Source organism: Mustela lutreola, chromosome 9 (assembly GCF_030435805.1).
Source record: "Mustela lutreola isolate mMusLut2 chromosome 9, mMusLut2.pri, whole genome shotgun sequence".
Classification (NCBI taxonomy): Eukaryota; Metazoa; Chordata; class Mammalia; order Carnivora; family Mustelidae; genus Mustela; species Mustela lutreola.
The window spans coordinates 86229621-87312476 of record NC_081298.1 but is presented as its reverse complement, the minus strand read 5'-3'; the positions used below and the strand labels follow the sequence as shown (position 1 = coordinate 87312476).

The 1082856-nt window shown below is 37.3% G+C and overlaps 6 protein-coding genes, 1 long non-coding RNA gene and 3 pseudogenes across 34 annotated transcripts in view; 3 read left to right on the top strand and 7 right to left on the bottom strand.

Moving 5' to 3' along the window:
- The first annotated feature begins 2526 nt into the window (after positions 1–2526).
- Positions 2527–23499, top strand: LOC131840198 (uncharacterized). The gene is made up of 4 exons (XR_009357255.1): positions 2527–6010; positions 11799–11913; positions 21834–21966; positions 22952–23499. It is a non-coding gene; the product is annotated as an uncharacterized LOC131840198 (long non-coding RNA).
- Positions 23500–62751: 39252 nt separating this feature from the next.
- VPS54 (VPS54 subunit of GARP complex) lies at positions 62752–160269 on the top strand. Of its 5 annotated transcripts, none has more exons than XM_059187814.1 (24): positions 62772–62884; positions 82177–82213; positions 83391–83546; positions 85719–85960; positions 101184–101262; positions 103888–103922; positions 106353–106484; positions 110454–110839; positions 113750–113876; positions 114853–114960; positions 118003–118058; positions 119072–119168; positions 122922–123262; positions 126814–126943; positions 127512–127693; positions 128290–128402; positions 132172–132235; positions 133407–133512; positions 134449–134536; positions 135300–135421; positions 135521–135601; positions 152955–153062; positions 155162–155256; positions 158862–160269. In XM_059187814.1, exons 3-24 carry the CDS (start codon positions 83411–83413, stop codon positions 158965–158967), a joined length of 2934 nt encoding a protein of 977 aa, XP_059043797.1. In that variant the 5' UTR covers positions 62772–62884; positions 82177–82213; positions 83391–83410; the 3' UTR covers positions 158968–160269. The 5 variants fall into 5 exon arrangements, 4 of the variants coding, with proteins under 4 accessions (XP_059043798.1, XP_059043797.1, XP_059043796.1 ...); XM_059187813.1 differs by having other exon boundaries at positions 62858–62884; positions 82121–82213; XM_059187816.1 differs by having other exon boundaries at positions 62860–62884; positions 82121–82213; positions 85755–85960.
- A 600-nt stretch (positions 160270–160869) lies between these two features.
- Positions 160870–229900, bottom strand: UGP2 (UDP-glucose pyrophosphorylase 2). Of its 4 annotated transcripts, none has more exons than XM_059187819.1 (10): positions 229657–229900; positions 211821–211948; positions 210879–210986; positions 171770–171955; positions 170444–170577; positions 168481–168778; positions 167230–167427; positions 166425–166667; positions 163029–163133; positions 160870–161327 (listed from the first exon to the last, which is right to left on the bottom strand). In XM_059187819.1, the coding sequence occupies exons 2-10, from the start codon at positions 211932–211934 to the stop codon at positions 161220–161222; spliced, it is 1494 nt and encodes a 497-aa protein (XP_059043802.1). In that variant the 5' UTR covers positions 211935–211948; positions 229657–229900; the 3' UTR covers positions 160870–161219. The 4 variants fall into 4 exon arrangements, with proteins under 4 accessions (XP_059043802.1, XP_059043800.1, XP_059043803.1 ...); XM_059187817.1 differs by lacking the exon at positions 229657–229900 and adding an exon at positions 228670–228995; XM_059187820.1 differs by lacking the exon at positions 229657–229900 and adding an exon at positions 228346–228423.
- A 177009-nt stretch (positions 229901–406909) lies between these two features.
- On the bottom strand, positions 406910–407924 carry LOC131808012 (heterogeneous nuclear ribonucleoprotein A1-like; annotated as a pseudogene).
- Positions 407925–451018: 43094 nt separating this feature from the next.
- WDPCP (WD repeat containing planar cell polarity effector) lies at positions 451019–1024573 on the top strand. Of its 11 annotated transcripts, XM_059187802.1 has the most exons (19): positions 489749–490309; positions 500015–500133; positions 619709–619793; positions 624693–624740; positions 625586–625636; positions 627507–627577; positions 627845–627904; positions 658058–658172; positions 661106–661239; positions 664777–664968; positions 695164–695773; positions 706252–706440; positions 710294–710417; positions 755648–755711; positions 836682–836784; positions 924726–924888; positions 951366–951445; positions 981696–981724; positions 992240–993103. In XM_059187802.1, the coding sequence occupies exons 3-19, from the start codon at positions 619733–619735 to the stop codon at positions 992288–992290; spliced, it is 2145 nt and encodes a 714-aa protein (XP_059043785.1). In that variant the 5' UTR covers positions 489749–490309; positions 500015–500133; positions 619709–619732; the 3' UTR covers positions 992291–993103. The 11 variants fall into 11 exon arrangements, 10 of the variants coding, with proteins under 10 accessions (XP_059043786.1, XP_059043789.1, XP_059043785.1 ...); XM_059187803.1 differs by lacking the exons at positions 489749–490309; positions 500015–500133 and adding an exon at positions 451019–451272; XR_009357253.1 differs by lacking the exons at positions 500015–500133; positions 981696–981724; positions 992240–993103 and adding exons at positions 1010557–1010712; positions 1024114–1024573.
- Positions 470308–489605, bottom strand: MDH1 (malate dehydrogenase 1). The gene is made up of 9 exons (XM_059187812.1): positions 489461–489605; positions 483511–483609; positions 482778–482874; positions 479956–480131; positions 478041–478163; positions 472321–472497; positions 471720–471833; positions 471071–471160; positions 470308–470646 (listed from the first exon to the last, which is right to left on the bottom strand). The coding sequence occupies exons 1-9, from the start codon at positions 489461–489463 to the stop codon at positions 470521–470523; spliced, it is 1005 nt and encodes a 334-aa protein (XP_059043795.1). The 5' UTR covers positions 489464–489605; the 3' UTR covers positions 470308–470520.
- Positions 518987–520333, bottom strand: LOC131808391 (olfactory receptor 9Q2-like; annotated as a pseudogene).
- Positions 594966–595749, bottom strand: LOC131808390 (small ribosomal subunit protein eS6-like; annotated as a pseudogene).
- A 29054-nt stretch (positions 1024574–1053627) lies between the features above and the next one.
- OTX1 (orthodenticle homeobox 1) lies at positions 1053628–1060244 on the bottom strand. 2 transcript variants are annotated; one of them, XM_059187798.1, is made up of 5 exons: positions 1060138–1060244; positions 1059709–1059777; positions 1057904–1058110; positions 1056840–1056991; positions 1053628–1055612 (listed from the first exon to the last, which is right to left on the bottom strand). In XM_059187798.1, exons 3-5 carry the CDS (start codon positions 1057998–1058000, stop codon positions 1054794–1054796), a joined length of 1068 nt encoding a protein of 355 aa, XP_059043781.1. In that variant the 5' UTR covers positions 1058001–1058110; positions 1059709–1059777; positions 1060138–1060244; the 3' UTR covers positions 1053628–1054793. The 2 variants fall into 2 exon arrangements, with proteins under 2 accessions (XP_059043781.1, XP_059043783.1); XM_059187800.1 differs by lacking the exons at positions 1059709–1059777; positions 1060138–1060244 and adding an exon at positions 1058743–1059685.
- A 4275-nt stretch (positions 1060245–1064519) lies between these two features.
- Positions 1064520–1082856, bottom strand: part of EHBP1 (EH domain binding protein 1) — a 376969-nt gene continuing 358632 nt past the window's right edge. For all 10 annotated transcript variants that reach the window (XM_059187792.1, XM_059187791.1, XM_059187789.1 and 7 more), the window contains 4 exons: positions 1073453–1073552; positions 1072231–1072304; positions 1065851–1065965; positions 1064520–1065608 (listed from right to left, as the gene is read on the bottom strand). In XM_059187792.1, coding sequence (XP_059043775.1) covers positions 1065518–1065608; positions 1065851–1065965; positions 1072231–1072304; positions 1073453–1073552 — 380 coding nt within the window. In that variant the 3' untranslated portion in view covers positions 1064520–1065517. The remainder of the gene's footprint in view (positions 1065609–1065850; positions 1065966–1072230; positions 1072305–1073452; positions 1073553–1082856) is intronic.

Below are 1082856 nucleotides of genomic sequence, written 5' to 3'. Positions count from 1 at the left end.
TAGAGACCACTAGCTAAGAGATCTATGATCCATTCTTTCATAATTTGTGTTCCGAGCATTAACCCTGTAGCAAATCAGATTATCAAAATACTGCTTAGGAAACTATATTGTTCTGTCACCCACTCCCACTTTCAGAAACAAGTATACTTTAAGACCATGCCCTCAAATTTTATCTACACATTCTTGCAACAGATATTTGAATATCTGCTACACACCAAGCCACACTGGGTGATTTAACAGGAAAAAAATACCTGCCTTCATGGGGCTTATATTTTAGTGGGGAAGATAAAAGTGAATAAGAAAAATAAAAGACACAGCATGATAGATAGTAAATAGTGCTGAAGATCAAATAAAGCAATGTGTGTGCAATGTTTGCAATGTTAAAGAGGAGAGCAAGGGAAAGCCACACTTAGGGGAAGAGCATTTAGACAAAGGGAATAGAATTGCAAGAGTCTTGAAGTAAAAGTGTGCTTGGAATATTTCCATAATGGCAAAACGGCAGTGTAGCTATATAGTATGAGAGGGAGGAGTAATTGGTAAGGCCAAAGAGGAAAAGGGATGAAACTAGATCATGGAGTGCCTCCTGAGGCTGGTTTTTATTCTGAGAGAGTTGGGAGCTATAGGAGGAATTTGAGCAGGGTAACATGATCCGACTTCACGTTTTTTATAGATACAGATAGACTGAAGTGATCAGGGGGAGACCAGTTAGACCAATGCAGTAACCCTGGAAGGAAATGATGGCGGCATGGGACAAAGTGGTGGCTGTGGAGCTGGTTTGAAAAGTAACCAGAATCTGAATATATTTGAAGGCAGAGCTGACAATATTTGCTGGCAGATCCGACATAGGTTGTAAAAGGAGAGGAGTCCAGAATCACTTGGCCTCACCAACTGGAAGAATAGAATTACCATTTAAATAAAGTGGAGATTATGAGAAGAGACGGTGTTGGGGAGGAGGGCTCACTACTTAAGAACCAGGAACAGAGCCCTGGACATTAGACTGAGACTTCTCTGTTAGACAAGGTACTTGCCAAAGGTAAGCTGGCTCCACTTTTTTTAAGCTGTTCTCAATTTTTTTTTTTTTTTTAAGATTTTATTTATTTGACAGAGATCACAAGTAGGCAGAGAGGCGGGGGGGGGGGGGGGCGGGGGAGGTGGTGGAAGCAACCTCCCTGCTGAGCAGAGAGCCCCATGCGGGACTGAACACCAAGACCCCGAGATCAGGACATGAACAGAAGGCAGAGGCTTAACCCATTGAGCCCACCCAGGCGTCCCTGCTGTCGAAGTTCTTAACCATCATGAACAAAGTTCTCCATACATGCTCTGTTAGCTTAGAAACAAGTGTTTCTCCTGATTAATGGCAAACTTCCTGTCATTAGATAGAGTTGGGACCTCTTATGTTTGTCTCTTTGCTTTGGCTGCCCTCTGAGGAAATGCAGTTCTGTTTTCAACTATAGTAACTTCCTTTAACCAATGTGTTCTAATACAGTTTTTCTCCCTTTTCATGTACATCTTTTTTCTGTTGCTCTTGCCTTTAAAAAAACAGAAACAAAAAAAAGTCCTTTGAATCTTAATATTTTGCTACTTCAAATTCTTTCTGGCAAAGTATAAGTTGTGTTTTGTTTTTAAAAATGTCAAATATTCAGATGTTTACATAAAATAAATCTTGAACCTATAAATCCAGATTTCAATATTCAGCTTCCCTTAAAGAAGTATGCCTGTATTTGATAATATTGTCAGCAGAAAACAGAGGAAATGAGATCAGAGTATCAGAGTTTCCCTAGTGACTTGTAAAGCATCATGTCCAAACATTCTGTTAGATGATATGGTGGAAATACTGGTCTATTTAGGTTGACATTAGATTGTAAACTCAGCTACGTGTGTTAAAGTTCAACCACAGCATAAAATAAATTCCTCACAACTAACATATGACTATTTGTTATGTGTCAAGCACTGTTCTAAATGCACAATTTTACGTATATTATTTAAAGTTGAAAAGAGCTCTGTGACACAGGAATTCTTGTCTCCATGTCATGACAAAAACCAGGTACATTGTATTCTAGTATCTTGCCTAAGGTTCACATGGCCCATGACTACAGAAGTTGGAATTTGAACCTTGAAATTCTTGCTCCAGGGCACCTGGGTGGCTCAGTGGGTTAAAGCCTCTGCCCTCAGCTCAGGTAATGATCTCAGGGTCCATGGATAGAGCCCTGCATCGGGCTCTCTGCTCAGAGAGAGAAAGCCTGCTTCCCTTCCTCTCTCTCTGCCTGCCTCTCTGCCTACTTGTGATCTCTGTCTGTCAAATGAATAAATAAAATCTTTTTTTTTTTTTTTAAAGATTTTATTTATTTATTTGACAGAGAGAGATCACAAGTAGGCAGAGAGGCAGGCAGAGAGAGAGAGAGGAGGAAACAGGCTCCCTGCTGAGCAGAGAGCCCGATGCGGGACTCGATCCCAGGACCCTGAGATCATGACCTGAGCCAAAGGCAGCGGCTTAACCCACTGAGCCACCCAGGCGCCCAGATAAAATCTTTAAAAAAAGAAATTCTTGCTCCATTCCTGTGTACACAGCCACCATGTTTGTTCCTTAGACCTTTTTTATTGAGTGGGAGTTGAAGTCTATTTCTTTCACTGTTTTTAAAATGATTTATGGTAGCTAACCAAAATTATAATTAGGAAGATTAAAACATCAATAACAAAAATTTTTAAATGAACAACAATAAAAAGAAAAAAAGGGTTTGAAATTAGAACGAAGTAAGATAGAACCAGAAGTGGCATGAGTACATGAATGGATTTAATAAAGACCTATAAACTTGTTAGATGAGAATCACAAATCAGTCTAGCACAAAGGTGTTTAGTGGGTTATTCAGTAAGGGCAACACGATCAGTTATAAGATCTGGGCAGCTGCTTAGAAAGTAACAGCAAACTCACTGATGAAGAAACTCATGATCATTTCTAATCCTATAACCAGAGAAATTCACATCCGGGAAATAGTGCCATTCCTTCATATAGGTAGATTTATGCAGGATTGTCTTTCTGTGACTGGCTTATTTCACTTAACACAATGTCCTTAAGGTATTGTCCATATTGCATATTGTAAAATTTCTTTTTTAAGGCTGAATTGCATTCCAGAGTATGTATATACCATATTTTCTTTATCTGTTCACCTGTTGGACTTTTAGGTTGTTTCCATACCTTGGCTCTTGTGAATAGTGTCATGGTGAACACAGGAGGGCTAGTATCTCCTCTGGAACCTGATTTCAATTCTCTTGGGTAATACCCAGAAACGGGATTGCTGGATCAAATGGTAGTTATATTTTTAACTTCTTGAGGGTTGTGTGTGTGCGCGTGTGTGAGTGTGTGTGCCATAGTGGCTGCACCATTTTGCATTTCCACCAACCGTGTGCAAGAATTCCAATTTCTCTACAACCTTGCCAATGCTTTGTTGTCTTTTTTTTTTTTTTTTTTTTTTTAATAGCCAACCTGTCTGGGGCACCTGGGTGGCGCAGTCAGTTAAATGTCTGCCTTCAGCTCAGGTCATGATCCCAGGGTCCTGAGATCCAGCCCTGTGTTGGGCTTCCTGCCTAGCAGGGAGTCGTCTTCTCCATCTCACCCCTACCAGCTGTGCTCTTGCTTGCTCTGTCTCTCTCAAGTGAATAAAGAAAATGTCTTTAAAAAAGACCCAACCTGATAGATATGAAATGACATCTCCCTGTGGTTTTGATTTTCATTTCCTTGATGATTAGTGACATTGAGCATTTTCATATACTTATTGGCCATTTGTATATCTTCTTAAAAGAAATAGCTATTCAAGTCCTTAGCCCATTTTTTAATCAACTTTAGTTGTTTTTTAAAAACTATTGAATCGTATGAGTTTCTTATCAGATACAGTTTGCAAATAAATTCTCCCATTCCACAGGTTACCTTTTCAAAATTCTATTGTTTGCTGTGCTGTTCAAAAGGGTTTTAGTTTATATTGTACCACTTGTTTATTTTTGCTTTTGTTGCCTGTGCTTCAGATGTCCTGTCTGCTCCTTCCCCACTTTAATGAGAGTATACACTGAAGGAATTCTTAACCCAGTTGATGAGCTATCATGGTGCCTCGCACAAGGTAGATGCTCAAAAACTATTTCTTAGTTAATTGTAGGAAACTGTGAGAACTCTGAACTATTAGCTACCAAAACAGTCTCTAAGTAGGAGCATTAACAAAAACAGTCAAAAGAATGAAGGTTACAGAAGCTATTTGTTTGATAAGAAAATGGTTTTTATTGGCTAAAAAGATAAAAATGGAAAATGTGTACACATAACAAAAGGTAACAATAGTAGGTAACTGGGCAACAAAAAGAAACCCAGGGATGATGCCAGAAGAGAAAAAAAGAATTCTCCTGGAGAAAAGACAAGGAATATCAATTACAGCCCAGAAGTATGTTATACAGACTTGAGAGCCTGTCTTTGGTAGGAAAGGCACAAAAATCAATCCAAGACTGAAAGGGAAAATTAAGATCTGTCCACCTTGGAATTTCCTAAAGTTCTACTATATCATATTACTGTGTAACTATTAATAAAAATACAGAATATGAAACTAGGACTATCCCTCCATCAAGCAAGTTACAGTTGAGAAACCAAAGCCTAGTCAGGCAAAGTGGCTCTTGACTGATAAATTTGGTACTAGAACCTCTGTTTCCTATGTCCACCTAATTCAGGGACTTAAGTCACCAAGATTCAGTTAAATTCCCAAGTTTTGTTTGTTGAAGCAGAGATAACTATGTTGCACTTTAATAGTTTCTATTTTTAAATTATGAGTGCCAGTAGAGTCAAAACATCAACTGTCCTTGTGTTATAAACAATGATTCCCAATTGTAGGGGATGATCTACTTCAGAACTCTTTGAACTAAAAGGCTGCCTAGTTTGGAAATGAAAGACAAGAGGAAGTGAGAATCAAAACCTGCAGTAGTTTGACTATTAGCCCTTTGGTACTCTGTATGACTCATTCAGCTAACAGGAGCACTCACTCAGTGACAAGGCTCTTCTGTCCCTTTTTCTGTTTATTGTGTGGTTAGCACAATTGTTTTGCATACCACACCTCTATGGGAATGCGGCACGTTCAGATACTCCTCACTTTGAATTGGCTTGTCAAACAACCTTTGGAAAATGAGTTATTTGAAATGGTGATGTAATGTCTCATCAAAATGTTAAAATTAGGGTGCCAAGGTGGCTCAGTGGGTTAAGCCTCTGCCTTCAGCTCAGGTCATGATCCCAGGGTCCTGGAATCAAGCCCCACAGTGGGCTCTCTGCTCTGCAGGGAGCCTGCTTCCCCCCCTCTCTCTGCCTGCCTCTCTGCCTATTTGTGATCTGTCTGTTAAATAAATAAAATCTTTAAAAAAAAAAAAAAAAGTTAAAATTATTGTATTGGCAAGCAACCCCAAGTCTTTTTTAATCCATGATGTAATTAACCATAGTCACCTGAATCCTAAGTGCCCATAAAGTTGTCCAAAGCTTGAATCATGAAAGTGTTGGGTCCCCCCAAAGTTGGGTACCCCAATAATGGGTCCGTTTTTAAAGGAGCAAGATTGATACAAAGCGAAGGTCAAGCAAAGCTCTATTTTCCGCCAAGCATCAGGAATCAGACCGACTGTCAAACAGACCGATTGGGGGCCCGCTCCTACACAGAGGACAACCCCTCCCTGCTTTACAGACTAACTTTTATAGAGCAAGGCCATGTGGTTGGGCCTGGCCACACACAGGTGGCCAATGAGATTGTAACACACACAGGAAACTCCACAGTGATGCTAGGTGACCAATTGAATTACAATTTACCCTAGTAGACATTTGAACCAGCCTATCACCTAGTTCAGTATTGGCGCCCCAAAGGTGCCCAGAGGGCGGAACCCATACTCCTCAGTAGCCAGGAGACAGTATGCGCCACCACTGATTGAATACCTCCACCTGGCCTGACCCACCCTTGTATTTGGACTTTGTTACCTGGAACTGGTTTCCCGGACTTGCTTTTAAGTAAGTTCCCCTGGGGGGGGGGGGCAAAGTCAATTTAAGTTTTACAACAAAATGGCAGTTCAACCAGGGTGAGACTGCTCTGGCTGAATAGGCCCTTACAAGGGAGAGATCCCTAGGTAGTGAAACAGTAGTTGACAGTTGTACCTAGCTGTACAAGGACAAAAGAAGGAATTTCCTACAAAAGGAATTCGAATACCTACAGTAGGTAAGAGCTCCCAAAGCAGAGATGGGCTCAGGTGCAGGTGAGAAGGGGTAAGGAAAGGAATTCTTAGTAACATATTAGGATCTTAGTAACATGATAAGAGGGGTCTTAGCAACATGTTAGGATCCCTAAAGTAATTACTTTCAGAGTTGAGTGTAAACAGGGGTTGGGGATGGGTTGGTGGGTTTGAGAATTAATTGTGCCTCTCCCCTGAGAAGCCATAGTAATTATCCACATGTCCAGGTGTGGACATTATAAGAAGGAATCCTAACAAGAAGAAATTGACAGTTTCTTGGAGCTCTCTGTCCCTCTGTCTCTGTCTCACACACACACCCACCAAACAGCTGCTTGCAATTCTGGAATAAGTATAGCCTCTCAAGATGACTTTTTGAAAGAAACAGTGTTCACTTGAGTGTGTAAATTCTAACAAGTTTGTTAGTGTAATTTCTATACTAGTCACATTGCATGAATGCAAAAGTTAATTATATTTTTGATTGATTTTATTCAAAGAACTCGACTATGGCAGGAATTCCTGAATGAGGTGTCCTATGCAAAGTTGGTATTTTGTGGCAGAGGTAACGAATATAAATAACTATGAAGTGATACCTGTGATATGATGAAGTGAAAGTCAGAGATACTACTCTTGAGACGCGGCCTTTTGCAGACAAGCACTAAGAGAACGTTTACCGCTTTGGCATGTGCTTTAGGAGTTTAAAAGGTTGAGAGTTTATAATCAACGGTTTGTTTAAAGGTGCTTTTATGGTTTCATTATTACTCCTGACTTCAAATATGACCATATTTATTTACCAAAGTGTTTTAATTCCTCTTCAAATACAAAAGGACCATTGAAAATGTCTGGGTGGAATTTCACAAACACAAGGAATTCTTCAGACAAGGCATGAGTCCAAGCCTTAATCCAGTCTGGCCCCAGATATCAGTGCTTAGATGTTCTTTTATCAAAGTAGGTAACAATGAGCAGTTATTCGCTGTAAATAAACTAGAGACTGAGTGAGGGGAGTTCGAAAATATGGAGATAAGTAGTCCCCTTTTGGAGATGATCCAGTTATGCTGAAGCCAGCGTTTCCTGTAATTTTGCAACATACTTTTTATGTTTAGCTCTACTGTGGTTAAGAATCTCATTACCTGCTAACCTATGGGAACAAGATAATCTGACTCTTTGGCATCGGTGCATTAGTACTCATTCTACCTCATCTTAGTCCTTTAGGACTTGGGTGCTGGTCTTTGTGTGGAATGAGACTTGTCAGAGCAGATGGTCCCAGACTAAGAAAGCTTCAGTTGAACAGCTCAGTAGCCTCTCTGAAATATAACAGAACCAGAGAGTCTTAAAGAAATTCTGAGATGCAACATTTGAAATCTCCTAACAGATCCCAAGGATCTGTCCATATTAGCCTGTATTGCAATTTAGCTATATGTTGATCTATCACAGCAGTTTGAGTATCTTTTTGATCTGCAAAAATATTTGGTTATGATGGGAATTTGAATAGATAGTTGATCTTAACCTTTTTATATATTTCTGTATTATGAATTAAGCCTGCTCACCCATAAAATATACCATCAAATGAGAGAGACATGAATGAAAGAATGGGCAACACATGTAGTAGTTTAAATTTTTACTGAGAATATGACATTAATTTGATGTAGGTCATTATCATTGCTCATAATGGCTGACACTTTGAGCTACCAGTCAACTTTCTGGATTCTGAAATACCCTTGGTCTGAATCATAAGTTCACTTGTAACCACATTTCACTAGAGAAGATTTACATGCAATCAAGTGAGAATATTTCCAGAAAACCTATTTTGTGACTTTGCTTTTTTACAGTTTCTCTTTATGTGGAAAGGTGATAGAAGTCTTTATTTATTTGGAGAACTAGGTGTAATGAAACAAAATGGAATCTTAAACAGTGATATTATCTTCCTGGCTGGCAAGCACTCTGTAACTTTTAAGGCCCTCTTTCATTTGCTTCTGTTTGCATGCTTTCTTTCCAGCTAACACAGCATTTCTGAAATGCCAGCATTGGCTTTCTGTTTTCTGGTGTTGTGTTTAAGCAAGCTCAACTTACATGGGGGCCAACAAAAGTAATGCCATGTTTTTGGAGAATTCCAGGAGTTCAGTTCTCTAAGTGAAGTTGGAGATAATGAAATGGGTTTTTTAATAACACTAAAATTTCTGATCCTTCTAAACCAATTATCTTCTCATGGAGAAAACTATTTTATGACCAACAAACATGTATCAGGGGCTAGTATATACAGATCTACCTTGATTTACAATGGGGTTGCATTCCAATAAACCCATCATAAGTTGAAAATATCTTAAGTTGAAAATGCTTTGAATACTACTGCACATCATAGCTTAGCCTCACCTACCTTAACTGTGCTCAGAACATTTACATGTGCCCACAGTTGGTGAAACAAAGCCTATTTTACAATAAAGCCCTGAATATCTCATGTAATTTACTGAACTATATTGAGAGAGAAAAATAGAATGGTTGTACGAGGACAGAATGTGTGTAAGTATATTGGTTATTACCCTCCTGATTGCAAGGCTGACTGGGATGCTGTTGCCCAGTGTCACAAGAGCTCAAACGGTCCATTGATAGTCCAGAATAAGATCCAAACTTAAAATTCACTCTACTGAATGCATATTGCTTTTAAACTATCATAAAGTCAGAAAATTGTTAAGTCAAATCATTATAAGTTAGGGACCATCTGGAATGACTGGATCAGAGCATGTAAGTAGTGCAATGCATCATGATCAATATGATTAGAAAAACAGCTCAGAGCAAAAATTTTTTTGGTGTCTTAAATCTGTAATGTGATCTAGACTTGAATGACTGTGACTGAAACTATATCTCTGATTTCATTCTGCTTCTTCAAGGCCAGGGGGCCTCTTGAAGGGAGGTCTGCAAGAGAATAAAATACTTGCAAAAGAAAAAAGTTTGATCCTTCTTTTTTTTTTTTAAGTTTTTTTTTTTTTTTTAACATATAATGTATTATTTGCCCCAGGGGTACAGATCTGTGAATCGCCAGGTTTACACACTTCACAGTACTCACCATGGCACATACCCGCCCCAATGATCCTTCTTAAAACCTGAGGTTGTGACAAATAAGAGGTGTCTTGCATATAGTCAGCATTCAGTTAAATATTCACTGAATATTTGAGAAGTGGACCCTTCATCCTTCATGAATGATGAAGAACTATTTTTAATTTTTTAGCAACTTGAGATCACAAGATGGAAGAGAGAGGAACTCCACTCCTGCATAGAGTAGGAAATTAATAAGGGTCTTTGTTCACAGTTAAGATAAACCTTTTCTCTCTCCTTAGTCTATGGGACTCCTGGGGAAACCTCAAAGAGGGAAGCCTGTTGACAGCTTAATTGGAAAGCAAGAGCTGATTTTAATTTAATCTTTTTCTCTGAATGAGCATCACAATTTCCAGAGCTTTGTTGAACTTAGCAATATTAAAAAAACATTAAATAAAAATGTCTAAAGAGAGGGATTCTTTCTTTTCACTCACCAGAAGCGTTGTTTCACTGAGTATCTCTCAATTGCCTAACTAGTCAGATGAGTTTAGCCACTGAGAAAAGGACACATCTATTGAATACCAGATACCTACTTTGGGTTCACGCAGTCACTAAAAATATATTGAGCATCTACTAAGCGGGCAACACTGGGGATATAAAGATGAGTAAAATAGAAATGATCCCTACCCTCATAATGCCAAAAATCTAGTAAAAGGAAGTGAATAAGTAAACAATTACAATGTGGTGTGTAAGTGCTATGACAGAAATAAGATCTCAGTCTTTGTGGTTGGCAGAAAGCACATAGGAAGGGTACTAAACCAAACTTGGGAGGTCAGAGAAGGTTCTTTAGATGAAAGTGATAACAATCAGGGACCGGAAAGAAGGGGGAGGTAACCAAGGATGAAGGAGGGTGGCAGATGAGGGCAGTGGGGAGAGGATTCCCAGCAGAGGAAACAGCTTAGCCTGTTCAGAGTCTCAGCACAAATAGAGAGCCGCACGTATTTGAGGAACTGAAGTTGAATGTGGCCAAGTGGAGAATAAAAGGAGGGAAATGGCAAGAGAAGAAGCCCAAGACACAGCTGGAGACGTATCAGACAGCTTTTGTAAGAAAGCCAAGATATTAAGCTTTATCCTAATGGCCACAAGGAATCAGGGAATGCCATGGGCAGATCTGCACTTTTGAAAGATCACTCAGCTGTACTGTAGAGAATGGGTGTGCAAGACTGGAAAGCAGAGCTCAAGTTTAGAATAGCCCAAGGGAGAGATGGTGGGGAACTGCATGAGGGAAGTAACAGTGAGAATGGAGAGAAGTGGATGGATCTGAAACATATTTAACACATTTAAGAATAAACTTGGCGGGGCGCCTGGGTAGCTCAGTGGGTTAAAGCCTCTGCCTTCGGCTCAGGTCATGATCCCAGGGTTCTGGGATCGAGCCCCACATCGGGCTCTCTGCTGAGCAGAGAGCCTGCTTCCTCCTCTCTCTGCCTGCCTCTCTGCCTACTTATAATCTCTGTCTGTCAAATAAATTAAAAAAAAAAAAAAAAGAATAAACTTGGCAAGACTTAATGATTGATTAAAGAAGACCGATGACTGTTTTGGACAACTAGATGGATGGTTGTTTATTTACTGAATCGGACTAACAGAAGAGCAGGTCTGGGGGTGGGGGATGAAGGTAGTTTGAGATCACTATAATACATCCATGATGCTGCTCTGTTGCTTGTTGAATGTATGACTCTGAAGCCCCAAAATGAGATCCACCTTGGAGATGGTAATGAAGATTTGGGGATCACCAGCCTGAGGTCCTATAAGTGAATGAAACTTCCCAGGAAGTCGTGACTTAGACAGACAGGAAGATTAACATTTATGGAGTAAAGGAAAAAAAAAAAAACTTAACAAGGACTGAGAAAGAGATGTCATTGGAAAAAAAGACAAAGCCAGGAGAGATAAATGATGTGGAAGCTAAGAAAAGAGAACGCATTAAGGAGTGGTGGTCTACAGAGTCACATTACTGAGAAGCAAAGCAAGTTGGGGACTGAGAAATATCCATTGATTTGGCTACAAGGAAGGTGTTGGTGACCTTGACAACAGTATTTTTGTGGAGTGGTGGGAGCAGAAACCATGCTCTGGAAGTTTGAGAAGATCCTAGAAAAGTCAAGTAGTTTGACTGTGGAGAGGAAGAGATAGGGAGGGTGTTAGAGAGGGAAGAGGGAGGAGAGGGAAGCAGGGAAGGAGAGAAAACTGGACAGGAATGCAAGGCTGAAGGAAGGTTTTTATGTGTTTCTTTTGCAAATGAGAACTACTTGAGGATGGTTGAAACTGAAAAGGAGCCAGTGGAATAAGGGAGGAAGATAATGGGTAGTCTCTTTGTGGGATGGAAGAGACTGGGTCCTTAGCAAGGGAAAGAATTAGTCTTCAGAAGCTAATCTCACTGTAACTGGAGGAAAAGAAAAAAAAAATGGGTGTGGATATGGATAATCTAGGAAGTGGGTCATGAGGGAGTAGTCTCTATCTAATGGGTTTTTGTATTTTCCTTCTGAAATAAGGAGAGACCAACTGCTGAGAGGGAAACGGGAGAAGGAAGAGAGAAAAGTTTGAAGAGAACAAATGAGATCTGAAGTGGTTACTGGAGAAAACTGGACACACTGCTAAGCAGCACAGGTGAGGTGGGAGAAGGTACTAGGTATTGGCTGTGATCTGTTAGTCATTTGACCATTAACATTTAGAAACCCCAGGATTGGTATGGGGGAAGAAGTTAGAAGTATCATGATGCAACTTTGTTATATTCATTAGATTAGGTTACAAGTGACAGAAAAGCCCAAGTAATGTAAACATAAGAGATTCACTGCTCTCTTACACAAAAATCCAGCTAGGCTAATAAGGCCAAAGTAGAGCACCAAGGTGTCAAGAACCAAGATTCTTGCAAGCTCCTAGTTTTACTGGCCTCAGGATTTGACTTCCACATCCCTGTCCAGCAGTTTCTTCAATTCCTTCCTTTTTGTTTGTGTTCCAGTCAGCAGGAAGGAAGGATCAGGAGAAGCCCATATGCTACACATACTTAAATTCACTGGCCATAGAACATGAGACATCTTGTTGCAAGGGATACTAACAAATAGACTTTATTATAGGTGGCCCTGTGCCCAGTTACATTTTAAATTAAAGGCTTGAACCCAGACCATAGCAGATACTAATAGGGTTTATCAAGGTAGGTACAATAGAATGGGGGTGGGAAGAAGAAATATGCAGAGTCTGGGAAGATGCAAAATCTTTCAAAAATTAATCTCTGATCTCTTGGACTGGGGGTTGGGAGTAATCAGAATGATTCTAGCATTGTGTTAGAGTAGCCCAATGAGGTTTGTATGAACTCCACTGTGTGAAAGAAGATTCAAGTCTCATCCAACAAATTGAAGCTTGCAGGGCTCAGTCCCGGTGAGTTTGACTCCCGTGCCCAAATTCTTTTCATTACTTCCACGCTGCTCTTTGATGCCAAAGGGATAGACATGTCCAGGAGGGGGACAAATACCCCTCAGCAATCCTTTCCATGCCTCAATCCAGGATGGCAGGCAAGACTGGGTCAGTAGGATAATTTTCCCTTTAGAAGTGATGGCCTACCTACTGAATGTATGGTATGTGTTTGGGGTACAAAGCGCAGACGGCATAGACAAGCTGGAGAGGCAAGATGGACAGCTTACAAAACATCAGTGCCAATGAAAGGAACAACCACAAGGTGCACAGAGAAGATTCCTGGCAAGATAAAAAGTACTTCATGTCAATTGTCAAGCATTCACTATCAGATTTTGTGTATCTGCCCTTTTTGGTTTATGTATTTATCTTTTTGTAATCTCTACATCCAATGCGAGGCTCAAACTCACAACTCTGAGACCAGGAGTTGTATGGTCTACCTACTGAATCAGCCAGGTGCCCCTGCATTTTTTTTTTTTAATTTCAGAAACTGTTCTTTTTCCCATTTTAATTTATTTTTGAAAGTTAATGCTTGTGCCTGACACAAATGCAAAAGGTACAAAAAGTATACAGTAAAAAAATGTGTCTTTCTCCCTCTTCTGTGTCCCAGTTAACTTCCCTGGAGGCATCCAACGTTGACCGTCAACCCTTGCCCTCTTTTTTCCTTCCTTCCCCTCTGCCCATTTTGGGTGAGGTACATCAAGCTGAGCTTTCCTCATTCAGTAAAAAGAAACAGACCTTCCTAATGTAGCAATCTTGAAATGTATGCACTAAAAATCAGATATGCCAATAAAACAAAACATTGATTGTCTATAATGACTTCTTGCTAAAAAGTTCCCATTCCTCGTGTGAGTGGAAAGAACCTGATGTTGCTGATTAAGCATAGCTCAGTCCCTTTAGATTTAAAACAGTCTGTCTTGGCAAACCCTCAGTCCTTCCTCAGCGTTTGTCCTTCATCCCCAGGCTTCTCTTCTGCAGGAGAGCTGCAGGGAGTCTGTCTGCCAACATCCAGGACTTCCCAGCTTCCTCTGGTGAGGAGATTGTTCTCCCCAGACTTTGGGCCTACACTGATTCCACATTCTACCAACAGCTACAGTCCCCGCCACAGCCTGCAGGGGTAATGATTCTCCCACCTTCTTGGCCCAAAGCCAGGCCTCCTCCAGCCCATTCATCCTGTTAGCCTTTGCCATTTTCTCCTACGGAAAACACAACAGGCCCCTAGAACTGGAAGCACGGTCATAAGGCCTCTTGTTGCCTAACCACAGCATATCCACTTTTGTGTAGTTGGCCTGGTTCCAAATGGAAAGCTGGGTACACATCTCTTCAGCTTTAGGACTCTGCCACCACTCTCCTGGGGCAAGCCTGTGCTTATACCCTCTGAATCTTCCAACTTCCTGCCTGCTGCTTAAACTTGATCTTTTTTTCCTCTCATGGGAAAATGACTCTGACGTCATATCCTGTGTTCTTCCTGGCACTATCCGCGATCTGCTCAGGGGCAGTTCTCCAAGCTCTGCCTCATTGGTAGATAAAGTTACATTTTTTTTTCCCCTCTCAACACAGTCTGGCCTTTGCTAGTCAAGAGCAGTTGATTTCAAACTATTGTCTTGCCCGGATTTTTTAAAAACCCTACTTTGAAACTCAAAGCTAAATCACGACTTACCCATTCTTGGCTGTTTTTTGTTTTGTTTTGTTTTCTCGCTCTCTCTCTCTCTCTCTCTCTCGCTCTCTGTAACTCAATGCATGCCATTGACTCAATGGGTTGGGGGAGCCATGTGGACAAGGGTTTACTGGGAAGGCATCATAAGTTGGTTGGATATCTCACAAATGCTATTTCCATAACGTCAGCATAAGGTTTCCGGTGCTGGTCGAAGTGGTAACTTCCTTCCATAGCCAAACTACTTGACTTTGTCCATGTGATAAATGCTACTAAGTTTGCATATTAGGAAATGGGTACACCCACTTTATGGTGTTGTAAGTGAACGTGACCCAAAAAAAACTAGTGATTCCACCACAGTCCACCCCATTATGCTGGTACAAACCTGAGTCATCTGGCTTCCTTTCTTCTCCACACCCCACATGTAATCTATCTTGTATTTGGGGCCACTAAGGGGAGGGGGAGACGTTCCTATCTTCACAGAAGCACTGTATGGGCCAGCATGTCCTCTTTACTGAAACCCTAGGCCAAGTCACTAGCTCCTGTAATTGTCTCCTCCTAGCCATTGTCTCCCCACTTCTGTGTCTAATTCCTACAATCCATTCTCCACAAAGCCCCAGACTTATCTTTTTCACTTACCAGTTAGATTGTATCAACTTCCCAGCTTTCCTGCTTTAAATCCTCCATAAATTTCCTGTGGGTCTTTGATCTGGCTGGGCTTCCCTCTTGAGTCTCATCTCCTTATTCCTTTCTAAGCTGTCCCTCTTGCTCTGCTCCGCTCCAGCCCCACTGCCCATCTTTCTGCCCTCACATACACCAGGTTCATTTCTTTCGTTTTTGTATTTTTTTTTTTTTTAGGATCTTATTTATTTGAGAGAGAGAGACAAAGAGAGCACAAGTGAAGGGTGGGGAGGGGCAAAAGGAAAAGAAGTAGACTCCCTGCTGAGCAAGGAGCCCCATGTGGGGCTCAATCCCAGGACCCTGCGATCAGGACCTGAGCCAAAGACAGATGCTTAACTGACTGAGCCACCCAGAGACCCCCCCACCAGGTTCATTTCTACCCCAGATCCTTTGCACTTGCTTTTTCTTTGCTAGCAGAGCTCCTCCCTAGAAGGCCACACTACTGCCCTCTTCTCAGTCTTCAGGTCTCAACTCAGATGTCACCAAATAACCACATCCCACCTCAGGTTCTATCTGCCGTATTACCCTATTTAATCTTATTCATGGCACTTAGTTCCTGAAATTGTATTTATTTATTTACATGTTTATTACCTACCTCCCTCTCTCTTGGAATGTAACCACCATGGACAGGGACTTGGTTTGCCTTCTTCAGTACTGTTATTTTTTGCAGCAACAGTGCCTGGCACATGGTAAACACTAAATATTAAGGGACTGAAACCAGCTAATTTCAATCAGAGAGGCAAAGAAGGAAGACAATATTTTTTGAACTTCACAAGCACTAGTGGATACCTTTTTAATTAGTTTACCATTTAGTATAAATCATTCTACTAGTTTCCTTGTAAGGGAATGCTACGATTAATGTGGCTTTCTAGGGAGAAATGTGGCTGCAAGACAGAACAGCATCTATATTTATGCCACAGAAAAGCAATTTTTTCAAATAATCAAGTCAGATCAAAGCATAAATTGTTAGCCTTATTTTCCAGGTACACAATTTGAATGATTACATGTGTGCTGGTGTGTGCTTAACCTGCTGCCGGCTGCTTACTATTTTAGGGTCCGTGACTGCTGAATGTTGTTGATTTCTTTCCTTTAAGTATGACTAAAGAGGCAGGGCTGATTCGGAGGCAAGATGTGAGAAAAGAGGCAACATGAATGATTTTTTTCAGCCATACTATGAAACAATTACCAACAATCTTTAGGTATTTCTTGTACTTTCAAAACTGAACACAAGGCTCTGCTTGATATAGGTTATGAATTTGAAAAAGTGATATACCAGAAAATCTTGGAACAGCTGCATAGAACTGAAGCAGGGACTTTAAAGTGTGTCTCCAGGTGACACATGTTAGAACAGAGATAGGAGAAAAATTAGGCTCCTCCTGGTCAAAATAGATGAGGTCAAAATCCTTCTCCTACACTGGTGTCAAAGTCTGAAATGCCTACTTTTAGAGCTTCTGTTTTTATCCAGGGTTTTGCTTTTAAAATGCAGATATTCCTGAAAATAGAGGAGACTGATTCATGATGATATTGGAACTAATCAGATCCATGTTTCTTCCACTGGGAGAGATTATCTGTAAGAGAGCCTGAAAGAGAAAGGCAGAAATGCACTGGAGGAGACCAGAAGCACGAAGTCTAGCTTTTCTGAACATAGAATGGACCCAGTACAGTACAGTAGTCATTGAACTACTTTGGAGGATAATATTGTGGGGAGAGTTTTTAAGAGTGAGTTTTGTCATGTGAGTTCATCTGAAAAAAAAAAAAGTGGATTTTTTAGACTTCCAGTGTTGCTATGCAATATGAATTTTGATGGATTTTTTTCCTAGTTAAGGTCCCAACAGGAAACAGATGGCACACTTAAATTAGGATAATTTGAAGAGTTTCTTTTCAAAGAGACTATTTACAAAGGGTTGCAGGGGTGTAGTGGAAACCCATGGGATAGTCTAGGAAGTAGGAGTTAGAAGCCGCAGAGTGGCTGACACCCTTTAGCCCTAAAGGAGTGATTTTCAGAGTTTGGAAAGGGGAGAGCTATTCAGAGTAGACCACAGTAAGAGGAGCAATGACCCTGACACAGCCAGCCAGAGGCAAACCGATTGGGAAAAAGCCAACAGATGAACACTTTGACCTTCTTCTCCCTTCCTCTGGTCTTCCACCAACTCATTGGCCAAACCCAACTGCAGGTTAAAGGGAAAGGGGACACATTCCTACAGGGCCAGCCTCCCTGGGCAGAGAGGAAGGTCGGCCATGAAATAGTGGGTCTCAGGAGCAAGTGGAAGATACCCAGCATAATGATGCTTCTGCTCACTTGATAAGAAGTTCTGAGAAAGAGCCAGCCAACATCCCTCCCCTTTCCCACTCCAGGCTTTCAGAATGAAACTGCTGTGGGCTGTGGAGAGGAAAGAAGGTGTCCTTAAAATCAGATGCAGCGTTCTGATTAATATCTCAGAACTATACCTAGTTTCTGCATGAAGACTGTGTTTCTAAAGGAAATTGTTAGTCCAGGACATCAGAATGGCTAGAAAATTTAAGGGCCTACCAGAATTTTCATCCCAGAACAGAGAAAGGGGACCTTGCTCTCCTCTTGGACTACCTGCTGACTTCATACTTCATACCTGCTGACTTCATACCACTGTGACTGTAAAGTCACAGTGGGGACAAAAATAACTAAGGGTGCATTTCGGTTAGGTCAGAAATTTGTACTTATTCAACATACCAATCACATCACCTTTACCAACTTTTTCACTTTATAGGTCATGAAACCACATTCCAGAGAGCTTGATTCCCATGCCCCATTTCGGCAAGCCATTTCACAGTCAAATCCCAACTAGAGGTAGGATTTAAGACATCTATAGGATATGCAGCTGCAGGCTTCCATAGGCAGTTAGCACAGGGAAAATTTCAAACAAGATCAAATACTTGTTTAGCTATGTTGGCTGTCTTTTGGGCTGCAGACATTACCCTTAGGTGGTGCAGTATATGGTGAGTAGGGAAGTCCCACTGGCTAGGCCAAGCTTCCTTATTACAATGATTTGGGCCTCTGCTCTGAGGTTTAGACCTTAGTTTTATAATTCAGAAACTCAAATCATCTGTTCACCTGAGAATAATCAGGTCCTGATGAATTGATGCATTTGCCAACCTGACTACAGGTTTCAGTCAAATGTCCATTGAATTACCCTGAGAAATGTTATTGTCGAAAAGGCAAGAGTAGTATCAGCTGGTCAACATTGTGTGGTTGAATTGTTTGGAGAAGGAAGTAGACAGATCAGACATTCACTTCCATTCTCAAGAAAGTAACTCAAAGTACCACTGGTTGTGGGTCAAAAATAAAAATTCACACGTAAATGACAACATATACTATTGATGAATTACTTTACTGATATGGTCTGCGTTTTACAAATTCCTGGGTATTTTATTATCTGTATATATGACAAAGTAGCAAAACCCTGGCTAAAACTTTGACCAGCCAGAACTTAATTAGAACCCTAAATTTATTTATTTATTATTTTTTTAAGATTTTATTTGTTTATTTGACAGAGAGAGACAGATCACAAGTAGGCAGAGAGGCAGGCAGAGAGAGAGGGAGAAGCAGGCTCCCCACTAAGGAGAGAGCCTGATGTGGGGCTCGATCCCAGGACCCTGGGATCATGACCTGGGCCGAAGGCAGAGGCTTACCCCATTGAGCCACCCAGGCACCCCTAGAACCCTAAATTTAAAATGATTTCTTTTGGGGACACTTGGCTGGCTCAGTCAGAGGAACATGCAATGCTTGATCTTGGGGTTGTGAGCTCAAGCCCCACGTTGGAGGTAGAGATTACTTAATAAATTAAAGAGTTTTTTTAAAGAAAGACTTTATTTTGGTACATATTCTAGTTAATAATTCTTTTCAGCTCCAAATCCACTCTTCAGTGTCCCGTTCTGTGACGCTGCAGCTGAAACTAAATATTTTTCCTTTGTAGCTGGCTGTGATGGTTTGTGAATAAAGAGCACTGGAGGTCACTGCAGGGGGAGGGTTCTTTTCTTCCCTGTGTTGAGGGGATTTTCTTTCTCCTGCGGTGCGTGGCAACCACAGGCGCCAGAATTTCAGCTGTGCTCAGTCCTGCAGCAAGTTTCAGATGCACCCGTCGATGACCTCTTGCTTCTCCCCCTGCCTTCCAGCACCTCACTACACCCTCTCCAGTGAGGTCAGCTTCTCATGCTTGGGGGAAGAAAGGCTCTGTTTCATTGTATTCCTTCCTTGGACCTGCAGCCCTAGCCCTAAAGCAGGCATCCTCCTGGGAGCAGGATGGGGGTGGGGGGTGGAAAAAGTTTCTGGGAGCAGGAGTTTGGTGTGAAATGTCAGGTTTTCCCAATGGTGTGTGCAACCCTCCAAAGGAGCACAGAACTTAAACAGATATACAGTGTATCTGCAGCACTAAAATTTAATGCAAGGGAGGCACAAAGGGGGAAAAAAAAGCCTAGGAAATCTCTTTAGGGGAGCAATAATGGAAAAAAATTAGGGAACAGTGTTCAAAAAGCAGCAGCAGCTCCCCCTACCCACCATCCCTCATTCTTTAGACTCCCCTTTACTCCATAGTAGTTAATCCCATTTTTAGTTAACCTAATTCATATTACACTTTCCCTCTTCCAATTATTATATGGTTTCTGTCATCTAAGTGGACTTTGATACAGTGCACCTGTCTTTTATGGTAAAAAGACAGAGGCTGAATTTTAAAAAATTTCAAGACATTTTCTAGAACCTGCAGAGATTAATCTCCAGCTACTCATATCTTGTACAGTAGGAATATATGTTCAGGATGATGATCTGGAGACCATAATGGATACTGAATGACCAAAGATAGGCTGTTAATCTGAACTTGGTGAAGCAGAAAGATTGGTAAAAACTACAGTTGAAGCCACACAGGTTTTCTGAATAGCATTTAACTGGTCCAGCACATACTATCACAATTGAACACCTTTTTTGCTTGTAACTCTCAAATGCCAAACTCTATAATAATGATGATGACAGTGATAATAATGATAGCCAACAGTCACTGGCTACTTACTAAGCTCCGTCACTTGGACAAGAGGGCTGAGAATGAATGGGAAAAAACCCAAAGTATGAGAAAAAAGGCCAACTAGGAAGCTGCAACAGGAGTCCCAGCATGAGGTGACGGTGGCCAGAACAAGGGAAATAGAGGGCATGCAGCTGCCTCACCAGTGCCCAGAGCAGAAAGGGCTCTCTAGCCAGTTCAGCAATTATTCGGTTTACCACCAGAGAAGCAGGACTTGAGGTAGAAACTTTAGCTCCTACCAGGTGGCCAGTACTCTGTTACCCAAAAATGTAGGGGGACTCTATAATAACCACACGTTCCTTGGTGCCTTATGGTCCCTTAGAAAGCTATAAAATGATAATGCCAATAGAAGAACACGTAGAATATATTTCAGACTTTGGAGTGGGGAAGAACTCTGTAAGTCAGAGTTGTTTTGTTTTGTTTTGTTTTTTCAAATAAATTCTTAAGATGTCTGAGATTTTTTTTTTAAGATTTTTTATTTATTTATTTGACAGAGAGAGATCACAAGTAGGCAGAGAGGCAGGCAGAGAGAGAGAGAGGAGGAAGCAGGCTCCCTGCTGAGCAGAGAGCCCGATGCAGGACTCGATCCCAGAACCCTGAGATCATGACCTGAGCCAAAGGCAGCGGCTTTATCCACTGAGCCACCAAAAAGCACCAAAAAGCATAGCCATAACCCAAAATTGGGACAGATTTAGCCTCACCAAAATTAAGGATTTCTGTTCAATGAGGGCTGTTGTCGACAAACTTATGCAGAGAGAGGACAGATAGAAAGAAAATATTTAGAAGATATTTCAAACCAACAGAGAATTAAAACCAAACATATATATGATTTCACTCATATGTGGAATTTAAGAAACAGAACAAGGGCACCTGGATGCCTAAGTGGGTTGGGCCTCTGCCTTTGGCTCAGGTCATGATCTCAGGGTCCTGGGATCGAGCCTTGTGTCAAGCAATCTGCTCAGCAGGGAGCCTGCTTCCTCCTCTCTCTCTCTCTCTCTGCCTGCCTCTCTGGCTACCTGTGATCTCTGTCAAATAAATAAATAAAAATCTTTTAAAATACATTTAAAAAAAAAAAGAAAGAAACGAACGAGCAAAGAAGAAGAAGAAGAGAGGGAGAGTCAGGCAAACCAAGAAACAGACTCTTACCTCAAGAGAGCAAACTCATGGTTACCAGAGGGGAAGTGGGCAGGAGATGGGTTAAATAGGTGATGGGGATTATGGAGGGCACTTGTGATGAGCACAGGTGTTGTATGGAAGTATGGAATCCCTATATTGTACACCAGAAACTAATATCACACTGTTAACCAACCTGGAATTTAAATAAAAAATTTTTTAAAACTTAGCCTGTATAAGGAGCTCCAAATGAAGAACCCAAAAGAAACTGTTAGAGAAGAAAAGTACTCAATGACACTTGTTAAAAACAGTAAAGCAGATTTTATTCAGGACGATCGCTGTGGGGTTTTATGGTAGGGGGAATTGGGCTCAACTCGGAATACAGTGGCCAAGTGGGAATTTGTAGCTAAGGAGGGGGGTGGGGTCAGTGGTTGGGAAATTACTAAGAGGAAACATCTGGAGTAAGGGGGCATCTGGCTAACCCCCAGTCCCACAATTCTTGCTGAAGGCAGGCTGGGGAAACAACCCTTGGGGGCAGTGGAGCACAAGGAACCTGATTAGGTATCAGGGGTGGGGGGTTGTTGCTAAAACTGGATTTTACAAAGATGTGTGCATAATGTTCCTAGGAGAAGGTTCAGGAGACTGAGTAGTTCTGTCGAGCACAGAATTTTGTCAGAGCATCAACAGAGCCTATGAATAGCCCGTTCTCAGAAGTGGAAAGCTGACCTGGAAGAATTGAAGAGAAGTTCGATATTACAGGTAAACAGGAAAACTGCCAATTGAGACTAATTACTCTCACACCCCAATAGATTTGTAAAAATTAGAAAGCTGGGCAATGAGCTGGCAGTCTTGCCAAAGATGTGGGGAAAAAAGAACCCTCACATGCCACTGGCATGACTGTAATTAGATATGAGCATTCTTTGTGCACCCATGCTCGCATACATGTACACTAGAATTCTATGGATGACTCGGAAATCCCTCTTCACACAGGTTCCTAAGGAGATGTGAGTGTATGAATGTACGAAAGTGTTTATCACAGGCTCCTTCATGGTACAAAGGAATTGGAGGCAGTCTGGGTATCTATCACTAGAAGAGTGGATATGTTAAATGTATTGGACACATAATATGAAACTTTATTGCAGCAGTTCAAAGAAATTAGTTACATGTGCATAAAGGAACAAGGAAAGAACTTAGAAACAGCATTGTATAAAAAAGCAATCAACAGGGACACCTGGGGGGGCTCAGTTGGTCCAACTCTTGATTTCCGGTCAGGTCACGATCTTAGGGTGGTGAGGTTGAGCCCTGTGTTGCCCCGTGTCACACTCCCCAGTAGGTGTGGAGCCTGCTTAAGATTCTCTCTCTTCCTCTCTTTCTGCTCCCCCCGAAAAAAAAAGCAATAAACAGAATAAGAGCCATTGAACAATACAGATTGAAAACACATACATTCATAAAACAATAGTATAAAACCCAACTCAGGGATACGTGCATTTCCAAGCACATATTAAATTCATTAGAAAGGCTGTGAATGCTGGAGATGATTGGGGAAAGGGGAAAAAAAAGAAAATAATAAAGTAAAATAAAACAAGAAAAGGCCTTGCATGGATGATTGTGTACCATGAGCTCCAGAGGGTGATTAACTCAAGTCTTTGCAAAGTCCAAAAAAAAAAAAAAAAAAGAATCTAAACCCTATATTTCTTGAACTTTTTCCATTCCGCAAATGAGATGTGCTGTTTGTCTTTTTTAGGTAATCCATGTAAACGGCTGAGTGAGTAGCCCATCCATCTACCCAGGCTTTCCAGGTCTCAGGGCACATTTGAGTGAAGCAGACATCCACAAAAAGCCAGTGGGTGAGAACAGTGTGGAGGATACACCTATAAACTGAATTCTAGAAACCAAAGCCTAATAGCAGCCTTATTTATGAAACTAGAAATGTAGTGCAAAACCCATAATGAACTTATTGTAGTGGCAGATCTGTGACCTGACTTGGTTATTTCCAACCAGCGAAAAGAAAATTTGAGATATTATTTAACTATGAAAAACAGAAGAGACAAACAGTTCCCAGACATCTGCAAAGACATTTCAGTTGGCAAAGGGGGGTTATGTGGCATCAGCAGAACTATAAAAATGCATATACACTTCGGGGTGTCTGGGTGGCTCAGTGGGTTAAGCCTCTGCCTTCAGCTCAGGTCACGATCTCAGGGTCCTGGGATCAAGCCCTGCATTGGGCTCTCTGCTCGGCGGGGATCCTGCTCCTCCTCCCGCCCCCACCTGCCTCTCTGCCTACTTGTGATCTCTGTCAAATAAATAAATAAAATCGTTTTTAAAAAAAAATGCATATACATATATGTCCGTGTGTCTACAAGGATTTTTTAAAGTGAATTACCTCAGGATTCTGTTTACTTCAAAATGCCTTCAATCAAACAGGAAACAGCCCTGGTTTGATTCCAGGACTCTTTCTTTTTAAACCTGCCAGGTCTGTCCTCTTGAAGGGAACAGGGAGCCAGTGAGCCTGAGTATTGCTCTGTTTCTGAGAAGGACCAGATTACACCACCTGCAGAATGAATCGGTTTGTCCTTTTTCAGTTCATTCTTACTCTTTTTCAACTGCCTGCCTAGACAGTGGATTTCTGGGAATTCACTTGTCTTTTGTTTGGGGTTTGCGTTTTAGGGTTTTTGTTTTGTTTTGTTTTTTCGGTTACCTTTAAAACTGTAGCCACCTAACTTAAAGGACACTATGAAGTTGGCAGCATCTGCTTTCCAGAGAAAACCTGAAGGTGGGGAAGTGAGGGAATGAGGAGTGAATTCTTGATTCTTTAGTGCTGCACTAACACTTGCCCCTGCCTGAGTTGTCCTTTGTCCTTAAAAGCCCATTTCTTTGCCATCAGAAGGAATAATTCTATAAAATGTATTCCATCAGGATATTGAGTTATTTGAAAACATTTTCTTGCCTTACACAGGTCTCGCCTGCAGGTTTTGCTGCCAGTATATCAAGCTAGCCTTCAGCAGCAGGCCAGGTTTAATTAAAGAGAACTTTAAAATGTATGTACACGTGAATGGATACAAGTTTTCAAAACGATATATCGATATACTACTAAAGTTAAGCTATTACAAAGTCTTAGAACTTTATAGAAGAAAAGAACCTTAGCAATTACTGACCTCAGCTTCTTTATTTCTCTTCTGTCTCCCCTGCAACCCCTGCAACATACTCAGGGGCAACATTTCCACATAAGGAGTCCCACCTGAGAAGGACAAACATCTATACCATAGCTTGGAAAGATCCCCTTTCTCATTCTTACCTGACACCAGGCTTATTCATTTTTAAAGACCATTTGGTGCCAGTGGGTGATAAAAATGATAGTGTGATTTATAGACTTTTCTTGTTTTATTGACGAGACTATCGCTTCATCTTTAACTGGAAGACATAAGGCAGCCATCTACGGGGCCCTGGTATGTGAAACGAGTCCCCAACTGCAGAGCAGCTCTGAGTACCTATATACTGTTTACTGCCCTTTTTAACCTTACAATTAAATTCCACACTGCCTCTGCTATTAATTAATGTATTCAACGAAATGAATAATGTATTCAATGAAAAGGTTTCTATTGGCTATTAGTATTAAAGTATTTGCTATATTATCAAGAGCCTAATGGGAGCATGGGACTCTTGATCTTGGGGTTGTAAGTTCAAGCCCCAGGTTGGGTGTAGAGAGTAATTAAAAATAAATAAACAGCCTAAAATATTGTTAATTAATTAATGATTTTTATGATACAGTATCTGACTAGTTTTTCAAAAGCCAGTATCGGGTTTTTGGATTTTTAAAAAATTTTATCGCACACATTCATGTAGAAAAGTTGCAAAATACGGCCGAACAAAAAAAGAGACAACTTTTCATAACTTCACCACATACAGAAAACAGCATTTTCCCATATATACTTCTACTAATTTTTGTCTTAAACAAGATTTTACTTCAAAATTTTCACTCAAATAGACCTGTTTCTACAAAGGTGAGCTTCTGAGAAACCAACTTCCTTTGTGCAGACAGCAGATTCTGCTCTGGAGGGAAGGAAGTGGCGCATATCCTGCCTAACAGGGGGTCATTGTTTCTCTATCAGAACTGGCTTAGTGCCTTCTTCAGCCAGAAGGACAATTAGGTGACAGAATCCAAGAGTTCGACCTGCCTTAGAAGAAAGTGGCTTAAAGGCGAATTTTACTCACATATGGAGTGTGTTAGGCACTTTCCACGCCTTCTCTATGATTATTACAATCCAGAAAAACTTGAGCTTGAATCCCAGCTATTCTTTACTAGCCTGGTAATGGTGGCTAAGTTAAGAAAGCCCTTTGCCACAGTCTCTTCATCTGTTAAATAGGGAAACAAGAGTACCAGCTCACCAAGTTCTCGTAAAGACCAGTGAGCTTACAACCAAGTCTTGAGTGCCTGGCCTGCTGTAAGACTTTAACAAATGTCAGCAGCATTATTGTTGTGGTTGTGGATTGCCATGGGGATTATATGAAATACTGTATTTGAAACTCCTGCCACACTTTGGCATTATTATCACAATACTTAGTATTACAGGGAGGGTTTGTTTTTAACCACCCACATTTTCCTTTGGCAACACTCCCCGGTTTTTGACTCCAGTCCAGGGCTGTTGGGTAGAACTTTCTGTGATCATAGAAATTGTCCATAATCTGTGCTGGCCAGTATGGTAGCCATCCACCAAATGTAGCTAGTGAGCTCTTGAAATGTGGCTAGTACAACTGATGGGTTGAATTTTTAGTTTTAATTTTATTTAATTTTCATTAATTTAAATAGTCACAGCTAATCCCATGATTTCTCTGTTCCTACTCCTGTCTGATTGCTTTAATTGCCTTTAAGCATATGCAAATTCACCTGTAGGAACTCTAGGGAAGGTCTCCTCATTCACATTCAGTTTTGAATAACGTCATTTTCTACATGGTACGTTGGTACGTTCTGGATAAATGATAAATTACAGTGCCACCGTTCATAAAGTAAAAACAATCTGGATGTATTTCCAGCGTTAACCTTCTCCACCAAGTCTGGTTTTCCATAAGCGTTTTGGGTTTTTTTGTTTTTATTTTTAAAATTTATTTGTTTATTTTAGAGCAAGAGCATGGGTGAGGCAGAGGCAGAGGGAGGGAAGCAGACTGCCCACCAAGTTCAGACCCCAAGGCAGGCCAATCCCACCACCTTTGAGACTGCAACCCAGACTGAAACCCAGAGTCCAACGCCAACCCACTGAGTCACCCAAGTGCATTTTGTAAACTTGTATGAGAAGAACTTAATAACCTTTAAAAAAAAAATTTAGCAGTTTAATCTGAAAGGCTGTTTTATCAAGCCCCACGTTGAGCATAAAGCTTATTTTGGAAGGAAGGAAGGAAAGAAGGAAGGAAGGAAGGAAGGAAGGAAGGAAAGAAGGAAGGAAGGAAGGAAGGAAGGAAGGAAGGAAGGAATAACTGCTTTACAGATCTGGAATGAAAAGGGAATGATAACTCTGCTGTCAGCTACTCTCCCTCACAGTCCCCAGCCGGGTAATTCTTGATTTGCTCTGATTCTGGGTCGTGGGGTCAGTTCTGTGTTTCCCTGTGGACTCTGGCTCATGGCCCCCTCCTGAGCATCAGGCTGACAGCCTTTACCCATCCCTGGTGTGGAACCAGAGCTGGGTAGGCTCCCTGAGGGCAGCCACTGAGTAACTCATTTTCTAGGTTCCAGGGTCCCTGCTTCTCTTCTCTGTTATGAAGCCAATTTCAACTTCAGGGTTTAGATAAATCACCTGACCCTCATATCAAAGAAAAGTTTTAAAACCCAAACCAATTTTCTTTAGGGAAGCCTAGCTCTTCCCTCTCCTGGGGAAAGGCTGCCACCTGCTGTACGAGATCAGCATTGGGTTTTTCCAAGGTCACTAAACAGCCACTTCCTCTATACAAATGAGTGTATTGCACAACCCCACCTGCCTTCCCCTCAATGTGTCAGGAGTGCAAAGAGGAAAACCAGTAGACGTTCCAAAACTGGAGGGCACCAAAGCAGACTCATCCATAGGAATGGTGCCCAGAAGGAATTGGCATCTCTCTCTAATTAGAAGAGCATTTATTCTTCACCACTCAGCCGCATTATTTTTTTCAAGTTGGCTCATAGTAACCTACATAAAATCTCTTGTTGTTGAGAGGCTTCTTATTTCTTGACTCTTCCAGTTCTATGTATCTTTATCTATTCTTCACCATCCTGGCGAGTCTTTGGTAGAAGAAAGGATGAGAATAGAATAAAAACTGATGATTTACAGGGTAGCATCCTTGATGATTTACAGGTAGCATCTTTTTTCAGAAATCCTAAAACTCAATGAAATACACTGTAGTGACGAGTGCTGATGGCTGCCATCCGAGACCTGGTTGAATCTTAGAAGCAGCACATTGAGTGAAGTAAGCCAGACACCAGGCAATATGCCATCTACTGACGTGAAGTTTGTAATGGAATTCTATGTCTATGAAGTTCAAAAACAGTCAAAACTCAATGAAGCTGGTAGCGGTTAACTATGGGGGTGGGACAGTGGTGGGGTTTAGGTCACACAATCCCCAAAGATGGCATCTTGGCATCTTGAATATTTTAAGCTGAAAGAGTTAGAAAAGAGAGAACAGGAAAGTCACTCTGACCTCTCCCCCTCATCATTTCCCCCTTCTCCTCTGAAACAGGTCATAAAACTCATGTGAGAGGTGGCCTCCCTATACCAAGAGGAAAGACTCATTCTTTTTTTTTTTTTAAGTTTTTTTTTTTATTAATTAAATTTATTTATTTTCAGCATAACAGTATTCATAATACCCACCACCTGGTACCCCAACTTCCCACCCCCCCACCACTTCATTCCCCTCAGATTGTTTTTCAGAGTCCATAGTCTCTCATGGTTCACCTCCCCTTCCAATTTCCCCCAAATCCCTTCTCCTCTCCAACTCCCCATGTCCTCCAAGATATTTGTTATGCTCCACAAGTAAGTGAAACCATATGATAATTGACTCTCTCTGCTTGACTTATTTCACTCAGCATAATCTTTTCCAGTCCCATCCATGTTGCTACAAAAGTTGGATATTCATCCTTTCTGATGGAGGCATAATACTTCATAGTGTATATGGACCACATTTTCCTTATCCATTCGTCTGTTGAAGGGCAGAAAGATTCCCTTTTTTTTTTTTTTTTTAATAAACATATATTTTTATCCCCAGGGGTACAGGTCTGTGAATCACCAGGTTTACACACTTCACAGCACTCACCAAAGCACATACCCTCCCCAATGGAAAGATTCATTCTTAACTTGGAAGATAAAGAGATGCCAGGAAGAATCCTAACAAACACACCTTGCTAAGTTCCCCCAGTTTACTGTAATCACCTCATACTCTTTAACCTATCACACTCCTCCAAAACTGTCCATTTGTCATCAAACTAGCATTAAAAATACACAGCTCTGTAGTTTTTTGGGGGACAGTGGGGTTTTCACTTCCTGATGAAGTTTCCTAAGTAAAACTCATATTAAATAAAGCGTATGCCTTTCACCTGTTAATCTTCTTTGTAAGTTTACTTTTCAGACCCAGCCAAGGATCCTAAGCGGGTCGAGGAAAACTTGTTCTTCGCCTACAGCAATGTATTGATTGATGTAGATGATCGAAGTATTGATATATATCAATAAGAAATCCTTGTTAGAAAAGTTAAATATTCATGAGTAAAATAATATGATACCTGAGGTGTTTTTATTTTTAAGAAAAGTTCAGAAAAATAATTAAGTATGGATAGATAAAACAAAAATATAGAATTTAATAATGTTAAGCTGTAGGATGGATACATCACGGTCCATTATTCTATTCTACTTTTATGTATTTGAGTGTTTTTATAATAGTTTTTAAAAGTCATGTCTGAATTTTTTTAAATTATTTATTTATTTATTTGGCAGAGAGAAATCACAAGTAGACGGAGAGGCAGGCAGAGAGACGGAGAGGCAGAGCAGAGAGCCCAATGCGGGACTCGATCCCAGGACCCTGAGATCATGACCTGAGCCAAAGGCAGCGGCTTAACCCACTGAGCCACCCAGGCGCCCCTGAAATTTTAATCTTAGCGAAGACAACACAAAATCTAAGTCATAAATGAAAAGAAAAAAGAGAAAGATTCCACATCTGTTCCAGCTCTTCTCTTCCATCATAAAGTCTATAAAGTACAATGCTGGCTTTGCTAGCCCCCTGGCATTGAGGCCAAATGTGACCTAATGCTAGTAGTGAAGGTGTAGGCAGAAATCATACATTATAGCCACAGACATAAATAATATAAATCAACATAACAGTGAGGTATCATCTATTTTTTCATCTATTGGGTTGATAAAGATCAAAGAATTTGTTAATACCAAATGTTGACAGTTTGAGGACACAGTTGTTCTTTTCTACTGTTGGTAGAAACCTAAGTTTATAGAAAGTATTTTGGAAGGATAATTTGGAAATATCTATCAAAATTCTCCTGAAAGCAAAAGCAACATTTAAGTGGTAAGAGTGGGCATGGACTTGCCATGATGAGCACTGGGTGACGTATGGAAGTGTTGAATCACTATGTTGTACACCTGAAACTGACACAACACTGTACGTTAGCTAACTGGAATTAAAATAAAAATGCCAAAAAACATTTTTTTTTTTTTTTTAAAAGAGTAGGCATGGAAAGGAGGCAACAGGGAGAAGAGTCTACGTAGAGTCAAAGGGGATTCATTATGTGACTAACTAAATATGGAGAAAAGGTTCTAAAACTACTAGGGATGTTAACAGAAATAGGGAGTCAGGAGGAGGCACTTGTTTGGACAGCAGTTTGGGATATGTTATGTTTTCTGATACTTTCACAAAGTCTCTCTAGATCTAGAGTCTAGATGTTTAGATGCTCATATAGAAGATTAATAATTTCAGTAAGGAATAATCCAGGAACTCACACTATCACTTAGTCTCAACTGTAAATAGGACCCACTTCAAGAAAATGTACTTCAAACAATGGCCAGACTTTCTTTTTCTTCTATCCAACTGACAAAGATTGTTTTTTAATAACTTAGTTTGACAAAGACGTAGGGAAATGGATACTTGTCATATCGGTTGGTCCATATAAGTGATTACAACTTCTGGAAGACAATTTTACAGTATATAGCAAAAATCTAAAAAGTGTTAGGCCTTTTGAACCATCAATTCCAATTCTACCTGAAGAATATATGTAAATGTTTTTATTTAATTGTTTTCCATCAAACTCATATATGTACACGATACTAGAAAAATAAATTATTCTAAAAGACCTAGAAGAACAAGTGCAAACTCTCCTCCCTCTCCTACCCATACTGCTCTTGAAAGGCCACCACTTCCAACATCTAGCTGTTTGATCTGTTATTTACATCTTTATGTTTAAATAATGTATTCAGCTATTTCTTTTTTTTTTTTAAGATTTTATTTATTTATCTATTTGATAGAGAGAGAGAGTAAGTAGGCAGAGAACTAGGCAGAGAGAGAGATGGGAAGCAGACTCCCTGCTGAGCAGGGAGCCCCATGCGGGGCTTGATCCCAGGGCCCTGAGCTCATGACCCGAGCCGAAGGCAGAGGCTTAATCCACTGAGCCACCCAGGTACCCCCCACTCCCTTTTTTTTTTTTTTTTTTTTTATATAGTTGACTCACAATGTTACATTAGTTTCAGGTGTAAAACATAGTGATCCAACAAGTTTATACATTATGCTATGCTCATAACAGTGTAGCTGCCATCTGTCTCCCTACAAGCTATTACAATATCATTGACTATACTCCTTATGCTGTGCCTTTTATTCCCATGGCTTGTTCATTTCATAACTGGAAGTCTGTATCTCCCATTCCCCTAAACCCATTTTGCCCAACACCCTCCACAGCTCCCCTCAGTAACCATCTGTTGGTTCTCTCTATTTATAGGTCTGATCCTGCTTTTGCTCATTTATTTGTTTGTTTTTTAGATTCCATTTATAAGTGAAATCACATGGTATTTGTCTTTCTCAATCTGACCTATTTCACTTAGCATAAGGCCCTTTATGGCCCTTCCATGTTGTCCCAAATGGCAGAATCTCATTCTTTTTTTAAGGATATATAATGAGCCACTGTGTGTGTGTGTGTGTGTGTGTGTGTGTGTGTGTGTGTGTACCACATCTTCCTTATCTGTCTATTTGATGGACATTTAAGTTACTTCCATATCTTGGCTCCCCTAAATTCTGCTACATCTCTTCAAATTAGCATTTTTATTTCTTTTGGGTAAATACCAAAGGAATGGTATTAATGGATCATATGGCATTTCCATTTTTAATTTTTTGAGGAAACTCCATACTGTTTTCCACAGTGGCTGCACCAGTTTGCACTTCCTCCGATAGGGCCGGGTGATTCCTTTTTCTCCACTTGTTCACCAACACTTGTTTCTTGTGTCTTTTATTTTAGCCACTCTGCAGGTATAAGGTGATGTCCCATTGTGGTTTTGATTTGCATTTCCCTAATGACCAGTGATGCTGAGCATCTTTTCATGTGTCTGTTAGCCATCCGTATGTCTTCTTTAGAAAAATGTCTGCTCCGTTCCTCTGCCCACTTTTTTTTTTTTTTAAAGATTTTTATTTATTTATTTGACAGAGATCACAGGTAGACAGAGAGGCAGGCAGAGAGAGAGGAGGAAGCAGGCTCCCTGCCGAGCAGAGAGCCCAATGTGGGACTCAATCCCAGGACCCTGGGATCATGACCCGAGCCGAAGGCAGAGGTTTTAACCCACTGAGCCACCCAGGTGCCCCACTCTGCCCACTTTTTAATTGAATTGTTTGTTTTTTTGGTGTGGAGATGTATGAGTTCTTTGCATATTTTGCATATTAACCCCTTATCAGTTATATCACTTGCAAATATCTTCTCCCATTCAGAAGGTGGCCTTTTTGTTTTGCTGATGTTTCCTTTGTTTTGCAGATGCATTTTATTTTGTTGTTGTCTCACTAGTTTATTTTTGCTTTTGTTTTCCTTGCCTTGGGAGACATATCTAGAAAAATGTCTCTATGGCTGGGGTCAGAGAAACTACTGCCTGTTTTTTCTCATAGGATTTTAATGGTTTCAGGTCTCTCATTTATGTCTTTTCACTCTGTCTTTTTTGGTTTGTCAACTGAAAATATACTCTATTGACATCCTGTTATGGTAGTTGAGGATTTAGCTTTTCATTCAACTGCCACCTCCACTTCCCCACCTCCTCCCAGTATAGTTTATCATAATCTTTAAATGTCATGTAGCAAGACTTTTTGGCAAAAACATCATAAGGCAAAAATGTGTTGATTAATTCAGTAGTCAATATTTACATACTTATGAACATAAAGATTTTCAAATGTCGAACAGCTAGCATATATTTTTTCAAACCTGCAAACGCAAAGCCGTGAAACAATTTATCAGCTCTTTTCTTTTTCCTCAAAAAAAATCCATCCTCTTTTTTTCATATTGAAGTGTAGTTGACACACGGTGCTATGTCAGGTGTATAGCAGAGTGATTTGACAAGTCTATTCATTACCCTATGCTCACCACAAATGTAGGCACCATCTGTCCCTTGTCCACTTGATTAATCAGGACTGGCTGTGCCCTAGGCTTTGAGGCATTGCTGTCATTCTAGGACTTCCTCTCATCCTCTAGCTTAGTTCTCCCATTTCCTGGACTCTTGGTCTTCTTTCTCTGTTGACTTTCTTATCTCTGAAATAGTAATTTCCTCAGAAATTACCCTCAGAAAGGGTACATAAGATGTAAATTTTTGAGATCTTGATTCTCTAAAAATGTCTTTATTCTATGCTCACACTGTATTGATGGCTGGATATAAAATTTGTAGGGAAACACAATTTCACTTCAGAATGTTGACAGTAACATTACATTGCGTTCTAGAATTGAGTGATGCTGGTTGAGAAACCTGAAATTATTGTCCCCCCCCCTTCTTTTGAATGGTTGGTTTGTTTTGCCTTCGTTTTGACACAATCAGTCTTCTCCTCTTTGGAAACTTTTATGATCTTTATTCTCAGTGCTCCTGAAAGACCCCTCCCCTAGAAGATAGATAGGATAACTAACCGCTTGTTTGCTTTTCTGTAAACCGCTGGCTTTTAGGTATAGACCAGGTTATTAATTAGGTTATTAATTGCTTATTAATCGCTCTTTTGCCCTTCTGTAACTGCTTGGCTTATAGAAATAATAGAAGACGCCATGATGGCATTCCTACTTTCCCCCTTCTTGTTCCCCCTCCCTGCCTCTCTCCTCCCGCGCGCGGGCCCTCAGAACCAATCAGCTTGTTCCCCCTTCCCGCCTCTCTCTTCCCGCCTCTCTCTCTTCCCGCGTGTGGGTCCTTAGAGCCAATCAGCAAACTCCACGTATGCCTTTTTCAAAAGTTCTAACTGTCAACCAATCAGTTGCACCCCACCCAAAACTTGTTTGTACCTGTTTATAAAAACCCGGCGCCACCACAGCCGGGTGTGCTCAGCTAGCAGGAGCTGCTGACCACCCGCAGGCGCGCGCTGACCACCCGCAGGCGCCTGCGTAACAATAAAGAACCTCTTGCTGATTGCATCCAGTGGCAGTGTTGGATTCTTGGGTAAGGGGATCCGCGGGTCTTTCATTTGGAGGTCCCACCGAGATCATCGGACTCCTGCCCACGGATCCAACTGACTCCCACCGGGAGGTAAGCTGGCCAGCATTCTTGTCTCCTGTCTCATGTTCTCGTTTGTATCCAGTCTCGTGTTCTCGTTTGTAGGCCTCTGTTTTGCCTATGCTTCGGTAGTATAGGACTGTACGACAGCGCGCGTTGTTGCTCTGTATTCTGTAGGCAGCTTGAGAAGGAGTTGACGAACTCGGACTTCTCCCCTGCCACCCTGGGGGACGCCCCAGGGATCAAGGTTCTGTCCGCCGCGGGGGAGCCTCGTGGTTCCCCTGGGCTGGTTCTGTCCGCCGCAGGGGGGCCTCGTGGTTCCCCTGGGCTGGTTCTGTCCGCCACAGAGGAGCCTCGTGGTTCCCCTGGGCTGGTTCTGTCCGCCACGGAGGAGCCTCTTGGTTCCCCTGGGCTGGTTCTGTCCACCACGGAGGAGCCTCTTGGTTCCCCTGGGCGGGTTCTGTCCGCCACGGAGGAGCCTCTTGGTTCCCCTGGGCTGGTTCTGTCCACCACGGAGGAGCCTCTTGGTTCCCCTGGGCTGGTTCTGTCCGCCACGGAGGAGCCTCTTGGTTCCCCTGGGCTGGTTCTGTCCGCCACGGAGGAGCCTCTTGGTTCCCCTGGGCTGGTTCTGTCCGCCACAGGGAGACCTCGTGGTTCCCCTGGGCCGGTTGAATTTGTACTTTCGGTTTTGTACCGAAATCGCGCAGCATCCTTCTTGTTAATTGTGTTGTGTGTCTTACTTATTGTCCTTGGTGTTTTCTTTGACTCCGAATGGAGGCCAACAATGTATGTCTCCATGTTATGTCTTTAAATGTGGATATATGTTCCTTGTACTGGTCATGAAGGTTACATTCTGTTTAAGGGGACTCTGGCTTTATTTCTCTCTGTTTCTCCTAATAGATGTGGGGGGCTTCTCCCTCACTCACTTCCCATGTAAATGGCTATTACTGGAGCCAACTGGGGTTGGTCTAACTCGAGACAGAGACTATAAGGAATATTCCCAAGCAGCTGCCGAAACTCTCTTTGTTTCGGGGAAGTTTCCTTGTGTTCTCTGGCCTGACTTGGATTGCCTAACCCCTCCCCCCTTGCTGGTGGGAAAGCATGGCGTCTGCTCCTCTGTTGGGGCTTATGAGCTCTGAAACCGGGAATCTTTTCTCTGCCTCCTGGCAGCACTTTGTTTCCTCTGTTTTCCCCTTCTGTTTCTGTACCAACGCGCGTGCAACCTGCATGACTAGCCTCTAGATCATGCACCACAGCTCCTTCTCTCTTCACTGTCAAGGAGCAAGAAGAGAACCCCCTGGACCTAACACCCACTCCAGATCTTCCCACACATGTCTCAGGTAAACATTCAAAGCAGAGTGGGCCCAGGTGGAACGCAAATCAGTATTGGAACTAAGTTAAGTTTGTTGGTTTAATTAAGATAGATGCATCTTTGAAGTTAACAGTAGTAAATGTGAAGCTTTATTCTATCGAAGTTTACTAAAGGTCAAATAAGCTTGTGTTACTTGTTAAAATTTGTTAGCAAAGGAATAACTAAACTGATGGTTGTCTGTCTCAAAGTTCTAATGGGTAATTGCTGAAGTAACTTTCAAAGTCTTTGGTAACCTGAAAGTTTTAAAGTTTTGCTTGGATGACAAATGGAATTAAATTGTGGACATCTAGGTCTTAACCAAACAGGATAAAATGCTAAGTCGTTAATTACTGAATGTAGGTTTGTGCTTTTGACTTCTTACTGCAAAGAAACTAAGAGTATTTAAATCTGCTGGTAAGCTTGTTTTCTACTTAACTGATTCATAAATTGCCACCTGAAGAATTCTGTTGTAACAGTTCACAATTGGTTAATAACTAAAGGTGTTTCTAAGAATACAAAGTTCTGCTTAGTGTAACTAAGACTGATGGAAATAAAGGGAAACTGTATGTAGGAAAGTAGGAGATATGTAAGAAAGATTTAAGGAATGGGAATACATTTTGTTGAAGGTAAAGGAAGGTAATTTTGTCCTAAATGAGATGGTTGTTTCGAAGGAAATGGCTTGGGACAAAACCTGAATGCAAAGGAAAGTTGTAGAAGGTTTGTGAAGGGAAATCTTCAGAAAAGGAATTTTAGCTATGGTCAAGAATGGATTAAGATTGAAATGAATGGGTTTTAAAGGTACATTGGTACAAGACTGAAATTGTCTCTGTTCAAAAGGACAATGTTTTCTTAGATCAATTGATCTGTTAAGAAAATGTAAATGGTTTTCTCTTTGCCTGCCCAGAAAAACCAGTTTCTATGTTTTGTTTATCAGGTGTTTAACATCCCTAATTATATTTAGGCATGTGCTTTAAAACTTTCTAAAATACTAGCAAATGTTGACAAGATTTAAATCGTAAATCTCTTTAACTCAGGCTTTTCCTTGGTATGTGAAGTTGCTCATGAAGTACTACTGAACCAATGATAAACATTGGGTTACATTTGGGAAAATGCTATAACTATTCTAGAGATTCTACACACTTCCTAAAGTTTTAATGTTTTGGGAGATCACCGCTTGATACTGTAATTATGGAAATGTTATGTATCACAGAAATAACCTGATTTCCTTGCAGCTAAATTGTAAACTCCCATGTCTCTTTAGCTCTAACCATATCTATTCTGAGTTTTTGTAATTTATAATTGTTTTAATTCTCTAGTAAAATGAGTTTTATCTTCAAGGAGATTCCTATAAAGGACTTTCAGGACAAATACAGATATTTGATATACTTGAAAATCCTAAAACTGAAATGGGTAAGAATTTCCAGAACTGACTAAAGCCGCATTCACCAGAATTAGTAACATGGGACTAAATGAACTAAAAGATTATAGTGTTGTGTCTCTTAATGTTTGGTCTTACTTTAAACATTGCTGGTTCTCTCTAATGTTTGCTCCTCCAGACTAGGGATACTCCCTCCTAGTTATCTGTAACTTATAGAGATGTAAAAGTGCTCATTTGTAAAAGTGCTCAAAGCATTCACCTTTTCTCTCTATCTGAACCCTCTGAAACCAAAAGGTCTTAGTAAGTATTCTTTCTTCCATGGCAATCAGTCATTTGCATAAGTTCAATAAGAATCTGTTCTCCTTGTAACAGGAAAGAATTGGAAACGCGGGTTATTTTACCAAGGCTTTGACTGGGATGTCATATTTGAAAAGACTCAGATATGACCAGACAGCTTTAAGGAACTAAGGTTGACTTTGTGAAACCTGGAGCCATAAAGCCCCTTGGGACTGTTGGCCTGATACCTTGCTTACAGAGTTCCCAGCAGCCCTACCAGGTGAGTAAAGAATGTCACTCCTTGGTAGGTGCAGTCTCGGGAAGAGGAATTCGCCCAAAGGTATTGCAGGCATGCCTCATGGCAAGTACAGGGCTTGGCTTCTGGCCCTGAGAGGCTACTAGAAGTTCAACCTAGAGATTCCTTATACAAAGTTCCAGCAAAGCAGATTCTAAAAGATCTATTGATCACAGTCACTGTTCTTGCTGAGCTTATGTAAATAATTAGGCCAAGTTTGTTAAAACTGGACTTGTTTCACAAGTGAATTAGTCCTGATTTGGCTATCTCTGGAAATGAGGGTTATTTTAGAGAGAAAAATTGTTTTAGTAACACACCTTTATGGATGTTAAATTCTAGATTTGATTGTCTTTAAATGTTTGTTTACCTAAGCTAAACAATTTGAGGTAAACTTCAGAGAAGTTGCACAATAGCTTCTTTAGTCGATCTGATTATTTTGTGGGGATATTAGCAGACCCCACAGCACACGATTAAACAACTGGAAAATGGGATTGATTCCCCTAAAATTGTATAACTTAACTAACACCTTATGTGTGGCTGGGATAATGAAATTGCCTAAAAACCACCATACCACACTCCATAGGATTAACTATGGACTTGTGGAGATAATGGATGACCCCACTCTTTTATGAGTGGATTGGATGATGCATGGGGGACTCCCCTTATCTCTTGACAAGTTTTCTCACTTGCCAGTGATCCTCTGTAATCAGGATATTGTTAAGGCTGGACCACTCCAAGGTCGTCTTATTGGTTTCATCCCTTAGTCATATTTATCCTAGAGGCCACCTCTGTTGAGGTGCAATTGCAAATAGATGCTTTAGCTAAGCATGGAACAGCCCTCCTATAAAAGAGCCTCAAAGCTCACTATGGGACAGTCCTTGACTGTAATGATGTCACATCAGGTCCAGATTTGTCTTAGAAGCCAAAGACCACCAATGGATGATGGAGGCCAACTTATTAAATACTGGGCTACATTAACAGATATGCCAGAAATAAAACTTGTCAAACTTTAAACCTAGTTACCTGTATGCCTGAACCTGACCATTGTACTTCTTTCTCTATAGAGCAAAAAAGGTTATTGATCTTGCTTACAGTAGTTTTCATAGAAAAAAAAAAAAATAAGAAAAGCTAGGTGTGCCATAGTGCTCACTAGCACTTTGCAATTGCCAAAGTCTAAGAATTAACATTTATACTGACTCCAAATATGCTTTCCTGGTACTACATGCCCATGGAGCTATTTGGAAGGAAAGGGGATTGCTATCAAGACATAACTCCCCAATCAAATATGGGCCTAAGTTACAAAACCCTCCTTATCGCTATACTGAAGATGGCATATATCAGATCCGGGATACATATTTGTGGTTCACACCCACGATTGGACAGCTCAGTTAAAAGGCAGTTTTATGCTGGGAACAAAAGAATCATACGTAGGATACTTGGACAAATAACACACAGTATCGAGGATGGCTATCATTAGAAATGTGTTCCCAAATAATAGTACTCCAGGCTACTGAATGTTTTGCTACTGATTGGGTAAGGTGACCTGGCATTAGATGGCCAGCTCCAAATGAAACCCACTGGATATGTGGAACCAACCTGTGGCCCTGGCTTCCTCCAGGGTGGATAGGTCGCTGTACTTTAGGATTTGCCTGGATTCATGGGCGCATTACTACAACCATTACAACTCCAGCTAATCTCCCCAACTTGAAACAAAGATGGACACGATCTGTTTTTAAATGGTATGATCACTTAGCATCCATTTTTGTTCCATCTGCGGGACTAGAGGATGTCATGTGGCATGTAGAAGCCCTTAATAAATATACTACAAAGGCACTCAATGATCCACTAAATGGCATCTCCCTGCTTAATACCGAAGTGTCACAGATACGCAAGGCAGTCCTACAAAATAGGATGGCTTTAGATGTCCTGACAGCAGCCCAGGGTGGCACATGTGCAATCATCAAAACAGAATGTTGCGTGTACATCCCAGACTATCGCAAAAATGTCACAGGAATAATAAAGGATATGAACACCCAGATTAAGGCCCTACAAGATCCCTCTCTCTCTTTTAGTGATTGGTTAAGTTCCTGGTTTGAAGGCGGACTATGGCCAAATCTCCTTCTCGGGCTTCTTATTCTTATCGCCTTATTAATCTTAATATGTTGCTTTGTTCCATGTTTCTCTACTTGGTGCCGAGACTCCATTGCTACAATGACTACACCACAGCAGACGATCCTTGTCGCGTGAGAGGACGCCTCTTCACTGTCAGCGCTGGATTCGGCTGCCTCCACCTTTGTAACTCCCTTATGTTCCTACCCTGATCAATATTGACCCGAGCAGGTAGGGACAGCTCTACGCCCCTATTCAGCACGAAGAAGTTATAGAAGATGAGACCTTCCACCTTCAACCCCCTTAAAGATTTCAGGGTCAAGATTGTTCAGGGGGAAATAAAGGAGCAGGAGGCTGGCTGAGGAGAAAGCAAAAGCTGGCCCCTTGCACCCCACTTAGTGCAAGAACAGGACGAATGGATATAAGATTCTATCCATGATAAAGAAAAAGGGGGGAATGAAAGACCCCTCCCCTAGAAGATAGATAGGATAACTAACCGCTTGTTTGCTTTTCTGTAAACCGCTGGCTTTTAGGTATAGACCAGGTTATTAATTAGGTTATTAATTGCTTATTAATCGCTCTTTTGCCCTTCTGTAACTGCTTGGCTTATAGAAATAATAGAAGACGCCATGATGGCATTCCTACTTTCCCCCTTCTTGTTCCCCCTCCCTGCCTCTCTCCTCCCGCGCGCGGGCCCTCAGAACCAATCAGCTTGTTCCCCCTTCCCGCCTCTCTCTTCCCGCCTCTCTCTCTTCCCGCGTGTGGGTCCTTAGAGCCAATCAGCAAACTCCACGTATGCCTTTTTCAAAAGTTCTAACTGTCAACCAATCAGTTGCACCCCACCCAAAACTTGTTTGTACCTGTTTATAAAAACCCGGCGCCACCACAGCCGGGTGTGCTCAGCTAGCAGGAGCTGCTGACCACCCGCAGGCGCGCGCTGACCACCCGCAGGCGCCTGCGTAACAATAAAGAACCTCTTGCTGATTGCATCCAGTGGCAGTGTTGGATTCTTGGGTAAGGGGATCCGCGGGTCTTTCACTCCGTTTCATAATCTTGTCCTTGTTATAGGCCTTTTTTCATTCATTGGGATGGATATTTCAACCTGGAGATTCGTGTTCTTCAATCAGATGATTTTTCTTGGGTTTTATCGATAATTTTTTTCTCCTTCATTTTGTTCTATAGTCTCTAGAACTCTAGCTGAAATGGAATTTCTGTTTGATGTTTGTTAAGTTTCCTAACTTACCCCGCTATTCTCTATCTCTTTGTCTTTTGTTTGATGTTCTGGGACGTACCTTCAATATTCTTTTGAACTTTTTTTCTGATTTTTTCTTTCAGGGATTATATTTTTGTTTTGTTTTTTTTTTCAGTAATCTCTACACCCAACGTAGAGCTGAAATTCATGGCCGAAGATCAAGTGTCGTACACTCCACCAATTAAGCCAGCCAGGCACACTGTATTTTTAATTTTTTTTAAAGGATTTTGTTTATTTGTTTGTTTGAGAGACAGAGAGTGAGAAAGAGAGAGAGAGAGAGAAAGAGAAGAGCAGAAACAGGGGGAGGGGCAGAGGTAGAAGCAGATTCCCCATTGAGCAAGGAGCCATCAAGGCTTAATTCCAGGACTCCAGGATTATGACCAGAGCCGAAGGCAGATATTTAACTGACTAAGTCACCCAGGTCCCCCAATTTTTGATTTTCAAATTTTTTTTTAAAAAGGGTTTTTTGTTGTTGTCGTTGTTGTTGTTGTTTTTGGTTCTTGGGTCCTTCCCCCCACCCCCGCATCCTGCATTAAATTTGTTTCCTCTGAGTTCCTTTTGGTTTGTTTGTTTGTTACCTATGATATTGTGGGTATTTCTTCATTGTCTGCTCTCTGTTCTTTTTGGAAGTGAGAAAAATCAACTAAGAAAGCAAACTGAAAGCCCTTGCTGAGGTGGGGGAGAGGTCAAATGGTGGGATCCTTTTAGGGTGATCCTTTGATACGCTGACCTTTTTATTGGCTGATTATAAAACACCAGTCTAGGAAAATACTTTTTTCTCAGGGTATTTAGTTTATCCTTTGAAGAATTCTCCATTACCCTGTTTGAAATGTTTTGTGATCAAGGTGTAGAAAAAGATGTGAGTAACATTTGAGTTACTACTATGTACTAACCTTGTTTGTATATTTAGGCTGTTGTAACCAAAGAAATTCAGGTTACATGTCTGTAACATGTATACTCACATGAAAAAATAGCCTGGAAATACACATACCAAAATTTGAAAATCATTATCTTATTGTGGATTCATGGGTGATTTTAATTTTCTTCTTTTTTCTCAAAATTTGTATGTATGTTTCAAGATTATGTAGTAAAAGCAAACCATAAGAAACAGACTTTTTTTTAATGGACAAAAAATTTCAACAGATATTTCACCAAAGAACATATACAGATCGCAAATAAGAACCCGCAAAGAGGCACAACATCTTTGGTCATTAGGGAAATACAAATTAAAACCACAATGAGATACCACTACACACTCACTAGATTGGCTTTTAAAAACAAAACTTCAGAGGTGCCTAGCTGACTTGTAGAATATGCAATTCTTGATATCAGGGTCTGGAGGTTGAGCCCCATGTTGGGTGTAGAGTTTACATTAAAAATAAATAAATAAATAAAATATTTAAAATAAATAAATGAAAATAAAAACAAAGTTACAATAATTGGTGCTGGTTAGAATGCAGAGCAGTTCTCATCCATTGTAAATGGAGATGCAAATGCCGCGACCCTGGAAAACAGTTTGGCAGTTTTTATGAAGTTTTGCACTTACCATATGACCAAATAATCCTGTGGCCAGATATTTATCCAAGAGATATGAAGGTATAAGTTCACACAAAAACCTACATGTGAGTATTTATAACGGATTTATTCATAATAGACCAAACCTGGAAACATTCCAAATATCCTTCAACTGTAATACCTCTACACCATGGAATATAACTTGGCGATTAAAATAAATGAACTATTGATACATCAACAGTATGGATGAATATGGATGCATTTGAGAGTGCATTATGCTGACTGAAAGATGCCAGACTCAAAAGACTGTATTATCTGATTCCATTTATATGACATTCTGGAAAAGGCAACACTATAGGAACAGAGAACAGATTGGTGGTTGCCAAGGATTTGGGGGTGAGGAGGTGGGCTAACAAAGGGACAGCATGAGACAATTTTCTGAATGATGGTGCTGTTCTGCCTCTTGATCATGTGATTATGCATTTGTCAAAATTTATAAAGCTATGCACCAAAAGAGTGACTTTTATTGTATGCAAAAAATATTAAACTATCCCTTTGTTTTAAAATCATAACAAAATATTTAAATTAAGAGGAGCTAAGTATTTCAAAAGGATCCTATACATGGTTCCTCTGGGTAGCAAGACTCCTATGGCATTAAAATATAATTAAATTTAGAGAATTCATGAGAAGATTTTGGACTATATCTATTGTATGCTGTCTGAACACTGGCAATTCTTAGCCCATGGAGTGTAAGAATTTGTATTGTTAGCCTTTGAAAAGATGAGACATTGGTCAAAGCCAATCTAGATAAGACAAAGTTACATCAATGCAACTTCATCCCTACTATCTCATTCATGAAACACATGTCTATAATCATTTACAAATATTTGTTGGCTGCTTACTATATATAAGAAAGAAATGATAATGTAGAAAATACAGAAATAAATCATGAATCTTATGCTTCAGTTCAGTAGGAGAGACAAACCACGTACTATATACCATTTACAAAGCAAAAAATGACAGTGTGGCCTGATGTGTGGAAGAGGGATAAAGGGTAAAGACTTGCTTTTACATAATAGAGAGGTCAGAGATCACTTCTGAAATTTGGATATGTAGGGTTGGGAGTAGAGAGGGTTGGAAAGGGCCCAAGGAAGGTAGACCAAGGAACAGAGAAAAACAAAACAAAAAGAAACTCAGAGCTTTTTTTTTTCTCCCCACAAATATGGGAAGTAGCTGTGAACACAGCAGCTGTCATCTTCATCATCATCATGTGAACAGATTTGTCGTATTGACTGTTTTGCTCACCACGCTAATTTGCTGCCAATCTTGTTATAATAGCTATTATTCTGTCCTTCCAGTGTTTGCCTGCAAGTTCTGGTGTTCTAATCACTGGAAACTTGATTTTGTTGAGTTTGTCATTCAGTGTTAATATGTGTGATTACTCAGTTAAAAAAACAAAATACATCTTATTCCAGTGTTTTTCTCCACACGGCCCTTTGCAATTGTGAATAGTGCCTCTTTAAAAATGCCACATGATGGAGCGCCTGGGTGGCTCAAAGGGTTAAAACCTCTGCCTTCGGCTCAGATCATGATTCCAGGGTCCTGGGATCGAGCCCCACATCGGCATCTCTGTTCAGCAGGGAGCCTGCTTCCTCCTCTCTCTCTCTCTCTGCCTGCCTCTCTGTCTACTTGTGATCTCAATCTGTCAAAAAAATAAATAAAATCTTTAAAAAGAAAATGCCACATGAGGGACACTTGGTGGCTCAGTGGGTTAAGCCTCTGCCTTCGGCTCAGGTCATGATCTCAGGGTCCTCGAATGGAGCCCCGCAGCAGGGAGCCTGCTTCCTCCTCTCTCTCTGCCTGCCTCTCTGCCTACTTGTGATCTCTGTCTGTCAAATAAATAAATAAAATCTTTAAAAAAAAAAAAAAAAGAAAAGAAAAGAAAAAATGCTGCATGAAATCATTTATTTCTCTGGTATTTCCATTCGTATTGAGCTTCATTTTAAATTCTCTCATTCCTGTATCATTCAACCAGATAAAAAGGGTGAACTGATCAATTTTCAGGTGCTCTCTGTAATTACAATTTTCAGTTCTTCAATCATGTCCCTTTATAGTCTTCATTTTTGCAGGTTAAATAATTACCCTGAGTCAGTTGCTACAGTGAAACTTGAAACCTGATCATTGAAGAAGATTGCAATTTAGCAGAAAACAAGACACACCAGGATCTTTCACTTCAGCTACACCTTGACGATTCTGGTCTCTTTTGGAAAATGGGCTGACATGTCTGGTTAGTTTAGTTGTTATAATTCTTTCCTTAAACAAGTTTGTAAAGTGGTTATATTTTAAAGACTATTATAATTACAACTCCTAGGTAGCTCACTATACCTTATGATATAACATTGCTTAACCATACATAATTTGTGGGAAAGAACATATGCTGGGTAAATGAATTTTCTGGTGAAACCCTTATATCTTTCTCATGGCACAATTCAGAATTTTGAGTTGCTTCATTTCTGGAAATGATGCCTTATTGAGATGAGACACATGCTGCTAGTTGCTGTTTTGAATGCTCCTTTGACAACATTTTGTTACTGTTGTCATCATTTGTCTCTTTCTACTAAGGACAAATCCTCCCCTATCCGGGGCTGTGTGTGTGTGTGTGTGTGTGTGTGTGTGTTTGACTGGAAATGGCAGTTAATGTCAGTTAATTGGGTTTGCTTAATTTGAGGTTTTACTGTTAGCAGACCCAATTCCTCAGCTCTAGAAACATCCGAAATAAATTCCCTTATTTTTCTTTCTCTTAGTCACTAGTCCTTCTAAACTGAATATTGTTCACAAGCCATATCTTCAATCTATTTGTGAAACCATGTTGTTAACAGCTATCAAAAGCCCTTCAATTTGCCAGCTTAATAGCTAGTGGTTCTGAATGCATAAGACCCCTTTGAGTATCAAGAGAGAACACAGGCTATGGGCGATGAGGAATATATGGGATATGAGGACAGATTTAACGATGATTTACACAATCATAAGCCCTAGACAGCATGGAAAATGGGTACCATACCAAAAAGTCACCACTACCTGCATTAAGTCAACAAGGAATTTTTTTAAGTTTACCATGTGCAAGTCACTGTACGAGAGCCAAGGAAAAGACAAGCCATGGTGTAGTAGTCTAATGTGGAAACTAAGAGGTCCACTAATGGTTTGAACACGAGCTAGTATGTCATAAATGTTATGTCCATGGTTCAAGAAATAAATGACAGTTGAGAGGAGGAAGATGTCACTTCTGATTAAATGATAATGGAACATTTAGTAAAAGAGATGGTGGTATCTGGGAGGTTCTTGAAGAACGGATAATTTTTGAATAGGCAGAGGAAAACCCAAGTCTGTTTCGGGGTAGTGAAGAAAAATGTATGGAGGTCAATAATGACAGAAAGGCTTAGGAAGGCAGGTAGGATCCAATTAGGAGAAACTTTTCATTTGCCCATTTTTTTGTTTGTTTCATATGTACCACATATGAGTGAAAAAATATATTTATTTTTCTCTGACTTATTTCCTTTAACATTATACTCTAACTCCATTCATATTGTTGCAAATTACAAGATTCATTCATTTTCATGGCTGGATAATATTCCATTATGTGTGTGTGTGTGTGTATACGTTTATATACATACACACAATGATATATATATATATATATATAACATATATATGACATATATAATACATATATAATACAATTATATATCTCTCACATCTTTTTGTATGTTGTTTGTTTATTGTTTTTATTTATTTTTATTTATTTTTATTTTTTAAAGATTTTATTTATTTATTTGACAGAGAGAAATCACAAGTAGACGGAGAGGCAGGCAGAGAGAGAGACAGGGAAGCAGGCTCCCTGCTGAGCAGAGAGCCCGATGAGGAACTCGATCCCAGGACCCTGAGATCATGACTTGAGCCGAAGGCAGAGGCTTTAACCCACTGAGCCACCCAGGCGCCCTATTGTTGTTTTTAAAGTAGGCTTCATGCCCAGTGTGGAGCCCAATGTGCGGTTTAAACTCATCACCCTGAGATCAAGACCTGAGCTGAGATCAAGGGTAGGAGGCTCAACTGACTGTACCACCCAGGCATCCCAACCCCCATCTTTATCCATTCATCTATCAATGGACACTTGGGCTGCTTCCATAACTTGGCTATTGTAAATTATGTTGCTGTAAACATAAGGCATTTACCCCAGAAATACAAAAACAGTGATTCATTGTGATACATCTTTCGGACTTATTTCAAAGCCAGAGAAACAGAAATGTGGTGAGAGTAAGTACCCTAATTCTCAGCTGACAAAAGAGAAAAACGGAGTCCATTTGCTATTACATTAGCAGTGCAAGAAAGAAGTCAAATCCCTGAAGCATATGTGGTAAATGAAAGAGAATAAAAGGAAGTTGACCTCACACAAAGTAACAAATCTGGGTTTTCACATGTAGGAGATGGGTGGTGGACATATGCTAGGTTTTCAGCCCACGTTTATTTCCTTTTCTGAAATGGGGTCCAGTTTTGTTTTGTTTCTCTTTCAGGAGAATCACATCTTTCCTCATCCTTATTTTATATATTTCGGTTAAGTGGACTCCATTTCCTTCTGGTTTCAGTGTTGGCTATGATTCCGGTCCAGGCAATTAGAGCCTCACACTGGTCACAGTGATCGAATGGATGCATCGTCACTCAGAGCCAGAAAGAGGTAATCTGGGATTTTTGCTGAGCCCAGAAATGTGCCTTGGCTTCTGCTGGTTTGAACATGGGAATTTACAGACTAGGAGCTGCTGGCAGCCATCTTCCTATTACCTCTCACCACTTGAAGCCCAAGATTGAAGCCAGATGACATGGAGGAGAGCAGGGATCTTCACAGTAGGATATAAAGCCCATGAGGACAGGAAGCTTGGCTTTTTTAAAGTCTTTTTCACCGATGCATCACTCATATACAGGTAGAGGTGGGGAGTGGGAAGGCACAAAACAAATGTTTGAGTAAAAAATTACTACATGGTGACTACGCATATTTACTCCTCCCAATCACTACCTGCTCTCTCCCCGTGACTATTAATTAACACCATAGTTTCAAGTTTTTAAATTTTACATAAATGGAATTATATAATAACATTATTGTGTGTCTGCCTTCTGTTTCTCAACATTCTTGTAAATGTCTTTGATTAACATAAACATGCATTTCTATTGGATATATATATACATATATATATATATATAATATTTATTTAGTTAGTTGAGAGATAGAGAGAGTACAGGGTGGAGGAGCAGAGGGAGAGTGCTAAGGAGACTCCGTGCTGAGCGTGGAGGGCGATGCAGGGCTCAATCTCATGACCCTGAGATCATGACCTGAGCTGAAACCAAGAATTGGACGTATAACCAACTGTGCCACCCAGGTGCCCCTCTACTGGATATATTTTTAGGAGTAGAGTTGCTAGGTTACAGAGTGCACATATGTTTCACATATCTTCTAAAGAAGATACTGCCAAATTATGTTCTAAGGTAATTACTCCCAATGTTCTCTTCTCCCCTAGGATGTACCTGTTGCTCCATATCCTAGGCATTGGTATTTTCAGTCTTTTAAATGTGAATGTGCAGTCTATGCATTTTTTTTCCTTAAAGATTTTATTTATTTGTTTGACAGACAGAGATCACAAGTAGGCAGAGAGGCAGGCAGAGAGAGAGAGGGAGGGAGGAGGAAGCAGGCTCCCCACTGAGCAGAGAGCCCGATGCTGGGCTCAATCCCAGGACCCTGAGATCATGACCTGAGCCGAAGGCAGAGGTTTTAACCCACTGAGCCACTCAGGTGCCCCAAGTCTATGCATTTTTCTAACTAATGAGGCTAAATACCTTTTCTTATGGTTATTTGTATATCCTTTTCTGTAAAGTGTCTGTCCATCTTTCTATTTAGTTAACAGTCTTTTCTTTCTTAATTTGTAGGAAGTTTAAATTTTTTAAATTTAGTTACTACACCAGTGCCATACAATATTATACTGTAGTCTTATAACAAAACTTAGTAACTGATAGAATATGTCCTCCTACCATGTACTTTTCAAGTGTTGGGCTATTTTTGGCCCTTTGCATTTCTGTATACATTTTAGAATCAGGTTACTACTTTTGTTCCTTGAACACTTTCCATACAGAAAAAAAAAAAAAAAAGAAAAAAGAAAGAAAGAATCAGGTTACTACTTTCTGCAAGTACACCTATTGGGATTTTCATTGGGATTGTATTGAATCTATAAATTGATTTGGTGGGATTGACATATTTACAACATTGAAACATCTAATCCACAAGCAATGTACATACTTCCATTTATTTAGGTTATCTTCAATTTTTCTCAATAAAGTTCTCTAGCTTTCTGTGCAGGGGTGGGTCTTGCAGTCTTTCATTAAATTTATTCCTAGGTATTTTTGGTATTTTGTGTAATTTTAAGTAGTAATATTTCTTTTAAAATTTTGTTATATAGAAAAACTATCGAATTTTTATATAATGGCTTAACATATTGGTTTTCTATTGCTGCATAAGAAAGTATCATAAACTTTAAAACATCTTAGAACACAAGTTCATTATCTTACAGTTTCTATGAGGCAGTAGTCTAGATAAGAGTTAGCTAGCTCTTTCCTTAGGCTAAAATCAAGGTGCCTTCAGGGTCTCTGATCTCACTTCAGGACGAGGGTCCTCTTGCAAGCTCACTGATTATTGTTGCAGTTCAGTTCCTTGTAGTTGTAGGACTGAGGTTCCTCTTTCATACTGGCTGGCTGTCATCTACCCACCACTTTTAGCTCCAAGAGGCCACTGCAATTTCCTGTCATGTAGCACTCTCTGAAATATGGCATTTTGTTTCTTTAAAGCAGGAGGCCATTTCTTTTGCTTCAAATATCTCTGACTTATGATATCTTTGACCTCTAAGCCCTCTTTTAAAAGAACTTACCTGATTATGTAAGGCCATCAGAATGATCTCCCTTTTGATTAACTCAGGTTCAACTGATCTTAACTATATCTGCAAAATTCCTTCACCTTTGCTATATACCATAACCTAATCATGCAAGTGAAATCTCATCATATTCACAAGTCAACCCACACTTAAAGGAGGGGATTATTTAGGGCATGTACAGCAAGGGGCTGAAATCTTGGGGGACAACTTAAAATTCTGCCTACCACATTTTGTATTCAGCAGCCTTAATGGTTAATTAATCGTACTAATATATCTGTACATTCATTGAGATTATCTTGATACACAGTTGTGTTATTTAAATATAATAAGTTTTTTTTCTTCCCAACTTTTATATTGTTAAAATTTACTTTTCTTAGCTTATTGCATGGACTAGAATGTCCAGTACAGTGCTAAAAAGAAGTAGTGAAGGTGGGCTTACTCTTTTGTATCATTGTCATTCCAGTGTTTAAAATAGATTATGAGACAAAGTGGCTTTTCAATAAATATTTTTAAATGAATAAATGGGTGACAATAAAGCTGGTGGCTGGGGCGGGGGTGCTGGGGATTAGTTCATGCTTGATCATTTGAGCCTCTAAATCTTACCTTGTCTGAAGTCATCCTTAACCATGGACTTTTTTAATGATATGATGGCAATATATAGCAACAAATTATTCCCTCCTTCCCCCCCCCAAGCTAGATTCTTTTTGTTATATTCAACCTAAATTTTGAATATTAGATTTCCTGAGCCACAGAATAACATGAGCAAATAAATATTTGAGAGAAAAACAGTTACCATGCTCAGAGGAATTAATTTTTTTTTTGGAAGAACATTTACAGAATTCAAATATGTTCATGTATCTACCATATTTTTTAAAAACGATTTTATTTATTTATTTGACAGACAAAGATCACAAGTAGGCAGAGAGGCGGGGGGAAGCAGGCTCTCCACTGAGCAGAGAGCCTGATGCAGGGCTCCATCCAGGACCCTGAGATCATGACCCCCGCTGAAGGCAGAGGCTTTAACCACTGAGCCACCCAGGCACCCCATGTAGCTACCATATTAAGATAGTCCTCCCTCCATATCCACTTCTACCTACCACTTCATCTACCCACCTTTTTTTTTTTTTCTTTCTTTCTTTCTTTCTTTCTTTTTTTTTTTTTTAAGATTTTATTATTTATTTATTTGGCAGAGATCACAAGTAGGCAGAGAGAGGCAGGGGTGGGGTGGGGGGGCCAAGCAGAGAGCCCGATGCGGGGCTCGATCCCAGGACCCTGAGATCATGACCTGAGCCGAAGGCAGAGGCTTTAACCCACTGAGCCATACAGGTGCCCCTGGACAACACACATCTTATTTGCTATAATAAGCAAGGTCACTCCTAGCTTTAAAAAAAAAAAAAAATTACTTCCTTTGTTTCTGTGACCCTATCGTCTCCTGACTTCTTGTTATTTCTCTGGCTCCTTTTTCTAGTCTCCCTTGTTTGTTTTTCCTCCTCTCAGAGCCTAGTCGAGTTGACCAGAGAATTATCATGACTACCTGAAATCAAAGTAGCACTAACTGATCAGTGAATCAGTGAGCTAGTTTAATCATAAAGACAAAGCTATTTATGCAAATGTTTTGTTTGCTCATTGATTTGATATATGGTGATATATGCTTGTTGTATGGGTCTATGGCCAGTTACATGCCCTTTTTCCTTTCCTTCCCTTTCCTTTCTCTTTTCTTTTCCTCTCTATACTCTCAGAGATCTCATATACATCCAAACTTTCAATTATTAACTACATGTTGACAGTCTTGGAATTTATATTTTCAGACCTCTCTTCTGAGTTCCTGACCCATCTATGTGTCTCCTTGATATTTCCAGGTAGCTCCTACATAGATACCCCTAGTGGGACACAGCAATTATTGAACTTATGATGCCAAATCTTTTTATTCTCCAATGTTTCCTACCTCAATTAATGTTTTCACCATCCCCCCAGTTGCTCATGTCAGGAGCCTAAGAATCATCTCTGACATCTTCCCATTTCTTAGACCCTATATCCAACCAATCACTGAGTACTTTCAATTATGTCTCCTAGGATACTTCTCAAACTGTCTACTGTTGTTTATCTTTAGCACTACAATCTTAGCCTAACACCTGGACCACCTGGACACTATCTTAGTCAGCTCGGGCTGCTATAACACAGTCAATAGACTGAGTAGCTCAAAAAACAGACTTTTATTTCTTGCAGTTATGGAATTTGGGAAGTCCAAGATCAAGCAGCCAGCAGACTCAGCTCCTAGTGAGAGACTTCTGGCCTCCAGACTGCTGCCTTCTTACTGTGTCCACACATGATAGAGAGCGAGTGACCTCTCTCTTATAAGAACACTAATCCCATCATGGGGGCTTCACCTCATGATCTCATCTAAACCTAATTGCTGCCTAAATGTCCTACCTCCAAATACTGTAGCATGGGGGGTTAAGTCTTCAACATATGAGTTGGGGGCAGAGACTTAAACATTCAGTCTGTTAGAGATACCTCCCAGCTGCTCTTGGTACCTTCTCTTGCTTAGCTCCAGGAACTCATTCTCCACAGAGTGGTTAAACTGACGTTTTTGAAACCATGCTTATGTCATCTCCTTACTCAAAGCCCCATCATAGCTTGCAATAAAACTTAAACTCCAACATGACCTATGACTCCCTCTATGATCTGGCTTTGTTCTACTTTTATCTCATTGCCAGTCATAATGGCCTTTTCTCTGTTAACCTAATTCCTTTGTGCCTTCTTTCTGCTGGCTGTTTCTACCACCTGGAACTCTACATGACCACTATTCCCTTCTCTGGCCAATTCCTATTCATCTTTCACTTTAAATCCTGCTTCCTGGGGCAAGAACTCTCTGTTCACCTAATATTAAATTACATTCACCTTTACAGGCTCTCAGCTTCTACCTTTCCTTAACACATATTTCAACTCTTGTTGAACAATTCCTATAATTATTTGCTTTATGTCTCTCTTGTGTACTCCCTCTCCACCCCAACCCAGGAAGTCAGTGGTATGAAAGCATCTGGACCCAGAAGCATCCATGATAAATATTCATTGAATGTGAATGGATGTCTGGATGTCTACTTGAGAATGAGGATGAGTGCAAGGGGTTAGGGAATATTGGTATAGAAATATTTTTCCTATATCTCCATTATACCACTGTTTAATTTTTTAATTTAAATTTTTAAAAAAGATTTCATTTATTTGAGAGAGAGAGAGAGAGAGAGAATGAGAATGAGCAGGGGAAAATGGCAGAGGGAGAGGGAGAGTCAGACTCCCCACTGAGTAGGGATCCTAGGACCCAGAAATCATGACCTGAGCTGAAAGCAGACACTTAACCAACTGAGCCACTCGGGCACCCACCTCTTCATTATGGGAAGAGATTCAGAATGAGAATATTGGGCCCACCATTAAAAGAAATTATGATTTTGACCAAAATTAACCTCATTCTAGGGGCAAGTAATGAGTAACCAAGGTAGCCTCTACCATACTGAGGCAAAATGCAGGCAGCCCAGGCAGGCAGCAAAGAATCAACCAAAGAGGAGAGCAATTTCCCTCTGGATCCCATTTACCAGAGAGATATGCTGACCACCTGGAATCCAAACACCACTCACTGGCATGCCTCAGTAAGCCAGTGTAATCATGACGACAAAGACATTTATACAAGCTTTTTCTTTGCTTGCTGATTTGATATATGTTTGTTGTAGGGATCTATGGGGGAAAAATTGTCAGTAGTCTTTCAATTTGTAATAGACGCAAGAATCCTTAGGTTTTGTGAATGTGTCCTTTATGCTCATTTTACCATTTCTTTTGCTGTGTATACTGAACTGCAAAGTAAAGTTAGGATAAACTTAGAAGAATGGAAATAGGCTTTTGCATATTTAAAAAGGAGGAGTACACAAAAATAAACTATACATTGTTTAAAATACTGAATTCTTTCAACCAAATATGGAAACTGTCTCTTGGATTTGTGAACTAGTAATGAGTACTTAAAATAATAAATTAATCTATAGTATTATCAAGATTTTTTTTTTTTACAAGTGATGAGAACCTCCATATTTCATACTTTAGAGAAAGCCTTCACTTTTCTTTGGAAGAGAGAGGGAATATGATATGTTTTGGATTCAAATAATAAGCAATTCCAGTTAACATGATTTTTCACTTTTACGGTAATTTCTTGCTGTAGTGTTCCCACAGAGTAGTGAGGGATAAAGAACATGGGATTAGAAATCTTTAAAAACTGGCTTCTGATTTGAAATCAATTGCCACCACTAAGCCATTATCTGTTTCAGCCCTTTGGACCTCTGTTTTCTTGTCTGTCAAGTTAGAGCCTCTTCTGTTCCAAAAATCTTTCATTTCCACTCTCTTTTCCTTCTTTGAGTTTATTATTTTTGTTTTATATAGAACCTTAAAAACATAGAAGGGAAAAATACTGTTCTGAATTAAAGTTAAATTTTTGGAAATAAGACTTCTAGATTAAAATCAGATTTTGATTGTGAACTTTTTATGACAATTCATAGATGAGAATAAGGTGAGAAAACGCATATGTTTTACTTTCTGGTAGAATGGGAACCAAAAATACCAGAGAGTGGCATGAGAATTAAATGGCCATGCTAATATATTTTGGTATTCAAGGAAAGTCCATTATATAATTGCAACCCACATTATGTTGATTTTTTAAAAAGACTTATTTATTTGAGAGAGAGCATGAGCCAGGAAGAGGGAGAGAGAAAGAGAGAATCTCAAGGAGACTCCCTGCTGAGTGAGGAGCCTGACACCGGGCACAATCTCACCGCCCATGAGATCATGGCCTAAGTGGAAACCAACCAAGAGTCTGACATTTAACTGAGCCACCCAGGCACCCCTTATGTCGCTCTTTCACTTTGGGTTATATTGTGAAATTGTCCTAGTTTCAGGATATCCAGTTTCCCCCCCCCCTCTGTTTATTTTACTTGTAAAATATTTGGTTTGTCCCCCACTATTTAAAAATATTGCATAGTAGGGGTGCTTAGGTGACTTAGTCAGTTAAGTGTCCAGTTCTTGGTTTCAGCTCAGGTTGTGATCTCAGGGTCATGGAATTGAGCCCCACATCTGGCTCTGTGCTGAGCTTGGAGCCTGCTTGTGATTCTCTCTCTCTCTTTCTCCCTGCCCTCCCCTGCTCATGGTATATGGGCATGTTCACAGGCTCTCTCAAATCAAATAAATATATAAATAAATAAATATTACATAGTGGTGTAAGAACTTGTATTCCTGCTGTTTAAGAGTTTCTTTCTGTGATGGCTGGTGTTGAGACACAAACTACTCCATGTAGCAGGTGGTTCTTGAGAGGCCAACTGTGGTTTCTGTTTCTCTGGAAATATACTTGGCTTTTAAATTGCCCATAATTTTTCCAGAAAATTTTTAAATTAAATTTCTCCTTTTCCTAGAGAGGTTTTATTTATTTATTTATTTATTTTTATAATAGATTTTTTTTAAAGATTTTATTTATTTATTTGACAGAGAGAAATCACAAGTAGACGGAGAGGCAGGCAGAGAGAGGAAGGGAAGCAGGCTCCCTGCTGAGCAGAGAGCCCAATGTGGGACTCGATCTTAGGACCCTGAGATCATGACCTGAGCCGAAGGCAGCGGCTTAACCCACTGAGCCACCCAGGCGCCCCCCTAGAGAGGTTTTAAATGAATGGTTTTTCCCTAATAAATCTTTAACCATCTGTCCTTGTAGTTCTACTTCATTACAGAATTACATATTCTAAAAATAACTTCATATAGCTATTACTTAAAATACTCCAATTATAAAATAAACTAAGACTATCATCTTTATCATAAATCTAAAAAATTAATGTAGCTTACAAAAATCTTGAGCCCTATAACATATCATGGAAAGTTGTTTTAAGACATTACGTTACTTGGTTATTAATTCTGCTTAGTATATAAATAAGTATAAGTATATATATATTATATATATAATTATTCTTATACTTAGTATATAAAGTGGTTTATGTTTATAAGCACTAGTCTATATCTTTCATTCATTATGTCAACAAGTATTTATTGAGCTCTCAACTTGCCCCAGGCACCGTTCTGGACATTGTGGGGTAGGGTGGTCAACAAAAGAGACAAAACTCTCTGCCCTCATGAAGTTTACATTCCTGTGGGAGAAAGACAGACAACAAATAGATAAAATGTGAGGAAGGGGTTAGATGATAATAAAGACTAAGTAGAAAATTAAGGTAGAAAAGCATTTTAGGCATGGTGTTGCAGTGAGAAATATGGGTGTCATGGACTGTCTCCTTGCGAAGGTAAAATTTGAATAAAGACCTGAGGAGGTGAGAGGGTTAGCCATTTGGACATCTGGGAGAAAAGCATTCCAGGCAGAGGGAAGAGCAAATGTCAATGCTCAAAGGCAGGAGCATGCCTGGCATGTCTCAGGAGGAACCCAATATGACTAGAGGAGAGTAAGAAATGGGGAGAGCAGGAAGAGATAAAGCCAGAGAGGGAAGATTGGGATGACATCATCTAGGACCTTGTAAGGACTTTGTCTTTTACTATGAATGAGCTAGAACCACTTGAGAGTTTCAAGCAGAAGAATGACATGATCTGGACCTGTGTTTTAAAGGATCAAGCTGACTGTAATGTCGAGAAGAGGCTGGTGGGGGACAAAGGCTAGGAGACTTTTGCAATAATCCAGGTAGGTAGGATCATTGTACTAAACACTATAGAACTCCAAGAAATATCATTCACCCCCTCGTTTCTGAATGGTGCTTCTTGTAATGAGCAGTACAGAGTGTAGCGAGGGGCCCTGTGGACAAGATCGCTTGTAGCAGGGTAGATGCGATGTGAGTGGGAAGAAACGTTTAGTCAAGGCATATTTTGGAAGTAGAACTAATAGGATTTGCTGACATAGTAGATATGGGATATGAGTCAAGTATGATTTTAAGGTCATCCATTAATTTCATGAATTCAGGTTAATTACACCAACTACCATTTGCTAAGGGGAAGGAACTCACATTCATTTTTCAATTCAACAAACATTTGCTTGAAGTTTATTAGATAGTATATTGTCCCAGATTCTGCAGGGAAATGTTTTCATTTTTGTTTTTGCTTTTTTGAGGGGGGAGGGTCATACGGAGAGAGAGAGAGAGAGAATCTTAAGCAGGCTCTATGCCCAGTGCTGAGTCCCAGGTGGGGCTTGATCTCAGAACCCTGAGGTTGTGACCTGAAATGAAATCAAGAGTCAGACACTTTATGAACTAAGTCACCCAGGAGCCCCTTGCAGGAATAGTTTCTATTTTATTTATTTATTTATTTTAAAAAAAAGAGCTAATAAAATTTATTTATTTATTTATTTATTTGCCAGAGAGAGAGAGAGAGCACAAGCAGGGGGAGCAGACAGAGGGAGAAGCAGACTCCCACTGAGCAAGGAGCCTGATGTGGGACTTGATCGTAAGACCCCAGGATCATGACCTGAGCCAAAAGCAGGCACTTAACTGACTGAGCCACCCAGGCATCCCATTGCAGGAATAGTTTTTAAAGTACAAAAGCAGCAACAACAAAAAATCCTGTTCTGGAAATACTTATAACTTAGTTTGTTAGACAAGGCCTCTATAGATAAAAGAACCAAAGGAAACAAGAGAAGAACCAAATACTGTATAAAGCCACATAAGAAAAAATATGACAATGGGGCTAATAAAATGGGATATATATAAAATTCTCCTCTAGGGAAATGTTCTAATTTGAAAATATTTTATATTTGTCAGGATATGCCCATATTTCTGATTGCTACACTCCTCTAATCTTTTCAACAACTTTTTCACTAGTTTCTAATAGCAACATGACTCATGTGTTTCCTATTCAAAGTGCTGGACTAGATAGGCTGTGTGGTTAACTCCTGTTGAGGGTGGAAGTATAAAAAAGTCTTCATGTGTGAGCTAAGAATTACCTTTTTCATGTTCTCTTCTCTTGCTTATGTGTTAGATTGTATTGCTCACAGCTTGATTGAGAATTCAGTCTTACTTTGGTCCCTAGTTCCTATTTGCCCAATTTCTGACTTGCAAATTTTCATACCTTGTCACCACTTATCTTATTTGTATATGTATTTGTGCATATATATATATATATATATACACACATACACACACACACACATATATATATATATATATATATATATGTATATATATATATATATAGTTATGAGGATTTTTGAGGTCTTGTAGTTTTTCATGGCTCACCTCCCTGCCTCATTCAAAGCCATGTCTTGCTGCTTCCTGCTCTGTGATTTTCATTCACACAGCTTTCCTAAAAATAATGAGACAATGGAGAGTATAATAATGAGTATGATAGTTAACATTTTAAAGTATTGACTATGAGCTAGGTACTAAGCTATACCATTTAAGTATATTTTATTTTTTATTTTTTTTAAGATTTTATTTATTTATTTGACAGACAGAGATCACAAGTAGGAAGAGAAGCAGGCAGAGAGAGAGGAGGAAGCAGGCTCCCCGCTGAGCAGAGAGCCCGATGCTGGGCTTGATCCCAGGACCCTGGGATCATGACCTGAGCCGAAGGCAGAGGCTTTAACCCACTGAGCCACCCAGGCACCCTTAAGTACATTTTGAATGTAATCCTTACAACACACCTGTAAAATGGGTACTATCCATGTCCCCATAAGGAACTGAGCTTCAGAGGGCTTAACATGCCTGAGGTTACTCAGACACAAAGTGAGAGAGCTAGGATGCCAACTCAGGGCTCATGAATACTACTATGCCACAACATGTCCTTTTGTACCATATGCATATTGGACATTCAGAGGGAGAAAAAAGCCAATCCCAACAAAGTTTTCTAAACTCTTAAAGACTCTATGTCTAGGGCGCCTGGGTGGCTCAGTGGGTTAAGCCGCTGCCTTTGGCTCAGGTCATGATCTCAGGGTCCTGGGATTGAGTCCCGCATCGGGCTCTCTGCTCAGCGGGGAGCCTGCTTCCTCCTCTCTCTCTGTCAAATAAATAAATAAAATCTTAAAAAAAAAAAGACTATATGTCTAATAACTATCTTTGTAATGTCATGGATTTATCCTTAAAAATTTTGCCAAGTTCAAGTTGGCAATAACACTTGCAATTCAGTCCTATTGATACTAAAGTTGGTTTTGCATGGCCCTAGATACACACACACACACACACACACACACACACACACACTAGACACAAGCTATAGAAGTAGCAGTTGAAAGTAGAAATGCCAATGGGACCTCTATTAGACCAAGATCAAACTAAAAAAGAGAGGAAAGAAAAGGAAGAAGAGTAACAGTGCTTACTGAGCTTTTCATGTTATTGGTTAATGTATTAAAATGCTTATTTAATCCTTACGACAACTCTATTATTATCCTCACTTTACATGGGAGAAAAATAAAATGTGAAGAGGTTATCACTCTTCCTTGGGAGATGAAGAAATAAAGGACTAGAAACTGAGATCAAAATCACATAGCTAAAGTGTCAAAGCTGAGCTGAAAACCCAGGGTCAGTTAAATTCCAAAGCCTGTGGAATTAATCACTGCAGGTGGTAGACAGATTCTAGGGTAGCCTCCTGGTACTTACATCTTTGTGTAATCCCCTCTCCTTTAGTGTGGGCAAACCTTGTGACTTGCTTCTAAACAATGGAACGTGGCAAAGATGATAGAGTATCACTCTTTCTTGCTAGCCAACTCACTTTAGAAAGTTTAGAGACACTCTTCTCTGGTTTGATAAAAATATTGAGAAAATTGACAAGACAATGAACTGCAGATGGCCTCTAGGAGCTGAAGGCAGCTTCCAGATAGCAAGAATTCAGGGCTCTCAGTCCTACAACTGCAAAGAAAGGAATTTTGCTAACAACCCGAATGACCTTGGAAGCAGATTGTCCATAGTCAAGCTTCCATATGAAAACACAACCTGACTCATGCATTAATTGGAGACTTACGAGACCCTGAGTAGAAGACCAAGCTAAGCTGTGGGTAGACTCCTGACTCACAGAAAATGTAACACATTAAATATGTGTTATTTTAAACTGCTAAGTTTTACTAATTTTTACACAGCAATAGAAAACTAATACACCATGCTACCTTGGTTTTCTCTATGCTTGGAGCACAGTAAATTCTTAGTAAATGGTAGTTGCTATTATTATGATAATCAAAATGGAATTTGGATGATCTGAGTCAAAGAAAAATGTAACAGAGAAATTAAACAAAGTTAAAGAATTGTTTCCAGTGTAATCAAGGCACTGATTTAGGAGATATAGTTGATGGTATGTCAAAAACTTTTATATTACTCCCAACAATTATTGAGTGTATTATTATCACATGAAATATAAAATTTCTAGTGATGCGCTTATATCCACATATAGCTTTAACATCTTACACCATATTCAAAGTAAATTAGAAAGTTTCCTACATTAAGATAGTCCTACATAGATATGAAGACTTAGCAAAACATAGTTTCGGGTTCTAATTATATTAGAACACTAATAATATTATATTAGAACACTAATAACACACTAATAATATAAAGTGTGATTTTTAAACATTGTAACATTTTTAAATAGCTTAAATATAATAGAAAAAATAATTCATGGCATTGGATCAAAAAATAAAATTGTGATGAAACTACTATCAGGGTAATACTTTTGGTTCCTGAATGCAGGTATATTCTGCTTATCAAGGATAATTTGTACTAAACACATGATATAATTATATGTATTTATAGAGTAGGTTAGAGAACTCAAGTGGGTTTCTATTTGATAGATTTAAAGTTTACTATAGTGGGGGGAAAAAAAAGTTAGTTTTTATGTCTGACTAAATTGCAAAATTTTTCTGATTGTTTCTTCTACCAGTGTTCCCTTTCCCTTCTGTATTTATATTGGCATGTGAATGTACAGTTTCTGTCAAACAAGTCATTAAAGATGGTGTTCATTGATTGAATAGACACATTAATCTCACTACTGCTACCTGTACAAATATGCACTGAACATATAGTAAATATAAGCTTAGATCTCCTACAGGAGTTACAGCATCAGAAAATTTGCCCATTCTCTTGCCAGTGAGAATATGTGACCCTAATGAGCATAATCATTCATAATTCTTAATAGGTTAATAAATACTATGCCAAACATAGTGTTAATAATATGGTAGCTAATACCTTCTTCATATTTGCTTCTTTTGAGGGTAATCATGATTCTATCAGTTTTTCTTAATTTTCTGTAATCTGTGTTTTCTGGAAATGAACACTAATAATGGATCTATGCACATTTATTTGTGGTATGGCTTTTCTAATGATTGACTCAATGAAATTAAGCATTTCTTTTTTTTTTTAAAATATTTTATTTATTTGACAGAGATCACAAGTAGGCAGAGAGGCAGGCAGAGAGAGAGGGAAGCAGGCTCCCTGCTGAGCACAGAACCGAACGCGGGGCTCGATCCTAGGACCCTGAGATCATGACCCAAGCCAAAGGCAGAAGCTTTAACCCACTGAGCCACCCAGGCGCCCCGAAATTAAGCATTTCTAATGAAGTGATTCAAGAGTTAACAAATGAATATATTAATTAATTTGAAATTTATCTAACTTTAAATTACCTGTCCAGTTAACAGGGTTTTGTTTGTTTTCTTTTTGGCAAACTTTATCATCAGCATTTACTTTTCTGTTTAGATTCACGATTATGAATTGTTCTGTGGCAAAGTAAAAGTAAACACCTTGTTAAATCCCTGAAAAAATTAAGCATTTCTTTCTATGGGATGTTATCTACATATGGATAATGAGGAAAGCAAACCAGTCTGTCTTGTTCTAGTGTCTAGGAGATATCTCACGGTTATTATTTAATTCAAGTGCCAACTAGAGCAACCTGGAATCTTTTTTGGAACAAAGTGGGGTATTAATACAAATATTTTTTAAAAGGTCGAACCACTATATTTAAGACAGCTTTTGAGCTATTGACTTCCTGTATCAGGTTCAAAATATGGGAAATTGATAAGCTAAATACATTTCTTAGTATAATCTGTAAATCAATTCTAGACTTAAATTGAAATTATTTTCCTTTCTGGCCTTGAATGAAATTTGGTGAAGCTTTCCTTAATATTTTCGTAATAAAAACTCATCTGGTTTTATATGAGGTCAGGGATCTAGAAGGACTTCTTTATTTCTTTGTAGTTAAATTTATTTCATATTGGGGCTTGATATTCTTCCTCTCCTTATAAAATTGTAGAGAATGGATTGAATTTAGAAAAACATAAGGTACGAATTTCCTTTCAACCGTTTTTGTTGAATCTTTCTCTTTTGTCTTCCCTTCCCCAACTTTAGCTCTTTAGTGGGCAAAATATTTCACAAAGTTGTGTTTGCAGTTTTTGAAGTGACTTCTTGGAAATGAAACTAGCATCAACTTTTTTTTTTTTTTTTTAAATCCCCAACTGTAAAAGCTACATTTTCACTTTTGATTTGTTTAAACAGACAGGTTTATAAATGCCTGAAACTTTGGTGGATATTTTCAGGCAAGGAATAGTTTCAAAATTGAGAGAAATCCTCCTAAAACTAAGACATAAGCACAAATGATTGAGAGCCCTTTTTTCTCGTTTTAAAAATATTCTAAGACATTTTCTTTTTTGCAGATTACTCTTTTATTGAATTAAAATTGCAAGCCCTCAAACACCAGCCTGAATTGTATTATTGTTAACAATCACAGTGAGAAGGTATTAATACACAAACACTTTAAGTATCTCAGTCCAAGAGCAGCAATAACCGGTTTACGTGCCAGAATAGTGTGATAGATGGTAGAAAGGCCTGGAACTAAGGGAAAATTTAAGGGAACGACTCGGTGGGGGAAGGTATCAACAGAGAGACGATGCACTATTTTCAAAGTCCAGTGGGTTGTTGGGGAGGGGATGACCTTTAACCTTTTAAAGGACATTTATTTGGGAAACTCTGAATAGCATTCACTTTGAGGGGGCGAGAGGAGAGGTGGAATGTTGTGGAAGTATCTACTTTAATAGGTCCCGGGTGGGTTCAGGGACGTTTGCAGTCGGTTGGTCTGGGGATGGGCGAAGGCCCCGCTGGAGGAATAGATGGCCAGTCCCAGGGCAGGCGGAAGGCGGCCTCTGGGTGCTCTTGAGAACTCGGATGGGGGAAGGGTCGTGGGGAAAAGTAGAGTTCAGCGTGGGTTTCAGTCTTTGCGTACAGGACTATCAGAGGAGGCGCAGAGGAGTGCGCGGGGGTATTTCCTGCTCCCGGGGAACGCCGGCTGGACCCGTGGCGTCCGCGCCGTGGCCCTTCTCCCGAGGCGGCGAGCGCTCCCCCCTGGCCCGGGCCGCGGCCCTCCCGCCCCGGCGGAGGCGCGCGGTGGATTGTGGGCTGGGGGCTGCGGCGGCCTCGCGGCGGCCTCCGGCACTGTTTCCCGGACCTAGCCGGGCCGAGCCGTGCCGGCGGGGTGAGGGAAAGCAGTGGAGTAGGGAGCAGAAGCGCTAGGGGTAGTGGTCGCGGCGCGGCGCGGCGGCGGCGGCGGCTCCTCTGGAGGCCGGGGATGTGGGAGAGGCGGTGGCAGCAGCGGCGGAGGCGGCGCTGCGGACCCGGGGGAAACTGCTGGCTGACAGGACACCCGGGAGAGACGTGAGGGAGCCGCCGCTGCCGCCTCTCACCCGCGAGCAGAGCTGGGCTCGGGAGGGCGGCCCTGTGCTCCCCCGGCCGACCGGCCAGCCGGCGCGGGGCGGGGGCGGAAAGCCGGGCTCGGGCCCGGCGGGGCTCCGGGCGGCGGCGGCCGCGGAGCAGCCTCGGCGCGACGTGGAGGGCTGGAGGCGGCGGCGATGCACTAGGCCTCGCTCTGGGGCGGCTGCCCGGGACCCGCAGGTAGGTGTCGGGGCGGCCCCAACCGGCCCCCAGCGCTTCGCGGCCCACCCTCGTCCCGACCTCCGGTGGAGAGAGGGCTCGAGACCCCACCCCCTGTGTCTCCTCCCCGGCCCGAAGCGGACAGAGTTTCGGTCACAACTGACGGGCTCTGAAGCTTCCATTCCTCTGTCCGCCGCCTCCTCTTCCTTTTCGGTCCCGCTCTGGGATCAGGGCCCGCAGCTGTTCTCCTCACTTCTAGTCTGCGGCCGAAAACACCGCCGTCCTCCGTCTCGCCCCTTTGTGGGATCCGGGCTTTGGAACTTCCACCACCCTCCTTGGATGCCGCCCCCAAACTTTGCCTCCCCCCCTCCCCCAGCCGGGCCCTTAACCCCCTTTTGAGCCTACTGGAATAATTTAAATGTAAAAAAAAATAGTTTTTCTTCCTAAGGAAATGAAGGCTACCCCCCCTCCCCAATAAAAACTCGATGTTTTTCAGTTTGACGATTTAGCTCGCAGTAATTTGTTCGGTAATTAATTTTCTTCAGTTCTGCTTCTTTCCATCTGTGCATTGGGACAAAAGCAGGCCTCCCCTGCTCTCCCGTCGTTGACCAGGGAACTTTTGGCTACCCATTGTAACGAACCACTTGGTCTGTCCGTGTGTAGAGTTCAGGATGGTGTTTTAGAATTTTGACTGACTGACTGACCCGGCATTGCAAGTTTTGTTTTAATTCGCTTTTAACCGGCTTTATTTTTTGGCTTTTATTGAGTCAGGCTCCCCTTACTTTCGAGGAATTAAATTGTTTGGACTGTTTTGTTTTTTGTTTTTAATTGGCAAACCCCAGGGCAATCTTAATAGTAAATGCTGACAAGGCAAATGATATCACGATATAGTATGCCGAGAAATGCATTATTGTGGTAACTTAAACTGCAGATTTAGGTGGACGTTCAGGTTGACTTTTATAAATCTGGAGAGTTCTAATTGGAAAAGTACTTTGAAGAGCCTTGATTCCTAAGCAGTTTTGGTGGAACAGATGGAATGATGGCATTGGTCTATGTTAGTCTTGCAGTCAGAGCCTGATTTCTTAGAAATAAGTATTACTTGATGGTTCATAGTGGTCATCATTGCTCATGAAAGGTTTTGGTAAAAGTGACTGATATTTGCAAATTTTGGGTGATTGATAGTTGTGGCTTAGGGTATTAGATGTTTGTAGTTTTATTGTGATTTGGCTATTTTAAAATGATGCCCTGTTAGCTTAAAAATTATTACACTACCAGGACAGACCTTACAGGATCAATTTTAAAAGAAATGAATAATATTGTAATGGTTTTCTTTGTGAAGAATGAATCACAGAATTATAAAGACTTTTCATGTTTTCTTGATTTTACTGACATATTTTGGTCTTGTAGAGGCATTGCTGTTCTAGCATTTGGCTTTCTGAAATGTTTTTCTTTTTTTTAAATTATTGAAAGTTTGCTAGGAAAAGATGATTAAATTTTTGTATGTTTTCTGGAAAAGTTAAAGTTTATTTCTGGATAGGTACTAAGTTTTTATGTCAGAATTAAAATCAAATCTTATACAACTCATGAAATGGCAAACTTTGCGGAATTTGTTCTTAATCACATTCCTTTTCCTATCAATGAAAGTTGCTTAAAACTCTTTTTTCCTACTTTTAGTTTTTACAAACAACTTTGAGTAAAGCACACTCATTTAAAGTGTAAAATTAGGGGTGCCTGGGTGGCTTGGCCCAGTCGTTAAGAGTCTGTCTTCCCCTGAGGTCATGATTTCAGAGTCCTGGGATCAAGCCCGGGGCTGCCTGCTCATGGGGAGCCTGCTTCTCCCTCTCCCACTACCCCTGCTTGTGTTCCCTCTCTTGCTGTGTCTATCTCTGTCAAATAAATAAATAAAATCTTAAAAATAAATTAAGTTTTTTGATTTATAATATATATACAGAGTTGTAAAACCGTCATAGTCTAATTTTAGAACATTTTCATCACCCCCAAAGAAACCTGCTCCTTGATAGTATACTCCCCCCCACTCTCCCCACCCACCCTCGACCTGGGCAACCACTAATCTTTTTTCCATCTTAATATTTTCCTATTGTGATTCATGCATGAAAATGGTATCAGCTCATAGTTTTTTGAAGTGTTTCTTTTAAAATCAGCTTATATGTTTAAAATATTTTGAGTCAGAGAATAAGCAGATGATCACTGGTGTTAATAATCCATGTTCTAAACAACTGACATTCTGTTTGGTTATATTCAGCATAGATCAAAGTGTGGAGAAAAAAAGTTAGCGTGAATGATTTCAGTGATCTCAAGAGGTATTCTCCTTAGCTGGGAGTCAAGTAAAAGTTTGAGTATCTTTGCCCTGGGATATTAGGATATAAGGATTAGAGAAAACCTTAAAGGTCATTAGTGTACTTCCTGCTTGATTCACAAAAAGGTGGCAGGAACATATGAAGAATTCTGGAGTAGAAGCTTGAATCTCTAGGATTGTGGCTCAGGAACCACAGTGTGGCCATGTAAGGCAAGAAATGGGGATTTCTAATTAGAATTGTTAGGTTCTCTCATGTGACTGACATTTTTCTAGCAGAGTTGGAAAAGAGATGGACGTTTCCCCATTTTGGGATGGAGGGTTGTGGGGAAACTAATGTATCCACATAGATGAAATACATCTTAGAAAATTCTCTAAAAATGCTTTAATCTAAAGGAGGATGGTATATACTGTATATTATTTAGGTATATTCTTTTACTGTTATCATTTTATTCTTAAAAGTTCATATATCGAAAACGAAATTAATTTGAAAGCATTAAGATTAACAAGGCTGGCTGTTGGCCTCCTCTTTCAAAGATCCATGGCCCTCATATCTAAACTCATGGTTCTCCAACAGGAGTGAATTTGCCCTCCAAGGGATATCTGGCAGTGTCTAGAAATGCTTTTTCGTTGTCACAACTGAAGTTGGGGTGCCATTAGCCAGGAATGTTGCTAAACTTACAATGCACAGCATACATCCTATGTTATACATAGGATGACACCCCCCCATACAACAAAGAATTATCCACCCAAATGTCATTGGTATTGTTTTAAACCTGTAGTTTGCATTATTCCAGTGAGTGTCTAACCTATTGTTCTCAACTCCCACCAGGTGGGAAAATAAGTCTCACTGGGTGCTGTTTAGTATGTTAGATTAACCCTTTAGGTCCTCTAGCAACTCTCTTTTTGCAGTGGGAGGCAGTTAAGGGAAAAATAGAAGGCAATCTCATTATGACACAACACAGATAGGTATCTCCTAATCTGAAGAAAAATTTCTTTTTTCCCTGAAAATGCAAAAGCCTTGTTTTACTGCAGATTTGAACTGTTATTATATTTTGAATTGTTAGTTACTGGTACATAGTTTTTTGAATTTGAAGTAGATAAAGTTGTATTTTCTTTATGTAGACGTGATTGTTTTTTTCCTGGTAGCTTCAACTACTAAAAAAGGAGAAAAGTAAGCTCTTTTAATTAATTACTTAGTGATGTATATTGTGAATGTCCAAAAAGATTCAGAGGTCATATGTGAATCACATCTTTTTTTTCTCATTCTTGTGGGCCCCACTTTTGACTCATTTAGTTTGTTTTTTTAAATTATTATTTATTTACTTATTTTCATTTAATTTGTTTTTAACAAGCTTAACTTGGTGGTGAAAGAAGAAAAGATTGACCATTGGGGTCACTTTTGCTATTTACCTGCTTTATTATCTTAGATAAATTACTCAATCTTTCTGAGCCTTGATTTTATTTTTTTTGTTTTATTTATCTTAGATAAATTACTCAATCTTTCTGAGCCTTGATTTTCTCATCTATGAAATAGGAATAGTGAAAATTCTTATATAGTGATTATATAATGATTGTGAGAATTAGATGAGGTTATGTGTGTTTAGATGCTATGTCAAGTACAAGAATTAGTTACTACACCTAAAACTAATATAATGTTAAATGTCAGTTATACCTCAATAAAAGTTACTTGTTTCAGAAGAATCAAATTAGAATGGAATATAGAGGGTACCAAAGTCGGAAATATAGACAGTGAAGCAGAGAACAGTGACTGCTGATAGTATCTCTAGGGAGAAGAGAGAAATTCTAAAATATATTGATAACAAAATAGTAAAAGAACTAGTATGATCACCAAAATTTCAAAAAATTCCAAATTCTTTACTCTAGGAGCAAATTGACTTCCTTCAGTAGCTCCTGAAAGTATCACTGTTGTAGCACAGTATAATAACTGATTATAAGGGCGAAATTAAGTTACCAAGAAAGGGTTACCTGTTTTCAAAATATGCTATTTGAAAAGTTATGAAAATATATAATTTCAGAATTAAAATATTCAGCAGTGACTTATTTGTATAAAAAGTTTTAGTCTTTTCAAGGGTAAGCTATGGTTATCTGGATTAATTTCCTTGATGGGAATAATTCCTCTGTCTTCAATTCCTCTATTCATGTCTTATTTTATAATTACAGGGTATTCTACCACTAGTAATTGCTCTTCAGATGTGAGGATTTAACTGAATAAATAGAGTTTTAAAGCCTACTCACTATTTGTAAAATCTTAACCTCTTTTTAGATTTGTTTCTTTTTCTGTTATTTTTCAACATCTTTTTGCAAAAATAGAGAGGCTTTGATTTTTCTACATCTCCAGTAGTCCATAGTTGTGCTCTGGTGTTTAGAGTTGAATTAACTAAAACACATGAAATAAGTGGGGGAAGAATGTAATCTCTTACAATTTTGTTAACTGGTCAACTTTCACAATCATACAAAATTAAGACTTGAGGTAACAGAACTTGAGCGAGTCAATATTTTTACAGGGTAGCATGAGGTTAGAATAGTCAGAGACAATATTAAGAATAAGTCATGTAAGGGCGCCTGGGTGGCTCAGTGGGTTAAAGCCTCTACCTTTGGCTCAGATCATGATCCCATGGTCCTGGGATAGAGTCCTGCATGCTGCTCTCTGCTCAGCAGGGAGCCTGTTTCCCTTTCTTTCTGACTGCCTCTCTGCCTTCTTGTGATCTGTCTCTCTGTCAAATAAATAAATAAAGTCTTAAAAAAAAAAGTAAGTCATGTAATGATATTGGTAGGTTTTTTCTTTTTCTTTTTCTTTTTTAAATATGGTGAACTTAAAAAAATGGGATTGGGGGAATTTTCATGGTAAAAAGTGTTATTGACTTAGGGAATTTTGTATTCAAATAGTTGGCTTTTTGACTTTAAGTTGTGTATTTGTGTATGTATATTGTATGCATCATATTTTATGACATTTTGTGGAGTGAATAAAGTAAAAATTTAAAGTCATGTATTATGTCAAGATAAAGTTCTTGTTCGGGGCACCTGGGTGGCTCAGTGGGTTAAAGCCTCTGCCTTCAGCTCAGGTCATGATCCCAGGGTTCTGGGATCGAGCCCCGCATCGGGCTCTCTGACCAGCAGGGAGCCTGCTTCCTTTCCTCTCTCTCTGCCTGCCTCACTGCCTACTTGTGATCTCTGTCTGTCAAATAAATAAAATCTTTAAAAAAAAAAAAAAAGAAAAGAAAATTCTTGTTCTGTTGTTGTTGATATTGTTGTTTCAGTTTGGCTAAACTGAGGGTAGATTGGGCCTAGGTTGTGGAGTTTTTGGACATGATAGACTTGATATACATACCATGATCGAAGAATACTTAAGGAGAGTGACCTGATCAAATGTGAATTTTAAGAAAGATGATTCTAAAGTTGAGTGAGGTTAGGACCAAAGAAGTACTTTTAGTAGGAGATTCTCACAGCAGTTTAATTGGCAGTAAAATCCTGGACTAGATTACTGGCAATTGGAATGGAGTGCAAGGAATGGGTGTGTAATGAATTTTGGAGGTATAATCCATACAACAGTCCACATTAATATAGAAATTAAAGATGTAGAGAGGTCAGGGAGTCAAGTTGGCTCTAGGGTTTCTAATTTAGGAAACCAATGGATTATGTTGCCATTAACTGACCTAAAGAAGGAATAAACTTTTGATAGGTGGAATCAAGTGAATATGATAAATAATGAATTTAATTTTTGGATACATTAAATTTAGGCATCTTTAAGACTTGTAGATGAAGTTGCCCAGTAAGCAGTTATAAATATGGTTATGACACTGAAAAGAGGTTGGAACTGGAGAAAGATCTGGAATCTATCCAGTTTTCTCTATCTCTACCACCATTATCTGAGTTCAAGCTACTGTCATCTCTTACTGAGATTATTGCAAGTTTCCTAACTGGACTCTTCTAATCTTAGTCTTCTCTGTTCCATTCTCTGTGCTGTAATCAGTGATTTTTCTTTCTTTTTTTTTTTTTTTTAACAGAAGGATACTTTTTTTTTAATCTTTTTTTTTTTTTAAGAATTTATTTATTTATTTGACAGAGAGAGATCACAAGTAGGCAGAGAGGCAGGCAGAGAGAGAGAGAGAGGAAGAAGCAGGCTCCCTGTAGAGCAGAGAGCCTGATGCGGGACTCGATCCCAGGACGCTGGGATCATGACCTGAGCCGAAGGCAGTGGCTTAATCCACTGAGCCACCCAGGTGCCCATCAGTGATTTTTCTAAAGGGCAAATCTGATTATATTATTTCTCACTATTATTTCTGTGGCCTTATTTTGTCTTTATGATGAAATCCATATTCCTTATTATTTTAATTGATTTCTACGTCAAGTTCTTTTCACAACTTAACTCTCTAGCCTTGTGCTCTCCCCAACTCTGTCCTTCCCCCAAATAAATAATTCTCTCATATTTAAAAAAAAGGATGTTATTTATTTGAGAGAGAGAGAGAGAGAGAGAAAAAGAGAACAAGCACATGCACGAGCAAGGGTAGGACACAGGGAGACAGGGAGGGAGTCTTTAGCAGACTCCATGCTGAGCAAGGAGCCTAATGGGGGGCTCAGTCTCACGATCCGGAGATCATGACCTGAGCCAAAATCAAGAGTCAGATGCTTGCTGACTGAGCCACGCAGGTGTCCCTAATTTTTTCAGACATAATTGAATTAGTTCTGGTTTCTGGCAAAGGCTTGGTTTCCCCTCCAAGCCTTTGCACATATATTCCCAATTCCTTGAGTATTCTTGTAACACACTTCCTCCCCTTTATTTGTCTGGTTCATTTCTACTTACCTCCAGTTCTTGGTAAGCCTTCATTGATTATTATTTTTATTGAAAAAATTTTAACGTACAGAAAAATAAAAAGAGTATTGGAGTAAACACCTACACACATATACATAAACTTCCCCCTCCCCCTGCCACTTTTCCCCTTGCCAAGTCTGAAAGCAGGCTGTAGATTTCATGACACTTCATCCCTAAATACTTAAGCATGCATCTCCCAATTACAGGGATTTCTCTTATACAATCACAATACTATTATGACACCTAAAAATATCAACAATTACTCAATAACCTTATTAAACATAGAGTCCATACTTAAATTTCCCCATTTGTCCCAACATTTTATTTTATTTTATTTTTTAAGATTTTATTTATTTTTTTGGCAGAGAGAGAGAGAGAGAGAGAGAGCGAGCACAAGTAGGCAGAGAGGCAGGCAGAGAGAGTGAGGGAAGCAGGCTTCCCGCTGAGCAGAGAGCCCAATGCGGGCTCGATCTCAGGATCCTGAGATCATGACCTGAGCCGAAGGCAGAGGCTTAACCCACTGAGCCACCCCGGCGCACCACGAACATTTTATTAGAGCTTTTTTTCTTTCTACTAATGCAAGATTCAATCAAGTTTCATGCATTGCATTTGGCTGGTATGCCTTTTCAGTCTCCCCAAATTTGGACTAGGGCCCAGTGACTTCTCTTCTTTGGTTTATCCTATGAAAAGTAGAGGCATTTGTGCTTGAGTATATTCTATATTCCAAATTAGTCTGTTTCTTCGTGATTAGATTCTGGTTAAATATTTCTGGCAAAAATATCACAGATGATATGTATTCCTACCACTTTATCACATCAGGAGGCACATAATGGCAGGCTGTCCCCCTGTTGGTGAGTCCAGTTTTCATCACTTGATAAGGGTAGGAACAGGCAGATCTAGCTACTATTTAATAAAGAAATAATCGATAGGGTGATAATTTATGACAATGTATATATTGTTTTCATAACAGCCTTTTAAATTAATGATTTTATGATCCACTAATGATTCTTGCTTGAATTGATCATTGCATTTGAGGATTACAAATGGTGATTTTTCTATTTTATGCTGTTTACGTTTATTAGTTTTATTGGTTTTTGAGGGCTGTGAGGTCTGATTAGATAAAGACTGAATATTGGCACTTTAATTTGGAAATCAGGTTGTTCCTCACCTTTTCCATAGCCAGCCAAGTGAGTGGTGAACTTGGAAGATAGATTGCTGGGGAGATAGACAAAAGACCAAATAGAGGCTTGCCAGTGAAGGGGAGGCAAGAAGTAGCCTGAGGAGATAGAGTTTAGGGAAAGAACTTTAATTTAGCACTTGAACCTTTTTTTTTTTTTTTTTTTGGTGGGTTAATGATATTGAAGATGGGGGAGGTCAGGGAATAATTAATACAACAGGGTCTCAGATGAAGTAGGAAGAGGTGAGATCAAGAACAACTGGTTGGGGGATTAAGTCTAGACAAGAGTACACAACAGTATTATACCCCAGAGGTTAAGAGTTGTGAGGATTTGGTATGTGTGGATATGGAGGGTAGAATCTTATATGAGGACTTTTTTTTCCTTTGGTATAGAGTAAAAAGACAATTACTTTTTGAGCATGGGATTGATGAAGGTAAACTTGGGGACGTGAGAAGAGTAATGAAGGTTATAAATACTGTGAGGATTGGGAAAGAGCAGGATAAATCAGTGAAAAGACTGCGAGTAGGGCCTTATCTCAGATTAGAATTTATACATTTATAATCTGATGTTCTACATAAATTTTCTCTGGTGTTCTGCAGCTAGGAACAAAGCAAAGATAGATTGAAGTTGGATGAGGGAGGAGAGAATTGAACATGCAGGAGAGACTGTTGGAGTAATTGATTAGCAAATAAATCCTATAATCATTCATTCAAAGTTACTGGTATTGTATATGTCTTAAATATGTAAACCATCAGATATATTAAAATGCTTAACAAAAAGAGTAAATTTAAAATAAAATTTATATAACCTACCCTATCTTAAAAATGTTAGAAGAAATTATATATTAATATAGTCCTAAGAACAAAAATGACAGTTTTATTTATTTATTTGATAAAGAGAGAGAGAACAAGAACATGCATGAACAGAGGTATAGACAGAGGGAGACAGGAAGTATAGAGATTAGTTAAATACATTAAAAAAAAAAACTTTAAAAGAAGTCAAGTCTTAAAAAAATCTTATCACAGTCAGATGATAATTATTGCTACCATTTATTTTTAATATAAGATGAACAGAAATATTTGTTAGTGTAAATAATTGTTATAGGATCAGTAATTGATAAGGAGAAAAAGAAGACAGAAGGGAAGAAAGTACTGGGTGCCTGAAATGGATGAGAGGCAGTATAGTGAAATAATTTAGATTTTGGTGTTTTAGAGAGGCAGTATGATATAGAGACGCAGGCAGGGGTTTAGAATCAGAAGATCTGAGTGCAAATCCCATCTTCTTCACAATTTATTAGCTAAATGGTCTGAAACCAAATTACTCTTGAATCTGCTCTTCATCCTCATAATGGGGATCATTGATTGATCCATTCACTGATTCATACAGACATGTTTTTCTAGACTGTTAGACCAACGGAATAATCTGAATGAAAGTAAAGCAATTAAAAACCATAGTGTTTGGTCAGATATTAGTGAAATGTAATCCTTTCTCTCTCCCTCTCTCTTTCTTTGCTTTGTCTTCCCTCTCCCTTGCTATCCTTCCTTTTTTCACTGGTAACGTGTTTCCCACATTGGGTGGGAGTGTACCCAAGTCCCAGCTGATTCCACTCCCTGCCCCCTTCTACTCTCTGCCCCTTCCCTCCCTGGAAGAGAATTAGGCAGAGAAGTAGGATGGAGTGCAACTTTTCTGTATTGCTTGCTCATTTTCTCACTGTTGCCTGACAAAGTCCTGTCTTTCTCAAGGTGGGGCATAACAGCCCCCTGGTGTGATTGTTCTCTCTCTGCCTTCACCACCATACTGCCAATCCCCATGTATATCTAACTCTTCTTTCTCCTTCCATCTTTTCTCCCCAGTACTTTTTCTTGTTCCTTTTTTCTTTCTTTTTTTAAATATTTTATTTATGTATTTCACAGAGGGGAACACAAGCAAGAGAAGCAGAAAAGGGAGAAGCAGGCTTCCTGCTGAGCTGGGGTGGGGCTCCATCCCAGGACTCTGGCATCATGACCTGAGCCAATAGCAGACGTTTAACAACTGAGCCACCCAGGTGCCCCTTCTTGTTCCACTTTAATCTCACCCTTCACGTGGTTTCTTGCTGTTTGCCTACAGATGTGCTCCGGTCTCCCATGGCCTAAAAAATTCTTTCTCAACTCTTAGTCACTTTTCTTTCACCACCAAAGAGATGTTGATCTTGTGGCCTTTATTATTTCATCACTTACTTAATACTTAACATCTTGGAGTATGGCTTCTGCCCCAACCACTGTCCTAATACTGTTCTAATTCAATATTCTTACTGAAGATAGTCGAGGTTACTTGACTACTGCATCATGTTGACACTGCTGTTCACACTTTCCTCCTGGACACTTCTCCCTTGCTTCTATTAGGATGGTATTTCTGATTTCTTTTTCCTATCCTTGTAAGTGTATTTGCCCTTCCTTTTTCTCTGAGCTCTCATTAGCCCTCTCTCTCTCTATTTCTTTTTCACACCTTTTCTTTGTAATATTATCTTCCTATGACTGGAAGAATTTTCTTTTATTCCTATAATGTAATTGGACTAGGAATAGCAATGGAAAATTAAGGGAGGCAAGATTCTGTACACTGCAGGAAAGAATTATTTTCCTAAAGCAATTATAGTTGTTTTATAGTTATAATCTGCTTTTGAAGTAGTCAGTTCTCCATTGTTAAAAGTTTTCAAATGAGGCAAAAAGCCTTGTAGAAAGGGTTCATAAATTAGGTAGAGAGTGGAGCCAGATTATCTTTTAAAGTCCCCTCCAACTCAGAGATTGTAATTTTTATCTCATCCACTTTACTCCCATGGATTCAACTTTGACCTTTATCTAGATGTTTTCTAAATCATTACTTTTAGCCTCTTTGCTTTTTCTCTCTCCTCCTTCCTCTCTCGCATAGTATTGTCATTAGACTTGCTTCTGTTCCAGGCCACATGTTTTCTAGTTTCAACATCATTTTCCCATATTCTTTTTTCTCTCCTTTTACTAGCATGGCTTTGAGGACCACTGTTCTATTCTTTGGCAGATTTTCTGATAGTAAATTATATCTGGCCATCTAAATTTGCTGCCTCCTCTCTCCAAAAACTAAGGGCACTCAAGCAGAGGACACTGATAGAAGAGGCTCAGGAACCTAAAGTTTAAATTGATTTTAAAACTTTGTATGGCACAGTCCAAATGTTAATACTTAAGATATTTATAATAATAAATAGTGATAGTTGCAGTTTTTTATTGAATGTCTCCTGTGTGCCAAGTATTGTGCCACGAGTTTATATATAGGTTATGTAAGTTACGTTTCATTTAAGTTTTACAACATTCCTATGAGAAAGATACTATTGTCCCATTTACAAATGAGGAAATAGGAAGATAAGAAAGTTGTCAAAGTCACACAACTAATAAATAATAGCTGTCTAACTCACTTTATGGCCAGATTTCTTTTCTTTTTTTTATTTTTTTAAAGATTTTATTTATTTATTTGACAGAGAGAGATCACAAGTAGGCAGAGAGGCAGGCAGAGAGAGAGAGGAGGAAGCAGGCTCCCTGCAGAGCAGAGAGCCCGATGTGGGACTCGATCCCAGGACCCTGAGATCATGACCCGAGCTAAAGGCAGCGGCCTAACCCACTGAGCCACCCAGGCGCCCAATGGCCAGGTTTCTTAAGTATATTATATATATTGTGTTATAAGAATGTAGAGAGTCTAGAATAAAATTTTAGAAAGGTAATGTTATACAAACAAGATAATGTATTTTTGACTTTGTGTATTTTTACATTATTTAAATGCATGAACTTACATAAGACATTGTTAGTGGCTTATTCTTCTTACCTCTTTATCCATGATATTAGTTTCCTTGTTCATTCATTCATTGAACTTTCATGTGTTTTACCAATTGCTTAGACTCTGCTAATGGTGGTATAGGAAGGTGAATGAAACAAGTAACAAGTATTTTCAGTATAGTGGGAGAGACAGAAAATTAATAGGTAAATAATCAGTTAAAATTTGAGCAAGTACTATAAAGATTACAAACTAAAGTTCTAGTCATAGAGAATCAGGGTGTGTGTGTGTTGGATGGAGGGAGGGAAGGGGAGAGAATGTGCTTAGATATGGTGGTCAGGAAAGGTTTGTTATGTCACTTAAGCAGATTATTTTGTTGTATACCTTTTTATACATTATGTGTATATAGAGAGAGTGATATAAAGGTTTTATATCAAATGGGATTTTAGTATATATTCTGTTTTGTAATCCTATAATTGAAAGTATAGCCATTGTTTTTTTTAATTTCCCTACCTATTCCACTCCAACTTCTTTTTTTTTCTTTCAAGATTTTATTTAGATTCAAGTTAGTTCACATATAGTGTAGTATTATTTTCAGGGGTACAATTTAGTGATTCGTCAGTTGCTTGTAACACCAAGTGCTCATTACATCAAGTGCCCTCCTTAATGCCCATCACCAATTACCCCATACCCCCCACCCATCTCCCCTCCAGCAACCCTCAGTTTGTCCCTATATTAAAGAATGTCTTATGGTTTGCCTCCCTCTCTGTCTTTATCTTCCCTTCCCTTCCCATTTGTTCATCTGTTTTTTTTCTTAAATTCCACATGTGAGTGAAATCATATTTGTCTTCCTCTGACTTATTTTGCTTAGCGTAATGCCCTCTAGTTCTGTCCATGTTACAAATGGCAAGATTTCATTCTTTTTGATGGCTGAGTAATATTCCATTGTATATGTGTACCACATCTTGTTTATCCATTCATTTGTTGATGGACACTTGGGCTCTTCCCATGTTTTGATTATTGTGGACATTGTTGCTCTAAACATTGGGGTGCATGTGCCCCTTCAAATCACTATTTTTTTATACTTTGGATAAATACCTAGTAGTGCAATTGCTAGGTCGTAGGATAGTTATGTTTTTAACTTTTTGAAGAACCTCTGTACTGTTTTCCAGAGTGGCTGTACCAGTTTGCATTCCCACCAACAGTGTAAGAGGATTCCCCTTTCTCTGCATCATTGCCAACATCTGTTTTTTTCTGAGGGTTAATTTTAGCCAATCTGACTGGTGTGAGGTGGTGTCTCATTGTGGTTTTGATTTGTATTTCCTTGGTGCCAAGTGATATTGAGCATTTTTTCATGTGTTTGTTAGCCATTTGTATGTATTCTTTGAAGAAATGTCTGTTTATGTCTTCTGCCCATTTCTTAACTCGATTCTTTATTTTTGGGGTGTTGAGTTTGATAAGTTCTTTTTAGATTTTGGGTATTAGCACTTTATCTGATAAGTCATTTGCAAGTATCTTCTTCCATTCAGTAGGTTGACTTTTAGTTTTGTTGACTGTTTCCTTTGCTCTGCAGAAGCTTTTTATCTTGATGAAGTCCCAGTGGTTCATTTTTGCTTTTGTTTCCCTGCCTTTAAAGATGGGTCTAGGAAGAAGTTGCTGTGGCTGAGGTCAGAGAGGTTGCTGCCTGTGTTCTCCTATAGGACTTTGATGGATTCCTATCTCACATTGAGGTCTTTCATTTTGAATTTATTTTTGTGTATGGTATAAGAAAGTGGTTCAGTTTCATTCTTGTGCATGTTGTTGTCCACTTTTTCCAATACTTTATTAAAGAGACTGCCTTTTTTTCTATTGGACATTTTTTTCTGCTTTGTCAAAGATTAGTTGACCATATAATTGTGGGTTCCACTCCAACTTTTACAATCTGGCATCCAACTCCACTGTTGGACTTGACATTGTTTCTGATGTCACTGGTCAGTGACATCTGGTCACTGCCTAATTGCCAAATCTAACTGATGGTTTTTTCCCCCATTTTATTTGTGAATTCTGAATTGATATTTCTCTCACCTTCTTAGATGTTCCTTCTTTATCACAAGCTTTTCTTTATATCTTTATTTTTTAAAGATCACATTTATTTATTTTAGAGAGGGAGCACGAGCAGGGGGAAGGGTAGAGGAAAGGGAGCGAGAGGATCCTAAGCAGATTCTGTGCACGGATCCCAACATGGGGCTTGACCCCACAACCCTGAGACTATGACTCCAGCCAAAATCTACAGTCAGATGCCTAATGGGGTCATCCAGGCACTCTGCCCCTCCTTTTTAAGGATTTATTTTTTATTTGAGAGAGAAAGAAAATGTGCAGGCTCATGTGCACAGTGGTGGTAGTTATGGTGGTGATGGGGCAGAGGGGGAAGGAGAGAAGTGGAACCGGGCCCTGAGATCATGACCTAAGCCAAAATCAAGGGTCAGGTGCTTAACTGACTGAGACACCCAGGTAACTCTATATCTTTTTTTCATTTCTTTCTTCAGAAATGTTCCAGTCTTCTTAGGTTCTGTCCTTGGCCCTCCAAGCTGATAATCTCCTAGAGTGATGGAGTGGACTTAGCAGTCCTGTGGATAAAGTCCAAAGTCCTTTTGTAAGGTTCCACCCAGTTAAGGATTATTCTTGTTCGTTCGTTCGTTCTTTCTTTCTTTCTTTCTTTCTTTCTTTCTTTTTTTTTAAAGATTTTATTTATTTATTTCACAGAAAGAGAGAGAGAGACAGCGAGAGAGGGAATACAAGCAGGGGGAGTGGGAAAGGGAGAGGGAGAAGCAGGCTTCCCGCCGAGCAGGGAGCCTGATGCGATGTGGGGCTGGATCTCAGGACCCTGGGATCATGACCTGAGCCCAAGGCAGACTCTTAACAACTGAGCCATCCAGGCACCCTGGATTATTCTTTTCTTTTATCTAAGGAAAAAAGGAAATGAACCTGTATTAATACTTATTTTAAGAATTGATACTAGCACCTTTAATTAGTCCATATGTTCATTTTACAGATGTTCATCTTTATTTTAACTCGGTGGTTCTCCCCTGGCGTGATTTTATCCTCTCCCCTCTTTTCTTCCACCCCAGCATGCTTGCCCTTGTCTGGACACATTTTTGGTTGTCATAATTACATGTGGGGGGCAGGAGTGAAGGGTGCTGTTGACATCAAGTAGATAGAGGCCAGGAATACATCTGAGATCCTATAGTGTGTAGGAGGAAAACACCCAATAGCAAAGAATTATTCAACTCAAAATGTCCATGGTGCCATGGTGGAGAAACCATGCTTTAACTGGATTTTAGCATTTTCTTTACTTATAATGTACATAATCCTTCACAGGGGTATTAGCACTACTTGTAACTTAGGCACCAGTAGAAATTTCAAATATTTTCATGTCACATTAATTTGTTGCAGGTACCTTGAAACATTTTTGCTTATTTATTGCTTAGAAATTAAGATAGGTTTGCATTAATTTAGAAGCAAAAAAATTACTATATTGCATTTTAAAAAGTTTATCTCAGTATAGTTGTCATTTGTAATCTCTAATGTATTTTATGCAATATAAACATTATTTTGGGAAAGTGTCCGTAGACTTTACCAGATTATCAAGGAGTCCACAGGACAATCTTAACCACAGTCTAGAGACTTAATTAGGTTGGATTAGGTATTTTTGGTTTGAGTGCTTCATAGGTGATGACGTTTATTTTATATCCTCATTTCATGAATCACATAATATTAAGTTGTCATACTGTTATCAATGATACCAAGTTTGTTGACTTAATTAATGTAGTGACAGAATTTATTTTTAAAAAAAGATTTTATTTATTTATTTGACAGAGGGAAAGATCACAAATAAGCAGAGAGGCAGGCATAGCGAGAGGGGGAAGCAGGCTCCCTGCTGAGCAGAGAGCCCGATGTGGACTCAATCCCAGGACCTCAAGATCATAACCTGAGCCAAAGGCAGAGACTTTAACCCACTTAGCCACCCAGGCACCCTGACAGATTTTAAAGATATACTTTCCCGTTTGCATTGCTAAGGGGTTAACATCTGTGGGGTTAACACTTTGGTACCAGGCGAGTTTTCTCCTTCTGATCAATCTAATAACTTTAGCATTTATCAGTGATTTTTGCCTGAATTGGTTTTTACGTTGGGGTTACAAAATGTGATTTTCTAATTCAATCATTCCTTCTACAATTATTACTGGCTTTCTTCTGTGGAGAAGAGATTTCCTTTCTTTATTCCACTCTGCCCCCTTTTCCTCATCTCTTTCTCTTCCCCTATGTGCCACTCTATATTTGCTAATTTTTATTTATCTAGTAGGTTATGCTCAAGTAGGTTTCTTTTTTTTCTTTTTTTAAGTCCTCAAATTGTCCCCCATGTGGCCAATGAGAGCCCCTTTAAGTTGATCCATTGTTGTTCTTTACAAATCCTTCTGGTCTGTCTGTGAGCACTTACTTGCTTTCTGACACAAGAGTTCCCAGGGCTCTGGCTCTGGACTCAGATATTTTTTCAATGAGCCATGATTTCTTTGTGGGGAATGGCATAGTTTTTACTTGTTCCCTGAAAGTAGAACATTCCTAAGAAGCCTTAGGAATGTAAAATGTAAAGCTAAAATGGTGTAAAGTTGAAGAAACAGTTACCATTAATTTATGTGGAAAAATGTTTGTTTTCTCTTACAGTATCTTAGGACATGTATTAATAATGGTTGTATAGAATAAATAAAGAAAAAGCACAGATACCTAGAGGCCCAGTTCAAAGGTACAGTGGTTTGTTGCTGAGATGCTGAGTAGTGTGAATCCAGGGAAGGAGCTAAGCATTGCTACCCTTGCTGCTTAGTGTGTGTGTGCTACCTCTGTGACAGCTTGTTACAAACAAAACACTGAATGCAATTTTTGCTTCTTGCCTTTTAAAGATAAGTTAAAATCCTCTTTGGATTTCTTTTGGTTAATGGAAACAGGTACTAATATAGGTTTTTAATAAAAGCAAAGTGGCATAATGCAAACTTTCAAAAAGCAGGGGATCCTTATGTTCAGAAACCAAAGTCTGAGCACTTGGTATGCTCCTTGCTTCTGGGATGACATTGTTTTAGAAACTTTTAATAGAGGCTTTACACCTAACTTTTAACATAAAAGATACTTTGAGCTACAAGAAAGACAGTCACATGTTTCTGATTTTACTCATTCTTGCAAATTCTTCTATAATGAATGTTTCTTTCTTTATCATCCTGTACCGGTGTATGCTCTTATCTACTTAAGGATTATTGGTAGCTTTCTCACCAACATCTCTCTTCTGATCTGTTCTACACCCATTTCATTCGTCTTTAAAGTATTTATTACATACTATTTGTGTGCCAGGAACTGCATTGGGCATATAGAATACAGAGGAAAATGGAACCATCAGGAAGTTCATAGTCTAATAGAAACCTATATAAAGACCAAAATTTCAGTATGATTATCGCAAAATAAAAATACATAGGGGCGCCTGGGTGGCTCAGTTGGTTTGAGCATTTGTCTTCGTTCAGGTCATGATCCCAGGGTCTGGGATGGAGCCCTGTGTCTTTGGTCTCACTGGTCACTGGGGAGCCTGCTTCTCCCTCTCCCTCTACCCATCTATCCCCCTGACCCCCAGCTTGTGCTGGTGTGTGCTCTCTTGCTCTCTTTCCCTCTCTCTCTTATAAATAAAATCTTTAAGAAAATACATAAAGGCGTATTTGGTATGAGACACCAAAGAAGGCTTCAAGAGAAGATACTGGTTGAGTGTGGTATTGTTAGAATTATGAAAAGATGATCACATGAAGAATGGTAAAGTGATTTATAGATTCTCATTGTAGGTGACTACTGATTGCATGTCTAATTTGTTTCTAGATGTAGTTACAAGTGGAGTATTTAAAGTCAGAGGTTATCTGCATTTAGTGCTTAGAGCTTGCCTTTTCTCTTATTCTGAGTTTTTGTTTTAGTTTTTGCTATTTTATTTTCCTGAGTAGACAAACTTTCTTGCTAGGATGCTTCATCATTTCTGTTCTTTAGCTTTTCAATGAAATATTATTTTTTTGCTGAAATTGTTTGGTTTAGAGGCCATGGAGATTTGCTGTTTGTTTATGCATCCGTGCCTTATGAATAAATCCATAACATTTTATTACCAATGATTGCACATACAAAGTATCTGCACTGTACTTATATGGTCATTAATATGAAGTTTGGTTCTTACTGTGGGGAAATCTTTATGAATTTAGGATGGTTGAAGGAAGTGGAGAGTCAAGTGGTTTAAAATTGGGACTCACCTACATAGGCAGTCTCTAATTTTACATAATCTCTTTAGAGCTAGAGATTTTCCCTCTTTTCATAAGAATTAGGAGAGACATAGGAAAAAACTAAATCTGCGTAGGTTTTCCAATTCAGATTCTTTAAGAAATAAACAAGGTGACCCCCATCCCCCCCACTGAAGGAATTTGTAGGAGTATAGAAATGTTTTTCTGTAAGTCCCCATCTCCTCAAGTGTTTTTGGCTTCCTGAGATGGCACTTACGATGACTTCTGCTGTTAAAACAACATGATGGTAAATAGAATAAATTGAAATAGTAGTGTACTGTTGTTGGAATCAGTATTTAATTTCTCTGACAGCAAGCAATGGGCGTTCAACATAAGTAGATTTTCCAAATATTTGTAGTTTCCCTCTTTAAAATGTCAAAATGTTTTTAGCTTAGCCTTTTTATTTGATGAAATTAATAAAAAAGTTAAACAGACTTAATGTCAAATTTAGAATTGTCCTTACTAAACATTTAATATACAGGATTATGTATTAAACAGTATTTCCTATCCTTTAGATATTTTCCCTTTTCAAATATATGATGCTTTTGTGCAGAAACAACCATACACTTAATGTGAAGGGATGTAAATGCAACAGGCGAACCAAGGCCCTGAGTAATTTGTCTGGCCATACTGTGTGTGTGTGTGTGTGTGTGTGTGTGTGTTTAAATAAAATATGAATAGTCAGTACTTTGCAAACATTTTACTCTAACCATGTCAGTTTCCATATTTTTTTATAATTATCCATGTCCCTTAACCTCTTTCTATGGTATTGTTTACTTTCTGTTTGGGGACCTTGAGGAAGTTATTTATCTTTGTGCATTTTCTTAACAGCTTGTTTCTTATGGTCTCAGTGAGTGGTGTAATTGGATGTGTTTCCTTTGCATTAGGAGGACTGTGACAGATATTCAAAGAAGTCTGGGAAATGTAAGTTTTAGCTTTCTGCTAAACTTGCTAAGCTAGAGGGGAGTTAGAGTAGATGAACTTTTTGTCACCATTCTTAGCCTTATGTCTCTGCTCTTTATTTCTTAATCTTATCGTATTCACATTTCCTTAACAGGCCCCTCCCCTTTTTAATAATTTGTTAAAACACATGTATTTTTATAAGCTACCTAGTCTGTTAGGGCCTTATACTTAGACTAGGTGATATCTAAGTTCCCTTTCAGCTATAAACTTCTGTTTATTAATTTATTCCTTCAATGAAAAATGTTAATAGAATACGTGCTATTTGATATACATACTCTGCAATATAATATTATCTACCCTCCAATAAGAAAATAATACATGTTCTTCAGTATCCAGATTATGTACTGCTTCATTTCTAAAGTTTTACGTGACACTGTAGCTCATATTATGTTGTTTCGCCCCACAAATTCTTTTAGGACTTACTAAAAAATGTAGACATAGGTTAACTTTTGTTTTCTTTAGTGTTTTGGTTGTTTTAATTACTTAATGTAATTGTAGGCACTTTGAAGAATCATACTTCTTTTATAATCATTTAATATAGTGACAGTCCACATAGTCCATCATAATGTTAACTAACATTTATGAAAAACTAACTTTAAGATGAGTATTGTTTTAAGTGCTTCACATATATCCATTCCTTTTAATCTTACAAAATGTTTATGAAATGGGCTCTCATCTCCATTTTTACAGTTGAGGTAAGGCACATAAAGGTTAAGTAAATTTCCTTAAGATTATACTACTGGTAAGTGAAGAACCCAGTAAATCAGACTTCAAAAACCCATTCACTTATTCATTTTGGTATAATGCATAATTACTGTATACTTGTTGAATGAATGGATGTTTTCAACTTTAATATATATTGGTTACAGCTTTGGTATCTATTTTCCACTTTGGATAAAAGACAGGATATTTCACTTCGGAGAGAATACTTTTCAAACAAGGACATATAACTTTCTTAGTAAACTGAATATTATGAGTCACTCTTATAGTTAATAATGAGTATTCAAATTGTGTACTTATTCCTTGAGGGATTTTGGATAAGGTGTCTTTTTCAAAGAAAATTTGAGGTATACATAATATTTAGAGAAAGTTTGATTTGTCTTAAGTGTCTTAATTATTACTTGTTACTTATTTTCAGTTGAGTGGTGATTTTATGCAATGGCTTCAAGCCACAGTTCTTCACCAGTGCCTCAAGGAAGCAGCAGTGATGTTTTCTTTAAAAAAGAGGTAGATCCAACAAAACACATTCGACCTGTGCAGTCACTGCCAGATGTATGTCCCAAGGAACCCACAGGTAAGGTCTTTTTTTTTGCTGTTGTTGTTGTTGAGGACTTTTGTTGAGGATTTGTATTATTTTTATTTAAAAAAAAAAATTTTTTTTTTAAGATTTTATTTATTTATCAGAGAGAGAGAGAGGGGGAGAGAGAGAGCACAGGCAGACAGAATGGCAGGCAGAGGCAGAGGGAGAAGCAGGCTCCCTGCTGAGCAAGGAGCCCGACGTGGGACTCGATCCCAGGACGCTGGGATCATGACCCGAGCCGAAGGCAGCTGCTCAACCAACTGAGCCACCCAGGCGTCCCAAGGATTTGTATTATTTTTAAGTGAGTAGTTAGATTCCATATACATTTGACACTTGAACAACATGGGTTTGGACTGCCTGGGTCCACTTATTTGGAACCTTTTTTTTTTTTTTTAAGATTTTATTTATTTATTTGACAGAGAGAGATCACAAGTAGGCAGAGAGGCAGACAGAGAGAGAGAGAGGAGGAAGCAGGCTCCCTGCTGAGCAGAGAGCCCGATGCGGGACTCGATCTCAGAACCCTGAGATCATGACCTGAGCTGAAGGCAGTGGCTTAACCCACTGAGCCACCCAGGTGCCGCCTTTTTTTTTTTTTTTTTTTTTTGATAAATACAGTACTATAAATGTATTTTCTCTTCCTTATGGGTTTCTTAGTAACATTTTCTTTCCTCTAGCTTACTTTATTGTAAGAATACAGTATATAATAACATACAGAATATGTGTTAATTGACTATTTATGTTATTGGAAGGGCTTCTGTTCGAAGGTAGTCTATCAGAAACGTTTGGGGAGAGTTGAAGTTATATGTGGATTTTTTACTTCATAGGGAGGGGGTAGTCTGTATCCCTAATCCTTCTGTTGTTCAAGGGTCAGCTGGATCTGAAGGAATACATTTTATAGTGTTAAACTAAAGAGGTAGTTTGGAACTAAGTTGATTGGGAAATTGGAATATAGTTCTTTTCATGCATTTCCATAGAAGTAACTTGCTAAACTGACAAAGTTTTGAAAATTAAACTACAGATACAAAGCTTTTTAGTTAGATGCAGTATAGTGAAGCCTCATTATTTGTGAATTCCATGTTTGCAAATTGGCCTACCCCCAAAACTTATTTGTAACCCCAGTATCAATACTTGTAAGTACTTTCATTGTCATTTTTAGCCATATGCAGAGGAATAAAAATTTGAATTGTCTGATGCACATGTCCCTAGCAAAGATTGAACAAGATAATACTCTGCCTTCTTGTTTTGGCTCTCATGCTCTAAACAAGTGTCCTTTATGTGGTCTATTTAGTGTCACATTTTTTGCATTTTTGAGATTTTTATTGATGATTTTGCTGTTTATAATGTCTCCCCAACATAGTGCCGAATGGCTTTCTAGTGTTTCTAAGAACCAGAAGACTGCAATGTATGTGCCTTATGAAGAAATTTCATTTAGGTATGAGTTATAGTGGTGTGAGCCATGAGTTCAGTATTAATGAATGAACAGTGTATACTAAATAAGGTGTCTTCAAACAGAAACACACACAAAATAAGATTATGAATTGGGCAGTTGATGAAAATGTTTTGACCAGGGGCTTGAAGGTACCTAACCCTGTATTTCCCCTAGAAGCAATAATGGTTCAGTATTTGCTAATTGTTACAGTGACTTTATAGAGCAAAACTACTATGAATAACAAGAATTGACTATATGTTTTTATTTTCTCTATGATTAATGCTACAGCAGCATTTCTGTCATCTATAAGCCAAACAAGGGTGTTAGAACCTGGTGTGTCTGCATTAATACAATAGAATAAAAGGTGTATTTTTGAAAAATCTGGAGTATTAAAGGATAGAAGATGCACAATAGAAAGGAAGAAGAATTTTGATGTTGAAAAAGGAAAGAGAAATTTTACATTAAAGAATTAATGAAAGACTTCCATTACTATCCACCCCACCCTGCAACTATAACTCTCAAATTTTGCATGTTCTTTATTTTACATGTTTTTCCTTCTCTTGGCAATTGATGCTGAAAGCTGAAGGTTATTAATCAGATTGATTTTCATTAAAACGTTTTTTACAGAAGAGTTTCTACTCTTTGTATAGTGTAGAAACTAAGCATTTTTATTTTTCTAGGATGTAGTTTCAAATGTAGAACTTAGTTTATCGAGTTTTCTTGTTTACTTTTTGCAGGTGATTCAAATAGTTTATGTGTTGCCCCATCTCTAGTTACAGATCAACATAGATGGACTATATATCATTCCAAAGTAAACCTCCCAGCAGCATTAAATGATCCTCGATTAGCAAAAAGAGAATCTGACTTCTTCACAAAAACATGGGGATTGGACTTTGTGGACACTGAAGTCATACCTTCATTCTACCTCCCACAGATCAGCAAGGAACATTTTACAGTTTATCAACAGGAAATCTCTCAGGTAATACCTAATCAAAAGTAATAGAAAGATCTTTAGTTTGATTTATTGTAGATTTTTGACCAATAATCTTTGATGAGGTTATAGTATTCTTTTCTGTCTATATACATTGTGCTGTCCTGTTTTGTATTTAATTCAATGCTTATATATATATAAATGTATTTCTCTTACTGTAGTGATTTTTCAGAATTACACTTTACTAGCTGCAGAGATTCATCATGAAATCCACCCTACCTACCAAGGACAAAACTGTTTAGTTAGGCCAATCAGACCCAGATGATTTGTGAGGTTTAAGAAGTGAGAGGAGTAGAACTGTTTCTATGTCTCTCATATACCGTAGAAAATTTAGTAGAGCATGCTAGCTCTAGCAGATAGTCTTAATATCTTTAGACATAATGTGTTGCTCTAAACTCAGTTCTGAGCAAGAAGTGAATGTATTGCTTAGTTTAAGAAGGCTTGTTATTAATTTTTAGTGAGTATTATTAATATAATTTTGGTTCCCATTTTAGTATTTAAAAAAACTCATTTATAAAAACCCCATTTTTTAAAAGGATATTAAAATTTTTTCTTTACGAGATCTAATTGGCATATAATAATTTCAGGTGTATAACAGAATGATTTGATATTTGTATATATTGCAAAATGATCACCATAATGCTAGTTAACATCCTTGCCATACATACTTAAAAAATTTTTTTTCTTCTTGTGATGAGGATTTTAAAAATCTGTTCTCCTCGCAACCTTCAAATATTCAATACAGTATTATTAACTATAGTGACCATGCTTTAGATTACATCTGGAAGTTTATATAGGGGATAATTATTTATGTTTTTATAATATCCCTTTTTATACTTTTTTCATTAGCAGACCTAATTTGCATTTAGCTAACTTTGTTTCACTTGATTACTTTGTTCTTCTTATGATTTGGAAGTAGGCTAAATATAGTATATTATTGGCATTGATACTATGAAATATTTGGTTCATTTTTAGTACTATCTAATATTTTTGTACAGAACTTAAAAATATTGTTTACTTTTATATCATGTATATTGTCATATGCTGTCTAGAATTTTTGTGTTCCTTTTCAGTAATCACATCTAACTGGATGTTGTTAAGTAGATGAGCTTTAATATACTTTCTTTTTGTTAGTTTCTAATCTTACTTCTTTTTGTTAGTTTCTAATCTTTATTCTAACCTTAGTTTCTAGTTCTAATCTTTATTCTTTTTGTTAGTTTCTAATCTTTATTCCTCATAACGTACAATTTGCGTTTTCCATTTGTCCATTTATTGATCAAATATGTATTGAATGCCTTCCATGTGCCAGGCACTGTCTAAACACTAGGAACAAAATATACCAGTTGCCTCCATTACAAAGCTTATATTTCTAGCAGGCAATAAACCCTAAAGCAACCACTAAAATAACAAAGAATTATAGCTGAAAAGCCAATAGAAGAGATTACAGGAAATAAAAAAAATTCTCACTCTACACAAAGGTAGAAAAAGGGTAAATAAGAAGGAAAGATTAGAAGGGTCTGAAAGAATAAACATCAGAATGATAGACTTATACCTAACCCTATCAGTCCATTAAATGTAAATGTTTAAGCATCCCAATTACAAGGCAGAGATTGTGAGATTGGATGAAAAAGCAAGACCCAGCTGTATGCTACCTATAAGAAATGCACTTTGAATACAGAGACATAAAACATTTAAAAGTAAAAGGATAGAAAAAGATATACCAGGCTAACAACAAAAGAAAGCTGTATGACTATATTAATATCAACTAAAGTAGATTTCAGGCAAAAACTGTTACTAGAGATGAAGAAGGTTATTTTGTAATGACAAAAGTATTAAGTTAATCAAGGAGATATTGTATTTCTAAACATTTATGTTTACAAAAAGAACATCAAAATGCATGAAGCAAAAACTGAGAACTTTCTGGGGAAAATAGGTGAATTCACAGTTATGGTTGGAGATTTTAATACTTGTCTCTCAATAAATGATAGAACAAGCAAATAGGAAACCAGTGAGTATATGGTAGACTTAACACAGCACTGTCAGTTAACCTGACTTAACTTGAAAGAATGCATTGAAAGAACATTCCACCCAACACAGAAGAATACATTTTCTCCTGAAGTGTTCATGGAACATTTATCAAGATAGACCACAATCTGGGCCATAAAACAATGTTAATACATTTAAAAGGCTTCAAAGTATATACAAAATCATACAAAGTATATTTTTTGACCACAACTGAATGAAAGTAGAAATTATTAACAGAAAGCGTGTAGGAAATCCACAAATATTTGGAAACCAAAACTTACACTTCTAAATAAAATGTGGAAGGGAGGAGCAAGATGGTGGAGGAATAGGAGACCTAAATTTTATCTTGTTCCAAGGAATTCAGCTAGCTAGTTATCAAACCATTCTGAACACCTACAAACTCAACAGGAGATTGAAGAGAAGAATAGCAATTCTATGAACAGAAAATAGACCACTTTCTGGAAGGTAGGAGTGCAGAGAAGTGAATCCTAGGTGATATATGGGTAGATAGACCAGGGGGGGAAGGAGCCTCCATCAGCCGGCTACTGGCAAGTGAGAGAGCAGTGGAGCACAAAATAAGAACTTTTAGAAGTCTGCTTTGCAGAGGGACGTCGCTCCAGTGGATAAGTAGGGGTGGAATCCTTGCTGGAACAGTGTGGTCTCAGGACTCTTGGGGTCACAGAAAGACTGGGGGTACCTGAGTGTGGCAGATTTCCCAGGTATTGGAATGGGGAAGCTGGTTGCAAAGATGGAGCCCAGGAGTGGGCTCTCAGCTTGGGGTTGCCATAAACTGTGATCCAAGGCAATGTTGGGCCATTATTCTTGGATCAGGGACCTCACAAGTGACAGATCCCCCCACCACACACACACACACACTGGGAGGAGCAGCGCAGGAGCACACTGGAGGAATCTGCTCGGTTTGGAAACTCCACACTAGGCTGTGTGCCAGAGATAGAAATGCTCGGTGACAGGCTGCGCGAGCTCAAAGTGTGGCTGGAGACTGGGGTGACAGGAGTGATTGACTGCTTTTTTCTGAGGGCTCACTGAGGAGGGAGGCCCCTGAGTTCTTGGCTCCTCCAGGCCGGAGATTGGAAGGCTACTATATCATTCTCCTCCTCCAAAGCTGTACGGAAAGCATTCAGGAAACAAAAGCTACCCAGAGCAAAGCTGAGCAGATTGCTTAACCTGGCCCCTGGCAAGGGTGGTGCCATTCTGCCTGGAGCAAAGAAATTTGAGAATCACTGCAATAGGCCCCTCCCCCAGAAGATCAGCAAGAACATCCAGCCAAGACCAAGTTTACTGATCAATGAGAACTGCAAAACTCCAGCGCTAGGGGAATACAGCACATAGGATTCATGGCTTTTTTCTCATGATTCTTTAGTCTTTCAAAATTAAATTTTTAAAATTTTGTTTACATGTTTCTTTTTCTTTTTAGATTTTTCCTCTTTTTTATTTTAACCAACATCTTAATACCTTTTTAAATATCTTTTTTGATTTTCACTTTTATAGTCATATTCTGTCCCTTCATTGTATTTAATGTTACTTTTTGTATACGTATAAGTTCTTCTTTCTTTAAAATTTTGACATACAGTTTCTTCTAACAGACCAAAATATACCCTAAATCTAGTGTATGGTTTTGTTCTAGTCTCCAGCCTGATCACATTCTCTCCTTTTTTTAAAACAATTTTTTTCTTTTTTCAACCAACTTCTTATCTTATGAATTCCTTTTTAAAAATCTTCTTAATTTTCATCTTTACAGCCATCCCTTCATTGTATTTACCCCTTTATATGTACACACACACACACACACACACACGTTTTTCTTTCTTCAAAATTTTGGGAGGCCGTTTCTTCTAACAGACCAAAATATGCCCTGAGTCAAGTGTGAAGCTCTGTTCTATTCCAGACTAATCATATTTTTTTCCCCTTTCTTCTCCCCCTGTATTTGGGTCTCTTCTGATTTGTTTAGTGTATATTTTTCTGGGGTCGTTGTTACCCTTTTAGTATTTTGTTCTCTCATTCATCTGTCCTTCTCTAGACAAAATGACAAGGTGGAAAAACTCACCTCAAAAAAAGAACAAGAGGCAATATCAACTGCTCGGGACCCAATCAGTATGGACAATAGTAAGATGTTGGAACTAGAGTTCAGAATAACGATTATAAAGATACTAGCTGGGCTTCAAAAAAGCATAGAAGATGCTAGGGAATCCCTTAATGGAGAAATAAAAGAACTAAAATCTTACCAAGTTGAAATTAAAAAAAGTTATTAATGAGGTACTATAAAAAATGGAGTCTCTGGGGCGCCTGGGTGGCTCAGTGGGTTAAGCCACTGCCTTCGGCTCAGGTCATGATCTCAGGGTCCTGGGATCAAGTCCCACATCGGGCTCTCTGCTCAGAAGGGGAGTGCTTCCCTTCCTTTCTCTCTGCCTGCCTCTCTGCCTACTTGTGATCTCTCTCTGTCAAATAAATAAATAAAATCTTTAAAAAAAAAATGGAGTCTCTTACTGCTAGGATAAATGAGGCATAAGAGGATTAATGATATAGAAGACCAAATGATGGAGAATAAGGAAGCTGAGGAAAAGAGAGATAAACAACTACTGGATCAGTGGGGAGAATTTGAGAGATCAGCAATACCATAAGATGGAACAATATTAGAATAATGGGGATCCCAGAAGAAGAAGAAAGAGAGAGATGGGGGCAGAAGATATATTGGAGCAAATTATAGTAGAGTATTTCCCTCATATGGAAAAGGGAAGAAGCATCAAAATCCAGGAGGCACAGAAAAATCCCCTCAAAATTAATAAAAATAGGTCCACACCCCATCATTTAATAGTAAAACTTACAAGTCTCAGTGACAAAGAGAAAATTCTGAAAGCAGCTCGGGACAAGATTGGCAACAGACCTATCCACAGAGACCTGGCAGGCCACAAAGGACTGGCATGATATATTCAGAGCACTAAACAAGAAAAATATGCAGCCAAGAATACTATATCCAGCTAGGTTGTCATTGAAAATAGAAGGAGAAATAAAAAGCTTCCAAGACAAACAAAAACTAAAGAATTTGCACACACCAAACCAGCCTTACAGGAAATATTGAAAAAGGTCCCCTAAGCAAAGAGAGAGCTCAAAAGTAACATAGACCAGAATGGAACAGAGACAATATACAGTAACAGTCACCTTACAGACAAATTCATATCTTATCTGGCACTATATCCATATCTTTCAGTAGTTACCCTGAATAGAAATGGGCTAAATGCCCCAATCAGAAGACACAGGGTATCAGAATAGATTAAAGAAAAAAAAAAACCCCAAGACCCATCGATATGCTGTCTGCAAGAAACTCATTTTAGACACAAAGACACCTCCAGATTTAAAGTGAGGGGGTGGAAAACAATTTATGATACTAACGGACATCAAAAGGAAGTTGGGGTGGCAGCCCTTATATCAGATAAATTAGATTTTAAGCCAAAGACTGTAATAAGAGATGAGGAAGGACACTAGATCAAACTGAAAGGGTCTGTCCAACAAGAAGATCTAACAATTTTACGTATCTATGCCCCTAACATGGGAGCAGCCAACTACATAAACCAATTAATAACAAAATCAAAGAAATACATCTATAATACAATAATAGTAGGGGACTTTAACAGCCCCCTCCCTGAAATGGACAGATCATCTAAGCAAAAGATCAACAAGGAAATAAAAGCTTTAAATAACACACTGGACCAGATGGACCACACAGATATAGTCAGAACATTCCACCCCAAAACAACAAAATACACATTCTTCTCTAGTGCATTAGGAACATTTTCCAGAATAGATCACTTCCTGGGTCACAAATCAGGGCTCAGCCAATACCAAAAGATTGGAATCATTCCCTGCATATTTTTGGACCATAGTGCTTTGAAACTGGAACTCAGTCATAAGAGGAAAGTTGGAAAGAACTCAAATACATAGAGGCTAAAGAGCATCCTACTAAAGAATGAATGGGTCAACCAGGAAATTAAAGAAGAATTTAAAAAAATTCATGGAAACAAATAAAAACACAACTGTTCAAAATCTGTGGGATACAGCAAAGGCAATCCTGAGAGGAAAATAAATAGTGATATAAGCCTTTCTCAAGAAACAAGAAGGGTCTCAAGTACACAACCTAACCCTAGACTTAAAGGAGAGGGAGAAAGAACAGCAAATAAAGCCTAAACCCAGGAGGAGAATAGGAATAATAAAGATCAGAGCAGAAATCAATGAAAAAGAAACCAAAAGAACAGGAGAACAGATCAACGAAACTAGGAGTTGGTTCTTTGAAAGAATTAAAAGATTGATAACCCCCTGGCCAGACTTATCAAAAAGAAAAGAGAAAGGACCCAAATTAATAAAATCATGAATGAAAGAGGAGAGATGACAACCAACACCAAAGAAATACAATTATAAGACCATATTATGAACAACTATACACTAGTAAATTAGGCCATCTGGAAGAAATGGGTGCATTCCTAGAGATGTGTAAACTACCAAAACTGAACCAGGAAGAAAGAGAAAACCTGAACAGACCCATAACGAGTAAGGAGATTGAAGCAGTAATCAAAAATCTCCCAGCAAACAAGAGCCCCGGGCCAGACAGCTTCCCAGGGGAATTCTACCAAACATTTAAAGAAGAATTAATACCTGTCCTCCTGAAACTGTTCAAGGCAAAGACCCCATCAAAAGGGAGAATTACAGACAAATATGCCTAATGAACATGGATGTAAAAATGCTCACCAAAATACTAGCTAATAGTATTTGCAGTACATTAAAAGGATTATTCACCACAACCAAGTGGGATTTATTCCTGGGCTGCAAGGTTGGTTCAGCATCTGCAAATCAATCAGTGTGATACAATACATTAATAATGAACAAGAACCATATGATACTCAATAGATGCAGAAAAAGCATTTGAGAAAGTACAGTATCCTTTCTTGATCAAAATTCTTCACAGTATGGGCATAGAGGGTACATATCTCAATATCATCAAAGCCATGTATGGAAAAACCCACAGCACATATCATTCTCAGTGGGGAAAAACTGAGACCTTTTCCCCTAAGGTCAGGAACGTGGCAGGGATGTCCACTATTACCACTGCTATTTAACATAGTACTAGAAGTCTTAGTCTCAGCAATCAGAAAAGGAAAAGGAGTAAAAGACATCCAAATCAGCAAAGAAGAAGTCAAGGGGTACCTGGGTGGCTCAGTGGGTTAAAGCCTCTACCTTCGGCTCAGGTCATGATCTCAGGGTCCTGAGATCAAGCCCCACATCGGGCTCTCTGCCTTAAGGGATCCTGCTTCCTCCTTTCTCTCTTTGCCTGCTTCTCTGCCTACTTGTGATCTCTGTCTGTCAAATAAATAAATAAAATCTTAAAAAAAATAATATTAGAAGAAGTCAAACTCTCACTCTTTGCAGATGATATGATACTTAATGTGGAAAACCCGAAATACTCCATCCCAGAATTGCTAGAACTCATACAGGAATTCAGTAAAGTGTCAGGATATAAAATCAATGCACAGGAATCAGTTAAATGTCTATACATGACCAACAAGACAGAAGAAAGAGAAATTGAGGAGTCCATCCCATTTACAGTTGCTCCCCAAAATGCACAATATTTTGGAATAAATCTAACCAAAGAAAGAATAAATCTAATCCAGAAATCTATAGAATACTCCAAAATAAATTGAGGAAGACACAAAGAAAAGGAAAAACGTTCCATGCTCATGGATTGAAGAACATGGATGTGAAAATATCTCTGCCACCTACAGCAATCTACACATTTAATGCAATCCCTGTCGAAATATCGTCAACCTTTTTCAGAGAAATGGAACAAGTAATCCTAAAATTATATGGAAGTAGAAAAGCCCCTGAATAGCCAGAGGAGTGTTGAAAAATAAAATTAAAGTTGGCAGCATCACAATTCCAGACTTCAAGCTCTATTACAAAGCTGTAATCATCAAGACAGTATGGTACTGGCACAAAAACAGACACACATATCAGTGAAACAGAATAGAGAGCCCAGAAATGGACCCTCAACTCTATGGTCAACTAATCTTTGACAAAGTCGGAATGAATGTCCAGTGGAAAAAAGACAGTCTCTTCAACAAATGGTATTGGGAAAATTGGACAGCCACATGCAGAAGAATGAAACTGGACCGCTTTCTTATACCACACACAATAATAGACTCAAAATGGATGAAAGACCACAGTGTGAGACAGGAATCCATCAAAATCCTTGAGGAGAACACAGGCAGCAACCTCTTCGACCTCAGCTGCAGCAACTTCTAGAAACATCACCAAAGGCAAGGAAAGCAAGGGCAAAAATGAACTATTGGGACTTCATCAAGATCGAAAGCTTTTTCACAGCAAAGGAAATAGTCAACAGAACTAAAAGATAACCGACAGAATGGGAGAAGATATTTGCAAATGACATATCAGATAAAAGGCTAGTATCCAAAATCTATAAAGAACTTATCAAACTCAATATCCAAAGACCAAATAATCCAGTCAAGAAATAGGCAGAAGACATGAACAGGCATTTCTGCAAAAAAAGACATCCAGATGGCCAACAGACACATGAAAAAGTACTCAACATCACTTGGCATCAGGGAAATACAAATCAAAACCACAGTGAGGTACCACCTCACATTGGTCAGAGTGGTTAACATTAACCAGTCAGAAAATGACAGGTGTTGGCAAGGATATAGAGGAAGGGGAACCCTTTTAACTGTTGGTAGGAATGCAAGCTGGTGCAGCCACTCTGGAAAACAGCATGGAGGTTCCTCAAAAAGTTGAAAATAGAGCTACCCTACGACCCAGCCATCACACTACTGGGTATTTACCCTAAAAGTACACATGTAGTGATCCGAAGGGGCACATGCACCTGAATGTTTATAGCAGCAATGTCCACAATAGCCACACTATGGAAAGAGCTTAGATGTCCATCAACAGATGAATGGATAAAGAAGAAGTGGTGTGTGTGGATGTGTGTACATATATGTATGTGTGTAAACACACATATATAATGGAATACTGTGCAGCCATCAAAAAAACCGAAATCTTACCTTTTGCATTGATGTGGATGTAACTAGAGGGTATTATGCTAAGCTAAATAAGTCTATTAGCACAAGACAATTATCATACGATCTCACTGATATGAGGAATTTGAGAAACAAGACAGAGGCTCATAGTGGAAAGGAGGGAAAAATGCAACAAAAGTTTGGAACAAATCATAAGAGACTCTTAATCTCAGGAAACAAACTGAAGGTTGCTGGAGGGGAAGGAACTGGGAGCAATGAGGTGGCTGGGTGATGGACATTGGGGTGGGTATGTGCTATAAATTGTGTAAGACTGATGAATCACAGACCTGTACCCCTGAAAGAAATAATACATTACATATTAGTTAAAAAAAAAAAATGCCGGTCATAGAGCAAAAGGGAGGCACCGGGATGGTTCAATCAGTTAAGTGTCTGACTCTTAATCTCAGCTCAGGTCTTTCAGGGTCATAGAGCCTACTCAAAAAAAAAAAAAAAAGGAAAAGTAGATTAGAACCATTTACCCTTGAACAACATGGGTTTGAACCGTAAAGATCAACTTACATACAGGTTTTTTTCAGTAAATATAGTTACAGTACTGCAAATGTATTTGGCTTCCTTAAATACATTTTGTTTTCTCTTTACTTTAAGAATATAGTATAGTATATAATATGTATAATATACAAAATATGTGTTAATTGACTGTTTATGTTACTGTTAAGGCTTCCAATCCACAGTAGAGTATTAGTAGTTAAGTATTTGGGGAGTCAGAAGTTATTGTTGGATTTTTGATTGTGGCATATTTGTGTTCCTAACCCCCACGTTTGAACTAAATGGAAATGAAAACAAGACATACTGGGATTTGTGGCATGCTGCTCAAGCAGTACTTAAGGAATAATTTATAGCAGTAAATACATATATTAGAAAAGAAGAATAATCTCAAGTCAGTGACCTCAACTTTTACCTTAAAAAGCTACAAAAGGGGCGCCTGGGTAGCTCAGTGGGTTAAAGCCTCTGCCTTCCGCTCAGATCCTGATCCCAGGGTCCTGGGATTGACATCCGGCTCTCCGCTCAGCAGGGAGTCTGCTTCCCTTCTTCTCTTTCTGCCTGCCTCTCTGCCTACTTGTAATCTCTGTCAAATAAACAAATAAAATCTTAAAAAAAAAAGCTACAAAAATAACAAATATATACCAAAATAAGCAGAAGAAAGAAACATCAAAGTTAAAATCAGTGAAATAGAAAATAGAGAAATAGAGAAAAATCAGTGAAACCTAAACTTGATTCTTTGATAAGATCAATAGAATTGACAAATCTCTAGCAATACTGATTCAGGAAGAAAAGGGAAAAGACATAATCACCAATAACAAGAATAAACGTGATGACATCACTATAGATTTTACAGAAATAAAAAGACTAATAATGAAATATTATCAACAACTTTGTGCCAATAAATTCAGCAAGTTAGATGAACTGATGAATTCCTTGAAGATACAAATTACCAAATCTCTATCAGGAAGAAATAGATAACTTGAATAGCCTTTGTAGTTATTAAAGAAATTGGTGTTAAGTAGCTTTCAAAGACGAAAACTCAGGTCCATGTGACTTCACTATTGATTTCTACCAAATAGTTAAGGAAAAAAATCAATAGCATGTCCATACATATTCTTTCATGTGTTTATAAGGATGTGAAGGACAGGGCCAGTACTAGGATGAGGCCATGAATTGCCTGAGATGTAAAATGTGAAGAGCACCAAAATCTAAGAGTAGTGTTTGGGGAGTCAGAAGTTATTGTTGGATTTTTCTGTTGTATTTAAATATTGTATCCAGGCTGCTTGCTTGCCTTACCCTATTGTCAGCCCTGGTGGAATAACTAGAACTCTCGTATACTGTTGGTGGGAATTTAAAGTGGTACAACCCTTTTGTAAAACAGTTAAGTGGTTTCTTAAAAAGTTAAAAATACTTCTGGTTCAGCATGTAGGGAACTTGAAAAATGTCTACTCCTGTTCTCGAAAGAAAAAAATCTGAAGGAACTGAAAATAAACAATTTAGAAGCTTTTTGAAGGTCACAGCACAGGGGCACAAACTCACTAAAAGACAGTGATGTAACCACAGGTTTATGGAATGCTTTCCCTCTTTCCACATTTTACCATCATATCAATAGGGCACTGGTATAGTAATGGAGTACTATGAAAGAATTGCATGTCTTCAACTTTATTTAAGAAATTTGTAAAGACAGGAAGGGAGACAAAGACAAGGACAAGAGAGGAAATTTTAGCCTCTAACACCTGCAGCTACATGAAATAGTACATATAGTCTAATTCCTAGCCAGATAAACATAAAACCTCACAATAAATACCTGTTTACCTCAGTTCCTTTTATCCAGTACTTCATATCTGGCTTGCAGCAAGAAAAATTAAAATAAATACTAAAAACAAGAAGGAAAAAAACCCCACAATTTAAAGAAACCAAGTACTAGAACGAGACTCAGATGGCAACAATTTTGGAATTATCAGACTGGGAATTTAAAATAACTATGGTTAATATGCTAAAGACTGCAGTGGAAAAGGTAGTCAACATGCAAGAATAGATGGATAATGTAAGCAGAGAGATGGAGACTATAAGAATCAAAGGAAATGCTAGAAATAAACACTGGCAAATGAAGAATAATTTTGATGGCTTTATCAGTAGACTTGAAATGGCAGAGGAAAGAATCAGTGAGCTTAAGGAAGTGTTGATAGATACTTACCAGAATGTGTGGGTCAGTCAAAGTATTGCTTAGAGGGAAATTTAACAGCATTGAATGTGTATATTAGAGAAAAAAATCTAAAATTAATAATCTAAGTTTTGCCACAGGAGACCAGAAGAACAAACTAAATTCAAAATAAGAAGAAGGTAAATCTGTTGTGTACTGAAACTAATGTAACATTGTATGTCAGCTATACAAAACAAAACAAAAACCAGAAGAAAAGAAATTTAAAAAATTAGACCAGAAGTCAGTGAAATTGAGATCTCCTTTGAGAAGATCAATAAAATTGGTAACTGTCTAGCAAGGTCAGTTAAGGAAAAAGAAGGCCTAAATTACTAGTATTAGAAATGAAAGAGGGAGGAGCACCTAGGTGGCTCAGTGGGTTAAAGCCTCTGCCTTCAGCTCAGGTCATGATTGAGCTCATGTTGTGGGATCGAGCCCCACATCGGGCTCTCTGCTAGGTAGGGAGCCTGCTTCCTCCTCTCTCTCTGCCTGCCTCTCTTGTCTACTTGTGATCTGTCTGTCAAATAAATAAAGAAATCTTAAAAAGAAAAAAGAAATGAAAGAGGGCACAGCAGTAATGATCTCGTGAACATTCAAAAGATAATAAAAGAATATTATGAACAATTTTAAGCACACAAATTCTGTAACCTAGCTGAAAAAGATCAGTTCTTTGGAAGACACAAACCTTACACATGAGAAATAGACACTCTGACTAAAGCTATACTTATTAAAGAAACTGAATCAGTAATAACCTTTCAAAATAGAAAACACCGGGGCCACGTGGGTTCACGGGTGAATTATGCCAACCATTTAGGCAAGAAGTTATACCAGTTCTTTAAGATCTGTTCCAGAAAATAGAAGCAAAGGGGATACTTTCTAACTTATTCTTAGGTAGCATTAACCTAATATTGAAATTAGACAAAGACATTATGAAAAAGGAAAACTATAGACTGCTGTTTCTCAAGAACATGGATGCAAAAATCCTTAACAAAGAATTGGAAAGTCACACTCAATAATGTATGAAAAGAATTCTATACCATAACTAAGTTGGCTTTATTCCAGATATGCAGGGCTGAACCAATATTTAAAAAGCAATTTGTATAATCCATACATTGACTGAGGAAGAAAAATCATATTTCATATCAGTAGATAGAAGATTTTTGACAATACTCAGTACTCATTCATGTTAAAAACTCTCAGCAAACTAGAAATATAGGGACAGTTCAACTTGATAAAGAACATCTACAGAAACTCTACAACTGTGAGAAAATAGATGCTTTCCCACTAAGATCAGGAACAAGGTAAAGATGTCCCTACCACTCCTTTTGTACATCACACCGGAAGCCCTAACTTTGCAAGACAAGAAAAGAAAATAAAATATACACTAGGAAGGAAGAACTAAAACTGTCTTTATTCACAGATAATCATGATTGTTTATGTAGAAAATCCCAAAGAATCAGAAAAATTCCTGGAACTAAAAAGCAATTATAACAAGATTGCAGGATACAAGATTACTGTTATAAAAGGGAATTGCTTTCTTCTATGCTAGTGATGTACAGTTAGAATTTGAATTTAACCCAGCACCATTTACATTAGCACCAAAGAATATGAAATACTTAGGTATAAATCTAACAAAATATGTGCAAGATCTTTATGAAGATAACTACAAAACTGATGAATTGCTGAAGATCTAAATAAATAGAGAGTCCATGTACGTAGATAGAAGACTCAATATTGTCAACATGTCTGTTTTTCCCAGCTTGGTCTATAGATTGAATCCAGTCCCAGTTAAAATTCCAAGAATTTGTTTTGTAGATTCCAAAGTTTATATAGAAAGGGAAAATAGAATAGCCAACAAAGTATTGAACAAAGTTGCAGGACTGACACTAACTGACTTTTAAGACTTACTGTGAACTTATAGTAATATAGACAGTGTGGTATTGGTGAAAGAATAAACAGCATATGGATCAAAGCAACAAATTAATTCAGAGATAGACCCACACAAATACAGTCAACTGGTTTTTGACAAAGGTGCAGAAGTAATTTAGTAGTCTTTTGAGTAAATGGTACTGGAACAACGAGATACCTACCTGCCAAAAAAAGAAGAAAAAAAAAATCTAGACATAGACTGCCCACACCTTTCATAGAAATTACCACAAAATGGATTGTAGATCTAAGTGTAAAATGCAAAATGGTAAAACTGGAAGATCACGTAAGAGAAAATACATGACTTTTAGTTTGATGATGATTTTTTAGATTATAGCATCAAAAGCCCAATTCATGAAACAAAAAATTGACAAGTTGGACTTTGTTAAAATTGAAAACTTCTACTCTGTGAAAGACAGTACTAAAAGAATTATATAGACTAGACACTGGGAGAAGATATTTGCAAAACACATGTATGATAAAGGATTGGTGTCCAAAATACACAAATAATGCTTAAAACTAAGAACAACACAACTAAAAAATGGGAAAAGGACTTGAATGAACATTTTTCCAAAGATGTAGAAATGACCAGGTAGTATATGGGAAGGTAGTCAACATCACTAGTAGTTTTAAGTGTTAAGTTTTATGTTATATGTGTTTTGGCATAATAAAAAAAATGCACAAAAGATCTGAACAGGCATCTCATGAAAGAAGACATACAGATGGCAGATAAGCATATGAAAAGATGCTTAACATTTTATGTCATTAGGGAATTGCAAATTAAAACAGCAATGGAATGCTGCTATGTATCTCAGAATTGCAAAAATTCAAAACACAGCACCAAATGCTGGCAAGAATATAGACTGATAGCAACTCTTATTCATTGTGGGTATGACTGTGAAATGGTACAGCCATGTTGGAAGACAGTACTTTGGTTTCTGCCACAATTGCTGTCAAAACTCTGATCACTACTAGCTCAGTGTTTTCCCTTTCCATACTCCATTTTCCCATGTGTCTTATTTATGGTATCTCTGAAAAGATAGAATTGGTTGTTAGTGAGCCATCTAATCTGAAATCAGAGTAGGGTTGGGTTCTCTTTCTTTCTTGACTTTGTCAGCTAATAACTTGTCTTTCTGTCTTAGGTGTCTTTCTTCTTTTAAAAAATTATTTTCAATTGATTTCTATTATATAAATAAGGATTTTTTTTATTCGCATTCCCACTTCATTCCAATTTATGGAAATTTTACTGTAATTATATAAAATGGGATGAGTATAAGCATATAGGTGTTCATAGAGCTTGTATTGGTTTATTAAGCATACTTATTTATGTTTAAGTTGAAGAGGCTAGTGATTTCATGTTAAAAATTATAGAACTAATTTGGTATTTTGTGAAATATTTTGATGCTTTGAATATTCATATTGCTACATAACATTGAATTTGTTATTTGTCTTATAGAGAGAGAAGATTCATGAGAGATGCAAGAATATTTGTCCTCCTAAAGATACCTTTGACAGGACTCTCTTACATACTCATGGTATGGAATATGTGCTATTTGTAGACAATAGGAAGATAAATATGTGATAATTGTAGCATAGCGTAAATATCAACAAACAAAATCTTAATTTGGGGACTTTGGTGGCTATTCTACCTATAATTTCATTTTTAGTGGAATTTTTATAGCCTATTATCATAATTTTTCCAAAAGCTTCTAAGAGAAACACTATGGGTCTCATTTTAGTGTTATCCTTCATTTCAACAAATACTTATTTAACATCTGGGTGCTTGGTATTTTGCTTGTTCCTTAAAAATAGTTGAATAACAAAGAGCACTTATCTTCAAGAAGCTGATAGTTTTCTCAGTAGGGTTAAATAAGTAAGCCAACAATTGCAGCACTGTATATCAAACAGTAACTTCAGCATGGTAGGTTGGTATAGATCTCCTAATTTGCTAAGCCTTAGAAAACTTACAGAATTAATGATTTCTTGTGTTTTAAACTAGCTGCTGAAGAGGTTTCTGTGGGGAAAGGCCTTCCAGGAAGAAGGAACAGTGGATGCAAAGCAACAGAGTCAAGAGAGAACAGAGCATGTTCTAAGAACTCTTAAGAGTACAGTATGTTGGCTCTACTGGGAGTAAGAAGTGAGGCTGAAGAAGTAGGCAGGGGAGTCAGATCATGAAGAGCCTTCTATGCCATACTAAGGAATTATTCTTTTCTAAAAGCAGTCCAGAGCCTCAGAATATTTTTAACCAGGCATCAGATTTATGATTTTACATTTCATTTTGAAAACAGTTGTGGAAAATAAATTTAAGGATGTTGATAAACGGGAGGCAAAGAGACAGTTGGAGGCTATTGCAGTAATACACGTGAGAAGTCATGTGGCCCCAATAACAGTTATAATGAAGATGGAGAGGAATTTAAACATTTGAGAGAGTTATTGAAGCACAAGTTTTGGTGGTCAGGCAGTTGTTGGTAATGGTAATGATCAGTTTGCACACAGAGAAGTTTCTGTGGATTTCACAATTTAGGATCTCTTATAGAGGGCATTCAGACTTAGAAGTGGTGGTTATAGAAAACAGTACTATATATTAAGGAGTGAGTACAAGAGAAAGAAATGGAGACTATCAGTGTGGATATGACTTGAGGATTTGAGGGATAGCATATTGACTAGAGAGAACAGAGTATAAGAATATTTTTGCATGGTCAACACTAGATGAGGCAGGAGATGCATTTGCAAACCTGAGTGAATGCTTCCTTAAATTGTGTACCGGAGGGCCTCCCTTGTGTCAGCCTGGTCCAGGTTGGGTTTTAACTTTATCTTTGTTTTTTTTTGTTTTGTTTTGTTTTAATGAGAGAGAACGGAGCATGTATATATGCAGAGAGAAAGAACTATTAGAAGGAAAGAGGTTGAAGATATGGAAAGAGGCAGGGTATTTGACGAAGCATGCTCCTAGAGGAGGCCGGAGGGTATAGAGTCTGACCCAGGAAGGTTAGTTTTGGAAAGGAGGGTACATCCTCTGAGATTTAGCTGGGGAGATGAAGGTAAAGTAGGTTCATTTGCAGGTTTGTAGATATAACCTAAGATGCCTAAGAAGAAAACTAATAGGGTATTAATATCTTAATATGTTATTAAAATCTTTTTTCGTAAGAAATTCTGGGTGGGATGGTGAGTATTTTGAACAATAAAAGCACTTTCCTGGGCGCCTGGGTGGCTCAGTGGGTTAAGCCGCTGCCTTCGGCTCAGGTCATGATCTCAGGGTCCTGGGATCGAGGCTCGCATCGGGCTCTCTGCTCAGCAGGGAGCCCTGCTTCCTCCTCTCTCCGCCTGCCTCTCTGCCTACTTGTAATCTCTGTCTGTCAAATAAAATAAATAAAATCTTAAAAAAAAAAAAAAGCACTATTCCTATATTAGAATGCAATTCTTTTTTTTTTTTTTTTTTTTTTCAAGTTTTTATTTCTTTGACAGAGAGAGAGAGCATAAGTCGGGGGAGCAGCAGGCAGAGGGAGGAGAAGTGTAGGACTGGATCCCACGACTGTGGGATCATGACCTGAGCTGAAGGCAGACGTTTAACTGACTGAGCTACCCAGGTGTCCCAGAATTTAATTCATTTTTATTTTTATTTTTATTTTTTTTTATTTTTATTTTTATTTTTTTTAAAGATTTTTATTTATTTATTTGCGAGAGAGACAGTGAGAGAGAGAGCATGAGTGAGGAGAAGGTCAGAGGGAGAAGCAGACTCCCCATGGAGCTGGGAGCCCGATGCGGGACTCGATCCCAGGACTCCGAGATCATGACCTGAGCCAAAGGCAGTCGTCCAACCAACTGAGCCACCCAGGCGTCCCATCATTTTTAAAAACTATATGCCAAACTTATTTTCACTAAACTTAATAAGATAGCATCAAGTTTTCTGTGTCTATTTAAAAAAGACTTGAAATATATTTAGCTTTCTTGCACTCATACAATTGATTAAAATTATTTGAAACATAGAATTTTTTCAGTGCTTTATTTACTGCTAGGCATATAGGAAGTGCTTGATGTCTGTTGAGGAAATTTAAGTCTTTACTTAATTGTGATATAGTACAGAGTCTGGTCAAAATATATTTTATAGAATAAAATGAAAATAAGTTAAGAAAATTGTATTTTTTTTTCCCTTTTTTTCATAGATAAATCCAGGACAGATCTGGAGCAAGTACCTAAGGTAACAAAGCTTATACATGAGAAAAATTTTTAATATCTTTAATTTTTTATTATCTCTAATATTGTTAACTTTACCTTATCAGAAGCTTTCATTTGGGTTTTTTACACCTTAACCACTTTGCCTGTTCTGGGACTTTGTGCATCACTTTTCTTCTTTCTTTGGCCATCATCAATTTCTTCTTTATTACTGAAATCTACAAATGTGTTTAAGTCTCTCCATTCTGAAAAAGAACTTTATTGATGTTACTACCCCTTCAAATTATTAAGAGATATGTCCTTTGTGTGAAAATTTTAAAGAGATGTGTAATAGATGTTTTCTTTCCCCGCTCTGCTCTGGGGAAAGAGTCCATTGCATTCATTATATTCTCAAAGAGGTCTATGATAACTGCTCTCTAAAGTGAAATGACACAGAGAAGACAACAGACAGAAGCAAAAAGGCAATCATTTTTAAAGTTGTTTGATTCCTACAAAATAAAATTCAAACTCTATCATTTAAGGCCCTTGATTATTCATTTCCATCATAGTCACACTCAACTTTCGCTTACTAATCTTTACACATTCTTTACTTCAGTCTGGAAGACTTTTCCCTCAACTCCCCGTATCTAATCCTTTCTTTATATTTTCTTACATAAATGGCAACTTTACATGAATACATCTCTTCCCAGCTGAAGATAATTGGCCCCTTTGCTGCATTTCCTAGTATTTTATATAGACCTATGCCTTCCTTTTAAAGGCATTTGTCACTCTTCTTATAAGATATTTATGTGTATATTTTACCACATCCATTGGACTAAAGGTCCTTGGGATTAGGACCTATATAATAATTTATCTTTGTTTCCACCTTAGTGCCTAGCATACAGGTTACATCATCAGTAAATATTTATTGAATTAATCAGTACTTTTAATTATACTAAAGCAAGGACTAAGAAGTACACTCATGTCCCTAGTTAGATTTTCCCTATCACTTTATACTAATATTTGGATATAGGTAAAATGGATCAGTAACTATAATAAAATAGAGCATAGAAATTAAGTAAGTTAAACCATGTTTCAGGCCTTATGCTAGGTACTGGAGATACAAAGATTAATTAGCTATAAATCCAGTCTTATAGGGATGTATGATCTCTAGGAGGTGATACATATATTTAATAAATAATTTTTGTGAAGTATGAGATACATAAATATATGTGGTATACATACTTACGTTCAGAGATGGGGTGACTGATGTGTTCAAAGATGGGGTAAGTGTTCATACAGAGATAACGTTTGCCCTTTTGATTTGGTTGTGTTCTCCAGGAAAATAGACAGGAAGGCATTCTAGGTAGAAAGCATGTACAGAGATAGTTAAGCACAAGAGGGTATGGAAGTTGAGTATTGTTAGACTGTAACTTGTAAATAGTGGGATTGGCAAAATACAAATTAGTGATGGAGTTCAAAGAAAATGAAGGGCCTTTGGGGCACCTGGGTGGCTCAGTGGGTTGAGTGTCTGCCTTTGGCTCAGGTCATGGTCCCGATGTTCTAGGATCGAGCCCTGCGTCGGACTGTCTACTCAGCTGGAGAGCCTGCTTCTCCTCTTCTCCCCTTTGCCTGCCTCTCTGCCTGCTTGTGCTCTCTCTGTCAAATAAATTAATAAAATCTTAAAAAAAAAACAAAACGAAGTGCCTTTGATGCCCTTCTAAAGAGTTTGGTCCTTAGATCATGGGACTCCATTGAGAGATTTAAACAGAGAAGTTAATTCAGTGATACTTGCATTTTAAAAGTATATCTGACAGCAGTATAGGGGATAGATTGAGGAAGGACATGAGTAAATAGCCATTTACTGTAATCCAGAGATGATGAAGAGCTGCACTAATAAAATGCTATAGACATAGAAGAGAGAGAACATTCAAGTGTTACGTAGAAAATATAATGCGTAGGACTTAGTGCCCGGATGGAAATGGTATGTAAAGGAAAAAGAACAAACTTTTCATAAAATTGAATTTGTTCTGGTTTTAAAATTCAGTATATGTCTAATCTTCAAGACTAATTTTGAAAGCATTTTAAGCAGGAGAAAGTAGAAATATAAAGAACTTGATACTTAGCATTTAAAAAAAACTACTTCAGTGGGAAATAATACAGAAATTTTGGTATAAGTAGGATATCTCCCTTTGGTGTGTGCCTGGTGGGACTGCATTAGTGAATTTTATTACATAGTAATGGAATGATCGCCTCCATTGGTAAAGACAAAATACATTTTTCTATTTTTCATGAGTATTTTTAGCTTGATGAAACACTATACATTTTTATACAGATCTTTGTATAAATCAATGTATTATTTTTGCTGTTTATGCTTCAGATCTCAGTTAATCATCTTTAATGGTCTTATGATGTTTGAAGGGATAGTGGATATTAAAAAATGTTTATCTAATGAGGAAAATACATTTTTTAATAGATTTTTATGAAACCAGATTTTGCCTTGGACGATTCCTTAACTTTTAATTCAGTTTTACCATGGTCTCATTTTAATACTGCTGGTGGAAAAGGAAATCGTGATGCAGCTTCCTCAAAGTTGCTACAAGAAAAGGTAATTTCATTTTTACTTTTTTCCGTGTAGAAAACTTTATTCTGGTTAAGTGGTACCTTTTGTGTGGTTTCTGATCTAGTTATTTATTAAGGGCTATTTCTTTTAATTTTTTCATATTTTTTGTTATTGCCTTCAAATCTAACTGATAAAATAAGAGCATTTGATTCAGTGGAAAACAAGTTGTGCTGGTGAAAAAGAAGCTAATTGTTGGAGTGCTTCTTTTTTTTTTTTTTTTAAGATTTTTTTATTTATTTGTTTTGACAGAGATCACAGGTAGGCAGAGAGAGAGAGAAGGAAGCAGGTTCCCTGCCGAGCAGAGAGCCCGATGTGGGGCTCGATCCCAGGACCCTGGAACCATGACCTGAGCCGAAGGCAGAGAAGCCTTAACCCACTGAGCCACCCAGGCGCCCCTGTTGGAGTGCTTCTTAATCTAAAATAGCAGTTGGTGGAATTTCAGTTATCCCAAACAATATATCGGCTAATTTTATATTCTTTATGATTTGAAGTATGGAAAATTAATTTTTGCTGTGGTACTATTTTTCCTTATTTCCACATTGTAGGGATGATTATTTTGGAGCAAAAATATGATAGCTGAAATACACAGTATTGTATTAAAAATTGCATTAAAGGGGGCCTGGGTGGCTCAGTGGGTTAAAGCCTCTGCCTTCGGCTCAGGTTGTGATCCCAGAGTCCTGGGGTCCTGGGATCAAGTCCTGCATTGGGCTCTCTGCTCAGCAGGGGGCCTGCTTCCCTTCCTCTCTGCCTGCCTCTCTGCCTACTGTGATCTCTATCTGTCAAATAAATAAATAAATAATCTTTTAAAAAATTGCATTAATTTTGCAAAGCCTAACCTTTTGCATGTTATTAGTCAGAAGTTTTTAAAAACTTTTACAATATTTTGTAATTTGTTGAGAAGTCAGCGTGTTACAGAGTTTTAAACATATCTTAACTCACATATCAAGAATCTTTTAAAACTAGAATAGGAAGTAAAGATTTTTTATTCCTGTTCTTTCTCAGCAGTTTAGAGCTTTTCTAAAACTGGTTTTAAACTGAGAAGAAAGCATTTTTTTCAGGCTAGTGACATCTCTTAGCAGTCTGAAAACTTTTCTCAGGAAGACTATTCAATAAATGAGGTCTAGTAACTGAAGAAAAAACTAGTTTGGGGAGAAGAGGAGAAGAAATGTAGGGAAAGAATCATTGACTATTCCTTTTCCATAGTTGAAAATAAAAATGAAGTAATTTTTCCTTCGGCAACATTTTTACCTATAAAGGTTTTCCTTGAGTAAGAACAAATTCGTAAATCTGATGAAAATTATGGATTTAGGGGCACAGACCTACTCGCAGATTGCTTTTTCACATTCCAATATATACCCTGTTAAAATAATACCTTAAAAGAGAAAAACAACAAAAGCCAGTAAAGATCTCATCCTAGGGGCGCCTGGGTGGCTCAGTGGGTTGGGCCTCTGCTTTCGGCTCAGGTCCTGATCTCAGGGTCCAGAGATAGAGTGCCGCATCGGGCTCTGTTCTGCAGGGATCCTACTCCCCTCACTGCCCGCCCCCCACCCCCCCGCCCCACTGCCTTGCCTCTCTGCCTACTTGTGATCTCTCTCTCTGTCAAATAAGTAAGTGAAATCTTTAAAAAAAAGATCCTCAATACTAATCTTTACTAAATACTTTTAGGAAGACTAAAAATTGTTCTAGAAAATGAATTATGAAAATATTACGCTTTTTTTTTTAAAGATTTTATTTATTTATTTGACAGAGAGATCACAAGCAGGCAGAGAGGCAGGCAGAAAGAGAGGGGGAAGCAGGCTCCTTGCTGAGCACAGAGCCCGATGCAGGGTTTGATCCCAGGACCTGAGATCATGACCTGATTAGAAGGCAGAGGCTTTAACCCACTAAGTCACCCAGGCTCCCGGAAAATATTATGCTTTTGAAAAGAATGGATCAATGGAATATTGATAACTTGCAGAAATTTTTGAAGTTCAAATGAAAGTTTTTTCATGTTAAATGTTTAATTAAAGGATTGGAATTTGGTTTTTGTTAAGTTCAGAATCAGGTTTGTTATGTTTACATTCTGGGTCCTTATTCTACTCTCTTAGAAAAGGAATGGAAGAAAGAATTCCAAGAGAACACTTTCATACTCTATGATTGATAAACAGCTGTTTTTATCTTGTGAATTTTAAAGAGGGGGGATGCTACAAAGAGGATTAGTTAATTTGTATCCCACTCTAGTGCTATCCAAAGTCCTGGTCTATGATGAAATAAGGAGCTTGCACTAGAATGTAAATCATTGCACTACTTCCTTTATTAAGAAGGTCTTTCTATGAAAAAACAATGCAGTGGGCTTAGTGATGTAGTTGATTTACTTTTCAGCAAATACCTTATTTTATCATGGACCTGTTAAATAGTTAACAGACTGGCAGCAGCATATAAACCGTATTTTCAATAGCAGTGTCCTGAAGGAGTTACATTCTCAAATTTCCTATTCTGAAAATTGAGTCCACTTTAGCTTACAAGGTACCCAAGTACCTTTGTCCCCATATTGCTTTTTGGGTAAATAAGTGAACAAGCCATGTTGAAGATGAAAAGAACAATACCAAAAGGGTATAATCTCACGAGATTTAAACCATGGAAAAAATTCTTGTTTGTAACCTGTTGTATATTGTAATAGATTACTGAAGGAGCCTTGTTGAAGATATGTGCTATCCTGCATGGTTTGAAGAAAATAGTCTTAGTGACCAAATACTATCTTCTAATCTTATGAGTCCTAAATGTTGAAAGTGCATTAACCCTTTAACACTGAATTCTTCTGAGATGTTGACAGATAATGCCCAAAGTTTGAGCTATAGGTTAAAGAATCTAAAAGTTAAAAAGTGGGAGAGAAATGGAAAGATAACGTAGCCAAAAAAGGCATATGCAATTAGAAAGGAGGAAAAGGCAACTCAAGCTTTAGGAGTCCATATTTGAAATTAGAAAGCATTTTAATATATGTTGCTCTAGGAATTAATCTTGCTTGTGTTACAAATAAAATATATATGAACTCTTTTAAGGCATATGTCAAGCTTTTAAGGGAAAAATATATCGGAAATAAATTTCCAATATATTGGCATTTTACAAATATATGTGCGTGTGTGTGTGCATGTGTGTATTTACAAATATATACTGAGTTTTACAAATTGGTTAAAGAATAATTTTTGAAATGCAAAATAAGCAGCCTTGAAAAAAAATCCCAGTGAATTCTGGTATTTTCCATAGTTTGTGACTGGATCATGAATCTGTCAGATTCTTTTGAGGCAGAGTGGTATGGTAGAAAGAGCTTCAGTTTTTGAGTCAGACAGGCTTAGGTTCAAATTTTAGTTTTCCCACTTATTAGCCATATGATCTTGTTCAAATTATTTAATGTCTCTGAGCCTCAGTTTCCTCATCTGTAAAATAAGAATACTAATACCTGTATTCTAAGATTGTTAAAACTAGAAAATTATGTATATAAAATACGACTGCCTGGTACATAGAAGGAAGGAATCAATAAATGGTAACTATAATAAACTTCTAATCAGATGAGTGATGTGTGACGGTGTGGGGGTTAAAGAGATCATTCTGTTTCGGATCTGAGAACTTCTGAAACTATATTATAATCTCAGATGACTGTGGGGTACTCTTAATTTCTAGAAAGTAGTTGGTGTTTGGACGGCAGTAGTAGGAGCAGAGAAAGAAGGTAAATTGGATACTTCTACGCTTTTGTCTTACATTTATTAATCTTTGGATTGTTACCTTTCATCTCCCTTTCATTTTATTATGCCCAATATCAAGAATCCCATAATCAAATAGTTCATACAATAGGATTTAAAATTGTTCATACAATAGGAATTTAAAATAAAATTTAAAATTGTATCATTTTCAGAAAGTATTTGGATAGTCAAAGAAGGTAATCTTATACTCTGTGATTTTTTTTTCTTCTTTCTTAAGCTGAGCCATTATCTGGATATTGTGGAAGTAAACATTGCTCACCAGATCTCTCTACGTTCTGAAGCATTTTTTCATGCAATGACCTCTCAACACGAATTGCAGGACTACCTCAAGAAAACTTCCCAGGCTGTAAAGATGCTTCGAGATAAGATTGCACAGATTGATAAAGTAATGTGTGAAGGATCACTACACATTTTAAGACTGGCACTTACCAGAAACAATTGTGTTAAAGTGTACAATAAACTCAAGTTAATGGCCACTGTACACCAGACTCAGCCTACAGTGCAGGTGTTGTTATCCACTTCTGAGTTTGTTGGAGCTTTGGACTTAATAGCAACAACACAGGAGGTTCTACAGCAGGAGCTTCAGGGCATTCACAGCTTCCGGTATGTCCTTTAAGTAAGGGTTTAGAGATAATGTTAGCAGTTCTGAAAGGATAAATTTTAGTGTGTAATGTTAGCTGAGGAAGTGTGAATATATGTAAGTTACATGAATATTTCTTCTTCCAGATTTATCTGTATAGTAGTGTTACCATTGCGATATTTTAGTCTTAGTGAAACAAACGCTGTAAGCACCAGTATTTACAGAAACATTTGAATGGAGAAACAAAATTACATTTTTGATAGGTGGTACTAATGAAAGGCCAGTCATAACTTTGAAAATAACATTTTGAAAATGTTGAAATAGTTTTGTGTCAAGTTAGAAAATCAAGGTGCAGGAAGGAATATCTAAAATTAAGTTCATTTTAAAAGTTCTTGAATATGTTTTAAATTTGATAATTATTAAATAGTTATTTAATAATGCAGTTACATATTTATATATAATATAATTATTTCCCGATTATTAAAATTAATTTCTAACTATCAGTGTTTATCACATTGCAAAAAATTCCATATGGTGATGGAAAAGACCCAGTTTTTCCTGCATTCTTACATTTTGAAAATATTTTTAACCTTATGATTTTAGTTATTTCATGTGAGATGATGTCAAAATGTTTAATTTGTAGATAAACCAGATACAGGCTATCAAAATTTCATTCAGTTAAGCAGGCTCGCAGTGTCCTTATAGAAGTCCCTCTGCTGGAAAACCCATCCAAACCTTACACTACTAAGTGACTATAAAGAAGTTGTATGGAAGATGTAATCTGTAACTTAATAGATACTTAATATAGTCTGGAAAAGTTAGCTTCAAAATAAATTTAACTGAGTTATAAATTCTTATTGACTAAGGATAGGTAATTGGGATATTTAGAATGAATGCATTTTTTAAAAGGTGGCCCAAATTTAATGACGTAAATGATTGATTGATTCATTCATTCAAGACATGGTTACTGATTACCTTTACATGTCAGACACCATGCAGATTACTGGGATTATTGCCATGAACAGAGCAGAGAGTGTTTTCACGATTTATTTGGCAGAATGAAGGAGACAGAAATGACTGGGTTGTCATCCTACAGTGCAATAACTTCAGGGGAGGAGCCTAATCTAGACTTGGATGTCTACAGAAAACATTTGAGTCACAAGCCTCTTTGAAAATCTATTGAAAGGTGTTGATTAGATCTTCTTTCCATTAAAATATACCTGTACCTAAAATTTTACAATAATTTTTGGGTGAATCACAGTTTTTGAAGCCTACTTTGGTTTCCTAGCATGGACATGATTTTTAGTTTCCCTTTTACCTCTGAAATTGTAAATATTTTGGTTTTTTGAATGTCTGAATGGAATGTATTTTTATTTTTTACTTTTTTTTTTTTTTAAATATTTTCTTTGAGAGAGAACACATGTGGTAGGATGGGGAGAGGGACAGAAGGAGAGAAGCTGAGCAGGAGCCTAAGGCAGGGTTCTATACCAGGACCCTGGGATCATGCATGATCTAACCCGAAGAAAGAGGCTTAACTGACTGAACCACCCAGGCGCCCCTGTTTTTACTTTTTTAAAAGGTTTTATTTATTGAGGGGCAGAAGAGGAGGGAGAGGGATAAATAGACTGTACAGTGAGTGCAGAGCCCTACATGGGGCTCAGTCTCAGGACCCGGAGATCATGACCTGTGCTGAAACCAAGAGTCCAATGCTTAACTGACTGAGCCACCCAGGCACCCTTGAAGGTATTTTAAAATAAATACTAATTTTGTCATTTTTACTGGTCTTTCACTGTGTAATGTCATGAATGTTGATAAATATTGGGAGTTCATTCTTTAGAGTGCTTTTATCCTCTGTATAGGACAACGCTGAGAAAAAAATGAAAGATTGGGGGCAGGTTGGTGGGGCAATCAGTTAAGCATCTGCCTTCAGCTCAGGTCATGATCCTAGCGTCCTGGGATCGAACCCTGCATTGGGCATAATCATTTTAATAACTAAGAACATAGTTAACATCACTGATGCTTATAAGTAGACAAGAGACCTACATTACACATTATCTTGTGATGTTGAGATAAGGACATTCAAATGCAAGTTTGATACAGAAGTTTATTTTCTCATTTTCTCCCTTTCAAGAAATTGAGTTATAGGGCACCTGGGTGGCTCAGTGGGTTAAAGCCTCTGCCTTCGGCTCAGGTCATGATCCCAGGGTCCTGGGATCCAGCCGGGCATCGGCATCATATTTGCCTTTACCACCCCCACAACTTTGCCCATTGGATTAGAGTCCTTAATCCAGTTCTATTAAGATCTGTAAATATTAGAGGTAGATTAAAAAGAAATATTATATTTTATGAGGAAAAAGTTCTAAGAATAGACTGTTGCTTAGTATTTTTATATTTTTAATCTTGTGTTCTGATGACTTGATGACTTTCAATATAATGACCTGAGGGAAATTGCGCAGTAACTTACACTGTTCATAACAGAGACTGAATTGAGTCAGTCTGTCCCTATAATCCTCAAGTATTTATATCCATCCCAGTAGGGCCATGGTAGACACTTGTATTTCTGGAATAAATGAATGGCTGGGGAGCTACTGACATTGCTATTCTACAAATGGTTAATTAGGAAAGAACTTTAGAATAACTCAATAGTTTGTGAAAAGCAGACAAAAAAGCAGTCATGAAATTTCTAGAACCATGTTCTCTGTGATACATTTAAGTGTTTGGAGGTTCAACATGTAAAGAAAAAAAAAGGATTTGGGAGATGATATGAAACTACCGCAGTTATTTTTGTTAAGTTAAAAGATTCCATTTTACTCAAATATCACATTATTGGCCAAATACTGTCAACTAGAAGAGTTTTTCCAACTAGTTTCCTTGATGGTGGAGTCAATTGGGTTTTTAATGAATATATGTCACATTTTCCTCTTCCTTTGTAGGCATTTGGGATCACAACTTTGTGAATTAGAAAAACTGATAGATAAAATGATGATTGCAGAATTTTCTACTTATTCTCACAGTGACTTAAACAGACCACTGGAAGATGATTGTCAAATTTTAGAAGAGGTATGTGCTTTGAACTCTGGATGAAATTGATGACATTGTTTACTGTTAACTCCTAATATCTTAGTTTAGAACACATTCTTCTCTGATGATAGTCCGTAAAATTATCTTAAGTTTCAAGCTGAGACTTCAGTGAAGTCCTTTACTTTATGTGACTTTAGCAAGCACCATAATTGTTCATTATCCTGTGAAGTTAGAGAATAAGGTAATTTTATACCTTAATTAGATACTGGATTTAGGGGCGCCTGGCTGGCTCAGTGGATTAAAGCCTTTGCCTTAGGTTCAGGTCATGATCTCAGGGTCCTGATCAAGCTCCGCATTGGGCTCTCTGCCCCATGGGAAGCCTGCTTCCCTCTCACTCTCTGCCTGCCTCTCTGCCTACTTGTAATCTCTGTCTGTCAAATAAATAAATAAAATCTTAAAAATTTAAAAAAAAAAGAAATTGGACTTAAAATGAGGTCTTACATATCGAGGCTTCCCTTTTCTGCTGCCTTTTCAATGCTGATTATTGCCAAGAACTAGTAAAGAATCCAGAAGCCCTGATAGCAGCCTATTAAAGAGATTTTTGTATGTGTTCATAGTTAATCCCCCACAAATAGTCCCGTCATCATTTTAGTCTTCTTGACCAACTAACTAAAAATCACAGGACTCATGGAGTATTTATAGATCATCAAGTTTTGAGAAGGATACTTTCCAGTGACTTGTTTGAAACTAGGCCAAAATGTACCTATATTGTTTTACCCCCAAACCAGCTGCATTTGATCACTGTAGTACATTAGAATTGACCTGTTTTAAAATAGTGACTCCAGTAATCTGATAAGATTGCTGTGAAAGGGTTTTTTTAGGCTTCCAGAAAATACCATATGCAGGGTAGAGGTATGAGGATCAAATAATAAAACGCTTGATGTTGCATATTTCTGCTTCTGAGTGAGATTATTTTATATTTAAACCGTGAAATTCCATGTTTTTATTTTAATAGGAAAGACTTGTATCCCTTGTGTTTGGACTTTTAAAACAAAGAAAACTTAACTTTTTAGAAATCTATAGTGAAGAAATGATTATTACAGCAAAAAATATCATTAAACAGGTAATTATACATTTTTATTTGATGTATTTTGGTCTAGACTTTTATTGTTTATTTTTACATGATCCTAGTGATCATATATGCAGTTATAATAGTAACATTTTCTTATTTATTTAAAAATTCAAAATATGGAAAAATAGAAGAAAAAATAGTCTTACCAGCTGAAAGATTATCACTGTAAGGATATTTCTAAGTTAAAAAAAAAGGATCTTTCTAAGTGTAAATTGTTACTGATGTTTTTCTTTGTTACTATCATACTGTATATATGATTTTGAGGTGTGCATATATTTCAGTTAGAATCATAAGAATTTTCTCATGTAAGCCCTTCAGAAAGATCATTTTTGATGGTTATATAAAATTCCATCAACATTGTATTATGCCTTCCTCTCTTGAATATTCAAGTTGTTTTCAGTTTGGTATTGTAGAACACTGTGACACACGTCTTTGGTTTAAAGTTTTGTGTGGTTTTTCCATAGTTAAGACGATTTTCTTATAGCTAATTCCTAGAAGGGGAATTATTGGTCAGAGTGAAAAGTACTTTTAAATTATTTGACAGAACTGAATTGCTTTCTAAAAAGAATTTACCAAATAACACCCTCACCATCAGTAGTTAAATGCTTATTTCCTCTGATCCTTATCTCAGAAACGATAATTGTAAACTAAAATCTTGTTTTTTTTTAAGTCCTTCCTCATCTTTGTTTTGCCTTTTTACTCACATATCATTAACAAAACTTCAGTTTTTCTAATTATGAAAAAGAACAATTTTAAATATATTTATTAGTCTTAACTGATCATCATCATTAGGTTGAATGTACATTTCTGAGTTTTTTTTTTTTTAATAAACATATATTTTTATCCCCAGGGGTACAGGTCTGTGAATCACCAGGTTTACACACTTCACAGCACTCACCAAAGCACATACCCTCCCCAATGTCCATAATCCCACCCCCTTCTCCCAAACCCCCTCCCCCCAGCAACCCTCAGTTTGTTTTGTGAGATTAAGAGTCACTTATGGTTTGTCTCCCTCCCAATCCCATCTTGTTTCATTGATTCTTCTCCTACCCACTTAAGCCCCCATGTTGCATCACCACTTCTTCATATCAGGGAGATCATATGATAGTTGTCTTTCTCTGCTTGACTTATTTCGCTAAGCATGATACGCTCTAGTTCCATCCATGCTGTCGCAAATGGCAAGATTTCATTTCTTTTGATGGCTGCATAGTATTCCATTGTGTATATATACCACATCTTCTTGATCCATTCATCTGTTGATGGACATCTAGGTTCTTTCCATAGCTTGGCTATTGTGGACATTGCTGCTATAAACATTCGGGTGCACGTGCCCCTTTGGATCACTAAGTTTGTATCTTTAGGGTAAATACCCAGTAGTGCAATTGCTGGGTCATAGGGCAGTTCTATTTTCAACATTTTGAGGAACCTCCATGCTGTTTTCCAGAGTGGCTGCACCAGCTTGCATTCCCACCAACAGTGTAGGAGGGTTCCCCTTTCTCCGCATCCTTGCCAGCATCTGTCATTTCGTGACTTGTTGATTTTAGCCATTCTGACTGGTGTGAGGTGATATCTCATTGTGGTTTTGATTTGTATTTCCCTGATGCCGAGTGATATGGAGCACTTTTTCATGTGTCTGTTGGCCATCTGGATGTCTTCTTTGCAGAAATGTCTGTTCATGTCCTCTGCCCATTTCTTGATTGGATTATTTGTTCTTTGGGTGTTGAGTTTGCTAAGTTCTTTATAGATTCTGGACACTAGTCCTTTATCTGATATGTCGTTTGCAAATATCTTCTCCCATTCTGTCAGTTGTCTTTTGATTTTGTTAACTGTTTCCTTTGCTGTGCAAAAGCTTTTGATCTTGATGAAATCCCAATAGTTCATTTACATTTCTGAGTTTTTAATGTTTAAATAAAACAAGCAAAAAAAAAAAGATTATAATCACCCCATCTTTTACATCTTCCAAACACTGACTAAAACACTTTATTTTAAAATTGTTACAATTTTCAAAAATTGTTGACAATAGCTAGAAGCACTAAATATATGCATATATTATGATTTAGCAGTTCTGTTCCTAGGTATTTACCCAACAGAAATGCATACCTAAGTTCACCAAAGACAGCACAGAATTTCATGGCAGCACTATTGGTAATAAAAAACTAGAAAAACCCATATTCTTTTTTTTTAAACCCAAATTCTGTCATCAGTAGAAAAGTTAATAGAGTTGTGGTATATTTATATGACTAAATACTATACAGTAATGAGAATGAAGTAATCACATGAAGCAACATGGGTGAATATCATATACATGATGTAGAGCCAAAGAAACCAGACACAAAGGAGTATACACTATATGATTACACTTTTGTAAAATTTGAACATAGAACTAATTTGAGGTATTAGAAATCAAAGTAGTAGTGTCTTTTGGGAGGAAGTAGTGATTAGGAGGGAGCATGAGAGGGGCTTACTGGCTGTGTTCAATTTCATGATCTGAGTTCTCACTACACAAGTGTACTTCTCTATAAAAATTTGCTGAGCTATGAACATAATTTGTGTAGTTTTCTGGATGAAATACTTTGAAACAAATTGTTACAGGATTGCTGTGTTGTAATTCCTAGGATTCTCCTGATGTCTAAGCATTTTTTAAAAGTTAAACTGTTGTGTATACTGCAGAAAACATAACCCCCAAATGAATTTCTTTTGGAATTTTAATATGGGGCTTATACCTTGTCCTAAGAATTACAGTTCTGGGTGTTTTGTTTGTTTGGTGTATGGTTTTGAATAGTTTTAAGTAGTAGGTGATTTTAATTAATACCATCCAAGCATACCCTGAAATATTATTTAATAGATTACGGATATATGTTTTTTAATACTCCTTGAGGTGTATATGAGACGCAAGAGAAGTCTGGTGAAGTGATGCTAACAGTCACTGAGGTCATTTTTTTCCCATTGAGATCATGTTCAATATACAAATGAGCCATGTAGTACTTAGAATTCTAAAGAGATTAATCAAATTTTTTTTCTTAAAATTTGCAGTGTGTGATTAATAAAGTTTCACAAATAGAAGAAATTGACACAGATGTTGTTATGAAGTAAGTATAAATATTAGGTTGAAGGTTATCAGGGTAAACATGACACATTAGAATAATTAAGGAGGAATTAATGAAGGAATTATTTACTAAGGTCTGCGCAGAGTGAGGGAAAATCACAAATGACAGTGCAGAACCTTTAAGGGATAAGGGATGAGAACAGTTAGTAGGATTTAGAAGGAGGACACGTAGTAGTTGGGGGGAAAAAAGGAAAAAGAAAAAAAGGATCTGTGGTAGTTGAGGTGATCTTCAGTGCAGGAGGCAATCATCCTGAGACAACCTCTTAGGGAGGGAGATGGAGATGTCAGTACCTTTGCTCCTTCCAGTCTTTTGTCAGGGCTTCTCATTGGCCAAGCCCTGCAGGTCAGCCTCCCAGGGCAGAGAGAGGATGGAGAGGACACAGTGTGGTTATGGAGGAGGGAAATTGAAGTTAATCTATCTCCGAGGAATAGTGTTAAATTATTTAGCTATATAATTAAAACCCAGCTTCTAATTGGCTTTGAGAAATTTGAATACATGATTTTGAATTGTCTCATGCTTATCTATAATTTTTTGTTTTAACCTTTGAAATTCCTGTTCTTTCGTTTTGAGAAGAGTAGTGATATTTTGAAACTATGGATTTTATTTCATATAGATACCTAAACTTTATTAACTGGGCCAAGATATGAGTAGCAATATTGATAACTATGAAACTTCTCTGGGCCAAACTCCTAGAATAAGGATTGAGGAGTTTTAATTTCCACACTATTACTTAGTGAAAACTCTGTTTCAGAATAAGTTAAAACAACTCCAACAGTGCAAGAGTCTCTAGTAGTCAGAAAACTTAAGTTATTGGGATTCTGTTAAAAGCCCTATGGACATGGAGAGGCAGTTATTTTAAATTTTCTTCTCCATGAAAATCTCAACTTAAATAGAGAAATTCCTAAATCTCACATATAGAACTATCTTCTGAGAATAAACTCCTAGCTACCCAAAGACAGCCATTATTTTTGTTTGATTTTTTTTTTTTTCCCTAGGCTTGCAGATCAGATGAGAATGTTGAATTTTCCTCAGTGGTTTGATCTGCTAAAGGAGATTTTCTCTAAGTTTACAATTTTCCTACAAAGAGTTAAGGTAAGCCTATGTGATTATCACTTGGTCCAGAATACCCCTAAAAGTAAGTCTACTTTCTGGATACATAATATACATACAGAATCAAATTAGAAAAAAACACAAATTCTTTATTTTGTACTTTTCCTAAAGAGGCTTAGTTTCAAATAAGATTTGAAGTGCTGGGACGCCTGGGTGGCTCAGTTGGTTAAGCAGCTGCCTTCGGCTCAGGTCATGGTCCCAGCGTCCTGGGATCGAGTCCCGCATCGGGCTCCTTGCTCCGCAGGGAGCCTGCTTCTCCCTCTGACTCTGTCTTCCACTCTGTCTGCCTGTGCTCACTCGCGCTTGCTCGCTTTCTGACAAATAAATAAATAAAATCTAAAAAAAAAAAAAAAGATTTGAAGTGCTTCAGAGTACTTTGATACTTTGTAATTTTAGATTTATTTTATATTAAAAAATATGCTTACTTGGTATTAAATATTATACAGTAATATTTCCTCTTGTGATTTTGTGGTTCTTTAATCTCCCTAGATTATCTATAAGTATAATATTGTGAAACACTCAAAAACTGTTCCAAACTACTTATTTTTTCTAGAAATATTTGATGTTGATATAATGGTATTTTTTAACATATACTTCATGTTTAAATGGCTCTACTAATGTCCTTCATTGTAGGTTTTTATTTCACTTTTTAATCTGGGAGCCAATCAAGGGTTATATGTTACATTTAATTATTCTGTCTCTTCAGTCAAATCATTCAGTTTTAAGCCACTCAGTATAAGGAAAAGAACACTTCCACACAGCATTTTTCAGAAGAAAAAATGTCATTGACTAATACATTTTGGTTAGAATTACAGCATGTCATAGCTGTGTTTTAATAAGACAGTCATTAAAAATAAATGAGTGTAAAAGGCTATTTGTGAAGTTTTACATTTTTTGACTTATCAGATGTCAGTATTGTGTTACACGTGCTACTTAATAGTTAATATCCATGGCATCTCCTGAGTATCCTGTTAAATGGTCTGGGGGACTTTGGTACTTATCTGTGACATGACTTTTCCTTATCAACATTGGACTGATAATAAGTCATGTGTACGACCTTTCTGAGTGGGAGAATTTTTTAAAAGCATGATTCACTATACTTAATTTAGACTTGTGCTGAAATTTGTTGATCCCACGCATTGATAGCAATATAGCAAACCTGTATCTCTGAATTGCTCAATAACTAGGTCATATTTTCACTTTTTCCTATATTCCCAGCATGACTTCCTCATACCCAGTTCTATTATTACATGTGCATGATGTATAAAACTCTACTGCAAATAGTAGAATTGGCCAACTTTTTGCCAGTAATTTTTTAAAATTTAAGTATAATTAACATGCAGTATTGTATTAGTTTCAGATGTACCTTAGAATGATTCAGCAATTCTTTACATTATTCAGCTCACCACAATAAGTGTACTCCTAATTTTCCTCACCTATTTCACCCATTCCCCTCCCCACCTTGCTGCTGGCAACCACCAGTTCTCTATATTTAAGTCTGGGGTTTTTTTTGTCTCTTTTTTCTTTGTTTCCTTTACTATATTCTACACATGAGTGAAATCATATGGTATTTGTCTGTCTCTGACTGACTTCACATAGCATCATGCCCTCTAGATTCATCCATGTTGTTGCAGATGGGAAGATTTCACTCTTTTTTTCTGGTCGAGTAATATTCCTGTGTGTGTGTGTGTGTGTGTGTGTGTGCGCGCGCGCGCGCGCGCGCCCGCGCGCCCGCGCGCACGCGCTCCTGTATATTTGCTTTATCCATCTATTTATGGATGGACACTTGGGTTGCTTCCATATCTTTTGCCAGTAATTTTTTTAATAGGTATTTCACTTTTAGGTTCTTTATCATTTAAGTTAATCCAAAATTTTATTTGATGTATGTGCAATATGTGATTTATCATAGTTATAATTTCTTATTTTCGCATTTAGACCCCTTAAGCTAATACTTCCGTAAAACATCTTTGAAGATGATATATAACCTATAAATATGGTAATTTATTCTGTGATGAAAGTTTGTGATTTTGTAAGGGTATGATTTCACTGAAAAATAGTGTTAATTACAAGCTGTTTATTTTTAATTGAGAATTTTAAATAACTGCAAATTGGAAAGAGCCCAGATGTCTAACAGTAGAAGAATGGTAAAGTAAATTATGCCTGGTATACTCCATATACCATGGAATAGCATGCAACTGAGGATTTTTAATGTTGAGGAAAATGCGTATAACATTAAGTGAAAAGGCAATATAGACCTGTTTACCTAGTATCATCTCAGCTATGTTAAAAAGATTTATTATCTCTTCGTCTTTGCAGAATAAAGAGATAGTTTGTCATTTTGATAGTTATCTTTTGGCAGTATATTTTAATTTATTATTCTTTTTTCGTTTTTCCTAAATTTTCTGCAAAGAGATATATAACTTTTTGTAGTCAGAAAAGGTTGTTTGGGGAGCACCTGGGTGGTGCAGTTGGTGAGTGTCTGACTCTTAGTTTTGGTTCAGGTCATGATCTTGGGGTTGTGGGATTGAGCCCTACATCAAGCTCCACACAATGTGGAGTCTGCTTGGGACTCTCTCTCTCCCTCTCCCTCTGCCCTTTCCCCACACATGCACATGCACTCTCTTTTTCTCTCTCTCAAATAAAATCTTCTAAAAAAGTGGGGTGCCTGGGTGGCTCAGTGGATTAAGTCTCTGCCTTTGGCTCAGGTCATGGTCTCAGGGTCCTTGGATTGAGCTCTGCATTGGGCTCTCTGCTTAACAGGAACCTGCTTCCCCTTCTTTCTCTCTGCCTGCCTCTCTGCCTACTTGTGATTTCTGTCTGTCAAATAAATAAATAAAATTCTTAAAAAAAATCTTTAAAAAAAGAGAAAAGTCTGCTTTGTTTTTTACTAGTGTTTACCACATTATAAGAACAAACTATTTGAAGTTAGTATTTCATTTACCAGTACACAAGGGTTCCAGTTTCTCCATATACTAACACTTGCTATTTTTCCTATTTTTGATAGTATCCATCCTAATGGGCATGAGGAGGTATCTCATTTTAGTTTTGATTTGGAATTTTTTAATGATTAGTGATGTTGAGCATCTTTTCATATACATATTGGCCATTTATATGTCTTCTTTGGAGAAATATTTTTCTGCCCATTTTCTAATCACATCTTTTTTGTTGTTGAATTGTAGGAGTTCTTTATATATTCTGGCTGTTTAACCCCTTACCAGATATGTAATAGGCAAGTTTTGTTTAGTGTAAGCTATTTAAGATAATAAATATGCAGTGTATTTTCAGGAGGTTTCTACTTATAAAATCAATTAAAATACAGAAATCTATTCCTAAGCTTTAGAGAACCAACCCATTTCTCTTGAGTAGTTCTTTTTCACAAGTCACCTTTACTGTGTGGTAAAAGATTATTAAAAAAAAAAATTTTTTTTTAAAGATCTATTTGAGAGAGAAAGAGCACAAGGGGAGCAGCAGAGGGAGAGGGAGAAGCAGGCTCCCCACAGTAGAGAGTCCAGCATGGGGCTCCATCCCAGGACCCTGAGGTCATGACCAGAACTGAAGGCAGATGCTTAACTCACTGAGCCACCAGGTGCCCCCAAAGATTGGTAAAAATTCTGATATGTATGAACTTGGATTTCGTTTATAAGGTGTTCAAAAGTACATATGTAGAATTACTTTTGGGAGCTTTAGGTACATGTTATTTTAAGTCCTTTAAAAATGTATCCTGTTTTCTTATAGGCAACGTTAAATATCATTCACAGTGTTGTTCTCTCAGTTCTTGACAAAAACCGAAGGACCAGAGAATTGGAGGAGATTTCACAACAGAAGAATGATACAAAAGACAATTCACTGGACACAGAGGTGGCTTATTTAATCCATGAAGGCATGTTTATAAGTGATGCATTCAGTGAGAATGAATTAACACCTATAGCAATCGACACTACCTCTCAAAGAAATGCATCTCCAAATAGTGAGCCCTGCAGCAGTGATTCAGTATCTGAACCAGAATGTACTACTGATTCTTCATCCAGCAAAGAGCAGACATCATCATCTGCTACTCCAGGAGGTGTGGATATTATGTGAGTATGGTGACTGCTGCCAACTTTGCAAGATTTTGAGTCATCTTCTTAATGATTTCAGAAAGATTGTTTATTCAGTTTATTTTACCATATGAACTTTGGTATTGGAATTTAATTTAACAAAAATGAATTAATTTTATGAAACATATCTTTTTGAAAATGTATGGAATATAAGGAGTGAGCATTGGAAGTTATCAAGAATTGCAGAATTTTAAGGCTGGAAAGGAACCATTTAATTAAATGCTTATTTCAGAGAGTTTAGTCAACTTTTTTAAACTACTAGGGGCAGAACTTGTTCTGGAAATTAGGTTAGCATTACCTTGTTTATTTTCCTTTTATTATAATACCTTTGTATTTTGTAGATAGTGAAGTTGGATTTATAGGTTTTTGGTCAGTTTTTTTGTGAATTTCCAAGTGAATCGCACCGTTTTTTCAAACATGACTTTTAAAAATGTCTTATTTTGAAATAATTTCAAATTTATAGAAAACTTACCACATTGTACAAAAAAGTCGTATATCCCTCACCTTGATTCCTCATTTCTTAACAGTTTACTAAATTACCTTCTCTCTCCCTTCCTCCCTTTCTCTTTCTTGCTCCCTTCTCTCTTTCTTTGTCTCTCATGTTAATACTTTTTTTCTGAATCATTTGGCAAAAGGTTGCAGACATGAAGTCCCATTATCTCTATATTCTTCAGTGTGTATTTCCTAAAATATAAGAACAAGAATACTCTCCTAAAATAACTATAGTACACCAATTAGAATCAAGAAAACATTGTATTGCGGTGCCTGGGTGGTTCAGTCAGTTAAGCATCTGCATTTGGCTCAGGTCATGATCCCAGGGTCCTGGGATCAAGCCCCATGGACTTCCTGCTTAGTGGGGAGTCAGCTTCTCCTTCTCCCCCTCTCCACCGCTTGTGCTCTCTTTCTCAAATAAATGAATCTTAAAAAAAAAGACCAAAACATTGATACATTATTACCATCTAATCCATAGATCCCATTCAGAGTTCACCAGTTGTCCCGATTATCTCCTGTATAGAATAAAACAAAGCAAAGCCAATAAAATCTTTCTGAACCAAGAATATAGGTACATAGTTTGGATTTAGTTATTGTTAAGCATAGGAATCAATATGTACTTTTTTCATTTTTATAGAAGTCAGCTTATATCCCAGGAGCTTATATAGGTTGCAGCTATACCATAAAATCAGCTGTAATACCGCCTGTCCCCACCAAAAAGAAAACCCTGAACTATATATAAAACCCTGAACTAAAACAAATAGTTTTTCTCTGTTCAGGCTAATATTTCACATTTACTGGGTAAGGTGCAGTCTAAACTATCACAAAAGGTATAGAAACCTCTATAGCTTAAACATTATAGAATTTTGTTTCTCTCACATAACACGTCAGAGGTAGGAGGTCCACAATGAAGAAGGTAGCCCTGCCATCCTCATTTTGTAGCTTCCATCTCTGTTTAAAGAGGGTATGTCTGCTTTTATCATCAAATTTGCATCTCTAGCAGCAGGATGGAGAGGACAAAGAGCTGGTACCCTCCTTACTTTTTTGTTTTAACTTTTTAATTGGAGTATAATGCACATAGAGACCAATCACATCAGTTGTATGTGTTCACCTCAGTTACCACAACGTGAATACTCTGGTGTAATCATCATCCAAATTAAGAAATAGAACATTACCAGCTCTCTAGAAGCACCTTTTGTGACTACATTTTCACTCTTTCCCAAAGGAAACCATGAAAACAGTTGGTTTTTCTTATTTTTTAAACTTTGTATAAATGAAACCATAAATGGAATCATGTTCTGTTTCAATTTTCTTTCACTTAGTACTATGTTTGTGATAATATTCTAAGTTGTTGCATATAGAAGTAGTTTATTTTTATGTACAAAATATTCTACTTTCAGTGTAACTGTATACTGTAAACTAAATTTGGGTTATTTCCATTTTGATTGTTGTGAACATTCTTGTAAGTGTCTTTGGTGCACAAGTTATAAGGATTTCTGTTGAATATGTACCTAAGAATAAATAAGGTGTGTGAATGGTCAGTTTAGCTAATGACAAACAGTTTCCCAAAGGGGTTGTACTCATTTACAATCCCATCAGCAGTGTGAGTTTCTGTCTCTCCCCATCTTCATTCAGTCTTGGTATGTCAATCTTTTACATGTTAGCCATTCTGATGGGTATGTTACAGGTATATTAGTTTGAGTTTTTATTTCCCTGGTGATTAGAAAGAGATCACTTTTCATATATTCATTGACTGTTTGGATATCCTCTTCTGTGAAGAGCCTATTCAAGTTCTTTGCCCAGTTCTCTACTGGTTTGTATTTTATTTCTTACTGATTTATTGATTCTTTATATAGCCTCAACACAAGCCTGTTGTTTGTTTTCCAGATTATAAATATCTTCTCCTACTCTTATTGGGGACTTGGACATAATCCTATGATTCATTCTCTTCCTTTATGGTTTGTGCTTTTTTTTTTTTCTTTGTCCTGTTTAAGAAATCTTTCTACGCCCTAAGGCTTTGATGATATTCTCTTATTTATCTTCTAGAAGCTTCGTTGTTACCCTCATCACATTTAGATCTACAAGCCATCTGGAATTGATTTTTGTGTATAGTAGCATGAATCTCTTTTCTATTTTTCCATATGATTATCTTTCTGAACTCATATTTACTTCTATATGAAGAGTCCAGTGCAATTTTGATATCACTTCCCACAGAACTGTTCCTTGAGGACAGCAGTCTGTTGTGTTCCCTCCAGTACTTAGCACGTAAACACAGTAAATGCTTAGGAAATATTAGCTCAGTTGAACTGAATATTAACTATCATTCTTAACTCTAAGTAAGAAAAAAAAAAAGTGTGCCTATTTGTCATGAAATAACATCCCTTCCTTCTCCTTCCTTCCCGGTGTGTCATCTTAGGCACCTGTGCACAATGTGCTACAGCCGCCACCTTGTACCTAACTGGAATTTTTTTTTTTTTTTGGTGGGGGGGGCGGGCTTGTCATTTTTGCAGTCTGAAAACTGCAAAACTTTTTGGCATTTGCAGTTTTATCAGTTTTCCAGAGTCTGAAATAAACTACAGAAAATACTACATGTGAGAGAGAAAGTTCCTTTCTTATTTTTAAAAAATATTATTTATTTATTTATTTATTTATTTGACAGAGGGAGACACAGCGGGAGAGGGAACACAAGTAGGAGGAGTGGGAGAGGAGGAAGCAGGCTTCCTGTGGAGCAGGGAGCCCAGTGCGCGGCTCAATCCCAGGACCCTGGGATCATGACCAGAGCCAAAGGCAGATACTTTACAACTGAGCAACCCGCGTACCTCAGAAAATTATTTTTATACAAGATTAGGGTAAAATACTTGTATTATCTGAGCTTTTTAAACTAATGCTTCACCACACACACAAAAAAGTGTTTGCTATAATCACAGAATTTTTTATCAGATGTGAATTTTACAGCTTTTTGTTTTTTATTGGTATGTTACCCATCAAGGACAGTATACTCACAATTTTCCCTGACTTAATCTCTTTATCATTTTCAGGATCAATGAAGACATGAAATTAACTGATTTAGAGCTAGAAAAACTGGCAAATAATATCCAGGAGTTATTGTATAGTGCTTCAGATATATGTCATGACCGAGCTGTCAAATTTCTCATGTCAAGAGCAAAGGTTAGTTGTTTGATAGAGCTTTAGATATTTTATATCTATTATTTTGGAGATCTAGAATCATATCATTGCTTATGTCCCTATGTTCCCCTTAATGATATGGCCTATTAGGAATATGTTGAAATATAAAATAATACAAATAAAAGAAATAGGATTTATTAGTCTTTAAAAAAAGATTATAAGAATAATTTTGAGATTTAATGCCTTGAAAATGAATTTGATATTAATATCCAACTTTATATATGTACATATATATGTGTATGTAACTAGCCGCCATATTAATAAAAATAGTTGAATTCCAATATTGTGAAAATTTTATAGTATGACCTGAATTTATATGAGCTACTGTATTATAAAGGGGTCAGTGTAAAATTTAGACATTTTAAGCTCTTTATTTTCAATTTCTGAGACTGAAGTATTGAGAAACTTCATTAAAAATGATTTTAAGGTAATGATTAATTAACATTATTAAAATAATATAATTAACATGTTAAACTTGGTTGGTTTTATAGTTTATTTGTATTTGGTGTTATACCTAATTGTCATGATTTTTGTTATCTTTAAAATTTAGGATGGTTTTCTTGAGAAGCTAAATTCCACGGAATTCATAACACTTTCTAGATTAATGGAAACATTCATTTTAGATACTGAACAGATCTGTGGAAGAAAAAGTATGTCGTTACTTGGAGCACTTCAGAGCCAAGCTAATAAATTTGTAAACAGGTTTCATGAAGAGAGAAAAACTAAGCTCAGGTATTATTACCATGTTCAGTCTGTTCTTCAGTTTTTTTCCCTTTTCTTTACAAATCATGATTATATTTAATTGATTAGCTCACCAGAACCCCTGAAAAACTTTTTTCTTTTTTATTAAAGACAGATTCTTGACTTTTCAAAGTGGAATTAGAATCTTTATTTTCATAAAAGTGCTTATCAGAAAGATCCTCAATGGATTGACTTTTCCTTTCCCACTCAATGCGAGGTTAATTGTGTTTCACTACTCTTCTTGGTTAGCCTAAGAAATGTAAAAAGAAAAACGTTTTCTGAAAATATTCATACTGAATGATCATGATATTATGAAGGATTTCAGTTTATTAAGGTGTACATTTATTTTAAAAATCTCAGTACTTTAACACCAGCTAGTGGCCATTACTGTGTAAAAAAATCAGTGTCTTGTATTTCATGAGCTTTACTTGAATTTAACTAAGAAACATGTACTGTCTTTATTATTACTAAAAGATATGACAAGAAAAGTCTTATGTACTCACTCAGCTCTTCTTTTTCTTTTCAACCAAAGAAGATGGTGTTGAAATGTTAAATGTTAAATTTTTTTCCCCCTCCCTTTTGAATAGCCTCCTCTTAGACAATGAGCGCTGGAAACAAGCTGATGTTCCTGCAGAATTTCAGGATCTTGTTGATTCTATATCAGATGGAAAGATTGCTTTACCTGAAAAAAAGTCAGGGGGTATGTGTATTCTTTCACATACTTTCTTCTGATTTTGTATTGTTTATTCATTTTATAGGAATGTTTAACATTTCTTTAATTGGCAATGCCTCTTGAAAAGCCTAGAACTAATAATGCCAGCTTAGTTAGTAATTGACTGGAAAAGTTATCTGTGGTAATTTGTAATAATAATAATTTCAGGTATTTATTGAATGTTAACCATATGCCATACACTGGGCCAGGTGCTTTTATATGCATTATTCCAGTTTATCCACACAACAATTTGTGATGAAAATGCTATTGTTAACCTTATTTAGCAGTGAGGAGGCATAAGGCTTCTAGGGATTAAGAAATTTTATACAAATGATGAGCTGAGATTTGAAACCGGTTTTATATAACTTCACGGTTTTGTTCACTAGACCATGTTGTTTAAAGACACGACGGTTTTGTTCACTAGACCATGTTGTTTAAAGACACGTATTCATTCACTGAACACAAGTAAGCTGCTACTGTGTGTCAGATATTGAGACAGATAACAGTTATAACACACCTTGCAAAGGGCTAAGTCTAGGGGTGCCTGATTGGCTCGGTTGGTTAAGTGACTGCCTTTGGCGGCTCGGGTTGTGATCCTGGGGTCCTAGGTTCAAGTTCTGTATCAGGCTCCTTGCTTGGCAGGGGGCCTGCTTCTCCCTGTCCTTCTGCTGTCCCACCTGCTTGTGCTCTCTGTCAGATAAATAAATAAAAAGTCTTTTTTTTTAAAAAAAGGGCTAAGTCTTAATGAAAAAAAAAATGTGGATTAGCAATCACAAGTAATACAGTAGTGATAGGATAGAGAAAACCAAAATGTAAAGAACTCTAGAAAAAGAAAACTATAAAGGAGACTCAGAAGGAAGGGCCAGAGAGATATGAAGAAATCCAGAAGAATATAGAAGTAAAAAAAATTGATTTCAAGAAGAGAATTGTTACTGGTATCAAATATGTCTTAGGTTTCATGTAAAAGAAATGCAATGGCTGGAAGATACTTTTGTATGCCAGTTAAATTGGAGCTGTCATGTGATAATAATGTGAGCTTATATACACCTTATCCTGTAATACCGGATTTGAAATTATAAAATTGTCAAATAATTTTTTGAAAGTTTTTTTTTTTTTTTTTAAATTTTAGGTAGACTCCATGCCCAACATGGGGCTTGAACTCATGACCCTGAGATGAAAAGTCTCATGTTCTACTGACTGAGCCACCCAGGCTCTCCAATTATCAAATATTTTTAATGGAGGAGGCAGATGCATTTTCAAATTTTGTACATTTAATAAAAGTTTAATATTTTTACATAGAAATATTTTTAAATTGTGTATTTAACATTTATAGAAAATGCAACTGCACTACAAGAGAAAGACTAAGTAAAATACAAATAGTGACCACTAGTTTGACACATAGGAGATCATTTGCAATTTTAGTAATCCAGTAGAATGACAGAGTCATATTGTAGTCAATACTAAGTAACTTGAAAGATGAGGACTGTTAAATGTAGCCTCCTTTTTTGACAGGTTTGGTTATGAAGGGGGAGTAGGTGATGAAGTAGCTCTAGAGACCCAAGAGAATAATTAGATTATTACTTTAATCCACTCAAGGAATTAAGAGTTTTAAGGTAGGAGAAACTGAATTATGTTTTTATGTTTTAACAGAAAGAGGAAGAAAATTCAAGAGGAGTGACATGGATTAATTGTGAGGCAGGGCCCCTGGAATTAAGTCCAGAGTTGAGATGAAAGGCTATCTCTTCTAACATGGTGACAAGAGTGGAGGGATTAAGGACAGGTGTAAAATAGAGTAATTCCTATAGGGCAGAGAGAAGAATTGAATGAATTAAGTAGATTTCTGTTGCCTTGTAACTGTTTTTTAGTAGGTGACAGTGTTGGGTGGTGGTCGCCAGTCCTTTAATTGATTATGTATTAGCAAAGCAAAAATACTCAAGTAGCAAAGATTGAAATAAAAATAAAACCAATTATTTTAAATCACAAGTTTAAAATGATAAGATTTAGTTCTCATTTACTCTTTCAGGCTACAGTTGATGACTTCCCACTTTGTGAGATGCTCTGCTAGATGTCTATAACATGTTTTTTGTCCTTGAACAGTTTAAAGTCTTAAAATCCACGGTCATACAAACATAACAATTTTTGGATTAAAATGATAAATATAGAGTGAGTGAATTAACTTGTGTGTGTGTGTGTGTGTGTGGGTGTGTGTGTGTAGTGAACTGTTTATTTACACTTTTTCTTTGGGGGATGCTGACAATAAGAGGTTTCTTTTATACGCCCTACTTCAGTCCCAGTCTTTTTTTCCCTCTGATTGAGAAGAATGTACATGCTATTAGAAGTCCATCAGCATTTTACTAGTTCTTACCAAGTTAAGGATTCTTGGTTATTATTCATTCACCCACCACCCATTAATGAGTTACTAGCTTTTTGGCTAGGCATGGGGAAATGAAGGTTAATGGGTAGTAATTAATATTAATTGGATACTTACTTGATGTTGGACAGTTTGTTCTAAGCACTTCACATTATTATCGCATTTGCAGGTTCATGAACTAGATACCATTAATATTCCCACCTAAAAAATACAGAAACTGAGACATAAACAGATTAGACAATTTGCGCAAGGTTACAGAGCTAGGAAGTGGTAGATGTGGGCTCCAGATTCAGGACGACTGACTTTAGGACCCTCTACATTACTATGCTCTGGCGATTCTCTCTGTAATATGGAGAATTGATTAAGACATAATCCCTGTCCTCAAAAATTTAATCTGACATACAGAATGAGTTATGTTTAGAAACTGTATGACACTGAATTTCTTGCCTTGATAGAAATGAGGAAGTAGATATTTAGTGTCAAGTCAAAGGAATTTGAAGCTTAGGGAAACATGATCACTTGCCCATGATACTCTAATTGATTTGGCTGATTCAGGACAAACAGTAATCCAGTCTGCTGTTATTTTACTTCAACATACTGAATTTTGTTTTATAATGATAAATGCCACATGCTGAAAATAAAATAATTTCTGGATTGAAATCTTGAAAATTGAAAACACATTATGTATAGGGGTACCTGGGTGGCTGAGTTTGTTAAGCATCTGTCTTTGGTTCATGTCATGAACCCAGGGTTCTGGGATCAAGCTCCACCTTGGGCTCCCTGCTCAGAAGAGAGCCTGCTTCTCTCTCTCCCTTTGTCTGCCTCTCTGCCTAATTGTGCTCTCTGCCAAATAAATAAATAAAATCTTTAAAAAAAACCCAAAACACTGAATATAGGAATTAGCTATATTCTGAGAATTATAATAATGACAACCAGTTGAAATTCTAGTTCTGCCTTTCCAGACTAATATTTTTTTCCTTTACTACTTACTGATCACCTACCGTGTACCAGACCTAGGATAGGCAGTTTATAATCATGATCTCTATCATTAACAGTGAGGTGATACTGTTATCCATGTTTGATGGATACAGATGTTGAGACCAAACGAAGCTAATAGTTGACACGAGGTCATGCATCCAATAACTGACAGTACTGGAATTCAAATCCACATTTCTCTGATTCCAAACCCAATGGACTTTATTCTCTGCCAAATTGCTTCCCAAAAGTAGATACTTATTTTCAGGAATAAGATAGTCTCAGACCTTATCAGGCCCTAAATTGGGCCCTAAGATCTTCTTTGGTTTTTTTCTAGTTGAAAGGTTTTCCTCTAATAATTTGTTTCATCTTGTTCCTGTGTCTGTCTTGGTTATTTGTTTTACTCTCTAGCTACAGAAGAAAGGAAACCAGCGGAAGTTCTCATTGTCGAGGGACAACAGTATGCTGTCGTTGGGTGAGTGACACATTTTTCTTTATTGGTTGAGTCAGTTATTTAAAACATAGGTCTTCTAGTTCCTGCTTGATGTGAATTGGAAATTTTAGATTGACAGTTTTAAATCTTACAAATAATTAAGATTCTCTCCTTAACTACTCTTTATCTTGTTATTCTTGCTTGATGACATTAGTCACCCTCTGGCTATCTGGCTTTCTGGCTCTTTAGGCAAAAAGACTGCTCCCAAAAAAACAACTCCCTGGCTAAGAGGAGAATATTTTATTTTCTGAGAGAAGATTAGAAAAGATAAGCAGTGGACCTCTACCCAGTAAAGCAGACACTGGAAGTATACATGGAGAGTAATATATGGTGAAAATTAAGCTATTATAAGGGCTAGATACTTACTTTCTTGAATCACTACTTCCTGATATCCTTCAGATTTATAAAACATTATTTTACATGGATCTCTCATTTCTGAGCATCTCGTTGAACTTGGATGTCCCATAATGAATGGCTCTATTCACCTTAATCTCAAACTTATTTAACCTCTCAGTAGTGTTTCTTTTCAATTTATGACATGTTCAGCTAATGAGCTGCTAACTTTCTCAGGAGAACCTTTTGTGACTTAGCAATAAACTTTTTAGGAGATTCCATTGCTCTTTGAAGCCACAGTTTTCTTTCATCTCACTAAGAAAATCAAGACTATGTTCCCATTGTTAATTCAGGTTATGATTGAGCACCTACTATATAATCAGAAGCACTGAGTAGGCTTTTTGTCAGTGTTTTGGCAAGGAATGGGACACCCGCCTTATATATTTTTTAGTGGGGGAGGGGCAGAAGGAGAGGGAGAGAGACAATCCCAAGCAGGCTCTACACCCCAGCATACCTGCCTTATTGAAGAGGCTTAATAGGAATGCCACACAGAGAGTGATGTGCCACCATACTTAAGGAAGTACTCATTCTTGGTACCATGCAGTGCTGACCCTGTAGTTGTATGACCCTGAAAATAAGGGCCTCCTTCATTTTGCACCCGAGGAATCTGTCTTGCCTCACTTTGGTCCTTACTCTGCTGCATTTATGGTAAAACACACGAGTTCCTAGTTACCAAGGTCAGTATTGATTTTTATATGTTGAATCATTTTAACCTTCTTGTTTTGACTAACTCTTGGGTCATCTTTCTTTTTTTTTACAGAACTGTATTGCTGTTGATAAGAATTATCCTTGAATATTGCCAGTGTGTAGACAATATCCCATCTGTTACTACTGACATGCTTACTCGTCTATCAGATTTATTGAAGGTGTGTATGATTTCACTCTGTGACAGAAAAATAGTTGAAAGAAGTAATTCATTAGGGTATGACCAGTCTTCAAACTAAGACATTTCAAGGTTAAGTTATCTTTAAGACATTAATTTTGTGACATTTAATTGTGGTTGAATCACAACATGTTACTGGAAGAAGGCCGCCTACTTCCTTCTCACTTTTAGTGATTCCTCATTATACCCATAGAGTTGTTAATGACATTGGAGACAGGAGATGATTTGTTCGTTAGGTGCTGAACATGACTGAGGCCACTTAGGTCAAAAAACCTGGACTGGTTTCAAATGTGCATGGAAGGAATTCACTGAACTTTACAAAATTCATCTCACTAAGGTTAGAGATTTTTCTTAAATCATTCTTTCAGAACCATTGATGTAAAATGAAAATGTGGAGATAATCTTATTTTACATACTTATTTTACATTTCATTTTAACAGGTATTTTTAAATGCTAGTATAAAGAAAAATAGACATTTTTTCCAAATGTCTAATCAGTTAATTCTGCCCCCAAATTGAGTTGTCATATTTTAGTTCAGAAAGATTTTGTTACCCTTTTGAAAATAGGACCGTCCAGTATGAATGATTAAAACTGAAATTGTTTTTTTAATAAAGTATAATTAACATATAGTATATTGTTTCAGTGAAATGGAACTAGTTTTATGAATGCAGATTAAAGATTAACTTCTGAACAATTGTTTTTTAGAACTTCACTTTTTTCCCACCAGACAATAAATATTAACATCATCCCTTTTTCTATCATTACATAAATAGGTCCTAATTGCTCCTACTAGAAAATCCATTTGGTCCTTGAATGAGAGGAAAGAGGAATGTATTTTTAGAAATATAGATACATTACCAGCATATATAGAATAATTTTTAATAAATTGTTGGGCTTTTTTTTCTCCTTCCTTTGTTAGTACTTCAATTCAAGAAGTTGCCAGTTAGTTCTTGGAGCTGGTGCACTGCAAGTTGTTGGACTAAAAACAATAACTACAAAAAATTTGGGTATGGTTTCTTGCTTTTAATTCACATGCTGAGATTTTACAGTGAGGTCACCATCTTCATTGTGTTTTTATTATACCTGATGTTCTTATGACTCTAATTAAAGGCTCTAAAAGTAGCAAATGTGCTTCATCTTCTATGTATTAACATAACTGAAAAAATTAACTTCTGGGGGAAATGTTAGGAAGAATTTCGACTCTAACAAATACAAGTTATTTGGAAGTTGCATCACTATAGAAAATGTTAAGATGTAGTAAGTATGAGGTGCTTTGAGGTGAAAGGAATTTGAATATCAGAAGAGAATCAGTTTTCCCCTTAGCTTCCTCATGTCAGTAATACCAACAACTTGAGTTCATTGGGAAAAGCAGCATGTTTGCTACCATTATTCAGTACCAAATAATTAAAAAAAATTTTTTTTATTTCTTTGAGAGAGAGCGCTGAAGCAGGAAGGGGCAGAGAGGGAGAGAGAAAGAATCTGAAGCAGACTCTGCACTGAGCACGGAGCCCAATGTGGGCTCAACCACGACCATGAGATCATGACCCGAGCCAAAACCAGGAGTCAGACGCCCAACTGATTGAGATAGCCAGGCGCTCCCCAAGTCATTTTCTTAACCGAAGTGAAATAATGTTGCTTTCTGCTGTGTGCTCTTCATTGATGAAATAAACTGTAGGAAACTAATTGACATTTTTTGTTTAATTTGATATTTAAACTCAACTAATACTGTTTTTTGTTTCTCCCTGATATATTCACTTCCTGGATCTTCAGCTCTTTCTTCACGTTGTTTGCAGTTAATTGTGCACTACATTCCTGTGATCAGGGCTCATTTTGAAGCTCGACTGCAACCTAAGCAGTATAGCATGCTTAGGCATTTTGATCATATCACTAAGGTACTTTGTCTTAGATTTTCTACTGGAGTTTCATAATTGTTAAGTATTTTTTAGATGTGTCCCAGGGACTTTAAAATACAGTGTTCTTTCTCATTACAGGACTACCATGACCACATTGCTGAAATATCAGCCAAGCTTGTAGCGATAATGGATAGCTTATTTGACAAGCTATTATCTAAGGTAAATGATTTATGGAAATTATTAGGCATTGTTTAAAGGCATTGTGCCTTTTCGCAGTTGTTTAACCAGTCACATTCATCAGGGTTTAGAAAAACTCAATAATATGTTCAGATTGCCCAAATAATGGATAATCATATCCTAAGGGGGCTGGAAGGGGACAGGAGGGAGATTATTTTAAGAATGAAAGAAACCCTGTGCAGAAGTAATTTTATATGAGCTGCATTGACAAATATGTGCCTTCATCAAACTAGGTTTTTGTCTGAAAGTCTTCCAGAGACAAAATCGAGAGAAAAAAGATCAAAATAGAAAAAAAAAGTAAATAAATTATCTGTGGTAAGGTATGTTCTTTATTTTCCAGACTGCAATGGCAGAGTCTGAGGTGCTCTATTATTTCCCTCATAGATAATCAGTATTAGTATCTGTTTCCTGTTTGTTTTCTATTCTGAATGGGTCATTAAAAGAAGCAATGGTTTCCAGTGAATCCTCTATTACACTGAAGGGTAACTTTAGAAAAATAAAACTTTATCAAACCTAGTCACTTTTGTCCCATCCCCTACTCTTTTCATTCCCTAAGTACAACACCTATCTTAGGAAGAAAGAAGAAATTTCAAAACTTGGAATTTTGAAGGTTTATTTAGTTTATTTGTGCATGCTTGAGAGTGTATTTAGGGTAATCATCAACCCAGGCACTTCGGTATGCTTTTCTGCTGCTTGCATTTCTTAGGATTCTGAGATGGCAGGAGCAACAAGCATGTAAAAATCATAAAATTGCAAGGTGAAGCAGTGCCCATTCACAGAGATTAGGTGTGGGCTTGTATCTTTGAAGATGACAGTGAGGAAAGAGTCCTTGGAAAATAAGATTGCATTTGTTTAATCATTCTCAAATGTTTTGGTCACAGGACCTCTTTATACTTAAAAATAATTGCAGATGCCAAAGAACTTTTATTCATGCAAATTTTACCTATCAGTAAGTACCATATTAGAAATTAAAACTAAGAAAAATTTAAAACACAAGAATACACAAACACATGGCTGTCAGAACAATAACATTGTTGAAAGTCATTGAAAAATCTCCATTCTTTAAACATGAAAGAATGAGTGTGAAGAAGTAATAGTTTATTAGTATTATGAAAATGGTTTTTACTTAACAGATTCCCACAAAGAGTCTCTGACTCCTAGGTGTCCCCACACAACACTTTGAGAATGTTGGTGTAGTTCATACATAACATAGATATTTTATGCTTTTAAGAAGCTTAAGGAATTTATATTTGTATGCAATATACCTATATTATGCTCTACCTGTTAATTTAGTTTCCAGTTTTCTATGGAGAAAATGATTGTTTAGGAATTCTCTATTTTTTTTTTCATTAACATATAATGTATTATTAGCCCCATGGGTACAGGTCTGTGAATTGCCGGGTTTATACACTTCACAGCACTCACCATAGCACATACCCTCCTGAATGTCCATAATCCAACTGGTCTCACCCTATCCCCCTCCCCCCAGCAACCCTCAGTTTGTTTCCTGTGAATAAGAGTCTAGGTTTGATCCCATCTTGTTTCATTTATTCTTTTCCTACCCCCCAAACTCCCCATGTTGCTTCTCGACTTCCTCATATCAGGGAGATCATATGATAGTTGTCTTTCTCGGATTGACTTATTTCGCTAAGCATAATACCCTCTAGTTCCATTCAATTCATCGCAAATGGCAAGATTTCATTTCTTTTGATGGCTGCGTAGTATTCCATTGTGTGTGTGTGTGTGTGTGTGTGTGTGTGTGTGTGTATATATATATATATATATATATAACCTATTCTTTATCGATTCATCTGTTGATGGACATCTAGGTTCTTTTCATAGTTTGGCTATTGTGGACATTGCTGCTATAAACATTCGGGTGCATGTGCCCCTTCTGATCACTACATTTATATCTTTAGGGTAAATACCCAGTAGTGTAATTACTGGGTCGTAGGGTAGCTCTGTTTTCAACTTTTTGAGGAACCTCCATGCTGGTTGCACCAGCTTGCATTCCCACCAACAGTGTAGGAAGGTTCCCCTTTCTTCACATCTTCGCCAGCACCTGTCATTTCCTGACTTGTTAATTTAATTTTATTTTTTTAAGATTTATTTATTTGACAGACAGAGATTACAAGTAGGCAGAGAGGCAGGCAGAGAGAGAAGAAGGGAAGCAGGCTCCCCGCTGATCAATCCCAGGATCCTGGGATCATGAACTGAGCCAAAGGCAGAGGCTTTAACCCACTGAACCACCCAGGCGCCCCTAACTTGTTAATTTTAGCCATTCTGACTGGTGTGAGGTGGTATCTCATTGTTGTTTGATTTGTATTTCCCTGATGCCAAGTGATGTGGAGGAATTTTACATGTGTCTGTTGGCCATCTGGATGTCTTTTTGGCAGAAATGTCTGTTCATGTCCTCTGCCCATTTTTTGATTGGATTATTTGTTCTTTGGGTGTTGAGTTTGATAAGTTCTTTTTTTTTTTCTTTCCTATTTTTTTTTAAATTTTTAATTTTTTATAAACATATATTTTTATCCCCAGGGGTACAGGTCTGTGAATCGCCAGGTTTACACACTTCACAGCACTCACCAAAGCACATACCCTCCCCAATGTCCATAACCCCTTCCCCCTTCTCTCAACCCCCCTCCCCCCACCAACCCTCAGTTTGTTTTGTGAGATTAAGAGTCACTTATGGTTTGTCTCCCTCCCAATCCCATCTTGTTTCATTGATTCTTCTCCTACCCACTTAAGCCCCCATGTTGCATCACCACTTCCTCATATCAGGGAGATCATATGATAGTTGTCTTTCTCTGCTTGACTTATTTCGCTAAGCATGATACGCTCTAGTTCCATCCATGCTGTCGCAAATGGCAAGATTTCATTTCTTTTGATGGCTGCATAGTATTCCATTGTGTATATATACCACATCTTCTTTTTTTTTTTTTTTTAAAGATTTTATTTATTTATTTGTCAGAGAGAGAGGGAGAGAGAGCAAGCACAGGCGGACAGAATGGCAGGCAGAGGCAGAGGGAGAAGCAGGCTCCCCGCCGAGCAAGGAGCCCGATGTGGGACTCGATCCCAGGACGCTGGGATCATGACCAGAACTGAAGGCAGCTGCTTAACCAACGTCCTATACCACCAGGCGTCCCTATACCACATCTTCTTTATCCATTCATCTGTTGATGGACATCTAGGCTTTTTCCATAGTTTGGCTATTGTGGACATTGCTGCTATAAACATTCGGGTGCACGTGCCCCTTTGGATCACTACCTTTGTATCTTTAGGGTAAATACCCAGTAGTGCAATTGCTGGGTCATAGGGCGAGTTTGATAAGTTCTTTATAGATTTTGGATACTAGCCCTTTATCTGATATGTCGTCTGCAAATATCTTCTCCCATTCTGTCAGTTGTCTTTTGGTTTTGTTAACTGTTTCATTTGCTGTGCAAAAGCTTTTGATCTTGATGAAGTCCCAATAGTTCATTTTTGCCCGTGCTTCTTTGCCTTTGGCGATGTTCCCAGGAAGAAGTTGTTGTGGCTGAGTTCGAAGAGGTTGCTGCCTGTGTTCTCCTCAAGGATTTTGATGGATTCCTTTCTCACATTGAGGTTCTTCATCCATTTTGAGTCTGTGTGGTGTAAGGAAACGGTCCAGTTTCATTTTTCTGCATATGGCTGTCCCAATTTTCCGAACACCATTTGTTGAAGAGACTCTTTATTCCATTGGACATTCTTTCCTGCTGTGTCAAAGATTAGTTGACCATAGAGTTGAGGGTCTATTTATGGGCTCTCTATTCTTCCATTGATCTGTGTGCCTGTTTCTGTGCCAGTATCATACTGTCTTGATGATGACAGCTTTGTAATAGAGTTTGAATTGTGGAATTGTGATGCCACCACTTTGGCTTTCTTTTTCAGCATTCCTCTGGCTATTCGAGGTCTTTTATGGTTCCATATAAATTTTAGGATTATTTGTTCCATTTCTTTGAAATAAATGGATGGGATTTTGATAGGGATTGCATTAAATGTGTATGCTTTAGGTAGCATACACATATTCACAGTATTTGCTCTTCCAGTCCATGAGCATGGAACATTTTTTCCATTTCTTTTTGTCTTCCTCAATTTTTTTCATGAATTCTTTATAGTTTTCTGAGTACAGATTCTTTGCCTCTTTGGTTAGGTTTATTCCTAGGTATCTTACAGTTTTGGGTGCAATTGTAAATGGGATTGACTCCTTAATTTCTCTTTCTTCTGTCTTGTTGTTGGTGTATAGAAATGCAGCTGATTTCTGTGCATTGATTTTATATCCTGACAAGTTACTGAATTCCTGTACAAGTTCTAGCAGATTTGGAGTGGAGTCTTTTGGGTTTCTCACATATAGTATCGTATCATCTGCAAAGAGTGATAGTTTGACTTCTTCTTTGCCGATTTGGATGCCTTTAATTTCTTTTTGTTGTCTGATTGCTAAGTCTAGGACTTCTAGTACTGTGTTGAATACCAGTGGTGATAATGGACATCCCTGCCATATTCCTGACATTACGGAAAAGCTCTCAGTTTTTCTCCATTGAGAATGATATTAGCGGTGGGTTTTTCATAGATGGCTTTGATGATATTAAGGTATGTATCCCTACACTTTGCAGAGTTTTGATCCGGAAAAGATGCTGCACTTTGTCGAATGCTTTTTCAGCATCTATTGAGAGTATCATATGGTTCTTGTTCTTTCTTTTATTAATGTATTTTATCACATTGATTGCGGATATTGAACCAACCTTGCAGCCCTGGAATAAATCCCACCTGGTTGTGGTGAATAACCCTTTTAATATACTGTTGGACCCTATTGGCTAGTATTTTGGTGAGAATTTTTGCATCTGTGTTCATCAAGGATATTGGTCTGTATTTCTCTTTTTTGATGGGATCCTTGTCTGGTTTTGGGATCAAGGTGATGCTGGCCTCATAAAATGAGTTTGGAAGTTTTCCTTCCATTTCTATTTTTGGAACAGTTTCAGGAGAATATGAATTAATTCTTCTTTAAATGTTTGGTAGAATTCCCCTGGGAAGCCATCTGGCCCTGGGCTCTTGTTTGTTGGGAGATTTTTTTTTTTTAAAGATTTTATTATTTATTTGACAGAGATCACAAGCAGGCAGGCAGGCAGAGAGAGAGGAAGGGAAGCAGGCTTCGCTGCGGAGCAGAGAGCCCGATGCGGGGCTTGATCCCAGGACCCTGAGATCATGACCTGAGCTGAAGGCAGAGGCTTTAACCCCCTGAGCCACCCAGGCGCCCCTGTTGGGAGATTTTTGATGACTACTTCAATCACCTTACTGGTTATGGGTCTGTTTAGGTTTCTGTTTCTTCCTGATTCACTGGTGGTAGTTTATATGTCTCTAGGAATGCATCCATTTCTTCCAGATTGTCAAATTTGCTGGTGTATAGTTGCTCATAATATATTCTTATAATTGTTTGTATTTTTTTGGTGTTGGTTGTCATCTCTCCTCTTTCATTCATTATTTTATTTATTTGGGTCCTTTCTCTTTTTTTTTTTGATAAGTCTGGCCAGGGGTTTATCAATCTTATTAATTCTTCCAGAGAACCAGCTCCTTGTTTTATTGATTTGTTCTGTTGTTTTTTTTTTTATTTCTATTTCATTGATTTCTACTCTGATCTTTATTATTTCTCTTCTGCTGCTGGGTTTAGGCTTTATTTGCTGTTCTTTCTCCCTCTCCTTTAAGTATAGGTTTAGGTTGTGTACTTGAGACTTTCTTGTTTCTTGAGAAAGGCTTGTTCTGTTATATATTTTCCTCTCAGGACTGCCTTTGCTGTGTCCCACAGATTTTGAACAGTTGTGTTTTCATTATCATTTGTTTCCATGAATTTTTAAAATTCTTCTTTAATTTCCTGGTTGACCCATTCATTTTTTAGAAGGATGCTCTTTAGTTTCCACGTATTTGGATTCTTTCCTAATTTCCTCCTGTAATTGAGTTCTACTTCAGAGCACTGTGGTCTGAAAATATGCAGGGAATGATCCCAATCTTTTGATACCAGTTGAGACCTGATTTAGAACCTGGGATGTGATCTGTTCTGGAGAATGTTCCTATGCACTAGAGAAGAATGTGTATTCTGTTGCTTTGGGATGGAGTGTTCTGTATATATCTGTGATGTCCATCTTGTCCAGTGTGTCATTTAAGGCCTTTATTTCCTTGTTGATCTTTTGCTTGGATCATCTGTTCATTTCAGTGAGGGGAGTGTTAAAGTCCCCTACTATTATTATATTATTGTCAATGTGTTTCTTTGATTTTATTAAATGGTTTATGTAGTTGGCTGCTCCCATGTTAGGGGCATAGATATTTAAAATTGTTAGATCTTCTTGTTGGACAGACCCTTTGAGTATGATATAGTGTCCTTCCTCATCTCTTATAGTTTTTGGCTTAAAATCTAATTGATCCTGATACAAGGATTGCCACCCCAGCTTTATTTTGATGTCCATTAGCATAGTAAATTGTTTTCCACCCCCTCACTTTAAATCTGGAGGTGTCTTTGGATCTAAAACGAGTTTCTTGTAGACAGCATATTGATTTTTTTTTTTAATCCATTCTGATACCCTGTGTCTTTTGATTGGGACATTTAGCTCATTAACATTCAGGGTAATTATTGAGAGATACGTATTTAGTGCCATTATATTGCCTGTAAGGTGACTGTTACTGTATATTGTCTCTGTTCCTTTCTGATATACTACTTTTAGGGTCTCTCTTTGCTTAGAGGACCCCTTTCAATATTTCCTGTAGAACTGGTTTGGTGTTTACCAATTCTTTTAGTTTTTGTTTGTCCTGGAAGCTTTTTATCTCTCCTTCTATTTTCAGTGATAGCCTAGCTGGATATAGTATTCTTGGCTGCATGTTTTTCTCGTTTAGTGCTCTGAATATATCATGCCAGCCCTTTTTGGCCTGCCAGGTCTCTGTGGATAAGTCTGTTGCCAATCTAATGTTTTTGCCATTGTATGTTACAGACTTCTTTTCCTGGGCTGCTTTCAGGATTTTCTCTTTGTCGCCAAGACTTGTAACATTTACTATTAGGTGACAGGGTGTGGACCTATTCTTACTGATTTTGAGCAGGGTTCTCTGTGCCTCCTGAATTTTGATGCTTGTTCTCTTTGCCATATTATAAAAATTCTTTACAATAATTCTCTCCAGTTTACCTTCTTCTCCCCCTCTCTTTCTTCTTCTGGAATCCCAATTGTTCTAATGTTGTTTCGTCTTAATGGTATCACTTTTCTCTCGAATTCTCCCTTCGTGGTCCAGTAATTGTTTGTCTCTCTTTTGTTCAGCTTCTTTATTCTCTGTCATTTGGTCTTCTTTATCACTAATTCTTTCTTCTGCCTCATTTATCCTAGTAGTAAGAGCCTTCATTTTTGATTTCACCTCATTAATAGCTTTTTTTATTTCAACTTGGTTAGATTTTAGTTCCTTTATTTTTCCAGAAAGGGCTTTTATTTTTCCAGACAGGGTTTCTCTAATATCTTCCATGCATTTTCAAGCCTGGCTAGCACCTTGAGAATTGTCATTCTGAACTCTAGATCTGACATATTACCTATGTCCATATTGATTAGGTCCCTGGCCTTTGCTACTGCATCTTGTTCTTTTTTCTGTGGTGGGTTTTTCTGCCTTGTCATTTTATCCTGATAAGAATATATGAAGGAGCGAATAAAATATAAAAGGGTGGCGAAGGCCCCAATAAAATGTGCTTAAACCAAATCAGAGGAGACCCCAAATCATGGGCGGAAGAAAGAGGGTAAAAACAGGTTCAGAAAAATAAAAAAAAAAATTTAAAAGAGAAAAAGAAAATAAAGAAAAAATATAAAAAGAAAAAAATATATATATTAGATTGGTGAATAGAATAGGTTCACCCACTTAATTTTGGGAGTATTTTGGTCTCTTAGAAGAAACTACCTCCTAAAATTTTAAAGAATGAAAAACGTATATAAGCGTAAATGTGATGAAGGGATGGAATATGACTGTAAAGATGAAAAAAAAATTTAATTTCTAAAAAAGGAGTTGATAAGATATGAAGTTGATAAGATAAAATAAAGTGGAGAGAATTTGCTCAGGCTGTAGACTAGAATAAAACCCTGTGCTAGATTTAGGGCATATTTTGATCTATCAGAGGAAGTTGTATCCCAAATTTTTTTAGAAGAAAAAAACCCCTATGTGTACATAAAAAATAAAGTTAGATACCATGAAGGATAAAACGTTATTATAATAATGAAGGTTCAAAAAAATTTTTTTGAAAGATATTAAGATAAACTAGTTAAAAAATGTTAAAGGAAGAAAGGGTAAAAGTTAAAAAAAATTTAGAAGATAAAAATAAAATTAAGAAAAATTTAATTAACTTTGCAAGACTAAAGAATCATAGGGAGAAAGCCATGAATTCCATTCTTTGCTTTCTCCTCCTCTGGAATTCCGCTGTTTTCCTTGGTAAGTGAACTTGTTCGTTGCTGGACTTCATGCTATTCTTGGGGAGGGGCCTGTTGTAATGATTTTCAAGTGTTTTTGCCTGAGGCGGAATTGCACTTCCCTTATCAGGGGCCAGGCTAAGTAATCCGCTCGGGTTCGCTTTTGGGATCTTTTGTTCCCTGAAGGCTTTTTCGTAGTTCTGGAGGATGGGAATGAAAATGGCGGCCTTCCAGTCTCCGGCCCAGAGGAGCCGAGAGCTGGGGCCCCACTCCTCAGTGCACCCTCAAAGAAAAGCGCTCAGTCACTCCTGTCTCCCTGGCCTCTGGCTGCGCTCTGAGCTCACCCAGCCCGTGACCAAGCGTCTTTGTCTCTGGCACACAGCCCTGCCTGGAGTCTCCGAACCCCGCAGATCTCTGAGCTCTTCCAGGGGAGTCTCCCCGATCTTGTTGGGTCCCCCCTCAGAGAGCAGTGACCTGTGCTATGGATCGAGCTCACTCCTCAGCTCCGTCTCTGTAGCTGGCTTCCCTACTCTAATACCTGTGAGCTCTGCGACTCTCAGACACCCCCGATCCTTCTGTGACCCCATGGCACCTGAGACCACCCTGTCCCCGCGTGGGCTTCACCCCTGTTTAGCCTCTGGAGTGATGTCCCTCAGTGGAGCAGACTTTTAAAAGTTTTGGTTTTGTACTCCGTTGCTCCGCTGCTTGCTGGGAGCCCACCCCCCACCCCCCACCCCCCACCCCCCACCCCCCCGCAGTCTATCTTCCTTTCGCTTTGGATTCACTTCTCCACCGGCCGGACCTTTTAGAAAGTGGTCAACTGTCTGCTTCTAGAATGGCTGCTCCTCTTCTCTTTGATCTCCCGTTGGATTTGTAGATGTTTGGAATGGTTTGATAAGCTATCTACCTGATCTGCTACCTGATGTCATCTCAGCCTGCTACTTCTCTGCCATCTTGACTCCTCCCGCAGGAATTCTCTATTTTTATGGTTGCCAAGTACAAACTAAATTCAAAAGCAGTACTGTTACCCCAGTTTTCCTTTTTGATACATGGCCTTCTTCTGTCTACCAGAAGTTAATAAATAATACACCGTGACTACTCTAAAGGAGTTTACCATCTATTACAGGAGGGGAGATGGTCGGGGGATGAGTTAAATGGTTTATGGGGATTAAGGAAGGCACTTGTGATCAGCCACAGGTATCGTATGTAAGTGATGAATCACTAAATTCTACACCTGAAACTAATATTAGACTGTATGTTAACTAATCGCATTCAAATAAAGATTTGGAGAAAATCGATGAGCTAATTTTTAAGGAAGAAGTTTACCAGGGCACCTGAGTGGCTCAGTCAGTTAAGCGTCTGCCTTCAGCGCAGGTCGTGGTCCTGGAATTGAATCCCGCATCAGGGAGCCTGCTTCTCCCTCTCCTGCCTGCTTCTCTGCCTACCTATGCTCTCTATCTCTCTGTCAAATAAATAAATAAAATCTTTTAAAAAAGAGAGAGAGAAAGAAAAGTTTACTATCCAACAAGGCAGAGGGTTGTAAGTACCTGATAGTGTCAAATAAGGTAAATGTTAAATAGTGAAACTAGTAATAAGCTCTGGAGTATAATGAAGCAAAACCAAAAAAGTGCCAGTACTCAAATCCATGATTTATTCTGTGGGTTTTTTTTTGTTGTTGTTGTTGTTTGGTTGGTTGGTTTACCAAGAATTAGGACTGTGGCTTGAGTTTCTCCTGTGAAGATTTTATTTATTTATTTATTAATCTATTGGTAAAGAAAAAGAATTATTTAATGAGCTTTCCATGTATTTATCACCTTTATGTAACAGTCACATTTTGCTTTTTTTGCTAAAATATTTTTTTAGTTTTTTAAGATTTATTTATCTTAGAGAGCACTACCAGGGTGGGTGGAGAACAGAAGGAGAGAATCTCAAGCAGACTTCCTGCTGTGCACAGAGCTGGAATGCAGGGCTTGATCTCACAACCCTAAATCATGACCTCAGCCAAAATCAGGAGTTGGGTGCCTAACCTACTGAGCCACCTTGTTGCCCCATAAAATATTTTGTAATAAATGTGAGGCATATGATATTTCAGCCCTGAATAAGTCAGTTATGTATGTCTAAAAACTGAAACTTTCTTACATATTCATACTACCAAATCACACTTAACAAAATTAACAATAATTCCTTAATATCATCTAATGCATATTCCTATTTAAAATTTATCAGTTATCCCAAAATGTCAATAACTTGTTTGAACAAGGGTTTCTATAGTTTACATACAGCATTTAGTTATTATGTGTCTTAAGTCTTACAAACTTTAAATATACTCCTCCCCATTATTTTTAATGTCAAGAATGTGCCTAGTCTTTAGAACTTAGTATTTTCACTACTATATTCCTACTGAGACTTCTGTTACCTTGACCTATTACATTCTCCCAGTTAACAAGTCTCTGTTTGCCACTCCCTCCCCTAGTTGCTTTTATGGGTTACCCAGGAGTTTAGCTCTGTTTTTAATTCATCCCAGGATAACAGACAGTGTTTGGTTTGGGCTAAACCTCTTAATTTTAGCTTTTTATTTTCTTACCTGAAAATTTAATTTGGAGAAAGAAGGATAACACAGTAATATAGGCTGATTCTAAAAAGCTAGTAAGTGATGGTACCATTGCTTGGATAGAATGAAACATAAACATCTAATTATACTGGCTAAACTAATGTCCCAGCTGTCATTTATTCCTGTATTCATTCTTTCATTCATTAATTCAGGAAATTAAATTGTGTTAGGTAACTGGGATACATAAGGTGAAGAAGTCTTCACTATTGTCCCTCAAATAGTAAACTATCTAATAAGAAAAGTATATCAATAATTATACCAGAAGGTGGAATATGGGAAGAGCCGAAATAAGGAATCTCTTTTGTGCTATTAGAGCTTTTAATGCTTTGGAAGAGCTGGTTGCCAGCTGAGGAGGGAGATCTGGGAACACTTTATGGATGAGGCATGCATGTTAAGTCTTGCTTTTAAAGATCGCTATGGTTAGGGTAAACAAAGTTGAGGTAAAGAGGTGTTTTGAATTGGCAGCATTGTAGGTAGGAATCATAAGGGGGAAGATCAGTGTCAGGGATTTGGAGTCAGGTAGACCTAAGTTCATGTTTGTCCCAGATAAGCCATTAAAGCACCTTGGGCAAATTAATCTCCTTAAACCTCAGTTTCTGTCTTTAAATAGGGAAAATAATAGAGCCTTATAAAGTTGTAGTAAGGATTAATGAGATAATATTTATGTGGAGTGCTTTTCTTTTATCATATGTCTGACTATAGCAAGTTTCCAGTAAATGTTGACTGCTAATGCTTTTGTTGTTGTTAAAATAACAGAGGTAAGTTATTCTATTTAGCTAATGTTTTAGGGTGGTTGAACTGAGGAATGGGAGATATGTTGGAAAGACAGTGAAGAGTTTTTGCTACCAGTGGAAAGCTGATGGATTTAAGTCCAGCTTATAGACGTATAATTTATGTTCAGTAAGATTTACCCTTTCTAAATACGTAGTTTACTAACTTTAACCTGTGTGGTAGTAGAACTACCACAATCAAGATATAGAACAGTTCCATCACTGTTAAACACTCTCTCAGGCGCTTTTGCTGTCACTTCTCTCCCCACATCCAAAACCTTGACAACCACTGATCTGATTTTCATCTGCTGTTTTAAAAATTCATATATGCATTTATAGGTGGGTACATGTTCTATTTCTTTTGTGTAAATACCTTGGATTAAATTGATGGTTGTATAAAAGTATAAAACTTCATGATATCTTTATAAAAAACTGCCACATTTTTTTTCATGTGTTTTACCAATTGCTTAGACTCTGCTAATGGTGGTATAGGAATGTGAATGAAACATTCATACCATTTTTCCCCTACTTGTGATATATGAGAGTTCTAGGGGCTCTTCATCCTCACCAGCACTTTCTCTGTTTTTTAAAATTAGTACTCTACTAGGTCTGTATGGAGTGATAACTCATTGTGGTTTTAGTTTACATAATAACTTATATGTTGAGCATCTTTTCATGTATTGGTTTTCACCTGTGTCTTTTCTATGGTAGCATGTTCAGACTTTTGGCTAATTTTTAAAAATTGGGTTATTGAGTTGTGAGAGAGTTCTATATATTCTTGATACAAGTCCTTTATCAAATATGTGTTTTGTAAGTATTTCCTTCCAGTCTGTCACTTATCTTTTCATTTTCTTAACAGTGTCATAGAAAGAACAGTTTTAAATTTTGATGAGTTCCAGTTTCATTTTTTCTTTTATCATTCATGCTTCTTGTTGTCCTAAGAAATTTTTGTATAACCCACATTACAAAGATGATTCTGTGTTTTCTTCTGAAGGATTTATTACTTCAGGCTTTATATGTATATTTGTTATCCATTTCTAGTTGATTTTTGTATATCGTGCAGAATATGAGTCAGTGTTCTTTTTTCTGAATAGTTCCAGAACCTTTTTTTGAAAAGACTGTCCTTTCTCCATTGGCACTTTTGTTGAAAATCAATTGACTTTTTTCCTGTGGGTCTATTTTCGGACTCTCTATTCTGTTCCATTGGTCTGTTTTAGACCAATTCCATGTCTTAATGTCTTAACTGCTGTAGCATTATTAAAAGTCTTGAAATCAGGTTAAGTCCTTGGATGTTAAGTCTTCTCAATGTTCCAACCCCTCTTCCAGTGGTAGCCAACCTCTACTTTGATTGGTTTTTGATCCTGGGCTTAAAGGTATTTTTTTGTTTCTATTCCTCACAACCCTGGGAATAAAGAAATTGGTGCCCTTTCTCTGTGACTTTACACTTTTGCTTTAAGAGGAGGGTGCACGGAAGTGGGCAGTTCTTGTTCCTTTTCTCTAGTGGTGGCCAGTCACCTCCTGCTTGTCTGTGAGAATGATTCTGTGGTCTCCAGTTCTGACCCCAGTATTGTTTGTGAGGACCTTTTGGATACCCATGGAGGAGAACTTGTGAGTGAGTGCATACTTTCCGTGTGGCCAGTGTTCTCATTTATTATAAATATATAGTAGTCCATAATTGGCCCTTGGGAATTTGTTAAAATGTTGTTTTATTTCTATTTGTTTCTGTGGTGGTCATCTCTTCTTCCTGTGCTCTGGCAAAGTGAGACAGTTCCTGTGTCCCATCTTTCCTCAGTGGGGCTTGTCACTCTTTGGAATTAGTTCCTTTGTTTCCTGGGACCTCTGTTGTCCGATGGGTTCAAGAAAAGTTCAGATTTTGTAAGTTATTACAGTTTTTTCTTGTGGTGAGGGTAGTAGAATATTCTTTTACAGCTTTCTAAATTTTAAACAGAAGTAGAACCCAAAAGTTTTTAAAATAACAAATCATAGGATTAGAATTGTACTTTAGTAGTATTTATCAGACAGTACATAGAATGGATTTGAGGTGATACAGCATGTCATCTGTTTGGAATACTTTCACTTAATTTTTTTCATTTGAAGACTCAGCAGTCCAGGTGTACTGCTCGGGAAGCCATCTCTGCTGTTGCCTAAATGTCTTCACCCATATTTTTGGAGCATGCAGAGCCCACTTTCTGGAATACCAGCCAGCTTTTAGGCTGTCAGCTCCCCAGAGCGCTTGGTCTCTGACTCATCTTTGTACACTCCAGCTAGCATAGCATCTGACACATTGTTCAGTCGTACACATTCATATACATATATACACACACTCATATACCTACATACCTATGTACATACTTACACACATATATGTACACATATATACCTATATACTTAATAATTACATAAGTGTGTATATATGCAGATATAAACACACATTTAAGAAAATATGTATCCAGAGTTTCTTATGTACCAGGCAGTTTTATTAAATGTTTGTTGACCTTATATCTGGACTCATTAAAATGTGACTACATTTTTTCAGGTAAGAAGTATTGAAGATTTCACCTCGGGCAGTGTTTCTTAGCTGAGACAGTTTTTTCCCCTGAGGACATTCAGAAGTGTTGGGAACATTTTTGGTCGTCACAGTTTGGGAAGTGGAACAATATTGGTAGCTAGTGAGTAGAGGTGAGGAATGCTACTGAACATTCTACAATACACAGGATAGCCCTCCCAACAAAGAATAAGATAGCCCAAAATGTTGGTAGTTAGAGGATGAGAAACTCTGACCTAGAATACTAACTTGCAAAATAATCTGAAAGTACATTGATGGCACTCAGTCACCAACTCAATACAAGGAACCAAGGATAAGGAGGAATAAAAACTGAGGTGAAGATTTTCAGTCTATGTGAGCAGGAGGATTATGAAACCAGCAGTAGTAATGGAAACGGGAAGGAGGAGCATGTTTGAAAAAGTTCATGATAAACTCATTTATGGTGTGGAACATTGAGGAGATGGGTGACTGAAATTTAATGAAGTGTTTCAAGACTAAAGATACATTAGAAGTTGTTAGATTGAGATTGATAAGAGAGAAAGGGGATAAAGGGGAGTTAAGATTAAAGAAGCTTTTGCACTTAGGAGACAGGATACAGAAGAGAGGAAAGTCAGGAAGGGAGGAAACTCAGGAAAACACTACATTATCTGAGGACCAAGGACAGAGCAATGAGGAAGGAGAACTAGGAAAGTCACTAAATTTGGAAGTTAGGATGCTTTAGTGATTTTTGCAGAAATTTCAGAAAATTGTTAATAGTGGAGGCAGGTGGTTTGGGTAGTGGCTAGAACCAGATTTTAAGGGTTGAGAATTAAAAAGTACAGTATCAAGTTTCGGTGCCTGAAGAAATGATGGTGAAGGTAAAATGGAAAGAATAGTATCTTTAGGGCAGGCAGGGGTGGAGGAAGGTTTTGAGGCTGTACTAGTTACCTAGAGCTGCCATAACAAATTACCAAAGACTGAGTGGCTTTAAAACCACAGAAATGTATTCTCTCATAATTCTGGAGGCAGAAGTCCTGAATCAAAGTGTTGTTAACCATGCTTCCTCTAAAGGCTCTAGCAAAGAGTATTTCCTGCCTCTTCCTGGCTTCTGGTGCTTGTCAGTTGCTGGCATTCTTTGGCTTGTTAATGTGTCATTCCGATTTCTGCCTCTGTCTTCACGTGGTCATTTTCCTTCTCTGCGTCTATGTCTGAATTTCCTTCTCTTTTCTTTTATAAAGACACCAGTCCTTGGATTTAGGTCCCGCTCTCTTCTGGTATGACCTTTTAAGATTCTAAGTGAACATGAATTTTGGGGGGATACTATTCATCCCAGTACAAGTGGTATTTAAAATATAGGGATGTTACCATAATGAGATAACTACTTCATACCCACTAAGATGCCTAAATTAAAAAGGCAGACAATAACTAGTGTTGGTTGAGGATATGGAGAAATTGGATCCCTCATATACTGCTGAGTAGGACTGTAAAACGATATAGCTACTTTGGAAAAAACTTTTGTATTTTGTCAAAAGATTAAAGTTAACCATATGACCCAGTAATTCCACTTCTGGGTATACACCCAAAAGAATTGAAAACAACTTGCCCACATAAAAACGAGTGTTCACGGCATTATTATTCATAATAGCCAAAAAGTGGAAAGAGCCCAAATGTTCATCAGTTAATGATTGGACAAATTACGGTATATTCGTACAGTAGAATGTCATGCAACCCTAAAAAGGATGAAGTTTCGATGCATGTTAACAATGTGGATGAATCTTGAAAGCATTACGCTAAGTGAAAGAAGCCAGTCACAAAAAGCCATACATTGTGTGATTACATTTATGGATATGAGTGGTTGCCAGGAGCTGAGGGGAGGGGTCAGGTGGAGTGACTGCTAATGGTTATGGGTTTCTTTTGAGGTGATGAAAATGTTCAGAAATTAACGATGATGGTTGTATAACTCTGAGTTTATTAAAAACTAGCTAACTGAATACTTTAAACAGATGAACTTTTTATGCTATGTGAATCATATCTTAAAGCTGTTGTTAACAAAAAAGATAAGGATGTTTTATGTATTTCTAGGCTGGAGAAAGGTAAAATCTATATGGTCACAAGTTTGCTTATTTTGGGCCCAGTCACATGATGACTTCTCTGTGGTCCTGCTAAGAGCAGTATATTGGAATTCATCCTTTTAAAAAACTATATAAGATTAGTACATTAAATTATATAGCCCAGATTTGTCTTATAAATAAAAATAGTTTATAAGTTAAGTTGTGAATTGTAAAATATGGGCCAAAGATGGTTATCTGAATGATACTAGTATATTATCCCAAATGTAAGGATAGTAAAAATGAATTTACCTAAGTTTAAATTTTCAGTATAGGTCATTCTGAAAAAGGCTTCCTCTACCATAGTTAAGATAAATGTGATTACTAATTGGCCTACCTACAAAAGAAAAGGAAAATTTTAATTCTACCAGACTCCTGTTGACTTGATATGATCATGTTGACACACTCTGAAAATCATGCTTAAAAAATAATGTTAATATGGAGGGCCTACTTGAAAGATTCATCATTGTATATCGAGCCAGACTGGTAGCTAACATTTTTTGTGTACTTACTTTGTATCAAGCATTGTTTTGTGTTCTTTTAAGTCCTTACAGCAAGGCCTTTGAAATCTAGAGAAATGAAGTAACTTGCCCAGTATCACATAGCTAAGACTCTGAAGGGCTGGGATTTGTACCCAAACAAAGTCTGTCTTAAGAGAAGCAGCCTGTGTTCTTTAGCCACTAATTTTGCTGGACTCATCAAAGTAGATTAGGATATTTAATGAAAAGTTCTTGAGATTTGCATGAGTGGCATAGATCATAGTTGAAGTGTAAGCTTCAACTCTATTAGAGTTAGGCATGTAAGGGCTGAAACATATGTCTGAGGGAATAGTGGGGACAATAAACAATCCAGAGGACATGAATATAATTCTCACTATTTTCCCCTGCCAGTACGAGGTGAAAGCTCCCGTTCCTTCTGCCTGTTTCAGGAATATTTGTAAGCAAATGGCAAAAATGCATGAAGCTATATTTGATCTTCTTCCAGAAGAACAAACACAAGTGAGTAGTAATTCCTAACACTACTTTTTTATATATAACATATGCATGCAGAATTGGAATGTTTTTACATACTTTTGGTACAGTTAAGCCTAGTTCTTACTCCAATATGATTATGTTTTTCAGCTGTTACATTGACCTGTGGAACATAGGTAAAAATTTCTTGATTTCAAAGTGCCCCTAGCTCCAACAGGCCAGAGCAGTAACTGCTCTGCTCTGTGTCAGCAGTTATAAAAAGCAGATTTTTCATTTGGCCATTGAGTATCAGAAATGCTGGATTCTACTTAGATTGTTCAGTACATTATCAGTTTGAAAATCAGAGTTAGCATTTTTCAACTGTAAAATATGTTGCTGTTATTATAATCCAAATGGGATAGTAGAAGAATTAGTGATGGAATTAATGAGATGACACATAAAGTAACTCAGTCAATATACTTCATTAATATTTGTTACATCAGTGTAAGTGATCAGTAGTAGGCATAACCAGAAAAATAGCAAAATGGGTAGTCTTTGGCACTTCTTACCTATGAAGTATCCACCCTTTGTCCTGATTGTCTTCCCCTACATGAGTGTTATCAGAGTTCTCTTCACTGTTCACCAACCCTCCTACCTCACCCCCCAACTTGCTTGGTTCCCCTTTCCTGGTACTTTAAAGATTCTTTTTTTTCCAATCTTCTTTACCCACCTTAGCTTGTTCCCTCTATACCAGGTTATCTCATTCAGGCCTAGTTGGAGAATGATAGTGTTAGAATACAAGCCTAGTTGTACGGTTGATGAGTTTTCCCAGGGATTTTTGGTATTTAGACAAGTTTGTTTCTTGAGTTTGCCTCAAATTAATTAGGTACATGGGAGTGGTATTTGGGAGCAAAAGGTAGCTTTCTTAGTATCTTTTGCCTATTCTATCTCCTACTGCTTTCCTTTCCCATACCACCTCAGACTTCCATCCTACAGTAGCTCTTACTGTTTTTCTTCATGTTTCCCTAGGTTTTCATTAATCATTCCAAACTCATGATGAAATATCATCCAACTCATTTGAGGCTAAGAATTGAGAAGGAGCTATAATATATGGAGCTCCCACTGGGTCTCTTTTTTCTTTCTCATTACTTCCTAGTCAAGCCATTCTTCTCATTGCAAGTGTAAGATCTCACACCTCTGACATTCTGACCTTGTGGATTTGTCATCCGAGTTCTAATTATGGCCAGGTCAGGGAGCTGGGCATACAGGTAGTCCATGTGTTTTTATCTACATCATCATTTAAAGGGAACTCTTGTCAGAGCTGGGTAAGAATTAGATTTTATATCAATATTGAATACTAGTAGTTCCACAAAACTACCATAGATGACATTATATATATTTCTCCCTATTGAAAATCAGTGTTACTCTAAAAAATTGTTTCCAAAGATTAAATATATATAGCTTCAGGTCAGGTATTTCCCACATAAGTTTTGAGCCATTACATCAAATATCTGCATACAGGGGCAACAAAATAATTTCTAGTAATTGTACCAGTTTAGAAGGATGAAAGTATCTTTGCCTCTTACCATTGTGGCCTTTTTTTTCCCTATCAAATTCATATTTAATATATTGCAGAATTCTCTATTTCTTTTTGCCTGTCGTGGTTGATCCCCTCATATATCCTAGAGGACTTCTAAGGGGCAGAAAGGCAGTGATAAAACATATCATTAAGGGGAAAACAAGCTTTTATCCAAAAATGTAGAAAAATTATACTAAAATAGGAACTAGGGGCGCCTGGGTAAGGCCTCGGGTCATGATCCCAGGGTTTTGGGATCGAGCCCCGCATTGGGCTCTCTGCTCGGCGGGGATCCTGCTTCCTCCTATCTCTCTCTGCCTACCTCTCTGCCTACTTGTGATCTCTCTCTCTGTCAAATAAATAAATAAAATCTTTAAAAAAAAAAAAAAAGCAACTAAATACCTTAGAGGAGCTTCTTAAAAGTATACTTAAAAGTATATGCCAAAGCAAAGATTTTTTTAAAAATTTTAAAAATTTTTCTTCAAATAATACTGATTTGATACTGATAACTCAGATGCTTATGTCTTCTATTTCAGTAGAGCGTTAAGAAACCATTTTTTTTCTTCTCCAGATGTTATTTTTAAGAATTAATGCAAGTTATAAACTCCACTTGAAAAAGCAGTTATCTCATTTAAATGTGATAAATGATGGAGGACCTCAAAATGGGTATGTTTTCAAAATATTTTTACTGGGTGCTCCTGTGCTGGATTGCTTGATTGGTTTTTATTCATTATGCTGTCCTTTTCTACCGTATATCCTTTTCCACTATGTCGGACCCCCACAATGGTAAAGTCAGCAACTTTTTGCCTTTTTTCTCTGTGGAGAGGATATCTGTATCTGCCTATCTGTCTTTCTACATTAAAGTGTTTTATAAATGGTCCATTACTTAAAATGTCTGTTTTGAGGCACTGTGGGTCAGCACCTCCTTATGTTACCCAGTAGTCTCTCCCTATGTGGACAGGACTCAAAGTCCTACTTTGTAGTTGTGTGACCACTAAAAGGTCCACTAGAAGTTAAGTAACTTCTGCCTTATTCATAAAATGAGAAAGATAAAATTTGCTTTAAAGTCTTCCAAAGGGTCACAAAAAATAAAGTATAAGTGTATATGTCCATTTTATTGTAAGCTGTTGAACAAAATATATGTATTATTGGTGAGATAATTTAATTATGTAAGAGAAAACAAAATTTAGAATCAGAAAACTTGGGTTAAGTTCCGCTGCTTACTAGCTGTGTTACTTTAGGTAAATCGCTTACACACTTTGCGCTTTTATTTTCTTAAATTTGAAAATAGAGATAATGGTAAAAAGTACCATAACAAGATTTTTGTGAGGAGCAACATAGATAAAGATATGGGAAAAAGATTATACAAAATGCAAAAGCACTAATCGTGAAGCTACACCTTAATAGGATTTCCTTAGTGGTAGCTGTTCCATGGATTTTTGAGGAATAAGATATTTTATTCCCTGTTAAGTTTCAGGCTTAAACTTCATACTTATAGGAACAAATGAAAAAAAGTATTTTGGAGTCAGAAATTGGTCCTCTACAATAAAACAAGTACACTGAATTGATTTTGCAAGAAATATTTGGAAGCTTCAGACTGCTGAATCTGTTGGCCACGCTGAACTTTTTGATGCAAAAATCTGATTCTCTCGATTATTATCTTGTTTTTCTCTTTTTTTTTTAGAATTGTTATTTTCAAAAATTTCAGAGCCACAGAGAAGTTTAAGGACAGTTTATGAACACCAGATATCTCTCAGAAACTCTTTTTAAAAAACTAATATTTTTAAGCCCCACTCCTCTCATATATAACGTTTTCTTTTAGTCCCATAGCTAAATCTGGGTTGGTTGGTTTTTCTGACCAAAAGTTCTGAAGCATCCAGGCTAACTCATTACGTATTATTTTCTTTGTTAATATAGCTATTTGGGGGTTGAACCACCTTAGTGATTTCACATACTTTTAAAGACACTAATTCTGTGTAAGTCAGTTCATGCCTCTGAGTAATCCCTTGAATTATGGAATTCTCTGAAAATTAATCTCTAGACTCTAGCCAAAGACATAGCAAACTACCTGCTTAAAAGAAATTTTTGTTCTTGGGATGGCTTTCCCCTGCTCATGTTCTCTCAAATAAATAAAATCTTAAAAAAATACAACAACAAAAAAACCAAAAACCAACATTCCAGATAAACTGAAGTGTCCCTTGACCCCATCTCCAGTCACATTCTCTTTGCCCCAACTCATAATCAATATTTTTAATAAATTTGGTCTGCATTCTTTCAGTCCTTCACATTATCTCTGTATCTTAAAAAAGTAGGTAGTACTGTTTTATAAACTTAATTTACTTATATGGTATATTGTATATACACTGCTTACTTTTTTCTACTCAGCATTGTAACTGGTTTGATATATAGGAATTGTCTATTTTTTTTTTACTGCTTTTTATTCTCCCACATGAAACAACCATATTTAATATAGTCATTTCTCCAAATGATAGATTCCTAGGTCATTACTTTTTTCCATTACAGCTATGCCACAGTGAAGATCTATATACATATCTAATAGTGTGACCATTTTGGGGGGGTATATATACAAGTTGGTCAGAGCATATGTACATTCTCACTCTACTAGGTATTGTGAGAATATTCTCCAGAGTGGTTGTACAATGCTTCCAAACATTTGCTGTTAGATTTTTAAATGATTGCCAGTGGTATCTTGTTTTGATTTGCATTTCCTAATGTTTGTCATCTTTTCATATATTTATTAGTCATTTATTAGTGTTCTTATCTGACTTTTCCTGTTCATTTTCTCTGCCCATTTTTCTCTTGGGTATTATTTTTCTTGTGTGGATTTTAGTTTTGCTTATGCCCTAATCAAACTAATCCTTTGTTAGTTATACATGTTGTAAATATCTTTTATGTTAAACAATTTTCAACTTTGATAAAACTCAGGAAATATTTTTAAGTGGAGAATTAAATGCTAATTTTATGCTTAGTTTTTAGTGTGAGAACCTTGCCTTAGAAAGGTTTTGTTCTTTTTTGAGCTGTTGCTATCAGTTTTAGTGTACTTAATTGACCATACTATCTATCACAAGTATAATTTTGAATCTTTTAAAAATACCTGAATTAGATGTTTTAAATGAAAAATATGATCCTCATTAAATTCTGCCATGTGATAAGAGGTAAAACATTAAGTACATAAGTCTAAAAGCATTTTATAAATTGGACTGTAGTACAAACATTGAGGGTGCTTCTAATACCTTTGTCCCATGTACTCTAGCAATCCAGAACTTATGTGTTCATTAAAATACTGAAGCTGGCTTTCCTCTTCTCTTTTACAAACTACTAAATCAGGGTCTATTTATTCCTCGATGGGCCAGTCCCTATTTTATATGCATGGAGCTTTAGTATTTATTTATCCGAGTGTTGTTTCCTGGAATGTCCTTTCAAGTATGGACATTAATGTGACAGCTCAGTACTCAAAAGTGTAAGACTTTGTTTTTTCATCTAGTGTTGCTGGATGTATCAGGTTTTCTATCTAGTAATAACATATACATGAATCTCAGCTTTCATTTAACTCCTTTGGATGTCACTCCGGAAACCTTATCTTTCTTTCACTTGATTTCTTTAGTCATATACATGTACAGTTGATCCTTGAACAATGCAGAGGTTGAGGGCACCCACTCCCCTTGCAGTAGAAAATCCACATGTAATTTTTGACTTTGCAGAAACCTAACTAATAATACCCACTGTTGACTGGAAGCCTTATCATTAACAACAAGAGTTGTTTAACATATTTTGTACGTTATATACTGTGTTGTTGTAGTAAAGCTGGGAAAAGGTTTTGAAAATCATAATAGTACATTTCATGCTGTACCATGTCAAAAAATATCTGTAAATAGACCTGTGCAGTTCAAACCCTGATGTTCAAGAGTCAACTGTATACTGTAGTGACAACTTACCAAAGAAACATCTTAATATATTATTGTTCTATTTTATTTCATATTGTTTTAAGATAAATCTATTTTATTAGGCAGAATTATGAAACCCAGTCCAGCCTGCACTACTTTATTCAAGATATTCATTGTTGAAAGAGAGCACTCTAACTATCTGATAGCAGAAATCCTGCTAAGAAACATACTGACATTTGGTCCCTAGGAAATCTGAATTTTAAATAATAGTCTCGGCAGTTAGAATAAGACTGACTCTATGAACATTGCTTCTTTAATTATGCAGTAGAAAGTGAGATTAAAAATAGTTTTCTCTCCAATGTCTAGGTTGGTCACAGCAGATGTAGCTTTTTACACTGGAAATCTTCAAGCCTTAAAAGGTCTTAAAGATTTGGACCTAAATATGTCCGAGATCTGGGAACAGAAGAGGTGATGACATACTGGAAAACTGGGTAGCTCATCTGACCATGGGATGTGTATATTTATGAAGAAAATGTGGATGCCTGTGATTCAAGAACTGAACCTCGAACCCAAAGTGAACTGGAATAGGGGAAGGGGAAAAGGAAAGTATCAGTGTTGGGAAACTGGGATTCAGTGGGATCTACAAGGAATGCCATTTTTATGCTTCCTTCAGTGAGGAGTAACTGATCAGGTGTCTATAACATTTTTCATTCTCTCTGGAAACAGACTCAGGTTTCTTTGGACCAAATCCAAAAGAACACATAGCTGTAACACAGCTGTAGTTGACTAGAATGCTCTGTATACTTTATATTAAAAAATGCTTTGCATTTCTTCCAGTGCAATGAAATTCATATGGTGTCCCACCTTATTTAATGATGGTACAATTTAAAATATTAAAATCTTAGTCAACCTCTGTAGAAAGTTTTCTCTATGAAAGTAAAGCTGTTTGAAAAATTATTTTTTTACAGATCTTTCTATAAAAAATAAACATCTTTTGATTGCTTGGATTTAGAAATTCAATTTTTGTTTTAGTGACCAATGTCAAGTTTCAGGCCTTGGGTGTCGCATATTTAATCTTTCTACCACCACTGTATGTCAACTGAGTAAAGCCTTCCAGAGTAGTCTAAATACTTGAAAGTTTGATCACAGTAATAATTAAAGAATAAGATACTGGCATTTATTTATGCAACTACTAATTTAAATACTTTTCAGAAGTGGTATATGAAAGGCTGCAGTTTAATAGCTGTATTTTTATAAAAGTATCTATGAAGGGTTGGTTTGTGGGGCTTTTTTTTCCTTTTTATTTCTAGCAAATGGTAAGAATACATTTTCATATATTCTGCCTATTTATGAGTTCTCATTTTAACATTTAGATAACATATGAAATATGGCCCCCTTGGGTTCTTGTTTTTAAAAAAGTTACTTTTGACGTGTATATGAACAAAGACCAGGAAGAAAACAGAACTTTTAAAATATAGGCTGCTGTGTTGGGGTCAGAAATATAAGGTGACGAGTAAGTTATTTAAAGATTTTATAATACCTACCTTCAAAAATAGAATCAGCAGCACTCTACAAATGAAAGTGCCTGTGCCTCACCTCATACCAGGATCTTGCCTAAACCCTGTCAGAGTGCCTAACCTTGTGGTGATTATGTACAATGAAATAGTCTTATTTTGTGCTCTTCCATTTCTTAAAAGGAAAGCCTGTTTTCTTTATCATTACTAAGGTATGTCATTGGTTCTTAAACTGTCTAAAATAAAGCTGTAAAAAATTACCAGACTTTATAAGGCAACTTTTTTTTAATAGTATACAGGAAACTTTAAATTACAAGCAGCCTACTCAAAAACAAGTATGGAAAAATTAGAAAATGTAATTAATCTTTAGAGAAAAGCCACAAATTAAACTATCAGCAGAACTGATTTGAAAGGTTATTCGTGAATATTTTCAGTCACACCAAGAATGCTTTGGGGAAAGGGAACTTTTTATAAAGTTATACCTCCACCCCATCATACTAGAGAACAAGGATGTCAAAGAAATACCCTACCTCTACCCACCCCCAAACTCTTGAGCTGGGAAAAGAAACATCACTTTATTTGTTTTAATAAATGGAGAGTCTGTGGAAAGCATGGCAGGCATCCCAGGCTTAGGACTAGATGATAGGTACTAAATACCTTCAGGTTTAATTCCCATGGAAAGAATGATGTGGTTAAGTTTCTTAGAAAAGCAAAAATTAGATGTGTTAGGTAACTGGCCAGTGAGTACTTAAATATTTCAAGAGCAAATCTTCCAACTGGTTCAGTAACTGTTTTGCAAGAATAAACCGTTTTTCATAAACTATTTACTAAGGTTAGCAGTGAAAGTGTACATGTGCACATGGATTGCCTCACAGCTTTATTTTTGAAAATCACTAGCAATTCAAAGTGACCGTCACTGAGGCCGCAGTTAAAAGATGTTCCATTAGAGCTGCCCCAGTTTTAAGATTAAATAGTATTGCACTTTAAGATGAACTTTCAGGGTCCTCTTCAAAGAAGAAAAATATTGCTTCCATCTGTGCTTTTCTTCGACTAAAAGCATACTGCAAAAAAAACACTACTTTAAAAATTAATACTGCAGGGTACAGTAACATAGTAAAGTACCTGCTGATTTTAGAATCCTAGAGAACATTTCATTATAAGAAACTGTTTAGCCCATAATTAGTATGAAGTGTACACAGTATTTTTCATTTCAGTGGTCCAAGATACGAAGGTTCCCTGATACAATCTTGTTCTCTAATACTGCTCCAGGTGGGATGTCGATTCGGTCACCATGATTTGCAATGATGATAACTGTTCCCTATGTGACAGGGAAGACAAAACAGAAGAGAATATATTTAAAACTGCAGCTGAAATGCAACTGATTTTCTTACAATTACCAAATTTATGTAGAACTCCATTTACAATGTAGCATTTGTACATATAGCAATATTAAACATGAAAAATAATAGGTTAAGGAAAATTATATAATGTGTCCCTCTAGGAATCCTGGCAGTAGTTCTGGAGACCTTGCCTCTGTATCAGAGGTGGTACTAGAAGTGAGAAGTAGACCCTATGCCACAGCATAACTGGCCCTTTGAAAGAACTACCTGCAAGGTCACCAGCATTATCTACCTTCATAAAGATACTGAGGTGCTTGGTTTATATTTACATACAGGTTTGGGTTTTTGTTTTTTAAAAATAGTTTACTAATATATTTTTCATGTCTTAAGTGAGACTGTACAGATGAGTATTAGCAGTAAAGTTTCATGTACATGTGTGTATATACACACATAATATCAGCAATAAAGTTCTATACACACACACACACACACATATACAGGTCTGTACGGTTGACCCTGGAACTCATGTTTCAATGGTCTGGGCCCCACTTACATGCACTTTTTTCAATAAATACAGAACAGTACTATAAATGATTTTCTTAAAATTTTCTTATCTCTAGCTTCCTCTATTGTAAGAATACAGTATATAATATATATGACCTACAAAATATGTTAATCAACTGTTATTAGTAAGACTTCCAGTCAACAATAGGCTGTTACTAGTTACATTTCTGGGGAGTCAAAACTTATACATGGGTTTTGACTATAGTGGTCACTCTCCCCAGGCCCCATGTTGTTCAAGGGTCAACTGTATATAAATATATATATACCAGACATATCTATACATACACATATATTTTTTTGTTTTCCCAGATCTTTATTTAAGGAGCTTTAATAAAGGAAGAATAGTAAAAAGCTGTTGTATCTTTGGTTTTGAGCTTCAATACTTATACCCATAGTCCTTCCTATTTCTTAGGCTAGAATGATATTTATCTGAGTACCCAAGTACTGTAGTATGTGAATAAATCTCTATACTGAAGACAACTGATTACTTTAAAAGAATATATTATATTTAGGGGCGCCTGAGTGGCTCAGTGGATTAAGCTGCTGCCTTTGGCTCAGGTCATGATTTCAGGGTCCTGGGATCGAGCCCCACATTGGGCTCTCTGTTCAGCGGGGAGCCTGCTTCCCCCTCTCTCTCTCTGCCTGACTCTCTGCCCACTTGTGATCTCTCTCTGTCAAATAAATAAATAAAATATTAAAAAAAGAGAATATATTATAATTAGTATAAGTGAAGTTATCTTTTCTACTTTCAGATTCAAATAGTCCTCTTGGGTGAGCTAATGCTACTTTAATAGTGATTCTCTTTTACAGACTGTCATTTCAATAAAATAGTACCAGTTAAATTACTTGTGTTTGTGGAATACAGGATTCAAATGGAAAGCAAAGTTCCTATATACAACAATTATTGTATTTTAACTATGTTGTATATCTATGGAAGATAATATTAATGCTAAATATTGTGGTAAGCTATTTTATTTTTTAAAATGTATTTATGTCTTATAAACATCTGGTATAGATTAAAAAGTATTCTTTAAAATAAAGGTAAATTTAGGACTAGAAAATGAAACCTGTTTTGTAAAGCTGTAAAAACTGTAATTTTCATCAGAACAACACACCTTTAGTGAAACATTCTTGCCAAATGTCACATCTCCTGAAACTGTGAGGTGATCCAATTCAAGCATATCTGGTATACTTTCAAATCTCCTTAGATAATCTTGTACCTGAAAGAAACACATTGTTTCAAGAATGGGTTAACAACAACAACTAAAAGAAACAGAGATTAACAAGTAGTTTAACTGAACTGTGAAAACATTCTGTTCATGGCCAACCTCAGGCCCTCAATGGGAAGAACCCATTTATTAAGCATTTGCTAGATGCTAGATGCTGTGCAGGTGAAACCAGGAAATATGAACACCGTCCCTACAGTCAAGCCGTTTATACTACCACTAATCAGAACAGGCATTAATAAATAAATGATAATAAATAAAAAGATAAACAACATGAGTAGTATTTCAAAAGTGGGATATTTCATGCACAGCAATAGCTCAGATTATCAGTACAAATGATGATTATCTTTATGTTATTTCCTTTTATAGGGACTAGACATTATCTTAGAGGGCCTTGATACTATTTTGCTAAGAAAATTAGAAGCAGTCTGAGAAGTTCCACTGACTTCTACGACAACCCACTTGCCTCTGAGCCCATTACTCTCCCTGCCTAGTACTGGGGATGGACTCTTTACTCCACCTTAAGGCCAGTCCTTCTTCTGGCCTATTCAAGGATACTGTCTAGTGATTCTCCTTCTTTAGTGTTTTTCTCTCTGATTGCATCAATTCCAGTCAATGTGTAAACATCCCATAAATTCTCCCATCTTTAAAAACCAACCAAAAACAAACTCACTCTCAAATTTACATCCCTTTCTATATCCATGGCTGCAATTGTTTTGTTTTGTTTTTAGGGCAAAATTCTTGAATCAGTTGTCTACATATCTCTCATTTCTCCTATTCTTTATTAAATCCCTTCCAGTCAGGCTCCAGAACATTTTTTAAAAAAAAATTTTATTTATTTACTTAGTTATTTGACAGACAGAGATCACAAGTAGGCAGAGAGGCAGGCAGAGAGAGAGAGAGAGGAAGGGGAAGCAGGCTCCCTGCGGAGCAGAGAGCCTGATTCGGGGGCTCAATCCCAGGACCCTGGAATCCTGACCAGAGCCAAAGGTAGAGGCTTTAACCTACTGAGCCACCCAGGCGCCCCTCGGGCTCCAGAACATCTATATTGATAATCCTACTGGTGAATTCTCATTGATCCTGAACCATTCATCTTGAATCAACAGCAGCACTTGACATAGATGATCACTCCCTCTTTCTTGAGACATTTTTTTAATTTGGCTTTTAGGACTTACACATTGATGGTTTTCTACCACCAATTCCTCATCTGTAACTCCTCAGTGATCTTTGCTGCTTCCTCTACCTCATCCCCATCCTCTAAGCCTTGGACTATCTTAGGGGATAGTCCTCTTACCTCCTAAGTGATACCTATCTCATGGCTTTAAATACCAGTATGAACAGAGGACTCTCAAATTTACCTGTCTCCTCTGATCTAGAAACAGTCTAATAAATTTGAAGGTCTAATCTAAGTACAGTATCTCCAAAATTGAAATCCCCATCCTGTTCCCCTAAACCTACTTCCCCCATCTCCATAAATGGCAGGAAATTCCATGCTTCCAGTTGCACAGCCTAAAAACCATGCAATCATCCTTAACCTTTTTTCTTTTGCACTCCCATCTCATCCAAGAGCAAATCCTATAGGTACAACTTTCAAAATTTCTCAGTATGTCAACATATTTTCATTATTTTCACTGCCATCACCCTGGTCAAAGCCACCATTTCCTCTTGCCAGGATTCCTACAACAGCCGATTCCCTAATCTCTCTGATTCTACCCTCATTTAGCAGATTGGTCATTTCACCCCTTAGCTTGCAAGTTCTTTGATGGTTTCTCCATCTACCAGGAAAAGAAAAAGCCACCCGCATTTCTAATATTCAGTTACAAAGTTCTACATATTAGGACTGTTTCCTGTCTGACCCAACTACTATCCCCATCTCTCACTTGCTTACTCTGCCCCAGCCATATTGTGCTTTGTCAAGTCCCTAAAACATTTTCTTCCTCAGAGCAACTAGCCATGCCCACTTAGCCCCCAGTTCTGAATTTGGGCAGCTAATGTTCTTATCTCCTGCAGAGTATTGAAGAGGCTATGAAGAGTGAGGGGGACCTGAAGGGGAAAGGGTGAGGCTAGGTAGAAAAATGGCTGGGGACCCTGGGTGGCTTAGCTGGTTAAGCATCTGCTTCCTGCTCAGGTCATGATCCTGGGAACAAGCCATGTCAGGCTCTCTACTCAGCAGGGAGTCTGCTTCTCCCTCTCCCTCTGCCTACCTGTGCTCTCTTTCTGTCAAAAAATCTGTTTCTAAAGAAAAAAAAAAAAAAAAAAGACAAGAAAGGGAAGAAAGAAAAATGGCTGGCAGTACCCTCTCACGATGTGGGAAGATGGTGGGTCTTTGTACCACTGGGATTTTCCCAGCTCAAACAGGCTGGTAAGAGGCACCCAAAACAGGGAGAGTCCTAAAGTGCCTGAAGTTATCCTGGAAATTGCAACACACCCACAGGACCCAGAGTCATTCCCCATCAATATAAGAGGCAGTACATACCTCTCCACCTGGTGGCACGAACCCACAGCCAGGATTAGAATAGACTTGGAGGGCCTAGCATGACTCCAGGCCAGCCACAAAGGCTTACTCTGTCACACTTCATGAGCCTCAGGATATCTGATATGATGAAATGTTTTGAATTCCGCTTATCATGGTAGGGTGGGGTTTTCCTATCCTTGCCATGAATGCTTTTCACCCCAGATACCTGCATGGTGCACTCAATCTCTTCAGTGAGACCATCTCTGGCCATGCAGTGTAAAATTACACCAACAATACCCCATCCACACATTCCCTATTCCTGCTTGGTTTTTCTCCAAAGCATTTTCTATCACTTGACATACATTTGCTTATTATCATTTTTACCCTGCTAGAATACTCATAAAGGCAAGGATTTTAGTCCATTTTATTTACTGCTAACTCTGCAGCACCTGCAACACTGCCCAGCACATGGTAGGGGCTCAATATTTGTTCAAACAGAGTTAACATTCTCCCACTGATGAAAACAGTGAATAGTTTTACAGGAGACATAAAGTAAAATGTCCCAAAGTTAAATGTTCTTTTCCACTCTTTAGCAATCAGATTTCGAAAGTAAGTTACATCTTTATCTTTTATGGTTGATTCCCTTTAAAAGACCTCAAAGAGGATTTAATAGGTCAGCAGCTGAGACTGTAATTAGACCCCAATTCACATCATTCCAACCTTTTTTATACTTACATATTTAAGAACTACAAATTCATATACATATATATATATATATATATATATATATATACACACACACACACACACACACACATATATTTACGTACCTTTGTAAAAGAGCTGCCTAATTTAACCAAGGGTACTGTAGGAAATTCCCGCTTTTCACTCATTGTCAAAGATCCTGCATTAAGGCTATAGAGATTTGACATCACTAGCAAGAGATCTGATGTGGTTTTGACAGGTAGAAAGCGGCTCCTAGGAACATTAATACCTAGAGAGTTCTCAAAACTTTTTATGGCAGCCCCTACTGCAGTTTCTAACTGAATGACATTCAGGCCTCCATCCAAAGTCTGTAAGAAAGAAAAGGGGGCAGGGGGAGAGAAGAAATAGGTTTTAGCAACTTAGTTCCATGTGGGCTGGTTAATTGGGGGAGTGGTCTCACAGATCCCCTGAAGGAGACAGAATTTTGAGAAGTGACATTTAGCAAGTACCTAAATGTCAGGTACTGGTGCTTAGACATACATGGTTTTTATTTCAGCATTGTAACGTCCCTGTTGAGTCATGTTTCCGTTTTACAATAAAGAACCGATGGTTCACAGAAAACTCATGCAAGATGCCTGTGGCCCAAACCTTTAAGTGTCAGAGCAACAAACCCAAGGTAGGTTTTCTACTTTTGGGCCCCGTGCTCTTGTCACTACCACAGCCTTGCATCAAGTAAGAGCACCAAGGCTTGGCACAGTAAAGAGATGGGTGTTAACTCTGAAAGACAGGACCAGGAACTGGAGTGACTTACTAGGCAAAAAAGAGGGACCTGTGAATAGATGGGCTCTAGAGAGGGGGCAGTGGATCTATGTGTAGCCTACCTACTGTGATCTTAGGAATAAGGAGGCAAGGGCTGTACCTCTGGCTTACCTTTGGATTCACAATGATCTCCATATCAATAGCATTTTGCTCCTGCAGTCTTTTAACTGCTGCAAGAGAGATCCACAGGTTGTTTGTGTTAAATATTTTGAACTTTGACACAGACTTGAACTCGTCAACATGTGCTTTTGGCACTTGAGCGATTTCCACCAATCTCAATTTGCCTTCATACTGGGTAAGTGTGCCACCCTAGAAAGGCAGAGAAGAGTGTGTGAGTACCTCCACATGTCTCCCAATTACAACCATACCACACTATTTCTAGTCTGTGAAAGTGTTAGAGAAAAGACACTGAGGATAAAATCCCCCAGAAATAAAAAGTTTTGGCATTGATTCAATCTGTGATACACAGCAACATACATTTAATGGTAGAGCCAAAGAAAATATTCAGGTTGTCATTTTATCCTGTAAACCCACCCTCTTGTCCATAGTAAAAGCCCTGGGAGTACAGCAGAGTCCTCTTCGCTTTTCGAAGGTCTACAGGAACAGCCATTTCTCTCATTCCCAAACCACCATCTATCACTAAAGAACTTCTACTCCCTCAGACTCTGCTCTGATTGACTCTGGGATAAGAAGAGAAAAAGGAAGACAGAGGCACAAGTGGGTTAGAAGTGACCCCCTGAGTAGCCTCAGCTTAGAGATGTCCTTACAGTCATGAGGCCACAGCAGTGTGTGGAGAGGGGAAAATTTATGTGCGTGTCAGGGGGCATTGCAAGACACATAGAACCCAACAAAGAGACTAACCATTTTAGTATTCATACACTGCCCATTTCTCTTACTCCCTGTGGCTAAGTAGTAAAACCTTGTGTACCATTTCATGACCACTAAACATGCGAAGTTAAACATTTTTTTGGCAACTACAGAGATATTATAGTGATGAAAAAAAAACATATAAAAATGCACAGGTAGAAACAGAAATAGTAAATTTTCACTAAAGGAAAAATAAAATAAATACTTTTAAGCACCAAACTAGAAGAATATAAACGGTTTGAACAAAACATTTGAAAGTGTTTTCACTTACCCTATAAATACATGTGGAACTGTTTTTAGTTAAAATAGTCCATATGGGTTACTCAACAATACTGTTAAATCTCAATTTATTTCAGGTGGAACTTAAGGTACTCTACAGAATACTATCTCACTCTGTCGGAAACTTACCAATTAAAAAAAAAAAAAAGATCTGAACTACATAACCTATGCAATGTGAAGATGTGAATCCCCGAACTGCTTCCTCTCAGTATTTACCTTTACATCTGCACGTGTTTTATTTGTGACTTCCATGACAAATTCACAGGGTTTTCCATTGGGTGGGTTCATTAGATGATTAAGAATATAAAGATCCACGGTGGCACCCAGATTATCTATGTTAGACACAAAAATATACTCTTTGCCTTCTCCTATAAGGGTGTCGAGCAAACCAGAGTTGTAGAAACTGGCGTAAATATCACCATGACCTGGAGGGTACCATGCTTCTGTATTTTCCCCTGAGTATGAGACATCCTTTGCTACAGGCAGTAGAGATTCTTTATTAATCCTTGGGTACCTTTAAAAAAGAAAAACACACACATACACACACACAATAAACCAAGGTCTTTTTCAATATCAATTCTGTAAAGCACTCCAGATCTTCCAGTAAAACAGTATGTTTAAAGTTAAATAAAACTTCCCTCCTTTTCAGTATATCAATAGTAATTTAATCATAGGTAAATCTGTTTAAGAAAATCTCTTATCTGTGTTGTCCAATCATCAGTTTCCTAGATCACAGTATTTGCTGCAAAAAAATTTCCAGCGTCATAAAGATGGGAGGACACCTAATACTTCCAGAGTCAACAGATTTTATGATACTATAAGAGGAAATACACATTAAGTAAATTTCTCAAACTTCCTTGGTTATGGAATTATTCTTTTCCCTCCAACTTTGGAAAAATCTGCCCATTCTTACAAACATATATTCAGGGGTGGTGCTCTTTCTTTCCCAGAGGTCAACAGCAGATTACTGCTCAGGGACATCTGCTCCCTGCCGCTAGTGAGAACAGGTGTGGGGACTGGCAGTGGGAGCAGGGGGAACAGAGGAGCTAGCACTAAGAGACCAAGCACCAACCAGAAGATGGAGGCAGAGCACCTGCAACACGCAAAGTGTCCATGAAAAAACAGATTAAAACAACAAATGGTAAAACTTTCAGAAATACCTGTTCTGCACAAGCCCATATAGACCCATATTCATCCCTAGATGGAAAACTTAGTTCCCTAGTTGCCTTGGCTTTATCTAAAGTCATCATCTGAGTCCCTTTCTACAGGCATATCTTGGAGATACTGCAGGTTCTGTTCCATACCACAGCAATAAAGCAAATGTTGCAGTAAAGTGAGTGAAGTAAATGTTTCAGTTTCCCAGTGCATATAAAACTTATGTTTACACTATACTATAGTCTATTAAGTGTGCAGTAGCATTGTGTCTAAAAAATATATACATAGTCTAATTTAAAAAAATATTTCATTGCTCAAAAATGCTAACCATCATCTGGCTTTTTAGCAAGTCGTAATCACTGATCACAGATCATCATAACAAATACAATAATAAAGAACACACTTGAAATACTGTGAGAATACCAAAAGGTGTGACACAGACACAAAGTTAGCAAATGCTGTTGGAAAGTGGCACCAATATCAACAGACTTACTTGCTCAATGCAGGTGTATAACAATCTTCAACTTGCAAAAAAAAAAAAAAAAGGCAGTATCTACAAAGCGCAGTTGAAGTGCGATCAAACAAGGTATGCCTGCCTTTCCTTTCCTCAAAGTGTAACATTTTTTTCCAGGATTTATTAAATTTCCCCCAAGCCTATACAGGATATTGAATAAATTTCTTCCCATATGAAAGAAGATGATCAATACCGTAGAACATATAAAAATTTTCATAGACCCACATGGAACCCAAATATGCCCTCAGAAAACAAAGATCTATATCAACCTCAAATATTCTGGACATGGAACAAGCAGATTCTCTCTTAGGAAGAATCAGAGAGTGACTGTAACAATCACCTATCTACAAACAAGTGTTCATCCTTTAAAGACATTGAAGATTTGCAAACATGAGTTTTTGGCAAATGTGTATCTTGAGGCTGCTGTATTTAAACAAGACAAAGCAATCTTTGTTTCCGGGAGTAACACTCTCCAGAATTTTTTTTATTTTTACTTTTTACTTACTGTACCTGCTTTGATTAAAAGTGTAAATTTTCACACGACAGTGATTGTACTTCTGTAGTATTTTCTTTGTATCTTCATCCGTGTTGAAAGAGTTCATTAGAACAAGAGGAACATCTGTATTATAGGTTTTGTTCAAATGCTAGGGAGGAAAATAATAATCAGATTACCCAAACCTACTTTTCTTTCACTTAAAAATGTAAAACTCATAATGGTTAATCACAAAGTATCCAAAACATCACCTATATGTAGCCAAATACAAATATTTGGCATAAGCTGGACATTTTGCTAAGCCACGGACTTGCTCATTAAATCACAATCCTCTGAGATAGAAACTATTGTCTGCAATATACAAATGGCTGAACTAAGGGCCGGAGAGGTGGCAGATACCCCCCACAATCCAACTCTGGAGTTGTGTGCCCAGCCAGTGCCCTGTGGCCTTACTGGACAGGCAAATGCTAACGAAACATTTACTCTGTGTTCAGAGCACAGTGGGGAGGGAAGTACAAATGTTACAAAGACATGGTTCTCTAGTCTCAGGATTAATGTCAAGAACTGTGAATCACACCCCAACTGAAATCTTTTCAATCTCTGGGAAGAGTTAAGAGGCAACACAGAGTGAAGAAGAAAACAAGTTCTCAGAAGTCAAACAGCCCTTTTTTCACATAGGGAATCTTGGGCAAGTAAATCAACCTCTCTGTGCCTTGGTTTCCACATCTGTAAAATGGAGATGATAACATAAAGAGTACTTATCTTACAGAGTTGTTGAGAGGAACAAATGAGTCAATTCATGAAAAGAGTTCAGAATAATACTGTGTGCAGTACCTGCCAGATGAATGTTAGTCACTGCTGCTGCTGGTGTTACTGCGGTAGCTGCCAGCACTGTACTGGACACTAGACACAAAGAGATGAAGAAGCCTGCCCCTGAAGAACTTATGGTCCACGATTAACGACTTTATCGTAAGAGAGAAGGCAAGGACAGTTCTTAGCATCCATGGCTGCCAACCAGAAGGGGTTAATAAAACCAGATCATCCCAGCTGTGAAGAAGGCCGCCATCAGAAAGAGGCAGGAGAGTGGTGGGGCGATCAAAGGAGAATCCAAAAAGATCCAGAGATTTCAACAACCACAAATGCTATTTAAAGATCAAAAGCTTCTATTTTACATCATCCTAAGGATGTGCCCTTGGGAAACCAAACCTTTTTATATACTAATAAACTAAAGATAGCAAGCTCCTTGACTAGCTCAAGTCCACGTCTGTTATTTTATAAGGTAACATTTATAATAACCTAAAACTGGTTTTAGTAGTTCATGAGAAAGGCTGAATGTTACTCACTTCAATTTGCTGAACGGTCAGATCCAAAAAGGTATTCTCGTTCCTCACACCGATCAGACTTTTCGGGCCTTTGCAGCCCATGCTGGTTCCCAAACCTCCATTGAGTTTCACCACCACCAGCTTGTTCAGCACGGAAGATATATTGTCAGGTAAGCCTCTGGCTTTTATCTTTTCATAGGGTTGAATCTGAAATTTAAAAATTTACAGAATTCAAATAGCTTTATGAGAAGTTAAATTCAGTCAATCACAGGGTTCTTTCCATGTGTCCTTAAAGAATTCTGCTTTTCTCCACGGGAAGTTTCAACGACATTCCCTTTAATATCACAAGTCCTCCTGGTACAAAATCAAATACTTTATAGGCAACTGCTCTTGCACGAAGTAGTTCAGTGGTTCATTTACATTACAAAGGAGGACAAGAAGGAGGAAAAGTTAGAGTCTACAAATATTTGTCTGGCTGTTGAGGACATCTAAGTCACTTGGACTACATATAAAAATTTAGAATTCCCCATTTGCATTGGTATAGTAAATGGGGTATGCAAAACTCATTGTGGTGGTGTATGGATCTATTTCAATTCTGGAAAAGTATATATACTTCAAGGAGGCAGAAACCAAAACCTAAATTTCCTTTCTTTTCTCCTCCATTCAAAAGTAAGTCTTCAGAGGAAGACGTGGCATGCTGTTTTTTTTTTACCATATTTCTAGGTATGTATCAAGGACAGAGTTCCTTAAAAATTTAACTCTCAGGGATTACTGTATAGAAGGTAAAATTGGAAAACTGTGTTCTCACTGCTCCAAATAATATCCTGATGGGGTAGTAAAGGTAAGAACTAAGGCTGACGAGAATCCCTTCCTCCACGGACCCTCTCTATTTCTGGGAGCACAGAGCATTACTCTTCAGCTTCTCCCTCCTAGACAGGAACAACCACATAGTGGGAGCCCAAATTCTTTTCTTCAAAGCAGAGGTACAAGCAAGTCTAAAGATCTTACAGCAAGAATGGAAGCTTTTGAAAAGATCACAACATATTCTCTAACCATTTATAGGGCTTTTTGTTGTCGTTGTTATCCTTCTTTAATGGAATACATCATCAAATGTCCTCTTCAGTTATATCATCATGGTGTAGGACACATAGCAATTGAGGGGACTGAAGAAATACAACCATATAGTAAGTGCTCACTATGAGCTACGCTGTTTTTGTTCTGCTGCCTATAGAGGCTGTGTGGATGGGTGGTGGATAAGGTCTGTAATTGGGAAAGGAGTTGATGGACTCACATTCCAGTGACTAGGCTGTGGAGGCAAAAATCCATTTATGCTTGGTCAAACACACATACATGTCCTATGTCGACTCTTGACCACATACATGATTTCTGCTCTTTGCAGTTCTCCCCATACAAACTAGTCTGTGACTCTTATTTCATCTACCTCGCAAGACACTCTGTTAACTGCCCACTGCAGATGAATGCACTTTTTGCTTGGTGTAAATGCTGAGAAATAAGCACTCTTCTCTAAGACTCTTCACTGACTACCACCTAATTATCGCTCATTCTGAATTAGTTCCTAATGTGGTAGGATCGTCAATCTTCCTGGGTAAGTGTCAGTCTTCAGCAGTCATTCATACTTAAAAGAGGGCTAGTGACAGGGAAAGAGAGAGGAGGGGTCACACTTGGGGGCATCATGGCCCTCAGTGGGTGCTGCCCAAGTACTGGGATGCTAACCACCAAGGAAAAGAAGGATGATGGGGAGGCAGGAAAGAACACAGATTATACCGGTTGCTTCTCTAGAAGCTCTTAGTCCAGGTGAGGACAACATATGGATGATAACAACTTGGGATACCCAACACACACACAAAGTGCCTGTGACCTAGCTGACTGGCATTCCTGGAAAGATGTTTTGATCCCACTGCCCTGAACACCGTTTCTTCAGCATGTCAAAGAAACTGGTAATATTGCTTGAGAGAAGAAGTCCAGTTTAAGTCCTATACTAGAGGAAAACTAAGAGGAGATAACAGAGCTAGAACTTGTCACCCTAATATAACATGGCAGTTTATAATCCTTTCATCAGCAGGGCTACTGAAATCAACCAGTCAGTAAAAGGAATGCCACTGTGATACAATGGCTTCAAATAGTCTATTATTAGTTAGGAGAATTTTGGGGGCATGTTACATTTACTCAAAAGAGTTAGCAAATGGAACCAAACCAATTATTTTCCAATTATCTTTTAAAAGCCAAGAATCTCCATTTAGCAGTTACTTTTGACTTCCAAATAAGAATCTAATATTTACAGAGGGCTCAAAAGGGTGTGAAAATTTAACTAAAACTCCCTTGAGTCCATGCATTCATTTTACGTAAAATTATTAGTTCTGAAATATTTTTACCTATTTAATGCTTCCTTTAATATACCTTTAAAAACTAGAATACATAAAAGAAGTTTTTTTCTACATATGGTGAGACAGGCCTACATTTCCCAATTTTACCTGAAAGATTTTCATTATGAAACACCATACATTCAAGTTTATAAAATACATACAGTCAAATAACCTAAATAAAAAAATACTGCCATAACTTAGAAGCCTCCTTTGAGTCTGTCCCTGATCACATTCTCTTCCACGCCAGTATAACCACATCTTGATGTTTATACTTTAGTTTTACCACCTATGTATGTATCCATAATAATAATATTTTACTTAATTTTATCTCTAAACTTTTGACTTGCTTCTTTAATTCAGTGTTATATTTAAGAATGCACATTAACGGGGGCGCCTGGGTGGCTCAGTGGGTTAAGCCGCTGCCTTCGGCTCAGGTCATGATCTCAGGGTCCTGGGATCGAGTCCCACATCGGGCTCTCTGCTCAGCGGGGCGCCTGCTTCCCTTCCTCTCTCTCTTCCCTTCCTCTCTCCTACTGTGATCTCTCTCTGTCAAATAAATAAATAAAATCTTAAAGAAAAAAAAAAAAAAGAATGCACATTAACGCATGAAGCTATAGTAATTACTTTTCACTGTCATATAGTATTCAATTTATATATCCTTTAAAAGAAACAAAACTGTCATTACTCACAGATGATATGACTTTATATAAAGAAAACCCAAAGACCCTACAAAAAAATTATTAGACTAATGTGAACATAGCAACATTGAAGATACACGGTCAATATTTTAAAAAACATCCACTTTTAGAATCCTTGGACTCTGCTAGTGGGAATGTAAAGTGGTGTGCAGCTGTTAAAGAAAAAAGTATGATGGTTCCTAAAAAAATTTTTAAATAGAATACCATTGATCTACTAAGTCCACCTATGGATATATATACCCCAAAGAACTGAAAGCATGGTTCTCAAAGAGATGTTTATACACTCATCTTCACTGCAGCATTATTCACAATAGCCTAAAAGTGGAAGTAACTCAAATGTCCATCAACAGATGAATGAATAAAACAAAATGTGGCATATACATACAACGGAGTATCACTCAACCTTAAAAAAGGAAAGAAATTCTGATGTGTACTACAACATGAATAAACCTTGAGAATATGTTAAAGTGAAATAAACCATTCACATATCAAAAAAAAACCCAAAACCCAAACCCCAATACTTCTATGATTCAACTTATATGAAGCACCTAGAATAGTCAGATTCATATGGACAGAAAGTAGAACAGTGGTTCCTAAGGACTGGAGTAGAGAGGAAGGAGGAGGTGTTTAATGGTAACAGTTTTCGTTGTGCAAGATCAAAGAGTCCTGTAAATGTACTTAACACTAATGAATTGTATGTTTGGAAATGCTTAAAGATGGTTTAAAAAGATGAACTGTTTCTACATATAATGAAGAATTAGGATTAAAAAGTTACTTTTCATTACACTATGAAAAATAACAAATTCTTATGAATAAATCTTAAAAAGATATGAGAGTTCTACACTGAACATAAAACATTTTTGAGAAAAAAAAGACAAATTCAGGGATGTATTTATCATGTTTATAAACTAGAAGACTTACTAATGTAAAAATGTCAATTCTCCCAAACTTAACAATGCAAATAATCAATCAAGCAAATAATGTAAACTGGATTATATCTTCATTCTAATCTTTAAAGAAATGTTTGTTATACTAACATGCATAGGATTAAAGTGAGTTTTGGGAGCCATGTTTAATTTTTAGCTATTTAATTCCCTTTAGGGCATGCATCTTTAAGTAAAAACACTATCAGAAATTTTTCACTTCCTGTGAAGATAAATTAAAGACCAAAAATCATTTTGTGCCTAAAATTTCACCAAAATGAAAAAAACCTCCAAAATCATACATATTTAAGATAAATAATCTCTGATTCACACACCATAAAGAATATAAAGTTCATGAAAAGTATTTAAAGAAAAAGTTCATTTTGTTCACACCAAGCTTAAAAATACACATTCTATTAGAATACTTTAAGATCATTCCTTATGACTGAATCTATAGAGGCTACATAAATTTTTTCTTGTATCCTAAAACCCTATTCTAGGATAGTGAAAGAAGCTGTCAGGCCTCATAATGATTTTAATACTAAGCTATTTGACTTTTCACCCAAAAGATATATCAAGTCTACTTTTAGTTTTAATTCCAATCTCCCCAAGCTTGTTATCTTAAAAACCTGAGTTTAAAATTTTAAATGTAATTCTGAATTACTTTTCAAATATTTGGTATGAAATAAAATGAACTGATTCATACCTAACTTCAAGTTCCAAAACTGTGTTAATAAAGGCTTTTGGGCACAAGCCCAGGCAACTCACAAGTAGAAAGACCTGTTTACCATCAAGTTGAGTGGCCAGAACACTCTGTTTAGTGCCACATTTAGAACCTTCCACCCCACGCTGAGGAGTCACTGCACCTCTACAAATGTCAAGGAACCATAGTTCTCTGTGAGGTGCTTTCAGTAATACCACTCATCTTGCTATATCTGATCTTTAGTAGTTAATTAAAAACAGGCCTCAATGAGGAACTTGACTGTCAGCAAGAAGAGGACTGAGCAGAACCATGGAAGGAAAGGGAAGAAGAGTCACAAGGTGTGAAGTAACAGTTGTGACGAGGGGAGAGGGGTCCAGAATCGTTAGGCTGTATTACTACTGGAACTCTTCACTGGGCCTTTTTTCACTTACGTTTCATGACTTATATCCACCCGACGCTCAAAGAAACAGACCCAGACACACACATGTGCAAAGAAAGGTACTATCGTTTGATTTCAGGAAGCCAGGACACTTTCTGTCTAAAGTTTCTTACTGGTTAAATTAGGCAGTAAGCCCTGCTTTCCATCACATAAATCACCTTATATGCCAACACAAGTCCTTTCTGTTGGTGGTGCTGTCTGTCCACACCCTCACCAGGGACCTCACCAAGCAATCCCACAGAGTTCAATTTAGTTCCACGGACCAAGGGGATCTGTGTTAGAAACTAGTTGCTTGGCAACAGCTGAAGTTACCCTGGACACACCTAAGTCGCAGAGACATTTTTATACCAGCCCCTCACTCTCCTCTTTTCAGCTGCCCCAGGAGAATGCACAAAGACATCTACTCATGCAAAGATGGGTGGTGTTCAGAGATGACAGGGAGTACCACTCACTGCCAGACTCGGCCTCAATGTTACTCTGACTCAGCCACTTCAGTCAATCACTAGAGTAATCGTTATGCTCTCAATATTGGTCACCCTCTTTTTCTTTCTCCCAGACACGAAGAGAATTCAGTGTTGTAAGAAGACCTGTACTGCAACTAAATACACAGTAGGGCAACCATGACAGGTGAAAGTGGAGCAAACCCCATGAGGCTCCTACAAGATACACACAGGAGGCTAGGTAGGCCACTAGTGCTCTCTCCTCCTGGGAGAAAGAATTGGTCAAATACCCGACCTCCTCTGGGCGGTGAACAAAAGAAAGTAGTTGGCAATATACTAATGAACGTGACTTAAACAAGATTCTTCCCTGTAGGATGTCAATCTAGTTTTTCTGCAAAAACTGAAAAGATTTTTAAGAAGACCTTTTAAAAACAGTCTACCATGATCTGTACCTTGCCAAGTCTGTTCACAACTTAGTTTCCAGTTAGAAGAAAAGCTGAATTCATCACACAGTCATGGACACACTGTTCCCATTAGCAGTAGTATAACCCAGTTCTTGGTAGCATATTTGTGCTATTCCTGGAGGCAGTGCCAAATACCCAAAACAAGCTAACAGTACCTGCCCTGTTACAGTTCACAAGGGTATGATTATTGCAATCTGAAAGATCTTTTTTTCAACAAAAGCAAGTTCTCCTGAAAGAAAATGAACTACATAAATAGTTAAAGAAGTTTGGAATGATGTTCCATATGTACAGGAAATAGTCTAAGAACATAAACTTATTCACAAAACCCTTATTACTGCATGGTGTCTGAAAATGCCAGGCATTTTCACATATCGTCTCTTCATTTCACATTTCTAAAGATAATGATTAAAATCTGGATCACCCAAAAGCTCCTACCCATTAATGACACACCTAAACCATAGATTTTTTTTTCATCTAAAGAAAAACTGGCAAATCATATATGTTATCACATGGTCCACCAACAAAGTCACCAACAGCCCCTCAGCCACCAAAATAAGCTCAACCCCTATTTCACAGGGCAAATAAAAACCATCATTTATGGGAATGCCCTCAACTTCCTGCCACCAGATGTTCAGAACCTTCCTGTATCTCCATCTGTTTCTTCCCCCTCCTTCCTTCTGGTTACAGGAGGTGGACCTGGTAGACAAGCTCTCTGCCAGTGCCCATGTCAGGAATCTATGGCACCCATCATCCAGTCTCTCTGGCAGCTTCTCCTCTCTATTCCTTTCCATTGACATGGACATATTCAACCTTTGTCATCTAAAAACCAAGAAAGAAAACAACAGTCCATCCACTCGCTCATCCTTTTCTACACCCACATCCCTTTCATCTCCCTCTTCTTAGAGGCAGGGCTTCCTGAAAAAGTTGCTGCACTCACCTCTGCTTTTTCACCTCCCATTCTTCACTCACCCACTGTAATCTCTAAGGCTCAAGGAATTGCTTCTAACAAGGTCATCCACATCCTCTTAACTGAAATCCTATCAGTGACATCAATTCTTCTCTTGGGTGCTCAGCTGTAGTTGATGTAATTGACCATATGTTCTATCTTGATATGCTCTCTTCTCCTTGACTTCTGAAACACCACATTCTATTTTCCCCCCCTTTCTGCCTGTTCCTTTTCAAACCCATTCTAGGTAGACCTCCTCTTCCAAGGCAATCTGCTCCAATCCCATGGCTTCATTCATTCACTGCTGTCTCTATGACACCAAGACATACCTAGCTGCTAAGCCAGGAGACTCCTCACATCTGATCAATGACCATGGCCTGTGAGTCTCATGAAACTGTCCCTGCTTCCAGTCAGCATCCTGCTCACTTCTCATCTATATTATTGCAGTGGTTGCCTCTATGATCTCCTCACCTCCCTTCAATACACCTTCACCTTGTAGGTGGCAATCTTTTAGAAAAGAACATTTGAATTTCTCTCCTTATTACATCATTCACAAAATAAAGCACTGACATGGCATGGCAGAGATTATTAGCTCCCTACCCCACTGTCATTTTTCCCCTTCTCCTTAAGAATCCTGGTTTTCAGCTGGGCACACCACCATCCTAAATAAAAGATTACATTTCCCAGCCTCCCTTGCAATTATTTGTGCCCCAGTTGAAGTGTAAGTGAAACATTTCCAAGAAGTCTCTGAGAGTGCCGGGGCATGCCCTTCTTCCTCCTTCCTGCTGTTTAGAATGAAGACATGCTGACTAGACTTCATTCAAGCAGCATCTGGAGATATGCTACAGACAGCAAGAGTGGTAAGACAGAGAAGCCCAGGTTCCTGATGACCACCATGCTGCCATACTAGCTCTGGATTGCCTCTCTCTAGATTTGTTATTCTGAGTTTCACTATTAGATGACTCTAATCCTGACTGGAAGACACGGTTTGCAGGGTGCTTGATGATTTGGCCCTTTTTGCCTTGCACTGTCTCCTCTCCTATTCTCCCTGACATGCTGTGCTCCAGAAACATGGAGCGGTGGGCTCTAACACTTGGTATCTGTTGCGTGTAGGCCCCTACATTTCTCCCCCTCATGCAGCTTCACTTAACCAATTCGCTTTCCTTTATCCCCTACATCTCAGTTCAGACCAGTGATTCTCAGGATTTATGAGCTATCAGGCAGGGACTCTCTTTCAGAAAAGTGCAAATATCACACTCCTACCCCAGAAAACACAAAACTTGTTGCATATAATTTACCTCACTCTTACTCTTGTGGACTTTCATGCACTGAATACAAGAATAATCTTTATAGAAGATGCTGTATTTCCCAATAAAAGTTAATATGCAAATAAAGCAAAAAATAAACTTTTAACTCTCTCCACTGAATTTCAATGAGAAGAGATGGTGGGGTTTGGCTTGAGTAAGAAGCTGATGCTATGATACAGTCTGAGAAAGTTACATGCATCCATCTTTAACTGCCATTATATTTTGACTTTTATTTTTTATGATCACAAGTACTGAAGACCTCAACTCTCTCCAGGCAAGTTCTCACAGCTTGCTCTGTAAGCTGAATGGAAACACCTGACTTCTCCAAGACTCTGAGAACTCAGTGGCTCATAATATTTCCTTTGTCTTCAAGAGTCAGTAAGGTCATCTTTGGTGAAACCTGCATCACTCCTGCAGGATCACAACCATCTTCAGTGTTAAGCTCAGAGATGCAGAAGAGGAGTCTAAGTGGTATGTGGCACTCACCCTCCTCTGCAGCAGCAAGACCAGAAGTGCTGGTTGGCATCACAGTTATCACCTGTACACAGAGGACCAAGACATTTCTCTTCCAACATAAGTTTTACCTGGTTTCTTGGAAACGTTATCATTTTAGAAACATTTTCAGGAGGGATTCACAGTAATCCTTCTCTTAGGGCACCAGCAGGCACCTAATGGATGAAAACCAGTAGTTGGCTGTCCTGAGAAGTATCTGAAATTGCAAGGACATGATGTAGCTGCTGTTTCTTCCATGACCTGATTCAAATCATTGTAATAAACTACAGTAATTGCAGCATGAATGGTACCATGTGACAAAGACTGCTGCAGAACTGAATGGGGCTGAGCACACAGGCTCTAATTCCAGGCCACCTGGGTCTGAATCTTAAACTCCACTGTTTATTATGGCAAGTAATTTAGCTGCTCTAAGCCTTTTTCATCTACTTAACTGATTTGTTATGAGGATAAATGAGCTAATGCATGTAAAATGCTAAGCAAAGTGTATGGCCCACAGTAAGAGCACACATGTTGACTGGCATTATCACTGCATCATTGATTCAGATAGTCTCTACTCCCACCCCAAGTTTTAACATTTCTGAGTCAAGGATGCAGTGTATATTCAGTGGGATCTTACAATCAATTGGTTGCACTATTTTTCTTTCTTAGTGGTACACAAAAGGTGCGACTTGCACCCAATGGCACAAATTTGATAAAATATGGTATTGAATTACTCTTTCTGCTTCAAATCACAAACCAGCTTAATGATCTCCCAGCTATGGGTCTCACCCGAAGTGTCTCTAGTCATGTGCAATTTAAGAATAGTTTAAGACAGGGTCAAAAACTATAGCCTTTGGGGACAGTCAGGTCTGCCACCTATTCTCATAAATTATTACTGGAACACAGCTGCTCTCTTTGGTTTACAAATCTATGGCTGCTTTCATGCTACTGTGACTAAGCTGAGTAATCATGACAGAGAATGCAGAGCCAACAAAGTCTAAGATATTTCCTATCTGGCCCTTTACAGAAAGGGCCTGCCAAACCCCGGTTTCAGACAGTCTTCTGAGGCAAGAAAAATACAAGTTTTAATAATATTTTTGCTTTTTAAAACTTTGCTTCTCCTAAAATGGCTCTATATTGCCTGACAACTCAGGATAGCCAGACAGGTAGGATCTCCTTTAGGCTATGCTGGCTCTGTACTTCTGCCAACAAGAACACTACCACATAACAATCCCCCAGGTCTGTGTATCTCCTATTTGTCCAGCAAAGCAAAACAGGATACACTACTGGTAGCAGAACTCCGGCAATTTCCAAAACAAAAGAAAGAAAATCCAAGATTAAAAAAGTCTTTTACCACTTATATGAAGTAGTTAGAGAAGTTGATTTATAGAGACAAAACAAAATGGTGGTTGCCATGAGCTGGGGGAATGAGAGAATGGGTGTTACTGTTTAATGGGTATAGAATTTCAGTTTTCCAAGATGAAAAAGTTGTGGAGATTGGTTGCACAATTATGTGAATATACTTAACACTAATGAAGCATACACTTAGAAGTTGTCAAAATAAAAATAAGATTTAAAAAATGATCAAGGTAAACAGTACATTTTATGTGTATTTTATAACTAAAGCACTGGAAATTTTTTTAAGTGCTTTATGTGGATGTCTATGTGCAGGCATCATAGACACATCAAGGTGTCTAAGGGCCACAGAGCAAAAATATCACTTCCTTTATGACCCTCATACCCCCAGGAGGGGAACTAGCACAACCTCTACTTCTAGCTTCAAGTACTACCAGCTTCTATTATAGCAATTAGTATACTGTCTCCAAACTGTCCATTTAGTCTTCCATATGTATCCATGACTGTAAACTCCACAAGGACAGGAACTGCATGTGGTGCTCCCCCTGCCATATCTGTCATCTTTAACTGTCAAGCTTATTGGTGGCACTCACATATTTGAGTATATAAGTAAGTAAATGAATGGAGGAATTAAGAGATTAATATTAATAAATTAAATGAAATCTGTTTTCTGAAAATTTTTTCTACTCAAATGCCAAGTTTAAAATGAAAGTGGTTTCACCATTAATTAGAAACCAGATTACAAACACCTATTATTTTAATTCAAGAAAAAAAGTATTGGATCAGCATACATTATATATAAGTTTGGTAAAGAAAACCTAAATCTAAGACTTTGCATAAAAAATGTTTGTAGGCCATCTTAGTGTAGTAATTATAAAGCAATCCCTCTATGATAAGTAAGCAAATAGAATGAACAATCACATAATACACATTATAAACTAAGCCTGGAAAAGTTCATTTCCTAAGAAAGTTCTTTTGTATTCTTCTGCTTATAAATTATAAAAACACAAGGAAAACTATCAAATCAAGGACATATTTTAATTCTCCAAACTATTAATAATATTAGCTCCTACATCTTTTGAGGTTTTTAAAAATTATTTTGATTATTCTAAAGTAAATATTACCTAAAACTGTGGACAGGAAAACATGAGGACAAATTTCCAGTGGTAGAGGGAATCAGTTGTCCTATTCATACACTGAATCCTCATGTCCAAAGGCAAAAAATTTTAACAGTGGGTAAGCAAACAGGTCCTTTCAAAGAATAAGTCAGAAATCTTGGCACCAGCACTGTTCTCTAAACAATTACTCTCATCAGCACCAACCCAATAACTTATGCTCAGTATCCTTCAATAATACAAATAGCCAATGGAAAAATTCAACCTAATACTCAAATAAATAAAAATTTAAAGATATTTTTCATCTCCACCAGCAAATATTTTTATAGCAATAATATTCAATGTTTCAATATCTGTAGTGAAACTGACAATAAAATGGATGCAGAATTTTACTCAGTATTTATTCAGAGGCCCCTCCCACTTCTGCCTGTCACATCTAAAATAGTACCTCTACTGCTTATTCTCTGTACCCTTTTCCATCTTTATTTTTCTTCATGTCACTTATCACTATTGCAAATTACATTATATGTCATTTATGGTCCACTCCTCCACTAGCTTGTAAACTAGAAACTAGATGAGGTTAGGCTTTGTCAGTATGGTCTTCTAATAGACAGCTGACACTCAAAAAATTTCTGTGGAACCAGTAAATTAATAAGAATGGGACCAAACTGGTATACTCTTTCTGGAAAGCAATTTGAAGTATGTAACAAGAAACTTTTAAAAATTCATATCCTCTGAAAAACTCAGTTTCTTCTTATTCTTCCAAATAATTCAGAGATGCAAAGATGTACATATAGATATATTCATCACAGGAATTTTAAATTTAAATTCAATTAATTAACACATAGTATATTATTAGTTTCAGAAGCAGAGTTCAGTGATTCATCAGTTGCATATAATACCCAGGGCTCAATATATCACATACCCTCCTTAATGCCCACCACCCAGTTATCCCTTCCACCCAGTTGCTCCTCTCCAGCGATCCCATTTGTCTCCTAGAGTTAAGAAAATCTCTTATAGTTTGTCTCCCTCTCTGATTTCTTATTTTACTTTTTCCCTCCCTTCCCCTATGCTCCTCTGTTTTGTTTCTCAAACTCAAATGTATGAGTGAAATCATAGGATAATTGTCTTTCTCTGACTGACTTATTTCGCTTAGCACAATACCCTCTAGTTTCATCCACATCACTGCAAATGTAAGATTTCATTTTTTTTGATGGTTGAGTAATATTCCATTGTGTGTGTGTGTGTGTGGTTCTTTATCCCTTCATCTGTATATGGACATCTGGGCTCTTTCCATCATTTGGCTATAGTGGACATTGCTGCTATAAACATTGGGATGCATGTGCCCCTTCGGATTATTCTGTTTGTATTCTTTGGGTCGATACCTAATAGCCCCAATTCCTGAATCTTAGGGTAGCTCTATTTTTAACTTTTTGAGGAACCTTCACACTGTTTTCCAGAGTGGCTATACCAGCTTGTATTTCCACCAGCAGTTTAAGAGGGCTCCCCTTTCTCAGAATCCTCACTAACATCTGTCATTTCCTGACTTATTAATTTTGGTCATTGTGACCAGTCTGAGGTGGTATCCCATTGTGGTCTTGATTTTTGTTTCTCTGATGTCAAGTGATGTTAAGCATTTTTGCATGGGTCTGTTGGTCATTTGTATGTCTTCTTTGAAGAAATGCCTGTTCATGTCTTCTCTCCATCTCTTGACTGGATTATTTGTTTTTTCAGAGTTGAGTTTGGTAAATTCTTTATAGATCTCGGATACTAGCCCTTTATCTGATAAGACAGTTGCAAATACCTTCTCCCATTCTGAAGGTTGCCTTCTGGTTTTGTCAGCTGTTTCCTTTGCTGTGAAAAAGCTTTTTATCTTGATAAAGTCCCAATAGTTCATTTTTGAACTTGCCGTTAGAGAAGTGTCTAGCAAGATGTTGCTGTGGCGGAGGTCAAAGATTTTAATGGATTTTAATGGATTCCAATCTCACATTTAGGTCTTTCATTTTTAATTTATTTTTATGTACAGTGTTAAGAGAATGGTCCAGTTTCATTCTTTCACATGTGACTGTCCAATTTTCCCAACATCATTTGTTGAAGAGACTGTCTTTTTTCCATTGGATATTCTTTCCTGATTTGTCGAAGATTAGCTGACCATAGCTGAGGGTCTATTTCTGGGTTCTCTATTCTGTTCCTTTGATCTACGTGTCTGTTTTTGTGCCAGTGCCCTACCGTCTTGATGATTACAGCTTTGTAATATAGCTTGAAGTCCAGAACTGTGATGCCATCAGCTTTGGTTTTCTTTTTCAACCTTCCTTTGCTATTCAGTCTTTTCTGGTTCCATACACATTTTAGGATTATTTGTTCTAGTTCTGTGAAAAAAGTTGATGGTATTTTGAAATGGATTACGCTGAATGTGAAATTCCTCTGGGTAGCACAGACATTTGAACAATATTTGTTCTTCCAATCCAGGGGCATGGAATGTTTTTCCATTTGTGTCTACAATTTCTTTCCTAAATGTTCTATAGTTTTCAGAGTACAGATCCTTTACCTCTTTGGTTAGGTTTATTCCAAGATATCTTATGGTTTTTGGTATAATCGTAAATGGGATCAACTCCTTGATTTCTCTTTCTTCTGTCTTGTTAGTGTATAGAAATGCAACTGATTTCTGTGCATTGGTTTTTATATCCTGCCACTTTGCTGAATTCCTATATGTGTTCTAGCAATTTTGGGGGTTGATCTTTTGGGTTTTCCATATAGAGTGGGATGTCATCTATAAAAAGTGAGAGTTTGACTTCTTTGCTGATTTGGAAGCCTTTTTTTTCTTTCCATTGTCTGACTGCTAAGGCCAGGACTTCTAGGACTATGTTGAACAACAGTGGTGAGAGCAGACATCCTGGTCGTGATCCTGAACATAAGAGGAAAAGCTGTGCTTTTCCATGTTGAGAGTGATATTCGCTATGGGTTTTTCATATTTGGCTTTTATGATACTGAGGTATGTTCCCTCTATCCCTACACGGTGGAGAGTTTTAATTAAGAAAGGATGATGTATTTTGTCAAATGCTTTTTCTCCATTTATTGAGAGGATCATATGATTCCTGTGCTTTCTTTCATCAATGCAGTGTATCACACTGATTGATTTACAGATGTTGATCCACCCTTGAATCCCAGGAATAAATTCCACTCGGTCATGGTGAATAATCCTTTCAATGTACCGTTGGATCCCACTGGCTAGTATCTTGGTGGGAATTTCTGCATCCATGTTTATCAACGATATTGGACAATAACTCTCCTTTTTAGTGGGGTGTTTGCCTGGTTTGGTAATCAAAATAATGTTGGCCTCATAGAAAGAGTTTGGAAGTTTTCCTTCTATTTCTTTTTTTCTTTTTCTTTTTTTTAAATAGCTTCAGAAGAATAAGTATTAATTCTTCTTTAACTGTTTGACAGAATTCTGCTGGGAGGCCATCTGTCCTGAACTCTTGTTTCTTGGGAGATTTTTGATTACTAATTCAATTTCTTTGCTGGTTTGGGGTTTTCTATTTCTTCCTGTTTCAGTTTTGGTAGCTTACCTGTTTCCAGGAATGCATCCATTACTTCCAGATTGCTTAATTTGCTGGCATAAAGTTGCTCATAATGTGTTCTTATAATTGTTTGTATTTTTTGGGTATTGGCTATGATCTCTCGTCTTTCATTCATGATTTTATTTATTTGCAATCTTTCTCTTTTCTTTTTCATAAGTCTAGTTAGGGGTTTATTGATCTTTTTAATTTTTTCAAAGAACCGGCTCCTAGTTTTGTTGATCTGTTCTACTGTTCTTTTGGTTTCTATTTCGCTGATTTCTGCTTTAATCTTTATTATTTTTCCTTTCCTGTTGGACTTAGGCTTCATTTGATGTTCTTTCTCTAGCTCCATTAGGTATAAGATTAGGTTGTATATTTGAGGCTTGTTTCTTGAGAAAGGTTTGTATTGCTATGTACTTCCCTCTTAGGACCATCTTTGCTGCATCCCAAGGCTCTGAACAGTTGTGTTTTCATTTTCATTTGTTTCCATGAATTTTTTTATTCTTTAATTTCCTGGTTGAGCCATTCATTCTCTAGTTGGATGCTATTTAAACTCCATGTAGTTCTTTCCAAATCTCCTCTTGGGATGGGAGTTCAAATTTCAAAGCACTGTGGTCTGAAAATATGCAGGGAAAGATCCCAGTCTTTTGGTACCAGTTGAGACCTAATTTGTGATCCAGTATGTGATCCATTCTGGAGAATATTCCATGTGCACTAGAGAAGAATGTGTATTCTGTTGCTTTAGGATGGTAGGCTCTGAATTTATCTTTGAAGTCCATCTGGTCCAATATCTCATTCAAAGCCCTTGTTTCTTTGCTGATCTTCTTGGATGATCTGTCCCATTGCAATGAGTGGGGTGTTAAAGTCTCCTAATATTATTGTATTTTTATCAATGTGTTTTTAAAAATTTTATTAATTGCTTTATATAATTGCTGTTACCAAGTTAGGAGTATAAATAGTTACAATTATTGTATCTTCTTGTTGGATAGACCCTTTAATTATGATATCATGTCCCTCTTCATCACTTAATATAGTCTTCGATTTAAAATCTAATATGTCTAAGGATTGCTATCCCAACTTTCTTTTGATGCCCATAATCTGGAGGTGTCTTTGGGTCTAAAATGAGTCTCTTCTAGACAGCATATCAATGGGTCTTGTTTGTTTATCCAATCTGATCCTCTGTCTTTTGATTGAAGCATTTAGCCCATTTATATTCAGAGTAATTACAGAAATATATTAATTTAATGCCATTTTATCACCTGTAAAGTCACTGTTTCTGTACAGTGTCTCTGTTCCTTTCTGGTCATTGTTACTTTTGGGCTCAATCTTCACTCAACGGATCCCCTTTAATATTTTCTGCGGGGCTGGTTTAGTGATCACAAATTATTTTAGTTTCTGTTTGTCTTGGAAACTCTTCATTTCTCCTTCTATTCTGAATGATAGCCTTGATGGATAAAGTATTCTTGGCTGCATATTTCTCCTCATCTAGCACCTTGAATATATCGTGCCGGTCCTTTCTGGCCAGGTCTCTGTGGATCGGTCTCTTGCCAGACTTATGTTTCTACCCTTGTAGGTTAAGAACCTCTTATCCTGAGCTGCTTTCAGGATTTTCTCTTTATCTCTGAAATCCAAAGGCTTCACTATTATGTGTCAAGGTGTTGACCCATTTTTATTGATTTTGAGGGGGTTCACTGTGCCTCCTGGACTTGACTGCCTGTTTCATTCCCCAGATCAGGGAAGTTCTTAAACCTTCTACGCTTCTCTCTCTTTCCTCTTCCTCTGGGACCCCAATTTTTCTAATACTGTTTTGCTTTGATATTGTGTTACTGACCTCTCAAATTCTCCCTTCATGACCCAGTAGTGTTTATCTTTCTTTTTCTCACCTTATTCTCCATCATTTTGTTTTCTCTATCATTGACTCTCTCTTCTGCCTCATTAATCCTAGCAGTTAGAGCCTCCATTTTTTAATTGCACCTCAGTAATAACCTTTTTTAGTTCAAACTGATTAGATTTTAGTTCTTTTATTTCTCCATTACAGGATTCTCTAGTGAGACGTCTCCAATGCTTTTTTTCAGGCCCAGTTAGTACTTCTAAAATTGTTTTGAATTCTAGTTCTGATATCTTACTTATAGCCATATTGATTAAATCCCTACCTCTTCTTCTTTTAGCGTGAGTTCTTTCTTGTCATTATGTCCAGAAAAAAAACAAATGAAAGAGAGAAAACACAAATATACCAACAATGACACCAGAAATATATATACTAAACAAATCAGAAGAAAACAGAAATCCCCTCTTTAAGAAAAGAGAGAGAATAAAATCAAAGAGAAGGTGAACAGAACAAAATAATAAACTAGATCCAGGGTGTGTTTTGGTTTGTTAAAAGAAAACTAGATTCCAAAATAGGAAAGCAAGAAAAATTTTAACTTTATAAAGAAAAATAAAGTTGAATAAAATGAAGTGAAAAATGAAAATATAAATATAAGGCGTAAATGTAAAAACAAAAATTAAAAATCTTATAGAATTGATAAAATAATAGCTGAAAAGGAAAAAAACTTTAAAAATGAAAGTTCAGAGAATGATAAGAAAAAAGCCATGATTGCTATATACTGTTTTTCCCAAGAGCTGGAGTTTTACAGTTCATTATGATGGGTAAACTTGGTATTAGCCAGATGTTCCTACTGGTCTTCTCAGGGAGGGGCCTGTTGTGCTGATTCTCAGGTGCCTTTGCTTGGGTGTAATTGCACTGCCCCTGCCAGGGGGCAGGGCTCAGTGTAAGCAGCTCTGGATTTCTCCATATGGCTTTAGTTCCCTGAAGGCTTTCAGTACCAGTCTGAGGGATAAAAATGGCAGCATCCTCACCTCTAGCCCCAGAACTGAAAGTCTGCATCCCCTACTATTCAGTGCACTCTCACAGAAAATCAGTCAATTGCTCTTGTCTCACTGATTTCCAGTTGAACTCTGTGTTCACCCAGCCTATAACTAAGCATTTTTTAAATCTCGGCAGGGGACCCCATTTGGAATCTCCAAACTTTATAGATACCTGTGCTGCTCCTCCCAGAAAAGTTGGGGGTCTTGCTTGGCTCTGTTGCTTGCTGGGCCCCTGCTCAGAGAGCATTTGGCTGACCATGCAGTGGTTTGAGATTTATGGCAACATCGAGCAGAAAGCCAGTGCCTGGACTTGCTATTTTCAGCTGCCTTCCTTACTCCAATGCCTGGGAACTCTGCCACATTCAGGCACCCCCTTCCTTTTTGTGACACAGGGGTTCCCGTGACCATGCTGTCCCACCTGCGATTCCACCCTGCTTCCTGAGCATCTTTCAGGCAGACTTCTAAAAGTTCTAATTTTTCAAGCTGCTGCTTTTAACACTTTCTGGCACCTGGCTCATGGAGGCTCCCTCCCCTGTGGTTTAGCTTCGAATATATCGCCTCAGATTCACTTCTCTGCACCTTCTAAATGGTCATTTAGGTCATTTTTCTATTTGTAGTGTTGCAGCAATTCTTTTCTCACATCTCCTGAACATCTTGCAGGTGTTCAGAATGATTTGATAACTATCTAGCTGAATTCCAGGAACCAGATGAAATTAGGGTTCCCCACTCCTCCACCATCTTAATTCCTCCAGGATTTTTATACTAGAGAAAATTAGCATCAATCTACACATCCAACTATAGATGAATGTCCAGAAATAACACAAACTGATACAACTGTACAAACTCACAATCCTCAGACTCTTGTCAATGGTTCCTATTAATATATTTTCTTCAAGTGATGAATTTGGGTCATTATTGCCCACCATCAAAAAAACTAAGAAAAAACATCTGATTTCCAAAGTGGAAAAAGCCTTTCTCAATGACAGATGGTCAAAGAACAAATCCTAATGGTGATCAGTCATCCTTCCTACTATTTCAGTTAAGCTTTGACAATCCAGTGCCAGCAACATTCTGCAAAGCTTCCCCAGCTCACTTAACTTTACACATACACACCCCTTTAGGTACCTACAGTTCCACACAGTATGAAAATGGGCACCTGATTCCTTTAATAGCTATGATAGTCCTCTGAGATGAGGCCAACCCCTCACATATATCTTGAGTTTAGCAGATAAAAAATCTATAAACATGGATGGAGTTGCTGGTTAAATAAAATTCCACATATACCCTAGGGCTTTCACTATGTGGATCTTCAATAAAACTCAAACAGAAGGGTACAGCTAATCATCTTCATTGTGGAGGATATTATGTTGTTTATTCTCACTGGTTTGACAGAGTACCTACCTCCTACAATCCTAAAGGTTACAGAAGAAAGTTATACAATTTTAAAAATAGATAATTCTATAATCTTAATATAATTCTGTTTTTACTGTACCCAGGAAAGCACCTGATATCTACAAGGTACTTAATGAGTATCTGTTGAATGTACAATAACAAACATTTACTGAGTCTTTATCAGAGTGCCTGGCATATGGTAAAAATGCAAATAAATAGTAAAAAAAAAAATCACATGCATTTTCAATAACCCTCACTAAAATCCCACCTTTATTGTGTCTACTTTATATGAGTAAGGAAACTGAGGTTTAATACAGCTAAATAACCTGTCCAATGTTATGTGGCTACAAAGAAATGAAAGTGGGATTTAAAATCTGGCGTGTGTGTTCTTGACTTCACTGCCATTGTTGCTAAACTGGGAGAAAAAGTGTTAATACACTGAAAGAGAATAAATTCAGTATACAAATGTAGTTGGTTTTGTAATGGTGGAATATAGAGCGATTGACACTGAGCATGAGGTAACTGCTCAGATACCTGCTGTATAGCATGTAATTGAGAATACTATAGCCCAAGATCACGAGATGAGATAATTTAAACCATCAAAGTTTGCTCAGTACACATCATCAACACATAGAAACTAAACAGCAAGAAGGTCAGTTAGCCCTAATAAAAGTGGCTAAAAACAAAACCAAAAAAATAGCAAAAATTAAAAGTACGGACTTCTGTAATGGTGACCAAGAACTTTAAGTATCTGAATTTCCCACGTAATTTTGAGTGTAACTTAACAGCCACCCCTTACCTGCCTCCTAAAAATAGATTCCAACTGCCTACCATCTCCTGTATTTTCTATCATCTTAGCTAAGCCAAACTGATCCCTCCTGACAGTGAAATGGAGACCTGCTCTGTATACAAGGTAGGTATACCTGGTCTATCTACAACTCTCACTCATTTCCATTCTTACTCTCTAGCAGTACTATAAAAACTGTAGTTCACAGAGCACTTTCCACTCTCCACCTTGCTCTTTTTTTTTTTTTTTAAAGATTTTATTTCTTTATTTGACAGACAGAGACCACAAGTAGGCAGAGAGACAGGCAGAGAGAGAGAGGGGAAGCAGGCTTGCCATGGAGCAGAGAGCCCGATGTGGGGGTTGATCCCATGACCGTGGGATCATGACCTGAGCCGAAGGCAGACGCTTTAACCCACTGAGCCACCCAGGCACCTCCACCTTATTCTCTTAAACCTGAAATGTCCACCTGATTTTTGGACAAACACTAACTTAAACTTCAAGCCTCGATTCTAACATCACCTCTTCATCCCTAACTTCCCAACTTTCTAGCTGCTCCTTTTCCTTTTATACTTGGTACAAATAACAGAAACCCATTTATTCAAAACATTCTGGAGAGGTTTAAAATTTTTTTTTAATTTAAAAAATAGTCTAAACATAGAATCATGAAAACGTTTTAAATACATCAACTTTTTGTTTTTTCATTCACAAAGATCTTTTCCTTAGATATGGTATGGATTTGCTGACCAGAGGTATATCATCTTATGCATAAACCACACCAAAAATATACCACCTGTGATTTCCAGTTTCAGTTCAAAGTGGACCAAGAACATAGTTCTCTGTAAAACAGTCTGCATGCAAAGATCATTCTAGATTTATGCAATTTTCTTAATCTTTCATCTCAGTCTCACCACACCTAATTTAACAACTGCTTTCCCCCAAAGCATTCAACTCAATTTTCATAATTATTTTAAGCCCAATTCATTAGTTTACCAAAAAAAAATTAATTACATTATGCCATTAGAACAAATACAACTAGTATGAATAAGTATGGGAATAAACAAACTATCTTTTAGTGAACAAGCTATTCCACTAATGAGAGAAGAACTTACAATAGAGTAGAACCAAGTAGTCAAAGAAAACAGAGAATATCAGTTAATTTTTCTAGTTGGTTAGGTGGAAGCCAGTCACTTAAGTGTCTTCAGAACTACCCTCATGGCCATTATACCACTGTACTATAAACATACCTTTGTGCCAACACCTCCCCACTAAACCAAAAATTCCAAACCAATTTTCTACTACATGCCTATGCTGTTGATTCCCTTAGCCCTCAAGGCAGCTAGGAAGAATCTGAGGTAGCTAAAGTGTCCCCCTCCCAGCTAAACAACCTCTTGTATTTATCCCATTGATTTTCTATATATGTCACTATACAGGAGAGGTTGGGAAGCACTGTACAAACTTGGAAGCTCTTTAAAAGAAGTAACTGTCTTTACTTATTTATTTATTTTACTTCCAATAATTAAAATAGCACATGTTTGAGAAATTTGTATAATAAAAATATAATAAAAGTAATGAATTAATAGCATCATATAGTACTACAGGTAAACAAAAAAAAAGACTTCAGCCAGGGAGATGTGACTGCTAAGTAAGCCTGCCAGGAGAACGGCAATAAGAAATTAATCTTTAAATTATCTCACTTAGGTATGCATTTATACTTTCTCTCTCCCACTAGAATGAATTCAATGAGTGTTGGGCCCTTTTCTATCTTGTTCACTTGTATCCCAGTGCCTAGATCAATGCCCATCACATAGTAGCTCTTTAGGATTTGTTAAATGTTTGCTGGGAGAACCTCAAAGAGAAGTGAAGGTACTTTAAGCTCGAAGGAAAGGAGTGAAACCTACCCAACAGTTCTTTTACTCATAGAATGGAAATATGATGGGAGAGTTATGCTTTAAAGACTTTCAAGTCTTTGATTGATGGCAACTGGTGATTGTTCTATAATACACCATAGTGGTTAAGAGTCTGAGCTTGGATAGATCTGGACCTAAACTCTGGGTTGAGCCTCTCATTCATTAGCTAAGTTATGTGGACAACTTAATCCCTCTGATTCTCAAGGAGTTTTCCACTGTGAAACAAAGATAATAGTGAGCTCCCTGAGTTATGTGAGGATTATGTAAAGAGCTGAGAACAATGGTTGGCATGTTATTGCTGCATAAATGCTTGCCATTATTATTTCTATGGCTATTATTTTAATATCACTATTTTATTGTTAATAAGCACATAAAGAACACCAAATTCTGTGCTCTAGAGATTCTATACTTTCTGAAGAGCTCCATTACTGTAACTAAAGGATATCAAAGAACCAGGCTGTTGGACTACCTGGTTCACATCAGGGTTCTTCTTCTTGGGCAAGTTACCAACTCTGAACTTCTGTTTCCTCTTCTGTAAAATGAGCATAATAGTGGCCTGTCTTCCAGGTCTATTGTGAATATTAAATGAGATCACAAACAAAGAATTCAGTACAATATGTGACATATAAGCACCCAACACTGATGATTAATATTAGCCATAAAGAGCTGTATGTATATAGGTTTTTATGAAATTTTTTAAAATGAAAAATGCCTAAAGCTTCAATTCATTAAAAAACAAAAACTTGTGTGCCTAGGTGGCTCAGTCTGTTAAGTGTCTGCCTTTGGCTCAGGTCATGATCCCAGGGTCCTAGGGTAGAGTCCCACATTGGGCTCCCTGCTCAATGGGAGCCTGCTTCTCCCTCTCCCTCTGCTGCTCTCTCTTTCTCTGTTAAATAAATAAATAAAATCTTTTTAAAAAATGACTTTTGGGCTGGCATTTCTTTATGTTCTTTTGAAAGAACAGAAAACTTTCCAATCTCCTGAAGGCTTTAGGACTATGTACACTGAAAACATTGATCTTAAACATACCCATCTATAAATAGAAATATTTGTCTAATGGTTTACTTCTACAATTTTCATATTTAGTCTAGTCATAGGTACCCCTCTGCCATTTCCATGTTTCTTCTCAGCTATCTTTTTATATATTTTCTGTTATAAGCTTGGGATAAAAATTCCATCAGCACTTTCAGAAATTATTTTGTGCTTCTTTTGACTCAGCAGGAAGTTTAAAAATAGCATATAGATAACAAAACCCAGCTTGGATAGCTATATAATGTTTTTAGTTAAAAACACAGTGTTTCTTTGTAACATTTTTATAAATTAAACTAATCTAAAATTAAAAAGTTATTTAAAACATATATTATAAATCATTTTTCACTTACTATAATTCTTATGTATTTACTTATAACACTATTTTTTAGTTTTGCTATCTTTGCCTCTTAAAGTCCCATACCTACCGACCTCCCATTAAAAACTGTAGCAACTTTCAAAATGCTGAAGAGATGTGAAATGGTAATACTTTTATTACAGCTGTGTACTTTAAGCCCAATAAACTAAAAAGATGACAATATAAGAATTAGCAAAAGGGCACACGAGTGGCTCAGTTGTTAAGCGTCTGCCTTTGGCTCAGGTCATGATCTCAGGGTCTTAGGATTGAGTCCCACACTGGGCTCTCTGCTCAGCAGAAAGTCTGCTTCTCCCTCTCCCACTCCCCCTGCTTGTATTCCCTCTCTCACTGTGTCTCTCTCTGTCAAATAAATAAATAAAATCTTTAAAAGAAAAAAAAAGAATTAGCAGAAAACTCAAATGACAGTAACAGAAAACAGGGCAGTTACAGATAGCAAGTGATCCCATGAAGTATGAGGTAATTATGAAGAGAAGGTGCCAACTAAAACTTAATGTAATCCACAATTTTTTATAGAAATTCTAGGCGGCCAATACCTTTATCCTTCAGGCTACTGGGGCTTCTACAATTTTTTATAGAAATTCTAGAAAGTTCCATGACTTTGGGGTATTTTTTTATACTGGAAAGGGCAAAAGTAATATATACAGGCAGGGGGAACTAAGAGGGTGGTGTAGTAGGAGGACGCTAGGCTTCCCTTGTCACTCATACACAGCTAGATAACTATCAATTCATTCTGAGTACCCAAGAAATTGACCTGAGGACTGTAGAACAAACTGCACAACTAGCAGGAGGGAAAAGACCACATCAAGGAAGGTAGAAAGTATGGAGACATTGTTTGGGGAAGAAAGAGATCTCAGGTGCTGCAGATGGGAAAGAGCCCTGGTTACAGGGAAAGGCAAAAGAATGGGATGCACAGGGGAATGCACAAGGAGAACACTTCCCTAAAACCATTGCCTGGGAAAACGAAAGGGGCAGAGTTTCTAGTTTTTGTGTTTTGCAACCAGTGGGGCTCAAAGAGTGTAGTTTTGGAGATTCGTGGCCTTGACTGGGAAAGCGACTTAAGGGCTCTGCCCTACTTCTGGAGAGAAGGCAGGCAAGCAACCCTGGGGCAAACTGTGTGATCTGAGGATCACATAGGATACATGATGGGAAGGCTGTCCCCTCATCTTGAAGTGCATCTGTGAGAGGTGGCACTGACTCCCTGGGGACAAAGCAGCCTGCAGATACCATTTCACTACCCTCCAACCAGCGCAGTCACAGAGACAAGTGCTGAGAGTGGCTAAGACAGACACTGACTGTTTAGCCTGCTTTGCCACAAATCCCACACTTCTGCACTCTAGCACAATTACCATTCTGGGTCAAATGTGCTTTGGTCCTAGCATGGCAAGACCTTCACCCAGAAGACCAACGCAGGTCCCCACCAACCAGGTGTAGAGTTCTAAAAGTTGGCAGGGTTGGCTGTGATAGAGCCCAAGGTGTACTACATTGCTCCAGGCAGCAAGCAACTCCGAGAAAGACACTGTGAAAACAGCAATCTGAAAAATACCTGTGATGTATGAGGGGAGTTTATTCAATTATTTGCTCTTCCAGGAGTGTTTTCCTGAGAGCAACAAGCACAGACATCCTTCTCCACGGACAAAGGAGCTGAGTAGCACCATTTTCCTCCCCTGCCACTCAGCATAAACCAACTTCAGTAAACAGCACAGCACCAACACTGGCTGCCTAATCTGCTTACACTAGGTTCCATCCCCCGACGCTCTGCTGGTACTGCTTTTTTCAGGCAGGTGTGCCTAAGTACCAGTGCAGCTGGCCCTTTCCCTAGAAGACCAGCACAAACCCCTGCACACACCACAACTACCAACTACAGAGCTCTGCAAAGTTTCAGTTCTAGTGGGAGTAGCATCAGGTCTCATTTAAGAATCAGACTAGAGCACACCTAGTTAAAACTTGACACACTCTGGCCAAGGTCCAAACACTGTTCACTACAGGCAAGAAGAGCCTCTGGAGATGATGGCCCTGAGGGATAGAGCAGCCAAAACACAGCAGCAGAGAGAGCATGCAGCACACACCAGAGACATTTCCTGAACCACTAGGCCCGGCATGCTATACGACCTCTTCTTCATAAAGCCATTACTCACAGAAGCAGGAAACATAACAGGATTTCTAACACAAAGAAAAAGATACAGGCCTAGACAAAATACCAAGATGGAGGAATTCATCCCAAAAGAAAGAATTAGAAAAGATCACAGCCAGAGATCTCATTGAAACAGATATGTGCAATATGCCAGATGCAGATTTTAAAGCAACGATCATAAAGATACTCCTTGGGCTTGAGAAAAGCATGGAAGTTATCAGGGAAACCCTTACCACAGTGATTAAAGAGCTAAAACACCGAACAGGCAGAAATGAAAAATTCAGTATCTGAGATTGAAAACTAACTGGATATAATGACTACAAGAATGGAAAAAGCAGAGGAATAAGTGATATAGAAGACAGAATTATGGAAAAATATAGCTGAACAAAGGAGTTAAAGAAGATCGATAAATCACGAGAGTAGACTTAGGGAACTCAGCGATTTCATCAAATGTAATAATGTTTGTAATAGAGTCCCAGAAGAAGAGAGAGAAAAGGGAGCAGAAGGTTTATTTGAGGAAATGATAGCTGAAAACTTCCCTAGCTTAGGGAAGCAAACAAATATCCAAATCCAGGAGGCATAGAGAACTCCCATCAAAATTAACAAAAGCAGGCCAATACCAAGACATATTGTAGTTAAATTTGCAAAATATAGTGATAAAGAAAAAAATTTCTAAAAGCAGCAAGACAAAGGGAGTTCCTAACTCTCAAAAGATGACCCATGAGTTTATTAGCAGAATTCTCCACAGAAACTTGGCAAGCCAGAAGTATTCAAAATGCTGAATGGGAAAAATCTGCAGCCAAGAATACTCTATCTAGCAAGGGTATCATCCAGAATGGAAGGAAAGATAAAGAATGATCTAGACAAACAAAAACAAAAAGAGTTCATGATGACTAAAGCAGCCCTGCAAAAAATATTAAAGGGGACTCTTTGAGTGGGAAGGAAAGACCAAAAGTGACTAAGACTAGAAAGGAACAGAAAAATAATCTCCAGAAATGACAAAACAAGTAGTAAAATGGCAACAAATAGATATCAATAATTACTCTGAATATAAATGGAGTAAAGGCTCCAAAAGACACAAGGTGTCAGAATGGATAAAAAAATAAGACCCATCTACATGCTGCCTATTTTAGAGACTTATTTTAGACCTAAAGATACCTGAAGATTGAAAGTGAAGAGATAAAGAAACACTTATGCAAATGGGCATCTATAGAAAGCTAGAGTAGCAATACTTCATTCAGACAGACCAGATTTTAAACCAAAGGCTGTAACAAGAGACAATGAAGGATAATAAAGGAGACTATCTGGCAAGAAGATCCAACAATTATAAATATTTATTCCCCCAACTTGGGAGCACCCAAATATATAAGACAATAATATAAAGAAGCTCACTGGTAACAATACAATAGTAGAGTAGTAGGGAACTTTAAAACCTGACTTACATCAATGGACAGATCATCTAAGCAGAGAGTCAACAAGAAAACAATGACTTTAAATGACACACTGGACCAGATAAACTTAATAGATATATTCAGAACATCTCACCCTAAAGCAGCAGAATACACATTCTTTTCAAGTGCACATGGGAAACTGTCCTGAACCGATCACATACTAGGTCAAAATTCAGGCCTCAACCAGTACAAAAAGATTAGGATCATACTATGCATCTTTTCTCACCACCATGCTGTGAACTTAGAAGTCAACCAGAAGAAAAAATTTGGAAAGACGACAAATATATGGAAGCTAAACAACATGCTACTAAAGAATGAATGGGTCAACGAGGAAATTAGAGAAGAAATTTTTAAAAAATACATGGAAACAAATGAAAGTGAAAACACAGTGGTCCAAAATCTCTGGGTTAAAACAAAATAGTCCTCAGAAGCAAGTATATAGTAATACAGGCCTCCTCAAGAAGAAATATCTCAAATAAACAAACTAACCCTTACACCAAAAGGAGCTAGGAAAAGACAACAAATGAAGCCTCCAGCCAGCAGAAAGAAGGAAATAAGAAAGATTAGAGCAGATATAAATAGTACAGAAACTTAAAGACACACACACACACACATACACACACAAACAAAAGAACAGATCAATGAAACCAGGAGCTGGTTCTTTGAAAAAAATGAATAGAATTGATAATCCCTTGCCAGACTTCTCAGAAAAAAAAGAGAAAGGAACCAAATAAAGAAAATTACAAATGAGAGAGAAGTAACAACCAAAAATGAATACAATTTTAAGAGAATACTATGAAAAATTATATACCAACAAATCGTACAATCTGGAAAAAATAAATACATTCCTAGAAACATATAAACTACCAAAACTAAAACAGAAAAAACAGAAAACTTGAACAGACTGATAATCAGGAAAGAAATTCAATCTAATCAAAAATCTTCTAACCAACAAAAGTCCAGGGCCAGAGGGCTTCACAGGGGAATTCTGCCAAAAATTTAAAGAGTTAATACCTATTCTTCTCAAACTATTCCAAAAAAAGAAATGGAAGGAAAACTTCCAAACTCATTCTATGAAGCCAGCATCACTCTAATTCCAAAACCAGAGAAAGACTCCACTAAAAACAGAGAACTACAGACCAATATTCCTGATGAACATGGATACAAAAATTCTCAACAAGATACCAGCAAATTGAATCCAACAGTACATTAAAAGAAACATTCACCACGATCAAGTGGGATTTATTCCCAGGATGCAAGGGCAGTTCAATGTTTGCAAATCAATCAACATAATACACATAAATAAAAGAAATGATAAGAACCATATGATCCTCTCAATAGATGTAGAAAAAGCATTTGACAAAGTACAACACCCATTCATGATAAAATCCCTCAAGAAAGTAGGGAGAGAGATCACATCTCAAAATCATAAAGGCCATATATGAAAAACCCACAGCTAATATTATCTTCAATGAGGAAATTGAGAGCTTTTCTCTACAGTCTGGAATAAGATAGGGATGTCCACTCTCACCACTGTTGTTCAACATAGTACTGGAAGTTCTAGCTGCAGCAATGAGACAACAAAAGAAAGAAAAGGCATCCAAATCAGCAAGGAAGTCAAACTTTCAGTATTTGCAGATGACATGATACTCTATATAGAAAACCCAAAAAACTCCACCAAAAAATTGCTAGAACTGATATACAAATTCAGTGAAGTCTCAAGATACAAAATTGATATACAGAAATCTGCTGCATTTCTACAAACCAGTAATGAAGTAGCAGAAAGAGAAACCAAGGAATCAATCCCATTTACAGTTGCACCAAAAATCTTAAGATACCTTGGAATAATTTTAACCAAAGAGATGAAAGTCCTGTACTCTGAAAATCATAAAATACTGATGAAAGAAAATGAAGATGACACAACGAAATGGAAAGACATTCCATGCTCATGAATTGAAGAACAAATATTGTTAAAACGTCCATACTACCCAAAGCAATCTACATATTTAATTCAATCCCTATCAAAATATCAATAGTATTTTTCACAAAGTTAGGACAAATAATCCTGAAGTTTGTATGGAACCACTAAAGACCTGAAATAGACAAAGCAATCTTGAAAAACAAAGGCAAAGTTGGAGGCATCACAATTCCAGACTTCAAGTTATATTAGAAAGTTGCAGTCATCAAGACAGTATGGTACTGGCATAAAAACAGACTCATGCATCAATGGAATAGAACAGATAACCCAGAAATGGACCCCCAACTCCATGGTCAACTCATCTTCGACAAAGCAGGAGAGAATATCCAATGGAAAAAAGATGGTCTCTTCAACAAATGGTGCTGGGAAAATTGGACAACATGCAAAAGAATGAAACTGGACTACATTCTTACACCATACATAAAAATACATTCAAAATGGATGAAAGACCTAAATGTAAGACAGGAATCCATCAAAATCCTAGAGGCAGTAACCTTTTTGACATCAGCTATATCAACTTCTTGCTAGATATGTCTCCAACGGGAAGGGAAATAAAACCAAAAATGAACTTTAGGACTTCCTCAAGATAAAAAGCTTCTGCACAGTGAAAGGCAACCTTCAGAATGGGAGAAAATATTTGCAAATGATATATCTGATAAAGGGTTAGTATCCTAAATATATAAAGAACTTATAAAACTCAAAACCCCCCAAAAATAACCCAGTTAAAAAATGTTTTTTTTTTTTTTGCAGAAGATATGAATAGACATTTTTCCAAAGAAGACATACAGATGGCTAACAGATACATGGAAAGATGATCAACATCACTCACCATCAAGTAAATACAAATCCAAACTACAATATAACCACACACCAGTCAGAATGGCTAAAATTAACAACACGGGAAACAACAGAGGTTGGTGAGGATGCAGAGATGCAGAGAAAGGGGAACTCTCTTACACTCCTGGTGGGAATGCAAACTGTTACAGCCACTCTGGAAAACAGTATGGAGGTTCCTCAAAAAGTAAGAAATAGAACTACCCTATAACCCAGCAATTGTACTACTAGTTATTTACCTAAAGGATACAAAAATACTGATTTGAAGTATCAGTAAAGTACATGCACCCCAATATTTATAGCAGCATTATCAGTAATAGCCAAATTATAGAAAGAGCCCAAATGCCCATTGACTGAGGAATGGACAAATAAGACATGATGGTATGTATGTGGGTATACAAACACGCACACACCTCAGTCATCAAAAAGAATGGAATACTACTCAGCCATCAAAAAGAATGAAATCTTGCCATTTGCAACAGGAGCAGGAAGTATTATGCTAAGTGAAATAAGTCGGTCATAGAAAGACAAATAACCATATGATTTCATTCATATATGGAATTTAAGAAACAAAACACATAAACATGGGAATGGGGGTTGCAGAGAAAGAGAGAAGCAAACCAGAAAACAGACTCTCAACTACAAAGAACAAGCTGAGGTTTACTGGAGGGGAGGTGAGCAGTGGATGGGTTAAGTGGGTGACAGGAGGGCACTAATGATGAGCACTGGGTATCGTATATAAGTGATGAATCACTAAATTCTATATCTGAAACTAATATTACGCTGTATGTTAACTAACTGGAATTTTAAATAAAAATGGGGAAAAGAGTAATATATGCAGATAGTAAAAGAAAAATTCAAACATTACAAACAGTTCTATATTCATAACCCTTTTATAGAAGCCAGCTGAAGTCATAAACGTAGTAGTTAACCTTGTGGTGCATTTGGCCCATATACTTATCAGCAAAGTAGTTTTCAAAGAACTTCCCACTTCAGCATGGATTAGAAAAGACAAAGGTAGATGACCCACTGAATTGGAAAAAAGTTCTAATGTAAGAGATAAGAGGTTCAAAATCCAACCTAATCTGCTTAGGTGACTAGGACTGCTCTTTACTAAAATCAAACTTGTATGTTTCCTATATGCTAACCCTCCTGTTAGTCTGTGGACAAAAAAATGCTTCCAAGTAACTGATAACCACAAATTCCCTAAAAAATAAAACTGAAGCCTCTTAACATCATCCTGTTTATGCTGTATACTAGCTTTAAACTCTGTAGTACTAAACAGCCGTAATTAAAGCAGTGTAGAGTATACTGCTATTTTAATTACGCAATTCACATTGCTGGAGCAGCCCTGGAAGAATGAAGAAGGGAAGGCGAAAGGCCACAGTCTATAAAAATCTTTATAGAAGATTAAGGTATAGGTCTGGGTGGGTGAATAAAGGCTAAGAGAACGACCAGCTGAAGTTGAAACTAGGCTGACCTCTTCCTTGGGAGAAGTATGAATGAATGAAAAGGCAGTATATTAAAAAGATACATATTTGCTCAGATTGTGTATTTAAGGGAAGAGGTAAAGTAGGAACCAGAATCCTGCAAGGGTTTAAAAAGTAGTATATTTTAAAGTGGTGCAAAGAAAATTTTGGGGATGATGGAAAAGTTCTAATTTTCTATTTTAATGGTAGTTACATGACTGTATGCATTTACCAAAAATTTGTAACACTTAACACTAAAAAGAGTTAAGTTTATTATATGCAAATTATACCTCAAGAAACCTGACATTCAAAAATAAAAGTCATTAACAGCTAAAATGCTGATTAACCTTATAAGGTTTACCAAAATTACCAAAATTCCTGCCAAAACAAGAATAAGCATCTAATTTTAATCTATTTTGGGCTTATGTTTTACAATGTTGAAAAATCTAAACAAACTGAGGTATATAGTGAAGCATGTTTTTGAAATTCTGTTCCAATCTTCCACCATTAATATCTCTCTTCAATGAGAACTATAGTTTCTATCAGCTCTCCAGGGGAACCCCCTGGCTGAGAAACTCAGCCAATGAGCAGGAGCTACAATAAAAGAGGAAGATAAAAAGACACAGCATCTGACTCTAGACTTGGGGAAACAGACATACCTACCAAATGCTCCACAACCAGAAGATGAGCTACATGCTATAAGTCTATGATTTCTACTCCCCTATTATTCTCAAGGTTTTCCTCTTTAGTTTTCCTCCTATCCTCAGAGAAGTCCTGCCTCAGGGTTACTCAGGAGACTATCTTAACACCAGGATGTCTTTCCTGAGCCCTCATGGAAGTTAGATGCCTCCACAGCACCCTATGAACTGCTTGTCAAACTGCTCTGTAGTTAGCCATTCCTGGATCCATTTCCTCCACAAATTCGAGGCCAAAATGCTGAAGAGAGAAGAACACTTATTATTACAGAGCCAGCTAGTGACTGGCAGAAGCCAAGAAGAGTTTCTTAAATGAGATTCAAGAGTATTCTTCATTAGAGAGAGAGAGAATAAAGTTGTGTGTTAATGCTGGAAAAAGAGAGAGAGAGAAGTTATTAATCTATACAGGTCATAAAATTTTTTGAAATCTGATGAGAAACTAGGAAATCTATCCTGAAAAAAATTTTTTATACAGTTTTACCTCTAATTTCAAGAATTCTAAGGGGCTTAAATTCCTGCAAAGATCTCCCAGATTGAGATGCCTGGTATAAACATCTTGGTCTCATCTTAACTACACAGTGGGACAAGCAGAGAGTCTGCTGTCCACATCTCATCTAAAATAAGGAAAAAGAATTACAGTAGACCCTTAAACAATGTGAGAGGTGCGGCAGTCAAAAATCTGTGTATTGGGGCGCCTGGGTGGCTCAGTGGGTTAAGCCGCTGCCTTCGGCTCAGGTCATGATCTCAGGGTCCTGGGATCGAGTCCCGCATCAGGCTCTCTGCTCAGCAGGGAGCCTGCTTCCCTCTCTCTCTCTCTCTGCCTGCCTCTCCATCTACTTGTGATTTATCTCTGTCAAATAAATAAATAAAATCTTTAAAAAAAAAAGAGTAGTCTATTAGTAGTTAACTTTTGTGGTAATCAAAAGTTAATACACAGATTTTTTTTTTTTAAGACTCGGGACTTAAAAGACTTTTTTTAAGACTGCGGGACTCGATCCCAGGACCCTGAGATCATGACCTGAGCCGAAGGCAGCGGCTTAACCCACTGAGCCACCCAGGCGCCCCACTAATAGACTACTCTTAAATGGAAGCCTTACCAATAATATAAATAGTAGATTAATATACATTTTGTGTGTGCATTATATACAGGATTCTTATAAGAAGGTAAGTTAGAGAAAAGAATAAGGAAGGGAAAATACATTTACAGTATTGTAAAAAACTCATGCATAGAGTTCGAAATCATCTTTTTTTTTTAAGATTTTATTTATTTATTTGACAGAGATCACAAGTAGGCAGAGAGGCAGGCAGAGAGAGGAGGAAGAAGGCTCCCTGCTGAGCAGAGGCCCTGATGCGGGACTCGATCCCAGGACCCTGAGAACATGACCTGAGCCAAAGGCAGAGACTTTAACCCACTGAGCCACCCAGGCGCCCAGTTCAAACTCATCTTATTCAAGGGTCAAAATGGGTTTGAACTGTAAAATATCCCCAGGAAATTACAGGATAGAAAGAACTGTAGGTAGGATTGGTCTATCTATCTTATAGGTTCAGGACTATTATATAGTTAATAAATGTAAATTCCCTCACAGTTGTACCCCAGTTGAAGATGTGAGATAGAAGAACCTCACAGATATATTTTTTTCATCTGATTTTAAGACACAAAATGCCTACATGAAAGATAAACTTGGACATTATAATAAATAAAATTATTTCTATTAGGTCTTGAAAAACATGAGCCAATGTCCAAAATCTGTGTGTAGGGGTTGGGCAGGGGGCAATGGCATGTTCACAGAGTGTACTACCATCTATACCCATGTTACAATTTTTCCAAGGAACTCAATATTGTGGGACTAGATGGTCCTCTGTTCTAGACACAAGGGCAGTCATTAGAGACCTTGCTCTAACACAATTACCTGGAGCCTCTCAAAGCCAATAATGGAACTGACATTAAAATGGCCACATATTTACCATCACTATTTCTGTAGTGAAATAAGTAACCAAAATGGAGTTAAAAATAACAGTCCCCAAATCAGCCTTCTTTGTCACATTCCCTTCCAGAAATAAAGGCCCTGTATATAAAGGCATGTGAAGGAAGGTAGTCCTGGGGAAAATTAAATACTATTGATTTTGTCATGGAATCAGAAGTAGGGAATTAGATCTTTAGCAATATTTGCTAAATTAATATATACATATTTGCTTACATTAGTAGTTCTATATATTACCAGTTTAAAACTTCAAAATCAAGGAAAAGATTAAAATCTTGGTATCCGGCCATATCCTTAGGGCCATTTCCTTAAATGTCACTATTTCCTTTTGTGGAGGACTTTCACATTCAAGATCTTATTTTTCTTTGTACACACAAAAAACAAGTCTCGAATGGCTATACCATTAGGTAATTGCAGTTGGAAAATTTTCACCCAACAAGGGATACTCCAAGCAAACCATCCTGTGTCACATCATGTCAAATCCTCAGCCAAACTGCCTCCAGTAAGTCTTTCAAAAAAAGATGTGCAAACATTAGCTGCACAATATACTATGATTCATCTTCCAAAAAAAAAAAAAAACACTGTGTATTTTTACTCTGCACATATATGCTAACTTTCTCAGAATGCCTTCCCATTTAAACATACACATTTTAAGGTTTTTTACTGATAGACCAAGAAAATCTCTCAGTTATTTTATGTAGCACAAAAAAAAAGCTATTGAGGCTAAAATTGTATTATGTGATATTCTTCATGCCAATTCTCTGCTTAAAAAAAAAAAAGAGCTGACCCTATGTAACTCTTCCCCATTTACAAATAAATCCTCACCCTTTTGGGAACTTTAAAACAAGAACAATGACAAGTCAATCAGGGACCTTGTGTTCCTATCTAAATGGAAAAATCTTCTTTAGAGAACATTTTTTTTACATAAATGAGAATGTACCCTATTATCACCAGAGATCACTGTCAGCCAAGTGATAATGTTAGGTTTTAAGTTCAAGTTCAAAAGAAACTACTGGCCACAGTACCTTCTTAAGCAGGCTCTGTACCTCCTTGTTTCTTTATCTAGTTCCCATCCCTGTCTATCCAACATATAAACTCAAACATTAAGTTTGGTCAGGAACAAGATACAACCTCTCTAGAAAACAATGAAATGGTCAAATGAAGCTGTACATGCTCACTGGTCCTTCCTTGTTCTAATCCAAATATTTACCTTAACACGTTTTTATAAAACTTTCTTTTGGGACACGTGGGTAGCTCAGTCTTTTAAATATCTGCCTTCAGCTCAGGTCACGATCCACATCAGACTCCTTGTTCAGTGGAGAGCCTGCTTCTCCCTCTCCCCCTGCCTGCTGCTTCCCCTGCTTGTGCTCTCTCTCACTATCTCTCTCTGTGTCAAATAAATAAAATCTTAAATAAATAAATAAAACTTTCTTTTGTTTATATAGCTAAATATCAAGTATACCTTGATTATAACATTTACATAATTAATAGTCACAAAATTGGAACAGAGCCTTACCCCTTAACTCCATAAACTGAATTCTTTTCTCTTACCCATAATTCAATAAAACATGGACTCCTTTTTTTTTTTTTAAAGTAGGCTCCATGCCCAATGTGGGGTTTGAACTTGGCCCTGAGATCAAGAGTCAGATGCTTTATCAATTGAGCTGGGCAGGCACCAGTGGACTCAATAGGCTTTCCAAAAAAAAACCACGTATGTGCAGAATAAACTCATGGTTGTGAAGGGGGAGGCAAGTGAGCAAAGTGGGGGAAGGGAATGGGAGATACAGTCTTCTAGTTTAAACAATGAGTAAGTTACAGTGAATACAGGCAATGGTATTATAGTACTGTATGAACTTTCTGGAGGCCAAAGAAGTAAAAAAACTACTGAAGAACTTTTAAAAATAAGTATACTAAAATGGGGTCAGCAAAACTTTTCCATAAAAGGCCAGGAAGGAAGTACATTAGGTTATATAAGCCACATGGTCTCAATTCCAACTATTCAACTCTGTCACTGTCACAGGACAGTATGTATAGACTGTGTTCCAATAAAACTTTATTTATAAAACAAGATGGCCAACTGGTAGTTGCCAACTCCTATATAAAAACAGAAATACTCTATTATAACAGTGTTTACAAGCACAGCTTTGATGCAAGGCTGATATGAGAAATCTTACTCGAAATAACTATTCTACCACAATATTTTCTTTTTAGTTAGGAGACTCAAGTATCACACATATTTAAAAGACAAAACCTATGTGTACAGGAATGCCTGGATGGCCTGTGTTTGCCTTTGGCTCAGCTCATCATCTGAGAGTCAAAGGATCCAGCCCCCAGCTCCCTGCTCATCAGGGAGTCTGCTTCTCCCTCACTCTCCTCTGTGCTCTCACTCTCTCTTAAATAAATAAATAAATAAATAAATAAATGAATGAATAAAATCTTAAACAAAACAAAAAACCCAAAAAGCAAAAAACCGTGTGTACTAAAGAAAGGTGTTCTTTGAGAGGAAAACTGATCTCTGTATAATCTCCATGACAAGAGACAGACAATCTCTTCACTACAGACATTGTGTAGTGAAGGAGATAGGGAGATAGGGAGCTGGAGAAATGTAGGGAAGCAAGGTGAACAACATTGTCCCATGATCTTCATTCTCAGAACTATTTGCGAAAGCTGTTAACATGCAAAGTATAACATTTGTGCCTTCAAGAAGCTCAGGCCATGAAGGAGCAAACTTATCTTTTGCCTCAGAACTCTGAAACCTTCAAATTAAGGACACACGGGATTATAAACATATTTTCTTAAAGATGCTTAAAACCAGGTTTCAGAATTTTTAATGAAGACTTAACACTATTATAAACAGAGAAAAGACTTCATGAAATCAAATTATATCCAGAATTTTATTTACTTATTCTTTTTCCATATCAACTCTGCATTCCTGTCACTACAGGCACACAGTCTCTTGAAAGTGTTTGTCAGAACTTTGTTGGAGACGGTACTACTGAACTGGAAAAATCTCTAGGTGGTTCTGATCCCTCGCTCCCTTCCTTCTTCACCCTGCAATCTGTATTCCAAGAAACCCTTCTTTATATTACAATCTGCTCTCAAAATACACAAAGGTAAATTTCTCACTGGCAAAGCAGAACCTTGAATGTTAAAATATACTGAAAGTAACAAATCTGTGTGCCTTCCTTCAAGGTAGGCACTATCACCAAACAGTTACGTTTGTGCAGAAAAAAAAACAAAGAAGTCCAGGTATGTAAGCAAGAATGAACCATATCTTTCCACCCAGGTTCATCATTTATTAGAAAAATGAAGTTATTTCAATGAGGAATAAATTCCTAGGAAAAAATTACAGTTACTTAAGAGGAGAGAAATACACTTGCCTAAATTTTTGTTATACTTTTAGGCCTATTCCCAAACACTTTTAAAAATCTGACTGAATTTACAAATAGTTCCTTTTTAAAAGATTTTATTTATTTATTTGACAAAGAGAAAGAGAGATCACAAGTAAGCAAAGAAGCAGAGGGGGAGGTGGAAGCAGACTCTCTGCTGAGCAGATGCGGGGCTGGATCCCAGAACCCTGGGATCCTGACCTGAGCCGAAGAAGGCAGAGGCTTAACCCACTGAGCCACCCAGGCGCCTCACAAATAGTTCCTTTTTTTTAAAACCATTAAATTATCCAGAATTCTCTTACTCTTTTTCCAGGAGAAAATATTACTAATTCTACACCTAAAATCAGAAAAATAAATTATAATTAATTTACTAAGGCCACGGAATCAAAGACCAAAGCAACACACACACACACACAAACACACAGTAACAAGCAAGCATTATAGGCAGGAAAAATTTTAACTTCAACATAAACAATGAGAAACTCCTCAAGGTGAATGCTCAGGTGGGATTTTTTTTTTCCAATAAGCATGTATTTCATAATTTTAACAAGTTTAATCACTAAAAAGCATTTTCCACATACTGAAATAAAAGTACTACTGACCAGGAACTGTATTTAAGATTTTCTCAGGAAAAAATATAAGAGACTCCATTAGCTTAAGCCACCATAAATGGTATATAAGTGAATGTGTGCAGTTATGTTCCAATAAACCTTTACAAATACAGTCAGTGGAGTAGCCTTCAGGCAGTACTCTGCCAAACCCCTGCTCTAAACAACATGGTTTTAAAACCAATATTAGATTACCTAAGATTATAGACATTTAAAAGATAAACTATCTATAAACAATTGCTCTCCTCTACCAAGTCTCTTCTACCTACAATGAAAAGTACTACAAAGCAGCAGATTACAAATGGGAAAGAGAAGACAGGTCACAATGTTAACAAAACATATTCCCTAGACAATAACTGCATTTAGATCATCCATTCAACAAACATTTGCTCAGGACACAGGGTTCCCTGGCTTCAAGGTCTAGAAATACGACAACACATGCATACAATCAACTATTACTCATGCCAGCTAAGTGCCACATGATGGTGGAAAAAACCACTGGTATCTGAAAAATGCTTCATGGTTTAACATGTTTCCACATATATTGTTTAATAAAGCCTCATAGCCACCCTCTAAAGTACGTAAATAACTTGGTTTTATTCACATTTTACGTAAAACTCCTAAGTAGTAAAACTATGATTTGTACCTCTGATACTACTGCACTATACTTCTTCAGAGCAGCTTTATGGTAAGGGTCAAGGACAGAGGTGAAGGTATTTGGCCTGAGCCTCAAACAATGAGCAGCATTCGATAGGTGAAGAGACCAAAGTATTCCAAGAAAATGACATACACAGAAGTCTAAAAGCCAGGAAATACAACATGTGAAAAGCAGGCAGGGGAAATATGGCTATAAAGATGGTTTCAAGTAGGCGACTTAACATCTATACAAAACACTAAAGGCTATGAGAAATCAGATGCTTTGGGAGACAGAAGGAAGAAAAGAACATAAATGAAGCTCTTACTGTGTGCTTGGTACTTTGCAAAAAAATTACCTCATATTCAGGGATGTCAAGTTATGAGGTAGTGATGGGGTGCCTGGGTGGCTCAGTCAGCTCCCTGCTCAGCAGAGAGTCTGCTTCTCCCTCTGCCCCTCCCCCTGCTTGTGCTTGCTTTCTCACTCTCTCTCTCTCTCTCTCAAATAAATAAAATCCCTAAGGAAAAAAAAAAGGTATGAGTTAGTATCATAGGGAGACTAGACTTTCCTAAGTCCTCTGCAGGACTATAAATATGGGACTAACAGAAGGGAAAGCAGTAGGTTATCTCTGTAGTTTTGGCATGAGAGAAGAGAACGCAAAGCAATTCCTGTCTATGTCTCAAGTGATGGTTCTTACCCACAGTACCTCAGCCCCAATTTAAACCCACATTTCAAATTAGCTTAAATTTTCCTAAATATTATCTAAAACTTACCGAATCTTCTGGAGGTCTCTGGATTTTTCCCCAATCCACAGAAGGTCCCTTTTCTTGTAGAAATCTATGAAATAGCTTCCGAAATCCATCAAGGTCTTTTTTGGTGTGCTATTAAAATAGAAGTTCTTGTTACAACTAGCAAAATGCTTGCTATTTAATAAATAAAAATACATATTATACATTTAAAACATCTTTCAATGAAATTCTTATACTATTAGAACATGAAGTAGAGCAGAGACTTTTCTAAATCCCCAACTTAAAAGTGAAGGAAAAAAGCTAACAGGAACCAGACTTAAAGAAATAGAAGCAAATCATCCTCCAAATCTCCCACCAGCATCACATAAACTGAACACCATTAGGTTCATGGAAATTTCAACTGGTTCCTACATTTATTCATCAGTATCTTTCACTGCCTCTTTAAATGAAAATTAATCTTTATCTAAAGAAAAAGGAACAAGACACATCTAAACTCAAAACATTAAGTACAAACAAATTTGAAAACGAAAAGGATGATCTATTGATTTATAAGCCGAAAAGGAAAAATAACTGTCTATGATGGGAAACCTCTATGATAGCTGACAAAGTAGCACGGTTCTATTAAAACTGGCTCTCTGGAAAAAGGCATGCAGCAGGATATATGGTTGATAAACTTCTCACAATTCTAACTAAATACTGGTATCCATTTTTCTACCCAATGATATTAGAATAGAACAAATAAAATTTTGTTTTGATTCTTAGACTTTAGAAACTTCCTAGAATTAAAAAAGAAAGGACAAAAGTTTAACAATGGGTAAATGCTAAAAATCCTTAATTGTTAAGCAATCCTTACTTTTTTTTATTGCTCTTATATTTTTGTGCTTATTTCAGGCTGGATAATTAATAGCAGCAATAGGAATTTAGTATATTGATGGATGGAAGCAAAAAACCCTGTGGAATCCTTACCTCAAACTCATGTGATGGTGCTGTGGTAAGTATTTTTTCTAGTTCTTTCTTCACAGATAATTCTAGCTCTTGTCGAATGACTTCTTGAAACTGAGAAGCACCATCTTGAGACATGGCTTTGCTAAGATCTTAAAAACATAAAAACACCAACAGAAAAATCAGACAGCCATCCAAACAGCTGGTAAGCTATAACTGATTTATTTCTAGTGCACCAGGAAATTAAAAGGGCTCAATCCTATGATCTCATCACCTTCTCAAAGGATTTCAGTAGTATCAACTAATTAAGACTATATAAGCAAATGGCCTCAAATTTGGCACCTATATGCATTCCTGGTATATCTGAAACACTAATAAACACTTTTAGGAAGCAGGGGCATGTGGGAATAAAAGGATTAATCTTCACTTGTTCATATAGTTCCATTCCATCTCTACTAATGTTTCCATCTTAGCCATCAAAGCTGGAGAAAAATGAGAAAATTGGAATAATGTTAGTAAGGGTCTATTTTACAGAACATCCCCCTTATGGAAGTACTGCCTCATAAGAGAACCAAAGGGGTTAGCAACTTCACGGAAGAAAAAAAAAATACCCTTCCCCCCAGGCCAGATGAAAAAATTAAGGAATTCTTAATTTCCAGTTTTACATCCCTTAAAGAATAACCCCTTAAAAGACACTGGCAACTAACTCCCAGGCGCCTCTGTCTATGGCATCAAAATTTTCACTTAAAAGGACACAGGGCTGCTTCCTCGTTTCTTGTCCTCAATTTCAGCCAAGACTTTACAGGCTTATCTGTGTCAGACAAGACTATAGGGGCTTTTGGCAAAGCTGGGAATCTCTCTGACAGGCAGATCTCACTAAAGATGGCTCACTAAAGGTGACAGAAATGCCTGATAGATGAAAACAAATAAAAATAGAAAAACATAGAAAAAGAAAACATCCCAAGCCTAAGTACCTTGGGAAGAAAATGCCAACATAGGTTGTTTTACATGCTTAGCTATCTAGATAGTAATTATGTTGTCTATTACTTATAAAATAAGGGATAATCAGACTATTGTTCACCTGTTCTTTTTCAATACCTAACTCAAACTTATTTTATAAATGTAGCTTTGAAGCTTATGTTCAAACATTTTGTGTGATAACAAGTCCTACAAACGTTAATTTAGCAGAATAGTTCAATAGAACTAAAAATAGGGGCACCTGGGTGGCTCAGTGGGTTAAGCCGCTGCCTTCGGCTCAGGTCACGATCTCAGGGTCCTGGGATCGAGTCCCGCATCGGGCTCTCTGCTCAGCGGGGAGCCTGCTTCCCTCTCTCTCTCTCTCTCTCTCTGCCTGCCTCTCTGCCTACTTGTGATCTCTCTCTGTCAAATAAATTTAAAAAAAAACAAACTAAACTAAAAATACTCCCTCCCACATACATAAATTTTTTTAAAGATTTATTTATTTTAGAGGTGAGATCGGGGGAGAGGTATAAGGAGAGGGAGAGGGAGAATCTCTGCATTAAAAAAAAAAAGATTTGGGACGCCTGGGTGGCTCAGTTGGCTGAGCAGCTGCCTTCGGCTCAGGTCATGATCCCAGCGTGCTGGGATCGAGTCCCACATCAGGCTCCTTGCTCGGCGGGGAGCCTGCTTCTCCCTCTGCCTCTGCCTGCCATTCTGTCTGCCTGTGCTTGCTCGCTCCCCCCTCTCTCTCTGATAAATAAGTAAAAAATCTTTAAAAAAAAAAAAATTATTTATTTATTTATTTATTTGTCACTCAGGCAGAGAGACAGAGAGAGGGAGCACAAGCAGGGGGAGCATCAGACAGAGGGAGAGGGAGAAGCAGGCTCCCTGCCGAGCAAGGAGACTCATGGGGGACTCGAACCCACGAGCCTGGGATCATGACCTGAGCTCATAGCAGATGCTTAAATGACTGAACCACCAAGGTGCCCCAGAGAGGGAGAATCTCAAGAAGACTATATCCTGAACGCAGAGCCAATTTAGGGCTCAATCCCAGGACCCTGAGATCACCTGAGCCGAAACCAAGAATCCCATGCTTAACTGACTGATCCAACCAAATGCCTCCAACATAAATTCTTCTATTTGTTATCTGGGCAGAAGAAAACATTTATACAGACAGAGTTAAAGCCAACATAATACTTTTAAGATACTTGTGAGAGCAGAAATTAGTAAATTAAGTAACTCTTAAAGCAGTTTATTTAATGTAGATAGCCTCTCCTCCCAAATACCTAAAATTGTTAACAAATGAGATATTTAACATCACTCTTCAAAAACTTTTTAAAATCCATGTTCTGTCATATTGAAATCCAACAGAGAAAAAAAAAAAAGAGGAAATCTGGTGACAGCATACAATCTAATTCTAGAATAGCCATTTTCTAACTGTGCTCTTTTTATAGGCATAAATCACAACACAACTAAGTTTATGACTCTAGTAAAACTTTTAAGTGACCCAAACAGTGGTCCATAAATAACTTCTTTTAGCTAAGAAACACAAGTGTTCCATAACCAATCTAAATGTATGTTTCCACTAGTAAGTAGCAACATTTCATTTGTAAAAATTCCTAACAATGGATGAGCACCTCTGCATAACTATGATAGATAGGTAAATAAAAAAATCCTGCAGAACATTTTAAACTAGAATTAACATGACATCAACTATACGGTTCATCCCTTGGCTGACTTAACTATAATTTAAAATTTGTCATAGTTTAAGTACCCCCCACCCTGCTGCCCCATATATACCTGGAATATCTCTCCTCCAATCTTTAACCCAACTCCTATATTTAAGAAATAATTCAGAAGAAAAATCTACTAAATATACAACATCTAAATTAAGGAACACATGAATTTTTTGATTCTGTGTCACAGATGGATTAAAATAGATCAAGAACTTTATAATGATTTTTTAAAAAGTTTTTGTTGGACTCAAAGACATCTACAGACTTGCTGCTTTGTTGAAGTGAGATTCTGAAAGCCAGCATTCCCAGTCCACATTCCTAAAAATTAGTGATGGAAACATTTAATTTATATTCTGGGCAAATGCCAAGATGAGATAACAATAAATGTAACTGCAAAGTTGAAAGATAATTATAGAAGCTGTTTGAGATTTGTCTACATGAGAACAGTAAAACAAAAACAAAAACAAAGATTGAACAATGAAAAAAAACCACCAAGCTTTAGAGACTTCCTCTACAGAACTGCATATCATTCTATATGATTTAAGGTCAAAACACACAAAACCCATCTCACAATCCTCCCTATCAAGCCAAGCTAAGAAAGGCTGGCTGAAAGACAAATTTAATGTTACATGTGGTATTTGCCAGCTGTAGGAAGTTCAACCTTAGGATACAGATTCAAAAAAACCCAGACACAGATTCAAACTCAAGTTGTAATAAATATCCCTAACCTTTACTCTTCCCATTTCTTTGATAGAGCACCAAATGCAAATACAGAACAATTTGTATTCTTCCCAGCCAATCTATAGATATGAACAGCTAATACAACAAAGAACATTAAAAGAACCTATCACATCTTCCACCCTATCCCACTGCTGTTTCCTTCCCTTTTCTCTGGGCAGTGCTACTACGAAGCTTTGTTTTTTAGGGAATGAAGAATAAAGAAGGCCTTTTAAGGATTGAAGTATATGCAAAATAATAATTTATGCTTAATCAAGAAAGGTGTCTATCTTAAACACCTGACACAGATTGGGAGGCACGGAGCTAGAAACCATTTCCCTTAGTGGCGACCTCCTTATCCATCCTGAATTTCTTTTCTTTTCTTTTCTTTTTTAAGATTTATTTATTTATTTGACAGACAGAGATCACAAGCAGGCAGAGAGGCAGGCAGAAAGAGAGAGGGAAGCAGGATCCCCGCCAAGCAGAGAGCCTGATGCGGAGCCCAATCCCAGGACCTTGGGACCATGACCTGAGCCAAAGGCAGAGGCCCAAACCCACGGAGCCACCCAGTCGCCCCTCCATCCTGAATTTCTAATAAATGTCTGGAACTTCTGGTAGGAAAAGAAGTACAGACCTCTAAAGCTTTCTTGGACTTAATATTCTCAGGTTGCCATTCTGGCAATGACAATCGTCTTTCTAATGGAAGGTCAATTAAAGAACCCCCAGAATAATGCAAGATTCCTAACCTCCCAAAATGTTTTATTCCTTCTCACTTCCTAGCAACAGAGAATTGCTCATCCTCAACCTTGGACAGAGAGTGGATTAGGAATCACATTCATTACTGAGGTGCCTGTGTGGCTTGGTCAATTAAGCGGCCAACTCTTGGTGCTGGCTCAGGTCATGGTATCGGGCTTGTGAGATATCTGCACTGAGCATGGAGCCTGCTTAGAACTCCCTCTCTATCTCTCACTAAGCCCGGACTTCCTCGACCCCCGCTTATGTACATCCACACACTAATTAATTAATTAAAATGAAAAAGAAGAGCTATGAAATTAAAAAAAATTTTCAGTGCCTTGGCCATAACTCAAAAAACATTTTTGAGATGAGAGGGAAGATTTTATCTACCCTCAACATTTTACAGATGAGGAAACTGAGGCTGAAATAGTTCATTAAGTTATCGAAGGTCATAGAACCAGCAAATGCTGGCGCTCAGAAGCAAAGCCAATTTATCTGAGTGCCATCCCACCACAGTGAGGTGGAAATACCCTGCTCATTTTTTCCTCCTAGTCTGATTCTCTTTAATCTTTGGCACAAAATCCAAAAATAACACTCCAAAAGCATTTTTATCAGAATGTCTTCTTAGACCCAATGGACTAGACAGGAAACTCCCTTCCACATGGGCTTACTAGGGTTGTCCTGGTTGACTTAATTATAACTAAGTCCATTTGGGATAGAACTGGCAGTACTTCTCTCTCTTTTTTTTTTTTTAAGAAGTTTTTCTGCCACCCCCATTTCCTAATTCTTCCTTGTTCAGAAGAACTAAAATTTCAACATCGTGGGCTTTCTCCTATCCAACTGGAGCCAAAAAAAAAAAAAAAAAAAGGGAAGAAGAAGATGATGAAAGAAAAAAAGGAAGAGGAAAGCAATAGAATTAAGAGGTGGAGACAATCTAACAAGTGATTGTTTACATGTTTCAGGTATTTCATTTCATCCATTTTATCAACTAAGAGGTATATATAATATCCTTCCCTGACATCTTGATACTGGCACAAACAAAACGAGTTCACATTCTTTTTTTTTTTCTTTAAGATTTTATTTATTTGACAGAGAGAGAGAGAGAGAGAGAGATCACAAGTAGGGGAGCCAGCAGGCAGAGAGAGAGGGAAAAGAAGGATCTCCACTGAGGAGGGAGCCCCATGCAGGGCTTGATCCCAGGACTCTGGGATCATGATCTGAGCTGAAGGCAGATGCTTAAATGACTGAGCCAGCCACATGCCCCACAGCTTCACATTCCTAAAGGAGAAAGCTAGTTTCACAATGCACAGGCTACAGAAAGACTATAGAAAGAATACCAAGAGCAACAAAGAGGTTAGGAGCTCTCCCCAGGCCACCTCCCCACCCACCACTAATTAGATTTATCAGTCCCAACCTTCCTTGGAAACTCACACTGAAAGGCACTCTAAGTCAGAGTATTAGGGAGCTAACTTAACTTTAAACCAGGAAATGACTTGTGAGCCAAGTATAGTAGTCTCCACTCATCCTCAACAGATATGTTCCAAGACTCTCAATGGATGGTCTGAAACTGCAGATAGTACCAAACTCCATATAAACTATGTTTTTTCCTATACCTACATAGCTATGATGAAGTTTAATCTATCATTTAGGCATAGTCCGAGATTAACAATAAGAAAATAGGATAATTGTACTGTAATAATATGTGAATGTGGTCTCAAAATATTGTGTTGTACTCAGCCTTCTTTTGACTTTGTGAGAAGATAAAATGCCTCCATGATGAGATGAAGTGAGGTAAATGATAGAGGCATTGACACAGCATTAGGCTAGTGCAGGCATACTTCTTTTTATTGATCTTTGCAGATACTGCCCCCCTACCTTTTTTTTTTTTTTTTTTTTTTTACAAAATGAAGATCTGTGGTAACCCTGCATTGAGCAAGTCTATCAGCACCATTTTTTCAGTGACATTTGCTCACTTGTGTCTGTGTGTCACATTTTGGTACGCTCACAATATTTCAAACTTTTTCATTATTATCTTTGTTACAGTGATCTGTAACCAGTGATTACAACTTGCTGAAAATGCAGATGATGGTTAGCATTTTTCAGCAATAAAATATTTTTAATTCAGGTATGTATATTTTTTAGACATAATGCTACTGCACACTACAGTATAGTATAGTACAGTATAGTATAAATGTAACTTTTAAATGTACCAGGAAACAAGAAAAAAAATTCCATTGGCTTTCCTTTTATTGCAATATTTTCTTTATTGCTGTGGTTCAGAACTAGACCTGAAATATCTCTCTGGTTTGTCTCTATTGACCTTCTGACAGTATGTCAGGAGAAGACCATCCGCTTCTAGACCTCAGTTGAGGTAAGTGAAAGCAGGTAAGAGGGGACTACTGTAAGTTTAAAAACTCTAAGAATGTACTGGTAACTAGAAATATCCATGGATAAAGTTGAGGACATATACTGACTAGATTTATGACCAATTAAAGCTAACCATCGTCTTTTGGATTCTCACTGTAGTTGTTAATCTCAGTTATTTGTGACTATTCCCCCTAGAAAAGTTTTTCTTCTTTGGATTCCATTACCCGATAATATGCTACATCTTCTCCTACCTCTGTGACCAGGCCTCAATTTCCATAACTGACTCTTTCTTCTCCTACTCCCTGAATTTCCTAAGATTCTGTCCCCAGACCACTCTTCCCCTCAATTATGACCTACCAGTCTCATTATTGATAATCCCCAAATATGTGCCTTGCATCCTGATCTTTTTTCCTGAGCTCCAGATTCACATTCCCTACAGCCTTCTAGGCATTTTCCACCTGGACACTCAAGTTGGGTACTTCAAACTCAACATGTCCAAATCATCTAAACCAAATACACCTCCCTGCTCTACATGATATGAACATTCTCCTAGTCAGTGCTAGGTGACCTGTAAACCTCAGCACAGTTGACTCTTTCCTTCCTTCCCTTCACATAACATCAATCCAATACTATATACTTCAATTGCCACAATTCCATTCATTGCTTTTCATTCCCACTGCTGCTACTTTAACCTCTCTCATTTCAATCTCCTGGTTATGATGACAGCATCTTTCTAACTAGTCTGCCCATATGTCACTCTAATCTGGTAGTACCAAGCAGAATGGATTGGTCTCCCTAAACTGCAACCCCAATCATATCACTTCTTCACTGATGGGATTTGTATTTGCGATAAACAAATACAAATTCCTTAACCAGACCGGTCTTAAAAGCCAAGCCGAAGTACCTTTTTGATTAGCCAAAGTTAATGAAAGGGCTAGAGCAGAATGCCTAAAGGTTGCAATTTCTTAGTTCGTTTGTGATATCTTAATAGTGCTTCTAGGGGCGCCTGGGTGGCTCAGTGGGTTAGAGCCTCTGCCTTCGGCTCAGGTCATGATCCCAGGGTCCTGGGATCGAGCCCCACATCGGGCTGTCCGCTCCGCGGAGAGCCTGCTTCCTCCTCTCTCTCTTTCTGCCTGCCCCTCTGCCTACTTGTGATCTCTGTCTGTCAAATAAATAAATAAATAAAATCTTTAAAAAAAAAAAATAGTGCTTCTAAAACTTTACTGTGCACACAAATCACCTGGAGGCCTTGTTAAAAGAAAAAATGAAAAAAGAAGAAAACAGAGTTGAATCTGTAGATTTTCCCTCATGATTTTTTCGGCGCATCCATTCATTGCTTTGAGCCCCTGGAGAGGTCAACGCAAGCATCGTTCCCTTTGTTTATAACTGAGTTTAATGGCAGTCGTATTCACTTTATCATTCAAATAAACAGCCTTCTGAAACTAAACAAAACAAAACAAAACATAGATTCCTGGGCAAGCTCCCAGGATTCTAACTCTGGTAGGTCTGGTGGGGGGTAAATATGCATTTCTAATAAGTGAATGCTACCTGTATTGCTTTGAGTAGCTCTGATATAGACTATACTCCACTTAATACACTTGAAGCAGCCATGCACATCGTTCTTTTCCAGAGACAATGCTATTCTGTCACCTATTGTCTGCCCTAAGGCCACATGCTTTGGAGATGGCTCCAGGCCCAGATTGGTCTAAAGCCTTTCCAGAGATTGGTTTAAGCATGAAACATAATATGATTCTGGTCAGTGAGTCACGAGGGTATAGTTTGCCAAAGAATTTAGGAGAAAGGTGCTCCTGACTGAAAAAAGACACATGGAAAAAATATTATCTTTTCCACCCCTGGATATATGTGCCCAACCCTTCACCTCCCATTTCTTCTGCCATTTAGTGACCTTACAGGAAGCTAACCTAAGAATGAGAAAGCTAGGCTAAGAAAGCAGAGGAGAAGGAGGGAAAGACTGATACATTCTTTATATTCAATTAGCCAACTCTGGAACATCCCACTTCAAGATTCATGTGATGGAAGTCCCTCATTTTTTTAAACCAACTATGTTTGTACTTTTCTGTTCCATGAAATTAAAAGCATTCTATTTATTGTAAGATTCTTCCAAAACACACATCTCAAGTGTCGTTCAACATATTGAGAGCAGGGTACACAGAAATGAGGAGGAAAAAATTAGAAATTAGTGGCCCAGCATGAATGCCACAATCATGAGAAAGCATCTCAGACTCTAAGAAACTTCCCCAAGGGCTCAAACTCTGTGATCTTGAGTAGCTTCTGCTATTTTGAGGGTGATCTGTGTTCTAGGTGGTAGCTTCTGAACATGCAAAGAGGCCCTCCTTCTATCACAACTCCTTTAATGGAAGGGTTTTAATCACTCCTGCCTCTCTACTATACCAAACAGCCCCTAAAGTTTAACTCTTTGCTCAGATGTCTGTCTGCAAAACTTCAAAGGCACTAGCTATGAAAAATTTTTTCCCAGCACCTACTTCAGCACCTGACACACTGCAGACACCTCATAATATGTAAATAAGAGATCAAGATTTATATTTTCATATTAGTGGCTTGAGCAGCCACTAATATATATCATTTGTCAGAATTCAGTTTAAATGTAATCTCCTCCTGAATATCTTTCTAAACCAAGCATGGTTGCCCACTACATGCTCACAAGATAAATTCGTCTATTTCACCTTTATAACACCATGCTTTTTAAAGTTTATTCAATGTCTATCTTTCCCAACAAGTTATAATCTCTGTAGGAATATATCATGTGTATTTTGCTCAGGCTATATTCCCACTGCCTAACACAGAGCGAGAAACATAGTAAATATTCAAGTAATGTTTATTAAATAAATGAGTAAAAGCCCATTATGATACTGCTATGTGGTAGAAATACATTAAGAAGGTAGACTCCAGTCTAGTGAAGGTAGAGTCTGATAAGGCCAAACAAAAAGTATTCAAGAACCAGGAATTATGGTCATGGGAAAGCACGGCTAAGCAAAATGTGGATTGTGTCTTGAGTTCTTGAAGTCCCCAAGACTTCTTAAAAAGAAGCTGATTTATCAGTCAGTTATCACGTATGTTATCAAACTTCTAGCCAATTTCATACTTATAGCCAATCTAGACAAAATGTTTCTTTCCAATCTTTATTATCTTATATAAATGTTAGCATAATGTTTTCACTAGCTTTAAAGATTAAATAAAATTGGGCAATTTATATATTTAGATTTAGCTTATTTAGTATGAATATAGTCCAGGTCATTCAATCACAATTAAAATCAATTAGTTGATTTTAAATCAATTAATTATTTCAGACTCCAAACCACAGTATGATTATTTACATTTACATAGTTTTTTTTTTTTTTTAATATGTATTTGTTTTTAGAAAGAGAAAGCATGATGGAGATGGGTGCTGATATTCTCAAGCAGATTCCCTGCAGAGCGTGGAGACTAAAGTAAGCCTCAGATCTCAGGACCCAGAGATCATGACCTTGAGGTCATGACCTGAGTTAAAACCAAGAGTCAGCCCCTTAACCCACTGAGCCACCCAGACACCCCTACATTTACAGATTTTTTAATGACTCAGTTTTCTACACATATTAATGCTTAATAAATGTTTTCTGGTAAAGATAAAAAGTACCAGTTTTCTGAGAACTGTTCTAGCACTGAATATGCAGGGCTATTTGCTAAAATAAATTTTTGCGAATGTAAAAGACTGTTTTTAACTGTTAGAATTTACACATAAACCAGATTTCTCATTAATAATTAAGAGTAACTCTGCTCTCTACAACAGAGTAGCTCTTAAAAATCTTAAGAGACAAAAAAGAAAATACTGCTTCTGAAAAACAGAACTTTCAGAAGAGATGTGTCAACTTGTTAAATAATATTACCTTGCATTAAGTTTAACAGATACAAGAAGGCATGTGCCAAGAGACCTAGAATACTCATTTGTTGAGAGGAAGAAAAAGAGATACAATATAAACTCATCATCATCAAGCACAAAAAATTACTTGGCAGGCTTGCCCTGTAATTTGATGTATGTACATTTAGATAAAACTAGGATTCTAAGCTTGGAAAAGCTTTAAGGTCAGTGAGTCCTCTTCCCTTATCTTGAGATGAAACAGGGCCCCAGAGATGCTGACTTGCCTAAGGACACGGTAGCAGTGCCAAGCTGGAATCTAAACCCTGGTGCCCTGCTTCTCCTTCCTGCAGGAAGGTCTCCCCTTTCTTGGTTACAGTGCTTTTACATACACCTCCAGGAGTATGCCTGAATGAAAACATGCAAAAATCAAACTATGTCTACAATGTAAGGTTATTAGGTGAGGTTAAAACTACACACCAGAATAAGCATCCTTTTATGCTCTTCACCTTTTCCCTCTATACTGTTTGTTTTCTGGGCAATGAAAAATCGAAGAAAGTTTTTATGCACGCTCTAAATATTTTATTACCAAGGCCAAGCATTTTATCACTGGCATAAGTGAACCTAAAACAGTGCATAGAACTGTGTTATTTCATTTTCCTGCACTCTTTTTCTCCAAGTTTTAAAATTCTAGGCAGGGCTTAAACATAAATGAAACATCACATCAGCCTTTGCCAGGGCAGCAACCAGAGGAAAGCAAACTCCAAACAACTTGTCTGCAGGCCTTTGTGGCCAAGGAGCAATGGAGTTATTGTTAAAGGGAATATCCCCTAGGAGAGTATTTTCAACACTTTGGTGATTATTAAAAAGTGGACTAAGCATAATATGACTATCTCATGTACATGATTACAATGAATAATTCTTTTTTTAAAGATATAAGTGAAATCACAGAAAAACAGGGAACTCTCTTGATTTGCATAGGAAAAATAAATATCTAGAAATGTTAGAAAACAAAACATTTTGTTGTTTATCTAAGTTAAACTAAGACAACATAGCCATTTTCTCCTTGGTTCTCAGAAATAACCCTTAATTGTCAAAATGGTTTGGGGGCACAATCGATTTCAACTGGCAATGACTGAGAAAATAAAACAGCAGGACTTTCGGCAGAGGCAGAAATTGAGTCCTAAACAATTCCTTTGCAACAAACTAAGGAGAGGTCTGCATCACCAATAACTGGGAAACAGCTTTGAAATGGAGTCTTATCCCCTTTCTCACACCTAAGCCCTGTCAAATGCATAGAGTTTAATTTTCTTTTGATGGCTTTCTTTTGATGGCTTGGCAAGCCAACTTTCAAAGACTATAAAAGTTATTAATAGAAAAATGCATGCCTGGTGGAAGAATTTTAAAAGCCTAAGACATATGGCTTCAATTAATTGTCATTGTGTCTGGAACAATCTATTAAATCACCCAAGACGAATTCATCCACAATGCAAACACTATTATACCAAGTACAAAATACAAGTTTAGAAAAGAAAACAGGGATACAAGTCTTTAGAAAAAGCTAACCTTCTAAAGAGATCCCAACCAATCAAATTGGTAGTTAAATGAATCATACTTCCTCATTCACTAAATCCAAAATCCTAGAGGATCTCTCTCAAATTTTATTCTAATAATGCTAGGACTTTCTCCAGTGGCATAAATTCTGGATATCAAGAGAAATCACATTATAGAAACTTAGTACAGTCAACTCTTAATTTTTCATTTTTTACAGATAATCCAGAGCTAGTTTGATTTTTAAATATTTATTTGTATTAACTTTTTAGTAATGGCTATATCTTTCTTTCTGAGAACTCATAAAATTACCAAATACAATTTGGTGGAAAATAGAAAACCACAGTATATTTATTATTCTTTTGCCTACAGCACTTTCGTTATTAGGCCAACGAATGTTCCTTATACAAATTAAGTATTTTATTTTATTATTTTAATTATTTAATTTTATTTGAAATTTTTAAAAATTTATTTTAAAGTTATTTTAAAGTTACAATTCATAAATATTACAATTTTCTATGAAGAAAAAATAACACAGAGAAAGGTCTCTGTGTAGCAGTATCACAAGAAAACACTTACTGTTCAAACTTAACAGTTCAGTGTAATTTCCTTGTAAAAGTTATTTTTCAATTTATCTTCAGAATATTAAAATGGCACTTCCAAGAAGTATACCAGTTAAGATTTCTTATTTCTCTGATGTTCCCTATTAATTTCTTTTCTCAGTAGGCTTTCATAAATGAAAATCATCTTACTAGAAGAAACACCCAGTTATCAAGAACAAAGGCAATTTAACCATAGAGATTACCAAGTCCATGGTGGAAAACAAAGTTTTCATCAGCTCAACTATTCTGAGTTTCTTTTAATTTTCCATTTAACTGTGATTCTAATTTAACTAAGTTCTCCTCCTTATAGCAACATAATGAATCCCAAGCCATGTCTTCAAAAAATGAGGAGTGTGCCTTAGTCATTGCTTTGCCCCCTTTACTACTGTCTGAAATCCATGTCACAATCCTCCTGGGCTAAAAGCATCCTAGTCATCTAAATAATCAGCAAAAAGCTAAATTTAGTTTGAGGTTTTGAGAAGAAGCAGGCCAAGGCCAGCCTCCATAATCAGGCCCCAGAATACATCTCATCCCTATACTCATCTGAGACCCCTTCAGTTAAAATTAGCTCAGCTAATCCTCCTTGGTTAGCTGCCATCTACCAAACAGGAATAACCACAAAAAAAAAAAGAGTCATAAGGAGAGAATTCCAACAAATGGGAAAGTCAATGGGCCTCAAATATTTTTTAAGTGACACAGAGACACTCAAATACCTTCCCCTAAAATACAAATACCTCCTCAATTTAAGAATATTAAGGGACATTTTTATATGATTTAGATAAATAATGGCCTATTAAAAAGGTTCAAAAAAAAGTTCCTCTAATATTATAGTATAAGCACATAACATGATCATAGTTGGCTAGATGACAATATTTCCTGCACCATTTATAAATTTCAAATCATGTGGAGAGAGATTATCCCATAGCTCTCAGAACTTTTATAAAAAGCAGAATCCCAAATGGCACCCATTGATAGAGCTGGCAAAAAGTCACATCAGCTGAAGACCCCTAGTACCTCCAACTGTGAGAGGGCGTCCCTTCTCCCTCAGCTAGTACTCACATTTATTTAGAATAATTGGGGCTCTGCAACAACCCCTAGAGTGAAGAAAACTAGCAAATGGGAAGTAATTTCACAGGTGTAGGCTGAAGGTAACCTGAGGGCAGAATACAACAGGTAGGCAATTATATCCTAGATCTAGGAAAGAAGAGTCTTCCTAAAAAAAAGGTATTTAAGTGCCTGAGGAATATAGACTTAGGAGATGCCCAAAGAAAGCTAAACCTTCTTTTGGACAAGGAATATACACTGAGAGTGCCCCTGCCTATCAACATTAAGCAGTTTTAGTAACTGAATATTTCTACCTAATGACTTACTGGTCCCAGTGCTTGAGACTGGAGACACCCAGCTTTCTACAAAGCGCTTTGCCTAGCTTTGGGAGAAGAGATTCAAGCCAAGTATAGCAACCCCAAATCTTGTCCAGGCAATCAAAAACACGTGCACACAACACACAGGTATAATACCTAGATGTTCTGAATTTCAAATGCCCACTATAAGGGATACCCATGAAATTTCAATACAGTGTATTGCACATTGTAAGCACTCAAAAACTGTTTTTGTTGACTGGACTAAAACAAAAACTGTCACCAACTATGTATTCACATCACCATTCAAGGTTCCCCCCTCCGACCCCTGCACTCCCCCCCCCCAAATATATCAACTCCCAAGTGCTAGGGGACTAGACACCAAACTAGAATAGGAAAATAAAAAACTGTCATATCTGCCTTGTTCTATTTACTTCTGTTGATGACATGTGGTTATACTTATGGTTGCAATGCTATCTGTATGGCCACCATCATTTTAAGAAAGAAATGGAAAACTCACTGGCCATTTAGTATGTGACTAGGGCATTCACATAATTCATCTCATTTCAGCTTCTCAATAACCCTGTGACAAAGCATTAGTACTCAATATTTAAATAAGTAGAAACTGAGGTTCAGAAAAGTTATGTATCTAAAATCTCCTGTTATCAGGATTCAAACCTAAATCCAAATGCTTCTATCTTTATAACATTTATGTAATCTAAGTGGTATTATTAAAAAAAAAAAAAAACTGAAAATAAAAATGTAGGCTAACCTAAAAATATATATATAAAAAATGCTGAGTTTCTCATTTGTCATCTGTGTCAAATTCTTTTGGAGCATCCACCACTTCAAGACACTGTATTTCCCCCAGAGATATAATATTATCTTTGCCCACAGGAAATTGACAGTCTACTTGGAGAAACAAGCCATTTGGGTAACGTTTTAATGTGAAAAGCAACAAAAGGTATTAGAAACGACAAGGATTTTAGACACACATATATATGAATTTCAATGCTTACCAGCTGTAAACTTTGGACAAGATACGTAAATTTCCTCAGCTGTAAGGGCATGAAAAAAATCTACCTCTTAGGGGCGTATGGGTGGCTCAGTGGGTTAAAGCCTCTGCCTTTAGCTCAGGTCATGATCCCATGGTCCTGGGATCAAGCCCCACATCGAGCCCCACATAGGGCTCTCTGCTCAGTGGAGAGCCTTCTTCCCCCCATCTCTCTCTCTGCCTGCCTCTCTGCCTACTTGTGATCTCTGTCTGTCAAATAAATAAATAAGATCTTAAAAAAAAAACTTAGGGGTTTTGTGAAGCTTTAATGAAACATGTGAAAACAGAGGCCTAGTATTTGTTAAATCTTTCTTCTATAGCATAAGCTAACTGTCCATGATTAGAAATATCAGTAAGTGATACAGCAAAGATTAAACAATTTCATCTGGTACAAAAAACACTCCAAGACAAAAACCCAAAAATTATACTTGAAAACTGATCTGTGGAGACAGCTGAATCATTAGCCAATTATACAATTAGGGCTATCAATTAGGGTTATCAACAGCAGCAGAGTTAATTGAACATACAGAGGGTTTACACCTAAGAACAAAATTTAAACAATGACAAACAGGAACATAATCATGTCAAATTTGGAGGGGAGGGGTATCATCTTTTTCTGCAAAACTGCTAATTTAAAAGGAAAACTACCAAGTGACTTGTCCAGTTTTCCCTAGCATATTCTTGCCAAAAGAAGCTTTGTTAATTTCGTTGTTGCTATTACAAAACCAGCAAATTAAGTTACCTCGTTTTTCCATTCTTGACTAAGACATTTCTTCAATCAGAATATAAAAAGCCTCTCTCACCACAAAGAAGTTAAAACATGAATTTGAAAGTCTAATGGCAAGTGACATTTCTGAGTGTAGTGCTAAAGGAGGCAGGCAAAAGTATCCCATCTGTTTCCATATTAAGACAGGCAAATACTCAATCTATTATACAAAACTCAAAGAAGAGTTAATAAAATGATATAAAACATACTAGAGCATTTTTATTCCTAGGGTCTCATAATGGCCATAACTGACCATTTTTTATTTAAAGTACATCTGTTGAGAATCACATTAAGTGGTTGTGAACTTTCACTAGCTGTGTGTTCATCAAGATAGTTGAAGCTTTTACAATGTGGGGTCTGCAAGCAACGGATTTACTTGCATACAAGAAGCAAATCCTATGCTAAATATCAGTGAGTGACAGATTTAAAGTAGCACCAATTTCAATGTGTACAACCAACACACACAGACATACAAGCAATGTTAATAATTAACTCAGTTCAGAGGCATTCGCTAACCCTTTTTTAAGACATGTACAATTTAGAGGGCAATTTCCAAGATTCAAAGAAACCTTAATAATCCTTCCAGATTTCAAAGAAGAAGGAAATAAACAGCAATGCAGCAAAGTCATTTCTCTTGCTGAAATGACCTCTAGCTTCTACAAGATACTCCCGGTTTCGCAATAACTGAATCTGAGACTCCAACCACGTACACACAAACGAAGTAGAAACAGAGAACACTAAAGCTTCCCCAACAGTCCTGGCAAAACCTATCTACCTTCCCTCAGCCCCCCCCCCCAGTTCCCCTTCCCGTTGTCGCACACATGGTTACCTTGACTTCCACCAGTAAAAGAGAACAGGGGTTAATCAGCAGGCAAAATCCTGTTTTATCATTATTTACAGCTACTACCCTAGCGAGCCAGAGTGCTACTAACCTGATTTCAGGGAGGCAGAACTAAACCCGGCAGAACACAGGAGTATAAATTATACGTATCCGAAATGCCAACCCAGCAGCTCAAAGCCGCTCAAATGTCAATTTAAGGAAAAGCGTTTCGCAAATGGTATCTCAAATGAACATTTCTACTTCCACCCACCTCCCGACTGAAGCAACCCAGGAAGAAAAAAAAAAAAAAAAAAAAAAAAAAAGGTGTCTTACCTTGTACATATCTCGACATTTTAGGGATTTATTAAAATACTCTGGTGTGTGTGTGTGTGTGTGTATAAATTTCTAGAGAAGCCACGCTATAGGGCAAGTCTCTCTTCCTCCCTTACTTTAACAACCGACGTGTTCTTTCTCCTCTTCCTATATTTAATCCCTTAAGGGAGTAATTATTCAAAGCTATTAAAACTGCCTAAAAACAAACAAACAAATAAACAAACAAAAAAACAAACAGGAAAACCTCCTCCACTTCCAAAAAGAAAGGAACTTAGTGTGACTGAGTCTGCTTAGAACTCCTGTCTACACTGCGCTCCTGACACAAACCAGGGCCAACTGGAGACTCCCGGAAAAGGTAAAATCACACGAACTTAAATTTCATCAATGAAAGAGGAGGATCTACAACGGCTATTTCACCGCCGCCCCCCCCCCCACCGGGTCCCCACGCCCTCCTGGGCTGGACGGCAGCAGACACTGGCCGGCCGCACCCCCCATCCCCTCCCCCTCGCTGCCGTCCAGCCTCGGGCCAGTTCCCCGGGAAACCTCGGTCAGCAGCTGCCAGCGCCCAAGCAGGACGCGGGAGGCGGGTGAGGTCGGCAAAGAGGGGCAATGCAACCATTTTTACTAGCCTGTAAACACCCTAGGACTAGGAGGCGGCAAGAATTCCGCGCGTCCGCCGGCGGACCGAGGCCTCCAGCTCGCCCCCTTCCAGCAGCGAGTGGCGAAATCCTGCCGTGGCTTGTTCTCGGGAGGGGCCGAAGGCCATATCGCCCCTCACCCGCAGCAAACAGTAAGGGTCCATCCGCGAGGGGAGAACCCGCATGCCGCCCCAAGCCCGAGGCGTGCGGGACGGCCCAAATTGGGCCTCCCGGGCCACACAGCGGGTCGCGGAAAGGAAATTTACACATTTCCCAGAAAGAAACACACAGCCTAAGGGGTCTGGAGAAGCCCGTCCTCGCCTTTCTCCAATCCGCCACCGAGACCCACCTTCCGCTTCTTTAGCAGCTGAGAAATTGGGGGCGTTTATGGCGTCCCGGGAGAAGGATCGCAGGCTGAGAGAATGTCACCTCTGAGGCACCTTTCTCTCTCCCCCTTCTCCCCTCACACATGCACAACTTTAACTCCTCTCCCGCGGTCACAGCCCAGCTGCAGACCCCCTGCGCCCACCTGGCTACCGGTTTCTGACACCCCCAAACCCCCACTTTCTCCCAAACGCCTCCCCTCCCCCCCCCCATTTGGAGCAGCCCCCCTCAATGCGGAAATGTCCCCGCGGCTCATACAGACAAGAACAACTACCAGTCAGGAGTCGAGGCGGATGCAGGGCCTGACCAATGAGACGCGCGGAGGTGGCAGGGGGCGGGACGTCTGCGGCCAGAGTGAGCCCCGCGGAGGTGGTCACTGAGTGAGACCCTGGGAGCCGCCTGTGGAGGTCGTGCCTACGGTGGCGGGGAAGGGGTGTTTCACCAGTAAAATACCTAGTCTTCTGCAGATACTTTAGCAAGGGAGAGACCCTGAAGCACGAGCGGGTTTTTTTGTAGTCCGTAAAAATATTCTGATTTACCAGGGATTGAGGATAGATACCTAAGCGGCGGATAGAGCCAGAACGCCCTAGGCCCTTCTCAGGAAATGCAAATTTTTACTCACTACTCCTGGTCTAGGGAGGCTGAAGAGGCAGGAAGGACTAAGCAGTGGGATATTTGGAGCCCACTAACAGAAGAAGGGATTTAGGGCGTCGAAAAAAGTGCCAGGTAAAGGCTCCACCACTAGAACCAACACCGCCAGTACCTAATCCCATAGAGACTTCTGCTGTGATAGGCATTTACTTTTCTGATCAAAGCGGAAATGGATGTTACCCCTCGAGATGCTTACCTTTAATATTCTTGAAGTCCAGAAGGAAGGAGATGTTCAAAGAACGCTGGCAGTGGTGTGGGAACGGCAAGAGGGCCAGCCCAGCGCCCGCTAACTCACACCTGGTATTGCCAACACCTCTAAGATTCAATGGGCGTATCTCAGGCTTCCCTTCATGACTCAGTCAGCCTGCTTCAGGACCCGTGAATTGAGAGTGCTCTCTTAGGGACCGCCAACAAACCATGTAATTCTAGGAGTTTGAGGCTTTGGACAACACTAATCAAGGTAAAGTGAGAATTGTTTAATGATTCCTCTCTAAACAAAGTTTAATTATTTAGTGCCACATAGTCATATGGAAACATTATTAGATAAGTAACATAGAAAAGGCAAGTGATTTGTCATGCTAGAGGGTAACAGTCCTGGGTACTATATTTCTTTTGTGAAATCCAAAAAGACTGACCTCCCTGCTATAAAACTAACTTCCCCAAATAAAACCAAAAAATGTCTAAAACCCAGATATCTAAATTTTAATGGAGACACAATCTTAATCAGAATCTCTGCCTCCTTTGTGTGATGTAGAGAAATTCGAGCAGCATTAAATAGTATTTATTGATCAGCACTAACACCAAAATAAGATGCCACCAAAACATTGGGACCCATAGGTTGCTTAGCCTGCAAAAGATAAAGGGCAATGAAGAGTCTTTAATTTATACAAGGTTTTTTGTAAGTAAGATGATCTGTTATTTTCTACCTTTACAGAAGGTTAAGGGAGAGGAAGTGAGTTTTAATTGCAGCAAGAGCATTTTGTAATAGGTAAGAATGACATTTTGATTTATGAGTGATTAAATATTGAGATATAGTACCAAAGGATGTTGTACATTTGCTGCCTCAAGAAATCTCCAAAAAGTATCTGTCTTCAACGGTTGAGTCTGTAAGTGCCCAGAGACTGGCTCTTAGAGAAGTAGCATGCTAGAAGCTATATTCCTGGATGTTATTTTCAAATGGTGCCCTGTAAAATGGAATTTCTTTATATAGTGATTTAAACTTAAGTTTTGAGCCCCCAAACATTTTGTAAAAGCCTCCCACTTCTTCAGAGCCACTAGAAACAACCTCACTTGGCAGATAACATGGGGATAGGGAAAGAAGGTCATGGCAGTAAAGCACTTTCAATTTTGCTTAGAAGGCAATTGCCTATCTCTATTTATTTATATATCTTAATACCTGAAAAAGTCACTTTCTCTGGTGTGTGTGTGTGTGTGTGTGTGTGTGTATTTAATCCTTTTTTTCAGGATAACGCTACTGTGGAATTTCCCTTCAAGTTGCATGGTGTTGATATATCTATCATTAGAAATCTGTAACATGGATAGATACATTTACAGATTAAACCTTTGCAGAAACTTGGGGGAGGTGTCTAAAGGAGGATGAGGATGTGGGCCTGGGAAGGACTGTGTATATAGGGGTAAGGTGGAATGAGATGGCTTTTTAGATTTAGTGCTTGGCACAGTGACTGGTATATAGCAAGCATTCAGTAAATGTGTACTGAACGACCAGTTTGGTGCCACCAGTAAATAAGATTTTTTAAATTTGAGGGGCACCTGGGTGGCTCAGTCAGTTAAGCATCTACCTTTGACTCAGGTCATGATCCTGGAGTCCCAGGATCAAGCCCTGCATTGGGTTCCCTGCTCAGCGAGGAGTCTGCTTCTCCCTCTCCCTCTGTCCCTACCCCCAACCCTGTTCATGTTCTCTCTCTTTTACTCTCTCTCTCAAATAAAGAATTTTTTTTTTTAAAAAAAGAGGTTTTAAAATTTAATTTCTATTTAGAGGTAATGAATTTTTAAGTTTTAGACATTTCTACCTAGAATGTGAACTTGGGCCAGAGTGTAAGACTAATACCAGCAAATGCAATGTCCTGATGACTTTACAGTAAGTTTTGCTAACTCCTAACATGAATACTATCCAATAAGATGTGGTTTAGAAATGGCTAAAGTATGAAATATGTGTACAGACCAGCAATGTGTGTGGTCTTTTTTTTTTTTTTTTCCCCTTGTCTATCCTCCTTCCATCCCCTACGCACAAGAAAATAAAGCAAGGCAGTTTTGGAGAACATGTCAGAGACATAAAAATTTTTGTGTCCTGCCCCAAGTGTTTAGCCAAGAAACCAGGCTACAATTATACACTAGACTGTTGCGCACATTCAATATTGGCTCCCATCTGTACCAATCTAAATTCTAGGCCACCCACGTGAAAAAGGAAAAAGGGACCACTGTTAGAAATTGCCAGTTACTGCCTAGATCTATCAATAGGGCATTTTTGAGTCAAGAAGTAACCAAATAGGGTTAACTGGAAAATGATATCAAACAATATCTGCGAGACAAAGTACTAATGAATGAGTAGTCTAAAAACATGAATGGTGTTTCCAGTTACTTGAGGAAGAGAAAGACTGCATTCTTTCCTGTTGCCAACACCCTGTTAATGAATCAGGAAGTTTGTTGAAACAAGTTGTGAATTTAAATTATGACATATCCTTCCATTTATTCATAGTATGATTTTTAAATTGCATTTGCAGATTATTTAAGTTTTCTATCACAACAGTAACAATCATTTTAAATAACTATGATGCTTTAAAAAACAGTTGTCTCACATTACAGATAATTATCTAAGAGTTTATTAGAGTTGATAAATCTAAGTAGTTTTAAAAGTCATCAGGCCCAGAAGAATGCAGTTGAACTGCAACATGCATTATCTTGTTCTCATTTATCAATAATTTCCCTCTAGATTCTCCTTTGAAAGTTGCATAGGGGGCAAGTCCTTACTGTGTTGTCTCCTGTTTCTCCTGTTCTGCAAGTTGCCTATAGGAGAGTGTTGGTGAGAAATGGTGATGCCCATGAAGTTGTATCTCATTCATGTGCCAAACTGCATCTCCACATCCCCCCTTGTTGATAGAGGCAGAGGAGTCATTTCCTTTAATGAGTAGATAGCCATAAAACAACAAACAAACCCTATATTTTCTCAGGGTTTTTAATAAACATAGATCATTATGTAATCTTAATTCAAAATACTAAAAACTCACTAAAAAATAATATATCGCTTCTAAACCCGTAAGATAAAATAAGCATTCTGCTTTTCTGTAGTGATATATGTATAGATGATGAGGTTGCTTATTGACATTGAAATCCCCATAGAGAAGAGCTGTGAAATAGAAAAGTATTCAGTTTAATCCTATTTTTTTCTTCCTCTTTCAACCATATTAAAGATTCCCTGTTGTGCATTCCATCAGATGTCTTTTGATGGTTTTCCAAACATCTCTGCCTCTGGTCTAGCTTATTAAATTTCCTGCCAGTGCCACCACTGGAAGGAAAGGATAAAGAACTTCTGTTCCCTAACTTAGTCTCAGGGAATTTATTTTAAGCATTTCACACCCACCACTCTAAGTACTAAAGAGAAGATCCTCAGGACTGTTTTTCGGAAGAGGCCTAAATAATTGGGTAATTATATGTCATTAAGTGGGTAATATGATTAGGGAATAAAAAAATAACAGTGTTTTTCCCCTCTCTAGAGTGGAAAGGAGGAAGAATGTCATTTAGAGAAAAGACCCACAGGAAAAAATGTGGTATATTAATGTTAAGTTCTACTACCGTTTTTAATTGGACTTTTAAAAAAAATTCCAATAAGGATGAACATCTTTTTAGAAAAACCTAACCAGTACCAAAATGTCCATAATGAATAGCAGTACTCCTCTGCCCTACTTCTCTTTACTCCATCTTTGCACACCAGAAGTGACCATTTTTCTTCTGACAGTTATATATACCTGATAGCTATTTCTAAATGTTTATAGTGTCTTTCTTTTTTTTTTTTTTTTGGTTCCTGGATTTTAGCCAGTATGCTTAACTTCTTGTTGTAACAGATATAGACTTTGCTCACTTAAAACCCTGTCCTTGTTTTCTCTTTTGTATTCATTTCCTAAACTTTGTAGAGCTATATTTCCCAACCTTTTCCTTATCACAGCACAGAGAGAAAATAATATTTCTGTGGCATTCTGAGATAACTTAGAGGGAATCTGTGGGCATCATATTGGACTTGGCGATAAGTTAATTGCTTTTTAAATAATAAAAGCATGAAAATAAAAAATAAGGGGCTCCTGGGTGGCTCAGTGGGTTAAAGCCTCTGCTTTTGGCTCAGGTCATGATCCCAGGGTCCTGGGATTGAGCCCTGCATTGGACTCTCTGCTCAGCAAGGAGCCTGCTTCCTTTTCTCTCTTTCTGCCTGCCTCTCTGCCTACTTGTGATCTCTGTCTGTCAAATAAATAAATAAGATCTTTTAAAAAATAAAAAAATGCAAAGTAATAGGGGAATTATTAGATAAGGAACTTGTATAAAATCTTTTCAAATTTTTGAGTGAGAAATTTGAACTTGTCTGCATGAACATAACCTTTAGAGTCAGATTTTATGCTTGAAAAAGGTACACGTAGTTTTTGATCAAAAATTTCAAACTATAATCTCTTCAAAGTCTTAATAGTCACTGTGGTAAGCTGAATAATGGTCCTCAAGATAACCAGTTCTTAGCCCCTGGGACCTGTGAATGTCACCCTGTCCCTGTAGGAACTTCACAAGTGTGACTGAATTAAGGATTTTCAGATGGAAAGATTATCCTGGATTATTTGGTTGGGTCCTAAATGTAATCACCAGTATAAGGGGTTCCCTGGATAGCTAAGTCAGTAGAGCTGGTGACTCTTGACCACTGGAGGGAGAGATTACATAAAAATAAAATAAGTAAAATAAAAATAATAAATTGTAGGCAAAGGGAGATTTGAAGACAGAGAAGAAAAAAGTCATGTGATAATGGAAGCTGGCGGAGAAAAGGCAACGTGATTCAAGGCCACGAGCTAAGCCATGAAGACAACGCACAGAAGCTGGAAAAGCCAAGGAAATGATTTTCCCTTGGAGCCTCCAGATGTAGTGTGGCCCTTGCTGACACCTTGATTTCAGCCCAGAGAAACCCATATTAGACTTCAGCCTTCCAGAACTATAAGAGAATAAATATATACTGTTATAAGCCACCCAGTTTGTGGTCATTTGTTTCAGCAACCAGAGGAAATGAACATAGTCACCATTCATGAGGAATGCTGTACAAATAGATTCTTTAAAAAACTTAAAACCCATTTCTTTAGAACCCATTAAAAATGTATAATGGTAGAAATTATATTCATGGAATCTGACAGCTCTTTTTACTGATAAACACAATGATGAAATTTGATGTGATAAGGCAAGAGGATTTTTAATTCAGCTTAATTTTTATCTAGCAAATATTTTTAGATAATGATGAAGCTTTAATTTGTAAAACACATACTTTGTTCGATCAGTAAGATGAAAATTAGTTTGGATGCCATTAAAAGGGCATATCAGCTGCAAACAATCAGAAGTATGTGATGTCTGTAAAGTCAGAGTTTCAGAGCCACCAAAGTTGCACCATCCAGGAGCTCCATGCTGGCTGTGATTTGCTAAACACAGCCAAGGAGGTATTCTGCCATCTGGACATCTACTTCAGCAGCCAGCTGCTGAGCATACTGCTATTCACTTTGGATAACTGGCCTGTGGAACTACTGGATGTTTTTCATCATCCAATTCACCTGTAGAGACTCTGTTCCTCTTGGGCTGATAAAGGCTGCTAGCAGCTGGAGACAACAAACCCTGGGGGTCCCAACTACCTGCCCCAGGCCTTAAAGACTCAATGTCATACTTCACAGCTGTAAGCCATTCAAAGCATTGAATTAGAAAATTCTGGTCTATATTACCACTCCCACCACTGCTGGGCATGACACCAAGAAAATGAGAATTTGGAGCACAGAACAGTGCTGAGAGAGACAGGCCATTCTCAATTATTGACTTTCAACCAGAGTTTAACAAAGGAAACATTAAATGTTTGCAAACCTACTGAAGTCCTGGCTTTGCATGGATCTATACGGTAACAAAAACTGAGATTATTGAAATAATAGAAGTAAACTTATTGAAGACTACTATCTGGACTTGGAGCATCACAGATAGATTCAGAGACTTTAAACTGTTTGATATTTTTTTTTTTAAGATTTTATTTATTTATCAGAGAGAGAGAGGGGGAGAGAGTGAGCACAGGCAGGCAGAGTGGCAGGCAGAGGCAGAGGGAGAAGCAGGCTCCCCGCCGAGCAAGGAGCCCGATGCGGGACTCGATCCCAGGACGCCGGGATCATGACCTGAGCCGAAGGCAGCTGCTTAACCAACTGAGCCACCCAGGCGTCCCTGTTTGATATCTTTTTAACACAGGCCAGCATGGGCTGGAGACCAGATATAGCCACAAATGGAGTACCAGGATAATGAAAGAGAAATAAGGATCCAGATGACCAAAACTTTCTTTAAGCCATGTTAGCTTGAGGGTTTTTACCAATTTCCTAGTGAGAAGGAATAAAACAATGCTAAAGTCACATGGGTAATTATTTGAAATTTTTGTATGCACATATATATATGTATGTATGTTGGTATATATTGCATATATTTACGTATTTATTAATCACTTACATCCTTTCTTATTCTATAAAGAATTTGGGGCCAAGATGTATATATTCCTGATTAAGCTAATTGCTTAGTGAACTGGATATAGTATAGTTCATTCTATAGTGGTAATTCTTTTTTTTTTTTTTTAGCCTCAAATATTCAGAATTTAATATCAAAAGAAAAAAACAAAAGAACACCTGAGAAATAACCAGGGGGTTATACAGATGCAAACTCTAGTCATTTTTTGGCATACCCAACCTCACATTCATCTACTTGTACATTATGTATGTATCTATCCCAGACCTCAGGAGTTCAAGCACTTTAATAATGTTTGTAAATATCTTAAAACCTTAGTTTGAAAACAACCCATCAGCATATGATCGCAGAAATCATATGATTTAAATCATAGAAATCTTACTCTCAAAACCAAGTAATTTTAACAGGCTGGTTTCTTGCCATTGTCCTTTCAGTTTTACAGAATCAGTTTTTTGTCTCACAAGGTGAACTGAGCAGTGAGTGTAAGGAATACTAAGACATTCAGAATAAACATGAATAAACCCAAGAACACCACAATGAACAAATACATCATCTGAATATATTACTCTGAGATCATCTTTTTTTCCTAAATTCTCTCAAGACTACTCATAACAGATTTGCTTTCTTCATCATTGTGACCTCAATCACCACCCAGATGTCTGACTTCACCTCCACTCTGTCCAATTTTCATTCTTTTTTGACTTCACCTCCACTCTGTCCAATTTTCATTCTTTTTTGCCAGTCTTGTTTCCAACTCCCCTTACAGGCCCGCTACCTATCTCTTTCCATTGTGTCTTGGTGGTATGATGACTCAAGTTGAAGGGCAGTCTCTTACATAACTAATGTTGCTGCAAATGTTCTTTCTACTCATTATGTTAAATGAAAGGTGGACATTTGTCACCACACATCTTACATTCTTCAAAAGCCTAAGCAAATGACACTTATTCTTTTTCCTTCCTCTTCACTTCCTACTTGCCAAGTCCTAGAGAAAAGTTCAAATTGTCACTGGCCTGGCTTCTATCAGTTATTCTCACACCATTGCCATTTTTTCAATCAAGAAGCCATGCAGAGGAATGTTAGTCTCCTTTCACTAATCCTGCCCTTGCTCTGAGAAATGCAGAGACAGCTAGTTGAGGAACCATGTGAAGCACTCCATCATGGCCTCATAAAGCTAGGTAGGTATTCTGGGCACTTGTGATTCTCTCTTTCTCTCTCTCTGGACGTCTTGCTGCTGATGCAAAGCACTTGTCCCTTCTCATTCTGAGCAGAAGGTATAACTTCTTAATTCTTTCAAAGGTTTTTGGCAACTCTCCTTTTTCTCCTCTTGTCTGAATCTCTTTTTTTATCCATTTAGGTATTCCCCTCAGCTCCAGGTCTTTCCACTTCCAAGTTGATATGTTTATTCTACTGTTAATGGTCACAATACCACTGAATTAAAGGCTAGTCTGTGGGAGCTAGCCTGAATCAAAGGTCCTTCGTATCCTATTTCCTCATCTTTCTTTCTTCCAAACTAAGTCTCTCTCTCTTTTTTTTTTTTTTCAAGATTTTTTCATTTATTTATTTGACATACAGAGATCACAAGTAGGCAGAGGGGTATGCAGAGAGAGGAGGAAGCAGGCTCCCTGCTGAGCAGAGAGCCTGATCTAATGCTTGATCCAGGACCCTCTGATCATGACCCAGAACCCTCTGATCATGACCCAGGCAGAGGCTTTAGCCCACTGATCCACCCAGGCACCCCACTTCCAAACTAAGTCTTATCCATCATTTAATTATAGAGCTAAGGGCCACTTCAAGCATCCTGCTTGGAGCACCAACTGCAGGAAATTACACCAGGTCAGATAACTATAAGAACTCATGAAACCACAAGGTATACTGCTGGGGGAGGTCATCAAGAAGACATGATTGCCAGTTGACCTATGAGGTGCACCTTGGCAATCAGAGGCTCCTCATCACCTCCCCTGTCCATGGAATATGGGTTCTGCTTGCCTTATCCACTCCCAGAGGCTGTCCCAAAGACATAATAGACTTGAGATGGTGATGTGGTGCTAAGATCATCTGGACAGTATACAGTCCATTGTGCCAAACCCAGTTGAGGACTCATAAACTTTTAAGATTTGGTGGGTAGATGCAAAGAGTTTTTTTATCTTGTTGCTGCCCAAGCAAGCCCTGTACAAAAGTTCTCTTTGCTCACCTAACCTGCCACCTACCAACCTGCAGTGGCCTATGTCTTTCTTCAATCTCTCCCTGCCCTCCAAGTATAGGGTCCAGTTTTAGATTTCACCCAGGAAGCTTCTGAGGAGGTTATGAACCAACATACACTCATATAAAGCTTTAATAAAGGTAAAAGGATAAAAGCATGGACAACCATGAGAGAGAATGGAGATTTCTAGGCACAAATTTCAGCCATTTTCTCAGATGCAGGACATGCTTCATCATTGGATCATGACCACCAAGATAAGTGTGGGAAGTCATGATTCAGTAGAGCCAAGGTATAAGTTTGCTGGATGGGTCTTTTATATTTCATTCGTCAGGGAGCTAAAGCCAACTGGTTTTAAACAGGTGAAATAGATACAAACCATTAATCTATACCTTATTGGTAAAAAAAAAAAAAAGAAAAAAATGTAGACACGCTGGTACAGAGTACCTCTATGGAAGTTTTGGGCTTTAAATAACACATTTTAAGTTACTAGAATATATAATCCTTACTTTGGTCCAGTGTCAGTGTCATGGTGAACATGGACATAAGAATAAAGATAATACAAATAAGCTTTTAACTTTTTCAACAACTTCCAAAAGTTCTGTGTCAAAGGTTTCTATTGTTAATACATGAAAAATGGAAAAGCATAAACTTTTAGGATTTTAAATCATGTAATGTTTAGAAATCTATATTAAACTGCTGTTATATACCACTTAAAAATATATACATATAACCCATTGGTTGTTTTAAAACAAATGATTTGATTGGCTAGATCCTAGTAGAAATCCTTTTGGTGATTGCCAGGTGAGGCTAAATATTTCTTTATATACTAAGCCATTTAAATGATAGGGAAAATATTAATAATTAAACACAAATATCAAATGCTTTCAGATGAAAAATACATTCTATAAATAGAAATGTGAAAACTAGGGTGCCTGGGTGGCTCAGTCGGTTGGTTGAGCATCTGCTTTTGGCTCAGGTCATAGTCCTGAGGTCCTGGGATTGAACCCCACATTGAGCTCCCTGCTTGGCAGGGAGTCTATTTCTCCCTCTGCCCCTCCACGTTGCTCATGCTCTCTCTCACTGTCTCACTTGAGCTCTAATTATTAAATAAAATCTTAAAAAAAAGAAATGTTAAAACTTTTCAGCTTCTGAAGGCTGCCTATATTCCTTGGGTCGTGATCCTTTCTCCATCTTCCAAGCCAGGAATATGGCATCTCTCTGACCCTTTGTCCCCTCTCTCTGTAACTACTGAAAAAAAGAAGTTGGGTATAGTGGTAATTCTGTAGTTTCATCACTCTCATCTAATCCCTTTTGTTGTCTTTAGATAGTCATATGAAAGAACCCCTATAGGTATTATTTTTAAAATGGCTTGTTCTCAACCTAGTGTGCCCAAATGATAAGAGTCTAGGATCTAAAGAGATTTGCTTGTGTGGGTAGGTGTGCTAGATTAGGTGTCTTATACATTAAATGATCAATCTCTAAAGGTGTTAATTCTGAAGTCCTTTGAGAAGAATCCATACAAAATATGTACCATCACTTAGGTTTTTGTTTAATTTATTGGTATTTTTTCCATTTCAGGTACTCATATTGGTTTCTAAGGAGGCAGAAGAGTATACTAGGGAAAAAACAGACTTTCTTTCTTCTTTTGAGTTTTTCTTTTGAGTTCCACCACTTAGAACCTGAAAAGCTTGGATAAATTATTTGGTTAGTTCTATGAGACAGTTTCCTCACCTAAAAATGAAAGTAACAACTCATAACCTGTCTTGCCTCTTATGGAGCTATCATAAAGATTATCTTACTCACTGTTGTCACAGAGTAGAGTGATGATGATGATTTTAGTCAATGAAATCCTGTATTACCTTGATATGACATTAGTCTCAAGTAATTATTCCTTGTTATTACATATTAAATATCTATTTTCCATACATAGATGGTAAGCATTTTGAGAGCAAGGAGCTTTTATCTATCTTATATCCCCAGAGTATATATCACAGTGTTTGGCACTCAAAAGAATTTGTTGAATGAATTATTAAATAAGATCTTTATGAATGAATTTAAAAGCTGTAGAGTGCTATAAAGATGTATATTGGATGTTCCTCATTATTTCTTTAGGAATCATATTTTGGATGGCAAATGGTCAACTTATAAATTTACTTTTAGAACACTAAAGGAGGCATTTCAGAACAAATTCTATTGTGATAGAGTGTTTGCGTAGATGGCCACAGTTCCTTCCATCCCTGTGCACCACTCCTTTGTGATGTGACTTTTGTCACTCCTCCCATTAAGAGGTGGAGTCTTTTCCTCCCAATACACCTTGAGTCTCAGTTGGCCTAGTGACTTGTTTTGACCAATAGAGTGAAGCAGAAGTGATACTGTGTGACATCTAACCTTAGTCCCAAGAAGCTTTTCAGCTTTTAGTCTCTCCATTGGAATGCTACCCTGAGATCAATGTATGAAGAAGCCATTTGTAACCTGTTGAAAATGGCAGGCTATATGAAGAAGAGCTTTTCCAGTTGAGGGCCCCTAGACCAACCAGGACTAACTGTCAGACATGTGTTACAGCCCATCTTAGGCTTTCCAGCTCTAGTCAGACCACCTAATGTGTCAAACTGGCCACATAAATGACTCAGATAAGACCGTAAAATAATCAGTCACCCAGCTGAGTGAAATCCAATACTATGTATTATTTCACGGCACAGATGACTGATCGATTCATGAATATAGTGTCAAAGAAAAATAAAATCACACTCATTTACTTTTTGTTTACCCCAGAACTGCCCTTAATCTTTGCACACTGGACTGTATTTTTCAGCCCTCTCATTTCTCATCTCTAAACTCTATTCTCCAAACCCTTCTGAGGAAGAGATTTCTTCTGATCACTTTCCTGGTTAAATCAGTATCTCTAAGAGGCATCTGTGTGGCTCAGTTCATTAAGTGTCTAACTTTTGATTTTGGATCGGGTCATGATCTCAGGATTGTGAGATTGAGCACCACCTCAGGCCTCACACTGGGAGAGATTCTCTCTCCCTCTTCCCCCATCTTTATCTAAGAAAGAATGAAAAAGAAAGAGAGAGAGAGAGAGAAAGGAAGGAGGGAAGAAAGGAAAAGAAAAAGAAAGAAAGAGGAAAGAAGGAAGGAAGGAAGGAAAGAAGGAAGGAAGAAAGAAAGATACCCCTAAACTTAGAGATCTGTCTTTCAGAGTATTTGAAATTCTTCAAGTGGAAAAAATATAGGTTTTGATTCTTAAACATATTTTTAATATAATTTAAAATATATTGTTTTAAAGATACATTGGATACTTCCAAGGTTCCAAGGATATTTCTTACATTGTTTTATAGTAAAAATGAAGATATAACTCAAATGTCACTAACAGGGGATTAAATTATGTTAAATATATTTGGTTATATATATATATGTATATATATGTACATATATATCCATATATGTACATATATGTATATAATAAATTATGTTAAATATATTTGGTTATATATATATGTATATATGTGTACATATATGTACATATATGTGTGTATATATATATCTCAACATGAAAAGATATTCCTTGTATCCTAAGTGGGGAAAAATAATCAAGCTGAAAAATATATGTAGTAAGACCAGTTTTTACCAACTTCCATTTAAAAAAAAAAAGTTTGCTTGCTTATTTGTTATCTAAGACAGGATAAAAATACACCAAAATGTCAATGGTTACCTCTGGGTGGTAAGATCATGGGTGACTCTTTTCTTTCTTTTTAAAATTAATTATAGTACTATTACTTATACTATGAAGAAATATTTGTGTAATAAAAAATAAGTCACGTTTAAAATATATATTTACCTAACAAGAAAGAAAACCCATATTCCAACACCAATATTCATCAACCTAGTCCCTTGTTCATGAATATGGAAAATAAGAATTACCGGATAATTGAGGAAAATCAATTGCACCAAAGAGAAGGGCAATGATAAAACAGAAAGCCTAAGTATGAAGGACATGAAGATTGAGTCAGAGAATTAAAGGTACTATAAACATAAAATAAGAAAAGTGACAATCAGAGTACAAGAGATAATGCTTTGGAGTTAAAAATGTAATCATTAGAGGTGCCTGGGTGGCTCAGTGGGTCAAAGCCTCTGCCTTTGGCGCGGGTCATGATCCTGGGGTCCTGGGATTGAGTCCCACATCTCTGCTGAGCAGAGAGCCTGCTTCCTCCTTTCTCTGCCTGCTTCTCTGCCTACTTGTGATCTCTGTCAAATAAATAAATAAAATCTTTTAAAAAATGTAATCATTAAAATTAAACCATTTGATAGTAGGGATGAAAGGTAAATTTCAAGGATTCCTGGAACATACAGCAAAGAAACAAAAACATAGAAAATATGAAAGAAAAATTATGATATGGTATTATCAATCTAGAAATTTCAGCATCCACCAATGTCCATTTGATTTAACTGTTGGACCAGTTTGACCAGTGTCACAGACATCAAACTATTCTTTTTTCTAAATGCTATCTTCAGTCATGACCTGTCAAATTGCCCTTTCCTGCCTCTTGACAACACTGGTCACTTTTGGCTTTCAAGACTCTAGTAGTTCAATTTGAAATTCCAATTTCATGTTCCATTTAAATCTCATCTCCCCATTCTCCAGTCATTTTGGTTCAGGCTCTACCTGTGACTCGAGCAACCTGGAAAGGAAAGTATGTCTGTATTTTCAGTCTTCCCTCTACTTCAAAAATACACAACAGTTGAGGTTGTTGTTGGTCTTCCCTTCTTGTGAGAAGTGATTTTCGGTCATTATACCTTACTTAGTTTAGGAGGTAGGAAACATACTTCCCTGCTCCGTTTGGAAAAGATGCTCCACTCTTGTTTACAATGCTGACAATTTCTTTTGTCACTCTCCTTCCTCAATCATCATAGTACCTGGGATAGATTGGGATGGGTGATTGGGGTACTGGTTGAGAGTAGCAAAGCTCTAATTACTGAGACTTTTCTTTAAAATGAGAGATACTTAACACCTCTTGGCACTCAGCTTGAGATATTACCAACTCTAGGGCAATGGGATAAGTCCTAGTTAAATCCTATGATGTGTCAAAAAGAGGTTCCAGGGAAACAACAGAAAAATTCAAGGGCTAGAAATAATTAAATAAATGGTAAAAGAAAATGTGAAGAGAAACAAGTTTTCAGATGAAATATGTCTAGGAAAAACCAAACTGGATGAGTCAAGCCATTTCCTTTTTCACATTCTTATGAAGTTTCAGAGCACAGATTCATTCACTTATTCGCTCAAAAAATCTTCATTGAACACTACCATGAACTGGGCACTGGTAAGCTGCAGGTTTATAATAGTGAACCTAACAGAGAAGTATACTAAGTAGGGCTGACAAGCAATATACTAATAAATAAAACAATAATTAAATAATTACAGATTAAACAAAAAACTATGAGTGAAGTAGAGTGCTGTGATCCAGAATAACAAGGAACATTAATATGGTAACATGGTCAAGGAAAGCCTTTCTGAGAGGTAGCATTTAGACTTCTGCCTATGGAGGCTAAAATCCAACTCACATTGTGGACTCCAGGTTACCTTTATGTGTGGGTTAACCTGGAAGCCCCAAACATTTAAGCTAAAATCTGTTGGATTAAAAAAAAAAAAAAAAAAAAAAAAGGAAACTATATAAAGACCATGGAGAATGTATGCTAGATAGCACAGCAAGTACAGAGGCTCTGAGATAGAAGGAACATTGTGTATTCTAGGAGATGATAGGAGGATGGAGTGAGGAAATAAGTGAAAAATAGAGAGAGACAAGAAATAATTTTGGAGAAATAGGAAGGAATCAGACACGTAGAGCTGGTTGTACAGGTTTGGGATTTATCCTAAATGCAATAAAAAGCAATCTAGTCATTTAAAGCAGGGAATTGACATGATCTAATTAACATTTTTAAAGAGTATAAAATATATTTTGAAGGTGGAAATAACAATTTGGTGATGGATTCATTGAGGAGGGAGGAGTCATGAGGAGTGAACAAAAGGAAAGAGTCAAGGAGGACAATTTATCACAGAGCTATTTATTGAGGTGATAAAGGCTGAGGGAGATCCAGATTTAGAGAACCATTTTGGTCATGTTAAGTTTGAAATGTCTGGGAGACATACAAGAGAGATGTTAAGTAGATATTTAAAGATGTGAATCTGGAGCTCAGAAAGGAAGTCTAGCCTACTGATATAAATTTAGGAATTGTCAGCAAATAGTTTTTAAAGCCATGAGAATGGATAAGATCATGTAGGGAGAAGACATAGAGAATAGAACAGAGGATACAGAAACTCTGGCATTTAGAGGTTGTATAAAGAAAGGAAAACATGTGAAGGAGAATGAGCAAGAGGAGCCAATTATTCAAGAAAACCAGGATAATTGAGCCCAGAGAGAAGAGTATCAGAAAAGGTCAATAATCAGAGCTCAGTTAAACTGAGGACAGAAAAGAGACCCTGCTGAGTAGAGATTGTCTGTTAACTTTACAAGAGCAGTAGAGTGATGGGAAGATTGAAGTAGATTGAAGTTTGCCATTTATCTTCTCAACAACATTGATTTTTAGAAGACGATGAAGCAATACTTTCAAAGTTCTGAGAGAAAATGACTCTGAACCTATAATTCTATGAGCAAAACATTCAAGTATGAGGACAAATTAGGGAACTTTTCACCTTTGGGAGGTGATTCTATGCTTTTTCAGTGGGGGAAATGCCTAAGGAAATGCTCCAGCAAAATGAACTCAAGAGAACTAAAGACAGAGATGTGGGAATTTAATAATAGGTTACTTCAGGAACACAAATATTTAGGCTTTCATGGTAATCAATAATAGTAGAACAGAAAGAAGGATTTAGAAGAACATCTTTAAGAAAAAAGTATGTCCATTTTATGAAATAGTATGGTTAAAACATTAATAATCTCAATGATAGGGTGACATATGCTTCTCCTGTCTTCTTCCAGACAACTGGAATCTTTAGAAAAGGCAAAAAATTGTATATGCCATGGTCCAAAGATGAAACAAACTAAAATGTGACATTATTATGAGTAATCAGTATACACATAAAAAAGAGAATCCATTTGACATTATACCTAGAACATTATCCTTCAATAAGTGTAAATCTAGTAACATGGTTTATGACTCCCTTTTCTTGAGTTTATTCATACTACTTGTTTCAGCAATGAATAAGATTTAAAAAATGGTAATGCTGAAAAAGAAACCCCTAACTTAATTTATCATTAAATTTAATGATAAAATGTGGAAGACTTGATTATTCTAACAGTAAATATAAATATTGACAATGTAACAGTAATGATAGAGCTAATGGAAGTTGGTAAGTGGAGGAAAGTGAAAGGATGTCAAATATATTAATCTTACATAATAGAGGAATCGAGACACCTTCTGAAGTGGGTAAATCAAGAAATAGAGGTGTGAGTATATTCTTTAAAGCAATAAAGTAATAAATAGAACTTAATGTAATATAATAAAAATTTCAAAGAGGAGACCAAAGGAAGAAAAGTGAAGAGTCATATAATTGAGCTAAATTCTTAATGTTGATTTTTAGTGTGGAGTCAATGAAAAAATGTCAGGAGTTAAACCAAAAAGTGGCAGTATTTATGTATTATTTTAAGTTATGAAGATAATTATCAGATATACTAAAAACAGTGTGACATAGCTACATTTGGGACATTTTTCTTTCAAATTGTGGGAATGAAATTAATTTAGTGTGCTATAACCTACATTAGACAAAGAGGGTAAAAGGAAATATTAAATTGCATTGCACTAATAAGGGTAAGTAAAATCGATGAAACTTTTCTTAACTTTGTGTATATGTGTGTCTGTGTGTAAAATGTAGTTGCCAGTTGGGTCCTGGTCAACAAAGTGCTCTAGGAAGTACATTTTTATCTTTCATTTTTCTACTCATCTGATTTTTTGATTCATTCATGTAATAATTTAAAATATATATCTTTAGTTTTGGGATTTCTTTGTTTTTAATACATAAAAAATACAAACCCATAAGCTTCTGTAACATAAAGTGGTTTATTTCCTAACAAAAGCAAGTATTAGGCAATTTTTTTTGAGAAACAAAATGATAGGCAATCTTCCATTACTTAAGAAAGGAAGAGTTAACAATAAGTTTTGAGGATTACTTAAGGCTCACGGGAGGGAAGGCTGGGGCAGAGGCAAGAGTTTAAAGTGTTAGAAGTCTAGACAATGGATTAAGTAAGAAGAAGATAAAGCAAGAGAAATAAAAATATTAAAATATTGTCACACTATAAGCCAATGCTAAAGATGATTTTAAATGAACAAATTATTTTATTGATTCTATATAATAGTGTTTTATTTAACAGTGAACAATATAATTGCTTACATTTCTATGGTGGCTTTCAATTTTCCTCAGTTTGCCCTTAAAGAAATTTGAGACCATTTTTGAGTACCTGCTTACTTAGACCCTCCCTTTTCTAAAAGCTTCTATTCCACTGGGGTAAGACCTCTGTGGTCTTGTGTACCTTGTGACCTGCCACCTAGCTGTATATACCTAATTGGATCAAAGAAAGACTACTGACCCAGCCTGTACCCATGAGATTTTCTCTCCTAGGAATTTGGAGTTGTAATTCAGAAATACTGATCATTTTGTGTTGGTCACTGATAAGAATATCAATCTGGGGCAGCAATATTTGGTCCATCTGCATAGATACACAGAAAAGAACTCATCTGCCTCATCTGCCTAAAAAGGAAAGAATAAAGCATGGAAGAGAGGCCACTAGTTCATCAAATCAACAAATATTTAGGTACCTACTGTTCCAGGTACTGTTCTAGATATGAGGGACACAGCAGTGAATAAAACTGAATCTCTGCCCTTGCCAGTGTATATTCTTGGGGAAAAGAGGAAGGTGATGAACAAATACATATTTAATAAAATGTGAGTAATAATAAATTCTATAAAGAAAAATAAAGGAGGGCAGGAAATAGAAAGTTTAAAGCTAGGATCAGGAAATAATTTGAGCAGAGACTTGGACCAGTTGGGGAAGGTAGCCAAAAATATATCTGAAGGAATTTCTGTCAAAGTTGAAGTTCTAGGACATGCAAAAGCTTTGAGTTGGGAACATCCTTGGGAAGTTCAGGAGACACAGTGGCAAGAAGAAAAAAAGATAGATCTACACCTTGATAAAGAGGAGATCTTAAAAACATCCAAAGAGAAAAGATAGATTACCCAATTGTTATATAAATGGGGTCAAGATGGCATCTCTGTATTGGTCCCTATATATTTTTTACTTATTCCTAGCAGGCTAGGACCTTTAAATCAAAGCCTGCTGGTGCCAATGCAAATTCTTACAATTTAGTTGCTTTAAGAGCATCCTAAACAAGAAGATTTCTAATATTTAGTTCCTGCCTGCTAGTTGTACCCCATGAACTGCACCCAAGATCTTCTAGCCATAGATAAAACAAACTCTGTAGCTATAAGAGAACCCAAACTGCTATTGCCCTTCAGAGCTCTCTGACCCAGGGATTCCCTCCAGGCTACTGAGTGATATATCCTAGACACATGACCCCCTCTCCAATTCCCCTCTCCTTAGAAGTTCCATTGTCCTTTTGCCCTTCTGCATGTTAGCCCCAGGCAGCTATCTCAGGATAGTCTCTTGCTATGATTGGATTTCCCTTTTCTGTGGTCCTATCCAACTGCCACCTAGTAAACCTTATTTGCAATATTGTCATCTCATGGCCTTATCTCTTCCTTGATCTGTCCTGAAATTCTTGAACTTATCACACCAATAGAACAAAATTAGATTGAAACTGACTTCTCAATTGCAACAATCAAAAGACAATGAAATAATATATTCCTAATAGTAAAAACAAATAATTGGTGGCCTGTAGTTTTATACCTAGCTGTACTACAACTTGAGAGACAAAAGTTGAGAATCCCTACTAAAGGATATAGTTCATAATTAAATAAATTATGCCACAAGGAAGAAATGAGATACAAAAAAAGGGGGGGGGAAGAGAAGAATAACAATGGGGGCAGGTAAATACATGGGAAAATCTGAACAATTTTTAATTGTATAAAACAATGATATTAGTAACAACTCATGAGGGAATACAAAAACAAGATGCAGCTAAAATACTAATGATAATAGCATGTACAATGGAGTGAGGTAATCATAGAAAAACTATGTTAGGTCTTTGTTTTATTCAAGATCAAGGTAGGTATATATATCAATTTTGTACTTTAAGTATTCATATTAGAGATATCACTAAGAATATATATAGAATTGGGGCACCTGGCTGGCTCAGTTGGTAGAGCATGCAACTCCTGATCTTGAGGTTGTGAGTTTGAACCCCATGTTGGGTATAGAGAATACTTAAAAGAAAAATCTTAAGAAAAAAAAAAATAAATGTAGGATGTATTACTTCAAAATGCAGTAGACAGAGGGAAAGATAAAGAAAATTTATTTAATACAATAGACATGAGCAAAAAAAAATTTTTTTAAAGTAAAACCCAAAAACAAATTTTTTTAATTTAAAAGAGAAAATAAGCATGAAAAATATGGTAGAAATAAATCCAAATATTTGTATTAGTGAACATTTAATAAATACCACTTGGACTAACTCACAAATTTAAAAATATAGATTATTAATTTATATTATTAGATTAAGAAAAACATATAAAATGCACCTGAATGGACTTTACAGGAAACACATCTAATGCGAGGACACAGAAATATTTAGGTAGGTAAAGGAAGAACTTCTATGGTAAGTCAACAGAAAAAAAAAGTTAAAAGATTGGAAGGGAATAAATAAAACTGTCATTATTTGCAGGTAAGATGATTGTCTACATAGGAAAATCCAAAAGATTCCACCAACAAATCATCAGACTTAATCAGATAATTAGCTAAAGTGTCTGATATAAAATTAATATACAAAATTTAAATGCATTCTATATGCAACTAGGAAAATAACATTTTAAAAGATATTTTTTGTGATAGCAAGAAAAAAATTTAGAACATCCTTTGAATATTAGGCAAGATCTTATGGAGAATATTGTAAAACTTTAATGAAAAATATATTGAGAAATATAAACATATTGTTGGATAGAAAGACTCAATATTATGAAGAAGAAAAGTCTCCTAAAATTAATCCATCCATTCAATTAATTTCAATTGAAATTTTAGGTGAATTTTTTCATTTTTTTAATTTTAGAGACAGGCAGTGAGCATGAGCCGGGGAGGAGAAGGGAGAGAATCTCAAGCAGACTGCCTGCTGATTGGGGAGCCCCATGCAGGGCTTGATCCCAGGACCCTTAGATCATGACCTGAGCCAAAACCAAGAGTTGGACACCCATTGAGCCACCCAGATGTCCCTTAGGTGGATTTTTTTAACTTGACAAGTTCAATAGAATTTTATATAGAAATAAAAGGCTCAAGAATAGACAAGATATTCTGCAAAAAGAAGGGGGAAAGATTTGTTCTATTACATAAAAGACTTCTTATAAATTTATATTAAGTAAAGTATATTGACAGTGGCCTAGCAACAAAAACTTGACTAGAGGAACTAGAGTTAAGAAAGTGATCCATATCTATCTATCTATCTATATAGATATATATAGATATATAGTAACTTGATTTATGCCAGATGAGTATTATAGATTACTGGAAAAGGATGAACATCAATAAATGATACTAGCCTTTGAACTGCTTATCTTCAATTTTCTTGTTAAATGAGATATTAATGTCTGGATTGTTTACTATTAGTTAGATTTTTCTGTTAGTTGCAACGCAAAGATTTCATAACTGATATAGGTCCTAAGATCTCCGGGCCAAAGACATGTGATTAAAATAGCCCAATCAGAGTGGATCCTGTGACTTATGGAGGAACAACAGGGAAGAAACTATGACTTTTCTACTAAACTTGAATCTAAATGAATGTGTGCCTGGGGTGTCTGGGGAGTACCACATAGCTCCTAAGAGTGAAGCCAACACAGTGGAAGGCAGAGTAGAGGATGAAGAGAAACTGAATCTGTATGATAGTTTGAATCCTTTAACCTTCTGCTATCTACTGATGGACTTTTCAATTATGGAAACCAATAAATCCCTTTTTTATTTGTTTTAGCTATTTAAAGTAGAATTTTCTGGCTTAGGGAGCCAAAATGATCTCACTAAAAATGGTAAACTCAACTCACTTTTTCTAGAGTTTATGATAGAAACCATGATCAGACATGGAATTTTTTAAATGTTGTTGGCTATAAAGATGAATATAACTCATAAAGCCAATGTGTACCCAGTGTATAGATAAGAAAACAAAAGCCGTACACTGGTTTGATTGAAACATTTGGATCATAGAAATTAGATCTTTTGAAAATTCTATGAAAAACAAAGAGTCACCATGTTTTGTTCAATAAAACCAAAGCTGAATGATTGAGAAGGAGACCATGGAGACCCTCAGAAGGAGGGCTTACTTTGTTAGCCAAGTAATAAAGATGCAAGAAATAAAATAAACTCTTGCCTCATCCTCTAGGTTTAGGGAAGCAATTTTACAAATATGCTATATAAGCTGATTTTAAAATTCTGGTATTTTGCTCACTAGGGAGTTTTGCTAGGATGGCTTACAAAGAAAAGAATTAAGAGAAGTCTGAAGAGTTATGAGATTAGATTTGTGTTTTAGAAGATCTTTCAAAATGAGAGATCTAAAACTCAAACAAATACCAGATTTGTGGATTTGTGTCAAAGAAAATAATCTACAGAAGTAGTTATCAAAATTAATTTTAGCATTGGAAACTTTTTTTACATGAAATCTTACAGAGAATTTCAATATGTAAGTTAAACAAATATATTTGTTAGTATAGATTTTTTTAAGTTGAACTGTATAGGATTTACTTATTAAAGAGGAAAGGAAGGATGCTAATCTTGAAGAATACCCTAAAATTTTAAAATCAAGAGTGATAGATAATAGTTCCATTCTTATCATCATTAGCATTTGATTTATCTATTAGTTTTAGTTAAGCAGGAGTAAGATAAAATATTTCCAAATGGTAATTTTAGGGTACTTTTCAATTAAATTCAGAACGCTGAGAAAGAAAAGATAGATTTAAACATTTTTTTACTTCAAGTTTAAGCCACTAAGCCTATTAGTAGAATTATTTATCATAAATATGAACGTTTAGAGAAGGAACTAAAAGTTACAAGTATTGCTTAAAATTTATAATAGGATACAGTATTATGACACCATGTTTACTTATTAGTGTGTTGTTTTGTTGCTTAAGTGGCTATTTTGCCTCAACAGAGAATTTGCCAAACTCATGCATTTGAACTTTTAACTGGTTTTTTAGTTCAGCATGATGCTTGTGTGTTGTGGATTTCTGTTCATTTATATAATTTTATGTCAGTAAATGTGACATAAAATATAAAAATAAATTTTTAAAAAGAGGAATAATGAAGAACCATAACTTTAAATTTAATTCACATTTAAAAAAATTTAATCCACATTTATAAGAAGCTTAAGTGAGCCCACAAACATATTGGTAAGGGAATCACAAGGACTATTCACAAATATTACAGTTTTCTTCCTGGGTGGTGATAGGATTGCTCTTCCCTGATGACCTTGGAGTTAGCTGTGGCCTGGTGCCTTGCTTTTGCCAGTGAAATGTGAGCAGACTTAGCATGTATCATTTCTGGGCAGATGTATTAAGAGCAAGTGACATTGCACAATTCTTCATATTTCTTCTCCCTGCTGCCGTGATTAAAGAAGCACACTACTGAGAGGGAGTCTCCATCAGCCTGGATTCCTGAGCGATGATGAACAGAATCCCTTGCTAACCTGCAGTAGACGTGTGTATAATCAGACACTACAGATAAGCCAAAGAAGCCAGTTAGCAGAATGAGGAGAGTAGGACAGAGCTGCAGAGAGAATGTAAGGTGCATGGGAGAAAAATAAGAGGGAACAGCTGATCCCTAGAATTTCTTTGGTTCCAGGTCCTGTAGATTCTAATACTAAACTCTACATTATCCTCTGCAGCTTGATAGGACTCCTGATACTTGAAAAACAAAAACAAAAAGCCTAAATAAAAAGTGTATTTCAACTTAGGAAGGTGTTCCCCAAATGCATATGCTGAAACAAAAGTTAAGTGCATTTTAATATAAATTGCCGACTGTCACCCACTAGCAAGGTAGAGAGTGTTCTTTTCAGTGCGGTTGACTAAACTGGTTATGCACATTAAAAAAAAAAAAAGTAGGAAAAAACTTTGCTAATGGGAAAAAAAGTTAAGTGTATTAATCAGGGTTTTTTAGTAAGGTTGACTTTTTAACAGATTTTTCTAAATCATTTACTCCTTCTTTAGTAATTAAAAAAATGTATTTGTCTTGCCAATTCATGTACTAGGACCTTAAAGGTTTTTTGTGGGTATGTATGAATTTTTTGTGTTGTAAAACTTATCACAAATATTTCTCCAATTTGGTTTCTATTTTCAGATTTTTATTATGTTGGTGGTTTATGTCAACTTTTTTTAAAATTTATTTTTTATTTATTTTCAGCATAACAGTATTCATTATTTTTGCATCACACCCAGTGCTCCATGCAATCTGTGCCCTCTCTAATACCCACCACCTGGTACCCCAACCTCCCACCCCCCGCCCCTTCAAAACCCTCAGATTGTTTTTCAGAGTCAATAGTCTTTCATGATTCACCTCCCCTTCCAATTTCCCCCAACTCCCTTCTCCTTTCTAACTCCCCATGTCCTCCATGCTATTTGTTATGCTCCACAGATAAGTGAAACCATATGATAATTGACTCTCTCTGCTTGACTTATTTCACTCAGCATAATCTCTTCCAGTCCCATCCATGTTGCTACAAAAGTTGGGTATTCGTCCTTTCTGATGGAGGCATAATACTCCATAGTGCATATGGACATCTTCCTTATCCATTCATCCGTTGAAGGGCATCTTGGTTCTTTCCATAGTTTGGTGACTGTGGCCATTGCTGCTATAAACATTGGGGTACAGATGGCCCTTCTTTTCACAACATCTGTATCTTTGGGATAAATACCCAGTAGTGCACTTGCAGGGTCATAGGAAAGTTCTATTTTTAATTTCTTGAGGAATCTCCACACTGTTCTCCAAAGAGGCTGCACCAACTAGCATTCCCACCAACAGTGGAAGAGGGTTCCCCTTTCTCCACATCCCCTCCAACACATGTTGTTTTCTGTATTGCTAATTTTGGCCATTCTAACTAGTGTAAGGTGATATCCCAATGTGGTTTTAATTTGAATCTCCCTGAGGGCTAGTGATGATGAACATTTTTTCATGTGTCTGATAGCCATTTATATGTCTTCATTGGAGAAGTGTCTGTCCATATCTTCTGCCCATTTTTGATATGATTGTCTGTTTTGTGTGTATTGAGTTTGAGGAGTCCTTTATAGATCCTGGATATCAACCTTTGGTCTGTACTGTCATTTGCAAATATCTTCTCCCATTCCGTGGGTTTCCTCTTTGTTTTCTTGACTGTTTCCTTTGCTATGCAGAAGCTTTTGATTTTGATGAAGTCCCAAAAGTTTATTTTCACTTTTGTTTCCTTTGCCTTTGGAGACATATCTTGAAAGAAGTTGCTGTGGCTGATATCGAAGAGATTACTATGTTCTCCTCTAGGATTCTGATGGATTCCTGTCTCACATTGAGGTCTTTTATCCATTTTGAGTTTATCTTTGTGTACAGTGTAAGAGAATGGTCGAGTTTCATTCTTCTAAATATAGCTGTTCAGTTTTCCCAGCACCATTTATTGAAGAGACTGTCTTTTTTCCACTGTATATTTTTTCCTGTTTTGTCGAAGATTATTTGCCTATAGAGTTGAGGGTCCATATCTGGGATCTCTACTCTGTTCCACTGATCTATGTGTCTGTTTTTATGCCAGTACCATGCTGTCTTGGTGATCACAGCTTTGTAGTAAAGCTTGAAATCAGGTAGCGTGATGCCTCCAGTTTTATTTTTGTTTTTCAACATTTCCTTAGTGATTCGGGGTCTCTTCCGATTCCATACAAATTTTTAGATTATTTGCTCCAGCTCTTTGAAAAATACCGGTGGAATTTTAATCAGAATGGCATTAAAAGTATAGATTTCTCTAGGCAGTATAGACATTTTAACAATGTTTATTCTTCCGATCCAAGAGCATGGAATGGTCTTCCATCTTTTTGTGTCTTCTTCAATTTCTTTCATGAGTGTTCTGTAGTTCCTTGAATACAGTTCCTTTACCTCTTTGGTTAGGTTTATTCCCAGGCATCTTATGGTTCTTGGTGCTATAGTAAATGGAATCGATTCTCTAATTTCCCTTTCTGTATTTTCATTGTTAGTGTATAAGAAAGCCACTGATTTCTGTACATTGACTTTGTATCCTGCCACGCTACTGAATTGCTGTATGAGTTCTGGTAGTTTGGGGGTGGAGTCTTTGGGGTTTTCCATATAAAGAATCATGTCATCTGTGAAGAGAGAGAGTTTGACTTCTTCATTGCCAATTTGGATACCTTTTATTTCTCTTTGTTGTCTGATTGCTGTTGCTAGGACTTCTAATACTATGTTGAACAAAAGTGGTGAGAGTGGGCATCCTTGTCGTGTTCCTGATCTCAACGGGAAGGCTGCAAGCTTTTTCCCATTGAGGATGATATTTGCTGTGGGTCTTTCATAGATAGATTTGAGGAAGTTCAGGAATGTTCCCTCTATCCCTATACTTTGAAGCGTTTTAATCAGGAACGGATGCTGGATTTTGTCAAATGCTTTTTCTGCATCAATTGAGAGGACCATGTGGTTCTTCTCTCTTCTCATATTAATTTGTTCTATCACATTGATTGATTTGCGGATGTTGAACCATCCTTGTAGCCCAGGGATGAATCCCACCTGGTCATGGTGGATAATCTTCTTAATGTGCTGTTGGATCCTGTTTGCTAGGATCTTGTTGAGAATCTTAGCATCCATATTCATCAGTGATATTGGTCTGAAATTCTCCTTTTTGGTAGGGTCTTTGCCTGGTTGGGGATCAGGGTAATGCTGGCTTCATAGAAAGAGTCTGGAAGTTTTCTTTCTGCTTCAATTTTTTGAAACAGCTTCAGGAGAATAGGTGTTATTTCCTCTTTGAAAGTTTGGTAGAATTCCCCAGGGAATCCGTCAGGTCCTGGGCTCTTGTTTTGTGGGAGGTTTTTTGATCATTGCTTCAATCTCATTACTAGATATCAGTCTATTCAGGTTGTCGATTTCTTCCTGGTTCAATTTTGGGAGTTTATAGTTTTCCAGGAATGCATCCATTTCATCTAGGTTGCTTAGCTTATTGGCATATAATTGTTGATAATAACTTCTGATGATTGTTTCTACTTCCTTGGTGTTAGTTGTGATCTGTCCCTTTTCATTCATAATGTTATGAATTTGGGCTTTCTCTGTTTTCTTTTGGATTAGCGTGGCCAATGGTTTATCGATCTTATTGATTCTTGCAAAAAACCAAGCTTCTAGTTTCATTGATACGTTCTACCTCTGGTTTCTACCTCATTTATCTCAGCTCTAATCTTGATGATTTCCCTTCTTATGTGTGGAGTTTGTTTGATTTGTTGTTGATTCTCCAGTTCTTTAAGGAGTAGAGACAGCTGCTGTGTTCTGGATTTTTCAATTTTTTTGAGAGAGGCTTGGATGGCTATGTATTTCCCCCTTAGGACCGCCTTTGCTGTATCCCATAGGTTTTGGACCAAAGTGTCTTCATTCTCATTGGTTTCCATGAATTGTTTAAGTTCTTCTTTGATCTCCTGATTGATCCAAGCATTCTTAAGCAAGGTAGTCTTTAGCTTCCAAGTGTTTGAGTTCCTTCGGAACTTTTCCTTGTGATTGAGCTCCAGTTTCAAAGCAGTGTGATCTGAGAATATGCAGGGAATAATCTCAGTCTTTTGGTATCAGTTGAGTCCTGATTTGTGATCCAGTATGTGGTCTATTCTAGAGAAGGTTCCATGTTCACTTGAGAAGAATGAGTATTCTGTTGTTTTAGGGTGGAATGTTCTGTATATATCTATGAGGTCCATCTGGTCCAATGTGTCATTCAATGCTCTTGTTTCTTTATTGATTTTCTGCTTCGATGATCTGTCTATTTCTGAGAGAGGTGTGTTAAGATCTCCTACTATTAATGTATTCATATCAATCTGACTCTTTATCTTGATTAACAGTTTTCTTATGTAATTGGCTGCTCCCATATTGGGGGCATAGATATTTATAATTGTTAGATCATCTTGGTGGATAGTCCCTTTAAGAATGATGTAGTGTCCTTCTGTATCTCTGACTACAGTCTTTAGTTTAAAATCTAATTTATCTGATATGAGAATCGCTACCCCAGCCTTCTTTTGAGGCCCATTGGCATGAAAGATGCTTCTCCATTCCTTCACTTTCAGTCTGGGTGTATCTTTAGGTTCAAAATGGGTCTTTTGTAGACAATATATGGATGGGTCCTGTTATTTTATCCAATCTGCAACCCTCTGCCATTTTATGCGCACATTTAGGCCATTCACATTGAGAGTGATTATTGATAGATATGTTTTTATGGACATCGTGTTACCTTTGAAGTCTTTCTTTCTGTAGATTGTCTCTATATTTCTGTTCAATGCTATTCTTAGGATTTTTCCTCTTTTATAGAACCCCCCTTAATATTTCCTGCAGTGTTGGCTTGGTGGTTGCGTAGTCTTTTAAGCCTTGACGGTCTTGGAAAGTCTTTATCTCTCCATCCATTTTGAATGTCAGTCTTGCTGGATAAAGTATTCTTGGCTGCATGTTCTTCTCATTTAATGCCCTGAATATATCTTGGCAGCCCTTTCTGGCTTGCCAGGTCTCTGTGGACAGGTCTGACGTTATTCTGATGGGCTTTCCTCTGTAAGTAAGGAGCTTCTTTGTCCTAGCAGCTTTCAAGAGATTATACTTACAATTATGATTCCTCAATTTGACTATCAGGTGCCTTGATGTTTTTTTTGGACTGTATAATCTTGGGTGGAGACCATTCGGCCTCTAGTACATGAGCGCTTGTTCCATTCGCGATTTGGGAAAATTTTCATGAAGAACTTGTTCCACTATATCTTCTAGACTTCTTTCTGTCTCCTCCCCTTCAGGGATTCCAATAATTCTGACGCTGGAACGTTTCATGGCATCATTTATTTCCCTGATTCTGTTTTCATGGCTTCTAAGCTGTTTGTTCCAAGCTTCCTCCTGATCCTTTCTCTCTGTTTGTCCTCTAGATCACTAATTCTATCTTCTCAGTTACCCTAGCTTTGTGAGAATTTAGATTAGATTGGAACTCATTGAGAGCATTGTGAAGCTCATCCCTGGTAGCTTTCAGCTTAGCCCTAACATTGTGAACATCCTGTCTGGTCACTTTCAGTTCTGCCCTAATCAATTCCGTTTGGTCATCCGTGGCTTTCTCCAACCTAGCTATAGCCTAGATAATTGTTAGCCTGAATTCTCTTTCCAACATATTGTCTATGTTGATAGCTGTTAGCTCTGTTGCAGAAGACCTATCCTCTGTATTTTTCTTCTGTTGGGCATTCCTCCTCCTAGTCATTTTGATGAGAGATGACTGAACAGATGTAGTTGGATGTATCGACCGTGGTGGTGCAGTCAAGGTGTACCTTGGAATGCTTCTGAGCAATCAGGATTCCCCACCCAAACGAGAGAAGAAAGAAAAGAAAAAGAAAAAAGAGAGAGAGAGACAGAAGAAAAAAGGGAAAATAAAAGAGAAGGTTCAGCCCAAATGGGCCCCAAGGTAAGATTTATGAAGTATACAAACAAAAATAGACAAACAAGAAGATTGATAAAAGTATATGACAAGAGAAAAAAAAGTATGCAAATAAAGGAAGAACCTCGTCAAAAAGAACCCCAAGTGTAAGATTTATATACTACCAGGACAAACACAAAAACACAGAAACAGTGGTGGAAGAAAAAGATGGGAGAGTGGTTATAAATTCTCAGTGTGGATAAGGAAGGTTGTTTTGATTCTTCCTGGATGTATCTTCATATTTTGTTAAAGGACTTGGCTTTCCTAAGATCAAGGGGGATTAAAAATTGGTTTACCTATAGGGGTAGTATTGATTGGGGAAAGGGGATTACTTTGAAGTTTAACTCTGTATGAATATTAGAAAATAAAAATAAAAAGGAATAAACTAGACTAAACTAAACTAAAATTTTAAAAAAATAAATTCAAAAAATAGAAATTCAAAAGAAAAACACAGGTGTATCTATCAAAAAGTTCAGGTTAGAAGGTTATTATGGAATATGATGTACTGGACATCTCACTGTGACGGTAAATAGGTTAAAAATTATATATATTTTTAAAAAACGAACCAGAATAGTGGGAACAAGTTAAAAATAAAAGTTGTCCTATGAAGTAATGGTGGTTGTTCTCTTGTAGTTTTTTTTTTTTTCCTTTCCTTGTTGGTTTTCTGGAGGAAGGGCCTGCCACATCGGTTTTCAGTCAGTGATGTTCCCTGAGTTAAGTCCTCCCGTCCCCGTCAAGGGGGTGGACTCTGAGGAAATTGGTTTTTTCAGGCTTTTGTTCTCTGGCAGTTTTTATGTTTGTTCACTTTTTTTTTTTCTCTCACCTTGACCGCTTTTGATGGTTTTTGTAGTTTTAGAGGAAAACAAACTGCACCCTGACCTCCCTCTCAGAGAGAAGCCTCAGTCTGGCTGCAGAGCCCAAATAAGTTCCCCCTTGGCTGCTGGCAGAGCAGGTTCCGAGTCACAGTCCCTGGGGACGCAGGATCTTTTGCTTGTACCCAAAACCATGGCAGCGGCAGCTGTCTGGGCAGCTCCAGACCACCAGAGAGGTTCCAAGCAGTGATCACACACTGAGATTTTCCCACTGGCCCGGGCTGGGAGTGCCTGGTCTTTCTGGGTCTAAGAGCGCCCGGCTTGCGCACACCTCTTTCAGGGGAGGCTGTGGGTCTAGCACGCGTTTCAGAATCTGAGAACGGGGTGCAGATCCAAAAGCACCAGGCTAGGCCTTCGCGCACCTCTCTCAGGGGAGAGTTTGGGGCGCGCGCATCTCGGGCTCTATGGCAGGGCTTGTGCGTTCTGTCATCTGGGGAGGCTCCCAGCCCCTCACAGGAGCCGGACCCCACGTGTTCTCGGGCACGCTGGTGGCTTGGGGACGAAGACCTGTTTTCTCCGCCGCACTCTTTCTGGCTCATCACCAGGGGAGGCTGTCCTGGGACCAGGGACTTAAGCCCCTGTCCCTAGCTGCCCGATTCCCACAATTCCCCCCTGCCCTGCCCCGCGATCCTTTGCTCTTTTGGAGTGCTTTCAACCAGTGTCCAAGTTAATACTGGTCCCCAGACACAGGGCACTCTCGCTTGTATTAGGGGTATTACTTTCCAACCGGTCGCCTCTGGTGGCTCTCTCTCCCTTTTATCTTCCGATATCAGTCCACCATTCCCACTCCACTTTACCTGCCCACTGGAGTTTTCTTCCCATGTAGAGATCCAGACGTGTATAATTCTGATCTCAGGCTGATTTCATGGGTGATCGGAGTTCTTTGGTAGGTAATCAGTTCACTTTAGAGTACAGGTTTAAAAGGCACCTCCTCCTACTTCCCCGCCATCTTGTCCCCCCCATGTCAACTTTTAACTGTTATGTAGTAACACATATTTTTCTTTACTAAGTCCATCATTGTATCTAAGATGAAAAGTTTTTACCCAGCCAGAGATTGTTAATATTCATTCTTTATTTTTCCCTTACTCTCCTTTTCTCACCTATCTGATTCTCATTCATATTGTACAAAATTTATCATTTGAGAGACACCTGGGTGGCTCAGTCAGTTAAGCATCTGTCTTTATCTCAGGTCATGATCCAGAGTCCTGGGATCAAGTCATGCATAGGGCTCCCTGCTCAGTGGGGGATCTGCTTCTCCCTCTGCCTTTGCTGCTTCCTCTGCTTGAGGTCTCTCACTCTCTCTCAAATAAAATCTTTAAAATTTGTCATTTGAAGCAAACTGTAAATGCTAAGGCAAATAATTAACATAAACAAATGATTATTTTCTCTTTCTTTCCTTTTTTAAAAATTTATTTATTTATTTTAGAGAGAGCAGAGGAGGGGCAAAGGGAGGTGGAAAGGGAGAGCATCTCAAGAAGACTCTCTGCTGACCACAAAGTCTGATGTGGGGCTCAATCTCATGACCCTGAGATCATGACCTGAGCTGAAAGCAAGAGTTGGACACTTAAACTGACTGAGCCCCTATTTTCTCTTTTAATGATAAGATTTTTTTAACCTATAATTCCCAATATATTTATACTTTATTTTGGTGTATTGCATAAAATTAAGATTTAATTGATTTATTTTCCAAAATGGCTAGCCAATTATCCTGGCATTTTTATTGAATGATTCTTTTTTCCTCCCCCACTAATTTGTCATGCTCCTTTGCCTTCATTTTTCATCAAATATAATGAAGTTTTAATTTCAACTTATCTATTCTACATTGCACATTTATCTGTCTCTTTGTTCCAAGGTGGTTTTTGATAGAGTCAATTGAGTGTATCAAAATTTGGTTATCAAAATACCTCTTAAGTTTTGCTGATGTGTTTAGAAGGAAAAGTGTCTTGATGTCTGTGGAATCTACAACTTACTTTTATTTAGTTCTGGAAAGAGAGAGAAAGCAAATAGCAAAATGTTAACCCAGTGAATCTAGTTTCATTATACCAGTCTTAACTTTTATATAGGTTTGAAAAGTTTTTTTTTAAGGTGAAACTTTTTTATACTTTTCTTTAATGAAGTTTTAAAAATTAGGTGTAATTTATATACAGTAAAATAGATTTGAAATTCACAAAATAAGTGTTTGTAGTGGGGGTGGAATAGAGGGAGATTCAAGATGGCAGCATTGACAGATCCTGAACTTACCTCCTCCCATAAAGACAATAAATAAATCTACAGCTCCAAGTGGAACAATTCCCTATGATAAGGACTTGGAAGCTAGCTGAAAAGCATCCTCACAACAAAAAGGCCATATTAAGGCATGTAGGAGAGGAAGAGAAGTGGTTTTGTAAGAAACTCCATGCTAGGGCAGAATCTATAGTTGGGAAGGATCTCTTAATACAGAGCTTCAGAGTGAGGGATTTGTGTCCAACATTCCTAACCCTTAGAAGCTGCATCAGAAAGAAGGTCCCCAAAGCATCTGGCCTTGAAAACCAACAGGGTTTACTTCTAGGAGAACCATAGGGCCTTAAGAAATGGAAAATCTGCTCTTAAAGGGCTTGTCCATATCCTCACTCACCCTGGGACCCTCCACAAAAGCAACAGTTTGAAAGGTGCCTAGACTATAAGCAAAAGAGACTCTTTGTTAATCTTAAAGCATCTGCCAGAGAGGCAGGAAACTGTTGGGACCTTCCCCAGAGACTGAAGTCTTGGTGGGTGCCATTTTTGCATTCTTCTATTTTGTTGGTGCCAGTGTTGCACAATTTTCACAACTCCTCTCTAGCTTGCTAGCTCTGATGGAAGCTTCTGCCCCCACAGCCACAGCCATGGCCCACTATGCCATACCCTGGCCTGGTGGTTCCAGCACCCCATTCCCATATTCTATAGCTATGGCCTGTCCTGCCATAGTGGGAAGACACATCAAGGGATGCCCCTTGAGTGCCTGGCCCCTGTGTCTAGCCAATCACAATTCTGGGCTCCACATATGAGAAATTAGAGATGGTCCTTGGCAGACAGCTGTTCCCAGGGCAGAGCACAAATAGACTGAAATACACCTTCAGGTTTCCTGTTAAAAGGCATATTATTTTCATTCCAAGAAGCTTCAGTCTGAGGGGCAGTCTTCAGGTTTGTCATACATCCAGAGGCTACAGAGATTCACTCTGTGAACATGGGCAAGGAGACACCATATTATTGCCACCCTTTGATTTTGCCACAGTTTACTGATACCTCCCATAAAGAATCTTGTATACATATTGAAAGCCATATTTTTGCAACAGTCACCAGGGAACTCCTTTAGATCTGGTGTGGAGTCCAGCAAAGTTTACAATTATGGAACCACAAGACTATACATACTTACATACCTTAAAACCTGTTGCCCAAGGATCTGGCTTGCAGTTAGCCTGAAATTAGGTACTTTCTAAGACCTCTTCCTTTGGAACACTAATGGGCCTTGGCACACCCTTAGCAACTGGAACCTATCAAGAACAAATAAGGCTATTTAGACATTATGAAGATTAGAAGCGAGGGCAAGGAAGAGTGATAAAGTTCAACTCTTACATAAGGCCACTCCTTCAAGACAGTAGCTGTTTCATGTAATACAGAGTCAAGCAAAATGAGAAGACAGTGGGGTATGTCCCAAAGAAGAGAATATGACAAAAGACCTTAATGGAAGGATATAAATAATCTACCTGATAAAGAGTTCAAAGTAATGGTAGTAAAGATTCTCACTGATCTTGGGAGAAGAATGGATGAACATATTGAGAACTTCACCAAAAAGACAGAAAAGATAAAGTACAGCGGTCACAGAGCTACAGAATACAATAACTAAATTAAAAAATACATGAAATTTTCAAAGCAGACTAGACAAAGTAGAAAAACAGATCAATGACCTGAAAGACAGGGCAGTGGAAATCCAATCAGAACAGCTAGAGGAGAAAAGAATTTTTTCAAGTGAAGATAGCTTAAGGCACTTGTGGGACAATATCAAGCAGAATAACATTTGCATTACAAGGGTTAATCAGGAGAAGAGAGAGAAAGAGAAAGGAGTAGAAAACTTATTTGAAAAAATAATGGCTGAAAAACCTCCCTAACCTGGGGAAGAAAACAGACATCCAGCTCCAGGAAACACAGAGTTTCCAAATAAGATGAATACAAACTGATCTACACCAAGACACATTATAATTTTAACTCCAAAAGTTGTAATATTGAAAGTATCAAAAGAAAAACAACTTGTAAAAGACAAGGGAAACCCTTAAGACTATGAGCTGATTTTTCAGTGGCAACTTTGCAGGCCAAAAGTGGGCAGCTTGATATACCCAAATTGTTGAAAGGAAAAAATTTCAAACCAAGAATAGTTTTCCTGGCAAGGTTATCATTCAGAACTGAAAGATAGATAAAAAGTTTTTCAAGCAACAAAAACAACAGTTGTTCATCACCACTAAACAGGTCTTACAGGAAATACTAAAGGTTATTCATTAGGATTGGGTGGGGGGGAGGCACTACCAAGTAGCAAGAAAATATGGAGGTTAAGAGACAAAAGTAATAAAATTATAATAATTAGTTAAGGTATACAAAAAAATTTAAAAATGTAAAATATGACATCAAAAACAGAACAAACACATTTGGTGAGGGAGTAAGAATGTAGTTTTTAGAATGTACTCAAACTTAAGATGTTATCAACTTACGATAGACCATTATATACAGAGACTAGCAAATATTAATAGACCTAAAGAGAGAAGTTGGAGCCAAGAATATAAAATGAGAGGGACGCCTGGGTGGCTCAGTTGGTTAAGCGGCTGCCTTCGGCTCAGGTCATGATCCCAGCGTCCTGGGATCGAGTCCCGCATTGGGCTCCTTGCTCGGCAGGGAGCCTGCTTCTCCCTCTGCCTCTGCCTGCCTCTCTGTCTGCCTGTGCTCACTCGCTCGCTCTCCCTCTATGCCTGACAAATAAATAAATAAAATCTTTAAAAAAAAAAAAAAAGAAGAATATACAATGAGAAAAAGACAATTTCTTCAATATGTGGTTTTGGGAAAATTGGATAGCCACATGCAAAAGGCTGAAACTAGATCACTATCTTATACCATACACAAAAATAAACTCAAAATAAAGACTTGAAAGTACAATCTGAAACCATATAATTCCTAGAAGAAAATATAGGCAGTTAGCTCCTTGATACTGATCTTAACAATGTTTTCCTTCTTTCTTTCTTTCTGACTCCAAAGGCAAGGGAAACAAACAAAAATAAACAACAGGACTACATCAAACTAAAAAGTATCTGCACAGCAAAGGAAACCATCAACAAAACAAAAAGGCAAGCTACTGAATGGGTGAAAATATTTGCAAATCGCATATCCAATAAGGGGTTAATATCCAAAATATATAAAGAACTCCTAACACAATAACAAAAACAACCTGACTGAAAAATGGGCAGAGGATCTGAATAGACATTTTCCCAAAGAACATATATATGGCCAACAGGCACTTGAAAAGATGTTTAACATTACTAGTCATCAGAGAAATGGAAATCAAAATCAGAATGAGTTATCAATTTCATGCCTGTCAGAATGGCTATTATCAAAAAGACAAGAAGTAAGTGTTGGAGAGGATGTGAAGAAAAGAGAGCTTTTGTACACTGTCGGTAGGATTGTAAATTAGTGCAGCTACTACAGAAAAATAGTATGGAGATTCCTCAAAAAAGTAAAAATAGAACTAACATACAGTTCAGCTATTCCACTTCTGGGTATTTATTCAAGAAACACAAACACACTAATTCAAAAAGATACATGAAACCCATGTTCATTTCAGGATTATTAAAATAGTCAAGATAATGGAAATAAGTGTCCATTGACAGATAAATGAATAAAGAAGATGGCAATATACATATATATAGATGGATAGAAATATAGACATGTAGTATATATATTGTACACGCATATACACAAACACAACAGAATACTACTGCCATAATACAGCCATAAAAAAGAAGGAAATCTTGCCATTTGCAGCAAATGGATGACCTTGATGGTATTATGCTAAGTGAAATAAGTCAGAAAGAGAGAGGTACATACATCATTTTATTCATACACAGCATCTAAAAAACAAAACAGGTACTTGGCTGGGTCAGCTGGTAGGGCATGTGACTTTTAATCTCAAGGTTATGAGTTCAAACTCCACTTTGGGCATAGAGTTTACTTTAAAAAACCAAATTCATAGGTACAGATGGGTAATTATAAGAGGGGAAGGAGGTTTGGTGGGTAGACAAAGTTGGTGAAGGAGCTCTGCCATAAGGTGATGCCTGGTAACTGGACTATGGTGGTGATCACTTTGTAGTGTATACAAATATCAAATTATAATGTTGTATGCCTGAAACAAATACCAATTTTATCTCAGAAAAAAAGAAAAGAAAAAATAGGGGAAAATAAGAGCAATACCTTTTAAGTGAAGTTTGTTTGTAATTTGGTTCCATGTTTAAGACAAACATATTGACATCAGAGTTTCTAATGAATATTTTTTTAAATTTATTTATTTGTCAGAGAGAGAGAGAGAGAGAGCACACAGGCAGGCAGAGTGGCAGGAAGAGGCACGAGGAGAAGCAGGCTCCCTGCTGAGCAAGAAGCCTGATGTGGGACTCAATCCCAGAACACTGGGATCATGACCTGAGCCGAAGGCAGCTGCTTAACCAACTGAGCCATCCAGGCATCCCTCTAATGAATATATTTTATGCTATCTTTAAAAAGATTCAATTAAATTTAGTAGGGTTTTTTTTTATTTTATACATTCCATTAAGTAAGTTAATAATAACAAAAGCGGATCTGATTGAATAATTTCCTCTATGACTCATTTTGAGAACCTGTGTGAAATAAGACTTAATTTAACATTTGATTTCTTCAAGGAATTGATTCCATATACGATGGAAAACCATAAGGTACCTCGAAATAAACCTAACCAAAGAGGTAAAAGACTAGTACTCTGAAAAGTATAAAACACTGATGAAAGAAATTAAAGATGGCACAAAGAAATTGAAAAACATTCTGTGCTCATGGATTGGAAGAGCAAATATTGTTATAATGTCCATACTATCCAAAGCAGTCTACACATTTAATGCAATCCCTATCAAAATAGCAACAGCATTTTTCAGAGTTAGAACAAACAATCCTAAAATTTGTATGGGACCACAAAAGACCCCAAACCAAAGCAATCTTGAAAAAGAAAAGCAAAGGTGGAGACATCACAATTCCAGAGTTTAAATTATATTACAAAGCTCTAGTGATCAAGACAGTATGGTACCGATACAAAAACAGACACATAGATCAGTGGAACAGAATAGAAAACCCAGAAATAAACCTGCAATTATATAGTCAACTAATCTTAAAGCAGGAAAGAATATCCAGTGGAAAAAAAGATCGTCTCAACAAATTGTGCTGGGGAAAATTGGACAACATGCAAAAGAATGAAACTGGACAATTTTTAAAGTTTTATTTATCTTTATTATTATATATACAGACAGTGCAAGTGTTGGGGAGGGGAAAGGGGAGAGAAGGAGGAAGATGACTCCCTGCTGAGCACAGGCTCGATGTGGGGCTCGATCTCAAAACACTGAGATCATGACCTGATCCAAAATCAAGAGTTGGATGCCTAACTAATCGACCCACCAGGTGCCCCTGGACTACTTTCTTACACGTTCAAAATGAATGACAGACCTAAATGTGAGACAGGAAACCACCAAAATCCTAGAGGAGAATACAGGCAGTAACCTCTTTGACATCAGCTGAGCAACTTCTTGCCAAGGCGAGAAGAAACAAAAGCAGAAGTAATCTACTGGGAATTTATCAAGATAAAAAGCTTCTGCACAGTGAAGGAAATAATCAACAAAACTAAAAGGCAACCTTGAATGGGAGAAGATATTTGCAAATGACATATCTGATAAAGGATTAGAATCCTAAAAATATATAAAGAACATATAAAACTCAACACCCAAAAAACAAAATAACCCAGTTAAAAAATGGACAGAAGATACGAATAGACATTTTGCCAAAGAAGACATATAGATGGTTAACACACACATGGAAAGATGGTCAACATCACTCACCACCAAATACAAATCATAACTACAATGAGCTATCACTTGGCACCAGTCAGAATGGCTAAAATTAACAACATAGGAAACAATAGATGTTGGTGAGGATGCTGAGAAAGGGGAACACTCTTACACTGTTCCTGGGAATGCAAACTGGTGCAGCCACTTTGGAAAACAGTATGGAGATTCATCAAAATGTTGAAAATAGAACTACCTATCACCCAGCAATGCACTTCTAGGTATTTACCTAAAGGACACAAAAATACTGATTCAAAGGGATACATGTACCCTGATGTTTAAAGCAGCATTATCAACAATTGCCAAGTTATGGAAAGAGCCCAAATGCCCATTGACTGCTGACTGGAGAAAGAAGTCATGGGACACACACCCACCCACCACACACACACACACACACACACAGCAGCAGCATATTACTCAGCCATAAAAAAAGAATGAAATCGTGCCATTTGCAATGATGTGGAGCTAGAGACCATTATGCTAAGTGAAATAAGTCAGTCAGAGAAAGAAAATACTATTTGATACCACTTATGTGGAATTTAAGAAATGAAACAGATGAACATGGTGGGGAGGAAGAGGTGCAAACCAGAAAACAGACTCTTAACTATAAAGAACAAACTGAGGGTTACTGGAGGGGAGGTGAGCAGGTAGGTTAAATGGGTGATGAGTATTTAAAGAGGGTATTTGTTGTGATGAACACGGTGTTATAGGTAAGTGCTGAGTCACTAAATGTTACACCTGAAACTATATCACACTGTATGTTAACTGAAATTTAAATATGTTTTTAATAATTTAGAAAGAGAGAAAGAGGGCATGATAGAGCACAGAGGTGGCGAGGAGCAGAGGGAGAGGGAGAGACAGTCCAAAGCATACTCCATGCTGAGCATAAGAGCCAGATGTGAGCTGGATCTCACAAATATTAGAGCATAACCTGAACTGAAACCAAGAGTTAGACATTTAACCAACTGTGCCACCTAGGTGCCCCTACTAACTAGAATATAAACAAAAACTTGAAAAAAGAAAAAATTAATATTTGATTTTTTGAATCTGTTTTATGTTTTCAGTAGTAATGTGAAATCAAATTTAGTGTATGCACACTGTAACTCTATAAGTTTCAAAATAAACTTCTGAAGTTAAATTTTATTATGAAGATTTTGCAAACTCAAAGTTCTTTGTGTTGTGTAATAATACATAAGTAGCATATAGCCCAGTGCTTTGTTAGCATTTTTTATGACTGTTTATAGTCTAAAATTATCCTAGCCACTCTTATGTACTATGTTGACATCTTTTATATATAACTATTAATATTATTCTCCATAGTTTTCCTTTTAAATATCAAATTGATTGACTCATAAACCCAAGCTTTCTTTTCTACTTCCTTTAATAAACTATTTAGTTGTTGCACAGTATATCCCAGGAATCATATTCCCTCTTCCCCTACACAAAAATGTCTTAGATTTTTATCTAATGTTAATTAGTTAAGCTGTTGGAAAAGATTTTACTGACCACCAAGGAAATACACTTATCTTTACTCCTTAACTTCTTACCTAATATGTGTGTGTCTGTGGGGAGGGGGGGATGTGTTGTTTTTTCCTGAAATCCTTATATTTTCGATTTTGCACTCTTTTCTCATGCTTTTGGCCTTTGGATGGGGCCTTGGTTTTAGTTAATTTTCAGCAATTGTTGCATTTTATATAATACAACAGTTTTTAAAACAATTTAAGGCTGAGGTACCTGGGTAGCTCAGTCAGTTGAGCTCTTGATTTTGGCTAAGGTCATGAACTCAAAGTGGTGAGATTGAGCCCTGCATTCCGCTCCCAGCTCAGTGAGCAGTCTGCTTGAGATTCTCAGTTTCCATCTGCCCCAACCCCCAAATCATGGGCTACCCCCCAAAATAAATAAATCTTTAAAAAATAATAAAAATAAAGACAATTTAAGGCTACTGTCAAATCTAACATTTGGAAACACAATAAACGGAGTTCTGCCTCCTGAGGGCTGTTGTGACCAAATCCCAACATGCCTTTTTGTTGAGGTACTTCACTATGGTCCTGTTTCTATACTGTTGTCCCTAAAGTTGTTGCCAAAACACAAATCAAATCTTGTACCTTTGCTGCTTACAAAGCTTCCATGGCTTCTAGCCACCTACAGGTAAAATTTGAAATCCCTTAGAACACAAAAAGAACCTTTTACCATCTGGCCCCATCTAACTTTTTTACCCTCATTTGCATTCCTCTTAATATGAACACAGGAGCTATAGCCATGTAGAACTGCTTGTCAGTCTCAACAAATTATTTTTTATGTCAGTGTTCTCACTTGTTTGGTTACTTCTGTTCAGAACGTCCTGCCCTTCTCTCCCCATCTCCCCACCCCAATTCTTAGTATCTTTCAAAAGCCAACCAAAGTTCCCTTCCTCGGTGACAACACGTTCAGACTGCGTGGCAGTCACTTCTTCCTCTAGTGAGGGAGAGTGACAGAAACAGAGAAACACACGGTCAAAAGACTATGAACTCACTAAGGACAAGGACTTCATCATCTATTCACCTATGTGTGCCCTAAATCTACCAGTCACACAGTAAATGAATGTTGAATTGCATTTTACTGAATAATATGGATTGAGTCTAATAATTGCATTTTCACTTTAAAGAATATTAACTACGTAGGTTTTCTCAGGTTACAGGTTCATAATATGCTTAAAAAACCACAGAATAGTTGCTAAAATTTTACAAATAAATACATTCTTATAATTTTTAATAAATTTTAGTTAAATTTATAGAGGCTTTCTGTTTGTTTGTTTTTTACTTTAAGTACTTTAAGGTATAATTCATAGAACTCGTGTAAATGTCTCAGGGTAATTTGAAAGTATATAAAGCATAGAAATACTATTGGAATGGATAGCTGAGATACAAATATTAAAGTATAGGAATGTGCCAAAAAGAAATTCTTCCCTGGAGAGAATACATGTTTTTTTTTTTGTAATTAGCAAAACCCTGACATATTTAATAAGGCATTGCAAAATCTGCCCCTCCCTTCCTCCCACCAGAGGAGGCAAAGTCAAAGTTTACACTGCACTTTGTTTAGAAACTCTGGAACCATGTGTTTAAAGAATGACAGAGGTTTGTCAAGACTTTCTGCCAAAGCACATCACAAGCTTAACATGTGTTTACTGCCTGCTCTCAAAAACTAGTCTCCATGAGCCAGCCAGCTGCTAGCTAGCATTAGGGATACCCTCTAGCTAGTGAGGCCTCAAACTGGGTCACATCTCCATTTCCCAAAGGAAGCTCTGGAAACTTTCTGCTGTCTTTGTTTCTCATATAACTTGTTAGCTCTGTTTTATAAAATTCTGCAATTTTAACCTAGAGCCATGACATTAAAATTTATAAACATGAAAATTTATAAATATGAAATATATATATTTAAAGATTTTTTAAAAAAGATTTTATTTATTTATTTGACAGAGAGAGAGAACACAGCAGAGGGAGTGGGAGAGGGAGAAGCAGGCTTTCTACCAAGCAGGGAGCCTGATGCAGGGCTCGATCCCTGGACCCTGGGATCATAACCTGAACTGAAGGCAGACGCTTAACGACTGAGCCACCCAGGTGCCCCTGAAAATGCACATATTAAAATGTTCTTAACTAAGTTAATAACCTTCCTGATCAACTTGTTTTTCCCAAATACTTTGTTACAATGCAGCCATCTTTGCAAATGCCTACCTCAAAAAGTTGAAGTCCTAACAATAACTGAACATTTATTGAGTGCTCTTAATGTCTCAAGCACTATGCTTTTTTATCTTTTGGTTCTCATAGGAGTTTTTGGAAAGAAAATGACTCAAATACATGTTCCTGCCCCCACCTTTTCCCCCCTTTCTTCCCCTAATGCCTTACTGGAGCTACTCAGTAATTAAAAGCAGCCACCAGAGGCTCTTGTTGATTATCAGTGTTTTGGTGGGGGGGTTGTCTTTAAGAGAGGGTAGATACTATGAGGTCTGTAACTTGGGAAAGCCAACTCCCTTTAGGAGGAAGATGACTGTCTGGGTAGATGCAGTCACTCTTTTAAGTGCCTGAGAAAAGAGTCTTTCTCTTCCCATTCTTGGAGAGCCAGAGTCAAAGAAGCCCTCACCTACCTTTTTCAATGGAGTCCCAATTTGCCAGCTTGCCTGCTTTTGGCTAGAAAGTGTTTCTCAAAATGCTGTCCTTGGACCCATAGCAATGGCATCACCTAGGGGAATCTGTTAGAACTTGTTAGAAATGCAAATTCTCATTAGAGGTCTATACATCGGAAACTCTGGGAGCAGGGCTCAGGAAGATGTGTTTTAATAAGCCCTCCAGGAGATTATGATACACACTCAAGTTTGAGAACCAAGGGGCCAGGAGAGCAGAAAGTTTAATAGCTTCCACCTGCTGGAAACCCCAGCTACCTAACCTAGGAAGGTGCTGAGGAACTCATATCCATTAATAAGGCATAGGAAGTTGCCATGCATTTCATGAACTCAGTAATTTGTGGGAGGTTTGTTTTCATTGAGTGAATAATAAAATGTTTTATTTATGCTGGAATCCATCATTTCTTCATTCCCACTGTCACTCTCCTAATTCAAACATTCATTAAATGATTCTTTATTGCTTAGGCCATCCCTGTGATCTCTAACTGTTCTCTTCATTTTCAGGCTCTCCCCTACTGCTGCCAAAGGAATCTTCTGAAAGTCAATATTGATTATGCTCCCACTGTTAAAAGAAATTATAGGAGGGAAGGAAGAAGAAAGACTGAGAGGTAGGCAGTGACATATTACCAGGTCTTAGAGACCATTCTAAGGATTTTGGGTTTTATTCTAATTGCAATGAAAAGTCCTATCTGGCTGAAAGTTTTGACTTTCTAAGCTCAGAGTCTTTTACCCTAGCGTCCCTAGACCTTCGCATTAGACCCTTTTGATAACTATGTCTGTGAGAATCCAACCAAGTTTGCTAGGCCTTTCTCAAGCACTGTGTCATAGCTGCTTGGGAGCACTTCACCCGCTGGCTAAGTTCTCTCAAACCTTGCCCCATCCGTTGCCATTTTTGTCTTCTGTTTCTCTGTAATCAACCATAATGCTCTGAAAGGGAGGCAAATTTTATCTTCACCCTCTTAGGGTTCTTTTTGATTGGGCCTGAGAATTAAATTGGCATAAGACTCATCAGCAGGAGAAAAGCATACCAACTTATTAAATACAAGTTTTGCATAACACGGGAAACTTTGTAAGGAAAGAAGACCTAAACGAGTGGCCAAACTTACTTGCTTTTATATTAGGTTGAACAAAGAGAGGCAATTATGGAAAAATGACTATATGGGGAGGCTAAAGGAAGAGAAGAATTATTTTCACAAGGTTTGTATTGCAGTCTCTTGGTCTTAACTTCTTGTCCTTGATGATAGTGTTATGTTCCTTGTTGTATAGAGAGGTCATCTTTCATATAGGAATTTCATCTCCTGCTTTCAAGAAAAAGAAGGAAAGTCAGAGTGGTTTTCTTATATTTGCTGTTGTTCAAGTGCCTTTAATTAAAAATATTAATATGCCAGAGTAGCATATTTTGGGGTGACATTTCTGAACTCCTTCAGTTCCTAGCATGCCTCCAGATGAGGCCATACAAGTTCACGCATATATGGATAATATGCCATGACTTTGCAGGGTGTAGTACTGAACTATTGTGCCAAAAAAAATGTCAAGTAAAAGAAAAATGAACTAATGTTAAGAATCCCAAGATTTAACCCACAGGCTCACCTAGTTGCCTAGGGTGAAGACATTTCAAGTATCTTACTTAACCAACACTGTTAATTTATACCATTGAGTATAATGAGAATTACAGGATGTAAGACAAGAAAGGGCCTCCATAGCTAGAGGCATAGTTATAACTATAATTTCAGTGTAGGGGTTGGCAAACTTGTTGTAAGGGGCTAGACAGTAAATATGTTCAGCTTTGCGGGCCATACGGTCTCTGTCACCACTATTCAGCTCTGACTTTGTAGAATGAAAGCAGCCCTACACAATATGCAAATGATTGGGCCTGGCTCTGCTCCAATACAATTTTATTGGCAGCAGATCAGATTTGGCCCATAGGCTGTAGTTTGCCAACCCCTGACTTGGTGTATAATTTCAGTCCTCATTGCTATTTGTTGTTTTGGTTTTTTCTCAGTTTTTTTTTTTTTTAAATTAAGATCTAATTTACATTGAATAAAATGTAACAGCTCTTAAGTGTACTTTTTGATGAGTTTTTGAGAGTTGTGTTCACCTATATAATCATCATCCCAATCAAGACATAGAACATTTCCATTCCCCCAGAAAGTGCCTTCGTGCCTCTTTCCACCCCCACCCTGAGAGGTAACTATTCCTCTGATTTTTATTCCTATAGATTAAGTTTACCTGTTCTTGAACTTCATGTAAATAAAATTATACGGTGTCTTTATGTCTGACTATATGGCTTCTTTCATCCAACTACTTTTGTGACATTCATCCATGTTGTTGAGGGTATCAGTAGTTAATTCATTGCTAAGCTGTATCCCACTGTATGAATATACCTGCTATTAGTTTCCTAGAACTGTCTTAAGAAATTACAACAAACTTCATAGCCTAGAACCACAAAAATTTATTCTTTCACAGCTCTGGAGGTCATAAGCCTGAAGTCAAGGTGTTGGTAGAATCATGCTCCCTCTGAACACTCTAGGGAATATTCCTTCCTGGCTTCTTCCAGCTTCTGGTGGCTCCTAGTGGTCCTTGGCTTGAGGCTGCACTTTATCTCTGGCTCTATCTTCACATGGCCTTTTCCTCTGTGTCTCTGTGTCTTTCTTCTTGTATATCTCTTATATGGAGAATGTCATAGAATTTAGTACCCACCTTAATGGAGGATGATCTCATTTTACTTAATTGTATCTGCAATGATCCTTTGTTTCCAAATAAGATCACATTCACAGGTTCCACATGGACATATCTTTCTGGAAGCCACTATTCAACCCACCACATTGTATCAAGTGAGCAGATAATAGATATTTATTCTTTTCCTTTTTTCTTTCTTTCTTTTTTTTTTGTTTGTTTTTGGCTTTTCTTGGCTATTACAGATATCGCTGCTATAAATGTTCTTGTTTAAGGCTTTTTGTGGGTGTTTTCAACTTCATAGTTTTAAAATTCTGGTTCTAATTATCTTACTATAAGATGCAACTAATTTTCTTTTTAGCGATAATCTCCCATAGTAACATTAATTCTGACAGGAATTTCTCTAAGAATTGATCAACCTGCATACACCTGACTTTAAAATGTTGTATGAATAAAAATATAATACTGCCAAGAGATAAGACATAGAATTCTAATAAGTATCTTTATTTTTGTTTCTTTCTTCTTTTTAAAAAACATTTTATTTATTTATTTGACAGACAGAGATCACAAGTAGCCTGAGAGGCAGGCAAAGAGAGAGGAGGAAGCAGGTTCCCTGCTGGGCAGAGAGCCCCATGTGGGGCTTGATCTCAGGACCCTGGGATCATGACCTGAGCAGAAGGCAGAGGCTTTAACCCACTGAACCACCCGGAGGGCCCCTTTATTTTTGTTTCTTAACCTTGTAAGTGTTTCCTGAGTAAATAGTGCCTGTGGATAAAAAATAAGAAGGAAGATCCTGATCGCTACTCTTCATAGTAGAGTAATTCCACTAATACAGAACAGTTTCTGTTAATGAAATTTCTTAGAAATAGTTTTAATAAATGATTTATTTTTTAAAAAATCTATTGGAAAGTCTCTAGGATTATTATTCATCACACTGGTAGTCTTTTTATTGAATATTTGCTTCATTTATTCAGCAATTCTAGGAACTGTTGATTGGCTACATTATTCATTTATAAAAGCAATTTAAACAGTGCTCAGGCTCTGATGACACTTGGCAAGTGTAACAGAGAAAAACATAGAGTTCTTATTATATTTTTTAAAAAGACAGCTTAAAATGATCCTATAAAATGGCTTGGAGTTTTTAAAATAGGAATAAAATTATGCAATGTGCTCTTTTATTACCACATGTGTTTTGTAATGTCTATAAATCAAAAGTCTTATGTAACTTTTTTGAAAAGTGCAGGATTATTTTGGAATATAATTTTTGGAAACTTTTGGATGGATAAATTTGAAATTTTCACAAATACTAATTTTCTATTTTTTACTGTATCCTGTCCCTTTAATTTGAATTTTAATAGGCCTACCTTTGAAATCAGAATTGACAGTTTGCTATATTAAAATTGCAATTTCTTGGGGTACCTGGGTGGCTCAGTGGGTTAAAGCCTCTGCCTTCGGCTCAGGTCATGATCTCAGGGTTCTGGGATCCAGCCCCACATGGGGCTCTCTGCTCCGCAGGGAACCTGCTTCCTTCTCTCTCTCTGCCTGCCTCTCTGTTTACTTGTGATCTCTGTCTGTCAAGTAAATAAATAAAATCTTTTTTTAAAAAAAGAAATTGCAATTTCTTCATACTTGACACAACTATCCAAAGGATAAGTTTTAATATCCTGAGAGACAGTCAAGACTATGACAACACAGCTAAATGCTATAGAGTGTAACTTGTTATATATTTTTAAAAGATACATAAGTGCTACTTTCAACACTATTTCAAAACCATCAGGCATTTTAAACCTATTTCATGTGTAGAATTATTTGCCAGATTATATTATTATCCAGATTTTTTTAACTTCCTCTATTAGTTTGGAGATATTTTCAGTTATAAGTAATAGAATAATAGACTATTAGATCTTAAGCAGAGGGATTTATTTGTCTAATATAAGAAGAAATCCAAAATTAGGTGTTTGCTGGCATTGGTTTAACTGCTCAATATAGGGCTTAGGTTGGTTTCTCTATGATTCTCTTTGGCTTCTCTTCATAGTCATAAGCTGGATGCCACAGCTCCAAGCACCATAACCATTTTCAAAGGCAGAAAGCAGGGGACACTACTGAACAGAGGTTTCTTTACAAAATTATTTATTTATTTATTCATTTTATATACAGAAAGAGAGTATGTAATCAGGAAGAGGGACAGAGGGAGAAAGACAGAGAGAATCCTCAAGCACACTCCCTGCTAAGCATGAAGCCTGATTTTGGGGAAGGGCATGCTCAATGCCAGGACCCTTGTATCATGACTTGAGCTGAAATCAAGAGTCGGAGCTTAACTGGCTGTGCCACTCTGGTGCCTCATGGACAAAGCTTTCCACGTGACTCTTTTTTACCAGGAAAGATACATCTTTTCTCAAATCACCTATTCAATAATTTTCCCCTTGCATTTTAATGACTATAATTGTGTCACATGACTATCCTTAGCTATAAAGGATGCTAGGAGAACCAGCATATACTTCCACCTCTGTATGTAGGGGGAGGCAAGGGAGAAGAGGTTGAGAATGACTTTAGGGTAACTGATGCCATCGTGTATATACTATGTATGCAGTAACCATTTGTTAAATGAATTAACAAGTGATTGCAGTATTCAACAGAGCTAAAGGTCAGGTGTACACCTACCTTTTATTTTTTTTCTATTAAATTTACATTTTCTTCTCCTCATTTGTTTAGGAACATTAGAAGAGGTTTTTAGTTATACTACCAATCAGCAAACATTTGTTAAGCATATGGAATACACTAGTACTTGCTCTGATGTGGAAACAATTAGGAATGGCTAATTCTAAGACATTTATTGAAGACACTCTTCTGTTAACTCAAGAAATATTTATTGTGTGCCTACTGTGAGCCAGACATTATTCTACAGTTATGAGATATATCTGCAAACAAAGCAGATATATCAAGCCCTGCCCTTGAAAAAGCCTACATTCTAACAAAGCATATTGACATTTTAATTGGATTTTTAAAGGTGAGTTGGATTTTCATAAATAAACCTAATTGAGAAGTATATTTCATTCAAAGGGAGCAACATGAACAAAGTTGGAAATGCGAATATGTGTGTCCTGTTTGGGGAGTATCCACTAGCTCCATGAATTGCAGAATACATAGTGAGGGCTGAAAAGGTAGGTTATTGTCAAGTTTTGAAGGGTTATGTCCAAGAAAATGTGAGTTTTGCCAGATAAAAACTAGTATCTCTCAAAGTTAGTGCCAAAGTTCTTAGATATTATCACTTGGAGGTTCTACAGATACCTTGAATTTATCATGTCCCAGATGGACTCATTAGACTTCTCTTGAAATGTACTCCTATTTTTCATATTTTGCTTTTGTCTCTTATCATTTCTTACCTGGGCTATTGCCCTTATGTCCTGACTGTAGTCTCCTCTCTTTTAATCCATCCTTTTGGCAGCTTTAGAAAGTGATTTCCCTAAAACTTTTTTTTTTTTTAAGATTTCTCTCTTTCTCTCTTTTTAAGATTTTATGTATTTATTTGACAGAGAGAGAGAGAGAGAGAGAGATCACAAGTAGGCAGAGAGGCAGGCAGAGAGAAAGGGGGAAGCAGGCTCCCTGCTAAGCAGAGAGCTCGATGCGGCACTCGATCCCAGGACCCTGGGATCATGACCTGAGCCAAAGGCAGAGGCTTTAACCCACTGAGCCACCCAGACACCCCATCCCTAAAACTTTTGTGACTCAAAGATCAGACTATGAAATATATGTAGATTTGGTGAAGTGGGAGACAGGGTGGGGGATTATTATATTTGTATTAGTTTTCTATTGTTATTTAACAAATCACAAATTTTAGGGGCTTAACACACACATTTATCATTTCATAGTGAGAAGCCTGGCACAGGTTAGCTGGGTCCTCTGCTTAGGATCTCACAAGACTACAAAATGTCAACAGGACTTTGTTTTCATCTGGAGGCTCGACCAGGAAAGAATCTGCTTCCAACCTCACTCAGATTGTTGGCAAAATTCATTTATTTGCAGTTGTATGAATCAGAGCCCCACTTCTTTCTGGCTATTGCCTGGAGGCTGTCCTCAGCTCCTAGAGGCACCTATAGTCCCTCACTGTGTGGACTTTCCCAACATGTCTGCTGACTTCATTAAACCAGCAAGGAGAACCCCTAGAGTGAGTTTGCTAGCAAGGTAGTGCAATATGGTCATGGGAGCAACAGTCTATCACCTTTGCTAAATTCCATACATTATAAACAAGTTACACTCCTGCCCATTCTCAAATGGTTATAAAACCAGAGATGTGAAAACCAAGAAGCAAAGATCATGAGGAGCCACCTTATAGTTTGTTTGTCAAAACACTCTCAAAGTTCTCTCTATCCTCAGGATCTCCTTAGTGAGTACTATCTCTGGGAATGATCTTGGAAGTGAAGTTAAGTTTCTGCCAAAACAGACAAAAAACCAACCACTCAAGGTATTTGTGAGTTAGTACTTTATGGAACATAAAGAGACACTGCCTTTGGATATTTTTCCGGCTTCTCTCACTTCTGTTCTATTTCCCTAAAGTTGTTTTAAGGAATTCCTTCTCCTTCTAGCAGTTCAGCTTCTATAGCTTTCCACTCACAAATATGTCCAAACATATCTCTTCAGGGGCTCAATAGAACAAATTTAAGTTGTGCTCTTTAGAAGGCAGGAGGTTAGATTAAAATAGAAAAATTCTTTTTTCCCTTTATATCCAAATCTGATCCTGTTTTCCTTTCTTAAAAAGTCCTTTAATGTTTCTCTATTGTTTCACAATAGGAATAAGAAATGTTGAATACCTTTGAATTCCCAAGTATGACAAGTAAGACCCTCCCTGATCTGGCTCTTGCCGGTTTCTGGCCATTCCCCACTTTGTACTGTTAGGGCCAGTGTTTAAGGGAACTATTTTACAGGCTAAGTCATCATTCAGAAACTTGACTTACACTGTTCTTTCTTCCTGCAGTGTCAGTCTACTTGCTCCCCATCTGTCATTACTTCCCCTAGACATCCATTCCATTTTCTCTATGTAGTTTTTCCTCTCTTTCTTTCTTTTGTACTTATAGTACCCGGTACAAACAGATATTATTAACAGATATTATTAACATATTTATAACACTTCCATCATTTTTTTTACACACCTGTATTTTTTTTTAAACACAAAACTGTAAACTTCTTGAAGAGGTTGTCCTATGGGAAGAGAAATACAGGTCAACACAGCAAAAGAGGTAATGACTAGAGTCTATTTTAAGGTAATTAACATTTAAGATGGTGTTTGAAAGCATGAGAGTGGATGAAATTATCCAGAAGAGAATAGAAGAGGACAGATCAAGGCAGTAGAAAACCTCTAATTAGGATGCTCAGTGGATTGTAAAACTAATCTTGTGTTTGCAGTTTCTCCTGGTCTTTTGGTACTATTTTATATATTGCTTTTTTAAAAATTCCTTTTTCTCTTTACTACATTGAAAAGCCAAATGTTAGAGAGTAGTTTGGAGTCCCACCAAAGTCTAAATAAAGTAGACCAAAAAATTCACTTAAAGAAAAATTATTTCTTATGAAGGAATTAAATTTTTTAAAACCATAGATAAAATATTCTATTTTTAATAATTTGAACAACTCAAATGATTTTTCAGTATCCTGCCGGTTTCATTTCAGTAAATTCCTGTTGCAAATAGAATTTCTACTAAAGAACATAAAATATAAGTTCACAGCTTTGTGACCTCAGGTATTTCATTGAAATGATGAGCCCTGAATGAATTAAAGGTCTTAGTGTTGAGAGTTAAAAGTCCAATTTCTTCAGATTTTATATAATCACTCTTTGTAATAATTCAGCAAATCCATTAAACCCTATTATATGTACCTATTACTGACTGCCTTTGTTGCTTTGATTGCTTTCAAACAGATGGCTTCTATGTATTTGTGAATTTCACCAATCCAGTGTAACGTCATTTCCTGAGATTTTTTTTTTATTTTAAAAAGTCTTATCATTTAGATTTAAATTGTAAGAAAAGCTCATCTTAATTTTAATATTAAATTTCTTTCATATAGATCAGCTCTATTTCCAGCATTATTTCCTTCAAAATAAGTTTGTTGTTAAAATTATTTACGATATGACATGTAAGATAAATCATTGTGATAAAACTTTGAGAAGAAAAATCCCTACCGTGGTTTAAAGTTTATTTATTAATTTCTTATTGCTAATATGTTTGGGAGAGGTTGGTAAAAGTCTTTTATATATTATTGAGAGTAGACTAGAGTTCTGTATTAATAATTTACAGTACACTGTACACTCTTGCTAGATAGTTCTCAAATTATTTTGAAATGAAGAGGAGGAGTCTATTCACCAGACTTCTTATGGTTCTGTTCCTCATAATGCTTGGAAGTGATGTGTATCCTCCCCCCCCTTACTTTTATTTCAGATGGATTTCCTCAGAATAACACTCTGGCTTCATGCCCACCTGATTAGTAGCTGACATCCATGAATCCACAGATTATAATTGAGTAGAGTTAACCTATTAAAAAGTACATAAGTATATAAGCACTTTTGCACTGGACAGAATGGAGGCAGTATCAAGTTCTGTTCAAGGTTTGGTCTGGGAGCTGTGTTGGGACAGACTAAGTCAGGAAATATTAGCAAGTTTCTTTGGCTTTCAGCCCTAACCCTCATTCCCCATACAGCCTTCACAATAATAAAGGTAATACTTTGATCTTTAACTGCCTAACTTCAATTGGAGTCACTAGGATGCTTTCTAGCTCTGAAATTCAATGATCCTAAATGGGATTCGGTGGGGTATTCACTGAAGAGCAATTTGGTCAAAAGTAAATACTTGATTGGAATTGTTAGTCCTGACAGCTTTCTTTCCGTAAGGGAGAATAGAATTGCATAGATTTCATATGACATGACTAGCTTTCCTTTTGCTCCTGTTTGCAGCCAGACACATGCTGCCATGGCCTCTACATATACTTTTGTCGTGTATGACAAGGAGATAGGCCCAAAGAAGAAGGGGTTAGTGGATGAGAGCTGTTCCACTGTGGCTCTGAAAAATTCTGCTAAGTCATTCTAGCTGTGCACCAACATTATTTTTCAAAGGTGGGATCTGGCTACCTTGCAGTTAGAAGGATAAGGGCACATGCATGGAGTTGGGATGAGAATATCTGGCTTGTTCTTGAGAACATTTCTATGCCCCCAGAAGCCTGGAATAGGAACTAAGAAAGATGCTTCTCCTTAATATTCTTAGGAAAATATGGTACCAGCCCTGCTCTGGGTATGAAAGGGATTATTGAGCCAGATAAAATTTTATAGTTAGTCACAATCAAATACCAAGTGCAGTATCATCTAGGATAAACATGTTTTTTTAATGAAAACTACCCACTCCGGAAAGGCAGCTAATTCAATTCAATGCCAATTTTTCTCATTCAGTCACATGTAGTTTTCTGGTGGTAAGATATGTGAAGATAGAAGATTGAAAAAACAATGTGAAATTAAATATAAAAGCATGGCATTTAATTGCCAGTGATATTAAAGTAGATGTCTACAACTAATCACTAAAATTATATATATTTGTGTTCAATAATTTATATCCCCAAAGGATGTCTAAAATGCCTTACCTATTCTTTTTTTTTTTTTTTTTAAAGATTTTATTTATTTATTTGTAAGAGAGAGAGAGAGTGAGAGCGAGCACAGGCAGACAGAGTGGAAGGCAGAGTCAGAGGGAGAAGCAGGCTCCCTGCGGAGCAAGTAGCCCGATGTGGGACTCGATCCCAGGACGCCGGGATCATGACCTGAGCCGAAGGCAGCTGCTTAACCAACTGAGCCACCCAGGCGTCCCGCCTTACCTATTCTTGACACTGAATTTACTATGTGGTGAGTTAGATAAAGGGAGAGCTCAAGGCTGAGCTATAAACTCCTCAGTAATATTAAAAAGTGAGCTACTGGGAAATAACTTATTTTTTTTCTTATTGTCTGCTACAGACTGAATGTTTGTCTCCTGCCAAAATTCCTATATTGAAACTTAACCCTCAGTGTGATGGTATTGGAGATGGGGTCCTTGAGAGATGGATTATATCATGAAGGTGGAACTTTCACAAATGGGATTAGTGCCCTTGTAAAAGCAACATCAGAGAGCTCCCTCTCTGTGCCTGGTATAGACACAGGGAAAAGGTGGCTGTCTGTGAATTAGGAAGCAGAATCTCACAAGACACTGAATTTGCTAGTGCCTTGATCTGGAACTTCCCAGCCTCCAAAACTGTGAGAAATAAATTTCTGTTGTTTATAAGCCCAATCTTTGGTATTTTATGACAGCAGCCTGAATGGACTAAGATATTATCTGTTTTATAAACATAGTGAAATATAATAAAATAAATGTAACATTTGAATAGTAATTTCTATATTAAGAGTTATTAAAAAGTATCCAGAAAAATCATTTTAAACACACAGAAAAATAAAGAGGTAGGGGCTACAGCAGATGGTAAGTGCTGGCAAGTAATATAACTCATTACTCAAAGTTACTTTAGCAAAGAGCCAAATTTTTGAACTTTTGGTATGTTAGCTCTCTATATTACTCAACAATATAGTACGAAAAGATGATACTTTTCTGCTTTACACTATACCAATTCTGCCAAAAAGAAATATCATTCTATTTTTAGCATATATTCCATATGTTTATTGCTTGCAATAAGTGTGTAAATTTACTGCAGGCAATAAATCTGATCACCAAATTCATTATTTTTTTTCAGTAAGTCAGGGACTCACTTTACTTGTGTGTTTGAAATTGATAGGTCACACTCACAGCATTGTCGGCTATCTCTGGGTTGGTGTCTCTGCCAAGGAATAAATGTCAGACTCTCATGAGCCATAGTTCCATTTAGGAATCAACTGACAAATTTCCATTGGCAGTTAATGATAAACATCACTAGTTTGGAAAACAAATACCAGTTGGCAGGGTTGGCCTCTTCTGACCCCTTTTTTGAAGTGTCTATGTTACTCCATATATAGATTTCAAGATGTGGGCCTTCAAAATTTCAGGGTTTCTAGAAATGCTGTAAAAGATCTAACTACAAAGGAAAAACCTTGAATTTTTTTGTGTCATGACCATGTAAAAAGGGTTCACTTCCTGAGCAGGCGCAAATATGAAACCTAGTGTTTCAGTTGGTTAGAGTGTGGGTAGAATGCTCTATACTTACAGTAAGTCACTGAATCCCAGCGAGCCTCAGTTATTTCAACTGTAACTTGATAATGTTTGAGGTCACTTCCAAATCTAAGTCTGTTTCTAAGGTACTACCAACCTTCTATAGTTTACCTGCCTTTATACTCAGTTTCTGAATGTAATACAATATAACAACAATAATATATTGGTGGCTTTCTTAATTAATTTACTCATAAGCTAGATTTCCTGGCCATTTCTGCTCACTTCTACCAAACTTGCTCTTTAGAAATATAATGGATTTACAAAATAAGAAAAAAAATCCAGAAAAAGAGAGTTATTTGTATTATCAGACTCTAAAGTAAGAAACAGTCTTAGTAGATACGTTAATTAAGCAAAGGTATAAAAGACACATTTGCTCACTTCTAAAACATTTCAGATCAGAGATGGATCTGGGAACACTGATGACCTACCAAAAGTCAAAATAAGTCAATCTAAGGTTAGTGCTATTTTAACTGAGAAATGTAACATTCTAGGGATATTAAATATAGTATTATTACCATATTTAGAAGAAAGATACCTTGGATTTTAATTCAATAACTAATTTTGATAGATGCAATCTAATTACAAACCAAAATAAAGATATTTGTTCTTGCTTCATTATTCTAACCATAGATTTCTTCTGGGATAAAGGAAAGATTTGGACATGAAAATGGCATTTTTAAAAAAATTTTTAAATTTATTTATTTATTTTAAATAAACATGTTATGTATTTTTATCCCCAGGAGTACAGGTCTGTGAATCACCAGGTTTACACACTTCACAGCACTCACCATAGCACATACCCTCCCCAATGTCCATAACCCCACCCCGCTTCTCCCCACCACCCTCCCCCCAGCAACCCTCAGTTTGTTTTGTGAGATTAAGAGTCACTTATGTTTTATCTCCCTCCCAATCCCATCTTGTTTCATTTATTCTTCTCCTACCCCCTTAAACCCCCATGTTGCATCACCACTTCCTCATATCAGGGAGATCATATGATAGTTGTCTTTCTAACCTTGACTTATTTCGCTAAGCATGATACGCTCTAGTTCCATCCACGTTGTCACAAATGGCAAGATTTCATTTCTTTTGATGGCTGCATAGTATTCCACTGTGTATATATACCACATCTTCTTGATCCACTCATCTGTTGATGGACATTGAGGTTCTTTCCATAGTTTGGCTATTGTGGACATTGCTGCTATAAACATTCGGGTGCACGTGCCCCTTTGGATCACTACGTTTGTATCTTTAGGGTAAATACCCAGTAGTGCTATTGCTGGGTCATAGGGTAGTTCTATTTTCAACATTTTGAGGAACCTCCATGTTGTTTTCCAGAGAGGTTGCACCAGCTTGCATTCCCACCAACAGCGTAGGAGGGTTCCCCTTTCTCCGAATCCTCGTCAGCATCTGTCATTTCCTGACTTGTTAATTTTAGCCATTCTGACTGGTGTGAGGTGATATCTCATTGTGGTTTTGATTTGTATTTCCCTGATACTGAGTGAGATGGAGCACTTTTTCATGTGTCTGTTGGCCATCTGGATGTCTTCTTTGCAGAAATGTCTGTTCATGTCCTCTGCCCATTTCTTGATTGGATTATTTGTTCTTTGGGTGTTGAGTTTGCTAAGTTCTTTATAGATTTTGGACACTAGCCCTTTATCTGATATGTCATTTGCAAATATTTTCTCCCATTCTGTCAGTTGTCTTTTGGTTTTGTTGACTGTTTCCTTTTCTGTGCAAAAGCTTTTGATCTTGATGAAATCCCAATAGTTCATTTTTGCCCTTGCTTCCCTTGCCTTTGGCAATGTTCCTAGGAAGATGTTGCTGTGGCTGAGGTCGAAGAGGTTGCTGCCTGTGTTCTCCTCAAGGATTTTGATGGATTCCTTTCTCACATTGAGGTCCTTCATCCATTTTGAGTCTATTCTTGTGTGTAGTATAAGGAAATTGTCCAATTTCGTTTTTCTGCCTGTGGCTGTCCAATTTTCCCAACACCATTTATTGAAGAGGCTGTCTTTTTTCCATTGGACATTCTTTCCTGTTTTGTCGAAGAATAGTTTACCATAGAGTTGAGGGTCTATTTCTGGGCTCTCTATTCTGTTCCATTGAGCTATGTGTCTGTTTTTGTGTCAGTACCATGCTGTCTTGATGACAGCTTTGTAATAGAGCTTGAAGTCCGGAATTGTGATGCCACCAGCTTTGGCTTTCTTTTTCAATATTCCTTTAGCTATTCAAGGTCTTTTCTGGTTTCATATAAATTTTAGGTTTATTTGTTCTATTGAAAAAATGGATGGTATTTTGATAGGAATTGCATTAAATGTGTAAATTACTTTAGGAAGTATAGACATTTTCACAATATTTCTTCTTCCAATCCAGAAGCAGGGAACATTTTTCCATTTCTTTGTGTCTTCCTCAATTTCTTTCATGAGTACTTTATAGTTTTCTGAGAATATATTTTTAGCCTCTTTGGTTAGGTTTATTCCTAGGTATCTTATAGTTTTGGGTGCAATGGTAATTGGGACTGACTCCTTAATTTCTCTTTCTTCTGTCTTGTTGTTGGTGTAGAGAAATTCAACTGATTTCTGTGCATTGATTTTATATGCTGACACTTTACTGAATTCCTGTACAAGTTCTAGCAATTTTGGAGTGGAGTCTTTTGGGTTTTCCACATATAGTATCATATCATCTGTGAAGAGTGATAGTTTGACTACTTCTTTGCCAATTTGGATGCCTTTAATTTCCTTTTGTTGTCTGATTGCTGAGGCTAGGATTTCTAGTACTATGTTGAATAGCAGTGGTGATAATGGACATCCCTGCCGTTCCTGACCTTAGTGGAAAAGCTTTCAGTTTTTCTCCATTGAGAATGATATTTGCGGTGTGTTTTTCATAGATGGCTTTGATAATATCGAGGTATGAGCCCTCTATCCCTACACTTTGAAGAGTTTTGATCAGGAAGGGATGCTGTACTTTGTCAAATGCTTTTTCAGCATCAATTGAGAGTATCATATGGTTCTTGTTCTTTCTTTTATTAATGTGTTGTATCACATTGATTGATTTGCGGATGTTGAACCAACCTTGCAGCCCTGGAATAAATCCTACCTGGTTGTGGTGAATAATCCTTTTAATGTACTGTTGAATCCTATTGGCTAGTATTTTGGTAAGAATTTTTGCATCTGTGTTTATCAAGGATATTGGTCTGTAATTCTCTTTTTTGATGGGATGCTTATCTGGTTTTGGGATCAAGGTGATGCTGGCCTCATAAAATGAGTTTGGAAGTTTTCCTTCCACTTCTATTTTTTGGAACAGTTTCAGGAGAATAGGAATTAGTTCTTCTTTAAATGTTTGGTCGAATTCCCCTGGGGAGCCGTCTGGCCCTGGGCTTTTGTTTGTTTGGAGATTTTTGATGACTGTTTCAATCTCCTTACTGGTTATGGGTCTCTTCAGGTTTTCTATGTCTTCCTAGTTCAGTTGTGGTAGTTTATATGTCTCTAGGAATGCATCCATTTATTCCAGATTGTCAAATTTGTTGGCATAGAGTTGCTCATAGTATGTTCTTATAATTGCCTGTATTTCCTTGGTGTTAGTTGTGATCTCTCCTCTTTCATTCATGATTTTATTTATTTGGGTCCTTTCTCTTTTCTTTTGGATAAGTCTGGCTAGGGACTTAACAATTTTATTAATTCTTTCAAAGAACCAGCTCCTAGTTTCATTGATTTGTTCTATTGTTTTTTTGGTTTCTATTTCATTGATTTCTGCTCTGATCTTTATGATTTCTCTTCTCCTGCTGGGTTTCGGGTTTCTTTCTTGTTCTTTCTCAGCTCCTTTAGGTGTAGGGTTAGGTTGTGTACCTGAGACCTTTCTTGTTTCTTGAGAAAGGCTTGTACCGCTATATATTTTCCTCTCAGGACTGCCTTTGTTGTGTCCCACAGATTTTGAACCATTGTGCTTTTTTTTTTTTTTTTAAGATTTTATTTATTTATTTGACAGAGAAAGATCACAAGTAGGCAGAGAGGCAGGCAGAGAGGAAGGGAAGCAGGCTCCCTGCTGAGCAGAGTCCGATGTGGGACTTGATCCCAGAACCCTGGGATCATGACCTGAGCCGAAGGCAGCGGCTTAACCCACTGAGCCACCCAGGCGCCCCACCATTGTGTTTTCATTATCATTTGTTTCCATGAATTTTTTCAATTCTTCTTTAATTTCCTGGTTGACCCATTCATTCTTTAGAAGGATGCTGTTTAGTCTCCATTATTTGGGTTCTTTCCAAATTTCCTCTTGCAATTGATTTCTAGCTTCAGAACATTGTGGTCTGAAAATATGCAGAGAATGATCCCAATTTTTTGATACTGGTTGAGACCTGATTTAGGACCGAGAATGTGATCTATTCTGGAGAATGTTCCTGTGCACTAGAGAAGAATATGTGTGTGTGTGTATATATATGCTGTATATATCTGTGATGTCCATCTGGTCCAATGTGTCATTTAAAGCCTTTATTTCCTTGCGATCTTTTGCTTGGATGATCTGTCCATTTTAGTGAGGGGAGTGTTAAAGTCCCCTACTATTATTGTATTATTGTTGATATGTTTCTTTGATTTTGTTATTAATTGGTTTATATCATTGGCTGCTCCCACGTTAGGGGCATAGATATTTAAAATTGTTAGATCTTCTTGTTGGACAGACCCTTTGAGTATGATATAGTGTCCTTCCTCATCTCTTATTATAGTCTTTGGCTTAAAATCTATTTCATCTAATATAAGGATTGCCACCCCAGCTTTCTTTTGATGTCCATTAGCATGGTAAATAATTTTCCACCACCTCACTTTAAATCTGGATGTGTCTTTGGGTCTAAAATGAGTTTCTTGTAGGCAACATATAGATGGGTTTTGGTTTTTTATCCATTCTGATACCATGTGTCCTTTGATTGGGACATTTAGCCCATTAACGTTCAGGGTAACTATTGAAAGCTATGGATTTAGTGCCATAGTATTGCCTGTAAGGTGACTGTTACTGTATATTGTCTCTGTTCCTTTGTGATCTACTACTTTTAGGCTCTCTCTTTGCTTAGAGGACCCCTTTCGATATTGCCTGTAGAGCTGGTTTGGTGTTTGCAAATTCTTTCAGTTTTTGTTAGTCCTGGAAGCTTTTTATCTCTCCTTCTATTTTCAATGATAGCCTAGCTGGATATAATATTCTTGGCTGCATGTTTTTCTCGTTTAGTGCTCTGAATATATCATGCCAGACCTAGCCAGACCTGCTAGGTCTCTGTGGATAAGTCTGCTGCCAATCTGATATTTTTACCATTGTATGTTACAGACTTCTTTTCCCGGGCTGCTTTCACGATTTTCTCTTTGTCACTAAGACTTGTAAATTTTACTATTAGGTGTCGGGTGTGGACCTATTCTTGTTGATTTTGAGAGGGGTTCTCTGTACCTCCTGGATTTTGATGCTTGTTCTCTTTGCCATATTAGGGAAATTCTCTCCAATAATTCTCTCCAATAATTCTCTCCAATATACCTTCTGCTCCCCTCTCTCTTTCTTCTTTTTCTGGAATCCCAATTATTCTAATGCTGTTTCATCTTATGGTGTCACTTATCTCTTGAATTCTCCCCTCGTGGTCCAGTAGCTGTTTGTCCCTCTTTTGCTCAGCTTCTTTATTCTCTATCATTTGGTCCTCTATATCACTAATTCTTTCTTCTGCCTCATTTATCCTAGCAGTGAGAGCCTCCATTTTTTATTGCACCTCATTAATAGCTTTTTTGATTTCAACTTGGTTATATTTTAGTTTTTTTATTTCTCCAGAGAAGGCTTTTATATCTCCTGAAAGGGTTTCTCTAATATCTTCCATGCCTTTTTTGAGCCTGGCTAGAACCTTGAGAATCATCATTCTGAATTCTAGATCTGACATATTTTGTCTGTATTGATTAGGTCCCTAGCCTTCGGTACTGCATCTTGTTCTTTTTTTGTGTGGTGAATTTTTCCTTCTTGTCATTTTGTCCAGATAAGATTATATGAAGGAGCAAGTAAAATACTAAAAGGGTGGCAAAGACCCCAGGAAAATATGCTTTAAACAAATCAGAAGAGACCCCAAATCGTGGGGCGGGGGGGACGGGATAAAAAGAGGTTCAGGAAAAAAAAAAAAGAAACAATTAAAAAAAGAAAACAAATAAAGAAAAAATATAAAAAAGAAATATATATATATGTATATATATATTCGATAAACTAGTTTAAAAATGTTAAAAAAGAAAAGGGTAAAATTAAAAAAAATTTAGCAGAAGAAGAAAAAAAATTGGAAAAAAAATTAAATTAACTGCAAGACTAAAGAATCATGGGGAGAAAGCCATGAGATCCATGCTTTGCTTTCTCCTCCTCTGGAATTCTGCTGCTCTCCTTGGTATTGAACCTGCACTCCTTGGTAGGTGAACTTGGTCCTGGCTGGATTTCTTATTGATCTTCTGGGGGAGGGGCCTGTTGTAGTGATTCTCAAGTGTCTTTACGCCAGGTGGAATTGCAACTCCCTTACCAAGGGCCGGGCTGAGTAATCCGCTTGGGTTTGCTTTTGGGAGCTTTTGTTCCCTGAAGGCTTTCCATAGAGTTCTGGAGGATGGGAATGAAAATGGTGGCCTCCCAATATCTGGCCCAGAGGAGCCAAGAGCTGGGGCCCCACTCCTCAGTGCGCCCTCAGAGAATAGCACCCAATCACTCCTGTCTCCCTGGCCTCCGGTCGCGCTCTGAGCTCACCCAGCCTGTGACGGGTTCAAGGTAACCCTGAGCTGAGAGCTCACTCCTTGGCTCTGTCTCTGTAGCCGGCTTCCCTGTTCTAATACCTGAAAGCTCTGCCACACTCAGAAACCCCTGATCCTTATGTGACCCTGTGGGGACTTGGGGCCACGCTGACCCCATGTGGGCTTCACCCCAGTTTAGCCTCTGGAGCGATGTCCCTCAGTGGAACAGACTTTTAAAAGTCCTGATTTAGTGCTCCATTGCTCTGCCGCTTGCTGGGAGCCGACCCCTCCCCCCACGGTCTATCTTCCCGTTGCTTTGGATTCAGTTCTCCTCCAGTCCTACCTTTCAGAAAGTGGTTGATTTTCTGTTTCTAGAATTGCTGTTCTTCTTCTCTTTGATCTCCTGTTGGATTTGTAGGTGTTTGCAATGTTTAGATAAGCTATCTAGGTGATCTCCCGCTACCTGATGTAGCCTCAGCCTGCTACTTCTCCGCCATCTTGACTCTTCCCCTGAAAGTGGCATTTTTATTATTTATTTCTCTCTCTCCTTTACAAAGAAGCTTAATTTTACATGAATGTTTCAAAAAGAACATACTCATCTAAGGTCAAATATGTTATTTACTTTTAATTCTGTTTCTTATGAAAACTCGATTGCAAAAGAATTATCTTATGGCTTCTTGCAAATAGGTAATAGATGATAATATTAAGACAAACTTATAAGAGCTTTAGATGAGTAGACTTCAAATAAAATTTTAAATCTAATTGTGCTGTGACCACTTATTTCTTAGTTAACAGTTGGAATTTTTTTTTTCTTTGAAAAGGCATCTGAAATCAGGTGGACTGTAAGAATTTTATAGCTCACCATGGTTTGGCTTAAGGCACGTTGGCAGGGAGAGAGGACTGGCTGTTAAGTCTCGGTAGCAAAAGGAGTCTGGTGTTTCCTTGGCAAAGTAAATGTAGTTCTAATTCCTGGCTCTGAGCAGGGAAGAGAAATAGAACAGTGACCAGTGATGGCTCTATGAAATTTGCTCCTCTCCTTTAAAACCCAGCACAAAAGTTATCACTTTCTATGGAGAAAGCCTTCCATGGCTATCCCTTCATAGTGCTAGCTTCCTTTATCACCTAAATATTCTTTTCCTTACATCATAATTTGTAGGATAATTATCTTTTTGTTATTGTTGTCTTAGTATTTTGTTAAATTACCTAAGAGAGGATAAAGGGCACAATTTTAATATGGCCTTCATAATCTTCCTTCATAATCTCCACATCCTGGGAACTTTATTGATAGCTGGAACAACTGTTAAAAATTGCTTCATTGCAGATCTTTTAAATAAAACCTTACCAATTAAGATTAATTATAGAAGCTTATCTGAATTAATTGTCAAATATTTTAAGACTAATGCAACACTTTATTCCTCTCATGAGCGTAACATTTACTTATCATGAACATTTATAACTGAAATATGTTTAGTACACACATAATATGACCTGCAATTGGCATATGATTTGTTAAATTATAAATAGTTTCTTCTAAAGTATTTGAGAATAACTTCTCTCTTAATTCGTTTAAATGTGACTACCCAGTCAGCTACTTTATTGAACTCTTTGAGAACGGGGAGTAAGTACTTCCAAATCTATACCTACATAACAGATACTGAAAGACTAAGGTCTGAATTAATATTTGTGTGGCATGAGTGAATAAATTCTTTATGCTCCAAAAAGTAAACTTTAATATAGTGTCTAGATTAATGTCCACGCTCTACCTTCAATGAGCTGTCTCTAGGAAAGTTTGCCTTATGAAATATTAAACAGGTGAAAATAGCACTCAAAGAGTGAAACAGAGAGATAGTATATCAGTGAGATTGCTTTGACCAACAAGGAAAAATATTCTCAATTTAAATAGACTTAAGCAACAAAGATATTTGTTGTTACAAAGAACAAGAAATCCTGAGGTGAAGAAGATATGAGACTGTTTAATTCAGTATCTGAAGGATCCTGAATTCTTTCCATTGTTTTCCTCTCTGAGGTATGTCAGTTTTGTACTTAATACAAAGCTCTCCTCATGGTCACCAGATGACAGCAGCAGGTCCATGTATTATAACCTGACACAATAAGGTACAGCTTACAGAGAGAGGCTATATCTTTCTTATGTATCTTTTAAAAAGTAGAGAAATCATGACCAGAAGTCTTCTAGCTAACTTCTTCTCATGTTTCATTTCTCAGCACATCCATGTCTAAAAGAGTTACCAGCAAGGGGTGAGGGGAATCATGATTGGTCTGGACTAGTCTTGAGAATGGGCCTGAGACCATTCTTTCCTGATGCACATGAACACAGAGAAGGGAGTAGGCTCTTTCAGTGAGAAGAAGGGGAAAATGGATGTGCCATAGACAACCAACAGTATCTGATATGATAAGTCAAGTTTCATACCTCCTTCTTCCCACACATAGAATCTTTAAAATGTCCATATCTACATGAGACACATTCATTATCTTCCCTGAGTAAGGCAACCCAGAATCTAACTCAGTAACCATATCTAGTTCCAAGGCCAAGAGCTCTCTGCCAGGTCTGGAAGGCTCCTTGGAATCGAGGGATTCATGGCTTAAACATACATTGTCCACTTCAAACATTTTCAATTTACAATAACAGAAAAAGAACAGGATAACTACACTCAAAACTCTCATTTGAAAAGGAAAGGGGAGGGGGAAAAAGGGAAAAGAAAAGGAAAGGAAAGGAAAGAATGGGAAACAACACTCAGTGGACATTGGTCCATAGCTCATATCATATCCTATTAGAAAGGAAAGGACTGCCCATCCCAGCAGTTAGACAATCTAGTAGCCTCTGATTTTTGTTTTCTAGGAGAATCCATTGCCCTACATAGCCCTTGGTCTTGTCCTTTGAAAATATCTTCCTTGTTCATTGTCTTTTATGGCCATATTTGAGACAGATTTTGAAAATGATGGATTTAGGTAGAGAAGTCCCATCTGTAATTCTATATTTGACAGAAATTAGCTGTCTTTGTCCAATGTCAATTATTTAACAAAAGATAATTAGGAGAAACTTTGACAACTAAGCTCAGCTCTTACTACTGCCTCCCATGTCCTTCTCTGCATTCAGCCTAAGCTGTGCCCTTTGTTATAGGTTTTTAGTGAAAGCCATCATAAGTAGCCAACACATGCTAATATTCTCATTCTTACTATTATTTTCCCGAATACTAGAGTCTCAAAAGTCTTTCTTTAATATAAAGTGATAATTTAATGAAATGTTTTTCACCCACAGACAGGAGTGACAGTTTTCTCAGTCTGGAATAGCGAGATTCTCACTGTCCCCTGATCTATTACTTCCACTCATCCAATTCCACAATTTGGGGTTTGTTATTTGAAGCATCCTACATTTTGCTAGCAAATTCTTTTTTTTTTTTTTTAAGATTTTTATTTATTTATTTGACAGAAAGAGCACAAGCAGAGGGACCAACAGGCAGAGGGAGAGAGAAGACCAGTCTCCCAACTGAGCAGGGAGTGAAATGTGGGGCTTGATCCTAGGACTTTGGGGTCATGACCTGAGCAGAAGACAGATGCTGCTTAAGAGACTGAGCCACCCAGGCACCCTGGTAGCAAATTCTTTATCAGTTCAGTTGTTTTCAAATTCAAATAACAGAATGCCCCAATTCATATTGTCCTAATGCAAATATTTGTTAGTTGATAAGAAGACTGAAAATAGTGTGCTCTAACAATTAAATGACATTATCAAGGTCTCCTGTTTGGCTTTTTTGTCCCATTTTTCGTTTTGTCTTTTTTCAGCATGTTGACTTTGTCCTCAGGCTAGCTCCTCTTAGGATGCACTGGGTTCATACAGTCTATCCTGCATGATAATGTCAAGTGGATGAAACTAGGAGCAAATATTAGCTAGACAACTAAATGTTCATTCTAAATGACTAGATAGAAGAGTGCTGATGGTTAAAGCTAAGAAAGATAGCCAAATTATACATAAGATTAGAAGTGAAGGTGGAGGAAAAAGTGGTGGGAAATTGCATCACTTAGAATGCTTTGACATGCAAGTAACAGAAACCCAACTCAAAGTGGTGGCTTAAACAGTAAAGAATTTTTTGGTTCATACAATTGGAAGTTCATAGGTAGACTGAGCTTCAGGTTTGGATGAAACTCAGCTTAACAATGTTATCAAGGACCCAGGATAATATATCAATTCTATCCTAAGATGGTTTCCTCATGGTCACACGATGGTAGTAACAATTGGAGCTACATGTTCTTTGTTTAAAAACAAAAAATACCATTTTTTCTAATGACTCTCACTGAAGAGTGAGAAAACATTTCCCAGAAACCTCCAAGCAATCTTCTTGGCATATCTCATTGGCTTAGATATACAGTCATGTGCCTATTCCTAAACCAGACTGTTTATAAAGGAATGCCATATGCTGACTGGTTTAAGCATTGGTTCCTAGACTAATTATAGGCAAGAAGGATCGGATTTTCTTGATTGAGTAGGATTTATCAGGGCCTGCCTTAGTTGCTCTGGTCAATTCCTTAAACCATACAGCTGATGCACAATGTCAGGAAGTGGGATGTTGAAGAGATGACCTCAGTGTCTACTGCACAAGTGGAAACCAATATTGAGGGATAAAAGATAAACAGTGAAATACAAATATGAAACAAGGCAACTCAGGATGGGCTTTGGCTGGAGTGTGCCTTGTTGGTATGATCTGGCCAGCTTGACCCCATGAGAAAGAAGCTTCAACAACAAATCTCTGATATTTTTTACCCAATATTTCTTCTGTATGTATGATTCAGCAAATGCTTGTAATTATACTTCTGTTCCCTTAAGTTCTTTCACAATCATTTCTCAAAAATTTAATTTCCTGCCAGCATCTTAAAAATGGAAATGTCACATACTCATATACTATGAAAGTACTAAGTATTTTTACAAAATAGAGAATTTTAAGAATTTTAAATTGTCAGTAACGTTTATAGAGTTTGGTGTAGCTATAGTTCTACACTAATCCTTGGAAGACTAAGTACTTCACGTTAAATAGAATTTCCATTTTTAAATCATTTTCAGGGATGCCTGGGTGGCTCAGTCAGTTAAGTGTCTGACTCTTGATTTCAGCTCAGGTCATTGATCTCAGGGTCATTAGATCATGCCCCATGTTGGGCTCCAAACTAGATATGGAGCCTGCTTAATATTCTCTCTCTCCCTCCTCCTCTGCCTTTCCCCTCCCCTGCAAAAGTAATTTGCAGTTAGACCTGTGATCACCAGGGGCAGAGTGTTAAGAACATATATTTGGGAGCATGTGTAGCGATCCTAGAATTTCATTTTAGTCATCTTTGAAGATGTGTAATTTTGTTTAAAAAAACAAAAAACAAAAACAAAAAAACTCCAGACTCTCACAGTAAAAGACATTTTATTTAAAATTTTTTTTCATTGTCCTTTGAAATTATTTTGGCATGATATTTATATTACAAAATTAAGAAGAGAGGAAGGTCCTTCTTGAGAAGCACATAGGCTTTTTCAATGGTGGTTCTGCCTTTGTTTTCAGTGTTACTCAAACCTTTGGAGTGCTTTTTCTAAAATGTAAATCTTATCATGTTCCTCCTCTGCTTAAAACCCATCAACAGCCACTCATTGCCCTTAGGTCTGATCCCAAACTCCTTAGCCCAGCCACAAAGACAATTAGGAGAGAACCCTATTTACCTTCCAATTTCTCTCTCTGATTCACCTCCCTACTCTTTATTTGTATTCCAACCATATTCAATGGTGTACTTACAGTATCCCACATCCACCAAACTCTTTCAAGCTCCTGCCAGGAGAACCCTTTTCCCTCATTTCGTTCTAATCAACTCTTTTCTTTACGGTTGTCCTTCCATGATCATCTCTTCCAGTTTAGATGCCCTTCCTATTGAATATCCATATCACACTGAGCTGGCATCTGTCATTGTATTCTCCACAGCAAATTGTGTTGAAGACTCCTCTTTATTTGTTCTTTGTCCCCACTAGAGGGACCCATGTCTGATATTTTTGCTGCAAACATTTTTGCCACCAGCATTTTTGCCACAAGCATTTTGCCACATTTTTGTTGCACAATTAACTGACTGTAAGGCAGTTTTTCCCTAAAACATAAAATAACAGGAAATAATAGAGGTACTTTTGTTTAAAAAAAGACCATTATGAAACTTTTAAAATGAGTAACTAAAAAAGACATTATTGTGAAATGTAATATATTTAAATACATTTGAAATGTGTAGTGTATATTCATGGCAGTACTGTAAAAATAACTGAATTTATGTTGTGGATTGTACCTAAGCATTGTCTCCAAAGCCTTTCATTCATAATATTGTACTTCTTTTTTTGGGGGGGGTCTCGTTTCTTCATCTCCATACTTAGCATCGCATTTTTTTTTAAAGATTTTATTTATTCCTTTGACAGAGACAGATCAGAAGTAGGCATAGAGGAAGGCAGAGAGAGGAGGAAGCAGGCTCCCTGCCAAGCAGAGAGCCCGATGCGGGACTCGATCCCAGGACCCCGAGATCATGACCTGAGCTGAAGGCGAGGCTCCAACCCACTGAGCCACCCAGGTGCCCCAGCATTGCAATTTTTTTGTTCTTGTTGTTAAACTTTCTTCCTTCATTAAGATAGGTATCAGTTTCCAAATACTCGCTTGCATATTTGTAAATGAACTTTGTCTTACATTATGAAAACCTATACTGTTGTTTGTTCTGGATATATTATCACTGTACATTGACAGAAGTTCCAAAGTTCCATTGGAAATGTGGATTCAAACCTTTGCCACTTGTCCAGACATTTATGAGGGCTAAGATTTATATAATATAAAAATGGGAGTACTGCCTCAGTGGAAACATGAAATCATATTGTCAACCAGTTGATGAAACCAACAAACTGTCAAACTGAACTGTCAACCAGTTACTTTCTTATTTTTTTAAGGCAAATTTGCCTTACAGCTAATTACTTCTACAGCCGGTGTGTTTGTGGCAAATATGTCTATGGTGAAGATGCTGATGGTACAAATACCTAGAAGGCCATGTCATCTTCACCTTGATTTCTCCCCCAGAGCTCAGTAAGATAATTGGCAACTGGGGCACCTAGATGGCTCAGATGGTTAAGACTTTTGATCTCAGCCCAGTGAGTGTGGAGCTCAATGCAGGGCTTGAGAGCAAGACCTGAGCTTTCACCATTAAAAAAAAAAACACAACGTGGCAACTATTATAACAATATTATTAAATATATTATTAATAGATCACTAATTAATTATTAATAATTTCAAATACTATTTAACTATTAATAAATTGAATATTTTATTGAAATTATTATTTGATAATATAAATTATATATTATGCATGATATATTCACATTATTGGAATTATTAAAATTATAAATATCAATAAATGTTCATTAATTAATTAATATTAATAAATAATTAATATTAATAAATATTAATAAATTATAATCAATAAATAATATTAATAAATATTAATAAATATTTTGGATGAATTAATTTCTTTTTTCCCTTACATTTCCTAATAATCACAATAGCTATCATTTATGAAGCAGTGTTTATGTGCAGGGGCTATCATAGTTGTTTTATGTATTTATCTCATTTAATTTTCTCAGTTTTCATGTGGGTAGGAATCACTATCCTCATTTTTACAGACGAGGAAATAGGCTTAGAAAAGCTCAGTGACTTAACTACAATCAAGTAACAGGCTGAGGTCAACTCTGTGTCTGTCAGGTTCTAAATATTTGGTTTGTTTTTGTTTTTGTTTTTGTTTTGTTCCACACAACACATTATGGAGATCCTAGCTAATACCCGAAATGGGAAGGTGCCAATCTCAGTGTTATTCTAGCAGATATTCAGGCAGTAAGTAATGCTCTAAAACAAAAAGCCACCATTTCCGTGGTTTAGGGTTATTCTTATCTTCAGAGAAGAATCCTAGTCAGAAGTTAAAGGTATAGGAAACAGGATTCAGTCTTTCAGGAGTCAAGATCCAGACACAGATCCACTGCACATCCAAGCAGCATGGGGCTCGGCATAAGGCTCTACCCCATCAATGAACTGGCATACTAAGGCAGAATTGAGCCATGATATGTGGTGGTAAATGATGAATCCCAGTGACAGCCAGGACTGCACAAGCCATCAGGCAATGAATCAAGAGAAAAAATGCTCAGAGCAGCTTCCTAGGTGAGGAATGCACATCAAATAAGTGCTAAATCAGTGTTTAGGAAGAGAAAGCTGCATTCTTTGTCCTAACTTAATGCTTCCTGAATTTAAAAAAAAAAAAAGAAAGAAAGAAAAGAAAAGAAAAGAAAATGTCTTTGATTACAGTCTGTATTAATTTCTTTCATGCTTTAGTATGTATAAAGGAAAGCTAAGGAATATATACTTTGAAAAAAAAAAACCCAATTACTTCTTACTTCCAGTAAAAAAATATTTCCTCTTATTAAGAGGTCTTTTTTTTTTTTCCCTTAAAAGTAGCCAAAAAGATTCAAGTTCTTCCTTTGTTGTTAGGTTTTATGTATATGTTCTCTTTTGATGACTTATTTCAAAAGTCCCATACACAGGGACAGCCTTCTGTTACTTTAACTTCAGTCCAGCCTTACCTGGTCCAAGTCTCTACAGTCCTCTTCTTCCCTCAGCAAAAGCTACTTGGTCATAACCATGAGCTCAGTTCACCCTGCTGTCTAATCCAAACCTTGAGCACAAGAAATTTATGGGGTTGTAGCCTAATGCTATGGGATTCAGCACCAAGATATCTTTCTTGCTAGCCCAGTTCTCTGATTACTTGCTCAAGTTCTGATTACAAGTCTCTGTCTTACCCTCCAAGACCCACTTGTGCATCAGTTCGGTTAACTGAGTTTCTGCCTTGCTTCCCTGTGACTCTTATCTAACTTAGCATCTTCAACAACCAGAGTCCTGTTTTGTTATTATCAATTTCTACTGTCACCCCTTCCCAGGGACTAGAGTCTGTTCCTGAACACCAGCCAGGTGGCTAAAGTTCTGTTACCCGCTGACAGGACTCCCTGATGCTGCCTTCTTGGACCTCCAAGATGCTTTCCTTTCAGTTCTCTATTTCCTCCCTTTTGATACTCACAACATGCATTTTACTTAAGAAAGATATTTTAACTTGAGACACTGTGTGAAAGACTTCAGTCATTTCCAAACATTGCTATCTTGGGACCTGATGTAATCCCATTCACATACGGTTTGCATTATTCCATTTAAAGGGAAGGGAGAGTAACCATTCTTCAAATGGGAAAACACATGAAACTTGATTTGCATATTCTTTGGGGATAGGAAGAATTTTTTTAATAAACTTTAGCACCCTTCAAGAATGAAAGCACACGGAAAAATATTGTTTCTTGACTGTGAAACAATATGACAGGCTCCAGGCTAATTTTCTCTGCCTCTATCATCTTGGCTTCCCACTAGCTGGGGTTCAGGATCTCTGCTGGCAGGTGTGATCCCACCGCAGTTCCCAAATTGGTCTAGCTTGGAGGCTGGATATGCTAAAAAACCTCAGTATTGGCAGGCCCATCCTTCACAAGCTGAATATCATGTCACCACCTTCAGGCTGACAAAGAATATATTCCCTATATATTCTTTCAAAAAAACATCTAATGTGCCAGTTATGAGCCAGGCACTGGGTAGAAGCAGATCCACGTTTTGTTTGACCTAAGCTTATATAATTTGAGAGCACTCTCTAAGAAAAAGAATACTAAATTAGGTATCAAAAACAGGTATGAAGGGGCACCTGGGGGTCTCAGTCAGTTTAGTATCCATCTCTTGGTTTTGACTCAGATCATGATCTTATGGGTCATGGGGTTGAATCCCATGTTGGGCTTTGTGCTCAGAGGGAGTCTGCTTAGGATTCTCTCTCTCTCTCTTTCTCTCTCCCTTTGACCCTCCCTCTCCTCTAGAACAAATAAATTAATCTTTTTTTAAAAAGGTATGAAAATAAAGACATCATGACAGATGTAAGATACTAAAAGCTGATAAATACTAAATAAGTTATAAAAATCTAGAAAAATAATATAGTAACTTTATGAACTTATTGTCTCCTTCTGAAATACTTCTCCCCTATGTTTTTCATTTGCATACTCTTTGGTAGTTTCCTCATACAACAATAATTTTGTAAAATTTTTCCTGTACAAATAATGGGGAGTCCATTATTTCTATGGAAATAGAAATGGTTGATCAAAAATAATTTTTTATTATGTTATGTTAGTAACCATACAGTACCTCATTAGTTTTTGAGGTAGTATGGTGTAGTATTTTTGATGTAGTATGATGTAGTGTTCCATGATTCATTGTTTGCGTATAACACCCAGTGCTCCATGCAATCTGTGCCCTCCTTAATACCCAATACCCGTTACTGTGATCCCCCCAACCCTCCCTTCTAAAACCCTCAGTTTGTTTCCTGGCGTCCATAGTTTCTCATGGTTCATCTCCCACTCTGATTTCCCTCCTTTGTCCCCCTTCATTTTTCCCTTCCTTCTCCTAATGTCCTCCATGCTATTCCTTATGTTCCACAAAGAAGTGAAACCATATGATAATTGGCTTTCTCTGCTTGACTTATTTTACTTAGCATAATCTCCTCCAGTCCCATCCATGTTGATGCAAAAGTTGGGTGTTCATCCCTTCTGATGGCTGAGTAATATTCCATTGTGTATATGGACCACATCTTCTTTATCCATTCATCTGTTGAAGGGCATCTTGGCTCCTTCCACAGTTTGGCAACTGGGGACACTACTGGTATGAACATTGGGGTGCATGTGGCCCTTCTTTTCACTAATCTGTATCTTTGGGGTAAATACCCAGTAATGCAATTTCTGGGCCATAGGGTAGCTCTATTTTTAATTTTTTGAGGAACCTCCACACTGTTTTTCAAAGTGGCCTCACCAACTTGCATTCCCACCAAAGAGGGTTCCCTTTTCTCCACAACTTCTCCAACATTTGTTGTTTCTTGCCTTGTCAATATTTGCCATTCTAACTGGTATAAGGTGGTATCTCAATGCAGTTTTGATTTGAATTTCCCTGATGGCTAATGATGATGAATATTTTTTCATGTGTCTGTTAACCATTTATATGTCTTCTTTGGAGAAGTGTCTGTTCATGTCTTCTGTCCATTTTTTGACTTGAAAGAAAGGAGATTTGAAAATGAGAGGGTAGCCAAGGGATATAGAATATGTATACATCTAGTCATCATTTGGGGGGCTTTTTTGTTTGTCTTTTTAAAGATTTTATTTATTTATTTGAGAGTGAGCAAGAGAGAGAACACAAACAGGGGGAGCAACAGGTAAAGGTAGAAGCAGGATCCCCACTGAGCAAGGAGACAGATGTGGGACTCGATCTTAGGACACTAGGACCATGACCTGAGCTGAAGGCAGACACTTAACGCACTGAGCCACCCAGCTATCCCTCTAATCATCATTTTTGAAACCCATTTGCAGAATGGTGTAACAGAAAGTTATAACAAAAAGAAAGATGTTTCTTTCCTTAAAAAACAAAACAAAACAAAAAAACAAAAACAAACAAACAACAACAACAAAATCAGGTGGTGCCTGGGTGGCTCAGTGGGTTAAAGCTTTGCCTTTGGCTCAGGTCATGATCCCAGGGTCCTGGGATCAAGCCTGCATTGGGCTCTCTGCTCAGTGGGGATCCTGCTTCCTGCCTCTCTACCCACTTGTGATCTCTCTCTGTCAAATAAATAAACAAAATCTTAAAAAAAAAAAATCAGTTGCACAACCGAACAACTGAGCTATGGTAGTTTTGTTTGTAAAAATAAAAATGCCCTTTAGATAATATACTGATTATAAGAAATAATGGTACAAATTAATAAAATAGCACTGTATCTTTTAGGAAAAAAGGAAGTCCTTAAAAGAATTCTAAGAGAAGCCCTAAAGATGTACTCCAAGTTGTGGCTACAGAAAATTTTCACAGGCTTCCCAGTACTGCTGAGTCAGCTAAGTATTGAAACATGTTTCTCTCAAGTGTAAAAATACAAAGTTGGACAATTTACTAAGAAAAACTCTCCTGTTTCTCATTACATCTGTTGATTGGACTCCTTACTGGAAAGAGCATTGGCTAATGTCCTGAGAGTCGTACGTGTTCATAACATAGTACTCATTTTTGTTTTTTTATAAAACTTGACTTTCCTGGAACATCGTGGTCTGGAAAATTATACCACTTGTTTGCACGTGTGTCTTGAAGGACTGTGTAATTGTTCTGGTTATAAAATATTGCAGCATATACCTACAGACTGATAGATATCATAAGTTCTATCTAAGATTAAAAGAGAAAGAGATAGTATGATATTGGCCCCCAATTTTACTAATCATACTGACTCAGTATCTTGGTTCCATAGTTCAGCAATTATTTATATGTGCTATAATTTTAATTGATAGAAGTTGGATTATGGACAGTCAAGTTTACCTTCAATTTTAGGTGTGCTGCTCTGATGTATGTTTGTTATAAATATTTCTTTTAAAGTAGTCTATTTTGGAACAGCTAATGAAAATAAGTTATGTATTTGATTCTTCAAAATTTCTGTGCCCTTAATTAATAGATGAGGCATTATTTTTAAATAAGGCAAAATTACTTGAGTCTAAGATCAAAGCAAACCTCTCCAATGAATGCATTATTTCATCTTTTTTTGTCCAATAGTTTTACCAATAGGTAGAGGTAGAGGAGCTCCTCAGTCCATTTTTGTAGTCTGCTTGCTTATACACACTTTTCTGTAGTATGGGACTCTAGGTGGTTCTGGGCAAAATTACCTAGTGAGTAACGTTTGTCTTAGTTGCCTGCTTTTTCTTTACAGAAGACACCCTTGCCCTTAGTGCCCCTTCTCAAGTACTCTATCCTTCTAAATTTTTGTTTTCAGTTCCTAGAAGCATGTTCTATAATGTGGGCACCATAATTTCTTTTTCCAGTTTAGACTTACCTGTCTTGTTTATTTTTTTTAAGACCCCTGGATACACTACTTCATGTAATTTTTCTTTCTTTCTTTCTTTCTTTTTTTTTACTTCATGTAATTTTTAAAAAAAAAGTCATGGTGGATGTACTCATAGGAGAGGGCTAGGATAATCATGGATTAAGGATCTACCAGAAATGATGCCCTTTTCCTCATTTATATTGTCTTGATTGTTCATTCACTTGGTATATATTTGTTGAGCATCTGTTATATGCCAGAAACTGTTCTAGGCACTAGAAATTTGTCAAGTTCCAAAAAATAAAACTCCATGTGCTTGTGGTGCTCACATTTGTACAACTTTAATCTCTTGAGAGTATGAGTCATTCTTTTTCATATTGTAAGTTACTACATCAGTGCATGCAATTTGAATTTTTTTGAGACTTTTCCCTCTGATCATGCTTTATGTCATGTCTGTATTATTGAGGAAACACAAGCTCATGTCTTAGCTGTGGTTGTTTAAATGTCCAATCAGTAACTTGCTTCCCCCCATATTGAAAACAAAATGAGAGGCCTACAAGTTAAAGTTCAGCATTTTCATGGAGGTGAGGATAAAAGTCATAATCTAATGAGGCTGTGATCAACATACACATTGGGCACCAGCTATATCATAAGCAAATTCTTGACTTTAAAATTTATTCAGGATTCCTGAAGGTTTGCATTCAAATGCTTATTTAGGTCCCTTCTTCAAAACTTCATAAAAACATCCTTCTAAAAGCACTCCATAATGGGACTGAATTTTTTTTATTCAAATATTTACTTTCTGCTTAATTGACATTTGCCTAGAGAAATAAAATGAATTGGGAACATAAAAATTTAGAATAAGGAATTTGTAGCAAACACATACCTCTTTTTAAAAAATTTATCTGAAACTAGGTCAATATAATTAACTTGTTTTCAAAACATGAATCTGTGCTACTGATGTGCACTCTGTTTTTACTAATAAAAATATATATATTGGTTAAAAATATTCCAGGGGCACCTGGGTGGTTCAGCCAGGTAAGTATCTAACTCTTGATTTCTGCTCAGGTCATCATCTCAGGATGGTGAAATGGAGCCTGGCATTGGGCTCCACCCCCAGCATGGAGCCTGCTTAAGATTCTCTCTCTCCCTCTGATCCTCGATGCCCACTCCCTACTCCTTCTCTTGTACATGCCTGCACACTCTCTCTTGCTCTAAAAAAAAAAAAGTACATATTGTTACCATGATTATTCTGTCTTGATATATTCTTTTTTTTAAAAAAGTCTTTGTCTTGCTATACAATCATATAAAAACCTAGTGTGAACAATTCAAGTTTTTCCAGATGACCTAAATCAAAACTTGTAAGGTTCAAAATAGGGGAGAGAAAATGAATCTAAGATTCTAGGTGTTCCTTTGCTTTTGCTTCATTTGAGTGGAAGAGTATATGTATCTGCAAGATGCCTAATTTTTTAAAAAAGATTTTATTTATTTATTTGACAGAGAGAGAGAGATCACAAGTAGGAAGAGAGGCAGACAGAGAGAGAGGGGGAAGTAGGATCCCTGCTGAGCAGAGAGCCTGATGTGGGGCTCAATCCCAGGACCCTGAGACCATGACCTGAGCCGAAGGCAGAGGCTTAACCCACTGAGCCACCCATGTGCCCCAAGATGCCTTATTTTAAGCAAAACAAAAAAAAAAAAAGGAAAACAGAAGAATATAATAAACCTTTTTTAAAACATAGCACTCTAGGAAAATAAATTATTTGGAGGAGAATAGCATTAAGAACTTTATAAATATTAAAATAGAATAGCAAATGTATATCATGTAATATTTATGGATTCTTAATTTATAAGTGCCAATTTAGTATCTTTTTAAAATACCAACTTAAAAAAATGACATTCTACCCTTCTTCAATAATGAATGAGCTCAGCTCCCTATACCAAGGGGAGGGAAAAGCAATGAGTGTGAACTCATGCTAAGTAGCCAGCTTAGTTGTGCACAAAAGAAGCAGAGGGGGAGAAGTGAGGGAGGAAGAAATAATTCCTCCAGTATGAGAAAGAACCTAGAAAGGAAAAAGGACATATTTTCTCCTCTGTGCCTAAGGAACACATTTTCACTAGTGTTGACTAGGAAGAATAAGAATATATTTAAATATTCTTTTCACGAATGAAAAAAAAAACAATTCAATGAAGTTAAATAGGAAATCTAAAAAACAGATTTTTCTTAAGAAATATTCTTAAGTGCTTAAAGGAGATAGTTTCATTTATTTAACAATAATTACTACCGATTAAACTTTCATAACCTAAGAATAGCCAGATCCTTTATAATTGTCTCATTTAATCGTTACAACTTTGAGAGGCAGCATAATTATGTTCATAGTTTATATGAAGAGGCTTTCAGAGATTAAGAAATCTCAAAACATCAGGATTCGTGGAGGTTTGCTTATTTTGAAGCCATTGTCCTAAATACAACATTGGTTCCTTATACAATTTCAACAGAGATTTGAATTAAAGTACTATAATACAACTGCATATATGGTCTATGACTCTCAGTTTATAAGAATACAGTAATCTTAAAACATTTCAGTTTGCTAACCTTTGTTTTGGGTAATTGGACCTAAATTTTGAGTTAATCGTTACTTCATTGTCTTTTCTTATTATAGCAAAATCTTTTCAGGGAGGTGCCTGGGTGGCTTAGTCAGTTAAGTGTCTGCCTTCATCTCAGGTCCTGATCTCAAGGTCCTACATCGGGTTCCTTACTCAGCGGGGAGTCTGCTTCTCCCTCTCCCTCTGCTGCTCTCTCTGTCAAACAAACAAACAAACAAACTTTTTAAAAAAAGATCTTTGTCAGGGCTTTCCTCTAGACGCTGCATTTTTAAAATGGAGATTTTTTTTCTTTTCATAAGTTCGGATTTTATTTTATTTTATTTTATTTTTAATATTTTATTTATTTATTTGACAGACAGAGATCACAAGTAGGCAAGAGAGGCAGGCAGAGAGAGAGGAGGAAGCAGGCTCCCTGCTGAGCAGAGAGCCTGATACGGGGCTCGATCCCAGGACCCCAGGACCATGACCCGAGCCGAAGGCAGAGGCCTTAACCCACTGAGCCACCCAGGTACCCTCATAAGTTCGGATTTTAAAAAATCGTCTTTGAAGAGTCGTCTGTCATATATTAGTCACTTATATTTTTTCAGACTATATGATTGGTATTATAGAAAGGAATGGAATTTTTTGAACCCACATTTTATTATGCCTAAATTCTGTTATCAAATGCAGACACATTTCATTATTTTCAAAAGGAATTCCCTATGCCAGCCAATCTAAGACAATGTTATTTAGTCTCAGGCCAAAGTTTGTCTTTAGGATTTCTCTGTCTTCCTTTGATTGCCCCTTCTACTGCTTCAGAGATCCTTCTGGGACCTTCATGCTGATCCCTAGCTGCTTGGGTGACAACCCACTCTGCTTGATTCTTCCTCACTTCAGTTCATTCATTCAACAAATATTTATTGACCATAGACTTTGTCTCTGGTTGAGCACCAGATGCTGGATATATGATGATGAGGGAAAAGACATAGTCATTGACCCACTGGAGATAAAGAAAAAGGGATTTAGGTGCTAAGCCAATACACAGAAGCTGCGCAAACAAAAGCAATACTGCAAATGTGAAATGGTGCTGGGGATTTGGTGTTAGGATTTGGCCAAGTCAGGGAAGTCAGGCCAGACTTTTGTAAGGAAACTACTCATCTGTAGTTTGAAGGGTGAATTTACATGAGGAAGAGGTAAAGGAAGAGCTTCCTAGGCTAACTACCCAATTCTCTCTGCATTTCCCAGTTATCCTTTTACATGTACACACACACATACACACACACACTCTCTCTCTCTCTCTCTCTCACAGTATGTCTGCAGATTGACTGCTCTGGGGTAGGTGCTAAAGGGGACCAAAGTATGCTGCCCCCAAATATTTCATTTTTTGTATAAAGATTATTTTAAGCTGTGGGCATATGAGATTCAGCATCTATAGAAAAAAAAATATATCTCAGAACTTCCCTTATCTGACTACAAAGAGCAATTTCTGGGAAAGAAGGCTGCTGTAAATTCCTCTTCAGAGTAGATTCATTCTCAGAAGGGAGAATGTGAATAAAACCTATCCCAGTCTTTTCTGCAATGAAGTTTTTACCCTAGAGAAGCTGGGAAGACCACTTATACCTATAATGACAAACATTATCACAAATTCTTTATCTCCTCTTTTATTTTCTCATGAAAAATCACTTATCTTTCAAAAAAAGTAATTTGGTTTCCCCACCTGTCTTTTTCTCCTTCCTCTTCACTTATTAATATGGTATATAAGCCCCAAATTTTATCCTCCCCTTTGAGTTACTCATCACAGAGTCTTCCCATCTGTATGAGCATTGCGCACATAAATAAACTGTGGCTTTGCCTCCTGTTAATTTGTCTATTGTCACTTTATATTGCAGATCCACAGTCAGTGAACATGAGAAGGTAGAGAAAGATTTTTTTCTCTCCTTCAGGGTCCAGAGAACACTTGTTCCAGAGAGCTATAGCTGGGGGACATAGGGCAGAATCCTGGGGCCTACCTGGAGTATCTCAACAGGATATGGGCAAGTGGCAATTTCACTCACTGGAACTATGGTTCCAGTAATAATGAACCAATGATTCATGTCAGGGACATGCCACTGCCTCCAAGAAGCCTACCTAGCTCCTCCAAGCAGAGTGATGGCTCCCATTCTATTCCTCTCTTCTAACTTGTAACTGCTTCTATGCTACACTTACTCCACAGATTCTTTTGTTCCTATTGTTTACATGTCTGTCTGCCTCCCAAGAAGGTTGTGTTTCTTGAAGACAGATGATATCTTACTGTTTTCCTAGACTGCCTAGAGCAAGCATTCAATAATGCTAAAGGAATGCATGAAATGACAAACTGCCATTGGAGTACCTGTCAAAAGTGAACAACATAAGGAATAAGATAGTTTTTTTTGTTTTTTTTTTTTTTAATTTTTTAATTTTTTTTTTTTTAATTTTTTATAAACATATATTTTTATCCCCAGGGGTACAGGTCTGTGAATCACCAGGTTTACACACTTCACAGCACTCACCAAATCACATGCCCTCCCCAATGTCCATAATCCCAACCCCTTCTCCCAAACCCCCTCCCCCCGGCAACCCTCAGTTTGTTTTGTGAGATTAAGAGTCACTTATGGTTTGTCTCCCTCCCAATCCCATCTTGTTTCATTTATTCTTCTTCTACCCACTTAAGCCTCCATGTTGTATCACCACTTCCTCATATCAGGGAGATCATATGATAGTTGTCTTTCTCTGCTTGACTTATTTCGCTAAGCATGATATGCTCTAGTTCCATCCATGTTGTTGCAAATGGCAAGATTTCATTTCTTTTGATGGCTGCATAGTATTCCATTGTGTATATATACCACATCTTCTTGATCCATTCATCTGTTGATGGACATCTAGGTTCTTTCCATAGTTTGGCTATTGTGGACATTGCAGCTATAAACATTCGGGTGCACGTGCCCCTTTGGATCACTACATTTGTATCTTTAGGGTAAATACCCAATAGTGCAATTGCTGGGTCATAGGGCAGTTCTATTTTCAACATTTTGAGGAACCTCCATGCTGTTTTCCAGAGTGGCTGCACCAGCTTGCATTCCCACCAACAGTGTAGGAGGGTTCCCCTTTCTCCGCATCCTCGCCAGCATCTGTCATTTCCTGACTTGTTGATTTTAGCCATTCTGACTGGTGTGAGGTGATATCTCATTGTGGTTTTGATTTGTATTTCCCTGATGCCGAGTGATATGGAGCACTTTTTCATGTGTCTGTTCGCCATCTGGATGTCTTCTTTGCAGAAATGTCTGTTCATGTCCTCTGCCCATTTCTTGATTGGATTATTTGTTCTTTGGGTGTTGAGTTTGCTAAGTTCTTTATAGATTCTGGACACTAGTCCTTTATCTGATATGTCAAAATCTGTGGGACACAACAAAGGCAGTCCTGAGAGGAAAATATATAGCGGTACAAGCCTTTCTCAAGAAACAAGAAAGGTCTCAGGTACACAACCTAACCCTACACCTAAAGGAGCTGGAGAAAGAACAAGAAAGAAACCCTAAGCCCAGCAGGAGAAGAGAAATCATAAAGATCAGAGCAGAAATCAATGAAATAGAAACCAAAAAAATAATAGAACAAATCAACGAAACTAGGAGCTGGTTCTTTGAAAGAATTAATAAAATTGATAAACCCCTGGCCCGACTTATCAAAAAGAAAAGAGAAAGGACCCAAATAAATAAAATCATGAATGAAAGAGGAGAGATCACAACTAACACCAAAGAAATACAAACTATTATAAGAACATACTATGAGCAACTCTACGCCAATAAATTTGACAATCTGGAAGAAATGGATGCATTCCTAGAAACATATAAACTACCACAACTGAACCAGGAAGAAATAGAAAGCCTGAACAGACCCATAACCAGTAAGGAGATTGAAACAGTCATTAAAAATCTCCAAACAAACAAAAGCCCAGGGCCAGACGGCTTCCCGGGGGAATTCTACCAAACATTTAAAGAAGAACTAATTCCTATTCTCCTGAAACTGTTCCAAAAAATAGAAATGGAAGGAAAACTTCCAAACTCATTTTATGAAGCCAGCATCACCTTGATCCCAAAACCAGACAAGGATCCCACCAAAAAAGAGAGCTATAGACCGATATCCTTGATGAACACAGATGCGAAAATACTCAACAAAATACTAGCCAATAGGATTCAACAGTACATTAAAAAGATTATTCACCACGACCAAGTGGGATTTATTCCAGGGCTGCAAGGTTGGTTCAACATCCGCAAATCAGTCAATGTGATACAACACATCAATAAAAGAAAGAACAAGAACCATATGATACTCTCAATAGATGCTGAAAAAGCATTTGACAAAGTACAACATCCCTTCCTGATCAAAACTCTTCAAAGTGTAGGGATAGAGGGCACATACCTCAATATCATCAAAGCCATCTATGAAAAACCCACCGCAAATATCATTCTCAATGGAGAAAAACTGAAAGCTTTTCCGCTAAGGTCAGGAACACGGCAGGGATGTCCATTATCACCACTGCTATTCAACATCGTACTAGAGGTCCTAGCCTCAGCAATCAGACAACAAAAGGAAATTAAAGGCATCCAAATCGGCAAAGAAGAAGTCAAATTATCACTCTTCGCAGATGATATGATACTATATGTGGAAAACCCAAAAGACTCCACTCCAAAACTGCTAGAACTTATACAGGAATTCAGTAAAGTGTCAGGATATAAAATCAATGCACAGAAATCAGTTGCATTTCTCTACACCAACAGCAAGACAGAAGAAAGAGATATTAAGGAGTCAATCCCATTTACAATTGCATCCAAAACCATAAGATACCTAGGAATAAACCTAACCAAAGAGACACAGAATCTATACTCAGAAAACTATAAAGTACTCATGAAAGAAATTGAGGAAGACACAAAGAAATGGAAAAATGTTCCATGCTCCTGGATTGGAAGAATAAATATTGTGAAAATGTCTATGCTACCTAAAGCAATCTACACATTTAATGCAATTCCTATCAAAGTACCATCCATCTTTTTCAAAGAAATGGAACAAATAATTCTAAAATTTATATGGAACCAGAAAAGACCTCGAATAGCCAAAGGGATATTGAAAAAGAAAGCCAACGTTGGTGGCATCACAATTCCGGACTTCAAGCTCTATTACAAAGCTGTCATCATCAAGACAGCATGGTACTGGCACAAAAACAGACACATAGATCAATGGAACAGAATAGAGAGCCCAGAAATAGACCCTCAAATCTATGGTCAACTAATCTTCGACAAAGCAGGAAGGAATAAGATAGTTTTTATTGCTAACAGGCAAAGTTAAATGTACCCTCTCCTTGGACCTTATGCTGATCTTCTCCCTACCTTTCACCCCTTGGATGTGCCTGGAATTAATTGGCATGTTTATACCTGGAGTATGATACCATCAGTAGGAACATATCCCTTACCAAATGAAAATTTTGGGTAAGAAGGGAGAGGAGATAGGGAAGTTTTGACTAATGTATGCAAAGTATCTTGCAGAGTGCCTGGCATATGACAGGAACTTTAATGGAACTCCCTATCCCTACCTTCTCATTCTCTTCCCAAGTGACCCCACAGCTATCCCATCTCAACATTTCTAGATACACATATTTGGTATATGTGATGGATGCTGCATAGACAGGTGTGTGTGGTGTCCACTTTATGAACTGGTCATGGAATGTCTGTGGTCAGCAAACACCTGCATGGTACTTTAGGGCCAGTCTAAGTCCTGGCCTTTAGACTGGGAGTAAGTATGGCAATGTTACAGGAAAGAAAGAGAGGGAGCCTATGGTGCTCCTCAGGGATGTAGCTCTGAAGTAATAATACGGGGAAATTGTACTGATTAAGCCAAATGACTCAAAGAGGAAACAGTCCACTTTTCTCAAACTAATTCTGTAACAGACCTGATTCTCCAGTTTTTCCAGTGTTGGCTCAGTTCCAACTATGTGTAGCACTCCCATCAATTTTTGAAGTGATTTGCTTTATGGAAAGAGGAATGTAAGATGACTACTTGGCCTGGTTTTCAGGTCCCATATGTTGTTTGTTTTTTGTTGTGTTCTATTTTGCTGTTTTTAGGCTCCATCACACCTACCTTTCTTCACCACTTGCACTCTGCCTGAAGTTAGTTAGCATAATAAATGTTGTTTTACAAGGTGTGCATACATTATCCATCCGTGCTAGGGAACAAAGAAAGATGTGTTGTCTTGAGAAGGCTGTTATTGGTAAACACAGCAGCAGGTGTCTTGTATTAGACCTTGTGGACTGATTAAACCACTGTGATTTTCCTCCTGAAGTTGCCTTCTGTTTGTTATACCTTAGCCCCTACTCCTGATTAGGTCAAATATGTCCTTGGGGGTTCTGTTTAGAAGGAAAGATGTGTAATGGGAAAAATATCTTCTCCTTTATAACTGAGGATAATAATGTTCAGACTGGCTCACGAGCAGGATATCCTTCTGTTAAAAGGCAGAATAATCCTTCTATCTCTTCTTTCCAGATTGTATTCTGGCATCCATAGTTTCCCTTGACCCATAAGAGAACCCTTTCCTCTGGCTTTTTTATGGCAATTGGAAGTTTCTTCTAGGGTAGAGTAACTGATGCAGCATTCATTTATTAAACAGAAGTGTGTTGGGCCAGGCCTCTTATTGGAGAGGTCATTGACTGCCAGTCACTCTTTGACACAACACATTTGTGATTTATACCAGACAGAAGCAAATAGCTATGTGTAGCTGAAAACCTGAGTGCATGGGCATGGAGCTGGAAATAAGAATAAAAGACAAAATCCCCTAAACTGTTTGGTGCCTAGAAGACAACTGTTGTAGATAGTTGAGAGAAAGTTTGTGAGCAACATGAGGGCAGGTAATCTGTGTTATCTTTGTTAACCTAGAACCCTAAGAAAATGATGAATTATTAATAATGCATGTCAAATATTAAGACAATATCTTGATTCTAAGAACCAGTTCTTGGAGTATTTCTGGAAAAAGAAATGAAAGGATAATTGAGGCATATACGTTTTATTTATCATGAAACTGGATTAAGCTTTAAGGTCCCACACTTACACATGGATTAGATATTGAAGCTGAATAAGTTTTTTTCAACAATGTTTTCTGTTCATCTAAGAAAGTGATTTGAAAGACTCTGGTAAAGCTGCCTCCCATTTTTGCACTCAAGAATGGAAAGCATTTACTATTTATTCCTCACAAGATGTTAAACCAACATCAAGCCCTAAGGAAAGACACAACATTGATCATGGTTTATCCTCAGGTGGGAGGTCTACCACAATGCAACATGCTGCCTTTGAGGCTCCTGCAAAATCAGAAAATGCCAGGACAAGCACATGCCTGACTTCTCAGAAAATTTATTTTGGCTCCTACCCTACTTAAAGAATATAATTACCTAAGCACTCTTAAATCCTAACTTTTTACTCTAGTAATGTGAATAAAATATAAGTTTTGTTTGTTTGTTTTCAAAAGTAGACATTTATAAAATGGGTACACATTTTGGAAAGCAGATCTAGTATTTTCTCAGTTTCTCTAGGTCTTCCAAATACTTGAGCCTAGTGATTCATGTAAATGTATTTTGTCACTTAGTCCTGAACCTGCTTATGAATTTTACTGTTATGTATCCTGAGAGTCTCTCTCTACCTTCAAAAGAGAGGTTTAATATCTATCTATATATATAATATATGCAGTATACATAGTATCTAAATATACTATAGTGTGTGTGTGTGTGTATATATATATATATACTATAGAATATATGGTATCTATCTATATATACTATACATATATTTCTTACATTTTTTAAACAGTTTTATTAAGGTATAATTGTATATAATTACTCATATTTAGAGTGTATAATTTGATAAATTATGACAAATGTATACCCATAAAACTGTCATCAGTCAAGAAAATGACCATCTCTGTCACCCCAGAAGTTTCCTCAGTATTTCCTCCCCTCTCCCCTTTTTATTCCCTCAACTCTAGGCTCCCACTGACATGCTTTCTATCACTACAGATTAATTTGCATTCATTAGAGCTTTATATAAACTGAATCATTTATATACACACTCTTTTTTGTTTGCTTCTTTCACTAAGCATAATTTCTTTGAGATTCACTCATGTTGTGTGCCTCAGTGGTGTATCCCTTTTATTGCCAAGTGATATTCCATAGTATGGATGTAACAGAATTTGTCCATTCACTCACCAGTTGATGGACATTTAGATTATTTCCAGTTTGGGATTTTACAAATAGAATGCTATGTATTTCAACTACAACTCCTTGTATGGATATATGCTTTCAATAAGGTAAATGGATATTTAACATTTTAAGAAACTGACAGACTATTTTCCAAAATGTCTATAACATTTTACATTCCCACTGGCAATGTATGAGAGTTCTAGTTGTTCCACACCTTCACTAATACTTGGTATGGTCAGTTTTTAAACTTTAGATATTCTAATAGATATTGTCTTGTGTTGTATTTATAATTAGTATTTCCCTAATGACTAATGATGTTGAATATCTGCTCATGTGCTTATTTATTATATGTATATCTTCTTTAGTGAAATAGTTATTCACATCTTATGTTCACATTATATTTGTGTTGGGTTACTTATATTCTTAAGTTTTGAGAGTTCTTTATGTATTCTGGATACAAGTCTCTTCTCTGATGTGTGGTTTGCAAATATTTTCTGTCTGTGACTTATCTTTTCATTTTCTTATCAGTGTCTTCCCAAAAGTTCTTAATTTGATGAAGCCCAATCTATCAGTTATTTCTTTTATGGAGCAACCTATATAGTTTTGTGTTTAATTTTTTAATCTCAATTCCTGGGCCTCTTTCCTCAAGATCCTCATTCAGTAAGTCTGGAAAGGGACTTGGGCATCTGAGTATATATAAAACCTTAAAGATGATTTTGGTATGCAGCTATGACTAGAGTAAATAAAACAAGAGAGGTAGTGGAATGTTGTGTTTATTTATTTGAATGCTTATGTATTTGCTTAGTTATTTCCTTCTATTTTATCTTGTCACAGAAAGACTTTAAGATAGTTTACAAAGATCAAAGATAATGTAACTTGAGAGTAGGTGGAAGAAATAAAAGTAAGGTAGGACATAAACTGACATCACTAATGACAGTGAAAATGGATGCTATAATGATCTGCACATGGCCTCTAACTTTTCCAGCAATTCAATGCATAGATCAAACAAACTAATTGTTTAAGAGACATATTAATACAAATACTAGAATGAATTTCTCCCATGGAACCTTATAAAGAGGGAGGAACTGTTTCCTGGACAACAACAGCAAGTTTGAAGGGGCAATTTGTTCTAGTAGTTCAGTATGAGCTGATCACATTATGATTAGATGCCATTCAGTAAAGCTGAACTTTAAGGGACCATTACAACAAAGAATAGGTAATCCAGCTCTCTGCTGATCTAAATCCATGCAAGAATATGCTTTAGACTATCTAGACTATAAAGAAAGGTGAACGATCTTTATTTCTTTCAGGCATTGATTCATGGTTTCTCTCAGAGAGGTTTTTGATAAATACTGCTTGAGAACTCAGAAGATGAGCACAAGATTATATTCCATGCTTCTCTATGCTTCTTGTTGCATAGTATATACCTCTACATTAAGGGGGATAATTGAGTGGGGGATAATGTGTCTTTGCAAAGGCTGTTACCTAACAGAGCCATTTCATGTCTGTCAGATCAAGAGACTCACAAGCAGGGCCTAGAACCTATTGGAGGCTTTAAAGCATGGGACTGACATGAATTGTATTTTACAAATAGAGAGAGAGAGAGAGAGAGAGAGAGAGAGAGATTATATTACTGAATTTGTAAAATTTTGATGCTTTTTGTGTATTATTGAATTGAGCATTTAAGTGATTTCCTTAATTCTATTAATGTCATGAATTACATTGATTGATTTTCAAGTATTAGGCCAACATTGCATCCCTGTCCTTCCAGACTAGATTAGATTCCCCTATCAAGTACTGCCATTGCAACTAACCTATTCCTTTTTAGCCTTTATAATAATCAACATTTATATAGTCCTATTTTAAATATCTACCTCTAGACTATAAACTTCTTGCGGACAGGGACTATATCTGCCTTGGTTACCAGTATATTATCCTTCTCTAACAAATGCCCAACACTTAGTTCTTCCCACACATATTTGTTGAATGGATGAGCTGCCCTGGTCTAGTCTAGGACTCCTCCCTTTCAGCAAAACAGCTCTTTCCATTTTCAGCTTTTTACTCACCATGCCCCGCACCCTACCCTACCCCAATATGAGCCCCAAGAGAATCTGGGCTAGGAGAGGAATCTGAATTACACATATAACATTGAATCAGAAAAACCAGGCTCTTTTGGTGACTCAACTTTTGTTTCTGACCAAAGCTCTTCCTCTAGGCCCTTCATTTAGGATGGATTTCCTCTCCAAGGGGACTCTTGGTCTTTGCCCCAAATACATGAGTCCCTTCCCAGCAAACATTCTTCATCACTACAATCAAGGTTGTGAAGAGGCAATTCCTGGAGTCTGTTAGTGTAGTGTTTGTGGCTTTTTCCCTTTCCAACCCATTTATAAACTTTGAATCCACATTTGGCCTTTTAAAATCACTTACCCTACCTCCTGATCACCTGGTTATTGATAATTCAAAATCACTTAAATCTGAAAACCTTAAATATTCTTCAAAACTCAGTTGACATTTTGGTCTTCTAGGGTCACCCAGGCAACTTTCTCAGAGGCTGTAAGAGCTGTGTGGAGATATAACTGCTGGCCCTCTAAAGGCAGACCATACCACATGCTCAGAGTCAGAGGTCAGGGGGGCCCCTGCCTAGCCAGCAAACCCTATTATCAAATTACTATTTTTAATACTATCTGGAGTATATTTTTTATACTTTCATATACTTATGAAATTAATTCTCATGTTTTTTCTCCGTTACAGAGTAGATAGGATTAATACTTATCACATGGAGCCAAAGTTAAATAATTCTCAGACTGACTGTCTAGTGGGCTTGGGATTTCCTTTGGAATGACAAAACGTTTTGAAACTGGATAGAGGTGATAGTTGCACAGCATTATGAGTGTACATAAACATCACTGAATTGGACACTTTAAAAATGGTTAATTTTATGTTATGTGAATTTTACTTCAATTTAAAAAAATAATAACTAATTCTTAGGGAACATAGAATTCTCACAAGAGTTTAGGAATTTCAGTCAGTCATCACTGAAGTCATAAAATTCCTCAGAGGTTTGGCCATCTGCCCCCCTCCCCCCAACCCCATATCATTTGAAGCCAGCTGGATTTCACCTACTACTCAAAGATTCCATTTTGGAAAACAACTTCTAGCAGCAAATTGTTGGAACAGAGGAATCACCATAATGGACAATGAAAATAACTCCTAATTTCTGAATATATCCTAATTAAGGATATTTTACTATGTAACTTCATTAATTTCCTAGAAATTCCACAAGTTGTTAGAAGCAGGATGGGGAGATTCCACAGAGCTCTGTAGAAAGCAAAGATTGGAGAAAAATAAATCTTTTGCATGTCTTAATCTTCTGGGTCGAGTAATAATCAAGCCCTTCTGGAACAGAGATGTGTCCATTGATATGTAATAGTGGATATCAGCTTCCAATCTGCCTGGCATATTAAGCTCTCAAGCAGGACCACTTTCATGGTTACAGCCTCACAGGGGCCCCATGCTATGGTTTAATGTTCTGTGGTCACCATCTTGAAGCTCTTAATACTTTCATGTTAAAGTTTGTGTTTTGTAAATGAAGTCTGATGGGACAGTGAAGCCTGGAGCCTTTGTTTGGTCATAGTCCTACCTCCCACCAGATTCCCAGATGGATTCTCACCTACCATCCTATTCCCTGACTTTCAGAGCCAGATCCAACCTCCCATTCACTGCCCCCACCCAGTAGTGGCTGCTGCGGGACCCTATGGGGCCCTGGGTGCAGGTATAGAAAGATTGGGGTCAGATGGAAGTGGACTGTGCCATCCCCCTGAGCTGAAAGTGCCACAGTGTATTGGATGGGGAGCCTCTAGCTTACCCCTGATCCAGGAAGCCAGTGTATCTGGGAATCTCTTGTCCACTGTGGGTTGTTGCCAGGAGGCTTGTGGGAAGGGAGACCTCCTCACCCTGACCAGGGAGCAGGGCATTAGTCTAGTGGTTAGTGGTTGGATGGGGTGGGCGGGTACAATAACTCAACAGTTAGTGGGCCACATGGGGTAAGTGTCCCTCTCTCTCTCTCTCTCTCTCTCTCTCTCTATATATATATATATATATATACATATATAAAGCTAACCTTCATATATATGAAGGGTGCTGAAATAGGCACAAAACATTCCACATTACACTACCTCCAACTCCTACTACACATATAACCAATCACATTTCATATCCATTCTTTTGCAACTAAATGGTATATAGGCCCCATGCAAGAGACTGGGGTGAGCATAGCATAGTGGTAAGTACATTAGATTAGATTAGTATATAGATATATATATATGGTCTTAGGCAGGTCATTTGACTTCTCTGTCTGAATTTTCCCATCTATGAAATTCTAATACAAAACCTTTATGTACAGTATAAATGTTTGTTAAGTGCTTTCACATAATTCTCCCTCTTTTGATCCATGCAAAACCTTAGAGAGGAGGTTATTAATATTCCTGCTTTAGATGAGGAAACAAGGACTCAGAGATGAAATGATTTACCTAAGAGTAATTTCCAGCTAATGACAGTCAAGATTCCCAATTTTATTTTCATGTGTGTGTTCTACTCCCATCACAGCGGTCCCTTGTTTCAGGGATGAAATTCTTAAATCCTATTTTAACGTGTAATGTATATTTGTATTATTTTTATCATTAAACCAAGATGTCATAGAGTAGTGGTACTCAGTAAGAAGAATATTGCCATCTGATTTATGTAATTCTCCATTATTAAGGGATGACAGACCCTGAAATGGGTCTGCATCTTCCTTAAATTTTTATATTAACAAGGCAACATGCAATAATTCAGAGACGTAGCATTTTTACACAGTGCTCCTCTATAATTCCATCCAAGCATAGTCAAGCAAGCTTACTTTAAAAAAAAATTAAGGATGTATATACTATCCTCAGTGGAAATATGGGCAGGACAAGTTCTAAGTTGTTAAATGTTTAAGACAAATCATTAAGATTCTGAATTCCAGTTCATTGATGCAAAATATGACTCCAAGCCAAAACAGAATGTTTGGAACAAAGCAGGAAGAAAAATTTCCCCCAGCTGAGATTCATGTTACAACTAAGAGATTATCTCTTCCTTATTAAGCAAAACTGGTTGAAATCACCTTTTGATTGAATACTTAATCTATCCGAGGTTTTACTGTTTTTATGGGAAATGCAATGAGAATTATCTGGTCTGTGACCTAAATCAGTGCATAGAAAACCTTTCTCTGAGGGAGATTCACAAAGAAGGGGTAGGATATTTTGCTCTTTAGTTATTAGCTTTCTAGGTAATGAGTATGCAGACAAATTGTTTCCCCTATTGTGTATGTGTCTTGGGTTTCATTAATGGACAATAGTAATTTCTTGCACTATTTTAAAGATGTCAGTTACTTAAAATAAATTGAAAACATTTGTTAAAGCCAAGATTAGGATATTGGCTTTTCAAACAATTTTGGAACTTCAGAGGTTTTGCCTTTGAAATCTTGGTGGTGAGAACAATTACATGAAATCAGAAAAAAAAAATTAAACATTATGTTGGCATGGATACACATAGTTGGAAACTTGTTAAGATAAACTTTTGTTGCTTTTAATTTTAATTACTTACCTCTTGAATATTTTCTCTTTCTGATTCATTTTCCTAGTTGTAGCAGAAACTGCCAGATGTGCATCTAAACACTGCCCCACCCACTTCATCCATTATATATAAAAAAAAGACACACGTCTGGCCAGCTATACAACATGTTCTTTTTCCTTCTGCTATTAGATAAGGTCATGTGAGTTAAGTTCACTTGAATGAAATTTGAGTACTCTTGGCTTGTAAAAACCTCCCACAAATGCATTTCTTTTCTTTTTTTTTTTAAGATTTTATTTATTTATTTGACAGACAGAGATCACAAGCAGGCAGACAGGCAGGCAGAGAGAGGGAGAGGAGGAAGCAGGCTCCCTGCAGAGCAGAGAGCCCGATGCGAGACTCGATCCCAGGACCCCGAGATCATGACCTGAGCCGAAGGCAGTGGTTCAACCCACTGAGCCACCCAGGCGCCCCCACAAATGCATTTCTAGGATGGTAACCTCCCTCCAAGATGGTGTCCAATGATTCTTGACTCCTGGTATTTCTGTCCCTGTGTAATCCCCTCCTTCACCGAATATAACTGACCTATATAACTAATAGGATATTGCAGAAATGATAGAATGTGATTTCCATGTCTAGGTCATAAAAGACATTGCAACTTTCATCTTGCTCCCTTTTTAAAGTGATCCCTACACCCAATGTGGGGTTTGGACTCATGACCCTGAGATCAATAGCTGCAGCTCAACCAACTGAGCCAACTAGGCACTCTTCATCTTGCCCTTTTAGATCACTTTCTCTGAATGAAGCTAGCTGCCATGACATGAGGACATTCAAACAAACCTTTCTAGAGGTCTGTATAGGAAAGAACTGAAACCACCTGGCCACAGCCACTATTAATTGAGCCATATTAAAAGCAAATACTTCAGCCCTAATCGAGCCTTCATATGTCTGTAGCTACAACAGACATCTAACTGCAAACTCTGGCTCAAAGACAGTGACCCAGAACTATTAGGTTAAGCTGCTTCCAAATTCCTAACCCACAGAAACTATGAAATAATAATATTAAATTGTAGTTTTAAGCTGCTAAGTTTGTTTTGCAGCAATAGATGAGAGATGCATCCAACCAGCTGAATGACAATGCTCACCATCTTGGAAACTACTTGTTGAAGAGTTCAGAGCTGTAATCAACTCAGGTTCCTGAATGACTATATAGAGGAGAGCCTTCTTCTCTGGTTTCTCTACTCCCAACATCAACATGGACTGTAGAGAGAGAAATAAACTTACTTAGAGTCATTACATTTTGGGGTCTAAATTTTACAATAATTCAGCATGTCCTAACTAATACATCAACTTTATATTCTATTTCTTTCTTTCTTTAAGTTTTATGTATATATGAGGGTATTTTTCTGCTGTGCAAGGAATTACTATTGGAATAGTCCTTTAAACAGTATCAAAAACATTTCATTGGTTAAAATTCATATGATTTAATATTAAAAGTACTTTTCCCATCTGCAAATCCCATTTTATTTGTCTAACTTTGGCATAGATGCTGTTAATATCATGATAACCCTGCCCAGATCCACTTTATTTGCTTGAAGCACTGCCCCAGTTTCTGTGAATCTGGCTGATAATGGCTTACAACCAGCCCTCTCCAGGAAATTGCCATCAACCAATGAGAGTCATCTTAGGAAATTACGCCCCCTCCATAGATAACCCACAACAAATGGCCAAATAAAATGATGGTATAAAAGTCCAGCCCTGTTGCCACAAGGAATGACAGGACTGTGGTACTGTTTATATCAATAACTCTTCCCTCTGTCGATTGGGCTAAGGCTGGACTTTATGTAATATCAGATCCTTACTTGACAGCTCTTTTTGCTTCCCTATCACTTTCATCTCTCTCCCTTACAGTTTTGTTTTGTTTGTTTGTTTGTTTCCCAAAGAATGGTCTCATAATAAGTCACATGCACTCAATCCCTATCTCAGATTCTGCTTTTAGGGAATCTCATCTAAGATTATCTACTTTTATAAAACTAGACAGAAGAGGTGAGATCTTCTCAGTTATTTATAAGACCAATATATTTGATTTATGAGTGAAAAAATGTGTTCTCAGTCCAAAACCTTGGAAGGACTTAAAAAAAGAAAAGCAGTAGCAAAAAGTAAGAAAGCCTAAAGCTGATAATCTGACAATACCAACAAAATTTAAGAATCCTAAAATCAAGAAAAAATACAACATAAATCACCAGTATCAGAATAACAGGGAGATTATCATATCACTACAAATCTTACAGACATTAAAAAGTTAATAAGATATTATGAAAAATGTAGATCAAATCTTTGAAAACTTAGATAAAAGGGTAAATTTCTTGAAAAAGGCAATTTACCAAAGTCAACACAGATTAAACAGAAAATACTGTTAACCCCATACCTCTTAAAGAAATTAAATATATTGTAAAAAACTTTCCAAAACAGAAAACTCTCAATCCAGATGGTTTCATTGTGAATTCTAACAATCATGGGAGAAATAACACTAATCTTATAAAAACTCTTTCTTACAGAAAATAGATAAGGAAGACTTTCCTACTTGTTTATGAGACCATTAAAATCCCAAGCCTAAAACCTCACAAAGACATTACAAGAAAAAAAAAAAAAAAAAAAAAGATCTACAATATCTCTCATAAGTATAGACCTAAAAAATTCTTTTAAAATGTACCTATTGAATCCAGCAATATATAACAGGATTATTATATTGACCAAAAAAGGTGTATAGGCCAAGAATGCAAGGTTTAATCAATCAGTATAAATAAACACATTAACAAAATAAGGAAAAAAACCCTTAGATCATCTTCGTTGATGCAGAAAAAACATGGGTCAAAATTTATCACACATTTATAAAAACACCCATAACAAACTAGGAATAGAAAGGAACTTTCTCAATTTCATAAAAGCCAGCTATAAAAACCTACAGCTAATATTATATTTAACAAATCATACATTGGATGTTTTCCCCCTAAAATTGGGAATAAGGAGTGGAAGCCCATCTTCCCAATTTCTATTCAATATTATAATAAAGCTGCTATCTACTACAATAAGGTAAGGAAAATTTTTTTAAAAATTAAAAAAAAAAGAAGAATAAAGAAATAATAAGAATTGTATCTTTCTTCCATTCTGTGTGTCCTAACTACCTAGTGTCCAGTGGCAATGCACCCTCCCAGCCTGTTTTTCTTCAATAATACCTAATTCTTCAAAGTTATTTATCTTTGCTTATCTCTTTTGTCATAAAAATATATACTTCTCCCATTGTTTCATACCCCTAATCAGAGTTGTCACAGAGGAAAACATCTGAAAAACTATTTCACATGGTAAGTTCACAATTAATTGTGCACTATCTGTCTAAAAGATATCTGTATTGAAAAATCCTGTTTATAAACAATAATTACAAAGGAAACATAATAGAGAAAATATAGGATGGGACTATATTAAACACTTAACATAGCTATTTCATGTAATATGGCAGTCTAGGCACCTGGTTTTTCCTTCTTTAAGAAAATAAAAAAAATTCTAGATTATATATTTTAAAATATTTAAAATATCAATAAACTATAAGAAAGTAAGGAATACTCATATCAGGGACAGAAAGAGGGAGGAAACCCAGAGAAGTAACTGTAGCATTTTAGCCAGTTTTCTTTCTTAAGGCATTGACTAAATTGCATAATTTGAACTTTGGTATTTATGGACTTACAGGACCCACAGAGCAACAGACAAAGACCAAGCTCTCCAAAGGTAGTAGTCTAATAGAGGCTCCTCCCCAACTTAATAAAGCTGAGACATCAAAGTTCTAAACATTCAGTATAAGCATGACCTAAAAATAAACTTAACCTTTCCTGTCGTTGGGGTCTACAAAGAGAGTCGTCTTTGCTCTTAGCATTGAACAGAGAAGGAAAACATGTCACCAAGGCATTGGAATCACAAGATGGCCCTCACACAGTTTTGTAGTACAAATTCATAGGAACTGTGTGTTACCAAAGCCTCAAGCTAAGAATTTAAAGTACAGTGTCCCAGATTTATAGTGCCCCCATATGGCTGATCAGCATCAAATGTAAATGCAGTATGGCACATCCTACTGTAATTTCAGATTTCAAAGAGTTCCAAGAAGTAAATTGAATAGCTCACCAGGAAAAAAATGACAAACACACTAGTAAAAATGATACCATGAGTGATAAACAGTAGAAAAAAATGTTGCCGGGAAAATGTTCATATATATTTCAGACACTAACTATAAAATTAGAATGTTTATTATGCTTAAAGAAATGACAAATAAACTTCACAATATGTTCCAGGAATAAAATATTTACAAAACATATCCAACAGTGTAGAAAAGATAATATATTAAGACCAAATGAGATTTATCCTAATAATTCAAGATTGGTTTAATACCAATAAGTTAGTTGATACAATTCACCACATTAACAGGTTAAAGGAGAAAATTTATAGGATCATCTCAATGTTTGCAAAAAAAAGTGTTTGATAAAATTTGACATTCATTTATAATAAAATCTCCTAGCTAACTAGGAATAGAAGAGGCTTTTTCAGCCTTATTTAAAAGTAACTAAAACTCAAGAAAACATTACATTTATGGTTAGTTATTAAAATAATTTTCTCTGGGGTGCCTCGGTGGCTCAGTTAAGTGTCTGCCTTCGGCTCAGGTCATGGTCCCAGGTCCTAGGATTGAGCCCCATGTTGGGTTCCCAGCTCAGTAAGGAGTTTGCTTCTCCCTCTCCCTCTGGAGATACATAAAACCCCAAATAGCCAAGTCACTTTTAAAGAAGATGAATAAATTTAGGGGACTTGCCCTGTGGATTTCGAGACATAAATTATTAGTTCTTAAGATAGTGTAGTATTGATGCTGGGTAGAGAAAAAAGTCAATTGAACAGAATTAAAGTTCAGAAGTAGACACTGACACATATAGATAATAGATACATGACAGAAGAGGTATTGAAGGTGGCAGGAAAGGATGGATTTTTCAATAAATGATGCATGATAAAAAAAATACCCATATGGGAAAATATTACATTAGCTCTCTATCCCCTACAATAATCAATCCCCTCCATTTTTGTGGAGGAAATAAAGACCAAAAAGTCAGAGGCAAAGTTAAAGCCTTTGAAAGATAATATAGGAAAATATCTTCATGGAAACAGAATATGGAAGGATTTCTTAAACAAAGAACAAAAAATTAATAGAAAGGAGAAGATTGAAATGTAAACTACAACGAAATGAAAAACAGCTGGGTGTGCCTGCGTGGCTCTGTTGGTTAAGTGTGGAACTCTTGATTTCAACTCAGGTCATGATCTAGGGGTTATGGAATTGAGCCCCATGCAGAGCTCTGCACTGGGTGTGGAGAGTGTTTAGGATTCTCTTTCTCCCTCTCCCCTCTGCCCCACCCTGCCTCTCTACCTAAGGGGGGAAAAAATCTTCTGATCATCAAAAGACATCATAAAAAGAATGCAAAGACAAGCCAAAAACTACAAGATATTTGAGATCTATATCTGGAATATATAAGAGCTGTTACAAATCAATAAGAAAATAACAAAATATTTAACAGATAAATGGGCAAGAGCCTTATCAAACATTTCACCAAAGAAGAAGCTTAAATGCCTTATAAACTCATGAAAGCATGTTCAGCATAATTAGTTATCAAGAAAATGCAATGAGATACCATTTCATGCCCATCAGGCTGACAAAAATTTAAAAATAGATAGTACCATATGTTGATGAGCATTTGTATTAATGGGAACTCAGCTGTGCTGGTGGGAGTATTAATGAGCACAAAAACCTTTGAAAAAGTTTGGCACTACCTCATAAAGATGAATAGAGGCATACTTTACAACCCAGGAATTCCACTTCTAGATATATACCCCAGTAACTCTTCCCCATGTTCATCAGGATATATACAGGAGAACATTCACAGAAGCATTGTTAATACTGGCACTTATATTAGTAAAGGTTCTCCAGAGAAATGGAACCAACAAGGTATGGAGGGAGAGAGAGAAAGAGAGAAGGATGAGATTTATTTAAGAAATTGGCTCAGACCATTGTGGAGGCTTGGTGAGTCCAAAATCTGATGGGGAAGGCTAGCAAGCTGGAGACTCGGGAAAAAATTACAGTTCAAGTCCAAAGGCAGTCTGCTGGCAAACCAGAAAGAGTAAATGCTGCAGATGAAGTGGCAAGACAATCTGCTGACAGAATTCCCTCTTGCTCAGGGGAGGTCAGCCTTTTGTTTTATTCAGGTTTTCAACTGATTGTATCAGATCTGGCGAGTACTCTGCTTTACTCAAGTTGAACAAATTAAATTTAAATCTCATCTGAAAACACCCATACAGAAACATACAAATATATAGGCACTGTGGCTCAGCCAAGTTAAAATTAACCATTAAGCCCAAAATTAGAAAAAAAATTCTAAATGTCCATCTAGGGTAGACTGGATATATAAGTTGTGGTTTATACATATAACAAATACTAAATTACCATTGTAGTAAGCACAATTCTAATTTGTCACCCCCATGATCTCCTTAAATTCTGTTCTAACATAATTGACAAAGGTCATGAGATGTTACTCTGTTAGGTTATGTTACAGGTGAAGGTGATGGGATATTACCCCCCAATGTTTTTGTATGTGTGTGTGTGTCTCCAGATATTTATGTATGTATGTGTATGTGTACACACACACACACACACACACACACACACACACACCTATGTCTATGTATATATATTTAAGCAGACTCTCCTCTCCTGCTGGTGTTGGAGAAGCAAGCTGCCATGAGTTTTAAAGCTTCAAGAAAATGAATTCTTCCAATAACCCCAATACACTTGGAAGCAGATCCTTCCCCCAGTTAAGCCTCTAAAGGAAAATGCAGCCTGGCTGACATCTGAACCACAGTCTTGTGAGACCCTGAGCAGAGAAATCACACCTGGACTTGTTGACCCTGTGGAAACTGTGAGATAATGCATGTGTGGTGTTTGAAGCTAGTATATTTGTGGTAATTTGGTAACAGCATATAAAACTATTGCAACTACACAGGAATAAAAATCAATAAACTAAGCTATATGTACAAATATAGATGAAACTTCTAAGGTTGAACAACAGAAATAAGTCATAGAGAATACAGACAATAGGTTCCATTTGCATTATGATTGAAACCAATATATAATTTAGGGAGGCATACATAAAAAATAAAGTTTAAGAGAAAAGCAAAGGAAGAAAATCATAAAAGATGGGAGAGTAGGTTACTTCTGCAAGAGAGTACAGGACTCACATGGAACTCTAAGTTATTAACAATGTTCTATTTCATAACCAGAGTTCATAATATTAAAGATAATTTAATTTATAGAATGAACAAAGTACATTCCCATATTTATGGTTCACCCCATAGCACAATCCAGGCTCCTTATTGGTGGACTGATTCGAGGTCAGATAAACCTAAATTCTAATCTTAATTCTATTACTTCTTTGCTGTATGATCTTAATTTAGAGCTATAAAATCAAGATCCAGGCTCCCGAATTTCCAGATGAAAGGGGTATAATAAAGTAACAGCTGAAAAATCACTATGGGTTAATGAAAAAATAAATACAAAGTTAACAATTTTGAGTTCTAACCTACATATAAATGCTGTGTATATATTTTTAATTAAAAAATGATTAGTAATCAACCAACATTGTAGAGAGACTGGTACTCTTATGCTGGTAGCATTGCAAATATATAGTCTTTCAGGAGAGTACGTTTAGCCCTATTTGAAATATGAAATGAGATATTAAAATATTGCTGTTCTTTGACTCAGGATTTCTACTTCAAGAAACTAAAGGTTTTTAAGTAAATAAACTTAATCTTAATCTTAAATAATCTTAAAAAGTCAGAGCCAAGCCAGTGTGTTCAATAGTGTTCAAGGCAGAGAGACTTATGAAAACAGAACTTGAAACAATTCAAGCTGAATTATTTTTTTGTAAATTACCAAAGTAGAGCACATTGACAAGAAAAATAACATGATAAATATATGCCTTGTGGGCGTCTCAGTTGGTTGTGTGTCTGCCTTCAACGCAGGTCATGACCAGGGTACTGGGATCCAGCCCCGTGTTAGGCTTCCTGCTCAGTATGAGCCTACTTCTCCCTTTCTCTCTGCTCCTCTCCTTTGCTTGCTCTCTCTACTGTTCTCTCTTTTTCAAATAAATACACAAAATCTTGAAAATACACCTTGTGTTGGTATATTAAACAACATCACATGAACAACCAGAACTAAACATGCATTCACATGCTGTCTAAATGATTAAAAGTATCTATAGAGCTATGACTATAAGAGAGATAGATAAAACAGTATAAATAATTGTGTTAGGTTGATGGGAATGTTCAATGAAATGATTATGACTTTTAAAATAAGCAGGTACATATCTAACTGGAAGCATATATTTAATGATGAAATTTCAGGAAGTGTTATAGACAGATGGTGAAATTATTTGTGTAGGATGTGGGGGTGGGAAGGGGATATGGGGACATAAAATCTCACCACATGGGAAGTTTCTATAATAAGAGAGCTTTCTCTGGGTTGTTTAGGCTGTGGAACCAAAGGGGAGAATCGTACAGAAGATTTCTCAAGGGGAAAAATGTTGAAAGAACTATCCTTAGAAAAATGTAATTGTAAATTAATTTTTCTTTGGGATGTAAGCTGCTTTCTCTTAGTTTGTCTCTCTCTCTCTCTCTCTTTTCTAAAGCAATTACAACTTAATGATTTACTTCAATATATGAGAGAGACTTCTGGGGTGAATCTGAATCTTGTGTGCCTTGGTCAAACTAATTTCTTTCAACACTGAAGTCTGAAAAGTGTCACAGTGAAAGAATATAGTTACTCATGAAATGGTATCCAATTGCTTTGATGGCAGCAACTTTAAGGTCATTTTTGTTCTGAGTCTTAGTAATTTTACTAAATTGAATATTTTAACAAAACAAAACAAAAAGAATGAAGTGCCATTCCCAACCATAGCCCAGCATAAAAGAAGGCCCAGGGGCTAGAGGGAGGTTTTCCATGGCTATTACAGCTTTCAGTCTAGAGCACAGATTAGAAACAAGGAAGAAGCCTCTTTTTATTTTTTAAAATTTTATTTAATTTTATTTTTTTCAGTGTTCCCAAACTCGTTGTTTATGCATCATACCCAGTGCTCCATGCAATACGTGCCCTCCATAATACCCACCACCAGGCTCACCCCACCTCCTAAACCCCCCTCCAAAATCCTCAGTTTGTTTCTCAGAATCCACAGTCTCTCATGGTTTGTCTCCCTCTCTGATTTCCCCCAACTCACTTCTCTTCCCCATCTCCCAGTGTCTTCCATGTTTTTCCTTATGCTCCACAAGTAAGTGAAACCATATGATAATTGACTCTCTCTGCTTGATTTATTTCACTCAGCATAATCTCTTCCAGTCCCGTCCATGTTGATACAAATGTTGTACATTCATCCTTTCTGATGGAGGCATAATACTCCATTGTATATATGGGCATATCTTCTTTATCTATTCGTCCATTGAAGGGCATCTTGGTTCTTTCCACAGTTTGGTGACTGTGGCCATTGCTGCTATGAACATTGGGGTATAGGTGGCCCTTTTTTCACTACAACTGTATCTTTGGGATATATACCCACTACTGCAATTGCAGGATCATAGGGTAGTTCTATTTTTAATTTCTTAAGGCATCTCCACACTGTTTTCCAAAGTGGCTGCACCAACTTGCATTCCCACCAACAGTGTAAGAGAGTTCCCTTTTCTCCACATCCTCTCCAATACTTGTTGTTTATTGTCTTGTTGATTTTGGCCATTCTAACTGGTGTAAAGTGGTATCTCAATGTGGTTTTTGATTTGAATCTCCCTGATGGCTAGTGATGATGAACATTTTTTCATGTGTCTGTTAGCCATTTGTATGTCTTCTTTGAAGAAATGTCTGTTCATGTCTTCTGCCCATTTTTTGAAGTGATTATGTGTTTTGTGTGTGTTGAGTTTGAGGAGTTTTTTATAGATCTTGGATATCAGCCCTTTGTAGTGTCATTTGTAAATATCTTCTCCCATTCTGTGGGTTGCCTCTTTGTTTTGTTGTGTATTTCCTCTGCTGTGCAGAAATTTTTTATCTTGATGAAGTCCCAAAGGTTCATTTTCGCTATTGTTTCCTTTGCCTTTGGAGACATGACTTGGAAGAAGTTGTTATGGCCCATGTCGAAGAGATTACTGCCTATGTTCTCCTCTAGGATTTTGATAGATCCCTGCCTCATGTTGAGGTCTTTTATCCATTTCAAGTTTATCTTTGTATATGGTGTAAGAGAATGGTCAAGTTTCATTCTTCTACACATAGCTGTCCAATTTTCCCAGCACCATTTATTGAAGAGATTGTCTTTTTTCCATTGTATATTTTTTTCTGCTTTGTCAAAGATTATTTGACCATAGACTTGAGGGTCCATATCTGGGCTCTCTACTCTGTTCCACTGGTCTATGTGTCTGTTTTTGTGCTAGTACCATTCTGTCTTGGTGATCACAGCTTTGTAGTAAAGCTTGAAATCAGGCAACGTGATGCCCCTGTTATGTTTTTCTTTTTCAACATTTCCTTAGCAATTCAGGGTCTCTTCTGTTTCCATACAAATTTTAGGATAGTTTGTTCCAGCTCTTTGAAAAATGCCGGTGAAATTTTGATCAGGATGGCATTGAAAACATAGATGGCTCTAGGCAGTATAGACATTTTAACAATGTTTATTCTTCCAATCCATGAGCATGGAATGCTCTTCCATCTTTTTGTGTCTTCTTCAATTTCTTTCATGAGTGTTCTGTAGTTCTTCAAGTACAGATTCTTTACCTCTTTGGTTAGGTTTATTCCCAAGTATCTTATGGTTCTTGGTGCTATAGTAAATGGAATCATTTCTCTAATTTCTCTTTCTTTATTTTCATTGTTAGTGTATAAGAAAGCAACTGATTTATATACATTGATTTTGTATCCTGCCACATTACTGAATTGCTATATGAGTTCTAGTAGTTTGGGGGTGGAGTCTTTTGGGTTTTCCATATATATATATCACATATATATGTCATCTGCGAAAAAAGAGTTTGACTTCTTCATTGCCAATTTGAATACATTTTATTTCTTTTTGTTTTCTGATTGCTTTTGCTAGGACTTCTAGTACTATGTTGAACAATAGTGGTGAGAGTGGACATCCTTGTCGAGTTCCTTATCTCAAAGGGAAGGCTGTCATATTTTCCCCATGGAGGATGATATTCACTGTGGGTTTTTCATAGATAGATTTTATGAAGTTGAGGAATGTTCCCTCTATCCATATACTTCGAATCATTTTAATCAGGAACGGAGGCTGTATCTTGTCAAATGCATTTTCTGCATTAATTGAGAGGACCATGTGATTCTTCTCTCTTCTCTCATTGATTTGTGCTATCACATTGATTGATTCACGAATGTTGAACCACCCTTGCATCCCCTGGATAAATCCCACCTGGTCATGGTGGATAATCTTTTTAATGTACTGTTGGATCCTATTAGCTAAGATCTTGTTGAGAATCTTGGCATCCATATCATCAGGAATACTGATCTGAAATTCTCCTTTTTGGTGGACTCTTTCCTGGTTTGAGGATCAGGTAATGATCTTCATAAAAAGTCTGGAAGTTTTCTTTCTATCTTTTGAGACAGCTTCAGGAGAATAGGTATTATTTCTTTGAATGTTTGGTAGAATTTCCCAGGGAAACCATCAAGTCCTGGGCTCTTCTTTTTTTGGAGGTTTTTGATCACTGCTTCAATCTCATTACTAGATATTGGTCTATTCATGTTGTCAATTTCTTCCTGATTCACTTTTGAAAGTTTATAGGTTTCTAGGAATGCATCCATTTTGTCTAGGTTGCTTAACTTATTGGCATATAACTGTTGATAATAATTTCTGATGATTGTTTCTATTTCCTTGGTATTAGTTGTGATCTCTCCCTTTTCATTCATAACTTTATTAATTTGGGTCCTCTCTTTTTTCTTCTGGATTAGTTTGGCCAATGGCTTATCGATCTTATTGATTCTTGCAAAAAAACAGCTTTTAGTTTCGTAGATGTGTTCTACTGTATCCCTAGTTTCTATCTCAATGATCTCTGCTCTAATCTTGATTATTTCCCTTCTTATGTGTGGGGTTGGCATAATCTGTTGTTGATTCTCCAGTTCTTTAAGGTGTAAAGACAGCTGGTGTATTCTGGATTTTTCTATTTTTTTGAGGGAGGCTTGGATGGCTATGTACTTCCCCCTTAGGACTGCTGTTGCCATATCCCATAAGTTTTGGACTGAAGTGTCTTCATTCTCATTGGTTTCCATGAATTGTTTAAGTTCTTCTTTGATCTCCTGGTTAATCCAAGCATTCTTAAGCAAGGTGGTCTTTAACTTCCAGGTGTTTGAGTTCCTTCCAAACTTTTCCTTGTGGTTGAGCTCCAGTTTCAAAGCATTGTGATCTGATCTTTTGGTATTGTTTGAATCCTGATTTGTGACCCACTATGTTGTCTATTCTAGAGAAGGTTCCATGTGCACTTGAGAAGAATGAGTATTCTGTTGTTTTAGGGTGGAATGTTCTGTATATATCTATGAGGTCCATCTGGTCCAATGTGTCATTCAATGCTCTTGTTTCTTTATTGATTTTCTGCTTGGATGATCTCTCTATTATTGAGAGTTGCATGTTAAGATCCCCTACTATTAATGTATTCATATCAATATGACTCTTTATCTTGACTAACAGTTGTCTTACATAGTTGGCTGCTCCCATATTGGGGGCATAAATATTTACAATTGTTAGATCTTCTTGGTGGACAGACCCTTTAAGAATGATGTAGTGTCCTTCTTTATCTCTGACTACAGTCTTTAGTTTAAAATCTAATTGATCTGATATGAGAATTGCTACCCCAGCTTTCTTTTGAGGCCCATTGGCATGGAAGATTCTTCTCTATCCCTTCACTTTCAGTCTGGATGTATCCTTAAGTTACAAATGAGTCTCCTGTAGACAACATATGGATGGGTCCTGTCGTTTTATCCAATCTGCAACCCTGTGCCTTTTTATGGGAGCATTTGGCTGTTCATGTTTAGAGTGATTATTAAAAGATATGTTTTTATTGACATCATGTTGCCTGTAAAGTCCTTGTTTCTATAGATTGTTTCTGTTCTATGACACTCTTGGGTTCTTTCTTCTTTTATAGAACCCCTCTTAATATTTCTTGTAGTGCTGGCTTGGTGGTCACATACTCTTTTAAACCTTGCATGTCTTTATCTCTCCATCCATTTTGAATGTTAGCCTTGCTGGATAAAGTATTCTTGGCTGCATGTTCTTCTTATTTAGTGCCCTGAATATGTCTTGCCAGCCCTTCCTGGCTTGCCAGGTTTCTGTGGACAGGTCTGTGTTATTCTGATGGACCTTCCTCTGTACGTAAGGAATCTCTTCCCCCAGCTGCTCTCAAAAGCTCTTGTCTAAAATTATGATTCATCAGTCTTGCAATCAAGTGCCTCAAGGTCTTTCTAGATTCATTCATCTTGGGGGGTGATCTTTCTATCTCTAGGACAAGAATGCTGGTTCCATTCCCCAGATTGGGAAAATTTTCATGGAGAATTTCTTCAACTATATCTTCTAGTCTTTTTTTCTCCTCCCTCTCAGGGATCCCAATAATTCTGATATTGGAATGTTTCATGGCATCATTTATTTCCCTAATTTTGTTTTGATGGCTTCTAAGCTGTTTGTTCCAGGCTTCCTCTTGATCCTTTTTCTCTATCAGTTTGTCTCTGGATCACTAATTCTATCTTCTGCCTCAGTTCCCCTAGCTGTTAGAGTATTTAGATTAGATTGGATCTCACTGGTCACATTTTTAACTTCTTCCTGGGTAGCTTTCACTTCTGCCCTAATCAATTTCATGTCCTCACTAATGGTTTTCTCCAACCTAGACATTGCCTGAATAATTGTTACCTTGAATTCCCTTTCTGACATACTGTTTATGTCCATATCCAATAGCTCTGATGGAGAGGGTACTGTCTCTGAATTTTTCCTCTGTTGGTTGTTCCTCCTCCTAGTCATATTGGTGACTAGGGGATATGTGGCTGAGTATATCAACCATGATCCAGGCAAGGTGCCCCCTGGAACGCATTTGATCAATTGGAAGTCACCACCAAAAAGAAAGAATAAAGAAAAAGAGAGAGAGAAAGAAAGAGAGAGACAGAAAAACACAGAAGACTCAGCTAGAATGGGCCCCAAAGGTAAGATTTATAAGGTATACAAATAAAAACGGGCAAACAAAAAGACCAACAAAAGTAGATGACAAGATAAAAAAAAAAGGAACCCAGCCAAAATGAAGCCCAAGGATGAGAATTATATAATACCAGAACAAAAACAAATACACAGAAACACTGACAGAAGAAAAAGATGGGAGGGTGGTTTTAAATCCTCAATGTGAGTGAGGAAGGTTATTTTGATTCTTCCTGTATCTTGATATCTTTGTTAAAGGACTCAACTTTCCAGAGATAAAGGGAAATGAAAACTGGTTTATATATAGGGATAGTACTGATTAGGAAAGGAGGATTATTGAAGCTTATATTTATATGTATATTTTAAAAAATAAAGTAGAAAAGAAAAAGAAAAATACAGGTATATGTATGCAAAAAGTTCAAATTAAAAGGTTATTATGGAATATGGTGTATTAAACCTCTAGTTGTAATGGTATGTAGGTTAAAAAAATTAAAAAGAACAAGAATAGTGAGAATGAATTAAAAATAAGTTGTATCCATGAAATATACAGGTTTTATGGCAATACTGGTAGCTTAATATATTGTTTTCCCCTGATTTGGGAGTTTTACAGTTTTATGGGGACCCTGTGGTGGTTGTCCTCTCATTCTTTTGGCTGGCTTTCTGGGGGAGGGGCCTGCGGCCTTGTTTTTCAGTCAATCTTGCTTGGATTGAGTCCTCCTGCCCCCATCAAGGGGCTGGGCTTTGTAGAAACCAGTTTTTTGGGCTTTTGTTCCCTGCAGGTTTTTGTTCTTTGGTGGTTTTTCAGAGGTTTAGTGGAAAGCAAACTGCACCCAGACCTCTATCTCAGAAAGAAGCATCAGTCTGCTCCCCTTTGGGTGGTCCAGAACACACAGACTCCCCTCTTCAAACTCAGGCTGTGCACATCTCCAGCCACTGTCTCAGGGGTCTCCCAAAGCGCCCCCCTTTCCCTGCCCCCCCATGCCAAAACCATGAGCGATAATGGTCCAGGGAGCCCACTTCCGGTGGCTGCCTTTCCCAGGACTGTTATCTGGGGTAGTTCCTTCATGTCCAGGCTGGGAGTGTTCAGACTCTTGGGGAGTCCTAGAGACTACCAGCTAGCGCCCCCATGGAGCACTCTCAGGCATGGATGGGGAACACAGTTCAGAGCCTGGTTGCATAGCGAGTACAGAGTGCAAAAGGCTGTGCTTCTAGAGAGCACCCACCAGACTCCCTTATGGGGGGGTGGGAGTATGGCCAGCCGGAGCAGTGGTGCAAGCCGTGCAACCCTGGGGGCTCTGGGACCAGGAACTAGAGGCTCTGCCACCATACACTCTCTCTGGCACTGGTAGTCATCAGTGGTAGCTATCTTGGGTTCGTGGGCTTAGGCTCATGCCTGTGACTGCCTGATTCCACCAGTTGCCCTTTAAGATCTTTTGCTCTTTTTGAGTGCTTTTAACTAGACTCCAAGTCAATGCTGGGTCCCCTATCACAGGGCACTTTCCTATTGGGGTATTAGTTTCCAATGGGTTGCTTCTGGTGGCTCCCTCCCCCTCTGTTTATCCTCCGATATCAGTCCCATCGTTCTCAGTACACTTTACCCATCCACTGGCATCTTCTGCCCCCATAGACATCCAGAAGTGTCTAATCCTACATCTCAGGCTAGCTTCATGGATGTTCAGAGTGTTTGGTAATTAGCTCACTTTAGGGGACCCATTGAAACAAGGTCTCCTACTTCTCTGCCATCTTGCCCCTCCTCCTCTTTATTTATTTATTTTTTTAAAGTAGGCTCCACACCCAGCATGGATCCCAACATGGGGCTTGATCTCAAACCCTGAGACCAAGACCTGAGCTGAGGTCAAGAGTCGGATGCTTAGCCAACTGAGCCATCCAGGTGCCCCAGAAGCCTTTTTAATCTTAATCAATAAAGTGTAGGTGTTCTGCCTAGAGAGAAAGTGAATTCAGGTATAAGTGTTATGCATTTAAGAACACTATAACTTCGACAGATTACTTCTCTGTTTCTCCAGTTAAAGAATAAAATGAAAAATAACTTCCTCTCTCCACCATCTCTCTGTATCTCTGCCTTATCTCTGCCATTCATCCCATCTGAAGCATATTGTGACCATTGATTAGAGAACATGATATACAGTTCTTCCTGCCATCAAGTGGCTTATTATACCTTATTACACTTTAATCGAGACTACCTCTGCTGTTTGCATTGTGATCTAATTTCTACCTGATGAAGTTCTAGAACCTAGGTGAGGTTCGGTGGGCTGAGGTTTGGAGCTGATGACCAAGAAAGAATTCTTGAGACATCTTTGGTGCAAAATGGTGGTTTATTAAAGCACGGGGACAGAACCCATGGGCAGGAAGAGCTGCTGCCCCAGGTTGTGAGAGATGGCAGGTTATGTACTGCAGTTGGGGGAGGGTGAGGGGAAGAGAGGTTTCAATGGAGCTTTCATATGCTAAAGAGGGCCTACAAGGTGCCATGATACTGGAGGCCTTGCAGCTTGATCAATGTTGTCTTTTGGCCAGCCATTAAGATCAAGATAGTTGGGAGATTCCTGGTAGGATGTCACAATTCTGCTATCAAGCATCTTTGTTAGTGAGATTTGGGTTTAGAAGAAATTTAACTTTATTTAGGGCTTGAGGAACAGAGTTATTTGCCTCTGGAAATTGTGCTATTGATAAGGTAACTTCTTTGATTATAGACCTCTAGGACATTTGTAAACCAAGGGAGACTCCTGTCTTGTAGGATTGTGATTTCTGCAAGTTAATTATTTGTTTCTCGCTTATGGCAGTCAGGGGTGCCTGAGGAATGTCACACACATTACTGAGGGGAGCAGATGGAGAGTGGATGCAGGGTGCCAGCTTTTGCTTTGTCCTCAGCCAGCCTCCTGCTCCCTCATCATTCCTCCCTGAAAAATTTTGACCCTTAAATCTTTAAGGTAGTTGAAGGTGGAAGGTCTCATCTTCTGTAACTTCTTCCTGCTGAATAGGGGGGTAGAGCTGTCCCTACTGACTCGGGCCAACATTGATCAGTTGAGGAACGTATTAGGGGAGTTACGAAAGGTGGAGCTGAATCCAGCTATGACAGTGAAGAGGTGTCTTTGCGCGTGGTAAGGATCATCTGTCATGCAATGAAGTCATTGCAGTAATGGAGTCTCGCACCAAGTAGAGAAACAATGAACAAAGCAACATATTAAGATTAATAAGGCAATAAAAATGAGAAGCCCGAAATGGAGATTTCTAATTGTTGACCATAGTCCTCCTTCAAACCAGGACCTAAACCATTCACTGAGAGAGAGAGAAGAATCTTGTAGAGCCTTAATCTGGGTATTCACATCTTTTTATTAGTCCTGTTACATTTTTGTGATAGTCTAGGATGTACATGCAAAATTCTGCTTTAATAATTGCGATGTGCCACCTGTGCTGCTGTCAGGACATCTAAGGCCATCCTATTTTGTAGGACTGCCTTGCGTATCTTTGAGACTTCAGTATTAAGTAGGGAGATGCTATTTAGTGAATCATTGAGTGCCTTTGTAGTATATTTATTAAGGGCTCTTACATTCGAAATGACATCCTCTAGTCCCACAGATGGAGCAAAAGTGGATGTTAAGTGATCATACCATTTAAAAGCAGATCGTGTCCATCTTTGCTTTAAGTTGGGGAAAGTAGCTGGAGTGGTGATGGTTTTAGTAATGTGCCCATGAATCCAGGCAAATCCTAAGGTACAGTGACCTATCCACCCTGGAGGAAGGCAGGGCCACAGGTTAGTCCACATATCTGGTGGGTTCCGTTTGGAGCCTTACCCAATTAGTAGAAAACCAGTCAGCAGCCTGGAGTACTATTACTTGGGAACACATTTCTAGTGATAGTCATCCTAGATGTCATGTTTTATTTGCCCTAGTATCATATGTATGATTTCTTTGTTCCCAAAAGAAAACTGCCTTTTGACTGAGCTGTCCAATAGTGGGTGTGAACTACAAATATGTATCCCAGATTTAATATACACCATCCTTAGTATAGTGATAAGGAGGGTTTTGTAACTTGGGCCCATATTTGATTGGGGAGTTATGGCTTGACAGCAATCCCCTTTCCTTCCAAATAGCTCCATGGGCATGTAGTACCAGGAAGGCATATTTGGAGTCAGTGTTAATGTTTATTTTTGAGCTTTGGAAATTACAAAGTGATAGTGAGCACTATGGCATACCTAGCTTTTCTTATTCTTTTTTATGAAAACTACTGTCATCAGTAAACCAACTGTCATTCGTATTTTTAATAGGGGCATCTTAAATATGGCCAGATAGAGTAAGCAAGATCAATAACCTCTGAACAGTTTTTGCTCTATAGAGAAAGAGGTACAGGGGTCAGGTTCAGGCATACAGGTAACTAGGTTTAAAGTTTGACAAGTTTTAAGTATTATTTCTGGCATATCTGTAAGTATAGCCCAATATTTAATAAGTTAGCCTCCACCATCCATTGGTGGCCTTTGGCTTCTGAGACAAATCGGGACCTGATGTGAAGTCATTACAGTCAGGGACTGTCCCATAGTGAGCTTTAAGGCTCCTTTTATGAGGAGGACTGTTCTATGTTTTGCTAAAGCATCTGTTTGCAATTGCACCTCAACAGAGGTGGCTTCTAGGATAAATATGACTAAGGGATGAAACCAATAAGAAACCATTTGAGTGGTCCAGGCTTAACAATATCCTGATTACAGAAGATCACTGGTAAGTGGGAGAAAACTTGTCAAGAGATAAGGGGAGTCCCTCATGCATCATCTAATCCAATCATAAAGAAAGTGGGGTCATCCATTATCTCCACAAATCCATAGTTATTCCTATGGAGTACGGTATGCTGGCTTTTAGGTAATTTCATTATTCCGGCCATACACAAGGTGATAGTTAAGTTATACAATTGTAGGGGAATCAATCCCATTTTTTCAGTTGTTTAATCATGTGCCATGGGGTTCTGCTAATATCCCCCCAAAATAACAAGTTCAACTAAAGAAGCTATTCTGCAACTTCTCTGAAGTTCACCTCAAATTGTTTAGCTTAGTTAAACAAACATTTAAAGACAATCAAATCTAGAATTTAACATCTATAAAGGTTTGTTACTAAAACACAATTTTTCTCTCTAAAATAACCCTCATTTCTAGAGATAGCCAAATCAGGACTAATTCATTTGAAAAACAAGTCCAGTTTTAACAAACTTGGCCTAATTATTTACATAAACTCAGCAAGAACAGTGAGTATGATCATACAGATCTTTTAGAATCTACTTTGCTGAAACCTCTTATAAGGAATCTCTAGGTTGAACTTTTAGTAGCCTCTCCAGGCCAGAAGCTAAGCCATGTACTTGTCTTCAGGCATGCCTGCAATACCTGTTGATTTGGGCAAATTCTTCTTCCTGAGACTCTGCACCTAACAAGGAGTGACATTCTTTACTCACCTGGTGAGGCTGCTGGGAACTCTGTAAGCAAGGTATCAGACCAACAGTCCCATGGGTCTTTATGGCTCCAGGTTTCATAAAGTCAACCTGAGTTCCTTAAAGCTGTCTGGCCATATCTGAGTCTATAGCATGTCTTTCTCAAATATGGCATTCCAGTCAAAGCCTTGGTAAAATAACCCATGTTTCCAATGGTGTCCTGTTACAAGGAGAACAGATTCTTATTGAACTTATGCAAATGACTGATTGCCATGGAAGACAGAATACTTATTGAGACCTTTTGGTTTCAAAGGGTTCAGATAGAGAGAAAAGTCGAATGCCTTGATTTGTTTGCAAATAAATAATTTTACATCTCTGTAAGTTACAGATAACTTAAGAAAAAGTATCCCTAGTCTGGAAGAGCAAACATTAGAGAACCAGCAATGTCTAAAATAAGACAAAACATTAAGAGACACAAAACTATAATCTTTTAGTTCATTTAGTCCCATGTTACTAAATCTGGTGAATGCAGCTTTAGTTAGTTTTGGGAATTCTTACCCATTTCAGTTTTAGGATTTTCAAGTATATCAAATATCTGTATTTGTCCTAAGAGTCCTTTATATGAATCTCATTTAAGATAAAACTCATTTTACAAGAGAATTAAAATAATTATAAATGACAAAAACTCAGAATGGATATGATTAGAGCTGATGAGACATTTAGCTGGCAAGGAAATCAGGTTATTTCTGTGGTACATAACATTTCCATAATTACAATATCAAGTGATGATCTCTCAAAGCATTAAAACTTTAGGAAGTGCATAGAATCTCTAGAATAGTTATAGCATTTTTCCAAATGTAACCCAAGGTTTATCATTGGTTTAGCAGTATTTCATGAGTAACTTAGCATACCAAGGAAAAACCTGAGTTAAAGAGATTTACAACCTAAATCTTGTCAACATTTGCTAAAATCTTATAAAGTTTTAAAGCACATGCCTAAGTATAATTAGGGACGTTAAACACGTGGTAAAACAAAACATAGAAACCGAGTTTTCTGGGCAGGCAAAGAGAAAACCATTTACATTTTCTTTACAGTGGATCAATTAATCTAAGAAAACTCTGTCCTTTTGAACAGAGAATTTCAGTCTTATACCAATGTACCTTTAAAACCCATTCATTTCAATCTTAGTCCGTCTTGACCATAGCTAAAATTCCTTTTCTGAAGATTTCCCTTCACAAACCTTCTACAACTTTCTTTGCATTCAGGTTTTGTCCCAAACCATTTCCTTTCAAACAACCATTTCATATAGTGCAAAATTACCTTCTCTTACCCTCAACAAAATGTATTCCCATTCCTTAAATCTTTCTTACATATCATCTACTTTCCTGCATACAGAGTTGTTTCCCTTATTTCCATCAGTCTTAGTTATACTAAGCAGAATTTGATACTCTTAGAAACACCTTAAGCTCTAGTGAAGGCTAAGTATTAACCAATTGTGAACTGTTACAACAGAATTCTTTAGATGGCAAATTAGCAGCCATCCTGATGACTTAGGTGGCTGTCCCATGCCCAAGAGAGACAACTCTATATAAGAACAGGAATAAAGAGAGGGTATCAAGTTTCTGGGTCTTATTGCCATTCCAGCCAGGGTACTAACTTCTAGCCAAAAGGCAGACACTCTCCTCCCTGTAGAGCAGCCATGGGCTAGACCATTACAGCCTGAGCAATTGACATGCAAATGTTCCAATAAGACCATACTTCTTGAAAAGCCCTGAAATGAGAGTAAAGGAAAAGGAAAGTACTCACCAATTTTGCACCAAAGCTCAGAGTCCAAATGTAAAGACTCACAGCCCCACATTGGGCGCCATATGATGAAGTTCTAGAACCTAGGTGAGGTTTGGTGGGCTGAGATCCGGAGCCGATGACCAAGAAAGAATTCTTGAGACATCTTTGGTGCAAAATGGTGGTTTATTAAAGCACGGGACAGAACCCATGGGCAGGAAGAGCTGCTGCCCCAGGTTGTGAGAGATGGCAGGTTATGTACTGCAGTTGGGGGAGGGTGAGGGGAAGAGAGGTTTCAATGGAGCTTTCATATGCTAAAGAGGGCCTACAAGGTGCCATGATACTGGAGGCCTTGCAGCTTGATCAATGTTGTCTTTTGGCCAGCCATTAAGATCAAGATAGTTGGGAGATTCCTGGTAGGATGTCACAATTCTGCTATCAAGCATCTTTGTTAGTGAGATTTGGGTTTAGAAGAAATTTAACTTTATTTAGGGCTTGAGGAACAGAGTTATTTGCCTCTGGAAATTGTGCTATTGATAAGGTAACTTCTTTGATTATAGACCTCTAGGACATTTGTAAACCAAGGGAGACTCCTGTCTTGTAGGGGATTGTGATTTCTGCAAGTTAACTATTTGTTTCTCGCTTATGGCAGTCAGGGGTGCCTGAGGAATGTCACACACATTACTGAGGGGAGCAGATGGAGAGTGGATGCAGGGTGCCAGCTTTTGCTTTGTCCTCAGCCAGCCTCCTGCTCCCTCATCACTACCCACATATTTTTTTTAGAGAAGGGTTTTAAAATCATGAAGAGTGATGAGTAGTGAATGAATTTTTAACTGATCTTCCCATGATATTAAAATTGTAAGAAATATAAAAAGATTACATAAACAATTTTTACCTTTAAGCAGCTCGTGATTCACCAAAAAAAAAAAAAAAAGTTTTTACTATCACAAGGGCTACGATGTAATCTCCCTAATAAGATCACTTGATAACAAGTTGCTCAACTGTGTACATGACCTTTCAAACGGAACTCCGTCTTAATGCTGTGAGCTGTCATGCAAGTATTCATAACTTGGGATTATATTTCATATACATTATTTGAGAAGTCTACATAATATCAACAAAATAATTTTCTAAATCTCCTATTTTCTTGTTTCCAGGTATATCTTGATATACTAAGGAAAAATACAACTGCAAAATCAACAGGTCGCTTTAGAATATAAAGTTTAGATAATGTCACAAACTATTCACAGAAATTAGTAAGTCTTTCCAGCAGCTGCTCTTCTACTTCCCCTGGTAGCATCAGGTGGCAAGGACAAGCAGTAACCAAATCCACTTAGCGTTAGGCGTGACTCTGAAAGAACATTGATGACCTTACTAAGTTGGTTGGGTCTGATGTTCTGAGGAATGATCAAATAGGGGAGCCATGTAACAGGCTGCACATACTATCCTCCCAGCAAGCTTCCTTTGGTATACTGCTTGAAATTTTGTTGGGATAACAGTTTGTGGAAGGGAGAACAATTTAGGAGAAAAAGTACTGGAGCTGAACAGATCAAGATGCAAATTCTAGGCCTTCTGAATGTCAGCCCCACTGAGGACTCCTCTGTAACATGTAAGCTACAAAAATACCAATTCCATAGGGTTATTTGAAGATCAAAAGAACGTAAGCAGCCTATTTAGCATAAAAATAAAAGCTCAAGAAATGTTAGTTTCCTTGCCCCATTCACCTGGGTCACCTTGGCCTTTCTTACTAGATTTTCATTTTATTTTCAATTATAACATTCTTAGAGTCTTTAGAGTCCAGTTAATGAGATGCAATTGATAACACTGTGTTCTGTACTGTTAATGCAAGGACTGAGTATAGTTTCCCTGGTGTTTCTTGGTAATTATCCAGACATTCCATGAGGCATTCTGTGGCATTGTGCAGAACATACAATAAACAATAGATCAACATTTTTATGTCATCTTGTATGGGTCTTTTTTATTAGTTCCGGCTGCTCTGGAATTTTGTGTTGATAAGCTAAAGATAATCTTATTAAAATTTTGTAGATTAAAGCCTCATCACAATAAGGCTGCATAAAATAAATTGAACAAAACCAAACTTTTAGTGAAAACTGATGAGGGAACAGGAGGCTGGCTGAGGACAAAGCAAAAGCTGGCACCTTGCACCCCCCCTCTCCACCAGCTCCCCTCCGTAATGTGTGTGACATTCCTCAGGCACCCCTGACTGCCATAAGCAAGAAACAAATAGTTAACTTGCAGAAATCACAATCCTACAAGACAGGAGTCTCCCTTGGTTTACAAATGTCCTAGAGGTCTACAATCAAAGAAGTTACCTTATCAATAGCACAATTTCCAGAGGCAAATAACTCTGTTCCTCAAACCCTAATGTCACCCTCCCCTCCATAAACAAAACTGAAGGAGGCTGAGGTAGAAGAAATGTAAATATAGTTAAATCTCTTCTGAACCTAAATCTCACTAACAAAGATGCTTGATAGCAGGATTGTGACATCCTACCAGGAATCTCCCAACTATCTTGATCTTAATGGCTGGCCAAAAGACAACATTGATCAAGCTGCAAGGCCTCCAGTATCATGGCACCTTGTAGGCCCTCTTTAGCATATGAAAGCTCCATTGAAACCTCTCTTCCCCTCACCCTCCCCCAACTGCAGTACATAACCTGCCATCTCTCACAACCTGGGGCAGCAGCTCTTCCTGCCCATGGGTCCTGTCCCTGTGCTTTCATAAACCACCATTTTGCACCAAAGATGTCTCAAGAACTCTTTCTTGGTCATCAGCTCCAGACCTCAGCCCACCGAACCTCACCTAGGTTCTAGAACTTCATCACAAACTACGTCATTAGTGAGAGGATTTGGTCAGACAGGTCATCATCGGCTCTGATATGACTAGACCCATAATGATCCTTTGGACCTATTCCATAATTGGAGTAGGAAAGCCAGACCTGTTTAACAAAACAGTTGGTCGCTCCTATAATGCTCAGTGGCCATGATCTACAAGTTACAAGGCACTTTGAGGACTGCTAAAATGACAAACTGGAATAAAGACACTGAAATAGAAACTTTCCTCCCTGCTTCCTTGCCTTCCCTCCTTCTTTCCTATTCTTTCTCTTTTTTATTTCTTTCCATTTTATCTTTTTACAGGCTATTGACAAAAACACACTTTATACATATGTTACACGCATGTTACACATATGTTATAGGATGAACTATTAGAGATCAAGGAGACTAATATTGCTACATTTTCGATCAAGACATCCCTCTAGGTTTAGCCAAGAGTTAGAGATCATGACAGAGACAAACTCAGGCACACATTATCACAATCTCTAAAATATGCCTGAAATGTGATGAAAAATTCATCTACAGTTATTCTGTATTATTTAGCTTGCTTTCTTTTGTTAAAATTAATAATTTTTTATACAACCAGTGGTTGTATGATCAAGTTTTAATAACATAATTTATTTATCTTTCTGTTTGTCTGAACATTCATCTGTATATAGGCATAGACAGATGTCTGAAATATTAACCTAAGGCTTAGTAATGGTTATGTTCTGAGTGGTAAAAAGTATTTACTGCTTTATTTGTTGTGATTTTAATTGCTTGAATTTTTTAAATGAATATGTATCATTTAAAAAAATCGAAGTTGTCATTCTTTAATAAAATCGTCCAAACCAATGATTTTGCTACTTATGTGGCTTCTGGTTAAAAGTGACAAATAGGGAATGAAAAGTTATACTGTCAAGCCCTTAAATATGAAGAGAAAAAAAGTATAAGTATTATAATTACCCATGTGAGCCAACAAAATTTAAGATGCAAAGTATCAAAGACAAAAATCACTCAAAGCAGGCAAACAAAGAAAATACATAAACATTAAGTATAGTGTAAAACAAAAACCCTTGATTCTCCTAAGGCCATTTCCTGCCCATGGAAGAATTCAATAAAATGTTAATTTATAACTTGGTTATCAGAGATCCTGGGGGAGAAAACCAACCTGTGGGGGTGGTGGGGAGAAAGAGTGGGTCTTGGGGGACTGAGACTGGTTCTTTAGTCCTTGATGGTTCCACAAAGGATGTCCCTATCTGTGCTTTGTCTCAGTGTTTTTCAAGGGTCAGTTTACAGCAAAGTAATAGGGGTTGCATGATATGAGAAACATTTTACTGATCATTAGAATTGACCTTTGGCCAGAAAATACCAATTTTCTTCCCTGTGGACAGACAGTATTCAGAAATCTCTGATTTCCTAGACTGAGGTCTTGAACTTATAGAAATTGTGGTTCAAAGAGCATCACGTGCTGAAAGAGTCACTCCAAAGAGCTGTGGGTCACCAAATGGGAAGTACTGTTTGTCACACATTTACATTATAACTGCCAACAGAGAATAACCCTACCTTCCCATACAGAATATAGTCTGTGGCTTAAAAACAAAGTAGATGATACATGACAGGAGGGAAATTCACTTAGATAGCAAGTTCACTAACTTAAGATATCTATTTATAAATTGGTTGTGAAGCCCAATCATTTATTGAAGAAAGATTTATGTCTTGATTCCTTGAAAGTAATAGAAGTCGTATAGTGAAATCAAAATGGATGCAAATCAAATGAAAACACCAATGACTTCATTCTAGGCATGCCTATTGTTCTTTTAAACGATAAGTGAAATTCAGAATGTTGGTGGGAATGGGGAGAAATTCAAACTTTCATACATTTCTAAAGGAAATATGAGTTGGTAAAACCACTTTGGAAATCTGTTTGGCAGTATCTCCTAAAGTTAAACATACACATACCCTATGCCCCAGCCATTCTACTCTTAGGTGTCTGTTTAACAAAAATGCATGTATATGTGCAGCAAAAGACAGACTTGAAAATATTTGTAGCAGCACTTTTTTGTAATAGCTTTAAAATGTCAATGACCCAAATGCTAATGAATAATAGAATGGATACATTGTAGTATAATATATTGTATAAGGGAATACTGTGTAGAAATGAGAATGAAGAAACTACAACTGTATACAACAATGTGAATGAAACTAATGAACATAATGTTAATCAGCCAGACACAATGTAGGCCATCTGATAAATTATAAAAACAGGCAGAATGAAAATATGATGTTAGAAGTCAGAAGAGTGGTTACCCTCACGGTTAAAATTATGAAAGGAGCATGAAAGAGTTTCTGGAGGCTGGTGCTACTTTATTTCTTGCTCAGGATGCTGGTTAGATGCGTGAGTTCAGTTTGTGAAAATTCACTGAGCTGCACACTTATGACATAGGTACCTTTCTGTTTATCTGTTACCCTTTAATAAGTTAAAAAATTAAAATGTATAACTATTCTTTTTGACAGGTTTAAGTTGTCCTCATTTATTACCATATTTTTAGAAATGACTGTGATCAGTATTTGATGTTTGGGGAACATTTCATCTTTAACTATTTAACTATTAACTATTTGTACAGATTAAAAATTCAAATGCATGTATGCTTGAAAAATAACCATTTATTTCTAAATAACCATTTATTTCTAAAAGTGACATGATGAAACAAGTAGACAAAACTGAACTGCTTTCTCATTTGTCATAAGCATTCTGGCCTTTCTCATTTTCCACTTCTGGATTGAGCTGATCTCAAGCAAAGCTATATGTGTGGGGAAGGAGGTGGTGGTAATCTCAAGAATGATCAAGTGTCAATAGTAGTCATAATAATAATAATATCAATAATACTAATAGAACCTGAGTAAACACCATTTACTGACCCTTATGTTTGTAAGATCATAGGTACAACAAGTATTACAAATGAAACAGTGTGGGTAATATGATCATTTCTGTGAGTTGGGCTGAAAAGAGGTTTTCATTTGATATATTAAGGTTCACAGAGCTTTCAAAGTCAAAGGCCAGGCCAGTAATGCAAATGAATAAGGTAGGCCCCATGAAAGGCAATGGGGCCTGGTGGTGGGATCTGGAAAAACTATAGAGCCCCTAACCCCTAACTGAGAACCAGAGTAGGTTCAGACCAGACAGGAACTAGACAGAAGCTCAAACTATCAGGCCCCATCCCAGATCTACTGAGTCAGAAGCTCTGGGGGTAGAGTCTGGTAACCTGAGTTTTAACAAGCTTGATTCTGAGCCACATTCATATTTGAGAACTACTGATCTAGATGTATTCTAATTTTTTTTTTTTTTTTAACGTGGGTTTAAAAAAAAAAGAAAGATCTTCTGGCCAGATTTGACCATAAGCTACTAATTTTTAACTACTGATGAGAAGCAAATGAATTTGTATGACTATGTCTGTATTTCCTTTTTCTAAGATACAGAACCTAAGTTTTATCCTCCTCAGGATTCAGACCTATCTGGGCATGCCTGGAGTCCGGTTGGGATAGGCCTTCTGGAATTCTATTTATAAGACAAGTCGTCTCCAGGAGTTAGTCCCAGTGGAAGAAAGAACCAAGGTACAAAGGTTGCATGAAGGGCAACAGATGGGGTTGAAAGTATCTGAGTATATCATGCTGTCTGTCACTTAGATTGTTTGCAGCCCAGCGCAGTGGACTATTCATTCTTTTAACAAATAGCTGTTGATAATCTCCCTAATCTGTCCCTGAGCCCTGTGACTCCAGGGGGGCTGATATAGAAGCCCCACTAAGGCTAAAGGAGCTAGGTTTTGCTCATCTTAGGACACTGAGGAGTGCAACTTATCCATGGCATGAATGCCGGTGCCAGGGGCAGTACTGTGGGCACCCCTGATGTCCTCTAATGTGCTGGAAGTTAGACTTCAGGCTTTGTAGGCCTCTTTGCACACTCCAGCAGCTGCCCACACTGGTGACAGTATCCGGGGTGGGCAGTGATGACACGGCTTAAAGGACTGGCAACAGCTAGCTGCTTGTATCAGGCAAGGAGAGTTGCGAACACCATTTGGCAGCTGAGAGAACTGTTCTTGGAGCACATAGGCCATGTCCTTGGGCACCCTGATCTAGTGGATATAGAGGATGACTCCCTCCCCCCTCCCTTGCCAGAGATGTAAGGAAATGGGATTTTGTAGTTATGGCTGTTGCTATGTGTAACATAACTTACATAGAGGAAAACACTGAGTCCTTACGGGAATCTATGACTTTTTGTTTTTCTGTCTTGGCAACATTTAAAGAAACTACATGTTGCTTCTTGTGATAAAGTTAAGGTAATGTGCCTACAGTGAACACTGTAGACACAAATATCAGATTTTGAACATTTGGTTTCCCTTTTTAAAATAAAAAGCAGGAAGATTATTATAGGGTTTGGGACATGAGTTTTAAAAAATCACATCACACATTCCTAATTTTTCCCCCCTCTCTCAAAACATCCCTACAAAACGAAACAATATTGCTGATGAGCTGTTCTTTGGCACCAGTGAACAGCTTATTGCAAAGGGAAACACATCTTGGAAACAGCCACTCCTTTCCTGCCAGAATTTTGAGAGATTGATACCCTTTTCTTTCATTTCTGCAATGACTATAGGCTGCAGATTTTCAGTTACTTTCTGAAATCCCAAACTGGAGTCTATTAAAAATGTATTTGTTATTCTACACACACACACACACACACACACACACACACACACACACACACACCACAAATGTTTGGGAGTTTGGAGACCACAAGTATCTGTAAGACCTAAGGAATTTCCCCTGAGTAACCAGAATTTTCCAAGAAAAGTCAAGCTATTCCTATACTGCATTAACTTGGTGGTTTGTTGTTGTTGTTGTTTGTTTTGTTTTATGATATACCTAATGAGCAAGGCATGGTATGTCAGTATTTCAACTAGATAGCAATACCCTGCAGATTTTTAATTTTCTAGTACAGCCATGCCTTTTTTTTCTTGATTGTTTTTTATTTGAAACCAACTTTTAAGACCAAACAAACTAAAAGAGTCACTTAATTTTTAATACATCAGTTCTAGCCAACCCAGAGCACCCATAGTAGAATGTTAGAGGGTAGAGGCAGAGATCAGAAGATGTGAGCCCTGACCAGGCATTTTATCCGCATGAGTCAGTTCCCACACTGGGCTCAGTTTAATTATTGGTCAAATTGGAGGCAGGCGAATTGGACAGAGTACTGTGACTAGCACAGAGTTCTGTGGGTAGAGTACCACATTCCTTAACCTCTAGATTAAGAAAACTCTCCCTGCAGAATCCTAATGATGGATCAACTATTTGAAAGACAATTTTGCCTTGAGAAGACTCTGAGAGGCTATTGATATTATAGATTTATTCCTTATAGAGAGCTGGCGTAATTATCTGTGTACCTTTGAGTATAAGTGACTGGTATTGTTGCCAGTCAATCAAGGGCTTGCTTCTTCTATATTAACTTGACAGAATTTAGTTTCCTGTGATACAAATTGCTAACAGGAATATGAAACATTTATTCAATTCTGTTTTAATAATGTTTCTTTCCCTTATGCTCCACCTTTTGACTCATACCTGGCCTCTTCCCTTCCCTTTATACATGAGCTTATACATGGGTTATTTGATTAATCCCAAGTATGGTGCTTCTCACGTGACTTTCCTGCTCACAAACCTGAATAGCTCTCTGTTTACCACAATATAAAATACGAATTCTTCATGGCATATAAATTCTTTTCAGTACCATCTGACTCAACCCAACTTCCCAACCTTTTGGCCCATTACTCCCTTTACTGCAGACTTCGAAGCTTCCTTATTTCCATGTCCACAGATGCTCTGGTTCTATGCCTTTGTCCCGTTGCTGCTTGCTTCGTGTTCCACCTGTTTGGATTCTGCCTACATGTAACGTTTATGCCAGGATTGTGCTCCCAGCTTTTCTTGGTCTCTCTCAACTGCAGTCACCCTCTTTTTTTTCTGAACTCCTATGGCAACTTATCTGAGTCTCTTTCATGACAGTTATCACTTTGTACTCTATATTGTAGATATTTATGTTCATATCTTATCTTCCCCACCATATAATCAGTTTCATGATGTCAGAGAATATCTGTTCCATATTTATACCCCTCAAGGTACCTGGCATATAGTCTTTTTTCCACAAAGGTTTGTTCAATGAATAAATAATGGTAGAGGTATCATGGAAACTTGAACTTATCCAAACTCCTTCAACCCAATTAGAACCACTCATGGGGCTTTTTTTTTTTTTAATTGTGAAATTTCTTCACTTTTTAAAATTACCTATGTGTGTATCTATCCATCTTTATCTCTATATCATAATTTCTCAGCTTATCTGGTTTCAGTGAGAAAAATTAGGGGAAAAAATGAGAAAGCTACAATAACATAAACTATAGGTATAGCAAGCAATTAATATCCAGTTCCCTTGCTTCAGGCATTGTGCTGTAGTCAGCTTTCGGAGGTGGTTTAGGACCACATGAGTTTGCGTACCATGATGTTCAAATGTTTGATAAAGCTGATGCAACTCTATGGGAAGATCAACACTAAATCTGCAGATGGTACATACAAGCTTTAGTTCAGTGAGGTGAAAAATTCATTTGAAGCACTGCTACATGTGGGCCACTGAGAAAAGTCATGGTCTTGGTTTTTTGGGGGGAGGGGGTAAAAGTAGCTGCTCAATGGAAAATCTGCATCTAAGTGGGGGCTGTCAGATGGCTGGTCACAAGACAGGGCTCATAATATATACAACTATATACTAAAGTGGTTATGTATTTATATAAATATATGTGTGTATAAAATATATAATCTATATTAAGCAATTACATAATTATATATAATACATTTTATATAATTATATATATATATATACACACACACACATACAAACACACACACACATACCCCACTTTATTCATTTCTATACTTTAGGTGATGTTTACCCATTTTTAGGCAAATTCTGTATCTTGAAATTTATCTTAAGAATTCCACATCACCTACTTAAGATATATCAATTTGAATGTCAAAATAATTACTATATATCAACAAACTTGAAAAAGTTAAAGAGAAGAAAAATAATAATTGGAACTATCTGTCCATTGGTGAATAGTTAAAATGCGATATGTTTCTACAAAGAAATATTCAGTCATAAAAAGGACTGATACATGCTACAACATGAGTGAACCTTGAAAACTTTGTTTGGTGAAAGAAGCCAGACCCTAAAGCTGTTTATTGTATGGTTCCATTTGTATGAAATTTCCAGAACAGGCAAATCCATGGAAGGAGAAGGTAGGTTATTGGCTGCCAGGAACTGGAAGAAAGGAAAATAAGAGTGACTGCTGATGGACAGGAGATTTCTTTTGGAGATGATGAAAATGTTTGGAAGTAGAGAGCAATGGTGTTTGCCCAACTTTGGGAATATACTAAGAGCCACTAAACTGTACATTTTGAAAAAGTTGAATATTATGGGATATGAATTAAATCTCAATTTTAAAAAATACCAATTGAAGACTGCACAACAAGAATGTTTTCCAGAGGTTTGTCTAGCCAGCACTGAAGAGTAGAGAGATGGTAGTCATTGAGAATCACAGTGGTCTCTGTTCTCTTGCTCTTTCAGCAGTCACTGGGTTTTATGGTAACTGAGCAAGAGATCTGCTAAATGCTTCTTCCCTCCTTGTCTGGGCTGAATAAGAAAGCACATAGCTGCTACCTTACAGTGAAATAAAACCTTTTATTTGTATATTGGCCTGTAATTGTTCATGAACATTTACCCTCATTAACTCACTTAATTCTCATGCTTTATTTCTAAACATATTTATACCTATTTATAATTATTTATTCATCATGAAAGCAAGAACATCCCATCTCTTCTAAATGTTATGGGTTTCTCTGTCGACTCTATTTATTTCACCTTTCATCTTTCTACTATATTTTACCCATATATTTCCAATTCTTCTGACTTTTTACATATCCATAGTTCCTCATGTTTCTGCTTTCTGAGTCTTTAGGTTCAAGATAGTGATTTGTTCTTCATCTTCTCCTTCCTCTGAATAAGACCCATATGTTTTTTCTTGAAAACTATGATTTACCTCTTCCTTTCCCCTAATCTTGGCTAAGGGACTCCAGAAATATTTAGTGATAGCGCACACAATTGTAGTTACTGCCCCTATTCTTAGGATTTTTATTGTAGGACCACTATTTGTTAAAGACATTTTGTAAGTTATTTGTTTTATATTATATTTAATATAAACTATATTTATTTTATTTTATATCCTATAGGCTCTGAATGATTATTTTAATACTCAGATTTTGTTGGGGTGCCTGGGTGGCTCAGTCGGTTAAGTGGGTGCCTTCGGTTCAGGTCATGATCCTAGGGTCCTGGGACTGAGGCCCGTATGGGGCTCTCTGCTCAGCAGGCTCTCTGCTGCTTCTCCCTCTCCCTCTGCTGCTGCTCTACTTGTACTCTTTATCTCTCTGTCAAACAAATAAAAAAAATCTTTAAAAAATACTTAGATTTTGTTATTTATTCTTTCATAAATGTACATCTCCTTTAAGAGGTCTTTGATAATTTCCTATCATACTTTTTTGGTCCTAAGCCTCCACATTCCACTGATGATCCTTCATCATATCTTCTGGAAAGACATTCCACTTCTATATTTATAGATCAGGATTTCTCTAGCAGGATTTGTTATTTCCTCTCAGATGGGGGGAATTTGAAGCTTGGTCTCCAAGTGTCACATTTTTTTCCTTTTCAAAGTAGGGGCCCATTCTATACTTTACATCTTCAGTGCTATTGCATTCTTCCTTATGTCCCACTTTAATTTTTTAGTGTCCATACTTGTCTATCTTGCTTATTTATATATATATTTTTAATGCTCTTTTTCTTTTCTAAATGATGACATTATAACTCTAAATTGCCTAACAACAGCTTCTTTTCACATCTCCCTCCTAAGTTTCCCAGATTTGGCCTTCACTTTCTTGTGACAGGATCTGTACACAACAAAGACAAAAACATGAAGCCCTAATTAGCTCCTTTCTTTCCTCATTTTTAACCTGGAGAGTGGGGATTCCACTCTCCTATTTCCACAGTTTACCTGGTACTTTCCTGTGCTTCATACTCTTAAAGAAAAAACCATCACTGGTTTTCTCCTTTGAACAGAGCAAGTGGTCTTCCTATGACCTTCCTTTGGTATCATAACACTTCTCTCTCTAGTCCCTTTTCTTCCACTTTCTTTCACAAATGGTACCTATACCATTTGGTTACATGTCTAAATTCATTAGACTGCAAATTTGTTTGAAGACAAAATCTAGATTGTTTTCATTTTTGCTACCTCCCACATCCTAATGCAGCAGCAGGAACAGCACAGCCAAAAGTTGTAGCAACCATGCTCTCGTCTGTGACCGAAACAAGAAGTGAACTTGGGCCTTCATACTCCAGAAAGAGGGGAAGAAGGACTTTGAGCTGTTGCTTAGTATGATTTGCTTCTGGGAGAAAGCCAAAGGGAAAATGAATGTCATGAGGATTCTGCCCCCAGCAAGCCCAGAGGACAAGAAGATGAAGCCTATCATCAAGGCCCCACTCAGACCTTGTCCCTCCCATAGTCAGCATAATGGGATGTGAGCTTTCTCCTCCAGTCACTTTCAGCTCCAGGCTGGCTCTGGACCTGTGTTCCTGAGTGGCCAGGAATGTTAGAACATTTCAGATCTATCCTAGGAAGAGAAAGAAGATGATGTGGATGTGGATGTGCTCCTGGAGGAGGGGGGCCCCTTTCCAGCAAGTCATGAGGCTAGTGTCCAGAAGGACACAAGCATTGCTAAAAAAGAAGTGGAAAAAGCACAGAAGCAGTGAGATTCAGTCATAAAGACAACAGCCCTGTGAGAAAGGTCAAACCCATACTCAGACCTACAAAGCCAGGATCCAAGAAATGAGCCAGGAAGGCCTGCAGCCACAGTGAATGAGAGAGGGTCTGTGAATGGAACTTCCTCAGGGTGTGCTGCAGACCCAAGATGTCCCCCGACCTGGGCTGCTCTCCCTCTGGGTCTGACTGTGATGGAAGTATTGGGAGGACAATACAAGAGCCCCTTATTCCCAACTATCCTCTTTTAGCAGGACCTGGAGTGAAGAGTCCTGACCTCAGGGCCACAATAAAGTACACTTTGCCAGAAAAAAAATTTTTTTACAAAGTATCTATCCCTTAGCATAATATATTAAACATTATAAGCTTAGCAAAACATTTGTTAAATAAGATTTTTAAAAATACTTTGTTTCTCTTAAGTTCATTAAGTAGCTACTTCTCACTTCTTGCCATTCCCCCCGAACATTTGTTTTACTTTCTCTTTTTTCGCTGGTTTTTCTCACAGTATTTCTGCAAAACTGTATTACTGTGGGTGCCGGATTAACTTTTAGGGTAAGAAAAATATCTGGATCCTGTGATGGTTGCTCATCAGAGTGAAGGCACTCAAAATGAATTGTTTAGGAAGTTAATGGTTAGTGTACATTATGTGGATTTTATCTCAATTAAAAAAGCGGCAACTGCTTTACTTGAGTCTGCGATGCAAAGAACCTCCAGTTTGTAAAGACTTCTTCTTGTCTTTTAAAATGCTGCTCATACTTGTCTTTCATTGACTTGACTATTTCACCTTTCTCCCACATGCCTTTGAAAACAGCAATATAAAGTTGATCCAGGCAACTGTCAAGGTTTTGTAGAACTCAGCAGTGAAACGATCAACAGTAGGTCACAATTTATTTTTTAACTATAATTACTACTATTAAGTCATTCTGTTTCTGCTTTTGATGATACTCTTATTACTGCCCCTTCCTTCTCTTCCCTTTTCTTAGTGTCTTTTCTTGCTCTTAAATTAGTTCCATAAAGAATGTGCCTTACCACAGTGGCCTTCTGTATCCTGGAGACTTTAAATAAAAAAGACGGGACTTCTAAAGAACTTCAGTCATTATGGGATTACTTGTTCCTGATACAGATTGACCATTCCTTCTCCTTGTTATCTTGTTTATCCAAAAACAGAAGAGAGGAAATTTTCCTTCTTGTGGGTTTTTGGATTCAGACAGCCTCACTGTAGATCCTGGTTCTGTCACCTACTACCTATGTGATCTTAGGTCAGTCGTTGGGCCAAGTCAGTTTCATCATGTAAAAACTGGGGATAACAATAATACCTACCTCCTAAGTTATTGTGAAGACCGAATAAGATAATGCATATAAATGTCCCTTGGGGATACATACATTTATGTGTCTGTGTATCTGTGTGCACACATTCTTTTCCTACATCTGCCCTACCATCAGAAACTACTCCACCTTCTTTGCTACAAACACCAAGCTACAATTGCTTGCTGTCTGGAGAATTGGTTCTCCCCAATACCAGTCATGGAAGCACTCAGTGGAAAAGTAAGCAAGGATAATATTTGATGAGTTTCAGTATTATAAGAAAGTCATCCAGGAGTAAGTATGAGCACGGGAAGAAAAGAAAAGGCAATTATCTGTGAGAAAATTTATAATTCCTTTTTGTGATCTTTGTTTTTTGTAACAATTTTTTTTCATTGCACAAAATGCTTAGGGAATCTAAATATCATGAAGAAATTTGTTATAAGTGTCATATCCCTTTAAACTGGTGGGAGTGGGGGGAAGATTTCAACAGCAGATAAATGTTATTACACATGTTTAAGAAAATAGACATCTGAGTTGCACAATATTTCTGATTTGTTTTCAGCATGAAAGCAAAATTTCCCGCTGTATTATCAGGAGGCATCAAGGTTCAAGGAAAGCAGTCTGGCCCTGCTACTAAGTGACCTTGGACAGGCCACTTCTCTTAGCGGGGCCTATTTATTCCACCTGGAAAATACAAGTACTGAATCTACCCTCCACTTTTTTTTTATTCAAGAACTGCTTTTCACAGAACAACTCCCATTTCCCAGAAATTTAAAAAATATTATTTTGTGTAGTATGTTGTGAAGTGGTTTTAGGTTAAAAATTTTTTGAGTAGTATTTCAATAAAAATATATTAAAATAATTTAAATAAAACCACAAGCATATAGCCAGAATTCCTTATTTCCTTTTGTGACAGTGTTGGATTAGACAACAGTGAGTCATATTATTTCCATATCAACATTTTATTTAGATGGTTGCTTGTTTGTTTCTTTATTTTGTAGGGGAATATCGTGAGTTTGGATACTACAGAGTGGAATTTTTTTTTTTTTAAGATTTTATTTATTTATTTGACAGAGAGAGATCACAAGTAGGCAGAGAGGCAGGCAGAGAGAAAGAGGAGAGAGCAGGCTCCCCGCTGAGCAGAGAACCCGATGCAGGACTCGATCCCAGGGCCCTGAGATCATGACCTGAGCCGAAGGCAGCGGCCTAACCCACTGAGCCACCCAGGCGCCCTGGACTTTTTTTTTTTTTTTTAAGATTTTTATTTATTTATTTATTTGATAGACAGAGAAAGATCACAAGTAGGCAGAAGGCAGGCAGAGAGAGGGGGAAGCAGGCTCCCCGCTGAGCAGAGAGCCCGATGTGGGGCTTGATCCCAGGACCCTGAGATCATGGCCTGAGCTGAAGGCAGAGGCTTAAACCACTGAGCCACCCAGGTGCCCCCAGAGTGGACTTTTTAAGGGTATAATGAAGTCTTGTTCAAAAGCCATACAAAGTATGTCTATGTATTACCGAACATAGATTAAGGATTTTTTTTGCATAAATATATCATACTTGGTGCTGGTTCTAAATAGAGTTTGAATGTATAACTAGAAACTTTATTGTGACTTCAAAGTATTTTCAGTTTGTGTTCACGAAACTGTATATTGAAAATTTTGTTGATGCTTGCTGGAAGGCATACCCTTGGAATCTAGAGATAAACTTTCCCAAGTAGCACACGCTTGGGGTACTGAGAAGAAGATTGCCAGGGCTGAAGTTGGAAGGCCTCCATTCAAGTCTTGACACCCTACTTATTGGTGGAGGACTTGGGTCAACCATTTAACCCTGAGCTTCAGTTTCCTTGTCTGCAACATGAGGGTGATTATATAGCTAATTCCTAGGGTCGCTGTATGACTTCAGTGAAATAAAATATAAGCGATTACTTTGGAAAAAAAAGCATCCCAGGGGTGTTAACACCGAGCATGTGGCAGCACCTGAACTAGGGTGAGGTGAGTGAGGTTCTCAGGGCTCAATACCTATGGAGGCACTCACTTTCAGGAATGAGTCTGTACTTACCCCAACCTGAGAATGCCAAGCCTTACCCCTCAGTTGGCCCTAGTCCAGGTGCTGGTGTTTGGCTGGACACAGTTCCTGTTATAGGACCCATGTGGCTCCACATGTGGGTCTGGTTCTGAAAGACTATTCTGTTGTTGTTTACATACACTTAAGATATGAGGACCAGCCTTTCCTTCTCAAAAGCCAAAATGCTTCTTGGATAAAACAATCCTCTAACTTCCTTTCTTCTCCCTTTTTTCTCTTCCCTTACTATGCTACTTCTGTATCTCTGCATAATTTGATGTTACAAGATACATTCATTTCATCTTCAGCTCTTCTTCTTGAGGTCCTGTTTCATTACAATGGATTGCTAAATAAGCCAGCGATTGTATCATTGTTTTCTGAAATTTGTACTCCTGAGGGGGAGGGTCTTTTAACTTCAACTTCTTTAAAGTGCTTGTTCTCAAGGTAGAAACAATTTACTTGTCAAGTAAAAATATGTTACAAGGTAATCATGAAAAATTCCAGAGGTGAGTGGGTATGAAAACAGTTCTAGGCTCAGAGTCAGAGTACTAGATGCAAAAATGAATTGTTTTCTCTGCAGATTTTTCAAGAGTGGTTCACATGCTCACATGTGTCTGGCTGAGGTAGACTTTTCAGGGTAAATGTTCAGTAACAAACCCCTCATTGAGTTCTTTAAACAAGAGAGGCTAGTGTTACTGGTTAGCTTCTCATATTGCTCCCTAGTAGAGTTTGAAGCCTTGTTGCCCACTTTTCCACTGGAGTTTCCTCAAGCCAGTCTTAAATTTTGCCCCCTAATGTCCAATACTTGTATTCTAAATCTTTGCAGATATCCAAATACTGCCAATGATATTCTTAAACTAAATCTGTCACCAAAGAATTATGATTTTCTTAATATATGAAAACATAGTCAGGATCAATGATTAGTAAGATCTGTAGAGGCAGGAGAACTGGCAAATAGAGACTCCCCAGGAAATGTGACCTATAGTGGAAGTATTGACGAGGTTCTCAGAGGGTGCATTTTTGCCCTTTAGTCGTTAAGAAGCAGAAGAAGAAAAAAAGGCTCAAGACCATTTTTTAAGTCTATTAGTTTAATGGAAAGTTAGAATGTAGATGAAATATGGTACTTGTAGCCCATTATTTTCCCTATTGTGAAAGGTAAATATATTAATGGAGAAGAGTTTCAGTTTATCAACAAACAATGACACCAAACTAAATGCATCATTCAGATGTTTTTCTTTTATAGCTCAGCAGTCTGTACTTAGGGATTTATTATTTATATCTCACAGAACCTTCTCTAACTGGGCAGAGCAAACAAACCTTGTGCTAGATATGTGGGTTGTTAGTTCAGGATAAAAGAGTTTCAAGTTGAATTATAGGTAGGAAATCTGCTAAAATGCCACACAAATTTACCAGACATTTAAAACAGACACTGTCCTGGATGCTGAGATTTTGAGAGAATTTTTTGGGTCTTTTTATATTTTTGAACTTTGCCAGGTTTTCTCAGTGGACACATTACTTTTATAATAATAGTAATAACAAAAGAGTAGGGGGAAAATAGGAATGTTTTCTATGAGGATTTATAATCCATGTTCCCTCAGCTTTAACGGAGGTGTGAGAGATCTCAGTGGTGAGTCAGGTCAATATGGGCAGGGCCAGAGGGCATGAACTGGCCCCCGGTGCAGCTCACCAGCAGTTCAAATTGGGGTGAAGGGGGGAATGGTAAAGTTGGGTATAGTCCCGACCAACATTAATATGCATTTATTCATCCATAATTCGACAGCTACTTAAAGAATGCCAACTACATGGAAAGCATTGTGTGAGGCTAGGCAACTAATGATGAACTCCAGCATGGAGCTTCTGTTCTAGAACTCTTCTATTAGTATTATGATAAGGGCTACAAAGAATTAAGATTTTAAGAGACTTTATGATAGCAGAACCTGACCAGGTCCAGGGTAGGGTGGAAGGTGGCTGTGAAGAAGTGATGAAGTTTACAGTTCTGAAGGGTAAGCAGGAATCAGCCACGTGTGAAGGGTCGGGGAAAGGAACCATTTTAGGCAGAAGGAATTGTTTGTAAGAAGGTCCAGAAATAGGAAAAAGCATGTCAACATCAAGAAACTGAGAAGCCATCATGGCTGGAGTCAAAGGAACAGGGAGTTACTAGATGTGAGGGTTTGTTTTGTCTTAAGATTTACATTTCTAAAAGAAAAGTCTGAATTATCATATGATCTCTCTGATACAAGGAATTTGAGAGTCAGGGCAGGGGGTAGTAGGGGGTAGGAAAGGAAAAAAATGAAACAAGATGGGATCGGGAGGGAGACAAACCATAAGAGACTCAATCTCATGAAACAAACTGAGGGTTGCTGGAGGGTAGGGGGGTAAGTATAGGGTGACTGAATTATAGACATTGGGGAGGGTATGTGCTATGGTGAGTGCTGTGAAATGTGTAAGCCTGAAGATTTACAGACCTGTACCCCTGGGGCAAATAATATATTACATGTTAATAAAAAAACTTGAAAATCACATAAAAAAATAAGAGTCTGGTTGCTCTGTTGGGTCTGGACTAGAAGGGGCAAGAAGGGACACAGAGAGTCCTAGAGGAGACTGTAACAATGGTCCTGCTGAGAAAATAATGCAGGCCTGTGTGATGGATGTGGCATCAGGCTTAAGGCATAATAGATAAATTCCACAGATACCACAGGAGACAGAATTGACAAGCATTGCAGCTTGTTGGTTATAGGAAACAGAAGGTTGTCAGGAATGACTCCCAAATAGCTAACTTTAAAAACTAAATTGATGGTGATGTTATTTACTGAACTAGAGGACCTGGTGAGAAAGTTTAGGAGGGAAAAACATGAGTTTTGTCTAGGCTGTATTGGATTTCAGGGTACCTCTGAGCCATTCCAGTGGAGATAGTGAGACAGAAAGATCTAGAAATCACAGGAGAGGTTTCTGTGGAACACAGGAGCAGGAGCTTCTGGCGGCACTCACTGTCAGAGAAGTGAAATCACCTTAATTCCAGGGAGGTCTGGCCCATTAGGTGCTGTGTGCAGCTACCAGAAGTCTTTACCCCCTCAGAGAGATGGAGGTAGAAGCACATTTACTAAGTGCCACCTATGTTGCCTTATGGACTCCTCTAAGGAGGTATATTTTCATAGTTTGTGAATGGAACACTCATGCTAAGAGGAGTTAAATGATCTGCTCAAGTCTATGTAGCTAATAAGTAGTGAAGAGGGACATATCAGCTTGGCTTTCAACCAGAAACAGCTGGCAAACTTGAAGAAGATAATCCAAGGAGGAATTGTTTGGTTCAGAAAGCACAGTGAAGTGAGGATACAGAGTGGGGGACCACGAGGAAATGTACAGTAAACTGGGACTAGGACTTGATCAAACTATCAAGAGGAAAGAGTAGCTCCCAGAGAGAAGTAAGGAGAAAGTAGTGTGTGTAGAAGCTGCTTTGAGAGGAGCAGCGATCGTCTGTGGAGGGACACAGCCAGGGCCAGTCTCACTCAGCTCTCTCTTTCCCACTTGTCTCCTATCAGGGCTCCCACTGGCCAAACCCAACAGGAAGCCAGAGGGCAGAAAGCTGGGTGGACAAGGTTGGAGGATGGAGAGTGTGATCAAGAGGGAGCAAAGAGGATAGCAAGCTTGTTGGGTGTCCAATCCAGGGGTCCTTCCTAATTCCCAAACCCATGCTATTAACCACCGGAGCCCCCAAGTTTTGATCAGGGTAAGGCCTTGATATGGTGGAGTATGCATGGAAACCTGAGGGGACACCGAGCCAAGCTTGCAAGTCTTATGTACCAGGTGAGAGAGGAAAAACTGGAGTTTGCTGAGGGGCTCTGCTCCAGGCCATCACATATCTGTGAGCTGACCACTCTGACCCCATCTGCTTAGTGCAGAGCTGACTTATACACGTAGCCAGGATGCCTCACCTTAAGACTCCCTCTGAAGTAAGCCAATAAGGAACATTCATTGTCATTTTATAGCTTTGTAGACAAGTAAATCAAGTAATTGATTGGCAGCTCTGTGTACACACTCAGGCCCATTCTCCCTGACCCATGTATCTGAATCTGTGTATGAATTCTAAAAGTAGTGAGCATCAGTGTAGATTCTTTCCCATATGAAGAAGTCTGTTAAAGAAATAAATGTTAGTTCCAGGGCTTTCTGTTCAGTTTCCCTATTACTTGAAATGTCAAACGAGGTAGTATTTTGCTATTGACACTTGAGGCCCTCTGTTAATGACTATCTGTCAGGTATGGTAGCATGCTCAGTTAACTGTTTTAGGCTAGGGGAGTTTGGCTTAAAAACATACACAGTAATTTAGGTGTTCCATTCTTGACATTCATTTTAGTGGGTTGTGTTAATGTTTAGTTTTTGGTTCTGGTTATTTTATTTGTCCTCTGGATTGTTTGTGTTTAACTGCTCTATAAATTACTACCATCCCTAGTTGGAATTCTCAACAGCAAAGCATGTACATTTAGAGGTCACAGGAATGTTGTTTATGTTCAAGAGCTCAGCTTTTATTTTTTCAGAAGTCACCTCAACTTAGGGGTCAATGGAAAGAGGCACATTGGAATTATAACATTGTTTTCTATGTAGGAAAAAATAAATGAGGGAGTGTAAGTGGAAATTTGGCATAGCATAGTGTAAGCCATGGTAGCTATTTTATTTTGGGTTAATACCCTACATGCTATAAAATTAGCTAGGAAATCTGCCTTGAGTATGGACTAAAAAGAAATTAAGGGTAACATATTCCATTCAACATTTTTAAACTAGGCCTTTTTTTTTTTAAGTAATGGTACAAATAGTATAAAAGATTCAGAATCAAAAAATAAATAAATAAATAATTTTCCCATTCCATGAGCAACCACTATTAGTAGTATTTTAGGTATCCAGGCATTTTCTCTGTAAATATCAGCAGAGACAGATGATTTTATGCAAATATTAGTATAATGTAGATACTGCTTTACACCTTATTTGTTTCACTTGGAAATATATCTTGAAGATCATTTTGTATCTGCACATATAAATCTATCTTTTAAGGTGGATTTCTAATTGAATTGCATTGTGCTCCATGTAATATCAATTATTTAACATTTGGTCCTTTTGTGACATAGTATAAGCTTTTATAAATAGTGCATTACAAATACACTCAGAAAGAATATATAGTCTCTACTTGTTGGGAATCTCACTATGATTGTTGTGCTGATTATTCTCCATTTACCCTATGGTCTATAGATACTCATAAAGAAAGATCTGCTAGTATGAAATTATAAATTTCAAAACCAAAAAATCCACTGTTAGCCCTCTGCCCCACTCCCTTGCTCTCTAATTTCTGGTTAGGTTTGGTCAGTGGGTTTCACTAACCTCCTTGTCCCATCAGGGGTCAGCCATCCTCAAGGATAGGAACTTATTCTGGGCAACCGCTCTTCCACTCCTCTGTCACTGAGCCCCAATAATACTGTTCCCTGAGGTCCTTGGGGAGTCATGGCTTCCCACTCTTGCTGGTTCTTTGGTCCTTACCATTCCCTCTTGTTCTTTTAATCCTATATTCATCTCTGTAAATAGTCCATTCAATTATCTTCTGTTATAATATTCTGAACATGACATTATTTTTCTATCAAGACTCTGATTGAATTTTCCATTCTTCTTAATATTCAATTTTTATTATCAATCTCTAATCCGTATTGTTAAGTGCACATAGCTTGTGATTGATGTATGTTCTTGGTGGATTGTTCCCTTTGTATATTAATGGGTTTTATTTAAATATTTCATCTTCTAGTAATTGATAAACTATTCTTCTTTTAGTTTATATCTACCTAGGATAATTTTTTTTTCTTTCTGTCTTGTTTTTCAAACTTTCTGTGTTTTGTTTTGAAGTGTATGTCCTTAAGAAAGTTTATGGTTTTTAATCCAATCTGATTAAATAATAGGTGAATTATATCAATGTGCATTTATTGTGATTACTGATACAGTTGAACCTATTTCTGCCATCTCACTTGGGTTTTCTATTTACTTCCTCTTCTTGTTTGGACATAGATTGTATTTTTACTCTATAACATGATTTCCTATTATTTTTTTTCCTAAGGCATGAAATTGATTAATATGTCTATCTTCTTCCCTAACAAGAAATGGATCTTAGCACATTTTAACACTTGTTGAACACCTTTCTCCATCTTCCTTATCATTTTAGAGAACTTTAATTCCACCTTGTTTTGGCATAACAATAAATTTCATCTTTATAGATAATAGTTAAAATGCATTTGCCAGCATATTTTATCAGTTCTATGGTGGCAGCTCAGTGTCCTAGTCTTGCAGTGATGTGAAGATACCATAGATCTAGCCTGTAAACAAGCTGGTGATTGGCCTGGTCCTTGCTGTGAGACTGTATTTACTTCCTATTGCCTTCTTAGAAAAGCAGCATCATACAAACTGAGAACCCAGACAGCAACAGGGATGGGAACTTCACAGGTGGGAGATCCTCATTCCTGCCATCATTTCTTGCCCTGCTCTCTATTCTGAATCCTGAATAGTTCTGTCCAAGTTGGACCTGGAACAACTTTGTGTTTGTAACCCCATTCTGGAACATGAAAATGTTTACCATATTTGAAGTACTATTCAAAGTGTTCTCTTGTTATATTTTAGCTTCTATTGCCATGTATTATTCATGTGTGTCTCAAATTGTAAATTTTTTATTCTATCTTGACTGGAAGTTGAATCCAAAAGTTTATATTGAGCACCAACAATAGACCTTGCCCTAAGTGGCAGAGAACATCCACAAAAATGTGTCTCTGTCTTTAAGAAGCTTATAATTTCATAACTGATATAAAATTGATATATATACATGAAACAATTCAAAAATATAAGACAGAATAATATCCAAGTGTTAAAAGTTTCTCCAGGTATAAAAAGAAAGGCAAGCTCCACAAAGCTGGAGTGGCTGGAATGACTGTTTTATTGTTCTAAGTTTATTTGGGGAGGAAGGAGAGTAAGAAGATGATGATTATATGTTTATTAAATAACACCCAGGCTGATGCATTCATCCTCGCATAGGAAAGAATGTTTTATTAAGTATTATAGACTATTTCACCCTAGATTTCATGCTCTTAATGATTTTTGGCATAGCATCAGACACATGAGGGACTCAGTAAACACCCATCTTCTTGCTGTTAGTCTTCAGACCTATTCTTCTGTGAGAGAAACTCCAACACCAGATCCACTGCTAGATTATTTTAGGATAAGGTTCATTCTTATTCCTCTTTCTGGAGGCCAACCCAGCAGTCCTGTAGAGAGAGTGGGTATGCCCCATCACCAAAAGATAATCATTACAGTCAGAAAACAAATGAGCTAAAATTAGGATGAGGATCATAAAGGATCCCCACCAGAAAGTGTGAAGAATACTGTTTTTATTCTATCACTTTTGGTTGGTTTGAGAAAAGAGGGAAGTGACTTATTGTTTTTCCTGGGTAAAGATTTATCTAGACATATTTTTTTAGTCTTGTGGGAATACCAGATCATGTTCCTGACTTCACCTCTAACCCTAATACTTTTGGCAGAGAGAGTTACCAGTGATAACAAAAAAGAGAAGAGGTGGCAATAAATGACAAATTATCCAGATATAATTTCTTTTGACTTTGGAGTGTAATCTGAGTCTCTGCCTACTTGTTGCTGGCTTAGCTTGACCAAGGATATTCTGTAGCTTCACTGAACAGCAGAACCAAACACACCATGGGTAATCTGCTCAATAACTAAGGATTGAAAGTGTATGTGTATTATAGAAACATATCTGCTTAATTCCAGTTACACTAATATTTTTTTAAAAAAGAATTTTTGTTTATTTATTTATTTGACAGAAAGGGAGCACAAGCAGGGGGAGTAGCAGGCAGCAGGAGAGGGAGAAGCAGGCTCCCTGCTGAGTAGGACCTTGAAGCAGGACTTGATCCCAGGACCCTGGGAACATGACCTGAACCAAAGGCAGATCTTTAGCCGACTGAGCCACCTAGGCATCCTACACTAATACTTCTAATCTATTATTCTAACAGTATGTTTGGTGATATACTATGTATTTTTATTTTCTTTAAATAGGGCTTTGAGTGTATTTGAATTCATTGAATAAATATTGAGTGCCTATGTGTCAGGCACTTTTCTTGGTGTTTAGGATATATCAGTGAACAAAACAAAGATCCCAGCCTACAGGGACTTTGTAGTCTAGCTTTAGGGTTACTAAGCAGTGGTTTTGGTATTGCAACTCACACTGAAAATTTATCAGTTGAAGGCTAGGTGTTTCATATACAAGAGTAACTCATAGTTTTTGTTGTCTTTTTTTTTAAGTAATGTATAATGTATTATTTGCCCCCTGCCCCTGTGAATCACCAGGTTTACATATCTCATAGCACTCACCATCGCACATACACTCCCCAATGTCTATAACCCAGCCACCTTATTCCTACCCCCCAACCCCCCAGCAATCCTCAGTTTGGTTTGTCTCCCTCCCAATCCCATCTTGTTTCATTTTTTCCCTCCCTACCCCACATGACTCCTCACTCTGCCTCTCGAACTCCTCATATCTGAGAGATCATATGATAATTCTTTTTCTCTGATTGACTTATTTCACTTAGCATCATACCCTCTAGTTCCATCCACATCATTGCAAATGGCAAGATTTTGTTTCTTTTGATGGTTGCATAGTATTCAATTATTTTTATATATAAAATATATATATATGAAATCTCACATCTTCTTTATCCATTCATCTGTTGATGGACATCTAGGTCCTTTCCATAGTTTGGCTATTGTGGACATTTCTGCAATAAACATTCAAGTTCATGTGCCCCTTCAGATCACTACATTTGAATCCTTAGGGTAAATATCAAGTAGTGCAGTTGCTGGGTTATAGGATAGCTCTATTTTCAACTTTTTGAGGAACCTCCATATTGTTTTCCAGAGTGGCTGCACTAGCTTGCATTCCCACCAACAGTGTAGGAGGGTTCCCCTTTCTCTGCTTCCTTGCCAACACCTCTTTTTTCCTGACTTGTTAATTTTAGCCATTTTGAGTGGTTAGAAGTGGTATCTCACTAGGGTTTTGATTTGTATTTCCCTGATACTGAGCAATGTTGAACACTTTTTCATGTGTCTGTCTGCCATTTGGATGTCTTCTTTGCTGATTGGATTCTTTGTTCTTTGGATGTTGAGTTTGGTAAGTTCTTTATAGATTTTGGATACTACCTTTTATCTGACATGTTCTTTGCAAATATCTTCTCACATTCTGTCAGTTGTCTTTTGGTTTCATTAACTGTTTCCTTTGCTGTGCAAATGCTTTTGATCTTGATAAAGTCCCAATAGTTAATTTTCACCCAGGCTTTCATTGCCTTTGGCTATGTTTCTAGGAAGAAGTTCCTGTGGCTGAGGTTGAAGAGGTTGCTGCCTGTATTCTCCTCAAGAATTTTGATGGAATCCTGTCTCACATTGATGTCTTTCATCCATTTTGAGTTTACTTTTGTGTGTGGTGAAGGAAATGGTCCAGTTTCATTCTTCTGCATGTGGCGGTCCAGTTTTCCCAGCACCATTTGTTGAAGAGACTGCCTTTTTTCCATTGGACATTCTTTCCTGCTTTGTTGAAGAATAGTTGACCATAGAGTTGAGGGTCTATTTCTGGGCTCTCTATTCTGTTCCATTGAGCTATGTGTCTGTTTTTGTGCCAGTACCATATAGTCTTGATGATGACCGCTTTGCAATAGAGCTTGAAGTCTGGAATTGTGATGCCACCAACTTTGGTTTTCTTTTTCAACATTCTTCTGGCTATTCAGAAGAATACTTTTCTACTTCCATAAAAATTATAGGATTACTTGTTCCATTTCTTTGAAAAAAATTGATATTTTGATACAGATTGCATTAAATGTGTAGATTACTTTAGGTACCATAGACATTTTCACAATATTTATTCTTCCCGTCCCATGAACATGGAACGTTTTTCCATTTCATTGTATCTTCCTCAGTTTCTTTCATGAGTACCTTATAGTTATCTGAGCAGAGATTCTTTGCCTCTTTCGTTAGGTTTATTCCCAGCTATGGTATGGTTTTGGGTGCAATTGTAAGTGGAATCGATGCCTTAATTTCTCTTTCTTCTGTCTTTCTGTTGGTATATAGAAATGCAACTGATTTATGTGCATTGATTTTATATCCTGGCACTTTACTGAATTCCTGTATGAGTTCTAGCAGTTTTGGAGTGGAGTCTTTTGGGTTTTCCACATAAAGTATCATATCATCTGCAAAGATTGAGAGTTTGACTTCTTCTTTGCTGATTTAGATGACTTTAATTTCTTTTTGTGGTCTGATTGCTGAGGCTAGGACTTCTAGTACTATGTTGAATAGCAGTGGTGATAGTGGAAAGCCCTGCTGTGTTCCTGACCTTAGCAAAAAAGCTCTCAGTTTTTCCCCATTGAGAATAATATCTGTTGTGTGTTTTTCATAGATGGCTTTGATGATATTGTGTGTGTACCCTCTATGCTTATGCTGTGAAGAGTTTTTTTTTTTAATTTTTAATTTTTTAAATTTCTTTCCAGTGAAAAGAAGTTTAAAAAATTAAAAATCAAAATCAATGCACAAGGGGCGCCTGGGTGGCTCAGTGGGTTAAGCCTCTGCCTTTGGCTCAGGTCATGATCCCGGGCCCTGGGATCGAGCCCCGCATTGGGTTCTCTGTTCAGCTGGGAGCCTGCTTTCCCCTCTCTCTCTGCCTGCCTCTCTGCCTACTTGTGATCTCTGTCTGTCAAATAAATAAAATCTTTAAAAAAAATCAATGCACATAAAGCAGTTGCATTTCTATATAACAATAGCAAGGGAGAAGAAAGGGAAAATAAGGCATCAATCCCACTTACAATTGCAACCAAAACCATACCATAGCTGGGAATAAACTTAACGAAAGAGGCGAAGAATCTCTGCTCAGATAACTATAATGTATTCATGAAAGAAATTGAGGAAGATATGAAAAGGAATGGAATGGAAAAACATTCCATGTTCATGGGACTGGAAGAATAAATATTGTGAAAATGTCTATGGTACCTAAAGTAATCTACACATTTAATACAATCCATATTAAAATATCAATTTTTTTCAAAGAAATGGAACAAGTAATCCTATAATTTTTATGGAAGTAGAAAAGATCCTGAGTAGCCAGAAGAATGTTGAAAAAGAAAACCAAAGTTGGTGGCATCACAATTCCAGACTTCAAGCTCTATTACAAAGTGGTCATCATCAAGACAGATTGATTTTTAAAGTCGATAGTCTCTCATGGTCCATCTCCCCCTCCAATTTCCCTCAACTCCCTTCTCTCCATCTCCCCATTTCCTCCATGTTATCTCTTGTGCTCCACAAATAAGTGAAACCATATGATAATTGACTCTCTCTGCCTGACTTATTTCACTCAGCATAATCTCTTCCAGTCCTGTCCACGTTGATACAAAAGTTGGGTATTCATCCTTTCTGATGGAGGCATAATGCTCCATAGTGTATATGACCACATCTTCCTTATCCATTCACCCGTTGAAGGGCATCTTGGTTCTTTCCACAGTTTGGCAACGTGGCCATTGCTGCTATGAACATTGGGGAACAGGTGGCCCTTCTATCATCCCGTGGCTTTGGATTCACTTCTCTGCACGTCTTACCTTATAGAAAGTGGTGGATTTTCTGTTCCTATAATTGCTGCTTTTCTTCTCTTCTATCTTCTGTTGAGTCTGTAGGTGTTCAGAATGGTTTGATGACTATCTAGCTGAACTCCTGGAGCCTGATGATATCTTGGTCTCCTACTCTTCTCCCATCTTGTTCCTTCCCCCTAGATTTTTAATAAGTTCCAGATTAACAGGTACTTTCCATTCTCAAAAGTTCACTTAAGTAATAAATACAAAAGTAAACAAACAAACAAACAAACAAAAACAAAACATGGAGCAATTCCAGTTATAGAATAACTATGTCTTGGGACAATTTAAACCTAGTCTTAGGAATTCCTGTCATCACCCCCAGAGATCTTAAAAAAAAAAAAAATTATTTAGAACTATGGTTCTAAGTCTCTTACTATTAAGGAATCTTTTAAACTTTATACACCATGTTTTGAAAAATGTAATGCTTTAAATAAATCCCACTTATTAACTAATGATTTGTTTTCTCCTGTAGGTACTGGAAAAACCTCAGCAGCTAGGAGTCTAGAAAGACAGATTGAGAGAGGCATACTCCTACTCGGTACCCTGATGCTACACCCCATCTGCCACTCCAGGAGCTCTTTTGGGGCTGTTGAAGTGTGTGTGTGTGTGTGTGTGTGTGTGTGTGTGTGTGTGTGTGTGCATGAATGCATGTATGTGTGCACATACCCGCAGAGATAGATGGTGGTGGTAGAAGTCATGCAAGGCTTTTAAGATTCCCCTTGATGAGAAGCACAGCATAATTATTGTACTAGTTTCCTAGGGCTGCTGTAAAAAATGACCACAAACTTAGTGACTTAAAACTAACAGAAATGTTTTCTCTCACCATTGTAGAAGCTGGAAGTCTGAAATCAAGGTTTAGGCAGGACTGTGCTCCTTCCATTGGCTCTAGGGGAGAATCCTTACCTCTTCCAACATCTGGTGGCTCCCAGCATTCCTTGGTGTGCCACATAACTCCATTCTCTACCTTTCTTCACATGGTTTCTCCTCTTCTCTTCTTTTTCTCCTCCTCTGTTGTCTCTTTTAAAGACTCTTGTCATTGGATTTAGGCACCACCCCCCTAATCCAGTATGATGTCATCTTAATATCCTTAATTCCATCTGCAAAGACCCCTTTTCTTTTTTTTTTTTTTTTTAAGATTTATTTATTTATTTTAGAGAGAGCACACAAGTGTGAGTGGGGAAGGGGCAGAGGAAGAGAATCTTCAAGCAGACTCCCTGTTGAGCACGGAGCCTGACATGGGGCTCTATCTCACCATCCATGAGATCAGGACCTGAGCCAAAACCAACAGTTGGATGCTTAACTGACTGAACCACCAGGCACCCCAAGACCCCTTTGCCCAAGAAGGTCATATTCACAATTCCAGGAGTTAGATGTGAACAGATCTTTTAGGGGGCTACCATTCAACCCACAACAATTGGGTAGACCAAAACAAGTCATTGAAACTAGAAATCTAAGTATTTTTTTTTTAAGATTTTATTTATTTATTTGACAGAGAGATTACAAGTAGGCAGAGAGGCAGGCAGAGAGAGAGAGGAGGAAGCAGGCTCCCTGCTGAGCAGAGAGCCCGATGCAGGACTCGATCCCAGGACCCTGAGATCATGACCTGAGCCGAAGGCAGCGGCTTAACCCACTGAGCCACCCAGGCGCCCCTAGAAATCTAAGTATTAAGTGAAGGTTTTTTAATTCTCCCTGATTCTCCAACACTCCATACTTTTGTCTGAAATATCTGGCTACTGCCTTAGATCCCAACTTAATGTTGCCACTGGACTTAAGCTCTGCTCTTAGCTCTGAGATCTGTTCCTCATCTTGGTTCTCATCTTGGCTTAATCACTGGAATAGATCTAGATATCTACTTGTATGAACAACTTACTAATCCTGCAGCCCATCTGGATTGCCACCTTCCATGCTCAACATGGCTTGTGTCCAATTGCCCTGTTCTTGTTACCAATAGGACATACCCATAGTGTTTCAGTGAGTCAAGTAATTGTTGCATAGGGGCATGGCCCAGTAACTAAAGAGTCTTCTAAAAGGCCTGAGTGGAGCTAGAAACAACTGCATCCCTCCACCAATGGTAATGGAAAGCAGGTTTGCTAGAGCCTCCATATTCCATGGCCTCCCTTTATCTTGAATTTCTTTTTACAGAAAAGGGTTTGCTTTGAGTACTTGGGATTTATATCATCCTGTGAAAATTTTGGATTTCAGATATGCTTTGAGATAAACCCATCTTGTTTCTTTCTTGTCCAAGTTCTGCATTTCATTTTTCTTGTTTATCTTTTGCTCTTCTGGCAGTGATGTTCTTTCTCCCTTCAAAATGAACCAGTTACAATTTTCTACTTGAAAATAAATTTCATCATACTTTATTCCCTGTTTTCCAGGTCATTTGTTTTTCTAAGTGACTCAGATCTAGCCAAGAATTTTGTTAGGAGCTCCCAAATATGACGCATTGTAATTCTCCTTGAAGGTGAAAAGTGAGAGTATAAGATCAAGTCTAGCCTTTGGCCTGAAGCTTTTACCCAGAATCCTAAAAGCTGAGCATATCATGTAATTTTGACGGACGTTTTCCCCCACCAAAAAGTTATCCAGAGACTTCATATTGATACTACTACCATAACCTCTGTGCCATGAAGACTCATAAAAGCAATAAATGCAAGTGAAAATTACTTGTTATTTAAATATTTTGGTTGACAGTCTTGCTTTGCTTTATTGCTTTATAAATCAATAATAAGTCTTTTTTTAAAACTCTCATAATTAAGGAAGTGTGAAAATGTCAATTTGATCAAAACATCAAACTACTACCAGTATGAGATCATAAGATATTTTTGTAGAATGTTTCTGTGAATATTATCAGAGTTATATTTATTATACTAAGCAGGCCTCTAAATTTGAGCAGTATTCCTAGTTCAATAGACTGGGCACTAGATTGGCAATAAGGTACTCCTAAATTCTAATATTGGTTCTACAGCTTATTGGCCATGTGTGGTAAGTAAGCCATTTGTTGTTTCTTTGCATTTGGCCTTGTAATATATAAAAGCAGAAAAAGAGTAAGGCTTGCCCAGTTGAGTGTTTAATATTTAATTTGAGGAATTCTTGGCTCCAGGGCCAATTTTTATTTTCTAATCAAGTACTCATAGAACAGTGAAAGGGAGCTGCTTCTCCTTGCTCCCTGGCCTCCACTCAGCCCCACACTGCAAACCACAAACTCTCCCAAACAAGGGCATTTGTGGCCCTATAGAACAATTGTGACCATCCTTGAGGGCAAGTGTATGAATAACTCAAATATTTTGTTATTTTTGTACATTTATTCAGATTGCCTTTAAGCTTCTTTTCTAAAGTTAGGCTACCCAATCATGTAAATGATTTCAGAAAATAATAAAGAGCTTTAAAATAGTGATAAGAATGCCACAAAAAATGATCAAGTAAAGAGTTAAGATTCTTTCACCCAGAGCATGGAAAATTTATCTGGGGTTGGGGATGAGCCTACTACTTTTAGCTTCAACTGTTTGAAAGTTATTTCATAGGTATAATGACTTTGCTCCTTATCCTCACAAAGATTAAGGCAACAAGAAAGTGTTACTCAGCCATAAAAAAGAATGAGACCTTGCCGTATGCAACAACATGGATGGACCTGGAGGATATTATATTAAGTGAAATAAGTCAGAGAAAGACAAATAGCCTATGATTTCATTTACATGTGGAAACTAAAGAACAAAACAAATTAACAACAACAACAACAAAAGCAGAAACAGACTCCTAAATACAGAGAACAGACTGGTGGTTGCCAGGCAGGGAGGGAGGAGGCGGTTATGGAGGAGAGTTATGGGCAAAATGAGTCAATGAGAGATACAGGCTTCCAGTTATGGAATGAGTAAGTCACAAGGATGAAAGGTACAGCACCGGAAATTACAGTGGTATTGCAATAGCATTATATGGCGACAGATGGCAGCTACACCTGTGGTGAGCACAGCATAACTTACAGACTTGTAAAATCATTATATTGTACACCTGAAACTAATATAACATTGTATATAAAAATACTTCAACTTAAAGAAAAGAAAGAAAGGAAAAAGACAAGAAAGTCGTCATGAAGGAATTAAATTACATACAGGTAGCAAGGTCTATTAAAATACCAGAGAGATAGCTGCCTTCTCTAAAGGAAAGAAAAAAAAAAGATCCTGACCCATTGCAGCTCTCCCAGAGTCAGAAAAGTGAGCTGCCTCTTCACAGCTCATCACATTCTTCAGCTGCCCAGAGTCTTAAATGCCTCCTGAAGGAACTTTGTAGCTTCCCTTCATGTCTTGTTTCAGTCTGTTTGAAGTCCTGCAGCAAGAACCTATCATTGTTGAATAGAAGCCCCTCTGTACAGGCAGGCTTCCTCCCTCTTTTCTCTGGGAAGGAAGGGCAAATGATCACCACCCCCCGGGACATCCTGCAAATACTCAATTCCTATACCACTGTCTTGTTTTTTTTTTTTCTTATTTTTTCTCACTGGGCTTATCTTCCAAAGACTTAATTATTGTTTTTACCCCTTTGATTTTATGATGAAGGGCAATTCTGACACATTCTGACCCTGAGAAGTAGAGAATTCTAGCCTATATCTTTGCATTGAGAATTTAAATGCAATGGAATCTATGGATAGAAGTAGGTCATTTTTCTTTTGCAGATTGCCAAATGTGAGATTTCTTTTCATAAAAAGCATTATATCAATTTTCTGTTGAAATACCCTTTTTGTAAAGTATGAAAAAATTTAATCTTGTGCTCTGTTCCTGTCAGAGAGGTGAATGGCTGGCTCTTCTACTGCAAAACAGCTGCCAGCAAATATGAGGACAGGTATCACTTCTCTCCCTGGTGAACTGTCAGGCTTCTCTTTATGGATCTGGTACATTACAGGTGGCTGAAGTCGCTTCTCATTGTCAGGACCTGGTGCAAACAAACAGTTGTTTGTTTCTCTACCTATGACATATGGTCCTAGGATTGAAGTGCATTCTGAGTTAAAATGTACTTAATGCAGAGAACTGAATCAAATGTGTTTTACATTTACTTTAAAATTATTTTTATTAAGCTGAAATTCACATAATATTAGCTATTTTAAAGTGAACAATTCATTGGCATTAATACCACGATATTGTGCAACTACCAGCTATATCCAGTTCCAAACTATTTTTGTTACTCCATAAAGAAATCCTATACCTAACAATCTACAGATTTTTGGCAAACAGCAGTCTGCTTTCTGACTCTACAAATTCACCATTTCTGGATATGTCATATAAATGGTCTTGCACACTATGTGACCTTCTTTACCTGACTTCTTTCATTTAGCACAATGTTTTCAAGATTCATCCACATTGTACCCTATATCAGCATTTCATTCCTTTCTTATGACTGAATATTGTAGGTATATACCACAATTTGTTTATCAATTCATCCACTGATGGACTGTTTCTACCTTTTGGCTATTGTGTATACTGCTACTATGAGCCTTCATGTACAAGGATTTGCTTGGGTACCTGTTTTCGATGCTTCTAGATATATACCCTAGAAGTGGAATTACTGGGCTATAGAGTAATTCTATATTTAACCTTTTAAGGAACTGCCAAACTTTTTTCCTACATTTATTTCTGAAAGAGAAAACCCACAGCATTAACAAAATGAATTGGTCTTAGTAGGGAGAGCACAGCCCTCTGAACTTCTGAGAATCCTCTGAACAATCGAAGGGCACAATAGTCATTGGCAGTGGACGTGTGTGCTAGATGACTGATCTCTGTGCCCAGACAGAACCAAAATAGACTCTGCACCACATGCACAATCTGCATAAAATATCAAAGAAAGATGTCTCAAGGCAGCCCCTAAATCCAGGTAAGTTTTTGCCAGTTGTTTCTTTGGGATGCTTTAATCATTGCAGACTGTTGCCCTTAGACCATGTAGCCATTTTAATAAGCCTCAAACCCAATTAAGAATATTCCTTTAAACCTGGCAATTCACAGACCTGTACCCCTGGGGATAAAAATACATGTTTATAAAAAAATTTAAAAATAAATTAATTAATTTAAAAAAACCTAAAAAAAATATATATATATTCCTTTAATTGAAGAAGCCAATTCTGATGACGTTCATTCTGATAAAAATCCAAAAAACAGTCTCAGGTTCCCAGAAGTCAGGTTTGTGTCCATTCCCTCCTGTCAACATAAGGATTTACACTTTAAATGTTTGACTGATTTTAATATATTAATTACTATTTAATTACCATATAGGAAAACATCTGTCTGTTTTTCCAAAAACTTACGCTGTGTGGGCAAACTGGCATTGAAGACTACTCTAATTTGCCTATCTCAGAAATAAACTGGCCTTCTAAAAGTCCAGTGAAAAGTCCTGTGAAAAGTTTAAAAGTCCACTAAAGCTTCCTTTTAGTTTTCTGATGTCCATAGACATTTCCCTTTGTGACACTGATATTAGAGACGCAGTGGATAACAGCCTACTCCCATCCTCATGACACAGACGCAGTTTAGCATCCCTGTAATCCCATGTGTAATTAAGCTGTGCTGGTCATAGTGTGTAATGGAATTATAAGCGTAACAGAATTAAGATGGAAGAAATTAGAAACAAAACCACTACACTTTCTTGGAGGTTTTATTCAAGTTGGTATAGTTGAGATAATGTGCACCCAGAAAATTAGCTCACCTGTCCTGGATCTTGCCATGTTGTAATTCAGAATTTCTCCTTGGGGTTATGAAGCTATTACCGTCAGAGTGGCAAAGTTGCCTGAGAATGAATCCTCAGAAAACCCTGGGCAGCCTGAGTCAGAGGAACTGCTCCTTGGCTGCTAAACCACTGTGTCTGTAATAGTTCAGCCTGATCCCTGACATTACGCACCCTGAGTCACATGCTCTTGGAGATGACTACCACTCTAAGTAAAAAGGTCAAAAAGGGACAGGGAAGCAGGGTAGCTTGGTGCTCTGCAGATACACTCTGGTCAGATGGCAAAGGAACAGATGAGGGAGAACAGGCCACGTGGGGTCTCCTTCTCTCATCCAGAAAAAGCCCTCCTGGAGGAAGGCTCACAGTCTCCTGAGAAGAGAGTAAGGCCTACACAAGTGTCCCTGCAGTGGGACTTTTGAATCTAGTCATACATAATTGGTGGTGACAGACAGGAGAGAGCCTGACAGTTCAGGCTTTGATAATATACAGATTTGGCTCACAGAAGAATTTGTGTTAAAATTTTAAGCTAGTTAGACCCCTAAAATTTGATTAACATTTTCCAGAAACAGGAGAGATCATTGTATGAGAGTCAATTTCTCGGGAATTTCTCAGTCATTTCTAAGCAACTTGTCTTCTTGAGCTATTACAAAATTCTTAATATTTTAAGTTAATTGATATTTTTTTAAATCTTGAGAAATGCATTTGATCCTATGTAGTAACTCACAGCAATATTTTTGGATGGTGCCTAGGTGTCCTGCTTAGTAAACTGAGTCCAGGCTCCACATTATAATAGAGATCAGCAGGTGACATCCTTTCAGCTGGTACACAGGACCCTTCCTTCTTGCCAGGGCAAGTTCTTGGTAAACGTGCAAGTCTCATATGATTAATGAGAGTTGGTTTGGCCCCTCGTGAGCTCTGAAGTCCATTAAACCAAAATAGGAATCAGGGTTCACATGTACTTTGTGAAAGCTCCAAGAATTATTCCTATCTCCAATACAGAGAAAATGAATTCATGTGTTCCTAGCTTTCCAGTAAATGACTACAGTGGAAAGTGTCCTTCCATTTTATACCCAAATTACAATAGCATTCTATCCTACCAGTCCCTTTGCTAGAAAGTCACCTGTCCCAAGGTGCTTTTAACTACATCTGAAACTTTATTTGTACTCTTTCTATATAAAAATCTAAAATAGAGCTTTCTTATTTATCCCCTCTGGCCTTCTCAATACACTGCTGTGATCTTCAGGAGATCAGCTGTCATGGGCTCAGTTTTTCCTACTGTTGCCTCAGCTTCAGGAAAGAGAAACTCTTTTCCTTTGGGCCAAAGGGAGCATCTTGACAATGCTTCCTACTTTTTGATGGGGTCAGAGTGTGCATACAATGCCTTTCTAGGCCGGGGTTTCCTTATCCCAGGCCCTCAAATGCTGGTTATTTCTGTCTCTGAGCTGCTGTTGTTTGCTCTCATTCCTGACAAGCACAGAAGCTTGATAGTGCTGCCACCCCAGGGAGAGCTCAATACCGACATGAGCCTGCTCAACTCCTCTCCATACCTCAAAGTCCAGAACCAAATGGATCCCTAATCCAGAAAAAAGCAGAAGTCCTTCCTTCCATTTCTTTCCTACATAGGGATTATCCAGTTCCCAAAATGATTCATAGTGGGAACATCCATTTTCTAAAAGAAAAAAACTTATTGCGACCCAACCACTGAGCCCAACAGCTGCCCCTTGGACCCAATAATTCAAAGTGCTATAAGATTGTCCTATTTCACAAAGCCAGGGGTAGTCTCTTGTACTATTTCTTAGGTACAGAGATCTCTAGTTGTATTCATGCAGCAGTCAGGGTTCAGCCAGGGTCTGGAAATGGATTATGTACTCCATGAAGGTAACTGAGGGAAGTTAGTAAAGGCACCACTCACAAGGAATGAGCAGGGTTTATAGAAATCAGCAGGGGTTAATGCAGTGTCTGGGGTTAACAACAATGAGGACCTATTGCTGCCCATAAATTTGAAGTGAGAAAGGGAGAATGTGTTTTCTAGAACTCAGAAAGAATATGGAGAGAGCTGCTGAACCAGCGTGGTAACCCTGAACATGCTGTTAGAGAGGAAGCAATGGAGAGGGGCAATAAATAGCCTAACCTCATGCTTCTCCATCTTCCTGTCTCTTGACACAGTGCCTCTCAGCACCACCTTGCTCACCAAAGCCAGCCTTAGCGGAAGGACAAGGGAGCTTGTTGCTGCAGTCCATAAAGGTCAGCCTCCCAGCACCAAAGCAGGGCAGAGAAGGACACAGATTAGACCCAAAGGGACAAAAGAAGGTATCCAGCAAAACTAGCTATTGTAAAGCGCCTTCATTTTTTTTCCTCTAAATTCATTAGATTGAAACTTAAAAGTTTCAAGACATGTTCTAATGTCAGGGTAAGGATTCTATCAATAGATTCACCTGATTTTTGCCTTTTGATTTTAAAGGCCTTAACCATATGTCCTCTGAATGACTGCTCTCCTAAACCTAAAGTGCCTGATAATTTTTATTGGTTCCTACTCGCCAGCACCCCTTTCTTTTCAAATGCTTTATTGTATTTTTCTGTTCTTCTAAATACCCCTCATGATTTCCTTAAGGTGCAGCAACTAAAGCTGCATACCTTATTCTAGAAGCATGCAAACTCAGATAAGAGTACGAAATATGCTAAATCATGAGATCTTGAAGAGCAGTAAAACTAAAATAAAATTTAGAAAATACAGCAGTATTGAAAATCAAGACAATTTAGAGGTAGTTAGGAATTGATAGAAATTAACATGATAAACTGAAATTCATAGTGGGCTTTGGGGTACAAGTTTCTATAACTTCTAATATATTTTTGGCAGCTTGATATTGATCCTTTTTTAGGGGGAGTGTTTTGCATAGCATAATCAAATAGCACTCATGACTAGACATGACTCCAGTTCCAAAATACAGTTCCAAATGTAATAATACCAGCAAAGTCTGAAAGAGGCGGGGATGAGGATGAAGAGAGGTAGACAGGTAAATCTCCCATTCACTTGAGAATGAGCACCTGTCAGCTTTTGTTAATATGAAAATGTAGGCTTAAATAGGTAAGGGTAGCCATTAGCCATATAAAGATGGGAATTAAAACTTTTTAAACACTAGAGAGAGGAGGAAATGAATAACAAAACTCAACCATCTAGAAAAATCATGAAAGGAGGAAATATGCAAGAAGAAATGGAAGTTGGAAACATGAAATATGACAGGTCTGCCATATTCTTCCTCATTACCCTTCTGGAAATTAACTTTGACTCCTCTCTCATTCAACATGTCAGCGTGGTTGATTCACTTGATTTTTCATTGGAAATATCTCTTGGGTCTGACCACTTTGATTCTCACTTCCACCCATCTGGTTCCCTTGGACTGTATGAATACAGTAGATCTAAGACAACATATCCTACCTTGGCCTCACCAAGCAATTAATGCAACCTTCATAGAGCATAATATCAAACCCTTGCTCGGGGCTTCCCTTTTATTACCATCCATCTGTCCTTTTTACCTGATTTTCAAGAACTTCTATACCAGCTAACTGTGTTTCATCAATTCTAAGACATATTTTTTTAAAAAGATTTTATTTATTTATCAGAAGAGAACACACAGGCAGGGGCAGAGGCAGGCAGAGGGAGAAGCAGGTTCCCCATCAAGCAAGGATCCCATTGCAGGACTTGATCCCAGGACCCTGGAATCATGACCTGAGCCAAAGGCAGACACTTAACTGACTGAGCCACGAAGGCATCCCTCTAAGACCTTTTTTTATTAAAGTATATTAAAACATCCTGAAATCAGAGTGCATCTTATGGTTGATGGCAATCTTGACATCTTAGATTCAATGAAATATGGTTCTTTTCTCAGTTCTTGGCTTGCTACAGGATACCTCTGTTCTAGAAAACAGGACCTCTGACTTTGCTGTCTTATGACTCATTCTTTCACAGCTCCAGACATTTGTTCAGACATTTCCTTCTGTCAGGGCATCCCTCTCCCCTGCCTCCTTTTCTATATGGACCCATCTTTGAGGCCCAACTCAAAGGCCTCCTTTTCAAAGAATGCTCTATTTACTACCTCAGCTGGAAACAATCTTCCCTTTGAATCCTTTCAGTTCTTTCTTTGTAACTCTAGCAACACTTACCACATAGTTCCTTTTAGTTTATATACTTGGATACATATTTGATCTGTACACAGGACTCCTTGAGTCCTGCAAATTGCTTGGGAAGGCAGCTAAAATTGTAACATTCTGTGAAAGAATGTAAGTTTGCTTCCCTAATGCAACCCAGGACATTTGAACAATTTCTTTAAAATCTATACAGTACTACCATTCCAGAACTCATTAAGAACCCTGCTTTGAATTGCCCTCTATAAGTAATATATCATTAGTGCATCAGAGAGACCTAAGACTATGGATCAGCAACACATACTGGTAGACACCCAGCTGGGATGGGGAGCTGCTAGGTGTGGCTGCTGGACTGGCAGTACTCCCTGGCCCTGTTCCTGACTGTAGCCACTGGAATGGTCAAGCTCTGAACAACCATGTTGTTTAGAGATTTCCAGCCCTCTCCACTGTCTATCCTCATATGAGCCAAGATGTGAACCCATGACAGGGTTGAGTGGAAAACTCTGGTTTTTCAATTTACCCTTCCCTCGGGAAACTCAGACTGGACTGGAAGTCCAAGGATTCTGGGTTACCCGAACAGATGCCTACAGGGAGACAATGAATCTAGCCCTGTCAGAGGGCATACCCTGGGAAAGAGTGTTGACACCATCATCTGCAAGAGATTCTTCTCCATCACAGCTAAGTTTGAACTCGTCCAAGTTATGTAAATAAACCTTTGCTGCAATACATTCACAGGCTTTTCTCTCAGCAAAATTTCATGGCCACAAGAAGATAAAAATCTGCTCAAATTGCTCTCTTGATATTGACATGCCATTCTCTTGCTAAATGTAAAAAGATTTGTGAAATGTCCTGCTGAGTTCTGCATCCTAAGGCTAATGCCATTTCTAAAAGGCCTCCCAGTTAACAAACTTTCAGACTTTCTGTGGGTTACCTCTCCAGACTCAGTCTCTACCAACTGAAAGGGGGTTGGTTTGAGAAACTTGAGGCTTCTGCCAGCTTCCGCACTCTAACGTCTGCTCAGTGCTCTACACAGCTCACTTCCCCTGCACTGAGTGTCTGCATTAATGAACACAAAGCTCCCTGTTCTTGGAGGCAAAATGGTTGGCACGTTCCTTGAAAGCTTTCCATAGGATGTTATTGCTTTCCAGAAGGGCTTGCATAAAGGTCACGATTGTCGAGCTGATTCACCAAAACAAACCATTTTAAGAATTTTTTTACTCATTAAAAAAGTCATAAGTTTTACTACAGAAAATGTAGATGGTATAGTGTATTATGAAAAAGGAGGTAAGAATCACTTAAACTCTGACCTCTCATTGTTAACACTATGGCATGTATCTTTATAATAATTTTTCCTTGTGTATATAGCCATACAATTTTTTTAAAAAATATTTGTTATAGAATTGGAATCACACTTTGCAAACTCTTTTTTTTAGTTTAATGATAAATGATTAATGATAAATGATTAACATTTTCCTTAGTGATAAATGATTAACATTTTCCTTTGTCATTAGGTAACAGTTAACAGTGTGGACTCTGGAGCCAGCTTGTCCAGATTTGCTTCCTGGCTCTGTCACTTACTGTGTGACCCTTGGACACATCCTTTAAATGAAACACTTACTAGAGTCCTCATTTGTAAATGGGAATAATAATAGTTACTTCACAGAGGTGTTGTGAATATTTAAGTGAGTCAGCATTTGCCAAGAACTTAGAACACTGCCTTAGGGCTTTATAGTACTAGCTACCACAACTATGACTACTCCTGCAATTTGTTCCACAACATCATTTTAAAGACTAGAGAGTATTACATATTTTGGGACACAGCATAATGTATTTACACAAAATCCCATTGTTGGGTTGTACTTTTTTAGTATTTTGAGCAATACTGCAAACAGACAGCCTTCTTCCGTTGCATTTGTAACAGGACAGACTATGCACCAAGCAGGGAGGGAAAGGAAAATAGTGATGGGAAATGGAGTACCATGTTTTACCCTTTGTTTTGAGCTTAGTTGGGGAGGCAGATGATATCAGTACCTCACTTTTGCCTGGAAAGCTGCTGCTTCAAAACTATTCAGACTTTATGGTACCACCCAGTCAAATATCTGATGGTCCTTCCCAGATTGAATCACTAGTAATCCTATCCACAGATTCTGATCAGAGAAGGTCCTTGGCCAGCCATGTCATATACTTCTAGTTCTTCATGCAACAGCTGTCATATAATTACTCAGCCCTGTGGGTTCTGTTCCAGGTTAGCCTTGGAGGATATTCTGTGAACTCAGTAAGTCCCTGGAGCCTCCCTCTCTTCTAGTCTGGCACATTTGAAGGTCCTGTTAGAGATGCTCCTGCTCTCTCTTCTAGCTTGATTCCTGTGGCCTTCCTCCCAACACTACAGGGGACAAGCAGAAGGGACCTTTGTCTGAGGCCTGACTCCCTGTCCTTAGTAATGAGGATGGTTATGATGCATTCTGGTAGAGTGGGAACAGGATCCTCTCTATAGGTTGAGAGAATTATAGACTTAGAGGTATTACATGGCTTCATAGAACCAGCCACCTTAGGCAACAAAACTAGTCAGTGCAGATGAACATCACCAACATGCAGCCCTTGCTGGGAGGACAGTGACTCATAAGATCACCTTCATGCAGCTGTTCATGAAGCATGTCAAAGCCTCTTTCTTACTGTCTCTCTATTAAATGTATCACCATCAAAACCATCTACTTGGCCCTTAGCTTCTCCTAATGAAAAGGTCATAACCTACTATATTCCAGAAGACTCACAATTTCTAGATTTCTGCCTGTATTATCTCCTGGGTTCCCTGGAAAGCTCTGCCCACATGCTACCCCAGTGGAATTCTGGATTAATACATTGCCTAGAGAATTTACTTAGTACATGGAAACAGGAGAGTTCTCCCATAACTTCAACTATCTCCAATGAACTGGACATTTAACCTGGTGCCAGGGGTCTGTGTTTCTGCCAAGTAGGTAAACACTTTAAAATACAAGGACAAGGACATCGACGTTAAATAGAAATAGTGGCAAAATGAGCAAAATTAGTCAGTACTGCTAGAAGTCAGGGAGGTGATTATCCTTAATAGGGGGAAGAGGTGCAAAGACTAGTAACCTAGTCTAGGTTTTGACCTGGGCACTAGTTATATGGATGTGTTCATTTTATGCAAGTTTAATGAATTGTACACTCAGGATAAGTGTACTTTTTATATGTGTGTTGTACTTCAATAAAAAATTTAATGAGGCATACTGATAAACTGGATTAAATATGGGAATATCTCTATTAAGACTAGTGACCTTTCCTATGGCCACCAGATTTAGCAAATAAAAATACAGGATGCCCCTTTAAATTTCAATTTCAGATAGACAACAAATAATTTTTTAGCCTAAGTATGTTCCATGCATTATTTGAGATATGTTTATAATAAAAAAAGTATTCATTGCTTATATGAAATTCAAATATAACTGATTATCCTGTATTTAATCAGGCAATCCTAATCCTAAATCTTCTGTTTCATTTTTTATTTAATTAGAAAGTGAGAAAAGAATATATCTTAAATATATTAAGGATATATAGTCTTGGAAGGAAATATTAAAATGCATAAGTAAAGTATAGGAGACAGAAATGAGAAAATAAGTGCTCTAGTTTTTCATTTTCTCCATTCCTCCTTCATTTCATACTCCTCCGCTGTTTTCAGTTTCTCATTCCAACTTTCATGTCAATGAAAAGAAATGAGATAAGCCAAAGAAAGTAGTGTCGAAATCTTATACACTTTCATTTATTAAGTTTGAATTTGCAACTTTCTTGGTGTTTCTGAAAATTTCAGTCCTGATTTGTCTGTGTTCTTGTTTCTTATTTTTTACTGAACTACTTCCCCTCTTTTTCACGCTTTTTCAGAACTCTGTAACCTCTGCACAGCTGGAATTTGAACCCTTCCCAACATAAGCAGTGTTTTTCCTGCCTTTTCTTATCTTTAGATTTCATAGGCTAAACTTGAAAAATCTATTTGCTATTGATCTCAGAAAGGTCATTTTTTCCCTTTTCTTTCTCCAGCAATGTTAACTAATATGCAGCTGGTACATTTCAGCTATGCTTCTCACACAGTTGATAGTTTTGAACCAAGTTTTCCAAATTCCATCTCCCTTTCTTTTCTATACTTCCCATTCTTTTTTTTTTTTTTTTAAGATTTTATTTATTTATTTAACAGAGAGAGATCACAAGTAGGCAGAGAGGCAGGCAGAGGGAGAGGGGGAAGCAGGCTCCCCGCTGAGCAGAGAGCCCAATTCGGGGCTCAATCCCACCCTGGGATCATGACCTGAGCCGAAGGCAGAGGCTTAACCCACTGAGCCACCCAGGTGCCCCTATACTTCCCATTCTTAAAGGTGAAGAAATTCCAGCAATAATTTTTTAGTACAGCTAGGCTCTGTCAGTAAATGGAATCATGTCTCAAAGGTTTTATGCTTTGACACATTTTCAGTACATAGAAATGAAGGCAATAAAATGAAATTATTTCCTGCTTCCCTGAAAGCTTCAAGTTGTGATTTTATACAACCAAGAGCATTACCACTTTATTTAGACTAAAACTCTTAAGTAAAAAATTATTTTGGGGCACCTGGGTAGCTCGGTGGGTTAAAGCCTCTGCCTTCGGAACAGGTCATGATCTCAGGGTCCTGGGATCGAGCGCCGCATTGGGCTCTCTGTTCAGCAGGGAGCCTGATCCCCACCCCCTTTCTCTCTGTCTGCCTCTCTTCCTACTTGTGATCTCTCTTTCTGTCATAAATAAATAAAATCTTTTTAAAAATTATTTTAATATCCTTTTATTAAACAATAAGTACATCTCTGAAAACGCTTGAAGGGAGGGAGTGCCTGGCTGGTGCAGTCACTTAAGCCTCCAAGTCTTAGTTTGGAGTCAGGTCCTGATCTCAGTATCTTGAGATCAAGCCCACATCAGGCTTCACACTCAGCATGGAGGCTGCTTGAGTTTCTCTTTCCTTCTCCCTCTGCTTGCTCTCACTCGCTCTCTCTCTCTCTCTCAAATATAAAAATAAATAAAAACAAAACACTTGAGGGGAGGATGAAAAGGAAGAAGAAAGTTACATCCACATCAAGGAAAGATGATAATCGATTTCAATAGCCCACACTTGAAACCACTGCCATAAAGGCTGACCAATTAATCTTTTCAAAAGTTGATGGGTTTTCTGCAATGTTATCTACTAATATATATTTCTGATTGAATCATTTCATTAATCATTGATTCAGTCTTTTCTAAGTGACTCCAAGTCAAAAACACTCCATGTTTTTCACACAATTGATGGGAATGACAGGTTATCTTGTGGTCATGAAGACTTAAACTTTTTAAAAATTGTAAATATTAATGAATGTGTGTATGTTAATAAGTGTTACTATTATCAGTTACTTTTGTGGAGACAGGGCGAGGAGGAGGGCAGAATAATAAAACCTATTATGTGCAAAGAATTAAAAAATACACAAAGATAAATTAGCATAACAAACAAGGCCAAAAAAACATTAATTTTTATGGAACAGTATTAGCATAGATACATAAATCAAAAAGCTCGAAAGGTCCATTAATCAATAAATGACTTAAATAATTGCAGAACTTTTAATAACTCTAATAGTGTTTTCAACTCTAATAGTTCCCCTGAAAAACAATAGTGACATTTAGCAGCTAAATAAGCTTCCACGAATGTGCTAAGTTGCTAACAATTATTTACCAATTACTTCCTTTCTTGTCCTTAACATTCCTATAATATTTGAAAGTCTTCAAAATCTGTCCCCACCTACTATTCCCATCTTTCTCCCACAATTCATTCACCTGACCTTGAGTTCTTTCTTTTTTTTCTTTTTAAAGATTTTATTTATTTATTTGACAGACAGAGATCACAAGCAGACAGAGAGGCAGGCAGAGAGAGAGGGGAGGAAGCAGGCTCTCTGCTGAGCAGAGAGTCCACGTGGGGCTCGATCCCAGGACTCTGGGATCATGACCTAAGCCGAAGGCAGTGGCTTAACCCACTGAGCCACCCAGGTGCCCCGAGTTATTTATTTATTTATTTATTTTTAAGATTGTATTTATTTATTTGACAGAGAGAAATCACAAGTAGATGGAAAGGCAAGCAGAGAGAGAGAGGGAAGCAGGCTCCCTGCTGAGCAGAGAGCCTGATGCGGGACTTGATCCCAGGACCCTGAGATCATGACCTGAGCTGAAGGCAGCGGCTTAACCCACTGAGCCACCCAGATGCCCCCCGAGTTATTTCTAATCAAGTCTTTTTATTGGCTCCTAGGTCAGTGTCTTTGTACCCTGGGGGCTGCTAGAATATCCCCTTATTCACTTCCTCCCTGCCCTCCGAACTCATATCCAACTGCCCCCCCATGCCCAGCTCAAAACCCACCACATTCATTAAATTATATCAGCCTTCTCTAGCCAACAACCATCTTTTCTTTTGCCTGACTATATTAGTAAATTATGGTATATACCACTAATGTGGTATTTTATTACATACTAGTTTATACCAGCTTCTGCAGTATTTGAGTTACTTAATATGCATGGGTATATGAACACACTTTTATAAACCGTAACAACACATCATACCAATGTAAATATATTATTGTCCTCAACTAGTTTTAAGCCTCCCTCAGATGGAACTTCCACATACATTTTCATCTGGTATCTAGGAACACAGAACATACTCCAGGGCCCCTCAATAAATATTTTCTGATGAATAAATGCATGGAGGGCCACCCAAATTGGAGCTAAACTACCAAGGTTTGCATTTACCACTTGTTACCCATCTAAATTTGAACTATTTAATACCCATGCTTCAGTTTCCTTATCTGTACAATGGGAATAATAATAATATTTACTTCATAGAGTTTCTTTGAGAATTAAATGAATTAATATTTACATGTAAAGTGCCTAAAACAGCTTGTCTAGCACATTTCAAGTACTCAATATATATCAGCTTTTGAATGAATGAATGACACAGAGTGTACTGCAATTAAAATCTAGAGAAAGCAGTAGCTACTTTTTGTTATTCCTGGAAATATGATTATAAAATAACATGTAGTTCATAAGAATGTTAAGGGAGGGGCACCTCGAAGCTATGATGGTTAAGTATCTGACTCTTGGTTTCAGCTCAGGTCATGGTGTTGTGGTTGTGGGGTTGAGCCCCAAGTGGGGCTCCCTGCTCACGGAGAGAAGATTCTCTCCCTTTGCTCCTCCCCTACTCACGCACACACACACACACACACACTCTCAAATAAATAAATATTAAAAAAAAAAAAGAATGAAAAGGGAAATTAATGTATCTCTAAGATGTAAACCATGATGATTTATTCCCAGAGAGATTTTCAGAGTGAAGTGTGTATTCTGTATTACCGATTTTTTAAAACTAGTTGCAATATAGTTAACATACAGTGTTGATTTAGTTGCAGGTGTACAATGTAGTGATTCAACAATTCTGTTACTCAGTGTTCATCACTGCAAGTGTGCTCTTAATCCCCTCATCTATTTCAACCCCCCATCCACCCAACTTCTCTCTGGTAACCCTGTTTGGTCTCTACAGTTAACAGTCTATTTTTTGATTTGTCTCTTTTTTCCCCCTTTGTTCCTCTGTTTTGTTTCTTAAATTCTACATATAAGTGATATCATATGGTGTGTCTTTCTCTGACTGACTTATTTCACTTAGTACTATACCCTCCAGTTCCATCCATGTTGTTGCCAATAGCAAGATTTCATTCTTTTTTACAGCTGAGTAGTGTTCAGTTGTATGTATGTGTTCTTTATCTGTTCCTCTGTTGATGGACATGTGGGTTACATCTTGGCTATTGTAAATAATGCTGCCATAAATGGGAAAGCATATATCCCTTCAAATTAGTGTTTTTGTGTTCTTAGGGTAAATACCCAGTAGTGTGATTTCTGGATCATAGGATTGTTCTATTCTTTAAGTTTTTGAGGAATCTCCATATTGTCTTCCACAGTTCCTGCACTAGTTTACAGTTGCACCAACAGTGCAGAAGGGTTTCTTTTTCTCCACACCCTTGCCAATATTTGCTGTTTCTTGTATTTTTGGTTTTAGCCATTCTGACATGTGTGAGGTGATATCTCATTGTAGTGTTGATTTGCATTTCCCTGATAATGAGTGATGTTGAGCATCTTTTCTGTTGTCTGCTGACCATCGGTCTTCTTTGGAAAAATATCTATGTCCTTTGCCCATTTTAAAAGTGGATTATTTGTGGAGGTTTTTTGTGTTGAGTTGTATAAATTCTTCATATATTTTGGATACTAACCTTTTATCAGAAATTTCATTTTCAAATATCCTTCCATTCCATTCCTTCCACTCCTTCCATTCAGTAGGTTGTCTTTTAGTTTTGCTGGTTATCTCCTTTGCTGGGGAGAAGCCTTTTATCTTGATGCAGTCTCAATAATTTAATTTTGCTTTGGTTTCCCTTACCTCAGAAGACATACCTAGAAAGATGTTATTATGGCCAATATCAGAGAAATTACTGCCTGTATTCTTTTCTACGATTGTTATGGTTCAGGTATCACATTGAGGTCCTTAATCTGATTTGAGTTAATTTTTGTGTATAATGTAAGAAACTGGTCCAGTTTCATTCTTTCGCATGTAGCTGTCCAGTTTTACCAACACCATTTGTTGAAAAGATTGCTGTTTTCCCATTGCATACTCTTGTCTCCTTTGTTGAAGATTAATTGATCTATATTTGTGGGTTTATTTCTATAGTGTTCTATTGATTTATGTTTCTATCTTTGTGTCACTGTCACACTGTTTTGATTATTACAGTTTCATAACATAACTTTAAGTCTGGAATTGTGATACCTCCAACTTTGTTTTTCTTTTGCAAGATTGCTTTGGCTATAAAGGTCTTTTGTGGTTCCATACAAATTATAGGATTGTTCTAGTTCTGTGAAAAATGCTATTGGTATTTTTATAGGGATTGCATTAAATCTGTAGATTGCTTTAGGTAGGAATAGACATATTGGGTCTTCTGGGGTTCCTGGGTGGCTCAGTGGCCTTGGCATGCAATCCTTGATTTCAGCTCGGGTCATGATCTCAGTGTTGTGAGATGGAGCCCCACATCAGGCCTCCACACTGGGCATTGAGCCTGATTGAGGTTCTCTCCCCCTCTCTCCCTCTGTTCCTCCTCCCCTTTAAAAAAATGTATTGGGTTTCCCAATCCAGAGTACGCAATGTCTTTCCATTTCTTTGTGTCATCTCCAATTGCTTTCATCAATGTTTGATACTTTTCATAGTACAGGTCTTTCACCTTCTTGGTTAAGTTTATTCCTAGGTATTTAATTAGATTTGGTGCAATTGTAAGTGACATAGTTTTCTTTATTGCTCTTTCTGCTACTTCATTATTGGTGTATAGAAATGCATTCGATTTCTGTACATTGATTTTGTATTCTGCACCTTACTGCATTCATTTATAAGTTCTAGCAGTTTTTTGGTGGAATGTTTAGGGCATTCAATATATAGTACCATGTCATCTGAAAATAGTGAAAGATTTACTTCTTCCTTACTACTCCTACTCCTTTTATTTCTTTTTGTTTTCTGATTGCTGTGGCTCAGACTTCCAGTACTATGTTGAATGAAAGTAGTGAGAGTGAACATCCTTGTCTTGTTCCTGACCTTAGGGGGAAAATTGGGGGGAAAGCTCTCAGTTTTTCCCTATTGAGTATGATATTAGTTGTGGGTTTCTCATATAAGGCCATTATTATGTTGAGGTATGTTCCTCTAAACTTGTTTTGTTGAAGGTTTTTATCATGAACAGATGTTGTACTTTGTTAAATGTTCTTTCTGCCTCTAATCAAATGATCATATGGTTCTTATCCTTTCTCTTATTGGTGTGATATATCACATTGATTGATTTGTGAATTTGTCAATATTAAAACACCCTAGGATCCGAGGGATATATTACACTTGATCATGGTATATAAATTTTTAATGTATCATTGGAATGAGTTTGCTAGTATTTTGTTGAGGATTTTTGCATCTATGTTTATTGGAGATTTGACCCATGGTTCCTTCTTTTTGTAGTGTCCTTATCTGGTTTTGGTATTGAGGTAGTGCTGGCTTCATGAATTTGGAAGCTTTCCCACCTCTTCTATTTTTTGGAAAAGTGTGAGAAGAATGTTAATTATATATATATTATATATAAATATATTAATTTTATATATTATATATAACATTTATATATAACATTTAAAGATCATATGTATATTATGATATATATGTGATATATTGTGATAATATATATTTTATAATAATATATGATATAATATATGTGATGTTATTATATGATATATATGTGATATTATTATATGATATATATGTGATATATATGATATAAAGATAATGTGTATATTATTTTATTATATGATATATGTGATATAACCTTAGCTTGCCGAGGTTAATTTAGCAAGTTAAATGTTTTTTTACAATTCAAATTGTTATGATTAGAAAACAGTTCTCTGTCACAAACACACAAACAGTGTAAAAAAGATTTCCAGCACTAATGATTTACCCACAGATCAGTCTTAAATCATTTCAAGTAATTTTTATTGCTCTCTCTATATAAAGTTCATATATATATGATCTTTAAATGTTTGGAAGAATTCATCTATGAGGTGAGGACATCTGGTCCTGGACTTCTGTTTTTTGGGGAATTTTTTGATTATTGATTCAATTTTGTTGGTTATAATTAGTCTGTTCAAATATTCTTTATCTTCTTGATTCAGTTTTCAAAGGCATAAATTTCAAGGAATTTATACATTACTTCTAGGTTGTGTAGTTTGTTGGCATATAATTTTTCATTGTCTTGTAATACTTTGTAGTTCTTTGGTTTTGGTTGTTATTTCTTCTGTTTCTGATTTTGAGTTATCTCTCTCTGAGTTTTGTTGATCTTTTCAAAGAATCAGCTCCTGGTTTCATTGATCTGTTCTATTTTTTTTTTAGTTTCTATATCATTTATAGATCTATTCTGCACCTATCTTTATTATTTCCTTCCTTTGACAGGCTTGGGTTTTGTTTGTTCTTATTTTTCTAGCTCTTTAAGTGTAAGCTTACATTGCTTATATAAGATTTTTCCTGCTTCTTGAGTTAGGTCTGTGTTGCAATAAACTTCCCAAAGTTTTGGGGGAATCCCAAAGATTTTTTTGCTGCATCCCAAAAGATTTCAGACCATTGTGTTTTCATTTTCTTTTGTCTCCCTGTATTTTTTTTTATTTCCCTTTGATTTCTTGATTGACCCATTCATTCTAGTAGCATGTCATTTAACCTCCATGTATTTGTGTGCTTCCCAGATTTTTCCACGTGCTTGATTTCTAGTTTCATATCATTGTGGTTGGAGAAGTTGTGTGGTATACCTTAGATCTTTTTAATTTGTTTGAGATTTGTTTTGTGGCCTAATATGTAATCTGTTCTGAAGAATGTTCATGTGCACTTGAAGAGAATGTGTATTTTGCTGTTTTAGGGTAGAATGTTCTGAATATGTTTATTAAATTAATCTGTTCTGATATGTCATTTAAAGCCACTGTTTTCTTTATTTTCTGTTTAGATGATCTATGCATTGATATAAGTGAAGTGCTAAATTCCCCTACTGTTGTATTACTATTCATTTGTTCCATTATATTTGTTATTAACATTTTATGTATTTGTGTGCTCACATGTTGGATGCATAAATATTTATAATTGTTATGTCTTCTTATTGGATTGTCCCCTTAATGATTATATAGTGCCTTTTGTCTCTTATTACAGTCTTTGTTTTAAAGTCTGTTATGTCTGGAGGTGCCTGGGTTGCTTGGCTGGTCTTCCACTCTTTTGTCAAATCCAGTGAGTATCTTTATGATCATTGTTTAAATTCTCTATCTGGTATATTATATCTGTTTTGCTTAGGTCTCTTGCTGTGGCTTTGTCCTCTTCTTTCATCTGGGACATAGTCCTCTGTCTCCTCATTTTGTCTAACTCTCTGTGTCTGTTTCCGTGTATTAGGAAAGTCAGTTCTTGAAAGTAGTAGGTGGGGCACCACAGTTTTAACAAGATGATGCTTTGCCAGCTGTATGTGTCTTTGTGGAGACCAGGGCTGGCCAGCCCAATCTTCAGAGCATGCATGGACAAAGTATGCAGTTTTAATAAGAAGCATGCTTCATGGGAGATGACTGGGCATCACCAGTACTGAAGCTCCACAAGTTGTGCAGTAAGGAGATTCGGTGTTGGCAAGGATTGCACCAGTCTTCTGGTAGAGGAGACCTGCAGCAACAGGACTGAGACAGGAATGGCTGGAGGAGGTGGGGCATAGTGTAAGAAAGTTAGGTAGTGAATGCTGGCACAGTGTTAGTTCCTGCAAGTGACTGCATGTTTATGCTAGGTGGGAGAGAAATGATGCCAGCCAGCTTCTTTGTCATGGAGGCATCTCCCAGCAAAATCTGTCCCTCTGGAGCATACTCCAGAAGTAGTAAATAACTCTGCCTCCCATATGTACCAGACATTTTTCAAACTGCTGCTTCTATGCTGTATCTCCATGGGGTGTTTGTTGTGTTATCTCTTTAAGGGCAAGGACTCAGTTTCCTCTCACCCTCCAGGCTCTCTAGAGATTTTTAAAATTTTAGGCTTTTAGTCCCAATGGTTGTAAGAACTGACAAAATTTGGCCTCTCTGGCTTTCAGAACAAAATGCTATGGACTTTATCTTCCCCTCAACTCTTCAGTGTGAGGGTCTGTTTCTCTCCCTTCTCCATGTCCAGGACTCCTTCCCATAGATGACATGTAAGTCCATTCAGCTCCCACATCTCCACCCTTCCTACTCTCTTTGATGTGGCCTTGGGTCATTATCTGACTTATTTACACTGATGTGAATGTTATCGAGTTGGTGGGAAGAAGTGAGCTTAGGGTTCTCGTATTCTACCACCTTCCCCCTTACTTTGTATTTTTTTAAATAAAAAATCATATAAGCTTTATATAAAAGATTTTAGTACACTAATTTCTCTAGATATCACATTACTTTTAGATCTGAATAAATGATATTGCTGAATATTCCTGACCTTGTTTATAATGTTTAGAATATAGTAGTAATTATTTCTACATGATTTGCTTTTCATATCTGTGTTTAACTACTTCCATGTGTATATATGAGTTAATTTTGAAATAGAAATTGACAATAACAATTTCATGATGAACTTCTTAAAATATATTTGTTTTTAAAATTTTATCAAAACATTAGCTTGCCAAGGTTAATTTAGCAAGTTAAATATTTGTTTTTACAATTCAAATTGTTATGATTAGAAAACAATTCTCTGTCACAAACACACAGTGTAAAAAAGATTTCCAGCACTAATGATTTACCTATACATCAGTCTTAAATCATTTCAAGTAATTTTTATTGCTCTGTGGAGCCATCTGCTGGTCAGTGGTGTTTATGTACGTAAATATAAAAATTGATGTATATGTTTTTTTCTGAATGGATAAAGTCAGGCTCTAATTAGATGAGTACTTCCCATAAAGCATAAGTAGAAATTTGTGACCCAAATAAAACCTACCAGGAATATTCTTCCAGATATAAGTAATGAGAGCAATTTGGCAAAGATAATGGAGAAAATAATTACATTTAGAAAATGAGTAGATTCTATATTTTGGGGAATTTCTCACTCTTGAAAGAGGTTTTTGTAAACTTCTTAGAAAAACACACACATGCACACACATACATTCATGTATATACATTATATATATATTCAAAAATCTGTATAGATCAATGCCTTTCTACTTATTAAAATTAATAAGGTTAACCAAAATGTTATATTTATTATTCTTTTGTCTGGAAACTATATTTTTATCACTTTTAATTAACTATGAATTCATAGCCGTTTACAGTTTTAACATGTTTCAATTAACCATTATTATTGTCACTTCTTTTTTGTTACTTAAATATTCACAACCTGTTCAGGGGAGGTTTCCTTGTATAGTTCTTTTGTCTTCTAAACAATTCTATCCTTGCATCCTTGATTTCTGTCAAGAATCTGATATTTCAAATGCAACATAATTTTTCCTGCCCCTAAATTATGGAGTCATCTATCCTATAAGAATCTTGGTTCATTTTAATGAGGAAAAGCATAAGAGACTAAAATCTGGGTCTTACGGGTACCCACATGAGATTTGGTTGCAGGCAAAAATAGTACTGTTGATGTTGGTATTGCTTATGACAGATCTAGGTAAATTAATATTTGTTTTTAAGGTTATGCATGTACATTAACCTTTGTCCAATTTGATATTGGGAAAAATATTATGTTTCTCTACTTTTTTTTTTTTTTTTTTTTTTGGTATTTTTTTCTTACCACCATGACTTGCCATCTTTGGTAGATATTTATATTAGTACTGATCTTTTTTGCCTTCAACAGCTCTGCTGTTGTATCTGTATCATTACAAATACAGTTTACACATACCCATGATTTTTACCTTAGAACAAACTGCTTGACATTTTTAATGTGTATTGCCAAAATTCAGAGAGCCTTAGTTGTTCCTGAGTGGGATTTATTGGGATGGTGAGAAAAGAACACAGAGCCAGGAAGTAAATGGGGGCAAAATAGCAAACTCTACTTAAATCACTTGACCTCATTGTGCCTCAGTTTCCTCATTTGTAAAATTATGATAATTAACCTCTGCAGCTGAGTTTAACAGTTTTAAATAGGCTTTTATAATAAATTTTTTTCCATCCTACTCCATAGGAAACTGTTTCATAGGTTAATTAAAGTAACTGATTGTAACTACTTTCAACAATGCAGGATAGGCTGTATAAATGGAAGAAACAGATGGTCTTTTGACAACTTTGTTCATGTTTCCACTCAGCCTGATTCCTACTCATGCCCTGCCCCCTGCTGCCCTGATTCTTGACCTCTTTAAGTACTCACCTTGTAATGATATTTTATAACTTTTATTCTTGCTTCTGTATAGTACTGTGTGCTGATAACATTAACTGGACCCCTTGGCAAGGAAGTTTACATAGAACCTGGCAAATTTCTGAAGGTCTTTATTTGTATTACACCAAATAGCTGAGTTAGTAACTTTGAATAAGCCATGAAATAACATAGAATAATAGGAAAATGTTGAATCAGCCTTACTTTTTTTTAATATTCATTTATTTTATTGCAAGCACTGTGAAGTCATGTTTTTCTCAGACTGAAAGAAACCAAGGACCAAAAGTGCTGTCTCTGATGTCAAAGCCAGTGCTGAAAAGACTCTCTAGCAGGATGGTATAGTTTTCATTGCTTAATTGCCCATAAACCACTCCTGTGGATGTTCTCATACCAGGGTTAGGTAAACCTTTCCATCATATGGGTTAGTGAGTGTCTGTGACATGTTTGTTACCCTCTGTTCTTAATGTTTCATGTTGTAGTCTCACATTTAGAATCCATATTCCCTAAGATCATGGCTTTTCCTAGCTAATTATTGCTTATTGGTATTCCCACCTGGAACTTGTCTGCAATAAGTTTCACAGGCATTTCCTCCACAGTTCTTCAGAGTCTTAACACTTCATCTAACCATGTTTACATTAAAAAGAGAACACTTTTGGGATGCCTGGGTGGCTCAGTTGGTTGGACGACTGCCTTCGGCTCAGGTCATGATCCTGGAGTCCAGGAATCGAGTCCCGCATCGGGCTCTCAGCTCCACGGGGAGTCTGCTTCTCTCTCTGACCTTCTCCTCGCTCATGCTCTGTCTCACTTTCTCTCTCTCAAATAAATAAATAAATATTTAAAAAAGAGAGAGAGAGAACACTTTTGAACCATTAAGCAAATACTTTTAAAATGTGAAAAGTTACCACGTAAGTAAATTAATACTCAGAAACAAATGCAGTTTTTATGAACACTTTTTTGTGCTGCATTAAGTTGACAGTAAGTGCTGTGGAATTTTCTAAACTTAAAGAATAAGAAGTAAGCCAATGCTTCAAGAGTATGTAATTCCTTTAAAGAATCACTACTTGTCATCAGTTTATAAATTAACAGCCACATTGATTCCTCCAACCTTACACATTTGTCAGTGGAAATGTATTCATGAAATCTTACCTGAGCCTCCATGGAAGTATTTCTTTCATCTATAAAATGGGAATAGTAGTTGTACCTGTCTCATCAGTTTGTTGTGAAGACTTCACGTATATGAAATATTTAGCTTGTGCTTAGTTACTAATTGTTCTCAATCAGCTATTATTAAATAAGATATTTTTACTCCTGTTTGGAATAGAAGTTGAGGGAAAAAAATCAGCTTCCAGCTACCAAAAACCCTCTTTCATAACTGCTTCTGGAAAGGGCTAACCTCATGACAGATATGCTGGTGGTGGTGACAGAAGCAGGGGAACTCACAGCCTTTTCAGAGCCATGAGCGGTTGTCCTGCCAACTGACTCACTGTTAAGCTCACTCTCTCTTGTACCTTCATGGTAAAAACCTGGTTGTGGAAAGAAGAGACAGGGAACATTGACTTTCATTTTTTGATAATGGCCATTCTGAGAGGTGTGAAGAGATAGCTCATTTTGGTTTCGATTTGCATTTCCCTGAAAATTAGTGATGTTGAGCAACTTTTCATGGCCATCTTCATGCTTTCTTTGAAAAAATGTCTAGGTGAGACCTCTGCCAATTTTTAATAGGATTGTTTTTTGCTTTTGAGTTGTACAAGTTCCTTATATATTTTGAATATCAACTCCCCGTCAGATATAAGGTTTGCAAGTGTTTTCACCCATTTCGTAGTTTGCCTTTTCATTTTGTTGACGGTTTTATTTGCTGTGCAGAGGCCTTTTCGTTTGATGTAGTCCCACTTGTTGCTTTTGTTGCTTATACTTTGGGGGGTCATATCCAAAAAATTATTGCCAAGATCCACATCAAGGAGCTTTTCCTTCATTTCCTTCTAGAACTTGTATGGTTTATGGTCTTGTGTTTAAGTCCTTAGTCCAGTTCAAGTGAGTGGTAACATAGGGATGCACTTTCATTCTTTTGCATATGGATATTCTGGTTTTCTCAACACCATTTATTAAAGAAACAGTCTTTTCCTCATTGAGTATTCTTGGACCCTTTGTCATATATTAGCTGAGCATATACACACGGGTTTTTTTTTTTTTTTAAGATTTTATTTATTTATTTGTAAGAGAGGGAGAGAGAACAAGCGAGCACAGGCAGACAAAGAGGCAGGCAGAGGCAGAGGGAGAAGCAGGCTCTCTGCCGAGCAAGGAGCCCGATGCGGGACTCGATCCCAGGACTCTGGGATCATGACCTGAGCCGAAGGCAGCTGCTTAACCAACTGAGCCACCCAGGCGTCCCATACACACGGGTTTATTTCTACAATCTTATTTCTGTTCATTGATCTATTGGTCTGTTTTCATGCCAGTACCATAATGTTTTGATTATTATAACTTCGTAATACAATGTGAAATTAAGATGTGTAAAGTCTCCAGCTTGTTCTTTCTCAGCTATTCACAGTCTTTTGAGGTTCCACACAAACTTAGAATTGTGTTTTCTATTTCTGTGAAAATTGCTGTTCAAATTTTGGTAGGGATTGCATTGAATCTATAGATGGTTTTGAATGGTAAGGCCATTTTAACATTATTAACATTTCTTTCTTTTCATTTTTTAAAAAATTTTAAACAAATTTTTAAATTTTTTAAAAAATTTTGTTTATTTTTATTTTTTTTAATTTTTTAGAATGAGAGAGCACACAGAAGAAACAGTCAGAGGTGTGGAAGGGGCAGAGGGAGAAAATCCTAAGCAGTCTCCAAGTCAACATGGAGTCTGACACAGGACTCAGTCTCACTCACAGCCCTGAGATCATGACCTGAGCCAAAATCAAGAGTCAGATGTTTAACTGACTAAGCCACCCAGGTGCCTTAATATTAACATTTCTGATCCATGAACACATGGTATCTTTCTATTTATTTGTGTCTTCCTCAATTTCTTTCATTAACATCTTATAGTTTTTAGTGTACAGATCTTTTACCTCCTTAGTAAAATTTATTTTTAAATATTTTATTGCTTTTGATGCTATTGTAAATGATATTGTTTTCATTATTTTATTAGATAGTTCATTGTTATGGCATAAAAGTGCAACTGATTTTTTTTTATTGACTTTATGTTCTTAAGTTAGTAAATTTTTAAAATTCTAAAATTTTTTTGGTGCAGTCTTTAGGATTTTCTATGTACAAGTTCATATCATCAGCAAAGACCATTTTACTTCTTCCTTTCCAATGCAAAAGCCTTTTATTTTTTTTTCTTACCTAATCTCTCATGCCAGGACTTCCAGTACTATAAAGAATAGGAGTGGTGAGAATGGGAACCCTTGCCTTATTCCTGATTTTAGAGGTAAACTTTCAACCTTTCACCACTAAGTGTGACATTAGCTGTAGATTTGTCATATGTGGTCTTCATATGAGGAGGTATGTTCCTTCTATACTTGGTCTATTGAGAGTTTTTATCATGAAATAGTGTTGAATTTTTCAGAGGATTTTTCTGCATCTATTGAGATGATCATGTTATTTTTATCTTTCATGTTATTAATGTGGTGTATCATATTCACTGAGTTGCATATATTGAATCATTCACGCATCCCAGGAATAAATTTCACTTGGTCATGTTATACAATTATTTTAATGTGTTTTTAAATTTTGCTAACACTTTTTTGCAATGGATTCATCAAAGATATTGACCTATACTTTTCTCATAGTATTCTTATCTGGCTTTTGTATCAGGCTAATAGTAGCCTCTTGATTTTTTTGGAAGAGTTTAAGAAGACTTGGTGTTCTCCTTTAAATGTTTAAGAAACTTCACCTGTGAAACCATCTGGGGCTGGACTGTTCTTGTTGAGCGGTTTTTTATTTTTTATTGTTTTTGTTTTTTTTTTTTTAGTTTTGTTTCTATTTTTTTAATTTCTTTTTTAAAATTCCAGTATAGTTAACATACAGTGTTATATTTTAAGTGTACAATATGATGGTTTAATAATTCTGCACATACTCAGTACTCATTATAATAGGTGTATTCTTAATATTCTTCATCTATTTATCTATATCATCCATAACCCCACCCTCCTCCCCATGGCAATCACCAGTTTGTTCTCTATATTTGAGACTGTTTTTTTGTTTTTCTTTCCTTTTTTGTTGTTAAATGATATATATGAATGAAATCATTTGTCTTTCTCTCACTGATTTATTTCACTTAGCACTGTACCCTCTAGACCCATCCATCCATGATGTTGTAAATGGCAAGATTTCATTCTTTTTTTTGGCTAAGTAGAATTCAATTGTATGTGCATGTTCTTTATCCATTCATCTATCAATGGATATGTGGATTACTTCCATATCTTGGCTATTGTAAATAATACTGCAATAAACAAGGGAGTATATATCCCTTCAAATTAGTGTTTTTGTATTCTATACTTTAGATAAGTATATATGATTTCTGGATCATGGGATTGTTTCGTTTTCTACGTTTTTGAGGAATCTCTGTACTGTCTTCCAGAGTGGATGCACTAGTTTGCAGTCCCACCAACATTGCACAATGGTTTCTTTTTCTCCATATCCTTGCCAATATTTGTTATTTCTCATATTTTTTATTTAACCATTCTGATAAGTGTGAGATGATAGTTCTTTGGGGTTTTGATTTGCATTTCCCTGATGATGAGTGATGTTGAGCATCTTTTCATGTGTCTGCTGACTGTCTTTTTTGGAAGAATATCCATTTATGTCCTCTGCTCATTTTTATTTTTTTATTTTTTTAAATTTCTTTTCAGCATAACAGTATTCATTGTTTTTGCACCACACCCAGTGCTCCATGCAATCTTTGCCCTCTCTAATACCCACCACCTGGTTCCCCCAACTTCCCACCCCCGCCCCTTCAAAACCCTCAGATTGTTTTTCAGAGTCCATAGTCTCTCATGGTTCACCTCCCCTTCCAATTTCATTTTTAGATTATATTATTTGGAGTTTTTTGTGTTGAGTTGCATAAATTCTTTATATATTTTGGACATAAACCCTTTATCAATATATGATTTGTGAACATCCTCTCCCATTCAATAGGTTGTCTTTTAGTTTTGTTGGTTGTCTCTTTTGCTGTGTAGAAGGTTTTTATTTTGATGTAGTCTCAATAAGTTCAATTTTGCTTTTATTTCCCCTGCCAAAGAAGACATATCTAGAAAAATGTTGCTATAGCTGATATCAAAGAGATAACTGCCTGCATTTTCTTCTGTGAATTTTATAATTCAGGTATCACATTCAGGTCCTTAATCTATTTTGAGTTTATCTTAATATATGGTGTAAGGAAGTGGTCCAGTTTCATTCTTTTGCAAGTAAATGTCCACATTTTCCAACACTATTTGTTGAAGAGATTTTTTTTTCCATCATGTATTCTTGCCTCCTTTGTCAATAATTATTTGACCATATAATCATGGTTTTATATTATAATCTCCTGTCCCATGGATCTCTGTGTCTGTTTTTATGCCAGTAATATACTACTTTGATTCTACAACTTTGTAGTATATCTTGAAATCTGGGATTGCAATGTTTCCAGTTTTATTCTTCTTTTCCAAGATTGCTTTGTCTATTCAGGGTCTTTGGTGATACCAAACAAATTTTAGGATTATTTGTTCAATGTTCTGTGAAAAATGCTCTTGGTATTTTGTTATGGATTGCATTAAATCTATAGCTTGCTTTGAGTAGTATGGACATTTTAAAAATACTGGGTCTAATCCAGAGTATGGAATGTCTTTCCATTTCTTTGTGTCATCTGCAGTTGCTTTCATTAATGTTTTATAGTTTTCATAGTACAGGTATTTTACCTTCTTGGATAAGTTTATTCCTAGGTATTTAATTATTTTGGTGCAATTGTAAATGACATAGTTTTATTTATTGCTTTTTCTGCTATTTCATTATTGGTGTATAGAAATGCATTGGATTTTGTATTCTGCCAACTTACAGCATTCATTTATCAGTTCTAGTAGTTTTTTGACGGAGTCTTTAGGGTTTTCTATATAGTATCTCATCATCTGTAAATAATGAGAGATTTAATTCTTTACCAATTTGGATGCCATTCATTTCATCCAAATGAAATGAATTCAAATTTCATTTCAATTTGGAAGTCATTGCTATGGCTCAGACTTCCAGTACTATCTTGAATAAAAGTGGTAAGAGTGGACATCCTTGTCTTTTTCCTGACTTTAGGGGGAATGCTCTCAGTTTTCCCCTATTAAGTATGGTGTTAGCTGTGGGTTTTTTACATAAGACTTTTATTTATTTATTTGTTTATTTATTTACTTACTTACTAGAACAAACTAGTTAAGTTTTATTTGATATTTACCTTTTTTCCCCCAGTGTTCCAAGATTCATTGTTTATGCACCACAACCAGTTCTCCATGCAATACTTGCCCTCCTTAATACCTACCACTAGGCTCACCTAACTCCCCACCCTTCTCCCCTCCAAAACCCTCAGTTTGTTTCTCAGAGCCCACAGAAGACCATTATTATGTTGAGTTATATTCCCTCTAAACATACTTTGTTGAGAGTTTTTAATTATGAATGGATGTAGTACTTTGTAAAATGTTTTTTCTGCATCTAATCAAATGATCATATGGCTTTTATCCTTTCTCTTGTTGATGTGATATATTATGTAGATTGGTTTGTGAATATTGAACCATCCTTGCTTTCTGGGAATAAATCCCACTTGATTGTGGTGAATGATTTTTTTTTTAAGATTTTATTTATTTATTTGACAGACAGAGATCACAAGTAGACAGAAAGAGAAGGAAGCAGGCTCCCTGCTGAGCAGAGAGCCCGATGCGGGGCTCAATCCCAGGACCCTGAGATCATGACCTGAGCGGAAGGCAGAGGCATCAACCCACTGAGCCACCCAGGTGCCCCATTGAAAGATTTTTAAAAATATATTGCTGAAATGAGTTTGCTAATAATACTCTGTTGAGGATTTTTGCATCTATGTTCAGAAGTAATGATGTATAATTCCTTTTTTTTGGTAGTGTCTTTATCTGGTTTTGGTAACAGGGTAACGCAAGCCTCACAGAATGAAATTTGGAAGCTTTCCTTCTATTTTTGGAAAAGTTTGAGAAGAATAGGTATTAATGCTTCCTTAAATGTTTGGTAGAATTCTTCTGTGAGGCCATCTGGGCCTGGACTTTTGTTTGTTGGGAGCTTTTTGATTACTGATTCAATTGGTGATAATTAGTCTGTTCAAATATTCTATATCTTCTTGATTCAGTTTTGGAAGGTTATATGTTTCAAGGAATGTGTACATTTCTTCTAGGATGTTCAGTTTTTTGGCATATAATTTTTCATAATATTATCTTACAGTCCTTTGTATTTCTGTGATGTCAGCTATTATTTCTCCTCTTTCTTTTCTGATTTTGTCTTGAGTACTCTTTCTCTTTCTTTTTTAATGAGTCTAGCTAAAGGCTTATCAGTTTTGTTCATTTTTTCAAAGAATCAGCTCCTGGTTTCACTGATGTTAATTTGTGGAGGTTGTGGGGGTGGTGGTGTTGCTATTGTTGTTTTAGTCTCTATATCATTTATTTCTGCTGTAATCTTTATTATTTCTTTCCTTCAACTGATTTGGTGTTTTGTTTATTCTTCTTTTTCTACCTCCTTTAGGTTAAGTTTACATTGCTTTTTCCTGCTTCTTGAGTTAGATTTGTATTGCCATAAACTTGCCTCTTAGGACCATTTTTGCTGCATCCCAAAGATTTTGGATCAATGTGTTTTCATTTTCATTTGTCTCCCTGTATTTTTTTATTTCCTCTTTGATTTCTTGATAGACCCATTCATTATTTCGTGGCACATCATTTAACTTCTATGTATTTGTGCTCTTTCCAGATTTCTTCTTGTGGTTGATTTCTAGTTTAATATCATTGTGGTTGGAGAAGTTGCACAGTATACCTTAGATCTTTTTTGAGTTTGTTGAGACTTGCTTTGTGGCCAAATATGTGATCTATTCTGAAGGATGTTCCATGTGCTCTTTGGAAAGAATGTATATTCTGAGGTTTTAGTATGGAATGTTCTGAATATATTTGTTAAATCTATGTGGTCTAATGTGTTATTCAAAACCACTGTGTCCTTGTTGATTTTCTGTGTTGGGTGATTTATCCATTGTCATAAGTGGGGTGTTAAAGTTGCCTCCTATTCTTGTATTGCTATCAATCACTTCCTTTATGTCCATTATTAGCTGCTTTATGTATATGGGTGTTCCCATGTTGGATGCATAAACACTTAAAATTGTTGCATCTTCTTGCTGGATTGTTTCATTTATGATCTTACGGTATCTTTCTTTGTCTCTTATCATGGTCTTTGTTTTAAAGTCCATTTTGTCTGATAATTACTGCAGGTCTTTTTCACTTTTATTTGTGTAACAGATGCTTTTCCATCCTTCTATCTTCATGTTTCTTTGGGTCTGAAATGAGTCTCTTGTAAACAACATATCAATGAGTCTTGCTTTTTATCATTCAGTCACCCTATGTCTTTTGATTGGAGCATTTTATCCATTTACATTCAAAGTAATTATTGATAGGTACATACTTATTGCCATTTTGTTACTTGTTTTATCGTTGTTTTTATAGTTCTTCTATGTTCCTTTCTTCCTTTACTTTTCTCATAATTTGCTGGATTTCTTTAGTGATATACTTGGATTCCTTTCTCTCTTTTCTTACAAATCTATTACTGTTTTTTTTTTTATTTGTGGTTACCATTAGGTTTGTATATTTAACATCTTATGCATGCAGCCATCTATATTAAGTTGATGATCAAATAAGTTTGAACCTATTCTTTCCCACAAGTAAGATCTTCCACTCTTCTCAAGTCCATAAATATCTTTATGACCATTACTTTAAATTCTCCATCAGATATATTACTTAGGTCTGTTTCACTTAGCTCTCCTGCTGTGACTTTTTTCCTGTTCTTTTATTTAGGATATACTCCTCTGTCTCCTCATTTTGTCGTAACTTTGTGTCTATTTCTGTGTGTTAGGAAAGTCAGCTTTTGTCTCCTGATTGAAAGTAGTAGTAGCTTAATGAAGAAGAGACCTTGTGGTGCAATGTCCTCTGTTCACCAGAACCTGGCACTTCAGAAGTATATTTATGTTACTACATGTGCCCTACTATTGTGGTTGAGCTGCATTTATCTTCAATCCAGTTGGCTACAATGGCCCTTCCTGCCTATTTTGGGCAAGTTATATCTCTGTGCTAGTAAGAATCAAGTCTAGTGCCACACTGGACTTGTCATTGGATCAGACCAGATGCCTGTCTTCAGCCTGTTTGCCCAATCTGCTGTTGCACCGAACTGCAGGGCACTCTCCTTGTGATGTCCCCTGAAAGGTGGGCAGAGCCTGCAATCAGACCAGACATCTGCCCTGCCCCATGGGGTTGCAGTGACCCTCAACTATGGGAACACTGTAGTTTGTGCTGTAGTTTGTAGCTTGTACTGCTAACTGTGAATTATTATTATTATTATTATTATTATTATTGGTGTGCAGGGGTGGTAGTTAGATCAACTCTCTGTCCCCAACCCACCACTGGGGCTGCAGTCAAACTTGTGTATATAGTTATCTTCCCCTCTCTCCAGGGCAAGAGTCACTTTGGAGTGTTTCTGGACCATGTTAGGGCTGCTTCAGAATGAGATAAGCCAGGTATCACTTTGAAGGGACTTCTGCCAAGTGGGGCAGGTGGGAGGGAGAAGGTCCACAGGCAGGGACAGGGCATGGTGTTAGCAAACTGGGTAGTGAGTATCTACACTGGTTCCCACTGACATCTATGTGATGAAGTTTTAGAACATAGGTGAGGTTCTGTGGGGTGAAGTCCGGAGCCGATGACCAAGAAAGAATTCTTGAGACATCTTTGTTGCAAAATGGTGGTTTATTAAAGCATGGGGACAGGACCCATGGGCAGGAAGAGCTGCTGCCCTGGGGATGTGAGGAGTGGTCTATTATATACTTGTAAGTTGGGGAGGGGATTAGAGATGATATAAGTCTCTAAGGAATTTTGGAAGCAAGGTTTCTAGGACCTTGAGGGGCTAGCTATTGTCTGGGAAAAAGGTTATTCATTACCAGTAATAAAACCTTCTTGTGAGACCCTTTAGATGTATATCAGTGGGTCATATGCTTGGGAATGAGACCCTTTAGATGTATATCAGTGGACCATATGCTTGGGAACGATTCTCAACACTATCTTGGAGGTTTAGAGATAAAGTTTCCTAAAGGAATTGTTAAAGTAGACTTACAGGATCCTGGTTGGGGGTAGGGCATTGGTCAGCCTAGGATTGTCCTTTGCCCTTAGCAAAACCTCAAGGTGAGGGCAGTTGAGTCCCTAGAGGAGAGCCACTCTGCCTGTTTCAAGGGCTTGTCAGTAGGTAAGGAATTTCAATGATTTTCTTCTGCCTCTGATTCCCACATCACATGTATCTAGGTGGGGGGGTGAGGTAGGGAATGGTACCTGCTAACTCTTTTGTTCTTGAAGATATCTCCTAAAAATCTCTGTCCCTCCAGCACACATTCTGAGATAAGTAAGTCTTCCTGAATACCCCTGCTGCTTTCAAACTGCTGCTTCTGTTCTGTGTCTCAGTGGGACTGTTTGTTATGCTGTTTCTTTAAAAGGGGAGAGGACTCAGTTTCCTATCACCCTCTGGCTCCCCCAGAGCTGAGCCCACTGATTTTTAAGGTTCTCAGAAATAAGCCCTACTGATGGTAAGAATTCACATAGTCAAGCCCCTCTGGGTTTCAAAGCCAAATGTTAATGAGGACTCTATCCAATGTGTATCATCTGTGTCTCAGATATCCCTCCTCTGTTTTTGTGGCATTCTTTCCATTGGTGGTTAATCTTGCAGATTAATTTGGTTCCCAACCAGGACTCTGACCTTCCTATCTTTTTTATGGGGCCTCCTCTCTACAATTACACAAAATCTGTTCTCTCAGTCTTTAGTTTATTTTTCTGGGTTGGTCACACTGATGTGTCTGTAAACTAGGTGTATCCATGAGATGAGGTGCACTTAGGATCCTCCTACTCTGTCATCTTTTCAGGTTCCTATTGGGAGTTTTTTTTATTATTCTTTCAGTCCTCCTAAATTTTTTTTTTAAGATTTTATTTATTTGACAGAGAGAGAGAAATCACAAGCAGGCAGAGAGGCAGGCAGAGAGAGAGAGGGGAGGAAGCAGTCTCCCTGCGGAGCAGAGAGCCCCACGCGGGGCTCGATCCCAGGACCCTGAGATCATGACCCGAGCCGAAGGCAGAGGCTTTATCCCACTGAGCCACCCAGGCGCCCCCACCTCCTAATTTATTTTTTAAGACACATTTATTCAGCATCATGATCAGACTATTAAATTTAGCAATCAACAGCATGGGTGCAAAAAAAAAACACAAAACTACATTAAAACCCTTTGTTGGAATGCTTTACACTTTCTACAGAACAGAAACTAAAATAACCTGTTGTACAATTAGTCACAAATACAGTCCTCGAGTTTTTTTGCCCATACACATGAGTATTGTCTAAAACATGTCTTCTTTGTAGCAGCTAGGCCCTGACACCACTGTGCTTGGCTGAGTTCACAAATCTGTTGTAACCCGTAGCTTCCCTGTCACTTCTCTGGCTCTCCTCTCCTGCTAAGCTTTGTTTCCTGGCAGTAATTAAAACCTTCTGCCACTGTCATAGCTACTGCTGCTGCTGGAACCACCATAGCCACCTTGGTTTCGTGAAGTATTGGCCTCTACCACCATAAGGGCCAGAGCTTCTGCCTCCAAAATTGCCTCCTTTCATGGGTCCAAAATCTGAGGATTGATTGTTGTATTGCCAAAATCATTATAGCTTCTGCCACCTCCAAAGTTGCTTCCATCATTACCAAATTCGTTATAGCCATCCCCACTGCCACCATATCCACCACCACCTCGACTGCCAACAAAGCCACCTCAACCACTGAAGTTTCCACCGCGACCAAAGAAAGTTGTCATTCTCACCAAAACCACCTCCACAACTACCACCAAAGTTTCCAGAACCACTTCGACTTCTTTGGCTGGATGAAGCACTAGCCATCTCTTGCTTAGAGAGCACTTTCCTTACTTCGCAATTGTGGCCATTCACAGTATGGTATTTTTGAATGACAATCTTGTCTACAGAATCATGGTTATCAAATGTTACAAAAGCAAAACCCCTCTTTTTGCCACTGCCTCGATCAGTCATGATCTCAATCACTTCGATTTTCCCATCCTGTTCGAAATAATCTCTCAGATGATGTTCTTCAGTGTCTTTTTTAATGCCACCAATAAAAATCTTTTTCACAGTTAAGTGGGCACCCGGTCTTTGAGAATCTTCTCTTGAGAAAGCCCTCTTTGGTTCCACAACTCTTCCATCCACCTTGTGTAGCCTTGCATTCATGGCTGCATCCACCTCCTCCACAGTGGCATATGTGACAAACCCAAAGCCTCTGGAGCGCTTGGTGTTTGGATCTCTCATTACCACACAGTCCGTAAGTGTTCCCCATTGCTCAAAATGGCTCCTCAGACTCTCATCGGTTGTTTCAAAGCTCAGACCTCCGATGAGGAGCTTCTGCAGCTGTTCAGGCTCTTTGGGAGACTCTGACTTAGACATGACGGCAGTAGGAGGGGAGACTTTAATGATGCTTACTCGGTGGCGTCCACGGGCAGAAAAGCTGTCCTCTTAATTTTTTATTGGTCTGTTCAGGCTTTCTATTTCTTCTTGATTCATCCTTGGTAGATTGTATGTTTCTAGAAATTTCTCCATTTTTTCTGGGTTGTTCCAATTTGTTGGCATATAATTATTCCTAATAGTTTTTTATGATCCTTTATATTTTTGCAGTATCAGTTGTAGTCTCTCCTCTTACAGTTCTAGGTTTATTTGAGTCCTTTCTCTTTTTCTTGCTAAGGCCAGCTAAAGGTTTGTAAATTTTTATCATCTTTTCAAAAAAACAACTCTTAGTCTCATTGATCTTTTCTATTGTTTTTCTTTTTCTCTATTTCACTTATTTCTGCTCTAGTATATGTCACTTTTTTCCTTCTGTCAATTTGGGGCTTTGTTTGTTCTTTTTTCTAGCTCCTTGAGGTGTAAAGTTGGGGTTTTTTATGTTAGATTTTTCTCATTTTTTAAAAATATAGATGATATTATTAGAACTGCTTTTGCTGCATCCCATAAGTTTGGGTATATTGTATTTCTATTTTAATTTGTCTCAACTTTTAAAAAAAATTTTGTTTTGATTTATTCTTTGACCCATTGGTTACTTAATAGCATATTATTTAATCTCTACGTTTTTGTGAATTTTCCAATTTTATTCTTGTACTGATTTCTGGTTTCATACTATTGTGGTCAGAAGGAATGCTTGATATAATTTCAACCTTCTTAAATTTATTAAGATTTGTTTTGTGGCCTAACATATAATCTATCTTGGACAATGTTCTATGTGCCCTTGAGAAGAACATGTATTCTGCTGCTTTTGGATGAAATGTTCTGTAAGTATCTGTAAAGTCAGTCTGGTCTAATGTATTAAGGCCAACATTTCCTTATTGATTTTCTGTTTGGATGGACCTATCCATTGGTGAAAGGGAGATTTTAAAGTCTCCTACTATTATTGTATTGTTGTCTATTTCTTTCTTTGGATCTGTTGATATTTGCATTATCTATATTCAGGGCTTCCTAGGTTGAGTGTGTTAATATTTGCAAATGTTGTATCCTCCTGTTGGATTGATCCCTTCATCATTATATAATGATCTTCTTTAAAGTATGCAAATATAACTCTTTAAGGGGGAGACTGGATGATGGACATTTCTGCCTTCTCTGTTTACATTGAACTCTGAAGTGATAACCATAGTTGTGTCTATCAAGGGATGTGTCCTCTGGGTGGCAGTTACAAAACCTGTGTACATGCCAGACATGTACACAAGCTCCTTTCAGAGACACAACCTGGGATGAATCACAGGGAGAGCATGAAGTTGGCATTTGGCATTTGCTAGCTTCCCTAGTATCTAGAGAGGACTGTAGTCAGCTCCTAAATGAGAAAAGTCTGACCTTCAGGCCACAGCTTTTAAGATAAACAAATAGGCCTCATACATGCAGGCTTGTTTCTCTTGGTACTTTATCCATTTCTTCCAGATTGTCCAATTTGTTGACATATACCTGCTCATAATCTTCTCTTCTAATTGTTTGTATTTCTTTGTTGTTGGCTGTGATCTCTCCTCTTTCCTTGATTTTATTTATTTGGATCCTTTCTCTTTTCTTTTTGATGAGTCTGGCTAAGAGTTTATCAATTTTGTTAATTCTTTTAAAAAATCAGCTCCAAGTTTTGTTGATCTGTTCTACTATTTTTATTTTTATTTCATTTATTTCTGTTTTAATCTTAATTATTTCCTTTCTTCAGTAGGAAGTCCTTCAGCCTCCATGTATTTGTGGTCTTTCCAAATTTTCTTGCGGTTGTGTTCAAGTTTCAAAGTGTTGTTGTCAGGAAATATGCATGGTATGATCTTGGTCTTTTTGTATTAGCTGAGGCCTGATTTGTGACACAGTATGAGAACTATTCTGGAGAATGGTCCATGTGCATTCAAAAAGAATGTGTATTCTGCTGCTTTAGGATTAAATGGTCTCAATAAATCTGTTAAGCCCATCTGGTCCAGTGCGTCATTCAAAGCCATTGTTTCCTTGTTGATCTTCTGCTTAGATGATCTGTGCATTGCTGTGAGTGGGATGTTAAAGTCCCCCATTACTATTGTATTATTATCAATAATTTTCTTTAAGCTTGTTATTGATTTTTATATCTGGGTGTTCTCACATTGGGAGCATAAGTATTTATAATTGTTAAGTCTTCTTGTTGGATAGACCTCTTTATTATGATATAGTGCCCTTCTTCATCTCTTGTTACTCTCCTTGGTTTAAAATCTACTTTATCTGATATATGTATGGCTACTCCATCTTTCTTTAGATGTCCATTGGCAGGATAGATAGTTCTCTACCCCCTCACTTTTAATCTGGATGTGTCTTTGGGTCTAAAATGACTTTCTTAAAAGCAGCATACTGATGGGTCTTGGTTTTGGATTTTTTTTTTTTCATTTGTTTATCCATTATAATATCATATGTCTTTTTATTGTAGCATTAAGTCCATTAATATTCAGAGTAATTATTGATAGATATGAATTTAGTGCCATTACCTGTAAAGTTATTGTTGCTATCGATTCTCTCTGTTCTTTTTTAGTCTTCATTGGTTTTGGTCTTTCTTTCCCACTCAAAGGGCCCCCTTTCATATTTCTTGCAGAGCTGGCTTAGTGTTCATGGCCTCCCTTTAGTCTTTGTTTAGACTTTTCATCTCTCCTATTCTGAATGACAGCCTTGCTGGATATAGTATTCTTGGCTGCATATTTTTCCCATTTAGCATATTGAATATACTATTATAATATATTAGGTCCTGGCCTGTCAAGTTTCTGTGGACAGTTCTGCTACTGATCTTATGCCTACCCTTGTAGGTTAAGCACCTTTTGTCCCCAGCTGCTTTCCAAATTCTTCTTTATCTTTGTATTTTGCAAGCTTCACTATGACATGTCTTGGTGTTGACCTGTTTTTGCTGATTTTAAGGGGAGTTCTCTGGGCCTTTTGGACTTGAATGCTTGTTTTCTTCCCCAGATAAGGGAAGTTCTCAGCTATAATTTGCCCAAAGAAATCTTCTGTCCCTTTTTCCCTGCTCTTCTTCTTCTGGAGTTCCTATGATATGGGTATTACTGCACTCTGTGGAATTGCTGAGTTCCCTAAATCTTTATCTGTGATCTAATAGTTTCTTTCCTTCCTCTTTTCTGCTTAATTATTTTCAATATTTTTAATCTTCTGTATCACCTATTTGATCCTCTATTTCTTCTGTCCTCATTGTGATTACAGTGAGTTTTACATCTCAATTATAGCATTTTTGTTTCAGCCTGATTAGTTTTTAAGTCTTTATCTCTGCAGCAAGGGTTTCTCTGTTGTCTTCTATGCTTTTTCAAGCTCAGCTAGAATCCTTATGAATGTTGCTCTAAATTCTTGTTCAGATATAATGCTCATACCTGTTTTGAGCAAATCTCTGACTATGATTTCTTCTTGATCTTTCTTTTGGGGAGAATTCCTCTGTCTTGTCATTTTGTCTAGGTTTCTGTCTTTTTTATGTTATGAAAGCTTATTATGTTTCTGCTCCCAAGACAAATGCTATATTGAGAAAGGGTCATACACTGTTCAGGGCCTGGCCCTTCAGGAAGTGTTTCTGGTGTGTGCTGTGTGCACTCTACTGTTGTGTTTTGACTGTTCTTTCCCAAAGGTCAGTCCTCTGCAGAATTCCTCCTTGTATGCAGTGGGGAGTGTTTAGACCTTTCACTAGGTGTGCTTTGATTTCTTTGTTACAATAAGACTGAATTAAAAAAAAAAAAAAGAACTCTTGATTCAAAGAAGGAGAAACGAAAAGGAACAACAACAACAGCAACAAAAGCAAATAAACAGACAAACAATAAACCCAATTCCAAAGAAAAAGAAAGAAAAAAAAGAAGCCTGATGGAAAAAATAAGGAAGCAAACAAACAAACAACCCCCCCCAAAACAAAACTATAAACTTGATTCTAAAGAGGAAAGAAAGAAAGAAGAGAGAGAGAAACACACACACTGCTCCTATTCCCACCAGATCTGATGTTGATGCCTTAGAGCACTCCATGATCAGTAGACTTGGTACATGTGGGGGACCTGTTTTGGTCCTCTGTGGAAGAGGTCTGCTAGGCTGGCTGACAGTCAGACCTGCCCTGGTAAAGATGCTCCTACAAGGTGCAGAAGAGCAGGGTTTGGTATAAGTGGCTCCAGCCTCCACTGGGGCAGGGAGTACTGTGTTGCTCTCTGAAGTCCAACTGTGCTGGTGGGCAGGGGGTAGGGAGTGGAAAATGGCATCACTGCACCATTTTGTTCTCAGGGAGGGGAACTCATTTCTGCCACTCTTCAGGAAGCCCTCACAGAAAAGCAAACAATCTCCCCTCTTGTGTCCCAGGCTTCTGTCATATCCCTGCCCTCAACCTGAATGAGACACCCAACACCACAGTTCTCCTGCTTTTTATCCTTGGCATGCAACTGGGATTTAAAACTCTAAATCTTAAAGGACCTGGCAAAGGTGCAGATCCTCCCCTCCTCCTCCTTCCCAGCACTGTACCTGGTGTCATTCTGTCACAGAAAAGCAGTCAAATGGCTGCACAGGTGCCTGGAGTCTATGGTGAAGCACAGCAAGAAAAGTGTGACCGGGTTATTTGCCCTCTGTATGCCTCTGTCCTCTCAATGGCACCCACCAGGTCCTTCGTTCTTGGAGAGGCAGTATACCCTCTTCCAAATGTACTGCAGGAAGGGGAATGTTCTCTCCCACTGTGGCCCAGGGCATCTCCACACTATGGTGTGCACTGTCCACTCCTGGACCTCTGCCCTCCCTCTCCTCAGGATCACTATTGCTCACCTGCCTTGGATTCAACAAATGTCACAGACTTCTAAAACCTCAGCACCTCTGTGGCTCAGTGAGTTAAGCATCCAAATCTTGATTTGGGCTCCGGTCATAATCTTAGGGTTGTGAGATCAAGGCCTCCATCAGGCTCTGCGCTGGGCATGGAGCTTACTTAAGATTCTCTCTCTTCCTCTCCCTCTACCCCTCCCCCCACTAACATTTAATTAATTAATTAATTTTAAAATAAATAAAACCTCAGAATTTGAACTCCACTGTTTGCAAAAAGTTGTCATAGTCACCTCTTTCCAATTCCCCAGTCAATGGTCTTGGGGGAGTGTTTTTCCTGCAAAAACCAACATGCTGCTCTTCTCTCTGCCAAGAAGGACTCCCTTCCCTCCGTGGCACCAGGACTTTTCTCTCCCCCAATTCACATATCCAAACCTTGCACCCGCCTTGTTCTGTCCCTCTAATTGTGCAGATTGTTCCCTTAACCTTCACATCAATTTTCTAGTTGTTCTAAATGATTTGGTACTGATCTAGCTATGTTCAAGAGATAAGTCAAGCCAAGGGTCCCCCTACTACTCCAACATCTTAACTCTTCCCTGGAATATCAGCTTCTGAGCCTATGAGTGTCTTTAGAACTTAAATGAATCTACTGTAGGCAGCATATAGTTGGGTCCTGTTTTGTTTTGTTTTGTTTTGTTTTGTTTTAATTCATCCAGCCACTCTGTGCCTTATTGATGAGTTCAATCCATTTACATGTAGGGTAATTATTGATATTTAGGATCTCCTATTGCCATTTTATCTTTTGCTTTCTGGTTATTTTGCCTCTTCATCATTTCCTTTCCCTTCTGTTTTTGTTTACCTTTGTACGTTTGTGGTTTTCCATTGTAATTTGCTCAGGCTCCTCTTTTAATTTTATGGTGTGTCTCTGCTCTAGATCTTTGCTTTGTGGTTACCATGATATTTACATGGTAACATATCATAATAGTCCTTTTTTCTGCTGATAGCAATTTATCTTCTTCATTCACTTATAAATGTCCCATCCTTTTGTTCTTCCCCTTTTATATTTTTGATGTCACAAATGATGTCTTTATGTTGTGATTTCATTACCTAGTTGTAGTAACTACAGTTATTTTTCATAATCTTTCCCTTTAATCTTTATGTTTAATATATACCATTGAGTTTATATACCACTGAGCTTAATATATACCATTCTTTAAAAAAAAAAAAAGGATTATAGTATTCTAATTCTATATATCACCTTAATCAGAGTTGTGTGTACTTTTGTTTTTTCACTTCAGCTTGAAAAGCTACTTACAATATTTCTTATAAGGCAGATCTAAGGGTGGTGGACTCCCTCAGCTTTGGTTTGTCTGGGAAAGCCATTATTTCTCCTTCATATCTGAAGGATAACTTTGCTGGATAGAGTATTCTTGGCTGGCAATTTTTATCTTTCAGTATTTTGAATATGTCACTCTATTCTCTCTTGGGCTATAGAGCTTCTGCTGAGAAATCTGTAGATAGCTTAATGAGGGACTCCTTTGTAGGTTACTCCCTTTTTCTCCCACTGGCTGCTTTTCAAACTCTTTATCATTGATTTTTGACAGTTTTAATATAATGTGATGTGGAGAAGGTCTTTTTGCATTGGGATAGCAAGGTGTTCTTTTCATTTCATGGACTTGTATTTCCAGCTTCTTCCTCAGATTTGAGAACTTCTCAGCTATTATTTCTTTAAATACACTCTCTACTCCCCCCTCCTGTCTTCCTTCTGGGATACCCATTATTCTTATGTTGATTCTTTTAATGGAGTCAGATAGTTCTTACAAGGTTACCTTGCTGTTTTAAAATCTTAGTTCTTTCTTCTACCAGAGTTATTTCTATATTCTCGAGCTTACTAATTCTCTCTTCCATATGATCGGCTCTATTTCCAGTGCATTCTATTTTTTATTTCATTACTGAATTCTTCAGCTCCAGAATTTCTGTTTGGTTCTTCTTAAGAATTTTAATGTCTTTGGTAAAGTTTTCCTTCTGTTCTTTCATTTTATTCCTGACGTTGTTGTATTACCTTTCTGAGTTTTCTTGTAGTTTCTTGAATTTCTTCATAACAGCTCTTTAAATGTCTTAATCAGTTAGATCACAATATCCATATCTTTGAGTTCAGTTGCTGAAAAACTGTCATTTTCTTTTTGTGATACTGTGTTACTGTGATTTTCATGGTGTTTGATGAGAAGTAACTTTGCCACCACATTTGTTCCCTAACTTTCTCATTTTAAGCAATGCTTTGTTTACTTTGATTCTAACAGTTCCAACAGGTTGATAGTTGGGAATCTTCCTTTTGTTTTCCAGAAGGTGGCGCGATAGCACAAGTTTTGATTTCTCTCATTAGCACTGACTGGCCACTAGAGTTAGGAGCCAGTACTTAAAAAAAAAAAAAAAAAAGAAAGAAAGAAAAAAAAAAAGCAAAGGGTGGCAATGGTTGGATGGGAGATGTATACTTAGCACTTGGCATTCTGGGTGCCCACAGTCCTGAAGGGGAATCCTCATTTGGGGGGAAGGAGTATGTCCCAGATAATGTGTGTTGTCCTCTGGCCTCATGAGGCAGACAACAGGAGATAGTTTTCTTCACTTCTTTTTGCCTAATTCTCTTTCCTTTCCCTCCCGCAAGTCACTGTCCTCTCTCCTCAGAGAGAATAACTGGTCCCTCCAGTGGCAGCCCGCACATGATAGGGCACACCTCTCCCCTCAACACACACACACACACACTCACCAACTTCAACCTCCACTTCCTGTGCCCAAAACAGTTGGGCTGGCTCGCTGCCAGAGGGCTGCCATGGGTTTCACTGCCCCTTCTCTTGCTCCACTACCTTTTCCACAGTCTAATCCACCTGCATAGATGGATGGATCTCTCAGGTGTCCTGGTTTGCTGTACACATGTGTTTTTTTAATTTGTTTGTGTTGTTTCTTGTTGTTGTTGTTATGGATAACTGATGAGTTGTAAATCAAAGGGGAGGGAAAAGAGGAACAACGCACACTACGATGGTACTGATGTCATTCTCCCTCTCTGAGCATCTTTCAAATAATTATTTTGAAGTCTTTGTCAGGCAATTAATGTGTCTCCATTTCTTCAGGGTCAGTTACTAGGAGTTTATTGTGTTCCTTTGATTGTGTCATGATTCCCTGATTCTTTGTGGTATCTGTAGCCTTGTGTATTTGAAGATGCTTCCAGAATTTATGGACTGACTGTGGTTAAGAAGGACTTTCACTTGTGGGTGGGGACATGCTGGAACATGCTGTGATTCAAGGGTTAGTGGTGCCAGTTGTCAAGTACAGGGACATGTAGTGGTTCTGGATCTGGGGAGGCATGATGGCTCTGGCTCAGGCTGCTGAGGTCCACAGCATTGAGACTATGTGGTCCTTGGCTAGTGGTGTGGGATGCCTGTAGTGTCTGCAAGGTCTATTGGGGCCCTCACTAGCACCTCCAGGTCCAGTGGTTAAGGACAAGAGTAGGCTAGAGATTGTAGTGTGCACACATGCAGCTACAGGAGGCAGCTGTAGGTACGTATATAGTGCCAGGGGCTTTTTGTAGATACACGCATAGTGGTAGGGGCCAGGCCAGCAAAGAGGGCCAAGGCCAAACAACTACAGGCACACTGGCAGTTATGAAAGTCCTGACTATTGGTGTGCACTGCTGTGGCTGCTGGGTCTTGCCATGAGCACATAGCATTGGAGGTTGGTGTTGAGAGTCAGAATGGGGGCATGCAAGGGCATGCAAGAGAAACTAGTTGCAGATGAGCCCCATGATACAGGGCAGTGACAGGAAAAAGGGTCAATTTACACTTCTGGGGTTGCAAGATCTTGCTATGCATGCACACACATCAGTGGAGGCTGATGACAGGCATCAGGCTGTCAACATGCCGGTGCACAGCTGGAGGGGCTAGTACTGAGTGTGCACACATCAATGGTGCACAACTGTAAGGCCTAGGTTAATAACTTGCATTAATGCAGCTGCAGAAGACTGAGCTGACTGCCATTTTATGTCCTGGCTCTGGCAAGGTTTGGGGGTCAGGAGGAAGCTAGAAAGGTCTTAGATGTCTGATGTCTGTGACATGAATACCTGTGGGGTAAAAACTGGTAAAATCTGGAGGGAGTCCACCATGGCTGTGATGGCCATTGGTTTCTCCACCTCTGCCAGGAGTTCATTAAAAACTGCAGTTGCTCCTGATGCATACCTGATTCTGATACTCTGCTTTCCTTCCATGGTCCTTGCTGTCTCTATACATCTCAGTGCTGCTGTTCTCTGGGTATGGTAAAACTGAAATGAGTCCTTCATTTCACCAAAAAGCTGGAGAAGCTGATTGTTCACTCCACTTTCCCTCTCTCAGCAAGGGGAACTGTTTCCAGCTCCCTCCTGGTGCTGAGCAATGAAAGCCTGGGGGATGGGATGATACAGACAAAATGAAGCTATTTTCCTTTCTGTTTTGTGCTCTTATTCACCCATTTTCTGCTCCACTGTGTTGCTAAAGTTTTTTACATAGACTCCAGATCTTTCCCAGAACTGTTTTTGTTCATGAATAACTGTCTAACTGTTGATCTTTGTTGGGGGGAGAGAAGCTGGGGTCTCCTACACCACCATTGTGGTGACATCATCCAGGCCTTACTTTTAAAAATGCTTTTCAGTGGAAGAAAATCTATTCAGTTGAAGAAAATTTTATAAAGAAAAATAAACTGGTTACTCAGAATTCTCTGGATAGTTTTTTTAAAAACCAGTTTGATGCATTCAAATTATGCACCTCCTACCTCCCACCCCCAACACACACCCTATTGAGAATGCTAGCCGCTTTCTACAAAGTCCTACAAAAGAGATGAACTTGGCCCAAGAGGAGCCAGCCTAGAAGAAGAGGTGAAAGAAAATGCAGCTTTGCCTGGAGAAGTGCTCTGCCTGCTGTCACCCTAAATTCCTGAAACTCCCAGGATTTGTAACTTTAGAGAGGTTAAAAGCTAATTTCTATTATTGATGCAGAAAGTTATCTAAGGGCAAGAAAAGGACAGCTTTAGCAAAAGACAAGATTAGGGCTCCAGGCCTTTCTCATGCAATTTCCCTTAGAAATTCTCTACCAGAGAGAAGAAGAGAGGGAGAGTACAGAAAAAAGAAGTGATTAAATTTGGTGTCTCCCTACAGGAGGCTACTGACTGAAAGTGCCCTAAGGCAGTGGCTATGATTAGCTTAGAGCTAAGGGAAAAAATAGAGCATACAGGCCCTACACGTTAAAAAATTATCTTCAGACTTAAATTCTGTGTCTAAATAAGTCTTTGACTATGGTTAGTTATGCACGGGATTAACAAAAAAACCTCCTAAGTTGGTGGAAGCTTCAAAGAAATGCCAGGCCTGGCTGTCCAAAAGCCAACGACTGACTCCTCAGCCCCAAAGGCAATCCCAGGACTCGTGAATCCATGTCAGTAGGAGATGAGCTACAAAATCTCTAAAAGAACGGAATGTTCTCCAGTGACCAAATAAGATGTGGCCATTGAGGATAAAGAGATTTTCCCAGAAAACAGAACATGACTGACAAAAAGATGGTTCAACCAGGAGCTTATTAATTCCACTGTCCCTGTAGAGAGTCTTCCCCATTCCTGCCCAGCAGGATTCTGTGTGTGTGCTGTGTGTGTGTGCTGTGGACCACTGACAGCTCCAGGTTTCATATTTATATTGTAGTCCTCCTGCTGCTTCTCTACACATGGAAGATAAACTAACCACAGTGGGGGGAGCCATACATGAACCTGAGAGGGAGGGATAAAAATCATTCAAACTGAATCCAAGAACTGGATGAAATCTTGGGGGAAGGAATGACCCCTCCAAATAAAGAGATACTCTATGGAAAGATAGGTATGCATATCGGAAACCTAGAGAGGTAAACTGTAGCAGATTATATTAGCCAGGATCCACTGCAAAAAACAAACTATCTATTTTAAACAAAAGTACTGAACACATGGAATTAGAAACTTTTAAAATTTTAGGTAGAGTTGAAGAGTTAAGTTCCAGGCCAGACCTGCAAAAATAAGTCCCAGAACAGGTTTGCAGAACTAGCCACTGGCAGAGATGTTATTTCTGCCACCAGCAGGAGACCATCTTTGGGACTATTGGCTTGAGGAGCACACACCAAGGATCAGATGGCTCTGCTATCACCACCACTGCTGACTTTTGAGCTCTGCCAAATCTCTGAAATGTGCATGTTCTACAGCAGGTCCACCACTACCAAGGAAGCTAGCAACTTGCCACCCAGAACAACAGAATGGCTTCCACCTCACTCACTTCTACCTCCCAACTCTTGTGTAAGTGCATCTGATTAGCAAAAACTAAATAATACAGGATCCCAGTTGGGGAAAGTTGTTTTTACCTTTCTAGTCTCTATACAAAATGGTACACTGAAAGGTGGGTGGAATGAATATTTAGAGAGCCAGTTTGCCTTATCTACCATGCAGGTACTGTAGGTTGGCTTGCTTCACATTAATTCCCAGCCCCCTTCCCTTTTACCTTCCTCTATAATAAAGTCTGGAAAGACAAATGCTCTATCAATTCCCAGTCTCTCTCATAAGTGAAGGTGCCCTGTGAAACAGTTCTAGCCAGTAAGATGTAAGCAGAAGTTTGCTAAGCAGATTGGAGAAAGTATTGCTTTCCCCTTAAAGGAAACAAAACAGCTGATGAGGTTTTTTCCTTCTCTTTTCTTACTTCAAATGGGAATGTGATTCCTGGAGGTGCGTCCATCTGTTGACTATAAAAGTGAAAGCTAACAAACTAAGTAAGAATAATAAAGCAAAGAGAGAGAAAACCTGAGCCCTTGATTACACTGAGCAGCTATAAATGCCATGGATTATCTATCTTAAATTTGATGCTTTATGAGAAAAATAAACCCCTATTTGTTTAAGCTATAGTTAGGTTTTCAAACACTTGTAGCCAAATATCCCTTAAAAAAAAAAAAAAGACTATTTATCAGAGAGAGAGAGGGAGAGCACAAGCATGTGGAGCAGGGGTGGGAGAAGCAAACTCCCTGCTGAGCAGGGAGCCCAATGCCCAGAACCGATCCCAGGACTCTGGGATCATGACCTGGGCCAAAGGCAGATGCTTAACCAACAGAGCCACACAGGTGTCCCACAGCCAAACATTCCTAAGTGATAAACACTTTTCTGTCATAGAGTGGTTATTAAATGACATGATATACTTTGTCTATCATATATATATATATATATATATACACACACACACACATATATATATATATATATATATATATATATATATATATGTATGTGTCATGTCATGTATATATATATGCCACCTACCAGGAGTTAAAGCCCAGATTGAAAGAGTGTGATAGAAACACCAAGAAAGCTCTGGGGAATCCCAGACAAGGAAACTATGGATCTCTTAGAGTAGCCCCAAATTCAGGGAGTTCAGCCAGGATGCTAAGAACTCACTGTCTGGGTGGTAAAAGAGCCATGCTGGGGCAAGTGTGTAGGCAGATGGGCCTAAGAGGCACTTGACAGGGGGTTTCCAGAAGGCACAAAAAGCTGCTGAGCTCCCAATGGAGGTGAAAAAGTGATAAGAGCCAGAGGACACAAAGAAGCTTAGATTTAGGATCAAAAGGACCCCCAAGACAGGGCAGGTGAGGACCAGGTATACTTTCATTTTGATAAAGCCTGGTATAAATAATAAGATGCCCGTGCCCCATGCCAAGTTGTCTGATGAACTCTCGGGGTAAGTTAGATTAAACGCACACCTGGCAAGAAGTTGGGCAGCCTCTTATCTTCGAGTTGATTGAGTATTTACTACATATTAGGCCAAACTGACTGAGTTAAAATAATGAGACATGTATTGAGCATTCTCTATCATCAAGAAAAATAAAAGTCAAAAAACTAAGTTTAATTCAGTTGTTGTACCTTGGTCTGTAAATTTTAAACTACTATAATATTCTTTTTTTTTAAGACTTTATTTATTTATCTGAAAGAGAGAGAGTGAGTGCAGGAGTGGGGACAGAGGGAGAGGGAGAAGCAGACTCCCTGCTGGGCCTGACTAGGGATCTAGATCCCAGGACCCTGGGATCATGGACTGAGCCGAAGGCAGACACTTAACTGACTGAGCTATCAGGTACCCTTGTAATATTCTTTATAATATGTTTTTTAGATCATATAAGGAAATGCCCCTCTGTAGCTTTTCTTTTTAGAAATGATTTGATTCTTCTGCGTTTTTCATTCCATCTGTTAAACTCTGAATTACTCTACCAAATTTCTCAAAAGTTACTGAGGAAATTTTGATTACTATATATAAATCTATATTATAATCGGTGGGAGGAAAAAACAAAAAATTTAATCTGTTATAAGTTGAAGTCAAAGAAAAAGTAAATATATAAAGTCAATCTCATTATTCTTTTTATCCATGAAGAGAAAACATTTGTTTCTCAGTTACTGGATTCAGACCAGTGGGGCCCTGGGACTCTGATATGGGTTTGGTTTCTGGAAACCAGGGCTGGCATTAGGAATAGGGCAGGGTTGATCTAAAGCTTTGGGGACATGAAACAAGTAGAAAAGCAAGAAGAGTATTCATGGAAAAAGACCCGGGAATCCATAAAGCAGACCCAGTCTCACATCCAACAGGAATTGAGTGGAAAGGCCAAATCCACTGCAAAGGGAATGAGAAATGAAACAAGTTCATGAAGACAATTAGAAGGAAATTTGGTGATTACCTGCAATGGTGAGCCTGAGTACCTGGCCTTTATGGAGCTTTCCCTATGTATGGGGAAATAGTTGTTACAGGAACCAAGTTTCTTGAGACAGGAAGGAAGGACTTTTCAAATAAGACTTCAACAGAAGTTACAGATAAATGGGGGGAAAATATTTTCTTCCTCAGAACTCTGATCTGCTCTTCTCTGTTTCCATCTGTTGCATTCTGCCTGGCCCATTAACTTAAGTATCTGCATGATACTTTGATTTGTACCATCCCTAGCCTCCTTGATTTTTGATTTTCTTTTGTCCCTGACCTCCTTTTGATCACCTCCTTAAGTCTGCAGCTCAAAGCCCAATTCTGTTTTCTCCCTAAACCCAACCTGTATCCTTAGTATCTTGTGTCTCTTCCTTTGCCTTTTATTCCCTAAGTCCCCTTCACCATTAAGCAGCACATTTTTGTCGCCTTATACTGATTAAAAACTGAGGACATCTGGTTATATGCCCCCAAAGATTTTTAAAAGAAGGGTGTTCAAACAAAGGTTGTATGCAAATATTTGTACAGCATTGCTGATAAGAGCCAAAAAAGTGGAAACAATCCAAATGTCCATCAACTGAAGAATGAATAAATAAAATGTGGACTATATAGTCAAATATCATTACTCAAGGTAATTATGTTGTGTAAAGTTACCATGAACATTGAATTAGTGAATATTGAACTACTGCTCCTAGAGGAAATACAGGGTTAGTTTTCTATGAGCCTCTGGTTACAACATCCTGGGATCGAGTCCCCTATCCAGCTTCTTGCTTGGCAAAGAGCCTGCTTCTCCCACTTCCTGCCACTCCCCTTGCTTGTGCTTTCGTTCTCTCTCTCTTTGACAAATAAATAAAATACCAAAAAAAAATTTTTTTTTTGAAGAAACATCTTGTTACATGAAAGAAGCCGGACAGAATTGTAGGATTCCATTTATATGAAATATCCAGAATAAGTAAATCCATAAAGACAGAAATCAGATTAGTGGTTGCCTTGGGCTGGGGAAGGAATGAGAAAGGTAAGTTAAGTACTTAGTGGGTACAAGGTTTCCTTTAGGAGTGATGAAAATGTTCTGAAACTAAGTAGGTGGTGATGATTGCACAACACTGAGAATGTACTAAATGTCACTGAACTGTACAGGTTAAAATACTAGATTTTATGTTATGTTTATTTTACCACAATTTTAAAAATTAGAAAATCTTAGATTCTCAAAGAAATAAAAATAAGCCTTCTCATTTAGAAGGCTATGTTGGGTAGACTTCTTTAAGCAAGAGAAAATACTATGATTTGTATGTTTTCTATGCCAAATAATATACTATGCCAGCATCCTCAAATATATGTTCATTGTGTGCATGCTCTAATTTATATAGAAATTATAAGCTCATGAAAGTAATGCTTTTCAGAAAACAAAACAAAACTGTGAGGGCATAGCTTCATTGTGAACCCAGTTTTTTCTTTGTATGTCCAAGGCAACCTGTACAAGTATTGAGCTTTTCATGGATCTAATGATGAAGTCTAGAATCTGCAAGATTGGCTGGACAAACAAGGTTCCCAACATATCTCCCAATAGGTTTCTTCCCTTCAATGGGTCAATTGAAGGTCAAGGCCATCAGGAAGAAATAGAAAGCAATTATTCCAAGTCTTTGGTTGGACCCCTATAAGGTAGAGACTGAATAAGCTGCTGTTGCATTTGACTCCTTTCTAATGGAATTTGAAAAGTAAAACCCAGGCTTTCAACTGGAAAAAATGGTTATCCCGCCTCCTCACAGAGATGGACTGTGGGAATACCCACAGATAAAGCCAGAACTGCTCTATTCGAGCATTGGAACCTTGAACCTGAAGCTTTTACATCACACCAGAGCACAATGACAATTGTCTAAGTACAATTGAACAAGCGTTGGCTTAAGGCATTACATTATAGATGCGTAGTGAGAATGAGGATTTCCTGTTCCTGCTAGTGCTTGGAGATTATGTTAGTTTGGGAAACAGGTGCCAAGCTGGAATTAAATATATGAAGATTTTATCAGGAAGGACCATCTGTGAAAGAAAATGAGGAGGAAGCCTGGCAAGGTTAGGGGAGTTATCAGTTCATGAAACAAGTCTGACCCCAGGAGGAGAGAGGGAAGAAGAGATGGGTGAAAGTGTCTCAGATTGCCATAGTGTAAGAAAGGTTCAGGAGTCCCTAAGCCAAAGTAGTCATCAGAAGTTTCCTGTGTCTCCTAGAAGCGGGCCGGCCTTTACTATTTCTGCTGCACTCTGTCATTGGCTAGGAGCAGCCCATGGGAAGCATGGCCTTGGAATAAATGTGCTGATGGATTTCAGAGCATGGGAACTCTCCATTAGTTATATCCCTGGTAGTTGAGGATCTGGTAAGCATTCTCATGGCAGCCACACAGGTGAGATAGGCACATGCCAGCAGGAGAAAGAGGATCCTCACTGCCCTCCTGGTCCCTCTGAGGACTACTCTAGTCTGTCTAACAATCTCAAGGCTGGGCCTGGGTGAGGACAGAATTAAAAGTCCTACCTAGTTCTGCAGTAGGCCTCACCTCTTTCACTCCCTTCTCTGCACAATACTTTATGCATTTATTAACTAATTAACCCTGCCTGTTAATTAGTTCCTCAAGAGCAATAACATTTTAGCCTTTCTTTCCCCCTCTCTCCTGTTCTCTAGTCCTCTTCCCCCCTTTTTTCTACTTCTTACACAACTCTCTCTCATTTCATGCTTTTACCTTAGATGTACCCACATTACCCCAGGTAATAAGAGGTTGCTGACTCTTGTTATTTACAATGTTAACTCAGTCCAAAGGTAAGTGTGATTAATAACCTCAGGTGCCATTTTTGACCAGAGCCCAGACTTTGACGTAGATTGATAAAGGGCAGGTTGGAACATGGTCTCCAGCAACTATAGGCTCCCATCACTTATGTTCTCCATCTTACTTTCTCTTTTATTCTCTTATTTCTCTTTGATTTATTTCTCTTTTTATCCCATGTCCCCTCCATGTCCTTACCCCTATACACACTCAGCCTTGGGCATTTACATTCCTATAATTTCCCTGCTGCATTGTGATTTTGCTGCCTCTGTTGCTTCTCGGATGGAACCAGACCTGGCATTCAAGGGGCCAGGAGGGAAAAACTCAGAAGCCACCTTTCCCGGTATACTTGGTCCTAGAACTTACAGCTCCCCACACTAGATCCCCACCTTCCCTAAGTCCTAACTATGCATGGTCCATGTAAATACTCCATGTTGGGCAGGCATTGGGTTGGGAGAAAGAAGGAAAGGGGCCATGTGACATGTTGGGTGTGCTGGGTATCTGCAGCAGACCTGAGAGTGAAGATTGATAATATAGAAGCCTTAAAAAATTTCTAGGGCTCAAGATTCATAAAATTGCATCAAGTTTGGGCTTTTGAAAAACTGCATTCCTGTGCGTGGTAACATGTTACCACCTGTGTGGGTGTGCTCCTGATCTATGAACATGCTCACTTAGCACCATTACAGATTGTTCTCAGTGACTGAGTATCAGAGCAATGGGAACCTTAGAGTATCAGAACTTTATACCCATTTGTTATTTTTATCAATGATACCTAACGATTATATTCATGTCATTAATTAGTTTACTTCATTGAATCTCATGGTAATCCTAAGCAGTAGGCACTATTAGTACTCCGTCCTTACACTTGAGGCACATGTTGCTTACAGAAGATTAAAAACTTCCCTGAATTCACACAGCTGGTCAGTAGTAGACCAGGATTCAAACTAGGGGCTCCATGTACTGTTGTGCAGGCTGTGCACTAGATAAACTCCTGGGATAGTTATTCACAGAGACTATGATGGATTCAGTGGAGTTGTACAGCACAGAATCCTGATGAACCCAGAGTGCTTAAGCATACCACTGGGTCTCTGAATTAAATGTATGTAACAAGAATGTACATACTTTAAAGAATGTATACTTTAAGCTAAAAATTAAACATCGAGGAAGACTCAGATTGCTTAGATTGCATTTAAATGGATATTCATTGTTGTGTTGTTTAGACTTTTATTACTTTGTGCTGTACAGGCTTTAGCTACTGTTTGTTTCCTGCCAGATTTCATAGTTTTATCTTCTGGAGTACCAAAGGGAAGACACAGAGTTTAAGAAGCCAGTATCAAATCTTTCCCCCTAATATTTTTTCTGGATGTGGCTTGGGACACTGTTACACTACTTCATACCAGAAAAGAACAAATATGTTGCCAACTTATGTACCCTGGAGAGGTTTACCTAACACTGCCAAGTTTTGAGCTTTTTAGATCACTGGGATCTTCCTGAAATGATGCCAGCAGCAGTTTCAAATGTCTGTTCTTTCCCTCCTGGAAAGGAAAGTTAATAGAGAGCAATTAGTGCCCTTTAAATTACACCAGCACTAATTTATGAGTGATACATCAAAATCAGCTTTAGATCTAACTCCAGCTTATTAGAATCTTCTACAACATAAGTAAAGATAGAAGTCTCAAAATAAGCCAGGAGTGTACAGAAAGGAGGAGGTAAGAATGGAAGAAAGAGCCCAAACCCCTCAGTTTTCCTGGAAAGATTGTGGGGATCATAAGTTGTGTGACAAATCTACCATTCCATCCCCACCACATCTGTGGATTGTCAGCAGGGGAGGGAAACACAGATACTGGTCTTGATCCTGAGTCCTGCCAATGAATGTATATTTACATTATACATAAAAAGTGTTAATTTCACAGATTTTTTAAATCGATGCCCTAAAGGTGCACATCTGGATTATCTTCTGGTACAGACAGCTGTTCTCCTGGGGTGGCAATAGAGAACTTTGAATGGGTTTAAAGTTGTGCCAAAGTCAAATCCAGAAAAACCCGAACAATTTGAGCTAAAGCTTTTCTGTTGGCTCTTTTACAAAAGGATTGGCTTCTTTTGGTGGAGAAATTATTTTTGTGTTAAAACTTTTTAATTGGTTTTTTTTTTTTTTTTCATTTTCTTAGGGACATTGTAAGTGGAATTTTGAGGCTGGGGAATGGAGGGAGAGAGGATGCAGGAGCCACTACCCCAGAGTTCTAGGGAGAAATGACCAGAGACAGCCAGCAACTCCCTGCAGAAGTCAGGGGTTGGGGAGAGAGGCATAGATACTAGGAACAGAGATGCCCATCTGATGTCTCAATTTGTGTCCTGTTCTACCCCATAATGGCCACCTACCTGTGCTTCTCTTTTTACCAAAACACTTTTAAAAGCTTTCGTTAATCATCTTAATTTATTTGCTGACTTCGGTGAGCACTCACTGTCTTAGGGAGAATCTGGGCTTTAAAACAAAGAGAACCAGAGAGAGGGTCCAGCATCCTGGAAAAGCAGTAATCAGGTAGAAAAAAGAGGGGATTAGGACAGAGTCCAGAGAGTGTGAACACTGTCCTCGGAGGCCTAAGAAACATGCAAAAAGCACTGGGATCTCTAGCTGTGCAGCAGGGGGCTTGAGTTACTTTGCTTGAATATTAAAGTAGGGAAGCTTGGAAAACTTGAAGACCTCTTGATTTCATTAGTGGGAACCCAAAGCGGGTAGTGAAATATTAGCTGAAGCTCTTCTTCCCGGGTTAGAAAAGAACCTTATCCTTATGCATTTCCCCTCTACCTCCTTGTTCTCCCCCCTACCCTGCAAAAGGCATCCAAGGAGGAAAAATAGGTTTAATACAGCTCTGGAGGGCGCCTGGGTGGCTCAGTGGGTTAAGCCGCTGCCTTCGGCTCAGGTCATGATCTCAGGGTCCTGGGATCGAGGCCCGCATTGGGCTCTCTGCTCAGCAGGGAGCTTGCTTCCTCCTCTCTCTCTCTCTATGCCTGCCTCTCTGCCTACTTGTGATCTCTCTCTGTCAAATAAATAAAATCTTTAAAAAAAAAAATACAGCTCTGGAAAAAATATGAAAGAGAACCCCCCCACCCCCGAGTGTCTCAGTGGGTTGAGCATATATGCCTTTGGCTCAGGTCATGATCTAGAGTCCTGGGATCGAGCCCCACATCGCATTGGGCTCTCTGCTCAGCAGGGAGCCTGCTTCCCCCCTCTCTCTGCCTGCCTCTCTGCCTACTTGTGATCTCTGTCTGTCATATAAATAAATAAAATGTTTTTTTAAAAAATGAAAGAGAGGAAGAGAAAGAGAAAACAAGGACAACACCAGAAAGTTTCTGAACTGCTTCTGGATGTACATAATCTACCTCCCCCTTGAAAAGTGGTCAATTACTATTGTTAAAATGTTAAAAAAATAATTTCAGTATTCCATCTATTGAGCCAGAAGTCACTGGATTATTTGCCAGGCTTTTCCAATCACTTTGTATGCAACATGAAGTGTTTACCTCTCCCTAAGACCTCTGCCAGCTTTGTCCTGCCCTAGAGGGCAAGTCCAGTGCCAGCCTTACCCTTTGTGAATAAATGGGTGTGTGAATGTTATTGACCAAATTCTGAGATAAAACAATGGCAGTGAGAGACCACTCCCCCAAAACCAGAAGGGTAAGTTTGCTCAGGAGCCCACACATTTTAACAACCCTATTGAGGTGTAATTAACATACAATAAATTGCATTTTTTAAAAAGTATACATTGTTAAGTTTTAACAAATGGAGCCCCCCTCCACCCCCAAATCATCTCTATAATCAAGATAAGGGCCCATCCCGCTACTAAACATGTATGGATGCTTTCTGGAGATGTTTCTTTTTGAGTCAAGTACCTCCTCAAAGGAAATAAACTTACTAAAATGTTTTAACAGAAAACATCTGTATTGTGATTCAGCCCCCTTTTCTGTGGTTCTGCTGGGCTCTGTCAGTGGGAGATCTGACAGGATTCCAATGTTGCTTTCCTTGATTCTCCAGCAGAGAATGTGGAACGTGGAGAGAGTGGATACCTTTGTGGGGGGGTAGGAGTCATGCTAAGGTTCCAACATGCTCAGTGTGGACTCTCACAATGTTAAGCAGATGAAAGCGAGGGAATGGAAACAGGAGGAAGTAGAAAATGCCCAGCGCTGAGCCTCTAGGCTGTAGCAGGAACTTCAAAAGGCCCAGGCGGCCAGGTGGTCACACTTGGGGAGAATCAGGCATCAGCACACAGGACTAAACTATTTCCATTCTAAAAGGGGGAACACAAAACTCAGTCCTGTGGGATCATGCAAGAAATGAATTCACTGAAACAGTGGGGAAGTTTGAAAAGGAATAAAGCATTTCTTTCAAACTGGAGTTTTAAACGTACATAGGAAACCAATTCCATGTTTCCAGTCACACATCTTTGCTTTCAGAGCTTCTCTATTTCTGAAATACAACAACTGGCCTTAGCAAAGAGAAATGAAAACACAGCAGGCACTGAAATCAGCCTTCTAAATCCTAACTCCTTCCTGCTGTACAGCTCAAAAACTCTATTTGAATTTGCAGTTATTTGAGCTTTTGCATTTTAGAAGGGTATCTCCAGACAGAGGAAAGAAAGGCATTTCATTTTCAAGGAATGAAAGTGTTTGAAGTGTTCTATTACTCATTTGAATAGCATTAACGTTCAGGAGGGATTTGTATAAAGGTCCTTAGTATCTAAAATTATGTCTTCATTTGGGAACACAGAAGCTTCCGTGTAAATGTCCTCCCCTGAATTTCTTAGAGTGACAATCACTATGGCAAGTCCATCACATGTTATGCAGATATCTGCCCAAAACAAGTTGACTTTAAATTACAATTTTTAAAGATTTGGCTTGACACATAGGCAATAACACCACCAAACCATAAAATTTCCATTCATACCATTGGGTCCTTGGTAAAGGGATCTGCCTCCCTGTATAGAGGGGGCTATACCCTTCCTATCATGTCAGACTTATGTAAAGAGTTGTCTGTGTGTACTTCCTCTGCATCTTCTCCTAAGCCCCTATCCTATATCTTTATATTCTATGTCTGTCAGTAGCATGCTACTAAATTGTTCTCATCAAATCATCATAACTTCCCAGTTGCCAAATAACAATAGTTTATCTGTAGTCTTCATCCTTCTTTAGCTTTCAGCAGCATTTGTGCAGTTTACCACTGTTATGAGTTGAATTGTGTCCCCCTCCCAAAATGTATATGTTGAAATTTTAACCCCCAGTACCATGTGATCCTATTTGGAAGTGGGGCCATTGCAAATATAATTAGTTTAAATGGGATCATACTGGAAGTAGTGTGGGCCCCTAATTCAATAGGACTGGTGTTGTTCTAAAAAGGGAAAATTTGGAAACAGACATACGAAGAGGGAAGACTGTATGAATGATACAGAGAGAATGCCCTGTGAGGCAGAGATTGGGGTGATCCATCTACAAGCCAAGGAATGCCAAAGATTGCCAACAAAGTTCTGGAAGGTCTAAGAGAGGCGCATGGAACAGATTGTTCCTCACAACCCCAGATGGAACGAACACCGCCAATACCGTCTCAGACTTCTAACCTCCAGAAGTGAGGCAATAAATTGTTGAAGCTACAATTTGTGGTACCAGTTTGTGTTGTAACCCTAGGAAGCCAATATAACTACCAGTCCTTGAAATCTTCTTATTGCAGGGCACTCTCCTTGAGGTTCCTCCATCTCTCTGATCATTTATTTCTTCTCAATCTATTTCACTTCCTCTATCTCCTCCCTAAATGTCTGTGTTTCCTAGAATTCCATCTTCATCCTCCTCTCCATGGAGAGGCAGTATAGTAAAAACACAAGCTCTGAGTCAGCTCTCCTTACTGGGTGACCTTGAGTATGTATGTGATCACCCCATGGGCAAACAAGTAACTCCTGCTTTAGAGAGTTGTCCAAAGCAGTAATTTGTTTCATATATATTAAGTGCTGAACATGTAAGCCCTCTATAAACATTTGCTATAACTATTATCTTTTCTCCTTCCACATCTCTTCTTTCATAATCCCAGTTTCTATTTTTGTAGTGGATATATCTTATTCCTTTTGGCCACACTGCACATTTAACCTTCTCACTGTAAAGAATCCTGCCTCCTACTATATAGGCCTTATTGAGAGTCACAGTCCTAGCTCTCTTGCACCTAGGAGATGGTAATTTTAATTATACCAACACCTGACTGAGTTGAGAGCCAGTAAAGAAAGAATGAGCCTCTCATGGATCCCTCCTGGTAAAGGTGCACACAGATCTCTGGGATCCTGAGGCAGCTGGGGCAGAGGCTGGTGAAAGTGTCTAATGGCACATGTTGGCAGTGTTGGTGGTACCAGATGCAGAGGCAAGGCCCAGCCATGCAATGTGATTTGGAGATTATTTCTCATCATAAGTCTCTAAGCATGGTATCTCATCTTTCTGGAAATTCTGTGAGCTACCTACTATCTCTAATAAATTATTTTCCTGTATAAACTAACCAGGGTTGGTTTCTGTTGTTTGTAACCAAGAACACTGATAGATACAATTTTGGTTGCAATGATAACGTATATTGATGATTTCCAACCCTTAATCTTCAGCTTCTACTTCTCACTTCTCCAACTGTATATTCTAAAAGCGACCTTGAGACAAACATGTGCATACCCAAGTGTAATTCAATGATCTCAAATTTCTGGAAACCTTACTTCATCTTTTAATGGGATTACCAGGTGCTCAAATGACCTTCACTACACCTTGGGTTAGGTATGGTATGGGTGTTGATATAGGGGCAAATGCCCTACCAACTTCTCAAACTAGGAAGAAAATAAAGGTTTCTGTTGAAAATATGGGGAAAAAAAAAAAAGACAAATGCATGAAGTCAACATCAGTTAACAAATTAAAATATTCCAGGGGCATCTGGCTGGTCAATCAGTAGAGCATGTGATTCTTGATCTTGAGGTTGTGAATTTGAGCCCCACATTGGGAGCAGAGTGCACTTAAAAAAAGAGAGTATACCTGCAATTAATGTTACATTGTATGTTAAGTAACTGGAACTTAAATAAAAGCTAAAAACGAAAGGAAGGAAAACTAAAAATGAAAAAACCCACCACATTCCAGTTCTAGTTGTTTCATAATAGCAGAAGAGTTACAAATATTTTTTTTTACCAGAATATAAGGTAAAAGCCCATCATTACAACATTCAATTAATCTGTAATCCCCCTCCAACTGTTTTAGTCTCATATCAACCAATTTAGAAATTTGAATCACTCTGGATTCTAACCAAGTCTTATAAATCCCACCTTCAAAAATCTTAAAACCACTCACGTTTACCCCTTAATCTTTTCTCCATTTCTTTTGTTTTGTTTTTTTTTAATTTTTTAAAAATTATTTTTATTTATTTGAAAGATCAGAAGTAGTCAGAGAGGCAGGCAGAGAGAGAGAGAGGAGGAAGCAGGCTCCCTGCTGAGCAGTGAGCCCGATGTGGGGCTCGATCCCAGGACCCTGAGACCATGACCTGAGCCGAAGGCAAAGGCTAAATTTAACCCACTGAGCCACCCAGGCGCCCCTTCTTTTGGTTTTTCTGTTGGTTTAATCATCTCTCATTTGTAATATGCAGTTGCCACTTTATGGAAGATTGTATTTGTATTTCTTTTTATTGCCTATCCCTCAATCTCCACCAGTCTGGGAGCCAACCTACACCAGTGTTCACTACTGCTCTTTTCTCTTACTTTCTCTTCCAGGGATCTATATCTAGTCTTAAGATAGGGAAGGAGAACATTGTGTAATTTGAGTACATTGTGTAACTTGTTTTATAAGGTAATGTAGTTTCCAAATATTTGTTTCAAGTCTGGACCAGAGTTTATGAAGAACTTGGCATAGTTTTCTCTAATTCCCTTATAATAAACACCACCCCCCCCCAATAGTGATCCCATGCATAGCTACCAAAGTTGGGTAAGGAAAGGAGACAGAGCACAGGGAACAAATCATTTAATTGTTTAAAATATTATCTCACTACATATAAGATGCCCTCCAGAATATTTCATCTGCAGAAATTATATGTGTGAAAGAATCCCAGGAAAGCAGCCAACAGATTGTTGAGAAAATGACCAAATGGAAGCACGTATGACATGGAGTAGTCAGTGGAGTGTTCACCTTAGGGGATACAGAGGCCAGTGAGCCTTTTGCCTCTCAACGACAGCATTTGCAGGGGAAAGTTTTAGAGACATTTGGATGAGGGAAGATAGCATTGTTTTTGGACTTATGAAGGGAGCTAACATGTATTGGGATCTACTATTAAGATTCAATTCTCCATGAATATTTTCACATTTCTAAACTACCTGGGCCTTCCAAATAAAGAACACCACCAAACTTCATTAAAGGATGATTTAATGGCAACATACCTAGGGAATTAGAGAGAGAGTATTGCTCTGGAGAGATTTAGAGATTTATTTTCACTGAAGCCCTTTGCTCCTCCCTCCTTGAAACATTTGCTTACATTCCAGAGTAAAGAAAAGGTAAGTATCTGCTCATCTCTTGATAAGAGAATGGGCAGATATGCCAGAAGCCTTACATAAGCTTCAAGTGTAATAATTTGGAGGTTCTTCTGTGGAGCAACCCTGTTGCACATGCATTGTAGCATCAGGCTCATGTTGACCCATGGGGCTTGGCACTTGGGGAACCAGTGCCAAAGTGCTCTGTGAATAATAAAGCCGTCAGTTCTCTGAATCCAGAGATCTCATGTTTCTTGTCAGAATATGAATGAATACACACGTGTCTTTATCCATATGCACATACACACACACACACAGACCATGTGGCAAAACTAACACTAATTAAATCATCAAAAAAATTAAGTGGTATGAAGTATTCTTATCACTTCACAGATGGGAAAACTAAAGTTCAGTGAAGTAACTATTTTCCTTAGATGAGTATGATAGGTGACAGAGCTGGGTTTCAAATACAGCTGTTCAACCTAAAGTATGTACTCTTTGTGTTCTAATACTTCCTACTCTGCTATTGACTTGTGCCACAGAGGACAGGTCATTTTTCACTTTCTTCACATTTAATGTGAATGGATTAGATTATATGACCACTAAGCTCCATTACAATTCCATCATTTTAAGATTCTGTACTTCTCCTCTTGCCTTGTTTCCAAGTTCTCCTTAAAGGTACCCTCCTCTCTTGCCTACTGTTCTATTATGAATCTCTATGCACAACACACATACCCATATCTTTAAATCTTAGCCTAGGTGTTTTTTTCCACTTGGAAATTCTCCTTACCACCTTCCATTTGTCAACAAGGTACCTAAAATCATCAACAGAATCTTGGTGATACCTCTCCCACAGCACCCATTGTTTGCAATATTCATTTGCTCCATATTGTATTTGGCCTCTATTACCTCACCGACCATTTTCTTTGTTTCACAGATACTTCAAAATAAAACAGTAGTGTGTAGCTATTCACTTTCATGGCATCTTGCATCTAGGTTCACAGCAGGAAGTTATAACAGAAAACATCTGTGTTAAAGATGATTCAAGCAATACATGTCATAAATGATAACAGAATTATCCTTTTCTCTTGTTAAACATCAGTAAATTATAGCCAGTAAATATGTTCATTCTGTCACTATTCCAATAAGTATGTATTAAGTGTTACTGTTTGCCATGCATTGCCCTTGGTGCTAGGAAATAGTCATGAACAAACAGATGTTCTAAAAAGTTTATAGTCCCTTTCAGGGGGTAGGATGGTAGACATTAACTGAACACCTAACGGTGGTAGGCAGATTTCTAAGATGACCCCAACAATCCCTGTCTTCTAATACCCAGGCACTTGTGTAATCCCCTCCTCTTGTGGGTGGATTGAATTCACCAACTTACTTTCAGTGCTATGAATAGGATACAGCTAAAGTGATGGGATAGCATGTTTAGATTACAAAAGACTGTGAATTCTTTCTTGCTCTCTTCTTACTGGCTCTCTCTTGTCCACATCACTTCTACCATGTTGGGAGATTCCCTACGGAAAGGCCCATGTGGCAAGGATCCAACTGCTTGTAAAGAATTAAGGCCTCAATTCCACAGTCTGTGAGAAAGTGGATCCTGCCAACAACGAGTTGAATAAACTTAGAAGTAAATCTTCCTTAGTGGAGTCTTCAAATAAGATAACATCCCCAGCTAACACCTTAATAACAGTCTTCAGAGACCCTGAAGCAGAAGACTCAGGGAATCTCTGCCCAAAGAACCCACAGAAACTGACCCATGGAAACTGAGATAATGAGTGTTGTTTTAAGCCACTTAGTTTTGAGGAGAGTTGTTACACATATACGTATAAATGAATATATAACTACAAATGGTAAGTGCTATGAATTAAAATAATGGAATAAGAGGTTGTAATATTGTTTCCTAATTTGATTTTAGATTTAGATTTCCCCCACTAAATGGAATTTAATTTTATCAAATGAATGTAGTTAAATGGTCCTTTTTAGGGATGTTAAAGAAAACATTTGCAGTGATAAATTGTAGTTGAATATATTCTTATGTGAAGAGCTCTCACTAAGTTCAAGTACTAAACTTAAAAAAGAAGGTTCTGTGTTACAAAGGTATTATTCAAATGGGAATATGGTCTCTAATAGCTTCAGGCTCTCATTACTTCTTTCCTTCGTCTCATTTTCTGTCTTCATTTCACATTCCCTGCACAGATTCACTCTTGGGTACTCACCTTCCTATAATCCGTCTGCTGTCTGTGTTGTGGCTAAAGTTGCGTTTTTACAGAGATTATTAAAATGGTTAGATTATTAAAATGGAAGGATTTTCTCTATTCTCCAGAATGAAAGAGAAGTTGGGGTCCTAGACTCCAAGGAGATCGTGAGGAAGAGAGCTGGTGCTACAGTGTGGCTGTAGACCAAGGGCTGAGGATAGACATGGACATTTAGGGACACTTTGGCAGCTCTAGGATCCATAATGAGTGATATCTTGTGTATTAGATTCCTGTGGCTGCTGTAACACATTACCACAACTGGATGATTTAAAATGACAGAAATGTATTCACTCACCATTCTGTTGGTCAGAGTCCAAAATCAAAAGATCCTCTTTCCTAAGGCTTAGGGGATAAACTGTACCTTGTCTCTTCCAGCTTCCAGAAGCTTCAGGTATATTTGACTTGGGACCACAACACTCCAACCTCTTCCTTCATGAATATGTTGCCTCCTCCTCTTCTTTTTGTGTCTGTCTCCCCTGTGTTTTTCAGTCTAATCTCCCTTACTCTTGTAAGAACACATGTGGTTACCTTCTAAATAATCTAAATAATCAAGGATAAGCTCTTCCTCTCCTGATCCTTAACTTAAAATTATATCTGTAAAGACACCCCCCTTTTTTTTTTCAAATAAGATAACACTCACAGTTTCCAGGGATTAGGACGTGCCTTTTTTGGAGGGCCCCATACAGCCCACTATATCTAGTTTTATTTCTTTTTCTCATGAGCATCGTAATTTTTTTTTCTGTAGTCTTCAACTTTTCAGTCATGTGGGATCAGACCTAGTCTTGTGGTAAAGAGATTCATCCACTTGAGATGAAGATGTCAGGAGCAGTCCAGCTGAATGTTAAATAGTGAGAAGGCCTGAAGAGAGAAAAACTAAGCCAGAGCAAGCCAGTCAGCTGAAATGATCAAAAAAAGAAAAAAAAATTATGATTCTGGAGCAATGTCAGCATTTCCCGGGAATTCCCAGAAATACTGAGATCAGAGAACCCAACAAGCCACTGTACTTTATACCACTACATAAGATAGGGGGTACAAATTATTACTATTTGGGTATTTAAAGGAAGTGTAGATCACTCCTGACTTTGGGAACTACTGAGTTACATGTACTTCCATAGTGTTTTATTTTTATAGTAAATAAGGATATACATTATTTTTAAAGGCTTTTAATTAAAGTACTTGATTCAATCAAAAAACTCAATTCTATTCTAAAAGGTTTTCTCTTTCATAGTCTCTGCTGTTCATCCTAGGCAGCTACTTTCTGTCATTACTGGATCAGTACCTCAGGCTGATTACCCCATCACAGAAATGGAGTAGAAAAGTACATGGCTGCAAAACAGCTGACACATCCCAGGAAGGACTTTCTTAAACCACCCACTCTATCTTTTTCTAGGGATGTATTTTGACATTGAACAGAGATTATTCAGGGCAGGGATCATCTGGATCTTGCACACTCTCCTTGCACTATTGCAGGACAACTCTATCTAAGCCATTTGAAACATCTGTATGTTTAAAAAATGAGTGAAAATCAGAGTTATAATGTGAAGAAGTTGCTCTGTTCAGGCCAGTGGAGATGTAGAACACTGTTCAGACGCATAGAGAGAACAGTATATTTATATTATATTATTTATATTATTTCTGGTAGTTCTGTTTAAGTTTTTGTCTTCTAACTCCATCAACTGTCATTTCTGGGTCTGTTTCTATCAACCAATTTTTCTCTGGGCTATGGGTTATTTTCCCTTGTCATTGAATGTCTAGTAATTTTTGTTGGGTATTGGACTTAAATTTCACATTATTGAGAGCTGGATATTGTTTTATTCCTGTAAAGATTGTTTGACTTTGTTATGACAGGAAGTTGTTTGCAGACTAACTTGATCTTTTCCAAGCTTGCTTTGAAGATTTCCTTAGGATATATCTAGAGTAACCTAATTATAAATCAAGTTCAGCCCCACTATTAATATTTGACCTCTCTGGGATCTCTACTAAACTCACCACATATTTAACAAGATCTTTCCACTTGGGATGAGAACCTGATTCGGTCTTGATCCTGTGTGAGCTTTGGGAACTATTTGGCTTACAGTTTCCCAGAAATTGTTCTTTCCCAATTCTTTGCCCAGCCCCAGGGAGTTTCACTCTTTGTGTGTACAGACTGATAGCCAAAGTCTCAAAAGGACCTCTATACAGATTTCTCGATCTGTTTCTCTGCAAAACTCCCTTTTCTCCACTATTCAGGATCCCTGTCACCTCAACTCAGGAAGACCATCAGGCTCTGTTTCACTTCCCTTTCCTGAGCCATTGCCAAGAATTTGTTTCCAAAAGAAAGGGCAATTATACAGTTCATCTTATTTTATTCCCTTCTCTTAGACATCATAGTACTGCACTGCCTATTACCCATTATCTGAAAAAGGTGTTGCATTTTTTTTTGGTCAAATTATCTGGTATTTTATCTTATTTTATTTTTTAATGGGAGACAAGGAGTAGTGTGGATTTGTAGTAGTTAGTCTTTTAAGGGCCAAAGTCTTACTTTCAAACTCTCTTATCAGGAATTATATCCACCTGTATACTCTACACTTTGGCTGAGATTTAACAAATGAATCCAAGATCTATAGCCCACACTGAATCAGACTTAAATTCTCTAAACAGGTGCTATAAGCAGTTTAGACTGAAGTAAATTTGGCAAGGGTTTTATTTGTTTGTTTGTTTTTTAAATATTTTATTAATTTATTTGACAGAACACAAGTAGGCTGAGAGGCAGGGAGAGGGAGAAACAGGCTCTACACTGAACTGAGAGCCCGCTGTGGGGCTCGATCCGAGGACCAGAGGATCATGACCTGAGCTAAGGCAGCCACTTAACTGACTGAGCCACCCACGTGCCCCGGCAAGGTTTATCTTCAGAGTCAACTGCCTTTTACTTCTGAATCCTTTTATGTTCAAGTTCCTGCAGTCTCAAAATCCTTTCTATCAAAACCTTTTTCTCAGAAAGTCTAAAACATTTTAATAGTGATTAAACCCTAACTGAAGGAAATTAAGTTCCAGTGCTGATACATTTCAACAGATGGTGGAGACTTTGAGGCAGGCAGGAGAGCCACCTGGTGGGATCCTTCTATAGAGCTGCCTGTTTGTAAACGCAGGAGACAGTCCTGGTTTCAATCATTTCCTTATTTGTCTCAAATAAAAACACACCTTTGTTTGAATTGAGATCTGCTCCACTGAGGGATTTTCTGCTTTGCGTTAAGAGTTCAAGTCCTTGAATCTCTTCTTCACCCAGAAGGTGTGCCGTACAGGTGTTAGATGCCATGTACAAAGCTCCAAAGTTAACTAGACTCTGTGTATGTTATGTGTGTGTGTGTGTGTGCGCGCGCGTGTGTGTGCACGCATGCATACATGCGTAAGACAGAGATCCTCTCACTGCACTAATGTTCTCTCCTTCCAGAATGTCATACCAGTGTCCATGTGTGGAACTATTAGGGCCACTTGCATAATTCAGTATTGCATTATTTGAACAAATGACCCCTTAGAATTGCAGCATTTAACTCACTGATTGAGCCAGACTATGGGTTTAAATAATCTCTCTTTCTGTGTGGAGCTAAGGATTAAATTAGGCAGTTTATACCCATTAAGAAAGCTGTTACACCTTTGGCAATATGTAGCCAGATAATAAGCATTAAAAAATCAGCCTAATGTAAGCCAAGTGCCCATTGAAATCTTATTGATTCTTCGAGGCTCAGCTCAATTACCACTTCTTATAAGAAGTTATGATGGTTTGGGGCACCTGGGTGGCTCAGTGGGTTAAGCCGCTGCCTTCGGCTCAGGTCATGATCTCAGGGTCCTGGGATCGAGTCCCACATCGGGCTCTCTGCTCAGCAGGGAGCCTGCTTCCTCCTCTCTCTCTCTGCCTACTTGTGATCTCTCTCTCTGTTGAATAAATAAATAAAATCTTTAAAAAAAAAAAGTTATGATGGTTTGTTTTACATGTTAACTTGGCTAGGCTATAGTTCTGAGTTATTAAGTCAAATACTAATCTAGATGTTGCCTTGGAGGTAGTTTGTAGATGTGATTAACATCTATAATCAATTGACTCTAAGTAAAGATAATGTAGGTAGACCTCATCTAACCAATGAAAGTCTTAAGAGTAAAAATTAAAGTTTATGGGAGAAGAGATTCTGGCTCAAGCCTTAACTCCTGCCACCCTATAGACTTGCATCCATATTGCATGAGCCAATCCCTTAAAAGTCTTCAAATACATATATTTATAATTTATATTCTATGTTTATAGTGCGTGTGTGTGTGTATTAGATTCTGTTTCTCTGGAGAACCTTGACTGAAACAGAAGTCTGTTTCATCTGTGACATCTCTAGCCCAAAGCCATTTCTACTTCCTCTGACTTAGTGCTCATCATATATTACCTTTATTTTCATAAACGCATGTCTTATCTCCCCCAATACATTAACCGTATATATTTATAATATATCCAGGACAGACTAAGTGGCTATAATTAAGACACAAAAGTATAGTGGCTTTAAAAATAAAAAAAAAAAGAATTTTTCTTTCTTTCAGCATTTAGTAGGGTGAGCAGTCCAGGTTGATAGATGACCTGTTCTCCACAAGGTCAGAAAGCACCCAAGGATCCATACTGTTTTTCTGTCACCTCCATGAGTGTTGTCCTTGTCTGATCATAGTTCCAAATTTATCTCTTGATATTTGAAGGAAATTTCCAAAGCCCTGTAATTCTTAAGTCCACTGGGCTGCTGCCAGGTCCCCACATTCCAGCTTTCAGCACACTTGGCAAAATATTTGAAATGTTGCCTCACTTCCTTACCAACAATACTACAGTTGTAATTGTTTCTCTTTCCACCACAGAATTTGCCAATATCACTGCATTGCACCTTTCAATGCATGGAAACTATCAAATGGAACCTGTTCTTGTCTCTCAACTTCCAGCACCATGGACACTCTGGCAGCTAGTCAGTTGCTAAGAAAACTGTTCAGTGGTTACCAGTAAAGACCTCCAGGAAACCCTCAGACTGGCTAAGGATTAACATAAGAAGTAAAAGCATCAATTCAAGATCCTTCTCACTTTAGTCCCTTCTCTCCTATTGTTACTTACAGCTGCAGTAGTTATACTGAGACACTTCTCCCTCCACTCCAGTTATCTCCCCAAAAGTCAAGTAAGATAATATATAAGTCATGTAAAAACAAGGAGAGTAGCTATGGCTAACTCTAGTGCTAAATTCACCAGCAAGGGGTTTAACCCTAAAGGAAGTTGATAGTGGAAACCACCTCTCTTCTTCAGAATGTTTTCTGATGGGATAAAGCTGTTCACTAAGATAGAGGTTCTCTAAGTGCAGCCCCTGACCATCAGCATAAATATCACTGGGGAATTTGTTAGAAATGCAAATTCTTGGGCCCCAGCACACTGCTGCTAAATTGTAAACTTGGGGAATGGGGTCAGCAGTCTCTATTTTAACAGCCCTCTGGGTGACTGACTCAAATAAAAGATTGAGAACTATTGTACTGAACAGATCTGGGAAAACTCCATTCCCTTGAACAAAGGTTCTAGAGAGAACACCCAAACTGGATACCCTAATACCTCAGTTCAGACCTGTAGATGAAGCCATAACCCTTTCTGTGTCTTGGATCTATATATCAATGTCTTAAGGAGTATATTTAGATCAAACCTACTAATTTCCCTTCCTTACTGCCCTTGCTTCTCATTTCTGAGCCCCGCATAGCCCCTTTGGCTCTGACTTGTTTTGGGCCTTCTAGCCAAGCCTTCTATATTGGTGCCTTGTCTGGTTTGTCTCTTTGGTTTCTGAACCAACCTCTTCCCTGGATCCTTTCTCTCCCCTTTGCTCTAAGCCCTGCAACTCCTGATCAGCTCTGGTCCACTCCAGACCTCAGAAAGGGGGTCAGAATGCCAAATTAACTCTCTCGTTTTTTTTTTTTTAAATCAAGTTACTAGGCTAGTTAATTAGGGAAATGATTTAGATGACTGATAAAATTTAAGAAGGGCAAATGTTAAATATTTTCGTGGAAAACATTTCATCAGAAAATTAGAGAGTTATTATATGACCCAGTAATCCATTCCCAGGCATATACTTGAGAGAATTGAATTATACATTTGTATAAAGACTTGTTTACAAGTGTTCATATCAGTACTATTCACGATAGCCAAAAGGTAGGAAAAAACCTAAATGTTAATCAGTTGATGAATGAATAAGTAAAATGGGGCATATGCACACAAAGGAGTATTATTTAGCCATAAAAAGGAGTGAAGTACTATTACAGGCAACAACATGGATGAACCTTAAAAACATTATCCTAAGTGAAAGAATCCAGATGTATTGTATTCCATTTATATGAGATATCCAGAATAAACAAAAGTGGAGATAAAGAAAGATTAGTGGTTAACAACAGATGGGGAAAAGGGAAAATAGGGACTAACTGCTAATAGTATGAGGTTTTTTGGGGGGGGTAATGGAAATATTCTAGAAATAGGTAGTGGTGATTTCTGTACAACATGGTAAATATACTGAAGTGTACATTATTAAATGGTGAATTTTATGTTACAAGTGTTATGAGTTATGAATGTTAAATGTTGTACTTGAGTCTCAAACACCATTTGGATCCTATCAATTGCTGAACAGCAGTATGTGTGAAAATGACTTGGGATTTTTTTGTGACTATAGTCTAAATGAGACAACTTTGCCCTCTGACTGCTGAGAGAGCTAATGTGATTCTTTATTGCAATTATAGAAGATAAGCATTCCAGTTGAAGAAGAAAGCAATTATTGTTTTTGCTATGTTCATCGGAGTGGACAATTTCTAGGGTCTTGGGTTCAGTTCTAGGCATTTAAGAGCACTGACAAAATTCAAGAATAAAAAAGGTCATCCTTGGGGCGCCTGGGTGGTTCAGTGGTTAGGCCGCTGCCTTTGGCTCGGGTCATGATCTCGGGGTCCTGGGATCGAGCCCCGCATCGGGCTCTCTGCTCAGCAGGGAGCCTGCTTCCTCCTCTCTCTCTGCCTGCCTCTCTGCCTGCTTGTGATCTCTCTCTGTCAAATAAATTTAAAAAAAAAAAGTCATTCTTATTGATGTGACAAAGTGGATAAATCTCAAAAGCATTATGGTAATTAAAGACATATTAAAGGCTACACATTGAGGGCGCTTGGGTGACTCAGTGGGTTAAAGCCTTTGCCTTCGGCTCGGGTCATGATCCCAGGGTCCTGGGATCAGGCCCCACATTGGGCTCTCTGCTCAGCGGGGAGCCTGCTTCCTCCTCTCTCTCCCCGACTGCTTCTCTGACTAGTTGGAATCTCTGTCTGTCAAATAAAAAAGCTACACATTGATTCACTTTTTATGATGTTCTAGAAAAGACAACAAAAGTCATATGGTTGCAGGTTATTAGGAGACAAGATTGACTCTCTCAGGGGCACAACATTTTAGAGAGATGTAAATACCTTGATTGTGGTGGTGGTTTCATGACTGTATATTTGGCAAACTCATTGAACTACACACTTCAACAGATAAACTTCACGATATGTAAATTGTACTTCAATAAGAAAGGAAGGAGTGTGCTTTGGTGGCTCAGTTGGTTAAGCATCTGCTTTTGGCTCAGGTCATGATCTCAGGGTCATGGAATCAAGCCTGACATCAGGCTTCCTTTTCAGCGGGGAGTCTGCTTCTCTCTCCCTCTACTTCTGCTTCTCCCCACTGCTTGTGCTCTCTCTCTCTAATAAATACATATATACATACATATATACATACATATATACATACATACATACTACCTTTACAAAAATAAGAAAAGAAAAACTGACAAATTTAATTTTAGAGTGCCAACTTAGTCTGCATGTGACCAGTACTTTCTCAGTTTTAGCACTGTGAATGTTTTACATCTTGGGAAACCATTCAGGCCTGGATTAAATATATCTCAGTATGGGATTAGTGAGTCCAGGATAGTGAAGGAACTTGAAACCATACCTAATGGGAGAAATGAGGGATGAAGAGTTGGCCCAGAGAGAAGCCCTAGATCCAAAGTCTAGAACTTAAAGAGAGGCAGATTTGGGCTCAAGACTGAAAAGCTTTCCTATACAATACTCTCCCATGGTGGGATGGGCTGCCTTGCCCAGCTGTGGGTCCATTCCCATGATAATATTTAAGTAGCTATCCAGGGATCACTTGTAGGGATAATTTTGGAAAGAATCCATACATCAACAAGAAGCCATGCTGTATCAGTTGTTTTTAAATGGTAGTGTGCCCACTGTCAGGCTGGTGGTCGAAAATAGTCAAAGTTGTTTAAAGTACAGATTCTTGGGTCTTATTCCTGGGATCCTGACTGATTGGTTATAGATGGGGCCCAAGGACAAAAATTTCCTTTTTATTTTTTTAATAATTTTTTTAAATTTTGAGATAATTATAGATTCACATGTGATTGTAAAAAATGATAGAGATCTTTGTACCCAGTACCTAGTTTCTCCCAATGGTAACGTCTTGCAAACTGTAGTACAAGATCACAACCAGGAGGTTGACATTGATAACAGTCAAGATACAGAAATTTTCATCACCATCAGGATTTCTCATTGGTGCTCATCTATAGTCACATCCTTTTCCCTCCCACTGATACTCCCTCTTTTAACCCCTAGAAACCACTAATTTTTTCTTCATGTCTATAATTTGTCATTTTAAGTGTATTATATAAATGGAGTCATAAATAGATTACCTTTAGGTTTGTTTTTTTTTTCACTCAACATCGTTCTCTGGAGATTAACCCAGGTTGTTGCATGTGCTAAGAGTTGTTGTTGTTTTTTTTTTAATTGCTGAGTAGTATTCCATATTGTGTGCAATATGTTTATTCACCTGGTGAAGGACATCTAGGTTCTTTCTAAAAGAAAGAACCTAGGGGCTATTTTGAATAAGCTATAAACACTCATGTGCACATTTCTATGTAAAAATTAAGTCTTGTTTTCTCTGAGATAAAGTGCCCAGGAGTATGATTGCTAGGTCATATGGTAATTGCATGTTTAGTTTTTTAAGAAGCGCCATAGTGTTTTTCTTAATGACTATAACATTTTATGTTCCCACCAGCAACGTATAAGTGATCTAGTTTCTCGGCATTCTTTCCAGCATTTGGCACAGCCACTATCTTTTAATTAAGCTGTTTTGTTAAGTATGTAGTAATAACTCCTCATGGTTTTAATTTGTATTTCCCTAATGGCTAATGATGTTGAACATCCTTTTATGTGCTTGCTTAATACCTGTATATCCTCTTTGGTTAAATATCTGTGTAGGTCTTTTGCCCATTTTCTAATTGAATTGTTGGTTTTTTGCTGTTCGGTTTTAAGAGATGTATATATTCTAGATACTTCTCCTTTGTTAGATACATGGTTTGCAAATGTTCTCTCCTAGTTTGCAGCTTGTCCTTTCATCCTCTTAACAAGGTCTTTCCCAGTGAGAATTTTTTTTCAATTGTGGTGCAATCCAATTTATCAATTTTTGCTTTTATGGATCACAATTTTGAGGATTAAGTCTAAGGACACTTTGCCTAGCTCTAGATCCTGAAAATTTTCTCCTATGTTTTTTCCTAAAAGTTTTGTAGTTTTATATTTTTACATTTAAGCTTGTGATTTATTATGTGTTAATTTTTATATAAGGTATACAGTTTAGGTTTAAGCTAATTTTGTGGCCAATCTAATTGCTTTAGTGTCATTTGTTAAAAAAGACTATCTTTCCTCCATTGAATTACTTTTGAAACTGTAAAAAATTAGGTGGGCTGGGATGCCTGGCTGGTTCAGTCAGTAGAGCATGCAACTCTTGATCTTGGGGTCCTAAATTCGAGCCCCTCTTTGGGCATAGAGTTTACATGAATGAATGAATGAATACTTAAGAAAATTACATGGGCACATTTGCATGGATATATTTCTGAGTTTTTTATTCTGTTCCGCTTATATATGTGTTTACTCCTTAGAACTACTACTTAGTCTTGATTACTGTTACTATGTAAACAATTATATCACCTGTAAAGAGAGAGGTTTTATTTCTTCTTCTCAATCTGTATGCATTTGATTTCCTTTTCTAGCCTTGTTGCTCTGGCTAGAACTTTCAGTATATTAACAGTGGAGAGAACAGACATTCTTGCCTTATCCCTGATCCTAGTGGAAAAGTGTATAAGTTTGCTTGGGCTACCATTAGCAAAATACCATAGAATGGCTTAAACAACAGAATTTTATTTTCTCACATTCTGAAGGGTAGAAGTCCAAGAGACCAAAGTATGAGCAGGTTTGTGTTTTTTTTTTTTAATTTTTAATTTTTAATTTTTTATAAACATAGCATATATTTTTATTTCCAGGGGTATAGGTCTGTGAATCACCCGGTTTACACACTTCACAGCACTCCCAAACCACATACGCTCCTCAATGTCCATAACCCCACCCCCCTACTACCCACCCCCCTCCCCCCAGCAACCCGCAGTTTGTTTTGTGAGATTGAGTCACTTATGGATTGTCTCCCTCCCAATCCCATCTTGTTTCATTTACTCTTCTCCTACCCCCTTAAGCCCCCATGTTGCATCACCACTTCCTCATATCAGGGAGATCATATGATAGTTGTCTTTCTCCATTTGACTTATTTCGCTAAGCATGATATGCTCTAGTACCATCCACGTTGTTGCAAATGGCAAGATTTCATTTCTTTTGATGGCTGCATAGTATTCCATTGTGTATATATACCACATCTTCTTTATCCACTCATCTGTTGATGGACATCTAGGTTCTTTCCATAGTTTGGCAGTTGTGGACATTGCTGCTATAAACATTTGGGTGCACATGCCCCTTCGAATCACTATGTTTGTATCTTTAGAGTAAATACCCAGTAGTGCTATTGCTGGGTCATAGGGCAGTTCTATTTTCAACATTTTGAGGAACATCCATGTTGTTTTCCAGAGAGGTTGCACCAGCTTGCATTCCCACCAACAGCGTAGGAGGGTTCCCCTTTCTCCGCATCCTCGCCAGCATCTGTCATTTCCTGACTTGTTAATTTTAGCTATTCTGACTGGTGTGAGGTGGTATCTCATTGTGGTTCTGATTTGTATTTTCCTGATGCCGAGTGATATGGAGCACTTTTTCATGTGCCTGTTGGCCATCTGGATGTCTTCTTTGCAGAAATGTCTGTTCATGTCCTCTACCCATTTCTTGATTGGATTATTTGTTCTTTGGGTGTTGAGTTTGCTAAGTTCTTTATAGATTTTGGACACTAGCCTTTTATCTGATATGTCATTTGCAAATATTTTCTCCCATTCTGTCAGTTGTCTTTTGGTTTTGTTCACTGTTTCCTTTGCTGTGCAAAAGCTTTTGATCTTGATGAAATCCCAATAGTTCATTTTTGCCCTTGCTTCCCTTGCCTTTGGCAATACTCCTAGGAAGATGTTGCTGCGGTTGAGGTCGAAGAGTTTGCTACCTGTGTTCTCCTCAAGGATTTTGATGGAGTCCTTTCTCACATTGAGGACCTTCATCCATTTTGAGTTTATTTTTGTGTGTGGTGTAAGGAAATGGTCCAATTTCATTTTTCTGCATGTGGCTGTCCAATTTTCCCAACACCATTTATTGAAGAGGCTGTCTTTTTTCCATTGGACATTCTTTCCTGCTTTGTCAAAGATTAGTTGACCATAGAGCTGAGGGTCTATTTCTGGGCTTTCTATTCTGTTCCATTGATCTATCTGTCTGTTTTTGTGCCAGTACCATGCTGTCTTGAGGATGACAGCTTTGTAATAGAGCTTGAAGTCCTGAATTATGATGCCACCAATGTTGGCTTTCTTTTTCAATATTCCCTTGGCTATTCGAGGTCTTTTCTGGTTCAATATAAATTTTAGGGTTATTTGTTCCATGTCTTTGAAAAAGATGTATGGTACTTTGATAGGAATTGCATTAAATGTGTAGATTGCTTTAGGTAGCATAGACATTTTCACAATATTTATTCTTCCAATCCAGGAGCATGGAACATTTTTCCATTTCTTTGTGTCTTCCTCAATTTCTTTCATGAGTACTTTATAGCTTTCTGAAAACAGATTTTTAGCCTCTTTGGTTAGGTTTATTCCTAGGTAACTTATAGTTTTGGGTGCAATGGTAATTAGGATTGACTCCTTAATTTCTCTTTCTTCTGTCTTGTTGTTGGTGTAGAGAAATGCAACTGATTTCTGTGCATTGATTTTATATCCTGACACTTTACTGAATTCCTGTACAAGTTCTAGCAGTTTTGGAGGGGAGTCTTTTGGGATTTCCACATATAGTATCATATCATCTGCGAAGAGTGATAGTTTGACTTCTTCTTTGCTGATTTGGATGCCTTTATAATTTCATTTTGTTGTCTGATTGCTGAGGCTAGGACCTCTAGTACTATGTTGAATAGCAGTGGTGATAATAGACATCCCTGCCGTGTTCCTGACCTTAGCGGAAAAGTTTTCAGTTTTTCTCCATTGAGAATGATATTTGCGGTGGGTTTTTCATAAATGGCTTTGATAATATCGAGGTATGAGCCCTCTATCCCTACACTTTGAAGAGTTTTGATCAGGAAGGGATGCTGTACTTTGTCAAATGCTTTTTCAGCATCAATTGAGAGTATCATATGGTTCTTGTTCTTTCTTTTATTGATGTGTTGTATCACATTGATTAATTTGCGGATGTTGAACCAACCTTGCAGCCCTGGAATAAATCCCACTTGGTCGTGGTGAATAGTCCTTTTAATGTACTGTTGAATCCTATTGGCTAGTATTTTGGTGAGAATTTTTGCATCTGTGTTCATCAAAGATATTGGTCTATAGCTCTCTTTTTTGATGGGATCCTTGTCTGGTTTTGGGATCAAGGTGATGCTAGCCTCATAAAATGAGTTTGGAAGTTTTCTTTCCATTTCTATTTTTTGGAACAGTTTCAGGAGCTGTCTGGGGAGCTGTCTGGCCCTGGGCTTTTGTTTGTTTGGAGATTTTTAATGACTGTTTCAATCTCCTTACTGGTTATGGGTCTGTTCAGGCTTTCTACTTCTTCCTGGTTCTGTTGTGGTAGTTTATATGTTTCTAGGAATGCATCCATTTCTTCCAGATTGTCAAATTTGTTGGCATAGAGTTGCTCATAGTATGTTCTTATAATTGTTTGTATTTCTTTGGTGTTAGTTATGATCTCTCCTCTTTCCTTCACGATTTTATTTATTTGGGTCCTTTCTCTTTTCTTCTTGATAAGTCTGGCCAGGGGTTTATCAATTTTATTAATTGTCTAATGCTTGACAATTGACAAAAGATTGACAAAAGAACCAGCTCCTAGTTTTGTTGATTTGTTCTATTGTTTTTTTTTTTTTTTTTGGTTTCTAGTTCATTGATTTCTGCTCTGATCTTTATGGTTTCTCTTCTCCTGCTGGGTTTAGGGTTTCTTTCTTGTTCTTTCTCCAGCTCCTTTAATGTAGGGTTAGGTTGTGTACCTGAGACCTTTCTTGTTTCTTGAGAAAGGCTTGTACCACTATATATTTTCTTCTCAGGACTGCCTTTGGTGTGTCCCACAGATTTTGAACCGTTGTGCTTTCATTATCATTTGTTTCCATGATTTTTTTCAATTCTTCTTTAATTTCCTGGTTGACCCATTCATTCTTTAGAAGGATGCTGTTTAGTCTCCATGTATTTGCGTTCTTTCTGAACTTCCTCTTGTGGTTGAGTTCTAGCTTCAGAGCATTGTGGTCTGAAAATATGCAGGGAATGATCCCAATCTTTTGATACCGGTTGAGTCCTGATTTAGGACCGAGGATGTGATCTATTCTGGAGAATGTTCCATGTGCACTAGAGAAGAATGTGTATTCTGTTGCTTTGGGATGAAATGTTCTGAATATATCTGTGATGTCCATCTGGTCCAGTGTGTCATTTAAGGACTTTATTTCCTTGTTGATCTTTTGCTTGGATGATCTGTCCATTTCAGTGAGGGGAGTGTTAATGTCTCCTACTATTATTGTATTATTGTTGATGTGTTTCTTTGATTTTGTTATTAATTGGTTTATTTAGTTGGCTGCTCCCACGTTGGGGGCATAGACATTTAAAATTATTAGATCTTCTTGTTGGACAGACCCTTTGAGTATGATATAGTGTCCTTCCTCATCTCTTATTATAGTCTCTGGCTTAAAATCTAATTGATCTGATATAAGGATTGCCACCCCAGCTTTCTTCTGATGTCCATTAGCATGGTAAATTCTTTTCCACCCCCTCACTTTAAATCTGGAGGTGTCTTCGGGCTTAAAATGAGTTTCTTGTAGGCAACATATAGATGGGTTTTTTTTTTTTTTTATCCATTCTGATACCCTGTGTCTTTTGATTGGGGCATTTAGCCCATTAATATTCAGAGTAACTATTGAAAGATATGAATTTAGTGCCATTTATTGCCTGTAAGGTGACTGTTACTGTATATGATCTCTGTTCCTTTCTGATCTACCACTTGTAGGCTCTCTCTTTGCTTAGAGAATCCCTTTCAATATTTCCTGTAGAGCTGGTTTGGTGTTTGCAAATTCTTTCAGTTTTTGTTTGTCCTGGAAGCTTTTAATCTCTCCTTCTATTTTCAATGAAAGCCTAGCTGGATATAGTATTCTTGGCTGCATGTTTTTCTCATTTATTGCTCTGAATATATTATGCCATCCCTTTTTGGCCTGCCAGGTCTCTGTGGATAAGTCTGCTGCCAATCTAATATTTTTACAATTTTTACCATTGTATGTTACAGACTTCTTTTCCTGGGGCTGCGTTCAGGATTTTCTCTTTGTCACTAAGGCTTGTAGATTTTACTATTAGGTGACAGGGTTGAGTCTATTCTTATTGATTTTGAGGGGCATTCTCTGAACCTCCTGAAATTTGATGCTTGTTCCCTTTGCCATATTGGGGAAATTCTCCCCAATAATTCTCTCCAATATATCTTCTGCTCCCCTCTCTCTTTCTTCTTCTTCTGGAGTCCCAATTATTCTAATGTTGTTTTGTCTTATGGTGTCACTTATCTCTCGAATTCTCCCCTTGTGGTCCAGTAGCTGTTTGTCCCTCTTTTGCTCAGCTTCTTTATTCTCTGTCATTTGGTCTTCTATATCACTAATTCTTTCTTCTGCCTCATTTATCCTAGCAGTGAGAGCCTCCGTTTTTGATTGCACCTCATTAATAGCTTTTTTGATCTCAACTTGGTTAGATTTTAGTTCTTTTATTTCTCCAGAAAGGGCTTTTATATCTCCCGAGAGGGTTTCTCTAATATCGTCCATGCCTTTTTCGAGCCCGGCTAGAACCTTGAGAATTGTCATTCTGAACTCTAGATCTGACATATTACCAATGTCTGTATGGATTAGGTCCCTAGCCTTTGGTACTGTCTCTTGTTCTTTTTTTTGTGTTGAATTTTTCCGTCTTGTCATTTTGTCCAGAAAAGAGTATATGAAGGAGCAAGTAAAATACTAAAAGGGTGGCAACAACCCCAGGAAAATATGCTTTAACCAAATCAGAAGAGATCCCAAACCGTGGGGGGAGAAAGGGGATAAAAAGAGGTTCAGAAAGAAAGAAAGAAAAAAAGAAAGGAATGAAAAGAATTAAAAAAAGAAAACGAATAAAGAAAAGTATAAAAAAGAAAATATATATATATTAGATAAACTAGTTAAAAAAGTTAGAAAAGAAAAGGGTAAAAGTTAAAAAAATTTTAGCAGAAGAGAAAAAAACGAAAAAAAAATTAAATTAACTGCAAGGCCAAAGAATCATAGGGAGAAAGCCATGAGTTCCATGCTTTGCTTTCTCCTCCTCTGGAATTCCTCTGCTCTCCTTGGTATTGACACTGCACTCCTTGGTAGGTGAACTTGGTCTTGGCTGGATTTCTTGTTGATCTTCTGGGGGAGAGGCCTGGTGTAGTGATTCTCAAGTGTCTCTGCCCCAGGCGGTATTGCACCGCCCTTACCAGGGGCCGGGCTGAGTACTCCGCTCGGGTTTGCTTTCAGGACCTTTTGTTCCCTGAGCACTTTCCAGTAGAGTTCCAGAAGACTGGAATACAAATGGCGGCCTCCTGGTCTCCAGCCCGGAGGAGGGAAGATCCCGGGGCCCCACTCCTCAGCACGCCCTCAGAGAACAGCGCCCAGCAACTCCCGTCAGCCCGACCCCAGCCGCGGGCTCCGAGCTCACCGAGCCTGCGACCGGCTCAAGGTAACCCCGAGCTGTGATCTCACTGTCGGCTCTGTCTCTGTAGCCGGCTTCCCCATTCTAAACCTATAAGCTCTGCGACACTCAGACACCTCAGGTCCTTCTGTACCCTGCGGGCCTGAGGCCACACTGACCCCGCGTGGGCTTCACCCCGGTTTAACCTCTGGAGAGATGTCCCTCAGCGGAACAGACTTTTAAAGTTGCTTTTTTTTTTTTTTAATTTATTTGACAGAGAGAGATCACAAGTAGGCAGAGAGGAAGGCAGAGAGAGAAAGGGAAGCAGGCCCCCCGCTGAGCAGAGAGCCTGACGCGGGCCTCGATCCCAGGACCCTGAGATCATGACCTGAGCAGAAGGCAGCGGCTTAACCCACTGAGCCACCCAGGCGCCCAGAACAGACTTTTAAAAGTCCTGATTTTGTGCTCCATTGCTCCGCCACTTGACGGGAGCTGGCCCCTCCCCCCACCCCCGGGGTCTATCTTCCCGTTGCTTTGGATTCACTTCTCCGCCAGTCCTACCTTTCAGAAAGTGGTTGTTTTTCTGTATCTAGAATTGCTGTTCTTCTTCTCTTCGATCTGCTGATGGATTTGTAGGTGTTTGCAATGTTTAGATAAGCTATCTAGCTGATCTGCTAGCTGAAGTAGTCTCAGCCTGCTACTTCTCCGCCATCTTGACTCCTCCCCATCAGGTTTGTGTTTTTTTTAGGCCTCTCTTTTTGATTTGTAAATAGCTGACCTGGCCTCTTGCTATCTCTTCACATGGCCATTCTCTGTGCATGCATACCCCTGGTGTGTCTCTGAATGTCCTAATCTCCTCTACTTATAAGGATGACTAATAGTTTTATTTTAATTTAATTAACTCCTTAAAAACCCTATTTCCAAGTACAGTCAAATTATGAAGTACTGGGGATTAGGACTTCAACATATGCATAATTCAGCCCATAACAGAAAATATTTTTTCACATTTAATATATTAGCTGTATGATTTTATTTGCCTTTTATCAAATTAAGGAAGTTTCCCTTTATTTCTGTTTTCTCTGAGAGTTTTTAATCCTGAATGAGTGCTGAATTTTGTCAAATGCTTTTTCTGTATCAATTAATATGATTATCCAGTTTTTCATCTTTAGCTTGTTAATATGATAGAGTACATTGATTTTCAAATACTGAGTCTCCTTTGTATCCCTCTAATAAACTCCACTTGGTCATAGTTGGTTCAAATATTGCTGAGTGTAATTTGTTAATATTTTGTGAAATATATTTCCATCTTAATCAGGAGAGATGTTGGTCTGTAGTTTTCTTTTTGTCTTTGTCTAGCTTTGCTATTAGAGTAATACTAGCTTCATAAAATGAATTGAGAAATATTTACTTCTTCTAATTTCTGGAAGAGATAATGTAGAGAATTGGTGTTATTTCTTTTAAACATTTCTTAGAGTTCTTTAGTAAAATTATCTAGGCTTGGAGATTTCTATTTTGGAAGCTTTTAAATTATAAATCCCATTTCCTTAATAGTTATGGGGGAGTATTCCAATTATCGATTTGATGAGTTGTGGTAGTTTATATTTTTCGAGGAATTGGTTCATTTCACCTAAGTTGCCAGCTTTCTGAATGTAGAGTTACTCATAGTATTCACTTGTTATTCTTTTAACGTCTGTAGAGTCTATCATGATATCCTTGTTTTATTACTGATAATATTAATCTGTGTTTTCTGTTTTTTCTTTGTCAGTCACACTAACGGTCTGTCAGTTTCACTGATAGTTTCACAGAACCAGTTCTTGGTTCATTGCTTTTCTCAATTGTCTTTCTATTTTTAATTTCATTGATTTATACTCTTACACTGTTTTCTTTCTGATTTTTATCTTCTCTTCCTTTTCTAGGTTCTTGAGGTGGATATTAAGATAATTGATTTGAGACTCTTTTTTTTTTTTCTAATGTATGCACTTAGAACTATAAATTTTCCTCTCAAGCACTGCTTCACCCAGTTATTTTTGATATGTTGTCTTTTCATTTATTCTTGTTTCCAAGTGTTTGGAGATTTTCATTACCTTTCTTTTTTTTTTTAAGATTTTATTTATTTATTTGAGAGAGAAAGAGAGCATAAGCAGGGGGAATAAGCAGAGGGAGAGGGAGAAGGAGACTTCCTTCTGAGCAGGAAGCCAATGCAGGGCTCAGTCTCAGGACCCTAAGATCATGACCTGAGCTGAAGGCAGACACTTAAACAGTTGAACCACCCAGGTTCCCCTCATTACCTTCTTTTACATTTATTTATTTATTTTAGAGAAAGAGAGCATGGGGGTAGGGGTAGAGGGAGAAGGGAGAGAGAATCGTAAGTAGACTCCACACTGATTACAGAGCCCTACACAGGGCTTGATCTCAGGACCCTGAGATCACCACCTGAAGCTGAAACCAAGAGTCTGACATTTAACCAACTGTGCTGCCCAGGCATCCTGATTTTCATTACCTTTTAACTATTGATTTCTAATTTGATTCCATTGTGGTCAGAAAACATACTCTGTATGATCTCAATTTTTCTACATTTGGTTAGTTTTATTACAGTGTCCAGAATACAGTATCTCTTGGAAATATTCAGGGAAACTTGAAAAGAATGTGTTTTCTGCTGATGTGGGGCAGAGTGCTCTATAAATGTCAGTTAGATACTGTTGTTTAATATTGAGTTCTTCTGTATCCTGCTAATTTTATCCATGCTTTGTTTTGATTAATATTTGCATGGCATATGTTTTTCAATTTTTGTTTTAAATTTTCAACCTGTTTCTCTCATTATATTTGAAGTGAGTTTCTTTTAGAGATTACATAGTTGGGTCCTGTTCTTTGTTTTTAAAATTTTTAAAATTTTTTATATTTTATTATTTATAAGTAATCTCTACACTCAATATGGAGATTGAACTCACAACCCCAAGATCAAGAGTCACATGCTTTACTGACTGAGCCAGTCAGTCCTCCTGGGTTCTGTTTTTTAATCCTCTGTGTCAACTTCTGCTTTTAATTGGTTTATCTAGTCATACTCTTTTAGTTTAGTTATTAGCAAAGTGTGGTTTAACTCTTCCATTTTTTTCTGTTTTCGGTTTGTTCTGGGGTTCTTTGTTTATTTGTTTCTGTTTTCTTTTATCTGTCTTCCTATGAATTGTTTAAACATTTTTTAGAAAATTATCTTAATTTAGTCTACGGCCATACCACCCTGAACGCGCCCGATCTCATCTGATCTCGGAAGCTAAGCAGGGTCGGGCCTGGTTAGTACTTGGATGGGAGAAAATTATCTTAATTTATAGTTTTTTGAGTGTATCTCTTTGTTACAGCTTTTTATTGCTTACTAAAAACTTTTATATATATATTTATATATTTACACATTTATATTTACATGTATTATATACATTTTTATATATCATATGTATATAACATGCTGAAACTTTTCTAATTTTTCACTTATTTCAAGCATGCTCATAATTGCTCATTGAAGCATTTTATTTTATTTTTTTAATTTTTTTTAAAGATTTTATTTATTTATTTGTCATAGTGAGAGAAGCTAAAGCAAGCACAGGCAGACAGAGTGGCAAGCAGAGGCAGAGGGAGAAGCAGGCTCCCTGCCAAGCAAGGAGCCCGATGTGGGACTTGATCCCAGGACACTAGGATCATGACCTGAGCTGAAGGCAGTCGCTTAACCAACTGAGCCACCCAGGCGTCCCTCATTGAAGCATTTTAATAATGATTGTCTTAAAATACTTATCAGATAATCCTAACATTTCTGTCACCTTGGTGTTGGCATTTCTTGATTATCTTTCTCATTCAATTTGAGATCTTTTTTACTCATGGTATAAGTGATTTTCAATTGAAGTCTGTATATTTTCATTATTATGTTATAAGATTTTAAATCTTACTCTAGATCTTGCTTACATCTTTTGTTTTGGCTAACTTTCTATGCTATCACTCTGACAGAGTGGGAAGGAAGAGAGCAGTGGACTAGGGAGGAAGAGGAAGAGAGCAGTGAGGTAGCACCTTTTTATTGCCAGCTGGGGGTAGACAACCAGATCTCTCCCTCAGCCTATGTTGATATCCAGCCAGGTGTGAGGGAGACTCCTCAGTACCGCTGTGTGAAGACAGGAGTTCCAACTCCCCAGTAAGCCTCCACTGATAGTTCCTGGAGATGTAGGAGTGTTTCATTATTGCTTCCCACGTGGCCTCTGCTGGCACCAAGAGGGGATTGGCTGTCTTAATAGTGACACAAGTCCTCCAGTAGCCCTCCTTGGACAACACCATAACACAAAGATGGAAGAAGGGGTGAAAGTCCAGACTCCCCATGTAATTTCCGCTGATAACATAGAGATGGCCTCAAACTGCCCATCCCTGTAGGGATGAAAGTCCTAGAAACTTACTCAGACTTTTCTGACACTACCCAATGGTGGGGTTAAGATGTCTCTTCACAGCATGGTCTGAGTGGAATTCCAGGATTCCGACTTGGCATTTACTGGTATGGGTTAGTGGGTCCACAGTTCTTTTATATAGCATTTGGCTAGAGTAGAGCAGTTATTGCCTTGGTGGTTTTTCTTTTGCTAGGCTGCCTCTTTCCTTCTGTTTTGGTCAAAGAGGCTAGGCTTATGGAGGAGTTTTCTTTTGTCTGCAGCCATTGACATTTCCAGATTGTTGGTTTCTGGGATATTTAAGAGAAAACAGAATCCCAGGAACTCACCACCATGTTGTTTCTTGAAATCCTGGCAAGTCTGCTTTCTTCTCTCAACTTTTCAGAGGCTTCTTGGGTATGTTTATATACAATGTCCAGGAATTTAAGTTATAATTAGGAAGGGGGATAGAGAAAATATTTCCACTTTTCTGGAAGGAGAAGCCCTGAGGGTTTTTCTTTTTTTGACACTTGTAGCTGAGTCCAAGTGTGGAACCAATGGATTAGATGACGGTGAGGCTCATTCCAGCTCTAGGATGCAGTGTTCTTTATTCCGGTCTTGGATCTGGGATTTTAGAAGAGATCTTGCAGGCAATAAGATATTCTCCAACTTACCCAACTGGTTACTAAACCACATAGGATGCGCTTTCCTCCCAGACCCCCATGACTTTCTTTTAAAAAGGTGGGAGTGAGGACACCTGGGTGGCTCAATTGGTTAAGTGTCCGTCTTCCCCCCAGGTCATGATCTCAGAGTCCTGAGATCAAGCACCAGGTCAGGATCCCTGCTCAGTGGGGTGTCTGCTTCTCCCTCTCCTTCTGTCCCTCCCACTGCTTGTGCTCTCTTTTGCTCACTCTCTCTCTCCCCCAAATAAATAAATAGAACCATTAAAAAAAAAAAAAAAAGGTGGGCAACTGTTGAAAATGGCAGTTATCAAGTTCCTTCAGCCATGTACCAAGGTGTTAAATTGGGAGTTGCTCCTCTGTATGAAAAATCTGAATTTCCCTAAACCATATGAAGAATAAACTTACAGCTCAGAATTCCCTAACAGAACAGAAGTTTAGCAATCTTTTTTGAATTTTAGACTGAAATCTCCCTAATTTTAACATCCTATTCTTAGTTTTTTCCCAGTAGATATTTATGCCTTTTAAATAGATATTTCAGATGAGATCTATTGTTGTTTATGCTTATAAAGTCATCAATAGAACTGTCAGAAGTGGTGTTCACTATCAAAATTTTGGCTTTAATATCAATATGTATATATAGGAGAAAAAAATTCTTCTCTACCCTTTTAGGTTGGCTGGCTGGATCTGAGCAGTAAACTGAGAACAGGAGTTTAACAGGAGGAAAGATATACAAATTTATTTGATTGCAGGTGTAGTAGAGTGGAGGGAGCTGTGGTCATGAAGAAGGGTAAGAGAGAGGAGCACACAGGGGAATACCCAAGGAGAACATATCCTGAAAGCCACTGGCTTGGAAAATTAGAGGGGCTGAATTTCAAGAGTTCTTACAACCAGTGGGGCTTAAAGCCTGGAGTTTTTAAGTTCAGCAGACTTGGCTGGGATAGAGCCCTAAGGGCACTGCCCTACTCCTGGAGAGAAGGCCCGCAGCAAACAACTCAGGGGAGGGGGTGGGGCAGACAGCAGGAAAACAGTGATTTGAAGAACACCTGGGGCACACAGGGGGATTGTTGCTCTTCTTGGAGGGAATCCCTAAGAGCCAGTTTTCACAGAGACACCTCTCTGGGAACAAAAAAGCTGGCTGGCACTATTTCCCTCTTCTGCCTCTCAGCATACACACAGAAACACCCGCAGGAAACAGTGTAGTATCAACACTGGCTGCCCAACTTACTTACACTAAGCCCCACCCACTTTGTGCTCTGGTGGGAAGGCTCCTCTCAGTTAAGTTGCTTCATTACCAGTGAAGAAGAGCCCTCCCCCTGAAGACCAGCACAAACCCTTGCCCACACTATGTCTCCAAAGCAGAAAGTTCTGCAGGGCCTCAGTTCTGGTAGAAGTTGTGTCAGGTCCCATTTCAAAAGCAGAGCAGAGTGCACCTAGTTAAACTCACCACATTCAGGCCAGGGCCCAAACATTGCCCTCAGAAGGCACGGAGAGCTCTGCACATGACAGGCCTGAAGGATAGAGCAGCCAAAACATTATAGCGAAGTGCACACAGTACACATTGGAGAGACTCTCTAAAGTGCCAGACCCCAAGCACCACATGGTCTCATTTTCATAATGCCATTACTTTCAGATGTAGGAGACATAACTGGATTTTCTAACACAGAGAATAAGGCAGAGACTTAGACAAAATACCAAGACAGAGGAATTTATCCCAAATGAAAGAACAAGATAAGGCCATTGCCAAAGATCTAAGTGTTACAGATATAAATAACATGCCTGATGGAGAGTTTAAAGCAACAATCATAAGGATACTCACTGGGCTTAAAAAAAGAATAGACAACATCAGTGAGACTCTTATTACAGAGATAAAAAAGATTTTAAAAAATCAGAGATGAATGTAATAAATGAGATTTGAAACAGGCTTGATGCAATGAACAGCAGGCTGGAAAAAGCAGAGGAATGAATTAGTGATCTGGAAGACAAAATAATAGAAAGTAATGAAACTGAACAAAAGAAAGAAAGAAAGAATTATGCAATATAAGAACAGACATAGGGAACTCAGTGACTCCATCAAGCATAATAACAGCTATCTGATAGGAGTTTGAAAAGAAGAAGAGCGAAAAGAAGACATAGTTTAAGTAAAGAGATAATAGCAGAAAACTAATCTGGGGAAGGAAACAGACATTCACATATAGGAGGCACAGAGAACTGCTATCAAAATCAATAAAAGCAGGCTAACACCAAGATATATTGTAACTAATTTTGTAAAATATAATGACAAAGGAAAAAATCTTAAAAGTGCAAGACAAAAAAAGTCTTTAACTTACAAGGGAAAACCCATGAGGCTACCTGGAAATTTCTCTATAGAAACTTGGCAAGTCAGAAGGAAGTCGCATGATATATTCAATGTGCTGAATGGGAAAAGTCTGCAGCCAAAAATACTCTATCCAGAAAGGGCATTGTTTAGAATAGAAGGACAGATAATTTTCCCAGACAAACAGAAACTAAGGGAGTTCGTGATCCACTAAACAAGCCTTGTAAGAAATATTAAAGGGGACTCTTTGAATGGAAAGGTCAAAAGTGACAAAGATAAGCAAGGATCAGAGAAAATCACTAGAAACAGTGATGAAACAAATAATAAAATATATATCTATCAATAATTACTTTGAATATAAATGGACTAAACACTCCAATACATAGGGTGTCAGAATGGTTAAAAAAACAAGACCTATCTATATGCTGCCTATAAGAGACTCATTTTAGACCTAAAGACGTCTGTAGTTTGAAAGTAAAGAGATGGAGAAACATTTATCATGCAAATGGATATGAAAAGAAAACCAGAATAGCAATACTTATACTGGACATACTAGATTTTAAACCACAGCCTGTAACAAGAGATGAAGAAGTGGATTATATAATCATAAGGGGAACAATCCTACAAGAAGATGTAATAGTTATAAATATTTATGCACCCAAAGTGAGAGTACCAAAATGGAGCACCCAAATATATAAAACAATAATAACATAAAGGAACTATTTGATAAAAACACAATAATTGTAGGGGACTTAAACACCTCCTACTTATATCAAGGAACAGATCATCTAAACAAAAAATAAGGAAACAATGGCTTTGAATGACATACTAGACCAGATGGACTTAATAGATCTATTCAGAACATTCTATCCTAAAATAGCAGCATATACATTCTGTTCAAGTGAACATGGAACATTCTCCAGAATAGATTACATATTAGGTCACAAAACAGGCCTCAACAAATACAAAAAGATTGAAATCACACAAGGTACCTTTTCTGTCCACAATGCTGTGAATTTAGAAGTCAACCACAAGAAAAAGTTTGGAAAGACCATAAATACCCAGAGGTTAAACAACATGCTACTAAACACTGAATGGGAGAACCAGGAAATCAGAGACAAAATTTAAAAATACATGGAAACAAAAGAAAATGAAAAAATAGTGGTCCAAATGTAGAAAAGTAGTCCTGAGAGGGAAGTAGGTAGCAATGCAGGTCTGCCTCAAGAAACAAGAAGCAAGGAAAATGTCAAACAATCTAATCTTACATCTAAAGGAGCTAGAAAAAGAACAATAAACAAAGTCCAAAGGCAACAAAAAGGAAATAATAAAGATTAGAGCAGAAGTAAATGGTACAGAAACTAAAAAGCAGAACATGTCAATGAAACAGGAGGTAGTTCTTTGCAAAAGTTAATAAAGTTGATAACTCCCAATCCACTTATCAAAAGGAAAAGTGATCCAAATAAATAAAACCACAAGTGAGAGAGGAGAAATAACAACCAGGATCACAGGAATACAAACAACTATAAGAAAATATTATGAAAAACTATATGCCAATAAATCGGACAACTGGAGAAATTGGTAAATTCCTAGAAACATATAAACTACCAACACTGAAGCAGGAAGAAACAGGAAACTTGAACAGACCCATAACTGGCAAAGAAATTGAATCAATAATCAAAATACTCCCAATAAACAAAGTCCAGGGCCAGATGGTTTAATCGGTGAAATCTATCAAACATTTAAAGAAGAGTTCGTATGTATTCTCAAACTATTCCAAAAACAATAGAAAAGGAAGTACACTTCCAAATTCATTCTATGGAGCCAGCATTACCTTGATTCCAAAACCAGATAAAGGGTCCACTAAAAAAAAGAATTCATCTTTGATGAAGATGGATGAAAAAATTATCAATAAAATACTAGCAAACTGAATGCAACTATACATTAAAAAAAAAAAAAATCTTCAAGTGTAATTTATTCCCAGGATGCAAGAGGGTTCAATATTTGCAAATCAAACAATGTGATATGCCACATTAATAAAAGAAAGGATAAGAGCCATATAATCATTTCAGTAGATGCAGAAAAAGCATTTGACAAAGTAAAACATTCATTCATGATAAAAACCCTCAACAAAGTAGGTTTGGAGAGAACATACCTCAATATAATAAAAGCCATCTGTGAAAAATCTGCAGCTAATATCATCCTTAATGGGGGAAAATGAGAGCTCTTCCTCTAGGATCAGGGATAAGACAGAGATATCCAGCTTCAGTACTGTTATTAATCATAGTACTGGAAGTCCTAGCCACAGTAATCAAACAATAAAAAGAAATAAAAGGCACCCAAATTGGCAAGGAAGAAGTCAAGCTTCAATATTTGCAAACGACATGATACTCTATACAGAAAACATGAAAGACTCCACCCAAAATGGCTAGAACTGATAAACAAATTCAGTAGAGTCACAGGATACAAAATCAACTTACAGAAATCTGTTGCATTTCCATACACTAATAATGAAGCGTTAGAAAAAGAAACTAAGGAATCAATCCCATGTACCATGCACTAAAAACCATAAGATAACTAGGAATAAGCCTAACCAAAGAGTTGAAAGACCTGTACTCTGAAAACTATAACACACTGATGAAAGAAACTGAAGATGATATGAAGAAATGAAAAGACATTCCATGCTCTTGGATTAGAAGAAAAAATATTGTTAAAATGTCTGTACTACCCAAAGAGATCTACACATTTAATACATTCCCTATCAAAATACCACCAGCATTTTTCACAGAGCTAGGGCAAACAATCCTAAAATTTGTATGAAGCCACGAATAACCCCTAATAGCCAAAGGAAACTTGAAAAAGAAAAGTAAAGCTGGGGGCATTAGAATTCCAGATATTAAGTTATACTATAAAGCTGTGGTGATCAAAACAGTATGGTAGTGACAATCAATAGAACAGATCAATAGAACAGAATAAAAAGCTGATAAATGAGGGGCGCCTGGGTGGCTCAGTGGGTTAAAGCCTCTGCCTTCGCCTCGGGTCATGGTCCCGGGGTCCTGGGATCGAGCCCCGCGTCGGGCTCTCTGCTTGGCAGAGGGCCTGCTTCCCCTTCTCTTTCTGCCTACTTGTGATCTCTGTCTGTGAAATAAATAAATAAAATATTAAAAAAAAAAAAAAGCTGATAAATGAACCCACAACTATTTGGTTAGTCTTTAATGAAGCAGGAAATAATAGGTAATGGGAAAAAGAGTCTCTTCAACAAATGGTGTTGGGAAAACTGGACAGCTACATGAAAAAGGATAAAACTGGGCCACTTCCTTATGTCATACACAAAAATAAATTCAAAATGGATTAAGGACACAAACATGAAAACAAATCATAAAAATTCATTTTTTTAAAAGATTTTATTTATTTATCTGACAGATCACAAGTAGGCAGAGAGGCAAACAGAGAGAGAGGGAGGAAGCAGGCTCCCTGCTGAGCAGAGAGCCCAATGTGCGGCTCGATCTCAGGACCCTGAGATCATGACCTGAGCTGAAGGCAGAAGATTAACCCACTGAGCCACCCATGTGCTCCATGAAATCATAAAAATTCTAGAAGAGAACAAAGACATTAACTTCTTTGACATTGGTTATAGCGACTTTTTAGATATGTCTCCTGAGGCAAGAGAAACACACACACACACACAAATAAGCTATTGGGACATCATCAAAATAAAAAGCTTCTACACAGCAAAGGGAACAACCAAAAAACTAAAAGGCAACCTATGGACTGGAAGAAAATATTTGCAAATGATATATTGGATAAAGGGAGTATCCCAAATACCAAAGAACTGATACAACACCCAAAAAACAAATACTCTAATTAAAAAGTGGGCAGAAATCATGAAGAGACATTTCTATTGTGTTATGTGTGTGTGTGTGTGTGTGTGTGTGTGTGTGTGTGTGTGTGTGTATACACAGACACACACACTGAAATATTATTCAGCCATAAAAAAGAAAGAAATCTTGCTATTTGCAATACCATGGATAGATCTAGAAAGTATCTAGACTGGAATTAAATTTTTTTTTGAAGTGTATTTCAAAAACACTGCCTCCCAAAAGAAGAAAAACAAAAAGACAACTACAACAGAAAAATACAAACAGCATTTAACTGATGATTTTTTAAAACTTTTATTTAAATTTCAGTTAGTTAGCACAATGTAATATTACTTTCAGGTGTACAATATAGTGATTCAACATTTCTATACAATACCTGGTGCTCATCATAAACACACTCCTTAATCCCCAACACCTATTTCACTCATGTCTCACCCACCTCCCCTCTGGTAACCAGTTTGTTCTCTATAGTTAAAAGTCTGTTTCTTGGTTTGCCCCTTTATGTTTGTTTGTTTCATTTCTTAAGTTCCACATATGAGTGAAATCATATGTTATTTGTCTTTCTCTGAATACTTTATTTCACTTAGCATACTCTCTAGCTCCATTCATGTCATTGCAAATGGTAGGACTTCATTCTTTTTTATGACTGAAAAATATCCCATTGTTTGTATATACACACATGCACACACATACATATACATACATTCATACCACCTCTTCTTTATCCATTCATCTGTCAGTGGACACTTGGGCTGTTTCCATAATATGGCTGTAGATAATGCTGCAATAAATGTAGGGCAGCATTTATTCCTTTGTATTAGTGTTCTTGTATTTTTGTGTTTTGGGGGTAAATACCCAGTAGTATATTTACTAGATCATAGGTTATTTCTATTTCTATTTTTAATTTTTTTGAGGAACCTCCATTCTGTCTTCCATAGTGGATGCAGTAGTTTGCATTCCCACCAACAGTTCACAGAGTTTTCTTTATCTCCACATCCTTACCAACAGTTGTTATTTCTTGTGTTTTTATTTTAGCCATTCTGACAGATGTGACGTGATATCTCATTGTGGTTTTGATTTGCATTTTTCTTTTTTTTCCAAAGATTTTATTTATTTATTTGACAAAGATCACAAGTAGGCAGAGAGGCAGGCAGAGAGAGAGGGAGAAGCAGACTCCCTGCTGAACAGAGAGCCCGATGCGGGGCTGTGCGGGACTGGATCCCAGGACCCTGAGATCATGACCTGAGCTGAAGGCAGAGGCTTTAACCCACTGAGCCACTCAGGTGCCCCTCAAGTCAACAGTAATTAGTCCATTAGGTCTCAGGCATGGCGTTAGGCTGTTGGAGAATATAAAACATTGATCCTACTCTTCACGGTGCCTACAGTTACTGAAATAATACGCACATCCTTGGAAAAGTAAACAATGATAGCGGTTTAGGTTCAAAGATGATATGAGCTAGCATATGATAAGTGTCTGAACGAGTTAATTACAATGAAAATCTCTATGGGCGTTTTGAGGAAGAAGAACACTTCAGATTGGAGTTTTCAGAGATAGTGATAAATGAACCAAATCTTGAAGGGTGGGAGGGATGTGGATAGATGGAGGTGAATGAGAAGGGGCATTTCAAGCCTTGAAATTCCTTCTGATAGTCTTTTTAAAGGAAAATGGGTAATTTTTTGTGGATAATCTGAGTTACTCATGACCCAGCATACTGATACCAGTTTAAAACCCTTCTCTGCCCTTCATTCTTTTTTCTTGTTCCCTTGTGGTCGGTCGATTGACATGGTTGGGAAAAGAGTCAGTGGTCAAGAAATGAAAGAGGATCGGAGAATAAGAAAATCCTCCTGGGAAACCTGCTTGTGGTTTCCTTTAATTTTATATCTTAATGTGGGTCAGTGCCGAAATAGATCCTCCACATAACATACAATTTATAGCCAATTTAAAACCAAATGGTTATCCCTGCTCTATCCAGAGTAACACATTTTAGGGGCTGTGATCCTTATGCTTCCAAAAGTGAACCAAGGGCATGCAGAATTGTGTCAACCAGAGCCCAAGGGTATTGAAAGAGAAATTGCTCCAGCATGCCTGGTGATCAGCATCTAAAGGAGGAAGATGGGAGATAATAACTTATCATTTGACAATTGCAGTAAATAGAGTCAGAAAAAAATAGGTCTGACACCTGGGCAATTAAATTCTTAATAAGTTAGTGATTACACTCAACTGTGCTGGATGTGTTGCAGGAAGACAATGAAGTCCATTTCTACCTAAGTTGCTGATTGTACCTCCCCCCCTTAAGCTATTAAGTTCAAAGATGTGGCTCCCCCCAGGAAATAAAGCATGTTCCCTGCCTTCCCAGTCCTCTACTCCATGCTGGCTGAGTTTTCATTCTAAGTACTTGCTTGAGCATTTTGGAGAATCTTCTTCTCAACAGGACGTTGGTATCTGAGCAGAAAAGAAAATTGTTTCTATTTCCAACTCAAAGGTGGTTGTATTTACATAAGCTCCTCTTTCATTTAAATCTGTCTTAATCCTCAAGGATTTAGTAGTTTAAATGCAAAATGCATTTTTTTTAATAAATGAAAAAACCGTAAGAGAAAACAAACAGTACAGAGAAAGAATTTTAACAAATCCCCTTTCTCTTTTATTTTCATTTGTCTTGCCTAAAAGCCATGGGGTTTCAAGATATTTGCTTGTGTTTTCCCAGTAAAAGGTTGAAATAAAAATATATATGTATATACATATGAAATGAAGGAATGAGGTCATTATTTCATCTGAAAGTACAATGTAATCATTTAAATCTTACTTCCAACCCATCTTTAAGGTAGTTCTGTGAAATTTCATTTTGAGTTGGATAGCTGACTTAAAAGGCAGCCCATCTACATCATCACTCCAACAGTTACATTAAAACATGGTTAATTATTAGCTCTTCTGATTGCAAAAGCATGGCCAATGTAGCCTCCCTCCACCCCCAGAGTAATGTGCAAGAATTTATTCTGCGTCATGAATGGCTTAGTTGAGAGTTCTTAAAATTTTCTTCCCTGATGAGGTGCTAATGGTGAGAGCTCAATTCTGCACTAAAGGACCTGCCAGCAGGGGGTAGAGACATGACAAAAGCTCCTGGTTTGCGTTCATTTCTGAACTTATTCTTCCATTTAATTGAGTCTTCTTTCACTCTTGGCTATGTTGAAGAAAGGCATTTTGTTTTTTACAAACAAAAGTACTTAGCCTCTAAAGATCCTTTTTCTTTTTCTTTTTTTAAAAAATAAGTGCAAAGGTTTCTTTCAGCTTTAAAATCCTTCCATGGATTGTAATTTTATTTAGGTCTTTTCACATTATCACTACAATCCTTATTTGCATATACTTTCTGTTTCATAATTTTTTCTTTTATGCATGAGATGCTGTGTCAAATAATTCTACAATATTTGCAATATTTAATATTAAAATATATTAAAGGAAGGTAGTAGAGGAATATGACCTCCTTCCAGTCAGTATAAACAGAACTGTCCACTAATCAACATTATTGGCAATTCTAATACTAAAGCCACTAGAAGCTTAAAATTATCTTTATATTCTTTTATTTCACATTTCTTATTACAAACTAAGAAAAGGATATATAAAGGGCTCAAATTTGTGTGGTAGACTTTCTTTTTCATGTTAAAAAAATCAAGCCTGTATAATTTTCCAGATTAGTCTGGTACCTTAGCAATGGAGTGAGTGATATCCTTCTATCACTGAGCATGGTATATGTAATGAAGAGAAGTAACATTTATTTTTCACCTACTGAGAGTCAACAACCTATATAAACATTATTTAATTTAATCCTGTTTCGTGAACATTATTGACCTTATAAAAATTCAGGATGGCTACTACTGTCAGTACAACACACAAAAAAGTACCAGTCACCAGTTAGGTGACTCTAGTAGGTAGATACCTCAAAGCCTATATCCTCCTAGTGAGTCAATAGCCCATGTAGTAACCAATCAATATGCAGAAACCAAAACATGGATAGGTTTCCAGTTTTGTTAAGATTATTTACAAGCCATAAAGATCATGGGTTCTTATTCCAATTTCTTCCTTATAATCTACTTGTTGCTTTTTGTTTTTCATAGCAACCCTCTTTAGTTTACATACCAAAAGGTATCTTCTAATAGACTTTGTCCCTGGTCAACATTTCTTGAGAAATATTGTGGCTGGTTTAACCAAGGTCTCATTAAAAGGAAAAAAAAAAAAGGAGTTTAAAACAAAGCCAATTAAAATGTACTATTAAATATAATACTATAGGACCCAGAGGGCTGTTGCTTTTAAAATAAATCAGATTCAACAGTATTAAAAAAAATCCACTATGCTTTCAATAATTTATCTCATGTATATACTTATGTGTGTGTGAAATAGCCTACTTAAATAATTAGTGCAGCTTCTTTATAGTAGTAAAAGACTGGAAAGAACCTAAAAGTTTATCAACTGGTAACTGACTATATAAAGTTAACATATCCATTTAATGGAATACTACACAGCTGTTCAAATGAATGAGGCAGCTCTATAGGAATAATATAGCACTAAAATATATTATTGAGGGACAAAAAAAACAAAGTGCAGAAGAGTGTACTTAGTATAATTTATGTACAGAAAGGGGAAGATAAACACATACCCACATATATACTTGAGTTATGTATTAAATGTTTCTGTATTACAGACAGGAAGACAAAAATGGGCTTTAGGTGGGTAGGAGGAGTAGGTGAGTAAAATAAGTTCTTTTCTCTATATAGCCCTCACTCCAGAAAAGAAAAACACCACTTGAAGTAAATCTATGGGTTTGTATTTTTTCTTCCTGGAAGTTTAGGCCACCCCACCCCACCTTTTTAAGTAGGTTCCTTGCCCAGCATGGAGCACAGTGCGGGACTTAAACTCATGACCAGATCAAGACCAGACCAAAAGTTAGATGCTTATCTAACTGAGCCACCCAGCAGGCCCCTTCCCGGAAAGAAACCCCCTTTTCCAAGCATTTACCCATGGGAGCTGCCCCCCCAAAACTCTTTTTTTCAAGCACTTATCTACAGAAGGAGCTTTTGGTATTCATTTAATGCCATTTCACTGATTTTGACAAGTATCTATTACTTTTATGAAAAATATGATTTAACCGGTAGAGCTTTTGCATCCCTTTCTTTATGCTTTCTTAACAATTAAAAAAAATTTTTTCTTTAAAATTTTCTGAAAAAGCTGTTACTATGGGGTACCTGGGTGGCTCAGTGGGTTTAAGCTCTGCTTTCGGCTCAGGTCATGATCTCAGGGTCCTGGGATTGAGCCCATGTCGCTTTGGGCTCTCTGCTAAGCAGGGAGCCTGCTTCCCTTCCTCTCTCTGCCTACTTGTGATCTCTGTCAAATGAATAAATAAAATCTTAAAAAAAAAAAAAAAAAGCTGTTGCTCTTTCTGTTGTTTAGTAAACATTACCAGGGTCATGATCTGCAGAGGCCAGTTCTCTCCTAAGGTTTATTCAGATTGTACCTTTTCTGGAAAATTTTTGAATCCAGCTTTGTTGCGTTAACACGTAATGTCTTTTGCCCTGTAATTCACCCATGTGTCTTCTCCTCAAGTTCTCATAAAGTTCTAGTAAAATCCTTACAAAAGGCCTGGGCTTTTCACAAATTGTCATGCTTATTCTTAAGGGCACAATTTCCTGTGCCTGGGAAGTCCATTGAGAGGACTCAATAAAATGCTTTGCTCTCTTGGTTAAGGTGACAGAGTGAATAGCCTGAAGAAATGGCATATGGAGGTGATCAGCTTCCCAATGTGAATATTCAGACAAAAAGTCATGCTTCAGAAGCAGTTGGTGAGAAACTTTCTACAAGTAATCTACCAGATCTCTCCAAAGCCTTGTTACTATTTGATTATGTGACCCCTGATTTTAGGGATGTTGTTGATGTTAATTTATAGAACCAAATAGGCCAATTCACACAAATGGATGACAAAATAGATGTGGACACATTATTGAGTAATTTTATTTATACATCTTCCAGTTCTATCATGTGTTCTAGCTCTTGTAACTTGTGTCCATTTTTTCTTCATATGACATTTAAAAGATGTACATTAAATTATTTGCCTTCATGCTTCCCATTAATTGTTCTTTTAAAGACAAGTTTGACTTGTTTTCTGGATTATTTATCAAGTGGAGTGAAGGTAATGATAAAAGAAGCCAACAAGGAGGAGCAAGAATATGTTCCTTCTTCCTCCTCAGTCTGCTGGGCTCCTTCTAGTACCCTTTCTTGGCAGGTTTTTAACTCAAGGAGCAGCTGGTAAAGACATGTTTGCAGAGTCCCAACTCGGTATCATAAGCAAGTATAGAAGGGTGTATTTGGAACTGAGAGAGAATAATTTAATAAATGGAACACATTCATGCTTGCTTTATATAAAACCTAAATAGATTCATATGAAATTTTGTTTTTATGTATCTGATTAACAACAGTTCTAAAACCACTTTTTACTCACTGGTTTCTTTTTTCATCTGAAATATGAAATGGTATAGGTAGTTTTTTTTTTTTTTTTTAAGATTTTGACAGAGACACAGCGAGAGAGGGAACATAAGCAGGAGTGGGAGAGGGAGGGAAAAGCCCACCCAGCAGAGAGCCTGATGAAGGGCTCCATTCCAGGACCCTGGGATCATGACCTGAGCCAAAGGCACACGCTTATCAACTGAGCCACCCAGGTGCCCTGATATGGGTAGTTTTATGTTACAAATCCAAATAAGTATTTGAGTACCCATGAAGAGCACTAGACTAGGCCCTGAGAAATTTAGGATATTGTCTATTATGTACAATGAATTAAGTACAAGAATGAAAAGATAGAGGTCTCTGTCCTGATGAATTTTGGAAAAAAAGACTAATTTTTTGAACAATACTGTTTCTAGTTATAAGCTTAGATCGAGAACATTCCCACTAGCATACATTTCTGTGGCATTTACCAGTTATGAAATGTAAATTATTCCTTATCTACTATATGGTAATACATCAAGGGAAGATTACTTTTCCTTTCATCATGAAAAATGATTGTTGTAATTTCATCAAATGGCTTTAAACTGGTAATAGTATTTCTGCAACCTACTTAACAGATAATGTTAAAATTACATTAGCCACAAAGTATGAACTAACCTTCAAGATATAAAAACTGTTGAGTATTTAATAGCCTAATGTAGGTAATGTTTAAAAATATATTCTCGAGTAGATGGATTCATTATCAAGGCGATTTTCCTATCCTATTTAAATAGAAGAGAGGGGTGCCTGGGTGGCTCAGTCAGTTAAGATCCTGACTTTGGCTCAGGTCATGACCTCAGGGTTGTGAGATCGAGCCCTGTGAGGGGCTCTGCACCAGGCGTGGAGCCTGCTTCTTGAGTTTCTCTCACTCTCCTTCTGTCCTTCATCCTGCTCCCTCTTAAAAAAAAAAAAAAATAAAAAAATTGAATAGAAGAGAATTATCCTTTACTTTTTTTTTTTCTTTTTTAAAGATTTTATTTATTTATTTGACAGAGAGAAATCACAAGTAGTTGGAGAGGCAGGCAGAGAGAGAGAGAGGAGGAAGCAGGCTCCCTGCCAAGCAGAGAGTCCCATGCGGGACTTGATCCCAGGACCCTGAGATCATGACCTGAGCCGAAGGCAGCAGCTTAACCCACTGAGCCACCCAGGCGCCCCTATCCTTTACTTTTTAACATTTTCTGTCTTTACTACCTTCCTCTAGTTTAAAAAAAAAAAAAAACCCAAGCTGGGAAACATGCAAGTTTGCTTTTTGAAGAGCGATGAAATGTTAGCTGAAGTAAGAGTCTGAGTCATCTTCATTTGAATATATATTTTATTTAGGATGCGGCACTAACAGCATGATGATAAACTGTCACAAATTTATACCAAGAAGCACACAATCTTTCAAATGTGGTGTTTTTCACAAGTAATTTAAGTTTAACATTATTGTTATTTGGTACTAGAATCAAAGACGACATTTAGATTCTTCAGCTTTAGAGCCTTTAGTAACATCAAAATGATTGTCTAGTCAGGCAGAAGAAAGAAATTCAAAAGCAGTTTCTTTTTCTTCTGCCAGTTCCTTTGCAGTCAGGTCCATCTTCTCACGTGAGAAATCATTAATAATGAGACCTTCAACAATCTTCCAGGTCTTATTCTGTTTAGAAATAATTGCATATAAAAGATTTACAATTAAATTAGAACTGATCTTCCAGCAAGCAACAACTCAGACTGAACTTAAAGCTACAGGAGTATCTGTTTATAAAGACTGATTTAAAGAAATCAAAATCCAGATCTTAACAGATAATTCTGATAAAAGTTCAACACTTAAAAAGTAAGGTACTATTGATAGATATACAGTATTAGAGTCATGATAACAAAGTATGTAATATCAAAAGTTGAATCTTGCTTTCCAGATTGAATCTTTTAGTAACCCGAAGTTGTGCTTTACAGAATTTTGAAGTTGAGAAAAATGTCTAATTTAGTAAAGGAAGAACTTCCTAAATTATACCAGTATTAATAAAAACATGCAACTACTTTCTCAGAATGGGACAGAGGGAAATAACCCCAAAATACTTTACCTTGATTGTAACAGGGAAGGAATACAGCAAATCATCAGGAACACCATAGGAATTGCCATCAGAGATAATGCCCATGGACACAAATTCTCCCTGAAAATAAGAATCAATATTTTATATTCTTGGGGTGCTTAGGGATTAGTTTATGCAACCAAATGACACATGAATTAAAAAAACTAAACCTGGTGATGCTTTCTTACCACGTGTGTAACTTCAATACTGTATAGATAGGGAAGCATCACCAGGCACATCCCTGACAGGGTAACTTTTATGGGTATTATCTCACTCTACTCTCCTAATCCCTGTAAAGTAAGCCAGAGAAACATAATCCTCATTTTATAAATGAGGAAGCTCTGGCCCATTATAAGTTTTAAGAAAAACAAACAAACAAAAAACCACCCCCCCACCCCACGTCCACCAGGTGTAACTACGTGTTTTCCAGTTCTCTCATCTAATCCTTAACAACCCTAAGGGGAATGCCACATAAAAGATAACCAAAGGTTAATTAACTTTCCCAAGATTATTCAGCTCATAGGCAGCTGATCTGGGATATAAACCTAACCTGCTTAACTGCAAGGTTATGTTCTTTTCATATCACAGCATCAGAGGACAAAAATCAAAGAGTGGCGTGTGCAAATCACAGAGTCCTCACCTCTGGGGTTCCAAACCAGATGTCTCTGACATGGTCACAGATGGCTTTTGCAGCAGACATTGCACTGGAGAGCTTTCGAGCTTTGATGACAGCAGCACCACGCTGCTGCACAGTCTGGTTGGGGACAGGCAGAGACAGCATTACTTGATCATGAAAGGACAATTTTCATCACTACCAAACTAACCCTGGAGTGAGAGACCGCAGCTACAGTTTAATGTATTCCCCTCCCAAAATCATACAATTACCCAGCATGGGCCTTACCAACCTATTTCAGTTACAAGTGTGTCTTTTTGAAAAAAGAAAACTACAAATTCACATAGGAAGTTTACTACACTCCAACAGAGAAATGGATCTCTTTATAAAGATTAACTGGAGGACTAGAAGGAACTCTAGTTTTTTCCCCACTTTAGCAACCAATCTTGACCGCCACACAGCAAATCAGATAGGATCATGACTGGCTCTGCATGTTGTCATCAGAAAAACTGTGAAAGGCCTGCTCTCCTTGAGAAACATGCTGCCAAATGGAGAGACACTTGGGGTCAGTAATGGGGTGTCTCTCTCCAGAGTTCTTTATGCTTGGCTGTTAGGAGATTTTTCTTACGGTGATGAATTCTCCCTTGAGCCAGCTGTCATCTTTCAGAGCGTCATAAACACCAACTTCCTTTCCTTGCAGTTTCACCTTAGCGTGGCTGACATCTGGGTACTGAGTTGAGGAATGGTTTCCCCAGATAATGACATTCTTTACATCATCAGAAGTCACACCAAGTTTAAGAGCAATCTAGTGAAATAGAAAACAAATGCATTACTAAGACAAATGCTTTTTATTTCAAACTGTGCCTGTCTGACAAACATCTTTAAAGGCCTCTGAAACTTCAAGAGAACCCACAAGTTTTATCTATCTGTATTAAAAAAAAAAAAGAAAGAAATATTGCTTGGTAATTTCGTCAAAGCTTAGCAGTATAAACAAAATGTGAACCTGAAACATTACAGGCTAGAATATTTAAGAGCAGAGAGCATCCTACAGTTTATGATGAACTTATCAGTACAGGGGGTTTATTAAACACAAAATGCCAACATAAAACACCAAGCAAGAGCTTAAGAATATATAGATGTGACCTTTGTTTTGTTGTATTTACTTGGAGATGTCTCCTCAGCACTTCTGAGCAATCAGGTTCAAGTATGGGAATTTCTCCATATTTAGGTGAAATTTTTTTTACCACATACCTAAATCAAGTGATCTTAAAAATGGAATTTTAGAGTTGAAAGAGGCTCAGATTACTAAAAGTATAGTTGTCTTCAATTTACAGATTAGGAAACCAAAGGAAAGAGTTTAAATAAAATACTAAAATGATACCAAATATGACAGTTTCTAGCTATAGGTTTAAAAAGCATTTAAGAAGACACGTGGCTGGCTTAGTTGGGGGAGCATGTGACGCTTGACCTCGGAGTCCTGAGTTCGAGCCCCATGTTAGGTGTAGAGATTACTTAAAAACAAATTTTAAAAATGTAAAAAGCAAACAAATAAAAATCACTTTAAGATCCTGCATGCCGGAGCGCTTGGGTGGCTCAGTGGGTTAAGCCTCTGCCTTCGTCTCGGGTCATGATCTCAGGGTCCAGGGACTGAGTCCCACATTGGGCTCTCTGCTCAGCGGGGAGCCTGCTCCCCGCCCCCACCTTCTCTGCCTGCCTCTCTGCCTACTTGTGATCTCTGTCAAATAAATAAACAAAATCTTAAAAAAAAAAAAAAAAAATCCTGCATGCCTTGCAGTTACATGACTATCAATTATATAGTCTAGTACACTATCCACAGATAAAGTTCGAAAATTATGTTTTGAAAGATATAAATAGGGTGTCTGGGTGGCTCAGTGGGTTGAACCTCTGCCTTCAGCTCAGATCATGGTCTCGGGGTCCTGGGATCAAGCCCTGCATTGGGCTTCCTGCTCGGTGGGGAGCCTGCTTTCCCCCTCTCTCTGCCTGCTCTCTGCCTACTTGTGATCTCTCTCTCTGTCAAATATATAAATAAAGTATTAAAAAAAAAGATATAAATGATCAAAATCAGTTCACTTATTTTGTTATTCACCTAAAAAGGGAATGTGCAAAAAGAAATTACGGTTAGTTGTATGCATAATTTGTTCTTAGATAGCAGAACTGTGATGAACCAGAAGGGTATGTTTTAGAAAATTTTTTTTATGATTTTATGAGCTGATGTGTCAGTGTATCGTTGTGGGTGATTTTTCCTTCTTTTATATTATGGTAAAAATGGGAGAAAAAAATAGCTGCACCAGAGTTCACTGTTTTTGCATGAAAAAAGTCAGTCTCAAAAGGTCTCTTACTCACTACATGATTCTATTTTTTTAAAAATTTTTTATTTTTTATAACATGATTCTATTTTTGTGACATTCTCAAAATGACCAAATTAATTAAGATGAAGAACAGATAAATGGTTGTTAGAGCTCAGGAATGGAGAGGGAGTGCATAACTATAATGAGGCAGCATTAGGAGGTTCTCTTATGGGTCATCAAACAGTTCTGTATCTTCACTGTGGTGATTATAGTAATCTACGTATGTGATTAAAGACAAAGAAATGAATGTATAAACTGTAGAAATCTGAGTGAATCTATTAACAGTGTTGTGTGTAGTTTAGTCAATTTCCTAGTTTTAAGAAAGCTCTATAGACATGGAACATGTTACTGATGGGGGAAGTGAGTTTATGGGGACATGGGATTCTCTGTACTATTTAACTTCTTCTGAGTTTATAATTACAACAAAATAAAAAGTAAAAACAAAACAGCAACCAACCAAACAAAAAGGATACTGATGAAAAAGGCCAATACCTGAAATGTTCGCAGTGACTTGAGTCATCTTTATACCAATTTACTCAGTCAAGTAAGAATCCAATTGTGTTTACTTTCACTATGACCCTAATGTTGAGACTTCTTAAATCCTAGAATAGTTAAATGATTTTAATTCTCTTAAAATCAGTTTTTGATATTTAAAATCACTTCTCAGCTAAACCCTGCTTCATCTAGAGTTCTGTAAGTATTACGGCTATTTACCATTTAGTCTCACAAATTAGCTGGACACTTGGTTTCTAGAGAATCCAGCAACCCATCTGCTTAGTGGTGCAGGCACAGTGGTGTGCTGTGAAGTACCATTTTCTGTGTGTGCCATGACCTTCAAGGACTTGGGAAGAATTGCCCTTACTTCTATTTAGCTAGTATCACAGAGAAAACGGAAAATTTACCCAAGGCAAGTAACCCAAGATGTCTATTACCAAGAACTTAGAACCTGTAATTTTGCTGAATGTCAGTCCTAATTTTGCTGGATGTCAGTCCAAAGTATGATGAAGCTACAGGAAACTCCTTACTTTCTTTGTCCTGCTGCCTGCTTCCCCTTTTTATTTATTCTATTTTATTTTATTTATCCACTCAGCTAATTTACTTCTGAATGGATAGCAAAGTCAATACTTTGCAGATGCAGTCTCTGAATTTCATTCATATTAGAGCTAGTCTAAATTAACATGTATCCAGGATTCCACTTCCTTGCTCCCTTCGACCTTTCACGTCTAACATGTAGTTCTGTTAAACAGTTTTGGACTAATTCTCCAGCCCAGTAATTCCTCCTGCTCTTCCGCACCCCCATACCAGCTATTAGTTTTATTGCCAAAATACCCTGTTGGCATTCATATGCAGCTCTGGTTTACAAATATACAGGGGGATTCTGCAGGTGATAAACAGTCACTAGGCAGCTAGGTCTTCTGATTTCCAAAATAAATTATGTAAGGCTAGCAACATTCATGTAAGAAATTAAGTCTTTGAGCTTGTTATTTTTCTCACTGGATGAACAACTCCTACAGGAAGAAGAAACTGCTTTTTCAAAAACTTGCCAAAAGTTCTCACTATGCCAGACCGACATACTGGAACATATGCCAAGTTAAAGTCTAACAAGACTACTACTTCTCTCTTTCCTCTCTCAGACTTTTGCCCTTACAGGGAGAACTGTTTTGGGCACTGGGACAAAGTGTCACTTAGTAGTACCTCTGGAAGCAGAATTTTCCAGTGCCTGCCTTCACCAATGCCTCAGTTGAAACAGCAAAAACCAAGTTTTTCAGTGGAGTCATTTTACCTCTTTTCCGTTGTTGCAAGTAAGTTACCATCTGGCCATCTAGAACCTACAAATGTACCACCTAAAACCATCTTTTCCTTCATGACTGTTTTGTAGTACACAATCTCCTGCTTCCACTTATTCAAATGAACTCCCATTCTTTCTACCCGCCTCAACTTTAGTTAAAAAGTAAGGAAAAAGACCCAGTTCACAGCCTAAAGCCCCACAGGAAAGATCTACAACCTAACAGATTATCTAACGACCTTCTAAATTAATGGAATTTTCAAGGAGATATATGAGGTGTGGTTCTTCTCAACTCTTAGTTATAGGCCTCTTAAGTAACACTGCTGGGGCGCCTGGGTGGCTTAGTGGGTTAAAGCCTCTGCCTTCGGCTCAGGTCATGATCTTGGGGTCCTGGGATCAAGCCCCGCATCGGGCTCTCTGCTCAGTGGGGAGCCTGCTTCCCTTCACCTTTCTCTCTGCCTGCCCCTCTGCCTACTTGTGATCTGTCAAATAAAGTCTTAAAAAAAATAATACTGCTAATAAAAATCATTACTACTAAATACAGCCAATCTTTATTGAGTTTTATTATGTGACAGGTACCATAAAAGAACTTAACTTAGATCTTATCTTATTTAATCCACATAACTTCCCTTTGAGGTAGAAGTATTATCCCATTTTATACCTTGAATACACTTCCTCAAGGTCACAGAGCCAGTAAGTGAACTTAGGCCACACAATCTCTTTATGTAAGAACACACCTAAGGGTTTTGGAGTCAGGCAAATCTAGCTGGCTTCATCATTTACTAGCTATATGACTATGATCCCAGACCATTCGGGGCTTCTGGTTTCTGTGTATAAAACAGAGATAATGACCTATCTCATATAGGTATTAGAAAAATGAAATGATAAGTTACACACAGAGCATTCAGCTTAGGGTAGAGGCTTAACAAAATGTCAATTCTTTTCTCTGTTACTGGGTAACTCCAAAGCTGGAAGATGATCAATTCTCAGTTTAAAGCAGTGGTTTTTCAATTTAGACCTCACACCATCTTTTGATAAAATGTTTTCTTCAAACTAAACAAAACTGTCTTCTTTAGAAGAAAAAGGACTGAATTCAAAGACCTATCTAATAGTGATGACCTGTGGATGAGGAGGTATGGCCAGAAAGTTGCTAGGGAAAAAGGAAAGAAGTTATGTCCAAGAAACTAGAACTCTGTTATGGCTTTCAGGGGCACTGGGATCATCTAGACCCGAGAAAGCCTAGGAAACCAGCACAAATGATCAGAGGTGGCGCCTCATTTTTCGAAGAGCTACTGGTCACTGACCCTTTGGCACTTTTATCTAAAACTCCAAGGGGTAAGGAAACTTGAGAACAATTAAAATTTAGTTTCTAAATAGTTCAAAGTAGAATGTTTTATGGAAACATGTAGAACATTAAAAAGATATAAAAATAAAATTAAATATAAAATTAAACATTAAAAAATATGAATCTGCTGGGTTAGCTATAGGGAAAAAGGAAGCAGAATCACACAAAACACAAAAAGCTCAAATCTTTTTTATAATGTTCTATATATCTGGAAAAAATAAACTATGTATTGTCCTATTAATTATACTAATAACCAATTTTTTTTTTTTTGTTAAAGGTAGGCTCTATGCACAGCATGGAGCTCCAGGGAGGGTCTAAACTCATAACCCTGATGAGATCAAGACCTGAACTAAAATCAAGAGTTAGAGATTTAAATGACTGAACCACCCAGGCGCCCCTAATGACTGTTTTTTTTTTAAACCCCTGTAGCAAGAGGACATTAGGAACAGTATTTTGGCATAGTTAGCAAATGAACTATAGTTGAGAAAATTAAGTAAAAGTTCAGCCTCCTTAAGAGTCTAGATGCAAAGACTTCCTAACAAATTAGAATAGCTTTCTACTTGGGGGCCTTGGATGGCTCAGTGGGTTAAGCCTCTGCCTTTGGCTTGGGTCATGATCCCAGGGTCCTGGTATCAAGCCCTGAATTGGGAGCCTGCTTCCCCCACTCTCTCTGCCTGCCTCTCTGCCTGCTTGTGATCTCTCTCTGTCAAATAAATAAATAAAAATCTTAAAAATAAAGAATAGCTTCCTACTAAACAAAAACAAAAAAGTAAGCATTAGCTACTTCAAAAGTGTGAGAAAAAGGTTTTAAAGCTGAAAATTCAAGATTTTAAAAGGTGTTTTTCTACCTGAGCTTTAGCTCGGTTGTGATCCAGACGAGTCAAGCAACTGAAGTTCTCCTTGGGAATGGATGGTGCCGACTTGGCAGCAGTCAGGCAGTTGGTATTGGCTGGGTTCCCCACCACGATGACCTAGGATATATGGGAGGCACAGTGAAGTTACACATCATAAATTGATGAACTAAACTATCTTAGAATATGACTGATAAATGTGTAACATATAGCCTTTGTATCAAGTTTGTATGAGCTAAGTATAGTTACCACTATAGTTTCCATAGTATTTCCACTCCACTGCTGGTGTCTGGTGTGATTACTGAAACATGTCTTTCTTTAATAAAGCTACCAACATGTACACAAGTTGCTTTCCAGGTTGCAGCATGCAAGACCAAAGGTACATATCTATCCATTTTGTTTTGTGCCAGAACAGAGACAGAGCATTTATCTCTTTACCACACACGACACACAAACACGCAATCAAAGGCTCTGAGAGAACAATTCATTCATAAAATTTTCCTTCTCATAAAACCAGTCCAAGAAAGAAATTTGACTTGAGCAGTTTAACTTTAGGACAGTAATTTATTTTTATTAATTAGAGGAAATTTTTAATCTTGCCTAATCCTAAGAATTAACTGGGGTTTGCTAGAATACAGATTACCAAGTCCTATCCACTCTCTACCTTTTGAATCAATCATTAGCAGAAAGTACTTCAGGCTACTTTTTTTTTTTAACTGGGGAAGTACAGGATATACTATATTATAATACAGTATAGGAAGATGTCCACATGTACTTAACCTTTTAAGTTTTAGATTCTTTAATAAAACTATAAACTTACTGGGAAATAATGTCAAACTTACTGAAAAGCTGTGAGCTTATTACAAAAACTATCTCCCACATCCTCTTTACCCAGATTTCCTAATTTTTTCCATTTCTCTCCCTCTACACACACACAGTACCCTTAGTCTTTCTGGCCCATTGGAGAACAAGCTAAAGATCTGATACTCTAATGCCCCCAGTGTCAGTAAATATTTTTCCAAAAAGGACACTTAGCTGAGGGGTGATTATAGTGCAAGCAGCACAGCTCTAAGCAGCCTGGATCAGCCCAAACAATGCTGTCATTTTTTATTAAGAGACCCATGAATTTCTACTCATTTCTACTATTTTCTGTTAATGATTACAGAAAATAAAAGTACGCTATTTAAGATGAATTCTACAGGAAGCAAAAATTCAGGTATGTATAAAATATTGTAACAGAACATTGTAACTGGCAACTTTAAAATCTTAAACATTTTCTTTTACCTTTGTTTAAAGTCAGGACTGGGAAGAATAAGTCTAACAAAATCAGTAAAACCTCTAACCAACAAGCCTTTTTGCTTACTTATTTGGTAAAAAGAGGCCTTATTGTAATATTAAGTAAGGCAAATTCAGAAACTAAAGTAGCTTCCACACAAAGAGAAGAGGAAGTAATACCAACCAACTCCTCAAAAGACAAGTATATCAAATATCTCTGGATTAAGAAAAATCTGAGCATTTCAGAAGTCACCATCTCAATGCTGAGAACACAGCTTACAGCCATCTCTCCCTATCATCATACACACCAATCCAAACATCTGAACAAATATTCCCATGCATCAAAAAGGCACCAGAAGGTTCTGTGCCTTCTCTATAGGACTGTAAATTAACAGTAAATTTCCGTATCACAGTAATGGACAAAATATTTTTGAGAACCTCTAAATAAAGATTTCTACATTATTAAAAAAAAAACTCAGAAAAGGAGAGCTTATCAAGTAAAACTCTATCTGTATTTACTGACCGCTGCAGAAAAGTAATGGGGGAGAAAGCAAGTAATTTTGTCTTTACTTAAATGCTAAAAAAAGAAATTTCAAATGCTGATAATAGAAACCCCATAAAATACTGTATTGGTCACCTTAACTGACTTCTTGGCATACTTCTCCAAGGCTGCACCCTGGCATTTGAAGATTTTCACATTTGCTTTAAGTAAATCTTTCCTCTCCATGCCATCCCTTCTTGGCATGGAGCCCACAAGAATGGCCACATCCAGGTCTTGGAAGGCAACATCTTCTTTATCTGTTGCAATGACATCTGTGAACAGGGCAATAAATATGCAGAGCTACTGAAACACCAAAGTCTGAGGTTTTCTTTTTCACACTCAACCTAGCCAGTAATTCTTTCACTTTGTAGCAAATGTTTACTTTACATATCACAATGATAAAAGTTTCAGGGCCCTAAGAAAGGAAAAGTTATATAATCAACAAACATAATAAAATGTAAATTAATTTTGCTTTTCCTATTTCAGTAATCATTTCAAGTTTGAAAACTCTATAGCTTTTGTTCTATGATCAGGTATGATGCAAAACACAATATAAACTTTCAACTCTGTGCAACATTTGTTATTCAAACCAACTACCAATAACATGATAGGAGAAATTAATTTACCTAACCTTTAAGTTGTGATTACTTTAAGATCTAAGATATCAATCACAGATTCAAAATAATCTTTATTGAGGAGCTTCATGCCAGGAATAACACTACAAATTTTGTTGTATCAAATTTATTCTTAGTATTTTATATAGACAAAGAGGTTTAAGGAGGTTAATCTGCCATCAAAAAGCAGTGAACCGGACGCCTGGGTGGCTCAGTGGGTTAAGCCGCTGCCTTCGGCTCGGGTCATGATCTCAGGGTCCTGGGATCGAGGCCCGCATCGGGCTCTCTGCTCAGCAGGGAGCCTGCTTCCCTCTCTCTCTCTCTGCCTGCCTCTCCATCTACTTGTGATTTCTCTCTGTCAAGTAAATAAATAAAATCTTTAAAAAAAAAAAAAAAAAAAAAAGCAGTGAACCTGTAATTCCAGCCCAGGCTGGTCAAGAGGTCAACCACTATTCCCTGTGCTAGCCCAGTAAATATATACTACTTACTCTTTGATTAAAGAACATAAATCATCACTCCCCTTTACTGACCGTATTAAAAATGCCATGATCAGTACTATAGACTGAATGTTTCTGTCCCTCACAAAATTCAGGTTGAAACCTAATCCCCAATGTGATGGTATTATAAGGCAGGGCCTGTGGAAGATGATTAGGTTATAAAGGTAGATCCCCTCATGAATAGGATTAATGGCCTTCTACAAGAGGTCTCAGAGAGATTCTTCACCCCTTCTGTCTTGAGGACACAGGAAGAAGATGGAACCAGGAAATGGTCTCTCACCAGAATGTGAATATGCCTTAGTCTTGATTTCCTAACCTCCAGAACTATGAGAATTAAATTTTTGTGGTTTATAAGCAACTCAGTCTATGGTATTTTTGTTATAGTAGCCCAAATGGACTAAGCCAACCAGGATTCAGCATTGTCATTGGTAAGTTTTTAGGAGAGTCAAACTGTGTTACAGTAAGGCTGCTGTAGAGCCCCCAGCAGGTATACAAAGAAACACCAGTTGGTAAGGGGAATCTTCTTCCCAGCCATGAATACTTATTTGCAGACTCTACACTCCCTGTCATATTCACAGCTGACTAAAGACAAGCTGACTGTAACCCGAACCCATTAGGGAGCAAAAGAACTCAGCAGAGAAAGGAATAAAAATGTGACAATGCAATAAAGCTGATTCAGAAATAGAGGGTGAGTTGTATGTCTACTATACTTCAGTTTAAAAAAAGAAAGAGAGCATGAGGAAAGGGAGCCAGCAGAATAGCTTGGCAGGGCAAAGCACTCTCTTATATAACTATGCACCCAAATGATTCAGACAAGAGAGTACCCCTTTGTAAATGTTTATTGAATGGACATATGAATTAAACATTTTTTTTTTTTTTTTAGATTTATTCACCTATTATCTTAGAGAGAAAGAGAGAAAGTGAGATCCACAAACATGCAATATGTGGGGGGAGGATAGAGGGAGAAGGAAAGATTGAGAGACTCCTGTTGAGGGTGGTCTGATGCAGAACTCCGAACCATGATCCAAGTTGAAACCAAGAAGAGGTGGACACTTGACCCACTGTGTCACCCAGGCACCCCTCTGAGCATTGGATGTGTATATATTTTGCTTGTGCAAACTTGGGAGAGCATTATTAATTAATCCTTACTAAAAAAAAAAAAATGATAATAATGAAGGGATACCTAAAGAAAAATATTCAAATTAGTTTACAAGTTGACCTAACATTTGAATGAAGCCGTCAATCAAATTTAAGACTTCTATCTTACATTTGTGTAATATTTCAATGATTCCTAAAGGCTCTTAGCAGAACCCTCATGGACTTTTTCAAACTATGCAGCATATGACTAGGACAATTTATGCTGTATCTCAATCTGATGACCGGCTGTGGGTTAGGACTATATGTGAGGGACCAAACAATTTCTAGCCTCAGGGTAACATATAAGTCTGGAAGACATCATTTAGAGCTGCATAATTTAGGCATTGCTACTGCTTTTTAAATACATTTCAAAACACAATGCAGACAATCTCAAGTGTATAACCTTTATGCAACATTATCCTTAATTAGTAAGGTAAATTATAAGAATGCTGGAAAAAGCATCGTCTCTTAACTGACATTGGTTACTTCTTGCTTTTACCCTTACTTATTCTTGGTATACATCTTACCAAATAATTGTAGCTCAAAAAACAACAAAAAACACTTTTCTGAAATAGTTTCTAATTGAGAGGCTAGTTAAAAATCTAAATCTGTTTTTTGAAAGACATAAAATACTATAAAATCCTTTTATCCTCCACCCCCCCCAACTCACCTTTCAGGAGGGGAAGGGCACAGTCTTGCAGTTCCATTAGGACACCATCTAGGACACCCATCATGGGTGTGATATCCAACAGCACAAGAATTATTGGCTGCCAAGTAAATAGTAAGGACAACATCTGTCAGTGTAGGTTATTCATTTAGTCACAAAAAAGTCCTCTTGTAAATTTTAGTTCACGGAAAGCTAAATATTATCTGACATGAGGGATGAACTTAATATCTATGGGTGAAGAGAAGGAATAAATGCACACTTAAGAAAGGGTTTTAGTGGAATAAGGGAGTAAGAAAAGGGGGTGTCATTATACTTAAAAAAAAAAAAAGAACAGGGGGCGTCTCTTTAAACTGGAAAGCAGATCTGCCTTCTGACTATTTTGGGTCTAAAGACCATTTATCAATAAGTTAGTGCTAATTCAGCGACTTTCTCTCCCACATGACTCTCCCTACCCTAGTAGTTACTGTTACTAGGGAAAATTTTCCAGAGACCACTATCTGATGGCTGAACCAAGTCAACTAAATAAAGTATGAAGAATGGTTAATACGCAAAGCATTTTCAATGGCTGGAGGGGTACATACAAATAAGATACCAGCTTATATTTATAGCAGTGTGCCCCGTATAATTATTGGGATAACCCATCCCTTTTGTCATTAAAATATTTCTTTGAAACTAAATATAGGGTTTATTGATATTATTCTTATTTTGATTTGCAGTTCATAGATAGTTCTCCTACCTGGTCTTTACCAAAGACAGATCCATTTCCAATACTGTACAGCAGGGAATATGCAATTTGACCCGCTGCTCCAGTCACAAGGACTCTGATTGGTTCAGACTGTAATGAAAGAAACGCATTAATTAACATCTTATTTTAAAATGCTATTTTGCCCTAAAGACATTCAGGATTTTCTCCATACTTCAGAAGTTTATGTAAAATTTTAAAGTCTCTTCACATTTGGCTTAGTGGAAGATAAACTTATTCCGGGCTTGTCCCAGTAAATACAGCATGCACAAATCAGCTGAGCAACTTCTGGAACATGTGTCCTTTGGCTAGATATTTATGCAGTGTTACTTAACTCTCATGTTATCCTGGAGTTACTTACAAAATCTTATCCATCTCGTCAAAGCTATTTTGCCACTGAAATAGGCCCAAAAGAATTGATGTGCCTTATATGGTGATACAAACTCTGGCAGCAACTAGAACCTCATAAATCCTCTTATGCAAATCCCCCCACTCCCCATCTGCTAAAATAGAATCCCTCACACCAGGAAGACAAGTGACAGTGGTTAGTTAAAATTTTCCACTTACAATGAGTCAGAAGTTTTAATAAAACTACTAATAATGATTTGACTTGACTACCTGAAGGAGGAAAAATAAGTCTGTATTTTTTATTTAAGGAGAAAGATAAGCTAGAGAATACTGGATTATTATAAATTTTACCACTAAATAACTATTATGACAATATAGGGACTTTTGACAACCTGATTCCAAAAGAAAAGTAATTTTAAAAGAGAGGAAGTACAAAGAGCATAATAGTTGTAACAGAAATTGTTTTATAGACCTCAACAGACCCTGAACAAAATACAGACATATGGACACAAATAATAACTAATATTCAAAGTGATGATCCGGAGTCACTAAAAAAAAGCAGCTCAGATAATTAAAAAGACAGAAATATTTATATTAAAAAGAGCTGAACAAAAATGTTTGGAAACTTAATGGATACATTAGATGTACAAATCTGAACAAGGTGGACTGTTCCTTTCCTTGACAATACTGTGTAAATGGACTTTCACGGAGTCACCTCTATTGTTACCTGCACGAGAGAAGTGGTCCACTGAAATGAATGGGGCAGAAGTCTTTGATTTCTTTATATTTACAATTTCCTTTTCCAGGTGAGTCATGTCTTTGGGATGGAAGGAGACTATGTGCTATGACCTCCCAATCCTAACCTCTGAAGGTCAGAAGTATTTAGCAATTTGACACCCAGAGAAATCAAAGGAAAAAACTCTAAGGAAAGAAGTGCCAACTGCCGTAGAGAAATGAATCTGTATGTAGAAGACTATGTATGTATTTCTTCCTTACAGATGAGTGACCAGGATGTGAGTGCAAAAAAGGAGAAAACTACGGAGAGTTTACTCCCTGACCTTCTGAGTCTCTTCCCCATTTTCTTTTCCAACTTTTCCCCTAGGCCTTCATACCCCTAACAAGACAAAATACAGTAATTCCCCAAATAAACCTCCCCCCCGCCAAGACAGTCTTATGTTCCAAACAGATGTCAGGTTTATAAGGAATGCTAAAGTTATCATATATGGTTATTTTTCATCATATGGCCTTTACATGTTTTTAATTCTGTCATTTTCCCCTCTTCCCTTGGAGTAGGTGAGAAAAAGGGAATAGAGGAAGAATTTCTAAATTCTGTATTTTTAAATTCTAATTTCTAAATTCTAAAGAATTTCTTTTTAGAATGCAAGCTCCTTAAGGACAGGGGCTTTGTCTGTTTTATTTACTACTGTATTCCAACTGCCTACAACAATGCCTGCCACATAGCTGGAGCTCAAATACTTGATGAAGGAATGGCTGGATCTTGTAAAATCACTACCCCAAACCTGGAAATGTAAAAGAGTTGTTTGGGGGGCGCCTGGGTGGCTCAGAGGGTTGAGCCTCTTGCCTTCGGCTCAGGTCATGATCTCAGGGTCTTGGGATCGAGCCCCGCATCGGGCTCTCTGCTCAGCAGGAAGCCTGCTTCCCTTCCTCTCTCTCTGCCTGCTGCTCTGCCTGCTTGTGATCTCTCTCTGTCAAATAAATAAATAAAATCTTAAAAAAAAAAAAAAAAAGAGTTGTTTGGAAGCAAACCTAACATGCTCTAAAAAACTGTTTAAGATAATTTATTCATATATACTTGCATTGAGAGGGTTGGAAACTTAGTGATCACAATAATTCTAGCTATAGTTAGGAAAATTATGTCCTAGTTCTTTTTTTTTTTTTTTTTAAAGATTTTATTTATTTGACAGAGAGAAATCACAAGTAGATGGAGAGGCAGGCAGAGAGAGAGAGAGGGAAGCAGGCTCTCTGCTCAGCAGAGAGCCCGATGCGGGACTCGATCCCAGGACTCTGAGATCATGACCTGAGCTGAAGGCAGCAGCTTAACCCACTGAGCCACCCAGGCGCCCGACTGGATCTTGTAAAATCACTACCCCAAACCTGGAAATGTAAAAGAGTTGTTTGGGGGGCGCCTGGGTGGCTCAGAGGGTTGAGCCTCTGCCTTCGGCTCAGGTCATGATCTCAGGGTCTTGGGATCGAGCCCCGCATCGGGCTCTCTGCTCAGCAGGAAGCCTGCTTCCCTTCCTCTCTCTCTGCCTGCCTCTCTGCCTGCTTGTGATCTCTCTCTGTCAAATAAATAAATAAAATCTTAAAAAAAAAAAAAAAAAAAAAAAGAGTTGTTTGGAAGCAAACCTAACATGCTCTAAAAAACTGTTTAAGATAATTTATTCATATATACTTGCATTGAGAGGGTTGGAAACTTAGTGATCACAATAATTCTAGCTATAGTTAGGAAAATTATGTCCTAGTTCTAATGATATAGTTTTATTAATCAATTGATAAACTGTTATCTTACTTCATTCATTAAACCATACACTACTGGATCTCTATTATGTACCTTGTACTATTTCAAGCCAGATAATCCATTAGTGAACTATATGCAGGAAACAAGAAGATAGCCCAATTTTCTAAAACAGAGGTCTAGAGAGGTGGTAGAGTATAGTAGAGAGATAGCCTCTAGAGCTGGATGTTCTGGGTTCAAATCCTGGCTTTACAACCCATCAGCTGTGTGCTTTTCACAAGTTAGTTAATTGCTGTATTCAGTTTCCTCACAGTAAAGTGGAGACAATGATAGCAGCCACCTAACAAATAAGGTAGTTGTACAGATTGAGAGTTAACATAAAAAGCATTAAGAACAGTATGTTGCCAATACTAGAATTATAGATCTCTGTCACCACAGAATTTTCCTCTAAGGATTCTTCTACCCTGTGGTGTTCTACTTATATGTCTGTTACTCTCTACTAGACTGTGAACCACCACTGCCTTGCTATGAGGGCAGTCTGCCTTTGCCTCAAATTTGTGCTCCATTACAGTGTTCAACAAGTATTTGCTGAATAAAAGGGTTAAGAAAACTATAAACACATGCTACTTGAACATAAAGCAAGCCAAAATAAGAAATAAGGGGGAAGAGTATAACGATCTGTAAAGATTACAGGTAGATGGTTAGAACACAATAATGTAGTCAATCTTAGGTTTAGCTGCTAAAAAAAAAAAATGTGCTCCCAGTATCACAGTCTTCAGTGAAGTGCTTGTGGCCAGCTAATGAAGAGCTGCTAATTCCATCTCAGCAGTTTCCTTCTTCTAGATCTATGAACAAGTTATTTTCACAGGTAATTCTACTTACTAAAAGTAGGATGAAGCCTAGTATATGCCTGAATGTTTGATTATGAAATGGGAAAAGATGAGCCTATTTGGTTCTTTTTTGCTCTTTGCAACATTGCAGTAGAATAACAGGAGGGTGGGAGATTCCTGCTGACTTTCTACAATGTTACAGTGTGAAGACAGGTTACTATTCTTTGCTTAGATATCTGGGCAGTCTGCCAAGATCCAAAGGAGGAATGTCTCTGCTCTTGGCAAGGCTCTAATGACCTTCCTGCAGATTCAGACTGCCTTGCGCATGTGCTCAAGTCTCAGTTGTAAAGCTTGAATATAAGTGTTCTTTCTGTTATTCTACAGAAAAACCCCACGTATTCCTTTTTTTACTTTATAATTTACATATATTTCCGTAATATAAAAAAGAAACTATCATTCAGATTCGTTCATACAGTTAATCCCTGGTGTCCTTCCCTATTTCCTCTTTAAAAAAAAAAAAAAAAAAAAAAACCCGCTTTGAACAGCTTACAAAAGATGACTCTTTTTAAACTCAGTGATTGTTCACATGGTCTCCTGAGGAGGCAAGGAGATTCTCAGTCACCTGAGAGGGCTGTCAGTTTCAGTAAACTGACAGGAGTGTTCTTTCTTAGGGACATCGGTGTTATCTGGTGCCCAAGTGACCTTCCAAGGGTGAGACCTGTCTTTATCTACTGTGTTGCAAAACAACAAAAGAATGGGGGCCCAGGATTCTCCCTGTGACCTTGCGAAAATCATTTAATGTCACTGGGCTAACTTTTAAAATTAGAGTAAATAATTTCCAAATTCCCTTCTAATTCTAGAATTCCAATATAATGAATTACAGGGAATAAAGCTATCAGGTAATATAAATGCTGATAAAATACTTTGGTTTGTATTTGCAATATGAATTTGTATGTTCCTCCAGAACCTCAGCTACAGAAAATAAAATTTCAAAATGACTTGGTAATTGTCTGTATTGTACAGTATGGTATGACGGAAAGAGCTGTAAGGCTCTTGGGAGCAAACTGCTGTATGACCTTGAGGAAATCGTTCTCTCTGGGTTTCAATAATGTCAATTTTAATATATGAAGTAGGAGGAAATTCATCAAAATGATCTTTAAGGTCCCATCCAGTTCCAAAATTATGAAGTCTCAGGTTCTCTGTTACCTCTGCATTCTTGCTAAGTTTCTTAAGTCAGAGACCACTGAAATCATTTAAATTATAGGTAGGAAACTGAGGCTTAACATTGACTGAGAATTAGTAGCTGTCCCCACTGGCTCCTTATAAAGGTGGAGGAGGCAGTGATACCCTTGCCTTAAAAATATGTCTTTCCAGGTTCTGGAAATTTCCAATTCATTCAAACATTTCCCCATAATCCCCACCTATCTCAGTATTTTGAGATAACGGGGAAGAAAAACTTCAACTATAAATAAAAGTACTACAGAAATTTGTCTGGTGTCAAATTTCACCTTCAAACACCATGCAGATTATTCATACGTCAGAGTTCCCTCACCAGCCTCCCCCCACCTTTCAGGAGAGACAAGATGTCTAGGTATCCTGACCTTCACAAGATGGTTACATTGTGTAACATTAAGAGAAGTGGCTCTAGAATTCATAACCTACAAATCAACAAAGAACATCTGCACTAGTTATTTGGCTAGTGATGCCATCACTGCAACACATTCTGTCATTACAAAAGGACATCAATGAACAGGTTTTAAATAACATTTTATGAAATCAGATATGGCGGAAACACGGCTCTTGAAAATGTCGATCGCAGTCTGAAGTACCTGGTAAGCACAATCTATAAGGGCCTTCTGCTTTCAAGGGGTTTGTGACAAAAGCCCTTAAAAATACCGTTGACTCAATTAAAAAAAAAAAAAAAAAGTTAGGACCCAACACCCCCGCCTCCCCAGTCAAACGTTATCATCCTTATCAAACCCTGGTATCGTGCTTTGGAGAAAACCTGCAGCTTATTTTGCACCCACGCTATGCAGCAGGACTGAGATCAAACCTCTCCAAGGACAAATTTCTCCAGAGCCCTCGTAAGAGCTCCCCAGGTGGAAACCAACCCCTTCCCAATTACTGGGTCACTACGACAGTCCCCAAAAGATGAGTCGGGTTTTTCCAAAGGGCTCGAAAGACAGTGCTTTGCACAGCCGCCCCCGCCCCACAAATCCTTCAAATGCAGGAAACCCCACACAGGGGCGCTTAGGTCAGGGGTAAGTAGGATCTAGGGGCTAACACTCACCATGATTAAGAAGAGCGCGAACAATTCCAGCACCTGTAAAAAGAGCCTCAGGGAATCGGGTCACCTCTACTGCGGAATTGACTTGGGGAGGGCGAACGCTCTTAGAAAGAAAAGGTTCTTCTCCCAACCGCAGCGCCCTCTGGGAGCTGTAGTTTACGTAGCCGGATTATGGCGCATTCTTCAACGCATTTCCTTCAAGTGTTGAACTACACTTCCCGAGGTCAGAGGTTCGATCACGCCTTTCTCCCTGCGCTCTTCGTCGATTGCGAAGTAGTCCCCGAGGGCGGGCCGCTGTGATTGGAGGGCAGCGATGAGTTGAAGATTTGTGCTTGGGGCGGGGAGGACCTGCTCGTTGGCGCCCAATAATTGGTGGGAGGGGAGGCACGTGGAAGGCGAGGGAGGAGATACAGACCCTTTAGCTACATCACCCACTCGTGCGTGAGTGAGACTTATCTTACCCCAAGGGTAAAAGTGGGAGGTAAAGAGACCTTCCGCTGCGTAAAATCGGCTCGACCCGGAAACAGAGTCTCTTTAAAACTCTTCACACTCCGTAGGGGCGGGCGGAATTGACGTGTTGCTAAGGCTGGAAGGCTTCGCAAGTTGCTAAGCGACGAGGCGGGAGAGCGCGCGCAAGCACGGGCCGCTGGCGAGTACCTGAGGGATTTGTGGCTCTCGCAGTTCAGAGACCGAAGACTCCCAGCGAGTGCGCCGCGGCCTGCCGGGTCCTCCTTCCCTAGTTGCCAGGGGACCCTCCGCTGTAGGTAGTGTCCGGTGACGAGCTGAGCAGCTTGCGGGGACGCCTCTCTGAGGCGGCCAGCTACCGCGCGTCTTCCCGACTCCCTGAGGCAGGTGAGCCCGGGCCCAAGGGCAAGGGGTTTTCTGTTAACATTAGGGTCCGAAATGCGGTTGTGCGCCGTTCCGCGTTGTTTTGATCTACCCTGCTAACCAGCTGACCCGCAGGCTCGCCGGTCCCTACTCAGGGCTGTTAGGGTAATAGCCTTCTGGAGGGTGTAGTGCCTTGGAAGTTCTCGCCCCCTCCTTTCTGTAAGATGCAGTTCTTTCAAAATTAAATAAAAAATAGTGAGCTTTTGCCTTGTGGGAAATGAAATGAGCCCTTCCCTTCCTGGAGCTCACAGTTCACGGATCTAACTTTTTCTTAAGTCCTCGGTGAGCGTTGACAGTTTTGTCCGTTCGTTTTTGGAGGCAGGTCAACCATCTTGACCTTGAAATGATGCCAAACCTGCATTTCTAAGTAAAGTGTGGCAGCTGTATGGGAGACACTGGTTGTTTCAGGCAGAATCTCAACTGGTAAAACAACAAGAGGTTTTCATTTAAAATTAATGCTGCCCAAGAGAGTTGTAGTGCTCCTTGAAAGCTAGTGTGATGTGGATATTGAAAGGAAGATGTGGTGTTCTGGAATAGCATAACTGTAAGCAAATCAGTGCAGTATCTGTATTAGATAACGTTATTGTAACTTCTAGTTTTTCTCTGTCAACTGGTAATTGAAGGCCAATTGGTACCTTTCAGTTTTACTCTCTTCATTTTGGAGGGTTTGCTATTGTGGGAAAGAATATAACATATTTCCAAATTTTTTTTTTACCAGTAGTATTTATTATAACTGAGTAATTCTGTCTTTCTTTAATGCCTTTATTCACTTATTCATATACTTTACTGGTTTTCCTCTTATGTCATTGGTTGCCCCTCTTTTTTACCTCTGACTTCTTTAGCACTGGAGTGCCTTTGTTCTTCTGCCTACACTTAATCCCTATGTGATATAAATTACGAGTTGATTGGTTACAGATGTCAAATATCTGGTTACATCTATATCAGAAAACTCCCAAATTTGTGTCTTGTCCTGAATTCCAGATTCTGTGTCAAACTACTTCCTCATTATTTCCACTTGGTTTTCTAAATGCATCATTTTCACTATTTTACAGTGTTTTCTAATGAACAATCATAGATAGAGGTACAACACCACACCCTGTGATATAGATAAAAATGACCTGGAATTTTTCCATTTCTAAGATGTTTGTTGTGGATGGGATTATGAGATTTCAAATGGTAGAGTGGTAAAGAGCTGTGATTGGTTAGATGAAAACTGGCTTAATAAATTGGCCAGGAAAATGTAGGGAAAGAATTTTAGGATGTGGCACCCTAGTAGGCTGTGGGAATCTAGAGATTAATATACACAGTTGCTGCCTTTTTAGAGCCCCCATAGTAGCAGGGAATACAGCTATGTAAACCCATAATGACAATATGGTATGACCTGGTTAGTAGTAATAAAGAGTTAGTAACTCTGGGGAGCCAGGGCTTTTCAAAGGAGTTGTTGCCTGAATGAAGACAAATGGATGTTTTGGCCAAGCAGCTAAGGTAGGAGGTAGAACCACAATTGCAGTGTTGTAGTAGGGTTTTGGGTTGGCAGTAAGACAATTTGCAACCGTACATGCTTTAAGTTCCTGTTTGTTTTTTGTTTTGTTTTGTTTTATTTTGTTTTTAACTAAGACTCTAGAACTGTATTACCCAAGACTGTAGCTATGAATCCTGTGGCTCCTAAATTTAAATTAATTAAAAATAAATAAAAATCCAGTTCCTCAGTTATACCTATATTTCAAGTATTCTAATCATATGGGACAGAATATCAGACATTTCCATTATCACAGAAAGTTCTTTTGCACAGCCTCTAGAACTTAGTGGAATCAAGGCATCACCAAGAGCAGGCACTGCTGCAACATATCTTTGTAAGGACATCCCTTTTGCCTGTGGTATACAATGGCGTGCATAGCTGTTTGTGATACTGATTACACACACAGGAAGAGCTCTGTCAGAGGCAAGAAAGAAACCTAATTCTAGTCTTGACCATTGCTTTTGTGTTTTGGAGGAACTTACTTTAACAGTCTTGGTGTGTCGTTTGAACGAATATTTCCAAACATTGCATTGTCCTGGATCTTGAGGCACACTTTGCATCAGGGAACCCAGAAAGGGTTGAGAAAGCAGAGGTCATTGCCTGGATGATACCACACAACATCTTTCTGCTGCTGTCTCCTGTTTTGGGATAACTGTGTTCCTGCCACATTCTAAATAGATGGAAGAGCATGTAACACATGCAGAAGTTTGAAGTAAAATGACAGGTTCGGACCTTACCAATAATGGGGATTAGGAGGGAAAGGAGCCCAATTGGGGTAGCTGTATACTTTAATGTGTACAACAAGTCTATGTTCTTATGTACTTCTAATGAATTGTCATATGTTTTGTTTGGATGTATTTTCTTTATCTCTTTAAGGAGTTCTTCCTGTTAAATATCTAACTGGTTTTATAATTTTTTAATATTTTCAGTTTGGATGAAACAGACATGTTTTTTGTAAATCAAATTTCACTATAGTTGTCATTTCTAAGGAAGGGAAAAGTGGAGAGATGTAACTGGACACTGGCCTAAGGGTGCTTTAAATATATGGGTGGGTGGAGAAAATATTGAGTATTCATTTTATTATTTGTCCTACTGTACTTAACATCCAGTTTAACAAAGAATATTACCAGTCCCTTCCCAGAGATCTTAGGTTGGCACACATGCACATATCTCACTCTGGTGTATATAGACACATTTTGTAATCACAAAAAAAGTCACATGAGTTGTTACTAATGCGTTTTCTTATGCTCTACTAACTAGATATTATGGAAACTTGTTTTATGCTACTACTGCTGGCTTTAAATGTAAAAGAATGCTGGTGTATAAGCACAAGCACATCTATGTTTTGTCATAAATATGTCCAAAGACATATCATTATGCCCATGTTTGAAGAAATTAAGATACAAAAAGATGCAATGGATCAATTTATGGCTCATGAGAGGTGAGGAAGAGTGGAAAGAGCTAGATCTTGGACAGTATGTAGAAGTAAGGGCAGAGCAGAGAGGAGAGTAGGCCAAAAAAAAAAAAAAAAAAAAAAAAGCAATTGAGTATGAAGTAATACAGAAGTGAAAGAGTGGAAAAATATCTTACCATGCACATTTATTTGCGTTTTCCGTCTTATACGTTAGCCAACCTACTTGCTGTTGCTAAAACATGTCCTTTGGTTTTCTGCCTCCCTATTTTACATGTGCTTTTTCCTTGATTGGAGTCTTATTCTCTGTTTCTGCCTGTTAAAATTCATTCCACCAGGCTCCTCATAAATGCTTTGGCCATTTTGAAGCCTTTCTCCCTATCCCTCATCTCCTTTTAAAAAGTATTACAGGAAATTTAAAACATAAACAAATGAAGAGAGAGTGGTATAATTTTCTCAATCCATCATCCAGCTTTAACAATTATTAACAGTTGGTCTGTCTTCTTAAATATGCCTTTTTGCTTTTCCCCTCCCCCCAACATTTTCAAACATACAGAAAAGCTGTGCAGTGACTAACCCTTTATAGTAGTCTGAGTTTAGTCAGGAGACGGATCTCTACTGGTTATTTGAAAATTTAATGATGAAATGTTAACTAGAACAAGGAGGGGTGGTTATACTAAAAGGCATAAAAGAGCTCTGAGTCTAAGGGTCCCAGAAGTAGAAGATGTTAAAGAGCAGCTAATATTTCTAGGAGGAAGAAGAAGAGGGCCCTTTACCCAGAGCTTGTATGCAGACCTGTTCAAAAGAGGCATTTGTACTATTGCTACATGGTCCAGAAAAGTGCCTAGTGTCAGTGGGAAGGCTGGAGCTGCAGCCACAACAGGAACTTGTCTTTTCTGCAAGGCTCTTGGGCTCTCATGCTGAATGGTATGAACATTTGTAAAATCTGCTTTTGAGACACTTAAGATTTGTACATTTCATATTTATAAATTTCCTCTTTAAAAAACCCCCCAAATTATTAAGTTCCAGCTAGTGATAGGTATGCTGAAGTGTTTGGGTGTGATACATACTTACACTGGCAACTGTCTTTGAAATGTACCTGGCTGGCTCAGTTGGTGGAACATATGACTCTTTATCTTTTGGTTGGTTGAGCCCCATGTTGGGTGCAGACATTATTTAAAATTAAAATCTTAAAAAAAAAGGATAGATTAATGGATGTATTGAGGGATGAATAGTTTTGTCCACAAAAAAATTAAAATATAAAAGCAAATATAGTTACAGGAAATGCTGTGTTATAGAATTTAGGTGGTATTCACTGTGCGATGCTCTCAACTTGTTATTAGAGTGATAATTTATTTGGGTTCAGAGACTGCAGGTACAAGAGAAATATCTCTGAAATTGCTGTTGCGGAAGCTGGAAGACTAAGAATCTTGGCTTAATGAAACTAATCAGTTTCAGACTTTTCTAGCTAAGCAGAAATTTTGTAAGTGCAAATTATATTGGAAAATGATTGGAAGAACTTGTGAAATACTGAGCGTATCTGAAATTTCACAAATGTAATTTGATACTTTAATAAAAATGTATATATTTTTGGTAAATAGCTTATTCATTTGAGTACCAAGTCATTTAGCCAAATTATCAGACAACCTAGAGGCAGAATTAAGAACAGTTTTCATTATAAAATTTGTATGTTGGAAAATTATTTTTTATTTCAGTATGATGTTTTTATTATCTAGTATGCTTGGTTTGCCTGGAGAATATACTTGGCTCCGTCTAAGTGAAACTACTGAGAACTGTAGTTGGAGGCCCAGAAAATGGGGATGTTACTGCTAACTGTTTCATAACCTTGCTGCAGGCCTAAGAATTTATGTTACAAAATGCTGATTTTAAGGTAGAAAGTTTCAAATGCCCCAAAAGATGGGAATGACTGAGTAAGGATGGCCCTCCATAACATTGTTTCTAAATCTATGTCCCCTGTTCCCTTTTTACATTTCAGTGTCTTAGTTCCCAAGTCTGGTTTTGTAATACCCTCCTCTTATATTTGGCTAAATTTAATTTTAAAGAATCGTGGCACATAGAAATTTAGTTATTTATAGATCAATTTAATATATGGCTCCTGGAAATGAATCAAGTTTTCATGAATTACAGCTGGGATTTGTCATGGGCTGTGTTCTTGGTCTACTTCATACGAAAAGGACACAAAATCAAGGGAGTTATTACTTTCCTAGGCCTTCATTAATTTAATCATATTGTTTTACATTTTACAAAAACATAGTGAATATGTGTAATATTACATAATCTGAGGTAGAGTGAATATGATTCTCATTTTATAGTTTAAGAGACTCAATTTCAAAGGTTGTGATTTGTTCAAGTTCTTGTAGCCATGTCTAGAAAACTAAGACCTTCTTACACTAAGAAAACAAATTACATATCCTTTTGTCTGTTTTAAAATGAACACTTAAAATGTATCATGTTTATACAGTTTTAAAGATTGTAATTTCCAATGTATTATGAGTATTGAATTTTTTGTTAAAAAACCGTTAGATCATTCTTCCAAAAATATGCAGTGGAATCTAAATATCTTTCTACCCTCATCCACTTAAAAAATAGGTAAATATCTCTTTTTTGACAGTCAGAAGTTGAGGTTTCTATACATTGCTAATCTCAAACTTCCAATTCACGTTACTGACATAATATTATCTTACTTTAATGTATTTTAATGCTAAAAAGTCTTTTTATGATCATACTGTAAGTTTTTTTCACAAAAATATGAATATAAACTGTCATTTGTGCCTGCAAGTATAATAAACCTATTATCATTACAGTTCTTAAAATTATAAAATTTATCAAAGTGAATGTTACTTTGATAAATTTTTGATTTATCAAAATTACTTTATCAATTATTACTTTGATAAATTTACTAAAAATTAAAAGTAAAAATTTAATGGAATGTATCTCAATGGATGGGACTTTTCCTCCCTGGTTAGTTTATATACATGTGGATGAATATTACTTGTGGTTAAAATGAGACTGGATTCTGTTTCAAATTTATTCCCTTTTTCCAGCGTTATAGATCTGAGTGCTTAGAAACCTATTCACTTAAATAAGATGGGAATTATTTGAACTCCTTCCATGTTATTTACAAAACAAAATCACATGGGTGGCCTATTATCAGAAATTGTTTTCAATGGTGTAACTCATTTAGGCCCTTTCTTTAATTTGGCTGCAAACAAAAGATTGAAAACCACCTGACTTCCAAAAGGATTAATTACCCATTAGTCATTCAAAACTTTACTAAAATTTGCCTAAAACTATACAGTCCTCTTTCATTTAGAGTTACCTTGATTAATTCAATATGCTCTGAAAATGTTAGGAAAAATTGAAATAGGATTTCATTGTGACCTTCCCCAAACAATATTTTTAATTAAATGCTTTCATCTTACCATATGCTTTAAGGTTTAAGTATGTCAGAACCTTGAGGTGGTTTATTTGCCTGTTGAATTTTTAATTTTGGATAAAATAATGCCATGTAACCTAATTGGTGAAGCCCAGTCAGGTAAGATTGACTTACTTTAAAAAAAAAAAAAAAAGACTTCATTTTAAATTAAATTAATGTGTTAATACTCATTTTGAGGAATACTTTAAAAACCACTGAGAAATAAATTATGGAATGCATTTGAGAGAGATTATTAAACACAGAAAGTCAAGGTTAAAATGATGCAGAGATAAAATATTGTTTATTTTATTTTATTTTATTTATTGTTTGTTTATTTTATTTTTTAAATATTTATTTGACAGAGACATAGTGAGAGAGGGAACACAAGCAGGGGGAGTGGGAGGAGAACCAGGTTTCCTGCCAAGCAGGGAGCCTGATGTGGGGCTCAGTCCCAGGACGCTGGGATCATGACCTGAGCAGGAAGCAGACGTTTAACGACTGAGCCACCCAGGTACCCCAAAGTATTGTTTGAAATGACTATTAAAATCACAGTAATGCTATTTCTCATTGCTTAATTTATAAAAATGATATAAAATGGACCTAAAATTATAAATGATTTATGAAGTGAGGAATATGATAAAAGGATATCCCTTCAGTAAATGGGTTTCAAAGGTTTTGAGTACTTGAGTACTTAAGAATCATGTATACAAGTTAGAAGTAAATACAGAAATTTTGTTAGACTTCTTACATCTCAACCATTCACTTCATAGTCAGACTTTTCTGATGTATTAATGAAGAAAGAAAGTGAATTACAAAAAAAGTTGGTCTGGAAACTAACATATAATTTTACATTTTGGTAATAGAAACTAGAAAATAATGTTTTCTAAGATCAAAATTAACTGTAATTCTAACAAATATTTCATTATGTAATTTGCTTAAAAAATGTGATTTGCATTAAGTTCCTACTGAAGATTGGGCATAGAGTGCCAGGATGGCTCTCATGGCTTGGGACATTGCATGCTCCCTCTGGCTCTCCGACTTTCCTCCTCTTGGGGGTAGGTGGGTGGGTGGGGAGGGAACAGATTGATCTCCTTTTCTCTTACAGAGTAGGTGTGCATTATTCTTCAAACCTAGCTTCTACGTTTATAAAAAATTTCTCCCATGATCCTACTACATGAATACTAGTAACTGCTAAGAGGAAAAGGATCTCCCTGTTGTTGTTCTTAGAATCTCATGATTTCTGTCCTTGATTTATAGTGAATTTTTGAAGGGAGAGTTTTCAAAACGAGAAATCTCACGGTAGTCCTACAGCAGAATAGGACATATCCATACTCCCAAGTAGGCCATAGACCTGTATCCTAACACTCCTCCCACTGCTGTAGTCCAGATACACACAAAGTCAGCTCTATGTTAGTTCCTGGGCCTTGTTCTCTTTATAGTTCCTTCTTCTCTAAGTCAGATTAAAGAACATATTTGCACTGATTGTTTATAGATTACCTTTCACAGGTAATGTAATATGCTGCAAGAGAGGTTTTTGTTCTGGTGGACATTTTAACACATTTCTATTTCTCTCTCTCTTTTCTTTCTTTCTTTTTTTTTTTTTAAGCACATTTCCAATTACACTAATAAGGTTGTCTTCCTTACTTTCTTAAAGAGCCATCTCTGGTAGTAATATCAAGGAGCACAATATGTCATTGCAATTTTGTTGTGAGTTTGAATCTTCAGGTGGTTTCTGAATTCCTCACAAGCTTTCACTTTCGTTAAGGCAACAAACACTGGTGCATTAATCTGTTATGTTAGATTTGGAGATGTTTTTAACATTTTTTACCCCAGCTCAGCATTATTTAGGTAATGTTTAATTGAAACGGCAGAAAATATTTGAAATACAATTCTAACAACATCCAGCAGAGCTACTGAAGGAGAATTAAGTTCATATCCCTAAAATTGAACATTGGCTCTTGATATTTTAGGTATTTGGGAGCGTACATGATTTTATACTTACACAGTATGAAATTATTTAACCTCATTAATTTTATTTATAGTATATATAAACTTGGTATGATTCTGGTTAAAACTCATTCATTAAAATGAGTAATGAGTTATGAGGTAAAGTTCTTTATGTAACAATTTTGTTATAATCTGATTCTGTTTCATTGAAACCAGTGAAGTAATATTTAAAGAGTAATCTTTTTTTAAAAAATTGACATATAATGTATTATTTGCCCCAGGGGTACAGGTCTGTGAATCATCAGACTTATACATTTCATAGCACTCACCATAGCACATACCCTTCCCAATGTCTGTGACCCAGCCGCCCTATCCCTACTCCCCAAACCCCAGCAACCCTCAGTTTGTTTCATGAGATTAAGAGTCTCTTACGGTTTGTCTCTCTCCTCGGTCTCATCTTGTTTCATTTTTTCCTTCTCATTTTTTCCTTCTCTACCCCCTGCAGCCTGCTGCCCTGCCTCTCAAATTCCTCATATCAGAGAGATCATATGGTAATTGTCTTCCTCTGCTTGAATTATTTCACATAGCATAATACCCTCTAGTTCCATCCACATCATCGCAAATGACAAGATTTCATTTCTTTTGATGGCTGCATAATATTCCATTGTGTATATATACCAAATCTTCTTTATCCATTCATCTGTTGATGGACCTCTAGGTTCTTTCCATAGTTGGTTATTGTTGACATTGCTGCTATAAACATTCAGGAGCACGTACCCCTTCAGATCACTATGTATCTTTAGGGTAAATACCCAGTAGTGCTATTGCTGGTTCATAGGGTAGCTCTGTTTTCAACTTTTTGAGGAACCTCCGTACTGTTTTCCAGAGTGGCTGCACTAGCTTGCCTTCCCACCAACAGTGTAGGAGGGTTCCCTTTTCTCTGCATCCTCACCAACATCTGCCATTTCCCGACTTGTTAATTTTAGCTATTCTGACTGGTGTGAGGTGGTATCTCATTGTGGTTTTGATTTGTATTTCCCTGATGCCGAGTGAAGTTGAGCATTTTTTCATGTGTGTGTTGGCCATGTGGATGTATTCTTTGCAGAAATGTCTTTTCAAGTCTTCTGCCCATTTCTTGATTGAATTCTTTGTTCTTTAGGTGTTGAGTTTGATAAGTTCTTTATAGATTTTTGGGTACTAGCCTTTTATTTGATATGTCATTTGCAAATATCTTCTCTATCAGTTGTCTTTTGGTTTTGTTGACTGTTTCCTTTGCTGTGCAAAAGCTTTTGATCTTGATGAAATCCCAATAGTTCATTTTTTCCCTTGCTTCCCTTGCCTTTGTGATGTTTCTAGGAAGAAGTTCTGTGGCTGAGGTTGAAGAGGTTGCTGCGTGTTCTCCTCAAGGATTTTTGAGGGATTCCTATCTCACATTGAGGTCCTTCATCCATTTTGAGTCTATTTTCGTGTGTGGTGTAAGTAAATGATCCAGTTTCATTCTTCTGCATGTGGCTGTCCAGCTTTCCAACACCATTTGTTGAAGAGGCTGTCTTTTTTCCATTGGACATTCTTTTCTGCTTTGTCAGAGATTACTGGACCGTAGAGTTGAGGGTATATTTCTGGGTTCTCTATTCTGTTACACTGATCTATGTGTCTGTTTTTGTGTCAGTACTGTACTGTCTTGATGACGACTGCTTTGTAATAGAATTTAAAGTTTGTACTTGTGATACCACCAACTTTGGCTTTCTTTTTCAATATTCCTCTGGCTATTCGGGATCTTTTCTGGTTCCATATAAATTTTAGGATTGTTTGTTCCATTTTTTTGAAGAAATTGGATGGGATTTTGATAGGGATTGCATTAAATGTGTAGATTGCTTTAGGTAGCATAGACATTTTCATAATATTTGTTCTTCTAATCCATGAGCATGAAAAGTTTTTCCATTGTGTCTTCCTCAGTTTCTTTCATGAGTACCTTATAGTTTTCTGAGTAGAGATTCTTTGCCTCTTTCATTAGGTTTATTCGTATTTATCTTATGGTTTGGGGTGCAATTGTAAATGGGATCAGCTTCTTAATTTCTCTTTCTTCTGTTTTGCTGTTGGTGTATAGAAATGCAACTGATTTCTGTGCATTGATTTTTGTATCCTGACACTTTGCTGAATTCCTGTATGAGTTCTAGCAGTTTTGGAGTGCAGTCTTTTGGGTTTTCCACATAAATATTATTTCATCTGCAAAGAGGGAGAGTTTGACTACTTCTTTGCCAATTTGGATGCCTTTAATTTATTTTTGTTGTCCAATTGCCAAGCCTAGGAATTCTAGTACTTTGTTGAATGGCAGAGGTGATAGTGGACAGCCCTGCTGTGTTCCTGACCTTAGCGGAAAAGCTCTCAGTTATTCTCCATTGAGAATGATATTTGCTGTGTGTTTTTCATAGATGGCTTTGATGATACTGAGGTATGTACCCTCTATGCTTACACTGTGAAGAGTTTTGATTAAGAAAGGAAGCTGTCCTTTGTCAAATGCTTTTTTGGTATCTATTGAGAGTATCATATGGTTCTTGTTCTTCCTTTAATATATTGTATCAGATTGATTGATTTGTGGGTGTTGAACCAGTCTTGCAGCCCAGGAATAAATCCCACTTGGTCATGGCGCATAATCCTCTTAATGTACTCTTGGATCCTATTGACTAATATTTTGGTGAGAAATTTTGCATCTGTGTTCATAAAGGATATTGGTCTGTAATTCTCCTTTTTGTCTGGTTTTGGGATCAAGGTAATGTTGGCCTCATAAAATGAGTTTGGAAGTTTTCCTTCCATTTCTGTTTTTGGAACATTTTTAGGAGAATAGGTATTAATTCTTCTTTAAATGTTGGTAGAATTCCCCTGGGAAGCCATCTGGCCCTGGGCCTCTTGATTGCTGGAAGATTTTTGTTAACTGCTTTAATCTGCTTCCTGATTATGGGTCTGTTCAGGTTTTCTATTTCTTCCTGGTTCAGTTGTGGTAGTTTATATGTCTCTAGGAATGCATCCATTTCTTCCTGATTATCAAATTGGCTGGTGTATAATTGCTCATAATATGTTCTTATAATTGTATTTCTTTGATGTTGGTTGTGATCTCTCCTCTTTCATTATTTTATTAATTTGGGTCCTTTCTCTTTTCTTTTTGATAAGTCTGGCCAAGGGGCGTTATCAATCTTATTTATTCTTTCAAAGAACCAGCTCCTAGTTTTGTTGATTTGTTCTATTCTTTTGGTTTCTATTTCATTGATTTCTGCTCTGATCTTTATTATTTCTTTTCTCCTGCTGGGTTTAGGCTTTATTTATTCTTCTTTCTCCAGGTCCTTTATGTAGGGTTAGTTTGTGTATTTGAGACCCTTCTTGTTTCTTAAGAAAGGCTTGTATTGCTATATACTTTCCTCTCAGGACTGCCTTTGCTGTGTCCCAAATATTATGTTTTCATTTTCATTTGTTTCAATGATTTTTAAAAGTTCTCCTTTAATTTCCTGGTTGACCCATTCATTCTTTCTTCTTCTTCTTCTTTTTTTTTTTTTTTTAAGATTTTATTTATTTATTTGACAGAGATCTCAAGTAGACAGAGAGGCAAGCAAAGAGAGAGGAGGAAACTGGCTCCCCGCCTAGCAGAGAGCCTGATGTGGGGCTCGATCCCAAGACCCCGAGACCATGGACCCAAGTCGAAGGCAGAGTCAACCCACTGAGTCACCCAGGAGCCCCGACCCATTCATTCTTTAGTAGGATGCCCTTTAGCCTCCATGTATATGAGTTCTTTCCAGCTTTCCTCTAGTGACTAAGTTCTATTTTCACAACATTGTGGTCTGAAAATATTCAGGGAATGATCCCAATCTTTTGGTACCAGTTGAGTCCTGATGTGTGACCCAGGATGTCATCTATTCTAGAGAATGTTCCATGTGCACTAGAGAAGTAGGTGTATTCTGTTGTTTTTGGATGGAATGTTCTGCATATATCTGTGATGTCCATCTGGTCCAGTGTTTTCATTTAAAGCCTTTATTTCCTTGTTAATCTTTTGCTTAGATGATCTGTCTATTTCAGTGAAGGGGGTGTTACAGTCCCCTACTATTATTGTATTATTGTCAATGTGTTTTTTTGATTTTGTTATTAATTGGTTTATATAGTTGGTTGCTCCATGTTAGGGGCATAGATATTTAATATTAGATCTTCTTGTTGTACAGGCCCTTTGAGTATGATATAGTGTCCTTCCTTATCTCTTATTATAGTCTTTGGCTTAAAATCTAATTGATCTGATATAAGGATTGCCACCCCAGCTTTCTTTTGATGTCCTTTATCATGGTCAATTGTTTTCTACCCCCTCACTTTAAATCTTGAGGTGACTTTGCATCTAAAGTCAGTTTCTTGCATAAAGTATATCAGTGGGTCTTATTATTATTTTTTTTAATCCATTCTGATGCCCTTTATCTTTTGATTGGGGCATTAGCTTGTTTTTACATTCAGGGTAACTATTGAGAGATACGAATTTAGTGCCATTGTATTTCCTGTAAGGTGACTGTTACTGTATATTGTCTCTGTTCTTTTCTGGTCTGTTAGTTTTAGGGTCTCTCTTTGCTTAGAGGACTCCTTTCAATATTTCCTATAGGGCTGGTTTGGTGTTTGCAAATTCTTTTAATTTTTGTTGGTCCTGGAAGCTTTTTTTTTTTTTTTAAGACTTTATTTATTTATTTGACACAGAGAGAGAGCTCACAAGTAGGCAGTGAGGCAAGCAGAGAGCCTGATGTGGGACTCGATCCCAGGACTCTGAGATCATGACCTGAACTGAAGGCAGAGGCTTAACCCACTCAGCCACCCAGACGCCCTGTCCTGGAAGCTTTTTATCCCTCCTTCTTTTTCAGTAACAGCCTAGCTGGATATAATATGGTTGCACATTTTTCTCGTTTAGTGCTCCGAATATATTATGCCAACCCTTTCTGGCCTGCCAGCTCTCTGTGGATACGTCTGCTGCCAATCTAATATTTCTACTGTTGTATGTTACAGACCTCTTGTCCCGAGCTGCTTACAGGATTTTCTCTTTGTCACTGAGACTTCTTCTTCTTCTTTTTTTTTAAAAATTTATTTATTTATTTATTTGACAGAGAGAGAGAGAGATCACAAGTAGGCATAGAGGCAGGCAGAGAGAGAGGAGGAAGCAGGCTCCCTGCTGAGCAGAGTGCCTGATGCGGGACTCGATCCCAGGACCCTGAGATCATGACCTGAGCGGGAGGCAGTGCCTTAACCCACTGAGCCACCCAGGTGCCTGTCACTGAGACTTCTAAGTTTTATTATTAGATGACGGGGTATGGACCTATTTTTATTAAGTTTGAGGGTGTTTTTCTATGCCTCCTGGATTTTGATGCTTCTTCTCTTTTCCATATTAGGGAAATACTTGACTATAGTTTGCTTCAGTATACCTTCTGCCACTTCTCTCTTTCTTTTTCTTCTGTGATCCCTGTTATTCTAATATTGTTTGTCTTATGTTATCACTTATTTCTCAAAGTCTCCCCTTGTGGTCCAGTAGTAGTTTGTCTCTCTTTCACTCAGCTTCTTTATTCTCCATCATTTGGTCTTCTATATCACTAATTTTCTCTTCTGCCACATTTATCCTAGCAGTAAGAGCCTACATTCTTTATTGCATTTCTTTAACAGGTTTTTTGATTTCAACTTAGATTGTAGTTCTTATATTTCTCCAGAAAAGGATTCTCTGATATCTTCCACACTTTTTTAAAAAATATTTTATTTATTTATTTTGACAGAAAAAGAGAGAGAGAGAGAGAGATCACAAGTAGGCAGAGAGGCAGGCAGAGAGAGAGGGGGAAGCAGGCTCCCTGCTGAGCAGAGAGCCCCATGCGGGGCTTGATCCCAGGACCCTGAGATCATGACCTGAGCCCCCAGGCGCCCCTTCCACACTTTTTTTGAGCCCAGTTAGCATCTTGATAATCATCATTCTGAACTCTAGTTCTGACGTATTACTAATATTTAAAAAAAAATATATTAGACTGGTGAATAGAACAAAGTCACCCACTTGATTTTGGGGGTATTCTGGTCTCTTAGAAGAAACTACCTTCCAAAATTTTAAAGAAGAAAAAACTTACATATACAAAAATAAGGGCAAACATGATGAAGGGATGGTATATGACTGTAAAGATGAAAATTAAAAGTGATTTTTAAAATGTTATTGATGCCTGAGTGGCTCAGTGGGTTCAGGCCTCTGCCTTCAGCTCGGGTCATGATCTGAGGGGTCCTGGGATCGAGCCCTGCATCAGGCTCTCTGCTCAGTGGGGAGCCTGCTTCCACTTCTCTCTCTCTGCCTACTTGTGATCTCTGCCTGTCAAATAAATAAATTAAAAAAATTATTGATAAATTGGTTGCGGGGGGGAAATGTGATCAGGCCAGAGACTAGAACAAAGCCATGTTCTAGATTTATGATATATTTTGATCTATTAGAAAAAGTTGTATCCCCGAACGTTAAAGAAAAAAATCTATATGTATACAAAAAGTGAGGTTAAATACAACGAATGGATAAAATATGAGTTTAACAATGAAAACTTAAAAAGATTTTTTTCCAGTGGTATTGATAAGATAAAATAGTTAAAAAATGTTAAAAAAGGAAAGAAGAAACATTAGAAAGTAGAATAAGAAAAAAATAAAATTAAAAAAATTTAATTTTGAAAGACAAAAGGATCCTGGGAAAAAGGCCATGAATTCTTTGTGTTGTTTTCCCTTAGCTCTGGAGTTCTGTAGTTCTCATTGATTAGTGAACTTGGTCTTGGCTGGATGTTCTTGCTGATCTTCTGGGTTGAGGGGCCTGTTTCAGTGATTCTCAAATGTCTTTGCCGGAGGCAATATTGCACCATCCTTGCCAGAGGCCAGGCTATGTAATCTGTTCAGGTTTGCTCTCAGTAGCTTTTGTTCCCCGAATGCTTTCCGTAGAGCCTTGGAGGACAGGAATCAGGATGGCAGCCTCCCAATCTCCAGCCAGGGGAACTGAGAGCTGGGGGCCCCATTCCTCAATTTGTCCTCAGAGAAAAGCAGCCAATCCCTCCCCTTTCCCTGGTCTATGGCTGCACTCCATGCTCACCAGGTTTGTGACAGAGCATTTCTATTTCTGGTGCATGGCCCTGTTTGGAGTCTCCAAACTGAGTAGATTCCTGTGGTGTGCTTCCATGATGCTCCTCCTGGAGGAGGAAGGTGAGTCTTCCCGGATCTGCCTCTTGAGGTGTCCGTGCTTGAAGTGCAGTGGTCCGGCTGTGCCTTGGATCATGGTTTAAGGATCATGGTTTAACCCTGAGCTGAGAATGTACTCCTGAGCTCCATCTCTGTAGCTGGCTTCCCTGTTCCTATACCTGGGAGCTCTGACACACTCAGGTATCCCTGGTCTTTCTGTGACACTGCAGGTCCTGAGACCACACTGTCCCTTCAAGGGCTCCACCCCTCCTTTTCTGGAGTGAGGTCCCTCAGTGGAGCAGACTTCTAAAAGTTCCAATTTTGTGCTCTGCGGCTCTCTTACTTGCCCGGACGTGGCCCCTCACCGTGTGGCCTGTCTTCTGGTGGTTTCGGATTCACTTCTCTGCATGTCCTACCTTCTGGAAAGTGGTGGATTTTCTGTTCCTAGAATTGCTGCTCTTCTTTTTCTTCTATCTTCTGTTGAGTTTGTAGGTATTCAGAATGTTTTGATAACTATCTAGCTGAACTCCTGGGTCTCCTACTCCTCTGCCATCTTGCTTTAGGGAGTAATCTTATAAGTTTGCTTTTGGTTTAAGTATATGCATGTTTAGAAATATGTGTTTTACATGCCATCTATGTAATTAATAAAGAGTCATGGTATATAATAGTGTAATTAAAAACAGGATCTTTTATTTTTATTTTTATTTTTTTGTTTTTTAAAGATATTATTTCTTTGGGAGACAGAGCGAGAGAGCACAAGGTGGAGGGTAGTAGCAGAGGGAAAGGGAGAATTAGGCTCCCAGCTGAGCAGATCCCAGAACCCTGGGATCATGACAAAACCTAAGGCAGACACTTAACCAACTGAGCCACCCAGGCACCCCCAAAACAGGATCTTTTAAAAACCAATATTAAGACTTGTTAAATAGATCAGAGACCAAATTATTATAAAGTTTTCTTTTCTTTTCTTTCTTTCTTTCTTTTTACTATGGTAAAATACACATAAGATTTACCATCTTAGCTATTTTTAAGTATAGAATTCAGTGGTATTAAATGTCATAATTTTGGGCAGTCACCACCATCATCCATCCCCATAACCCTTTCATCTTGTAAAGTTGAAATTCTATGCCTATTAAACAATAATTCTCCACTTTCCCCTCCCTCCAGCCCATGGCGATCACTATTACAGTTTCTGTCTTTGTGATTTTGACTGTTCCACGTACCTGTATAAGGCAAATCACATAGTTTTTGACTTTTTGTTACTGGTTTATTTCACTAAGCATAATGTCCTCAAGGCTTATTCATGCTGTAGCATATTGCAGAGTTTTCTTCTTTTTAAAGGTAGGCTGATTTACCACTCACTATATGCATATGCCACATTGTGCTTATCCATTCATTTGCGGCCACTTGGGTTGCTTCTATGGTTGTGAATGGTGTTGCTATAAACATGGGTGTACAAATACCTTTTTGAGACCCTGCTTTCAATTCTTTTAGGTAAATACTTGGAAGTGGAATTGTTGGATCATATGGTAATTGTTTTTAATTTTTTAAGAAACCATCATTTTGCTTTCTGTTTTATATTCCTATCAATATTCATGAGGGTTCTGATTTCTCCACATCATTGCCAACGTATATTTTCTGTTTTTTTTTTTTTTGATAGTAGGCCATTCTAATGGGTATGAAATTATACTTTATTGTAGTTGTGATTTGCATTTCCCAAATGACTAGTGATTTGAGCATCTTTTCATGTGCTTATTGGCCATTTATGTATTTTCTTTGGAGAAATTTCTACAAAGTCTTGGCCCATTTTTGAATTGGATTTTTTTTTTTTAATCTTATTTTCTTAAGTAAGCATTATGCCCATCATGGGCCTTGAACTTATAACCCCAAGACCAAGAGTCACATGCTCTACCAGTTTAGTCAGCGAGGTGCCTCATTTGTTTTTGTTTTTGTTGAGCTTTAGAATTTATAGATTCTAGATGGTAGTGTCTTACCAGATATATGAATGGCAAATATTTTCACACATTTTATGGGTTGTCATTTACTCTCTGGATAGTATCTTTTTTCTTATAATTTTTTTTTCTTATAACGCTTTTCAGGTATTTGTGATTATTCATCTTTAATACTAAATTAAAATTACACCAGTGATAGTTCCTTAAAGGTTATTTGCAAAATGGAACCTGAAACCGTATCATTGAATATTTCCTATTTGATTACATAAAAAAATCTATAGACATTTCTTGCACATGAAATGGCTTTTGTATGAATGCATGGCTTTTTAGGTAATTCATTGTTTCACTAGGGATAGTGTCTTTTGGATGTGAAAGATTTTAAAATTTTCATGTTGTCCCATTTGCCTATTTTTTTCTTTTTTTACTTAGACCTGGTGTCATATCCAAGAAACCATTACCAAATCTACTGTCACTAAGCTTTTGTCCTATATATTCTTTTAAGAATTATATTGTCAGTGTTCCTGGGTCACTCGGTCAGTTAAGCGTCTGCCTTCAGTTCAGGTCATGATCCCAGGGCCCCACATCAGCCTCCCTGTTCAGTAGGGAGTCTGCTCATTCCTCTCTTTCTTTGCCCCTCCCCTGATTTATGCTCTCTCTTACTCATTCTCTCAAATAAATAAATAAAATCTTTAAAAAAAAGAATTTTATTGTTGTAGGTCTTATACTTAGATCCTTGATCTATTTTGAGTTAATTTATATGTGATGTTAGGTAAAGGTCCAGCTTCATTTTTTTGCCTGCACATATCCAGTTTCTCCAGCATCATTTGCTGCAAAGACTCCTTTACCCATTGAATGATCTTATCACTCCTGTCAAAAGTCATTTGTCAGTGTTTATTTCTGGGCTTTCTATTCTATCCATTGGTCTATATATCTATCTTTATGCCACTACCACACTATTTTAATTACTGTAGCTTTGTCATAAGTTTTGAAATGAAAAAGTATGAGGCCTCCAGTTTTGTGTTCTCTCTCTCTCCAATTATTTTGGCTCTTTGGAGGCCCTAGATATTGCATATGAATTTTAAGGTGAGTTTTTGTTTTGGTGCAGTATGTCTTTGGGATTGCATTGAATCTGTAGATTATTTTGGGATGTATTGACATTTTAACTAAACTAAATCTTTAAGTCTGTGAACATGAGATGTGTTTCCATTTATGTATGTCATATTTAGTTTTTCTTAGTGCTGTTTTGTAGTTTTCATTGAACAAGTCTTTCACCTCCTTGTTTAAGTTAATTCCTAAGTACTTTATTGTTTTTGATGCTGTTGTAAATGGAATTGATTTTATAATTTCCTTTTCAGATTTTTCATTGTTGGTATATAGAAATGTAACTGATGTTTATTTTTTGACTTTGTATCCTGCTAATTTGTTATTAGTTGTGACAGTTGTTTTGTGGAGTCTTTAGGGTTTTCTAAATATAAAATCATTGTACTTTTTCCTTTCCCATTTGTATGCCTTCTTTTTTTCCTTTTTCTTTTTTTTTCTTTTTTTTGCCGAATTGTTCTAAGTATAACTTCTTGTACTATGTCAAATAGAAATGGTGAAAAGTCGGCATGTTGCCTTGTTCCTAAACTTAGAGGGGAAGCTCTAAGATTTTCTAAGCTTCTAAGTCTTTCACCATTGAGTATGATGTTTACTATGGGTTTTTCATATATGGCTTTTATATTATGTTGAGGTAGTTTTCTTCTATTTTTAATTTGTTGAGTGTTATTATCATAAAAAGAATGTTGAATTTTATAAACTGTTTTTTTCTTCAATTGAGATGATCATGTGCTTTTTCTTTCATCTTGTTGATGTTTGTATTAAAATAATTGGTTTGTTGAACCAACTTTATATTAATCCACTTGATCATGGTGTTATCTTCTTAACATGATGCTGAATTCTGTTTCTACCATTTGTTGAGTATTTCTACATCTGTTCATAAGAGATATTGATCTGTAATTTTCTTAGAGTGTGTTTGTCTCTTTTTGGTATTAGTGTTATGCTGGTCTCTTAGAATGAGTTTGAAAGTGTTCCCTTTTCTTCAATTTTTTGGATAAGTTTGAGAGGAATTGATTAATTTTTCTTTAAATATTTGGTAGAATTCACCTGCTACAGCTGCAGGACTTCTCTTTATTGGGAGATTTTTATTACTGATTTAATCTCCTTATTAATTATAGGTCTGTTCAGATTTTCTTTGTTTTCCTGATTTAGTCTTGGTAGATTCTGTGTTTCTATGAATTTGTCCATTTCATCTATGTTGTCCAGTTCTTTGGCATATATTTGTTCATTATAGTTTCTTATAATCCTTTAATTTCTGTAGACTTAGTAGTGATATCTTTCCTTTCTTTTCTGATTTTGATTTTGAGTAATTCGAGTCTTCTCTCTTTTTTAAGTCTGTCTTGCTTAAAAGTTTGTCAGTTTGGTTGATCTTTTCAAAGAATCGGCTTTTTGTTTCATTGATTTTCTTTGCTGCTCTTCTATTTATTCATTTATCCCCGTTTAGTCTTTATTAGTTATTCCCTTCTGCTAGTTTTGGATTTAATTGTTCTCCTTTTTCTGGTTCCTTGAGTTGTAAAGTTAGTTTGCTGATTTGATATCTTTTTTTTTTTAATGTATACATGTATAGCTATAATTTCTCCCTTAGAATTGGTTTGCTATGTTCCATAATTTTTTTATGTTGTTTTTGTTTTTGTTTCTAAGTATTTTCTAAATTCTAGTTTGATATCTTCTTTGAAATATTGTTTACAAGTACATTCTTTAATTTCCACAATTTTGATATTTGTTATTGATTTCTAACTTCATTTTGTTGTGGCCAGAGAATAGGGTTTATATGATATCTTCTTAAATATATTGAGACTTAATTTATGGCATAATATATGGTGTGTCCTGGAAAATGCCCATGTGCACGTGAGAAGAATGTGTGTGCCACTGTCTTTGGGTAGAGTGTTCTATAATGTCTTTAGGATCTAGTTTGGTTTATTGTAATAGGTGGTCTGTTTCCTTAGTTATCTTTGGCCTGGCAGTTCTGTTCATTATTCTGAACTGAATATTGAAGTCTCCAACAATATTGTAGAGCTATTTATTTCTCTTTTAAGTTCTGTCATTTTTTGGCTTCATGTGTTTTTTTTTTTAAATTTTTAATTTTTTATAAACATATATTTTTATCCCCAGGGGTACAAGTCTGTGAATCACCAGGTTTACACACTTCACAGCACTCACCAAAGCACATACCCTCCCCAGTGTCCATAATCCCACCCCCTTCTCCCAATTCCCCTCCCCCCAGCAACCCTCAGTTTGTTTTGTGAGATTAAGAGTCACTTATGGTTTGTCTCCCTCCTAATCCCATCTTGTTTCATTGATTCTTCTCCTACCCACTTAAGCCCCCATGTTGCATCACCACTTCCTCATATCAGGGAGATCATATGATAGTTGTCTTTCTCCGCTTGTCTTATTTCGCTAAGCATGATACGCTCTAGTTCCATCCATGTTGTCGCAAAGGGCAAGATTTCATTTCTTTTGATGGCTGCATAGTATTCCATTGTGTATATATACCACATTTTCTTGATCCATTCATCTGTTGATGGAAATCTAGGTTCTTTCCATAGTTTGGCTATTGTGGACATTGCTGCTATAAACATTCGGGTGCACGTGCCCCTTTGGATCACTATGTTTGTATCTTAAGGGTAAATACCCAATAGTGCAATTGCTGGGTCATAGGGCAGTTCTATTTTCAACATTTTGAGGAACCTCCATGCTGTTTTCCAGAGTGGCTGCACCAGCTTGCATTCCCACCAACAGTGTAGGAGGGTTCCCCTTTCTCCGCATCCTCGCCAGCATCTGTCATTTCCTGACTTGTTGATTTTAGCCATTCCTACTGGTGTGAGGTGATATCTCATTGTGGTTTTGATTTGTATTTCCCGGATGCTGAGTGATATGGAGCACTTTTTCATGTGTCTGTTGGCCATCTGGATGTCTTCTTTGCAGAAATGTCTGTTCATGTCCTCTGCCCATTTCTTGATTGGATTATTTGTTCTTTGGGTGTTGAGTTTGCTAAGTTCTTTATAGATTCTGGACACTAGTCCTTTATCTGATATGTCGTTTACAAATATCTTCTCCCATTCTGTCAGTTGTCTTTTGATTTTGTTAACTGTTTCCTTTGCTGTGCAAAAGCTTTTGATCTTGATGAAATCCCAATAGTTCATTTTTGCCTTTGCTTCCCTTGCCTTTTGCGTTGTTCCTAGGAAGATGTTGCTGCGGCTGAGGTCGAAGAGGTTGCTGCTTGTGTTCTCCTCAAAGATTTTGATGGATTCCTTTCTCACATTGAGGTCCTTCATCCATTTTGAGTCCATTTTTGTGTGTGGTGTAAGGAAATGTTCCAATTTCATTTTTCTGCATGTGGCTGTCCAATTTTCCCAGCACCATTTATTGAAGAGGCTGTCTTTTTTCCATTGCACATTCTTTCCTGCTTTGTCAAAGATTAGTTGACCATAGAGTTGAGGGTCTATTTCTGGGCTCTCTATCCTGTTCCATTGATCTATGTGTCTGTTTTTGTGCCAGTACCATGCTGTCTTGATGATGACAGCTTTGTAATAGAGCTTGAAGTCCGGAATTGTGATGCCACCAACGTTGGCTTTCTTTTTCAATATCCCTTGGCTATTCGAGGTCTTTTCTGGTTCCATATAAATTTTAGAATTATTTGTTCCATTTCTTTGAAAAAGATGGATGGTACTTTGATAGGAATTGCATTAAATGTGTAGATTGCTTTAGGTAGCATAGACATTTTCACAATATTTATTCTTCCAATCCAGGAGCATGGAACATTTTTCCAATTCTTTGTGTCTTCCTCAATTTCTTTCATGAGTACTTTATAGTTTTCTGAGTATAGATTCTGTGTCTCTTTGGTTAGGTTTATTCCTAGGTATCTTATGGTTTTGGGTGCAGTTGTAAATGGGATTGACTCCTTAATTTCTCTTTTTTCTGTTTTGCTGTTGGTGTAGAGAAATGCAACTGATTTCTGTGCATTGATTTTATATCCTGACACTTTACTGAATTCCTGTATAAGTTCTAGCAGTTTTGGAGTGGAGTCTTTTGGGTTTTCCACATATAGTATCATATCTTCTGCGAAGAGTGATAATTTGACTTCTTCTTTGCCGATTTGGATGCCTTTAATTTCCTTTTGTTGTCTGATTGCTGAGGCTAGGACCTCTAGTACTATGTTGAATAGCAGTGGTGATAATGGACATCCCTGCCGTGTTCCTGACCTTAGCGGAAAAGCTTTCAGTTTTTCTCCATTGAGAATGATATTTGCAGTGGGTTTTTCATAGATGGCTTTGATGATGTTGAGGTATGTGCCCTCTATCCCTACACTTTGAAGAGTTTTGATCAGGAAGGGATGCTGTACTTTGTCAAATATTTTTTCAGCATCAATTGAGAGTATCATATGGTTCTTGTTCTTTCTTTTATTGATGTGTTGTATCACATTGACTGATTTGCGGATGTTGAACCAACCTTGCAGCCCTGGAATAAATCCACTTGGTCGTGGTGAATAATCTTTTTAATGTACTGTTGAATCCTATTAGCTAGTATTTTGTTGAGTATTTTCGCATCTGTGTTCATCAAGGATATTGGTCTATAGCTCTCTTTTTTGATGGGATCCTTGTCTGGTTTTGGGATCAAAGTGATGCTGGCCTCATAAAATGAGTTTGGAAGTTTTCCTTCCATTTCTATTTTTTGGAACAGTTTCAGGAGAATAGGAATTAGTTCTTCTTTAAATGTTTGTAGAATTCCCCCGGGAAGCCGTCTGACCCTGGGCTTTTGTTTGTTTGGAGATTTTTAATGACTGTTTAAATCTCCTTACTGGTTATGGGTCTGTTCAGGCTTTCTATTTCTTCCTGGTTCAGTTGTGGTAGTTTATATGTTTCTAGGAATGCATCCATTTCTTCCTGATTGTCAAATTCATTGGAGTAGAGTTGCTCATAGTATGTTCTTATAATAGTTTGTATTTCTTTGGTGTTAGTTGTGATCTCTCCTCTTTCATTCATGATTTTATTTATTTGGGTCCTTTCTCTTTTCTTTTTGATAAGTCGGGCGAGGGGTTTATCAATTTTATTCTTTCAAAGAACCAGCTCCTAGTTTCGTTGATTTGTTCTATTGTTTTTTTTTTTGTTGTTGTTGTTTCTATTTCATTGATTTCTGCTCTGATCTTTATGATTTCTCTTCTCCTGCTGGGCTTAGGGTTTCTTTCTTGTTCTTTCTCCAGCTCCTTTAGGTGTAGGGTTAGGTTGTGTACCTGAGACCTTTCTTGTTTCTTGAGAAAGGCTTGTACCGCTATATATTTTCCTCTCAGGACTGCCTTTGTTGTGTCCCACAGATTTTGAACCGTTGTATTTTCATTATCATTGGTTTCCATGATTTTTTTCAATTCTTCTTTAATTTCCTGGTTGACCCATTCATTCTTTAGAAGGATGCTGTTTAGTCTCCATGTATTTGGGTTCTTTTCAAACTTCCTTTTGTGGTTGAGTTCTAGCTTTAGAGCATTGTGGTCTGAAAATATGCAGGGAATGATCCCAATCTTTTGATACCGGTTGAGTCCTGATTTAGGACCGAGGATGTGATCTATTCTGGAGAATGTTCCATGTGCACTAGAGAAGAATGTGTATTCTGTTGCTTTGGGATGAAATGTTCTGAATATATCTGTGGTGTCCATCTGGTCCAGTGTGTCGTTTAAGGCCTTTATTTCCTTGCTGATATTTTGCTTGGATGATCTGTCCATTTCAGTGAGGGGAGTGTTAAAGTCCCCTACTATTATTGTATTATTGTTGATGTGTTTCTTTGATTTTGTTATTAATTGGTTTATATAGTTGCCTGCTCCCACGTTGGGAGCATAGATATTTAAAATTGTTAAATCTTCTTGTTGGACAGACCCTTTGTGTATGATATAGTGTCCTTCCTCATCTCTTATTATAGTCTTTAGCTTAAAATCTAATTGATCTGATATAAGGATTGCCACTCCTGCTTTCTTCTGATGTCCATTAGCATGCTAAATTCTTTTCCACCCCCTCACTTTAAATCTGGAGGTGTCTTCAGGTTTAAAATGAGTTTCTTGGAGGCAACATATAGATGGGTTTTGTTTTTTTTATCCATTCTGATACCCTGTGTCTTTTGACAAGGGCATTTAGCCCATTAACATTCAGGGTAACTATTGAGAGATATGAATTTAGTGCCACTGTATTGCCTGTAAGGTGACTGTTACTGTATATGATCTCTGTTCCTTTCTGATCTACCACTTGTAGGCTCTCTCTTTGCTTAGAGGACCCCTTTCAATATTTCCTGTAGAGCTGGTTTGGTGTATGCAAATTCTTTCAGTTTTTGTTTGTCCTGGAACCTTTTAATCTCTCCTTCTATTTTCAATGATAGCCTAGCTGGATATAGTATTCTTGGCTGCATGTTTTTCTCATTTAGTGCTCTGAAAATATCATGCCAGCTCTTTCTGGCCTGCCAGGTCTCTGTGGATAAGTCAGCTGCCAATCTAATATTTTTACCGTTGTATGTTACAGACTTCTTTTCCCGGGCTGCTTTCAGGATTTTCTCTTTGTCACTAAGACTTGTAAATTTTACTATTAGGTGACGGGGTGTAGGCCTATTCTTATTGATTTTGAGGGGCGTTCTCTGAACCTCCTGAATTTTGATGCTCGTTCCCTTTGCCATATTGGGGAAATTCTCCCCAATAATTCTCTCCAGTATACCTTCTGCTCCCCTCTCTCTTTCTTCTTCTTCTGGAGTCCCAATTATTCTAATGTTGTTTCGTCTTATGGTGTCACTTATCTCTCGAATTCTCCCCTCGTGGTCCAGTAGCTGTTTGTCCCTCTTTTGCTCAGCTTCTTTATTCTCTGTCATTTGATCTTCTATATCACTAATTCTTTCTTCTGCCTCATTTATCCTAGCAGTGAGAGCCTCCATTTTTGATTGCACCTCATTAATAGCTTTTTTGATTTCAACTTGGTTAGATTTTAGTTCTTTTATTTCTCCAGAAAGGGCTTTTATATCTCTCGAGAGGGTTTCTCTAATATCTTCCATGGTTTTTTCGAGCCCGGCTAGAACCTTGAGAATTGTCATTCTGAACTCTAGATCTGACATATTACCAATGTCTGTATTGATTAGGTCCCTAGCCTTCGGTACTGCCTCTTGTTCTTTTTTTTGTGTTGAATTTTTCCGTCTTGTCATTTTGTCCAGATAAGAGTATATGAAGGAGCAAGTAAAATACTAAAAGGGTGGCAACAACTCCAGGAAAATATGCTTTAACCAAATTAGAAGAGATCCCAAATAGTGAGCGGGGAGAAAGGGGATAAAAAGAGGTTCAAAGAGGAAGAAGGAAAAAAAAAGAAAAAAGAAAAAAATAGAAAAGAATTAATAAAAAAGAAAACACATTAGAAAAATATAAAAAAGAAAAAATATATATATTAGATAAACTAGTTAAAAAACGTTAAAAAAGAAAAAGGTAAAAGTTAAAAAAAAATTTTTACCCGAAGGCGAGCAAAAAACAAAAAATGAAAAAGAAAAAAATTAAATTAACTGCAAGACTAAAAAAAATCACAGGGAAAAATCCATGAGTTCCGTGCTTGGCTTTCTCCTCCTCTGGAATTCTGCTGCTCTCCTTGGTATTGAGACCGTACTCCTTGGTATGTGAACTTGGCCTTGGCTGGATTTCTTGTTGATCTTCTGGGGGAGGGTCCTGTTGTAGTGATTCTCAAGTGTCTTTGCCCCAGGCGGAATTGCACCGCCCTTCCCCAGGGCCGGGGTGAGTAATCCGCTCGGGTTTGCTTTCAGGAGCTTTTGTTCCCTGAGCGCTTTCCGTAGAGTTCTGCAGGACGGGAACGAAATGGCGGCCTCCTGGTCTCCGGCCCGGAGGAGCCCAGAGCCCAGGGCCCCACTCCTCAGTGTGCCCTCAGAGAACAGTGCCCAGTCACTCCTGTCTGCCTGACCTCCGGCCGCGCTCCGAGCTCACCGAGCCTGCGGCCGGTTCAAGGTAACACCGAGCTGTGAGCTTACTGTCGGCTCTGTCTCTGTAACCGGCTTTCCCGTTCCAGTACCCGCAAGCTCTGCGACACTCAGACACCCCTGATCCTTCTGTGACTCTTTGGGACCTGAGGCCACGCTGACCCCGCGTGGGCTCCGCCCCGGGTAGCCTCTGGAGCGATGTCCCTCAGCGGAACAGACTTTTAAAAGTCCTGATTTTGTGTGCGGTTGCTCCGCCGCTTGCCGGGAACCGGCCCCTCCCCGCGGGGTCTATCTTCCCCTGTCGCTTTGGATTCACTTCTCTGCGGGTCCTACCTTTCAGAAAGTGGTTGTTTTTCTGTTTCCAGAATTGCTGTTCTTCTTCTCTTTGATCTGCCGATGGATTTTCAGGTGTTTGCAATCTTTAGATAAGCTATCTAGCTGATCTCCGGCTAGCTGAAGTAGTCTCAGCCTGCTACTTCTCCGCCATCTTGACTCTCCCTGGCTTCATGTGTCTTGAACATTTTGTGTCTTTGTGTCTTAAGTGGGTCTCCTGAAGACAGCATATAGTTGGGGCATATTTTTTTTCTTCTTAAAGATTTATTTATTTGACAGAGAGAGAGATCACAAGTAGGCAGAGAAGCAGGCACAGAGAGAGAGGGAGAAGCAGGTTCCCTGCCGAGCAGAGAGCCTGACATGGGGCTCGATCCCAGGACCCTGAGATCATGACCTGAGCCGAAGGCAGAGGCTTAACCCACTGAGTCACTCAGGCGTGGGGCATATATTTTTTATCCATTCTTTTAATCTCTGTCTTTGGAGAGTTTGATACATTTACATATGAAATAGTGATAAGGAGAGATTTTTATCATTGTGCTATTTCTTTTCTGTATGTCCTATAGACTTTTGGTTCCTCATTTCCTTCATTGCTGTATCTTTTATGTTTAGTTGATTTTTTTGGTGTGGTAAAATTTAAATTCCTTTCTCATTTTCTTTTGTGTATATTCTATAGTTAATTTCTTTGGGGTTACCATGAGGAATACATTTCACATCCTAAAGTCATAATACTCTAATCTAAATTTACATCGGTTTTAGTAACATACAGAAGCTCTATTTCTTTACAGCTGTAGCCCCACCCTTTTGGTTGTTGATACCACATTTTGTTCCCCCAAACATAATTCTTCTAAATGCATTAGCCCCGTGGCACCTGAGTGGCTCAGTCTTTAAGCATCTGCCTTTGGCTCAGGTCCTGATCCCAGGGTCCTAGGATTGAGCCCCGCATTGGGCTCCCTGCTTGGTGGGATGCCTGCTTCTCCCTCTCCTACTCCCCAAGCTTGTGTTCCCTCTCTTGCTGTGTCTCTCTCTGTCAAATAAATGAGTAAATAAATAAAATCTTTAAATGCATTAGTCTCTTAAGTTATGTAAAAAACGATATTTGGAGTTACAAACCTGTTACAATAATACTGATTTTTATACTAATAATAGCTTTTTTTCGTTTAAATGAATTAGTCTCTTAAATCAAGTAGAAAACGAAAAGTGCAGTTACAGAACATTGTTATGTAATATCGGCTTTTATAATTGCTCATGTATTGACCTTTATTGACATCTTTATTTCTCCATATGTCTTTAAATTGCTGTCTAGTCTCTTTTTATTTCACTTTGCAGGACTCTCTTAAACTTTTCTTGCAAGGCAAGTCTAGGAATCATGAATACCCTCAACTCTTGTTTGTCTGGGAATATCTTAATTTCTCTTCCACCTTTGAAAGACAGTTTTGCCAGATACAGGATTCTTGCTTGTCAGTTTTTCTAATTAGCACTTTGAATACATTGAAGACAATACATTGTCTTCTAGCCTCCAAAGTTTGATTTTTGCTTTCTCTCATGTAATTTACTTTCTAGTTGTGAGATTTAAACAGTATCAAATATATAGCACATAGTACAATAGAATAATAAATTAGGAAGTGGAGTGGGAAATTTCTGTGCAATTTTAGGTAGAGTTGCCTGGGAAAGTCTCCCCAAGTAGGTGATATTTGAGGCTAGACAGAAAGGACAGAGAAACTAAGGAATAAGTATTTGGCAAGAGTCCATCTAGGGCCTTCCAAAAGCTTTTGACCTGCTCAGGACTTTCATAAATGCCTCCTTTACTTCCTTATTCCTTAGGCTATTAGATGAAGGGGTTAAGCATGGGGGTCACCACTGTGTAGAGCACTGATGCGACTTTGTCTTTCTCTGGGGACTGGCTCGATTTACTTCAAAGGTACATGAAGATGAAGGTGTTGAAGCCGTAAGGTGGGAGACACAGGTAGAGAAGGTCTTGGCCTGGCCTCCTGCAGAGGAGATCTGCATGATGGTCCTTATAATAAACAGGTAGGACACCAAGATCACCATTACACAAACAGGTATGACGAAGAGGGCCAACACAATAATGACCGCCTCCTGGGTTTAGCTCTCCCCATAAGTCAGCTTTAACAAAGGGGGGGGAGGTCACAGAAAACAAAGTTGATCTCATTGTTCCCACAGAAGGAGAGGGTGAAAGCTGTGACCCTTTGAACAATGATATTGGAGAGGGGCACATGGGTGGCTCCGTGCGTTAAGCCTCTGCCTTTAGGTCAGGTCGTGATCTCAGGGTCCTGAGATTGAGCCTGCGTCAGGCTCCCGCCTGTTTCTCCTCTCTCTGCCTGCCTCACTGCCTGCCTCTCTGCCTACTTATGATCTCTCTCTGTCAAATAAATAAATAAAATCTTAAAAAAAAAAAAAAAAGATATTGGAGGGAGAAACCAGCGCTGTAAGCCCCAGCCACTAATTCCTGGTGGGACTTCTCAGTCACGGTGGTAACATAAGGCAGGGATCAGCACATGGCTACAGAGTAGTCATAGGCCATGATGGCCAGGAGGTAGCAGTTAATAGAAGCGAAGAAGTTGAAGAGGAAGAACTGAGCAGTGCAGTTGGTGTAGGACAGCACTGCCCTGTGCTCTAGCAGCATGGCCAATATCTGGGACATGATGGCGGAGGAGTAGCAGACGTCCATGAAGGAGAGGGTGCCAGGGAAGAAGTACATCGAGGTGTATAGCTGGCCATCCACGTGGATCAGGACGACAATTCTTGTGATCCCCAGTAGAGTGAGTAGATAGAAGCTCAAAAATGCCAGGAAGAGAAAGCCGCACTCAGAATGCTCACTAAGAACTCTGTCACTGTGCTGCCTTTCTTCCCAGCCAAGTATCTGGCAGTTCACCTGGGAGGACTGGGTGGTTCAGTCAGTTAAGCGTCAAGTCTTGATTTTGGTTCAGGTCATGATCTCAGCTGTGGGAGATTGAGCCCTACATCCACTCTGCACTGGGATGGAGTCTGCCCAGTGTTCTTTTTCTTCCTCTGCCCCTCCCCCACCTCTCTCCCTCTCGTCATTGTGGGCTTCTTGATGAGGTCTTCCTTCTTAGTTGCATCCAGCAAAATGTTGCAGGATTTATTTTCCTTTGGTGCCTGTGGTTCTTGGTCATACCACTCCAGAGTCCATTGTGCTAATCATTACACCATGGAATCCCTCCTGGTCATACCACTCCAAAGAATAAAGAGGTAGACCAGACAAAGAGGGGTGGGCAGCAAAGCGAAATTTATTGAGTGATAATACAAAATTCTCAAAGAGGTGGAGGTACCTGAAAGGGTTACCCTGGCCTCCAAAGTTTCTGATGAGAAATATATATATGTAATCTTATGGAGGATTCCTCATATGTGATGACTCACTCTCTTGCTGCTTTCAAGATTTTCTGTATTTTCAAAGTTTGATCATAATGTGTGTCTGTTTGATCTCTTTGAATTCATCTTGGAGTTTGTTGAACTTCTTGGAAGTTTATTTCATGTCTTTTTTTTTTTTCCCTTCCCTAATTTGGGAAGTTCTTGGCCATTATTTCTTCAAATGTTTTCTTTTATTTTCTGCTTCTGGAACTCCTGTAATGCACATGTTGGTTTGATTGATGGTATCCACTGGTCCCTTAAGTTCTTTTCACTTCAGGTTTGTTTTTTCTTCCTGAGCCTCAGTAATTTCCATTGTTCTATTTTCAAGGTCACTGATTTCTTTATTCTCCATCCTCAGGTTGGCCTTTGAATCCATCTATTGAGTTTTTATTACAGTTACTGTCCTTCACCTCTTTAATTTATTTTTAGTTTATTTTAGGTTTTCTGTTTCTTTATTGATATTTCCATTTTTTTCATACATCATTTTCACTTTGGCTACATCTTTGATTCTTTAAGACAGTTGTTTTAAAACCTTTTGTCTAGTATATCTGCCATTAGGTTTTTCAGGAACAGTTTCTCAGTTTCTTTCCATTGAGTGGGCTATACTCTGCTGTTTCTTTGTAAGCCTTTTAATTTTGTTGTTTTTGAACACCAGACATTTAAATCTAATAATATGGTAACTCTGGAAACTGAATTCTCTGCTTTCCCCAGGGTTTGCTGTACTGAGGATAAGACTAAAGTATAATGTCTGCTCAGGTCTTTTGTGAACTTTTCTCTGGGCATGCTTTTTCTCTGGGCATCACTTTCTAGTTTTCCTTGTATATGTAGTGATTTTTATGTCTTACTCTTTAATGCATGACTTCTCAAAGAGGAAAAAGGCAAAAAATGAAGAGGGAAAATCTGGGCACTGGCCCTTTACATCCTTGAGAATTCAGTTCAGCAGAGAGGATGGGGCTTGCAACAATGAAGGGGGGGGGGTACAACAAGAATGGCTGTCTACTTTTTTGCACTTTGTGAGCAGAAGCAGTAACCAGTTATCAATATTTGAAGGATAGAGTTCTTTTAATTCCGTCTATGTCCAGGAGGTGATGATCATGCTGCTCTAGGAACACATGCACAGCTATCCACTGGCTGCTACTGTGCTGAAAGTTGAAATTGACTGAAGCTAACATATTTGCCCATTCAGGTCTTCTGGAAGTTGCAAGTTTTCATCTGACTCCAGACATCCAAAATAGTTACACAGGACATATTTTGCCAGTGTAATTGTTGCCTAGGTAGAGACTAGGTAGAGAGAGACGTTCCTGGTGTTTCTCCTAGTCTACCATCTTCCCATCTCCACATAAATATTTTTTTCTAATGGAAGGATTATACAGATCTAAATAGTTACTAGTAGCTACTAAAAAAGTTTGGGGTGTATTCTTTTTTAAATGCAAGAATAGTATTAGGTATCTGGAAATTACTTGGTTTAGGTGACATGCAAAATGGTTTCTGCAAATATTCTCAATGGCTTCTAAGGTGAATATGGAGTATTTTTAAAAATTTATTTTAAAATATTTGAGAGGAAGAGAGAAAGTACATGCGGGTGCGCAAGAGCAGGGTAGGAGCAGAGGGAGAGAGACAAGCAGACTCCCCACTGAGTACAGAGCCAACTTGGTGCTCAATCCCAGGATCCTGAGCTCATGACCTGAGCCATAGTCAAATATTTAGCTACCAAGACACTCCCAGAGTATTTTTAAAAATGATTATTATATTCACTTTGGCAGGTCTTAAACATAGCAATTCCAAAATCAACTTTAGTTGTAGAAGAAATAAAAGTGCTTGTAATTTAAGTTAAAATTGTAGTTACAATGGTAGCTTCTTTATTACTATTTATTTATATTTTACACATACAAAATTTATACACATCCCAGCATATTTAACTATAATATATATATATATATATCTTTAAATATATTTTTTAAAGATTTTACTATTTGTTAGAGAGAGAGAGAGAGAGAGAGTGTGTGCACACCCAAACGGTGGATTGGCAGGTAGAGGGAGCACGAATCATGACCTGGGATCATGACCTGAGCCTAAAGCCAAATGAGCCATCCAGGTGTCCCTAACTATAAAATATTTGACTAGATTTTCAGGAATGGTGAAGTACAGGATTTTTTAACAGGGTGAAACTTACGGTCTTATGATTATCATATAATCAAGTTGTTGTGAGTGGTCAAGAGATAGAATTGACTGAACTATGTTGCTAGGACCTCTTCTTAACTTCATGTAAAACAAGATAAACTATATCAGGATTCTTTTTGATAAGTACTTGTTTCCAGGACTATGAGCTATCTAATCTTGAGATTTTTTTTTTCTTTTAAGTAGATATAATAGAATTTGTTTTTTAACTTTACTGCCTAGCTGTGTGATCTTGAACAAGTTTTTTTTGTCTCTATAAGCCTCAGTTTATTAATAAAAGAAGGATAATAATGCAAAAATGATCATAAAGCCTGGAAATACAATGTAAAAATTCCACTTCTCTAGAGAGCCATTTCACTCAGGAGATGTACAGAAATGTTCATTAAGCAGTTTCTAAGAGCAAAACTCTACCCATTTGTCCATCAATAGGAGAATGAATGAATATATTGAAAATGAATGGACCATAACTACATACACTATCATGGATAGATACCAAAAATACAATGTTGAGTGTAAACAAACTATATAATATTTACCGTCAGACCCCATTTTTATAAAAATTTTAAATGTGTAAAAATACTATTTAAGGTTTCATACACATCTGGTAAAACCATATAGAACAGCAGAGGAATAATTAATTCAGAAGTCATGATAGTGGATAGTGGCTTCTTTGATGGAGAGTAGGAGAGGGTGTACTATGGCAAAGTATTGGTAATCTGCTTCTTAAGATGTATGGGTACATAGGTATTTGTTTATTCTTTTGTATATTTTTAATATTTATTACATATTTAAAATACTCATATACATGTGATCACACTTACTTTTATAATATTTTTGAAAAATACATAATGCTTAGAGCTTTTTCTTTTATTATAAAATAACATCTTTCAAAAAGATTTGTCTGTCATAAATCTTCTACCCTAATAGACAAATTTATATTTCTGTAAATTCTGTTCAGATTTTCTTTTCTTTTTTTTTTTTTTTTTAAGGTTTTTAAAATTATTTATTTGACAGATCACAAGTAGGCAGAGAGGCAGGCAGAGAGTGAGAGAGAAGGAAGCAGGCTCCCCGCCGAGCAGAGAGCCCGATGCGGGGCTCGATCCCAGGACCCTGGGACCATGACCTGAGCTGAAGGCAGAGGTTTTTACCAAACACTGAGCCACCCAGGCGCCCTTCTTTTTTTTTTTTTTTTTTTTTTTTAAGATTTTATTTATTTATTTGACAAGGACTGAGATCACAAGTAGGCAGAGATGCAGGCAGAGAGAGAGGGGGAAGCAGGCTCCCTGCTGAGCAGAGAGCCCAATGCGGGACTTGACCCCAGGACCCTGAGATCATGACCTGAGCCAAAGGCAGAGGCTTTAACCCACTGAGCCACCCAGGCGCCCCCTTATTCAGATATTCAGGGTTAGATTTAAATTTGTCATCTTGCCATTTGATTTCTGTTTGTCCCATTTATTCTTTGTTCTCTCTTCCCTCCTTTTCTTCCTTCTTTTTGATTAATTCAAATTTTTTATGATTCTATTTTATCTCTTTTGACTTATCACTAATAAGTTTTATTATTTACATGACTGTTTTGAGGCTAATAGCATACATCTTTTTCTCATATCTACCTTAAAGTGGTGTTATACCACTTCACTTAGAGTATAAGAATATTCAGTAAGTTACTTGGATTTTTCCTTTCCTGACCATTGTGCTTTAATTGTTATGCACAAGTTTGAGCCACATTTTACATTGTTATTTTTGTTTAAACAGTCACCTTTAAGGAGATTTTAATAATAGGGTAAAGTAATATTTATTCATGTAGTTACCATTTTTATTTTTATTTTTTTTAATATTTTATTTATTTATTTGACAGAGGGAGAGAGATCACAAGTAGGCAGAGCAGCAGGCAGAGGGAGAGGGGGAAGCAGACTCCCTGCTGAGCCGAGAGCCCGATGTGGGGCTCGATCCCAGGACCCTGAGATCATGACCTGGGCCAAAGGCAGAGGTTTAACACACTGAGCCACCCAGGCCCCCCATGTAGTTACCATTTTTAGTAGTTTCATTGTATAGATCCATATTTCTAATATGTGATTTTTTTTTCTGCTTAAAGGATTTTTTTTTTCCCATCAACACTTTTTTTTTTTAAAATTTTTATTCAGCATAACAGTACTCATTGTTTTTGCATGACACCCAGTGCTCCATGCAATCTGTGCCCTCTCTAATACTCACCACCTGGTTCCCCCAACCTCCCACCCTCCGCCCCTTCAAAACCCTCAGATTGTTTTTCAGAGACCATAGTCTCTCATGGTTTACCTCCCCTTCCAATTTCCCTAAACTCCCTTCTCCTCCATCTCCCCTTGTCCTCCATGCTATTTGTTATGCTCCACAAATAAGTGAAACCGTATGATAATTGACTCTCTCTGCTTGACTGATTTCACTCAGCATAATCTCTTCCAGTCCCGTCCATGTTGCTACAAAAGTTGGGTATTTATCCTTTCTGATGGAGGCATAATACTCCATAGTGTATATGGACCGTATCTTCCTTATCCATTCGTCCATTGAAGGGCATCTTGGTTCTTTCCACAGTTTGGTGACCGTGGCCATTGCTGCTATAAACATTGGGGTACAGATGGCCCTTCTTTTCACTACATCTGTATCTTTGGGGTAAATACCCAGTAGTGCAATTGCAGGGTCATAGGGAAGTTCTATTTTTAATTTCTTGAGGAATCTCCACACTGTTCTCCAAAGAGGCTGCACGAACTTGCACTCCCACCAACAGTGGAAGAGGGTTCCCCTTTCTCCACATCCTCTCCAACACATGTTATTTCCTGTCTTCCTAATTTTGGCCATTCTAACTGGTATAATGTGGTATCTCAATGTGGTTTTAATTTGAATCTCCCTGTTAGCTAGTGATGATGAACATTTTTTCATGTGTCTGATAGCCATTTATATGTCTTCACTGGAGAAGTCTCTGTTCATATCTTCTGCCCATTTTTTTTAATATGATTGTCTGTTTTGTGTGTGTTGAGTTTGAGGAGTTCTTTATAGATCCTGGATATCAACCTTTTGTCTGTACTGTCATTTGCAAATATCTTCTCCCATTCCCTGGGTTGCCTCTATGTTTTGTTGACTGTTTCCTTTGCTGTGCAGAAGCTTTTGATTTTGATGAAGTCCTAAAAGTTCATCTTTGCTTTTGTTTCCTTTGCCTTTGGAGACATATCTTGAAAGAAGTTGCTGTGGCTGATATCGAAGAGGTTACTGCCTATGTTCTCCTCTAGGATTCTGATGGATTCCTGTGTCACATTGAGGTCTTTTATCCATTTTGAGTTTATCTTTGTGTACGGTGTAAGAGAATGGTCGAGTTTCATTCTTCTACCTATAGCTGTCCAGTTTTCCCAGCACCATTTATTGAAGAGACTGTCTTTTTTCCACTGTATATTTTTTCCTGTTTTGTCGAACATATTATTTGGCCATAGAGTTGAGGGTCCATATCTGGGCTCTCTACTCTGTTCCACACTTGTGATCTCTCTCTGTCAAATAAATAAATAAAATCGGCAAAAAAAAAAATGATTATTTATTTATTTATTTGACAGAGAGAGATCACAAGTAGGCAGAGAGGCAGTCAGAGAGAGAGGAGGAAGCAGGCTCCCTGCTGAGCAGAGAGCGCGATGCAGGACTCGATCCCAGGACCCTGAGATCATGACCTGAGCCGATGGCAGCGGCTTAACCCACTGAGCCACCCAGGCGTCCCTGTTGCTAGGACTTCTAATACTATGGTGAACAAGAGTTGCGAGAGTGGGCATCCTTGCCATGTTCCTGATCTCAACGGGAAGGCTGCAAGCTTTTTCCCATTGAGGATGATATTTGCTGTGGGTCTTTCATAGATACATTTGATGAAGTTCAGGAATGTTCCCTCTATCCTGTACTTTGAAGCATTTTAATCAGGAACGGATGCTGGATTTTGTCAAATGCTTTTTCTGCATCAGTTGAGAGGACCATGTGGTTCTTCTTTCTTCTCTTATTGATTTGTTCTATCATATTGATTGATTTGCGAATGTTGAACCATCCTTGTAGCCCAGGGATGAATCCCACCTGGTCATGGTGGATAAAAAGATTTATTTATTTATTTATTTTACAGGCAGAGATCACAAGGAGGCACAGAGGCAAGCAGAGAGAGAGATAGAGAAGCAGGCTCTCTGCTGAACAGAGAACCCGATGTGGGACTCCATCCCAGGACCCTGAGATCATGACCTGAGCCGAAGGCAGTGGCTTAACCCATTGAGCCACCCAGACGCCCCATGGTGGATAATCTTTTTAATGTGCTGTTGGATCCTGTTTGCTAGGATCTTGTTGAGAATCTTAGCATCCATATTCATCAGTGATATTGTTCTGAAATTCTCCTTTTTGGTGTGGTCTTTGACTGGTTTGGGGATCAGGGTAATGCTGGCTTCATAGAAAGAGTCTGGAAATTTTCCTTTTGCTTCAGTTTTTTGAAGCAGCTTCAGGAGAATAGGTGTTATTTCTTCTTTGAAAGCTTGGTAGAATTCCCCAGGGAATCCATCAGGTCCTGGGCTCTTGTTTTTTGGGAGGATTTTGATCACTGCTTCAATCTCGTTACTAGATATTGGTCTATTCAGGTTGTCAATTTCTTCCTGGTTCAATTTTGGGAGTTTATAGTTTTCCAGGATTGTATCCATTTCATCTAGGTTGCTTAGCTTATTGGCATATAACTGTGATAATAACTTCTGATGATTGTTTCTACTTCGTTGGGGTTAGTTGCAATCTCTCCCTTTTCATTCATAATTTTATTAATTTGGGCTTTCTCTATTTTCTTTTGGATTAGTGTGGCCAATAGTTTATTGATCTTAATGATTCTTTCAAAAAACCAACTTCTAGTTTCATTGATACGTTCTACTATATCTCTGGTTTCTACCTCATTGATCTCTGCTCTAATCTTGATTATTTCCCTTCTTATGTGTGGACTTGGTTTGATATGTTGTTGATTCTCCAGTTCTTTAAGGTGTAAAGACAGCTGGTGTATTCTGGATTTTTCAGTTTTTTTGAGGGAGGCTTGGATGGCTGTGTATTTCCTCCTTAGGACCGCCTTTGCTGTATCCCATAGGTTTTGGACTGAAGTGTCTTCATTCTCATTGGTTTCCATGAATTGTTTAAGTTCTTCTTTGATCTCCTGGTTGATCCAAACATTCTTAAACAAGGTGGTCTTTAGCTTCAAGGTGTTTGAGTTCCTTCCGAATTTTTCCTTGTGATTGAGCTCCAGTTTCAAAGCATTGTGACCTGAGAATATGCAGGGAATAATCTCAGTCTTTTGGTATCAGTTGAGTCCTGATTTGTGACCCAGTATTTGGTCTATTCTTGAGAAGGTTCCATGTGCACTCGAGAAGAATGAGTATTCTGTTGTTTTAGGTTGGAATGTTCTTTATATATCTATGAGGTCCATCTGGTCCAGTGTGTCATTCAATGCTCTTGTTTCTTTATTAATTTTCTGCTTCAATGATCTATTTCTGAGAGAGGCGTGTTAAGATCCCCTACTATTAAGGTATTCATATCAGTATGACTCTTTTTTTTTTTTTTTTTTTTTTTTTTTTTCAGTATGACTCTTTATCTTGATTAAGTTTTCTTATGTAATTGGCTGCTCCCATATTGGGGGCATAGATATTTACAATTGTTAGATCATCTTGGTGGATGGTCTCTTTATGAATGATGTAGTGTCCTTCTGGATCTCTGACTACAGTCTTTAGTTTAAAATCTAATTTATCTGATATGAGAATCACTACCCCAGCCTTCTTTTGAGGCCTATTAGCATGAATGATGCTTCTTCATCCCTTCACTTTCAGTCTGGGTGTATCTTTAGGTTCAAAATGGGTCTCTTGCAGACAATATATGGATGGGTCCTGTCGTTTTATCCAGTCTGCAACCCTGTGCTGTTTTATGGACGCATTTCAGCCATTCACATTGAGAGTGTTTATTGATAGATACGTTTTTATGGACATAGTGTTGCCTTTGAAGTCTTTCTTTCTGTAGATTGTCTCTATATTTCTGTTCAGTGCTATTCTTAGGATTTTTCCTCTTTTATAGAACCCCCCCTTAATATTTCCTGCAGTGTCGGCTTGGTGGTTGCATATTCTTTAAAGCCTTGCCAGTCTTCGAAACTCTTTATCTCTCCTTCCATTTTGAATGTCAGTCTTGCTGGATAAAGTATTCTTGGCTGTATGTTTTTCTCATTTAGTACCCGGAATATATCTTGGCAGCCCTTTCTGGCTTGCCAGGTCTCTGTGGACAGATCTGACATTATTCTGATGGGCTTTCCTCTGTAAGTAAGGAGCCTCTTTGTCCTGGCAGCTTTCAAGAGATTGTATCTACAATTATAATTCCTCAATTTGACTACGAGGTGCCTTGATGTTTTTTTGGAATCTATAATCTTGGGTGGAGACCATTTGGCCTCTAGTACATGAATGCTGGTTCCATTCACAATATTGGGAAAATTTTCCTGAAGAACTTGTTCCACTATGTTTTCTAGACTTCTTTCTTCTCCCCTTCATGGATTCCATAATTCTGGAATGGAATCCAATAATTCTGATGTTGGAACGTTTCATGGTATCATTTATTTCCCTGATTCTGTTTTCGTCGCTTCTTAAGCTGTTTGTTCCAGGCTTCTTCTTGATCCTTTCTCTCTGTTTGTCCTCCAGATCACTAATTCTATCTTTTGTTTCAGTTACCCTAGCTTTTAGAGAATTTAGATTAGATTGGAACTCATTGAGAGCATTGTGAACCTCATCCCTGATAGCTTTCAACTCTGCCCTAACATTGTGAACTTCATCCCTGGTCGCTTTCAGTTTTGCCCTAATCAGTTCTGTTTGGTCATCCATGGCTTTCTCCAACCTAGCTATTGCCTGGATAATTGTTAGTCTGAATTCTCTTTCCAACATATCGTCTATGTTGATAGCCGTTAGCTATGTTGCAGAAGGCCCATCCTCTGTATTTTTCTTCTGTTGGGCATTCCTCCTCCTCGTCATTTTGGTGAGAGATGACTGAATGGATGTAGCTGAATGTATCGACCGTGGTGCAGTCAAGGTGCACCCTGGAACGCTTCTGAGCAATCAGGCTTCCCCACCCAAACGAGAGAAAAAAGAAAAGAAAAAGAAAAAAAAGAGAGAGAGAGAGACAGGAAAAAAAGGGAAGATAAAAGAGAAGGTTCAGCCCAAATGGGCCCCAAGGTAAGATTGATGAAGTATACAAACAAAAAGACTGATAAAAGTATATGACAAGAGAAAAAAAATACACACACACACACACACACACACACAAATAAAGGAAGGACCTCGTCAAGAAGAACCCCAAGGATAAGATTTTATACTATCAGGACAAACACAAAAACATAGACACACTGGTGGAAGAAAAAGATGGGAGAGTGGTTATAAATTCTCAATGTGGGCGAGGAAGGTTGTTTCGATTCTCGCTGGATGTATCTTGATATCTTTGTTAAAGGATTCAACTTTCCTAAGATAAAGGGGGATTAAAAATTGGTTTATTTATAGGGGTAGCATTGATTGGGGAAAGGGGATTACCTTGAAGTTTAACTCTATGTGAATATTAGAAAATAAAAATAAAAAAGGAATAAACTAGACTAAACTAAAATTTAGAAAATAAATTAAAAAAATAGAAATGCAAAAGAAAAACACAGGTGTATATATCAAAAAGTTCAGGTTAGAAGGTTATTATGGAATTTGATGTACTGGACATCTCACTGTGATGGTAAATAGGTTAAAAAATTATATATATATAAAAAAATGAACCAGAATAGTGGGAACAAGTTAAAAATAAAAGTCCTATGAAGTAGTGGCAGTTGTTCTCTTGTAGTCTTTTTTTTTTCCTTTATTCTTTTTCTTTCCTTGTTGGTTTTCTGGGGGAAGGGCCTGCCACATTGGTTTTCAGTCAGTGATGTTTGCTGAGTTAAGTCCTCCCGTCCCCCTCAAGGGGGTGGGCTCTGAGGAAACCATTTCTTTTTTCAGGCTTTTGTTCTCTGGAGGTTTTTATGTTTGTTCACTTTTTTTTTTCCTCTCACCTTGACTGCTTTTGATGGTTTTTGTAGGTTTAGAGGAAAGCAAACTGCACCTGACCCCCCCTCTTAGAGAGAATCCTCTGTCTGGTCCCCTGTGGGTGTTGCAGAGCCCATATAAATTCCCCCTTGGCTGCTGGCAGAGCAGGTTCTGAGTCTCGGTCCCTGGGGATGCAGGATCTTCTGCTTGTACCGAAAACCACAGCAGCGGTAGCTGTCTGGGCAGCTCCTGACCACCAGAGAGGTTCTAAGCAGTGATTGCACACTGAGATTTTCCCACTGGCCCAGGCTGGGAGTGCCTGGTCTTTCTGGGTCTAAGAGCACGGGGCTTGGGCGCACCTCTCTCAGGGGAGGCTGTGGGTCGTGCCTGCGTCTCAGGCTCTGATAGCAGGGCCTGGGTCCCAGAGCACCAGGCTGGGCCTCGGCGCTCCTCTCTCAGGGGAGGGTGAGGGGCGCGTGCTTTTCAGGCTCTGTAGCACGTCTCCACGTTCTGCTGTCTGGCGAGGCTCGAGGCTCTCGGCCCCTCACAGGAGCCGGATCCCACACATTCTCCGGCGTGCTGGCAGCTCAGGGACCAAGACCTGGTTTCTCCGCCACACTCTCTCTGGCTCAGCACCAGGGGAGGCTGTCTTCGGTCCGGGGACTTAAGCCCCTGTCTCTAGCTGCCCCCATTCCCACAATTCCCCCTCCCCCGCAATCCTTTGCTCTTTCTGAGTGCTTTCAACCAATCTCCAAGTTAATGCTGGTCCCCAGATGCAGGGCACTCTTCTATTAGGGGTATTACTTTCCATTCGGTTGCCTCTGGTGGCTCCCTCCCCCTTTTGTTTATCTTCCGATATCAGTCCAACGTTCCTACTCCGCTTTACCTGCCCACTGGCGTCTTCTGCCCCTGTAGAGATCCAGACGTTTATAATTCTGATCTCAGGCTGATTTTATGGGTGATTGGAGTTCTTTGGTAGGTAATCAGCTTACTTTAGGGTACAGGTTGAAACGGTGCCTCCTCCCACTTCCCTGCCATCTTGTCTCCCTCTAAAGGATTTTCTTTTTAAAATACTTATTATAGGGGCACCTGGGTGGCTCAGTGGGTTAAGCCTCTGCCTTCGGCTCAGGTCATAATCTCATGATCCTGGGATCGAGCCCTGCATTGGGCTCTGCTCGGCAGGGAGCCTACTTCCTCCTCTCTTTCTGCCTGCCTCTCTGCCTACTTATGATCTCTCTCTCTGTCAAGTAAATAAATAAAATCTTTAAAAAAATTTATTATAGCACAGAATGGATGGTGAAAAGTATTTTCTTATCTTTGTATGTCTGAAAAAGTCCTTGTTTAACCTTTTATTTTTATTTTTCATAACGATTTTATTTATTTATTTGACAGATAGAGATCACAAATAGGCCTAGAGGCAGGCAGGGAGAGAGAGGGGGAAGCAGGCTCCCTGCTGAGCAGACAGCCCGATGTGGGGCTCAGTCCCAGGACCCTGAGATCATGACTTGAGCCAAAGGCAGAGGCTTAACCCACTGAGCTACCCAGGTGCCAAATTACCTTTTATTTTGAAGGATATTTTCTTTGGGTACAAAAATCTGGGTTGACCTTTTGGTTTTTTTCTTTCAGTACTTAAGAGGTAGTGTTCTCCATTTGTTTTGTTTCTGGTGTCATCTTTATCTTTCTTTTTGTATCTAAGTATCTATTTTATTCTTTATCACTAGTTTTGGGTATTGTTATTACAATATGCCTTGGTTTAATTTTTTCATATTTCTTATACTCATGTTCTTTGAGATTCTGGGATTGATGAATTTGTAGTTTTCAACTAATTTGGGAAAATTTGGTTATCATTTCTTCAAATATCTTTCCCCCATCATGCCACTATTTTGAGGATGCAAATTATATGTATAGTAGGCTGAATTGAAGTAGTCCCATTGCTTACTTATGTTCTGTTCATTTTTTATATTACTGTTTCTTTCTAGGTTTCATTTCATAAAGTTTTTACTTCTGTTTCTTTAAGGTCACAATTTCTTCTGTTTTCTTTGTTTTTGTTACGTGTAATCTGTTAATCCCATCCATTGTACTTTTCATTTCACATATTGTAGTTTTCATCTCTAAAAGTTTTATTTGGATCTTTTGCATATCTTTCATGTGTGCTAAATTTTTGGAATCTATGAAATACCTGATAATTGTTTTAATATTCTAGTCTCTTAATTATAATTGTCAGAATTGAGTTGGTTTAGATTGATTTTTCTTCCTATTTTGGACCATATTTTTATGTTTCTTTGGATGCCTGGTAATTTTGTGTTGCATGTCAGAAGCTATAAATATTATCTTTTTGGGTGTTGGATATTTTTATTTCTCTATAAATAATTTGTGTACTTTATTCTGGGATGCAGTTAAGTTATTTGGAAACAGTTTGATCTATCAGGACTTGCTTTTAAGATTCATTGGGTAGAACTGAGTAGTGTTCAGCCAAGGGTTAATAATTCTTGATTCCTGCGGCAAGACTTTGGTAAACAAGACTTTTCTGGATACTCTATACAATTACTGTAAATTAGCAAGTTTTTCTCTCAGGCTGGTGGGAGAAGGCACTATTCTTACCCCATATGAGTGCCAAGCACTATTATTGTTAACCATTCCTGGTCTTTCTTTTCCTGGTCTTTTGAAATTTTCTTATATGCATATACTGTCAGTAATCAGTTGAATTCTCAAGGGGAACCCAGTTAAGATCTCTGTAGTTATCCCCGTAGAGAAGCTGTCTCCTTTCCAGAGTATTTTAACCATCTTGTTCTCCCCAGTCTTCCAGCACCATCTCCTCAACCCAAGCTGGGCTTCTCTTGATTTTCCCTATTCTGCATCAGACCTTCTCTCTTCTAACACAGCTTCAATATGCCTACCAGTTTTGTTTTTAGTTCCTGCTTTCTTTTTGGTAAACAGGAACTCCTTTTTCTTGCAAGCTCAGCTACCTTTTCCTTCTTATGGGCCAAGTGTTGTCCTTGTTTCCTCCATGTTTGCCTTGTGCTTGATGGAAGCTGTTGGAAATGCTCAGAACTTTTCTCGGGAGGTTTGGCCCCACCCACAACCCAGTAGCTGGTCCTTGGTACATCTAGGAGAGCTCCTTGGAGACTGATGTGCCCACGGGAGGCCCCATCAGCGTTAGGCACTGGAATGGATTGGATTGTTTTCTAAGTGGAAGAAATTTCTACTTCTCTAGTTTAACCTTTCCTTGCAAACTGAAATGGGGAAATCACTTTCCAAACAGACAAGTTCAAGTGAGAATAAAAAATATCCTCTACTAGGTAGTCTGACAGTACCTGCATTAGTCAGTGTTTGGATAAGAACAAGCCCTTCAAGGAATAATGGAACCCTTCTTTGGACCTTAATTGATCTTTTTGTTTGTTCTGCTTTTAATTCTTTGTGGAAAAATAATTTGTAGTGCAAAGTGGCTTTCAATGTTATAGGTGCTATATTATGTTATACTGTTCTTATCAAAAGGTCATTTTTGCTTGTTTTGACTTTTTAAATTTCTGATCCAGCCCATGTTTATTTTTATTTTTCATTTTATTTCTTCTTGTTTTTACAGTTTTTGTTCCTCTTATTTATGCTGCTTTACCAACCTCCACCCCCATCATCTGCCAGAGGAATGGAAAGGAATGGGGGCACTTGGTTTACTCCTTTTTTTAAAAAAATTTTCCAAACCAGTTGGCTAGATAGCTTCAGAAGTCACCTTTCTCTGGTGAGTTTGTTACATAAGGTGGATCCTCACTAGTTATAAACCTGACTCTTTAGAAACTGGGTTATGTTTATTACTAAGAATTAAGGCCATATTGGCCTGGTTGTCCCTTTAGGGTTTGTGATGTTGTCCACCCCTTATGACCAGGGTGAGTGATCCTCGTTCATGAACAGGGCAGCTACTTACAGAGGTACCCTGTTGTGTAAGAAAGTTCTATAGAGTAGTGGTGACTAAAATTTCTTTTGGTAAAATGAGGTTGTTAACCAATTTACTTAATAAATGCAGAACTTGCAGATTCAAAGTGTACTGGCATGGGTTTGTTCTTTTTAAATTATTTTACTTTATTTTTCTTCATCATGGTGATTGTGCTTTTTAATCCCCATCTCTTATTTCACCCTGCCCCCAGTACCCCCCCCCCCCCCCCCGTCAATCATCTGTCAATCCTCTAGAGTTAAGAGTCTCTTTCTTGGGCACCTGGGTGGCTCAGTGGGTTAAGGCTCTGCCTTCAGCTCAGGTCATGATCCCGGAGTCCTGGGATCGAGTCCCGCATCGGGCTCTCTGCTCAGCAGGGGGCCTGCTTCCCTCTCTTTCTGTCTGCCTCTGCCTACTTGTGATTTCTCTCTCTCTGTCAAATAAATAAAATCTTTAAAAAAAAAAAAAAACACGGAGTCTGTTTCTTGGCTTGTGTCTCCCTGTCTCTCTTTTTTCCCTTTGCTTATTTTGTATCTTAAATTCCACGTGTAAGTGAGATCATGTGATATTTATTTTTTTCTGAATTATTTTATTTAGCATTATACTCTAGCTCGATTCATGTTGTTGCAAATGCTGAGATTTCTTCCTTTTTTATGGCTGATTAACATTCCTTTGACTGTATATACCATCTCTTCTTTATCCATTCATCTATACTTGAGCTGCTTCAGTAATCTGGCTATTGTAAATAATGCTGGAATAAACATAGGGATGCATGTATCTCTTTGAATTTGTGTTTTTGAATTTTGGGGGTAAAGACCCAGATGTGTGTTTACGGGATCATAGAGTAGGTCAATTTTTAACTTTTGGGGGAACTTCCATACTGTTTTCCACAGTGGCTGTACCAGTTGGCATGCCTACGAACTGGGCACAAGTTTTTTTTCTCCACATCCTTTTGATTTTAGACATTCAGACATGTATGAGATGATACCTGATTGTAGTTTTGACTTGCATTTCCTGGATGATAAGTGACGTTGAGTATCTTTTCATGTGCCTATTGGCCATTTGTATGTCTTCTTTGGGGAAACATCTGTTCATGGTTTTGCCCATTTTTTAATTGAATATTTATTTTTGGGGTATTGAGTTGTATCAGTTCTTTACATATTTTGGAAACTGACCTTTTATCAGATACATCATTTGCAAATATTTTCTCCCATTCAGTATGTTGTCTTTTAGTTTTGTTGATTGTTTCCTTTGCTGTACTTTTTGGTAAATATGAACTTTTTTGAAAGCTCATCTATTTTTCAGTATCTTTTTTTAAAGACTAATTTCAATTTGCTGAAGAATTGTAAGATAATATAAGAACTTCTGAGACCTTTCATCTATATTTACCAATTAATGTCTAGTCACATTTGCTTTATCACACTTGTTTCTTTCCTTTCCCTCCAAATGTTCTTTTTTTCCTGAACAATTTGATACTAAATTGCAGGCACCATGCTCTTTTTCACTCCAATATTCTTCAGTGAATATTTTCTAACAATAGGGACATTCTTTTTTATAACCACCAAACAATATAAAATTCAGAAAATTTAACATGATTGTGTACTGTCATGTTGGAAAAATTCAGTCTTCTTTCTGTGTTTCTCTTTTGCTATCCATATAGAACACTTCACTTCTGGTCAGATAATATATGGGGGTTTTTCATACACCGAATAATTCTGGGTGTCCTACAATTTCACCCAATTCTGACACTGTCTACCTAGAGATAGTTTTAGATCCCATAGGTTAAGGCCCTAGTCCCTTGAGATTGCCCCTCACTTCAGTGTCAATAGCAAGTGATACATTCCTAGGTTACCCATAACTTCTGTCCAACTTGGCTGCAAATGGGGCAGATTTGGTTTTTGTCAGCACAGCACACAGAACTCAAGGGAAACACCTATTTTTGTGTCCCAGTGTTTTATATAATAAAGGATATGATAAATGATAACAGATGAATAGCCTGTTAAAAAGATACATTGGGCAAGGTCTGGAAGGGTCCTGAGTACAGGAGTTTTTATTTCTCTGGAATTGATGTGCATCACCCTCTTGGTACACAGATTTGTTCATCAGTCTGAAAGTTCTAATCCTCAAAGGATTGGGATTTTTATGGAGGTTTTATCACGTAGGCATGATCACTTTTTAACCCCATTTTTAGCTCCTTTCCCCTCTAGAGAATAAGGGGGATAGGAATGAAAATTCCAAGCTTTTAATTATGGTTTGGTCTTCTTGTGACCAGCCTTGATCCAGGAGCCCACCTCATTAGAACACAAAACAGTTCTACTATCCAGAAAATTCCAAGTCCTGTATCAGAAACCAGGGTCAGAGGCAAAATATTTACCTAGAAAAAAATGGATAAATTCCTAGAAACATATAATCTTCCAAGATTGAATCAGGAAGAAATAGAAAGTCTGAATAGACCAATATCAATAGACCAGAAAGATTGAATCAGTAGTCAAAAACCTTCAAACAAAAGCCCAGAATTCACTAGTGTCTTCACTAGTGAATTCTACCAAATATTCATAGAAGACTTAATACTTATCCTTCTCAAACTGTTCCAAAAAGTTGAAGAGCAGGAAATGCTTCTAAGTTTATTTTTTGAGGCCTACATTACCTCGATACTAAAGCCAGACAAGGACACCATTAAAAAAAAAAAAAAAAAAGAAAAAAGAGAGAGAAAAGAAAGAAAATTATAGGCCAATATCTGTAAATAACGTAGAGCAAAAATTCTCAACAAAAGATTAACAAACTGAATTCAGCAATACATTAAAAAGTTCATACACCATGATAGAGTGGGATTTACTCTCGGAATGCAACATGTGCAAATCAGTCAATGAGATTTACTACATTAACAAAATGCAAGATAAAAAAATCATGTGAGCATCTCAATAGTTGTAGGAAAAAAGACACTTCAAGATCCATTTATGATAAAAACTCTGAACAGAGCAGATGTAGATAGAATATACCTCAACATAATAAAGGTCACATATAACAAACCCACAGCTAACATACTCAGTGGTGAAAAGCTTGAAGCTTTTCTTCCAAAATCAGGAAAAAGACAAGGATGCCCACTCTTACCACTTTTACTCAACATAGTATTGGAAGTTCTAGCTGGAGAAGTCAGGCAAGAAAAAGAAATAAAAGACATCAAAATTGCAAAGGAAGAGGTAAGACTTTCACTATTTACAGATGACATGAATTAATATATAGAAAACTCTAAAGACTCTATCAAAAAGTGTTAGAACAAATAAATTCAGTAAAATTGCAGGATATAAAAATCAGTATGCTAAACTCATTTTCATTTTTATATACTAACAATGAGCTATCAGGAAAAAGGAGTTTGCATCAAAGAAGTGAAATACCTAGAAATAAATTTAACCTAGGAGTTCAAGAACCAGTATACTAGAATCTACAAGCCATTGATGAAAGAAATTGACAACAATACAAATAAGTGGAAAGAGATTCCATGCTCATGGATTGGAAGAGTTCATATTGTTAAAATATTTTTATCACCCCAAACTGTAGATTCAGTATAATACCTGTCAAAATTCCAATGGCATTTTTCACAGAAATCAAAAAAACAATTTAAAAATATTTATGGAGCCATCAAAGCTTCTGAATAGCCAAAGCAATCTTGAGAAAAAACAAAACTGAGGTTACTTTTTTACAAAGTTATAGTAATTAAAACAGTGTGGTATTGGCAAAGAAACAGACATGTAGATCAGTGGAATAGAATAGAGAGCCCCCAAGTAAACCCATGCGTATATGACCAATTAATTTATGACAAAAGAGGCAAATATACACAATAGGGACAGGACAGTCTCTTTAATAAATGGTGCTGGGAAAACTGGACAGATATATGCAAAATAATGAAACTGGATCACTATTTTACCATACAACAGAAAAATTATCTCAAAATAGATTAAAGATATTAAAAAATAGATTAAAGAATGTAATGCCAGGGGCTCCTGGGTTGCTCAGTGGTTAAGGCCTCTGCCTTTGGCTCGGGTCGTGATCCCGGGGTCCTGAGATTGAGCCCTGCATCGGGCTCTCTGCTCAGCGGGGAGCCTGCTTCCTCCTCTCTCTCTGCCTGCCTCTCTGCCCACTTGTGATCTCTGTCTGTCAAAAAAAAAAAAAAAAAAAAAAAAAGAAGGATATAATGCCAGAAACCATAAAACTTATGGGAGAAACAGAGGTTGTCAGCCTGGCATCACTCTTAGAGCTCTTTTCCTTCCTTCCTCCCTCCTTTCTTTCCTTTCTTTCTTTTCTTTTCTTTTCTTCCTTTCTCTTTCTTTCTTTCTTTCTCTTTCTCTCTCTCTCTTTCTTTCTTTCTTTCCCTGAGGGGGTCTGACTCCAAATGCAATGGCAACAAAAGCAAAAATAAACGAATGAGACTCTGAAAAAGATTCTGGTCAGCAAAAGAAATCATCAACAAAACAAGACAGCCAAATGCTTGGGAGAACATATTTGCATGTCATATTTAATTAAGGGTTAACATCCAAAATCTATAAAGAGCTTCTACAACTCAGTAACAAAAATATCCCCAATCTGATTACAAAAAAAAAAGGCCAGCAGGTGCATGAAAAGATGTTCAGCACTAATCATGAGGAGAATGCAAATCAAAACCACAATGAGATATTACCTCACACTTGTCAGAATGAATATTATCGGAAAGATAAGAAATGACAGGTATTGGAAAGCCTGTAGAGAAAAGGGAGCCCTCCTGCAATGTTGATGGGAATGTAAATTGGTGCAGCCACTATGGAAAACAGTATGGAGGTCCCTCAAAAAACTAAAGCTAAAACTACCATATAATCTAGCAATTTCATTTCTAGGTATTTATCTAAAGAAAATGAAAGCAATAATTCGAAATGATATATTGCACTTCTCTGTTCATTACAGCATTATTTACATAGTCAAGTTATGGAAACAACCAGTGTTCTTTGATGGATCTGACCAAAATTTAACCAATAGTTTTAGCTTTCACTGGTGATTTTTTTTCTCGAATCAGTTATTAAAAACTGCTTGTTTTTAAATGACGGTGAAATGCTCTTCAAAGTCGGTCATTTTTCAACATTTATCAGATGTCATTCAGCTGTAAGTTTGTTTTCCCTTATCTATTTATCAGTGTATCATCTATTCTTACTACTAGCACTTCTGACACAAAATATATGCGTTTTCTACAGCAAACAAATTATCCAGTTCTGTGTGGACACCAATTGGGTGTCCTACAATTCAGTTCAATTCTGACACTACCTGGAATCAGCAAGACCCTACAGGATTATGGCTCAGTCACACAAGACTGATCCCTACTTCAGAGCCATCACAAGTCCAGACTTCCCATAATTCTGGCCAACTGGCTATAAATCACTGGTTTCTAAGACCATTCTTTGGGTTCAGTTATTTGCTAGAATGGCTCACAGAATTCAGGAAGATAGTTTGTTTGCTATTACTGATTTATTATAAATGGTACAACTCAGGAACAGCCAAATGAAAAATGTATAGGGTAAGGTGTGGGGGAAAAGGTATGGAACTTTCATGCCTTCTCTGGGCATGTCACCCTCCCAGCACCTTTATATGTTTAAAAAAAAAAAAAAACAAAACCAAACTAACTGGAAGTTCTCTCAACTCTGTAGTTACTATGGAGGTTTCATTATTTCATTATGTAGGCATGGTTGATAAAATCACTAATCATTATTGATTAACTCATTGTGTAGCCTTTCCCACTTCCTTGGATATCCTGAAGTGGAGCTGAAAGTTCTCAACCTTTAATGATGCCTTGGTCACCTCTGGTGACCAGCACCTCAGCCAAGAATCATCTCATTAGTATTACCAAAGGCACTCTTATCACTCAGGAAACTCCAAGGGTTTTAGAAGCTCTTTTGCTAGGAAACCAGGAATGAAGATGAAATGTTTATTAAATCACAGTATCACTCTATCTCGTTAGTACAGACTTGTGGATTTTTATTTAGTGAATTACATTATATCTTAAGGGTTTCTGTCTCTCTCTCTCTTTTTAAAAAATATTTATTTACTTGAGAGAGAGCACATGAACTGGGGTAAGGGTGAGGGAGGAGTAGGGGGGTGAGGGAAAAGCAGGCTTTCCACTGAGCAGGGAGTCTGATGCAGGGCTCTATGACTGGACCCTGAGATCATGACCTGAGCTGAAGCACTTAACAGACTGAGCCACCCAGGCGCCCCAAGGGTTTATTTTTAAGTACATGATAATGACTTTTTTCCCCCCTAATTTGGCATGACCTAATAAGAGGAAATGAGCTAAAATCAAAGCCAAATTTCTTTTATTTAGTATTCTTGGTTTTTTAGGAACAGAGCTTACCTCAGATGTTTTGTAATTTTGAAGCTGCACTGTAAGGATACACATAATAAGAAAAGGACAAGTCTCAGCAACTTGGCAAGACCTCTCAGAACCTAGAGAAAGTTAAACTGTCAGATTTTAGTCCCACTCTCCCTTTCCCCAAACAGGAACAAATGGGACAATTATGTGAGCCTCATGGAGAAAGAAGTAATATGTCATTCTAGAATCTCAGAAGGATTCTGGTTATCTTGGATTCTTGGTTATCTTGTCCATCTAGCTTTAGGAGTTCACAGATCCACCAATAACCTGACTTCTTTTTAAGTCTTTTTGCTTTTCTTTCTATTCTTAACTGTCTGGTATATCCATAATTGATGAGAAAAAGAGGGAGAGAGACATGGGAGGTTCTCACCATTGTCACTTGGGCAGAACTTCCCCTACCAGAACCTTCATAATTGGCCTACTAATCCTCAAACTATAGCAGGTACCCATTCCGAGCCCACTTAGGTGGATGTAGGGAGTCATGATTTTCAGAACACATTTCTTTTCATGGAATATCCTATGGCTAGCTCCCCTTGTAGTAGGGTTGCTGGAGAGGGCATTTTCCCTAAGTGGCTATTATGGATACAGTTTGCAATATGTATCTGCATCCTAGTTCTTCATCCTTCCAGAATAGAGCCTATCTGTGTAGGCAATATAAGCTAAGTGATTGACTTTCTGAGTTATTTTCAGAATACTAATATGTGATATTTTTTTTTAACGTATTTTCAGTAATCCTAATACTGGAAATTGGTATAAAACTTAGACAAGGAATTTCAATAATCTAATACCTGTTTTATTCTCTAAAAGTGTTACGAAAGCATGGTTGTTAATTAAGTGTACCTCATTAATTTAACTTGATAAAGGGATATAAATATAACTGTATATTTCCTTATACTTCTGTGTTACTACAGCATCACTATTTAATATTTTACTTTAAAGAGCTATTTAGCACTTTGTGTGAAAATCTGTGTAGACAGACTATTTTCCCTTAACATTTTCTGGAAGCGCAAAATAGACTTCCCACATTGTATAATTTGCCTCTGAAAATTTCCTGCATTGAGCTTCCCTTGTTCATGTGTTCCTGTTATTTAATATGACTGAAATATTATTAACTAATTGTTTAAAGTGGAGTATTTCAGTTAATTCCATGTGTAATTAAAAAATTTAAATACATTAACATTTCACAACATAGTCTGTGATTGGGATTAGAACTGTTTGTGTTTGCTATTCAAATACTCAGTATAATATTTGACATTTGGATAAAATGCTATTTTCATATGAAGTATATTTGTTTAAAATTTTAGAGGGGATATACTAGAGAGCTTGGAAAATTTGTATTTAATGTAAAATTATTTGATTATTTTCAGATATTAAAAGTACAGAACAGTTTTTGGGAATCTCACAGGCTTATATGACTATTGGATTTTGCAGGTTTGCATCCTTTAATGTTATGTGCCTCTTTTTTGTCATACATAAAACATTTGATCTCTAGGTCTTGCTCAAAATGGAATAAAGGGTGAGAAAAGTGAGATGAGATACCCTTTCAATTCTTTTCTAGAGAACGTAAAACTATCTCATTTCTTTTAAGCAGACTCTCCCAAATGATTAACTATTTCACAAGAGGAAACAAACCTTTATTTTAAAGTACAATACTTTCCTTGTACATTGTGTGAATTGTTAAATGTGTTGACGTTTAAAAAAGCTGCCTGACAGAACCAATTATTTACAACAAGTCCAGGCCAGCCAGAACTACTTGGGAAGGGCATATAGACTTACTGAAGTTAAAACTACTACGAGGCAAGATTATTCTAGAGACATGAAGTCTAGGTTTTGGCTTCAGGAAATACCAATTTGAAATTAGTCTCTAGGTAGGATTAAATAAAAATTTGAAATATGTATCTAAAATGAAGTTACCATACTGAATAGAACTCATTGCCAATGGATTTTTAAAAGCATTTTGGTTACTGTTATTTTAAATGCTTTAAGAATGTTTGAAACTGTATTGTGGAATTACTTTATAATGAAGGGTTTAAAAGAATGTGGTCTTTCCTGGCTGTGAAAAGGGATTTTTGTTATAAGTTGATTATGAGAAAGCTATTAACTAGTGATATATAACCCATGTGTGCCTAAAAAGAAAATAACCGCTCAATGCCAAATTATGAATCATGCTTCTCATTGTAATAAACAACCGAATGAAAAGTTAAAATACAGATATCTAGGATTCAGTTATTATCTGAATTCTTATTTTAAGTGGTGGAAATGATCTTTTTGTATTTGTGTATCTGTAGGATTTGTGTATGCACATATACACACAATATACACTATACACACAAACTATATGCTGTAGGCTATTAGGCTGTAGGCTATTACACACTCTACACTGTATAAAATTCTTGTATTTATGCTTATACAGTATATATATTATAATCGTATAAGGTATGTATGTATATATATATAGTATATGTATATGTAGTGTGTCCGTGTATATATAGAGAAACAAGCTGACATATACAGTATATATTATATAATATATATTGTGTGTGTGTGTGTGTATAGTAGAGAACAGTGCATTTCTAGGCTATTTCTATTACATCATATGGAGAAATAATTATATCAGTAATCCTAAGTCTTTTTAATTAGAGCAATTATCTTATAAGCAGGACTTCCTTTGCCATATATTTTAAGGTTGTACTATATAGAATTACTGGTGGCAGTTGTGTACATTTATTTTTGTTTTATTCCTCTACTAAGCAGACTGTTGCCAGAGGACATTTTTTAAAAAAAATATTTAATTTCTTTATTTGACAGACAGAGATCACAAGTAGACAGAGAGGCAGGCAGAGAGAGGGGAAGGGAAGCAGGCTCCCCACTGAGCAGAGAGCCTGATTCAGGGCTCTATCCCAGGACCCTGGGATCATGACCTGAGCCGAAGGCAGAGGCTTTAACCCACTGAGCCACCCAGGCACCCCTCCAAAAGATACCTTTTAAAAGAGAATGTGATTGTGACTTTTATACAAATAAAAAATGAATACATTTTAAAGATTATGTTTAACTCATTAATTAGTGGTATTATAAGATTGTCTAAAGTATCGCATGTTTATGGTCAAATAAGGGATGTTGACATCAATGTGCAAGTGAATGCAGAACAGATAAAACTGATCAATATCCACTGGACAATAATCAGGACGAGTTTACATTTCTAGGACCTGTTTGCGTTATTATCCATTTCCACAAGTTGACTTCTGTTTCTATGGAGTTCTAAAAAAGTCTAGTCAATGACAAATGCCTGAACTAGTCAAGACTCACATTAAATTTCAGTCTTGAACAGTTTTTCCTTGCTGTTCATTACCATTTTCATTTCTGGTATTTTATATTAACTTGATTTGAGTAGTTGTCAGGGAGAAATTGTTTCATGTCCATCTACTTATTTCAGCTTAATCATATAAATTTTGTGAGTGCAGGTACTAAAAAATGCATGAATCCATACATCAATAAAATAATGTTCTGGGTGTAGTTGCAAAAGTTGAATGGTTAAAACCTGTGTCCTGCTTCAGAAAGTAGAAGAAAATAAGGTTTTTATAAATAGAATATTTTAAAAATTGTAATGGAGGAGTCAGTTATTTGAAGGAATCCATCAATGAGTACTTTTGAAAAGCAAGAATTCTCTTTGGATAGAATTAATTCCTCCTTGCCTTTTTATTTTATAAATGAGAGTTTTGTATATCACATTTTAAGTTGGGTATAACTTCAAAATAATTAGAAGCACTGCACCATGAATGAAGCAAGTATGGCATGTTACATTCATGAAAAACTCATATTGTATGTTTTGCTCTGATGTTTGCTGTCTTGCTGATCATTGTATTTCCCATTTTATAACTAATAATAATATATCAGAACTAACTTAGAGTTACATATCCTTCTCATTTTGAGGAATACCAGTATGGTGACGTAAACTTTACCTATAACCCTGGCAATTGGACTGTGAGTCAGTCAGATAGTGTTGCTCAAGATATTGACTCATAAGGGAGTGATGGACGTTAAATTAGTCAGATGAGATGATGCACCTGTGAAGTAGTTTCAGCAGTATGGGTGTGAAGAGTGGGGATGTGTATTCACTGGGTTCTCATGGCTGAGTTTATAGCTTAGGATTTTCATCATACCTTATCTTCTTTGATTTCCTTTGGAATGTGATTCTCTGGGCTTCCATTGATTCTATGATCTACCTAGGGTTTTTTTGACAATCAGTTTCTTTTCTGCTAAAGTTAACTGGATTTTGTTTCTGTTGTTTATTAAGCAAACAAAAACCAAAACAAAACTCTAATAGAAGAAATAATCAAGTACATGAATATGTTTCTAGTTATATGATCATATCAAATTTATATAATGCAAAGTGAACTATATTTTACTGTATGTGAGAAAAATAGAAACAATGCTGAAATCATTAGATTGCTGAATTGTAACCTAACAGACACATGAATCAGTTTATGGAATAATAGTAAAACCATGAATATATCATTTTGAAGTATTATAATCTATCTTTTACCTTAGAGTCCCATGCACAAGAATATCCTTTGAATATTTAAAACTTCTCTGGCATCTTAAAATATTAGCTGCTTCTAGTAATACTGGAGTAGCTCGTATTGAACTAATCCTCCTGCAGAAAACCATTATAAATTCTGGACAAAATACAAAAACCCTACAACTCTGAAGGCACTGGAGAGTGACCAGAAGCAGGCAGAAATGGAAGGGAAGTCAACACTTGGAGAGAATAACACTACATAAACAAGAATGAGATTTTATTGCCAGCAGACCTGCATTACAAGACATGCTGAAGGGGAGTTCTTCAGGTTGAAGGGAAGTGATACCCAATGAAAACTCAGATTTTCCATAGGAATAAACAGCACCAGAAATGGGAAGTATTTGGGTAAATATATTTATTACTCCCTAATTCCTTTAAAACACATGTGACTCTTTAAGGTTAAAATTGTAGTGTATTGTGAGGTTTCAATATGACTTATGTAAATGTAATACCTACAAAGATTATAGCACAATGTTGAAGAAGGGAAATTGCAAGGTTCCTGCATTTTCATAAAGTGGTACAATATTAACTCTCAGCAGATTGTGGAAAGTTGAGGATATATGTTGTTGTGCTTTGAGCAATTACTAAAAATAATGTAAAGAGTGATTGCTAAAATATGAGGTTAACAGTTTTTAATATGCTGGCATGCAGCTGAATCCAGATTTTAAATTTATTTAAATGATTAATTTCCAGTATAAGATAATTTTTTTAAAAGATTTTATTTATTTATTTGACAGAGATCACAAGTAGGCAGAGAGGCAGGCAGAGAGAGAGGGGGAAGCAGGCTCCTCGCTGAGCAGAGAGCCCGATGCGGGGCTCCATCCCAGGACCCTGAGACCATGACCTGAGCCGAAGGCAGAGGCTTAACCCACTGAGCCACCTAGGCGCCCCTAAGATAATTTTTAAATGGTAATGTAGAAAATACTAGCAGCATGTAAAAGTGCTGAAATAATACAGAAACTCCTGGTTAAGTAATAATAGTTATTGTTATAATTTATTTAGTGCTATTATCAGCATTGTGTTAAGCTCCGTACATATATTATCACATTTATTCATTACAACATCCTTAATAAGGTATTTACTATAATTCGTTCCATTTTACCATAAGTGAGGTATTAAATAATGTGGTTTTAAATAATTTATCCAGGGTATCATAGCTAGTAAGTGGCAGAGGCAAAATATGAACCCAGAATATCCGATTTTAGAGCTTGTAATCCTAACTACTATATTGTATTCCTCAGAAAATGAAACTTGAATAAAGCTTATGACCAGCATATATTGCAAATAAAGTATAGTATATGAATAAACTAAAGGTGAAGGATTTGTTAGAATATGAAATATGAGAAAGAATCAATTCCTATTTCTAATACTCTTAGCATTCTCTTTTCCTCTTGTGTGATATATACATGTCAGTTTCTCCTTTATAAACTTGATAATGATCATCTAAGTGTATCTCTGTGGTTAATCCTTGGGATAGGTAATTTCTATCCCAAATTCTCTACCCTTTGGCTTTGTCACATAGCACTTCCTTTACTTTGGTGGCCCCCTTTTTCAGTATATCTGGCTGGAAAACAATAGCGCCCTATAGCCTGGAGTAGGAAAAATGAGGGAAAAGTTTGTGATTCATAGGCTGTGGAGATGAGGAAAATCTGGCTACTGTTGGTGGGGAAGGTTATATATATATATATATATATATATATATATATATATATTTATTTATTTATATATATATAAATAAAATACATATATATATAGAATGTCTTGCATTCTGTCTTCTGCATTTCTGTTTCACAATGCGTAGTATAGCTATATTTTCAAACTTTTTTTGTTAAATAGCAAAGAGCCCTTCTTCCAAATTAAAAACTTCATTATTGCATTGTTTAAAGTAGCATTTTATTTACACAGATGTTTTAGTAAGTTCACATTTGTAATGTTTGCCTCAAGTCCATGAGATTAATCACATTTTGCTAAAAGCAGAATTTGAAAATAACGTAGATAATTATGAACTTAGTCTCAGTTATATCTGTGGTTTTAGTTGCTGAATATTAAAGTAGTAAAAAATGGCCCTACTAACAGAGGGGCAGGGGTTCACTGTATCCCGTCGCCCCCCTTTTCTTGGACTATCTTGAATGATTAGAACTATGTATAGACAAAGGAAGCTTAAGGCATATAAAAGTCTGAAGGGTCTTTTGAACTACTCCTTAGGGTACTTTCTGTGGTTGAAGTCAGGTAGCCTACTCTGAGGGACCACTCACTAAACTGAAAATATGCTTGCTAGGCATATCAACCTGGATACAGCAAATAACATGGAAGGTGGAGAGTTTGGGAGGTATAACAGTCATCACATATACTATGAGTTTTTTGTTTGTTTTTTTTAAACTGCCTTTTTGCTTTTGTATGTCAGTGATAGCTCCAGTGCACTTATGCCTTACCCATGTGACTTACTAAATGTTTATAATCAGGAAATTGGGTGTAGGCCCCAACACTAAAGATAAAGAAGTAAGAAAGCTAGGTAGTGTTCATTTTTCAGGTAGGATAACACTTCAAATCCTTGGGCCCTTCCATCTGTGTTTTGACATTGCTTCCTTGGACTTCTCTCTATCCAGTTGGCTCTTTGTGTAGATGACATTGTATAGCTCTATCTAGATATATGTCAAATAATTCATAACATATATGAGGCATAATGGAAAGAAGTCACATAAGTGTACTCCCTACCCCCTACCCCCATTTAAGAAACACTTCTTCCTAGCACTTCTAAAGCACCTATAGGTCCCTTAATGGTCATTCCCTTCCTTCCCTATCAGAGATAACCATCCTGAGTTTTAAGTTATTCTCTAGCTTTTCTTCATAAATCTCTCATTTATATCCTAAGTTGTGTCATATCTAGTTTTGAGCATTTTAAAATTTTATATAACTGAAATCATAGTTATTTTTCTTCAGCTTGCTCCTTTGCTCAGTATACTTGAGAGTCAATCATGTTGTTGTCTGCTGTATACTTTATTCATTCTCTATATCAGTGACCTTTGAGTCATTATTGATTTTTAACTATTTCAAACATTGCTATCATATATATTTTTGTACTTGTCTCTCAGTATATATGAGAAGCTCTCATGGAGATTTTAAGTTCTTCAGAGGACTGTCTTTGGGAATCTCCTTAGTAGTTTCCATAGTCAGAGTCTTCTTCCTGTTTTCTTATTTAAAGTAGTTATAGTTTAACACATTTCCTTATGTTCTAGAAAGTATAATGGTTGAACTGGCTTCAAAACTCCTAACTCTCTCATGTCTGTGTAATTTTGGGCAATTTATTTAACCTCTCTGGCCTCACGTCCTCACCTGCTAACTAACTTATATGGTTTTTGTAAGGATCAATGAATTAATCTATCTAAAGTGTCTGAAACATGGTAAATGTTTAATAAATGTTAATTTCATTATTCAGTTGTACCCATAATGGAAGTGGAAAAAACTTGTTAGTATCTTTTATGAAAGACCCATTTATAGATTTAAATTTATTAGTTCCCAGTCCTCTCCCATTGAAAGCTTACTTTTTAGTAAAAATTTACCTATTTATTCCAAAAACTTAAACATTTACTAGGTGCATGGTATTATATAAATAACTAGGCATACAATCAGCAACTAAACTGATGTTTCTGCCTTTAGGAAACTTAAGAGTTTAGTAGGGATTAGAGACATAAAATAAATACGTAAGTATTGAATTTCAAATTGTTATTAGTGCTTTGAAAGGAAAGAATATGGACTATGAGGGGGATAAGAACAAGGGAGTGTCTCCTTGAGACGGAGGGGGTAGAGGAAGCCCCTTTTAGCAACTGGTATTTAGGCTGCAGTAAAAGTAAAGTAGGAAGAGGTGTGTTCTCAATAAGAGGTCATAATGTGCCAGGACTTTAGGTGGAGAAGAGTCTGGTGTATAGGAGGCATAAGGGAAGCCAGAGAGGCTAAAGCTTAGCAAGGTGGGAGCAGTGACATTGAAGAAATTGGAAGAGATACATGCAAAGACTTGCAGGCCAAGTAAAGGACACAAAGGGGAATTGCAGTGGATTTGAAGTTGGAGAGGGACAGGGTCCATTTACATCACAAAGGTGCCACCTGCAGCATAGAGAAAGTATCAAATATAGATTAGTTGGGGAGACTAATCAGTTTTAGAGGTGGCAGATGATGATGGTTGTGGAGATGGAGATGGAGAGAACTAGACATTGAGATATATTTGAGATATCACCCAGACAAGACTGGGTGATGGTTGTATTTTTAATCATGGGTGGTGAGAGAGAGGAAAGTGTCAAAGATAGCTCTGGTTTTTGATTTATCAGCCTTCTTTGCTAACTTTTGAATTGTATTTGTCATTTTTTATTCAACATGCTCAGATTCATAACTTTTCAGTTGAATAAACCCTAATAGAATTTAGTACTTTTTAAAAATAGATGCTTGGGCACCTGACCGGCTCAGTCAGAGGAGCATGCACTTTTGAACTCGGGGTTGTAGTTTGAACCCCATATTGGGTGTAGATTGCTTACATGAACAAATAAATAAAAACTTTAAAAAACCCCTATAATCCTAATAAAAGTAGATGCTTAACTAATGTGGGATTCTTGGTTTTATATACTGATTTCCCGTTTGCTTTTTAGATTATGTAGGAATATGATAATTTAAAAAATTTTTGAGACTTTACAATGAGCAAGGTACTGGTTAGAGAAAATAAACAATTAAGAGGTAAATTAAATGTAAGTACATTTCCACTGACACCCTATTTTCTTCAGTGGCTCTTAGAATTCTTAAGTATAATTCATCTTATAGGGTTTGAATATTTCTTGCATTTTCTGAATATTTCTTCAGTTGTCTTCTAGTGTGTTTTTTATTGGCTGTGACCACTACTCATATATTTATTCAGACCCATATTGAACTTAATTGTATTTCTTTCTTTCTTTTTTTTTTTAAATAAAGATTTTGTTTATTTGACAGACAGATCACAAGTAGGCAGAGAGGCAGGCAGAGAGAGGGGGGGGAAGCAGGCTCCCTGCTGAGCAGAGAGCCTGATGCGGGGCTCGATCCCAGGATCCTGGGATCATGACCTGAGCCGAAGGCAGAGGCTTTAACCCACTGAGCCACCCAGGTGCCCCCGAACGTAATTGTATTTCTAATCATGTATTGATAACAAATTAATAGGTTTTTCCTCATTTAAAAAATAGTCCTTTTTTGGAAGATCTTAAAACAGTCTTCTATAAGCTTTGAGGGTTGCAGTTTTCTTTTTTTAAAATTGTAGTACAGGTGATATACAATGTAACATTAGTTTTAGGTGTACAGCATAGGAATTGGGCAACTCTGTGTTATGTTATGCTCCCACATGTGTAGCTGCCATCTTTCACCATACAAAGCTATTACGGTACCTTTGGCTATATTCCCTGTTCTCTCTGCCTTTTATCCTGAGAGTTACAGTTGTCAATCCTAATATGGTAGAATTTGATAATCACTCCATGCTCAGCATATTCGTGGCCTTCAAGCCTTAGGGTAGATCTGATTTCATTTTACTTATGTCATTCTAAACAGAAGTAGTCTTATCCTTAGTCTTTTTTACGTGAATATATATACTTGGTTGTTTTAGCTGTTCTTTAAGGGACCACTGCCAGGTCCATTATTTCCCTTTTGGTTTATTGGGTATTTGATAGTTGCTTCAGCCAGTCATCTGTCATGACTGAAAATATTTAGCTGATACTGGGCCTATAACCACTTTTAAAAAACATTACTTCCCTAAGACAAATTTCCCTAAAAACAAATGAAATTATAACCAATTCATAACCACCTAATAGGCCTGTGTTATATGAAATCTAAACGACTTTCTAAACTTTCTCTTTGGTTCTTTGATCAGACTATTATAAAAAAAAATGTTGACAGGGTACCTGTCTGACTCAGTGACTAGAGCATGAGACTTTTGATCTTGGGGTCATGATTCCGAGCCCGATGTTGGGCATAGAGATTACTTAAAAATACATTGCGTAGTAATCCTATTTTTAAAAATTAAATTTTCTCCTTTTATTATGTAGAGATAAAAGATTCATGGGCATAAAGTTTTCAGCATCACTGAATCTAGTGTCCTGCTACCTTCAACATTCTATGTCCCAATGGAATTTTTCTGTCTTTAGGTACTTTCTTCAAGTTACTTTTTCTAATGGATTTTTCTCAAAGATAAGTATTAACCCAGTTCTTTTAGCTCTGAAGGATGCCTTTCATTGAACTTTTAGATTTAAAAAAGATCAGCTAAGTCCTCTTTAATTAGACTCTTGTTTAGAAATTAGAAACTTGGTTTTCTACCCAAACAATTACTATATTTCTTATATATTTTCCAAGTTCTTTTTTTAGAAAAGACAATCACTCATATCTTTAGGGAGTACATGTTGTTATGTTGGCTATGGTCTTCTGAATTTTATTCCTTTTTTAATGACTACAGCTAAATTTATGATTTTATGTAACTTAAGAGTGCCTCAGAAGTCTTAGCACAGTTTGTTTTTGTTTTGTTTTGTTTTTTAAAGATTTTATTTATTTATTTGACAGACAGAGATCACAAGCAGGCGGAGAAGGAGGCAGAGAGAGAGGAGGAAGCAGGCTCCCCACTGAGCAGAGAGCTCGATGTGGGGCTCGATTCCAGGACCCTGGGATCATGACCTGAGCCGAAGGCAGAGGCTTTAACCCACTGAGCCACCCAGGCGCCCCACAGTTTTAAGTGTTAATAACTTCAAAAATATAAATGCTACTTAAAAAGAAATCATTTGAAAGTTTATTGAAACTTCTCTTATTCATGTTTTTATGAATTTCAAATAGAAAAATTTTAATTTAATTTTTTTGTCTCAATCCTTTTGATTGAAGATGGCAGACACTGAAGAAAAAGTTACCTGTGCTCTTGCTTAGCTGAAATCAAGTTCACATTAACAGTAAGAAGAAAATTCACTTCCTGTTATAAGAAGGAGGCTCCCCACAAAGACATAATTAGCAACTAGATGGAAAACTCAAGGACATTGGACTTAGTTTATGTTAAACCTAGATCTGGAGATGCCAGCAAGCCAGAGACTGTGGCTAAAATCGAGACAGTGTTGGCACAGAGTCATAAAAACATGCATTGTACATCTGCTGAATCAAATATTCTAAAAACCTCAAGCTACAGAACTCTTAACAGTGAAATTCCAAAGTGTGCCTACTTGTTCAAATACTGCAAAAGATAACCATGCTAAGTTAGACTGTTGACAACTAATAAAGTGAAAAGTCAAAAATTCCAATTTTATTTTTGACAAGTTGACCTTTTCTGATGAAGCACATTTCTATCTAAATGGTAAGATTGTCTGTCACTTGTTAATTGAGGTGTTTGGTGTACAGAAGAGCCTCAGAAAATTTGGCAACATGAGAATCCTCGAAGTTAACATTTGGTGTGCTGTTAAGAAGTCTTGCATTATTGGCCCCCCCCCCCTTTTAAAATTAAGATAAAATTCATAGACCATACAATTCACCTGTTTAAAATGTACATTTCAGTGATTTTTAGTGTACACATAAAGTTGGTAACCATCATCACTCTCTAGTTCAGAACATTTTCATCAGACCTAAGAGAAATCCATATGCATTAGCTGTCACTCCCCATCTTCCCCTCTGTCCAGCCCCTGGCAACCGACCTTCTTTCTGTCTCTATGGATTTGCCCAGTCTGTATGTTTCATATAAATGGAATTATATAATATGTGACCTTTTGTGTCTTTTGACTCTTTCTTTTTGAAGAATCTGTAATGAGTGATGAAACTGACTTGCAGTGTGTTAGATTTTTTAAGTTTCCACATTGTGGTGGTTATTTTATTAAATAATACCATTTTCCAACAAGACAAAATACTTGTTACTGTGTTTTTAACACATGTGACAGTTTCTGCATGACACTTCCTTGAACTAGTGGTTGTCTTCTTCCTTGCTCTCTTCTGTCACCTCTTCTAGAAATAGCCCTTTTTGTGAGGTCATTTCAAAACTATTGTATAATCATCAAAACCTTTTTTTTTTTCTAAATATTTTATTTATTTGAGAGAGAGGGACAGCACAGAGGGAGAGTGAGAAGGAAAAGCAGACTCCCCCACTGACCAGAGAGCCAGATATAGAGCTTGATCCCAGATCCCAGGATCCGAGGATCATGACCTGAGCTGAAAGCACATGCTTAACCAGTTGAGCCACCTAGGTGCCCCTAATCATCAAAACCTTATTCTTTGGATGATCTTAAGACTAGAATTATAAACAAAATTTTTTTCAGTCATGGAACCAGCAGTGGACCATATGTGTGTATATGTATGTGTGTATTTATCTGTAGTACTTACAAATCTTTCTTAGCTCTGTCCAATGAGAGGATCTAGAAGCACTAACAGACTAGTGGCAGTGAGCACACTTTTGCCCACATCCTGGTTTCTAGAAGTCATTCTCTGCTAAAAGGAATCAGGGCTTCTTAGGGAAATGGTTTGTTGAGCTAGAAACCAATGAAGTGTTGAATGAACAATAAAACCATGTCAAGAGCACACCGGAACCAGCTTAAAGTAGTTGTGCTGGTTGAATTAGTGACTTTTTGAATATAAAAATAAATAATGATTGGTTGAATTCACTGAATAAATTGAAATCCATGAATATATATTGATATAAATAAATGAATGAATAACTAAATGGGGTTGAATGGAAGACACTACCTTATAGTAGAATACCAACTAATCTAGATGAAATGTTGGAATTAGAAAATGACCTTAGGTTTGGGAAATTAAGAGTAGTAGGGGAACCCTGAGCTTGCCTCATACCTCAAACACAGCTAGATGAATGTCAAGTCATTTTGAACAACTAGGAAATCTGAGGATTAAGAAAATGATCTGCACAAGTAGAGGGAGAGAATGTGGCAGATGGAAGGTTTGGAGACATGAATTGGGGGAGAGAAAAGCTGCGGTGCTACAGAGGGAAGGGAGCCCTTTTCACAGAGGAAAGGCAGGGAGAGAGGGAGCGAGGGTGAAGAGATCAATGCATAGTGTTCAAATGAGATATGGTGTTGTGAGGATCCCCGAGAGGTGTGGGGTTCCATTTGGAGAAAATATTTTCCTTTCTGGAGTACCTCTGGAAGAGGGTATATTGCCTCCAAGGACAAAAGGTGTGTCAAGTGTTACTGAATAGCCATTCAACAGCAGAGGGCAGAGCCATTCAACAGCAGAGGAAAGATAACCCGATTGCAGCTTTTTGCTGTACTTCACCATAGTAGCTGTTTGACTGCTTTCTGGGACAGAATGGTGCTGGGAGCAGTGCTGTGAGGCTCTCCTCCAGTGGAGGGGAGCCGGTCTGAACCTTGCCATGCCCTTTATTCAGTTTTGAATCCCAGTTGCATTGTTGGCTTTTTTGTGAGGACCTCCTGAACAGTGGTTGTTGCTGGGAGTGGCCCTCAGGGGGAGGAGAGTGTGGGATGACATTGTCTTCCAGCCCACCAGCACAGTGGGACTTCAGAGAGATAGCGCCCCCAGTGGAGTATAGAGTCACTTACACCAAACTCTGTCCCACTGCACCCAGCAGGGCCATATTTACTAGGGCAGGTATAACTGTGAGCCAGCACATCAGATCTGTCCCTTACAGGACTAGCACAGGATGCAGTATGTACCAAGTCTACTGATCATAGAGTGCCCCAAAGTGTCAGCTTCAGTCCTGGTGGAAATAGGACCAGAACTTTTTACTAATTTTATTTTGACTTTTATTTTTAATCAGGTTTATAGTTTTTTGTTTATTTCTTTTCTTTTCTTTCTTTTTTTTTTGGGGGGGGAATCAGGTTTCTTTCTTCCTTTTTTAGTTTTTGAATCAGGTGTATAATTTTTTGTTTGCTTTTTTGTTCCTTTTCTGGTTTTTTTGGATCAGGCTTTATTTATTTATTTTCAAAATCAGGCTTATTGTAAATCAAAGCACATCTCTTTGAAGGTCCAAACACTCTCCAGTAGAAGCAAGGAGGAGCTCTGCAGGGGACTGACCTGTGAGAAGGAGCAGCCAAAACACAACTGCAGAGTGCACACAGCATACATCCCAACACTTCCTGAGGCACCAGGTCCTGGACAGTGTATGACCCCTTCTTAATATGGCATTTGTCTCAGTAGCACAAAGTATAACAAGCTTTATAGACATAGTGACAAGATAGAGGCATTCTTCCCAAAAGAAAGATCAAAAAGAAATTACAGTCAGAGATTTCTGAACAAGAATTTAGAACAACAGTCATAAGAATACTAGCTGTGCTTAAAAATATAGAAGACACCAGAGAAATCCTTGATGTAGCGTTAAAAGACCTTAAAACTAATTAGGCTGAAATAAAAAATGCTCTAACTGAGATGCAAAACTGATTGGATGTAATCACAATAAGGATAGAAGAAGCAGAGAATTGAATAGGTGATATAGAAGATAAAATTATGGAAAATAATGAAGTTGAAGAGGGAAAGAAAACTATTATACCACAAATATAGACTAAGGGAACTCTGCAATTCCACAAAGAGCACTAAGATCCATATCATAGGAGCCCCAGAAGAAGAGTGGGGCAAAAGGGGGCAGAAGGTTTGTTTGAACAAATTACAGCTGAAAACTTTCCTAATCTGGGGAAGAAAATAGGCATTCAAGTCCAAGAGGCCCAGAGAACGCCCCTCAAAAGCCACAAAAACAGGTCAACACCAAGATATGTCATAATGAAACTTGTAAAATACAAAGATAGAGAATTTGGAAAGCAGGTAGGGACAAAAGATCCTTAATAAGGGTAGACACTTAAGGTTAGCAGCATACTTGCCCACACAAACTTGGCAGGCTAGAAGAGAGTGACATGAAATATTCATTGTGCTAAACAGGAGAAGTATGCAGCCAAGAATACTATATTCAGCAAGGGTGTCATTCAGAATAGAAGGGGAGATAAAGAATTTCCAAAACAAACACTAAAGGGAGACCATGAACATTAAACCAGCTCTGCAAGAGACATCAAAGGGGATCCTTTGAGTGGGAAAGAGAGACCAAAAGCAATGAAGACTAGAAAGGAACAGAGACAGTCTACAGGAACAGTGACTTTACAGGTGTAAATGGTACTGAATGCATATCTATCAGTAATTACTCTGAATGTAAATGGACTCAATGCTCCAATCAAAAGACCTAGGGCATCGGAATGGACAAAAACCCCCCAAGACAAAAACCAAACCAAACCAAAACAAAACCAAGACCCATTGGTGTGCTTATAAGAAAGTCATTTTAAACCCAGACACATCCAGATTGAAAGAGGATGGAGGACCATTTATCCTACTAATGGATATCAAAAGAAAGCTGTAGTCATTATACATATATCAGACAAAGTAGATTTTAAACCAAAGCTTGTAACAAGAGATGAAGGGCAGTATATCATATTAAAGGTGTCTATCCAACAAAAAGACTGAACAATTATAAATACTTATGCCCCTGATGTGAGAGCACCTGAATCTATATATATCAGTAACAAGCTTAAGGAAAATCATTGATAATAGTACAATAATAGTAGGGGACTTTAACAACCCCACCCAGCAATGGACAGATCATCTAAGCAGCAGATTACCAAGGGAGCAATGGTTTTGAATGATACACTGGACCAGAGGGGCTTAACAAATATATTCAGAGCATTTCATCCTAAAGTAACAGAATACACATTGTTTTTGAATGCACATGGAACATTCTCCAGAATAGATCACATACTCGGTCACAAATCAGGCCTCAATTGGTACAAAAAGATTGAGATTATACTAAGTATATTTTCAGAACCACAACGCTATTAAATTTGAAGTCTACCATAAGAAAAAATTTTGAAAGACCACAAATACAAGAAAGGTAAAGGACATCCTTCTAAAGAATGAATGGGTTAACCAGGAAATTAAAGAAGAAATAAAGAAAATATATGGAAGAAAATGAAAACATGGCAGTTCAAAACCTTTGAGATACAGAAAGGTGGTCAAAAGAGGGAAGTATATAGCAATACATTCTCTCCTCATGAAGCAAGAAAAATCTCAAATACACAACCTGATTTTACTCATAAGGGAACTGGGGAAAGAACAGCAAATAAAGCCTAAAACCTGCAGAAGAAGAGAAATTGTTAAGAATAGAGCAGAAATCAATAAATAGAAATTAAGAAAAAAAAAAGATCAAAGCTAGGAGCTGATTTTTTGAAAGAATTAACAAAATTGATAACCCCCTAGCCAGACTTATCAAAAAGAAAATAGTAAGGCCCCATATAAATAAAATCACAAAGGAAAGATGAGTGATCACAAACAATACTGCATAAATACGATTATAACAGGAGATTATGAGCAATCATATGCTAATAAGTTGGCCAATCTGGAAGAAATGGATAAATTCCTAGAAACAGCCAAAAACTGTAACAGGAAGAAATAGAAAATTTGAACAAACCCGTAACCAGCAAAGAAATTGAATCAGGGCACCTGGGTGGCTCAGTGGTTAAGCCGCTGCCTTCGGCTCAGGTCATGATCTCAGGGTCCTGGGATCGAGTCCCGCATCGGGCTCTCTGCTCGGCAGGGAGCCTGCTTCTCTCTCTCTCTCTCTGCCTGCCTCTCCGTCTACTTGTGATTTCTCTCTGTCAAATAAATAAATAAAATCTTAAAAAAAAAAAAAAAGAAATTGAATCAGTAATAAGAATCTCCCCAACAAACAAGAGTCTAGGCTGGATGGCTTACAGGTGAATTCTAGCAAACCTTTAAGGAAGAATTAATATGTATTCTTCTGAAACTGTTCTAAAAAAAGAAATAGAAAACTTTGAAACTCATCCTATGAGGGCAGAATTACCTTGATTCCAAAACCAGGCAGAGAGCCATTGAAAAGGAGAATTACAGACCAACACTCCTGATGAACATGAATGCACAAATTCTCAGTAAGACACAAATTAATCAAATTCAACAGTATATTTAAAAGGATTATTCACCACAATCAAGTGTGATTTATTCCTGGCCTGCAGGGGTAGTTCAGTATCCACAAATCAATCACCGTGATATACCACATTAATAAAAGAAAGGATAAGAATCATATGATCCTCTCAAAAATGCTGAAAAAGCAAAATATAAAATACAGCATCCCTTCTTGATAAAAACTCTCAAGAAAGTAGGAACACCTCAACATCATAAAGGTCATATATGAAAGACCCACAGCTAATATCATCTTCAGTGGCAAAAGTGACCACTTTTCTCTTAAGGTCAAGAACACAGCAAGGATGTCCACTCTCACCACTGTGTTTAATATAGTACTAGAGGTCCTAGCCTCAGCAATCAGACAAAAAGAAATAAAAGACCTCCATATCGGCAAGGAAGAAGTCAAACTTTCACTATTTGCAGAACAACATGATACTCTGTATAGAAAACATGAAAGATTCCAACCAAAAAACTGCTAGAACCGATACATAAATTCAGCAAAGGCACAGGATATAAAATCAATGTGCAGTAATCTGTTTCATTTCTATACACCAAAATGATACAGCGGAAAGAGAAGTCAGGGTATCAGTCTCATTTATAATTGCATCAAAATTGATAAGGTACTGAGGAATAGACCTAACCAAAGTGGTAAAAGACCTGTACCCGGAAAGTTGTAAAACACATGAAAGAAATTGAAGAAGACACCAAAAAATAGGAAAACACTCCATGCTCCTGGATTGGAAGAACAAATACTGTTCAAATGTCTGTACTACCCAAAGCAGTCAACATTCAGTGTAATCCCTATCAAAATAATGCCAGTATTTTTCACAGAACTAGAACAAACAATTCTAACATTTGTATGAAACCAGAAAAGATCCCAAATAGTCAATGTAATGTTAAAAAAGAAAACCAAAGCTGGAGGCATCACAATTCCCTATTTCAAACTGTATTACAGAGCTGTAATCATTAAGGCAGTATGGTTCTGGCACAAAAACAGATCAGGGGAACAGAATAGAGAATCTGAAAATGGATCCACAACTGTATGGTCAACTAATCTTCGACAAAGCAGGAAAGAATATCCAGTGGAGAAAAGACAGTCTCTGAAACAAATGGTGTTGGGAAAAGTAGACAGTGACATGCAGAAGAATGAAACCACAGCATTTTTTTACACCATACACAAAGATAATTTCAAAATGGGTGAAAGACCTAAATATTAGATAGACAACCATCAAAATCCTGCGGAGAACACAGACAGCCACTTCTTTGACCTTCGCCATAGGAACTTTTTACTGCCCACATCTCTGGAGGTAAGGGAAACAGAAACAAAAATGAACCCTTGAGACTTCATCAAGGTAAGAAGCTTCTGCACAGTGAAGGAAACAAACAATAAAACAAAAACTTCAGAATGGGAGAAGGTATTTTCAAATGACGTATTAAATTAAGGGCTGGTATCCGAAATCTGTAAAGAACTTAAAAAATTCAACACCCAGAAAATAGATAATCTGGTTAAGAAATGGGCAGAAGACATGATTAGACGTTTCTCCAGAGAAGATAATGCAGATCGTTAAGAGACACATGAAAAAATGCTGAACACCACTCATCATCAGAGAAATACAAATCAAAACCACAATGAGATACTACCTCACACCTGTCAGAATGGCTAAAATTAACAACCCAGGAAACAATAGATTTGGGCAAGGATGTGAAGAAAGGGGAACTCTCTGGCACTGGTAGTAGGAATGCAAACTGGTGCAGCCACTCTGGAAAACAGTATGGAGATTCCTCAAAAAGTTAAAAATAGAACTATCCTCTGACCTAGCAATTGCACTACTAGGTATTTACCCAAAGCATACAAAAATAGATTCACAGTGGGCACATGGACCCCAATGTTTGTAGCAGCAGTTTCCACAATACCTGAAATATGGAAAGATCCCAAATGTTCATCTACTGATGAATGGATGAAGATGATGTGTGTGTATATAGGTATATACATATATATATAATGGGATACACACACACACACACACACACACATATATATGAACATTAATGTACACACATATACATATAATGAAATACTCAGTAGTCAAAAGAGTGAAATCTTTCCATTTGCAATGATGTGATGGAACTAGAATATATTATGGTAAGTGAAGTAAGTTAGAGAAAGATAAATACCATATGATTTCACTCATATGTGGAATCTAAGAAACAGATGAATATAGGGGAAGAGAAAGAAAAATAAAATAAGATAAAAACGGAGAAGTAGACAAACCATAAGAGACTCAACTGTAGAGAACAACTGAGGGCTGCTGGAGGGGAGGTGGGTGGGGGAATGGTCTAATTGAGTGACGAGTCCATTTGGATTGTATGTGTTGTGATGAGCCTTAGCCGTTATATGTAAGTGATCACTAAATTCTATTCCTGAAACCAATTCCATGCCATGTGTTAACAAAGTTGAATTTAAGTAAAATATTGGAAGAAAAAAAAAAAGAAAATTACCTTTGGCAGTCCTCATAGCAATAATTTATTTAGGCAGAATATCAGTGGATACTATAGTGAGTGAAAGTTTGATGAAAAGTAGGATATTTGCATAGTCAAAATATCTCCCCATAAAATGCTTAGTAATTATTTTTAAATAAGAACAGAATTCTTATTACTTTACTGAGGCAAAGTATCATCTTAACAAGTGACAAAATTTACCAACCCTAGTAATGGGACAAGTCAACATTGTATGCCTCCTGATAATGAACCTGAAGAGTATAGCCTCAGTTCTTTGATATTCTTGCCAAAAATATGTAAGTGGCATTTGTTCATGATAAAGGAAATGTTAGAAAAATCCCCATTGAGGAAAATTCTATGAAGTAGCAACATTTATGTTTCAGAAATGTCAAGGTCATCAAAGACAAGGAAAAACTGAAGGAGCATTCCAAATTGAAGTTGTCCACAGAGACATGGCAATGAAATGCAAAACATGATCTGAATTAGATTTTGGACATTATTGGAACAAATGGTGAAATTTGAATTGGGTCTCTGGTTTAAATGGTAAAACCATGTTAAAATTAATTTATTTATTTGAGTGATTGTGTTATGGTTATGTAGGATAGTGTCCTTGATTGGAAGGAATATACATAGTGGTATTAAGGGGTAATGGACATCATATTGCAACTTAAATTCCAAATGGATCAGAAAAATGTGTACATATGAGTGAATGTAAGTTTAAAGAGGTAAGATATTAACAATTGAGGGAGCTAGGTCAAGAGTGTATACAAGTTGTTTGTACTATATTGCCACTTTTCTAAGTTATTTCACATACATTTTTAAAGAAGTACTATCTTCAAAAGTTGAATATCTCTATGACTGAATTTACATTGAATGCTCTACTGACCAAAAAAGTTTTTATATTTAATTTTTGTAAAAAATTTTATTTATGTGAGATGGAGAGAGAGTGCGTGGATGTGCGTGTGTGCGTGCGTGCACACACACACCCACACCCACACACCCATATATGCATGAGTGGGGGAAAGAGCAGAGGGAGGGGGAGAACCAGACTCCCTGCTAAGCAGGAAGCCCAACGTGGGGCTTAATTCTAGGATCCTGGAATCATAACCTGAGCCAAAGGCAGATGCTTAGGCAACGGAGCCACTCAGGTGCCCCAACTTTTTATTTTTGTTTTTGTTTAATTTTAAAATGCTGAAATTGATGCAAAGGTGAGTTTGAGTATTTATACAAAATAGATGAATGGATGGTTGTGTCTTGGATGTAACAAGGTTGACATGGGACTTGATTTTTTTTTATCTTAAAAAATATACCTGTCCTCCAAAGTACATAAATCATTTCTAAACAGAGATGCATTAAGGAAAAATTAGCATCCTAGAGGACAAAAACACCTCAGGCATTTATCTCTTGACCTTACCAGATGACAGACCTTGAAGGAACTTCAAAGTTTCGAAAAAACTGGCTCTGACATGTACCAAGATGGGGGAAATACTTTCTGCAACTTTGAAATAAATGCTTAGTCTTTTAAAAAGAACAAAAGAAAAAGTATCATATTTCATAAGTAGAATTTAGCAGTTGAATAGTTCACATTATTCATTTGTGATTTTGTTGTTACTTGGGAAAAGCTAATAAAGTTAAGTCAAGCTTATCTTTTATATTCATTCTTTCCTTCCCCACTTCCCGCCCCCTTTCTGGTAGTGTAAGGTGAAACTGAAAGCTTTAAAAATTTCATCGCTTACCCCATGTGTCAGTGAAAGTATGTTGGATGCTTTCCTTTTACTGCCATTAGGCCTACACAGGTCAAACTTCATTTTACACGTCTTAGTTGGCATTTTTGTTCTTCTGTAGTTTAGTTTAGTTTAGTTTAGTTTAGTTTAGTTTAGTTTAGTTTATTACTTAACTTTAATACCCTGTAGAAATCATGTTGACACATTTGTATTTATTTTACCCTGTAAGAAATTTTTTGCTTCTAATTACTTGTGATTCTTTCACCTTTGTTCTCTGAATGTTCGCTACTCATCTGTCAAAATACATTGTGGGTTTCTGTTTCTTCTGGGAAGCTGTTTCTAGTCCTTTTGGTTCATGGTGATTTCTCTGTATTAAGACTTTTTACACCTTGTTTGTTAAAGCCTTTTCTTTGGCATTTAATCTTTAAATCTTGTGCATTTTGGTTTCTCAACTAATTTATAAACTCCAAAAGAGCAGATACTATATTTGTACCTCCCAGTCTTTCTGATAGTGCCTAGCTGTCCTTTTAGTTGAATTACTTTTTAAAGTACAGAGTTATATTTTAAGCACTTATTACCTAAAATGGATATAAATCCTTTAAAATTAGCATATTATTATTACTTTTTGAAATCTGTTTAAAATTAAAAAAATTTTTTTTCAAAATGAATGGAGTAGGTATACTTTTTTCTCTTGGAATAACTGGGAAAAACAACATAAAAGAGAATGGATAGGGAAAATTTATCTTTTATAAAGGAAGTTATCTTTCAACATTCCATTCAGATTAAAAATGCCCAAATATTCACATTTTAAATATGACACCAGTGAAAGAAATTTTTACAGTTTTCTTTGCAGGAATATAATATGGTACTTACCTTTTTAGTAAAATATAGGATATAGGATATAAATTTTTAAAAAAGATTTTATTTATTTGAGAGAAAGGGAGAGAGTACAAATGGTGAGGAGGAGCATAGGGAGACAAAGAAGCAAACTCGCTGCTGAGCAGGAAGCACAATATGGGGCTCAATCCCAGGACTCTGAGATTATGACCAATGGAGGCAAATGCTTAACCAACTGAGCCACCTGGGCACCCCTAAAATTTTGCTTTAAAGAAAGTTTCTTGTATTGTTGATTTTAGCCATTCTGACAGCTGTGTGGTGATATTGTGGTTTTGATTTGCATTTCCCTTAAGATGAGTGATGTGAGCATCTTTTCATGTGTTTGTTGGCCATCTGTTTATCTTTGGAGAAATATGTGTTCATGTCTTCTGCCCATTTTTATTTTTATTTTTTATTTAATTATTATTTTTATTAACGTATAATGTATTATTTGCCCTAGGGGTACAGGTCTTTGAATCACAGGATTTATATACTTCATAGGACTCACCAATGTCCATAACCCAACCACCCTCTCCATTGCCCATTTTTAAATTGGATTATTTGTGGTGTTGCATTTTATTAGTTCTTTATATATTTTGGATACTAATCTTTTACTGTCACTTGCATATGTTTTATCCCATTCATTAGGTTGTCTTTTAATTTTGTTGTTTGTTTCCTATGCTGTGCCCAAGCTTTTTATTTTTATATAGTCCTAGTAGTTTATTTTTGCTTTTGTTTTCCTTATTTTAGGAGACATAGCTAGAAAAAAATTGCTACATCTGATGCCAGAGAAATTACTCTCCTGTCCTCTCTTCTAGCATTTTTATAGTTTCAAGTCTCACATTTAGGTCCTTAATCCATTTTGAGTTTATGTATACGTATGGTGTAAGAAAGGGATCCAGTTTCATTCTTTTGCATGTTCAGTTCTCTCAATACCCTTTGTGGAAGAGACTTTTTCCCATTGTATATTCTTTCCTTCTTTGTCAAAGATCAATTGAGAATATAAACATGGGTTTATTTCTGGGCTCTCTATTCAATTTTATTGATCTGTGTACCTATTTGTGTGCCAGTACCGTACTAGTTTGATTACGACAACTTTATAGTATAACTTGAAATCTGGGATTGTGATACCTTAAGTTTTTGTTTTTCCTTTTCAAGATTGCTTTGGCTATTTGGGATCTTCTGTGGTTTCATACAAATTCTAGATCTGTGAAAAATGTTGGTATTTTAATAGTGATTTCATTTAATTGGTAGATTGCTTTGTGTAGTCTGGATATTTTAGTCTGTTCTTCTAATCCATGAGCATGGGATATCTTTCCATTTACTTGTGTCATCTTCAGTATCTTTTATCAGTGTTTATAGTTTTCATAGTTTAGGTCTTTCACCTTCTGGTTAACTTTATTCCTATGTAGGAATAAAGTTATTTTTGCATCTATGTTTTATTACCTTTGGTATAATTATAAATGGGATTGCTTTCTTAATTTCTCTTTCGTTTGCTTCATTATTAGTATACAAAAATGCCACAGGTTTCTATATGTTGATTTTTGTATCCTGCAACTTTTCTGAATTCATTTATCAGTTGTAGTAGTTTTTTGGTGGCATATTTAGGGTTTCCTATATATAGTATTATATCACTTGCAAATAATGAAAATTTTACTTCTTCCTTACCAATTTGTTTTTTTTTTTTTTTTTTTAAAGATTTTATTTATTTATTTGACAGGCAGAGATCACAAGTAGGCAGAGAGGCAGGCAGAGAGAGAGGAGGAAGCAGGCTCCCCGCTGAGCAGAGAGCCCGATGTGGGACTCGATCCCAGGACCCTGGGATCATGACCTGAGCCGAAGGCAGAGGCTTTAACCCACTGAGCCACCCAGGCGCCCCGTTCCTTACCAATTTGGATGCCTTTTATTCCTTCCTCTTGTCTGACTGCTGTGGCTAGGATTTCTAGTACTATGTTAAATAATAGTGGTGCTGTCTTGTTGACCTTAGGGGGAAACGCTCTGTTTTCCCCCATTGAGTGTGATGTTTGCTATGGGTTTTTCATGTATGGGCTTTATTACGTTGATATAGGTTCCCTTTAATCCAACTTTTTTGAGAGTTTTTATCATGAATGGATGTTTTACTTTGTCAGTAAAGTATATCTGTATCTATGAAATAATCATATGGTTTTCATTCCTTTTTCCATTGATGTGATATATTGATTGGCAAATATTGAACCACCCTTGTATCCCAGGATATATCCCACTTGAATGATTTTTTTTAAATGCATTGTTGGATTTGATTTGCTAATATTTTGTTGAGAATTTTTGCATCTACATTCATCAGAGATACTGGTCTTTAATTTTCTTTTTTTGTAGTGTCTTTATCTGGCTTTAATATCAGGGTGATACTGGCTTTGGGATAAATTAGGTTTTCCTTTCTCTACTGCTTTTTGCGATAGTTTGAAAAATATAGGTGTTAACTCTTCTTTAAATGTTTGGTAGAACTTACCTGTGAGGCTGTCTGGCTATAGACTTTTTGTTTATTGGGAGTTTTTTGATTACTTATTCAACTATATCACTGGGAATCAGTCTGTTCAGATTTTCTTTCTTCCTTATTCAGTTTTGGGAAGTTATATGTTTTTAGGAATTTATCCTTTTCTTCTAGACTGTCCAATTTGTTGGCTTATAAACTTTCATGATATTCTGTTATGATCTTTTGTATCTTTTTGGTGTCAGTTGTCACTTCTCCCCTCATATTTCTTTTTTTTTTTTTTTAAGATTTTTATTTATTTACTTGATAGACAGAGAGAGATCACAAGTAGGCATAGAGGCAGGCAGAGAGAGAGGGGGAAGCAGGCTCCCCGCCGAGCAGAGAGCCTGATGCGGGGCTTGATCCCAGGACCCTGAGATCATGACCCGAGCCAAAGGCAGAGGCCTAAACCACTAACCCACCCAGGCGCCCCTCCCCTCATATTTCTGATTTTATTTATTTGACTTCTCTCTCTTTCAGGTTTGGTGAGTATGGCTAAAGGTTTATAGATTTTGTCACTCTTTTCAAAGAACCAGATCCTGATTTCACCGATTTGTTCTATTGCTTTTTTTGGTTTCTATTTTGTTCCCACAGCTCCCCTCCTCCTGCAGGCAGCTCCTGACCACTATTTCTGTTCTTCCTAACTGCTCAGCTGCACCTTCTTCTCTGCCTTTAGTTATGGAGTTTGTTTTGCCAGCCTTCAGTTCACTCTCTGGTTTACTTACATGGATGTGAGTGATCTCTAGTTGTAAATGTGGAATGGGATGAGTTTAGGGACCACCTACTTCACCAACTTCCCATACTTCTCTTTTTTGTTTGAACTTTATTTTGTATTTGGTTTTGGGGAATGGCTTTAACCCCTTCATTTTTATTTAATTACATTTTGCAGTTTTGTAAACCATCACATGATTCCCAAATCAAATGTTTAAAGCAGGGTACATGTAGAGAAATCTATCTTCTTTCTTTTCTACTTCAGCTTGGTATCATTCTTCCTTTCTCTTACTCTCTAGGTAACTTTTTTTTTTTTTAACTTTTTGGTTTATCCTTCCATTTAAAAAAATAAGCATTTGTGTATCTCTTGAGTAGATAAAAAGCAGGATACTGTTCATTTTCTGCTTTTTTTCCCATACTAATCAGTATATCCTGGATATCAAATTATAGGATTATATAGAGATACCTTACATTCCTTTTTAAAGGTGTATAGAACTCCACTATGTGGATGTACCATGGTTTATTCATCCACTTCCCTTTTGATGGATATTTGAATTGTTTCTGTTACTTTGCTACTATAAATGATGTTGCAGTGAATTGCATATGACATTTTGGGCATATGACATTTTTTATTTTTGACATTCTTAGAAGGATTGTTGGGTTTGAAAATAAATGCATATTTCTTTCTTTCTTTTTTTTAAAGATTTTATGTATTTGAGAGAGAGAGCATGAGAGAGTGATTGAACACAGGGCAGGAGCAGAGGGAGAAAAAGAGAAACTTAAGAAGACTCTACACTGAGTGTAGAGCATGGTATGCAGCTCAATCTCACTACCCTGAGATCACGAGCCGAGCCAAAACCAAGAGTTGATGGTTAATTAACTGCATCACACAGGTACTCCAGTACGTATTTCATATTTTAATTTTTAGGGTATGGTTTGACAAAGTCGCTTGGGTGAATCTGAATCCCCGCCTACCTCCTTACTTGAAAAATCATCCTAGTGATGAGAACTATTTGAGGAAGGGATGGTGGCCCAATTGTACCCTAGGCATGGCACCCAGCTGCTATTCCTATATCTACCTCACTTCATTGTTTGGGTTGACTGGCTGAGGTGTAGTTGTGTTTTAATTTGAACAGGGCCCTTCTGAAATGGAAGACAATTGGAATATGAACTCATAACATTTAGAGCCAGGTATTTCTTTTCTTTCTTTTTCTTTTTATTTCTTTTTTTTTTTTAAGATGTTACTCATTTATTTTTGAGAAAGAGGAGGATGAGCATGGGTGGGGGAGGGGCAGAGGGAGAGAGAAGCAGACTCCCTGATGAGCAGGGAGCTGGATGTGGGGATCTGGATGTGGGGCTTGATTCCAGGACCCTGGGATCTGGACCTGAGTCAAAGGCAGACATTTAACTGACTAAGCCACCTGGGCACCCCAGAACCAGGTATTTCTGAAGTCTAAGCACCTCTCAGTGGAAAATATGAAATGTCTGGCAGACCAGGATTTGAGGGGGTGGCAATCCTGATAAGGCTGTCAGTGAAGATACTCCAAGGACTGTGATTTCATGTGTTATCCTGAAAAGTTTGGTTCTATGGTTTAAGCCTTTGCATTCCCACAGGACTAGGGTTCAAGTCATGGGGCAGTGTGAGTTCTACTTAGCTATCTTCTTTCTTACCTATGAATAATTTTATTGTATGATCACATGTTGCACTTTCACCTGCAGTATATTAAGGACATCCTTGGTCTGGTATCCCAGAGCCCTCTCTTTAGAAGAATAAGATTTATTGGATTTGTTTTCCCTATGCTATACAGTATTTTTAAATAAGGGATTTATATAGCAGTCTGGATTATTGTTTAGCACAGAGAGTCTGTTTTTCATTTCTTAGCACAGTGGCTAGAATATACCAAGTGTTCAAGAAATTTGGGGTGAATGAATTAATTAAAATAATTAATTCAGTTGGGAGCATAAGGAAATAGGAGTAGAAGGGTTTTTGTTTTGTTCTTTTTTAAATATGGGAGACACTAAACATAGTTAAAATGATCATATGGTTTTTATCCTTCCTCATATTAACGTGATGTATCACATTGATTGACTTGTGAATATTGAACCACCTTTGCATCTCTGGAATAAGCCCCATCTGGTCATGGTGAATGGTTTTTTTAATGTGTCATTGGATTTGGTTTGCTAAGTTTTTTGAAGATTTTTTTTTTTTTTTTAAAGATTTATTTATTTATTTATTTGACAGAGAGAAATCACAAGTAGGCAGAGAGGCAGGCAGAGAGAGAGAGAGGAGGAAGCAGGCTCCCTGCTGAGCAGAGAGCCCGATGCGGGACTCGATCCCAGGACCCTGAGATCATGACCTGAGCCGAAGGCAGCGGCCTAACCACTGAGCCACCCAGGCGCCCAGTTTTTTGAAGATTTTTACATCTATGTTCTTCAGAGATATTGGCCTATAGATTTCCTTTTTTGTAGTATTTTTATGTGGTTTTGGTACCAGAGTAATGCTCTGATTACTTTGGAATTTGGAAGCTTTCCTTCCTCTTCTGTTTTTTGGAATAATTTGAGAAGAATAGGTATTAACTCTTCTGTCAAAGTTTGGTTAAATTCACCTGTGAATCCAGTTGATCCTGGACTTTTGTTTGTTGGGAGTGTTTTGGTCACTGATTCAGTTTCCTTGTTACTAATTGGTCTGTTCACATTGTCTTCTTCATTGATGCAGTTTTGGGAGGTTATGTGTTTTTAGGAATTTATCCAGTTCTGGGTTGTCCAGTTTGTTGGCAAATAATTTTTCATAATATTCTTTTATAGTCCTTTGTATATCTGGGATGTTAGGTTATTTCTCCTCTTCATTTAAACATAGTTCAGTTTGGATGGATAAATAAATGAAAGCTAGTGTAGTTTTTCTTATGAAAGTTAGGAAAAGTTTGTATTGTTTATAAGAAATCATGAATTTTAGAGTATTGATTTTTGAAATCTTAAATTATGTTATTTTAGAAAAGAGATTCAGATCAATTTGAAAAACATTTATAGGGACGCCTGGGTGGCTCAGTTGGTTAAGCGTCTGCCTTCGGCTCAGGTCATGATCCCAGTGTCCTGGGATCGAGTCCCACATCGGGCTCCTTGCTTGGCAGGGAGCCTGCTTCTCCTTCTCCCTCTGCCTCTGCCTGCCACTCTGTCTGCCTATGCTTGCTCTCGCTTCTCTCTCTATGACAAATAAATAAAAAAAAAAAAAAGAAAAAAAAGAAAAACATTTATAAAGTAGAGTTTACTAGATATTGATTGATTGGATGTGAACAGCAAGAGAGAAAGAGTAAACAATCTAAGTTTTTTCCGTAAGCAATTCAGTGAATGGTAGTTTGAATAATAGTGGTGAGGGTGGACAGCCCTGTCTTGTTGACCTTAGAGGGAAATGCTCTGTTTTCCCCCACTGAGTGTGATGTTTGCTATGGGTTTTTCATGTATGGGCTTTATTACGTTGATATAGGTTCCCTTTAATCCAACTTTTTTGAGAGTTTTTATCATGAATGGATGTTTTACTTTGTCAGTAAAGTATATCTGTATCTATGAAATAATCATATGGTTTTCATTCCTTTTTCCATTGATGTGATATATTGATTGGCAAATATTGAACCACCCTTGTATCCCAGGATATATCTCAAATACATAAAATCTTTAAAAGAAAGAAAGAAATATGCATTTATTTTCAAACCCAACAATCCTTCTAAGAATGTCAAAAATAAAAAATGTCATATGCCCAAAATGTCATATGCAATTCACTGCAACATCATTTATAGTAGCAAAGTAACAGAAACAATTCAAATATCCATCAAAAGGGAAGTGGATGAATAAACCATGGTACTTCCACATAGTGGAGTTCTATACACCTTTAAAAAGGAATGTAAGGTATCTCTATTTAATCCTATAATTTGATATCCAGGATATACTGATTAGTGTGGGAAAAAAAGCAGAAAATGTTCACTAAAATTGGAACCACAAAAAGAGGGACAAGTTTCCTCAGTGAAGGTGAGGGCTTCCAGTTTGGTCCTTTATAAGTAATATTATATTCAAGAGTTCTCATTTCAGGAGTTAGAGTAGGTGGAGGAGAGACAGCATGCCTTCCAGTGCATTTGAGGATGTTTGGGACAGATTCAGAGGGTATTCATAGGGTACTGCAGAAAGGTCTGGCATGGACAGAAGCAGTGGGATACTGTGCAGTAAAGGAAGAACTGGGAGAGAACATCTTTCCTTCTTAATTCACTGCCATATTTCAGATCTTCCTTCTTTACTATTTGGAACTACAAATCAGAATCTTGGGTAGACTAGCATTCACTTGGGAGTGTTCTTATGTCTCTCTAATGCTTAATTGATTATGGAAAGAGTTTTAAAATTTCCTTTTTGGTAATGATCTAGTAATCTTTTCCAGTTTCTACTAAAGTGCTTTGTTGGTTCTGTTTCTGAATTTATTAATTTCTGCTATTTTTGCTGTCTCCTTCTAATTACTTTGAATTTACTTTATAGCCCTTTTAAAAGTTTATTACTAATTTATTTTGAAAGACAAAACTCATATACATTTGAGATATACAATATGATGTTTTGTTATGTATACATTGTAAAATTATTAATATAATTAAATTAGTTGATATGTCTATCACATCCCATAGTTACTAATTTTTAAATTTTTATTTTAATTTTTTTTCAGTGTTCCAAGATTCATTGTTTATGCACCAACCAAGTGCTCCATGCAAAATGTGCCCTCCTTAACAACCATCACCAGGCTCACCCAACCCCTCACCCCACCTCCGCTCCAAAACCCTCAGTTTGTTTCTCAGGGTCCACAGTCTCTCATGGTTTGTCTGTCCCTCCGATTTCCCCTAACTCCCTTCTCTTCTCCATCTCCCAAAGTCTTCTGTGTTATTCCTTATGCTCCACCATAGTTGCTATTTTATGTGTGTGTGGGGTGAAGACACTTGAGATCTACTTTTTTAGTAAATTTCAAACATACAATACCTTATTATTAACTATAGTCAGCATGCAGTACATTAGGTCTCCAGAACTTAACATTTTATAGCTCAAAGTTTGTCTCCTTTGATAATATCTCTACTTTCCCTCTACCTCCAAGTCTTTGTTAACTACCATTCAACATTCTGAGTTTGATTTTTTTTTTTATTCCACATAAAAAATAAGGTCATGTAATACTTGTCTTTCTGTGTCTGGCTTATTTCACTTAGCATAATGTCCTCCAGGATAATAAACTTAGCATGTTTGTTTCAAAGTATCTTTAGTTCTGTTTATTTTTTTTTATCCTTAATTCATTATACAAAACTATGTTTCTTGATTTCTTTTTTTTAATTAAATTTTAAAATTTATTTTATAAACATATATTTTTATCCCCAGGGGTACAGGTCTGTGAATTGCCAGATTTACACACTTTACAGCACTTATCATAGCACATACCCTCCCCAATGTCCATAACCCCACCCCACTCTCCCACCCCTCTCCCCCTCAGCAACCCTGCTTGTTTTGTGAGATTTAGGAGTCACTTATTGTTTGTCTGCCTCCCAATCCCATCTTGTTTCATATATTCTAATACTACCCCCTTTGCCTCCCATGTTGCATCTCCACTTCCTCATATCAAGGAGATCATATGACAGTTGTCTTTCTCTGATTGACTTATTTTTGCTAAGCATAATACCCTCTAGTTCTATCCATGTCATCGCAAATGGCAAGATTTCATTTATTTTGATGGAATATATATATTCCATTATATATATATTACCACATCTTCTTTATCCATTCATCTGTTGATGGACATCTAGGTTCTTTCCGTAGTTTGGCTATTGTGGACATTGCTGCTATAAACATTCGGGTGCACATGCCCCTTCGGATCACTAATTTGTATCTTTAGGGTAAATACCCAGTAGTGCAGTTGCTGGGTCATAGGGTAGTTCTATTTTCAACATTTTGAGGAACCTCCATGCTGTATTCCAGAATGGTTGCACCAGCTTGCATTCCCACCAACAGGGCAGGAGGGTTCCCCTTTCTCCGCATCCTCGCCAGCATCTGTCATTTCCTGACTTGTTAATTTTAGCCATTCTGACTGGTGTGAGGTGATAATCTCATTGTGGTTTTGATTTGTATTTCTCTGATGCTGAGTGATGTGGAGCACTTTTTCATGTGTCTGTTGGCCATCTGGATGTCTTCTTGGCAGAAATGTCTGTTCATGTCCTCTGCCCATTTCTTGATTGGATTATTTGTTCTTTGGGTGTTGAGTTTGCTAAGTTTTTTATAGATTTTGGACACTAGCCCTTTATCTGGTATGTTCTTTGCAAATATCTTCTCCCTTTCTGTCAGTTGTCTTTTGGTTTTGTTAATTGTTTCTTTTGCTGTGCAAAAGCTTTTGATCTTGATGAAATCCCAATAGTTCATTTTTGCCCTTGCTTCCCTTGCCTTTGGCGATGTTCCTAGGAAGATGTTGCTGCGGCTGAGGTCGAAGAGGTTGCTGCCTGTGTTCTCCTCAAGGATTTTGATGGATTCCTTTCTCACATTGAGGTCCTTCATCCATTTTGAGTCTATTCTTGTGTGTGGTATAAGGAAGTGGTCCAATTCCATTTTTCTGCATGTGGCTGTCCAATTTTCCCAGCACCATTTATTGAAGAGGCTGTCTTTTTTCCATTGGACATTCTTTTCTGCTTTGTCAAAGAATAGTTTACCATAGAGTTGAGGGGCTATTTCTGGGCTCTCTATTCTGTTCCATTGATCTCTTTGTCTGTTTTTGTGTCAGTACCATGCTGTCTTGATGATGACAGCTTTGTAATAGAGCTTGAAGTCTGGAATTGTGATGCCACCAGCATTGGCTTTCTTTTTCAATATTCCTTTGGTTATTTGAGGTCTTTTCTGTTTTCATATAAATTTTAGGATTATTTCTTCCCTTTCTTTGAAAAAATTGGATGGTAATTTGATAGGAATTGCATTAAATGTGTAGATTGCTTTAGGTAGCATAGACACTTTCACAATATTTGTTCTTCCAATCCAGGAGCATGGAACATTTTTCCATTTCTTTGTGTCTTCCTCAATTTCTTTCATGAGTACTTTAGTTTTCTGAGTATAGATTCTTAGCCTCTTAGGTTAGGTTTATTCCTAGGTATCTTATTGTTTTGGGTGCAATTGTAAATGGGATTGACTCCTGGATTTCTCTTTCTTCTGTCTTGTTGGTGTAGAGAAATGCAACTGATTTCTGTGCATTGATTTTATATCCTGACACTTGACTGAATTCCTGTATGAGTTCTAGCAGTTTTGGAGTGGAGTCTTTTGGGTTTTCCACATATAGTATCATATCATCTGCAAACAGTGATAGTTTGACTTCTTTGCCAATTTGGATGCCTTTAATTTCTTTTTGTTGTCTGATTGCTGAGGCTAGGTCTTCTAGTACTATGTTGAATAGCTGTGGTGATAATGGACATCCCTGCCATGTTCCTGACCTTAGTGAAAAAGCTTTCAGTTTTTCTCCATTGAGAGTGATATTTGCGGTGGGTTTTTCATAGATGGCTTTGATAATATTGAGGTATGTGCCCTCTATTCCTACACTTTGAAGAGTTTTGATCAGGAAGGGATGCTGTACTTTGTCAAATGCTTTTTCAGCATCAATTGAGAGTATCATATGGTTCTTGTTCTTTCTTTTATTGATGTGTTGTATCACATTGATTGATTTGCGGATGTTGAACCAACCTTGCAGCCCTGGAATAAATCCCACTTTGTGGTGAATAATCCTTTTAATGTACTGTTGAATCCTATTGGCTAGTATTTTGGTGAGAATTTTTGCATCCGTGTTCATCAAGGATATTGGTCTGTAGTGCTCTTTTTTGATGGGACCCTTGTTTGGTTTTGGGATCAAGGTGATGCTGGCCTCATAAAAGGAGTTTTGAAATTTTCCTTCCATTTCTATTTTTTGGAACAGTTTCAGGAGAGTAGGAATTAGTTCTCCTTTAAATGTTTGGTAGAATTCCCCTGGGAAGCCGTCTGGCCCTGGGCTTTTGTTTGTTTGGAGATTTTTGATTACTGTTTCAATCTCCTTACTAGTTATGGGTCTGTTCAGGTTTTCTATTTCTTCCTGGTTCCGTTGTGGTAGTGTATATGTCTCTAGGAATGCATCCATTTCTTCCAGATTGTGAAATTTGTTGGCATAGAGTTGCTGATAGTATGTTAGTATGATAGTACGTTCTTATAATTGCTTGTATTTATGATAGTATGTTCTTATAATTGTTTGTATTTCTTTGGTATTAGTTGTGATCTCTCCTCTCATTCATGATTTTATTTATTTGGGTCTTTTCTCTTTTCTTTTTGATAAGTCTGGCAATGGTTTTATCAATCATATTAATTCTTTCAAAGAACCAGCTCCTAGTTTTGTTGATTTGTTCTGTTGTTTTTTTGGTTTCTATTTCATTGAATTCTGCTCTTATCTTTGATTTCTCTTCTCCTCCTGGGTTTAGGGTTTCTTTCTTGTTCTTTCTCCAGCTCCTTTAGGTGTAGGGTTAGGTTGTGTACCTGAGACCTTTCTTGTTTCTTGAGAAAGGCTTGTACCACTATATATTTTCCTCTCAGGACTGCCTTTGTTGTGTCCCACAGATTTGAACGTTGTGTTTTCATTATCATTTGTTTCCATGATTTTTTTCAATTCTTCTTTAATTTTCTAGTTGACCCATTCATTCTTTAAAAGGATGCTGTTTAGTCTCCATGTATTTGGGTTCTTTCTAGATTTCCTCTTGTGATTGAGTTCTAGCTTCAGAGCATTGTAGTCTGAAAATATGGAGGGAATGATCCCAATCTTTTGATACCAGTTGAGACCTGATTTAGGACCCAGGATGTGATCTATTCTGGGGAATGTTCCATGTGCACTGGAGAAGAATGTGTATTCTGTTGCTTTGTGATGAAATGTTCTGAATATATCTGTGATGTCCATGTGGTCCAGTGTATCATTTAAGGCCTTTATTTCCTTGTTGATCTTTTGCTTGGATGACCTGTCCATTTCAGTGAGGGGATTGTTAAAATCCCCTACTATTATTGTATTATTATTGAGGTATTTCTTTGATTTTGTTATTAATTGGTTTATGTAGTTGGCTGCTCCCATGTTGGGGGCATCTAAAATTGTTAGATCTTCTTGTTGGACAGACCCTTTGAGTATGATATAGTGTCCTTCCTCATCTCTTATTATAGTCTTTGGCTTAAAATCTATTTGATCTGATATAAGGATTGCCACCCCTGCTTTCTTCTGATGTCCATTAGAATGGTACATTCTTTTCCACCCCCTCACTTTAAATCTGGATGTGTCTTTGGGTCTAAGATGAGTTTCTTGTAGGCAACATATAGATGGGTTTTGTTTTTTTATCCATTCTGATACCCTGTGTCTTTTGATTGGGTCAATTATTCCATTAACATTCAGGGTAACTATTGAGAGATATGAATTTAGTGCCATTGTATTGCCTGTAAGGTGACTGTTACTGTATATTGTCACTGCCTTTGTGATCTACTACTTTTAGGCTCTCTCTTTGCTTAGAGGACCCCTTTCAATATTTCCTGAGAGCTGGTTTGGTATTTGCAAATTCTTTCAGTGTTTGTTAGTCCTGGAAGTTTTTTTTTTTTTTTTTAATTTTTTATTTTTTATAAACATATATTTTTAGCCCCAGGGGTACAGGTCTGTGAATCACCAGGTTTACACACTTCACAACACTCACCAAAGCACACACCCTCCCCAATGTCCACAATCCCACCCCCTTCTCCCAAACCCCCTTCCCCCAGCAACCCTCAGTCTGCTTTGTGAGACTAAGAGTCACTTATGGTTTGTCTCCCTCCCAATCCCATCTTGTTTGATTTATTCTTCTCCTACCCGCTTAAGCCCCCATGTTGCATCACCACTTCATCATATCAGGGAGATCACTGGAAGTTTTTTTTTATCTCTCCGTTTATTTTCAATGATAGCCTAGCTGGATATAGTATTCTTGGCTGCATGTTTTTCTCACTTAGTGCTCTGAATATATCATGCCAGCTCTTTCTGGCCTGCCAGGTCTCTGTGGATAAGTCTGCTATCAATCTAGTTTTTACCATTGTATGTTACAGACTTCTTTTCCCGGGCTGCTTTCAGGATTTTCTCTTTGTCACAAAGACTTGTAAATTTTACTATTAGGTGATGGAGTGTGGACCTATTCTTGTTGATTTTGTGGGGGTTCTCTGCACCTCCTGGATTTTGATGCTTGTTCCCTTTGCCATATTAGGGAAATTCTCTCCAATAATTCTCTCCAGTATACCTTCTGCTCTCCTCTCTCTTCCTTCTTCTTCTGGAATCCCAATTATTCTAATGTTGTTTCGTCTTATGATGTCACTTATCTCTCGAATTCTCCCCTTGTGGTCCAGTAGCTGTTTGTCCCTCTTTTGCTCAGCTTCTTTATTCTCTGTCATTTGGTCTTCTATATCGCTAATTCTTTCTTCTGCCTCCTTTATGCTAGCAGTGAGAGCCTCCATTTTTTTATTGCACCTCATTAATATCTTTTTTGATTTCAGCTTAGTTAGATTTCAGTTCTTTTATTTCTCCAGAAAGGGCTTTTATATCTCCCGAGAGGTTTCTCTAATATCTTCCATGCCTTTTTCGAGTCTGGGTAGAGCCTTGAGAATCATCATTCTGAACTCTAGATCTGACATATTACTTATGTCTGTTTTGAATAGGTCCCTAGCCTTCGGTACTGCCTCTTGTTCTTTTTTTTGTGGTGAATTTTTCCTCCTTGTCATTTTGTCCAGATAAGAGTAATTGAAGGAGCAAGTAAAATACTAAAAGGGTGGCAAAGACCCCAGGAAAATATGCTTTAACCAAATCAGAAGAGATCCCAAATTGTGGGGTGGGAGAAAGGGGATAAAAAGAGGTTCAGAAAAAAAAAAAAACAAGAAACAATTCAAAAAAGAAAACAAATAAAGAAAAAGTATAAAAAGAAAAATATATTTATATTTGATAAACTAGTTAAAAAACGTTAAAAAAAGAAAAGGGTGAACGTTAAAAAAAATTTAGCAGAAGAAATAGAAAAAATTGAAAAAAAAATTACATTCACTGCAAGACTAAAGAATCTTGGGGAGAAAGCCATGAGTTCTGTGCTTTGCTTTCTCCTCCTCTGGAATTCTGCTGCTCTCCTTGGAATTGAACCTGCACTCCTTGGTAGGTGAACTTCGTTCTGGCTGGATTTCTTGTTGATCTTCTGGTGGAGGGGCCTATTGTAGTGATTCTCAAGTGTCTTTGCCCCAGGCAGAATTGTACCGCTCTTACCAGGGGCTAGGCTGAGTAATCAGCTTGGGTTTGCTTTCAGGAGCTTTTGTTCCCTGAATGCTTTCTGTAGAGTTCCAGAGGACGGGAATGAAAATGGTTGCCTCCCAGTCTCCAGCCCGGAGGAGCCGAGAGCTCGGGGCCCCACTCCTCTGTGTGCCCTCAGAGAATAGCGCCCAATCACTCCCGTCTCCCTGGCCTCCGGCCGTGCTCCGAGCTCACCAAGCCTGTGACCGGTTCAAGGTAACCCTGAGCTGATAGCTCATCCTTTGCTCTGTCTCTGTAGCCGACTTCCCCGTTCAATACCTGCAAGCTCTACGGCACTCAGACACCCCCGTTCCTTCTGTTACCCTGCGGGACCTGAGTCCACTCTGACCCCGTCTGGGCTTCACCCCGATTTAGCCTCTGGAGTGATGTCCCTCAGTGGAACAGACTTTTAAAAGTTCTGATTTTGTGCTCCGTTGTTCTGCCACTTGCCGGGAGCCGGGTCCTCCCTCCGCGGTTTATCTACCTGTCGCTTTTGATTCACATCTCTGCCAGCCCTGCCTTCAGAAAGTGGTTGATTTTCTGTTTCTAGAATTGCACTTCTTCTCTTCCATCTCCCGTTGGATTTGTAGGGGTTTGCAATCTTTAGATAAGCTATTTAGCTGATCTCCTGCTACCTGATGTAGTCTCAGCCTGCTACTTCTCTGACATCTTGACTCCTCTCCCTGTTTCTTGATTCGAACACATGATGATTTCTTTTAATTCCATTTTTGTTGTTGATTTCTAACTTAATCAGATAATGTGTCCTATAGGATCGAAATCCTGTATTTGTGAAGATTTGCTTTGTTCCATTTGGTTTTTTATTTCCAAATTGAGTTGTAAAGAATGTATATTCCTTAGCCTTTGAATGTAGTGGTCTCTATATATGCATTGAGGTAAGTTTGTTTATGATATTTTTTTATCCTCTATCCACATTTTTTCCTGATTATTCAGTCAGAAAACATTTATTTGTCCTTTCAATTTTTGTTTTATATATTTTGGAGTTCTGTTATCAGATGCATATTTATTATAAATTTTTCATGGTGAACTGAACCTCTAGTATTAGGAATTGACCCTTTTCATTTCTAGTACTGTCTTTTATCTTAAAGCTTTACTTTTTGTGTGTGCTTAATGTTAATGTTACTATACTTGCCTTTGTTTGGTTAGTATTTTCATGGTAAATCTTTTTTCCTTCTTAGGTGGAATTTTTATGTATCCTTATATTTAGATATATCTCTTTTAAATGTCACTTTAAAAAAAAAATCCAGTCTGTAGCTAGAGCCATTAATTCATTTACATCTGATGTAGTTGCTTATATTTTTAGGTTCATAGTCACTGTCTTTTTTTGTGGTTCTTGTTTGTCTCTCCTATTTTATGTTTCTTTTTCTCTCCTCTTTTGCCTTCTTTTGCATTGATTTTTTAAAAAATAGTTTTTAGTACGGTTTTAGGTTTGTAGCAAAAGTGAACAGAAAGTACAAAAAGTTCTCATATACTCACTGCTCCTCACTACCCACACAGAGGCACATTGCTTCTCAGACCAGAATGGTACATTGGTTGCAGTTGATGAACCTACATTGACACATCATTACCCAGAGTCCATAGTTTACATTAAGATTCACTTGTGGTATTGTATGTTCTTTGAGTTTTGACAAATATATAATGAACTTATCCACTATTATAGTATGGTGTAGAATTGTTTCACTGCCCTAAAAATCTTCTTTGCTCTGCCTATTCTTCACTCCCTTCCCCCAACCCCTAGCAACCACTGATCTTTTTTACTATCTCTGTAGTTTCATCTTTTCAGGAATGCCATATAGTTGGAATCATGCAGTATGTAATCTTTTCAGATTGGCTTCTTTCATTTAGTAATATGCATGTAAGTTTTCTTTATGTCTTCTCATGACTTGATAGCTCATTTCCTTATAGTTCTGAATAATATTCCATTATCTGGATGTACCACAGTTTATCCATTCATTTACTGTAGGACATCCTGTTTAGTTCTAAGTTTTGGCAATATTGTACAAAGCTGCTATAAACATCTATGTACAGGTTTTTGTGTGGGATAGGGTTTTTATTTCATTTGGGTAAAATACCAAGGAGTGTGATTGTTGGATTGTATTGTAGGAGTATATTTTGTTTTGTAAGAAACTGCCAACTGTCTTCCAGTGTGGTTTCATTCCAGCCAGCAATGATTTAGAGTTCTTTTTTTTTCCCCCAAAAACAAACAATCAAGTAAAAAAATGGGCAAAAGGTATGAGCAGACACATCTCCAAAGTAGACATACAAATGGCTAACAGACACATGAAAAAGTGTTCATCATCATTAGCCGTCAGGGAAATTCAAATCAAAACCACTTTGAGATACCACTTTATACCAGTTAGAATGGAAAAAATTTGCATGGCAAGAAACAACAAATGTTGGAGAAGTTGTGGAGGAAGGGGAACCCTCTTATACTGTTGGTGGGAATGCAAGTTGGTGCAACCACTTTGGAAGACAGTGTGGAGGTTCCTCAACAAATTAAAAACAGAACTACCCTATGACCAGCAATTGCACTACTGGATATTTACTGAAAGGTACAGATGTAGTGAAAACCTCAATGTTCATAACAACAATGTCCATGATAGCCAAACTGGAAAGAGTTGAGATGCCCTTCAGCAGACCAATGGATAAAAAGATGTTGTCCATATACACAATGATTGAGAGTTCTTTTGCTTTGCATTCTTATATTTTATGTGTTGGTGTTTTGGATTTTCACTATTCTAATAGGTATGTATTATCGTTGTTGGGTTGATTTTCTTTTTGTTTAAAGACTTTATTTATTTATTTATTTATTTATGACAGAGAAGGATTGAGAGTGCAAGCAGGGAAAGCAGCAAGCAGAGAGAGAAGCAGGCTCCCCGCTGAGCAAGGAGCCAGAGTGGGACTTGATCCCAATATCCTGGGATCATGAGCTGAGCTGAAGGGAGATGATTAACTGACTGAGCCACCCAGGTGTCCCTGTTTGCTTGATGTTTTAAAAATCATTTCATATTCCCCTTCTACTAGTTTGGAAGTTATATACTCATTTCTCTTCTTTTAGTGGGTATCCCAAAATTACACTTGCTGTACTTCTCAAGATCGAAGGCCAATTAATACTTCTGTTTTCTTCTCAAATAATAGAACAATCTTAGAACTTTTTTTAAGTAGGCTCCATGCCCAGTGTGGAGCCCAGTGCAGAGCCTGAACTCACAACCCTGATATCAAGACCTGGGTTGAGATTAAGAGTTGGGTGCCCAACCAGTTGAGCTACCCAGCAACCCCAAACTTTGGATCTTTTTAGTTACTTTTGCCTGCCTGCTGACTTACATGATATTGCTGATTTATATTTCACTTCTTTTTTTTAATATCAAAAGAAATTATTATTATAGGTTTAATACAGAATTCATACATGTTTCTCACTTTTCTTTTTTTCCTTTTTACATCTCAGATCCCCATCTAGTAAGATTATTTTCCTTCTGCCTAAAGTATATTTATAGAGTTGTCTTTCTCAAAGTTTACTGGTACCAGACTTTTAGCTTTTGTCTGTCTGAAAATGCCTTTATTTTGCCCCCATTCTTGAAAGATCCTAATACTGAGTTTAAATTTCTAGATTCACATTTTAATTTCTTTCAGCACATGGTTTCTCTTGTGGCTGTTGAAGTCAGCTGCCAGTCTACCTGTTGCTTATTTTAAGACAGTCTAACTGCTTTTAAGATGTTGGTTTTGTCTTGGGCCTACTGCAGTTTCACTGTGATGTATCTGTGCATGAATTTTTATTTCTTTTAAAATCCGGGACGCCTGGGTGGCTCAGTTGGTTAAGCAGCTGCCTTCGGCTCAGGTCATGATCCCGGCGTCCTGGGATCGAGTCCCACATCGGGCTCCTTGCTCAGCAGGGAGCCTGCTTCTCCCTCTGCCTCTGCCTGCCATTCTGTCTGCCTGTGCTCACTCTCTCCCCCTCTCTCTCTGATAAATAAATAAAAATCTTTAAAAAAAAAAAAAAAAAAATCCATCTTTGGATGTGTTGAGCTTTTTAAATCTGTACATTGTTATATTTGATCAGTGTGAGAAATTTCTTTGTATTTCTTCAAATTTTGCCTCTGCCCTGATCTCTCCTGTTGTTTTTGAGCAGTGATCAGGTATACTAAATAATTTCTCACTTTGTACTCTGCGTTTTTTTTTTCCTTTTTTAAAGATTTTATTTACTTATTTGAGAGAGAGAGCATGTGTGGGAAGAGGAACAGAGGGAGAGGGACAGGCAGACTCTGTGCTAAGCATGGAGCCCGACATGAGGCTTGATTCCAGGGCCTCGAGATCATGACCTAAATTGAAATCAAGAGTTGGTCACTTAACCAGCTGAGCCACCCAGGCACCCCTCCAGCTCTTTATTCTGCTGTTAATTTTTCCATTGAGTTTTAAATTTCTATTACTATATTTCTTTTATTTCTTGAAGTTTTATTTTACTCTAAAATCTGTTGTTTTTTAAAAAAATTAGTTTACTGTTCTCTCCAGTATTTTCAACTTGAGTTTTTATTTCTTTAAATATAGTAAGGATAGTTATTTTATAATCTGTGCCTAATAATTCCAACATATTATATCTTTGAGTTTGTTTCTGCTTTTTGTTGCCTTTGCTGATTTTTGTTCATGATGTATTATCTCATTCTTTATTTGAAAAATTAATTTTGGGAAGTCTTTGAGGTTTGGAATGAAAGTGTGCATTCGTTCCTTCAAGAGGCATTATGTTTGCTTCTGCTATAGAAATCACTAATGGCCTGGGACCACTTTGGGCTAAATTCAAAACTTAAAATGCTTTGGATACCCAGGTCAAGAGAATTTGGACTGTATTTCTATGTGATGGGTGACTTCAGGCTGCAATTTCTCAGGAGTAGGATCCTTTGGCTCCCCTTTTAGTCCCAAGGTAACTTTCTTTGAAGTCCTTTACGGGTAAGAGGGGTTACGTAGGTTTACCTCTGTTCTGTTTTTACATTGAGCATGTAGTACCTCATGGCTTAAGCTTTACAGTGGGAATGGAGGTCTATTAGATTCCCTACCTAGGACAGGTCTACATTCTGCCTTCTTTTCTTTTGAATTTAAAAGCTACCTTACTCTTTTTCTCTGAGTTCATGTTTAAGGTTCTAAATTATCTATTACCACATAGCTTATGCATAAAATACACACACATACATACACACACGCTTTAGTTTTCACCACTTTCATTTATTGTGCAGGAGGAAAGGGAATAAATATCACCCTTATCTCTTCTTTTTGCTAGCCTTATTGTCAGCTAAACCTCTCACAAGCATCCTTTCTCATCTTTCTACTTTGCTGAACATGTATCCTATGAATTTTAGTGGTTATGGGGCTGTGGGATTCTAGGTTAGGCTAAGATCTTGAAAGCCATGGCTTTCAGAATCTTATGGGGCTTTATTATGAGTTGGCCTCTAGGATCATGGGATCTCTGGACCAGTATAGCAAAGGGAAAGTTTTTGGTAAGTTTTATGTAAGTTAGAAAAAGTTCTTGAGCCATAGCCACATTTCACAGTACATTTGCATTTGAGCCCCTCATATTACCATAGAGCCCAGTTCTCATGACAAGTAACGGTAATCTAATGAATATGTCAGAAGCGATTAGAGAAGCTAGAAGAGCAAAACTTTGCATACCAGTGTCCCATTTTTTTTTTTTCCATAGAGGTGTCAAATTTTTGTGTACTTTGAGTTTTTAGGGATTATGAAGTTTTCCATAAACCCTTAAATGTTTTCAGGTAGGTCTGAGTTCTGCTTGATAGTGGCCAAGAATATTACTTGGATCATTTCTATGTTTAGCTTTAGACAGATAAACTATATAGGTCATACCCTTGAGCTAGGGAAGATGAAAAATGAAATGTCCAAAGACAAAAGAAAGGGTAGATTATCACATGGTGCATTTAAGAGATGAGAAAATGAATAGTGATAGAGACCTAGTGCTGGAGAACAAAGGGAAATAGACACTGTCCAAAGATTTCATTGGATACTTCTGCTGTTTAAGTGGGGAGCCTAAACTAGTTTTCAGTTTGGATTGAAATCCTCCATTTTCATGTGTCTGTCTCCTCCCTTCCCAGCCCCCCTCCAACACCTCCACCTCCCATCTCCCTCCTTCCCTGTTTCTCTCTCTCTCTTACACACACACACACTCGCACACACACGCACATGCACGCACACACGCACACACATTTTAACACACTTTAACATTAGCTGCTATTCTAAGCCAAAGTGTATTTGGCTGTCTTCTGGCTTTCAACACTGGAGGTTGGCAAGTTGGAGGACTGGTAGACTTACCAGCCAGGGAATTCTATAATCTACAACCATGCCGCCCTGCTGCTAGAAAAGGAATGGGTTTGTTTCTCCAAGTATAAATAATAGATCTAATGTCTTTGGTAGGGCCTTGGAGTACCTTACTGTACACTGGGGTTTCCCATTCTCTCTCTCCAATTTACCTTAGAAATACTTTAACTATGTAGAAGCAATGTTGGTAATAGTAATTCATGTGAACAGTTTATTATTTATGTTTGATTACCACATAGAGCTGTAAATATGATTTCTAATCATCGTGTAAATTATTAAATACGTGTGAGGCTAATATTGCAAATTTAATATAACTATGATATTTTATTATTCATAGATGCATGTTTAAAGAAGTTTATGCTCAACAATATAATAGGAACATTAATTCCAAAAAATTTAATATTTACTGAGGAAATAATTATAATAGTATAACTGTGATAGGATATCTTTTTTTAAAAATTTTTTTTAAGGATTTAGTTGTTTATTTGAGACAGAGGGCGAGAAACTGGGTGCAGGGAAGGCAGCGGGAAAGGGAGAGAGAGTCTAAAGCAGACTCCATATTGAACATGGAGCCCAACATGGGGCTTGACCTCAAGACCCTGAGATCAGGGCCTGATCTGAAACCAAGAGTCAGATGTTTAACCAATGGTACCACCCAGGTTCCCCAGTAGTATGTCTTTTTTTATACGCAGTTAAAACAGTCTTTAAAATGTGATTCTGGGTGGATAACAGGAAGAAGAGCCTACCTTGTTACCCTCTGGAAGCCAAAGTAGTAGAAGAGAAGGTATGTCATTGCCTTTGACTATGAAGAGGCCATCCACCATTCTCATTTGTCTCTGTTAATTTTGGCTTTGAAATGTATTCTAGATTTTAAAATGTGATTCTTTTTGAGGTCATACGTAATCAGTTTGCGCACACGTAAAAAACATTTTCAGAATTGGGATCCTACCTCAGAGTACATTTAGATTATTTAAATCACAATTAAAATCTAACATTTTAATGTATCTCACTGTGTTAAACTTTCATAAGTCAAATAAAGATAACAAGTTAAAGTTTGGATGGTTGTTGTAGTACTAGAGTGTCTTGATGGTGATGGTAGTGGTTTTTGTTTTAAAACAGAGAAAGCTTTACTAAATTTGTTTATTGCCTAGTGAACACTAGGTGGTGCAATTGTGCAAGGACCATATAATGAGGTATGTGGAAGTTTTTTTTTTTGTTTGATTTTTAGAAGACAGGAAGATGAAATTAAAATTCTGGTTTGAGGAAACTCTTTGGAAATACTAAATACTAAAATGCATGGATTAATCTTGTTCTTCTATTAATTGTTCTGGGATTCAAATGAAGCCTATCTTGTGATTTAGATCACAAAGACCTCAAAGTATTTGTGTATTATTTACATTGCATTTTAAAATCAACTTCTATACAAAGAAAAACAACTCCACAAAAAAAAAAAAAGAAAACGGATACAATTTGGTTTTCTATGAATATTTCAGTCTTGAATTGCTCTATGACTACAATTAAACCAGCTTATGCTCTACTATTTTAAAAATAGTTCTAAAATGCCATAGGATTTTAGCAATTATATGTAATATAGTTCATTTTATCAAGTGATTGTTGATCAGTTAAAACTTGAAAGGTAGCTTACCTCTGTCATGTTTTGTTTTCTTTTATCCATTAAAAAACAACAAAACAACAACAGCCTTGCCTTCCTATGTAGGTTCAGGTCATTAAATTAGTAAACTTAAGATTGAGTTTCTCAAATGAAAAATAATTGTTGGTTTACATGTATATTAAGGAGAAGAAAAAACATTTCTATACAGATATATATTTAAAGCTTTAAGTCTTAATCCTGCAAAGTTTTTTTTCCCCTTTTAAGTTCTTTTTCCAATTTGAGATATAGTTCTTGGAATTAAAAAATGTCATTTATGTCTTTTATCAATTTAATGAATAATGTTTAGGTTACATTTATATTTAAATGTCTTTCAATATTTTGGAAGCAAAATACGAAACTCTCTTACCATTTTGAAACATACACTGGTAGTCACAGAAAAATCAGAATCACTTTGAGTACTTCAGTAGGCTTCCTTAACTGACAGAATTACACAAACTATATGTGTAATTTTATGTTATTTTTCTAATTGAATTATATATCCTCTATCAGATACAGTTATACAAAATTGATTCTAAGTTCTATGTAATATACTGAAGCTTTATTTTAAAACTTATTTTCCATGTACTATACAAAGATTATAACATTTTTAGAAATTTAGATTTAAAGTTTTATGAAAATTTTTCTCCCTAATACCACCTTTAGTATTTCTTTTTTACATCTTTGATATTTCTGATTTGAGATAACATTATTTCATTACTTATGTGGAGCACCTGGGTGGCTCAGTGGGTTAAAGCCTCTGCCTTCGGCTCAGGTCATGATCCTGGGGTCCTGGGATCAAGCCCTGCATCAGGCTCTCTGCTCAGCAGGGAACCTGCTTCCCCCTCTCTCTCTGTCTACTTCTCTGCCTACTTGTGATTTCTCTCTCTCTCCTTCTGTGTCAAATAAGTAAATAAAATAAAATAAAAACATTATTTCATTACTTATGAATAAAGTCATTTTCCTTCTTTTTGTGAAATGGATGTATGTGTTCACAGACAGACATGCATACATCAGAGTCTGACTAGTTGGGTCATTGCTAATGGCTCATTTGATCCTAAATATTTTTATTTTAAATTTATTTTCACAGTTGACTCCCTTTGAAACTTTTGGAATATTACATGTAATTAATATTTTGTTTAAAAATACATTTTAATGTTTGAGTCATGTAAGGCAGTTTTAGGTAAAATGTTGTAGAAACAATTTGTGAAATTGAAAAATCACTATTTTTGTAGTAGTTGGCAGCCTTTATGAAATGACTTGTTGTTCTTGCAGATATATCCATTATCACAGTTGTCACTATTTAATGTACCCATATTAGCTATATTAGGCAGAGGGCTGAATAACCATGAAAATGTGAGTAACCTCTGACTTCAGAAATTGTTCTTTTAAAAAGAGGACTGAAACATTGGTGATAGGAAATTTGAATTGCTCTTGCAGTGCAGTGTTTGTTCTGCAATGGGACCAATTAAGAAAAAAAAGCTTTACTTTTTCTTCCAAATCTGTCTGTCTTTCAGAAGCATCAAATTCACTTCAGGAAGGAAAAAAAAAATGCTTCCTTCCCAGGCCTATATTATTGAATGTGGTATTTAGGCTTTAAACAGTTTCATTTAAGTAATACATACAGTCTTAAGAATGGGAATCTTCACGTTTGACACGCTGTTAAATATATAGCTCATTCAGACCCCCTTCAAGATATTGCTATCCAGGGCACTTATTTTGGATAATCCTTTTAATGTCTGTATCTCAACTTCTTAGCTATGTAGGAGGAGTTATAGAGTGTAGAGATGTAAATGTGTGTGTGTGTGTGTGTGGTGTATATATATTACTGATGTGTAAATATGCATATCTCTGTATATTATATAAGATTATTCAAGTTTTATAAAGAATTTAAGTTTTGTGTTATGTATGTACATACTTATTTAGATACTTGAAAGAAACTGTGCAAGACTTATGTTTGATGTGTGGGGAGTTACACATAGAATTAGGGTAATGGGATTGCTATGGTAATTCTCACATGCTGACCAAAAATTTAGCTCAAAGACACTTGACAGTGGTGTTTAAAAAAAAAAAAAAATTGGATCATGGTCTAGTTACTTTGAAATTATTAACTCATCTGGCCTACATAAGACTCTCCTACCCTTAGTTTTAAACAACTTAGTAATGTATTTGTCAATCAGAGAAGGTGGAGAGAAAAGGGCAGAATCTTAGCATTTGCTGCTTTAATACCAACTAGGCAAAATCAAAATATTTGCTATATATTTTAATATTTGCTCTGTATATTCCATAATGTTAAATGATTTTGAAAAAGCAGGAAAGAATATTATGATAAAAAGAATATGAAAGTAATCTGAAATAAGTTTTTTCAACATTATATAATAAAGAATTATGTGAAATAAAAGACCATGTATGATTATTATTTACTTTATTACATGCTGTATTGAATTATCAATTCTGACAGTAAGAACTCTTTCGTGCAGCTTGGAAAATGATAAAGCATTCCTGAAATCCATTTGAGTTTCAATGCTTATTAAATCAAAATGGGACCAATTAAGAATTGAAGTACAGAATCTAATTGTGTTTTAATTAGGAAAATTTGCTGCTTTTCTTCATTTTGTATTTAACATAAATAGTCACATATAGAGACATAATAATTAGCATATCTAATATAAAACAGACTCTTACATGCTTTCTGGCCTACCATTAACACTCCTTTACTTCTGAAGGGTTTGAGGTGCCTCTGGCAAGTACCATGTCTGTTCCTTACCCAACCATAAGAGGAAGCTTTGATACCAACAAGCTGCTTTCATTACTTCTGTTTTATTTGAACAGAGTGTGCATAATTATCTGCTCCAAGAGTGAACATTATATGTAATGAACTTTCTGAATTCTATACCTTCTTTTAATTCATTAATTTGTTTACACTAGCTGATAGAAACCCAACTTTATAGGAGTTTAACCTAGTTATAAAAGAAAAACAAGTATTTTGTTATTTTAAAGGAATGTTAACAGAGGTCAAATGAATATTTATGTCTTATTTATAAAAAGAATTTGTAAATCAAATACTACTTTTTAATATAGGAAACTTGTTTTCATATTGAATAGAAATGTGCACATCATCTTTAAGCCACCTTGAATAGTGTTACAGAAAATAATTTCTATATAGATTTTTAAAGTCTAGTTTTTTAAAAATTTAATTGCTTTTCAAAATAGCACTTACAACAAAGCTACTGGAACACAGCCTTTTAGTAGAAAGCCTTGCTTCTCTTTAGAATAACAGTAAAGATGAAGTTATTAGAATACTTAAGAACTAGGGAATGCAAAGCATGTCCTGAGTGACTCAAGAAGTGATGTATTAGCTATTATCTACCAATCTGTTAATCTATCAATAAATGACATTATTGGTTCAAATTCTCTGATTGCCTGTAGATAATAGTTCAACTGATAGAAAAAAATACACAACTGAAAATTAGTTTGTTAAAACTTGGAGTAATCAAAGTATTACCAGAGTTAATTTTTAACCATCATTTGTGGAGCAGACCTTATTCAGCATCCTCAGTTTATTCTATGTGTTACAGAAGTTTTGGCAATGTGAGAGAATTTTATCTGCTTTTACCTTGCAATATATATATACTTTTTACTGCAGGTGAAAAGAAACACTTTAGGTGTCAGAAATATTAGCAAGACTGCAATGAGGTAACAGTTTTCTATGTAAGTATAAATTATGGGTTTACTGTCTTAGAAGAAAAGACAAATTTTTTAAAGCAAATTAATAATGGCATAATTTTGGGAAAAGTTTCACTTCTCATCAAATGCTATGTTTGCTAAAAATATGTTTTCTTTAAATATTTCACCAATGGATACTAAAACAATATTCTTTAACTGTTTATTAAGTTCTGTCTGGGAAACTTGTTTTCAGGAGTTGCAAAGAGGAAATTTGAGAAAAGTCTGAGAAATAGACACCAGCTCATGATCCCCCCCCCCCCCAAGGTTTATTTGAGAGAGAAAGAAAGTGTGTGGGTAGGGGCAGAGGGAGAGTGACAGAGAGAATCCTTAAGCTGACTTCCTGCTGAGCGCAGAGCTAGATGTGGGGCTCCATCCTAGGATCCTGGGATCATGACCTGAGATGAAATTAAGAGTTGGTTGCTTAACCAACTGAGCCACCCAGACACCCCCAGCCCATGAATTCTAATGACTAAGGCTATATTATTTTGAAAATATATACACTAATCATAGAGTTCTTCTGCATCTCTCCTCATATGTTCTGAGAACAAAATAAAAGTGACCGATTTCCATGAATACATAATTTACATTTCTTAAATGTTACTTCATTAGGAGTATTATGATTCTGACTCTCAAACCATTGGACAGTGAAATTCTATCAGGCTAGTTTCATCTTTTCTGCTAGCTTTACTACTTTAAAAACTGTAAACCCTTAATAAATTGCTAAAATCTTGTTTGAAAATACATGTCAAAATAATACATGCTTTAAAAATATGTTCCTTGAATGAGACATGAATGAACGCTTTCAAAGGAGGTGTTGACACTAGTGATTTTGATGATTGATATTAAGCTATAAAGAAAATACACAGGATGATGTAGTATATTTAAAGCCGACTTATGACAGTAATATATGCTAAAATTGTTGGAGTATAGAAATCATCTTCATAGCTGGATTACAATGCTTGTATGAATTTCTCTCCCTTTGAGTACCCCAAGCAATTTGTCAGAAGTGAATTTTTAATTTTTAGGTGATGGTTTAAAGTATTTTAAGATGAAAAGCTCTAAGCTCAAGTAGGTAACAGTGAACTAATTCTGCAGGATAGTCATATTTCTCAATGTTTCTTATTTTTCTACACTAGCATATTAATGAATCAGTTCTTACGTAGTGAGTCAATTTTTGTTTTTAATTATTTATTTATTTTATTTGAATATCACTGACAAACAATATTACATTAGTTTCAGGTACAACATAGTGATTCCACAAGTTTTTGCTGTCTATATTCACCACAATGTAGCTACCATTTGTCACCATACAACACTATGACAGCGCACTGACTATATTCCTTATCCTGATTGTTTTATGCCCATGACTTATTCATTCTATAACTAGAAACCTATTATTTCCCACTCTCCTTCACCCATTTACCCTTCTGCCCTGCTCAGTTCTCTTGATTCTGGTTTTTTTTTGTTTGTTGTTTTAGATTCCACATATGAGTGAAATCATAATGTATTTGTCCTTTTCATCTGACTTATTTCACTTAGGATAGTAACCTTGGGGTCTGTGTTGTTGCAGATGGCACAATCTCCTATTTTCTATGGCTATGAAATACACACACACACACACACACACACCATCTTCCTTATCCATATTCTCTGATGGACGCTTGGATTGCTTCCATATCTTGGCTACTATAGTTAATGCTGCAGTAAACATAGGGGCACATGCATTCTTATAAGTTAGTATTTTTGTTTGTTTGTTTGTTTGTTTTTATTTAAGGGTAAATATGCAGTAGTGGAATTATTGGATCATATGGTATTTCTATTTTTAATTTTTTGAGGAACCTCCATACTGTTTTTCACAGTTGCTGCACCAGTTTACATTCCCACTGACAATGTGCCAGGGTTCCCTTTTATCACATCTCATCAACATTTTGTTATTTTTTTGTCTTTTTGGTAGATAACATGACAGGAGTTAGGTGATATATCATTGTGGTTTTTAATTTGCATCTTCCTAATGATTAGTGATGTTGAGCACCTTTTCATTTATTGATTGGCCATCTGTGTGTCTTCTTTGGACAAATTCAGGTCCTCTGCCCATTTTTAATCAGATTATTTGGAGTTTCTTTGATGTTGAGTTGTGTAAATTATTTATATATTTTGAATATAAACCCCTTATTGGATATGTCATTTGCAAATATTTTCTCCCATTCAGTAGGTTCCCTTTTTGTTTTGTTGTTGGTTTCATTTGCTGTGTAAAAAAGCTTTTATTTTTATGCAGTCTCAATGGTTTATTTTTTACTTTTGTTTCCTTTGCCTTAGGAGACATGCCTAAAAATATGTTGATGTCAGAGACATTACTGCCTGTGTTCTCTTCGAGGATTTTTATGGTTTCTGGTCTCATATTTAGGTCTTTAATCCACTTGAGTTTATTTTTGTATATGGTGTAAGAAAGTGGTCTAGTTTCTTTCTTTTGCATATACCTGTCCAGTTTTCCCCACAACATTTAAGAGACTGTCTTTTCCCTGTTGTATATTGTCTTCTTAGTCACAGATTAATTTGCCGTAAAGTGTGAGTTTATTTCTGGACTGTCTGTCCTGTTCCATGGATCTGTGTGTGTGTATTTGTGCCAGTACCATACTGTTTTGATTACTACAGCTTTGTAGTATAGCTTGAAATCTGGGATTAATACTTTCAGCTTTGTTCTTCTCAAAATTGCTGTGGCTATTCAAGGTCTCTTGTGGTTCCATACAAATTTTAAGATTATTGGTTCTAGTTCTGTGAAAAATGCTGTTGGTATTTGATGGAAATTATGTTGAATCTGTAGATTGCTTTGGGTGGTATGGACATTTTAACAATATTGATTCTTTCAGTTCATAAGCATGGAATATCTTTCCATTTGTTTTGGTCATCTTCAGTTTCTTCACTAATGTTTGTAGTTTTCAGAGTGTAAATCTTTCACCTCTTTGGTTAAGTTCTGAGATATTTTTTTCCTTTTTGGTGCAGCTGTAAATGAGATTGTTTTCTTAATTTCACTTACTGCTACTTCATTATTAGTGTATAGAAAAGCTACCAATTTCTGTTTATTAATTTTGTATCCTGCAACTTTACTGAATTTGTGTGTTACCCCTGGTAGTTTTTTGCTGACGTCTTCAGTATTTTCTATGTGTAGTATCATGTTATCTGCAAATAGTGACAGTTTAATTTCTTTCCCAATATCGTTGCCTCTTAGAATCAATTTTTATTTTTACATCTTATTTGGGATTCTATATATCTAATTTTGTAATCTCATGTGTTACTTTAATATTGTTAACAATTTATAAATACTTGGTCATATAAAATTGAGGAATTGATTATATTTTACTTGATTAAAGGCAAAATTTTGGACTGTGTGACTTTTCGGGTTCCTTTCCTAGCATTTTAAGCCATCCTTTTGAATGCAGATCATGCTCTTTGAAATTTAAACCTTATTTAACCTTTGTGAAATTTAAAAAAAAATTCTTGTTTTTTTGAGCATAGTATATGGTGATTGCAGATTTTTCATACTCAGATTTTGCAATTCAGGGACATACCTTCATATTTAGCAGAGATAAGACATATTCATTCATTCATTCATTCATTCAACAACAAATACTTATAAAACATCTGTGTTCTGTAAGAGTAGTTAAGTTACCTATCAGGGCTCAAGTCAATTTCAGTCTTGTGGGGGACACAGACAAGGAATTAAAATTTAAGTATGTAAGTTGATGAGTACTATGTTTGGGAAATGTAGAGGGTATCTGAAAGTACATGTGGTAGAATTATGTTTGGCCATCTAACCAAATCTTTGGGGAGCCTGGTATTGGGGGAGGTGTCCTGGAAAAAGTTTTTACTAACCTGGTGCATTACATGTATAAGGATTAGCCCGGGGACATGTTAGAAGGGAAAGAGATGTGGGGATAGCTAAGTGCATTTCACATGGAGTATGCACAAAGGCAAAGAGGAACATGGCATGACTCATGGGACTCTAAGACTTCAGTGTTCAGAAATGAAGCCAGAGGTGTGAGGAAGGAGTGTTTTATGCATAGTCTTATGTATTATTGGAATTTCATCCTTGGTGCAGTGGAAAGTCATTAAGGCTTCTCGAGAAATTACATGATTCTTGTTGCTGTTTGGAAAAATTTTGCTGGCAGCAGTATGGAGAAGGGGTTGGAAGACGTTAGCTTAGAGACAAGGATACAAATAAGGACTTTCTGAGTAATTAATTAAGATGTATTTGAGTCATAAACTATTTTGGTAGCAGTAAAGATGGAAAAAACTAGATGAATTTTATGAAATTTTGACTAAGAAAAGCAAGAGTTGATGATTGTAGGATATGGAGTTTGTGGAAGAAATAAATAGTAGTAAAAGTGACACTCAAGTGTCTAACTTAGGTGATTAGGTAGATAGTGCTTCCATTCAGTGTGATTGGAATCATGGAAGGAGTCAGAAAAGGAAGAATATGAATTCGTGTTTAAAGATGGTGAACTTCATGTTAATGTGGAATAAGGTGGCCAATAGAAGGTAGACACATAAACTAGCTGCTCAGGAGTGAAGTGAGGACTAGTGACTAAGAGTCATCAGCATGTACGTAGTTATTGGAGTAGATGAAGTGTTTTCCAGGGAGGACCTAAAGAATAGAGATCTTGGAGGACTCTGAGTAGGACCCTGAGGAATCCAGTATTTAAGAGATGGGCAGAGGAAGAACCAGTGAAAAATACTCAGAAGGAGTAGCTAGAGAAAGGTAGGTTGAAAATGAGGAGAGTGCGGTGTCACTGAAACCAATATGTGTAAGTGAAAAAAGGTATCAGGCAGTTAGAGTAGAAATATAATGGTAGAAAATGCACACTGTATGAGAAATTCAGATGATATGCTATATGATTTCAGATGAAAGAAAGATTCTGTCTGTCTGGGGAACAGAAATGCTCATGGAGGAGGTTGCATCTGAAAAGCACATTTAAAAATTTTTTTTAATTTTTTTTTTTTGAGTCTAATCTTATTTACTTGTTACTCTTAGTAAATCTCTCTTTTTTTTTAAACTGGTCTCAGACTTAGAGGTAGAAGCTGTCAGAGAGGACAGCCTCCATCTCTTGGCAATCTGTTCCTGGCCTTTCTTTTTCTTTGGCTTCCTTCATTCTCTTGGCCAAAAGTTTAGCATATTCTGGGTCCTCTTCTTTATTTTTCATAGTGTGCTCTTTCTTCAAAGCAATACACCAACGTTTGTTTTGGAACAATATGGAATAACAAGACACTGAATCTTGGGAGTTTGGTTCTAGATTTCTTACCTTCTCTGTTTAAGTGCTTTCCCAGAACATACTGGCAGACATCATCTTCTTTAGAGAGATTGAAGAATTTGTGGATTCTGCTGGCTCTTTTGGGCCCCAGACAATGAGGCACAGTAGTATCAGTGAGTCCAGGAATATCCTTCTCGCCCATTTTTTACAGTGACCAAGTTGAGAACACTGAGATTGGCATCCACAGTGCAACCCCAAACAGATTTGTGCCTTCTCTAGGCAGTCCTCCTTGGTCTGTAGCAGGAATGCCCCTTTCTCAGCAGCAGGTGGATGCAGCCATGGGTCAAGACACCCTGCTGGGAACACTCTGCCTTGTTTGTCATTGCTACTGATTCGGACCACATAACCCTTCCATTCTTTACCCAGAGCATCAGCAGCAACTTCTGTGGCCATATGCTTCTCATAAAAGGTATGAAGTTTGTGTTCATCATTCACTTCAATGAGTTTCTGGCAGCCAGTAGCTGAGAAAGAGATGTTCATCTTCATCCTGAAGCAGCCTGCTGCCTCTGAGCTGAAAGGCACATTTAAAGAAGCTACTGAATGGTGGAGAATACACTCCAGGTTAAGGGGCAACATAGTAGAAGGTAGGAAAGTATAAGGCTGTAGAAATAACAAGTTGTATAATAGCCAGGGACAGTTCTAGGGTTGTTTTTAGAGGTAAGACTAACAATAGGGGGAAATGATCATGAAGGCCATGATTGACATGCTAAGAGCTCTATGCTCTTGGCAATAGGAAGTCATAGGAGGATTTTAACTAGAGAGATTTCATTACTTTTAAGGATGAAGAATATTCCATTGTATAGATATATCACATCTTGTTTATCCATTCATCAGCAGTATATTCTTTAGGGATATATATATATAGGTAGGAATCTATTTTGAAAAAGGGAAGTAACCCAAAATTCAAGGTGCATGTCATCTCTGGAGGAGGGAATGGAGGGATGTGATTTGGGATGGGACACGAGCATTTAACATACTGGTAGTGTTCTATTTCTTAAACTGAACGGTGAGTACAGGCTATTCATTTTATCCATTAAATAGTACTTATATATTTTATTTTTTAGGATGTATATTTCATTTTTTCATTTTTTTTTAAGATTTTTATTTATTTATTTGACAGAGATCACAAGTAGGCAGAGAGGCAGGCAGAGAGAGAGGAAGGGAAGCAGGCTTCCTGCTGAGCAGAGAGCCCGATGTGGGGCTCGATCCCAGGACCCTGGGATCATGAACCGAGCCGAAGGCAGAGGCTTTAACCCACTGAGCCACCCAGGTGCCCCGATATTTCGTATTTTTTAAGAAAAAGTGATCATGCCATTAGTGTAATTTTCAGTGTCTTGTAAATAGGAGAATGATATGATGAGATTTGTTACTTGATAAGATTAATTTATCAGTAGGTTAAGTTGGGACGAAAAGAGGTTCTTTGGAGAGATTTTTGAAATTGTCTAGTAGAGGAGTACAGGGCCAGAACCAAATCAAATTATAGCATTGGAGAAGATAGGAAATTAATATAAATCGGGCAAAAAAAAAATCAACAGTATTTGTGAACTGGTGGAGTTCACCCTTTGTGGACAGGGTGAAGTGGAGGTGTTCATTTCCAGTTTGCTTTCTTTCCTTTTTCTCACAGTGACTTTATCTAAAATCACTCATATTGAGTCTCCCTCTGTTCACCTTGCCTTACTCAACAGAAGACCTCTCTTCATTCCTCATTAGGAAAAAATAAGTTATCCAGCTTTAATGTTTCGCTTTTTGTCCCTATTTCACATCAAGAAATATGAATAGTAAGATTTTACCTTACTTGCTGACTAGTAGGTTAGTGAGTTTCATGGATGCTGGTAGAAAACAGAGGTTAAGTTTTAATTCATAGCAATAGAAGACTTAAGTATTAGCATTTTTGCATTGGTTCTCTGAACCCCAGTTTCTCTGGTGTGACAGGAAGAGTGCCAGATGACACCAGTACACTCAGCGGGTTCTATTATGCTGAGCTTGGGGAACCTAATTTTTTATAATGGGAAGTAAGCATGCCTGCCCTTTGCTCCATAAGAAACATTATCTCTATTTTCTAGGGCTATTATCCTTCAAAAGATAGTCTAGAATAAAGGGCACTCCATGTCTCTTTTACAGAAACCTGAAAGATTACAAAGAATTGTTTCCTAACCTGAGAACATCTTAATGTTTATCCTTCTTTCACTCCTGTCTGTCTCAGAAATAAGTCATTTCTTTTCATGGCTAACATTTCAACTTTGATTTTTATCCTCTTTTCTTGACTTCTGAGATCTTGTGTAATGGCTAGAAGACTCTCAAATCTTCATTTATCAAATATTTATTGCATATATGCTACCATGTGTGATGTTACAAAGCAGCTTTATGTAGCACTTCTGCTAGTGGAGGTACTCAGACAAGTAAACAAAGAAATAAGATCATCTTAGTATAGGATAAGCTCAATAAAATAAAAAAGAATGACATGACAGAAACCGGGATGGTCGTATTTTATATGGTGATCATTGGAGAAGACTTTTGGGAAGAAGTGACATACGCACAGAGATCTAAATTATGAGAAGAATCAGATTTCCTTATAAAAGAAGAGCACAAAAACTCGTAGGAATAAGAGTGAGATTTTTTGAGAAACAAAAAGAAATCCCATGTTTCTGGATTGTAGTGAACTAAGGAAGATAGTGGTAAATGATAAATTTGAAGAGGTAATTCATGACAAAAGGTTTGAATTTTATTCTGTCTGTAACCTTTGTTACTCCACTATATCTTTCTTTTATTATAGATACTCTAGGAGCCTTTCTCTGTCCTAAATCACTTTTTATATAGATGCTACTACTTCCCTTTCTTTTCCAAATTCTTTAAAACCAGAAGAATTAAAAGGTAAATTCTCAACACTGTTAGAAGACAGGAAATGGTGCCATCAGAAATTGTGAGGAATTCTTGAGGCCAAAAACAGAAGCCTGGAAAATGACAGCCCAGAATGCAAAGAAAACAACTGTGTTTGAGAGGAAACCCTCAAAACTTTGAAGTTCTTGCTAGTGGGGGGTAATTATATAAAGGTATGTGCCTTAGAAAGGAAAACAGTATTTCCCCTTGCCCAGTTCTTTCTCCTCCAATCTGGCACATACACATCACATGTATACTCCATTCTTTCAGCTCTCCCTTTCTCTCTCTTTCTGACACATGCACACACACACAGTAGTGATAGCAGACAGCAGTGGTATTTGTCCATTTCTGGAATTCAAAAGCCATATGTAAGGTAAAATACCTATTGGGAAAGACTTCCAATGTGGCTATAGGGACATGAGAAAGGAGTACAATATGAAGTAACTTGGGAGGACTTATCAGTGTTACAGATGGGGACTGGAGGAAAAATGAAAGTCCTGTCCAGGTGGGAAATATGTTGAGTACTCTATAACCAGATTAAAACTCTTCTGTTTTTGTCACTTGGAGTCTCCTCACCTTGCCTTTGTAGGCTAACCTACACATCTTAATGAGACTATGGCCACTTATATATACCAGCAGTCTTCCCGTACAAGAGAGAGACTGGATGGGCAAAATATCTACATAGCTATAGAGAAAACCCGAGCCAACTGTGTATAATCATCAACTTAGATTTTTGTTTATAAATATGAATGGATAGCCAGGGGTCATCAGACAGGTAAGAAAACCACTAGTAGGAAAAAGAAGAGCCAAGATGAACAAACCACTAATTTGGGTAAACATTAATTCAAAGAACAGAAGATCATGTAAAATATATTCTAATCAATAATTTTTGAGAGATTCCAGAAGATAATGGAACAAGAATAGACCATGATTCAAAAGAAGCAATGAGAAAAAAGATCTTTTAAATTAAACATATTATTTAAAATTTTAAAAAATATAGGGGTGTCCAGCTGATTCAGTTGGTAGAGTATGCAACTCTTGATCTCAGGATTGTGAGTTCGAGTCCCACATTGGGTGTAGAGCTTACTTAAAATTAAAAAAAATAAATAAATAACTATTAATATATACCTTTGACCCTTGAACAGCAAGAGGGTTAGGGGTGCTGACTTCCTACACAGTTGAAAATCTGAGTATACTTTTGACTCTCCAAAACTTAATTACTAATAGCCTGTTGTTGACTGGAAGCCTTACTGATAACATAAACAGTCAATTAACACATATTTTGTATGTTATATTTATTATATGCTATATTCTTTCAATAAAATAAGCTAGAGAAAAGAAAATGTATAAAGAAAATCGTAAGGAAGAGAAAATATTTTCACAGTACTGTACTGTGTTTATTGAAAGATGTCTTGGTGTAAGTGGTCCTGTGCAGTTTAACCTGTATTGTTTAAGAGTACATCTTTCTGTATATAAGAAGAGCAAAGCAATGTAACAGGTCTAAGCACAGACTGAAATAGTAATCTGGAAGATAAAATCAAAGAAATACTCTCAGAGTTAAAAGACAAAATGTGGGAGGGGCGCCTGGGTGGCTCAGTGGGTTAAAGTCTCTGCCTTTGGCTCAGGTCATGATCCCAGGTCCTGGGATCGAGCCCCGCATCTGGCTCTCTGCTCAGCAGGGAGTCTGCTCCCCCAACTTTCACCCTGCCTTCCCCCGCCCCCCGCCTGCCTCTCTGCCTACTTGTGATCTCTGTCTGTCAAATAAATAAATAAAATCTTTTAAAAAGAAAAAGACAAAATGTGGGATAGAAGTTAAACCATGGAAGGTCAATCCAGGTAATGCAATATAGTTAGAAATTGAGAAATAAAGGCTGGCCCCCCCACATGTAACCATTTGGCTTTTGAGGACTGTTGGTATTAGCGGTTGGGATGGGCCTCTGGACCTTGCTTCAACCAGAGCATCTCTACTTTTACAATTTTTATATGTTGGAATTGGTGTAATAGTTTATTGAAGGAAAAAGTGATCTACCAGGAAAAAAAAGTTTGAAAATTAATGACATATGGGGTAAAGCTCAGATTTGCTGCATTTTATACATAGGTCTTTACAGTCTTACCCCAACTTGTCTTTCTAGGGGGAGTGAAAGAAGATTACATAGAAGAGGTAGGGGCCAACTCACATAGGGGTATATGTAAACCAATATAAGGACTTTAAGACCTATGCAGTGAGACGTTTTTGAAGAGCTTCAGACAAACAGATAAAATGATCTAATTTGTATATTTAAAATATTTTATATTAACTATTACATATTATACATTATATATTAAAAATCTGAAAATATCTTTGTATTTCTATGGGAAATGGATTATGATGGCTTAAAAGTTGAAATGGGAGGCCAGTCAGAGGCATGAAATATTCTAGGCAAGATAAGATACTGTTCTAAACTGGAGAGCTAAGTGGGATAGAAAGAACTAGCAAGATTAAACTATATTTTAGAAGAAGCTGATTCAAGGGGCGCCTCGGTGGCACAGTCGGTTAAGCCTCCGATTCTTGGTTTCTGCTCAGGTCATGATTTTCAGGTGGTAAGACTGAGCCCTGCATCATGCTCCGCACTCAGTGCAGTGTCTGCTTGAGATTCTCTCCCTTTGCCCTGCCTCTCCTGCGCATGCTCTTTCTCTCTCAAATAAATAATAAGATACATCTTAAAAACAAAAAAGAAGAACCTGAGCCAATAAGGGAAAAGAGAACATGAGAGTGCTGATATTGAGAAAGACTTGAAGGGTATGGTTTTTTCTTTTTTTTCCTTTCTTCCTTTTACTCTACTCTGTCTCCTCCTCCCTTGCCCCCCTTTCAGTAAAACAGTGAGTATTTCTTTATAGTCATAATGTATACTCCATTTTGTTGGGAAAGGGAAAGGAGTTGGTGTTAAGACTGGAAAGGTTGCCCACATTCAAAATGAATTGCTCATATATTTAATAAAAGAATATCAGAACTTTAAAAAATAAACATTTGTTATCCTCATAGTTTGTGTGTATCAGATATTTGAGAGTGGCTTAGATGAGCAGTTCTAGCTCAGGCTCTCTCAAGAGATATTACAGTGATCTAATGGCTGGCCTGGAGCTGGTGGATCTAAGTCCCAGAAGGCTCATGCATGTGGTTGGCAAGGGTGTGCTGGTTGTTGCCAGGGGGCCAGCTCTTCCTCTCCCAAAGTGGTCTTCTTCATGAGCTGTTTGAATATCTTCACAACATAGTTCTGGCTGTATCTTCTCCCTCTGGCCTTGGGGTGAGATGCATCTGCAGAGGCAGGTTCTGAGCCTCAAGGACAGCTGCAGCAGCTGAAACATGCGGCAGAGTAGTCAGAACTTTTTAAAAAAATGGTTTTAAATACTGTACAGTGAAGAAGCATGTACTGACAAAACATTGGATTTGGGGATTAGGCAAATTCGTGTTTAAAATACAGCTCCTCCCAGGACTCCTGGGTAGCTCAATCGGTTAAGCATCTGCCTTAGGCTCAGGTCATGATCGCAGGGTTTGGGATCAAGTCCCTTGTTGTGCTCCCTGCTCAGCTGGGAGCCTGCTTCTCCCTCTGCCTGTTCTGCCTGCAGCTCTCTCTGCTTCTACTCTCTCTCTCTGACAAATAAATAAAATCTTTAAAAAAAACCACCCCCAAAATAATAAAATATAGCTCATCTCCTTTCTACTTTTTAAAATAGGAACATACTATCTCATATGCTTGCTGTTAAGATCTAAATGAGAAAATGCATATAAAGCACTCACCATACAGTAGGCACTATGTAATTTGCTGAGAAGAAAACTTTCTTTTTGATCAAATATAAAATGAATAACTTTAAAACCTTAGAGACTTTTCAAACTTGTTGAGGTTTAAAAACAAGTAAATACAATTTCTAAAGCAAATCACACATATTTCCTTATTAAGATAATCAGTGATTTATATATAGGAAGTTAATAACACCCAGCACAAATTTAGTTCCCAATAATTGACCATTGCTTTATGAGAGTATTTAACCTTTTTGTGAGTATCTTTAAAGCACTTTCTGAGTATACCAATTACTGAATAATTTGTAATAGAGTCATACCATAAATAATAAAGTTATGTCAAACATCAGTTTAATAAGTTAGGTATTTAGGTAAGTGGACACTGGAATGTTTATGGAAGGGGATGAAGAGTTAAAGCAGTGTTCATGCCAAATCCACCATGCATTCATGTGTATTGAGCTATACATTTAAAAAAATATTTTGTAATTAAAATGTGTATATCACCAATTTTTCTTTGTTAGAAAATAAATGACATATAATATTTACTAACCACTGAAAAAATAGCAAACTCTGCTTTGAGTACCTAGACATCTTCTCTTTGGCTGGCACCATCTGTGACAATTCTGAACTGTACTGTTTACAGACACACAGCTGTAGCCTGAGTTGGCACCAAAACTAAGTATTGACGCTGTGCTCTTTGCAGCCCCGGCCCTGTCTAATTCCTCTGGGAAGGAGGGAGAAGAGGTTGCAAATGCAGGAGTGATGAGAATAATTGATAGTTTGTCTCTTCTCTCTTAAAAAATAAATTCTCCTTCTGTCTTGAAACTCCTTTAGCTACCACCCTGTCTCACCATCCACATTCATGGCTTCAACCACATAATTGGCTCCTAAACCCATATTTTTATTCTAGATCTCACTTCCGAGCTCCATATCTGTAGTTTTATCTGGGTGTTTATATCTGGGTGCTTGTATCTGTTTATATCTGGGTGTTTAACGTCTACCTAATGCTTCAAGTTAGCTTGTCACTCTACAGAATAGTCATCTCCTAAGTAATGTTAGCTGTGGGCAGCTCAGCAGTTTTGCACCTATTTTTAAATGTCAGATGACATCATGGAATGTTGCAAAGTCAAAGTGGTGAATTATCCCAGAAAAATTCAAGTTGTATTTCTTTCTTTTTTTTTTTTTCAAAGATTCATTCATTCATTTGACAGACAGAGATCACAAGTAGGCAGAGAGGCAGACAGAGAGAGAGGAGGAAGCAGGCTCCCTGCTGAGCCGAGAGCCCGATGTGGGGCTCGATCCCAGGACCCTGGGATCATGACCTGAGCCGAAAGCAGAGGCCTTAACCCACTGAGCCACCCAGGCGCCCCCCCCCCCCCAGTTGTATTTCTAATAGAAAATATTCTTTCTTGGAGAGTGCCTGTTGAAGTAGTAGGATTAGCTGCTATTCCAGTGGTTAAACAGACCATCAGTTGAAGCAGAATGAAAGATGCCCACCAAGGCATTAGCACAGGAGTGAGTGAAACACCAGGGATGAAGCATTTACTCAGTGTTCACTGCTCTTTCCATCCGCATATGTGTTCTGAATAAACTTGGGAGAAGGTGGGAAACTTTTCTTTAAATCAAATGGCACACATACATAGTATAGAAAATCAGAGTTCTTCAAGGCTTATCACTAACAATGAACGGCATTTGCAGATCTCAGTGCTTTCCATGGGCAACCACTTCCAATTCTTTAGTTATTTCTTCTGGTATTTACCTCTTTGTTTGTAAATAATATGTATTACTTATTTCTTCATATTGATCTTAATCCTTCATCTTAGCTCTTACCCTTCCCATACATACTTCTCTCCTTTCCAGCACAGATAAAACACAGTTTTTTGGTTAATCCACAATGTATGTCTACAGTATTCTAATTGTATATAATCAAAATTTAGCAATGTAACATATTAAGATTACATTTTTCTTCTTGTATAATTTTTTTTGTTTTCTCTGCAGTTAATAATTGCCTTGCTTTCCAAAGTTGCTTATTTTTTATAGACCTATTATTTCCTTAACCCCAGCTTCCCCAGAAGAAATGTAGAATCTTCTTTTGGTGAATCTGTGTGCATCAGGTAATCTCTTACTTTCAATTTTTTCTTGGAAATATTCTTCTTGAAGTTTGCTGTCATCCTTTACTCTGCCTGAGATACAGCTATTCTTGTATGATTTCTCTTTATTGCTATTCCGGAAATCCTTTTTCCTTGTTTTTGTGTTGGATCCTTTATTTCCTGGATCCATATTTTCCTCTTTTTTGGTTTACTGTATCCTTTGGGTGGAACACATCTTCCAGTAATTTCCTGTAAAAAGGGCACAATAATTAAATCTTGAGACTTTACCTCTTTGAACATCTTTATTCTACTCTCACACTGAAGTGTGAGTTTGGCTACATGTAAAATTATAGGTAGGAAATATTATAGGTAGGAAAATTATAGGTAGGAAACTGCTTTCAGAAATTGAAATTGAAAGCAGCACTCCTTTGTCTTCTAGCTTCCAGGGTTGCTTGTTGAGAAGTCTGATGCCTTGATCCTTTTTAAGTAATTTTTTTTCTTCTCTGGAAACTTAAGATTTTTGTTTATCTATAGTGTTTTATGATTTCATAATGATGTGCTTAGGGAGTGAGTCTTTTGCAAATCACTGCATTGGGTACTTAGCAATTTCTTTCTACATAGAAACTCATGTACTTCAGTTCTGGGAAATTTTCTTGTATTATTTCTTTGGTAGTTTCTAACTTTCCTTCTCTTGCCTCTGTTTTCTTCCTCGGTCATATTTGTAATTTAGGATTAATCTGACTCATTTTCCAAATTCCTTTTCTCTCTTTGTCTCTGCATGCGTGTGTGTGTGTGTGTGTGTGTGTGTGTGTGTATACACATGCACATGTAGTGTGTAAGTATGCATTTCTTCTTTCTTTATTGGAGATGACTTCAACATTATTTTCCAAGTCTTCTTTTGTATTATTTATTTTGGTTTTCATGTGTTTATTTCGTCCCTCTTTTTGGTATAGCTCTCCTACTTTCAATAATGTTTTATTTCTTAAGTACTTTCTCTGATAAAACAACCTTTCAAGAGTCAGTTTACTGTTTTCTTCTATGGTAGGGAGGGATTGCCCAGCTGTGGTGGCAGAGAAAAGCACCTAGATGTCTAAGTATTATTTACATAGAATTTCAGACAGATCTCTTGTTTTCAATCCTAAGCACAGGTATTCCTTCAAAAGTATTTGGTGCCTCCAGTTTCTGAGCCTTTCTAGAGTTCCAGTGCGTGAACCCTTTGGCTCTCAGCCATCTACCTTCCGTAGGTACTTGGCTTTCCACTTTCTTGAATCTGTTGTCAGTTACCTTTGTCCATCTGCTTTTTACTCTCCAAAATTTTGTTGATAACTATTTTGTTGTCTTCTAATTCTCTTCGCCTTGAGAGTTTTCTTTTTATTGTTTATTGTCATTTTAGTGTGGGCTTGGAGGGTAGTGAAGGTAACTATATGTGTTCAATCCCCTATCTTTATTGGGATGGTCCTCTATGCAGGATTTTTGTGTGTGTTGCCAGCTTGCTTGGAGCTGGTTGTGCTACCAAAAGAAACCAATCAAGCATTGGTGTGTGTATATATATGTATATATATATATATATTTCCCCTTGATTCTAATTTATCATTGATTATAAAGTGCTATTGATTTAGTATAGCATCAAATTCTGATAAAAAACAACACTGGGTTAATATATACATTGATTATAAGATAAATAAGTTTTAGAAACCATCAAATTTGAATCATACAGTAGATTCATATGACCCATTCATATGCTAGGTATTCATTTTCTCTAAAAGGGGCCTAAGGTTCTGAAAATGGATTTATAATTTCAATTTTTGTAGCTTGGATTGTGTTAGATTGTTAGAATTAATAACTTTCTTCTCTGTGCTTTCTTCCTTGGGTATGGTTTTATTTTATTTTCCATACTCTGATGTAATTGTATTCATCTATTTTCTCTTACCCCATCCCCCACTAAGTTATGACCTCCTCAAGTGCAAGTTCTTGGGTGGTTTCACAATGCCTGGTCCAATTTGGCACTTGGTAGTTGCTTTGCAAATGTAGTTTGAACCAAACTAAAATAATTTGAAAATGAAATGATACCCAGTGAAGCACTAAGATAATCAGAGTATATTTTCCTTTTCTGTTATTGTAGTCAGGCTCTATCTTATGGATATTGAATATTCAGGAAAAGGAAACTGACATTTATTGAACAATTGTCATTTGCCACATAGTTTCAAATACATTATCCTATTTACTTGGTAAAATAGGGTCCAGTCTGAAAAGCATGGGAAATATTTTTTGTGAGTCCATGATTTGTTTGGGCTTTACGGAAAAACATGATCATAATCTAGAATCTTCCTTGTTTTATTCTATGACTTTTAAATATTAGTTAATAATTTTCTACTCATTAAGGAATTATGAACATTTTAAGCCATGATGATATATGCTTGTGTTAAATATATTAAAGTGAAATTGATCCTTTCTTGGGAACTTGGTGGTTATTCACAGACTTCATTTCAGTAAGAGAAGGCTGTTCTTTCCTAAGTACCTACTTTGGTTTTCCATTCAACCACTGAAACAAAACGTTAAAAGTATCATCTAAGTGATACAGCTGTGACAAACCATTAGTAAAGGTGAAAATAACCAGTCAGGGAAGAAAGAGTGTGAAGGAAGATCCAAACACAATATAAAAGGATTCACTGAAGAATTCTTACAAATTGGGAGCTTTTAGGACTTGTTTACATTTCATTAAGAACTAGTCATAGAGGGGCGCCTGGGTGGCTCAGTGGGTTAAGCCGCTGCCTTCGGCTGCCTTCGGCTCGGGTCATGATTTCAGGGTCTTGGGATCGAGTCCCGCATCGGGCTCTCTGCTCAGCAGGGAGCCTGCTTCCTCCTCCCTCTCTGCCTGCCTCTCTGCCTTCTTGTGATCTCTCTCTGTCAAATAAATAAATAAAAATCTTTTTTTTTTTTTTTTTTTTTTTTTTTTTTTAAAGATTTTATTTATTTATTCGACAGACAGAGATCACAAGTAGGCAGAGAGGCAGGCAGAGAGAGAGAGAAAGGGAAGCAGGCTCCCTGCGGAGCAGAGAGCCCGATGCGGGGCTCGATCCCAGGACGCTGAGATCATGACCTGAGCCGAAGGCAGCGGCTTAACCCACTGAGCCACCCAGGCGCCCCATAAATAAATAAAAATCTTAAAAAAAAAAAAAAAAGAACTAGTCATAGAAATTGAGGAGTTGAGAACTTAATGAGAGCTACTACCAAGTAAAAGTAGTAAAAATAGAAATAAGCCTTCTCTGATATAATGCAGTAACTTAAAAAGAAGACCTTAACGTATTTAATATTCAGTTGTAAAATATTAATAATTCATGTTGGAACTTATTTTTGTATTATCTGTAAAGTTTGTTAAGTAAATACTGTGAAGATTTTTTAGTGCCTAAGAAATACCAGTTTTATCAGATGTTTTAGTTATATCAGTTTACTTACAAACTATTGATATACTAATTAAAAATAATCCTTAACTAGTCATTCAAGTAACTTACTCCAAGGGCTTTCTAAGCAAAATATATTAAATTTAGCCAGAAAATAGGTTTCACATGTATCTTTCGCCATGGATTAATTATACAAGTCTAAACTGACACCTGTCTCAGGTGCTTAAGCAGAGAAGCTTAACTAAAGGGCTCTATTTAGCCTAGTATTTAGGCAGAGGGAGGTAGAATAGAGAGAGCACTGCATAGATAATCTGTGGACAGGAATTCTAACCCTAAGTGTTCCTGTAACAAGCTGACTGAATTTGTACAAATTACTTTACCTCCCTAGACCTCAGTTTTCATATCTGTAAATTAAGAGATTTAGAGTCTGTCTGAGTTGATTTCAGTTGGGGGAGGGGAGGCAAATGGACTCCTTGCAAAAACTGCTATTCCCTGCCCAGAAAAATAGTTATGTGCACGTGTACACCATAGGTATGCAGGCAAATATGTGCACATTTTAGTACATAATTTCAAAGGGTTACTGTGAGGATTAAATGGAATAATGAATATAAAACGCATTAAGTAGGCATTTAAAAATTGTTATACCCCCTTTACTTACCCACATTGGGAGGGTTCTTCAGCTTTTAAGTTTTGATAAAAGCCACAGAAAAAAGTTTTTCAAGTCTCTTTTGGAGGAAAAGAAAAGATTTTAAAGTATACAACTATCAGATTGCATGAGATATTCCACTTTTTAAAAGAAGCCACTTCTTTCAACAGTTACTAGGGTTTGTTTTTTAGAGGAGGGGGTGGCAATCTGTCATCAAAGTGTTGACAAGTGAAATCTGACAAGGTTGAGGTGGTATAGCTGGAGGCCACTTTAAATTTTTTCACTGTCTTTTCTATTTGAAGAGAAAGGATCTCTTATCTTTTTTCATTCTTGCTCACTTTGCAGCAGTCTTTGATTTATATGCTTTTTAAAACAGTAAATCTAAATTGACAAATTATTTCGGCAGTTAGCATTGGTTTAGATAAGAGCATTTCAGTGTTCTCTTGTCTTTAACTCAGCTCTTTAGGAATTATTCCTGAAATTCAGTTTATTCTCTCCTCAAAGTCCCTTTTTTTTCTATCCAAGTATAGCATAAAACTATATTTATGGAATTATAATCTCAATTATCATGATTACATTGCCAACATTTCTATTTTTCTTGTCTTTTAATTGTTGTGATTGAAATACATCCTAAAGAGAAGAATTTTAAATTCATATTTTTCTAGATAAGAAAGGTGGGTACATATGGTAGAGGTGGTGGTAGGCAAAGATTATTTTATTTTTGTTATTGTTATTTGCTTATGCAAGCAAATCTGCCCCCCCCCCCAAATGCCTGGTATAAGCCATTACAATTATTTTGCAAGGTCATGGAAAAAATGTACTTCAACTAGTCTCTTTGAAATAATGGAAATTGTGTATATTCAAAATGAGCATCAGCAACAAGATGTTTGTATTAATGGGAACCTAGGAAATGGCTATGCAAAGGTCAACACTGATCTTTAAATATTAGTGAAATTTAATTTGTTGCGTGTAATGAGTAGAAAGAAAAGGAAACAGGCCACAATAAAGAAGCCATTGATAAATTATCTAAATGTCAAAACTGCATACAATATGGAAAATGTTAAATTGACAAAATCTATTTAACTAAATGAATTAAACAATTTAAACAATGCCTTAGAGAAATATTTTCCAAATTTAAGGAGAACCGGAGATTTATAAAAATCTTTGCCACAGTTTACTTTGGGAAAGTGAAGGGGATCCTACTTTTCTTTCTCGGCATAGAATTTCCTCTAACCTCTTAGTAAGAATGATGCAGTTTTTCTGGGAACATACGAATCTGTTGCCTTTTGCTTCATCTAGAAATAGCATCATCTGACCAATTGTGAGTTGCTGTGAAGAACCATCTCTGGCCAAGGCATTTTCCACAGCATGAGCTCAGTGGTATTCAAAAAGCTTTCTGTTAAGTTATGCCCAATTTTTAAAACAACATGAATTCTATATTTTTTTATTTTCTTCATATATAAAGTTAATGAAGAATTTTAAAAAGGGCTAAATATGTCCAATCTATAACAAAGTATTAATATTATTAATACACAAAGCGATAACTCAAAAGACGGACAAAGATAGGAGCAAGTAATTTATAGAAGAAACAAAATTGCTTAAAAATACATGAAAAGGTGTTTGAGTTCTTTAATAAATGAAAAATGAAACTGAAAACTACAAGAATCCAATTTTCGCCTAGCAGATTGGGAAAAATGTAAAACTTTGACAGTTCTCCATGTTATTGAGGATATAGGGAAAAAGATAGTCATAGTGTAAGTAAAACTGTAAATTGGCATAGTCATTTTGGAGGCCAATTTGGCATTACCTATCAAAATGTAAGGTGTGCATCTGTGTTTTCAAGGTATTATTTATAAGACAAAAAGTAAAAACAGAGTGTACATTAAGTGGTTAAGTAAATTATGATCACTATCCAGTGGAACATCTTGCAGCTATTAAAAAACAGTGAAGTAAATCTGTGTATGCTGACAGAATATCCATGCTGTGGTGTTTAGTGATAAAAGCAAGTGGTATGTATAGTAAAATCTTGTCTTTACAAAAGCACAAAGCAAGTAAGTATGGGTGTGACATACTGTATAAGTACATCAAGAAAATCTGGAAGGCCACATGCTGCGTTGTGCAGTGGCTCTCTTCAAAGTGCAGAGGGCAGCTGGGAGGAGAACGTAGTTATTTTAACATCAAGTATTTCCATATTTGCATTTTTTAAACCAATAAGCATGCATTACTATTGTAATTTTAAAATCCAAGAAGAAACAAAAGATCATACAGTGTCTTAAATTTAAAAGTTACTCTCTTCATTTTTTGTACACTTTTAGGTTATATAGGTTGTTTTAGAAACAAGGATGTCGTAGACCATACTTTTAACACACTGCTTTGTGCTTTTGTTTTTTGCCTTTACCATATAATTGTTGAGTGTTATTTGTTAAATCTAAAATTTCATAATTAAAGTATTACCTTTGAGCATTTATTGAATACTTGCAATTGGTGCTTATTGGTAAATAAATAAGTCCTGAATATTTATACTTAATATTTAGGTCGTAAAGGTGTTCTAGACTTCTGAACTGGTCAAATTTTATATACTATGAAATAACATGTATGACATAATTTACAAAAGATCTAGGTACATTAAAGATAATAATAATATTAGAAAGTAAATGTCACTAAGGGAGCTAAATACTTTGGTGATAACTGCTGTTTGAATAAAATTAAAGGATAAAATTATCAGTATTATAGGCAATTACTTATGCAATACCAGCAATAATACTCAGTTCTTTTCATCTTCAAAGCATTGTACAGCATTAATTAATCCTTACAACATTGTTGCAAATGTAGGTCAATATCATTATCCCTATTTTTGTAAGTGGGGAAATTGAGGCAGAGAGATTAAATGGTTTGGGGTAAGTTTGTCATAGCTAGATTAGAATTGAGGCAGTTTTGGCCCACAGCCCAGCATTCAGAGCAGTAGAACCACACCTTCTTTAGAAGACTTAATCTGTGTGTCTTTGATAAAACATTACTTCTCATTAAACTATATTGAGGTCATCTCTACATTGAGACTCCGAAACAAGTTTGATCATCACTATATAACCATTAAATAAAACACATAGGCCGTTTTTTCTTCCCTGGTTTTCCTGACACTGTGTTGTCAGGTTTTTTTTTTACACTATACTGTCTTAATCTCTTTTTCATTGTTTTCCTGTTGGAGATTACTAACATATCTATACTGATTTTATTTTTCTTTTGGGATCTTATTCAGTGGTTTTAGCTTTCTATTCAGAAAATCCCAAAATAGGTTTTGTACAGTTTAGTCCCCTTTTCTTTACTTCTAGCTATCAGGTAGATATTTCTATCCGTATCTACTTTTATACCTTAAATTTTCACTGTGTTAAAAATTCAGCTAACCTACATTGGCAAGACTTGCTCCTTTTCTAGACCAACCTGTTTCTATATATGTTTTATTCCAACTCCTGTTTTTGAAACTAGAATAAACCAGGTGGGAAGAAGTCTGTATAAGGGATTCTTGTAAACTGAGTGTGACTAAGAAAAATGATAGTTGTGAGTCCTTCACCAGAGTGAAGAAGCTGAATCACAGTATAAGGAAGAGGAAGAGCCAGAGTTAAAAACTGAGGGATGAGGGAAAGGTAAAATAGGAGACCAAGTAACAAAGTCAGTGGCTGGGAGGATTGAGGTGCGTGGATTGAGTGGTTAAGGCAGTTGTGAGCAGAATATACTCGTACCCTTTTAGAACCTGGCACATGTAATGGAGACATGCCTGCTCAGTGGAGCCATGTTCAAGGCAAGGGTCACTATCTGAGCGGTAACCTAGGTTCTCATTCCTTGGTGGTTACTCCAGATTCTTCCTTCTTTCTCACTTCTACAATTCATTAGTCCCCATATGCTGTTGATTCTTCAAAAGATGACTTGAATCTGTTTTTTTTTTTTATAATTTACTTTCCTAGTTGCTACCATCCCATTTCATGTTCTTGTTACTGAATATTAGTGTTACCTGTTACTGTGTTACTTTTTGAACAGGTCACTTGTATCCTATTCCTACATTCCTCCAATATTCGCATCTACCAGTTAATTGTCCAACAACCATTCAGATCTGTTAGTTTCTTTTTCTAAAATCCCTTACCAGATCAAAAACTTGCCATTCTTCCTCATTAGCTTTCCAGCAGATGTAAAGTCCTCACAACTGAGTATGGCATTCAGACTTCCTTAGTGTGGCCCTGATTTCTCTCTTCTATTTGTGCACCAAACCAATTGCTTATTATTTCTGAAATAAGCCTTGCAACTTACGCTTTTGCATATTATTCCCTCATTTTTCTCTCACCCTCTCTCAATATCTAATAATCCTCAACTTTATACTTTATAAGAACATTTCTTCTACTTTGTAATAACATTTCTACTTTATAAGAACATTTCTTTATCATCGAACTAGAGCATCTACTGAGCACCCCTGGCCCTTTGTTGCTAAATTAGCACTGACCACAAACCTCTTACTGATTTTGTGGTTATTTTATCTGTTTCACTGGATTATCACTGTCTGATAGTAGAGACCCTACTTTGTAAATCTTCATATCTAGGACTTGGAATAAAATGTCGTACACCTAAGGTGCTCAAAATATTGGTAATATTTAATTAATATAATTTAATTGATAATATAATTAATGTCATAGACTCTCTGAGGTGTTAATGACCCAGTGTTTTTAACACTCTGGTCTTTTTTTTTTTTTTCCTGTGGATTCAATCCAAGCTTGAGGTCTTTTTATTTTGAGACTCCTCTGTCCTTTTACACAAATTTTATCATTTCTTGTTTGGTTTATTGTTGGATATTTCAAAATATTTTTTTAAATCCTTAGTTTCTGATAATGTGACATTGATTATGTTCATGCCTGTGCTTAACAGATATTAATGTAATTCTGTGTCGATGGCATTGATGAGATTATCGGTGAATACACTGTATTTTATGTAATTTGAAAATTACCTATTGATGACTAAAACACTTAATATAAATTAAACCAAAAGTTTATCTTTAATTTATGCTATTTAGTTGTCTTTATTTTTGTACATTTTGAATTGGTGAATAGATATTCCTCAGAAAATCTATTGGTAATAAGTAGCAAGTATACGCTCTAAGTTTATGCGCAAGGAAAATACCCTTAGGCTCTCTGAGGTATTGTGCTGATACACATTTATTTTCAATGTCTTGTTGGTACCCGATATCATTTATCTTTGTTAAACCACAGTAGTGTCTTCTGTTTGTTAATTATTTCCTTTCCCATCATATTTTACTTCAAGGCCCTCAAGCCTCCTTCCCAAAGCAGTCAAAATAGCTGACTTAAAAAAGCATGAAAGAGGGGCACCTGGGTGGTTCAGTGGGTTGAGCCTCTGCCTTTGGTTCAGGTCATGGTCTCAGGGTCCTGGGATTGAGCCCCACATCAGGCTCTCTGCTCAGCGGGGAGCCTGCTTCCCCCTCACTCTCTGCCTGCCTCTCTGCCTACTTGTGATCTCTCTCTCTGTCAAGTAAATAAATAAAATCTTAAAAAAGAAAAAAAAAAGCATGGAAGACAAATACTCTGCAAATACTTTATTTAGTGGCAAGAAATCTGTACCACTAAAACGTAAGTTTTTATTTTATTTTATTATTTTTTTTAAGATTTTATTTATTTATTTGAGAGAGAGAGAGAGAGAGCATGAGAATTGGGAGGGTCAGAAGGAGAAGCAGACTCCCTGCTGAGGAGGGAGCCGGATGTGGGACTCAATCGCCGGACTCCAGGATCATGACCTGAGCCGAAGGCAGTCACCCAACCGAGCCACCCAGATGCTCATATTTTTATATTTCAAAAGAAAATTATCAAAAGTTAAACAGGTTATAGCATCTTAGCACAACTGTTTTTATTTTGCATGTTACTTCCTTAAAATTTAGTCTATAGTAACAATTACTCTACTCTTAAGGCAAATAAATAGTAGTTTTTTTGTAATGTAACCTGTTTGCGGGGGAAGGCTTTAAACTTTTAAAAAATGTAGGTAAAAGAAGGTCCTGTAGGATCCTCTCATCTCTGGCCTCAAAATTTGGGCTATCATTGATTCTCCCCCTATAGAACAATCATCCATATTTAGGTAAAGATTAATTAATTTATTTTTTTTTAAAGATTTTATTTATTTATTTGACAGAGAGAGATTACAAGTAGGCAGAGAGGCAGGCAGAGAGAGAGAGGAGGAAGCAGGCTCCCCGCTGAGCAGAGAGCCCGATGCGGGACTCGATCCCAGGACCCTGGGATCATGACCTGAGCCGAAGGCAGCGGCTTAACCCACTGAGCCACCCAGGTGCCCCTAAAGATTAATTTAAATCATGCTTTTTATTCTCTCATGGAGACTGGAAGTTTAGATTCAGAATGGCCTTCTGAGACATCTGGGACTGTCACCAACTACCTTACAAAATTAAGGTAAACAGAAAATTGTGAAAGCTTAAGAGTTATTTTAAAATAATAAATACGGGCATTTTCTTGTTGCTTTGGTTTTTCCTTCTGTAGTTCTTTTTATTTGGATAATTCTTTGCTATATTTTTTATTCATTCGTTCATTCTTTCATATTTCCCCTTAAATAGCTACTTTTGTTCTAGTTATAAATCATGCAATGGGTTTTATTCTCAAAGAAATGTACAAGGGCACTGAGTAGGGCAGCATTTCTCAGCTAACTTTTTTAGGCTCTCTGCTCATTCACAGCAGCCAGTTTACTGCTTACACCTTGATCCCACAATGTAGAATCCAGCATTCTTCTGAAATTCTTTTCTTCCCTCCTTCAAAACAACTATTTATGTACTAATACAATATTTGAATAATACAAGCTCAGTCTTGACTACTTACTCCAGGCAAATTTTTCAAACATGGAAATAACAAGCATTCTTTTTCACTGGTGGCATTCTTAAAATTATTATTTTTTTTTTTTTTTAAAGATTTTATTTATTTATTTGACAGACAGAGATCACAAGTAGGCAGAGAGGCAGGCAGAGAGAGAGAGAGAGAGAGAGGGAAGCAGGCTTCCTGCGGAGCAGGGAGCCCGATGCGGGGCTCGATCCCAGGACCCTGAGATCATGACCCAAGCCGAAGGCAGCAGCCCAAACCACTGAGCCACCCAGGCGCCCCTACTGGTGGCATTCTTGAGTAAGAAGGAAAATTTAAAGGTTTACACCTTAAAAAAAAAAAAAAAAAAAAAAAAAAAAACCCTGCACAGTGTAAAGATGGCAAAATATCATGAAGACTAGGAAGGATATTGACTTGTTTTCCTCTCACTGTGCCCAGTTTTATTATAGGTTTTTATAAAGTTGTTTTATTTGCTCCATTAATTCTCTTCAGTATTATCTGGTCTTACTGGTAGATATTTAAAGTTCAGGGGAAAAGGAGGATGAATAACCCTCACTTGACTATCTTTGGCCCTCCTGCTATAGAACGATTCCTGCAAAGCCTCCTCCTTAATTATATATATTTTGGGGGGACTCTACAGGAATTGTCACAAGTGCTTATAAACAAATACAGTCATCATTTACTAATGGACATGGGCTATTTTCTTTTTACTTGCCTCACCTACTACTTGCTAGCCTTGCTCCATCAACTGATCATTGCTGATATTACTCCTTGGCCACCATGTCTACTTTTGCTGAGTATAGATCCATTTTGTCCGGATACCATCACTCCTGCTGAGCATGTCAATCTAAAGGGCTGCCAGTCCTGCTTGCTTTCTACTGGGTATCATCCCCTGCAGCCACTTCATTACCCTTATACCAAATGTCCCCTAAGGGGACCACAGAGAGGTCCTTTATAAAGCAAAATGTCTCTCTCTCCCCTTTGTCCTGTATTTTTTTTTTAATTAAAGATTTTATTTACTTATTTGGTAGAGAGCAAGAGAGCACAAGCAGAGGGAGAGGGAGAAGCAGGCTTCCTGCTGAGCTGGGAGCCCAGTGCAACAATGCAGGGTACCATCCCAGGGCCTGGGATCATGAACTGAGCTGAAGGCAGACACTTAACTGATTGAGCCATCCAGGTGCCCCTGTCCTGTATTTTTTAGTTGGAAACTGGAGCAGTATTGTTCGTATAGGGCATTTTTCGCTGTCTTTGTACCCCATTGAGACTAGACATGAACCCTTGGTGCTGAGCTGGAAGACAAATCTAGATCATAGACTCAAACATGTACTGTTGTCAGGATTTCTCTTTATGTCCAAATATAAAGGGTCATGGCCTTTGCATTTGACATTTGAAGCTCTCCATGGACCTCATTTTGCTTGTTCTTCCCTAAACTCTGTTATTTCTGAGTACTTTAGGATTTTTAGACTTAGTAAAAATATGGGCTGTGGATCTCTTGGTTTTCAGGTTAAAAGCATTACTCATTCTTAGAAATAGCCAATGTGGGGAATGTTAGGTGGCTCAGTAGGTTAAGCATCTGCTTTTGTCTCTGATCATTATCCCTAGGTCCTAGAATCGAGTCTTTTATCGGGCTCCTTGCTCAGCAGGAGCCTGTTCCTCCCCTTGCCTACCACGCCTGCCTCCTGCTTGTGATCTCTCCCTCTCTCTCTTTCTTTCTGACAAGTAAATAAATAAAATCTTTTTAAAAATAGCAAATGTAGGAAAATTATTCTTTACTCTCCACTTCTGTTATCAGGGGAAAGTTGACAAATTCTTTATTATTGAATTAACTTAAATGAAAAAACAGTTTCAAGTGCAGACTGCTTTTGATATATAAGTAAAGGTATGGCCCTTTTGGCTTTAGCTATAAAGTTTTTTTCATATTTAGTTTGCATAATAAGACTTTTTTATTTAGCTACTAACAGCTAAACTTCAACCTTGTCTTTGCCCACGTTGTCATAAATTCTAATTATTGGTGTCTGAGTAAACACTAAATTGAAGAATAAGTTTTTATTTTCTAGTATAGCCTAAAAGTTGTGACTTCTGTTGCTTTATATCAGAGGAAATGTGCTCCTGTTTCATCATGGTTTCTCTCTGCTCCCAGGGAAATATTAATCCGTTTGCATGTCCTGATTCAAATACTTTCTCTTGTGTAAAAACTCGTCCACAAATAGATGTTTTCCTTCATAAAACCCCTATTGTACTTATTCTTCTTTCATTTCACCTTGTGAAATTACTATACAATGTGGAAGATTGTAATACACTCCCTGTGTTTTTTTCCATATAAATATGCATAATGTTAGACATAGTGAGTAATAGCAGTAGTAGCAACAACAATGGTAACAATAAATTAATTGAATAAAAGTGTCCTCACAGTAGTCCTGAGGTAGGTACTTTATTATACCCATTTTATATATGGGGGAGTTTAGAGAAATTATGTCAGTTGTCCAAGTTGGCTAACAAACTGAGAAGTTAAAGTAAGAAATCAGGCAGTTTGAGTCTAGAATCTATACATTAAGCTTACTAAATTGCAAATAAATATTTATTTAATTTATTAAGTGTTTCTTTAAACAAACATTCCAGGCCTCACCCATCCAAATAAGAAGGGTGCTGTTTACATATTCTAATAAGGTAAGTATTTTGGTTTTAAAAAATGTGTAACCCTAAAGTAATAATCCTGAAATAAGCCTTGTAAAACTAACTGAAAGTAATTCCAAAGACTATGGCTTTGGGAATATTTTGAGTATAGTAGCATCGCTAGAGTCACTCCAAAGGAAACAACTCTGAGATAATGCCCAGTTGAATTGAAAAACTTGTAATGAGCTTAATATCACTTTTTCTCTACTGTCTGCTGATAAGGAACTTCATCCTCTTTCATAGTAATGAGGTCCACTAGCTCTTCTGCCCCCTAACTGTATACAGTGGCAGTCCCCTCTGGTGACATTTGGATAGATTTGGAGACTGATGAGTCCTTTGTTTTATCTCCAGCCTTTAAAGGCACTTGAGTTCAAGGAAGAGAGTAACTCAGATCAATCCAAATATTTGTTATTTTTATAGCCCGTTTCCTTGTCACCCTTTTCAGCTTCATTTTTCCATTTTCTACCATGTATTTTAATCTACCACCATGCCTGGGATATGCCATCCTTTTACTCACACTACTACTTGTTCTCCCTTTCACACCTCTAGATAGCCCAATACCAGAGTGTGCTGTGGTTTTAAGCACAGATTCTGGAGCCAGTCTGCTTATATTCAAAGCCTGCCTCAGCTACCTGCTGGCCAGGTGGCTTCTTAGTGCCTCAATTTCCTCATTATAGGAGTAGTGATGGTACTACTTCAGAGGGTAGCTCTGAGGATTAAATGATTTAATACATATAAAATGTTTAGAACAATGCTTGTAATGAGGTCAGTATTTAGCAAGTGTTGCCTGTTGTCATCATCATCATTTTATTTATCATCGTTTAACTGGTGAAATCCTGTGTGTCTTTGAGGTTCTGCTAACATTTCACAACTCTGTAGCTTCTCAGAGCCCCACATTTCTAGGCAGGCTTGGCCCTTCTTTCATGGTGCCACCTTGTTCACTCTGCCATTTCAGTATTGGCACACTGCATCTTATTATTGAACATGCATCTGTTTTTTGATTATTGATTACTGACTTCAAATGTAAAGGTGAAGGAAGGACGAAAGAAGTTTGTACTGTGTCTAAAATTATTTTGGGTTATCACCCATATGGATAGTGTGAGAAATATTTTTGTCACTCCTAATGTTGAAGAAGCTGGGGGCTTTTTCCTCTGTCTAAAGATGTAATAAAGTGTTTTTCAAGCTTTCTTTGTTATTCAGAAGTTTATTGGAAAGAGCAATTCTTTTATGATCTCCATAAAGAAGATATCAATAGTTTATGTATTTCTGATAGATAGTGAACTATTCCTATAGTATAGTACTGTATGTATTTCTAAGCAAACATTTGGAAGCTATATAAATTTCTTTCAAATACTTGTAAAATGTTGACATTTTTTTCTGATTCATATTGGCCTTTCTCCAGTAGTCCAAATGAATGACATACTACTTCATGAAAAAGTATCAGTAATATCCATCCCTAGCCCCTGATATTAAAACTGGGAGGAAATACACTATGTACTGTTTTGTTATCTTGTTTTTTTTTTAAATGTATTTAGAGTAGAATTTCTCCATCTATCATGACATGCAGATTAACAAACTAATCTGAATCCTAATGTGGTTTTACACTATTTACCTTTAAGTAAATGTTTCTTGTAATAGTAACAATATACCATTTACCTTGCAAATTCCACTTTAATTAGCTTGTTTGTATGTGGGAGATCATAAATATGTGCTTTGTATATTAAAAGTACACCACAAAATGTGTTTGTATGAATTAATTATTTAACAGATGTTTCCTTTTCTTAGAATGTTTTAAAAATGCTTAAATACTAAATAATTTTAAATATACTCAGAGCCTTAAAAATCAAACAACTAACTTAAAAATTCGAATACATATATTCTTCTTACCATGTTTCTCAGTGAAATGGCATAGTACATTTAGGAAGAGTGTACTTTTCTTTTTTCTAGAGTTTATTTCTGGATAGTTAACCAAAGATATGTTAAAATATGTTTATTCTAATGGACCCCATATCTCAAATATGAGTAGTGTCAAATAATTCTGTTATTTCTCTAAGGGATCCTGGTTTTATTGACAATAGAAGATAATTGTCATCTCTTTTTAACTATTTTTTAAACAGGACAGAGATTTCTTCTACCATCAGATGTCTTTCTGCTTGACTGAACTGCACCTGTGGTCTTTGAAGAATACCTTACACATTGGAGGTAAATGAGCTCTGGGTTAATTTTAGTATTTTTCAAGTATAAGTTATAACGTTATAAGTAAGTACTAGCAAAGTATAGAGCCTGCACTCTCTAGCTAGAGTTGCATAATTTTCTTATACTTACTGAAAATATTGGCTAATGAAAAATAATTCTTTTTAGTTACTCTGAATAAGTTATTTTTTTCAACTTGAGTTAGATTTTATGTTGTGAAAATTAATTTTATTGGCCTAATGTTTGTTTCTTTTTAAGATGAAATACATGTTCATTTTTTTCCTGAGAGTGCTCATAACTACTCACTTATATTAATAAATATTTGCAGGCTAGCTAGCTAATGGTAATCGTATTTCTACTTGATATTAATAAAATATATCAAACATACAGCTAAGATGTACAATTATGTTCATGTTTTTTCATTTCACATTTTTGGGGACAGGAGTAGTGTAATTATATTTTAATGATGCTTATTAGTTTTTAGCATAAAGTATGTATTGCTAAGAAATAGGTTTTAAAAAATCTTCTTCTCTTGGATTATCCAAAACAACTCTAGTAATCAGGAGGAGAGTTTTATTTATATGCCTTTAGCATCATTACTAAGAAGATGGTTTGCCTTGCAAATGTAATTATAATTTCACTGTTTACTTTGCCCAAAATGTGCTAAGAATAGAATTTCCAGTTAAGCAAGGTAGATTTAACACACATTTGCTTCCTCCCTAAATTCTTCTCAAATGAGAGAGTAAGTGAATTAAAATAAAGAAGTCATAAATCCACAAGGACAAGAGAGGAGAGGAGAGGGGACTATTGCAATTGGGCAATTTTTGGAAGATGGAAGAGATGGAGGAGTTAGCAAAGCTTCAAAATCTGAGTATCAAATGTCAACAGAAAAGAATTCCAAAGACAGTCACTTTGTGTCTCAAAATTCTAGAAAGATAAGTTTGAGAAGCCAGATACTGCAGAAGGATGGGGATTCAGCATGAGGGTGAAAACAAAGGGACTTGAAAGTTTGCTTAAGAAGTAGTGAGATACCTCTCATACATGGGGAAGTATTTAATTAGAGAGGTTCTAGACTTGGAGACATCAGCCCCAGGAAAAGAAGACAGGGGAAAGGTTCAGAAGTGAAAACAGTAATGAAGTGAAAACCTACATACTGATGGGTGAATTCCTCTTAATCCCACTTGATTTTGAAATGTATCGCAGCCAGTTGAATACTTTCCAAGAAAGAGGGAGTTTGAGGGCCGGGAGCAACTGCATGACCCCAGAGAGAAGCCCTGTAGACATTGATATTTGAGGAGTCCTCCAGTGAAGCACCCTAGTCCCTGGCTGATGAGTTGAAGCCCACTGGTTGGCAAACCCTGTTCATGTACACAGAGCTTCTAATCAGCTTTCTAGTACCTCATTTTTAAATATTAAGAGCAAGAAACAAAATACAGAAGTTTCAGAAAACTGGAGAGTTATTCTGACCTCATGGAAATTGAAAATAGCACAAAAAATTTTTAAACTCAAAAAAAAATTCTCTCCAAAAATAGAAGAGAAAAAAAAAAACCACACAGGGAGAAATTCAGCTTATTTCACTACTAGTTAAAGTATAAATTGGTCCAACCAGTTTAGGAAACCATTTGGCATTATCTAGTGTAGTTGAAGCTGTATGTCATGTATTGACCAGTAATTCCACTCCTGGCTATATACTCTAACAAAAGCCCCCACACTTGTGTACCAGGAGACATGTACCAAAATGTTCATAATAGTTCTGTTATGACGCAGGAAACTAGAAACAACCCAGCAAGAGAATGGTTAAGTACATTTACGCAACAGAGAAAGTAAACAACAATGGAATGATGTCTTCAAAATTCAGAGAGAAATTATTTCCAACTTAGTATTCTTTTTCCAGCCAGATAGTCAGTCAGTTGTGAGAAGACATTTTCAGCTACGTAAATACTCACCAAATTTACCTTCTTTTTCTCATTAAACTACCAGAGCATATGTGTCTTGCCAAAGAAGGGAATTAAATCAGGACAGAAGACACACCTGTCTAGTCAAGAAAATAAACATTGTCTGTGCATCAAACCTAGAAGTTAGGTGGTCCAGAATAGTACAGGATCATGAGGCTCTAAGGGAGATGTTACCAATGAAAAAAATTATACTGATTGTCAGAGTATATTGGAGATTAGTAAGCATTAACATTCTTAAAAAATATTTTATTTACTTATTTGAGAGAGAGTGTGACCACAAGCTGGGGGGAGAGGGGAGAGGGAGAATCAGACTTTCCACTGAGCAGGGAGCCTGATGTGGGACTCAATCCCTGGATCCTGGGATCATGACCTGAGCCAAAGGCAGATGCTTAACTGACTGAGCCACCCAGGCACCGTGTTAACATTTTTTTTTTCTTTAAAGCAAATGAAAAGTCCATTTTTAATGTCAGGGAAGTTATTTAAAAAAAGGAAATGCAATTATAGTGTACCTTCTCCATGGTTTGGTTGTGAGTATCTATGTATTCATTAATATTGTAAGCACTGAGTTAACCAAAAATTGTGCTCTAATTATATTGGAAAGATTTGGAGAAGTGAAGTTAAGCGTCTGTAGGTAGAGAGGGGTACACAGTGGTAAAAGATAACTGAATTCTCAATTTCCATAGTGGATAGGCAATAGATAATATCTACAACTGAAGAATCAAGAAATAATAAAGTAAGAAAACTTTAAATATGGAGGAATATACAGAAGAAACAACTCATAATTGCAAATAGTTATCTCTAAGGAGAAGGTATTAACGGCTAGTAGATACACAGTGTGGCAGTGTTGCTTATGTTGAAAGACTTGAGTAGTATATCTGAATTTTTTAAAACCCTGCACATTTTTGAATTAGATAATTTTAAAAAGATCAAAAGCCAAAAATAGCCATCTTTTTATATCCACAAAGACACTGGTAATATCATAATTAGTGATATTTTTTTAGAAAGCTCAAAAAGGTATCAATGCAAACATTTTTTAAAAAGAAGTATGAGGTGGGGTGCTGGGTGGCTCAGTGGGTTAAGCCTCTGTCTTCAGCTCAGGTCATGATCTCAGGGTCCTGGGATCGAGCCCCGCATCTGGCTCTCTGATCATCAGGGAGACTGCTCCCCCTCACCCCCGCCTGCCTCTCTGCCTACTTGTGATCTCTCTGTCAAATAAATAAATAAAATCTTAAAAAAGAAGAAGAAGAAGAAGAAGAAGAAGTATGAGGGGTGCCTGAATGGCTCAGTCAGTAGAGCTTGTGACTCTTAATCTTGGAGTGGTAGGTTTGAACCCCACACTAGATGTAAAGATTACTTAAATAAATTTAAAAACTTAAAAAAAAAAAAAGAACTCATGTCCTTTTATGGTCTTTATAGTTCTGTTCTAGAGTTGTGAATATTTGGCTGCAGCTAATGATGAAGAATTACACTAGAATTACTTGTGTTTATAATAGTTATGGTTCTTAGATTTTTTAAAAAAAAACCTGTTTATTGAAGTAAACATATATATTGCAAAGTATAAAGATCGTAAGGGCATGTTTTAAACTATCAGAGAATAACACACCATAAAATCATCATGTAGTAAAGTATTATCAGTCTCTTTGGAGTCCTACTTATCGCCTTTCCCTTTCCCTTATTAGATATTTTCAATCTATCTAATAGAAATAAACTGTATTCTTAAAAGTTATATGTCCTGGGGTGCCTGGCTGGCTCAGTTGGTAGAACATGTGATTCTTCATCTCAGGATTGTAAATTTTAGTCCCAAATTGGATGTAGAAATTACTTAAAAATAAAATCTAAAGAAAAAAAGTTATATGTCCCAATTAGTGTCATGATGAAAAGAATGGAGCTTTAATAAGTACACAGGATTGACTGTTTAGAAAAACTCTATTTAAAAAGTTAATTATGTGGGGTGCCTGGCTGTCTCAGTTGGTAGAGTATGTGACATTTGATTTTGGTGTTGTGAGTTTGAGCCCCATGGTGGATATAGAGATTACTTAAATTTTTAAAAAATAAAAATAAAAATTGTAGCTGTAATACATTTTTGGGGGGAAGTTTCATGTTTCAGTTTGAGAAAGTTTGGAACAGTTAGTCACTAGGGGGCAGCCTGTACTGCTTCCACTTCTTTAGAAACAGTTGGATCCTTTTGTTAGTAACTAGAATTATTTTGCATGGAGGGAAACAACTATTACTTAAAAGAAAAAAAATATTTCACTATTCACAGATAGGAGTAAAATGGACAAAATTATTTGGTTTTCCTGTAATTCAGTTGAAGGACAGAGTCCTTGGTTAAATCACTGTCAACATCTAGGAAGCCTTGCTTTGCTTTTGTATCCCTGAGAGAGCACCTGAATTAGAACGGGTTTGGAAGATTTTTGTGTCTAAGCAAACTTCAGATAACTTAACCATACTTTCCTCGACTTTTCTCTTTCTCTCCTGGATATTTCCCCCAAGCACCATACTAGATTCAAACTATGCTCGAGTAAAGAAAGCAATAGCTCAGAATCCAACAGTTAGGGCAGTTTTTTTTTTCCATCCTCTAATTTCATTTGGCATTGCATAGAAGCAGTTCTTTTTGATAGCACCCTCTGAAAAATAGAAGAAGTATGAAAGAGAAAAGTTGGTCCTCCTTGATTTCAGTTAATTTTACTACTCTTTTCCTCATGCCCTTCTGGTTTTTTGTAAATCTTTTAAAATTAGATTGACATATAGTCCAGTTCCTGCATATTCCTAAAATCTGGACATGAACTCATATCCAGATACTTTTGAACTTATTTATTTCTAGTAACATAAAAAAATTGTTTCTCTCTTTTCCTACCCACCCCATAACCCCAGTCCTGCTGTATAATATGGTTTGGCTTCTTATTCTCCAGAACTTTTTACCATACCTAATTTTATTTCTTCTTTTCCATAGACAGAGACATAGGGATCTATCAGTATTATGATAAGAAAGACCCACCAGGTAAAGCATCTGTTCTACTCAAATAATTTTTATAAATGCAATATTCTGAACTATATAGTACTGACCATTAAAAACTTTTTTGAGCTTAGGTAAATTCTGAAATTAAAAAAAAAAAACTCATTTCCATTCTTTAGAAAAATACTGAGGTTGATATCTGTTCTATATAAAATAGAGTAAAATTGAGAAAATGCCATGGAAGGACATGAAAATTGTCATTTTACTTCTGATCCAACTGATAAGTGGACAGTCTATTCACGTTTATCTATCAGTGTCCCAGTAGAGGGCATTGTTAATGCGTGGGTCCCACTGTTGCTGGCCTCCCGGATCCTACCTGATATCTGAAATAGGCATTTCTGAGTGAATGATCAATTTTCTTTATCTGATTAATCCTGTTAATCCCAGAAGTTTCATGACGGGCCAAAAGGTCTTTCTAGCTAGTTACTTCCTGGTTTGGTCTCCGTTGAAGTGGGGCTTGTGTGGGCATCCTGTGTGCTTAGCTTGGTGGTTAATAGGCTAACTTCATGGTTCTGATGACAGACTTAAGCAGCTTCTGTTCTGGACTCGGGTGCAGTTCTCTTCCCTATGTGATGAGACTGTGAGCTCAGGATATTGGCCCACCTGTTGTGCTATGTAAGCCTTTTTACTACAAATTTAGGCAATACCTATATGAAATGGACCCACATAATAGCATATTTTTTCCAATTGCCTTTAAAAAATTTAGTATAATTTATTAGTCTCAACAGTGTGCCTGATGTACATTATATATGTGCGTTTAAAAATACAAAATATTTTAATTAAAATAATTTCCACTTTTTTTTCTTCTTTCCTTGTTTCTCCTGCCACAGTATCAGTGACAGAGCATGGTAACTTAGCAGAAAAGCAGAAACTGGCAGAATGTAAGCTTACTTTATACTTTTTTATAATTATTATAAAACTAGAACTTTAATATTCCTGAAGATTCAGTCTTAAAATATATTTTAAGCTTTCTGCACAAATAGAAAATGTTACTCCTTCCAAATTTCTTAAAATTATAAATTCCCATTGTTTAGGTATATAAACATATGAGTGACAATTATATTTGGTAAGCATTTCTAATGTAGATCATTGAAATCTCTATCCAGTATTGATAGATGCCTGTGTAAACATAAACTTCCTTAACGAACCATATTTATTTATATCATTTAATATATTTAAAATAAGTGTATCAGCACGCCTGGGTGGCTCAGTGGGTTAAAGCCTCTGCCTTTGGCTCAGGTCATGATCCCAGGGTCTTGGGATCAAGCCCCACATCAGGCTCTCTGCTCCATGGGGAGCCTACTTCTTCCTCTCTCTCTCTGCCTGCCTCTCTGCCTGCTTGTGATCTCTGTCTGTCAAATAAATAAATAAAACCTTAAAAAAAATAAGTGTATCATATTTAAATTCTGATAACATTTTGTTATATGTACCATGCCTGAGTTGTTAGTATGTTTTACCCATTTTAAGAAAATAAAATTTGTAAAAAAAAAAAAAATTGCAATGAAAGATGGCTTTAGAGACTTGAAATTAAATATAATTTAAGTTTTATTTGGAATACAGGTGGAGCTGAAAGTCCGACTTGTTCTCTTGTTTTAAATGGGCAAGCTGGCAGTTTTTTTCAATGCTGTATTAGTGACTGCAATATAAATTTAAAACTTTGCACATATGCTCTATACATCATACATTATGTTTATAGAATGAAATTAATTTGCTGAAATAAGATTATAGTAATTCTACTGTAAAATTTAAATTTAAATATCTGTATATACTGTGTATTAAATGAGTATGCACAGAACATACACATGTATATACAACTCATTTTTAGAATTATTATTTGGGAGAATTCAAAGGTGAATTTATTTTTGTGATGAAATAGATATGATAATGAATTTAACATTTTGTTCTTTTATTTCTTTTCTTTTCTTTTTAAAAAGATGTTATTTATTTATTTGACAGACAGAGAGAGCACAAGTAGGCAGAGCGGCAGGGAGAGGGAGAAGCAGGCTCTCCGCGGAGCAGGGAGCCCAAGTAGGACTAGATCCCTGGACCCTGGGATCATGACCTGAGCCGAAGGCAGCTGCTTAACTGACTGAGCCACCCAAGCACCCACAATTTGTTCTTTTAAATAAAACTTTTTAGTTTGTTTTAGGCTAACATTGAGATTCTGCTAACTAATTTTCTCTTTTAATTAAATGCATTTAAAACAAAACAAAGGCTTATCATTATTGAATTGTGGTGTACATTTTAAAGAGGTTCATTTTAAATAAAAAAGTTTTAATAGGTGATGCTTACTTTTGAATTTATATTCTGTGCCTGATATTTTGTGTTTTATTCTTTCCTCAGCATATCCATTCACTCTTAGGAGTTTTTAGGTCTGAGAGGGTTATTTGCAGAATTTGGAATTTCTTTTGGATTGAAGTTCTAATGATTTGTATGAGAAAGTTCATTCTCTGGTAAAGAATTGGTCATTTACAATTAGGTACCAGATTCACAGGACTAGGAAACTTTCCCAGGGATTCTCTGAACTCTGTTGGTTGTCATCATAAAATTATGATCACTGAGATTGTTTTGTGGTAAAAATCCTGTTCCTATGACAAAGCCTTTCAAAAGGCTGTTATTTGATGATGGAAATGAAGCTCACTTCCTCTCAATTAAGGAGATGTTTTATTTTAATCCTCCTAAGGCACACTTCTAAGCAGTTTCCTTTTTAAATCATGTTTAACTAACTGTAGTACATGTTTCATTTGCCAGCACGAGATTATCTGTGGACACTCAAAAATAGACGCCCAGAGAAACTTCGAGACTCACTCAAGGAGTTGGAGGTATCTTTCCAAAAGTTTCAAAAATGGCAACAAACAAATTTGTTTTAAAACATCTTTCAACAGTTTTAATTTTCATAAAGGATCAACTCTCCTGGTGATGATAGCTTTGCTTTTGTCTAGTAAGGAGTTCCAAAACAGTTGCATCTTTGTGTGGCAAGCTGATCTTTCTTTCTTTTTTTTTTAGTGTGCTTGCCAATCAGAAGCACTCTAACTGATAACAACAATGTGTATAGCCAACTGCACTCTCTCTTTTTCTGTTTCCTTCAGGAGTTGATGCAAAACAGTCACTGTGTGCTGAGCAAATGGAAGAACAAATATGTCTGTCAGGTAAAATGGTTTGACATATTTTTGCAGTGTTTAACCAGTGGAGCTGAAAGCTATGCAGTATTTGGTATTCTTGTGTTTTTTGATAGGTAACGGACAAAAACTTTTTAGGAGTGGATATTTCATAGTTTGAATTCTAGTCATGCTAGAACTAACATTATATAGATTGACATAGGCCACCAGGCTGCCTCATTAATTAGTATAGTTGTACTGACACTATGAACACTAATAAAAATGGTATTTTTTTGGTTTATATTTGACTAAATGTTGTATTAGATGTTCCCTGGCATAGATTTGATAATATTTTTGACTGAAGATAAAGCCACAGGACAGAAGGTGTTTTGGCTTATTACTCTATTACTCTAGTGAACATTGATGAGCACCATGCTTATGGAAATCAACAAGTTGTCTAGAGTTAGACTTAATGTAACAAGACATTTGCTCTTATTTTTTTGAATCCTCTAAGTTGTGCTATTTAATATGATAGCCACCAGTCACCGTGGCTATTTAAAAATAAATTTAGGGCGCCTGGGTGGCTCAGTGGGTTAAGCCGCTGCCTTCGGCTCAGGTCATGATCTCAGGGTCCTGGGATCGAGTCCCGCATCGGGCTCTCTGCTCAGCAGGGAGCCTGCTTCCCCCTCTCTCTCTCTGCCTGCTTCTCTATCTACTTGGGATTTCTCTCTGTCAAATAAATAAATAAAATCTTTAAAAAAAATAAAAAAAAAATAAAAATAAATTTAAACTAATTAAAATTAAATAAAGTTAAAAATTCAGTTCCTCAGTTGTACTATCCATATTTTAAGTGCTCGATAGCCAAATGTTGTCATATGGACAGTTAGATTAAGAACGTTTCCATCACAGAAACTTCAGTTAGCACAGTTAGGGTCTAGAAAACATGAGCCACATCTGGATCTAGATTCAGGATATAATAATTAGTAACCATTGATCAGAAAATAATGGACATTGGCTTAACTTTGTTTATAGGCTTAATAAATTCTAGTTGCCTAGAAAAATTTTACTTGCTTGTGATTAGAGGAATCATTAGTCATTATTCTGCTCATACATGTAATTGAAGTTATATCAATATAACTAATAATTATAACTTTTATGGAATTGAATATCCTGTATGAATTTAAAATCTTATTTGTTTATAATATGATTTATTTTAGGTCTAACTATTCTTGTTTAAAGTTTAGGCCTTTAGCTCTATCCATAAATCTGTAGTGTTGAATTTGTAGTTATTATGAACATATCTTAATTGAGTATTTGAATATAGACTATCATTTTAATGAACTCCAGTTTTTCTTCATTTTTTTGGTTTAAACTAGCTTACTTTTACTCTTAAAGGTAACTAATTAACTCCTCAAGTAGCATAAATGATTTTTTTCCAGAGACTGTTTACAAGGCTGAATTAATATTATTAGCAGCATAATTATACATTCTAAATTTGACTTAGGAGTCTATTGAAAAGGATGAGATTATTTAAAAATTCATAATTTGTTTTCATTAAAGTTTTAATCAAACTTTAAAACTTGAATACAAAATATGCTCCAGAAAGTTTTAAATTTAGTATAACTCATTGTATTTCTCAATGTCATTACTCACCTTAAAAGCAAGCTCAAAATAATTTGACTGGAGGGCAAGCCTACTACCCATAGTAAGAGGTCTGTCTTGTGGCCTCCATCCTTACCACTGCACAGGGTAAGTTGGAACACGTTAGGCATCTTAAAATATGCAGTGAAGCATCCCAATATTCCATTCTTTTTTTTTTTTTAAATTTAATTTTTTGGAAAGATTTTCTTTATTTGACATAGAGGAAGCACACAAGCAGCAGAAGAGGCAGAGGGAGAGGGAGAAGTAGGGTCCCCGCTGAGCAGGGAGTCTGACACAGGGCTCGATCCCATTACCCCAAGATCGTGACCTGAGCTGAGGGTAGATGCTTGACTGACTGAGCCACCCAGGGACCCCTGAGCAATACTTTTTAAATAGATGCTATTTCATTTTAAATTTTAAGCAAGTTTGTGTGTGTTTTTATGTAGAGAGAATAAGGAGGAAGATGTCCTTCACTGTTAAATTACTTCAGTGTAGAAAAGGAATTTTCATGATAGGATATATATATATATATATTTTTTTTTTTGTTTGTTTGTTTGTTTTTGTTTTTTTTGACTTCTCTAATTTATACTAGACTGACAGTAGTGGTTTCTTAGTAGTAGTAGTGACAATGAGTCACTTTTAATATTTCCAATGAAATTTATCTTTCTTTATGTTCTGTCATATTTTGTGCTTAATTTTTGAGGTTGATAACTTATTCCTAAAATAGACCTTTTAGTATCAACACATTCTTAATGTGATGATACATTTTATATACATAATTTTAAAAAATTTTTTTGGAGGCATGCTTTTTTAAAGAAAATAAACATATAATCTATTATTAGCCCCAGGGGTACAGGTCTGTGAATTGCCAGGTTTACACACTTCATAGCACATACCCTTCCCAATGTCCATAACCCCACCACCCTCTCCCGACCCCCCTCCGACCAGCAACCCTTAGTTTGTTTTGTGAGATTAAGAGTCACTTATGGTTTGTCTCCCTCCTGATCCTATCTTGTTTCATTTATTCTTTTACTACCCCCCAACTCCCCCACGTTGCATCTCCACTTCCTCATATCAGGGAGATCATATGATAGTTGTCTTTCTCTGATTGACATTTCGCTAAGCATAATACCCTCTAGTTCCATCCACGTCGTCACAAAAGGTAAGATTTCATTTCTTTTGATGACTGCATAGTATTCCATTACATATATATATATATATATATATATATATATATATATATGTATGTATGTATATATATATCACATCTTCTTTATCCACTCATCTGTTGATGGACATCTAGGCTCTTCCCATAGTTTGGCTATTGTGGACATTGCTGCTATAAACATTCATGTGCACGTGCCCCTTTGGATCACTACATTTGTATCTTTAGCGTAAATATCCAGTAGTGCAATTGCTGGGTCATAGGGTTGCTCTATTTTCAGTTTTTTGAGGATCCTCCATGCTGTTTTCCAGAGTGGTGGCACCAGCTTGCATTCCCACCAACGGTGTAGGAGGGTTCTCCTTTCTCCTCATCCTCGCCAGCATCTGTCATTTCCTGACTTGTTAATTTTAGCCGTTCTGACTGGTCTGAGGTGCTATCTCATTGTGGTTTTGATTTGTATTTCCCTGATGCCAAGTAATGTGGGGCATTTTTTCATGTGTCTGTTGGCCATCTGGATGTCTTCTTTACAGAAATGTCTGTTCATGTCCTCTGCCCATTTCTTGATTGGATTCTTTGTTCACTGGGTGTTGAGTTTGCTAAGTTCATTATAGATTTTGGATACTAGCCCTTTATCTGATAATGTTGTTTGCAAATATCTTCTCCCATTCTGTCAGTTGTCTTTTGGTTTTGTTCACTGTTTCCTTTGCTGTGCAAAAGCTTTTGAACTTGATGAAATCCCTATAGTTCATTTTTGTCCTCGCTTCCCTTGCCTTTGGCGATATTCCTAGGAAGAAATTGCTGCGGCTGAGGTCAAAGAAGTTGCTGCCTGTATTCTCCTCAAGGATTTTGATGGAGTCCTTTCTCACATTGAGGTTGTTTATCCATTTTGAATCTATTTTCATGTGTGGTGTAAGGAAATGGTCCAGTTTCATTTTTCTGCATGTGGCTGTCCAGTTTTCCCAACACCATTTATTGAAGAGGCTGTCTTTTTTCCATTGGACATTCTTTCCTGCTTTCTCGAAGAGTAGTTGACCATCGAGTTCAGGGTCTATTTCTCAGCCCTCTATTCTGTTCCATTGATCTATGTGTCTGTTTTTGTGCCAATGCCATACTGTCTTGATGATGATAGCTTTGTAATAGAGCTTGAAGTCTGGAATCGTGATGTCACCAGCTTTGGCTTTCTTTTTCAATATCCCTTTGGCTATTCGAAGTCTTTTCTGGTTCCATATAAATTTTAGGATTATTTGTTCCATTTCTTTGAAAAAAATGGATGGGATTTTAATAGGGATTGCATTAAATGTATAGATTGCTTTAGGTAGCATGGACATTTTCACAATATTTGTTCTTCCAATCCAGGAGCATGGAACATTTTTCCATTTCTTTGTGTCTTCCTCAATTTCTTTCATGAGTACTTTATAGTTTTCCGACAATAGATTCTTTGCCTCTTTGGTTAGGTTTATTCCTAGGTATCTTATGGTTTTGGGCGCAATGGTGAATGGGATTGACTCCTGGATTTCTCTTTCTTCTGTCTTGTTGTTGGTGTCAAGAAATGCAACTGATTTCTGTGCATTGATTTTATATCCTGACACTTGACTGAATTCCTGTATGAGTTCTAGCAGTTTTGGAGTGGATCTTGGGTTTTCCACGTATAGTATCATATCATCTGCAAAGAGTGATAGTTTGACTTCTTCTTTGCTGATTTGGATGCCTTTAATTTCTTTTGTTCTTTGATTGCTGAGGCTAGGACTTCTAGTACTATGTTGAATAGCAGTGGTGATAATGGACATTCCTGCTGTGTTCCTGACCTTAGCGGAAAAGCTTTCAGTTTTTCTCCATTGAGAATGATATTTGTGGTGGGTTTTCATAGATGGCTTTGATAATATTGAGATTTGTGCCCTCTATCCATACACTTGGAAGAGTTTTGATCAGGAAGGGATGCTGTACTTTGTCAAATGCTTTTTTAGCATCTACTGAGAGTCGGTTATATGTTTCGATAAGATAGCTTGACCTCCATCATGTCCATCCTGATTAGTCCCCACAACTTTAGGGCCTTTGAGAGACCTCCTAACATTATTTATCCACTTCCTTAGTTTCTAAACAAGACTGCAAGCTAAGTCTTCTAAAAATATGTGTGTATGTGCATTATCTTAAGGATCTCTAATATTACAGTAAATTAAAAATTTGGTGCTCAAACTAAAATTTTAAAAGGATCCCCTTAACCTATTGTTAGTTGCAAAATAAGTATTCCCCAAGTTATTCAAGGGTCCTCCTTTTGTGAGGTGTGGTGACTCCAAACATAACACAGGCTTAAATTTTTATTAGTAGTTTTCCCCATATATTTAGCATGATAACTGACCACAACATAGTCTTTAAAAAGGAGTGAAATTAAAGTTCCTCTCTACCTTGGTGCTAACATAGTTGAACTCTGTCTTTGATTATAGCCACTCCTTAACTAATGTAAATCTTTTACCCTCCCAAAATGGCAAATTTAAGACTTTACAGAATTTATCTTGGTTGTCTTCTTTTTAAGGCATCCTTATTTCTTCAAAAGATCCAGTTGTTTAGCAATTAGCAGAGCAACTACAAAAACATTAAGGATTTCAGAGGATACATTTTGAGGTTGGATTTTTCCCTCTGTTGAATATTGGGATTTTATAGCTTGTCATCATAGCCAACGCTTAGTTCATGTTGTTGGTCCAGTGACCTACAGATTGTACCATTTAAGAGTGATTCCCTTCACTTGCAAATTTGAAAGTTTATAAATCAGGACTTACGTGTACATATGTCCTTATGAAAATTGTTTTTTAAAGTTGGTTTTTCAGACCATCGCTACCCCTAGTTTGAAATGCATTGAAAGTAGGAGATGTAATTTAGAGTTTTAGTCTCATTAGCTATCAAAATATCTCTCTCTTCTATTTGTTCTCCTAAAATCATTTTATTATAAGAAAGTGTTTAATAATTTCCACTTTGAATTTCTTAAACCATTTTAAAAACTTTATTTTATAAATATTTTACATAGGGAATAATAGTTTCACCATTGGAGACTATTAAATTGTATACCAGTGTGGTGGAATTTCTAAATTCTTTAAATTATTGTGCTTTAAGTCATATTCATATTTACAGGTTATTGTGCAATTATTTAAAAGAAATGTTATCATTAAGATAGATATAACCTCAATTATGGTGATTTTAGATTAAATTATTTGAATCGTGTATGTAGATAGTCAGCTACAAAAGTATATGATATAGTTAACTATACACTGATTTCTTTCTATAACAGTTACACATTTCTAGGTATAATTTTAAAATGCCAGTGGAGTGCCTGGGTGGCTCATTTAAGCAGCTGATTCTTGCTTTTATCTTGGGTCATGATCTCAGGGTTCTGGGATGGAGCCCTGCATTGGACTCTGTGCTCAGGGGGGAGTTTACTTGGAATTCTTTCTCTTACCCTTCCTCTGCCCCTCCCACTGCTCATGCTTTCCCTCTTTAAAGTAAATACATAAATCTTTTAAAAATTGCCAAGAAAAGATAGTTTTCTTTTTTGGTTCTTATAATGAATTACTTGACATGCTATGTAAAAATATAAATTATTTTCTAAGCCTATCACTGATAAATTGTGAATTTTTGGAACTCATTTTATCATAATTTCCTCAGTTATAGAATTAATAGCATCATTACCTGATCTTTCCTTTCATCAAATTGTATTGAAAGTCAGTTTGATTTTCTCATAAAATAATAATTGACAAACCATGACTTTAAGTTACAACTATTAGAAACAGCATATTACTTATATAAAACCTATCACACTGTATTTATTGAGTGCCACCATTATGGGATGCACCAAGGAAGTGTAAGATGTGAGCTGAGTTGCCGGTGTAACCTGGTCAAGGAATATAGACACATGAAATCACTAAGACACTGTGAGTGCTAACTAAGACACTATGATTGCAAGTTGTAGGATTCCAGATAGAAAGATAATAAAGTTTAGTGAAAAGATAGTTTAGAGAGTGAAAAGAGTTTAGAGAGAAGGCATAGAGATTAGCCTGGGATGCGCCTGGGTGGCTCAGTGGGTTAAGCCACTGCCTTCGGCTCAGGTCATATCTCAGGGTCCTGGGATCGAGTCCCGTGTCAGGCTTTCTGCTCAGCAGGGAGCCTGCTTCCATCTCTCTCTCTCTCTGCCTGCCTCTCCATCTACTTGTGATCTCTCTCTATCAAATAAATAAATAAAATCTTAAAAAAAAAAAAGATGTAGGCTAAAACAGGAAAGCTAGAGGCAGTTTATGTAAAGAACAAATGAGATAGGATAATTATTTTCTGGAAACATCAACCCAGAGGGTTTCTGGACTTGAAGATGCTAAGCACAATACATAGTAAAAGTGAGGTGACTAGACCAAGAATAATGGAATTAAATGTGTGAGATCTTCCCCAGCTCCTCCCCCTCTCTAGGAGTGAGATATATGTCTCTGTATAACCTGTTTAAAGGATCCTTCTCTGAAAAAAATAAATGATTCCCCTACCCTAGCTGTCAACCCAGTGAAATGGCTATAGAAACCAATATTTGGTAGTTTCCTTTGAAAAGGTAGATGTGCCGTCCAATATCCTTATAGCGGAGTTATAAGTTAATAAGCCTACCAATGCATAACAAGCTCACAATCAATTTTTAAAGAGGCTTACTTTTAAATATAACCAGAGAGCTAGAAATTATGATACTTTTGAAGAAATTCTGCATCAGTAAATCCAATATCTTTGTGAGTTTAAAACAAGAAGATAAAGAACCAGGGACAGTACAGTAAACAGAACCAAATACAAGGAATTAAAATTAATCCCCACAGAGATGTAAGAGAATCTGTTGCATCTTTGAAATAAGAATAGGAAACTATTTTAAAAAAATGATCCTTGGGGGAAAAGAGCAGAGGCTCTTGGGAATTAAAAATATGGCAGCATTTTAAATAGAAAAATTAATAGATGAATTGAAAGAGAAAGTTGAGATAACCCTGTACTGCAGAACAGAATGACAAAAGGACATATTAGTGAACAATAGGCAATAGAGGATAAGGAAATTAGAGTATTAGGTCAGAAGGTTTAATATCTAAATAATAATAGGAAAGAGAAGGGAAGAAACAAAAAAAAAATAAAAGAAGAAAAATTCTCATAACTGGAAGATGCTTGTTTCCAGTGTGAAAAAACCCATAACTGAAAAAGATCAATACAAAGGTGTATTCTGTGAATTTTAGGAAACCGAAGCTAGAAGATCTGAAATGCTTTCAGAGTAGAAAAGAAAATAAGATACGTACAGAGGAATGGGAATCAGATTTCCCAACAGTGACACAGAGAGAAGACAGTAAAATGATGCTTTCATAATTCCGAAGGGAGGTGATCTATATGTAGAATTCTAAATCGTCATTCAAATAGGGACACTTTCAGATTTGTTAGCTCTCAGAAAAATTTATCTGCCAGACACTTTACTCAGGAATTTATTGGAAGATGTGCCAACCTAAAAGCAACAGAATAAACCAAGCAACAAGAGTTCTTAGGATCCAAGAAATGGAGGATCTTACATAAGAAAGAAGTGAAGAGAAATCTTGGATGTAAATGTGCCTTTGGCCTAGAGAGCAACTAGTCCAAACTGGGGCAGGAGACAGAAGATTCTACTAGGAATGTTGGAGGGAGGAAAGAAAAGGAAATGATAAATCTAATTTCTGATCTGATACAGAAATTTAAAATATAATAAGTAAGAAATAAAGGATATAAGAGAATTATATCTTGATTCATGATAATAGGAAATCAGTAAGTAATGACTAAATAAAGAAATAACATGTGGAAGACATTGCTAGTTGCTTGCCCAATATCCATTTTTCTTTACTATCAGACCCTGATATTCTAAGTGGCAGTGTGACCAGTTTAAAGTACTCAGTTACCCTCTCCCTTTATGAAGCTAGAAATGCCCATATACAGTAGCTCTGGCCAAAGTAAGCACAGGTCACTGGTAGGACTTACAAGAAAGCTTATTAAAGGGGCCAGACTTGCCTGGGATGTGCCTTTTCAGTTTTGGCTCTTTGCTTTCTTCTAGTCTGGATCTGAGATACGCCTGAGATTCAGGGTCCCGCCTTTGACCATTTTTTTCACTCAAGATATATATATATATATATATTTCTTGTCTACTATATCCCAGATAGTATTCTCAATGCTGGGGATAACAGTTAACAAAAAGACAAAAATGACCAATATTCCTGTTCCCCTGTGGTTTATATTCCATTAGGGAGATATGAAAATATTGATAAGTAAAATTTAGAGTATGTAAGAAAGTAAAAAACTGTTAGAGAAAAAGCAAGAAAGATAGGGAGTTCTGCATGGGGGATGGTGGGGCATGATGGGCCTGATGTTTGGTGACCAGGAAAGGCCTTACTGAAATACCATGTTTTTAAGACATGAAGGAGCAAGCAATGGAAGATATCTGGAGAAAAGGGTTCCAGGTAGAGGGAACAGCAGATACAACGGCCCTGAGATGGGACTTATGCCTGACATGTTTGATGAACAGGAAAGAGTCTATGTGACTAGAGTAGAATGAGCAAGGACAAGAGTAGCAGAAACTGTAATAAGAAAGGAAATTAGATATGAGTTATATAGAACCTCTAGGCCTTTGGCCTTTGATAGGACTTGGCTTTAACTCTAAGTGAGATAGAAAACCCTTGAAAGGTTTTGAGCATAAGAGAAACTTGATCTAATTCACTTTGCGGTTAGATTGCTCTGGGTATTATGATAGGAACCAATTGAAGAGAACAAAGATGAAACAGGTTAGAAGTCTGTTGCCATGGTCCAGGTGAATAATGGTGGCCTTGACTGGATGGTAGTGATTGAGTAGTAAGAAGTAGCCAGATGCTGGGTATATATTGAGTTTTGAGCCATCAGAATTCACTGATGGATCAAATGTGGTAGATAGAAAAAATTTCTGAGAAGCTTGAAGAATAGAATTGTCATTTATTGAGATGGGGGAGATTGAAAAGTGACATTTTGGGGGAAAATATCAGTTACTCAGTTTTGGGACATCAGTGTTTGAAAAGACCATTAGATATTTAAGTGGAGAAGTCGAATAATTGACAAAAAAATCTGGGCTGGAGAGAGAAATCTGGGAGGTTGCCTAACAGATGGTATTAAAGACAAGAGATTGGGGCGCCTGGGTGGCTCAGTGGGTTAAGGCCTCTGCCTTCGGCTCAGGTCATGATCCCAGATCCTGGGATCGAGCCCCACATCAGGCTCTTTGCTCAGCAGTGAGCCTGCTTCCTCCCCTCTCTCTCTGCCTGCCTCTCTGCCTACTTGTGATCTCTGTCTGTCAAATAAAATAAATAAAATCTTTTTAAAAAAATTAAAAAAAAATAAAGACAAGAGATTGATGAAGATCACTGAAGGAGGGAGTTTAGATTCAGAACTAGAGGAAGCTGAAGGGCTGAGTCCTGGGGTCCTCCAGCTTTTGGGGATTGGAGATAGAAAAAGGGGGAGATGGAGCAAGGAGACTAAGAAGGAGTAGCCAGAGCATATTGGAGGGAGTATGTATCCTGAAAACTAGATTTCAAGTAGAGAGTAAATAAAGTGTTACTGTTACATAAGAAACCAGTAACAAGATGCCTGAGATGGACCATTGGATCGAATAGCAGGGAGATCACCAGTGACCTAGATAAAGGCAGTTTCAGGGTATGGACATGAGCCTGATTGGAATATATTTAAAAGAAAATGGGAGGAGAGAAATTAGGAATTAAAATATAAGAAGGGGTTATGTTACAAAGGAAAATGAAGAAATAGGGCAGGAGCTTGAAGGAGAAGTGGAGTCAAAAGAGGTTCTTACTTCTTTTTTGGATAGGAGAAATAACATCTTAAAATCTGTTTCTGTTGGTATGCTAATGGGAATGATCCACTACAGAGGGGAAAAGCTGATGCAGGGAAAGAGAATTAATTGCTGGAGTAATGTTCACAAGAAGCCACTTAATAAAGGGGGAGGGGACAAAAAATAGGTGCCTGGTACCTGATGATATCATGGACCTATCTTATCAGCCATGGACTGCCTATCTGCAGATTTCTGGCTCTTTGAGGAAAAACAAACCCATTCTGTTAAGTGATGGGGTGTTTGTTTGTTTGTTTTTTAAGTTTCTTTTACATGCACCCGAATGCCATTCTAAGTGAAAAAATATGCTTAGAAATGTGGGCATAGAATCAGAAGGAGCTACTGTAAGAGTTAAAAGTGGTCTCATTTGCAAGTGACATGAGAGGCTATAGTGGGATTGGGCAGTAAACAGTGTTTTTAATTCCAGGTATTCTTCGACATTTTAACAATTTATACATGTATTTCTTTTCTTTTCTTTTCTTTTTTTAAGATTTTATTTATTTATTTGACAGAGAGAGATTACAAGTAGGCAGAGAGGCAGGCAGAGAGAGAGAGGAGGAAGCAGGCTCCCCGCTGAGCAGAGAGCCCGATGCAGGACTCGATCCCAGGACCCTGAGATCATGACCTGAGCCAAAGGCAGCGGCTTAACCCACTGAGCCACCCAGGCGCCCCTATACATGTATTTCTTTAACTGAAATCTTTTTTAACCATGCCAGAGTTCTAAGAAGCAGATGTAAAGCTGTAGTAGGGGGCGCCTGGCTGATTTATTCAGAGCATGAGACTCTTGATCTCCAAATCATGAGTTTGAGCCTCCTGTCGGGTACAGAGATAACTTAAAAAATAAATAAATAAGAATTAAACAGAAGATGTATTAGGAATGCAGGAGATTTATGGGGGAGATGTGAAAGATAAAGGGGGAAGGGAACAAAAATACATGGGAAGGGCCTTTTGACTGGGATGCTGGTCTGAACTCTGAAAGGAGAAGGGCATAAACTCTGTGAAAGAAAATTGGGTATAATGGGCCTCAGGCTATAGTATGGTGCTGAGAAAGTTTCAGGGAGGCTAAACAGGGAGTCCCTGAGCCAAAGTTGCTCATTAGAAGAGTAATGAGCTTTTCACCTAGCACCTGCCATGTTCCGACATTGGCTAGTAGCCACCAAGGGGAAATCTAGCTTTGTCCAACTATGACGCAGGTTCCTAGCCTCTGGTACTCCTGAAGAAGCTCTGAGTGCTGCACATCTATAACCCATCATACCCACAAAGATTTACATTAAAAATAAGGACATGTGTCTCTATGTTTGCACATATACAATAGTGTACCTGAATAATCTTAATGTTCCGCTAGCCAGTTTAGTATCATGCCTTAATAATTACTCTTTATTAGGCAAAAAATTAATTCTTTTCCAGGAAAAACAGAAAGAAAATTTACATTACATCTTGATTATCTCAATCCGAAGTTTGATGACCTATGACAATTCATTGATAGGGTCAATATTTACTCTTAAAAATACAGTAAGATATGAACCCAGTTTTGGAATGTAGTTATGAAACAAAGAAAATTTTGATCTCTATAGTAATGTATCTTAGTATCACCAATTAACATTTCCTTCCTGTTCTTTTCATAAATGGTTCTTTCTTTTCTTTTATTAATTGTTTTCATTTTAAAGCATTCCTTTAAAGAAACTTGTAATTTCCCTGCCTCCACCCTTGGCATTCATGTCTAATAATGTTTTGGAAGCTTAAAGGTATTTTGCCCCAAAGGAAGCTAGTTCAGGACTATGAATTTCTCTCATATACTCAGTTATAGTTAATAGTAAATATATGGAAAGCTAAATTAATTCAAAATCTGAATAATCTGTCTCTTGTTGATTTTTATATTTAACAAAATAGAAACACATATAGAAATGCCATTTATCTACTTTTTACTATCGTAACTAGCAAATGAGAAGACATTTAATGCATTATATTTGGATATTTGCATTGAGATTTTACACAAACACCAAACACCTGAAATATGTTTCAAATTTAGAACTTTATATTGGATGCATAGGTTGGAATGTACCAATTAGAAAAGTACATTTATAAAACAGGCATCTGAGGTTAGGTTTGAGAACCTAACAACTGTACATTCATGGTATTGGAGTATATCGTTATATATATATATGCCAGTGTCAATGATAGAGAAAACATATCAGGTGTTTTTGCCAATTGTAACTTATACCTTTTATTTTAAAAAGAGTTAAAATGGAATTATTAGGTTAGCAGATATATTGCTTAAGTGACTATAAAATGAAAAGCATTTATAGCTATGCTTCTTATGAAATAGTGTTATATATAAAATATTTATTCACAGTGGCTTTTCACAGTGAAGTACTTGTCATTTGGTTGTCTCCTTGGTCTAAGTAGAAGCCTAGGTTGAATTGTGAGATCCCAGTTGCCACTGCGTACTAAATAAATAAATCTCCTTATATTCTGCCATAAAGAGGAACAGTCCCTACTCCTGTCTGAGGCCCAGCGTCTCTGCTTCTATGACTTTGACCTAAATCCACAGCTCTCAAATTCTACACTGAGGCATCCTAGGGACTACAGTGAATTCACAGGAATCTTGTAGGGTATTAAATATTTTCAAGGAAACACAATACTTCCAGGGCTTCTGGATGGCTCAGTGAGTTAAGCATCTGCCTTTGGCGCAGGTCATGATCCCAGGGTTCTAGGATTAAGCCCAAGTTGGGCTCCATGCTCGGTGTGGAGCCTGCTTCTCCCTCTCCCTCCACCCACTCCTCTATGTGCCCGTGCTCTCTCTTTCTCACTCTTGCTCTATCTCAAATAAATAAATAAAATCTTAGGGAAAAAAAAAAAAGAAACACAAAACATCGGTCAGACACTACACGAACAGGTAGCTCCAGGTAGTGCAAGGTTTCACCATGAGATCGCATTACCTTCTTTTTGAGGATGTCATAGTTATATGAAGCTGACTTTTCAGGACTTGCTGTGTTAAGAAGCAAGGATCATACAAGACTTCACGCAGAACAGGAGCAAGTATGAGGGTGTCCAAGCTTATTTCAAGGTTTGAAAAGTTGTATAGTGCCCAACTTCCATTAGTTCACACATCCGATTAAAAAGTAATTGTGGTTATTTAGGAATTAATTTTTTTTTTCTTTCAATCCCTGTTTGTTATGTTTTCAAATGGCTACTGAATTGTTGGGACATAAATACTTTAGTTGTTGGAGTCTATTTATCAAATGGACCTGTAGTTCCATTGGCTTGGGGACACCATAAGATTACTGAGACCTATAGGGTGCCATGAACTGAGAAACTTTTGGAGCCCCTGGCCTGGAGTTTGGCTCCTGTGCCCTCTGGCCTTCTCAGGACCCCACATGATTATAATTTCTTTTATCTGTAGCATAGTGGTGGAAAGCACAAACTGCTTCATTCTTCATGGTATCAAATCTTGGCTTTACTAGCTATGTGACTTTGGGAAGTTACTTTACCTCTCTGTGCCAGTATATTTTATTATAAAACGAAGATAAAAACTTACAAGTTTATTATAAGAAGTAAGTTAATATATATAAATGTTCAGTTTCTGGCACAGACCTGGTTTTTAAACTTTCTGTTGACAGGATCTTTTGAATCAACTTTAGATTTTTTTTCATTTTTTTAAATTAACATATAATGTATTATTTGTTCCAGGGGTACAGGTCTGTGATTCATCAGTCTTACACAATTCACAGCACTCACCATAGCACATGCCCTCCCCAATATCCCTCACCCAGCCACCCCATCCTTCCCAATCCCCTTCCCTCCAGCAACCCTCAGTTTGTTTCCTGAGAACTTTAGATTTTTTTTAATTAAAAATATTTTTATTATGGAACAAAAAATATAAAATTTGTCATCTTAACCATTTTTATGTGTTTAGTTCAGTAATGCTAAATATACTCATACTGTTGTGAAATAGATCTCCAGAACTTTTTCCTCTTGAGAAGCTAAAACTTTTTATCCCTTAAACAACAAATCACCTTTCCCTCTTCTCCCAGCCCCTGGCAACCACCATTCTACTCTCTGCTTCTGTGAGTTTGACTATTTTAGATACCTCATATAAGTAGAATCATGCAGTATTTGTCCTTCTGTGACTGGCTTGTTTCACTTAGCATAATGTCCTCATGGTTCATCCATGTTGTGGCATGTGACAGGAATTCCTTCCTTTTTAAGGCTGAATAATGTTTCACTGTATCTTTGTACCACATTTTGTTTATCTGTTTGTCCATTGCCATTGATGGACATTTGGGTTGCTCCCTTCTTTTTTTATTGTGAATAATGCTATTATGAACATGGGGTACAAATATCTCTTTAAGACCTTGTTTTCATTTCTTTTGGATATATACCCACAAGTTGGATTATTGAATCAGATGATTGTTCTGTTTTTAGTTTTTTGAGGAAACTCCCTAGTGTCTTCCATAGTGATTATACCATTTTATAATTCTAGCAGAGGTACACAAGGGTTCCAAATTCTCTACATCCTCACCAACACTTGTTTTATATTTCTGGTTTGGTTTTGGTTTGGTTTGGTTTTGGTAGGTGCTATCCTAATGAGTGTGAAGTGGTATCTCATTGTGGTTTTGATTTGCATTTCCCTAATGATTAGTGATGTTGAACATAATTTCCTTTGCTTGTTGGCCATTTGTATATTTTCTTTGGAGAAATGTCTATTCAAGTGTTTTGCCCATTTTTTAAGGGTTATGATTTTATGTTACTGATTTATAGGAGTTCAAATAATATATTCTGGATATTAATCCCTTATCAGATGTATGATTAGCAAAGATTCTCTCCCATTGTGTGGATTGTCTTTTACCCTGTCTTTTTACCCTGATGATTGTCTTTTTACCCTGATGATTGTGTCCTTTAATACATTAAAGTGTTAAAGTTTGAGGTAGTCCCATTTGTCTATTTTTGTTTTGTTGTCTGTGCTTTTGGTATTATATTCAAGAAATTGTCAAATCCAGCGTCATGAAGCTGTTTTCCTATAGTTTCTTTGAGGAATTTTATATTTTTATGTAGCTCTTTAATCCATTTTGGTATTTTTGTGTATGTGTAGGAGTCCACTTTTGTTCTTTTGCATGTGGATATTCAGTTTTTCCCACACCATTTGTTGAAGTGATTGTCCTTTCCCCTTGAATGGCCTTGGCCCTCTTGTTGAAGATCGCTTTGAACATATTTGTGAGGTTTTATTTCTGAGCTCTCTGTTCTGTTCCACGGGTCTAGGTTTGTCTCTATGGCAGAATCACACTGTTTTGATTACTGTGGCTTTATAATATGTATTAAAATCAGGTAATGTGAGTCTCTAACTTTGTTCTTTTTCAAAATTGTTTTGGTTATTTGGGATCTCTGAGATTCCCAATTAGCTTCTAAATAAGCACAGCTCTTTTCTTTTTAAACAAATAATCACAAGTCTTATTCATCACTGGTACTACAGGTCTTATCCCTTTCCTTCAAGAGCAAACTTCTCAAAAATTATTCAGCCAGCTCCAGTTGTGCTTTTGTCCTGATTATTATGCTGAAAAACTTGCCTCTAAGGTTGCAAAAACCTCCGTATTACTAAATGTAATAGACTTTTATTTTTTAAAGCATCATCTTAAATACACAGGAGGATTCAACACTACTGACCACTCCCTTGTTTTTATTTTTATTTTTATTTTTTTTTTTTTTGGTTTCGTTTTGTTTCAGAGTGGGGTAGAGGGGCAGAGGAAGAGGGGGAGAGAGAGAGAGAGAGAATCTTTTTTTTAAAGATTTTTTTAAAATTTATTTGACAGACAGATCAGAAGTTGGCAGAGAGGCAGGCAGAGAGAGAGAGGAGGAGGGGGCAGACTCCCTGCCGAGAAGAGAGCCCGATGTGAGGCCCGATCCCAGGACCCTGGGATCATGACCTGAGCCGAAGGAGGAGGCTTTAACCACTGAGCCACCCAGGTGCCCCGAGAGAGAGAATCTTAAGCAGACTCCACACCCAGCATAGAGCCTGATACGGGGCTTGATCTTACAACTTTGAGATCATGAGCTGAGCTGAAATCAAGAGTTGGTTGCTTGAATGACTGAGCCACCCAAGCTCAGTACCACCCCCTTTTTCTTAAAAGTGCTCTTTTTCTGTCAATTCTCCTGAAACTTTGTTCTTCAGTATTCTTTCTACCTCTTTGGCATTCTTGGTCTCCTTTTCAGGCCCATACTCCTTTCTGTGTCCTTGAATGTTGTAATTCCTCAAAGCCCAATTCTAAGTCCTGTCCTCTCTCCTCTGAACTCCTGAGTTACCAAATTTATATCTGTAGCTTTAGTGGCTTCTTTACAGAGCTCAGACCTTTTCCCTTTGCTCCAAATCCATAAGTCCAGCTGCCTACTTGTTGTCACCCCTTCGGTATCTTGAAGATATTTCAAACACAGTATATATTTTTTTAATTAAAGAAAAATTTTTTAAAGTAAACTTTACCCCCCATGTGGGACTTCAACTCACAACACTGAGCTCAAGAGTCACACACTTTACCAGCTGAGCCAGCTGGGCACTCCCAAACATAGTATCTTTAAAATGGAACTCAGAGTCCCTTACCTGTTCCTTTTTTGCCATTCCAATCTCAGTGAATAGCTCTGCCTTCCATCCACTTACAGAAACCAGAAAGCTGGAGGTCTGCTTATCTTAGAAATTATCTTCTTTACCTAACTTCTCCCCACCACACACATGCAAATGTCTAACTTAACTCTTATTTTTGTTGATTTTATCTCCTAAATCTCTCTCACATTGACTGGAGGCTTTCTATTGCTTTGCTCATAACTTTAGTCACAGCCACCTCACTTCATTCTCTCTTCTAGACTACTTAAACACTTCCTAAATGTTCTACCTGCTTCCATTTTTCTCCCCACCAGTCTATCCTCTACCCTGTAGCCAACATGGTTTTTTTAAAAGGCAGACTGGTGACTCTTCTGTTTAAAACCCTCTTACAACTCTGGATAATAGATAGGAAACTGAAAACTGATTCATTAGGGCAGGGGCAAGGGAGCATTGGTGGTGGGGGGGGATACAGGAAAAGGAATAAGTCTTAAAAAAAAAAAAAGGTTCATTCATTTGACAGAGAGCACAGGATGGGGGACAAAGGGAGAAGGTGAGGGAGAATCTCAAGCAGACTCCTCATCAAGTACAGAGTCCAACATGGGACTCAGTCTCACATCCCCAAGATCAGGAACTGAGCCAGAATCAAGAGTCAGCCTCTCAACCAACTGAGCCACCCACAGCGTCTCAAGAACAAGACTTTTAACTGTTACCTCTTTATAATTTGTTGTTTTCTTTTGGAAATACATGAATGTATTATCCATTCTAAAAATAAGTTGAATTTTAAAAATTACAGCATCAGCGGCACCAGGGTGGCTTGGTGGGTTAAGCATCTGCCTTCGGGTCAGGTCATGGTCTCAGGGTCTTGGGATTGAGCCCTGCTTTGGGATCTCTGCTCAGTGGGGAGCCTGCTTCCCCCTCTCTCTCTGCCTACTTGTGATCTCTCTCTCTCTCTCTCTCTCTGTCAAATAAATAAATAAAATCTTTTAAAAAATTAATATTGTTATTTTTTAAAAATTACATTATTATACTACTCTTAAAGGCGAGACTGAACTCTAATCTACTTACCTTTTCAACTTCATCCCCTACTATACTCTCTTTTAAAAAATTGGGGCACCTGGGTGGCTCAGTTGGTTAAGTGTTAGACTCTTGGTTTTGGCTCAGGTCATGATCTCAGAGTTGTGAGATTAAGCCCTGCTCGCGAGCACACTCTATCTCTAAAAAAGTAAAATATAGGGGTGCCTGGTTCATTGGGCAACTGCCTTCGGCTCAGGTCTTGATCCTGGAATACCAGGATGGAGTCCCACATCAGGCTCCCTGCTCTCTGGAGAGTCTGCTTCTCCCACTGACCTCTCTCCTCTCATGCTCCCTCTCTCATAGTCTCTCTCAAATAAATAAATAAAATCTTAAAAAAAAAAAAAACCATAAAAACAAAAATCTCAGTGCCTCAGCCACACAGGCTTCTTTCAGTCTCTCATGCTCTACAGGCTTTCTCTTGCTTCAGGGCCTTTGCGTAAACTGTTCTTATTAGCTCAACCTAAAATACCCTTTGCTTCCCTTTTCACTGAGGTAACACATTGCTATCCTTACATCTCAGACTACCTGTTATCACTTCTATAGGGAAGCCTTCCCTGACTACAGAAAGGAAGCTCTATCCCTTCTGATGTCCTTTTACAAGACCATGTACTTCTTGGCAGTCATTGCAGTTCAGTTTTACATTTATTGTGTGACCATCTAATTACTATCTGCCTCATTGATTTGACTAAAAGTTCCAGGGGGCAGGGACTGTGCCTCACATGCTGAATTAGATCCAAGTTATAAACTATTTGGGAGAAGTTATAAAACTGACTGCTCAGTATTTTGTGATAGATTTTTATTTTGAAAGATTTTTATGGTTTGTATTTCTGTCTCAACAAAAAGCAATAGTAACAATTTAACAATACTAATCCTAAGAAATCTCTGCTGTGCTTAAACCCAGCATAATGCTCTGTGTTGTTAAATTAGGAAGGTATCTGGCGCCTATTAAGGGTGAATGTGTGTATGTGTGTGTTTAAATTAACTCAGAAAGTGCTGTTGTCAGTCTCAAAGAGGTGACGTATATACAAAATTTCCAAGCTTACTTTTCTGGAACATCTTCAAAAATTAGTATTTCACAGACTATGCCCTGGGAAATGCTCTTTTAGATTTATGCTCTATTAGTATTTTATTACAGGGAAGGAGAAGCAGAATGTTTCAGAGGCAACTGTGGAGTGTACTCCTAGTCAAAGAGAATAGACAAAGAGTTATATTAAGAATGATAGATTTTAGAGAAATTAAAGAAAATCATCAGAATATGGGTGATTTTGAAATCTTTTGGGTGAAGGTGAGCAATTTAAAATGGTAAATTCAAACTAAGGGAACTGAAAAAAGATTTAGTGGTGATCTTTATTCCCAGTTTTAATGTTTTAAAATTTAAAATAATTAGGGATGTCTCGCTGGCTAGGTTGGTAGAACATGTGACTCCCTAATCTCAGAGTTGTGATTTCAAGCCTCATGCTAGGTGTGAAGCCTACTTAAAAAAAAATTAAAAGTTGAAAAATAAAATAAAAAAATTAAAATTACTCCTTATCATTGTAAAATGGCATACAATAAAAACAGGTATATAGTAAAAAGTATCCTCCAACACCAAGCTTATTCCCTTCTTCATGATATCACAGTTAGCAGTTTGATTTATGTCCTTCCTCCATGCATTTACAAACACTCCTCTGTGTTTTTGTGTGCATATACATTTGTTTTTAAAATAAGCAAAATTACTCTGTACATATTGTTCTGTAACTTTCTTCACATAACAGTGTATACCTGTCAGTGATCTACATCTACCTCCTTATTTTTAGTAGGCCCATAATAATACATAATTTGGATCCACCATATTTTACAGTGATAGTCTTCTTTTAGTAAGTAAAGAAATTGGACATGGATTAAGCAATCTAATAAGGCGCTATGATAGGAAAAAAAGAGTGTTTTGATTTTTTTTAATAAGTGAAATTGCAGAGGAGAGGGATTCAGTCCAGTTTCCTACTTGATTTTTTAAGTAAGGAGCCACTGTTATACTTCATTTTCAGTATGGTTTAGATTCTGCCTTAGAAACACATTTTGTGGCATATATACAACTAATGTAATCATTGAACACCACATCAAAAACTAATGATATACTATACAGTGGCTAACTGAACATAATAAAAAAACCCATCTCTTTAAAACCATAAAATAAGAAATATAATTTAAGAGCTGCTCTGTTTTTAAAAAGTTCATGGAACACTACATCAGAAACTAATGATGTACTGTATGGTGACTAACATAACATAATAAAAGTAATAATAATAAATTTATAAAAGAAAAATACTAAAAACATAAAAAGTTAAGAAATCATTCATAATCCCAATTTTTTTTTAATTTTAAATTTTAATTTTTAAAAAAATTTTTATAAACATATAATGTATTTTTATCCCCAGGGGTACAGGTCTGTGAATCGCCAGATTTACACACTTCACAGCACTCACCAAAGCACATACCCTCCCCAATGTCCATAATGTCCATAACCCCACCCCCCTTCTACCAACCCCCCTCCCCCCAGCAACCCTCAGTTTGTCTTGTGAGATTAAGAGTCACTTATGGTTTGTCTCCCTCCCAATCCAATCTTGTTTCATTCATTCTTCTCCTACCCCTTTAACCCCCCATGTTGCATCTCCACTTCCTCATATCAGGGAGATCATATGATAGTTGTCTTTCTCTGATTGACATTTCGCTAAGCATGATAGCCTCTAGTTCCATCCACGTCGTTGCAAATGGCAAGATTTCATTTCTTTTGATGGCTGCATAGTATTCCATTGTGTATATATACCACATCTTCTTGATCCATTCATCTGTTGATGGACATCTAGGTTCTTTCCATAGTTTGGCTATATATATAATCCCAATTTTTAAAAACTCTTTGAGACTAGAAGTTAAAATTCATTCCTCCAACTCTTAATTTCACCTCTTTGAGGTATATACTGTCAATAGTTTTGGGCCTATTCTTTCTGACATTTTCTTGTATTTATACAGATAATTTCTACACACACACACACACACACACACACCACTGCACTTTTTTCCCAATAAAATGTGATGGTAATTTTCATGTAGGTCTGTAACTTTTAGAAATTCTGCACACACACCCCAACAATGTATCATATTCTTGGGCAGAAAACTTCTGATTAATTAAACTTATCTATCTTTTATGTTATCTCTATTTGTTTTCTTGTACTAACAACATTTACAATAACCAAACTCAGAAGGACTGATTTATTAACTGGCATGGCAATTTATTAATTTATAGTGTCAGATATATCTGGCAGCATAGATTTTGTTCATTTGCTTGGGGCATTCCCACGTGATGGCTGAATTACTCAAGAGACTAAATTATAGATAAGAAGATTGGTGAGCCGAGAATTAGAACACAAGTGAGGAGGTGTTCTTACAGGATATTTCTATCAAGCTGCTGTAGCTAACTGACTTGCCCTGGGGCTCTATCTGTCTTGACAACTGGCGTTAGTCATCACTCATTGCCCTGAACATGGTTGGAAGCATACAGAACAAGTTTCCTCCAGGTTCCTGATCTAACTATGCACTGCTCACCACTCCATTTAAGATATCTGACCAGGTCTTCAGTCATTATTCTTTCTTTATGTGAGGAAAGTGTTGATTAGAATTTGAGGATCTCCCACATCTGCTTAATGGAGATAAGGAGAACCTTCACCTCCACAGCAGCTCATTTATGAGCATTCTCTTCAGGTGAGCCTCTGTGCAAGTGACTCACTTACAGGGCTTGTGATCACCAGTGTCTCCAGACATTGCCAAATGTCCCCTGGTAGCCAAAATCAGTCCCATTTGAGAATTACTAGTTGAGAGGGCAGCTAGTTTAGAGTGAAGAGCGAGCCACAGAGAGAGGAAAACCAGATGGGTTATTATATGGAGGTCAACTGAGAGTTAAGGATATTAGTTCCTCAGTGGTGTGAGAAAGAACACTGAATTTGTTCTGTCGTAGTCTCTACTTTCCCACTGATTATGAGACCTTTGGTTAGTTGCTTTACCCTCCTGATCATGAATTAGTATGAGAATTAACCTTGTTATTGTTATTTTTTTTTAATTTTTTATTTTTTATAAACATATATTTTTATCCCCAGGGGTATAGGTCTGTGAATCGCCAGGTTTACACACTTCACAGCACTCACCAAAGCACATACCCTCCCCAATGTCCATAACCCCACCCCCCTTCTCCCAACCCCCCTCCCTCCAGCAACCCTCAGTTTGTTTTGTGAGATTAAGAGTCACTTATGGTTTGACTCCCTCCCAATCCCATCTTGTTTCATTCATTCTTCTCCTACCCACTTAAGCCCCCATGTTGCATCTCCACTTCCTCATATCAGGGAGATCATATGATAGTTGTCCTTCTCTGCTTGACTTATTTTGCTAAGCATGATAGCCTCTAGTTCCATCCATGTTGTCGCAAATGGCAAGATTTCATTTCTTTTGATGGCTGCATAGTATTCCATTGTGTATATATACCACATCTTCTTGATCCATTCATCTGTTGATGGACATCTAGGTTCTTTCCATAGTTTGGCTATTGTGGACATTGCTGCTATAAACATTCGGGTGCACGTGCCCCTTCGGATCACTACGTCTGTATCTTTAGGGTAAATACCCAGTAGTGCAATTGCTGGGTCATAGTTATTTTTTAAACTTGTGTACTTATTAGGTACCAGAGTTGTACTAGCATTTTACATGCATTATATGTATAAAAATCCTCTGTAATTTATAAAATTTTGTATAAAAGTACTGTGCTATCTGGTATGATTTCCTGTTTACTTTTTTTAAGAAAAATTTTTAAGGTTTTATTTATTTCTTTATCAGAGCACAAACAGGGGGAGTAGCTGGCAGAGGGAGAAGCAGGTTCTCTGCCAAGCAAGGAGTCCAATGCAGGACTCGAACCCAGGACCCTGGGATTATGACCTGAGCTGAAGACAGACGCTTAACCGACTGAGCCACCCAGGCGTCCCTTTTTGTTCACTTCTTACCACTGCCTTTATCCCTTTTAAACTTTAAAACTTTTAAAACTTTTGGCAAGTAGGAGCTTTACCTTTGTACTTTGTGTGTGTGTGTGTGTGTGTGTGAATTTCACCAGGATTATAAATATTTCTAGGAATGATCACTTTTATGTAATTATTATATATAAATGCAGAAGAGGTGGCTTGAGAATTACATTAGGAATTAAAAAGTAGCTTTACTCATAGTGAGAAAATGAGATTTCTTATATTGAAATACTTAGCAGGCAAATTTCTAGGCATGTATCTATTCCATATATTGAATAATACTCTACAAATTTTTGGGAAACCCCATTGTTAACACTTCTCTATCCGGAAAAATACCTGTTTATTTTTTATCCTTCTGTTTCTTGTCCTTAAGTCAGTTTTCTCTAGTGAGTCAATTAAATTTTTTTTTGTCCTTGTTTTAATTTACTTTTGTTTCTCCACTCTAATGCGTTAGTCAGGCATGGTTTCCTTCTATACTCAAAGGTTTGCTGAATGAAGGAGTAAATTACAGAAGACATGTTATCTTTTTTCGAACAGGTTATCTGCTAAAATAATCAGTGACTCTAGTCTTCATTATAGATTTTCCCAATGTAAAATTGTTTGGCCATCTATAGCTCTCAGAGTTTCTCCAGAATTTATCCTGTGGATTGGATTGTGGGGGCAGGAGTGAGGTGTTGGGTCCCATTGTGATGTAAATTCACTGGACCTCCAGGAAAGTGGCTCTATAATGCTTTAAATATTTGTTTCAGCCCTAGAATTCACTGCAGTGGCCCTGATACTCTGGACAACAATATTCTTGTTGTCTCTCTGGATTGTAGTGTTCAGCACCTGCTATCACCCACATGTCTGCTAGTGATTTGGGGGATCAGACTTTGCTGGCTGTTCATGACTTAATTTTCAGATCATGGATTAAACTTGTCGCTCACTGTTGATTTGTAGTTCTGACCCTGCATACCTTCACTTTTCATTTTCTCCTCAGACGTAATTATAATCACATGGATTTGGGGGGAGTTTTCTTAACCACTGAGAATACTGAATTTAGTGGAATTGTTTGTGATCACTATTATAAAATAATAGCTCATTTACAATTACTGCACCAGTTCTTCTTCAGTATTTGAGACCAAGTATGATCCATTTCTCTTTTCTGTAGGTATTAAACTCTCTGTTCTAGGAAGCAGCCATCTATCCTGACCAAAACCTCCACTTTTCTCTGAAATGAGGTCTTCTCCTGTATTCTCTCTATATTCTACTAACATGTGTCTTCCTTATTCACCATTGTATCCCTGTCTATACAGGAGGCAAAAATTCACATGTTTTGAGCTGGTGAATGAAATGAATCGTAGTTTCTTGTGGTTGTTTGTGTTTTATGTAGATTAATGTTATTATTGATCTGATTTTCTTTTCCCAGTGCCATTTCACTTCCCATTAAGTACTGAATCTGAGTTTAGGAGAAACCATTTGAAGAGCCATCTGAAGATTATGGAAATCATTTCCCATAATCTTAAAGAGAAAGCCTCTTTGGCATGAGCTTGCTGGAGAAAATGGGGAGAAATGTTAAAGGCAATGGAAAGAAATATGGACATAGCAGAAATAGTAAAAAAAATACTTCCTGCCTGGGAGGGTGTCCAAGAAAAGAAAAAGTTTCCGTTCCTGTTTTGCCTTAGTCACGTTCTGCACAAAGAACAACATTAAAATCGGAACAATTTTCGGAAATCTCATGGGCCTTCCATTGATTCATCCTAGGGAGCTAGCCCAAAGCTCAGATCTGCTCTGTAGGGGCTTCCCTTTACTTCTTTCCTCGTTTTCATTTTCTGAGCTGTCAGAATTCCCCAACTCCTTGCTAGTAGGATAGGATAGTATCTTAGTGACCTTTTTCTTCATGTCATGCCAAATCTTACATTGGCCATTTTCATTTTGGAGGGTTTAAGAACAAACCTTTTGGGAAAACAGGTGGAAGCACTTTCTTGTCTGAACTGGAATATTCTTTTCTTGAACTTCAGACTATTTTATCCTGATTCTGGTTATCTCTGTTACTATATCCAAGACTATCTTTGGCACCAGTACTTGGAAACTTTATGCTTTCCCACAGGTTGTTTTATAAAAATGCACTAATTAGCTTGCTAATTTATCTATATCTTATTATTTCAAAATCTGGTTTCAGAGATACCTCTAGGGCACAAGACATTTAGAGATCTAAATGATGGACATACCTTGATCCTAATGAGTACCCAAACTAGGTTTCGTTAAGAGGGCCAACCTGATCTTTTCATACCTCTAAAGATTGGAATGCTCCAAACCTCAGACCAAACCTCTTTCAACTTTAATGATAGATTAAGTGAAAAAAAAATTTTTTTAATTTCTCACAGCTCTAGAGACTAGAATTCCAAGTCTAATGTGCTGTCAGTGTTGCTTTTTGGTAAGGCCTCTCTTCCTGGCTTATAGATAGCAATCTTCTTACTATGTTGTCATATGGCCCTTTCTCTGTGCGTGCACATGGAGGGAGAGAGCTCTCTGTTGTCTCTTCCTCTTCTTATGAGGACACCAGTCAGGGTGGATTAGGGCCCTAGCCATGTGACCTTTCTACTCATTAAATCCAGTTACTCAGCTCAAAGCTTTTTGAGTTTTTCCCTTGTATGCCACATCCAGTCCTTCAGCAGGTTCTTGCTGATTCCCTTTAAAATATATCTCAGGGGCACCTGAGTGGCTCAGTGGGTTAAAGCCTCTGCCTTCAGCTCAGGTCATGATCCCAGAGTCCTGGGATCGAGCCCCGCATTCGGCTCTCTGCTCAGTGGGGAGCCTGCTTCCCCCTCTCTCTGCCTGCTTGTGATTTCTCTCTGTCAAATAAATAAATAAAAGTTTTTAAAAAATAAAATATATCTCAAATCTGTCCACATATCATTTCTTCCAGCATTGCCATTATATCCAAACCATCATCTTCTCTCACCTGGACCACCACAATAGCCTCCAAATGGTCTCTTGCTTTTACTCTTGCCCAGACCCCTCTTTAAAACATAAATTAGATTGTAATTCTCTGCTGCTTAAAATGATTTCTTGTCAGCCTAACTTGGCCCAGCTACCCCTCTGATTTTATCATCTGTGAATAGCACTGTCACTCATTTCCCTCTAGCTACTCTGCCCTAGCTTTCTTCAGTCCTCCCAGGCATATTCTGACCTTAGAGTTTTTGCAGTTGGTGTTCTCCGCCTTAAGTTCCCTTTCTCCAAATAATTCTGTGGCCTATTCAATAACTTCATTTGGGTCAAATGGCTCCAATGTCATCTCCTTGGAGAGGTCTTTTTATTTCTTTATTAGTCATTCTGCTTAAAACAGGATTCTTCTAAAAATCCCTGTCCTTACTGTGCTTTATTTTTCTCTGTAGTTCTTACTGCTATCTGACATTATATCAAAACTATTTGCCTATTACCTGTGTCCACACTAGAATGCAAGCTCCCTGAGGTGAGGGTGGGCAAAGGTTTTGTCTGTTAGGTTCATTGCTGTATCTTCAGTACCTAGAGCAGGGCCTGGCTCACAATACTAAGTATAGATTTGTGGAATGAATGAATGAATGAATGAATGAATATATATATAAATAAGTGGCTGCACCTGTCCTTCGAAGAAAGATTCTGAAGGAATGCTGAAACTCACTGGGCAGGATTCACAGTTCCCAAATCACTGCTCCAGTCTCCATGTGTTACCTACTGCAGCATGCATGCTTTCTTACTGTACCTTGACACTTTCCCTTCAAATCCTTTCCAGCTTAAGTCCCCTTTTACCTACTTTCACAGGTTACACTTGATACCACCATCCTACAAAAGTGTTTTTTTTTTAAGATTTTATTTATTTATTTGACAGAACGAGATCACAGGTAGGCAGAGAATCAGGCAGAGAGAGAGGAAGAAGGAGGCTCCTCACCAAACAGCCTGATGGGGGGCTCAATCCCAGGACCCTGGGATCATGACCCAAGCCAAAGGCAGAGGCTTTAACCCACTGAGCCACCCAGGCACCCCCAAAAGTGGTCATTTATAATTTTTTTTCCAAGATGATAAATGCCCAAATATAGAAATAGTGATTAGTATTAGGACATGAGGACTAGTTCATGATAACGGTGCTGAGAGTAGAAAGTAAGGAAAAGAAATTTGAGACTTGGACAAATTAAATGCCAAAGTTCTGGAGGAACTTGCAAATATCTTGGAGACAATATCCTTATGAAATCATTGCAAATGGGAAAGGTAACAAAAGATTGTACTGGTGATACTCACCTGGGCTCTAGTGTACTCTCTCTAGTCTTGAGTCCAATCTGGGCACAAGATTTTTAGAAAGAAAAAAAATGTGTTCAGAGATGGCAGGTAGTATAGTGAACATATATCATATGAGCAATGGTTGAATAATAGTAATTGCAAGCACTTACTGTGTGCCAGGCATTATTCTAAATACTGTTTGTAAAAAGTTATTTAATGCTCATCCTATGAGGTAGATGTCGATTTTACCCTATCATTTCAGACAAGGAAATGAAGTCATAGAGAGGTTAAGTAATTCCCACATGGTCACACAGCTAGGAGGAGGTAGAGCAAATGCTGATTTCATTCTGATTCAGAGTCACGCTTAACACTATGTTACTTTCAATATTTTAAAGTGTGCTGTTGAAGAAAAATTTAGGTTATTATAGAAGTTCTTAGAAGGCAGTATTAGCCTTTACCTCAAGCTCAACTGTCACCACCTCTTACTCAGTCTCTCTAGTTTCCCCAGTGAGTACTTCTATAATTGGACCAGTAATAGCACTTTATTACACTTATTTGCTTGGATGTAGAGATACTCTCTGTTAACCTCTCTCACCTATTTTGAGGATTATATTTTATTCTCTTTTGAGCCAGTAAATTTAGTTTAGTGCTTGGCATAAAATCAACATTTAGTCTTTGTTGAATGAAAACCATTAAATAGAAGATCTCTAAATCAATTAGAAGTGTTCAGTGGTAAGATAATGAGCTCCTGATCACTGGAGGTATTTAAGCATGGACTGAATGCTTGAAAGATGCTTGAAGAGATTCTGTAGAAGGACTTTCATGTCATTGTGGAAGATTAGAATAAGTTTCTTTCTAACTATGAGTAATCTGATCCTATAATGAGTTAGTTTTGATTTTTTTTCTTCAAACATTTAGTTCGCACTTACTGTGTGCCTGGCATTGTTTTAGGTGTTAAAGATACAAAGATAAGAATGACCTAGCCGGTATCCATAAAGAGCTTAGTAGTCAGTGGATAACTAAGAAAAAAAGATGCTCAAGGATATAGGTGTAAAGTTTTAGTAGATAAAAACAAATAGAAAAGGACAGATTTTAGAGATGTTTTGAATAAATGGGGGAGAAAAAAGCTGTGACATAGGGGAGAACTAGGTATGAAAGATGACCCTAAAATTGCCTGCCTGAGAAAGGAGAATTTAGAAGTAAAGGCTATGTGTTATGTTGTTATGGGGGAATTCCCCAAAGGGAAATATCAGTATTTGCCATCAAGGTGTCTTGCAGGGTTGGATGTAATTCAGCAGAGATTAATTTGTGAATATTTTGAAATTCTTGGAACAAATGTTCTTCTCTTATTAGTCTCCCAAATGAATAATGATGATTACATCTTTCCTGCCATCTACCCCTTTTAGGGGCATTGACATTAAATGGACAGTCTTTTTAGTCATGTGGGACCCTTCAGTTTCTGTTCCTATTCATGTGCCTGGAATCTGTTAAGCATTGGGGAAGTAGTAGTCTTTCTTTATATTAACCTGGTCCCTCATGCTGCTCATCCTTCACACATGTCTAAATATGTCTTGACACAGAATCATCCTTTCTAGCTGGGACACGTTTCCTAGGTAGGTGGGGAATTCCCCTGTTTTGTTTAAAATCATAGTTGTCTTTGAATTTGGCTAGCATGTTCATGATTAGTTTACTGACAATTGGTTTTTTTCTTTGTATACCATATGCTGTTCCATGATTCATCTGCTTTGAGTCTGTTGCCTTGAAGGTGAAACAATTTCTTCCAGTGTTGATATTTCATAATCTTATAGATAATAAGCATACGCATATGCATAGTCCTTTCAGAAGTTTTAAACATTTGGAGATGAATGAATTATGCTGCCACAAATGGAAAGGAGCAGTATCATAATGGTAATATCTAGTCATCTTTGTTAGGTGGTTGGGTGAACACCGATATTGATAAAGCCTGGTACTTTACTGTGTTTTTCTCTTTTTGAGAAATTGTTTACGTATTTATGAATATTAAAATTTAACATTTTACTTCAGTTGATTTGATTTCCATGTATTTTAATTTTTAAACTGACAAGATCTTTATTTGTAGAAGTGGGGCTTAAATTCCAAATAAATTGTAACATTCACTGTTTATATTGTAATGGTTGCATCTTTTCTATATTTAATGTATAGCAATGACTATTCAAACTTTCAGAAATCTTTTAATTTATGATATAAATAGTAATCTTTCAAAGTATTTTAGTAGAACACAGTACATTTCTGAATACAGTACAAAGCAATTACTTCTTTATTGGTGTTTTCTAAGTGTTTTGTTGGTTGGGCTTCTGATAAACATGGTCTAAATTCAGTTTCTGCACATAGCTTTAATCAAATGCACTTACCATTTTGCATCATTTAGCCACATGTATCTATTTACTCAGAATTTCAATGCTTCTTTTCAATAAAGAAAAAATCTTTATAATTTCCTGGTATACATGCCCATGTAAATATCTTTATAATTTATACATTTAAAAAAAGATTTTTGAAAGACTCTAATTCTCAGTACATCTCTCCCCCTGCCCCCTTTACCTGTTTTTAGCTCCTCTTTGGTTCAGGTGTGCTGGTGTCCCTAAGCCTCTCTGGGCCACAGCTGGAAAAAGTGGTGATTGACAGAAGCCTGGTGGGGAAGCTCATCTCAGACTCCATCAGTGATGGTAATTACCCCCATGTGTCTACATTAACAGTGGGGCAGGAGAAATAGTGTGTCAACAGGTACACTAATTATTACCACTGGGGACTTGCAAACACAAGTAATCGCTTATAATAGCATAGTTACAACCCCTGGGACCAATACAAGTTTTGACTAATATTTAATACAAAAATTTTGTTAAGTGTTAGGCTCATATTCAGAGTACTTTTTACTTTTTCCTTTGAAAAATGTGAATGTATTCTCAAAACAGGGTTTTTTTAGTGTGTTCTTTTAAAATTAGTCCTTTATTGTTGACATTTCAAGTATTTTTCATTTTCAAATGAATTTTCTGTAAATAACCCAAATGTGTCAACACAGCCACAAAAAAAAAAAAAAAAAAAATCTGTGATTTGGCTAGTAGGAAGATCTGTTGTTACCAAAATCTAAGAATACTAACTTTTGAGAAAATTTGGGCAGTATTTCTAAATATGTAAACCAATGCCAAATATACTAGATAAAACTGGATCCTTTTAAGTATACCACAATCAGTAAATAATTGCTACAAAGTACGTAATAAAGGGGCGCCTCATGGCACAGTCAATAGGGTGTTCAACCCTTGGTTTTGGCTTGGGTTGTGATCTCAGGGTAGGAGATTGAGCCTGGTGTCAAGCCCTGAGTTGGGCTCCGTGCTCACCATGGAGTCAGAGTTGGCTTGGGTTTTTCTCCTCCTCTCTCTTTGCCCCTCCTCCCCACTAACCCTCCCAAACATATGCAGGTGTGCACACACTCTGTCTTTCCCTCTCTCTCTCCCTCTCTCTTTCTCACTCAAATAAATAAGTCTTTTTAAAACACATGTAAAAAAGATTTTAAGCTAGTTTTTGAAATAGGATACTGATATTTATTTGAGCCCTGAAAGGCTCTAAGATGCTGTGTCTACCTACTTACTTAATTAAAAAGAAGTTTTATGGTATAGTTATTTCCATTTTATAGATAAGGAAATTGAAGTTAAGACATTAAGAAACATGCCCATGAATGAGATACCAGGGAACAGCTTGAAAATAACCAAACTAAAATTGGAACCCAGGTTCTAGCTGCAGAGCCCATTTTCGCTCTGCTCTGCTGTGCTGACTCCTGAAACATTAAGGTTATGTGCTTTTATTGAAGGTAAGAGGGTTTAAGAAACAGGTTGCATTATCATTAGTGATTGAAGTTGTCAGTATCTTAACTGAATAATCAAAACAAATTGTGGTCTGGTGGAAAGGACAGAGGTGAAACTATAGAAACCTTCCTTCTGCTGTCTGCTATCACTAGCTACCTCTGAATAACACAGACACATTTTCATCAACTTAGAGAAAAGCTTTTTGCAGGATGGCTATAATTGACAAAATTCTTGATAATAATAAGCTGAGTGTAGAATTGTAAGTGTGTCATTTCCTCTTCCTTACAGGAACATGGTGTCAAGGAAACTTACTATGGAAGAAGTTCCATTTTCATATGTGTCATAATTAACCCCTTTGTTGACACCGCAAATAAAATAGTGGCTATGATGATTTTGTCATGTTGATGCTCCTCTATAAGAATTAAAAGGAGACTTCCAACACTATTCGTGTCTCAGAGATATCTCTTTTTACTTGTTTCTTTTATTTATGCCCAAAATAATACACTCTCAAGAGACCATGATAACAATGTGATTTCTTGGCAGCTCTCCAGACTCTCCTGTAATTGTGTAGCTATACTCTTGGCTGCTGCTTGCATAGCTAGGGTGTGGAAGTAAAGAAAAATATATGAAACACTCAGTACTTTCTTTATGGTAGGAACAATGTAAAACATTTCTCAAATTCCTATTATACTAAGCTTTTATCAATATTTTTATAACATTAATCACCCTTTATGTAACTCATGAGTATTAATTGTCTGCCTCCTTGTGCATATTAGAAATAAAGCTGGAGAAACATTTTTGCTAATCTTCATTATTATATATTAATTACTGTAATGTGCATGTTGAGTGTAGTATGGTTTATTTAATTCAGCTTGTATACCCTCAAAAAGAAGGTTTGTTGATGAAAAATTTTAAAACAACAAAAAAAATACAGAGCTGCCTGTGTAGCTTGTCAATTAAGTGTCTTACTTCTGCTCAGGTCATGATCTCAGGGATCTGGGATCATGTCCTATTTTGGACTCATTGTTCAGTGGGGAGTCTGCTTTTCTCTCTCCCTTTCCCCTCCCCCTGCTTATGCATGTGGGCATGTGCGCATTTCTGCTCTCTTAATAAATAAATAAATAAACGTACGTATGTGGAGAACACTGATCTGTATCCCCTAAAAGAATCAATTTATTCTCAGATGGTTTATATCATGTAAACACAAGATTAAAGGCTAAGTACAAATAAAAATTAAGTATTTTCATCTTTACCTTCAGGTGTGAGATAGTCTTTATTTTATGCTTATCTAGCCTTGGTTCATTTGATGGTTATCTCCAAACATCAGTGTTACCATAAAATGTTATTGGGTAAAAAGGAAAGCATCAAATCCATGCATGACTAAATTGAAGATTATTGCTTTTTTGTAATTTCTTTCTTTCTTTCTTTTTTTTTTTTTTAAAGATTTTACTTATTCATTTAGCAGAGAGAGAGAGATCACAAGCAGAGAGGCAGGCAGAGGAAGGGGGGAAGCAGACTCCCCACTGAGTAGAGAGCCCAGTGTGGGGCTCAATCCCAGGACCCTGAGATCATGACCTAGCCAAAGGCAGAGGCTTAATCCACTGAGCCACCCAGGTGCCCCATTTGTAATTTCTTTAATATCCTTGTAAAATAATGATATTTAGGAGACTAGGTATTTCAATAGGTATCTGTCTTCTGAGAAGAGCTTTTTGTAATATTTTAATGAAAAAAATTTCACAATTCATTATCATTATATTCTAACAGTATTTTATAAAATTATCAAATCTTTTTTGTTTTAGCTCTTCTCACAGACAACTTTATCATCTTGTCATTTTTGGCACAAAACAAACTATGTTTTATTCAGTTTACCAAGAAGATGGGGTCTCCTGATACAAACAAAAGACTGGAAAAACTCTCAGCCTTGGATTATAAGGTAGAGATTTCAATTTATAGAGTTGTGTTATTAGTTACTAAAGTATACTAAAGTATCAAATGGATTGGTGTTATACTTATTATTCTTGAACATTTCTAGATTTCAGACAAACCAGAGTTAATTATGTGATTAAGGTTGATTCACTGAAATAGTGACTATCCTTCCTTTCCTTTTTTACTCTCATTATGGGACTCTAATAATGGCATTTTGGAGCAATTTATTTAGTTCTTTATGGAAATCCAAGATAGTAGAGACAAGTTACACATTTGAAAATGGTTTTCTTGCTAAAGGCAGTATACACACCATTCTTATTTTTCCCTGAAACCCCATATCATCTTTCTAGGCAAGGATAGCTGCTCTGGATTCCATTTCACAAGAAAAGAAAGAAGGCACTTTCAAAGGTTAATAGAAAAGTGTAATAAACAAAGAGTGGGAAGACCTCTCACTCCCCCACATACACACATGTATACCCACCTATAACTAGAGAAAAATGCAAAACGAATTCTCCTTCATATGTTAGTATCTCTCCCTTCACTAACTCCAGGTAATTTGTTTCCTTGTATCAGGGATTTTACATCTGTTAGGCAGGATTTTTATTTTAAATGGTGTGTTTAATATAAGTTTTGCCACATTACATTTTAACTGCTTGGAAGGCATACTCTCTGCTAGGATGAGTATCTAATACATTTTCCAGGCTGTTTCAGTTCAAGGCCTCTTTTCAGCAATGACTTGTGTTTGCAAGATTGATCCAGCCTCTGTGACGTGGATTTGAGACAGTTCACTGTTCACTGGGAACAGAGCTGATATACAGTTTCCTTAAAAAAGATGCATACTTATGCCATACCCAGAGTATCTATCTATAATACAGGCAAAGATTTTTAGAAGTCAGCTTTGTGATTTGAAACTTTGTGTGTGATTTTGAGAAAGTAGTATTTAAGCTAACCTTTTGCCCTTTGGGATTATTTCTTACTATGATTGAGGTGGTAGTGATATGGGGAGGATGTAATTTTATTTGGTAGAAACATCTATTCTTATAAAAATAAGATTTTTGATATGGGATAAAAAAATTAAATGAGTTTTTATTGTGGTAATGAACTGTAATTTGGTTTTATTTCCCAACCTTGTGGAGTTTCTGTAACATTTTGTGTAATACTGATTTTCTTTAATTGGAGTTGTGGTATTATATTTTGGTAAGTAAAAAAACTGTATTAGCACTCTTAATGAGATGTTATTTTCCAGATTGACTAACTATAGATTTATTTGAAATGTTGCTTATTTACAAATGCTAGTCTTTAAAATGTAAAGTAAGTAAAAAGTAAGTAAATTAATGAAATGCTCCAATATGCATTAACTCAAACTATTTAAAATGTTTTCAGTGCTATTATATAAAAATTTGTATGACTAGTTTCTTCGTCTTAGGTGTGATGGATAGTTTAGTAATCTTCTCAGCTGAAGGATAGTAGCTACCCATTAATGAGATCAGAGAGAAACTGTCAGGATGTCATCTTTTCTTATGAAAAAATGTGAAAAATAGACTTACTCTATGGACTCTTACACTTTAAGGGAATTTCTTATTTGTTTATTCTTTCTGCCTTTGAATTTGAGGATAATATGGGCACTCACATCATTTCTATACATTGGAGAACTAACCTGCTTCCCTTTGGAAAAGCCCATCATGGATTTCATATTTTTGTTCAGTATTTGAAATATAAATATTTAATACATAGTAAAAACTGCCATTTGTCAATAGGAAGGAGAATTTAAGAAACTTGTTCATTTTACTTGCCTTGTTGACTATCATGATAGAATACTGATGCCATTAAAACTCATAGGAAACAGTAAATTACAGATAATATAGATGATTTGCACTATATAAGGATTAAAAGTGTCAGTTTCTTAATTCTATTTTCTCATTTAGAAATTTGTAAGCAACATGTTTACATGGCAATAGGACATCAAAATAATGTATGCTAATATGTAAGTACTTAGCAATTCCATTATGGTATTTATGTCAAGAAAATATGTAGTTAAAATAATGATATTGAAAGCATAACTATAAGAATTTGCACTTCAAAGCCTAAAGTACATCTGTGTTGTCTGTCATTGCCCATTTGGATTTTAAAACAAAGAAATAATGTAGAGTATTTATAATTCTGCTTTTCTTTATATAGTACCATAAGTTAATTCTTTCAGATTGAAATAATTTTGGCAAAGAAAATTGCAGGGTAAAAATTCTGAGACTGTTGACCTTTAACAAGTTTTCCAGTCTACATTTTAAAAATCCAGTTCAATTTATTTAACAGGAAAGGGACAGTGCAAGGAGTTAAATGTTTACCATAAGAGAACAACACTGGTAATTACTTTGATTTCAGTTCCTTTTGATGTGCATTCAGAGGATGAAGAGGTCAATAATATTATGGCCATGCAAATAGAAAAGGGTTCCTTTTGACCATATTAAAAAAAAATAGCAGAGGATTATTAAAGCATTAACCTTGATTTTAATGGCCTTGGTTGAGTGGTGAGATCACAATTTGGATGAGCCTGATTATTTACTAAATACAATACATAAATGCAACGGGTTCTTAACACCCATTGCACTCTGGCATTATCGCATTACTGCCATCCTTTGTTGCCTTGCAGACAGGAATATGAAAGCAATCTGTCATGTAGTGAGACTGGCTCCAGAAGCATTTCTCTGATAAGAAGACCCCCTGCCCTTTGCTAGTGTCTGGTCCAGTAGGCTTAGCCATGCGCTTAATCCCCAGAAAGTGGTTCGATTATTGCTGACCAGCAATGGCAAGATAGTTTTTTTTTTTTCTTCCAAGCTATCAACCTTCCATTAATTCCTTAAGCAGAAATACGGTGCAATCTATATTTCCTTGGCATGTGTCACCCAGATGGTGCTGTGCTTATGTTTTCAAATAACCATGTTCCAAAATAACATAGTTTGAATAATAAATTCTACAAATCCTTCCTAAGAAAGAGAAGCATAATTCTCAGAAGCTGCATAAACTTTTACGCATGATGCTGTGACTTATCCCTTTATGCAGAATATATGTCTCATATATTCTAAAAAAAAAAAAAAAAGGTGATATTTGCCTCAAGTTGTTTTTCCTTTTATTGTTGTCAGTCATTGTTAATATGTTATGTCTTAAAGAGTAGTCAGATACTCTTGGTCAGCAGTACTAAACTTGTCTTTTAATACAGCTGGTCTTAAATCCTATGTGTAGGTCGATGCTGTCAAGCAGCCATGACTGTACATTTTGGTATTGATTGGGATTGCTACAGCCAATTCCTCCCTAACTCACATTTCTCCTTTTCCTTTCCTCTGCTAAAAATGGGGAGAATTTTGAACATATGTCTTTTTTATATATGTGTCAAAAGAATTTGGTAAATTCTGACACCTCCTTAAGCACATGTTTAGCATGCATATTTACTTGCATTTATCTACATTTACAGATGCTTTAATTTTTGTAATACTGTGAGGATTTTGTGTTAAAAAATTATTTTTGTATGCTTTTTTTCCTTAATCATTAGATTTCCTATTATGAGATACCTGGTCCAGTAAACAGGACAACAGAGCGTCGTCTTGCTATCAATTGTGTTCAGGATATAGTTGCTTGCTGGTGGCCACTGGTCAGTGATGATGCTTGGCCTTGGGCTCCCATTTCCCCTGAGAAGGACAGAGCCAATCTGCTGCTCCTAGGTTATGCTGAAGGAAAACTAGAGGTAAATTTAAAGCAAATATATACATTTTGTTGAAGAGCAAATAAAATAGGATTCTAAAGTTTTTCTATTCTGAAATAAAGATGAATACTTTTTAAAACCTATAATTTATTTTCCTAAATTCTCAAAGGAGGAAATTACATATAAAGTGGGACCCTTAGAAGTATCATATTTATAAGGTAAACAGACAATTCCAGGGCTGGCCTGAATCTCACAGTGATTAAAGAACAAAGGCTTCGGGGTTCAAATCCTAGCTCTGCCACTACCCAGCTCTCTGTCCTTGAGCAAGCTATTAACTTCTGTGCACTGTGGTTTCATTATTTGAAAAATAGAGTTAACGAAGACAAGTTAATACATGCATTTAGAGCAATACCTACATATAGTAAACTCTCAGACATGGATCACTGTTGTGATTCTTGTTATTATCATTTTTAGTATTGTCATTACTATTTTCCTATAATTTCATGCCTGACAAAGCTATTTTATCTGTCACCTTCCTTTTATACTTCAGTCATTCAATCAGCAAACATTAAACAAATGCTTATTTTGTGGAAGACTCTGTGGTACCAAAACATAGCTGAGGCAAGAATTTATGAGGGCTGTAGAGCAATGGCCTTCTCAGTATCCTACCTTGGCAGGAACACCACAAGGGTTAATCTGGGGCGAGGGGTGGGTGGGGGGAGTATTTCATCCCATGTGTTCCCAACAGTGGTTCTATCATCATTCGTTATTGTGAACCTATGGGTAATTCCACCTTGTACTTGTACTTTGAGTATGGAATTCTGTTTTTCTTTTTTATAATTAAAAACAAAAGCAACCCTTCCTGTTCCTTTTTTAAGTTTTTGCCTGAGTAAATATAGACAGTCCCAACTTGTAGATGGTTTGACTTAGTATTTTCAACTTTGCCATGGTACAAAAGCAGTACATGTTTAGTAGAAGTCATACTTTGAATTTTGAATTTTGGTCTTTTCCCAGTCTAATGATATGTGATAGGATACTCTCCCATAATGCTGGGCAGTGGCATTCAGCCTCAGTGCCTAGTCAGACATGCAGTCATAAAGGTAAATAACTGTTACCCCTTTTTTTGCTTCCAGTACAGTAGTCAACAAATTACATGATATATTCAGTACTTTATTATAAAGTATACTTTGTGTTGGACGATTTTTCCCAAGTGTATACACTAATTTACGTTTCTGAGCATGTTTAAAGTAGACTAGGCTAAACTGTGATGTCTCGTAGGTTAGGTGTATTAAATGCATTTTCAACCTGAGATATTTTCTTTCTTCCCTTTTTTTTTTTTTTTTTTTTTTGACAGAGAGAGAGTACAAATTTGGGGGAGGCAGGCAGAGGGAGAAACAGGCTTCCCACTGAGCAGGGAGCCCAATGCGGGGCTCAATCCTGGGACCCTGGGATCATGACCAAGCCAAAGGCAGACACTTAATAACTGAGCCACCCAGGCACCCCTCAACTTAGGATATTTTCAACTTATGATGGGTTTACTGGGATTTGACTCTATTGTTAGACAAGAAAGACTCTTTCCATATTTTCTCTAAATTTTGGGCTTAATTCTGAGATATGAACCAGTCCAAGTTTTTTCTATCTCCACCTGCCTTTTCTGGTATTAGAAACTTTCAGGCTGTCTTTTAAGACTGTAGAGTCATTTTTAACTAATTAATTAACCTTTTCCTGGAACTTTTCCAATTTTGTTGCAGTGACTAAAACCACATGTAATACTGTATGTGTGGATTTGTGAGGCTAAGGAAGTGCTTTGTTCCTATTCACTTGCTTTGCATTCCCATGCTTTATTGATCTTGGGTTCAGAAGCTAATTGAGTAAAAGACTTCATCAAAATGATTGTAATAAAGCTAATTAGAATTCTGTCAAGTGTTCTGCCTCATAATAAAAGGTAAAAATAATTTAGTTATACTTTACATAAATTACCTATGTTTGAAATGAGTATATTACATGAAATTAGGAGTGTTCTAAAGAGTATACATATGGCCTACATACCTTATCTCCTGGTGTCATCTAGATCACCAACTAGGTTTGTCCAATTGAAATTGGACAAACCTAGTTTACCTGTTGGTTGGACCATATACATACTAATTGTGTAACCTTAGTCAAGTTTACTCCCTGCAAGCTTCTGCCTGCTCTTGGCTAATTTTGAGAACTCTCTGACTTCAGTTTTCTATATTTTAAAATGATGGATTTCAACCAGATAGGTCACCTTCAGGTCTGTGACACCTCTAAAAAGCGCTCATCTGGATTCTAAAGATACAGGTTTGATTTAACCATTGCTCACTCCAAAGCCCTTAGTAGATATGAAACTAAACTTAGCCTCAGCACTGAAAGCCCACCCTGACTGGCCCTGACCTACCTTTCCAGTAGTATTTACTTATACAAACCTATGTTCTAGCCAACTGGTTTACTCACTGACTCTTATTTTCCATGTCCTGCCTGTACACATTACTGGTATTTCTAGCTTAAAAGCTCTTCCTTCTGTTTCCACATCATTCAACAACTATTGAACATGACCATGGAGTAAACACTGTATTTCATTCCAGGGAATATGAATACGAAAATATTCCTGCCTGCAGGGATCCTAGTGTCCACCAATGAGAGACAAATATGAAAATGTGTAAGTGCACTAAAGCATTAAATGATGCTGTGGATAGAGGATGTGCAAGCTACAGTAGGAGCCAGTGGGGGATGATTGATTTTACTTAGGGACATAGTTGGGAGGAAACATTAAGGAGGCTTTACAATTCACTCAAACGTGAGATTGGCAAACAGTTTTACTTGCTTTTACTCTCCTTTCTAAGTTCCATTTAAAGGTTGTACTAGCCCTCTGGAGTGATTTGGCTAGCTTTTCCTTTTTCTCCTCTTTGAAACAGTACCAAAATGAATTATCTGACGTTTGAACATTTGCTAAAACTCACCTACAAAATTGCTTGGGTGTGTTATCTTAAAGGAAGGTAGGTTTTTACATAACAGATTCCAGTTTTAAGGGCTGGGTTTTTTGTTTTGTTTTGTTTTCCAGGAATTTTGTTTTTTTCTTGAAGTCATTTTCCTCAATTTGTATTTCTGGAAAATTATCCATTTTATATAAGTGTTTTTGAATAGATTTTCATAAAGTTGTATATGATACTTGCACATGACTTTTAGTTATTCATCACTGATTGCAAAGTTAATGCCCCTCTTTTCAGTCCTACTATATTAAGATAGAAAAATTCCCTTTTTTAGCAAGAGTAGCTTTTTCTTGGATTTGGCCCTTTCAATCATTGTATCAAAGTTAACCTTTTGGAAATATTTGTGAAGATTAGTTTTGCAGAACCTCATGTGAATTTCTATATGTAAAAGGTGAATGTCTTTGGAAGAAATCTCTAGGGAAATAACTCTTTTTTTCATATGTGAAGACATGATTTTTAACTATAAATTAATTGTAGAACATTTTTTAGAATATCGTGAACAAAACCACTAGTCTATATTCAAGCATATGTCTTTAATTTTTTTCCCCTGGCCACCAATAGACTTCTTGAACTGATCATCAGAATAAATGATACAATCTACTCTTAAACTCTAAAATTCAAACTAAAAAAGTAGCAACCTCATAGAGAAGAAATTTAATCTTTGCATATGTTAAGCTATAGAATTTTTAAAAAGCATCTCCCAGCCAAGTTCAATCAGAAAATATAATAAGCTTTTAGTTGGAAAGTGGCGAGATCTTAGAGTAGTGGTTCCTAGCCTTGGCTAGAATCACCTGCAGAGCTTTTACAAAGGGGCCCACCCTGAGCAGTTAAATCAGAATATCCAGAGGGAGAGGAGGCACCAGTATTCTTTAACAGGTTCCCTAGGTGATTCTCATGTGCATCTACGTTGAGAAACACTGCTTTACAGCAAACAAACAAAAAAAAAAAAAAAAAAAAAAGAAGAAGAAAGTAAGAAAGAAAAAAATTTAAAGCCGTCATTTTTGCATAACAGACCATGGAAAGGATAAAGCCCACATACTGAACCAAATGAGAGTTTTAACAGTAGATTCTAAGTAGAAAATTGGCTTACCAAGCAGCTAAAGAAAAAAGAAAACAAAGGAAACATAGAAATAAGCTCTCTGTGACTGAATTATCTGTCTTTCAGAGGAGGAACATTTTTAAATATATTTTATGGGTATTAGAAAACTGGTCTAATTTCACACCACAGAGCTCTAAACAACAGCACATATCTTAATTAGAAGCATAAAGCAGAGAGAGTTATGTAGTCTAGAGAAAAAAATTTCTTTTGAAAAATATACAATAGATAGTATATAGAAAAATTATTTTATCAGTAAATTCATTTAAAAGCAGTTTTTAATTGTGTATGTGTGGATTATCATATATAACATGGTAATCATTTTTATTTGAGTTCCACATACTTTTTATTCTTTTCTTTTTGGAAAATTTTAACCATCATCACAGAACTATTTAATTCATTCACTTTGTCAAAAATGTGATGACAACATAACATATTCTTCCCTTACCTTTGTATTTGAACAAGTATTTTAACTTTTCATCTAAATGGATTAGATAATGCTTTCTAAGTATGGTAGTAATTTCAAGGTATATTCCTCAGAATAGATGACCTTAATTTGTTTACCAGATTAATCAAAAACAGAGTTTTTAAACAGAGTTATTAAACTTTAAAACGTGTTGTCAGGGGGTAGGGAAATAAAACCTCACAAAGATAACTGTTTTCCTCTAAAATTTAAAAACCATTTTGCAATGATTTAGATAGAGGAGCAACAACTAATGGAAAGGTAGAAGTTAACAAACTTTTAATATAGCATAAATTGATTAAAAAGTATTCAAGAAGTGTTACACATGCATTCAACTGAAAGCCAAAATATTTAAAAAACCTCTCTTCCAAAGAAATGTATGTCTTATGTTAACTTTCATGAAAACAAGATAACAAAGATTTTATATTCTAGGCATGATAGCTTTTAAAAAGTCTCTTTATTATAAAACATGCATAAAGAAAACCACATGAAATGAATGTATAGTTTAATGAACTATTATGAAGGAATTAACCCTGGAACCACATTCAGGTCAAGAAGAGGAACTTTGCCAGCACCCAGAAATACTGTTATGTCCTATCATGATTTCAACCCCATCCTGGTCCCCAAGCCTAACCTCTGTCATAACTTTCCATCACTTTCTTATATATCCATGTAATTTTTTTCATCCTAATGCATCTCCCAACATTGTAGTTCAATATTATCCATATAAAACACTTCAAATGTGGTCTGCCTGCGTGGCTCAGTCAGTTAAGCGACTTTGTTCAGCTTAGGTCATTATCCCAGAGTCCTGGGATAGAGCCCCATGTTGCGCTCTCTGTTCAGTAGGGGAGTCTGCTTCTCCCTCTCCCTTTGTCCCTGCTCATGTTCTTTCTCGCTCACTCTCTCAAATAAATAAATAAAATCTTTTTTAAAAAACCCTCTTTAATCTACAAGTTCCCTCTCCATCCCTACTGTTCCTTAAAATTTATCTTTTGAAATTGCAATGTCCCATAGTCTGGATTTTGTTGCTTGGATAATCGTAGATTGGTTCAACATATTCCTCTATCTTTTGAAAATTCTACAAGTTAGTCAGTTTTGGCAAGACTATATAGGGTGGTGTGTTATTTTTATCAAAAGGCACATAATGTCATCTTCTATCATGTTTTTTTTTTTAAAAAAAAACTTCTATCATGTTTTTTTAATTAAATTTTAAAATTTTTTAATAAACATATTATGTATTTTTATCCCCAGGGGAACAGGTCTGTGAATCGCCAGGTTTACACACTTCACAGCACTCACCATAGCACATACCCTCCCCAATGTCCATAACCCCACCACTCTCTTCCTTGCCACCTCCCCCCAACAACTCTGTTTGTTTTGTGAGATTAAGAGTCACTTATGGTTTGTCTCCCTCCCGATCCCATCTTGTTTCATTTATTCTTTTACTACCCTCCCAACCCCCCCATGTGACATCTCCGCTTCCTCATATCAGGGAGATCATATGATAGTTGCCTTTCTCTGATTGACTTATTTTGCTAAGCATAATACCCTATAGTTCCATCCATGTCATCACACAAGGCAAGATTTCATTTCATTTTTTTTTTTTTTTGGATTTTTATTTATTTATTTGACAGAGAGAGATCACAAGTAGACAGAGAGGCAGGCAGAGAGAGAGAGAGAGAGAGAGAGAGAGAAGCAGGCTCCCCACTGAGCAGAGAACCCGACGTGGGACTCGATCCCAGGACCCTGAGATCATGACCTGAACCCAAGGCAGCGGCTTAACCCACTGAGCCACCCAGGTGCCCCAAGATTTCATTTCTTTTGATGGCTGCATAGTATTTCATTATATATATATATATATATATATATATATATATATATACATACCACATGTTCTTTATCCATTCATCTGTTGATGGACATCTGGGTTCTTTCCATAGTTTGGCTATTGTGGACATTGCTGCTATAAACATTTTGGTGTGTGTGCCCCTTCGGATCACTATGTTTGTATCTTTAGGGTAAATACCCAGTAGGGCAATAGCTGGGTCATAGGATAGTTCTATTTTCAACTTTTTGAGGAACCTCCATGCTGTTTTCCAGAGTGGTTGCACCAGCTTGCATTCCCACCAACAGTGTAGGAGGATTCTCCTTTCTCCGCATCCTCGCCAGCATGTCATTTCCTGACTTGTTAATTTTAGCCATTCTGACTGGTCTGAAGTGCTATCTCATTGTGGTTTTGATTTGTACTTCCCTGATGCCGAGTGATGTGGGGCACTTTTTCATGTGTCTGTTGGCCGTCTGGATGTCTTCTTTGCAGAAATGTCTGTTCATGTCCTCTGCCCATTTCTTGATTGGATTCTTTGTTCACTGGGTGTTGAGTTTGATAAGTTCTTTATAGATTTTGGACACTAGCCCTTTATCTGATAATGTCATTTGCAAATATCTTCTCCCATTCTGTCAGTTGTCTTTTGGTTTTGTTCACTGTTTCCTTTGCTGTGCAAAAGCTTTTGATCTTGATGAAATCCCTATAGTTCATTTTTGTCCTTGCTTCCCTTGCCTTTGGCGATGTTCCTAGGAAGAAATTGCTGCGGCTGAGTCAAAGAAGTTGCTGCCTGTATTCTCCTCAAGGATTTTGATGGAGTCCTTTCTCACATTGAGGTTCTTTATCCATTTTGAGTCTATTTTCATGTGTGGTGAAAGGAAATGGTCCAGTTTCGTTTTTCTGCATGTGGCTGTCCAGTTTTCCCAACACCATTTATTGAAGAGGCTGTCTTTTTTCCATTGGACATTCTTTCCTGCTTTCTCGAAGAGTAGTTGACCATCAAGTTCAGGGTCTATTTCTCAGCCCTCTATTCTGTTCCATTGATCTATGTGTCTGTTTTTGTGCCAGGACCATACTGTCTTGATGATGACAGCTTTGTAATAGAGCTTGAAGTCTAGAATCGTGATGTCACCAGCTTTGGCTTTCTTTATCAATATTCCTTTGGCTATTCGAGGTCTTTTCTGGTTCAATATAAATTTTAGGATTATTTGTCCCATTTCTTTGAAAAAAATGGATGGGATTTTAATAGGCATTGCATCAAATGTGTAGATTGCTTTAGGTAGCATGGACAGTTTCACAATATTTGTTCTTCCAATCCAATGAGCATGGAACATTTTTCCATTTCTTTGTGCCTTCCTCAGTTTCTTTCATGAGTACTTTATAGTTTTCTGAGAATAGATTCTTTGCCTCTTTGGTTAGGTTTATTCTTAGTATCTTATGGTTTGGGGTGCAATGGTAAGTGGAACTGACTCCTGGATTTCTCTTTCTTCTGTCTTGTTGTTGGTGTCAAGAAATGCAACTGATTTCTGTGCATTGATTTTATATCCTGACACTTGACTGAATTCCTGTATGAGTTCTAGCAGTTTTTGAGTGGAGTCTTTTGGGTTTTCCACATATAGTATCATATCGTCTGCGAAGAGTGAATAATTTGACTTCGTCTTTGACGATTTGGATGCCTTTAATTTCCTTTTGTTGTCTGATTGCTGAGGCTAGGACCTCTAGTACTATGTTGAATAGCAGTGGTGATAATGGACATCCCTGCCATTCCTGACCTTAGTGGAAAAGCTTTTAGTTTTTCTCCATTGAGAATGATATTTGCAGTGGGTTTTTAATAGATGGCTTTGATAATATTGAGGTTTGTGCCCTCTATCCCTACACTTTGAGGAGTTTTGATCAGGAAGGGATGCTGTACTTTGTCAAATGCTTTGTCAGCATCTTGAGAGTATCATATAGTTCTTTTTCTTTCTTTTATTAATGTGTTGCATCACATTCATTGATTTGCAGATGTTGAACCAACCTTGTAGCCCTGGAATAAATCCCACTTGGTCATGGTGAATAGTCCTTTTAATGTACTGTTGAATCCTATTGGCTAGTATTTTGGTGAGAATTTTCGCATCTGTGTTCATCAAGGATATTGGTCTGTAATTCTCTTTTTTTGATGGGATTCTTGTCTGGTTTTGGGATCAAGGTGATGCTGGCCTCATAAAATGAGTTTGGAAGTTTTCCTTCCATTTCTAGTTTTTGAAAGAGTTTCAGGAGAATAGGAATTAGTTCTTCTTTAAATGTTTGGTAGAATTCCCCTGGGAAGCTGTCTGGCCCTGGGCTTTTGTTTGTTTTGAGATTTTTTTTTTTTTAAAGATTTTATTTATTTATTTGACAGAGAGAAATCACAAGCAGATGGAGAGGCAGGCAGAGAGAGAGGAAGGGAAGCAGGCTCCCTGCTGAGCAGAGAGCCTGACGCGGGACTCGATCCCATGACCCTGAGATCATGACCTGAGCCGAAGGCAGGGGCTTAACCCACTGAGCCACCCAGGTGCCCCTGTTTGGAGATTTTTGATGACTCTTTCAATCTCCTTACTGGTTATGGGTCTGTTCAGGTTTTCTATTTCTTCCTGGTTCAGTTGTGGTAGTTTATATGTTTCTAGGAATGCATCCATTTCTTCCAGATTGTCATATTTGTTGGCGTAGAGTTGCTGATAGCATGTTCTTATAATTGTTTGTATTTGTTTGGTGTTTAGTTGTGATCTCTCCTCTTTCATTCATGATTTTATTTATTTGGGTCCTTTTTCTTTTCTTTTTGATAAATCTGGCCAGGGTTTTATCAATCTTATTAATTCTTTCAAAGAACCAGCTCCTAGTTTTGTTAATTTATTCTATTGTTTTTGTTTGTTTGTTTCTAGTTCATTGAATTCTGCTCTGATCTTTATTATTTCTCTTCTGCTGGGTTTAGATTTTCTTTGTTGTTCTTTCTCCAGCCCCTTAGGTGTAGGGTTAGGTTGTGTATTTGAGACCTTTCTTGTTTCTTGAGAAAGGCTTGTACTGCTATATATTTTCTTCAGGACTGCCTTTGCTGTGTCCCACTGATTTTGAACTGTTCTATTTTATTATCATTTGTTTCCATGAATTTTTTCAATTCTTCTTTAATTTCCTGGTTGACCCATTCATTCTTTAGAAGGATGCTGTTTAGTTTCCATGTATTTGGGTTCTTTCCAACCTTCCTCTTGTGACTGAGTTCTAGTTTCAGAGCATTGTGGTCTGAAAATATGTAGGGAAGGATCCCAATCTTTGATACCATTTGAGACCTGTTTTATGACCCTGGATGTGATCTATTCTGTAGAATTTTCCATGTGCACTACAGAAGAATTTGTATTCTGTTGCTTTGAGATGGAACGTTCTGAATATATCTGTGATGTCCATCTTATCTAGTCTGTCATTTAATGCCTTTATTTCGTGGTTGATCTTTTGGTTGGATGATCTGTCCATTTCAGTGATAGGAGTGTTAACGTCCCCTACTGTTATTGTATTATTGTTGATGTGTTTCTTTGATTTTGTGATTAATTGATTTGTATAGGTGGGTGCTCCATGTTAGGGGCACAGATATTTAAAATTGTTAGATCTTCTTGTTGGACAGACCCTTTGAGTAGGATATAGTGTCCTTCCTCATCTCTTATTATAGTTTTTGGCTTAAAATCTAATTGATCTGATATAAGGATTGCCACCCCATCTTTCTTCTGGTGTCCATTAGCATGGTAAATTGTTTTCCACCCCCTCACTTTAAATCTGGTGGTGTCTTCAGATCTAAAATGAGTTTCTTGTAGGCAGCATATGGATGGGTTTTGTTTTTTATGCATTCTGATACCCTGTGTTTTTCGATTGGGGCATTTAGCCCATTTACATTCAGGGTAACTATTGAGAGATACGAATTTAGTGGCCTCGTATTGCCTGTAAGGTGGACTGTTACTGTATATTGTCTCTCTTCCTTTCTGGTCTACTACTTTTAGGTTCCCTCTTTGTTTAGAGGACCCCTTTCAATATTTCCTGTAAAACTAGTTTAGTGTTTGCAAATTCTTTCAGTTTTTGTTTGTTCTGGAAGCTTTTTATCTCTCGTATTTTCAATGATAGCCTAGCTGGATATAGTATTCTTGGCTGCATGTTTTTCTCATTTAGTGCTCTGAATATATCATGCCAGTTCTTTCTGGCCTGCCAGGTCTCTGTGGATAAGTCCGCTGCCAATCTAATGTTTTTACCATTGTATGTTACAGACTTCTTTTCCCAGGCTGCTTTCAGGATTTTCTCTTTGTCGCTAAGACTTGTAAATTTTACTATTAGGTGACGGGTTGTGGACCTATTCTTATTGATTTTGAGGGGGGTTCTCTGTACCTCCTGAATTGATGCTTGTTCCTTTGCCATTTTAGGGAAATTGTCTACAGTAATTCCCTCCAATGTACCTTCTGCTCCCCTCTTTCTTCTTCTTCTGGAATCCCAATTATTCTAATGTTGTTTCGTTTTATGGTGTCACTTATCTCTCGAATTCTCCCCTCGTGGTCCAGTATCTGTTTGTCCCTCTTTTGCTCAGCTTCTTTATTCTCTGTCATTTGGGCTTCTATATCGCTAATTCTTTCTTCTGCCTCATTTATCCTAGCAGTGAGAGCCTCCATTTTTTTTTTTTAAAGATTTTATTTATTTATTTGACAGAGAGAGATCACAAGTAGGCAGAGAGGCAGGCAGAGAGAGAGGAAGGGAAGCAGGCATCCTGCTGAGCAGGGAGCCCGATGTGGGACTCGATCCCAGGACGCTGAGATCATGACCTGAGCCGAAGGCAGTGGCTTAACCCACTGAGCCACCCAGGCACCCGAGAGCCTCCATTTTTTATTGCACCTCATTAATAGCTTCTTTGATTTCAACTTTGTTAGATTTTAGTTCTTTTATTTCTCCAGAAAGGACTTTTATATTTCCCAAGAGGGTTTCTCTAATATCTTCCATGCCTTTTTTGAGCCTGGCTACAACCTTGAGAATTGTCATTCTGAACTCTACATCTGACATATTACCAATGTCCATATTTATTAGGTCCCTAGTTTTCGATACTGCCTCTTATTCTTTTTTTTTTTGTGTGTGTGTGTGATGAGTTTTCTCCCTTGTCATTTGTCCAGATAAGAATATATGAAAGAGCAAATAAAATACTAAAAGGGTGGCAAATACCCCAGGAAAATGCACTTTAACCAAATCAGAAGAGACCCCAAATCATGGGGTGGGGGGGAAAGGATAAAAAGAAGTTCAGAAAAAGAAAAAAATTAAAAAAAGAAAATAAATAAAGGAAAAATATGAAAAAGAAAAAAAAATATATATGTATATATATTAGACTGGTGACTAGAACACAGTCACCCACTTAATTTTGGGAGTATTTTGGCTTCTTAGAAGAAACTACCTCCCAAAATTTTAAAGATTGAAAAACATGTATAAGGGTAAACACAATGAAGGGATGGAATATGCCTATAAAGATGATAAACAAATTTTTTTTAAATTTCTAAAAAAGGAGTTGATAAAGTAAGTTGATTGGGAGAGTAAAGAAAAAGAAAGTGGAGAGAATTTGCTCAGGCTGGAGACTAGAACAAGACTGGAGCTAGATTTAGAGTATATTTTGATATATTAGAAGTTGTACCCCAAATTGTTTAGAAGAAAAAACCCTATGTGTTTACAAAACATAAAGTTAGATATAATGAAGGATAAAATATAACTATAATAATGAAATATCTAAAATTATTTTTTTTAATGTAAGTTATAGTTAAGATAAACTAGTTAAAAAACGTTACAGAGGAAAGGGTAAAGGCTAAAAAATAATTTAGCAGAAGAAAAAAAATAAAATTTAAAAAATTAAATTAACTGTAAGACTAAAGAATCCTCGGGAGAAAGCCATGAATTCCATTCTTTGCTTTATCCTCCCCTGGAATTCCGCTATTCTCCTTGGTAAGTTGAACTTGGTCTTGGCTGGATTTCTTATTGATCTTCTGGGGGATGGTCCTGTTGTAGTGATTCTCAAGTGTCTTTGCCCGAGACAGAATTGCACCCCTCTTTTGAGGGACCAGGCTAAGTAATCCGCTTGGGTTCACTTTTGGGAGCTTTTGTTTCCTGAAGGCTTTCCGTAGAGTTCCAGAGGACGGGAATAAAAATGGCGGCCTTCCCTCCTCCAGCCCAGAGGAGCGGAGAGTTCAGGGCCCCACTCCTCAGTGCGCCCTCAGAGAAAAGTGCTGAATCACTCCCATCTCCCTGGCCTCAGGCTGTGTTTGGGGAAAAGCGCTGAATCACTCCTGTCTCCCTGGCCTCCGGCTGGGCTCCAAGTTCACCTGGCCTGTGGCCGATTCAAGGTAACCCCAAGCTGAGAGCTCACTACTCTGCTCTATTTCTGTAGCTGGCTTCCCCCCTCTAATACCTGCGAGCTCTGCGACACTCAGACACCCCCGATCCTTCTGTGACCCCGCGGAACCTGGGGCCACATTGACCCTGTGTGGCTTCACCCCGGTTTAGCCTCTGGAGCGATGTCCCTTAGTGGAGCAGACTTTTAAAAGTCCTGACTTTGTGTTCCGTTGTTCCACTGCTTGCCGGGAGCTGGCCCCTCCCCCCACGGTGTATCTTCCCATCTCTTTGGATTCACTTCTCTGCTGGTCCTACCTTTCAGAAAGTGGTCAATTTTCTGTTTCTAGAATTGTGGCTTTTCTTCTTTCCAATTTCTTGTTGGATTTGTAGGCATTGGCAATGATTTGATAAGCTATCTAGCTGATCTGCTACCTGATGTCGTCTCAGCCTGCTACTTTTCTGCCATCTTGATTCCTCCCCCGGTTGTTTGTCTTTTTTTTTTTTTTTTAAAGATTTTATTTATTTATTTGACAGAGAAAGATCACAAGTAGGCAGAGAGGCAGGCAGAGAGAGAGAGAGAGAGGAAAACAGGCTCTCCGCTGAGCAGAGAGCCCGATGCGGGACTCGATCCCAGGACCCTGAGATCATGACCTGAGCCGAAGGCAGCGGCTTAACCCACTGAGCCACCCAGGTGCCCGGTTGTTTGTCTTTTAATGTTAGCATCTATTAATGATCAGTTCCTACATCCTAACGTTAATTCAGTAGCGTTGCAAATGGTGATATTCTAATTACATTATTTTTTTCATTTACTAATTGGGATACTTTTATAAAGAAATAATTCCACTCATCTCCTATTTGTTTTCCCAGTGGATGAATTCATATAGATAGTATCATCAGGATAAATGTCAGTTTCTTTTATTTGCTAGTTTTCAAGATAATGAATTGGTTCCTTATCACTCCTTGAAGGTAACCAATTAGTTTCTGTTTTTCAAGTAGCATTATTAATTGATGGGTTTAAATATATTGTTTGACTTGATGAGTTTTATAAATTGTGCTTGTTATTGTTTTGAGAGCTCAGACTTGTCTTATGTTTGGCTCCTTTTTCTGTCATAACTTCAGTAGTCTTAGGAAGCTTCCCTGCTATTTAGTATGACGAATATCTTTCATGCTTATCTTGTGTATTTCCTTCCTCAGACCTGGAATTAGCCATTTCTTCAATAAGCTCTAGTTTCTTTTAATGGAAAACGGTATTTTAAGCCCAAGTTTGGGAGCTAGGGATAGTGGGTTCAGTGTGTTCTTACTGGATTGGTCATTGTTTTAGTAGAATGAGCTAGAGATTTTATATATTTATGTTTTCAGAGTGAGTTCACATTGTTACTTCTAACTTGAATTCAGGATACAGGGTTTTAAATTTAATCTCTTCTGTATTACATCTGTATCTCCTCTTTTTCATACCAAAGTCCTAGTTTGCTGGTACGTGGGGGACAAATTATATTTGTCCCATAATTACTTGCTTACTTTATTTCACAGTACATACCTAATGGTCTGAGAATAATCATACTAATACTACTACAACTAATATAAATTTATGAGAACATTCAGAAAATTTTTTGCCCATGTTCTTACCAATTCTTTCTTTTCCATTTGTAAATAGCTGTACTTTATTTACATTACTGGAGCATGGAGTCATTACATATAATGTTCTCTCTCTTAATCCTTATCTAGTCATCCATGGGTTTTTGGTTTTGCACTTAGTCGAACTGTTTCTTTAATGTGGGGATTTAGAGAGATTCAAAACTGTAGTGCCAGAATCAGGGATGCTGTATTCATGGTCATAGTTTTTAAAGCTGTCTGCCCAACATGGGGCTTGAACTCATGACCATGAGATCAAGAGTCTTATGCTCTACTGACTGAGCCAGCCAGGTACCCCGATAAACACTTAAGTTTGAATCAACCCTCTACAGCTAAACATGAAACATGACAATCTTGAGCCTATCTCCAGCTCACTGTAATTGCTTTTCTGCTTTCTGTGCTTTCTTAATTTTAAAAATATCTTCCAGACAGGGCATCAGTCATATTGACTGCTTATGCTTTTCCTTGTCTGTACTGTTCTTTTTTTGATGACTTTTGGATCAGTTCTACTTTTTTTTTTTTTTTCAAATTTAGCTTTTTTTAAGAATAAAAATGAAGTCTTCTCAATGTATGTTTTTCAAGTTTTAACATTAAAGCTGACTGATTTAAACTTGACTGAAATAATTCACTTAGAAAGGAGACTACTGGCCTGTTTATCCTTGAAGTTGGGAAATTCCAAGTCCTTTAGGACTCTTCTTTATCTTTTCTGCTCTTTCTTAGCTTGAATTTTTAAGTTCTTATCACTTCTTTCTTTATTACACAGTTTTCTTTAAAAAAGCAAAAAGACCAAAAAGCAAACAACAAAAAATAAAACATTGAACGATGGTCATCTCCCTCATGTCTGGTGTCACAGTCTCTCTAAATTGGCCACTTGGACCATTACATAGCCTTTTAGCCCATGTTTCTGTGCTTTTCTTTGTGCCTTCCTATTACCTTAGATTAAAACAGAGATCTTTTTTTAGAGATTTCCAGACCTCGAGCCCATTACCACACATTATAAAAGTGTTAATTTTTTCATCCCTTAGTTATCTATAATGTTCTTCCCCACATCATTGTTTGGCTCTTCATTATGCTTATATTAAAACTTTTCACCATGTTTTTTACTACAGCCATTCCCACCTGAATTCTACTTGATCATTTCCTGAAACCTGGCATGTATATTTTAAGAATCTTTTAAAGAGTTATTAGATTTCCGAATTCACCTTATCAGGGGAATGCCTGAAGATAGGATTAAGACCAAGAACTCAAGGTTGCTAAGAGAGCAAATCTTAAAAGTACTTATCACAAGGGCTAGTATCCAAAATCTATAAAGAACTTATCAAGCTCAACACCCAGAGAACAAAGAATCCAATCAAGAAATGGGCAGAGGACATGAACAGACATTTCTACAAAGAAGACATCCAGATGGCCAACAGACACATGAAAAAGTGCCCCACATTACTCGGCATCAGGGAAATACAAATCAAAACCACAATGAGATAGCACCTCAGACCAGTCAGAATGGCTAAAATTAACAAGTCAGGAAATGACAGATGCTGGCGAGGATCCTACACTGTTGGTGGGAATGCAGGCTGGTGTAACCACTCTGCAAAACAGCATGGAGGTTCCTCAAAAAGCTGAAAATAGAGCTACCCTATGATCCAGCAATTGCATTACTGGGTATTTACCCTAAAGATACAGACATAGTGATCTGAAGGGGCACATGCACCCTAATGTTTATAGCAGCAATGTCCACAATAGCCAAACTATGGAAAGAACCCAGATGTCCATCAACAGATGAACGGATAAAGGAGATGTGAGATACACACACACACACACACACACACACACACACACACACACACACACATATACACACACACAATGGGATACTATGCAGCCATCAAAAGAAATGAAATCTTGCCATTTTGCGATGACATGGATGGAACTAGAGGGTCTTATGCTTAGTGAAATAAGTCAATCAGAGAAAGACAATTATCATATGATCTCCCTGATATGAGGAAGTTGAGAGGCAACATAGAGGGTTTGGGGCATAGGAAAAGAATAAATGAAACAAGATGGGATGGGGAAGGAGGCAGACCATAAGAGATTCTTAAATCTCACAAAACAAACTAAGGGTTGCTGGGGGGAGGGGGATAGGGAGAGGGTGGTGGGGTTATGGACATTGGGAAAGGTATGTGCTATGAAGTGTATAAACCTGGCGGTTCACAGACCTGTACCTCTGGGGCTAATAATATATGTTAATTTAAAAAATTTTTATTAAAAAAGTACTTATCACAAGACGAAACTTTGTAACTATGTATGTTGATGGATATTAAGGAGACTTACTATAATGGTTATTTCACAATGTATACAAATATTGAATCACCTGAAAGTAATATAATGTTAAAGTCAATTAGACCTCCATAAAAAGAAAAAAAGGCCAAGAACTCAATGAGAGATTCTTGATCATGAAATTTGTAGAGGATAGCTAGCATTAAACATGTCTAATGGAAGGTGATAGTAGACTTCAAATTAATCTTGCTAGCTTACATGAATATCACCAGCCAAGGTTCTCTGTCTTTCCCCTCCCTTGTGCTTTTTTCTTCAGGGCATTGTCACTTAACATTTCTCCCTTCACTACACATCACATTTTAAAATTTCTTTATCTTAACATTATTTCTTGGTCTGATTATGTCCTTACTAGTACTTTGAACTAAGTTCATTTGGGGAGGAAAAACTAGCTGCATGAATATGAGAGATGTCTTAGTATATGCAAGTTTAGATTTTTAAAAGTCTGGTTTTTTCTTGGTATTTTGCAATAACTGTATAATTGTATTTGGTGTTTTCAACTTATTTGCAAATGATCTGCTAACAGAGCATTTTATAGCTAAAATATGTATTGACACATTTTCCTTCATATACCTCTTCAGTAAATAGGATATATTTTAATAACTTTAAAAGGCTGCTGAAAATGCAGGTATAACACTTTATTTTCATAACCTCGGTCCATCACATTAGCATTTTTGTAGAAAATCAGAAGGACTGAATTTTCTTCTTCTGCATCTCATTGCTTTATTTTAGCTGAGTTGAGTCTACTTTTATTGATGATTACCTGTTTCTTCTACTTCTTATAAACAAAATGTCTTGCTTCAGAATTTTAACTGGAATCTCAGTGCACTTTTCTTATCAATTAAAAATATTAATATCACATTAGGTAATATGCAATTATCATTGCAGTATTCCTGATTGACCGAAATTTGCAATAAGGTTTTGTGCCGTGTCAAATTATTTATAAGCATTTCTCTATGTGGATATGCTTAAGTCACTAGGTATTTATTACTGCTTTTTGTTTATAATAATACCTGATAACTTTATCGTGACAGTATCTATATGTACAGATTTCATATTTTCATGGACTGAAATGTTAATTCTGATAATATTGACTGTCATTAAATATCATATAATTAAGTATGATTTTAAATGAATTTGAAAGCCTGCAATTAAGTATGAACATTATATATCTTATTTAAAATATATTCAATCAGTCATGTTTATTGAGCTACTACCATATGCTAAGCCCAGCACTAAATATCATAAATAAATGAAACCACTTTAATATTAATTTATAGGTTACATCTTTCCTTTGTTTAAAATTATCTTCCACATTTATAGTTTGCAACTATGTTAAGTGTCAGCCACAAATTCTAAATAACCAGATTTGGAATTTATTTAGGATTAGTGTCTCTCATTCTTTTTATCTGTTGTTTTTGTGAAAAACTCCATGACTTGGTCTTCAGGAACAACAAGGATAGCCACTATTTATTGCGGTCTCCTCTGTCCCCTGCATATAAGTATGTTGTCATTATTTTTATTAAAGATTTTATTTACTTATTTGACAGAGATCACAAGTAGGCTGAGAGCCAGACGGTGGGGTTGGGGGTGGTGGTGAAGCAGGCTCCCCACTGGACCTTGATCCCAGGTCCCTTAGATCATGACCTGAGCTGAAGGCAGAGGTTTAACCCACTGAGCCGCCCAGGTGCCCCTGTCATTTTAAAATCATATGGCAGTCCTGCAGCACAGGTGAATAAATCACATCTTAGAGATGAGAAAATCACAATTCCAAGGGGTTATCTTGACCCAGACTCAAGAGCTCTCTATCACCAAAACCAGGAGTCAACCCCTGTTATGTGCTGCTTCTGCTATGTAGCGTTGCTCCATGGCTATTGTACAGGGTCAAGTCCAAGTTATAATTAAATTCTGAACCTAACTCTGTCAAATACTTTTAAGCCTATAGGTATTTGGGATTTTACTATTTTTTAAAAGTGATATAAGTTGGACCCTTTCTATGTATGACATAATACTATTTTCAAAAAATTTCATGTGACATAGAAGAAACTTAAAGTTTTCCTTTTTATCTCCTGTACAAATGCAGAAACTGGCAAAGATGTTTGTGTTTGTATAATTTTTGTGGTGAGGAAATAGTTTAGTTTGTATTTGGTTCGTTTTGGGATGTTTTTACATTTACACCTACAGAGTATGCTGTCTATTTTTAATACAACTCAAATCAATGCAAGAATGAAGCATCTTTAAAAGAAGTCAGTTTAACACCCTTGCCCTCCAAATTTCCTCAGTCATGCTAAGGAAGGTTTCCCAGATCATCAGCACAAGCTCCTTTTTCATCCCTAGGCTAACAGGCTCCATTGACATTTGCATAATTTGTCTCTTCAGTTCCTTCACCTAATTCTCACTCCTTAGCTCTGTGAGGATCCTTCCACTACACTTGAGGTTCCTAATGCCCTGTGGTTCTTCTCATTCATGCCCTCTGATCACATTGAGGAAAAGCTGGGACATTCATGGAAAAGTGGAAAAGAACTATTGATTCCATGTGCTAGCAAAGCAGGATGTCTTGCAGAAACCTTGGTTTTTAGAGTCCAAAAGACCTGGATTTGGAACTTCAGCTCTATCACTTAGTAACTTTGGGATCAAAGATATTGTAAACCATCTGACCCTCATTTTCCTTATCTCTAGATAAGGAAATACTAAATGTTGTAATACCAAATGTTGGAGTATTAAAAAGTTGGAATAAAATAATGTATGAAAAGTGATTAGCATAGTACCCTATTTTCTTGCTTCTTATTTTTGGTGGGATTACTCTATTGAAACCTACACACACTCAAATATTTTTTAATCTTTATTATTTTCCTTTTTATTTATATATATTTAGATTTTTATTATTTAAATTCAATTAACATATAATGTATTATTGGTTTCAGAGGTGGAGGTCAGTGATTCATCAGTCTTACATAATAGCCAGTGCTCATTACATCACATGCCATCCTTAGTGTCTATCATCCAGTTACCACAACTCCCCATCCACTTCCCCTCCAGCAACCCTCAGTTTGTTGCATATGGTTAAGACTCTCTAATGGGTTTGTCTTTCTCTCTGATTTTTGCCTTGTTTTATTTTTTTTTCTCTTCCCCTGTGATCTTCTGTTTTATTTCTTCAATTCTACATATGAGTGAGATCATATGATAGTTGTCTTTCTCTGATTGACTTATTTGCTTAACATAATACCGCCTAGTTCCATCCATGTCATTGCAAAGGTAAAATTTCAATTTTTTGATGCCTTAGTAGTATTCCATTGTGTGTGTGTGTATATATATATATACACACACACACACAAATATATAAATATCAGGGAAGGAAATATATATATTATATATATTTATATAAATATATATATTTATATATTTGGGGATATATATATATATATATATATATATATATATATATACCACATCCTTTTTATCCATTCATCTGTCCATGGACATTTGGCTCTTTCCACAGTTTGAGTATTGTGGACATTGCTACTGTAAACATTGGGGTGCAGGTGCCCCTTCAGATCACTACATTTGTATCTTTGGGGTAGATGTCTACTAGTGCAATTGCTGCATCATAGGGTAGCTCCATTTTCAACGTTTTGAGGAACCTGCATACTGTTCTCTGGAGTGGCTGCACCAGCTTACATTCCCACCAACAGTGTAAGAGGGCTCCCCTTTCTCTGCATCCTCATCAACATCTGTCGTTTCCTGACTTACTAATTTTAGTCTTTCTGACTGGTGTGGGATGGTATCTCGTGGTTTTGATTTGTATTTCCCTGATGCTGAGTGATACGGCACATTTTTTCATGTGTCTGTTGACCATTTGTATGTCGTCTTTGGAGAAATGTCTATTCATGTCTTCTGCCCATTTTTTTTTTAAAGATTTTATTTGTTTTTGTGAGACAGAGAGAGAGAGGGAACCTAGTAGGGGGAGTGGGAGAGGGAGAAGCAGACTCCCCACCAAGCAGGGAGCCCGATGTGGGATTCGATCCCAGGACCCTGAGCTGAAGGCAGACACTTAACCGACTGAGCCACCTAGGTGCCCCTTCTGCCCATTTTTTAGTTGGATTCTTTGTTCTTTGGGTGTTGAGTTTGTTAAGTTCTTTATAGATTTTGGATACTAACCCTTTGTATCCCATTGTGTTGTTTATCTTTTGGTTTTGTTGACTGTTTCCTATGTTGTGCAAAAGCTTTTTATCTTGATGAAGTCCCAATAGTTCATTTTTACCTTTGGATCCCTTGCCTTTGGAGATGTGTCTAGCAGGAAATTGCTGAAGCCAAGGTCAAAGAGGTTAATGCCTGTGTTCTCTAGGATTTTGATGGATTCCTGTCTCATATTTAAGTATTTCATCCATTTTGAGTCTCTTTTTGTGTACGATGTAAAAAAATGGTCCAGTTTTCATTCTTCTGCAGGTGGCTTTCCAGTTTTCCCAACACTATTTGTGGAAGAGACTGTCTTTTTTCCACTGGATATTCTTTCTTGCTTTGTTGAAGATTAGTTAATCATATAATTGAGAGTCCATTTCCAGGTTCTCTGTTCTGTTCCTTTGATCTATGTGTCTGTTTCTGTGCCAGTACCCTACTGTCCTGAGGATTACAGCTTTGTAATAAAGCTTGAAGTCCGGAATTGTGATGGCACCAGCTTTGGTTATCTTTTTCAACTTTCCTTTGACTCTTCGGGGTCTTTTCTTTTTCCATACAAATTTTAGGATTCTTTGTTCCATATCTGTGAAAAAAGCTGATGGTGTTTTGTTAGGGATTGCATTGACTATATAGATTGCACTAGGTAGCATGGATATTTTCATAATATTTGTTCTTCCAATCTATGAGCATGGAATGTTTTTCCATTTCTTTGTGTCTTCCTCAATTTCTTTTATGAGTGTTTTATAGTTTTCTGAGTACAGATCCTTTGCCTCTTTGGTTAGGTTTATTCCTAGCTATCCTATGGCTTTTAGTCTAATTGTAAATGGGATTGGCTCCTTAACTTTCTTTTTCTTTTGTCTTGTTGTTATTGTATAGAAGTGGAATTGATCTCTGTCTGTTGATTTTATATTCTGCCACTTTGCTGAATTCCTGTATGAGTTTTAGCAATTTTGGGGTAGAGTCTCTTGGGTTTTCCACACAGTGTCACGTCATCTGCAAATAGTGAGAGTTTGACTTCTTTGCCAATTTGGATGCCTTTTATTTTTTTTTCTTGTCTCATTGCTGAGGCAAGGACCTCCAGTACTATGTTGAATATCTTGAATAATACTATGTTGAATAGCTGCTGTGTTCCTGACCTTAGGAGAAAAGCTCTAATTTTTTTCCCCATTGAGAATTTTATTCACTGTGGACTGTTCATATATGGTTTCTGTGATATTGAGGTATGGTCCCTCTATTCCTGTACTATGAAGAGCTTTTAATCAAGAAAAGATGTTGTACTTTGTCAAATGCTTTTTTTGCATCTATTGAGAATATCATATGATTCCTGGCCTTTATTTATGTACTGTATCACATAGATTAATTTATGGATATTGAACTACCCTTGCAATCCAGAAATAAATCCCACTTGGTCATGGTGCATTATCTTTTTAATGTACTGTTGGATCCTATTGGCTAGTATCTTGGTGAGAAATTTTGAATCCATGTTCATCAGGGGTATTGGTTTATACTTCTCCTTTTTAATGGGGTCATTGTCTGGTTTGGGGATCAAGGTAATGGTGGCTTCATAGAAAGAGTTTGGAAGGTTTCCTTCCATTCCTATTTTTTGAAACAGCTTCAGAAAATTCTTCTTGAAATTGTCTGGTAGAATTCCCCTGGGAAGCCATCCAGCCCTGGACTCTTGTTTGTTGGGAGGTTTTTGATTACTGCTTCAGTTTCCTTACTGGTTATGGGTCTTTTCAGGTTTTCTATTTTTTCCTGTTACAGTTTTGGTAGTTTTTACATCTCTGGTAATGCATCTCCTTTCTTACAGATTGACTAATTTCTTGGCATATAGTTGCTCATTATATGTTCTTATAAGTGTTTGTATTTCTTTGGTATTGGTTGTGATCACTCCTCCTTCATTCATGGTTTTATTAATTTGGGTCCTTTCTCTTTTCTTTTTGATAAGTCTGGCTAGAGGTTTATAGATCTTATCAATTCTTTCAAGGAACCAGCTCCTAGTTTTGTTGATCTATTCTCCTGTTCTTTTGCTTTTGATTTCATTGATCTCTGCTCTAATCTTAATTAATTCTCTTCTCCTGCTGAGTGTAGGCTTTATTTGCTGTTCTTTCTCCATCCAGCTCCTTTAAGGTATAAAGTTAGGTTGTGTACTTGAGACCTTTCTTATTTCTTGAGAAAGGCTTGTATTGCTATATACTTCCCTCTAAGGGCTACCTTTACTGCATCCCTAAGGTTTTGAACTGTTGTGTTTTCATTTTCATTTTTTTCCATGAATTTTTTTATTCCTTTTTAATTTCCTGGTTTACCCATTCATTCTTTAGTAGGATGCTCTTTAATCTCGATATACCTGAGTTCTTTCCAAATGTCCTCATGTCATGGAGTTTAGGTTTCAAAGCACTGTGGTCTGGAAATATGCCGGGAATGATCCTGGACTTTTAGTACCAGTTGAGACCTGATTTGTGACCCAGGATGTGATCTATTCTGGACAGTGTTCCATGTGCACTCAGGAAGAATGTGTATTCTGTTGTTTTAGAATGGAATGCTCTGAATATATCTGTGTAGTCCATATGGTCCAGTGTGTCATTCTAAGCCCTTGTTTCCTTGTCAATCTTTTGCTTAGATGATCTGTTCATTTCAGTGAGTGGGGTGTTAAAGTCCCTACTATTATTGTATTATCCCAATGTGTTTCTTTAATTTTGTTATTAATTGCTTTATACAATTGGCTGCTCCTGTGTTATGGGCATAAATATTTACAATATTTAGATCTTCTTGTTGGAGAGATTCTTTAATTATGGTAGTGACCTTTTTCTTCTCTTATTACAGTCTTTGGTTTAATATATGTTTTGTCTGATATAAGGGTTGCTTTCTTTTGATATGCATTAACAGGATAAATGGTTTTCCACCCCCTCACTTTCAACTGGAGGTGTCTTTGGGTCTAAAATGAGTATCTCACAGACAGCATATCAGTAGGTCTTGCTTTTTTACCCAATCTGATATCCTTTATCTTTTGATTTGGGCATATAACCCATTTACACTCAGAATAACTTTTGAAAAATAGGTATTTAGTACTGTTGTATTACCTGTAAAGTCACTGTTTTTGTATATTGTGTTTTTTTCTTCTGGGCTCTCTGTTTGCTTAAAAGATCCCTTTTAATATTTCTTGTAGGCCTGTTTTGGTAATCACAAATTATTTTGTGATCATAATAATGGAAGTATTTTGTTTGTCCTGGAAGACTTTTGTCTCTTCTATTTTACATGACATCCTTGCTGGATAAAGTATTCTTGACTGTATATTTTTCTTTTTAAAATTTTGTATATTTATTTTTTAAGACAGAGCATGAGCTGGATGGGGGACAGAGTTGGAACTAGTCTCCATTGAGCAGGGAGCCCAGTCTGGGACTTGATCCCAGGAATCTGAGATCATGACCAGCTAAATATTTTTCTCTTTTAGCACCCTGAATATATCCTGCTAGTCCCCTTTGGCCTGCCAATACTCTGTGGATCAGTTTACTGCCAATCTAATGTTTATACCCTTGTAGGTTAGAGACCTATTGTCCGAAGCTGCTTTCAGGATTTTCTCTTTGTCTCTGAGATTTGCAAGTTTCTCTGTTATATATCAGGGTGTTGACCTATTTTTATTCACTTTGACAGGGATTCTCTGTGCCTCCTGGACTTAGATGCCTGTTTCCTTCCCCAGATTAGGGAAGTTTTCTGTTATTATTTGTTCCAATGTACCTTCTGCCCCTCTCTCTCTTTCCTCTTATTCTGGGATCCCTATTATTTTAATACTTTAATGCTTTGCTTTGTGGTATCACTTCTCTCTCAAAGTCTTCCCTGTGATCCAGTAGTTTTTAATCTCTCTTTTTCTCAGCTTCTTTATTCTCCATCATTTGGTCTTCTATATTATTAATTCACTCTTCTGCCTCATTTATCCTAGCATTAGAGCCTCCATTTTCCATTTATTCCATCTCATTAATAGTCTTTTTGATTTCCACATCATTAGATTTCAGTTCTTTTATTTCTCCAAAAGGGAAGTCTCTGGTTTCTTCTACGTTTTTTTCAAGCCCAGTTAGTATCTTTATAATTGTTATTCTGAATTCTAGTTCCGACATCTTATGTCCATACTGATAAGGTCCTTGGCAGTCAGTGCTGTCTCTTGTTCTCCTTTGTGAGGTAAGTTTTTCTGTCTTGTCATTTTGTCCATAGAATAGATGAACAAGAGAACAAAATACTAAGTAATAACAATGACCCCAGAGAAATATACCCTAAACAAATCAGATGAGATCCAAAACCAGAAAAAAAAAAGAAAGAACATAATCAGACAGGTGGGTGGACAGAACAGAGCCATACATTGGATCTTGTGTGTATTTTCATCTGTTTGTTAGAAAACTAGATGCTGGGCATCTGGGTGGCTCAGTCAGTTAAGCGTCCGCCTTCAGCTCAGGTCATAATCCCAGGGTCCTGGGATCAAGCCCTGCATCAGGCTTCCTGCTCAGTGGGGAGCCTCCTTCTCCCTCTGCCACTCCCCCTGCTTCTGCTTGCCTTCTCTCTCTCTCAAATAAATAAATAAAATATTAAAAAAAAGAAGACTAGATGCCAAAATTCTAAATAAATAAAAACTTATATATGTATAAAAATGGCATTAAATACAATGAAAGGATAGAATGTAACTGTCAAAATGAAAATGAAAAGGCAAAAAAAAAAAAGGAATATAAATAGACAGGTTTTATTTATTTATTTTATAAATAAACAGAACAGAGCAATGCACTATATCCCAAGTGTATTTTGGTCAGTTTGTTAGAAGAATCTACATCTCAAAAGTGTAAAGAAAGAAAAGCTTATATATATATTTATACACACACACACAAAAATAAAATACATTGAAAGCATAGAATGTTACTGTAAAGATGAAAATTTAAAAAGACTTTAACAAAATGGAAATTAAAAAAAGAAAAAGAGGGGCACCTGGGTGGCTCAGTCATTAGGTGTCTGCCTTCGACTCAGGTCATGATCTCAGGGTTCTGGGATTGAACCCCACATCGAGCCCCACATCAGGCTCCCTGCTCCTCAGGAAGCCTGCTTCTTCCTCTCCCACTCCCCAGCTTGTGTTCCCTTTCTCGCTGTGTCTCTCTCTGTTAAAGAAATAAATAAAATCTATTAAAAAAAAAAAAAAAGAAAAAGAAACAATATAATCAAACAGGTGAGGAGAACAGAGCCATAGACTAGATTCTGGATGTATTTAGGTCTCTCAGAAGAAACTGAATCCAAAATTGTTTTAAAAAATATATGTATGTATGTATGTATGTATGTATATAGCAAAGCTGTCCCTCACTAAATCAGACTTCTAAAAGTTCGGATTTTGTGCTTCGCTGCTCTATCACTTTCTGATAGCTGGCTTATGGAGGATCCTTCCCTGCGTGGTTTATCTTCCCATATATCACCTTGGATATATATATATATGTATATATATATATACATATATGTGTGTATATATATATATATATATGAAAATAAAATTAAATAGTGCAACCTCAGGGAAAAGCAGTCAGTCACTCCTGTTTCTCTGGTCTCTATGCACTCTCTACGCTGACCCCAGCCTGTTACCAAGTGTTTCTTTCTCAGGAACATGACCCTGTTTTGAGTCTCCAAATCCTGCAGATTCCTGCAGCCCACACCTGCAGTGCTCTTCCCCAGGAGAGGAAGGGGAATCTCCCCAGTTCTGACACTTCTTGGGCCCTTGCTTATTGATCAGTCACCCGACGGTGCCATGGTTGGGGGTTTATAGCAATTCCAAGCTGAGAGCCCACTCTTGGTCTAGCTGATTACAACCAGCTTCCCACTTAAAATGCCTGGGAACTCTGCCACACTCAGGCAACCCTGGTCTTCCTGTGACCCCTCTGATCCTGAGACCACACTCTCCCACCTAGGATTCTGCCCCACTTCACCACCTGAGCACCTTTCAGGCAAGGCTGTCCCTCACTAAATCAGACTTCTAAAAGTTCCGATTTTGTGCTTCGCTGCTCTATCACTTTCTGATAGCTGGCTTATGGAGGATCCTTCCCTGCGTGGTTTATCTTCCCATATATCACCTTGGATTCACTTCTCCACATCTCCTGTCTTGCAAAGAGTGAACGCTTTTCTATTTGTAGAGTTGTAACTATTCTCTTTTTAGACCTCTGTTTGAGTTTGCAAGTGTTCAGAATGATTTGTAGCTGTCTAGTTGAATTCTTGGGACCAGATGAAACTAAGGTCTCCTACTCTTCTGTCCTGGACTCTTTCTTAATCTTTAAACTTCTATGGTATCTTTATGTCATGTAGACATTTTCTTTTCTTAAACAGTCTTGAGCTATTTAGTGGAGAAGATAGCAGGTGATCCTCTGACCTTGACTAGCGTTTTAGAGTTATCTGGGATCGACAGTGGAATTTTTCCTGGTACCAATTCTAGTGGTGGGAGGGGGGTTTCACCCATACCAACAAGCAATTCTTGTACACCAACAGGATATTGTAATTCTGATACTATTTACCTAGAGATCTCACAGGTTAAGGGCTCCGTCCTAAAAGAGTGCACCCCACCCTTACTTCACATGCCAGTAACAAAACCCTTTTGGTACCTGTGCTTCTGACCTACCAGCTACAGTTTGGAAGTTCCCACAACCACCTCCTTGTACTTCAGATGCCAGTCTAAAAAACAACCTAGACTTCTGACTGGCTGTCTGTAAATCAGAGATTCTTCTAGCCCCTCTTTGGGTTTGATTTATTTGCCATAGTGGCTCAGAGAACTCAGGGAAACATTTTATTTATTAGATCACCAGTTTATTATAAGAGGACATAACTCAGAAACTGCTAGATAGAAGAGATATATAGTGCAAAGTATGGGGAAAGGGCTCAGAGCCTCCAGGCCCTCTCCAGGCTTCCAGTCTCCTGGTAGCTCCATAAATTCACCAACATCAAAACTCTCCAAGCCCCACCCTTTTGACTTCATTACATAGGCAGGACTAATCAAATCATTGGCCATTGGTGATTGAGTTATCCTCCAGCCCCTCTTTCCTCTGGGGAGTCTGGGGATGGGACAAAAGTTCTGACCCTCTGAACACTTGGTTGACAACCAACCCCCACCCTTAGGTACTTCACAAAAGTCACCTCATTAACTTAACAAAAGACACCTTTTCACTCTCAGCACTTAGGAAATTCCAAGAGTTTGGGACCTGTGAGCCAGGAGCTGTGGAAGAAGACTAAATATGTATGAGAAATATATTTTGGTTATCTGAATAATCATACATAAAGATTTCTTATAAATTGCAATATCATACTTACCCTTTCTTTTGGTGAAACTACAGAGCCTGTTGGGTTGACATAAACCCTTGGAAGTCAGGAAGCCTGCAACCCTTCTCTCTGGACCTTGAGCCTAATTTGTAATATACCAGGACTGCCATCTGGCTAGGCTCTTCCTTTTAGGCTTTCTCTGTATGAGTACAGGCCCTATTCAAGTCAGATGGCCTCTCAGTTTTCTGCCCAGAGGCTTCCTTTACAAAACTTTAAGCTTTCTGGAAGTATGGTATTTCAACCAGCATTATATTATGCATGTGTATTTAATTCATAGTTTTTTTTTTTTAAAGATTTTATTTATTTATTTGACAGAGAAAGATCACAAGTAAGCAGAGAGGCAGGCAGAGAGAGAGGAGGAAGCAGACTCCCTGCCGAGCAGAGAGCCCGATGCGGGACTCGATCCCAGGACCCTGAGATCATGACCTGAGCCGAAGGCAGCGGCTTAACCCACTGAGCCACTCAGGCGCCCTAATTCATAGTTTTTTTTAAAAGTTTGCTGCATACCCACTACCTGCATAGTTTTTGGCTAGCTGCTACATAGGACACATAAAAGAAGTGTAAAATAGATGAGACAGGGTTTTTTAAGCTTATAGTAAAAAGGAGGATGTTTGTTCAAATATTAGAAGTAGCTGCGCCTGGGGGCTCAGTGGGTTAAACCTCTGCCTTAAGCCCAGGTCATGATCTCAGGGTTCTGGGATTGAGCCCTGCATCGGGCTCTCTGCTTAGCAGGGAGCCTGCCACTCTGCCTACTTGGGATCTCTATCTGTCAAATAAATAAATAAAATCTTTAAAAAAATATATTAGAAGTAAATGAAAGGCTGAATGTTCCAAGCAAGTCATTGGCTAAGTTACAGTGGGGAAGAGTGAACAGAGGAGGCGCCATCAAAGAGAAAGGTTGCCACCCAGCTGGAAGGAATCCAGAAACCAGAATAGCATTTGTTCTAATTCTTCAAGGGTGAATGTGATTGGTAGGAAGAACTGAGTCTCTATGTGGATTTCAGGCAAAGAACATGAGTTAAGTTGTTAAAAGATAAACTGAGGCATATTTAAAATTTTAAGAGTTTATTTGAGCAAAAATTTATTCTAGTTGGGCAGCGACAAGCTAGAAGTGGTTAGGAACTCTGCTGAGAGAAACCAGGGGATAAGCTTATATAGAAAAAGTGCAGAAGTGAAGAAAGGAAATTATTTGATTGGCTAAAGCTTAAAGCCTAGTTGGCTTTTTGTGGTTAGTATCCTTAGCATTTTGATTTTATGAATGGTCTATTTTATTTCTTAATTCTTCTGCCCAGGTGTTCCTTGTAGCCTTTTCTACCTACAATAAATATGATTTAAAATTTTTATTTCATGAATAGTGACAAATCATATTACTTATCAGGTCTTAATTTTTGTTTTGTTTTAAAACCAGTGCATTATTATATAACATTACTTTCTCTTGGTCATTTGTCTACTTAACAACCTTCAGATCATTTCTGAAAGTAAAATATTTCTATAAGACTGTTAACAGGGTTCTAGTTCTTTTCCTTTGCCTACTCTGCCCTACTAATTAGAAGTGTTCTGGTAAGTAATTAATCAAAAATTTCAGAATTGGGAAGGGTGGTGGATAGGAGTGAGATTAGCTAAATTGTTTAAAGTCCTTTATTCTTTTTTTTTTTTAAGATTTTATTTATTTATTTGACAGAGAGAGATCACAAGTAGGCAGAGAGGCAGGCAGAGAGAGAGAGAGGGAGGAAGCAGGCTCCCCGCTGAGCAGAGAGCCTGATGTGGGACTCGATTCCAGGACCCTGAGATCATGACCTGAGCCAAAGGCAGAGGCTTAACCCACTGAGCCACCCAGGCGCCCCTTTATTCGTTTTTTAAAAAATTTAAACTTATGATGTTTTTAGGTATTCTGTTAACCATATTATCTTAGTAAAAGGCCACCTTGTTAATTTTTATATAATTGATGCTCTTCAGTATGATGATGGATTAATATGCAGGCCTGTGTGAAGAAAAACCAAGGTCTGCGTGAACATAAATGATACATTTTTTACAGGTCCTGAGTTGTGTCCGCACAGAATGGGATCTACTGGATGTTCGCTTTGGCACCAAACAGCCTTATCAGGTGTTGACAGTGGAGAACTCCATCAGTGTAGACAAAGAGCCCATGGCTGACAGCTGCATCTATGAATGCGTTCGGAACAAAATCCAATGTATATCAGTAACTAGAATACCACTAAGATCAAAGGCCATTAGCTGCTGCAGGAATATTACTGAAGACAAACTAATTTTGGGCTGTGAAGATTCTTCAGTAATTCTGTATGAAACTCACCGTAGAATAACTCTCTTAGCCCAGGCTGAACTTTTGCCTTCATTAATAAGTTGTCACCCAAGTGGTGCCATTCTACTAGTTGGCAGCAACCAAGGGGAGCTGCAGATTTTTGATATGGCTTTATCCCCAATTAACATCCAGCTCCTGGCCGAAGACCGCTCACCCAGTGAGACTCTACAGTTCAATAAATTCTTTGACATTTCCAGCAGTCTTGTTCAAATGCAGTGGATAGTTCCTCAGGTGGTTTCTCAGAAGCCAGAAAGTGGGGACATCTGTGATCTCCTCTTCCTCAGGTTTAACAGAGGACCTTTGGGTGCACTTTTGTTTAAACTTGGTAAGTCCAGAGCGTTGGTGAGTAAGTAAATTAAAATGTTCATGATAGTGACGTTATGATTAAGAGAATAAGACCATTCTAGAAATGGAGGTTTTCTATGTTACTCCATAAATAAGCTTGGCTTTTAGACATTTCATATAGTTCCTTTTTTTCTTTTTTCAAGTAATCTCTATGCCCGAACTCACAACCCTGAGATCAACTCATGTGTTCTACCAACTGAGCCAGCCAGGTGCCCTCATATAGTTTCTTTAAGAAAGCTTTGTGGATGATTTTCTAAAAGTTAAGGAACATTAGTGAACAATTTGGAAACTGCATTAATTGCCCATTGTGATGCACAAAAAACTTAAACTCCCACATTTTATATCCAAAATAAATACATATGTGGATATTTTAAAAGTACTTACTATGCCTGTTAAAAAGTTCTGTTTTGGGGCACCTGGCTGGCTTATTTGGTTAAGCGGCTGCCTTTGGTTCAGGTCATGATCCCAGGTCCTGGGAATGAGCCCCACATCAGGCTCCCTGCTCAGCGGGAAGCCTGCCTCTCTCTCTCCACTACTTGTACTCTCTTGTGTCAAATAAATAAATAAATAAAATTTTAAAAAAGTTCTGTGTTGTAGGAATAAAATGTTTTTTTCTATTTTCTATTACTTAGATAATAGGTATCCATTGCTTAGACTGGAATGTGTAAGACAGATGTTTTAAACAAAGAGAAATTGGGGCACCTGGGTGACTGAGCTGGTTAAGCAGCTGCCTTTGGGTCAGGTCATGATCCTGGAGTCTTGGGATCGAGTTTCACATTGGGCTCCCAGCTCCACGGGGAGTCTGCTTCTCTCTCTGACCTTCCCCCCTCTCATGCTCTCTCTCTCTCTCAAATAAATAAATAAAATCTTAAAAAAAAAAAAAAAAAGAATGTGAATGTTTGGAGAATTTGGTTAGAGTTGTATAACTTTTTTTTGTTTCCTTTAGATAAAAATATTGACAAAGATTTTTCAGTATTATGAAAATCATGTATTAATGTTGCCCATTTCAACCAGGAAACTTTTTTTTAATATATTAAATATTTTTAAGTAATCTCTACACCCAACGTGGGGCTTGAACTTACAACCTGAAGATGAAGGGTAGTATGTTCTACTGACTGAGCCATCAGGCACCCCTCAACCAGAAAAGTTTGAAATAAAATTGTAGTAGTATGATTTATTTGTCTTTTGCAGTTTTGCCTTACCAGCTATGCCCTATAATATTCTTTAGGTAGTTTTGTATAACTTAGCATTCTTGAGAGAACCTCACTTAGATTAATTAATTAAAGCTAGATTTTAACTAATGCATATATTGCAACTTGAGAACATAGAAAAGTAAATATATTTCTAAGCCCATTACATGATTTGTTTCTGTCATACAAGTTAAGTTTTTAAAGACATTGTAGGATTTGTTAAATAGCTGTCAATCTACTTTTTTTTGGTAACATATCTAAACCTCTGAAATTGAACCCATGAAATAAATCTAGTTGAAAATGACTTGATTAACCTGAAAGATATAATGAATATAATGTCAGGGCAATATTCTTTCCACATAATAAAAATGCAATTAAATATCTTTATAGTGTTCATGTTGTCCAAGAAAAAAATGTTTGGAATCTCGTTTATTGTAAAATAATCCAGTTCTACTTTGCCCAGCTACATGTTTAACAGTTGTATGTCTCCATACACAACACTCATTAAAGTGGATGTTAGATGTTTTGCATGTCTGTTAAAATACACACACACACACTCTCTCTCTCTCTCTCTCTCTCTCTCTAAATTACCCAGTTACCTGTCAAACAAAAGGCTGTCTGCCCACATATACCTAGCTTTTCTTCAGCCCTCCCTTGTGGGCCTACTCACAACAGCTTTGCAAAAAGCACAGCTTTCTCTTCCTATCTCTAGCACATTTGCCTTCTTACTAAAGTAAACAGGCTCTCAGTGTAGGGATTTAGAGGGCTTCCTGCTAATTGCCAGCTTGTAAACTTAATTGGACTGTCTCCCTGGGCACTGTTCCTAAATCAATTAGGCAATGAGTTGGCTGTCACCTCTTTTTCCCAAGAAGGTCTCTTGGAAGAGAATTATCCAATAGAAGTCAAGCATTCAAATGAAAAGGTGATAACTTCTGCAACTGACATTTATCATTTAATTTTATTTTCAATATGACTCTTAAGTTTTATGTGATAGAGGAAATTTTACAGGCTTACAGACTCCTTAAAAGATCTAAATATGGAGTTCCCCAGAATTTTTAAAAAATGTATTATAAGATTAATATTTATTACAGATTATTTTTTCTAGGAAGAGTTGATTCCTTGAAACAGTAGATTCCAACTAACAGATCTTTTTTTTTTTTTTTTTTTAAGAAAACCCTGTTTAAAGAACAGATTTTTCCTAGGTTCTGCTACTAAATACATCCAAAAATTTTAATATACTTCTTGAATTAACACAGTGCTGATTCTGGGCATCCATGTGGAATTTTCATGTATAATTCAAGTTACTGCATATATAAACAGGTAGTTGCATGTGCAGTTTCTCCACTAGGGAGCATTTACGAGATTTTTTTCATAAGCTTGTTATGCAAGCCTGTGGAAAATTTGACATGCAAGGTGTAGCTTACAATTTAAGAAGCTGACATAGATCATAGTTTAAAATAGAATGCTGTCATATGTAAACGTGGTAGTGGCTGGTGCCAATATGCTAAGATTTTTGGAGTTTGACTTTTAGAATAGGTCAGTGTAATGTTGAAGGAAAACTTTTGTTCCAAGGCTAGGACTTCCATTCTAAATCCTTATAATCATCACACAAATGTTTCAGGTGAATAAAAGGCCACCACTACTGTTAGAAGAATTTCAAGAGCATGTCTTCCTCAGGAGAGAGCTAGAAGTATCATCCTCCTGCATGGAAGCCAGGAGGTAACTGTTTTATGTAAAGCAAAATGTAATCAGATTTCTTTGCTTGACAGTCATTGTCCCATATTTCCACATATGTAGACTGAAATTAATTTTCAAAAGAGGAGTCCCTAATTATATTACAGAGATATTAAAGCTTTTGCATTCTCATCAGTACCTTTTTCAACTTTCACTGCTCTCTTTAAACTCATATGATCAGCTCCCTGCCCTCTCAACAAAGAGTCTTACCTTTTAATTGGCACTTCACTAAGTTTATCTGCTCCTCACTACCTACCCACTCCCCTAATCAACAATTTACCTTGAACATAAATCTTATTATCATGGATATAAGTCTTTCCTTCTCAATGCAGTAGAAGAGGAGCCCTTCCTCTTATCTAAGACTAATTCCACCGCTAGTTCCAGTCTGGATCCCACTGCATTCCTGTGGATCCCTTTATGTTGTCATCCTCCCCACTTCACCTGTGAATCTTGTTACACCAGTAGATATAGGCCCAGCCTACACCATAAAACAAACGTCTCTTCCTTAAACTTGTTTCTCCTGTTACTAATCAAATGGTCTTTCTTCTTTTCATAGTCAGACTCACTAAAATAATAATGAACACTGACTTTCTCTGCTTCTTCACTTCCCATTCATTCCTCACAGTACCAAATTTTGACCTGAATCTTTAGTGTCCTGGAACTGCTCTTGGAAAGGTCACCAGAGACTTCCTACTTGATACATATAGATATATATCAAGTAGGATATATATTCTTTCTTTCTTTCTTTCTTTCTTTCTTTCTTTCTTTCTTTCTTTCTTTTTCTTTCTTCTTTTTTTTTTTAGTGTTACTTGATGACTTTTCAGCATTTGATGCTTGCTGACCCCTTTTACTGTCACAGAATTCTCATCATACTGCCCTCTGTGTTCTGAGATACACCTTTTTATCACTTTTTCATACTCTTCTTCTGGATACTCATGAATATGTTGAGGCTTCCTAAGGTTCCAGTTTTAGCTCTCCTCCCATTTTATACAGAGTGAGAGTTTCTAATTTTTTTTCCCCCAAACCTGTTTCTTCTCTTTTATATTCTCCATTTTGGTGGATGGTACAGTTACTCAGATGGAATCCCAAGTCAGAAATCATCCTAGAATCCTTCCTCACCCGAATGCCATATTCAGTCAGTGGCCAAATTCCATCAGTTCTACCTTCTAATACTCTCAGAAACATCTCTTTTCAGCCTTACTGTCATGACCTAAATCTCGACCTTCCTTGTTTTCAAGCAGTGATCAAGTTAGTAGCTTTCTGTCTGTAATATTCTGCCTTCCAATCTTATCATTCTGCCCCACAGTTAATCCCCTGAACTGCCACCAGAGTGATCTAACTGCAGATTTGGTCATGGCCTGAAATCTTTCAGTGGTTGATAAACCTTTGTTTGCCTCTGGGCTTCATTTCCCTAGCTGTTTTTGCAGGAGTGTAGCTCCCCATCCACGGCATGTGCTCTCACACCCTCTCTTTCCCATGGTAGTTTCAATAGTATTCCATCCCCCTGAAGTGCCCATCTAGTGCTCTAACTAGAGCCTGCAAAGTTGGGAAAAGTTTAAATCTTCTAGTGATTATATTAAGCAAGAAATAATTAAAACTAACCTTTTCCTTCTCATAGGATTTTGAAAAGCAAAGTCAAAATGTGTGTGTGTGTGTGTGTGTGTGTGTGTGTGTGTGTGTGTGTTACTCTGTCTAAAAAACAAGTAGTATGATTTTTCTCTTAATATTTTTGTGGGAAGTATGTTTTCTTCAAAAGAGTTATTTTTAATGAACTATTGAAATATTACAATTTACCCCAGTGGTAATTGGGGGTAATTTATTGCTGGAAAGAATGTCAGATAATTTGATGTCTACTCATCTTAAAATTGGATCTCATATTATTTGAAATGGACTGTTATTCCAGATAGCATTCTGCTTTCTCTAAACTAGACTGATGATGGGGTTTTAAGTCAAGTTTATTGGGATATCATTTATATAAAATAAAATGTACCCATGCCAGATGTACAGTTTAATGAGTTTTAACCAATATATATTCTCATGATTACCACTACAATCAAGATATAGAACATTTCCATCACCAGAAATTCTCCCAAACCCCTTTGCAGCCGTTCCCCATCTTCCTCAAACCCAAAGAGCACTGACCTGCTTTCTGTCATTACTGGTTAGATTTGCTTTTTCTAAATATCATAGAAAACAACTCATAAAGTAGATTTTTTTAAGGTCTTACTACTTTCACTCAGTATTTATCTGTGAGAATCTTCCATATTAATGTGTATATCTAAATTTTCTAAGTAATAATACTGAGTAATACTCCATTGTATAGATAAACCACAATTTGTATATTGTTCCACGTGTTAATGGACATTTGGGTTTTTTCAAGATTTAAGCTAATATCAATAAAATGCCAGTACTTTTGTGTATACTTATTTATATTGACATATGTTTTAATTTCTCTTGGGAAAAACAGGAGTAGAATGACTGGTCCATAGGTTAAGTGTATGTTTAACTGAAGAAGAAACTATTTTGGAGTTCTAGTTACTCTATATCCTAACACTTAGCATTAATGGTCTTTTTAATTTGGGGTGTTCTAATGGGTTTGTAATGGTGTTAATTTGCATTTCCCTGATGACTCTTGAAATTGAGCTTAATTTTATATGCTTACTTGCCATGTATCTTCTCTTATGAAGTATGTCTTCAAATCTTTTGCCCAAATTTAGTTGGATTGTTTATTATTGAGTTCTAATTTTTATATACTGAATACAAGTGCTTTGTAGATTACTAGTATTATGATATTTTCTTCCAGCTTGTTATTACCTTTTCATTTACTTAATAGTGTGTTTCAGATAGCAGAAGTTTTTAATTTTAATGAAATTCTATTAAATTCTTTATGACTTGTGTTTTTCATGTACTCTATGAAGTATTTGTCTAACCCTGTTTTCTTCTAGAGGTTTTAGGGTTTTAGCTCTTAGAGTTAGGTTTATGATCTGTTTCAAGTTAATTTATTGCATATGGCATGAGGCATGGATTGAAATTAATTTTTAAATATGAATATTCATTTGTCCCAGACCCAATTGTTGGAAAGATTGACCTTTCTCTGTTGAATTGCCTTGACCATTTATGTTTCTATGAACAGACTCTGTTTTCTCCCACTATTCTACCTATATTTCAGTGAGTACCACACTGTCTTAATTACTATAGTTTTACAGTTAAGTCTTGAAATCAAGTACTGTTCTCCAACTTTGTTCTTTTTCAGAATTGCTTGGCTACTCTAGATTCTTTGAATTTCTATGTGTATTTTAAAATGAACTTGTCAGTCTCATAAAAACACTTGAGATTTTGATTGGGATTATGTTGAATCTATAGTTCAATTTGGGTTGGAATGACAGTTCAACAGTATTGAGTCTCTCAATCTGTGAACACAGTATCTCTCTGTACTTATTCAGATCTTTTAAAATTTCACTCAGCAGTATTTTTCAAATTGTAAATATCTTACATATATTTTGTTCATGGTTTTGGGTACTACTGTATTATACTATACACTGTATAATATTTTAATACTGTATAGTATTAGTCCTATGTATTATTTTAATACTGTATGGCATTAACACTGTAAAGTATTTTTTATTATAATATTGCATAGTATTTTAATTACATAGTATTTTTAATTATAATTTTAATTGTTCATTGGGATTATATATAAATAAAATTTTAAAATATTGACCATGTATCCTGCAACCCTGTTAAACTCATTTCTTCATTGTAACATTTTTGTAGATTCTTTAGGACTTTCTGAGATGACTATAACAATAGCAATTAAAAACAGTTTTATATCTTCTTATTTAACCTGTATGTCCTTTATTTTTGTTTCTTTATTATATTAGCTAGAATCTCTAGTACAATATTAAATTGAAGTGGCAAGAGAGGACATCCTTGCTTTGTTTCTGATCTTAGGCAGAAAGCATTTAGTTTTTTCACTATAAGTATTATGTTATTAGGTTGAGGAAGTCCCCTGACCTTCCTAGTTGGCTGAGATGCGTTATCTTGAGTGGATATTGAATTTTTTCAGGTGCTCTTTTTTGCATCAGTTGAAATGATCATGTTTTTTCTGGTCATATGGTGAATTACATTGATTAGTTTCCAGATGTTTCAATGGCCTTGCAGGTGTGGGATAAATCTCTCTTGTTCATGATACATGATCTTTTTAATATATTGCTGAACTTGCTAATATTTTGTTAAGGTTTTTTGTATCTATTTATGGGAGATTTTGGTCTATAGTTTTTCTTTTCCTGTGATGTTGCTTTCATTTTTTATATCAGTGTAATGCTAACATCATGAAATGAGTTCTCAGGTGCTCCCTCTTCTTATATTTTGAGTTGTGTAGAGTTGATATTATTTCTTCTTTTGATGTTTGAGAGAATTCACCAATAAAGGCATCTGGGAATGCAGGTTTTTGTGTATGTGTGAGCACATGCATGTATGTGTTTGTGCATAAAAGTTCTTTAACTATGAATTCAAATTTAAATTATACAGAGTCAAGTTATTTATTCCTTCTTGAAAGAGCTTTGAGAGTTTGGATCTTTCAAGGAATCCATTTCATTTAAATTATATTTATTTGTTTAAAATTATCCATATCAATCACTATAATTTTTTAATGTCTGTAGTTCTATAGTTTCTTGATTGTGGTAAGTTATGTCTGCTCTCTTTTTTTATCAATTTAGACAGATGTTGGTCAATTTTACTGATCATTTCAAAGAACTATCTGTTGATTTCATTCATATTCTTTATTTTCTGTTTCTTATTTTCATCATTTCCATCCTTCCATTTACTTCAGGGGTAATTTGCCCTTCTTTCCAGAGATTCTTAACTTAAAGCTTGGTTTGTTGATTTTAGATCTTTCTTCTTTTCTAATTAAAAAAGCTAGAAGTTTCCCTCTAAATACTGCTGTAGCTGCATCTCACAAATTTCAGTGTTATATTTTTATTTTTACTCATTTCAAAATATTTTTTAATGTACTTTGTGATTTCTTCTCTATTTTTATTAATATTATTATTTTTTAGTAATCTCTACCCCTACCATGGGGCTGGAACTCGTAACCCTGAGATCAAGAGTTGTATGCTCTACTGAATAAGCCACCAAGGTTCCCCTGTGATTTCTTCTTTAAATCATAGTTTGTTTACTTATTTATTTAACATTTTATTTATCCAAAAGAGAGATAGAGAGAGCACAAGTAGGGGAAGAGGCAGAAGGGGAGAGAAAGGGACAGTCAGACTTCCTGCTGAGCAGGGAGCCCAATGTGGGGCTCCATCCAAGGACCCTGAGATCATGACCTGAGACCTGAGCTAAAGTCAGACTTTTAACCACCCAGGCACCCCTAAATCATAGTTTGTTTGTTTTAAAGAATGTTGATTAATTTCTAAATGTTTGGAGAACTTCCAGACATCTTTTTTAATTGATATCTATTTTAATTTCTGTTGTGGTCAGAGAAACTACTCTGTATGATTTCAAAGCAGCTAAATTTATTGAGGCTTGTTTTATCGCCCTGAATACACCCTATCTTGGTTGATAGTCTATGTACATATAAAAAGAATGTGTAGTTTGCTATTGTTAGGTGAAATATTTTATAAATGTAAGGTCAAATTCATTGATAGTGTTTTTCCAATATTTTCTATTTTTGCTGATTCTGTTTACCTGTTCTCTCAGTTAGGGAGAAATGCTGAAATCTCCAATTATAATTGTGGTTTTGATTCTTTCTTCTTTTAGTTCTGCCACTCTTTGCTTTATTATTTCAAACTTTGTTATTAGGTACATTTAAAGATTGTTATGATTCTTCATGAATTTTCAAAACTCTTTATTATGAAGATATAGAATTTTAGTTTAATTCATTTTTATTTCAGCATTTTAAAAAATCCTTCTGTTGTCTTTTGGCTTACATGATTTCAGAAGCAAAGTTTTCAGTTTTTCATAACTTTTTATGTGTGTCCTTTTCTTTGGCTATTTTTAAAGATTTTCTCTTTATCACCTTTTGAGCAATTTGATTATGACTATATTTTAGTCTTTTTACTTGACAGGTCAGTTCCTTCTCTTGCTAGAAGTATTGCTTAGGGTATAGATGGAGTAAACAGATTTCAGATACTTTTGGTTCCCTATAAAATTCCTACACATTAGTATCTACTGCCAAAGAACCACCCTAATTTATGAGAGTTTCCAGTGCTTGATTGCAGGCTCATGAAGGCTTTTGGATAGTACATTCATTGATTCTACCAACACACACAAAAAAAATAATGAGGTTTTATTGCTTAGTATAGTCAGGGCAATTCCCCAGATTCCCTATCAAGTTGAGTCCTGTCAGATATAGCACAAATTCTCATTTTGATGTGACTTGAAGTTAATATGAAGAATTTCGGCATCTTTCTTATGAACTAATATACCTTTTAAAATCCTAAATCCTGTAACTATTCCAGTTAAATGATGATGATGATAGTAATAAAAAGAATTGCAGTAATATATTATATGCATTACAACTTACAAATAACTTCACATACATTTTTTCATTTAGCTTTATGATTATTTGTACTGAGATGAGAAGTTTTTATAGACTCAGTCTAATCAGTAAACATTGGCTGAAGAAAAGGATTTTATAGCCAGCCATTTTTGAAAGAGTTAAAAAAAATGCTCTAAAGCCCTAATACTGTAATTTAATTGCACAAAAATCATTAGTTTATTAGTTTCAAATGAGATCAAGCCTATATAAAAATGACAAAATGAAATTAGAACAGAATGACTCACTTTTTTTTTGTAGTCTTGGTCCTCTAAGATTGGAATTAGATTTTCTTTCATTTTGGAAGGACAAACAAATGTGTTTATATTATACCAAGAATATTTCTAAGTAAATATTAGCTGTGAAGAGCATCACTAGCAGGATTAATACTGAGCATTTATTACTTCAATAGAGTAGTCTTTAAATGCCAATTTAAGATAAATTAGTATGTGGTAGCTGTGAAAAAACTATTAATTGAAAGTACCCATTAATAAAAACAGACTTAAAAGTATTTATATAGTCATATTTGTCAGGATATTTGTACTTACCCACACCCACACCAAATATGTGGGGCTGACAACTAGAAACAACCTAGAACTGATAAATCTGATTGGTAAGAATTGTGTTCACATCAAAAAAACTGTCTTTAAATGTATACAACAGAGGTCTAAATAACTGATGGGAAAAATAGAGTTAACTATTGTGGTCTACCTAAACATCCTTCTCATGTTTATTCATTTTTAGTGTAAGTTTCATTATGTTGAGTACAAATTAATTAATGCTGAATGATAGGCATAAGATAGATGGAGTTGGTAGCTGGTATTCAAAATGAAGATTTAACCAAAGAATTACTATTGGCCTTGCCAATCCCACATTTCTAGCACTTATGCAAGAAATCATTACTGTTTTTTTCCTTTAAGGAAATGTTAACTCTGTTTTTGTTAGTCTACTTTTTATTTTTAGAAGAATCACTTGGTTTTACTTTTTTTGTGACAGGTATCTTCACACGAGGAAAGCTGGGCCTGACAGACATCATATTCCAGTACATTCATTGTGATGAGATCTGTAAGGCAATAAACATCCTGAGCAGTATGGACTGGGACACACTGGGCCACCAGTGTTTTATCAGCATGAGTGCCATTGTAAACCATCTTCTTAGACAAAAGCTCACTCCAGAGAGAGAAGGTCAGACATGAAATGTATTTCATAAGTTGGTTGTGTATGTATATGAAGTAGGTTTTATGAATCAGTTATCTTTTGAGGATTTTTTGAATTATGTTATTGGAGACCAAAAGACAAAAATGTTAATGCCCTATTAAAACTGACAAGATCAGATAACCAAATAATTATATGGTACTTTACTGTATAGTATTTGTCAACATAAAGAGTAATGTGTTTGTATACCCATGTTGGAACTCACAATGCAGTCATTGTACTTTTCAGTCCAAGTTCATATGTGCAATATGCTCAAATTTCAAACTTTAATCAAGAATTTCAGGTACTTGGGGCGCCTGGGTGGCTCAGTGGGTTAAGCCGCTGCCTTCAGCTCGGGTCATGATCTCAGGGTCCTGGGATCGAGTCCCACATTGGGCTCTCTGCTCATGGGGCCTGCTTCCCTTCCTCTCTCTGTGATCTCTTCCCTTCCTCTCTCCTACTGTGATCTCTCTCTGTCAAATAAATAAATAAAATCTTTAAAAAAAAAAAAAAAAAAGAATTTCAGGTACTTACTAATGGTATCCAGAAAAAAAATTTTCATGTACTCTTGGGGTCTGGATGGCTCGGTTGGTTTACCATCTGACTTGATTTCAGCTCAGGTCATGATCCCTGAGTGGTGAGATGGAGGCCAGCATTAGGCTCTGCACTGAGCAGAGGCTCCTTGTCCCTCTTTCTCCCCCACTACTCCTCCCCCTGCACCTGCACATGCACTTACTCTCTCAAATAAATAAATAAATAAATCTTAAAAAAAAAATAAAAAGGGAATAAAGATTTACATGTATTCTCTAGGGTCTGGTAGACAAAGGCCCCCTAACAAAGTCCTTATTCTTCCTTCACTTAGACATAAATATTTTTCTGTCCCACCCAAGTCTTTTGTCCAGAGAATAGTCCTTACCACTGATTGTGTTTGAGTGTGAGTGAGAGAGAGAGAGAGATTGAGAATTGTAACTCCGGCAGCTGTTCCTTGTTTTCATTCTAACTGGTAGTTCTGATACCCCTCTGCCTGTTTGGATTTCTCTACTTTCGAAACCTTAGTAAGTAATTCTGCCCATAGGATCTTGGATAAGACACTGTTTTCTCTCTCTCTCTCTCTCTTTTTTTTTTAAAGTAAGCTGTAGGTCCAACATGGGACTTAAACTCATGACCCTGTAATCAGAGTTGCATGCTCTACCAACTGGAGGCAGCCAGGCACCCTCAGATATGACACTGTTTAAAAAAAGGGGGGGCGATAAGGTACCACATACAATAATGAAATTCATTTTCATATTTGCCAATTATCCACTGTATGATATTTTTATTATAAGTTATTTACTTAATATAAAATGCAGCTAAATGTTCTTGCACCTGGATCTTTATTTCAAATCTTTGCAGGAAGCATTGACATTAATGATGAGAATTCCTAGCCAATGAGAAACTGTCCCTAGGTAATTTATAAGATAGAGAAAACAGGAAATATGTTAAAAGGTCTTTACTATTTTCTTTGAATGTTTATAGATTTTCTTATTCCATTTTATTACATGGTGTTTAGATAAAAATCTATAGAGAACCTTCATTGTGGTAATTTTTTTTTGTTTGTTTTTTTAAGATTTTATTTATTTATTTGACAGACAGAGATCACAAGTAGGCAGAGAGGCAGGCAAAAGGAGAGGGAGGAAGTAGGCTCTCCGCCCAGCAGAGAGCCTGATCCCAGGACCCTGAGATCATGACCTGAGCTGAAGGCAGAGACTTTAACCCACTGAGCCACCCAGGTGCCCCCATTGTAGTAATTTTAGAGGGCGTGTTCCTTCAGGAAGTTCACATCATGGGATTTGTCCCAACTCACAGGAGGCCCACAATAAATATTTAATGTTAATTGAATGTGCTTTTTGGAGGTAGTCCAGTCCCTCTGTGGAGGGTCCAGTATTTCTACAATGAGAAAATGCCTAGCACAGACGGTGCTTGGCCTACTGTAGGTACTCAATGAATATTAGTTAAAAATAAAAAGTATAACTTCAAAATGCTAGATATTACTGTAATATGTCTGCCTACAGAGTTACCTCAAGTATTTATATGTTATATTGGTACACTCTCAAGATTAGGTACATAGTAGGAAAAAAAAAAGGCAGAGTCCGTAAAGATAACTTGTTACGGTATACACAATCTATACAAGAGCTCCTAAATTTACAGTTGGGGAATTATAGAGAAAATAAAATACTGACTCTCCCTCAGGACACTGAGAAATTGCTAGCACATTGGTGAATTTGTGTTGTAAGAAAGATAATTAGGGAATTCACAAATGGGCATTATTAGATTCTTGCTTTAATAAAGGATATTTTCAAGGAGCTGTTCTTGGGAAGGTAGGGAAATAAAAAGTTTGTATGATACTAGGCTATTAAAATACTTGCATGATGCTGGATTATTGGAATATGTACATTTCAAGTAGATATATGCATTATTCCTCAAGTAAACTGTAAAATGCATTTCTAAAACATTCAGAATTCTTCTGTATTGAGATTTATTCTATCTGAATCTAACAAATTTGACATGGTAATTTGTTTTCCTTTTATTAGTGGAACCCATTGAGCTCTTTTATTTGTAGCTGTGTTGTGGTTATCTTTGAGATTTTCATTTCTGCCTTAAACATCAAGCTGGGCTATCTAATGAATCTATAACTGTGCTGGGAGTTATGAGTATTCCATGTAGGCTTGAACATTTCAGAAGTACATGCTGTCAAGAAAACAAGCAATGGCAAGAGGATCTGGCTTGTTTTCACAATAGCATTGCTGTATTCAATTTTAATCTAAATTGACTGCTGCTTTGAAAGAAAATACCCCTAAAGTTCATCTTAAACTGTCTAGATTTGAGATTAAAAGAAAGAAATTACTAACAGCTTAGCCAAGTCCATAGCAATTACTCTGATGAGGTATTTAATACTTTCAAACCCAAATATGCCTAAAACTAAAGAGTTTTGCTAAATAAGAAATTGTTTATTCAGTCCAGCACTAGTAGCATAAAAACCAATGGAGTCTTACTGTGAACCGTAGCATTCTCCTACAACTTTCACCATTACTATAATTATTTAACTTCTAGGTATTTCTGGGAGAAAACACACCAAATGCATGGCTTGGTAAAATTATGAAGTAGGCAGAATGTGCCTTTTTCTCCCAATCTCTAGCCCTCTGGTTTATCAAAACTTGCTCTCCAATCCTTTTTTTTCTAGAAAGGTGTTAGTTGAACTAATCCAAGAGCGGATTAGCATGTCATCCCTCCCAGGGGTATTAGCTTTCACACGTGGACAAAAACAGCAATCTTGTTTTTTAGGATGAGATTTAGGGAAAGTATGGGGACTTTCACTGTTTCTTTAAAATTGTCTTAGAAAGATATTATTACTCCAATAGGGCTATTTTCATTTATATTATTTTTAAAACACTTCTAATACTTATTTCAATTCCCAATGCAAAAAAGTTTGTTTTCTCCTTTCAGTTAAAGAGAATAAATGTTGAGCACACTGTGAATTGATTTTACTGGAAATACTAGTTCAAACTGTGTTACTTTGATGAGTCACTGTTTTAATTATCCATTTGTGGTGAGAGGTTGATTCATTATGGATTTCTTCAGTTTTGACAGCTTTTTGTTGCTCAGAGTCATTGTCAGCTTTGCCTCAAGTGAAAGTTTATACACAGGTTTGTTTTTGTACCAGCTGTCATATTTTAATTTCATCTTTCCTGCAACAAGCTCACATTTCATCCAAGTTTGCAAAACCTGACTGACTGCAAACATGAGTATTCTGTTGTAATTGAAGGAGTTTCACTTGTTTTAGTGCTGCTATGTTTGAATTCCGCAGCACAGCTTGAGGCAAGCCTTGGAACCTTTTATGCTCCAACAAGACCACTCCTGGATACAACTATATTGGAATATAGAGACGAAATCAGCAAATATGCAAGAAGATTCTTTCATCACTTGCTCAGGTGAACAATATCTTGGAATTGATGAGTGTCAGACTAATTACCTATTTAATGAGCCATTTTCTTTAATTAGAATATTCCATAATTAGGCTGTTTTCTAATAGTCCATTCCTAAGAAAAAAAACAAATCTCCTTTTGATATTCTTTAATTTCTTCTTGTTTTCCTTTTAAGGAATATATTTGAATATTGTTTAGGGCTTTTATATCATCAGTACATTTGAATATAACTTCCCCTTTAATATGAAAGCAAATAGTACTAATTATGTATATTCAATTTTGGAGAGGGGTAAGTCAGTTTTAAAATATTCATTGTGCTCTTAGCACTAGAGAAATGTTTTAGTTTTAAATGAAAATAAAAATATAAATGTACTATAAAGCTCTGAGATAGTCATTGGTTTGCTTTACTTTCAGAATTACAATAGAAAGATTTGTCCATTGTCCTCTCATATAATGTGGCAATTTCCTAATCCCACTGTGCCTCATTTTCACTAAAGGGTATAATAGATTTCTTTACTCTTAGGGATTTTATGAAAAATTAGATAATAATGTCAAATCACTCTGAGAAAAAGACTGTATAAGTTGAAGGACAAGTACATAGCATATTCCATATAATAAAGTTCAAAAAGCAGGTGGATGGATGGATAGATGGAAAGAGAATTGATGGATATAGATAGATGATGACTAGATAGTTTAAGGATACATATAAATGTGTCAATGCTATAAATAAAATCAAAGAAGTGATTAGCACAAAATTTAGGATAATATAGGGTAAGTTAAGAGAAATCTAGGAATTGGCACATGGGAGCCTCCAAAGTATTAGTAATGTTTCATTTTTTTAACATGAGCCAAATATATAACAGGGCCCATTAAAATTATTATTCTTTTAATTGAATATATATTGTATACTTTTATATATGATGTATTTTATAACAGGAGGTAATAGAATTAACTTCATATACCAAAAGGAAATACTACTTTGAGTTGAATATTGATTTTATTTATAATCTGTTATACTTCTTTTTAACTCTTTCAAGCAAATTTATGTATAGTGTCTTCTTTTTTTCTCAGAACAACCCTGTAAAGAGTGTATTATCATTTGACAAATAAACTATTTATTAAGTGGCACTTTAATCTCTACCCAATAGGGAAGCATTTGGAAAGGGAAGTCTTTGTGGAAGCTGAGAAATGTTAATATATTGCTTGAATCACAATCTGTGATTGAATCTTGCCTTTTCATCTGAATGACTTTAACATATTTCAAGAGACTCTTCATTCTGAATGAAGCAGTCTTCTACATGTGAACATATGCCAAAAATATTGGGACCGATGTCATATTTATTTGGACGTAGGGCTTTGTTCTTTGCTCTGACTATATTTTGTTTGCCTTGTTTCTGGAGAAAACTAATGAATTCACCTCCTCCCTGAAGACCCCCAAAAGTTCGATTTAAATGAAACATGTTTTGGAGGCATATTTTTGGTGGCCTCACTATGTCTGGCTTTTCTGACTTTATGCAGTGGTTTAGTTGTGCATGAGCCTTACATTTCACAATGCTGGGCCCTAGCATGCTCATATCCTGCTGATGTTCAGACATTTTACTAATGTGCAATTTTTTGTTCATTGATTTTTCCTTAGGTGCAGTATTCAAATTATTTTTTGGATGTATTTTGATGAGGTGACTATTGTTACTGTTGTTGCCATTATTATTACACTCTAGCTTTGTGTGGTTATACTTGGAATTGAATGTTTTTCCTTGGGGTATACTACATTTTTCACATTTTCTTTTTTGCATGCTTTGCAGTTGTTTCAGTTATAATGAGTGTTTATTAGTTCTTTTGACAGTAGGCTATGTATGACATAATGAAAAAAGAAGAGTAAGTTTATAAGAAATTAAATGAAACAGCTTAAATTATAATTATTTTTTTGTTGTTGTTTAATCTGCTGCCAAGAAGTTCTCCTACTTAGGGGAAGAGAAACAGGCCAAATACTTTTTTGTATTTGCAGAGTGCTAGAATTACATTATAACCTGTACCTTGTCTAGCCAGTATATTAATACTCTAAAAAAAAGTTACTAGGTAATGGAGTAAATCCTAAACAGTAAAGACCATCATAAAGAATTTTAAAGATGAAGAGAAGGAGCACCGTGGAGAGTAGAGATGTACCTAAGGTCACTATTTGGTAAAGCTGAGGACTGAGATTGCCTGAGTCCAGATTAGGCTCTTTAGATAAGGAATAAAATATTACACTGATTTTAATTTCATACAGCATGTAAAATGTGAGGTCATAGTACAAATCTGTGATAATTAACAATTATCTATGTGCATTATTAAAATATTTTTGCTCATAATTTTGTTTTTATCTTGACATTAGAGGAAGACTATGGATCTTTTTGTCTTTAAGCTAGTTAAAAAATTATCTTGATAGGATTCCTCCAGATCCAAAGAAATCTAAACTTTAAAACTTATTTCTCGTGTCCTTTCTTAACAGCTTTTTATATGTGTTCAAAATGATAAATTTTCATAAAGAAATGCTTTCTGTATGTGTAAGTCATTGCTCCTAACATTGAAGATAGAAAGCAGGGGTATAGTATTAATATATATGATAGCTAAATAAAATGTTTATGATAGTAAAATTTTAAACAGGTGATGCAGTCTAATTCATAAAATCGTTAAGCTGGATACTTAATCTATAGAAGGTGTCTAGAAAAAAATTCATTGTGTTTTCCTTTACTCTTATATTCACACTTCTGATACCAGATGTGTGGGTGTTTTTTTTCCCTCACACTGACCAATTCTCAGACATCTGCTAAGTGTCCTACAATTCAATTCAGTTCTGACACTAACCAGAGTTAAGCACAGACCACATGTAAATGGATCAGTCCCAGAGTAGTGTCCCTATGTCAGCTGCCATTTCCAAGTAGGAAGACCCCAGGTTACCCACAACTTCTGTCCAACTGGGCTACCAGTTAGAGTTTCCTGCTACCCCTTACTCAGGTTCACAGAACCCAGGAGAGCAGTTTACTTACTATTGCTGGTATTTTAAAGAATATGTTAAAGGATGCAAGTGAACAGCCAGATGAAGAGATACATAAGGCAAGTTATATGGGGAAGGATGTAAAGCCTCATTCCCTTTCCAGGAATGCTACCCTCTGAGCACCTCCACATGTTCACCAAGTTTAGAAACTCTTTCATCCCAGTCCTTTTGGATATTTATTCAGGCTTCATTAGATAGGCATGATTGATTAAATTATTGGCCATGGTAATAATTCAACCTCCAACCCTTCTCCCCAGCCCTAGATATGGGGTTGAGGCTGAAATTTCCAATCATCTAATCTAGTGCTTGTCTCCACTGGCAACCAGCCCCTAGCCTAGAGGCTTTCACAGTCTTCTCTGTAACACAAACTCAAGTGTGGCTAAAAGGGGCTTGTTATGTATAACAAAAGATTCTCTTTTCAGTTAGGAAGTTCCAAGGATTTTAGGAACTCTGTGCCAGGAATGGGACAAAGACCAAATACATGTTTCTTATTATAAATGGCAATATCACTGCCTAAGGCAAATTCAGCTGCCTAAGTTAAGTTCAGAAGTTGGTTGTTCACTTCTTTGTCTTCATGAAATTGATTAGTCCTCTAGAACTACTGAAGAGGAAAGTGTTAAAAAGGAAGAGCTTTTCATTATAAATAAATAGAAACTATAATAGGAACTCCCCAGATATTGATGAAATAAAAAGGTAAACATTTCAAATGAATGTGCCACATATGAAGCTTATTTTCCCAATGTGGAAGTATATTATAAAGGATTAAAATTAATTTATTCTACTGATTTCCCTTCATAACTATAAGACTATTATTTTCTGACTCAAATGGTATTAGGTGATTATGGCACAGAGTCATGCTTTTCAGTTCTTAAAAAATAGTCAACAGAATGTTGGGAAAGGGGGATTTATTGCCTAGAAATAAAAATATTATATTTGTGAAATTTTTGAGGTAGACTTTATTAATGTCTGTATTTCCTTTACACATCAACAAAAAGTAAGATGAATTGGTAGGAAGGGAGATGGATGGATATGTGATAAAACAATATTGTAAAATGATGATAGAATCTAGGTGTTAAATATATTCTTTCAACTTTCCTAGATATTTAAAAATTTTTATAATAAGGTGTTGAAGGGAAATATACATTATGTTAGAGTCAATATTTATACTTAGAGTTCAGGAAAAAAGGGTAGTGTTTTGGAAATTATTCTTAGCTTTTTTTTTTTTTTTTTGCTTTTTTTTTATTCTTAGCTTTTGAAATGGTTCTTTACTTACATGATAAATATATATGATAGACAAAAAATCATTTGGGACTAAAAAATTTGTTAACCAATTTGATTTCTAAATGGCTTTTTCAGTTACATTTTTCACTAATGGAGCATACACAGTAAGTAAAACCATTATATGAAATCAGTTCAAAGACTATGAATATCAAAACAGTTACCTAAGAATATTTAGGGACTAAGACAGAATATTTGCAGAGAAAAACTTCCTGGTGAGATCATCTGACAGTGCTGGATAATATATTTAAAATATTTGCTTAAAGCAAGGTTGAGCTGGCAGGAAACGAAGGGAAACACTCAGAGTTTGAAATGACAAGGATGCTTGATTCCACAAGAGTAAGTTTGCCTTGAGGGCATGTGCTGGCACCTGGCAGGGAGGACCTTGGTTTACAAAGGCTGTATACTTAAAGTGTTGGGAAAAAAGCCTAGGCTTTGTCAAGGGCTCAAGAAGAGTGGGAGATGGGATCCAAGATGCCCACATCAGTCTAGTACCATTGAAGGATAACATCTTCTCTAAACTCTAAGAGAAGAATGTATGAACAGCAAGAAGAAATGGTGGGCCAAAAAGAATATTAAACTTGTGGGAACACAAAAATCGATAGTATGGAACAAATACCCATGTCTAATTCAAGGGTTTAAAATTAAGATAAAGATAATGATTAAAAAAAAACCCAATGAAAATAATAATAATAATAATAATAATGTGATAGAGGAATTTTTTTTAGAAAAACGAATGAAGTTAAAGCATTCTCTGGTCTTTATACTTTTTAAGAGGAAGATAAAGATACTGATTAATACTAGAATTTATTAAGTAAAATACATAAGGTAGAATTTCTAGGGTAATCACTAAAAAAATAGAGTACATAATTTTCAAACAAATATAGTAAAAATGTTGGATGAGAAAAAATGCATCCCAAAGAAGGCAAGAACTGGGGGAGGGTACAACATATACAGGGAAGAAACATTTACAAAAAAAAGAAAACAGAAAACAGACAATGAGGTTGTAGAAATCAGTTTTTAAAATCAGTAATCATTATCAATGTAACTGATCTAAATTTTTCTTTTTTAAAATTTTTTTTTAAGATTTTTATTTATTTATTTGACAGAGATCACAAGTAGGCAGAGAGGCAGGCAGAGAGAGAGGAAGGGAAGCAGGTTTCCTGCGGGGGCTCGATCCCAGGACTCTGGGATCATGACCTGAGCCGAAGGCAGAGGCTTTAACCCACTGAGCCACCCAGGTGCCCCTCTAAATTTTTGATTTGCAAAAATGGTTGAAACATTTTTCTTGTAAGTTTTTACAAGAGACACATAAAACAAGTTTAAAAACTAGAGAATGGGAAAAAAGTGTACTAGGTATAGCCAAAAAAGAGCTAGTAATGTTATAGAAATAGTCTTCAGAGCAAAATTATTGGTAGGGATTACTAGAGATCAATATCGGCAGAAAAACTGTTTATCGATCTTATTCAGGAAGATAAAACAATTCTAAATGTATAAAACATAGGTTAAATACAGATGAAATAAATTGATAAATCCACTGTTACAGTTGCAGATTTTAATTACTTTCATGTGGTAATTGATAGATTAAGCAAATAAAATAATCAGTAAAGAAATACAAGATTAGAACAATATAATTAAAAGCTTGATTTAATGGGCATATATAAAGTACTGTATACAGTATACAACATTGGAGACTATACTTTTCTCAGGAACAAAGAAAAACATTTTTAAAATTGACCACGTCGTAGGCCATAAATCCTTAAAAATTTCAAAGGATTAGTTAGTTGTCTTTACTCAGTAATTAATTACTGAGTGCCACATGCCAGCACTATTGTTAGAACTAGGACTATAGCAAAGAACAAAACAGACACACATCTACAAATCTATGGCATCATTAAGTTTACATTATAGTGAAAGAAACAATATGTAAATAAGTAGGTAAAATATATAGTATATTAGATAATGATATGTTCCACAAAGATGAACAAAGCAGAGACAATGGTTAGGGAAATATTGAATGGTGGAGTGAGTGGACTGCAGTTTAAATAAAGTTGTCAGGGAAGGCCTCCCTAAGAAGGTGAGCTAGAAGTTAAATCCCAGCTGTTTCACTGAAGCAGTAAACAGAATGGCAGAATAATAAGAGAATGGGTCAGAAAGGTAGCAAGTGGCTTGGTGATCTAGGATTTTGTTGCCTGTCATAAGGAGTTGAGATTTTTCTCTTGAATAGTAGGGAAAGTCAGTAGATGACTTGGAATCAATGAGTGAATAAGTCCCTCAGATGGTCAGGAATAGACTTTTGAAGGATAAGGGCATTTGGGAGTCTACTGAAATAACTAAGTGAGAAATAGTGACCATTCAGAGCAGGTAGGCAGCAAAAGGGATGAGGACAGTGGTTGGATTTTGGATATATTGAAAGTTTTGCTGACAGCATTTGCTGATAGACTGGATGAAGAATATGATAGAAAGAGAAGTCAAAGATGACATCAAATGTTTGGACTAGAGCTTGAAATGGAGTTCCATTGACAAGACTGGCAAAACCACAGAAAGAATAGGTGTGTGGGAAAACAACCTGAGATTAGTTTTGGACATGTTGAGTTTGAGTGAGTAATTCAGAGGTGAGTTCTGAAGCAGTTATAAAGGGAAATACATAGGTTTAACTGTTAATGATGAAAAGAAGAAAAACTGAAAGAGCTATGCAATTTAAGAAATTTTTAAAGTATCAGTAAAATACCCTCAAAGAAAGTAGAAAAGGAAATAATAAAAAGTTCAGAAATTAAGTAACAAAGAAGGCAGTAAGAGGATTAATAAAGCTAAGCATTTGTTTTTTGACAAGATTAGTAAAATAGAAAAGTAATGAACAGTATTAGGAATATAAAAGGGAGCTAATGATAGACATACCAGAGGATTTTAAATATTGAAATAATCCTGTTTACTATGAACAACTTCATTACAAAAACCTTGAAAAATTAGAAGATAGGGAAATTTTTTTAGAAATATAAAAATAACCAAAACTAACTAAAAAAGAAATAGAAGATCTGAAATAGCTCTATAACCTCTAAAAAATCAAATTAGTAATTAACATTTTTCCCATGAAGTAAGCTACAGTCCCAAGATATATGTATTTTTAAGATTTTATTTATTTAATAGAGACATCAAGAGAGGGAATACAAGCAGGGGGAGTGAGAGGGAGAAGCAGGCTTCCCACTGAGCAGGGGGCCTGATGTGGGGCTCCATCCCAGGACCCTGGGATCATAACCTTGAGCAGAAGGCAGACGCTTAACAAGTGAGCCACCCAAGTGCCCCTCCAAGATAATTTTTTATATGCAGTTCCATCACTATACTCATACAATTTTTTTTCCGTTGTTTTTCTTTAAGTCTTTTTTCAGATGCCTATTTAGTTACATAGTTGTAATTATTGAGTACATGAAATTTTAATAGAAAAGAATCCCAGGAGGGTTGATTCACTATGATGACATTCCAAGAGACTTTTACTCTTTGATATGGTACTCAGATTTAAAACATTTATTGTGGCCTTTAGAAAGTGGCCGACACACGTGAACAGATTTTTTTTTTTTATTAAGGAAAAAGATAAAAGAACAAGAAGGGAAAATAAGCAGAAGGGAACAAGAGTAAAACCTCAAGCCCTTTAACTAAGACTACCTAGAAAGATGTGCTTTTATACCTGAAGGAGCTGGTTTTCATGTGGGCCCAGTTAGGACTGGTTGGGAAGGAAAATTCTGGGTATTTGGATTTCTGCCAAGGGGTGAGGGGCCTCTACCATAATGGCAATTTGAAAAAGTTTATGATCCTAATTAGTAAACTAGGATACTAAACAAAATTGGCAGAGTATAGGTAAAAATAAATTGAGGGTCATTTCATGAACAAATTTTATATACTTGGCTCTTCCTTAATGTTCCCCTTCTGTAGTTAGTCAGAGGTATGGCCCAAACATTCAAACCACATTTTGTTTGGCAATCTGGCATTCCTTACAGCATTACTTCTGTGTATGTAACTATACCAGTGAAGTAAGTCCTTACATTTTGTTTTTGTTGCTCATATTCTCCCTCAGATATTGTATCTAAAAATTAAAAGGGGTAAAAGCTGCATTGTTAAAGAAAACCATGATTCTTTGGAAAGTTATGATAATAACCGTTCTGTGTGTGTGTGTGTTTTTTTAAGATTTTATTTATTTATTTAACAGATACAGATCACGAGTTGGCAGAGAGGCAGGCAGAGAGAGAGAGAGAGAGGAGGAAGTATCCTCCCTGCTGAGCAAAGGAGCCTTACACAGGGCTCGATCTCAGGACCCTGGAACCATGGTCTGAGCCGAAGGCAGAGGTTCTAACCCACTGAGCAACCCAGTCACCCCAATAACCATTCTGTCTTACTAGAATTACTGTATTGGCCTTAGGGAACTCTCTTTTGTCCAGTGTGAGAGAAATAGATTGGAGTCATTCTAGGGGTCGAGCTAAAAGTGGGGATGGTCTGCGTATTAGGCATCAAATTGAATGGATGAATCTTAAGACTTTTATTAGTTATTATTCATTAGTTATCTTTTCATCTGTGATGTACAAAATTTGTTTTCCACCAAAATTCCAGTTGAGTTGTCTTTTTGGGACTGTTTGCCACTGTCAGTTTCTCTTGCATTCAACTCCCCACTGTTTTCTCTGGTACCTTTATTCAATGAATGATATTCTAGGACCTGGGTAAAAGGCTCTGTTTATGAGTAAGTGAATTGTGTCTGCAAACCTGACTTTTTTAAAAAATATTTTATTTATTTATTTAAGAGAGAGACAGTGAGAGAGAGCATGAGCGAGGAGACAGAGGGAGAAGCAGACTCCCCATGGAGCTGGGAGTGTGATGCGGTACTCAATCCTGGGACTCCAGGATCATGACCTGAGCTGAAGGCATTCGCTCAACCAACTGAGCCACCCAGGTGCCCCAAATCTGACTTTTTTTTTTTTTTTTTTTTTTTTTAAGAGAGATTGAGAAAGAGAGAGAGTAGAATGGGAGGGGCAGAAAGGAAGGGATAATCTTAAGCAAAGAGCCTGACTTGGGACTTGATCTCAACCCTAAAATCATGACCTGAGCCAAAAGAAGAGTTGGATGTTCAACCAACTGATTCACCCAAGAACCCCCTAATCAGGGCATTTGTTGACTTCACATGCTAAACTGGCCCCAGCTGATGGCCTCCTCATACTTCTTGTCATGAAGTCTTAATCTCTTTAATTTGGCAATGATGGATTAAAAGACTCTAGGACGTGTTCACATTCCTTGTATTAAACTGACCTTTAGGTACTTTTGAGTATACCCCCTAGCAGCAATTGGTATGTACTAGAGATGACTATGGACACTTCTTTTACAAAGTTACAGCTGTATTAAAGCTGAAGGATGAGGATAGCCTTTACCAATGTGGTAAAAATCAAAGATATCTTACTATGTGGTGAAGGACATGCACAGTATGTGCAAACTGTAGCTAGTAAGAGAGAGAGAGTGATTCTTGGCTATTGACACTCTTGAATGCTTTGTGAAGTCTAGGAGAAATTCTGCTTTGATATTCTACCTTGTTCAGTTCTGAAGGGAAACATTCAGAGAAAATACAACCAACAGTTTATTAGACAGATGTTACTACATTTGCAGATCTCATGGCTCAAGAAAAGACCATGACATATAATGAATGAACATTAATAAGTAAATTTCAGAATATGTCTACCTTTACATAAAATATATTTGCTTCCTTTGTGTTTGATAAAGTGTAGTCACAACCTTAATAATTCTTCATCCTTTTATTGTATATTTAAACTTCATAAAACTCAAAAAACTATGAACAGATGATGTAACTTTATTTCTGATTATAGTAAGTACTCTCACCCATCTGTCTCCTTCTGGAGGAAACAAGATAAGTACCATTCTGTTCCTAGTTTTTGAATTCTCTCCTCTTCCCATTCCTTTCCTACTGATAACCATGTTCAAATAATAGTACTCTGCTTGCTATATATTCTGATCCTTATTAACTATCTCATTACATTTGCTAGAAGGAGAAACTTAAGTTTTGTCAGTACCTGTAGAACTAAGGAGTGTCTGTCTAAATTTTGGGGAGGTAACAAATATTAGCTTTCCTTAGAAAACTAACATGTGGCCCTCAGCATTGTTGAAGTGGTTGGAAAAGAGACATTACTTTGGAAAAATCTTTAATGGGCACTCTGATCACATGTCGTTACTACTATGCAAGGATATGTATTTGTCTTTAGTTCATAGGTTTTATAAATAAATGTTGTTTAAACCTAAATCCCTTCCATTAATTCAACTTTTCCTGATCCAGAGAACTGTGTGTTGTCAATATAGTTTTTAGAACACTAAGCTACATTTTTTCAAAAATAAAAATAGCTTTCTGACTGCAAAAGTAACATTTTTTTTCTCAATATCATTTCCGTTTTTGCATGTTAATAAATATAGATTCACATCTTGCATTATAAGGATGCATCACCATAATTGATTCAACCTATCTATGGACATGGATTATTTCTAATGTTTTGCTGCTATAAACAATGCTATAATCATCATATTCACACACACACACACACACACACACACACACACACACACATACCTTTGTGCATTTATCTGATTATTTCCTAAGAATAAGTTCCTAATAGTGGAATTACTGAGTCAGAAGTTATTCTTGATATAGTCAAATATTCCCCTCACCTTTTTGTGAAATTACTTATAATATCCACCATTGAAAAATCAGTATATTAAAACATTGACAATTAAATAGGTAGAATTTGGCATCTTTCTGCTTTTATTTTTTATGTATTCTTTCTATTAAAGTTCTTTTTTAATAATTAATAAACTATTCTTAGAGCAGTTATGTTCACAGGAAAATTGAGAGGAAAGTATAGAGATTTCTCATATACTCTCTGTGCCCATCTGCTCTAATACTAATTTCTTTTTTTACTAATGGTTATTGCATACATTTCCCAGATATATATATGGGAAACATATATATTTCTGCCCATATATATATGGGCAGATATATATATATGGGAAATGTATGCATTTGTGTGTATATACATATGTATGTGTGTGTGTATGAATTATATATGAATGAATTATATATGAATATATATATATATATATATGAATGAGCTATTTGTCTTGTGTGAATGGCTATTATTTAAGGTATGCTAGTTAAAGCTGAGGGCTTTTGAACATCAGATTCAATCCTCACATCTTAGCCTCTGTTTTGTATTTTAGTCATTCTGAAAGGTATGTAGTGAAATCTCAGTGTCTCTTTACTTTCCATTGCCCTAATGGATAATGATGTTGAATTGAGTATCTTTTTATACAATTATTTGCCATTAGTAGATCATGTCTGGTGAAATGTCTCAATATCTTTTATCCATTAGAAAATGATTAGAAAGTGGGTTTGATTTTTATTTCCCTGACGATAAGTGATAATGAGGATTTTTCATGCATCTGTTAGCCATTTTTTGTCTTCTTTGGAGAAATGTCTGTCTGTTCATGTCTTCTGCCTATTTCTTAACTGTATTATTTATATTCGGGGTGTTAATTTTGAGGAGTCTTGTATAGATTATATATAGATAGATATAGATATTCTGGATATTAGCCCTTTATCAAATATGTCATTTGCAAATATCTGCTCCCATTCCATTGGATGTCTTTTAGTTTTGTTGATTGTTTCCTTCACTATGCAGAAGCTTTTTATCTTGGTGAAATCCCAATAGTTTATTTTTGTTTGTTTACCTTGCCTCAGGAGACATAGCTAGGAAGAAATTACTTCAGATGATATCAGAGGTTGCTGCCTGTGTTCTCCTGTAGGATTTTGATGGTTTCCTGTCTCACATTTAGAGCTTTTGTCCATTTTGAGTTTATTTTTGTATATGGTATAAGGAAGTGGTCCAGTTTCATTCTACATGTCGTTGTCCACGTTTCTCAATACCGTTGTTAAAGAGACTGTCTTTTTTCCATTGGATATTCTTTGTTGCCTTGTTGAAGATTAGTTGACCATAGCTGTGGATCCATTTCTTGGTTCTCTGTTCTGTTCCATTGATTTGTATGTCTGTTTTTGTGCCAGTACCATACTGTCTTGATGATTACAGCTTTGTAATATAGCTAGAAGTCTAGAGTAATGATGCCTCCTGCTTAGCTTTTGTTTTTTAGCATTACTTGGGCTCTTTGGGGTCTTTTCTGATTCTATACAAGTGTTAGGATTATTTGTTCTAGTTGTCCGAAAAATGCTGGTGTTATTTTGATCAAGGTTGGACTGATGTGTAGATTGCTTTGGGTAGTATAGACATTTGAATAGTATTTGTTCTTCTAATCCATGAGCATAGATATTTTTCCATTATTTGTGTCTTCTTCATTTTCTTTCATAAGTGTTTTCTAGTTTTCAAAATACAGATTTTTTACCACTTTGGTTAGGTTTATTCCTAGGTATCTTAACATTTTTTGGTATAGTTGTAAATGAGATCGATTCCTTAATTTTCTGCTGCTTTATTGTTGGTGTATAGAAATGCAACAAATTTCTGTAGGTTGATTTTATATCCTGTGTCTTTGCTGAATTCGTGTATTAGTTCTACCAGTTTTTGGTTGGGAGTCTTTGGGTTTTCTACATGGAGTATCATGTCATTTGTGAAGAGTGAAATTTAACTTCTTCCTTGATGATTCGGATGCCTTTTGTTGTCTGACTGCTGAGGCTCTGTCTTCTAGTACTGTGTTGAACAGCTGTGGTAAGAGTGGACATCCCTGTTGAGTTCCTGACTTCAGTGGAAAAGCTCTCAGTTTTTCCCTATTGAGAATGATACCAGCTGTAGGACTATACTTTTGGTAGCCTTTATGATGTTAAGATCCTTTTGCTCTATTTCTACTTTACTTAGGGTTTTTATCAAAGTATGCTGTGTTTTGTTAAATGCTTTTTCTGCAGCTATTGAGAGATCCATATGGATCTTACCCTTTTTTTTTTTTAATTGTGGTGTATCACATTGATAGATTAGCAGATATTGAACCACCCCTGTAGCCTAGGAATAAATTCCACTTGGTCACCATGAATAATCCTTTTAATTTACTGTTGGATTCTATTGGCTAGTATCTTGGTGAGAATTTCTGCATCCATGTTCACCAGGGATATTGGACTGTAATTTCCCTTTTTGTGGAGTCTTTTTCTTATTTGGAATCAAGGTAACACTGGCCTCATGGAAAGAGTTTGGAAGTTTTCCTTCCATTTCTGTTTTTTGGAATAGTTTAAGAAAAGTAGATAATTCATTCTTCTTTTAGGTGCCTTGTAGAATTCACCTGTTACACTATCTGACTCTGGAGTTTCTTTTGTTGGGAGATTTTGATTACTGATTCAATTTCTTTGATAGTTATGGTTCTGTTCAGTTTTCTCTTTCTTCCTGTTTCAGTTTTGGTAGTTTATATATTTCTAGGAATTTATCATTTCTTCAAGATTGCCCAATTTATTGGTGTATAATTGCTCATAATCATCTCATAACTTTTTTTATTTCTCTGATGTTGGTTGTGATCTCTTGTCTTTCAGTCCTGATTTATTTATTTGGTTCTTTCTCTTTATAAGTCTGGCAAGAAGTTTACCAGTTTTGTTAATTCTTTCAAAGAACCAGCTGCTAGCTTCATTGTTTTTTTTTTTTTTTTTTTAATTTCTCTATCATTGATTTCTGTTCTAATCTTAATAATTTCCCTATGTCTGCTGGTTTTAGGCTTTATTTGGTGTTCCTTCTCCAGGTCCTTTAGGTGTAAGGTTGTGTATTTGAGACTTTTGCTTCTATATTTCTATATATTTCCTTCATATGTCTGACTGCCTTTGCTGTATCTCAAAGGTTTCAGCTGTCATGTTTTCATTTTCATTTGTTTCCATGTATTTTTAAATTTCTTCTTTAATTTCCTAGTCAGCCCATTCATTCTGTAGTAGGATATTCTTTACTCTCCAGGTATTTGTTGTCTTTCCAAATTTTTTCTTGGTGATTTCAGGTTTCATAGCCTTGTGGTCTGAAAATATGCATGTTATGATAGCAGTCTTTTTCTACTGGTTGAGGCCTAAGATTGATGACTCAGTATGTGAACTATTCTGGAGAATGTTCCATGCATACTCTAAAAGAATGTGTTTTCTGCTGCTTTAGGATGAAATGCTCTGAATATATCTGTTAAGCCCCTCTGGCCCAGTTTGTCATTCTAAGCCATTGTTTCCTTGTTGATCTTCTGGTTAGATGATCTGGCCATTGCTGTGAGTGGAGTGTTAAAGTCCCCTACTATTATTGTATTATTATCAATGTGTTTCTTTATTTTGTTATTAATTGGCTTATATAATTGGCTGCTCCTGTGTTTAAATTTTAAAAATAGCAAAAAAGTGGGGGGGGGGGGAGATTCCTCTCATCTAGTTAATGAATACATACATCACCTCACATATTTATTTACTTAGTTTTGGTGAGTACATTTAAGTTATACCCTTTAGCACATTTCAATAAGACAGTACAGTATTATCAACTATAGTAACCATGTTATACATTAAATCCTGAGACCTTATTCATCTTAGAGCAAAAAGTTTATGCCCTTTTATAAACAGCTTCCTGTTTTCCCTACCCTACAGCCCCTGGCAACCACTTCTTTGGTTTCTGTTTCTATGAGTTTGACTTTTTACTCAGATTACATATGTAAGTGATATGACACACTATTTGTCTTTCTCTGAGTTTTCTCATTTTGTGTACTACCCTCAGGGTCCATCCATGTTGTCGCAAATACTAGGATTTCCTTTGTTCCTATGGTTGAATAATATTCCATTGTATACTTATAAACCACATCTTCTTTATCCATTCATTCCCAAGAAAACTTATATACAATATGAGACATAGATTTAGTAGAGTAATGAAATCATATATGGTATTGATTTGTTTCACTGTTATTCTTTGTTATTGGTTTTTCCTCAAATAAATTACTTTTTAAAATGTTTTCTTGAATTAACATATACTCAGAAAAATGAGCAAATTGTAAATGAATTATCGTACATAACCACTGACCCAGTAAAGAAATAGAACTTTACTAGCACTTCTTTTTTTTTTTTAAGATTTTATTTATATATTTACTTGACACAGAAAGATCATAAGTAGGCAGAGAGGCAGGCAGAGAGAGAGAGGGGGAAGCAGGCTCCCCACTGAGCCAGGAGCCTGATGTGGGACTTGATCCCAGGACACTGAGATCATGACCTGAGCCTAAGGCAGAGGCCCAATCCACTGAGCCACCCAAGCGCCCCTTTACTAGCACTTCTGAAACCCCCTTTTGACACTGCCTGATCATCCTCTCTCCTTTCCAAAGATAACCACTATCCTAAATTCTGACAGCATAGACTAGTATTACTTCCTTTTGAACCTTATATGAGTGAAATTTTATTTTTTATTTTCTATCGTGTTTGGCTTTTGTACTCAACATTGTATTTGTGAGAGTAGTACATGTTGTAGTATGTTGCAGTAGGTTCATTTTTATTACCAAATATTATATTATCTTTTTAATTTTTTTTTCATTTATTTATTTTCAGCATAACAGTATCATTTTTTCACCACACCCAGTGCTCCATGAAATCCGTGCCCTCTATAATACCCACCACCTGGTACCCCGACCTCCCACCCCCCCACCACTTCAAACCCCTCAGATTGTATTTCAGAGTCCATAGTCTCTCATGATTCACCTCCCCTTCCAATTTCCCCCAACCCCCTTCCCTCTAACTCCCCATGTCCTCCATGCTTTTTGTTATGCTCCACAAATAAGTGAAACCATATGATAATGGACTCTCTCTGCTTGACTTATTTCACTCAGCATAATCTCTTCCAGTGCCGTCCATGTTGCTACAAAAGTTGGGTATTCATCCTTTCTGATGGAGGCATAATACTCCATAGAGTATATGGACCACATCTTCCTTAACCAATCATCTGTTGAAGGGCATCTTGGTTCTTTCCACAGTTTGACGACCATGGCCATTGCTGCTATAAACATTGGGGTACAGATGGCCCTTCTTTTCACGACATCTGTATCTTTCGGGTAAATACCCAGTAGTGCAATTGCAGGGTCATAGGGAAGTTCTATTTTTAATTTCTTGAGGAATCTCCACACTGTTCTCCAAAGAGGCTGCACCAACTTGCATTCCCACCAACAGTGGAAGAGGGTTCCCCTTTCTCCACATCCTCTCCAACACATGTTGTTTCCTGTCTTGCTAATTTTGGCCATTCTAACTGGTGTAAGAAATAGAACTTTACTAGCACTTCTTTTTTTTTTTAAGATTTTATTTATATATTTACTTGACACAGAAAGATCATAAGTAGGCAGAGAGGCAGGCAGAGAGTTTTGTGTGTGTTCAGTTTGAGGAGTTCATTATAGATCCTGGATATCAACCTTTTGTCTCTACTGTCATTTGCAAATATCTTCTCCCATTCTGTGAGTTGCCTCTTTGTTTTCTTGACTGTTTCCTTTGCTGTGCAGAAGCTTTTGATTTTGATGAAGTCCCAAAAGTTCATCTTCGCTTTTGTTTCCTTTGCCTTTGGAGACATATCTTGAAAGAAGTTGCTGTGGCTGATATCGAAGAGATTACTGCCTATGTTCTCCTCTAGGATTCTGATGGATTCCTGTCTCACATTGAGGTCTTTTATCCATTTTGAGTTTATCTTTGTGTATGAGATTGGTTGAGTTTCATTCTTCCAAACTCTCAAAGAAGAAATAACACCTATTCTCCTGAAGCTGTTTCAGAAAATTGAAGCAGAAGGAAAACTTCCTGACTCTTTCTATGAAGGCAGCATTACCCTGATCCCCAAACCAGGCAAAGACCCTACCAAAAAGGAGAATTTCAGACCAATATCACTGATGAATATGGAGACTAAGATTCTCAACAAGATCCTAGCAAACAGGATCCAACAGCACATTAAAAAGATTATCCACCATGACCAGGTGGGATTCATCCCTGGGCTACAAGGATGGTTCAACATCCGCAAATCAATCAATGTGATACAACAAATTAATAAGAGACGAGAGAAGAACCACATGGTCCTCTCAATTGATGCAGAAAAAGCATTTGACAAAATCCAACATCCGTTCCTGATTAAAACGCTTCAAAGTATAGGGATAGAGGGAACATTCCTGAACTTCATCAAATCTATCTATGAAAGACCCACAGCAAATATCATCCTCAATGGGAAAAAGCTTGCGTCCTTCCCGTTGAGATCAGGAACACGACAAGGATGCCCACTCTCACTACTCTTGTTCAACATCGTATTAGAAGTCCTAGCAACAGCAATCAGACAACAAAGGGAAATAGAAGGTATCCAAATTGGTAATGAAGAAGTCAAACTCTCTCTCTTTGCAGATGACATGATTCTTTATATGGAAAACCCAAAAGACTCCACCCCCAAACTACTAGAACTCATACAGCAATTCAGCAACGTGGCAGGATACAAAGTCAACGTACAGAAATCAGTGGCTTTCTTATACACTAACAATGAAAATACAGAAAGGGAAATTAGAGAATCGATTCCATTTACTATAGCACCAAAAACCATAAGATACCTGGGAATAAACCTAACCAAACAGGTAAAGGATCTGTACTCAAGGAACTACAGAACACTCATGAAAGAAATTGAAGAAGACACAAAAAGATGGAAGACCATTCCATGCTCTTGGATCGGAAGAATAAACATTGTTAAAATGTCTATACTGCCTAGAGCAATCTATACTTTTAATGCCATTCCGATCAAAATTCCACTGGTATTTTTCAAAGAGCTGGAGCAAATAATCCAAAAATTTGTATAGAATCAGAAGAGACCCCGAATCGCTAAGGAAATGTTGAGAAACAAAAATAAAACTGGGGGCATCACGCTACCTAATTTCAAGCTTTACTACAAAGCTGTGATCACCAAGACAGCATGGTACTGGCATAAAAACAGACACATAGACCAGTGGAACAGAGTAGAGAGCCCAGATATGGACCCTCAACTCTATAGTCAAATAATCTTCCCAAAACAGGAAAAAATATACAGTGGAAAAAAGACAGTCTCTTCAATAAATGGTGCTGGGAAAACTGGGCAGCTATATATTATCTTTTCATGGCATATACTGTTAGAATATATGACATTTTATTTATCCATCTACTGTTCAGGGACATTTCTGTTGTGTCTAGTTTAGGACTGTTATAAAAAATGTTGCTATTCATGTACATATCTTTGTTGGATATGTGTGGATCTTTCTAAAGTATTGACCATTTGTAATTTTTTCACAAACTGTCTATCCATTCCATTGGAATTTCTATCTTTTTTATGGATTTTTAAACAAACTTTGGGTATTATTATCTTTCATATGCAGATATTTTCCCCAAAATTACCACTTGTTTTTTAATCTAGTACATGCATTTTGTTGTTGTTCCTTGAGGAATTTGATAAGCTTAACTAATATATGAATGTCCTACATTATGGTTTCTTAATTCTTAAATCTTCTCTCCCCAGGGTTATAAAAAACATTCACCTCAGTTTTTTTCAATCACCTTTATAACTTTATGCTCTACCTTTTATTCTTCTAACACTGAAAATAATTTTGTCATAAGAAAGAACACATAGATCCAACCATATTTTCTCTCAACTCTCTAGGACCCTGTCCTAACATCATTTTAATATTTTCTCATGACTTTTTAACCTACCTTTATTCCATACTGACAGTTACAAAATAATGTTAGGCAGCAGTCACAAAGTCATGGTCATCCATAAGAGTTCACTCACACACACACACACACACACACTCTTTAAGAATTTGAGTCAACAATTTAAAATTGACAGTGCAGGGCACCTGGCTAGGTCAGTCAGGAAAGCATGCAATTCTTCAGTTCTTTTGTTTGTTTGTTTTTAAGATTATTTATTTATTTTAGAGAGAACTGTGAGGAGGAGCAGAGGGAGAGGGGGGGAGAATTTTAAGCAGACTCCACAGTAAGTGCAGAGCTCATCACAGGACTGGATTTCACAACTCTGAGATCATGACTTGAGCCGAAACCAAGATAGTGGTCTATCTTCCCATCGCTTTGGATTCACTTCTCCGCTGGTCCTACCTTTCAGAAAGTGGTCGATTTTGTGTTTCTAGAATTGTTGCTCTTCTTCTCTTCGATCTCCTGTTGGATCTGTAGGTGTTCAGAATGGTTTGATAAACTATCTAGCTGATCTCCTGCTATCTGATGTCATCTCAGCCTGCTAATTCTCCACCATCTTGACCCCTCCCAGCTCTCTAAGTGTTTTCTAATTTGTCTTGTGATTTCTTCTCATATCCATTGGTTGCTTAAGTGTGTATTATTTAGGACGTCTAATTGGCTCAGTCAGTTAAGCATCTGCCTTCGGCTCAGGTCATGATCTCAGGGTCCTGGGTTCAAGCCCCACATTGGACTCCCTGCTCCGTGATGAGTCTCCTCTCTCTTCCCCTCCCCGTGTTGATGCTCTCTCTCTCTTTCAAATAAATAAATAAAATATGTTTTAAAGTGTACTGTTTGATTTCCACAGTTCCATTAATTTTCCAGTTTTACTTTTGTGATTTATTTCTAACTTTTTCTGTGTGGTCAGAGAAGATAATTTGTGTGAAATCTATCTTTGAAACCAATTGAGACTTAAGTTGTTATCTAACGTAAGATACATCCTGGAAGGTAACCCATGCTCACTTGAAAAAAATGCTTGTATTGTTGGGTAGAGTTCTGTATATGTTTATTAGATTTAGCTGGTGTATTGTGTTTATGTCCTTGCATATCTTTGGTATGGTTATACTATCCATTATTGTTGCTGGGATCTTGTAGTCTCCAACTATTATTTAGAACTTCTGTTTTTCCTTTCAATTCTGTTGGGTTTTGCTTCATATATTTTGATAGTCTGTCTTTAGGTACATAAATGTTCATGATAGTCTTATCTTCTTGCTCCAGTAAACCTTCTATTAATATATATAATGTTTTTCTTTGTCTCTTGTAACCTTTTTTTTTAAAGATTTTATTTATTTATTTGATAGAGATCACAGTAGGCAGAGAGGCAGATGGAGAGGGGGAAGCATTCTCCCCGCTGAGCAGAGAGCCCGATGCGGGGCTCGATCCCAGGGCCCTGGGAGCATGACCTGAGCTGAGGGCAGAGGCTTAACTCACTGAGCCACCCAGGCGCCCCTCTTGTAACCTTTTTTGATTTAAAGTTCCTTTTGTGGGGCAGCTGGGTGGCTTAGTCAGTTGGGCATCTGCCTTCAGCTTGGGTCATGATCCAGGGTCCGAGGATCAAGCTCTGCATCAGGCTCCTTGCTCAGAGAGGTGTCTGATTCTCCTTCCCTCTCTTCCTGCCACTCCCCCTGCTTGTGCTCTCTCTCTCTGTCAAATAAATAAATAAAATCTTAAGGAAAAATAAAACAAGGTCTTTTGTCTGTTACTTTAGCCATCCCTGCTCTCTTTTAGTTAGCCACCCCTACTCTCATTAAGTTTGCATTGAATATCTTTTTCCATCCTTTCACTTTCAACCTGTATGTGTCTTTAAGTCTCAAATGAGTCTCTTATTGACAGCATATAGGTGGGTCATGTGTTTTTGTCCATTCTGCCAATCTTGTCTTTTGATTGAAGAATTTACATTTACATTAGGGTAATTACTGATAAGGAGGGACTTCTGTCATTGTGCTATTTTTTTCTGTATGTTCTGTAGTCTTTTGTCCCTCATTTCTTGCATTACTGTCTTCTTTTGTGTTTAGTTGAGTTTTTTTGTTGAAATGTTTAAATTTCTTTTTCATTTCCTTTTGTGTATGTTCTATACCTACTTCCGTTGTGATTATCAAGGGTATTACATTTAACTATCTAAAGTCATAACACTCTAGCTTAAATTTATACTAGCTTAACTTAAATAATATACAAGAAGTCAATTTCTTTACAGTTTTGTCCCAACCCCTTTCAGTTGTTGATTATAAAGAATTACAGTAGTCTCCTTTATCCATGGTGAATATGTTCCAACACCCCAGCTGATGCCTGAAACAACAAATAGTACTGAACTCTATATATACTATATTTTTCCTATACATACATACCTGTGAGAAAGTTTAATTTATAAATTAGGCACAGTAATATATCAACAACAATAACTAATAATAAAATAGAGAAGTTATATCAGTATACAGTAATAAAAGTTATATGAATGTGGTGGTCTGTCTTTCACAAAGTATCTTATTATATTATACTCACCCTTCTTGTGATAATGTGAGATAATAAAATACCTACATGATAAGATGAAATGAGGCATGTGATGCAGGCATTATGACATAGCATTAGGCTACTGACTTTCTGACAGTACATCAGAAAGAAGATCACTGGCTTCTGGACCACAGTTGACCATGGGTACCTAAAACCGTGGAAAGTAAAACTATAGATAAAGGGGGACTATTGTACATCTTTACACATTGTGTGCCCCAAAACATACACTAACAATCTTTTTAAATGTATTAGTTTCCTAAACTGTGATAGAAAACATGATGTGGAATTACAAGCCAAAGTTAAAATAACACCAGCCTTAAATTAATAATTGTCTTTTTTTAATGTATCATATAGAAAATAAAAAGTACAGTTACAAATCATTGTTACAATAATGGCTTTTATAATTTCCCATGTATTTACTTTCATTGAGATATTTATTTCTCCACAGGGCTTCATGTTACTATCTGGTGTCCTTATTTCACCCTACAGAATCTTCATGAGCATTTGTTCCAAGACAGGTCTAGTGGTTGCAAACTCCCTCAGCTTTTGTTTATATGGGAATGTTTTACTTCTCCCTCACTTTTGAAGGACAGTTATATTAGATGTAGATTTTTGGTTGACAGATATTTTTCTTTGAGTACTTTGAATATATCTTTCTACTGTTTTCTGGCCTCCAAAGTTTTTGATGAGAAATCTAGTCATAGTCTTTTTAAGGATCCCTTCTATGTGTAATTCATTTCTTTCTTGTTACTTTCAACATTCTCTCTTTAACTTTTGAAAGTTAGATTATGTGTGCCTGTATGGGTCTCTTTGAGTTAACCTTACTCAGAGTTCATTGAGCTTCTTGGATGTTTATATTTGTGTCTTTCATCAAATTTGGGAAGTTTTCAGCCATTATCCCCTCAAATATGCTCTCTGTTCCTCCTCTCTTCTGGGACTCCTATGATGCATATGTTGGTCCCTGTCCAAAAGTCCTTAAGGCTCTGTTCATTTTTCTTCCATCTTTTTTCTTTTTGTTTCTGAACTTTGATTGTCCTCTCTCCAGGTTTACTGTTTCTTTCCTCTGCCTGCTTAAATCTGCCTCAAATCCACCTATTGAAGTTTTCATTTTGGTTATTGTACTTTTCAGCTCCAGAATTTCTTTTCTGTTTCTCTTTAGGTTCTCTCTTTGTTGAGATTTCCATTTTACTCACACATTTTTTTTTTCACATTCTCTATGTCTTTAGTTCTTTGAACACCTTTAAGACAGTTGTTTTAAAGTAGTTGTCTAGTATATTTGCCATTAGGTTTTTCCACAGACCATTTCTGTTGATTTATTTTTTCTTTGAAAGAACCATAATTTCCTGTTTCTTTGTATGCCTTATGATTTTTTTTTATTGTTTTTGTTGAATGTGGATATTTGAATCTAATAATGTGATAACTCTGGAAATCAGATTCTCTTCCTTACCCAAGGTTTACTGTTTTTTGTTATTGTTTTTATTTTTTGATTGTTTTAGATGTCTCTGTGCCAAGAATCAGCCTAACGTATAAACTTAATGTCTTCTCAGTTCATTCCTGAGCTTTTGCCCTGGGTATACAATGTCACTTTCTGATTTTACTACAAATGCAATGGCTTTTAAGTGTAGTAGTCTTTAATTTCTGACTCTCAAAAGAGGAAAAAGAATAAGGTGAAGAGAAAAGAGGACCCTTGAAATCCTGTGAAATTCATTTCAGCCAAAGGAGAAAGGGCTTGTAACAATGGGAGGAGATGTCACTTCATTGCATCTCTCTGTTCAGAAGCAGCAGTTGATATTCAGAACACACAGGGACACCTGGGTGGCTCAGTTGTTAAGTGTCTGCCTTCCCCTCAGGTCATGATCCCAGGGTCCTGGTATCAAGCCCCACCAAGACTCCCCACATTGGGTTCCCTGCTCAGTGGGGAGTCTGCTTCCTCTTCTTCCTCTGCCTGCTGTTCCTCCTGCTGTTCTCTCTCTCTCTCTTTCACCCCTCTCTCTCAAAACACAGTTCCCCAGTATTTGGAGGACAGAGTCCTTTTCCCCATCCTAGCTCCCACAGTTGTAAAGTTGCTCCAGGAACATATGCACAGATGCTTGCCATATGGTTGAGGATAGGGGATAAGTAACTGCTACTATGATTAAGTGCTGAAATTGACCAAAATTAGTCTCAATTTACAATCCAAGTCTTCCCCTAAAGGTTACAAGCCTTCAATAAATTCCAGAGTTCCAAAATAGTTACATCAAGCAGATTCTGTATGGGCAATTGTTGTTTAGGTGGGGAGACCAATGCCTGGTGCTTTCTTTTCCACCACCTTCCCAGAATCCTCCTGTTATGTTTTAAATCACGTGAGCCAAACATTTGTCTCTTCCTAAGCTACCAAGGGGCTGAAACATATTTTGTATCTTATTGAATGCCTTTTGGGGATCTTCAGATAGGTTTATATGTAATTTTTCTCCCTTTATAAGGATAGTCACTTTTATTGACAGATTCCTAATAACAAACCATCCTTACATTACTAGAATGTACTACTCTGACCAGAACTATTGAAGCAAATGTAAACAATAAAACTTGACCCCAAATTGCATACTACAATAAGTTCTTATTTGAAAATAATGCCATTACTATTTTACAGATGCATATGAGTTTCAGTTTCTCTTATGTTCTGAGCAGTAATTGCATCATTCTTACAGTGACATTTGAAACCTTGGGCTTATTCCCAAAATGTAGAAGAGAAAAATCTTGATAATAAAGAAGTAAGGTAGAATCCTTAAATATACTTGATCCAAAAGAATGCCAGAAAGGGGGTGGAAAAAAACAAATAAAGAATGAAACAATTAGAAAACAAATAGTAATGTGGAAGATTTAAAACCAGAACATATCAATAATCACATTATATGTAAATACTCTAAACCTTCAATTAAAAAAAAAAAAAAAAAGGAACAGGGGTGCCTAAGTGGCTCAGTGGGTTAAAGCTTTGGCTCAGGTCATGGTCCCAGGGTCCTGGGGTCGAGCCCCGCATCGGGCTCTCTGCTCCGTGGGGAGCCTGCTTCTTCCTCTCTCTCTGCTTACCTCTCTGCCTACTTGTGATCTCTGTCAAGTAAATAAATAAAATCTTAAAAAAAAAAAAAATAGGAACAGCACCAGACAGAACAGATACCATTGGAAATCAGGGTCGACTTTAGATAATCACTGTGAATGTAGATGAAAAGGCAAGGACATTAAAGCAATTAGAAGTATGTATTAGATATAGAAGACAGATCATTCAACATTAGAGTAATGGGAAGAAAAGATGTACTGAATTTTATAATATAAGAAAAAAGTCCCTGAAATGAAAAAAGAAAATCAAGCAGTTCAAACCAAGAATATTATACTTTGGTGAGATTTCAGGCAGATACACTGAACATTAAAGTCCTCAGATAATATAACATCTTTGAGCTTTTCATGGAAAAAATATTTAATAATGATTGTATATAAAAGTCTCCTCCAAAATGGAGAATCTTACAGAAAAACAAAGAAGCATGGTGGTTAACAATCTTTTTGTGAATCAACTAATGGTGAACAATTTAGAAATTATGACTAGAAAAATAATTGGGTATTAACTTGGATACTATAAAAGCAACAGAACGGTATTCATAATTGGAAGTTGGAGGAGGGGGAGATGGAGAAAACATCAGTCATTATCTTTCAAAACAGAGTCAGTAAATCCTGTTTAAAAGGAGTATAAAAACCTGGATTTTTTTTTTTTTTTATAATCTCTTAACCTTAAAGGGATCTTTTAGGAAATAACCTGTGATTAAGAAATAAATATTTGCGGGGCACCTGAGCGGCTCAGTCAGTTCAACATCTGCCTTCAGCTCAGGTCATGATCTCCAGGTATTTTATACATATAACATACAAATATGTGTTAATTGATAGTTTTTGTTATCAGTAAGGCTTCCAATCAATAATAGGTTATTAGTAGTTAACTTTTGGGGAAGTCTAAAGTCATACATGAATTTTCAACTATATAGGGGTAAGGCCGCCAACTCATACACTATTAAAAGGTCAACTGTATGAATCTAAATTAGTTAACAATAATAATTATATTCTTCTTTATACTTATCTATACATTTTTTTCATTTCTTTTTTTTTAAGCTTTTAGTCTAAAATTGTACCCCAAATCATGATCTTTAGAGGCTTTTATGTTACTGGAAAACTGAAGCAAAAAGCATGCCTAAGAATAGCCTACTGTGTAAATAAAACATCCAGGCAAGCACAGTGGCTAAGAAATTTTGTTTAATTTGTGGAAACAAAATTTTTGTGTTAATGTCAAGTAAATAAACTAATCTCTGAAAGGTCCAGTTCATTTATCAAATCTGTACTAACACCTCAGAGATTTCACACATTCAGCCTCTCCTAGACTTCATTGGAGAAGCAGAGTTAAACAGATCAGGGTTATTAGCGTAATTCATTTTCCTGACAGTACTGGGTGCTATTCATAGTCATGAGACTGCAGTATTAATAAATACATCACTGATGACCAAGATAAGAATAACACATTTTCTTTAAAATAGTGTTTTCTTATATCCAGTCATCCTCTCTTACTCTCTCTCCCTTTCCCTCATCCTGCCCACAACTGCCAGAAAAATGGGACTCTATTGATCTTACCTATATATTCATCTGACATTACCTCATTAAAAAGGAAAAAAATAGAACCACAGCTTTAACTTTTGTCAGTGTTGCCCTTACTGTTACTTTTTACTCCCACTCCCCTCACTTGTATTATCTGCAAAAGAATGAAAAATTAGGCTGCTGCTTGGGCAGGTCATGTGCTACCAACATACAACTGAGTAGGAGTTTTCTACCCTATGTGGTGATACAGGTGCTTGGTATAGTGTGAACTACCTTCAGGTGGTTTTAGTTTCAAACCACTTCTTTATTTTTGCTTCTGTGGTATCTTTTCCAAATTTTTGTTTAGTTTTTGAAAAAAAAAAATCCTTCACTCAACAAGTATTTATTTGTGTTCCCTTTGCTATGCCAAAAAGTGCAGAATAGAGCTCAAAGCTCTATCTTATTATATTTGCTGAAGTGGCAGCCTTATGATTAATATAATGTGTAGTCAGTGGTCGCTGATCAGTTTCAGGATATTCAAGCTTATACATTCATTACTTAACTAGCTATTTAGCCCACAACAAGTCTTAAGTACTTTTTATGATCCACTATGCAAATCTTTGTGACTCTTCTTGTCCTTCCCCATCTTATCACTTTCATATAATTTATTTCCTTTTCAGTGACTTAACTGTAGTTATTCTTCAAGAACTGTAATCTTTTCTGACTCCATGTCTACGTGATTAAGGTCACTGTGCATTCTGACCTGGTCTCTCTCAGTGCTAGACATACTCTCTTCCTTTCTTCCATCTTGTCCTACCATGAAAATTCTCTGTTGAGCTCTGAAGGAGAGATGGAAGAGAGACATTCATTTAAATGATTTCTAAGTTCTTGTTCCCATAGTTAAAATTGTTGCGATATCACATCTGGACAATTGACACTTATCATTAGAATGTAGTTCATTCTTAGAGCTGTGGCATTGGATTCCTTGAGTTGACTGTGCGTGTAGTCATCCTGACAGGTTTGTTCAGTAAAACATGGCTTCCCTATTAAGTTTAAATGATCAGTACAGTGAAAGACCTACAGCTGGAATGGAAGAGAAGCTGCAAAGAATTACTGAAATAAAGGATGGTATTTGACAGACTGGGGCTGGAGCAAAAGAAGTGTGAAACAACAGGTGCATTGGGTTATCAGCATTTTTAATTAACATCTGTTTTTAGCCTGAAGCACTTTGCTAAGAATGCTTCACCAGTGCCTGTATTCAGAGATAAACACAGACTGTTGAGAAGCAGTTGAGTAGTAAGAGGTTAGTGAAACATAAAGCTTTTCCTTGAGAGGGAATAATACTGAAGGTTGCTCACTGGATATAGACATCTAAGGGAAACCCCTGTTAAAACTGTATGTTTTTATTTCATTTATTTTGATACTTGTATGTAAAGTCACAGTAAAGATATGAAAAGCCACAATCCATAATAATTAAAGTGTTCACTTCTGCTTATACCTGGTCTTGGAACTTGGAAGTGGTTCTGAGAGGATTTTTGCTTTTTCTGCATTGTTTGAATTTTGAAAAGGAGACAATATTTATGTATTACATTCATAATTATAATAAAGAAAAAAATAATCTATGTTTGGCATAAGGAAGGTATTGTGGCAATTTAAGAAATTTTCATGTTGGGAAAAATGGAACAAATTTAGAAGATGAAAACAAAAAAAAAGTAAAGGCTTGGGCAAGGGAATAAAAGTTTTCTTTTTTCATTTTATTTTATTTTTATTTTTCTCAGTGTTCCAAAATTCATTGTTTATGCACCATATCCAGTGTTCCATGCAGTACGTGCCCTCCATACTACCTACCACCAGGCTTACCCAACCCCCCATTCCTCTCCCCTCCAAAACCCTAAGTTTGTTTCTCAGAGTCCACAGTCTCTCACAGTTTGTCTCCCCCTCTGATATCCCCCAACTCACTTCTCCTCTCCATCTCCCAATGTCCTCTATGTTATTCCTTATGCTTAAGTAGTTTTCTTGATCAGTTTTTGTTAGATATAAAAATGTTCACTAATGTCATCTAACATTGAGACCCTAAGCATAAAATAAAACCAGTTCATAACTGAAGACACAGGCTTCCATTATTTTGTCTTTAGTCTAATGCAAAGCTAAGGTTTGGTTTGTTTTGCATTATTTGCAGAAAGAAAAATTTCTTGGAAATTTTTTAATGCATATTACTTTTCTACATATATCCTATATTCAACTCTCCTAAGAAATGTTATTCTATTAAGAACAATTCTAAAAATCATGGAATTTACATATCAAGAGACATTTTGGCTATTTCTAGGTTGGGGCTATTACAAATAAAGCTTCCATGAACATTCATATACAGGTTTTTGTGTAGATGTGGATTTCCATTCCTCTGTGATATATGCTGACTGTGCTTGTAAAGTCATAAGCAAAGTTGCATGTGTTCTATCAGAAGCTGCCATACTGTTTTCTGAATGGCTATATCATTTTGCCTTCCTATCAGCAGTATATGAAATACCTAGTTTCTCCTTATCCTTGCCAGCGTTGTCACTGTTATTCATTTTAGCTGTTATAAGAGACGTGTAGTACATTGTTGTAGTTTTCATTTGCATTTTCCTGATGGCTAATGATGTTGAGGATCTTTTTGTGTGTTAATTTTCCATCCATATATACTCTGGTGAAATATCTCTTCATGTCCTTTGTTGATTTACCAACTGGACTTCTCAAAAATATATTTTTTTAAGTTTATGGATATTCTTGGAAATGCAAGGTTGTATTTTGTAAACATGAGGGAAATATTGCAGAACTATTTGATGACATTATGGATGTTTAATGTAGAGCTGGATCCAGAATGATATGGTTGGATTATGCTAACATTCAAACACTGAGGGTATGGTGTTGAGATATGAATATAAAAAAGGATGGAGGAGAAAAAAGGGAAAGGAAAGAGGGAAGATGGAAAAAAAGAAGGAAGGGAGAGGGAATAGAGAGAGAATTTAGTGGAAGGAAGGAAGAGAGAGGAATAGATAAAGATAACAGGAAGAATGAGGAGAGGGGATAAGTTAAGAGATAAAGTGATTCCAAGGAGGAAGGTGAAATAAGTCAAAGCTAAGTACATCCTACCAAAAAGGGCTTTTTTGGGGGGCTAGAAAGTATTGCCAGGACTAATAACAAGTAGAGACTGAGGCAGACTATTGGAATAGTTTGGGGGATGAGTGTAATGAGTTGTAATGTGCAAAGAAAATGGAGAAGAATTTGACTTCAACTGTATCTAAGCTGTTGGTGGTAGAGTTAAAAGAGAATTGGAATCAAGGGTATGATTCTTCATCCCAGTTTTACCAAAGACTAGGGGGTCTTTGATGGGCTCTTTATCTGTAAAATGGAGATCAAACTCTTGGGAGTGTTGTAGCCATTAAAACAATTATTAGAAAACACTTTTACATTTGTGAGTTACTCAAAAATAAAAATTGTGATTGCTAACTTTTAAAAAAGTTTGGGAAATAGCAGGGCTGGAAAAGTTAAGTGAATGCAGATATAATATGATTTTGAAAAAAAGAAGTACTTTGCTAATTTGCATAAAAGGAACTAGTACATTACTAGTTTTTCATTAGTGTAGCCATCATTAGATACCAAGTAGGATATATCAGGAGTCAGTAAATTCGTAACCAGTTCACCTTATTTTTAAGGAATGAACACAAGCTTCCAAGGCATAGAGCTAACACCCTCCAGGTTGGAGAATGTGTCATCCCTGTATGTGTGTCCCTGGTATTACTAGGGGCCAGGAAAAGGTCTGGCACACAGAGGTTGTCTTTGTCCTTTTGGGCCACCCTGTCAAGATACCACTGACTGGATGGCTTATAAATAACAAAAATTTATTTTCCACAGTTCTGGGGGTTGGGAAGTCGTCCAAGATCAAGGGTACCAGATTGGTCATTTTTGGTTGAAGGCCATCTTCTGGTTTCATAGTCAACACATGTCCTCACAAGGTGTGAGGGAGTTCTCTCAAGCCTCTTTTTTTAACAGCATTAATCTCATTCATAAGGGTCTGCCCTCATGACCTAATCACCTTCCAAAGGCCCTACCTAATGGTCCAGATGCCTTCATGTTGAGAATTAGGTTTTCAAAACAAAAATTTTGGGGAGGCACATGATGTGATGAGCACTGGGTGTTATACACAACTAATGAATCATTGAACACTATGCCAAAACTAATTAAGTTGGATAATTAAATTAAAAAATAAAAAGCTAGTGGATATCTATAAAAAATTTAAAAAATTGAAAAAGAAATTTTGGAGGGACATAAGCATTCAGACCATAGTAGAGGTCATGTGCTCAACACTGGTTCCAGTCTCCTCTCCTCTTTGCTTTTGAACCCAGATGAAATTGGAACAATCAGTTTATGTAAATGTTTAACAGATTTATTAATCACAGATTTTCCTTCCTATATTCAAGATACAGGCATGCAGACCTACTTATTCAGCAGGAGAAACTGGAGGCAAACTCAGCTGAAGTTTCCATGAAGTAACACAAACATTTCTCAATACTTTTTAGATATATGTCCCTCTCTCAGCATGTTAAACCACTGTCTAACTGGTATTTCATCAACTCAGCTATTATGGAAAGTCTTGATGTCTTTGGGACCAGAATATGTTGTCATATTTGTTCTCAGAAATCCTGACTTAACAGTTTTCTTTAGAGGAATATTCTTTGTTAAGCAGTATTATTACTCTCCTTAGTAGGGCCCTGGCTTTTACTTATATTTTTGTTTTTAAAGTATACTTCCTGCCATTAATTTGGGGGGTTATATTTTTATTTTATATTGATTTACTAACATTGAATTATTTTTCAACCTAGTGGGTTTTTTTTTTTAACGTATTATAGTGTCATACTACAACATACTCTTATCAGTATTCATATGACAGCAATGAATGACTTCTACCATTATGTTTAGGGCGAAAGACTAATCTATTTCCAGCTTACTCATCATAACCGATAGAAGAAGTTCTCAGATATAATATCTTTAAAAAATATAACACCAACAATTTTACACCATCACAATAACCTCAACAACAGTTAGAGCCCCTGGTAAGTATTGATGAGGATATACTAGTTGGGAATTCTCCCTTAAGGCTTAATATACAGTTCTAGTATAACACTTACTGAGGTTCTAGTTAGTTGTGGAGGTTGCACTCAATTTTTGAAAGGCCCAAATACTAGGGTCAGGTTTCAATCCCAGCTTCATAATTTACTGGATTCTTAAGCTCTTATTTCCATTTTATAGATGAGGAATTTACCAACTTTAAACATAATTTGCCAAGATTATAAATAATAAGTAACTAGCATATATATTTAGTATTTAATAAGTGTGATAGCTACTATTGTTGTGTTTTTGACCATTTCTCCTACTAGACTGTGAGTTGCTTAAGGTCAAGAACTAATGTCATTAGTTTTTCTAACCCTTTTGAGTTCTAACACAGGAACTTGTGCTTTAGGGGTATTTTGTAAGCATCTTATAAAAGTAAATGTACTTATAGGTGACAATGTAGCATATGATAACTTTTGAATGATATTAATTTAAAAGCTGTAGGGTTAAAAATATTTGAATTTTGGGTCCCTAACATGCTATAGAAGCCAAAGAGAGAACTGGCTCATCTTTTTATAGAGTCAAACATGGAAACTGTTTGGTCATACCTTTTAAATAAATGCAACATAGCATTTCTTTTCTTTTTTTCCCCCACATTTTTTTTCCTTCTTATTTCTTCTTTTTCTTCTTATTTCTTCTTATTTACCTATAATGTATTATTTGGTTCAGAGGTACAGGTCTTACACAATTCATAGCACTCATCATAGCACATATCCTCCCCAATGTCCTTTACCCAGCCACCCTATCGCTTCAAGCCCCCTCCCCTCCACCAACCCTCAGTGTGTTTCTTGAGATTAAGAGTCCCTTATGGTTTGTCTCCCTCCTCAGTCGTCTTGTTTTATTTTTTCCTCCCTTCCCCCGACACCCTGCCCTGCCTCTCAAATTCCTCATATCAGAGATCATATGATAATTGTCTTTCTCTGATTGATTTATTTCACTTACCTTAATACCCTCTAGTTCCATCCATGTCATTGCAAATGGCAAGATTTCATTTCTTTTGATGGCTGCATAGTATTCCATGTATATATGTATATACATATATACATGTATATATGTACCACATCTTCTTTATCCATTCATCTGTTGATGGACATCTAGGTTCTTTCCATAGTTTGGCTATTGTGGACGTTGCTGATATAAACATGTGGGTGCATGTGCCCCTTCAGATCACTACATTTGTATCTTTAAGGTAAATACCCAGTAGTGCAATTGCTGGATTGTAGGGTAGCTCTATTTTCAACTTTTTGAGGTACCTCCATGCTGTTTTCTGAGTGGTTGCATCACTCTATTATTGTATTATTGTTGATGTGTTTCTTTGATTTTGTTATTAATTGGTTTATATAATTGGCTGCTCCCATATTAGGGACATATTTAAAATTGTTAGATCTTCTTGTTGTACAGACCCTTTGAGTATGATATAGTGTCCACCCTCATCTCTTATTATAGTCTTTGGCTTAAAATCTAATTTATGTGATAAAAGGATTGCCACCCCAACTTTCTCTTGATATCCATTAGCATGGTAAATTGTTTTCCACCCCCTCACTTTAAATCTGGAGGTGTCTTTGGGTCTAAAATGAGTTTCCTGCAGGTAGCACATATATGGGTCTTGTTTTTTTTTAATCCTTTCTGATACCCTATGTCTTTTGATTATGGCATTTCACTCATTTACATTCAGGGTAACTATTGAAAGATATTAGTTTAGTGCCATTGTATTGCCTGTAAGGTGACTATTACTGAATATTGTCTCTGTTCCTTTATGGTCTATGCTATTTATAGGCTCTCTCTTTGCTTAGAGGACCCCTTTCAATATTTCCTGTAGGGCTGGTTTGGTGTTTGCAAATTCTTTTATTTTTAATTTATCCTGGAAGCTTTTTACTTTCAGTGGCAGCCTAGCTGAATATAGTATTTTTGGCTGTGTATTTTTCTTATTTAGTGATGAATATATCATGCCAGTCTTTTCTGGCCTCCCAGGTCTCTGTGGATAGGTCCACTGCCAATCTAATATTTCTGCCATTGTATGTACAGACCTCTTGTCCCAAGCTGCTTTCAGGATTCTCTTTGTCACTGAGACTTGTAAGTTTTATTGTTAGTGGATGGGGTATGGACCTATTTCTAGTGATTTTGAGGGGGGGGTTCTTTGCCTCCTAGATTTTGATGCTTGTTCCTTCCACCAAATTAGGTAAGTTCTGTGCTGTAATTTGCTCCAATATACCTTTTTTTTTTTTTTCCTTAAGGGAAAATTGGAGGGGGAGACAAACCATGAGAGTCTGCTTCAATATACTTCTGCCCCTCTCGTTCTTTCTTCTTTTTCTGGGATCCCAATTATTCTAATACTGTTCCATCTTATGGTATCACTTTTCTCTCGAATTCTCCCCTCATGGTCCAGTAGATGTTTATCTCTCTTTTTCTAAGCTTCTTTATTCTCTATCATTTGGTCTTCTATATCACTAATTCTCTCTTTTGCCTTATTTATCCTAGCAGGAAGAACCTCCACTTTTTATTGCACTTCATTAGTAGCTTTTTTGATTTCAACTTGGTTAGATTTTAGTTCTTTTATTTCTCCAGAAAGGGGCTCTCTAGTATCTTCTATGCTTTTTTCAAGCCCAACTAGAATCTTCTGACATATTACTAATATCCATATTGACTAGGTCCCTAGCCATCGGTACTGCCTCTTGTTCTTTTTTTTTTTTTTTTTTTTTTTTTTTTTTGAGGCCGCCTTCTCATTTTATCCAGAGAATAGATGAATGAGAGAACAAAATACTGAAAGGGTAGCAATGACCCCAGGAAAGTCTACACTAATTAAATCAGAAGAGGCCAAAAACTGGGGGGGGGGGGAGAAAAAAAAACATATACACACACACACACACATATATGCATATACATATACACACACACAAATACATGTGGTTAGATCTCTAGACGTATAGAGAACCATATGTATTAGATCTGTATGTGTATATTAGATTAGATTGGCAAATAGAACAAAGCAACACCGTTGATTTTGGGTGTATTTTGGTCTGTTAAAAGAAAGTGCCTCCCAAATTTTTAAAGAAAAACTTGTATATATAAAAATAAGGGTAAATACGATGAAGGGATGGAACATGACTGTAAAGATGAAAATTAAAAAAGGAATTGATAAGAAGTAGTTGAAAAAAGAAAAAAAGAGAATGTGATTAGGCTGGAGACTAGAACAAAGCTATATGCTAGATTTAGGGTATATTTTGATCTGTTAGAATTAACTTATCTCAAAATTTTAAAGAAAGAAAAACTTGAGGCACCTGGGTGGCTCAGAGGGTTAAGCCTCTGCCTTCAGCTCGGGTCATGAACTTAGGGTCCTGGGATCAAGTCCCGCATCAGGCTCTCTTCTCAGCAGGGAGTCTGCTTACCCCCCTCTCTTTGCTTGCCTCTCTGCCTACTTGTGATCTCTCGTTCTCTCTGTCAAATAAATAAATAAATAAATTTTTTAATTAAAAAAAAGAAAAACTTTACAGAAAATAAGGTTAAATACAATGAAGGGATAGAATATAACAATGTTTTTGAAAGTTATTGATAAGAAAATAGATAAAAAAGGTTAAAATATGAAAGAAGAAAAATTTAAAAAATAGAATAAGAAAAATATAAAGTTTAAAAATTTAACTTTGAAAGACTAAAGACCCATGGGGAAAAAGCCATGAATTATATGTGCTGTCATCTCCTAGCTCTGGAGTTTTGCAGTTCTCCTTGATCGATGAACTTGTTCTTAGCTGGATGGTCTTGCTTATCTTCTGGGGAGGGGTCTATTGCAGTCACTCTCAGATGTCTTCGCCTGAGGTGGAATTGCACCTCCCTTGCCAGGGGCCAGGCTAAGTAATCTGCTTGGTTTTGCTCTCTGTAGCTTTTAATTCCCTGAGTGCTTCCCATAGAACTTTGGGAGAGGAGAATGAAGGTGGTGGCCTCCCAGTCTCCGACCCAGAGGAACTGAGAGCTTGGGACCCCCTTCCTCAGTGCGCATGCAGAGAAAAGCAGTCAATTCCTCCCGTCTCCCTGGTCTCTGGGCACCCTCCATGCTCACCCAGCACATGACCAACTGTTTCTGTCTCTGGCACATGGCACCATTTGGAGTCTCCAAACCCAACAGATTCCTGCAGCGTTCTCCCATGCCCCTCCTCCTGGTAGAGGAAGGGAGTGTCTATGGATCTGCCAGAGAGGTCCCTGCTCAAAGAGCAATGGCTCAGCTGTGCCAGCGATCACACTTCATGGAAACCCCAAGCTGAGACTCCACTCCTCAGCCCTGTCTTTGCAGCTTGTTTCCTCACTCTCATACCTGGAAGCTCTGCCACACTCAGGCACCCTCTCTCTTTCTGTGACCCCAAGGGACCTGAGACCACACTGTCCCAGAGAGGGATCCACACCCCACTAAGGCATTGGAGTGCCATTCCTCAGTGGACCTGATTTCTAAAAGTTCTGATTTTGTGCTCTGCTGTTCATCCACTTGTCAGGAGCCAGCCCCTCCCCCCACAATCTCTCTTCCCGAGTATAGCCTTGGATTCACTTCTCCACACATCCTATGTTCCTGAAAGTGGTCACTTTTCTGTTCCTAGAATTGTTGCTGTTCTTTTCTTCAATCTCCTGTTGAGTTTGTAGGTGTTCATAATGGTTTGATAACTACCTAGTTGAATTTCTGAGATCCGACGAAATTTAGGTCTCCTGCTCCTCCTTCATCTTATTCCTCTCACCACATGACATTTCTGATCCGGAACTCAGAAACCCAAGAACCACAGACCTGATCTTAAAAAAAAAAAAAAAAAAAAAGACCTATAAGCCTGTAGCACATAGTTCATTCTCTTCTATTGGTATTAGAGTGGTGTTATGGAAGAGGGTTTAAGTTTTGGAGCCAGATTGCTATACAAGTAGAAATGGGACCTTGAGCAGGTTTAAAGTTGCCAGTCTTATTTAGCAAATAAAAATAAAAGATGCCCAGTTAATCGTGAATTTCAGGTAATATAGAATTATCTAGTATAGATAAGTCCCAAATATTGTATGGGATATGGACACTAAAGAATTATTCAGGGCACCTGGGTGGCTCAGTTGGTTAAGCATCTGCCTTCAGCTCAGGTCATGATCCCAGGGTCCTAGGATCAAGCCCTAGGCTCCCTACTCAGTGGGGAGTCTGCTGCTCCCTCTCCCTTTGCCCCTGCCCCCTGCTCCTTCTCTCTCCCTCTCTCTCTCTCTCTCAAATAAATAGGTGCTTTAAAAAATAAAAAATTATTCATTATCTGAAATTCAAATTTAGCTGGGTATTCTATATTTTGTATGGCAACTTTTACTTAACCTCTCTGTGCTTGAGTTTTCTCATTATTTATTGGAATATAACAATAGTACCAATCCGATAGGGTTGTTATGAAGATTACATCAGTTAATACATAGAAAGTACTTAGAATAGTAACTAGTATAGAGTAGATCTCAATAAATGATACTTTGCTATTGTTGTTGGTGGGGTTATGATATTTATTGAAGATATTTCTGAGGCCTTCTTCAGTCAGCTGTGATAATTAATTAATGCATAGAGTGAGACTCCACAGGCTAGGCAAAAGACAATGACTAGACAGGTCCATGTCTCCCAGGAATGGACCTGCCTGTGAATCCCTGCTTCATTCATTGGCTGGGTACAGCTTGCAGGAATGTAGCCTCAGTGTAGGTGCAGTGATGTATTTCACATCACAATAGCCAAAGCTATTTACCTATTTTGTTTCCTGAAGTCAGAGGTCTCAGAGGTGCATTCTCATGAATACCAATGTACAGATCTCTTTTTCACATAGGTCCAGAGAGCAACTACTGGAAACTGGAGATATAAAAGGGAAGTTAGTAAGATAAAACTATATCCATTGTCACTGAATTGCATCTCATGGCTGCAAGTAGTATTCATCCTCTCCCTTACTACTATCTAATTTCTGTCTCTTTGGACTGTTTGCCATCTCCAGGCATTTCCACTTCATTGAGTACTGGCCATTGTGGGTTGTTGTGGTTGGTTTTTTCCCCAAGCTTTTAAAAGCCATTCCACTAGCAATTTATCCCAGCAGCCTGGAGTCCTTGATAGGATGTTAAATTCCATATCCTGAAACAGTGCTCCCCACATTAATGAATTCTTATTTATCCTATCTTCCATTCCACATCCTGTGTTTTTACTGGCACATGCTGACTAAATCTTGCAACTCTTTAAGTGTGTGGTCTCCTAATTTATCATATCTATCATGTCCCCACCTGGACTGTGCTGAGTTTTAACCCCAGTTATCAGGCTAGCATCCAGGAGAAGGGTAGGAGCATTTCCTGAGGGTAGGGAATATTTGTTGGGTTGTGGGGAGAGTTCTCTACAGAATCTTCTACTGTAGAGGAATTGCTAGCTCAGATTCAGGGGACTGCACTGTCAACACTCTCAAAGGCATATATCCACATGTACCCATCCCAGATATCAGGATCCCATGTGTTTTTAAACAGGGCATTGGCCCAAAAGTAGACTTCCCTGCCTTGGTGGTACCTCCAAATGTCTCTAGAATTCTATGACTCTAACAGTTAGGTCTCCCATCTGTCAGCTGTGTCTGCTTTTCAATTGTAGAAGATAAGGACCTCTGTAAGCTAGTAAAGTGGCTCCCTGGCTAGTAACTTTTAGAAAATAACACTCAGAAAAAGGAAAGAAATGGAAAGAAAAGAGTACTCAGTCTCTAATTATGCTTCCTTAGGGCATAAATATAACTTAGTAATAATTAGCTGTTGGGGTTCCCTCGGAGGGGTGGAGGCGACCGGACCAGCCGGAGGCCCCTTCCCGGGGCTGAGCGGGATGGCGATTGTCGCGAACCCGGACGCACCAACGGATGACACCAGGCTCGGGGGATCTGTCGAAGCAGGATCTCATTTTATTGTGCGGGGGCACACCTTATATAGAGCAGCAGAAGGGAAGTGAGGACAGAGGGGGAAGAGCCAATAAGATGGGGCGAGAGGAGGAAGTGCCATAGGTTTCAGGAACCGAAACTGTGAAATTGGCGCCTTGTTGGCCGGAAGAGACGGTGGGCCGCACCCTGTGGAGGCACCTCTAGTTATGTGCCTTATAATTAGCCTATTCCATTGTCTATTTAGTAAGTATTGCCTATCCACATCCTCCACCACCCACCAAAGTACACCACAGAACAGTTCTAAAGAAAGTTCTAAGGCTTTCTGAGTTCAGAAGTCATCAAGCATGTTGCCCATCTGAAGAATCCCATGTCACTCAGGAATGGTATCTCAGGATCTCAACTTAATATCTCAACTGCCCACAGTCATTACCCAGGAGCAGCTTGTGGAAAGTGTAGCCTTAATGGGAAAACACAATGATACATTTCAAAATGCAGCAGCTGGGGCTGTCAGTCAGTTATACTTCCTGCAGTAGGAGATCTGAGAGAGATATTCTCATGAGTGCCACATTGAGTTCTATAAATAGAAGTGGGAGAGATGACATGAAAACAGCAGAGTAGGGAGCTCCAAGAATCAGTCCTTCCACTGAAGCAATCATTAAGCAAACAAAACTGGCAGAATTAACTTAAACTCTAGAATCTAATTTAAAAACTTATAACAATCAGAATACTTAATAAAGACAGTGGTTGTTAAATATTGTGCTGATTCTCAGAAATTCAAAAGGCATTTTTGTTTATCTGCTGTCCTCCATTCCCCAGTATGACAGTGGCCATGAAGACAGTGGTCAGCATTTCTGGTGTTACCTAGCTGATGCCAAATGGCCATGATGGACCTTGTTCTCAAACACTGTGGTTATGCATTTTGCATTTTGACCAGTCTTTGGTTTCCAGAGGGACCAGTGCAGAGGCTTGGTTTTGTTTTGCCTCCAACTGGCCAGAACAGCATCTCTGACAAAAATATTCACACATGTGAAAAGCATTTAAAGACATATAACATGCATAGCTGTCTCAGGCAAGAGATGGAGAATGGGGAAAGCAGCAGTTGGACCAACAGATCTGGGAAAGAGAAGACTGAGGAGAAAATATTTGGGGCATAAAGTCCTTGGAGGGCTACCATATATACCACGGAATCACAGGTACAAGACACGTGCCTAAAACTGGTTACATGCTCAGTAAGACCTGAACCTCTGGACCTAAGTCTCAAGGAAGACCTTGGGCTCTGCATAAGCAAGCAGGAAAGGCTAAGACAGAATTGTATGTAGGTAATTTGGCTAAGCAATGGAGTGTCCTAACTCCAAGCCAATCTACAAAGACTGGGAGAGTTGTTTGTTGCTTCAGGATTTTTTTAAAAAGTTCTATCTGGTCATCTGTCAGGAATTTTTGCTTTTGTTTTTTGGGTTTTTTTAAATTTATTTTTATTTATTTTCAGCATAACAGTATTCATTATTTTTGCACCATACCCAGTGCTCCATGCAATCCGTGCCCTCTATAATACTCACCACCTGGTACCCCGACATCCCACCCCCCGCCCCTTCAAAACCCTCAGATTGTTTTTCAGAGTCCATAGTCTCTCATGGTTCACCTCCCCTTCCAATTTTCCCCAACTCCCTTTTAAAAATATCTGGCTGATTGCTGAGATAATGAAACAGGCTTTGGTGATCACACATGACAAAGAATATAGGCCTTGCAAATACAGTTTGGGAATGTCAATAAACAACTGGATGAGGGCTCTCAATAACACAGAAAAACCTAGAGAGGGGAAGAGTCTAATTTCCAGAGTTATCACATTATGATATTCAAAATGTCTAATTTCAGAAAATATATATGGAAAGGCATACAAAGAAGCAGGCAAGTATGGCCCATTCACAGGAAGAAAAAATAAAGTCAGCAGCATCCCATGGGAAGCCCAAGCTTTGGGCTTTTAGACAATGACTTTATATGAACTATGAGCTTAAATGAACTCAAAGAGCTAAAGGAAACCATAGACAATGAACCAGAAGGATGATGTCTTACCAGTCAGAGAATGCAATAAAGAGACCAAAATTATAGAAAGGAATTAAATAGAAAAATTTCATCTGTAAAATATAATAGCTGAAATGAAAAATTCACTAGATTGGCTCAACAGATTTGAGCAGGCAGAAGAATCTGTAAAATAGGACAGTTAGAGGAGCAGAGGAAAAAAAAAGAATGAAGAAAAATTAGAAGAACCTGAGCAACTTCTGGGGTATAGGCATTATGGCATTCTGCATGAATCTACATATCCAAGAAACACGATGAAATTCAAATAGAATCAGTTCAGCAAGATCCACATCAAAACACATTATAATCAAAATTCAGAAGCCAAAAAGAGAATCTTGAAAGTGCAAAGCAGAAAGCAACTTATCTTGTAGACAGGATCGTCAGTAATATTAACAGCTTATTTTTCATTAGAAACCTAGAGGTCAGAAAGTGGTGGGATGGCATTTAAAATGTATGAGAAAAACCAGAAACCATAAAATCAAAAACCATAAAAAAGAATTCTACACCTGATCTTAGAAGAAAAGCTCTCAACTCATTATATTAGTTGTGGGTTTTTCATATATGTTTCTCTGACATCAGGAACAAGATAAGAATGTCCATTCTCACCACTTTTTTCAACCTAGTACTCGAAGTCCTAGCTGCAGCAGTCAGACAAGAAAGGAAATAAAAGGTATCCAAATGGATAAGGAAGAAGTAAAACTTCACTATTTGCAGACAACATGGTAACAAATATAGAAAACATTAAAGACCACCAAATAACTATTAGATCTGATAAATGAATTCAGCAAAGTTACAGGATAAAAAATTCATATACAAAAATCTGTAACATTTCTATACACTAATTGTGAAGTAGCAGAAAGGGAAATTAAGAAAAAAAAAATTTACATTTGCACCAAAAAGAATAAAATACCTAGAAATAAACTTAACCAAGGAGGTGAAAGACCTGTACCTTGAAAACTATAAAACACTTATCAAAGAAATTAAGCAAATAGAACAAATGGAAAGATATTTTATGCTTATGGAGTAGAAGAACCAATATTGTTAAAATGTTCATACTACCCAAAGCAATCTGCACATTTCATGCAATCCTTATCAAAATTCCAATGGTACTATTCATAGAACTAGAACAAATAATCCTTGCATTTGTATGGAACCACAAAATAAGCTGAATAGCCAAAGCAATTTTGAGAAAGAAGAACAAATCTGGAGGTACCACAGTCCCAGATTTCAGATATACTACAAAGCTGTAGCAATCAAAAGAATATGGTACTGGCACAAAAATAGGCACATAGATCCATGGAACAGAATAAACAGCCCAGAAATAAACCTACACTTCTATGGTCAATTAATCTACAACAAAGGAGACAAGAATGTACAATGGGGAAAAGACGGTCTCTTCAACAAAGGGTACGAGGAAAACTGAATAGCAACATGCAGCAGAATGAAACTGGACGACTTTCTTAGACCATACACAAAAAATAAAGTGGATTAAAGACTTAAATGTGAGACCTGAATCCACAAAATTCCTTGAAGTGAACATAGATAGTAAAATTTGTCAACATAAGCTGTAGAAACAGCATTGTACATATGTCTCCTTAGGCAAGAGAAGTAAAAGTTAAACTATTAGGACTACACCAAAATAAAAAGCTTCTGTACAGCAAAGGAAAGCATCAACAGGACAAAAGGGCAGCCTAGTGAATGAGTGAAAGTATTTGTAAATCATATAGATGATAAAAGGTTAATATCCCAATGCTAAGTGAATAAGTGAAATGCTATGTGAAATAAGTCAGAGGTAAGACAATTATATTATCTCACTCATATGTGGAATTGAAGAAACAAAACAGATCAACCTAGGGGAGAGGAAGGAAAAAATTAAAGGAAAACAGGGAGGTAAACCATAGGAGACTCTTAACTATAGGGAACAAACTGAGGGTTGTTAGTGGGGAGGTCTGTGGGAGGGTAGAGTAACTGGGTGATGGACATTAAGGAGGGCATTTGAAGTAATGAGCACTGGGTGTCATATGAAAGTGATGAATGACTGAATTCTACCTCTGAAACTAATAATACAGTATGTATTAATTAAATTGAATTTAAATTTAAAAAAGTTTTAAAAAGGGATAAAGAAAGCATATATGAACTATAAGATACCACAAGGAAAAACAACCTGTGAAATTATTTTCCATCATAGTAGCTTGTTTTCCTATGCATTTGGTGGTTTTTGTTTTTTTATTTTTTTAAGATTTACTTATTTTAGAGAGAGCATACAAGCAGGGAGAAGGGCAGAAGGATAGAAAGAGAATCCCAAGAAGACTCCCTGCAGGGAATCTGATGCAGGGCTCCATCTCATGACCTGAGATCATGACCTGAGAATCAGACACATAACCAACTGAGCCATCTAGGCACCTCTGCATTTGGTAGATCTTTATTGTGAACTCCTATTTGTTTTATTCTAATTGATGGTAATCCTGGGGATTTCTATAAAAGATGCTTTAATCCAGGGGTGCCTGGCTGGTTCAGTTGGTAGATTATGGGACTGTAGGTCTTGGGGTCACAGAGCCTACTTTAAAAAAACTGCTTTAATCCAGACATGAATTTTTTTTTAATGCCAAAGTTAGGTGCACTATATCCTGGGAATATTTTAACTCCTAGCTTAATCAGAAGTCTTGGGTTTGGCACCTTTACCTTGAGACGTATTCAGGGCTCAGTCACTTGAATGTGATGGCCCTTAGAGGAGTAGTACCTCTCCCTGCCCCCCAGTATTTGCTTTCTGTTCAGGAATCTTTACTCGTTTTAATGAAGGGATTTAATTTGGTTACTATTTTTTGATTGAGGCTAGGGGGCCCTTGGAGAGATTTTATTTTTTTAGAATTCTGTGATGTACTTTAATGTGTGTTTTATAGGCAGTGTAGTTGGGAGCTCCCTTTGGTATTTCTGGTTGATCATGCCACCAGATGCCAACCCCTATTCTTTCATTTAACCATAGTGCCCTTCATTACCTCTCACCTAGAAGGAAGATACATCCTATCTTGCCCCTCTTAATTTCACTCTCTCCAATTTTAATTTATCCTGTATATGATTGCCAACTTGATGTATCAGTGAACATGTTAGGCATTTCAAATTCAAGGTACCTAGAAATCAGAGTTTTGGGCTCAGGAAAGATAGGGATCCTAGAGATTTGTGAGTTCCTGATATAATTATCAATGCCATGAAGTGGGTAAGATTATGGGGAGACTAGAGGAGTGAGTGTAAATAAAAGAGTACAATAACACATCAACTTCATGGAGTAGGCCGAGGGAAGAAAAACCCAGGAAAGGAGACTAAGAAGATGAAATGCCAGAAATTAGAAAACAAAAGAATGGCATCTCCAAAGGGAAGGAAAGGTTTTTTTTTTTTTTTTTTTTTTTTTTTTAAGATTTTATTTATTTATTTGTCAGAGAGAGAGCGAGAGCGAGCACAGGCAGACAGAGTGGAAGGCAGAGTCAGAGGGAGAAGCAGGCTCCCTGCGGAGCAAGGAGCCCGATGTGGGACTCGATCCCAGGACGCTGGGATCATGACCTGAGCCGAAGGCAGCTGCTTAACCAACTGAGTCACCCAGGCGTCCCAGGAAAGGGGGGGTTTAAAGGAAGGGAAATTTATACGTTTAGATGTGGCATGAAGGGTACGCAAGAGGAGGACTTACCATTTGTTTGATCGTTCGAAGGTGGACAATTACTATTACCAGAAAATTTTCAGTTTAGTGGGATCATATGCAAAATAGCAGTGATTGAATGAACAAGTAGTACAACTTGTTATAATCCTCTGTCCTCTTTCTCTTTACATCCTACCTCCAGTGAATATACAATGAATCAATCAGTAAGCTTCCTGGAACAAAAATAAACATAGTTACTTTCTGATCTTCCATAGTTTAAAGAAATTCAAGTAAATACTGGAGAGGCTAGTAAGAAGGGCAAAGGAGGAGATTGGGGATTAATCTCCAATTAGTCATTAATTTGTGTTGGACTTTACTTACTGTAACTATTTTATTAATAAAGTTTATGTAATCTGTTAATAACTAATATCCATATTTCTCATATGTTTTAGTTGAAGTATTTCTATTTTACACTATTATATTTCACAATATGAAACAGAGAACAGGGAACAACTTGGATACTTAACTGCTTGTTTCTGGAACCAGAAAAACTCACAATTATATCTGTATAAATCTCAGCATTCAGATCAAACAACAACAACAACAACAATAACAAAAACAACCTTCTAAACCTCTGTGCAAAAAAAATGTGATCGTGACATGCTTTACTCTCAAAATCTTAAACTTTCTGTAAAGGTAACTTTAATTAGTTAATTAATTAATTAATTTGATTAATGTATCTTAGCATAAAGTGAAACTGTCACCATAAAGAATTATTGAAGTTATACTTCAGGGAAAGAGGGTATGATTGTGAAAAAAGAGTAGACAAGTATTACTTCACATATTTAGAAAATACTTCAAAATATTTCGAAACAACTTACTGTCACTTTGGAATAGCCTAGAATTTTTTTTTCCAAAACTCACAAATATAACTTTTGTAATAATACATTTGACTTCTCACCTACTACCTAAGAAACACCAAAGTGTAATTATTTCATTTGTTACCTTTATCCTGCTACATTTTCCATATCCTTATACTTTTCTTTTACAAAACACAATACATTTAAAAATTATGAGAGACCTATTTCCTAAGCCAGCCTTTCCCTATACTCAGCAGCATCTGCCCTGGGTTCTACTTATCCCTGAAAGTTGCATTGAAGGCCTCAATAGGCTCTTTGCCTCAGTTCCTCATAAGTACAATAACATTTCACATAGAAATCCCAACAGGCAAATTCCCTACTGTTTGAAAATACTTTTCCCAATCAGAAGAACGAAAAACAATAACATATAAATACATTAAACTAGCAGCTCTCTCCTTTTATGGTTTTGTTCACAACTAACATATAACATTTCTTTCCTTCCATATAGGTACCAGAGATTTGAAAAGGCATTTCTGTTAGCGGTTGACATTGGTGCTCATGACCTGTTTATGGTGAGTCATTCCCAGAGATGATTTTGTCCCTTCAGTTCTAAGGCTGAGTAAGTTGTCAGCTTTTGTGACCATTAGAAAGGATTAGTGTCATTTGTGCCTTAGACACATGGTGGGAAAGCATTATTCCATCTTAGCTTGCAGCTTTCCCTTCATGAAACTGGTCAATAGCCATCTAGTTTCTTTTGACTTGTTGACATTTTCCTTGCCAGGGCCCAAAGGATATTTTATGTTTTCTAAGAATTTATAATTCTTGAACTTTCCTCTTCATGTTCTTTGATGTGAGGGGATGACACCTTTCTATCTAATAAGCTTAAATGTCTTTTTAATCCATCCTCTAAAGTACAGCTACAGCATCTAGGACATAAGGCAAAATATGTATGATAGATTTTGAATGTGCTTAGTTTGTCCTTTAGATTTTATTATGAAGTAACAAATTATGGATGCTCTTACTTGTATTTTTAAAGTAACCACAGGGCAAAGTAGATCCAGGGGGTTATAAATTCACATATACTTTAATCTTCCCATTTAATAGCTAACAGCGGTAAAATTGGCAGTTTCTTACAGATCTCTGTGCTCTGTAGCAGTTTCTTACAAGATCTTTTACCACAATGTCACAGTAAGATCAGATGAAGGTAGTGTTCCTCTTCTGGTTGCCTAACATATTCTGTTCCACAGAAACTTCACTGTCATCAAAGAAACAACAAATCAAAACCTTCTTAAAAACAAAAAAAAGAATTCTGGAAGGCTCTTTTACTTGAATATTCTGCACAATGAAGACATTTTTGTAGTTTAAGCATTGATTCTTTAGATTTTAAAATGGGTTCTTGGCTTTAGGTCACTTGTCTTTGGAATGAGTTTGTTGTTTGAATTCTAGCTTTGCATTATTCATTTAAATTGCACTTTCATTGATCATGAAGAAAACCTTTCTAATTACTTCAAAAGTATGAACCTTCTGTTATTTAGCATCTGTATTTTGTATTTTGTTCTGTCAAATCGAACAGGCATTTTCGTGTATTGAGGGAAGGTTTTACTATCTGGCCAATATCTGTGCATGTTGACATCACAGTTCAGGAGTTATAACACTTTTTCGATTTTTTTCATCTCACTGACTTTATCTCTACTTTTTCACCTCTGCCTCTATTCACTCCAGTAAAGGTAGCTTTTTATCATATTTCTTTACTTGCAAGGTTGTTTTTGGGTCTAAGGACAAGGTACTGAAAGACTTTATAAACTGGTAAATAGTATACAGATATCATGTGTTACTACTGTTAAGACAGAGCAACTATTGTTATTACATGGCTATGTAAAAAGTAATGAGGACCTTAAACAGGGCCTGAGTTATACGAATGTAAAGGAGGAGATATTTTATAAGCAAAATCAAGATGATTCATCAAGACCTTAGATGAAAATAGAATATTTTGATTGTAAGAATAAATAATACTATAATAGAAAGTAAACAATATCATAAAGTATAGAGACAAAAAGTAAAATCCACTTGAAATCTTCTAGTCTAGAAATGCACATCCTTTAAAATACCTCTATGTGAATATGTGTGTGTGTTTGTGTGTGTATACTGTACTTTTTGTTTAGAACTTGAGTTTTTTCATTCAGCAATATGGTTTTCCATATTGGTAAACATAAGTCTATCATTTCTTCAATGTTTATATTGTATTCTATTTTATGGATGGTAGTAGGATAAAAACAGGCATATGGATAAATGGAATAGAATAAGGGGCCCAGAAATGAATCCACATTTACAGGTCAGCTAGTCTTTGACAAAGACCAAACAACAGGATAGAATAGTCTTTTCAGTAAGTAGTGGTAGGCAAATTGGCTATGCGCATGCAAAAGAATGAACCTGGACCTTATATCACTCACAAAAACTAAAAATGAATTGAAGACTTAAATGTAAGATCGGAAACCATAAAACTTCTAGAAGAAAACATCAAGAAAAAGCTCTTTTACACTGGTTTTGGCGATGCTTTTTCTGTGTCTGTTTTGTTTTTATAAGACAACAAAAGAAAGGCACAAAATCTAAAATATAAGTGGGACTAGGGGTGTCTGGGTGATTCAGTCACTTGAGCATCTTATCTTGATCTTGGCTCAGATCTTGATCTTGTGGTCATGGATTCAAGCCCCACATTAAAAAAAAAAAAAAAAAAAAAAAAAAAAAAAGGGCGCCTGGGTGGCTCAGTGGGTTAAGCCGCTGCCTTCGGCTCAGGTCATGGTCTCAGAGTCCTGGGATCGAGTCCCGCATCGGGCTCTCTGCTCAGCAGGGAGCCTGTTTCCTCCTCTCTCTCTGCCTGCCTCTCTGCCTACCTGTGATCTCTCTCTGTCAAATAAATAAATAAAATCTTTAAAAAAAAAAAAAAAAAAAAAAAAAAAAAAAAGATGGGATTGGGAGGGAGAAAAACCATAAGAGACTCTTAATCTCACAAAACAAAGTGAGGGTTTCCAGGGGTAGGGTGGTAGGGAGAGGGTGGTTACGTTATGGACACTGGGGAGGGTATCTTATGGTGAGTGCTGTGAAGTGTGTAAGCCTGACAATTCACAGACCTGTACCCCTGGAGCTAATAATACATTATATATTAATTAAAAATTTTTTTAATTACAAATAAAATAAAATAAATGGACTGTGTCAAACTAAAAAGCTTCTGCACAGTAAATGAAATAGTCAAAATAAGGAAAAGGCAATCTACAAATGGGAGAAAATATTTGAAAATCATATATCTGATAAGGAGTTAATATCCAAACTATATAAGGAACTAATAGAAATCAGTAACAAAAGAAATCAAATTATTCAATTAAAAAATGAACAAAGGACCTGAAAAGACATTTTTCCAAAGAAGACATGCAGTTGTCCAACAGGTACATGAAAAGGTATTCAACATCACTAATCACCTGGGCAATGCAAATTAAAACCACAATCTGTTAACACCTCATACCTATTAGGATGTCTTTTATCAAAAAAGATATTATAATGGTGGACAAAAATGTGGGGAAAAGGGAACCCTTGTTCACTGTTAGTGGGAGTATAAATTGGTGCAGCCACTATGGAAAAACAATACGGAGGTTCCTCAAAAAATTAAAAATAAAACTACTACATGATCTAACAGTTTCATCTCTGGGTAAATATCCAAAGGAAACAAAATCAGTATCTTGAAGAAGTATCTGCCCATGTCTATTGCAGCATTATTCACAATAGCTAAGTATATAAAAATCCCTAAGTGTTAACTGACAGATGAAGGGAATCTTGCCATTCGCTATATCATTGATGAACCTGAAGGGCATTACACTAAGGAAAATAAGCCAGATAGAGAAAGACAAATACTGTATGGTATCAGTTATATACAGAATTCTAAATAAATAAAAGCTAATTTCACAGAAATAGAGAGTAAACTGATAGTTGCCAGGGGCTGGTTAGTGCTCGCTGTGCTGTGTTTTAAAAATCTTTTACTACCTCAATATCTTAAAAATTCTTTTTTCTTAAGGTTATTTTAAAAAATTTATTTATTTTGTTTGTTTTTTTTTTAACTTTTAATTTTTTAAAATAAATATATATTTTTTATCCCCAGGGGTACAGGTCTGTGAATTGTGAGGTTTACACACTTCACAGCACTCACTACCACATACCCTCCCCAATATCCATAACCCACCCCCCTTCCCCCCACCCCCCTCCTCCCATCAACCCTCAGTTTGTTCTGTGAGATTAAGAGTCACTTATGGTTTGTCTCCCTCCCAATCCCATCTTGTTTCATTTATTCTTCTCCTACCCCCTTAACCCCCCATGTTGCATCTCCACTTCCTCATATCAGGGAGATCATATGATAGTTGTCTTTCTCTGCTTGACTTATTTCGCTAAGCATGACACCCTCTAATTCCATCCACGTCATCACAAATGGCAAGATTTCATTTCTTTTGATGACTGCATAGTATTCCATTATGTATATATGCCACATCTTCTTTATCCATTCATCTGTTGATGGACATCTAGGTTCTTTCCATAGTTTGGCTATTGTGGACATTGCTGCTGTAAACATTTGGGTGCACATGCCCCTTCGGATCACTATGTCTGTATCTTTAGGGTAAATACCCAGTAGTGCTATTGCTGGGTCATTAGGGTAGTTCTATTTTCAACATCTTGAGGAACCTCCATGCTGTTTTCCAGAGTGGTTGCACCAGCTTGCATTCCCACCAAGAGTGTAGGAGGGTTGCCCTTTCTCCACATCCTCGCCAGCATCTGTCATTTACTGACTTGTTAATTTTAACCATTCTGACTGGTGTGAGGTGATATCTCACTGTGGTTTTGATTTGTATTTCCCTGATGCCGAGTGATATGGAGCACTTTTTCATGTGTCTGTTGGCCATCTGGATGTCTTCTTTGAAGAAATGTCTGTTCATGTCTTCTGCCCATTTCTTGATTGGATTCTTTGTTCTTTGGGTGTTGAGTTTGCTAAGTTCTTTATAGATTTTGGACACTAGCCCTTTATCTGATATGTCGTTTGCAAATATCTTCTCCCATTCTGTCAGTTGTCTTTTGGTTTTGTTCACTGTTTCCTTTGCTGTGCAAAAGCTTTTGATCTTAATAAAATCCCAATAGTTCATTTTTGCCCTTGCTTCCCTTGCCTTTGGCAATGCTCCTAGGAAGATGTTGCTGCGGCTGAGGTCGAAGAGGTTGCTGCCTGTGTTCTCCTCAAGGATTTTGATGGAGTCCTTTCTCACATTGAGGTCCTTCATCCATTTTGAGTCTATTTTCAGGTGTGGTGTAAGGAAATAGTCCAATTTCATTTTTTTGCTTGTGGCTGTCCAATTTTCCCAACACCATTTGTTGAAGAGGCTGTCTTTTTCCATTGGACATTCCTTCCTGCTTTGTCAAAGATTAGTTGACCATAGAGTTGAGGGTCTATTTCTGGGCTCTCTATTCTGTTCCATTGATCTATGTGTCTGTTTTTGTGCCAGTACCATGCTGTCTTGATGATGACAGCTTTGTAATAGAGCTTGAAGTCCGGAATTGTGATTCCATCAGCTTTGGCTTTTTTTTTTCAATATTCCTTTGGCTATTCGAGGTCTTTTCTGGTTCCATATAAATTTTAGGAGTATTTGTTCCATTTCTTTGAAAAAGATGTATGGTACTTTGATAGGAATTGCATTAAATGTGTAGATTGCTTTAGGTAGCATAGACATTTTCACAATATTTATTCTTCCAATCCAGGAGCATGGAACATTTTTCCATTTCTTTGTGTCTTCCTCAATTTCTTTCATGAGTACTTTATAGTTTTCTGAGTATAGATTCTTTGCCTCTTTGGCTAGGTTTATTCCTAGGTATCTTATGGTTTTGGGTGCAATTGAAAATGGGATGCACTCCTTAACTTCTCTTTCTTCTGTCTTGTTGTTGGTGTAAAGAAATGCAACTGATTTCTGTGCGTTGATTTTATATGCTGACACTTTACTGAATTCCTGTACAAGTTCTAGCAGTTTTGGAGTGGAGTCTTTTGGGTTTTCCACATATAGTATCGTATCATCTGTGAAGAGTGATAGTTTGACTTCTTTGCCAATTTGGATGCCTTTAATTTCCTTTTGTTGTCTGATTGCTGAGGCTAGGACTTTTAGTACTATATTGAATAGCAGTGGTGATAATGGACATCCCTGCCGTGTTCCTGACCTTAGTGGAAAAGCTTTCAGTTTTTCTCCATTGAGAGTTAATGCGGTGGGTTTTTCATAAATGGCTTGCTTTAATAATATTGAGGTATGTGCCCTCTATCCCTACACTTTGAAGAGTTTTGATCAGGAAGGGATGCTGTACTTTGTCAAGTGCGTTTTCAGCATCTATTGATAATATCATATGATTCTTGTTCTTTCTTTATTAATGCGTTGTATCACATTGATTGATTTGTGGATGTTGAACCAACCTTGCAGCCCTGGAATGAATCCCACTTCGTCGTGGTGAATGATCCTTTTAATGTACTGTTGAATCCTATTGGCTAGTATTTTGGTGAGAATTTTCGCTTCTGTGTTCATCAAGGATATTGGTCTGTAGCTCTCTTTTTTGATGAGATCCTTGTCTGGTTTTGGGATCAAGGTGATGCTGGCCTCATAAAATGAGTTTGGAAGTTTTCCTTCCATTTCCAAAACTGTTTTTTGGAATTAGTTCTTCTTTAAATGTTTGGTAGAATTCCCCTGGGAAGCTGTCTGGCCATGGGCTTTTGTTTTTTGGAGATTTTTGATGACTGTTTCAATCTCCTTACTGGTTATGGGTCTGTTCAGGCTTTCTATTTCTTCCTGGTTCAGTTGTGGTAGTTTATATGTTTCTAGGAATGCATCCATTTCTTCCAGATTGTCAAATTTGTTGGTGTAGAGTTTCTTATACTATGTTCTTATAATTGTGATCTCTCCTCTTTCATTCATGATCTTTTTTATTTAGGTCCTTTCTCTTTTCTTTTTGATAAGTCTGGCCAGGAGTTTATCAATCTTATTAATTCTTTCAAAGAACCAGCTCCTAGTTTCGTTGATTTGTTCTGTTATTTTTTTGGTTTCTATTTAATTGATTTCTGCTCTGATCTTTATGATTTCTCTTCTCCTGCTGGGTTTAGCGTTTCTTTGTTGTTCTTTCTCCAGCTCTTTCAGATGTAGGGTTAGGTTGTGTACCTGAGACCTTTCCTGTTTCTTGAGAAAGGCTTGTACCACTATATATTTTCCTCTCAGGACTGCCTTTGCTGTGTCCCACAGATTTTGAACCGTTGTGTTTTCACTATCATTTGTTTCCATGATTTTTTTCAATTCTTCTTTAATTTCCTGGTTGACCCATTCATTCTTTAGAGGATGCTATTTAGTCTCCATCTATTTGGATTCTTTTCATATTTCCTCTTGTGGTTGAGTTCTAGCTTCAGAGCATTGTGGTTTGAAAATATGCAGGGAATGATCCCAATCTTTTGATACCGGCTGAGACTTGATTTAGGACCGAGGATGTGATCTATTCTGGAGAATGCTCCATGTGCACTAGAGAAGAACGTGTATTCTGTTGCTTTGGGATGAAATGTTCTGAATATATCTGTGATGTCCATCTGGTCCAGTGTGTCATTTAAGGCCTTTATTTCCTTGTTGATCTTTTTCTTTGATGACCTGTCCATTTCAGTGAGGGGGTTGTTTAAGTCCCCTACTATTATTGTATTATTGTTGATGTGTTTCTTTGATTTTGTTATTCATTGGTTTATATAGTTGGCTGCTCCCACGTTGGGGGCATAGATATTTAAAATTGTTAGATCTTCTTGTTGGACAGACCCTTTGAGTATGATATAGTTTCCTTCCTCATCTCTTATTATAGTCTTTGGCTTAAAACCTGTTTGATCTGATATAAGGATTGCCACTCCTGCTTTCTTCTGATGGCCATTAGCATGGTAACTTCTTTTCCACCCCTGACTTTAAATAGGAGGTGTCTTCAGGTTTAAAATGAGTTCCTTGTAGGCAACATATAGATGGGTTTTGTTTTTTTATCCATTCTGATACCCTGTGTCTTTTGATTCGGGCATTTAGTCCATTAACATTCAGGGTAACTATTGAGAGATATGAATTTAGTGCCACTGTATTGCCTGTAAGGTGACTATTACAGTATATGGTCTCTGTTCCTTTCTGATCTACCACTTATAGGCTCTCTCTTTGCTTAGAGGACTTCTTTCAATATTTCCTGTAGAGCTGGTTTGGTGTTTGCAAATTCTTTCAGTTTTTGTTTGTCCTGGAAGCTTTTAATCTCTCCTATTTTCAATGATAGCCTAGCTGGATATAGTATTCTTGACTGCACGTTTTTCTCATTTAGTGCTCTGAATATATCATGCCAGCTCTTTCCAGCCTGCCAGGTCTCTGTGGATAAGTCTGCTGCCAATCTAATATTTTTACCATTGTATGTTACAGACTTCTTTTCCCAGGCTGCTTTCAGGATTTTCTCTTTGTCACTAAAACTTGTAAATTTTACTATTGGGTGACAGGCCTTTTCTTATTGATTTTGTGGGGCATTCTCTGCACCTCCTGGATTTTGATGCTTTTTCCCTTTGCCATATTGGGTTAATTCTCCAATAATTCTCTCCAGTATACCTTCTGCTCCCCTCTCTCTTTCTTCTTCTTCTGGAATCCCAACTATTCTAATGTGTTGTTTCATCTTATGGTGTCACTTATCTCTCGAATTCTCCCTTGTGGTCCAGTAGCTGTTTGTCCCTCTTTTGCTCAACTTCTTTATTCTCTGTCATTTGGTCTTCTATATCGCTAATTCTTTCTTCTGCCTCATTTATCCTAGCAGTGAGAGCCTCCATTTTTGATGGCACCTCATTAATAGCTTTTTTTAATTTCAACTTGGTTAGATTTTAGTTTTTTATTTCTCCAGAAAGGGCTTTTATATTTCCCGAGAGGGTTTCTCTAATATCTTCCATGCGTTTTTCAAGCCTGGCTAGAACCTTGAGAATCGTCATTCTGAACTCTAGATCTGACATATTATCAATGTCTGTATTGATTAGGTCCCTAGCCTTCGGTACTGCCTCTTGTTCTTTTTTGTGTGTGGTGAATTTTTCCGCCTTGTCATTTTGTCCAGATAAGAGTAAATGAAGGAGCAAGTAAAATACCAAAAGGGTGGCAGCAACCCCAAGAAAATATCCTTTAACCAAATCAGAAGAGACCCCAAATCGTGGGGGAAGAGGGCGAGAAAGGGAATAAAAAGAGGTTCAGAAAAAAAAAAGAAAAAGAAAAGAAAAGAAGCAATTAATAAAAAGAAAATGAATAAAGAAAAGTATAAAAAAGAAAAATATATATATTAGTTAAACTATTTAAAAATGTTAAAAAAGAAACGGGTAAAAGTTAAAAAAAAATTAGCAGAAGAGAAAAAAAATTGAAAAAAAAAATTAACTACAAGACTAAAGAATCACGGGTAGAAAGCCATGAGTTCCGTGCTTTGCTCTCTCCTCCTTTGTAATTCCTCTGCTCTCCTTGGTATTGAAACTGCACTCCTTGGTAGGTGAACTTGGTGTTGGCTGAATTTCTTGTTGATCTTCCTGGGGAGGGGCCTGTTGTAGTGATTCTCAAGTGTCTTTGCCCCAGGCGGAATTGTACCGCCCTTACCAGGGGCTGGGCTGAGTAAGCCGCTTGGGTTTGCTTTCAGGAGCTTTTGTTCCCTGAGCTCTCTGTGTGGAGTTCCGGAGGACAGGAATGAATATGGCGGCCTCCCGATCTCCGGCCTGGAGGAGCCGAGAGCCCGGGGCCCCACTCCTCAGTGCGCCCTTTCAGAAAGTGGTTGATTTTCCATTTGTGGAATTGCTGTTCTTCTTTTCTTTGATCTGCCGTTGGATTTGTAGGTGTTTGCAATCTTTAGATAAGCTATCTAGCTCATCTCCTGGTAGCTGAAGTAGTCTCAGCCTGCTACTTTTCTGCCATCTTGACTCCTAACTCTAAAGTTTTATTTTTAAGTAATCTCTACACCCAGCATGTAGCTCAAAGTCAAACCCCCCCCCCAAATCAAAAGAGTTGCATGCTTTATAGTCTAAGCCAGCAAGGTGCCCCAAAACTTCTTTTTATTTTCCAGAATTTGTATTATTTTAATGTTAACATTCAAACCTACAATCCACCTCTGTTGATTTGTAAGAGGATAAAGCTCAAAATTGATTTTTATCATATGTATATCCAGTTGACCTGTGACCATTTATTGACAAAATTGTCCTTTGTTTGCTGCTTTACAGGGTCACCTTTGTCATAAATGAGGTTCCCACAGAAATGCACATCAAAGTCATAATGAGATATCACCTCACACCAGTCAGAATAGGTAGTACAAGGTGACAAGAAATAACAAGTTGCAGAGGCATGTGACTGGTTCAGTCTGTAGAGGGTGCAACTCTTGATTTCGGAATTGTGAGTTTGATCCCCACGTTGGGTATAGAAATTATTTAAAAATAAAATATTAACAAAAATAACAAGTGGTTGCAAGGATCTGGAGAATGTTGGTGAGAACATAAATTACTGCAACCACTATGGAAAACAGTATGGAAGTTCCTTAAAAAATTAAAAATAGAAATACCATATGATCCAATAATTTTGCTACTGGATATTTACCCAAAGGAAATGAAAAAATTCATTTGAAAAGGTATGTTGCACCCCTATGTTTATTGCAACATTATTTTTTTTTAAGATTTTATTTATTTATTTGAGAGAGAGAGAGACAGAGTGAGAGAGCATGAGAGGGAAGGTCAGAGGGAGAATCAGACTCTCCATGGAGCCGGGAGCCTGATGTGGGACTTGATCCCAGGACTCTGGGATCATGACCCAAGCCGAAGGCAGTCACTCAACCAAGTGAGCCACCCAGGCATTATTCTTTGAAACATTATTTACAATAAGACAAGATATGGAAGCAAACCAAGTGTCCATCCATAGATGAATGGATAAAAATGTGATACACACACACACACACACACACACACACACACGAAATGGAATATTAGCCATAAAAAAGAAAGAAATCTTGTCATTTGTGACAACATGGATGGACCCAGAGGGTATTATGCTAAGTGAAATGTCAGGCAGAGAAAGGCAAATACAATATGATTTCACTTATATGTGGAAGCTAAAAATAAAAACAAATGAACAGACAGCAAAGAGAAACAGAGAGAGGCTCATAAATAAAGAGAACAAAATGTGGTCATCAAAGTAGAAGGGTATGAGGGATGAGCAAAGTAGTTGAAGGGGGTTAAGAGGTACAGCCGTGTACATATAAAATAAGTTAGGGAGATGAAAAGTACAGCATAGGGAATATAGTCAGTAATATTGTAATAGCTGTGTGTTGAGAAATGGTAACTACACTTATCATGGTAAGCATTATATAATGTATAGATTTGTTGAACCACTATGTTGTTCACCTTCAAATAATGTAATACTGTATTTCAACTATAATTCAATAAAAATAAACCAATCAAGTGCCCACATATATGTGCAGGTCTTCTACTAGACTCTGTCCTTGCTCCAATACCAAACTGCCTTAATTACTTTATAAATATTTATATCCAATAGTGTAAGTCTTCCAAGTTTGTTTAAATGTGTTGTTCTTATTCTAATTTGTGATAGATGCTTAAGACATGGATTTTTCAGTTTGTTTCCTAATGTATGCATTCAAGGGTATAATTTCCATTTAAGCATGGCTTTGATTGCATTCTGACAATTTTATGTGTCTGTTTTTCATTATCATTCAGCTCAAGATATTTCTAACATTTCTGTTGGGAATTCGTCTTTGCTCTAGGTTTCTTAAAAGTGTATTTCCTAATTTCAAACAATAAAATATTTTCTAGAAAGACACACCCCCCCCTTTAACCTATTCTGTATTACTTCAACCCTTTGAATCTTACTGAAATTCCCTTATGGCTCATTATGTGGTCAATGGTAAGATTTCCATGTGCACTGAAGAGAATGTGCAGTCTACAGTTTACAGTTGTTGAATGCAGTGTTCTATATAAGATCAGATTTGTTAGTTATGTTTTTCAGTTCTTCTACATCCTCACTGTGAATGGTGTTTTAAAATTTTCCACTGTAATTGTGGACTTGTCTTTTTTATTTGTTTTAAGACCGTAATTAGGTGCATGCCAATTTAGAACTGTCATATTTTCTTGGTATATTGAGCCTTCATCATTATGAAACATTCTTCTATTTTCTAATAATGCTTCTTGCCTTAAAACCTGCTTCACCTCAAACCATACCTACACACAGTTTTATTTGGTTTGTATTTGCTTTATACATCATATATGCATGTCTCCTTATATTTAAGTTGTATCTCCTATAAGCAACATATAATTGTATATTTCTAATCAACTGTCACATTTGTCTTTTAATTAGATTATTTAATTGAATTATAAATAGTACAACTGTGTTTCCCCTACCCTCTTTCTTTTCTGTTTGTCTCACATATTCTATGTCCTTTTATCTAACCACCCTTGCCCTTTATTATGTTAACTATATTATTCCATTTTTCCCTCCTATTTGCTTATTACTTACATTTTTCCTCTAATTTTTTCTTTTGACTACAGTCCTTTGGGTGGATCTTTTGGTCTGGTTTTGGGGTCTTTGGTCTTATCTCTTTGTTCTTTTTTTATTGAATGTTGGGTATAGAATTTTTAAAATACAGTGATAATTTGAGGTTGTGTATAATGTTGTTTTCCTCCAGAAAGAATTTACTTTTTCTTCTGGCAGATAGTTAGGCTAGGGGTTAAATGATACCTTAATCTGTTCTAGGATTGAGTTTATTTGAAGATGAGTTTCAGTCTAAGAGCCAGTTTATTTCTATTTTATACTTACATCAAGAGTGAAGCACTGCAGGAATCTAGTTGGAAGCCCTGCCCTTTAGCAGACCCTGAAGTATAACTTTGTAGCCCATTGACTCTACCTAAAGCTCTGTGCAGTTTCTCAGCTTCTCAAACACTACTTTCTGTTAAGTTTCTCACCCGCTTGGCCGCCAATTACATATTGGCAAATGCTCTGAAAAGCAAAAGCAGCACCAAATGTCAGGCTTACCTCTCTGGGCTTTACTTATGTCTAGAATCTTGGTCCTTCAAATATTCACTGTCTGGGTAGTTCTCCAGTATCCCCAAACAGAATTTTAAAAATTATTTTATCCAGCTGTTCTAGTTGTTCTCAGCAAGAGTAGTTTTCTGATATATCCTTATCTGGGTAAGTGGAATCAGAAATTCTGCAGAATATTTTTAGGTGAGTGAAGTGTTAAAATTGGCACTAGCTGCTTTCCAATTCTGGATAACCCCCTCCAGTGTGCTATTATGTTTGAACTATTAATCACTAAGCCTTAAATGTCACAAATTCTACTTTAAAGCATGACATATCATCAATTTTATTCCCAAAATGGGACAAATGAAATTTTGTGTTTGTATATACTGGAATTTATTTTTCAGTTACAGTAAAAGCCCCCTCCCCCAAAAAAAAGAAAGAAAAACTAAGTTTTTTAAACTTTAATTTACTTTTTAAAAAGTGAAAAAAATAATTTTCAGCCCTTCAAGTTGAAGAATTGTATTAATCTTATAAGGTTAATAATGCAGATCTTTCCTTTTAATAATAGCAGAAAATATTTGTGTTTATGCTTTCTTAAATTTATAGTCTTTCTTGAGAGCATGACAAGTGCTTTATGATTATCAGCAACAAAATCTTTACATCTCAAAATTAAAGCAGTTAACTTTTCTAGAGCATCTGCAAAGGTCTTATACCAGATAATGCCTTATATAATGATATAATATATATGTTAATATATAACATATATTATACCATTTTATCAATTTTATTAAATTTTCATAATAATCCTAAGCAATATAATTATTATACCTATTTATAGTTGATAAAACTGATTATAAGGAAAATTAAAAATTATGAGTCAAATTCAGATGTGTTTGACTCTAAAGTTCACACTATTTCCATTTATGCCAAATTATTTATATAAGCTAAAAATTTGGAAGTTTCCCAAAGCTCAGTGATTTATGACTTGATGACTCCCCATAACTAGGTTCAAAAAACTATTCTTTTACTTTTATTCTTTACCAAAACTTATCTGTAAGAAAGTTTATTTCTCTATTTTTCTTTATTTATTCTTTATCAAAAGTTATCTATAAGAAAATTTACTGCAAAATGATACCTGATCTAGCTTAAAATGATTTACAGAACCTTGGTTTATTTAAAGTATTATTCATCCAGATTAAGAGCTCTTAATCTGTAATAAAAAGAAGTATACAGTGACTATAGAAAGGATCACAGAAAAATAACACCAATGCCCATTTCCCTGTCTCATGCATGGCTCCATGAAAGAATACTTCCACATGTTTAGCAATAGTTTTCTTAGGGATAGCTGTGGTATGCCAAACATGACATTGATAGATCTTCTAGGACTTTTGGGTGTGCTCTTTGAGAACCCATCTAGATCTTGGGAAACACGAAGAGTATCTTTCAGAGTGTCATTTGAACTGGATAAGTATAACACTTTACGTGTCTCTCCCTAATTTCCTGCCCTTTATTTTTATTTTATGTTTACTTATTTGACAGGGAGAGACACAGGGAGAAAGGGAACACAAGTATGGGCAGTGGGAGAGGGAGAAGAAGGCTTCCTGCTGAGCAGGGAGCCTGATGCAGGCTCAATCCCAGGACCCTGGGATCATGACCTGAGCCAAAGCCACTTAATGACTGAGCCACCTACGCACCCAATTTCCTGTCCTTTAAAAAGAAAAAAAATTGGTTTCTCATTGATCCCTGTAGTTCAGGGTTGTTTGCTACCAAAACCCAAGCAAAAAGGAATAATTATTTAATCAATATTGGCTCAACTGTTTTAAAATATTGCTGGTAAGGAAAGAGGATTTTCCACTCCCAGCTAATGAACAAATTGGTTTTCATACATGCCCTCCTACTGTAAACTACTATAAAATTAAACAAAATATAAGACAACTATATTTAGGCATTGGACAATACGTCCTGCAAGACTTTGCTTCTTAAAAAATAGGGAATACACAGATGGCTCTCTATATAATTTCCAGAGCAGAGACCAGTAATGTCACTCACCTGGAGAGCCAAGATAGGAGTTCAGAATTCAAAGATGGTGAGTGATCTAGAATTTGTGGGGCAACATGCCAGAATGGGAAAATCTTTGTGAAGAGTGGGGATTAAGGAGTCACTTCTTTGAGACTGAGAGCTAAATGGAGAGGCTGCTGGGACACCTGAGTGGCTCAGTCAGTTAAGCATCTGCCTTTGGCTCAGGTCATGATCCCAGGGTCCTGGACTCAAGTCCCACGTTGGGCTTCTTGCTCAACGGAGAGCTTGTTTTTCCCTCTGCCTCCCTCCCCCTTCCCCCGCTTGTGCTTTATTAACACAAATAAATAAATAAAATCTTAAAATAAATAAATAAATGGAAAGACTGCATAATGCTGAGAGGTGGTGGAATTCTGGATCAAAGTGAAGCAACCTCACTGGGCATTTTATATGAAACCACAGAAATGCCATGTTTGAAAATAAAGACCATATCCCAGGAGTACGTACAAAACTGAAAGAGATTTGCCTTTAAAAATCACAAAACCTAACTGAACAAGTTCAAAAGACTCCACCAGTTAACACCCTGCTAGTATAAAAATCAACATCCTTTAAAAGAAAGACAATATAGGGCGCCTGGGTGGCTCAGTGGGTTAAAGCCTCTGCCTTTGGCTCAGGTCATGATCCCGGGGTCCTGGGATTGGGCCCTGCATTGGGCTCTCTACTCTCCAAGAGTCTGCTTCCTCCTCTCTGCCTGCCTCTCTACCTACTTGTGATCTCTGTCAAATAAATAAATAAAATATTTTTTAAAAAAGAAAGACAATATTACCCAAACTCTTTAAAATGTAATGTCCCCTATGTACAACACACAGTAACACATCAGGTGTGTGAGAAGCAAGAAAATGTGATGTATAATGAAGAGGAAAAGGAGCTAATGATAACAGATCCTGAGAGGACCCAGATACTGAAAGGAGAGGAAAAAAAAACTTTGGAGAAACTGTTATAAATAAGTTCAAGTACTTTAAAGAACAAGATAAGCATTACGATTGAATATATAGGGATTCTTAGCAGAGAGAAGAAAATCATTATTTAAAGGGGCACAAAACATTCTAGAACTAAAATATGTAAAATCTGAAATGAATTTCCTGGGTAGTTCCCCAAAAGACTGACAGTAGAATAAAGGATCTGTAGAAGGACATCAAGACAGATCAGTAGAAATCATCCAATTTTAATAAAAGGAAGGAAAAATATTATAAAAATTAATAAAGGCTCAGTAATTTGTAAAACCAAATCAGGTGGTCTAAAATACATGGAAGCTCAGTGAACTCCAGATAGACAAAACAATACTCAGGCACATCACATCTTGGCACAACTTATCCAAACTACTGAAAAACAATGATAAAGAGAAAAATCTAAAAAATACCCACAAAATAAACAAACACAAAGGACATAGCAGGACCAACTATTATAAATTATGGCTGACTTCTCGACAGAAAAGTGATGCCACAAGATAATATAATGGCATCTTTAATGTACCAAAACAAACAAACAAACAAACTCACCCTCACAATACAAAATTTTATATCCAGTGAAAATTATCTTTAAATAGTAAAATAAAAGCACTTTTGAATAAATGAAAGCTGAGATAACACCAACTCAGGAGACCTGCTCTATAAGAAAGATTAAAGGAGATTCTTCAGGCAGAACAAATATTGGCCATGGAAACATGGTCTACAGAAAAGAATGAAGAGCTCTGGCAATGGTAAATGTGGATTAGTAGTAAAAGTATTTTCTCCTCATGTAAAAATTTCTTTAAAAAATAATTGTCCAAAGCAAAATAATAATTCATTGTGGTGTTTATAACAGGTAGATGTGAAATGAATGATAGTAACATCATAACGTCATGTGGGTGGTAAAATGTAATCATACCATTTTAAGTTTCATACCTTTCACCGAAAGTGGTATGATATTAATTCTAAGCAGACTGTGATAAGTAGTTAATACTGTGTATTGTAGTGCCTAGACGATTTTCTCAAAAACTTAAATAGATATGCAGTTAAAAAAAAAAAAAAAGGTGTTTAAAAAGGTGCTTAAAATACTCAACACAAAAGAGGGTAGGACAGGAATGAAAATAGAAAATAGCAAGATGGATGGGGCGCCTGGGTGGCTCAGTCGTTAAGCGTCTGCCTTTGGCTCAGGTCATGATCCCAGGGTCCTGGGTTCAAGCCCCGCATCGGGCTACCTGCTCTACAGGAGGCCTGCTTCTCCTTCTCCCATTCCGTCTGCTTGTGTTCCCTCTCTCACTGTGTTTCTCTCTGTCAAATAAATAAAATCTTTAAAAAGAAAAGAAAAGAAAAAGACGGTATATTTAAATCTAAACACTTGTAATTATATTGAATTAATACCTCAATATCATCAAAGCCATCTATGAAAAACCCACCGCAAATATCATTCTCAATGGAGAAAAACTGAAAGCTTTTCCACTAAGGTCAGGAACACGGCAGGGATGTCCATTATCACCACTGCTATTCAACATAGTACTAGAGGTCCTAGCCTCAGCAATCAGACAACAAAAGGAAATTAAAGGCATCCAAATCGGCAAAGAAGAAGTCAAATTATCACTCTTCGCAGATGATATGATACTATTTGTGGAAAACCCAAAAGACTCCACTCCAAAACTGCTAGAACTTATACAGGAATTCAGTAAAGTGTCAGGATATAAAATCAATGCACAGAAATCAGTTGCATTTCTTTACACCAACAGCAAGACAGAAGAAAGGGAAATTAAGGAGTCAATCCCATTTACAATTGCACCCAAAACCATAAGATACCTAGGAATAAACCTAACCAAAGAGACACAGAATCTATACTCAGAAAACTATAAAGTACTCATGAAAGAAATTGAGGAAGACACAAAGAAATGGAAAAATGTTCCATGCTCCTGGATTGGAAGAATAAATATTGTGAAAATGTCTATGCTACCTAAAGCAATCTACACATTTAATGCAATTCCTATCAAAGTACCATCCATCTTTTTCAAAGAAATGGAACAAATAATTCTAAAATTTATATGGAACCAGAAAAGACCTCGAATAGCTAAAGGGATATTGAAAAAGAAAGCCAACGTTGGTGGCATCACAATCCCGAACTTCAAGCTCTATTACAAAGCTGTCATCATCGAGACAGCATGGTACTGGCACAAAAACAGACCCATAGATCAATGGAACAGAATAGAGAGCCCAGAAATAGACTCTCAACTCTATGGTCAACTAATCTTCGACAAAGCAGGAAAGAATGTCCAATGGAAAAAAGACAGCCTCTTCAATAAATGGTGCTGGGAAAATTGGACAGCCACATGCAGAAAAATGAAATTGGACCATTTCCTTACACCACACACAAAAATAGACTCAAAATGGATGAAGGACCTCAATGTGAGAAAGGAATCCATCAAAATCCTTGAGGAGAACACAGGCAGCAACCTCTTTGACCTCAGCCGCAGCAACATCTTCCTAGGAACAACGCCAAAGGCAAGGGAAGCAAGGGAAAAAATGAACTATTGGGATTTCATCAAGATCAAAAGCTTTTGCACAGCAAAGGAAACAGTTCACAAAATCAAAAGACAACTGACAGAATGGGAGAAGATATTTGCAAACGACATATCAGATAAAGGACTAGTGTCCAGAATCTATAAAGAACTTAGCAAACTCAACACCCAAAGAACAAATAATCCAATCAAGAAATGGGCAGAGGACATGAACAGACATTTCTGCAAAGAAGACATCCAGATGGCCAACAGACACATGAAAAAGTGCTCCATATCACTCGGCATCAGGGAAATACAAATCAAAACCACAATGCGATATCACCTCACACCAGTCAGAATGGCTAAAATCAACAAGTCAGGAAATGACAGATGCTGGCGAGGATGCGGAGAAAGGGGAACCCTCCTACACTGTTGGTGGGAATGCAAGCTGGTGCAACCTCTCTGGAAAACAGCATGGAGGTTCCTCAAAATGTTGAAAATAGAACTGCCCTATGACCCAGCAATTGCACTATTGGGCATTTACCCTAAAGATACAAACGTAGTGATCCAAAGGGGCACGTGTACTCGAATGTTTATAGCAGCAATGTCCACAATAGCCCAACTATGGAAAGAACCTAGATGTCCATCAACAGATGAATGGATCAAGAAGATGTGGTATATATACACAATGGAATACTATGCAGCCATCAAAAGAAATGAAATCTTGCCATTTGCGACAACATGGATGGAACTAGAGCGTATCATGCTTAGCGAAATAAGTCAGGTGGAGAAAGACAACTATCATATATCTCCCTGATATGAGGAAGTGGTGATGCAACATGGGGGCTTAAGTGGGTACGAGAAGAATAAATGAAAGAAGATGGGATTGGGAGGGAGACAAACCATAAGTGACTCTTAATCTCACAAAACAAACTGAGGGTTGTTGGGGGGAGGGGGTTTGGGAGAAGGGGGTGGTATTATGGACACTGGGGAGGGTATGTGTTTTGGTGAGTGCTGTGAAGTGTGTAAACCTGGTGATTCACAGACCTGTACCCCTGGGGATAAAAATATATGTTTATAAAAAATAAAAAATTATATTAAAATTTCAAAAAAAAAATTAACTAGACACTCCTGTTAAAACTCAGATTGAATTTTAAGTCTGAGATTGTCAGACTCAATAGAAAGCAAGACCTACTTATATTCTGTCTGTAAGAGAAACACTTTATAGTTATTATGACACACATTTAAAAAGATACAATATGCAAAGCATAAGTGGAGTAGATTACAGAACAAAGGCAGTATTAGAAGACATAAGAAATACTCATGATGTTAAAATTCAGCAGGAAGACACAAATCTAAATGTTTATATACAGAATAACTGAGTTTCAAATATATGAAGCAAAAGATCTGACAACCAAAAAATAAAATAGACAAATGCAGTAATTCACAGACTAAATAGTATAAAAAATCCATAAGGATGCAGAATATATGAACCTATCCAACAACTTGACTTTATGTTTTTTGAACCTATATTCAACAACTTTAGAATGCATAATCTTGGGATGCCTGGGTGGGTCAGTCAGTTAAGCATCTGCCTTCAGTTCAGGTGACTATCCCAAGGTCCTGGGATTGAGTTCAGCATTAGGCTCCTTGGTAAGTGGGCAGTCTGCTTCACCCTCTGCCTGCTGCTCCCCCTGCTTGTGCGTGCTTGCGCTCTCGCTCTCTCTCTCTCTCTCTCTGACAAAACAAAAAGACATTCTTTTCAGATGCAGATGGGATATTCACTAAACAAGTTATATGCTGGTCCATAAAATAAAGCACAATACACTTTAGAAGAGTGAACTGTGACACCAAAAGAATTAAATTACAACTCAGTAACATTCAAATGTCAACAAAGTTCCCAACTATTTGCATATTAAGCAGTATTTCTCTAAAAGTCTCATGGGTCAAAGAAGAAATCATAAGAGAATTTGGGAAATACTTTGAATTGAATTTTATCAAAATATGTGGGATGATTATAATCAGTTGTATTAAATAAATTACCATTGAGTCCATATTGATACAAGTAAGTACATAAGTAAATAAATAAAGCCAACTAATAAATGTAAAAGAAATGATTGAGAAAATCACAATTTGGCAGATATTATAGTCATAGTGAAGTAAGGCAAGAATAATTAATGGATGCTATAACTGTAAAAGTTTCCTGAGATAAAGGGTATTTACATTGTCTCAAAATATTTCCCCACAAAGTATGTGTTGTTTACAAAGGGAACTTTACAGTGGAAGGCTGATAGATACCATGTTAATGAAGTGATCAAAATGCCATCATCAGTAATGGAAAAAATCAAAATAATTTGCTACCTTATATACTACAATGAGAACACAATAGCCATTCTATGATATTCCTGCAGAAAAAGGACATAACTGGCATCGAATTCTGAGGAAACATCAGTTGAACCCAAATTGAGGGACATTATAAAAACAACCTATACTAGCCAAAAAAAAAAAAAAAAAAAAAAAAAAAAGCCAAGCTCATATGAATGAAAGGAAGACTAAAGAACTAATGTATACTAAAGGAGTCTTAAAGAGACATAACAACTAAATTTGTCAAGAAATTGACCTTTAAAAAAGAAAAAGAAATTGACCTTTTGATATGAAGAACTTTACTTGGTACAATTTCAGTGATTCAAGCTGGAATGTTATCAGTTTTAACCTTATGGTTTTGATGATTTGATTGTGGTTACATAGGAGAATGTCCTAATTAGTAAAAAATAAACACTAAAGCATTGAGGAGTGCGTTGGCAACTTCCTGTCAAATAATTCAGAAGGAAAAAATCTTTGTCCTGTATTTGAAACTTCTCTGTGACTCTGAAATTGCTTAAAAATTTTTTAAGGAAAAAAATTTTTACTGCTGTCACAATTCTAGACTCTTTATTGTCCATGTTTTTCTAGGTGGAAGCTGTATGGTTTGGGAGTCTGTTTCTGTTGGTCACAGAAATGCTGCTTTTAATATTGTGTCCTTGTGATCTTATTCTGCTTTTGAAAATTCAGGTAACCTCTCCAACCTAATTATTACTGTGGCATGAAACTACTCATTTGCCACCCAAGATTGCTTCTCTGGCCCCATGTTGGATAGCATGAAGATGAGTATGCCTTCTGAAGATTCTCATGTTGGCATCCCTAATTACCTTGGCCATTGGCACACGACCAGTTGGAATGTCAAGTGTGTGCCATTTGATAATGCTATAAAAAGACCTATAGCTGCTGCTCTCCAGCCATCTGTGCCTTCCCTTGGCATGACACTATTGGGTAGTTTGTCTTTCATTGGCATGATTTCTGTAGTGTGGCTTACATCTGCCACTCCTAGGCACTTGCTTGGTGATCAAGTTGACATGAAAATTGCTTCTTTGGCACTGTTTTTATATAGAGGAGTTTTATACCTGCTAACTTCTGAAACAAGAATTACCATTTATTACATACAATGTAATTGTAATTTTAAATATTCTGATAATAGACATTTCTGGCTTCTATTGACTCAGACTTATCCATTTGGACTTCCAATTTCAGTTTTCCCAGTCAGAAGTTTTCACTCTAAATAATTAACTTTTAAATGAAATGTACCTCTTCTGTTTTAAGACACTGGATGAGTACATACATCATCCTCTCCCTCCTGTGCCAAATCTCTATGTGTGTGTGTGTGTGTGTTTAAAATTTATAACTGGAATTCAAAACAAGAATGCATGATGGACCAGAAGCTGTGAGGAATCCACTGAAAGCTGTAAAGAGACAAAATGAGGTTGAAAAAGAAAGCAGAAACCTGAATGTCAAGAGAAGAATACTGTTCCCAGAGTTAGAAAAAGCACCAGAAATTCTCTATGCCCTATGGAGGGAGATACTAGGAATTGCAAAAATGTACCTGGGCAAGCAAGGGTGAATAGTCAGTGTGCAGGAGGATGCATGAGAGGAGAAAAGTCAAAATAAATACTAACTACTCTAGATCTTGTTAGAAAAGTAAGTTGATATGTGTATGTTAAAAACTTAAAACTATATACAAGAAAAATAAGAATAGATGGTGTTATGGACTAAATTTTGTCCCCATGCCCTGCAAAATCCATATGTTGAAGCTCTAACCCTCAGTGTGACTGTATTTGGAGATAGGCTGTTAAAGTGGATCCCTAATAGAATATGAGGGTGTCTTTATAAGAATTACCAGGGACACATGTGCACAGAGGAGAGGCCATGAGAAATTACAGCAAGAAGGTGACTATCTGCAAGCCAATGAGAGAGAGGCTTCAGGAGAAACCAAATCTGTCAACAGCTTCATCTTGGACTTTTAGCCTCCAGAATTATGAGAAGATAGATTTCTGTTGCACCCAGCCCATGGTATTTTGTTATGGCAGCACTATCAGACTAACACAAACAGCATAACATTGGAACCAGTAAATAGGAAAAATATAAGAAAGAAAGCTTAATATATTATTAAAAAGCAAATAGGTAATAATCACAAGGAAATCACTAATGGTATAGTGAATAGAAAATATAAGATAAGCTGTCAAGAATGTTTAGTCAGTAACTATAATGTGAATGAATTAAGTTCACCTATTGAAAATCAGAGACCATAAACTGGATTTTTAAAATATCCTGATATTGCATATAAAAACTCTCCAAACTCAAAATTACATGAGAAAGTTCAAATAGAAAAAAGATCTAAAAGAAAAAGTTCAAATAGAAAAAATAAATGCTGCCAAAACCAAGTATCTGACAAAATATATGTACACAAAAAGATTAGAGAAGGAAAAGTGAGGTACTTTAAAAATAGATCCTGATATTTGATATTTGGTTTGATATTTTTCTCTTCAAAAGTTGGTGCCTTATCCTCTCATCCCCTTGAATGTGAGTGGCACTTGGTTACTCACTTCAGTTACAGCTTCTGAAACTAGGTAATATAATGTGTTGTGGCTTCCTTTTTTATCCCTTTGTCTCTGAACACTTGTTCTGCGGGAAGCTAGTTGCCATGTCATTAGGACATTCAAGCAACCTTATTGAGAGGTCTGTGCAGTGGTGTACCAATGTATCTTGTGAAGAGCCTCCAGCCAAAAACACGTAAATGAACCATTAGAAGTAGGTCCTTCATCCCCAGACTTTCAGATGACTGCAGCCCTGGTCAGCATCTTGACTGCAACCTCATGACAGACCCTGAGTCAGAATCACCCAGTTAAGTTCTCCTATATTCCTGACCTTCAGAAATTGGGAGATAATCACTGTTTATTGTTTTCAGCTGCCAGTTTTGGGGGTAGTTTGTTAGGCAGCGATAGAGAACTAATACAAAAAGATCCTTCATAATTACATAGTTGACAGTAGAATCCATCAAGTAGATATAGCACTATTCATTTCACTACCAAACTCCAAATGTTTTTGTTTTTTTAAAGAAAAAACTTCAAGGAAAAAATTGAAAAATCCACAAAATGCAGGATATTAACATGCACTTCTCAGAAAACTATATACTAAGAAAGAAATAAAAACAGTGACAATCTTGAGGGTTTGAATAACAATCAGAAAACTTGAGATAATGAAGATATATTTAATAAACAGAATACACATGTCATGTATTATGACACATGATCATGTGTATTATGACACAATCAGTCACAAATGATGATATCAAAGCCACCAAGGATATCTCAACAAATGAAAAAGATTACTATCATAGAGACTATAGTCAGTGACTTCCATGCAATAAAGGTAAAAACAAACCACAAAATGATTGCCCTGTAAAAATATAACATGTTACTCAAAATTTGACAACAGACTTTTTCTTTAAATTGAAGTATAATTAACATACGGTGTTAGTAGTTTCAGATGTAATGATTCAACAATTCTGTGCATTACTCTGTGCTCAATCATGATTAGTGCACTCTTAATCCCCTTTCTCTATTCCACCCTCTTTTCTTCCACCCCAGCAACCACCAGTTTGTTTTCTGTAGTTAGGAGTTTGTATTTTGGTCTCTTTTTGCCCTGTGTTTGTTCATTTGTTTTGTTTTTTAGACTCCACATGAGTGAAATCATATAGTATTTGTCTTTCTCTGTTATTTCATTTAGCATTATACCCTCTAGCTATACCCATGTTGCCACAAATGGCAAGATTTCATTTTTTATGGCTCATACTCCATTATATGTGTGTGTGTGTGTATAAAATTCATATATATCATATATATTATATGTATCATATATATATATAATATATATAAAAATAAACTCCCCTTCTTTATCCATTTATCTATGGATTCACACTTGAGTGAATCCCATATCTTGGCTATTATAAGAAATGCAATAAATATAGGGGTGCATATATCTTTTTAATTAGTGTTTTCATTTTCTTTGGGTAAATACCTGGTAGTAGAATTACTGGTTCATATAATTCTTTTTCAATTTTTTGAGGAACCTCCATACTGTTTCCATTGTGGCTACACCAATTTGCACTCTAACCAACAGTGCACAAGTGTTCCTTTTTCTCTACATTCTCACCAACTCTTCTTATTTCTTATTTTTGATTCTACTTTTCTGACAGAGGTAAGGTGATATTTCACTATAGTCCAGATTTGTATTTCCCTGAGGTTGAGAGATGTTGAGCATCATTACATGTGTCTGTTTGCCCATCTGTGTGCTGTCTTTGGGAAATGTCTATTCAGGTCTTCTGCCCATTTTTAATTTGGTTTTTTTTTTTTTGTGGGGGGGGGATTGTGTAAGTTTTTTATGTATTTTGAATATTAACCTCTTATCATATGTATCCTTTGAGAATATTTTCTCTTGTCCACTAGGGTTCCCCTTTCAGTTTGTTGATGGTTTCAGGCTTCAGCAGAAGCTTTCATTTTGGTAGAGTCCCAAAGTTTAATTTTGCTTTTTTTCTCTTGCCTGAGGAGAAATATCTAGAAAAATGTTTCTCTGGCTGATGTTCTGGACTTTTTATGGTTTCAAGTATAACATTTAGGTCTTTACTACACTTTGGGTTTATTTTTGTGTATGGTGTTACAAAGTGGTTCAGTTTCATTCTTTTGCATATACCTACCTGTCCAGTTCTCCCAGCACCACTGTTGAAAAGACTGACTTTTCCCTATTGTGTATTCTCATCTTCTTAGTCATAAACACATTGACCATAAAAGTTTTAAGTTTAGTTCTAGGCTCTCTATTCTTTCCATGGATCTGTGTATCATTTTTTGTACCAGTACTATACTGTTTTGATTAAAATAGCTTTATAGTAGCTGAAAACTTGAAATCTGGAATTAGTATCTCCAGCTTGGTGGTTCTTTCTCAAACTTGCTTTGGCTATTCAAGGTCTTTTTTGGTTCCATACAAATCCACATTTTAGGATTATTTGTCATAGTTCTGTGAAGAGTATTGTTAGTATTTGGATAGGCATTGCCTTAATCTGGAGATTGCTTTGAGTAGTATGGACATTTTAACAATATTGGTTCTTCCATTCCATGATCTTTCCATTTGTTTGTGTCATCTTTGATTTCGTTCATCAGTGTTTTATAATTTTCACAGTACAGGTCTTTCACATCCTTGGTTAAGTTTATTCCGAGGCATTTTATTCTTTTTGGTGCAAATATAAATGAGATTGCTTTCTTAATCTTTCCTTCTACTACTTCATTATTAGTAAGTATATAGACATGCAACAGATTATTATATTTTGATTCTGTATCCTGTGACTTTACTGAATTCACTTATCATTTCTGGTAGTTTTTTGATAGAGTCTTTAGGGTTTTCTGTATATAGTATCACGTCATCTGCAGATACTGCAAGTTTTTACTCCTTCCTTACCAATTTGGATGGCTTTTATTCCTTTTTCTCTTCTGACTGCTATGGCTAGGACTTCTAGCGCTATGTTGAAAAAGTGATGAGAATGGGCATCCTTAACTTGTTCCTGATCTTAGGACAAAAGCTCTTAGATTGAATATGATGTTAGCTATGGGTTTTTCATATATGGCCATTGTTATAGTGAGGCATGTTCCCTCTAAACCTACTTTGTTGAAGGTTTTTTTTTTTTAAACTATGAATAAATATTGTACCTCGTCAAATGCTATATCTGCATCTACTAAAATCATATGGTTTTTATCCTTTATCTTGATGTGATGTATCATGTTGATTGATTTATGAACGTTGAACCACTCTTGCAGCCCAGGAATAAATCCCACTTGATTATGGTGAATGATTTTTTTAAATTTATTTTTTATTTTCAGCATAGCAGTATTCATTATTTTTGCACCACACCCAGTGCTCCATGCAATCCATGCCTCTATAATACCCACCACCTGGTACCCCGACCTCCCACCCCCTGCCCCTTCAGAACCCTCAGATTGTTTTTCAGAGTCCATAGTCTCTCATGATTCACCTCCCCTTCCAATTTACCCCAACCCCCTTCCCTCTAACTCCCCATGTCCTCCATGCTTTTTGTTATGCTCCACAAATAAGTGAAACCATATGATAATGGACTCTCTCTGCTTGACTTATTTCACTCAGCATAATCTCTTCCAGTGCCGTCCATGTTGCTACAAAAGTTGGGTACTCGTCCTTTCTGATGGAGGATAATACTCCATAGAGTATATGGACCACATCTTCCTTAACCAATCATCTGTTGAAGGGCATCTTGGTTCTTTCCACAGTTTGGCGACCGTGGCCATTGCTGCTATAAACAGATGGCCCTTCTTTTCACTACATCTGTATCTTTGGGGTAAATACCCAGTAGTGCAATGTAGAGAGCCCAGATATGGACCCTCAACCCTATGGTCAAATAATCTTCGACAAAACAGGAAAAAATATACAGTGGAAAAAAGACAGTCTCTTCAATAAATGGTGCTGGGAAAACTGGGCAGCTATATATAGAAGAATGAAACTCGACCATTCTCTTTTACTGTACACAAAGATAAACTCAAAATGGATAAAAGACCTCAGTGTGAGACAGGAATCCATCAGAATCCTAGAGGAGAAGATAGGCAGTAATCCCTTTGATATCAGCCACAAGATGTCTCCAAAGGCAAAGGAAACAAAAGCGAAGATGAACTTTTGGGACTTCATCAAAATCAAAAGCTAAGGAAGCAGTCAAGAAAACAAAGAGGCAACTCACAGAATGGGAGAAGATATTTGCAAATGACAGTAGAGACAAAAGGTTGATATCCAGGATCTATAATGAACTCCTCAAACTGAACACACACAAAACAGACAATCATAACAAAAAATGGGCAGAAGATATGAACAGACACTTCTCCAATGAAGACATACAAATGGCTATCAGACACATGAAAAAATGTTCATCATCACTAGCCATCAGGGAGATTCAAATTAAAACTACATGGAGATATCACCTTACACCAGTTAAAATGGCCAATTTAGCAAGACAGGAAACAACATGTGTTGGAGGGGATGTGGAGAAAGGGGAACCCTCTTCCACTGTTGGTGGGAATGCAAGTTGGTGCAGCCTCTTTGGAGAACAGTGTGGAAATTCCTCAAGAAATTAAAAATAGATCTTCCCTATGACACTGCCATTGCACTACTGGGAGAATGATTTTTTTAAATGTATTTTTGGATTTGATTTGGTGCTATTTTGTTGAGGATTTTTGCATCTATGTTCATCAGAGATACTGGCCTCTACTTTTTCCTTTGTTTTGTAGTGTCTTTTTCAGATATTGGTATTGGGATAATGCTGGTCTCATAGAATGAATTTGGAAGCTTTCCTTCCTCTTCTATTTTTTTTTTTTTTTTGAATAGCTTGAGAAGAATAGGTATTAACTCTTCTTTAAATGTTTGGTAAAATTCACCTGTGAAGTCATCGGATCCTGGACTTTTGTTTGTTGAGAGTTTTTGATTATTGATTCAATTACTACTAGTTAGTCTGTTCAAATTTTCTATTTCTTCCTGATTCAGTTTTGGGAGGCTGTATGTTTCTAGGAATTTTTCCATTTTTTCTAAGTTTTTAATTTGTTGGCACATGATTTTTCATAATATTCTTTTATAATCCTTTGTATTCCTATGGTGTCAGTTGTTACTTCTCCTCCATTTCTGGTTTTACTTGAAACCTCTCTTTTTTCTTGATGAGTCTGGTTTGTGAGTTTTGTTTATCTTTTCAGAAAACCCGCAACTGGTTTCATTAATCAGTTCTATTATTTTTTTAGTCTCTATTTCATTTACTTCTTTTCAAATGTTTAGTATATCCTTCCTTCTGCTTGCTTTGGTCTTTTACAGCATGCTTCTTAATAACTCTTGAGCTAAAGGTGAAAAGCATAAACTTTTAAATTTAATGGCAGTAAAAAAATATCATCTATCAAATTTCGGCTTGCAGCCAAAGCATGTATGCTCAAATTTGTAGTCTTAAATCCATTAATTTTTAAAAATATTCAAAGTAAATCATATGTGCTTCTAATCCAAGAGGGTAGGGAAAGATAAATAAATCTAAGAATGTAGGAGAATCAAATTAAAGAAGATAAAGGAAATTAAATGAAAATTTAAAAAGTAGAAATTCTTATAAAAATTAAAGCCATTTTCTAGAAAAGACCTGTATGACAGTAGTTTGGAAAATAGGATCAAGATGCACAGAAGAAAACAAAAACAAAATTAGGATTGAAAGGACAAAACGACAGAGAAAGGAAACTTGTTTATAAGAAGGAAGATACTGTTAGTTTTATTTTGAATTTATTTTTTGATTAAAAAGCAGAGAATAAAATAATATATGACCATATACCAGTTACATAGCTTCAACAGTTATCTATCCATTATCAAATACTTTTCATTTATGTCTCCATCTACCTTATATCCTGTTTGATTATTATGAGGCACCATATTATTTTATTTTAAATTCTTCAGTATGTGTCTCTAAAAGATGAGTTCATTTTCAATATTTTAAAAGATTTTATTTCTTTATTTGAGAGAGAGAGAGAGAGAGAGAGACCCTGAGAGGGGAGAAGTCAGAGGGAGAAGCTGACTCCCCACAGAGCTGGTAGCCCGATGCAGGACTCGATCCTGGGACTCCAGGACCATTACCTGAGCTGAAGGCAGCCGCCTAACCAACTGAGCCACACAAGGCATCCTCTTTTTTAATTTTTATAGAAACATAACTATGACAGTATTATTACACCCCAAAAGAATCCCCATTAGTTTCTTAATGCCATCAAATAATCCAGTTGATGTTCACATTTCCCTGTTATCTCCTCAAGTGTTTATTTTAAACATCCAAAAATGTACTTGGATCTCAGGACACAAACAGGGTCCAACGTTAAATTTGGTTTGTGTATCTCAGATGTCTATTTTAATATGAAGTCCAACTACCTCTCTATTTCCCACATGTTTTGCAATTTCTTTTTTTTAATAAACTGAGCCATTTGCCCTGAAGAGTTTCTCAAATTTTGAATTGTGCCAGTTGCATTATCTTTGGAGTGCTTAACATGTTCCGCTGCCTCCTGTATTTCCTATAGACTAGTAATTCATTTATCTGTGTGTGTATACATACAAAGAAAAAAGGGAAAAAATTATTGTCTACTTGGGTTTTTTTTTTAAAGATACATACATACATACATACATACTTCATACATACTGTTGTGTATCAACTGACAAATAATGTTAGGTTTTCTTTTTTGTGTGATTTAAGATTAATGGGTGGTTTCAGAATTTATTGATCCAATCTGATCATTATAAATTTCCCCTAAGCTTTCTGCCTATATAGCTTGAATCATTTCTATTACATCCATTATTTCATTAGTGCTGCAAAATGGTGATATTCTATTATTCCTTCTTCATTTGTTAGATGGAATTCTTAAAATCATTTTCCTCCTTGCTATTAGGGTTATTATGAGGTACAGTTCTTGTAGGAAAGAAAAGGCAAATGTTGGATTCTTTATCTATATTTTGCACATTTCAAAAAAGTAATTTCCCTAGCATTCTCTAAGGGCTACTAATTCTGTTTTTTGTACATCATTATTATTAATACATTAACTTAAAAATAACTCATATGCTTAAATCCATCTAAAAATTTTATTTTTAAATTTATAATATTTATATACAATTTATATACAGTCATATACATTTATTTATATATAATCATATTCAGCCAATTTTAAATTTGCAATTTGATAAGTTTTGACAAATATATATAGTCACATAATCACCACCATATAGAACATTTATTTAAAGAACATTTCTGGGGAGGAGTCAAGATGGCGGAGGAGTAGCAGGCTGAGATGACATCAGGTAGCAGGAGAGCAGCTAGATAGTTTATCAAACCATTCTGAACACCTACAAATCCAACAGGAGATTGAAGAGAAGAAGAGCAGCAATTCTAGAAACAGAAAATCGACCACTTTCCGAAAGGTGGGACCTGCAGAGAAGTGAATCCAAAGCTACGGGAAGATAGACTGCGGGGGGAGGGATCAGCTCCCAACAAGTGGCAGAGCAACGGAGCACAAAATCAGAACTTTTAAAAGTCTGCTCCACTGATGCACATCACTCCACAGGCTAAGTGGGGGTGGAGCCCTTGGGGGATAGCATGGTCTCAGGTCCCACAGGTTCACAGAAGGATCAGAGGTGTCTGAGTGTCGCAGAGCTCGCAGGTATTAGAGTGGGAAAGCCAGCTCTAGAGACGGAGCCAAGGAGTGAATTCTCAGCTTGGGATTACCTTAAACTGTGATCCATGGCACAGTCCTGCCACTACAGGAACCCCACGTGTGGCAGATCCAGGGAAAGCCCCCTGGAAGAGTGACATGGATCTGCTGGGTTTGGAGACTCCAGGTGGGGCTCTGTGCCAGAAACAGAGATGCTTGCTCACAGGTCAGGTAAGCATGGAGCATAGCCAGAGGCCAGAGAGATGGGAGTGATTGAACACTTTTCTCCAAGGACACACTGAGGAGTGGGACCACGAGCTCTCAGCTCCTCTGGGCCAGAAATTTGGAGTCCATCATTTTCATTCCCATCCTCCAGAGCTCTATGAAGAGCATTCAGGGAACAAACGCTCCCAAGAGCGAACCTAAGCATATTACTTAGCTTGGGCCCCTGGCAAGGGCAGAGTAATTCCGCCTCGGACAAAGATACTTGAGAATCACTGCAACAGGCCCCTCCCCCAGAAGATCAGCAAGAACATCTAGCCAAGACCAAGCTCACTGATCAAGAAGAACAGTGGAATTCCAGAGGAGGAGAAAGCAAAGCATGGAATTCATGGCTTTCTCCCCATGATTCTTTAGTTTTGCAAAGTTAATTAATTTTTTTTTATTTTATTTTTTTATTACTCTAATTTTTTAACTTTTTCCTTTTTTAATGTTTTTTGATTAGTTTGTCTTAACAATACTTTTCTTTTTTAAAAAAATCGTTTTAAAAAAACCCTTCATTATTATAGTCATGTTTTATCCTTGATTGTATCTAACTTATTTTTTGTATACACATAGGGTTTTTTCTTCTAAAAAACTTTGGGATACAACTTCTTCCAATAGATCAAAATATATCCTAAATCTAGCACCGGGCTTTGTTCTAGTCCCCAGCCTGAGCAAATTCCCTCTATTTTATTTTTCTTTCTTTTCCCAACCATTGTACCAACTCCTTTCTTAGAATTTTTTTTTTTAATTTTCATCTTTGCAGTCATATTCCATCCCTTCATCGTGTTTACCGTGTGTGTGTGTGTGTGTGTGTGTGTGTGTGTGTGTGTGTGTTTCTTTCTTTAAACATCTGGGAGGTAGTTTCTTCTAAGAGACCAAACTACTCCCAAAATTAAGTGGGTGGCTCTGTTCTATTCACCAGTGTAATATCTATATTTTCTTCTTCTTTTTTTTAATTTTACTTGAACTTTTTACCCCATGATTTGGGGTCTCTTCTAATTTGGTTAAGCACATTTTTCTGGGGTCTTTGCCACCCTTTTAGTATTTTATTCTCTCCTTCATATATTATCTGGATAAAATGACAAGGTGGAAAAACCCATCACAAAGAAAAAGAACAAGAGGCTGTACCAAAGGCTAGGGACCTAATCAATACAGACTTTGGTAATATGTCAGATCTAGAGTTCAGAATGACAATTCTCAAGGTGTTAGATGGGCTCGAAAAAGGCATGGAAGATATTAGAGAAACACTGTCTGGAGAAATAAAAGCCCCTTCTGCAGAAATAAAAGAACTAAAATCTAACCAAGCTGAAATCAGAAAAGCTATTAATGAGGTGCAATAAATCATGGAGGCTCTTACTGCTAGGATAAATGAGGCAGAAGAGAGAATTAGTGATATAGAAGACCAAATGACAGAAAATAAAGAAGCTGAGGAAAAGAGAGACAAACAACTGCTGGACCATGAGGGGAGAATTCGACAGATAAGTGATACCATAAGATGAAACATTAGAATAATTGGGATTCCAGATGGAGAAGAAGGGCGGGGGGGGGGGGGGGACAGATTGTATATTGGAGTGAATTATTGTAGAGGATTTCCCTAATATGTCAAAGGGAACAAGCTTTAAAATTCAGGAGGCACAGAGAACCCCCCTCAAAAATCCATAAGAATAGGTCCACACCCCGTTGTCTAATAGTAAAACATACAAGTCTTAGTGACAAAGAGAAAATCCTGAAAGTAGCCCAGGACAAGAAGTCTGTAACATACAATGGTAAAAATATTAGGTTGGCAGCAGACTTATCCAGAGAGACCTGGCAGGCCAAAAGAACTGGCATGATATATTCAGAGCACTAAATGAGAAAAACTGCAGCCAAGAATACTAAATAAAGCTATGCTATCATTGAAAATAGAAGGAGAGATTTAAAAAAGCCTCCAGGACAAACAAAAACTAAAATAATTTGTAAACACCAAACCAGTTCTATAGGAAATATTCAAAGGGGTCCTGTAAGCAAAGAGAGAGCCTAAAAGTAGTAGATCAGAAAGGAAGAGAGACAATATACAGTAACAGTCACCTTACAGGCAATACAATGCCACTAAGTTCATATGTCTCAATAGTTATCCTGAATGTAAATGGGCAAAATGCCCAATTAAAAGACACGGGTATCAGAATGAACGATAAAACAAAGCCCTGTCTCTTTGGGGTAAATACCCAGTAGTGCAATTGCAGGGTCATGGGTCTTATTTTTAATTTCTTTCTTTTAAAAGATTTTTATTTATTTATTTGACAGAGATCACAAGAAGGCAGAGAGGCAGGCAGAGAGAGAGAGAGAGGAGGAAGCAGGCTCCCCACTGAGCAGAAAGCCCAATGCGAGGCTCAATCCCAGGACCCTGGGATTACGACCTGAGCCAAAGGCAGAAGCTTTAACCCACTGAGCCACCCAGGCGCCCCTTATTTTTAATTTCTTAAGGAATCTCCACACTGTTTTCCAAAGTTGCTGTATCAATTTGCATTCCTACCAACAGTGTAAGAGGGTTGCCCTTTCTCCACATCCTCTTCAACAGATATTGTTTACTGTCTTGTTAATTTTGGCCATTCTAACTGCTATAAGGTGTTATCTCAATGTAGTTTTGATTTGAAGCTCCCTGATGGCTAGTGCTGATAAAGATTTTTTCATGTGTCTGTTAGCCATTCATATGTCTTCATTGGAGAAGTGTCTGTTCATGTCTTCTGCCCATTTTTTGACATGATTATCTGTTTTGTGTATGTTGAGTTTGAGGTGTTCTTTATAGATCTTGGATATTGGCCCTTTGTCTGTATTGTCCTTGTCCATTCCGTGGGTTACCTCTTTGTTTTGTTGACTGTTTCCTTTGCTGTGTAGAAGCTTTTGATCTTGATGAAGTCCCAAAAATATATTTTCACTTTGTTTCCTTTGCTATTGGAAACGTATATTGAAAGAAGTTGCTGTGTCCAGTGTCAAAGAGGTTACTGCCTATATTCTTCTCTAGGATTTTGATAGATTCCTGCCTCACACTGAAGTCTTTTGTACATTTCAAGGTTATCTTTGTGTATGGTGTAAGAGAATGGTCGAGTTTCATTCTTCTACACATAGCTCTCCAATATTCCCAGCACCATTTATTGAAGAGACTTTCTTTTTTCCACTGTATATTTTTTCCTGCTTTGTCGAAGATTATTTGACAATAGAGTTTTGAGGGTCCATATCTGGGCTCTCTACTCTGTTCCACTGGTCTATGTGTCTGTTTTTATGCCAGTACCATGCTGTCTTGGTGATCACAGCTTTGTAGTAAAGCTTGAAATCAGGCAACATGAAGCCCCCAGTTTTGTTTTCTTTTTCAACATTTCCTTAGTAATTCGGGGTGTCTTCTGATTCCATACAAATTTTAGGGTTGTTTGTTCCAGCTCTTTGAAAAATGCCTGTGCAATTTTGATCAGAATGGCATTGAAAGTTTAAATTGCTCTAGGCAGTAAAGACATTTTAACAATATTTATTTTTCCAATCCATGAGCATGGAATTGTCTTCCATCTTTTTGTGTCTTCTTCAATTTCTTTCATGAGTGTTCTGTAGTTCCTCAAGTACAGATCCTTTACCTCTTTGGTTAGATTTATTCCCAGGTATCTTATGGTTCTTGGTGCTATAGTAAATGGAATCGATTCTCTAATTTCCCTTTCTGTATTTTCATTGTTAGTGTATAAGAAAGCCACTGATTTATGTACATTGATTTTTTATCCTGCCACATTACTGAATTACTGTATGAGTTCTAGTAGTTTGGAGGTAGAGTCTTTTGAGTTTTCCATATAAAGTATCATGTCATCTGTGAAGAGAGAGAGTTTGACTTCTTCATTGCCAATCTGAATACCTTTTGCTTCTCTTTGTTGTCTGATTTGCTGTTTCTAGGACTTCTAATACTATGTTGAACAAGAGTTGTGAGAGTGGACACCCTTGTCATGTCTCTGATCTCAAAGGGAAGGCTGTCAGCTTTTTCCCATTGAAGATGATATGTGCTGTGGGTTTTTCATAGATAGATTTGCTGAAGTTGAAGAATGTTCACTCTATCCCTATACTTTGAGTCATTTTAATCAGGAACAGAGGCTATATTTTGTCATATGCATTTTCTGCATCAGTTGAGAGGACCATGAGGTTCTTCTCTCTTCAGATATAGTGAAAAGAAGGGCCATCTGTACCCCAGTGTTCATAGCAGCAATGGCCACAGTCGCCAAACTGGAAGGAACCAAGATGCCCTTCAGTGGACGAATGGATAAGCAAGATGTGGTCCATATACACTATGGAGTATTATGCCTCCATCAGAAAGTATGAATACCCAATTTTTGTATCAACATGGACTGCACTGGAAGAGATTGTGCTGAGTGAAATAAGTTAAGCAGAGAGAGTCAATTATCATATGGTTTTGCTTATTTGTTGAACATAAGAAATAACACAGAGGACATGGGGAGATCGAGAGGAGAAGGGAGTTGGGGGAAATTGGAGGGGGAGACGAACCATGAGAGACTATGGATGCTGAAAAACAATCTGAGGGTTTTGGAGGAGAGGGGGGTGAGAGGTTGGGTGAGCCTGGTGGTGGGTATTATGAAGGGCACATATTCCATGGAGCACTGGGTGTGGTACATAAACAATGAATTCTGGAACACTGAAAAGAAATTTTAAAAATAAATAAATTAAAAACAAAAACCAAAATCCATCAATATGCTGTCTACAAGAAACTCTTCTTAGACTCAAAGACACCTCCAGATTTAAAGTGATGGGGTAGAAAACAATTTACCATGCTAATGGACATCAAAAGAAAGCTGGGGTGGCAATCCTTAGATCAATTAGATTTTAAGCCAAAGACTATAATAAGAGATAAGGAAGGATACTATATCATACTGAAAGGGTCTTTCCAAAAAGAAGATCTAATAATTTTAAATATCTATGCCCCTAACATGAGAGCAACCAATTATATAAACCAATTAGTAACAAAATCAAAGAAACACATCGACAATAATACAATAATAGTAGGGGACTTTAACAATCCTTTCACTGAAGTGGAGAGATCATCTAAGCAAAAGATCAACAAGGAAATAAAGGCCTTAAATGACACACTGGACCAGATGGACATCACAGATCTATTCAGAACATTTCATCCCAAAGCAACAGAATATACATTCTTCTCTAGTGCACATGGAACATCCCCAGAATATATCACATCCTAAGTCCTAAATCAGGTCTCAACCAGAATCAAAAGGTTGGGATCATTCCCTACATATTTTCAGACCACAATGCTCTGAAGCTAGAACTCAATCACAAGAAGAAAGTTGGAAAGAACTCATACATGGAGGCTAAGAGCATTCTAATGAGGAATGAATGGGTCAACCAGGAAATTAAGGAAGAATTGAAAAAATTGATGGAAACATAATAATGAAAACACAACGGCTCAGAATCTGTAGGACACAACAAAGGCAGTCCTGAGAGGAAAATATATAGAGATACAAGCATTTCTCAAGAAACAAAGATCTCAAATATGAAACCTAACCCTACACCTAAAGGAGCTGGAGTACAACAAAGAAACCCTAAACCCAGCAGGAGAAGAGAAATAATAAAGATCAGAGCAGATATCAATGAAATAGAAAGAATGAAACAAACACACAAAAACAATAGAACAAATCAACAAAACTAGGAGCTGGTTCTTTGAAAGAGTAAGATTGATAAACCCCTGGCCAGACTTATCAAAAAGAAAAGAGAAAGGACCCAAGTAAATAAAATCATGAGTGAAAGGAGAGATCACAACGAACACCAAAGAAGTACAATTATAAGAACATATTATGAGCAACTATACGCTAGCAAATTTGACAATCTGGAGAAATGGATGCATTCCTAGAGACATATAAACTACCACAACTGAACCAGAAAGATACAGAGAACCTGAACAGACCCATAACCAGTAAGGAGATTGAAGGGTCATCAAAAATCTCCCAATAAACAAGAGCCCAGGACCAGATAGCTCCCCAGGGGAGTTCTGCAAAGCATTTAAAGAAAAATTAATACCTATTCTCCTGAAGCTGTTCCAAAAACTAGAAATGGAAGGAAAACTTCCAAACTCATTTTATGAGGCCAGCATTACCTTGATCCCAAAACCAGACAAGGATCCCATCAAAAAAGAGAATTACAGAACAATATCCTTGATGAGCACAGATACGAAAATTCTCACCAAAGTAGTAGCCAATAGGATCTAACAGTACATTAAAAGGATCATTCACTACAGCCAATTGGGATTTATTCCAGGGCTGCAAGATTGGTTCGACATCTGTAAATCAGTGTGATACAATACGTTAATAAAAGAAAGAACAAGAACCACATGATATTCTCAATAGATGCTGAAAAAGCATTTGACAAAGTACAGCATCCTTTCTTGATCAAAACTATTCAAAGTGTAGAGATAGAGGGCACAAACCTCAATATTATCAAAGCCATATATGAAAAATCCACAGAAAATATCATTCTGAATGGGGAAAAACTGAGAGTTTTTCCGCTAAAGTCAGGAACACGGCAGGGATGTCCATTATCACCACTGCTGTTCAACATAGTATTAGAAGTCCTAGCCTCAGAACTGAGACAACAAAAAGAAATTAAAGGCATCCAAATTGGCAAAGAAGTCAAACTATCACTCTTTGCAGATGGTATGATACTTTATGTAGAAAACCCAAAAGACTCCACTCCAAATCTGCTAGAACTTGTACAGAAATTCAGTAAAGTGTCAGGATATAATATCAATTCACAGAAGTCAGTTGCATTTTATACACCAACAACAAGACAGAAGAAAGAGAAATTAAGGATTCAATCCCATTTACCACCGCACCCAAAACTATAAGATACCTTGGAATAAACCTAACTAAAGAGACAAATAATTTGTATTCAGTAAACTATAAAGTACTCATGAAAGATATTGAGGAAGACACAAAGAAATGGAAGAATGTTACATGCTCATGGATTGGAAGAACAAATAGTGTGAAAATGTCTATGCTACCTAAGTAAGCTACATGTTTAATGCAATCCCTATCAAAATCCAATCAATTTTTTTCAAAGAAGTGGAACAAATAATCCTAAAATTTATACGGAACCAGAAAAGACCTCAAATAGCCAGATAACCTGGAAAAAGAATGCAAAAATTTGTGGTATCACAATTCCGGACTTCAAGCTCTATTACAAAGCTGTCATCATCGGGGTACCTGGGTGGCCCAGTGGGTTAATAAGCCTCTGCCTTCAGCTCAGGTCATGATCTCAGGGTCCTAGGATCAAACCCCACATCGGGCTCTCTGCTCAGCAGGGAACCTGCTTCCCCCACTCTCTCTGGCTACCTCTCTGCCTACTTCTGATCTCTCTCTCTAACAAATAAATAAAACCTTAAAAAAAAAAAAAGCTATCATCAAGACAGAATGGTACTGGCACAAAAACAGACACATAGATCAATGGAACAGAATAGAAAGCCCAGAAATAGCCCTCTACTCTATGGTCAACTAATCTTCGACAAAGCAAGAAAGAATTTCCAGTGGAAAAAAGTCTCAATAATTTTGTTGGGAAAATTGGACAGCTACATGCAGAAAAATGAAATTGGACCATTTCCTTACATCACACATAAAAATAGACTCAAAATGGATGAAGGACCTCATTGTGAGAAAGGAATCTATCACAATCCTTTAGGAGAACACAGCTACCTCTTCAACCTCAGCTGCAACAACTTCTTCCTAGAAACATCACCAAAGGCAAGGGTAGCAAGGGCAAAAATGAACTATTGGAACATCTTCAAAATCAAAAGCTTTTGCACAAAGGAAACAGTCAACAAAACCAAAATACAGCTGACAGAACGGGAGAAGATATTTGCAAAGGACATATCAGATAAAGGGCTAATATCCAAAATCTATAACAAACTTAGCAAACTCAACACCCAAAGAACAAAGAATCCAATCAAGAAATGGGCAGAGGACATGAACAGACATTTCTGCGAAGAAGACATCCACATGGCCAATAGAGACATGAAGAAGTGCACCACATCACTCAGCATCAGGAAACACAAATCAAAACCACAGTGAGATACCACCTCACACCAGTCAGAATAGCTAAAATTAACCAGTCAGGAAATGACAGATGCTGGCCAGGATGCGGAGAAAGGGGAACCCCCTACACTGTTGATGGGAATGCAAGCTGGTGCAAGCACTCTGGAAAACATCATGGAGATTCCTCAAAAAGTTGAAAATAGAGCTACCCTCTGACCCAGCAATCACACTACTGCACTACTGGGTATTTACTCTAAAGATACAAATGTATTGATCCAGAGGGGAACGTGCACTCGAATGTTTATAGCAGCAATGTCCACAATAGCCAAACTATGGAAAGAACCTAGATGTCGATCAACAGATGAATGGATAAAGAAGATGTGGTATACACACACACACACACACACACACACACACACACACACACACAGGAATACTATGCAGCCATCAAAAGAAATGAAATCTTGCCATTTGCGATGATGGGGATGGAACTAGAGGGTATTTATTATGCTTAGCGAAATAAGTCAATGAGAGAAAGACGATTATTATATGATCTCCCTGATATGAGGAAGTTGAGAGGCAACATGGGGGGTTTGGGGTAGGAAATGAATAAATGAAACAAGATGGGATTGGGAGGGAGACAAATCATAAGAGACTCTTAATCTCACAAAACAAACTAAGGGTTTCCAGGGGGAGGGGTGTAAGGTGAGGGTGTTGGGGTTATGGATATTGGAGAAGGTATGTGCTATGGTGAGTGCTGTGAAGTGTATAAACCTGGCGATTCATGGACCTGTACCCCTGGGGTGAATAATACATTATATGTTAATTTAAAAAATAAAAAATTTTTAAAAAGAAAAAAAAAACCACTCTAACAATGTAACAAAATAGTCCAGAAACCAATGTTCCATGAATACAAGAGAACTCCATTTGTGGTTGTTTAACAAATTTGTGGGGCAAGGACAGATTGTAGAGGAGGTGGGACTGTTATATCTTTGGATAAATAAAGCTTACCTGGCAATTAAGTTTAAAAAAAAAAGAAAATATATATTAAAAAAATAAAGAACATTTCCACCACCCCAGGAAGTTCTTTTTAGTCACCCTCCTTCCCAAACCCAGGAATCTACCAGTGTGCTTTTCACTAGTATAAATAACATTTTCAAGATTTAATTTAAATATAATTACATAGTATATACTATTTTGTAACTGGGATTTATTGGATAAGTTGTGCACTTTGAGTCAGGTCTAAGAAAGCTTTGCAACCCAGTGGTGTAATTAATTTCTTATGTTTTTCTTCAAAAGTTTATAATTTTTGTTTCTATATGTAGATGTATGTACGATATTTGCCCTGTTGGTTTTTTTTTTTTAAGATTTTATTTATTTATTTGACAGACAGAGATCACAAGTAGGCAGAGAGGCAGGCAGAGAGAGAGAGAAAGGGAAGCAGGCTCCCTGTGGAGCAGAGAGCCCGATGCGGGGCTCGATCCCAGGACGCTGAGATCATGACCTGAGCCGAAGGCAGCGGCTTAACCCACTGAGCCACCCAGGCGCCCCTGCCCTGTTGGTTTTTGAATGTGAAACCAGTTATGGGTTGGGGTTTTGTTCTGTTTCCATATGTTTGTAGAACTGTTTCAAAACTATTCTTTCTCTACCGAATTGCTTTCACACCTCCTTGAAAATCAACTGGGCATATCTCTATTTCTTAAATCTCTGTTCTGTTCCATTGATTTATATGCCAGTACCAGTAGTTTTCAACAGGATGATTTTATTCCCTTTTCCCACCCCCAGGGACATTTGGCAATATCTTGAGATAATTTTGATTGTGACAACAGTTGTGTTATTGATATCTAGTGGGTAGAGGCAGGGAATACTGTTAAACTTCCTACATACATGGGACAACTCCTATCAACAAAAAACTATCTGCCCCAAAATGTCAATAATCCTAAGATCTAGTTATGCTGCTTAATACTACTACCAGTATCACACTGTTTTGGTTTTTATTGTTTATTATATATCTTGAAATCAGGCAGTGTAATTCTTTTTTTTTTTTTTAATTATTTTAGCTAGTCAGGGTCCTTTGCATTTTCATATAAATTTTAGGTTCATTTTATTAGTTTTTTTTTTAATTCTGTTGGGATTTGATTGAGGTCACATATCTGTAAATCAGCTGAGGAACAGTTGACATTTTTTAAAATAGAGTTCAGGGGCACCTGGGTAGCTCATTTGGTTAAGTGTTCAACTTGATATCAGCTTATGTCATGATCTCAGGGTCATAAGATTGAGCCCCATGTTGGACTCCACACTGGGTGTGGAGCCTGCTTAAGATTCTCTCCCTCTTCCCCACCCTATTCTCAGCCTCTCCCTCCCTCTCCTCTCTCAAAAAAATGTGTTCATGGATATGGCGTATTTTCAACTTATTTAAGTTAATAAACTTCTCTCAGTTTATAGATATAGATAGATACTATTGTATGTATACATATAAACACACACACTATAGTATGTGCATATTTGTCTGTAGTGTTTTAATGTCTTTCTTGTTTTGGCATCAGTGTTACAAAATGAATTGTGAATTGTGACATCTCACTTCTTCTAGGCTTCATTTCTCCCACTTTCGTTTCCTCTCTCCTTCACTTCCTCTTTCTTCATTTTTTGGAAAAGTATGTCTACAGTTGGTATGGTTTCTTAAATGTTTGATAGAATTCAGCAGGAAAGCCAATGAAACAAAAATGTTCTATTGTCTTGTGGATTGCATAGTTTCAGATGGTAGGTCTTTGACCTATCTGCTCTTTATTCCTGTATACATACTGTCTTTTTCCTCTGGTTGGTTGCTTTCAAGATTTTCTCTTTATCAGTAATTTTCAGCAGTCTGATTATGTTGTACTCTGTGGGGTGTGTGTGTGTCTGTGTGTGTGTGTATATGTGTGGACATGTGTGCACATGTGTAGATATATGTGTATTTATACTGTTTGAGTTTGTGGATTTTCTTTCATTTATGGGTTAATAGGTTTCATCATATTTGGAAATTGTTCAGTCCTTATCTGTTTAAATATTTTCCCACCTTTTCCATTCTCATTCTGGGTAGCCAATTACATTTATATTATACTACTTTGCCAATTACATTTATATTATACTACTTAGTAATATCCACTGGACAGTGAAATTCTGCTTATTATTTTCAGTATTTATTCTGTTTCTGTGTTTATGTTACACGTCTTGATATCATCCACTGGCTCTGTTCATTTCCTTTACAGTCTTTTTTCCTCAGTGTACTTGATGTTGGGTTGTTTCTATTGTTTTAGGTTGACTGATCTTTAATTCTTCAGTATCTAATTTGTTTAGTCCTTTCCAGTGAATTTTTCATCTTAGATATACTATTTTAAAGCTCTAGTCCCATTCGTTTTTTTTTTTCTAATATCTTCTATTTCTTTATTATGTTTGTGGTTTCCCTTAAACCTTTGTGTGTGTATATACGCATTGATATGTATGTATAAATTGTGTGTGTGTGTGTATCTATTTTAAAATTCTTTTCTGATAATTCCATTATTTCTGCCATCTCTAGGTTTGATTCGGGTGATCAGTTTTTCTCCTTGTTAGGGTCACATTTTCTTAGTTCATCTCAATTCCAGTATATCATCATTGGAAGCTGGATTTCATTAATTTCCTTGCTGAGTGCTAGACTTTGTTGTCTTCTTTTAAAGAGTGTACAGATAGTATTTTTGCACTCATCTTTAGTCATGGAAATCCCTTTAAGTTGATTACTGAGTACCATTAAGATGACCCCAGGGGAGAAGTCAAGGTGGCGGAGAAGTAGCAGGCTGAGATGACATCAGGTAGCAGGAGATCAGCTCGATAGCTTATCTAACCATAGCGAACACCTACAAATCCAATGGGAAATCGAAGAGAAGAAGAGCAACAATTCTAGAAACAGAAAATGCATCACTTTCTGAAAGGTAGGACCTGTGGAGAAGTGAATCCAAAGTGACAGGAAGATAGACCACCCGGAGGGAGAGGCCGGAACCCGGCAAGCAGTGGAGCAACGGAGCACTCAATCAGGACTTTTAAAAGTCTGCTTCATGGAGGGACATCATTCCAGAGGCTAAACCAGAGGGAAGCCCATGCAGAGTCAGCATAACCCCAGGTCCTGCGGGGGTCACAGAAGGACCGGGGGTGTCTGAGTTTTGCAGAGCTTGCAGGTATTAGAGCAGGGAAGCCAGCTACAGCGACAAAGCTGAGGAGTGAGCTCTCAGCTCAGGGTTACCTTGAACCGGTCACAGGCTGGGTGAGCTTGAAGCTCAGCTGGAGGCCACAGAGACGGAAGTGACCGGGTGCTTTTCTCAAAGTGCAAGTGATTGAGTGCTTTCCTCCAAGCGTGAGCAGAGGCCAGGGAGACAGGGGCGGTTGGGCGGTTTTCCCAGAGGGCACACTGAGGAGCAGGAACCTGAGCTAACGGCTCCTCCAGGCCAGAGATTGGGAGGCCGCCATCTTCATTCCTGTCCTCTGGAACTCTACAGAAAGCGCTCAGGGAACAAAAGCTCCCGAAAGCAAACCCTAGCGGATTACTTAGCTCAGCCCCTGGTTAGGGTGGTGCAATTCCGCCTGGGTCAAAGACACTTGAGAATCACTACAACAGGCCCCTCCTCCAGAAAATCAGCAAGAAACCCAGCCAAGACCAACTTCACTCACCAAGGAGAACAGTGGAGTTCCAGAGGAGGAGAACGCAAATCTTATCTGGACAAAATTACAAGGCAGAAACACTCACCACAAAAAAAAAAAAAAAAAAAAAAAAAAAGGAACAAGAGGCAGTACCAAAGCCTGGGGACCTAATCAATAGACATTGGTAATGTGACAGATCTAGAGTTCAGAATGATGATTCTCAAGGATCTAGCCAGGCACAAAAAAGGCATAGAAGATATTAGAGAAACCCTCTCCAGAGAGATAAAAGCCCTTTCTGGAGAAATAAAAGAACTAAAAGCTAACCAAGTTGAAATAAAAAAAAACCTATTAATGAGGTGCAATAAAAAATGGAAGCTCTTACTGCTAGGATAAATGAGCCCGAAGGAAGAATTAGTGACATAGAAGACCAAATGACAGAGAATAAAGAAGCTGAGCAAAAGGGAGACAAACAAATACTGGACCACGAGGGAAGAATTCGAGAGATAAGTGACACCATAGATGACACAACATTAGAATAATTGGGATTCCAGAAGAAGAAGAAAGAGAGAGGGGAGCATAAAGTATATTGGAGAGAATTATTGTAGAGATTTTCCCTAAAGTGGCAAAGGGAACAAACATCAAAATCCAGGAGATGCTAAGAATGCCCCTCAAAATCAATAAAAATAGGTCCACACCTCGTCACCTGATAGTAAAATTTACAAGTCTTAGCGACAAAGAGAAAATCCTGAAAGCAGTCCAGGAAAAGAAGTCTGTAACATACAAGAGTGAAAACATTAGACTGGCAGCGGACTTATCCACAGAGACCTGACATGATATATTCAGAGCACTAAACGAGAAAAACATGCAGCCAAGAATACTATATCCAGCTAGGCTATCATTGAAAATAGAAGGAGAGATTAAAAGCTTCCAGGACAAACAAAAACTGAAAGAATTTGCAAACACCAAACCAACTCTACAGAAAATATTGAAAGGGGTCCTCTAAGCAAAGAGAGAGACTACAAGTGGTAGATCAGAAAGGAACAGAGACCATATACAGTAACAGTCACCTTACAGGCAATATAATGGCACTAAATTCATATCTCTCAGTAGTTACCCTGAATGTTAATGGGCTAAATGCCCCTGTCAAAAGACACAGGGTATCAGATTGGATAAAAAAACAAAACCCATCAATATGCTGCCTACAAAAAACTCATTTTAGACCCAAAGACACCTCCATATTTAAAGTGAGGGGGTGGAAAAGAATTTACCATGCTAATGGACATCAGAAGAAATCAGGAGTGGCAATCCTTTTATCAGGTCAATTAGATTTTAAGCCAAAGACTATAATAAGAGATGAGGAAGGACACTATATCATATTCAAAGGGTCGGTACAATAAGAAAACCTAAGAATTTTAAATATCTATGCCCCTAACATGGAGCAGCCAACTATATAAACCAATAAATAACAAAATCAAAGAAATACATCAACAATAATACAATAATAGTAGGGGACTTAAATACTCCCCTCACTGAAATGGACAGATCATCTAAGCAATAGATCAACAAGGAAATAAAGGCCTTAAATGACACACTGGACTAGATGGACATCACAGATATATTCAGAACATTCCATCCCAAAGCAACAGAATATACATTCTTCTCTAGTTCACATGGAAAATTCTCCAGAATAGATCACATCCTGGGTCACAAATCAGGTCTCAACTGGTATCAAAAGATTGGGATCATTCCCTGCATATTTTCAGACCACAATGCTCTGAAGCTAGAACTCAATCACAAGAGGAAAGTTGGAAAGAACCCAAATACATGGAGACTAAACAGCATCCTTCTAAACAATGAATGGGTCAACCAAGGAATTAAAGAGGAATTTTAAAAATTCATGGAAACAAATGATAATGAAAACACAACAGTTCAAAATCTGAGGGACACACCAAAGGCAGTCCTGAGAGGAAAATATATAGTGGTACAAACCTTTCTCAAGAAACAAGAAAGGTCTCAAATACACAACCTAACCCTACACCTAAAGAGCTGGAGAAAGAACAACAAAGACAGCCTAAACCAAGCAGGAGAAGAGAAATCATAATGATCAGAGCCGAAATCAATGAAATAGAAACAAACAAAAAAGAACAAATCAACAAAACTAGGAACTGATTCTTTGAAAGAATTAATAAGATTGAGACACCCCTGGCCAGACTATCCAAAAGGAAAGAGAAAGGACCCAAATAAATAAAATCATGAATGAAAGAGGAGAGATCACAACCAACACCAAAGAAATACGAACAATTATAAGAACATACTATGAGCAACTCTACACCAACAAATTCGACAATCTGGAAGAAATTGATACATTTCTAGAGACATACAAACTACCACAACTGAACCAAGAAGACATAGAAAACCTGAACAGACCCATAACCAGTAAGGAGAAAGAGAAATCCAGGAGTCAGTCCCATTTACAGTTGCACCCAATACCATAAGATACCTAGGAAAAAACCTAACCAAAGAGGCAAAGAATCTATACTCAGAAAACTATAAAGTACTCCTTAAAGAAATTGAGGAAGACACAAAGAAATGGGAAAATGTTCCATACTCATGGATTGGAAGAACAAATATTGTGAAAATGTCTATGCTACCTAAAGCAATCTACACATTTAATGCAATCCCTATCAAAATCCCATCCTTTTTTTTTTTTTTTTTCAAAGAAATAGAACAAACAATCCTAAAATTTATATGGAACCAGAAAAGACCTCGAATAGCCAAAGGAATATTGAAAAAGAAAGCCAAAGTTGGTGGCATCAGAATTCCAGACTTCAAGCTCTATTACAAAGCTGTCATCATCAAGACAGTATGGTACTGGCACAAAAACAGACAAAAAGATCAATGGAACAGAATAGAGAGCCCAGAAATAGACCCTCAACTCTATGGTCAACTTATCTTCGACAAAGCAGGAAGGAATGTCCAACGAATGGTGCTGGGAATATTGGAACAGTTACATGCAGAAAAATGAAATTGGACTATTTCCTTACACCACACCTGAAAATAGACTCAAAATGGATGAAGGACCTCAATGTGAGAAAGTAATCCATCAAAATTCTTGAGGAGAACACAGGCAGCAACCTCTTTGACCTCAACCACAGCAACTTCTTCCTAGGAACATCGCCAAAGACAACAGAAGCAAAAATGAACTATTGGAATTTCATTAAGATCAAAAGCTTATGCACAGCAAAGGAAACAGTTAATAAAACCAAAAGACAACTGACTGAATGGGAGAAGATATTTGCAAAGGACATATCAGATAATGGGCTAGTATCCAAAATCTCTAAAGAGCTTAACAAACTCAACACGCAAAGAACAAATAATCCAACCAAGAAATGGGCAGAGGACATGAACAGACATTTCTGCAAAGAAGACATCCACATGGCCAACAGACACATGAAAAAATGCTCCACATCACTCGGCATCAGGGAAATACAAATCAAAACCACAATGAGATACCACCTCACACCAATCAGAATGGCTAAAATTAGCAAGTCAAGAAATGACAGATGCTGGCCAGGATGCGGAGTGAGGGGAACCCATCTACACCTTTGGTGGGAATGCAAGCTGGTGCAACCACTCTGGAAAACAGCATGGAGGTTCCTCAAAAAACTGAAAATAGAGCTACCCTATGAGCCAGTGATTGCACTACTGGGTATATATCCTAAAGATACAAACGTGGTGCTCCGAAGGGGCACGTGCACCCGAATGTTTACAGCAGCAATGTCCATAATAGCCAAACTATGGGAAGAACCTAGATGTCCATCAACAGATGAATGGATAAAGAAGAGGTGGTTTATATACACAATGGAATACTGTGCAGCCATCAAAAGAAATGAAATCTTGCTATTTGTGACGAAGTGGATGGAACTAGAGGGTATTATGCTTAGTGAAATAAGTCAATGGGAGAAAGACAACTATCATATGATCTCCATGATATGAGGAAGTGGAGATTCAATGTGGGGGGGTTGGGGGGGGAGGAAAATTAAAAATGGAAGAGGTGGAATTGGGAGGGAGACAAACCATAAAAGACTCAATCTCAAAAAACAGACTGAGGGTTGCTGGGGGAAGGGGGGATGGGAAAGTGTGGTGGAGATATGGACATTGGGGAGGGTATGTGCTATGATGAGTGCTGTGAAATGTGTAAACCTGGCAATTCACAGACCTGTACCCCTGGGGATAAATATACATTATATGTTTATTTTTTTAAGTAATTAATTAATTAATTTTTAAAAAGATGACCCCAAGCACTGATCTCTTCCTTGCCTTCTTGTATAATAAGGTGCCCCAAGCCTGGTATCAATGATATCTCCCAATAGTTTTTTTTTTTTTTTTTAGATTGTATTTATTTATTTGACAGACAGAAATCACAAGTAGGCAGAGAGGCAGGCAGAGAGAGAGGAAGGGAAGCAAGCTCCCCACCAAGCAGAGAGCCCGATGCAGGGCTCAATCCCAGGACTCTGGGATCGTGACCTGAGCCAAAGACAGAGGCTTTAACCCACTGAGCCACCCATGTGCCCCTCCAAATAGATTTGATTTCTTTTAGTTACAAATGGACACTAGAGTTCAGACTGGATGCTAGCATGCTTATTTCTATTGACTTTGTCATTGGTTTTTAAAGAGAGAGTTAAGCAAATGGTATTTAAATTCTTCTATAATGGACTAGATTGTAAATATTTTAGCCCTTGCAGGTCACTTTATTCTCTCTCATTGTTCAGCTCTGCCATTGTAGCTTAAAAGCAGACATAGGCAGTATGTAAATAATGAGTATGGATTTTTTTTCTTTTTTTCTTTTCCTTCTCTGGTGAGCCTCTGCAGAGAATTTTATTTTTTTCAATTGTTTTTAGTTTCACTTTATTTACATTCAGATAATTAATACATAGTGTATTATTCATTTCAGAGGTAGAGCTCAGTGATTCATCAGTTTTGTATAACACCAAGTGCTCATTACATCGTGTGCCTTCTTAATGCCAATGACGCAGTTACCCCATCCCCCTACCTACCCATCCTCACCCCCAGCATCCCTCAGCTTATTTCTTTTGGTTAAGAGTCTCTTCTGGTTTGTCTCCCTTTCTGATTTTTTCTTAGTTTATTTTTCCCGCCATCTCCTATGCTCCTCTGTTTTGTTTCTTAAATTCCACATATGAATGAAATCATATGCTAATTTTATTTCTCTGATTGACTTATTTTGTTTAGCATAATACCTTCTAGTTCCTTCCACAGCATTGCAAATGGCAAGATTTCATTCTTTTGATGTTGGAGGAGTATTCCGTGTGTGTGTGTGTGTGTGTGTGTGTGTGTGTGTGTATCATCTTTATCCATTCATCTGTCAATGGACGTCTGGGCTCTTTCCATAGTTTGGCTGTTGTGGACATTGCTTCTAGAAACATTGAGGTGCATGTGCCCCCTTTCGATCACTACATTTGTATCTTGGGATAAATATCTGGTAGAGCAATTGCTAGGTTTTAGGGTAGCTCTATTTTTAACTTTCTGAGGAGCCTTCATACTGTTTCCCAGAGTGACTTCTTTTGTTTGCATTCCCACCAACAATATAAGGAGCTCCCCTCTCTCTGCATCCTTGCCAACTTTCGTTGTTTCCTGATTTGTTAATTTTATCCATTTTGACAGGTGTAACATGGTATCTCATTATGGTTTTCATTTGTATTTCCCTGCGGTCGAGTAATGTTGAACACTTTTTCATGTGTCTGTTGGCCATTTGTATGTGTTCTTTGGAGAAATGTCTGTTCATATCTTCTGCCCATTTCTTGACTGGATTCTTTGTTCTTTGGGTGTTGAGTTTGATAAGTACTTTATAGATTATAGATATTGGCCCTTTATCTGATTAGACATTTGCAAATATCTTCTCCCATTTTGTTAGTTGTCTTTTGATTTTGTCAACTGTTTCCTTTTCTGTAAAGCTTTTTATTTTAATGAAGTCCCAGTAGTTCATTTTTGCCTTTGTTTCCCTTGTCTTTGAAGACCTGTCTAGCCAGAAGTTGCTGTAGCCAAGGCCAAAGAGTTTGCTGTGATCTCCTCTAGTATTTTGATGGATTCCTGTCTCACATTGACATCTTTCATCCATTTTGAGTCTATTTTTGTGTATGGTTTAAGGAAATGGTCCAGTTTCCTTCTTCTGCATGTGGCTGTCCAATTTTGCCAACCCCATTTATTGACAAGATGGTCTTTTTTCCATTGGATATTCTTTCCTGATTTGTTGAAGATTAGCTGACCGTAGAGTTGAGGGTCCATTTCTGGGTTTTCTATTCTGTCCCTTTGATCTATGTGTTTTTATGCCAGTACCATACTGTCTCGATGTTTACAGCTTTGTAATAGACCTTGAAGTCTGGAATTGTGATACCAACAGCTTTTTTTTGTTTTTGTTTTTCAACTTTCCTTTGGCTATTTAGGGTCTTTTCTGGTTCCATACACATTTTAGGATTATTTGTTTCAGCTCTGTGAAAAAAGTTGATGGCATTTTGTTAGGGATTTGCTCTGGGAAATATAGACATTTTAACAATATGTGTTCTTCCATTCCATGAGCATGGACACATTTCTTTGTGCCTTTTTCACTTTCTTTCATGCTTGATATATACTTTCTGAGTATAGGTCCTTTACATCTTTGGTTAGGTGTATTCCTAGGTATCTTATGGTTTTTGGTGTAATTATAAATAGGATCAATTCCTTAATTTCTTTCTTCTGTCTTATTATTGTATAGAAGTGCAACTGATTTCTCTGCATTGATTTTATATCCTGCCACTTTGGGAATTCCTGTATGAGTTCTAGCAGTTTGGTGATGGAATCTTTTATCATCTGCAAAGAGTGAGAGTTTTCTTGCTTCTCTGCCGATTTGGATGCCTTTTCTTAGTTTTTGTTGTATGATTGTTGAGACTAGAAATTCTAGTACTGTGTTGAACAACAGTGATGAAAGTGGAAATCTCTGTCTCCCTGACCTCATTGGGGAAGCTCTTGGTTTTTCCCCATTGAGAATGATATTTGGTATGGGATTTTTGTATGTGGCTTTTATGATATTGAAGTATGTTCCCTCTGTCCCACACCGTGAAGAGTTTTAATCAAGAAAGGATGCTGTACTTTGTCAGATGCTTTTAATGGATCAATTGAGAGGATCATATATTTCTTGACATATCTTTTATTAACATAGGGTATCACAGTGATTGACTTGTGGATGTTGAACCACCCTTGCAATCCAGGAATAAATCCCCCTTGGTTGTGGTATATAATCCTTTTACTGTACTATTGGATCCTATTGGCTAGTATCTTGGTGAGAAGTTTTGCATCCATGTTCATCAGGGATATTGGTCTGTAATTCTCCTTTCTGATGGTGTCTTTGTCTGGTTTGGGCCTTATAGAAAATATGTTGGCCTCATAGAAAAAGTTTGGAAGTTTGCCTTCTATTTCTATATTTTGAAACAGCCTCAGAAGAATAGGTGTTGATTCTTTTTGAAATGTCTCATAGAATTCCCCTAGGAAGCCTGGGATTCTGTTGGAGATTTTTGATTACTGCTTCAGTATCCTTGCTGGTTATGGGTCTGTTCAGTTTTCCGTTTCTTCCTGTTTCAGTTTTGGTAGTTTACACGTCTCTAGTAATGTATCCCTTTCTTCCAGATTGCCTAATTTGTTGGCATATAGTTGCTCATAATAGGTTTTTTTTGTTTGTTTGCTTGTTTGTTTTCTCATAATAGGTTCTTAAAATTGTTTGCATTTCTTTGATGTTGGTTGTGATCACTCCTCTTTTGGTCGTGATTTTATTAATTTGGGTCCTTTCTCTTTTCTTTTTGATAAGCCTGGCTAGAGGTTTATTGATCTTATCAATTCTTTCAAAGAACCAGCTCCTAGTTTTGTTCATCTGTTCTACTGTTCTTTTGCTTTTGATTTCATTGATTTCTGATTTAATCTTTATTAATTCTCCTCTCCTGCTGGGTTTAGGCTTTATTTGCTGTTCTTTCTCCAGCTCCTTTAGGTATAATGTTAGGTTGCATACTTGAGACCTTTCTTGTTTCTTGAAAAAGGCTTGTATTGCTATATACTTCCCTCTTAGGACCCCCGTTTGCTGCATCCCAAAGGTTTTGAACAGTTGTGTTTTCATTTTCATTTGTTTCCATGAATCTTTTTCATTCTTTAATTTTCTGGTAATCCATTCATTAGTGAGATGCTCTTTACCCTCCATGTTTTTGGGTTCTTTCCAAATTTCCTCATGTGATTGAGTTCAAGTTTCAAAGTATTATAGTCTGAAAATATGCAGGGAATGATTGCAGTCTTTTCATACCAGTTGAGACTTGATTTGTGACCCAGTATGTGATCTATTCTGGAGAATGTTCCATGTGCACTCAAAAAGAATGTCTATTCTGTTGCTTTAGGATGGGATGCTCTGAATATATCTGTGAAGTCCATCTGGTCTTGTGTGTCATTCTAGCTCTTGTTTCCTTGTTGATCTTTGCTTAGATTATCTGTCCACTGCAGTGAGTGGGATGTTAAAGTCCCCTGATATTATTGTATTATTATCAGTGTGTTCCTTTAATTTTGTTATTAATTGGTTCATACAATTGGCTGCTCCTATGTTAGGGCATAAATTTTTACAATATTTAGATTTTCTTGTTGGAGACACCCTTTAATTATGGTATAGTGACCTTTTTCATCTCTTATTACAGTCTTTGGTTTAATATCTATTTTGTGTGATATAAGGGTTGCTTTCTTTTGATGACCTTTACTATGTTAAATGGTTTTCCACCCCCTCGCTTTCAACTAGAGGTGTCTTTTGGTCCAAATTGAGTTTCTTGCAGACAGTATGTCAATAGGTCTTGCTTTTTTATCCAGTTTCATACTCTGTATCTCTTGATTCAGGCATTTAGCCCGTTTACACTCAGAGTAACTATTGAAAGATAGGGATTTATTGCCATATTACCTGTAGAGTCACTGCTTCTGTCTATTATCTCTGTTACTTTCTGATCTATGTTACTTTTGGTAACATAAATTTCTTCTAAAATTTCTGATGGTAAAACATCCCCTTTACTATTTCTTGCAGGCCTGGTTTATTTATCACAAATTATTTTCATTTCTGTTTGTCCTGGAAGCTCTTTATCTCTCCTTCTATTCTGAATGAGAGCCTTGCTCATTATAGTAAAATAACCTCATATTTTTCTCATTTAGTGCCCTGAATATATCATGCCAATGCTTTCTGACCTGGAATGTATGGACAGGTCTGCTGCCTGCCTTATGTTTTTAACTCTGTACTTAAGACCCTCTTGTCCAGAGCTGTTTTCAGGACTTTCTCTTTATCTCTGAAATTTGCAAAATTCACTATCATATGTCGAGATGTTTACCTATTTTTATTGATTTCGAGGGGGATTCTCTATACCTCCTTGACCTGAGTGCCTATTCCCGTCCCCAGATTAAGGAAGTTCTCAGCTATAATTTGCTCAAATATACCTTCTGTCCCCCCTTTCCTCTTCTTCTGGGACCTCCAATTATTCTAACTTTGTTTTGCTTTATAGTATCACTGATCTCTCAAATCCTCCTCTTGTGCTCCAATACTTATTCATCTCTCTTTTTCTCCTTTCCTTTATTTGCCATCATTTTATCTTCTATATCACTGATTTTCTTTTCTGCCTCATTTATTCTAGCAGATAGAGCCTCCATTTTGGTTCAATCTCAGTATATCCTTTTTTGTTTTAACCTAATTAGATTTTAGTTCTTTTATTTCTCTACAAGTGGATTCTCTAGGGTCTTTTATGGTTATTTCAAGTCCAGCTAGTATCATTATAATCATCATTCTCAATTCTAGCTCTGACATCTTACTTATATCTATATTGACTAAGTCTCTGGAAATTAGTACTGCCGTTTGTTCTTTTTTTCTGGGGTGAGTTTTTCCCTCCTGTGATTTTATCCAGAGAAGAATACATGAATGAGGGAGCAAAATGCAAAGATATCAACCATGGCCCCAGCAAAATATATGCTAAACAAATCTGAGGAGTTCAGAAACCAATAACAGAAAAAAAAGAGAGAAGATAATCAAACAGGTGGACAGAACAGAATCATACACTAGGTCCTAGGTATATTTTGGTCTGTTTGCTAGAAGAAACTAGATCCTAAAGTTGTAAAGAAAGACTTATAAAAAATAAAATTGAATAAAGTGAAAGGCCAAAACAAAGAATATGGAGTGTGTGTGTGTGTGTGTGTGTGTGTATGTATGAAAATTTAAAAAGACCTTTAAGAAGTTGATAAAATAAGAAACTGGTTGAAAAGGATAAAAAGGGGGAAATTTTTTTAAACTGAAAGACTAAGGAATCATGAGAAATACCCTGAATTCTATACTATTTTCCTCTAGCACTGGAGTTTTGCAGTTTTATGTGATTGATAAACTTGGTATTAACCAGATGTTCCTACTCATCTTCTAGTGGAGGCAACGCTTGTACTAATTCTCAAGTGTCTTTGCCCCACTGCAATTATAACTCCTTGCCAGGGGGCCAGGCTTAGTATAAGGAGCTCCAGATTGCTCTTTGTGGTTTTTGTTCCCTGAAAGCTTTTTGTACCACTTTCAAGGATGAAAATGGATTTACCCCAATATCCAGACCCAGAGCTGAAAATTTGTGCCCCCCCACTCTTCTGGGAGCCCTCACGGAAAAGCAATCACTCTTGTCTCCCTGGTTTTATCCACACTCTGTGTTCACCCAGCATGTGATTGAGTTTTTATCACAGGTAGGTGACCCCATTTTGAGTCTCCAATCTTTACAGACTCCTATGGCACGCTCCCATGCCACTCCTCCTAGGGCAGGGAGGAGGAGTCTCCCTCAGTTCTGCCTCTTGCTGGGTTCCTGCACAAAGAATGGTCACCCAGTTGTGCTACAGTTCTTACAGCTTATGGCAACACCGTGCTGAAAGCCCACTCCTGGGCTCACTGTTTGCAGCTGGCTTCCCTGCTTTAACACTTGGGACCTCTGCCACACTCAGGATCCCTGTTCTTTCTGTGACCCCCGGGATCCTAAGACCACATGCCCCACTTGGGACTCTGCCCCACTTTGCCACCTTGGCACCTTTTAGGCAGGGACATCCCCCACTTTAGAGCAGACTTCTAAAATTTCTGATTTTGCACTCTGCGGCTGTATCACTTTCCAGTACCCAGTTTACAGAGGCTCCCTCCTTGCCACAGTTTATCTTCCGATATGTATCGCCTTGGATTCACTTCTCTGCACCCACTACCTTGGGAAAACTGTTTGCTTTTCTGTTTATAGAATTGCAGTAATTATTTTCTTAGCTCTCCAGTTGAGTTTTCAGATGTTCAGAATGATTTGATATCTAATTAGCTAAATTCCAGGGACCACATGAAACTAGAGTCCCTACTCCTCTGCCATCTTCCTATGGTGAGACAGTATGACTATTTTAACAAAACTTTTTTACAAAAACTGGTTGTAGGTTGGATGTGCTTCACAGGCTATGCTTCACTGACCTCTGTTATACATTTATAGAAAATAGTTTTAGAATATTTCTACAAATATTATTCCTACTAATAGAATAATGAAAACATTTTACGATTTCATTGCAATTCCTTTGTTTTTTAGAGATATGCCACAAAAGGTAAAATGTCTGTATTTTAAACTGACTTGCAAAATACTATTTTTCATGTAGTAATGCCACCAAACTGATGTGCTAGTTCATTAATTTAATTTTGATTGTGATATTTGAGGAATACTTCTTAATTTTTATCTTAAAATTATATAAAAATGATTCTAAATCAGAGCTTTAAAAAGGGTACTTTCAGTGAAGTCTAACTTGAATCTCTGTTTTCTTCACATTTGTTCCTGTCCTTCTCTTTAAGTTGTCATTATGGTTTGTCCATCTTTTATAGGGAAAAAAAATTTATATATATATATTATATATATAACTAAATATGTGTATCTGTTCAAATAAATCCCTGTTTTAATATTTAAGTAGCACACTAAATACATTGTCACCTTGATTTTTCTCCCTGAGGTGACTCCATAGCAGTATATAAAAAGATCGGAAGATTTTGTTTGTTTGTTTTTGTTTTTGTTTTTGTTTTTTTTTAGTTATGATAATTATACGGGCATACCTTGGGGATAGTACAGTTTCAGATTCAGACCACCACAATGTAGTGAATCAAATTAATTTTTTGGTTTCCCAGTGTATTGAGAACTTAGATTTGTACCTTATTGTAGTCTATTAGGTATAATACAATAGTATTATAGCTAAAAATAAAATATACATACCTTCATTTAAAAATATTTTACAGCTAATAATTGCTATCTATCTTCTGGGCTTTCAGTGAGTTGTAATCTTTTTGCTGGTGAATGATCTTGCCTTGATGTTAATGGCAGCTGACTTATCAAGGTGGTGGTTGCTGAAAGTTAGAGTGGCTGTCACAGTTTTTTAAAAGAAGACAGTACATTTTTCTGCATCAGTGGGCTCTTCCTTTGGCCGACAATTTCTCTGTAGAATGTAATGCTCTTTGGTAACATTTTACCCATAGTAGAACTTCTTTCAAAATTAGAGTTACTCCCCTCAAACCTTGCTGCTGCTTTATTGACTAAGTTTATGTAATATTCTAAACTCTTCATTATATTAAATGGTTTTCATAGCATCTTCACCAGGAGTAGAATTTATCTCAAGAAACTACTTTCTTTGCTCATCCATTAGAAACAGCTCTTATTGGTTCAAGTTTTGTCATGATATTGCAGCAGTTACTCACATCTTCAGGCTCCACTTCTAATTCTAATCCTTTTGTTATTTTTTGCCAAATCTGCAGTTAATTCCTCCACTGAGATCTTGAATTTCTCAAAATCATCAGTGAGGGTTGGTATCAGCTTCTTCCAAATTCCTATTTGTTTTGGTATTTTGACCTTTTTCCATGACTCATGAATGTTCTTAATGTCACCTAGAATGGTGAATGCATTCCAGAAGGTTTTCAATTTATTTAGCCTGGATCCATCAGGGGAGTCACTGTATATCACAGCTCTAACTTTATGAAATGTACTTCTTAAGTAAGAAAACTTGAAAGATGAAATTGCTCCTTGTTCCATGGGCTACAGAATGGCTATTGTGTTAGCAGGCATGAAAACAACGTGAATCTCATTGTCCATCTCCGTCAGAGCTCTTGGGTGACCAGGTGCATTGTCAATGAGCAGTAATATTTTGAAGGGAATCTTTTTTTGAACAGTAGGTCTCAAAAGCAGGCTTAAAATATTCAATAAACCATGCTATAAACAAATTGCTTTTTAAAAAATTTAAATTTAGTTAATTAACATAATATATTATTAGTTTCAGAGGTAGAGGGCACTGATTTATCAGTCTTATATAATGCCCAGTGCTCATTACATCACATGTCCTTTTTCCAGGCTTTGTTTTTCCATTTCTAGAGCCCAGGCAGAGTAGATCTAGCATCATTCTTGGGCACCTAGGATTTTCAGAATAATGAGCATTGACTTCAACTTAGAGTTACCAGCTGCATTATCCCCTAACAAGACATTTAGCTTGTCTTTTGAAGCTTGAAGCCTGGTATTGACTTCTTTCTAGCAATGAATGTCATAGATTACGTATCTGCTTCCAAGAGCAGGCTGTTTAATCTACACTGAAAATCTGTTGTTTTGCATAGCCATTTAGCATAGCCCTTAATGATCTTATTTAGATCTTCTGGATAACTTACTGCAGCTTCTACATCAATACCTTCTGCTTCATCCTGAACTCTTATGATATGAAGATGGCTTCTTAAACCTTATGAAACAACTCTGCTAGCTTCAAACTTTTCTTCTGCAGCTTCCTGACCTCTCTGAGCCTTCACAGAATTGAAGAGAGTTAGGGCCTTGCTCTGGATTATGACTTGGCTTAAGGGTACTTCTGGCTGGTTTTATCTTCTATCCAGACACTAAACGTTTCTTTACATCAGCAATAAGGCTGTTTAGTTCTCTTGTTATTTATGGGTTCACTAGAGTAGTACTTTCATTTCCTTTAAGAACTTTTCCTTTGCATTTATAGCTTGACTTTTTGGTGCAGAAGCCTAGCTATCAGCAAGCCTGCCCTGGCTTTTGATGTGCCATCCACATAGTTTAATCGTTTCTAGCCTTTGATTGAAAGTGAGAGAAATGAAGTTCTTCCTTTTGCTTGAACCTCTTAGAGGACACTGTAGGATTATTAACTGGCCTAATTTCAATATTGTTGTGTCTCAGAGAATAGGGAGGCCCAAGGAGATGGAGAGAGGCCAGGAAATGCTCAGTCAGTGGAGCAGTCAGAACACACACATTTATCAGTTAAGTTCACCATCTCGTGTGGGCATGATTCATGGTGCCCCAAAACAATCATAATAGAAACTTCAAAGGTCACTGATCAGAGATCACTATAAGAAAATCAGTAATAATAAAAATTTTGAAATACCATGAGAATTACTAAACTATGAGAGTGATGCAAAGTAGGCAAATGCTGTTCAATAAACAGTGCAAAGGTATTTGCTTGACACAAGGTTACTACAAAACCTTCAATTTGCTAAAAAAAAAAATGCAGCATATATGATGTGCAATAATGTGGAATGTAGTAATATAAGGTATTCCTATATATACGTTAGTGCAATAAGCACAAAAACATGAATAATTATCTACAAAAATATAAATCTCTAAAAATAACATGCTAAACAAATGAATTCAAATAGTCCAGTAGTCACAAAAATTCATATAGGTCAAAATATAACTCTTGAAAGGAGGCAGTAGGTTTTATTTATGAGTTCTATGAAAACCACAAAAACAATTTCCAGTAACTTTTTCTAACATAATAATATGTGCCCCTGTAACTAAATTCATTTGGAAATAATAAGTATGGTTTCTACATATTTTCACATTTAAAATGATAATTGTTCTGGTTTATAAAAGATGATTTATATAGACATTAAGATCTGATTACTAAAATATATGTCTTTATACCATTTGATACATTATTTGCTTCCTTATCTTAAAAGTTAATTTTCCTCAAATCTACAAATATAGAATTTCACAACATTAACACATTATCAGAAACAGTATTTTATTCGATTCTTAAAACTTACTAGTTTTGTCTGATCTGAAATGTTATTATAAAATAATAGATAACAGAAAAAAATAACAAGGAGAATTAGGTCAACATTTTACTTTCTTTAATTGAACTAGAGCAACATGAACTTGAACATTCTGAAAACAATGTTCAATAAGGCTTAAACTTGAAAAATTATAATTAGAATTTAAATTTAGAGTACCAGTTGATTTGAACTAAGGTAAGTGTTACTGTGGGAAGCACTAGAGCATGGTAATTTTAAATCTGCATAAGCTGTTGCCTGTCTCGGTATTCTGTATTTCATACAAAGTTATCAATCCCTAAAAACATTACAAAAATTAGGAAAAGTTATAACAACAGTATGTTGTAAAAGTTGTCAATGACTGACCCAAAAATGTATGATTTAAAGAGGAAAGTCTAGTTAAGATTTTTTTTAGTTTTAATGTCTTGTTATAAATTTACATATTCATTCCAGTAGTACATTCACATCATTTGAAAGGTAGTAAGAACCCAGTAACAGCAAGTTTTTTGTTTTTGATCCTAGATGACACAGAGAGAATGTGTGTAAATATTTAAACCTGGATCATGGCCAAATACTATCAGTGTTTGTCATCTTTTTTTCAGTGGAAGCCAATTTCACTTAATAGTGCTAAATGATGATACTAATCTAAGTCATTTTGGCAAATGGTAAATTACAAAATTTTACTGAGAATGAGAAAAACTAAGTGGTTTATTCCTCTGAATATTTTTTTGAAAACTTCCTTCTGGATCAGTAATACTTTAATAATAAAACCATCTAGCAACAAGGTAACCCTGGTTGAAGGGTTAACATATAATTATTAATATATAATATATTATTAGTTTCAGAGGTAGAGGTCACTGATTCATCAGTCTTATATAATACCTAGTACTCATTAAAGTTGGGTGGCAGTAAAGGTTAGGACTTATCAATATGACACTTTTCTGATATATTGCTATCTGTGCTGTACATTTAGACTTGTTATATGTCATATTAATCTTAAAAGATAAATTTCCAAAAATAGATCAACAAAACAAAAAGGGAGTATACAACTTGCAATGTCTCCTTGTGTCTTGTGCCTCCCACACACGACTGTAAACTAAGCATGTGGTAACACAGTCCACTAGTATGTGAGAACTTTGATGGTTGTGCATCGTCCATGTTTTATAGAGCTGGAAGCTTATATAATTTGAGAAATACTTCTTAAGAAAAAGAGTTTAAAATTTCAAGTACAAAATTATGTACTTGGAATTAAAATTTCAAGTACAAAATTAGGGCTCCCTGATGAGCAGGGTACCTGCCTCCCTCCACCACCTGCTCCCTCTGCTTGTGCTCTCTCCGGCAAATAAGTAAAAAATATTTTAAAAAATAGTAACTGAATTTGAACTAAGGTTGAGTGGAAGAGCATGTCAATCCTGGAAGTGGCCTCTTGAAATGTCTTAATTTATAACTTAAGAGTATATTGGCCTGAGTTAGTCTCAACCAGGTTGAGATATCCTTTATTCATGCATGTATTGGCCTACTCAGGTACAAGACATGAAAATGAAATTTAAAGCCAAGTAGCTTTTATTTTCTTGACTCATTTAGAATATGACCATTTCCCAGAGGCATGTGAACACACTTAGTTGTAAATATCCAACATTTAAATTAAATTCCAACACTAAAACTATCCAAAAGTTAAAAAGTAAATGAAGTTATAGGATAATCAATTGGCAAGAAATATGAATACAAGATACATTGTGCATCAAACCCTAAAGAGTCTTGCATCATACCCTAAAGATTCATGAACTATGTCAAACTGAGGAGCATGGAGTTAAAGGGATATATTCTCTGCTACATTTTGCTAAAGACTACATTCAGTTATATGAATAGCAAGGAGACTCACAAGTGTATCAGCAAGTAAATAGACTGTAAACAGAACGATTAAGGAACAAAAATCTTCATGGTACAGATATAATAACAACTTAAAAACTGTTGAGGCTTTACTCTCTTCAAATTAATGACTCCAGTTCTTTATAACAATTAAAAAATAAAAAGGAGAAATCATAGAATCAAGGAAAAATGCGAGAGACAGAATGTGTGGGAGGAGGCAAGGTGGCAGAAGAGTAGGGGACTTTGTTTCATGTGGTCCCTTGAAGTTAACTGGACATCTGTCAAACCATTCTGAACACCCACAAATTCAGCCTGAAATGTACAAAAATGTATTTGGAACTCTACAAGTAGAAAAGCGATTGCTTTTTTGCAAAGTAGGAGGTGCAGAGTCATGAATCTGCAGTGAGATACCAAAAGATAAACAAAGAAGAAGGAGCCTCCATAAGCTGGCCACTGGAAAGTGGTATAACCCCAGAGCACCAAACTGGAACCCTTAGAAATCTGCTCCAGTGGGAGACAGCTCTTTCTGAAAGGGGATGAAAAAGGCAGAATTCTACGTGGGTCCTTGTGGTCTCAGGATCCCAGGAGACACAGAATGAATGGGGGTGCCCGAACTGGTACAGTGCCCAAGTAGTGGAGCAAGGAAACTGGTTACAGTCAGTGAGCCAAGGAGGGGACTTGCAGCTTAGGTCACTGTAAACCTTGAGCTGGGCTGGTTGGGTGACCAATTTCTGCCTAAGCACCCTAAAAAGGACTGGAATGCACGGGCCATTTAGCATTCCCCTGGAGGAGTGAAACAGCTGCACTCATGGCCTGGCAACAGCTCTCAGGGGAGTGGCAGCCCCTGGAAAGGACATTAGGGCAACACCCAGCAGGTGTTTGGAGCAACAGACCAGTATATGTGCATAAGTCTGCAATTGCAAGGGCAAACAAAGGACAGTGACACTTGGGAGTTGGGGAGGATTACAGTGGGCACGCATGGCAAGAGTCTGTGGAGTTTGGCATAAACAAAGGTGAAGGGGGGGATCACGATCTTTTGGCTCTGGGCCACTTATGAAAGAAATGGAGGAAGACACAAAGAAATGAAAAAAAATTCCGTGCTTATGGATTGGAAGAATAAACATTATGAAAATATCTATCCTGCCCAGAGCAATCTACACATTCAGTACAATCCCTACCAAAATACCATCAACTTTTTTCACAAACAATCCTAAAATTTGAATGGAACCTGAAAAGACCCTGAATAGCCAAAGGAAAGTTGAAAAAGAGGGGGGAAAAGGCTATTGACATCACAATGCCTGACCTCAAGCTCTGTTACAAAGCAGTGATCATCAGGACAGTATGGTATTGGCACAAAAACAGAAACATAGGTCAGTGGAACAGAACAGAGAATCCAGAAATGGACCCTCAACTCTTTGGTCGGCTGATGTTCAACAAATCAGGAAAGAATATCCAATGGAAAAAAGACCATCTTGTCAATAAATGGTGTTGGGAAAATCGGAGAGTCACATGCAGAATAAGGAAACCGGACCAATTTCTTACACCATACACAAAAATAAAATCAAAATTAATGAAAGACCTCAATGTGAGACTCATAGGAATCTCATCAAAGTACTAGAGGAGAACACAGGCAGCAAACACCTTGACCTCAGCCACAGCAACTTCTTGCAAAACACATCTCTCGAGGCAAGGGAAACAAAAACAAAACTGAACTACTAGGACTTCGTCAAGATAAAAATCTTCAAAAACAAAAAATAAAAGATAAAAAGCTTCTGCATGGCAAAGGAAACAGTCAACAAAACTAAAAGGCAACCTATGAAATGGGAAAAGATATTTGCAAATGACATATCAGATAACTGGCTGGTATCCAAGATCTATAAAAAATTTATTACACTCAGCACCCAAAAAACAAATAATCCAGTCAGGAAATGGGCAGAAGACATGAACAGACATTTCTCCAAAGAAGACATACAAATGGCCAATACACATATAAAAAAATGCTCCACGTCACTTCTCATCAGGGAAATACAAATCAAAACTATAATGAGAAGGTTTGAAGTGGCGGGGGTGTGGGAGGTTGGGGTACCAGGTGGTGGGTATTATAGAGGGCATGGATTGCATGGAGCACTGAGTGTGGTGAAAAAATAATGAATACTGTTTTTCTGAAAATAAATAAATTGAAAAAATTAAAAAAAAAACTATAATGAGATACCACCTTATGCCAGTTAGAATGGGTAAAATTAACAAGACCGGGAACAACAAATGTTGGCAAGGATGTGGAGAAAGGGGAACCCTCTTACATTGTTGGTGAAAATGCAAGCTGGTGCAGCCACTACGGAAAACAGTTTGGAGGTTCCTTAGGAAGTTAATAGAGCTGTCCCATGACCCAGCAATTGCACTACTGGTTATTTAGCCCAAAGATACAGATGTAGTGAAAAGGGGCACCTGCATCCCAATGTTTATAGCAGCAATGTCCATAATAGCCAAACTGTGGAAGGAGCCAAGGTGTTCTTTAACAGATGAGTGGATAAAGAAGATGTGGTATATATACAATGGAATATTACTCAGCCATTAGAAAGGATGAATCCCTCCTATTTAATTGACATGAATGGAACTGGAAGGGATTATGCTAAGTGAAATAACTCAGTCAGAGAAAGACAATTATCATAAAGTTTCATTCATATGTGAAACATAAGAAATTGGTCAGAGGATCAAAAGGGAAGGGAGGGAAAACTGAATGGGAAGAAATCAGAGAAGGAGACAAACCATGACAGACTCTTGACTTTACGAAACAGAGGGTTGCCGTAGGGGAGGTTGGGGGGTGTAGGTGGGTGATGGGCAATGAGGAGGACACTTAATGTGATGAGCACTAGGTATTATACACAACTATTGAGTCACTGAACATTACACCAAAAACTAATGATGTACTGTATGTTGGCTAATTAAGTAAATTAAAAAAAAAAAAAACTTCTGTTATTTCCTTCAAAATAAAAAAAAATAATAATAAAGAAGAAAGACAAAATGTTCCAGAAACAATTTGTGAGCCACAGATCTTAAAGCCAACACTTACATCACTGCTAAAGATAAAGTCCTAGAGTTTGTAACTCACAAAGAAAACCATATTTTTATGGGCATGTTTCTTTCTCTTTGCTTTATATGAGTATATAAAAGTGCTTTATCATCTTAGATTAAGTCTTTGATATTCTTAAGCATTTGCTTTGACATAAGAACTTTAAGATCAACTTGTCAATTAAAACTTTTAAAATGATTTAAATTGTAATTCCACTGGATTTTACAGATTATTTGTGGTCAGAATTGGTCTTTATCACATATAACCTTTTCAGCCATAAGCAGGTGTGTCTGTATTTTTTAATCAAGTGTTCACTTATGTTGGTCAGTAATGGTTGGTACTTTCTTCTCAACTTTATTGCATATCTTTTGCTTATTTTCAGTGAATAGTTACATATAAATTATGCCAGAGAACAGAAAATAGAAAAAAGGCACCTAACTTATTTTATAAGGCTAGCATAATCTTGGTAGCAGTCAGGACTTGTTAGCTGTTAAGCCCAAGTAAAGTAATTGACTTTTCTTAAGTAAGAATACAGATGTGAAAGTCTTAAATAAAATAAAAGCTAGTTGAATACAGTAGTATATGTTTGTTATTACAAATTTCTTCATTGAATAATAAGGACCCGTTGTGAAAGCATCATGACACTCTTAGATAAAAAGGAAAAAAACACATAATTATTTCAATTGGTGTACACTGAAATTGCTTCCAGTTTTTCATTGTTAAAAGTAATGCTGTCATTGCCAATCTTTAGACATACATTGTCACATCATTTCCTTAACATTTTCTATAAGTATATATAGGCAAATTTTAAATATTAATACATTGTTTAAGATGCATAATAAACTTTTCCTGAGAGCATTCGTATATTAAATATTACAGGCCTATAGACCAAGAAGCAAAATTGAGGTTATTATATAAGTACTTGTATATAACCAAAAAAAAAAAAAAAAAGAAAGAAACCAAACTTCCATTAATCTTTATTAACTAAATTAGAAATGCAATAATTGAGTAGTGTTGATAGTATGAGTTTACAAATGTAAATAATGGAATTTTCTTTTGGGGGAATAACATTTCACTTAAATTAGGGCCAAAATTTGATGTCCCCTTATTTAAAAAAATCTATTGCAAACTGTTCATCTATTAATTCTGATCTGTGATAAGATTTTATGTATTTCACTTTTGCAAATTTCTTTCTTCATAGATAGATACTGCCACATATTAATATCAATTCATGGGTATGTGGTTTTAATTGACTATATTCACCTATTAAATGAATAGATTAATAGACTTTTTATGATTCTATTAACTAAAAGACCTAATGCCATTTAGCATGTTATTTTATTACAAATTAATCACTTCCAATTAAATTCCTCAGATGCATAAATGGACTTTGGAATATGGAAATTTCTGTTGCACTTACATCAAGGTTGAAAAACACTACTGTGGACCAAAATCAGAAAATATATTGCTGCAGGAATTTGTATAGAATAGAGATCTCCTTTTATTTCTTCACAATTCAGGAAATGTATAACACAGCCTGACATTACTTGCCAGTCAAAAAAATGGCAGCTATCACTGAAATTGTTTTATCATACTATTAAGTTTCATGTGTAAATACTATTTTGCCTTGCAGTTTTAGGTTGAAATATTTTTAAGTCTATAGCCATTTAAAATTAAATAAGAGTGGTGAGCTCAATTCTTCCAGCCATTTAAAAATGTAAACACCATTTTTAACTTGAGAACTATACAAAAGGCAGTCTATAATTGGCCCATAGGCGATACTTTATGGACCCCTGCTCTATAAAGTCTTATATTCCCAGTAAATCTAAATGTCTGATTCTCCAAAACTGTAACCAGTAAATATTCCTTGTCATAATTTATGTTAATTCCAGTATAGTTAACAAACAGTGATATTTTAGTTTCAGGTACACCATACAGTGATTCAGCAATTCTGTTCATTACAGGTGCAAATCCTGACAAGCGTACTCTTTTTTTAAAATTTATTTATTTTCAGCATAATTTTCACTTACCATCATTGTTTTTTCACCACACCATCCGTGCCCTCTATAATACCCACCACCTGGTACCCCAACCTACTACCCCCCTTCCACTTCAAACCCCTCAGATTGTTTTTCAGAGTCCATAGTCTCTCATGATTCACCTCCCCTTCCAATTTCCCCCAACTCTCTTCTCCTCTCTAACTCCTCATGTCCCCCATGCTATTTGTTATGCTCCACAAATAAGTGAAACCATATGATAATTGACTCTCTCTGCTTGACTTATTTCACTCAGCATAATCTCTTCCAGTGCCGTCCATGTTGCTACAAAAGTTGGGTATTCATCCTTTCTGATGGAGGCATAATACTCCATAGTGTATATGGACCACATTTTCCTTATCCAGTCATCCGTTGAAGGGCAGCTTGGTTCTTTCCATAGTTTGGTGACCGTGACCATTGCTGCTATAAACATTGGGGTACAGATGGCCCTTCTTTTCACGACATCTGTATCTTTGGGGTAAATACCCAGTAGTGCAATTGCAGGGTCATAGGGAAGTTCTATTTTTAATTTCTTGAGGAATCTCCACACTGTTCTCCAAAGAGGCTGCACCAACCTGCATCCCACCAACAGTGTAAGAGGGTTTCCCTTTCTCTCCATCCCCTCCAACACATGTTGTTTCCTGTCTTACTAATTTTGGCCATTCTAACTGGTGTAAGGTGATATCTCAATGTGGTTTTAATTTGAATCTCCCTGATGGCTAGTGATGATGAACATTTTTTCATGTGTCTGATAGCCATTTGTATGTCTTCATTGGAGGAGTGTCTGTTCATATCTTCTGCCCATTTTTTGATATGATTGCCTGTTTTGTGTGTGTTGAGTTTGAGGAGTTCATTATAGATCCTGGATATCAACCTTTTGTCTGTACTGTCATTTGCAAATATCTTCTCCCATTCCGTGGGTTGCCTCTTTGTTTCGTTGACTGTTTCCTTTCTGACAAGCGTACTCTTAATCCCCTTCACCTATTTCACCCATCCCCACCATACGCCTCCACTCTAGTAACCATCAATTTGTGTTCTATATTTAAGAGTGTTTCTTGTTTTTTATCTTTTTTCTTTGCTCATTTTTGTTTTGTTTCTTAAATTCCACATATGAATGATATCATAAGATATTTATCTTTCTCTGATTTATTTCACTTACCATTATACTCTATAGCTCTATCCATGTCATTGTAAATGGCAAGATTTTTTTTTTATTAAAGGTTTTATTTACTAGAGAGTGAGTGAGACAGAGAGCTTGAGCGGGGGTGGGGGCTGGGGGGAGAAGCATAGGGAAAGGGAGAAGCAGACTCTCCACTGAGCAGGAAGCCCAATGCAGGACTCATGACCTGAACCAAAGGGGATCGTGACTTGAGCCAAGATCATGACCTGAGCCTAAGGAAGATGCTTAACCAACTGAGCCACCCAGGCTCCCCAAGATTTCATTATTTTTTAAATGACTGAATAATATTCTCCTGTGTGTATGTACCACATCTTCTATATCCATTCATCAATCAATGGATACTTAGGCTCTTTCTGTATCTTAGCTATTGTAAATAATGCTGCATTAAACATAAGGTGCATGTAAAACCTTTGAGTTTGTGTTTTTTGCATTCTTTGGGTAAATAGTGGGACTGCTGGATTGTAGGGTAGTTCCATTTTTTATTTTTGAGGAACCTCCATACTGTTTTCCACAGTAGCTGAACTAGTCTGTGTTCCCTCCAGTAGTGCAATAGGATTCCTTTTTCTCCACATCCTTGCCAACACATGTTGTTTCTTGTGTTGTTGATTTTAGACATTCTGTCAGATGTGAGATTGCAGTTCGATTTGCATTTCTCTGATGATCAATGGTGTTGCGCATCTTTTCATGTGTGTGGTTGGCCAGCTATATGTCTTCTTTGGAGAAATCCATGTTCATTTCTTCTTCCCCATTTTAAATCGAATTTTTTGTGGGTTTTGGTGTTGAGTTGTATAAGGTCTTTATGTATTTTGGATACTAATCTTTTATCAGATATGTGATTTGCAAATATCTTCTCCCATTCAGTAGGTTGTCTTTTAGTTTTGTTGATTGTTTCCTTTGCTATGTAGAAGTTTTCATTTTCATGTAGTCCCAATGGTCTATTTTTGCTTTTGTTTTCCTGGCCTCAGAAGATATACCTAGAAAAATGTTGCTATGACTGTCAAAGAAAGTACTGCCTGGGCTCTCTTCTAGGATTTTTATGGTTTCTGGTCTCACATTCATTTCTTCAATAGATTTTGAGTTTACGATTATGTCTGGTGTAAGAAGGTGGTCCAGTTTTGTTCTGTTACAGGTTGCTGTCCAGTTTTCCCAAAACTGTTTGTTGAAGAAACTGTTTTTTTCCAAAGGCATATTCTTGCCTCCTTTGTTGGAGATTAATTAACCAAGAACACCAATAAACATGGGTTTATTTCTGGGCACTTTAATCTACTCCATGGATCTATGTATCTGTTTTTGTGCCAGTACCATACTTTTTTGATTCCAGCTTTGTTAAAATCTGGGATTGTGATACCTCCAGTTTTGTTCTTTTCAAGATTGCGTTGGCTATTCAGGGTGTTTCTTATGGTTCCATACTGATTTTAGGATTATTTGTTCTAGTTCTGTGAAAGATGCTGTTGGTATTTTAAAAAGGATTGCAATAAATCTGTACATTGATTTGGGTAGTATGGACATTTTAACAATATTCTTTTCCTCCATGAGCATAAAATATCTTTCTATTTGTTTGTGTCATCTTCAGTTTCTTTTATCCATGTTTTATATTAAGGGTATTACCTCCTTGGTTAAATTTATTCCTAGGTATTTTGTTGTTCTTACTGCAGTTATAAATGGAATATTTTTCTTAATTTCTCCTTCTGACACTATGTTTTAGTGTATAGAAAAGCATCAGATTTCTGTATATTGATTTTATATCCTGTGACTTCACTGAATTCATTTACCATTCCTAGTAGCTTTTTTTTGTAGAGTCCTTAGGGTTTTCTCTATATAATATCATGTCATCTGCAAATAGTCCGGGTTTTACTTCTTCCAATTTGGATGCCTTTTATTCCTTTTCCTTGTCTGACTGCTGTGGCTCGTGCTTCCAGTACTGTGTTGAATAAAAGTGGTGACAATGCATATCCTGATCTTAGGAGAAAAGCCTTTACAATTTCACCAGTGAATATGATGTTAGCTGTGGGATTTTTTTATATATGGCCTTTGTTATGTTGCAGTGTGTTCCCCTAAACTTACTTTGCTAAAAGTTTTTTATCGTGAATGGATGTTATACTTTGTCAGACCCTTTTTCTGCATCTGTTGATTTTTTTTTTTTTAAGATTATATTTATTTGTCAGGAAGAGAGCACAAACAGGAGAAGTGTCAGGCAGAGGAGGCAGAGGGAGAAGCAGGCTCCCTGCTGAGCAAGGGGCCCGACATGGGCCTCGAACCCAGGACGCTGGGATCATGACCTGAGCCAAAGGCAGATGCTCAACGGACTGAGCCACCCAGCTGTCCTAATCATATGATTTTTATCTTTTCTCTTAATGTGATGTATCATGTTGATTGATATGCAAATATTGAACCACCCTTGAAACCCAAGAGTAAATTCCACTTGATCGAGGTGAACGATTTTTTAATGTATTGTTGGATTGTTTTGGTGATATTTTGTTGAGTATTTTTACATCTATGTTCACCAGAGATACTGGCCTGTGATTTTCTTTTTTTGTGGTGTCTTTATCTGGCTTTAGTATCAGGGTGATAGCAATCTCATAAGTGAAATTTTTATTTTAAATTATTTGTTTATTTATTTGACGGAGACACAGCAAGAGAGGGAACACAAGCAGGAGGAGTGGGAGAGGGAGAAACAAGCTTCCCACCAAGCAGGGAGCCTGCTGTGGGGCTCGGTCCCGGTACCCTAGGATAATGACCTGAGCCGAAGAGAGATAGACACTTAATGACTGAGACACCCAGGGGCCCCTCATGAGTGAATCTGGAAGCTTTCCTTAGTCTTCTGTTTTTGGAATAGTTTGAGAGAATATGTATTAATTCTTCTCCAAATATTTGGTAGAATTTACCTGTGAGGCTGTCTGGTCCTGGACTTTTGTTTCAAGGGAGTTTTTGTTTGTTTGTTTGTTTGTTTTTAAAGATTTTTATTTATTTATTTGAGAAAGAGAGAGATCATAAGTAAGCAGAGAGGCAGGCAGAGAAAGAGAAGGAAGCAAGCTCCCTGCTGAACAGAGAGCCCAATGTGGGGCTCAATCCCAGGACCCTGGGATCATGACCCAAGCCAAAGGCAGAGGCTTAACCCACTGAGCCACCTAGGTGCCCCTTTTGGGAGTTGTTTGATTATAGATTCTATTTTGATTGCTGGTGATTGGTTGACTCAAATTTTCTGTTTGTTCCTGCATGACCCTGTGAAGATTATATGTTTCTAAGAACTTATCCATTTCTTCTAGATTGTCCAATTTGTTGGCATAAAATTTTTCATCATGTTTTCTTATAATTCTATTCTTTGGTGTTGGTTGTTATTATCTCCTCTTTTACTTATGATTTTGTTTATTTGAGCTCTCTTCTGAGTCTGGGTAAAAGATTATCAATTTTGTTGTTCTTTTCAAAGAACTAGCTCCTGATTTCATTGACCTGTTAACCTCTTTTTTTAGTTTCTGTTTCATTTATTTCCTCTATTCTATATTATTTCCTTTTGCTGTTTGGGGCTTTGTTTCTTCTTTTCCTAGCTCCATTAAGTATAAGTTTAGGTTGTATATTTGAGATTTTTCTTACTTCCTGAGTTAGACCTGTATTGCTATAAACTTCCCTCTTAGAAGAGCTTTTGCTTCATCTCGAGGTTTTGGAATTTTATTTTCTTTTTCATTTGTCTCCATATAATTTTTTTTATTAATTTTTTTTAATTTTTTATAAACATATATTTTTATCCCCAGGGGTACAGGTCTGTGAATTACCAGGTTTACACACTTCACAGCACTCACCAAAGCACATACCCTCCCCAATGTCCATAATCCCACCCCCTTCTCCCAAACCCCCTCCCCCCAGCAACCCTCAGTTTGTTTTGTGAGATTAAGAGTCACTTATGGTTTGTCTCCCTCCCAATCCCATCTTGTTTCATTGATTCTTCTCCTACCCACTTAAGCCCCCATGTTGCATGACCACTTCCTCATATCAGGGAGATCATATGATAGTGGTCTTTCTCTGCTTGACTTATTTCGCTAAGCATGATACGCTCTAGTTCCATCCATGTTGTCTCAAAATGGCAAGATTTCATTTCTTTTGATGGCTGCACAGTATTCCATTGTGTATATATACCACATCTTCTTGATCCATTCATCTGTTGATGGACATCTAGGTTCTTTCCATAGTTGGGCTATTGTGGACATTGCTGCTATAAACATTCGGGTGCACGTGCCCCTTTGGATCACTACGTTTGTATCTTTAGGGTAAATACCCAATAGTGTAATAGCTGGGTCATAGGGCAGTTCTATTTTCAACATTTTGAGGAACCTCCATGCTGTTTTCCAGAGTGGCTGCACCAGCTTGCATTCCCACCAACAGTGTAGGAGGGTTCCCCTTTCTCCGCATCCTCACCAGCATCTGTCATTTCCTGACTTGTTGATTTTAGCCATTCTGACTGGTGTGAGGTGATATCTCATTGTGGTTTTGATTTGTATTTCCCTGATGCCGAGTGATATGGAGCACTTTTTCATGTGCCTGTTGGCCATCTGGATGTCTTCTTTGCAGAAATGTCTGTTCATGTCCTCTGCCCATTTCTTGATTGGATTATTTGTTCTTTGGGTGTTGAGTTTGCTAAGTTCTTTAAAGATTCTGGACACTAGTCCTTTATCTGATATGTCGTTTGCAAATATCTTCTCCCATTCTGTCAATTGTCTTTTGATTTTGTTAACTGTTTCCTTTGCTGTGCAAAAGCTTTGGATCTTGATGAAATCCCAATAGTTCATTTTTTCCCTTGCTTCCCTTGCCTTTGGCGTTGTTCCTAGGAAGATGTTGCTGTGGCAGAGGTCGAAGAGGTTGATGCCTGTGTTCTCCTCAAGGATTTTGATGGATTCCTTTCACACATTGAGGTCCTTCATCCATTTTGAGTCTATTTTTGTGTGTGGTGTAAGGAAATGATCCAATTTTATTTTTCTGCATGTGTCTGTCCAATTTTCCCAGCACCATTTATTGAAGAGGCTGTCTTTTTTCCATTGGACATTCTTTCCTGCTTTGTCGAAGATTAGTTGACCATAGAGTTGAGGGTCTATTTCTGGGCTCTCTATTCTGTTCCATTGATCTATATGTCTGTTTTTGTGCCAGTACCACGCTGTCTTGAGGATGACAGCTTTGTAATAGAGCTTGAAGTCCGGAATTGTGATGCCACCAACGTTGGCTTTCTTTTTCAATATCCCTTTGGCTATTCGAGGTCTTTTCTGGTTCCATATAAATTTTACCATTATTTGTTCCATTTCTTTGAAAAAGATGGATGGTACTTTGATAGGAATTGCATTAAATGTGTAGATTGCTTTAGGTAGCATAGACATTTTCACAATATTTATTCTTCCAATCCAGGAGCATGGAACATATTTCCATTTCTTTGTGTCTTCCTCAATTTCTTTCATGAGTACTTTATAGTTTTCTGAGTATAGATTCGGTGTCTCTTTGGTTAGGTTTATTCCTAGGTATCTTATGGTTTTGGATGCAATTGTAAATGGGATTGACTCCTTAATTTCTCTTTCTTCTGTCTTGCTGTTGGTGTAGAAAAATGCAACTGATTTCTGTGCATTGATTTTATATCCTGACACTTTACTGAATTCCTGTATAAGTTCTAGCAGTTTTGGAGTGGAGTCTTTTGGGTTTTCCACATATAGTATCATATCATCTGCAAAGAGTGATAGTTTGACTTCTTCTTTGCCGATTTGGATGCCTTTAATTTCCTTTTGTTGTCTGATTGCTAAGGCTAGGACTTCTAGTACTATGTTGAATAGCAGTGGTGATAATGGACATCCCTGCCGTGTTCCTGAACTTAGCTGAAAAGTTTTCAGTTTTTCTCCATTGAGAATGATATTTGCGGTGGGTTTTTCATAGATGGGTTTGATGATATTGAGGTATGTGCCCTCTATCCCTACACTTTGAAGAGTTTTGATCAGGAAGGGATGCTGTACTTTGTCAAATGCTTTTTCATCATCTATTGAAAGTATCATATGGTTCTTGTTCTTTCTTTTATTGATGTGTTGTATCACATTGACTGATTTGCGGATGTTGAACCAACCTTGTAGCCCTGGAATAAATCCCACTTGGTCGTGGTGAATAATCTTTTTAATGTACTGTTGAATCCTATTGGCTAGTATTTTGTTGAGTATTTTCGCATCTGTGTTCATCAAGGATATTGGTTTGTAGCTCTCTTTTTTGTTGGGATCCTTGTCTGGTTTTGGGATCAAGTTGATGCTAGCCTCATAAAATGAGTTTGGAAGTTTTCCTTCCATTACCATTTTTTGGAACAGTTTCAGGAGAATAGGAATTAGTTCTTCTTTAAATGTTTGGTAGAATTCCCCGGGAAGCCGTCTGGCCCTGGGCTTTTGTTTGTTTGGAGATTTTTTTTTTTTTAAGATTTTATTTATTTACTTGAGAGAGAGACAGTGAGAGAGAGCATGAATGAGGAGAAGGTTAGAGAGAGAAGCAGACTCCCCAGGGAGCTGAGAGCCCGATACGGGACTCGATCCTGGGACTCCAGGATCATGACCTGAGCCGAAGGCAGTCGTCCAACCAACTGAGCCACCCAGGCGTCCCTGTTTGGAGATTTTTAACGACTGTTTCAATCTCCTTACTGGTTATGGGTCTGTTCAGGCTTTCTATTTCTTCCTGGTTCAGTTGTGGTAGTTTATATGTTTCTAGGAATGCATCCATTTCTTCCAGATTGTCAAATTTGTTGGCGTAGAGTTGCTCATAGTATGTTCTTATAATAGTTTGTATTTCTTTGGTGTTAGTTGTGATCTCTCCTCTTTCATTCATGATTTTATTTATTTGGGTCCTTTCTCTTTTCTTTTTGATAAGTCGGGCCAGGGGTTTATCAATTTTATTAATTCTTTCAAAGAACCAGCTCCTAGTTTCGTTGATTTGTTCTATTGGTTTTTTGGTTTCTATTTCATTGATTTCTGCTCTGGTCTTTATGATTTCTCTTCTCCTGCTGGGCTTAGGGTTTCTTTCTTGTTCTTTCTCCAGCTCCTTTAGGTGTAGGGTTAGGTTGTGTACCTGAGACCTTTCTTGTTTCTTGAGAAAGGCTTGTACCGCTATATATATTCCTCTCAGGACTGCCTTTGGTGTGTCCCACAGATTTTGAACCGTTGTATTTTCATTATCATTTGTTTCCATGATTTTTTTCAATTCTTCTTTAATTTCCCAGTTGACCCATTCATTCTTTAGAAGGATGCTGTTTAGTCTCCATGTATTTGGGTTCTTTTCAAACTTCCTTTTGTGGTTGAGTTCTAGCTTTAGAGCATTGTGGTCTGAAAATATGCAGGGAATGATCCCAATCTTTTGATACCGGTTGAGTCCTGATTCAGGAACGAGGATGTGATCTATTCTGGAGAATGTTCCATGTGCACTAGAGAAGAATGTGTATTCTGTTGCTTTGGGATGAAATATTCTGAATATATCTGTGATGTCCATCTGGTCTAGTGTGTTGTTTAAGGCCTTTATTTCCTTGCTGATCTTTTGCTTGGATGACCTGTCCATTTCAGTTAGGGGAGTGTTAAAGTCCCCTACTATTATTGTATTATTGTTGATGTGTTTCTTTGATTTTGTTATTCATTGGTTTATATAGTTGGCTGCTCCCACGTTGGGGGCATAGATATTTAAAATTGTTAAATCTTCTTGTTGGATAGACCCTTTGAGTATGATATAGTTTCCTTCCTCAACTCTTATTATAGTCTTTGGCTTAAAATCTAATGGATATGATATAAGGATTGCCACTCCTGCTTTCTTCTGATGTCCATTAGCATGGTAAATTCTTTTCCACCCCCTCACTTTAAATCTGGAGGTGTCTTCGGGCTTAAAATGAGTTTCTTGTAGGCAACATATAGATGGGTTTTGTTTTTTTATCCATTCTGATACCCTGTGTCTTTTGACAGGGGCATTTAGCCCATTAACATTCAGGGTAACTATTGAGAGATATGAATTTAGTGCCATTGTATTGCCTGTAAGGTGACTGTTACTGTATATGGTCTCTGTTCCTTTCTGATCTACCACTTGTAGTCTCTCTCTTTGCTTAGAGGACCTCTTTCAATATTTCCTGTAGAGCTAGTTTGGTGTTTGCAAATTCTTTCAGTTTTTGTTTGTCCTGGAAGCTTTTAATCTCTCCTTCTATTTTCAATGATAGCCTAGCTGGATATAGTATTCTTGGCTGCATGTTTTTCTCGTTTAGCGCTCTGAATATATCATGCCAGCTCTTTCTGGCCTGCCAGGTCTCTGTGGATAAGTCTGCTGCCAATCTAATATTTTTACCATTGTATGTTACAGACTTCTTTTCCCGGGCTGCTTTCAGGATTTTCTCTTTGTCACTGAGACTTGTAAATTTTACTATTAGGTGACCGGGTGTGGGCCTATTCTTATTGATTTTGAGGGGCGTTCTCTGAACCTCCTGAATTTTGATGCTCGCTCCCTTTGCCATATTGGGGAAATTCTCCCCAATAATTCTCTCCAGTATACCTTCTGCTCCCCTCTCTCTTTCTTCTTCTTCTGGAATCCCAATTATTCTAATGTTGTTTCGTCTTATGATGTCACTTATCTCTCGAATTCTCCCCTCGTGGTCCAGTATCTGTTTGTCCCTCTTTGCTCAGCTTCTTTATTCTCTGTCATTTGGGCTTCTATATCACTAATTCTTTCTTCTGCCTCATTTATCCTAGCAGTGAGAGCCTCCATTTTTGATTGCACCTCATTAATAGCTTTTTTGATTTCAACTTGGTTAGATTTTAGTTCTTTTATTTCTCCAGAAAGGGCTTTTATATCTCTCGAGAGGGTTTCTCTAATATCTTCCATGCCTTTTTCGAGCCCGGCTAGAACCTTGAGAATTGTCATTCTGAACTCTAGATCTGACATATTACCAATGTCTGTATTGATTAGGTCCCTATACTTCGGTACTGCCTCTTGTTCTTTTTTTTGTGTTGAATTTTTCCGTCTTGTCATTTTGTCCAGATAAGAGTATATGAAGGGGCAAGTAAAATACTAAAAGGGTGGCAACAACCCCAGGAAAATATGCTTTAACCAAATTAGAAGAGATCCAAAATCGTGAGGGGGGAGAAAGGGGATAAAAAGAGGTTCAAAAAGGAAGAATGAAAAAAAAAAAAAGATAAAATAAAATAAAAGAATTTAAAAAAAAAGAAAACCCCTAAGAAAAATGTAAAAAACAAAATATATATATATTAGATAAACTAGTAAAAAATCGTTATAAAAGAAAAAGGTAACAGTTAAAAAATTTTACCCGAAGGCCAGGAAAAAAAAAAAAATGAAAAAGAAAAAACATTAAATTAACTGCAAGACTAAAAAAAATCACAGGGAAAAAGCCATGAGTTCCGTGCTTGGCTTTCTTCTCCTCTGGAATTCTGCTGCTCTCCTTGGTATTGAAACTGTACTCTTTGGTAGGTGAACTGGTCTCTGCTGGATTTCCTGTTGATCTTAGGGGGAGGGTCCTGTTGTAGTGATTCTCAAGTGTTTTTGCCCCAGGCGGAATTACACTGCCCTTAGCCAGGGCTGGGGTGAGTAATCCGCTCAGGTTTGCTTGCAGGAGCTTTTGTTCCCTGAGCGCTTTCTGTAGAGTTCCGGAGGACGGGAATACAAATGGCGGCCTCCTGGTCTCCGGCCCGGAGGAGCCGAGAGCCCAGGACCCCACTCCTCAGTGCGCCCTCAGAGAACAGCGCCCAGTCACTCCCGTCTGCCCGACCTCTGGCCGCGCTCCGAGCTCACCGAGCCTGCGACCGGTTCAAGGTAACACCGAGCTGCGAGCTTACTGTTGGCTCTGTCTCTGTAGCCGGCTTTCCCGTTCCAATACCCGCAAGCTCTGCGACACTCAGACACCCCCGATCCTTCTGTGACCCTGCAGGACCTGAGGCCACGCTGACCCCGCGTGGGCTTCGCCCCGGTTTAGCCTCTGGCGCGATGTCCCTCCGCGGAACAGACTTTTAAAAGTCCTGATTTTGTGTGTCGTTGCTCCGCCGCTTGCCGGGAGCCGGCCCCTCCCCCCGGGGTCTATCTTCCCGTCGCTTTGGATTCACTTCTCCGCCGGTCCTACCTTTCAGAAAGTGGTTGTTTTTCTGTTTCCAGAATTGCTGTTGTTCTTCTCTTCGATCCGCCGATGGATTTTCAGGTGTTTGCAATCTTTAGATAAGCTATCTAGCTGATCTCCGGCTAGCTGAAGTAGTCTCAGCCTGCTACTTCTCCGCCATCTTGACTCCTCCTCTCCATGTAATTTTTTATATCCCCTTTGATATTTTGGTTGACCCACTCATTTCTTAATAGCATATTATTTAATCTCCATGTTTTTATGTTCTTGGTATGTTTTTTTCCTTGTGTCTGATTTCTAGTTTCATAACATTGTGACCAGAAAAAAATGCATAATATGTGTTCAATCTTTTTGAATTTGTTGAAATTGTTGTGGCCTAACCTTGTGATCTGTTCTGGACAGTAATCTGTGTGCACTTGAAACAAGTGTATTCTACTATTTTAAGAATGAATGTTCTGAATAGATCTGGTCCAGATCCATTGGTTAGATCCATCTGGTCCAGTGTGTCTTTAAAAACCAGTGTTTCTTTGTTGACTTTCTTTGTTGATGATCTATGCACTGATGTAAATGGGATGTTAAAGTTGTATCACTATCAATTATTTCCTTTATGTTTATTAGCTGCTTTATGTATTTAGGTGCTGCCGTGGTGGGTGTGTAAATATTTACAATGATTATACCTTCTTTTTGGATTATTCCCTTTATGATTATACAGTGTCCCTTTTCCTTTATTACAGCCATTGATTTAAGGCCCATTTTGGGGGGGCGCCTGGGTGGCTCAGTGGGTTAAGCCTCTGCCTTAGACTCAGGTCATGATCCCAGGGTCCTGGGATTGAGCCCCGCATTGGGCTGTCTGCTCAGCAGGGAGCCTGCTTCCCTCTCTCTCTCTGCCTGCCTCTCTACCTTCTTGTGTTCTCTGTTGAATAAATAAATAAAATCTTTATTTTAAAAAAGCCAATTTTTTCCCCCAGCATAAGTATTGCTACCTTGGCTTTCTTTTCACATCCATTTGCATTGTAAGTGCTTTTCCATCCCTGCAATTTCAATCTGCATGTTTCTCTGGTCTGAAATGAGTCCCTTCTAGGCAGCATATAAATGGGCCTTGCTTTTTTATCCATTCCATCACCCTGTCTTTTGATTGGAGCATTTTGTCCATTTACATTTAAAGTAATTATTGATACTTTTTGTCATTTTATTACTTGTTTTATGGCTATTTTTGTAGTTCTTCTCTGTTCCTTTGTTCTCTTGCTCTTTTCTCTCATGGTTTGCTTGCTTTCTTAGCTATATACTTGGATTCCTTTGCTTTATTTTCCACATATCTTATTGCTAGTTTTTGATTTGTGGTTTCCATTATGTTTATATTTAACATCTTTTGTATATCTGTGTTTAGTTGATGGTTGCTTAAGTTTGAACCCATTTTAAAAGGACTACATTTTTACTCTTTTTCCATCCCTATTTTATGTATATGGTGCCCTACTTTACATCCTTTTATTCTGAGGCCCTTGATTGATTTTTATAGATTTTTAAATTTTAATGCCTTGTTGCTATCTACTTTTCTTTCTCTTGCTTATGGTTTTTCCTTTCTACTCAGAGTCTCCTTTAACATTTCTTATAAGGCTGGTTTAGGATGATGAATTCCTTTAATTTTTGTTTGGAAATTCTGTTTCTACTTCTGTTATGAGTGATTGCTATGCTGGATAGAGTATTCTTGGCTGCAAGATTTTTTTGTTCAGCACTTTGAATATATCATGCCACTCCCTTCTAACCTACAAGTTTCTGCTGAAGAATCACTGATAGTCTTATATGATTTCCCCTGTATGTAACTGCTTTCTCATGCTGCTTTTAAAATTCGTTCTTTATTTTATTTTATTTTATTTTATTTTTGCCATTACAATTACTATGTGTCTTGATGTGGACCCTTTGGGTTGTTTTGGGGGAAATCTCTGTGCCTCCTGAATCTATATTTCTGTTTCCTTCCCCAGATTTGGGGAGTGTCCAGCTATTATTTCTTCAAATAAATTTTCAATCCCCTTTCTCTCTCTTCTCCTCTGGGATTCCTATAATGTAAATGTTGTTATGTTTGCTGAGGTTGTTGACTTCCATTTTTCTATTTTCATTTTTCATTAGTTTTTCCCCTCTCTCTCCAGTCAGCTTGATTGCTTTCAATTACTCTCTCCTGCAGGTTCCTGATCTGTTCTTACACTTCCACTAGTCTGCATCTAGTGTATTTTTTTATTTCAGTTATTGAATTCTTCATCTCTCATTGGTTCTTTTTTGTTTCCTCTCTTTTTTGAAGGTATCATTGAGTTCTATTTTTCTCAGTCTATTGAAGTCTAGTGAGTGTATCTTTATGACCATTACTTTAAATTCTCTATCAAGTGTATTACTTATCTCCATTTCATTTAGCTCTCACTGTTATTCTGTCTTGTTCTTGTGTCTGATGTTAGGGTCTGTTTCTCTCTCCTCTCCACATCTGCATTGTCCCTCCTTCCTGGGGACAGTCCTGTGGGTCCATTCGGTTCCTGACAGCATCTCCACCTTTCCTGCCCTCTTTATTGTGACTTCTCTGCATTTACCTGTAGAGAGTCTGGTCTGCCAGTCTTTGGATCATTTCCTGGGTTACTTACACTGATGGGGGTGTTACATAGTTGTATTCACAGGATGAGGTGAGCTTATGATCCTCCTATTCTGCCATCTTCACTGAAGTCTCTGCAACCAGTGAATATTCTGAACTTTTAAAAATTTAAACAATTTGAAATTACACTTTCCCAATTGCATTTATTTGAATATTAATAAAGTGAAATATCTCTCTTGAGTATAGGCCATTTGTATTTCTTCATTGTAAACTGGTTGTTTGTATTCTTTCTCCATTTTTTTAGAGATTTATTTATTTATTCTAGAGAGAGAGGGAGAAGGAAAGAGAGACCTTAAGCAGACTCTCTAATGAGCAGAGAGCCCAGTGTGGGGCTCGATCTCACAACACTGAAATCATGACCTCAGTTGAAATCAAGAGTCAGACAATTAGCTGACTGAGCCACCTAGGTGCCCCTTTTTCCATTTTTATCGCACTAGTATTCCCACAATCTTTTGCACACCAAAAATAGTTCAAAATAGTTTTTAGTGGCTATACATACTTTAGTATTATTTTATGCTGCTTTCTCCCACACATCCAGTCCAAGACTCCTTCCATATACAAAGATATACCATTGCCTAGCAGAACTGTTTTTTTAATCTTCTGTACATATATGCACCATATACTAATTCTGTCTCTTTTTCTCTATTTTTCCTCTTATTTGTCCTTCAAGACCCAGATCAAGGACCAGTTCCTTCTCTTTAGCTGCAGAGCAAATATCTGTACAAATATCGGTTATAAAACCTATCACACATGATGTAATTAACTGTTGTTCACAATGGTCTGTCTCCCCACTGGACTGACAGCTTCCTGAGACATGGAAGTATAATTGACCCCTATATCCCAGAACAATGCCTAACACTTAGTAGGCGCTGATTATTTGTTGACTGTAAGAGTTCAAGATCAGTAATATGAATAATGTTAACAAAATAGCATGTGCCAGATATATAAGTATCAGAGACAAATTTGTATAGTTGTATTTCTTGCAAAATGCTTATCATAATATGATATATAATTTAATTTTGAAGAAGTCATCTTGGACATTTAAATCTCACCAAAGAACATAGCAATAAATGTTTTTATTTCCTAACAAAACTGAGTATGTCAAACCTTTGGTTTAAAAACTTGTCTTTTTCCCTGAAGAATTAAAATAACTTAAGTAATGTTATTAGGTATAGTTATAATCTACAATTTAAGAAAATTTGCTTATATTAGCAAAAAAAACAGAGAATTAAAACACAAAAAATTATTCATCAGCCATGTCTGTTTTGTAATCGAAACAGTAAGCTCTTTTGTTCAAAATCTTTGTAACCTGACCAACATTCATTTGGATTAATCTTTTATTTTGCTTTATTTCCAAAGGATATCCATTACTTTGCACTAGATAAGGGTGAATTGGCACTAGCTGAAGTGGCAAGAAAAAGAGCTAGTGACATTGATGCAGAATCAATAACCTCTGGAGTTGGTAAGAATTAATGCTGGTTTTTTTAAATGCTTTTTGTTTCAATCAATACTTACTCAGTATCATTTTATATTTATGTTTGTAAGGCATAGTTGATTAATTTGCATTGCTTTCTTTGTAAAGAAAGTGACTTTTAAAAAAGAATTAAGCCTGGGTAAATAGTACAATATGGATATGTAAGTGGGAACTGTGTTGATATTAATAATTAATAATTAAAAATAATTTAAATAATTTAATAATTTAAATAATTTAAATAATAAAATAATTTTAAATAAGTAATTAAAAATAATTAAAAATTAATAATCACTGATTAATCACCATTTAGCAAAAAGTCAAAAAGGCACTGTTTTCATAAGACTTTTGGGGATGTATTTATCATAAGTGCAGTTATTAATGTTAGCCGACACATAAATTTATATAGTTATTTACACACATAGACATGTCGTATCTCAAAAGAATTCTGTTCTATATCAAAGTATTTAACATGGAATTTTAGGTTTGATGGGTGACTTGTTTTCTTTTAGGAGCTACTAGTCATTTTACAGTGTTGTCTTCCAAAGAAGACCAATCAGAAACCTAAATTTAATCTAAAGGTCCACTCAAAACTTTACAATATATAAAAATGATAAGTTTTACAAACTATTACAATAGCAACATGAGCTTCTTTTTCTAAACTTAGCTTGTCTAGTGTGACTAAATCTGGAATTACTGATCTCTGGACTTTCCAATTCCTATTCTTCCTGGTATTTACTATTTCTAGATTAGGCAAAGGACCCTCAGAATTGTAATCTAATTCACTTCTTTGTGGAACTCCTAAGAAATGAAGTTTTAATAGATTTCCACTTTGTAAGTTTGCCTCAAATTTTTATAACAAGCCTCTCTATTGATTATCATCTTTGTTTTTACAATGCTGTTGGCATCCAAAAGGAGCAGTTGTCTGCTTCTCTTTAACCATGGAGGTTTTGCATTTTAAAACTATTTAAAGTTACTAAGGGTGAAAAGGAAGGTGAAGAAATTATCACACAATTTCAGAAAAATTAAGAAACTCCACTATTCACCAGTATACTTTCTGTGCCCTGTGAATGCTTTGATTGGATTACTATACCCAGCTGATAGTTCCTAGCCAAAGAGCCTTTTTGAGCCCTGCCTCATTTCTGACAAATATCTTTCTTCATTGAAACGGTTCCTCCCCACTTTTCAGCCTTTTTTTCAGATCTTACCCTTTGACCTTGATTACTTTCCCTTAACAAAGATACCATTCAGTCACAACAGTAACTATCAAGAGGTAACCATTCAGATGGATGTTATACTCCACTTTTATTCTAGAAAACTGGAGAGACTCCCATTCAAAATTAGAAAAGGAATTAGGAAAGAATCTCTAGTTTCTTAACGGTAGTTTGTCTAGTTCTTCCATATAGCCCACATCATGCTGGGGAAAGCTAGTTTTCTCTCAAGTTCCTTCAAATTTAGTTCAACTCTGTTCTCTCAAACATTTCTGAAAGCAGTTGAGTTTTTGGCTTTCAAAAGTGTTCTTTGATGCAAGCAAGAAGATATATTGTGTAAAATAACAAGAGTATTCAAGTTGAAGTATTTCAAGGGCACCTGGGTGGCTGAACAATTTGAAAGTTTTTTATTTAAACTTTTTATTATAGTATAATATACATACACAGAAGCATACAAATGAAAAATCTTGACTCAGCAGATTTTCACAAAGTAAACATTCTTGTAACCATTATCCAGAGCAAGGAACATACATTACCAGGACCATGCATGGCGTCTTATATCCACTTTAAGATACTGTATCCCAGCCCAACTGTCTTTACTTACAACACTATAGATTAGCTTTATGTTTCTTTCAAATTTTAAATAAGTGAAATATATATTATTCTTTTATTTTGGACTCCTTTCACTCAACTTTATGAAGTTCTTTTATATTGTTGTATATGTTTGTAATTCTTTTTTATTGCTATGTAATAGTAATCCAACAGATGAATATATACAATTTTATTCATTCTATGCCAGATATTTGAGTTCTTTGAAGTTTGGGGCTCATTGTGAATAGTGTTGCTATGAATGTACTTGTGTTTGTCTTTCAACAGATGTATACACAGATCTACTGGGTATATGCTTAAAAGGGTATTTGCTGAGACACAGGATTTATTTGTACATTTAGCTTTAGGAGTGTAGGAGAGAAAAAAATTTTCCTCTATCCTTCAAGGTTTTTCCACCAGGACTAAAAATCAAATTTACACAAGACTGATTAATAGAGACACTAATGAAGTACTATATCTTGGCTACTTTTATTTAAATTAAAAAAAAATCAAAGGGAAAAAAAGACTAATTAGTAGAAAACAAAACATGGTTTAATAATATATATTCGTTCTGTATATATGGGAGAGACCCAGAAAAACTGAGTATCTCACCAAACTACCTGAAGCCATCACCTTAAATACCGTCTCTATCTAAAGACAAAAGAAGATGGTATAGGTAGAGGATCAGTTATGGGAGGTTACCATGAAGGGGGAAAAAAAAAAACAGTAAAAAGGCTAAAGTTGTCATGCAGATTAAGCTCATGCCTTCTCCACTGATAGCAGTTTCTAAGCATCTAAGAGCCACTCCCTTCTTCCTGATACTGAAGGAGATACCCTTAGAAATAGAGATTTCCCCTATACATGGAAGTGTCTCTTAAGGAAGGGAAACAAGGATTTCAGAGATATTCTGTGTCTACAGTTTTTGAGAAAATACTAGCTTAGAATAATCAGTATGCCAAAGAGGCATATCTTTTTTTAAATCAAGTTTATATATTCTTATTTTTTAAAGTCTTCATTTAAATTCCAGTTAACAGGGACAACTGGGTGGCTCAGTCGGTTAGGCACCTGCCTTCAGCTCAGGTCATGATCCCAGGGTCTTGGGATCAAGTCCCACATCGGGCTCCTTACTCATCAGGGAGCCTACTTCTCTCTCTCCCTCTACCTGCTTCTCTGCCTGCTGGTGCTCTCTCTCTCTCAAATAAATAAATAAGATCTTTAAAAATAAATAAATTCCAGTTAACATACACTGGTGTAATATTAGATTTCTTTCTTTTTAAGGCTGAATAATATTCCAGTGTGTGTGTATGTGTGTGTGTGTGTGTGTGTCTGTGTGTGTCTGTGTGTGCGTGTATTTACACCCACACATACATACATATACCACCTATTTTTAAAAAAAATTTTTTTTTATTTTTTATAAACATATAATATATTTTTATCCCCAGGGGTACAGGTCTGTGAATCGCCAGGTTTACACACTTCACAGCACTCACCAAAGCACATACCCTCCCCAATGTCCATAATCCCACCCCCCTTCTCCCAACCCCCTATCCCAGCAACCCTCAGTTTGTTTTGTGAGATTAAGAGTCACTTATGATTTGTCTCCTTCCCAATCCCATCTTGTTTCATTTATTCTTCTCCTACCCCCTTAAGCCCCCATGTTGCATCACCACTTCCTCATATCAGGGAGATCATATGATAGTTGTCTTTCTCTGCTTGACTTATTTCGCTAAGCATGATAACTCTAGTTCCATCCACGTCGTTGCAAATGGCAAGATTTCTTTTCTTTTGATGGCTGCATAGTATTCCATTGTGTATATATACCACATCTTCTTGATCCATTCATCTGTTGATGGACATCTAGGTTCTTTCCATAGTTTGGCTGTTGTGGACATTGCTGCTATAAACATTAGGGTGCACGTGCACCTTCGGATCACTATGTTTGTATCTTTAGGGTAAATACCCAGTAGTGCAATTCCTGCGTCATAGGTCAGTTCTATTTTCAACAATTTGAGGAACCTCCATGCTGTTTTCCAGAGTGGCTGCACCAGCTTGCATTCCCACCAACAGTGTAGGAGGGTTCCCCTTTCTCCGCATCGTCGCCAGCATCTGTCATTTCCTGACTTGTTGATTTTAGCCATTCTGACTGGTGTGAGGCGATCTTTCATTGTGGTTTTGATTTGAATTTCCCTGATGCTGAGTGATATCGAGCACTTTTTCATGTGTCTGTTGGCCACCTGGATGTCTTCTTTGCAGAAATGTCTGTTCATGTCTTCTGCCCATTTCTTGATTGGATTATTTGTTCTTTGGGTGTTGAGTTTGCTAAGTTCTTTATATTTGGACACTAGCCCTTTATTTGATATGTCGTTTGCAAATATCTTCTCCCATTCTGTCAGTTGTCTTTTGGTTTTGTTCACTATTTCCTTTGCTGTGCAAAAGGAAATAAAATCCCAATAGTTCACTTTTGCCCTTGCTTCCCTTGCCTTTGGTGATGTTCCAAGGAAGATGTTGCTGCGGCTGAGGTCGAAGAGGTTGCTGCCTGTGTTCTCCTCAAGAATTTTGATGGAGTCCTTTCGCACATTGAGGTCCTTCATCCATTTTGAGTCTATTTTCGTGTGTGGTGTAAGGAAATAATCCAATTTCATTTTTCTGCCTGTGGCTGTCCAATTTTCCCAACACCATTTATTGAAGAGGCTGTCTTTTTTCCATTGGACATTCTTTCCTGATTTGTTGAAGATTAGTTGACCATAGAGTTGAAGGTCTATTTCTGGGCTTTCTATTCTATTCCATTGATCTATGTGTCTGTTTTTGTGCCAGTACCATGCTGTCTTGATGATGACAGCTTTGTAATAGAGCTTGAAGTCTGGAATAGTGATGCCACCAATGTTGGATTTCTTTTTCAAAATTCCTTTGGCTATTCGAGGTCTTTTTTGGTTCCATATAAATTTTAGGATTATTTATTTGTTCCATTTCTTTGAAAAAGATGTATGGTACTTTGATAGGAATTGCATTAAATGTGTAGATTGCTTTAGGTAGCATAGACATTTTCACAATATTTATTCTTCCAATCCAGGAGCATGGAACATTTTTCCATTTCTTTGTGTCTTCCTCAATTTCTTTCATGAGTACTTTATAGTTTTCTGAGTATAGATTCTTTGCCTCTTTGGCTAGGTTTATTCCTAAGTATCTTATGTTTTGGGGTGCAATTGTAAATGGGATTCACTCCTTAATTTCTCCTTCTTCTGTCTTGCTGTTGGTGTAGAGAAATGCATCTGATTTCTCTGCATTGATTTTATATGCTGACACTTTACTGAATTCCTGTACAAGTTCTAGCAGTTTTGGCGTGGAGTCTTTTGGGTTTTCCACATATAGTATTATATCATCTGCAAAGAGTGATAGTTTGACTTCTTCTTTGCCGATTTGGATGCCTTTAATTTCCTTTTGTTGTCTGATTGCTGAGGCTAGGACCTCTAGTACTAGGTTGAATAGCAGTGGTGATAATGGACATCCCTGCCGTTTTCCTGACCTTAGTGGAAAAGCTTTCAGTTTTTCTCCATTGAGCATGATATTTGCAGTGGGTTTTTCATAAATGGCTTTAATGATATTGAGGTATGTGCCCTCTATCCCTACACTTTGAAGAGTTTTGATCAGGAAGGGATGCTGTACTTTGTCAAATGCTTTTTCAGCATCTATTGAGAGTATCATATGGTTCTTGTTCTTTCTTTTATTGATGTGTTGTATCACATTGACTGATTTGCGGATGTTGAACCAACCTTGTAGCCCTGGAATAAATCCCACTTGGTCGTGGTGAATAATCCTTTTAATGTACTGTTGAATCCTATTGCCTAGTATTTTGGTGAGAATTTTCACATCTCTGTACATCAAGGATATTGGTCTATAGTTCTCTTTTTTGATGGGATCTTTGTCTGGTTTTGGGATCAAGGTGATGCTGGCCTCATAAAATGAGTTTGGAAGTTTTCCTTCCATTTCTATTTTTTGGAACAGTTTCAGGAGTATAGGAATTAGTTCTTCTTTAAATGTTTGGTAGAATTCCCCCGGGAAGCCGTCTGGCCCTGGGCTTTTGTTTGTTTGGAGATTTTTAATGACTGTTTCAATCTCCTTACTGGTTATGGGTCTGTTCAGGCTTTATATTTCTTCCTGGTTCAGTTGTGGTAGTTTATATGTTTCTAGGAATGCATCCATTTCTTCCAGATTGTCAAATTTGTTGGCATAGAGCTGCTCATAGTATGTTCTGATAATTGTTTGTATTTCTTTGGTGTTAGTTGTGATCTCTCCTCTTTCATTTATGATTTTATTTATTTGGGTCCTTTCTCTTTTCTTTTTGATATGTCTGGCCAGGGGTTTATCAATTTTATTAATTCTTTCAAAGAACCAGCTCCTAATTTCATTGATTTGTTCTGTTGTTTTTTGGTTTCTATTTCATTGATTTCTGCTCTGATCTTTAAGATTTCTCTTCTCCTGCTGGGTTTAGGGTTTCTTTCTTGTCCTTTATCCAGCTCCTTTCGGTGTAGGGTTAGGTTGTGTACCTGAGACCTTTCTTGTTTCTTGAGAAAGGCTTGTACCGCTATATATTTTCCACTCAGGACTGCCTTTGGTGTGTCCCACAGATTTTGAACCATTGTGTTTTCATTATCATTTGTTTCCATGATTTTTTTCAATTCTTCTTTAATTTCCTGGTTGACCCATTCATTCTTTAGAAGGATGCTGTTTAGTCTCCATGTATTTGGGTTCTTTCCAAACTTCCTCTTGTGGTTGAGTTCTAGCTTCAGAGCATTGTTGTCTGAAAATATGCAGGGAATGATCCCAATCTTTTGATACCGGTTGAGTCCTGATTTAGGACCGAGCATGTGATCTATTATGGAGGATGTTCCATGTGTACTAGAGAAGAAATGTGTATTCTGTTGCTTTGGGATGAAATGTTCTGAATATATCTGTGATGTCCATCTGGTCCAGTGTGTCATTTAAGGCCTTTATTTCCTTGTTGATCTTTTGCTTGGATGATCTTTCTCTTTCAGTGAGGGGAGTGTTAAAGTCCCCTACTATTATTGTATTATTGTTGATGTGTTTCTTTGATTTTGTTATTCATTGGTTTATATAGTTGGCTGCTCCCACGTTGGAGGCATAGACATTTAAAATTGTTAGATCTTCTTGTTGGATAGACCCTTTGAGTATGATATAGTGTCCTTCCTCATCTCTTATAGTCTATGTCTTAAAATCTAATGGATCTGATATAAGGATTGCCACTCCTGCTTTCTTCTGATGTCCATTAGCATGGTAAATTCTTTTCCACCCCCTCACTTTAAATCTGGAGGTGTCTTCGGGCTTTAAATGAGTTTCTTGTAGGCAACATACAGATGGGTTTTGTTTTTTTATCCATTCTGATACCCTGTGTCATTTGATTGGGGCATTTATCCCATTAACATTCAGGGTAACTATTGAGAGATAAGAATTTAGTGCCATTGTATTTCCTGTAAAGTGACTATTACGGTATATTGTCTCTGTTCCTTTCTGATCTACCACTTATAGGCTCTCTCTTTGCTTAGAGGACCTCTTTCAATATTTCCTGTAGAGCTAGTTTGGTGTTTGCAAATTCTTTCAGTTTTTGTTTGTCCTGGAAGCTTTTAATCTCTCCTCCTATTTTCAATGATAGCCTAGCTGGATATAGTATTCTTGGCTGCATGTTTTTCTCGTTTAGCGCTCTGAATATATCATGCCAGCTCTTTCTGGCCTGCCAGGTCTCTGTGGATAAGTCTGCTGCCAATCTAATATTTTTACCATTGTATGTTAAAGACTTCTTTTCCCAGGCTGCTTTCAGGATTTTCTCTTTGTCACTAAGACTTGTAAATTTTACTATTAGGTGACGGGGTGTGGGCCTCTTCATATTGATTTTGAGGGGCATTCTCTGCACTTCCTGAATTTTGCTGCTTGTTCCCTTTGCCATATTGGGGAAATTCTCCCCAATAATTCTCTCCAGTATACTTTCTACTCCTCTCTTTCTTTCTTCTTCTTCTGGAATCCCAATTATTCTATTGTTGTTTCGTTTTATGGTGTCACTTATCTCTCGAATTCTCCCCTTGTGGTCCAGTATCTGTTTGTCCCTCTTTTGCTCAGCTTCTTTATTCTCTGTCATTTGGTCTTCTATATTGCTAATTCTTTCTTCTACCTCATTTATCCTAGCAGTGAGAGCCTCCATTTTTTATTGCACCTCATTAATAGCTTTTTTGAATTCAATTTAGTTAGATTTTAGTTCTTTTATTTCTCCAGAAAGGGCTTTTATATCTCTTGAGAGGGTTTCTCTAATCTTCCATGCCTTTTTCGAGCCCGGCTAGTACCTTGAGAATTGTCATTCTGAACTCTAGATCTGACATATTATCAATGTCTGTATTGATTAGGTCCCTAGCCTTCGGTAGTGCCTCTTGTTCTTTTTTTTTTTTTTTTTTTTTTTTTGAGTTGAATTTTTCCGTCTTGTCATTTTGTCCAGATAAGAGTATATGAAGAAGCAAATAAAATACTAAACGGGTGGCAACAATCCCAGGAAAATATGCTTTAACCAAATCAGAAGAGATCCCAAATCATGAGGGGTTTGAAAGGGCATAAAAAGAGGTTCAGAAAGAAGGAAAGAAGGAAGAAAAAAAAGGAAAGAAAGAAAAGAATTAAAAAAGAAAACGAATAAAGAAAAATATAGGAGAAGAAAAAATATATATATATTAGATAAACTACTTAAAAAAGAAAAAGGTAAAAGTTAAAAAAATTTCAGTAGAAGAAGAGAAAAAAAATGAAAAAAAAATTAAATTAACTGCTAGACTAAAGACTCATAGGGAGAAAGCCATGAATTCTGTGCTTTGCTTTCTCTTCCTCTGGGATTCTGCTGCTCTCCTTGTTATTGAAACTGCTCTTCTTGGTAGGTGAACTTGGTCTTGGCTGGATTTCTTGTTGATCTTCTGGGGAAGGGGCCTGTTGTAATGATTCTCAAGTGTCTTTGCCCCAGGCGGAATTGTACCGCCCTTACCAGGGGCTGGGCTAAGTAATCCGCTCAGGTTTGCTTGCAGGAGCTTTTGTTCCCTGAGCGCTTTCTGTAGAGTTTTGGAGGACGGGAATACAAATTGCGGCCTCCTGGTCTCTGGCCCGGAGGAACCAAGAGCCCAGGGCCCCACTTCTCAGTACGCCCTCAGAGAGCAGCACCCAGTAACTCCCATCTGCCTGACCTCCGGCCATGCTCCAAGCTCACTGGAGCCTGCGAACGGTTCAAGGTAACCCTGAGCTGTGAGCTTACTGTCAGCTCTTTCTCTGTAGCCGGCTTCCCCGTTCTAATACCTGTAAGCTCTCCGACACTCAGACACCCCATTCCTTCTGTAACCCTGCAGAACCTAAGGCCACACTGACCCCGCGTGGGCTTCACCCCAGTTTAGCCTCTGGAGCGATGTCCCTCAGCGGAACAGACTTTTAAAAGTCCTGATTTTGTGCTCCGTTGCTCTGCTGCTTGCCGGGAGCGGAGCCGGCCCCTCCCCCAGGGGTCTATCTTCCCGTCGCTTTGGATTCACTTCTCCACCAGTCCTACCTTTCAGAAAGTGGTTGTTTTTCTATTTTTTGAATTGCTGTTCTTCTTCTCTTCGATCTGCCGATGGATTTGTAGGTGTTTGCAATCTTTAGATAAACTATCCAGCTGATCTCCTGCTAGCTGAAGTAGTCTCAGCCTGCTACTTCTCTGCCATCTTGACTCCTCCCATATACCACCTCTTTATCCATTCATCAGTCGATAGACATTTGTGCTCTTCCCATAATTTGGCTATTGATAATGTCACCATAAACATTAGGGTACACATATCCTTTCAAAGAAGTATTTTTGTATTCTTTGGATAAATATATAATAGTGTGATTGCTGGGTCATAGGGTATTTCTATTTTAAAATTTTATGAGGAACCTCCATCCTGTTTTCCAGAGTGGCTACACCAGTTTGCAGTCCCATCAACCCACCAGTACAAGATGGTTCCCCTTTCTCCACATTCCAAAGATGCATCTTAATGATGGAAAAATGTGCTCCTCTACTGTAGCTATTTCCAGTTTTCCTAAGGAGCTGTAATAGTTTATCTTCTCACCAGTTGTCCATAACAGCAGATATTGGTCCATCCTCACTGATGTATAATATTGTCTCTCTTTTGCATTTTAGCCATTCTGGTGGGGAAGGCAGTACTATTTTGTAAATGTTATAGTATATATATAGAGAGAGTGTTCCTGGGCTCTTTACTTCATTGGTTTCTTTGTACTTGCACAAATATCTCAGTGTTTTGTTTTTGTTTTGTTTTTAATTGAAGTATAGTTGACACACAACTATAACTATCATCTATCACCATACAATACTATAACAATATCATTGACTAGATTCCCTATACCTTTCATTGTATGACTTCTTCACCCTGTAACTGGAAGCCTATATCATCCTCTCCCCCTTCACTCATTTGCCCATCCCCCACCCACAACGCCTCTGGCAACCCTCAGTTTTTCTCTGTAATTGCTCTGTTTCTGCTTTTTGTTTTTTAGATTCCACGTATTTATCTATGTCTGACTTACTTCACTCAGCATATTCTCTAGGTCCATCCATGCTGTCTCAAATAGCAAGATCTTACTTTTTTATGGTTGAGTGTGTGTATGTATATGTGTATGTGTATATACACATTTATCTATTCATCTGCACATGGACACTGGTTTGTTTTCAAAATTTGGGTATTATAAATAATGCTGCAATACACAGGGGTATATGTATCTTCTCAGGTTAATGTTTTCATTTTTGTTAGTTAAATACCCAGTAATAGAGTTACTGACCATACAGTATTTTTATTTTTAACTTTCTGAGAAGCACCCATATGGTTTTCTACAGTGGCTCTACCAACTTACCATCCCACCAAGAGTGCATGAAGTTTCCTTTATCTACTCTTCCTCAACCATACATTTGGCATTTTGATTAGAGCCATTCTGAGAGGTGTAAAGTGATATCTCATTGTGGTTTTGATTTGCATATTCCTGTTGGTTAGTAATGTTTAGGTCTCTTTCGTGTACCTGTTACAGGCCATCTGTCTGTCTTCTTTGAAAAAAAAAATCTGTTCTGGAAGGTACTCTTTCCATGTTTTTTTTTTATTAACATATAATGTACTATTTGCCCCAGGGGTACAGTTCTGTGAATTATCAGGCTTACACATTTCATAGCACTTATGATAGCACATATCCTCCCCAATGTCCATAACCCAGCCACCCTATCCCAACCCCCCCACCTCCCAGCAACCCTTAGTTTGTTTTGTGAGATTAAGATTCTCTTCTGGTTTGTCTCCCTCCCAATCCCATCACATTTCATTTTTTCGCTCCCTAGCCCCCATGACCCCCACCCTGCCTCTCAAATTCCTATCAGAAAGATCATATGATATTTTTTTCTCTGAATGACTTGTTTCAGTTAGCATGATACCCTCTAGTTCCATCCACGTCATTGCAAATGGCATGTTTCTTTTGATGGCTGCATAGTATGCCATTATTTATATACCCCATCTTCTTTATCCATTCATCTGTTGATGGACATCTGGGTTCTTTCCATAGTTTGGCTATTGTGGACATTGCTGCTATAAACATTTGAGTGCACGTGCCCCTTCAGATCACTACATTTGTATCTTTAGGGTAAATACCCAGTACTGCAATTGCTGGGTTGTAGGGAGCTCTATTTTCAACTTTTTCAGGAGCCTCCATGCTATTTTCGAGTGGCTGCACCAGCTTGCAATCTGAATAATGTAGGAGGGTTTCCCCTTTCTCCACATCCTTGCCAACACCTGTCATTTCTTGACTGGTTAATGTTAACCATTCTGACTGGTGTGAAGTAGTATCTCACTGCAATTTTGATTTGTATTTCCCTGATGGCAAGTGATGTTGAGCAACTTTTCCATGTGTCTGTTGGCTGTTGAGCAACTTTTCCATGTGTCTGTTGGCCATTTGGATGTTTTCTTTGAAGAACTATCTGTTCATATCTTCTGCCCATTTCTTGATTGGATTCTTTGTTCTTTGGGTGTTGAGTTCAGTAAGTTCCTTATAGATTTCGGATACTAGCCCTTTATGTATTGTGTTCTTTGTGAATATCTTCTCACATTCTGTCAGTTGTCTTTTGGTTTTGTTGACTGTTTCCTTTGCTGTGCAAAAGCTTTCAATCTTGATGAAGTCCCAATAATTCATCTTTTCCCTTGCTTCTCTTGCCTTTGGTGATGTTTCTAGGAAGAAGTTCCTGTGGCTGAGGTGAAGAGGTCAGTGACGGTGTTCTTCTCAAGGATTTTGATGGATTCCTGTCTCACATTGATGTCTTTCAGCCATTTTGAGTCTTTTTGTGTGTGGTATAAGGAAATGGTCCAGTTTCATTCTTCTGCATGTAGCTGTCCAATTTTCCCAACAAAATTTGTTGAAGAGACTTGTCTTTTTTCCGTTGGACATTCTTTCCTGCTTCATCAAAAATTAGTTGACCATAGAGTTGAGGGTCCATTTCTGGGCTCTCTCTTCTGTTCCATTGATCTATGTGTATGTTTTTATGCCAGTACCATACTGTCTTAATGATTACAGCTTTGTAATAGAGCCTGAAGTCTGCAATTAGGTTGCCACCAAATTAGGTTTTCTTTTTCAACATTCCACTGGCTATTCAGGGTTGTTTCTGGTTCCATATAAATTTTAGGATTATTTGTTCCATTTCTTTGAAAAATTTGATGGAGTTTTGCTAGGGATTGCATTAATTGTATAGATTTACTATCAGTTTTGGAATGGAGTCTTTTGGGTTTTCCACATCAAGTATCATGTCATCTGCAAAGATTGGGAGGTTGACTTCTTTGCTGATTCAGATGCCCTTAATTTCTTTTTGTTGTCTGAAGGCTGAGGCCAGGACTTCTAGTACTACGTTGAATAGCAGTGGGGATAGTGGACATCCCTGCTGTGTTCCTGACCTTTGCAGAAAAGTTCTCAGTTTTTCCTCATTCAGAATGATATTTGCTATGGGTTTTTCATAGATGGCTTTGATGATATTGAGGTATGTACCCTCTATCCCTACACTCTGCGTAGTTTTGATCAAGAAAGGATGTTGTACTTTGTCAAATGCTTTTTCAGCATCTATTGAGAATATCATGTGGTTCTTGTTCTTTCTTTTATTAACGTATTGTATCACACTGATTTGCGGATGTCGAACCAATCTTGCAGCCCTGGAATAAATCCCACTTGGCTATGGTGAATAATCCTTTTAATGTGCTGTTGGATCCTATTGGCTACTACTTTGGTGAGAATTTTCGCATCTGTGTTCATCAAGGATATTGTTCTGTAATTCTCTTTTTTGATGGGATCCTTGTGTGGTTTGGGGATCAAGGTAATGCTGGCCTCATAAAATGAGTTTGGAAGTTTTCCTTCCATTTCTAGTTTTTGGAACATTTTCAGGATAATAGGTATTCATTTTTCTTTAAATGCTTGGCAGAACTCCCCTGGGGAGCTGTCTGGCCCTGGGCTCTTGTTTATTGGGAGATTTTTGATGACTGCTTCAATCTCCTTACTGGTTATGGGTCTGTTCAGGTTCTCTATATCTTCCTGGTTCAGTTGTGGTAGTTTATATGTCTCTCGGAATGCATCCATTTCTTCCAGATTGTCTAATTTGCTGGCGTATAGTTGCTCATAATATGTTCTTATAATTGTTTGTATTTCTTTGGTGTTGGTTGTGATCACTTTTTCCATTTTTGATAAGTCTGGCCAGGGGTTTATCAACCTTACTCTTTCAAAGAACCAGCTCCTAGTTTTGTTGATTTGTTCTGATGTTTTTGTGTGTGTGTGTTTCTTTCTTTCTTTCTATTTCATTGATTTCTGCTCTGATCTTTATTATTTCTTTTCTCATGTTGGGTTTAGGCTTTCTTTGTTGTTCTTTCTCCAGCTCCTTTATGTGTAGGGTTAGATTGTGTATTTGAGATCTTTCTTGTTTCTTGAGAAAAGTTTGTATCACTATATATTTTCCTCTCAGGACTGCCTTTGCTGTGTCCCACAGATTTTGAACCATTGTGTTTTCATTATCCTTTGTTCCCATCAATTTTTTCAATTCTTCAATTTCCTGGTTGACCCATTCATTCTTCATTAGGATGCTCTTTAGCCTCCATGTATTTGAGTTCTTTCCAACTTTCCTCTTGTGATTGAGTTCTAGCTTCAGAGCATTGTGGTCTGAAAATATGCAGGGAATTATCCCAATCTTGTGGTACTGGTTGAGACCTTTTTTGTGACCCAGGATGTGATCTATTCTGGAGAATGTTCCATGTGCACTAGAGAAGAATGTGTATTCTGTTGTTTTGGGGTGGAATGTTCTAAATATATCCGTGATGTCCATCTGGGCATCTGGGTGGCTCTGTGGGTTAAGTCTCTGCCTTTAGCTTGGGTCATGATCTCAGGGTCCTGGGATCAAACCTCATGTCAGGCTCTCTGCTCAGTGGAGAGGATGCTTTCCCTTCTCTCCCTGCCTGCCGCTCTGCCTACTTGTGATCTCTCTCTGTGTCAAATGAATAAATAAAATATTTTATTAAAAAAAATAAAGCCTTTATTTCCTTGTTAATCTTTTGCTTAGATGATCTGCCCATTTCAGTGAGGGGGATGTTGAAGTCCCCTACTATTGTCGTATTATTGTCAATGTGTTTCTTTGATTTTGTTATTAATTGGTTTATAGAGTTGTCTGCTCCCATGTTAGGGGCATGGATATTTAAAATTGTTAGATCTTCTTGTTGGACAGACCCTTTGAGTATGATATAGTTTCCTTCCTCATCTCTTATTATAGTCTTAGCTTAAAATCAAATTTATCTGATATAAGGACTGCCATTCCAGCTTTCTTTTGATGTCCATTAGCATGGTAAATTGTTTTCCATCCCAGATTTTCACTTTAAATCTCGAGATGTCTTTGGGTCTAAAATGAGTTTCTTGTAGAAAGCATATCGATGGGTCTTGTTGGTTGGTTTGTTGGTTTGTTTTTATCCATTCTGATGCCCTGTGTCTTTTTTGGGGGGGCATTAGCTTGTTTTTACATTCAGAGTACCTATTGAGAGATATGAATTTAGTGCCATTGTATTGCCTAAGGTGACTGTTACTGTATATTGCCTCTGTTCCTTTCTGGTCTATGTTACTTTTAGGCTCTCTCTTTGCTTAGAGGACCCCTTTCAATATTTCCTGTAGGGCTGGTTTGGTGTTTGCAAATTCTTTTAATTTTTGTTTGTCCTAGAACCCTTTTATCTCTCCTATTTTCAATGAAGCCTAACTAGATATAGTATTCTTGGCTGCATATTTTTCTAATTTAGTGCTCTGAATAGATCATGCCAATCCTATCTGGCCTGCCAGGTCTCTTTGGATAGGTCTGTTGCCAGTCTAATATTTCTATCATTGTATGTTACATACCTCTTGTCCCAAGCTGCTTCCAGGATTTTCTCTTTGTCACTTAGACTTGTAAGTTTTACTATTAGATGACGGGATGTGGACCTATTTCTTTTGTATTTGAGTGGGGGTTCTCTGTGCCTCCTGGATTTTGTGGCTTGTTCCCTTCACAAAGCTCTGTGCTAGATTTAGGGTATATTTTGACCTATAAGAAGAAATTGTATCGCAAAATTTTAAAGAAAAAAAAAACCTATATGCATTCAAGAAATAACATTAAATACAATGAAGGGATAAAATATAACAATGAAAATTTTAAAATATTTTTACAAAGGCATTGATAAAATAGTTTAAAAACATTAAAACAGGAAAGAGGAAAATTTTTTTTAAATAGAATAAGAAAAATATAAAATTAAAAAAATTTAACTTCAAAAGACTAAAGGATCATGGTTAAAAAAGCCATGAATTCTATGTGTTGCTTTCCCCTGGAGTTCCACAGTTCTTATTGATCGTTGAACTTGGTCTTGGCTGGATGTTCTTGCTGATCTTCTGGGGGAGGGGCCTGTTGCAGTGATTCTCAAAGGTCTTTGTCTAAGGCAGAATTGCACCGCCCTTGCCAGGGTCCAGAGTAAGAAATCTGTTTGGGTTCGCTTGGTAGCTTTTGTTCCCTGAATTTTTCTGTAGAGCTTTGGGGGACAGGAGTAAAGATGGTGGCCTCCCAGTCTCTGGCCACATAGGAGCTGAGAGCTTGGGGCCCCACTCCTCTGTGCGCCCTCAGAGAAAAACTACCAGTCCCTCCCATCTCGCTGGTCTCCAGCTGCACTCTGTGCTCACCCAACCTGTGACCGAGTGTTTCTGTCTCTGGTGCATGGCTCTGTTTTGAGTCTCAAACCCAGCAGATTACTGCAGCATGTTCCCACACTGCTCCTCCTAGAGGAGGAAGGAGGGGGTCTCCCCGGATCTGCTGCTTGTGGGGTTCCTGCTCAAAGAGCAGTGGCCCAACTGTGCATTGGATCATGGTTTAAGGTAACTCCAAGCTGAGAGCCCACTGCTCGACTCTGTCTCTGCAGTTGGCTTCCCCGCTCCAATACCTAGGAGCTCTGCTTCACGCAGACACCCCTGGTCTTTCTGTGACCCCGTGGGTCCTGAGACCACACTGTCCCACAAGGGCTCTACCCTCCCCCCCCCACCCCCCACTTAGCCTCTGGAGCAACATCCCTCAAAGCAGGCTTCTAAAAGTTCCAATTTTGTGTTCTGCTGATCTCTCACTTGCTGGGAGACAGCCCCTGCAGTCTATCTTTCCGAACCTTGGGATTCACTTCTCTGCACATCCTATCTTCTGGAAAGTGGCCAATTTTCTGTTCCTAGAATTGCTGCTCCTCTTCTCTTCTATCTCCTTTTGAGTTTGTAAGTGTTCAAAATGGTTTGATATCTATGTAGTTGAACTCCTAGGACTTGATGATATCTCAGTCTCCTATTCATCTGCCATCTTGCCCCTTCCCTCACTCTTTCCATTTTTTAACTAGATTGTTTGATGGGCTTTTTTGATGGTGGGTTATATACATTCTTAACATATTTTGAATATTAACTCCTTGTCAGATGGATCATTGCAAATATCTAATCCCATTCAGTAAATTGCTTTTTGTTTGTGGATATATATATATATATATATATTTATATATATTTTTTTTTTTAATGAAAAAGCAATAGTTTTTCATTTTGGTGTAGTCCCAATAGTTTATTTTTGCTTCTGTTTCCTTTGTCTGAGGGACAGGTTTAGAAAAATACTGCTAAGGCTGCTATCAAAGATTATTACCAGTGTTTTCATCTAAGGTTTTATGGTTTTAGGTCTAACATTTAGGTCTTTAACCCAGTTTGAGCTTATTTTTTGGTATGGTTTAAGAAAGTAGTCCAGTTTCATTCTGTTGCATGTAGCTGTCCAGTTTTCTAGCACCATTTGTTGAAGAGACTCTCTTTTCTCTGTTGTACATTCTTTTCTCCTTTGTTGAAGGTTAACTTACCTTGTAATTGTGGGTTTATTTCTGGGCTGTCTATTCTATGTCATGGATCTGTCTGTCTGTTTTTGTGTCAGTACCATATTCTATCTTGAAATCTCGGATTGTGATCTCAAGATTGCTTTGGCTATTCAAGATATATTGTTCTATACCAATTTTCCAATTATTCTAATTCTGTGGGGGGGGACTGTTGATATTGATAAGGATTGCATTGAAACTGTAGACTGCTTTGGGTATTATAAGCATTTTAACAGTATTGGTTATTCTAATCCATGAGCCTTGAATATCCCCATTTTTTATGTCATCTTAAATTTCTTTCATCAACATTTTATAGTTTTCAGAGTATAGCTCTTTTACCTCCTTGGTTAAGTTTCTTCCTAGGTATTTTATTTTTTTTTAGTACCATTGTAAATGGTTTTTGGTTTTTGTTTTTGTTTTTTGTTTGTTTGTTTTTTTTTTTTTCAATTTCTCTGCCACTTCACTATTAGTATATAGAAATGCAACTGGTTTCTGTGTATTAATTTTGTGTCCTGCTATTTTACTGAATTTATCATTTCTAGTAGTTTTTTTGGTGGAGTCTTTAGGGTTTTCTATATATAGTATCATATCATCTGCAAATGGTGACATTTTAACTTATTCCTTACCAACTTAGATGCCTCTTATTTTTCTTGTCTGATTGCTATGGCTATGACTTCCAATACTGTGTTCAATGAAAGTGGTGAGAGTGACATCCTAGTCTTATGAAAAGTTTTCAGCATGTCACCATTGGGTATGTTTGCTGTGGGTTTTTCATATACAGCCTGTATTATGTTGTGGCATATTCCCTGTAAACCCAATTCATTGAGAGCTTTTATCAGAAACAGATGTTGAATTTTATCAAATGCACTTTTTACATCTATTAAAATGATCATATGATTTTTATCATTCATTTAATCAATGTGGCTTCACACATTGGTGTGCAAATATTGAAGCATTCTTTGTCCTCCTGGAATAAAGTCCACTTAATTATAGTGAATGATTCTTTTAATGTATCATTCAATGTTGTTTGCTAATTTTGTGGAGCGTTTATGCATCTTTGTTCTTCAGAGTTATTGGCCTGTAGTTTTCTTATTTGTAGTGTCTTTGGTTTTGATATCAAGGTATTCTGGTCTTGTAGAATATATGTGGAAGTTTTCCCTCCTCCTCTGTTGTTTTGGAATAGTTTAAGGAAAATAGGTATTTTTTTTTTTAAGATTTTCCTTGAGAAAGAGACAGAGAGCACAAGAGGGGGCATGGAGCAGGAGAGGGACAAACAGACTCCACACTAGGCACAGAGCCTGATGTGGGGCTTAGTCCCAGAACCCCAAGATCATGACCCAAGCGAAAACCAAGAGTTGGAATAACTCAAGTGACTCAAGTGACTGAGCCATGCAGTACAGACTTCTTTAAACATTTGGTAGAATTCACCTGCAAACCCATCTGATCTTGGACTGTTGTTAATTGGGAGTTTTTTAAATTATGGATTCAATTTTGTTATCACTAATTGGTCTGTTCAGATTTTCTATTTCTTCTTGATTCAGTTTTGGAAGACTATGTTTCTAGGAATTTATCCATTTCTTCTAGGTTGTCAGTTTGTTGGCATATAACTTTTTGTACTCGTCTCTTCTAATCTCTTGTATTTTTGTAGTATTTTGTTACCTCTCCTCTTTTACTTCTGAATTTATTTGGATCCTCTCTTTTTTTCTGATGAATCTGGCTAGAAGTTTATCAATTCTGTAGATCTTTTCCAAAAAACAGCTCTTGATTTCACTGATCTTTTTTTCTATTTAGTCCTTATTTCATATATTTCTGTTCTGGTCTCTATTTTTCCCTTCTTTAAACTCATCTTAGGTTTTCCTTGTTCTTTTTCTAGTTCCTTGTAATTGTAAAGTTACATTGAGATTGTTCTTGTTTCTTGCTGAATTTCAGTATTGATATAAATCTCCCTGTTGGATCAGTTCTCATTGTGTCTCAATGATTTTGAACGATTGTGTTTTCATTTTCATTTTTTTCCATTTTTTTATTTCCTGTTTGATATTTTTGCTGTTGACCAACTGTTTGTTTTGTAGCATATTGTTTAGATTCCACATATTTTTTTTCCAGTTTTTTTCTTGGTTGATTTCTAGATTCATAGTGTTGTGGTCAGAGAAGATGTATATGATACCTATCTTCTATTTATTGAGACTTGTTTTGTGGCCTACCTTGTGATCTGAGAAAATGTTCCATGTGCACGTGAAAAGAATGTGTATTTTGTTGGTTTTGGATGGAATATTCTGTACATATCTGTTAAATCCATTTGTCTCATTCATTTTTTTAAAGACACTTCTTTCTTTTACAGTTTTTTTTTTTAATTCCAGCTGGTTAGCATACAGTGCAATATTAGTTTTAAATGTTGAATTTAGTGGTTCATCACTTAAAATTCTCAGTGGTTATCACAAGTGCCTGCCTTAATTCCTATCACGTGTTTAAACCCCCACCACTATGCTTCCAGTAACCATCATTTTTTTCTCTATAGTTAAGAGTCTGTTTCTTGGTTTGTTTCTCTTTTCCCCCATATTCATTTGTTTTGTTTCTTAAATTCCATACATGAGTGAAATAATATGGTATTTGTCTTTCTCTGACTTATTTCACTTACCATAATACTTTTAGCTCCATCCATGTTGTTGCAAATGGCAAGGTCACATTCTTTCTGATGACTGAATAATATTCCATACCATACCATACCACCTGTTCTTTATCCATTCATCAGTTGATGGATATTTGGGCTCTTTCCATAATTTGGCTATTGTTTACAATTCTGCTATAAACATCAGAGTGTATGTGTCCCTTTGAATTAGTATTTTTGTATCCTTTGGGTTAATCCTAGTAGTACAATCACTGGATCATAAGGTAGTTCTATTTTTAACTTCATGAGGAAACTCCATGCTGTTTTCCAGAGTGGCTGCACCAGTTTGCATTTCCACCAGCTAAGACACTGTTTTCTTATTGGTAGTCTGTCTGGATAATCTATCTTTTGATGCAGGTGAGGTAATAAATTCCTTTATGTTACTATAAATATGGGTTTGTGGTTACCAGGAAGTTCATATATAACACCCTATGTATATAGCAGTCTGTATTAAGTCCATGGTAACTTAGGTTCAAACACATTCTAAAAGCACTTTTGGGATGCCTGTGTGGCTCAGTCAGTTAAGCGTCTGCTTTGGGCTTGGGTCATGATTGTAGGGACATGGGATCAAGTCCCACATCAGGCTCCTTGCTCAGCAGGGAGCCCGCTTCTCCCTCTGCCTGCCATGCCCTTGCTTGTGCTCTCTCCCTCTGACAAATAAAATCTTTTTTTTTTTTTTAAAGCACTTTTACTACCCCTTCCATGTTTTATGTATATGTTATTAGGTACTGCACTTTTAAATTCATATGTTTCTACTAAATGTGGCCTTTGTCACTTAAAGAAGTCCATTTAACATTTCCTGTAAGGCTAGTTAGTGGTCATGAACCTTTTAAACGTTTGTTTGCTTGGGAAACACTTTCTTCTCTCCTTCACTTTTGAATAACCTTGCTGGGTAGGATATACTTGGTTACAGCATTCTTTCAGCATTCTGAATATTAATGCCACTCTTGTGACCTGCAAAGTTTCTACTGAAAAATGAACTGTTAGCCTTCTGGGGTACCTTGTGTATAACTTTTCTCTTAGTCCCTTCAAATTCTGTCTTTAATCTTTGATATTTTAAATATTATAATTGTGGTGAGGATCTCCTTGGGTTCATCTTGTTTGGAATTCCTTCTGCTTTCTGAACCTGGATATCTGTTTCCTTCCCCAGGTTAGAGAAATTTTTATCTATTTCTTCAAATAAGTTTTCTGCCCCTTTCTTTCTTCTCCTTCTGGGATAATGTGAATCTTTTTTACTTGATATTATCCAAGAGATCCCATAATCTATTCTCATTTTTTTAAATTCCTTTTTTTCAGGCGCCTGCGTGGCTCAGTTGGTTGAGTGACTGCCTTCAGCTCAGGTCATGATCCCAGACTTCAGGATTGAGTCCTAAATTGGGCTCCCAACTCCTTGGGGAGTCTGCTTCTCCCTCTGACCTTCTCCTCATGCTCTCTCTCACTCATTCTCTCTCAAATAAATAAATAAAATCTTTTTTAAAAATTTTTTTAAATAAATAAAATAAAATTCCTTTTTTCTTTATGCTGCTCAGATTGGGTGCTTTCCAATACCATGTCTTCTAGATCACTGATCCATTCTTTTGCATCCACTAAACTATAGATTTCCTCCAGTATATTTTTCATTTCAATTATTATATTCAGTTCTGATTGGTTCTTTCTCATATTTTCTATCTCTTTGTTGGAAGTTTTCAGTTCCTCCACTCTTCTCTTCATACAATGAACATCTTTATGAACATTATTTTAAATTCTTTATCAGGCATATTGCTTATCTGTTTCTTTTACTTTTTCTGAAGTTTTTGTCTTGTTCTTTCATTGAGGGCATATTTTTCTGTCTCCCTATTTTGGGTGACTTTCTGTGGCTTCTCCTATGAATTATGCAGAGCAGCTGCTTCTCTGAAATGTGAAGGAGTGGTCTTGTGTATGATTATGCCTTGTGTAACTTTGAATCACTGGGTGGCACTATGACTGGCATGAGTTAGGCATCACAGGACACTCCTTGCTGGGGCTGCTTCAGTGGGGTGGCCATATCTGAAGGGGGAATGGGCTGGGACAGTCCCAAGATTCCACACACAAGAGAGTGCTCTGGCAGAAGAGCTTAAGCAGATCCAAGCTATGGTGTCCTGGGGTGCTCTGGGCATGGGGACACCCTGGCAGGGCAACTGGATCCAAAGCAACTATGAGCTAGAAACTGCTGATGAACTCTGAGCCAGGGTGTTCTAGGATGCATTGTGTCCATGCCATCTTGGTGACATGCTAGAGCTGCAGTATGCACTGCACTAGAGCCACCTTGGAATGGCCAAGGCTGATGTGAGCTAGGGGCACAGAGCCCACAGAAGTGATAGGCCATCTAGGCACATGGATCCTAGTCCTATGCACACTATCAAGGTAGAAGGGGAATGCAAACCTTCTTACTCACCAGCTTCTCTGACCCAGACAGAGTTCTGGCAGCTCCTCCACCATTTGGTAGGGTTTTAGGGTTAGTTCCTTTATATTTTAGACACTCTTTTAAATGATGGCTTTTTTTTTTCCTGTGCCCCAGGGTGTCCAGGGCTAGAGTGGGCTAGGTACCCCAAACTCACTGAGATTGTAAACTTACTATAGCATGCAGACCCTGCTCCACTCTGTGCCATCAAGGTTGAGGAGAGCATAAACCATGGCGGTCTTCTACCCCTTTGACCTGGAAAGAATTCCAGCTACCCTTTGTTAAGTTTTTTTTTTTTTTTTTTTTTTTTTTGTAAGAGTGAGTGAGTGTGTTTGCATGAGCAGGCAGGGCAGAGGGAGAAGCTGACTCCTGGCTGAGGATAGACCCTGATGCCAGACTCAATCCCAGGACCCTGGGATCATGCTCTGAGCCAAAGGCAGACACTTAACCAACTGAGCTACCCAGGTGCCCCTCTAGTTACCCTTCTAAACTGCAGCTTTTGTTCTGCACCACAGGGCAGATGAATCTGCATATGGTCTCTGAATATTATCCCTCCCCACTGCTATTTGTAGCACCAGGAGTGGGTGGTCCTTTCATTGCCATGTCTCTATCTTGCCATTGTTTATGTGGTCACTCTTGTTGTGAAGAAACTGTTCTACCAGTCCTCAGTTCTTGAGGAGGAATTGCTGTATAAATAGTACAGATTTGGCATGTGTGGAGGGTCTAAGTTTAGGATCTCCCTACATTGCCATCTTAGACTCAGTATGTCACTGTTTCTGGCTTTAAATCTTTATGTATTTATTAAAATATTGTTGACATATATTAGTTTATGATATACCACATAGGTGTTCAACAATTACATACATTACAAAATGATAAGCATGGCTAGTGTACTCTATCACTAAGCAAACTTATTACAATATTATTCACTATATTCTCTATATACTTTTCATGCTTGTGACTGACTGACTTTACAAATGGAAGTTTGTAGTTCCTAATCTCTTTCACTTATTTTGATTATCCCTACCCACCTCCCTGTGACAACCACCAATTTCTTATCTGTATTTATGAGTCAGTTTCTTTTGTTTGTTCAGTTTTGTTTTTTAGATTCCACATATGGTATTTCTTTGTCTGTTTTCACTTAGCATGACACCCTCTAGGTTCATTCATGCTGTCTCAAATGGCAAGATTTCGGTTTTTTTGTTATGGTTCAGTAATACTCCTGTGTGTATGTGTGTGTGTGTATGTACACACATGCATAAATACACACAAATCACATTGTACTTATCCATTCATCTATCACATGATTGCATTGCTTCCATATCTTGGCTATTATAATTCTGCAAAAAAGAGGTACATAAATCTTTTTAAATTATTATTTTCACTTTCTCCAGAAAAATACTCTAGAAAGTACTCAAAAAAAATTTTTTTATGAACCTCCATACTGTTTCTCATAGTGGCGACACCAGTTTACATCCCACCAACTGTACATGATGATTCTCTTTTGCCCACATCCTCACCAACACTTTTGTCTTTTTGATACTAGCCATTCTAATTGGTTTGAAGTGATATCTCATTGTGCTTTTTTTTTTTTAAGATTTTATTTATTTTATTTGACAGACAGAGATTACAAGTAGGCAGAGAGGCAGGCAGAGAGAGAGGGGAGGAAGCAGGCTCCCCGCTGAGCAAAGAGCCCGATGCGGGGCCTGATCCCAGGACCCTGGGATCATGACCTGAGCCGAAGGCAGAGGCCTTAACCCACTGAGCCACCCAGGTGCCCCTCATTGTGCTTTTTAATTCCTCTGATGATTAATGATGATGAGCATCTTTTCATGTGTGTTTTGGCTGTTTGTCTTCATGGAAAAATGTCTGTTCAGGTCTTCCACCCATTTTTAATCAGATTATTTGGGGTTGGGGGGGTGGGTCATATGAATTCTTTATATAATTTGGATGTTAACCCCTTATCAGATATATCATCTGCAAATACCTTCTCCCATAGACTAGATTCTCTTTATGTTCTGTTGATGGTTTCCTACACTATGCAAAACCTTTTTAGTTTGATGTAGCCCCCATTGTTTATTTTTGTTTCTCTTGCTTGTGGAGAAAAGAATTATCCAGAAAAATACTGCTAAGGCTGTTGTCAAAGACATTACTAGCTATGTTTTCTTTCTTTTTTTTTTTTTTAAGTTTTATTTATTTACTTGACAGAGAGAGATCACAAATAGGCAGAGAGACAGGCAGAGAGAGAAAGGAGGAAGCAGGCTCTCCGCGGAGCAGAGAGCCCGATGCGGGGCTCTATCCCAGGACGCTGGGATCATGACCTGAGCCGAAGGCAGAGGCTTTAACCCACTGAGCCACCCAGGCGCCCCAGTAGCTATGTTTTCTTTGGGAAGCTTTATGGTTTCATGTCCCATATTTAGGTCTTTCATCCATTTTGAGCTCATTTTTTAGATAAACTGGTGAAAATAACTGGTTGAGTTTCCTACCACCATTCATTGAAGAGACTGTCTTTTCCTCATATATTCATGCCTCCATTGTCAAAGATTAGTTGACCATATAAGTGAGCACTTATTTCTGGACTCTCCATTCTCATGGATATATCTATCTGTTTTTGTGCCCCCACCATACTGTTGTGATTACTATAGCTTTATAGTAACTTAAAATCTGGGATTGTGAAAAATATTGGTATTTTGATAATGATTTGATCGAATATGTAGGTTGCCCTGGAGATTATGGACATTTTTTTTTAATTTTTTATTTTTTATAAACATATATTTTTATCCCCAGGGGTACAGGTCTGTGAATCACCAGGTTTACACACTTCATAGCACTCACCAAATCACATACCCTCCCCAATGTCCATAATCCCACCCCCTTCTCCCAAACCCCCTCCCCCCGGCAACCCTCAGTTTGTTTTGTGAGATTAAGAGTCACTTATGGTTTGTCTCCCTCCCAATCCCATCTTGTTTCATTTATTCTTCTTCTACCCACTTAAGCCTCCATGTTGCATCACCACTTCCTCATATCAGGGAGATCATATGATAGTTGTCTTTCTCTGCTTGACTTATTTCGCTAAGCATGATACGCTCTAGTTCCATCCATGTTGTTGCAAATGGCAAGATTTCATTTCTTTTGATGGCTGCATAGTATTCCATTGTGTATATATACCACATCTTCTTGATCCATTCATCTGTTGATGGACATCTAGGTTCTTTCCATAGTTTGGCTATTGTGGACATTGCTGCTATAAACATTCGGGTGCATGTGTCCCTTTGGATCACTACATTTGTATCTTTAGGGTAAATACCCAATAGTGCAATTGCTGGGTCATAGGGCAGTTCTATTTTCAACATTTTGAGGAACCTCCATGCTGTTTTCCAGAGTGGCTGCACCAGCTTGCATTCCCACCAACAGTGTAGGAGGGTTCCCCTTTCTCCGCATCCTCACCAGCATCTGTCATTTCCTGACTTGTTGATTTTAGCCATTCTGACTGGTGTGAGGTGATATCTCATTGTGGTTTTGATTTGTATTTCCCTGATGCCAAGTGATATGGAGCACTTTTTCATGTGTCTGTTCGCCATCTGGATCTCTTCTTTGCAGAAATCTCTGTTCATGTCTTCTGCCCATTTCTTGATTGGATTATTTGTTCTTTGGGTGTTGAGTTTGCTAAGTTCTTTATAGATTCTGGACACTAGTCCTTTATCTGATATGTCGTTTGCAAATATCTTCTCCCATTCTGTCAGTTGTCTTTTGATTTTGTTAACTGTTTCCTTTGCTGTGCAAAAGCTTTTGATCTTGATGAAATCCCAGTAGTTCATTTTTTCCCTTGCTTCCCTTGCCTTTTGCGTTGTTCCTAGGAAGATGTTGCTGCGGCAGAGGTCGAAGAGGTTGCTGCCCGTGTTCTCCTCAAGGATTTTGATGGATTCCTTTCGTACATTGAGATCCTTCATCCATTTTTGAGTCTATTTTTGTGTGTGGTGTAAGGAAATGGTCCAATTTCATTTTTCTGCATGTGGCTGTCCAATTTTCCCAGCACCATTTATTGAAAAGGCTGTCTTTTTTCCATTGGACATTCTTTCCTGCTTTGTCGAAGATTAGTTGACCATAGATTTGAGGGTCTATTTCTGGGCTCTCTATTCTGTTCCATTGATCTATGTGTCTGTTTTTGTGCCAGTACCACGCTGTCTTGATGATGACAGCTTTGTAATAGAGCTTGAAGTCCGGAATTGTGATGCCACCAACGTTGGCTTTCTTTTTCAATATCCCTTTGGCTATTCGAGGTCTTTTCTGGTTCCATATAAATTTTAGAATTATTTGTTCCATTTCTTTGAAAAAGATGGATGGTACTTTGATAGGAATTGCATTAAATGTGTAGATTGCTTTAGGTAGCATAGACATTTTCACAATATTTATTCTTCCAATCCAGGAGCATGGAACATTTTTCCATTTCTTTGTGTCTTCCTCAATTTCTTTCATGAGTACTTTATAGTTTTCTGAGTATAGATTCTGTGTCTCTTTGGTTAGGTTTATTCCTAGGTATCTTATGGTTTTGGATGCAATTGTAAATGGGATTGACTCCTTAATATCTCTTTCTTCTGTCTTGCTGTTGGTGTAGAGAAATGCAACTGATTTCTGTGCATTGATTTTATATCCTGACACTTTACTGAATTCCTGTATAAGTTCTAGCAGTTTTGGAGTGGAGTCTTTTGGGTTTTCCACATATAGTATCATATCATCTGCGAAGAGTGATAATTTGACTTCTTCTTTGCCGATTTGGATGCCTTTAATTTCCTTTTGTTGTCTGATTGCTGAGGCTAGGACCTCTAGTACGATGTTGAATAGCAGTGGTGATAATGGACATCCCTGCCGTGTTCCTGACCTTAGCGGAAAAGCTTTCAGTTTTTCTCCATTGAGAATGATATTTGCGGTGGGTTTTTCATAGATGGCTTTGATGATATTGAGGTATGTGCCCTCTATCCCTACACTTTGAAGAGTTTTGATCAGGAAGGGATGTTGTACTTTGTCAAATGCTTTTTCAGCATCTATTGAGAGTATCATATGGTTCTTGTTCTTTCTTTTATTGATGTGTTGTATCACATTGACTGATTTGCGGATGTTGAACCAACCTTGCAGCCCTGGAATAAATCCCACTTGGTCGTGGTGAATAATCTTTTTAATGTACTGTTGAATCCTATTGGCTAGTATTTTGTTGAGTATTTTCGCATCTGTGTTCATCAAGGATATCGGTCTATAGCTCTCTTTTTTGGTGGGATCCTTGTCTGGTTTTGGGATCAAGGTGATGCTGGCTTCATAAAATGAGTTTGGAAGTTTTCCTTCCATTTCTATTTTTTGGAACAGTTTCAGGAGAATAGGAATTAGTTCTTCTTTAAATGTTTGGTAGAATTCCCCCGGGAAGCCGTCTGGCCCTGGGCTTTTGTTTGTTTGGAGATTTTTAATGACTGTTTCAATCTCCTTACTGGTTATGGGTCTGTTCAGGCTTTCTATTTCTTCCTGGTTCAGTTGTGGTAGTTTATATGTTTCTAGGAATGCATCCATTTCTTCCAGATTGTCAAATTTATTGGCGTAGAGTTGCTCATAGTATGTTCTTATAATAGTTTGTATTTCTTTGGTGTTAGTTGTGATCTCTCCTCTTTCATTCATGATTTTATTTATTTGGGTCCTTTCTCTTTTCTTTTTGATAAGTCGGGCCAGGGGTTTATCAATTTTATTAATTCTTTCAAAGAACCAGCTCCTAGTTTCGTTGATTTGTTCTATTGTTTTTTTGCTTTCTATTTCATTGATTTCTGCTCTGATCTTGATGATTTCTCTTCTCCTGGTGGGCTTAGGGTTTCTTTCTTGTTCTTTCTCCAGCTCCTTTAGGTGTAGGGTTAGGTTGTGTACCTGAGACCTTTCTTGTTTCTTGAGAAAGGCTTGTACCGCTATATATTTTCCTCTCAGGACTGCCTTTGTTGTGTCCCACAGATTTTGAACCGTTGTATTTTCATTATCATTTGTTTCCATGATTTTTTTCAATTCTTCTTTAATTTCCCGGTTGACCCATTCATTATTTAGAAGGATGCTGTTTAGTCTCCATGTATTTGGGTTCTTTCCAAACTTCCTTTTGTGGTTGAGTTCTAGCTTTAGAGCATTGTGGTCTGAAAATATGCAGGGAATGATCCCAATCTTTTGATACCGGTTGAGTCCTGATTTAGGAACGAGGATGTGATCTATTCTGGAGAATGTTCCATGTGCACTAGAGAAGAATGTGTATTCTGTTGCTTTGGGATGAAATATTCTGAATATATCTGTGATGTCCATCTGGTCCAGTGTGTCAATTAAGGCCTTTATTTCCTTGCTGATCTTTTGCTTGGATGACCTGTCCATTTCAGTGAGGGGAGTGTTAAAGTCCCCTACTATTATTGTATTGTTGTTGATGTGTTTCTTTGATTTTGTTATTAATTGGTTTATATAGTTGGCTGCTCCCACGTTGGGGGCATAGATATTTAAAATTGTTAAATCTTCTTGTTGGACAGACCCTTTGAGTATGATATAGTGTCCTTCCTCATCTCTTATTACAGTCTTTGGCTTAAAATCTAATTGATCTGATATAAGGATTGCCACTCCTGCTTTCTTCTGATGTCCATTAGCATGGTAAATTCTTTTCCACCCCCTCACTTTAAATCTGGAGGTGTCTTCGGGCTTAAAATGTGTTTCTTGGAGGCAACATATAGATGGGTTTTGTTTTTTTATCCATTCTGATACCCTGTGTCTTTTGACAGGGGCATTTAGCCCATTCACATTCAGGGTAACTATTGAGAGATATGAATTTAGTGCCATTGTATTGCCTGTAAGGTGACTGTTACTGTATATGGTCTCTGTTCCTTTCTGATCTACCACTTGTAGTCTCTCTCTTTGCTTAGAGGACCCCTTTCAATATTTCCTGTAGAGCTGGTTTGGTATTTGCAAATTCTTTCAGTTGTTGTTTGTCCTGGAAGCTTTTAATCTCTCCTTCTATTTTCAATGATAGCCTAGCTGGATATAGTATTCTTGGCTGCATGTTTTTCTTGTTTAGTGCTCTGAAAATATCATGCCAGCTCTTTCTGGCCTGCCAGGTCTCTGTGGATAAGTCAGCTGCCAATCTAATATTTTTACCATTGTATGTTACAGACTTCTTTTCCCGGGCTGCTTTCAGGATTTTCTCTTTGTCATTGAGACTTGTAAATTTTACTATTAGGTGACGGGGTGTGGGCCTATTCTTATTGATTTTGAGGGGCATTCTCTGAACCTCCTGAATTTTGATGCTCGTTCCCTTTGCCATATTGGGGAAATTCTCCCCAATAATTCTCTCCAGTATACCTTCTGCTCCCCTCTCACTTTCTTCTTCTTCTGGAATCCCAATTTTTCTAATGTTGTTTCGTCTTATGGTGTCACTTATCTCTCGAATTCTCCCCTCGTGGTCCCGTAGCTGTTTGTCCCTCTTTTGCTCAGCTTCTTTATTCTCTGTCATTTGGTCTTCTATATCACTAATTCTTTCTTCTGCCTCATTTATCCTAGCAGTTAGAGCCTCCATTTTTTATTGCACCTCATTAATAGCTTTTTTGATTTCACCTTGGTTAGATTTTAGTTCTTTTATTTCTCCAGAAAGGGCTTTTATATCTCTCGAGAGGGTTTCTCTAATATCTTCCATGCCTTTTTCGAGCCCGGCTAGAACCTTGAGAATTGTCATTCTGAACTCTAGATCTGACATATTACCGATGTCTGTATTGATTAGGTCCCTAGCCTTCGGTACTGCCTCTTGTTCTTTTTTTGTGTTGAATTTTTACGTCTTGTCATTTTGTCCAGATAAGAGTAAATGAAGGGGCAAGTAAAATACTAAAAGGGTGGCAACAACCCCAGGAAAATATGCTTTAACCAAATTAGAAGAGATCCAAAATCGTGAGTGGGGAGAAAGGGGATAAAAAGAGGTTCAAAAAGGAAGAAAGAAAAAAGAAAAAAAAAAAAAAAAAAAGAAACGAAAAGAATATTTAAAAAAAAAAAAAAAGAAAACACCTTTCAGAAAGTGGTTGTTTTTCTGTTTCCAGAATTGCTGTTCTTCTTCTCTTCGATCTGCCGATGGATTTTCAGGTGTTTGCAATCTTTAGATAAGCTATCTAGCTGATCTCCGGCTAGCTGAAGCAGTCTCAGCTTGCTACTTCTCCGCCATCTTGACTCCTCCCCCCGAGATTATGGACATTTTAACAATATCAGTTCTTCCAATACATGAGTATAGTAGTTTTCCATTTATTTATGCCATTGTAAATTTCTTTCATCAGTGTTGCACAATTTACAGAGTACAGGTCTTTCACCTCCCAGGTTAAATTTATTTGTAGCTATTTTAATTTTTGCTGAAATTGTAAATGGTATTATTTTCTCAATTTCTCTGATAGCTCCTTATTAGTATTAGAAATGCAGCAGATTTCTACATATTTAGTAACGTGGGACTTTACCAAAAATTTATTAATGAATTTAATAGAGTTTTTAGGGTTTTCTATATAATATCAGCTATAAATACAGAATTTTACTTCTTCCTTGCCAATTTGGATGCCTTTTATTTCCCTTTCTTGTCTGATTGCTATGGCTAATAATTCTAGTGTTGTATTGAATAAAAGGAGTGAGAATGGATATGCTCATCTTGTTTCTGATCCTAGAGGTAATTTCACTATGGAGTATGAATTAGCTGTGGCTTTTTCATATATGGCCTTTATTATGTGGAGGTATGGTCCTTCTGTACCCACTTTGTTAAGAGTTTTTGTCATGAGTGGATGTTGCACTGTGTATATGCCTTTTCTGTATTTTTTGAGATGATCATGTGTTTTTTTTTTAATCATTTTGTTAACGTGGTTTATCACATTGGTTCATTTGTGAATATTGAACCACTCTTGCATCCCTGGAATAAATGCCACTTGATCATGGCAAATGATCCTTTTAAAAATGTTTTAAATTTAACTTGCTAATATCTGTTGAAGATTTTTGTATCTATATGCAATAGGATATTGGTTTGAATTTTTCTCTTTTTTGGTATTATCTTTGTTTAGTTTTGGTATCAGGGTAATGCTGGCCCTGTAGGATGAATGTGGAAGTTTTCCTTCCTCTTCTATGTTTTGGAAAAGTTCAAGAAGAATATTAATTCTTCTTTAAGTGTTTGGTAGAATTCACTGTGAAGTCATCTTGTTCTGGGCTTCTGTTTGTTGGGAGTTTTTTCATTACTGATTAAGTTCCATTGCCAGTATGCTCAAATTTTGTTCCTGAATGAGTGTCGGAAGATTATATATCCCTAGGAATTTATCCATTTCTTCTAGATTGTCCAATTTGTTAGCATTTAATTTTTGTAATTTTTATAATACTCTTATAATCCTTTTTATTTCTGTGGTATCAGTTATATTTCCTCCTTTATTTCTGATTTTGAGTCCTCTTTTTTCCTTGATGAACCCGGCAAAAGGTTTATCAATTTTGTTGATCTTTTCAAAGAACCAGTTCCTGGTTTCATTGATGTTTTTTGTTTTGCAGTCTGTATTTCATTTACTTCTGCTCTCATCTTTACTATTTTCTTCTTTCTACTTGTTTTAGATTTTGTTCTTTTTCTGGCTTTTTTAGGTATAAAGTTAGGTTCTCGGAAATTTTTGTTTCTTATGGTAGGCCTATATAATTCTGAATTCCTCCTAGAACAGGTTTTACTGCATCCCAAAGATTTTGAACTATTGTGTTTTCATTTCTTTTTTTATTTCTTCTTTGATTTTTGTTGACTAATTGTTTTGCAGCGTATTGTTTAGCCTCCATATATTTGTGTTTTTCCGGGTCTTTTTTTTTTCTTTATGATTGATTTCTAGTTTCATAGTGTTGTGGTAAGAAAAGATCAAAAGATAATCCATCTTATGTTTATTGAGACTTGTGGCCTAACTTACTGCCATTTTGTTACTTGTTTTCTAATTGCTCTTGTACTTCTCTGTTCCTTCTCTTGTGATTTCATGGCTTTCTTTCATGTTATGCTAGGCTTTATTTTTTGTGTATTATAGATTTTTGATATATGGTTACCATTCATTAGCTTCATATTTAATGTTTTATATATATAGCAGTGTATATTAAGTGGATGTTTGTAGAAGCCCAGACATATTCTAAAAACACTAAATTTGTAGTCCCCCCCATTGTTTTATGTATATGAGATCATATTTTACCATTTTTGTGTGCATCTTGACTTTTTTGTAGATATCTTTGATCTGATTTTGTGTTTTTACCTTCATCCTGGTTTTATAGTGGATCTTCTATTACCTTTACTGTGTGTTTACTTTTACCCATAAAATTTTTACCATTACAATTGTCTTATTTCTAGTTATGGCTTTTCTTTCCACCCAAAGAATTCCCTTTAACATTTTTTTATAAATCTAACTCTCTGTTTGTATTAGAAAATCAGGTACATTTTCTGGTCTTGAAAGTAGTGGCCTTGTGGAGGAGAGGTCCTGTGGTGCTCTATAGTGCATTCCCCATTGGTCACTAGAACCAGGCACTCCAGGGATGTTTGCTATGTGGGCCACATTCGCCCTGCTATTGTGACTGAGCCATGTTTGCCTTCAGACCGCCTGCTGACCCACTTTTCCTGCTGTGGGTGCACCAGACAGGGATTGGTCTCTTTGCTGTTGTGAGCCCACTGTGGGCATGTAGGTGGGTAGGTGGGCAGGCTCAGAGATCAAGTTAGCTGTCTGTAATTAGCCCCTGCACAGCTGCAGGTACACCGAATGGCAGATCTTGCTTTCTGCATGGCTAACCGAGAGGCTTTTGTTGATGGGCAAAGGGAGCAGTCAGACTAGATATCTGCAATTGCAGGTGTACCAAGCAGCAGGGCTTTTTCCCTGTACAGCCTCTTAAAGGCTCAGCTGTTGAAACTGCTGGCACATGGGTATATGGGGTTATCTACACTCTCACTGGGCAGCTGTCACTTTGGAGTGGTGCTGGGCTATTTGCAGGATGTGGCAGAGCAGAAGCCACTTTGGGGGGATGCCTATTGAGGCAGGTGGGTCTATGTGGAACACAGGGTGGGCTTGCCAGTGCTGGCAAGGTAGGTGGAGTGTGTTACCACTGGCTCCCACAAGTGCCCCCCTAGTTGGGAGAGAGGAAGATAAAGGACACCTCCCAGCAGTTTTGCTACTGGAGAAATATCCTGAAGAGTCCCTTCCCTTTCAGTGCATTCTGAGATTAGTAAATAAATCTTTGTGTATACCTCAGGCATTTTTCAAACTGCTGCTTCTATGCTCTGTCTCTGGCCATGTTATTATAGTCCCTCTTTAAGGGTGGGGACTGAGTTTACTGTCATCCTTCAGCATTCCCAGAGTTAAGCCCACTGATTTTAAAAGCACCCAGATTGAGAAGTAGCAGGCTAAGCTGCACTGATTTTAAAATCTCCTAAAACTAAGCCTCACTGGTTTTTGAAGTTAGATGTTATGGGGACTCATCTTCCCAGTGCCTGGATGCCTGATGTGGGGTCTAATCCTCTCCTTTCTCTCTGATTTTGGTGTTCCTCTGATTTGTGTCTAGTCTCGCTGGGGGTTTGGTTCCTAACTGAGTCTCTGCCCCTCGTAGAAGCCCTTTATGATGTGGCTTCCTCTCTACAGTTAACTGTGGAAGGTCTGTTCTGCCAATCTGCAGGTTGTTTTCACAGTGAGGTGCTTAAATGTAGCTGTTAGCTCAGTGTTCATGGGATGAGATCCTCCTCCAGATCCTCCTACTCCACCAACTTCCTTGAACCTCAACTTTACCAGATATTTTAAGTGAAATTGCACTAACCTAATATTGACAGTTTTACAGTATTGACTGTTGCAGCCGTGAATGTGCGCTCTCTCTTCATTTAAAAAGTCTTTGATGTTTGTCAATGATATCTGGTAATTTCTCATAATTGTCTAATATTTCTTATATTTATTCCTCTGATCTTGTGTTGTTTTTCAAAAACCTCATTGAGATATAATAGACATAAAACATTGTGTAAGTTTCAGGTGTACAACATGTTTCTGATACAAATAAACTTCAATATGATTACCACCATAGTGGTGTTAGCTAACACCTCTATCAACATGATTACCATTTTTTTGTGACAAGACTTAACTCTTCTCTTTTAGCATTTTTAAATAAAATATAAAACAATTAATGTAATCACAATGCTGTGTATTACATTCCCCAAGACCTATTTATAAGTAGAAATTTACCACTTGATCAACATCTTAATTCTGCCACGCCTACCCCCTGGCAATCGATGTTCTACTGATTCTGTAAGTTAAGGTTTTTAAGACTCTGCATGTTAAGTGGTACAGTGTTTGTCTTCCTCTGTCTGCAGACTTATTTCACTTAATATAATGCTCTCAAGGTCCATCTAGGTGGTTGTAAATGGCAGGATTTCCTTCTTCTCATGGCTCAATTTATACATATATATCAACTGGTATATACATACATATATACATACTTATTGCATCTTCTTTATCCACTCATCCACTGATGGACACCTAGGTTCTTTGCCTGTCTTGATTATTGTGATTAATGCTGCAATAAACAGGAGTGCAGATATTTTTCACTTCCTTTGTATATATACCAAAAAGTATGATTGCAGGACTACATGGTAGTTCTGTTTTCAGTTTTTTAAGGAACGCCCATATTGTTTTCCACAGTAACTACACCAATTTATATTCTCACCACCACGGTTCCCTTTTCTCTGTATCATCACCAACACTTATTGTCTATTCTCTTTTTGATGACAGCCTTTCTAAAAGGTATGTAGTGTTATCTCATTGTGGTTTTGATTTGCATTTCCCTGATGATTAGCGATGTTGAACACATTTTCAAGACCTTGTTGGCCTTCTGTATGTCCATCTTCTGCTAATATTTTATTCAGATTGGGTTTCTTTGTTGTTATTAAATTGTGAGTTCTCTGCATATTTTGGATATTCTTACCAGATATATGGTTTGCAAATAATTGGCTTTTCATTTTTGGACTGTTTCTTTTGCTGTGCAACAGTTCTTTAGTTTGATGTAGCTCCACTTATTTACTCCACTTATTTATTTTTGCCTTTGTTACTTACACTTTTGGTATCATTTAGAAAAAAATTGCCAAGACCCATGTCAAAGAGCATTTCCCTGTGTTTTCTTCTAGTTTTTGTTGTAAGACTATACCTATGTTAAGAAAGTCTGGGAAGCATGTTTAGTGGGTAATCATACACCCAGTGAAACACCTGTATCTATAAAAGTAATAGCCATTCAAGGGGAGAGCTAGCAGTTTATGTGTTACAATGAGATTTGTAGAATAGTACTTAGCAGAAGAAAATAGCAAAATGGGGAACCATTTTCCTCTCTATAATCCACATAGTCACAAAAATGGAAATATTTTTAAAACGCTATTCAAAGACAATTTGCTGTGGCACTTAATGTGCCTGTCTACGTATCTGCATATAAAGAAATTCTTCCAAATGCATCATCTTTCCAAATATACTTCTTATATATGATCTTTCATATTTCTGCTATAAAGGCTATAAGGTTTATAATTTACCCATAGCCCTTTAAAATATATTTTGAACTTCTGATATAAAAGCTGATTTGTGCTTAATGGAGAAATTTAAAGAAGGCAATATTAAATATATAGTATAAAATGATAAAGAATATTATCACTGAGAGAAAACTGATAAACTCTGCTTTTTACTAAACATATATTTAACAAAATTCAAATAATTTATTTTCCTTTTTATTACCCAACAGTAAATTGTGATGGTGTTCTCATATCATTAAAAAATCATTCAGAAGACTGATTTTTAATGCTATCTTCTTAACTAGGTCTTTTTGACTTTACTATAAAATCATGGTACCAGACAAAAATTGTATAAAATATGCAGTGCATGATACATAAATGAAGGCAAAACTTTGCTCTTATACTTAAAATACCTCATTATTTATATAAAAAGCTTCTAAAATTAATCTACAAAAGAAGCTTTAAATTCTACAATTTAAAAATTGAACCATGAGAGGGGCACCTGGGTGGCTCAGTGGTTTAAAGCCTCTGCCTTCGGCTCAGGTCATGGTCCCAGGGTCCTGGGATCGAGCCCCAGGATCCTGGGATGGAGCCCCACGTCCAGCCCTCTGCTCAGTGGGGAGCCTGCTTCCTCCTCTCTCTCTCTCTCTGCCTGCCTCTCTGCCTGCTTGTGATCTCTGTCAAATAAATAAATAAAATCTTAAAAAAAAAAAAATTGAACCATCAGAGACTATGGACTGTGAAAAACAATCTGAGGGTTTTGAAAGTGAGGTTGGGAGAGCCTGGTGGTGGATTTTATGGAGGGCACGTATTGCATGGAGAACTGGGTGTGGTGCATAAACAATGAAATCTGTTACACTGAAAAGAAATTAATTTTTTTAAAAAAGAAAAAAAATGGGTTTAACTGTTTACCTACCCTGCTTGAGAGGCCACATTCTGTTACTTGACTTATTCTGATTCATTCATGCCAACCTACTTTTTGCTCCACTTCACCTATCTCTTCTTTATTGTGTCATGATGTCAGTTTTGATCTATACCTTCCTATCTCTAGTCATCTTTGCCTAAAGATATAATCCTAAACCCTTCATGATTATAAGCAACATCAAAGACTAACTGCTTTGCTTAGCTGCAGAGGTCTCTACAAGACTATTACTTGTAAAACTTAAAAGAGATTTATAGTTTTCAGTAAAGTTCTTTAGAATGTGTGTATATCCAACCTTTGTCAGTCACAAAATTTGACATGTTAAATAATACCAGTGCTTAATTATCTCAAGTATAGATTTTCTCTAAATTAGTATTTATTCTCAGGTCAGACCTTTCCATCATTTAAACAGTTAAACAGTATTTAGAATTCTAAAATATGTTAACTATATAATGAAACAAGATGTCATCTTTTCAGAATTTACCTAGTCATAAATTGACACTTGCAAAAAATGTTAGTAGTTTTTTCCTGTGGGGAAGGGTGCAAATATTACACTATTTGGGCTTTTACCCTATTTTTCTCCTTTTTAGAGAGGAGTCAGTGTTTCAAGTATTCTTCTGCTTTACTTATTTTCAGAATAGTAACTCGTGCTGATCCAGGCTGCAAATAAAAATTAATGAAGAATTTTATTCGAGGATTAGTATGTAATATTAAGAATAAACAGAATATGTCCAAATTTGGCCAGTGTAGAGTACAACAAAAGTATCTTCTAAATAATCCCAAAATGTGGATAGACATGCAGTTATATGCTATAAACTTTAAGAATACCAGGGTGTGGTAGTCAGGAAAATTAAGTTCTAGTTTTGGCTAAAACTAGTCAAGACTAACCATCTAACATTTCAAAAGTCACTTTTTCGTGCCTTAGTTTGCTCATTTATAAAATATAAGGAGACAGACCTAGAAGAGTCTAAATCTTTTCAGCACTAAAATGTTATACATATGATTAGATGACCAGGTAGAATCCAATCAAGATTCTAAAGAATTCTAGACAACATACAACTCTAAAAAAAAAAAAAAATCATTTATTCATATCTACCTAATTGTACAAATCCATATTGAAAAGACTTAGCAGAGGAATTGCTTTATTCAAAGGTTCTTTTGGTTTAAATCCTCTTATATAGTGTTTGTTTTGCTACAAGAAATTTCAGTATAAAGTAACATCAAGGTGCCAAAGCAGAAAAGCTAATATAGAAACTGAATGATTTCTAAATAAATGCTGATTTCACATATTAGCTGACAAAAATCATAAAACTATTTATTTACTTTTGAGCTAAATTTGGATCTTACACTTATTTTACATGTATAAAATTCTCTATGTAATGTGTCAGAATTTATATCAATTCTTCAGGTCATCTTCCTGTACCCTTACCATGTGCCCTGGAAACCATGTTCACAAAACAATCTGTTATATACTTGGTCTATAAGGCTTATGAGTTAAAAACATGTTTTATCAAAATACCTCCTTTTAGGGGCACCTGGGCGGCTCTGTGGGTTAGGCCTCTGCCTTCAGCTCAGGTCATGATCCCAGTGTCCTGGGATCGAGCCCCGCATCAGGCTCTCTGCTCAGTGGGGAGCCTGCTTCTCCCTCTCTCTCTGCCTGCTCTCTGCCTACTTGTGATCTCTGTCTGCCAAATAAATAAATAAAAATATATTTTTAAAAATACCTCCTTTTAACCATTTTAAAGTTTACAAAATGGCTTCATGTTACCATAAATCTATATTCCTAAGGGAATCAGGGAACAGAGTTTTTATGTCACTTAATTCCCAAAGGCTTAAAGAAAATAAAATGCCCTAAATTCCCAGAGTTAATCATTCTTATAGTTTGCTATGAGGTAGAATTTAGTTTCAAGCTGACCTGTTTCAGCTGCTACCATCCACATACATACATACCTTTCAAGAAATGCAGATATCAGGAATTCAGAAAGTATCCTAGTGATGCATTAGCATGCACTTCTATGGCTTTACAAGTGCTAACAGAGCTGGGAAGATATACACTGAAAGTTCAGTAACATCACATTGGTAGATTGAAAACAGCCACAGTAGGAGTACTTAATCACAGACACAAGCAAATTGGGTAGGTTTCTGTTTTTGTTTTTCTTTGCTTTTGTTTTGGTTGTTAATCATTTAAGAGAACATCACTGAGGTGATCCCAGATTATAGTTCACGATAGAAAAATTTCCACCTAGCAAAGATCTATAACTGTATAAAATTTTTTAACATTCACATATCCTTCTCCAACTTTCTATAATTTGATTGGAAGGATAAAAGAGGGAGTAGGCTCCATATCATAAATAATTTATTGCATGTCTTTGAACCTATTTAATAGTGTTGTCCAACAGAAACAGAATGCAAGCCATATACATAATTTCAAATTTTCAAATACATCTCCAATCAGATGTTAAATTATCACTGGAAACACTTCAACTGCATTTAGATTTCATAAAATTTATAGTTGAAGTAGTTTTAGGTAACCAGGTTGGTCCACACATTCTTAATTTTTTTTTTTTTTACAATTACTAAATTAAGTATCAGTTTTTAACTTTAAATTGTTTAAATTTAAATAAATTTAAAAATTACTTCCTCAGTCATACTAGTCACCTTTCAAGACTTTACCAGCCACACATACTGGTAATTAGCAGACTGGCCAATGTAGCTCTATGGCATCTATACTACAGAAGATTCCCAGAGGCTTGGGCCTTATTCTGTGCCTGCTTAAAGTTTGCAATCAAATAAATTATTTCAATTATCAGTGCCTCAATTTTCTGAGACAATAATAATCATAGTAGAAGAATAGATTAATAGTTATAACTATTTAATAACCGAAGCTCTAATGATTGCTATAATCCCGAAATCACTCATAGGATACAGCAGCCACCATTTTTGTCATGTGTTGTTATTTAAACAACTAATTCATCAAATAGTAATTGCATTTGGAAGAAGAGTTTAACCTCATTAGGTGTTAGTAGCAATAAATGCTAAGAATTTATAGAGTGTTTTCCATCTTTGAAGAGCTTTACAGATTATAATATGCTAATAAAATAATATTGCATTTTTGTTAGTGAATTCCTGAGGCCAAAGAACTTTCTGCTCAACAAAAACCTTCAATAAATTGTCATACACTCTATACTACATAAATTCAAGTGTTAACATCTTATACCTGAGTGATGAACAGGACAAAATATTCATATTAAGTAACTTCTGATTTGAGAAGAGCTCTCTTGATTTTTAAATCTCATTTTTGTAGTAATTAACCTCTAAACTGCCATCAGAACCATAATAATACCATCCACTTTTACTGGCTTTATAGTTTTCATAGTGCTTACCTGCATCATTGTATTATCTCAACAACCTTAAAGATAAGAACAGGACATAGGTGTTGTTAGGCCTATTTGGGGGATGATATTGAAACAAGCTAAGAGGGGCACCTGGGTGGCTCAGTGGGTTAAGCCTCTGCCTTCAGCTCAGGTCATGATCTCAGGGTCCTGGGATCAAGCCCCACATTGGGCTCTCTGCTCCGTGGAAAGCCTGCTTCCTCCTTTCTCTCTCTGCCTGCCTCTCTGCCTACTTGTGATCTCTCTTTGTCAAGTAAATAAATAAAATCTAAAAAAAAAAAAAAAAAAAAGCTAAGAGGTTTGGGCATAGTTACAGAGTGATCAGTGTAAGAGCTGAAGCCAGAATCCAGGTATTGTGATTTTAGCCATAATTTAAAAAATCCTTACTAGATGTTGGAGAATATGTTGAACACAGTACATTACCTCACTTAATAGTCATGACAGTCTTGCAGCATATCTGTCTTACAGATGATGAAAGTGTGATGCAGAGATATTAGGCATCTTTTTTCCTGCGCTACCTAAATATCCAACACTTCACATTGCCTTAACAATCAGAAGTAAAATTGTTTACATTAACATAGCATTTGTTATGAAAAATGTGATGAAGATTTAAACACCATAAATACTTCCAGGGTAAATTTTCTGATAAAATTCAATTAGTTCTTTTTTTTTCTTTGCTGGGTAAATTCCATGTCTACTAGAGAGTTACCATGTTCCTGGTAAATTGCCTCTAAGAAGGAAGTAATACAAACTTGAGCACATACATGTAGATGCAATGGCAAAAAAAAAGACAAAATGTGAAAGAGAAACGTGTTGTTTGTAGTAAAACTCTTTCCTTATCTAGAATTAGGTGCATTCAAAAATGTATGCACTAGGGCACCTGCGTGGCTCAGTGGGTTATGCCTCTGCTTCCGGCTCAGGTCACGATCTCGGGGTCCTGGGATCGAGGCCCCCCCCATCGGGCTCTCTGCTCAGCAGGAAGCCTGTTTCCCCCTCTCTCTCTGCCTGCCTTTCTACCGACTTGGGATCTCTCAATCAAATAAATAAAATCTTTTTAAAAAATGTATGCACTAGAATAATATACAAAGATGACAATTAAATTGTTCTTATAAAATTTATAGTTTTTCCAAATTAATAATCTAGACATTTGGAACACAAATCATTTAAGCAGAAGAAACAGTTGGCAAATATTTTCATGTCAGGTGGTATGCATGTTAAGTTTATAACCTTTCCTCTGTTTATTCAACGTAGGGTAACTTGATGTGACAGGGTATGACATATGGAATTTCAAAAATTCTTAAAAACAAAATATTTTAAAAGTATTTAAATAAATATTATTTTAAGGATCTATAGAGTATGAGATTATAAAGAATTTACTTCAAATGCTTAAATGCTTAGGAAAGTCTTTTACTCAGAAAAAAAAAAAAGAAATATTTGGCAATGAAGGTAAGGGAGGAATCTAGGGTCCTTTACTGTTAGAGTACCTACCAGCAAATATATATATTTATTTAGTGTTCACATACTTATTTGTTGACCTGACGATTCAAATACTAAATTTGTTTCTATCACCTACTTTTCCTTTTCTTCTAAAGCCTTTGCAGTTATTTCAAAGTCATTATACACTACTATTCCAAAGCATGGGGTTTCAACAAAGAGTATGGTTGGATCACAATATTTGCTTCTAAGGGGCTGAATTTTGTTTCTGTCATAGGAAAATAAATGTGTACTTTTTGAAGTAGACATTAAAATACACATCTGGAGGGGTATACATACTGTAAATGTTCAATGCAGTGAACATACAACTATAATGCGGATAATGAAACTTTATCAGCACCCCCAAAAGGCTTCCTTGTCATGCCTTCTCATACCTCCAAAGGATGAACACTCCTGACTTCTAATACTACAAATCAGTTTTACCCGATCTCATAAGGGAATCCTGCATCCTTATGTAGAAATACATGCGCTCACAAATAATGGACTGCAAGCTGGGTCATAGGGTAGTTCTATTTTCAACATTTTGAGGAACCTCCATGCTGTTTTCCAGAGTGGTTGCACCAGCTTGCATTCCCACCAACAGTGTAGGAGGCTTCCTCTTTCTCCGCATCCTCGCCAGCATCTGTCATTTCCTGACTTGTTAATTTTAGCCATTCTGACTGATGTGAGGTGATATCTCATTGTGGTTTTGATTTGTATTTCCCTGATGCTGAGTGATGTGGAGCACTTTTTCATGTGTCTGTTGGCTACCTGGATGTCTTCTTGGCAGAAATGTCTGTTCATGTCTTCTGCCCATTTCTTGATTGGATTATTTGTTCTTTGGGTGTTGAGTTTGCTAAGTTCTTTATAGATTTTGGACACTAGCCCTTTATCTGATATTTCGTTTGCAAATATCTTCTCCCATTCTGTCAGTTGTCTTTTGGTTTTGTTCACTGTTTCCTTTGCTGTGCAAGAGCTTTTGATCTTGATGAAATCCCAGTAGTTCATTTTTGCCCTTGCTTCCCTTGCCTTTGGCGATGTTCCTAGGAAGAAATTGCTGCGGCTGAGGTCGAAGAGGTTGCTGCCTGTGTTCTCCTCAAGGATTTTGATGGATTCCTTTCGCACATTGAGGTCCTTCATCCATTTTGAGTCTATTTTCATGTGCGGTGTAAGGAAATGGTCCAATTTCATTTTTCTGCATGTGGCTGTCCAATTTTCCCAACACCATTTATTGAAGAGGCTGTCTTTTTTTCCATTGGACATTCTTTCCTGCTTTGTCAAAGATTAGTGGACCATAGAGTTGAGGGTCTATAATAAGAGATGAGGAAGGACACTATATCATACTCAAAGGATCTGTCCAACAAGAAGATCGAACAATTTTAAATATCTATGCCCCCAACGTGGGAGCAGCCAACTATATAAACCAATGAATAACAAAATCAAAGAAACACATCAACAATAATATAATAATAGTAGGGGACTTTAACACTCCCCTCACTGAAATGGACAGATCATCCAAGCAAAATATCAACAAGGAAATAAAGGCCTTAAACAACACACTGGACCAGATGGACATCACAGATATATTCAGAACATTTCATCCCAAAGCAACACAATACACATTCTTCTCTAGTGCACATGGAACATTCTCCAGAATAGATCACATTCTGGGTCCTAAATCAGGTCTCAACTGGTATTAAAAGATTGGGATCATTCCCTGCATATTTTCAAACCACAATTCTCTGAAGCTAGAACTCAATTACAAGATGAAATTTGAAAAGAACCCAAATACATGGAGACTAAACAGCATCCTTCTAAAGAATGAATGGGTGAACCAGGAAATTAAAGAAGAATCGAAAAAATTAATGGAAACAAATGATAATGAAAACGCAAAATCTGTGGGACACAGCAAAGGCAGTCCTGAGAGGAAAATATATATTGGGAGGCACTATATATATATAAATGCAGATTTAGTTTGTATTTTCCTTGATGATTCATGAAGTTGGATAACATTTTAGATATTTATTGAAAATGTAGATATATGTGTTGTGAAGTACCTTTTAAGACTTCTGATTATTGCTCTACTGAGTAACCACCCTTATTCCTTATGATTTTTCAGGAGTTCTTTAAATATTCTGATACGAATCCACTATTGGATATATATACTATAGATATTTTATCATACTCTTGGATTGCCTTTGTTTTAATATTCTCTTGAGAACAGAAGATTTTAGTATTAATGTACTCCAGTTTATGTACTACAAAGTACCCATTTTTTCCATTGTGTTTATTACATTTTGAGCCCTGTTTTAAGAAAGTCTTAGTGAGACTCTAAGGTCTTGAAGAGATTTCTTATGTCTTCTTTAAGATCTTTATTTTCCCTTTTGTATTTAGATCGGTGATCTATTCTAAAATTGATTTTTGTATACACTGTGGGGCAGGATTTAGAAATCGATGTTTTAACCACATAGATATCCAAATAACCCAGCATCATTTGTTTAAAAGATAATCCTGGGTCTCAGTGGGTTAAGCCTCTGCCTTCAACTCAGGTCATGATCTCAGATCCTGGGATGGAGCCCCGCATCAAGCTCTCTGCTCAGTGGGGAGCCTGCTCCCTCCTCTCTCTCTGCCTGCTTCTCTGCCTACTTGAGGTCTCTCTCTATATATCAAATAAATAAATAAATAAATAATCTTAAAAAAAAAAAAGATAATCCTTTCTCCACTGCAGTGTCACCTATATCATAAGTCAGGTGACTACATTATAACTATCTTTCATCATTATCACTGTTGCCATTACTACAGATTTGTAAAAGGTCTGGATTTTCAGTAATATAATTCTTCTGACTTTGTTGTTTAGAATTGCCTTGACTATTTGTTGGTCCCTTGCATTTCCATTTCCATTTTACAATCGTCAATTTACATTAAAGAAGTATGATTAGGACTCTAACTGGGTTTGCATTGAATTATAAAAAAATCAATACAGAGAACTAGTATGTTCAGAATATTCAACCATCCACATGTTATATATCCTCCCATTTATGTAATTCTTCAATTTGACTTCTAATATTTCATAATTTTCCATGTAGACATCTTACATGTCTTTCCATAAATTTATTTCTAAGTATTTATTAGGCTATTTATGCTCTTGTAGACATAAAAATTTTACTAAGGTAAGCTTGACATACAATGTTACTTTAGTTTCAACTGTACAACAGTCATTCGAAAAGTCTATACTTTATACTGTGCTTACCACAAAAGTAGTTACCATCTGTCACCTTACAATGCAACTGCAATACCATACAGTGTATGACTTATTCATTCCGTAATTGGAAGCATCTTCTCCACTTTACCCATTTTGCCCACGCCCCATCCCTATCCCCTCTGGCAACCACTAGTTCTGTATTTATGGGTCTGCTTCTGCTTTTTATTTGTTTATTGAGTGAAATAATATGTAATTTCTTTCTCAGGCTTATTTTGTTTAGCATAATACACCCTAAGTCTATCCATGGTGTTAAAAAATCAAGATCTCATTCTTTTCTATGGCTAATATTCCAGTGTGTGTATGTGTGTGTGTGTGTGTGTGTGTGTGTATACACACATACATACATACCACATCTTTAGCTATTCATCTGTTAATGGGTATTTTGGTTGTTTCCATGTTTTGGCATTGACAATAACACTGAAATAAACAGAGGTACATTTATCTTTTTAAGTTAGTGTTTTATTTTAAAGAAATACCCAGTAGTGGCATTACTGGATCATATGGTATTTCTATTATTAATTTGTTGAGGACTCTCAAGGACTCTCCATCCTTTCTTTCACAGTGGCTGCACCAATTTACATTCCCATGAGCAGTGTATAAGGGTTCCTTTTTCACTACATCTTCACCAGCATTTGTTATTTCATGTCTTTTTGATAGCCATTCTAACAAGTATAAGGTGATACCTCACTGGTTTTGATTTGTATTTCCCTGATGATGAGTATCTTTTCATGTGTATGCTGGCCATGTATGTCTTCCTTGGGAAAATGTCTATTAAGATCCTTGGTCCATTTTTTAATCAAAAATTTTTTTTGGTGTTGAATTGTATGTTATTTATATATTCTGGATATTAACTACTTTTCAGATATATCTCTGCAAATACCTTCTCTCAGTTACTATGTTGCCTTTTCATTCTGTTGACAGTTTCCTTTGCTGTACAATAGCTTTTCATTTTGGTGTAATCCCAATAGTTTTTGTTGTTGTTGTTACCCTTGCCTAAGGAGACATAGCTAGAAAAATGTTGCTATGACTGATGTCAGAGAAATTTATTGCCTGTACTCTCTTCTAGGATTTTTATGATTTCTGGTCTCACATTTACATCCTTAATCCATTAAGTTTATTTGTATATGGTATGAGGAAGTGTTAAGTTTAATTCTTTTTGCATGTAGTTATCCAGTTTTCCCAACACAATTTGTTGAAAAGACTGTCTTCTAACCATTATATATTCTTGCCTCTTTTGTTAAAGATTAACTGTATAAGCATGGGTTTCTCAGTTCTCTATTCTGTTCCACGGGTCTTTGTGTGTGTGTTGTGCCAGTACCATATGGTTTTGATTCCTACAGCTTTATAGTGTATCTAAAAATCGGATTGTGATACCTCCAACTTTGTTCTTCTTTTTCAACATTACTTTGGCTGTTGGTGATCTTTTCTGGTTCCATACAAATCTTAGGATTATTTGTTGTAGTTCTATGGAACATGCCATTGGAATTTTGATAGGGATTGCATTGAATCATTATATTGCAGACACAGATCAATGGAAGAGAATATAGAGCCTAGAAATAAATTCATACATATACATCAAGTATATTTGACAACAGAGTTGAGAATACTCATTGGAGAAAAGAATCATCCCTTCAATAAGTGGTACTGGGACAGCTATATGCAAAAAAATAAAAAATAAAAAAAGAACTAGGGGCACCTGGGTGGCTCAGTCGGTTTAGCATCTGATTCTTAATTTTGGCTCAGGTTATGATCTCAGGGTCCTGTGATCGGGCCCCACATTGGACTCTGTGCTCAGCGGGGAGTCTGCATCACAGATTCTCCTTCTGCCCCTCCCTCCCTCCCTCTCAAATAAATAAATCAGTCTTTAAAAAAAAAACAAAAACTGGACCATAATATTACCCCATACACAAAAATTAACTCAAAATGGATTTAAATCTTGAACATAATGACCTAAAACCATAAAACTTAAAAGAAAACAGCTGGTAAGCTTCTTGGCATCAATGATGGCAAAGATTTCTTTGGATGTGACACCAAAGGCAAAAGGAATAAAAGCAAAAATAAATACGGAGGGCTACATCAAACTAAAAAGAAACCATCAACAAAATGAAAAGGCTACCTATGGAATGGGAGAAAACTTGCAAATAATATATCTGATAAGGACTTAATGTCCAAAATACATAAAGAACTTATAAAACGTAATAGCAGTAAACAAATAATCTGATTTTAAAACAGGCAGAAGATCTGAAGACATTTTCCAAAGACAACACACACAAAGGGCTAACAGGTACATGAGAAGGTACTCAACACCTTTAATCGTCAGGGAAATGCAAATTGAAACTACAATGAAATATCTACAATGAAGTATCTCACACTTGTGAGAATGGCTATATCAAAAAGACAAGAAATAAGTTTTGGTGCAAATACAGAGAAAAGGGAACCCTTGTACATGGTTAGTGGGAATGTGAATTGGTGCAACCACCATGGAAAACAGCATGGAATTTCATGAAAAAAATTAAAATAGAACTACTCTATAATCCAGCAATTCTACTTATCAGTATTTATCTGAAGGAAACATACTTACTTGAAAAGATACCTGCACCCTCATGCTTACTGCAGCATTATAGTAGCCAAGATAAGGAAACAACCAAAGTTGTTGTATATCGATGAATGAATGGATAAAGAAAATGTGGAAACCTGTACAGTGGAATGTTATTCATCCATAAACATAAAGGATATCTTGCCATTTGCAACATAACAATGCCCTCAAGTCCATCTAAGTGAAATCAGTCAGACAGTAAAAGACAAATACCACATCATCTCACATATATGTGGACTTTAAGAAAAATGATTCTCAGGGAAAAGACTGGTGGTTACCACAGGCGAGAGGTGGGCCAAATTGCTGAAGGTGGTCAAAAGTACAAACTTCCAGTTATTAAAAAAAAAATTAATAAATCTTGGAGATGTAACATAAAGCATGGTGATTATATTTAACTATACTGTGTTCTATATTTAAAAGTTACAGAGTGACTAAATCTTATCAGTTCTCATCATAAGAAAAAAAAATTGTGTGGTGATGTTTACTAATCTTATTTGGTAATCATTTCACAATATTTATATATATCAAATCATTATGTTGAATACCTAAACTAAATCAATGTTATATGTCAATTGTGTCTCATTAAGAAAAGGGAGAGAGAATAAAAAATAACATACTTAAGCCATAATGTAGTAATAATTAAATGTCAGGGTCTAAATATATCAATTAAACAGATCTGTACAGTGGTTTAAAAAAAAAAAAAGACCTCATATATATTCTGTTTACCAGAAACTCATTTATTTTGTTCAACAATAATAACAGAGTTAGTTTAGTATAAAAATGGAAAAAGGTGTATCATCCAATCATTAGTCAAAAAAAAATCAGAAGTGGCTCTATTAATATCAGATTAAAGTAGACTTCAGAGCAAATTACTAGAGATATTACCTAATCTAAAAGAGCAACGCACCAAGATGCCATACTAATAAGTCTAAAAGTGTATATACTACAAAATAGAGCTGCCAAATAAGTGAAGTTAAAATGACAGAATTTGCGGGGCGCCTGGGTGCTCAGTGGGTTAAGTCTCTGCCTTCAGCTCAGGTCATGATCTCAGGGTCCTGGGATCGAGCCCTGCATCGGGCTCTCTGCTCAGCAGGGAGGCTGCTTCCTCCTGACTCTCTGCCTGCCTCTCTGCCTACTTGTGATCTCTCTCTCTGTCAAATAAATAAATAAAATCTTTTTTAAAAAATGACAGAATTGGACAAAGAATTAAAGAAGCCCACAATTGTTAGAGACTCTCTAAACACTTGATAGTACAATTAGACAGAAAATCAGCAAGGACATAGAAGAACTCAACCACATCACCAATTACCCAACATTAGAATATTCTTCTCAATTGCTCATAAAACATATACTAAGACAGACCATATCCTCAACTAACAAACCTCAATAAACTTAAAAGAATTTAAATCATAGAGCATGTATTCTCTGCATTTAGTGGAATCAAAGAAGTCAGTAAACAATAAAAAAAAATCTAAATATAACAGGAAAATCCCCTGAACACTTGGAAACCAAACAATACCCTTCTAAATAATCCATGGGTCACAAAAGAGGAAGTATCAGGGGAAATTAAAAATTACATTGAACTGAATAAAAATGAAACTATGACAATGAAATTTGTGGGACAAAGCTAAAAATATATCAAGAGGCAAATATTTAGAATTGAACACTTACATTCAAAAAGATTAAAAGTCTCAAGCTAATCTACATTCTCACAAGAAACTAGGAAAAGAATAGCAAAATAAATCCAAAGTAAGCTGGAAAGAAATAAAAAGAAGAGCAGAAATCAATAAACTGAAAACAGAAAACAGCAGAGAAACTAAGGCTGGTTCTTTGAAAAAACCAGTAAGTTAAAAACTTCTATTAAGACTGACCCAAAAAAACAAAAAGAGAAGATTGACCATGCTTCTATCAACTTTGAAAAAAGAAATTTTGCCACATACCTTGTAGACATGAAATGGCTCATAAAGGAATACTACAAATAACTAAATTTGAATGCTCCAGAACTAAATTTGACAGTTAGATGAAAATAGACCAAGTCTTCAAAAAGTATAAACTACCCAAACTCACCCAATATGAAAGGGTAATTCAAATAATCTCATAATATTAAAGAAATAAAATTCATAATTTGGGAACTCCAGGCCCAGATGGCACACATTGGAGTCTACCAAACTTTTTTTGGTGGAGAGGAAGGGAGTAAGCAAGCGAGAGTACAAGTGAGGGGTGGAGGGCAGAAAGAGAGGGAGAGATGGAATCTTAAACAGGCTCCACACTAAGCCCAACAACGGAGCTCAGTCTCACCACTCTGAGATCATGACCTGAGCCAAAATCAAGAGTCAGAAGCTTAACTGACTAAGCCACTCAGGCACTCCTGGAGTCTACCAAACTTTTAAAGAAGAATTAACACCAATTCTAAACAGTCTTTTCTAAAAAACAAAAAGAAAATGCTCCCACTCCTTTTATGAAGCCAGTATTACCCTGATATCAAAGCCGGGCAAACTGAGTACAAAAACAAAAACAAAATCTACATATCTGTAGTCCCTGTGAATGTAAATGAATAAAATCCTTAACAAAATATCTAGGCGCCTGGGCAGCTCAGTGGGTTAAAGCCTCTTCCTCAGGGTCCTGGGATCAAGCCGCACTTGGGCTCTCTGCTCGGCAGGGAGCCGGCTCCCGCCTCTCTCTCTGCCTGCCTCTCTGCCTGCTTATGATCTCTGTCAAATAAATAAATAAAATCTTAAAAAAAAAATCAACAAAATAAATTCAACAATATGTTAAAAAAAAAATTACACTGTGTGGTCAAGTGGAGTACCTTAAGCATGAAAGACTGATATGATATTTGAAACTCAATTTAGCCCACCATATGAAGAAACTAAAGAAGACTCATGATCATAATAAGACAGAGAAAGCATCTCACAAACTAAGCACCATTCATCATAAAATCTCTTGGGAAAGTCAAAAGAGAGGGACTTCTCTAACTTGATAAAAGAGCCTCTATTTTTAGCATTACAATTAATGATCAAAGACTGAATGTTTTCTCCCTGGATGGGGAAGGAAGCAAAGATACCTACTCTCACTACTGATATTCAACAAAGTACTTAAAGTTCTAGCTAGTACAGAAGGTAAGAAAAGGAAATAAAAGGCATACAAATGGAAAACAGAGAAAACTGAAAACTGTCGGTTTACTAATGACATGATAGACTATGTAGAAAACTCAAGAAATCTTGAAAAACCTCCTAAAACTAATAAATGAGCTCAGCAGGTCGCAGGATTAAGAGAGCAAATTTGAAAATTCAGGTGTATTTAGATAAACAGGAATGAACACATAGACACCAAAATTAAAAATATAACACCATATACAGCTGCTCAAGACAACAAAATACTCAGCTGACAAACATTTTCAAGACTCTTCTGCTAAAAATTACAACACAATAATGAAAAAAATCAAATATTTAAGTCAATGTAGAGACATAGTTTGTTCATTGATTGAAAGACAACATCAGAAAGAAGTCATTTCTCCCCAAATTGATATACCAGTTTAACCCAATTCTTACCACAATCTCAGCAAGATTAATGGTAGATATAGGCAAAATCATTATAAAATTTATCTTGAAAAGTGAAAATAATTTTGAAAAAGAAAAGCGTATAGAGGGAAGTGGTAGTATACTAATTTTTAAGATGTCTTATCAAGTAATCAAGATTGTGGTATTGATAGAAGAATAGACACACAGATCAAAGAATCAGAACAGGGGACCCAGAAATTGACCCATACATATACTCAAATGACTTTTGACAAGGGTGCAAAAACAATTCACTGGAGGAAGGACACCTTTTGAACAACTGGTGATAGTCATGGGGGGGAGGGTCTCAATCTAAACCTCACACCTTATTTTAAAAAAAATGGATCATATGCAAATTATAAAATATAAAACAAAACTTTTAAAAGGTAAGACAGAAGAAAAATTTGAGACCTAGGGCGTGGTAAAGATTCTTAGATATAACACCAAAAATAATCCATTAAAGAAAAAAATTGAGAAACTGGACTTACTCAAAATTAAAAGCTTTTGCTCCATGAAAGGCCCTCTCAAGAGTATGATATACTATAAACTAGAAGAATATATTTGCAAACCATATTATCTAAAAAGGGCTCATATCTAGTATATATAAAGAAATCTCAAAACTCAACAGTAAAAAATAAACAATCCAATTACAAATTAGGCAAAACACATGAAGATGCATTTCACTTTAAAGGATATAGTGGGGCACCTGAGTGGCTCAGTCTGTTAAGCATCTGACTCTTGGTTTTGGCTCAGGTCAGGATCTCAGGGTTGTGGGATCGAGCCCTATATCGGACTCTGTGCTCAGCGCAGAGTCTGCTTGTCCCTCTCTCTCTTTGCCCCTCCCCATGCTCACTCTCTCTAAAATAATAAATATTAAATAAAACCTTTTAAAAAAATTTTAAAAAGAGGATATAGGCTAGCAAATAAGCATATGTAATGATATTCAACATCACTAACTTCTGAAAATGTAAACTGAGACCATCATGAGATACGATCAAACACCCATTAGAACTAAAATAAAAATATATAACAAAAAATGCTGACAATGATACAGATGAATTAGATCTCTTATACATTGTTTATGAGAATGTAAAATGGTATTCTCCTTCAGGAAAACAGTTGGACAGTTTCTAACAAAACTAAACATACACTGACCAATGATCCAGCAACTGTCCACACAAAATCTATACACAGTTGTTCACAGCAATTTTATTTGCAGTAGCCAAAAACTGGAAACAACTAATACGATGAACAATTAAACTGTGGCACATACAAATCATGAAATCCCACTAAGCAAAAAAAAATTAAAAAATCAACTACTGATACATGGAACAACTAGGATGGACCTCAAAGGTGATAGGTTTAATGAAAAAAGCCAATGTCAAAAGGTCCTGTACTATATGAATCGATATGCATAACATTCTTCTTTTTTTTTTTTTTTGGACTTTATTTTTATTTATTTGAGAGGGAGAATGAGCAAGAGCGAGAGAGAGAGCACAAGCCAGTGGGGAGAGGCAGTGGTATTAGAATTTATTTTTGTTACTTGATTGCCCATGTTAATTATCCTCTTGACTATTCTTTTGAATTGATGATATTAAAATCAGTTTTGATAGGGACTTTTTTGCATCTGTTTTGGAATTAACAAAAAATAAAACATGGCCAAATGATTATCTTTTTCTAAATACACAATATGTACCAGAAGAATCATGGGCAACTTCCCAAAGAAATTCTGTGACAATGCACAGGAAAATCGTATTCCTGGACATTTGTAACTGATACATCTATTTCAGCCATATGCATTGTGGCTCACAAAGGTACAATATAAGCACCCACTGCATTAGTAAATCTAGTTATTTCCCTATGAAATATGAAAAAAATTTATCTCTCATTTTGTATTCCCCATGTTACTTATTGATTGGAGGCAGCAGGAGAGAGGTCAAGAAAGTGATTTTTTTTTTTTACCTTGCTCTTAATAATACAATAATAATACATTAAGTATTATAAAACTTCATTATATGAGCATATCTCCTAAAAATTAATATATACCCCCCAAAATCAATATTGTATGCTTTAGTTTTCCTAACTACCAAACTGGGAGGGCAAGGTGGTATTGGTACCCTTCACAATAATATTAGAAATAATCAGAAAGCAATCACAGCAAAAATATCTTAGAGCAGGATTTTTTTTTTAAACTAAAAAAAAATTTCAGCTTAACTTCTCAAGGAAAATTATATTTTTAAAACCTATATAATTTACTGCTGTCAAAGCATACCATATATCCACTAAACATGATTCTTATTTGTAGATTGTGGTAAAATTCTGGTCATTATCTGACAGGCCTCCATAGTATAGATCTCTGGGCAAGTACATGAAGTTCAGATGTGGCTACTAATAAAGACTAGAAAGCAGAATAAAGGAATCTCCACTATGCATTCCTTTGACTATTTATATGGCATTCTGAAACAAAGGCTTTTTTCCAAAGGAGAAAATTCTAATATTACTAAGCAACACAAAATGTTATAGAAGAAATATAGAGACTTACTTGAAAACTGATTTGAGAGGATGTGAAAGTGTTCTGAGTTGTGGCATTATTAAAAAATTTTTATCTTCTAGTTTTAGACTACTCTTTACACCTAAAAATAGCTGTTTTTTCTGAAATTCTGAAAGTCCTTTCTTCAGTGAGAAGGCAAGGGAGCCAGAGCTATGAGTGAACTCACTTAAGAATTTTTCTTAAGCTCCTCGAAAATGGCAGGCTATACTCCTCTCATTTTGCTGTCTCCCAAAACTACAATGAGGAGGAAGAGAAGCAAAGAGTGGATAACTGACAAACTGATGGAAGAACCTAGCCTGCAAAAGACTGAGAACCAAGCCAAATTATATAAATCCAAAGGATAGGACCTAATCTGAATTTTTAACAGCAGCACTGGAAGCAAGACAACAGTGAATCAATACTTTCAAACTTCACAAGATCAATTATTTATTCACTAAAACTCTCAAATGATAAGGGAGACTACTCAAAACACTAAAAGAAATGGCAGTAACAGGTAACTATGATGTCAGGGTAGAGAGAGGGGATAAAAAGGACAAACAGGGGAAAGCTCCTGAAGAAGTAGTTTGATCCCCATTCCATAAGATGGTTGAACTTCACCCAGACAGGAAAGTAGAGGTTTATTTTCTAGGGGTTTCTCTGGAGAGTGTAAAAGAGAATGAGACCCCAGGGTGGGTACCATGCTACAAACAGGGATTAAGTTATGTTATGCAACTAAGAAATGCTAAGATCCCTGGTGGTCTTTTCTTACTTGGCTCCAGAAACACTGTTAATCAGTACGTAATTTCCAGGCAAGAGATTTCAAAATTGCTCAAATAGTAAAGACCTGTAACATCTACAAAGGTACTAACATCCTGGGCTCCCCAATACATCCTCCCCACTGCCCAATTTACTGTATGTCTTGATAAAAACTCTCAATGAAGTATATATAGGTAAAACATACCTCAACATCATAAAGGTCATATATGAAAGACCCACAGCTAATATCCTCCTCAATGGGGAAAAACGGAGATGTTTTCCTCTATGCTCAAGAACAAGATGGGCATGTCCATTCTCACCATTATTTTTTTTAAAGATTTTATTTATTTACTTGTCAAAGAGAGAGAGAAAGAAGAGAGAGCAGAAGCAGGGGGAGCAGCAGGCTTCCCACTGAACAAGCAGCCTGATGTACGAGTAGGTCCCAGGATTCTGAGCCAAAGGCAGATGCTTAAGTGACTGAGCCACCCAGGCACCCCTCACCATTATTATTTAACATAGTACTGGAAGTCTTAGCCTCAAGCAAACAGACAACAAAAAAATGAAAGGCATCCAAATTGGCAAGGAAGAAGTCAAACTTTCACTCTTAACAGATGACATGACACTCTATGTGGAAAACCCAAAAGACTCCACCAAAAAATTGCTAAAACTAATACAAGAAATTCAGTGAAGATGCAAGATATAAAATCAATGTACAGAAATCTGTTGCATTTCTATGCAACCACTAATGAAACAGCAGAAAGAGAAATAAAGGAATCAATCCCACTTACAATTACACCAAAACCCATAAGATATCGAAGAATAAACCTAACCGAAGAGGTAAGAGATCTGCACTCTGAAAACTATAGATGACCCATGAAAGAAACTGAAGAGGACACAAAGAAATGGAAAAACATTCCATGCTCATGGATTGGAAGAATATTGTTAAAAATGTCTATACTACCCAAAGCAATCTACACATTTAATGCAATCCCTATCAAAATATCACCAGCACTTTTCACAGAGCTGGAATGAAGAATCCTAAAATATGTATGGAACTACAAGAGACCCCTCATAGCCAAAGCATTCTTTAAAAAGAAAAGCAAAGTTGGAGGCATCACATTTCAAGACTTCAAATTATATTACAAAGCTGTAATCATCAAGACAGTATGGTAGTGGCACAAAAACACATAGATCAATGGAACAGTATAGAACACCCAGAAATGGACCTACAACTATATGGCCAACTAATCTCTGACAAAGCAGGAAAGACTATGCAAAGGTAAAGAGACAGTCTCTTCAATAAATGGTATTGGGAAAACTGAACGACAACATGCAAAAGAATGAGGACCACTTTCTTACAGCATACACAAAAATAAACTAAAAATGGATAAAAGCCCTAAATATGAGACCACAAACCATCAAAATACTAGAGGAGAACACAGGTAGCAACCTCTTTGACCTTGGCTATACCAACTACTAGACATGTCTCCAGAGGTAAGGGGAAAAAAAGCAAAAATGAACAATTGGGACTTCATCAAGATAAAAAACTTCTGCACAGCAAAGGCAACAAAACTAAAGGCAACCAACAGAATGAGAGAAGATATCTGCAAATGACATACTGGATAAAGGGTTAGTATCTAAAATCTATAAAGAACTTAAAAAACTCAATACCTAAAAAATAAATAATCCAGTTAAGAAATGGGCAGAAGACTTTTTTCTAAAGAAGATATACAGATGGCTAACAGAGGCATGAAAAGATGCTTAACATCACTCATCATCAGGGCAAAAAAATCAAAACCACAATGAGACACCACCCTAATGAGATACCTGTCAGAATGGCTAAAATTAAGAACTCATGAAACAACAAGTGCTGGCAAGGATGCAAAGAAAAGGGAACCCTCTTGTACTGTTGTTAGGAATGCAAACTGGTGAAGCCACTCTGGAAAACAGTATGGAGGTTCCTCAAAAAGTTAAAAATAGAACTAGGCTACAATTGAACAACTGCACTACTAGGTTTTTACCCAAAGGATATAAAAATACAGATTCAAAGGAGTACATGTACCCTGATGTTTATGGCAGCATTATAAACAATAGCTAAACTATGGAAGAGCCCAAATGTCCACCCATGATGAGTCAATAAAGAAGTTGTGTGTGTGTGTGTGTGTGTGTGTGTGTAACACAATATTACACAACCATAAAAAGGAATAAAATCTTGCCATTTACAATAATGTGAATGGAGCTAGAGGCTATGATGCTAAGCAAAATAAATCAGAGAAAGACAAATATTGTATGATCTCATTAATATGTGGAATTTAAGAAACAAAACAGAGAGAGAGAGGGAAACAAACCATAAAGGACTCTCAATGATAGAGAACAAACTAAGGGTTGATGGAGGGTGGAGTATGGGCTAGATGGGTGATGGGTATCAAGGAGGGCACTTGTCATGTTGAGCACTGGATATTATATGTAAGTGATGAATTAATAAATTCTACTCCTAAAAATAGTATTACATTATATGTTAACTAACTAGAATTTAAATAAAATTTTGAAAAATAAAACAAATTACCCTGTGTGAAGCTGTTGCAGAATTCACTTAAACCTTGCCCACTGACTCCCTAGAATGGAGCTCTTATAAATGCAATAGGAAAGTAGAAACTATACTATTATTGTTCACTTCTCTCTTCCAAGGAGCCTTCATATAACTGTAGCAATACTATCTTTTCTTTACATAACCAGGTTTGTGAGTGCTACCTAGATTTTCAAAATCAGACATCTGCTGTCTAGTGAAATTCACGTAGATGGGTAGTAAAATGTTCCCTGATAATATCACTGGGTTAATGGAGAATCTGAGTCTTGGCTGATTATCATTATTCTCTCAGAAATTATCTTAGTAATCACAAATGCATTTGAACAGTTTAGTCAAAATAACCCCAACATTTGGGTATGAACAGAATTCATGAGCACTAGCAATGGAAGATGGGTTGTTTCCCTTAAATAGGAATTCCTAGTTTAAAGACTTAAGGTTCCCTACATTTAGACTTATTTATATTTATTTAAAACGGATAGTCAATTTTCACTTTTCTTTAATGAGAGACTAAAGTAGTTAAAGAATATATCCATTTTATATTGTCTGTATAGAAAACTGCTTTGTTGGGGGCCACTTCCCCATTTTTTCTTAGGCTTTATAGGTTAGATCAGTTGTTATTAACCTTGATAGACTTCTTCCACTTTTTAAAACAAACTGTTGAGGGGCAACCTGGATGGCTCAGTTGGTTAAGCATCTGACTCCTGCTCCGGTCGTGGCCCTGGAGTCCTTGGATGGAGCCTGCACTGGGCTCCCTGCTCAGCAGGGAGTCTGCTTCTCCCTCTCCTCCTTCCCCTCCCCCTGCTTGTGCTCTCTCTCAATTAAAATAAATAGAAATAAATTTAAAAACTGCCAAAATCAAACTCCTAAGTGATGACATGGATATATAACACACACACATAATTTTAATAATAGTGCATTTATAATTTAAAAAATATTTTTGTGATACTTCTAGACTAAAAGTCATAATGAAATATTTAATTGCTAATATCTGTGCTTAGAATCACTGTAAATTTAACAGCTATAAATGCAGTGTTGTACTGTTGACTCAACTACTGCAAGCTTCACCTCTAGGCAGAGCCTTAAACATAGTTAACAAACCAAGAAAATAAAGGACTTACCTGTCACTAGAACTGTAAGTGAAGGACTCAGTACTTAGCATGGCAAACAATGTAATTATCCAAGCCAGATGCTTCTGTTCCTACATTCCTGATCAATGGATTATGAGATCTTTAGTTTTTTCTAATGGCTTGTTAAAAAAAAAAAAGAAAAAAAGGAAGGGGTGGGCCATGAAGGAACTCCTATTGTGCCAGCACTCTTCAATGTGAGGTCTGTGTCTTAAAGAAGTTGTACTTATAGGGGAGAAGTGTAAGTAGAAAAGCCTTCCAGAAGCTCTTAAGCTAAAAGTAGTTTGTGATGTCCTTAAGCCCACTGTGGTGCTTCAGCCAGATACTTAAGTTTGAAGTTTGATCTTTTATACTAGGAGTAATCATGTGTGTGCACCCAAGTATGTGAATGTGTGTGCATGCATTTGTGTGTGTGTGTGTGTGTGTGTGTGTGTGTGTGTGTGTGTGTGTTAAATTTTTATTCTTATCTTCAGCTTTCAATTTTATCTGAGTCTCTGTTTAGGCAAAGCTGAAGTGACTGGACCAATCCCTAAGGATGTACCTTTGGAGAGCCCAGAGGTGACTATCCTCAGCAATGTTCTAACTATGGGAAAGGCTCTAACCCAGAGTGGCACAACCCACACTCCCTCCTCAAAGATAATTTCACTTTTCTGGGATTCACAGGTTATTTGCACAGCCTATTTTTCTAATCGTATTGCTCTGTTTAATGAACCTTCTCAAAAAAGTGTTGACTTTGCCTGAGTTCTAGTTCTAAATTCTCCACATAATTTTAATTAACAAAGACAACTGGGAGGAAAAAAAATGGACACTGACACATAGCAATAACGAACCTAATCAAGAATGTTTTATTAGAGTTGAGCCCCTAAAGATAAGGGATACAGGCCAGAAGATGGGGAAGTCATGTGGCAGTATATCTAGTTCTACATATCTAAAAAAATAATCTCAAACATAAGCTCTGCATTAGAGGGTTGCTATGCCAGTAAATAATAACGTACTGCAATGTCACTGCATAGTAATTCTGACTTCCATGTCCGGTTTTTTCACCTTTTTAAAAAATTATTTGAGAATACACTGACATACAATGTTACATTTAATTCACGTGTACAACATAGTAATTCCACAAGTTTTACATTGTGCTGTGCTCATCCCAAGTGTAGCCACCATCTGTCACCCATACAAGGCTATTCCAATACCACTGACTATATTTCTTATGCTTTTTCTTTTATTCCTGTTACTTTCTCATTCTATATTGGAAGCCTGTATATCCCACTCTTTTTTACTCATTTTTCCCATCTTGCCAACCTCTCTCCTCTGGCAACCATCAGTTTATTCTCTGTATTTATAGGTCTGATTCTGCTTTTTGTCTGTTTATTCGTTTTTGTTTTTGTTTTTAGAGTCCACATGTGAGTTAAGTTATATGGTATTTGTCTATGACTTTTTTCACTTAGCATAACATCCTCTAGGTTTATCAATGTTGTCACAAGTGGCATCATCTCATCCTTTGATGGCTGTGTAATATTCCGTTATATATATGTGTGTGTGCATGTGTGTGTATACATCACATCTTCCTTATCCATTTGTTTATTGATGGACACCTATATTGATTCCATACCTTGGCTGTGGAAGATAATGCGACATCAGAATAAAAAGTTTTGGTACAATGAAGGAAACCACCAAAAAACAACAAGGCAGCCTACTGAATAGAAGATGTCTTCAACATTGGGAAGGGTATGTGCTATGGTGAGTGCTGTGAAGTGTGTAAACCTGGCGATTCACAGACCTGTATCCCTGGGGATAAAAGTACATTATATGTTCATAAAAAAGAAAAAAGTACTGACCTGTACCCCTGGGGATAAAAATATATGTTTATAAAAAATTTAAAAAAAATAAAAATAAAAAAAAGAAAAAAGTAAAAGAAAAAAAATCTAAAAATTTTTAAAAAGATGTCTTCAACTGATAAATACAGAAAGGGGTGAATATCTAAAATATACAGAATTTATACAACACCAAAAAAAATCCACAGTCTGATTTTAAAAAGGACATTTTCCCAATCAGAGAAAGACAACTATCATATGATCTCCCTGATGTGAGGAAGTGGAGATGCAACATTGGGGGGGGGGGTGGTTAAGAGGGTAGGAGAAGAATAAATGAAACAAGATGGGATTGGGAGGGAGACAAACCATAAGTGACTCTTAATCTCACAAAACAAACTGAGGGTTGCTGGGGGGAGGGGAGTCGGGAGAGGGTGGTGGGGTTATGGACATGGGGAGGGTATGTGCTAAGGTGAGTGCTGTGAAGTGTGTAAACCTGGCAATTCACAGACCTGTACCCCTGGGGATAAAAGTAAATTATATATTTATAAAAAATAAAAAAAATTTAAAAAGGACATTTTCCAAAAGAAGACATAGAGCCAACAGACACATGAAAAGCTGCTCAATATCACATCATCAAGGACATGCAAATCAAAACCACAATGAGATGTATCACCTGACATCTGTCAGAATGGCTAAAATAAAAAGACAAGAAACAACAAGTGTTGGTGAGGATGTGGTGGAAAAGGAACCCTCAGGTGCTGTTGGTAAAAATGTAACTTGGTGCAGCCACTGTGGAAAACAGTATGGAGTTTCCTCAAGAACTTAAAAGCAGAAATACCATATGATCCAATAACTGCACTACTGGAATTACCCAAAGAAAACAGGAAAACTAATTCAAAAAAATACTAGCCTGTTTTGTGTGTGTGTGTGTGTGTGTGTGTGTGTGTGTTTCTCTACCTCTGGATAATTTCACAAAGCCTCACAAATCACGAGTTTAGGAAGGGACTTCACACTAAGAAACCTAAAAAGACTTACAGAAAATCTTATGTAGCAAGCAATAGACAAGAGTCATCAGGAGACATAATCAAAGCTGGAAACACCATTTTACTCTAGAACACATCCATACTACCCACTTTAGCTAAAGTTTCCTTGAGCCTTTCACAGTCATAGTTGTAACTAAATACCTCACATATAGCTTAGGGTTGTACATGTTCAGTCAGATTCACCTACTCTTCCCTGCCTCTCTCAAGTTACTTTATCACCCCATGCTCCAACGCCAACCATACACCAGAAGTACAAGCATACACAAGAAGTAACGAATTTATGGGGGTGCCTGGGTGACTCAGTTGGTTAAGCCTCTGCCTTCGGCTCAGGTCATGATCTCAGGGTCCTGGGCTGGAGCCCTGCATTGGGCTCTCTGCACAGTAGGGAGCCTGCTTCCTCCCCTCTCTCTGCCTGCCTCTCTGGCTACTTGTGATCTGCATCTGTCAAATAAATAAACAAAATCTTTTAAAAAAATAAAAATAAAAAATAAAAGAAGTAACAAACTCGTAACAACCTCATATCCAATGATGAAGTCTGCTATTGTGGGAACCAATTTTCTAAAACTAGAAAGTTCTTAAACTTTTATTGGCTTAAACTCTGCTTCTACCACCCAAATCTATGCCTTAGAGTTAAATTTATGTACCAGATTACCACACAAAAGTTAAAATACATACAAATAATACTTAAATATTTAAGAAAAAATTACTAAGGATGCCATGTTCAGGGCAGCCAGGAAAGGAGATGCACTCAGCATAGCCATATGGTTTTTTGTTGTTGTTGCTGTTTGTTTTTACTGTACCTTAATTTGCATAAAATACACATTAAACCACTGAAGATAATATACATACATATTTAAGTCATCTGTAATAACATCTTCTAGATGTGTAAAAGTTAATATATAAAAAATGTTGCAAACAAGGCAGAACAAGTACTTTAAAGCCAAAGTTTTAACAATTGGTTCAGTTAGAATTTTCATCATTCCTATAATACATTATATCAGTTGCAAGGAAATTTTATTCTTTTATATGGAAAAGAAATCTCTGCTTGAGGACTTCAACTTTAATCTGGAATTTTCAAACACTAATATGGTTGTATGGCCTTTTAAAAGCCTTTGGGTACAAGAATGATAAAATGTGGTTTTAGTTATTGGCATGCCTGTGCAACAAAGCATTTGGGAGATGTAACTGACAGGCCAGGAGTGTGTATAAAAGAAACCTATGCTTATGTCTGCTTCAGTGACTTTATTAGCCACACCCCACTTGTAAATTGTAAACTGTCACTCAAAGTAGCATAGTGATGTTTTAAACAAGTTGGGTTATAATACCCTACTTCTTTTGTCTTAATGCCTAAAGGTAAATTCAGAAACTGCTCCTATGTTTGGCTCATAAAAGCATCCATCTGGAAAAAGAAAATTAAATAATAAGCCCAAACAGCAAAAAAGCAATACAAAGATTTATCACACCATATATATGGTGTGACATATATATGTGTGTGTGTGTGTGTGTGTCTATATATATATATGTATATATATTAATTATACATTTAAACATTACAGTTAGCAAATTCACCCATCATTATAGTTCAGCTATTTCAGACTGAGAACAAAGAAAATGATGTTATTAATTGTTGGCAGGTTTTTAACCAGTATTTTAAAACATTACTAATATATACTGAATTGAAATTACTATCAACAGCAGAAGCTTCAACTGGAGACCTATGGTGAAAAATTCTGTTTTAAAGCATACTGTATTTTATTAGAAATGCCTAACTTTAAAACATTAAAATAGATTCATAAAAAATATACATTGACATTATACTTTCCTAACTGTAATTTTGAACTGAAATAAGGGATAAAACCAGTATTAGAGTTTATTGCGTTCTTACTAATAATATTCTAAACATTTACTACTGAATGTTAGATAATTTAATCTTAACTAGTCTTAATAAAATCTGAACTATTGAAAAAATTCAAATTGTAGAGTACAGTATAGTCCATGAAAATTTCTCATAACCCCCTCCTTCCCTGACCAAAAACCTTACTTAGAACAAAATAACTTTTGTAGTTTAAATTTTAATTATGTAGTAATTCAGATGTCTAGCTTTTAGGTATTATTAAGGTTTTAGTCTTTTACCACAAATTACCAAATTGAACTCTGGTCAGTACTTAAACTATGAGGCAAAGATCTTTCAATCTTTACTACAATACTTTAGATTGCTAAGTAACTTAATATTCAATAGTGACACTTCTAATTTTTCATATCTGAGTGGATATGAAGGATATGTCAATGGATGGAGGCAACCTTAAGGGGCATTAGGTAGTTTAGTCTTTGTCTATGGATTCAACTGTAGGATTACTAGGCTTTTCTTTTTGAGGAGGACCAAACCACACAACTATGTCTCAGGAAGCCTATTTATCTGACAAGTAAGAAAAGATAAACACCTGTAAGTTGATGTTTAAAGCCCAAACTAGTTTTGAAGTAACAAGAAAGGGAAAGCTAACAGTTCAGATTTCAGTCACTTTTCATCTAAACCTATCAATGTGTGCACTGGTCCATTAATTATGTGGCACAGCACAAAATGATATGTTAGTCTTCCCTTTTACTCCAGGGTGACAGCTCTGAAGTAAGGTTTTAGTAGGGAAGAAAGAAAAATATTTCCAATACTTTATTTGTTGGTCCTACCAAAGTCATGAATGAAAATGAAAAATTCAAACTGAGAATCAAACCAGTTGTTTTATTGATCACTCTGACAGAACCAAAATAAATTTGAAGAGATGATCTAAAACCTAATATTCTAATGGACCCAGCTCTTCCAGGTTAATGAGATACTCTATCTCGTTTTGTTCTGTAAAGGGCTATACGGTAAATAGTTTAGACGTTTGGGCCACAGTTTCTGTCACAGCTACTCAATTCTACCATTGAGCAAAAGCAGCCATAGATAGTATATAAATGAATGATCAAGGCTGAGTTCCAATAAAATTTGTGGGCACTGAAATATAAATGTTATATAAATTTCACTTGTCACAAAACATTATTTTTCTTTTGATTTTTTTCCAACCATTGCAAATATAAAAATCATCCCTAGCTTATAGGTTGCAGAAAAACAGGCATCAGGCTGGATGTAGCCTGGTCATGTTTAGCAACCCTTGTTTAAGTAGGTTATTTTGATTCTTGTTTTATGGACTTATTTTTGTGCTTCAAAGGGAAAACGTGTCACTGGGATTTTTTTAAAAATCTTGTTTAAAATAAATATTAACATCTTCATCTTCAATATTATGTAAGTTATGCACTGTGCAAACATGGAGAAAAAAATGTTAAAATAAGTTCCAAGTAGGGCATGTGATGTGATGAGCATGGGGTGTTCTACACAACTAATAAATTACTGAACAGTACCTCTGAAACTAATGATGTATTATATGTTGGCTAACTGAATTTAAATGAAAATAAATAAATGAATAAGTTCCTGATGTTTATAAGCTACCCAAATTGGTGGTATTCTGGTATAGCAGCCTAATAGAGATAGTAATAAGAAACTGTATTTTTCACTGCTTGATGAATACACACCCAGATTATCCAAATTTATAAAGATTTTAAAAAGTTATTTTGGGGGCGCCTGGGTGGCTCAGTAGGTTAAGGCCTCTGTCTTCGGCTTACATCATGATCACAGGGTCCTGGGATCGAGTCCCGCATCGGGCTCTCTGCTCAGCAGGGAGCCTGCTTCTCTGTCTCTCTCTGCCTGCCTCTCTGCCTGCTTGTGATCTCCATCTGTCAAATAAATAAATAAAATCTTAAAAAAAAAAAAAAGTTATTTTGGCCCATCCTGTCCTCTTAAAAGTAGAAAAACCAATTTCTCATAAAAACGAGTAATGGTAAAAGTTACCATTCAAATCTCATACAAAGTTACTTATAAAAAACCGAAGAGATGGGCGAGCCTGGTGGTGGGTATTAAGGAGGGCATGTATTACATGGAGCACTGGGTGTGGTGCATAAACAATGAATCTTGGAACACTGTAAAAAGTTTTTTAAAAATTAAAAAAAAAAAACAGAAGAGCAGGATAATTCCCCTAGAATGAGAGGACTCTCAAAAAACATGCCCACAAGTACATGAAAACTGACCCTAATATTCTAAAGTAAGCTTAAATAAATGAATACACATTATGATAGAAATTATGAAAGAACAACATAAATCAGTATTAGAGAAATTCATAACTGTGGTGATTAAAGAAGCAAGACTTCTTAGAGATTAAAAAACTAAGAAAATGATTAGAAATAAAAGAGGAAAATCATTTCCGAAGTGGAGCATAAACTAGATGTATCACAAAACCAAATAAACCCAATGGCCTAAAATAACTAGAAAATTTGAAGAAGAAAGTACTAGAAAAATAAATAATTGAAGGAAATCATCAACAAAATAAAAGGACAACTTACCGAATTGGGGAAAATATTTGCAAATCTTGTATCAGATAAGGGGTTAATACCCAAAATATATAAAGAATTCATACAACTTAATAGCACAAAACCCTAAACAACCAATTAAAAATGGGGAGAGAATCTAATAAGGTGCTCCAAATCACTAATCATCAGGGCAATGCAAATTAAAACTAAAGAGAGACATCATCTTATACCTGTTAGAAGGACTATTATCAAAAAGACAACAAAAAAACAAGTGTTGGTGAGGATGTGAAGAAAAGGAAACCCTTGTGTACTGTTAGAATGTACACTGGTGCAGCCAGTATGAAAACACTATGAAGGTTTCCCAAAAATTAAAAATAGAACTACCATATGATCCAGCAATCCCACTCTAGGTGTAAAACTAAAGGAAATGAAATCAAGATCTTGAAGAGATATCCACACTTCCATGTTCACTGTACCATCATTCTCATAACCAACCAACCTGTGCTATTGTTGGATCAATGGATAAAGAAAATGTGATATACAAACACATACACACAGTGGAGTATTAGTCGTCCATAAAAGAGAATGAAATCTTGCCATTTGCAACAACTGGTTGAACTTAGAAGGTATTATGTTAAGTGAAATAAGTCAGACAGAGAAAGACATACCATATGTCTTCATGTTTATGTGCAATCTAAAAAGCCAAACAGATGAACAAACAAGCCAAAAGAGAAACAGACCCATAAATACAAAGAACAAACTGATGGTTGCCAGAAGAGAGGGGAATAAAGGAATGGGTGAAGAGGAATGGGAGGTATAAGCTTTCAGTTATGGAATGAATAAAAGTCTTGGGCATTAAAGGTAAAACATCAGGAATGTAATCAGTCGTATTTTAATAGTGTTGTATGGTGACGTATGGTAGCTGGGCAGAGCACAACATACAGACCTCTCAAAGCAATATTTTGTATACCTGAAACTATGATTTTAAAAAAATCCTAGAAGTATCACAAAAATCTTTCCACAAAAATCATAGTTGACACTATGAAACACACTTTAATAACTCATGAGGTAGAATTCAGACCAAAAAGAGAAACAAGGACATTTTATAATGCTAAAAGATGCAATTTGTAACAAAGATTTAATAGTTCTGAAAATTCCAAACAATATGACAACAGCCGTCATTAAGCAGAAATTAGAAGAAATGCAAAGAGAATATACTTTCAATTTAACAAAGATCAAGTGGACAAAAAATTAGGATGTAGAAGACCTAAACAACATAATCAGTGAGTTAGATCTTTTAGATCTATAGTAAACTCTGAACTCTGATACTGGAGGGTTACCTTTTGGTAAATGTTCACAGAAACATTCAGGAAAATTAGCCCTATCTTGGGCTACGTACAAGGGAAACTGCAATAAACCTGTTAATATGAGGAAAAGAGAATATCAGGAAGAGTACTCTGAACTCAGAGAATAAAATGAGAAATTAATAATAAAATAAAAATTAAAAGGCCTGCTGGGGTGCACGACTGGCACAATCAGTAGAACGTGTAAGTCTTGATCTCAGGATTGTGAGTTCAAGTCTCACACTAGATGTAGAGATTATTTTTTTTTTAATTAAAAGTCCTGTTACCTGGAGATTTGAAAACATAGTATTGCATATTCTTAGATCAAGTTAAATTGCAGAATTTCTTAAAAATAAAAGTAATACATATCTAATATATCAAAATATTTGACTTACACAGGAAAATTTATAGCATTTAAGTTCTATTAAAAATGAAATTCGAAGACTCATGCAGAACTTAAAGCTAAGAAACAAAAACAAAGCAATCTTCTACCCCTCAAAAAAAGGAAAGACAATGTAAGTGAAAGCCAAAATTAATGGTAGAATTTCTTGTGTTTAATTTCTAGAAATTGAAGCTAGAAAACAGAAAAGGAACAGAATAAATCCAGAATTTGCTCATTTGAAAAAAAAAATCAATGTAGACAAATCACTAGCTACCCCTTTTCAAGGGGAAAAGGAAGGACACACAAAAAGAATTAGACATGATAAATGGGGAATGATGATCAAAACAGAAGAAATTTAAAGTATCAAAAGAGACTATTTACAGAACTCTGTGAATATATTTGAAGATTTCATTGGAATGGCCTTTTTTAAAAATTTTTTATTTTTTATAAACATATATTTTTATCCCCAGGGGTACAGGTCTGTGAATCACCAGGTTTACACACTTCACAGCACTCACCAAAGCACATACCTTCCCCAATGTCCATAATCCGACCCCCTTCTCCCAAACCCCCTCCCCCCGGCAACCCTCAGTTTGTTTTGTGAGATTAAGAGTCACTTATGGTTTGTCTCCCTCCCAATCCCATCTTGTTTCATTGATTCTTCTCCTACCCACTTAAGTCCCCATGTTGCATCACCACTTCCTCATATCAGGGAGATCATATGATAGTTGTCTTTCTCTGCTTGACTTATTTCGCTAAGCATGATACGCTCTAGTTCCATCCATGTTGTCGCAAATGGCAAGATTTCATTTCTTTTGATGGCTGCATGGTATTCCATTGTGTATATATACCACATCTTCTTGATCCATTCATCTGTTGATGGACATCTAGGTTCTTTCCATAGTTGGGCTATTGTGGACATTGCTGCTATAAACATTCGGGTGCACGTGCCCCTTTGGATCACTACGTTTGTATCTTTAGGGTAAATACCCAATAGTGCAATTGCTGGGTCATAGGGCAGTTCTATTTTCAACATTTTGAGGAACCTCCATGCTGTTTTCCAGAGTGGCTACACCAGCTTGCATTCCCACCAACAGTGTAGGAGGGTTCCCCTTTCTCCGCATCCTCGCCAGCATCTGTCATTTCCTGACTTGTTTATTTTAGCCATTCTGACTGGTGTGAGATGATATCTCATTGTGGTTTTGATTTGTATTTCCCTGACGCCGAGTGATATGGAGCACTTTTTCATGTGTCTGTTGGCCATCTGGATGTCTTCTTTGCAGAAATGTCTGTTCATGTCCTCTGCCCATTTCTTGATTGGATTATTTGTTCTTTGGGTGTTGAGTTTGCTAATTTCTTTATATATTCTGGACACTAGTCCTTTATCTGATATGTCGTTTGCAAATATCTTCTCCCATTCTGTCAGTTGTCTTTTGATTTTGTTAACTGTTTCCTTTGCTGTGCAAAAGCTTTTGATCTTGATGAAATCCCAAGTTCATTTTTGCCCTTGCTTCCCTTTCCTTTGGCGTTGTTCCTAGGAAGATGTTGCTGTGGCTGAGGTCGAAGAGGTTGCTGCCTGTGTTCTCCTCAAGGATTTTGATGGATTCCTTTTGCACATTGAGGTCCTTCATCCATTTTGAGTCTATTTTTGTGTGGCCTTTTTTTTTTTTTTTTAAGATTTTTATTTATTTATTTGACAGAGATCACAAGTAGGCAGAGAGGCAGGCAGAGAGAGATGAAGGGAAGCAGGCTCCCTGCTGAGCAGAGAGCCGGACCTGGGGCTCGATCCCAGGACCCTGAGATCATGACCTGAGCTGAAGGCAGAGGCTTTAACCCACTAAGCCACCCAGTCGCCCCTGGAATGGATAATTTTTAAGACAACTATAATTTACCAGACTAGCATTAAGTCTTAAATGACAAGTTACCATATAAGAAAATAGAACTACTAAAGTACTCTCCCTCAACACTAAAATACCTCAGCCCAGTAGGAAAATTCTACCAAATATGTAAAAACCAGAATATCTCAATGGCTGTTAAACTTTCCAAGGCCATTAAAAAGGAGGCAAATTTCGAAGTACACCATTAATGCTGCACCTATCATAGGCATTACTTCTGACCATTCTCCCTTATGAGTATCATTATAACAACTCTTAAATGAAACATTAGCAAATGGATCTAATAGCACATTTTTAAAAATCATGACTAAGTGTGGTTTATTCCTATTGGCAAGGATGGTTTTGTTGGGAAACCATTTAATTCATTATATTCATAGAACTAAGAAGTAAAACCTTATGATCACTTCCACAGATGCAGAAAGGACATTTGACCCAATCAGCTCTCCCCAGGTTAACCTATAAACTTAACACTATGATTATAAAAATACCATCAGACTTTTCCCCCCCAATATCAACAAGTTACTTGTAAAATTTTTTGGAAAGATGAGTAAGTAAGAAAATCCAGGAAAATCCTGCAAAAGAAGAATAAGAGGGAATGATCCCACAGATATTTAAGCATACCATAAAGACTCTATAATTAAAAGTATTATATTGGTATCCTAATCAGAATAGACAATTCCTATGAAATTTAGTATATGAAAAGAGCCATTCAAATCAGTGAGGTAAAGATAAACTTCAGCTTTTTAGTAACTGGAATCTAATAAGTGGAATGATTATACTAGATTTGTTAAAATTGGACTAACTCCTCACACCATAATTAATTCAAGAAGGATGAAGGATCTAAGTCTAAACCTATAAGCACTAGGAAAAAAAAAACATGGGTGAAGTCCAGTATAAGCTGGAATTAGGGAAACTTTCAAGAGTGGTAGGCAAAATGGATCCTCCGAAGATGTCCATATCTGAATCCCTAGAACCTATGAATATGTTGTGCTACATGGCAAAAGGGACTTTGCAAATTATGAAAGGGACTTTCATAATTTTTAGAAACTGTATATTGTATATCTATATTTTTTCATAGTACAATCTTCTAAGAGTAAAATGTTAATTTAAAAAAATGTAATTACATTTGCATTATCCATTTGGGCACAATCTATCAAATGAACCAGAGTCAAAAAAATGTGGCAGTGAAAAGAGGTCAGAAAGTTTTGAAGTGTGAAAGAAATATGAACTTATCTTGCTGGAGGAATCCTCATGGAGAGCTCAAGAGGGAACCTCTCTAGGAGCAAATGAATGGCCCTGTCTGATAACCAGAAAGGAATGAGAGACCTTAGTGCTACAATCTCAAGGAACTGAAGTCAGCCAACAACCTGAATGAGCTTGCAACAAAATCTTCCCCACACAACCTTTAGACACCAGCCCAGCCCAGCCAGCAATTTGATTTCAGTCTTGTAAGGCCCTGAGAAAGGGGACCAGCCAAGCTGCACTGCACGTGGACTTCAACCCACAGAACAGTGCAATAATAGGTGGGCATTCATTTAAGGTGCTAAATTTGTGGTAACTGGTTATGGCAAAAAAAATCAACACACCAAATTTCACAATCTAGAAGTTAAAAGGGAAAAGTGCTAAATGTAATAACCTAAAATTAAAATATTTTACAAAGAAAAACCACATTAAACAAATTTTTAAGATACGACTAATGAAAAAATATTTGCAACTTATGTGAATAAAAATTTAATATCTCTATGGACACCTGGGTGGCTCAGTTAAGCTTCCAGCTTTTGATTTCAGCTCAGGTCATGATCTCAGGATAGTGAAATCGAGCCCCACATTGGGCCCCACACTGGGTGTGGAATCTGCTTAAGATTCTTTCCTTCTCCTTCTGCCCTTCCCCCCACTGCTTGTGCTGTCTCTTAAAAACAAAAACAACTTCCTATCTCTAAAATATTAAGAGCTGCTAAATAAAGAAAAAGACCTACATTCTTTTCTTTTTTAAAAATATTTTATTTATTTGACAGAGATCACAAATAGGCAGAGAGGCAGGCAGATTGAGAGGAGGAAGCAGGCTCCCCGCTGAGCAGAGAGCCCAATGCGGAGCTCCATCTCAGGACCCTGGGATCATGACCTGAGCCAAAGGCAGAGGCTTAACCCACTGAGCCACCCAGGCGCCCCTCTTTTTTTTTTTTTAAGATTTATTTATTTATTTATTTGACAGACAGAGATGACAAGTAGGCAGAGAGGCGGGGAAAGCAGGCTCCCTGCTGAGCAGAGAGCCTGATGCGGGGCTCGATCCCAGGACCCTGAGATCATGACCTGAGCCGAAGGCAGAGGCTTAACCCACTGAACCACCCAGGCACCCCAAGACCCACATTCTTAAAAATGGATTAAAGATAGGAACAGAACGTTCCCATCAAATTAAACCTCCCTGAGATATTTTCCACCTGTTAGATTCTCAAAGTCTGCCAGTATATTCTCTTGGCAAGGTTGGAGGGATGAATACATACACTGCCAGTGGAAATGCAAAAAAAATGTAAGTCCTATATAAGAGTATTTGGCAATCTCTAATAAATCTATGATGTTACCCTTTGATCCAGAAATCTCACTCACAGAAATCTAACCCAAAGGCACCCATGTCAAAAAAGAAAAAAAAAAGCATATATACACACATATATACATGGAAAGATGAATGCACAAAGTTATTCGTGGGATTCGTGATAGCACTGTTTGTGTATTTTTGTTTAATTTTTATAATAGTTACTATAGAGATAAGAAGGAACCAGGGAAAAGAGTACAGGTGTGGAACTTAGATTTCTTTGAATATGCCTTGGTTTATAGACTAGACTCTGGAACCATTAATTTTATATAATTATAAAACAATAAGCTTCTAAAAAATGTAATCTTGAAATGAAGCAAAGCTAACTAGGTATCCAACTGTTGCCATAATAATGAAGGAATTATTCCAAGTGACTTTTAAAAATACAGTATTTTTTAATTTTTTATTTTTTATAAACATATATTTTTATCCCCAGGGGTACAGGTCTGTGAATTGCCAGGTTTACACACTTCACAGCACTCACCATAGCACATACCCTCCCCAATGTCCATAACCCCACCCCCCTTCTCCCAAACCCCCTCCCCCCAGCAACCCTCAGTTTGTTTTGTGAGATTAAGAGGCACTTATGGTTTGTCTCCCTCCCAATCCCATCTTGTTTCATTGATTCTTCTCCTACCTACTTAAGCCCCCATGTTGCATCACCACTTCCTCATATCAGGGAGATCATATGATAGTTGTCTTTCTCTGCTTGACTTGTTTCGCTAAGCATGATACGCTCTAGTTCCATCCATGTTGTCGCAAATGGCAAGATTTCATTTCTTTTGATGGCTGCATAGTATTCCATTGTGTATATATACCACATCTTCTTGATCCATTCATCTATTGATGGACATCTAGGTTCTTCCCATAGTTTGGCTATTGTGGACATTGCTGCTATAAACATTCGGGTGCACGTGCCCCTTTGGATCACTACGTTTGTATCTTTAGGGTAAATACCCAATAGTGCAATTGCTGGGTCATAGGGCAGTTCTATTTTCAACATTTTGAGGAACCTCCATGCTGTTTTCCAGAGTGGTTGCACCAGCTTGCATTCCCACCAACAGTGTAGGAGGGTTCCCCTTTCTCCTCATCCTCGCCAGCATCTGTCAGTACCATCCATCTTTTTCAAAGAAATGGAACAAATAATACTAAAATTTATATGGAACCAGAAAAGACCTCGAATAGCCAAAGGAATATTGAAAAAGAAAGCCAAAGTTGGTGGCATCACAATCCCAGACTTCAAGCTCTATTACGAAGCTGTCATCATCAAGACAGCATGGTACTGGCACAAAAACAGACACATAGATCAATGGAACAGAATAGAGAGCCCAGAAATAGACCCTCAACTCTACGGTCTACTAATCTTTGACAAAGCAGGAAAGAATGTCCAATGGAAAAAAGATAGCCTCTTCAATAAATGGTGTTGGGAAAATTGGACAGCCACACGCAGAAAAATGAAATTGGACCATTTCCTTACACCACACACAAATATAGACTCAAAATGGATGAAGGACCTCAATGTGCGAAAGGAATACATCAAAATCCTTGAGGAGAACACAGGCAGCAACCTCTTCGACCTCAGCCGCAGCAACATCTTCCTAGGAACATCGCCAAAGGCAAGAAGCAAGGGCAAAAGTGAACTATTGGGATTTCATCAAGATCAAAAGCTTTTGCACAGCAAAAGTTAACAAAATCAAAAGACAACTGACAGAATGGGAAAAATACAGTATTTTTAACTTTACAACTCAAATAGGTATACCCAAGAATAAAAATAGTCTTTCAAAAAAATCCTTAACTGTTTTATAATCAGATCAGTGGCAGTATTATTGAGAATCCAATATTCTATACCACACGTGTGGTATAGAATAAAGCAAATGATAGTGATAGTATTAAGAACTAGGATTTTCAACATAAGAGAATGGTGATATAAGTACAGTAACACTGATGAAAAAGAAAAATCACTGGAGACCTGAACTTAAACTGACAATATCAGTATTAACTAATGATGTAGTATCTATTTTTAATGAAAGAGAAACTAAACCAAGCATCAAACAGGATAACAGAACAAATGGAAAAATATTCCATGCCCATGGACTGGAAAAACCAGTATTGTTAAAATGTCCATACTACCCAAAGCAATCTAGGAATGCCTGGTTGGCTCAGTCAATTAACACTCTTGATTTCAGCTCAGGTCATGATCCCAGGTCATGAAATCAAGCCCCTCTTCAGACTCTGTGCTGGGCATGGAGCCTACTTAAGATTCTGTCTTTCCTTTGCCCCTCTCACCCACCCCCCATTTGCTGTCACTCTCTCTCAAAAAAAGTTTTAAAAAACGTTTAAAAAAACCCTACCCCAATAAGCTACAGTTTCAATGCAATCCCTATCAAATATCATCAACAACATTTTTCACAGAACTAGGACAAATAATCCTAAAATTTGTATGGAACCACAAAAGACTTCAAATAGCCAAAGTGTTCTCGAGAAGAAAAGAATAAAGCTGGAGGTATACAATCCCAAATTTCAGGATATACTATAAAGGTATGGGAATCAAAGCAGTATGATACTGGCATAATAACAGACAATGCAGATCTATGGAAATGAATAGAGAGTCCAGAAATAAACTCATACTTTTATAGTAAGATCATCTATGACAAAGGAGGCAAGAATATACAATGGGGAAAAGACAGTCTCTTCAACAAAGTGTTGGGAAAACTGGACAGCTAAATATAAAAGAATGGAAACGGACCACTTTCTTAAGCCATACATAAACTCAAAATGAATGAAAGACCTAAATTGGAGACCTGAAATCATAAAACTCCTGTGAGAATATATAGGCAGTAATATCTTTTACATTGGCCACAGAAACATTTTTCTAGATAGGTCTCCTCTGGCAAGGGAAGCAAAAGGAAAATTACTTTTGCTGAACTATACCAAAATGAAAACCTTCTGTACAGTGAAGGAAACCATCCACAAAACAAAAAGACAGCCTACTGAATGGGAGAAGATATTTGCAAATGACATATCTGATAAGGGTTAATAACAAAAAATATATAAAGAAGTTATACATCTTAACTTTGCCCCCAAGTAATTCAATTGAAATCTGGACAGCTGAATAGAAATTTTTCCAAAGAAGTCATATAGCTGGCCAACTGACAAATGAAAAGATGCTCAGCATAACTAATCATCAAACTGAAACCACAAAGATATACATACCACCTCACACCACCAGAATGTCAAAAATCAAAAAGACAAGAAGTAACATGTTGGAGAGGATGTGGAGAAAAAGGAACCCTTGTGTACTGTTGATGGGAATGCAAATTGGTGCAGCCACTGTGGAAAAGTATAGAGATTCCTCAAGAAATTAAAAATAGGGGCAACTGGGTAGCTTGGCCTTTTAAGCATCTGCCTTTGGCTCAGGTCATGATCCCAGGGTCCTGGTCGAGCTCCACATTGGACTCCCTGCTCAGTGAGGAGCCTGCTTCTCCCTCTTCCACCCAGTCATGCTCTCTCTTGCTATCTCTTTCTCTCTCACACATAAATAAAACCTTTTAAAAATTAAAAATAGAAATAGCGTATAATCTAATATTTCTACTATGTATCTACTAAAATGAAAACACTATTGCAAAAAGATATATGCACCCCTATATTTATTACAGCATTACTTACAATAGGCAATATATGGAATCAAAGTGTCTATAATTATAATGAGTAGATAAAGGAGATGTAGTGTGTATAAACACACATAAGAATATTATTCTGTAAAAAAAAAAAAAAAAAAAAAAAGAAGGAAATCTTGCCATTTGCAACAACATAGATGGACCTAGGAGTATGATACTAAGTGAAATGAGTCAGAGAAAGATAAATACCATATGAGTGCACTCATATGTATAATTTAAGAAACAAATGAACAACAACAACAAAAAGAAAACTCTTAAATACACAGAATGAACTGGTGGTTGCCAGAGAAGAGGTAAATGGGGTAATGGGTAAAATAGAGTAGATTAAGAGTACACTTATCTTGATAAGCACTGAGTAAATGCATAGGTTTGTACACCAGAAACTAATATATTAATTATACTTCAATAAAAATTAAAAGAGGGAATTACTTATCTTTTAAGAGATACAATATAAAATATTTCAATAAAATAATCTGTCTAGGATTTGCTTTAATTATTCCAGAGAGTAGTGTGTGGAAGTGGTAAAGGATTGAGAAGAAATAAGATTGACCATAACTGATAACTGCTGAAGCTAGATGATGGAGAACTAGCTAAGGATCCATTATACTGTTCTCTTTGGTTTCAGACATGTTGAAATTCCATGATAAGGTGTGTGTGTGGGGCGGGGGGTAATATTTAAATAATAAGCTGGCATAAATAAAAATATCCTTGTAAATATCTTTGTAGACATTATGCTAGTGTTTAGGATAAATTTGAAGGGACAGTATTTCTAGACCAAAAAGAGAAATACTTTTATTTTTATGCATACTGCCAAATTTCCTTTAAGTGTTGATTTACAACAATATACAATCAACAGTATACGAGATGCGCATTTCTGAAACCCTTACCAACAATCTGAAAAGTTAGATAATCTGCTCAAGATCAGATGGCATGGCCAAGAATAAAACCCAGATAATGGTCAGTAATTATCATATTGCCTGAGTCAGATTATTAATTTGAACAGTGTTTAAATTTGCAGTTGAGTTCAAAAAAGGAGATGTGTGCTACACATCTTACTTACTTAGCTTACTGCTGTCATGCATTTGTCTTCTGAAATAAATGGCACTGTTTCCTTGATTATCTTATACACTGTTCTTTAAATCTGTCTCCTTTTGTTGGCTTTGCGCCTTCAAAGGAGACATCCATTCCAGTCTAAAATCTCCCAAAGATTTTCAGGGTATACACATTTCAAGATATGCAATACATGGAAGAATGAAAATCTTTTATGACATTGTTTGTTAAACTGACAGCTCTACTTAACAGAAGCCATTAAAATATTTACAAAGTAGCAGCTGCTCTTGTAAAAAAATACAGCTTTTTGGAGGCATAAAAATAAACAAGTTGGTAAGTACAAGGTAAGCCATTTGACGGCTTCTTTGTGTACATTGCACAAGATAAAGAGAATTCTGATATTTACAGACCAATTATACTGTAAAACCTTTTAAGTTAAAAGGACATGGACCAAGCAAGAACTATTTACAAAAATTCTTCATACTGATCTTTTAAACAATTTAGATAGTCCCCAGACATAATCTTATAAGAAGTATTAGGCTTTTGTTTTTTTTCTTTTAAATAAGCTTTGTTCTTAGAAGATAATTACATACATGTATACATCTAGAAACTGATTTGGGCATATGGACTACCAGTTTTAAATCTGCTCTAGAAAAACGAAATAAAATTCTAGATAATTTCTGCTTTCTGGCAAACACACAAGTTAACCAATTCAGTGAACTTTAACCCAAACTCTTCCGCTCTCTGCCTACGGAACAAAAATATATGACTATAAAAGTAATAGATCACTAAGGCTATAACCTCTCCCTATCCTATCCTCTGGCTTTACTGCAAAATTCTGCCTCTTTATATTTTGCTAATTTAAGACGTTATGCTTTGTTTACGAGGTGGCACCAAACTACTAGTCATGCCTACAACCTTCCCAGAAATTTAGTAAGCTCAATATTATATTTTTAAGTAAAGCCACACTAGTATAACTATAATCTAAGACCATCTGACTTCAGAATAAAGACACTGTTAAATTAATTTTTACTGTTCTTCCCTTCTGCTGACATTTCCCCCAACTGCAACAATAATCATTTGCTGCTACAAAGAAGCCTTTTAGTATCTTCCAAGAACTTTTCTTCTCTGCCTCTATGTTGTTAATCTTTATTTCTTCTGACCATTTTCCCTATCCTGCTATCAAACTCTAAGCCTATCAAGGACAGGGATTACTTTCTCTTCATGTTTATATCCCCTATCAGTAGCAACCTGCATAGAGCAGACTCTCAACAAAAGTTTGCTTATATGAATAACCAAAGCTTACTTTCACATTTGAAAATGGAACCACCTGAGAACTCCATTTATTGACATTTATACATTCTCATTTCAGGTTTGTGAATAGCAAAGAGTAAAAATGGCACATGTAATGGTAATCTAGAAAATAAGTTTGCTGATTAAAACACTCCCTACAAACATTTTTTTTTTCCTTAATACTAATAGATCTCTAAGAAGAATTTATTACTGACAATTACTGGAATCCAAACCATATGTATTTTGTAATAGACATGACAAAAACTGGTAACAATAAGAATTGGGAAAAGGACTCAATGTGAGGATAAATGCAATCATCTTTATCTGTGTTAAAGCATTTAGTTTTTACATGTTACAGTTTTACACACATTTTGTGGAAACTAGTGACTTCACTGTGGAAGGAGTGATTTTAGAAAGATAGGAGGCTTCAGGCCCCTGCTCCACGGAGACACCAACTTAAAAGCAATATAAAGAACAATATACCTTTGTGAGAACTTTAGAGACTAGTTAGGGGGCTATAGGACCCACACCAATACATAAACAAGAAAAGGGGTGGTTTCCAAAAAGAAGGAAAAAGTTCATTGCATTTTGCTCACCCTACACAATGCCCCTCTCCTCAGGCTGTGTGTTACAATAGGAAGAATACCACCCAGGAACCAGTCCCTCCCTTGAGACAGAAGAAATAGAGTGGAACTTAAGTACAGTGTCTGGCTTCTCTGGGACCTGCATAAGGAACTGATTTCTGTCCTTCCTAGCTCAGAGTGTTGATGAGATGCAGTATAGTCTGCTTATCAGGTTAGAGACCAGGTGAGGGCCTTGGTGCAATGGAACAGCAGAGGCTCTGCAGTCATGTAGGCAGACACTAGGCAGAAAAAGAAAAAGCAGGCAGAGGAATTTAACAGAAATAGAAACCGAAATAGAAAACTGATGGGGGAGGGGAGAATGAGAGATCAAAACAGTCAAAAGCACCCATATATACTAAAATCAAAGCACACACACAACCTCAAAAAAGACACATCAGAAAAGGTCTGAGAGGGCGCCTGGGTGGCTCAGTGGGTTAAGCTGCTGCCTTCGGCTCAGGTCATGATCTCAGGGTCCTGGGATCGAGTCCCACATCGGGCTCTCTACTCAGCAGGGAGCCTGCTTCCCTCTATCTCTCTCTCTCTGCCTGCCTCTCCATCTACTTGTGATCTCTCTCTGTCAAATAAATAAAATCTTTAAAAAAAAAAAAAAAAAAAAAAAGAAAAGGTCTGAGAGGCCCCAGAACCTCTAGCTAGTCCATTTTGTAATGATCTTTCCCAGTCCATAAAGACTAGGAAAAATGGCTATTTGTACAAATGACAAAATCTTGAGAAAAGATCACAGACATACAAAGAAACAGGGAAACGTGGTCTGATCAAAGGATTAAAAATAAGCCCAGAAATTGAAATTAAAGAAATGCATATGTATAAAGTTCCTAAGAACTTAAAGTAATTATCATGATGACCAGTAACCTTAGGGAGAATATAGATAATTACACAAATGAGGAAAACAATGCATAAACAAATGAGAGTATCTGTGAAGAGATAGAAAATATAAAAATAAAACAAAACACAAATTCTGCAGATCAAAAATACAATAATCAAACTGAAAAATTCACCAAAGTTGTTCAAAAACAGACTTCATCAGGCAGAAGAAAGAACTGGCAAGCTTGAACACAGGTCATTTGAAATCATTGAGTCAGAGGAACAAAAAGAAAAAAGAATGAAGAAAAGAATGATAGAGCGTAAGAGACTTATGGAACACAATCAAAGAGGCCACTATATGCATTATAGGAACCCCAGAAAGAAAAAAGACAGAAAGCTCATTTGAACAAAATAATAGCTGAAAATGTCCCAAATCTAAGGAAAGAAATGAAAACATACTCAAGAACTCAATGAATTCCAACTAACAAAAACACAAAGAAACCTACATTATAACCAAACTGTTAAAGTCAAAGAGAATCTTGAAAACAGCAAGAAAAAAAGACTCATCATGTACAGAGAAGCCTCAGTAATATGATCAGATTTCTCAGCACAAACCTTGCAGAGTGCAAGAGAACAGGATAATATACTAAAAGTGCTAGAAGAAAAAACTATCAACCAAGATTACTGTGTCCTATAAAAATGTGCCTTGAAACTGAAGAAGAAATCAAGATCTTCCCAAATAAAAGCTGAAGAAAGTCAGTACCACTAATCTGCCATACAAAAAAAATGCTAGAATTCTGCAAATGGAACCAGAAAAATGCTAAACAGCAACATGAAGTCATATGAAAGTATTAGGTTACCCAGTAAAGAAAGCTAAACACATGAACAAATATAGAATCCATACTATTGTTGCATAATCTACTTTTAATTCCTATGTAGCATATAAAAGATAAAAAAAAAACCCTGTAAATCTATGTTAATAGGTATACAATATATAAAGATATGTTTTTTAACAATAACAAATTGGGGGGACAAAACTGTAAAGGACTGGGGCGCCTGGGTGGCTCAGTGGGTTAAGCCGCTGCCTTCGGCTCAGGTCATGATCTCAGAGTCCTGGGATCGAGTCCCGCATCGGGCTCTCTGCTCAGCAGAGAGCCTGCTTCCCTCTCTCTCTCTCTGCCTGCCTCTCCATCTACTTGTGATTTCTCTCTGTCAAATAAATAAATAAAATCTTTAAAAAAAAAAAAACTGTAAAGGACTAAGGTGTTTGTATGAAATTAAATTTATCAGTTTAAAATAGATTTTTTAACTTTTAGGATATTTTATATAAAATATATATATATTTTGATTATATAATCAAAATTATACAAGAAATACTAGAGACTACACAAAAAAAAGGAAATGAGAAAGAAATTGCAGTGTATCAGCATTCACTACCAAAAAAGCAAACAAACAAACAAACAAAAACACCCACAAAGGAAAAAAATGTAGTAAGGGAAATAAAAGACAAAAGCTGTAAGACATTAGAAAAGAAGTAACAAAATGGCAATGGTATGACCTTCTGTATCAGTAATTAGTCTAAATGTAAATGGATTAAAATCCGAAGTCAAAAGACATAGACTGGCTGAGTGGATTAAAAAAACACGATCCAGGGACGCCTGGGTGGCTCAGTTGGTTGAGCAGCTGCCTTCGGCTCAGGTCATGATCCCAGCGTCCTGGGATGGAGTCCCATATCGGGCTCCTTGCTCGGCAGGGAACCTGCTTCTCCCTCTGTCTCTGCATGCCTCTCTGCCTACTTGTGATATCTCTCTCTCTCTGACAAATAAATAAAATCTTTAAAAAAAAAAAAAAAAACATGATCCAACAATAGGCTGAAAGTGAAGGACGGAAAAGGTATTCTGTACAAATGATAGGACAACAAAGTTGTCTAGTATCAGACAAACAGATTTTGAGGCAAAAATTGTCACAAGAGACAAAGAAGTATATTATATAATAATAAAGAGAACAACTCACAAAGAGGATATCAAAGAGGATATAACAATTATAAATTTCTATTTAACAAACACTGACAGAATTGATAGGAGAAATAGAGAGTAACAGAATAATAGTGGGAGACTTCAATACCCTTCTTTCAATAATAGAAGAACAACCAGGCAGAAGATCAGAAAGAAAGGATTCGAGCAGTACTATACACCAAGTGGACCTAACAGACATATGCAGAACACTGACACAATAAGTAAAATACATCCTTCTCAAAGTGCACATGGAACATTCCACTGGACAGATCTTAAATCGGGCAAAAACATCCAAGTCTTAACAATATTAAGAAGACTGAAATCAGGGGCGCCTGGGTGGCTCAGTGGGTTAAAGCCTCTGCCTACAGCCCAGGTCATGATCTCAGGGTCCTGGGATCAAGCCCTGCATCAGGTGCTCTGCTCACATCAGGCTCTCTGCTCGGCAGGGAGCCTGCTTCCTCCTCTCTCTCTGCCTACTCCTGATCTCTTTGTCAAATAAATAAATAAAATATTTTTTAAAAAGAAGACTGAAATCATAAAGTTATCTGTTCTTAATACAATGGAATAAAACTAGAAATCAACAGCAGAAGGAAAACTGAAAAATCTATAAATATACATACATTAGGATTTGTCAGAGAAACAGCACAAATAGAATAGATAGATACATACATACATGCATACATATATGAGGCATTTATTATGGGAATTGGCTCACATGATTGTGGAGATTGAGAAGTCCCCCAATATGCCATCTGCAAGCTTAGAATCAAGAAAGCTGGTGGTATAATTCAGTCCAAGTATGAGGCCTGAGAACAGAAGAGCCAATGGTATAACTCCCAGTATGGGGCCAAAGGCTTGAGAATAGTGGAGAGGGAAGTAGAATGGAGGGGAATGGGGTTGCGTACCATTGGTACAAGTCCCAAAGTCTAAAGGCCAATGAACCAGGAGTTCCAATATCAGAAGGCAGAAGATGGATGTACCAGTTCAAGAAGAGAGAGGTACAATTCATCCTTTCTCTGACTTTTTGTTCTATTTGGGTCTTGAATAGACTGGAAGATAACTGTCCACACTGGTGAAGTAGACTTCTTTACTTAGTCTACTGATTCAAATGTTAATTGCTTCCTGAACCCATTCACAGACATACCCCAAAATAATGTTTTATTGCCTATTCAGGCACCCCTTAGCTCAGTAAAGTTGACACATAAAATTAACCAGCAAAACATGGAGATTAAACTACACACTTTTAAATAACCAATAGGACAAGGAAAAAATCACAAGGGAAATTAGAAAATATCTTGATATCCAGGATCTATAATGAACTCCTCAAACTCAACACACACAAAACAGGCAATCATATCAAAAAATGGGCAGAAGATATGAACAGACACTTCTCCAATGAAGACATACAAATGGCTATCAGACACATGAAAAAATGTTCATCATCACTAGCCATCAGGGAGATTCAAATTAAAACCACATTGAGATATCACCTTACACCAGTTAGAATGGCCAAAATTAGTAAGACAGGAAACAACATGTGTTGGAGGGGATGGGGAGAAAGGGAAACCCTCTTCCACTGTTGGTGAGAATGCAGGTTGGTGCAGCCTCTTTGGAGAACAGTGTGGAGATTCCTCAAGAAATTAAAAATAGAATTTCCCTATGACCCTGCAATTGCACTACTGGGTATTTACCCCAAAGACACAGATGTCGTGAAAAGAAGGGCCATCTGTACCCCAATGTTTACAGCAGCAATGGCCACGGTCACCAAACTGTGGAAAGAACAATATGCCCTTCAACGGATGACTGGATAAGGAAAATGTGGTCCATATACACTATGGAGTATTATGCCTCCATCAGAAAGGATGAATACCCAACTTTTGTAGCAACATGGACGGGACTGGAAGAGATTATGCTGAGTGAAATAAGTCAAGCAGAGAGAGTCAATTATCATATGGTTTCACTTATTTGTGGAGCATAACAAATAGCATGGAAGACATGGGGAGTTAGAGAGGAAGGGAGTTGGGGTAAATTGGAAGGGGAGGTGAATTATGAGAGACTATGGACTCTGAAAAACAATCTGAGGGGTTTGAAGTGGCGGGGGGGTGGGAGGTTGGGGTACCAGGTGGTGGGTATTATAGAGGGCACGGATTGCATGGAGCACTGGGTGTGGTGAAAAAATAATGAATACTGTTATGCTGAAAATAACTAAATTAATATTTAAAAAAAAGAAAAGAAAATATCTTGACACAGATGAAAATGAAAACACAACATACCCAAATTTATGGGATGCTGCAAAAGCAGTGCTAAGAGAGAAGTTTATATCAGTAAATGTTTACATTAAAAAAGGGGAAAGATCTCAGATCAAAACTTAACTTTACACCTCAGGAACTGAAAAAGAAGATCTAAGCCCCAAGTTAACAGAAGGAAGGAAATAACAAAGATCAAATAAATGAAATGGAGACCAGAAAAAAACAATAGAAAAGACCAAGGAAACTAAGAGGTTTTTTGTTTTTGGTTTTTTTGGTTTTTTTTAACTTCAACAAAAATTGACAAGTCATTAGCTAGATTATGGAAGAAAAAAAAAAAAAAAGGAATGATTCCAAAGTGAAAATCCAAAGTGAAAGGGGCTGCTACAACCAATACCACAGAAATAAAAAGGATTTTAGGTGTATTATGAACAATCACATGCCTACAAATTGTAAAACGTAGAAGGAATGGAAAAATTCTAGAAATGGATAAATCAAAAAGAAAAGTCTAGGATTTGATGACTTCAAGGGAAATTCTACTACACATTAAAAGAAGAATTAACACCAATCCTCCTCAAACTTGTACTAAAAACTAAACAGAAAACAACATCCCAAACTCGTTCTATGAAGCCATCATTACTCTATGTAGGAGTGCTGACAATACTGATTTCACCTTTGGCCCACCATCTTGTTCATGTTCACCCAAAGACCTCTCTTGGGGTACATATTCCAGGCCCCTTAGAGATTAATACACATACCTTAGAAAGCCTGCCAAGGTCAGGATAGGGGGAGGCATGTTCTGGCCTCCCATGAGTCTGTCAGCAATAACATAGTCTTTTCCCCTCCTGATACACAGGTGGTGCCATAGAATCTAATTAAAGTTTAGCTATCAATTAGGTGCATGCAAACCCTTTGTGGTGTGTGTGAACACTTTGATCTCACTGCACTGTCATTTGTGGCCCCTTGCTCTAATAAAATCTGTGGACTAAGGTCTGGATTTTGTGGAAAATAACTGTGCAGTTGCTATGGATCATCTTCCACCTGATCTCCCCCCATCAATAAGTTACCCTTAATAGAACTCTGTGTAAACTGTAAGGAGTCACCTCCTTTGTTTTCCTGTCTCAAAGTGCCTTCTCAATTCAGGGTACTTTGATGTCCCTTCTCCACTTTCTAGCACCCTAATACCAAAGCCAAAGACACTAAAGAATAGACCACTATCTCTGATAAATGTTGATGCAAAATTCTTAACAAAATACTAGTAAACCAAATTCAGCAGCATATTAAAAAGACTATACTTCAAGTAATTTATTTCTGAAATGTAAGAACAGTTCAACCTACAAAAGTAAATTGATGTAATACACCACATTAACAGAATAAAGGACAGAAACTATGTATTTCTCAATTGATACAGAAAAGGCATTTAGCAAAACTCAATACCCTTTCATGATAGAAACTCAATAAATTAACTCTAGAAGGAAATTACCTTGACCCAAAAAGACCAAACTAAAATTATAATCCCACAGCTAACATCATAGTCAATATTGAAAAACTGACAGCTTTTCCTCTATAATCACGAACAAGACAAAGATGCCCTCTTTCTCTATTTCTTTTCAACACAGTATTAGAAATACCAACCAGCACAATTGGGAAATAAAATAAATAAAAGGCATCCAAATCAGAAACAGACTCTTAATTATAGAGAAGAAACTGATGATTGCCAGAGGAGAGGTAGATAGGGGGATAGGTAAAATGGGGATTAAGGAGTGTGCTTGCTGTGATGAGTACTGGGTGTTGTGTGCAAGTGTTGAATCACTGTATAGTATACCTAAAACTAATATTACACTGTATGTTAACTAACTTGAATTTAAATACAAACTTTTTAAAAATTCAGTGAACAATTTGTAAAGAAAATTTAAAAAACAATTCCATTTACAAGAGCATCAAAAAAATTAAAAATCTTAGGAATAAACCTGAGGTAAAAGACTTGTACACTGGAAAATAGAAAACACTGCAGAAAGAAAATAAACACAGCACTAAGTGAAAAAAAGCATCCCTTTTGTTCATGGATTGTAGGATTTATTTTTAAAATGCCCATACATCCCAAAGGAATCTATGGATTCAATGTAATTCTTATCAAAATCCCAATGACATATTTTACAAAAAGAGAAAAACCCACCTAAAATTCATTTGGAACCTCAAAGAGACCCTGAAGAATCAAATAGTTTTGATAAAGAATAAACCTGAAGGACTAACACGTCCTCACTTCAAAACTTACTCCAAAGTTACAGCAATAAAAACACTATAGTACTGGCATTAAAACAGACATATAGACTGATGGAATAAAATAGACCAGAAATAAACCTTTACATATATGGCCAAATGATTTTCAACAAGGGTACCAAATCCATTTGGTGAGGAAAAGGAAAATCTTTTCAACAAATGGTGCTTGGAAAACTGGATATCTATATTTTTAAAAATGAAGTTGGACCCTTAACTTGTACTATATATGAAAATTAACTCAAAATGGATCAAAGACCTAAACGTAAGAGTTAAACTACAAAAGTTTAGGGAGCAAAAAGGGGGAAAAGCTTCATGACATTGAATTTGGCAATGTTTACTTGAAGAGGATACCAGAAGTATAGGCAACAAGAGTAAAAATTTAAAACTTTTATTCATGAAAGGACACTATCAACAGAATGAAAAGGCAGCCTATGAAATGGGAGAAAATACCTGAAAATCATATGTCTGATAAGGGATTAATAATATTAATATAAAGTATTCCTAAAACTCAACAACGAGAATCAAACAACCTGATTCAAAAATGGGCAAAGGGACTTGAATAGATATTTCACCGATGAAGATAAACAAATGGCCAATAAGGACATGAAAATATGTTCAACATCACCAATAATTATGGAAATGCAAATCTGTATGCAAGATTATGCAAATCTGTATGCAAGAAATGCAAGACTGTAATGAGGTATCAACTCACACCCATTAGGATGGCTCAATTAAAAAAAAAATGAAAATGACAAGTGTTGGCAAAGTTGTGGAAAAATTGGAGCACTTTTGGTAGGACTGTAAAATGGTGCAACCACAAAGAAGACAACATGGTGGTTCATTAATTAAAAACAGTTGGGGCATCTGGCTGGCTCAGTCAGAGGAGCATGTGACTCTTTATCCGGGAGTCATGAGTTTGAGCCCCACACTGGGTGTAGAGATTACTTAAATAAAACTTAACTAAAGAAATTAATTTAAGAAATTAAAAACAGAACTTACATATGATCCAGCAACCCCACTTACAGGTATATATCCAAAGGAAGTATAATCAGGGTATCAGAAAGATATTTGCACACCCATCTTTGTAACAGAATTATTCACAATAGCCAGAAGCTGGAAGCAATCCAAATTTCCATGCATGGACAAATGGATAAGCAAAATGTGGTATATACATATGGTGGAATATCATTCAGCCTTTAAAAAGGAGGGAAATCCTAAAACATGGATGAACCTTGAAGACATTCTGCAGAGGGAAATATGCCAGTCACATAAATGCAAACACTACATGAAACACTTAAGTGAAGTATCCAAAGTAGTCAGATTTATAGAAACAGAAAGCAAAATGGTGGTTACCAGGGCTAGAGGAAGGGAAAGAGAAATAAATGGGGAGCTGTTTAATGGGTGTACAGTATCCATTTTATAAGCAGAAAAAAATTTTGGAGATCTTTTGTACAATAAGATGAATATACTTAATACTACTGAACTGCACACTTAAAAAACGGTTAACAGGGTAAACACACACACACACACACAGTGTGGCCCTAAGAGTTTTTAGCCTTTAATAAAACTTACGTTTCTTTAAATATATATTTCACAACTTCAACATGTTTCACAGTTTTTCTAAATAATGCCCTAAGCTACCAATTTTAAAAAGTTTGCTCTGTACATCGGTATGATGTGGGAATAGCAAACTCTCTACATACTTTAAAATTCCAATTAAAATGAGTAAATATTGGAAAAAATACATTCCTGTAAAAGATACTTTCCTTTTTTGCTTTCAAATTGTGTTCTATATGTGGGAAATAAAATAATTTACTTCTCTTCATTTTATAATATAATAAAATATTCCAGTAGCTGGTTAACAAAAACAAAAAATATTTGATTAATAAAATGCTGGATAAAACACTATGAATGGGGGTGGCGGGTGGCTCAGTCATTAAGCATCTGTCTTTGGCTCAGGTCATGATCCCCAGGTCCTGGGATTGAGTTCCGTGTCTGGCTCCCTGCTCTGCAGGAAGCCTGTTTCTCCCTCTTGCATTCCCCCTGCTTGTGTTCCCTCTCTCACCATCTTTCTGTCAAATAAATAAATAAAATCTTAAAAAAAAAAAAAAAGAAAGAAAGAAAAAACACTATGGGAAAGTTATGAATGGATTTTTAAACTTAAAAATGTGAACTTAAAAACACTAATTATTTAGTTACCAAATTCTCCTGGTTGAGCTAAGTGTCAGAATGACAAAAGTCATACAGGGACTAGGACTACAAGATTCACACTATATAGTTAACTGACAAATTTTTGAAAAGTCTCATCAGGCTGTGCAGAAGTTTTCCTGTAATCATACTTACAAAGGAGTTAGCAGAAATTTTACTTGATTTTTATTCATATCTCAATCATTTTTTAACAGAACTCCTGGCGCCTTTGGACAGAGGAGATAAGCTAAATGAAGCTTTTGTTGGCCTGTCTTTAGATCCTCAAGGAGAAGACACATTTCCAGATGACCTTCCTCCCTTTTGTTCAATTCAGAAACATATTATTCAACAAAGAACAGTGAATGTCTTCTCTAATAGGTAAGATACATTGAACTGAGAAAAGTGCTCCACAAAATATTTAGTACTAAACAAATATTCCCTGTTTAAAAGCAAACTAATACTTAAGCAAGAATATTTCAAAATGTCAAAGAAAAAAATATGCATTTTCTCATGATGGTGACTTTGCAGTAGTTTGGTCATGTGAGAGCAGGTATGATGGAGGAAGAATTCAATGTAAACAGAATATTGTTAGAGTGAATGTTATTCCAGGCCAAGATGAACATGAAATTACTATAACATATCAAAGTCTATTTTTATTCTGTTGTTAAATTTTAGAATTGTTAGATTATTAGATTAAAATATTTTAGTATATTTAGTATGTTTAGTTTATTTAGGTTGTAATTCATATGATCATAATTATGCAACTTTGTCATTAGTTCCTGAAATCTGATAAATGATAATTTCATATCTATCTAGCTGAATATATAGGTTGTTAAGAAAAGCAGGATAAATGTGAAATAAAAATACTAAACAAAGTAATATTATTTATAATGGTAATTATGTTAGTTACCATTATAATTTGCTCTGACGCAAAGGTCAGCATACTTTTTGTGTAAAGCACCAGATATTTGGCTCTGTGGATCATATAGACTTTATCACAATCCTCAACTCTGCTACTGTGGTATGAAAGCAGCCACAGAAAATACATAAATAAATGAGAGTGGCTTTGTTATAATAAAACTTTATTTACAAAAACAGGCAGTGGCCAGGATTTGGCCCCTGTTCTGCAGTTTACATGTCTGCTTTTAGGGAACCCAACTACATGCAATAATTGTGAAAAGGCCATATTTTTTATATATATCATAAGAATTTCTTATGAGTTATACATATATACTTATAATATCCTTGAAGAAAATGCCTTAAACTACATAGTTTGATTAAAGTAAATAAAGGAGCAGAATTTCCAGGTATGGCAGCGTTTAGAGGTTAGTAAATCCTCTCCCCAGAAAACAGTTATAAACTGGACAAAAATTACCACTTCAGAGCTCTGTAAATCAAATAGGGGCAAACAACAGTTTGATAAGCATTTATTCATGAAAAAATGCTGAACTTCTAGCAATAAAGGGGAAATCTGATGTTCTGGAGCTGCTCCCATCCTTTCTTGACCCCCAAGCGAGTTCAGCATTCTAGTCCTACTAAGGTAGGATGGGCTGTGAAAAACAACAGCTGACTTGATTTGGAGCTTAGAGTGGAAGAACCCTGCCTGCAGCATTATCAATAAAAACAGCAAACTAACTTTAAGTAACAAATCTGATAGGAAATGAACCTAAAAAGCCACAGCTCTACTAGTCTGCTTAGGTCAAGTGACAGAATGGGGTCTAGGCAAAAAAAATTTTAACAGGAAGATCCTGGAATAAGAGAATCAAAGAGGGTCTAATTAAGCTCCCTACACATTCCTGATAGAGTTGTATGACCTTTTATCTTGTAGGACCCTAAATTTCCCCCTTTTGCTTCTTTCTTTTCTTCACATCCAACTGCCAGAAGGTGCCTCTCCCTTTTTGCCCTTCTTCATCCATCCATCTCCCCACCACAGAAGCTGTGGAGTTAAAAAACTATCCCTTCACACTTCATGGTATAGTTCATGCTCTCATCTACAAGAACACCAGGAAGCAGACATCATACACTGGGATTTGGCATTTTTTCCATCTTATTTACAGTTGTCTGGAAGTTCTCTGTCAAGTCATGTTGAAAGTGAGGCTTTTATGTAGTTTCTTTTCTTGTGTTCTACATCATTTATAGAGGAAATACTGGGAAGTAGAAAGGAAGACAGCCACTATTATCTTCAACTACCAGGAAGCCTACTTCTTTATATACGTTTTTTAAAATGATTTCACTGGGGTATAATTTACATGCACCATAAAATTTGCCCTTTGTAAGTATACAACTCAATGATGTTTGCTGAATTTATAAAGTTATGCAACTACCACCCCAGCGTTTTTAGAACATTTCCATTGCCGCAAAGTTCCCCTGTGCCAATTTACAATGCATTCCCATTCCAACCTCCAGCCTGAACCAGTCACTGGTCTGCTTTCTGCCTCTAGAGGAATTTGATATAAATGAAATCTTATAGTCTGGAAACTTCATATAAATGAGCTCAGACAATATGTTGTCTTTTGTGTCAGGCTATTTTCACTTAGCATTATGGTTTCTTAGTTTCATACATGTTGTAGCATATAGTTTATGCCTTTTTCATTTCTAAATAGTATTCCATTGTAGGGATCTACCACATTTTGAATATCTACTCACCAGCTGCTGGATATTTTTAATTACTTCCAGATTTGGGCTATTATGAATAATATTGTTATAAATAGTCACATTTCAGTCTTCAAGGGGACATAATGTTTTCATTTCCCATGGGTAGATATCTAGGAATGGAATTGCTGGATCATATTTTAAGTTTATATTTATCTTGTTAGTTTTTAGAAACTACCAAATTGTTTTCCAAAGTGACAACATTGTATATACCCATCAGCAATGTATGAGGGCTCCGGTTTCTCCATATCTTTACCTGTGGCTGGTACTGTCTTTTTGATTATAATCATTCTACTGGTATAGAATAGTATCTCATTATGATTTTAATTTGCATTTTCCTAATGATTAATGATATTGAGCATTTTTATGTGATTATTAGCCATTAGTATATCTTTTTTGGTGAAACATCTATTCAAAATTTGTTCATTTTTATTTTTTAAATTATTTATTTATTTGTTTGTTTGTTTGTTTTGTTTAACAGACAGAGATCACAAGTAGGCAGAGACACAGACAGAGAGGGAGAGGAGGAAGCAGGCTCCCTGCTTCCTGAGCAGAGAGCCCCATGTGGGACGTGATCCCAGGACTCTGGGATCATGACCTGAGCTGAAGACAGAGGCTTTAACCCACTGAGCCACCCAGGCATCCCAAAATTTGTTCATTTTTAAAATAAGTTCTCTTATTATTGAATTATAAGACCTCTTTATATATTCTTAATTGTTAAGTCCTTAATCAAATATATGATTTGCAAATATTTTCTCCCAGTTTGTGGCTTGCCCTTTCATTTTCCTAATCATGTCTTTTGAAGTGCAAAAGTTTCAAAGTTTGGTAAAACCCGGTGTAGTTATAATTTCTTTTATTGACTATGCTTTTGTTTTGTATAGAGGAAATTTTTTTCTAACTTAAAATCACAAAATTTTCTCTTATGTTTTCTTCTGGAAGTTTTATAGTTTTAGCTCTTACACTCAATTCCATTTTGAGTTAATTTTTATGTATGATGTGATATAAAGTGTCTAAGTTCATTATTTTGTACATGAAAAATCAGTTACCTTTATACATTTGTCAAAAATCAGTTACCATAGGTGTAAAGATTTATTTCTGAATTTGGCATTCTGTTCCAGTGGTCTCTATCTACCTTCACACAACAAAGTGCCAGACTTAGTCATACTGAGGGCTCCATTGAACTAGAATCTTCCAAAATGCATTCCAATACCACAAAAATAAGCAGGAAGAAGATGAACACTTATATACAGTTACTTCAAAGAAACAGAAAATGACACCAATGTATATCAATTGAAAAAAATTCTCACCACCCCCCCCTACAAAACCACCATGAAGTAGGAGAAAACTCTAACAATACTCCATGAAAAATTAAATTTATTCAAACAAGCAGCTGGGTACATGGAAACCCACTCTGAATTAGAAGGACAAAAACAAAGAGGAAGAGGTGGGGGTGGGAAAGGAGGAAGTTCATTGCATTCAAGAAAGAAAGAAAAGAAAGATATCCTTTTTTAAAAATTTTTTATTTTTTTATAAATATATTTTTTTATCCCCCCCAGGGTACAGGACTGTGAATCATCAGGTTTACACACTTCACAGCACTCACCATAGCACATACCCTCCCCAATGTCCATAACCCCACCCCCCTTCTCCCAGCCCCCCTCCCCCCAGCAACCCTCAGTTTGTTTTGTGAGATTAAGAGTCACTTATGGTTTGTCTCCCTCCCAATCCCATCTTGTTTCATTGATTCTTCTCCTACCTGCATAACCCCCTAAATTGCATCTCCACTTCCTCATATCAGGGAGATCATATGATAGTTGTCTTTCTCTGCTTGACTTATTTTGCTAAGCATGATACGCTCTAGTTCCATCCACGTTGTCGCAAATGGCAAGATTTCATTTCTTTTGATGGCTGCATAGTATTCCATTGTGTATATATACCACATCTTCTTGATCCATTCATCTGTTGATGGACATCTAGGTTCTTTCCATAGTTGGGTTATTGTGGACATTGCTGCTATAAACATTCGGGTGCACGTGCCCCTTTGGATCACTACGTTTGTATCTTTAGAGTAAATACCCAGCAGTGCAATTGCTGGGTCATAGGGCAGTTCTATTTTCAACATCTTGAGGAACCTCCATGCTGTTTTCCAGAGTGGTTGCACCAGCTTGCATTCCCACCAACAATGTAGGAGGGTTCCCCTTTCTCCACATCCTCGCCAGCATCTGTCATTTCCTGACTTGTTTATTTTAGCCATTCTGACTGGTGTGAGGTGATATCTCATTGTGGTTTTGATTTGTATTTCCCTGATGCCGAGTGATATGGAGCACTTTTTCATGTGTCTGTTGGCCATCTGGATGTCTTTTTTTTTTTTTTTTTTTTTGCATATAACTTTTATTTTTTTATTTTTTTTTAGTTTTTTAAATTTATTTTTTATTTTCAGCATAACAGTATTCATTATTTTTGCACCACACCCAGTGCTCCATGCAATCCGTGCCCTCTATAATACCCACCACATGGTAGCCCGACCTCCCACCCCCCGCCCCTTCAAAACCCTCAGATTGTTTTTGTGTGATGTCTTCTTTGCAGAAATGTCTGTTCATGTCCTCTGCCCATTTCTTGATTGGATTCTTTGTTCTTTGGGTGTTGAGTTTGCTAAGTTCTTTATAGATTTTGGACCCTAGCCCTTTATCTGGTAAGTCATTTGCAAATATCTTCTCCCATTCTGTCAGTTGTCTTTTGGTTTTGTTAACTGTTTCCTTTGCTGTGCAAAAGCTTTTGATCTTGATGAAATCCCAATAGTTCATTTTTGCCCTTCCCTTGCTTTCCCTTGCCTTCCCTTGCCTTTGGCGATGTTCCTAGGAAGATGTTGCTGCGGCTGAGGTCAAAGAGGTTGCTGCCTCTGTTCTCCTCAAGGATTTTGATGGATTCCTTTCTCACATTGAGGTCCTTCATCCATTTTGAGTCTGTTTTCGTGTGTGGTGTAAGAAAATGGTCCAATTTCATTTTTCTGCATGTGGCTGTCCAATTCTCCCAACACCATTTATTGAAGAGGCTGTCTTTTTTCCATTGGACATTCTTTCCTGATTTGTCGAAGATTAGTTGACCATAGAGTTGAGGGTCTATTTCTGGGCTCTCTATTCTGTTCCATTGATCTATGTGTCTGTTTTTGTGCCAGTACCATGCTGTCTTGATGATGACAGCTTTGTAATAGAGCTTGAAGTCCGGAATTGTGATGCCACCAACTTTGGCTTTAAAAAGGAAAATATCTTTAAAATGAAATATTTTAAGGCACCCAAATGGGAATAAATTCAAATTAAAATTTAATAAAAGGCACTGAAAATGGCAGAAAACAAGACAATGAAAAGGAGATAAAGAAAAAAAGACAAGGGAGAAAGTAATGGAAAGAGAAATAAGGCGCAGAAGTAAGAGCATCTGTACGATTTGATTCACTGGAATCAGAATTAATATTTAAAACTATAATCCAGGGAAATGTTTCAGAAAGAAATATTTTTTAAAAGATTTGGTTTACATATCAAAAGATTAAACCAAGAGGTCCCTGGGTGATGGTTCAGTCGGTTAAGCATCTGCCTTCAGCTCAGGTCATGAACCAGGGTCCTCGGATGGAGCCCCACATCAGGCTCAGCGGGGAGTCTGGTTCTCCCTTTCCCTCTGCCCTCCCTCCCACTCATGCTCTCTCTCTCTCAAATAAATAAAATCTTAAAAACAAAAATTATACCAAATGCCTGAGAAAAACTGTTATAAAAATCAGTTTGAAGACATATATTAACAAAATTCTTAGATTTCAATTATTAGTTTTAAAAATCTGCAAGGCCTCCTTGTAGAAAGATCAAATGCTGAAGAATTAAATAAGCATCACACTTTTCAAAAATAAAATACAAGGTAAGGCAAAAGTAGAGCAACAGTTTTTTAAAATGCAATGAAAAGAATTGTAAACCAATGATTTCATATCTATCCAGGCTCTCCTTCAAGTATCAAGGCTAAAGAAAAATAATTTCCATGAACCCTTCTTGAGAACATACTAGAGGAAAAGCTTCATCCAACCATGAGATAACTGGAAGAACTTCAGCAAAAGAACTAATTCTGAACATTTTAATACATTTAAGTGTAGACAAAAGACCAGAATGAGGGGCACCTAGGTGGCTCATTCTGTTGAGCAACAGACTCTTGGTTTTTGCTCAGGTCAGAAGCTCAGGGTCCTGGGATCCAGCCCCACAATGGGTTCCACAGTGGGTACAGAGTCTGCTTGAGGATTTTTTCTCTCCCTTTCTCCTCCCCCTACTCACACACACATTTGTGCATGCACTCAAATAAAAAAATAAATCTTTAAAAAAAACGGGAAGTAGAAAGGTAAATGTGGAAGACATGTGCAGGTATTAAATAGAAATGATACAACTAAAAAAATGGGAGGGGAACAAAGTGAAAGAGAAAAGTAGACTAAGCTGTGATTGTTGTAGAGACATAGGTGGAAGTTAAAAGACAACAATAAACACTGATACATCAGATAATTAAAGGTTAACTAAGAAGAGGCTAAGGGCATTAGAAAAGATATCAGTACAAAGATAACCACTAAAACTAAAATACAAACCTTCCCAAGAAATACACCCACTTAAGAAGTATAAGCAAATATTATAAAATTCATATAATTATAAAATATTCATAGAGACATCAAGAACATCAGTCATATCAATATCAATTAATATAAATAGATTTACCTCATCTATTAATAGAAAAAGATTTTTCGTATGCCCACAAACCAAGATCCAGGTATATTCTGTATACAAGAGAGACATCTAGGAGGCACCTGGGTGGGTCAGTCGGTTGAGCTTCTGACTATTGTTTTTGGTTCAGGTCATGATATCGTGGGTCCTGGGACTGAGCCCAGCTTCAGGTTCCATGCTCCGCAGGGAGTCTGCTTGAAGATTCTCTCCCTCTGCTCCTCCCCCAATTTGTGCTAAAATAAATAAATCTTTAAAGAGATATATCTAAAATAAATTGATCTAGAAAAGCTAAAAATAAAGAGATGAGAAAAGATAGCCTTGGCAAATGAAATTAAGAAACCAACAGAAACCCTGGTTATAGAATGAACAGAATTCAAGCCCCCAAGTATTAAATATTAACAAAGACATACTGACCTCCAGGGGTGCCTAGGTGGCTCAGGTCATGATCTCAGGGTTCTGGGATTGAGCCCCCGCATCAGGTTCTCTGCTCAGCAGGGAGCCTACTTACCCCTCTCTCTCTGCTTGCCTCTCTGCCTACTTGTGATTTCTCTCTCTCTCTCTGTCAAATAAATAAATAAATAAACAAAAATTATTTAATTAAAACAAAATGAAATATTGATGTCCAAATTTTGCAACAAAGATAAAACCAATATGTAAGCACCAGTTAACACAGAAACCACCTCTATGAAGTTACAACTATAGAAATGCAAGGAAACATAGATACTAATAACAGGAGACTTTAACTCATTATTCTTATTATAAAATAGATTAAGTAGGCAAAAAATAAGGAGAAAGAACACCTAAACAATATGACTAATGTAGATATTATGGATATTTATCAAATTCTACACTCTGATAATGGAAAATAGATTTTTTTCCCCAAATATTCGTCAAAAAAATAAATGATCTTATATTAGGTTCCAAAAGGATATCACTAAGTTCTATAAGAAAGAACTATTAGAAATACTCTGTGATCACAATGCAATACAACTAGAAATGTTTAACAAGAAACAAAATGACCATCCTCCTAGAAATTTTAAAGCCTTCTATTAAACAACTCTTGCATGAAAGAAGAAAACACAATGTGAATTTTTTAAAAAAATAATTATAATGAAACTGCATATCACAATCTATGGGATGTATTGAAAGTAATGATTAGAAGAAAAGTACTATCACTAAACACTTTATTCAGAGAAAATGAAAAAACAAAATAAACTAATTCCAGTGTAAAAATCTGAAAAATAACAAGAAACTAAAGCAAAATAAGTAAAAGGAAAGGAAATAATAAAGATAAAAGCAAAAATTAACGAGGCAGAGTGGAGGTTAGGAAATTCTCCTAAATGTGTAGAGAGTAAATATTTTAGGCTTGTGGGGCCATATGTTCCTTCCTGCAATTACTCAACTCTTGTTCCAGCACAAAAGCAGCTGTTTGTAATACATGAAATGAATGAACATGGCTGTGATCCAGTAAAACTTTATTTATACAAAGAAGTGACTAGCTGACAGGCCACAGTTTACTGACCCCCTAAGGTAGAAGTTTAAAAACGAAAATAAAAATTATAGACCTGACTAAATCTAGATGTTTTTGAAAAAAAGAAAATAGACTTGATCAAACTGACTTGCTCAAGATAAAAAGAGAGAAAGCATAAATATACAAAATAAGAAGTGGCACACAGAGGAAGGAATTAACCATTGTAACAGATTTTTTTTTTAATCATAAGAGAACACTTTCTAGATTTCCATGCAAATACATTTAAAAGCAGAAGAAAATTTCCTAGGTAATTACAAATCGCCAAACATAACCACCATTAGATTTAGAAATCTGAAGCAGACCAATTTCCATGAAAGAAACAGACAAAATTCTTAAGTACCATATGAAAAAGGTCCAGATGTTTTGATTGGCGAATTCTACCTCCAAGCCTTGTTCAAAGGACAGATATTTTAATTTGCTGTATGAACTGTTCCAATACATTAAAATTAAAGAAAAACTTTCTACAGTACAAAAAAATGATGACTACAAGTGAATAGTACCCATAAATACCAATGTAAAAATAATAAGGATTACCAAGTAAAATTCAACCCCTAGATCTATCTGACATTACAAGGTTGGTTCAATGTTACCAAATCCATTGAGATCATACTGCATACTAATAGATCTATGGTTAATAAAAATCACATGATTATTTCTATAGATGCTGAAAATGCCTTTGACAAAATACAACCATCTTCCTGATTAAAAAAAAAACACTAAAGAAAATAGGAATTGAGGATATAGTCTCACATAAGTATATATACGTACATGCGTATATAGTTTTATATATACATATATAACTTAGTCCTAATGCTAGTATCTTTTTAAAAAATTATTTATTTTTTCAACATAGCACGTACCCTCCCCAATGTCCATTACCCAGGCACTCCAGCTAGTATCTTATTTAATGGGGAATCACTAAGAGCATTTCTGCCAAGATCAGAAACAACACAAGAATACCCACTATCTCTGTTAGCACTGTTCTAGAGTTATTAGCACTACTACTTAGCACTGTTCTAGAGTTATTAGCCATTACAATTAGATAAATCAACTAGATCAAAGGGCAAACCATGGCCCACTGGCCAAGTCCAAACCTGCTGACTCTTCTTATAAATAAAGTTTTATTAGTACATCCATACCCCTTCATTTATTTATCATCTATAGTAACTGGGACCTGTGGTCCTCAAAGCTTAAAAATTTACTATCTGGTACTTTGCAGAAAAAGTTTGCCAATCCTTGAACTAGAGAATAAAAATTGGTAAGGAAATAAAACTATCTTCATTTGCAATGATAGGACAATATAACAGAAGAGCCCGAAGAAATCAATGATAAAACATAATCAAATATTTTAAAAATATAGTAAGGTAGAAAAATGTAAAATTAATGTATAAGAACAACAGTCTTCATATACACAAACAAGTTAGAGGATATAGTGATAGAGGAAATCTCCATTTATGTTATCAACAAAGATTAAATATTGAGGAATAAACCAAACACCAAATATGCAAAATTCACATGTTGGAAATTTTAAAAACTGTGACATACATAAAAATGGGCTTGAGAAAATGGGAATATATCCCCTCTTCTCGAATAGGATGACTCAATATCATAAAGATGTCAGCTCTCTCTAAATTAATGTATTGTACTAAATTATTAAATTAACTAAATTTAATGTAATCCCAATAAAAAGACCAGCATATTTTTTTATTTAGTCAGACACGGTGTTATTAAGGCTAACATAGAAAAACAAAAAAAAGAAGACAGTATGAGAGGGGAGCTAGTCCTACCAGATACTAAAACATCCTAACTATAAAGCTTTATCACACTGTCACACTTATAATTTTATTCTTATGTGATTATTAGATTAATAACTGCTTCCTCATTAACCTATAAACTCTATGAAGGCAAAAACCATCCTGATTCTTAGATACTATCATTTCTTTAAGCCTTAGCACAATGCCTGATGCACAGTTGGAACACTGCACTCTGAGTTCTCAAGTGCATGGGGGAGGAATATTATCTTATATACAGATATAAGGAATATTATATACAGATAAGAAACAAGCAAAATATGTAACTAAAGGTCATTCAGTTAATGGTAAGTACTAGGAAAAAATACAAAAAACGTTGTTGATTAGAGAAGGCACTATTTGAGTTAAGGGCTGAGTAACAAGGAGTCATCTATGTGAAGATGTGGTATATTGCCAGTGGATTCCAGGGAGAGGTAACTGCACATGCAAAGGCCCTATGACAGAAATAAGTTTGCGAGGTTTGAGTAAAAGCGAGCCAATACAGCTAAACTATAAAGGGGAATGGAAAATGATAAATTAATAGGGCCTGTAGGCCATGTCAGTGTGTATGATCTTTGTTTTAATTGCAGTGAGAAGACAATATAGGATATTAGTGTGTGTAGTGTGCAGAATAATGGCCTCCCAAAGATGTCCACATCCTAATCCCAAGAATGTGTAAATATGTTATTATTAATTGGCAAAGGGGAATTAAGGTAGCAGGTAGAAGTAGGCTGCTAATCATCTGGCTCTAAAATAGGGAGTTCATGCCAGATTATCTAGATGGGCCTAATGTAATCCTTAAATGTGAAAGAGGGTCCTTAAGTGTGCTGGAGGAAGGCAGAAGAAACAGTGTCCAGTAACTCACGGTGAGATAGGCTTAACCTACCACTGACTGCTAGCTCTGAAAATAGAGGAAGGGAGCCATGAGCCAAGGAATGCAGAGTGGCCTCTAGAAGCTCAAAAAGGCAAGAAAGTAGATTATTCTCTAGAAATTCCAGAAAAGAATGCACCCTGTTTAAGTCACTAAATTTGTGGCTATTTGTTATGGCAGCAAGGAGGAATTAATACAAAGTGTTAGGATGTGTTCTGTATTTTTAATAGATCGTTTTAAATGACTCGGCTGACCTGATAGGGAAAGCTGCCTTGACATCAGTGGAAATTTGACATGAGGCCTGTTTTCACACTTCACCACCTGAATGCTAGGGCTCAGGGCTAAATTTGAATACCAGAACTGCAATGGGGAAGTTTAGCTAAAAGTTTTGTCTAGAGGAGTTCAGTAATGTCTCAGGCTCTAAAAGAGATAGAAGCAGAGAAGAGAGAATGGCAGCATGGCCCACAGCATGGGCCCATTCACCAGGGATTAAGGGTATATCTACTTTGGCTCACTGTTGTACTCACAACATCCAACCCGGCACCAGCCACAGAGTGAACATTCAACAAATATCTCATCCATGAATGAATGAATGAATGAACCATAAAATATCAGCCTACTTTATAAAATGTCCTCTTAATTTTAAATCCTTCCTATCCATTATTTATATTCTTCATATGCTTATATGACTGAATAAAATTTTAATTTCTGGGTAGCCTATGGCAAAATAAACTGAATTAACTTGAACAAAATATGCTGCAGAAGCCAAGTGAAAACTGATTTTGAATAGACTGTACTATGCTTGAGTTTATGAACAAAGTTACTTGAATGTAAACTGTATGAGGACAGAATTTTGTTTTGTTTTCCTCTCACTGATGGATCCTCCAGGACATAGAAAAATGCCTGGGATGTAACAGATGCTAAATAAATATTTACTGAATAAACAAAAGAATTATTATTATTATACAAGAATATATAGAATATAAGAATATATAGCTGGTAATAAGTGTGTTAAGTTTACCCCAAAATAATCAAGTATTTGCATACTAATAGCAGTTACAACATCTAGGGTATAAGTGAGTGCTTTTTATGTGAACTGACTGAGATTTTATACTTTGTATGTCACTACCACTATTATTCAAATAGTTGGTTTTCATATTTTTTATGTGGCTAGGATAAACATTATTCAAATGGTTAGTTTTTCATATTTGTAACATCACAATTAAAAAAAGTTAAGCAACTCAAAGAAAAGGCAGTTTAGAAAGAAAAAGGGCAGAGTGAGAGGGGCAATGATAAATAAATTAAGTGATCCTAGGACTAAATATTTAACTTTAGATTTGATACTGTTCTAAACTATTTATTATATTTAAAATAACTCCGTTTCTCTCTCCATTTCTTCAATTTTCCCATTTGTATTAGCTTATCCTCTTCAAAGGCTAAGATTCTTTACTGTAGAGCAATCAAATCTTATATTTGTAACATACATATCTACCTTTATATTAACTGTCATACATTAATTGTAATACTGGTTTCCTGCTATTGCTATCTGAATTCATGCCTAAGAAACTCCAAATGAAATACTGTCCTGTTAAAAGTTACGACATTTTGGCTTGGTTTTATTTGATTTGTATCTAAGCAAATTTCTCTTAAGTTAAAACAAACAAACAAACAAAAAACCCCTATCTATCCATAATCCTTATGTGTTCCTATAAACAATATACTTGATGAAAATTTTCAGTGTTTACAAAACAAAGAAAATTGTCAACAGAATGCTTGGCGGTAGACTTCCCAGAAAAAAAATTTACAGCCTATAATTCATGGAGATTGGCTCAAAACAAACTGTCCCTGCCAACAGAAAATCTGACAATTATTCTGTTGTCTAATTTGGCTCAGCTTAAGTTGACCTTGTTTATTCATCTCAGTCTTTTAATTCTTGTTAACTTGGCATAAGAAGAGAACATATGGCATATGTCTAGGAAGTCCATTTCTGCATCTTAAACTGAAATAAATGTAGACTATGCTGAGCATTTCCAATGTGTGGCTATTAAGGTAACTTAATGTATATTACACAGGACTGATTAAGTTCAAATTATCCCCAAGACAGTTTTCGGTTTTATGGGCAGCAAACATAACACAAGTAAAGACGCCTTTTTCTAAGCCTCAGTATATGACTAAAACTGAACAATTTTAAACATCTTTCCAAAGAAGACCATCAGTCTTAAGCTCTTTGAAAACATAAAAATTAAAGGGTATTGGCATTTTGACAACTGAAAGATATTTATAGGTTTTCACTGGATCTCTATGTTTAAGAAAGCTTATCAAGGCAATGTGGGGAAGATATATAATGACAACTGGAGAACAAAAAAGAATATTTCTATTTTCTCTTCAGCCTAATCTGGTCTCCAATGGATTTTCTTATTTTCATCTTCTGACTCACTAAAATTGACTGTAAAAGAGGAGTTTCATTCTGTTGTGGCTTTGATGTGTCTCAAGAAAAGCTATGAAGAAAGGAGGTTCTTTACAGATTGATTCATGGCTCTATTATAGAATCGTAGTTCTCCAATACTAGAACTAGAAAAGCAAATACCTTGAAAATCCAAAGCTCCAAAATTTATGTATCTTAAGGGTTAGGGTTTGGGTTTGGCATGTGTTCTTTTATTTAACTAAGTGAAATGAAAAACACAGGAGTATAATTTCATGTACAAAGCCTTACTAGTGTTATACATTTTGAAACCCTTTTCCTTTATTAGTGGACTTCACCATACTTCTTACATAGTACTTTTCTTCCACAAAGCTCAGAAAACTCAAACTTCATAACTTGGCATTTAAAATATAACATTTCAGCTATGGGGGGGAGGTCCTTACTACCTATATATTCATCTTCTGAAACTCTACAGTTATATGAGTTTACATAGAGCAACAACAGTCTTTATAATGTGAAATATTTAAGAATGAGCTAACTATTTATAACCTCAGTCCCCACTCAAATATCCTTCCACAGTGAATACAAGCATTTAATTCCACCTATTAAGTGCTAGGTCATCAGTGCTTTCAGAGACTGTCAGCTATGCAAACACCTAACATAATAATACAGAGACATTTCTAAACAACTAAAAATCCTGCACAAAAGAATATTTCATGAGCTCAGTGAAAGGGATGGTGGAGAACTCTCATGCAAAAACCACTGATAAATGAGGAAATGGCACTTAGACCATTAAGTGAAAAAAAAATTCCATAAGGATAATGAAATTAAAAGAATTGCAAAAGAAAATGAGTTTATTATCAAAGTATTAACAGAAGCCACAGAAAGATAAAGTCCTTAAGTATTTCTTGAAAAAGTGGCCCTCTTTAAGATGATGTGTGTTATAAACATCAAATGTGAAGTTAAAGATGCTATACAATGCTTCTAGAGAATCTAGTCAGAAAAATGAGAACTACTCCCCTCCCACCCAAATGAATGATTTATTCTTTGTTCATTCTAATAATTTGTGCAGAGTTGAAATTATAATCTACTTTTTATTAATATACGCTTATCTATATGTTTTTACCTTTTATTTTTAGTTAATTGCATTGTTTTTAGTTAATTATATTGTATTAATTATATTGTTACTATTACAGTGACCTTCTTTTAACTTTTTTCATTTAAAGATTTATTTATTTACTTGACAGAGACAGAGACAGAGCATGGCAGGGAGGGGGGAGAAGAAGAGGGAGAGGGGAAGCAGATTCCCCACTGAGTGCAGTGCCCCGTCTTAGGGCTTGATCTCACAACCCTGAGATCATGACTGGAGTCAAAACCAACAGTCCCATGCTCAACCTGTTCAACTGACTGTGCACCCCAGCTGCCCCTATGGTGATTTTTCAGTCCCAGTTTAAAGGGACTCACTTTGGGGTGCCTCGGTGGCTCAGTCACTTAAATGTGTCTGTTCTTGGTTTTGGCTCAGGTAATCGTCTTGGGATCCTGGGATGGAGCCGAAGTCCCACTCAGTGGGGAGTCTGCTGGTTTTTCTCTCTGTCCACACCTTCCCTAACTCATGCGCTTTCTCTCCTAAAGAAATAAATCATAAAAAAAGAAGGAAGGAAGGAAGGAAAAAAGGGAGGGACTCATTTAAGGAGTCTTTATTTCTATATTTCTTTTTTCCTTTAAAGCAGTTATTCTTGGATATGGACCTCATGCAGCTATGTTAAAATATTTATTTATGTTAAAATATTTAAATGTATGGTTTCCAAAAAAATAATGAAATGTATACCATTGAGGACAAAGCAGAAATGTCCAGGTGCGTTTAACTATTCTTCACTATTTCTTTGGGTCCATTTTTTATCTCTTTACCGTATTTGTTGAATCTAGGTTTACATACCTTCCTCTATCAACAAAGAGAAATGAAAAATGAAGCTTTCAAGGAGAGAATTACAAAAGCAGAAAATAACCTAAGAAAGATGATGGCATTTATATACATAGAAAAAAAATAACAAAAGATGCTTTGGTTTTGCTATTTTATGTATACCTGAAAACAGGTTGGACAAGGGTCCTGAACTGAATTCTGAATATAAGGCAGATCTCCACAAAAAATCCTCTAAATGAGGCCTGAAATACCCTAACACCACCATGTAATAACTTTTCCTTATAAACTAAGCTATTTGTCTATTACCTACAATTCGAGATACACCAAGCTTTGCATATCCCTTCCCAGAGACAAATTGCATGTCTGAAAGATGGGAGAAGAATATATATATCAGGGGCGCCTGGGTAGCTCAGTGGGTTAGGCTGCTGCCTTTGGCTCAGGTCATGATCTTAGGGTCCTGGGATCGAGTCCCGCATCGGGCTCTCTGCTCAGCAGGGAGCCTGCTTCCTCCTCTCTCTCTCTGCCTGCCTTTCTGCCTATTTGTGATCTCTGTCAAATAAATACATAAAATCTTTAAAAAAAAAAAAAGAATATATATAATCATCTGTAAATTCTCCCTATATTTATAAATTATAATTATTTTGCTTTTCTTAAGTATGTTCCTATAAACAAATTTAGGGAAATTGTTATTTGTGTCCCAAGTCACAAAAAATAACAAAGGATACTGTGCTCTTTATTACATCACAACTTGAAGTATACAAGGTCTTTTAATGATGCTAAAATTAATCCCTGGAATTTTCCATTACCAATGGTCCCTGACTTAGATTGGCTTTTTACTTCATGATGGTGCACAAGTGATACACATTCAATAGAAACCATACTTCAAATACTGAGTTTTGATCTTTTCCTGGGCTAGCACAATGTGGTACAGTACCCCCCTTGTGATGCTGGGTGGTGGCAGCCAACCACAGTGCCCAATCTGCTACATGATTAGGAGGGTAATCAACTGACACACTTAACTTCTGTACCCATACAGCCATTCTGTTTTTCACTTTCAGTACAGTATTCAATAAATTACATGAGATATTCAACACTATTAGAAAATAGCTTTTTGTTAGATCATTTGACCTAATTATAGGCTAGTGGAAGGGTTCAGAATATATTTAATGTATTTAAATATATTTAAGGTAGGTAAGCTATGATGTTTGGTAGGTTAGGGTATAAAATGCATCACTGACTTTGAGTAGTTGAAACTTACAATGGGTTTACCAGGATGTAACCCCATCAAAAGTCGAGGAAAATCTGTATAAAGTTCCCCATCAACATTTTGTCTAGTGCTTTGGAATTCACCAATGAGAGCTCCCGAGATTATTATTTAATTAGGGGTAGCAAACTTCTAATTCTGTCATTTATAAGCTATAATTCTTTTATACAGGGGGAAAAAGGTTCCTTACCAGTTATTTGATTACCCTAAAAGGCAAAGTAAATGCTTGATTAGTTCCCTAAATTTATCAGTTTCCAGAGCCCTAAATTAAGCTATTAACCTGCAGTGGTGACCACAATTTTGAGGTGGAGGGGTAGGGAATAGTCAAATGCATTTTTAAATGGTGTTTAATGGGTTTCAGTCATCAGAAATAACAGAGTAAAACTAATGAATCCCTGAAATAGTAATGAGGAAAATTTTTTTGTGCACACACCAAAAAGAAAGTTTCAAACCAGAGGTACTCAAACCAAAACATGGAATGAGACTCAGGCTTGTTTTTTTATAGAGCAGCTTATATAGTGAGAGAGCAGTGATTGTTTATTCTTCACAGTGACTGGTTATAATATTAAAATTTTCTTAAATGATAGGGAATTGGTGAGTGGTTGCCTTATAAAAACTATAATACAATTCAAGTTTTACTTATGATTTCCACAGGCATAACCAAGAAATGACCTAGATTAAGTTAGTCCTGCCAAATAAGCTAAATTAAGCTTTGTTTGTATAATGAAACTGGTTTTGTGTGTTGAGGGAATTTTCAAGGCTGATCTCCATTTGTTTTTGCTTTTTTAAAGATTTATTTATTTTTGAGAGAGAAAGAGCACTTTAAGGGGGAGAGGTACTAATGGGGCAGAGGAAGAGGCAGAGGCAGAGGGAGAGGAAGAGAAACAGACTCCCTGCTGAGCTCAGAGCCCAACTTGGGGCTTGATCTCATGACCTTAGATCATGACCTGAGCCAAAATCACTTAATTTCAGACACTTAACTGAATGAGCCTCTCAGGTATCCCTCGATTTGTTTTTATTTTAACATGGTCAATATGCTTTTTGATGGTCAAGTCTTATAAATCCAAGTAAGTTTTTCAGAAAGTAATTTTGGCAGTTGTATCAAAAAGAGTTTAAGTATCATGACTTAAAATTTCACTTTTGTAATATATACATAGAAATGTCCATCACATTGTTATCATAAAACTGAATAATTTAAATGTATATTTGGGAAATTGAGTAAATTAAAGTATATCCAAATATTAGAATACTATGTAAGCCATTAAAAATCAGGATTATCAGATTCTGGTTCCAGATGGAACAAGCACACTATTTATCCCTTTCTCTCCTACTGAATGCAGCTAAAATCCTACAAAGAATGTACAGAGTAACTATTTGAAGACTCTGGCAAGTAAATAGTGACAGACAGAGTAAGGAAGAAGACCAGAATCTGAAGTACCTCACTCTATGGTAAATTTACCAGTATTTTTTCCTTTATTTTGCCACAACTTGGGCCTGGAGACAGTTCCAGCCAAGGTGTGTGGCAGCATGAGGTGACTGAAGCCACTGCTTACTCGACTAGAAGGTACCAAAGGAGATTACAGATAGGAAGGACCTCAAGAAAATGACCCCATTAAATTATTTATAAACTCCACAGTTTCATACCCCAATCCCATGTATTATGGATCTAACCTTAACCAGCATATAAAAGACTTTGAGATCAAACTAACATATAAAGCATCACCCAAGTTACAGATTGACAAGTGGATGATGCACATTTGCAGATATAAACAGTATTGCAAAGATTTTGAAAAATGAGCTGACATTGGAACCACAGCTCACAGAGATGCACTGGAACTTGAAGCCTAAACCTAAAAAGATCAGTTGGCTGCTAGAGCAAAATTACCAACATTAATCATGGGATTTCAACAAGGAAGTCATACAGTGTTTAAAATGTCCAGGACCCAAAATTACTACAGGAAAAACTCCACTCACATGGAAAAAAATAGTCAAAAGACAACAACACTGAGATGACAGATGATGGAATTATCTGACAAAACTTTAAGCAGCTTTACAGAAATTCTCTAACAATCACAAAAACTGTTGAAACAAATGAAAAATAGGAAGTCTCAAAAAGAAACAGAAAACAGAAAAAAAAAACAAATAATGAACTCAAAAACCAAAATTTTTTAAAGCTCACTGATGGCTTAAATAGCAGAAATGAGATGAAAAAGGAAAGAGTCAGTGAACTGGAAGACAAATAAATAGAACAATGAACAACAAAGAGAAAAAATATATACTGGAAATAAAGAGAGAGACAATGTCAAAGTCTAATATTCGTAACATCAGAGTCTAGAAAGAAAAGAAAAAGTGTGCCATGCTGAAAAAAATAGACAAAGAATGGCTAAAAACTTCTCAAATATGTTGAAGAATAATTGAGAGAACATCTTCCCAACAGACCAGCTCTAAAAGAATTATTAAAAGAAGTTCTTCAGACAGAGGGAAATAATACCAGAAGAAAATACTAAAAAAGTCCAAATATCCCAAAAGAAAAAGAGGAAACAAACAAACAAACACAAAACTGTGGAAGAAAATATGAGAAAGATAGATTTAACTCAAAACATTAAATAAAATCTTAACATAGAGATTAACCAAAAGACCTTGTTGAAATAAGTCAATCAGAGAAAAATGATTATCATATGATCTCTCTGATATGAGGAATTTGAGAGACAGGGTGGGGGTTACGGGGGGGCAGGGAGGGAAAAAAATGAAACAAGATGGGACCAGGAAGGGAGTCAAACCATAAGAGATTCTTAATCTCAGGAAACAAACTGAGAGTTGCTGGGATTTGGGGTGGGTTGGGGGGGATAGGGTGGCTGGGTTATGGACTTTGGGGAGGGTATGTGCTATGGTGAGTGCTGTGAATTGTGTAAGATTGATGATTCATAGACCTGTATCCCTGAAGCAAATAATACATTATATGTTAATTTTTTTCTTAAAAGACCTCATTAGAGTACATTTTTTAAAAATCTCAATCCAATCAAAAGAGAATGGTTTGGGCATAAAAAGACACACAGAATGGGAAGAAATAGAAATCCCAGAAATAAACCCATATGCATGCAGTCAATTAATTTGTAACAAATGAGCCATGCATTTAATGGGGAAAGGACAGTCTCTTCAGTAAACGATTCTGGAAGAGCCAAACAGTCAAATGCAAAAGAATGAAACCAGTCCACCATCTTACATCACTTCCAAAACTAAACCTGAAATAGATTAAAGACTTAACTGTAAGACCTGAAACCATAAAACAGTTAAAGAAAACAGGCAGTAAGCTTCTTGACACTGATCTTGGCAATGATTTTTTCGATCTGATACCAAAAGCAAAGGCAACAAAAACAAAAATAAACAAGTGGGACAACAACAAACTAAAAAGCTTCTTCAAAGCAAAAGGAAACCATCAGCAAAATGAAAAGGCAACCCACTGAATGGGAGAAAATACTTGTAAATCATATATCTGATAAGGGGTTAAAATCCAAAATATATAAAGAATTCATATAACTCAATATTTTAAAAAATATATGAAATATGGGCACAGAGTCTAAACATTTTTCCAATGACATACAGATGGCCAACAGGTCCATGAAAAGATGCTCAACAGCAAATGCTGTTGGTTATATGGTTTGGGCATAAAAAGACACACAGAATGGGAAGAAATAGAAATTTCCTGGATAGCAAATGAAAGTCAAAGCCACAATGAGATACCACCTTACACCTGTCAGAATGGCTAAAATTAAAAAACAAAACAAACAATAAAACAAACGAACAAACAAATAAGAAATAAGGGTTGTCAAAGATGTGGAGAAAAGGGAACCCTTGTACACTGCTGGTGAGAACGTAAACTGATGAAGACACTATGGAAAAGAATATGGAGGTTTCTTGAAAAATTAAAAAGAGAACTACTATATAACCTAGCAATTTCATTTCTGGGTATTTATTCAGAGAAAATGAAACCACTAACTTACTGGCCTTGTAAAAGGAGTTCAGAAGGTTTCATTCTTCTTCTGTTTTCTGGAATAATTTGAGGATAGGTACTAACTCTTCTTTAAATGTTTGGTAGAGGAGGGAGCTAAGAGAGAACCCTAGGTTTATCTTGTCCCTTGAACACAACTAAATAACTAACAAATCATTCTGAATGCCCAAGAAATCAACTTGAGTACTGACAGAAAAAACTGCATAACTAGGAGAAAAAAGGCCACATCAAGGAAGGTAGGAGGAACAGAGACATGGTTTGGGGGAGAAAAGGATCACAGTTGCTGCAGAAAGTGGGGAGACCTAATTGCAGAGAAGGGTGCAGGAGTAGCACATGGGAACGCACAAGAAGAACACGTCCCAAAGCCATTGGCGGCAAGATGAGAGAGGCTGATTTTCCAGAGTTTTTTCCAACCAGTGGGGGTCAAAGATTGGAGTTTTAAAGGTTGGTAGGCTTGGCTGGGATATAGCCCTGCTCTACTCCTGGAGAGAAGTCAGGCAAGCAGCATCTGGGGCAGACGGGTGATGTGAGGTATACTTCCACCACACAGAGTAGAGATCATTTGCTTTTCTTGGAGCGCATCTGTGAAAGGTGGCATTCACAGAGATGACTCTCTGGGAAAGAAAGAGCTAGTAGGCACCATTTCCCTCCCCCACCCCTTCGTATAGCCTCAGAACCACGTGCCGAGTGTGGCTCACCATGAACTGGCTGCCGAGTTAGCCTGCTTGCTCTAGGTCCCATGCCATGTGCGCTGGCACCACTGCCCTTGTTGGTCAAACCTGCATCCCTCCTAATGCAGTGAGACCCTCCCCCCAGAAGACCAACACAAACCCCCACCACAGCACATCCCTAAAGTTTAGAGTTTTTAAAGTCACCAGGCTTGGCCGGGATAGAGCCCAACGTGCACCATGCTGTTTCTGCCAGGCAAACAACCTGGACACAGACAATGTGAAACAGTGATCTAAAAAATACCTGTGATGCACAGGGGAAGACTGTTTGCTCTTCTGAGAGTGATTCCCTGAGAGTAGCAAGCATGGAGACCTCTCTTCAGGGATAAAGGAGCTGGCTGACACCATTTCCCTCTCCCATCCCTCAGCATAAACCAGCTTCAGTAAATAGCAGAGTGCCGACACTGGCTACATAACCTCTTATACCAAGTACAGCCCTGCTGCTGTCAGCTGGTACTGCCCTTCAGAATATGTGTCTCAGTCCCAGTACAGTGGGCCCCTTTCCCTGATCAGCAGAAATTCCTGCACACACCAAGTCTCCTGACCAGAGTTCTCCAAGTCTTCAGTTCTAGTGAAAGTAGCATCCGGTCTCATTTAAGAAGCAGACGAGAACAAACCTGTTAAAACTGGCCACACTCTGGCCAAGGTCCAAACACTGTCCACTGAAGACAAGACTTGCAGATGATGGCCCTGAGGGATAGAGCAGCCAAAACTCAGTAGCAGAGAGCATACAGCACACACCAGAGATACTTCCTAAAGTACCAGGCCCCGCACAGTATATGACCTCTTCTTCATAAAACATTACCCTGAGGAGGAGGAAACATAACAGGCTTTTCTAACACAAAGAAGACAGAGACATACAGACAAACTGCCAAGATGGAGGAATTCATCCCAAATGAAACAAGAAGAGGTCACAGCCAGAGATCTAACTGAAAGAGACAAAAGTAATATGGCTGATGAAGAATTTAAAGCAACAATTACAAGGATACTCATTGAGCTAAAAAAAACTATGGAAGATGTCAGGGAGGCCCTTACCACAGAGATAAAAAAATTTTAAGAAATCAGAAGTGAAAAAAATAATAATAAAAATAAAAATAAAAAATAAATAAATAAAAAGAAATCAGACGTGAAAACTGCAATAACTGAAATCTGAAACAGACTGGATATAATGAACACCAAGATGGAAGAAGCAGAGAAGCAAATAAGTGATACAGAAGAAAGAATAATGGAAAATGAGGAAATAGAAGAAAGCAGACAAAGAGTTATGGATCATGAGAATAGGCCTAGGGAATTCAATGACTCTATCAAACAAAATAGCAATGATATTAGGAGACCCAAAAGAAGAAGAGAGAGAAAAGGTAGCAGAAAATTTTTTTGAGGAAATAATAGCTTAACAGGCTCCCTAATCTGGGCAGGGAAACAGACATCCAAATCCAGGAAGCACAGAGATCTCCCATCAAAATCAACAGAAGCTAGGCCAACACCAAGAAATATTATAGTTAAATTTGAAACATATAGTGATAAAGAAAAACTCATAAGAACACCAAGACAAAAGAAGTCCCTAACTTACAAGGGAAGATCCATGGGACTGGCTACAGATCCTTCCACAGAAACTTGGCAAGCTGAAACAGTAGCATGATATATTCAATGTGCTGAAAGGGAAAAACATGCAGTCAAGAATAATCTATCCAGGGGCGCCTGGGTGGCTCAGTGGGTTAAAGCCTCTGCTTTCAGTTCAGGTCATGATCCCAAGGTCCTGGGATCAAGCCCCACATCCGCATCTGGCTCTCTGCTCAGCAGGGAGCTTGCTTCCTCCCTCTCTCTCTGCCTGCCTCTCTGCCGTCGTGTGATCTCTGTCAAATAAATAAATAAACATCTTTTTTAAAAAAAAAAATAATCATCTATCCAGCAGGGCTCTTATTCAGAATACAAGGAGAGATAAAGGGTTTCCCAGACAAATAAAAACTAAAGGAATTCATGACCACTAAACCAGCCCTGCAAGAAATATTAAAGGGGACCCTTTGACAGGAAAGAACAAAGCAACAAACCTAGAACAGAACAGAGAAAATCTCCAGAAACGCTAACAAAATTCTGGTCATGATCCCAGAGTTCTAATAGGGCATCAAGCCCCATGTCAGGCTCTCTGCTCAGCAGGGAGCCTGCTTCTCTCTCTCTCCTTCTGCTTCCTCTCTTTCTGTCAAATATATAAAATCTTTTTTAAAAGGACTAATTGTTTATAAATAAATAAATAAAATTTTAAAAAAGAAAAAGGACATGTAGATTAATGAAAAAGAATAGACAATCCTAAAATAAACCTATGTATATATGCCCCATCGATTTTTTACAAAAGCAATTCAATGGAGAAAGAGTACTCTTCAACAAATGGTGCTGGAACATCTGGACATCTTATGTGTAAAGGCAATGAGCCCCAAACTAAACCTCATACCTTATTCAAAAATTAACTCAAAATGTATCATACAACTTAATATATAATATAAAACTATAAAACTTTTAAAAGAGAGCATTACCTGGGATTAGTCTAAGAATTCTCAGCTCTGAAACTAAAAGCATAATCCAGAAGAAAAAAAAAATTGATAAGCTAGGCTTCATCAACTTTTGCTCTTTAAAAGATACAAAGAGCATAAGGAAGCCTGGGTGGCTCAGTCATTAGGTGGCTGCCTTTGGCTCAGGTCATGATCCCAGGGTCCTGGGATAGAGACCCACATTGTGCTCCCTGCTCAGGGGAAGGTCTACTTCTCCCTCTCCCACTCCCCCTGCTTGTGTTCCCTCTCTCACTATCAAATAAATAAATCTTTAAAAAAAGGGGGGGGGGTACTCTTAAGAGCATGAAAAGACAAGCTACGTGCTGGAGAAAACATTTGCAAATCCCGTAACAGATGAAGGATTTAAACCCAGAATATATAAAGAACTCTAAAAATTCAAAATAAGAAAACATTACTAACAAGAAAACTCAATTAAAATGGGCAAAAGGTATGACTTGAATGATTTAATTAGGAGATACACAAATGACAAATAAGCCCATGAGAAAATATTCAATGTCATTAGCCATGAGGGAAATGCAAGGTTAAAAATTAAAACCATGATGAGCTACCTCTGCATACCTATTACAATATCTATAATAAAAAGGTATTTATAATACCAACCACTAGTTAGGGTGCACAGCAAATAGAGCTCTCATAACTTGCCGGTAAGAATACAAAATGGTATAGGCATCCTGGGAAAAAGTTCCCTATCTTCCTATAAAGGTAAACATAAGCTTACCATATGAGTCAGCAATCTTATTCTTGCATATTTACACTAGAGAAACACTTTTATCATAGTAAAACCTACACATGAATGTTTGGAGTCATTTTATTCATAATCACCAAAACCTGGGAAAACAAATATTCTTCAGAAGGCGATAAACAAACTGTTAGACCTATACAGTGAAATACTCCTCATCAATAAAAAGTGAACTGTTGAATATAACATCTTGGATGAATATACAGAACATCACACCGAGTGACAGAACCCAATCATAAGTTTTTACTTATGATTACAATTACATGACATTTTTGAAGTCAGAACTATAGTCATGAGGAGGAATTAGCAATTCCTAGGGGTTACTAATAGGAGAGACTCTGACTGTTGAGTATGAGGGAGATTTTTTATTTTGTTTTGTTTTGCATGCTGAGACTGTTCTGTATGCTACATACTGGTAGCAGTAGCAGAATTTTTTTTTTAAGATTTTATTTATTTATTTGTTTTAGAGGTGGGGGACAAAGGAAGAGAGGGAATCCTCAAGCAGACTCCCTGCTGAGCACACAGTGGGACAAGAGCTTAATCCCAGAACTCTGAGATCATGACCTGAGCTGAAATCAAGAAAAGGCTGCTTAACTGACTGAGCCACCCAGGCACCCAGCAGTAACATATATCTATACATCTGTTAAATTCATAGAATCTATATCTTTTTCTTTAAGATTTTTATTTTTAAGTCATCTCTGTAGCCAAAGTGAGGCTCCAACTCACAACCCTGAAATTAAGAGTCTCATGCTCTTCAAAACTGAGCTAGCCAGATACCCTGAATCTACATCACTGAAAGTTCATTTTAAGGTATAATAATGTAAATAAAACATTTAACAAAAAATGTATGAGAACTATAAAAAACATAAGACAATATTTCTCAGCTTTGTTTTTGTTTTTGTTTTTTTAAAGATTTTATTTATTTATTTATTTATTTATTTGACAGAGAGAGATCACAAGTAGGCAGAGGCGGGCAGAGAGAGAGAGGGAAGCAGGCTCCCTGCTGAGCAGAAAGCCCGATGCGGGGCTCGATCCCAGGACCCTGAGATCATGACCCGAGCCGTAGGCAGTGGCCTAACCCACTGAGCCACCCAGGTGCCCCTCTCAGCTTTGTTTTTAAAAATGTGTAATAGTTAGTACAGGAGCTAATTATCCAAATAAGAACTCTGGATATTTGGATTATGTTAATTTTTTCCTGTGGTTTTTAAATTTTTCTATAATAATAGATTACTTTTAAAACTAGGAAAATAAAATTTATTTAATAGGAAATTTTTACTGTCCATTCTAATCTTTTAAACTCCAGCAGTTTAGAGTGTCACATTATGTTTCCATTACTTCTTTTGAAAATCATATATGTAAAACATTTAATTGTATCCTAAATTTGAATTTAATTGTTCATCAAAAATGTCCTATAAATTATTTAATGTTGGGGAAAAACTGGAAATGATTTTCAGTATTTTTAATACTATGATATTTAAATGATTGTATTGCTTAAAGTTTCCAAGGAAATTTTTTACTGCATTTTTTAAAACTTCAGAAGTTTGAAAGTATTCATACTTTAAAGTCTATAACATATTAACCCTATAATTTTCTTTTTAATCCTTTTTGCAATTAAAAAACAACAGACAAGTACTTGACAGAAGAAATGAACTTGAAAAAGACACCTGTGCAGAATCTTTGAGGACTAAGACCTGTAATGAAGAAGGTAATGGTATCCAAATTACCCAAAGTACTTAAAGTGTAACAGAATAACAGTGTTATAACTGCCAAGAGCTTCCAGTAAATTAATAAAAATAAATCCCTGGGCATTGCTAGTTGGTGTGTTGTAAGACAGTTCTTGGATATTATAATGTAAAATACCAAGTCAGCTGATTATAACAAAGGCTTAATTTTAATGATCATACAAATAAATGAGGGTACCTTATTAAAATATTGATTCTCACTGAATAGGTCTGGAGCAGAGCCCATGATTCTGAATTTCTAACAGGCTCTAAGTAATGTGTATGCTGCTGGCTTGGAGATTATACTTTGAGAAGCCAAGCTTTGAAGGTCACTGAGAAAAATGGCATGATTCTTGCCTAATTTAGTAAGAAAGAAATGTACATAGTAAGTTAGACTACAAGTGGTACCCCCTAAAAAACATGAGGAGGTAAGAGAACAATGACTTCCAGCCAAGATGTTCAGCTGAGCGGGTGGCCTTCAAAGATAAGAATTTCAACATGAAGAAGATGTATGAGAAATTATAGGAAAAAGCACAAATAGCACATAGATGACTGTGTGTGTGAAGGAACAAAAATAGTATTTGAATATTCTCAATATGTCCCCTTTTCACTATTCCCTAAAGATAAATCTTAGCTTCGCCTATTTACTTTCTTACCTTTCTCTCTGAAAATGAGTCATTTCTGCTTAACGAAGTCTTTGAGACTGAAGTGCAAAATTTGGAAATACAACAACAACAACAAAAATACAGATAAGGACAAGAGAGACATGTGGAGTTAATGGGCTTCATATGAAGGGGTTTGGGGGTTTTTTCTGCATAGCCCAGAGACGAATTAATGAAATTAATGAAATTAATTAATTAATTAATTAAATTAATGAAATTAATTCAAGAAGGCCAGCAGCTAATTGATGGTTACTAGTAAGACGGTAGAATAGGAGGTCTCCAGCACTCATTCCCCCCAAAACACGAATTTGGCAACCACCCACAACTAAAAGTGCCATTGTAAGAACTTCAAAGTCCAGGTAGAAAGTTGCAACACCCCAGTGGCACCCAAGACAGAGGAAGGATTTTCTGAGAAAGCATACCCTGCCCCAGGACTCTGACTACAGACTCAGGAGGAGCTCTATTACCCCATATACATGTTCTAGCTGCACTCAACCATTGCCATGCTACTAACCCTGCCTCCTGGTGGACCTGGCAGGGTTGACACCTGCCTGTGACCTTACAAACAAGCCCACAGACTGCAGTTCCAACTGCAGACCTAGAAGCAACCCCCTAACTAGCTTCAACTGCTCAACTGTGATCCCAGAATCAGTCTTGTCCACTCAAGGGACCTGGGAGGAAACGTGCCAATCTGTGTCCCAAGTAGCAGGCCTCCCAACTGTGGATTCAGAAGCAGCCTATCCACTTGCGTAACCAACACAAGCTATGCCTCCTGACAATCCCATTAATAAACCAGCTAACCACTGATCTGACTATAGACCTGGAAGCAGCCCGTGCATGACCTGATCCTGGTTCCGTTAAACTGCAGACTATAGACCTGGAAGCAGCCCATGATCTGATCTTGGAGGCAGGCTTGTTTCCTGGGGACCTGCTGAGTAGGTCTTCACCTGCCAAAATACTTCGTAAAGAACGGAGGAAGTTCCTGCTCCTTTAATTGCACAGACATCAGTGCAAGGCTATAGATTCACAAAGAATCAGGCAAATATGATACCACCAAAGGAAATGGAGAAAGTTCCATAGTCAGTGCCAAGGAAATGGAATTCCGTGAACTGCTTGACAGAGAATTCCAAAAAATTATCTTTAAAAAGCTCAGTGAGCTAAAAGAGAACACAGATACTAAAGAAAGTCAGTAAAACAATGCATGAACAAAATGAGAAGCTCAGGAAATAAAAGCAAAACAAAAAAATTTAAAAGTAAGGGAATAAAAACTAAAAAAAAAATCTGGAGCTGAAGAATAAAATGATAAAACTGAAAATTTCTTTAATTTCAATAGCAGAATTAAGCAGAAGAAAGAATCAACAAACTCAAAGACAATTCATTTGAAATTATAAATTTAAATGAACAAACAAGGGACAACTGGTGCCTCAGTCAGTTAAGCGGCTGCCCTGGGCTCAGGTCATGATCCCACGGTCCCACAGTCCTGGGATCAAGTCCTGCGTCATGCTCCTTGCTCAGCGGGGAGCCTGCTTCTCTTTCGGCCTCCGCCTGCCACTCTGCCTGCTTGTACTCTCTCTCTTTAAAAAGAAAAAAAAAGTCTAAAATTTTTTTTTTAATTTTTAAAAAATAAATGAACAAGAATGAAAACATGCAAAAAGCCTATAGAACTCAATACAATACCAAAAAGAACCAACAAATCACAGGAGTTTCAGAAGGAGAAGAGAGAGAGAGGAAAGGGGGCCCAAACCTTAAATAATGGTTGAAACATCTCAAATCTATGCAGGAAAATGAACATCCAAATCTGTGAAGCCCAAAATTTCCCAAATATGTTCAACCCAGAGAGGTCATCATGAGACATATTATAACTAAATTGGCAGAAGTCAAAAACAAAGAATTTTCACAGCAACAAGGGAAAAATGACTTATCACTTAAGACTGTCAGTGGATTTTTCAGCAGAAACCTTGCAAGTCTAAAGAGGGTGGGTAGATAGATTCAAGGCACTGAAAGAAAAAAAAAAACTGCCAAACAAGAATACTTTACCTGGCAAAACTGTACTTTAAGAATAAAAGAGAAGTTAAAATGGCAAAGTAGTAAGAGAACCCTATACTTGCCTTGTCCCTCCTGAAGAGCTAGATAAATATCAAATCATTCTGAATACCCAGGAAGTCAGTCTGAAAACTGAGAGAACAAACTGCAGAACCAGAAGGAGAAAAGGGGCCACATCCTGGAAACTAAGAGATTGGCAGAGATGTAATTTGGGGGGGGGTAGGAAGAATCACAGCTGCTGTGGAGGGGAGGGAGCCTGATCTGAGAGAGAGGAGAAAGAGAGAGTGAATAGAGCATGGGACATTGCACAAGAAAAACACTTCCCAAAACTACTGATGGAGAAAATGAGAGGGGCTGATTTTTGCAAGTTTTTAGAAGCAGCAGAGCTCAGAGACTAAAGTTTTAAAAGTCTTCAACATCTCCAGGTAAAGCCTGGTGGGTATAGAGGTTCTCCTGTAGAGAAGGTCAGAGGACCAGGAGCAGAAGTGGATAGTATGTTATGAGGATCCCCCCTAAGTGGCATTGGGAGATAAGATCTCCTTCTTGGAATGTATTTGGGAGAGGTGGCATTGTCCCTCCAGGGACAAAAGAGCCTGTGGGCAACACTGAACTGCTCTGTTTATTAGCATACAAACAGAGACACCTGCTGAGGGCAGATAACCTAGACACTGGCTTTTTCCTGCACTTTACCATAAACTCCAAGCCCCTGTATATTTGTGTGACTGATCTTCTGGGACAAACTGGCACCAGCCACAGCTTGACCAGACCATCCCCCAGTGGATCAATGTGGGTCTATACGGCACTGGGTCCCTAAAATTTGGAGTTTTGAAACCTAGCCAGAGTGTCACAGATAAAACACAGGAGCACTGCAAGACGGGGTGGGCAGATGGCTCAGACACAGATAGAGTGAAGGCAGTGATCTGAGGGATGCCTGGGACAAATGAGGGGAAATTGTTTGCTTTTCTCTTCCTGAGCAGCAGTGGATGCACACTCTGCTCTCTGGGAACCAGAGAACACACTGATACCATTTCCCCACCCCATTCCACCCCACCTCCCTGCCCATCAGCATTGAGGGACTTCAGTGAGCACCAAAGCTCCCCACAGTGGAGGCCTGAGCCATTTACACCAAGCCTCACCCCTCTGCACTCTATGGATGCTTCTGAACTAGGACAAATGTGCCTGAGAGTCAGAATGGTAGTGAGCCTCTCCCCCAAAAGACTAGCAGGAACTCCCTGCATGCATCAAGTCTAGTGACCAGAGTGCCGAAGAGCTTCAACTATAGGAGAAATAGGATCTAGCCTCTTTTAACAAGCAGACCAAAACACGCCTAGTTAAAACACTAACCACTGCAGGCAAAGAGGAACTCTGGAGAGAACTGACTTGACGGAACAAGCAGCCAAAACACAACAGCAGACTGTACACAGAATACACCAGAAACACTTCCTGAAGTGCCAGGCAGTATACCTCTTAGTATAGTGATTACTCTCAGAAGCATGAAACATAACAGCTTTTTATAACAGAGAAGATAGAGATCTAGATAAAATGTCAAGATGGAGGAATTTACTGCAAAAGAAAAAATAAGAAGAGATAACAGTCAAGGATCTAATCAAAACAGATCTAAGTAATATCCTGCACCAGAATTTAAAACAACAGTCAGAAGGATACTAGCTGGGCTTAAGAAAAGCATAGAAAACACCAGAGTCCCTTAGTGCAGAGATAAAAAACCTAAAAACTAGTCAGGCCAAAATTTTATAAAAATGCTATAACCAAGACACAGTAATGACCACAAGGATAGAAGAAGTAGAAGAATGAATATGTGATACAGAAAATAAAATTACAGAAAATAATAAAGCTAAAAAGAAGAGGGAAAGAAAAATATTGATCATGAATATAGACTTAGAGAATTCAATGCCTCTGTGAAGTTTAACAACATTCATATCATAGGAGTTCCAGAAGAAGAGAGGGGGAAATGGGGAGAAGGTTTATTTGATCAAATTATAGCTGAAAACCTCCCTAATCTGGAGGAGGAGACAGACATCCAAATCCAGGAGGTACAGAGAACTCCCATCGAAAACAACAAAAAGAAGCCAACATCAAGATATACTGGAGTAAAATTTGCAATATACAGAGACAAAGAAAGAATCCTGAAAGCAGCAAGGGAAAAGAAAACCATAATCTACAAGGGAAGACAAATAAGGTTAATAGTAGACCTCAACAAGTATAAAAAGATTAAGATCATACCATGTTTATTTTCTGACCACAATGCTATGAAACTAGAAGTCAATCACAAGAAAATATTTGGAAAGACCACAAATACATGGAGGGTAAAGAATATCCTAAAAAGAATGAAAGGGTTAAGCAGGAAATTAAAGAAGAAATACAAAAATACATAGAAGCAAATGAAAATGAAATCAGAACAGTCCAAAACCTTTGGGATGCAGCACGAGTGATCATAAGAGGGAAGTACACAGCAATACAGGCCTCCTTTAAGAAGCAAGGAAAGGGAGTGCCTGGGTGGCTCAGTGGGATAAGCCTCTGCCTTCAGCTCAGGTCATGATCCCTGTAGTCCTGGGATCGAGCCCCACAGCGGGCACTCTGCTCAGCAGGGAGCCTGTTTTTCCCTCTCTGTCTGTCTCTCTGCCTACTTGTGATCTCTCGCTCTCAGTTAAATAAATTAATAAAAATCTTTAAAAAAAAAAAGATAGAGTGGTTGAATGGATTTTTTTTTAAAAAGTCTCAACTCTATGTTGTCTACAAGAGACTCTTTTTTAAAAAATTATTATTATTATTTATTTAAGAAATCTCTATGGGGCACCTGGGTGGCTCTGTCATTAAGCATCTGCCTTTGGCTCTGGTCATGATCCCAAGGTCCTGGGATCAAGCCCCACATCAGGCTCCCTGCTCAGTGGAAAGCCTGCTTCTCCCTCTCTCACTTCTACTGCTTGTATTCTCTCTCTCTCTCAAATAAATAAATAAAATCAAAGGAAGGGAAGGAAGGAAGGTAGGTGGAAGGAAGGAAAAAAAGAAATCTGTACACCCAATGTGGGGCTCTAGCTCATGATTCCAAGATCAAAAGTTGCAAGCTCCTCCAACTGAGCCAGCCAGGGACCCTCAGACTCACTTCAGATTCAAGGGTACACATAGCCTGAAAGTGAAAGGGTGGATAAAGATATTCCATGCAAACAGTAACCAAAAGAGAGCAGGAGTCACTAAATAGTAGACAAAATATGCTTTAATTCAGAAACTATCACAAGACAAATAAAGAATTGGTTTTTGGAAAAGATAAAGTCAGCATTTTATAATGATAAATGGGTCAGTTTACAAGGAAGATGTAATAATTATAAATAAACACCCAACATCAAATATAAACCTATCAATATATATTAATATATAAGGCAAAATTTACAGATCTAAAGAAACAGATAATACAACAGTAGTATACTTTAATCCCCTGCCTTTATAATAGATCATCCACACACAAAAAACTCAGTAGGAAAACAGCAGAAAAACACTACAGACCAAATGGAAACTAAAGACATACAGAACATTCCCCCCCAAAACGGAAAACACATTCTTCTCACATGTACCTGGGACATTCTCCAGGAGAGATCACAAGCTAGGTCACAAAACAGGTCTGAACAAATTTAAAAAGACTGGAATCATCTGAAATGTCTTTTCTGATACTGAATAGAATTAAATTAGAAATGAATAATACAATGAAAATGAGAATTCAGAAACACTCAAAATATTATTAACAAACAACTACTGGGTCAAATAAGAAATTGAAAGGGAAATAATAAAATACCTCTAAACAAACAAAAATGAACACACAACATATCAAAACTTATGGGAGACAGCAAAAACAGTACTAATGGGGAAGTTTTTAGCCATAAACTTTCTATTTTTAAAAAATCTCAAACAACATAACTTTATACTGTAAGGAACTATAAAAGAACAAGCTAATCATGAAGTTAATAAAATGAAGAAATAATATAAATAGGGAAAAGGAAGACAATTTTTAAAAATCAATGAAATTATGAGTTGTTTTGGGGGAAAGATAAAGTCACCAAACCCTTACCTAGACTAAGAAATAAAGAGCGAAGACTCAGATAGTAACAGAAATGAAAGAGGAGACAATACAGCTGATCTCACAGATATAAAAATCATCATAAAGGACTATTACTAACAATTATACACTAATAATTGTAGGTTTGAACAACCTACAGGAAATGGAAAAATTCCTGGAAATGTGCTACCCACCAAGAATGAATCTAGAAGAAATAGAAAGTCTGAACAAACCAATAACAAGAAAAGTGAAGTAGTAAAAACTTCCCAATAAAGAAAAGCCCAGGACCAGATGGATTCACAGAAGAATTCTATCAAACATTAAAAGAGTTAACACCAATCTTTCTCAAACGCTTTGAAAAAATCAAAGAAGAGGGATCAATTACACCTATTCTAGGAGACCAACATCACCCCTGATACCAAAGCCAGAAAGATAATCAGAAAAAAAGAAAACTATAGGTCAGTATTTCTGGCAAACATAGTTGCAAAAATTCAGAACAAAATGCTATCAAACTTAGTTTGACAACACATCAAAAGAACCATTAATTAACCAAGTATGATTTATCCCTGCCATGCAAGGATGGTTCAACATACAAGTATCAATGAATGTGACATACCACAGTAACATAACAAAGGATAAAGTTCACATGATCATCTCAATGTACACAGGAAAAGCATTTGACAAAACACAACACCTTCCAATGACTGAAAAAAAAGAAAAAACTCTCAGTAAATAAGAATATGAAAACAAACACAGTTCAACACAATAAAGGCCATTTATCAAAAGGACACAGTGAAAATCAGTACGCAACAGTGAAAAGCTAAAAGCATCCCATTTAACTTCTGAAATAAGGATGTCCCCTCTCCCCTCTCTAATTCAACATAGTATGGAAGGTATGGGGCCAATCAATTCAAAACAAAACAAAACAAATAAAGGCACCCAAGCTGGAAGGGAAGAAGTGAAACTATCTGTTTGCAGATAACATATTCTTGAATGTAGAAAACTTTGAAGGCTCCACAAAAAGCACTGTTACAATACACGAATTCAATAAAGACAAAGGATACAAAATCAACATACAAAAATCAACTGCATTTCTATATAATAACCACCTATCAAAAGGAAATTTTAAAAACAGCTCCACTGATAATAATATCAAAAAGAATTACATGGGGCGCCTGGGTGGCTCAGTGGGTTAAAGCCTCTGCCTTCGGCTCAGGTCATGGTCTCGGGGTCCCAGGATCGAGTCCCGCATCGAGCTTCTCTACTTGGCGGGTAGCCTGCTTCCCCCTCTCTCTCTCTGCCTGCCTCTCTGTCTACTTGTGATCTCTGTCAAATAAAAAAATTAAAAAATTAAAAAAAAAATCTTAAAAAGAATTAAATACTTGGGTATAAATCTAACCAAGGAGGTACAAAACACTGAAGAAAGAACTTTGAAAAGAAACAAATGTCTATCCTGCCCAGGACAATATATATTTTCAATGCCATCCCTATTAAAATACCATTGGCAAGTCAGAATGGCTAAAATTAACAAGTCAGGAAATGACAGATGCTGGCGAGGATGTGGAGAAAGGGGAACCCTCCTACACTGTTGGTGGGAATGCAAGCTGGTACAACCACTCTGGAAAACAGCATGGAGGTTCCTCAAAATGTTGAAAATAGAATTACCCTATGACCCAGCAATTGCACTACTGGGTATTTACCCTAAAGATACAAACGTAGTGATCCAAAGGGGCACGTGCACCCGAATGTTTATAGCAGCAATGTCCACAATAGCCCAACTATGGAAAGAACCTAGATGTCCATCAACAGATGAATGGATCAAGAAGATGTGGTATATATACACAATGGAATACTATGCAGCCATCAAAAGAAATGAAATCTTGCCATTTGCAACAACATGGATGGAACTAGAGCCTATCATGTTTAGCAAAATAAGTCAATTGGAGAAAGACAACTATCATATGATCTCCCTGATATGAGGACATGGTGATGCAACATGGGGGGTTAAGGGGGTAGGAGAAGAATGAATGAAATAAGATGGAATTGGGAGGGAGACAAACCATAAGTGACTCTTAATCTCACAAAAAAAACTGAGGGTTGCTGGGGGGAGGGGGGTTGGGAGAAGGGGGGTAAGGTTATGGGGAGGGTATGTGCTATGGTGAGTGCTGTGAAGTGTGTAAACCTGGCGATTCATAGACCTGTACCCCTGGGGATAAAAATATATTATATGTTTATAAAAAATTAAAAATTTTAAAAATTAAAAAAATACCATTGGCATTTTTCAATTTTCAAATAACTGGAACAAACAATCCTAAAATTTGTATGGAACCAGAAAAGACACTGAATCACCAAGGGAATGATGAAGAAGAAAAATCTGGGGGCATCGCATTGCCAGACTTCAAGCTATATTACAAAGCTGTGATCACCAAGACAACATGGTATTGACACAAAAACAGACACACAGACCAATGGAACAGAATGGAGATTCCAGAAATGGACCCTCAAATCTATGGTCAACTAATCTTTGACAAATCAGGAAAAAATATCCAGTGGAAAAAGACAGTCTCTTCAATAAATGGTGCTGGGAAAATAATATAGCTACATATAGAAGAATGAAACTAGACCGTTCCCTTACAATATACACAAAGATAAACTCAAAATGGATGAAAGACCTCAATGTGAGACAGGACTCCACCAAATCCTAAAGGAGAACATAGCCAGTAACCTCTTCAACATCGGCCACAGTAACTTCTTTCAAGACACATCTCCAAAGGCAAGTGAAACAAAAGCAAAAATGAACTTTTGGGACTTCATCAAGATAAAAAGCTTCTGCACAGCAAAGGAAACAGTCAACAAAACTAAAAGGCAACCTATGGAATGGGAGAAGATACTTGCAAATGACATATAAGATCATGGGCTGGTATCCAAGATCTAGAAAGAACTTATCAAACTCAACAACCAAAGAACAAATAATCCAGTCAAGAAATGGGCAGAAGACATGAACAGACACTTCTCCAAAAAAGACATACAAATGGCTAACAGACACATGAAAAAATGTTCAACATAATTAGCCACCAGGGAAATACAAATCAAAAGCATAATGAGATACCACCTTATAGCCATTAGAATGGCAAAAAATTTAAAAAGCAGCAAACAACAAATGTTGGTGAGGATGTGGAGAAAGGGGAACCTTCCTACACTGTTGGTGGGAATGCAAGCTGGTACAGCCACTCTGGAAAACAGTATGGAGGTTCCTCAAGATATTAAAAATAGAGCTACCCTATGACCCAGCAATTGCACTAAAAGGTATTTACCCCAAAGAAACAGGTGTACTGAAAAGAAGGGGCACATGCACCCCAATGTTCATAACAGCAATGTTCACAATAGCCAAACTGTGGAAGAAGCCAAGATGCCCTTCAACAGATGAATGGATAAAGCAGATGTGGTACATATCTACTATGGAATATTGTATTGTATTCAGCCATCAGAAAGGATAAATATCCACTATATGCAGCAACATGGATGGAATTATAGGGGGTTATGCTAAGTGAAGTAAGTCAAGCAGAGAAAGAGAATTACTGTATGGTTCCACTCATATGTGGAACATAAAAAATAGCACAGAGGACCCTAAGGGAAGGGAGGGAAATCTGAAGGGGGAGAAATCAGAGAGAAGAATCATGAGAAGCTATGGATCCCAGTAAATAAACTGAGGGTTTCAGAGCGGAGGGGGTTGGGAGGAGGGGGTAACAGGGTGATGGGTATTAAAGAGGGCATGTGTTGTGATGAGCACCAGGTGTTGTATATAACTAATGAACCACTGAACACTACATCAAAACCTAATGATGTACTACATAGTGGCTAACCGGACATAATAAAAAAATTATAAAGAATAAAACTCTTCAATTATAAAACAAACAAATAAATAGAAGGACATCACATGTTCGTGGACTAGAAGATTTAGTATTGTTAAAAAGTCCATACTTCCCAATCAGTTTGTACATTCAATGCAATCTCTACCACCCAGTGGCAGGGTGCCTGGCTGACTCCAGTCAGTTAAGCATCTAACTTCAGCTTAGGTCCTGACCCTGGGATCCTGGGATCCAGCCCCGAGTCTGGGTCCCCACTCAGGGGGGAGTCTGCTTGTCCCTCTTCCTTTGCCTCTACCCCTGCTTGTGCTCAGTCTCTTTCTCAAATAAATAAATTAATAAAATCTTTTTTTAAAAATCCCAATGGCATTTTTTACAGAAATAGAAATAGAAACAGAAACAGAAAATTCATTTGGAACTACAACAGACCCCAAATAGCCAAAGCAATATTGATCAAGAAGAATAAAGCTGGAGGTATCACATTCTCCAATTTCAAAACATATTACAAAGTTATAATCAAAACAGTATGGTACTGGCATAAAAACAAATACAAACTAACGAAACAGAATAGAGAGTCCAGAACTAAGTCTATGTTTAAAGAGCAACTGGTCTTCAATAAGGATGGCATGTATATACAGGGGGAAAGACAGTCTCCCATACACACTGGTGGAGAAATTAGAAATTCACATGTAAACAAAGGAAACTGGACTCTTATCTCACTCCATATTTAAAAAATCAACTCAGGCACCTGGGTGGCTTAGTCAGTTAAGAGTCTGCCTTCAGATCAGGTCACGACACCAGGGTCCTGGGATTGATCCCCATCAGGCTCCCTGTTCAGCAGGGAATGTGCTTCTTGCTCTCTCTCTGCCTTCCTCCACCCAGGTCATGTTGTCGATCTCTCAAATAAATAAATAAAATCTTAAAAAAAAAAACTGCAAAATGGATTAAAGTGCTAAGCTTAAAACCTAAACAATAAAGTCTTCAAAGAAAATCTAGGAGAAAACTACCAGACATTGGACTAGACAATGATTTCCTGGATAGGACAACAAAAACACAAGCAACAAAAGGAAAAATAGACAAGTATGATTAGATCAAACTAAAAGACTTCTTCACAGCAAAAGAAATCCTCTACAAAATAAAAAGGCAACCTACAGAATGGGAGAAAATATTTGCAAACCAAATATCAGATAAGGAGTTAATACTCAAAATTTATAAATAACTACAACTCCTGGTATACAATGGAATACTATTCAGTCTTAAGGAAATCCGGCTATTTGCTACAACATGAAGGACAGGATACTAGGTAAAATAAGCCAGACACAGAAAGACAAATCTTACATGATCTCACTTACATGTGGAATACAAAATAGTCAAACACACAGAAGTAGTGAGTAGAAATGGTGGTTGCCAGGGGCCTGGGGAGAGGAGGAAACAGGAAAGTGTTGATCAAAAAGTACAAAATTTCATTTGTGCAAAAGAAGTTCTGGAGATTTACTGTAAAATATAGGATATATGATGAATAATACTGTATTATATACTTTAAAATTGGCTAAAAGAGTAGATCTTATGTTAAGTGCTCTTACCACAAAGGGAAAAAAAGGAGAAACAACAAAGGAGCTATGGGCAGAAACTTTTGAAAGTAATGGGTAAGTTTATGGCAATTATAGGAATGATGGCTTCACAGGTGTTTGCTTATCTCCAAAACCATCATGTTGTATACATTTAAACATCTATAACTTTTTTTGTATCACTCTGGTTAATATAGTTTCCTTCATTGTACTAAAGAAATGTAATCGAAGAACTTGACTTATTTTGGAACAACCAATATTTGGTTGTGGAATTCTGTCATTTTGATAATGACAATCATTGTATTTTGCTAGCAGATTATAGCTTTATATGTTTTCTAAACTTAATGATGCCAAGATGTAAAGGAGCAGTGGAAGATAAGGACTGAAACCCAGGTAATGGGCCAGATATTGGATAGGCTTTGGTTTGAGGCTAAAGAGTTTACATTTATTTCAGTAAGTATTTATATGGCTTTTAAAGTTGTCAAACAGGAAAAAAAAATAATAAAGTTGTCAAGCATGAGAGTGATACAATCAAAAGCATAGTATAAAAACATAAATCTGACAGCCTCATCCCAAGTTGGCTCAAATGAGAAATGACAGAAGGAAAACCTACCTAGCAAGCTTATTATAATAATTTGGTAGTAGACCTGTGTGAAAATACTCATGGTAAGAACAAAAAAAGTTAAATTTGAGAGAGTTTATGATAAAAGATTTTAATACGACTTTTTACATTCTTTTATCTGACATTCAACAAACATTTATTAAATGCCTGCTATGTAACAGAAACTATGTTGTGCTTTGGAAATAGAGGTAAAAGTCATAATCCCTGCCTATAATGTATTCATGGGCAAAAACTCTGGTAGAAGGCTTTGAGGCATTCTCCAAACTTACCCTAGAGTGACCTTAAGCCATTTAGACCTTGTAAAATCTGTCCATATCATCTCTATCCAAACTTATTTACTACTACACATTTTAACTATTTCTTCATCAAGCAAGACAATATGCGTATGACACCTTCTACCCAGCGCTTCTAAAAGTATTCAGCTTGAAAATGATTAATCATTTCCTACTGACAAATTCTGATGCTCTTTCTCCAGAGCTCCTCCACTAGACCACTGGCAGCATTCTATATTATTGACTATTCCTTCCTTGAAATACTCTTATCTTTGATTTCCTTATTCTCTAGCCCACTGAATCTTCTTCTGCCCTCTTATATCTTAGTCATTTCTAATAACTATTTTGGAAATGTATTCAGGTAAGTTAAAAAGAATTTTTTAAACAACCAATTCTGAATAGGTGGCTATATGACATATCAGGTCTTCTCTTTGTGTCTTACTATAAGTGAACTGCCACACTTAAGTAACTTACCACAATCTCACCACAATCTCCACCCCTAGAGTTTGGCATCCCACAACCAGGAGGGAACTTACAATTCCAAACTTCTCCCTGAAAAGCAGAGTGTCTGAACCCCACATGTGATACCCCAACTTTTAAGACATGCATCTGACAAATGACCCAAGTAAAAAATGGGCAGTGGACCCATTTTTCAAAAAAAGACATGAAGATGTGCTTAATATCATTAATCATCAGGGAAATGTAATCAAACCACAATGAAGAATCACCCCCATACCTGTCAAATGGGTGAAACACACACAGGCACACACACACACACACAATGGAATATAACTCAACCACAAAAAAAGAATCAAATTTTGCCATTTGTGACAATGTGGATGGACTCAGAGGGTTTTATACTAAGTGAAATAAGTGAAACAGAAATACAAATACCATAAGACACTTATATGTGGAATCTAAAAAACAAAAGACTCATAAATATAGGAAACAAACTGATGGTTACTAGAGTGGGGTGGGTTTGGGATACAGGCAAAATAGGTGAAGGGGATTAAGGGGTACAAACTTCCAGTTATAAAATACATAAGTCATGGAGATATAATATACAGCATAAGGAATATAGTCAATAATATTGTCATAGCTTTGTATAGTGACAGATACCTTACCATAGGGATAATTTCATAATATATATAAATATCAAATCACTACCACATATACCTGGAACTACTAGAATAGTGTAAGTAAATCATACTTCAATTTAAAAAAAGTCTTCAGAGGGCCCCTGGGTGGCTCAGTGGATTAAGCCGCTGCCTTCGGCTCAGGTCATGATCTCAGGGTCCTGGGATCGAGTCCCGCATCGGGCTCTCTGCTCAGCAGGGGGCCTGCTTCCCTCTCTCTCTCTCTCTGCCTGCCTCTCCGTCTACTTGTGATCTCTCTCTGTCAGGTAAATAAATAAAATCTTTAAAAAAAAAAAAAAAGCCTTCAGGACTTTGGCTTCTTAAAAAAATAAGACGGGTTTGTTAAATGAAGTGAAAGTAAGATAGGAAAGAAAAATGCCATCAATCTAACATTTATATAGCAATTTGTGGCTCACAAGAAATTCTTCCTAACTCCTCATTCTAATGCTGAGTGTTCTAAATAATTATTGCCATTATATGGAGGAGAACACCGTGGCTCAAGGATGTTAAGAAAATCCCACTGGATCATACCTATCTTTATACAGGGTCTGACACAGAGATCAACATAAACTAATACATAATACTGCATAATTATGTACTTTACTGCTTCTTCCAGGGGGTAGATTTAAGATGATGATATTAAAGGGTCTTACTGGCTAGATGTCAGGTGGATATAAGCAGTATACAAAGTGCCAAAAAAATCATTTTATTCTAGAATGCATATCTTTCTGTAAACCAGTAACTAACCAAGTAGCAAAAAGTAAATACAATGCAAAATGTAAAAAGAAGACAAGGATGACAATGACCTACACTTGAGACATGAGGTCCTAAACACATAGCTTTGACAGCAAATTGGGCTTGCATCCATGAAACCACAGCACTGAAGCAAATGGAGAAAGAGTTCTTAAACGGGCCTAGCACAAAGATGCTGACTAAAAAATCATCCAGTCTTTCTGGTAAATATTTGCTTATCATAAAGCTTCAACCTGAAGGGCAGGCTTCTAATTAAACACACATCTAAGGATCTATTGAAATAATCTCCAAAGATGGAGACTGGGAGGAACTACTATATGTTCTTTTGCCTCGTTTCAGGTTACCAATACCTCCTAGAAGGAAACCATGCATTTGTTTGGCATCCCAGTTTTTGTAGCTGCCATCCAGGGGTTACCCTTTGATCACCTACCAAGGCTTATATCCAAAATGACTACAACAAATGGAGAATGAGTTCTTAACCAGCTACCCCCAATGAAAAACAGAGAAGCAGCAAACTAAAATGCCTAGTCTTTCTATGAGAGGTCTATTGGTGTATCTTCTTGGCTGTACTCTGGGGGCAGGCTTTTAATTAAATACACATCTAAGAATCAATTCTGTCCTCTCCACAAACATCTCAGAGGGTGGGCACTATCTTCCTGCTCTCCCTCCGCCTCACACCAGGTTGCTGGTGTTTCTGAGAAAGGAGCTTGTCTCCATGGCTAGTGCCCCAACTTCTGTCTGCTGCCCAGAGGACAAAACCCTTGATATCCTGATTCTGTTGGCCAGTGGGACCTGCATTCATAGGCTACCACCTCAGGATTCAGTGTAGAGAGACAAAAACATTCCTATCTTCCCCTCAAAGAGATCTGTTTGCATACTTTAAAGCTGCTGCCTGAGGATCTGGCTTCCAATCTGAATCTGAACCAAGATCTTTTCCTTTGGGATACTGACAGGTCTTGGCAAACCCTCAACTACTCATAGCCATAAAGAATGAAGTAGGCTGGGGCACCTGGGTGGCTCAGTGGGTTAAGCCCCTGCCTTCAGCTCAGGTCATGATCTCAGGATCCTGGAATTGAGCCCCGCATCAGGCTCTCTGCTCAGGGAGTCTGCTTCTCCCTCTCCCACTCCCCGTGCTTGTGTTCCCTCTCTTGCCATCTCTCTGTCAAATAAATAAAATCTTTAAAAAAAAAAAAAAAAAGAATGAAGTAGGCTGCTTGGACAGGCACAAAGGTTTGAGAGATGGGTTGAGATGAAGACCACTCCTATATAAGGCTGCTGCTTCAAGACAGGTAGAAATAGCTGTTTTATCTAATGCATAGAAACTAACACAAGGAAATGAAGAAAGAGAGGACTATGTTCCAAATGAAAGAACAAGATCAAACCTCAGAAAAAAGATTTTAATGAAACATAAATGATTTGCCTGATTCGGAGTTCAAAATAACAGTCACAAAGGTAATGCTTACCAATCTTGGGAGAAAAATGCATGAACAAAGTTAAAATTTTTAACAAAGAGAAAATATAAGAAAGTGCCCAAGAGAAGTCACAGAGATGATAAATACGATAACAGAACTGAAAAATACAATAGAGGAATTCAGCAGCAAACTATATGAATAAGAAAGGATGAGCAAACTCAAAGACAGGTCAACAGAACTCATCAAATCAGAACAGCAAAAAGAAAAAAAAAGAGACTAGAAAACTTAAGGGGCTTATAGGAGAATATTAAGTGAACCAACATTCATATTATACATGCCCCAGAATGAGAAAAGCCAGAAAGAAAGGGGTAGAAAACTTACATGAAGAGATAAAAGCTAAATGTCCCTACCCTTGGAGACCCACTCCAAAGCACTTTTACTTAAATTGTCTAAAGTTAAAGACAAGGAAAGAATTTTTTTTCTGGCAATTGGTTCAGCCTCACATCTATGTGGTTTTGTTCTGTTTTTAACTCCAGCTAGTTAACATACAGTGTTATATTGGATTCAGGTATACAATATAGTGATTCAACAATTCTGTACACTACTCAGTGCTCATCAAGATAAGTGTACTATTAATTCCCTCCATCTATTTCACCCATCCCCCTGTAATGATCAGTTTGTGCTCTATAGTTTAAAGTCTGGTTTTTGGTTTGTCTTTTTTTTTTTTCATTAATTTCTTCAATTCTACATATGAATGAAATCATATAGTATTTCTCTTTCTCTGACTTATTTCACTTAGAGTTATACCCTCTATTTCCAACCATGTTGTTGTAAAAATTTCATTCTTTTTATGGCTAAGTAATATCCCATTACACACACACACACACACACACTTCATCTTCCTTATCCATTCATCAGTTGATGGACACTTGGCTGCTTCCATAATTTGGCTATTATAAATAATGCTGCAATAAACATGGGGTACATCTACCATCTTGAATTAGTATTTTTATTTGGGGGGTAAATACCTGGTAGGGAATTACTGGATTATATGGTAGTTTTGTTTTTAATTTTTCAGGAAACTCCATACTGTTTTCCACAAAGGCTGCACTAGTTTACATTCCCACCAATAGTGCAAAAGAGTTCCTTTTTTTTCACATCCTCACCAACACTGTTGTTTCTTGTATTTTTTATTTTAGCCATTCTGACAGGAGTGAGGTGATATCTCATTATGGTTTTGATTTGCATATCCCTTAAGATGAGTGATGTTTAGCATCTTTTCATGTCTGTTGGCCATCAGTATGTCTTCTTTAGAGAAATGTCTGTTCAAATCTTCTGCCCATTTTTTATCTGAGTTGTTTTTTGGTGTTGGTTGTATCAGTTCTTTATGTATTTTGGTTATTAACCCTTTTTCAGATATGTCATTTGCAAATATCTTCTCCCACTCAGTAGGTTGTCTTTTATAATTTGGTTGGTTGTTTCCTTTGCTGTGTGGAAGCTTTTTATTTTGATACAATCCAAACAGTTTATTTTTGCTTTTATTGCCCTTGCCTCAGGAGACATGTCTAGACAGATACTGCTATGGCCAAAGTCAGAGATTTTATGGCCTGTGCTCTCCCCTTATAGGATTTTTATGGTTTCAGGTCTCCCATTTTGAGTTTATTTTTGTGTATGGTATAAAAAAGTGGTCCAGTTCCATTTTTTTGCAGGTTGCTGTCCAGTTTCCCCAATACCATTTGTTGAAAAGACTGTCTTTTCTCCATTGCATATCCTGTCACCTTTGTCAAGGATTAATTGGCCAAAACTGCAGGTTTATTTCTGGGTTTTCTATTCTGTTCCATTGATCTACGTGTCTGTTTTTGTGCCAGTACCATACTGTTTCGATTCCTACAGCTTTGTAATATAACTTGAAATCTGGGATTGTAATACCTCCAGTTTCTGTTTTTCTTTTTCAAGATTGCTTTGGCTACTGATGGCTTTTGTGGTTTCAAAAAATTGGGGGATCATTTATCCTAGTTCTTTGAAAAGTGCTGTTGGTATCTTGGTAGGGATTACATTAAACCTGCAGACTGCCTTGGGTAGTAGGACATTTTAACAATATTTGTTATCAAGACAAGGAGAGAATCTTAAAAGCAGCAAGGAAAAAACAATTCGTTATACATAAATGAAAGCCCAATACAGTCAAAATTGTTGAGTGGAAACTTGGCATGCAAGTAGGAAGTGGGCACAATATATTGAAAATACTGAAAGAAGGAAACTGCCAACAAGAATACTCTACCTAGCAAAGCTGTCCTTCAGATTTGGCTGGGTGGGGGGTGGGGTGGGAACTGGGGGGTGATGTGGTTTGGTGTGTGGAATACAAGTTTTCCAGATAAGCAAAAGCTAAAGGAATTATTGCCCCTAGACCAGTCTTACAAAAAATGTTAAAGGGACTTTTTTTTGCTGAAACATAGGGTACTGTTAGTAATAGGAAAATGTATAAAAGTATAAATCTCACTGGTCAAGGTAAATACATAGTAAAATTCAAAGTAATCTTATATTGTAAAGGAAGCTGGTTAATTACTACAAATCTAGTATGAAGATTAGAAGACAAAGGTAATAAAAATACCTACAACTACAATAATTTGTAAATGAATACTGAAAAACTGAAACATGTAAATTATGATGTCAAAACATAAAATGTGAGAGGGGAAAAAGTAAGATTTAGAATGTGTCTGAAGTTAAGCTATCAATTTAAGATAGACTTTTATATATGTGTGTGAAATAATATATATGTGTTGTGTTATGTAACCCTCATGGTAATCACAAAGCAAAAACCTATAGATACACAAAAGATAAGAGGATTCTAAGTATATTGCTACAGAAAATCTTTGAATCACAAAGGAACAGAGCAAGAAAAATGGAAAGGAATGATGAAATCTTAAAAACAGCCAGAAAACAATTAACAAAATTCCAATAAGTACATAGCCATCAATAACAGCTTTAAATGAAAATGAACTAAACTCTCCAATACAAAGACACACAGTGGCTGAGTGAATAATAATACAAAATCCATCTATATGCGGTAAGAGACTCAATTCAAATGTAAGGACATGCGGGGCGCCTGGGTGGCTGAGTGGGTTAGGCCACTGCCTTCGGCTCAGGTCATGATCTCAGGGTCCTGGGATCGAGTCCCGCGTCGGGCTCTCTGCTCCGCAGGGAGCCTGCTTCCTCCTCTCTCTCTCTGCCTGCTTCTATGCCTACTTGTGATCTCTCTCTGTCAAAAAAAAAAAAAAAAAAAAAAAGTAAGGACATGCAAAATGAAAGCAAAGAGTGGAAAATATATACTCCATGCAAATGAAAACCAAAAAATAGCTAGGGTAGGTGTATATACAGCTGACAAAATACACTTTAAGACAAAGAACTATAATAGGAGACAAAGAAGGTCATAAAATAGTGATAAAAGAATGAATCAAACAAGAGGGTATAATATTTGTAAATATTTATTCACCCATCTAAATACATAAAGTAAACATTAATCGACATGAGGGGAGAAATAGACATCAATTTAAAAATAGTACAGGACTTAAATTCCCCATTTTCATCAATTAGATCACCCAGACAGAGAATCTATTTAAAAAATATTGTACTTGGGGCGCCTGGGTGGCTCAGTGGGTTAAGCCGCTGCCTTCGGCTCGGGTCATGATCTCAGGGTCCTGGGATCGAGCCCCGCATCGGGCTCTCTGCTCAGCAGGGAGCCTGCTTCCCTCTCTCTCTCTCTGCCTGCCTCTCTGTCTACTTGTGATCTCTCTCTGTCAAATAAATAAATAAAATCTTTAAAAAAATAAAATAAATAAATAAATAAAATAAAATAAAAAATATTGTACTTAAATAACACATTAGAGTAGATGGACCTAACACACACATACAGAACATTCTATCTAAGCAATAACACACAGTCTTAAGTGCACATGGAACATACTCCAGGAAAAATCCTATGTTAGACCACAAAACAGTCTTAAAAATTTTAAGAGAACTGGGCGCCTGGGTGGCTCAGTGGTTAAGCCGCTGCCTTCGGCTCAGGCCATGATCTCAGGGTCCTGGGATCGAGTCCCGCATTGGGCTCTGTGCTCAGCAGGGAGTCTGCTTCCTCCTCTCTCTCTGCCTACTTGTGATCTCTCTCTGTCAAATAAATAAATAAAATCTTTTAAAAAAAAATTTAAGAGAACTGAATCATATCAAACATTTTTTTCTGACCCCAGTGGTATGAAAACTAAAAATCAATTATAAGATGAAAAGTAGAAAACTTATAAATATGTGAAAATTAAACAATATTCTGCTGAACAACCAGGGTCAAAAAAGAAACCAAAAGAAAAAGCAGAAAATATCTTGAGAAATTTGAAAATGTAAATACAACATACCAAAACTTATGAGACTCAGCACAAACAGCTTAAGAGAGAAGGCCCCAAATGATAAATGCCTTCATTAAGAAACAAGATCTCAAATAAACAACCTAACTTTTCACCTCAAGGAACTAGAAGAACAAACTAAACCCAAGATTAGTGAAAAGGAAAAAAAGGCAATAATGAGAGCAGAGATAAATGAAATGAAAAAAAAAATCAGAAATGAAAGAGACATTACAGTGGATATCACAGAAACCTTTACAAAGAATGAATAATCAAAGCCCAACAAATTAGAAAATCTGAAGAAATGGACAAAGCCATAGAAACATACAGCCTACCAAAACAAATCATGAATATACAGAAAACCTTCAATAGGCCAATAACAAGCAAGTAGATTGAATCTCTAATCAAAAATCTCCCCCAGAAAAAAAGTCCAGGACCAGATGACTTCACTGGTGAATTCTATCAACATTTAAATAAGAATACCAGTTCTTCTGAAATGCTTTCAAAAAAAAGAGCAGAGAACACTTGCAGACTCATTTTAAGAAGCCAGCATTACCCTGATACCAAAAGTAGACAATGACACCATACAAAAGAAAACTACAGATGCCAATATCTCTGATGAACACATATGCAAAAAACTTCAACAAAATATTTGCAAACTAAATTCAATAATAACACTAAAAGGAACATTCACCATGATCAAGTGCAATTTATTCCAGGATGCAAGGGATGATTCAATATTTGTAAATCAATCATTGTGATACCCACATTAACAAAATGAACAAAACAAATGATTATCTCAATATAAATAGAAAATCCATCTGACAAAATTCAACATCCATTTATGATTTTTTAAAAAATCTCAAAAAGTGGCTTATAGAGGGAACATACCTCAACATAATAAAGGCCATGTATGACGAGCCCACAGCTAACATTATCCTCAATGGTGAGAGCTAAAAGCTTTTCCTCTGTCATCAAGAACAAGACAAGAATGCCCATTCTTTTCATTTTATTCAACACAGAATTGGAAATCCTAGCCAGAGCACTTAGGCAAAATAAATAAATAAATAAATAAATAAATAAAAGGTATCCAAATTGAAAAGAAAAAAGTCAAACTGTCACTCTGTGCAGATGACAGGATATAGAAGACCTACACTCCACCAAAAAGCTGTTAGAATAAACAAGTTCAGTAAAGTTGTAGGCTACAAAATCCATATACAATCCATATTGTGTTTCAATATACTAATATTGAACTATCAGAAAAAGAAATAAAACAATCTGATTTACAACTGCATCTAAAATATAAAATACCTAGGAATAAATTTAACTGAGTAAGTCAAAGAGATGCACACTGAAAACCATAAGGCATTGATGAAAGATTGAAGGTGACACAAATAAACTGAAAGATAAGCCATGATCATATTGGAAGAATAATGTTAATATGTCCATACTATTCAAAGGAATTACAATTTAATGCAATCCTTTTCAAAATTCTGAAGGCATTTTTTTCACTTTTAAACAATCCTAAAATTTGTGTGGAAGTACAAAAGATCCCAAATAGCCAAAACAGTCTTAAAAAAGAAGAACCAAGCTAGAGGTATCACACTTCCTGATTTTAAGCTATATTACAGAGCTACAGTAATCAAAACCGTATTGCACTGGCATAAAAAAACAGACATACGGATCAATGGAAAAGAACAGAGAGCCCAGAATTAAACCTAAGCATATATGATCAATTAATTTACAACACTGGAGACAAAAATATACAAAGAGTAAAAGACAGTCTCCTCAATAATTGGTGCCAGAAAAACTGTCACAGTACATACAAAAGAATGAAACTAGACCACTATCTTACATGCACAAAATAACCTAAAATGGATTAAAGACCTGAACATAAAACCTGAAACTGTAAAACTCCTTAACAAAATACAGGCAATGATGGGGCACTTGGGTGGCTCAGTCAGTTAAGTGCCTGCCTTCAGCTCAGGTCATGATCCCAGCTGTCCTGGGATTGAGCCCAGCATCCAGCTCCCTGCTCAGCAGGAAGCCTGCTTCTCCTTCTCCCTCTCCCACTCCCCCTTCTTGTGTTCTCTCTCTCTTTCTCTCTGTCTCAAATAATAATATCGGAAGGAAGGAGGGAGGGAAGGGGGGAGGGAGGGAGGGAGAAAATACAGGCAATGAGAGCCTTGACCTCTATCTTGGAGACAAATTTTTGGATCTGACACTAAAAGTAAAGTCAACAAAGACAAAAATAAATAAGTGGGACTATATCAAACTAAAAAGTTTCTGCATTTTGCCATCACCAAAATGAAAAGACAACCTCCTGAATAGAAGAAAATATTTACAAATCATGTATCTAATAAGGGGTTAATATCCAAAATATATAAAGAGCTCAACAATTCAAAAGCAAGCAAACAACCCAGTTAAAAATGGACACAGGGTCTAAGTAGACATTTTTCTAAAGATGATATACAGACATCCAACAGGTACACAAAAGTGTACTCAACATCAGTAATCATTTAAAAAATGCTAATCAAAACCTCAGTGAGAAATCACATCACACCTGTAAGAATGATTATTAGCAAAAAGACAAGAAATAATAAGGATTGGCAAAGATGTGGAGGAACGGGAACCCTGTGCACTATTGGTGTGAATGTATACTATAGAAAACAAGATGGAGATTCTTCAAAAAGTTAAAAATAGAACTACTGTTTGAACCAGAAATTCGACTTCTGTGTATCTGCCAAAGCAAATAGAAACACTGCGCACTCATGTTAATTGCAACATTCACAATAGCCAATAAACGGAGACAACCTAAGTGTCCATCAATGCTGAAAAATGAAATGTGGCATAAATACATAAGGGAATATTATTCAGCCATAAAAATCAAGGAAAGCTGTCATTTGTGATAACATGGATGGATCCTGAGGTCACTATAAGAAGTGAAATAAGTCGGAGAGAGACAGACAGATACCGTATTATCTCACTCATGTGGAATCTTATAAAACAAAAAACTCAAAAACTCAAACTCCTATAGACAGAAAAGACATTACTGTTTACCAGAGACCAGGGGCGGGGCAGGGGGGGAGTTGGGAGAAATGGGTGAAAGTGATCAAAAGGTAGAAAATTCCATCTAGGGGTGCCTGAGTGACTCAGTCAGTTAAGCATCTGCCTTCAGCTCTTGTCATGATCCCAGGGTCCCGGGATCAAGCCCTATATTAGGCTCCCTGACATTAGGCTCCCTGACATTAGGCTCCCTGCTCCTCAGGGAGCCTGCTTCTTCCTCTCCCACTCCCACTGCTTATGCGTTCTCTCTCTCTCTCTCCACCACACTCTGACAAATAAATAAATAAACTCTTTAAAGAAACTTCCATTTATAAAATAAGTCATAAGGAGGGGCGCCTGGGTGGCTCGATGGGTTAAGCCTCTGCCTTCAGCTCAGGTCATAATCTCAGGGTCCTGGGACCCAGCCCTGCATCTCATCAGGCTCTCTGCTCAGCAGGGAACCTGCTTCCCCCTCTTTTTCTGCCTGTCTCTTTACCTACTTGTGATCTCTGACTGTCAAATAAATAAATAAAATCTTTAAAAAAAAAATAAGTCATAAGGATACAATGTACAGCATGATGACTATAGTCAATAATACTGTACTGTATTTCTGAAAGGTGTTAAGAGAGTACATATTAAAAGTTCTCATCACAAGAAAAAAAATTATAACTGGTATATTAGATATTCACTAGACATACTGTGGTGACCATTCCACAATATAGCAAATCATTTTGTTGTACACCTAAAACTAATATGTTTTACACCAGTAATACCAGCTTTTTAAATGTATTAAATTTTAAAAATAAAAATATCCAAATTATTAAACATACATAACATTTATCCAAACTTTCATGTCAAACTTATAAAAGTTTATAACTGCCTCTACTAATTTTTTTCTATCACAAATAATAAAGTTAACAGGCCAGTAATAAATAGTTTACAGATCAGTTATTAGTCTTTATCCTATACTTTGAGTAATATTTGTCTAAGAATAATGCCCCACTAAACTTAGGGAAGAAGCTCATATAGTAAATCTGTGATAAAATAATAAGAAACGTTGGATGTGTTCAAATCAGACTTAATGGATATGCACTGTGAAGGATTTACAATAATGACTAATGATCACAGTGTTTCTGTTTTTAAAAAGCATCATCAGGGGTCAGATTAATACAATTTTCTTGATCCGGTACTGAAAGAAATTATTCAGTAATTTAGCATCTTTCCTATAGAACTAATGAGACCAGGATACAACCAGCAAGGCTTTTCTGGAAAGCAATTCTCATCCTATCAATTTAGTTTATTTCTATCACAGACTACATAGTTAAGTTATAATCTTCATACCCCAATTTTAGAAGGTTCATGATTGTGTCCTGTATTCCAAAATAAGCTGGAAAGTGTGTGTAGGTGAGGGGGGGGCATGTATGCGTGTGTGTAGAAAGCATCTATTCTTTCTTTCTGCCTTTTTTTTTTAATCTTAAACACCTCTCTACCGCTATCAGAGGCCAATCTCAATAAGAATATCAAAATAGTAAAGCAAACAATCATTGAGCATTTACAATGTGCCAGGAATTCTTCTAAGTATTTTAGGTGCCATGCTAAAATTAGTTATCCTCCATTTAAAGAATACCTATCACTTAGTCTTTTTTATTTAAATAGAAATAAATTTTAAAATGACATGAAAAATGTAAAATTGATAGAAATAAATGTAAGGGCTATAAAATATAATAGTACTGTAGTGTGAAAAAAGTCTATCTAAACTAAAGTTCCACAAAGTTCAGCCCCTATGTCACTTGTTTTTGTAGGGCCCACAACTAGAATGGTTTTTATATTTTAAATGGTTTGGGAAAAGTAAAAAGAACTTTGGAAAAAGTCAAATTTTTGTGACACATGAAAATTATATGAAATTCAATTTCAATGTCTACAAATAAAGTTTTATTGGAGCACAGCCATGCTCATTCTTTTCCATATTGTTTATGGCTGTTTTCATGCTACAATGACAGAACTGAGTAGCACTTTACCTGGCTATTTAGCACGCTGCCAATTGTAGTAACCATGGCTATAAATGCACAGAGTTTCAAGTGCCACACACATTGCCATACCACAGTGCATACGCATATTATCAAAATAAGGAAAGAAAATAGAACTCAAAATGTCATACTTTTGAAGCACAATAGAATGTGGCTTTTGTTACTGAGTTAAAAGTAAAGCACTGTGTTTATAATGTAATGATAAAATAGCTATGCTCAAAAGAATCCAATATACAGTAACACCAAAGGACTCTTCATAGTATCCCCTGCCCACAGGCAAGCAACAGTGAGAAAAAGTAGAAAATTTACAAAGAAGTGTCTCATCATAGGAGAATTTCTTCACTAACAGAAAATAAACATGAGGTATGACCAAACTAAGTTTCTCAGTAGCTCATTTGTTAGTCAAGCAAGGAAAGCCATTCACTGATGAGTTAATGAAATCATGTTTGACTGCAGAAGATGAAAAGATGTGTCCAGAGGAAATAAACTTAAGACTTTTGGCCATTGGGCAAGTACATTTGCTCAAAAAGTTGAGAAAAGAAGATGATTTCAAGTGGTCTTCTGTGGTCAACAAATGTACACTATTCAACTGCTTTTTTTTTTTTTTTTTAATTTGAGGAGTCAGTGCAAAGTTTGAAGTAACTGAAGAGTTAGTCTCTATGAACAGTCTGTGTAAAACAACTTCAGGCAAGAATATTTTCAAAGTTGAGAAAACTCCAGTACAACCTAAAGTGGAATCTGCTAAGATGTGCTATAACTGATTATGATAATATATATGGAAGGGGGAAAAAGACAATTTATAACCTTGTAAAAAGGTGTTTTTAAAAAAAAAAAAGTTAAGGTGTTTAAATCTATTATTTAAAATAAAATTAATTTTAAAATTTTAAATGTTTAAATATTTACTCAACCGTTAACTTGCAGAAAATATGTAAATATGTCATATGTTACTGAACCAAAAATGTCAAAGGTGAACTTCATTCACTCCTGTGAGTTTCACAACTTTCAGTTTTGTGAATTTTTGTCAAAAATAGAAGATGAATATCCTGACTTGCCCTTCTATCCAGAAGTTCAAAAACTTAAGCTGTGGTAAAAGCAGTGACTTTTTTTTCTTTTTAGCTCTATGCTGAGACTGAAATTTTTCTGAATGAGAACCACCACTGACTACTATTATCAAATTGAATAGCCTTTTGAAATCAGCTCTTGTTTCAAATTTGATCATCTTCCTTGATGAATTAAAACTAAAATTACAAGGCAAACAGTTACTATATATGAAATTTTTACTAAATGAAGTAAAGCTATTAATGTTGTTTGAATTACAAAGTAATGTCAAGTTGGGTTGTCAAGAATTAATGAAAGAACTGAGATCTGTATTTCCACATAAATCTGAAATAGATATATTTTCTGATCGCAAACTAAGTTCTAGTAAGAGTAAACAACTGTCCCAGTTTTAGCACTTCGAGTCCCAAATCCTCAGAAACCACTCAGTCCTGGAATATCAGAACAACTGGCCTCCCTAATTCCAGCAGCATTTTCAGACCTAAATACAAATGCCAAGTATATATTCCTATTTCAAAATCCATTAACTGTGCAATTGAGGAGCTTCCCAGAAACAGCAATTGGAAATCATTAATCTGCAATGTAATGACATGCTAAAAGGCAAATATCAAGAGAAGAATCTAACAGAATTCTATAAAATATGATGCTGTTGATAGACTGGTGTCAGTTTTTGGTAGCACCTACCTGTTTGAAAGGACATTTTCAAAGGTGAAATACACAAAATATCAACAGAGATCAACATTAACAGAACATTTGCAGTTGAGTTTGATAACAGAAAACTAACTTCAATTAAATTGAACCTCAAATTAAATGCTATCTCCACATTCCCATTAGATGTGTATCACACAGAATACTCAATTATATTTTAAATTTTATTAATAAAAACTTAGAGAACTTTTCTCTCTTGATCTATAAATACTTACATAATATCTTCAGTTTTGCTTCTTGGCCTGCAAAGCCTAAAATATTTATTGTCTGGCCCTTTACCTAATGGGACCCCTTATTGTGACTAAGACAAATAGAGTTAAGAGATGGGGACTGTTACAGTTGACAAGAAACTAAATGAAGCAGTAACCACTGGTTTTTATGAGAAAAATAAACAGCAGTGGTATATATTTAAAAGACTAACATACCAGAGTCAGAAGCAATCACTTCATTACACCAATCTCTTTGGATGTCCTAGAATCTAAATCTTAGACCTTAACCCTTCTGCCATGGTTAATTTTCCTTTACATAAAAAAAACTGGCATGGATTCAAGGAAGATTGATAATGACTAATACCGTGAAACTTGGTGTCTATTTTTAAAAGTTTTATAAAGTTTTTTAGCTCAAAAAATGTCAAGATTACAGATATAACAATTTCTATTTAAAACTACAGAAAGTACCCTGGGCTGTTTTTAAAGTCCAAGGAAAATTTTTTAAAAATAAAAAATTAAAAAGCAGGGTAGGGGTTTTTGTTTGTTTGTTTTTTGTCTTTAGTTTTGTTTAGTCATAAGAATAATTTATTGAGGGGTGCCTGGGTGGCTCAGTGGGTTAAAGCCTCTGCTTTCGGCTCAGGTCATGATCCCAAGGTCCTGGGATCAAGCCCCGCATCGGGCTCTCTGCTCAGCAGGGAGCCTGCTTCCTCCTCTCTCTCTACCTGCCTCTCTGCCTACTTGTGATCTCTGTCTGTCAAATGAATAAATAAAATCTTTTTTAAAAAATTATAATTTATTGACAACTGGGAAGAGAGACTGTTGAACAACTTTGTGAGAGAGACTTAACTTTACATCCCTTAAGATCTTCAAGAGAGTAACGATCTTACTGTAGGATTTATATTTTTATCTACTTAAAGGCAAGAGCCATCTACTGTTCTAAAAAAAATTCAGGGGCGCCTGGGTGGCTCAGTGGATTGGGCTTCTGCCTTCGGCTCAGGTCATGATCTCAGGGTCCTGGGATGGAGCCCCACATCGGGCTCTTTGCCTGCTTCCCCCTCTCTTTCTGCCTGTCTACTTGTGATCTCTCGCTCACTGACAAATGAATAAAATTTAAAAAAAAAAAAACTTAAAAAAAATTCAGATGTCCTATGAAAGCATTACAATCCAGATTTCACAGCATGATATGGAAATATCATATTAGAAGTGTTACACAATTTCTGAACTATATAACTAAACAAAACATCCTGGTCTATACAAAAATATCCCAAAATAGCAAGTAATTCTGAGTTAATGACAGACAGTAATGTGTATTTTTATAGAAATACAACTGTCATCAAAGCATTTCTTGGTGCTAAGACTACAGGGAGGAATACAGTAAAATGCTGCTGGTAAGCTTTAGAAAATATAATTTACTGGGAAGGTAGACTAAATAAATAAATAATAAGTTAACATAAGCATAGTGCCAAATGAGTGGTATATGCATGCATGCACTAAGAGCTATAAGAGAAACGCATAACTGATACTTATAAATACCCACCAATTATACACAATTACTTGTTTCAAGGATGAGAATATGTAAATTAATGTCTATATAATATGTATCAATAAAAAGAAATTAAATTGTAGCACTATCACATAGCTTTTCTCTTCAGCCTAATGGCATATAAATGTAAGCAAAGATTTCTCTTTTAAAAGCATCATTTGATATTCTAAACCAGGGCCAACAGGTATATTGTTGTTATGAGAGCAAATAACCCACAAATACCATATTCTTTTCCACTGAGAAGGGGGGGGAGGCCTTATAAACGTTCTCAACACAATTCTCTAGGTAACCACGACTTATCAACTAGAATTGGCACTTACATGAAACTTACTTGCCATCCACGTTTTAAGTATCATTTTAAGAACAGAAGGAAAAACATAGACATAGTCTACTTATTTGACTTCAGTTAAGATATTAGCCCTAGGGCGCCTGGGTGGCTCAGTGGTTAAGCCGCTGCCTTCGGCTCAGGCCATGATCTCAGGGTCCTGGGATCGAGTCCCGCATCGGGCTCTCTGCTCAGCAGGGAGCCTGCTTCCTCCTCTCTCTCTCTCTCTGCCTGCCTCTCTGCCTACTTGTGATTTCTCTCTGTCAAATAAATAAATAAAATCTTAAAAAAAAAAAAAAAGATATTAGCCCTAAAGGTATGTATGACAATCACTGGAATACTTTCATACTTTTTGGGTTTGGCTGTTGCTATCTCTTGAGTTTTCAGTATTTCAACCTGGTTTAAATTAGGATTATTTTAAAACATTTCTCTTTCTACTAGGGCTATAGTAAAAGGTTCTGTTAACAATTTTCATTATAGGCCCTTATTAGATTTAAGATAATTAATGTTGTGATATTTTATTTTTATTTTAAAAGGAGAAAAGAAAGAAGACGGCATAGAACAGGTAAAACACTTCCTCTTAACATTTATCATTAGACAATTAAATTCCAAAAGAAAAGCATAGTATACATGATTATTTTGAACTCAGAATAAGATGCCTACTGGTATACATTAACTGGAAAACATTTTTCTAAATAACTATTCAAGTTTTCAGTATTTCAAGGTTATATATTAAAAGTTGTTTCTGTAAAAGAAAACAGTGCATAATGGAATGTGTACAAATGAAATTATAATAATCCAGTGAGGAGAAAGGAGGAGGGATATACATGAATTAAAGTTACCATGAATTGATAATTGATGAAGGTGGGTGATGGGTAAAATAGCAGTTTACATACACCATTTTCTCTATTATGTTTGAAACTATCCAAAATTAAGTTTATTTTTTATTTAAATTTTACTTAGTTAACATACAGTGCAATACTGGTTTCTGGAGTAGAATTCAGTGTTTTATCACTTACATAGAACACTCAGTGCTCATCACAAGTGCCTTCTTTAATCCCCCATCACCCTTCTAGCCCATCCCTGCCCCGCACCACCTCCCTCCATCAACCTCAGATTGTTCTCTATCATTAAGAGTTTCTTATGGCTTGTTTCCCTCTATCCTTTTTCTCTTTTCCCCCTTCCCTTATGTTCATCTGTTTTCTGCCTTAAATTTCACATATGAGTGAGATCATATGGTATTTGTCTTTCTCTGACTTATTTCATTTAGCATAATACACTTTAGCTCCATCCACATAGTTGCAAATGCCAAGATTTCACCAAAATTATAAGTTTAAAAATAAAAGGTTTATAATAATGACAAGGGTATCCAATTCATTTTTATTATTTTTATGTATAATTTTTATAAGTAATGCCCTAAAGGTATGTATGACAATCACTGGAATATACATATAATTTTATGTATAATTTTTATAAGTCCCTCTCCATATTCTGCCATTAACATATCTAAGTTCATTTTGAAGACTGTTATACCAATTTCAAAAAGGTTAGGTGTAAGTCAGAGAAGAACTCATAATTTACAGTTTACATAAGTTTACAGTGGATTACCATGGTAACTGATTCATTATGAAACTCTTCCCAGCTCACAGCCTTACAATAGTGAGTGGACTAGGTTGGAGCCCTGGGCCATAGGCCATAGTTTTTCTGACTCCAGGTTTAGAGTAATGAGTTGATGGCCCAACAACCTCCACACACCCAATAAAAGAGAGAAAGAGAGAGATTAAAATCTAAGAACACATGGATTTTTAGGTGCTTGATATGTTTGAATCCCCTGTAGTCATTATCAGTTTTGATGTGCCAATTGTCTCCCTTCATCTTGGCTCCTTTGTCCTTTTGCTATGGATCAATTAGTCTTTGGCAGCTGCTTTACTTTTATGATGCAAGATGTCCCAGACTCATACATTCCCTGCTTTAAATGTAGAACCTACTATTTCTCCATTTTTATTTTCTCTAGGATTTTATAGCTTTTAGGCTTTTTCAGTGAATACAAATAAAACTTTTTTAAAAAATATATAACAGTTATTTCCAACTTAAAATTAAGATAAAAGAAGTTTAATTCATTGCTTTGTGTTTTGTCTTGCAGCTCTTTAGCTTTATGCAAAAAATCTTAGCCCTTAAATATACTAACATTTTCTCTTTTAACTAAATATCACTTACCTGAAACTGCTTCCACCTAGTCACCAATGACCTCCAAATTGCCAAATCAATTATTACTATTTAGCTCATCAGCACTTTCTATACTAACACTACAGACTGTGCTCTTCATCTTGAAACATTCAGCTTCCGTTACACTCAGTTCTCTTACCTTGCTATTTCATTTCTGTCTCCTTCTATGGCTTTTTACTTGCTTTTAGCCTTTTCTTCTTTAACAGTTCTATAATATTATCCCTTGACGTTTTTATCAACTCTCAGGAATCAGTAGCAGAGAGACATAATTGCTAAAACTCCGAGTTTCAGACTGATATATCCTGTTCCTGCGGAGGTATTGCCATACTGTTAATTGTCCCCTCTGTGGGGCGCCTGGGTGACTCAGTGGGTTAAGCCTGTGAGTTCAGCTCAGGTCATGATCTCAGGGTCCTGGGATCGAGCCCCGCATCAGGCTCTCTGCTCAGCAGGGAGCCTGCTTCCCCCTCTCTCTCTGCCTGCCTCTCTGCCTACTTGTGATCTTTCTCTCTATCAAATAAATAAATAAAATCTTAAAAAAAAAAAAATTGTCCCTTCTCTGTGAAGTACCATAGCATCCTGTGCTTCTACCACAATAAATGTCACTTTTTATTATACCTTCTGGTTAACTGTTTCTCCCACTACGCCGTAAGATTCTTAAAGGCAATATTTGTGTCCCTTTTGCTCACCATCTTATTAGCAGCAGGTATGGAATTCTGTAAATACCGTTAGATACAAATGAACAAATAAATATCTCTTTGACTAGATAATATCTGTTAAATGAAAATTTTCCACAGACAATTTACTAATATAGGAAGCTTTTATTCAAATGATTCATGGATCAGGCAGCATCCAGTCTGGTAGTTAGAAAGGAAGTCCAGGAGCACCTGGGTGCTCAGTCTGTTAAGCGTCTGCCTTCCACTCAGGTCCTGATCTCGGGGTCCTGAGATTGACCCTCATTGACCCCCTGCTCCACAGGGAGCCTGCTTCTCCCTCTGCCTCTCTCTCTTTCTCTGAATAAATAAATAAATAAAATATTTTTTCAAAAAACAAAAAGGAAAGGAAATCCAAAAAACTGTAAAGGGAAGAGATTTTTTTTTTTAATTCATTTATTTCAGAGAGAGAGAGTATGAACAGAAAGAGAGGCAGAGGGAGAGAATGTTCAAACAGACTCTCCTGTGAGTGTGGAGCAGGACTTGGGTCTCAATCCCAGGACCCATGAGATCACAGCCTGAACTGAAACTGAGTAGAACTGACTGAGCCACCCAGCTGCCCCAAGGCAAGAGATATTTACAGCACTAAGTGAGCAGGAACAAGGAAGTTCTACCAGGCATTTGCTAATTGGATTAGTTTCCTTATATGGAGCAAAGGGAAGTTTTGGAGCAGGGTTTGGTAACTTGTGCGAAATAGACAAGCACTAACTAGTTGACATACGCCTTCTTTTTCTGGGAGGGCCACACGTAGAAACTTAGTTAAGTTCTGCCTTGCTGATGTTGAGTTTAGCATGAGCAATTTCATCTATGGTTACTTTAACGTATCTGAGACATAACGTATCCAAAACCAAACTCATTGTTTTACCCTCCAGACCCAAATCTACTCCTCTTATATGGTATTTGTCACTCTTGATTCCCTATAACCTACTCACAACTATTAAAGCTAATCATCAAGTTTTATTGATTATTGCTCTTAAATATTTCTAGAGTCTAGCCCCACTATAATTCAGGTTGGTTTTTTTTTTTAAGATTTTATTTATTTGTCAGAGATAGAGAGAGAGAAAGAGAGAGCGCAAGCGAGCATAAGCAGGCAGAGTGGCAGGCAGAGGCAGATAGAGAAGCAGGCTCCCCACTAAGCAAGGAGGCCGATGCAGGACTCAATCCCAGGACCCCAGGATCATGACCCAAGCCAAAGGCAGCAGCTCAACCGAGTGAGCCACCCAGGCATCCCTATAATTCAGGTTTTAATCATCTCAACCTGGAATACTACTTCCTGATTAATATCCTCATCTAGTTTCTCCCTCTCCCCACTGCCACCACTACCTCAAATCTCACCTCCACAAAGCTGTGAGAGTGATCTACCTATCATTCCCCTGACTAAAACGCCATATGATAAAGTCTAAGCTACTTATTATGGTATGTAAGACTCTCCGTTACCTAATATGCCTGGTTTAGTCAGTTAAATGGCCAACTCTTGATTTTGGCTCAGGTCATGATCTCAGGATGGTAAAATCAAGCCCCGCGTCAGGATCTGGGTTCAGCAGGGAGTCTGCTTGAGATTTTCTCCCTCTCCCTTTGCCCCTCCCCCTGCTTATGTGCTCTAAAATAAATACATCTTTAAAAAAATAACATATATTACACCAATATTATTATAGCTTATCTAGCTTCATCAGTCCCCAGAGGTCTTTTACCCAAACACTTAAAGTTCATATTCTGCTTAGGCCTCAAGCTATTTTCTGGTTAAAGTAAGGAGTGGCACTATATTTAATCCTTACTTATTTTAACCATAACTTAGTTTCAGGCCTTATCAGAATATGTACTTCAATTCTAAGAAAATTCTTTGGATAGAATCTTCTGGGTAATATATAGAGAGATCCAGGGTGTAAAGTTTTCTGATGCTTTGAATCAGCTCGCTGTCAAAAGCTTTGTTACTACAGTAGCTACATTTTTCTCAAGTAGTATATATTAGTGCCTATTTACAACTTTTTAAGAAAAAGTTTGTTCTTCAGATTTCCTTATTCACATTCTCTTTTGTGAAAAACCTGAAAAAGGAATTATGTTCCATGTCTTAACTTGAAGTAACTACCATCTGAAGACCAATTAGTCTTTCTGAAAACAAAAAGAAGGCAATTCCACAACTGCTTAACTCCTCCTTACTTTTAAAGTTTATAGATCATCTTCACAGTTATATTACTAACCTCAGATGCCCTGCAATTTAGTAGACTGTCCTTTGATAGATACTGTACACTTTAAGAAGATTCTTACCCACTTTCTCCAGAACTATTTTAAGAAACACATTTAAACAGCTGAGATACAGTTTAACTGAGATACAGTTAAGAGTCAACCACAGTGAAGAAAAAACAAATTCAAAAATTCTTGAATGGTTAAAATGACAAATTTTACAATGCACATTTCACCACAATTTAAAAAAAATAAAGAAAGAAACCACTAGAGGTCTAGCTGGCTCCTGGGAAGATTTTGGGAAGGATTTGTACTGACAAAAGCTGATGAAAAGAATTTGAGTTCTCCATTAAACTTTAAGACAAATTTGAAAGAAGTTAACTTGGGCTTGCATGTTGGAATACACTTCTAGGTATGGAGCATATCTCTTGTTCCCTACCACCAACTTCAGTCATAGACAAATAGGTACTAAATCATATAGTCATATACCTATACTGTCTGGCCTGTACTACTCATTGGCATACTGTCTGGAAAAAATCTTAGACTTAGAAATGCCAGAAACTCATTCTTTTAATGTGGAATTATGACAGATACACCAATCTGCTGTTTATGTTGCTCTTTTGGCCCTTCTATCACCCAGAAAGGTTGATTCCAGCCAGAAGAGAGTAAAACAGAAAGTGTATTTGTGTGTGTCTCTATATTGTCAATATGTAAATACTGGGGATATATATATACACACACACATTTACATATACATTTACGTGTAATATAAATGTATATACATGCATACATATATTCATATACTTACATTTTTATTTATATGTAATATATACATATATTTACATATAATATACATACATATGTATATATACATACATATTTGCACATATATATCAATATATTTACATATTGACAATTACCCACTTTAGTAAAGAGCATCTTCTATAACTGAAGTTTAAGTATGCAATTTCTAAATGTGTGATAAAAATAGCAAGTTTTCTGTTCATTGATACTACTATCATAAAGCTTATTAATCTACTTGATGACAACATCTTCAAATATTTATTGAGATATGGTAAGTGCTAGTCTCATACTTACATCTTTCATCCAAAGAAAAATTTTTTTAAAATGTTTTTAAGTGTATCAACATAGTGCCTAAAGCAAAGATTTAGATAAACCATTAGAGAGAAAACAGAAGTACCAACACAGCCATAATACAGTGATCATTCTTCATAGATATAAACCAATTTATCTTAGTATTTATGACCTCTCTACTTTCTGAAAGATTTGGGGCAGAAATCACGAAATTATTTTACATACAATACCGAAAATACAATTACATAAAGCAAAAATCAATTAAAACTTATAAAGTAAGAGGAGGTGTTGAATATCTGGGGTGTTACATACAAATTAAAACAGAGTTTAGCTCTGAATTTGGGAAGGCTAAAGCAAAAAAGGGAAATAGGTTTACTTTGAGAGGTACCATAGTATAATAGAAGGAATACAAAACAAACTGAGTGTCCCTGGAGGGGATACGGGTGGGGCAATAGGGTAATTGGGTGATGGGCTTTAAGGAGGGTGTTTGATGTAATGAGCATTGAGTGTTATATGCAACTGATGAATCATTAAATTCTACCCCTGAAACAAATACTATAGTATGTACTAATTCAATTGAACTTAAATAAAATCTTTTTAAAAAAGAAAGAATGCAGGATTAATGGGCAAACTATCTCAGTTCCAGTTTTGTTCCACTACTTCCTCACAGTTACAACCTCTTTATACCTATTTCCTAAACTGTAAAATGGGAATAGTTATATTTAGTAGCATTCCAAGACTGCTATGTCAAATTAGGTAATGTGGAAACATTTTATAAACTCCAAAACACCATTCATTACTATTGTCTTTACTGACTTAATAGTTTAAAGTATGCAAATAGTAAATTCAACTGGATGGAAATGTTTTTTCAGCACTGGTTCCACACTAAAGAATGCCTGTGTTAGAAAACTATACATGTCTTCAAGTAGAGTTTTGAAAAAGAAGTCCTATTCACATAGATATTTTCATTATAAGCCTTCTATAAAAACAAATTACACTGAATCACAATTCACTGAAGGCAGTTCTGTGGAAAGGTGAAAGGACAAGTTTACTTACTACTGGTTTACTTAACAGAGCAGGTTGGAAAATTAGATAGTTAGCCTATCTATTAGCCTGTCTTTCATAAATATCAGAAGTCTCAAGCCAACCTTTGGCAACGGCTAGATTGTCAATTTAAGATTTCGTTTTCTAGAAAAAGCATCAAGCACCAAAACTCTGGAATACTGATTAAAAGAAAATCCCTGTATGATATAAAATATGCAAGAACCAGAGTTAAAGTCAACAGTGAAACTTGAGTAACTGGACAACTTGACTGGACAAGAAAGCATCTCCTGGGGGCACCTGGATGGCTCAGTCGGTTTAAGTCACTGACTTGGTTTCAGCTCAGGTCATGATCTCATGGGTAGCGTAATGGAGCCCTGCATGGAGGCAGGGGTGAGGGGGCCCATGTTCAGTAGGGAGTCTGCTCAAAGATCCTCTCCTCTGTCTGCTTCTCCACAACACACGTGTGTACTTGCTCTCTAAAATAAATAACTCTTGAAAAAAATTAAGTAAGAAAATAAAGCACCTACTCTCACACAGGGATGGGCTACTGGCAAGCCTGTAAACAAGAGCCTTAAATACCAAGTAAAGGCAATCATAGGAGTTAATCATAAAGTAGCATGTTCCCTGTTACTATGGAAAAAAGCACCTCACAGAGAAATGACTAAATTCTAACCCCAGTTCTGCCACTGAATGAGTAACTTTGGATCAAACACTTAAACTGTATAAGCCTTGGTTTCCTCATCTATAAAATGAAAGGACTGCAAATTAGGAAACTTGCTTCTATCTCTAAAATAGTGTACTTCTGGGATTTAATTACTGGTGAACCAAACCAGAAATGCTGAATGAGACCATGAAGGGAAACAATATAAAATAATGAGATGATCACTTAGTATTAAAAAAAAAAAAGATATTTGTATTAAGTGAGGAACAGGTCAAAATCCAGTCTGTAGCAAAGCAAAGCTTAACTTGTCTACAGAACAAGTTATCTTGTCTACAGAATTTGTCTTAGGAAGTCTATGTACATTTAAAAGAGAGTGACCTGCAATCTCCCAACATTAGGTAACAGCAATAGGGTGTGGCTTAGAAAAATGCACATAACTGTATGTCGAAATCAAACAAGGGTCTGGGGAAAACCCTTTTGTTGCAGTAAATTATTACAGGAATTAACATGTAAACATTCAGTCAAGGGTAAGCACAATCTCAGCACATAATAAGATGAAGATCATGTCCACTGAAACCCTACTTCCTTTTACTAAAGAAAATAACCTCCTCCCAAACCAGGAAAGAAACAAAGCAAAACTACCAGTTCTACAGTGTTTATCCAGAGGCCTAATATCTCCTAAGCTTTGCACCAGTAATTCTATTTCTGCAACTCTATGCCAAGAAAATAATCCTGAACACAGAAAAAATTTCATGTCTAATAATGTCTGTCACAAAAAAAAGGAATGTCTATTACTGAGTTATTATTTAAAAAAGAGGAAATTAGGAACTATATAAATATAAACAAAAATTAAGGAATAGTTAAGTTAAATAAAGCTCTAGTATTTAATGGAACAAAATTTAGCCATTAAAAACAAAGACTGTGGGAGCATTGAAAAAAGTGTGCAAAGTGAGGCAAAACCCTCTAAAATATATAGAATTGTGTATGTAATATTTCAACTATATTTAAAAAAAGAAAACATGGTAAAAAAAGACTGGAAGCAAATACTCAGTAAACAGTTCTATATGACTGGTGAGAATATGGGTAAATTTTTCTACTTTTCTGAGTTCCAAATTCTATTTAATTAATATACTCTATTTTAAATAATAAATAAGTATGCAAAATACATTATTTCATTAATCATCAAAATATTCCTCTAAGTTCAGTAAGGTACAAGTCAATGTTATGTAGCACGAAACACATTTATCATGGAAATCCTGGAAATGCCCTGAAGTAAGACTTTTAAAAATAGGCTGAATTTTTAAGGAAACTCTTCAAAGACTTTTTTTTTTTTTTTTTTTTTTGATTCCTGGGAGATTCTTGAGAAGTTAATTCTAAGATTCCTACTTTTTAAAATGTAATTCTTAACTATATATACATCAAGAAGATGGCTGAACCAGATACTTCGAATATGCAAAATCTGGCCTTCCAACAATTATAACCAGATATTACAAAAATAAAATAATTTACCTAGGATCTCTGCCAATTAGTAAATAAGACCAAAAGCTAAATCCAGGTTTCTTGATGACCATTCTACTGATGTACACGATAGATTTTTTATATAGTAGCTTATAAGCCAAGAATTGGAACTTAATGTTTTTTTTAAAATGCTGGTGCTTTCAGTGTTTTTTGTTTTAAAATTCAAAGCTACCTAAAACCCCTGAACTTGCCAGCACACACACACATGCCTCAGGGCAATATTAAATTACTCATTCTTCTTGTTACCTGTTTTTCCAGGTTGGGTTTTTTTTTTTTTTAATTTTGTGTACATCAGGATCCAGAGGCACATGCATACATACATGTTCCTCTTACTTGCCAATCCCATACCTGTTTTCTTCTAGACATGACAAATTTCCAAAAGGCTTCTCTTACTAAAAAGAACTTTCAAATATAATTCAGGAAAAACTTGAAATTTTTTACATAAAAGAAATGTCTCCAATTATGAAATGTTAAAGTACAAACCACCATTCCTACTGTTCCCCTTTACCTTTCTTTCTTTCTTTCTTTCTTTTTTTTAAGATTTTACTTATTTATTTGGCAAGGAAAGACAGAGAAAGAGGGAACACAAGCCTCCCGCTGACCAGGGAGCCTGATGTGGGCCTCAATCCCAGGACCCTGGGATTATGACCTAAACCAAAGGCAGACACTTAACAACTGAGCCATCCAGGGACCCCCTGCTCCTTTACCTTTCAAGTCTAAGTAGATTATCTCCAAACTTTCAAAATGTCCTCACTGTACTGTTTTCCAAATAATATCATTCACCTTTGGCGTTATGTTTAAACATCCTCCAATTTCAGAATCCTACCATAAAATTCTTTGTTTGTATACTTAATGGGACTGGGGGAGGAAGTGAAAAAAAGTTAAAAAATGGAAATAGACGAAGTCTTTGGATCTCTTTGCAGCTTCATGAAATTTAATGAAGGGCTTAGAAAAACCTAATCTTTTCTATGAAACATTACCTCAAGAACCACTATCAAATACTCAATAAAATACCAAAATGAAGAAATACGTTCTTTATGGAGTTTTGAAAACAGACAGTATTGTAAAATCAAATTAGTAATAGGTAGAATTACAAATGAAGACCCCTAGTTTGCAACTTTTCACTGCAGGAGCCTTCACGTGCTTCGAAATCTCAACTAATATCCTGTCCTTCCTTCTTTGCCTGTTATGCTTCATTTTATTTCTCTTTACTGACTTCTATTAACACTATATCAGGGACGCCTGGGTGGCTCAGTTGGTTAAGCAGCTGCCTTCGGCTCAGGTCATAATCCCAGCGTCCTGGGATCGAGTCCCACATCGGGCTCCTTGCCCCGCAGGGAGCCTGCTTCTCCCTCTGACTCTGCCTTCCACTGTGTCTGCCTGTGCCCGTTCTCGCTCGCTCTCTCTCGGACAAATAAATAAATAAATTTAAAAAAAAAAAAAAAAAAAAAAAAAAAAACACTATATCAATATTTTAACAGTAAGAAAAATACACAATTCTCTTATGTACATATATTTAGTGCATTTTATTTTGTTTCAATGTTTTCTGATATTTAAATTAAAATATTAAAGATATAAATATTAAGTCAATTATTTGTACTCTACTTAAACATGATTTTAATTGTTTTTGTTTGTTTGCTTTCAGGAAACCGGAGATGATGGTTCTCTTAGAATGGTTCACTTTGGTTTGGTGTAGACAATAAAAAAAACTTTATTTTCACTTAAAAAAAAAAAACTTTATTTTTCACATCTAAACTTTTTCATGGCCTAATACAGATTAGAATCTCCCTGTACAGATTAAAAAGAAAAAAGATAGTATGAATTAGTTAAGAGTTTTAAATTCAGAATATTCTCAAAGTGAACTTTTATTAGTTTCAAAACCATGTAGCATAACAGCAGTGATCCTAAGTAAAAGTCCTTAATTTATTTTCAATAATGTAAAATTTTCAGTTTCTTAAATTGTACATTAATGCTTAAAAAGTAAAATATTTAAACCTGGTTCTCCAAGTATTTTAAACATTTCTTGTGATCTTGTTTACATTATTAATTTGCAAAATGAATAAGATATTTATTAAGCAAAAATTTCCCATTATTGGGAGACAACTGTCTATGGGTCTGTTGAATTATTGCTATGAGGGAAAGAATGTCCCTGGGGGCCAGATACCATCCCTGGCGCATAGGTCAGGCATGTTTACTGCCCAGTGGAAAAGCTTTATTTTCTTTTTTGGTAAAGATTTTATTGCTAAGTTGTTACGCCTAACATTGGGCCCAAACTCACCACCCCAAGATCAAGAGTGACATGCTCCACTGACCAAGCCAACCAGGCTCCCCATCCATTTGAAAAGATTTAAAGTTCCCAAGCTCAGTGATCCTATCCACTGAGTGTGCAGGTATCATCTGACCCTCTTTATATCACCCTGTGGGAATGGGCTTTGGAAACAATGCCCCCACCAAAGGCTGACACTCCAGTTCCTATTACTATGAATAATAAACTGTCTTTTGTTTCTGACTCTGGAGTCTCATGTCTTCTACCAGCATGAAACTGTTGCTTGTTAACTTCTTAGCTTACAAAGAGGGTAAAAATCTTAAAACCTTCACAGTTCTTGATACCAATTCATTAACAGACAGCATATATTTTACAACAGTAAATGTGTATAATAATCAGCATCTTTTTCAAATGTCATACATGAAGTAAATTATGTACTTAAAAGTTATAGTTAAAAGTTAGATTGAAGGCTTTTATACTTCAGGTTTTTCTCCCTGCTTCCTATTCATCTGTACTTCTACCAGACGGTATGACGATGAAAGGAAGTAAAACTCAAATTAGATTTTTCAGTTTGCTATTGCTCTGGAAAAGATTTAGTAATACATGGTATGTGAGCCATACTAAAAAGAGATGTAGAGTTACCAGCAAATTTTCATTTTATTATCCCCATCCTTCTTTATCACAATAATCAAAAGTTAACTAATGTTTTTAATGAAAAAATTGTATTGATAAAGATAGTTCTTTCAAGATTGCAAACATTTTCTCCAGATTTTCTAATAAATAGTCATTAACCAAAAATATAAACCACATTTCCTGATCTACCATATCCTTTTATTCATTTTACCACTGTCTTCTACAACGATGTGAGAGACTGGTAGAAAAGTTCAGTTTTATTTCTAGGTCCTATTTGAGTAGATATAGTCTATGCTAAATAGATATAGTCAATGCAAAAAAGTGAAAATTTAAATGAGACATTAAGATAAAATATACATATAAATACAACTATTTTGTCCTACATAATTATAATGACATTAAGTTTCCCAGTTACCTAAATGAAAACTAAGCAATTTTAATTCTTAGATAAATTGCCCATTTCCCCCCCTTCACATGCCTCTGGAAAAATTAAATATATATGAAACCAAGTCTAGACAGTAAAAGAATACATTATACAAGAGATCCTTGACAACATCCATCTATAAATGTTGTGTTTTCCCAATGCTGTGAACCCGAGGATGTTTACTAATTATTCCAATAAATTAATCTTCCTGCTCTGCTACCACCACAGCTCTAAAGTGAAAATAGTGGCACAGACAAGGACAACTAGGTAGCACTGAGAGGTTCAGTTTCTCACTCAGGAATGGATCTATAAGATTTTCTATTCTTCAAAATTCTCAGATCTCCAATAATTTCCATATTAACTCATATTAAGTTTGACACTGTGCCTTTTACTGGAATAAACTGTTTAAAATCCCTATCTCTTAATGGTTTGGGTTCATTAAAAAGCCAAATAACCTGAACTAATATTATACTTTTTTTCTGAATATCTACACAATAGTAAAAATAAGAATTATCAAATTTACAAGTAACACCATATTCTAAACTTTATTAATTGTATATTTTAAAGTATATAAAAACAGACACACAGACCAATGGAATAGAATGGTAAGCTCACAAATAAACCCTCACATATGTAATCAAATGATTTTGATTTTCAACAAGAGTACTATGACCATTCAATGGGAAAAAGAACAATCTTTTCAACAAATGGGCTGGGAAAATGGGGTATCCACATGCCAATGAATGAGGTTGAACCTTATCTTGCACCAGACAAAAAATTTTACTCAAAATGGATTGAAGACCTGAACATTAAGACTTAATTTATATAATAAAACTCTTAGAAGGAAATATGGGGACAAAATCCAAAGTGATTTCTTGGATATGACACCAAAAGTACAGACAACAAAAGTAAAAATAGATTAAACTGAACAATATCAGTATTTAAAACTCTGTAACTCAAAAGATACTATCAACAGAGTGAGAAAGTAACCTACAGGATTGGAGAAAATATTTACAAATCATGTTTCTGGTAAGAACTCCTACAACAACCACAAAAACAAACAGCCCTATTAAAAATGGGCAAAGAACTTGAAGAGACATTTCTCCAAAGGTAATATATAAATGGCCAGTAATCACATGAAAAGATAGGCAACATCATTAATTATTAGGGAGATGCAAATCAAAACTAGGGATGAGATACCACTTAACCACATTAGAATGGTTATTACTAAAAAAGAAAAAAAGAAAAATGTCGGCAAGGATATAGAAAACTGGAACCCTGTGAACTCTTGATTGTAATATAAAATGCTACCGCTGCTATGGAAAACATACAGTGGTTCCTCGAAGAATTAAAAATAAAATTGCCATCCAGCAATTTCACTTCTGGTATATAGCCAAAAGAATATAAAGTAGGGATCCAAATATTTATATACCCATATTTATAGAAGCATTATTCACAACAATGTGAATATACTAACACTACTGAACTGTACACTTCAAACTGATTAAGATGATAAATTTTATGTTTATATGTATTTTATCAAAATTTTTAGGGCGCCTGGGTGGCTCAGTGGGTTAAGCTGCTGCCTTCGGCTCGGGTCATGATCTCAGGGTCCTGGGATCAAGTCCCACATCGGGCTCTCTGCTCAGCAGGAAGCCTGCTTCTTCCTCTCTCTCTCTCTCTGCCTGCCTCTCTGCCTACTTGTGATCTCTGTCAAATAAATAAATAAAATAAAATAAAATTTTTTTTTAAATATGCATATAACAGGGTACCTGAGTGGCTCAGTCAATTAAGTGTCTAATTCTTGATCATAGCTCAGGTCTTCATCTCAGGGTCATGAGCTCAGCATGAAACCTACTTAAAAAAAAAAAAAAATATATATATATATATATATATACATACATACATACACACACATATAAATTCAAATTATATATCTAAATTATATATAAGTATACATAAAATATAAAATATACATATATATGTATGTATGTAACATACAGGTTTACCTTATTATATGACCTTGAAGGCTCTGCTCTGATAGAAGTACACTGAGATTGGTTATCTCCTTAAAATAATGCCAAAGAAGAGCTAAATTTCAGAAGTACCAAGATTTTTCTAAATTTCAATAACCTAAAGTATAATCTTCAAATAACATCAGTTCGCTTTTTTAAAAATTCATGGGAATTAAAACACAATTCTTTAAAAAACTTACATTTTGGAGAATTTGGGAAGATGGTTAAGTAGGAGAATCCTGAACTCACCTCCTTCCATGAATACATCAAGGCTGCAACTAGATATAGCGTAACTCAATCTGAAAATGACCTAAAGACTAACAGACTAGCTCTTCCACAGCTAAAGATGTAAAGGAAAAAAAAAAAAAAAAACACATCAAGAGGGGTAGGAGGAGGTGCATGGGTGGCTCAGTGAGTTAAAGCCTCTGCCTTTGGCTCAGGTCATGATCTCAGGGTCCTGGGATGGAGCCCCACATCAGGCTCTCTGCTCAGCAGGGAGCCTGCTTCCCTTCCTCTCTCTGTCTCTCTGCTTACTTGTGATCTCTGTCAAATAAATAAATAAAATCTTAAAAAAAAAAAAAAAAAAGTGTGGGTGGGGGTTAGGAGGGCCAGAGATGTGGCTGGGAATCAAAACCCTGGTGTAGTGACCCACAAGCAAGTGGGATATCAAAAGTGTAGAGGTTGTCCCTGAGGAGCAAGAGGACCCAAGTCCCCCACCATTAGGTATGTTCCCCACCCTGGGGAACTGTGCTGGGAGGACATGCCCACATAACATGTGGCTTTGAAAATCAGCAGGGCTTAAGCAGTAGCTTTGAAAATGAGCCTGACTCCAGAAGAACCAGAGGGCTATGGAACTGAGATTTCACTCTTAAAGAACCAGCACACTATAACATTTGCTCTAACACCCAGCACAGGAGCAAGCACTCAAAAAGCACCTGGGCTGGGGCACCTGGGTAGTTCAGATGGTTAAGTGTCTTTGGCTCAGGTCATGATCTCCAGGTCCTGGGATTAAGCCCCATGCCAGGGCCCAGCTCAACAGGGTGTCTGCTTTTCCCTCTCCCTCTGCCTCTCCCCGTGGTTGTACTCTCTCTGTCTCTCTCTCTCTCAAATGAATGAATAAAATCTTTTAAAAAAGGCACCTGGGCTCTACATGAAGGGCATTTTTTAATAACTTTAGGGTATGTGCTAGAGGTGCAGGGATCAGTATGGAATTGCTGATGCGTACCATTATTCTTGACCCACTTCAGCCTAGCTAGCCCAACATTGGTAGAAGACAGTACTGACAATCTCTATCTAACTTGCTAGCAGTACTTTCCCAGCCCCAACATTCCCCCCAAAAACCCACCCGACCCTATAGGCCCACCTCAACAGGTATCCCTCCAAAATGTCTTTTGCCCCATTAAGAGGGTCCAGCACCACTCGCCAGCAAGTCCACAACAGTTATAGCAGAGCCTGTCAGCTAGCTATACCACAGGCTAATCCCACCAACAAGCATGCCCTCAGCAGCAGCAGCCAGGCTTCTTCACCATCTATGCCAGGTAATAGACCCGCTCACCATTGTGCTGGCAGTATTCACACCCAGTCATTGCAGTCAGCCAGTCTGGGAACCAGCCCCCAGATCCGCCACCAGAATGCCCGTAAAACTTGTGACTCAATCATAATGGGTGGATGCATGCACCTCACACAGGAGACATTCCTGAAGCACCTGATTCTGGTAACCAGTGGGTTACCCTACTGGGCCCCACAGACATCTTGCACATAAGGTCACTATTTTCAAGGCCAGGAGACATAGCTGATCTACCAAATAAAAAGAAACAAACACACAGAGTTAAACAATATTTAAAAAAGAACAGTTTTAAAAATATAACAGGACAAACTCCAGAAAAAGAACTGAACAAAATGAACCTACTGATAAAGAGTTCGAAGTAGTGTTCATAAAGATGCTCACCAGATTTAAGAGAAGAGCGGATGAATTCAGTGAGAACATCAACAAAGATATAAAATATTGAAAAAAAATAAGAGCTAAAGAATAAAGTAACTGAAATGAAAAACATACTGGAGGGAATTGAAAGCAGATAGAGGATGCATAGGGACAGATTAATGATCTGGAAGACAAAGTAGTGAAAATCGTCCAAGACGAACAGCAAAAAGAGAAAAGAATTTTAAAAATGAAGATAGAGTAAGCGACCTCTGGGACAACATCAAGCATACTAACACTCACATTATGGGTGTCCCAGAAGGAGAAGAAAGAGGTAAAGAGGTAGAAAAGTTATTTGAAGAAATAACAGATGAAAACGTCCCTAACCTGGGGAAAAAAACAAACATCTAGATCCAGGAAACACAGAGACCTAAACAAGATGAACCAAGAAGGTCCACACTAACACACATAATAATTATAATGCCAAAAATTAAGAAAAAAGGAGAATCTAAAAGCAGTAAGAGAAAAGCAATTAGTTACATAGAAGCGATACCCCATGTGGTTATCAGCTGATTTCTCAGCAGAAACTTTTCCAGCCAGAGAAGAGTCGCATGATATATTCAAGGTGCTGAAAGGAAAAAAAAACCCTACAACCAAGAATACTCCACCTGCAAGTTTATCATTCAGAATTGAAGGAGCAACATAGCATTTCCTAGACAAACAAAAGTTAAAGAAGTTCATCACCACTAAACCATAAAAAAATGTTAAAGACCCTTCTTTAATCAGAAAAGGAAAGGCCATAACCAAAAATAAGAACATTATGAAAGGAAAAGTATCTCACTAGTAAAAGCAAACATATAATAAACATAGCAATCATTTATAATTTCAGTACAAAGTTTAAAAGACAGGTAGTAAAATCAATTATGTCTACAAAAATTAGTTAAAAAATTAGTTGAGACGTACAAAATAAAGATATAAATATGACATCATACACCTAAAAGGTGGAAGGGGAAGTAAAAATGTGCTTTTAGGATGTGTTCAAACACAGGTGGTCATCAACTTAAAATGGACTTCTATATACACAGGTTATATATAAACATCACAGTAACCATGACCAAAAACCTGTAACACAGACACAAGAAAATATAAGGAAAGAAAGCCAAGCATAACACTAAAGCCATCTAACCATAAGGAAAGAGAGCAAAAAAGAATGAACAGAGAACTACAAAAAGAACCAGGACAGATTTAACAAAATGGCAATAAGTTCATAACCGCCAGTAATCATTTTAAATGTAAATGGACTAAGGTCTCCCATCAAAAGAAATAAAGAGACTGAATGGATTAATAAAATTTTTTAAAAAGACCAATCTATATGCTGTCTACAAAAGACACACTGTAGTTATATTTTTTTAAGTAGGCTCCTTGCTCAGCGTGAAACCCAATATTGGGCTTGAACTCACCAACTCACCACCCTGAGACTGAGACTTAGCCTAAGATCAAGAGTTCTGACTGAGCCACCCAGAAGTCCCAAGACACTCACTCTAGATCAAAAGATACATACAACCTGAAAGCAAAATGACAGAAAGAGATACACTATGCAAATGGAAGAAAACAGAATAAAGCCCTTATATGAAAAACCCATAGCCAACATTATATTCAATGGTGAAAAATTGAGGGCTTTTCCCCTAAAGTCAGGAACAAGATAAGAATATCTACTTTCATCACTTTTATTCAACACAGTACTAGAAGCCCTAGTCACAATGATTACACAACATAAAGAAAAAAAGTCATCCCAGTTCGGTAAAGAAGTAAAACTCTATTTGCAGATGACATGAGACTATATATAGAAAACCCTAGAAACTCCATCAAAAAAACTACTAGAACTGACAAATGAGTTCAGTAAAGTTGCAGGATAAAAAACCAACATATGAAAATCTGTTGCATTCCTATGTATTAAAAATGAAGCAGCAGAAAGTGGAGTTAAGAAAACAATCCCATTTACAATGATCAAAAACAGTATCTTAACAAGATCAAAGACCTATTCTTCGAAAACTATAAAACAGTACTAAAAGAAACTGAAGAAGACACACTTACACACACACACACACACACACACACACAAAAGGAAAGCATTTCACACTCATGGGTTAGAAGAACAAATATTGCTAAAATGGCTAAACTACCAAAAATATTTCCAGATTAAATGCAATTCCTACCAAAATACCAGTAACATTTTTCACAGAACTAGAACAATCCTAAAATTTGTATAGAACCACAAAGATCCTAAAATAGCCAAAGAAACCTTGAAAAACAAAAACTAGATGTATCACACTCCAAGATTCCAAATTATATTACAAAGTGGTAGCAATTAAAACAGTATGGTACTGGCATAAAAAGAGACACATAGATCAATGGAATAGAATAAAAAAACAAACTCAGAAATAAACCCCCAATTACATAGTCAATCGACAATGGAGGAATGAATATACGATGTGAAAAAGACAGTCTCTTCAACAAATGGGTGCTGGGAAAACTGGACAGCAACATGAAAAAGAATGAAACTGAACCACTTTGTTTTACTATACACAAAAATAAACCCAAAATGGACTAAGGACATATATATGAGACCTGAAACCATAAAAATCCTTGAAAAGAGCACAGGTAGTAATCTCTCTGACATCAGTCATTACAACATTTTTTAAGATCTGTCTCCTGAGACAAGGGAAATAAAAACAACTGGGACTTCATCAAAATAAAAAGTTTCTGCAGAGTGAAGAAAACAAACAAAACAAAAAGGTAAACTAATGAGTAGAAGATATCTGCAAATGACATATGTAATAAAAGATTAACATCCAAAATATCTAAAGAACTGATACAACTCAACACTCCCAAAACAAATACTACAATTTAAAAATGGGCAGAAGACATAAGCAAACATTTCTCCAAAGAAGACCCACAGACGCCAGCAGACACATGAAAAGATGCTCAACATCACTCATCTTAAGGGAAATGCAAATCAAAAGCACAATGAGCTATCACCTCACATCTGTCAGAATGGCTAAAATCAAAAATAAGAGAAACAAGTGTTGGCAAGGATGTAGAGGAAAAGGAACCTTCATGCAGTGTTGGCAGGAATGAAAATTGGTGCAGCCATTGTGGAAAACAGCATGGAGTTCCTCAAAAAGTTAAAAAATAGAACTACCCTATGATTCAGGAATCACACTACTGAATATTTATCCCCAAAATACAAAAACACTAATCCAAAAGGATATATGCTCCCCTGGGTTTATTGCTGGAGGATTTAAAATAGCCAAACTGGAGGCACCTGGGTGGCACAGTCAGTTGAGCGTCCCACTTAGTTTTGGCCAGGGTCATGATAAATATAGATAACAGATAAATGTAAGAGAAGGGGAAAAAAGAGGGAAGCAAACCATAACAGACTCTTAATTATAGAGAACAAATTAAGGGTTGATGGAGGGAGGTGTGTGGGAGGGATGAGCTAAATGGGTGATGGATACAAGGAAGGCACTTATAGTAATGAGCACTGGGTATTATATGTAAATGATGAATCACTAAATTCTACTCCTGAAACCAATATTACTTTATATGTTAACTAACTAAAATTTAAATAGAAACTGGGACAAAACAAATGAGCAAAGAAAAAAAGACAAATCAAGAAAGAGTCCCTTAACTATAAACAGATGATTACCAGAGGAGAGGTTGGTTACCAGATGGTTACCAAAGGGGAAATAGAGGATGTGGATTTAAGAGTACACTTTACAATGATGAAAAAAACCCTAAAAATATAAAATACTGATAAATGAACTGAAAATGACACAAAGAAATGGAAAAATATTCCATGCTCATGAATTAAAAGAATAATATTAAATGTTAAAATGTCCATACTACCCAAATGCAATCCCTATCAAAATACCAATAGTATTTTTCATAGAACTAGAGCAAATAATCCTGAAATTTGTATGGAACCACAAAAGATCTCAAATAGCAAAAACAATCTCAAGAAGGAAGAACAAAGTCAGAGGTTTCATAATCCCAGATTTCAAACCATACTATATATATAGAATGGTTTGACATATACAACTATACTATGGTAATCAAAACAATATGGTACTGGCATAAAAACAGAAACAGATTAGCAGAAGAGAACAAACAGCCCAGAAATAAACCCATATTTATGTGGTCAATTAATCTATGACAAAGGAGGCAAAGACAAAAATAGACAATGAGGAAAAGACAATCTCCTTAATAGTAGGAGTGGGAAAACTGAACATTTACATGCAAAAGAATGAAACAGCCATGCTCTTATTCCATACACAAAAATAAACTCAAAATAGATTAAATACCTACATACAAGACTAAAACCATAAAAGTCCTAGAAGAAAACGTGTGCAGTAAACTCATGGACATTTGTCAGCAATGTTTTTGGATCTGACCCCTCAGACATGGACAACAAAAGCAAAGTAAATAAAAATTTTTAAAGACTTTATTTATTCATTTGACTGACAGAGAGAGAGAGAGAGAGAGAGAGAGTGTGCAAGCAAGGGGAGTGGCAGGCAGAGGGAGAAGGAGAAGCAGTCTCCCTGATGAGCAGGGGGAGCCCAACGTAGGGCTCAATCGCAGCACTCCTGGTTTATGACCTGGGCTGAAAGCAATTGTTTAATCAACTGAGCCACCCAAGAACCCAGTAAATAATTTTTTTTTTTTAAAGCAAAAATAGGGGCACCTGAATGGCTCAGTCAGTCAAACATCTGACTCTTGATTTTGGCTCAGGTCATGGTCTCGGGGTTAAGAGAGCAAGCCATCTGTCAGGCTCCATGCTGGGCATGAAACCTGCTTGGGATTTTCTCCCTTCCCCTTCTCTCCCCTACTCGCTTACTCTCTCTTACTCTAAACAAATAAATAAATAACTAGGACTAGATCAACTAAAAAGCTTTTACACAGTGAAGGAAACTAACAAATCAAAAAGGTAACCTACTGACTGGGAGAAGAGATTTGCAAATGATATATCCAATTAAGAGATAATATCTAAAATATATAAAGAACTCAGAAAACAACACCAAAAAACCAAACAACCCAGTTTAAAAAATGGGCAGAGATCATTTGAATTAACATTTTTTCAAAGACATACAGATGGAACAGACATATAAAAAGATGTTCATCATTAATCACCAGGAAAACATAAATCAAAACCACAATGAGATATCACCTCACCCCAGTAGGAAGGCTATTATCAAATGACAAGAAATAAGTATTATCAAGGAGTTGGAGAAAAGAGCCCTCCTGCCCACTGTTAAGAATGAAAACTGCTATAGCCACTATGGAAAACAGTAAGGATTCCTCAAACAATTGAAAACAGAAATACCATAATGATCTAGTAATTCTACTTCTGGGTATTTACCTAAAGAAAATAAAAACATTAATTTAAAAAGATTCACCCCTACATTTACTGGGGCACAATTTATAGTGCCAAGTTATAGAAGGCACCTAAGTATCCATAGATAGAGGAATGAATAAAAAAGATATCTAAGAGCTCTACATGGAGTATTACTCAGCCATAAAAAAGAAAGAAATCTTGCCTTCTGTGACATGAATGGACCTAGAGGGTATTATGCTAAGTGAGAGAAGGCAGATGGAGAATGAGAAATACCAAATGGTTCAGTATATGTGGCATCTAAAAAATAAATGAATAAACAATTAAAAAAAAACAAAAACAGAAACAGGGGCGCCTGGGTTGCTCAGTAGGTTAAGCCTCTGCCTTTGGCTCAGGTCATGATCTCAGGGTCCTGGGATCCAGCCCTGCATTGGGCTCTCTGCTCAGCAGGAAGCCTGCTTCCGCTTCCTGCTTCCTCCCCACCTCCCCACCACCACACACCTCTCTGCTTACTTGTGATCTATCAAATAAATAAATAAAATCTTAAAAAAAAAAAACAAACAACAGACTCAAATACAGAAGACAAATTGGTGATTATTAGAGGGGAGAGGTGTGGAAAGATGAGCAAAACAGTTATAAAATAAGTCAGTGATGAAATGTACATAATAAGGAATATAGTCCATTACTATTATAATAACTGTGTGGTGACAGATGGTAACTACACTTAAGGTGAGCATTTTATAATGTATATAAATGTCAAATCACTATGTTATACATCTGAAACTAATGTAACATTGTATGTGAACTATATATACTTACAATAAAATATTTTTAAAAATAAAGGGACACCTGGCTGGCTTAACCTGTATAGCACACAACTCTTGCTCTCAGGGTTGAGAGTTCAAGTGCCATAATCGCTGTGTAGCCTACTTAAAAATAAAATATAAAAATAAACTAAAAAATTAAAGAATCCAGATTTAATTTTGCTCTGCTAAAAATCTACTTCAATATTCTACTTCCATTCTCAAAGAAAATAAGCAGTATTCCTTAATTCTCTCACAATGTTTTTTTTTGTTTTTGTTTTTGTTTTTGTGTGTTTGTTTTTTAGAAAGGGAGAGGAGAGGGGCAGAGAGAGGAGAGGAGAGAGAATCTTAAGTAGGCTTAGCATGGAGCCTGACACAGGGCTTGATCTCACGGCCCTGTGACCATGACCTGAGCCAAAAATCAAGAGTTGGATGCTTAGTCAACTGAGCCATCCAAGCACCCCACTCTCACAATTATTCTAATATAGACTACAAATATTGTCAGGAGTTACATAAGTTTCTCAAAACTTGTAAGTAAGCTCTATGCCCAGTGCAGGGCTTGAACTCATGACGCAAAGATCAAGAGCCACACACTCTCCAACTGAGCCAGCCAGATGCCCTTAAAACTTTCATTTTTTATTTTTTTTATTGTTTTGCTATTTTATTTATTCAATTTTAAGTGGGCTCCATGCTGGGCATGCACATGGGGCCTGACCTCACAACACTGAAATCAAGACCTGAGCTGAGATCAAGAGTTGGATGTTTAACCGACTGAGTCACCCAGGTGCCCCAAAACTTTTATTTTTTAAGTATTTATTAAAAGAGTTTTGGGGTGCCTGGGTGGCTCAGTTGGTTAAGTGGCTGCCTTCACCTCTGCTCATGATCCCAGGGTCCTGGGATCGAGCCCTTAATCTAGCTCTTCGCTTGGCAGGGAGCCCGCTTCTCCCTCTGCCTGCCACTCGCCCTGCTCGTTCTCTCCCTCTCTCTCTCCCCCGCAAAAATAAAAATCTTTAAAAATAAATAAATAAATAATTTTACTTAAAGTCAGTATTTCTACTCTACCACTCAACTATTTACATAAAAGGATAGTTACAAATCATTTTCAGAGGTGTCTGGGTGGCTCAGTCAGTTAAGTGTCTACCTTCAGCTCAGGTCATGGTCCCTGGGCCCTGCAATCAAGCCCCATATCCAGCTCCCTGCTCAGCAGAGACCCTGCTTCTCACTCTCCCACTGCTGCTCTCCATGCTTGTGCTCTCTGTCAAATAAATAAAATTTTCTAATAAATTTTTTAAAAATCATTTTAAAAACCATCTCCTGTTAGGAAAAAAGTAAGCTTTACTTAAATTTCCTTTAAATATTTTTAAAATGTATGTCCATTAATTACAAACCACAATCCTCATACTATAACAGCTACTTTTATCTTTTGTGCTCCATTTTGATATTCACCTATGTATATTTAGTTTTTACCTGTTTCATCCATGAATCTCTATGAAAGTCAAAGAAAAATGTTTGTGAGATCTATTTAAATTTGGAGAATTATACAACTAGTCAAGAAGTGTAGAATTCATCCCACATAAAATAATTTATCCATTGAGCTTTTTTGCTGAATTGCAGCCATATTTCTGTCAGTTCAAATGATGATCTATATATGAGGGATTAATCTGACACAAGACAGTAAAGCTTAATCTTTCAGTATATCATAATCTATTTATTCTGTATGTTAAGAGGATTTCAGATTTTAAAATTATACAAGAAGTGATGCCAGAAATGTACACAGAGTAAGATTTTCCTAAAATATTAAGTTTTAATGTCTATATAACATGAATAGACTTTATTTTAAAATGTCAAAAATGTCGGGGCACCTGAGTGGCTCAGTGGGTCAAGCCTCTGCTTTCGGCTCAGGTCATGATCTCAGGGTCCTGGGATCAAGCCCTGCATCAGGTTCCCTGCTCAGCAGGGAGCCTGCTTCCCCCTCTATCTCTGTCTGCTGCTCTGCCTACTTGTGACTTCTCTCTCTGTGTCAAATAAATAAACAAAATCTTTTTTTAAAAAAAAAAGTCAAAAAATGTCTAAAGTATCAAATGATTGCCTTATTTTAAAATGTCAAATAAATCATTTAATTTTTAAGAGGCAGAATTAAAGTCCTCACTTGGTAACATTTTATATAAAAGATATTAAATCTTAAATACACAAAATTTTTGAAGGGGTGACTAGCTAGAAGTCAGCATGTTCTCATTTTGTGGCACTTAATGAAGTTACCACTATTAAGAGAGGAGAGATGTGCTCATGTAATTCATAAGAGTAAAAGGCATTATCAGACTAAAAGATGAACCCTTGCTTTACTCTGTAATTATTCACACTATATATAAAAAATAAAATTACTCGTGCCATATACAAGAGATGCCACTAATCTCTTCTTTGAAAACCTGTCCTGCTCATAACCCTAGAAGGGAAAGTTCCCTTGTGCCATTTGACCCTGTCCCTTCACTCCGAACCCAACTCCAGAACACAACTGATTGAGCAATTCATTATTCTCTCCTGGAAATTTGGAATTAGAAGATGAGACACTTATTGTGGGATGCAGAGCTAGAAGTCATGTGGACTATAGGTCTTAGGCTATCACTTTGAAATGGTCTTGATAAGGCCATATGCAAGTAAATATGTGAGCCGGAAAGTCAGTTTATAATGAATAAGAAGAGAGAAGCAAACATGCAGAGAAATGTCAACAAGCCAGCTGGTTCCAGAGAGCTGTTTCCTCAAGGCTGCCAGCAATTGAATGAAATGAAATGCCCTTTAAGATACCAACTCTTTCCAAGAGAGTTTTACTTGAACCTTTTTGAATGCTTTCTGCTTTCATAAACAAACATTCCTTGATTATGACAATGATTCAGAAAACATTTCATACACAGAGCTTTACAAAATAATTAAGGACTTCCAAAAACAAGACAGAATAAAGAAACAAACTCAAATTTCCTTTAAAATGTCTGAGAACTACTGCTTTTGCAAATATGAACAGCATGAGAGAAATGACACCATTAAATAGATATTGCCCTTTAACCCTCAAAAATCTGCAATAAAGGGGCACCTGGTTGGCTCAGTCAGTGCAGCATGCAACTTTTGATCTTTGGGCTGTGAGTTTGAGCATCACATTGGGCATTGAGCTTACTTAAAAAAAAAAAAAAAAATCTGCAATAAAGCACTCAAGGTGTGAAACTTCCTCACCCAGAACCTGGTAACATCTTAGGATGTTAATGTCTAGATTTGAGTATCTACCTACCTCCTTCACATTTGTGTGATTTTTTTCAATCCCTTAGTCTTAAGAGATACAAATTACAAAAAATACTTTGTATTACAAAAAATACAAAGACTATTTTATTCTTTGTGTCACTTGAACATATTTAATCATTGTTCTTTAATCTTTAACTTAGCAGTTATTCTAAGTTTATATTACTGTCTTAATATTTTTACTATCTTACCATTTTAGACTCTTATTTTTATCCTCTTATTTAATATTTCTTAAATTTGCATTCGAGTGCTTCTTTATATTTATTTTATCCATTTTAGATAACTTTATTTTTACTTATTTATTTTTAAGTAAACTCTATGCCCAACATGGGGCTTGAACTCACCCTGAGAGCAAGAGTTACATGCTCTACCAACTGAGCCAGCCAGATGCCCCCAGATTAGATACCTTTTAACCTTATTTATTTTTTCCCTGAATTTAAATTATATATTATAGAATGTTTTTTTAAATACATGAAATTTTTGAAGAATAAAATTTGAAACCTCTATTTCTTTTTACTCTTCTGTAAATAGAGGTATACCTCATTTTATTGCACTTTGCTTTACTGGGTTTCACAGAAATTACAAGGGTGTTTTGTTTTGTTTATAAACTGAAGGTCTGTGGCAACCTAGCATTGAGTAAGTCATTTTTCCAACAGCAGTTGTTTCTTGTTTCATGTCTGTGTATCATATTTTGATAATTCATCCAATATTTCAAACTCTTTCATTATTATTATATTTGTTATGATGATCTTTTGTCAGTGGTATTTGATGTTACTATTGTAATTGCCTTGGGGCACCACAAACTGAACCCACAAAAGATAACAAAGTTAATAAATGTTCTGTGAGTTCTGACTGCTCCACCAATGGGGAATTTGTTTCTCTCTCCCTTTCCTTAGATCTCTCTACTACCTAGAACACAACAATATTAATATTAAAAAGTCAATCACTAATCCTACAATGGCCTCAAAGTGTTCAACTAAGACAAGGAGTTGCACATTTCTCACTATATATCAGAAGCTAGAAATGATTAAGCTTAGTAAAGATGGCGTGTCAAACACTGAGACAGGTCAAAATCTAGGCTTCTTGTACCTAAGAGTTAGTCACATTATGAATACAAAGGAAAAATCCTTGAAGGAAATGAAAGTACTACACGAATGGTAAGAAAGAGAAACAGCCTTATTTATTGCTGATATGGAAAAAGTTTGAGTGGTCTGGATGGAAGATTAAATCAACCACAACATTCCCTTAAGCCAAAACCTAATCCAGATCAAGGTCCTAACTCTTCAATTCTATGAAGGCTCAGAAATTTGAGGAAACTGCATAAGAAAAGTTTGAAGCTAGCAGAAATTGGTTTATGCACTTAAGGAAAGAAGAAATCTCCATAACATAAAAGTGTAAAATGAAGCAGCAGATGCTGATGTAGAAACTGCAGCAAGTTATCCAGAAGATCTAGCTATGATAATTAAGGAAAGTGGCTACACTAAGAAAACAGACTGTCAATGTAGACAAAACAACCTCCTACTGAAAGAAGGTGCCATCTAGGACTCATAGCTAGAAGGAAAGCCAATGCCTAGCTTCACAGGACAGGCTCTCTTTTTAGAGGCTAATGCAGCTGGTGATTTGAAGTTGATGTCAATGCCCACTTACCATTCCCAAAATCCTAGAGCCCTCTAGAATTACACTAAATCTGCTCTGCCTGTGCTCTAGAAATGGAACAAAAAAGCCTGCCTTAATGATAGCACATCTGTTTACAACATAGTTTACTGACTATTTTAAGCCCACTGTAGAGATACTGCTCAGAAAAAGATTTCTCTGAAAATATTACTGCTCATTACCAATGTACCTGAGTTCTGATGGAGATGCAGAATGAGATTTTTATTTTTTTTTTTAAAGATTTTATTTATTTATTTAACAGACAGATCACAAGTAGGCAGAGAGGCAGGTCGAGAGAGAGAAGGAAGCAGGCTCCCTGCTGAGCAGAGAGCCCGATGTGGGGCTCGATCCCAGGACTCTGGGATCATGACCTGAGCTGAAGGCAGAGGCTTTAACCCACTGAGCCACCCAGGTACCCCCAGAATGAGATTTATTATGTTTCATGTCTGCTAGCACAACATCCAAACTGCAGTCCAAAGATCAATGAGTCATTTCAACTTTCAAGTCTTATTACTGAAAAAATGTTTTTCAAAAGCTGCCATAGATCCTGATTCATCTGATGGATCTGGCAAAGCAAACTGAAAACTTCTGGAAAGGGCTCCTAGGTGGCTCAGTGGGTTAGGCCTCTGCCTTCGGTTCAGGTCATTATCTCAGGGTCCTCAGATGTCGGTGACCCGCATCAGGCTCTCTGCTCAGCAGGGAGCCTGCTTTCCCCTTTCTCTTTGCCTCCTCTCTGCCTACTTGTGATTTCTGTGTCAAATAAATAAATAAAATCTTTTAAAAAAGAAAAAAGAAACCTTCTGGAAAGAATTCACCACTCTAGATGCCATTAAGAACATTCAAGATTTATGGGAAGAAGTCAACATGAACAGGAGTTTAGAAGAAGTTGATTCCAACCCTTGTGGATGACCTTGAGGAGTTCAAGACATAGGGAGGAAGGAACTCCAGATGCAGTGAAAATAGCAAGAGAATGAGAATTAGATGCAGAGGCTGAAGATGGGACTAAATTTCTATGACTGAATCTCATGATGAAACTTAAAAGGACTAGGAAAGTTTCTTATGGATGAAGAAAGTGGTTTCTTGATTGGAATCTACTCCTGGTGAAGATGCTATGAAGACCATTGAAATGATGATCAAGGATAGGACATTACATAAAATCAGTTAATAAGGCAGTGGCAGGGGCACCTGGGTGGGTCAGTGGGTTAAAGCCTCTGCCTTTGGCTCAGATCATCCTGATCCTAGGGTCTTGGGATAGAGCCCCACATTGGGCTCTCTGCTCCATGGGGGGCCTGCTTCCTCCTCTGTCTCTCTCTCTGTCTGCCTCTCTGCCTACTTGTGATCTCTGTCTGTCAAGTAAATAAATAAAGTCTTAAAAAAAAATAAGGCAGTGGTCTTTTATATCTTATCTATAAAAGGATAGATGCCCATTTTGAAAGAAGTCTGCTACTGTTGGTAAAATGCTATCAAATAGCATTTTAAAATGCTATCAAATAGCACCCCCCAGTACAGAGAAACCATTCATGAAAGCAAGAGTCTACTAATGTGGCAAACTTTATTGTTGTCTTATTTTAAGAAATTGCCAAAGCCACCTGAACCTTCAGCGACAACCACCCTGATCGGTCAGCAGCCATCAATATCAAAGAAGACGCTCCACCACCAAAAATTACAGCTCAGTGAAAGCTCAGAAGATGGTTAGCATATTTTAGCAATAAAGTATTTTTAAATTAAGGTATGTATATATTTTAGACATAATGTTATTGTACATTTAACAAACTAGACTATAGTGTGAACATAACTTTTATATGTACTGGGAAACGAAAAAAATGGTTTGATTTGCTTCACTGCAGTGGTCTAGAACCAAACCTGCAACATCTCTGAGGTAAGACTGTATGTTGTAAAACTGGGATCATATAACATATATGGCTTAGGGTCCTGCTTTCTTTAGTTGAGTATAAAGCAATGACACTTTAATACTCAGCTGTTGATCAGCATTTAGATAAGTTTCATTTTAGGGTTTATATTAACATTGACAAATTTACATTATTTCTAAATACTTATTTCTGAGTATTTCCTTAAATCAAATTCCTAGAATTAAAATGGTATGTGGGGAAAAAAATGGTATGTGAAAGAAAATAAATGTTTTTAAGAATTCTGAAACAGGGATGCCTGGGTAGCTTGGTTGGTTAACCACCTGCCTTCAGCTCAGGTCATGATCTCCTGGGATGGAGCCCCATATCAGGCTCCCTCTTCAGCGAGGGGCCTATTTATCCCTCCCTCTTTGCCTGCCACTCCCCCTGCCTGTGCTCTCCTGCTCTTTAATTTAAAAAAGGAATTTTGAGGGATGCCTGGGTGGCTCAGTTGGTTGAGCTGCTGCCTTTGGCTCAGGTCATGATTCCAAGGTCCTGGGATCGAGTCCCACATCGGGCTCCTTGCTCGGTGGGGAGCCTGCTTCTCTCGTCGCTGCCTCTGCCTGCCTCTCTGCCTGCTTGTGTGTACTCTCTCTATCTCTAGCAAATAAATAAAATCTTTAAAAAAAAAAAAGGAATTTTGAAACATATCACATTGTTTTCCACAAAGTTTAACACAAATTCTCAGGAAACATGTTTAAATACGATTTTTTTTACCTCATTCTCAATAAATTTTAATTGTTCTTTATTAATTTGGTAGATTACTTCAGTGCACTGCTTTTATTTTGGAAAATTTCTAAAATATGTATGAGCATCTCATTTATTCTTTCATAACTTGCTTCTTGGTCTATTTTGCACTCTTCAATGGAAATATCTTTAATTTTCCTGACTATACAATATTACAGATTCTGAAAATGAGGGAGAAAGATGAATAAAACTGAATCACAAAATTCCTTTGTCAAAATCTAACAAAAACAACTGAAGAACATTTTAAAGGCAGAGAAACCAAACAAGAAAGGAGAAACAACCATATGAAGGGGTCCAAAATAAGCCACTGTGGCATACAAATTATTTGAGCTATGTGCATTTGACTTTCTAAAACCCCTTATTTGCCAAAATCAGAACTCCCAAAAGAATTCAATTGTCATAAAGCCCCTCCCAAGGAACAATTCTAATTTCTTTCCTAAAAAAGAGGTCAGCTCTACACCCAGTTAGATTTTGTCACAAAACTATATATGTATCATCTTTTCTTCTAAGGACCCACTCATCTTTCTAAAAAGTCATTTGCTTTTTCATAAGTGCCCCTTCTCCCCATGCCTCTCTAAGAAGTCACTGTTCTCCCAAAAATGCCCTTCTACTCTACCACCCCTTTTAAGATGCTAGAAGTCCCAAATTCCAAAATCTTCAGTCACATTTAACTCCAGTACAACATACAAAATTAAATCTGTTTTTTTCCTCTTGCTAATATGTCTTTGGTAGTTTAATCTGCAGGCCTCTCAAGAGCAAACCTAAGAGGGCAGAGGAAAATTTTTTCCTGACAATTTGTCACAATTTGCAAAAAAAAAAAAAAAAAAAAAAATGTTGACTAAAGAAATATGTGTGATGGCTATAATCTTCATCCCACCTCCACCCTAAAGAAGATCTGGAAAGAGAAATGTCAGAAAAGTCACGAGATTTCTCACAAATTGTGCTCTCTCTGAAAAAAAGCAGACTGAGGAATAAGTAGGAAGCTCAGGAAAAAGGGACTGAAAAGATCTTTAGAGCAGACAAACTCCAAATACAGCATCTATATCCCAGTGAAGAAATGAGGAAACTTCAGGCCCACTGTTCAAAACATAAGCATAGCTAACAGTCCACAACAGTAAATCAGAATATACCAAAATCGAAAACTAAAAGGAAAGTGAACTATTATAAACTATAAATGTTGAAGTAGAAATAAAGTAAAATGGAATGGAATACTTCTTCCCCATGGAAGAAAAAGCACCAGGGTTACACAACAAAACAGAGGAATCCATCAGAAATCTGAGATATCCCCCACAGGAAAAGTATACCCCATTTAGAAGAAATGAACCCTGGTTTAGACACAATAAGTTTTAAAGAAAAAGCAGAACCCATTTCTTAAGATTTTTTTTTTTTTTAATTTGACAGAGACAAAGCGAGAGAAGGAACACAAGCAGGGGGAGTGGGAGTGTGAGAAACAGGCTTCCTGCTGAGTATGGAACTTGATGTGGGGCTCGATCCCAGGACCCTGGCATCATGAGCTGAGCTGAAGGCAGACACTTAACAGCTGAACCACCCAGGTGTCCCCACAATCCATTTCCTTTAGAAAAGACTACACAACTCCTATCTGAATTACCCTTATTCCCCTAGCCCTCCCAACTCTAAGAGTATAGAAAGTAAGCACAAATCATTACCCAACCACCAAACTCTAGCTCAGAGAAAATAACCTAGCCACAGAACCAGAAGTCAAGAAGGGGTACATTCTGGCTCAGTCAGTGGAACATGTGACTCTTGATCTTGGGGTTGTAGGGCTGAGCCCCACACTGGGTGTAGAGATTACTTAAGAAATTTTTTTTAATCTTAAAAAAAAAAGTCAAGGAGAATTTAGCCATATTGGATTAAAGAAAATAGAAAGTCAGAAGACTCATCCATATCTTAAGAATGGGCACAAACAAAAGAAATATCAAATCAATCAGAAAATCATATAACAGCATAATGAAAAAAAAATGAACTTTCTATATAGAAAACCTACAGATAAAAGCTTAGATTATTAAGATCTTTCTTATTTTCTAATATAAGCACTTGGTACTCTAAATTTCCCTCTATTTTAGTGCTATAAATTTAATGCTACAAATTTCCCTCTATTACTGCACCCCACAAATATTTATATGTTTGCCTGTAATTTTTTAAGATTTTATTTATGACAGAGAGAGATAGCAAGAGACGGAACACAAACACGGTGGAGCTGGGGAGGGAGAAGCAAGCTCCCCACCAAGCAGGGAGCCCAATACAGGGCTGGATTCCAGGACCAGGATGCCAAGATCATGACCAGAGCCACAGGCAGACACCCAACAACTGAGCCACCCAGGCGCCCCTGTATTTTCATTTAAATTCAATTTGAGCTGTTGTAATTTAACCTTGAGACTTCTTTCATCTTCTTTGACCCACAGGTTATTTAGAATTATGTTGTCTAATTTCCAAATATTTGTGTATTTTCCAGACACCTTTTTATATTGTTTTGGAATTTAATTCCAACATTTTTAGAGAACAGACTTTGTATGGTTTAAGTTTTTAAAACTTTCTTAAGGTTTGTTTCATGCCCCAGGATATGGTGTATCTTGCCCAGGGGAGAGCAAACTATGGCCTATTTTTATACAAAAATTCAGTCCCTGACAACTTCTGTATGGTCCAATGAAATAGTAATTATTTTTACACTTTAAATGATGAAAATATCAAAAGAACATTTCATGACCTGTGAAAAATTACATGAAATTAAATGTTCAACATCCATAAATAAAGTATTATTGGAACATAACCAAACTTATTTATTTATGAATTAGCTAAGGCTGCTTTTGCACTACAGCGGCAGATTTGAATAGTTGTGACAGAGACCATACAGCTCACAGTACCTAAATATTTACTATCTGGCCTTTTACATAAAACATTTGCTGATCCTATTCTTTGTATATGTTCTATAAGCACCTGAAAAGAATATACATTTTATTCTTTTGGGTCTTGTATTCTTTATTTCAATTAGATCCAGTTAGTTGATGCTATTCATATGTTCTATATCTTTGTTGATTTTATCACTTACTGAAAGGAATGTTGAAATTTTCACCTACAGGTGGATTTGCTCATTTCTCCTTTCAATTCTACCAGTTTTTGCATCATGTATTTTTTTGAAGCTCTGTTCTTAAGTAGATAAATATTTAGAATTGTTAAGTCTTCTTGGTTCTTTATCACTGTGTAATATCCTTGGTAATTTTCCTTGCTCTGAAGTGTACTTCACCTGATAGCCACACCAAATATTTTACTAGTATTTTAACAGTATATCTATTTCCATCCTTTCCTTTTAACCTCCTATAGCACTAAACTTAGAATGGGTTTCTTGTGGACAGACTATAATATAATTTTTTTTTTAATTTATTTGACAGACAGAGGTTACAAGTAGGCAGAGAGGCAGGCAGAGAGAGAGGAAGGAAGGCAGGCTCCCCGCTGAGCAAAGAGCCCAATGCAGGGCTCGATACCAGGACGCTGGGATCATGACCTGAGCAGAAGGCAGAGGCTTTAACCCACTGAGCCACTCCTGGACCCCTATAATAGAATCTTTTAAAAAATTATAATTGAATCTAACAACTGCTATCTTTCGATTGTTGTATTTAGACCATTTATATTTAATATAAATATTGATGTTTGGATTTAGGACTACCATTTTATTGTTTTCTGTTTGTCCTTCTGTTTTCATTCTGTGTATTCTCTTTCTTGCCTTTACTGGGATTATTTGAATTTTTTTTCAGTATTTCATTTTAATGTATTGTGGTTTTTAATCTTTATTTTTAGTGGTTGCTGTAGAGATTTACAATAAATTTATTTAACTTTGCACAGGCTTCTTAAAATTACTTTTTCCTCTTTTTAACAAGTTTTACTGTAGTAAGAACCCTTAATACAAGATCTATCTATGCCCTTAACAGATTTTTGACTATACCACATAGTACTTTTTTTTTAAAGATTTTATTTATTTATTTATTTGACAGAGATCACAAGTAGGCAAAGGGGTGGGGAGGAGGCTCCCTGCCAAGCAGAGAGCCTGATGCACGGCTCCATCCCAGGACTCTGGGATCATGACCTGAGCTGAAGGCAGAGGCTTTAACCCACTGAGCCACACAGATGCCCCAACATAGTACTTGTTAACTGTAGGCAAAACGTTGTACAGCAAATCAATACAACTTACCCATTTTGCCTAACTGAAATTGTATACCTGTTGGCTAATAACTCCCTCTTTCCCCTCCCTGAGTCCCTGGCAACCACAGAGAATCATTATTTTTACAATTCAATGAAATATAAAATCTTGGACACCTGGGTGGCTCAGTGGGTTAAGCCGCTGCCTTCGGCTCAGGTCATGATCTCAGGGTCCTGGGATCGAGGCCCGCATCGGACTCTCTGCTCAGCAGGGAGCCTGCTTCCCTCTCTCTCTCTCTCTCTGCCTGCCTCTCTGTCTACTTGTGATCTCTCTCTGTCAAATAAATAAATAAAATCTTTAAAAAAAAAAAAGAAATATAAAATCTTAACATCATACAGACCTCTTGACCTTCCCCCTTCATATTGTCGTTATCTCATCAACTACACTAACAGATATTGAAAACCCCATCTGATAGTGGGGTTTTCCCCCCAATTGTAAGACATATGCTAGAGAACTTGAAAAAAATAAGAATTGCCTATTATGTTACCCAACAATTTATCATTTCAGTTATTTGTACAAACTAACAGACTGGTACCACTGAAATGTATCATTATCTATCTCAGTCATCAGCTCATCCAGTAACCTTTCTCCACTTCCCTAGCCAATTCCTTTCCATTCTACATTGTTTCCTCAACCCAACCATCCAGCTATTTGTCCTCTTTTTTATTTATTTATTTATTTATTTATTTATTTATTTGACAGACAGAGATCACAAGTAGGCAGAGAGGAAGGCAGAGAGAGAGGAGGAAGCAGGCTCCCTGCCTAGCAGAGAGCCTGATATGGGGCTCGATCCCAGGACCCTGGGATCATGACCTGAGCCAAAGGCAGAGGCTTTAACCCGCTGAGCCACCAAGGTGCCCCAGCTATTTGTCCTCTTAATCTGAGCAAATGAACATGCCTCCTAATTCACTGATAAGGGACATCCAGTCAGGAACTCCTCGAATTCTTGTTATCACACTACACTGACCCATACCATACCTATCCATTTCTTAATGCTGGATTACAGGGATGACTGAACAAGTAGCTGCCTGAGTACCAGTCTATGAGAAGTACTTTAACATCACTGGAATAAACAGGACCATTTAAATCAATTACTTCATAGCTTCAAATGACAGCATTTGGTAGAAAATTTTTAAATATTTCTTATTAACACTAACATATCACCATCAAGTATTTTTGCAAATTATATCTATGTATTAAATCATACAATGATATTAAGGGTTACACTACCAGCCCTGATCTAGATAACCAACAGTTACTTGAAACTTACAGTCAAAATCTGAAGATTTTAAATTAAACCATGCATTGCATGGTGCTATTTACCAGGAACAAGCAATTTATTTTTTATCCTAAATTTGAAAACTTTAGTATGCCTCACAGGAAGCTGTCTGGTTCAGAAAACAGCATAAGAAAACTGACTAAAGAACCAAAATATAGAAAAGTGAGAAGCATGCTGCCAACATAAAAACCAGGAGAAAAAAATAACTTTAAAATATATTTTGAGGGGCACCTGGGTGGCTCAGAGGGTTAAAGCCTCTGCCTTCAGCTTGGGTCATGATCCCAGGGTCCTGGGATCGAGTCCCGCATTGGGCTCTCTCCTTGGCGGGAAGCCTGCTTCCTCCTTTCTCTCTCTGCCTACTTGTGATCTCTCTCTATCGAATAAGTAAATAAAATCTTTAAAAAAACAAATAAATAAAATAAAATAAAATATATTTTGAGCATGTCTTTCCCACTTTAATAATTTATTCAACAATATTATTGAGCACCAATTATGTGCTAGGTAAACACGTAATTGGGAATGTATTTCTGGGAAACAAGACAAACAAGGGTCCTTGCCCTTGAGGTAGTATCTGGGATAAGTAGATAATAAATAGATGACAGTAATATATAATAATGGGTACTACTGGGGAAAAAACAGATAATGTGTGAGAGAAGACTGGGCTGGCAAGGCTATTAGAGACTGAAAGTCAGGAAGGGAAGGCCACAGTGAGGTGCATAAGATCTAAAGGATAAAAAGAAACCCACCATGCCAAGGTAAAGCAGGGTGGAAAGAGAATACCCAAGCAAAGGGAATATCAAGTCTCCCCCCAAAATGATCTTGAACTTTGAAGAACAGAAGAATTCTCTGTGGCTGAAATATAATCAGCAGAGGAATAAACTCTAGGCAATGATGGCAGAAAGGTAGGGAGAAGTCAGACCACATAAAACTTTATGGGCCACTCAAACTTTAATGAATGTATATATAGATAATGATATCTAGTCATAAGTGATATGAAAACAATTTTTTTAAACAAAGTTAAAAATGTTAAGCCATGATCAGACACATGAAAAAATGTTCATCATCACTAGCCATCAGGGAGATTCAAATTAAAACCACATTGAGATACCACCTTACAACAGTTAGAATGGCCAAAATTAGCAAGACAGGAAACAACATGTGTGGGAGGGGGTGTGGAGAAAGGGGAACCCTCTTCCACTGTTGGTGGGAATGCAAGTTCGTGCAGCCTCTTTGGAGAACAGTGTGGAGATTCCTCAAGAAATTAAAAATAGAACTTCCCTATGACCCTGCAATTGCACTACTGGGTATTTACCCCAAAGACACAGATGTCGTGAAAAGAAGGGCCATCTGTACCCCAATGTTTACAGCAGCAATGGCCACGGTCACCAAACTGTGGAAAGAACAATATGCCCTTCAACGGAGGAATGGATAAGGAAGATGTGGTCCATATGCACTATGGAGTATTATGCCTCCATCAGAAAGGATGAATACCCAACTTTTGTAGCAACATGGACAGGACTGGAAGAGATTCTGCTGAGTGAAATAAGTCAAGCAGAGAGAGTCAATTATCATATGGTTTCACTTATTTGTGGAGCATAACAAATAGCATGGAGGACATGGGGAGTTAGAGAGGAGAAGGGAGTTGGGGGAAATTGGAAGCGGAGGTGAACCATGAGAGACTATGGACTCTGAAAAACAATCTGAGGGTTCTGAAGGGGCGGGGGGTGGGAGGTCGAGGTACCAGGTGGTGGGTATTACAGAGGGCACGGATTGCATGGAGCACTGAGTGTGGTACAAAAGCAATGAATACTGTTATGCTAAAAATAAATTTTAAAAAATTTTTAAAATGTTAAGCCATGTTCTGTGCATCTGGGAACTTTATTACAAATAAAATGATAGATGTATGTATGTAAAATTTTTTACTAGAAAGTCAGTATCTTCCTGCCCTCAGTAAAATAAATATTTGAAAGTATGTCTACTTAGATTTTGCTTTCTGCTCTCTTATTTTCATTATGGAATAGGAATCACTTCTCCTGAGCTCTGGGGCACATCTCTACCCACCAGAGCCTCTGATAGGTCATGTATAAACTGTGTAAGAGAAAAGTGCCTCCTCTGGGCACATGATCCCTACACAAGGGCATAAATTCAGCAGGAAAAGCACTAGATTTCAGCCCCTCCTCACCCACTCGGCCCAGCATCCTTACACATAACCATTTAAGATGGCCTTACCAACTGCCTCCTCAGAAACTGTACTCCATCAACTAACGCCTCTCCTGTGACTTCAGCTGCTCCCTCATTAGCAAAGGACATACACATCAGAAACTGTTTAAAGTTATGCCTTTCTCCTTAAGAAATTCAAAGCATTATTACATATTTACCATTATGTACTGCCAAAGCCTGACAAAGTGCTAAGACTTTGAATGTTCTATTAACTTAAAATACATGATCAAAATTACAGTAGTTCAAAAGTTATCCCTTTATTAGAAACCACTTATCTTTATTTGGGTAGCTTTAAAATCATGTATACACCTAGTTATTTGTAATCTACACCCTACTTCCTATGGGTGTGATATATATCACAGTTTGAGAATGAATTTTTGGATCATCTATAATTCCAACTACCATATATCTGAATCCTGGCATTACAGCTTATTATCCTGCCAAAAATAATGATGCAAAAACTGGCAGAGATGCTGATTTGTCTGTCAAGAAAATCTTTTTAAAATAATATAACATTTTCGGGCGCCTGGGTGGCTCAGTGGGTTAAGCCGCTGCCTTCGGCTCAGGTCATGATCTCAGGGTCCTGGGATCGAGTCCCGCATCGGGCTCTCTGCTCAGCAGGGAGCCTGCTTCCTCCTCTCTCTGCCTGCCTCTCTGCTTACTTGTAATTTCTCTCTGTCAAATAAATAAATAAAATCTTTAAAAAAAAATAAAAAAAAAAAAAAATAAAAATAAAAAAAAAAAAAAATAAAATAATATAACATTTTAAAATGTCCTAGTCAGCACTTAAAACTTTCAGATGTTTCTAAGCAGACTATGTTCCTTAACATGGACTATAATTTAGTAACAGCAAATGACTAATTTTTTATTATACCTTCACAACTGATAAGCTAGAAAATTATTAAGACCACATGTAAAGTCTAATAAGATTAAAATGGCATATGAGATACATTACTTAAGGAATTTTAATTTTTTAAAACTTTATTTTAATAATGCACACATTGTGATGGTTACACAAATCGCTCACTTTCACCTCTGCTCTCCAATCTAAGAAATACCTGCAGATTACAGGGGCCTATAACAACTTTCAGCAAATTAAACACTTTGACTTTGGACATGCTTTGAGAAGGTCTTGAAGTAACCCCAGAGCAAAGACAGAATTTATGCTTCAAAAAATAAGCTTTCAGATAAAAATCACAGCTCATTTGCTCTGAACAAAGTATTTTATCCAGCTCTTCTTCAGCCACTGGTACAACAAAATTGACCTTTGTCATGCATCACTGATTTGGTCATCTCATATTCCACAGATAAGTAGGGAACCCTTAATTACAAAATGCTTTTTTCTTTTAACAGTAATAATATAGTCCAATTTTGGAAAAATTACATATTACCCATAATTCTACCTCCCTAAAAACAAACAGCTTTCCCTTTTTAAAGTATCCAGTCATTTTATATAAAAGGCCATTCATATGAAAAACCTTAAAAGGAAGTTGTGGGTTTTTGTCCAATACACTGAGCTAGATAGCTGAAACGGAAGAAGTCACATTCAAATCAAAGTCAGAAAACTGGTCCAGCAGATCTCAGATGGAAAGACACAAATATTGTAAAACTCCAGAATATGAGTGACTTGCTTAAACAGCGATATAACCATATTTTAAAACAAATCATGAGCTGCAATGTTAAGAGTTTTAACCCTATTCAACTTTACCTAAAACTTTCCAGATAATTTACAAATAAAATGATATGTGATCTTATCATTGCTTTTTGCTTCACAATAATCTTGGTGAAGGGGCAGGGAGCAAGGAGTACTGACAAAGTGAGGCTAGCCATGTATTAACTGCAGAAGCTTTTGATAGGTACCTAAGAGTTCACTGTATTTCCCAACTTTAGTTTATATCCAAAATTTTCCAAAAAAGTAAACAACTTACCAAGAAAATCTAAGACTGTACAAGCTCAAACAAATAAACTAACAAAAATCAAGGCTTGTCTTTCACATGTTAATTCAAGTATCATCACAGCGAAGTCACTCTACCAAAAATGAACTGACCATATTGCCATTCAGAGAAATTGGAACTTATCTACTATTAACAGGGTCAGTCTGATGACAACACACTGAGGGATTCTTCAAAATACTTGCTGCAGATGTCAGAAAACCTCTAAAAAAATGAAGAAGAGGCCACTCATTAACTCAACCATTCATGCAACAAATATTTATTAAGCACTTATTCTGTGCCAGGCCCTCTTCTAGGCACTGGAGTCGCCTCAATAAATAAAAGAGATAAAAATTCCTATAGAGTTTGTATTCTAATGGGGAGGGAGTGGGAAAATAATATAATAAATAAATTACATAGTATTGGTGGGTTATAGATGCTATGGGAAAAAAATATAGCAAGATAAGAGAGCACTGAAATAGGGGTGTGGCAATTTTTAAGGAGGATAATCAGGACAGCCTCATTGAGAAAACGACATTTGACTGAAGACTTGAAAGAGAAAAGAAAGTGAGGCCTGTGGATATCTAGACAAAGTTCTAGAATACGGAACAGGGAGAGAGATGCTTGACGGATTAAAAAAAAAAAAAAAAAAAAAAAAAAAAAAGGCAGAATACCAGAGTGGCTAGAGCATGATGATCAAGAAGAAATAGGGTGGAGAAGGAGGTTGGGAAGATAAAGGGATATGGTTGGGATTAGGCCTTGGTAGACCACTATAAAAATTAACTTTATAATGTGTTAAACAGAAAGCCAAAATGAAGGATATCCAGCAAAGAAGTTAGAGGATTACCCCTTTTCTAGTCTGCTTTGACTCTGAGGCTCTAGTGTAGCCATGACCCAAATGGTTGCTTTCTTGTTTTCACCCAATGTCTGATAATCAACCCCCTATCAAATGGTGACTGCTATGGAGGGGCTCCAACTCATGGGTATTATTCCTAGAAATGATAGTCTTTGCCTCTTAGTCATCAAAAATCCCCCTCTTGGATATCGTGTCACCTCTAGAAGGTGACCTACCCAACCCAGTCATAAGAATTTGTTCCTGCTTTTGACAAATAGAAATAATTTGCATTAACACTAGGTTTTAGATTATGCAAAATGGCAAAATAACTGGCTTGGTATCAGATGATTAAAAATCTAAACTCAAGTACTTAGTAATAGCTAAATGATCTTGACAAGTTATTTAACCTTCCCTTGCCTCAGTTCTTATAATTTATAAAAGGAGAATAAAAACATCTAAACTCACTTGAGGATTATGTGAATTAAGTAAAAAGAATCTGTCCCAGTGCCTAGATCTAATGGACATTTCATAAATGTTAAATCCATTACCTGGCAGCATTTGAGAAGTCAATCCTAGAAACTGTCCCCCAAGATTCTGGGGACACCCAAGATAGGAAAGAAAAAAAGTCAGACTAGTTTAAGTGGGAATGACTGTTTGAAGTTTAATAGTTGAGGCCACTGTGCAGCAGCACTTTAATAAACTATCTATGCTCCTGGCTGCCACCTTGAGCCAAGAACCACTCCTGGGATTAGAGATGCTGTTCCCATGGGCCCCATGGTGTTCCCATGGGCCCCATGGTGTCGGGCTGTGTCTGCATATTCTATACAAGGACACTTGTCCTTCCCCTTTGTAAACTACATCTGACAGGGATTAAAACAATATGAACGGGGGAAAAACGATTTATCTTTGCATCACATTTAAAATTTTCCATATTTTTAAATTTGATGCCTTCATTTTCAAGAGAAAGCTTTCAGATTAAGTTTCCCAAAATAGGTTGCTTTCTAGACATAGTATGAACGTGGCTAATATAAACCTATAGGTCTTTCACCAAAATTCTCAAAAAATTAAAAGACCCCAACCCTCAAGTTTATTACTTTATGGGAATTTTCCTGAAAGAGGAAAAAAATCAAAAACTTTTCTCTTATTTGGAAGTGAATACTTACACTTATGTATCAATATTGAAAAAAAAAATCCTAAAATCATTTGACTATGTTTTAGTTGCCAGCCCTTGGATTTTATAGATATGCAGGCATTTTTATAGTAACTAACATTTGCGTCTTGTTCCTCCTTATTTTGTACCTTAGTTAACCTGGGGGAAAATATGAGGCAGACTGCATGACAAATGAATGTTCATGTCCTTGCCTTTATAAGTGATAAATGATACTTTCCCTCATTTTCTTCAAAATTTTTTTCTTTAACTTTTTTTTGTAGCAACTAAATATCAGTAGTTTGCCATTCACTTCATAAATTGGCAAATGTAGTAAAACAGAATTCTCCTGGCTCTCTTAAGTGGAGGGATTTTGTTGCTAAGGAAGGGGCAAAGACTGCTTTTTCAAGCAATGTTTCAGTATAAAAAGGTGCCTCTGTGTAATTGTGAATTGTCCACTCTGGCTAACCACTTGTCCCCTTTTCCAGGGGAGGATAAGGAATGCTGCCTTGGTGTGCAGCAGCAGTTCTGGGTCATCTGGCCAGATGAGATATCACCATTCCAGGTTTTCATCTCCAGTGCTAAACCAAACTAGACAGAGTCAGGTTTCTGTAAAATTTCTTCAACTACCTGGGCATCTTCCTATTAATCAGCTTGTCTCTTTTGGACTCCTCTGCTGTTCTGTCTTAATAAAGCTAAGATGCCCAACTCTAATTAAACAGCTCATTGCTTCTCCCATCATAAGTGTGCTTGCATTTTCTTTCCTGGCTAGAGCACCCCCCCCTCAAAACAGGTAATACTCTCTGACAACTGCATTTTGGAGAACTCAAACCTTATGTTCCTCTTTGCAGGTCCTGGAGCAGAAACGACATGTTTCTATGTCATTAATATTTGGTAGAAATCACCTACTTTGCCATCCTATGAGAGACAAGCTGTCTCCTTCCTGAACCCGGGGAGGAAGAAACCTGGGATCAACAGCCTATAAGTTGGTATTTCATACACTGGTTTACCTACATTTGATCTTGATAAACCTCAGGATTTTTTTTTTAATCACCTTTTGGTACTGTGGATCATCTGTCACCGATGGTCAGAATTCCATGGTAGCAAAGTGGTTTTCTCCATTTAGAAAAGACAGCTTTGCTACACTTAACAACATTAGGAATTATTTCTAAGATGAACATGGAGGGTTTAAAAGTAAAAGCACTTTTGTAAATATATGCTATCTTATCTGCAGCTGTTGCTTTTTTTTTTAAAGAGTTTAAAGGAAGAATATATTTAAACCACATAAACAAAATGGTATTACATAGAAAAAATAATGTAACAATTTATGTAAGTACCTAACATATGAGCATGCTTTTAAACCTAAAACAAAAAATAAAAAGGTAATATGAGACCATATGTGTGTGTGTGTGTATATACCTACATATTTAAACAGTGTGCATTGAAGAATTCTCTAATCTAGGGGCACCTGGGTGGCTGAGTGGGTTAAACCTCTGCCTTCAGCTCAGATCATGATCTCAGTGTCCTGAAATTGAGCACAGCATTGGGCTCTCTGCTCAGCAGGGAGCCTGCTTCCCCCTCTCTCTGCCTGCCTCTCTGCCTACTTGTGACCTCTCTCTCTCTCTCTGTCAAAAAAATAAATAAAAATCTTAAAAAAAGAAAGAATTCTCTAATCTAAAACATTTAAAATTGTGGGGAATACTGTTCATGATACAGAAAAACAATTGTTAAAATAGGCACACTCACATTTCTTTTAAAAATATGTTGCCAAAGATAAAATTCACCTGAGCGCTCATTTCTCAGATGTGCAAAAACTATGAAGCTGTTAATCACGAGATACTGCCTCCCACTTTTGCATTTTGAGTTTCAACACTGATTGGTATGAATTATGAATTGCAATTACTGTTATTTTTTAGTGTTTCTGCCAAGCTCCCTATAGAATGCATCTCTTTAATATGAATACTTAAAACAATAATACTATTTGTACATAAAATCACTTCCTTCATGTTCTTTCAAAAAAAATAGGCACAATATTTAGGAAATAGTTATTACCACAGTGTTTTGGAAAATTCTGCAACTGTTCATATTGACAAACATTCCAAATAATTCAGTGAGGGAAATGACAACACTATTTTCCTCAGATAAATTCACCAGGCTGATGCTTCTTTTTTCTTTTGGATGTAGAGCATAGAGGTGCCAGAGTCACTGTTTCCTTTTCATTTTCTTCCAGCAAATTTGTATATGACCATGGTAACCAATCCCTTGCTGGGGTATCAAGTTCTCCATAAAGTCCAACACATTCTTCCTCAGAGATAAACAGTGAGATAACATCTTTAAAAAAAAAAATAAAAGATTTCTTTATATCAGAAAGGGAGAAAGTACAAGCACACACATGGGGGGAGGAGTAGAGGGAGAGACTCTTCAAGCAGATCCCCCACTGTGGGCATGCCACCCCCCAACTCCTCACCCGACCCTTACTTGGGCTGGATACCAGGACCCATGAGATCATGACCTGAGCCAAAACCAGGAGTTAGTCGCTTAACTGACTGAGCCACCAAGTGGGTGACTTGAGGTGACTTGAGCATCGCAAGATAACATCTTCTTCTACCATACTAAGTAAGGTCTTACCAACAACCAAACTATATAGAAAATAGTTTTTTGGTTTTTGTGGGGTTTTAGTGTTTTTTTTAAATTTTCTTTTTATTTATTTTAATTTTTCAGTGTCCCAAGATTCATTGGAAAAATAGTTTTTTTTTTTTTTTCATCATGTTCAGTCTAGTGAGGAAAGAAACCAATCACAATTAATCTGAAGCATTTATTGATTATCCTCTCTCAACTTGCTGGAACTACTGATACGTTGTTAAACATAGCAAAGGGCTGTTATACATTCTGGTTAAAGGAACTAGGGGCATTTTAGAAGCAGAGGTTGAATGGACCCAAATGTGGAGTATACTTTTTGATCCAATCATGTTGTTTCTATTATTGATGAGGAATGAAGTGTTCCCAATATTGGGATAAAGACTGGAGTCTTTATTTCCTCTATTATATTATTTTCTCTGAAATTTGATATGATCATCACACATTTCCTACCAGGTGGTAGTTTAAAATTAGTAATTCTGTATCCTCTGTGTGATGATAATGCAAGTGAGTTACAAAACTACAATATTTATCAACCAAGAACCAGAATCACCTCTTCAAGTAGGTGAAGGAATTTAGCAGAAAATTTTATTATGTGAAAACATCTGCAATAAATATTTGGCAAGAAGTAACAGTGTCTATATATTTTGTTTGTGTTCTTTCTAGTCTTTAGAGAATTTCATTCTCTTTGGCTTTTCATCTGACCATCGATGTTGCTTAGGGTTTCTCCAAAAATTTAGCTTATTTCTATGTTCAGCTTTTTTTTAAAAAATATTTTATTTTTAGGGCACCTGGGTGGCTCAGTGGGTTAAGCCTCTGCCTTCAACTCAGGTCCCCATCCCAGAGTCCTGGGATTGAGGCCCACATCAGGCTCTCTGCCCAGCAGGGATCCTGCTTCCCCCTCTCTCTCCGCCTGCCTGTGATTTCTCTGTCAAATAAATAAACAAAGTCTAAAAAAACCCAGAAGGTTTTATTTTTAAGTAATCTCTACACCAATGTGGGACCAGAACTTACAACCCCAAGATCAAGAGTTGCATGCTCAGGGGCCCCTTGGTGGCTCAGCAGGTTAAGGAGCTGCCTTTGGCTTAGGTTATGACCCCGGGGTCCTGAAATTGAGCCCCCCATTGAGCAGGAAGCCCACTTCTCCCTTTCCTCCTGGCTCAGCTCACTAGCTCTGTCTCTCAAATAAACAAATTTTAAAAACCTTAAAAAAAAAAAAAAAAAAGACTTGCATGATCTACTGAGCCAGCCAGGTGCCCCCTTGGTACCTTTTTAGAGATACATTTATATATTTTACACCTACTTCTGTCTTCTCCAACTTGCATATAATCTCTTCATGAATTTTTTCTGAATTATTAACAAAAGGAAATTTTTAACAATCGACATTCAATCCACAACAGATTTAAGACCAGATTTTTCAACAAAGAAGACTTGGTATTAACCTATTTCACCAATTTTGGCCATTCCATCTTCCTGCCACTTTTAGAATGATATCAAAGTCAATTGTGTGGTAATGACTTTTCACAAGTTTTTCGTAACCTTTCCTAAGTTTATTAAATTTAAATGTCCAGTATTGAATTGTTCTATAATATTCTTGGTGGAATTGGTGGAATAGAAATATCACATGTGATAAGGTACACACAATTCTAAAAATTTGCTAGCTGCCAAGGGCTTCCCATTTCCCACTACAAATATATTTTACAGACATTCATATTTTATGCAACCCACAGCATCTAATATGCCTAAAGGGTCTATATTATTAAAAAATCTAATTCAGCAATTTCAAAAAGACTCCACAATGGGATAGTTTGAGGAAATACAGCATCTTCTTCTGATAAATTAACAATATCTATTAACCCATTAAAAGCTATGGAAAGTATGGGGCACCTGGGTGGCTCAGGGGGTTGAGGCCTCTGCCTTCCGCTTGGGTCATGATCCCAGGGTCCTGGGATCCAGCCCCGCATTGGGCTCTCTGCTCACCAGGGAGCCTGCTTCTGTTGGGCACAGCAAAGATGGCGCTGGCCTGCCTTCTCTTCCGGCTAGAAAAGGCGCCACCGTGGCAGTATTGGCGCCAACGTGGCGGTTTCGGTTCCGCATATCTCTGATATTTCCTCCTCTCGCCCAACACACCCTACCCAGTTACTGACTACGTAACCAAACCCCATAGGCTCTCTCCCCGCTGACCTCATTTCCCATCCCCTACCCAATATAAGCTGCAACCCGCTCAATAAAGTGAGATCCTGCTTCGACAGACCTCCCCAGCCTGGTGTCGTTCCTCTGCGCGTTCCGGGTTCGCGACACTCGCCATCCCGCTCAGCCCCTAGTGGGGGTCTCCGGCCGGCCCGGCAACGCGCCCCACATGCTTCCTCCTCTCTCTGCCTGCCTCTCTGCCTACTGGTGCTCTCTGTCAAATAAATAAATAAATAATTTAAAAAAAAAAAAAAAAGCTATGGAAAGTCATGCAGTTCAGAGAAAAAAAGAAAAACTATTTTCCTTCAACTATAGAATCTTTTCTCCCTCCTAAGAGGAAAAAAAGACCATTTTGTTTTAATTATAAAATGTTTTCTCCTTCATGGGTATTCTGTTATCATGTCAAAAACTGGTTTATCACAAAACAAAGTCTGAAGAATGCTGATTCTATCTGGAAATCAAAATCATTTTCAACATTATTCTCAAAGGTGTGGCACGCCTAATAAAAGGGAACTGGTTATTAAACATGTGGCAATTTAAAATTTTTTAAATATTTTTGGAATTCTATGGTGGCATTTTGGTTATTTTAAATATTTTTAGAACTGTATGGTGGCATTTTGGTTATTTTAATTATTGGGATGGATGAGGTGCTGTTGAATTTTAGTGGACAAGAAGCAAATGGACAAGAAAGAGGACGGTTCCATACAACAAAGAATTATCCCACAACTTCCAAACTCTTTATGATAAGGGAAAAACTAATTTATAATTATGTGAGCCTAGAGTTTAAATACATATTTCATATAAACACAATGTACTCTTGCAGGTTATTGATACGTGCAAGTTTTCAAGAATGTGAAGTTTGGAACTTTTTCAAGAGCAATTTACCATTTCAGTTCACCAGTTCAGAAAATCACACCACTAAAGGAAACACCACCCATATTTCAAACATCAATAAAATGCACCTCTACCAGTTTCTACAGTCTATTTAACAGTCATTTTGTTGTAAATGCAAGAATCTGACTACTTCCTTGGAACTTCTGGGTAGTCCTTCCTGAGCACGTAGACACTGAAATATCTAATATTTTGTCATAAACCAGTTTCCCTTATTGCTTTTTTAATAGGATTTCAAACATTATATTGTCTCTTTTTTTTTTTTAAGATTTGTTTTAGAGACAGATATTACATATATGTGCACTGGGAAGGGAGAGAGAGAGAGAGAGAGAGAATCTCCAGCAAACTCCCCACACGAGCATGGAGCCTGACTTGGGACTCCATCTCACCACCCTGAGATCATGACCTGAGCCAAAATCAAGAGTCAGACACAAAACCAACTGATCCACCCAGGCACCCCATATTGTGTTTTTATTTTTATTTTTTTAAGATTTTCTTTATTTGAGAGAGAGAGAGAAGAATTACACAAGAATGGGGAGTGACAGAGGGAGAGGAAGCAGACTCCCCACTGAGCAGGGAGCCAAATGTGAGGCTAGATCCCAAGACCCTGGAATTATGATCCAAGCCAAAGGCAGTTGCTCAGCCAACTGAGCCACACAGGTGCTGTTATACTGTCTTTTTAAAATAGATGTATAAATATGCTGTACTTTTTTTAAGTTTTATTTCAGGATAATAAAGCGGATGTTAAAATTTTTATTTTTTAAAGGATGGTGTTCAGTTTGATGAGATTAAAAACCACTGATCTGTAACCTTTGGTTCTCTAAAGATGAAGATTTGAATTAGGACAATCTATGACTGACCAAAAGCATGATTAAACTAAACTATAAATATGGTGTGGTTAAGATAAATACAGTGGCCAGGAGGTTGCCTAGCTGTCTCAGTTGGTAGAACATGCAACTCTTAATCTTAGGATAGTGAGTTTGAGCCCTACATTTGGTATAGAGATTACCTAATATTTTTTAAAAGATAAACATTGGGAAGTAAAGTATTTTTTTTAAAGATTTTATTTATTCATTTGACAGAGACACAGTGAGAGAAGAAACACAAGCAGGGGGAATAGTGGGGCTCAGTCCCAGGACCCTGGGATCATGACCTGAGCTGAAGGCAGACACTTAATTACTGACCCACCCAGGCGCTCCAAAAGCATGTTTAAGATTTAATAATTTACTGTTGATGACATTGCTACCAACATTGTATCCCTTCAAACCAGTATTTTTGTATTCCTAGGGTAAATACATAGCAGTGCCGTTGCTGGGTCACAGGGTAGTTCTATTTTTAACTTTTTGTTGAACCTCCAAACTGTCTTCCAGAGTGGCTGCACCAGTTTGCATTCATACCAACAGTTTGTAGTAGCATTATCAATAATAGCAAAATTATGGAAAGAGCCCAAATATCCATTGACTGACAGAGGGATAAAGAAGTTGTGGTATAACTAGGGGGCTGGAGGAGGGGGAAAAAAAAAAAGAAGTTGTGGTATATATATGCATACACACACACACACGCACACACACACACACAATGGAATACTACTCAGGCATAAGAAAAGAATGCAGTCTTGCGATCACAATGACATGGATGGAGCTAGAGTGTATTATGCTAAGCAAAATAAGTTAGAGAAAGACAAATAACATATGATTTCACTCATATGTGGAATTTAAGAAATGAAAGAGATCAACATAGAGGGAGGAAAATAGACCAGAAAACATTCTTAACAGGAGAAAACAAACTGAGGGTTGCTGAAGGGATGAATTACATGGGTGATGGGTATTAAGGAGAGCACTTGTTATGATGGGCACTGGGTATTGTATGTAAATGAAGAATCACTAAATCCTACTCCTGAAACTAATATTACACTATATGTTAACCAACTGGAATTTAATTAAAAACTTGAAACAACAAAAAAAGATAATAATTTATCAGTAATTCTCTACTATGTGCCTAGTACTTGATTAACTGACAGACAAAGAGGTTAAACACAGATCTGTCTGCTTCGTGGAGCTTACAGGGAATTGAAGGAGACAAAGCCACAGTTAATACAAACAACTAAAAGCCAGTTAACTTCTAAACTTCTGTGAAACAAATGTTCATAATTAAGCAACAGTCTTAGGAGCCTAGTATGGTCAGGAAAGCCTCAGAATAAGATAGACCTTCTGTTGTGCATTCCAGAATTAACTGGACAGCATTAGCAAGTTATGTTTACACGACAAAACACACACACACACACACAAACCAGCCTATTTGCCAAGGAAGAGGAAAAGGGGCAAAGTTAGATCCCGGGAGGACCAGTGAGAAAGAAATGCTGGAACCAGAGAATGAAAGGCCTTGAAAGGCATAGAAGCCTGAATTTAAAATAACATAAGAAAAGAAATCTCCTATAGAGAATAGTAAAGATAAATTACTTAGGATAAGATTAATAGTAATATATAGAACAGACAGAATTACTTAGAGAAAGCCATGTGTAAATAATCTCACAACAATGGGAGGGGGAGTGTTACGTACGAAGATAAGTTTTAGGTCTGATGACACTGAGATGATCAGTTTGAATAGTTTCTAAAACTAACATAAAGGGGGGCACCTGAATGGCTCAGTGAATTAAGCATCCAACACTTAATTTCAACTCAGGTCATGATCTCAGGGTCGTGAGATCAAGCCCCACGTCCTGCTCTGTGCTGGGCATGGAGGCTGCTTAAGATTCTGTCTCTGCCCCTCATTTTCCTCCCTCCTTCCCACCCCCAACTGCACACACACACACACTCTCTCACTCTCTCCCTTTAAAAATAAAAAATAAAAAAGTAAATCAACATAAAGCTAACAGCTGAATCTCTCATCAACAGAGTGAATGAATTCAGACAGAAAATACAGAGAGAGACAGAGGTGGAAGATAGGGCCTTGGACAGCACTCACTGGCTACAGAACCACAAGAACCACAAAACACCCAAAGAAGGTGAATACTACTTTACATACAAATGATAAAACTATGGAAAGCTTTACTCTTGCCAGGGAAGTGGTAGAAACTAAAACCATAAATGCTTTTTTTTAAGAATGAAGGAAGGTTATAAAACACAGAGTCATGAGAGTTTACAAGTATGACATAAATCCCTAAACTTTTAGGTTTATATCAAAGATTATACCCTATAGACAAGTAATGTATACATCGTTCCATGGAGAAAGATTTTCTAAAAGAAACACTACTTACAAAAAAGGGATTCTGTCATATATAGGTGAGTCAATAGACTTATAGATGCTATTACATACTTTCAGAAAATAACAGTAAGCAGAAATGAGCTATAAACTTGTAATCAATCATCACAAAATGTTGCATCATCCTAAGGATTACAAAAAAGTTGCCTAAAGGGCAGTCCAGCTCAGAGCACAGATTTAGTTATATGCAACAACAGAGGTTATAGCAGAAGGGATCTCTACATTCCTCATAAATTATCCTTTATTACCTGTGTTCATTTATAATCTGAAATTACTTACATTAAATTCCTCAACATCATGAATCTACCTTTAGATGGTTTTAGCAGCCAATTCTCTACAGAAATTAATCAACATGCCATTCTGACTAAACATTCACAAGATTAAATGTTAACTACAGTTGCAATCTATGAATGTGAAGAGTTCAGTAAATAGGATAACCTATGGCCCAGTTGCCTTGGGACAGTCAATTCACACATATTTTTGAAGAAGGATCATTAGTACCCCCCTCATCCATGCTTAAAGTGTAGGTAATAAGTTACATGGATGCCATATCAATGAAGCCCACTACACAGGAAATTTTTATGAATTACACTGATTTTTTACTTCATGTTTATTCCTAATCTATAAAAATGCTTTTCATATCCCATGAATGTCCATTATAACTGCTAATAACTTGTGGAGTCCTACTTACTAGGTCAGGATCTAACCCTGATACAGCTAGGGACTGCCTCCTAGTGGTAGGGTGATTCTTAGATGTTCCTGACTATCTCTGTTTCAACATCTTGTCAAGCCTGGTTATGTTCCCCTATACCTACTTATCAGCTTCATCCCAGCTCTTCCCATCCATACTTCGTTCCTCTTGTTCTTAATGAGCTCTTGTGTGTCCTTCATTTAAACCAAGCTAATGAGAAAAGTATACCAAATATGAAAGACCATTCTCCACATGTGGAAGTTTTTGCTTTATAGAAAAAAAGGTTTTGTTTCCTCCTAAGATCAGCAACAAGAAAAGGATGCCCACTTTTGCTACTTCTATTCAACACAGTACTAGAAGCTCTTGTCAGAGCATTTAGGTAGGAAAAATAAAAGGCATCCATATTGGAAAGGAAGAAATAAAACTATCTTTGTCTGCAGATGACATGATCTACATAGAAAACCCTAAAGAATCCACACACCAAAAACCCAAACCTGTTAGAGCTAAGAAATAAATTCAGCAAAGTTGCAAAATACAAATTAACAGGCAAAAAAATCAGTCATATTTCTACACACTAGCATTTTTTTTTCAGATTGTTTCAGAACAATCTGAAAAAAAAAAAAGGGTTAAGAAAACAATGTCACAATGTCATTCATAAGGATACTGAAAAGACTAAAATCATCCTTACACCCATTAGGATAGCTACTATCAAAAAAGATAGAAAATAACAAATGTTGGGGAGGAAGTAGAGAAAATGGAATTTCTGTGTACTGTTGGTGGGAAGGCAAAATGGTGACCATGGGAAGAGTACAATGGTTTCTCAAAAAAAAAAAAAAAAAAAAAAAAAAAAAAAAAAACCATAAAACTAAAATAGAATTAACATATGATCCAGCAATTCTACTTCCAGGGAATGTGAAAGAAGTAAAAGCAGAATCTCAGACATGCATTGTTATAGACTAAATGGTGTCCCCACAAAAATCCTATGCCAAAGTCCTAACAACCAGTACACCTCACAATGTGACTGTATTTGGAGATAACACATTTAAAGAGATCATATGGTGGGTCCTACTCCAATATGACTGATGTCCTTTCAAGAAGTGGAAGAAATAGGGCACCCAGGTAGCTCAGTTGGTTAAGCCTTTGCCTTCAGCTCAGGTCATGATCCCGGGATCCCAGGATGGAGTCCCACATCAGGCTTGGCGGGGAGTCTGCTTCTCCCTCTGCCTCTCCCCTTGACTTGTGCTCTCTCACAAATAAATAGATAAAATCTTAAAAGAAAAAAGGAAGAAGAAGAAGAAGAGGAAGAAATATCAGAGATGTACACGCACAAAGAAAAGATTATTTAAGAAAACAGAGAATAGGTAGCAATCTGCAAACCAAGGAGAAAAGCCTCAGGAGAAATCCACCCTGATGACACCATGATCTAAAACTACTGACCTCTAGAATTGTGAGAAAATAAATTACTGTTGTTTAAGCCACCTGTGTGTACTATTTTCTTATGACAGTTCTACTAAATAAATTTGTACATTCGTGTCCAAATCAGCTTTACGCACAATGGTCAAAAGGTGGGAGCAATACAAGGGTCCATCAATAGATAAAATGACAAGCAAAACACGGTACATCCACACAATAAAATATTACTCAGCTTTTAAATGAAATTTTGACATGCTATAACATAGAGGAATCTTGAGGACCTTATGTTAAGTAAGTTAGTCACAAAAGATATACATTGCATAATTCCACTTTTATGAGATACATACAGTAGTCAAATTCAGAGACAAAATGTAGAAGGGTGGTTGCAATGGATTGTGGAAAAGGAGAGAGAATACGGAGTTGTTTAATTGCTATAGAGTTTTAGGAGTGCCTGGCTGGCTTAGTCCGTAGAGCATGTGACCCTTGATCTCCAGGTCATGAGTTTGAGCCCCATGTTGGGCACAGAGTTTACGTAAAATAAAATAATTCTTTTTAAAAAAGAAAGGGTACAGAGTTTTAGTTTTGCCTGATGAAAAAAAGTTTCAGAGACTGGTAGCAAAAAAATGTGAATATGCTTAATACTACTGAATTGTACACTTAAATATGGTTAAGATGTTTAACTTTATCTTACGTGTATGTTGCAATAATTACATTTTTTAAAAGAAAATATTTAGGAATTAACCAAGGGAGGTATAAGGCTTGCACACTGAAAATTATAAAACACTGCCAAAAACAATTAAAGAAGACATTAATAAATGGAAAGACATTCATTTTCATGGACTGGAAGACTTACTACTGTTAAAATAATAGTACTACAGATTCAGTACAAAATCCCAATAGCATTTGTGGCAGAAATGAAAAACAAAACAAAACCTACAGTTCATATGAAATTTCAAGGGACCCAGAATAGCCAAATAATCTTGGAAAAGAACAAGGACTCACATCCTTGTAGGACTCACATCTACAATTTCAAAACTTACTAAGAGCTACAGTTATCTAAACAGTGTGGTACCAGCATAAAGACAAATAGACCAATGGAACAGAACAGGGAGCCCAGAAATAAACCCTCACATACATAGTCATAAACGATTTTCAACAAGGGTGCCAAGACCATAAAAATTAAGGAAACTATAGTCTTTTCAACAAATAGTTTTGGAAAAACTGGATATCTACATGTAAAAGATGAAATTAGACACTTACTTTGCCCCATATTCAAAAATTAATTCAAAATGGATCAAAGAACTAAATTTAAGACCTAGAACCACAAAACTAATAGAAAAAAATAGGAAGAAAATTTCAGGATGTTGGATTTGGCAAAGATTTCTTGGATATGACACCAAAAGTAAAGGCAACAGAAGTAAAATTAAATAAATTAGAATACATTGGGCACCTGGGTGGCTCAGTCGGTTAAGCATCTGCCTTCAGCTGAGGTCACGATCCCTGAGACTGAATCCTGCTTCAGGATCCCTGCTCGGTGGGAAGTCTGCATCTCCTTCTGCCCTTCACCCCTCTTACTCACTGTCCCTCTCTCAAATAAACAAAGTCTTAAAAAAAAAAAAAAAAAGATAATTTAGAACACAACAAAATTTAAAACTTTTGTTTCCCAAAGGACACTATCAACAAAGGGAAAAGGTAACCCATGGAATGGGAAAAAATATTTGCAAAACATATCTTTTATATGGGCTTAATATCTGGAATACATAAAGAACTCATCCAACTCCAAAACAACAACTACAATAGCAAACAACAAAACAACCTGATTTAAAAGACATTTCTCCAGAGAAGACACACAAATAGCCAATAAGCATATGAATAGGTGTAAATTAAGGAAACTACAGTCTTCTCAACAAATAGTTTTGGAAAAACTATTGACTACTAGTCATTAGGAAAATACAAATCAAAACCATAGTGAGGTAACAGTTCACACACATCAGGATGCCCATTATATTAAAATAAAAGGGAAGGAATACCAATATCAGCAAGGTTATATAGAAATCAGAACACTTGTGCATTGCTGCTGGGAATGTAAAATGGTACGGCCACTATGGAAAACAGTATGGTGGTTCCTCAAAAAACTACAAATTACATGACCCAGCAATCACATGATCCACACATACACACTTACAGGTATATACCCAAAAGAACTGAAAAGAGGGTATTTAGCAGATATTTGGATATAATGTTTCTATAGTGTTCCTCACAATAGCCAAAAGGTGGAAACAATCCAGGGGTCCATCAACAGATAAATGGATTAAAAAAAAGTGATATACACATACAATGAAATATTCATCCTTAAAAAGGAAGGAAATTTTGGCACATGCTACATAATAGATGAACCTTAAAGACATTTTACTAAATGAAATAAGCCAGACGCAAAAGGAAAAATATTATGTTTCCCTTTATACGACATATCTAAATTAGGCAAATTCCTAGGACAGAAGGTAAATCAGAGGTTACCAGACTCTGAACGGGAGGAGGGAATGGAAGTTATTGCTTAATGTGATAGAGTTTGTATCCGGGGTAATGACAAAATTTTGGAAACAGACTGCGGTGATGATTGTACAACACTGTGGGTATAATTAATGCCACTGAATTCTACACTTAAAAATGGTTACACTAGCAAATTTATGCTATAGATATTTTACAATTAAAAAAAAGCTTGAAATTAGGTTTAATTGGATTAGTATAATGAAATCCAAATGATTTGAATTTATTTATACATTCAGTCACTCACTGACATTTTATATAGCACATATTATGTGCCAGGCACTTGGCTAGATTCTAGGGATAAAGTGATAAACAGGCACTTGTGATAATGTGTTAATAACATTAATAGCTAACGTTTTGGGGGTACTCCTACATGCTCCCAACAAACTAACTGTTATTATCCTCTTCTTACTGATGAATAAACAGAAGCTTAGAAAGAATACCTTGCAAAATATTACACTGCTGGACTCCATACTCTCAACGCTATTCTGCAGGAAAAGTATTTGCTACTATGAGAGGACATAAGCAAGGCAATTAAACTAGTCAGCCACGGTTTTAGGTATGTCTAAGTAAAGACCCGGAAGCTGGGTAGGATAAGGGAGGGCATGTTAAAAATGTTTCTAACAGCAGGAGTAAAAAGTCTAGAAGAAAAAGCAGAGATCATTCTGGAAACGTCAAGCAGCTTAGTGAAGGTGGAGCTTAAAGTGTCAAAGGTGAATTGCTAAAGAGGGGACCGGAGTAGGAAGCAGAACAAAAAGGTCTCGTTTGGGTTTTATCTATTGTGAAATAAATCACTACAAAGTTTAGGGTTTAAAACAACAATCATTTTGTTAGCTCTCATTACTCCATGCACTGACTGGGTTCAGGCAGGCAATTCCCTAGCTTATTTGATGTCAGCTGGGGCTGAAGTCATCCAGTTTTCCATGTATGGAGCATGTCTAATAGCTTTCCTCTAGGTCTGGCATCTTGGAAGGGACATCTAGAAGTCTGAATTCAGCTGGGATGCTGGACTTACAAGCAACTTCGGGTACAAAAGTTTAAAAAAATCAGGCATTTTTAAGCCTGGAACTGACACAATGTCACATCTGCCATGCTCCATTACTTAAAGTGAGTAACCAGCTCAGATTCAGAATGAGAGGACTAAATAAGGCCTGAATCCTAGGAGAAATGGTTCACTGAGCGCCATCTTTGGAAACCAGCTACCACAGATTTTATGCATAGGTGCAAGCATCGAGGAAAACTAATCAGTTAGAACATCATTAGAACAAACTAGCTGAGAGACTGTAATGATATTTTGTATTTGTATCTGGTAATAGACAGGTAAATAGAATAAAAAACTACTAAATGATGAGGTGGGCCAAACCTGATGAATAACTGACAACAAATGTTGTGGAAGGATCACAGTGGTTAGAATGCAAGGTTTCCTTGCTAAGCTCATGGGCAGGCTGAGCTATTATTCATGGAGATAAGGGATAGAATAAGAAGAACAGATGTGGTAGTAGAGATCCTATGGTATTTCCAGGCAGAAATTGGATCTAGAGATTAGGGCTTAAAATACAAATTTAGAACTGAAAATATGGTAGTAGATTAATTAGCCAGGGTGAGTTAAGTAAGAAGACAGCCCAGTGTGGAGTCTTGAGGAACAACACTAATTAATACAGCAGAAAAGCGGGAGTCACTAAGAAGTCTAAGAAGAAGGGACATTAGGATTAAAAACCAGAATAACAGAGTATCACCAAAACCAAAAGAAAAAAGTATTTCCTAAAAGAGAAAATGACTACTAATATCAAATGCTACCGAGAGATGAACGATGATTAAGACTGAAAACTATCCTTTGGAACACAAAAATTTAAGTTACTAGTGACTTTGGCAAAACCAGTCTTGGGGTGGGAGCTTTACTATAGTGAGTCAAAAAATGAATAGAGGGGGAGGATGTGGAAACAACAAATAAAAAATATTTTCAAGAAGCTCAACTGTTAAACAGGGGAAGATACAATGTTAGGTATAGGACAAGCCGTCAAGAGAGTTTTGTTTTTACAAGATTTTATTTTTAAGTTATCTCTACGCCCAACTTAGGGCTCCAACTTACAACCCCAAGGGGTTGTGACAAGAGTCACATGTTCTAGAGACCAAGCCAGTCAGGCACCCCAAGAGAGGGTTTATTTTTTTTAAATGGAAGAAGTTAAAGCATGTTTAAGTACTGTTGAGTTCTCTAATAGAGAAGGAGAAAGAAACTGAAGATGCCAAAACAAAGGGCTCTGAGGAAGCACAAGGGGATAAGATGCAGAACATGGGAAATTTTCCTCAGACAGAAGAGAAGCACATGCCTAGCAGTGGACAGGAGATAAAGAATGGCTGTGAGTACAGGTTAAACTGTAGGCATGGCACATACATGCATACAGAGAGAGAGAGAGAGAGAGAGAGAGTAGCCATATGGAGTCCTACCTTAGAATTTTTTGACTTCATAATGGTGCAAAAGTGATACACGTTCAGTACAAACTACACTTTGAATTTTGATCTTTTCCCAGGCTTGCAATTGACAGTAGAATACTCTCTCATGATGCTGGGCAGTGGCAGTCAGTGGCAGCTCCTAGTCAGCCATGTGACCACAAAGGTAAAAAACTGATACCCTACATTAATTCTGTACCCATACAACCATTCTGCTTTTCACTGTCAGCACAGTATTCAATAAATTACAGGAGATACTCAACACTCTATTACAAAAGAGGCTTTCTAATAGATAATTTTGCCCAACTGTAGGCTGATGTGTTTTGAGCACATTTAAGGTAGGTGAGGCTAAGCTACATTTGGTAGGTGTATTAAATGCATTTGACTCAAAACATATTCAACTTACAACAGGTTTATTGGGACATAACCCCAAGGAAGATCTATAGTTGAAACTCAAGGGCATTCTTCTCTGATACCTTCTATAGCATTTTATCAGTGAAGTAGGATATGGGGTCATCTGCTGAGAAGAATGAAAGGTTTTAAGTAACCGCTATCAAGACTGAAGTATTAGAAAACAGAAATAGTCATAGAAAGCTTGAGAACCAAAGACCAGGTTGGTAACAAAGACTCTACAGTATTCTCATTTGGCTCAAATCTGTGGTTCTCTCTTAAAGCAATCAGTAACCAGGTAAGTAAAATTATATGGACTCAAGGAAAGAGTTGTGTTGAAGAACCATGGTAGATTGGTAACAAGAAAATTACAGATTTTACCAACATATCTATTGATACCTTTAGACTATTCTTTTATTCAATAAACAGACTCATAATTCCACTAACAGTGTAGTTTGCTAGAAGGATACATTGCAATACTTTAGGTACTACAGAGAGGTACTGCACAATATGGAGCAGGTCCCCATTTGTTTATTTTTAAAGGGCCTCATTTTAAAGGGTCCCTGTAAGACACAGACCAGGGAACCATACCAGCCACCCAAGGATCAATAACACTATTCACAGCTGTATAAAAATAATAAGAGCCACATATGAAATTTGCAATTTTCTAGTATCTACATTAGAAAAGTAAAAAGAAACAGGTCAAAGATTTTTAATAGTATGTTTTAACATAACACACACTATACAAAATACTTCAATAAGCAACGAATAAAAAATTACGAAGGAGATTTTCTTTTTAAAGATTTACTTATTTGAGAGAGAGCAAGCATGTGGGTGGGGGGCACAGGGAGAGGGAGAAAAGTCTTAGACTTCACACTGAACATGGAACCTAAGCCAAGGATACCTGTCACAACCCTGAGATCATGACACAAGTCAAAACCAAGAGTCAAAAGCTTTAAAGGACTGTGCCACTCAGAAGCCCTACTGAGGAGATATTTTGTGTCTTTTATACTGAGTCTGTAAAATCCAAGGTGAATTTCACACTTACATTGCATCTTCATTCAGCTTAGCAACATTTCAGAAGCTCAAAAGGCACACATGGTGTTGCCCTATAAATGATGGTTGTGTAATATCTAGAATTATTGTATCCTTGTTGAATTAACAAAGCCACTATAGATCTTCCTTATATTCATTAATAATATCATTCATAATATATGCTTACATAGCATAACTCATCTATGAATGTTCAGTTATTCCCAAACTCTAAGAATCTAAACAAATGAGCTCAGGTTCCCTACCAAGTTCATGCTGGCCTCTTGTCTGGAGACCATCAGTATCTAAATAGCCACTGGCTGATAGTCACTATCTCAGCTAGCCAGGTGTACACAACTGAGGGGTCAGCTTTCTACGAAGACAGCTGCCATTCTTCCATCTACCAATGGCCCAGTTTCCAAAAAGTCTGTTGACATCTCCTCCCATGTTCTCTTTGTCCTTACAGAGTTTATGCCTTTCTTTATTACCTTTCAGTTAAGTATGCTTTCAAGAGAGAGCAAAACTAAGACATGTATTCAATTGACCATGTTTATCTAGGAGTTGCTCTTATGATTAAAGGGCTGGTTTATTTTAAAATCTATAAATTCATCATCAGAAGAAAACTTATCTGCAGATAAAGATGAACTTCTTTCAAACTTCTTTAAAGATTTACTCCAATCAGAAATCCAGACATAAATGATATATCATATTTTAATGAAAACTCATTTTGCTTCCAAAGTTTATTTACGAACATTTTGTATTTAGAATATTCTCATGCATCCAATGAATCAATTATGTGAGCATGAAAAGAAAGATAATGTTATTGAACACCAACTCTGCTTCCTCCGGAGGAAGTGTACCATAATTCAGTTGTGTTGTATGTTTGCTGTATGAACACTGAGTAAATATTTAGACTTTAGTCACCAAAGGTTTTACTGGTTACAGGAATCTGCATAATCAGCACATGCAACAACTGTTAACCTATCACTATTCTGATTAAACCTAAGGGGTACCTGGATTTACCAGCACCTTCTAGAGTAAGATTTAGCAAGCACTGTCAACACAGACATAATTCATGATATTATAAAATTTGTAACAGGACAGAATCTGTTCATTCATGTGTTCCCTGAAAGTCAAAAATTTCTTCAGCAGTATTGTGAATTTTTTTTTAAACTAATTTTATTTAACTTTGTATTCTAAGTCTGCTTGATACATAAATCACTCTTTTAAAAATAAGAACTCAGGACATCTAGGTGGCTCAGTCAGTTAAGCTGCTGCCTTGGGCTCAGTTCATGATCCCAGTGTCCTAGAATCAAGTCCCATCCCGCATTGGGATCCTTGGTCGGCAGGGAGCCTGCTTCTCTCTCCACCTCTGCCTGCCATTCTGCCTGCTTGTGTGTGCGCTCTCACTCTCTCTCTTTCTCTCTCTCTCCCTCTCTCTGAAAAATAAATAAATAAAATCTTTTTTAAATAAATAAATTTTAAAAAATAAAAATAAGGACTCAATTTTATTTGTGTTTTTTTTTTTTTAAGATTATTTTTGTTACAGGAGCACCTGGATGGTTCAGTGGGTTAAGCCTGCGACTTTGGCTCAGGTCATGACCTCACGGTCCTGGGATCGAACCCCACATTGGGTTCTCTGCTCAGCGGGGACCCTGATGGCCCCCCTGCCCCACCTTCCTCTCTGCCTACTTGTGATCTCTCTGTCAAATAAATAAATAAAATCTTTAAGAAAAAAAAAAAAAGATTATTTTTGTTCCAGGACACCTGGGTGGCTAAGTCAGTTAAGGGGCTACCTTTGGCTCAGGTCATCATCTCAGGGTCCTGGGATGAAGCCCCACATCAGGCTCCCAACTCCATGGAGGGCTTGCTTCTCCCTCTCCACTGCCTGTGCACTCTCTCTCTCTCAAATAAGTAAATAAAATCTTTTTTAAAAAAAGATTATTGTTGTCCCTTCAGTTAGTACTGGACCGGAGCAGCACAGTTCTAATCTTTTCAACTAGAAGCCACTCACATAAAACAACCCAGTATACACTTTTATCAACATATTTCCCTGCTTATGGCTTTTAAGTCAAAGCACACATTTCTATATTCTTTTTTAAAGCTAACAAAATTCTTCAGTACTTTTTACTTCAGTTATTTACTGACTATCCTGTACTAAGCGGTGCTAGATTCTAAGAATAAAAAGAATAATAAAGCATATTCTCTGCTTCAAAAGCCTCAAAGTCTAGCATGGGAGATCAACAAATATAAAGTATTATAATAAGGACTGCAATAAAAGTATGAACAAAGTGCTATGGGAAGCCCAGAGGCAGGGAGGATTAATTCTTTTTTTTTTTTTTTAAGATTTTATTTATTTATTTATTTGACAGAGAGAGAGTGAGACACACACACACAGCAAGAGAGGCAACACAAGCGGGGGAGTGGGAGAGAGACAAGCAAGCTTCCCGCTGAGCAGGAAGCTTGATGTGGGGCTCGATCCTATCTAGGATCCTGGGATCATGACCTGAGCTTAAGGCAGATGCTTAACAACTGAGCCACCCAGGCTCCCCAGAGACGATTAATTCTTTCTGGGAATGATGTGGATATTCCCAGTGTGAAGAGGTGGAAGGAAGACTATTCCAAGCCAAAGGGACAACAAGAAAAAAGGCAGAAGGACATGGCTTCTTTGGAAAACCGTAAATAGCCTGGTGTGGCTAAAACACAAGATTCCTGCAGAACAATGGTAGGAGCTGGGTGAAGGAATTTGAATTTGTTGTTCTAATGAAGGCAATGAAAAGCCATAAGAGCAGGAAAGAGATGGGATTTGTGTCTTATAAAGAAAACTTCCGGAGCTGTGGGAGTGAAGGACTAGAGAAGGCGAATAGAAGGAAGGCAGGAAAACCAATTAGAAGATATTGTACCAGACTAGGTGGAACTCTGAGCAGTGATTGTGGAGCTGGAAAGTAGGGAATGAATGGTCTTAACATGCATTTCATAAGTAGAATCACTTGGACAGGATGGCTGTTTTGATGGAAAAGATAAGGAAAGAAGAGTCAAAGATTGTACCATGTATTTTAGCTTACCTCATGATTTAATCCAAATCAAAACCAAAGTTTAAGAAAAAGAGCTCTAAACTGAGATATTAGCAAATATTTGCAAGACATTCTAGTGGAGATCCAGGAGGCAGTTGGAAATATGGGTCTCAGCTAAGGAATACAGTCATTACCAAAAATACAGATTTCTGGAATTATCAACATAAAGAGGACATTTGCAGGGGCACCTGGGTGGCTCAGGGGTTCAGCGGCTGCCTTCAGCTCAGGTCATGATCCCGGGATCCTGGGATCGAGCCCCACATCAGGCTCTCTGCTCATTGGAGAGCCTGCTTCCTCTCTCTCTGCCTACCTCTCTGCCTGTGATCTCTGTCAGATTAAAAAAAAAAAAAAATCTTTAAAATAGCCCAAGTATAAAAAAGCAGGTGTTGATATATCATCAAATACCTATTATAAAGTCAGAAAACAAATGCTCCAAAGAATGGACATAATTGTACGATGTAGTTTACATGCCTAGTAATTATAAGACAATAGTTTAAAAAAAAAGAGTCCCACATTGGGCTCCCTGCTCAGTGGGGAGCCGGCTTCTCCCTCTTCCTCTGCTACTTCCCCCACTTGTACTCTCTCATGAATACTTTCTTTCTCAAATAAATAAAATCTTTTTTTTCCCCAAAAGAGGACATTTGCAGTCATATTAGCAAATAAAGTTTCAAGAGGAGGAAAGGCTGCCAAATCCCGCACACTACAAAAACGTCAGATCATTAATATGTTAACGCAAAGCTTAAATTTTTCAAAAGAAAATTTGGGCAAATATTTTAATGATTATGAGGTAAGAAAGGATTTGCTAAACAAGACACCCAAAAAAACACCAATCATAAACAATTAATAAATTCAGCTACTTTAAAACACCCTGAGTGAAAAGACAATGCATGAAGTGGGAAAAATATCCGTAACACATGTAACTGCCAAAGGACTAGTATTCAGAGTATGTAAAAAACTCTTACCAAAAAAAAAAAAAAAAAAAAAAAAGGTAGATAATCTCAAAGGAAAAAGGGGGGGGGCACCTGGGTAGCCCAGCTGGTTAGGCAACTGCCTTCGGCTCGAGTCATGATCCTGGAGTCCTGGGATCAAGTCCCGAGTTGGGCACCCTGCTCAGCAAAGAGTCTTCTTCTCTTTCTGACCTTCCCCCTCTCATTCTCTCTCTCTCAAATAAATAAAATAAAAATAAAATAAAAGGAAAAAAGGCAAATATAAGAATAGATACTTCACAAAAATGATATCCAGGGACACCTGGGTGGCTCAGTGGGTTAAGCCTCTGCCTTCGGCTCAGATCATGATCTCAAGGTCCTGGAATCGAGTCCCGCATCGGGCTCTCTGCTGAGCAGGGAACCTGCTTCCCCCTCTCTCTGCCTGCCTCTCTGCTTACTTGTGATCTCTCTCTCTGTCAAATAAATAAATAAAATAATTAAAAGAAAATGATATCCAAATAAACATAAGAAAAGGGGCTCAGGGGCGCCTGGGTGGCTCAGTGGGTTAAGCCGCTGCCTTCGGCTCAGGTCATGATCTCAGGGTCCTGGGATCGAGCCCCGCATCGGGCTCTCTGCTCAGCAGGGAGCCTGCTTCCTCCTCTCTCTCTCTGCCTACTTGTAATCTCTCTGTGTCAAATAAATAAATAAAATCTTAAAAAAAAAAAAAAGAAAAGGGGCTCAATTTCACCACCAATCAAGAAAACACAAATCAAAATCACAATGAGATGTTATTCCATGTCCAATAATTGAAAAAAAAAATTTAAGTCTAAAAAGCTTTGGCAAAGATATGGAGCAACTGGAATTCTCACACCCTATTTGGGAATATAAATATAACACAACCAATTTGAAAAACTGTGCCAATATCTAGTTAAGTTGGAAATATGTACCCCCTATGGCTCAGAAATTTCACTCCTAGGATATCCTCTTGAGATTTGAACCTTTATGTGCACCAGGATACACATAAAAGAATGTTCAGAGCTGTACCATTATAATTGTCCCAACTTGGAAACATCACAAATACCTATCAACAGTAAAACAAATCAATTAATTGTGGTATATTCATACAATAGAATATTATACAGCATACACCAGTGAAAATGAAGAAGGTACAGATACACAAGATAACATGAATGAATCTGATAATTTTAAGTGGAAAATTACAAAAATAATACAAAATAATTCTATTCATGTAAAAATCAAAATAGGCAAAACAAATCCATATTTTTTAGGAATGCATATCCAGTGGTTAAATTAAAAGAGAAATTCACACACACACACACACAAAAAATAAAAGAGAAATCCAAGAAAATAGTTACTATAAATAATAGGACAGTGGTTAATTATGGGGAGACAAAAGTGATTGTAACGGGCAAGGGTTATATTCAGGGAATTCTACAGTCCCAATAATGTTCTATTCTTTGACTCTAGTGGTGGTGATTACAAGATGTTAATAACTATTCGATTAAATGTATATATAAATTTTATAGACTTTTAAGTGTATAACTTTAAATTTTAATGAACTAAATTTTGAAATGGTCTTATATTTAACAAGAGATGTAATAGTGACAAGTTCAGAAAGGTCGTAATTCTAAGGATGATTAAAAGAGATTAAGAAAACATGCTATTGAATTCATTCAGGACTAACTCTGAATACCACAAAGAAAAAAGACAATTCTGTATCTGAGATGAATTACATTTAAATCTGTTTCAAGGCTGATGACTGGATTTCATTCTTTCATTTGAGACCTACCTTGTGTCTGGCACTGTGCCAAGGACTTCGGGTGCTGGGAAACTTAGTCCCATCTCTTAAGGCTTCTCTCAGCATTAGGACCCCCACTGACTTCTAATCTCTCTTGGGATAAAAGATTTAGCTATTTTATTGATTGGAATACAATGAGGTAGGGAGAATCTTGGTTCCAAATGTACAAATACAAAGGCATGCAAGAATTATCAGGTGCTAATCTGAGTATATGATAAAGTTCATGCCGCAACTGAGGAAATACAGAAAGAATACGAATACTAAATGTGTTCTTTTCCAAACATTAAGGAACATAAAAAAACAACCTTTATTTTTTCCATTAGGTAAAAGGAAGACTGAAGAGGTCAGCAGCAGGAATAGAAGTATGACCTGAGCTGTTTTTGAAAATGGAAGAAATAAAGATATAATTTACATTTTTTAGATTTTATTTATTTATTTGAGAGAGAGAGAGTGAGAGAGAGCATGAGAGGGGAGAAGGTCAGAGGGAGAAGCAGTCTCTCCATGGAGCTGGGAGCCCCATGCAGGACTCAATCCTAGGACTCTGGGATCATGACCTAAGACGAAGGCAGTTACTTAACCAACTGAGCCACCCAGGTGCCCTAAACATACAATTTAAATAAGACTTCTGCTTTTCACTTTTCAATAAAGGAAACCTATATCTATAAAGTGATATGATTTCTATTACTCAACTTGTTAACCCATTTTAAATTTCCAGACTTAGCTCTGAAAAAATAAAATTTACCCTTAAAAAGACAGGATTTGCTTTATCAGCTGGATTTTAAAAATTAAGGTACAAACTTCAAAAGTTGAAAAGAGAAGTTCCCAAGTTAGTATAGTTAGACTTTGAGATTCCAAGTATCTGTTTACAAATAAATTAAGCCTCACACACAGAGCCATTAATCTAATCTCAGCTCCTTACCTGGTTTACACAGCTTTCCCTGGTTAAAACTCCTATAATGTAGCAAAGCAATATTCTAAAGTGCAAAAAAGATTTGGTCAAGAACAGCAAAACAAACAAACAAACAAAAAACACAACACTCTCATAAACATGAGCCCACCAGTAAGGAATTTTAGAATTACTTGGAAATAAAGAACTAGTAAGGAATTAAAAATTAATAAGAAATTAAAATAATAAATAGACCTGGTATCTGACTAGTACTCTCAGTTAATGCTCTCTTAAAATCTCATAAAAATTAGATTTAAGTGACGCTCAGAAACATAAGGGTAACCATGTCCCAGGAAATAATTCTCAGTTATCAAAGCTCAAATTTTATAACTCTAACTTAGATAAAGCACGTTTTTTTGATAATCTGGTAATTGGACTGTCAAGTGATCTCGTGGCTTCTTAAAAATTAATGTTTGTTATCATAGTGTAACTTTCAGGTAGCTTTTATAGCAAAAAAACATGGGATCTAAAGACCTGAGTACCAAGTTCTGCTACCTATCAATTATGTAACCTTGATTAAATAATCAAACCTCTCTGAGGCTCACACAAACCAATCTTGCAAGACTTGAGAGCATATAAACAAAATAATACATGCAAATAATACTGCATGAGCTCTAAAAGTACAGGAAGCTCAGTTTTCTTAACATGTTACAAAAACTACTTTCAGCAAACTAATGCATATTTTTATTCTCTTTTTATTATGGAAAAATATAAATATACAAAAGTATAGTATAATGAGTTATATGTATTCTCACTTAGCTTCAACAATTATCAACTCGTGGCTAATCTAGTTTTATCCGTACTCCACTCATTCTTTCTCTTCCTTTGTTATTTTGAAGCAAGTCCCAGACATCATATCACTAACATCCTAAGAGCTAAAATCCAATGGCTTCTTCTCAGTGAGTGCACAGGTATATGAAGTCAAACAGAGAGGTCTGAGCTAGGAATATGGATTTGAGGGTCACCAGTGATGAAATCAAGAGTTGAAGCTCTAGCTTTACATGGAGTTCAAATATCCATGCTTAAGAAACAAGAAAATAGATATTTTTGGTGCTCCCTCATTAAAAACATAAACAGACATGAAGTACAATTCTTACATCAAAAAAGAAACCCTATGGATTTTCAAAGGCCCACAGAACTTCTACATACTATGACTATAATTGCTTTTCTGCCTTAAAAAGTGTCCCTATATATTAATAGTCACTATTCATGAAGGATTTAACAAAATCCCTGAAACAGGCACAATAACTTATGTAACAAATTTACACACTGATATTGTAACCAAACCTAAATCCACTTTTCAAAGTATTTTAAAACATGTTGCTCCATATAAATTTTCTTTCCACTTTAAAGTTTTTATGTTTTATACTTTCTTTTCTATGTATATTTCACAATAAAAATTTTTAAGTAAACTTTAAAAAGAAAATTTGATTCCTACACTTAAATAACTATGACAGCCGATAGTATATCTTATAAACATTCAGAGCTTTGAACATACATGAGAATATTTGCATACTAAAAATATTTTATAAGCTCTTTAGATAAATGCCGTTGAATAAGAGGCCATTATTCCTACACTTTCATTAATTTTAAGCCAACTACCAAAATCAGTTATGATTTATTTATATTCCACTTCAATCCTGAAAAAATTGAGACCCGAGTTCCTTAAATCCTAATTTTACAATCCACTTTAAAATAATTTTTTAAATTTTCTAAAATAGTTTCATAAGTTGTTCTATAAAGATTAACCTCTGAAAAATGAAGTATTTATGACTTTCAGAATAAAATGGAACTTTGTGTCTTTGATTATATTAGCCACCAAGTAAATTACCCAAAGAGAATAGGAGGTGTATAATTTTTAGAAACACAATAGCTTGTCAGTGTTTAAATTTTGATGGGTCACCATTGATTAAATCAGGCTAAGTCCTATTTGATTAGAAATAACTCCAAAATATTTTAAACCATAACCTTCTCTGAAGTAATAGTCCTAGAAACCTGAATGTACAATTCCATAATTAGTGAAATATGGGTGTTGGTTGTGTGCACACCATACACTATGGTGCTTTATTTTTTCCTAAGAAACAAAATCATGTATATTAAAAGCAGTTTCAACTTTGGCTATATTATGTAACTGCCATTTCACCTAAGTTACTGAAGAATTTTTGGAAAATATTTTTGATTTTCAAAAGCTTTTGAAAGACTGCACTTACCAAGTTCTAAGTAAAATCCAACTCCTTTTCAAAGCATGATTAAACAATCATTAGGTCAAAATGGCATGTTCCCCTCCCTCACAAAACAATCTCATTCTTTTTTCAGGTATCAGTAAATATCAACAGGATTAAGGCATAATTGCCTTTTCAGGAACAATTTACTAAAAATACAGCCAAAAAGCCAAAAATAAAACCTCTCCTTTTCAAAAAAGAATATTCCAGACACACACACATTTAATTAAAAAGGTTCTTTCTTAAAGATAATGGAGATGTTTTCTTGCTGCCAAATAAGAAATACGTTGTTATTATTTCGTATTCACCTTTTAGTTGGTTTTTACTTTAAGTTTTATATTGTTGAATAAAATATTCTTCAGTTAAACCTAAGGTATTTTTTTTTCATTCTTGTTTTAGATATTAAAATGTATGGGGGAAGGGAAAGTGTGGAAAATATAGAATAACTTGTTGAGAATTTGATCGGTTTTCAATTAAGGAATTTCATAAAGATATCTTGTTGCTGTTCTTAAATTAATTCTGCATCAGAAGCCAAGTGATTTTTTTTTGGTCTTGAATAGTAATGACACAGATTTTCTTTACCAATAATGTATATATTAACTACATTTAATATATCAGATACATTTCATTTCTGTATCTAAAGAAAACCTTAGTGCCTGTTAATGCTTAATTACATCAGTAACAATTCTGCCAGAGTAGTGAATTTATCATTTATTTTCACAATCGAAAACAATCAGTTTCTTTGTGAAACCGCTATTTTGAACAAAATACATGAAAAAAAAAAACCTAGTAATTTTCTTTTGACATAATAAATGAAACTACTGCTTTTTGCTCTCAATAATGTAGCAGACACGAATCTGTTGACATTCAGTGTCTTTTCACCTGTTTTTCCTCTCGCGTTAATAGTCTCTAACTTTAAGGATTTTTTCTCTCAAAAAAAATTGTTTTCACAATCTAGGGAAATGTCTCCATATACTCTCAGTAGCTACTGAATATTGAAAAGTTCTACAACAAACGAGGTTACTTTACTGAATCATTTCAGAGCTTCAGTAAATGAATGCGGTGCTCTCAAGATGGCTTTACGTTTTAAAATTCTTTAAAAATCGCAGATATGAGTTATCCTTTACCCACACAGCACCTCACACTTGTCCGCGTAAGGGTAAACTTTTCACGACTGGGGTCGGAGCAGAGAATACACGCTATGGGTAAAAAACACGAAGATTTCGTTGAGCACTCCACGAAAAAAAAAAATGTTGACATCTTAACATTGCTAAATGTTCTGAAGTTGCTAAATCTCCTTAAATTGCTTCACTTGTGTCACGAACATCAAAACCAAACCAAACAAACCTCTCTTCCCGGGGCAGAGGGACGAGCTGAGGACGGTTCTGCCCATTAACAGGTGGCAGCCCGGGAGGGGCCTTCGGCGTTCCCCGCCGCCGCAGCGGTCGCCGCCACCACCGCCTCCTGGGGACGCTCCGCCGGCGAGGGCGCCCTCACCTCACTGCACCTGGGGCCGCCCCCACCGCGGCCACGCACTCACCCCGCTCCCCCAAGCTCCCGCGTCCAGAGGGCCTGCGGTGCCCCAGCGCCTTCATGGCTCCTGGTTTCCACCGGGCATCACGGGGCCTCAGCACAGGCGGGAGGCCCTGGGAAAAGCACGTGCCTCTTTTCGAAGCTTCGTCCCCCGGGCGGGAACTCCCGCCGGGCCTCCGAGCGCCTGGCCACCCGTTCCCGTCTGCCGAAGTACGCAGGCGCCGAAGCTTCTAGACGCCGCCGACTGGCCGGGCCGCGGGGACGCGGACCTACCCACCAGCAACCACCGCCCGAAGTGTGAAGTTCTGGAGCGTCCCAGGCCAAGCGGGACAAACTAACACATGCGACGAAACTGAGGCCAGGGGGTTGAGTACCTTGCTCCGGAGGCCACACAGTTGTCCGAGCAGGCGCAAAGCCGGGTCTCCTGGTTTCTTTCCACCGAACAGCCAAGAGGATCGCTAGGCGTCCCCCCCAGAACCCGCCTTAGAGCTGCGGGTGGGGGCAGCCTGGCACCTGGGCCTCTAGTGGCACTGGCAGCTGCTGCGTGAGCGGAGGCGGCCCGGGGCGGAACGGGCAGGGTCGGCTGTGGAGAGCGCCTGGGAAGCCCTCCAGCAGTGGTGCCCAGGCCCGTGCAGCGCGGACTGCAAGCCTCTTGGCTCCGGCCACCCTCCCAGCCTCTCCGGCACGTGCGGGCCCCGCACCCGAGGGGCCACGGCGGTCCCCGGGCGGTTCGGCCTTGGCTCCGCCTTTAACTGGAGGCGCTGCCCAAGGCGGAGCCCGCGCGGGGGCGGCTCAGCCCTGCGCGTGGGGTCTTCCTGCGGGGGCGGCGCCGGCGGGCCGGGCTCAGCCGGGCTGGGGCTGCGCCCTCCCGCGAGCCTTGGCTGAGTCGGGGATAATGGGTTTGCTGGAGTAGGAAGGCTCAGTGCGCCTGAGCCGGGCCTACGGAGTCCAGGGGGCGAGGACGCGGCCGAAAAGGCTTTTCTACCACCGGAGCTCGCAGCCCTAAGACCTTGCTCCGCGCGGGACCCCGAGGGAGGGGTCGTTCTCCAAACCCGGCCTCACGCTGGGTTCTCAGGTCTCACACGGGATAAAAAGAATAGGGTGTTTTGGTCACTTCGCAGGAAACTTTTCGTTGTTTCCTTATTTCCTTCCCGCCCGTGGACAAGTTGAGCAGCTTCTCGGCCTTACACCCCGGAGATTTCAGGCCAAACAATCTGGACAGCTCCGGCTCTGGGTTTTCTGGAGGAATAGACCCACCCATTTCCCACCTCTTTCCTGGTCTCTCAGGGCAAGATGGAACCGTCCTTTGCGACCCCCTGCTTCAAGTGGGGAGTCTTCTTCCCCTGCCAAAGTGAAACGCGTCCTTGTCGACTTTTCTAGATTTTATGTTTGAGTTTTAAAGAAACTTCACAATACGCAAAAGATAACTTGGCTACTTCTGGCAAGGGCCTGAGGGTTTAGAGGGACATCTTAGCACGTGCAAGAAATGACTCGGGTCCCCTAGCCGCCGTGAAGCCACCCGGGACAGCTCAGCAGAAAGGAAGGTTGTCTGCTGCCAAAATGCAGGACACGGATCGGTTTTTTGTCGTTTTGTTTTCTTTTCCTTTTTGGCTCAGCTCTGAAAGCATTACAGAGCTATCCTTTCCCGCCTCCGACCCTCTTCCCCTCCCCCTCTTCTGTCTGGTGCAGGCAATTAGGGTGAAGAAATCAGTGCCAGGTTCCTGCCTCTGAAGAGAAAGGAATTGCTTCGGGAATTGAGTCCTGACACCTGTCTCTGTCCTGGATGGCGAGAGGGGATGCGGGGTCAAAACGCCTGGGGGAAGAGGCCAAGCCGACCGGGAGGGCGGGACACTCCCTAAGAGAACGTTCTCTGGAGATGCCTCTTGCCACCTCCTCCCTCCTTATCGTTTGGCCTCCTGCTTCACACAGGTCATTAACACTCGGGGGTATTAACACGGGAGTTTCCCTCCTTTTCGGCTCCCCGAGACCAGGACCTGGGGCTGGAATCAGAAGAGCGACACTGACAAGCCGTTCGTTAATTTGCATTTATTTTCGGGAAATAATGTAGATAAAGGGGGGGGAGGGGACTGCCTTACATTTCAACAAGTAATTTGTGATCTTCACATCGGACAAATCAAATTTACAAATTACTTTCCCACCTACTGGACGAAAAGGCCAAAGCCGAAACTGATACACTGGAGCGGGCTCTCCGCAGATTTCGGAGAATGAAGGTGCACTAAAAACTCACTAGACAAAACAGGGTTGCTTAAAGAGAGAGAAGCCGACACAGGAATTGGAACTAGGGTTTGGGGCCTGGATCGGTTTGTTTGTTTTTCCATAATGCCGTATTTTTTTTTTGTTTTGTTTTTTTGTTTTCTTTTGTGATTGGTCTCTAAACCGGAACTGCTACTCTCTGCTTCGACCTGGTGAAGGGATCAGTCCTACGTCCCCACCCAGCCTAGCCCCCTCCCCTGTACCCTGACTTGGCTGTTTCCTCCACACTCTCGGACCCTCCCGACCCTCCGCGCCCAGCTTCCTGGAACCAAAAAGGTTCACTTTAATAAATACACAGAGGGAGAAGGTGTGAGAGGGCAGGTCAGCTTTGCAACAACTGAAAAAATAAAAGCGCCACCGTTTAAGGAAGAGAGGAAGGGGGACAGAGGGAAAATATTTTTTGCTTTTGTTTTATATATATGTGTGTATATATATGTATATATATGCTGTATATATCTTAAAGTTCTATTTCCTGGGCGCTAAGACGAGATATGTTCAGTTCAACCAACAGCAACTAAAAAGTTTAAGTGGTCCCTGGAACGGACCCGACTATGTACAGCATTCCCGCCGAGGCGGAAGATTAAGCCAGTTCTACGCAGGGCGGGGCTGTGCGCGAGAGGCCAGGGGCGCTCCTCCCTCGGGCCCGGTCCCAGCGCACCCCGCTGGGGAGGAGAAAGCGCCGGGAAGGTCTGGCCTGCAGGCGGGGAGCGGGGCCGAGGGCAGCTGAAGGAGCGGTAGTCTGCAAGCGGGAAACAGTGGCTGTTTTGATTTGGGGTGGAGTGTGGGTGCACTCCAATGGGCAGACACATGCCAGTTAGTGATTCCAATGTCCAGAAAGAATAAATAAAAGTATAGGGCTCAAACAGCGAGTTAGAGCAAAGAGCCTCCGAAGGCTGCAAGTGCATAACAACTGCCCAGAAAGAAAGACTGGAGGAGAGTGGCTTAGGAGTTCGTTAGGAGTTGAGGAGGAGAGCACCCAGCTCTCCCCATATAGAACTGCGGGCCAAGCCGAGGCACCGGTCCCCTCATCCAAGGGGTGGGCGGGTCTGCACATCCCCCAAACAAGTGGCAGAAGGATGAGGGCGGCAGTGCAGGCAAAGGGCATCTTTTAGGGGCATGATAATTCAGGTCTGCAGAAGCCGAGGCAAAGGCGGGCGGTGCAGCAGCAGCAACAGGACGGGGACCACGGAGGGCGCAGGTAGTTGCGTTTCTTCTCCTCTTCCTTCCATTCCTGGGCTCACAAGACCTGGAACCGCCACGAGGCTTGGTCCTTATAGTCCAGACAGTCGGACGAATTGAAGTTGAGTTTCCAAGCAGAGGAAGCAGCGGCGGCGCCAGGCTCCTTGTAATCCAAGCAGTCGGCAGAGTTGAAGGCAAGCCCTGAGCCGCCGTAACCCTGGTGGTGATGGTGATGATGGTGGTGATGGTGGCCTGAGGACTGGCTCAACGGGTGGTGCGCATGCGGGTGGTGGTGATGGTGGCCGGCCATCGAGGAAGGTGCCATAGGGCTGAGCTGGTGCGGGTGGTGATGCGAGTGCATGGGCGCTAGATAGGAGCTGCAGTCCACACCGCCAAAGTAGGAAGAGGAGGGCGCGGGGTAGCCCTGCCCATAACTGCCGCCCTGGCTGTAGGACATGGGATAAGAGGCTGCGGCCGAGGCAGCGCCTGCGGCAACCGAGCGCTGCATGCACGAGGCGTTGCTAGGCGCGGCCAGTGGCTCGGGCACTGACACCGACGCGGGCGCTGAGCCTGGCGAGATGGAAGCCGGACTCCAGATGGATGAGGCAGCCGGCGTACTCAATGACGACGGGACTGCCACCGCCGGGTTCCCGCCCAGGCCTGCAGCCGCTGCCGCCGCTGGGTTGGCAGAGGCGCTGGATCCCGAGCTAGAGGACGAGGCGGAGCTGGACACAGCGGGCGGCGTGAACTGGCCGCTGCTTTCCGAGCCCGAGCTCTCCCGCACCGGAGACGACTTTTTCTTGGCTGGGCGGCTCTTGGTCCCGCTCCCGCTCTGCTGCTGCTGGCGGCATTTGGCACGGCGATTCTTGAACCAGACCTGCAGTGGTCGAATGGGGAAGATAGTGTTAGGGGGGCGAGTTGAGCTTGCGGCTCCCCCGCCTTTTGTACCCACTACCCGTCCTAGGGTCTCTCCTCTCTCTCCTACCGAGACCTCCGCCCCTCCCCATCTCCGGCCAGGCCAGCCCACGTCCGTGGTCCCAGCTCCCCCACCCTCCCCCATTCCTCAGACCAAAGATCCTCCTCTGGCAAATTAGGGATGTGCACCTCCCCTCCCCCAGCGCAACTCTGCCCTAGGGCGGAACATTTGCGTCTGTCCAGCCAGAAGTTCAGCCATCTCTAAACTGCTGCCGTTGGCTGCTTCCCAACAACCTCGTGTATGCTTGGAGGCCCTGTCTTCTATGAATAGATCAGACGAAACTGTGGAGAGGAACGAAGGAGACCGCAGAGCACAGGACAGTCACCAAGTCTGAGATGGGAGCCAGTCGGCCCCTGGAGGCCTCGCGCTGGGCAAGGCCAGGAGGCCGAACAGAGGCAGTACACTTGGGGTACTAGGGAAGGAAGCCTGAGCAGAATTTCGTTGGGCTTCTTGGCTCCAAGTGGGAAACCAAATGGGGAAAAGTTCTCACTCCTCCTGGAGGACCCCGGTACATGGCAGAACATTCCTGGTTTTTTCTCGAGCCTCGGGCGGAAGAAGACGAGATAAAGGCTCTTGAGAAGAGTTCTGAGTTATAATCCAAACAGTATTTTTATCGCAAAAACCAGAAACAGCAAAGCCGGTAGCCGGGTTTTGCGATCGGCATCCTCTCTGGGCAAAGGAAGAATCTAATCACACCGGCGCCACCCATGGAGTGCACTCGGACAGGGAACCGGGCTCTGGCCAAGCTCCACTCTTCCATTTCCAGGATCCCCGGGATGCAGGGCAAAAGCAGAGGCAGGATTCAAGACCCGGAAGAAAGCTGCCAAATCCTGGAATGGCCGAAGAAGCAGGGGCAAGTGTCGGGCCCTCTAGGCACTTTAGCTTGTTCCCCAAATTCTTAAAAGGACTTTCAATTCCGAAGGCGCCCTGGGACCAAGGGCCGAATCCAGTTACAAAAGCTAGTTACTTTAACTTTGCCCCTCTCCCAGGCCCGGGCTGAGCGCTAGGGGGAGTCTGAGAGGGGCTGCCCAGTCGGTAGGCCCGCCCCACACCAGACCACCCTTCCCTGGCCCTCTCCAACCATACCCAGGGCCCCTACCCTGACCCTGGAGCCCGGGGCACGCGCACCTGGACTCTGGACTCCGGCAGATTGATCTTGAGCGCCACCTCCTCGCGCATGAAGATGTCAGGGTAGCGAGTCTTGGCGAAGAGCGCCTCGAGCACGTCCAGCTGGGAGCGTGTAAAGGTGGTGCGCTCCCGCCGCTGCTTCCGCGGGGTGGCTGAGGGGACACGCGGGGGCGCCTCGGGTCAGCGGTGGCCACGCGGACCCCCGCTAGAGGACGCAGACAGGCCCCCGTCAGGCCCTGTGCGAGGCCGTTGTGAAAGACAGCCGATCTCCAAGCGAAAGAAAACTCCCCCGGAAGGCCGAGCCTGAGAGGCCACAGGTGGGAGAAAGTGCGTGTGTGCGACTGGGAACCAGTGTCTTCCAGACTCTAGAGTTGCCCCTTTCCCTTCCTCTCAGAGGTTAAGCAAGGAAAAGAAGTTATACAATCTCCCTTCTTTTCTTTCACCATCTCCCCCCGCCCCAAATCATCCTTCGGCTGAAGCATGGGTAAGGGGTGCACAGAAAAACCACCTGGAAAACACTTTCCGTAGGAATAAATGAAGGTGAAGGAGTAGGAGCTGGGGGGGGGGGGGAGCTACAATTCGTCTCAAGCCTTTCACATTTCACATTCGCAGTGCAAAAGCTGCTGCAGACCAACAATGGAGAGGACAGATTAATTAGGGAGGAAGAATCCCTCTTCTTTATCTCTTGGCCCTTCCTGTCAGGGCCTAGAGAGTATCCAGATTCCTCATTCAATATTGGGGGAAAGGAACAGACACACACACCCCAAAAATGCCACCCATGAGAAACAAATCCATGGGTAAATGCACTCTGTGCTGCTGGTGTGACCACAGCAAGAGACAGGTTACCGTGTGGTCAGGCTGGGAAGGCATACCTTGCACGACTTCACTGGCCTGGCCCAAGTCATCCACCAGCGGCTGCCCCCTGAGCCTGCAACGTGCAGTGCATTGTAGGCAGACTAGCCAGCCGGCAACCTGGGCCTGCTCAGCCACAAAGTGCATGCCCAAACTCGAGAGTCTGGGGTCCCCAAAATTTGCACGGCCTGGGAACAGGGGCCACTGCTCACCTGGGTAGCCCACGGAAGGATGTAGGAGGTCCATGGCTGGCCCAGCCAGGCCCAGTCCGTTCATGCCATATGGGGGTTGTTTGAGGTAAGACATCATGCTAACAGACGGGTGGAGGCGCCCGGACGGATCCAGGGGGCCGGGGCCAGGCGCAGTGCGGGGCTCCCACTGCGCAGTCCTTCAAGTTCTGTTCCTTCTGGGGGCCCGACCTATGGAGACAGGAGACACATGTAAACAGTGATTGAGAGCCATCTCCGCTACCTGGTCTCATCTGGGATGGGGAGAAACGCAGGCTTATGGAAACTTAGCAGGGCGGTCAATTCCGCTCTACAAGGCCTTAGCCCAAAGACCACAGCTTCTTTTGAAAAGTAAGCTTTTCTGGATCGTCATTGCCTCTTTTCAGGCTTGGAATGGGTAAAAGACACTCGTAGGGCGTCGTCGCTAGGAGTGAGGAGAGGTTAAAAGCAGGGCCAAGGGGGAAAGGTGGGAGCCTGCAAGGTGGAGTGCACAAGGTCCCAAGTCTAGGCAAAATTCTGGTCTGGTAGGAGCCGGCCTCAACACTGCAAAAGCAAACGTTTACTCGGGCCAGTGAGGCAGCCTGCCCAGGGCATAAAGGGGTTGTTTCGTTTTGTTTGAAAGCGGGATGGAAAGGTAGAGACTCCAGAGAGCTAAGATGAGGCACTGCGAGGGGTCTAGCAGCACCTGGGCCTCTCTGGGACGCACTGCCTACTTAGGAGAGCACATTCCTTCCAAGGTCTCCGCCACTGGGTCTGGGCCCCAGAGACCACAGCCACCCCTCCAGTTAACTTTCTCAGTGCCCAGCCGCTGAAAGATTGCTCACCGGAATCCCACCACACCTGAACCGCAGTTACAGGCCCTGGGCCCGCAGAAGCGGCCAGAAGACGCAGAAGGGGCCACGGTAGAGGTGGCGGCTCTAAGACGCCGCGGGAGGTCAGGGGCGCCTCGCCACAGCCGCGCAAGCCCTTCTTCGCGAATGCGAGCGGGTCCTTCTTTCTGCAGGGTCCTGGTAGCGGACAGTGTCGTCCTGGCGGAGGCTGAAAGGTGACCCGCCCAGCGCCCCAAAGGGTCTCACAGATTTGGGAGGCCTGAGTGCAGCGTTCCCGTGTGCTCCCTTCCTATGCTACTAGATGAACCCGCAGCCCCAAGACTCTATGGAGACTAGACAACTAGGCCTCGGCGGCGTAGCTCACGCTGACCGGGACTGGAAGGTCGAAGCCTCGCTTCCCCGGTTGTCTCCAATCTGAGGCGTTATTCTCAGGCGTAGAAAGTGGAGCTGGGGAAGTGCGGCCGGGGCCCCAGGAGACCTATCGCTTCACCCCGCGTCGCGGGAATTCAAAGCAGGCCCGGGGCCCGGGCTAGGGAGTTCAAGGAGAGCAGTTAGAGCTAAAGAAGTCTCCAGCTCCAATCCTCCAGGACCTAGGATCTGGGCTGGGGCAACACAGTTTGCTGGGAATGGGGACGAAAAGGAAGCAGCCGGGGCTCTAGAGCCGAAAGAGAAGAGGACGTCAAGCCGAGGCGCCTCTGCTAGGCTGCAGCGTGAGTTTTCAAAGACTTTCTTCAAACTTAGCACTTGGGCTCGGTTACTTCGGAGGAGGCGGGGGAGGAGGCGCGGGGCCGAAGCAGAGATCTGGGGTCTTCCGCGCACCCCGAGGGAAGCGAGGCCGCCCCCCCAGCCCCGCCCACCTGCTGGGGACCTGGGAAGCCGCGCGACCCATGTGAGGAAGGGGAGGTAAGAACGACCAACGCGCTCCCGGAGTCCAGGGCGTCCCCGCGGCGTTCTCCTTACCTGCCCTCAGCTGCCGGGGCCGCTCACCATCTACCTCGCGCCCTCACACAGACCCGAGGGACAGCCAACCTGCAAAACAGAGCGGCACAGGAATTACTCGCCGGGCCGGACGGTTGGTCTAGGATCCCCGGATTTCTTTCTTTCCCCAACTTCCCTCCCTCCTCTCTTTCTTTCCAGTGGCTTTGTGCGTGTCCCTCCAGGTTTCACTTTATTGCACAGACACTTTGTTTGCAAAGCCCTACGCGTTCCCGAGACACTACCTCGCCCGGGACCGCGCCGAGGGGCCGCAAAGGTTGGGTGGGGGTGAAAGGGGCAGAGTTGGGAGGTGGCTCGCGGTTGCAGTTGCATTCCCGATACAACGTGGAGGCGGTGGGGGCTAGGGAAGTCCTGCAGAGGCACTTTGCAAACTAAATAAATCAAGCGATTTACCTTGTCGGAGTGGCTTGTCTTGCCGGGTTGTTTAGGTGATTGGAAATGTAGCCTGATGAAGATTGATCACCTTTCTACTGCCCTCCCCGGGTATGTGAACGCGAGGTGAGTGCGTAACGGGGCTCTGCTGCCAATCCCCGGCCCCGCGCGGGCTGAGTGACAGGGAGCCGGGCAATGGCAGCACGAGCCGGGGGTTACCTCCGCGCGCCCCCGCCCTCCTCCGCCCCCTGCACCCCGCCCTCACCGCCCGCCCGCCCCGCCCCGGTCGCGCGCTAACTCCAGGGCTTGGCTGACAAACGCCGCGCAGAGCGAGGCGAAGACAGCGAACGCAGCGCCAGAGCCCTGTCCGCAGAGGGGGACGCCAGTCCCGAGGCCGTCCCGGGGTCCCCGCCCTTCCCTCGACCTTTCGGCGCCCGTGAGGGAGTGGCAGAGAGGAGACGAGGTGCTGGAAAACCGGTTCCCTCGCTCCCCTGTGCGCCACTCGGCTGGGCGGCCCGGCTGTGGGCTCGAGGACTTCGGAGCCGCGGGCTGGAGTGGAGGGGGCCCCCGGCCCCTCTCGCGGCGCCGCGGGCCCCAGCTTCTTCTTTCACCGCGCCACCACCTGCAGACGGACGCCGCGGGCGGCTCGTGCTGGCACAGGCTACTTTGTCGAGCGCAGGAGCGGCTCTGGGTGCGCAGATCCCGCCTCGGCGCCTCGGGACTCCCGCGCCCGGGAACAGCACCCGCTGGGGAGGCACCGCCACATACCTGCTCCTCGGCGTCTCCTGGGGTTCACAGTCCCCACGAAGGGTGTTTGCAAATCTTAAACGCTTTTTCTCAAATGTTGGAGCTCAGCGTCTCCTATCCCTAACACACACTCTTCTTCTGAATCTAAAGATTTTAATGGGAAACTTTCTCTTTCACACTCAGTCTCTGTCTCCTTCCCGGGCTCCTTCTACGAGGGATAATCTGGCGGAAAACGTGGCCACAGACCCCTGCCCTCAATTTCTTTCTCACACACTGCGGAAGGAGCCTTCTTGGGGCGATTTCCCCGGATTGTTCGTACTGGCAAAGCCCATTTCCCAGCCGAACAAACTTCTCAACCCCGTGTACCTGGTGGACTTTTCAAAGAGCCAAAAATAAAAATTAAAAAAAAAAAAATGTTTTCGCCCCAACCCTGAGCAAGGCGATTCTTGTAAGTGGCACCTCCTTCTGAATATTAGGCACCACTTTACTCCCTTTCGAGGAATTCCTACCCCTTTTTCCTAATCCCCCTCCCCTCCATCCCAACGGGCGGAGTGAAAAGTTTGAACAGGAGTAAGTGTGAGGGTGAGTCAAGGAGCCGCCAGGCGCAGCGCGGTGGGGAGCGCCAGCGCTGCCGGGGCCGCGAGGTCTGGCACCTAGAGCGGACTGGGTTCTGGACAAGGAGGAGGAGGAGAAGGAAGGGGGAGCCCGCTGAGTGAAAAGGGGCCGCGGCCGCCGCTCATCAAAGTGCTTCCCCCTCCCCCAAGCGACACTTTCCTTTGGAGTCCGAATAAAATACGGTAACAGAATATGATGGAGGGCACACTGTTTCCTTAACTGCTTCTCAAAGGACCCGGGAGATCTTCTTAGGACCTTTAATAAGGCTTTGGTCGGTTCTTTTGTTGATCTCTCAAAATCAACTCCTTCTAATTGAAGTTGGAGCTGAAAGCGAGCTAATGTTCAAAGAAAGTGGCCGCCAGACCAACGAAATTACATTTTTTTTTTTTTTTTTTGGACGATGAGGGAACATCTAATCAAAGGGGCAAAGGAGGAGGGGTGAGAGTGGGGGAGTATGAAGGAGAAAAGGAGGTTTTACAAGATCCTTCTCTGGTTCACAAAAGTCAGCGACACGGGCGCTTCTCTCCAGAACAAAGACACCGCAGCCCATTCACAAAAGGGAAAGAAAGACACACAGAGAGAGAAAAAACTATAAAAGAACGAGAGAAAAGGAAAAAAACACGAGAGAGAAAAAGCTTTAACAGGAAAAGAAACTGCGCAGAGCGCAGCGCTGACCGGGGCGAGGACACAACTTAGGCTCTCGCAGAGGCCCCCGCGGGGAGTAGCCCGCGAGGCCCGCGGCTCAGGGCCCCTGCGACGGTGCAGAGGTTTAAAGAAAGAAATGGAATACACCCCGCCTCCAGTTCTGGGGAAAGGCGCGGGCAGGAGGGTACTAGTTTTTTGGGGAAGACTATGCGGGCGCCCAGGAGTGCGCTGCAGCAGCGTCTGCGTCCCCAGACCGCGCAGCCCAGCCCAGGCCTGCGCGCTCTGTGCCTGGGTGTAGCCCTCTGCTGCCGGGGTGTATGCCCTAATCCTAGCCCCGCAACCTCTCGCACTCCTGCCTGCTGCGGGCCCTATTTCGCCTGCAGCTGCAGAGCCCGGCCGAGGTCCGGCGCTGCGAGGTGGGGCCGCTGTACGCGCTGGAATGTGCTCTGACGGTCCCCAGGGCCCGCCACGCGGGAGTCCGGCGCTCTCGCTTCCAGATGCTGCCACGGTCTCGGGGAAGTTGGGAGGTATCAAGTAGCATAGCCCCCCCCCCCCCATGAAAGTATTTATCTAATCCTAAATTGCAGGCGAATTTTCTTAATGCTCAACCCATAAAACCCCAGGATTAAGAAAAGAGAGGAAGAGGGAGGAGTGTAGAGAGGAAGAGAGACTGAGATGAAAGTTTCTTGTACGCGGCGTGGAGGACTGAGGCGGCCGTCGCTAGGCAAATGTCCAGGTGGGAGACGCTGGGCCAGAAGCCGCGACTGTTCCAACAACGGCCGCAGGGCAGGGAGGGGGAAGTGGGGGCCTCACCGAGGGAGAGCACGTCCACCCAGTTCAAGGCCCCCGACCCGGGGAGAAGGGCGTGGGAGCTGGGCCCTGGGACCCGGATCCAGCACCCAGGTGACCTCGAGGCCCGGCCAGACTCCGGGGGACACTTGGGAGAGGGGGAGGGGTTTGGCGTCGGGGTCGTGGGATTCTGGCCAGGGGCGGAAGTTCTGCACCGGCCCGCGGGCTGTGCCCAAGCCAGCAGGCTGCCAACGCTCCTCCTCCTCAGCGACCCCTGGGCCCACAGTTTCTTTTCCCGCAGCGCGGGCTTTCTGGTTCCGGGCCTCTCCGCACGCTGGGCTTGCGCCTGCGCTCGGCGGGCAGCCTCTGGGCACAACGCGACGAAATCCGGACGCGGCGCCTTCGCCGCCGGCCTGACCCTCCTAGTCCCGGGGGTCGGCGCTCCGCCGCCGCTGCGGGGCGTGCGGGCGCCACAGAGCAGCCCAAATGGAAACCCCGCGGGGCTCGGGACTGGGGCAGGAGGAACAGCAAGTGTGGGGCTAGGGAACGTCTGTCACTTGACAGGTCGGGAGTGGCCGTGGGGAGCCGTCTCTCCGCGAGGCTCCTCGGGAGGGAAGGTTCCCCGAATCCAGCGTAAAAGGGATGGTGATGCTGGCAGTCCAAGCCCCAGGCAGGTTGGGTTTCGTCTGCCCGCTTCCCTTGGGGTTCGAGTGGGGTTCTGAGAGCTTCCCCCGGAGAGCGGCAGCCGGCTCCGCTCTCCTGCGTGAATGAACAGGACAAATACTCAATTTCCTTTACTTCTGTAACTTTTCAGTAACTTCTTAAAATCCTTTTCATGAAGAAATCTACCTTAGCAAGTTTTATCATTTTGAAAGACTGTCAGTTGAAGGTAGCTGCATACTTTTCGAACGGAATTTGTGTATTTGTGTGTAAATGTACATATATGTATGTGTGTGTACGTTTATTTTGATCTAGGCTGAAGTATAAACGCTAGTGGACTGTTTTCTGTCTCTAGACTTGTTGAACGAGCTTTCTTTGTTTCAAACACTTCTGTAGAGGACTGATGGTAACTACTATCAAATCGCCAGTTTTTTTTCTGTAGCCTCGAACTTATTAAAAGTTCTCTTTCCTTCATCTCATACATACACACCTGCACACATTTATCCTCCTCGCCAACAATAATCATCTTCCTTTCACTTCAGTACCTGCAGACTTTCGAGTTATGAGAAATCATAATTTTTCCTCATAAGTGCAACATTAACAATTGAAAATAATGTGGAAAATTCATCAAGATATTAGCAGTTTTCAGTGCTGTGGAATCACAAATTTCCTCAAATCTTTAACAACAGAGAGGGCCCTTTACAGAAAAAGATAGTTTACACTGCTTCATCACATTTTATGAAAATATGACTAACTGCTTTTCAGTTCGCATTCGTGTGTCAGCAGGGCTCTCTCGGGATGGTGTAAACTTACTCAGCTCCAAATACAGCCTAGTATCCTGCTCTGCATTCAAGAGAACCATTTTTTTTCAACATGAAAAGTCTTATGGATACAGGAACTTCTCAAACCAGTGTCAAGTTTTCATTATAAGGAAGTAGCAGCAGTGGTTAAGGTAAGAAAGTTTCTGCTTTTATTGAAAATTTATATATGACTCAGTATTGTAATAAATAAACAGAAAACCATTTTCACAAAAAAATGACAGTGCTATGCTAGAGAAGAAAATATTAATTGGGGGATTTACTCATAGTGGCAAGACAGACTTTTATCAATACAGAATAAATATTAACAGCATTCTTGAGCCAATGTTCAGACCCAGCAAAATGTAGGAACCAAGCTAGATGTAATAAATAATTATCTGGAGAAAAAGATGGCGCATTCTCAGATGATAAGACCGTCTTTGTAAACTGATGCATGTCAATTAGTCCCATCCTCATAGCTCACCTTCAAATCACAGGACTGTCTCAGCCTACATTAAAAGGCCATCCTCTAAGGAAAACAGAGGACAGGAACTCTATTATCCTTACAGTGAAATGCAAAACAACTGCAGAAAATCCCACTGGTAAATAGAACACAGTTTAATAAGTAGTTTGAGTATAATCTAACTATAAAATTTAGGTAACAGAGTCAAGTGTTACATATGGCAGGACTGGAAAAATCATTCATGACATTTTTCTTACCCCCCACATACCCCCCACCATTATGCTATCAACAACAAGAACAACAACAACAACAATAACAACAAAAATGTTCCAAATTTTCCTCCCATCAAAAGCTGAGGGGAAATAATGAGGGAAGGGTTTTTTTTTTCTTTCTTCTTTGAGCACTCTCTTGAATACTCTTAATACCAATCACTCACAAGGTATCTGTGCAAATTTATTTCACATGATTACAAGGAAATTAACAACTCACACACAAAAAAATATCCTTAAACAAAGCTCTTTTGGAGTTCTATTATCCAGAAAGGAGGGAGGAAAAGGGGTGGTGGTAGTCATAAAGAAGTACAATCCAGCCCCCCAAAATGTTAAAAGTTTTACATCAACAACGAGTCTGACATTTTCTAGTCTGGGGACCCAAGAGTAAAATGTTGGGAGACTCTGGTCCGGTGCTATTGAAGAACACATTTCTCTTCTTTCTTGGCCATCTTGCCTTTGTTTTGTTCCAGAGTTCGCTCCAAATGCTCATCTTCTTCTTCAGCCCTAGAAGTCAAACAGGAAACAAATTTATTTTTCTTCGTGGAGGGCAAAGCCACAGTCTCCTCTCACCTCGCAATCCGAGCCCCAGCGGGAATGAGGCTGCTGGGGCCAGCGGGGGGTGGGGGGGAGGGGGGGTTGCCCCGGGGCCCCACGGAGACCTCTGGACTGAACTTCCCGAAAACTTCATGGCCCCTCAGCTGGTGGCAGAGACTCGACCCCCACCCCCCACCCCACGGACGACTCACTGCTTCTCCTGCGCGTCCAGGTCCCTGACGAGCGCGTCGCGCTTGTTCACCAGGGCCACCAGCTCGTCCAGCAGGAGTTGCTCGCGTCGCTTCTGGGCCTCGGTCTTCTGCCAGTCTGCAGGGGACGGGAGGCTCGTTACCCACCCGCAGAGCCTCGGCACACCCTCCCGCCCCCCTCTTTCCAATTTCCTTGTATCTCTCCGCAAACCATGTTAGAGAGCCACTAGATAGTGTTTTAAGGGGTCTGGCCATCGTGATGAGCATTTCACCCTAAAACCTAACTTTCTAAACCTTTCCCGTAGATGGGCTCGGCTACCGCTGGGCTGGAACCTGCAAGAGACCAGGTGTGAGCCGGTGGCCAGCCGGAGGTGCGCACCTGATTCTGCCAAAGTGGGGGGAGGGAGAGTTAGAGGCCCAGAAAAGAACGGCCGGAGACTTGGTGGTGGGGGAAGTGGGCAAATGAGGGGGCGGGAAGTAGAGATAGGCGATAAAAATCACTCTGAAAAGGCTAGAGAATCTGCTTGAGAACCTTTCCTCTTCCCCCACCCCCATGCTCACCCCATACAGCCCATTCTTCGCTAATTTCCTCTTCGCTCTATTTTAGCAGTTGGATGTATCTCACACTGGGCGCCATATGCTTCACAATAACTTTAAAAGTAGTGAATCGGCTAATTAGCATTTTTCTTTGAAGTAAAAAATAAATTTGCTCTGCAATATTACACTGCAGCTCTCGATCGCATCACAGCCAGTTTTCTTTTGGAGAGGTTTGCTGGGTGGTTTAAAATCAAAGCACTTCTGCAAAGGAAAAATTACATATTTCTTTTTGAAACCCCACGTTAAGGGTTGGAAAATCCGATGGCCAGTGCTCTTTCCATGCGTATGGGCAGGGTTTTTTGAAGGTTTTAGGACCCAATAATATATTTGCTAATCGTCGCTGGTCTGATAATTTCCTTAAGATGAGCAGCAGTTTCGTTTAATAAAAACAGGACCAAATCGAACATTTAAAGCACTTTTAAAACCAATGCCAACTGCTCTTTGGCCAGACTGTAAGGGCTTGTAGCTGTCAATCAACCCCCAGTCTACCCCGCCTCCCTCATTAGGAAGGTAAACAATGAAAAGAAGAAGTAGATGATGAGGCAGATAGCAGAACAAATGAGGACCTGGAGGGAAACAGGACACCAGCTTTAAAAAAAAAAAAAAAAAAAAAAAAAACCGGGGCCACTGACTCATACAGCCCCCTCCCCCAGCAAATGCACTTTCCAAAAAACAGAGGAGTGCAATCCTTTCGGGTTTCTCTCTTCTCTCTCCATTGCCCTGGGCAATCATGTTAAAACTCACATGGCTGGTGCTTATTCAGATAAACCTAACAATGCACACCGCTGGTTACCATGTGAATCTTCACAAACCACACAAGAATGTGCTGGTTCAAATCCCCCGGACCCCCTCCAAAGCAAAATTTATTCAAGACAGCAAACTGCTCAGCAGCTTTATGAAAGCAAATGGTGCTAGAGGGAATTCTATCTTGTATTTACAAATTAAAAATTAGATGCATCATCATGCAATAAAGGTTAGAATAGCAGCAAAAAGCTAGAATGGTTTATTCAATTTTACCACTATTCCTTTCTTTATAAGCTCTAATACATACATACATATATATAAAACATGCTATGTATTAATTATCCACATTTGATACAAAAATCACACAAGTACATTAAATATCTGGTCACATTACAGTCTTATTAAAAGGAGTGAAATATTCTATAGCATGGGAAGAAGTAAAGAAACTATTACTATGCAAAGTTTTTTTCTGAATATAAGAAAAAATAATAACAAAAGAGCAAAATTGAAGAAAAGCCTTATCTATCACTATCACAGTTTTGTCCTTTGGATTTAAATGCAACTGTGGTCAGGAACGCTAGACAATTTTCTAATTTGGTTCTTGCTCTTAATCAGTCTTATTATACACAGGAGCAAAATTAATAGACACTCCAGTTGGAAGGATCTTTAAGGTCATCTAGTCTAATTTCAAGTAACTGTAGTTCTAGAAATATTAACTCAGAGAAAACCCTGCTAAATTTGTAAAAGATTTATAACTAAATTTTAAAATTAGTAAGATTATCTGTTTTGATGAATATTAATTTTTCCACTTTCAACCTCTAGAAATCATTCTGATTGTAAGCTTCATAATTATTTTCTTCTAAAACATTTTGGTAAGAGCTTCACAACTGGGAAATAAATTTCCTCCACCACGCACATAAAAAATACAATTAAATGGAAAATAACAAAATTTTCTAAAGCCAAGAAAAAAATAAATTTTAACAACAGGCATATAATTTTCTTAATTAAACTGTTCATTCTCTGTACTTGAACAGTCACTTTTAATTAACTAATAATTAGAAATATCAAGAGAAGTAAGGCTTTAACAATACGGATGAGAGAAAACTTCTATTTTTTAACCCCTGAAGTATTGAATAATTTAAAAAATCTTAACTTTTTCCTAGCTCAATACTGACATTTTCTGTAACTGTAACAAAAACATTTTTAAAGTTATGAATATTTAGGTTATTTTCATCATTTCACAGTCAAATTTAACTGACATTAGAATTTAAAATGCTGCAGCGTAAATTTAAGGATTCTTCATATTAAATTTGTCATTGCTATATTAATATCTATTTACAAGATATTAGTCAATTGTAGAGGGAACAGCTATGTACACTGGAGTAGATTTTACACTAGTAAAACTACTTTTACTTTGCACTTGCTTTCTCATGGGAGTAAATTTATACACATACACATATATCTGAATGCTGATTTGGGAAATTAAACTATTTTGATGATTTAAAAAATTCATAATACCTTTAAAATTGATCAAGACCCATATTTGTATGTTCATGCTTAAATTAAAAATAAAATTTAAATCCCCTTTTAGTAGCTTCACTTAGATGTAATGTCATGTTTTAAAAACCTGCCTGTAAGTTTATATGTTACCTGTTACGCATTTTAAGAAAGGATTACTCACCTATAACACCAGTCACAGCTAGCTAGATACATTGACTTTGACTTGAACAGACTACAATGTGGCTTCTGATTAATTTAAAGATTCCAGTGTACTTTTGCTACAAAAGCCATATCCTCTTGCAACAAATAGGATTAAGTTTTGATGCTGCATTTGAGCCAAAGTGTTGAAATAAAGAGATTCTGTTTATGTCCATCTGCACTGAGCTGTTTTGTTAATTTAAAAATCTCTTTCTTATCTATAGGGCCAATTATTCATTCCCTGATTCAGTTTATTTGCTGAAGTTGATAATTACCTTGGAAAAAAGGCAAAAGAAATACCTATAAATACTTTGATAGAAAGGACCTAAAGTTCCTGTAGTAAACCTTCAACCTTGCCACTATAAATAAGCCTGGCACTTTGATGAAAATTAACACTAGTTTTGTAAAGAGCACATTGGGGGATTGCAGTCAAGTCTTATCTTTAGTTCCAGTCAACTAGCAATCCTGAAAGAGTTTGCATCATCATCAGAGCAGGCCATTTGATAGGATTCTACTGCTGTACCTAATCAATCTATGGAAGACTGTGGCTGTGCTGTGTAACAAAGCTAAAATAGATTTACAAATGGGGTTTTAGGGGATAAGCTCCTCCACAGGATTACATATTGATTTTAAATATAAAAAGCTTATCATATAAACCATAACTACAAAAATAGTGAACCTATGCATAAATCCCTTTAGAAGAGCACCCACTTCAAACTCTGAGCCAAGAATAAATCAAGATGTACAAAATCCTAGAGAAGATCCATTTCTTGTGCAGAAAATGAACACACCACTTTCTAAAAGCCCACCCCAATGTGTGCAGAAATGAATTTATCTTTCCTGAGGGGACATTAAATAATCGGGAACAAAAAAACTATAGGAAAAGTATCTATAAGATGTTTGTTAGCTTAAGGGATCCTACAACTTAGCTCAGTAGAGTGAAACTCCTGCTATGAAATACACCTCAAGGGAAAAAAAAAAGGCAAAAACAGGCCAAAGTGATTATGGATTTTCAGAAGAATGGATATATTGAATTTTTTTTTTCCTTCTCAAACCAAGCTGTTAATATTTCTTTCAGTGTGCTATATGGCTATTAACATTCTGTGCTTTCTCTTGGTGCAGATTTATTCGAAAAGATTTTAGTTTATTTATTAGAAAACCAACTTATGGCTACCTAGTAGAAGAGATGGGGACAAAAAGAGGAATGAATGAACCTTAAAACAAAGGAAAGCAAATCAACACCAACTAGCGTTGCCTATTTATGTGTTTTTCTGTGGGTTTTATATTTCAAAAGGCTACTGAACTGCATGTGTGCACATTCTAAGGGCTGACTCAGAGGATACTGCGTTCGTTCACAGAACTGATCATCACAACAGTCAGTACCTGCCCAGGACATCCCAGCCCATGCACTGCCCAGGCTAGTGGGACAGGCCTCTTATGAAAAAAGTGACATTTATTTGTCATCAACAGGCTACTTTTTTCCTCAAATCTCTTCTTTCCCTCAACCAGCCAACAGAAACTGGCCCCATCACTTATGGAACAAGGACCTTAATTAAAAAATAAAAACCAAACAAAACTTCAAAAAACTATCAATTGTATTAAAGGTGCTTGAAAAACACCTTTTCCCCTTCTTAAAAAAATATGACTTTGTACTGATACGTACAAGAAAAAGAGGCAGATAAAATGTTCAATTATTTGCGATGGTAGGTTTGGCATATAGGCATAGGACTACCCATAAAAATGAGATATTTTCTACATGTCATGCCCCTCTTTTTAAGATGGTATTTGGCAATATAACTGGTTTGGGGACAGAAACAATATCTGCCTTTAAAGTCAACTGTATTGTATCAAGTTGTATTTTAGGGATAATTTAACTTACTATACATGAGAGAATGTTTTTAATATTCTGTATCGAGTATAATGTATAATGAATCTATAAAGAATAAACTATGTAATGAGTCAGACATTTTTACATAATATATATATACATACATTTTATGTCACCCATCCATATATATACCATATAAATAGTATCTATTGTACCCACTTTTCAAATATTTAGCTTTCTACTCTCTTTTAAAGACTACACCATGACTACAAAAATTGTATCAAGAGGAAAAATATGTTTTAGCATACCAGTACATTTTATTTCAATGGCAAGTTTTACAGAACTTCTTAAATAATTTTGACAAATTTTTAGTCATTATCAATGTATAATTTGATTTATCTGGATAGCCATTTGAAGGAAATTAGCTATCTGAAGCCTTTAAAATAAAGTAAATCTGATTTTTAAATGAGGATATACAACACTGTCAGTCCTATTTATCAAATGAGATTACAGATTAAAAGTAATTAAAAATAAAACTTTTATACATAAAAGATTATATTTAGATAAATAGCATATATTTTATTAATCACAATATTAGTTAAAATATTTTTTAAATATACAGTTTCATTTGGCTTTCCCTTACAAACTTAAATTTCTAGTTCCTAAACTAATTAGAATTGGCTTATTATAGATCAGGTACCTTATCAGGTAAAGAAGAAAATTACTATGGACAGTCAATGGGTTAAGAGGTCAATATAGAATAGGAAAATCAATTTGCATTGATTAGACAAAAGGTCCATTTTACAGAGCCCAAAGGATTAGTTTTTAAAGCAGACATCTTTGAACTACAAGACATTTTCAACTAAAAGGCAGAAGTGCATTCTTAAACATGTAAAAATTTTTTTTAAAAATCATATATAGTAAATGCCATAGTAAGCTAGCTGATGTTAACTGATATTATGAACGATGCTTAGGATTACTATGTAATTCATAGAAAAGCTTTACGAAAAGTATGAAAGTGTTTTATTTATCTGCTATGTCAATCTTTACCTGAATATTCACTTAATAGGAGTTGGAATCTTAAGAACTATAGTGGACCGCAGACATATTTCCATGTTGACATCAATTAAATATTAAGGTAAAATTTAGAGTCTGATGTGAAAAATCAAAATGATAAATCAATCCCTACCTCTCTCCTGGAAACAACCTTAAATTTCACATAGTAAAATGTAATTAAATCATTTAACTCCTTGTATTTTCCATTTTATGGACATTTCAGCTTACTGACAAAGTAAGACAATTTTGTGTTTAATGGTACACATAATGATTCTCTATCTGAATTAGGGTTCTTAAGTTTTATGTGACTCTGGCTTTCTAACTCTAAGGCATTTATCTGTAATTCCTTTTGGTTCCTAGTCAGGCCACACCTAGTGAGACCAGAAGTGTATTACACTCTTTAAATCTCTTCTGACAGTTGACACTTCACATACCTCTCTCCATCATAGCCATTTCTTACCTTCAATGGCTAGCATTGCCCGCAATTCCCGATTCAGCAGCTCATACCGTCGTTCTAAATCATGCTCTTTTTCCCTAGACAAGTTACAAAAGTTCATCAATATGCTAATTACTAAATCATTAAACACTTAAAAGAACCTTTAGGTTACATTGATTTTAGGACTCATAACTGACTTTTCTCTTTAACTTTAAGCTACTCCAAACAAATGATACACAAACCTAAAACCTTCCTCAGGTTGAATATTTACTTGTGCTATTATTTTTCTCCTTCAATTTTGAATTGCACAGAGGTATATTTTAATCTTCAGATAAGTAGTCTCATTCTTCAATGCTTCTTGTGTTAAGTGCCAGGTATAAGACTATTTTGTAAAATATTTTTCATAGCTCACTATAAACACTCGTATCTGGAACGCCATGTAAAAAGAATACAAGAAACATGTAAGTACTACCAGTGCAAATTTAATATAGAGACAATTAAAAATCCAGGAGGATTTAAATTTTGTGCTTCTTCATAATTTTTTTATCAAGTTCAGGCATGGCAGAAATGACAAAAATAGAGGTTTTCACTAAAATAAAACATGTAAGTCTGCTCCTTCCCACACTAGGTGGCATAATATAAGAATACTGCTAGTGAACAAAAAGAACACACATTAAATCCTACAGTGAACTAAATGCTAAAGACCAAGAATGCTTACATTTGGTCTGGTCTCCATTTTACTGTACACAAAAGTGATCTTTTTATGACTGGAGGAATTACCCAAATTTAGGGTAACATCATCTGTAGAATACAAATGTACTTTTGTCCTTATTAAGAGTTATTTTCATTTTTAACTTAAAATGTGAGGTTAAATAAACTTCAATTTTATTTCTTTTGTCCTCTAACCCTTAATATAATCCAAATCTCCTCTTTCTGCACAAGGGCTTTATTTCTTAAATACAAAAATTTTTTATATTCCTTGGCTTTCTAAATAAAAAAACATTTTTCAGTATATACCACTATTTTAAAAAACTTACTGTTTTAAAAACTTACTGTTTTAAAAACTTACTGTTCAGAAATGATTATATACTCTTTTTAATTTTTATTTTTATATAAACTATACTGTAATCTCCAAGGAAAGAAAAATAATAAGCCTAATAAATAGGAAATCCTAAAGAAGGCAATGACAAAAAGCCCAAGATTCATCAGTGTTGTAGGAAAAACAAGCATAGTCATGGGTACTTACAGGAGAGAAAGCTGGTTCATTCTCCTTATTAAGGCATTTTTCTTATTAACCAACATAAACCATTCCTGCATCATAGCTTCTTCTTCTTCTGTGTTCCTTCCTGTAATTCAGTGAATTATTTATCTGACATTTTATAATCCAAAAAATAATTTAGCACAAGTATTTTTTAACATGAAACACATTTTAGGTGCCCCAATAGCACAAATTAAGCTGTTTATAATAACACAATATTAAAGTCCAGGGTCTGAAAAAAGAAATCAACATCTAAAAATTCATAAGCCGATCTTCTAAAGCTGGTATTATCCAGCATGTATATTTCAGTATCCCTGAACATATCTACAGATCAAACTAACATTAAGTACAGTTTAAAAAAAAAAAAAAAAAAGTGTTCCAACTTTTAAATCCTCCCCAGAGGCTGATTTGTTATTATGTTTCAATGAGGAACTCATGGTGCTGACAGACATACGGTCATGATTAAAAACACACACACACACACACACACACACACACACACACACACTCACACACATTAAAAAATCATTATGAGAATTATAGGACTAGCAGGAAGATCAGAGAAGTCCAGAGATTTCATGAAAGCTTCCAATTGTAACAACTTGCTTTTTTTCCTATTTTCCTCACCAAAAGTAAACTAAAGATATATGTTCATATACCATTCTGGAACTCATCATCTCTAATAGGGCAAACACATGCAAATTATTTTAAATGCATTGTAAATGACCAGGCTATAAAAAAATGCCTATAGCTATCTGTGAAAAGACACATTATAAGGAAAATAATAATGTTCAGTAAATCACAAAACATTTCAGCAGAGAGGAGATCTAAAATTTAGAATTCACTGATTGCATATTTAAAATTTACCTTCTATCATCTATAACACTCCCCACCAAAGACCAGTATATCAAGGGTTATAATGTATATTATATATTTATTATTGTTCATATAGAAGTAGGCCACAACCACACTCAAGAAAAATATTAATTCCCTACCTTCTTCCCATCTCTCTATGCAAATTATACCTAGTCAACCTTATAATTCTTTGACTTTCTTTAAGTTTTTCTGAATTTCACCCATGATTGGTTTATTGTTTTGCTAGGCCATTATTTAATACTTTAGTCACATTTCTGTATAGATGCATAGGGCTAACTTAAATATCTAGCCCAAAATAAAATATTCTAGTTTCGTTTTCTTTTTAAGCAAGACATTTTCTTTTAACTTTCAAACACACAACCAGCCCATTTTAAAAATTCAGACAATAGATACCTAAAATAAGAGAAAAGCCAAGTCTTTCACCAACCCCTCCCTCTCCAATTCCCCTCTTCATCTCCTTTCTCCAGAAGTAAGTACTTCTACAGTTTAGCACATCTCCTTCCAGACCACACAGATTACTATGTGTGTCAAACACATGCATATACCTTATCTATAGACACATACAGGTTTCTTTTCTTTAGCACACGTGAGATCATATTATATATTGCCCTGTGATTTGCTTTTGTTATGCTGTTCAAAGATCTACCTCATTCTTTTTAATACTTGCGTATATCAGGGGTGTGCCACAATTTATGTAACTATTTCCACAATAGAAATCTGAAGAAATTCTTAGAATGGAAATAGAATATAAAGAGCTAATGACTATTTTCACATTAATAGAGAGCTGAAGAAATTTTTAAGAATGGAAGTAGAATATAAAGAGCTGATGATCTGTGTGCAAAAGATTTAACATGTACTTCAGAGCATCCCTATAAAATAGATATCTGTTGTTCATCGTTAGGGAGAATCGTGAGGATACGTGCCTTCAATAAATGCTATTAAAACTTTATGGTATGAAGCAGACGTAGGATAGATCTTTTTTGGAGTATGAACAAAAGTCTTTATTGTTTTACAGTATTTTTAATCTCTCTTTTAGGGTAGCTGGTTTTGTATTCACTTTGGACCATGTGATGTCTTGACACTGGTCATGTGATACAGGCTGTGATAGGCTGCGATACACACAAATCCCCGGGTAGCAACAAAAGAAGAAAGAGTAGAAAGAAAAAGCTGAGAAAAAGCTTGCAATTTGGAAAAAGGCCAATTGTACCCTGGTGAAGGCCTTTTTGATCAGTGAAATGACACATGTGTGCAATATTAATAGGTGCAGTTCTTATGATATTTTATTTTCTGATTAAAGGCTTAGTTCTTGTGTTCATCACATAAATGGGCTTCTAAAAATATAGATATATTAAAACTTTGTTTTGAGTTTAACTTAACCTATAATTGAGGCTTTCAGCAATACTAGAAGCAACCAGCCTACTCTTAAATTAGCATCATTTTCTTCAATGGAAGACTGCTTCCTTGAGAATAACAATATTGATATGGTACGGTGTTATTTTCAGTTTAACTCCTGCCTAAGATTTCTAGGTAAGAAGAAAAGATATCCATCCCCTAATTGTTAGGAAATGACTAATAATATAAGAGTCTCATGTTTCAAAAGGAAATAAGCCTAACAATAACAAATATTTAAAGACACATTATACTCTGCTACATAAGATTATATAAATTAACTGAAAAAACATATTTGAGGTTAAATCAATTCTGTATCGCTAACTCCTTATCTGAGATAGTATACAATGATGGCAATCTATACTTAGCCTAGTAACAAAAAAATTAAATTTTCTTCTAATACATCATTACACTATTGTTTTTCAGGAATTAAAAAATTTTAAATTTAAAAAGCTTTTAAAAGCCAGTAAGTTGAACCATTACAAATTAATCCTGACTTTAATAACTGGTTAAAGACCCCTTTAGCTTTATAAGTAACAAAAAATATTAAAGCCTGTGATCACAGTGAGCTTTTCTCATTTCTCCTCTAACCATTTGTTATTTAATCCAATACTAGTAATCCAATTTGTCCATCAGACTTTTAAAGGGCAGAATGCAACTTCCTCAGCTTAGACACTTTTCAAAGTACAATATATTTTTCAAATGAATGCTGGATGTTTCATTTTTCCCAACTGTTCCTAGCTCTAATGCATGAGGAAAAAAAGAACAAGATGAACATTGTTCATACTGATTAAGTAAGAGCTCATTAAAGAGCTGTCAGTGCGGTACTTTGAATATGCATGAAGCATATAATCAGATCTAGTACCGTCACTAGAGGAGAATACGGTAAGTACAAAGGATTGATTTAATTACTTAGAGTGGGCTGTGGTGGTAAAGCAGTCTTGTTAGTGCAAAAAGAAAAAGAGGTTGTATTCTGGCACTGTTAGAAAAAAGGCAGTTTTAGCTTCTGCCACAATACATAATCTCAGAATAAAGCACTTTACATTGTAGCTTAAAATGAAGACTGTCATTATTTCATAAAATGACCATAAATCATTTTATCTTGTTTAACTTCACCTGGTTAACTACATATATTTCAAAATCATCTTTAATTTGTAATTACAACTACATTTTTGTCATCTTAGAGCGGAATATGGATACTTTAAAAAAAAATCTCAATTTTTTTTTCAGTTTCATGAACTGAAAAATTCAGAACATATACAATTGAAGACCATTTTGAAATAAAAAAATGACAAAATACTACAGGTTAGTATACAATTACTAAAATGTAAAAACATGGCTGGATTGTTAATACTGTATCTTAAAACACAGTGCCTCATGTAAATATACTACAAATAACCTCACATTAACATTTTAAAGTATTAACCAATTAATACAATCTCTGGCCATATTTTTCCTACTTTTTTTCCTCCCAAAGACTTTTGTTTTTTTATTTTGCCTCTAGGAATGTAACATCTTTTTTGACATCACAATCTTTTAATATCAGTTTTTTCTTTTAACCAATTACTAAGCATCTGGGATATGATTTGTAAAAATTATGAAATGATCAAGAATGATAACAATAGCAGGAAAAGTAACCATAAATATGACTTCACAAAAACCACTCAACAGAAAGCAGCATAATACATAGCACTACATACAGTATAAATACTTAATAAACGCAGGTTGACTATAGCAACCATTTTTACATTTCATGTCCTCCAAAAAATGATTCAAATTGAGTTAAGATTTAATTTCATTCAAGAACTCATTCATTCATCCAGCAATATGTATGTAGTTTTCATTTATTTTTTCAGAAGCAGTATTTTCAGTGTAAAATTTTAAACAAATAAAAGTGGTATCAAACCCCTAAAATTATGAATCATTTGTTCAAAAAATGTCTATTAATTTACTTTTCATAATTAATCTTTCACCATAAACTTATATTTTTTAGAAAGATATGTTTTTAGACTGAATTCTTATATAAATACAAAATAAGGAACAATGTAATTTTACCCAAACAGAAGATGAATTCAGTGGGAAAGAATGAAAATACAAAGATGTAAGCTGCTGTTGTACATATAAACAAATTCAAGATTTTCTACCATGAAAACATTAAGGAATGCTGAAATCGTGCCATAGCCCCATAGCGGAGATGGCTGACTAGTGATCCATATGGCCTTTAAAGGACACAACATAACAAAGCCAAACCAAACATAAAAACAAAAAAGTCTCCATTACAAATTGTCCTGATGGTATGATAACACCAGTATGATGACCTTTTGAAAGACATAATATATTACAGTAGAGAGAGACACTGGTACTGGAGAAACACATTCTAATAACAAAGGAAGTGAAATCTTGTAGATCTCTATAATGGACAAGAAAGATGAATTTACTGTAGTTATGTAGGATCATAGGCACATGAATTCCTAAAGTCAATACTCCTGCAGGACTGCAGTGCATCAGTTTTAAAAAATATTTTAAACTTAGGAAATAGAGCTTATTATTATGAAAAGAAATTTTACTTGATGAGCAAATAGCTGATAAATGTTTCCACCCCAAGAATATCCTCAAACAGCAATCAACGTAAATGAAGAATATCATAATCTTTATTGATGTTTTCAGTAGCAATTGCCTTAAAACTATTTGCTTAACATGATATATTCATTGCAGTATTAAGAGTATAAACTTTGGGTTGCTGGGGCGAGTGGGGTAGGGAGAGGGTGGTTGGGTTATGGACACTGGGGAGGGTACGTATATGGTGAGTGCTGTGAAGTGTGTAAGTCTGATGATTCACAGATCTGTACCCCTAGGGCAAATAATACATTATATGTTAATAAAAATAATTAATAAAGGAATTAAAAACTTTGGGGAAAATCCTGTCTCCTTTTGTTGCAGTAAAATAAAAACTAATGTACTCTCTCAAATACCTTTAATTTACCCATTTGGTAAAACAGATTCAGGGCAACATCTCTCTACAGATAACTTCTGATAGACTTCTAGCATGTACTTTTTTTTTTTTTAAGATTTATTTATTTATTTATTTGAGAGCGCGAGATCATAAGTAGGCAGAGAGGCAGGCAGAGAGAGAGAGAGAAGGGGAGAAGCAGGCTCCCTGCTGAGCAGAGAGCCTGATGCCTGGCTCAATCCCAGGACCCTGAGGGCATGACCTGAGCTGAAGGCAGAGGCTTAACCCACTGAGCCACCCAGGTACCCTTAGCATGTACTTCTTACAGGAAGAGGTATAGACAACTTTACCGAAGTTCTTCCTTCATAAACCTAAAAAGAAGCTATTTCTGAAGTTTGGAAATTGACAGCAGTCTTCTTGTATCAACTCCTTAATACAGTCTGAGTAGTCTTTTTTTTCTGCCAAAGGTCAGTGCCAGATTTCTCAAAGTTAAACCTGGCACAAACTTAAAATAGCAAAAAATAAAAATAAATTCAAAAGCATGGAAGGAGTTATCACAGGAAAAATTGTAACTGAAAAATTCTTTATATTTACTTAGAGTTTAGTATTTTAAGTTACATATGGGATGGTTTTGGACCTATTAACTTTTCAGTGCTAAGAGCATATAAAGGTATTAACATGATCCACATTTCAGGTAATACATGACTACCTTGGCTACCTACAAAGAGGCACTTAACTAAGGGCAAAATGTTCAGAATATAACTTTAAAACTGTGTTTACTTTTTAAAGGTACATTTAACATATTTTTGTAAAATAAGAAAAATAGTGAGTCACTTTTATAGGCATCATTGAACCAAACAGACTATTGTCTACCTAGTGAATCAATTAGGCATCCTGTAATAAGGGGAAAACTTGAATTGCGAGCCATGCTTACAGATGGATAGCTTCCCCTGCCAGTTCTCCCCTCTCTTGAAGCCCCTTTTGTTTGGACTGCACCTGGCGAACTCCTCTCTACTCACCCTCCTCCACCCCCTGGTCCTAGGGCCTTCTCACAGTCATGTCATGGAAATGCCTTAAAGAGGGGCTCCAGAAGTGACAGAGACATTAATGTTAAAGACAAACATGAAGAGTTGGATAAAATTATTTCTTGAAAAATGGGAGTGGACAGGAGCAATTATTTCTAGATTAATGTATTTAAGATGTGATTTTAAATATGTATGTTTATATAGCTAAATTAAATATTATAAAAGATATTTCCAACCTTCTATATATTTTAAGTAAGTCAAGATTTCTGGGGGCAGGTGGAGGAATCTTCTCATTGGGAGAATAAAGGTCTACTTTTTTTTTTTTTAATTTTATTTATTTATTTGACAGACAGAGATCACAACTAGGCAGAGAGACAGGCAGAGAGAGAGGGAAGTAGGCTCCCTGCCAAGCAAAGAGCCTGATGTGGGGCTCGATCCCAGAACTCTGGGATCATAACCTGAGCCGAAGGCAGAAGCTTTAACCCACTGAGCTACCCAGGTGCCCCTCTACTTTTTTTTTTTAAAGGTCATTTGGGTAATTTTTTTTTTAATAGGGTGGTCTGGGAACCCAATCTACAATTTTAGTATTTTTATGGAAATATTCATAAATATATTGAAATGATTCATAAATTAACTTCAGAATAAAGATCCCTTATACATTAAGTACCACATTTTTGAATGTGTTTACTTGTGTTAATTCTGGGGAACTTCTGTGGATAAGACTATAAATTCTGGTAAGGCTAAGCACAACATATAATTGTACTGTCTATAGTTTCTGTGGCTGGTTAGAACCATCATCCTGCATATGCTGCAAATAAGATGAACATTAAATCTGCATCCAAAATGGCTCTTCCAGTCTGACTTAAAAAAAAAATTAACTGAGCTCCTTGATCTTAGACTAATTAACCTCTCTGGTCCTTAGTTTCCATTTCTATAAGGGTAATCATTTTGCTTACCCCATATGATTGTTAGAGGAATTAAATGAAAAAAAATGTGTGTAAAGTCTTTAGCACAGTACCTGAGACTAAAAATGCTAGCTATGATGATGATAATGAAGAAGGTGATGGTGGCATATGCAGCCCTGTGCCTGGAAATGGAGAAAGAGAGATGACCAAGGTGTGGCTTTTCTCCTCAAAAGGGCTCATGGTTTAATGGGAGAGACACATAATCGGGAATACCAAGAGTGAGGGTCAATTTCTAAACAACTCTACAGACACTACATTTTAAATCTTCGTTAGTCATAACAAATTATATAGTTAGTATAGTTATTATGTCTTTGGTCATTAGCAGGATAGGTGAAAAATGTAGGTGAATCAGTACGAACTCATTTCTGCAGCCAGAGAAACAAAGTGAATGCCCTACTGGGTCATCAGTGTCACTACTGCATACAAAAGATGGTCACAAGGACGGCACAATAATGTGGCTGTGTTCCAAGTAATGAGAGTCTAGGTATTTGCAGGATATTAGGGATTTAAAAACAAAGATCAGAGAATATTGCTTAATATCAAAGACTAAAGAAGGTAAATTTTAAGATTGAAAATTATGGACTACTAGAACATATTTAAAAATTAATCAGTTATTAAAATACAGAAAAAATGATAACAGTTTGACATAGAAGTGGATGTAATTTTAAGAAAAGAAAGCCCTCAACAAGAAAAACTAAGAACTAAAGTAAAAACCTTCAATGAGAAAGGAAGTTTTCATCATTTTTATAGAAAGAGATTTTGATATTAAAAGTAAAGCATCTTTAAAATCAGCTTATGGGACGCCTGGGTGGCTCAGTTGGTTAAGCAGCTGCCTTCGGCTCAGGTCATGATCCCAGCGTCCTGGGATCGAGTCCCACATCGGGCTCCTTGCTCCGCAGGGAGCCTGCTTCTCCCTCTGCCTCTGCCTTCCACTCTGTCTGTCTGTGCTCGCTCTCACTCTCTCTCTCTCTGACAAATAAATAAATAAAATATTAAAAAAAAAAAATCAGCTTATAAAATTGGCAATGCAGATGAAATAGCTGATTTACTAAATGCCAGGTAAGAATGAGATAAGATTTTGTTGAGAATGTGGAAAACTAAGTATGTATCATTGTTAAAATACAGAAAGACAAACCAGGTAGACATGCTCTAAATACGTTTTTTTCTAATAAAGAGTTTCTCCAAAGTTGTATTATGCAGTCAGTCAGCTACTCTTTTGGTAAATCCCTCTTGGGTTGTTTAAAGTGTTTAAATGTCCTTTAAAAATCATACCCACAGTGTTTCCAGTGCCTTCAATTTCCAATAAGGGATGAATTCAACCTGTAACCTCCAATGCACTACCCATACAGTAACTTCCTCTTCCTCTTTATACCTTCTTTAATCGTGCTTGGGTTCAGATAACCTCGTAACACTGGAATATATCCTTCCTTATGTACTTCTTAAACATCTTTATGTGATGAGGGAGAGTAGAAGGAAATTTAACCTATCCCCTTCCAGTCTATGGCAACATTCAGTCTCAAAACATGGAAGCCTGATCAAAATGGGACACTGCAGAACCATCTCCAGCAGCACTCTGGCCTGCACAGAGCTTCAAAAATTATACAACACTTTGAACCAAAAGCAATGAATACTGTTTTTCTAGACTAGATCAGGGGACTAGTGTGGATTTCAGCAACCTATCAACTCAACTGATGCCCCTTAATCTTCTCAGTGGAGCTGTTCTCTTTCTTCATCATGGTACACAAGCGACAGTCATGATGGACTTGTATCCAGTGTTGTTTCCTGAATTTCTGGGAACAGTGTCTCATAGAAGCTACTCTATATAATATCTCTCTTTCATCAGATCAGTGACAACAAGTAACTTTTCATAGGCTGGGAATAATAATGATAATTATGATGATGATAATAGCATCAAATGTTTAATGAGCTGTGTAACTTAGAGCTATCTAGCTAGCTAGAACTAAGCCTTAAATCCAGGCAGTCTGTCTTGTAAACCACCACTCTCAGCCACCCCACCTGACACTCACAGGGTAACCAGTCTTAAAAGAACAGGCCCTTTATTTAGGATTCAGGCCAACCTTGACAAAGCCTTCTGAATGGCTCTGATAAGCAAAATGGCACGAACAAAACAAAACAAAGCAAAAAGCAAACCTTCAAATCTCTGATGAACAAACAAACAAAAACCAT

What these genes read in the sequence shown, in the direction of transcription:
- VPS54 (XM_059187815.1), top strand. Translation starts at nt 83,411, where the DNA reads ATGGCTTCAAGCCACAGTTCTTCACCAGTGCCTCAAGGAAGCAGCAGT. An exon ending in CAAAGTTGCTACAAGAAAAG is followed by an intron (nt 106,485 to 110,453) that starts GTAATTTCATTT and finishes TTCTTTCTTAAG; the next exon opens with CTGAGCCATTATCTGGATAT. An exon ending in CAACAGTATGCTGTCGTTGG is followed by an intron (nt 132,236 to 133,406) that starts GTGAGTGACACA and finishes TTTTTTTTACAG; the next exon opens with AACTGTATTGCTGTTGATAA.
- UGP2 (XM_059187817.1), bottom strand. An exon ending in AGATCATTGTGAATCCAAAG is followed by an intron (nt 166,668 to 167,229) that starts GTAAGCCAGAGG and finishes TCTTTCTTACAG; the next exon opens with ACTTTGGATGGAGGCCTGAA. An exon ending in TAGGCAGCTCTTTTACAAAG is followed by an intron (nt 163,134 to 166,424) that starts GTACGTAAATAT and finishes TGTTTCTTTCAG; the next exon opens with GTACAAGATTATCTAAGGAG.
- MDH1 (XM_059187812.1), bottom strand. An exon ending in CTGTCTTTGGTAAAGACCAG is followed by an intron (nt 482,875 to 483,510) that starts GTAGGAGAACTA and finishes TTTACTTGGCAG; the next exon opens with CCAATAATTCTTGTGCTGTT. An exon ending in TGCCCTTCCCCTCCTGAAAG is followed by an intron (nt 480,132 to 482,777) that starts GTGAGTTGGGGG and finishes CCCTGTTCACAG; the next exon opens with ATGTCATTGCAACAGATAAA.
- WDPCP (XM_059187803.1), top strand. Translation starts at nt 619,733, where the DNA reads ATGTCTTTCTGCTTGACTGAACTGCACCTGTGGTCTTTGAAGAATACC. An exon ending in TGATAAGAAAGACCCACCAG is followed by an intron (nt 624,741 to 625,585) that starts GTAAAGCATCTG and finishes CTCCTGCCACAG; the next exon opens with TATCAGTGACAGAGCATGGT. An exon ending in GTGAATGTCTTCTCTAATAG is followed by an intron (nt 924,889 to 951,365) that starts GTAAGATACATT and finishes AAAAAACAACAG; the next exon opens with ACAAGTACTTGACAGAAGAA.
- OTX1 (XM_059187798.1), bottom strand. Translation starts at nt 1,058,000, where the DNA reads ATGATGTCTTACCTCAAACAACCCCCATATGGCATGAACGGACTGGGC. An exon ending in TCCTTCCGTGGGCTACCCAG is followed by an intron (nt 1,056,992 to 1,057,903) that starts GTGAGCAGTGGC and finishes GTGTCCCCTCAG; the next exon opens with CCACCCCGCGGAAGCAGCGG. An exon ending in TGCCGGAGTCCAGAGTCCAG is followed by an intron (nt 1,055,613 to 1,056,839) that starts GTGCGCGTGCCC and finishes CGACCACTGCAG; the next exon opens with GTCTGGTTCAAGAATCGCCG.